Source organism: Stegostoma tigrinum, chromosome 18 (genome assembly GCF_030684315.1).
Source record: "Stegostoma tigrinum isolate sSteTig4 chromosome 18, sSteTig4.hap1, whole genome shotgun sequence".
Lineage (NCBI taxonomy): Eukaryota > Metazoa > Chordata > Chondrichthyes > Orectolobiformes > Stegostomatidae > Stegostoma > Stegostoma tigrinum.
In genome coordinates, this window is record NC_081371.1 from 22,279,416 (window position 1) to 23,430,148 (window position 1,150,733).

At 40.9% G+C, this 1,150,733-nt stretch overlaps 6 protein-coding genes across 29 annotated transcripts; 2 read left to right on the forward strand and 4 right to left on the reverse strand.

Moving 5' to 3' along the window:
* Window positions 1-22,534: 22,534 nt before the first annotated feature.
* Window positions 22,535-116,918, reverse strand: dcp1b (decapping mRNA 1B). 6 transcript variants are annotated; one of them, XM_059652393.1, is made up of 10 exons: window positions 116,746-116,796; window positions 102,865-102,905; window positions 99,987-100,099; window positions 82,880-83,007; window positions 55,389-55,455; window positions 44,484-44,601; window positions 41,386-41,526; window positions 36,787-37,635; window positions 24,530-24,793; window positions 22,535-23,823 (listed from the first exon to the last, which is right to left on the reverse strand). In XM_059652393.1, exons 4-10 carry the CDS (start codon window positions 82,974-82,976, stop codon window positions 23,743-23,745), a joined length of 1,617 nt encoding a protein of 538 aa, XP_059508376.1. In that variant the 5' UTR covers window positions 82,977-83,007; window positions 99,987-100,099; window positions 102,865-102,905; window positions 116,746-116,796; the 3' UTR covers window positions 22,535-23,742. The 6 variants fall into 6 exon arrangements, with proteins under 6 accessions (XP_059508376.1, XP_048404393.1, XP_048404394.1 ...); XM_048548436.2 differs by lacking the exon at window positions 99,987-100,099 and having other exon boundaries at window positions 116,746-116,918; XM_048548437.2 differs by lacking the exons at window positions 99,987-100,099; window positions 102,865-102,905 and having other exon boundaries at window positions 116,746-116,861.
* Window positions 61,705-875,740, forward strand: LOC125460699 (voltage-dependent L-type calcium channel subunit alpha-1C-like). 16 transcript variants are annotated; one of them, XM_048548428.2, is made up of 50 exons: window positions 61,705-61,977; window positions 191,856-192,180; window positions 193,466-193,571; window positions 342,767-342,906; window positions 367,832-367,971; window positions 392,960-393,112; window positions 429,520-429,716; window positions 459,117-459,220; window positions 490,170-490,342; window positions 516,818-516,908; window positions 543,960-543,986; window positions 547,138-547,298; window positions 560,482-560,707; window positions 561,568-561,775; window positions 592,914-593,034; window positions 593,467-593,581; window positions 603,244-603,364; window positions 612,031-612,100; window positions 617,198-617,330; window positions 621,920-622,049; window positions 625,220-625,279; window positions 629,156-629,262; window positions 638,754-638,841; window positions 641,042-641,149; window positions 644,895-644,947; window positions 657,001-657,147; window positions 659,083-659,284; window positions 675,619-675,777; window positions 679,150-679,260; window positions 705,881-705,964; window positions 706,341-706,424; window positions 738,792-738,827; window positions 742,717-742,854; window positions 758,410-758,475; window positions 765,599-765,690; window positions 785,397-785,553; window positions 794,621-794,748; window positions 800,533-800,629; window positions 808,373-808,475; window positions 809,245-809,346; window positions 825,958-826,085; window positions 828,400-828,534; window positions 832,208-832,560; window positions 833,178-833,204; window positions 833,922-834,050; window positions 844,791-844,906; window positions 848,829-848,956; window positions 861,373-861,693; window positions 867,762-867,822; window positions 875,081-875,270. In XM_048548428.2, exons 1-50 carry the CDS (start codon window positions 61,833-61,835, stop codon window positions 875,146-875,148), a joined length of 6,474 nt encoding a protein of 2,157 aa, XP_048404385.1. In that variant the 5' UTR covers window positions 61,705-61,832; the 3' UTR covers window positions 875,149-875,270. The 16 variants fall into 16 exon arrangements, with proteins under 16 accessions (XP_048404385.1, XP_048404377.1, XP_048404378.1 ...); XM_048548420.2 differs by lacking the exon at window positions 867,762-867,822 and having other exon boundaries at window positions 875,081-875,740; XM_048548421.2 differs by lacking the exon at window positions 867,762-867,822 and having other exon boundaries at window positions 848,829-848,950; window positions 875,081-875,740.
* Window positions 875,741-904,398: 28,658 nt separating this feature from the next.
* On the forward strand, window positions 904,399-955,034 carry il17ra1a (interleukin 17 receptor A1a). The gene is made up of 13 exons (XM_048548435.1): window positions 904,399-904,699; window positions 913,611-913,635; window positions 920,306-920,452; window positions 925,861-925,985; window positions 930,220-930,346; window positions 931,721-931,768; window positions 932,648-932,805; window positions 933,895-933,969; window positions 938,221-938,296; window positions 945,427-945,465; window positions 950,141-950,245; window positions 952,196-952,225; window positions 953,184-955,034. Exons 1-13 carry the CDS (start codon window positions 904,607-904,609, stop codon window positions 954,614-954,616), a joined length of 2,481 nt encoding a protein of 826 aa, XP_048404392.1. The 5' UTR covers window positions 904,399-904,606; the 3' UTR covers window positions 954,617-955,034.
* A 10,289-nt stretch (window positions 955,035-965,323) lies between these two features.
* tmem121b (transmembrane protein 121B) lies at window positions 965,324-968,223 on the reverse strand. The gene has a single exon (XM_048549057.2). It carries the CDS (start codon window positions 967,634-967,636, stop codon window positions 966,476-966,478), a length of 1,161 nt encoding a protein of 386 aa, XP_048405014.1. The 5' UTR covers window positions 967,637-968,223; the 3' UTR covers window positions 965,324-966,475.
* Window positions 968,224-993,541: 25,318 nt separating this feature from the next.
* Window positions 993,542-1,051,391, reverse strand: mkrn1 (makorin, ring finger protein, 1). Of its 2 annotated transcripts, XM_048548702.2 has the most exons (9): window positions 1,050,985-1,051,391; window positions 1,033,735-1,033,863; window positions 1,020,020-1,020,261; window positions 1,005,054-1,005,280; window positions 1,003,279-1,003,493; window positions 1,000,675-1,000,785; window positions 998,785-998,929; window positions 996,713-996,804; window positions 993,542-995,863 (listed from the first exon to the last, which is right to left on the reverse strand). In XM_048548702.2, exons 1-9 carry the CDS (start codon window positions 1,051,098-1,051,100, stop codon window positions 995,611-995,613), a joined length of 1,530 nt encoding a protein of 509 aa, XP_048404659.2. In that variant the 5' UTR covers window positions 1,051,101-1,051,391; the 3' UTR covers window positions 993,542-995,610. The 2 variants fall into 2 exon arrangements, with proteins under 2 accessions (XP_048404659.2, XP_048404660.2); XM_048548703.2 differs by lacking the exon at window positions 996,713-996,804 and having other exon boundaries at window positions 993,557-995,863; window positions 1,050,985-1,051,386.
* Window positions 1,051,392-1,066,699: 15,308 nt separating this feature from the next.
* On the reverse strand, window positions 1,066,700-1,120,950 carry ttc38 (tetratricopeptide repeat domain 38). Of its 3 annotated transcripts, XM_048549380.2 has the most exons (14): window positions 1,120,804-1,120,950; window positions 1,113,137-1,113,214; window positions 1,102,645-1,102,726; window positions 1,100,869-1,101,040; window positions 1,099,158-1,099,331; window positions 1,094,835-1,094,910; window positions 1,091,946-1,092,065; window positions 1,089,135-1,089,194; window positions 1,084,648-1,084,686; window positions 1,082,156-1,082,237; window positions 1,076,992-1,077,157; window positions 1,072,865-1,073,024; window positions 1,070,682-1,070,755; window positions 1,066,700-1,067,251 (listed from the first exon to the last, which is right to left on the reverse strand). In XM_048549380.2, exons 1-14 carry the CDS (start codon window positions 1,120,831-1,120,833, stop codon window positions 1,067,158-1,067,160), a joined length of 1,407 nt encoding a protein of 468 aa, XP_048405337.1. In that variant the 5' UTR covers window positions 1,120,834-1,120,950; the 3' UTR covers window positions 1,066,700-1,067,157. The 3 variants fall into 3 exon arrangements, with proteins under 3 accessions (XP_048405337.1, XP_048405338.1, XP_048405339.1); XM_048549381.2 differs by lacking the exon at window positions 1,089,135-1,089,194; XM_048549382.2 differs by lacking the exons at window positions 1,102,645-1,102,726; window positions 1,113,137-1,113,214; window positions 1,120,804-1,120,950 and adding an exon at window positions 1,101,317-1,101,423.
* Between the last annotated feature and the right edge of the window lie 29,783 nt (window positions 1,120,951-1,150,733).

Below are 1,150,733 nucleotides of genomic sequence, written 5' to 3' on the forward strand. Positions count from 1 at the left end.
TCTTCTCACCCATCCCTTCCTCCCACCCCAAACTGCACCTCCATTTCCTACCTACTAACCTCAACCCACCTCCTTGACCTGTCCGTCTTCCCTGGACTGACCTATCTCCTCCCTACCTCCCCACCTATACTCTCCTCTCCACCTATTTCTTTTCTCTCCATCTTCGGTCTGCCTCCCCCTCTCTCCCTATTTATTCCAGAATCCTCACCCCATCCCCCTCTCTGATGAAGGGTCTAGGCCCGAAATGTCAGCTTTTGTGCTGCTGAGATGCTGCTTGGCCTGCTGTGTTCATCCAGCTTCACACTTTATTATTACGTTTTAAAGGTTGTGTGGTTTCCTGTCTGTACTTCCCTTTCTCACAGTGTGTTCCTGATTGCCACCACCCTCTGAGAGAAAATAGCTTTTTCTCCATCCTCTCTGAACTTCTTATCCTTCATGCTAAAGTTATGTTCCCTTCAATTTATTGACTGTTCAACCAAAGAGAGCAGCTTTCTGTTCACCCCGTCCAAACATCTCACCTCAATAAGGTCCCCTTTGGCCTCCTGTGCTCCCAAGAAAACAACCCAAACGTATCCAGGTTCTCTTAGCTAAACTGCTTCATCCAAGGTAAACCTCTTCTGCATCCCCTGCATTGCAATCACATCCTTCCTATACTGATGAACTAATGAAGGGTGAACAGTCTCAAAGCATTAGCTTTGCTTTCTCTCCATAGATGCTGCCAACAAAAAAACAATTTCTGCTTTTGCTTTGTAACAGGTCCTTGCCTCCATTCATATTCCACACCAACAGCCAACTTAAATGTATGACTATGTGATCATTCATACTTCTGAGGGCAAAGGTTTATTTACTTTTATGATTAACAAGCCAGAGCACTCACATTCAGAGATGATTAATGACCAATGATCAATTTTATCCAGATGCAACCTCATAGCTCTAAGATGTATACCCAATCCCTACAGACCAAAATAAAAATGAAGTATACACTGTTCATTAAAATTAGATGACAGTCATTTTTCTTCTTTATACACAGATTGAGATTGGTCAAACATAGTAAACTATTCAGGTTGCATTCTTATGAGAATGTTCCATTGACCACCTGGGCACCCTTTTATTTAACATGCTCCTGTCAACTTCACAAGCTTTCAGGCTCCCCATATTCCCACCCAACCATCTTATTTAATGGTCAATAGACCAAATTTTCTCCATCAGCCTTTTGCTTTCCAGTGATCATCCATTTTGCTTCCTACAGTCTCTTATGACCACTATGCCATATGAAATTCTACCCTTATATTTGGAGTCGACGTCTTCATTCCAGCAAATTACATCTCAACCCACAATTGAGTCTCCCACTTTCCCCAAAGAATTATGACTGCTCCCTGATAACCACACACTGCTTGATATTTACTGCCCAAACCCCCCGAACTAATAATGAGGACAGCTCCCTGAGTAATGTCTCTACAGCTGCCCAACTGACTTACTTTTAATCTACTGACTGTTAGACCTGCAGGGCTGACAGTGATACAATCCCTGGGCTGGGAGGACACAGATCCTAATTGCACCAACTGCTTGACTGACTGTGGCCAAACCCCTGGATTGAGGTCAGCTGAGCCCTTGACTGAGTGTGATCACAACCCTGACTGCTTACAATCACCCTGTTTGGGCAGCACGGTGGCTCAGTGGTTAGCACTGCAGCCTCACAGCACCAGGGACCCGAGTTCGATTCCTGCCTCGGGTGACTGTCTGTGTGGAGTTTGCATATTCTCCCTGTGTCTGCGTGGGTTTCCTCTGGGTGCTCCGGTTCCATCCCACAGTCCAAAGATGTGCAGGTTAGGTGGATTGGCCATGGTAAATTGCCTGTAGTGTTCAGGGGTGTGTGGGTTATAGGGGGATGGGTCTGGGTGGAATGCTTCAAAATGCAGTGTGGACTTGTTGGGCCGAAGGGCCTGTTTCCAAACTGTAGGGAATCTAATCTAATCCTTCAAACTAAGGAATACTATCCCTAGACTTTCAGACATGGCCATTTGCTTGAAACACATGCAGTATATTTGTCATGTAAGCTGCCAGCATATGCCATAGGTGTGACATTGATGTAGTATATGATGCAATACAGTAATATGCCCATCACAGCCTTCACTATTCAAAGCTAGCATCTATGGCAAGCTAGTATCAGAGATAATGGGAACTGCAGACGCTGGAGATTCCAAGATAATAAAATGTGAGGCTGGATGAACACAGCAGGCCAAGCAGCATCTCAGGAGCACAAAAGCTTTTGTGCTCCTGAGATGCTGCTTGGCCTGCTGTGTTCATCCAGCCTCACATTTTATTATCTATGGCAAGCTACCTAGCTTTTTGTCCATGCTATGAGGCAAGGAAAGGTAGAGATGCTGGAAGACTGTAGTTTCTTTATCAAGTGGCAAAGTCTTAAAAGGTAAGCAAGTTGGAATGCTGTGACAGTTCTATAAGCACAAAGCGAGTGAGCGCTAAGAAGGCAAGCTGACAGCCATGAGATGCATCTTGGGAATACAGCTGTGTTTCCTACTAGCAGAGTGATCCGTCAGCAAAATAGCAATGTAAGATGTCAGTGAGATTCAAAGTACAGTTGGGAAGATTAGTACAGCCTGATGGAGGCCATGGTGATGTGGTGAGTTTTTCTTTGCCAATGCTAACTTTCATAGAGGAAGTATGGAGGCAATTGTTGCCCATGGAATGTGCAATGAGATATTGTTGAATGTACCTAAAGACAAAGGCTAGCTGTGAGTTGTATGTGCCAGGTAACCTCTTTTTGTTCAGGAATTAGTGCTATTAGTTTCTCACTTATGCATGGCAGAATCTCAAACTGTATATAAGTGATGCAAGTTTAGCTAGAAAGTATTCTCATGAGCCCTACATTCTCTCATATTTCTAGTCATTGTTGATGCCACTCAAAGGCTGGGAATATTCCAGCCAATTGTGTAGTGTAGAAATAGTAAGTCAATTTTTTTGTTATTCATTTTTTGTGGGGTGTGGGCATCGCTTGCTGGCCAGCATTTATTGCATGTCCCTAGTTGCCCTTGAGAAGTTGGTGGTGAACTGCCTTCTTGATAACTGCAGGATACCTGCAGTTCACCCACAATGCCATTAGGGAGGGTATTTAAGGATTTTGATCCAGCAACAGTGAAGGAATGGCAATATATTTCCAAGTCAGGAAGATGAATGGCTTGGAAGGGAACCTGAAGATGCTGGTGTTCCAATCTATCAGCTGCCCTTGATCTTCTAGATGGAAGTGATCATGGGCTTGGAAAGTGCTGTCTGAGGGTCTCTGGTGAATTTCTGCCCTGCATTTTATAGATAGTACACACTGCTGCTGAGTGTTGGTGGTCAAGGAGTGGATGCTTGTGGATGCAGTGCCAATCAAGTGAACTGCTTTGTCCTGGATGGTGTCAAGTTTCTTGAGTGTTGTTGGTGCTGCACTCATCCACGCAGGTGGGAAGTATTCCATCACACTCCTGGCATGTGCCTTGTCAATGGCGGACAGACTTCGAGGAATCAGGTGAGTTACTTGGTGCAGTATTCATAGCCTCTGACCTGCTGTTGTCACCACTGTGTTTATGTGATGAGTCCAGAGTTTCTGATCATTGAAAACTCCCAGGATGTTGATAGTGGACGATTCAGTGATGGTCATAGCCTGGCATTTGTGTGGTGCGAATGTTACTTGCCACTTGTCAGCCTAAACCTGGTTATTTTCCAAATCTTGTTGCATTTGGACATGTACTGCTTCAATGTCTGCGGAGATACAAATGGTGCTGAATATTGTACAAATCAATGAACATCCCCACTTCTGACCTTATGAATGGAGGGAAGAGCATTGATAAAGCAGCTGAAGATGGTTGGGCCTAAGACACTGCTCCAAGGAACTCCTGCAGAGATGGTTGAGTTCCAACAATTATAATCACCTTCCTATATGTCAGGTATGACTCTAAACACTGGAGAGATTTCCCCCGATACCCATTGTTTCCAATTTTGCTAGGACTCAGTGATGGCACACTCAGTCGAATGCAGCCTTGATGTCAAGGCCTGTCACTCTCACCTCACCTGTAGATTGCAATGAGAGCCCAATCTGATCTGGTTACATACATTAACTGGAAGACTTCAGATTCACCACTTTATTCACAGCTGATCTTTAGATCAAAGAAATCATGTTGGGCAGAAAGGGAAATATAAAGATAAAGCAGAGTTCAACATTCAAACAAAAACATCATCAGCAATCCCTCACAGATGAGGATGACTCTCTTCCACTCAGTGTGAGTCTGTACCTGGCTGTACAGACTGATGTGGTTTCTGTAGGCTCTGTTGCAGTTGGGGCAGAAGGTGGTTGTGTAAAGGAGGGGGTGGGGCATTGGTGTGGCAGCACGCTCCTTACGCTGTTTTCCCCTGCTTCTGCTTTTTCTCCAACAGCAGTCTCGAGGTGCTCAACACCTTCCCAAATGCTCCCCCTCAACTTTGGATGGTCTTGGGCTACCGATTCCCAGGTGTCTGTGGGAATGCCACACTTTGCCAGTGAAGTCTTGATATCACTGATGCGCTTCTTCTGTCCATCTGGAGCTTGTCTGCTGTTTCAGAGCTGGAAGCAGAGTGCCTGCTTGGGGAGTCTTGTGTCAGTCATGCAGATGACACACTCAGACCATCGCTGCCAATCACATGTGGTCAGTTCCTCGATGCTGGGGATATTGGTCTGGCTGAGGAATGCTTGTGGCAATGTATTTTTCTTCCCAGCAGTTTCATAGGATCTTGTGCAGGTAGAGTTGGTGGTACTGCTCCAGTGTCTTGTGGTGTAGTCAATCCACATCTCAAAGCCATATAGGAGGGCAGGAACCACCACAGCTCTGTAAACCATGAGTTTAGTTTCAGATCTCATGCTACTGTTCTCAAAAATCCTCTTCCTCAGGTGACCAAAGGCCGCACAAGCACAGTTGTGGCAGTGCTGGATGTCTTCTTCATTAGCTGCTTTGGCCAACAGGTCACTCCCAATGTATTGACTATTTCTAATGTTCTCGAAGGCCTCACCATGGACCTTGATGATCAGAGGTTCATTTCATAATGCTGGGCCAGGTTGGTGGAGGACCTCCGTTTTACAGATGTTCAGGGTGAGACCCACCCTCTCATATGTATCCATAAAGGTACTGACAATGGTCTGCAGTACATCCTCAGAGATTGCACACATGCAAGCATCATCTGCATACTGCGGTTTGATGACATTGTTTGAGGTGACTTTAATTTTGGCTTGAAGATGTAAGAGGTTGAACAATTTCCCGATGGTTCTGTAAGTTAGCCCCACTCCACGAGGGAGCATGTTGGCAGTGAGGTGAGGCACTGCAATGAGGTAGATCAAAAATATTGTTGGGGCAGTGTTGCAGCCCTGCTTGACACCGGTCTAAACAGGGAATGGGTTGGTGGTGGAGCCATTTGTTACTACCATGACTTCAGTGTCGTCATGGAGCAGGTGAAAGATAGTGACAAGCTTTGTGGTGCAGTCAAAGCATAGAAGGAACCTCCATAATTCTTCCTGATTGACAGTGTTAAAGGTCTTTGTAAGGTCAAAGGCAGCCACGTACAGTAGGTTCTTTTCTCTGCACTTCTCTTGCAACTGTTGCACAGTGAAAATCATGCCCATCGTGCCCTTCTGTGGCCAAAAGCCATACTGTGATTCCAGTGGGAGTTCCTCAACCACAGTGAGGAAATGGTTGAGAAGGTCATTGATGATGACTTTTCACAACAGTCGACAGCAGGGAGATTCCCCTGTAGTTACCACAGTCAACTTATTCACTTTTTTGAAAATGCTCATGACTGTTGGCGTCTCGGAGCTCTCCTGACATGCTCCCCTCCTTCCAGATAAGGCAGACAAGGGCATGTAGCTGCTGCAGGAGCTCCTTGCCTCCCCACTTTAATGCCTCAGTGGAGAGACCATCTGTTTTAAAAGCCTTGTTGTCCTTCAGCTGATGGTCGGCCTTTTCTCATTTGTGCAGGGCTGGGGTGTTGCTGAGCTTGTGGCACATAGTTTGCTGTGGGAACAAAAACAGCTTTGTACTGACATCAGATTAGGGAGAGCTTGAGTTTTTTAAAAATTCATTTGTATGATGTAGGCAATGTTAGGTGGAACAAAGTTTATTGCCCATCCCTAATTACCTTCAATTGCTGCAGTTCATTTGGTGTGGATACACCCACAATGCATTAGAGATCTAATTCCAGGATTTTGACCCAGCTACACTGAAGTAATGGTGACATATTTCAAAGTCAGGGTGACTTTCAGGAGCGCTCTACCTGCTGCCCTTGTCCTTCTATACAGCGGTGGTCATGTGTTTGGAAGGTGCTGTTTGAGGAGTACTGGTGAATTTCTCTAGTGCATCCTCTAGATAGTACACATTGCCGCTACTGAGCGTTAGGGGTGGAGGGAGTGAATGTTTGTGGGTGTAGTACCAATCAAGCTGGCTGCTTTGTCCTGAATGCAGTCAAGCTTCTTGTGTGTTGTTGCAATCGCAGTCACCCAGGCAAGTCGGGAATATTCCAACACACCAGGGTTGATGGACTAATTTTAGTTTCCATACTGATATGGTTAGTCCAGTTCAATTTCTGGTCAATGGTAACCCCCAGGATGCTGTTAGTGGGGGATTCAGCGATGATACTATCATTGAATGTCAAGGGGCAATGGTTAGATTCTCTCTTGTTAGAGATGGTCACTGTTTGGCATTCCGACCAATGAAGAGTTTTCCCTGTGATTCCCATTTACTCCAATTTTGCTTGAACCACTTGACAGTCATAGTAAAATGCAGCCTTGTCAAGGACAGTCACTCTCATCTAGTGTGGCAGTAAAAAATAAAACCTGGCAGCAGCCAAACTGAGCATTAATGTGTAGGTTCTTGCTAAGTACTGATAATCAAGTTAATGGATGGTGCTCAAACTGGCTGGTTCATACATTTGAGATAATGGGAACTGCAGATGCTGGAGAATTCCAAGATAATAAAATGTGAGGCTGGATGAACACAGCAGGCCAAGCAGCATCCCAGGAGCACAAAAGCCGACGCTTCGGGCCTAGACCGCTCTCTGATGAAGGGTCTAGGCCCGAAGCGTCGGCTTTTGTGCTCCTGGGATGCTGCTTGGCCTGCTGTGTTCATCCAGCCTCACATTTTATTATCTTGGTTCATACATTTGTCCTGTTTTAGGTGCATAGGCCATACCTGGGCAATTTTGTAAACTGTCATGTCCATGAGAGTAGTGTAGCTATACAGAGGGTTCCACTGTAATATGATAGTTGCATTCCTGCGCAGCAACATGTGATTGAAAATCGCACTTTAGAAATAACAGGGCCAATGGGAAAGCAGGGTTAGGGGCAGACCACCAAAAACATATCATTCAAAAATCACTCAAAAAAATCATTCAAAAGCCTAACACAAATGACAGCACGGTTTGAACTAATGCTTAATTCATATCCAATAGTGAAATAGAAGTATATTGAACACATTTTTTCCAGGTAATGTCACAAGGGGGGAGGTGGTTTTGAGATTGCTCATGTCATTAATGCAGGGGATGATGGTCATCATCGTTGTCACACCTTCAGGTATAGTTGTGGTTGCAGGGTTAGGGCGAAAACTAGTTAGAAGTGGATGGCTGTGGTTCACCGTCTTCTGACTGTTTCTTGGGAGTGGCTTAAAAAAAACATCCAGTTTTTGCTGCTTTTCCCTTTTTCTTCTTTCATGAGGAAGTTGTTCGTAGGGTGCCAACTGTCCCACCAGCTGCTACCCTGCTGCATTTTGCATTGTCCTCTAAGAGTGCAACTGCTTCTCAATGACCCTCATGATAGACGACAAAACAGATGTGGAGAGCTCTTGTGGCGCTGCATTCTGGACTCTACTTCTTTAGCTCCAGCTTCCACTTCTTCCTCAGTGACAAGCTGTTGTAGATCAGCTGTAAAGAGGTATTCACAGGACGACTCAAACAGCTCTTCAACATCCTCACTCTCCACTTCTTAAAATTCAACTTGCTTTGCAAGATCAACACAATGTTCTTTGATTCTTGGGAGGTCATTTGACAAATCAACGCCTTTAAAATCTTAAAATCTGGGAGAAGCCTCTGCCAAAGTACGTGCAAGCAGTCCTTACTGACATCTCCCCAGGCCTCCATGATAAATGTCAATTGCTCACTTGATGTTGAAACTCTTCCAAAATAGAGGAACGCTGTCATTGCCCCCCTCAGTGGCTGCAATCAGCCTCTTAAATGTGCACCTTAAATAATAAGCTTTAAAAGCTCCTATTGCACCCTGGTCCGTAGGTTGAAGGAAAGAGGTTGCGTTTGCAGATAGAAATAGCACTTTGATGTTTTTAGAAAGCTCGCCATTGCTGGGAGGATGGCTTTGCGCATTATCCAGGATGAGGATAATCTTGAAATCCAATTTTTTTCTTGCAATACTTTCGAAAAACATCTCCCAAAACATCATTAAAGGTCAGAAAAAAGTTGTCCTGTCATCCAACCTCTTTTGCTTGACCTAAAGTTGATACCTACAGTAGACTCAAGGTAACCTTCCATTTGTGTAGGCTAGCAGAGTGGTTCACCACCACAGGCTTAAGCTTTATGTCGCCACTGCCATTGGCACCCAACAGCAGAGTCATACAATCCTTTGCCACCTTAAAGCCTGGAGTGTGTGCTTCATTCATAGAAATCTAGGTTCTTGATGGCATTCACTTCCAGTATAAACCAGTCTCATCTACACTGTAAATTTGATCAAAGTTGGAGCCCGATTCATCAATTAATTTTTTTTTCCTATTGGGAAGAAATGACACCGCATGCTCCTCATCTGCCCTAGCAGCTTCGCTGCATAAAATTTTGTTATGAAAAGCGTAGCGATGGGAAAGATGGTCCCAGATTGCTTTCTTGTTTGATCTTCTATCCACACACTTAGCACATAAGAACAAAACAACTAGGAGCAGGAGTCGGCCATCTGGCCCCTCGAGCCTGCCCTGCCATTTAATAAGATTATGGCTGATCTCTGAGACAAAGCTCCACTTACCCGCCCACTCACCACAACCCTGAATTCCTTTACTGTTCAAAATTTTATCTAGCCTTGCCTTAGAAACATTCAGTGAGGTAGCTTCAGCTGCTTCACTTGGCAGGGAATTCCACAGATTCAGAACCTTTTGGGTAAAGAAGTTCCTCCTGACCTCAATCCTACATCTGCTTCCCTTTATTTTGAGGCGATGCCCTCTAGTCCTAGTTTTACCTGCTAGTGGAAACAACCTCCCTGCCTCCACTTTATCTATTCCCTTCATAATCTTATATGTTTCTATAAGATCTTCCCTCATTCTTCTGAATTCCAATGAGTATAAGACCAATCTACTCAGTCTCTCCTCATAATCCAACCCTCTCAACTCTGGACTCAACCATGTGAATCTCCTCTGCATCCCGTCCAGTGCTAGTATTTCTCTTCTCAAGTAAGGACATCAAAACTGCACACAGTACTCCAGGTATGGCCTCACCAGGACCCTCTGCAGCTGCTGTATAGCCTCTCTGTTTTTAAATTCCATCCTTCGAGCAATAGCAGACAAAATTCCATTTGCCTTTTTAATCACCTTCTGCACCTGCAATCCCACCTTCAGCGATTCATGCACAAGGATACCCAAGCCCCTTTGCACAGCAGCGTGCCACAATTTTTTACCATTTAAAACATAGTCCACTTAAGCTGTTATTCCGATCAAAATGGATGACCTCACACTTATCAACATTGTACTCCATCGGCCAGACCTTTGCCCACTCAGACTATCTACATCCCTCTGCAGACTTTCCTGTCTTCTGAACGTTTTACTCTACCACTCACCTTACTGTCATCTGCAAATTTTGACACACCACACCGACTTCCCAACTCCAAATCATCTTTGTAAACTGTAAACAATTGAGGTCCGAAAACTGATCCCTGAGGCACACCACTAGCCACTGACCGCCAACCAGAAAAACACCCATTTACCACTACTCTTTGCATTCTACTGATCAATTCTCTATCCATGCCAATACATTACCTGCAAAACCGTGCAACTTTATCTTATGTAGCAGCCTTTGGCATGGCATCTTGTCAAATGCCTTCTGGAAATCCAGATACACCACATCGACAGGTTCCCCACATCGACAGGTTCCCCACTGTCCCCCATGCAAGTAATGTCCTCAAAGAATTCCACCAAATTAGTTAAATATGGCCTATCCTTCATGAACCCATGCTGGGTGTTCCCAGTGGGACAATTTATATCTAGATATCTTGCTATTTCTTCCTTAATGATAGATTTAAGCATTTTCCCCACTACCAAAGTTAAGCTAACTGGGCTATAGTTACCTCCTTTTTGTCTACTTCCTTTTTTAAACAGTGGTGTCACATTAGCTGTTTTCCAATCTGTAGGAACCACCCCAGAGTCCAGTGAATTTTGGAAAATAATTACTAGTGCATTTGCTATTTCCCCTATCACCTCTTTTAGTGTCCTGGGATGTATTTCAACGGGGCCAGGAGACTTGTCTAACTCTAGCCCCATTAGCTTGCCCAGCACTGCCTCCTTAGCGATAATGATAGTTTCTAGGTCCTCACCTGCTATAACCTTCTTGCCATTAGTTTTCAGCATGTTGTTTGTATCTTCCACTGTGAAGCCTGACATAAAATAACTGTTCAATGTCTCGGCTATTTCCTCATTCCCAGTTTTTAAATTGGCCTTCTCATCCTCTAACAGACAGACAATGTTTACCTTTGCCACTCTTTTACGATTTACATATTTATAGAAACTTTTGCTGCTTGTTTTTATATTCTGAACTAGTTTACTCTCATAATCTACCTTACCTTTTCTTTACAACTTTTTTTTGTGACTTTCCATTGACCTTTAAAGATTTTCCAGTCCACTAGTTCCCCAATACTCTTTGCTTTTTTGTATGTTTTTTGTTCAATCTGATACTTTCCTTTATTTCCTTAGACATCCATGGCCGGCCCTCTGTTTTCTTACAGTTTTTCCTTATCACTGGAATATACTTCTGCTGAGCACTGTGAAAAATTGGTTTGGAAGTCCTCCACTGTTCCTCAATTGAGCCACCCATTCTACCTTAGCTAACTCGTTCTTCATTCCTTCACAGGCACTGGATTTAACTTTCTCATGCTCCATCTGTATTTTAAATTCGACCATACTGTGATCGCTCCTTCCGAGAGGATCCCTAACTATGAGATCATTAATTATTCCTGTCTCATTACACAGGACTAGATCTAGGATAGCTTGCTCCCTCGTGTGTTCCATTGCATATTCTTCAAGGGAATTATCGTGGATGCATTCTATGAACCCCTCGTCAAAACTGCCATAACTGCCCTGGTTTGACAATTCGACATGTCGATTAAAATCCCCCACAATGATTGTTGTACCATTTTCACATGCATTAGCTATTTCTATGTTTATTCCCCGTCCCACCACGATGTCGTTATTTGGTGGCCTATAGACCACACCTTCGAGTGACTTCTTCTCCTTGCTATTCCTAATTTTTACCAAAATGGATTCAACATTTTAGAACTGATGCCAGTGCCGCATGAAAAGGAGACCCTCTTTCCCACACCATACTTTTAGCCACGTGTTTATTTCCCTGATCCTTGCCTCCCTATGCCAATTTGCACGTGGTTCGGATAGCAATCCAAAGATTAAGACCCTTGAAGACCAGTTTTTTTGATTTTGTTCCCAGCTTTTTATAATCCAGAAACAGGTCTTTTTTCCCAGTCCTGCCTATGTGGACCACAACAACTGGATCCTCCCTTTCCCTCTCTGGTATCCTCTCAAGCCGATCAGAGATGTCTCTCACTCTGGCATCAGGCAGGCAACACACCATGAGGGATTCTCGATCCTGCTCACAAAGGATACTGTCTATCCCCCTGATGATGGAATCCCCTGCAACTAGAATGTCTTTTTGCTCCCCCTCTTGAATGGCCTCCTGGACCATGGTGCCATGGTCAGTTGACTCATCCTTCCTGCAGCCCTGTTCCTCATCCATGCAGCAGCAAGTGCCTCATACCTGTGGGACAATATCACAGGCTGCATTCCTGTGTTCCTGTCTGTAGGGTCCTCTACCTGCCTCACTCGTAGTCACTGCTGTCCCTGCCCGCTGATTGAATTAACATTAGTTAATCTACCAGGTGTGACTGCTTCCTGGAACACAGCATCCAGGTATTTCTCCCCCTCCTGGATGTGCTACAGTGTTTGGAGTTCAACAATTTTGAGCCGGAGCTCCTCAAGCAGGCAACACTTGCTGCAGATGTGGTCACTGTCGTTCTCAATGGGATCAGCTAACTCCCACATCATATGGCTACAACACATCACCTGGCCAGCCATTTCTACTTAGTTAATTAATTAAAATGACTTTTTCTAAAGTTTTGCAGTGTTAGAAGCTGCTCCATCTCCCCAGGTTCCTTTGTCCGTGGCCTCACAGATTTGCTAGCACACAGATTTGTTCCAGCAATTTAGCTTTCTTTAACCTTTTCTGCATTGTTTCAAATGGTGCGGAGAGTAGCCATTATACTCAAAACACTTTATAACATTTGGCTTCTCTTCAAGTGTTACAGCCTTTCTTTTATGTTCACCACCCTCAATTTTATCTCCAGGATGCTTCTTGCTAATGCTCTTGTCACTTTGCCCTCGCATTTTATGAGTAATATAGCAGAATTTGCAAAACAAAAACCAAAAATTGCAAAGTACTGTACTTCTCACAGAAAGCAGATGATGACGAAGTCTGTGAAACGATCATGAGATGTTGACACGTATTCCTCTGCACACCAATGGAATCACTTTTTAGCTACTACAAGTTTGCATTTTAGAAATAACATTCCCTATTCATCAGTCACGTTAAGCCAATTTGCATTGCCAAAACATGTGTTATAGCAGAATCGACTGTACTGTAATAGCCTGACAGGGGTATTGTATGTTCTGAAGTACCCGGCCTCAGTACAATTGCAAGACGTTGGTCAGGTCCCAAAATATTTTTAGTATTTTGGGCTTCCAGTTGCTTCTTCTAGAATTATTCAAATTGTCGGAGGACTGTTATCTATGATGCTGGAGAATTCTGGAGGAGGGAGGGAGAGATGGCACACTCAACTCTAGCCTCGTAGATTGCTTTGATCCACTAACAATGCCCCACAAGTCCATGCACTCAGCCCCTAACCATACTTCTTTTACAATGACGACTATATGGCCAAATTCAGCTGTAACTCAATTTATAAATTTGCTGATGGCAGTATCATAAAAGGTCAGATTATCAAACAACAAGACAGATTACAACAAAGAGATAGAGAGCTTATCTGCATGGTATAAAGACAACAATGTCTCCTTCAAATCAGCAAAATTAAGGAACTGGTCATCGACTTCAGGAAGCAAAGTAGAGGAAACACTCCTGTCTGTACAAATGGTGCTGAGGTGGAGGTGGTCAAGAGTTTCAAGCTCTTAGGAGTAAATATTAGCAACAATCTTTCCTGGTCCATCCATGTCAACACAACAATTAAGAAAGCACTCTAATGCCTCTCCTTGCTCAGAAAGCGAAGGAAATTCAACATATCCACAAAGGCTCTTACTTTTTTTTAGAAAAAACAGATGCATAGTAGAAAGCATCTTATCCAGATGTATCACAGCTTGGTATGGCAACTGCTCTGTCCAGAATTGCACAAAGTTACAGAGAATTGTTAAGCGTCTAATCCATCATTAAAACCAGTCTTCCTTCCATTGACTCCGTCTACATTTCCTGCTACTTCGGAAAAGCAGCCAACATAATCGAGGACCCCTCTCACCCCAGCTACACACTCATCCATTGGGCAGAAGAATCAAAAGTTTGAAAAGATTTAAGAAAAGCTTCTTTCCTGCTGTATTAGGCTTATGAACAGACCTCTCAGATATCAGGGTTGATATTTCTCTGCACTTTCTCTGTAGCTGTAACACTATATTCTGCACTCTGATCTATTTCCCTGCTGTACTTACATAAAGTATGATTTGTCTGGTTAGGATGCAAAACAATATTTTTCAGTGTCTCAGCAGGTGATAATAATAAATCAAATGAAAAACCAGGTAAGGATGACAGATTCTTCACTTAAAGGACATTAGTGGATCATGAATCCATGTTCCTCATTAGTCTTTTAATTTCAGATTTCTGATTTTAGTGATAGAGTGCGAATGTATCAGATCATATAGTTCTGGATGAGAGTTTGCTCGCTGAGCTGGAAGGTTAGTTTTCAGACGTTTCGTCACCATTCTAGGTAACATCATCAGTGAGCTTCTGACAAAGCGCTGGTGCTATGTCCTGCTTTCTATTTATCTGGTTAGGTTTCCTTGGGTTGGTGATGTCATTTCCTGTTCTTTTTCTCAGGGGATGGTAGATTGGCTCCAAATCAATGTGTTTGTTGATGGAGTTCCGGTTGGAATGCCATGCTTCTAGGAATTCTCGTGCATGTCTCTGTTGGGCTTGTCCTAGGATGGATGTGTTGTCCCAATCAAAGTGGTGTCCTTCCTCATCTGTATGTAAGGATACGAGTGATAGTGGGTCATGTCGTTTTGTGGCTAGTTGATGTTCATGTATCCTGGTGGCTAGCTTTCTGCCTGTTTGTCCAATGTCGTGTTTGTCACAGTTCTTGCAAGGTATTTTGTAGATGACGTTTGTTTTATTTGTTGTCTGTATAGGGTCTTTTAAGTTCATTAGCTGCTGTTTTAGTGTGTTGGTGGGTTTGTGGGCTACCCTGATGCCAAGAGGTCCGAGTAGTCTGGCAGTCATTTCAGAAATGTCTTTGATGTAGGGGAGAGTGGTTATGGTTTCTGAGCCCGTTTTGTCTGTTTGTTTGGGTTTATTGCTGAGGAATCGGCGGACTGTGCTCATAGGGTACCCATTCTTTTTGAATACGCTGTATAGGTGATTTTCCTCTGCTCTACGTAGTTCCTTTGTGCTGCAGTGTGTGGTGGCTTGTTGGAATAATGTTCTAATGCAGCTTCGTTTGTGGGTGTTGGGATGGTTGCTCCTGTAGTTCAGTATTTGGTCCGTATGTGTTGTTTTCCTGTAGACGCTGGTTTGGAGTTCCCCATTGGCTGTTCGCTCAAGACAGTAGAGTGAACAGCCAATGGGGAACTCCAAACCAGCGTCTACAGGAAAACAACACATACGGACCAAATACTGAACTACAGGAGCAACCATCCCAACACCCACAAACGAAGCTGCATTAGAACATTATTCCAACGAGCCACCACACACTGCAGCACAAAGGAACTACGTAGAGCAGAGGAAAATCACCTATACAGCGTATTCAAAAAGAATGGGTACCCTATGAGCACAGTCCGCCGATTCCTCAGCAATAAACCCAAACAAACAGACAAAACGGGCTCAGAAACCATAACCACTCTCCCCTACATCAAAGACATTTCTGAAATGACTGCCAGACTACTCGGACCTCTTGGTATCAGGGTAGCCCACAAACCCACCAACACACTAAAACAGCAGCTAATGAACTTAAAAGACCCTATACAGACAACAAATAAAACAAACGTCATCTACAAAATACCTTGCAAGAACTGTGACAAACACGACATTGGACAAACAGGCAGAAAGCTAGCCACCAGGATACATGAACATCAACTAGCCACAAAACGACATGACCCACTATCACTCGTATCCTTACATACAGATGAGGAAGGACACCACTTTGATTGGGACAACACATCCATCCTAGGACAAGCCCAACAGAGACATGCACGAGAATTCCTAGAAGCATGGCATTCCAACCGGAACTCCATCAACAAACACATTGATTTGGAGCCAATCTACCATCCCCTGAGAAAAAGAACAGGAAATGACATCACCAACCCAAGGAAACCTAACCAGATAAATAGAAAGCGGGTCATAACACCAGCGCTTCGTCGGAGGCTCACTGATGATGTTACCTAGAATGGTGACAAAACGTCTGAAAACTGACCTTCCAGCTCAGCGAGCAAGCTCTCATCCAGAACCTCAACCTGAGCTACAAATCTTCTCAAAACTCACTAGATCATATAGTTGCAGACTGTACCACAGTACACTTTTGCTGCCGGGCATCTAGATGCCCAGTCTTTACTTGTTAGTTCTGTTCAAAGTCTATCCCACTCAGCACATGGTACTGCCACACAGCATGATGTAAGGCATTATCAATATGAAGGCAGGACCTTGGTTCCACATGAACTGTGAGATGGTCACTCTAACTCATACTGTCCTTGACAGATGCATCGGCGGCAGGCGGAATGGTGAGGATGAGATCAAGTATGTTTTTTCCACTTGTATATTCCCTATCTGCAAATACAGTCTAGCAGCTACACCTTTAGGACTCAGCCAGATTGTGGTGCTGCTTGGTGATGGACATTCATCAAAAGGGGTTTAACTGTCAGGAGATAATGCTGCCCACTTAACTTGACGTCATGAGATCTCATTGGGTGCAGTGTCAATGCTAAGGGCCTCAAGGGCAATTCCCTCCCAAACAAACACTATTGGGCTGCCGTTTCTGCTGAACAGTCCTGTCAGAGGACATATCTATAGACAGTGATTTTGTTGGAATTGTGAATGCATGGAATAATTTCGTGAATGTGTATCAGAATATTGTTGGATTAGACTGTGAGACACCACTCTCTATTTCAAAAGTAGCCCCCAGGTGTTGGCAAGGATGACTTTGCAGGGTCAACTAAACCATGTTTGCCATTGTTATTTCCAGTGTCTAGATAGATCCCCAGTGATCTGACCAGTTTTGTTCCTTTATTACGGCCTTTCAGCAATTTGATGTGCCTATGTCATTTTGAGGCCATTTTAGAGGGCAGTAAAATGTCAACCATGTTGTTTTAGGTCTGGTGTCATACGCAGGCCGGGATAGGATGGCAACTTTTCATCCTTCAAGGATATTACTGAAATAGCTAAGCTAAACAGAAAAATGTAGACTGAGGAAAACGAAATCATACTTAGTGTTTTCTTACTAAGTCTCTCTAGATTTGCTATACAATGTGACCTAAATGTTCAGAAAATCTTAAATGTTTTCTGTTGCTAAGAACTTATTTTATTAGTGTTATGACACAGAGACAGACAGCCAAATCAACTCATCCTCCCTAAACCTATTCACATTACAATAAAAATAAAATACTCAATGACTCACAAAATTGCCCCAATAGCTTCTAACCTGGCTTTTTAATAACCAACACCAGACTTTGTGAAGAACTAATACCAGACACCAAGTTCACAGCATATAAAAATTAACAATTTATTAATATAGTAGTTTTACTAGAGAAAGTTAAACAACAAAGTAATTTTGTTAATGTCTATGATTTAATCTCAATCTCCTTTGATTCTAGCACTGATTCTCAACACAGACACAGGGGATGCATGTAAAAAAAGAGGGACATTTAACCAGCCAGTTCACTTAAGCAGTCTCCACAATCAGTAATATTTCAGGCAGATGAGATTGCAAAGTGCTTGGTTTCTGAAGAGACAGGTGAATGCAAACAGCTTCTTCCAGTAGGCACCAAGGATTAGTCATCTAATTCTAATAATTGAGATTCTACTCTTCAACATTAAGTTGAAAACAAGACGGTAGCCAGGAAGCAATTCAACTCCTGTCCTGTAGCTTTGGCAACCACAATCCTTCTGACAAAAACATACAGCTCAAAACCAGTGCAAAAATGGGTTTCTCTTTTTCCAATACTGAGACCTCACAGGGTGTTATGGTGCCAGCTAATACCCAAACATCTGCCATTTGTTTTAGTATAACGTGTCTCTGGATCAAATCACCTACAGAGCACTTTGAACAACAATCAAATTGTAATTAACATCCAGGTCTGGCCTTAAACATCAGATTCTTGTTCTTTTTCCAAAAAAGACCAAACTGCTACTCACAGTCCAGAAGTCACTGTCAGTCCTCTGTTCACAGCTCCAAACCAAAAATGATATAATGAGAAAAATCAATGAGGCTTCAATATGATCCCAGGGCTAACAATGTTGTATCATTTTGGTTCATGTAAGTGGCATGTTAATTTGGCAGACATGCAATTTTCTTTTGGTTACTAATGCAGTGGTAGGGCTAAAGACTTAGTGGGGGTGGTTGCCAAGTCATTTTTGTGTAGATGTACAAAGACCAATAACCTGTAAGGCCTCCAATGACATGATATAAGGAATTCTGTCTTGAGAACATGTCTGCTCCATGCTTCTAAGTCACAATTCGGAGTTGATTCCTCAGATGCTATATATGCTATGCTTAGGGTGAAAGCCCTACTTGACCTGTATCAACATGCTTGTTTATGATTGTCAACTGCTCTTCTCTTGAAAAGCCATTTGAAAACATCATAAGGCTAGCTTTTGACTTACCTAGAACTTTGCATAATTTGAGGTCCTTATCAATTTTGTGCTAGTATCAGAAGCACTGCAGGTTTTCTGCCACACAGGCTAAAATTTATGTTTACCGCAGAAGTCCTGATAATTGGTCAGAAAACTTGGGGTCACCACATCTCAGCCATTTACCTTGGTTACATTTCACAGGAATCAGGGATAATTAACAGCTTTTGGGTCTGCTGGCCCTTCACTTTCTTATAAAAATGAATCTATTTCTCTGATCAAGCCATTCAGAAATGTTACTACTCACCACTGGAGCACCTGGGACTTGACCTCAGGCCTCCCAGTCCAGGGGTAGGGACACTGGCACTACATCAAAGTTAGCCACTGTCCCTTTAAAAAAAGTTGCTTAATATCACATTTAAATTTTGTGCACAGTTCAGTTTCCTTATTTTATGGCTATTAACAGGGCCACCTAGAAAGCAGTTAATTAGTCAATCATTACTAAATCATGTAAACAGAGTATTACTTGTCGTTGAGCCTGCAGACAAGTCAACAAAAGCAGTTTAATTTTTTTGATGTATTTCTTATGTACATATCCTATTAGGAATAAAGTTACATTGATTACTCAGTCTAATTTACAGGTGGGAAAATCAATCAATGCTGGTGTTCAGAGTCTTAGCACAAATCCAGAAAATGAAAAGTTACATATTTAGAAACAGAGTTCACCCACAAAAACAATCAACACCAAAATGGCCAACCTATTTACAAGTTTATCGCAACACAATTAAAGGGGTAATCTAAGGGGCAGAGAACACAATAATTAAATCCAAAATAAACCAGTGAAATAGCATATGTCCTGATGCTTTAAGTATCATAGGAGTAGGAAAACAAATGTGCAGGCTCAGCTATTTACAAAGCATGAGAATATTTTGGTATTTCTATTTAATGTATGGTGTTATGATCTCCTGCAGAACCAATTGTTTTTGGAAGGATATTTGAATTTCCCATGACTAATTGGAAGGATCACATGACTATCTCAAGTTTTAACACATTTACTGCAATGAACTGTAAGGAACAATATCTAAAAACTAAATAAGAACAAAGAGGTGGTAAAACTCAGCTGGCCTGGCAATATCTACGGACACAGAAAACCAGGGTTAACATTGAGTCCAGTATGACTCAGACTTCTAGCATCATACATATTTTGCTTTTAGTTCAATGCGTAAATACTATCCAGTATACATTTTATATTCTAACCTATGGAAAATACTCCATATTAAATATTAAAAGGCCAACATGCCTCTCCATAGATATATCCTTTCCTCACATGTAGAAGCTTCATTCATCCAAAGCTCCTGATAGCTTACTTCCATTTTCATTTCCCAATTAGATAACTTCTAATCCAGCGCCATTGAGATCTTCCAGGGTCACTTAAATCCGAACAAGAGCTCCCAACGACATTGTATGTGATGAACAGTAAACACTGGCTGCCTATAGCTCTCTTTTCTATTTCAGATTTTTGCACAGTAACCAAACTGAGATTCAAGGATGCTTAACAAACCTCTAAGCCAATACTATAACGGCTTGGTTTAGGCTCTTAAAAAGCAGGTCCATGAAAATTGCAAAAGAATTGGGGTACAAAGCACCTCACAATGTTGTGAAACATAGTCTGTACAGAAGATATTGAGTTCATTAGATCCTTATGTTCACCAGCTGTGACAACTTACACCTGCTCAAGGGCCCCTCAAGCCCTATATATTAAGGCATGGCCCCAAACCACCCCTGTGGCACCTCTGTTAAGATACACCACTCCTCCCACATCCATATCCTCATCCTTAGGTATGGCCCCCAAGCAATCGCCATGGTTTGTCATGCCTCCAGGCAAACGTATATACCCACTCCAATCCGATAACCCTCATGACAGAGAAACAGAAAGCTGGAATAAACAGGCCCTTTTCTGAGTGGCAGGCAGTGACGAGTGCCTAACAGGACTAACATACGCATAACAACTGGATTGACTAGGATTGTATTCACTGGAATGTAGAAGAACAAGGGGAAATCTCATAGAAACATGAAATCCTAATGGAACTGGACATGCTGGATGTGGGAACAAGTTCCAATTGTTGTAGAAGTCCAGAACTAGGAGTTACAGTCTTAGAATAAAGGATAAACTATTAAGGATTGAGATGAGGAAGAATTTCTTCAGAATTGTGAATCAATGGAATTGTCTCCCACAGAAAGCTGTTGGGGCCAGTTTATTAGATATATCCATAATGGAGCTAGATGTGGCCCTTGCAGCTAAAGGGATCAAGGTGTATAGAAAGAAAGGGAAATGAATACTGAAATTGCATGATCAGCCTGAATGGTGGTATGGGCTTGAAGGGATAAATGGTGACTTCTGCACCTATTTTCTTTGTTTCTATGACTGCTAAGCTAAGGTGAGGGTTCGTCATCTCAACCTGCATGAACCATCATGCCTCATGCAAGGGTTGTCACGCCAAACATCCTGTGGTCTCTCATAACGCCATGCCAACGTATTTCCCTAAGCATTACCACCAACCCCAACACTGACACTCTTACCAAGGTATGTCAATTCTGTGTCAACTCAGCCACTATAAACTGTTATGGGAGTGGTTGTATTGAACATACTAAAAAAATGCTTAAAGAAGTTATTAATTTATAACTTTTCATTGCAATAAAGAAGTTCTTTCCACTGCAGGGCAAAGTGTGTCAATCATCTAATCCTTTTAAATTCTAACACTTGAAACTACATAACACTGAAAACAAACATTACAATAGTCAGAGGTGTCACATCAAAGAGGAGTTCAACTACTTCATAATCCAACTGTTGTCTTGGCTGTTAGCCGAGAATAAAAAATGAATCTTGACTGAGAGCCTAGGCAAATACACAAGGTGTGAATATCTCAACTTCTTTCCTAATAAGAAAAAAGTTGGACTCCTTTTGAACCTTTCACAACCAACTCTCACAAACCTGCTGACTGGCAGAATGCAGAACAAGTCACAAGAACCTGCATATGCCTCCATTTTATCTTAAATTAAAGTGAATATCCCAAAATGTAATCCTACAAACTTCATGCTTATAACAGCTAAATTTATTGTAAACATCACCACCATCAATAGAACAAAGAGCAGGCAAATGCAAGAATGCTCATAGCCAACCCACTTCACTAGCCCTTTCTGTCCATTCGTCGGTCGTTTTGGCATCAGTATGATGAGATGGAACAACTCAGTCCTGCCCCACATTTAGTCTGATTGGTTAGAGAACCAACCACTTGCCTTCCTTCCTGCTCTCTCTTACTACTGATCTGGAGCTGCGGTGATTTAGCCATGCTCCACTTGAGGTGAGTGGCAGAGGCAGGGTTTACAAATCTTGAGTGGGGCCACACAGCCTAATTTGAAACAATTAACATTCTCCACTCTCATTATCTGCTGTTTTTCACCTCTTTCCAAACCGCACAAACACCAAAGTCCCCGGGATACTCCACACATGTCACAGATCTGGAAAACATGGCTGCAGGGGAGGGTGATTTCTTAGACGTGCATGAACATAGAACATAACATCACGGTGCAGCCCTTCGGCCCTCAATGTTGTGCCAACCTGTCATACCAATCTGAAACCCATCTAACCTACACTATTCCATGTACGTCCATATGTTTATCCAATGACGACTTAAATGTACCTAAAGTTGGCGAATCTACTACCGTTGCAGGCAAAGCGTTCCATTCCCTTACTACTCTCTGAGTAAAGAAACTACCTCTGACATCTGTCCTATAGCTTTCACCCCTCAATTTAAATCTATGCCCCCTCGTGCTCGCTGTCACCATCCTAGGAAAAAGGCTCTCCCTATCCACCCTATCTAACCCTTTGATTATTTTATATGTCTCAATTAAGTCACCTCTCAACCTTCTTCTCTCTAACGAAAACTGCCTCAAGTCCCTCAGCCTTTCCTCGGAAGACCTTCCCTCCACACCAGGCAACATCCTAGTAAATCTCCTCTGCACCCTTTCCAAAGCTTCCACATCCTTCTTATAATGCGGTGACCAGAACTGTACACAATACTCCAAGTGCGGCCACACCAGAGTTTTGTACAGCTGCAGCATAACCTCTTGGTTCCGGAACTCAATCCCTCTATTAATAAAAGCTAAAACACTGTATGCCTTCTTAACAGCCCTGTCAACCTGGGTGGCAACTTTCAAGGATCTGTGTACATGGACACCGAGATCTCTCTGCTCATCTACACTACTAAGAATCTTACCATTAGCCCATACTTTGCCTTCCGGTTACTCCTACCAAAGTGCATCACCTCACACTTGTCTGCATTAAACTCCATTTGCCATCTCTCAGCCCAGCTCTGCAGCTTATCTATGTCTTTCTGAAACCTACAGCATCCTTCGTCACTATCCACAACTCCACCGACCTTAGTGTCGTCTGCAAATTTACTAACCCATCCTTCTACGCCCTCATCCAGGTCATTTATAAAAATGACAAACAGCATGATTGCGGTTAATCCAGCTGCCATTTTAGTGACAGAGTTTCAGTCAATTCCTATCTGAATATGGGAAAGTGAGGATGAGATTTTGTTAATAGAGGGGTTTTTAAAAACATAGACTGACATTTTACCAGACACTTGGGAAACAAAGCTCCATATCTTCATTCCTCCCAATCCTACCATTCCCCTGTCTTCCCAGCTCCCTCGCTGCCATCCTGATGACATCAGTACATGTGCAAGCAGAAACCTCCTGCCACCTATCACAATCAGGTGGCATCCCAGATGCATCTGTGCACGGTCATTTTGGCATTTTGGATAACCAATCCTATTTGTAACAAGTTTCCTTCCAGATCAAATAAAATTAGGCTTTTTTTAAACAATAAGAATTGCCTACATGAAGACCTTTATTAAGAATTCATATACCAGAATCTGAAGGGGTAATGGGAAAGATAACAACAAAGGCAGTGCTGTAATTTTTTTGACAGGCAAATAAAAGTGAGTTTTGCTTTACCAATATTTATTTTTGAACATGGGTGACAAGTTGCTGGTAATTCAAATGGCAGACTAGTATTGAGTTTTTATTTTGCTGAAACAATAAAAAAATCACAATATTAATTTCCAAGGAAACAGAAGTAGTCTTTAGATAAAATTCATTCAGATAACGCAACCCCCTTTTAACTGATCTCAATCTTAAAACAGCTTAAAAGTAGCCTGAGCAGCAGTAAAAGTTATCCAGTGTGAACGGTAGCCTTTAAGCCATTTTACTCAAAGCAAACAATTTCAAAACTAAAAAAAAACTTACAAAATAAGTACAGAATAATTATTTTAGAGGTGTGAACCATCTGATTACTTCCACTAAATTAGATCTACTTATACATCTTGCATCAAACATTCAGGTTTTCCTCTCTGCTGAGGTGTTTGACTGGCCTGTGAGATAAGCTTCATAAATGGCATTCACAAAGTTGGGATCGTTCTGAAATGCAAAAAGTAACAAAAATTGAAAATTTAGAGAATATTCAGAATTGTTTCTTTGTGTTTAAACATTCAATGTGTAAAACATTTCATTAGGACTGCTACACAATCAGGAAATATCACCTAACTAAATAAACACAAAAGCCGGTCATAATTGGTTAATCTACCTTGTCAATTCCAAAGAAATTCTATTACTTCAACTTTTACATTAGGTTTCTACCAGATGAACAACAAACTATTTACTGGAACAGTTACTAACTTACCGTCAAATCTATCCTTACAATTATTGAATGAAAACACATCAGTATTAATCTTTGCTGTACTTTTAACTTTAAGAAATTTTAGATATTACTACCATTGAATTCACTTGAAAACTGTGCCTGTGGCTAAACAATGGATGAAATAATACTGAAACACAAAGCTGAATTATGTTTTCTTAATGAAATGCTTTGAATTTGAATACATGGATACGAACATGTAGGCTCAATTGATATTTTAAATGACTTTTGAATTTAAAAAGGCTATTTACTTTATATTAAACTTCTATTAAATATTTAGATATTAAACTTTGACTTAAAAGCAATGGAGAAAAACTGCTATAAGCTCTCCGTACAGTGAAAAAATTGTAATTTAAAATTACAATACATGCAGCAAACAGAACAATTCTCCCTCCTAGAAAGCCCAAAATTGACTTATAAAATTCATACCTGCAAAAGATACAAAAGAGTTTCTTGTAACTGAATCTTGGTAAGGACATGTGTTTTTTTATTAGTCAGCTCTGCTATCTGTGCAGGTGAATGCAAACCACTGTGCAGCTGTTTAGGAGTCACAATGGTGTCTGTCTGTGGTGAAAGTATGGCACTTGCTTCTACTCCCATCATTGGCTTTCCCACCAAAGCCTGAGTGAACACTGTGGGCGACATCAAAAGAGACGGTACAACTGTAGCTGGAATACGTCGTGGGGAGATTGCCTATCAAGAAAGGAAATAAGCAGTTAACAAATACACTAAGATAAAGTTCGAAATAAAAAATACAATTTCAATTAGGCTTTTCTAATAATTTGCCACTTTGTCTTATATACCCTTTCTGAAAAATAACTTCATTTGTTGCCTTAAGAAATTCTTCTCATCTCACTTGCTTAAAACAACAGAACACTCCTTTTAATTTCAGGATCGGGAGACGAATCCACAAGAGTAGAACAGAAGGGTGATAATTGTCGAATATTCAAAATAGAAATGGCAAGATAAAGGCGGTGAATGCTCAGCTGAAAACTATATAGGAATGAATGGATCAGATTTACAGGACATCAGGATCAACTTTTTCCTGCAGTGCTTAAAGTATTCAAATAGAGGCCTTGGGTTTGCATGAATACTTTTAAGAAACTGGTGCCTATTCCAAACCTACGCAAACACTCAGGGATCAAACATTTTGTAAATGAGCCTGATCACTTCCTGATTGCAGGTTCTTTCACTCAGAATTTTCATCCCATCAGCTAGTTGAAGCTGATCTTGTGCTTGTGGTCTTGCAGGTCTTTGATGCATTTGTTGTTGATGCCGCCAGCATACGGCACATTGTTTTTGTTGGGTTGTGTTAATTGGTAGCCGTTGGCTATTTCTTTGGAATAAGATTTCTTGCGCAGGCCTTTTGCGCCATATAACTTACAAAAGCCTTGTAATGCAGAGCAGCTTTGAGGTGGGTGCAACATATACCTCACTTCCCACACAGCTTGCTTACTTTCTCGTCCTGAAAACTGCACCACTACAGAACCTAATGCTTGTATACGTTGTCATCTAATTACAATTACTTCATATTTTATAACATCTTTAAAACAGCAAGTCTATTTCTTGATCTTTCTTTATCTTCAACAGATCTTTCTTAAAAGCTTCTATACATGTTGAAGCTATCGTCAGCTTCACTATCTGCTCAATTTCTGAAAAATCAGTCCTCACCCTTATCACAGCACCTATTGATAAACTGATTCATTGATTCTTGAGCCAGTTGCCTATAAGACATTACCTCTACCGCAGACAGCAAGAACTGTAGATGCTGGAGTCACAGTCACAGGCAGAAGGTTCTGAATAACAGTCCCGACCCGAAACATCGACTTTTCAGTTCCTGATGCTGCCCGGCCTGCTGTCGTTCATCCAGTTCCACAGTATTGACTCACGTCTACTGGATCTCTCTGCTTCTCCAAGACAAGTCTGAAGCATTAACTCAGGGCAACCTTTTGTTTTTTAATGGCTCTCTTTATTTTCTTCACTTACTTATCTGGTCTGAAATGGATAAATCTAAAAACTGCAGCACCACCCTTTCTGAATTAAGGCTGATTGTGCAAAGGACATCTGGTCTTCCACTAAATTCTAGTGAATTTGATATTCATCTTTCTTATGCTCACTGTCTATAACAAATGCAGTTGATTCTAGGAGAATCTTGAAGGTCCAGAAATGTAACTGATATTAAAAAAAATTACCATGTGCGGTTTTTGGCTGCAGCTTCTCTTAACAAATATCTCAGACTACAAAATGCATTTACAGACAAATACATATGCAACCTACTTCTAGCATGCTTATGCTGGAGTGAACTTGGCAGATGGTCGTATGGTTTTACCTGGTCCTTGGATCATTAGTATACCCAGCTCTTAAAGCAATAATTCAATCATTTATTCCGTGCAGGCAGGGTTGCGAACAGATTACATTCCCAAGTCTGTTCACAAGTCAATTTGAGCACAAGTCAGAACACTATGCAGGACAACATGAAGCAGCCATTTATAAATACAGAAAATGTTCATGTCAGATATTTAAGATTACTCCAAGTATGGGATTGCATTTATATGCATGAGCATTAAATCAGGGACTAGTGCATTTGTGCAGTTGACTAGAACACAAAAATAACATCTCTTCTTTGAGATAGTACCTGGGATATTTAAACATCAACCTGTGAGGGAAGGCAGAGCCTCTTGTTTAACATTTCATTCAAAAATCCATTGCTCCAACAATGCAGCACTCAATCACTGACTATGTTACAATGTGTATCTTGATTTTTCTGCTCAAACCCTGAAGTGAGACTTGAATGTGTAATCTTGTGACTCAGATCTGAAAATATAAGCAATTCAGCCACAGCTAGCAGCTAAAGTGATGCTTAGGAAGATACTGTTTTTATCATTTTCAATATTGTGATATGTTAAAGCACCATATAAAATGCAAGATAACAAGGTGTAGAGCTGGATGAACACAGCAGGCCAATCAGCATCAGGAGCAGGAAAGCTGACATTTCGGGTCTAGACCCTTCTTCAGAAATGGGGGAGGGGAAGGGGGTTCTGAAATAAATAGGGAAAGAGAGGGGGAGGCAGATAAAAGATGGATAAAGGAGAAGGTAGGTGGAGAGGAGACTGATGGGTCAAAGAGGCGGTATCGTTCTATGTTCTATGAAGGGGAATGTAAATGTGGAGTTGGTGTGCGCACGAGCGTGTGTGTGTGCGCACGAGCGTGTGTGTGTGTGTGGAGGGGGCACGGAGGAGGAGGACAGATGAGTCAAGGGGGCAGGATGAGGCTGGTAAGTAGGAGATGGGGGTGGGGCTTGAAGTGGAAGGAGGGAATAGGTGTGAGGAAGGACAGATTAGGGAGGCAGGGACAAGCTGGGCTGGGTTTGAGATGTGATCGGGGAGGGGAGATTTTGAAGCTTGTGAAGTCCACATTGATACCATTGGACTGCAGGGTTCCCAAGCAAAATATGAAGTCCTGTTCTTGCAACCTTCGGGTGGCATCATTGTGGCACTGCAGGAGGCCCAGGATGGACATGTCATCCAAGGAGTGGCAGGGGGAGTTGAAATGGTTCGCGACTGGGAGGTGCAATCATTTGTCGCGAACTGAGTGTAGGTGTTTCACAAAGCAGCCCCCAAGTCTCCACCTAGTTTCCCCGATGCACAGGAGGCTACAATCGGGAACATCGAATACAGAATACCACATTAGCAGATGTGCAGATGAATATGTGTTTGATGTGGATGGTCTTCTTGGAGCCTGGGATGGGGGTGAGGGACGTGGTGTAGGGGCAGGTGCAACACTTCTTGCGATTGCAGGGAAAAGTGCCGGGGGTGGTGAGGAGTGTGGATCGGACGAGGGAGTCACAGAGAGAGTGTTCCCTCCAGGAAGCAGATAAGGATGGGGAGGGAAAATGTCTTTGGTAGTGGGGCCAGATTGCAGATGGTATAAGTGCTGGAGGATGATGCGTTGGATTTGGAGATTGGTGGGGTGGTACGTGAGGATGAGGGAGATCCTGTTTTGGCGGTTATTGCAGGGAGGCGGTGTGAGGGATGACTTGCGGGAAATGCAAGAGACGTGTTCGAGGGCATTTTCGATCACTGAGGAGGGCGGAGGGAGGAGAGATGTTGCAGTCCTTGGGCAAAAAAAAGAGAGGACATTTGGGAAGTCCAGGAGTGGAAAGCCTCATCCCGGGAGCAGATGCGGCAGCGGCAAAGGAATTGGGAATAGGGGATGGCATATTTGCAGGAAGGTTGGTGGGAGGAGTGGTATTCTAGGTACCTGTGGGAGTCAGTACACTTGAAATAGATATCGGTTTCCAGGTGGTTGCCAGAGATGGAAACAGAGAGGTCTAGGAAGGAGAGGCAGCTAGCAGAGATGGTCCAGATGAACTTAAGGTTAGGGTGGAAGGTGTTGGTGAAGTGGGTGAACTGTTCGGGCTCCTCGTGGGAGCATGAGCTTAGAGTTCAGCTAAGTGGATGAGGGTGTCAATGGAAGGTGACTGGTCGGGCCTGTGGGACAGGAAGAAGTGGAGGCCCTTTAGCCATCTGTATAGGGAATGCAGGTGTATAGGGACTAGACGTCCACGGTAAAGACGAGGTGTGGGTGACAAGGTGAACACCTCCTTTTGTGGAACACCTACGCTCGGTTCACAACAAACAACAACTGCACCTCCCAGTCATGAACCATTTCGATTCCCCCTCCCACTCCTTGGACGGCATGTCCATCCTGGGCCTCCTGCAGTGCTATAATGATGCCACCCGAAGGGTGCAGGAACCGCAACTCATATTCTGCTTGGGAACCCTGCAACCCAATGGTATCAATATGGGCTTCACCAGCTTCAAAATCTCCCCTCCCCAACCACATTCCAAAACCAGCCCAGCTTGTCCCTGCCTCCCACTTATCCTCTCCTCTCACCTCAAGCTCCACCCCCATCTCCTATCCATCAGCCTCATCCCAGCCCCTTGACCTGTCCGTCCTCCCAGGACTGATCTATCCCCCCTCTTAACTCCACACCTACACTCACCTTTTTCAGGATCCATCCCCGTCTCTTTGACCTGCCAGTCTCCTCTCAATCTATCTTCTGCTTTATCCATCTTCTACCCGACCACCCTCTCTCCCTAGTTATTTCAGAGCCCTCTTCCCTTCCCCCATTTCTGAAGAAGGGTCTAGTCCCGAAATGTCAGTCTTCCAGCTCCTCTGATGCCGCTTGGCCTGCTGTGTTCATCCAGCTCTACACCTTGTTCTCTCAGAGTCTCCAGCATCGGCAATTCCTACTATCTCTCGTATAAAATGCAAGTCTTTCTTCCTTTCATTGCCTCAACTTCTGAAAGTGTGCCAGTTTATTCAAAATGCAATAGCTATTGTGACTTAAGCGAAAAAGTAGACCTAATTGAGTTGTTTCAGATTTGCCCTCAATCATAGTATTATAAACTATTTTGACATATTGTCATTTGTCAGTTCTAACATGTTTCTAACATAAAGGTAGGATGGCCAATGTTTTGGGGTGTACAGTGTCTTCTTGGTGCTGTTTATTTGCCAGGCATCGACGAACGAAGCCGTCGGGATAACTGTTGTTTGCAAGGACTTTGTATAGGTGTTCCTCATCGTTCTGCACAGCTCCAGGGTGCATTTAAACAGAGTCTTGACACAGCTCTGTTTATGGATGTTGGAGTGGTTATTGATATAATTCAGGATTTGGTTTGTGTGTGTAGTCTTTTTGCGCACACTGGTAAGGAATTCACCGTTGTTCAGTCATTCCACCATTACGTCTAGAAATGGGAGGTGATTGCTGTTCTCTTCTTCCCTGGCAAATTTGATCCCAGTGAATTTGCTATTATTAAGATCTTGCGTTTCTTTTAACTTGGCTCGTTTAATGGTCACGAAAGTATCACCCATATATCTAACCCATAGTTCAGGCTAGATTGGGGGAGGGCTGTGCATTCAAGTCTTTGCAGAACAGCTTCTGCTATGAGATCTGATATGGGTTAACCCATGGGTTTCTTATTAATTTGTTCACATATCCGGTCGTTGAAGACGAAGTGCATGGTAAGGCATAGAGCTAGTAATTTTAACATGTTTTCCTTGCTAATGGTTTCATTGGAGGTTTGTGTTTTTGAATTGTCTAGTAATGTCAAATACACCACTTTATTAGCAGCATATTCACCGGGATCAAGGTCACCAGGGAAGAAGAGAACAATCAACTCCAGTTTGTAGATGTAACGGTGGAACGAACAAATGAACAAACAAACAAACAAACAATGGTGAATTCCTTACCAGTGTATAGAGAAAGATACACAAACATCCGCCGCATCTGCTCCCACGATAAGACATTCCACTCCCGCACATCCCAGATGTCCAAGTTCTTTAAGGACCGCAACTTTCCCCCCACGGTGATCGAGAACGCCCTTGACCGCGTCTCCCGCATTTCCCGCGACACATCCCTCACACCCCGCCCCCGCCACAACCGCCCCAAGAGGATCCCCCTCGTTCTCACACACCACCCTACCAACCTCCGGATACAACGCATTATCCTCCGACACTTCCGCCATTTACAATCCGACCCCACCACCCAAGACATTTTTCCATCCCCTCCCCTGTCTGCTTTCCGGAGAGACCACTCTCTCCGTGACTCCCTTGTTCGCTCCACACTGCCCTCCAACCCCACCACACCCGGCACCTTCCCCTGCAACCGCAGGAAATGCTACACTTGTCCCCACACCTCCTCCCTCACCCCCATCCCAGGCCCCAAGATGACATTCCACATTAAGCAGAGGTTCACCTGCACATCTGCCAATGTGGTATACTGCATCCACTGTACCCGGTGCGGCTTCCTCTACATTGGGGAAACCAAGCGGAGGCTTGGGGACCGCTTTGCAGAACACCTCCGCTCAGTTCGCAACAAACAACTGCACCTCCCAGTCGCAAACCATTTCCACTCCCCCTCCCATTCTCTAGAGGACATGTCCATCATGGGCCTCCTGCACTGCCACAATGATGCCACCCGAAGGTTGCAGGAACAGCAACTCATATTCCGCCTGGGAACCCTGCAGCCATATGGTATCAATGCGGACTTCACCAGTTTCAAAATCTCCCCTTCCCCTACTACATCCCTAAACCAGCCCAGTTCATCCCCTCCCCCCGCTGCACCACACAACCAGCCCAGCTCTTCCCCCCCCACCCACTGCATCCCAAAACCAGTCCAACCTCTCTCTGCCTCCCTAACCGGTTCTTCCTCTCACCCATCCCTTCCTCCCACCCCAAGCCGCACCCCCATCTACCTACTAACCTCATCCCACCTCCTTGACCTGTCCGTCTTCCCTGGACTGACCTATCCCCTCCCTACCTCCCCACCTATACTCTCTCCACCTATCTTCTTTACTCTCCATCTTCGGTCCGCCTCCCCCTCTCTCCCTATTTATTCCAGTTCCCTCCCCCCATCCCCCTCTCTGAAGAAGGGTCTAGGCCCGAAACGTCAGCTTTTGTGCTCCTCAGATGCTGCTTGGCCTGCTGTGTTCATCCAGCCTCACATTTTATTATCTTGGAATCTCCAGCATCTGCAGTTCCCATTATCTCTCACAAACAGACCAAATCCTGAATTACAACAATAACCACCCCAGTGTCTACAAACAGAGCTATATCAAGACTGTTTAAACGAGCAATAACACGCTGCAACACCCCAGAGCTGCGCAAAAACAAAGTGGAACACCTACACAAAGTCTTTATGAACAATGGGTATCCCAACAGCTTCATCTGTTGATGTCTGGCAAATAAACAACACCAACAAGACACCGTCGGCCACCCTAAATTATGTTAGAAACACATCAGAACTGACTACAAGATTCTTACATAGATAACAAGGTATAGAGCTGAATGAACACAGCAGGCCAAGCAGCATCAGAGATGCAGGAAAGCGGACGTTTCGGCCTAGAGCCTCCTACAGAATTCTTTTTTTTCCTGAAGAAGGGTCCAGGCCTGAAATGTCAGCCTTCCTGCTCCTCTGATGCTGCTTGGCCTGCTGTGTTCATTCAGCTCTACACCTTGTTATCTCTATACAAGATTCTTACAAACTCTTGGAACAAGGATAGCACACAAACCAACAGCTACATTTTGCCAGTTACTTTGAAAAACAAAAGACCCCATACCCACACTGAGCAGGACAAAATATGATATACAAAATACCATGCAGCAACTATGAGAAACACAACATAGGACAGACAAGAAACTCGCTACCAGGATACACGAACACTAACTCACTGCAAAACAGCATGCCCAACTCTCCCGTGTTTCAATATGCTCCGACACAGAAGGACATCAGTTTAGCTGGAACAATGTTACAGGACAATACTAGGACAAGCAAATCAAAGATAAATACAAGAATTCTTGGAGGCCTGGTTTTCAACTACTGGTGTGATAAACAAATATGTTGAAATAGACTACTAATATACCACTACAGTTCAAAACCAGAAACAAGACTACCCACCATGACAGAGTAGACAATATAAATTCAAAGCGGGTCAGAATATCAACAGAGGCTAGACAGCATCGACGAGGTCACGGAGAAGGGGGATGAAATGTTTGCACAAAAACCAATCAGCTCAGCAGACTAACCAACAACTCCAATATATAACAGTTACAAATTGTGACAGGACACAATTCTTAGTTCTTTCTATGTTCTTTTCAACCTCCTGTGTTCTCAGGAGACTACCCACTCTTTAAAACTTTAAGGCTTGTTAAGTGTTGGAAGATCTGCCTTATGTTCATCAGAATTTAGGCTGCGATGAGGATTGTGATTAACAATTTAGACTGTGATGAGGTTCAAGGATACCTGTTCTCTTAGTGCCAGAGTATATAACGTTACAAAGTAAGTCACAGGATGTGTGTGGAATGCAAGTTGTGTGCCACCCTGAATTGACAAGAGCTAGAAGAGATCTATGTCTATATCAAGTGGTAGCGGGTGGAATTTCCTGGAGGTAATGAATACTGGGTTGTGGGTCAACTACAGCAGTGCAGCAGCAAAGTTTCTGAAGTACAAAGGCAAACTATTATTAAAAGTACAATTAAACTTTAAATAATCAAAGATTAATAACGCTGCATATTATTGAGCATTAGGAATGCTCAATGCATGCACGTATAGAGGAATCTACATTAGTGCTTTGTTTTGATTGGTAGGCACTTAAAGAAAGCTCCAATTGTACATCAAGATCATCAGCTCATGCTAAATCCACACTGCAATGTTTGATGCATTCTCTCCACTTACGTTTATCTTGAAATCTTGTAATACGTTTTACATTGGTGAGGTATTGTAGTGCCATCTATAGGTTTAGCACCTTAGCCACCACTAAAATTTATAACGGCTACAATTAAAATTTGTCTCTTTTTCTGAAAATCAGGTTAAGTTTCTGTTGAGAGTTTCTCCATTACCATTTGGACCCTGAAGGATGTTTCAGCAAAAATCAATAGATTCTGAAGACTTTGTTTTAACCCTAACAGCCGCTTTTCTTGCGAGTACCTCCAAGACCTTTCATAAATTGTAAACCAGAACATTTTCTCATGGATTGGACAAGATCACTTTCCAGTTCCTGCTTATTAAAATTTTGTAAATAAATTGGATTAGTCATTTTAAATTGTCAATTTTCTGATCTAAGCTCAACGTGTGGCTACTCTTAAACACAATCTTTCGTGCCACAAGGACTGGGAGATTAGTACAGTCATACTGGTACTGTTCTTACCCCAAGAACATACTAGTGAAAATAGAATAAAAAGCAAAATGTGAAAGATGAAAATTGAAAGACGTGAAAGAGAACAAGGCCTCACTTGAAGTTGCTGTTGGGGGTCTTGAAAACTACAACTTTAAGTGAAACAACTTGAAACAAAATCAGATTTCCCCAGCAAAACCAATGTAAAAGCTGTAGTTAGGTTGTGTAGGGCTTTTCTCATCTGAATTAAAAAACTAAAACATTGCATCTTGTCAGCTGAAATACCTTACATTGTTAAATTCCAGCAGATGTAAATGAAATAACTTCCCAGTTAAAATGAGAAATATATATGATGTGATATTCATAAAATGATATAGATGAGAATATATGCGGGGGGTGACGATGAAGTTTACAGATGACAGAAAGATTGGCTGGATGGCTGACTGTAAGGAAGATGATGTTAAGTTAGAGGAGGGTATAAGCAAGTTGGTCAGATGTGCAAATCATGGCAGATGAAATTTAACCCTGATAAACGTGAGGTGATGCACTTTGGAAGAAGGACCTAGATAAGGGAGTACTTAACAAATGGCAAGACAGTGGGAAGCTCAGAGCTACAAAGGGATCTTAGGGTGCTTATTCACAGATCCTTGACGGTGGAAGGAAAGGTTAATAGGGTACTTAAGAATGCATTTGAGACCCTTGCCTTCAGTCATGGCTTCGATTATAAAAGTAGGAAGATCATTTGGAACTGTACAGAACTTTGGTTATGATGTGGAGATGCTGGTGTTAGACCAGGATAGACAAGATCAAATATCACACGACACCAGGTTATAGTCCAATAGGTTTATTATAAAATGCAAGCTTTTGGAGTTCAACTCCTTCCTCAGGCATAGTGCAAGGATACACCCTCTCTCACACAATGCCTAAGGAAGGAGTTGAGCTTCAATAGTTTGCATTTTAAAATAAACCTGTTGGACTATAAGCTCATGTCATGTTAGTTTTGAACTTTGGCTAGGCAACAGCTGGATGGCTGTGTACAGTTCTGGTCTCTGCATGAGAGAAAGGATATGATTGCACAGGAGGTGTGCAAAGGAGATTCACTAAGATGTTGCCTGGAATGGATCATTTCTGCTATCGAGAGAGGTTGGATAAGCTCGGGTTGTTTTCTTTGGAGCTAAGAAGGTTGAGGGGCACTGATAGAGGTGTATAAGATTATGAAGGGCATGGGCAAGATGAAAAGAAAGCAACTGTTCCCTTTAGTCAAAAGGGTCAATAGCAAAGAAGCATAATTTTGAAGAAGTGAAAAGAAAGAAAGTCTAGAGGTCATTCGAGGAAAAATCTTTTCACCCAGAGTGTGGTCTGCGATGCACTGTCTGGGAGGTTAATTGAGGCGGGAAGCCTCACAATGTTGCGAAGTACTTGAATGTACACTTGAAGTGAAATAACATGTGAGACTATGTGGACCTAGAGTGGGAAAGTAGGATTAGCATAGGTGGTAGCATATTTTGGTGGTACAGACTTAATGGGCTGAAGGGCCTCTTCTGTGCTCTGATTCTATTAAACGCGCTAACTTTCCAATTAGCTGATCACCACTAAATCTGCTGGCTGAACCTTCAGCTAATTATACCCTATCTCCCTGAACAACCCTCTTGCAGCCAACACTCCAGCTCATGGTCTTTGCTACTGTGACCCTCCCATTCATTGATGACCCTCTGGCTCACATCCTCTTATTGATCCTCCTCCTTGCTCTTGACTGTACAGTGTATAGCCTCTGCCACTCTCTAACCCTCCATGCTCACTGCCAACTCTCTTGTTCAGAGTCTCTTCCAATCCCATATCACCCTTATCACTGCAGACCTTTTCTCCTGCTGAAACTCCCACTCACTTGCTTCCCTCACCAGACCTCATCAGAGGCAGGGTGAACAGTTACAACTATTAAAAAGTAAGGTGAGTGTTGCAGGGTGGTAAGAAAAACCAAAGGGTTATAAGATAGATCACGTGGGTTCAGGTCTGACAGACAACCAAGATATTCAGCATGGAGGAGACCGAAACATTGGATAGATCGATGGGAGCGTGAACAATAAAGAATTACAGGTTAGGAAAATTCCCCTTCTTGGTTGCTTTTTCTTCATTCACAGAACGTGGGCATTGCTGAATTACCCATTCCTGATTGCTCAGAGAGCAGTTAAGAGTCATCTATATTGCTGTGGGTCTGGAGTCACATGTAGGTCAGACCAGATAAAACAGTGGTTTATTTCCCTCAAGGACATTTGTGAATCAGATAGGTTTTTCTCCCCCCAACAATGGTTACATGGTCATCATTAGATTCTTCATTCCAGATTTTTAATTGATGAAATTTGAATTCATTCTCCATGGTAAGATTCAGTCCCAGAACTTCACCTGGGTCTTTGGATTGATAGCCCGACGTTAATACCACTAAACCATTGCCTCCCCTCTTGGTTTACAAGTCACGCCATAAAAGCATTTAATTTAATGGATCCAGCCCGTTGCAAGTCCTTTACTAGTTAGTTTTCCAGGGGCCTGGGAAATCCAGCTAACATATATTTGAAGTAAAAGGCTATTAACGGAGAAATGCAATCTCCTGAAAAGCTCTTCTTTACCCCCTTGCTTCCCAAGTTCCTAACTACTATCCTGAACCCATTTTAACTTCTAACTTGGTCCAAACCACTGGAAATGAAGGTCAAAATCACCTACACTATGCTGATAACTTTCATTTTGAGAACAGTTTTGAATCAACGGCTTCGTTCCAATAAAATTTGCCTAAATGGAGCACAATACTTTTCAGCATACAGAGCCTCAAACGTAACATTCCATACTCTAAAACTTAATTGCCTAACTACTAAAGGAAACCTGTTACTCATCAACAAAGATTAATTTAAAAAGTAATCTGGTTATTTAATATAATTTATACACAAAATCATTCTGTTAAAACACTTGGTCAATTTCCATAGCACAATCTAAACATTTCTTCCATTTAGGTTTTCTTACCTGAATAAGTAGGTTTGTTTTTTCTGAACTGATGGATTTTTCAGTTTGAGAATCAAAATCTTTTACTGTAGAATTACGCTGATTGACTAACGGTGGCAGCTGAGCTGAAAACTTGGCTGCAAGAGTCATTTTTCCAGCAGGAGGCTGCTGATCCTCATGAACTATCCGCAGCTTCTGAAACAATTCACGATGGGGTATGAAAACAGAGGTTTGTATTTGATTACTACAACCTTTTGAGGAAAGAGTACTCTTGGACTTGTCTATTGCTGGAACATGGTGCATTTCAGATTGCACTTGTAGGTTGGAGCTGAGATAGGCAGACTGAGGCCGTGAAACAGGGTGCATCTGGGAACCACTTTGAGATCTGCTGAAGAGAAGGTCGGAGTGTATAACAGTTGGAGATGATGTATGAATTGATGTCTGGGTACAATGTAGCTTCTGAAGGAACTTGTTAGTATCTTTGGAGAATAAGGAATTGGGTTCATCCAAGCAGTTTTGCTGTAAAGAGACATTTCTTGTTGAGGATTGTGAGTGGAACAGTCCTGCTAATGTTTCTTCTGTACTTTTTTCACAAAGATGATTTTCAGGTAACTCACATACTGGATGCAGCTCAACTCCACAACTCATTAGTTTCTGAATAGCAGGACAAAACTGTTTTTTGACACTTTGGGAAATTTCAGTCTCTAGCAGTTTTCTGGGTTCCTCATATGACAAAGAACGCACAACAGCTGGCCGACTGGAAACTTTATTCTTGAATTCCTGTGTTTCATCTGGCACATTAGTTAAAGATTTTTCTTGTGTACCAAACAAGGCCGCCAAATTCAAATGCTTTGTTCCCAATTCTGTGTTCTTAAAAAAAAATGACTAGAATATAAACTTCATAAAACTGAAAGAAGTCAAAGAAACATGAGACTAGAATCAGTAAAAGGAGCATTGTAAACTTCTGAAGCACAAGATCATTTTAACAACCATTTCCCAGGTATTATCCAAACATCACAGAATTAAAGAAGATTTCAACACAAATGGAAGCTGAAGAATTAATGAGGATGGTGTTGGTTAAGTTCGCTCCCAAAAAATAACTATAAAGAAGTAGAGCAGATTCTTTGCTCTGGAATGCAGACATTATGTACAATCTAAAAAAATGGTCTTTAGAAAAATTGGTGGGTTGTCCACCTGCAGCTGGACTACATTGAGAAAAAGTTAAAAGGGCTGCTGTAAGAATTCGAACAGATCTGGTACTCACAACCCATCTATATCTTTGAAACCTTTAGGCTCGACAATTTTCTCACACTCTTAGCAAGGTTACGGAGAGTACACGTTAGAAGACTGAAGTTTATGCAAGCTCTTGTATACATTCTAACTTGCATCAAGTTCTGCTCACTAATTACTTCATGTTTGCTGTCCTACATTGAGTCAATTTTCATCCTCATGTCAAATTACTTGATACAAATGCAGTTTCTCCATCCACCTGACAATCACCCTATGAATGTCAGTAATCTCTTCCAGACTTTTAACCCTTCAAGATATTTGCATGTTTCTAAAGCTGGCTAATTGCACAACCCTGATTCTAATACTAGAGGATAAAGACCCATGCTCTGAAATTTCCTCCTTAAACCTCTCCATCTCTTCGATGCTTTAAGCCAGTCCTTAAAAGCTCACTTTAACCATATTTTTGTACCTCAATGATACTCTGGTGAAGCATCTTGGGACAATATATGCAATGTGGCAACTTCAATACGGTAAATTACTGTTGTGGAGGCATTAAAAGGAACATTAGCCAAGTTTTGGTGCAAAACCCAAACAGCACTGAGATAATCACCAGATGGTCAGTTTTTGATTGACAGAGGGAAAAAGTATTGGCAAAGATATTGCAAAAAATTCCTCTCCTTTGTTTCAAAGGATTTGGAACAGCTACTACTTTGCTCTCTGTCATATTTGTGTTATTTGAGAAAGGTGGGAGTTCATTAAGAAGGCTATAGAAATAAATGAGAATAACGTGGAAATGAACCTGATGTAGCTTGATATGACTGAATGTCATTGTTGGATAAGTCACATCACAGACTACAATCTGTCTTGATAGCTCATACTTGGTTTTGATTTGGTTTTAATGAATTGTCTCTTATTGAGACAGAAGCACACAATATTGCAGATTTTATTGTAATAAAAAAGAAGTTTATTATACAAAAGTAATGAAATTAAAATGATATAAACTAATCTATCTGCATATAACACAAACAGCTTTAAATATATAGTGCAAAAACAATGCCATTAAGAGACAGATGCACTTCTTTTTCAAATTAACTGTTTGATACTCAAGCATAAAAAAAATTCCCATTTCCAGAGAATTATTTCATTTTCCTTGATACATGTTTTGTAAACTTATATTTTTGGATTTCATATCTGAACATCTACCAATACAAATTAGAGTGATATATTACAGTTGCTGGAAATTTGCAATAAAAACAAAGTGATGGAGAAACTCAGCAGGTCTGGCAATATCTGTAGAGAGAGAAACAGTTAATGTTTTGAATTCAAAATCTTTTCTTTGGACTTGAATTTTGTTTTTGTATATTATTATTTTATATCTCATATTTGAAATAAGATTTTAAAAATCTGCTGTACAAAGCTATATAGTATTAAAATGTAGCTTTTAACTTTTTAGTAATGCACCAAATCTCATCTAACTACAGTTGTCCCAGATCTCCAAAATTCAGATTTCATGCTTTCTCTAGAATGCCTCTCCACCCTCCTTGAATATTCTCAGCCACAAGCTCTTTTCACCAAGGCCTTGCAACACATCTAGTGAATGTAGCAAAGTTTCAGCTTCCCTTTGAGCAAATCTTATCCACTTGAATTCTCAAAGTTCTCCGAACACTCTGATAGCAATCACATTTGAGGAACAGTCAGATACACGCCCTCAATGGGGAAAGAGGAAGCAAACAAACCTTCAGATCCGTGTGTGACAAAAGGAGATAGACTAAGATGAAAAAAAAGGGATTTTCTTTCAGCAATGCCAGGCGAATAATGCAAGTTGAGAACCAGGGTAAATATTAAAAGTTCTGAGAGGAGGTAAGAAAGGATACTAGAGGAGCAGTTAGCATACAGGAAAAGACTTGCATCTCACATTTTGTTAAAAAATCTAGATATCTATTAGAGACATATGTATCGCAAAAGTTACTAAGAGAATGTGGGGGGTGAGCGCTACTGATTAAGGGTAAAAAGTGGAGCTAAACATGGGGGAAGATTGCTGAGTAACTAAGCGGAGTACTTCGCAGCTGGCCTTCTGATCGAACGTACTAACAAAGTCATTACGAATCAGGAATAGTTGAAATACTAAATTGGCCACAAATTGATAGAGAGGAGTTTGTAGGGATTAACTGTACTTAAACGTTGGTAAGCCACCAGTTCCAGGTGGGATACATTCAAGGATGACAAAAAGGGTAAGGGTGAAAATCAAGAAGGATACTAGCTATAAGTTTTCATTACGTTAGGGATATTACAGCACTGGAGAAACATTGTTTAAAACACATACTTGAAAAAGGGGACTTTTAACACAGAATTTAAAACAAAAATCTGAAGGGAAAATATTTGCATACCTACTGGGAAAGGGTAGGGGGTAAAAGTCACTAAATTGCTCTTAGAGAGCCTGCAGGGAATAAACTGGCAAAATTATCTCGTTCAGTGCTGTAACCATTCTATGAATGCACTTAGTGAAATCTCAGTGCTCCAAATACCCAAGTGGTAGGACCACCTTCTAGCTCACACCATGGTTCAAGCAAAGCTTTGGTAACTCACCTCCCTGCCTTTATTAGGCTAACCTTTAGATTCAAAACTATCCTAACTCCTGCATAACTCCTCCTAAGGTCCACTTTAAAATTTTATGCCTTTTATCTTCGCACAAAACTCAATTTTAAAGAAGCAACAGGTAAACAATTACCAGAAAAGAAAAAGGAACATATGTGGTGTACCCACAAAGGCAGGGAGTTGAACAAGACCAAGGGTAGAACAATGGTGCAAATCTGGATAGCATAATGCATATAAATCACATGTAGTGAAACATGGCAGAAAAATGAAAAGTCAAAAGGCAGGCTGCAGAAATGGAGTGGCATGTTGCCTCAGTGGTAAGCATGGCTGCTTATAGCACCAGGGACCCGGGTTCAATTTCACCCTCGGGTGACTGTCCGTGTGGAGTTTGCACATTTTCCCCGTGTCTGCGTGGGCTTCCTCCAGGTGCTCCGGTTTCCTCGCACAGTCCAAAGATGTGCAGTCTAGGTGCACTGACAATGGAAAATTGCCCATAATGTTGAGGGATGGGTAGACATAGGTGGGTTAGAGGACAAGGAGTCTGGGTGGGATGTTCTGACAGTCGGTGTGGACTTGTTGGGCCGAAGGGCCTGTTTCCACACTGTAGGGATTGTATGTGTGTATGATCTAATAGATACAGTTACTGGAAGGGGGACCTAATATTAGTCTGATGCCAGTTTGCCATATGACAGCATGTACATATTCATATTGCTATAAAATAATGCATCCTCAGACACATAGAAAGAGCACAGTACAAACACTGTCACAAAATCACTGGTCAATTAAACCCAATACCTTGTTCTGCTGTTGTACTTGTTGGGAATGAGTGTCTGCTCCAAAGTCAGTCAATTTAATTGGAATTGGCTTGATCAAATTTGAACTGTTGCGAATCAAATTAGAACTAGTCATCTGTTTTGGCTCAGAGGACAGTTTGATCTGAAACAAGAAAATTAAAGGCAGAGCAATGAATAATGATCATGCATATAGAGGCACATGTTATCAATTACTGCATCATATTGGAAGATAATGTGGAGAAATGACAGAACATCCACTTTGGTAAAAAAAAACTACACGGCAGCATTTCTTAGACAGAGGGTGGCAAGGGTTGAATTTCAGAGGAACTTGGAAATTCCTCATTCAGGAATCACTGAAGGTTAACATACATGGACAGCAATCAATTAAGAAGGCAAATTGCATCCTGGTTGTTATAATAAAAGAGGGTTTGAGAATAGGAATAAAGATGTCTTCCAGCAATTATAAAAATCCTTGGTGATGCCAAAGTGGTAATGCATGCATTTTGGTCTCCTTAATTGTGTACACCTATATTTACCACAGAGAGAGTGCAATGAAGACTCATCAAACTAGATCCTGGAATGGAAAGGTTATCCTATGAGGAAAGGTTAAATAGACTGGGCCTATATTTTCTAGAGTTTAGGCTAATGTGAAGTGATCTCATTGAAACATAAATTTCTTACAGAGCTTGACAAGATAGATGCAGTTTCATTTAGACTATGATGTATAGAATCAGCAGTTACAGAACAAAGGGCAGGCCATTTTGGAGTAAGAAAGGAAGTTTTTTTCACTCAGAAGGTTGAGAATCTGTCGAATTCTCCACCCCATGGGGATGTGGAGGCTTAGCTGTTGAATATATTTAAGACAAAGATCAACAGATTTCTACATATTAATAACATCATGGATTATGGGGATTGTGCAGCTAAGTGGTGTTGGTGTTGAAGTGGAGATCAGGAAGCTAGGAAAGTGATTGCCGGGCTCCTTGCTGAGATATTTGTATCATCAATAGCCACAGATGAGGTGCCAGGAGACTGGAGGTTGGCTAGCATGGTGCCAATATTTTAAAAAGTTGGCAAGGAAAAGCAAGGGAACTATAAACTGGTGAACCCGGTATCAGTTGTGGACAAGTTATTGGAGGGGATCCTGAGGGACAAGGTTTACATGTATTTGGAAGGGCAAGGACTGATTAGAGATAGTCAACATGACTCAAATAATTCAATCAGCCAATATCTAAATGAATAATGGCAAAGGGCTGAACGGCGTACTCTTGCTCCTATTTCTTATATTGTAATGCAGATGGAAGAAAATCTGACAGTAAAGGATTATACCAATGAATTTCCAAACCAGGTTATAGAAAACATAACAGTGCATAATTAACCTCAAGTCACAGATGCTATGTTAATGGGTCAGAATTGATTACACAGTGCAGGGCAAGTCAGAACATAATAGGGTTAAACACAAGGGTAAGAATTTTAAATCTGAAGCCTTGTAGTGGCTATGGAGGATTGGAGGATCGGGGACTGGCCACAACAGCACCAAATATGCAAGTCTGGAACCGATGGTATGAACAAGGACTTTGGAACAAATGATCTGGGGCAGGGGTGGGTGAAGGTCTACAGTTGGAAGTCTTTACTAAATATGTGACGTCAAAAGAACAATTTGACTCCAATAAGAAGCCAATGTTGTAAAAAAATCTACTTCAATGCAAATCAAAGCAGTGGTTAGGTTTGGGGGTGGGGGGGTGCTGTTAACGAGAAGGATACGTAGCTGTGACAGGAAGTAAAGGGGGGAGGTGGCTCAAGGCTTCAAAATATTTCGCTGGAGTTCACATTAAACTACACAATCAAATGAGCTGTTTGCCAACACAGTGGTAGAGGGAGGAGGGAGGTTCGTATGGAGCATAAATATTACTGTCAACCAGATGGGCCATTTGGCTTGTGTCTGTATTATAACTGTATGCAACAGATAGGAAGTTGATTGAAAATCAATGGACAATGTTGAAATGGGGTAATACATGATGGGGTAGAGGATCAGAACCAAGGATACATCCTTTGTGAGAGTGTAAAAGTGGGAGTAATTAAGTCACTGCTGGAGATCTAGTGTCTTGAACTGAATATACCAGGGGTACAAAGTGAATGAAGGCAGCCCAAACTAGGGCATGGATGGATGTACCCTAGTGAAGTCTGGTCTGCTGCAATTGAACAGGTTGTTCTGTTTGTTTCCAAACACCTATGCAGAGGCAGAGATTGATAAATTGTTTGGGCACTGGAGGAACACTGTGATTTGGGATGTTTGTGAGAACTGGGTTCCATCAGTTCCTAAAGTTATTAGTTCTCGCAACTTCAAATGGACAAGCAGATTAATAAACAGGGCTTTTATGGGCTGGATCTCCTACTAGCCTCATTATGATGAGTGTGAGAAGAGTACTGCAGGGAAGAGGGATGGAGGACAGTAAGGCAAATGGTGGGCTTTGAAGATGAAAAAATAATTCAACTTACAAAACAGAGATATATGAAAAACTACAAAATATAAAAGCTAAAAGACATGGATTGAATTTCGCACAAGATTGACCTTTACACAGGTATACACAGTTCATCACATACTACGTACAAATTTATGAGCTGGACTCTATGATTACAACAGAGTTTGAATTCTTGGAGCTGAAATCTGAGAACAGCCAGTATTCCCACTCTTAGTAATGACTGGAGAAGATAAACTGCTTTGTACTTATATTAGTATTAAGATATATTGTAATTGATTAAGTAGTAATTGGTTGAGTTTAGCTGTCTGCATTAATCTTATTTTTGACACTTCAACTCCAGTTATACCCACAAGATATTTTACCAAGGATAATGCATAAAATTCAACCCATTGGAGTGGCTTCAAATGCATTTCTAAAGCTTTCTGACATGTTTATATTTTATTCAAAACTGCTCAGCATCCCACTGAAATATACTAAATAGAAACTGAACAAGGTTGCAACAAATATCAAACTAGGTTTACAATGTATTTTCTACTCAATTTACATTCGCTCATTGAGGACAGTCCAAATATTCCCTTCAAACTTTCGCTTGTATCATGGTAGTGTTCACCACACTCACCTTGTTATATTCATGTTCAGCCTTGAACAGCATCTGCACAATGTCCACAGTTTCCTTTTGACTAGGGATTGGTGATCCAACTTCTTGCTGGGCCTTCAGTTGCTCCAGCTGCGTTAAGCTCAAATTAAGAACAGAAAGGAAACAAAACAAAACTAATATTAAAATTTAGTCACGTACAACGTATTTTCACAATTGCACTATATTCTTTTAATATCTGATACAGGATACACACCAAGACTAAGAGAAGATTGTATCAGATATTATGGGAACTGCAGATGCTGGAGAATTCGAGATAACAAAGTGTAGAGCTGATGAACACAGCAGGTCAGGCAGCATTTTAGGAGCATAAAAACTGACGTTTCGGGCCTAGATTGAATAGTTCCCAGGAGACATCGATATCTTCGTACCTGCCAAATTAAACGAGCATCTCAAAAATGCATGCGGTGACCATTAATTCAACTATAAAATTCCTTTGCTCCTTGCTGCAGGAATTGATCAACAATAATTGCTTGTTCCAGGGAATCATATTAGGACAAGCAAGAAGTCTGCATACGTCATCTCTAATCCTTTTAGTTGGGGCTCATTTTTACTTTTTGAAAGCTACAGTCTCAACTAAACCAGTATTAAGTATGATAACAGAATCTTCATATGCTTTGCAAATAATCGTAGAAACTTTTAGGTTGATGTTTGAAAAATGATGAATGTATTATCTTCAACACTATTGCATTTAAAACATAAAATATGGCCATGTAAAGGAGTTTTCAATAAAACATTCAGGCTACTTTTAAATTTTAATGAATTTTTCTTATCCCACCCCTTCCTCATTTCTCATCCCATTTTTAATATATCCACAGACAAGTATTGCTTGTGACAGCATTCTGCAATGATATCCCCTCTGTCCTTATAAAAATCTCACTACCCCCTCCATGAACCATATTTTTGATCAAGAATTGGCAATGTTTGGGGAAAGTATGAATACATGAAACAGAATATTGGCAGTCAATTCACCTTCCTTAGTTATCAATAGAACTGCTACATTCTTTAATTCATACAGATATACCTCTACCAGTCAAAAAAGTCTTCAACACCAGTCAAGCATATTCAAATATTCACTTCACTACGAGAACGAGCTAATATAGTCTTAAGGCAGTGAGACATTGGGACGCAAGGTGAGTGGACAACAACAGAACGGCAAGTATAATCTAATGCACTCTATCATGAACATGGAAGACATCTTGTATTTGTAACTGATGACAATTAATTAACATTCCTTCCTCCAAAGTAATGAAGATTTGAGTATTGTTCAAAATGAATACATTTTGATGAACGTTTTCAACTTGTACTCATCAGGACAATTTGTAAAAAAATACCAATGCAAGGGGGTAAAAAACATTTGAACAACAGATGAAGCTAGCTGTCTCTCAGTGCTAATCTGTGGCAGCAACAGAAGTAGTATTTGCCATGAACAGGATGCTGCAGTCAAGCCAAATAAAAGCTGCCTGTCACAAATTAGTAATGCGGTATGTGAATTTCAGAGCTAGAAATCACACAACACTAGGTAATAGGCCAACAGGTTTATTTGAAAACACAAGCTTTCGGAGTCTTACTCTTTCTTCAGCTGTTAGTGAAAGAGGTAGTATCAGACACAGAATTTAAGTAAAAGATTAAAGAGTCACACTACTGATGAGGGCATATCAAATAAACCCAAGATGCTACTAAATCGTCAGTTAGAAGGCTTTAATTGATTAATATGTACGTGTAAATCCCTGAATTCCTTTGAAGGCACTGTCCTGAGAGAACTAAAGGTTCTAATCAGTATAAAAGAAGGGGTGATATTTTAGCTCAGACAATGCATGTTAGATGTGAGGCCTTGTTTAGAATTGGCTTGTGTTTTGATTTGGAGTCAGACTGGTTTTATCTCTAAAGGAGGAATTTCAGAGCCAGTATAATGGCTTTCAAACATAGGGTGCATATTCAAAAGACTAAAAGATGCATCAAACTGCATATATCCCTTCGATTGGTCGCAGCAGGGTAGTGACCGTAACAAACCAGCCCAGGTTTACAAAGCTCACAGAGAATCACAGAATCTCTACTGCGTGGAAGCAGGCTATTCAGCCTATCGAATTCACACCGCCCCTCCAAAGAACAACTTACACAGACACACACCCCTACCCTATCCCTCTAACCCTGCATTTCCCATGGCCAAGCCACCTAACCTGCACATCTTTGGACTGTGGCAAGAAACCAGAGCACCCAGAGGAAACCTACACAGACATGGGGAGACAGTTGCCCGAGACAGGAATCAAACGCAGATCCCTAGCTCTATGAAGCAGCAGTGCTAACCTATGAGCCATTGTGACTAATAAGTATGTTTTCCTCAATATTACGTCCAAATTAGCAAATATTATTGCTTTTGAAACTTAAAATATGTTCATGCTTAGAAGAATAAAATGTTCAGGCTACCTTTATTTTCCTTGGAATTAAAATTCTCTTTTCTCCCCCCATACCATTTCTAGTGTGTATGCAGAGAAGTACCTCTCTCTACATATTGGTGAAAGCAATCTGGATGAACTAGAAATTTGGACATTTCATAAATAATCCTGAAAGTGCAACGCAGTGCACAGATAGCCAATTTTTGCTTTGTCAGTCAGGTTCACAATGTGGTGCACTGGCAGGTAATGAAAGCGGCACACTACTAAACAATGCCTTGCTCTTTACAGATAGAATAAAGATGTACACACACTACGCCTATTTCAACTCAACAAAATAGGTGGAAATTGCGTAAACTGAAAGCAAAATACTGCAGATGCCAATAATCTAAAATGAAAGCAGAAAGTGCTAGAGAAGCTCAACAGCTCTGGAAACATCGGAAGAGAGAAATAGACAATGTTTTGTGGTAAGATAACAAAGTATGAAGCTGGATGAACACAGACCCGAAAGGTCTAGGCCCGAAACGTCAGCTTTTGTGCTCCTAAGATGCTGCTTGACCTGCTGTGTTCATCCAGCTTCACACTTTGTTATCTAGGATTCTCCAGCATCTGCAGTTCCCATTATCTCTAGACAATGTTTTGTGCCTTCTTCAGAGCTGAAAGGGGTTGGAAAATGGTGGTTCTCATATTGCTGAAAGTGGGAAATGCGAAGCAAGTGGAACAGATTGTGACTGTGCCCAGAACAAAAAAAAAGGTTTGGTAATAGTGATAAAGAGAGACGGACATGAAAAATGTGTAGAAGGTGGTATGTTAATGGAGAAAATGGGCCTGTTCTGCTGAGAGCAAAATCACAAGATGCTCACTACACCTCACGTGAAAGATGAGGTTGAGAAGGTGGGGCCTTCATGGTGGCCTGAAGGTGGTATAAGAATAGAACACATGCTGGTGACCCTCTGCATTGCAAACCAGCCATCCAGCTAAACAACGTCAATTAAAATCAGGATACTTGGGTGTTGTTGTGGGCCATCAGCAACATAATTGTATTCAACAAGGTGTAGTCTCATGACTCTTGTGTAAGCCACCTTCTAACATCAAACTGCAAGGGTTCAATAGGACTACATCAGGCCAAGAACGTGCATAATTAAAAGGATGTGTCCAATCTGGTAAAGTTAGATCACACAATTATCTACATACCAAACAGTGGAAGCAGAATGAGCTAAGCAATACCACAACAGTTCAAACTTAAGTTCTGCAGTCCCGACAGATGATACAAAGCTAACTGGGGACTGTTTTGAGGAAGACGTAAAGCAGCTTCAGAAGGATTTGGGTAGACTTAGTGCATGGGCTTAAAATACACAGATGAAAAATGTGCTGTTTTCCACTTTGCTAAGAGGAACATATGTGCATTCTGAAATGGATGAGAGATGGAAAATTGGAAACATGCAAAGGGACTTTGGTGTCCTTGCCAGTTTGTTACTGAAGGTGACATGCAAGTGCAACAAGCTATTAGGAAAGCTAATGAAATGCTGACCTTTGCTGCAAAAAGATTTGAGCACAGGAATGGCAAAGCCTTGCTTCACTTGTACAGAAGCTCGGTTACACTGCATCTGGATTACTGTGCGCTGTTTTGGTCCCCTTTCCTCAGGAAGAGATGCTGCTGCCATTGAGAGAATGCAATGAAGGTTCAGCTGATCTGTTTTCAGATGTCTTATGAAGAAAAATACAGGGCAAACTGGGCCTGTATTCTCTAGCTTTGTGAAGAATGAGAAGTGATCTTATTGAAATCTACACAATATTTAAAAGGAATATACAAGGTCAATGCCATTTAGGATGAGATTAGGATTTAGGATTAGGGCACTTTTCTTTTACTCAGAAGGTCAACTGTCTTTAGAATTCATTATCCTAGAGGACTTTTAAAAACTCAGTTGGAGTATTTTTAAGAAGAGATAAATAGATTTCTAACTACCAATGAAATAAAGGGTTATAGAGATTGTGTTGAAATGTTCAACTGGCCAGATTAAATTAAATGCTTCATCGCCTGAATGGCCTAAACCAGTTTTGACGCTTCTAAAAGAGGTACCTTTAACAGCATTTTCATCTTTTATTACAATCTTGTCTCATCGCTACTTTTATTTTACTTATTTTGACGGAAGGCATATAATACACAAATATTACATTTTGTGATTTAGATGTTAAAATGTTGGCAGATGGATACAAGTCAATTCTGTGACAGTAATGTTTAAACAAACCAGAAAGTCATTTGGGAAAAAGTAACCCAAGTGCATCATTTGCAAAAAATAATTTGATTGCAGTCGAGTGTCTAGCCGGACCCCTGTAGCGTTAATGGATAGAATGCTGATACTGACGCAATTATAACAGACCAAAAAGCCAATGAGCTTTCTTCTTTGGTCTCCGAGTTCAGAAGATTTAAGTGGCTATTAGATAGGCACATGGATGATAGTATAAGGTAGTGGTGGAGGTTAGATGGACCTTAGGTTTCGGGTAAAAGTTTGGCACAACATTATGGGCCAAAGGGCCTGTACTGTGCTATACGATTCTATGTTCTGTATGTTCTATGAATCAGCATTCCTGTTCTGAACTGAGTCAATCTTCTTCTAATAGAAGAATCAAGGTTTTAGTTCAGAGGAACAAGTCATCCCAACCAAACAGTTTTCATCAGTGAAGCCTCTAATCTGAGAGAGCTTGGATAAAAGTCCTTACATTGCTCGAACTGAAAAAGTTTACGCCATCAAAATTGCAAAAAGCTCATGCCAACACAAACTTCAGAATTGTAATATTGTCTCCACAGACCAAAGAAAAGAAACTTGAAGGAGTCAATTAAATAGAAATTTAATGAATTAAGATAGGAATGAAATTTCTTGGCAATTGAGTCTCTATATATAAAAAAATTATGCTGGGAATCATTTGAAAACTTTTATTTGCCTTTTCACATTATGACTTTCGCAATGCCGTGAATGTTCTGAAGAAGTCTATTGGACTCAAAACATTAACTCTGTTTCTCTCACGACAGCTATTACCAGACCAGCGTTTCACCAGCATTTCCATTTTTTGTGACATAGAATTTGAACCTTGGTCTGATTGTATTTCTTTAGGCAATCCATATGTTGTTTAATAAATGAAATAATTTTGTCAATGCCATTTTTGTCACAAGCTTCCCCAAAGGCAGTGCCTCAGGAAATCTTATTCAAACATCCATAATTGTTAAAAGATATTGATTCTCACTTATAGTTTTAGAAAAATCCGACACATACTATTAAGAGCCTATTAAATGGTTCTTTCAAAAGATGGCATCAGAATTAAGGATGCACATTTAACAAATGCTGCAGTTTCGCCATTACCTGACATATCCGGCAAACATAACCACTGGAATTCTGGCTAATAAACATATTTTATTATTTTAGACTACATTTTCATAATGATCAAGTAATTGAACATTGTTACAATACTTAGGTAGATCAACCACCTATTGAATAGTGCCCATTCCTCACTAAATTGATGTGTGAGGTGGTCTCGATTTCTTCATTAGCATGTTTTCATCTACATAACACTCGGTTTTCAAACTGACATTTTGATATTGCTCTCTCAACTAAGGATAAGTCATTTGTAACCAACAAAGAAAAAGACAGGCTAAATATACTATTTTTGTTACTTTCCTCCTTTTTACTTACATTTTTGAAAATTGTTGCAGATTTTTACATCCTCTTTGTTTTTCACAGATTTTCCTGTTCCTATCTAATTCTATGGGTCTGAGATCTAGTCACAGTATCAGAAATCAATCCAAAGCAGGTTGTACCTCCTGTAGCATTTCATTTTCTTTCATTTCTGCTGGTTCTTTCAATGACCTTGGTGAAACTAATACTTTTGAAACAGCCAAGTCATGCTCCAGGGTAAAAGCATTTCCTTCCAGAGGGATTTATTGCACTACTTCAACTATAATTTCCCCAATTACTAGTCATACTTTAATCAAATCGATGTAACGAAAGTATGTTGTACCCTCAGTGTATTTCTCAAATTAATTGTTTTTCCTTCATTAGCCCCACTGGAAGATACAATGTATTATTAGTCAGCATCAGTGACTGACTTGCTCCTTTGTCTCAACATTTTTACTGGTTTGTCTGTTTGGATAGAAGCATAAGGGAACACCTCTTCTCTACAAACAATGTTTTTAAAAATCTTTCCATAATTATTTTCTTCATATTGTCAGAGGAACAAAGGAACATTTTTCCTGGAAAAATACAAGATCCAGAAACTCCAGTAATTTGGCTATTGTGCAATAATTCTCTCAACTCTTCCGAGCAATCTCCCCTTTCCCTGTAGGTTCTGAGGGAACATGCATGACTTGTGCCTCTGCCGCAGATTTTATACTTATTTTCTGAATAAAACATTTTCTGAAGATTTATTGAGCACTCCTACTCCTGCAGTGATATCCTATCTAATTTCTAGCAATTAGTTATGGTTTGTCCAGTCTTATCACAACTGAAACATATTATTTCATTTATATTACACCTGTGTTCGAGCCTTACTCCATCACTGTAGCAACCTTTTGTTTGTTCACTAAAGTTGATACTTCACCAACCCCAGACTTTATTTTCCCTCCAATTTCCTTGTCAATTCCAGGTGGTCATTTCCCACATGTAACTGTCTCAGAGATATTTAAAAGGTACCCATTAGAACTGCAGCTTCTCGGATCACTGATGCTCATCTCAATAGGTCTAAATGGTAAATGGAATATAACTGTATAACAAAATATTCTTCCATAATCAGGTTTTCTTTGCATTCTCAAAATTTATTGCTAACTTCCCAAACCACTCAGCCCTCAACATTTTCTTTTCTCTTTAAAATTCTATAAAAGTCTGTTTAGGTTCCTTCTTCAAACACTAAAGTTTTAATTGATGTCTTTCAGGGACAGGGTCATAGGTGTTGACCTTTGCCTGTTGTGACCTTGAAGTCCATGCAAATTTCGGTCACTTCAGATTCACATCTAGCTTTTCAAATGAGGTGAAATATCATTTAATTCTATTCTCTCTAAATTCAGACACTAACCAAAAAGACTTTTAAGTAAATTACTGAACAGAATCAAAATCATTCTCTGAACATCTCTCTCTTCCTTTATTCTGATTTCCTGCAGTCAAATCAAGTTTTCTGAGTTTCCTCTATCTCCAGATTTCAAACTATTTTAAAAATTCCACTTCTTTTCCATTACTCTTACTTTGTCTTTCTCCTCCATTGCCATTTGTTTTCTGCTCTTTCACATCTTTTCATTTCTCTTTTTTTTCTTTTTCCTTTCGAACATGGTGTTCTGTTTCTTTCTCTTTGCTCAAAGGTTTTGTTTTTTTTTCTTTTGTAACTGAATCTTAGCTAATTCAAGCTATGATACATCACTTGCAGATGTCTCTTTTTTAACTCTAAATTCTGGGTAATCACTTATACTATCGAGGTCTTATTTTCATTTCTTCACTTCACTTTAACTCTCTCAGATTAGCCTTCAAAGATTTTCAAACAATTTTCACATTTACATCATCTACTCCGAGAGAGTTTTTGCAACAGTCAAAACTTTAATAATTTAAAATCAGTGTAATACATTTCATCTCTTGTTACTATGCTGTCATATCCCTAAAGATTCAGATTCCTCTTGAATTCATGGACTTATTAATCCATCAAGAGCCCCAACTTTGTTATGATACCAGTCATGTTAATACTGGATGAGTCAGTTCTCAGAATGAATCCTGGCTTGTTAGATCCTAACTTTGTTGGTGGTTTTCAGTCACAAGAGTTCAGAGTTCAGTTAGTGAACATGTTTACAGGGGACTGCTAGGGCACTCTTAAAACAAAAAAAACAAACCATTTATTAAACAAGAAAGGAACCAACTAAACCAGGTTAAAAAATTAAATTAATCAAATCAGAAAAAAACTCAAACTTGGTACACCTTTCCCCTCAGCAATACTCTAACAAACACACTAAGCTCAGTAAAGTGTTACTACTGCCTCCACACTAACGGTTCTTGGCACAGCTGCAATGAGCTTCCTTTGAGCAAATTTCTCTGCATTCACTATATAGATTTAAGCTGCAGCTCATATAACGTTCATAAATCCCTGAGACACCTATAGCAAAATGCAGACTATACTCATTGTTGCTTTAACTTAAAAGCCAACACAGGTCCTTGATCTCTGTTTCCAGTAGTTTTTCTTAGATTTCTTGCTGGAGAGTTTAATACTTCTACCCTCAACTGTATAGTCCAACCATATGGAGTGGCTGCTTTCTGGACTCTGCTTTTCAGCATGTTATCCTTGTCAGTAAACAATAGTTCAGTTTATTTTCCTGTAGCTTTTTAAAAACAAAATCCACTGATCTGTTAACCCCCTTCTCTATTTCAGGATTATAAAATCTTGTTAAAATGCATCTTGACAAAATAGACCTCCAAACTCCCTGCGAACAAGATTCCGACAATGCTGAAGCAACATCTTCTCACTCTTAATACAAATTCAAATTCCAATTCTACACTGGTTCTCAGAATTTTAATAATGTTACAAGACCAAGACAACATTTAAACTTGGGCTAAACTAACATTCGCATCATACAAGTAACAAGCAATGACCATTTGCAACAAGAGAGTGAAGATCAGAGGCAAGGAATTCTGTAGCAAGTATCTCACCAACTAACTTCCCAAAGGCTGTCCCCCATTTTAATGCACAGGTCAACAATGTGATGGAATTCTTTCAATTTGATTCGAATAATGCAATTGTAGCAAGACTCATGGTTCTTGATATCATCCATAATAAACAGCATGTTTTACTGGCATCTCGTTGTGTAGCTGCAACACATTGACTGATACAGGTTCAAGGTGGTAGATCACCACTACGTTCTCAGGGACAAGTAACAAATGCTGGCCTCACCAGTAAAGCCCAGATATTGCAAAAGACTTCTTAAAAATTGCTAAAATACTGATTTAGAAGTTCAGTGTATTCATTTTTGGGTATGCATAGGATTCAGGATCAATCTTGAATGGTGAGATCGTGGTTCCAATTTTCATTGAGCTAGTGAGCTGCTCAGACTAGGAGGAAGATCATCACTGATGTGATTGAAGATCTAACTACCTAGCATTGCAGTGGACCTCAGATTCCTGAGCAACTTAATATCTATGCAGAGAGTAAGCTTAAAAGTGACACCTGGTGAGAAGTAATTGACATCTATGATCTTACGTTCAGAGCTTGCATTTATTTAGCACCTTTCACAGAAGGGTTCCTAAAGCACATTAGAACAGACAATATACTTTTCAAGTCCACTCATTAAGTAGAAAATGCAGCATCCAATTTGCACAATTGAAAGACTGAAGAAAAAGCAAAGGAATAATGTTCACTTGACCTGTTCCTGTGCCGTAGGTGGATATTAAACATTGACTGCTTTTCCAAGGAAAACTATTTTTTTAATTTATTCTTGGGATGCAGGAATTGCTGACTAGGCCAGCATTTATTGCCCATCCCTAGCTATCCATGAGAAAGGTAGTGGTGAACACTTTGACTTTACAGAAGGGTTTCCAGGATTTCCACCCAGTGATACTGAAGGATGGTGATATATTTTCAGTCAGGACGGTGAACGGCTTAGAGGGAAAACTGCAGATGGTGTCCCCATGTATCTATTGCTTTTGTCCTTCTAGATGGAAGTGGATTTAGAAAGTGCAGTCTGAGGAGCCTTGGTGAATTACTCCAGCACAGCTTATAGATGGCACACACTGTTAGTGAGCGTGGCGGGTCTTTTTCAAAATAAGCCCACAAAATCTTTCATATCCTCCTGAGAAAAGCCAACAGGACCCTGGTTTAACTGTAAGACAGCACTTATAAAACGAAGTGGCCTAGACTCACTACTGGTCAGGACTTTTCAAAAACAGTTGTTGATTGATGTCAATTAAGGTCAATTCAATTTATGGATTGCCTGCTAGGTCACAACCTGTATGGAAACTAAAACTGCTCCTCAAAGAAATTCTCAGCAAAAGCCTTCAACACATACAGAAACATTAAGTAATCATATCAATGTAGCAAACTGAAATGCAAATTTTAGAATGACAGCACAAACAAGTTTGTTTTTACGCTTTATTCAAAAGCCATACCTAATCACTTGTTTAAAAAAAATCTCAAATTTTTTTTATCCTGTGTCTCAACATTCAAGCATTTTGATCAGGATCCAATAATGAATTGTTTAAGTCACAGTTAACCTCACGTATAATTATCAAGTTTTATAACAATCATGAATCGTGACATTTAAATATGCTTATCATGTTTGCTCTGCTCAGTTCTTGAACTGGCAGGCTAAGGAAATATGTGCTGACTTCAACAGAATGGGGTAAAAGCAGAAAGCCCAAATTTAAGTGCCACCTCATGGTCCTACCAATTGAGGATGGGGCAGAGGGCTGTGACTTACTTGTATTATATTGAGACTGCAAGCGAGAGGAGTACTTACTTCTTCATAAGCTCTGCAACTCTTTGACACTCCACCTCATCATAGAACCAGATCCCATAGATTGACACTGAAATTAAAAATATAAAACAGGCAAATGACAATATAGAAACTAAATTTTCCTCTTTAATTTCCTCACTCTAGTACTCACATTATAACACTAAAAATACTATCTTGGGGTCACGAATAGATGGCACTTCCTACAGTAAGCAAAAAGTCAGGCATAGCACATGGTAAAAATCTCAACTCTTGTCTAATGAAAAATAATAAACAGACTGGAAAGGATTTATAATATTTTCCGGCTGGCAGTCCATTATTAGTTAAAAGTACAGCATTCAAATTGAGATACAATTCAGCTCGCGAATAAAATATAAGTCACTGTTCTATCAGCAACTGTACACTGGTTGAATATTTAGAGACTACAAATGGATTTACCGGAGTAGTGTGTCAAAAAGCCCGCACAAAAAAAATTTGCTCCCTGTGCCACAGCTTCTTTGGTTTGTTGCTGAATTCGCTTGACAAAGACCAGCATGCTACCATTAATAACACGCAGCAGAAATATTTTGAAGCAATAAAGGCAAACAGCAAAGTAGGACAGGGTGTTCTGGATCTGCTCTAGGTTACTCAGCTTTTAAATGGAATTTAACATACTCCATAATTCAAAAGATGCATCCATCGCATCAACAAAAACATTAACAGGTTTACTTCAAAATGAAAAAACCCACACCATTTGCAAAAATCCAGGCATTAAGAATTTCTCTGTCTACATGTTGCAGTTATGTGTGTTGAGACAATCCATGAAAATAGATTCGGACCATTTCTCAATCACTGTTGGAATGTAAGGATAGACATGATATATTTATTATTGAATACCTGATTAGTTCCTGTGGAGCATTTACTATCTAACCAATCTTAAAGAACATTCAATTTTGTAAACTAATTAGCTTGTTTTTAAAATGGCTGCATGGTATTTAACTATTTTTACAGCTTCACATATCTGGCTCTTTGTCATCATCAAAATAAGTCCCAACTCTAGATGGTACATCGAAACATTTTCATTTCAAAATAGTTCCTATAAACTGGAATATGAGCAGCATAATTGTTGAAAACGACTGTGCAAGTCACAACTTAGACTTCAAATGGCAATAAGTTTTGTCTTTATAATGAAGACACAGAAGTTACAAGAAAGTCCGCTAATTCTAACCTTATTAAAATTTTGATGTCACCCGTCACATGGCACCTGACAAAGGAGCAATACTCCTAAAGCATGCGATTTTAAATAAACCTGTTGAACTATAACTTGATGTTGTATGAGTTCTAACCTTGCTCACTCCGGCCGAACACCAGCACCTCCACATCATAAAATTTTAATGAATCGCTTTGACTAATTGTCATTAGATTGTCAATATTACACAGCAATCATAAACTGCAAATCTACGTTTGGATCATGTGCTTCTGTTTCAACTTCACTTTACCATTCTGTTTATACTATTTTAGGAATATTACATTAAATTTAAACAAGGCATTTCATATGGAAAAGACATTTGTCCACTGGGCAGTGTATGATTCACCAATACTACCACTGCACTATATTTTGGTTCCAGTCACAGTACAATATCACTTCTATCATGAATAAACGCAATTTTCGACAACTTTCATCTTTTATGCACCCCTAATCTCTCTCTGCAAAGAAAATAAAATATTACTACAGATTATTAATCATATTATCTTCACATTCCATGGCTGCAAATACGACTTGCAGATATACTGCAACTAGTTTCAGAGAAAACCAAAAATTAGTAGCACAAGGAAGAATGTGCCATTTGATTTATCAAATCCCACTACATTTTCGAATGCACATTTAAGTATTACTGCAGTTTCTACAGAATTTACTGTATCAAGCTCCTGAATCCTAATCATGTGATATGGACAAAACTTTCCACAGAAGAGGAGATAATTAAAGTGCCAACAAGTTTGTTTGAGTAATCTAGGGAGAGATTTGAGCATGCTTTCTGCCTGCTAGCGAAGGACCTACACTGAAGGCATATTTTCAGAAAGTTGTACGGATTGACTAAACAAATGATTTGAAATGGAGGAGGTTTTCAACGGAAGTGAAAATATTTTTCTCCTTAGTACAATTGCTAACAGTAGGCTACAGAATCAAATTGTTGAACGCTAAGAAAAATAACCTTAACAAAAAACAAAATAATTTTAACAAGTTTTTTTTTAATATAGTGTATTTTTAATAGATTCTAATCAACAACCTGAAACATATGGTGGAATTGACTAAGGGAAGCCTGACATCCACAGGCAGCACTTCTGTTGGATCGGTCTCCTGGAGTCTTGATGGAATCAAAGCCTTATTTGGGAATGGGAACACTGCTGCCAGGATGTTTAATTACTCTGCTCCCCCAGTAGGGAAGCCATTCCACCATCCCAGTAAACTCCCAACCAAGTAATAATGCATTTGGCCATTCAGCAAAATTTATCACTGCACTCATATTGAACCTTAAACAGACAGCCATTGCAAGGTGAATGGACTGCTAATTTGGGGGTAAGGCAATGGTTGTGGAGGAGGGGGCGATGGGCGAGGATGAGGTGTTTGTCAACTGTGGTTCAGTTCACTCATCCCTCTGATTTTCAAGATCACAATTCAGAAAGCAAGCACACAAAAATTACCAAGGTTGTCACTTAAGTGCAGTACTAAGGGGGCTATACTACTGGAGCTGCCATCTTTGGCATGAAATGCTAAACTTAGGCTCCATCCACCCCCTCAGGTAAAAGTACAAGGTCACACGACACTATTTCAACGAACAGCAGGCAAGTTATCCTTGACCAATATTGGTGCCCCAATCAGCATCATTAAAAAAATAACCTGCTCACTACCACATTGTTGTTTGTGGCAGCTGGCAGTGCATAAATTGGTTGCCATGAATCTTATTTTACAACAGTGACTAGACTTCAGAAAGTACTTAATTGCACTGTAAAGTGCATTGCAAGGTCAGGTGGTCAAGAAAATGTGAACCCTTTCTTATCTACTTAAAAAATTCAAAAGGAAAAACAATTAACTGATAACCGAAATTGTACATTCTAAGATTGTAAAACTAATTGCAGATGTAAATCAACAGCATAACAGTTATAATAAAATGTGTAATTGCATGGTAATCTACCTGAAAATCAGGAATGACGCATCCACTACGATGTTTCCATGCAGCTGCTTGTCTTACCTTCTGTATGAAGGTCGTAAGTTTGGGAGGTAACAAAAATGTAAGAAACAGGAACTAAAAATAGTCCATTTAGACACTAAAGAGATAATGGGAGCTGCAGATGCTGGAGAATCCAGGATAACAAAGTATGCAGCTGGATGAACACAGCAGGCCAATCAGCATCTCAGGAGCACAAAAGCTGACATTTCGGGCCCTCTGATGAAGGGTCTAGGCCTGAAATGTCAGCTTTTGTGCTCCTGAGATGCTGCTTGGCCTGCTGTGTTCATCCAGCTCCACACTTTGTTATCATTTAGACACAAAAGCCTGTCCTACTAAAGAACAAGATCATGGCTGTTCTGTCCCAGACTTTAACTCCTGTAAAAGGAAGAATCATTGGTGAGCTGCTGCAGAGAATCTTGTAGGTGTACACTGGCTTTTCAGCATAGAACAATGGCTGAAGCGCTTGTTCAGTTCACCAACATGTTGTGACAGTTGAACCCATCCAAGCAAGCAAAGTATTCTGTGATACCTCTGTCAGTAGTGGAGGTTGGAGGCTGGAGGCAGGAGGCATCAGGAAGCAAGCAAATAATATCCATGATGTGGAGGTGCCAGTGTTGGACTGGGTAGAACAAAGTCAGAAGTCACATGACACCAGGTTACAGTCCAACAGGTTTATTTGAAATCATAAGCCTTCAGAGTGTAGCCCCTTCATCAGGTGAGGTAAGAGAATAGCACACAGACACAGAATTTATGGGCATAGAGATCAAAAAAATTCACACAAATGATGTGATTGGGGTGACAAATAAGAAGTCTCTGCAGGTGATCAAATGTGTTAGATGTGTCAGTAAAATGTCAACAGCTGAACAGCAAGTAAAGGGATGACCTATAATCCAAGTAATTGACATAGAGAGAGATAATTGCAAAAAATGAAAACTAAAACGTGGTGCTGGAGACAAACCAACTGACTGAAATAACATGATAGATATAAGAATTGCATGCTGAGGGTCTATGCAAAGTAATACACAAGATCTGTTCAGATGAGGAGAAATGTGGTGGATACTTAAGTGTTTCAAAAGATGCCCTTATAATAGGCTACGATGCTCAACTCATCCATCGCCAGTTTTGACGTGCCACAGCAAAAAACCATAATGACCTCCTCAGCAGACAGACAGGACATGACTGATAAGAGTACCCTTCATTGTCCTGTACTTTCCCAGAGCAGGGAGGCTACACAAAGTTCTTCACAGCCTTCAACATGTCATCAATGACAACAAGCATCTCGCCAAGATCATCCCTACACCTCCACTTCTCACCTTCAAACAACTACCAAATCTTAAACAGACCATTGCTCGTAGCAAACCACCCAGCCTTCAGGACATCAACCACACCACCACACAAGCCTGCCACAGCAATCTCTGTATGACATGTCAGATCATTAACATGGATACTACCATCACTCATGGAACACCACCCACCATGCACATGGCAGATGTTCACGTGACTTGGCCAACTTGGTCATGTATCTCGTTCGCTGCAGGCAAGGATGACCCAAGGCAATCACCAGACAGGAACGTTCCCTCCCAGTTGGGAAGCACTTCAGCCGTCAAGGACATTCAGCTTCTGATCTTCAGTTAAGGTGTCCTCCAAGGCGACCTTCAAGATACACAACAATGCAGAACTGCCAAGTAGAAACTGATAGTCAACTTCCATACCCACAAAGGCAGCCTTAAACATGATCTTGGATTTATGTCACGCTATACTGGACCCCCAGCACTGACTGTATCTGTAACATCTTCCTGTTTTGACACCATCACCTGGATAAATTGTTATGGCCTCTCAATTAGTTTATACAGTTTTGGATGACTTATTACTTTGGTAAGACACTTGGTGTGCAGCTCTTATACCTGTTGTGTTATTCCAATGACTTGGTTTGTCACCAGCACCACTTTATTTTTAATTTTTTGTAATTATCTCTCTGCTTCATTTAATCGGATTATAGGTAATCCCTTTGCTTGTTATTCAGCTGCTGACACTTCACTCAAACAGTCTAACACTTGCAATTACCTGCAGAGACTTATTATTCAACACTCCACCCAACCATTTGTTTGATCTTTTGATCTTTCTGCTCATAAATTTTGCATTATGTATTTCTCTGTCACTTCACCTGTCGAAGTAGCTGCACTCCAAAAGCTTGTGATTTCAAATAAGCCTGTTGGACTTTAACCTGGTGTCGTGTGATTTCTGACAGAATATCCAGCTTCTGATTTCCAGTGGTCATTGTGCGGGTGGCTGGTCCAAGTCAGTTTCTAATTAAGAAGTTGATGCTGCTGGCTCAGTGATGGCAATACCACTGCATGTCAGTGTAGGTGCTGAAGTTCCTTCTTACTAGTGATTATAAAATTTTATAATCTTAACTGGTCAATAGCAATCAATCGTGCTCTTTTAATGAGCAGCTGAATGTCAAACCTCGAATACCCACAACCTTATGATGCTGATAGGAGAGCGATTAACGAGCCTGATTGCCATGACATTTAAAGAAAAAAAATCTCAATTTCATCTGGCTATAACAAATAACTGATTTATGGCATTAACCCAAACAGAATGCAAAGAACACTTTGTACTATTCTGTTAAAATGAACACAGTTTAAAATATGGTCTATAAACTTATACCAATGCTACACATAATACCAACTTGATACCTAATTTTCCCACACTTCCCTCAGTATGAAAAATGTTTTAGTAATTTTTGTTTTATGAGGCTCGAGAAGATGTATTAATCAGTAATACTTGCTTCAAATGTGCATTTCTTTTCTCTTTTCTCTCGCTACCTGCTCCCACACACAGCTGGGTTAAAAATGTAGAGAATGTTTTGAAAGTTCATTATAAGATCATGACAAATTCTTGGGAGAATTTTATAATCTTAACTGACTTGTAATTGGAGCATTGCTGAAACTTTTTATCTTTGTTTCCTCTTAATGAGATGAAGGCCCTATATCAAAACGTCAGCACTGATGCAGAAACGCATGCCACAATTTAACTCCTTAGAGTGGAGGAAGTCAACATATAAAGTCACCGTCCTCCTTCATCTCTCACTTTTGAATGTAACACAGAAACAATAAGCATTCTCCCCTCATCTGTGCTTCAATGGGCAGAACCTAAGAAATAACTCATACTTTCAGAGATTGATTTCAGAGAATTCAGCAAAACAAAAGGTATTTTTAATGAACATTGTGTTATTGCCATGGAAGGCAAAATGCTTCCATCAGTTCTTCATCAGAAAGCCTCCAAACAGTTGTCCAAACAACCAACACAAGCAATGGATATCAAGTACAAAGGCATAATTGTGAAGGAGACACAGCTGAATTGCTTCTACACTTGTCCTGGAGGTAGGATTTTCTCATGTCTTTGCCCATGTAAACGATAACAGTTTAAAACAATATTTTAGAAAAAAGTTGTTTTAATAACTGCACTTTAGATTTGGATCCAAAATTAGAAGATGATGTCTTAATTGCATTTCTCTCCCATCAAATGTGATCAAATTTATATTACCAACCTTTACAAATACCTAAATACTGATATTTCCCGGTCTTAATTTATCAATAACAGACAGATATCACAATTGTAATAATTTTGCAAATATAAACATAAAAGTAATGTTTAAAATTAAAAGAATAAACGTGCAAAAAACTATATTTGCCAAAATACTATGAAATTTATAGTAACCTTGGCAGTTTGTGTTTTTCCTCAGTTACTGAAATGCTGTAAACATACCAAATTCATCTCTAATTTCCTGATAAAAAAACAAGTCTTTGAATACCTGATACATTATTGCAAAGCAACATAAAAATTTGTTTAGCAAACTACGATTTAACAGAAGTTTCTGGAAAACCTCAGGAGATCGGGCAGCATCTCTGAAGAAGAATAATCAGAGTTAATGTTTCGGGTCTGGTGACCCTTCCTCAGAACTGTTTTTGTTCTTGATTTACAGCCATCTGCAGTTCTTTCAGTTTTTATTTGCTATTCAACAGGGGTCACAATTTTTTATGATGCAAGCAAAACATTAATTTCATAATGCACTATAACAGAAATTCATCAGGTTATTTAAATTGCACTTCTAAAATTCTTCACAGTCTTTGTTTAATATATGGGGCAGCACAGTGGCTCAGTGGTTAGCACTGCAGCCTCACAGTGCCAGGGACCCAGGTTCAAATCCAACCTTGGGCGACCATCTGCACAGAGTTTGCACATTCTGCCCGTGTCTGTGTGGGTTTCCTCTGGGTGCTCCGGTTTCCTCCCACAGTCCTAACATGTACAGGTGAGGTGGATTGGCCATGCCAATCCACCTAGCCTGTACAGCGGTGTGTGCGTTTTTGGGGGATGGGTCTGGGTGGGATGCTCCAAGGGTTGGTGTGGACTTGTTGGGCCAAACGGCCTGTTTCCACGCTGTAAGAATTCTATGCCATGTAGATAAAATTTGTTTAAGAAATGAATCATTTGCAACTATATATAGTGGCTTCATTTTATGCATGCATTATTTTAAAGTAATTTAGAATGATAACAAAAATTTAATCAGTACAATTAAAACATTACGTGTCAGCACCAAAACCTCAGTGTTGCAAAGTAACCTACAGCGAATTAATTACCTTTGAAATGTAGTCACTATAATGCAAGAAATATGAAGCTATTCAGCAAAGGATTCCATGATTAGATTATCTTATTTAAACTTACTTCAAAAGCCTAAACACAATGACAGAGACACAAGAACTTTGAAACTCTAATTCAAATAGAACTATGAGAACTTGTTTGCAAATACACAGAGTTGGGGCCTCAATATACAGTCACATCAAAAGACTGCACACACAACACCTCCTCAATACTGCATTGAGCTGCTAATTTGAATGCTCAAATCTCTATATAGGACTTGAGCCACAATCTTTGACTCCGAAGCAAGGGAGCTACCACTAAGCCACAACCTTAAATTCTCATGAAGTTACAAAAATTGAAGACCGTTATACAGATTTCTTCAATATACCTGTTCGCTAGGTAGGGAACAATATCGATTGAATCGATTTATCACCTTTGTCTGTTCTCCGTCCCCATCTGAAGAAAACCATTTCTGTCACTAAAATCCAGTTCTAACAGCTGTGACCACCCTCTAGAACCTTGCGCCCACCATCCTGACTTTAACTAGATGGCTACTAATCAAAAAATAAACACTAGCAGCATGTGGCAATATTCCGACAGCAGAAAATGACAGTTCAGTTCACCCCGATCTTCATCCCATCTGAAAAACAAGTACTGTAATCACAGTCTCTATTAAGTTCCATCAGCCACTTGTCTGCTTGTTCTGGCCTTCAATGAAGAAGTAAATGCTATATTTGCACAATAAATGTTCCACGTGAGCATTGTGCAGGAATCAAATTCACCTATGCAAACTGTCCTCACTAATATTCATTATTATGGATGCCATTCACATTAGCTGGTGCTCACATCTTATTCTATATGGTTCAAAGAACACAAATGGACCTGGTTTAAAAAAGATCAGTTTCCTCAATAATAAAAATGCAAATTCGGCACTCTGTGAAATTTCAACTAGTACTTCTTCTCAGTATGGGTTCAGTTACAAAAGTAAATTAAATGAGCAATGTCTGGCCATCAGCAGAGTTTTGTTTAATTATTGGCTTCTTTATTACCTTGCAAATGCTAATTCCACAACTACTACTGTTGTAACTACCATCTCCACCATTGACCTTTGAATTGGGTAAGCTGGACATCTGTACCGTGACAATTAGCAACCTCATATTTAACAGCAACCAGGTTAGCTCAGTTGTTAGAACATCAGATTTTGTTGGTTTTTTGGGCTCAAAAAATTGTTCAATTGGCTTAAAACACAATAAATAAAAAAAATGATGTTGCAAGGAACTTCTGGTGCAGTGGTAGCGCCCTACGTTCAAGTTAGGAAATCCCAGTTCAAGTCCAATGTGCCAGGGAATAGATCGCAACATGCCCAAATAAGTTGATTATCCAAACATCAGATCCATAGCATTGATTCAGTTATTCTGATGACCAAAAAGTCATTGGGGCAGAACCAGGTGGAACTGCATGCCTGGAATTATGTTCCAGGTGCAACTGCCTTTGGAGAAAATACCATGGACACCTCCAAGATGATAGGAACCATAGGCATCTCAGTCAGATGTAGTTACAATACAGTAAGCTACCTCACCTTCAGATGAAAAATAGCAGCATCTTGTAGAAGAGGGCATGAATACAAAGCACCTTTCCATTATTTGCAATTTATGGGTAACCCTAGGTAATGTTTTCTCAATTTGTGGCCACTCCATTACCGTGTAGTAGTGATAATAATTGATGACAACTGTGGTGACACATAATAAAACCTGATGTCAAAAAGTGAAATGTAGGTCAAAAGGGGAAAAGTCTAAGGGGCCTGCGCTCACTGCAATTCCACAATCTAAGGGAAGTAACACGTCTTGACTGCATAAAGCCTACCCACCATGAACAAACTCACATCAGGAGCATTATGAAAGATTCTCCATATGCCTGAATGAGTGTAGTTCTAAAACAGAAGACGTTCAAAATCATCCAAGGAGGATGAAACTTGCTTAATTGTGCATCACCTTCAAAACATGTACTCTGCGCTCCTACAGTGCAAACCGTTTACCAGATTCCCTGCAGAAATTTCTCAAGGCTCCTTCAATAACACCTTCCTAATGCACAATATTTACCACCTAGTCAGGCAAGAGCAGCAGATGCATGGAAAATCCCAGCAACAAATTCTCCTCCAAGCCACACACCACTCTGACTTGGAAACACATCCCCATTCCTTCACAGTCAGCAAGTCAAAATATTCAAACTCCTTTCCTCAACACAGTGTAGGCATAACACTGCTTATGTACTCTATTTGGACTTCACCACCACCTTCCAAAGGAGATTAGGAATGCAGAACAAATAATAGCACTGTCAGCAATGTTCACATCCAAAACATTTAGAACTATTTCTAATTCAGATGCATCTAATTCTTAGCCTTTGTCTTAGTACACAGCGTATTTTTTTAAAAATGCATTTTCAGCATGCTTTGGAAGATCCTTCAATCATGAAAAGCATGATACAGCCAATTTACTATCTTTTGAAAACATAGACACTGCTGTAATGTGAGAAATAAGTGGCTCCACTAAAGCAATCAAATGACAACCACTTGAGGAAGGACAAAATGATACAACGAACATGCCAAAATATGGAGATAGAAATACATTTCTGACTGCATGATCACTATGAATTATTTAGATACTGCTCAGATACCAGCACCCACTGCTTCGTCGAGAACAGGACTTATCCATTGAACAGGAAGAAGTCCAGAGTCTATTCTCAACTTCTAAGACATGACTGATACTATCCAGAAGAAAAATGAGCGAAGATAGAGATTTTTTTTAAAAGAAAGATTCATTTTCACATTGTAGGAAGTTAAGCATGCTCAGTCTAAAAATTTGAATGCCTCTCAGGTTCATGCCTCCCTGTTCTGTGGAACCTTAGAGTTGGCCCTAAATATTGTCACAGCTTTAAAAATTCAAGACTGTAAATAACATTAAGAAAACCCTGAGTCTTCCAATTATCATTAATTTGCGAGTAGTTCTATTTTAAACTCTCTATGTGGCGCATTTTTGCAACAATACCTACTATAGAAATGTCGGGAATAAAAGGAAAAATGTAACATACAAAAAATTCAACCTTATGGTACCTACAATTCACAAAGCACAAACAGGACATTTTACTTCAATGTAACCTTTTTCTTTGGCAACTTGATTTACTGCAATGATTGTAGCAATAGGAGGGAAATCTCTTAAATTTAAAATTGATTTAACATGTATTACACAGGTTACTTAAATTAATTGAAAAAAAATTAAAATCAACTTTTAAACTCTGAATTACTAAAATAGTCTTGACGTAGAGGTTCTTTTCATTCAACGAGTTCAATCCAATTAAATCAACTACCCTGAAACGAGATTATACTGTGGGCTTTACCTTACTGCATTTCGATCAAGTAGCAGTTCCATTGGGTTTCATGGAGGGTTTCTCTCCACGAGGCTCAGGGAGATTTCTCATGTTGTTGTCCAAAATCCATCTCATTAGCTCCTAAGAGGTTCCTATGGTGCTCCTCTCATCTGATGTTAACCCAAATCTCCCACTCACTGTAGCTAGAAGTACTGACCACAACTGAGATATACAAGCACCATATTTGAGACTGTTACACACCAGGTAAAGTGCTGGCAATCTCGTGCTGTCCTATATGTTTGCAGAAATTTACATGAGAATGGGAATTTGGTGCCCTATTTTACTAACAAGAACCTGGAAGCTCTGGTGGATGAGGAAATGCAGAGCAAGGCCATCCTATTTCGCCAATACCAGCAATGCAGGCCATGGCACCTGATCTTGCCAATCTGGTTCAAGGTTACCACGGTCTGGAGGAATGCTCAGCCATTTAGGAAGCACGATAATCACTTTACCCACTTGTGAAGAGTAAATACCACCATCTTCACTCTGTCTGCACCTTCCACCAAGGCTCATGCTCTACTCCTCTCGCTATTGCTTGCAATAGCTTCTCTAATTCTCAGGGGCAGCACGTGACTCAGTAGTTAGTACTGCAGCCTCACAGCACCAGGGACTCAGGTTCGATTCCAACATTGGGCGACTGTCTGTGCGGAGTATGCACATTCTCCCTGTGTCTGCATGGGTTTCCTCCGGGTGCTCCAGTTTCCTCCCACAGTCAAAAGATGTGCAGGCTAGGTAGATTGGTCATACAGTGTTCAGGAATGTGTGGGTTATAGGGGGATGAGTCTGGGTGGGATGCTTCAAGGGCCTGTTTCCACACTGTAGGGAATCTAATCTAATTCACCCTTGCCCATCCAAAACGCGTCCCTCACTCCCACTGACCCTGCAAGACCACTGTGCCACATTTCGTCACCTGCACCAGGACTAACAGCTATGTCACCTATGTTCTTTGTCTTATTGTAGGAGAAAATGGCCCGAAAGCAAGGCGAAAAGTGCCAGGATGAGTCTTGAATGTTCTGGTCGTGGTTCATTAAAACCAGAAAAAGAATAGGAGATAGATGCAGGGAAAAAGATAGGGTGGACAATGAGAGTCTTTTTCCAAGGATAGTGACATCAGCTTGTACGAGGGGGCATAGCTGCAAATTAAGAGGTGACAGATTTAAGACAGATGTCGGAGGCAGGTTCTTTACTCAGAGAGTGATAAGAGCGTGGAGCGCCCTGCCTGTCAATGTAGTTAACTCAGCCACATTAGGGGCATTTGAACAGTCCTTGGATAAGCACACAGATGATGATGGGATAGTGTAGGGGGATGGGCTTAGGTTAGTTCACAGGTCGGCGAAACATCGAGGGCCAAAGGGCCTGTTCTGTGCTGCATTGTTCTATGTTCTATGTAAAACTAGAACAGGGAATACTTTGTTGCCTCCTTTCAGCTCAACAGTAGGTCCTGGACTGCCCTTCTTGCTCCCACCAGAGTGACCTGACCCCCTCTTAAAAAGGGCTAACAAACACCTAACTGCATACATAACAACGGGGCGTCAGATATTCTGACTTCTCATGCCCTATAAAAGAGGCGCTCTTGGTACTACTGATGCAGACTGAAACTTCTCCTGCAGTAAAACTGAAACTTCCATATCCCAAGAATTAATTAAGAACCATTACTAACTGTTATGTTCTCTCAAATTATCACAATGCATTTGAGGTTAACATGCCACAACTTCTACATATTCAAAGCCCTGCAGGCACCAGTGGAATGTCTATGGTATCCACTGTCACAAGGCTACCTCACAAGACACAGACTCTTCCACCTCTGAGGAAGCACCAGCAAGGCTGCCGCCTGCACACTTCCACTAGCTCAGATACTGACAGCTCAGTGGATATTTTAAAAAGGTCAGAGCAAGAATACTACACTGCCATATCTCCACAAAATGACCAAGGAAGAAATGTGCCAGTGATCTGGGACTCTGACTGCTGGAGACCAAGCACCTACTTGGTCCCAGCAGAAGACCCCATAATGTCAGCAATCAGGGATTTCAAGCTGACAGAGGACAGCAGGTGGGTTCATCGGGGGTACTGGACAACCTAACACAAACCCTTTAAGAGTGTAATAATGGGGCGGGACTGCTGACTCAGCCATGCAAGGATCTGGCTGTCTCCATGGACAAGTTGATGCCTGTAAACGGACAGCTGATCAAGCAGTCTCAGAGTCCACTGGATGTGCGCACAGATCTCGATTGCATCTTTCTGGCCATTGCTGCTCATTACCAACAGCAAGGTGAAAGGGGATCGAAGGGAACTAAGTACAGGAATGCAGGTGTACTGTGAGAAGTGTATAAATTCACCATTCTCTGGTGCCATCTTAGTACACCAAATACAGGATTGAAAACAGAAGTAAAATAAAATGAAACAACCAAAAGAAAACATCCAGATCATGCCCTGCCTCTATCCACAAGTCCTCCCTGTCAGAAGAGCAAAGCTACAAAGTCCACCCCTCAGCCTGTGAGCACTCAAGTGCCCTGAGTCCCTGGCATACTGCCATAGTTAGCTACTCAGGTCCATGCATGTCCTGGAGGCGCACCACCACCCCTTGAAAAATGCTCCTTAGATAACTCCTTCCAAAAAACTCCAGAGGTGACTGGGCATTCCACTGCAACTCTGCCTGCCACTTTCAGCCCTGTGGGACATCAAGCTAAGCAGCAAACACATAACATGTCTGGGCCCTCTAGACAAAAATGCACCTGACCACACGTACAAGGTAAACTGGCTTCAGCACAGTTCCACCTCAGCTACAGATCCAGGAACACACAGATGTAGTAAGATGGAAAGCAAGAAAACAAGTGTGTGGCATGGGAGACATCTTATTGTAATTAAATGCTCTCTTTTCACCATCATCTGTGTGCACAAGTCTGTCTATCTGTAACTACAGCACTATTGTTACAGAGCCCACCCATCCATAACATTACTTGATGCTCCACAGTCAAAGGCGTGAAGTGTGAGCAGCTCTTACACCATGTGCAGACAATGGGTAAATTGCATGTGACTGTTACTTGAACAACTATGTTCCCTTTTTCCTGAAAAGACAAAATTGCTGCTGCATTACTAGCATTAGTGGAATAAATTTGTTATTTGAATGAATTGGTCAGAAGTGCATGGGGCAAAAATTTAGACAGCACATTGTAAGCTCATACCCAAGGTTCACTAAGTATGTACTGCTTGTACGTATATTCCAGCTTCAGTGAAGTGATGTCTGGCCATTGCTATTGAAGGGTCTCACATTGCCTGAGCTCAAAAACCATTCCCTCACAGAACAAAACACATCCTGCCCACTCCAGGTGTGATCACAGCCATTTTTAAACAGCAATCAGACCCCTTACCAATACCTGTACTGCTCCTCGATTGTGATGGTTGCCCTGGACTCTCAGGTCCTGGGCGTTACAGCTACAAATACTTAAGCATGACTGTTCCGACCAACCAAGTGGCCAAACTCAAGCCCTGAACCAATACTGGAGGCTACCCATGACCTACTGTGCTGGGACCCCCTGATCAAAGACATCTCCCTGGACTTTGAGGACACCACACTTGGACTTTGAAGCATATCCACATTCTTGCAGCACGAGGCATAAATGGCAAATACATGTCTTGCATATGGCCCAGATGTAAAACCAAGGGAGCATTTTGTTACTCAGCAACACCTCCGTTCTCTTGATTGATAACTGCTGAACAGCATTAGCCACCCTGGCATTTTTGCTTTAAATTGCAAGTCAAGGGTGGTGAGTCCTTAAGTGCGGCTAGACATCAAAATGCTCATTAGGCAAGACGAGGCTGGGATCAAAGCTTGGATCTTCTTTTGAGCATCCAAGTAAGCACTATATGATTGTATGCTAAGACAGTAAGCATGCAGAGATCTAACCTTGTCCAATCCATGAACTGGATGCCAGTTCCTTCACACAAAATGCCCCTTGCAGCAACATTCTAATGAATGTTGTTTGCCAAGTGTAGCATCGCAGCGCAGAAGCATACTTCAAGTAGACTACAGATGTACCATGATTGGAAAGGATGCCAGTGCCAACAAATGTACAGCTGCTGCCAATGAAGGTGCACCTTGAGAAGTTGGCGCCAGGTATCCAACGTGGAGGCTTAGCAGAGGAAGTGGCGAGTGGGAGCTGGAGCCATTTCCCTCCTGCTTTGACTTTCGCATTGAGAATTCTCAGTGTCTAGTTTCTATCCAACAGGTGGAACATGCGTGTAATGAGGCAAATTAAGTGTTAATCAATTTGAGAACAGCAATAAATCGATGATAAATTAGTCTCTTGCTGCTCACTAGCAAGAAACCTATTTCAATATCTGGAACATAATTAGAAAATGTGACTTCTTGTGCCCAACATTGACAAAAGCCTTGCTCATCATTGACAATTCTCCAGGGCCCATATTATTTGGGGACTGTGAAGGATCCACCCCATTTGTAACTCAGCTGTACATTCTTAAAACAAAATCATCCCAATGGTTGATGAAACTAGATTACTTCAAAAGGTATTGAATATTGAATACAGGAGTTGAAAACCAGCTAGAGAGGAAGCAATTGTGAAGAAGGTCTCTAAGTTACTAGAAATATTTTCAATACGTTTAACATATAAACCAAAAACTGAACTGAAGTCTTTCAGATGCGAAATAAAAACCGAAAGAACTGCAGATGCTGTAAATCAGGAACAAAAACAGAAGTTGCTGGAAAAGTTCAGTAAGTCTCACAGCATCTGTGAAGAGAAATCAGAGTTAATGTTTTGGGTCCAGTGACCTTTCCTCAGAACTGGGCAGACTTTCAGATTTTGATCCTGGTGAATCAGTAAGGTCCAAAGCTTCCCAGCAGCTTGTTTTAATGCATGGAATTGCCTCACATTCACACCGAACTCTTTTATCTTATCTTAAAGTTTGCAAGAACACAGTGTTGGCAGAACACTCTTCACAGTCAGCCACAAGACAGATCTATATGCAACCCAGACACAGTCAAAGCTTCCTTTGACTATAAAAGGCTTGAGTAGACTGCTGACAGGAGACACATATCTAGTCTCATTCTTAACAGTATTTTTAAAAGTCTATTTATAATCTGAAAGGGATGAAGTCTTCATAAGGACGCAACTTCAATTTTTAATTAGTATCTGCACTAGCCTGAATTATGGATAGGTCCAAAATATGCTTTAAAAAATGCAATTTTACAATGACATTTTACAGATGTAGTCTGCCAATGCAGAGACACAACTTAGGAAAGGAAATAAAGAATCAACACTATACAAACAGCAATGTGATCAGAGACTGGAAAAAGGTATGCACAAACATATGGTTGTCATTTGGATTATCAGAGTTGATCATTCCATTCCCAATTTCAATTATTATAACACTCTCTCATAGAACATAGAACATAGAAAAGTACAGCACAGTACAGGCCCTTCAGTCCACAATGTTGTGCCGTGGAATAATCCTAATCCAAAAATAAAATAACCTAACCTACATTCGCCTCAATTCACTGCTGTCCATGTGCATGTCCAGCAGTCGCTTAAATGTCACTAATGACTCTGCTTCCACGACTTCCACTGGCAAAGTATTCCATGCGCTCAGAACTCTCTGGTGAAGAACCTCCCTCTGACGTCTCCTCTATACCTTCCTCCTAACACCTTAAAACTATGACCCCTCATGGCAGTCAATCCTGCCCTGGGGAAAAGTCTCTGGCTATTGACTCTATCCATGCCTCTTATTACCTTGTACACCTCGATCAGGTCACCTCTCTTCCTCCTTCTCTCCAGAGAGAAAAGTCCGAGCTCAGTCAACCTCTTCTCGTAAGACAAGCCCTCCAGTCCAGGCAGCATCCTGGTAAACCTCCTTTGCACCCTCTCCAAAGCCTCCACATCTTTCCTACAAATAGGGCGACCAGCACTGGACACAATATTCCAAGTGTGGTCTCACCAGGGTTTTGTACAGCTGCAGCAAATGGCGGCTCTTAAACTCCATCCCCCTGTTAATGAAAGCCAAAACACCGTATGCTTTCTTTACACCCTTATCCACTTGGGTGGCAATTTTGAGGGAGCTATGCACGTGAACACCAGGATCCCGCTGTTCCTCCACACTGCCGACAATCCTGCCTTTAATCCTATATTCAGCATCTAAGTTCGACCTTCCAAAATGCATCACTTCCCATTTATCCAGGTTGAACTCCATCTGCCATTTCTCAGCCCAGCTCTGCATACTATCACAATATCTCACTGAGGCCTGCAATAGCCCTCGCTACTATCAACGGCACCTCCAACCTTTGTGTCATCAGAAAACATACTAACCTACCCCTCAACCTCATCCAAGTCATTTATAAAAACTACAAAGTGCAGAGGCCCAATAACAGAGCCCTGCGGGACACCACTCAGCACTGACCTCCAGGCAGAATACTTACCATCTACAACCACTCCCTGCCTCCTGTCAGCCAACCAATTCTGAATCCAGACAGCCAAATCACCCTGTATCCCATACCTCCTGACTTTATGAATAAGCCTGCCATGGGGAACCTTATCAAATGCCTCTCATTTAATATAGTTAGCAATTTTAATACAGGGTTAAAATAATTGGTTGAAGGTTCTTGTTATGATAGTGTGCTTGATAACAGGTAAAGTATGTTCATTTAAATGTCTGATTATGCAACTAACCGTCACAGGAAGTGACGAAGTCACGTAATGTAGTCACCAACTTAACTGATTAGTCTAAATGTCAGGAGTGCTAAGAAGAAACTTCTACCGGAGAGCTGTCTTAAACTGCTAAGCCTACCTTCAGATCATTTATATTAACCTAGAATAAGCTAATCTCGTAGTTTTAAAAATCAGATGCTTTAGTGCATTGTCAGAATTTGTGTTGTTCAGCCTTGAGTTGGCTCTCGCAGAGAAAATTTACTATCCTATTTATTGGTCATAGCCATATACGTTTCATACATGAAAGCATCCAAAGGTAGAAGTCTTTGGGTAATTACATTTCCGCGACACCTCATAATGTCTTTAAAATGGAAGCATTCCATCTCTTCCCTGACCTACACCTCACTGATGGCAGACAGTATCTAGAAAGTCAGGAGGAAAGTTACTAGCTGCAAAATTCCTAGCCCTTGAATTGCAACTATAGCCAAAGTACTGAAATTGATGAGTTTCTGGTAAATGTAAGGATATTAGGTGAAATAATGCCATTTAATGCTGAACATCAATGGTTGGATTTTCTGCTATTGGAGATGGCTCTTGTCCACTTACCAGCTCAAGCCTGAATGCTGTCCACGTCTTGCTGCAGATGGATTCTGACTGTTTCAGTATTTGAACAAAATAACTAAAAGTACTTTTTCTCAATTACTTGCACATGAACATTCAGGCCAGGCAATTCAGTACTGGATATCATTGTTATTGAACTTCATCACGAATAACAAGAATTATCTAGGTATTAAAATACTGAAGAGATAATTATGCCCTTGAATTGAGAATTTTCAATTGGAGCGTGGTCATTTCAGTGGTACCATCCATTTTATTCTGAGCAGTTTTGGGCAAAAAAAAGCAATATATAGGCTTGGTACATCCATTCCAATTGTTCAGACAAGTTTTATTTATTTTTACCTTCTAAAATTCAGTTGTTTGCCCATTAATCTTGTTGTTTTCCACTGGAGGAAAGGATAAACAAAAAGTAAAAAGTTTTCTGTCTCAATGAAGGTAGCGCTTCCAGATTTATTCTAATTACATTAAGATGTCCAACAAAAATGGAAAAACATTTCATATTGAAAGCACTCCCACATATTTTGAATATTGAACATATATAACTTCAATATGAAAATAATCTCATTTACCAAAATTTAACCCTGCATTAAGAGGAGCATGCAAGAAAAATACTTTGGCAAGTAGTCAGAGACAGAGTGAAATTAAATGGAGTGGGTTAGAAATGGTTCCAGCTCTATTACATGGAAAGGAGCTCACTGTTTAAATCAGTACCTCCTTGGTAAGGACAGATTCAAAGTACCCAGTTAATACCTCTGCCATGCCCTGCCTCCACATGCAAATTATTTTCTAGTCCTCAATTTGCCCAATATCTCCATTTACCATTCTTTACTATCTTTGTGCTTATTAAAGACTTTTGAATTACCCTTTATGGCTGCCACTCTTTTCTAATAATTCTTCTTTGCTTCTCCAAAATGATTTTTCCCATCACTTCTGAACCTTTTGTTTTCTTCTTGGTTATCAACTGTATTTTCTATGACAGTGGTCATAAGCACACTTTATCTTCTTTAATATCAATTTCTAACCACTTTCTCATTCAGGGAGCCCTGGATTTTTTTTTTTGTCCTACATTTCCTTTTGAGGAAATATGCCTTGACTGTACCTGAACCATCTCTTCTTTGAAGGTAGCTTATTGCTCAGTTACAGCATTTCCCACCTTTCATTCCAGTTCACCCAACCCAACTCCATTCTTGTCCTAATGCAGTCGGCTCTCTACTTACTAGTTTTCTTAGTCTAGATTGGCCATTGTCATTCTTCTCCATCTTCTTAAACCTAATGATCCAATTATTAAAATCCCCTAAATGCTTCCTTGCAGTCACTTAATCTGCTTGACCCACCTCATTTTGAAGAATTTGGACCAAAAGCGCACCTTTTCTTGTTGGGCTGGATACATAATGCTGTAGGCAAATCTACTGAACAAAATCTTGAAATACTTGCTCCTCACTGCCCCTTACACGAACAGTATCCCAGTCTACTGAGGAACGAAAGTCCTCTGTTGTAGTTACTCTATAATCCGAGCAATTTCATTGCTGATGTGTTCATCTACATCCTTCCAACTAATTGGTGGTCTATAGATTACATCAAGAAATGTAACTGTTCCTTTTATATTCCTAAACTCTAGCTAAATTGATTTTGTACTTAAGCCTGCTGGGACATATTCTTTTTCCAGCACTGCATTGTTCTACTTAGATGTGAGTCCCACTCCTCCTCCTCCCCTTCTTTTTTTTAATGTTTTGAATACTTAACATCCAGTTCTTCTCCTTGAGCCAAATCACTGTTATTATCACTGTATCTTGCAATCTGTATCTATAATTCTACAACCTTTTTAACCATATGTCGTATACAGTAACCTAATTTAGGCTCCATTACTTCCTCCCTTGCTCCTACTTCATCTATGAACTTGTGTTATCTGTCTCTCCAAGTACCGTGTGCACCCTGATACTCTTCTTTAACATGCTCTCTTGGTTCCCACAATCTCGGCAGCATCATGACACCCACAGAGAACCCAGCCCAGCTCTGTATGACCCATCTGGGTTATACATGTGCAATCTTCCTCAGAGCCAGCTCCAGAGTGTCCCACAAAAAGCAAGTCTTCCCTCCTGCACCCTCTTTCTAAAGGAACATTCATCTGCCTTATTGTTCTATTTCTGTTCTCATTTGTATGCGGCACTACAAACAATCTGGAGATTAATGACAGAAAATATAGTAAATAGAACCAGGAATAGTTCATTCTGCCCTTTTTGAGTCTGCTCAGCTGTTCAACACAGTCACTGCTGATCATCCAACTCTGTACCCTGCTCCAGGTTTCAGCCTGAAGGAGAGAATCATGGGAAAACAGGATTATACCCAAGTACAGCACAGTGAAATAAACATGTTGGTAAGAAATAAGCTTAGCAGTGCCACTTCTGCAGAAAGTAGGGTGATTTCAGGCCAAAAATATTCAGTAGCCAAACTCATGCAATTTAGCCCAGCGCCACGACAAAGGGAACAGTCAGCAGTTGAGGCCAAAGGTGATCTGCAGTTTAGGAGTTAGTTACATTAGCATACACACAGCAAGGAATAGAAAGTCAAAAGACCAAGTAACAGTCAGCTATAAGAGCAACCTGCCCACTCTGAGATAAGGTTAGATGATTACGTTGAGTAGTCATAAGACAACAAGAGTTCTAACAGTCAGACTAGATCACAGTGAGTGTTTAGGTCAATGTTATTTGCTAGTGTCTTTAATTTATTAAGTTATGATGAGATTAATGTGGCATGTGGCTATTGTAATGCGAGAATATATAAATATATTGAATTTAATTGGAACTGTCGGAGTGCCTTCGAGGCTGCCAGGCCAAGCAGCATCTCAGGAGCACAAAAGCTGACGGTTTGGGCCTAGACCGTTCATCAGAGAGGGGGATGGGGAGAGGGTTCTGAAATAAATAGGGAGAGAGGGGGACATAGAACAAAGATGGATAGAGAAGATAGGTGGAGAGGAGAGTATAGGTGGGGAGGTGGGGAGGGGATAGCTCAGTTTGGGGAGGATGGAAAGGTCTATGAGGCGGGATGATGTTAGTAGGTGGGAAATGGAGGTGCGGCTTCAGGTGGCGGGGGGGAATAGGTGAGAGGAAGAACAGGTTAGGGAGGCAGGGACGAGCTGGGCTGATTTTGGGATGCAGTGGGGGGAGGGGAGATTTTGCAGCTTGTGAAGTCCGCATTGATACCATTGGGCTGCAGGGTGCCCAAGCAAAATCTGAGTTGCTGTTCCTGCAACCTTCGGGTGGCATCATTGTGGCACTGCAGGAGGCCCATGATGGACATGTCATCTAAGGAATGGGAGGGGGAGTGGAAATGGTTCACAACTGGGAGGTGCAGTTGTTTATTGCGAACCAAGCGGAGGTGTTCTGCAAAGCGGTCCCCAAGCCTCCGCTTGGTTTCTGCAATGTAGAGGGAGCCACACCGGGTACAGTGCATACAGTATACTACATTGGCAGATGTGCAGAAGAACATCTGCTTAATATGGAAAGTCATCTTGGGGCCGGGGATGGGTGCGAGGGAGCAGGTGTGGGGGAAAGTGTAGCACTTCTTGCGTTTGCAGGGGAAGGTGCCGGGTTTGGTGGGGTTGAAGAGGAGTGTGGAGCGGACAAGGGAGTCACAGAGAGAGTGGTCTCTCTGGAAGACAGACAAGGGTGGGGATGGAAAAATGTCTTAGGTGGTGGGGTCAGATTGTAGATAGCGGAAGTGTCGGAGGATGATGTGTTGTATTCGGAGGTTGGTGGGGTGGTATGTGAGGATGAGGAGGATTCTGTTAGGGTGGTTATTGTGGGGGCGGGGTGAGAGGGATGTGTTGTGGGAAATGCGGGGAGACACGGTCAAGGGAGTTCTCGACCACAGCAGGGAGGATGTTGCGGTCCTTGAAGAACGCGGCCATCTGAGATGTACGGGAGTGGAATGCCTCATCCTGGGAGCAGATGCGGCAGAGGCGAAGGAATTGGTAATAGGGGATGGAATTTTTGCAGGAGGGTGGACCGGAAGGAGGTGTATTCTAGGTAGCTGTGGGAGTCAGCGGGCTTGAAATGGACAGTTTCTAGCTGGTTGCCTGAGATGGAGACAGAGAGGTCCAGGAAGATGAGGGATATGTTGGAGATGGCCCAGGTGAACTTGTGGTTGGGGTGGAAAGTGTTGGTGAAGTGGATGAACTGTTCGAGCTCCTCTTGGGAGCAAGAAGCGGCGCCGATACAGTCATCAATGTAACGGAGGAAGAGGTGGGGTTTGGGGCCAGTGTAGGTGCAGAAGAGGGGCTGTTCCATGTAACCTACAAAGAGGCAGGCATAGCTTGGGCCCATGGCCACCCTCTTTTTCTGTTGGAAGTGGGAGGAATCGAAAGAGAAGTTGTTGAGGGTGAGGACGAGTTTGGCTAGGTGGATGAGGGTGTTGGAGGAGGGGGACTGGTCGGGCCTGTGGGGCAGGAAGAAGCGGAGGGCCTTAAGGCCATCTGCATGAGGAATGCAGGTGTATAGGGACTGGACGTCCATGGTGAAAATGAGGTGTTGGGGCCAGGGAAGTGGAAGTTCTGCTTGGGAACCCCGTAGCCCAATGGTATCAATGTGGACTTTAGAAGCTTCAAAATCTCCCCCTCCCCCACTGCATCCCAAAACCAGCCCAGCTCATCCCCTCCCCCCATTGCATCCCAAAACCAGCCCAGCTCGTCCCCGCCTGCCTAACCTGTTCTTCCTCTCACCTATCCACACCCCCCCACCTCAAGCCACACCTCAATTTCCCACCTACTAACCTCATCCCGCCTCCTTGATCTGTCCATCCTCCCTGTACTGACCTATCCCCTCCCCCCCTCCCCACCTCTACTCTCATCTTCTCCTCTATCCATCTTTGTTTTATGTCCCCCTCTGTCCCTATTTATTTCAGAACCCGCTCCCCATCCCCCTCTCTGATGAACGGTCTAGGCCCGAAACGTCAGCTTTTATGCTCCTGAGATGCTGCTTGGCCTGCTGTGTTCATCCAGCTTCACACTTTGTTACCTTGGATTCTCCAGCATCTGCAGTTCCCATTATCTCTCATCTTCCCACCCAGCTGCTTTGTCTTATCTCCAACTTTGCAGATATTCCATTTAGTTCACATACGTGCAGCAGGTAATCAGAAAGGCTAATGGCATATCGGCCCTATCTCCATGGGGTTGGAAAATAAGAGCAGGGGAATCTTACTGTAACTGTACAAGATGCTGGTGAGACTACATCTGGAGTACTGACAGCAGTTTTGGTCTCCTTATTAAAGCAGTGTTATTGCTGCAGAAGTGGTTCAGTCAGTTGATTCCTGGTATGGTGGGACTGGCTTATGAGCAAAGGCTAAACAGGTTGTGATTCTACGCATTAGAAATTAGAAGAATGAAAGATGATTTCATTGAAACATATAGGATTCTTACGGGGCTTTACATGGTAAATGCTGACACGATGTTTCCCTTCATGGGTGTGTCTAAGACCAGAACGTACATAGATTTACTCACATAAAAGATGGTCCAATGGGTCTTGACCTTAAAAAAGAACCAACTGTTTTTCTATAGCTCATGAAAAGTTTGACTAATATTTCAGGGATCAAACACCATGGTGATTATTAATTAATTACAAAAGAATCTTCAGAGTTTCTCTCTGCCAATTCCAGCAACAAATCTCACAGCCAAACCACAAGGCTAACCAGTGTCCTCCTGATCCACCATAATGCGCTTAATAGCAAGAATACAGTTCAATTAAAAATAAAAATTTGTGGCATTCACCATGACGACTAATAGTTGTATAGCAACAGGAAAACTCAAACATTTCCAAGAAAATAATTAGAGGCTAGAGAAAGATATGCAATAAACCAGAAATTACAGGAAATGACTGAGCAAGTGACATCATCTGAAGAAACTTTGACAGAACGTATCAATGAGTATCAGCAAAATGGTCATGTTACCCATAGAACTATCAACTCAATACCCTCAGGTAAGTGCAGAACATTGCTAACTCAGAATTCAAAGCATTTCAGATGGCGCATTAAAGATTCTCTAAAAGGAACACTGTAACTAAATTAGTAAAGAAAACATTCAAAGCATCTTCATAATGTCAATAAACTTTACCAAACCAACAAACAGCTAACAAGATTCAGCCAAGTACGTACAACTAGCCACATGATATGGCTGACAGTGGTTCCATCTTGTAGGGCAGATGGCAAAAATCATAGCAAGCGACAATATTCAAGTACAAAGCTCTCAAGAAAAAAAACTGGAAACACATTGTCATACATGTTCATGCAATGGCTGGATGGGTGTAGCTATTGCAAAAAACAAAGAGACTGCAGAAGTTTGAAAATTGAAACCATGAACACTATGCAAAGGAAAAGGTTTGCTCATCTAGGACTTACATCACTTAACCAACGAAGTAACCTGTGATGTGAGATCAACCAACTTCAATATTATACTAATTCTCACTGGGTATTTTGAACACATCTGACAGTTTTCTTAATGTCATCATTGCACAAATAATCAACCTCGGTACTATCAATGATAAAATTATTTATACTGTGTCAAATAAATTGTATGACATTTGTAATGTGGAAAAGAAAATAAATGTTAGAGAATTACTACAATTCATTACTACTACTAGATTTACTGTCATGTTGGACACATCAATCAATGTCCTGTTGCTATACAACTATTTGTCTTCATCAATCAATTCCAACAGAATATGAATCAATTGGCCTTAAAACATCCCAAATTGGACTTTTCACAGATCTATCCTGCAATTCCAATACAAACAGGGGTAGGAATAGAAGCCATAGGACAGTGTTGTTCCTGATCCAAGTCTTCCACCCCTGTTCACACACTGGAGGCCCTTTCTTCCCCAAGCATAAAGTACTCCAAACATTTATATTTTTACTGACTCAGTACAGTGAATGCCAGTCAGTCCTGTTATTCACCTTTCAGATAACCTCTTCAAAGTAGCTTTTTGTATCATAGTTGTTTAGATTATCATACACAGATACGACTAAATTAGCAGTAACAAGTATCAGAAATAAGTAATTGGGATACAAGGTCTAGGATGCTCCTTGATTCCAACAGAATATGAATTATTGCTGTATTTTGTTACATATGATCAACAAGTCAGATCTCAAAATGAAATGTGGCTTCAAAGTTTTTTTTGTTCAGTTAGTTAACATGGTTCTTAATCAGTAAGGCATATTCACATGAAACTGCAAATTTGCTTGAACAAACTGAGCAGTTTCAAGAAGACAGCTCACCACTCCTTCAAGGGCAACTAGGAATAGGGCACAAATGCTGGTCTAGCTCTCTTCCCATAAGTGAATAACAAACAAACTAATTATGTCATCTGTGGCATTCCCAAAATTGAAATGCTCTTACTGACTGTCCAAGTCTAAGACAACTGTCATTATATCATAGCTCTAACTAATAGATCAATCAGGGAAAGAAATAGCTACAACAAGAATAGAAATTGCTGGAGAAACTCATTAGGTCTGGAAGCATCTGTAAAGAGAAGTCGGAGTCAAAGTTTCTAGTTCAGTGGCTCTTCAGAAAGTATATCTGACCCCCTCTCTCAACAGATGCTATCACACCTTGAGTTTCTCCAGCAATTTCTGTTCTTGAGTAAGACTTCCAGCGTCCAAGGTTCTTTGTTTTATAAAAGAAACAGCTGCTCATGTCAGTTTTGTTGGTTCAGGAACAAGAACAGTGAAGCCAAACTGTACTGGAAATTTTAAACAGTGTCAAACACATGGAATACAATTTTAACAGATAAACACAATTATTAAAAAAAAAGAAGTTGCAGGAAAAGCTCAGCAGATCTGAACATCTGTGAAGAAAAATCAGAGTTAACATTTTCAGGTCCAGTGACCCATCCTCAGAACTGATGGTAGCTACAAAAATGTCAGTTTGTACGCACAAGATGGGTATGTGGAAGGGTAAGGATTAAACGATTGGTGGGTTTAGAGCCCAAAGAGAGAGAAGAGCAGGTGGATTGATGAATAAGTTAATAATGACCTGGTTAGGAGGGTGAATAGCTGTTAAAGGGACTGCAAATACTAACAATAGGCAGTATGTAATGGCAAGCTATTGGGGAGGCATGGCCTAGTGGTATTATCACTGGACTGTTAATCCGAGACCAGACAACATTCTGGGGACCCAGGTTCGAATCCTGCAATGGCAGATGGTGGAATTTGAATTCAATAAAATATCTGGAATTAAAGAATCTAATGACCATAAACCCATTGTTGATCGTCGAAAAAACTCATCTGGTTCACTCATGTCCTTTAGGAAAGGAAACTGCCAACCTTACCTGGTGGTTGATCCTTAACTGCCCTCTGGGCAAATAGAGATGGGCAATAAATGCTGCCTAGCCAGTGATGCCCTCATCACATGAATGAATCAAGAAAAAAAATAACACGGCCTGGTGAGGGGGGTAGGGAGCTAGGACAGAGGAGTGTTTAGGCCCTCAAATTATTGCTTGCAGTTGTCTGCCACTTTAATACACCAGGCCTAAACTCTCCCATTTTCCAGCACCCTATCCCACACACCAGGCCTTGTTATCACACAGCCTGCCATTACACACTACCTATTGTTAGTCATTAGCAGTCCCATTAACAGCTATTCACCCTCCTAGCCAGATCATTATTGACGCCTTGGACTATTCAACTGCTCTTTTCTCTCTCTCTTCAGGCTCTAAACCCACCAAGCATTCACTCCTTACCCCCTCCCTCTCCCCACCTTCTGCATATAAACCGATGTTTTCGTAGCTACCATCAGTTCTGAGGAAGGGTCACCAGACTCGAAAATGTTAACTGATTTTTCTTCACAGATGCTGTCAGACCTGCTGAACTTGTTCAGCAATTTCTGTTTTCGTTCTTAATATACAGGAACCGCAGTTCTTTTGGTTTTAATTTTTTTAAAAAACTTCCCTTCCAATCTTACGTTGTGCATTTCTATAGAGTAGAAAAGGGTCTTGTAATTGAAAGTCCAAATCCTTGGTAATTGGTTCAGTCCTATTCTCCACATTAAGTCTATTCATGATGGTAAAGCCATGCCTTGGAGAAGCAGATCTAGAACCAAAAGCAGAGTCAGAAAAGCATTAATAAATAATTTTATAATGACCACCTTCTACTTAAAATCTACTTCTATTAGTCAACCCAAGTACATAGAAGTTATTCTGACAAAGAAAATGCACGTACAGATAGAAATATGTAAATTTTCTTTCAATCAACCAGTTTAGACATACTATGAGACACTGCTGAAGCAGGTAGGATTTGAAACTCAGCCATACACTTGATGAAAAGCCAATGTGCAGTCATACTAAACATTCTATGCTGTATGGCTCTAACTGCCAGTACAGGGGTAGGGACACTATCACTATGCCATAAGCGGGCCATTTACCATTCTCCAGAATCACTCCACAGCTTCGTCAATTGTTGAACTAGTTTATACCTATGTAATCTTGCTTTAACCTTGTCAAGGACTGAATTTGCTGGAGTGGAAAGTTAATAATCTCTACTTCCCAATGTTATTGAGTTTAAGCAAGTCAGAGCATTTAAATCTCATGATGTGAAAAACCTCATTAATAGAAGACAAATAAATTTGCTTTAGAATTTTGAAAATTCTGCACTATGGATTAAGTTTCAAAACTGCATTGCAATCAGGTCCTGATGCAAAAACCAGCAATCCAACAATATTTCAATTATTCCCAATCCTTTTTTATTGTTGGTATGCCAACTAGTTCTATAATTATGATGATTTTTTTTAAAAAAACAAGTGATATTCATAATCCAATCTTTGAGTTCAAGGTGGTCGAGTAGAAGCATGTAAAAGCTAACACAATTTATAAGTATATGATTTGTAACAGGACTTGGGTGGGGGGGGGGGGGGGGGAGAGAAAGAAAACAAACTCGAGAGGAAATTCTAAACCATTCTCCACTTCATCACAGCACCCAGCAATTTTGTGGTGTTTTTATCCTACCTGTAGCCTATAGTAAGAAATCTATCACATTGTCTCTTCTGGTGAGAATAGCAGCAAAAGTTTCTTCAAAAACTGACAAAGCGAAGGAAAAGAACTTACATAAAGTACTAAACCTAAGTGCAAAAGAGCCAATATCCTCGTGCCAAACATTGCATACCAAGGCCAATTTGGATGATATACCATGAAGTCAATACTAAAAGAAATACTTACTGTGAAAAATGAGCCCTGAAAAAGAGATGGCGTATTATTCATGTTAGATATCGGCCAACAATCATGTAAGCCATTCAGCAAGGGAGGAAACAAAAAAGCAAAATCCAATGACAACTATCTTTGGCGTTGCAACTTCATTGTCTTCACATCTGAAACAGACATATTAGACTTGTACTCCATCAATCTACGGCAGGATTTTCTGATTATACATTCTCTGAGCTGAATGCTGTTAATCTATTGATGGAGTTGGATGAAGGGAGAGGGTGCTTGTAAATGTAGAAATTATTGATGCCTTGCTAAAGGATACTGCTGCTCAATAAAATAAAAATGAGCAAGAAGCTGGAGCAACTGGGTCCAAATGAGCAAGAGAAAACGACCAATTCCCTTATGGGCTGTCATTTTTTAATGACTTCACAAGAGAACTAACAATATTGTGATCAAATTTGCAGTCAACAAAAAGCAAGTCACATTAGTAAGGTACTTAATGAAAAATAATTGAACTTTGCACTGCATAGCTTACGCAGCATTTATGCTTCAAAAAGTCTGACTTTAAGTATATTGAATAATTTGCATTTGTTTTGCAGCAAAAAGCTTCAAATTGATACAGTCAGTACCTTGCATGAATAAACCTGAAAATGATTTATTTTTAAAAAAGAGATCAAGATGTTCAGGGAGGTTTAGTAAAATAATTTACTCACTTTACAAAGCACAATATACTCAAGTATAAAAGTCTCAGGTGAAATATTTAAAGTAGCTTGTATTTTAGTGTTTCATTGCAAGCTTAGATACCAACACTTTATCAGGGTACTGTGCGTTAACATAGGTGTTAAAATTTTTTCATATGCCTACCACGAAATGCAGTAAGAACGGACGTAGCACCTAAGTTTCTACTAAGACTTCAAATGTCTACATTGTTGTATTTAGTTGGTTATTTTTGTTCCCTCCAATACTCAAAATTGCTAGCTCCAAGTAGGCAGCATGTGTAAATTAACTTCAACAGCGAGTTTTAACGTGTTATTGACTGTGTTGAACATAGTCAAGCCTATTTACCAAATGCTTAAGACCAAAACACATGAAATGATGTGGACTTGACGAGCCAAAGAGCCTGCTTCAAAATCGTAGGAGTTCTATGTTTTTCAGAGCTGTCAGGACAAGAAAACTATTGAGCAATTACAGATCCACCTTTTGAAAAGTAAGACAAAGGCATGCTAAAGAAACTAATCTGAACTATTGGTCTTATTTTCTTTACATCTACTTGATTGCATGTTCCTAAAAAAATGAACTTCAATATTGTGTACAACTTTAAAGTTAAAAAAGGTGTTTTATCTACCCTGAAATCTCATGGCTTCAGGTCACACAAAGGCAAGGAACTCTGCTGCTAATCACCACATGCTGGAACACCTCATCTGATAAATCAGTGCTCCTCTATGTTCAGCAGCACCAGGAGGACGCATGGAGGGTGGTAAAAATGTAATCTGGGCGAGTGACTTTAGGGTCCCTCACCAAGTCACAAGCTCGGCAACACCACTATTGTGCAAGGTGGTTGAGTCCCAAAGAACACAGCTGGTAGTCTGGGTCTGTGGCAGGAATTAAGGGAACCAACAAGACTCAAAAATTAAAATGAATCACATCCTCACCAACGTGCCTGCCGCAGATGCTTCAGAACAGGACAGTGGTAGAAGGAGTGGCCACAATACAGTCCTTATGAAGATGATGTTCTGGTTTCAAACTGAAGATGCTTTTTGTCATGGTGTATGGCACTATTACCATGCTAAATGGGAAAGACTTTGAACAGATCTAACAACTCAAGACTCGGAATCCATGAAATGCTTTGGGCTATCAGCAGCAGCAGCTGAATTGTAGCCAACCATAATCTGTAATCACATGGCCCAGCAAACTTCCAACTCAGCCATCATCATCAACAAGCTAGAGTATCAACCCTAATTCAAAGAAGCATGCAGGACAGCATACCAAAAGCTGCATCAGGCAGACTTAAGAATGAGGTGTTATCTGCATGCCAAACAGTATAAGCAGGCAAGTGATAGATAAGACTACGCGATTCCACAAGTCAACAGATCAGATCTAAGCTCTGATACCCTGCAACATTCATTCAGTCATTACTGATGTGGATAACTAAATAACATACTGGCCCTGAAAACACCGCCATCCTCAATGGTGGAGGAGACTAGCACAACAGCTCAAAAAAGGATAAGATGAAGCTTTTGTAACAATCTTCAGCCAGAAGTGCTGTAATGCATTAGCATCACAGATGCCAATTTGATTCATTTCATATGATATCAAGAAATGTGTAATAAGGTACAGTAAAGGATTGGGTCCTGACAACCTTCTGGCAACAATACTTAGACTTGTGCTCCAGAACCTATTGCACCCTTGCAAAGCCATTTTAAATGACAGCTAAAATATTGGCATCAAACAACAAAGTGGAAACTGCCCAGGTATGTCCTGTACACAAAAAGTAGGGCAAATCCAACATCGCTGATAATCATCAGTCTGTTCTCAGTAAATCAGTAAAATGGTGGAAGATGTCATTAACAGCACTATCAAGAGTGCTTAATAAGCAACATGCTCACTTATGCTCAGTTCAGGTTCCACTGCAGCCACTTAGTTCATGATTTCATGACATCCATGGATCACATAGACAACACAGGTGAACTCCAGAGGCGATATGTAAATGAATGGCCTTCATATCAACATTAGTGTGCCATCAAGGAAGCCTAGCAAAATGAGTGTCAACGGGAATCAAGGGAAAAACTCTATGGGTTAGAACAAAGGCAGGCAGTTGTGATTGTTGAAAGGTCAGTCATCTCATCAGGAATTACTCAGGGTAGTTTCTGAGGCCAAACATCTGCAGCAGCTTCATCAACAACCTTCTCTCCATCACAAGGTCAGATGCAAGGATGTGGATTGATAATTACACTATGTTAAGCACCATCTGTGACTCATTAGATACTGAAAATTTGTCAGATTCATTTACAAATACAAGACCTGGATGATATTCCAATTAGGCTGACAAGCGGGAAGAAACTGTCGCACTACAGTGCCTGGTAATGACCATCTCCAACAAGTATATAACCATTGCCCCTTGAGATTCAATGCCATTTCCATTACTGAATCCCCATAATCAACACTCTGGGGTTACCCCTGACCACAGACTGAAATCAAATAGCTGTGGCTAAAAGAGCAGGTCAGAGGCTAAGAATGCTGCAGCAAGTTACTCACCTTCTGACGCCCCTACAGTCTGTTCACAAGGCATAACTCAAGAGAGTGGGAGCGATAGAAAACTCTCCAGCTGCCTGGACTGGTGCAGCTCCAACATCATTCATGAAGGTTGACACCATCCAGGACAAACCAAAGCAATTTGCTTGACTGGCACCATTTCCACATATACTGACATTCCCTACTTCGGCTTCTGTAGCAGCACTGTAACAGCATTGTACCAGTACAAGACACATTGTAGAAATTCACTAAGTTGCCTTAGACCTGCACATTCCAAACCCACTACAACTACCATATGGAAGAACAAGGGTAACAGGTGCAGAGGAACACCAATGCCTGCAAGTTTACTTCTTGGGCACTCACCATGCTGACTTGGAAGTAGATCATGGTTTTTTTCAGTCTTGTTGGGTCAAAACTCCAGAACGTCCTCACAAACAGCACTGTGGATACAACTGCATTGGCACTAAATGGACTGCACCATATAAAGGAAGTAACTCACCACCACCTTCCCAGGGCAACTAGGCCCAGTCAGCAACACACACCCCAGAAATGATTTGAAATATTGTTGAGATTTTATGATACAATAAATATATGTAATAAAACTGTAAAAATCAATTCTTAAAAAAATTGTCATCTAACATTTAAATCTTCCTGAGCTCATCATCTGGATTACAATATCCAGAATTTTAAATGTAGAATTTAAAGTAGCAACATTGGTAAACTGAACAACAAAGTTGTTTCTGCAATAATAGACAAGTATATATCTAACACCCAGAGATAACTTTTCTAGTGTGAAACATCTTTTTTATGCTGGGAAAGAGATGGTGATGGAAGAGAAAGACATTTAATTACAGGGCCCTGTAGATAGCTGGTAAAAGTGACCAAGTTCCGTTAATGATCCGAAATCTTTTGGTTGAGGTTTCACGTTTGTACAACAAATCAACTAAAGACCATAATACCATAAGACATAGGAGTGGAAGTAAGGCCATTCGGGCCATCAAGTCCACTCCACCATTTAAATCATGGCTGATGGGCATTTCAACACCACTTCCCTGCGCTCTCCCCGTAGCCCTTGATTCCTTGTGAGGTCAAGAATTTATCAATCTCTGCCTTGAAGGCATCTAATGTCCCAGCCTCCACTGCACTCCGTGGCAATGAATTCCACAGGCCCACCACTCTCGGGCTGAAGAAATGTCGTCTCATTTCCATTTTAAATTTACCCCCTTTAATTCTAAGGATGTGTCCACGGGTCCTAGTCTCACAGCCTAATGGAAACAACTTCCCAGCGTCCACCCCTTCTAAGCCATATATTATCTTGTAAGTTTCTATTAGGTCTCCCCTCAACCTTCTAAACTCCAATGAATACAATCCCAGGATCCTTAGCCGTTCATCATACATTAAACCTACCATTCCAGGGATCATCCGTGTGAATCTCCGCTGGACACGCTCCAGGGCCAGTATGTCCTTCCTGAGGTGTGGGGCCCAACATTGGACACAGTATTCTAAATGGGGCCTGACTAGAGCTTTATAAAGTCTCAGAAGCACATCACTGCTTTTATATTCCAACCCTCTTGAGATAAACGACAACATTACATTCGCTTTCTTAATCACAGACTATACCTGCAAGTTAACCTTTACAGAATCCTGGACCAACACTCCCAGATCCCTTTGTACTTCCGCTTTACAAATTTTCTCACCGTTTAGAAAATAGTCCATGCCTGTATTCTTTTTCCCCAAAGTGCAAAACCTCGCATTTACTCACATTGAATTTCATCAGCCATTTCCTAGATCACTCTCTTAAACTGTCTGAATCTTTCTGCAGCCTCCCCACCTCCTCAGTACTACCTGCCTGTCCACCTATCTTCGTATCATCGGCAAACTTCGCCTGGATGCCCCCAGTCCCTTCATCCACATCATTAATATATAAGGTGAACAGCTGTGGCCCCAATACTGAACCCTGTGGGACACCACCCATCACTGGTTGCCATTCCAAAAAAGAACCTTTTATTCCCAACTCTCTGCCTTCTGTCAGACAGCCAATCCTCAATCCAAACCAGTAGCTCACCTCAAACACCATGGGGCCTCACCTTGCTCAGCAGCCTCCCGTGAGGTACCTTATCAAAGGCCTTTTGTAAGTCTAGATAGATAACATCTACTGGGTTTCCCTGGTCTAACATACTGGTTACCTCTTCAAAGAATTCTAACAGGTTTGTCAGGCTCGACCTCCCCTTACTAAATCCATGCTGACTTGATCTAATCTGACCCTGCACTTCCAGGAATTTAGAAATCTCATGGTTAACAATGGATTCTAGAATTTTACCAACTACCCAGGTTAGGCTAAACGGCCTATAATTTTCCACCTTTTGCCTTGATCCTTTCTTAAACAAGGGGTTTACAACAGCAATTTTCCAATCAAATGGGACTTTCCCAGACTCCAGTGACTTTTGAAAGATCACGACCGAAGCTTCCGCTATCTCCTTAGCCACCTCCCTCAGAACTCTAGGATGTAGCCCATCAGGACCAGGAGATTTATCAATTTTTAGACCTTTTAGCTTTTCTAGCACTTTCTCTTTTGTAATGCCTACCATACTCAACTCTGCCCCCTGACTCTCCCTAATTGTTGGCATACTACTCAAATCTTCCACTGCGAAGACTGACGCAAAGTACTTATTAAGTTCTTCAGCTATTTCCTTATCTCCCATCACTAGCCTTCCAGCATCAATTTGGAGCGGCCCAATGTCTACTTCTGCCTCTTGTTTCTTTTTATTATGAAAGAAACTTTTACTATCATTTCTCATATTACTAGTTAGCCTACCTTCATATTTGATCCTCTCCTTCCTTATTTCTCTCTTTGTTATCCTCTGTTTGTTTTGGTAGCCTTCCCAATCTTCTGATTTTCAAACTAAACTAATTGCCTTTGATCAGTTTTCTAAACCTGCTATAAACTCAGCAGAATAAACAGTTAACCCGTTAACACCAACGGTTTCCTGACTGAAACACATGATTAACTGGAAACATGTATTTTTGTCACTGTTCCAAACAATTTTCTGGCTTCTCAAGACAACAGTTCTGTTCATATTTTTCATCTTTCTTCAGAAGCTGATGCAACACATAAATTTCAAACTTTTGCAGCACTATCACAACACTTCATTGCACTGAATAAAATCATCTACCTCTATTCCAAATTCAAATTCTCAATCATTTCTTTTTAATCTCATCCCTCCCCTTGCCATGACATTTGTTGCCTAGAGTAAATATGAATGAAAAAAAGTATCAGCAATAAAATTGTCACTGACAGCAACATGATTAATACTTTCAAATTACATGGTGTAGCATGAAATTCAAACAGAACACTAGATTATTGTCACAGATTCTCTCCATACAAATAACAGTCTCAATAGAATAGATGGATATGTAAATTTTGAACTTCTGTTAGAGTCATCATAATACTTAGAGAAAAAGGCACCATTGCTGTATATTTATGTTGAAACATTTACTTTTTCTGAAACAGTAAATTAGCGGTCACTCGATCCTTTCATAGTATCTCTTTAGCATAATGACAGAACATACTCACTGATTTATCCTCCTGTCTATAGAACAGCACACAATTCAAAGAATAACATCTTGCTCAGAGGTGAAAATTCTGTTCTGAATTCAAGATTCTACTTAAGTCAAATCTAAAACTCGGCCTCCAATATATTTAATCTTCTGTCTGTCACATGACAATATCAGCAGAATAAAACGTCATTCATTAAGAGCAGAGATGCTCTGTTTGGCACTTGACAGGAACACATACAATTTTGGAAATTATTTCTTTAGGTCAATATTCCGAAGGACGTCCTGACAAAATAGTTATCTTCAGAACTGAAGACATAAAGCTGCTTCTATTTTAAAATTTCTAACTATGTACGTTTTATGACATAGTACCAGATTCAAGTAATTTTCCTGGCAATAAATGCCATTCTACTTCATTCTTGACTGTGTGCTTCTGCAGAGATATATGCATGCATTTGTACAGACAGGCACACAGTTTTTTTTAAGTGTTATTGTATAGATTACAATTCAACTGCTGGAAAATATATACTTTTCTAGAGGTGCATATGGAGGTTTACGAACTGGCCCATTGTCGCTACAACGGTGTTTCTCACTGCACTATAATTTTTTTTCTGTATCCTCTAGCTTATAAACATTTTGCATCATTGTTTGCTGCAAGTGTAAACTAGTAACAGCATGGCAGGATAACTAGACATCTAGGGCCTCAGCAAAATCAAATTTATATCTGTTTACCAATTAAATCTAAGGATCAACAAAGAAACAACGTGCAAGGGGGTGAATTGAAATATGACAGGAATAGAAGAAGTCAAAATTTAAGTGATATTTAGTAAAATCTTTCTGCCAACTGCATGAGTAAGATTCCACGGCCTTCAGTGAATAGTTGCCAACCGCTACTCAACGGCCAGTAAATCAAATTATATTGTTTAAAAAAGTGTTTTCTTTTTCTAATTCTCTCATAGGTTGTGGGCATGATTAACTGGCCAGCATTTATTGCCTTTCCCAAGTGCCCATGAACTGAGTGGTTGCCAGGATCCATTTCAGAGGGCAGCAGAGAGTCAACCACAATGCTGCAGATCTGGAGGCACATGTAGGCCAGACCAGATGAGGATGGCAGATTTCCTTCCCTGAAGAACATTAGTGAGCCAGATGCTTTTTTTCTGATAGTTGGCAATGTTTCATGGTCAACAATAGATTCATGACCCATGTCTGAAGAAGGGTCCCAAGTGAAAACGTCAGCTTTCCTGCTCCTCTGATGCAGCCTGGCCTGCTTTGTTCCTCCAGCTCCACACTGTTATCTCTAGATTCTTAATTAATTTTTTTTAATTAAATTCAAACTCCGGCATCTGCCATGGTGGGATTCAAACCCTGTCCCCAGATCATTAGCTGAGTTTCTAGATTAACAGATTAACATCACTGGGCCATCGACACCACTTAATTACTAGGTTTAACTTTCAATGGCAAATTCAATGTGAAATTAAACTGCAAGTTATAATTCAGGTCTTTTATTTTCAAGAGGCTAAAAGAGCAGGAAACTAGTCGGGTGAAGCAACCAGAGGATGAAAGGTATGCAATATATGGTGGACTCTTGGAGCAGCTGCAAGCACAGCCATGCAACTTAGAGGGAAAATTTGCAATAGACTATTTGGTCCATTCAGGCTACATTGCAATTGAAAAAGAAAGTGGCCAATCTCTTTTCTAGTTTAACTCCTGCCTGTCCCTCCATAACCTTAAGACAATTGATCTACAAGTGAATCAATCTAGCTGTGTTTAGTTGTCTCCAGCAGTAGATATTAAGTCACTATTCACCAGAATCCTTATAAATAGCTTCAGCATGCAGCAGTGCTTGAGAGGTTGTTGGTGTTTACTTGTAATTTGAGCTGTATGAATAACTATAAAATGGCATATAAGATTGATTTCAGTTCTGTCCTTTGTATTCTCAAATATTGGTTGACAAAGACATTCGATGGGTGATTTTCTACTTCAATTCCTCCTGCCCATGCTATTTAAATATCCTCAATTTTATTTAAGCCTAAAGAGCCGTTGATCTATATCTTGAATACAAGTGAAGATAAAATGTCCACAACTCTCTAGGTAGAAAAGTCCAAAACCTCAGTTTCATAGTATAGCATGAACATTTGGGAATTGTGTTCTAAAGTAGTGACAAATTTTCTTTTGGTATTTAGTTCTTCGAAAATAAAGGGTCAGAAGCCACTTTTTAAGCATTAGCCAAAACAGTATTTATAAAAAATTAGGTCACCTGTGTTAAATGACTAGACAAACCACCTAGTGATATAAATATTGAAGTGTTTACTCAGTTGAACATTTTACAATCCAGGAAAAGAAGCTAGAGGGATGGGCAGGTTAGAAGAAAGATCCATACCAACAGACACATTGGTCAGCAGCTTTAAAGTGGTCAAAGTAATTGGAAAAAGCTCCAAGCTTTCTTTCCTTATGAAGGTCAGTGAGAAAGATTCATGGTGAGAGATGCTGGCACACCTGTTGTGACAGTGTCTTCCAGAACTAGAAGTATCTGTCACACACAGACTTCAAAGGCTTCACTGCTGGAAAAAAAATTAGGGGGAGTGGTCACAGTCTATTGATCCTTTGCCCCCCACGCCACCCCCCCAACGGGTGCTATCAATTAATATACAATTAATCAAATTAGCTCAAAAAGGTCAAATAGTTTCCTTCAGCTGTTACTCTGATCATGTTTTAAAAATGGTATGTAAATATGGAAAGACCTTCAAATTAGAACAAAGACTTCAGTCTGAAACATTAAATCTGTTTCTCTCTGCAGATGCTGCCTGACCTGCTGAGAGTTTTCAGCAATTTCCATTTTCATGTCAGATTTCCAGGGTCTGCAAAATTTTGCTTTTGTATTAAAGCTTATGTTAAATTATGGGTTTTTGGTGTCATCACAACTGTCCAGTGTTTTAATGAAAATTTCTGAAATATAACACCTGTACAGAATCAGGAAATGGAAAGATTTAAAAAAAAGAAATAATGAAGAGAGGCTGACCACCCAAACACCTCTCGGCATTAGGCCATTTCCCACAGATACATTTTAAGTTTTAGGGATAATAATCTGAAAACAGAACCCTAATTGACTCTGTGGTGTAGCAGAGTGAGACAGATACCTTGGTAAAGTTCCAATTTCAGACTAGGATTTAAACTGCAAAATGTCAATTTGAGCGTGAAGTATACAGACATTGCTACCGTAGTGTAAATACACCTCTAAATCATAGATTCATGTAAGACTTTCTGGCTGTGAATTTTATGGAATGTTTGGCACAATTAATTTGTGGGGCAGGACTGTACTTTTCTCCCAAATTCCTATAAGACTTGAAGAGACAAGAATCTAATTAATTCCCTTCTTGTTGTGCTTATTGCATTTTTTATTTTCTTATACACTTTTCACCAACTTCAACAGCTACGTAGAAGGCCAGATTTTGCTGTCAGCAGCAACACTTTGGTACCCAGTGCTGACCTCAAAGAAAGCTGACAACAGACTTAGAAATCTCCGTGCCATAGATTTCATCTTTCTTAACGTTCATTTGAAATTGGTGACACATCTAGGTGGTTTTCCGGCATTCAGCAGTGACGTTTCAAGCACGGCAAGCTGCCAGTCTCCTGAAATATGGACAGCAAACCTGAAGTAAAGTTCACTAGTCATTCCTCACTTCGAAATTTTAAAATGACCGAGAAAAGGGTCTAATACATTTGAAGTTGAAATATCATTTAAAAGACTATATTTTTAATATTAGAAATTTGGGAATTATTAGGATGTAATAATTTGACATTAGATAAACTTAAATAGAAGTTTCTAAGGTCAGAGAAGTACTCGAGGTTTAGAACACAGTTAAAATCAGTAACTCTGTCAACATTTCCTACATTTAAAGAACTTTTAATAATGATATGACAGTGTAAACGAGACTGCTTTACCAGTTCAGTTATTTCTAATTGTAGCCTGTGGGAGTTCAGCCACACACCTTATGGAGAAAAACTATCACCAATAATAACTTCTGGATTTCTACAATTAATTGCGCAGGTGTGGATTCAGAAGGTCCATAAATTCAGAGGTGTAACAATGGCGAATACTTACGGCTTCTCGGTCATTACTACAGCAAAATCTACTGCAACACTTTCTGTAAAGCCTATTAGCATCACTTTTTAACCTGACTGAAAGCAAATCATTCTCCTTGACAATAAGAATATGGGAATTCGGATGTAACCTGCATTTTGTTAATTTCATCCGAATATCCAAAAGAGATTCACTGCATGCAAGCTATTGAATTTTAAGTTAAATCCTTTAGGATTGGATAGTACATTCTAAAAGACACGAGTGGTTTTACATCAGAGTCCTAGGTTGAAATCTAACCCAAAACAGATAACATGATAGCATGAAGGTCTGAAGTTCTGGAGAAGGGTCACTAGACCCGAAACATCAATTCTGCTTTCTCTCCACAGACGCTCCCATTACTGCTGAATTTCTCCAGCAGGTTCTGCTTTTGTAACATGAAATTCCTGGTTCTGCAGGCTATTGTGGTACAATGTGAAAGAAGTTTGAGCATAATCCACTTGAGAACAAGACCAGACACGCAGCACAGAACTGCCCAAATTTGCAATCTCAAATGCTTTACTTAGCACCTAGCAGTCCCATTTTATCCATGGGAGGTTGAAATGGGTACAATTTCATTTGCACCACCAACATTTTCAGTTGATTTTTTTCAGGATCACATCAGGTTTTCCTAAAGTAAGCAAAATTATTTCATTTTAATTATTTTATCCCATGCCTTTGAACATGTCTAATGTTAGTATTCTAGCTTCTTATCCATTATTTAATAGTCTTAATAAATTAAGACTGTCTAAACTATAGTCTTTTCTAAAGCTCCCAAAACCCCATTAGCTAGATTCCAGGACATGTTCATTGCAATATTCTATAATTTTTCAGCCAGCTTAATAATGGAGTTTTGCTGAATTAAAAAAGATAACGCCCTGTACCGCTAAGTATTCAAAAAGCAGCATCTTGTTCAGTATACTGAGACACAAACAGTATTTTCCATTATTGTTACAATGGTTTAGCAAGCTTTTATATACATAAAAAGCAGATAAGGAAATTAAAGCTTCATCATCTCAGATGTACCAGCATGTTTAAGAAATCTTTAAAGAGTTTTCACATGATTCTCTACAAGAGGTTTAATTAATTATGCCAATCCTTATTTGCCTTAGAAAAGGTGCTGATGAGCTGTCCTCTTGAACCACTGCAGTTCACACGCTGTAGGTAGGCCCATAATGTTGAGAGGGAGGGAATTCTAGAATTTTAACCCAGTGACAATAACAGAACAGCCATACATTTCCAAGTCAGGATGATGAATACTTTGGTGGGGAACTTGCCTTTTTTGATCTTTCCAGGTTTCTGCTGCTATTGTCCTTCCAGATCAAAATGGTTGGGGATTTGGAAGGTGCTAGCTGAGGACCTTTGGTGAATTCTCAAGTGCATCTTGTACATAGTACACTGCTGCTACTGAGCATCAGTGGGGGAGTGGGTATTTGTAGATGCAGTGCCAACCGAGTGGGCTGTTTTGTCCAGATGGTATCAAGCTTCAAGTGTTATTGGTGCTGCACTCATTCAAGCAATATTCCATCACATTCCTGACTTGTGCTTTGTCGCTGGCGGACAGGCTTTGGGGAGTCAGGTGGCAAGATGCTTGCTGCAGGATTGCTAACCTTTGAGCTACTCTAATTGCCACTACATTTATATAGCTAGTTCTGGCCAATGGCAACATCCAAGATGTTGATAGCAGGAATTCTGCTATGGTAATGTCACTGAATGTCAGGGGACAATGGTCTCTTATTGGAGAAGGTTATTGCTCGGCATTTTGACATTTCTGTGGCACATATGTTACTTGCCATTTTTTAGCCAAAGCTTAGATATTTTCCAGCTGTTGTTTCATTTGGATATGGACCTTATCAGATTCTGAGTCATCATGAATGGTGCTGAGCATTGTGCCATCAATCAGCAAACATCTCAACCTCTGACCTTACGATGGAGGAAAGGTCATTGATGAAACAGATGAAGATGCTCGGGCAGAGATGCCAAGGCTGGGTGGACTGACATCAACAACCACAACCATCTTTCTTTATATCAGTTATGAGTCCAACTGGCTAAGAGTCCCCCTCTCCCATTTTCCATTTACTCCAGTTTTGCTCGGGCTCCTTGATGCTACAGTTGGTCAAATGCAGCCTCTATGTTAAGGGCAGTCATTCTCCCTTCACCTCTGGAATTCAGTTCATTTAGGCTGCAATGAGATCAGGGCTTAGTACACCTTGCAGAATCCAAAGTGGGCACTGATGAGCAAGTATTACCTATCAGCACTGTCCTTGACACCTTCAATCACTTTTCTGATGAAGAAGAGTAAAGCAATGGGGCAGTAATTGGCCATTTTGGATTTGTCCTATGTTATGCATTCAGGACATACCTGGGCAATGTTTCACATTGACAGGTAAATGCCAGTGTTGCAGCTGTACTGGAAGAGCTTGGCTGCAGCAAGTTCTGGAGTACAAGTGTTCAATATTGTTGCCGGAATGTTGTCAGGACCCAAAGCCAGTGCAGGATGTAATGCCTCCAAATGTTTCTTGATATCATGTGGGGTGAATCAATTTGCTTGAAGACTGGCATCTGTGATACGGAGAACCTCTGAAGGAGGCCAGGATGGATTGTTTACTCACAGTTCTGGCTGAAGATTATGACTAATGTTTCTACTTTATCTTTTGCACTGGCGTACTAGGCTCTCTCAGTTTTGAGAATGGGAATACATGTGAAGCCACCCCTCCCTGGAGGAGTTTGATTGCCCACCACCATTTGCAACTAGATGTGGTAGGACTGCAGAGCTTAGATCTGATCCATTGGCTGTGGGAACACTTTGCTCTGTCAATCACTTAATGCTCAAGCTATATGGCATGCACGTGGTCCTGCTTTGTACCTTTACCAAGTTGTCACCTTTTTTTAAAGTATGCCTGGTGCTGCTCCTGGTACACCCTCCTTTAATATTCATTAGACAGGGTTGATCTTCTAGCTTAATAGCAGTGGTAGAGTGGAGGTATTGCTGGGTCTTGAGGTTGTAAATCAATTTGGAGCATGATTCTGTTTCTAATTATGGTCCACAGCACCTCATGATTGCCTAGCCTTGAATTTCTAGATCTGTTCTATGTCTGTCTCATTTAGCATGGTGATAATGCCACATAACACTAGCCAAGGTATTTTCATTATAAAGGCAGGTCTCTGGGAGGAATGTGTGGTGGTCAGTCTTGTTGATACAGTCACGGATAGATGCATCTGTGGCAGTCAGATTAGTGACGATGAGGTCAAGTATGTTTTTCCCCTCTTGTTCGTTCCCAGTCTAGCAGCAACATCCTTCAGGACCTCAACAGTTCAACTACTAACGTTATGGCCGCGTCATCTTGGTGATACACACTGAAGTATTTCCACTGGGTGGAAGATTGTGTTCTTACCACCCTTGGGTGCTTCCTCTCAAGTGTTGTTCAACAGTGGCGGGGGGGGGAAGCACAGAGTCATCAGCTGAGGGAAGAGGATACATGGTAATCAGCGAGTTTTCCTTGTTATGCATCAAGGTCAGGGAAAGGTTCAAGGAGGAGGGATTAGAGAACAAATGGTGAACTGGAATAAGGAGGAAAAGGAGTAGTGATGGTTATGGTAATGAAACAAAACAGTGGCCCAGGGTAGATGTTCCTTGCTTTTCAGGTTTACTTTGGGACAGTGTGTCTTTTCTTTACTTGAGCCACTACTATTACTCTTCCCTCTTGTTCCATTATATCGTTGATCCCTAATTTCCCCTTACTCCCTAACCATTCATTTTGGTTTACTTGCTTCACCTTTCTTAATAACATCCAAGCCAACACATTTCAATGTCTCTTCAGTTCCGAAGTCACACCACCTCAAAACACCAACTATTTTTCCTCTTCATAAGATGCTGCTGGACCATTCAGTTCCAGCAGCACATCTATTTTTATGGTAAACAGCTCAATGACTTCCAGATTTTTAAAATGCCCAAATATTGGGCATGGGCACTAACAGAGTGGAAGATTTCAAGAGTTAAATGACATGGAGCGATGACAGAAGTGTCTTTAGATGACTTGGCTATTATTGCAAAATACAAAATTGGAACAGCAGTACTAGGCAAATGAATGCCAGGAACACCTAAGGAATAGTTAACAGGTGCTTTGAGAGCAAAGAACTGCATTAAATTGATAGGGAGAGGCCTTGAAGTGATACATGGTGCCAGGTTTCCATCAAGGCTGAAATTGCTGAGAAAACTTAATGGTCTGTGACATTGTACATGACCATCTGAGACAGAATTTATTTTAGTTAGATTTAGCACAACGCAGAAGATAAGTTCATATGAAATGGAAAGAACATGCCTTTTAATGAATACCCAATCATACTGTTAATATACTATTTATCAAGCATGATAAACAGGCAAACTTCATTCCTCAGAATCAATAAGAAAAAGAGGACTTAGCTGAGAGAAGCAAGTGAGATGCCTTTTACTTTAAGTGCTTGTGTTCTTCAAGATGAAGGTCATGAGAGACAGAATATGAAAGACCAAGGCTGTACAATGTAAATGCACGTGGTCATAACACACAGGACAAGACTATCCAAAAATAGGTGGAATTGAGACAGAGAAACTTAATGAAATTAAGTTTAAGAGGGAAGTGAAACAAACAAATTGATAGCTACAGGTTGACCAGCGTTTGGGTCCTGAAGAATTTTATTCTAAGGTCTTATAAGGAGGTGGCTCAGGTATCAGTAGTTTTGGGTAGTAATTTTCTAAAATCTTCCAGATTCAGGAAAGATTGCATTAGTTCAAAAAGTAGCAAATGTAATTCCTCTATTCCAGAAACGAGGTGGTAGAAAGCAGGAAACCATAGGCCCTATTTGGAAATATCTGGAATTAAGAATCTAATGACGACCATCAATCCATTGTCGATTGTCGAAAAACCTCTGATTCACTAATGTCCTTTAGGAAAGGAAACTGCCTTCCTTACCTGATCTGGCCTGCAGATGATTCTAGATCCACAGCAATGCGGCAGACTCTTAAATGCCCTCTGACAATTAAGGATGGGCAATAAATGCTGCCTTGCCGGCTAACACCCTCATCCTGTGAATGAATGAGAAAAAAGGCCAGTCAGGTTGACATCTGTTCTGGAGATAGTATTGGAATAGATTGGGGTGGCACGGTGGCTCAGTAGTTAACACTGCGCCTCACAGCGCCAGGGGCCTGGGTTCGAATCCAGTCTTGGGCAGCTGTCAGTGTGTAGTTTGCATATTCTCCTGGGTGCTCTGTTTTCGTCTCACAGTCCAAAGATGTGCAGGGTAGGCCGTGCTAAATTGCCCATAGTATCCAGGGATGTTTAGGTTAGGTATGTTAGATATGGGCAATGCAGGGTTAAAGGAACGGGTCTGGTTGGGATGCTCTCTGGAGGGGCAGTGTGGACCTGTTGAGCCAAATAACCTGTCTCTACACTGCAGGGACGCTATTAAAAAACCATAGCTGCCACCTAGCAAAGCTCAAAGTAATCAGAAAGATTCAACAAGGAGCTTTCAAAGGAAAATCTTAATTTATTTAAAGGAACTGTTGATAAAGGGAGCCTATAGACATATTATACTTAGATGTCTCAAATGCAATTGGTGAGATGCCACATCAAATGCTACTGTGAAAAACAAAAGCTCATGATATAGATGGCAACATATTAGCATTACCACAAGGTTGAATGTCTGACAGAAAAGGCAAGTCTGAAAAGTCTCATTTATGCATACTGACAGGATATGCTGGGTGGAATCCTGCAGAGATCTATACTGGGACCTCAGTTTTTTTTACACAATTGACGATGACAAAGGGGTGTGGTATGTAAATTCACAGATGATACTAAGATAGTTTGAAGGCATGTGAAGGCGGCATACGGAAATCAAAAGATGGATAAAGAGAGATTGAACGAGCAGACAAAAACCTGGCAGACGGACAATTATGTGGGAAAATGTGAAGCTGTTCATTTTGGTTGGAAGAATAAAAAAGCAGCATATTCTATAAGTGGAAAATGACTGCAAAATTCCAAGGTGCGGAGAGATGTGCGTCTTCTGGTGCAAGAGCCACCAAACAATAAAACGCTGGTACAGTTTATAATCAACAAGGCAAATCGGATGCAAGAGAATTTCTTATTGCAAGAGAAATTGAACATAAAAGTAAGGGTAACAGCAAAGTACTACAAATGCTGCATCAGAGGTGGGTCACTTCACTGAATATTTTTTAAAAGACAGAGGTGGATAGATACCTGCTCGGTCGGAAAAGAAAATCAAAGGTTATTGGGAATAAATTGAGAATGCAGAATTCAAAACACTAACCATGATCACATTGATTAGCAGAACAGGCTTGAGGGCTGAATGGTCCACTTCGGCTCCTATTTTGTATGACATCCAAAAGGCCAATTGCCTAAAGTGGATACCTAAGTAACATATATCTTGGAGAGATCTATGAAATAGAGTTGCAACTTTTGCAGAATATGCATGAATAGCTACTGAGAAGTTTAAATACTGACTCGCAATGATCGCCTAAAAATGTGGCCCATGGACTAGCAGAGGGGGATCGGAATATGCAGAGCCAGAAAGCAGAGCACAAGTACTGATACTATGTCCAGATATGACACTGTCAGAAAGAAATCATATTACAGAGAAAAAAGTGCGACAACTGTAAACAGAGTTATCCTTTAATAGCTGCCATGACAGACAAAGTGGATGTTGAAGCCATAGCTCGAATGGATTATGCAATGAAATAAAGTTCACATTAATATCTCACAGCATAACCAGAAGTCCTTAGGATCTTGATATTTTGGTGGCTGAAGATCATCTAATTGCTATTCATCACAGACAAACTAATAAGAAGCAAAGTTTGTTTTTTTCTAGAATTTAAGGTATAAAGAAAAACCATGCCATTGTCTAGCACATTACATGGAAAGTGTGTAACTCAAAATCTTCTGATTTTCTACTTTATATAGCTTTTTTTTTAAAAAAATATATAGTCTAGACATGAAACTTCTTTCAAGAACACAGCCAGAAGCATGTACATGCAACAATTCCGGGTGTCAGATAGAACTCAAATTTAATGCTAATCTGATAAGAATAAAACCAAAAACGTCAATGGAGACAAATAGGGGTAAATCAATGTTAACAATTGTTTTCTACCATCTTTTTTGATGTGCCATCAGGATCACAAATTGGGTAGACAATCAAGTGCAGCACAGATTAAGCACCACACAATCTGAGATTAGCACTTTTGGCCAAAATGCTAAACCAAAGCTCCATCTGCACTCTCAAGTAGACATAAAACATTCTTGGAAACATATTACGAAAGAGCAGAGGAATGATGTCTAGTGACCTGACTAAATATTTATAACTCAACCAATATCAGGTAAAACATTCGGGACATTTCATATTGCAAGGCCCTTACAGTGTGACAAAATACCCAGCATGTTTCTTATGTTATAGCAGTGACTATAATACAACGTACTTCATTGAATCTAAGGAGTTTTTGGACAAGGAGATCATGAAAAATGGTATATAAATGCAAGTCTCTCTGATATTTAGAACTAAAGGTAAAGTTACAACTTCCAGGCTGGGGTGGGAGGGTGGAGATATAAGAACAATTAGATGGCTGAAAGAAATTGAGAAATTTGGGTAGACTGTGCTTATTCACGGAACTCACTTGCACTCAAAATTTCACAATCTTAAAGCACACAGCTCGTGTGGGACCAGATTACACAGGTTTGCAGTCACAAACACATAGGACATTGGAGGCCAAGTAATTTAGTCATTTAGTGCATTTAAAAATATTTAACGACAGGTAAATAATTATTTCCTAATTTTTCATACCTTGCATAAATAAATAAGGTCCCTTCGACGTCAGTCTTCTCCTGCGGTTAAAAGGGAAAATTCATACAGCCTTTAATATTTAAGAAAGTCATACATCATAAGGTACAGGAAATTAGCAGAAACTTGGTGTAAACAAAATTGGGTGAGAAGTCATAAATAAAAACTAAGACATGGCATAATATTTTGATGAACCATCTGAAAGCTTCTGCACTAGTGTGCTAGAACTTCCCTCACGAGATATCTGGATCACAATCAGGCTGTCTAGGCCAAACAAAGCTAAACCCAATTTCATTTTGTCAACAGAAGTATTAATGAGAGAATTATGTAAGGACAAAAGTCTGCACATTTGGAATAAAGTTCATTCAAGATTTAGAACCAACAAAGTTATGATTTGGGAATAAGTCTTCCATTCATCATTTTTCAATAAAGTGAAATGATGAGACTTGCATTGTGCTCTGGCCTCAAAAAAATTGAAAGTTTGAAGTTTATTAAGTTAAATTTTCAAAAATGGCTTTTATGTGTATTGTAAACATATGTCAATTAAATTATAAACAAAAGCAGAAGTTGGAGAAACTCAGCAGGTTTGGCAGCATAATTCTGCTTTCTCTCCAATTAATGTTGAGTCCAGTGATGCTCCTTCACAGAGATGTTGTCAAAGCTGCTGCGTTTCTCCAGCAATTTCTATTTCTATTTTAGATCTTCAGCATCTGCAGTCCTTGGTTTTATTTAAATAAATTCAATTGTCTCTTGCAAACTGTAGAGTATCCACGATAAAAGTACACAGAAGTTCTCAGTAGTTTGCAAATCATTCAATATCAGTGCCATTTATGCAACCAGAGAAACATAACACAGCCAGATTATAATGAAGATTGTCCTTTTATTCAGCTACAAGCTGAGGAAAAATAAGATTCTACAAAATATGAGCTCTTTCTGAAGAAATTCAGTAATTTATTTAAAACTGCAATTGCAAGAAATCTGGAACAAAACCAAAAAAAAACCTGGCAACTTTGGGAAAATTAGACAATATCTGTGAACAGAACAGACAAATTGATCTTTCAAGCATGTAGCCCTTATGGTAATTTAAGAGAGCACAACTAGCAAAAAGTGAATTTACAGCCAAAATATTTTTTCTTAAAATTTTGATGAACTTTCAGCATGAAACAAACTTATTGCTCATGAACTGAACCAGGCATAGTGAATGGGAAGAAGCCAGCGAAAGGTTATAACCATTATTCAACAACTGAAGATGTAGATGTGTGCATACATGTGCGGCAATTAATGTGCCAAAGACACAACTGGAAAGTATTCACTATTGCCAGTATTAAACTAAGTTCACTCTCAAATTAACAGCAAATGAGGAGCCTACCAAAATTGTTATTGCAAAGAAAAGAGATCTTGGTCAAGTGATGTACATTGTCCTTCAAGCACTGCCCTGCAATTTTCAAGAATGAAATGCAGCTGCTACTAATGATTTTGCTGTTGCCAAATCCAGCTGCTTTTTAAAAATTCTTTCATGGACAGGTCAACATTTATTGTCTATCCCTAATTGCCTTTGAACTGAGTGACTTGTTTAACCACTTCAGAAGGCAGTCAAGAGTCAACCCCATTTCTGTAGTTTTGGAGTCACACATGGTTCAGATCAAATAAGGATGGAATGATTTCCTTCCCCAAAGGACATGAGTGAACCAGATGGGTTTCTCCACCAAAAGACAATGGTTTTATGATCAATATTACTAAGATTAGACCTCAATTCCAGATTTTTGAATTTATCAATTGAATTTAAATTCCAACAGTTGCCATGATAAGACTTGAACCCACACTGCTTTTGCAAATAGCCTGGGCCTCAGGATCACTAACCCAGTGGCATTATCAATTAATCACCATCTCTGTCATCTCCACTGGATCCATCTTTTGTTTCTTTACTTTACTCATTAGCGTCCATTTTCTAATTATACTATCATCCTCTCTATTTGGTTCATCAGGCTTTTATGTACATCAAGAAGCGAGAATAAAGATATATTTCTCCTTGCGTCTAAAATGTCATGCTTCAAAAGTAATGATCTTCAGCAATCTTAAAGCTTAAACAAAAAAAACTGCAATTTAAAAAATAGTTTAAAAGATCAGAGAATACCACTGGTAAAGTACTAAATTACTACTTAGTACACGTAATTTTCATTTGAACAGGCATCTCAGTGGGAGTGGGACAGAGGATTAAATTAGCAAGTAATCAGAGGCTCAGAAGCATGCTCACCAGTTAAAAGGCTGAGCAATCACCCAGTCTGCCTTTGATCAGGGTAGCAGAAACCACATTGTAAATTTAATATCGTGCATTCACAGTTTAATGTACAAGTGAATTGCTGTTTCAGTTGAACAGTGGCCCACTGTTGTGATAAAGGAAGGCATTAAAGGGCTGGCATTGCGTCATGCAGCAAACAGGTCTTCAGACTGCTCAAAGAGATGGGATCACATATGGCATTATGGCTGAAAGTGGCAGAAATAATAAGGATAAATATTTGATATGGAGGCAAATAGGATCCCCTTGTCCTTAGCTTTAATACAGTCATTGTTTTAAGAGGGAGATGAAGTAATGAGATCAGAAATATGGGAAATAAAATTGAGGGGGGAAATGGGAGGAGTATGCTCAGTTGAGGCACAAAAAAGGAAGACATATAGGAAGTCCTTGTGCAAAAGTTAGCATCACCAGAACAGGTACCATGGAGACCAAGAAACCTAGTGAAGAGAATAAATACGTTAGGGTTTTCAGAGTGGGACGGGTGGGGTGGTAAAGATATGAATCAGAATTTAAATTCAAGGGCAGATAGCAGGCTAAAATTAAGAAGCATCTGGTTCAGGCATTGTATGGGAAGGGGAAGCCAAAAGCTCAAGTATCTGATGGAGTCACATTCTTCCCTATATGGAGAAAATTAAGCTCAATCAAAATCAAACTCTTCTCTCAAAACTCATCTCAACTTTCTCTTCTGAGGAAAATAAATTAAGCTTCTCTTATCTATCCTGGTTATGGAAAATTCTCATCCCTTTAATCATTCTCATCATCTTTCTAGCACTTTCCTGAAAGCATTCACATCCTACCTAAAAATTAGATGTAAATTCATGTGTAAATACAGGGAGCTAGTAATAAGTGGGTTGTGAATGTTATGGGCTAGGATAGTAACGAGGAAAATAAATTATAGTGGAGAACAGAATAGTTGGGGGTACAGACACTGTTCTCAGAAGCCGAGAGTGAAAAGACCTGAAGGTTGAAATGCTTCTCTAGTGCCAGGGTTATGAGCAGCACTTTGGGACTGGAGAGAAATGGAGGAATGAAATTGTCCTGGTCTATGTACCGCTGACATAGATAGGACTAAGAAAGAAATACTCCCTTGGTGGAACGAGTAGCTAGGAACTAATCTAATGCTGTTTGAAATACTACCTGAGTCACAAACAAATTAGTACAGAATAGATAAGATGGCTGCATTTCTGAGCAACATCATTGCAAGTTGGAGCATTGCAGTGGGAAGTCGCCTGACAATTGATCAATGGTGATCACTGATCACCACTGGAGGAATACAGCAGGCCAGGCAGCATCAGAGGAGCAGAAAAGTTGACGTTTCGGGTCAGGGCCATTCTTCAGAAAATTATCCTCCAGCTCCACACCGGCGTCTCCGACTCCAGTATCTGCTGTTCTGACTATCCTGACAATTGATCAGCTTTCTCTTGTTGAAACCAGGGATCGAGAAATCAATTTTTTTTCCCCTTTACATCTCAGACAGACTTTGGCTTTTTCTTATCTGCCTTATATAACAGCCAAGAGATGCCTTCAGTACACAGGTTTTGGATGCTCACAGATACAGAAAGCCAAAATGTGCCTCAGAAGCTTCTGCTTCTGAATGGTGTAAGCTTATGAAATCTCAGTTCAGATGAACTGACGTCAAATTTGTAATTCAGACAATGATTGGTTATTATGGGCTGGTTTGACAAGACACATGCAAAAGCACATGCGCAGACTGATCAGAGTGGTCAGATTTCCATTAAGAACATCAAACTGTCTGATCTCATTTCAGAGAATGAGCATGAAAGATGAGCATGGGCAAACAGGTTTGATCTGTGGAACAATGGTACCAATACTGAGGAAAGAAGGTGCTGTGCCATTGGGATTGCTTTCAGCTTGAACTACGCTGGAACCAGTATACTGGCTAAGTAAACTTGGGCTCTACAGAGTGTTTTACATTGACTTATGCGAAATAATGAGGTGGGTGTAGGGGACAAAGTTTATTCTAAATTGCACTGCTGCATGTATGTAGCCACTATGTGGTTCCACACACAGACCTCCGAGGCTCACACAACAGAAGAAAGAAAATGGAGGAAACACTTGTGTTTTCAAGAGAAGGCAGCTTAGCTTAAATACATATGAAGTAGGAAGAATAGGCCATTCAGCAGGCTCACGTGCTTGCTCCAAGTCTCAATCCCGCTTCCATAACAGCTTCTCATAATCTTCAACCCGATATTTCAAAAATCTATCCACCTCCTCTTTAAACTCTTTCAGTGAACTAGCCTCTGCCACTCTCCGGGATAGAGAATTCCAGACAAGACTAATCGAGGAGAAAACATTCTTTGCATCTCAGTTTTAACTGAGTGTCCCCTTAATCTGTAACAATGTCTAATTTGGGATTCTCCCACATGCAGAAAGAACAACATTTCAACATCTACACTGTCAAGCTTTCTCTGAATCTTGAATGTTCCAACAAGATCATTCACCAACTCTGATATTCTAAATTTTAATGATTAAAGGCCTAACCTGTCTAGCCATTCTTGATAAGTCAACACCTTCATCCCAGGAATCAGCCTAATGAATCTCTTTTGAACAGCCTCCAATGCCACTACTTTTTATGATAGAAACCAAAACTGTACACAGTACTTTTAGGCACAGCCTCACCAACAGCCTGCACAGTTGTTATAAGACATCCTGTTTGTAAAACTCCAAACCCCAAGCATTTGCTGCACTGAATTACTTGCTGCGCAGTATGCTACCTTTTCATGATTCATGCACAACATGCACAGATCTATTCGCATTGCACTTTTTTCAGAGTCTCTCTCCATTTAAATATTGGTTTTTGATTTTTCTATCACAGCGCATGACCTCACACTTTCCCACATTAAAGTCCACTCAGTCACCCTATCCATATCCACTTGCTTATGTCTTCATCACAATGTACCTCCCTCTACTTATATTTGTATCATCAGAATTTAGATGCATTACACTCTGCCCTCCTCCAAGTCATTAATAAAAACAATAAATAAATTGAAACCCTAGAACTGATCCTCGTGGCTGTCTACTATCTACATCTTTCCAATCTGAAACTTTAATCCTGATTCTGTCTTCTGCATGTTAACCAATGGCATAAGCTCCAAACTTGTGCACTAATCTTTAACGTGGCACCTTATCAAGTACCTCCTGACAGACAAATACACTGCATCTGCCACTTCAGCTTTGCCAACGAATTCTAGTAAATTTGTCCAACAGGATTTCTCTTTCACAAAACCGTGTCAACTCTGCTACATTATGGAATGCACTAAGAGTTTGGCTAACAGGTCGACGTTTTCTTACATTTGGTCTCTATTCCTTCCTGAAAAGGGGAGTCACATTAGCAATTTTCCAATCGTCTGGAACCTTCCTGGGATCCAATAAGTTCTGGAATATTTTGAACAAAGCCTCCACTATTCCTATCACCACTCCATTTAAAACTCTTAGCCCAGATGTAGGAGGTCATCTCTCAGGTCTTGGAGATACATCTGTCTTTAGGCCTATTTTGTTAGGTGTTTCTTCCCTCACGTGAGAGACAGTTATAAGATCGTTCCTCACATTAGCACTTTACTTAACTATTATCATTGGGATGTCTATTGCATCTTCCACCATGAAGAACAATGCAAAATACTAGTTTCAATTATCTGTCATTTCCTATTCTGCATTATTAATTCCCCAGTTGCATCCTCAAAGAGGCCCACGCTTATTTCAGCTTCTCTCTTTTTATTTACCCACAGAAACGCTTGCCATCTGTTTTCATATTTCTTGCCAGTTTACTTTTATACCCAATTTTCTGTCTTTTTTATTAGCTTTTTATTCATCTGCTGCTGGTTCCTGAAAAAAGAAAATCCCAATCCTCTGGCCTGACACTAGTTTGTGCTACTTTGCATGCCCTTGTTTTTTGATAGACTACTTTCTTTAACCAGCTGTTAACTATGGGTGGTTCACCCTGGAATTTTATTGACCAAATTAAACTTTTGCTGACTTATGAAACATCTGATTAAGAGTCTACAATGGCTCATCTATTGATTTTCCCTTATCTGCTTTCGGCATCTCTTTCTTTATCCTTCTCTAATTCCTGAAATCTACTGGTTTGAACCAGCATTACTCTCCGTCGAAAAGATTTTGAAGTTCAACCAAATTGTGAATGATACTCCTGAGGGATTCCTGAAATAATCCTCCTTCATGAAATTCTTAGTGTGGAAGGAGGCCATTCAGCCCATTGAGTCCTCATTGACCTTCTGAAGAGTGTCTCACCCAGACCCACCCCCTGCCCTATCTCTGTATTTTCTACCCTGGACACTATTGCCAATTTTGCAAAGCAAATCTACTTAACCTCAACAAATACAGAGAAATTATGCACCAAAAAATATTATTCCTGGAAGCTACCAATCAAGACCAGAGAACAGACATGGAACAAGCCATCATCAGCCAACAGACCATAAAAGAGCCAAGAAAATAAAAAGACCCTTCAAGACAAGCTAACCACACTTACCAGAAAAAACAATAACAACAACAACAACAAGAGAACAGACACATGGATATGAAACCTCTTTGACAGGAAACTGACAGACACGGAGAAAGCTGTTCTCACCCGAGGACTGAACTACAACTATAGGGACGCCAACAAAACGGAATTCCTGGCAATACTGGGAGCCACACTAAAAGACCAACAATATCAACAAAGAAACACAACAAACAATAAGATAGGCAGTAATCCCAACTCTAACCGGAAGAAGCAAACTCAACACCCAACACACAGGAAAGACCGGCCCTGGACAGATTAAGGAAGGACAAAAACATCACAATACTACCCACAGACAAAGATCGCATGATAATGATACTGAATAAAGGCACTGGCACTGCTCACCGACGAGAACACATACCGGCCAGTACAGACTGACCCAACACTGCAACTAGGCAACAAAATCCTCAACACGCTAAAAAGACTTAAACAAACAGATCAGATCAACAAAGCAAGAACGAAACCCGAAGGAACCAACACACCCCAATTCTACAGCCCCCCGAAAGTGCACAAGCCGGAAGTAACCCTTAGCCCCAAAGTCTCCCCACCAGGCACTCCATCACACAGATTTGACAAGGAACTACAAAGACGACTCAGGTACTTCGTCAACAAGTCACCCCATTCTATCCACTCAGCCCAAGAATTCCTCAACTCTAAAGGCATAAGGATAGACGAAGAGACCACGATATCATTTGATGTCACTGCCCTATCTACATCAACAGACATACTACTAGCAAGGGAAACAATGACAACATTACTGGAACAAGAAACCATCTCCAAACACAACATGCTCAAACTATTGGACCTATGCCTCACCACCCACTTCACTTTCAATGGCCCAACATACCAGCAAATCTACGGGACACCCATGGGGTCACCTATCGCCAGACTCATAACAGAGGCAGTGATGCAAAGTCTAGAAAGGATGGCCCTTCCGCAAATCCAACCAAAACTATGGATATGCTACGTGGACGACACCTCTGTCATCATTAAATGGACCAAATTGGAGGAGACACACAAACTTATAAACAACACCCTCACTGGAATAAAATTCACCAGACAGGAAGACAAGAACAAGCAGCTTCCATTCCTGGATGTCATGGTAGATGCAAGACAAATAGGGAATTGCAAACAAAAGTACACAGAAAAGCCACACACACGGACCAGGTACCGAACCTCAACAGTAACCATTCCAGCACACACAAACAAAGCTGCGTGCGAACACTGTTTAAAAGGGCAACAACACACTGCAGCAATGCAGAACTATGCCAGAAGGAAGAATAGTACCAAAATCATGGGAAAAGCTAGGCAGAGACAGGCACGAGAATTCCTAGACGCCTGGCACTCCATGAAGCATGCTATTAATAAACACATTGAATTCGACCCCATATACATTCCACAATGAAGGAAAACTGGAAGTGAGGCAAGTCAGATGAATGGACTCCAGAGTTTAAAAACCAGGTGGGAAAACACTGATGCTTCATCGGAGGCTGCGCTGAGGATGTTACCCAGCATGATATTAAATGTCTGCGATACAAGAAACCAGCTCAGCAAGCTCTGGTCAGGCCACATTTGTAACAATGAGAGCAGTTTTGGGCCCCATATCTAAGTAAGGGTGTGTTGGCCTTGGAGAGGGTCCAGAGGAGGTTTACAAGAGTGGCCCTGGGGACGAAGGCTTTGTCATGAGGACTGGTTGAGGACTCTGTTGCTACTGGAGAGAATTTAGGATGAGGGAAGATCAAATTCAAACTTACAAAATACCAAGATCCTTGGACAGAGTGATCATGGAGAAGACTAGCAGGAGTGACATGGACTCGAGGACACAGCCTCAGAGTGAAGGGAATGACCTTTTAGAAGTGAGATGAGGAGGAATTTCTACAGCCAGAGGGTGATGAATCTGTGGACCTCATGACCACTGTAGGCTGTGGGGACCACATCATTGAGCGTATTTAAGTCAGAGGAAGATAGGTTCTTGAATAGTAAGAGATCAAAGGTGACAGACAGAAAGTAGGAGAATGGTGCGTACTCTTTATGATGAATCATCTAAATCTGCTCCTACACCCAATCTTATGGTCAAAGGATGAGATGAGTACATCAGTAAGAAATGATCCTGGGAGGATCAAAGCAAACAGTCACGTTGGGTGGTAATAAGAAATAGCAAAAGCAAAGAAAGAAACTACTGATGACAACTGATGTTCAGCTACATTACAGGACAGGGTATAAATACTGGAAATAACTAGATCTTGTGAGAAAGAGACCGCGATAATTGCAAGAAACATTACTCTTTCAATAAAGCAAATAAATAAAAGATTAAGGTAGCCTGAAGAATAGAGTTCATACAGGTATGTAGGACAGTTTCTTAAAACATTCTGAAACCAGACAGGGAACAAGCCATTTCAAATCTGGCAATGGACAAATCAGACAAGATTAGTAAGTAAAGGACCATTAGCTATGAACATGTATATACAATAGAACTTGAATTTGAGATTCAGAAATTCAAGTCCCTCACTGGATTCTTAAAAGTAATTACAACAGTATGAAGACAGTATAAGCTAAAGTGAACTGGGAAACTAGGTTACAAAGAACAAAAAAAATGATAAATATTTAAGGAGACATTTGATCGCTTTTAAAAATATTTTTTCACTGAAAAAGACATTACAAGAAGAATGCACCATCTATAGCTTATTTAGTTAAGGAGGATATCAATTTGAAAGATGTACAATGCTGTAAACGTGGGTGATCATTAACTTTTAAAGCAAAAGTTCAAACTCTGAATTATATGAAAATAAATAATTCCACATTTTACACAAAGTTTGCACATCATACGAATGAAACAAAGTTGAAACGAAGTTGAAAGTATATTTTGTAAAGATTTATTATTTAATACTACACTTACTGGCAACACAACTGCAGGAGACACACACACACACCACACGTGAAGTTGCAGTGACAGTGAAATTACCACCTCTTAACAGAAGTTTGCAATAAAAAATGTATGTCACTACAATTGATTACTCAAATATTGCACTGCTAACAACACTGAGATAACCATTTGCACCACATTCCCAACTTTTTTTAAAAAGTATGCAGATGTGTTATTAAACATGTAGGAATTACTGTGATTAGCTACAGGAACTGATGTATATTTTGTATAAAGCAAGGCCAGCAAACAAATCACTAAAGAGGATGCAGCAACTAAGCAGCAAACAGGGCAATGAAGGAAAGTGAGTGAAGCATCAGGTGGGGCAGCAACAGGAAAGCAGTGAACAGAATGGAGCATGGATAGAAAATGGGGCAAGGAAAAGGTAGCAACAACAGGCAAACTACTTATGGTTCCAGCGCAGTGTTAGTGCAAGGACATAATATAAACAGCACCAACTTCCTGTTCAAGTGCATTGGCAGGAAATCCACCAACGTTTAAACTTAAAAGTCCAAATAGGTTTCTTTTTTGTTTTTAATTTGACCCAACAGCTTTCTACACCTTACAAGTCTTGAGGGTTCTCTCAGTTCTCCGTGAACCAAGTAAGCGTGCCACAGCTGTTAAGAATACATTTTAAATGCCCCTCACAGCGTGGCAACAAGTTGGCTTCTCTCTCTCTCACACACACACACACACACACACACAGAGCAAGGAATCCACCACAGATCTCTTTGACTGACCTTTGCAGGTAGTTCTGACATTTCATTTCCTCATTTAGTTGAATTTTTACATTGAGTACATCAACTATACTATTAAATCCTGCTTAGGACCCAGAACAGGCATGTTGAGTCTTAAAGATCTGTGTGTTCCTTGACATTATTTCTGGCATATATGTAGTTGCCCTCACACAGCAGTTAAGCTGACTGTGCTTGATACTGTGAAAGTAAACACGTAAGCAGCGTAAGAAAGGATAGTTTTCTGCAGCCTAAGCCCTGAAAATATCACAAGTCAAAACCCTGGTACACCCTTCTTGACAACACCACAGTCTTGCAGCAGCTCCAGAAAGCAACACATCACCCTTTTTGGGTCAATAAGGAATGGCCAATCCCAGAAGCAAATTAAAAAGCCCCAGATAGAAATTTAAACAAAGTATCTTTTACTTTCAAAACATTTGTTTAATTCTGAGGTCCACATTAATCATTTTTATTCCACGTGGAAATAATTGTTCTCTTAATAAACGTCTTATTTCCACTGTGAAACCAACATTTTCAATTGCTTTCAACTTCTTTAAAGACGAAACCAACTAACTGAAACTGCCCAGGTTTCTAACTCAACTTCAAGAGAATTTTCTGACCGTCTGAATTTGAGAAATGCCAACACTAGATGAAGACAAATAGATATGACTAACGTGCATATATAGAAATACAACATCTAAATGCTGGACATCTCTGAAAACAAGTGCAAGTGTCCAAAAAGCTACCGTTGAAGCAAATCCCTAACTATTGCGATTAATGGACATGGTGGAAGCTTGCAATTTTGCCAGCCACAACTTGGAGCAGACACTGGAAGAATAGGCCAATTCATGTGACTATGAATTACTCAGTAAATACATTTATATTAGGATAACTGAAGTGCACTATTGTAACCACTTATTATTCCTGTATCTCTATTAGTCCAGAAACTTTGCTTCTCTATCTTTCCATCTAATTAGTGACTTCCAGAATACACTAGCAATGAACGTAATTACAGCATTATTGTTTCTCTAAATAAACTCAGTATTTGATTCTTTTAGGACTGTGAGACAATGCTTGCATGTCATAAATAATCCATTGGTTGTGAAGCACTTTACAATGTTTCAGAGGTACACAAATATAAAACCTATTCTCTTAATGTTGGTACCAATCAATTGTGTGAATTGCTCACGAGCTTTAATTGCCATGAGTGCATGTGATTTAAAACAGTTTCCTTCAAGAAACTAAGATATCAATGATTGGTGAACACAATTAGGAACTGGTTAGATTCAAAAGGACGAAATGAAAGATTTTTCACTAAAAGCAAGGAGCCCACACAGAAATGGTGCAGTAAATTGGATAAGACTGACCTTTCAGTACAAAACTGTCCTAAACTTCTCAATAATTAATCATCTCACTTAGGATAGCTGGTGTGAGAAAATTTTCCAACTCCCAAAGCTGTCAATTCAGTAAATTTAACAATACACACGGAAAATGATGCAGTATAGAGTTGATCTGCATGTGATTTGTTTTGTATTACATTACTGTTTTACAGTATGTAAAAATCACACATCTAGAGGAATTAAAGCCATACAGAAGAATGGCAAACACACCCCAGCACAAGTATAGTCTGGAAATAAAAACAAACGAAATTGCTCCCTAGCCTGCAATATTAACACAGTAATTAATATGGTTAAGTTTTACTTTTAGACGAACATTTAGTTGTACAACATGACATGCTGCCAGAACATCAGTAGCTATCAGAATTTCAGCCAGTTTTAAAAACCATGATTGACTAAGTGACTAAAAACAAACACCCCTTGCTTGCAATTAACATTCAATGCCATTACCTTCACTGAACATTCCACCACCTACATCTTGGTGTTACCATTAACCAGAATTTGAACTGGACTATCCATTGAAATGCTATTGTAGCCACAGTAGGTCAGAGACAAGGAATCCTGCAACTAGTAACGCAACTGTCTCTGCAAAGCCTGTTCACTATCAACATGGCAAAAGTCAGGAATTCGATCTGTACTTGTTTGGATGACTGCAGCTCAAACAACTAGATCTCGCCATCCAGGAAAAAGCCACTTGATTGACACCACTTCTACAAACGTTCACTCCCTCCACTATTTACACGAAGTAGCAGTGCTACCTACCATCTCAAGATGCACTGCACTAATCTACCAAAACTCCTCAGACTGTATACTCCAAACACACAAGCAATACCATCAAGACAGATAAAGGCAGCAGATACATGGGAATACTACCACTCGCAAGTTTCCCTTCAAGCCACTTACTATTTTGACTTCGAACTCCCTGCGTTGCTGGGTCAAAATTCTGGAACTCCCTGCTTAATGGCATTGCAGGTGTACCTCCACTAAACACACTGTAGCAGTACAACAGTGACACTTGGCAATGATAGGTTTGTTTGAATAGGTGAATCCTGATCCTAAGTGCATGGGAGGGGGGGGGGGCACTGATGTGGTAAGGTACTTACATTGTTACATTCTTACACTGACCAGGGTACCTCTTGTTTATACAATAATTCACATTATACTCATGTTATGAATTGTCCTTTCTACTGTAAAGGCAAGAAGCTTCAATCATTACATTAAAAGGAAGAGTTGCATCAGTATCAGCTTTTGGGAGACTGATCAAATACTAAGATCTAGGATACTTTGTGCCTCTGCTCTTTCAAAGTACAACATTGATGATTCCAGTCATGAATGAAATGTTCAATTTTCATAAATTGAAAGTCACGTACAACGTAATCTTTCAATAAATTTCACTATATATTACACGTTATATTAGTGCACGCTGTAAAGTTCCATCCAATCAAGAAAACGATTCTAGAAATGGCCAGAACAAACACGGAACAAAGGACAAAGGACAATGTACGAGATCAATGATATGTGGAAACTTTAGTCCCAAATCGTCGAATTGGCCGATGTTTTGGTATTAAATTTTCTTACATGAAGTTTTTTTTTCCTCAGCCCTTTAACATTGCAGGCATCAGTTTCAGCTGCATCGAATACGCAGAGTCGTGTACACACGCTAAATTTTTGCCCAATGTTATCGCATCATTCAACGTTTTTATATTCATTTCTTTTTGAACCGTTAGAAAGTCTGAGAGTCTAAAACTCCGAGAATCGTTAATGCAGATCTCACATCCTTCAATACACATCTTTTCAAGTGCAACCTGAACATGTGCTGTAACGTTGAACAAGAAAGCACTACCCACAATTCGACACACAAAGTTTCATCAAAGGTTTACGAAGTAATGACAAATTCAGCGTCAGTCACCCTTCCTTTTACCTTCCGGCAGCAACAGTGGCAAATTCAGTTGAGCACGTCACCAGAAAGTCTCCAAACTCGCGATTCCTCACTTTAAACTCACCCATTCATTGTCTCTCTGACTGAAGGTGTATAGCGCGACCTGACTAGCCACATCCACTATACGAAAAATATACGGATCCTGCCTTTGTAAGGCTGCGAGGCTAATATCGATACCTCTATTCCCCGACACCGCAGCCATCTTACTACGACAAACAGGCAAGATAACAGCTCGGAGAGACATCAAGGCAGACGACACAATCGCTTACAGAGCCATCGAACACCGAAAACATAAGGGTGACGAGTTCCGCTGGCAGCGTGGAAGTTGCTGTAAGAGATAGGGGATTAAAAATATATATATACATATTCGAGTCCACACATGGTGTTAGTACCAAAACAGGTTTGAAGGCATAATCAGATTGTTATAATGTTATATATTATGTAACATTATATAATGTTGCAATGTTATTTTAGTTGCAGGATATTTTTCTTATTGCTTACCACTCAGAAAGAAAGAAACGTAAACAGAAAATGCTGGAAAAAAAAACTCAACAGGTCTGATGGCATCTGCAGAGACGAGGCAAAGTCAACGTTTCGGGTTCAGTGACCCTTCAGAAAAGCAAGTTGTCAACGTTTCGGGTTCAGTGACCCTTCTTCAGAAAAGCAAGTTTTACCTCTGGCTGACTCCGACCTGTGAGGAAGCATTAAGTTGAAACCTAGTATTAAACTGAGAGATTTATGATGACTTGGATAGGTACATTTTGATTTGTGATAGTCAGCATGGATTTGTGAGTGGTAGATCATGCCTCATTAACCTTATTGAATTCTTTGAAGAAGTGATCAAACATGTGGATGAAGGTAGAGCAGTGGATGTGGTGTACATGGATTTAAGTAGGGCATTTGATAAGATTCCCCATGGTAGGCTCATGCAGAAATTAAGGAGGCATGGGACAGGGGGAAATGTGGCAGATTGGATTCAGAACTGGCTGACCCTGAGAAGACAAAGGGTGATAGTGGATGGAAAATATTCAAGACGGTGCTCAGTTACGAGTGGTGTACCACAAGGATCTGTTCTGGGACCTTCTTCTATTTGTGATTTTTGTCAATGATTTGGATGTAGGAGTGGAAGAGTGGATTATTAAGTTCGTGGACAATACAAAGGTGGTTCGAGTTGTGGACAGTGAGGACGGCCGTTCTCAATTACAAAAGGATGTTGACAGAATGCAAAGCTGGGCTGAGAAGTGGCAGATGGAGTTTAACCCTGAAAAGTGTGAGGTGATTCTTTTTGGAAGGACAAACTTGAAAGCAGAGTACAGAGTTAATGGAAAGGTTCTTGGCTGCATGGAGGAGCAGAGGGATCTTGCGGTTCATGTCCATAGTTCCCTGAAAGCTGCCACTCAGGTGGATAGCATTGTTAAGAAGCCGTATGGAGTGTTAGCTTTCATTAACAGAGGGATTGAGTTCAAGAGCTGTGAAGTTATGCTCCAGCTATACAAAACCCTGATTTGGCCACATCTGGAGTATTGTGTTCAGTTCTGGTTACCTCATTACAGGAAAGATGTGGGAGCGTTGGAAAAGGTGCAGAGGAGATTTACCAGGATGTTGTCTGGAATGGAGGGAGGGTCTTACGAGGAAAGATTGAGAGAGCTAGGGCTTTTCTCTTTAGAATGATGAAGGATGAGAGGTGACTTGATAGAGATGTACAAAATGATCAGCGATATAGATAGAGTGGACAGCCAGAGATGTTTTCCTCGGGTGGAGGGTGCTATTATGAGGGGGCATAGGTTTAAACTGAGTGGAGGTGGATATAAGGGAGATGTCGGAGGTAGGTTCTTTTCCACAGAGAGTTATGTTCTATGTTCTAAATTCTACCAGGATGTTATTCCTCCCACACCAAAAAGTGAAGGTGGTGCAGAAAGTCGGCAGAGCTAACGTTAACTCTGTTATTTTACTTCACAGATGCTGTCAGACGTGCTGAGCTTTTCCAGCAACTTTGTCTTTGTTCCTGATTTATAGCATCCACAGTTCTATTCAGTTTTGATTTAGGAAGTCATCAGTCTGTAGAGAGAAACAAATTTAACATTTCAAGTCTGACATAACTTGTGTGACATTGAATTCTGTTTCTGATATACTGCAAGTCCACCATAAGAATTTTGATGGAATACCTAAATCACAAATAAAGGTAAAGTTATTGTAGCCCAGCTATCCCATTAGAAGCAGTGGATGATAGTTTAAGAGATAGTAGGAACTGCAGATCCTGGAGAATCTGAGATAACAAGGTGTAGAGCTGGATGAACACTGCAGGCAAGCAGCATCAGAGGAGCAGGAAAATTGACACTTCAGGCAAAGGGTCTAGACCTGAAACATCAACCTTCCTGCTCCTCTGATGCTGCTTGGCCTGCTGTGTTCGTCCAGCTCTACACCTTGTTATATCGATGATAGTTTAACCTTAGGGCAACCACACCCCAGGTGAGGGGTGAGAACAAGATGCGGTGTGACTTTTATGATCACCTCAGCCAGCATGAATATTGAACCCACATTGTTGGTGTCACTCAGCATCACCAACCAGCCATTCAGCCAACCAAGCTAACCAACCCATTCCAAATAAATAGCAAGTTCCTGCAGGCTCAATTTGATGGATTTAGCAGAATGGGTACCAACTGCCAGAAAGTTCAATGTAAGATGGGCAGGCCATGTATCCTGCTCATCACAGAATCCTCAAGCAGATATTCTGGGAGGAATTTTCTCAAGTGTAAAAAGCATTCAGGTGGTCAGTACAATCAAATATCTTGAAAGCCTCAGAAAAAGAGTCTTATGAACCTCTGTATTGCAGACCATCTCGTTTGGGAAAACAGTGCAATCAACCAGACCATGAGGGAGTAAGAATTTAAATTTGTTTCTGCAAATTTTGAGGATGATCAATGCCAAATCACAGCATCCAATAACCAGAGAGATGGCGCAGGAGCAACAATTTCCCCCAAGCACCACAACAGCAATATGAAGGATCAGTTCTGTGGACAGCCATGCCAATCCGACAACAGTAAAGAGCAGACTTACAGCTTAGACAATTAAAGTCTATACCACAACAATTAGTGATGGTTGTGCAGGTCCACTTAAAATGCTATTAATTCCCTTTCCAGCTTTCTCTCCTACTTGGTGCCACTGAAATACATTTGAAGTTGTTCAGCTCCGTCAGTGAGTTGTCCTTGCCCACGTGCTGCAGGAACATTCAGTCTTGGTCTGAAAAGAAAGTAAGAAACATGATCTGGAAAAGACCATATGGCCCATTAAGCCTGCTCTACCATGCATCCCAACCATGGTTGATGTTGGGGTTCACCTCCATCTTTCCATGTACTCTCCATGTCCCTTGCTTCCATGTGAGATGAGAAATCTGTCCATTTCAATTTAAAATATACTTATTGAGGACACAACATCTTAATATCAACCCTTTCAAGCCCTTCATAATCTAGAATGTTTCAAAGTGATCACTAACAATTGACCCACACAAATGGCAGGCAGCAACCATTGTCTATGAGAGAGAATCTAACCACTGAAATAAAATAAAAAGCTGCAGATCATAAAAATCTGAAACAAAAACAAAGTGCTGGACAAATTTAGCAAGTCTGGCAGCATCTGTGCAAAGAAAAAGGGTTAATGTTTTCAGTCCAGTAACCCTTTATTGGAACTGTTTTGACAAAGGATCACTGGACATAAAATGTTAACTCTATTTCTACTTTGTCCGAGAATCTAAACATTTCTGTTTACTTTTTATTTTCCACGGGCAGTGAGCATCACTTTCACGCCCTACAATTTGTTGCTAATCGCTAACTGGCCTTCAAAAAGTTAGGATGAGTTGTCTTTATAAACCACTAAACAAAAACAAAGAACTGTGGATGCTGAAAATTTGAAACAAAAACAAACAAACCACTGCTGTCCACCAGATACAGGTGAACCCGCAATGCTGTAGGAAGGGAACTCTGGGTCTTTCACCCAGTGGCAGTGAGAAAACAGCAATATAATTCCATGTTAGGAATTATAAAAAAACTTCAGCGACATCACCTTCACTGAAGGCCCTCATAATCTACATCCCATGGATTAACATTGACCGGAAACTGAACAGGATTCTAGCTTTGAAACAGTTCAGACTGTGCAAATTCTTCAGTTACTAATTTACTTCTCAACTCTCTAATCTTGTTCACCTTTCACAAGTCATTAATCAGAAGTGTGGTGGAGTAATCTCCTCTTACCTAGATAAGTGCAATTGTAACACTCAAGGAGCTTGAAAAGGAAAGTGCAGCTGAAGAAGGGGCCCGACCCGAAACGTCAGCTTTCCTGCTCCTCTGATGCTGCTTGGCCTGCTCTGTTCCTCCACCTCCACACTCTGTTATCTCTGATTCCAGCATCGGCAGTTCTTACCATCTCACTTGATCAGTATCCCAACTACAATCTTAATCATTCACCACCAATGCTCAAGTACAATAGATATATCACAACATCATTCTGTAAGCTCCCCTAGAATGCTTCACATCATCCTAATTGGAACTATTTTGCCATTTTTCTTTGACAATAGATCAAAATCCCAGAATACCTTCACTAATAACACGATGGATAAACCTAGACAGCCTGGACATCAACAGTTTGAGAATGTGACTCACCATTACCTTCTAAAGGGCAGTGAGGGATGGTCAACAAATGCTCACCTACCAACAAAAATCACATCCTATGAACAAATTTAAAAAGTCCTTGTTAATTCTGAAACAATGGACTTAGATCATTTGGAACGTTCAGCTTTTTTAAATTTAAACCCTATAATAATGTAATGGAATCTAAACATGGGCAGTAAGCAACAAATTGCATTTATATAGTGCCTTTAACAGAACAGCACATCCCAAAATGTTTCACAGTCTCATTATAAAATATAATATGATATCAAGCTGTATAAGCAGATGGAGTGTAATGAAAGTAAATGAGGTTGAGTGTTGAAGAAATTACAGAGTACAATTCTAGAAGTCAGAACCAAGGCAGCTTAAATCCATAAACATTAATAGTTGAGGAATTAAAAATAGGAATATTAAAGCCACCATAGTTAAAGGAATATTGGAGAGTTGTGGGGATGGAGAGTTTATTAAGTTAGAGTGCAATGTAGTGAAGGAGAGATTTGAAAACATGGACATGAATTTTAAACTCAATGTCAGCAAACATACAAGTGATGTTTAAATAGGATCTTGCATGAGTTAGAACTTTAGGCAACTTCAAGTCTATGGAGGGTAGAATTTAGGAAGTCAGTATGCATTAAATTAATCACACATCGAATTAACAAAGATATGGATGAGGTAAGCCTGGCAGGAATAGAACAATGTTATGATATTGTAAACACATGACACCTTGATTGCAAAACAGCCACATTCAGCTTCACATGGTTAATAAATAGAGCAAGAGAATTGCTGTCTCAGGAATAAAGTTTCTGGGAAAGCCAAAGACTTGAAAGAGAAGAGCAGAACCTGAGGAGAGAGAACTGTTACCAATATCAGGTAGCCAGTGGGGCCAGGAAGAGAAGTTGTGAGGTCAGTAGTGTTTACTGTAAATTGTGTGTCCATTTTGTAATTTTTAACGTGCTGCACAGAGACAAAGAAACACTTGGCTAAGTAATTATCCCTTAAGATTTGTATCAGGAATAAAGACAAAAGCTTCATTCTTCCCAGTGTTTAATCATAGGCAATTTCTAATCATTCAGTACTACCTGTTGGACAAGTAGAGTGATAGTTTAGAGGAAATGGAAGAATCCGGTAAAGTAGTGGCAAGGAAGAACCAGGTGTCATGAACATATATTTGGTAACTGGCATTGCATTTTCAGATGATATCTTTGAGGGGTAGTTCACACTTAAGAAATAGAACAGGGTGCAAGGGTAGATCCATGGGGCATCTGTGATACATTTACAGGAATAGGAAATGAAACAAATGATTAACTGGATAAGATGAAACCAGATGAGTCCACTCCCATCCAGTTGAATGACAATGGACAGGTATTAGAGAAGGCTGAAAGGACTGCAGATGCTGTAAATTAGAAAAAACAAATTTCTTGAAAAGCTCAGCAGGTCTGACAGCATCTTTTCAGAGGAATCCTTAATTTTTCACATCAAGTTACCCTTCTTCAGAACAGTTAATTCTGATTTCTTTCCACAGATGCTGCCAGACCTGCTGAGCTTTTCTAGCAATTTCTGTTTTGTATTAGAGAAGGCTGGTTTGATCAACCATGTTAGAGACTGTAGACGAGTCAAGAGAACATGCAGATAGATATCATAACTTTGTCAGAGACATGTAGGATGTCCATTGGACTTAAAATTAAGAGCTGTTTTAGTATTATAACAGGGAAAGAAATTGATTAAAAGAAATTGAATTGAACAATTTTGGGAGACAAAAGCATAAGCAAGGGCTCAGAAGAAAAAGTATTTTGGGCTGAGGAAGCACTTTACAATGTTGGAAGGGTAGAGGATTGTTTGATTAAGGGGAAGAATAACGACAGCAGCTCTGAAAAAGTGAGACACAAACCCTAAGGAGAGAGAACCTTTAACAATACCAATAGAGTGAGAGGCAGGAAGAAATGTCAGGAGACTTCCAATGTTTTCTGAGACTATATGACCATGCAACTGTTTGAAATATACTGCACAGAGACGAAACAGCCTGTGGATAAAAGTGATTCCCTTGCTTGTGGCAGATGACATTCCTAAAGGGACATTGTACTTCAAGAGTGGGCCATTTGCAGTGAATGAAAATTAGAATAGTGGGGATAAGTCATTTAATATGGGGATATGGATGAGAGAGCAGGTTGTCATTTGAATGGATAAGAGAGTGCATGAGGAGAGGAAGCAAAGAAACTGGAGAAAGAATCAAATCCAAAAGGTGGAGCAGGGTCAATTAGATTGAGATTGACCCAATGGACTAGGGGAACAGAGGGAAGTGGCAGTGGGTCTGAACTGGTTGGTTTCAATCTTAGTGACAAAATATATTTATGAGTTCCTCAAACTAGTTTTAGTTGAGATTAGCAGATACAGGGAAAAGGGTTGAAAAAGATGAATGGAACAGTGAGTCACGTTCTTAAGCAAGATCTATTAGTGCTTTTAGTGCTCAAATCTGAGGTGAATGGCAACACCAGTTTATGGCAGACCTGTTCAAATCTATTTAGTTTGCATTTAAGAGAGTGTAGATGATGGTCATACAAGGAGGAATGACTAGGGTGAGAGAGAACAATAGATTGAATGAGATTAAGACTATCAAAGGTGGAGGTTAGATCATGATGGGGCAAGTCTGTAGCAACAGAAATAGGAATCAGGAAGAGTAGAGGAGCTGAATATTATTTAAATGGAGAAAGACTGCAGATTGCAGACCCCACTCATAAAAACAGTCAGACAGGGTTCAGAGGTAAATCAAAAGAAAAATAGAAGGGATGTAACTGGCCAGTTTACATAAGCTGTTTCCATGATGTGTTGAATCACAGGTACATAATAATGTATTTCATTTAGTTTCTGAAGACATCAATCAATGCAAATAGCTTCCAGTAGGTCCCAATGAATAATCATTTAATTCTTATAACGTACATTCTATTCAGCCTTTAAATAAATTGATATTGGAAGAATAATCGGGGGCAATCATATCTCCACCCTGTAGCTTAGGCAGCCACAATCCTCTGACGAAAACACACAGTTCAAAACTAGTACAAACTGTGGTTTTCTGTGATTTTCCAATATTTTCTTTTCTTAGACTGACTGCAACATTAGTCCCTGTGAGGCCCCGTTAACGTCCAAATATCTGCCATCTGTTTGAGCATAATTCCTGTCCAATATAGAAATGTCAACAGCATTCTTTGGACAAGAATCAACCCACAATTAACTTGCAGGCCTAGCCTTCTCAACAAATACCATTTTGTTTGCTTTCTTTTCATTAAAACAAATTGCTACTTACAGTTCATAAATCACCTTCAGTTCTCAGCTCACAGTTCACAGCTCCAAACCAAAATTGATATAAATAAAAAATCATGAAGGTCTCAACACTTGACAGCTCAACGTTTCGACAACATTTTCAGTATTTTCTGGCGTATGCGAATATTCTGAGTTCCCATCTCCCTTCTAGTTCCTGATTAATTGCTGCTTCTCAACAAGCTGCATTCCCTTTTAGAAGAACCGTGTTGGCTTGTTCTATCATACGATGCATTCCAAGAGCATTGTTAAGACTTCCTGTCACAATTCACTGAGGTAGCATGCTTGAAATTACGCCCTGCTATCCCCAAAGTCATCATAAAAATTAAAGCTTTTAAAAAAAACATAAATCCTCAAATTATCTGATTTTCAGACTCAGGTTAATAGAAAGTATAGGCTAGATTCTTGTACTTAGCAATAATCACTATGTATTACACATAATCAGATTCTAACTATAGATACGCAATTAAACTAAATTAAGTAAACTCAACAAGTAAAACCTTAAACCCTGATAAATGTCCTCATACATACACACAAACTGACCAATACCAAACAGAGAAAAGAAAATGCATGGGTGGAGATAAAATGGGAAAATTCCTGTAATCTTTGGTCACACTTTGTGTTGGTTTTGTTCTTGCTGATCCAGAGGTTTCTCCCCATTCTCTGATAGGTCCACTGATTTGCAAGAGGCATAGGGTGGCTGATTCACATTTGGAAGGTCTCTGAGTTACCTTGTTCAAAGTCAGAACTTCTGGTTGAAAATAGCTTGTTGCAGAGAACTAAAAGGAAAAATCTTTGTCATTGACAATTGATCCCTAATCCACAACCAGCCCCTTGGCTCCAGTTCCTTAATTTTAAAAGCCATTCTTATAAATACCTGGTTTAAAACAGTTTTATTTTCTGTCATTTGGGTCCACAGTTTAAAAAAAGACAAAACTATAAAGCCACGGCCTTTACATTGCTTAATCATAGGTGTCAACATTTCCTAATGAATGTTGTTGGGCTAACTGGCCAATGTTTCAATGTTTTCAATCTCTTTCTTTTGAAAATTGATGAATTATTTACTGATTGACCATTCCCCACTTTAACAAATTTTGGAAGTCATAGCCAGCTCATCCATTAACTCCACAACTATATTTTTTAGAACTCTATGTTGAGGGTATTCGGCCCTAGAGACTATTTTTTATTTCAAGCATATACTATATTCATAAAAAATATCTTTGTATATACACATAGGCACAGATGCAGTTTGATTCTATACAGTAGCATATCAAGAAACAAACATTGCAGTTTGACTCCATCCATGCATTTATGTTTACATGCATTGAGGCACTACGAAAGTCCGATAACTGAATGGACCCTATTTTCCATCAGCAGAAAGACTTGGCAGCGGTCTTTCCCCATTGCACCTTGGCAACCGTCTGCTCAGGGGACCACGTGACCATATCCAACCTCTCCTTTTCCTTCAGGGTCGCCAAGATGCTACGTGCTAACCACACGCTGATGGAGCTGTGGTCAATGGTGTTTTTCTTTGCAAATTTACCCATGAAGGACAGGTGATACGAAATAGTCTAACTACTTGGAATGCTCCATAGTAACAAGGCCAGTCCCATCCTTCACAACACTGGGGACAGGTAGAACCTCAGTACATAATGACACTTGGTGTTTGCGTACTGAGGGTTTTCGCGCATGCAGCTCCACACAAAGGTTGCCATCAGGATGAAGGTGACATTGGGTACATTCTTCCCCTCTTATTCAGAGTTTTGTATATGGAATCCCTGCAAACACGGTCCATCTTAGATCTCTAGGTGAAATGGAAAATGGCTTGGGTGACTGCAACAGCACTGTTTCAGGGAATGGGCCAGACCTGCGCCATATACAACAACAGAGAGAGTGCCTTGCACCTGTTGACCAGGTTTCTACCCACAACGGAGAGAGAACAGTGCTCCAAAAAGATCAGTTTCCACCTTGGTGGGGCACACCTCCCAAGATTTTGTGCACGGCCCACCTCCCCCAAACTATATTCCTAACAACTTCATGTAATCTGTCCTGACAGTTAAGGGATAAAAGATCAGTCGGCTCAGTTCCCAAAGAAAAATGGCCTCACTCTTGCTTTGATTTACCTCACCTCCCGAGGCTAGTTGAAACTAGTCGCAGATGCTCATGAGTCTGCACACTGACAGCAGATTTGAGCAGAAAAAGGCAAAGTTTTCCATGTACAGGGAGGCTTTGGCCTGCAGGCCTCCACTGCCTGGAAGTCACCCTCTTAGGCTCAGATCCTTCCTGATAGACTCAGCGGAAGGCTCAATACAATGTACAAACAAGGCAGGAGAGAGTGGGCAGCCCTGCCTGAATCCAGATCTGATCGGGGCGCATTCTTAATTCCAACATTTATTGACACTGACCTAACAGTGTTGGTATAGAGCAATTGGATCCAATTGCAGATTCCCTCCTCCAAGCTCATTTTGAAGAGCACATCCTATATGTACCAGTATGACAACCTATCAAAGGCCTTCTCCTGGTCCAGGCTGATGAGGCAGGCATCCAACCGCCAGTCCTGCACATCAGCAGTCGTATCCCTGAGGAACACAAGGCCCTCAGAGATCATTCTGTCTGATATAGTACTGGTTTGCTTGGGGTGAATTGCCAGGTCCAGTCCAGACCTAGATAGCATTGACCCTAGGATTTTGTAGTCTGCATTCAGCATTGAGATTGATCACCAATTTCTAATGCCCTCCCTCTCCCCCTCCTGCTTGTAGATGAGGGAGATGATAACTTCCCTCATAGATTCACACATGCTGCCTGACAGAAGCATACTGTCATATGCCTCTAGCAAGTCCTGGCCAATCAAGTCACACAGCCTGAAACAATTCAGCTGGCAACCTGTCACTGCCAGAAGTTTTATTTTTTTCTAAGGACTTTGGTCAGCTCATCCAGAGATAACGATTGGTCCAGCCTTTCCCACATGCTATCAAGTAAGACCTTCATGATAGAGGACAGGAATGACTGAGAGGCTGCCGTGTTTGTGTCATATGACTGGCATAAAAGGATTTACTGATCTTCAGTGTATCAGGCTGAGAAGACATTACCGAGCAGTGTTCTTCCTTTAGGCTACTGAGCACAGAGCTCTCCTTGTGCACTTTCTGGATGAGGAAATGTGAAGACATCTCATCCTGCTCCACAGTGCAGATCCTAGACCAGAAGATTATCTTGGTGGCCTCTGAGGCAAAGAGTGAGGCTTGGTGGCTCTTCACCTCCAGGAAATCCTCTGTGACTTTGACCCCCATCATCTGCGGCAGGAATAGGTTCTGCATGATTTTCTAAAGTTTGAACAGTTTTCCCTGCTTCTCTCTGACCTTCTGAACACCTTTGAGGATAAAGAACCTCTTGATATTCACCTTGACTATTTCCCACCAGTGTGCTGGAAACTCATTGAGGGGCTTGGCAGTTTTCCAACCTGTGAAATCTCTTTTGAGTTGCTCAATGTTTTCTGGGGTCAATAGTTTCACACTCCCAACACACTGGTCGCCCTGTAGGTGACAGTCAGCCAGAAGGAGGCAGTGATCAGAGAAGAACATCAGCTTGACAACAGTGGATCTGACTGAAAACACATGGGACACAAACAGGAAATCTGTCCTTGAGTGGATATACCCATCTGGCCACAGCCAGGTTTATCTGCACTGCACTCTACCTGAGAGGTGCTGAAGTCATCTTGCAGCTTGACGACTTTAACTGTATCCATCAGGAATCTGGATGTGGCGCCTGGTTTGCTGTTAGCCCATCCGGATCGTCGATTCACATCGATGATACATTTGAAGTCTCTGGGCAGAAAGACCAGCCTAGGTGTCACCAGCAGCAGTGGGAGCTACAGCAGGATGGCCAGCCTTTCACTCTTTACTCCTGGGTTATACACATTAATTAGTCTCGGGGGAGCATTTCTGTACATAATGTCTGCTACAAGGAGATTCCAGCCCACCAACTCCTTTACTCCAGACATGGTGAAGTTGTCCCTTCGCAGCAGAATACCCAGGTTAAAGGAACAGCTATTGTTTCACCCCTACCTAAATCAAAGGCCCAGTCCGTAAGCTCTGCCATTTCCTGTAGCTGGTGTGGTTGCCGTATCCTGCAATCCTGCTGAAACAGAATATCTGCTTTGATGTTGGCCAGGTAAGCCAATGTGGAAACACATCACGTAGCAGATTTACAGCAATGCATGTTAATAATGGTGATTTAAAAACCCATTTTAAGAGTTCATGAAATTACCCAATATCCATTCACCCATGGTCTTGTCACTGGGGGTGGGGGGCTCCCTGCATTTCTGTGACGTGGGCAGACTATTGGACACTCTCTGCACTGAGTTAGCCGTGCTATTCCTCCCTGGGGGCAGATTGCTCTGCTCTGTTGTCCATGGGGTGAGAATTAAACCAGGAAGATCCAGTTCTTCTAGCAGAGGGGCTGCTATTTACAGTTCCTGATTCAAACCGTCACTGCTTCTGGTTGCCTGGAGCTGTAGTGCAGCGGGTACCCTATGTTTCTCAATGGCTGGAGCTTCTCTGCGGCCTTCAGGATGTCCAACATTTCTGGGTTGGGGGGTGCTCCTCTCCTTCTCCCCTGTGGTGTTCTGCTTCTTTTTTGTTGATTGCCATCCCACTGCATATCTTCTTTGTCAGAAGAGCTGCTGGTGTATCCAACATGCAGCTGTTCCTTTCCATTTAGCTATGGGGTTTTGGGGGCCTGATGTGTTTTTTCTTTTCCGGTTGTTTCTTACTGGTTTTCATTCTCTCACCTCTTTCGTTTCCTCCTTCTCCATTGACTTTGTCTGTTCAGGTGAAGATTGGGTCAGTTGTTGTGCTGCTGTGCTGGCTATCTTTTCCTCCTTTCTGCCTGTTCCTCCTTTTGGTTGCTGCTCATGTCAGATTTCCTGCTGATGGACGGCACCTCACTGTCCTTTGGCATTGATACTTCTACCCATCTGAGCATATGTGCCTTCTCTCCCACCCAGTCTTATTAAGGCCTTGTACAGGTGGCCTGCTTCCCCACTCAGATTGCAGCTCTTGGAATCCTTGCAGTACTTACGTGTTCCTCCTGTTTGCAGTTCACCTCCATCTGCCCTGACCTCCCGCAGATTTTGCTCACTCTGGGCTGCACCAATATGTCAGGTAGCCTGCTGTACCTCCAGTCGCAAAACTAGAGGGCAGGTGGAGGATGTTCCCACTGGTCACCTTGACCTGATACTGCTGGTCCTGTTTCTGAACGGGTTCACTACATCAGTTTTGCTTCCTACAAGCTGTATGTACTTGCTCAGGAAGGTCAGGACATCTGCTGCCAGGACATGGGGGTTGTACAAATGGACTGTAACAACTTGGCTCCTTTGTGCAGTGAGAACAGACAATGGTGCTGCACATGAAAAGGGGACCCTCACTTTCTTTCTCTTGGAATATCTTCAAGAGTCACTCACATTCTTCATACTCCTGAAGGTCATGTTGAAGTAGTCCCTGCTGGGAGAAAGTATCTGCTGCTTGGAAGCCACAGCAATCTAGGAGGACTCTCATAACGAAGAAGGTCTAGTCTACCGATGTTCCGTCCTCCACCTTCTTCACGATCACCCTCTCTGTATTGCAGACCCCTGGCCTGGAGTGCAAGCACATAGCTCTGGTTGACTGGTCAATCACCGAATCAGTGTTAGGCCAAAACCAGTGTATAGATTCACCAAAGATAGTGGGAACTGCAGATGCTGGAGAATCCAAGATAATAAAATGTGAGGCTGGATGAACACAGCAGGCCAAGCAGCATCTCAGGAGCACAAAAGCTGACGTTTCGGGCCTAGACCCTTCATCAGAGAGGGGGATGGGGTGAGGGTTCTGGAATAAATAGGGAGAGAGGGGGAGGCGGACCGAAGATGGAGAGAAAAGAAGATAGGTGGAGAGAGTATAGGTGGGGAGGTAGGGAGGGGATAGGTCAGTCCAGGGAAGACGGACAGGTCAAGGAGGTGGGATGAGGTTAGTAGGTGGCGGGGGGTGCGGCTTGGGGTGGGAGGAAGGGATGGGTGAGAGGAAGAACAGGTTAGGGAGGCGGAGACAGGTTGGACTGGTTTTGGGATGCAGTGGGTGGAGGGGAAGAGCTGGGTTGGTTGTGTGGTGCAGTGGAGGGAGGGGACGAACTGGGCTGGTTTTGGGATGCGGTGGGGGAAGGGAAGATTTTGAAGCTTGTGAAGTCCACATTGATACCATTGGGCTGAAGGGTTCCCAGGCGGAATATGAGTTGCTGTTCCTGCAACCTTCGGGTGGCATCATTGTGGCACTGCAGGAGGCCCATGATGGACATGTCATCTAAAGAATGGGAGGGGGAGTGGAAATGGTTTGCGACTGGGAGGTGCAGTTGTTTATTGCGAACTGAGCGGAGGTGTTCTGCAAATCTAAAGATTCACCAAGTTCAGTTTAGCTCAATCGATGATCTTCCATGTTCTACTCACAAACTAATGATGATTTCAGGCGTTAGATGCCTTCAAGGCAGAGATCGACAAATTCTTGATCTCACAAGGAATCAAGGGCTACGGGGAAGAGTGCAGGGAAGTGGAGTTGAAATGCCCTGGAGCTATGTCAGATTTTAGTCTGTTAAGTTTCTCCAATTACTTCTCTGCTGATGCTAACTTCCAAAATTTTCTCAGTACTTTTCCATCCCAGATTACTGTCTATTTCTGGCGTGAAACAAGCATAGTGGCTGAAATTACACTTCAGCAGAAAAAAATAGAAAAGCAATACTTTGTTTAAATAGAAAGAGACTGCAGAACTTTGAGGTGCAGAGGGATCTGAGCATTGAGAAATGTGAATCACAAAAAAATTATTACGCAAATAGACCAAGTTATTAGAACAGATGGTGGGATGTTTTTCTTTAGTTGCAGGGGAAATGAAATATTAAAGTAAAGATATTTTGCAGGTATTGTACAGGGCATTGGTGAGACTGCATCTGGAGTGCCATGTACAGTTTTAGACTACTTTTTTTAAAAAGGAACATGAATGCATTCAGAGTAATTCAGAGAAAAATCACTGAATTGATTCCTGCGTATATTTTTAGCACAATTTAAACTCTGCATCCACAGAATATTTATTTGTTCATTTGGGACTTCAACCGTTCAGGTGATATGAAACAGTCTAGTGATGTAACTCAGGAAACATTTATTGAATAACAGAGGTATTGCTTAACAAAACTACGCAATGACTTTATTGGCTCAACACAATTCTTGCTTCCCAAACTAGTCTAAAGCGCGTGTGACATGTGGGACTCTGTCTTTCTCCGATACTTATGTGGTCATTTACTCCTGACTGTGTGGTAATCTCCTGTCTTCACTTTGAAATTCCATGCTCACTGTGGCCACTGAAAACTGGTGTTGTTTAACATTTTCCAAGCCATATGATCAGTAATAATTACGAATTGTGATTCATCTAATTTGTTTCTGATTAGTTTCTTAAGTGTGAGGGTCATCTACTTACGTAACTTTGCATTATATCTGAACTAGATCCTTAATTTCTTAATTATTTTTTGGATTGCTCCCTTCATTATAGCTTTCTTGTGTCATTATTACACTTTATGACTTTCCAAGGGGCATAGACATTTCATTGTTACTCAGGCACTTCTTAAACAATTAAGTGATTATTATTGATTTGTGAAATAATAATGGCCAAGCCTTAAATTTACTAACAATTTAAATAATGCATACCAAGTTGTTGTTTGGTGGGCGAATTTGTAGGGTCATTTGTTCAGACATTGATTTATTTCCTTACATCATCAAAGTCAGAGAATGCAATATTGTTTTATATATATGTATATATATATATATATATATATTAATAAGCATAGGCACAATTGATTCACTTTATTTGTTATTCTGTGATTGTACTTGAAACAAACATTCTCTGCCTGAATGATCTGAGCATAGCATTGATTAATGCATCATTACAGTGATGTATCACTAACTTAAAAATCATGAGTAATTAACTTGCTTAAAATGTATCATGCTGGAAACCATGCTGAGGGAAGCATTTCAATGATTGATTTCATTGTATAGCCCTTAGTTAAACCCTATTTGCAGTTAATAACATCTTTAGTACGGCTATTGTTTTGTTAGGAGTATCAAAGTAACAAAGAATACTGGAGAAACACAGCAGATCTGGCAGCATCTGTGGAGAGAGAAACAGAGTTAACATTTTCAGTGTGGTGTAACTCTTCAGAACTGTGAAGTCAAACCAGATTCAAAATATTAATTCTGTTTCTGTCTTACACTATATTGCCAGAACTGCTGAATGCCTTAAGCATTCTCAATGTTTGTTTCAATTTCTAGTATCTACAGTGTTATGATTTAAGTTAGAGAGTACACCCTTTTATAAATAACTAGTTCATGTTTTAGAATATAACTGAGTTTAAGAAAATATTAGATGTACTGGAAACACTAGGTTAAGAAACTGGCATGCATCTAATATATATGTAAAACACGTTATGTGTTGATTCATTTAAAACATAACTTGAGTTTATCTTACAAGGTTTGAGGTGAAAAATGTAAACAATGAATTAAAAATCGAATGAACTGCTGATGCTAGAATCAGAAATGAAAACAGAAATTGCTGGAAAAGCTCATGAGGTCAGGCAGCATCTGTCCAGAGAAATCAGAGTTAATGTTTCAGGTCCAACGACACTTCCTCACAACTGGATTACAGTTTAAACAATGAATTATTTATTTGTGGACTTGTAGTGGTCACAGAAGATGCACCCTTGTCTCAAAGAAAACTTTTAAATTGTTTATGCGCATCCCAGATGAAAGAAAGCTAAAAACTGTAGGTCAACAAGGGAATAGGAAGAACAAGTCTAGAGAAAGTGTAATTATATCTGTCAGAAATTTAAATTACTCATATGGTTAAATGAATCAGAGAGATTTTTTCATAGGAATATCCTGAAGCATGCCATATTTTCATGTTTCATATGCTTATGTTATCTGTGTGTCCTTGCTCACAAAAGCCAGCAGCCAACAGAACAGATAGAATTCATCTGCTAGAAACTAGGAATCAGATGTTGGATCAGCTATTGGAAACATTGGAGGCATAGAGGGCTATTAGGCACTAGCATTTTTCTTTGTCTGAATAGCTAAGCAAGAAGACAGTGAATTCCATGCTTGAACTGAATGGCCTAAACTTAAGAAGTATTGAAGAAAAATAGCAATCACTTAGCCAAACCAAGGACTATGGCATACCTTTGGGTTTGCCCAGCAACAGTGAATAAACACCATTATGATTTTAGCTAATGGTAATACTGGACAAGTCATATTTCAAAGTGAAACCAGCTTGGTAGACCATAAGTCTTACTTTTGCAATTTCATTACCATGGTAGAAGTATTACTGTGATCTTCACTGTTTAATTTCTTACTTGACTGCCAATTTTGCAAGCATCTCCTTTTCGTGTATTTCTGTGCAATGACCAGGTGATTCTCTTTATTACTCTCTTATCCTGAGACACACCGACAGTCTAATTCACTGGCCTTTCTCACTGAACTGTGCAAAAAAAAACTCAAGGTTTGACTACAGTTAGGCTGTTAAACAACTTATCTGCTGGTGTGGATCTTTTCTTCTGAACTGGACCCGTTTGTGGCCTGTCTCCAGCTGTCTCTCTATGCTTTTGTTAAAAAAAGACCTGTGTTAAAAATAATGATATTCTGACCCTACAGTAATTATTCTTCACAGAATTGAATATCGAAACCCAATTACCTCTAGAACGTAACTCAAATAATAATAATAATAATAAACCTTAATCAAAACATTCAAGGTTCTTGCAACATTTCACAAAACACAGATTAGTTGGAGGTATAACGAACAGAAGTGGATTTATAGCATAAATCTTTTAAAATTATGGTGTTTGATTAGTGATTCTGGCTTTGTATAATTTCTTTTAGTGTATAATAAAGTTTGTTTTTTTATATAAAAATATGAAATTTTATGGCATATTAACATCACTTAGTTACTGATTAACAATGCATAACAGGATTAAAACAATTATGAAAGGAAACAAATATGTAATATGACACAGTTTAAAATATATTATTTGCATAGAACATAGAACAGTACAGTACAAGTCCATGATGTTGTGCCGAACGTGACACCAAATTAAACTAAATCCTTCTGCCAATCCTTGGTCTATATCTCTCCATTCCTTGCAATATGCATGTGCTTATCTAAAAGTCCCTTAAATGCTCCTATCCAATTTGCCACTATCACTACCCCTAGCAGTTCATTCCAGACTTCTACCACTCTCTGTGTAAAAAACTTGTCCCTCACATCTCCTTTGAACTTTCCCCCCTCACCTTAAATGCATGTCCCCTAGTATTAGACATTTCAACTCTGGAAAAAAGATTCTAACCATTAGCCCTACCTATGCAACTTATAATTTTATAGGCTTCTATCAAGATTCGCCCCAGCCTCTGCAACTCCAGGGAAAACTACCTGAGTTTTTCTAGCCGATCACAGAATCCCCGCAGTGTGGAAACAGGCCATTCAGCCCAACAAGTCTAACCGACCATCCAAACAGCATCCCACCCAGACCCGTCCCCACATTTTGCATGGCTAAGGGACACTAGGGACAATTTAGTTCGGCCAATCCAAATAACCTGCACATCTTTGGACTGTGGGAGCAAACCAAAGCACCTGGAGGAAACCCATGCAGACACAGGGAGAATGTGCAAACTCCACACAGACAGGCAAGGCTGAAATTGAACCTGGGCTCCTGGTGCCATGAAGTTGCAGTGCTAACTGTTGAGCCACCATGCCACTATTACAGTTCATATCCTCTAATCTAGGCAGCATCCTGGTAAACTTCTTCTGCACCCTCTCCAAGCCTCCACATCCATCCTGTAAAATGTGGTGACCAAAATTGATTGCAATATTCTAAGTGTGGCACAACCAAGGTCATATAAAGCTGCAACATGATATCTTGGCTCTTGTACTCAGTTCCCTGACCAATAAAGGCAAGCCTGTCATATGCAAGCTTTACCATCCTATCTACTTGTGTGGCCACTTACAGAAAGTTATGGACTTGAACCGCAAGATCCCTCTGTACATAAATGCTGTTCAGGTTCCTACCATTATCTACATACCTTTATTTAACATTTGCTCTCCAAAAATATATACACTTACCCAATTAAACACCATCTGACATTTCTCCACCCATATCTGCAACTGACCTGCTGCTCTGGTTCCTAGTCCCCTGCCACTCTAATTTAAGCCATCCTGAGTAGCACAAACAAATCTCATTATGAGGATATTAGTTCCCCTCCAAGTTGTTTAACTGCTCCCTCTTGTACAGGTCACCCCCACCCTAGGAAAGGACCCAATGATCTAAGAAACTTAGATCTTGTCCTTTGCACCAGCTTCTTAGCTAAGCATTCATTTGTCCTATCTTTCTATTCCTTGCTTCATTAGCATATGGCAGTGGTAGTAATCCAGAGATTAATACCCTTGAGGTCCTGCTTTTCAACCTCTTTCCTAACTCCCTGTACTCACTCCGCAGGACTTCATCCCTCTTTCTACCTACGTTGTTATACTAATGTGCACAGTGACCTCTTCCTGCTCACCCTCCCCCTTCAGAATTTCATGCAACTGCTCAGAGATGACCTTGACTCTGACATCAGGCAGGCAACACATCATCTTGGAATGTCGAATTCAGCCACTGAAGTGCCTGTCTGTGTCCCTAACTACCACTGTCACTCATTTTGCCTGACCCTGCTCTCCACCAGAGCTAGTTGTGGTGCCACAGGTCTGTTTGCTGTTGTTAAAATCCCCTGAGAGGCTTACATCCCCAACTGTATCCAAAATGGTATATCTGTTACAGAGCAGAATAGACACAAGAGACTCTGCACTACCTGCCTGTTGCTCCTGACAATTACCCATTTACCTGACTGAACCAGTGGTGTGTCCACTTCCCGTATACAGCACTCGCTGCCCCATCTATGCTCCTCGGTGTGTACAACTGCTGCTCCAATCGACCGATGCAGTGAGGAGCTGCAGTTGGTCACATTTCCTGTAGACAAGTTCTTAGGGATACTAGATTATTCCCTGATCTCCCACTTCTGGAAGGAAGAGCACACCACTGCCCAAACACCTCGCCTTTACATTGCTTGCCTTACTCACTGAAGCACAGTATTCACCTAAGCCCACACTTTGTCCAACTGGCAGCAGCACTTCCATCTTCCACCTATGTTAGTTAAATAACCCTAATACAGCAGCCCCTCTCAAACTATTTTGTTGGTAATTTCCAATTAACTGGTTACTTAAATTGCAATGCAACCTTTGCAAACATTCCAAGTTCCTTACAGGCTGCAATCTACTTTCTAACAGCCTATCTCAATATCTCCCATTTTTTCTTTTGGTTAGAGGAAGATGGGGGTTGGGGGATGGGAAGAGTAGAAACACTACAGTAGTGTAACTTCTGGGGATTATCATTCCTTGACATGGGGTTCTTCCTCAATCCGCTGTTCAGTTGTGGCGACTAAACCAATGTCTCCCAGAATGCACTGCTTCACATATTTATTAATCGTACTTGCTTGGAGCTTCCTCATTTATTCTGACAATTCCACAAGTTACTTGGTGCTACTGAAATAAATGGTTCATTAAAGCTGTTGATTCGCACATTTACTTAAAAATAAATCATGTGAAAATGATCTAGTGCTGATCTGGATAGAAAAAGCTATATTGGTACAAAACCATAAGAAATCAAAGAATGAAATGCTTTTCAGCAGTCTCAACTCATTTAATGAAACAGAACCACATTAGGGGCCTATGAAAGAGTGTGAAATTTTCAGTAGGTGAAATTATACCTGCATTTCTCTTTGTCTGTTGTTAAATTATAAAATAATTTTTTTCAATGGAATAACAGATCTGCTAAAATAAAACTAAAAATGAACAATCATTCAAAAAAAAACATGCAGTGTTAACATTCCCAGTAGCTTCTTAACTTGTTTCTAGAGTTCTGCTAAAGGGGGTTTCTGGTGTTCGATTCTTATACAAATTTTCATTCTTTAGTCTCTGAGGTGATATATTGATTATTTCTTTAGAGTCATCTGAGTTACTGCGTGTCTGCAGCTGGCTTTCTTATCAAAAGTAATTTTTTTGTTTCTTACTACATTTGATACTGCCTGTCTGTTCAAAGACACAGCTTTCCTGTGATTAACACCTTAAATTCTTATGCTGGGCAATCCTTGTCCTTTATTGCCGTGAAGTATCCAGTTTAACAGGCAGGTGTCAAAGCAGTTTAGTTTACCTAATTGCTCAGAATCTCTGTGTAACAACTTGTCTTTGTTTCTTAACCACTAGTCCAGACAGAATTATTGCTGTGTGTTACCATTTATCTTTTGTTCATTCAATCAATCCATGAACAGTTATTAAAGTTCTAAACTCTATAATATTGCAATAACAAGAGCAAAAATTTGTTCCTGTCAAGAAGAAGAACTCAGTTGGAAGAATGAACTATCCATGTGTAACAAACGTGGTAAAAGAGAGTAGTCAATAAAAAAAAAGCAGGAAAACCTAGTGGTAGACCAAAGGCTTGGTTTAATTTTAGGAACCAGCATCAGATAACTCAAAAGCTAATAAAGTGTGGCTAAGTTGGTTAATGAAAATAAATTGTCAATAAATATAAAACAAGTAGCAAGGCCTTCTGTGGCTATATAAAAAGAGCATAGCTAACGCGTGTGTGGGATCCTTGTGACATGGAATTGGGGAATTAATGTGAAGTAGGAAAACGGCAGCTAAAATAAGTTGCAGGTTGCAAATAAGAACATGTTGCAATGAGAACATAAGGACAAAGGGATATCGATAAGTTGAAACAATGGATAAAATTTTGGCAATGGAGTTTAATGCTAGAAAACATGAGACTATGTGCTTTGATAGGCAGAATCAAAAGGCAGGCTAACAAAGTGTGAAGCTGGATGAACACAGCAGGCCAAGCAGCATCTCAGGAGCACAAATGCTGAAGTTTCAGGCCTAGATCCTTGATCAGAGAGGGGGGATGGGGAGCGGGTTCTGGAATAAATAGGGAGAGAGGGGAAGGCGGACCGAAGATGGAGAGAAAAGAAGATAGGTAGAGAGGAGAGTATAGGTGGGGAGGTAGGGAGGGGATAGGTCAGTCCAGGGAAGATGGACAGGTCAAGGAGGTGGGATGAGGTTAGTAGGTAGGAAATGGAGGTGCGGCTTGAGGTGGGAGGAAGGGATAGATGAGAAGAAGAACAGGTTAGGGAGGCGGGGACAAGCTGGGCTGGTTTTGGGATCTTCTTTTCTCTCCACCTTCGGTCCGCCTCCCCCTCTCTCCCTATTTATTCCAGAACCCTCTCCCCATCCCCCTCTCTGATGAAGGGTCTAGGCCCGAAACATCAGCTTTTGTCTCCTGAGATGCTGCTTGGCCTGCTGTGTTCATCCAGCTTCACGCTTTGTTATCTTGGATTCTCCAGCATCTGCAGTTCCCATCATCTCTGATCAAAAGGCAGGCTGTTGTTTAAACGGAGAAAGAATCCAAGAAAGTACAGCCATAGCAACTACACCAAGTAACCAGGAAGGCAAATGAAATGTTGGGCTTTATTGCTAGGGGATTTGAGTTTAAAAATAAGGTAGTCTTGTTAAAACTGCACAGGATGTTGTTTAAGCTGCACCTGGAGTACTACATACAGTTTGGCCCCCGTAGCTAAGAAAAGAAGTATTGGTGTTGGAAGCAGTTCAAAAGAACTTCATTAGGCTAATTTAAATTCAGCTAAACAGGTTAGGCCTTTATTCATTAACATGTACAAGAATAAAGGGTGATCGTATTGAAAAAATACAAGATTCTGAGTGGACTTCAGAGGGTAGACATTGATTTGAACGGGGAGGTAGGGTAGTTACAGGATGTGCATTTAAAATTGAGATTCTGTAAGAGGGCAGTGAATATTTAAAATTCTGTATTCCAGAGAATTGTGGAAGCTTGATCACTGAAAGTACTGAAAAGAGGAGAAAGTTGATGGCTATGATGAGCTGACACAAAACAGGAGTTAAGGCCTGGGGCAGATCGGTCATCTTGTTGAACGGCAAGGCTGGCTTGATGGGCTAGATGGTTCCTGTTTCTTATGTTCTTGTGTCCATCCTGCCTTATTTGAGTAGTTGCCTTATTCCATCATTATGCCAAAAATCCTGATTGGCATTAGGAACATAGGAACAGGAGAAAGCCATTTGATCCTTTGCTCCTAGTTTACCATTCAATAATAGTAATGTCGTAAAGTTACCATAGCGCCAGAGGGCTATAGGGTTGCTCTCTCATTAGAGAAAGATGACTGGTGGTGATTTATCCTCAGACAAGGGAAGATTTTGATAAGGAGGAACTTTCATGGCAACCTCAGCAGGTGCAGGAATGTTTATAATTCCACTCAATAAGAACCTGTCTGATCTTGTTGTGGTCTCAGCTTGCTTTCCTGTCCATATTCCTTAATGCCTATCAAAAATCCAACTCAGTCTTGAATAAATTTAAAGACCTGGTCTTCTGGGGAAGAGAATTGACACTCTTAACAACACCTGGGAGAAATCAAAATGTCATTCTGTTTAAATGGGGAATGTCTTATTCCTAAACTATGTCCCCTAGTTTCAGTCTCTCACACAAGAAGAAACACTCGCCTAGTGACTGTATCCAGTCTCTCAAGGTTTTAGATGCCTGAATAAGATCACCATATTGTTCTAACTACAATAGATACCAACCTAACCTACACAAGTTCTCTTCATAAGGTAAACCTTTCAATTCAGGAACAATCACTGACATGCTTCTAAAGCAATTATATTTTTTTCTCCAATTAGGAGAACAAAATTACACACAGTATATCAGATGTGGTCTCATAAACACCATTAATGGCTAAGTAAACCTTGACTACTTTTATGTTCCATTCTCAAACAATAAATTACAGCATTCAAATGCCTTCCTCATCACTCACTGTACTTGAATTCTAACTTTATATGATTAATGTACTAGGATACCCAGATCACTCCATACCATGTTCTGTAATCTCTCTCCATTTAAACATTTAAATAGTATACAGCTTTTGTATTTTTCCTGCCAAAATGAACAAGTTCTCATTTATTCACTTTATATTGCATCAACCAAATTTTTGCCCACTCACTTGGCTGGTTAGGTTCCTTTACATTCCGTTACAATTGCTGAGCATCTTCAGTGATTGTGCTTTCACCTGTGGCTGCTGAAGTTCAAAGATCTCCCTCGAATTCCCCTTAGAGACTGAAGTCCTTCACATTTCAGTCTATCATCTATCATTTATTTTGAGACTGTTTCGCCTGACTATGGAGATCCTTGTCAGTGGAAATGTCCTTCTTGCCCGGTTCTTGCAGAACTAGCCACATTTCTTCATTACTCCAATAAGTTGTCTCTGCAGTGTCCAAAATGTAGAGACCACAAGCTTAGCCACCTCACTTTGACCTCCCTGTCCCTGAAATCAATTTCATGAGCCTTGACAGCAACAATCTGGTATCCAGTCAATGTTTCACTGGGGCATGTGAACAACTTGAGGCACACACATTGATGATGATGTAAGACATTAAATGGTCCTGCACGAGCACTGGAATCGCCTTCAAATGGGGAAAGATGCTCTGCTTGTTTGACTTAAGATAGTCATGTCAGCACCAAACAGTTTAATAATACAACAACAGATGTTACTAGATACATGGAATGAACACCTGTGCCACATTTATGTCTTTAAAATGCCTTTTTCCTTCTCTGTCTAACACCATATCTTGACAGAGATAGTAGAAACTGCAGATGCTGGAGAATCTGAGATAACAAGGTGTAGAGCTGGATGAACACAGCAGACCAAGCAGCATCAGAGGAGCAGGAAGGCTGATGTTTTGGGCCTAGACCCTTCTTCAGAAATGTGGTTGGGGAAGGGAATTCTGAAATAAATAGGGAAAGAAGGGGAGGCGGATAGAAGATGGATAAAGGAGAAGATAGATGGAGAGGAGACTGACAGGCAAAGAGGCGGAGATAGATCCAGTAAAGGTGAGTGTAAGCTGGGAGTTAGAGAGGGGATAGGTCAGTCCAGGGAGGATGGACAGGTCAAGGGGGCAGGATGACGCTAATAGGTAGGAGATGGGGGTGGATCTTGAGGTGTGAGGAGGGGATAGGTGGGACGAAGGACAAGTTAGGGAGGCGGGGACGAGCTGGGCAAGTTTTGGGATGCAGTTGGGGGAGGGGAGATTTTGAAGCTTGTGAAATCCATATTGATACCATTGGGCTACAGGGTTCTCAAGCAAAATAGGAGGTGCTATTTCTACAACCTTTGGGTGGCATTGTTGTGGCACTGCAGGAAGCCCAGGATGGACATGACTTTCCACATCAAGCAGATGTTCACTTGCACATCTGCTAATGTGGTATACTGTATCCACTGTTCCATATGTGGCATCCTCTACATCGGGGAAACCAATCGGAGGCTTGGGGACCACTTTGCAGAGCACCTACACTTGGTTCTCAACAAACAGCTGCACATCCCAGTTGCGAACCATTTCAACTCCCCTTCCCATTCCTTAGATGACATGTCCATCAGATACACAAGGCAATTTGGAAGATAAATGGCATTTTAGCTTGCATCATAATCCGATTAGAATCTCCAAGACAAGGGTTTGGCCATATCTCAGGCTTGGTCTCCTTGGCAAAGGAACAGTATACCTACCTATGTATAACAAGGGGTCATGTAAACTAGTTCTGGAGTGATAGGATTTTTCTTGAACATCCTGTGGAGTTTAGAGAACTGAGGCATGAACTTTTTGAAACATGTAAACTTCTGAAGTGGTTTGACAACATTAATGCTGAGAAAATGTTTTTCTTTGCTGGAGATATAAATCATCGGATCACTCTCTCAGGAAAAGGCTTTTAGCCATTGATGACTGAAGTGGGAAGAAAATTCTTCATTTGAATGTTCCTGATCTGTGGAATGGAAATCTGTATCACTGAGGCTGTTGATGTTCAATCACTGAGCACATTTAAAACAGAATTCAATAGATTTTTAGGTACTAAAACAGCCATAGGATATAGGAATGATAAGAAAAGCTTTACTTTTCAGGAACAGGTTGTAAATCAGCCATTATTTTGTTGGATAGGGAGCAGGCTTAGAAAGCCAAATGGCCTTCTCAAACCTCTGTTTCTGAAATTGATAATTCCACTGTGTCCACTTATGTTTAGATTTTAGATGTGCGAACCTTCTGTTCTTCAGAAGGCAAACGGGATTATACTGAACGTAGTGAGACATTACAGAGACATAGTTCATGAGACACAAAACTAAATGTAGCATATTTTCTTCAGCAAAATCCCTATCTTTTTATCAAGTTTGTACTGATTCCATGCCACTCTCCCAGGTATCTATGATTTCATGCAGTCTTCTTAATTAGCCTGCCAATCCCTCTCTTTGAAAAGGTTTTTTGTAACATTAATCAATTACCATATAAGTCAGTGATATGACAAGTGTTTATCCTTGGTACTATTCAAATGTGCAATAACCATTGTGCAAATGCTCTGGTTTTAAGGGGTTATTTTGTCCTGGGTTTATTTTGGAGAGAAGTTGTAAGGCAAAGGCACTGAGCAGTCTACCAAAACCATGAGAGTAAACAGCTTGTAAGGCCTCGGACCTTTTTTTGAAAAACGTTGGAACAATGGAGTTAGCCTAGGTGGTTCTCACACTCACAGACCAAGCTTTCTGGTGTTTTTTTTTGGGTTTAGCTTTAAGCTGATGCTGTTGTTGGCTTGAAGAAGTAGAGGCTATCTTTTCCCTCTCTTGGTTACACGTAGAAGTTTGGGTTTCTTTCTGCTGCTGGGTTACCTGTGAGACAAATCTATTTTTCTGAATTTTCCTTTTTACCAAGGGGTGTGTTTGTGGGATGTTAGTATATTGGAAAAGTTAATTAGTAACTTACTGTATGTATTATTCTGTTAAGTTTTTCAATAAAGTTGTCATTCTAAATTCCTCTTTCTTTGGTTGTATTTTAACTATAGTCTCTCAATAAATTCTGTTTTGCTTAACATGACATAGCTTGACCCATCACATTGCATCTAGAACACAGCATTTCAAATTTACCTTTTAAAAGAAGAAAATGTTACAGCCCAGGCTATCTTTTTAAAATGTTTTGAGGTGTTTGGTCTGGTCCATAACATCTCTTTCTTCGCTACCTTGAGCAGAGTAAAACCAATGGATTGGTGACTGTTCTGGAAGAAATATTTAAGGGCCTGATGAGTAACAATGGGAATTGAAGCATTTAGCAACTGTTGATCAGTCAAAATTCAAATGCTTGTAGCCTATATAATTCACCAGTATAGTAGAGACGTCCCTCAGAATACCTTATAAAATCAGTAACATAGTCAGTATTAGTCTTAACCAGCTCACCTATTTTCTATTTGTCAGCTTTCTTCAGAACTGGATTTATTCTTCAAGTGAAGTATTCCTCCATCCTACCAGGCTCCTGATTGTAGGAAATGTGTAGTAATGGGTAGTAGTATTATTTGGGCAAATGGGAAAAGTTTGGCATTAGATAATACAACCTTAATAGATAGAAGAGCCAGCACAGGCTTTATACGCTGAATGGCCTCCTTCTGTACTATAATAATGCTGTGATTGTTTGTAGAATTGTTTTTCCATATCAAAGCAATACAAGCATTGCTCACTTCTGCTGGAAATGTGATCTATTACTGTTCTCTATCCTCTAGCTCCATTCTCCAACCCCATCTGATTTAAAATCCCATTTCCAGACAATCTCAGCTAAATGTTTAAGGGCTTTAATTCATCAGGTAACCAAGTGATAGAAAGGTTGTTGATGGTGCTAATTAGAAGCATTTGCTCAATAACAGTCTGCTCAATGGCAGCCAGTTTGGGTTCATGCAAGGGTCACTTAGCTCCTGATCTCATTAAGCCCTTAAACCAAAGATGAATAAAACAGCTGACCACGAGAGTTAAAGTGAATGCTTTTCCTAATACCAATGCAGCCTGTGATTGAGCAGGACATCAAGGCTCCTCAACTAAACTGAATGGTAATCAGGGGAAAACTCTCAACCAATTGGAGTCATGCCCATCACATAGGAAGATAGGAAACAAGTCAGAGGGTAGCTGAGAGTCATCACAGCAGAATTCTGGGAGATGCTGCAATAGTCATCATGACTATACAGGACACCCTCCATGAGATGGCAAAGAAGGGCAGTGAATTAGAAGGTGGCTGAGAATCATCACAGTGGAATTCTGGGAGACACTGACCTGCTGTACAGTCATGATGACAGTGGCAGAGAGAACCTGGTGTTAAGGTGTGGATAAACTTGAAACACAAAACTGATGTTTCACCTCCTTTTGCTTCCTCTGACTGAAAAGAAAGACCTTGTGAGGATGAATGGCAAGGTCAAAGTGTACAAGGGAATAACCATTAAGGAGTGAGCCCTTGTTAGAATGGCAGTGCTGAGGCCTTTGCTTAAGAGGTTTTGGTATGTAGAGGTGAAGCAGGGGTACAGTTAAGGGCTCTTTAAATCTCTTAATGTCTGGACTGATGGCAGTTAGGGCAGTGGTGTGTGTCTCTTGCAGGTTGTGGGAGATCTCCAGTGACCCTGATGGCTTTACCCATGAAAAGTGCACCCAGCTGCAGCTCCTGACAGATTGTGTTAAGGAACTGGAACTGGAACTGGAACTGGATGCACTCGGGTGATCTGGGGTGCAGAGAACATCATTGATAAGAGCTATAGTAAAGTGGTTATTTGGAAGGCGCAGGCTGCAGGTTGCTGGGTGACCACCAGCAGAGGTAAGTGGGGAAGGCAAATAGCACAGAGTGGCCATTCTCCTCAGTAACAGGTATGCCGCTTTGGATACTGTTGGGAAGGATGACCTTTTAGGAGCTAGCAACAGCAGCAGCAGTCGGGTCTGAGGTACTGTGGCCAGCTCAGAGGGACAGACAAAGCGATACTCAACTGTGAGGGGGGCAGACAGGAGATTCTGCCACGGAAGAGGCAGCAGGATGGTGTGTTGCCTCCCAGGTGCCAAGGTTAAGGATGTCTCTGAGCAGCTGCAGAACCCTCTGAATGGGAAGGATGAACAGCCAGAGGCGATTATGCACATTAGTACAAATGACATAGGTAGACAAGGGGGTAGAGTCCTTCAAAAAGAGTTTAGGGAGTTAGGTAAGAAGTTAAAAAGCAGGATCTCAAGGGTAGTAATCTCTGAATTACTCCCAGTGCCACGTGCCAGTGAGGATAGAAATGAAAAGATAGGCCAGATGAATCTGTGGCTGAGGAGCTGGTGTAGGAACATAGAACAATACAGCGCAGAACAGGCTCTTCGGCCCTTGATGTTGCACCGACCTGTGAACTAATCTAAGCCCATCCCCCTACACCATCACATCATCATCAATATGCTTATCCAAGGACTGTTTAAATACCCCTAATGTGGCTGAGTTAACTACATTGACAGGCAGGGCATTCCATGCCCTTACCACTCCCTGAGTAAAGAACTTGCCTCTGACATCTGTCTTAAATCTATCACCCCTCAATTTGCAGGTATGCCCCCTCGTACAAGCCAATGTCATCATTCTAGGAAAAAAGACTCTCACTGTCCACCTTATCTAATCCTTTGATCATCTTGTATGTCTCTATTAAATCCCCTCTTAACCTTCTTCTCTCCAATGAGAACAGACTTAAATCCGTCAGCCTTTTCTCATAAGACCTTTGCTCCAGACCAGGCAACATCCTGGTAAATCTCCTCTGCACCTTTTCCAATGCTTCCACATCCTTCCTGTAATGGGACAACCAGAACTGTACGCAATATTCCAGGTGAGGCCACACTAGCGTTTTGTACAGTTGCAGCATGACATCACGGCTCTGGAACTCGATCCCTCTAGCAATAAATCCTAACAAACCATATGCCTTCTTAACAGCACTATCAGCCTGGGTGGCAACTTTCAGGGATCTATGTACGTGGACACCAAGATCGCTCTGCATATCCACACTAACAAGAATCTTTCCATTGACCCAGTATTCTGCCTTCCTATTATTCTTCCCAAAGTGAATCACCTCACATTTATCCACATTGAACTCCATTTGCCACCATTCTGCCCAATTCTGCAGTTTATCCAAGTCTTCCTGCAACCTGCAACATTCTTCCACACTGTCCACCACTCCACTGACTTTAGTGTCGTCTGAAAACTTACTAACCCATCCACCTATGCCTGCATCCAAGTCATTTATAAAAATGACAAACAGCAGTGGTCCCAAAATAGATCCTTGAGGCACACCCCTAGTAAGCGGACTCCAGGCTGAATATTTTCCATCAACCACGACTCGTTGCCTTCTTACAGAAAGCCAGTTTCTAATCCATACTGCTAAATCTCCCTCAATCCCGTGCCTCCGCATTTTCTCCAATAGCCTACCATGTGGAACCTTATCAAAGGCTTTATTGAAGTCCATGTACACCACGTCAACTGCCCTTCCCTCATCCACATGCTTGGTCACCTTCTCATAAAACTTGGCTTGTGAGACACAACCTCCTCTTGACGAATCCATGTTGACTATCTCCAATCAAATTGTTGCTTGCTAGATGATTATAAATCCTATCTCTTATAATCCATTCCAAAACTTTTCCTACAACAGATGTAAGGCTCACTGGTCTATAATTACGTGGGTCATCTCTACTGCCCTTCTTGAACAAGGGCACAACATTTGCAATCCTCCAGTACTCTGGTACTAAACCTGTAGACAATGAGGACTCAAAGATCAAGGCCAAAGTCTCCGCCATCTCCTCCCTAGCTTCCCAGAGAATCCTCAGAAAAATCCCATCCAGCCCAGGGGATTTATCTACCTTCACACCTTCTAGAATTGAAAATACCTCCTCCTTACTAACCTCAATCTTTTCAATTCGAGTAGCCCGTAACTCAGTCTTCTCCTCTACAATATTCTCCTTTTTCTGAATGAAAATAGATGAAAAATATTCGTTTAGTACCTCTCCGATCTCCAAAGGGTCCACACACAACTTCCCACTTCTCTCTTTGACTGGCCCTATTCCTACCCTAGTCATCCTCTTATTCCTCACATACCTGTAGAAAGTTTTGGGGTTCTCCTTTATTCTACCTGCTAATGTCTGCTTATGTCCCCTCCTTGCTCTTCTTAATTCTTTCTTTAAATCCTTCCTAGTTAATCTGTAACTCTCCATCGCCTCATCTGAACCATCTCGTCTCAACATCACATAAGCCTCCCTCTTCCACTTAACGAGAGATACAATTTCTTTAGTAAACCACGGTTCCCTTACCTTATCACTTCCTGCCTGCCTGACAAGGACATACCTATCAAGGACACGCAATATCTGTTGTTTAAACCAGCTCCACATTTCGATTGTCCCCATCCCCTGCATCTCGGGTGTTGAATTAGGTTGGTTTAAACAGGGTGTGCCTTGTATAGTCCATCCCCTATTCCTAATTCCTTCGCCTCCGCCACATCTGCTCCCAGGATGAGGCATTCCACTCCCGCACATCCCAGATGTCCACGTTCTTCAAGGACCGCAACTTTCCCCTGGCAGTGGTCGAGAACGCTATCGACCGCGTCTCCCGCATTTCCCGCAACACATCACTCACATCCCGCCCCCGCAATAACTGCCCTAAGTGGAACCCCCTCATCCTCGCATACCACCCCACCAACCTCCGGATACAACGCATCATCCTCTGACACTTCCGCCATCTATAATCCGACCCCACCACCCAAGACATTTTTCCATCTCCACCCTCGTCTGCCTTCCGGAGAGACCACGCTCTCCATGGCTCCCTTGTCCACTCCACACTCCCCTCCAGCCCCACCACACCCGGCACCTTCCCCTGCAACCGCAGGAAATGCTACACTTGCCCCCATACCTCCTCCCTCAGCCCCATCACAGGCCCCAAGATGACTTTCCATATTAAGCAGATGTTCACCTGCACATCTGCCATTGTGGTATACAGTATCCACTGTACCCGATGTGGCTTCCTCTACATTGGGGAAACCCAGCAGAGGCTTTGGGACCGCTTTGCAGAACACCTCCACTCGGTTCGCAATAAACAACTGCACCTCCCAGTCGCAAACCATTTTAACTCCCCTTCCCATTCTTTAGATGACATGTCCATCAAGGGCCTCCTGCAGTGCCACAATGATGCAACCCGAAGGTTGCAGGATCAGCGACTCATATTCCGCTTGGGAACCCTTCAGCCCAATGGTATCAATGTGGACTTCACAAGCTTCAAAATCTTCCCTTCCCCCACCGCATCCCAAAACCAGCCCAGCTCGTCCCCTCCCCCAACTGCATCCCTAAACCAGCCCAGCTCGTCCCCTCCCCCCACTGCATCCTAAAACCAGCCCAGCCTGTCTCCGCTTCCCTAACCTGTTCTTCCTCTCACCTATCCCCTCCTCCTACCTCAAGCCGCACCTCCATTTCCGAACTACTAACCTCATCCCGCCTCCTTGACCTGTCCGTCCTCCCTGGACTGACCTATCCCCTCCCTACCTCCCCACCTATACTCTCCTCTCCACCTATCTTCTTTTCTCTCCATCTTCAATCCGCCTCCCCCCTCTCCCTATTTATTCCAGTTCCCTCTCCCCATCCCCCTCTCTGATGAAGGGTCTAGGCCCGAAACGTCAGCTTTTGTGCTCCTGAGTTGCTGCTTGGCCTGCTGTGTTCATCCAGCTTCATACTTTGTTATCTGTGCCTTGTGGCTCTTTTGATCATTTCTTCCTTGGGGTGGAAGAAATGACTTTGGCTGTTTTATAAATAGTGAGCAAGGCAAAACTGTTGGAATTGGTGGAGTTGGGGTTGGCTGGGTTTACGCGAAAAGGGGAGGTAATTGCAGCAATAGCTTGACATTTAAAATTGCTGTAAACAGCATTGGACTCTTTGGAAATGGCTAAAATTCAATTGCAAATGAAACACCTTGAATATGAAAAGGAAATAAAACAGTTTGAATTACAATTAAACACATAGGGAAAAGAGAAAGAGAGAGATAGAACTTGAACTTTGGAAGTTGGCGACTAGAGAGTACAGTCAACTTAAAAGTGCTGAGATAGAGAAGAAAAGTAGGAGTAGGGATGTGGACAGTGATAGAGAATAGATCCATCATAGCCAAAAGCCTGGTGGGATCTGCTTAAATATGTCCAAGCATTGCCTAAGTTTGACGAGAAAGATGTAAAATTCTTTTTCATTTCATTTGATAAAGTGGCTAAACAAATGAAATGGCCAGCAATCATGTTGATACAAAAAAAGTTAGTAGATCGAGCTGTTGAGGTATTTGCATCATTGTCAGAGGAGGTCATGATGTGGAAATGCTGGTGTTGGGCTGGAGGACAAAGTCAGAAGCCACACAACACCAGCTTATTGTCCGAGATAACAGGGTGTAGAGCTGGATGAACACAGCAGGACGAGCAGCATCAGAGGAGCAGGAAAGTTGACATTTCTAATCGAGACTCTTCTGAAAATCTGTTATCTCAGATTCTCCAGCATCGGCAGTTCCTACTATCTCTCTAATCAGGTTATAGTCCAACAGGTTTATTTGAAATCACAAGCTTTTGGAACATAGTCCCCTCATCGGATGAAACAAGAGAGAAACACATAGAACACAGAATTTATGGGCAGAGAGATCAAAAGACCATACAAAAGGTGTAAATGGACTGTCAAATAATAAGTCCCTGCAGGTGACCAAAGTGTTAGAGAGTGTGAGCCAAGTGTCAATAGCTGAATTTCAAGTGAAGGGATGACCTATAATCTGGTTAAATGAGGCTAAGAGATAATTGCAAAAAATTAAAAAGAATGTGGAACAAGAACAGAAGTTGCTGGAAAAACTCAGCAGGTCTGGCAGCATCTTGAAGAAAAAAAAAATCAGAATTAATGTTTTGTGTCTAGTGACCCTTCCTTAGAACTCTCCACAGAAATCAGAGTTCTGAGGAAGGGCCACTGGACCTGAAATGCTAACTCTGATTTTTTTCTTCACAGATGCTGCCACACCTGCTGAGTTTTTCCAGCAACTTCTGCTTTTGTACCTGAGTTACAGCTTTTGTAGTTCCCTCGGTTTTTAAAAATAAGCTGGTGCTGGAGACAAACCAAATGACTGGAACAACATGATGGATATATGAGTCACATGCCGAGGGTATAGCCAAAGTTGTAAGTAATCCATAACTGTGCAAACTAATTAAGGTAGAGATATCATAACAATTTATCCAGGCGATTGTGCCAAAGCAGGACAGTAAGGAAGATTTTACAGATACAGAAGTGTGGAGGGGTCACATGTAGTGCGACATGAACCCAAGATCATGGTTGAGGCCGTCTTCATAGGTATGGAAATTGGCTATCATTTTCTGCTCAGCGATTCTGCACTGTGTATCTCAAAGGCTGCCTTGGATAATGCTTACCCGAAGATCAGAGGGTGAATATCCTTGACCGCTGAAATATTCCGCGACCAGGAGGGAGCACTCTTGTCTGGTGATTGTGGTGTGGAGTCAATTCATCTGTTCTCATAGCATCTGCATGGTCTCGCCAATATGCCATGCCTTGAGGCATCCTTGTCTGCGGCGTATGAGATAGACAACATTGGCTAAGTCACATGAGTGTCTGCCATGTACGTGGCAGGTAGTGTTCCCACATGTGATGGTAATAACCATTTCAATGGTCTGATATTTCTTGCAGAGGTTGCCATGGCACAGTTTTGTGGTGTTATGGTTGATATCCTAGAGACTTGGTAGTTTGCTGCAAACTTGATCTGTTTAAGGTTTGGCAGTTGTTTGAAAGCAAGAACTAGAGGCATAGGGATGATCCTAGTGAGATGTTTGTCGATGACATGTTGAAGGGTTTGAAGAACATGGCATAGTCTCTTTGCTCTGGGAAGTACAGGGCAACGAAGGGTACTCTTGTCGATCACATCCTGATTCTGTTTTCTGAGGAGATCACTGGAATTGTTCACTGTGGCATGTAGGAACTGGTGATCAGTGAGTTGAACTGATCCTGTGTATGTGCAGGGCTTGTCCACAGGGGACGGCTTCTTTGACATGTTTAGGGTGGAAGGTAGAGAATTGTAGTGTCGTGAGGTTATCTGTGGACTTGAGGTAGAGTGATGTACTGAGGTCTCTGTCCATGATGGAGATGCATGTGTCCTAGAAGATAACTGATTCTGAAGAGCAGTCCATGGTAAGTTTGGTGGGATGAAACTTGTTGATATCGTTGTGTAGATATTTCAGTGATTTCTCACCATGAGTCCAAAGGAAGAAAATGTCGTCAATATATCTGGTGTATACCATTGATTGGAGGTCCTATGCAGCGAAGAAGACTTGCTTGAACTTGTGCATGAAAATGTTGACCTATTAGGATGTAGATTTGGTCCCTATGGTTGTTCCATGTGTTTGGACGAAGAACTGGTTGTCAAAGGTGAATACATGTGTTTAAGGATGAAGCGAAAGAATTGTAGAATGTTGAAAATTGGCAGCTTTGGTTTTGAGTATTAGACTGTTATAGCAATGCTGTCATCATGGGGTGTACTGGTGTAGAGTGCCAAAACATCCATTGTGACTTGGAATGTTCCTGGTTTGACTGGTCCATGGGCACTGAGTTTCTGTAAGAAATCTGTAGTGTCACGACAGAAGCTAAGAATCTCTTGTACAATGGGTTCTTGTCACACTATATGTGACCCCACCACACTTATATATCTGTAAAATCTTTCTTACTACCCTGTTTCTGACAGCATCACCTGGATAAATTGTCATGATCTCTCTACCTTAATTAGTTTGTACAGTTTTCGATTACTTATGACTTTGGTTAGACCCTCGGGCGACTCTTATACCTATCATGTTATTCCAGTCACTTGGTTTGTCTCCAGCTCCACCTTATTTTTAATTTTTTTGTAATTATCTTTCTGCCTCATTTGATAGGAATAACAGGCCATCCCTTTGCTTGTTATTCAGCTGTTGTCACTTTACTGACACCATCTAACACTTCGATCACCTGACATGAATCCATTGTACAAGCTACCCCCAGCTTCTGTCACAATGCTACAGATTTCTTCAAGAAACTCAGCATCCATAGACAATTTGAACCAAGAACATTCCTCATCACAGTGAACATTTCAGCACTCTACACCAGCACACCCCACGAAGACGGTATCATTGCAACAGACTAGGCACTCAATACCAATAACTGCCAATTTCCAGACGCCACCCTACAACTCATCTGTTTCATCCCTGACCACAATGTCATATTATTCAGCACTCCACTCACACTATTTGTATGGTCTCTTGATCTCTCTGCCCTTGATCTCTCTCTGCCCATAAATTCTGCATTCTGTGTGCTTCTCTCTCACTTCATCTAATGAAGGGGATACACTCCGAAAGCCTGTGATTTCAAATAAACATGTTGGACTTTAACCTGGTGACATCAGAGGATATTATCTGGGGAGTATGAGGCGGTGATATAATCTATCTTAAGTGCATATGAGCTAGTGCTAGAAGCATACAGATAACATTTCAGGAATCTCAGGAGGGTCCCTGGTCAAATAAACATTGAGTTTGGAAGAGTAAAACAAAGTAATTCTGACAGGTGGATAAGGGCATTGAAAATAAATCAAACATATGGCACTCTTGGACAGATTGTTATTTTGGAGGAGTTCAAAACTTAATTTCCTGAAGTAGTGACAACTCATGTGGAAGAGCAGAAAGCTAAGTCTGAGAGGTTACCAGCTTAAATGGCCAATAATTATGATTTGGTTCATAAATCAAAGTTTAGCTTCTGACATCAATTTCAATCGATGAGGGATAGACATTGGTGAAAAGGTAAATCCTCAGGAAGAGAAGTAAAAAAGCTTGTGTGTTTTCACTGCAATAAAGTAGGCCACCTGAAGTTGCAGTGTTGATGGCTTAGAAAAAACACTGGAAAGACAGATGTGGGAAAACAGGATAGGCCAGTGAATTTTGTTAAAGTAGTAAAGGAATCTTAAAAGCTGCACTAAAATGTACAACCTGGTCAGGGATTGGTTGAGAAGAAAGTGCCAGATCTTCTTAAATCATATACTTGCGAGGGCAAGGTTTACTCATATACGCCAGGAGGAGCAGGTGAAGAAATTGTAATTTTAAGAGCTACTGGAGCATGTCAATCTTTGATGTTGAGAGATGAGGAGATATGTAATTTAGAAAGGCTATTGCCAGAAAAAGTAGCAATATATGGAATTCATGGTGATACGAGAAGTGATCTATTATGCAAAGTGAAGGCAAAGTTTCTGGTGAAAAGTGGAAAAGTGGTGGTACTGGAGGAACTTTCAATTCCAGGAATACAGTGTGTCCTTGGTAATGATATAGCTGGATCACAGGTAGAAATGCTGCCTACTGTGGTTGAAAGGCCAGTGGAAAAATCAGGAAACTAAGGAATTACAGGAAGTATATCCTGGGATTTTTCCTGACTATGTGATAACAAGGTCACAAAGCCACAAGTTGAAGCAGGAGGAAATATCGAAGAATAAAGATAAGGAAGTTGAAGTACAATTATCAGAGACTATATCTGATGAAATGATTGAGAAAATACAAGAACAGGTGGAGGACAAAGTGGATATTTTTCATTCAGAGAAATTAACTGGATTATGACAGAAAGATGAAAAACTAAAGCAATTTTTTCAAAAATCATACATAGAAGAAGAATCTGAATGTATCCCAGAATGTCACTATCTTCAAAATGATGTCTTGATGATGGAATGATGAATTTCTTTGATGAGGAAATGGAGACCTTCACATATTCAGCAGATGAGAAATGGCAGCCATTTATCGTGTTGTATTACTGGTGGGTCATAGAAAAGAGATATTGCAGGGACCACATGAATTACCAGTAAGAGGCAATTTGGAGAAAGGAAAACTCAAGCCAAAATGCAAAAACATTTTTTCTAGCCTGGAGTGCATAAGGCTGTAGCTGAGTTTTGCCAGACATATCATACATGTCAAGTAATTGGAAAACCTCAGGCAGCAATAAAACCAGCACCTTTAATTCCCATTCCTGCATTTGAGGAACACAAGGGCCTTAATTTAATGGGAATTGGTATTTGTTGTCCATAATGGATGAGTCCACTAGATTTCTAGAGGCCATTTCATTATGCAAAATCACAGCTAAAAGGATAATAGAGGAGTTACTCAAACTCCTTATAAGATACGGACCATTATGCCTGGCTGAGAAACTCCCACACTGGGCCACTGATAGATTGCCATGCCTGACCAGAAAGTTGTCATGCCAGGCCAGGATGTCACCACACCAAACCAGGAGGCCACCTCACCAGGATGGAAGATCACTCTGCCAGGCCAAGAGGCGACTTCACCAGGTCTGCATTGAGTCAATGGCTGGGCGAAGAAAGAAGGGGAAGAAAAGCATAAGAGTTGAAAATAAGAAAAGGAAACAGATAGAATGGACAAGCTCTGTTTGAAGCATCCTGCTCTGTCACCATCGTGGACTTTGCTGTACTTAGACCATTCAGAGTTTTCAAACAATAACTGCCATATATGTAGCTGGCAGGACGATATAAGCTCTATTCCTTTCACAGTAAGAACTAAGTATCCATCATGTATTGATATCATATTTATCACATTGGCACACATAAGTCATGAGTTAGATCAGACTCATACCAAATGAATTATTTTCCATATCAATAGTGCATTTTCATTTCTAATACTGAAACATAAACAGTGTGGTTTATATAGTTTTAATATCTTTATTGCCAGTTTGCATTCTTGAATCCTGGGTTAGTAGGAGGCAAGGATTTTTGTGTGTCTGGAGTTAATAATTAACATACAAGTATTGCTGTAGTCATGGTGCTATCTTTTAAAATCGTTTTTGAAGCCTAGCTGGAGATTTAATGGGTTTTTGTGTACATTAGTAAACTTTTTATGACTCAACAAGATAAATAAGCTGCATTTAGAAGGTCAGGAGAGAATATTTAAACTTAAGCACCCATAACTTAGAAAGAGATATTGCTTTTTCCGTTTTATTTTGAGTTTTGGATAGTCTCATGAGCCCTTAGATGAAGATAGCTATATAAACCAGTACTGCTGAGAAGGGAAGAATAACATGAAACTAGGTTCCTTTATCATAAAGAATTAGTGATAGTCTCAGACCAGACGTGTTGAGATAAAACCCTGAATAGGTTATTGAAAGTTGAGTATGTTTAAACTGAGGTGCATGAATAACTCTCAGAAGAAGCTATCTGTAGTTTCAGTCTATAAGGTTAAAATCACAAGTGATTTTAAACTTGTCAAAATGTTAGAGACAAGGACTCTGGTGTGGGTTGTGTAAGTGAATTTTTTGTTTGGTTCTATACAAGGTGTGTTTTTGGTGCTGTTCCAGGACTGTGCTTTGTGAACTATCCTAAAAGCTATTGTTTTTCTTTTCAATTTAGAGAGAAGCGTTTTAGGATGAATGGGATTATACTTCTACTGGGTGGAATCTTAAAGAGTTGAGGTTGGTTGGCTCCCAGAGCTGGTTTGTTGTTCTGCAGACATTTGATTACCATGCTGGGTAACATCATCAGTGCAGCCTCTGATGAAGCGTCGGTGTGTTTTCCCGCCTGGTTTTTTAACTCTGGAGTCTGTTACTGCAAAACCTTGGAGGAATCTTAAAGAGGTCTGACAAATATAGGCAAGAATCAGATGGGAAGTTCAATGAGGCCCATTTTGACAGCATCTCATACCATATTTTATACTTTTCACAGAGTGGCAAATTTTTCACAAGGCGATGGTGAGTTGGCAGTTAAAGGAGAGTATTGCATGTTAAACACTTTATTGATGGCCCAACGTGCCTGATTAATATACAACTTCCTGACTGACTTGCCAGACTTGCCAAACAAGCTAAATATAAAAAAAAATTCAAAATGAAAAGCAAAGAGTGTACTTGGTATATCGAACCACTGCTTGACCCAACAATTTCAACATTGCATTCAATCAAATTGTAGCCCAGGGCACAATCCATGCCTTGCCCTGAGAATTAGTATCGTCACATAGCCAGGCATTTTGCCTTGCTGTTCAACTGTCCTCAGACAAAGAGGTGCACATATTGCTATACAGCTGTGTGCTACATCAATCTCAGACTTGCACCATGTGCCAGTAAGCAAGCAGCCATGTCCCAAAACCTCAGGGAGATAGTCCTCACTGAAATCTATAGAGGCACCTTTCAGTGAGGGGGCCCTGTCAAGGATAGCCCCCATACGCGTCTAGGAGTTTGGCCATGGTCAAGAATCCTGTCAAGTTTTCCTCAGTCAGCGGTCTGTGCCTTTGCAGTCCTGGGCCTCAATATAGGCCAGTGTGGGGATACATCTAACATGAACAGGGATCTGACAGCCATCATTCAAGGTTTTTCAGGGTACCTGTTGTCGGGCACTGTCCAGTAAGATTGCTCAAAAGGCTGCAGTCAGTCCATAGGGTCCATCCAGAGAACCTAGGTGAAGAAGAGATTAGGGACAGGCTAAGATAACTTGGAGGTGGGAATGAGACTTGGCAAATGTCTTCAGGAGTGGGCTGCACTCTGGGAGAAATGGGGATGAGAGTTGTGACAGTGGAGGGTGGGGAGACAGTATCTGCAAAGGGGTATTTGATAAAGCATGGCTGAGAAAGGTATTTATGTGGAAGAGGCATTCATCCACATCTGGAGCGCCCTGGCTTTACAGTAAATAACCACACAAGTCATGGTGACCTTAAATGTCAGAGGCTGGGTTGGAGAAGTATGCAGGTGCAGGTGTATGTAGATGGGTTGGGTGGGGTTATTAGGAGGTCTGAATCCTATAATGGTTGTGGGAAGTGTGACCAAGAAAGGACGTTGGGAGGGTGCTCACCAACACAAGAAGGCAGAGGCTGCAAGACACTAAGCAAGGAGCACTCATTGTCACATCTGTTGTTCTGGAAATTAAAAGTGCACAATGGGGAAGAAAATGATTATGACCATACACAAAGTGGGTGGGCCAAGTCATCTGACCTGTTAAGGAGGGGGCTACAGCACCTGCTGATGTTGTGACTTCTAAAGGTAAAAATCTCCCCTTCCCCTACTGCATCCCTAAACCAGCCCAGTTCATCCCCTCCCCCCACTGCACCACACAACCAGCCCAGCTCTTCCCCCCCACCCACTGCATCCCAAAACCAGTCCAACCTGTCTCTGCCTCCCTAACCGGTTCTTCCTCTCACCCATCCCTTCCTCCCACCCCAAGCCGCACCCCCAGCTACCTACTAACCTCATCCCACCTCCTTGACCTGTCCGTCTTCCCTGGACTGACCTATCCCCTCCCTACCTCCCCACCTACACTCTCTCCACCTATCTTCTTTACTCTCCATCTTCGGTCCGCCTCCCCCTCTCTCCCTATTTATTCCAGTTCCCTCCCCCCATCCCCCTCTCTGATGAAGGGTCTAGGCCCGAAACGTCAGCTTTTGTGCTCCTGAGATGCTGCTTGGCCTGCTGTGTTCATCCAGCCTCACATTTTATTAACAGGAGTGGTTGCAGGTTTCTGCAAGGGCCAGAATTCTCTCCTCGTAAAGGGTGAGGAGTCTAATGTTGCACAACCCTCCATTAATATGGGTTTGCTCTGCCTTGTTTTGGGTAGTCTTCTCCTATAAGGAAAGAAAGGGAAGAATTGAGTGAAGAAAAAGTGATTGCATTACTGTTAGTAATGCCCAAGTGGTTGAAAGATGGTGAGGTGCTCTGAGATAAGAAGAGACAGTGCAGCGGCAGTGCAGGGTTAGTGGTGTGAAGGCTTTGAGATGGATGAGAGCAAGTGAGGGAATATGGTGTCGTCAATAATGAGAGTGGTACAACATGAGTCTTGTCAGATGTGAGTGCAATACCTGAGATTGAGTGTGTGAGAGATAGCAGAGAGAACAGTGTGGAACTCACCCTGGTGCAATAGAGAATGTCACTGACTTTCTCATGACACTGCCAGTCATTCCTTTGCACTATTAATATGGCACTGTCTAGGTGGCATCCAGGGTCTGGCCGTGTGGTCTCTTGTACCTGTCCAATTCTTACCTGTCCACCTGGAAGAGGACAGCCTTCCATAGCATCCACCCCTCAAATGAGACCTCTGAGTCACTGTTGGAGAATTGTAGAGCCACCTTCCCCTTCTCTGACAAGTTCAGATTCTGACTGTCAATGAGAAGATGACATTGGAAAGCCTGCTATTATCCAATGCACAGTGACCTATAAAGATGGCACAGATGCAAGGGATGCCAGCCTGTTGCCAAAATCCAATGAATAGTAAGTTGTCCTGGGACTGGTGCGTGGTAAGATGGGGCTGGGAAGAGATATAATGGTGACCATAGTTGTGGATATGTAGTAAATGCAATGAGTTATGTAAGATATGGTGAGAGAACTCCCCAAGCTTCACAGCAAAAATTCTTCCAATAGATCTCTGCAGCTCCAACCAGGCAAAAAATTCAGCCGCATGTGTTTAAAAGCTGTGAATTTGTGTTATAAGCAAATAGTTTTGTTTGTTCTATTTTATTTTAACTTCTTTTTAAAATAAGAAACAAAACTTCTGTTTTATTGTTAAAGCAAAATGCACAGTATTGTGTGCTTACCTTTCAGTGAGAAACCACTTCATTAAAACCCTTACAAAACAAAATATGATCTATTAAATTAGGTTTCACTCTGGGGTCTGACTTGACTGATAATAACATCAAATGGGATTATATCAATACCATTTGTTTCTAAAATTGATCCCTGACATTTGCAGGCCATAACTAAATAATTCAGACTTTGATTTTATTCTTGAACTGAAGGGGAGCAATCATTTCTGTCAAGGAGTCTTTTCTTGCCCATGTCAAACAATTGCAGCCAGTTTCCTGTGAGTCTTGTGAGTGAGTGATGGAACAAGTAATTCCTGTGACAATAAAAAAAATTTTTCTAAGCAGCCTCTTTCTGAAGTGAGAGCAGAATGTCTACTTCTATCATTTTGAGCTGACTCACTACAATTACTGAGATTTATCCTCATCAATCGTTTTAAAAGGATATCAATGACTTTACCCTAATTGTTCACTTCTGTCATGTTCTATCGGGCCTGAAAGGCTTTAAAATAAAGCTTAGCAGGCAGAAATAACATCCCCTGTTTCCCAGCCTGCACAAAGACTCCTCCACCTTTAGCCAACATTGAAAAGAATCTTCCTTACTTGCACAGTGAATATTGGATTCATGCAAATAGCCTACTATTTGAGGAGGCACCATGTAAAAATTGATGACAGAAGAGAAGATTTCGTGTTAATTTGAGTAAGATTAGCAAGGATAGGGAATTAGTGAATGAACAGAAAGCATATAGGTAGCAATTGGGCAATTTTAAGATTGACAAAATGTAATTAGCAGAATTCCACACAGGGATAAGCATTTAGATTTCAACTGTTTACAGTCTATACAAATATCTTGAATGAAGGGACCAAGTGTGATATAACTAAATTTGCTGATGCTACAAAGACAGTGTAAGAGACTATATATATTTCATTTTAGGAGCTATAATGAAATTGGTCTGCCATGTAACTGATATACCGGGGTGGCTTTGCAATATGAAAATCAAGTTTGGCATGCATTGAACAGTTCAATATAGTTTTGCTTTTTGAAGAACTGAGTGGGAAATTTTGTGACAGACCAGTACAAACAGTCATAGTTATACAACATAGAAACAGACCCTTTTGTAAAACTTGTCCATGCCGAGCAGAAATCTTAAACTGGTCTAGTCCTATTTGCCTGCATTTGGTCCATATCTCTCTAAACCCTACCTCTTCATGTACCCATTCAGATGTAATTTAAATGTTGTAATTGTGCCACGTTCCAACACATCCTCTGGCAGTTCGTTCCATGCTCACACCACCCTCTGTGTGAAAAAGATGCCCTTCGGTTCTCTTGTATACCTTTCCCCTCTCACCTTAAACATACGCCATCTAGTTCTGGACTCCTCAACTGTAGGAAAAAGACCTTGGCTATTCACTCTATCCATGTCCCTAATGATTTTGTAAACTTCTATAAGGTCAATCCCCCACGTCTATCAGCCTCTCCCTGTAGCTCAAACTCACCAATTCTGGCAACATACTCGTAAATCTTTACTGAAGCCTTTCAAGTTTAACAACAACTTTCCTATAGCAGGAAGACCAGAGTTGCATGTTGTATTCTAAAAGTGGCCTCACCAATGTCGTCCACAGCTGCAACATAACATCCCAACTCCTATACTCAATGTTCTGACCAATGAAGGTAAATGTGCCAAGCACCACCTTTACTATTTTGTCTACCTGTGAATCTACTTTTAAGGAACTATGAACCTGCACCCCTAGGCCTCTTTGTTCAGCAACACTCCCCAGGTCCTTATCATTAACTGTACAAGTCCAATCCTGACTTGCTTTACCAAAATGCAACACATAATATTTATATAGATTAAACTTCAGAGCCACCCCTTGACCCATTGCCCCATCCAACCAAGGTCCCATTTTACTCTGAGATAACCTTTTTCACTGTCCACTGCACTAATCAATTGAGTTAAGGAAATTTCTGCCTGAATACAGCCCTCTGACTGGTTGAACTCTAGACTGTTAAAAGCTTTGAGTGCCAAGCCAACTGAGGAAAACATCTGGAGCCTGCAGAGTGAAAGGATCCACTTGTCCCTCTCTTGCCCTCCATATAGGAAAAAGACAGAAAATTAAGGAAGCTTAAAAAGAAGAGTTCTAACAGGAAAAGACCCTGGTCCATCTAACTAATAAATCAAAAAATGACCATCAATCAACAGAAAACTGCATGTCATGGCTTCAGATCAAAAATGACAGAGTCAGACAATTTAATCCATCATTAAAATTTGGACTTTAAGTTTCCAGAATTCTATTTACCCTTTCTATGTTCTTTTTCCACCATAAACCATTTGACATGTGGCATGAATGTTATGTGCCACTTTTCTGCGCAAGCCTGGATTTTGCATCTAAACCAAAACTGCTTTAGAATCTAAAGAGTCATGAATAGTGCTCAACATTATGCAATCATCAGCAAAAATTTCCACTTCACACCTCAACATAGAGGGAAGATCATTGATGAAGCAATTGAAGGTGGTTGGGCCTTGGACACTACCCTAAGGAACCCCTGCAGAAATGTTCTGGAGCTGAGATGGTTGACCTCCAATAATGACAACCATCATCATTTTGCCAGGTACTAATCAAGTTAACGTAGAATTTTCCCTTGATTCTCATTGACTCCAATTTTGCTTGGGCTCCTTGATGCCACGCTCGATCAAATGCAGTCTTGATTTCAAGGCCAGTCACTCTCACCTCACCTCTGAAATTCAGCCCTTTTGTTAATGTTTGAACTAAGGCTGTCATGTGTTCAAGAGCCGAGTGGCCCTAGTGGAACCTAAACTGGGCATCAGTGAACTGACTATTGCTGAGTGAGTGCTGCTTATAGCACTGTTGACTATGCCTTCCATCACTTTACAGATGATTAAAAGTAGACTGATGGGGTGGTAATTGGCTGGCTGGGACTTGTTCTGCTTTTTGTGTATAGGACATATTCGGGCATTGTTCCACATCATTTGTTTGATAGATGTTAGTGTTATAGCTGCACTGGAACAGCCTGGCTATGGTTGCAGCAAGTTCTGGTGCACACATCTTTCAGACAAGAATGTTGTAAGGGTCCATAGCTTTTGCAGTACCCAGTGCCTCCAACAATTTCTTAATCTCACATGAAGTTAATCGATCTGGGTAAAAACCAGCACCTATGATATTGGGGACCTGTGGCGGAGGCCAAAATGGATCATCACCTTGGCACTTATGAAAATTGAATGAAAATTCCAAAAGGTACTTCACAGGATCATTCTAAAACAAAGTATGGCACCCGGCCACATAAGAAGATACGAAGGGATACAAGTTTTTTTAACCACAAAGGCTTGTGCCTTTAAGATAATTACTTAAAGTCATGACAAGTGACATTTTGTTATAAAGTTGACCATTTCATCTTCATTGATTCTATCACATTGAAACTCTATTTGTCCTCAGTCAGTTAGGTGTGTGTAATGTATGGAAACATCAGAAAGCACAGGAGTTAGAATGTGTTTTATGTTTTTGATAGTACAGCCTTGTCAATAGTGAGTATTGAAACTAAGCTTTAAGACACCTGATTCAACTCAACTATTTGTGTTATGTGTTACATTGATTAACATACAGAAAAATACAAAGCACATCATGCTGTCGATGAAGATGGTAGTAACTGGGCACTAAAGGCTACTCATGACAGCTAGCTACTGGCAGTATATGGACACTAAAAGCTGAAAAGGTGACAGTGTCATTGCACTTGTTAAGTGTTTTTCTAACAGTCATTATTCCACATCACCTACATGAGTTTAAAGCTTAAGTTAACAACCAAAACTAAAATGTGAAATCAACATTGGCAGAATCAATTTCTTCAATTCCATCTACTCATCAACCAGTATTAGACCTGATCCTATTAAAACAGAAGACACACTGAAGATACCTGCACTACAAGGAAATCATGATTTACAAAGAAGTCTTGGTTTCATTGACTTTTTATTCCCATATGTTCTGAATTTTGTGACCAAGGTATTCCCTTATCAAGATCTTGTCTGTTAAAACATACCATAAGTATGACAAGAAGAGCACCAGCATATTTTTCAATCTCTCAAAAATGCTATAAGATCCAGCAATTATGTCATTCAATTTTACAATCCCTTCAAGTTCGCCACATTGGCAGGAAACATATAGAACATAGAACAATACAGCGCAGAACAGGCCCTTCGGCCCTCAATGTTGCGCTGACCTGTGAACGAATATCACCGATTGGACTTAGAATGTATATATTATAGGACAGCAGGTCAATTGCATTTGGTTCTAAAGTCCTTATGATAGTTCACTCAAACTATTTCATTATTAAAAGAGAAACTCTTGCTCTATTTTATTTTTGGGATACAATAGTTTCATGCTTATCAATTCAGCAAACATTTCATTATCCATACCAATTGCAAACCATTAGAAATGATCTGTCAAAAATTTCTGACAAATGCACCTCCATGACTACCTATACTTATGAAGATCCTAGGATATGATTTAGAGATATACACAAACCAATGATCAATTTCAATGATCATCTCTGTACAAGCCAATTTCCAAACTCTGCTATGAATGAATATATTCCTGCAGATCTACAAGTGGATGTCACTATATCTGAACTAGAGATAGTCTTTACATCAACCTCAACTATTTTGGTTACAGTTGAGCAGTGCAGATCCATCAGATGATGAGCATCTGCAGCAGCTCAAATGATCACCATCAATGGGTGGGACAAATGCATTCAGCAAATTTCCAAGCTTAGATGGCTTTCCTGGCCATTCAGGATTTGAGTTAGGACTGTGTAGATAACTAATCTTTAAAGGTAGAGAAGATGTAATTTCACAAGCAGTATGTTGAGACAGTTTGGATTTGGACCCCACATATGTAGGTTACGTAAGCACAGAATAAACTACAAAAGTGGTGTATGAATCCATATATCAGACCAACATTAATAAGGATCAGACTTATTAACTCATGTGAAATTTGTCAATTTCATCAATTCCCCAATCAAGAGAACTTTTCCTTCCACAGGAGATACCTTCTGAGGCATGACTTAAGATCATCACTGATCTTTTCCATGGCTAAGGACACAATAACATTTTGGGGACTGACTCTTTCACCAAATTTCCCTCTTGTGTGACAGATTAAAGATTCCATTAGTGCAAAATTGACACATTGAACAGGCTGATTATGGTAGTCAATGTATCTTGGCAAATTGTGTCCAACAATGGTCCACAGTACACTCATATAACTTTCCATGAAATGTGCAAGAAATGGGGTATGCAACATAATATCTCATCTCACTGCCTTTAGTCAAAAGGCCTCGTAGTATACAATGTTAATTTAAAAGAATCCATGATCATTACATATGAAGTGACTTCCCAAGACTTCAGATCACTCTTTTCAAACTATCAGCTACTTGTTGAGGCAATAGCTTTCCTGACCAGCAGCTGTCATATTTGGAAGACAGTTCCAGACAGTTCTTCCCTCTCACACTTTCACTACCCAAGCATCTATGCATGAAGTTTTGTTGGAAAGAAAGGAGAAAAGGGCAAATAAGGATGGGCATTAAATGCAATCAGCAATCAGCAGGGATGACACAGTTTTTTGTGTTGTTTATTAATTGGATGAGGGCATCACTGGCCGGGCAGCATTTATTGTCCATCCCTAACTGCCCAGAGTAAACATGAGTCTGGAGTCACATGTCGGCCAGACCAGACAAGGATGGCAGTTTTCTTCCCCAAAAGGCATTAGTGAACTAGATCAGGTTTCCCCCTGTCAATCAAGAGTGGATTCATGGTCATCATTAGATTCTTAATTCCAAATATTTGACTGAATTCAAATTCCACTATCTGCTGTGGTGGGATTTGAGCCTGGGTCTCTAGATTAACAGTCCAGCAATAATACTACTAGGTCATTGCCTCCTCATTGGTTAGTGGTAATATAGTGATGGTGCCATATAGTGTAGATGTGAAAATTAACATTGTCCCTCTAGTAATACCCCCAAAGGAGAAGCATTTGATGCAGCAATTGGACACTAGTGGAAAGGCATTGGAGGTGTTTGGTGTGGATGACCACATCAAAGTTTGCAGACAGGTTGAGAATGATAGAAGACAAGGTTTACCTTTGTCATAGGCATATAGAAAGCCATTTGTAATAGCCATTTTGGTGTGTGGCAGGGGCAGAAACCTGATTGGAGGAATTCAAACATAGAAGTCTGCGAACAATGGGAATTGATTTGGCTGGTGATATTATGTCAAGGACTTTAGAAAGTGACGGAGTTTGAAGATGAATTGAAGGTGCAAAGGACTTTTTTTTAAGGAATGTGGACTATACAGAAAAGAAAGATCCATTAACCATATCAGATAGCATGGGGCCAGGAGGGGAATTTGAGTGATTAGCAGTTTAGTGGGAAAAGCATTGAAGGAACAGGAGATGGATCACATGGATAAGGTGGGCACACAGAGGGCATATGGTGAGATGGGAGAGAGACTTTGAAAAATATTTAATGTTGAGCACAGGGTAGGCAGGATGATTATTATAGAAAGTTTGGTTAGATGGACTAGTGGAAGACAATTATGTGGTAGATGCAACTGATCAGATTGTCTTATCGTTAGCCACAAAGATATTCTATTTGTTCCAGTCAATCCTCAAAAGATGCTGAATGCAGAATTTGATTATCTTTCTCAAGTCAGTGATTTTTATGATGCTAGCAATGGAAAACATATGCAGGGTATTTTATGGGATGAAGTGCCACATTTGATTACAATCACAGACCTTGTGTAAGATCTTTCTTTACTTGAATTGTAGCTCAACAGATATAACTCATTACTTTCTTCGAGGCTTGCTATAATTACATAGATGTTGATGAGTAAAGGAATTCTGGTTTGTAGGGAGTGATCATGCGGGCTTTCTTGTTGAAATCTGAGGTTAAACCTGACTTACTTGTGAAGTAGTTAAAAGCCTTAGACAATGTCACATCAGAACACAAATAATAAGTGACAGAATGTTGCCTGTATAATTTGTAGTAGTATGCCAAGCATAGGCAAGACATTCATCTATTTGGCTGTACCTCCTGATAACTATTGATTTTCCAGTTCTCGATATTAAATCTTTCTTTCCTTTGCATCAGCTATGTTGGCAAAATATGCATTTGATTAGTTGTGACCTTAACCTACATCATAAAAACAACTTCAGAAAATGTCGCAACATATACTGGTTGTAGGGTGTCAAATCTTTAAAGTAATCCTGACTATTGTTCAATGTGAGAGCATAACTGAGGATACAAATGAATGTACTGCACCGTATGTAATAGTTTTCTCCAATTAATTCCGCTGCGTTTTGAAGTTTTAGGTACAGAACTTGAAATAATATACAGTGAAAATCATGCACTTCTTCCTGAAAGGCTGTGCATCCATTGAAAATTTCAGCATTGAAATCAATGGATTTTGTTGGATAAGAGTATAAAGTGATATAAGCAAGGGGAGGGAATTGGATTGAGGTATACATCAGCTACTGATCTAACTATGATACAACTGATTTGCAAGTCAAAGTGTTGTAACCCTTTTCCTATAGAGCAGTTAAGGTCACGTAAGAATATCTCTATCTGAGAAATGGGAGCAGGAGCGTGCCATTCAGCCCATAGAGCTTCAATAAGATAATGGCAGATCTGAGCATAAACTCTGCTTTTCTACCTGTCCCTGGTTGCTCTTTATAAGCTTGTCAATTAAACAATTGTCCAACTCAGCCATGGATATCCTCAGTGACCCAGCCTCAACTGCTCTCCGGATAGAAATTTCCAATGATTAATAACATTATAAAAGTAGAAATACCTTGAAATGTTCCCACCAGTTCTAGATTCCACAGGAGGAAAAGCCCTCTCAGTATCAAATCTATTCTTCAAAATCCAATGTATACAGGCTGCACCCACTCAAGCTTTCCACATTAGATAATATCTTCATTCCAGGAATCAAATTAGCGAATCTTCATTGTCTCCAATGCAAGTATATCTTTTCTGTAGGGAACTAATGTCAGGTTTAGTCCTATATAAGACATTGGCATTATTGACTTTGAACTGACTGTTTTGAGAAACAGTCACAGTGGTGTGGGTCTGGAGTCATCAGATAAAGATGGTAGATTTACTTACTTGAACTACAAGATGGGATTTTGCAACATGATGATCATTTAACAAGCTCCTTTTGATTCCAGATTTTCATTGAATTTACATTTTACAACCCGCAGTTTGAACACACGTCTAGAGAGGATGAGCCTGGGTCTCTGGATGACTAACCCAGTGACATTACCATTATGCCATCCCTCTCAATTGCAAGACAGCTATGCTTTTATATTCCATTCACCTTGTGAAAAAGACTAATATTCCATTCATCTTCCTAATTATCTGCTGCACCTGCATGCTCATGTTTTGTGATTCATGTGCAACAGCACCAGGGAACTGGGAACAATTTCACCCTCGGGCTGTGTGGAGTTTGCGCATTCTTCCTGTGGTCTGCATGGTTTTCCTTCGGGTGCTCCTGTTTCCTCCCACAGTCCAAAGATGTGTAGGCTATGTGGATTGGCCAAGCTAAATTGCCCATAGTATTTAGGGATGTGTAGATTAGGTGGGTAATAGGGGTATCGGTCTTAGATTACTATAAGAGTGCAAATGGGAGAGTTCAGGTGAAGTTTCAAAATTTGAACAGAAAAATCAAGATAATAGTGCAGAGGAGAGATATGGGTCATATTAACTCAAGTGTGACAGGAAGGCACAGAGTGTACAGACTTAAGAGTACATCAGAAAGTAGAGTCAGAGGCAGGAAGAATGTGAAGAAACTTAAATGCCTTTTATGCAGAAAGCATTCTTCAAAAGATAGATGACTGGACAACAAGATAATACAGACTAGGAAATGAATATTCACGTCAGTCATTAGATGAAAGATTCAGAAGAAAGGAAAACATTTGTGTTAGCATCATAATAAACATGATTACTGTAGTACTGAGAAGATGATGTTGGCTCAGGAAATCAAGATGCACAATCCGTTAGATGGAATTAAGAAACAGCGATGGAAAGAACCCACTGGTGAGAACAGTAGTTGCCCTTTCGGACAGGGTATTAATCAAATAATGAAATAATAGGGCTATATAATAAACACGGGAGATTGTCAGCTTTATATTGATTAGATAAATCAAATTGGCAGAAGTATTTTGGAGAATGAGTTCATACAGTGTTTCAGTTCCATTTTTTAGAACACTACATTCTTGATCTACATTGGGGCCCTGACTAGTTTATATTTGTTAAGGTGTGATGAGAGAAGATTAGGAAGTGAGCTCACAGTAAAGGATCACCATAGAAACAGTGATCATAACATGATAGAATTCTACATTAGTTGGCACACCTCTCAATGAATACATTGATCTCCATGATGGAAAGGAATAAGATGGGCATAGGCTTCAGGTTAAAGGACTGTGAAGTGGTAGATGAAATTAACTTAGAGAGGAAATCGTAATGGGTTTAGCAACCTTGAAAGTTGAACAATCTCTCGGCCTGGATGAGATGTATCCCAGGCTGTTGATGGGGAAAAGAGAGGAAATATCAGATCGCTGAGTAATTTTCAAATAGAAACATGGAAAACCAGAACTGAATAGACTATTCAGTCCTTGGAGCCTGCTTCCCCATTTAGTATTATTATGGTGGATCCAACTTAGTACCCTGTTCCCACATTCACCCCATATCTTTTGATCCTTTTAGCCCAAAGAACTGCATGTAACTCCTTTCTGAAAATATTCTTTTTTAGCCTCTACCACTTTCTGTTGCAGAGATTTCAATATGTTCACGACACTCTGAGTGAAAAAATTCTCATCATGTCTGTCCTAAATGACCTGTCCATTGTCCTTAGTCTGTGACTGCTGGCTCTGGATACCAGTTATTGGGAATATCCTTTCTGTGTTTATCTTGTCAAGTCTTGTTAGAATTTCATAGGTTTCTATCAGATTTCCCTCATTCTTTAAATTCCAATTAATATAGTCTGGTAAATCTTTGTTGCAATCCCTCCACAGCAAGAACATCCTTCTTCCAGTAAGAAGAAGAAAACTGCTCAAAATTCTCCAGGAGTGGTCTCACAAAGGCTTTGCACAATTTCAGCAAGTCATGCCTTCACTTGAGCTCAAATCCTCTTGCTATGAATTTGATTGACTTTTTCTGATGTGAAACTAAGTATAGTGAAAAGCTCTGGTTATGAGTAGTACTGTACAGGCAGATCATAGTAAGCAATGACATTAAGATCATAGGGCGGAAAAGAAATTAGACAGAGGCATACAAATTACATCACACGGGGTGTGCACTAGGCAAGATCAACATGAGCAATATCAGCATTATTTGAAGTTCAAGAGTCTATCATCAGTCTAATAGCAGCAGGGAAGAAACTATTCTTGAACCTGTTGGTGCGTGTGTTCAAGTTTCTGTATCTTCTGCCTGAAAGAAAATGTTGTAGGAGAACATTACTGGGGTGCAATGGGTCTTTGATAATGTTGGCAGCCTTTCTACAGCAATGGGCCATGTAAATGGAGTTTATACTTTAAAGACTGACTTCCATGATGGTCTGAGCTTTGCCCACAACATTCTATACCTTCTTACAGACCTGGGCAAAGCAATTGCCATACTCGGCCTTTATGCGCCCAAACAGCGTGTTCTCAATGGTGCATCCATAAAAGTTGGTTCAGGAACTTGTGGACATGCTAAATTTCCTGAGCCACTTAAGGAAGACGAGGCATTGCTGTGCCTTCTTGACTGTCACATCTATGTTGGAAGTCCAGAACAGGTTGTCAGTTAATGTCATTCCTAGGAACTTGACGCTCTCCATCCTCTCAACCTCGGCTCTATAGATGTAGATAGGGCAGTGTTTTCCTCTCTTCTTTCTGAGGTCAATGATCAGTTCTTTAGTTTAGTTGATGTTAAGCGAGAGTTGTTTTCATTATACCACAGCCCTCTATCTCCTTTCTGACTTGTCATTATTTGATATCCGTCCTACCATGGTGGTGTCATTAGCAAACTTTCAAATGGTGTTCATTTGGAATTTGGCAATACAGTCATAGGTGTACAGGGAGTACAGTAGGGGTCTGAGAATGCATCTTTTGGGGTCTACTGTTTTGACTGTTATTGTGGAGGAGATGCAGTTGTCTAACTTCATTGATGGCAACCTGTGGGTCAGAAAGCTGAGGATCCAGTTGCAGAGGGGGAAGCCAAGACCCAGGTCTCAGAGCTTTGAGATCAGTCTAGAGGGGAAGATGGTGTTCAAGATGGAGCTGTAGTCCATGAACAGGAGTCTGACGTAGGTGTCCTTGTTTTCCAGATGTTTCAGGCATGAGTGCAGGGCTAGGGAAATTGCATCTGCTGTGGATCTATTATACTGGTAGGCAAATTGTGGAGATTCAATGCAGGCTGGGAGACTTGAGTTGATGTGGGCCATGACCAGCCTCTCAAAGCACTTCATGATTATGGAGGTCAGAGCCATTGATTGGTAATTATTAAGGCACGTTGCATGTGCTTTCTTAGGTACTGGGATGATGGTGGTCTTTTTGAAGCAAGTGGGGACTTCAGCTTGTGGGAGGGAATGTGAATACCTCCGCCAGTTGGTCCTCACAGAATCTAAGTGCTCAGTCGGGGACTGCATCCGGGCCTGTCGTTTTCCTTGGGTTGACTCCAAGGAAGACTGTTCTAATGTCTGCAGTGTTGACAGTAGGCACAGTTACATCAGGGGCTATTGGGGCAGGTGATATCATGCTACAGGCATTCTGCTTGAAATGAGCATAGAAATTATTGAGCGCATCAGGGAGTGACGTGTCTTTGTCCGACAAATTGCTCTGCTTCATTTTGTATCCTGTAATTTTGTTTAGCTCTTGCCACAGGCAACAGGAGCCTGTATGGTTAGTTTGGGCCTCTAACATACTAGTATTACCTCTTTACATCCTTGATGGCTTTCCTGAGGTCACACCTGGATTTTCTGCGTCAGTCTGGGTTGTCCAACTTGAATGCTGCACGCCTGGTCTTTATTAGGGAGTGGATTTCCTAGTTCATTGAAGGTTTCTAGTTGGGGAACACCCTAATTGATTTCTTTGGTATACAGTCCGCCGTGCATTTACTAATGAAGTCCGTGACGGTGGTGGCATACTCGCCTAGGTTTTCAGCTGAGTACTTGCATATGGTCCAGTCCCCAAGTTCCAAGCAGTCCCGGAGACGGTCTTCCAGTGCCTCGGATCAGCATTGTACTTGTTTTGTTGAAGGATCCTCCCTTTTTAGCTTCTGCTTGTAAGTCCAGAGGAGCAACACAATGCTGTGATCTAATTTTTCGAAGTTTGGGCAGGGGATGGAGTGGTAGGCATCTTTGATGGTTGTGTAGCAGTGGCCCAGGATGTTCAGTCCTCTAGTGAGGTAGGAAATGTGATGGTGATACTTTGGCAGGACTCCCTTGAGGTTGGCTTGTTTGAAGTCACCGGCTGTGAAAGACTTTGGGGGATTTTGTCTCCGGAGTGTTTGTGGTGTTGTAAATCTTGTCTAGGGTATTCTTCACATCCATATAGGGTGGTATATAGACTCCTGTCAGAATGGCAGAGGTGAATTCTTGTGGCAGATAATAGGGACAGCATTTTACTGTTTGGCGTTCTGGGTCCGGGGAGCAATGGCTTGCCAGAGTCGCTACGTACAAGCACGAGGAGGTGTTCATTAGGAAGCATACTCCACTGCCCTTTGTCTTACCTGAGGATGCCATGCAATCTATGTGATCTATGGGGAACCCGTCAGTTTGTAGATCATGGTCAGGAATGGCAGGAATGAGCCAGGTCTTTTTGAAACAGAGCACACAATAGTCTGTCAGTTCCCTCGGGAAGGTGAGTCTAGATCTGAGGTCATCCATTTTGCTTTCAATAGCCTGAATGTTTGCTAGGAGTATGCTGAGGACGGGTGTCTTGAAACCGCATTGTTTCAACCTCACTTTCAGGCCAGCACATTTTCCTCATTTCCTTGAAGGTTTCCTGCATCTGGATCGTCCCGAGAATTAGTGAAGCAAGTCTGCTGCTCCAAGTAAGTGAGCTGGGTCTGGTCAGGCTGGGCATGAGTAGACCAACATATCTCTTGTCTTCTCCACCACCTGTTGCACCTGAATGCTTGCTTTCAGTGACTGTTGTATGATGGCCTTCTGGTGTTGTTGCATTTCCTCCTGTCTTTGACCATAGTTGAAGTAATCAGAGCTAGGGCTGCAGCAAGCCCAGCAACCCAAATACTTTAGAAGTGGGATTAGGAGGAAGATTTTTCCTGTTGACGCCACATTTAAATTATTGAAGTTGCAAAATTTGCAAAATGTAGAATTCTTACACAACTTGAAGAATAAAAGATATTGAGCGTTGATGTTAAAAAAAGAGACATTTTTTTCTACAATGGGAGAAACAGTTAAAAAGCATTAAAAAAAATTAATGAGGTTCTGGGTTCAGTATATGAGCATTGAGGATAAGGAGTTGAGTTTCCCCAACTTATACTGGAATTCCACCCAATGCAAGTTTTTGATATTTCCTAATCAACCTATTTGGCGATGTCAACACACAGCTCTAGAACTTGAGCCCAGGCCTCCAGGCTCTTTGATAGGCATGCTACCACAGCGCCACAAGAGCCCAATGCATTCTTTAAGGGCCTCAGAAGACTTCTCACCAGCTGAGAGCTGTTCTGCTGTGGCTTAGGAAAGCCTTTAACTAATAAACTCAATCTGAAAAGGGATTATATTAAAACAAGTATTTGCCCAACTCCGTTAGGAGTGAATTATGTTAGAGTCTTAGCCTTATGCACTGAGACTTTCCTTAGATTCATTCCTTTGTTGAACAGTGTGTCACTCCCATTCAGCATGGGTCTAACATTTTATTAAGTTTTTGCAAAAAAAGCTACCAGGTAAAGGGATGGAAATTTACTGTTCTTACAGAATCTAACCTATATGTGGTTAACCACGCTGTAATTCTCTTAATTGTAATCTTCCTAGCAAGCCATTCAGCTGTATTAAATTGCTACAAATGTAATGGTTGAAGATCGAAGCTAACCATCATCTTTGCAAGCTAACAGAGGATTGAAAATAAATGCCAGTCTTGCCAGCAATTACCACAATCTGAGTGTTATTTTTAAAGTTTGTGCCTGAAACTGCCCCCCCCCCCCCCGCCCATTCAATTGAAGCTCTGTTTTAATCACTGTCACTCTTTCTTTATCTTATAAATTCCCTTTTCTGGAGTTCACTTTTCTTCAGATTCTGTATTCTTCCTTTTTCTCCTTTCATTCCATATTCCTCTTTCTTCTTTTGTATGTATCCGTCTTATTTCTTGAAGTTTAGTTATCACTGTACTCGCCCTTTTGAAGCAATTAATAACGTGTTTAACTTGCACATTCTACCATTTTTTCATACCTAATCTGAATATTGTCCTTTATTTTGCTGTGGTATTTCAGGAATTGATCTAATTTCATCCCTATATAGCCAAGAGAAGACATATGTTGCAAAAGCTTTTCATCCTCCACTCATCAGGACAAAACAATTTGAGATAATTTCTTGAGCTCATAACTTAGATTTAGGGACCCATTGTCTGCAAACAGAAATAATGCATTTTTTTGCATTATTTAGGAACTTGGACAACGATTAGTTCACTTTGCTTTCTCCATGGCAATACCTCAGCCAGTCAGGATTGACTTGCCAACCATCTTGCTCTGTCATATGGATTGTTGTGATGTTTGAAATTTGATATTTCTTTTTGTCCTAATGAGTGTGAAAAGCTTTGATAACATGTCTTGCTTTTCAAAAATAATTAAGTTCTATACTACTAAGCAACTGTGAATCCAATAGTTGATCTTTCAGTCTTATTTTTAACTACTTTGAAGTTTTTCTGTTTTTGTTGTCAGTATTAGAATGCATGCTCATTCAAAGAAAAACCAGACCACATCCAAAGTTGATTGAAAATAGGTGGTGGTCAGTGGAATTTGAATTTAAGTATGGGTTCTTTAATTGGGTGATTTGGTGGTTGTTTCATAAAATAAAAATAAGGGCTGAGTTTTTTTCATTCCACTTATTTATTTTTGGTTAAGTTTCAATACCCATCATTGGTAGATTTTGGTTTTTTTATAAAAGAAGAACTGGCTATCTTACCCATTGAAGGTTTTCTAAACAGGGAAGGGATGGGTGAAAACTGGTCTTTGTGCTAAACAATAAATTTACAATAAAACCCTTGTGAATTTCTGAAAGACTTCTGCTGCTTAATTAAGAATGTGAATGTTGGTCTGTTAAATGCTGATCAACAGTTTGTTTTGTTGCATTGATTGACTTCCTAACATTTATTCCTATGTTATGAAACTACATAAAAGGTTAACAGATAAAATGAGACTGGATGGTATACACTCTGTTAACTGAATCCTAACAAGCATGTGACCTCAACACTAAAATATACAAACTTTTTCACAAATTGGAAATCTCATGCAAAAAGAAATAACTTTGATTTGCACACCAAAGTTTTGTCCAGCTTTGTCAACATCTCAGTATTTAGTGATGCCACGTGTAACTAATCCTGAGGGTTCAGATTGCACATTTGTACTGGGTTGTCTTATGGTGCAGTGGCAGTGTCTCTGCACCTAGACCAGAGAGGCCTGGATTCAAGTCCCATTTGCTAGACCTAAATTGAGTAAGAGAACTCATTGACCAGTATCCAGGAAAGTGATCACCCTGGAAAGCCCGCACCTGGAAAATTCGCCTACATATACTTTGGAACAGTTAACTTGCTTAGCAACATCTGGCTAAATGATCACCTAATTCTAATGGTTGTCAAAACTGGCATGGCTATTTCAGTGATCACAGTACTGGTCTTTAACAAAATTTGCTCTGGACTCTTAACTTAAGCATGTGCAAGACCTCAGCTAGACTGAGAGCCTACACTGGGAAACCTTTACAATTAAGGATACAACTGCAGTTCCAGTCTCTTATGAAAATCAGCTAGTTCAATTACCACTGATTGTAGTAAAAGGCTCAGGCCAAACCTTAATGGGGTGAAACTGGTTGAGAAAGATTCTCCCAGATTGGCTCAACATTTTTCATTTAGAAAATGGCTGTTTGAGTGAAGTCCTAATTAAATACATGGAGGTTTTCCAGGAAAGTCTAGGGACTATTAAAGGAGCCAAGGCTACCTTGCATGTTGGCCAGGAAGCAATTCCACAATTCTACAAGGTCCATCCAGGGACATTTGCCTTTTTCCATTTGCAAAGACTAAATTACATGGAATACAGGGAGAACATTTGGATACAGCCCTGGCTTGAAGGTAGCACACAGAGGGTAGAGATGGAAGGTTGCTTTTCAGACTGGAGGCCTGTGAGCAGCGGTGTGCCACAAGATTTGGTGCCGGGTCCACTGTTTTTGCAATTTACATAAATGATTTGGATGTAAGTATAGGAGTATGATTAGTAAGTTTGCAAATTACATCAAAATTGCTGGTGTACTGGACAGTGAAGAAGGTTACCTCAGAGTACGATAAGACCTCGTTCAGGTGGGTCGATGGGCCAAGGATTGGCTGCTGGAGTATAATTTAGATAAATGTGAGGTGCTGCCTTTTGGAAAGGCAAAACTGGGCAGGGCTTATACACTTCATGGTAAGGTTCTGGGGAGTGTTGCTGAACAAAGAGACCTTGGAATGCACATTCATAGTTCCCTGAAAGTGGAGTGACAGGTAAACAGGATAGTAAAGAAGGAATGCTTGCCTTTATTGGCTAATGCATTGAGTATAGGAGTTAGAAGGTCATGTTGAGGGTGTACAGAACATTGGTTTGGCCACTTTTGGAATATTACATTCAGTTCTTGTTTCCCTGCTATAGGAATGATGTTTTGAAACTTGAAAGTGTTCGGAAAAGATTTACAAGGATACTGCCAGGGTTGGATGTTTGGAGCTGTATGGAGAGGTTGAATAGGCTGGGGCTGTTTTCCCTGGAGAGTTGGAGACTGAGGGGAGAGCTTAAAGAAGTTTTTATAAAATCATGAGGAACATGGACTGGGTGAATAGCTAAGGTCTTTTCCCTGGGGTGGGAGAGTCCAAACTAGAGGGCATAGGTTTAAGTGAGAGGGGAAAGATTTAAAAGGGACCGAAGGGGCTACTTTTTCAGGCACAGGGTGATGTGTGTGTGCAATAAGCTGCCAGAGAAATTAGTGGAGGTTGGTACAATTGCAACATTTAAAAGGCACCTGAATGGGTATATGAGTAGGAAGGGTTTAGAGGGATATTAGCCAAACACTGGCAAATGGGACTAGATTAATTTAGGATATCTGGTCAGCATGGACGAGTTGGACCAAAGGGACTTTTCCATGTTGTACAGCTCTACGCCTGTATGATTCTATGAAAAACAGAGATGGAAATCAGAAGGCTGTAAAGTAAAGGAGTCAAAATCAAAATATTCAAATCATCAAAACAATCCATTTTGCAATGCTCATCACCAGTTGTAATGATTGTGAAACCGGATGGGTTGGTTCACCTCTATGGGAACTTTAAACAAACAGTAAACCATTTCTCGCAGCTGGATGAATACCAAATCCCTTGCATAGAAGATTTATATGCAAAACTGGCAGGGGGTACTGTCCTTCGCAAAGCTGCATATGAGCCATGCATACTTGCAATCACAGTTAATTGAGGATTCCCAGAAGTATGCTACAATTAATACCCATAAAAATTTGTATCAACAAAGAAGACTGCCATTTGGGGTGTTTTCAGCTTGTGCAATTTTTCACCAGTTGCTGGAGAACATTTTATAAGCATGAAGTAATTTATCCAGACGATATGCTAATAACGGGGAAAACCACTAAGCAGCATATCGAGAACTTGGACAAAGTCCTTAGACAGGTGGGCGTATGCCTTGGAAGGGAAAACTATGTTCCAGGCACCTCAAGTGACCAACTTGAACTGCAGAGTTATTAAGACCAGGTTACACCTGTGGGAACATAAAGTGAGGGTGATCAAAGGTGCCGTAGCTCCCACGTCTGTACAGAGCTTAAGTCTTTCCTTGTGCTGATGAATTATTACAGAAAGTTCATATATAACGTGATCTCCATCTTGGCACCTTTACATCAACTCCTAAGAAAGCATCAGCCTTGGAAATGGTCATGTAGCCAAGCCATGGCTTTCAGGGAAATGAAACAACTATCATCCTCTAAGGTATTGGCACACTATGATCCCAAGCAAGATTCGGTATTGACATGGGATGCCTCCCCATATGGCATCAGTGTAGTGTTAGCTGTTAGGTGGCTCAATGGAGAGGGATGCTTAGTAGTGTGTGCATCCAGGACTTTGACTAATGCAAAGGTTAAGTGTGCCCAGATAGAGAAGGAAGGTTTGGCGGTCATATTTGGAGTCAGGAAGTTCCACCAATAATTTTACGTGTGTAAATTTGTAACCATAATGCACCACTAGCCCCTGCTAAGTCTGCTTAAAGAGTACAAGGCAGTTCCACCCATACTTTAAGGCTGAATTCAGTGGGAGGGCTCCAATACTAAGTGCGCATAATTACAAGTTGGAACACCATCCAGGAAGACAAGTAGCAAAGTTGGATGCAATGAGCTGCTTCCCAACAACAGATACACAACGAGTGGTACCGCCACTTGAAGAGTCCATAATGATTTTAAATTTTCTGGATACATTTCCAGTCACAGCTGACAAACTATCAGACTTTGGACACAGTAAGATCCGGTCCTGGCAAAAATAGTGATAGAGAAACCAAAGGGAATTGGAAGCTTTCTGGACCCAGAGAGACCAGATCATAGTAGAGGATGGCATATTATTATGGGGAGCAAGAATGATTGTCCAGAGCAAAGGTTGCTGCCAGATACTGCCAGGGTCATCCAGGGTCTTCAAAATGAAGATGTTGGCGAGAAGTAATGTCTGGTGGCCAGGCTTGGTTTCAGGCATAACCACATTTGTAGGACAGTGCCCAGAGTGCCAACAAGGACAAAAATTACGATCAACATCTCACCCACTTCCATGGGAATGGACAGGTAAACTTTGGATTCAGTTACACATCACCTATGCAGGTTCTTTCACAAGTTCAATGTTCTTAATCATTGTGGATGCCCACTCAAAATGGTTGGAAGTTCATAGAGTTCATTCATCAAACATGGGAACAGCTAAAACTGTGGTGACCCATTTGGCAACCTCAGACTACGCTAGAATGGATTGTTATCAGAGCCTCCTCTGCCAGTCCTATGGGAAGAAGATGAGCCACATCTGCACTACCATGTCTACCAGAACATTAAGGTGTTTGCCCGCAAGCAACATGTCAAATTTTCCGCATATGCCATGTCCAGTGCAAATATCATGTCAAGTACAGGTCAGCTCTGGACTAACTGTACTTGCCTGGGCAAGTACTGGCCTTTTAAAGATGGTGCGGGCAATAGGGGTGATATCTGACCAGCAACAAATTCTTCCAGCCACAGCAAATGGTAGAATTCAGTGAGCATTGGTCGAGAGGGGCATCATAGGGATGGAATAGATCGTTAATGAGGAGAGTTTGGGATGATGTTATGAGAAAATGCTTTAGGTTTCAAGGAAAGAGATCCTCCATAAAACTCAGCAAAATTGACAGTTAGTCAAAAAATATTTAGATTGACCCCAGCGTTATATTTTTGAGACACTGTGAACAGACAAACTGGCAACATTTGTTATGGGATCAGGAGAACCCAGTGGGAACATGAGAAACCTTCACAAGTTGACTACTTCAACCTCTCTCTCTTTTCTCTGAAAATTGTTATCTTGAATTTTCTGTCAAAATAATTAAAAAACTTCAACTCAACGAAATAATTTTAACGTGTAAAGACTTCAAGAAATATACCCAAGAAACCAGTGAACTATAAATTGATCAGGGCTGTTCAGGTAACACATTATCAAAGAATCAAAAGGATCGTGAAACCAGCTTTGTGATTTGGTATAGCGGTACAGAAGTGTGTTTTCCTGGTTATTTTCCCCACTTGTTTATAATCTTCTGCTGCTGTGGAAAGGCTGCCAACATCATCAAAGACCGATCACACACCACTAATGATCTCCGACAACCTCTCCTATCAGGCAGAAGATACAGAAGTCTGGGCACATGCAAAGTTAGTTTGTGTACAGCTCTTCAATTAGACTGATGAATGGACTTTCTAGCATCAAATAATGCTGATCCTGCGAAAGTTGATCTACTTAGTACACACCTTGTGCAAATAACGTGTATATCTTGGTCTAAGTCTTTTTGATCTGTACATTCTTGCTTACTATGATCTGCCTATACTGCTTGTAAACAAAGCTTTTCACTGTACTTTGGTACACGTGACAATAAATCAACCAATCTTTATGATTTCTCTGCTTTATTTGTGTGTGTGTCTGTATGTGTTTGGAAGGAGACTTCAGTAGTGGTAATATTTAAGTTACAAAATTAGAACTCATGTTCTTTTAGTGTTCTTGTTAAATTAAGTGACTTCCAGCAAATTGAGGTGTTGTTACTGAAGGAACTGGATTCTATGTGGTTTGCTTTTATTCTGGGAAGCAGTCCATCAGAGGCAAATTGGGGGGATTTTTGGAAGTTTCATTCAAATTTCACATTTTGAGCAACTCTGAGATAGTGAGGTTTGATTTCCAGTGCATTTCCCAAGTGAGACAAGGGGTACAATGCTTAACTGAAGAAACTCTTCACTGGGAAAGGAGGAGGAAGGGAGTTTGCATTAGCTATAGTTGGTAGATGAGCCACTGCAAATTATCAAGAACATTAGCTTGTGGAGGGGGAGAGAAGAGCATTTACAGCAGGAAGAAAAGTGTCAAGTCCAATAATGAGGCATGAAGAATGTAACAATTGCGAGAATGAACTGGAAAGTTTGGAGGGGAAGCTAATGTTTCTGGGAAAAGGGTCAGATGTTGGAACAGATATAGTTTTCATCATAAATTGTAACTGAATGAGTGTCAATAGTGTTATGGACCAAACCACGCCCACACCTGCCCCCACCTCCAAGTATATTATGGAGAGAAATTAAGCCCTAACTCATAAATATTTTTAAGAGGTTGTAGTAAGGTGCAGTGTTCCAGATATGTTTTGATTGATCTACCACTAAGCTTCAATCAAAACATATTTTATTCTTATAACAGTTAAAATGGAGCAAAAAGAACAATTGACATAACTTTACTCTATTGAAATACTTTCCAAGATAACATATTATTTAACCACTGATCATGAACTGTACCAATATAGGCTGCATCACACAAACATAAGCTTGACAAAGGCATTTAAGCAACACAGTTATTGTTCTCACATGCTGCTTCTTTCCAGTCCAGTAGAAAGAAATGCCAAAAGAAACCGTCTGTTCTTTTTGATTTTTAAGACGAAGCCTCTCAATCCTAAACTTCACTCTAGCGACAGACAACTCAACTTTTAGCTCCAGCATCCAGCAAAATCTTGCTCAACCAACTGAAAGCAAAACTAATGCCTTGAAGGGCTTGTATGATCTGACCCTGCTCATTAATGATGCTTTAAAAAATAATCCAAGAAGAACCCAAAGCTTTGCCAATTGCTTGTTTGAAGGAGACATTTCCACTGTGACAACACTCATCTGCAGGAGAGAAGGGACAGAATGCATATCTTAAAAGTGCAGTATGGTCACAATGGTGATGGTTGAGATAATTTATTTCCAGGTGATAATGTTTGGTGTATTAAAAATGCAAAGATTACTTTACTGTTCCTTTTCCTGCCCCTTCAAAACAAATGAAAGCATTTAGAATACTTACAGCTTGTTATAAATCTCACATAACTCTGGATTCATATAACATGATTTGCAATTACATTTACAATTTAACAATGTTTATCAGTTTTTAGATTTGTGGAAGTTTTTTGTGGATTTTAGTTATTTGGCAGGATAGAGTTCACAGTGAAGTGAACTTTTGACGAAGTGGCGATCTTAGGTCGGGCATAGCTTGTCACTTGTAATCATGTACATTCTGGGATGACAAATACAGAACTTTGAGAAAAAAAATCAAACCTTAGATTTTGTATCATTGATAGTCATTGGTATTTATGATAAGTGGCGTTTTGAGCAAGTTCAGAGTGAAAGAGCATTTCTAGAATTATAAGAAACTCATCTATTCACTGAATCGTCGATGCATTCCTCTCTACTCGTTGATTTCACTTGAGGACATGCTGCCGAACAAGCTAACGACCAAGGCTAACATTCGCCCTGCGCAGCGCGTGGCACCCGCTCGCACATCGCTCGCCCTGCTCTGCGCGTGGGATCCCTCGTCCAACGTTCGCCCTGCTCAGCGCGAGGCACCCGCTCGCCCAACGTTCGCTCTGTGCGGAGTGTCGGCAGCTGTAATTAGCGAAATCGCGTCAGCAATTCTCAGAATTGTACCACTTCAACAACAGGATTTATTCCTGATTTCTTACAGTTGTGTAAATTTATCAAAAGATCGATTTTTATTGTATTGGAGGAAGCTGAACGTCGTGAGCAAGTGGGGTATGAGAATTACTTTGCTGGCAAGTCGCCTTCTTTTACTTTATTGAAACAATTCGTACATTTTTGGGTGGGAAATCATGTCTGACAAATCTTTTAGACTTTTTGGAAGAGGTAACCAAGAGGATGGATGAGGGTAAGGCAGTGGATGTTGTCTATATGGACTTTAGTAAGGCCTTTGACAAGATCCCGCACACAGGTTAGATTAGATTCCCTACAGTGTGCAAACAGGCCCTTCAGCCCAACAAATCCACACTGTCCCTTGGAGCATCCCACCCAGACCCATCCCCCTATAACCCACACACGCCTGAACACTACAGGCAATTTAGCATGGCCAATCCACCTAGCCGGCACATCTTTGGACTGTGGGAGGAAACCGGAGCACCCAGAGGAAACCCACGCAGACACGGGGAGAATGTGCAAACTCTGCATATATCCCATCCCCAACCCAATCTTTCTCTTCCAAATAGAGTCATAGAGTAACACAGCACAGTTGCCTGAGTAACACAGACAGTTGCCTGAGGCTGGAATCCAAACCGGGTCCCTGGAGCTGTGAGGCTGCAGTGCTAACCACTGAGCCACCATGCCACCTGCTTTGGAAAGCCAAACCAAGGTAGGACTTATACAGTAAATGTTATGGTCCTGAGGAGTGTTGTGGAATAGAGGGACCTAGGAGTACACGTACATAGTTCATTGAAAGCAGCATCCAATGTGGACAGGGTGGTGAGGAAGGCTGGCCTTCATTGGTCGAGGTACTGAGTAGAAGAGTTGGGACTTTATGTTACAGTTATGTACATTGTTGGTGAGGCTGCACTTGGAATTTTGCATACAGTTTTGGTCACTCTGTTATCGGAAAGCCATAGTTAAACCAGAAAGTATGCAAAGAAGATTTATAAGGATGTTGCCAGGACTAGTATGCCTGAGTTATAGGGAGAGGTTGGATGGGATAGGACTTTATTCCTTGGAACTTTGGAGAGTGAGGGGCAACCTTATTGAGGTGTATAAGATCATGAGGGGCATAGATAAGATGAATACATATGGTCTTTTCCCCAGGGATGAAGAATTAAAAACTAGAGGGCATAGGTTTCAGGTGAGAGGGGAAGGATTCAAGAAGGAACTGAGGGACATCTTCTTCACACAGAGAGTGGTGCATATATGGAATAGGCTGCCAGAAAAAATGGTTAGGGCAGGTACAATAGCAACATTTGAAAAACATTTGGATAGGTACATGGTTGAGAAGGGTTTAGAGGGATACAGACCAACTATGGGCAATTAGAACTAGCTGAGTGGGCACCACAGTTAGCGTGGAACAGTTTGAGCTGAAGGGCCTGTTTCCATGCTGTGTTACTCTATGACTCTATTTGGAAGAGAAAGATTGGGTTGGGGATGGGATATATTTTTTTCAACACAAGCAAATCTGACCTTGCACAGTCCGTAGAAACAGTAACAACTGATTCTTTGGTAACCTCTGTGAGGTACCACAAAATATTACTGCATCCTTCAAATTCAAAAAGTAATTATAAGGCATAGGATGAAAATACAAAATAATTAATTCTTTTGCAACATATTATCAATTTTATTTATTTATGACATAAATTCATTATACAAATGTATTAAACTTTTTCTTACAATTGCTGAGTTAAGAGATGTTCCTAATTTCACTCATGGAGCCAAAAACTTTTTGTCCAGACTAGAACTTTGTTTTTGCTTTCTGTCAATTTTTGATTTTACAATGAATAAAAACTGAAAGAACCATGGATGCGGTAAATCAGGAGCAAAAACAAAAGTCACTGGAAAATGTCAGCAGGTCTGGCAGCATCTGTGAAGAGAAATCAGAGTTAACATTTTGGGTCCGGTGACCCTTCCTCAGAACTACCCCAAAACGTTAACTCTTAATTCTCTTTATAGATGCTGCCAAACTTACTGAGCTTTTTCCAGCAAAGTCTGCTTTCATTTTTGAAGTTTTGAAATCCTGGGTGAAATCTGTGTAATTTGCAAATGGACTTCCACCCAAACAATTAAAAGATTTTTTTTTAATAGTGAAAGGTTAACCGCCCTGCCTCTCACTCTATCGTTTCTCATAATGGAGAAAGGGGCCAGTAGCGAGGCAGTTTTTTTGGGCAGACAGTACTTATAATGTAGACTGGAGTTGTGCATGGTTCCGATGAAATTAAGTAAAATAGTTACTCACAAAAAGTTAGACTATTATATATATATAGTATAACTCCTGAGTATTTATTAAAATGACTCCATACTTCATACATCCCCACCTACACCTTCCCCACACGCCTTCCACTTCCCAGACCTGGACCTCACTTCCCAATACCCTGGAATCAGCTCTCACTGACCCAACAGACCTGACTGTACCCCTGCCCAAGAAGCAGCATTTCTCCTGCCAGACCCCAGGATGCTCCGCTCCAGGACCCGAACCCAGACCCACTATACACCCATAACCTGACATCCAGACCCCAAGACTCAAAACAACACCCTCCTTCTCAAGGTCATCCAGATCCGGCACTCAGCCTCTCCAACCGCGACCAAGCCTGATTTTTCAAGCCCATTCCAACCTATTCTAAATACTTACCTGGCCTCTTGTTACCTTGCACTCTGCCACCCTACCTGTTTGGAACCATAGCCAGTTGGTCTCTGCTTACTTGGCACCCTGTTCCCTACCTATCTGGCATCCTACTATCTGGCACCCAACACCCTCCCAGGTGGCACCCTACTTTCCTGGCACCCTGCCTCCTCAGCACCCTAATGTCATACTTACCACTTGACAGTAGTTATCAACATAACTCTCTGGACTTTTACATTTCAGAATATGTTGGATGCTGATGTGAAAAGGGATGTGGATTGCATTCCTCCAACAGTTCCAGGGGAAAGAACTGTGATCAGAATGGAAGGAAAGCTTCGTATTTCTCAGGGAGATCTGAGCCAAATCTTCTCAGAATTCGGATCCCTCTTTTGTAGAAAAGAAGGCATGAGAAAATCTGGCCCAAATGTTTCTTTCCTCATCCTGATTTTAAAATAAACTGTTTTGACAGAAATTGACAGTAGAAGTATGTTGTATGACCTTCCAGAGGATGAGGCAGATACAAGTACATTTACAATGTTTAAAAGACATTTAGATATGTACATAAATAGGAAAGGTTTTGAGAGATATGGGCCAGGAGCAGGCAGGTGGGATGAGTTTAGTTTGGGATTGTGATTGGCATGGACTGGTTCAACCCTTGGGTCTGTTTCTGTGCTGTATGACTATATCTGTCTGTCTACCTATCTATCTATCTATCCATCTATCCATCTATCCATCCATCCATCCAAGTGAAAAGGGAAACATTCTGGATGAAAAACACCATTGACTTTTCATCACATTGGGAACGTGACCATGACGAGGGAGTATGTGTTATGCTTAGGATAAGATGACAGATTGCGGGTGAAGATTTTGGAAATGACAAAGAGCTGAGCTGGTACTTTGAAGAAGAGGTAGAAATGATGAAAGGAAAAATGTTTGTTTAGAAGGGAAATAAATAGTGGGTCAGGTGAAAGGATGTGATATGTTGGGAGCAGAGGGTTAAGAAAAGTATGTTACTGTGAGAGGGAAGAAGGCTATTTTTCTATATCCCAAATACTTGCAGACATTATTGGCTTTTGTTCTCTGTCATCTCCTTCATGTGTTCACTGCTTGAAGGCAGATCGGATCCACAGCAGCATAACTTCCATCAAAGCAGGGCACAGAGTCAGGTCTAGAATCTGCCACAGGTGAAATAAGAATTGATAAACAGATGAGGGTAATTGACAATGTCTTCTGGTCAGCCAAAGCCTTGATTTCGGAAGTTTATTCTTTTATTCAGATTCTTCTAGGACCTTGCTCCTCTTTACTTCTTCCCATTTTCTGCACTGGCTTTTTATATATCCATCACTTCCTTTGCACCCTGCCACCACCACTACTATTAATTATAGGACCTTCAGCCATCTAGGCCATAAGCCCTGGCATCCCTCCCCTAAGCCTTGTGACCTCTGCCTGCTCCATTACATTGTTCTATGAAGGCTGTGTTATTCACCAAACTTTTGGTCACTTTACATGAGCTCTCTTTCTTTGGCTTGGTATTATTTTCTCTGGCTACACGCCTTGACACATTTTGTGATATTTTACCTCAATAAAGGTAGCATATAACTACTATATGAAAACTGTAATTGGTGGATGAAAAAAATGTCTGGCCTCTTGCCAATTACTATAGGGCCAGCTATTGGAAAGAGGAGTCACTAAATTAAACTGATACTGGAACAAGAAGCAAGAATGGGAACAGGGTTTAAGCTGTTTAAAGAGGAAAGTGAATTGGGTAAATAGTCAGAGGCATAAGGCTACTGGAAAAGTGAAGAAAGCAGTGAACTTTAACTTTATATTTTTGCACAACGCAGTGACTCCAATTCCAGAAAATCTCAATATACTCCAGAGCTGCAGAAGGCAAAACCAGTGAAATTAATCCTTATCACTTTCCTCAGATTGATAAACCTACTTCAAATTTGTATATTCTGCAAAGCATCTTACTGTATAATGTCAGCTTTAAAAATTACGATTAAAAATATACAGCAAAAATAATATGGAATTTATTCTCCAAAGAATTAAAATTGCTGAATAAAATGTGATAAGTAGTATTTGAATTATCACTACTTTAAATCAGGATCTTGATGCTACTGCTGAGGATTACTTTTACCCTAATTCTTTCTGTTGACAGTGTAAACCAATTGTAATGTGATTCAACATATTGCAAACTTGTTCATAGTAGGGGTGTCTCAAAATAAATAACTTATTGTTTAAATGTTTATTTTGCTAATTAAAAATAGGAGATCTTAGTTTTTTTAACTTGTGCAGTTTAGCTAAAACTTTTGGACTCCAAAAACCAAACTATTATGGAGCTCGACTGTATTTTAACCATCAACATTAACAGGGAGGGAAACGAAAGGTCAATACTTTAGCATCACATTTTATTGATTAACCAATCAATTTCTGAGAAAAAAGAAGTTAACAAATAGTGTATTTTTTTCCCATTAAAATTTACAAAATGATACTGATTATACAAATTATCATGTAATTAGCTTCAGAGATAATGGGAACTGCAGATGCTGGAGAATCTGAGATAACGAAGTGTGGAGCTGGATGAACACAGCCGGCCAAGCAGCATCTTAGGAGCACAAAAGCTGACGTTTCGGGCCTAGACCGATGATGATGAAGGGTCTAGGCCCGAAACGTCAGCTTTTGTGCTCCTAAGATGCTGCTTGGCCTGTTGTGTTCATCCAGCTCCACACTTTGTTATCACATAATGAGCTTTATTTGTTTTCTTCATTATCAACAGTAAACTAAATTAAGCCTATCATACATAAACAGGCAGTTCAGCTAAAATGGTCTATTCCATATACATGCTCCACATGCATCTCTTTGAATAGTTCTTCATTTAAGCATATCAGCAGAATTTTAAAAATGAAATAAAGAATTGTGAATGCTGAAGATGTGAAACAAAAACAGAAATTGATGAAGAAACTCAGAAACTTCTTCAGGAAGGGTCACTCAAAACATTAACTCTGCTTTCTATCCAGAGATGCTGCCAGACCGGCTGAGTTTCTATAACAATTTCAGTTTTTGTTTCAGCAGAATCACTCTGCTATAGGACGGATGTTCCTAAACTGGAAAGACTGCAGAAAAGATTTACAGGGATATTACCAAGCCGGGAGGGTTTGAGTTATAAGGAGAGGCTGACAGGCTGAGACATTTTGGACCAGAGCGTCGGAGGTTAAGGGGTGACTTTATAGACGTTTTTAACATCAAGAGAGGCATAGATAAGGTGAAGAGCAAAGGTCTTTTCCCTAGGGTAGGTGAGTTCAAAATTAGAGGCCAGGAAGTGGTAGATGCAATATTTGAAAGGCATCTGGACAGGTACATGAATAGGTTTACAGGGATATGGGCAGACAGATGGGACCAGTTGGGAAACCTAGTCAGCATAGACAAGTTGGACCGAAGGGTCTGTTGTTGTGCTGTATAACTCTATGACCCTAATCTAATCCAACTTCTCCTTCAATGCCTCTGCCATTTGTTTCAACTACACCTTGCAGTAATGCATTCCAGATTCCTGCTGCACTTTAGGTAAAGATGTTTCTCCTGAATTCATTATTGGTTTATTAATAACTAACTTTACAGATTATCATTTTGTTTTCTCCTACAAATGGAAACAGTTTCTCCCTGTATTACCAAACAAACCCTTCCGTTATTTCAAGAATCTCCAATCACCTTCAGCCTTTTATTTGTTGCAAAAGGAGCATTACCTTTTCAATATATCCTCATGTATATAAATTTTCATTTCTGACATCAAGCCTTGTATATCATTTTTGCATCTTCTGCAATGCCTCTATGTTCTAATGATATGTATCACAGAATGATGTCAGCATTCCAGTTGAACTGTAACCAAAGTTCCGAACAAGATGACTTTCCTGCATTTCCATTCTAGTCCTCTTTGTTTGTGGTCTTATTACCTGTTTTTATTTTTACTGATCTGTATATTGGTGCCCAGCAATTCCTTTGCTTCCCCACCTGGTTTAGTCTATTGCTATCTAAGCAGTGTGTGGGTTTATTTTTCCCAGCAAGTTCAGTTGTGGCTCAGTTGGTTGCACTCCTAAGTCACAAGGTTGCGGGCTCAAATCTCATTCTACAAGATAGTACAAAAATCAAGGTGGAAATTGCATTAAGGGGGTGCTGCAATGTTGGAGGTGCTGTCTTTATCAAGTGAGAGGTTGCAAAGGAAAGCAGGTGAGCTATTCCTAGTACCCTAGCCAACATTTATTCCCAAACAGCTTGTCTGTTTAACATTACATTATTGCTTGTATGAGGATTCTATGTGCAAAATGGCTGTTTTTCAATGACACATACATTCAAAAAGTATTCAATTGGTTGTAAGTACATTGAAAGTCTGATGAATGCGAAAAGTGCTATATAAATGCAAGTTTTAAAAAAAATTCAGAATGCAGTGGTCACATTTATTTATTATGAAATTAATTTGCTATTGAAAGCAAGTTAGTTAATGTTTTCTTTAAATGTTTTAGTTCAAGATCACAGCCTAAACTTCAGTTTGAATTACTTTTATAAAAGTAGTTGATTTGAGATCAGTCAAAATGTTTCTTAAATTATTTTCTTCAGTACCAAAACTTTTCAGAGCCAAAAGGTGTGGTTTTTTTTAAAACGAAGTCTTACATCATAACTAAATGTATAAATATTCACACAACATCCGGGATCTGAGCTGTGTATTTGCAGAACTTGCCAATGTGCAATCTGTGTCATTTCCACACATGGCATAATTTCATACGGCACATTAGTAGATTTAAGGATTTTATGATTTTCTCCATGCTTTCAAGAAGCTTGAAAAGAAATATAAGATTGAACTCTCAATGGTACGCTTTAGGTATATCGCAGGCCAAAAATAATAACTGCCTTTTCTCTTCGCTCCCATGATTAATACACCTGTAATTTGTAGTTTCTTCATGACAAGAAAAAAATACAACTTCCAAGATGTAAAAAAAACTAAGCTTGTTTATTTAGGTTACTTGAACATGGAGGATAATAAATCTGGCTTTTCATGATATAGTTATTTCATTCTAAATTCATTATTGATACTCTAATTCAAATATACGGTTGGTTAAGTAAATTATCTTAATACATGACATGGATTAAAAAAACTGTTAACTTTAAAATTCAAACAAGAACATAAACTTCCAGCTGAACAGTGCAATAAAATAGCTTAACATTAAAGATTATTCAGCTAGCATTATAAACAGGTACCTTTAGAATTCACACAAGAATATAAACTTCCAAACTGAACAGTGCAACAAAATAGCTTAGCAATAAAGATTATTCAACTAGCATTAGAAACAGGTAAGCAACTGCTATTTAAATAAATAACTAGAAATAGCAGTACTGGCAGTGTGGCGACATTTCAGAATATTTACTTCCTGGAGTATATGAAAGGATGTAATTAAGTGAGGTTATACCTAAATGGTGATAAAATTTACAATCTGGTGGAGTTTGTCACCAAACTTTGGGCTCCTATCCCATTGCATTTATTTACACTTGATTGATTGTGAAGTAAAAATATATTTAGCTGTGCAAAATAACTGAAGGTTTAAACTTATTTCTACCTGTTTCAAGTTTAATTTACTAATAAAATTATCTATAATGAGCAAGAATACAATTTATCAAGCTTTATTTGATTCCACCCAGATATTTATTTGGTTTCTTACCAATTTGAAAATAACAGTCATAATTACTTGAGCATTTCCGGGACCTGAACAGCTTTTGTTGCTTCCAGTTTGCTTGTCTTCGTTTAGAGATAAAATTTCATCATAAGCCATGACCTCGTGACAACATCTTTGCTTAAATTGAATTCACAACTCAGGATAACTAAGTTTTTAAAGGATAGCAATGACATTTCCAATTATATGGCTAATTAACAGATATCCATATCTTTTCCATTAGTTTTGAATTCTAGATTTTTTTTCATTATAATGTAACGCTATTTTCTTCTATGGTTTATACTAAACAAAAGTCAACGGCACATTTTTGTTCTCTACGACTTAATGCAAAATATATGTATTCGAATCTTTTATTCAAAACAAATCGACAGGATAAGAAAGAAATATTTGTGTCTTTCTATGAGCTTCCGACACACAATACAGGATATCAACAAGTTGAGTAAAAGAGCAATTAAGCCAAAAAAGGGAAACAATTGGCATGAGCTTTTTGTTTTTTTTGGCTTAGGGAGACATTGTCCACTTGTTTATTTTACGTCATGATTCCATAAACTGTTTCCAGGCTCTGGAGACAAAAAAATGTGCTTAGTTTATTTTACACGTAAGAACATCTGGAAACAGTCAGAAGATAGCGCTCAGGGAACTCTTCCAGCGTTCGCAAGGAATGGCCTGCAACACTGCATGTTTTCCTTTCTCCGTCTATTTTCCACGCTTCATTAGGTCATCACCCCACCCAGCTCCCTTCTTTTTAACCATTCTTTAGTTACATACGGAAAGACAGGATTTAACCCTCAGAGAGTTGCCCGGGATATTTTCCCTCCTCCCGTAATATCCACTAAACAGAGTGAAAGCGAGCTTGGAATGTGTATGATGTACTCTCTGTGAAGCCCCGGATGTAATCAGGATGTGCTGTGAGAAAGAGGGAGGTATAGAGGATCAGTTACTTGCGTTTTATTGTAATAATGGGGATCAGGTAATCGCCGTTTGTGGAACAAAAACATTGGCGTATTTAAATGGTGAATGAAAAGGAGAGGATGTATATTCCTGAGGAAAACCATCAAGGTAAGTACCGTGAAAACAGGAATGGGGAAGAGAGAGAAAGAGGAGCATCACAAATCTTATTTCCTTAAATGTAATCGAAGGGCGTTTGGGCTGTATAGCGATATTTAACAGGCAGTTTGGGAGAATAATATGTTTTAGGGACCGTTTTACACTTTCCCCCCGCAAATATTAACATGATGAAACAATTGCTCGAAGCAGTGCTGCTGCACATGTATTGCACATGAAATTAACATGCGATCAAGTTGTCCGGGCGTCTTTTTAAGGAAATACTCTATTTATGGTTAAATACCATAATTCTATATGGATGATATTTGGAGATGGTATCGTAAAGCTAGTACGAACGATATCTAAATTTGGCTTTTTTTTGATCGAGCTCCCGGATGAATCATTATTTCTTGAACTATGGACGGAGATTTTTTTTTCTTCAATTTTTCTGTTAGCATTCGCGAAGGAAATGGCTCCACCATCTGTGAAGTCATTATTTCAGGTTGCAGTTTTTCATTTAAATCTCAAATCTTGGAATATTTAAAATTCCGAATAATATTCTGTACTGTTATCGTTTTATATACACTTATCTGTGATTGCAACATTCCTAACTGTTTTGATTCGAATTTACTAAGACTTGTTTTGCGTGAAAATCTAAGAATTATCAGGGATTGGCAGCAACTATTTGGAGAAAGGAATACTGGAGGCTACATTTTTATAGTATATACATGGCTAAAGTGTTTTTTTTATTCCAGGCGCCAACTATGGTAGCAGCCGAGCTGTATTTGCCCGTGGCCTTTCAAATGCCAGGACGGACGGTCTGGCTCCAGAGCACATCCCAAGTCCTGGAGCTGCCTTGTCGTGGCAGGCAGCCATCGACGCGGCCAGACAAGCCAAAGCCGCCGCGATGATGGGCAACAATATGGTCTCTACGGCCAACTCAACCCAAAGGAAAAGGCAACAGTATAGCAAGCAGAAAAAACAAGCTAGCGCCGCGACCACACGTCCACCACGGGCTCTCTTCTGCTTGACTCTCAAAAACCCTTTGAGGCGAGCATGTATCAATATTGTCGAATGGAAATATCCTTTAAAATATGAAAATATTTAAAATCGCGACCAGTTAAACATTGTAAAAAGATTTGTAGGCATTAAGGTGTGCAGATGCATAGGTACAGCTAGACTGCAATAACTATACACATAAATGTAAAATAAAGACACGTTCAAGAAATGGGGAGTAAGAGGTTAGAGAACCTTTTCCCGCTCCAACACATGATATTTGCAAAGTCTTTTAACTCAATAAAACATTCCAACGAAGGTCATCTAACTAAATCTTATACGTAGACACTGGTGAGATATTTGGCTAGGTGACCAGACCTGGGAGGAATGCGAAAACAAGGGTAGGACTTCTAAAATTGAGAGGCAATGCAGTAAAGCAAGACACGGGGCTAATAAAAGAATGGAATTCCGTGCGGATTAAGAATCCTGCAGCAGAATCTTGAAATGATTTTAAGCATATGAAGCATACAAAATGGGGATGGGCATTGGAATAGTCACGTCAAAAGGTGACTGAAGTAGGAATGAGGTTCAGCAACACGTGAGCTTAGTACCGATGGTACTGAGGTCTTCATGGTATAAAGGATAACCGTTTGCAAGTTCAGTGTAGAGCAAGATCGGAAACAAATTGAATTAGCCTATATCCCTGTCTTCAGCCCACCCACCAAGGCATGGACTTGGCAAATCGAATCTGTGGTATGACTGGAGAAGATAACTTCCCATATTTAATTAAAGGAAAGTTCTAATTCAGCACTGAATGTTGAACAAGCAGAGAAAAATGTAGAACTCGGTATTCTCAGCTTACATGTCAATTGTTACGTATTTTTTTTTGGGGGGGTGTCTTTGCAGCGGAGCAGCGCATAGATGAGAAATAGGAAGTAGCCGAGATTTCTGGTTATGACTTGGTTGGAATAGAACGAGGCAGGGCATATTCATGTCCTCATACGTTCACTGGGAGTGATCTGATGAGGAATGGACGTTGATGTATATGGGAATGCAACCTTTAACTATTACTTTCAAACTTGTTTTCGAAACGTACATTTAACAAGAATAATCCTTTTATTCTAAAAACATTCACACGCATAGAAAATGTAACAGATTCCTGTCGCAGCCATTTGTTTTACTTTAAAAACAATCTTGTATTATCTCTAAACAGAAAGTGCCCGTGCCTTTAACGTATTTGGGACGTTCTGTTGAATTTCAAATCACACTCTTTGCATTATATTTAGCTTGAAACAAATAAGATGTAAATCTTTGCTTTCGGATTGTGTTTTTTTTCTAATTACAATTGTTCTTTAACTCTCAGCCTCAGGCCCTTCGAAATAATTATTCTCCTAACTATTTTCGCTAATTGTGTGGCCTTAGCCGTCTATATACCTTTCCCTGAGGACGACTCGAATGCAACCAATTCCAATCTGGTAAATTCAAAATACTTACATTGTTATTCTAGTGGCATGGTATATTTTGAAATCAGGAAGCATGTGGCTTTTGGAAACGTGTGAGCGTATTGTAAACGGTTGTGATTAGCTGTCTAATGCTTTATTAAATTACACTGAAGATTTAGTAATTTTTTGTCCTGTACAGGGCAGGTGAAGCTTGGCAGTGGAGATAAATGATTTTTGTTGGGCCTGATAGGTGCTGTTGACTTGTCTGACCCCGCGATCACCGTCCTGTGCGTTGATAATAATTTGACTTTTAATTTGGAAAGCGAACCAAACTGATTGTTAGGTTTATGTACGGCGATGACTAAAACGGAATTAGATGTTTCATCTATTGCGAACATTTTTTTGTGTATGCAATGTTACGATCACTTAATACTATGTTTGGAATTGTAGTTGTAATGAATTATATATGAGTGATGCATGGGCAATATTACCAAATTTCCTCTGCTGTAATCCGATCACCGTAATCCGAATGATGATGAGTTTGTTCGTGCTCCGTAAAATGGCCGACTGTTTAATCGTGTCTAATCACCACCGGCGCTGCATTGTTAGGGGGCATGTTGGAGAAATTTTGTAGGTAGATTTGTATACTTAGTCTTTTTTAAAAATTTGAATACTACTACTGCTCTGAAAGTAATTTTGCTTGATTGTTTCAGTGTAATAGCATAGATGATAAATGGTGAACGTTGTCTACCAATTTCTTAAGGGGCCAGTATTTCTAAAGGTACGATTAAGATGCTTACCTATATCTTGCGACTCTGAACTGTAGTTTACCTTTAGCATATCAACGAGAACATTTTAGTTTGTGTAAAATACTTGTATTTAGGATACTTAGCGTATATTTTAGTTAACATACTGTGGGAACTGTTTGCGTAATGCTGCGGAGCAAATGTGTGTGTCTTAAATGGACCAAGATCGTGGCATTGTCAGTTAAACAATTGTCTGCAAAAGTACTAATCATTTGCTTGTTAAAAGTTATAGCTCCATTGTTTAAATTAACTGACTAATCAACAATCAAGTGGCACACACTCCAGGAGCACCACTGACTTTAATTATGTAGAATATCTTGACGTTTATCAATATCTTACAGTTAGCTGTTAAAATTATAGGTAATTTTAATTTTGGACTTAATTTGATGTCACAGATTACATGGACACATGCTTTAGTGATTAGCTACTAAATCTGGAATTGCTGTGTTCCATCTTGACATTAGTTTTTGCAGTCTAAGTGTTATGCTTTGTAACATGTCCAGTAACTTAAAAATACATTTTGTACGGCTACTTAATTTATTTGCCCGTGAAATAATCATGTTGGGACCAAATTGCACCAGTGACAGTTGAGCAAAGTTATAGACGGAATTTTTAAAATTGGTGGCAGTGGCAAGCAATATTGCCCATTTCCATTAGCTAGTTAGAAGTGTCTGACATTGGTACTCAAATGAGCTGATCTTTTTGGCCCTCTGGACTGCTTGCAATCAGAGACAAAAGTCACTAGTATGAGCACTATTGTATTTCTGCTGGTAAGCAAATTATGGAATTTTTGAGGCATTAATATTCAGCAGAGCTGGTGAAGCAAATTCCGGATTCCATTGAAGGTCAATCATCTGTTTTAGTAATATAAAATGATTTTGACCTTTGAAACAATGGTGATTATTTCTTGGAATTGACAGGCCAGTGCAAAGAGGAATCTACTTTTGATGCACAAAACCTTTGATATGGCATCTCAGTTGAGAGAAACTTTTATTAGGTAGAACCATGAAAATCTGAAAATTAGCATAATTGGGAGTTAACAGTGTGAAGATTATCTGTCATGTGGATCCTTTGTGAAAGATATTCCTGTTCTTGCACATGAGGTTATTGAGTTCTTAGGGCTCACCATCTACAGAAAATCCATAATGTGTCTTTATTACTCTTCTTTAGTGGCATCTACATTCTCCTGCTTTCACTCATGAGCTGCTTTTCCTTTTTTTAAATGTTCCCCAGTTTATGTGGCATATAGCAAGCTAAATAAATATTTGTGCCAGTTATTTCATGCGTATGTTATTGATATATGCGAGCTTCTTCACACTTTTTATCTATCAATGTATTCTTATACTCCTTTCATAAGTATTTATCTTGTTTTTCATGAAATATATTTGTTCTTTACCTAACTACTCCTTATAGTGGGTGGGGAAACTCCATATTCTTGTCACTGTCTTTTTTTTTACCCTGAATTGTCTATTGGTTTTATTTGTGACAGTCATATGACTACAGCCCCATAGGTTTTGTCGTTTCCACAAATGGAAACCTGTTTTGTATGTTCACCAATCTATTCTTACAGAATCTTAAAGTTTCCTGTCAAGCCTTTCTCATTCTTTCAGAGAAAAGACCCAGCCTTTTCGATCTTGAACTTAATCCCTTCAGATTGCTTTATCATCCCTTGTAAATGTTTTTATTTTAAAAAGGCATTCAATGTAGTATATTTTAAATGTATTTACTTTACAAAGCAATTTTGTGAAAAACTGAGCACAAACTACTGGAAGTTATAGCAAACTATTCAGCTAGCTGGCACTGATGCATACTGGGAGAGTGGGTACACATTGCATGATGAGATTGCACGATTGTATTTATTTTGACATTAGAGTTCACATTGGGGCCCAGCATTTAGAATAAACTGAAAATTTGAAGGGGGCTTTTATAATGCTCAATTTGTAATTTTTTTATCAGCTTGTGAAATCTGTTTGTAGTCTATAATTGCATTTTGGAAATTAGAAATTGGATCCCTGGCAGGGAAGTGTGGTATGTAACAAAGAACTTGGAGCATTTTGAGTCATTTGTCAGTATCAGTAGCAATTTTTTTTAACCTTAGTGTTACTTATCCCTATATATAATAGCAACTTTGTGTCATACTATACAATACACCTTTTTAATGATGAAAAGACCAATTACATAACTACTTGAATGAGTAACAGGTATTGCCAGTATGAGTTTTTAGTATAATTTCCTATGTGCTGAAACTATTTACAATATAGATGAGTGAATCTAGACTGAAAAATTTTTCACATTTCTTTTGAAATTTTCCTACCACATTGGTCATTATCTGTCTGTCAGTTTATCCATGCAGTAGTCACATGTCTTGCTCTCCACTGCTCTCCTTTCTCCATTTCTCTTTTCATACATCTGGTTGTGTATCCATTCCATGTTTTGCATTTCCTCCATACTCCCAACCAATTATGCCCTCTTGCACTTTGTCATAGTACAATATGATTTTAAAAATTCTGTGATATTGGAAAGGAGAAATGTGACAATTAGGAAATTCTTATGCTGTTTTTGTAATAGTAAATGTCCTGGAATTGGTGGTTGTGATTCAGATGAATTCATTCCTTATAAGGACCATGTTATACTATGTATACAGAATATATTAATCTGTTTTGTTAAATTTTAGTTGCTCATACGGCTGCACAATAAAATTTGACTTCTTATGAATAATAAGTTTGTTTAGACATTTCGTGCATTTGGTTTCTGTGTGAAATAACTGCTTTAGAGTCAGAGTCATACAGCATGGAAACAGACCCTTCTGTCCAATACATCTATACTGACCAGACATTCCAATCTGACCTAGTCTCATTAACCAGCATTTGGTCCATATTTCTGTAAACTCTTCCTATTCATATACCCATCCAGATGACTTTTAAATGTTGTAATTGTATCAACCTCTCTCTCGCAGCCTGTTCAATGCACGCACCACCCTCTGTGTGAAAAAGCTACCCCTCAGAACCTTTTTTAAATCTTTACCCTCTCACCTTAAACCTATACTGTTCTAGTTTTGGACTCCCCATCTTGGGAAAAGGACATTGGCTCTTCACCATGTCTATGCTCGTTTTGATTTTATAAACCTCTGTAAGGTCAACCCTCAGTCAGTTTTGGAAAATGATAATTTAAATCTAGTTAGGGCCATACTCGTATATTGTACCACAGAAGCCCAATAAGCTCTGCTTTTTGTATTACAGCCCCCTTGAGTTAAGTTCATTCCATTAGTCCCTTTTGATTGCCTTTAGCAAATATGATGCTCTTGACTTCCGTGCATATGCTTGTAGTTTAGGGAGAAGTTTCTAATGGATCTTTGAAAAGCCAAAATAACACTCTCTTCAACATTGCATCAGTTTGTTCCTAAGAACTGTTTTAGGAATATGGCAAAGAAAAGTTAGCAGCAAAGATAATGGGAACTGCAGATGCTGGAGAATCTGAGTTAGCAACAGTTCTTTTTATAACTCAAAATTTAAAAAAGTTTATAATTTAACATGCACTCAGTTTGTGGAACAGTTTACTAATGGAGACAATTTTACCTTTACTTGTATATGAAGCTGTTTAACAATTATAGACAGCCAAAATTATTGCACAGTCAATCAAATGATTTCAAACTGTGGCAACACTTGTATGTTTGGAAAGGTTTAAATTATTCTGTATTATGTGGCAAGTATATCATCTTTTTTCTTTATCTGCATAAAGGTTTTGAGAGCATGGAGTATAATACAGAATTTTCAGAATTTCAAAACCTTGATTTTTTTATGACCTGGAAACAAGGACTTAGGATTTATCTTCTGGTCAGTAAACAACAGTTGAACATTTACTGACTTGTCTTTTTTCAAAATTAATAATGGACTTTATGGCCTTGGTGGAACAAACCTGATAACATTTCTCTATATTACTTTGATGTTTCTCATTTAATGTGGTTTTAATGCTTTTCTGGCTCAAAAGCAACATAACACCTAACTTACCAATGTGCAAGTTATGTATTTCAGCATTATTTCAATAGACATTATTAGATGTTAGTAACTAGGTCTTTTTATTCTAGAAATTTTTGAAGAGATGCCACAAATTTTTGACCGCATGCAACTCTCTTGGGTCAGTTTGAACATGGTAAATGTACAGAGTAGTCAGTTCTGAGTGTATATATGATGATAAAACTCTTAATTTTCCTTGGAGAACTAATTTGAAAAATGTGTAATGTGCTGTCGGTTCTGTTGCCGACGTTAAGAGGCTCTACAAAATTGTTTTTCTTTGAGATTAGGAGGAGCAGCTCCCTGCTGCAGCTCCCCACCCATTTGCTTTTTATTTATCAGGCTGATCAAATATTTGCCAGTTTTACTTCAATGAACTGCATCAGGATGTCCATTTAGAGTCTTAAGTTGGCTAGTTTAATGTAATTAAAGCTATGGCCTTAAAAATCAGTGCTCCTTGGTGCTATGACCAGAATTTCTCACTGCCAGCCTAACTGTCAAAATTGGAGAGTATTTTGTGTGTTTTCCAGTCAAATGTTTTAGAGCTAGAATCAATCTGCAATGTTTAGTTTTTGCCTTTGTATTATTTGGCCAATAACATTTAAAAATGCTGAAGTAGCTCAGCAAGTCTGGAAGATCTGTGAAGAAAGAAAAGTTAATGTTTACAAGTTGAAATGTTAATTTTGTCACTAGGTACTCTCTTCATGGATGCTTCCAGACCAACTGAGTTTTGTTCCCTTTTTATTTCACGTCATCAGAATTTGCATTATCTTGCTATTGCTATTGAACATAACTATTAATTTAGTATGTAACATTGGAAAGTTCAACTAACCCACAGTTAGTTCTGACTTAACAGTACTTTCCAAACTCCTGAATAGGTTCCTGCTTTCATTCTCTAACATTTCACAATTCCGCAATCTGGCAACATGGTGGTGCTATGGAACAGGTTTTGAACTTCCAGTGTACCAACCATATTGCCCATCTCCAAGATGAATTGTAATATAACTACTTATTTACCATTTAAGAAAAAATTCTCATAGCCTTCCTCAAGTTGATAAACCCCCAGTAATGAGCTGTCCTTCCTACAATTCCAGGCTCCTGTGATTTCTACTAAGAACACAAATTTATCCACTTAGGTTTCCCATTTTTATTCTTTTAGTTTCTATGGGATCACAAGTTCAGGACTTTTCCTGCAAGTTTCTGAAAAAAAAATCAATTATTGGCTTCTGCCCAATTCTTAAGTCTTTTGCCATACTACAGTCCTTCAACTTTCTATTTTTATGAATTAACTGGGAAGAGTGCACCAAAGTCAGATCCCACGGTCCCACAGACAATCCCAAAATGTATAAAATCTGTTAGGTTTCTAAAATTACTAATTTCCCTGACTGTCTGCTATTCAGGACAAAAGCAATTTGCACTAGGTTTCAACATTAACAGAAAATAACCCTCTTTATCAAAAAAAGAAAATAACGTATTTCTAATCTACTCCAATGTCATTTAAACTTTACCCCTTCTAGAAACCCTAAATATGCACAGACTCATTCACAAATAATATAGACAAAAGACAACCAGTTTAACTGTGATATTCGTAGAGTCATAGAGAATCATAGAATCCCTGCAGTGTGGGAGCAGTGCAGCGAGTCCACACTGACGCTCTGAAGAGCATCCCACTCAGACTTGCCCCAACTGTATGTAATCCTGCATTTCCCACAGCTAACCCACCCAACCTACTCATTCTTGAACACCATGGCCAATTTAACGAGGCCAACCTAACCTGCACATCTTTGGACTTTGGGAGGAAACTGGAGAACCTGGAAGAAATCCACCCAAACATGATGAGAATGTGTTAACTCCACACAGACAGTTGCCAGAGAAGGGAATCAAACCTGGCTCTCTGGCACTGTGAAACCTCTGAGCATTGTGTCATCCCACAGGTTAGTTGCACACTGAAGTGTGTAATAAGAGATCATTCATTTATAAAATCAGTGTGGTTCCAGTTAGGAGAAAATTAAGTTATGAGGATAGATTGAAAAAGTTGGGACTCTTCGCTATAGAGAGAAAGCTGAGAGGAGATCTGATTGAAGTCTTCAAAATGTGGCTGGACAGAGTAAATAGAGTGTACTTCTATCTGCTTGTAAAAGGAACAAGAATAAGAAGACATTTGGATTTAAAGTGATATGCAAGTGAAGCAAATATGATGTTTAGAACAAAAACTTCACATTGCAAGTTGGCAGGATATGGATGCACTGCAGGGAAATGTGGTGGGAGATGCATTCAGTTGAGGCATTGGATTTTTTTCTTGTATAGTAATATTGTGCAAGAATATGGGGAAATGGCAGGGGATTAGCACTAGATGACAATGATAGACATAATAGAGTTGGTGCAGGCGTACTGGGCTACACTGTGTAATTCACACTAATGACTCTGTGATTCTGAGTAAGAATGCATGCAGCATTGATCTATCTGAATGTCTGCAATGTCTGAGTCTTCAGCATCTCTTCTGCAGTAATGAGACTGGGTAGACTGGTAGAAGGCTGAACAGTTCACACTTGCATTGTCTCTGGTATCTCTTGGCTGACAGGTATGACCTCTGAAGGCTGACTGTTTGTTTGGAAGGACCATGCAACAGGTAAGCTGAAACAGCAAGCACAACTGGTAGAAAAAAAAATGCCCACAGAGAACTGAAGGCACTGAGTCTTTTATCACCTTAGCCTACTATCTTCCTATGCAGCAAATGCAGCTTAGTTGACTATGTCAGAGTCGGGATCTAATCTTTTCTAAAAGATGACCACCGTGGTGCACATCCACATGTTACGTGGCAGAGGACTACCAATTATATCGTTGATACTATCACATTTCAGTAGTCAAATTTAAAATGGCGATGTTTCATTTTTGTTCTGTAACAGTCAGGGAGTGTGGAGGGTGTTCAGAGCCTGGGAGAGAAGAAGAAGACATTTCATTATCTAGAGTCATTTACATGCATGTTCCGGTCTGTTCTTGCCCAAATTTATTTAATAAAAGAATTAGACTTTGCAACATAATAGCTGACTTGCCTTGGAATATTAACACAAATTAACACTTCTGTTCTCTGTGGGAATTTTTTTTCTACCAGTTGAGCTTGCTGTTTCAACTTACCTGTTTCATGGTCCTTCCAAACAAACAGTCAGCCTTCAGAGGTCATACCTGTCAGCCAAGAGATACCAGAGACAATGGAAGTGTGAACTGTTCAGCCTTCTGCCGAGCATACATTGCCCACAATCTATTTGTGTTAATGTGTGGCATTCTGTCTCTCTGTACACATTTCCTGTAGTCTGAAGGAAATGGATTTATGAATTTTCGTCTCCAGACTTTTTAGTTCTTTCAAACAGGGTGGTGCACATATGCAAAGGAGAATGATAGAATCATAAAATAGAATGAACAATAGAATTGTTAGAACATACAAGGCTATTTGGCACACAGAGTCCATGCCAATTCTCTGCAATAGCAATTTTACGAGCATCAGCCTTCAACTCTTTCCCTGCAGTCCTCCCAAGTTTGTTTGCTTTAAGTGTTTATCCAGTTCCCTATTGAAAGCTACAATTGAACCAGGCTCTTGGAGGAACACTCCCTTTCATTTCCCAATGTATCTCTCCCTCCAAAACAAGACCCAATCCTCCAAGCTCTAGCCTATCTCTGTCTCAGCAATTCAGAAACAAGGATTTACTTAGAGAACACAATGAATGGGATAAACATTTATTTGGTTGGATTTAAGCGCCAACTTTATTGATTCCTTGTTATTCCAACATATTTAGGACATTAAAAGTCCATTTACCTGGCCTCAATTTTATAACCTCATTGTTCAAAGCACAGGAACAAGGTCTTATTTTTCATTTTGGTACTCTGCAACCTTTTAGGCTCAATTGTTCAGTTCAGCAATTTCAGACTTAATCTCTGGTCCCATTTGTTTACCTTTCCTAGATAACAAAGTGTGGAGTTGGATGAATACAGCAGGCCAAGCAGCATCTCAGGTACACAAAAGCTGACATTTCGGGCCTAGACCCTTCATCAGAGAGGTCTAGGCCTGAAACATCAGCTTTTGTGCTCCTGAGGTGCTGCTTGGCCTGCTGTATTCATCCAGCTTCACACTTTGTTATCTTGGATTCTCCAGCATCTGCTGTTCCCATTATCTCTGTTTCCCTTTCCTTGCAGGTTTTGGTTTTAGTCTAGTTTTGCCCTTATTTGTGCATTCTGCTGTCCACACCTCCTATAGATCTGGATTGTTCATTTTTTTTTGCTTCATTGCTATTACCTTTCACTCTGTACCCTGAATTCAATTTGGTTTTCTACTTTATCACATCTTTTATTTATTCCTTTTCCACGTTTCACTCAACTAAAATGTATTACATTTCTAACTTCTCAGTTCTGATGAAAGATCATTGTCCTGAAACACGGTAACAAAGGGTGAAGCTGGATGAACACAGCAGGCCAAGCAGCATCTCGGGAGCACAAAAGCTGACGTTTCGGGCCTAGACCCTTCATCAGAATGGAGGATGGGGAGAGGGTTCTGCAATAAATAGGGAGAGAGGGGGAGGCGGACCGAAGGTGGAGAGGAGAGTACAGGTGGGGAGGTAGGGAGGGGATGGGTCAGTCCAGGGAAGACGGACAGGTCAAGGAGGCGGGGTGAGGTAGTATGTAGGAAATGGAGGTGCGGCTTGAGGTGGGAGGAGGGGATGGGTAAGAGGAAGAACAGGTTAGGGAGGCAGAGACAGGCTGGGCTGGTTTTGGGTTGCAGTGGGGGGAGGGGACAAACTGGGCTGGTTTTGGGATGCAGTGGGGGAAGGGGAGATTTTGAAGCTTGTGAAGTCCACATTGATACCATTGGGCTGCAGGGTTCCCAAATGGAATATGAGTTGCTGTTCCTGCAACCTTTAGGTGGCATCATTGTGGCACTGCAGGAAGCCCATGATGGACATGTCGTCTGAAGAATGGGAGGGGGAGTTAAAATGGTTCGCAACTGGGAGGTGCAGTTGTTTCTTGCGAACTGAGCGGAGGTCCTGAAACATTGTTGTCCACAGATGCTGCCTTCTCTGCTGTCTATGTCCAGCATCTTTTATTTTTAATTCAGATTTCCAACTTCCATATTATTACAGTTTTACACTAGAACAAGGTTCAGTAATCTGCAGAAATCAGTCTTGGGGAAGCTGGTCTTGAAATCATTATTCTCTGTATATCAATTTCTTGTTGCAATTATATCTCAAAGAATTTTTATATCAGAATCTAATTTCATACAGAAGCTTGTGCTTTATATTTGGAAGATAACTTCAGATTCTGTAGCATTTTTGTATGTTCTTGGACTGCTTCCAGTTTTGTAAGTCTGTTTGAAAACTCACTAGCATTATTCTATATTTAATGTCAAATTTCATTTTATCTTCAACTTCCTTGAGTAACTGTGTTCTGCTGTTGCTTCTATCCCATATTTTAAATGCACTGTGATTAGTTAGCTTTGTGACATGTTGCTACTGCATTAATTAAAATTCCAAACATATTACATCTTGCTGTAAACTGGTAGGAACTATAACTTATTGTTGCAAGCTTGAAAGTATACTTGAGTACAGTGTAGAGAGAGAATATCATTACTACCTGAAAGGATTTCATAACGTTGAGATGAAATCTGCCATAATAACTTCCCAGTCTCAAGTTTAACAAAGTTGTCAGAAATTAATGAAAATTTCCATGTAGATTTTGCCTTTTAAAACTCTATGGAAATATAGTTGTTCGAGACTCAATATTTATACATGCACAACTGGGTATTTCCACCTGAGGCTACACGTTATCACGTTATTTACCAGATTCTGAGTCACTGAGGTTAATTACATCATCAAGGGGAGAATCAAAGTAATCATATTTCTCACCAACATTCCAGATAATTTCTAACCAGTTTGTTGTTTTGTCACTATTAAAGGCAACCTAGATCTTGTGGCACTATCGGTGCAACAAGGATATATTGTAAGTGTCGACTGTAATTGACACATGGTTAATCTTTCTAAAAATGTGTGCGGAGCATCCTTTTGTTTCAGTCATACTGATAATTTTACACCAACTTGTTGACACTTTCATTTGGATACGGTGACTGATATTCCTCAAAGCTGCTCCCACTATCAGTGGTGGGAATGCCATCTTGGTAGGAGTGACAGAAGGATGTTAAGCAAAGGCTCCATGTACTTGTTCCCATGATGCAATTTTGAAAAAGTGTCTGAAGCTCTGTTATTTTCAGATACTGGCTAATTCTCAAACGGCAGTATCAAAACAAATTTATTTATTCATTTGTTGTTTGTGAAAATGTGCTTTTGAATAAAATAGCTGTTCTATTTGTCTACAAAACAACAGTAACTACAGCTTATGAAAGACACCCATATAAAGTGCAAGATCTGTCAATAATTTTACAAACCAGCTGTTCAGCAAAGGAAGCCTGTTGTGCTGATTCTCAGAGGATGGTAACAATCTGTTAACTGAAATGTCTGTTTCTGACTAAATATTCCAAATTATTTAAAAAGAAAACCAATTTCTTCAAGAGAGTGTCCCCTACTTTATCAGAACTGGTGTGTTAGGAGCCTCAGGAGGAAATAGAATCAACAAAATCTCTGTTTGTGCTGTCACTCATGTCTTGCTTACCCTTTAACATCTGCCATTTCCAGACATTTAATAAACCTTTTTGTTGTGATCAATTTCCTGCAATTCCTACTCTTCTGCCTATAGTACTCCACTCCTTTCAATCACACATCTTCAGCAGATCTATTAAGATGAAGGCTGAATAGGTTTGGATATTACAACACTGTGTCAGCTTGCCAAAATTGCATTTCAATCCTTATTGACAGTCATGCAGATTTGTTCATTGCTCAAGTACCTCAAATATTTTGTAAAAACAACGCTACCAGCTAAATAAAACCGAATTCTTCAGTCACCATGTCAAATTCACCAAACACCTCAAGAAAATTGCAAGAGGACTGTCCCTCTGAAAGCAAACCCTATTCTGAGTTTTGCAAAGTGATTTGGAGATCTAAATATTTAGTCATTTAGGGGTACTGAATGGGAACAGGAAGCTTTTGTTGTTTTGAGAAAGAGTTCCTTTAGCTTTCAGATCACCAAAAACCAAAAACAATAAATTTTGATAAACATAATTGTGGTCTTCTAATGAGACTCTTGTATATCAGAAATGTATTTGATTATACCTCACACATTTAGGGACAGATGACAGATAGCAGCTAAGTGACTGACATTGAGGCCTACCACTGAAACTTTAGCACCATTCCATATTGTGTTACTCTAAAAATGAACAGCATCAATTCCTCACATTCATGAGCTGAGTTCATCATGTGATGAGCGGCAAGTGTACAGCACAGGTTCAGATATTAAGGTTTAAGTTAGAAATGTTTCAAGAAGCAGGAATATATGGTTCTTGGACTAAAGGGACAAAAGACTATGGTGAGAAAGTGGGAACAAAAACAAATTGCTGGAAAAGCTCAGCAAGTCTGGCAGCACCTTTGAAGAGAAAGCAGACTAAACGTTTTGGGTCCAAGACACCTCATCAGATCTGTACCTTGGAGAGAAAGGAAATCTCTAAATTTAAGTGGGTCGATGAAAGTCAACAACTCTGTTTTACCAAATGAAGTGTTTTGTTCAAAGAAATGGTTGGTGAGTGGAGGAAGGGAGGCATCTTGCACTGCAGTGCTTTGTACAGAATTTGAAACAGTGCATACGTATCAATAAGTATGCTATAATAGCGTTATTGTATGTAAGGGGATAATTTGTTTGGAACTCAAACACAATAAGATATATTAGTCATTGTTTTAATGTAACTTTTTTCAGTCCTTTCATACCAAGTACCAAAGTGATTTTTTTAAATTCTCTCTCCAGAAATTTAAATTATACAATCACCATTGAAAACACCCATGTAAAAACAGTTGCATTTAGAATATAAGCTAAATATCACAAACAATAATCAAAGCAAGCAGTTATACAAATAATTCTCTAAATAAGTCATGCAAACTTACTTTAGAAGTGACTTGACTCTCTCATTAAACAACAATCTATTGAACATGTATTGAAATACTATAATTTGAACTGGGATCTGCTTTTGTTAGAGAAGCTGATTTTTAACCCACTAGGTAGTGACAGAATTAACGAACCAAACATGAAGTTAACTTGTGAACAAACGAACATAAAAAGGGAGATCAGCAGCTGTAAATGATAATGTAAGGAAATAGTGAATGCTTTTGTCAAGATGTAAAAATAAAGGGTAGAACCACTACAAGATAAAGCTATGAATCAAATTGTGAAGAATGAATTTAAAATTGTGATCAGAGATGATGGGAACTGCAGATACTGGAGAATCCGAGACAGCAAAGTGTGGAGCTGGATGAACACAGCAGGCCAAGTAGCATCTTAGGAACACAAAAGCTGACATTTCAGGCCTATACCCTTCATCAGAAAATGGGGATGGGGAGAGGGTTCTGAAATAAATAGGGAGCGAAGAGGAGGTGCACCGAAGATGGATAGAGGAGAAGATAGGTGGAGAAGAGAGTATAATGGGGAGGGGATAGCTCAGTCTGGGGAGGACGGAGGGGTCAGGGGGGCAGGATGAGGTTAGTGAGTAGGAAATGGAGGTGCGGCTTGAGGTTGGAGGAGGGGATAGGTGAGAAGAAGAACAGGTTAGGGAGGTGGAGACAGGCTGGGCTGGTTTTGGGATGCAGTGGGGGGAGGGGAGATTTTGAAGCTTGTGAAATCTACATTGATACCATTGGGCTGCAGGGTTCCCAAATGGAATATGAGTTGCTGTTCCTGCAACCTTTGGGTGGCATCATTATGGTACTGCAGGAGGCCCAAGATGGACATGCCATCTAAGGAAGGGGAGGGGGAGTTAAAATGGTTCGCGACTGGGAGGTGCAGTTGTTTATTGCGAACCGAGTGTAGGTGTTCTGCAAAGCGGTCCCCAACCCAACCCTCTGCTTGGTTTCGCCAATGTAGAGGAAGCCACAACGCGTACACCAGATGCAGTATATAACACATTCGCGGAGGTGCAGGTGAACACCTGCTTGATGTGGAAAGTCATCTTGGGGCCTGTTGGGGTGAGGGAGGAGGTGTGGGGGCAATTGTAGCACTTCCTGCGGTTGCCCTTCTTGGCCTTCTTGGTAACTTCAGCTGGTATGGGAATTGAACCTATGCTGTTGCATCACAAAGCAGCCGTCTAGTCAACTTATCTTCAAACCATTACGTTGGTTAAGCTATCATTTTTATTTCTTTGAGATGCTGACATCACTGGCTAGGCTGGCATTTATTGCTCACCCCTAATTGAGAAGCTGCTGGTGAATTGCCGGCTTGAACTGCTTCAGTTGTGGGTCAACCCACAGTGCTATAAGGAGGGAATTCAGGGATTTGAATATGGCAACAGTGAAAGAGAAATGTTATAGTTGCAGGTCAGTATGCTGTGAGACATGGAGGATACCTAGAAGACGGGGGTGTCCCCATGAATGTGTTGTCCTCTTCCTTCTAGGTGTTAGAGTTTGTGTGTTTGGAAGATGCAGTCAATAGAGGCTTTGTGAGTTTCTGCCATGCATGTGTAGATGGTAGACGCTACTGCCATGGTGAGCTAGTGGTGAAGGGAATGAATGTTAGAGATGGTGGATGGAGTGCCAATCAATTGGCTGTTTTGTCTTTGAAGGTATTTTTGAGTGATTTTTGATTTTTCACCCTTCCAGTGACTGGAGGATATTCCTCCACAGTCTTGACTTGTGTCCTATAGATGGTGGACAGGCATTGGGGAATTTAGAGGTGTTTAATTGCCACTGAATTCTGAGCCTCTGACCTCCTGTCATAGTCATGGCCATTTTTATGGCTTGTCTAGTTCAGTTTCTGGTCATTGATGACCCCCCTCAATGATGGTAATGCCATTTGAATTTCATGGAGATCTGGTTAGATTCTCATTTGTAGTTGGAGATGATTACTGCCTGTCAATAGCTTGAATATTACTTCTCAATTATCATTCCAAGCCTAGATGTTATGCAGGCCTTGCTATATATGGACATTAGCTACCTCTGTTTCTGAGAAACGGCAAATGGTACTGAAAGTGTGACTTTCAAATGGAGGGAAGGTCATTGATTAAATGGATGAAGATAGTTGGGCCCAGGATACTATTCTGAAGAACTCTGTCACTGATGTCTTGGGACTGAGGTGAGTGACCTCCAAACATTTGTGCTTTGCGCTTGGTATGATTCCAGAGAAGGGACAGATTTCCTGATTTTCATTGACTGCAAATTTGTTGGAGCTACTTGATGTCAAATGTGGTCACTTTCACTTCACCATTGAAGGTCAACCCTTTTGTCCATGCTTGGACCTAAGCCTGTAATGAGATCAGGATCTGAGTGACCCTGACAGAATCCTAAGTATCAGTGTGCAGGTTACTACTAAGCAATTACTACTCAATAGCACTGTCAATTACCCCTTCCATTGCTTTGCTGCTGATAGAGTGTAGCTTAGGATAATGATTGACTGGAATGCATTTGTCCAGCTTTTTGTGGACAAGTCATTCCTGGGCAATTTTTCACATTGCCATGTACATGCCAGTATTATGGCAGGACTGAAACAGCCTGGGGCACAGTTACTATAGGAGCACCCCTTCTGAACTATTGCCAGAATATTGTGCATGCCCTCCCGCACTCTTCATTTGGTTCTCTAAGGTTGGTCCCTAGCTTAAATGTTAGATGGTAGATTGGGAGATACATGGGCTATGATGTTACAAATTTAATACAGTTCCTAGAGGTTGGCCCACAGCATCTTGTAGTTGCCCTGTATTAAGTAAGACCTGTTCAAAAATCATGGCACTGCCATACATATCCTCCATCAGAAATGAGACTGTCTCTACCATGACTGTTAAGTGGTCATTCCTACTGATACTGTCATGGACAAATTTCTACCAATCTACTTTTTACAGATTAATGAGGTCATGTAGTATTTTCTCTCTCTTGTTGGTTTCCCCCCTCCATTTCCTGTAGAACCAGTTTAGCAGCTATAACCTAAAGGAATCAGCCAGCTCAGTTAGTTGTGCTATAACTGTACTTCTAGAGGCAATGAGGGAAGCACTGAATAAAGGAGCTCAACCAGTCAAGCAGACCCTTTCTGAATGAAAGACTGCTTTTGGCAGAAAGAGGTCTCATGGAGAGAAGGATAGACAAACAAAGGGTTTCCTCAACAGTTGTGAACTGCTGTATTATTTCCCGGTAAATACTATTGTTTTTCTCATTTATCTCTAATTTCACTTTGATTTTCAAGGGCCTAATAATAGCAGAATAAAGAACACCTGCTTCATGATCTTTGGATCATCTGTGTCTTAAATCTCAAATTACATTTCTGGCAGAGTGAACAAGATTCCAGAGCACTGACATCAAAACGTGAAGGTGAGGTTGAAAAGTGCCAGAACAAGATGGAGTGGATGGTGGAGGAAATGAAACTACCAGTGTCCACAAGGGGTCAGAACTGTTCCAGTGTCATTTGCAGGCTTAGGCATTAGTGAATGAAATTGGAACTTCAGGCCAAACTCAGGCAGAGTCTCCCCATGTGTGTACTGTGGGTCCTATGTAAGAAGGAGGCAGTGCCCTTGATCAGATATGTTATTTTCTAGCGAACTAGGAGCTGGACAGATTCGTGAGAAGGCTAGAAATGGCTGATGATCTTGTGATTAAAAGCTGGATTGAAGATGAATATCTCTTCGGCCTTGAAACTGCTCGACCATGTCCTGAAGCAAACCAGATACCACAGCCACATCACCTTCCTCAGCACCTGCCTACGGAACCAGATCATCCCCAAGGGACTGCAGTCCACATTTCAGCCTTCCCAATTTTGCCCCAACCGTGACCACCTCTACACCCAGAATATTCAGACCCTTCAGAAGCGTTTCTCCCTGCGACTCCTGAAACAGACACTTGCAGCCATGCGCCGGCACCTCCAGGCACTGCAATCCAGCCTGACTGCAATCTCAGAGCCTCCCTCTCCCAGACCTGCAAAGGACCCCTGCTGTTTTTCATCCTCCGCAGGATCCACAGACTGAATACCCAGTTTCACTCAGCTTTACTGGACACCAAAAATCGTAAGTACAACCAACTCACTGGCCCCTGCCACCCACAAGAGGATTCCTGCGCCTCCCAAATCCCGACTCTGTCCCTGCCCCTCCCCCACCATGCATCCGCCGCCATTGACCATGAGGACACGGCCGGAGACCCCACCGATGACGTCACATCCGCCTCCGCCGGCCACAGAACTTCCGGAACCGCTGCTGAAGTCACCACCTCCACGTCCAGGTACAACACCCCACACACCACGCTCACCGCAGCTGCTGCCGCCCACCCCGATCCTCCAACAGCCGACGGAACCCCGCCCACGGCCGACGCCGACGGAACCCCGCCCACGGCCGACGGAACCCCGCCCACGGCCGACGACCTCATCGCTCCGCCCACAACCTCCACAGCCAGAAAGCCCAGAGAAGACAGCCACACTGAGCCCTGCCGCATCTTCACCATCCCCCCAGACTTCCCACTGACTGAGGACGAACGGTCAGTCCTTAGTAAGGGGCTCACCTTTGTCCCCCTACAACCACACATCAACGAATACCAGTCACGGTTGGACATAGAGCAGTTTTTCCGCCGTCTTCGCCTCCATGCCTACTTCTTCAACCGGGAACCTAACCCTCCTTCCACTGACCCCTTCACCCACTTCCAACACAATCCTCCTCCTGGACACCACCCCCAGGCCTCCTACCCTCCCTCAACCTCTTCATCTCCAACTGCCGTCGAGACATTAACCGCCTCAACCTCTCCACCCCTCTCACCCACTCCAACCTCTTCCCCCCCAGAACGGGCAGCCCTCCGCTCCCTCCGCTCCAACCCCAACCTCACCACCAAACCCGCAGACAAGGGTGGCGCAGTGGTAGTATGGCACACTGACCTCTGCATCGCCGAGGCTAGACGCCAACTCTCCGACACCACCTCCTACCACCCCCTCGATCATGACCCAACACCCGAGCACCAAACCATCATCTCCAACACCATTCACGATCTCATCACCTCAGGGGACCTCCCACCCACAGCCACCAACCTCATTGTTCCCCAACCCCGCACGGCCCGTTTCTATCTCCTTCCCAAAATCCACAAACCTGCCTGCCCTGGTCGACCCATCGTCTCAGCCTGCTCCTGCCCCACCGAACTCATCTCCACCTATCTGGACTCCATTTTCTCCCCTTTGGTCCAGGAACTCCCCACCTACGTCCGTGACACCACCCACGCCCTCCACCTCCTCCAGGACTTCCAATTAACTGGCCCCCAACACCTCATATTCACCATGGACATCCAGTCCCTGTACGCCTGCATTCCGCATGGAGATGGCCTCAAGGCCCTCCGCTTCTTCCTGTGCCGCAGGCCCGACCAGTCCCCCTCCACCGACACTCTCATCCGCCTAGCTGAACTCGTCCTCACACTCAACAACTTCTCTTTTGACTCCTCCCACTTCCTACAGACTAAGGGGGTGGCCATGGGCACCCGCATGGGCCCCAGCTATGCCTGCCTCTTTGTAGGTTACGTGGAACAGTCCCTCTTCCGCACCTACACAGGCCCCAAACCCCACCTCTTCCTCCGGTACATTGATGACTGTATCGGCGCCGCCTCTTGCTCCCCAGAGGAGCTCAAACAGTTCATCCACTTCACCAACACCTTCCACCCCAACCTTCAGTTCACCTGGGCGATCTCCAGCACATCCCTCACCTTCCTGGACCTCTCAGTCTCCATCTCAGGCAACCAGCTTGTAACTGATGTCCATTTCAAGCCCACCGACTCCCACAGCTACCTAGAATACACCTCCTCCCACCCAACCTCCTGCAAAAATTCCATCCCCTATTCCCAATTCCTCCGCCTCCGCCGCATCTGCTCCCACGATAAGACATTCCACTCCCGCACATCCCAGATGTCCAAGTTCTTTAAGGACCGCAACTTTCCCCCCACAGTGATCGAGAACGCCCTTGACCGCGTCTCCCGTATTTCCCACAACACATCCCTCACACCCCGCCCCCGCCACAACCGCCCTAAGAGGATCCCCCTCATTCTCACACACCACCCTACCAACCTCCGGATACAACACATCATCCTCCGACACTTCTGCCATTTACAATCTGACCCCACCACCCAAGACATTTTTCCATCCCCACCCCTGTCTGCTTTCCGGAGAGACCACTCTCTCCGTAACTCCCTTGTTCGCTCCACACTGCCTTCCAACCCCACCACACCCGGCACCTTCCCCTGCAACCGCAGGAAATGCTACACTTGCCTCCACACCTCCTCCCTCACCCCTATCCCAGGCCCCAAGATGACATTCCACATTAAGCAGAGGTTCACCTGCACATCTGCCAATGTGGTATACTGCATCCACTGTACCCGGTGCGGCTTCCTCTACATTGGGGAAACCAAGCGGAGGCTTGGGGACCGCTTTGCAGAACACCTCTGCTCAGTTCGCAACAAACAACTGCACCTCCCAGTCGCAAACCATTTCCACTCCCCCTCCCATTCTCTAGATGACATGTCCATCATGGGCCTCCTGCACTGCCACGATGATGCCACCCGAAGGTTGCAGGAACAGCAACTCATATTCCGCCTGGGAACCCTGCAGCCATATGGTATCAATGTGGACTTCACCAGTTTCAAAATCTCCCCTTCCCCTACTGCATCCCTAAACCAGCCCAGTTCGTCCCCTCCCCCCACTGCACCACACAACCAGCCCAGCTCTTCCCCCCCGCCCACTGCATCCCAAAACCAGTCCAACCTGTCTCTGCCTCCCTAACCGGTTCTTCCTCTCACCCATCCCTTCCTCCCACCCCAAGCCGCACCCCCATCTACCTACTAACCTCATCCCACCTCCTTGACCTGTCCGTCTTCCCTGGACTGACCTATCCCCTCCCTACCTCCCCACCTATACTCTCCCCACCTATCTTCTTTACTCTCCATCTTCGGTCCGCCTCCCCCTCTCTCCCTATTTATTCCAGTTCCCTCTCCCCATCCCCTCTCTGATGAAGGGTCTAGGCCCGAAACGTCAGCTTTTGTGCTCCTGAGATGCTGCTTGGCCTGCTGTGTTCATCCAGCCTCACATTTTATTATCTTGGAATTCTCCAGCATCTGCAGTTCCCATTATCTTTGAAGATGAATAGCTGCCATGGCACTCAGGGGTATATATGCCAATGAGCAGGAGCCAATAGTGATAGAACAAATGTGTAGAGGCCCACTAGAAAGTTTTGGGAAGAGACAGAAGTTCAAAGAAGTCCATAGTGGATATTTTGAAGTACTAATGAAGGTTTGTTTGGGAACAGCAGCAGCCTGTCATAACTATGGCAGATATTTTGCATACAAGCAAACTGAAAGAGAAGACTGGTCTCCATATCCTGGAGTTATTGTGGTGTTGGGCACTTAAAAGGAGGTTGTTCTCAACACAGTCACCACTGCTGTCAGATGTAGATGCCTCATCAAGTACAAAACTCAAGATTTTTCACCAGATGAGTTAAACTAGTTGGGCCTTCCACTGAAGGCCAAGGAATGGAGACAAATGTTTGGTGAAATTCCTTTGGTAAGCTCCAAAGGCTTGGTCTTGTGTAGAGTTGTGGGGACTTGCACTAAAGTGAGTGTCTGTTTTGGTAAAATGAAAGTGCCTAATTGAAAGAGGCGCAGAGGTGTCATTCATTACTCAGTAATGAGTCAGAGAGCATTCTGCTGAGTGGTATCAGCTCGGCGATGTCACTTTGTTCATCGAATCTGTTTCACATAGGTTGTAAATTCCTTGTGGCTGCATTGAGCTCATTCCCTCCGTTCTTAAACACACATTTTATTGTTTCTGGCTTCTGTAGCTTTGTGACCTGATTGAAACTCCAGGGAAAATGAAAAGCCCAGGGAAAATGAAAAACGTCGAGAATGAAGGCTAGATAAAGAGCATGCAGCAGACATAATATGTTTGGATTTTCAGAAGGCAGTTGATAAAATACTACACAAGTTTATTTAAAAAGATAAAAGCCTGTGGTGTTGGAAGTATCATATTACCATGGACAGGGTACAGGCTGACCAATAGAAGACAGAATTGAGATTGGGGCTAATTGCAGGATGGAGGTCTGGCACTAGAAGAGTGTCACAGTAGTCAGCACTGGGTCCATCATTCTTTACAATGTATATTGATGATGAGGAAAGTGAATATATTATTGCAAAGTTTACTTATGACACAAAAAATGTCAGGAGGAAAGTGGCGAGGATGACCCCAATAGTCTGCAAAGGGATATCAACAGGTTAGGTGAGTGGGCAAAAACTTGGTGGATGGAATATAATGTGTGAAAAAATGAGGTTATGCACTTTGGCAAGAAGAATAAAAGAGCTGAATATTATTTAAATGAAAACTGCAGAACAGAGGAATTTGTGAGTTCTTGTCAATGAATCACAAAAAGGTAGCATCCAAATTCAGTGGGTAATAGGGAAAGCAAAAGGAATGTGGGCCTTTATTTCAAAAAGAGTTGAATATAGAAGTGGTGAGGTTTTACTAAAACTACACAATACACAAGTGAGAGCATTGACTACTGGAATATGATGAACAGTTTTGGGTCCCTAATAGAGTCACAGAGTAATACAACATGGAAAGATGTACTGGAGGAAGTCCGGAGAAGGTTCACTTAGCTGAAAGCAGGTATAGAAGAACTGTCATATTTGGAGAAATTGAGTAGGTTGGGTCTGTACTCACTGGAGTTTAGAAGAATGAGAGGTGACCTTAATGAACTGTACAAGATTCTTGAAGAACTTGACAGGGTAAATGTAAGGGTGTTTACCTTTGTGGGAGAGTCTAGGGCCAGAGAGCATAATTTCAGAATAAGAGGTCACGCATTTAAGACCTAGATGATGAATTTCTTCTGTGAGGGTGGTGAATCTGTTAAATTCTTTATCACAAAGGGCTGTTGAGGCTGGATTGTTAAGTATATTCAGGGCTGAGATAGATTTTTAATCTGTAAGGAAATTGTGTTACAAGGAAAAGGCAGGAAAGTAAAGTTGAGGATTATCAGATCATTGACCTCATTGAATGAAAGAGCAGACTCTTGATGGGCTGAAGGGCCTGAATTTTGCTCCTATGTCTTATGATCTTTGTAGCTGAAAAAGAGATCATAGCTTGTTAGAAAATCTATGTTATAACTAACTGTGTTGTGACACAACTCGTGGCTGCAACTCAAACACTAAGGCCTCTAGTATCTGGGTTAACTCCCCTAAATCTGTAACTCAGGTCATGGCTTATGTTTTAATAGTTTTTTTTTATAATTTTCCTTTTGCTCAGCATCTCATTGCTGTTGAAACTTTTTGGAATGCATTTTACGTTAAATGCACCATTACGTTTGTGTTTGCGAAGATAGGATTCAAAAAATTAGACTTGCAACTATCAAATAAAAGACGGATAAAGAAGGCCAAAAAACAATAGAACTCAGAATGGCATCTACCGTGAAGAAAAACAAAACATAACTGTAACATATTGAGCTTGAAGATCGCAGATGATCGAGTAATAGACATTTGAATACATGCCATAGAAATAGAGCAGAATGGAAGGTGGAGCACAGGCGCTATAAACAAAAAAAAAATTGGAATGTGTATCATGAGGCCATGTATCATCTGGAAGTCAGTTGGGTAAACCAACATTATAAATACATTCAACATAGTCAGTGCGGGCACATAAACTTCAAAGTATTGGCAGTGCACCTAGAGAGGCACTATGAGGTTACTAGCAGGCTACAGTATTGAGAAAACAGCAGGAATGATTTTGATTGACAGACATTTGTGCAATACTTTAAATTTGTCAATTGTAAAGTTGCCCTTTCTTAATATGCTGCTTTTAGTCATTTTTTTGTGTTGTGGGAATTTTAACATTTCTGAAAAAAAATTACTTGCAAACCTAATAGACAGAGGTCATGCTTTTGTACAAATAAGCTCTACTGCTCTAATACATTGTGTTGTGATAGGAATTCTGTGTGACCTGACCATTAATGAGATTGATAGATCATGTCGGCACGGTGGCTTAGTGGTTAGCACTGCAGCCTTACAGCACCAGGGACCCAGGTTCGATTCCAGCCTCGGGCAAGTTTACACATTCTCCCTGCGTCTGTGTGGGTTTCCTCCAGGTGCTCCAGTTTCCTCCTGCTGTCCAAAAATGTGCAGGCTAGGTGGATTGGCTGTGCTAAATTGCCCGTAGTGTTCAGGGGTGTGTGGGTTATTGGGGGATGGGTTTGGGTGGGATGCTCCAAAGGGCAGTGTGGACTTGTTGGGCCGAAGGGCCTGTTTCCACACTGTAGGTAATCTAATCATGATTCAAATTTTTCGTTCTAATTGTAGAAATTGTTTTAAGGCTGTAAAAAGCCAATCTGTTGGAGAAATAATATTTTTCTTGAAACTTGGACTATTCACTGTATTGGTAGATTGAGGATTATATATTTTGGATTACAAATAATCTTTTTTTGTACTGTGATTTAGATTAAAGTATACAGTTTAATGTTAATATTATAGTTCATTCTAGCTTTGAATATAATTTCTTGATTTAAAATAATAGCCATTCTCCAAAAAATCTCAAATCCAACCTGCATTCTCTTGGTTGCCTAGCAGCAACAATTGCCTTGGCAACAATTGATGCCAATGGGAACACTGTGTCTTGCTGAAATGATTTTATCTGGAGATACCCCTATCCGTTGGTAGCATGTGACAGTGCAAAAAGGGGCGTATTCATTTCAGCCGTAATAAATTAATCTTTTCCATGGGAAAGTTCATATCTGAAGAAGCACATTTTGATTGTTGTTGTGATACACACACAACTTGTTTTGGTGATTTTTACTAAATGTATTATAATGGAGTCCTGTGTGGTTAGTAGTAACAATAATCACTTGTTCTTCTGCATTACAGACCTTTGCTGTTAACTTAGAAGTGGGAAGCAAAGAGGGATGTTTTGCTTGGAAATGTAATAATACACAAAATGTCAACATTCATTCTTTATTTTAGAAAAAAATTGGGAAGCTGTATGAAAAATAATTTAATCTTATTGAATCAGTGAAAAATGTTTGAAAGGGAGTCACTTGCCTTTATTGGGCATTCCTTTATCCAAGAAATAACCTAGTTCAGTTGTGTCTCTTATTTTCTATCCCACAATAGTCATCCACCAGAGAGTCAACCACAGATTATTTGATGTTTGTGAGATCTTATTGCCTGCAAATTATTTCTTATGGCTGTCTGTAAAATAAGTGACTACACACAATACTACTATGTTGCTGTGAAATGCCTTAGAACACTGAGTATGTGAAAAGACCTGGATGAATTCAGTTACATTTTAAACAAAAAGCTGTTAAGAAAGATATTGAAGTGGAAAATTTTGTTGTTCAACACTTGAAGTTGTTGATTATTTTGATTTACGTAATGGTTGTTAGGATTTTGTTCTTGTATTATTCTCATTTTGTTGGCTTTGTTCTATCCTTTATGGATAAAAGTTGCTATTCAACCTTGGTTGCTATCTAGGTTGTTGTAGAGGACAAATCCATCATCCTTAGTGATTTTAATATCCATGTACATGGAGACTGTAACATACAGAGTATCGTATGAGACATTGCTGCACTGAGCGAGTTAACTCCATTTATTCGTTCTTTCTCTCAAACTTAGCATGTTTGTTGACATCGTGCTCCAAAAAATTGAAACCGAAAGCAACATGATTGCAGCCTAGATCTAAACACCAGTCCGTGTTGAACTACACAATTTTAATCTGCTGCCTTGGAGATGCTGAATGCAGACCAGATGATCGGCTTGTCAGGAAGATCGTGTTCTGGAAGATGGCACTTAAATTACTCCAACAGAGTCAAACAACAAAAGAAGTGTGACATAACTATCTAAAAGTTGTGGCCATGTACCAGAAACTCAAACAAAAAAGCAGAAATTGTTGGTATAATAGAAGATAATATAAACGTTGAAAATTCTTGGAAGAAGTTAAGGGATACTACTCAGTGTGGCTGCTGAGGTCCTTTGAATCATCAAACAGAGCAAAAACAGAAACTCAGCAGGTTTGATAGCGTCTGTGGAGAAAAAGCAGACAAAACATTTCTGATCTATTTTGAGCTGATTGTTGCCAGGAAAAGGTTGGTACATATGCTGAAGATGGGGAATGGGGAGGAGTAAAGAGTAGGTAGCAATGGAGCTGAGAGAGAGAGAACAGGAGTTGGACAGACAAAGGAATGGGTGATGGTCTGTCTGGGAGAACCAATACCTGGTAGTGAGGAGCATTAATTGATGATAGTGGGTTGGTTATGATAGCATCCTATGTGCTGACAAGGACAAAAACAGAAGTTGCTGGAAAAGCTCAACAGATTTTGCAGCAAAATCAGAGTTTACGCTTTGGGTCTGGTGACCCTTCATCAGAACTACTGGACCCGAAAAGTTAACTCTGATTTTTCTCCGCACATGCTGCCAAACTTGCTGAGCTTTTCTAGCAACTTCGATTTTTGTTCCCGACTTACAGCATCTGCAGTTCTTTTGAGTTTTTATGTGCTGACAGGGCCTGGTTGGGGGAAGGACATGGAAGAAGGAACTAAAATTATTGAGCTCAGTGTTGAGTCCTGAAGCCTGAATCCTAAGTAGAAAATAAGAAACTGTTCTTTCACCTTGCCCTGAGCTTTGCTGGAGCACTGCAACAAGTCAAAAGCAGATACGTTGGCCAGGGAAGCATTCACAGCAATCTTCAGTCAGAAGTACTGAGTGGGTATTTCAACTTAGCCTCCTCCAGAGGCCCTCAGCATCCCATGTTCCAGTCTTCAGCCAATTTGCTTCACTTTACATGATACCAAAAAACACTTGGAGGCACAGCATACTGCAAAGGCACAATGGGCCCGGATAACATTATGGCAATAGTACTGAAGACTTGTCTTTCAGAACTTGCTTTCTCCTAACCAAATTGTTCCAGTATAACTTCATCAGTGCCACCCACCCAACAGTGTGTAAAATTTCCCAGGGGTATTCTGTATACAAAAAATAAGATAAATCCAGTCAATTACTGCCCCATCAGTCTGCTCTCACTCATCAATCAAGTGTTGGAAGGTATCACCAGCAGTGCTATCAAGCAGGATCTCCTTAGCACAACCTGCTTACTTGGGGTCAATTGGGTTCCACCAGGGCCACTCAGGCGCTGTTCTCATTACAGACTTGGGTCAAGTTTTAGACAAAAAAACTGAATTCCAGAGATGAGACATTGTGAGCGTAATGGTATCAGGTGGAAAACTCTGCAGCGGTTGGAGTTCTGTCTGCTTTATAAGAAGATGGTTGTGATTGTTGGACTTAAATCATCTCAGTTCCAAGACATCTCCTGCAGGAGTTCCTTAGGATAGTGCCCTTGGCCCAACAATCTTCAGCTGCTTCATTGATGATAGAACATAGAACAGTACAGCACAGAACAGGCCCTACAGTCCACAATGTTGTGCCAACCATTGATCCTCATGTATGCACCCTCAAATTTCTGTGACCATATGCATGTCCAACAGTCTCTTAAATGACCCCAATGACCTTGCTTCCACAACTGCTGCTGGCAACGCATTCCATGCTCTCACAACTCTCTGTGTAAAGAACCCGCCTCTGACATCCCCTCTATACTTTCTACCAACCAGCTTAAAACTACAACACCTCATGTTAGCCATTTCTGCCCTGGGAAATAGTCTCTGGCTATCAACTCTATCTATGCCTCTCATTATCTTGTATACCTCAATTAGGTCCCCTCTCCTCCTCCTTTTCTCCAATGAAAAAAGTCCGAGCTCAGTCAACCTCTCTTCATAAGATAAGCCCTCCAGTCCAGGCAGCATCCTGGTAAACCTCCTCTGAACCCTCTCCAAAGCATCCACATCTTTCCTATAATAGGGCGCCCAGAACTGGACGCAGTATTCCAAGTGCGGTCTAACCAAAGTTTTAGAGCTGCAACAAGATCTCACGACTGTTAAACTCAATCCTCCTGTTAATGAAAGCCAAAACACGATATGCTTTCTTAACAACCCTGTCCACTTGGGTGGCCATTTTAAGGGATCTATGTAGCTGCACACCAAGATCCCTCTGTTCCTCCACACTGCCAAGAATCCTATCCTTAATCCTGTACTCAGCTTTCAAATTCGACCTTCCAAAATGCATCACCTTGCATTTATCCAGGTTGAACTCCATCTGCCACCTCTCAGCCCATCTCTGCATCCTGTCAATGTCCCGCTGCAGCCTACAACAGCCCTCTATACTGTCAACGACAACTCCAACCTTTGTGTCGTCTGCAAACTTGCTGACCCATTCTTCAATCCCCTCATCCAAGTCATTAATAAAAATTACAAACAGTAGAGGCCCAAGGACAGAGCCCTGTGGAACACCACTCACCACTGACTTCCAGGCAGAATGTTTTCCTTCCACTACCACTCGCTGTCTTCTGTTGGCCAGCCAATTCTGTATCCAGACAGCTAAGTTCCCCTGTATCCCATCTTCCATCCATCATAAAGTCAGAAGTGGGGATGATTTTTTTTAGAAGAATCCCTACAGTGTGGAAACAGGCCCTTCAGCCCAACAAGTCCACACCGACCTCAAGGCATCCCATCCAGACCCATCCCCGTATAATCCACCTAATGTACACATCCCTGAACACTACAGACAATTTAACACGGCTAATCTACCTAACCTGCACATCTTTGGACTGTGGGAGGAAACTGGAGCATCCAGAGGAAACCCACGCAGGCACAGGGAGAATGCGCAAACTCCACACAGATAGTCACCTGACAGTAGAATTGAACCTGGCACTGTGAGGCAGCAGTGCTAACCACTGAGCCATCGTGCCGCCCGAAGGTATGTCAAAAACTTGACCCAAGTCTGTAATGTTCACTAATGATTGTATAATACTAAGCACCAGTCATGACTCCTCCAATACTGAAGCAGTAGATCTTCAAATGCAACAAAACCTGGACAGTAGTCAGGCTTGGACTTACATGTGGCAAGTAACATTCATGCCACACAAATACCAGACAATGACCATATACAATAAGAGACAATCTAATTGCCGCACCTGAACATTCAATGGTATTGCCACCACTAAATGCCCCAATATCAACGTCTGGGCGTCACCATTGACCACAAATCTCACCTGGATGCACCATATAAATACAGTGGCTACAAGAACAAGCCAGAGGCTAGAAATACTGCAGAAAATAATCCGACTCCAGACTCCTGATAACCTGTCCACCATTCTCAAGGCACCAGTCAGGAGTATGATGGAATATAACCCACTTGTCTAGATGTGTGCAGTACCAACAACACTCAAGCTTGACACCAACCAGGACAAACCAGCTCACCGCATCTGTTAGCATCTACTCCCTCCACCACATTTCTACCTATCAAAAAGATGCACTTCAGAAATTCACCAAAGATGCTTAATCAACACCTTCCAAACCCATTACCAGTACAGTCTAGAAGGACAAGGGCAGTAGTCTCATTGGAACACCATCAACCGCAAGTTCCCTCCAAACCATCCTGATTTGGAAATTTATTGCCATTCTTCACTGTCACTGGGTCTAAATTCTTAAATTCCCTCAGAAAAGGCATTGTGGGTCTGCCAACAGTGCAGGAACTGCAGCAGTTCAAGGTGGCAACTCACCACCTCAAAGGTAATTAGGTTAGGGCAATAAATGCTGGCCAGCCAGTGATGTCCAAGACCCATGTGTGAACGAATTTTAAAAAATCTATAAAAGCCTGTGAAGTGCTATAAAAAGTTAGCTGCATTAAACAGATAATCTGTCATTCACATATCATGAAGCCATAGTGGCCAGAATTGGGCAGAATGGTACATCATCAGATGACTTTTTTGGAACACTGACCACCAAGTCAGGCTGTGTAAAGGCTTCAGTTCCATACATTTACTTTTTGGCTATGCATGTTGTATACACTCATAGAGATCTTAAAATAGGAATAGGTGTTAAATTCAGTGAAGACAAGAGCCTGTAAGTGAATTCTTTGATGACAACTGCTCTAGGAGTAGGTACTCTGGAGGACACCCAGCCGTTTGACTTTTTTTTCTAAACTTCAGAATACTTCGGATTTAAGTTAAATCTGAAAATGACACTGTTTTACCAACCTACCCCTAATGACCAACTCCAAGAACAGAGAATCATAAACAATAATAATACCTGTGATCCCCGTTCAGAAGTCTACTTACTTAGGGATTTCCTCTCCAACAGCATCATGTTGGATCTTCATAACACCAGAATCACCTGCAGACTTTAGAAAGAGCATGGAATTAGTTGTTGAGCATGGAAGACTTTGATCTTTGTTTCAGAAAGGCAAGGATGGTAGTTTGATATCCTTGAATGCAGAGATATCAGGTAGGATATAGAAGGGGATTAAGTAGGTAGCGCATATCATTTTTGCATAAAGAATAAATCAAGGCTGTGAGGAGTGATGGTATACTAAATGAAGCAGCAAATGAGGCTATAGAGGTTGAGCATGGAAATAGAGAGGAAGGGTACTATTGACAAATCTAGAGCCCTTAGTTATCCAGAACCATACAAGATTAGATGAAGCAGAAAAGTAGAGCTTATCACATTATTCAATACCATAAGACATAGGATCAGAAGTGGCAATTAATACTTAATATGGGCTGGTAAATCTGACCTGAGTGGTGGGCAAATTACTAGAATCAATACTGAGGTATAGTTGTGATCAGAGGTGATGGGAACTGCAGATGCTGGAGAATCCAAGATAACAAAGTGTGGAGCTGGATGAACACAGCAGGCCAAGCAGCATCTTAGGAGCACAAAAGTTGACGTTTCGGGCCTAGACCCTTCATCAGAGAGGGGGATGGAGAGAGGGTTTTGAAATAAATAGGGAGAGAGGGGGAGGCGGACCAAAGATGGAAAGAGGAGAAGATAGGCGGAGAGGAGAGTATAGGTGGGCAGGTAGGGAAGCGATAGGTCAGTCCGGGGAAGACGGACAGGTCAAGGGGGAGGGATGAGGTTAGTAGGTGGGAAATGGAAGTGCGGCTTGAGGTGGGAGGAGGGGATAGGTGAGAGGAAGAACAGGTTTTGGAGGCGGGGATGAGCTCGGCTGGTTTTGGGATGCAGTGGGGGGAGGGGAGATTTTGAAGCTTGTGAAGTCCACATCGATACCATTGGGCTGCAGGGTTCCCAAGCGGAATGTGAGTTGCTGTTCCTGCAACCTTTGGGTGGCATCATTGTGGCACTGCAGGAGGCCCATGATGGACATGTCGTCTAAGGAATGGGAGGGGGAGTTAAAATGGTTCACGACTGGGAGACGCAGTTGTTTATTGCAAACTGAGCGGAGGTGTTCCCGCACATCCCAGATGTCCGCGTTCTTCAAGGACCACAACTTCCCCCCCACAGTGGTCGAGAACGCTCTTGACTGTGTCTCCCGCATTTCCCACAACACATCCCTCACACCCCGCCCCCACAATAACCGCCCAAAGAGAATCCCCCTAGTCCTCACATACCACCCCACCAACCTCCGGATACAATGCATCATCCTCCAACACTTCCGCCATCGACAATCCGACCCCACCACCCAAGACATATTTTCATCCCCACCCTTGTCTGCCTTCCAGAGAGACCACTCTCTCCGGGAGTCCCTTGTCCGCTCGGGACTCCCCTGTCCGCTCCACACTCCCCTCCAACCCTACCACATCCGGCACCTTCCCCTGCAATCTCAGGAAGTGCTACAATTGCCCCCACACCACCTCCCTCACCCCCATCCCAGGTCTGAAGATAACTTTGCATATTAAGCAGATGTTCACCTGCACATCTGCCAATGTAGTACACTGCATCCGCTGTACCCGTTGTGGCCTCCTGTACATTGGGAAAGCCAAGCGGAGGCATGGGGACCGCTTTGCGGATCTCCTCCGCTCGGTTCGCAATAAACAACTGCACCTCCCAGTCTCGAACCATTTTAGCTCCATCTCCCATTCCTAGACGACATGTCCATCCTGGGCCTCCTGCAGTGCCACAATGATGCGACCCGAAGGTTGCAGGAACAGCAACTCATATTCCGCTTGGGAACCCTTCAGCCCAATGGTATCAATGTGGATTTCACAAGCTTCAAAATCTCCCCTCCCCCCACTGCATCCCAAAACCAGCCCAGCCTGTCTCCACCTCCCTAACCTGTTCTTCCTCTTACCTATCCCCTCCTCCCACCTCAAGCCGCACCTCCATTTCCTACCTACTAACCCCATTCCACCCCCTTGACCTGCCCTCCCTACCTGCCCACCTATACTCTCCTCTCCACCTATCTTCTCCTCTATCCATCTTCAGTCCGCCTCCCCCTCTCTCCCTATTTATTTCAGAACCCTCTCCCCATCCCCCTCTCTGATGAAGGGTTTAGGTCTGAAACGTCAGCTTTTGTGCTCTTAAGATGCTGCTTGGCCTGATGTGTTCATCCAGCTCCACACTTTGTTACCTGAGATATCGTTAATTGTTACTTAAAAAGATACTGATTAATCGGATAGTCAACACAACTTTTAAAGTAAGGTAATGTCTTACTAATTTACTGGAAGTTGTGAAGACTTGACAAGGAGTAGTGATCATGATAGTGCAGTAGATGTTGTCCACAGTGATTTTTAGTAAAGCTTTTGAGAAGGTGCCGCATCGCAGATGTGTTAGAAACCACAAAGCCCATGGGTTGCAGGGGGATGTGGTGATTGGATCCAAAATCAACTCAATGACAGGAAAAAAAGGGGTAATGGTTAACAGTTTTCTTTTGCAAATGGAAATTTCCTTTGTCCTCCAGTGGCACTGTTCTGTGGTATATGTTAATGATTTAGATTGAATTATAGCAGTTATTATTGGCACATCTGCAGAGAACACATCAATTGTCTCCGTGGTTTATAGTGAAAGCAATGGCTGTCCATTGCAGGATGAAATCAATGGTTTATTTCAGTGGGCAAAAAAAAGGCAGATGGAATTCATTCTGGAGTAGTGGAAACTTACGCATTTGAGGAGGGCAGATAATGCAAAGGCCTCCGCAATAAACCGGAGGATATTAAGAAAGGGACAGGGAGTGAGAGACCTTGGAGTGTTTGTCCATATCTTTGAGTAAGGTTGTGAAGACAGTACATGGGATTCTTCACATTAGGTGAGGTATGAAATACAAATACAGGGATGGAATGTTAAAATTATACAATATACTGGTTTGTCCACAACTGGAGTTTTATGTACATTTCTGGTTGCCTTATAGGAATTATAAGAAGGGCATACTTGCACTGCAGTAAAGAGAGTAGAAAGGTGATTTGCAAGATTGTAGCCAGGATTAAAAATTACAGCTATGAGAAAAAGTTGGATAGACAAGGTTACTTGCCTTAGAACAGAAGAGGCTGAGGGATGACTTAATTGAGGTCTACAAAATAATAGTTTAGAGCAGACCTGGAAGACTGGTTACCCTTAGTGGTGAGGTTAATTATCCAGGGGCACAGATTTGAAGTGATTGCCAGAAGGGGACCTCTGGAAGACTTGATCACCCAGAAGGTGATGGGTCTTTGGAATTCATTGTCCAGTTTGCTAGTTGAGGTAGGAACCTTCAACTGAAATATAAGGAATATAGGTCTGAAATTCTGTAAGGCTATGGATTAGATGATAGAAAGAGAGGTTAGAATGGATGGTTAGTTTATTTGGCTGGTGCAGACTGTGGGCTGAATAGCCTCTTACTTTGCTGCAAATTGTCAATATTTCAATGCTTGAGAAACCCAGAGAACCAACGGATGTCATATAAAACACGTAAATGCATTCTGACTTTGCTGCTTAAGAACTACGTGCAATATCAAGTGGCTTATGTAAAATCACTTCTCGCAAGGTGCCACATGCCTGCTATTAAGAGCATGCTCATTAGAGCTGAGCTTCCCTGGGTTGGCCATGTGGTTCAATTCCTGCATATCGATTTTATGTAATTTTATATATTTAAGTATTGTATTGTTTTCCTGTGCTCAAAGACTCAGACAAATATAATTCTTACAATGAATGTTTGTAGGTTCTTGTGCACATGCACAGATTAACATTGTTTTAAGAAATTGCTAGTGAAATACTTGATTCATTGGTTGCAGTTTTCCAAAATTCTTATCATTGAGGGAAGGTTCTATAAATTGGAAGATAGCAAATGTTACTCTGTTATTAAGAAAAGAAGGGAGACAGAATGCAAGAAGCCATAGGCTAATTTATCATTGTTAGAAGCTATTACTAAATATGTTATTGCAGGGCACTTAAAAAATTTGAAAGATGATCAGGCAAATTCTGAACAATTTTGTGCAAGAGAAGTCAAGTTTAATCAGTTTATTGAAACTGTTTGAAGAAGTAACATGCTGTAGATGAAGGACAATGGGTGTAACCAGAGATATTCGATAAGATGACACATCAATGGTTATTGCAGAAAATAGGGGGCAATGCATTGCCCTGGCTAGAAGATTAGTTAGCTAACAGGAAGCAGACAGTAGGTGTAAAGAGGTTAGTTGGCATGGTGTAACAGCTGGTGTGCCAAGGCATTAGTGTCATGGCTTCAACATTTCACAAATCAGAAAAATGACTTGGATGTATGGGAACAACGCCACCTACAAGTTCCCCTCCAAGCCAATCACCATCCTGATTTGGAAATAAATAGCTTTTCCTTCACGGTCACTGGATTGAAATCCTTGAATTCCATCCCTAACGGAATTGTGGGTTAAGCTACACCATGTTGACTGCAATGGTTCAAGAAGGCGACTCATCACCACCTTCTAAAGGGCGACTAGGGATGGGCAATTAAGAAAATGCTGGCCAATCTGTGATACCCAAGGGTACATAAAAGACTGAAAGTAAGGTAGGTAAGTTTTCTGATGACACAAAAATAGGGAAGAATGTAAATTTAAATGAATACATGAATCTATAACAGGATCTAGACAGGTTACTTGAATGTACAAAGGTTTGGAATAAAAGAGTATACGGTGGAAAATTGTAAAATCTTCTACTTTGACACACAGAATATAAAAGAAGCATATTAACTAAATGGTGAGAGATTGCAAAGCTCTGAAATGGATATCATGGTGCAAAATATTAGTTTGCAGGGCACCACCTAATTAGGAAAGCTAACAGAACATTTAAATATATTACTTCAGTCAAGCAGCTCATTGGTGAGATCACATTAGGAGTACTGTGTAGAGTATTGGCCTCCTTATTTAGGGAAGGATGTAATTGTGTTGAAGACAGTTCAGAAAAAGTTTTTTCTGGACAAATACCTGGAATAGACAGGTTGTTTTGTGAGGAGAGGTTAGATCATCTTGGCTCGAATCTGCTGGAGTTTAAAAGATTAAGAGTTGACCTGATTGAAACATATATGATCCTAAACATGGAAAGGATGGTTCCTTTTGTAGGAGAATCTAGAACTGGGATAATAGTGTAAACATTAGGGGGATCTGGTTAAGTCGAGTTGAAACATTTTTCCTCAGAGGGTAATGAATCTTTTGAAGCCTCCCTCAAAAAGTGGAGAAAGTTAATGAAATTGACTTTTTGTAAGGCAGAAATAGGTACTTGATAAATAAGAGGATGAAAGGTTATTGGATGGTTGGTGGAACAGTGGAGTAGTCAGATCAGCCATGATCTTATTATGTGACTGAACGGGTTGGATGATCCAAATGGCTTCATCCTGTTCCTAATTCGTATGCCTTTTAGATAATGTTAGTAGGAGACCTATTCAGTTTTTATAATAATACTTCATTAGTTTTGAATAATGTAAACCAAATTGCACTTATTCTTCTTATAGATTACCTGTCATTGGAAATGTCAGGAAATCTTGCAGGATAAACAAACCATGAACTTACAGGATCGTACTCTAAACTATATATTTGAATCTCTAAGTTGGGGCTTCAGTGCAAAATTGACAAAATCTTGATCTCGGAAGGAATCAAGAGCTACGGGGAGAGTGCATGGAAGTGGTGTTGAAATGCCCATCAGCCATGATTTAAATGGCGGAGTGGGCTTGATGAGCCGAATGGCCTTACTTCCGCTCCTATGTCTTATGGTCTTATGGTCTTAAAATTCTGACTCAGATGAGATTATTGTTGTTGAGTCAAGACTAACAATCCATGAGGTTGAAATTCATCTTGGGTAGTAGTGCTACATGAGCAAAGTTATAGTTATATTTGTTTTATGAACCAGTTAAGTGCTATGATACATGTGAGTAGAAGGGACTTGAACCTGGCCTTCTGGCTGAAAGGTGGGAACACTGCAAGAGCCCTTATAAAGTCTGATGCTCTACCAACTAAGCTTTCTGAGTTCTGCACTTACTTGGTATTCAGTTCCTTTGAATAAAGTGAACTGAATATTGGCTTATTAGTACTTAGTATCAAGTTAAGAGTTAGCCACTTTAGCTTTCCAAGGCACTTTGATAGTGTTGGATCATTCCTTATAAAAACTGAAAGAACTGCTGTAAATCAGGAACAAAAACAGAAGTTGATGGAAAAGTTCAGCAGGTCTGGTAGCATCTGTGATGAAAAAATTCAGAGTTAAAGTTTTGGGTCTGATGACCCTTCCTCAGTTCTTTTCACCGGCCCCGAAATGTTAACTCTGATCTTTTCTTCACAGATGCTGCCAGACCTGCTGAGCTTTTCCAGCAACTTCTGTTTATGTTCTTGGAGCATTCCTTGTTCCAATTCTACTCCGACCCTAGCCAAAGCTCTTTCTCCGGTGTTTCGAAGAAATTATCGGTGCTGCTTCTCTTTCTCACCTGGTTCTCACTTGCTTCTAATTTCCACCTTGCTGTCACCTTTGCCTGGTCCATCTCTGACTCCTCCCTTCCCTTCTTAGACATCTCTGTTTCCATTTCAGCAGATAGGCTGGTCACCAATATCCACTACAAATCAACAGGCTCCCACAGTTACCATGACTATACGACCTCTCACCCTGCTTTCTGTAAAGACAGCATTCTATTCTCCCAGTTCATCCATTTCTGTTGCATCTGTTCTGATAAAGCCAGCTTTAACAAGAGGGCAAGATAATAAAGTGTGAAGCTGGATGAACGCAGCAGGCCAAGCAGCATCTCAGGAGCACAAATGCTGACGTTTCGGGCCTAGACCCTTCATCAGAGAGGGGGATGGGGTGAGAATTCTGGAATAAATAGGGAGAGAGGGGGAGGCGGACCGAAAATGGAGAGAAAAGAAGATAGGTGGAGAGGAGAGTATAGGTGGGGAGGTAGGGAGGGGATAGGTCAGTCCAGGGAAGACGGACAGGTCAAGGAGGTGGGATGAGGTTAGTAGGTAGGAGATGGAGGTGCGGCTTGGGGTGGGAGGAAGGGATGGGTGAGAGGAAGAACAGGTTAGGGAGGCAGAGACAGACTGGGCTGGTTTTGGGATGCAGTGGGGGGAGGGCACGAACAGGGCTGGTTTTGGGATGCTGTGGGGGAAGGGGAGATTTTGAAGCTGGTGAAGTCCACATTGATACCATTGGGCTGCAGTGTTCCCAAGCGGAATATGAGTTGCTGTTCCTGCAACCTTCGGGTGGCATCATTGTGGCACTTCAGGAAAAATGTCTTGGGTGGTGGGGTCGGATTGTAGATGGCGGAAGTGTCGGAGGATGATGCGTTGTATCCGGAGGTTGGTGGGGTGGTGTGTGAGAACAAGGGGGAATCCTCTTTGGGCGGTTGTGGCGGGGACGGGGTGTGAGGGATGTGTTGCGGGAAATGTGGGAGACACGGTCAAGGGCGTTCTCGACCACTGTGGGGGGAAAGTTGCGGTCTCCCAGGACATTTTTCCATCCCCACCCTTGTCTGTTTTCTGGAGAGACCACTCTCTCTGTGACTCCCTTGTTCGCTCCACACTGCCCTCCAACCCCACCACACCCGGCACCTTCCCCTGCAACCGCAGGAAATGCTACACTTGCCCCCACACCTCCTCCCCACCCCTATCCCAGGCCCCAAGATGACTTTCCATATTGAGCAGAGGTTCACCTGCACATCTGCCAATGTGGTATACTGTATCCATTGTACCCGGTGTGGCCTCCTCTACATCGGGGAAACCAAGCGGAGGCTTGGGAACCGCTTTGCAGAACACCTCCGCTCGGTTCACAATAAACAACTGCACCTCCCAGTCGCAAACCATTTCCACTCCCCCTCCCATTCTTTAGATGACATGTCCATCATGGGCCTCCTGCAGTGCCACAATGATGCCACCTGAAGGTTGCAGGAACAGCAACTCATATTCTGCTTGGGAACCCTGCAGCCCAATGGTATCAATGTGGACTTCACCAGCTTCAAAATCTCCCCTTCCCCCACCGCATCCCAAAACCAGCCCAGTTTGTCCCCTCCCCCCCCCGCACCACACAACCAGCCCAGCTCTTCCCCTCCCCCCACTGCATCCCAAAACCAGCCCAGTCTGTCTCTGCCTCCGAAACCTGTTCTTCCTCTCACCCATCCCTTCCTCCCATCCCAAGCCGCACCTCCATCTCCTACCTACTAACCTCATCCCACCACCTTAACCTGCCCGTCTTCCCTGGACTGACCTATCCCCTCTCTACCTCCCCACCTATACTCTCCTCTTCTTTTCTCTCCATCTTCGGTCCGCCTCCCCCTCTCTCCCTATTTATTCCAGAACCCTCACCCCATCCCCCTCTCTGAAGGGTCTAGGCCCTAAATGTGTAGCTTTTGTGCTCCTGAGATGCTGCTTTGTCTGCTGTGTTCATCCAGCTTCACACTTTATTATCTTGCATTCTCCAGCTTCTGCAGTTCCCATTATCACCTCAACAAGAGGGCCTCTGATATGTCCATCTTCTTTCTCACCAGTGTTTCGCCAGCACCGTAGCTGACAGGGTCCAACCTATCTCTCACACTTCAACCCTCATCCCCTCTCTCCCCTCCTACAACAGTGTTAGGACCATAAGACCTCCTTATCCTCACCTACTGTCCCACCAGCTTTTACATCCAGAGGATCATTAACTACCATTTCTGCCACCTGCAGTGGGATACAACCACCAGACATATATTCTATTCCCTTCCCTTCCCTTGTCACCTTCCATAAGGACTGCTGTAGTTGCATAGCTAGCTACACTGATTTCGACAATGTAAAGCCTTTCTGGACAACAGAAAATCTGATAGGGCCTCATCATGGAACTTAGGATGGTTTGCTCTCAGATTAATTCTTATTAGTTCTTATAGCCTCTGCTTTGGTGTATGTTGTTCACATATGAGTCTATGCTTTCATGAATATGTCTGTCGAGCTTATCCCAGTTAATCACAATGTTATGTCTAATACCAAAGTGCTCAACACCTGGTCATATGTTGCTGAATCCTCAGTGACCTATGTTGTTAGTATATTCCCAACACTATCTTTACTGAATATAGAAACATGCTGACCTATTCTGTGATAGTAGCAACTGCAGATGCCGGAGAATCTGAGATAACAAGGTGTAGAGCTGGATGAACACAGCAGGCCAAGCAGCATCAGAGGAGCAGGAAGGCCGATATTTCAGGCCTAGACCCTTCTTCAGAAATGCGGGAGGGGAAGGGGGATCTGGAATAAATAGGGAGAGTGGGGGAGGTGGATAGAAGATGGATAGAGGAGAAGATAGTTGGAGAGGAGATAGACCGGTCAAAGAGGTGTGGATGGAGCCAGTAAAGAGGAGTGTAGGTGGGGACGTAGGGAGGATATAGGTGAGTCCAGGGAGGACCGTCAGGTCAAGGAGGTGGGATGAGGTTAGTAGGTAGGAGATGGGTGTGGGGCTTGAGATGGGAGGAGGGGATAGGTGGGAAGAAGGACAGGTTAGGGAGAGGAGGGGATAGATGGGAGGAAGGATGGGTTAGCCCTGTCCCCACCTCCCTAATCTGTTCTTCTTCCTACCTATCCTCTCCTCCCACCTCAAGCCCCACCCCCATCTCCTACCTACTAACCTCATCCCGCCTCCTTGACCTGTCTGTCCTCCCTGGACTCACCTATCTCCTCCCTACCTCCCCACCTACACTCACCTCTGACCTATTTTCCGTGTCTGGTTTGTGTGTAAGGCCTGAGGTGACTCTGAACCATTGGACTGTTCAGCATCAGTTGATCTGGGTGTCCATGTAGTGGAGTGGATCATGTACTAGAAATACTTCACCAATGTGGGGTTACTTTCAGCACATTGTATTGGGAAGGGGTAAAAATTTATTTATTTTGTTTACTGTTTGAGGCCGTTTGTCATGATTTGTGCCATTTTCTCTGACTGCTAGTTGGCCCTGTCACTGGAGTCTGCCAACTCCTGGAGTCTGTTCTGAAATTTGCTTACTGCTGGAATATACCTGTGTATTCAATGGTTTGGTTATTGCTGGCATCTGTCAACTGTCATTTTTGCCTTTTTTTGGAATCTACTGTATGTTTGCGGGCTCTCACCATGTTTAGTCAGTCTGGACTTCTGCCTGAGACAGTCTGTTGTGATCTTTTCTCGTTACATTTGCCTGTTTTGTTTGATTGCAGTTTTTCTCTCCCTTGCGATTTTGTGTTAGAATATGATGATTATTGCTGCTACTGCTCCTTGGTTTTATTTAAATGTTCACACTAGTGCTGGGTGCCACTAGATGCATTCTTAGTGCTTGGAGGGAACGTTTTTCACCTTCAGTGTAGCCATCATGTTATAAGTAAGTGTGTTCATAAGTGGATGAAGAGCCGTCTTTCTAGCCAGACCTCTTTACTGAATCATATATAATATATATGCAGAACTAGGAGAAATCCATCTTAGAATAAGACAGAATGAATTCTATGCATTGAATATCATGTGACCTAACAGATGACATTAGCTGTCTGATTGATAGTTGCTTCCTGTTTACTAGAAATCAGTATACCATAAACCCTAATAAAATCAATGCAGCAATGAAAAGAATTCAAACCGAAAACAATGGAAATACTTATCAGGACAGACAGAATCTGTGAAGAGAGAAAAGGTTATGGAAAGATATGTGACAAGTTTAAAGCAAGTATAGAGGCAGGGAAAGTGAGTGAGAGAGGAGTGGAGAGAAGGTGGAGAGCAAAAGGGATTGCTAGCGTTAGGAAGGAAGATAGGATAGGCGATAGAGAGGAATGGTGTTGCAAGGGTAAAAAGAGATTACAGTGGGTTGAAAGAATAATAACAGAACCATTACCTGTCATGGGTGCTTCCATCTGTATCTGTGTCTGTGGATTTATTAGGCACTCACGTGGCCTTGGCGTGCAAAGTTGGCCACTTTTTGATCAATTGAGAAGAGTCTTGTAGAGGGAACAAAATGTAGTTTATCATGAAACTGCAACTATTTACAGATGAACAGAATAGACTCCGTTACTGCAAAGACAGTTGGGAGGACCTAAACTTGGGTCTGTCTCACATAAAATCCTGGTTTATGTTCCCACCAAGACGTCACAATATCAGAGTGTATAATGCTTATTGATTACAATCAAATATTTTAGGTGCTTCCAGACCCATGTACAACACATGCACCCTGATCATTATTAGGCTGCATTTGTTGACACCAGCGCATGTGCACAGTGAGGTGCTTGTGCACATGCACATTTAAATGTTTTGGGGGCATGTGGCCTCGGACCCTGGGTGGGGATTGTGGGATGGGGTCAAGACCTGCGGGAGAAATGGAAGGTGTTAGGACTCAAGGGAGAGTGGGAGGAGGGAGGAAGAAGTCCTCCGAGTTTGCTCCTCTCCTGTCATCCCTAAGGCGGGCTTCTCTTCCTGACCCCTTGAAATCTGAGGTTCTCTTCTCAATCGGAGGACCTTTAAACTCCTGCAGTACTTTTACAGAAGATATCTTTTCCTGCTATAGCAGACAGTCTTTCTTTGTAATACCTTGAATCTTTACATATCACTCATCTCATCTTAGTAATGTCTTCCACGGGGTTAAGTGTGCCATATCCTCGAGTTGTATTTGTAATTTTTGTTCTTAGCCTGCTTGTTGAAGCTGGTGGACCTTTTGTCAACTTGATTATTTGGACTTCTTTGTTCTGCTTCAGTAATTTGAATTATTGGTGAAGTCAACTTGTTCATTTTCTTAATTATGTTAACTGAAGATTCCGTTAAGCTTTGATATCAATTTTAGTTGTTGAGGATTCATTTTTGGAAAGTGGGGAGATCAAATTTTCTAATTAAACTTGCTACTTCCAAGAGAGCTGAACAGCTAATCTGTGATTTGGCTTTGTCACAACTAGGTAGTCACTGTGCTGTGTTGCAATCTAACTCTATTCAGTTACAGATGTTTCAGTTGTCTTAAATGGGCAGTAATGTTATGTGGTTGCTTTATTGTTTGCCGGAATGTGGAATGTGAACTCTTTCCAGTTTTGATAACAGAGGAAACCAATTTCATGTGATGCAGATGGCGTTTAGACTGGTTGTCTTCATTGGCTAGAACATTGAGTACCGGAGTTGGAATGTTGTGTTGTGGCCAAACAGAACATTGGTGAGGGCACTTTTAGAATACTGCATAAAATTCTGGTCACCTTGCTGTTAAACTTGAGAGGGTGCAGAAAATATTTACAACAATGTTGCTGGGACTGAGGGTTTGAGTTGTGGGGAGAAGCTGAATAAGCTGGGGCATTTTCTCCAGAGTGTCAGAGGCTGAGGGGTGATCTTCTTAAAACTTTGGTTCGTAAAATTATGATGTGAAAGATTTAAAAAGGACATGAGAGGTAACATTTTTCATGCGTGTATGGAACAAACTGCCAGAGGAGGTGGTGGCATTTAAAAGGTATTTGTATGGGTATATGAATAGGAATGGTTTAGAGGGATATAGGCTAAATGTTGGCTAATGGGACTCAATCAGGTTATGATACCTGGTTGACAGTGATGAGTTGGACTGTAAGGTTTGTTTCTGTGCTGTATGACTCTGGTATGTGTGTATGCGTGTGTGTGTACGTGTGTGTGTGTGTGTGTGTGTGTGTGTGTGTGTGTGTGTGTGTGTGTGTCTGTGCGCGCGTGTACGTGTGTGAGCGTGTGTGTGTGTGTGTGTACGTGTGTGTGTGTGTGTACGTGTGTGTGTGTGTACGTGTGTGTGTGTGTGTGTGTGTGTACGTGTGTGTGTGTACGTGTGTGTGTGTGTACGTGTGTGTGTGTGTGTGTACGTGTGTGTGTGTGTTTGTACGTGATGTGTGTGTTTGTACGTGATGTGTGTGTTTGTACGTGTGTGTGTACGTGTGTGTGTACGTGTGTGTGTGTACGTGTCTGTATGCGCGCGTGTGTGTACGTGTGTGTATGCGTACGTGTGTGTGTGTGTACGTGTGTGTATGTACGTGTGTGTGTGTACGTGTGTGTACGTACGTGTGTGTACGTACGTGTGTGTGTACACGTGTGTGTGTGTACACGTGTGTCTGTGTGTGTGTACGTGTGTGTGTGTGTGTGTGGGTATGTGGGTGTGTGTGGGTATGTGTACCTGTGAGTTTGTGTTTGTGTGTGGCCTGTGTATGTGTGTGTTTGTGTGTGTGTTTGTTTGTGTACGTATGTGTGTGGAAATACGTGAGTGTGTGTACGTATGTGTGTGTATACGCATGTGTGTGCATGTATGTGTGTATACACGCGTGTGTGTGTATACGCCTGTGTATGTGTGTGTTTGTTTGTGTACGTATGTCTGTGGAAATGCGCGAGTGTGTGTACGTGTGTGTGTGTATACGCCTGTGTGTGCACGTGTGTGTGTGCATGTACGTGTGTACGTGTGTGTATGTGCGTGTGTGTACGTGTGTGTATGTGCGTGTGTACGTGTGTGTATGCGCGCGTGTGCGTGTACGTGTGTGTGTGTGTACGTGTGTGTGTGTGTACGTGTGTGTGTGTACACGTGTGTCTGTGTGTGTGTACGTGTGTGTGTGTGTGTGTGGGTATGTGTACCTGTGAGTTTGTGTTTGTGTGTGGCCTGTGTATGTGTGTGTTTGTGTGTGTGTTTGTTTGTGTACGTATGTGTGTGGAAATACGCGAGTGTGTGTACGTATGTGTGTGTATACGCATGTGTGTGCATGTATGTGTGTATACACGCGTGTGTGTGTATACGCCTGTGTATGTGTGTGTTTGTTTGTGTACGTATGTGTGTGGAAATGCGCGAGTGTGTGTACGTATGTGTGTGTATATGCATGTGTGTGCATGTATGTGTGTATACACGCGTGTGTGTGCACGTGTGTGTGTATACGCCTGTGTGTGCACTTGTGTGTGTACGTGTGTATGTGCGTGTATGTGCGTGTGTACGTGTACGTGTGTGTGTGTACGTGTGTGTGTGTACGTGTGTGTGTGTGTGTACGTGTGTGTGTGTGTGTGTACGTGTGTGTGTGTGTGTGTACGTGTGTGTGTACGTGTGTGTGTGTACGTGTGTGTGTATATGTATTGTATGTGTACGTGTATGTGTGTACGTGTGTGTGTGTACGTGTGTGTGTATGTATGTATTGTATGTGTACGTGTGTGTGTGTACGTGTGTGTATGTACGTGCATGTGTGTGTACGTGTGTATTTGTACGTGTTTACATGTGTGTACGCGTTTACGTGTGTGTACGTGTGTGTGTATATATACAGGTTTGTGTGTGTATACAGGTGTATGTGTGTGTACGTGTGTGTGTGTACGTGTTTACGTGTATGTACGCGTTTACGTGTGTGTACGTGTGTGTGTATGTGTACGTGTGTATGTGTGCGTGTGTATGTGTACGTGTGCGTGTGTATGTGTACGCGTTTACGTGTGTGTACGTGTGTGTGTATGTGTACGTGTGTATGTGTGTATGTGTACGTGTACGTGTTTGTGTATGTGTACATGTGTACGTGTGCGTGTGTATGTGTACGCGTTTACGTGTGTGTACGTGTGTGTGTATGTATACAGGTGTGTGTACGTGTGTGTGTCTGTACACGTGTGTGTACGTGTACCTGTGCGTGTGTGTTTGTATGTGGCCTCTGTGTGTGTGTGTGTGTGTGTGATGGTGTGTGTGGCTTGTGTGATTGTGTGTGTGTTTGTGTACGTATGTGTGTGGAAATGCGCGAGTGTGTGTATGTATGTGTGTGTATACACATGTGTATGTATGTGTGTATACACACGTGTGTGTTCACGTGTGTGTATGTATACGCCTGGGTGTGCGCTTGTGTGTGTATGGGTGTACGTGTACGTGTGTGTACGTGAGTGTACGTGTACGTGTGCACATGTGTGTATGCGCGCGTGTGTGTATGTGTATGTGTGCGTATTTACGTGTGTGTACGCGTTTACGTTTGTGTACGCGTGTGTGTGTGTGTATGTGTGTGTGTATGTATACAGGTGTGTGTGTCTGTGTGTACGTGTGTGTGTACGTGTTTACGTGTGTGTACGCGTGTGTGTGTATGTATACAGGTGTGTACGTGTGTGTGTGTACGTGTGTGTACATGTGTGTGTGTGTACATGTGTGTGTGTGTACGCACGTGCGTGTGTGTGTACGCACGTGAGTGTGAGTGTACGCACGTGAGTGTACGCACGTGTGTGAGTGTACGCACGTGCGTGTGTACGTGTGTGTGCGTACGTGTGTGTGCGTACGTGTGTGCGCGTACGTGTGTGCGCGTACGTGTGTGCGCGTACGTGTGTGTGTGTACGTGTGTGTGTGTACGTGTGTGTGTACGTGTGTGTACGTATGTGTGTATGTGTACGTGTGTGTGTGTGTACATACGTGTCTGTGCGTGTACACACGTGTGTATGTGTGTGTACACACGTGTGTGTGTGTGTACGCACGTGTGTATGTGTGTGTACGCACGTGTGTGTTTGTGTACGCACGTGTGTGTGTGTACACTGTGTGTGTACGCACGTGTGTGTGTGTGTACGCACGTGTGTGTGTGTACACTGTGTGTGTACACACGTGTGTGTACACACGTGTGTGTGTGTGTACACGTGTGTGTGTGTGTGTGTACGTGTGTGTGTGTGTACACACGTGTGTGTGTGTGTACACACGTGTGTGTGTGTACACGTGTGTGTGTGTGTACACACGTGTGTGTGTGTGTACACACGTGTGTGTGTGTACACACGTGTGTGTGTGTGTACACACGTGTGTGTGTACACACGTGTGTGTGTACACACGTGTGTGTGTACACGTGTGTGTGTGTGTACACACGTGTGTGTGTGTGTGTACACACGTGTGTGTGTGTGTACACACGTGTGTGTGTGTGTGTACACACGTGTGTGTGTGTGTGTACACACGTGTGTGTGTGTACGTGTGTGTGTACACACGTGTGTGTGTGTACACACGTGTGTGTGTGTACACACGTGTGTGTGTGTACACACGTGTGTGTGTGTACACACGTGTGTGTGTACACACGTGTGTGTGTGTACACACGTGTGTGTGTACACACGTGTGTGTGTGTACACACGTGTGTGTGTGTGTACGTGTGTGTGTATGTGTGTGTGTGTACACACGTGTGTGTGTGTACGCACGTGCGTGTGTGTGTACGCACGTGTGTGTGTACACGTGTGTGTGTGTGTACACGTGTGTGTGTGTGTACACACGTGTGTGTGTGTACACACGTGTGTGTGTGTGTACACACGTGTGTGTGTGTACACACGTGTGTGTGTGTACACACGTGTGTGTGTGTGTACACACGTGTGTGTGTGTGTACACACGTGTGTGTGTGTGTACACACGTGTGTGTGTGTACACACGTGTGTGTGTGTACACACGTGTGTGTGTACACACGTGTGTGTGTACACACGTGTGTGTGTACACACGTGTGTGTGTGTACACGTGTGTGTGTGTACACGTGTGTGTGTGTACACACGTGTGTGTGTGTGTACACACGTGTGTGTGTGTGTGTACACACGTGTGTGTGTGTGTGTACACACGTGTGTGTGTGTGTACACACGTGTGTGTGTGTGTGTGTACACACGTGTGTGTGTGTACACACGTGTGTGTGTGTACGTGTGTGTGTGTACACACGTGTGTGTGTGTGTACGTGTGTGTGTGTACGTGTGTGTGTGTACACACGTGTGTGTGTACACACGTGTGTGTGTGTGTACACACGTGTGTGTGTGTGTACACACGTGTGTGTGCGTGTACACACGTGTGTGTGCGTGTGTACACGTGCGTGTGTGTGTACACGTGTGTGTGTGTGTACGCACGTGCGTGTGTGTGTACGCACGTGCGTGTGCGTGTGTGTACGTGTGCGTGTGTGTACGTGTGCGTGTGTGTACGTGTGCGTGTGTGTACGTGCGTGTGTGTGTGTACGTGTGCGTGTGTGTGTACGTGTGCGTGTGTGTACGTGTGCGTGTGTGTACGTGTGCGTGTGTGTACGTGTGTGTGTGTACGTGTGTGTGTGTACGTACGTGTGTGTGTACGTACATGTGTGTGTACGTGTGTGTGTGTGTGTGTGTGTGTGTGTACGTACGTGTGTGTGTACGTGTGTGTGTGTGGGTATGTGGGTGTATGTGGGTATGTGTACCTGTGAGTTTGTGTCTGTGTGTGGCCTGTGTATGTGTGTGTTTGTGTGTGTGTTTGTTTGTGTACGTATGTGTGTGGAAATACGTGAGTGTGTGTACGTATGTGTGTGTATACGCATGTGTGTGCATGTATGTGTGTATACACGCGTGTGTGTGTATACGCCTGTGTATGTGTGTGTTTGTTTGTGTACGTATGTGTGTGGAAATGCGCGAGAGTGTGTACGTATGTGTGTGTATATGCATGTGTGTGCATGTATGTGTGTATACAGGCGTGTGTGTGCACGTGTGTGTGTATACGCCTGTGTGTGCACTTGTGTGTGTACGTGTGTGTGCATGTACGTGTGTGTACGTGTGTGTATGTGCGTGTGTACGTGTGTACGTGTGTGTGTGTACGTGTGTGTGTGTGTACGTATTGTATGTGTACGTGCGTGTGTGTACGTATTGTATGTGTACGTGCATGTGTTTGTACGTGCATGTGTTTGTACGTGCGTGTGTGTACGTGTATGTGTGTACGTGTGTGTGTGTACGTGTGTGTGTGTACGTGTGTGTGTATGTAAGTATTGTATGTGTACGTGTGTGTGTGTACGTGTGTATGTGTACGTGTTTACATGTGTGTACGCGTTTACGTGTGTGTACGTGTGTGTGTGTGTATGTATACAGGTTTGTGTGTGTATACAGGTGTATGTGTGTGAACGTGTGTGTGTGTAACTGTGTATGTGTACGTGTTTACGTGTATGTACGCGTTTACGTCTGTGTACGTGTGTGTGTATGTGTACGTGTGTGTGTATGTGTACGTGTGTATGTGTACGTGTGTATGTGTGCGTGTGTGTGTGTGTGTGTGTATACAGGTGTGTGTACATGTGTGTGTGTACGTGTGTGTACATGTACGTGTGTGTGTGTATGTGGCCTGTGTGTGTGTGTGTGTGTGTGTGTGTGTGTGTCTTGTGTGATTGTGTGTGTGTTTGTTTGTGTACGTATGTGTGTGGAAATGCGCGAGTGTATGTATGTGTGTGTATACACATGTGTATGTATGTGTGTATACACACGTGTGTGTTCACGTGTGTGTATGTATACGCCTGGGTGTGCGCTTGTGTGTGTACGGGTGTACGTGTACGTGTGTGTACGTTAGTGTACGTGTGCGTGTGCACGTGTGTATGTGTATGTGTGCGTATTTACGTGTGTGTACGCGTTTACGTTTGTGTACGCGTGTGTGTGTGTATGTATACAGGTGTGTGTGTCTGTGTGTACGTGTGTGTACGTGTTTACGTGTGTGTACGCGTGTGTGTGTATGTATACAGGTGTGTACGTGTGTGTACGTGTGTGTGTGTACACGTGTGTGTGTGTGTACGTGTGTGTGTACACGTGTGTGTGTGTGCGTACGCACGTGTGTGTGCGTGTGTGTGTACGCACGTGTGTGAGTGTACGCACGTGTGTGAGTGTACGCACGTGTGTGAGTGTACGCACGTGCGTGTGTAGTCGTGTGTGTACACACACACGTGTGTACACACACACACACACGTGTGTATGTGTACATGTGTGTGTACGTGTGCGTGTGTACGTACATGTGTGTACGTATGTGTGTATATGTACGTGTGTGTGTGTACGTACGTGGGTGTGTGTGTACATACGTGTGTGTGTACGTGTGTGTACGTGTGTGTGTGTATGTGTGTGTACATGTGCGTGTGTGTGTGTACATGTGCGTGTGTGTACGTGCGTGCGTGTGTGTACGTGCGTGTGTGTGTACGTGCGTGTACATACGTGTGTGTGTGTACGTACGTGTGTACGTACGTGTGTGTCTGTGTGTACGTGTGTGTCTGTGTGTGTGTACATGTGCGTGTGTGTGGGTATGTGGGTGTGTGTGGGTATGTGTACCTGTGAGTTTGTGTTTGTGTGTGGCCTTTGTATGTGTGTGTGTGTGTGTTTGTGTACACATGTGTGTGGAATTACGCGAGTGTGTGTACGTATGTGTGTGTATACGCATGTGTGTGCATGTGTGTGTATACGCCTGTGTGTGCGCGTGTGTGTATGTGTGTGTGTATGTGTGTGTATGTGCGTGCGTGTACGTGTGTGTGTGTGTACGTGTGTGTGTGTACGTGTGTGTGTATGTATGTATTGTATGTGTACGTGTATGTGTGTGTGTATGTGTGTGTGTGTATGTGCATGTGTGTGTACATGTGTACGTGTTTACATGTGTGTATGCGTTTACGTGTGTGTATGTGTGTGTGTATGTATACAGGTGTGTGTGTACACGTGTGTGTACGTGTGTGTGTGTGTACGTGTGTATGTGTACGTGTTTACGTGTGTGTACGCGTTTACGTGTGTGTACGTGTGTGTGTATGTATGTATGTGTATGTGTACGTGTACGTGTGTGTTTACGTGTGTATGTGTACGTGTGAGTGTACGCATGTGTGTGACTGTACGCATGTGTGTGAGTGTACGCACGTGTGTGTGTGTACGCACGTGTGTGTGTACGCACGTGTGTGTGTACGCACGTGTGTGTGTACGCACGTGTGTGTGTGTACGCACGTGTGTGTGTGTACGCACGTGTGTGTGTGTACGCACGTGTGTGTGTGTACGCACGTGTGTGTGTACGCACGTGTGTGTGTACGCACGTGTGTGTGTGTACGCACGTGTGTGTGTACGCACGTGTGTGTGTGTACGCACGTGTGTGTGTGTGTACGCGTGTGTGTGTGTGTGTACGCACGTGTGTGTGTGTGTGTACGCACGTGTGTGTGTGTGTGTACGCACGTGTGTGTACGCACGTGTGTGTACGCACGTGTGTGTGCGCACGTGTGTGTGCGCACGTGTGTGTGCACACGTGTGTGTGCGCACGTGTGTGTACACGTGTGTGTGTACACGTGTGTGTGTGTACACGTGTGTGTGTACACGTGTGTGTGTGTACGTGTGTGTGTGTACACGTGTGTGTGTACACGTGTGTGTGTACACGTGTGTGTGTGTGTGTACACGTGTGTGTGTACGTGTGTGTGTGTACACGTGTGTGTGTACACGTGTGTGTGTGTGTACACGTGTGTGTGTGTGTGTACAAGTGTGTGTGTGTGTGTACACGTGTTTGTGTGTGTACACGTGTGTGTGTGTACACGTGTTTGTGTGTACACGTGTGTGTGTACACGTGTGTGTGTGTGTGTGTACAGTGTGTGTGTGTACAGTGTGTGTACACACGTGTGTGTGTGTACAGTGTGTGTACACACGTGTGTGTGTGTGTACAGTGTTTGTACACACGTGTGTGTGTACAGTGTTTGTACACACGTGTGTACGCACGTGTGTGTACGCATGTGTGTGTGTGTGTACACGTGTGTGTGTACACGTGTGTGTGTACACACGTGTGTGTGTGTACACGTGTGTGTGTGTGTACACACGTGTGTGTGTGTACACACGTGTGTGTGTGTACACACGTGTGTGTGTGTACACACGTGTGTGTGTGTACACACGTGTGTGTGTGTACACACGTGTGTGTGTGTACACACGTGTGTGTGTGTACACACGTGTGTGTGTACACACGTGTGTGTGTGTACACACGTGTGTGTGTACACACGTGTGTGTGTACACACGTGTGTGTGTACACACGTGTGTGTGTGTACACACGTGTGTGTGTACACACGTGTGTGTGTGTACACACGTGTGTGTGTGTACACACGTGTGTGTGTGTACACACGTGTGTGTGTACGTGTGTGTGTGTACACACGTGTGTGTGTGTACACACGTGTGTGTGTGTACACACGTGTGTGTGTACGTGTGTGTGTGTACACACGTGTGTGTGTGTGTACACACGTGTGTGTGTGTGTACGCACGTGTGTGTGTGTGTACGCACGTGTGTGTGTGTGTACACACGTGTGTGTGTGTGTACACGTGTGTGTGTGTACACGTGTGTGTGTGTACACGTGTGTGTGTGTACACGTGTGTGTGTACACGTGTGTGTGTGTGTACACGTGTGTGTGTGTGTACACGTGTGTGTGTACACACGTGTGTGTGTACACGTGTGTGTGTGTGTACACACGTGTGTGTGTACACACGTGTGTGTGTACACACGTGTGTGTGTACACACGTGTGTGTGTACACACGTGTGTGTGTGTGTGTACACACGTGTGTGTGTGTGTACACACGTGTGTGTGTACACACGTGTGTGTGTACACGTGTGTGTGTGTGTGTACACGTGTGTGTGTGTGTGTACACGTGTGTGTGTGTGTACACACGTGTGTGTGTGTGTACACACGTGTGTGTGTGTACACACGCGAGTGTGTGTGTACACACGCGAGTGTGTGTGTGTACACACGTGAATATGTGTGTGTGTACACACGTGAATATGTGTGTGTGTGTACACACGTGTGTGTGTACACACGTGTGGATGTGTGTGTGTACACGTGCGCATGTGTACGCGTGCGTGTGTGTGTGTACGCACGTGCGCGTGTGTATACATGTGTGTTTGTGGCCTGTGTGTATGCGTGTGTTTGTGTATAAGTATGTATGTGTGTGTATTCGTGTGTGTGTGTGGCCTGTGTCCACGTGTGTGTTGCCTGTGTACATGTGTGTGTGTGTGTGTGGCCTGTGTAGGTGTGTGTGTGTGTGTGCGTGTGTGTGTGGCCTGTGAACGTATGTGTGTGTCACCTGTGTACGTGTGTGGCCTGTGTACGTGTGTGTGTGCGTCTGTGTGTGTGTGTGTGTGGCGTGTGTGTCTATGTGTGTGGCCTGTGTGTGTACGAGTGTGTGTGTGTGTGTGAGAGTGGCCTTGTGTGTGTGGCCATGTGTGTGTGGCCAGTGTATGTCTGTGTGTGTGTGTGGCCTGTGTACGTGTGTGAGAGTGTGTGTGTGTGGCCTGTGTGTATGTGTGTGGCCTGTGTACATGTCTCTGTGTGTACGTGTGTGTGTGGCCTGTGTACGTGTGTATGTGGCCTGTATACGTGTGTGTACGTTTTTGTACGTGTGTGTATCTGTCTGTGTATAAGTATATGTGTCTGTATCTGTTTGTGTATATCTGTGTATGTGTCTGTACGTGTGTTTGTCTATAAGTGTGTGTGTACATATCTTTGTGTATAAATATGTGTGTGTGTTTGCGTGTACGTGTGTGTGTGTGTTTGTGTATAAGTTTGTGTGTGTGTGTGGCCTGTGTACATTGTGTGTGTGTGCGTGTGTGTGTGGCCTGTGTACGTGTGTGGGTTGCCTGTGTACGTGTGTGTGTGTACACACGTGTGTGTGTGTACACACGCGAGTGTGTGTGTGTACACACGCGAGTGTGTGTGTGTACACACGTGAATATGTGTGTGTGTGTGCACACGTGAATATGTGTGTGTGTGTGCACACGTGAATATGTGTGTGTGTGTACACACGTGAATATGTGTGTGTGTGTACACACGTGTGTGTGTACACACGTGTGGATGTGTGTGTGTACACGTGCGCATGTGTACGCGTGCGCGTGTGTGTGTACGCACGTGCGCGTGTGTATACATGTGTGTTTGTGGCCTGTGTGTATGCGTGTGTTTGTGTATAAGTATGTATGTGTGTGTATTCGTGTGTGTGTGTGGCCTGTGTCCACGTGTGTGTTGCCTGTGTACATGTGTGTGTGTGTGTGTGTGGCCTGTGTAGGTGTGTGTGTGTGTGTGCGTGTGTGTGTGGCCTGTGAACGTATGTGTGTGTCACCTGTGTACGTGTGTGGCCTGTGTACGTGTGTGTGTGCGTCTGTGTGTGTGTGTGTGTGGCGTGTGTGTCTATGTGTGTGGCCTGTGTGTGTACGAGTGTGTGTGTGTGTGTGAGAGTGGCCTTGTGTGTGTGGCCATGTGTGTGTGGCCAGTGTATGTCTGTGTGTGTGTGTGGCCTGTGTACGTGTGTGAGAGTGTGTGTGTGTGGCCTGTGTGTATGTGTGTGGCCTGTGTACATGTCTCTGTGTGTACGTGTGTGTGTGGCCTGTGTACGTGTGTATGTGGCCTGTATACGTGTGTGTACGTTTTTGTACATGTGTGTATCTGTCTGTGTATAAGTATATGTGTCTGTATCTGTTTGTGTATATCTGTGTATGTGTCTGTACGTGTGTTTGTCTATAAGTGTGTGTGTACATATCTTTGTGTATAAATATGTGTGTGTGTTTGCGTGTACGTGTGTGTGTGTGTTTGTGTATAAGTTTGTGTGTGTGTGTGGCCTGTGTACATTGTGTGTGTGTGCGTGTGTGTGTGGCCTGTGTACGTGTGTGGGTTGCCTGTGTACGTGTGTGTGTGGGCTGTGTACATGTGTGGCCTGTGACCGTATGTGTGTGTGGCCTGTGTACGTGTGTGGCCTGTGAACATATGTGTGTGTGGCCTCTGTACATGTGTATGTGTGTGTGTGTGTCGCCTGTGTACGCGTGTATGTGTGAGGGTGTGGCCTGTGTGTGTATATGTGTGTCTGCGTGTGGACTGTGTATGTGTGTCTACGTGGCCTGTGTACATGTGTGTGTCCTGTGTATGTGCGTGTGTGTGTGTGTTTGTGTGTGTGTCTGGCCTGTGTGTACATGTGAGTGTACGTGTGTGGCCTGTGTATGTGTTGCCTGTATGTATGTACATGTGTGTGAACGTATGTACGTGTGCGTGTGTACATATGTACGTGTGTGCGTATGTACGTACGCGTGTGTGTGTGTACGTACATACGTGTGTGTGCACATACATGTGCGAGTATGTGTGTTTGTGTATAAGCCTGTGTGTGTGTGTGTGTGTGTCTGTCTGTGTGTGTGTGTTGCCTCTGCACATTTCTGTGTGGCCTGTGTACGTGTGTGTGTATGTGTGTGGCCTGTGTGGCGTGTGTGTGTGTACGTGTGTGTGTGTACGTATGTGTGTGTACGTGTGTGTGGGGGTGTGTACGTGTGTGTGTGTGTGTGTGTGTGTGTGGGGCCAGTGTGTGTGTGGCCTGTGTATGTGTGTGTGTGTGTGTGTGTGTGTGTGTGTGTGGCCAGTGTGTGTGTGGCCTGTGTACGTGTGTGTGTGTGTGTGTGTGTGTGTGTGTGTGTGTGTGTGTGTGTGTGTGTGTCTGTGTGTGTGGCCTGTGTATGTGTGTTAGAGTGTGTGTGTGGCCTGTGTACATGTGTGTGTGTACGTGTGTGGCCTGTGTACATGTCTGTGTGTGTGTGTGTGTGTGTGTGTGTATAAGTATGTGTGTGTTTGTGTATAAGTGTGTGTGTTGTCTGTGTACGTGTGTATGTGTCTGTGTGTGTGTGGGTGTCTGGCCTGTGTTCGTGTGTGTATGTCTACGTGTGTATGTGTGTGTGTGTTTATGTATAAATGTGTGTGTGTGGCCTGTGTACGTGTGTGTGTGTGTGGCCTGTGTACATGTGGCCTGTGTGCGTGTGTCTCTGTGTGTGTGTGTGTGGCCTGTGTGCATGTGTGTGTGTATGTGTTTGTGTATGTGTATGTCTGTTTGTGTATAAGTTTGTGTGTGTATATCTATGTATTTGTGTGTCTGTACATGTGTTTGTCTCTAAGTATGTGTGTGTATGTGTTGGTATATAAGCGTGTGTGTGTATGCCTGTGTTTGTGTATAAGTATGTGTGTATGTGTATGCGTGTGTTTGTGTATAGGTATTTGTGTGTGTATGCGTGTGTATGTGTGCACGCGTGCGTGTGTGTTTGTGAATAAGTACTTGTGTGTGTATGTGTGCATGTGTGTGTACCTGCGAATGTCTGTGTGTGTACATGTGTGTTTGTGGCCTGTGTGTGTGTGTACAAGTATGTGTGTGTGTATGTGTGTTTGTGTATAAGTATGTATGTGTGTGTGTTTGTGTGTGTGGCCTGTGTACATGTGTGGGTTGCCTGTGTACATGTGTGTGTGTGTGGCCTGTGTAGGTGTATGTATGTGTGGCCTGTGAACGTATGTGTGTGTCACCTGTGTACGTGTGTGGCCTGTGTACGTGTGTGTGTGGCGTGTGTGCGTCTGTGTATGTGTGTGTGTGTACGTGTGTGTGTGTGTGTGCGTGTGTGTGTGTGTGTGTGTGTGTGTGGCCGTGTGTGCGTGTGTGTGTGTGTATACAAGTATGTGTGTGTTTATGTTTGTTTGTGTATAAGTATGTATGTGTGTGTGTTCGTGTGTGTGTGTGGCCTGTGTACATGTGTGGGTTGCCTGTGTACATGGGTGTGTGTGTGTGTGGCCTGTGAACGTATGTGTGTGTCACCTGTGTACGTGTGTGGCCTGTGTATGTGTGTGTGTGTGGCGTGTGTGCATGTGTGTGGCCTGTGTACGTGTAAGTGTATGTGTGTGGCCTGTGTATGTGAGCGTGTGTGTATGTGTGTCTGTGTTGCCTGTGTACGTGTGTGTGTATGTGTGTGTGTGTTTGTGTAAAAGTATGTGTGTGTGTTTGTGTATGTGTGTGTGTCTGTGTGTGTGGCCTGTGTACAGCTTTGTGTGTGGCCTGTGTATGTGTGAGTGTGTGTGTGTGTGTGTGTGTGTGTGTGTGGCCTGTGTACATGTGTGTGGGTACGTGTGTGGTCTGTACACATGTCTGTGTGTGTGGGGGGGGGCCTGTATACGTACGTGTGTGTGTGTGTGTGTGTGTGTGTGTGTGTGTGTGTGTGTGTGTGTGTGTGTGTGTGTGTGTGTGTGTGGCCTGTGTACGTGTGTGAGAGTGTGTGTGTGTGTGTGTGTGGCCTGTGTGTGTGTGTGTGTGTGTGGCCTGTGTATGTGTGTGTGTACGTGTGTGTGTGTGTGTGTGTGTGTGTGTGTGTGTGGCCTGTATACGTCTGTGTCCGTTTTTGTGCGTGTGTATCTGTCTGTGTATAAGTATATGTGTGTGTATCTGTTTGTGTATATCTGTGTATGTGTCTGTACGTGTGTTTGTCTATAAGTGTGTGTGTACATGTGTTTGTGTATAAGTATGTGTGTGTGCGTGTGTTTGTGTATAAGTATGTGCGTGTGTTAGCGTGTACGTGTGTGTGTGTTTGTGTATAGGTTTGTGTGGGTGTGTGTGTGGCCTGTGTACATGTGCGTGGGTACGTGTGTGGTCTGTATACATGTCTCTGTGTGTGTGTGTGTGTGTGTGTGGGGGGGGGGGGGTGGTGCCTGTATACGTGTGTGTGTGTGTGTGTGTGTGTGTACGTTTTTGTGTATATGTATGTGCGTGTGTGTGTATCTGTTTGTGGAAAAGTATGTGTGTATCTGTTTGTGTATATCTATGTATGTGTGTGTCTGTACGTGTGTTTGTCTATAAGTGTGTGTGTGTACATGTGTTTGTATATAAGTATGTGTGTGTGTTTGTGTATAAGCTTGTGTGTGTGTGTGGCGTATGTGTGTGTGTGGCCTGTGTATGCTTGTGTGTGTGGCCTGTGTATGTTTGTGTGTGTCGCCTGTGTACGTGTGTGTGGCCTGTGTACATGTGTGGGTTGTATACGTGTGTGTGTGTTGCCTGTGTACGTGTGTGTGTGTGGGTCCTCTGTAGTTTTGTGTGTGTGTGTGGCCTGTGTACATATGTGTGTGTGGCCTGTGTACGCGCGTGTGTGTGTGTGTGTGGCCTGTGTACATGTGTGTGGGGGGCCTGTGTACGTGTGCGTGTGTGGCCAGTGTACGTATGTGTGTGTGTCCTGTGTACGTGTGTATGTGTGTGTTGCCTGTGTACGTGTGTGTGTGTGTGTTGCCTGTGTATGTGTGTGTGTGGCCTGTGTCAATGTGTGTGTGTTTGTGTTTAAGTATGTGTGTGTATAAGTGTGTGTGTGTGTCTGTGTGTGTGGCCTCTGTACATTTGTGTGTGTGGCCTGTGTATGTGTGAGTGTATGTGTGTGGCCTGTGTATGTGTGTGTGTGTGTGTGTGTGTGTGGCCTGTGTACATGTGTGTGGGTACGTGTGTGGTCTGTATACATGTCTGTGTGTGTGTGTCTGTGTGTGTGTGTGTGTGTGTGTGTGTGTGGCCTGTATATGTGTGTGTGTGTGTGTGTGTGTGTGGCCTGTATACGTGTGTGTGTGTGTGTGTGTGTGTGTGGCCTGTATACGTGTGTGTGTGTGTGTGTACGTTTTTGTGTATATGTATGTGCGTGTGTGTGTATCTGTCTGTGTATAAGTATGTGTGTATCTGTATGTGTATATCTATGTACGTGTGTGTCTGTACGTATGTTTGTCTATAAGTGTGTGTGTGTGTACATGTGTTTGTGTATACGTATGTGTGTGTACATACGTTTGTATATAAGTATGTGTATGTTCGTGTGTTTGTGTATGTGTGTGTGTTTGTGTATAAGCTTGTGTGTGTGTGTGGCCTGTGTATGATTGTGTGTGTGGCCTGTGTACGTTTGTGTGTGTCGCCTGTGTACGTGTGTGTGGCCTGTGTACATGTGTGGGTTGTATACGTGTGTTTGCCTGTGTGTGTGTGTGTGTGTGTGTGTGTGTGTGTGTGTGTGGCCTGCGTAGTTGTGTGTGTGTGTGTGTGTGTGTGGCCTGTGTACGCGTGTGTGTGTGTGTGTGGCCTGTGTTACATGTGTGTGTGTGGCCTGTGTACGTGTGCGTGTGTGGCCAGTGTACGTATGTGTGTGTGTGTGTGGCCTGTGTACGTGTGTATGTGTGTGTCGCTTGTGTGCGTGTGTGTGTGTACGTGTATGTCTGTGTTGCCTGTGTACATGTGTGTGTGTGTACGTGTGTGTGTACGTACGTGTGTGTGTGTACGTACGTGTGTGTACGTGCGTGTGTGTGTGTGTATGTCTACGTGTGTATGTGTGTGTGTGTTTGTGTATAAGTATGTGTGTGTACATATGTTTGTGTATAAGTATGTGTGTGTATGTGTGTAAGTTATGTGTGTGTGTGGGCACGTGTTTGTGTATAAGTATTTGTGTGTGTACCTGTGAATGTGCGTGTGTATATGTGTGTGTGTGTACATGTGTGTTTGTGGCCTGTGTGTGTATGCCTGTGTTTGTGTAAGTATGTGTGTATGTGTATGCGTGTGTTTGTGTATAAGTACTTGTGTGTGTATGTGTGCATGTGTGTGTACCTGTGAATGTCTGTGTGTGTACATGTGTGTTTGTGGCCTCTGTGTGTGTGCGTGTGTTTGTGTGTACAAGTATGTGTGTGTGTATGTGTGTTTGTGTATAAGTATGTATGTGTGTGTGTTCGTGTGTGTGAGTTGCCTGTGTACGTGTGTGTGTGTGTGTGTGTGTGGCCTGTGTATGTGTGTGTGTGTCACCTGTGTACGTGTGTGGCCTGTGTACGTGTGTGTGTATGTGTGTGGCCTGTGTACATGTGTGTGTGTGTGTGGCCTGTGTGTGTACGTGTGTGTGTGTGTGTGTGTGTGGCCTGTGTGTGTACGTGTGTGTGTGTGTGGCCTGTGTGTGTACGTGTGTGTGTGTGTGTGTGTGGCCTGTGTGTGTACGTGTGTGTACGTGTGTGTGTGTGTGGTGTGTGTGTGTCTGTGTGTGTGTGTGTGTGTGTGTATCTGTGTGTGTGTGTGTGTGTGTGTGTGTGTGTGTGGCCTGTGTGTGTGTGTGTATGTGTGGCCTGTGTGTGTGTGTGTGTGGCCTGTGTGTGTGTGTGTGTGTGTGTGTGTGTGTGTGTGTGTGTGTGTGGCCTGTGTACGTGTGTGTGTGTGTGGCCTGTGTACGTGTGTGTGTACGTGTGTGGCCTGTGTACATGTCTGTGTGTGTGTGTGTGGCCTGTGTACGTGTGTGTGTGTGTGTGTGGCCTGTATACGTGTGTGTACGTTTTTGTGCGTGTGTGTATCTGTCTGTGTATAAGTATATGTGTGTGTATCTGTTTGTTTGTGTATATATGTGTATGTGTCTGTACGTGTGTTTGTCGATAAGTGTGTGTGTACATGTGTTTGTGTATAAGTATGTGTGTGTGCGTGTGTTTGTATATAAGTATGTGTGTGTGTTTGCGTGTACGTGTGTGTGTGTGTTTGTGTATAAGTTTGTGTGTGTGTGGCCTGTGTCTATTGTGTATGGCCTGTGTGTGTGTGTGTGTGGCCTGTGTACGTGTGTGGCCTGTGAACGTATGTGTGTGTGGCCTGTGAACATGTGTGTGGCCTGTGTACGTGTGTATGTGTGTGTGTGTCGTCTGTGTACGCGTGTATGTGTGTGTGTGGCCTGTGTGTGTAAAGGTATGTGTGTGTGTGTGTTTGTGTATAAGTGAGTGCGTATGTGTGTGTGCGTGAGGCCTGTGTACATTTATGTGTGTGGACTGTGTACGTCTGTGTACGTGGCCTGTGTACATGTGTGTGTGTCTGTGTGTGGCCTGTGTATGTGTGTGTGTATGTGTGTGTGTGTGTGGCCTGTGTACGTGTGTGTGTGTGGCCTGTGTACGTGTGTATGTTTGTGTCGCCTGTGTACGTGTGTGTGTGTGTGGCCTGTGTATGTGAGCGTATGTGTATGTGTGTCTGTGTTGCCTGTGTACGTGTGTGTGTATGTGTGTGTGTGTTTGTGTAAAAGTATGTGTGTGTGTTTGTGTATGTGTGTGTGTCTGTGTGTGTGGCCTGTGTACAGCTTTGTGTGTGGCCTGTGTATGTGTGAGTGTGTGTGTGTGTGTGTGTGTGTGTGGCCTGTGTACATGTGTGTGGGTACGTGTGTGGTCTGTACACATGTCTGTGTGTGTGTGTGTGTGTGTGGCCTGTGTACATGTGTGTGGGTACGTGTGTGGTCTGTATACATGTCTGTCTGTGTGTGTGTGTGGGGGGGGGGCCTGTATACGTGTGTGTGTGTGTGCATAACTGTGTGCGTGTGTGTGACCCGTGTGTGTGTTTGTGGCCTGTGTACGTGTGTCTGTGTGTGTGTGTGTGTGTGGCCTGTGTGCGTGTGTGTGTGTACGTGTTTGTGTATGTGTATGTCTGTGTATAAGTTTGTGTGTGTGTATATCTGTTTGCTTATATCTATGTATTTGTGTGTCTGTACGTGTGTTTGTCTATAAGTATGTGTGTGTATGTGTTGGTATATAAGCATGTGTGTGTATGCCTGTTTGTGTATAAGTATGTGTGCATGTGTGCGCGTGTGTTTGTGTATAAGTACTTGTGTGTGTGCATGTGTGTGTACCTGTGAATGTGTGTGTGTGTACATGTGTGTTTGTGGCCTGTGTGTGTGTACAAGTATGTGTGTGTGTATGTGTATAAGTATGTATGTGTGTTCGTGTGTGTGTGTGGCCTGTGTATGTGAGTGTGTGTGTACGTGTGTGTCAGTGTTGCGTGTGTACATGTGTGGCCTGTGTACGTGTGTGTGTCCTGTGTACATGTGTCTGTGTGTGTGTGTGTGTGTGTGTGGCCTGTGTATGTGTGAGTGTATGTGTGTGGCCTGTGTATGTGTGTGGCCTGTGTATGTATGTGTGTGTGTGTGTGTGAGAGAGAGAGAGAGAGAGAGAGTGTGTGTGTGTGTGTGTCCTGTATACGTGTGTGTGTGTGGCCTGTGTACATGTGTGTGTACGTTTTTGTGCGTGTGTGTGTATCTGTCAGTGTATAAGTATATGTGTGTACTTGTTTGTGTATATCTGTGTATGTGTCTGTACATGTGTTTGTCTATAAATGTGTGTGTACATGTGTTTGTGTATAAGTGTGTGTGTACATGTGTTTGTATATAAGTATGTGTGTGTGTTTGTGTTTAAGTATGTGTGTGTGTTTGTGTAGACGTGTGTGTGTGTGTGTTTGTGTATAAGTTTGTGTGTGTGTGTGTGGCCTGTGTACATACGTGTGTATGGCCTGTGTACGTGTGTGTGTGTGTGTGTGTGTGTGGCCTGTGTACGCGTGTGTGTGTGTGTGTGGCCTGTGTACATGTGTGTGTGTGACCTGTGTGCGTGTGTGGCCAGTGTACGTATGTGTGTGTGTGTGTGGCCTGTGTACGTGTGTATGTGTGTGTCACTTGTGTGCGTGTGTGTGTGTACGTGTACGTCTGTGTTGCCTGTGTACATGTGTGTGTATGTGTATGTGTGTGTGTGTACGTGTGTGTGTGTACGTACGTGTGTGTGTACGTACGTGTGTGTGTACGTACGTGTGTGTGTACGTACGTGTGTGTACGTACGTGTGTGTACGTGCGTGTGTGTGTGTGTGTATGTCTACGTGTGTATGTGTGTGTGCTTGTGTATAAGTATGTGTGTGTACATGTGTTTGTGTATAAGTATGTGTGTGTATGTGTGTAAGTTATGTGTGTGTGTGCGCGCATGTGTTTGTGTATAAGTATTTGTGTGTCTGCATGTGTGTGTACCTGTGAATGTGCGTGTGTATATGTGTGTGTGTGTACATGTGTGTTTGTGGCCTGTGTGTGTATGCCTGTGTTTGTGTATAAGTATGTGTGTATGTGTATGCGTGTGTTTGTGTATAAGTACTTGTGTGTGTATGTGTGCATGTGTGTGTACCTGTGAATGTCTGTGTGTGTACATGTGTGTTTGTGGCCTCTGTGTGTGTGCGTGTGTTTGTGTGTACAAGTATGTGTGTGTGTATGTGTGTTTGTGTATAAGTATGTATGTGTGTGTGTTCGTGTGTGTGAGTTGCCTGTGTACGTGTGTGTGTGTGTGTGTGTGTGTGTGTGTGTGTGTGTGTGTGGCCTGTGTAGGTGTGTGTGTGTGTGTGTGTGGCCTGTGAACGTATGTGTGTGTGGCCTGTGTATGTGTGTGTGTGTTTGTATATAAGTATGTGTGTGTGTTTGTGTTTAAGTATTGTGTGTGTTTGTGTATACGTGTGTGTGTGTTTGTGTATAAGTTTGTGTGTGTGTGTGTGGCCTGTGTACATTTGTGTGTGTGGCCTGTGTACATTTGTGTGTGTGGCCTGTGTCTGGTTGTGTGTGTGTGTGTGCGTGTGTGTGTGTGTGTGTGTGTGTGTGTGTGTGTGTGTGTGTGTGCGCGCGCGTGCGTGTATTTGTGTGGGTGTACGTGTGTGCGCGCATGTTTGTGTCTAAGCATTTATCTGTGTTTACGTGTGTATATGTGTGTGTTTGCGTATAAGTATTTGTGTGTGCATACATGTGCATGTGTGTGTGTGTTTGTGTGTGTTTTTGTATGTGTGCATGTATGTTTGTGTGTGTGGCCTGTGTACGTGTGTGTGTGTGTGTGGCCTGTGTGTGTTTGGGAGTCTGGCCTGTGTATGTGTGTGTATGTCTACGTGTGTATGTGTGCGTGTGTTTATGTATAAGTATGTGTGTGTGTGTTTTTGTGTATAAGTGTGTGTGCATGTGTGTGTCTGTGTGGCCTGTGTACATTGTGTGTGGCCTGTGTATGTGTGTGAGAGAGAGAGTGTGTGTGTGTGGCCTGTGTACGTGTGTGTGTGTGTGTGTGTGTGTGTGTGTGTGTGTGTGTGTGTCTGTGGCCTGTGTACGTGTGTGTGTGTACGTGTGTGGCCTGTGTACATGTCTGTGTGTGTGTGTGTGTGTGTGGCCTGTGTATGTGTGAGTGTATGTGTGTGGCGTGTGTATGTGTGTGAGAGAGAGAGTGTGTGTGTGTGTTTGTGTATAAGTGTGTGTGTGTGGCCTGTGTACGTGTGTATGTGTCTGTGTGTGTGTGGGTGTCTGGCCTGTGTATTTGTGTGAGAGAGAGAGTATGTGTGTGTATGCCTGTGTTTGTGTATAAGTATGTGTGTATGTGTATGCGTGTGTTTGTGTATAAGTATTTGTGTGTGTATGCGTGTGTATGTGTGCACGTGTGCGCGTGTGTTTGTGTATAAGTACTTGTGTGTGCATGTGTGTGTACCTGTGAATGTGTGTGTGTGTGCATGTGTGTTTGTGGCCTGTGTGTGTGTGTATGTGTGTTTGTGTATAAGTATGTATGTGTGTTCGTGTGTGTGTGTGGCCTGTGTATGTGAGTGTGTGTGTCTGTGTTGCCCGTGTACATGTGTGGCCTGTGTACGTGTGTGTGTGGCCTGTGTACATGTCTCTGTGTGTGTGTGACCTGTGTACGTGTGTGTGTGTAAATGTTATCAAGCATTTGGCTTTTGTACAATCACTTAAGCGTGAAGATGCACACACGTACAAAAGGCATAAAGGGGGAATAATGTACAATATAAAGAAAGATAAAAGATTATACAAATTAGAATCCTTGGTTGTCTTGGAGAAGTAATATTTTAACCTGATGCTGATGCTGACCAGTTGGTATCTTGGATAAAATCTGTCATAATAAATATTGTAGTTCGTTAAAATTTTCAGCTAGATGATTTATTACTGTAGCCGTTTCTGTGGAAACTAGGTTGTGCTTCTACAAAAATAGTAACAGAGATAGCAGCTTATTTTCAATTATGTCAAAATGTTCTTGGAAAATACCTTAAAATGTTGGTTCCCATATGTATTTGAAATAAGTTCTTTGAGTGGGTTAGTCTGTGATAACTATTGTGTCAATGTCCAGTACTTTGCATTTGTTAATACCTTTGTGAGACTTACAGGTTTCAACACTTGAAAACCCAGCAGTTTTCCCACATTGGAGAGAACCCATTTTTACAAAGACTTCAATGATCCATTATGACAGTTCCCTTATTATCCTGTGGTAGAGATCAGGGTTAGCAATCTTTGACTTTGTTGGGTTCAGGTCTTGCTTCCAGCAATACACATAAGTAATTAAGAAGTTTCCTCCCCAAAAACAAAACAGTTGAAGATCTCATTGTCTTTCCAGTGTGATAGCCAGTCTCAATGCTTAGGCCATCCTATGTTTATTCCTATGAAGTTGCCTGTTCACAGTTCATGTGACTTTGGCAAGCTTTTCAAAGTATTCCAGGTCATTTTTTCCTCAATCCCAAAGTTCTAGGGTTTAAAGTCACAGATTTTAAAGATTATTAGTCTACTTTATATCATTATGAAGGTCTCATCACCTCTATTAAATAACATGTACTGTTTCACCTTGAGATATATATTTGGGGCATTGAACAATAGAAATGAAGGAGATAAAAATAGATTTCTGTTACATCTCCTGCACGGGAATGTGCCATGTGAATAAGAGGGAAGTATGATGGTGTTGTCAATGCAGTGGTCCCGTTGAAATATGGAAAGTGGAAAGGACAATGCATTTGATGATGGCATTATGCTGGAGGTGACAGAAATAGCAGAGAATTGGTAGGAAAACAGCAGAAAATAGATGACAAGATAAACTATTTCTTGATTTGAGTTATTTAACATTTATAAAATTTATTGTTGCTATTTAAAATTTGTAAATTCATAAATCTTGTAATCAGTCCAAGTTATCCCTTTCTTCATATAGACTGCTTTAACTCTCTCTTTCATTTTCAAAGTGACCCCTCTCAGGTATCTACAATTTTGAAATCAAACTATTTGTAGCACTTGAATGGATTGCATGTAATACTGACAAATAGGGCAAGGCTATTTCTAAAATGCGAACTTGTGTTGGTTATAACGCAATTCCATCGGTGTACGTTGACATTACATGAGCGTTTCGCAGGCTGTTTCCTGAGCATGCGCAATGGATTAGTGCCCAAAGGACCTCCACGCCGGCATCACACGATCATTGAACCTTCTGTGAGAGTACACTTCTCCATTTGTTTTGCAAATTCTGCCATGTTACCACAAAATGCGAGACAAAGTGACAAGAGTGTTAGCAAGAAGTGCCCTGGTGGTAAAATTGTGGGTGGTGAATGTAAAAGAAAGGCTAGAACACTGGAAGAGAAGCTAGATATTGTAAAGCATTTTGAGTGTTATGAGAGAACAGATGATACACTTTGCCTAACAGGGATAAAGGAGTCTACCTTACACACCATTAGAGACAATGCAGAAAAAATTAAAGCTGGAACAAGTCTGAATGCTAGTAAATCTCTGAGGTCACGGACAAAGGAACTTGAGGAGATGGAGTGTTTTCTGAGTGTGTGGATAGAAGGTCAAACGATAAAGCAACCTGGGATCATCCTTCTCACCATAATACAGAAAGACTTAACAATTTTTGAAGATCTAACAAATTCTGAAAATCCTGCAAATATGCCTGCCATTAGTGTTAGCAGCGGCTGGTTAGCTTGTTTTAAGAACTGCTATGCTTTTCATAATTTTAAGCTATGCAGCGAAGCTGCCAGTCCAGATGAGGAGCATGTTTTGGCATTTCCTCCCAACATAAAAAAATTAATTGATGAAGAAGGCTACAACTTAGATCAAATTTTCAATTTGGATGAGACCGGTTTATTCTGGAAGTGAATGCCATTAAGAACCTACATTTCTTTGGATGAAGCACACACTGCAGGCTTTAAGGTGGCAAAGAATCTTATGACTGTGCTGCTGGGTGCTAATGCAAGTGGACACTTAAAGCTTAAGCCTGTGTTGGTATGCCACTCTGCCATCTCGTGAGCCTTGAAAGATTACCTTGAATCTACACTAGGCAGCAACTTTAGGACAAGCAAAAGAGGTTGAATGACAGGGCAAATTTTTTCTGACTTTATTGTTGATGTTTTTAGAAAGTATTGCAGGAAAATAAGTTTGGATTTCAAGATTCTCCTCATCCTGGATAATGCGCAAAGCCATCCTCCCACCACTGGTGAGCTTTCTCAAAAAATCAAAGTGCTTTTCCTACCTCCAATTAGCAGCTTTTAAAGTTTATTATTTAAGGCACGCATTTAAGAGGCTGATTGCAGCCACTGAGGGGGATGAGTAGAGTGTTCATCTATTTTGGAAGTTTTAACATCAAGAATGCAAATGACATTATCGTGGAGGTGTGGGGTGATCTCAGTAAGGACAGTTTGCATGTAGTTTGGTAAAGGCTTCTCCCAGATATTTTTTGAAGATTTAAAAACTTTTGATCCATCAGAGGAGCCCCCAGGATCAAGAAATACTGTGTTGGTCTTGCAAAGCAAGTTGAATTTGAAGAAGTGGAGAGTGAGGATGTTGAAGAGCTGCTTGAGTCCCACAGTGAAGACCTGTCTCCAGCTGATCTACAACAACTTGTTGCTGAGCAGGAAGTGAAAGTTGGAGATGAAGATGATGAAGTCCAGGATGCAGCACTATGAGAGATTTCCACTTCTGTTTTGTCTTCTGTGCTGAGTGAAACAGAGAAGCAGTTGCAGCTCTTAGAGGATAAAGATTACAACTCAGAATGCAGCAGGATAGCAGCTCATGGAATAAGATCTTATTTGGCACCCTATGGAACAGCTTCTTTCATGAATGAAGAAAAAGCGCAAAGCAGCAAAAACTGGATCTCTTTGTTAAGCCAACCTCCAAGGAACAATCAGAAGACGTTGAACCACAGCCATCCACTTCTGGATTAACTATTTTTCACGTTAACACTGCAAACATAACAGCACCTGAAGGTGATGTTGATGATGATGATGACGACCCTCAGCCCTTGCATAAATAACACCTCCCCCATCAAGCCGTTTTGATAATTTTTCAAGATAAGGTGTTAAATTTACGGTTGTTTTATTATTAGATATCAATAAAACATTTATTCAGTATGTGCTATCCTTTGTGTTAGGCTTTTGAGTGATTTTTGAGCGAATTTGAGTGTTTCTTTTGGTGATCTGTAGCGTGATTTTCTATAACGCGATGTTGCGCAAGAATGCAACAATTGTGTTATAGCAGAACTCCCTGTATAGCTTTGGAATGTAGGTTTTTTTCACAGAAAGTGTCTGGTTATTATAAAGATTTTGGTCTGTTAGATCTCTGCCGTGTTCGCAGATTAGCTCAATAGCAGTGTTTAATATTTAATACCATCATTTGGATATAAAAGCAGATGTTATTAAAATGTTATGTTATTATGGTGAGCATTATCTCAAAGTAAGCTGCTTCTGTTGTTTACTGCATTGGTTTCCTGTTTCCAAATGTTCTCTTGCAGACTGTTTAAAATAGTACATGTTCAAGTGCAGGAAAAGAACCCAGAGGTAACTTTATTGCTTTGAAACTGTAGAAGTCTGGGACATTTCTGACAGCTTCATTAGTCTCCCAAATCCCCTGTGATTCTGAATTAATTGTACTGCAAACATAGGGGAAAAAAAGGAAGAAACATTGTTTCAACATTATTCACTCCTGTCCAATTTTATCATCTCTATGTTTGCATTTCTTTATGCCCTCTTGAACCTTTTGACAGAATCAGACCGCAATTTGCATTTCGGCTTGATGAATGCCGGTATTAAATATATACCTAGCTAGAGTTGCAACCTAGATTTTTAATTCCCGTCTTCACTGTGACTGTTCAATATTTTTTGTGACTATTTTGCTTACTTCCAGCAGAACAATGTACCCTGAAAGCTACCAGATTTTTGTAAAAATTAAATAGTTCACTCATGCCCTTAGGGAACAGAACCTGGCACACCTATACTCTGACCAATAGCATGTGGTGCTGATCGCACACTACGCTCTATATTTAATGACCTTGACAAGGATTTTGCCTACCAATTGTAGAGCCAGCAGGAGCTTCTATCGCCATGTTTGAAGAGTATCAGACTGAAGGAAAATGTCTGTCACATACTTGTGGTCAATAGCAGGCATTTCTTAGGATCTAAGACCCAAGGGACAGAAACCTTACTCACTGAGACTGCCAACTAATCAGAGATCAATGGTTATTTATTGACGCCAGCACCAGTGAATGCAGTAATAACTGCCAGCAGTACAGTGACAGAAGCACAGGTACATGGGAGAAGCTTGGGTGTCATGGAATGGGGAGTGATCAATGGCAAAGTCAGCAGGATGGTTCATATCAGACGTCGTCTTCTTTTGCTAGGTCTCTTGATTAGGCACTGAGTGCCTTTGAATGAGAGATTTGCTCTTCCTGGCACAAGCCACAACCACACCAGCCCACCTGGCCAGACTTAAGTACTAAAGAACCTCATATAGCCACAGGGCAGAAAGTCCATCCACTTGCTTTCCTGCTTCAGTCTTAACTGAAGCAGAGGCAGGAATGTGGCATGTCACCACACAGCAGCCCACAGCCTGATTGAAGCCCCTATCCACTGAACTTTGAAGCAGGCTGTATTGACAGTCTTGTACATGATCAGCCTCAGGAAGATATTCCAGACCATTTGCTGCCCTTTGGGGAGCAGATAGACAAATGCACAGAACTGGTCAACATTGGCTGCAGCAATCAATCAGAGAAGGAGATTGTGAACTGTACGCTGCTAGTTGGTGGTATGGTAGAGGGGAATGTCTACCAAAGCACTGCAAATGCAGTTGACCAGTAGATGAGAAAATCTGAACTTTGCATGGCTCGTTGAGGAGAAGAGAGCAACCACCAAGACCCTAGACAAATAGCGTTAACATTTCGAGTCCAGTGACCCACCGGACTCGAAATGTTAATTCTGGTTTTTCCTTCACAGAAGCTGCCAGACCGGCTGAACTTTCCCAGCAACTTTGTTTTTGTTTCTGATGTACAGCATTTGCATTCTTTCAATTTTTATTACAAAAATAGCACTAACTGATATAGCAGTAGGATGTTTCAGAGAGCCCAAGAACCTGCTTTCATAACAAACCTACTCAGAGAAGAGTTGCATTCACAATAGCTTTGGAATTGATAGGAGTAAGGGAAGTCAAGGGACAAACTGGGATGACATTGTCTCAACCCAATACGGAGATCCATGAGGAACCATTCCATGCAACAGAATAAATATGATTGAAGCCTTGGAAGGTCTGTTATTTAGAAAATCAATTTAGAGATTCACACATTACACAACGGGAAGTCTAATCCAATATGGAAGCAGAAGTACCAGGTATGATCTTGAACAGGAGCATGAGAGAATTTCTGCAGAACACATGCAGCGACCAAAGAGAAATCATGGAGCAGCCTCCCTACAATTCACTCTGGGGAGAATACCAAAAGGACTGCCAGACCTGAGGCAAATATAGACTATACGCTTCCGAGTGAGATTGAGATATAAGCATGCTCACTGACAGAAGAAGAGCCCAGCTGTTTTCCAGCAGAAAATTGAGGAGAGTGTCATCATGGTGAGTCTGGCCAAAGTAGCCCAATTACACTGAAAGATAACATCACAGCGGGCACTCCAAACATCAACTCTGCCAAAGAAATAGCACATTACATATTTCTAGGGGTGCTTGAAAATGGCCCTGAACAACCCCTCACCAGACAACTGAAACCATGGCCACTCTGTTTACAAGGCTGACCCGAAGAAGTCTGCTAGAATTAGCCAAATGACAACCCAAGAATTATGACAAATAGTTTAGCCTGCCAATACAAGTGGAGGATGAAATCTCACGCTGGGGCACTTGCCCACCGAAAAAGGAACAGACAATATTCCACATTGCTGTTGTGAGGAAAGGACACAGGCAATGCCAATCATCACCACTTTTAAAAGGCTAAGAACACAGTTGCCATTTGAAGCCTTGCAAGAAACTTGATGGGGAGGGGAGTAGGCACAGGTTAATGAAAAGAAACATATGAGGATAAAAGTTAATGATGAGGAAGAATGTAAATATTCACAGAGACTGAGTACTTGGGACAAGTTATAGTATAAACAAAGCAGCTACGATAGATTAGCTAGTGAGTCATAGTCATACAGCACAGAAAAGGCCATTGGACCGTTTAGTCTGTGATGACCTATCTACACTAATCCTACTTTCTAACATTTAACCCAGCTTTGAATGTTATGACAGTTCAAGTGATCATCCACACACTTTTGCAGTGAATTCCAAATACTCACCATCCTCTGGGTAAAAAAAGATTTCCCTCAAATCCCCTTTAAATCTCCTGCCTTTCACCTTAAAACTATGACCCTTTGTCATTGATCCTTTGACTAAGGAGAGCTGCTGCTTCCTATCTACCCTGTCCAATCCCCTCATTATCTCATATACCTCAATAAGTTCCGCCCTCAGCTTTCTCTGCATTGAAGAAAAACAACACAAACTTATTTTCATAGCTGAAGTGCTCCAACCACGGCAACATCCGGATGAATCTCCTTTGCATCCCTTTCTGTGCAATCACATACATCCAGTAGTGTGGTAACCAGAACTGCACACAGTATTCTGACATAACATCCTTATAATTTATGCCATGACTGATAAAGACAAGTCCTGTGTACCTTCATAATCACCATCTTTCAAAAAAAAAATCATTCATGTGGGTGTCACTGGCCAGGCCAGCATTTATTAGCCATCCCTAATTGCCTAGAGAGCAGTTAAGAGTTAATCACATTGCTGTGAGTCTAGAGTCCCATGTAGGCCAGACCAGGTAAGGATGACAGTTTCCCTCTCTAAAGGGCATTAGTAAACCAGATGGGTTTTTCCCAACAATCAGCAATGGATTCGTGGTCATCATTAGGCCCTTAATTCCGGATTTTTAAAGTTCCACAATCTGCCATGGCAAGATTCAAACATGATTCTCCTGAACATTGTCTGGGTCTGTGAATGAACTGCGCAGCAATAATGCCACTCGGCCATCATCTCCCCATATTAAACTTCCCTGCTACCTTCAGGGATAAGTGGACAATCACCCTAAGATCCCTCTGTTCTCCTGAGCTTCCTGATATCCTGCCATTCATCGAGTACTCCCTTGACTTGTTGATTCTTCCAAAATGCATCGTGTCTCACTTTTTGGGGTTAAGTTCAACGGCCACAGTTGCCCATTTGACCAACCTTCCTGTAACATTGGACTTTCTTCTTGATTATTAACCACCAATCTTAGCCAAATTTGGTTCACCTTTTTGAGTTATGCTGGATCCCATATGCTTTTACCTTTATGATTCTCCCATGTGGGACTTTGTCAAAGGCTTTCCTCAAATCCATATAAACTACAACCACCAGCAATTTCTGATTTTGTTTCTATAAAAAATATACCAACTGCCAACATACCAATGTTTATATACTTCATCACCTTTTAAAAGTCCGTCACATTTGTGAGGCTTAACCTCCCTGTGACAAAACCTTGCTGAGTATTTCTGGTTAATTCTCTCTTTTAGAATTTTCTGTAAGAGTTTCCCTTCTACTGATGTGAGACTACTGGTCTATAATTTCTTAGTTTATCCCTTCTACCCTTGCTGAAAAGTAGAACTGCATTAGCTGTCCTTCAATCCTGTCTCACCTTTCCTGCATCCAGAGTGGAATGAAAAATTTGGGTTAGAACCTCTGTAATGCAGTGATGAAGATCTAATGATTTGTTGATTGTACTTCACCCTGCTTGTCATGTATGTTACATATACATATAGTTCAATAAAAGATTCTAGCCTCAAAGAATGGCATTGATCAAGATTCAAGAAACAGACTTAGAGGGAAAAGGAAATCCTAATTTATTATGGGACATGAGGGTCCTGATTGTTTGAGCTATCTTTGGCATTGTGATGCAGCAAGAACTATGAATCTCAGTTTTCAGACTAGAAAGGTAGACTCTGATTATCAAGGGTGTTACAGCAGGAATGCAGCAGAGATTTGCAGTCTTCTTGACTATTTTTTCTATGAAGAGGTTGCAGTGCATGTACAAATTTATTTTTGCCGATATGAAACATGTCCCTGAGTATTAAAATATGTTGCTTCTCCCAGGCACACACGAATCACATTGCAAGTCCAACTGATGATCTTAAATTGGGTTCTGGTTTAATGAGCACAGATCACATTATTGAATAAATGATTTTCAAAAGCTGACCCAGATCTAATACCAGACATATAATTCTTGGTCTTGTTGAATATGTTGTCCATTTCAAATGTTTTTTGGAATGTGTAATTTGATACTGTCCACAAATTGGGACAAATAGCCTAGTATCACACTGGTACTGAAACTCATATCACATAGTATCCTGTTCTCATTCTGTATAAACAATCATTTTTTAAAAGTCTGTTTCTCATATTTTAGTCATGATGAGTGCAACGCTTGAAGCTGGACTTCTGGTTGTCCTGTACACCCAGGGAGGCAATATATCTCCAAGCCAGGGTAGTTCCAGATTTTAAGGAGTAATGATCTCACGCATTCGCTCCCTTTGATCAATTAGATGGTGAAAGGCACAGGAATGGAAGATTCTGTTGAAGAACCCTTGGTTGATGTACATCCTGTATGTGCTAAACGTTGCTACCATTGTGCACTGAATGAAGTGAATGGTTAAGGCAGTGGATAGAGTGTCACTTGAGGGCTGCTTTGACCTGGATGGCATCCACCTTCTCGAGTGTTGTTGCAATTGCATCCATCCTACCAAATAGAGAGAGAGTATTCCATGTAGATGGTATATACGTTTTGTGGAGTCAGTGTAAGCATAACTTGAATTTGAACAATAGTCATAATATCCCTTGAGGAGCAGAGAAGGCGAAAGCATGATTTCACAGAAGTTTGTTTTAATAGACACAGCATTCTAGGTTCGACAGTTAGTAAAAAGAAATCATCAGTTTGTAATTATTACCGAAGGGGGAAACCTTCTGGCAAAGCTGGAGTCTGGAATACCTTGTCATAGGAAGTAACTGAGGCAGGAGGAAAACACATAAAGGGAAATGGATAAATATTTGAAGTATAGAAAATTATGTGGCCTTGTGAAATTGTACGGCGGTATGATTAACTTCAGATTGCTTTCTTAACTGGTTTTCCTCTGTGGTACAAATATCTATAATCCACGGAAATTAAATAATTTACATTTAACAGAAGACCATAGTGGATGAACAACAGGACATGTGAGGAAATTTTTGAATTAAATTTCGAAGGAACTAAGAGAGTCGCATTGTATTTAGGAAGAAGCAAATAAGAAGAAGCAGAAGCAGGCTATTCGACTATCACAAACTTATTACGAATTCAGCATCATCAGAAATCTTCCTCAATAGCCCTAATGTTTCTTGATTCCCATTGCACTAATATTTTCAACAAATAAGCATTTACACCTTTCTGAAGTAGAGAGTTCCAACAATTCGCAATCCCTTGAGGGCTGAAATTTCTCAATTCAGTTCTAAATTTGGAGATTGGAACGCCTATAGAGGGGAACTGTCCTCCCAACTCGGCATAGAGTTTTGCATGTTTCAATGAGGCCACACCTTTTATCTTCAAGGTTGTATTCCAAGGTTGCAAACATTATCTTCAGGTTAGACTGTTGCCTTGGAGAGGGATAGAGTTAGTAAATGGAAAATGAACTTTCAAGCTAGATTTTTAAAGGAACAATTCCTTTTGTCTTCCAAAGTATTTAATTTGAGATACTTCTGATCATTCAATGTAGGATATCAGATTAAGGAATCTGGCAATTAGCAATAGTACAGTCATGACGTTATGATAAACGTGGGACATTGTACTTTTGGGTGATGTTGCTAAAGGGCTGTATGTGGTTGAGAAATAGGAAAGAAGATGTTGGAGCAGAAAGAGAAGCCATTAGAAGTGATTGTCAGTTAATAATTAAATACAAAGGAATGAAACCAAGTGAAAGTGGTTCCAGCTGACTGGATGATCATGGGAAAGCATTGAAGGATCATGGTGTGACCAGAAATGTAGACAGCATAGGAAGAAGGTAAGTTTACCTGTTACAATTGTGCTAGATGTCAATTGTGACTTTAAAACAAGATGTTTCAGTATCAGAGTAAGAGGTGGGGATATGAAACATGATTGGAGGGATCCAAACATAGAGTTCTGGGGGAGGTGGGGAGATATTTGAGAGGACATAATGCAGTAAGGTGTTTGAAGAGCAAAAGGAGGTGGTTTTGGAATGCTAGTTTGCAATGTTGCTGAAGTGAGGAATGGTGATAACAAAGCTACTGTAATCCTTTTCAATTATAAAGATTACCATTCTTTGTGTTACTACCATGATTAGGGTCTGCATGCTGTCAATAGAAAAATGCTGGAAACCATGCTGTTATAAACAAATAAACATGTAGTGACTATTTATCCTATTTACAAGATAGACTGTCATAGAACATCATCAGAAACTTTCTCAAATAGCAGTCCAAATTCCACTTTGTGCTTTAGATTGTGGATCTTTATAAAAAGATACTACTTTAAATTAAGGACACTATGGAAGAAACTCATGGTGAGTGTATCTAAAATGTTGTCTAGTTCAAGTAGAGCAGGAGGATGCTAAACGCTTTGGCTTAGTGTCTGTGTGCATGCCGAGAAATAAACATTTGGTTATTCAAGTGACTAGTTGTTGTGGGCTCAATATACCAACAACCATTTCACTGGTCTCTGGGCAAGTGGCTACAGCCCCGTTTATAGACAAAACAGGAGAAGCTTCCAAGTTACAAAAAAAGAACACCTCAATCTCTGCATCTCCCCTTGTGTTAGCTAACAGAAAATCTCTTGGTAGCTGTTCTCAGTGACAATTTTCTTGTAATTTGCTTTCTGAATTCTCTTGATTGGAAAGTGGAAAACTGTTACATTTCAAGAAGCATAGAAGGCCAAAGTGTTTAACAACAGGATCTTGTCAGCAAGGTAGACTAAGATGTTTCTGTCTAAAATGGATGATTGACTTCTTCATGACATCATGTGATTGGACGCTCAAAGTGATTTTCCATACTGACAACAAACGTGTAAATCCACCTTCAAAAAGGCACTGAAAGGGCAAAATCCTCAACCGGTTAATAAAAGACTGAGAAGCAAGGAATCCACTACCTTGGTGTTATTAGCAAGAATCAGATAGATTTGAACGAAGACAGAGAAAAAATCTCAACAATGCCTGTGGTCAAACGTTTTTCCCTTTCCCCACTCATAATACTTGTGTATTGTCTTGTCTGTGTGTGTCTGTTTATCCGTGAAATGGGAATTTAAGTTTAAGTTAGAGAATTATAGGTGAACAATCATTCTTTTTCTGGCTGTGTGATTAAAAACAGTTTGGTTGCAATAAAGTTATGTCCTCAATGAAATAAAAAACCTAGTGTGTATATTCTTTTAACTGTAATTAATCAGTTAGGTAAAATAGGGCAATTTGATGGTTTTATTCAGATTTTCACGTGATGGCTCCGGGAATAGTGAGGATTGATTTTTACTGCTACCTTGGCGAGTCATAATATCCCTATGTGATCTGATATCATTGCTGGTTCACTCTAATAATTAGTACATTAGTATTAATACCTTATTTCACAAATCTTTCATTCTTCCTATAAACTATTTATACTTTTATCCTACTAGCTCCCAAGAGTCACTGTCAGGACGTCTGAGCCAGAGTGAAATTTTGGTGCCTTAATTGGCCTGCCTAACTGTGCTCTTGATTATTTTATGGGAGCAGTAGCAGCATTCTGTGAAGAAGAGTGTGAATAGTCCACTTAGCCAATGGGGGGTGGGGGGGCATCTCCCCTTTAATCTGGGCCTTCAGTACAGGCTACATGGTGGCATGCAATACTGATCTATTACTTCTGAAAATGCCTTGGTCAGTGTTGACCAAGAGCAAGGATGAAACCAAAGAACTTAAAACTCAGCCATGTTGGTTCTGGTCCCAGAACCAGACTGGCTCCCCAGGTTAGAGTGCTGGCAGTTCCTGAATTTCATGGACAATAGTGATTTTCCTTCTGCAAGATGATATGAAATAAAAACTGTTGATCAACAAATGGAGGAGGCATTGGCCACAATACTAGATGTTCCAGGTCAGAGTGAGTCAAGGTTTGGATAGACATGTGCTTTGGCGTCAAGTTTGGTCCTCTGTTCAAAGTTGTCTCGAGGAGGGTTGATGTTTGCCAGGTTGGGGAGAAACTTGCCCGACTGGTTGGTCACGTTAAGGGATGACAGAAAATTCCTGATACTTGCTATCTTTTGGTGTTCTTAACTCTTAATACTTAAGGCATTGAAAATATTGTTCAGGAAAATTATGGCAGAATCATAGAATCATACAGTACAGAAGAATCTGCATAGTACATCAAGCCTGTACTGCCAAAACTACATTAAATCTACACCACTGCTACCTTGCAGCACCAGGCCCACAACCTTGAATTTTATGACATTTCAAGTGCTCATCCAAGTCCTTTTTAAAGAATGTCAGGTTACTGCTCAATGATCCTCCCAGACAGTGAATTCCTCTCAGTGAAAAATGTTCCTCAAATATCCTCCTGCCTTTCACCTTAAAAGTATAACCTGTTATTTTCACGCCAAATCAGGGAACTGTTGCATTCCATTCATTCTGTCAATGCCCGTCATAAGCTGAAACACCTCTATCAAGTTTCCCTCATCCTTCAGAGAAGTTTATCTAGTGTCTTGTAATAGCTAAATTAGTTCCATCCCCAGCAACATCCTGGTGAATCTCCACTGCATCCCGCTGGCGCAATCAAAGTCTTCCTACAGTGTTTTGACCAGAATTGCACACCATACAAGACCCATGGCCGAACCAAAGTCCTTTACAGTCAGGTTTGGGAAACTCATTGTTGTGGTTTTGTGTGAGCCCTGCAGCATACAGATTTTGCAATAGCTTTAATCTTGTCCTGTGTGTTAATAGTGGAGCCACTGATGAAACTTTCCTCCATACTACAGATGATACTTGCAAGGTCTTCTAAGATGCCTGTCATAACATGTTGGAAAATTTTAGGTGCTATGGAAAGTAATTAAAAAGACTTTTGGAAAGGGAATATGATGCATTATTTTCCAATTACAGCAAACCTTTTATTAGCCAGCACCTATGGGACCAGGAGTATGTCAGGTGATCAAATATTCTAGTTGATTCAGAGGTCCACATAATGAATGTAAAGACACGCACTAAGTAAGAGAAACATAATGCTTGGGATATACGCACCACTGTTATCCTTTATTTACAATATATATCACCCAAGTAATGATTCAACTTTGTTTTAAATAAAGCTTATTGGCAAACAGCCTTCTCACTTTCACCCTTGACTGACTGCTCAGACATTGTGGAGACGGTGATAATACTTCTGCTATTTCATATGTATCATTTTTGCCAATTTATCAAGAGTGCTGGCTCATAATGTGCCATTTAAAACAAAGTTTGTGGTACTCTTTGTGCTGAAAGCCAATATTTTTGTGAAATGACAACTTCTTAATATTACAAAAAGTTCTAGTGGTGCTCAGTGTAAGAATCAATTTTGCCCTATGATAGATGTATGATTTATTGCAAGATTTTTGATAAGTCATTCATGACAATGTGGAACTTACTGAAAAACAGTCTTGGATAGAGTCTGAAAGAGTGGTAGATTCCATGTTACGAGTTCTGTTTTTTAATTATTCTGCAAGGATGCTGTCTATTGCAGTTAGAAGACTCTGCTATTAGAAAAAACTAAGGAAGAAGTTCTAGGAATCGATAAGCTAAGGGTTGAAGTCAGGATTCTGAATTGTTTTTCAGAAATTGTATAAGTGGGAACGTCACTGGCTTTGTGTTGAAAGAAGCTGTAAGAGGCTTAGAAGTAACCTTCCAGCAATAATGCTTTCGTGCAGCAAATTTAGAGTTCAGGAGAAACCTGGTGACAGTTTCAGCTTTGTGAAGTTACCTGTTGGTAAAATAGTTGCACTTGTGCATAAGTACAGGTGTGACTCTGAGTTCAGGGGAGCATGGACCCAGGAAAGAAGAGTATCTTGCAGAACAGGAAACAGTCATTGAGGCTGTCGACAATGGAGTGGCTCTTGAGAGGGAGTTTCAGGATCATATTGGTAAAAGTGAAGAATTGTAATCTGTTATGATGTTTATTGAGATTTGATAACCTATGCCATTAACATCTGGAAGGAGTTGTTCAGAAATCTCTGGGGTCTGTCTTGCATTTAATATTTTTTTGAGCACCGTGGGGTGATCAATTACACTATAGCATCTGTATTTATCACATTAATTCTGTATTTCAGAAATAAGTTATATGTGTATTACATAGGAACAGGAGCAGGCCAGCCAGCCCCGCAAAGCCTGTTTCACATTCAGTGAGACCATGGCTGATCTGTGGTTTAACTCCAAATACCTACTTCTGGCCCATATCCCTGCATGGCTTTGCTTAACAAAAATATTATCTATCTCAGATTTTAAAATTAACAACTGATACAGCATCCAGTGCCATTTGTGGAAGAGAGTTCCAAACATCTACCACCTTTTGTGTATAGACGTGCTTCCTAACATCCCTCCTGAATGGTCTGGCCTTAATTCTCAGACTATGTCCCTAAGTTCTGGAATTCCCATTCGGTGAAAATAGTTTATCTTTGTCAACCCTGTTTTCTCTGCTAATAGCTTGAAGACTTTGAACAGCTCGCCCCCTAACCTTCTACACTCTAGATAAAACAGGCCTAATTTGTGTAATCATTCCTCAAACCTAGCACCTGAAGTCCAGGTATTATTCTTATAAACCTACTCTGAACTTCCTCTAAGGCCAGTATACCCTTCCTGAGGTGTGGTGCCCAGATCTGCAGATTGTATTACTTTTCTAACTTATGTAAGATATGTTATATGTTCTAAATTCTCTTCATAGGTCTCTAGGAGGTCATCGTTTGTCTAGTTAAAAATAAAAATTACTGTCCCCTGACCAGATCATAACATAAATTTTGTAATCTGGTCTGAGATTGTAACAGTAGTAATACAAAACATAGTTAAGTGTTTGTACTCTTCATTTATTAGTGGCTGTCAAAAGGCAATGTTGGCATCTAATCTAGTGATGCCTGAACTCTCCACTAGTTTTACTTTTGTCCCATCAATTGGGTGAACAACTTCTTCTATCATAATTCTATAAGGTGTACAAAAAACAGACCCATTAGGTTTGGGCATGGGCACCTTACCTGAACTTTAAAAGGTGGACATGGTGACAGGTGACTTAAACCCAGGCACCTTTCTCCCTTCTGACCTTTTGTAAGAAAGGTACAGAACCTCCATTGAGGTAAATAGGCACACTAGCTTAGCAGTTGGTTTCAAGGTGCTGTTTATAGCTTCTCCAATCTCATGAACAATTTAGGGACTTTTTCTTGAACTTGTCACGTGTATCTTGATTGACCATACATTTTTCATGCAGAGAACATGTAAGTCAATGCAAGTTTGTGGTTCAGTTGGGAGGATTACTAATTGTGAAATGTAAAAAGTTTCAGTGATTTTTCTCCCTTTTATAATGAGTAGTTGTTATCAACTGATCTTGCATCTTCAATGAGTGCTTTCTGGAGCCTGATTTTGGACAGTTGGATACACCCAACTCAAAACAGGGTCAATTTTAGAGATAGTTTAGACATTTTTCTCCTGTGTCCAATTTAAAAGTCATTGTGTTGCCATTAACCCTTAAATCAGCAGTCCAAAATTGCCTTTGGATCTTTTACTCTCAGCCAGAAGAGTAGTTGGTATTCGCCCAAGGGTTGTCTAGTGCTTTTAGTGTTGTGAGTAGTTGTCTTTAAATTTTGGGCAGACAGATAAATGCTTTCTATTGTAGTGGATGTTTAAAAATGCTCTTTCCTGTGGCAGGAGTAGAACACTGAATTAATAGTTGTTTAAGTGTGGTGGCTATATGATAATTTTCCATTATAATGGAAATAACTAACAAAGGCTGTGACATGTCCCTATCTCTTACAGCTCAGGTTATTGGCAGGTGTTCTGGGCACTCTGTCTTATTGTCTGTGAATTTGCAACCAATAACAATAATTTTGAAAGGAATCAGTATTTACTGCAAGAGATTTGAGTAATTCTGTCCAACTTTTTCCAGTCCATACAGGTGTCACATTTGCTGCTGATTCTGTACACTTAGCACGGTGACATGATCCCTATCTGATTTCTGTGTACACCTAGAGGCTGTGTATTGATTGCAGAAGTGGCAACATCAGTTGATCCAGTGAATGGTGTGGTCGTCGTCCTTAACAGGTTTTGGAAAAAGGGGTTTGGAAAAAGGTAGATATTCTCCCTATTTCTGCACACCTACTTTTGGCTTTCCTGGGATTCTGATGACAACTCATCATTTCCCTTGCTGCTGTGGGCTTTTCTTGAGTGTGTTGTATCAAATTGATTTCTCACTATCCTGGCCTTGGTCACCATCAAGGTGAATCCTTAAGAAGTGGTTTGCAGACTGCTGCCATTATGTATCATTACCATGATTTGGGTCTGCGCATCTTCGATAGAAAAGAGCTGGAGACCATGCCATTGTAAACTAATAAGTATTCGTTGGTTATTTATTTACAAGGTAGGCTGCACCCAGAACTACTTCAGAACCTTTCTCAAGTTCCAGCTACATGTGATCTCACATTAGCTGTAATCACAAATGATGCAATCTAACAATTAGCATAGTAGCAATTAATCTTAACTATCACAACTACTTGATTTCTTATTTGCTTTCTGTTCCTGCATATTTACTTTGTGATTTGTGCACAAGGATTTTCAGGTATTCCTGAAAACATCATTTTCCACACTCACCATTTACAAAATATGCTGCTTTTCTATTGTTCTGATAGTAATGAATAACTTCACATTTCTCCACATGATATTCAATCTTCTATCTATCCACATTCTTGCCCATTCACTTGTTTGAAGTCTATTTCTGTCCTAGTCACAGAATCTTCATTTTCTGTCAATCAGCAGCAAATTTGGATACTTTATACCTGGTCCTCCCATCAAAGTCATTGATGTAGATTATAAATAGGTGAGGCCTAAATGTTGATTTTTGTGGTGTCCCACTAGTCTACGAACTGGAAAATAACCTTTTTGTTCTAATCCTCTTTTACTTTGTTAACCAACATATTCTTATACTCCTACAGCCCACTACATTTTGAAACCATAATTAGCTCTTTAAACATCAATATATTGAATAATTTTTGGAAATCTAAGTAAATTACATCTATTTGTTACTTCTAGTTAACTCTAACAGTTAAAACTTAAAATAAAGAGTTACAACACAACTTTGCTTTCAAAGCTCCATGTTGCGCTTTGTTCAATAATATAATGCTTCTATAAGTGCAGTATTGTCATCTGGCCAATAGTAGATCCCTTCTACAGATGTTAGACTAATTTACCTGTAGTGCCCTGTTTTCACTCACTGTTAAATTAAGATTACCTACTTACAGATCCCATGGGTAGGCCAGCAGTTCGAGGGATTTGTTGATATTTAATCTCATTCATTTATTCTGAAACCATTACTAATTTCCCTAGATTCTTCATTTAATCTAAACTTCTGGTTTCCCACTACCACACAATGTTTTTTCATTTGTTCTTTTGTTCTGACAGAATGGTCTGAATATTACTTTAAGTTTTGTGTAAGCCTAAGTTGTATTATGTATTTGCAGGTATTTACACCGTAAGGCCTAGCAGGTTTTCTCACTGTACCTTACCAAATGTGCCACATTAACTGCCGACCCTGCCTTTCAGGTATCCGTCATGCCCAATTCTGGCTCCATCTTACCTACACTGTTCCGGGGACAACCCGTCACTTAACATATAACCTTTGAAAGACCTGCATTCCTTCAGCCCAGGGCATCTTTGAAAGGCTACCCAGATGAACATTGGAGATCCAACATTGCACTTCACTGGTAATTTCATGGCACAACAGCCATAAAGCCATGTTGCTCATGGCACTTACAGCCTACAGCCCTTATTTCCCCAGTGTCATTACCGTTCAGCCACTACACCATACACTTTGCCTGTCTTTATCTACAACCATCTGAATGTCCTCTAAGTCAGCGTTATCATGACTCCAATGTCTGTAATGACTTGAATCTTGTTATTGCCCAGTAAGGGAACATACACATAAGCAGTTGGACAAATGCAAACATGAGCTTTTATTTACAGGTTGCAAAAGTGATAGCAAACAAAACCAAAAGAAGCTGAAATTTGCCCTAACAATACAAACCAGATTTCAGCATCAGGGACAATGAATGTTTTACAGACCATAATGGTCTGCTGCTCCCAGCTGTCATCTATTGAATGTGGGTGTCAGTAACGTTCTGTGGGGTCTCTAGCACTTGATGGAGCTGAGCTCTGAAATGGGCAAGGACAGTTTCTTCCTGTCTAATGCCCTAGCCCTCTTCCTCAAAAGATTGTGTTCCTGGTTCCTCAGTTCCTTAACATACAGCAAATCTCTTTAAGCCTGTGGAGCACAACATGCCAGGATGATGCAACCCATTCTATCAAAACTATATTGGAAGGGTTAGACTGGTCCAATCAGTGAACTACATCTTCAATAGACCTATACTCTGATTCAACATCTCCTTGGCCAAAGTATGAGCAGCATTAAATCTGTGCTCTGCATCAATCAGAGTTGTGCAACGGTGTCATGAGTTATGATTACATTGGGTATGGAGATATGGTCAAAGGAGGGACAGAACAGGGAGCTTAACCTTCCAGGATATTGCTGTTTTAGATGGGACAGAAATGGAAAAAAAAGATATGGGGGACATGCATTGCTGATGAGGGCTCACATCACAATTGTGTTGAGGGAGGACGCATCAGAGGGATCTTGCAGTGAGGCATTATAGGTGGAGTTCAGGAATAGGAATGGTGAAATCACAATGTTGGGAGTTTTTACAGACTTTCTAACAGCCCACAGGAGACAGAGGAGCAGATATGTAGTCAGATACTGGAAAGGTTTGAGAAAAGCAGGGTAGTTGTGGTGGGTGACTTTAACTTTCTCCTGTTGGCTGAGACTCCCTTAGAGCCAGGGGCTCAGATGGAGAGCAACTTGTTAGATGTGTCGAGGAGGGCTTTTTGAGACAGTATGTTGACAATCCAACTGGCGAGGAAGCCATGCTACACTTGGTATTAGGGAATGTGATTAATGTTTCTGTTGGAGAGCATTTTAGACTTAGTGACCATAACTCCAAAAGATTTTGAGTAGTCGTGGACAAGGATAAGGGTGAGAGTGCTTAATTGGGCAAGGGACAATTACAATTAAATTAGACAGGAACTGGGGTATGTGGAGTGGGAGCAGTTATTTGAGGGCAAATCTATGTCTAGCATGTGAGAGGCATTTAAACACCAATGATTAAAGTGCAGGACATGCATATCCTTGCAAAACAGAAGGATAGGAATGGTACAATTCAGGATCTATGGATGACCAGGGAAGTTGTAAGCTTAGTCAAAAAGCAAAAAAAGGAAGCATATGACCAAGCCCTTGAGGAGTATAAAGAATTTAGGAAGGAACTTAAATGCGGAATTAGGAAAGCTAAAAGGATCTATGAAATGTCTTCCAACAGGGTCAAGGAAAATCCCAAGGATTTTTATGCATGTGTTAGAAGAATGAAGGTAACAATGGAAAGAGCAGGTCCACTGAAGGACGAAGGAGGGAAGTTGTGGGTGGAACCACAGGAAATGGGAGAGGTCCTTAATGAGTACTTTGTATTGGTACTCATCAAGAAGAAGGACATGACTGATGTTAAGGTCAGGGATGAGTGTGTGAATACTCCAGAGAATGCCAGTATATTGTAGAAGGAAGTTTTGGGTATCCTAAACTGCATTATGGTAAACAAATCCCCAGGACCAGGTGGGATCTGTCTCAGGTTACTGTGACAGGCAAGGGATAGAAATAGCTGGAGCATTAGTGGATATCTTCACATCCTCTTTGACACTGGCTAATCTTCAGTCCTCTGGAACTTTGCCTATGTTGTTCCCTTGTTTAGGAATGGAAGCATGGATAATCTAGGAATATATAGGCTAGTGAACTTGTTGTCTGTTGTGGGGAAGTTCTTGGAGAAGATACTGAAGGACAAGTATATGCACATTTGGAAGAAAATAGACTAGTTAGTGACAGGCAGCATGGTTTAGTACAGGGAAGGTCATGTTTCACCGACTTGATTGAATTTTTTGAAGAGGTGACAAAGATAATTGATGCTGGAAGGCTGTGGATATAGTTTCTATGGACTTTGGTCAGGTATTTGATAAAATCCACATGGCATATTAGTACAGAAACTAAATTCATGTGGGATTCGGGATGGGCTAGATAATTGAATACAAAACTGGCTTGGTCATAGAAGAGAGAGGGTGGCAGTGGAAGGGTGTTTTCAGGGTGGCAGTGGAAGGGTGTTTTCAGAATAGAGACCAGTATTGGTGTTCCACATGGATCAGTCTTAGGTCCTCTGTTGTTTGTAGTACATATTAATGATCTGGAGGAAAATGTGGGTGGTCTGATTTGTAAGTTTGCAGATAACATAAAGATTGGTGGGGTTGCTGATAATGATGATGTTTGTGAAAGGATACAACAGGATATAAATAGATTGATGACTTGGGCACAGAAATGACAGATAGAGTTTAATCGAGACAAATGCGTGGTGATACATTTTGGAAGATCAAATTTGGGTGTGAATCATACTGTAAATGACAGAACCCTTAGGAACATTAACTTACAGTTGGATCTAGGTGTGCAGGTCCACAGTTCCCTAAAACTTTCAACCCAGGTGGCCAAGGTGATTAAGAAGGCGTATATGACTTGCCTGTCTTCATTGGCTGAGGCATGGAGTACAAGAGTTGACAAACCACATAGCAACTATGTAAAGCCCTTGTTAGGCTGTATTTGGAGTATTGTATGCAGTTCTGGTCGCCACACTACCAGAAGGATGCATAAACTATAGACAGAGTGCAGGGAAGGTTCACCATGATGTTGCCCATGCTCGAGGAGGAAAGGTTAAAAAGACTTGATTGTTTTCACTGGAAAGACTGTGGCTGAGAGGAGACCTGATAGAGGTCGACAAAATTTTAGAGGCATAATTAGGGTGGATAGTCAGGGGCATTTTCCCAGCGCTGAAGTTCGAATTACAAGGGGACACAGGCTCAAGGTGAGAGGGAGATGTGCAAGGGAGGCTTTTCACACAGAATGTGGCAGGAGGCTGGAATGTACTGCCAGGCAAGGTGGTAGAAGCAGGAATGTCGGCGACATTTAACAGCTGTCTGCATGGTTGCATGAAAAGGGAGGGAATAAAGGGGTATGGACCGAATAAAGGCAGATGATTTGTTGTTTAGTTTTAGTAAGGGCATGATGACCAGCAAAGGCTTAGAGGCTCAAAAGGCCTATTCCTGTGCTGTATTTCTCCTTTGTTCTTTGTCCCCCAGTAACTAGCTTTGTAGGCACCTGGATCCTCAAATGCACCAGGTACACAAGAGTAGTCCACTTTGAAGGAGTCATGGCAGCTGCCATGGCTGTGGGCACATACCTCTAGGCGGTGGCAAAGATGATCATAGACCAACTGAATATGAATAGAACAGAACCCTTTCCTGTTGTCAAATTTTGCAGCATTATATGGCCTTCTCAATGCCACGTGTGTAAAGTTGATGGCATCTTGCACTTGGGGGTGCCCAGCTATGTTCATGAATCCTACTGCCCAGGCTGCAGCATTGACCTTGTTATGGGGGAGTTAAATTAACTTTGTGACCTTGCACAGATGGCATCAACCACTGTCCTGATGCATTTGAGAATGCATGACTCAGAGATTTAACACAATTCATCTGCTGCTCCTTGGAAGGAACCAATTGCATAGAGATTCAGAGCAGCTGTCACCAGTCAGGTCTCAATCCAGCATCTAACATAATTCTCTCACAGTGTCCTGGGCCACACGAGGGTGAGGTGAAACTATGCCTCACTTATTCTCAGGAAATGAGGTCACGTCTGCAGACCTGTGGATCCTTGGTTCCTTCATCCTGAGGGACATTGCTGCAGTGTTTCCTTCCAAAGCTGGGTGCTTCTCCATCTCTGCGGTGACCAGTTGTTCCTTCTTGGCTTGCCATTAACCATGGTCCTCCTACATCTATCATAATATTCGTAGGCAACTTGTGTGACCAATATCCCACCTGTGGCAGGGCTCAGGAATCTTCATGGAACTGAGCGAAAAGGGAACCTGAGGAACAAATGTGGTCTTAGATCCCAGGAGAGTAATCAGTGTAGAAGAGGGGTAAGGATATTCCTCCATACTGTGAAACATTTTTCACCCTGATAACGAGTGTGTTTCCATCATCCATCCTTGTCAGGCTCAGCAGCTACACCAACTTGGTGAAGAGACCACACTAGTTGAGTAACCACTGCAAAAAGGGAGTGCCTTCAAATGGACTAAAGTAACTGTATCAAATGTACATGACACTAGCTTACAATTGATGCATTCACTGCCAGTTTTAATTATTGTTGATATTAGGATGATTTGAAATTCACTATTACTGCCTGGATTTCCTGGGAGTCATGACACTGAACATAGTGTCATGGTTGAACATAACCTTTATTCAAATCAGGCATCTTCATTTTTAATCACCCAAATAAAGTTAAGTGCTCCCAGATATTTCATCAGTTTCTTCTGGTCATAGTCTGCATTGTGAAATCCATCAGAATGCTGAAATCACATTTCAGTCGTTCAACATCCTTCTCACAGATCCACACCAAATGCTCAATTTCTCATTGCATTCAGTACAGATGATCATCATACTTCTGTGTCAATTAATGAAACAAAGTTGTGACTTCCACGGTACTCTTGGATGTTGCATAAGTAATAGTTCAACTTTAGACAGCTTTGGCCTTTTGCAACATCATTCCTGTTAACTCCAAAACATTGAAATTCCCCAAATTCAGTTTGCAAGCACTAATGGCGTGTTGCAAATCACTTTTAACCGGCATCTGATCCCTATGTACCTTCACTCTGCATGCACTGCAGATGGATGATGAAGTAACTCCAAATTAACCTTAGCTGAGATTTGCAAATGGCTGCTTCATGTGGTTGTTCTTTCAATGTCCTATTGTCAAGCAAATGTCTACTCTGCGTTTTCATCCATCAAACAACACTTTCTCTCCTTCCTTAAGCATTTTCCCAGCCTAATAGCACTTCACATCTATACAATGGAAAGTGATGGCAGGGAACACCTCTCAACGGTGGATGTTGTCAGCTGTAAGTCCTGCCTGGCCTTAGGTAGCATCTGCAAAACCCATGTCTTCTTTCACCTTGCACCACTAATAGCACATTTTGACCTGTTCTTTCCAAATGGAGACACAGCACAATGAATTTCATCTGCATCTGTCCTTGCTGCACTGTGAACCCCAGCATTATACCTTAAAGTTGCCCACTCTCCTCTATGCCCCACACACGGAGGACCTGGTGGTGGTCACTGCGGCTGATGCCCCCATACCCACCCTCCAGAGCCTATAATGCCCATTACTGGTGTTGTGCATATACCTCTCGTTCAAATCGAGTTCCCCTGACACCATCCTTGTCCCCATATTTGGAAATGCGTCTGTTTTCCTACCCAGGTCTTGAAGCCCCACCCCTGCGGCAGTGATCTATTGTTGCTGTACAGGCCCCCTCCTTGAATTTCCCTGATCAATGAATAGACTCCAGAGTGTAACTGCCCATTTCTCTGACTAACTTCAGTGTGCAGCCTCTAGACATGAATGACCAGACTCCTGATTGTTATGTTTGCAGCTCCCTGCACTGTGGGAGGATTATGCACATGACTAAACAGTAATGGGAAATCTGACCAGCAGTAGACACCAACGTGCCCCACTCCCCAACCCACCACAACCACCACCACTGCTGTGGCTGGACTAAGTACTAGGCCCAGCGAGATACTGAGACATGATCATTTGGTTGAGTGAACATTCAGCATGTTTGCCACACTAGCAGCTGGCATTTACAGTAGGTGGTAAGTTGATGTCTTGATATGTCACCCAAACAAATCCCTATGATAAGTATTACACAGTCTATCTGTGTGTCTGAGCTAAAGAGTACCGTAATAAAACAATACAGATAATCTTGTGTAGCTGAAGTGCCAGTCTGCTAACAGGCACGGCATGGCAAGGCAATGCAAAGCATGGAGCTAAACACCAAGAGAGCAATGATGACAGCAAGCGAGTCTTTATTCTGCTGTACCTTGCCACAGGAGATTAAGTACTATTATATAACATGAAACAAAAAGATAGTCTTCAAGTATGACTGGACTCCAAATCAAACATGTAGTGCTTGCACAACAAATCCAAAGCCAATCCAAATGTAAATAGCATAGTTTAAAGGTGTAACATTAAGGAATGTTTAGATTTCCCATATGGAGCTTTGCAACATTCACCATTTATTGTTTTAGGATTTTCCCATTACAAATTCCTTTTAATTGTGTTAATTTGTTAGATGACTCAACTCTACTGCAAAGAAACTGGGCTCAGTGTGTTACACCCTCCCCACTCACTGCTGACTTCCACCTTCAAATGGACCAAAGCAGCTGTATCAGATGTACACGACACTAGCTTACAATTGATGCATCCACTGCCAGTTTTAATTATTGTTGATATTAGGATGATTTGAAATTCACTGTTACTGCCTGGATTTCCTGCGAGTCATGACACCGAACATAGTGTCATGGTTGAACATAATTTTGTTTGGGTGATTAAAAATGAAGATGCCTGATTTGAATAAAGGTTAAGTGCTCCCAGATATTTTGTCAGTTTCTTCTGGTCATAGTCCTCATTGTGAAATCCATCAGCATGCTGAAATCACATTTCAAGTGCCTGGACAAGTCTGAGGTATTCGTCAACATTCATTCATGGTGACTTCTAGCAAAATCAAAGAGAGCAATAACTATGGGACATTAGAAACTAACCAAAGAATGATCTTGTAGGAAAGGATGGGTTAGAGGAAATTGAAGATGGAGAAATATTCAGAGGGGCATCCAATTGTAGTTGTGTTAGGTGGGTAAAAGTCCCCCTCAGCTTATGGATATACCCTGGACTAAAACCTTCTGAAGATGTAAGTTTGTGAAAATTGCATTAGATTAAAATTCACTGAACTTATGGATTCAAGAAACCATGGGTCTCAGTTGAACCAGGAAAAGGCTGGTTGGGACAGACTGGGTAAGATGCAAGCCAAGGGGCAGATGTCTAGAACCAGAGGTTAGACTGCAAAACTGAAGGAAGACCCATATTCATGCATCAGTTTAAAACAATGGAAGCCAGACTGCAGGAAGCAAACAACTTCACACCTTCTGGAGCCTACAGAGATACAAAGCCATTCAATTTCCAACCAATGCTCAGACTGAGACATACCGAACATTCCACACCATCGCGCTACAAGAAAACCTGTTTCACTTTTGGATGTAATAGCACTCGCAGGACTATTCAATACTGAATGAATACCCATCCAAGGGAAATACTGGACATGCCAAACCATCAAAACCATTCACCTTAATCGAAAAACTATCCACAGCTCCTCCAGTGATCAGGAAGTTCATTCAGCCCCGAAAAAAGGAATAATAGCTCGGCAGCTGAAACCAGACTTGACGAGAGATAAGGAGACCTGCACCTGGGCATATCTGAAGGCCCCCAATTCCAGGAGTGTGCACTGTGATTCCAGCAATGTGCTGTGATTCCAACTAGGCATGTGCTCTGAGGTGGGCTCTGTGTGAGCAGTTGATGAGAGGAATTCAAGAGTCCGAACAAGAAACAGGCCCCGCACCTGAAGGAGTCCTTGAACCAAAGCCACGAGGAAGAGAAAAGGAGATTGGTCAGCCTTACCAGGTGAAAGGGAAAATGTTTAAACTATTGATACCTTAAAGTCTAAAAGAGACCTAGGTTTCTTTGGGTAAGCATTTATTCATACATGTAAGACAGGTGTACCCATCAAAAATGGTGCATAACTTTCAGATTTGTTATGAAGCAATAGTTTTGTGCTATTTTTACAGCTGACAGTTTTCCATTGAAGACTACGCATTCACACACCTATCCAATTGAACAGAATGTTCTACCTTACATTCCAAATTAGCATATATAACTATGCTATCCAATTATAACTGGATTTGTAGACATGATTATAATACCAATCAAATTGTTACATGTCCGCATCTACTGATTAAGTAGGCACTTGGTGATTATCAAAACACTTTAACCCCATGCACCTCAGTAACCGTACTCTGCCCCCAACCCATTTACTACCCTACCTTGCTTATCCATCTCTTCTGCCACCTTATCCTTATGTCACATGTACTCACATGCCACCATGTTCACCCATTTAATCAACCATTCAGACGTGGTCATTCACAAACACATTGAGAAGCATTGTAACATTTAAATGCTTACAGGGTAGTTAGTGCTATCAGAAAGGGGCACAACATTGCATTGATTTCCTTTGCTGCTGTCTTTGCTGTTTCACACATTGAAGGAGTCCTCCAGTGGAAGTTTGAACTGGAAAACAAATTTATAGGTGGGTATGTGGGACCTTTTCCTTCTGACAAGAGTGAGAAACAGGGATTGAATGTGGGTGGGCAGGGGAACTTAATTAGGTGGGAGACGAAAATTTTGATTCCTGAAATAGTTTAAAATTTTGCTATGAAGTTTTCAGAATTTTTCATGTGGGTCAGCTTGACCAAACAACCTGTTTTGCAACATTAACATGTTCATGAATATTCAGTAAAACCTAAGCCAACTGAAATTATATTTGCAGGCAACCCTGTTAGCCAAAAACAGGAACCATGTGTGACCATAAACCCAACTATATAAATGAGGCATATATCTGGTGGGATAGAAATTTTTGAAGCTTTGGTGGGCAAAAAAAACTTCTTCAGTTGTGTAGCCTTTTCATAATCAAGAGCTTACAGTATTAGGTGTATAGTCTTTCCATGTTGATCAGGTCATGAGGTGAAATACTTGCAAAAATACCAAAAGACCTCCCTGCTCACGCTACAGTATTGTTAACATGGTTGTTTCAGTTAAGTTTCTAGTTCATGGTGACACCGAGTTAATAACAGGGGACTCAGCTTTGATGATCCAATTTCAATTGTAAATTGCTGTAAATCATAACCAAAGTAACTATCAATAACAATATGCAGGTGGAATCATAAATAATCAGAACCAATTTTGACCACATATCAGAGGAAAAATTATTGGTGAAAGAACTGAAAATAGGTGCAGGCAGTGCAGAAAGCTTGCATAAGGAAGCCCTTGTATACCCTACAGAGGGTGTGGCTTTTTCTCCATTAGAGGAATTCTTTGATTCAATAGTTCAAGCAAATAATGCTCATAATATACACAGAGACATTGGCCAGTTATTATTCATTGAAAATGGTGATCTGGTTGTATTTGTAGCATGATGGTATAAAAAGCAAAATTGCTGCACTGCCTGTTTTTCACCATTGCTGTGTCTTGACTTCGGGGAGAGAAATATAACTAGGAATAAACGTCAAAAGACCTCCTTGCTCATGTTGCGATAACGTAAGTATGGTTGTTCCTGTTAAGCTTCTGAATTTTCAACTGCCTGGATGGCTCGAGCCCGACCCTTTAAACAAGCCGAGGAAGCATTTCACAGCTAAAAGTTCTGAAGCTTGAGGTAAATGAATCTTGTCGCTAAGCTAGAAAAATTACATTAATGCCCTAAAAACCTAGAAATGTAGAAACTTTCTTTCCTGCCATGACTCGACTCATTATAGTTAGCAGAATGTAAGTATCTATTTGATTTCTCCATTGGCTGTCCAGGTTTAAATGATATAAGCATATAACCATCGAAAACAACTATTTTTACATCCCTGATGTGAAAACTTTACAGCATTTGTCACAAGTTTCACTAAGTTTATACTTCTGTGTGTGGGGCTACTCAGTTTCAACTGTGATCCTGACAGAGTGGAGCTGGATGCTAAGCCATAGACAGTACTTGAGAATTGGTGTTGAATTTGAGATATCGACGTCCGTGGATATTTAGTCCAGACTGGAAGTGAAATCATTTGCTTGTTTGTCAGGTTTCGCCTTTAGAACAAGAGGAACTTCAGGGTAATTATTTGAAATCCTGCTTTATTGCTAGTTCACAAAGCTGTAGTGAGTGGACAGTGTTGAATTTGCAAGTATGCTCTATCTAAAAATGATATTTCCCACTCTACAAACAGGGAATGTTCACAATGAGAAATTTTCTCCAAGAAGAACTTTGAGCTCCTGAGTTTATAAATTGGACAAAAGAAGCATGAGTGGGCAGAGTCAGGCTCACACACGCCCAGGGTTTTAGTTTTGCTTTCATTTGGGTATGGAGTTGGCTGCTGAAACTGATAGATACGACTCTCTCTGCTGCAGCTAAAAGCTTGAATTCTCCCTCTGCTGCTCAGTTATTTCTTTTGGAATTCCTTTCTCCTGGACTCAGGAAAATCTGTTTTGATGAATTTGCCTTTGCCAAGGATATGATTATGGGATGCTGCTGTTTTGAAACAGTTGATGATTAGTAGTTAAACATATATCATTTTATTAAGTACTTCAGTAGGGTTGAAATTATGTCAATTATTTTTTGTTTGTATTTTAGCTCTGTTGCATGAAAGTGTGTTTGCTTAAAACCCAGTAATCGACCAATTGATTCACATCTGGAATGCAGACCTTTGCACTTGTCTTGAAGTAAAATAAAAAGTTAGTATCTAGGTATCTCCGTGATATATTTTGAAGGGGTTTAGCCTGGTCCAAAAAAAACTGGTGACTCTTGTCAGGTTCAAAGTCTTTAACTCCAGATTGGGTTTAGGATTATTGGACTCCAAGATAGTGAGTGGTTTGTGTTGGTATTCTCTTTTTAGGTGTTGGATTTAGTTTGTTTAGATAGCGTGTGCGGCGTGTTATTATGGTTTTTCAATAGCTGAGAAGTTCTTAGGTGTGGAAAAAGTCACTTGGGTGATTTACAGAAGGTGAGTTAGGCAAACCTTTAGAATTGGCAGGCCGGCTGACGTTGGAGTTGTATGTGCCTGTGAGTGCAGATAATTACAGCAATAGCACAGCATTTACAATAGCCAGGGATGCAAATGGAGCCTTCAAAATGGTTAAAATTCAGTTTCAAATGAAGCAGCTCAAATTAAAGGTAGTGGCAAGGAGAAAAAGTCAGAGCAAATGCAAAAGGGAGAGAGATAATTGCAGTGGAAGAAAGAGTAAGATAATTAAAGCTGCTCAAATATGAAAAGGGAATGAATCAGTTTCAGCTATGATTCAAAGTCGAAGAAAAAGAATAGCTCTTGCTGAAGAACTGGATAAAGATGGAGAAGAAAGGGCGAAGGAGAGAACTTTTGAATTTCAGATGTTGGCACTGAAAAGTGAATGTTGGCTTAAAATGACATAATTATAGGTAAAAGGTTCAAATAGAAAACCCATCATAGCCAAAAGCCTTGTGGGAATCTGTTTATATATGTCCAAGTGTTGACTAGGTTTGATGAGAAGTACGTAGAAACTTTTTCCATTTAATTTGAGAAAGTGGCTAAACAAATGAAATGGCCGGTCACCATGTGATCATTGCTGATCCAAACAAAGTTGTTAGGTAGAGCTTGTGAGGTGTTTGTGCCGCGATCAGAGGAGATATCTGGGGAGTATGGTGAGGAGAAAAAGCCATCTTAAGTGCATATAAGTTCGTACCAGAAGCGTACAGACAACCTTTTCAGAATCTAAGGAGTGAACCTGGCAAAACACGTGTAGAATTTGAAAGGATCAAAGTAATTTTGAAACATAGAAAAGGCCATTGAAAATAGATCAAACGTATGACACTTCGAGGGAAATGATTCTTTTGGTGGAGTTCAGAAATTCACTTCTTGAAGTAATGAAAACTCCTGTGAAAGAACAAAGAATTAAAATTGCAAGATTAGCAGTAGAAAGGGCAGATGAATCTGAGTTGGATCATTAATCATAGTTTGGCTTCCAATGTTAACTTTAATCTACGAAGGATAGAAATTGGGGGAAAGAGAGATCCTCAGGTGGTACAGGAAAAGGATATCTAATTGAGCATAGTAAAGGTAGTTTACCACAGGTTAATAAAAAAAAACCCTATGAGGGGGAGCGTGAAGTTAAAAAAAACTTAAGGTGTTTTCCCTGGAATAAAGTTGACCACATGAAGTCACAGTGTTGGTAGATTGGAAATAGTACTGGGAAAATAGATGTGGTAAAACAGGATAAGACAGTGGGGTTTGTTAAAGTAGTAAAAGAGATCACAGTGGAAGCTAAAAGGATGGAAAAGAATGTACAACCTGATGAGGTGTTGGTTGGTAAAAGTGGCCCAGATCTTTTCAGGAATTTACTTGCAAGGTTAAGGTATACCCACGTGCATTAGGAGGAGTAGGTAAAGAAATTCAGATTTTAAGAGATTTTAAGGGAGCACGTCAGTCTTTGATGGTGCGTGATGAGGAGGTATGTAATTCAGAAGGAGCTTTGCCAGAAAAGGTGGTAATATGTGGAACTTCTAGTGAGAAGAGTAGTGTTTCATTGTGTAAAGTAAGGTTGGAGAGTCCAGTGAAGTGGTGATAGGAGTAGTAGAGCAATTTCCTGTTCCAGAAATACAGCTTTTCCTCAAAAATGATACAGCTGGCTGACATGAGTGATGCCTACTGTGGTTGAAAGGCCAGTGGAAAATCAGACAATTGAGGTTTTAAAGGAAGTATATGTTGGCATTTTTCCTATGATAACATGGTCACAAAGCGACAGGCTGAAGCAGGAGGATAAACCAAACAGTAAAGATAAGGAAGTTGAAGGTCAGTTATCAGAAACTACGTTTGATTAAATGGTTGAGAAGAAACATGAACAGGTGGAGGACAAGGTGTAATTTTTTAGTTCAGAGAAGTTAGCTGAATTACAACAGAAGGAGGAAAAATCTAAAGCATTTGTATCAAAAAGCTTACACAGAAGAAGAATCTGAGTGTATCTCAGAATTTTACTGTCTTAAGTATGAAGTCTTGATGAGGAAATGGAGACCATCACGCATTTAGGCAGATGAGAAATGGGCAGAAGTTCATCAAGTTGTATTACGGGTAGGTTATAGAAAGATAGTGAAAATGTGCATTTTTGATTCATCTGCTTCCTGTTCCATCACATGCTATGCTGCTTTTAAATGCTACCTAGCCAACTCATCCACTCTATTTAATTTTTCCTTAACATTTGACACATAGTATAAAAATGCGGGTAGCATGTGAATTACCAGTAGGAGGTCATTTGGAAGTAAGGAAATCTCAAGACAAGATACAAAAACATTTTTATTGGTCTGCACTGCATAAGGATGTAGTTGAATTTTGCTGGACATGTCGTACGCATAAGGTAATAGGAAAACCTCAGGCACTGATAGAACCGGTACCTTTAATGTCCATTCCAGCATTTAAGGAACCTTTTAAAGGAGTCTTAGTTGGTTCCTTAGGATGCCTCCCTGAAACAAGAGTGGAATCAATATCTGTTCACCATTATAGATACGTTTACTAGATTTCCAGAGCCCATTCCATTCAGTAATATCACAGCTAAAAGGATTATAGAAGTTACTGAAACATTTTACTAGATGTGGACTACCCAGAGAGGTGCAATTGAATACAAAAGATAAAATTTTACATCAGAGTTTTTCAGGAAATTATGAATCGCTTGGGATTAAAACACTTTTAATCAACTGTCCATTATCCAGAATTCATTAGAACGGTGGCACCAAACGTTAAAACCATGTTGAGGGCTCATAGTCAAGAGTATCGAGAGAATTGGGATAAAGGAATTCTATTTGTACTTCTTGTAATTAAGGATGCACCTCATGAGTCAACTGAATTTAGTCCATTTGAATCAGTTTTTGGACATGAGGTGAGAGGACCACTGACAATAATTAAGGAAACATTGATGAGTCAGAGTTCAGAGACTGCATTATTAGGCTATCTGTCAAATGTTAGGGAAAGATTAAATACAGAGTAAATGAATTGGCTAGAGAGCCACCCAGTTTACAGTTTAATGTCATCTGAAAATTTGGAGATAATGCATGCAATTCCTTCATCCAAATTGTTAATGCATATTGTGAACAACTGGGGTCCCAGCACTGAACCCTGCAGCAGCCCACTCATTACTGCCTGCTACTCTGAAAAGGACACATTTATTCAAAATCTCTGCTTCCTGTCTGCCAACCAGTCCTCTATTCATGTCAATACAATACCTCTGAAACCATGAGCTTTAGTTATACTTTCTAATCTCTTGTGTGGAGCCTTGTCAAAAGCCTTCTGAAAGTCCAGATGTACAACATCTACTGATTCACAATGAAAAAAAACAAAAGAGGCGGTTTTTGTTTGAGACTAACCCTATCGCAGGTGAGACAGGCCAGGCCTCCCTCACACTTAACACCATGCTTCCCCCCCCTCCCCCCCTTCACCCCACCTGAGACCTCTCGCTGTTTTCCTGACTAACTTTCAGCGAGACCGTGAGGGAGGCGAAGACGGAAAATCCCCATCCCTCCCTACCTTCCCCCCCCCTCCCCGCCCATTAAAAAAGGTTAGTGCTGAGGCCCCCTCCCCCGCGGCCTGGGTGTTGAGGTCGGCCCTGTGGGTGGTGCTGTATGTGTGAGCCCCCACCGCCTCTCCCCCGGTTTGCTTCACTCCGGGCCCGGTCTGTTGTAGGCCGCGGTCAGCCCGGGCGCTCTCGTAGCCTCACTGCTGCCGCGAAGAGTTGGTCTCTGTCAGCCGCAGCCGGGTTGGTGATGGGGGTGTTGGAGCCGGGAGGTCCCGGGGGAAGGGGGTGGAAAGCAGCCGCCCGCAGGGACAGCAAACAGTGACCGGCGGCTTCAGCGTGGTTATTAGCGCGGGGCAGGGAGGCTGTATCTCCCTGATCCATGGGACCTGCAGCATTGCCCCGGTCAGACACTACCAGCAACGGGAGGGACAGGGAGGGCTGTCGGTCTACCCCGGGCGTTCGGGGGTTGGGGGTGGGGGGTGCGGGAAGCGGAGCAAACAGCAGATATTCCCCCCCCCCATGAAGCACAAGGAGAGCAGAAAACCCCTGCTGTCTGTCTGCTAAAACACCGAGGGATCCTTTATTGCCTGTTATTGCAATACATCTCCATGTTCCCTGGGCAGCATCTCCGGGGGGGGGCCTTATAAACAACATCACAGCGGGGTGACTCAGTGCCATAGATCCAGCTTCAATTCCAGTGCTTTCCTCCCACAGTCCAAAGATGTGCAGGTTAAGTGGGTTGGCCACGTTAAATTGCCTGTAGTGTTGAGGGATGTGTGGCTGAGGTGGGCCATGGGGGATGCATCTGGGTGTGACGTTCTCGCATTGATCCTGTCTTTATGGGCTTCCTCAGGGTGGCCTACTACAGGTGTATGCTCGGTGAATTGGCCATGAGAAATGCTGGATTACAGGGGTAGATAAGGGTATGTCTAGTAGGATGGTCTTTAAAGTGTCAGTGGGGAGAATGGCCTGTTTCCACATCGTGGGGGTACTCTGACATTTAAAAATTGTTGGAAATGCTCATTTATGGCAGCATTTCAGAACCCAGCTCTGAGGGTCACTGGACCTGAAATGTTAATTGACCTCTCTCCTACCAGACTTGCTGAGCTTTTGTTTTCCTTTCTGATTTCCACCATCTGCATTTCTTTTGGTTTTCATTCTGTCTCTGGCTTGTTGTTCCCTTTGAGGTCCATCTCCACCTATCATTACTCCAGCCTCATCATCAGTCCAACTTTTTCCTAGTTTCAATCACTTCTGAAGAAGGGTTGTGGCTCCAAAATGTTAGTTCTACTTTCGCTCCACTAATGCTGCCTGACCTGCTGAGTTTTCTATTTCAGATTTTTTCAGTATCTGTAGATACTGAAAAGAAAAAATGCACAATCTTGTTTCTATTGGCTGCTCCACTTCATCATTTTAATCACTTAGAACATAGAACAGCACAGTACAGGGCCTTTGGCCTACAATGTTGTGCTGAACTTTTAACCTAATCCTAAGGTCTATCTCACCTCCACCCCTACCTTATACTATCATCCATATGTCTATCTAATAGCTGCTTAAATGCCTTGAATGAGGCCAACTCCACTACCCTCTCTGGCAATGCATTCCATGCCCCGACCCATCTGAGTAAGGAACCTACCTCTGATGTCTCTCCTGTATCTACCTCCACTCATTTTGAAACTTTGCCTCCTCGTAATAGCTACCTCCACCTGAGGTAAGTCTCTGGCTATCCGCACTATCTATACCTCTGATCGTTTTGTACACCTCTGTCGACTCACCGCTCATCTTTTCTCACTCTAGAGAGAAGATCCCTCGGTCTCTCGGCCTTTCCTCGTGGGACCTTCCCTCCATTCCAGGCAATACCCTGGTGGGTTTCCTGTGTACCTTTCCAACATTCCCACATCTTTCCTGCAATGAGGTGGCCAGAGCCGGACACAGTGCTCCGGATGTGCCCAAACCAGGCTTTCGTGTAGCTGGAGCATGGCTTCGTGGCTCTTGAGCTCGATCCCTCTACTGGTGAAGGCTGGCACACCGTATGCCTTCTTGACTCTAGCCACTTGGTTGGCAGCTTTCAGGAAACTGGACATGAACCCCAAGACCACTATGCTTCTCCACGCTGTCGAGAATCTTTGTTGGCCCTGTATTCTGCTTTCAGGTTTGTCCTTCCAGGGTGAATCACTTCACGCTTTTCGGGGTTAGACTCCATCTGCGGCTTTTCAGTCTAGCTCTGCATCCTGTCAATGTTCCTTTGTAATCTAGAACAGTCCTCCGCACAATCCACGGCGCGGCCCACCTTTGTGTCGTCTGCGGACTTGCTAATCCACCCTTCCGCTCCTTCATCCAAATCATTTACAAAGGTCACACAGAAGAGGACCCAGAACAGATTTATGGTACACCACTCGTAACTGAGCACCATGTTGAATATTTTCCGTCCACTACCATTCTTTGTCTTCTAAGGGTCAGCCAATCATCCAATCTGCCACATTTCCCCCTATCCCATGCCTCCATACTTTCCAAATGAGCCTACGATGGGGAAACTTATCAAACGCCTTACTTAAATCCATTTGTACCACACTGCTCTATCCTCATCCACGTGTTTGGTCACCTCTTCAAAGAATTCAATAGGTTTGTGAGGCATGATCTACCCTTCAAATCCACGCTGTCACATATCAAACTGTGCCTATCCTAGTGATCGTAAATTCTGTCTCTGAGCCGTTTCGAATAATTTGCCCACCACTAATGCAAGACTAATTGACCTGTTTCTGGGGCGGTGGGGGGGGGGGAATGTCGGGGATTCGCAGATTTATGGCTGAGTTGAGTGAGAACATTTTGACCCAGAGGGTTGTGAATCTGTGAAATTGTCTGCCTAGTGAAGCAGGTGAGCCTCTTTCGTTGAATATTTTTAAGGCAGAGACTTGAACAGTGAAGTAATTAGGGGTTATTGTGAGCAAGTGAATAAGTAGACCTCAGTCCGTGAAAAGATGAATGGCACAGCAGGCTGCATGGGCCAAATTTCTTACATACTTTTGGATGGTAGGATTTCTCCCTCTGTTCCCTAACACCTGCCAAGAAGCTGACTTCAAATTGTGCAATATTTTACAGTTTAGATGGGTGATTGGAGATAGTAAAGGGCAGGTCATGTCTCTCAAACCTCATTGAGGTTTTTGAGAAGGTGACCAAGCATGTGGATGAAGGTAGGGCAGTGATGTGGTGTACATGGACTTCAGTAAAGCCTTTGATAAGCTTCCACATGGTAGGCTGTTGGAGAAAATACAGAGGCATGGGATTGAGGGAGATTTAGCAGTTTGGATTAGAAACTGGCTTTTTGTAAGAAGGTAACGAGTGGTTGATTGTAAATATTCAGCCTGGAGTCCAGTTACTGGTGGTGTGCCTCAAGGATCTGTTTTGGGACCACTGCTGTTTGTCATTTTTATAAATGACTTGGGCGCAGGCAAAGATGGATGGGTTGGTAACTTTGCAGATGATACTAAAGTCGGTGGAGTGGTGGGCAGTGTGGAAGAATGTTGCAGGTTGCAGGAAGACTTGGATAAATTGCAGAATTGGGCTGAAAGGTGGCAAATGGAGTTCAGTGCTGGTCAATGAGGTGACTCACTTTGGGAACAATAATAGGAAGGCAGAATACTGTGTCAGTGGAAAGATTGTTGTTAGTGTGGATGTGCAGAGGGATCTTGTTGTCCATAAACATAGACCCCTGAAAGTTGCCACCCAGGTTGATAGTGCTATTAAGAAGGCTTACGGTGTTGTGGGTTTTATTGGTAGAGGGATTGAGTTCTTGAGCCGTGATGTCACACTGCAACTGTACAAAATGCTAGTGCGGCTTCACTTGGAATGTTGCATACAGTTCTGGCCACCCCATTACAGGAAGGATGTGGAAGCATTTAAAAAGGCGCAGAGAAGATTTACCGGGATGTTGCCTGGTCTGGAGCGAAGGCCCTATGAAGAAAGGCTGAGGGACGTCAGTTCTTATTGGAGAGGAGGAGTCTGAGGGGATTTAATAGAGGCAACCACAACACCGCGGGGGGAGGGGGTGGGCAATACATTCCCTATCTTCCTGTTCTATATTAATTCAGTATTCCCATTCCGAACTGAAACTCAACTAATGTTCTTGGGATAGTAGGAACTGCTGATGCTGGAGAACCTGATATAGTATTTCTGAAGAAGGGTCTAGACCAGAAATGTTGCTTTTCTGCTCCTCTGATGCTGCTTGGCCTGCTGTGTTTGTCCAGCTCTACACCTTGTTGTATAATGCCCCTGGGACTCTGGTTTGAATCTCACTGTCGTGGATGGTAGAATTTAAAATCAATTTTTTAAAAAATCAGGAACTAAAACCTGATGACAATGAAACCATTGCCTATTGTCAGGAAAAAAACCCCATCTGACTGACTAATGTCCTTCAAGGAAGGAATTCTCCCATCCTTACCTGGTCTAGCCTACATGTGACTTCAGACCCACAGCAATGTGGTTGATTCCTTATTACCCAATGAAATGACCTACCAAGCTGCTCTGTTGTTTCAACTGTTACAAACTTTCAACAAAGAATGAAATCAGATAGACCACCTGGCATCAACTTAGGCAGCGGAAAAGAACAAAGAAAATTACAGCACAGGAACAGGCCCTTCGGCCCTCTAAGCCTGCGCCGATCGAGATCCTCTGTCTAAACTGTCATCTGTTTTCTAAGGGTCTGTGTCCATTTGCTCCCTGCCCATCCATGTACCTGTCCAAATATATCTTAAAAGATGCTAACTTGTCGATGTCTACCACCTCACCCTGGAGATCAGTTACTAGTGGTGTACCGCAAGGGTCGGTGTTGGGTCCACGGCTGTTTGTCATTTTTGTGGGTGATCTGGATGAGGGCGTGGAGGGATGGGTTGGTGAGTTTGCAGACGACGCTGGGGTCGGTGGAGTTGTGAATAGTGACGAAGGATGCTGTGGGTTGCAGAGAGGCATGGATGGGCTGCAGAGCTGGGCTGGGATGTGGCAGGTGGAGTTTACTGCAGACAGGTGTGGGGTGATGCACTTTGGTGGGAGTAACCGGGGGGCAGAGTACAGGGCTAATGGTGAGATTCTTAGCAGTGTGGATGAGCGGAGAGATCTGTGTCCGTGTACACAGCCCCTTGAAAGTTGCCACCCAGGTTGACTGGGCTGTTGGGAGGGCATACGGTGTTTTGGCTTTTATTGGTGGAGGGATCGAGTTCCGGAACCAAGAGGTTATGGTGATGCTGTACGAGACTCTGGTGCGGCCGCACTTGGAGTGTTGTGTACAGTTCTGGTCACTGCGATATAAGAGGGATGTGGAGGCTTTGGAAAGGGTGCAGAGGAGATTTGGTTGGGTGTTGCCTGGTGTGGAGGGAGGGTCTTGCGAGGAGGGGCTGAGGGACTTGAGGCTGTTTTCATTGGAGAGAGGAAGGTTGAGAGGTGACTTGATTGAAACATATAAAATGGTCAGAGGGTTAGATAGGGTCGATAGGGAGAGCCTTTTTCCTAGGATGGTGACGGCGAGCACGAGGGGGCATAGTTTTAGGTTGAGGGGTGGAGGGTGTCGGACAGTTGTCGGAGGTAGTTTCTTTACTCAGTATTAAGGGAATGGAACGCTTTGCCTGCAATGGTAGTAGATTCACCAACTCTAGGGACGTTTAAGTCGTCATAGGACAAGCATATGGACATACATGGAATAGTGTAGGTTAGATGGGCTTGAGATCGGTATGACAGGTCAGCACAACATCGAGGGCCGAAGGGCCTGTACTGTGCTGTAATGTTCTATGTTCTCTATGTTCTAACTGCGGAAACTGTAATTCAGAAACAGAAACAGAAGTTGCTGGAAAAGCTCAGCAGGTCTGGCAGCATCTTTGAAGAGAAATCAGAGCTAACATTTTGGATCCAGTGACCTTTCCTTATAATGGGATTCACTTCTGAGCATGAATCACTGGACCGGAAACATTAACTCTGATTTCTGTTCACAGATGCTGCAAGACCTGTTGAGCTTTTTCAGAAACTTCTGCTTTTGTACCTACTGCTTCACTTTTGTCCACTCTGGTCACTTGCTCAAAAAATTCCAGAAGATTTGTCAAACATGATTCCTCTTTAGTGATTTCATGCTGATTTGGACCACTTTACAGATACTCAGTTATTACATCCTTAACAATTGACTCCAGTATTTTCCCCACCACTGATGTCGAGCTAACAGGCCTATAATTCCTCATTTTTCTCTCTCCCTCCATTTTTAAAAAGTGTAGTTACGTTAGTTGCCATCCAGTCCAGTGGAACTCATCCAGAGTCTACAGAATGCTGCAAAATGATCACTAATACTTCCATTATTTCTAGCTGCTTCCATAGGTACTCTGGGATGCAGAGCATCAGGCCCTGAGGACTTACAGCATTTTAATCCCATCAATTTCCCAATACTATGTTGACTAAGAATGGTTTCCTTAAATTCCTCCTCCATGCTTGACCCTCTGTTACCTAGCATTTCCAAAAGATTGTGACCTCTTTCGTGAAGACAAATCCAAACTTTTTGTTCAATTGGTCTGCCATATCTTCATTGTGCATTACAAATTCTCTTGGTTCTAACTGCAAGGGACCTTGTCTTCACCAATCCTTATCTTTTTACATATCCGTCTTTACATTTATGTAGAAGCCTTTGCAGTCAGTTTTTGTTTTCCTTAAGCCAACTTTCATATCCTATTTTCCCATTCTGAATTAAACTCTTTTTCCTCATCTGCTGAATTTTAAATTTCTCCCAGTCTTCATGTTTGCTGCTTTTTCTGGCCCATTTATTTGCTTCCTCTTTGGCTTTAACACAATCCCTGACTTTCCTTGTTAGCCATGTTTGTGCAACTTTCCCTGCGTTAGTGTTATGCCAGATAGGGATGTACAGTTGTTGAAGTTCATTCATGTGTTCTTTAAATGTCTGCCATTACCTATCCACTGTCAACTCCTTAATTATCCTTGGCCATCTTATCCTAGTCAATCAATATGTCATGCCATTAAAGTTGGCTTTCTTTAAGTTCAGGACCCTAGTCTCAGATTTAACTGTGTCACTCTCCATCTTAATGAAGAACTCTAACTCATCATAGTCACTCTTCCCAAGGATCTCACACCACAATGTTGCTAATTAATCCTCTGTCATTGCACAATACCCAGTCTAGAATGGCTTGCTCTCTAATTGGCTCTTCGACATATTGGCCAAGGAAATCATCCCTCATTCATTCCAGGAGACCCTCCTCCATTGCATCGCTACCAGTTTGGTTAGACCAATCAATATGTAGATTGAAGTCACCCATTATAATGGCTGTATCCTTATTGCATGCATCTCTAATTTCCTGTTTGATATAATCTCCAAACTAACAAGTACTTTTGGTGGTCTGTACACAACTCCCACTGACATCTTCTTCCTTTTGGTGTTCCACAGCTCTGCCCATACAGATTCTACATTGTCCAGGTTGATGTCCTCCCTTGCTATAGTTCTAATCTCCGCTCTAACCAGCACGCTACCTCACCTCCCTCTCCTTTCCATCTGTCTTTTCTAAAAATAGAATAACACTGGACATTGAGTTCCTATCCTTGGTCACCCTGGTGCAAGGTCTCTGTGATCCGAATTACATCATATCCATTAATAACTGTCTGTGCAGTTAATTCATCCACCTTATTAGAAATGCTATTTGCATTGAGACACATAGCCTTCAAGTTTATTTTTGACATTTATTGCCCTGTTTGAATCATGATGTAATGTGCCGCTTTTTGATTTTTGTCTTTGGTTTCTCTACCTTCCACTTTCACTTGTCTTCTGTTTCTGCCCCCACTTTACTTCCCTCCAGATTCCTGCATTGGTCCTCATCACCCTGCCACATTAGTTTAAACCCTCCCCAACAGCACTAGCAAACACTCCTCCGGGACATTGGATTCAGTCCTGCCCAGGTGTTGACCATCCAGTTTGTACCTGTCCCACCTCCCTCAGAACAGATTCCAATGTCCCAGGAATTTGAATCCTTCTCTTTTTCATCATCCTTCAAGCCATGTATTGGCCTTAGCAATCCTGCCATTCCTACTCTGACTAGCCCATGCACTGGTAGCAATACCGAGATTACTACCTTTGAGGTCTAACTTTTTAATGTAACTTCCTAAATTCAGCTTATGGACCTCATCCCAATTTTGTACCTATATCATTGGTACCTTTCTGCTTCATGACAGTTGACTGTTCAACTTCCCCTCCAGAATGCCCTGCAGCTGCTCTGAGACATCCGTGACCTTTGAACCAGGGAGACAACATATCATCCTGGACCGTTGTTTGTGGCTGCAGAAATGCCTATCCCCCTTACAATTGAATTCCCTATCATGATGGCTCTGCCATTCTTTATCCTGTCCTCCTGTGTATCAGATCCAGCCACGGTGCCATGAAACCGGCTGCTGCCAACTTCCCTTGTGAGCCATCTCCCCAGTAGCATTCAAAGTGGTACATCTGTTTTGGAGGAATAATGGCCACAGACACGCAAAGCTATTCAAGGTGGCTGTTGATGTGAGTGGTAGGGGGTGTCAGGACTTTACTGTTACAAGAAGACAACAACCAATATTTTTGGCCAAGGTTTTGCAATGTTTCTACGCTTATGTTGCTGGTAATGTATCTGAGAAAATCGTGTATAGTGATTATAATGCTTTAATGTCTTTAGAGAAGTTTACAAATATAAAACCAGACTATTTGGATAGAGTTTATTGTAACAGCTCTTCAGTTTGAAAATTATTCTTGTGGCAGGATGAGAGAGTATAACTGCCTATGCATTGTCATAACTTTGATGAAGGAAGAGGGAAGTGTTTCTTGGCGGAAGAAATGGACTTAGGTGGACTGTAGTATTGAATGTTTGCATGCTTAGGTTTAGTGTAGTGTATGTGTGTATACATAATGTAGAGTACTAATAGTGTGAGACAAAATTCTTTGAAAATAAGGCCTTATTTATGTACTGGTGGTTCATTTTTTAAGGAGGTTTTGGAGGTGAGACAGTATTGTGTCGTCCAGAGATGTTTTCCACGCTATTTCTGTTGCAGAGAGATATTGCCACAGTGGTGACAGAATGTCTGTTTCTGAAGCAGTGGGTAAACAACTTTGAGCTCCCTGAGTTTTTTTTTCAAATTAGACAAAAGAAATATGAGTGGGTAGAGTCAGGCTTCTATAGACCCGGTTTTAATTTTGCTTTCCGCTGCAGTTTGGAGTTGTTATTGAAGTTGATGGATACAGCTCTGTCTTGCTGGTACTGTTTCTTTTAGTGATCCTTTGCCCAGCATTAGGGAGGGAAATAGCATGTGAGAATTTGCCTTCACCAAGGATGTGTTTATGGGATGCTGCTATTTTGAACTCGTTGATGATCAGTAGTTAAGTAGTATATTATTTTATAAAGTATTTCTATAGGAGTGAAGTTATGCTAGCTTTGTTTTTTGTTTGCATTTTAGCTTTGTAAGCAAGTGTGTTTTGCTTAAAGCCTAGTAGTGGACCAATTGGATCACATCTGGAGCACAGCGCCTTACACTTGTCTTTAAGTAAAATAAAAAGCTAGTATCTAGGCTACCTGTTTGATGTATTTTGAGGGGATTTGACCTGGCCCATTACCCAAGATAATGTGGTTGTTTGTAATGGCTTTTTTTTTAACCTTCTTTAAACTTCTTTACATAATGCACCAACAAGGGGTAACTTAAAAGTTGTAAGGACGGACCAATATTCAAAGTGATTTAAAAATCAATGAAAATTTGTACAGGAAATTTTATCTTGCATGAAATGGCCTTTTAAGGCTGATTGGATGGAGGCTTTGCTGTGTTTTCCTCTTTGTCCCTTAGAACCCACTCAGGTCGGAATGGCAACCGGTGACAAGTGGTATCCCACAGGGTTCAGTGTTGGGGCCACAGCTGTTCACTTTATATATTAATGATCTGGATGAAAGGACTGGGGGCATTCTGGTGAAGTTTGCCGATAATACAAAGTTAGGTGGACAGGCAGGTAGTACTGAGGAGGTGGGGAGGCTGCAGAAAGATTTAGACAGTTTGGGAGAGTGGTCCAGGAAATGGCTGATGAAATTCAACATGAGCAAATGCGAGGTCTTGCACTTTGGAAAAAACAATACAGGCGTAGACTATTTTCTAAACGGTGAGAAAATTCATAAAGCCAAAGTACTAAGGGATCTGGGCGTGCTAGTCCATGATTCTCTAAAGGTTAACTTGCAGATTGAGTCCATGATTAAGAAAGTGAATGTAATGTTGTCATTTATCTCAAGAGGATTGGAATATAAAAGCAGCGATGTGCTTCTGAGACTTTATAAAGCTCCAGTTAGGCCCCATTTAGAATACTGTGTCCAATTTTGGGCCCCACACCTCAGGAAGGACATACTGGCACTGGAGCATGTCTAGCAGAGATTCATACGGATGATCCGTGGAATGGTAGGCCTAATATACGATGAACAGCTGAGTATCCTGAGATTGTATTCATTAGAGTTTAGAAGGTTGAGGGGAGATCTGATAGAAACTTACAAGATAGTACATGGCTTAGAAATGGTGGATGCTGGGAAGTTGTTTCCGTTAGGCGGGGGAGACTAAGACCCGTGGGCATAGCCTTAAAATTAGAGGGGGTCAATTTAGAATGGAAATGAGGAGACATTTCTTCAGCCAGAGAGTTTTGGACCTGTGGAATTCATTGCCACAGAGCGCAGTGGAGGCTGGGATGTTAAATGTCTACAAGGCAGAGATTGATAAGTTCTCGATCTCGCAAGGAATTAAGGGCTATGGAGAGAGTGCAGGTAAGTGGAGTTGAAATGCTCATCGGCCATGATTAAATGGCGGAGTGGACTCGATGGGCCAAATGGCCTTACTTCCACTCCTATGTCTTATTGTCTTATGGTCTTATGGTCCTGAAAGATTTCTATGATGTCATTTCTGCAGACCTCTCTTAGAATACATTCAATCACATTGGGAAATGCTAATTAAAAGGGTTAGTAAAACTGCAGCATTTGGTTTTTCTGTGCTCTTGCTACCACATTCTGTCTTATTTGCAAAGTCTAAGGAAAGAATGACAAACATATAAGTGTGTTATTGAAATGGCCTTTTCTTTCTAAGCATTTATTCCACCTATTTAATGAGGATTCAATCAATGGAGGTCATTTGCCCAACCTTGTTAATTGGAGGAAGAGACTTCTACTTATCTCTGTCAATCAGAGGAGGATACACACTTGAAATGAAGAAATAAAGGGCCTGGAAATAGAAGATGCATCATGGTTCATTATTTGTCTCCCTGGCCCTGATTGAATAGGCCCATAGGCTGTTTTCTTGAGGAAATCCTTTTGCAATAGCCCAGCGCTCTAACTATTTACATCTGTCAATGAAAATGATTTCAGTTGTGTAATTTTATTCTTGTATGATGCTGTCTGCTACCTCCAGTCACCTTTGTCTTATTAGGGCTTCTTACTTCTGTACTTAATTGAATGCTTCATTTCAGTGAGGACAATGCAAGTGAGGTACTCATACACCTGTATTTCTACTTTGTCATACTGCCTTCAGCTGTTTTAAGTCAACTTAAACTCGGAATTACAATGGGTGTGACACAACTAAATATTAATTTCTGCCATTTCAGTTAGGACAGAAGTTTCACGTGTTCTTAGCTTAATTTTTGACAAATTATTTAGTGAAGCTAGCACTGTTAATTATATTGTTATGTCTTCAATTTGCCAAGGTGTTTGTAAATTTAGTTTAATTTCCCAGCACAAATGGTTGTAAAATATCTCATGACGTAATTTTGGAGAAGAGCAGAGGAGTTCTCCACATTGTACCAGCCCATATTTATCCCTCAATCAAAAATAGTAAAATGGAATATCTGATTAATAACTCATTGTGTTTGTGTGACATTGCAGTGTTCAACTTAGCTACCGTGTTTTCTATATTATAACAATGACTATACTCCAAAAGTACGTACTTAATCATACAGCGTTTTAGGATTTTGAATTCACACAAGTTGCATATAAATGTATGTCCTTTTTCTCATTTTGTAGAATTACGTGTGGTTTAACTAAATTGAGTATTTGCTTTGAGTAGAAATTGAAAATTCCAAACCTTCTTTCAACAATTCCTTCTATCTTCATGTAAGATGAAGGAATGATGATCTATGTCCACTTAAGGAAAGTATAACTTAGAGGGTGGTTGCATCTTACTGTGTTTTGCTATAGACTGTGTAGTTTTATTGATATTTTGTTCTGAATTTCTGGCAAATGAATACCTCTGATTAATGAGTCTAAACTATTGGAAAGCAACAGTCACCCAATTAGAACTGATTATAGGAGAGTTTGCTAGGTTTGCACGATAGCCTTCTGTTCTTGAAGCAAAGAAAATGCTAGAAACCAGAAATCCTTCCCCTCACAGCGTGGAGGAGGACTCACAGGGTCCTTGTTGAACTATGTGACTGTCGTTAGTCTTGTCCTCTCCATTTGCTGTTCACCCGTAATTAAATACAATTCCAACCTTTTGAGTTTTGTGCTTTAATAATTTTTCAATTCAGCAGTATCCTTTTTAAAAACAGAGACCAAGAATTGCACATAATAATTAAAAGATGGTGTTAGCTTTGAATATTAAAGATAAACTAATTTTTTCATAATCAACTGACTCAAAGCCGTCATTGCCAACAGTTATAAGTTGATTGGTGTTATTACTCGACAAGACGAGTTTAAAACAAAGCTTGACAGATAATCTTTTGATTTGTTTTTGTTCTTACATAGTGGTCTTTCAGTGAAACATAAGCACAAGACGCTGCAGATTTTGTGTTAAGACTAAAACAGAAGTTAAGTAACCAAAAAAAAGATAAAACAGGAAAAGAAACCTAAATTGCCCACTTACAACATAAATTCAAGCATTTTGCTATACACGCAATGGAAGCATAAACCTAATAATCCCAAAACACTCCTTTGTAAATTGCAAAGCAAAAAAAGCTTTTGCACTGTACTTAAGATACAACTCTGGTACAATATGCCAAAACACCACTTATGTGGTACACTCACTGAAGGTCTCTAACACCTTGGTAGGCTTAAGTCACATGTGAACATAATGTATTGCTATAGCCTGCAGTTATTATGCACCTAAACAGCATTAAGTAATCCCTTCAGGATTTTATCTCTGGCCTGGGACTAACACAAACTTTTTCACTCTAAGGTAACCAAATTCAGTATATACTACCCTTCTCAGTGAAATTCAAGGACTTCACAGGACTGTTCAAAACTCAAAGTAAAACTAAAAGCAAAACACCTGTCTCTAAACTGGATGTTTCAAGTTCCAACAATCTCCAATAAAGCTTGAGGTCTAGTCACTAAACAATCTGAGGTAGATATATAATCTGCTAGTAGTTTACAAAGACCCATTAACTCTGAAGCCAGGTTTCAAAAACTGTTTTAAGGGAAATCACCATGGCTATAGCAATACTGACAAGTTAATTATTAACTTAAGACACAGAGAAAATTCACTTATTAACTCAAAAACAAAAAAAACAAATTGATATAAATGATATTAAAGTTGTTTATAAATCACAGTTTACATCAAACTAGCCACTTACAGTGAATAACAGATAACTAGATCAAAATCTTTGCTTCAGCATTGTTGTCAAATGATACCCATCAATACCCATCAAAAACTTTAATGTCTCAAAATTTTAATCCACATCCCTTTGATGTGCAAAGGTATTTCCCCACTATCAACTTTCTAAGGGTTATCATAGAGTAGAACTGAGCAGGCATTTAATTACAATGGTTACGAGAGCAGGCCAATGACTAGAATTGTGCACTGAGAAATTCACCAAAGCGAATCTGCTTGTGTTTAAGTGGCAACTCTCCACCCTGTTCCCTGGCCAGCATCTCTCTCTCTTTGGCTTGCTGTAGTGTTCCAGTGAAGCTTAACTCAAGTCGGAAGAACAACACCTCACTTTTCTACTTGGGGACCCTGCAGCCCTCTGGATTCAGTATCAAGTTCAATAATTTTAAGGTTTAAAATCTCCCATGCCCTAGCCCACTATCCCGGATGCCAGGCCTTGTTATCACATACCCTGCCATTATACACCACTTGTTGTTAGTCACTAAAAGTCCCCATTAACAACTATTCACCCTCCCAGCAAATTGTTATCAACCTCTTTGTCTGCCCAACTGTTCTTCACTCTTTTAGGCTCTTTCTCATTGTTTACTCTCTTCCCCGCCCCCTATTTTCTGCATGTAAACTGACATTTTCCCAACAACCATCAGTTCTGAGGAAGGGTCACTGGACCTGAAATGTTAACCATGATATTTGCTTCACAGATGCTGCCAGACCTGCTGAACTTTTTCAGCAATTTCTGTTTTTGTTCCTGATTTACAGCATCCACTGTTCTTTTGGTTTTTATCAAACAAAACTGGACAGCCTTTGGATACATGTGACAAAGTGCATCTGTTAGAAATTTTGGTTGTTTAGTGCTATTAGTGATGGCTGAACTTAAAACATGGCAATTGTTGTTAGCCTGTCACTATGGTGTCATACTTGCCTTGTTCATCCTTTGGTAATATGTCAGTGATATGCTCTTTCTCGTGCCAAAAATCCTTCCTAAAAGCTTTAATTGGTCTGGAGATGAAGACTAACTCCACAACTTCTCTGACCATATGACCATACAAATTAGGAGCACAGTTAGGCCATCTGGTCTTCAAACCTGTTCTGCCATTCAGTAGAATCATGGTAATCTATAGTTTTCTGAATTTCACATTTCCATCATTCCCTAATAACTTTTGATTTTATTCCAAACAATAAGGGCGGCACAGTGGCTCAGTGGTTAGCACTGCAGCCTCACAGCGCCAGGGACCCGGGTTCAATTCCAACCTCGGGCGACTGTCTGTGTGGAGTTTGCACATTCTCCCTGTGTCTGCGTGGGTTTCCTCCGGGTGCTCCGGTTTCCTCCCACAGTCCAAAGATGTGCAGGTTAGGTGGATTGGCCATGCTAAATTGCCCATAGTGTTCAGGGGTGTGTAGGTTATAGGGGGATGCTTCAAGGGGCGGTGTGGACTTGTTGGGCCGAAGGGCCTGTTTCCACGCTGTAGGGAATCTAATCTAATCTAATAATCAATCTATTGCCACTTTAAAAATATTCTGACTTAGAGAGTTCCAAAGACCTAAACCTTGCTGCGGGGGAAAAAAAATCCCTTAATATCAGCCCTAACAGGCCAACCCTCTAATTTTAAGACTATGGCGTGAGTTCTGAATTCACTCGTGACAGGGAACATCTTTTTCAGTCCACCTGCCAAGACCTTTCAGGATTCCAAAACTTTTAATTAAATCACTCCTTGTGCTTCTAAAGTCTAGTGAAAATCACCCCAGCCCGAGCAATTCTTCTGCAAAGGATAACCTTCTGATTCAGGATGTCAATCTAGAAGACCTCCTGTGACCTGCCTTCGGTGCTTTTACACGTTCCCTTTGGAAGCATCACACTTCCGTCTTTTGCTGCAGCTTGTTTCAACAATCTTTTCAAGAGAGTCTTGGAGTTGTAATGGCATGAGCTGTAGTCCTTTAATCTTGAATTTAATTGAGATTTTGAGTTGGTCTTTGAGAATTTTCCACCTCCAGTTTGATCATCCATGGAAAGACCAGATGTGTCAATTCAACAAAACCAAGAACAAGTAGGATTTTTCTGGCTGTTTTCTTACAATCATTTATTGTTCAATCTGTAAAGTCACTGCATGCCCAATCCATATTGACATTTCTGTTTTCCATGATTTTGTATTAAAAAGGTTAGACTGTACACTTAAGCCAATGCAATTAAAAAAAAAGTGGAAATAAAGTGTGCTCCTTCTTTAAGAACCAGAATCTGTAGCTGTTGTGAAAGATTGAAAGTTTTTGAGACTCCAAGCTGTCTCTCGTGCATGACACTATGTCTCAGCTCAAAAGTCGACTGAAGGTTATTTTATAAAGTTTGCAAGACAATTTTAGATACTTATTTTATCTTTAAATAACTTACATTAGAATAAAAATGCTTTCTTTGTTAGTTTTTAAATGCCCCCTCAATAGATATGTACAGCTTTCTGTCTTCACAGATGTGATGTTGCTGAAGGGAGAGAAATTCTTACTTTGCCAAGTTTCTATATTGTCCTAAGTTGTTCAGTGGTTGGTCTTCAAACAGTTTTCCAAATATTTGGCACCTGGTTGTTAGAATCTTTTATAGACAGCCATTGCTGTAACCATGATGTATGCTTGCTTCCAACTAAATGCTTTGATCTAGTGCAGCATAACTTGCGTAAAGTCCCATTAACACGAGAAAATGGGCATGAATATTCACATATTGAAGAATCTGACAGGCATTTATTACAGTTAACTGTTATAAACAGACGTCACATTAGTCATACACAGAAGTGTCTGAGCTTAGATTAAGCTACTAAATTACAGCTGAGCAGTGTGGATTTGTTAGACTGTAATGCTTCAGGTGATCCGAGGTAGGATGGAGCATGAAATCTTAATACCCTCAGGACATGTGCTGTGATAGTGCTGATACCATGAGCATGTCTCTCAAAAGTATAAGCACGTACTTTGTCTCTTAAAGCTACAATTATAATGGAAAACACCACTTTACTGGTAACATTGGTGTGAATCTACACTGTGTTTTATCAAAGGCCAATGTATCCTTACTAAGGAGCAGAACACATAACTACGCACAGTATTTCACATGTGTTTTAACTAGCCCTTTGTACAGATATCGCAAAATATCCCCCACTTTATGCACAAGCCTTCTAGTTATAATACTCAATTAACTTTTCATTTGTTTGTGCTTAATTGTTACATTTTAATGACCCATCTTAAATCATTTCGGACATCCACTGTTCATGGCTTTTTATCATTTAAATAGCACGTGAGCCCATCCTCTTTTAGTCCAAAATGGGTGATAGCACATTTACTTGTGTTGATATCAATCTTCCACCATTTTGTGTACTCATTTAATCTATTAATAGTTTGCACTATTTGCAACTTCACCGATTTTTGTCCTGCCTCTGACATTAATGACTTCTCCACAGTCGCTGTTAGTCTAACATGTCTTTAATATTCTAGTTTCTCTTGCATATTTTCTTAAATGATGGAATTATAGTTGTGATTTTCAGTGCAAGTGGACAAATCTTAATTGACAGACCAATTAAAGATTGAGTTTGTTAGTGATTCTCACCATGTGACTAAGCAAGTCTTTTTTAACCATCTCACCAAATGTTTGTTTTTTAATTGCGTTTTGAGGCCTAATGGTGAGAAGCATCATATTTCTACACTACCACGTTATGTGCATTTCCAGTGAAATTTTCCACTAACTCGAGATTCCAGAATTGACTGGCATCAGCACCACACTTAAAAGCCTGTTATACACCCAAACAAGGAGCATCAGCCCGGTGCTGCCATGCACAGTTCCTGACATTTTCCCTAGATTTGGCAGATAAGGGGAATCCTCATTCTGCTTTTCAGAGATTGGCCTGAAGATCGTGCTGGATCGAAGAAGACCATAAGATAACAGGAGCAGATTTAGGTCATTCAAACTATCAACTGTGCTCTACCATTCAATCATGCTGACATGTTTCTCAACCCCATTTACCCACCTTCTGTCCGTAACCCTTGATCCCTTTACTAATCAAAAATGTATCTATCTCTGTCTCAAATACATTCAATGACTTGGCCTCATCAGCCTTCTGCAAAAATGCGTTCTGCAGATTTACAAGCCTTTGGCTGAAGAAAGTCATCCCTATCTAATGGGCTATTCCTTCAATCTGAGACTGTGCCTTCAGTCCTAGTCTCTTCTACTCATGAAACGTCTTCTCCATGTCCACTGTATCCAGGTCTGTCTGTATTCTGTAAATTACAATGAGAGCCCCCTTCTAAACTCCATAAAGTACAGACCCAGAGTACGCAACTGCTCTTTATAAGACAAGACCTTCGTCCCCAGAATCATTCTTATAACCTTCTCTATACCCCTCCAATGCCAATGCAACTTTCCTGAGAAACAGGACCCAAAACAGCTCACAATATCCCAAATGCATTCTAACCAGAACCTTATATAATCTCAGCAATGTATCTCTCTTGTATTCTAGCCCTCTTGATATGAATGCTAACATTGCACTTGTCTTCTTAACTGTCAAATGAACATTAACCTTAAGTGAATCCAGAACTATGTCTCCTAAGTCCCTTAGTGCTTCAGATTTGTGGAGGCTTCTCCCATTTAGAAAACAATCTACACCCCTATTCTTCCTCCCAAAGTGCATAACATTTCTCACATTTTATTCCATCTGCCTTTTCTTTACCCATTCTCCTAGCCTGTCTAAGTCCTTCTGCAGCCTCTCAACTTCCTCAGTACTACCTGTCCCTCCACCTATCTTTGTGTTATCTGCAAACTTAGCAACAGTGCCTCAATTCATTCATATAGATTGTTAATGTAGAGCATAAATAGTTATGGTCCCAACACTGACCGCTGCGGAACACATCTACTCACCAGCTGCAATCCTGAAAAAGACCCATTCATCCCCACTCTTTGCCTTCTTCCAGTCAGCCAGTCTCTATCCATGCCAGTACCTTGGTTCTAACACTACAGGCTGTTATCTTACTTAGCAGCCTCTTATGGCATGTTGGCACAGTGGTTATCATTGCTGTCTCACAATACCAGTGACCCCATTTCAGTTCCAGCCTTGGGTCACTGTATGTGTATGGAGTTTGCACATTATCCCCATGTCTGTGTGTTATCTGCCAGGTGCTCTGTTTTCCTCCCATAGTCCAAAGATGTGCAACTTGGAATGATTGGCCATTCTAAACTGCCTGCAGTGTTCAGGATGTGAGGGTTAGCTGGATTAGACTTGGTAAATGTGTGGCTATAGCAATGAGGTGAGTTTGAGTGGGATGATGTTCGAGGGCCATTGTGGACTTGGTGGACTGAATGATCTCTTTCTCCACTCTTGGGATTCTACAATACTGTACAGTACATTGTCAAAGGCCTTCTACAAATCCAAATAGATCATGTCCACTGGCTGTCCTTTGTCTAACTTGCCTGTAACGTCCTCAAAGAATTCTGACAAATTTCTTAGGCATGACCTCCCTTTGACATAGCAAGCTGACTAAGCTGTATTTTACCGTGCACTTCCAATTACTCCACAGTCTCATCCCCTTACTAAAGAACTATAAAATCCTACCAATGATTGACTTCAAGCTTAACCGCCTATAGATTCCAGTCTTTGCACTCCCTTCTCAAACAGAAGTGTTACTTTAGCTATTTTACAGTCCTCTCAGAACCTCTTTGACTCGGGTGATTCCTGAAAAGTCTCCAAAGCATCTACAATCTCTTTAGCTCCTTCAGAACTCTGGGATGTAGTCCATTTGGTCCGGGTGATTTATCCACTTTCAGACCTTTCAGCTTCCCTAGCACCTACTTCCTGGTGATAGCTGCTACACTCACCTCTGACTCCTAACTCTCTTGAAGCTCTGGTATGCTTGATATTTTGCCTCATGAAGACTAATGCAAAGTACCTATTCTGTTTTTCCGCCATTTCTTTTTTCCCTATTATTACTTCGCCAGCCACGTTTTCCAGTGGTAAATTGGAACAGCTCCCTCCTTCCCCGTACTGATGCCAATGTTCAGTTTCTCCCACATCAATCTTTGAACCTCATTTACCTCTTTAATCTTGTTGACCCTGTGCTAATTAGCTTACAATTCAGGCAGTAATCCAAAGAATATTTTAGTTCTGCTTTCTAATTAATTTCATGTTACTCATGTTCCCTCAGCAGAACCTCTCTCCTTTTTCTACCTACATCATTGGTACCTACATAGACCATGACAACTGCATCTTCCCTCTCCCATTCCAAATTCCTCTGCAGCCCAGATGAGATTGAACCCAGGCACCAGGCAGGCAAAACAGCCTTTAGTCTTCTTGATCCTGGCCATAGAGCGCAGTGTCTATTGCTTGACTATACTTACCCCATTTTCAGCTACATTCCTCTTTTCTCTTGAATGTCTCCCTGTACCACAGTGCTATAGTCAATTTGCACATCTTCCCTACAGTTCCCACTTTCTTTCAGACAGGGATGAGGCTCCTTCAGCATTACTTCCTGGATCTTGCTAACTGTCTCGCTCATAGCCACACCATAGTCTAATCCCATCCATCTGCCTGAATTTAAATCCAAATTTCAAATACTGTATATACTATATACTTTTCATTATAATAGCATTCAAGAAAGCTTCATTGATTATCACAATAATCTGTTTGGTATACTTTAGTCCATTAGGAAAAGAAATCTTGTCATTACATTGACTCTCGACCCACAAGATTGTAGTTTACTGTTTATTGCCCAGCTAAACTGGCTTAGAAAGCCATTCAATTGTACCAAACTTCTCCAGATAATAAATGGACTAAGGTGGTTCAAGAAGGCAGCTCATCACACCTTATCAAAGTCACTCTGGTGTCACCAGCAAATGTTAGCCTTGCCAGCAATGCCCATCTCCCATGGAAGATGTTAAGAGAAAGCTCGTTCTGGTGAATCTATGCTGTACTCTGTATCAAAGCCAGTACATACTTCCTGAATGCTATTTACGAAACAATAGTTTACACAGGGCTTGAACAGTTAAAACATTGCCTCAAACAAAAGCAGAAATTTCCAGACAGGTTCAGCAGGTCTGGAAGCATCTGTGGAGAGAAAGTAGTCAACATTCAGAAAATCAGTTCTGAGGAAGGGTCACTGGATCCAAAACATTGACTGATTTCTAGCCACGGATGGGATGACATACCTGAGTTTCTCCAGCAGTTTCTGCTTTTGTTTCAGGTTTCCAGCATCTGCAGTTCTTTATTACTTGTACAGCATTCCCTCCCCTACTTTGTAACCTAGCCCCACTGGTATAAAGATCAACACTCCATGAGTCATTTTGATTGCTTCTTTCACCTGTCTTCTAACTTGAAATGGTGTATGGACTCCCTACCCTGGAGAAAAACAAAAGCTTGGCTATTCTCCTTATCAATGCCTCTCATGATTTTATAAACCTCTGTAAGGTCACCCCTCAGCCTCTTACACTTTGGGAAAAGTCCCAGCTTCTCCTTATATCTCAAATCCTCCAGTTTAGGTAACATCAGTGTGAATTGTTTTTGTATCCTTTTCAGTTTAATATCATCCTTTCAGAGGAAGTGGTAGAGGCGAGTACAATTACATGGATGGGAAAGGCTTAGGGGGATATGAAAATGCAGGCAAATGGGGAAAGTTCAGTTTAGGAAACCTGGTCAACATGGACACCTTGGGTGTCAAAAGGTCTATTTCCATGCTGTCTGACTGTGACACTACTTACCCAACAGATCCAAAGGATTTCTTTACTAATGAATGATGTCACCACGTGGGAAACTTTGAAGAGGGTATGGTATGGCAAGATTACAATTCAGTATCAATTCCTGAAACTTTCACATCTATTTTGTCCCTGAACCTGTGTCTAATGTCCTGAAAAAGCTGTTTTCTTTAAGTAAATACAGTTCCATATGCTGAAGTATAAACTAATCATAATTTTAATAATTTTAGTGAGACGATAAGACAATTTTGAAACAGTGAAATACAAAAATATTTGTTTTCTTAGTTTGCAACTTTTAAATTTTAAAATTAATATCTAGTTGGGTTAAATACTAGTACATCATATGATGATTATAAAATTTCACAAAAAGTATTTACTTAGGGTAAAGAATATCCCAACAGTCATAATAAATGAAGCAGATCATTTGTACCGCTATTTGTAAAATTCTTGATTCTTAATTAATTTAGGATTGAAAAAATAATACAGTAATATTGTTTGCAAATCATATAACAAGATTATTTTACATAGAACAATACAGCGCAGAACAGGCCTTTCGGCCCTCGATGTTGCGTCGATCTGTGAACAAATCTAAGCCCATCCCCCTACACTATCCCATCATCATCCATATTCTTATCCAAGGGCTGTTTAAATGCCCCTAATGTGGCTGCGTTAACTACATTGGCAGGCAGGGTGTTCCACACCCTTACCACTCCCTGAGTAAAGAACCTGCCTCTGACATCTGTCTTAAATTTATCACCCCTCAATTTTGTTGAAATATTACCAGAATAGCCTCATAGCTTTAAGTTATTATAATTTAAATATTGGCAGTATTTAATAATCGGTTGTTACAAGCCATCAAAGAGAAGGCAGTGGTCTAATGGTATTATCGCTGGACTGTTAGTCCAGAGTCCCAGATAATGTTCTGGGGTCCCAGGTTTGATCCCTTATTTGAATTCAATAAATATGTGGAATTAAGAGTCTTAATGATGACCATGAATCCATTGTCAATTGTTGGGAAAAACCCATCTGGCTCACTAATATCCTTTAGGGAAGGAAACTGCCATCTTTACCTGGTCTGGCCTACATGTGACTCCAGACACACAACAATGTGGTTGACTCTGAACTGCCTTCTGGGCAATTAGAGATGGACAATAAATGCTGCCTAGCCAGCGATGCTCTCATTCCTGTGAATGAATAAAACAAAAAGAAATCCTGGCTTTGGCTGTACCACTCCTCTGAAACTAAAAGCTTCCCCCATTACCCCTCCCCACCTGCCATCACACCCTACCCCAATAATACTCAGGAATGCAAGGATGTCTACAACCGCTTCAATTTTGTTAGCTTGAAGAAAATGGTGGAATGTCTCCATGTCGGAGGTCAGTTCTCTGTTTGTTCGCATATGGTCCCATGGTGCCAAAATTTCCTGCTTTTTTTAGATGGAAAGGGCTTGCACAGCATGATGTAGCACAAAAAATTAGCACAGCGCCCTCTTTCCATTTAGAACAAGGTATTCCTAAGGCTGCCTGTTTCTTTCTGAGACTACAACACCATCTCAAGCCATTTCCCTCTCTGTAGATCACTTGTTACTCCCAGTGTCCCTTCAAGGTGGAGCATAAAGTGAGTTCACCTGCACTGTTCATCTCTTCCCAGGGTTGGGTTGTTTTTTACTGACTGTACCTGCTTTAGTGTGGCAATGGCATCTTTTGATTTCTTTACTTCTTTTTATTGAGTGCCTCTGAGATTTGCAATGAGGGTCGTGATTCCTCAATAAATCAATAAGGTTCACCTGGTGCATCTCAAAGCAGATTCCCGTCACCTCTTATGTTAAGTTCTAAGAAGGATGAGGAGGAGAAGCGTAAAACAGCCAGACCTCTATTATGGAGCTATCTACTCCACAGGAAGCAAGGTTAGTCTAAGCTGTTTCTCGCAGTTGACATCATCATTATGCCATATAATCAGACTTTTAAAGTGACAGTTCACTACATTTAAACAAATACACAACAGCATCAACAATACCAGATAAAACAAAAGCAGCCAAACAGCAACTGCACCAGAAGGGGCAGTAGCAACATCACCAACAAAAGCAAGAGCGTGAACAGCAACAAAAGCCAATAATGTTTGGTTTTTCTCATGAACAGATGCTGCTCCACAGGACAGAAGATATTTTGCAGAGCTTCAGTTCAAAAGATGCAATACTCCAAGGATGGGGTATGCGGTAACCCTAAACAACCTTCCTGACATAATGGAGCAGTGATACTTCAAGAACCTTGTGTTAATATCTACTGCCTCCTGGAACAAGATATTGTTCCAAACTGAAGGTGGAAATGCATTTCCTGTGGCTGTCAAATTCTCCATGGCTCTAAATATCTTTTTCTCCTATGCATGGAAGGGATCTACTTGTGACAACTGCAGGATTTCACAATCTGCTTCCTATAAGTGTATCTCCCAGGTGACCAATGCCATATTAATTAAAGTTGCCTTTTATGCTTAATTTGTTACAGATCAAGTCAGTCAGAGACAGACAGCACTCACATTGACTGCATAAATTTTTCAAACAAGGTGCCCTTAAATCACCTGGAATATTTATCAATTGAAAGAGATTCTGAGTCAGAACCTTGTATGTGGCTGTGAAGAGGTTGTTGTACAGAACTGGACAGTTGTTTGTTGTAGAGAGAGAGAGAGTTGTTTGTTGTACATGTCTGATTGTGGGCAACAAACTTCCTGCTGGCTGCTATATCTTGGACAATTGTCAGCAGTTATTTAGGACAGCTCCATACTGATGGTCCTGTCTAGGTGCACACTGGATTTTAAAGATGACGTGGCACAAGGAATCTCAGTCTTTCAAAGAATATCCAGTGTGTAACAAGTTGTTCCATGTTTGCTATGTGGTAGGGTAGGGTATAACTGGGTGTGAAAGATGGCTTATGAGAGGGATAGGAAGTTAATTAGACACACTTTGTAAGATAAATCTCACTAGGCCTGTCAGCAAGAATATCTCTAAAACTTGGATGCAACTTGGACTTAGCCAGAAAAGTATAAGATTCAGCTGCTAAGTGACTATCTGCTCAATAACTGAGCTACTTGGAAGTGGGTACAGTATGTGAACAAATTGATTCTGTGATGCCAAGATTGTTGAGATATTTGGTGCTAGAGCACTGAGCAGTATGATCTACAATTGTTTAAATGTTTCCTGAGGCAAGAAGGAAATAAATGTTGGATGAGACTTCATGGCAATAAATCAAACATTGGTACCTGTGACAGGTTCCCAAGAAATCACAGAAACTTGTACAGTTAAAGCTGCAGTGTTGTAGCCAAGAGGTAACAAGGTTTAGAGCTGGATGAACACAGCAGGCCAGGCAGCATCAGAGGAGCAAGAAGGCTGATGTTTCAGGCCTAGACCCTTCTTCAGAAATGGTGGAGGGGTAGGGGGTTCTGAAATAAGTAGGGAGAGAGGGGGAGGCGGATAGAAGATGGATCGAGGAGAAGATAGGTGGAGAGGAGACAGACAGGTCAAAGGGGCAGGGATGGAGCCAGTCAAGGTGAGTGTAGTTGGGCAGTTAGGAAGGAGATAGGTGAGTCCAGTGAGGACAGACAGGTCAAGGGAGCGGGATGAGGTTAGTAGGTAGGAGATGGGGGTGGCGCTTGAGGTGGAACGAGTAGATAGGTGGGAGGAAGAACAGGTTAGGGAGGCGGGGACGAGCTGGGCTGGTTTTGGGATGCGGTAGGGAGAGGGGAGATTTTGAAGCTTGTGAAATCCACATTGATACCATTGGGCTGCAGAGTTCCCAAGCGGAATATGAGTTGCTGTTCTTGCAACCTTCTGGTGGCATCGTTATGGCATTGCAGGAGACCCAGGATGGACATGTCGTCGGAGGAATGGGAGGAGGAGTTGAAAGGATTTGCAACTGGGAGGTGCAGTTGTTTGGTGCAAACCGAGCATAGGTGTTCTGCAAAGCAGTCCCCAAGCCTCCGCTTGGTTTCCCCGATGTAGAGGAGGCCACGATGGGAACAGCAGATGCAGTATACCACATTAGCAGGTGCAGGTGAACATCTGCTTGATGTGAAAAGACTTCTTGGGGTCTGGGATTGGGGTGAGGGAGTAGGTGTAAGGGCAGGTGTAGCACTTCCTGTGGTTGCAGGGAAAAGTGCCAGGTGTGGTGAGGCTGGAGGGGAGTGTGGATCAGACAAGGGAGTCAAGGAGAGAGTGTACCCCTATGGAAAGCAGGTAAGGTTGGGGAGAGAAGAATGTCTTTGGTGATGCGGTTGGATTGCAGATGGCAGAAGTGTCGGAGGATGATGCGTTTGGTCCAGAAGTTGGTGGGTTGGTACGTGAGGACGAGGGGCATTATGCTTTGGTTGTTATTGCAGGGAGGGGGTGTGAGGGATGAGTTGCAGGAAATGTAGGAGACATGGTCGAGGGCATTCTCGACCACTGAGGGGGGGACATTGCGGTCCTTGAAAAATGAGGACATCTGAGATGTACGAGAGTGGAATGCCCCATCCTGCGGTGGAGGTGAAGGAATTGGGAATAGGGGATGGCATTTTTGCAGGAAGGAGAGTGGGAGGAGGTGTATTCTACGTAGCTGTGGGAGCCGGTGAGCTTGAAATGGATGTCGGTTTCTAGGTGGTTGTCAGAGATGGAAATAGAGAGGTCCAGGAAGGAGAGAGAGGTACCTGAGATGGTACTTAAGGTAGGGGTGGAGGTGTTGGTGAAGTGGATGAGCTTCTTGTGGGAGCATGAGGCGGTGCCAATACAGTCATCAATGTAACAGAGGAAGAGGTGCGGTTTAGGGCCAGTGTAGCTACGGAAGAGGGATTTTTCCACATATCCAATAAAGAGGCAGGCATAGCTTGGGCACTTGTGGGTACCCAAGGCCACCCCCTTGGTCTGCAAGAAGTGGGAGGAATTGAAAGAGAAGTTGTTGAGGATGATGATGAGTTCGTCTAAGCGGATGATGGTGTCAGTGGTGGGGGACTAGTCGGGCCTGCGGGACAGGAAGAAGCAGAAGGCCTTTAGGCCAACTGTGTAGGGAATGCAGGTATATAGGGACTGGACGTCCATGGTAAAGATGAGGTGTTGGCGACCGGGTAATTGGAAGTTCTGGAGGAGGTGGAGGGCATGGGTCGTGTCACAGACGCAGGTAGGGAGTTGTTGAAATTAAACTAATTTGCGGGCTGCTCTATGCAGAAGACCTCTGAACCCAACAATTACTTTGTTGGGTTGCCATGTATTTTGGATTATTTTTGAGCTAAGAGGTTATTTAAATGCTCAGGCCAGTTAATACTTCTGTTCTATTTGTGTATGGCTGATAAAGAGATTTATTTTTCAAAGAAAAGACAGTTGTTGTTCTTCCATTTGAAGTGGCGAATTTTTTCATGGAAACAAATGTTTTCATTATACAAACCTCTTTGTCAATTTATGTAAGTTCATGGATAATTGTTTTGCATAATTATACATACTTGATTTGATATGGAACATTTGAGTAGGAAAACAGCAGCTTAAAAAAATTTAAAATTAAATCCTCTTTGTTCCCCTTGGTTAAACATCATGGCTGCTTTTGAGAAGGGACATTTTTTGTGTTTTTAAAATCGTACAGATTTCTCGTAGCTAACATACGTGAATGGTTTAACTGATTTTTCATTTGTTACATGGAAACAGGGTGGAGATTTCTTTTACATTATTCATTTTGAATGAGATTACAATGAGATGCATTTGTAGCTCATGGCACTTGGTGGTAGTGAATGGCTGAATTCATGGATTAAATTAAAAACACATCACTCTAAATAGAATTCTAAACTGTTTGAAACTCTCTTTATTGGATAATGAATATGAATATGCACAATATTCTATCCATGTACAATTAGTTGTCAGTTTTGTCAGAATTGCATTAAATGACTGAAGATAGTCTGAAGCTGTGAACATTCCACTTAAAACACAATTTATGTGTGTTCTGTACAATATTAATATTATGCTGATACAATATAACCTGGCATTCAGGGAAGAAAAGATAAAATATGTTTTCTTTGAAAGACTGACTTTGGGGGGAGAATAAATATTTTGGCCAAGGATTGTTACATTTTCAAGGGAAGAAAAGATAAAATATGAAATGTTCAAAGTGGCTTTTGGTCAGTATACTGTCACATGTAGACAGTGTCACCAAACAAGAGCAGTTGTCGCTGGTGCTTTGAAAACGCAGTTCACTCAGGAATTGTCAAGAAGTACTCTTTTAGATTTTTTTTGGAGATCAGCACGATCAGGGTTTCAGTTCCTACACTGAGCTGTAAGCTGGGTTTCTCAGAAAGCCAGAGCTATCTGAGAACTGGATAGCTACTTTCTGTCTGCCGGTTGTAGCTCCGAACAAAAGCAGTTCCAGACAGGCGTACGCCCAATTAGGTGACTTCTAATAAATGGGTCCAAAGCAGATAAGATAAAGTGTTGTCTGACTTTTCTTTTAAAAAAATTACCACCATCCTTTTAAAACCTGTTTTAAAGAGAAGCAGGTTCTGTTACCTGAATATATCACTAATCACAAACATTTGACATGAATCCTCAAAACAAAAAATAATAGTGAACTAATTTCATAACATAGAACATTACAGCACAGTACAGGCCCTTCGGCCCTCGATGTTGTGCCGACCTGTCATACCGATCTCAAGCCCATCTAACCTACACTATTCCATGTGCGTCCATATGCTTGTCCAATGATGACTTAAATGTACCTAAAGTTGGCGAATCTACTACCGTTACAGGCAAAGCGTTCCATTCCCTTACTACTCTCTGAGTAAAGAAACTACCTCTGACATCTGTCCTATAACTTTCACCCCTCAATTTAAAGCTATGCCCCCTCGTGCTCGCCATCACCATCCTAGGAAAAAGGGTCTCCCTATCCACCCTATCTAACCCTCTGATTATTTTATATGTTTCAATTAAGTCACCTCTCAACCTTCTTCTCTCTAATGAAAACAGCCTCAAGTCCCTCAGCCTTTCCTCGTAAGACCTTCCCTCCATACCAGGCAACATCCTAGTAAATCTCCTCTGCACCCTTTCCAAAGCTTCCACATTCTTCTTATAATGTGGTGACCAGAACTGTACACAATACTCCAAGTGCGGCCGCACCAGAGTTTTGTACAGCTTCACCATAACCTCTTGGTTCCGGAACTCGATTCCTCTATTAATAAAAGCTAAAACACTGCATGTCTTCTTAATAGCCCTGTCAACCTGGGTGGCAACTTTCAAGGATCTGTGTATACGGACACCAAGATCTCTCTGCTCATCTACACTACTAAGAATCTTACCATTCGCCCTGTACTTTGCCTTCCGGTTACTGCTACCAAAGTGCATCACCTCACACTTGTCTGCATTAAACTCCATTTGCCACCTCTCAGCCCAGCTCTGCAGCTTATCTATGTCTCTCTCCAACCTGCAGCATCCTTCGTCACTATCCACAACTCCACCGACCTTAGTGTCATCTGCAAATTTACTAACCCATCCTTCTATGCCCTCAACCAGGTTATTTATAAAAATGACAAACAGCAGAGGACCCAACACCGACCCTTGCGGTACACACTAGTAACTGGTCTCCAGGATGAACATTTCCCATCAACTACCACCCTCTGTCTTCTTTCAGCAAGCCAATTTCCGATCCAAACTGCTATATCTCCCACAATTCCATTCCTCCGCATTTTGTACACTAGCCTATTGTGGGGAACCTTATCGAACGCCTTGCTGAAATCCATATACACCACATCAACCGGTTTACTCTCAACCACCTGTCTGGTCACCTTCTCAAAGAACTCAATAAGGTTTGTGAGGCATGACCTTCCCTTCACAAAACCGTGCTGACTATCCCTAATCGATTTATTCTTTTCTAGATGATTATAAATCCTATCCCTTATAACGTTTTCCAACACTTTACCAACAACTGAGGTAAGGCTCACTGGTCTATAATTACCAGGGTTGTCTCTACTCCCCTTCTTGAACAGGGGAACCACATTTGCTATCCTCCAGTCATCTGGCACTATTCCTGTAGACAATGACGAGTTAAACATCAATACCAAAGGCTTGGCAATCTCCTCCCTGGCTTCCCAGAGGATCCGAGGATAAATCCCATCCGGCCCAGGGGACTTATCTATCTTCACCCTCTGTAGGATTTCTAATACCTCTTCTTAGCTGACAGTTCCAGTTGTCATTTTAAACTTTTAAGTTGACAATGTGGGTATATATATATGTGCCCTGCTGAGTGCTCTCTTGTTTTGAAACTAACTAGTTCTAAATTTCTCCAGAATGGGAAACATCCTCCCCTCGTTTGTTCTGTTAGTCCCCCTTCATATCTTGCGTGTTTCAGTAAAATCAACGCTTCTGAATTTCAACGTGTATCAACTCAACCATTCCTCATGAGGCAACCCGGAGGAATTAATTCAGTAAATGTTCTCTGAACAGCCTGCAATGCAATTATATCTCTGCTTAAGTATCAAGATCAAATTCTACACAGTATTCTCGGCGTGGTCACTCCTACTGCGGTAATAAGACTTTCCAATTTTTATGCCGTATGCTCCTTGCAGTAATGGTCACCATTCCATTTGTCTTCTTAATGACTTGTGCATGCATGCTAAGTTTTTGTGAATCATGTATGAGCATACCCATTTAAATAATCTCCTTTTCTACTCCTGCTACTAAAGTGGATAACCTCATTTTTCTGCATTATGCTCCATGTTGAACATTCTATAGAGCCATAGAGTCCTATAACACGGAGACAGGCCCTTCAGCACAGACAAATCCATGCTGACCAAAACCTCCATGCATGCTAACCCTATTTCCCTACACTCAGCCCATATCCTTCTGAACCTTTCCTAGCCATGTATTCATCCAAGTGTTTTTTTAAATATTGTTAATGTACCCATCTGAACCACTTCTGCTGGCAGCTTATTCCATATGTGTATCATCCTCTGTGTAAATAAAAGTTATTCCTCAGGTTCCCAGGTTTTCTTTCCTCTCCTACCTTAAAGTTATGCAGTCTAGACCTCGATTCCCCAAACCTGAGAAAAAAACTGAGTGCATTCACTGTGCTTGTGCGTCTCATGATCTTACACCCTTTTATAAGATACCCTCTCAGTTTCTTACGCTCTAAAGTAAAAGCCCAAGCTTATCCAACCTCTCCATATAACATAGTACTTTGAGTCCTGGCAATATCCTTGTAATTTCTTCTGCACTCTTTCCAGTTTAATAACACCCTTCCTATAGCAAGGTGACCAAAACTGAAAACAGTACTCCAAGTGTAGCCTCATCAACGTCCTGTACAACACCAACATAACTTCCCAACTTCTGCGCTCAGTGCCCTGACTGATGAAGGCCACTGCGCTGTCTACCTGTGACTCCACTTTCAGAGAACTGTGCACCCGCACTCCAAGGTCTCTCTGTTCCACAACCATTCAGGTCCTACCATTCACCATGAAATTCCTGCCTTGATTTGACTTTCCAAATGTAACACCTCACACTTCTCTACATTAAATGCCATTTCTCAGCCCACATCACCAGCTGGTCAAGGTCCTGCTGGTATTTCTGATAGCCTTCCTCACTGCCCACAATACCACCTATTTTAGTGTCATCTGAAAACTTACTAATTATGCCTTGAACGTTCTCATCCAATTCATTGATATGGATAACAAACAGCAATGGGCTCAGCACCAGCCCCTAAAGTACACTACTAGTCACAGCCCTCCAGTCCTATAAGCATCCTTCCACTATTACTTTCTGTGTCCTACCATCAAGCTAATTGATAATCCTATTTGCCAGCTCTCCTTGGATTCCATGCAATCTTACCTTTCAGGGCAGCCTACCATGTGAACCTTATCCAAGGCCATACTAAAATCTGTGTAGGCTATGTCTACCACCTTGCCCTCATCAACCTTCATGGTCACTTCATCAAAGAACTCTAATAAATTTATGACACATGATCTCCCATGCATGAAGCCATGCTGACTACTCCTAATCAAACTTTGTCTTTCTAAATGCATATATATCTTATCCTGCAGAATCTTCTCAAGTGACTTACCTACCACAGATGTTAAGCTTACTGGTCCATAATTCCTAGGTTTTTCTTTGCAACTCTTCTTGAATAAGAGCACAATACTTGCTACGCTCCAGTCTTATGGGACCACACCCTTGGCTAATGATGATACAAATGTATCAGCATAGGCCCTGCCATTTCTTCTGTAACCTCTGCAGGGTTCTTGGACACATTTGATCAGGACCAGGAGATTTGTCCACCTTCATGCATTCTAACACTTGCACTCACTCAACCTGTGTATTTCTCTTTGCAGACTATTCATGTCCTCACAACTTACTTCCCTACTTATCATTGCTTCATCAGCAAATTTGGCTATAACAGAATTTGTCTGTTTGTTCAAGACAACCAAATAGATTCTAAATATTTGAGGCTTATGAATGGGTTTCTCTGGCACCCTGCTTTGGCTCTCTTTTTGCCAACCTGAAGAGTATAGATTTATCCCAACTCTCTCTCTCCTGTTAGTTAGCTAATGCATGCTAATAAGCTGTCCTCAAAATTATGAATCTTTTAGCTGTGTAGTAACTTTTTAAGTGGCGCCTATTTGAATGTTTTTTCGGCACATCTGAAAATGCAACATCCGTTGCTTTTACTTGATTCACCCTGTTTATTACATTCCCAAAGAACTCCAAGAAATTTAGTTGCTTGATAGTATGGGACTTGTACTGTATCAGTTGAGAGTTCTGACTGGTTGGCAAATGGACTATTGTTGTTAGAGGTTCACCATGGAGTTAATGACAATAGGTATTCATACAAATTGTTCTGATTACTGCAAGATGAATGGTTTTATAAATTTGATACTTTTGTTGGTCTTACAGTAAAAGAATGCCAAACATAATTTCCCTTTCACAGAAACATGATGTTTCTGCTTGATTATCATACAATTTTATAAATCTTTTGCTACTACATTCTTAATAATGGATTCCAGGGTTTACCAAATTCCTTTGTCAGCCATTTGGCTGATAGTTAACCTGCTTTCTTCTTCCTCTTTTCTTGGGATGTTTATTTGTGGTTTTCCAATCCATCTGCACATGTGCGCAGCCAGTCAAATATTTATTACGTGGCAGTGGCGTCAGTATTTTGATAGTGACATTGACTTCAGGCCTGGAAGTTGCTACTATACAATGGCCTTGGAAACCCCACACATAACTGAGAGTCTCCAGTAACGTACCAGTAAATCTCCTCTGCACCTTGCCCAGTGCCATCACATCCCTCCTATAATGTGGATTCCAGAACTGCATGCGATAATTAATTGTGAATGTTCCATTTAATTTTGTAAAATGGTGTTTTGATGCCTGTGTATGACCTGCTGATACTTTGCAGGTAGGCTTCCATGACTTCACATGAGAAAGGTCAAGCTTCAATTCATTGTAACATTAATTCCTCAGTTTCATTTTACCACTGGGAAGCTGGTGGTTCACCTCTTCTGCCTTGTTTGCCACTGCTTGTAGCTAAGCAGGTTTTTTTTTTAGTAGTGTAGCGATTATGCATCTAATAAGAAATTCAGAGGAAACTTCTTTATTCAGTGTTGTGAAATTTATCACAGCATCGAATTGTTGAAATATTTATTAAAGATGTGGAAGTTGGTAAGTACAATAGGGAGAAAGGGGCAGAAGGATATGTTGATTTGGTTGCAAGCTAGTCAGCTGGGAGAATAGTTGTGTAGAACATAAACATAGTTCATTCCTGATGGGTCAAATGGCCTGTTTTCATGCTGTAAAACACTAGAAAGTATGTAACGTAAAACAATTTTCTGTTTCCTTGGAATATCAAAATATACATCCAACGAACCAGGCACAAAATTTATAAAAAGAGATGCCTTTGGAAGATTTTGATTCTATTTATAATTGTCTGATGTGTTAGCATTATGTTTACTAATGTTTAACACTATGTTTCCCTTCATTTTGTAAAATCTGATTTAACTTCAGATTCTTTTGACCTCATTTTTTGGTTGTTACTATTTCTGTACTGCCATTTTTTCTCACAGAAGTGCACTTCCTTTCTCATCCATTTTAGTGGACTGAATACCATTCAGTTTTTTCTCTGTAAATTTTTTCCAATGTCTGCTTACATTCTGGATTTTTTTCCTCATAGTTGCAAACTCTCCAAGGTTTTGTGTCTCTGTATGTTGTTATAGGATTTAATCTTTATCAAATATGAGTTATTTAGAAAATATTTAACTAGCTGATTTCCTGTGATATTTCTGGTAGTTGTGGTTTGCACAGGACAAAGCAGTTCATATGATTGGCATCACATCCACGAGCATCTGCTCCCTCCACTGCCTCCGCTCCCTCCATCTCTCCTTCCTGTAACAGGGCAACCAGAGCTGAACATAGTACTCCAGAAGAGAGATCACCAATGTTTTCTACAATCTCAACTTAACATCCCAACTCTTACACTCAAAAGATCTGAATGATGAAGGCAAGTGTGCTAACTGCCTTCTTAAATACCTCATCTATTTGTGATGCAAAATTCAAAGAATTATGTACCTGACTCCCTCGGTCTCTCCGTGCTATAACACCAGCCAAGGCCCTACTTTTAATTGTATACATTCTGTGCTTGTTTTACCAAACTGCAATACCTCGCATACATGAGATGTGGGTTTCTCTAGCTGGTCAGCATTTATTGCCTGTCTCTAGTTGCTCTTTAGAAGGTGCTGGTGACCTGCCCCTTGACCTGCTGCAATCTTTGTGCTGTAGGTGGACCCACAATGCCCTTAAGGGTGGTAAATCCAGGATTTTAACTCAGGAACAGCTGGTATATTTCTGAGGTGATAAGTGACTTGAAAGAAAACTTGCAGATATCTGCTGCCATTATCCTATGGAAGTGATTTGGGGTTTGAGAGGTGCTGTTTAAGGATCCTTGGTGAATTTCTGCAGTGCACACTGCTGCTACTGAGCAGCAGTGGAGGGAACGGAAGCTCGTGGATGTGGTGCCAGTCATGTGAACTGCTTTGTCCTGAATGATGTCAAGCTTCTTGAGTATTGTTGGAGCTGTACTCATCCAGGCAATTGGGATGTATTCCATCACGTTCCTGACTAATGCCTTGAGAATAATGGACAAGCTTTGGGGAGTCAGAAGATGAGTTCTCACATTATTTATAGCCTCTGATTACTATTGTAGCCACTGTGTTTAATTGGAATCATAGAGATATCCAGCATGGAAATCTGCATCCACCACTTCCTCAAGAATCTCATTCCATGCATGAACCACTCTGTGTAAAACATTTGCCCCTCATGTCTTTTATTAATTCTCTTTCTTCTCAGTTTAAAAATGTGCCCCCCCCCCCCCCAAGAATTGAAATCCCCCATCCTAGGGAAAAGACAATTACCATTAACTCCACCTATACCCCTCATTATTTTGTTGAGTTCAGCTGAGTTTCTGGTCAATGGTAACCTCCAAGATGTAGTTCTTGGGGGAATTCAGTGATGGTAATATCATTAAATGCCATGGGGCAGTGGTAGGATTATCTCTTATTGGAGATAAGAGCCTAAGAAGAAGGAGTAGATGTAGGCCATATGACCCCTTGAGCCTGCCCCGCCATTTAATAAGATCATGGCTGATCTTTTTGAGACTCAGAAACAGGTCAGATGGTCATTGATTGGCATTTGTGAGGTGCAAGTATTATTTCTACTTGTCAGCCCAAGCCTGGATATTTTCCAGATCTTGTTATATTTGAATGTGGACAGCTTCAGTACCTGAGAAGTCACAAATGGTGCTGAATGTTGTACGTCCCCACTTCTGACTTCATGATGGAGATCATCGATGAAGCAGCTGAAAATGTTTGGGCCAACAACATTACCCTAAGGAATTTCTGCTGAGTTGACCTGGAGCTGAGATGACTGACCTCCAACAGTCAAAACCATCTTCCTAGGTGTCAGATATGACTCCAACCATTGGAGAGTCTGCCCCCTGATATCCATTGATTTCAGTTTTGCAAGAACTCCTTGACATCATATGCAGTGGAATGTGGCCTTGATATCAAGGGCTGTGACACTTACCTCACCTTTGCAATTAAATTCTTTTGTTCATGTTTGAACCAAGTCTATATTGAAAGCAGGAGCTGCGTGGCCCTGGCAGAACCCAAACTGAGCATCAGTGAGTATGTTATGCTGAGCAGGTACTGCTGGAAAACACTGTTGATGTGATCTTCCATCAATTTATTGATGATTGGGAGTAGACTGATGGGACAGTATTTGGCTTGATTGGATTTGTCTTGCTTTTTGTGTACAGGTCATACTTGGTCAATTTTTTTCACACTGTCAGATAAATGCCAGTGTTTTAACTGTACTGAAAGAGCTTGGCAAGGGGTGCGGTATGTTCTGGAGCAGGTCTTCAGTATTATTGCTGGAATGTTGTCAGGGCCCACAGCCTTTGCAATATCCAGTGCCTTCATAACACATGGAGTGAATCAAATTGGCTGAAGACCTGTATCTGTTCTGCTGGGGGCCACTGGAGGAAGCTGAGATGGTTCATTCACTTGGCACTTCTAGCTGAAGATTGTTGCAAATGCTTTAGCCTTATTGTTTGCACTGATGTGCTGGGCTCTTCCATCATTGAGGATGGGGTTATTTGTGAACCATCCTCCTCTAGTTTAATTGTCCACCACCATTCATGACTGGATGTGGCAGGGCTGCAGTGCTTAGATATGCTCCATTGGTTGTGGGATTGCTTGGCTCTGTCTATCACTTGTTGCTTATGCCATGTGGCATGAAAGTTGTCCTGTTTGGTAGCTTCACAAAGTTAACACCTCATTTTCATATATGCCTGGTGTTGGTTGAGTGGGGGTATACTGGGCCATGAGGTTGCAGATTGTGATAGAGTGCAATTCTGCTGCTGTTGATGGCCCATGTGAATGTCCAGTCTTCACTTGCTAGATCTGTTTGTAGTCGGAGCCATTTAGCATGGTCTTAGTGCCACACAACACACAAGTACATTTCCTTAGCATCCTGAAAGTGGATTGGTGAGGCGCCATGAGGATCCTGAGGATTTGACAATTATCAGATGCCAGTGTCCGTGAAAGAGGGATGTGTAGTGATTGTCTGGTGACCGGCATGGAGGTTCTTCATAGCCATGAATGAGCTGAATTTGCTGGCTACTCGCTCTGACCTCCATGATGAGAACTTCTGGCATCTGATTAGCTTATGGTGGATTGTAGGATGAGATGCTGCATATTAAGAAGGTAATTTGTGTGGTTAATAATGTCATTACTAAGCAATAATCCCTCTTAATCATTGCCATCGTTTAACCTTGATGCCCAGAAATTACTGAAAAGTTGCAGCGAATTGTTTCCAGTATAAGATAGGCTTCACTGGACCTTTTTGCACAATTCTGCCACATTTCTCATCATAGCCCTAATTGTTCAGGCTGCTATAAGATTCTGCCCTGTAAAATTTGATCAACATTCTTTACTGAATTAATGTTGTAGTATAGTTAATTCTTATGTCTTGTGATTATTTCCTACTTGTACCAAAGTTGTCAAACAGGAATCTGACAAACTGCTGCAAGGAGTTTTAGAACATAGAACATTACAGCACAGTACAGGCCCTTCGGCCCTCGATGTTGTGCTGACCTGTCATACCGATCTGAAGCCCATCTAACCTACACTATTCCATGTACGTCCATATGCTTGTCCAATGATGACTTAAATGTACTTAAAGTTGGCGAATCTACTACCGTTGCAGGCAAAGCGTTCCATTCCCTTACTACTCTCTGAGTAAAGAAACTACCTCTGACATCTGTCCTATATCTTTCACCCCTCAATTTAAAGCTATGCCCCCTCGTGCTCGCCATCACCATCCTAGGAAAAAGGGTCTCCCTATCCACCCTATCTAACCCTCTGATTAGTTTATATGTCTCAATTAAGTCACCTCTCAACCTTCTTCTCTCTAACAAAAACAGCCTCAAGTCTTTCCTTATAAGACCTTCCCCCCATACCAGGCAACATCCTAGTAAATCTCCTCTGCACCCTTTCCAAAGCTTCCACATCCTTCTTATAATATGGTGACCAGAACTGTACGCAATACTCCAAGTGCGGCCGCACCAGAATTTTGTACAGCTGCAGCATAACCCCTTGGTTCCGGAACTCGATCCCTCTATTAATAAAAGCTAAAACACTGTATGCCTTCTTAATAGCCCTGTCAACCTGGGTGGCAACCTTCAAGGATAAATTTTAAATCTGTTGAAAAGGCATTTTAGTGATGCTTCTTCAATAATATAGATTCTAATGTTGACATATAGACCTGCTTCCATTAAACATCTGGTAGCCATATTTCCCCAAGCGGGGAATGATTGTATACAATTTACTTGGATAAGTACCAAGCAAAACAAAGGGTTACAAACAGATGGCTTGCAACAAATTATCAGATAGGCTTGGCAATGCTGCAAAAGGTCAAAGCTATTACTATACCATTAAAGATGAATGTGAAGTAGCCTGCTTCACATATATAAATTAGCTATGTATTGATCGGCTCGATATTATGCTCAAGATTTGGTCATTTCTGGCTACTTTGGAGCTGGCATTTTTAAACCACTTTTGGATGAGTTATATAAGTACAACTTTACAAATTATATTTAGAATGTTTCAGCCCCTGATGCCAACCTTAGGTTGTCAATAGTCTTACGAGAAATAGGATTAATTTAGTGCCCCTGGCAAGTAATAAAGCTTATTATTTAAAAACAATTGAGCCATGACAAAATCATTCATTACATATTTGACTGCAAGGTGATGATAGTTATCTTCTCCAGTTCAAATTTTCTCGCGATCACTATATTAAACAGAAAACAGTAAGTTACAATAATGCATCTAGCTTATCTATCCTATATAGTTCAGATTTGATAATTTGTCAGCATTATTGTGGATACTTTTATGCTGCCAACACTTGTAGGATCAAATCGCAGAGTCACAGATCTATCAAATAACTAGTACTTTTGCTGTAGGAACTGATTGTGACCTGTAATAGTCCATTTAATATTGTACTCTTATTATACCTGAACTCCTCAGGTATGGTGAAGATGCAAAGATAAGCTAAGGTAATTTTGAAACAAGGGTGGCCTTTGTCCATGGATAGCTATTTTTACACATCACCTGTGTAGCATACTAGAAATGAAGCCCCACTATTTCCAGAGTTGTCAGAAATATGAAAATAATCCATGGAAGAATGCACAATTCCCAAATTTACCTGATTTTTCAGGCACAGGTTGATAAAATGCAGGTTTCTGTGTTTAATAATAATTACTTATTACAAGTAAACAGACTGTAGCTACAGATAAATAACTATGAAATAAGCATATAACTCTATTAGCTAAAACTGAAAGCCCCTTACAAACTCACCGTTATGCACACACAGAAACAGACTTGACAGGAATATAAAAACTCATGTGTTAGGGACAGATGGAAAACTGAGAAAGCATTTCAGCAATCCGTGTTCACAGGATCCGCTGAGTTGATTCTTGTGCTCATCAGAGCACTGCTCTTCCTTCTCAGGATGCTTTCATTAGTTTGTAATTACTTTGAATGTCCAGTTACTCACTTTAGAAAAATTACAGTAATCCCTCAGCAAGTCTTATCTTTAAAATAGGTATTTTCCCATTTCAGCACACGGTTAAAAATACAGAAAATCAGCATCTGTGGAGAGAGAAACAGACTTGTAAGTCTTCAGTCCTGAAAGTTTGATTCTGCTGAGCTTCTTCAGCATTCGATGTATTTTCTTTGGGTTTCCAGTATCCACAGTATCTTGCTTTAATTTGAGGTAGGAAAACTGGAGAGATATGTAGCTGGCTCAAGGTGAGCATGTGTTAACAGCTGTGTGGGAACTTGGCACAGACTTGAATTATCCATTTATTGTGTTCTAATAGAAAATTTAATTAAAAGAAACACTTCTAAGACAATTACCGTAGGTTGGCTTTGGAATGCTGAGGCAGCCTGATGCGTTGTGTTATAGCCTTGAATTCCTTTTATAGAGTAGATGCAATGGCACTTGAAGTTCCTTTTATTTTCATTTTTTTCCCCCTCTGATCCCACCACTACTCCGCAATAAACAAATCTGGAAGTAAAAACTGGTTTCAGTAATCATGACTATGAAACCATTACCAATTGTTGTAAAAAAAAACATCTGGCTCACTATCCTCTTTCAGGGAGGGAAGACCATACCCATACCCGGTCTGGCCTACATGTAAGTTACTACCACACAGTGTGGTTGACTCTAAACTACCCTTGGCTGAGATAGCCATCAGTGTAAAAGCAAAAAGACAGTAAAAGTTGACCTTGCCAGTAAGACCCATTTTCTAAAGAATTGAAATTAAGTTGTATTCCAAGTTTTAACAGAGATAGAGTCCGAGCATGGAAAGAAAGCTGTTGTGAGAGAGGGAATTGTACTATCCCATCCTGGAGGCCTACTTAATGTTACTCCCATCTGTAACAATTAAATAAATACATAATCATTGTTTTCAGAGGGAGGGTTTTTCAGTGTAGAGATAACTACCTGTTGGCATACAGTGGAGACAATCCATTTTAAAAAGGACATTCTGCCTCCTCTGTCAAAGCTATCAAGATGCCGTTGCAACAGATAGGGAAGTCTTCAGCATCTTTTTGTACAATAGATTTTGATACTTTTCCTTAGTCTATGGTGGTTTTGGCAGACAAGGTGGCTGTTGTTTCTTGCCTTTCAGTCTTTTGCAGATGGCTCAAACTATAGCAAGTGTGAAATTTTTGCAGGAGAGCATTTGTGAATAGAATCATAGACTCATATAGCACAGAAGAGGCCCTTTAGCCAATTAAATCTGTAGCAACCTATCTGCACTTTTAGCAGTTGGCCCATAATCTTGACTGCTGTAGCATTTCAAGTGCACATCCACATACTTCTTCATGGTTATGAGGTTTCCCACCTCTACTACCATTTCAGGCAATGCACCCTATTCCTGCCGTACTCTGGGTGAAAAATCTTTTCCACAATCCACCTGTGGATTTCTTGCCATTCACATTAAAATTATGCCCATTCGTTATTGACCATTCAACTATGGAGAATAACTAATTCCAACCCATTTGGAATCCCCTCTCTGCCCCATCCATCTCTGCTCAAAAGAAAACAATCCAAGCTTATCCTGCCTTTCTTAATTGCTAAAGCGCTTCAAGCCAGGCAAAATCCAGGTGAACTTTGTCTGTAGTCCTTCAAGTCATATCCTTCCTATAATGTGGCAACCATGGCTGCACACAGTACTCCAGCTATATACGAAACAAACTTTTCTACAGCTCCAACATAGCCTCCCTGCTCGTATAATCCAGGCCATGACTGATAAAAGCAAGTGTTCCTCAGCTATCCTATTAATCTGTTCTGCCATCTTCAAGGATGTGTGTACAAGCATGCCAAGATCCCTTTGTACCTCTGAACTTCCTAGTATGCTGGTATTCATTTATTACTCCCTTATAGAACATATAACATAGAACATTGAACAATACAACGCAGAATAGGCCCTTTGGCCCTCGATGTTGCGCCGACCTGTGAACTAATCTAAGCCCATCCCCCTACACCATCACATCATCATCCATATGCTTATCCAAGGACTGTTTAAATGCCCCTAATGTGGCTGAGTTAACTACATTGGCAGGCAGGGTGTTCCATGCCCTTAACACTCTCTGAATAAAGAACTTGACTCTGACATCTGTCTTAAATCTATCACCCCTCAATTTGTAGCTATGCCCCCTCACATAAGCTGACGTTATCATCCTAGGAAAAAGACTCTCACTGTCCACCCTGTCTAATCCTCTGATCATCTTGTATGTCTCTATTAAATCCCCTCTTAGCCTTCTTCTCTCCAATGAAAATAGACCCAAGTCCCTCAGCCTTTCTTCATAAGACCTTCGCTCCAGACCAGGCAACATCCTGGTAAAGCTCCTCTGCACCTTTTCCAATGCTTCCACATCCTTCCTGTAATGGGGCGACGAGAACTGTATGTAATATTCCAAGTGCACTAGCGTTTTGTACAGTTGCAGCATGACATCACGGCTCCTGAACTCAATCCCTCTACTAATAAAACCTAACACACTGTAAGCCTTCTTAACAGCACTATCAACTTGAGTGGCAACTTTCAGGGATCTATGTACATGGACACCAAGATCCCTCTGCACATTCACACTACCAAGAATCTTTCCATTGACCCGGTATTCTGCCTTCCTATTATTCTTCCCAAAGTGAATCACCTCGCATTTATCCACATTGAACTCTATTTACCACCTTTCAGCCCAATTCTGCAGTTTATCCAAGTCTCCCTGCAACCTGCAACATTCTTCCACACTGTCCACCACTCCACCGACTTTAGTGTCATCTGCAAACTTACTAACTCATCCAACTATGCCTGCTTCCAAATTCATTTTTAAAAATGACAAACAACAGTGGTTCCAAAACAGATCCTTGAGGCACACCCCAGGCTGAATATTTTCCATCAACCACCACTCGTTGCCTTCTTACAGAAAGCCACTTTCTAATCCAAACTGCTAAATCTCCCTGAATCCCGTGCCTCTGTATTTTCTCCAATAGCCTACCATATGGAACCTTATCAAAGGCTTTACTGAAGTCCATGTACACCACCTCAACAGTCCTACCCTTATCCACATGCTTGGTCACCTTCTCAAAAAACTCAATGAGGTTTGTGAGACACGACCTGCCCTTGATGAATCCATGCTGACTATCTCCCATCAAATTGTTGCTTGCTAGATGATTATAAATCCTATCTCTTATAATCCATTCCAAAAATTTTCCTACAACAGACGTAAGGCTCACTGGTCTGTAATTACCTGGGTCATCTCTACTGCCCTTCTTGAACAAGGGCACAACATTTGCAATCCTCCAGTCCTCTGGTACTAAACCTGTAGACAATGAGGACTCAAAGATCAAGGTCAAAGGCTCTGCCATCTCCTCCCTAGCTTCCCAGAGAATCCTCAGAAAAATCCCATCTGGCACAAGGGATTTGACTACCTTCACACCTTCTACAATTGATAACACCTCCACCTTACTAATCTCAATCCTTTCAATTCTAGTAGCCTGTAATTCAGTCATCTCCTCCACAATATTCTCCTTTTCCTGAGTGAAAACAGATAAGAAATATTCGTTTAGCACCTCTCCGATCTCCAAAGGGTCCACACACAACTTCCCACTTCTGCCTTTGACTGGCCCTATTCCTACCCTTGTCATCCTCTTATTCCTCACATACCTATAGAAAGCTTTAGGATTCTCCTTTATTCTACCTGCTAATGTCTGCTTATGTGCCCTCCTTGCTCTTCTTAACTCTCTCTTAAAATCCTTCTTAGCTAATCTGTAACTCCCCGTCGCCTCATCTGAACCATCTCATCTCAACGCCACATAAGCCTCCCTCTTCTGCTTAACAAGAGATACAATTTCTTGTTACTTCTTGTTATTACTTGTTACTTCTTTCAGGTGCATCATCTCAGAATTAAATTCCGTCTGCCACTGATCTGTCAAGCTGAGCAACTCGTATATCTTCCCGTAACCTAAGACCTTCTTAGCCACTATTAACCGCCTGCCCAATCTTTGTGTCATCTACTAACCTACTGATCACCCCCTACATTTTCATCTATATATGTCACAAACAATAAGTGACCTGGCAGTGCTCCCTGTGGTACTCCACTGGACACTGGTCCCTAGTCTCACACACACCTCTAGTCCCTACCTCTCAGGAAATTTTGGATCCATCTTGCCAAGATACCCTAGCTCCCATGAACTTTTATGTTTTTTTTTATCATTATTGCCATGTGGGATCTTGCTGAAAGTTTCGCTGAAATCTATATAAACTACATCAACTGCATTACTCTCATCTGCATACCTCATAGCCTCCTTGAAATATTCAGTCAAATTTGTTCAGCATAATTTGTGTCTGACAAACCATGCTAACTATCCCAGGTCAAACCTTCCTTCTCTGAGTGGAGATTGTTTCTTTTCTTCAGAATTTTCTCGAGCAATTTCCCTACCACTGTGGTGAGACTACTGGCCTGTACTTCAGAGATAATGGGAACTGCAGATGCTGGAGAATTCCAAGACAATAAAATGTGAGGCTGGATGAACACAGCAGGCCAAGCAGCATCTCAGGAGCACAAAAGCTGACGTTTCGGGCCTAGACCCTTCTTCAGAGAGGGGGATGGGGAGAGGGAACTGGAATAAATAGGGAGAGAGGGGGAGGCGGACCGAAGATGGAGAGTAAAGAAGATAGGTGGAGAGAGTATAGGTGGGGAGGTAGGGAGGGGATAGGTCAGTCCAGGGAAGACGGACAGGTCAAGGAGGTGGGATGAGGTTAGTAGGTAGATGGGGGTGCGGCTTGGGGTGGGAGGAAGGGATGGGTGAGAGGAAGAACCGGTTAGGGAGGCAGAGACAGGTTGGACTGGTTTTGGGATGCAGTGGGTGGGGGGGAAGAGCTGGGCTGGTTGTGTGGTGCAGTGGGGGGAGGGGACGAACTGGGCTGGTTTAGGGATGCAGTTGTCTGCCACCCTAACCTGTTCTTCCTCTCACCCATCCCTTCCTCCCACCCCAAGCCGCACCCCCATCTACCTACTAACCTCATCCCACCTCCTTGACCTGTCCGTCTTCCCTGGACTGACCCATCCCCTCCCTACCTCCCCACCTATACTCTCTCCACCTATCTTCTTTACTCTCCATCTTCGGTCCGCCTCCCCCTCTCTCCCTATTTATTCCAGAGCCCTCACCCCATCCCCCTCTCTGATGAAGGGTCTAGGCCCGAAACGTCAGCTTTTGTGCTCCTGAGATGCTGCTTGGCCTGCTGTGTTCATCCAGCCTCACATTTTATGGCCTGTAATTCCCTGGTTTATCTCTTGAGAAGTGGAACTTCACTTGCTGCCCTGCAGTCCTCAGGTATGCTCCCTGTGGCCAGAGATGATAAAAACTTTGGGTTAGCGCCCCTGTAATTTCATCCATCATGTCCACACTTTTAAGCGTGCCAAAAGTTCCAATACCTCCCCACTCGCTGTGTTGATATGCTGAAGAACCCAGAGTGTTTCTTCCCAAACTCTGTACATAATCCTGCTTCTCCCAAGTAAAGACAGGAGTGAAGTACATGTTAGCCAAGTTAATATCCTCTAATTATCCTATTGTTATTACACACCTCAATGAAAGGTTTATACATTTGCTCCTCTATTACCTGCTGACTGTTTAGGGTCAATAATACACTTCCAGCAATGTGATTGCTCCCCTTTAATCTGAAGCCAGAGTATTTTCTTTTTACAAACTTAGCCTTTCTTGTAGATCAGACGACCTCTGCAGCCAAAAGAACATTATGTCCTGGCTCATTTAAAGGTATTTTCTTATAAACAAATATCAGTCAACTAAAGATTAATAGCCCATGTATTGTAACTTAGTGACAATTGAATATTTACAATTTAAATGGAGCAGCCTAAAAGTTACATATTTTTAATAAAATATTAAGGCATCTATTTTTGTCACCATTTCTTGAACATAATTAATAGAATATACTTTAAATAGTTTGCTGTAATAATTTTGAGTTATACCCAGTGATGTTCACTTACCAATGGCACAAATTAATCTGACTTTAGAGGCATCAAGTTTGCACCTTGATTGTACATGTTTAAATATGCTTTAGATAAGCTTAAAAGCTGTAAAATCAAATTAGAACTGTTTCACACTGTGTTAATAGTTCTGAAATTTAATATGTAGTTTCCATTGCTAACCTTCTAGTTATTCTAGTCTCTTACCAAAGTTGTAGCAGAAGGTTAGTTGAACCTTACAAAATCTCTAGAGCAAAACAAAATTTCTCCGACACCATCATATATTCAAGGAACTCTTAATTTTCTTATGTAGATCTGGCATTCAGAATAATGAATCTCCTATTTGATTTGAAACCTTCCATGACAGATTCTTTAATCTCTATCAACTTCAGTTAAAATAATACCAAGAGAATAGCTGGGGGAAATTAGCATTTCTAGCAATATCTGTGGAAAGGGAAACAGAATTTAAGTTTTGAGTCCAATATGACTCTGAAGACATATTACAGTGGACTAAAATGTTAACTCTGTTATTTTCTCTACAGATCCTGCCAGACCCATTGAGTTTCTCCAGCAGTTTCTGTTTTCAGATTTTCAGCATTGACAATATTTTGCTTTTATATTAAACTAAATTCAATTAGCATGTAGGCAGTTTACCATATGCTTTGCTTGTGTTGACAATTCTGAATAAATCACTGCAGAGTTCAACTCAGCTGTTGTTGAGCTAACCACACAAGGCATATAAGATTACATTATTTCATGTATATTTTTAAAGAAAATAGTTTTGTTAGTTTCCACAGAATTAATGCTTCAGAGGATAACTTCTAGATGCAATCAAGGTGTGTAATTTTTAACAGAGTTATCTTCCTTGGTAGGAGGTACATTTAAACTTCTGGTGGATGGTGGATCTTGAAATATTGCAAATATTTACCTACACTGCAAACCTCTGTGTGTTCCAGCTATATTGTAATGTAGCCAAAAAATGGTTCTGGAAGAATTTCAAATGCAAACACCACTTAAGATTTAATAGAAGAAATTCTTTATAAAACAGTTTAATGAAACTTCAGCGAGGAAAAACACGTAGAAGAACAAAACTAGATGGCTGAACGTCAAAACATATTAGAAATTAACTAATGGCCTTAAAACCCAAGAAGAAACTCAATACACTGAAAGAGAGGTTGTTGGTCCTGTTAGTGATCTCCCAGGAAAAGATTGGTCCAATGGTAAACTTCATGTACTAAAGAATCCAGCAGATTTGTCCATTGCCAGTTTATCTTTGTTTGACTAAATCTATTTCACTTTAAGTACTTGCACATAACTTCAAGTCCCCAGCTATGACTAATTCATCCAATAAATAGAAGCCAAATACCGTGGATGCTGAAGTTCTGAAATAAAAACAATGTGCTGGAGAAAATCAGCAGGTCTGGTACCACCTGTGGAAAGAAAAACAGATTATGTGGAAAAAATAGATTGTGATTCTTGTTTGAGACTAATTCCTTCAAGGTGGTTTAATAGGATTCAATATTGAGTGTTTCTACAAAATTATGACAGACTGTTTACAGTGAATGTTATTATAGATATATCAAAAATACATTTGTAAGAGAACCAATTACTTTCATTCCCTTGTATTAATTGCTGCAGTGTGAGTGCAATCTTCACTGATTAAATGTATATCTAGCAATGAGGCCAGTAGCCTGTTGGAAATCTCTTTACTGTGGAAGTAAACTTTGCTATGACTCCTTTTTAAACCACCAAATCATTAGCAGCCCACTTCTCAGTTTTCCAAACAATCAGAGCATGAGCATGTTGACAATCCTTGTTTCTTTGCCCTCTAATCAAAGGTGCTCAAACAGGAGTCAGAATAGTAGCAGGAAGGCTGTTCCTGAAACAAACAAAAGGCAAATTGATGGAAGGAAGATATGAGATAGTTGCACTGTACTTGCCAGTGTGGTTCTCTGTGTGCGTCTTGGAGTTCATGCTGAAGACAGTGAGAACCAGAAGGAGGTCCTTTTCCCTCTGGATTCAGGGAACAAGCCAGCTATCTAAATGAAGCAAATGTGAGTGAAAATAACAGAGGCTATGAACAGGAATATGGACCTAATGACTGGGTTTTAGTGTCAATCAAAATTTGATTACCTCATTTAGTGTCGTATTACTCAAGTGACTTCCATCACTTCCTGAATTCCCAGAGTTGTCCTGCACCACATTCGTCTAACCAATCGTCTGGGTAGTTTTACACAAACCTTTTCCTCTAGGCATGTCCTCTAACCTCTACTTGAATAACCAATGTACAGAATACATCATCAATCTATGCTTTTCTCACACTCATTCCTCATAGTCATCCTGCCCAAAAGTTTTACTTCCAACCTCAGCAACAATCCACTCCTCATACTCATAAGTCTCTGCTTTCTCAATTTGCGTTAGAAAAGAGTATGCAACTTCAGCAAGAGGCAGAAAACTGGAGCTCGGGCTTCAACCAAAGCCACTTCGACTACATTGGAGGAAGACACCCAAAAGATAGGCAATGAGGCACAAAATCACAAAACACGTACAATAAAAGAAAGGGAGTCACTCAGAGACATGGTGAAAATATTTAAAAAGTACATTGATACTTGGAACTAATTGTCGTTACTCATATTGATTTCATGTGACAACAAATTGTGCAACTCATGACATTTCTATGTAGAATTTGAAATCTGTCCCTAAGACAGCAATAACTACTCCCAAACATCCTTTGAGGGTGTATGAGCAACTAGTGAGCATCAAATCAATGAGTCATCAGAGGAGGACAAGCACGCTGCGGATGTACTGTTGGATGCCTCATGTTCACCCTCCACCAGCCCTAATACACACACACCTTGGTGGATGCTGGACAACAAGGTGAGGGACATATCACATGTGAGCATCTTGTAGACAGTACACACTGCTGGTTCTGAACGGCTGTGATAAAAGGAATGAATGCATGTGGATGTAGTCCCAGTCAAGCGGACTGCCTTGTCCTGGATGGTGCCAAGCTTCTTAAGTGTTGTCAGGGCTGCACTCATCAAGATATGCATGGATACCTTTAATCTTCCATTGTATTACGATGGTTTTGCTCATGCAAGCATGATTGGGTAGTTCTCAGGGTTTCAAATGACAATGCAGGATGATTGAAATGAACATACACACCAATTTTTGTTTTGAAAAAGATGTGTAACTTCTGAAAGTCACATGATGAGAAAATCATTCAGTTGCCATTTTTTCATAAAACCTGCAAAAAGCTCCTTGCAATCAGAATATTTCACTGAAAGCCATCAAACTGGTGGCAGGCACAAAAAGAGCCAAAGGTATCAATAGCAGTATATTGAAGTTGGCACTTGCTGACAGAGAGAAGGTCTGCCTCAAATTGTTCCAACTTAATGTTGATCTGAGAATCAACACGCTGAAAGTTCAGCTATGGGAAATCTTACAGCTTTGCTTTAATAGAACTCTACATCAACTTTAAAGTTTCACCTTCAGTGATGAAACTACAGGCCTGTTACAAAAGAGATAATTATAAGCTGTCGCAGCATTTCCCCTTAATCTTGTACTTTGTGCATGTGAGGAATCTTTGAATAAAGTGTTGCATATCTTTTGGTGTAAATTAATGAGTTTTTTTATTTTAAAGCTCACAAAGACTGTTGTTAAAATTGCTTAATTGTGACACTCACTCTGGGGATAACAAAACACACCCCTTTAACATACAAATGTACTGATCACAGGCAGTAAAAGGCAAGATATGCATTCTTGTCTGTTACTTGCAAATTTGCTTGCTGCCTATTAGCCAGGTGTGTCTTTGCATAAATGCAGAAAGACAATTCTTGCAAGCCCAAATAGCTCCTTTGATCAGGTGATGTCTACCACAATGGAACAGTGGAACAAATAGGAAGGCTTATTATTTACAGATGGGTGTGCACAGTAATATTATTGGAGCTATGCTGATATTTATATCAATTAATACATTTCTAGAATCACATGTTATGACGCAGAAGAAGGCCATTCAGTCTATTGTGTCTGACTAGTTCTCCAAAAGAACTATGACTTGGTCTCATTCTCCTATCTTTTCCTCATAACTTTAATTATTCCTTTAATTTTTCATTGAATGCCCTCAATTGAACCTTCCTCACCACTTTTCCAGGAAATGCATTCCAGACCTGAACCACCCATTATGTGAAAAGGTTTTTTCTCACATCACATTTCCTTATTTTGCATATAAGTATAAATCTGTGCCGTCTTGTTCTTGACCCTTTTACATGTGAGAACAGTTTCTCCATATCAAATGAATCCAGCTGTCCTCGACTTTGAAAACTTCTATCTCCTCTCCTTTCGGCCTTTCTCTCCAAGGGGAACAGTACCAACCTCTCCACGCTATCTTCATAACTGAAGTATCTCAGCCCTGGAACTATTAATGGAAGTGTCTTCTGTACTCGCTGCAATGCAGTCACATCCTCCAGTGTGACAGCCAGGACTGTACATAAAACTCTAGCTGAGGTCTGATAAGTATGTTATACAAAATCAACATCCTTTCATCACTTCCATGTTATTATACTCTATGCCTTATTAATAAAGTCCAGAATGCAGATTTTCTAAATTCTTTTTCTTCCTACCTGCCCTTTTAATGATTTATGCACACTTATATACCAGGCCCATTTTTCCTATACCTCCTTTAGAATGGCATACCTTCTTATGTTGCCTGTCCGTATTGTTCCCACCAAAACTATACACTTGTCGTAACTCACTGTGGTAGTGGACTAGAACTCAAACCACACTAACCCCAGATTAATCACTCACGTAAAAATATGCAATAAACCTATCCAAAAATCCTGAATTTATCTTACTCATAATCTCCAGTTGAAAGAAAACACTGACCAAGTTTCTGTACTTAACAAGAAAATGCCTTCTTATCAAGAGGAAAGTTTTTGAATTTTGGCAATTAAGAAATTTGAATTGTTAACTGAAAACTCTACAACTTAACTCTATTCCTGCTAAATCCCTCCATCTCCCCATTCACAAACAGACAGGTATACAAAGACAAACAAGACAGATATTGAGAAGACAAAAAGGAAAGAAAAAGATGCTCAGGAAAACACTATTCGATAACACCAGTCTGGACAATAATATTTGTTGAATTGCTTTCTTTCTCCTCTTTTTGGTTCCCTTTTAATTCTTTTCTGTTGAGACAAAGTTGTTTGCACACTGGTACTGTCTTTCATTGATTGAGGATTTGTCCTTTCACTGTCTCTGAAGGTGTTTTGTTCCTCCTTCAGCAAGGATTTGCAGAGAAAAACGAATGGAAGACAGTTAGTTATCACAATTACCTCCATACATGAGGGAGAGAGAGCTTTTTTCTGTTCTTTTTTCTAGTTGCGGGCTAGGTGGTTGTCTGCTGCATCAGTTTTATAGAAACCATAGTAATTATGTCAGAAGCCAACCAGAATATTGTTGTCAAGCCATTTTCCTTCATTTGAAATCCATCAGTGTTTTGGCCTCTACTTCTGCTCTCTGTTCCAGGAAAAGACAATATTGTGTACAACTCACAAGCAGCTCCAGTCAGAATGATTTTTAAAACTGCAGCAATCTCTTTGCACAATCTCCTTGGCTTAAAGTAGCAATTTCATTGTTCTTGTCCACAATGCAAAGCTAATAGAAATGAAAAGTAGTCTTTGCACGCTTCTCTGCATTGAACTTTATCTGCCATCGATATGCCTACTCCACCAACTTGTATCTATTCTTCCGAAGTTCAAAAACTGACTTCCTCACAGTTTATCTCACTCAAGCTTTGTAATTGTTCCCCACACACCAAGAACTAGATTATTAATATGTATTAGGAAAAGCTATGATCCCAATACTCGATCCTGGAAAACTCCTAGCTTCCTCCAGCCTGAAAAAGATCTATGGACCATTACTGATGATAAAATGTGAGGCTGGATGAACACAGCAGGCCAAGCAGCATCTCAGGAGCACAAAAGCTGACGTTTCGGGCCTAGACCCTTCATCAGAGAGGGGGATGGGGGGAGGGAACTGGAATAAATAGGGAGAGAGGGGGAGGCGGACCGAAGATGGAGAGCAAAGAAGATAGGTGGAGAGGGTGTAGGTGGGGAGGTAGGGAGGGGATAGGTCAGTCCAGGGAAGACGGACAGGTCAAGGAGGTGGGATGAGGTTAGTAGGTAGCTGGGGGTGCGGCTGGGGGTGGGAGGAAGGGATGGGTGAGAGGAAGAACCGGTTAGGGAGGCAGAGACAGGTTGGACTGGTTTTGGGATGCAGTGGGTGGGGGGGAAGAGCTGGGCTGGTTGTGTGGTGCAGTGGGGGGAGGGGATGAACTGGGCTGGTTTAGGGATGCAGTGGGGGAAGGGGAGATTTTGAAACTGGTGAAGTCCACATTGATACCATATGGCTGCAGGGTTCCCATTACTCTCTGTTTTGATCATTCACCCAATTTTGTATCCATGTTGCTCCTATCCCTTTTATGCCATTTGCTGTAACCTGACTCAAAACTGTTGTGTGGCACTGTATTGAACACCGTCTGGAAGTGTATTAACACGACAAGAACAGTATTACCCTCATTTACTTTTTTTGTTAACTCTTGAAAACACTCCAGAAAGTTAGTAGGCACATTTTCTTATTTAGTCATCCCTGTTGACTCGTCATAATAAATATTTGTTCCTAGCAGCTTTGCCACCACAAAAGTTAAGCTGAAAGGTCTGCAATTGTTGTGTTTATTCCTTTCAACCTCTTTTTGATCAAGGGTGCAACGTTTCCAATTTTCCAGTCTCTGACATCTCCTGACTCTGGGGAAGATTGAAAGATGATGACCAGTGTCCCTGCAATTACACTGTCACTGCCTTCAAACAACTGACAAATGAGGACATCATAGACTGGTAAACCACCTCACTTGAAGAATCCAAAGTCACATGACATCAGATTACAGTCTAACAGATTTATTCGAAGTCACAAGCTTTTAGAGTGCTGCCCCTTCATCAGGTGAAGTGCAGAGGAGGTCATAGGCACAGAATTTATTGCGGAGAGATCAAAAGAGCAGATGAGTAGTGAGTGGGGTGTTGGCAGGCTGAATAATAAGTCTCCACAGGTGCTACAAAGTGTCAGACAGTCTGAGTAAAGTGTCAACACCTGAATAATATGTTAAGGGAATGACTGATAATCCAATTTATTGAGACTGAGAGATAATTACAAAAAATTAGAAACAAGAAGATAAACCAAATGGCTGGAATAACATGATAAGTATAAGAATTGCATAAATTAATTGGATTATAGGTCATTCCCTTCACTTGCAATTCAGCTGTTGACACTTTACTCACACAGTCTGACATGTTTGATCACATGCAGAGACTTTGTTCAACTTGTTGACACTCCACTCAAACCAATTGTATGATCTTTTGATCTCTCCAACATAAATTCTGTGCCTGTATGCCTCTCTGCACTTCATCTGAAGAAGGGGCAGCACTCAAAAGCTTGTGATTTCAAATAAATCTATTAGACAATAACCTGGTGTGATGTGACTCCTGACCTGGTCCAATCCAGAGCAACACCGGCACCTTCACATCTTGAAGAATCCAGAAGGGGAACTTCTGAGCCAGACTAGAGAGTTGCACCATAGAAGAGTCAGTAGGAGTCAATGCCAGGGATATGCAGTTGCCCTTAATAATGAGGTTCTTCACATAACAAATTGATCGCCATTGACACCAGAATTTCTGAACTGACATCTTAGATCCATCAGCCCCACTTAGCAGTACATTGCCAATATCTAAGTGCCCATATCAATACATTTCTTATTGAGGTTCATTGGAAACGAACAGGTGCTTGTTGCCCTTATCACTACTATATCGCCACAAGACGGCTCACAAAATTGACATTGTAGTAATAGGCGATAATCATTTAGTAAAGCACCAAAGAATACACAGCTTAACTCATTGAGCCATGATGACTGACGTAAGTTTATAATGGCTTCCATTGTCTTGATATTCAGTGACCCTTACCCACTTGACAACAGATAACAAGCTGCAGAGCTGGATGAACACAGCAGGCCAAGCAGCATCAGAGGAGCAAGAAAGCTGATGTTGTAGGCTTAGACCCTTCCTCAGAAATGGGCCTTTTCTGAAGAAGGGTCCAGGCTGAAATGTCAGCTTTCCTGCTTCTCTGATACTGCTTGGCCTGCTGTGTGCATCCAGCTCTACACCTTGTTATCGCAGATTCTCCAGCATCTGCAGTTCCTACTATCTCTCTCACTTGACAACAAATGTCCACTGATGAACACCCACAGTTGTCACCATTGTATAACCAGCCTCTTCTTTTTTAAATCAACCTATATAGGCATATTATGACATATATCCATGGCTATCAGATCCTGAGGTGAGACTTCAACTTAGAAGTTCTAGCCCAGAGGCAAGGATACTAAAATTGCATCACAAAGCCCTGAAACCTCTTTTGTTTATTTACAGCAAGTCTTACCAAATGACTGTTAATTGGCCGGCTGGCAGTTAATTGTGACAGGGTCATTTAATGGAGCTGGAAATGGCACATAACATGTTTCTGAGTGCTGCTATCGCCCCTCTGCCGTTTGTGAAATCTGGACGCTTATATACATCATCCACCCATCTAAATGCAGCACTAGATTGCGAAGAATTATACTGTTACTCTCCTCAGGAGCTGATCTACATAATAGAATTGTCATGTCAGTCTCATTGCTGGAGGAATGGAAGGGTTCTCGTAATATACAATTGTAATTGTGAAATCTCAGTATTCAAGGAACATCATCTTCAACATCTTCCAAGTATACTCAAGGTTATTGTGCAAAGCCAAAGATTTGCAGAAGTATTTGAATTGTTTTTTAAAAGCAACTCCATTTTTAGAATGCCAATGATTTTTGAGTACAATGTTAACTTAAAACTAAACAAAATATTTTAAATTATTTAATTTTTTTATTGTTTGGCCAATAATTATCAGTTCAGTGTGTGAGATATATTGCTCAAAGCAAATCTTGCAGTAGATACCTTGTTGTTCTTGTAGTCAAATGACTTCATTGGTTTATTCAAATTAAAGTAACTGAGATGCATTACAATGGAAGTAAATGCTAATTGTACATACAAGCACACATCTATTTGGATGGGAATGGCATGCATCCACACATATGAACTTTCAATTGCAGATGTTAGAGTTCAGCATACCATGGGAATGTATACAGAAATCCTTTGACCAGTGCTATAATGCTCATGTGTGATGACAGGTTACGTGTAACGATATATTTCTCAATTCAAATAAATGACAATTGTTGTTACTGCAATAGCACATTTCTCCTTTTTTTCTTCTCCATGCAGGAACGGGTGGAATATCTCTTTCTCATCATTTTCACAGTGGAAGCATTTTTGAAAGTAATAGCTTATGGGCTTCTGTTTCACCCCAATGCGTACCTCAGGAATGGCTGGAATTTACTAGATTTCATTATCGTGGTTGTAGGGTAAGTACAGTTTTATTTTTGCCATCAAGTTTTTTCATCAAATTTATTTTTACCATTTAGGGGAGGTGGCGGCCTAGGGGTATTATCACTGGACTGTTAAACTAGACACCCACGTAATTTTCTGGGCACCAGAGTTTGAATCCCACTTTGGTAGATACTGGAGTGTAATGCAGTAAAGATCTGTGATTAAGAGCCTAACAAATACCATGAATCCATTGTTGATTGTTGAAAAAAACAATCTGATTCACTAATGTCCTTTAGGGAAGGAAACTGCCATCCTTACCTACATGTGACTCCAGCCCCACAGTAAAGTGGTTGACTCCTATTGGTCATGGGCAAAAATGCTCACCTAGCTGGTGACACCCTCATTCCCATGAATGAATTTTTTTGTTAGGAATTAGGCAGAATTTCGCAGTTGGGTTGAGTTGTAATTTTTTTTAAAAAACCAACTTGAATGCCGTCACAGCCTGAGCTAGGACTCGAACCTTATTATCCAGAAGTACTACTACACTTATAGACCCTCTACAGGTTGTGTTATATGCAGGCTTCACCTGAAGGATGTCCGACTGGCTCACCAGTACAGTCTGCCTGTAAGTGGACAGTTAACTGGCCATCACCAGGATCCTGGTAGATTCCAGTTAGGAATAGCAGGTAAACTGCACAAAAGTGTGTGGGGGCAGTGGGATGTGGGAGATGGGAGGCCGCATCTTGAATACTCCAGATTGTTGTCAGCTGCTAGGAGGGTAGATGCTATCAAAATGGGTTGATGTCTTTAAGGACATCTAAAAATGTAAGTACTCTCTAAAGATTTCCAATTCTTTAAAAAAAACAAATGAGACGAGAATACCTATCATGGAATTCCACCACAGGATTGCCAAATGATCATTGTGGCTCTGAAATTGGGCATTGGTAGTTAAAGGATAAGTTATTTGGCTCTGGAAATCAGAAAATACCCGTTAATTGGTCTTATGCATTTGAGCAGGCTGACCTACTCACCTCTCGGAAGCCCTTCAGAGATGTAAATACATCAGGGACATCCTGATGCAATTCCCTTTTAAATTCCAGCTGTCATCAAACATTTTCCCATTCCAATTACTGCGCCCATGAACCAGCCCCACCAACACCTGCAGTAGTTTGCTTTTGTGTTAGTTCTGATACTGATTTTGGTGATATTAAAGCATTTCGTATTTATTATTGCCACATGCACCTGCCACTCCTATTGCTTCCTTTGTGATTGTTGAGACCACAGGGTCCTCCTATCAGAGTCTGAACAGGTGCCTAGTCTCCGTCACTCCTCTGAATGCCACTGGCCTGAGGTGTTTCTTCCTCACCCATCTGCACAACAGTTGCTGTAAGTTCCTCAGCAATTTCTGGTTCTACATGCAATTCATATATCAATCCCATGGACATTTTAGTATCAAATCTGAAGGGGAGGTCCAGGGGACAGTTGTTGATGCTTCCTCTGGGTCCTGGACATGGTTGTCTGCAGTGGGCAAGGATATGCTATCAGGGGAGATGGCTGACTATGTACTAATTGAGTCAGGACACTGGCTGTACCTATAAGACACAAGAGGCAGAAAGCATTATGGCGTTTGGCTACAAGTGGTGCTTGATGCATGACATTGACTACCTAGTTAATATCAGTATTTCAGTACAATGAAAAGTAGTGCTCACTCGGTGGTCTGCATCCCCTGAGGAGTGGTCCCATTCCACTCCTGTGACAGCAAGAATCCTCTCCTCATTTGGGGTACAGACTCAAGATACCAGGCACCTACCCCACCTGTTGCTCCAACCTGCTATGGGCTGTCTCCTCGTTTGTAAAGGGGACAAATGAGTAAGATGCAGGTGGATTGCATGATAGTTAGTGGTGATGCATAATGGGGGAAATGTCTTGAGGTGTTTCGAGGGAATGAGCACAGTGTGAAGGGGATGTAGGATTGATGGTGTGGAAGCATGGGGGATAACCAGAGTGAGTGAATTTGTTGCATGCAACAGAATGGGTGTAAGACCATTACCCTTGGTGGGATATGGGGGCATTGGTAGACACAGAGAATCTGAGGAAGCAGAGAGCAGAGGATGGCAGTTACACAGATGGAGTGGAGAAAGCACTTCATGCAGCAATGCAGCTCAGTCTTCCTCACCTTCAAGACAGCGCTGACTCAGGGAGCAATCTCTTTCCAGTGTGGCATGGTGTTGTGCTGCCAGACTGCTGACAAGGGCCTTCAGGTTCTTGTTAAAGAACTGCAGCACCAGCTTCTCAGCCATAACTCCTCAGTCCTCAAAAGTTTGCAGGGCAGCTGCCAGATGTCAACTTTCCTTTTCTTGTGCAGCAAACTTTTGAAATATGTCATAGGCGCAAGGAATTTTGGTCTTGGGATTGATATCTGGTGAGTGGTGCATTGTTTGGGGAACAGCACATGGTAAAGTGGGGTGGAAATCAGATGTGAAACTCACTGTTAGACAACAAAGCAGTTAATGTTGCAAATTTTGTAAGATATGTTGAGATATCTTGCTTAGCTTTGTGTCAAGAATCACTTCCCCAAACCTGATGCAACTTGAACTTGGCCAAAAAACTGTGAAAATTTGGCTGTAGGTCTAATATGGGTTACGGGCACCGGTGGAAAAACTGTAGGCAGAAAGACATACTTTTATAGAGCGCTTTTCACAACTAAACATCAGCTTAAAGTGTTTTACAGGCAATGCAATCATTTTGAAGAGTAATCACTGTTTTGACGTAGGAAAATTGGCAACCAATTTGAGCAAAGCAACTTCCCATAAACAGTAATACGAAGGTGGCCAGGCATGATCTTCTGTAATATTGAGATATAAAAACAGCACTAACTCCCATGGGATCTTCTTTATCCAACTCAGAGACCAGATGAGATCTTGAATTAATGTCTCATCCAAGAGTCAACATTTCCACACTGCAGCACTCCTTCACTACTGGATTGTTAGCTGCAGCATGTCATGTAGTTGCTCTGGGAAATATTTGACTGTAGCCTCAGGAGGCAACATGCCATACTGGAGTCTCATTTGTAGCCATTGAAACATCTTAACTGCTTCCCTTAGGATTGAACCCTGTATTGCTACAGCCCTTCCTACACTTAATTCCTTCTCTCCCATACAACAGAGCAAACCATGGTGAAATGAATTTGGGTGCTGCTACTTTCTACTGAGAGACCATTCCTCCCAAACTGTTAGATCTGTTTTGCATGAGATTAGCTACAGGCGTTTTTTTTTCCTCTGCCATGTCCTCTTACTCTGCCTGGTGATCATCCATTCTGTCTCTGCCTGTAGAGTCTTAACCTGCAGAGTGACCACCTCTTTGTACATACAATCCACAATACTGTGAGCCTCGTGGTGTCCCCAGATCTAAAACTCAGTCTTCCAGGAGCTGTAGCTGGAGACACTTCCTGCAGACATCCTGGTTCCAGGTAGTGGAACTATGTTGGACTTCCCACATTGAGCAGGAGGAGCTTACCACAGCCCAGAGATCTCCTTCCATAACTTATCTTTTTAAATTGAACCCTTTGATTGTCCTTAAAATCAAATAATGTTAATTACTGTAGGTCCCTTTTTCTCTGTACCACTGCACTGTCACCCTTACAAATTATACGTTAAATATAAAGAGTTTTCAAACCGTAAGCGATTAAAATAGTATAAATATTCTGCTGACCTTGCTAAAGCCAATCAGTTGCTTCCAGGTCTCCTTTCTGTCTCTGGTCTCTGGCATTTTCTGATAAACAAGCGTCTGTGTCAGGTCTAATCTGATGCCTGGTTTGACCTTCCCCCCTTCAAATCCTCCCTATTCCAATATCAGTCAATGAGTCTATAGATTTTTTGTGATGTCACTCGTCTTTTATTGCAAAAATATATTTTATTCATAAATTATTTATGAATAAATTCAAAAGATCCAAAACATTTCAGTCCAGACTTTGCGGAAAATACAATGGAATTTGATATTCCTCATTATTTTTACAACAAGAACTAACTGTAGTGTTCATAGTCTGCTTCACTGTGAGGTGACTGCAGAAGGACTTCCCAGTCTGAGGTTGCATTGAAATAATTCTCTTATAATGCCCAGTTGCTTCAGCCTGCTAAAAATGTTTATTTTCTGTGCTGACTCTGGTTGAAGGAGCTACTACAGAATTTATATCTCTATTGCAGTGCTCTAAAACTCATCTCATGTGCTTGAGTGCACAGGATCTATCCATGTTTTAGGTCGGAGTTTACCGTGTTAATATAAATTAAGGGCCAATTGAAAGCTAGTTCAGAAATGGGCATGCATGAGTAGTTAGGCAGATGTTCAATTACATTTTATTCTCAGTCCAGTAGAGGCATCAATGGAAATTTTACCCTTGCATCTTTTGTTGATAAGAAACATATATTGCTACCAAACAACAGCAAACAAATGAAGTCTGTACCTTGGGAATGAGAAACAGCTGTTTCTACAGACAAGCACATATACTTCACAAATGAGGCCCCTATTTAATCATGACTAAACATCTGGTTTCTGTCAAATTTCAGAAACAGCATCACACTGCACTAATAAAACATATCAAACTTCTATTGGAAAAAAATGTCCTCCTAGTACCGGTAAAAAGGAACTGAAATAACATACTCCTGTTCTTGGAGCATCCCGAGAAACATTTCACCTATTTTTGGATTGTCCATTGATTGGTTGTGGGATAGAAGGAAACCATTTGGCTCATCAAGTCTATGTCAGATCTCTGTGGAGCAATTCAATTAATCTCATACGCCCACTCTATCACTGTAGGTTTATTTAGAGCCATATAGCTGTAATGATGTACAGCACAGAAACAGATCCTTAGGTCCAACTTGTCACTGCCGACCAGATATCCTAAATTAATGTAGTCTCTTTTGCAAGCATTTGGCCTATTCCCTGTAAACCCTTCCTATTCATATTCCCATCCAGATGCTTTTTAAATGTTGTGATTGTACCAGCCTCCACCACTTCCTCTAGCAGTTTATTCCATGTATACACCACCCTCTGCTTGAAAAGGTTGCCCATTAGGTCGCTTTGATATCTTTCCCCAAACATCCTAAACCTATGCCCTTGAGACTCCCCTACCCTAGTGAAAAGACCTTGGTTATTCACCCTGTCTATGCCCCTTTTATAAACTTCTGTGAGGTCACCCCAATCTATTCAGCCTCTCCCTTTAGCTCAAACCCTTCACTGAACCCTTCCAAGTTTCACAACACCTTTCCCATAGCAAGGAGATCAGAATTGAACACAGTATTCCAAAAGTGGCCAAAACAATGTCCTGTACAGCTGCAACTTGACCTCCCAACTCCTATACCGAATGCACTGACCAATGAAGGCAAGTGTACCAAACACCTTTTTCACTATAAGATAACAAAGTGTGGAGCTGGATGAACACAGCAGGCAAAGCAGCATCTCAGGAGCACAAAAGCTGACGTTTCCGGAGGGAACATGTAGGTGATGGGTTTCAATCCATCTGCAGTCCTTATCTTTAAATGGGTCAGGTTGTGAGTTTGAAAGGTGCTATGGAGGGAGGCTTCATGAACTACTGCAGTACAGCCTACCATGCATCAGTCGTGAGGAGTTGGACATTGGGCAAATCAGATCCCAAAGTGAAACCCAGCCTGAAAGACCATAAGATTTGTTTACCATAATGATCATTCATTGAACGTATTTAAGAGACTGCCAATGTACCTTTAACACAGGGACATAAACGTTTGTTACATGCAAAAGGAAAAATACACTTTTATATATTCTATAAAATTGAGTGTTACATTGTACAAGAACCAATTGAAGCAGTCTTATTATGAGTATCCAAAATAAAAATTCAATCTGTTTACTTACAATAACAAGCCTATGCATAACTCAAACCTCGGCTAAGGATCAATCTGTTTTCCACTTTAAAGTTCCTTGTTCAGGTGGCATGCTGGTTTCTGTTAGGCAAATTTCTACATTCAGCTGCTTTTTTAAAGATAATGTTTTCCTGAGATCCTTAAACAAATTACTGACACAGCTCATTGCATAGCTTAACATGGGGTCCTGTAAACTCCTCTTCCATCGCCTTCTGTTTCTTGTGCTGTTCCCTACTGTGAAGCCACTCAGGACTGTGTTCCTTCTGATGTGACCATTTTAGATATTGCAAAACCACATTGCTGCGAGCACAGGTGTTTTCTCTTTCTAAGAGAAACCTACACACTTGGGGATGGTTCTGTCTTTGTAATAAAAAAGCTTCTGTATCTACCTACTAACATATTGTGCTACGTAATACATTGTTTTTCAAATATTTACTCCTTCGGATCTTTCAGACTATAAACAATATTTCCCTTCAAGTCTTTTCCCCCTCATTGTTATTGTTATATGTTTGTTTATTTTTACGCAAAGCGGTCCGAAAGCCTCTGTTTGGTTTCCCTGATGTAGAGGAGGCCACAACGGGAACAGCTGATACAGTATATAACATTAACAGATGTGCAGGTGAACATCTGTTTGATGTAAAAAGTCTTAAAGCCTGAGAAGGGGTTGAGGGGGGAGGTGTAGGGGCGGGTGTAGCACTTGCTTCGGTTGCAGGGAAAAGTGCCGGGGTGGTGGGGATGGAGGGGAGGGTGGAGCGACAAGGGAGTCATGGAGCGAGTGGTCCCTCCGGAACGCACATGAGGGTGGGGAGGGAAAAATGTCTTTGGGTAGTGGGGTCAGATTGCAGATGGCAGAAATGTTGGAGGATGATGCTTTGGATTTGGAGATTGCTGGGATGCTACATGACTTTTCACATCAAACAGATGTTCACCTGCACACCTGTTAATGTGATATACTGTATCTGCTGTTCCTCTTGTGGCCCCCTCTACATCAGGGAAACCAAACTGAGGTTCGGGGACTGCTTTGTTGAACACCTACGCTCAGTTCGCAACAAACAACTGCACCTCCTAGTCGCAAGCCATTTCAACTCTCGCCCCCACTCCTCGGATGACATGTCTGTTCTGGGCCTCCTGCATTGCCACAATGACGCCACCTGAAAGTTGCAGGAACAGCATCTCATATTTCGCTTGGGAACCCTGCAGCCCAAGGGTATCAATGTGGATTTCACAACCTCCAAAATCTCCCCTCCCCTGACCACATCACAAAACAAACCCAGCTAGTCCCCGCCTCCCTAACCATTCCTCCCACCTCAAGCCCCACCCCCATCTCCTACCCACTAACCTCATCCTGCCCCCTTGGCCTGTCCGTCCTCCTTGGACTGACCTATCCCCTCCCTAACTCCCCACCTATATTCACCTTCACTGGTTCTAACCCCACCTCTTTGACCTGTCTGTCTCCCCTCACCCTATCTTCTCCTTTATCCACCTTCATCTGCCTCCCCCTCTCTTCCTATTTATTTCAGAATCCCCTTCCCCTCCCCCATTTCTTAATAAGGATCCCGACCTGAAACGTCAAACTTCCCTGCTGCTCTAATGCTGCTTCGCCTGCTGTGTTTATCCAGCTTCACACCGTGTTATCTCAGATTCTCCAGCATCGGCCTAGACCCTTCTCTAGGCCCAAAACGTCAGCTTTTGTGCTCCTGAGATGCTGCTTGGCCTGCTGTGTTCATCCAGCTCCACACTTTGTTATCTTGGATTCTCCAGCATCTTCAGTTCCCATTATCTCTGATCACCTTTTTCACTACCCTGTTTACCTGCCATTCCACTTGCAAAGAACAATGAACCTGCAAATCAAGGTCTGTTTGTTTGTCAATGCTCCCCAGGACCTTACTAATAAGAGTTCAATGCCTGCCTGTATAATCCTTGCTGTAATTCGCCCTGCCAAAATTTCTGTTAAACGTCCTATCAGTTTCCTCCCAAAAAGCTTCTAATTGAGTTTTGACTTAGATTAATATTATTACACTTCAGATTTAGTTGAATTAGTAAACTTAAATTATCCAGCTGCCATGATGGGATTTATATTCATGATTTAAGTTAATAAGTGCATTCTCTGCATCACTAGCCATCTAATATCACCACAATGGTGTCATTTCCTTAAAATTCCACAATTTTACTGAACTAATGGAATGTAAATTTTCTAGCTATTGGGATGTGATTTGAACTCATATCACTAGATCACCAATTCAGACCTCAGAATTATTCTCCCAGTAGCATAACCATTATGCCACTATCCAACAACAGAGTGTACCAGAAATATTTTCTAATCATTTGGAATTCAAATCCCAGAGCTGGCATAGATCTACACGCCAACCCTTCTAGCATCAAATGTCTAGTAAGGCAAGGTATATCTCTGCTGATAGTATGCTGGATCCTGACTTAGGGAACTCCTGTAGCTGGGACTTCATTGATTTACGTCAATGGCTTATAAGGATGGACATTGCCTCATCAAAGCCACCCACCAACATTAGCGAAGGGCAAATCCAGAACCAACTGAGTTTGTGACTTTCCCTACTTTTGATATGAATCTGCCAAAAACTTTGAGGTCTTTCTAAAGAATGTAGAGATGAAAAACTTATCTTTCCCCCTGCAGACCACTCTTACGTACAGATCAATCTCTGTTTTCAATACCATCAACAACCTTTCTAAATTCTTACCATGCCACTCAGAGCTAAGTAAAATGGAACAGATTATGAATGTCTCCATAATTTTTCAATTGTGTGGTTATAGCCTGAATAGTTTCAGATCACGCTAATGTTGATGTTTCATCTGCTACCATCTACAGTGGGATCCAGAATAGACAGCTAGGGTGTCTGACTGTTGTAGGCAAGATGGCGCGTGACATTCAAATTAGGGCCATATTAGATATCACTGTTGCAATTGTGAGGCACAGACATTTGAGAGCCAGGTTGGTAGTTCTTAGAGCTGCTTGTCTGCGGAGAACTATTCAATCTGATGCTCCAATAAAGTCTCACAATGAGCATCCTAAAACCACCCATGAGGTATGACTGCAATCAAACAAAAATTCCAATTTCACCTGGTTGCATTGGAACTCAAGACTGCCTCAGTGACTGCAGAATGTTGGTTTAGGCCATGGAATATGGATGATAATGCTGATGCCCTTGACCAATAATCTTTGGTCATAATGCCGAGCTCACTCACTGTCATCTCTGTTTGAGTTCTTTTCTTTTTCTGTAAATAAAATCTCATATTTGTCTTTGCATTTGTCCAGTTGCCTGTCTAGACAATGACCAGCTATAGATGCTCGGTGGGCACTTGGGAGAGAGTAGCAGAGACTTAGAAGGGGCATTTAGCTATGTAGCTATGGGAGGTGAAATTTGTAGCATGATGGTTAAACATTAATTAGAGTAAGAGAATTGAGTTGCGTTTGTCAGACAGGGACTGTCAGCCATGTTGGCCAAATGCTATGGGCAGAGTAGCATTGGTGTTACTGTGCCATGATGTTGCCAATAAAGGGCAATGCATCTTTCTAATGCATGTCCGGACATGCAGCAGCCTTTCAAAGATGGAATGGGCCCAAGGGATGTCAGTCTTTTGGCATAACAAGGTGTAGAGCTGGATGAACACAGCAGGCCAAGCAACATCATGTTTGGCCTGCTATGTTCATCCAGCTCTATACCTTGTTGTCTCAGATTCTGCAGCATCTACAGTTCCTACTATCTCTGAATCAGTCTTTTGGCAGATAGCCACGGAATAGCAAGTTTTTTTGGGAACATTGTGCAGTATGTTAGGGTAGAAATCAGATGTGAGAGACTTCATAGGGATAGGGAAGTTAATGAATGAGGCGAATTTGGTGATGATTGCTGCAAAGTGTTGCTGCAAATAACCCTCCAAAAAATCCAATACACCTCTAACTCAGCCAAAAATAGTAAGAGTTAGCCTAACGTGCAGCCTTGGCATTGTTGCTTCCTTCCAGAAGCAAAGCCCTGTGTAGAGTACTTTCAGCACTAGAGGCTCAAGAATTGGACACTGAGAAAGACTTGGATAATCCGTAAACTTTTACACGTAAAATTTGTAAAGAAGAGGAATGGTTAAAGGCATGTGAGACATGGCATAAATTTTGAAGGGATTGTAATTCAATTGAGTATACAACAGAAATTCACAAGAGTAGTTAAGATTTTAAAAATCTATTTGGCATTTCCTAACTCTGTCCTTGCCTGCAAATTATTGGACAGCACTTAAGTGTCAAACACACACTGACTTCAAGTATTAACTGGAGTTAAGTTTTCAGAAAGAAACACATTTTTGGAACGGATGTATGATGTCTTAAAATAAAGTCCTGGGAAAACATTCATTCCCAGTACCCTCTTCTCATTGTTCCCCACGTCTCTGACCTAAAAGAGTAACCATAATTTGTAAGCAGGTAGCCCCTGGTTCTGACTCTTAGTATCTGTCAGGATCTTATATACTTCAACGAAGGCAGCCCTCACTCTTCTAAACTCTTATGGGAACACGTTTAATCAGTAAATTTTACTGATAAGATAACCCAGTCATTTCATGCATTCCATGTACCATGTATGGTCAGTAACATTCTATTGCGCACAAGTTCCAGGTACTGAATATATCCAGAAGAGAGAATCTAACTATCTCTCCGTGACATTCAATGACATTTCCATCACTGAATCTCCCACTATATACACCTTATGGATCACCATTCATCAGAAACTGCATTGGACTATCTATGTAAATATTGTGGCGACAAGAACAGGTTACAAGTTAGGAATCTTGCAATATGCAATTCATCACCTGATTCCACTGAGCTTGTCTACCGTCTACAAGGCACCAGTCAGGAATGTGATGGAATATTCCCATTTGCCTGGATGAGTGCAGCTCCAACAGTATTCAAGAAGCTTGACATCCTACAGGACAAATTCACAAACATTCATTTCCTCTATCACCATCACTCAGTAGCGTCAGTATGTACCATTTATAAGACTCACTGCAGAAATTAACCAAAGCTTTTTAGGCAGCCTCTTCCAAGCTATTAGCCATTACCACTTAAGAAGGACAAGGACAGAAAATATAAGAGAATTTCACTACTTGCAAGTTCCCCTCAATGCTACTGACCATCCTGACTTGGAAATATACTACCGTTCCTTCAGTGTCACTGGCTAAAAAATCCTGGAACTCTGTCCTGATGGTAATGTGGATTTAACTACACTAAATGGATGGTCGTACTTCAAGAAGATAACTAAGGAAGTCCCCTGGGCACAGCATGTACTACAAATACTCTAGCTATTTGGTACTTGATATAGCATGGACTAACCATTGACTCTTAAAGAACTGACACAAGCTGCTTTAAAAAATGTATTAAAAAGGTTTTTAAAAGATTTCAGTGTGCCCATGAAGAACTGAAGTCACTGTTTCACTCTCTGTTCCCTCCATTAACTTATCTAACTTAACTAGACATTGTTGCAGAGTCAACAGATTTCCCACACTCTCCAGTCAGTAAGTTAGTGTGCTCTAAAGATAAACACACCAAGTCAGAGAAATCCGAACCTAAAAGCTGCCATTTAACATGAATCAAATGATCATATTGATGATAATTTAGTCACTAGATGAGGAGTGTGAAATACATACATTTCAAATGGCACTTACTAAAGTTGGAAAATCTAAAAAAAATGATAAAGTATATCAGTGACAAAAAATCCACATGCTAAAATTGAAGGGTTTGTTACCTGTAGTTTATTTCTGCACTACTTTCTACTGCCTACTTCCCTCTAGATTAAGTTTCACTTTTAATAAAATTAAATTCATAATTAGAGAGTCATTTATAGATTATAAGAAAGAAATGTGCTATGGACTTCATTTAACTGAATTTGGTTTGAATATATTTCACTTAATAGTAAGGATAAAGTTATTGTACACCAATTTTGTATTGCATTCATATTAATTTATACAATTTATACAATTATACATTTATACAATGTATTTGATCAGACAATATTGGTGTCAGAGAAGGTTCCCAATGAGATGAATAAAAAGGTTGGGCTACCAAAACATTGATTTAATTTGCCATTCCTGAAAATTACTTTTACAATTTATAATTATATAAAACATCTAATGAAATAGTCTGTGTTATATTCTTGTATTTTTTACAGTATGGTCCATGTTGTGTCATTCCAATTAAAAAGAAAAGAGAAAAACCTGTTGTCTTTCTGTAGCTTCAAGCAAGTATTTCATGCTATGTCCATCTAAATATTCTAATTGTTGTTTGATGGAATCAGAGTATCATAGAAAAATAGAACAAAGAGGAAGCGACTTAGCCCATCGTACTTGCATTGATCAGGAATGAACTATGCAGATGAATCCCACTTGTCAGTTTTTGATTTCTGGCCTTGTAGGCTAAAGCATTCAACAACATATCCAAAGCAATTTTAAAAGCATTTAGGGTTCCTGTGTCTGAGATAACAAAGTGTGGAGCTGGATGAACACAGCCGGCCAAGCAGCATCTTAGGAGCACAAAATGAGATGTCTTCTTGAAATACAACATCCTTTGGTGTTGGGTCACCTACAGTCCTATCCAGAAGGCAGTTCCATGATTCTAACCCAGCATTAATGAAAGAACAGCAAAATACTTCTAAGGATGGTGCGTTGTTTGGAGGGAACATGTAGGTGATGGGTTTCAATGCATCTGCAGTCCTTATCTTTAAATGGGACAGGTTGTGAGTTTGAAAGGTGCTATGGAGGGAGGCTTCATGAACTACTGCAGTACAGCCTACCGTGCATCAGTCGTGAGGAGTTGGACATTGGGCAAATCAGATCCCAAAGTGAAACCCAGCCTGAAAGACCATAAGATTTGTTTACTATAATGATCATTCATTGAACATATTTAAGAGACTGCCAATGTACCTTTAACACAAGGACATAAACGTTTGTTACATGCGAAAGGAAAAATACACTTTTATATATTCTATAAAATTGAGTGTTACATTGTACAAGAACCAATTGAAGCAGTCTTATTATGAGTATCCAAAATAAAAATTCAATCTGTTTACTTACAATAACAAGCCTATGCATAACTCAAACCTCGGTTAAGGATCAATCTGTTTTCCACTTTAAAGTTCCTTGTTCAGGTGGCATGCTGGTTTCTGTTAGGCAAATTTCTGCATTCAGCTGCTTTTTTAAAGATAATGTTTTCCTGAGATCCTTAAACAAATTACTGACACAGCTCATGCATAGCTTAACATGGGTTCCTGTAAACTCCTCTTCCATCGCCTTCTGTTTCTTGTGCTGTTCCCTACTGTGAAGCCACTCAGGACTGTGTTCCTTCTGATGTGACCATTTTAGGTATTGCAAAACCACATTGCTGCGAGCACAGGTGTTTTCTCTTTCTAAGAGAAACCTACACACTTGGGGATGGTTCTGTCTTTGTAATAAAAAAGCTTCTGTATCTACCTACTAACATATTGTGCTACGTAATACATTGTTTTTCAAATATTTACTCCTTCGGATCTTTCAGACTATAAACAATATTTCCCTTCAAGTCTTTTCCCCCTCATTGTTATTGTTATATGTTTGTTTATTATTACGCAAAGTGGTCCCCAAGCCTCTGTTTGGTTTCCCTGATGTAGAGGAGGCCACAACGGGAACAGCTGATACAGTATATAACATTAACAGATGTGCAGGTGAACATCTGTTTGATGTAAAAAGTCTTAAAGCCTGAGAAGGGGTTGAGGGGGGAGGTGAAGGGGCGGGTGTAGCACTTGCTTCGGTTGCAGGGAAAAGTGCCGGGGTGGTGGGGATGGAGGGGAGGGTGGAGCGACAAGGGAGTCATGGAGCGAGTGGTCCCTCCGGAACGCACATGAGGGTGGGGAGGGAAAAATGTCTTTGGGTAGTGGGGTCAGATTGCAGATGGCGGAAATGTTGGAGGATGATGCTTTGGATTTGGAGATTGCTGGGATGCTACATGACTTTTCACATCAAACAGATGTTCACCTGCACACCTGTTAATGTGATATACTGTATCTGCTGTTCCCCTTGTGGCCCCCTCTACATCAGGGAAACCAAACTGAGGTTTGGGGACTGCTTTGTTGAACACCTACGCTCAGTTCGCAACAAACAACTGCACCTACTAGTCGCAAGCCATTTCAACTCTCGCCCCCACTCCTCGGACGACATGTCTGTTCTGGGCCTCCTGCATTGCCACAATGACGCCACCTGAAAGTTGCAGGAACAGCATCTCATATTTCGCTTGGGAACCCTGCAGCCCAAGGGTATCAATGTGGATTTCACAACCTCCAAAATCTCCCCTCCCCTGACCACATCACAAAACAAACCCAGCTAGTCCCCGCCTACCTAACCATTCCTCCCACCTCAAGCCCCACCCCCATCTTCTACCCACTAACCTCATCCTGCCCCCTTGGCCTGTCCGTCCTCCTTGGACTGACCTATCCCCTCCCTAACTCCCCACCTATATTCACCTTCACTGGCTCTAACCCCACCTCTTTGACCTGTCTGTCTCCCCTCACCCTATCTTCTCCTTTATCCACCTTCATCTGCCTCCTCCTCTCTTCCTGTTTATTTCAGAATCTCCTTCCCCCCCCCCATTTCTTAAGAAGGATCCCGACCTGAAACGTCAAACTTCCCTGCTGCTCTAATGCTGCTTGGCCTGCTGTGTTTATCCAGCTTCACACCGTGTTATTTCAGATTCTCCAGCATCGGCAGTTCCTACTGTCTCTGTAACTTTTTACTGGCCTTTCCTTGACCTTTTGCTGTTTAACCTGTTGCACCATTCCAATACGATTGAGGTAAATACATGCTGTTTGGCTCAGGAGAGAAAATTCTTGGTTGTATAAGATTTTCTTGTGTTTGGTGCCCTTGACTTTGGAGAGTTGATTATAGTGTACCTTTGACGTTAATCACAATGCACCCCAGCCATGTAGTTCATCTTCTATGGGCTGTAAGCAGTGTTTCACTAACCAAGGCTCACGACCGAATAATACTGTGTCACTTGCTTTCTTGCTAACTTGAAATTCATGCAATACCCTTTGATTAAAATAAAATCTGCTTGCCAAAATGTTTGCTGTAGGTCACTGATTGCCCTGAAGAAATCTTTGAGTTTGTCCTCTACTGTCTGTTCAACCTGATTTGATCTCTTTGTGGGGGTACTTCTTTGGTCTTTTGATCTTCCGTGGCAATGTCCTGCTTCAGCACATTTTCTGCAAGTGGCTTATTTTCTTCCAAAAAGAACATTTTAATTTAAACATTTTGGCATGTTGGCATCTCTTAGATTTCTTTGCCCCCCAGCCTAAGGCTGAAATTTTAGTGACTGGTATGAAAACAAAGTTGCTGGAAAAGCTCAGCAGGTCTGACAGCATCTGTGAAGGAAAAAGCAGATTTAATGTTTCAGGCCTGGTGACCGTTCCACAGAACTGACTTCCTCAGAGTTATGAGGAAGGGTCACCGGACCTAAAACGTTAACTCTGTCTTTTCCTTCACAGATGCTGCCAGACCTGGTGAGCTTTTTCAGCAACCTTATTTTTATCCCTGATTTACAGCATCCATGTTCTTTCATTTTTGTTTTAGTGACTGGTGTCTGTCCTATTCATTGGCTTATCTGGTATACCTTTTCATGGTTGAGTACCTTAATACTTAATAGATTCTGTAGATCCCCTGTGTCAAATCTTATCTTCACATCTTAAGATTGATTTGTTTTGCTTCTGACTCTTTGCTTCATTCAGCATCTGAATCGCTTTGTCCAGAATCACTTTGGTTTGTAATAACCCTGCCAAAGACTCATCAGTAGTGCCAACAACAGTCTGGTATCTTATGAATTTTGACTTTAGGCCACTTTAGTCACATGTCTCCATTAGTCTGCAGATGTCATCTATGGATTCATTTACTGAGTTTTGATTTTTCATTAATTGAATTAATTCTGAGGTTGAACAAGGTGTTAACCACTTTTAAAAACTCTTTGAATTTGTCTATCTCTTTGCAAACAATAACATAATTTACTACACTAATAATTATGTGCATAAGTGTAATTAATTGTTCAGCGAAGTTTGACGATCCAGTTTAGAAGTTGTTCTGTACATCTAATTAGTTTTCTCCAGGCTGCCTAATGCTGTGCTCAGTTTGGCCAATCTATGAAATTAAATCTTCCTGGCAATTATATTTCTGATGCCGCAGTTTTGTCATGAGATTTTGTACTTTAACTTCTTCTAAAGATTTTGGTTCTGCTGTAATTGTAGTTCTTCCATGCTTTGTTGCTATGCTGGAGGTATCATGTAGCAATGCTGGAGCACTTTCTTGTAATTGAGACTGAATTGGAGGTTTTTCTATGCTTCACAGCTATAATGGATGTTTTCCTGTGCTTTGATAAAGTTTTGGAAGTTTCACCATGCTTTGTGGGCGTAGTAGCAGTTTATTTGCTCTTCACAGCTGTGATAGGAATTTTCTGTTAGATCAGCATTGTGTACTTCCTTAAACTGCCCAACTCTTAAGTAGCTTAATCAGCAATTTCCTCAGCTCTCCACTCCATGAATGATGTGTTTCTCTCACAGGTCTTTTTGTTTTGTTTTTCCAGCTCTGCCTTGTGGTGTCCATGCACAATGGCTATGATGCATGATCAGGACTGCAAGCTGTTTTTCAAATTACAGTTTTTTCAATGTGATTTATGGTGCTAAATTGAATAAGGGATAGTTGTATAAGGGATTTTTGTCTTTAATTCAGGCAATCTTTGTCTCCTTGGTTCACTAGCTCAATTCAGACTCAGGACTGTTCCCACAGATCTCCACAATCATGGTGCCACCTGCAATTCTGCATGGAGTTACAGATTTCTTGTTTTTCCACGTTTCTGTCAGGTCTGAAATGTTTCATGTGTCATTCTCTGAAATATAATTCTGTGTTTAGTGATGAGATTTGTAGGGCTTGCTGCTGCCAGCAATTAGCCATATATGTTTCTCTTGAAGTTTTCTGGATCATCAGCATGTTTTCCCCCTTGTGTTTTGTTTGAAGGCTTGAAGTCTGATTTCTCCTAGCTGGCACAATTTAGAAATGGGGCTCACAACCACAGCTCACTTCATTGTGGCAGGGGCCCACCATGATCATCACGCTACTATTCACCACATAGTTTGTGTGCATTCCTTCAAGTCCAAAGTTTATAGCTTTGAGGATAGCTACCTCTGTGGTCTACCTAGATCTGCCCTGTTGAGTCAAAAATGTGAAGTTTATCGCATTATTACAACCATTTACAGATTGCCTGAATATGACCTATATTTCTACATAGACCATTAGGAGCAAACTAGCCTCAGGTGTCTCTCTCTCTCTCTCTCTCTCTCTCTCTCTCTCTCTCGAGGTTCTCCTTTTATTCTGGCCTAGTCCTCATGGCGTTTTCACAATGGGTGATGCTTTTTGCTTTCAGTCAAGTGTGAACACTTTCTTACTGTTATGCAATAAATCAATCTTTCCACATAGCTCAGGTTTTCTATTTTTGGAACATCTTTGAAACATCTTTAGTTACAAACCAATAAAAAATGACTAACAAATAGCAACGGGAGAAAATAAACATTGAAGGTTTGAAGGTAATTTCCATGTAATGTCAAGACAGACAGCATGACCCTTCTTCAGAAATGGGGATGGGGAGGGGAACTCAAATAAATAGAGAGGAGTGGTGTGGCTGGGGAAGGTAGGTGGGATGGTGATAGGTGAGTGCTGGTAGCATGTGGTGGAGATTTGTCAGTGAGGTGGGAGGGGTGGATAGGAGAGAAGATGGACAGATTGTGTCAGGTCAAGGAGGCAGGGATGGGAGGGAGGGTTGGACATGAAATCTGGTCAAGCAGCGTTGGGGAGATTTTAAAACTGGTGAAATCCATGTTTAGGCCATTGGGCTGTAGGCTGCCACGCTGGAAAATGAGGTGCTGCTCTTCCAGTTAGTGGGTGGTGTCATTGTGAAACTGGAAAAGGCCCAGGATGGACATGTCACTCAGGGAGTGTGAAGGGGAGTTAAAATTATTCTTGACCATAAGGTGTTGTCATTTGTTGCATGCAGAGTGCAGATACTCTACAAAACAATCTCCGAGCCTCTGCTAGGTCTCACCGATCTAGAGGAGGCTACATCGGTTTAGCATCTCGGATTCCTGCAGTATAATCTGCAAAATTTATAAGTGCCATATTGATTGACTGTCTATAAATTGTGTGTTTTTTGAAAAAAATAGAATGTATCTGCAAAATTGACGTTTTATAAATGCCTACTTTAGAAACAAAACCAGTCTGACTCCAAACTAATTTACAGAATCTAAACACGGTCTCACACATTGTTCGACCTAAAATGTCACCTCTTCTTTACACTGATAAAACCTTTAGTTCTCTCAGGACCGTGACGTGAAAGGAATTTGAAGATTTACATATACATATTAATCAATTAAAACCTTCTAATTGAATATTTAACAGCATCTTAAGTTTGTTTTACATCCTCATCAGTGGTGTGAATCTTTGATCTTTTACTTATAAGTTCTGTCTCTGACATTACCTCTCTCACTAACACCCAAAGAAGGATTGAGGATCCGAAAGCTTATACTTTCAAATAAACCTGTTTGTCTATAACGTGGTGGTATATGATTTCTGACTTTGTCCACCCTAGACCAAAACTGGCAGTTCTACATCATAGCTTCATTAAGGGGAAGCCATACCTGACAAATTGACTCAATTTTTGAGATGGTAACAAGTAAGAAATGTAATAAGTTAGGATTTCTGAACGGTATTCAATATGTTACCGCACTTAAGACAACTGAATGAGATAAGAGGCCATGGTATTAGGTGTAGTATATGAGCATTGTTAGAGGGATTGGTTACCAAATAAAAGGCAGAGAGTTGGGATACAGGGGACATTTGCAGGGTAGCAACTTATATTTTGAAACAGGGATCTGTGAATGGGCTCACAGTTATTTCCAACGTATGTTAATGATTTGGTTGAGGGAAATGAATGTTTGTGGCTAACACAAAAATAGGTAGGAAGGCAAATGGTGAGGATGACGCAAAGGACTGAATGCTGTGTTTTTTTGGCGTAAGTTTCAGTTACGTTTAGTTTTTGGAATTTCTTCTGCTATGAGACATAGCAGGATTGTTTGCTGTATCTTACTAGATGTGTTGCTTTTGCTCCCTAACACCGTCCCTATCCCAACAATGTCCCTTTCATCAATTCTAGTCCTATCTTACCACTTAGTGCATATCTGCCAAAAGACCAGCATCCCTAGTACCCATTACCATCTTTAAAAAGCTGCTTGGCACCTGGACAAACATTTGCCATTCAGGATTGTCCCTCGCCAGTGTGTCCACCAACTTTTTGAAGATGCCACTTCAGCAAAGTGATCATCACATTCCATCAAAAAAGGGTGTGTCTGATGTTCTCCAACCCACTTCCCATCCAGACCTATGTCAATCATTTAACTTTTCATTGCACTCATTGGAGCTTATAAACATAGAATCATACTGTACAAAAGAAGCCTTTCAGTCCATCAAGTTTGCTTCACCAAAAAATACTACTGTGAATCTACAGTAGTCCCACTTTCCAGAAGTTGTTCCGTAACCTTGAATGTAAGCACATTTCAAGTGCTTGTCCAAGTACTTTTTAGAGGTTGTGAAGTTTCCTACCTCAACTGCTGTCCCAGACGGTACATTCCAGATTCCCTCCATCCTCTGGGTAAAAACATATTTTACTTTTAGTTTAGTTTTTTTTTCCAAATCCATTCTAAACCCCCAACCTTTCACCTTAAAATTATGATCCTTGTTATTGACCCTTAAAATTAAGGGAACAGCTGTTTCATATTCATGCTGTCCATGCTGCTCATAATCTAACACGCTTCAAGCACGCCCTCCCTCAGCCTTCTCTGCTGCAGAGAAAAAAAACTTTATCCAGTCTCTCCTCATAGTTGAACTGCTCCATCTCAGGCAATATCCTGGTGAATCTCTGTAGAGATGTGATCAGAACTGGACAGAGGCCTATACCTGTGGTTTAACTGGAGTCCTGTGCAGCTCCAACATGACTTCCCTGCTTTTATAATCTGTGCTGCAACTGATAAAGGCAAGTGTCTCATGTGTCTTTTTAATCACTCTATTGACCTGTCATGTTCAGGGATCTGTGGACATGCACCCCAAGATCCCCCACTTCCTCTAAGCTTCCTAGTGTTCTGCCTTTCATTGAGTGCTCTCTTGTTACTTCTTCCAAAGAGCATTACTTCACACTTCGCTGGGTTAACTTCCAGCAACGACTGACCTGCAATCTGACGAATCCATCTGCATTCTGTAGTAATCTATGACCTTCTTTTCTTCACTGTCAACTACCCAGCCAATCTGTGACTCATTCACAAACTTATTTATCATCTCTCACACCCTTGTACATTTTCTTGTGTGATATATATCATGAAATATAAGGGATTCAATATTGACCCCGATTGGTACGCCACTGGACACCAGCCTCCAGTCATACAAACAACCTTCTACAACCACCTTCTGTCTCCTGCCACTAAGCCAAGTTTAGATCTAATTTGGCAAATTACCCTGGATCTTACTTGCTTTTATCTTCTTTATCAGTCTTCCATGAAGGACCATGTCAAAGGTTTTGCTGAAATCCATGCAAACTACAGCAACCACACTGCCCTCAGCTATACACTTGATCACCTCTTCAAAAAATTCAGCCAAACTTGTTAGACATAACTTCCCTCTGACAAAGTCACATTGACTGTCCCCAATCAAACCTCGCCTGTCCAGTTAGAGATTAATTCTGTCCTTAGAATTTTCTCAAATAGTTTCCCTACTGCTATTAGACTCATTTGACTGTAAGTTACTGGTTTATCTCTAAGATCCATGTTCAAAGGTAGAACCATAATACCTCTCCTCTAGTCTTATGTCACCTCTGACCAGAGAAGAATTAAAATTTTGGGCCAGAGTCCCTGTAATTTCCTCCCCCTTTCCCACAACCTGGGATACAACTCATCTGGACCTGAGGGTTAGTCCATTTTTAAGCCTGCCAAAATCTCCTCTACCTCCTCACTCCTTACGTTAATCTGCTCAAGAACCTCACAATATTTCTTCCCAATTCTATAGCTGCAGCCTTCTTCAAAGTGAAGGCAGACTCATTTAACACCCTACCAACATCCTCTGCTTCCTCTTGCCCAGATTTCCCACTTGATCCCAAATTGGCCCCACACTTTCCCTTGTTATCCTATTCCATTTAATATACTCATTGAACATCTTGGGATTCTCCCTAATCATACCTGTGAGTGTTTTCTCATACCACCTCTTTGCTCTCCCAATTGCTTTATTTTAGCTTTGTCCCTGCACTTCCTGTGCTGTACCAGGGCTTTCTGGTGATTTACTCCCTTCGTGCGTGTTGTAAGTTTCTCTTTTCCTTCTTATCCAGTCCTGAATATTCTTAGACATCCAGTGTTCTCTGTGAATTCTCATTCTCAGTTGAGCATGTTGTACCTGTACTGTTGCCAATTCCATTTTGAATGCCCCAGTGTTTTGCTGTTCCCAGTCTACTTCATTCTTTCATTTGATGAAGTGATGACCTCCATGTCCCACAGCGCCTTTGGAATTGTCACAACTGATGGGACTATTTTGGCTGGCATTTGCCCCTTTTTAAGTAATACTGCCAACTTCTATATTGTTAAAATATAGTTAGAATCACAAGCACTAATGGCATGTTACAAATTACCTTTGACCAACTTTTGAACCGGAAGTACATTCAGTCTGCATGCATGATGGACAAAGAAATTGTGAGTTATTATATGTAGCTAGAGTTTTCACAAGCATGCCTCAGGTTATTTGACCATTCAATATCTTAGTGCCAAGTGGACTTGAATCCCACACTTTTGCCCATTAAACTGATACTGACTCCTAGTCATTTTTCAGTTGTATTTCACATCTAGAAAACACAGATTATACTGGACAGTGTCAGCACTGCGCTCTTCCTAGTTATCAGGTAGGCCCGTCAACCTCCTTCAACCCTGCATGGTAATCTTATTTGACCTTACACTATCCTGACAGCCCATTTTCATCCTTTGCCCATATGTAGAAAACAATTACTTGAATTTTGTTTCTAAATGTCCTCCCTTCTTCTGATTTTGCATCCTAAGAATGCCCACCCTGTTCCTCCATGTTCACCTGTGAATGACATGGTATTGGTCACTCATTGGTGAACATTGCTTCTCTTCCGCAGCTTAAGATGCCTCCAATACTGTTCTGCCTAACCTGTATAAACCTTGAGTTTCCCCTGTCACTGCTCTTGTCCCAACGTCAATACATTCCATTGCTTTCCCCACTGCCTGGAATTCCTCCACACTTTCGGCAATGTTTCTACGGTATTCCCTTACACCCTTCTGAATGATCAACACACAGATAACACTCGCATCCACCCCCCTGCCCCTTGACCATTGTCTTTGCAGTTCCTCAACTGCCGAAAAGTGATTTCCCTGACTGCTTGCAATGGCCCACAGGACTGACCATAATTCATTCCCTTGACTGTGATCACACGTATCTCCTGACTGTGACGGGCCCAAGCGCGTGATTGATTATAACCAAGTCCTTAAACTATATGAGGACTCTGTCTATACTGAGGGTACTGGACCCACTGACTGACAGCAGGCCACTTGACTGGTTAGGGTACTAGCCTCACCCTGTTTCCAACATGGTGATTTGAATTGAATTAACATGCAGTGTGTTTGCTGAGCAGACAGCTGTAATGATAAATTGATATCTAGGTTTGTTGTACCGCAAAATGTCATTCCAACCCAGACAAATCCCTACTGATAAATATGACAAGCAGCCTGTCTCTGCAAAAGAGCACATCAGAATAACAGTACTGATAGCCTTAAGGCTCTGGCCGAAACACCAATTGACATACAGACATTTAAGATAAGGCATGGATGCTGTGAGCTTGCCAATAGTTATTAAGTGAACAAATGCTAAGGCAGCAAGTGAGCAGGCCTGAGATGCACCCAGGTCCAATCTATGAGCTGGGGGCCTGTCTATGCATGCAGACCATCCATGCAGCAGTTTTTGTTTGTGAATTACCATGCCCCAGCCATACAGATCTGTATTTCCTGCAAATGCATTGGAGAGATATCATGAGGGATTGGAAAATCTTGAATGCAAATATCTGTCAATGAGGGGTGCACCTGGCTGGTGGTCTTGGATAGTGTCCTCAGATGAGGACACATGCTGAGTAACATGGAAACTCTTCAGTGAGTCTAAGTTTGCCAGGTGCTTGCTCTGACCTCCAAATGAAGTATCCTCAGCGTCTAGTTTTCTTGGCACGTTTGGTAAGTGAGGCAGCAGCATATAAATGAGGTTAGATGTGCTGTCAATATGGTGTTTAACAAGCAGTAATCTTCCTTAATTGGCAACTGTCTATTGCCCACTAGAAACTGTCCTCAAGGCTCGGCAGGTACATAAAAATACAAATTTCTCCCAACATCACCACTTAGCCTAGCAGGATTTCACACATGATTTTGCCACAATTCTTACCCATGGGTCCAATATGTATCTCCCCAGAGAGTCTACAGAAAGATATCGGCAGGTTAAGTGAGTGGACAAAAACGTGTGCAGCTGGAATATAATGTGGGAAAATGCCTGGAGAAAATGAGCAGAGGATTTTGGACAGCAGAGGGCTGTCTTAAACTACTGTTAATAATTATATCCTGTTGAGGTTGGTGACATTTTAATTCCATGACTTGCTGGGCAGTCTGAATTTGTAGATTGTATCATACTTAAATTGCAGCACACACTTTCTGTATGTAATTTCACCGTCAAATAAAGAGACCACAATTTTTCACCAGCCTTTTTATGTGATTGGAACATTTTTGTTTAGGAAAACAAAATGGTAACAAACAGACATGCTGATTGTGTTAGGAGACAAGAACTGCTAGAAACTTTCAGTCCCATCATCATCACCTATTCCACATCAGCTTTCCTGCAATCACCAATCATGTATTATCCTCAAAAAATTCAGTCGAATCAATAAACTATAGCTTCCGTTCCAGAAACCTGAGATGCCGTGAGCCTAGTTTTGTGCATGTCAGTTTGTGCAGTAGTGTACCTTAATCTTCAAGTTCTGCTAAAATCTACTCAGAATAATTCTTCAAGTGTCCTTTTAATTTAATGTTCCTTTGATTCTCAGTATAGGCAAAATAGTTCATTATATCTATCTGTAGCCGCTTCATTATTCTTTTGACCAGCTTGACCATATTTTGTTTGATACTATCTCTATTCTCCGAAGTCTTAATTACTATTATACTTCTTGTAATTTTTGATATGTTTTTTGATTTGTCACTGGAAATGACTACGTATCCAATTTGATTTTCAGACATACATGGCTGTACAAAAGTGATATTAGATATATTTGATTTTTCAGCTGTCCCATTAATATCACTGTCTAAAAACCCCAATAACAAAATTAAATTATGGTTATTCATTGGCGATTTGAATTATTAATTTAAAAATAAGCTTTATTTATATTTCACCCATGGCTCAACAGTGACATCTCACTCTCTGAATCAGAAAATTCAATCCCCATTACTCAGATTTGATCACAGAATCCAGCTGATGCTCTAATACTGAGGAAGTGCTGCGTTTTTAGATTTGCCAGATTTTAGGCTTCAACGAGAGTTTCAGCTGCCCTTATTTGAACAAAAATTAAGCAAACACTGGTTTGAAGGACAGCAAGCGAGTTCACCTTTATGTTTTGGCCAAAAACTCTACTCAACTAACATCATTCAAACAAAATATCTGAGCATTATATCATTGCTCATTATGGGATTTCTTTGCTGATAAGTCAACTGACATTTTTCTTTCATTGCAACAGTGACCACACTTCAAAAATACTTTATTGGTAAGTGCGTTGGGATGTCTTGAAATAATGAGAAAGCATTTCAGCAAATTGCACCTTTTTTTCTCGCTGCCGATGGACTATCTTGGCGGAGTGGACTGTACAGTTTATGTGACTATGCTTCTGATGAAGTGTAATCGGTGCTTTTCTTTCTTTCTCCTGTAGGCTTTTTAGTGCTATTTTAGAACAAGCAACCAAAGCAGAGGGAATTAACCCAATCGGAGGTAAAGCTGCTGGATTCGATGTCAAAGCTCTTAGAGCGTTCAGAGTACTACGACCATTACGCCTAGTGTCTGGTGTTCCAAGTAAGTACTTTGGCAAGGTACAATTACAAAATATAGGAGACAAGATGTAATAGAAGACTTGAAATCCATAATCTACTTTGCTGTCATGTTGCATGTGTACTGAAGCAAATATCAGCAATATGCTCATTGGAGAACCAATTTGGGAGTGAGATTTGGATTGGGGAGACAAACAACAAACTCACCTGGATACAACCGTTTGAGGGCTGAGCTTATTTGAACCACAGTGCTTTATTTTAATTCGATTGGCAGGCTGCTAACAAAGTAAGTCAGAAGTGAGCAGCCTGATAACTTTCCAGGTAGCACTTCCTTTGGGGATCCAGAGAACTATTTGAAGCATAAATGTATTATTAGTGAGAGGTTACATTCAAGCCATGGCAGATTTAAATATGAACTAAGGAAATAAGAAATGATGTTCAAGACTGTCCCAAGTTGTGAAACCATTCTCTGGATGTCCTAGTAAATGAAGAGACCAAGGAAGGTGATAACTGGCTTTTACAAGCACTATTGCCTGAAGAGAGGTGACAGTTGATAGTGAATTTTACATGTATCAATCCTGAAACCTGGATTTGTATAAATTTCATTTTAGTAATCTGATGAGAGCAACATGGGTTTGTATGATATTTATTTCTCCATCTGTCTTAAAGTCATCTGGCAACTGTCCTTGCAATTTCCCAGCACTCCGACATTTTCTCTCCTGCATCATAGACTGTATTAAGCTCAGATTCAAAAGTACCCATTTATCAAGCAACTATATAAGTGGCCTTTTTGCTAAGTGTTTTTTTACTGAATTGCCTGGCTCCGAGTTTTAATGTTTTCTTTTCCTCCACCTGCAGTAACATTTCTTTCCACTCTGTCAATTCCTTTGAAAATTCCAAAAACCTCAATCATATAATTCTTAACCTTCCATATTCAGTGAAATACAAGCCTAGTTTATCCAATCTCTCCTCATAATTTAACTTTCCAAACTCTAGCAACATTCCTCTGAATGTGTGCCACATGCTTTTAAAGTGTGCTCATTTTACTCTTTCATGGGATGTGAGTCTTGATGGCACGGCTAGTAGTATGACCCAAATCTAACTGCCCTTATTTGCTTTCCAGGGGTATGATATGCAGAGCTATTCACAATATTCCAGATATGATAAAGCTATATGTAAACATTAAGGTGGTACCATTAGAAGATACCAATAAAATTCCATTAAGATGACAGTGGAGTAGGGCTTCTGAGCTTAGGGCTCTTCTGTTCTGTCCACTTTTTTTCCTCTTTTTCCTCTCTTTTGTTTTTTCCTCTTCTATTTTATTTTACTTAACTCTTGGTGAAGACCTCGGTTATGGCGACGGCATCAGCAAGTGGATCAAGCAGTATGGACTCGTGGCAGCGGTGTCAGAGGCAAGGTTGTGTTTACCGGCAGCTTCTGCACTGCCGAGTGGTCCTTGTGCTAACTCATGGCATAAGTGAGTTTGACTTCCCAGCAGTATCTGTTTCCAGCACAGATTCATGGAGGTAGAGGCGAGTTTGGGCCCAGTTTGAGACCTCGCGATATCAGCAGTAGCTGCATCAGCATTGTGAGCCCGAAGTAGACTCATAGTGGCAGTGAGTTTGGGTTCACTGTAAGACCCAGTGAGTTTCGATGGCATCTGCAATGGCAAGGTCCAGCGAGGATTCATAGTAACGAGGATATTAGTGAAGGAGATGTGGTGCCAAGAGTGGTGACTTTCATTCCAGTGATGGTGGTGCGGCAATGGGGGTCTTGTGCCTGGCCACCAGACCCATGTCCCATGATGGAGCACTGAACAAGGACTTTATTTATTTATTTATTTATTTTCCTGTCTTTATGTTCCATGTTTGGTATTTTTTGTGTTTTAACATTGTGCTTGAAAGTGGTGGCATTATACAACATCTTTCACTCTATGTTGTAACAAGATACATAACAAGAAATAAATCAAATCATGCCAAAAGTTGCTCTCATCTGGGACTTTAGTTGTAAAGTTTAACAATGCATTTGCCTTTGCATTTTTTAAAAATTGCCTGCTATGCTTTGGTGATTTGTGCATATAGGCATCCCCAATTCTCTTTGCACCTCCATTATTCCTAGCATTTTAAATTTTTGATAGTATTTAGATATGTTCCTTTTCTCCAGAATGGATACCCTTATAAATGCGAGGTGATGCATTTTGGAAGGTCGAATTTAAAAGCTGAGTATAGGATTAAGGATAGGATTCTTGGCAGTGTGGAGGAACAGAGGGATCTTAGTGTGCAGATACATAGATCCCTTAAAATGGCTACCCAAGTGGACAGCGTTGTTAAGAAAGCATATGGTGTTTTGGCTTTCATTAGCAGGGGGATTGAGTTTAAGAGTCGTGAGATCTTGTTGCAGTTCTATAAAACTTTGGTTAGACCACACTTGGAATACTGCATCCAGTTCTGGTCACCCAGGAAAGATAGGAAAGATGTGGATGCTTTGGAGAGGGTTCAGAGGAGGTTTACCAGGATGCTGCCTGGACTGGAGGGCTTAACTTATGACGAGAGGTTGACTGAGCTCGGACTTTTTTTCATTGGAGAAAAGGAGGAGGAGAGGGGACCTAATTGAGGTATACAAGATAATGAGAGGCATAGATAGAGTTGATAGCCAGAGACTATTTCCCAGGGCAGAAATGGCTAACACGAGGGGTCATAGTTTTAAGCTGGTTGGAGGAAAGTATAGAGGGGATGTCAGAGGCGGGTTCTTTACACAGAGAGTTGTGAGAGCATGGAATGCGTTGCCAGCAGCAGTTGTGGAAGCAAGGTCATTGGGGACATTTAAGAGACTGCTGGACATGCATATGGTCACAGAAATTTGAGGGTACATACATGAGGATCAATGGTCGGCACAACATCGTGGGCTGAAGGGCCTGTTCTGTGCTGTACTGTTCTATGTTCTATGTTCTATGTTCATACACATCTATGTCAAAATCTATTTGTTATAATTTTGTCATCTCACTTAATCAAGGAATGTCTTCCAATTTCTATGGAATCTATTATACTACCACATTTGGGTCATCTGCAGACTTGGATGATTGCTTTCTACTGTGTTGTCTCAGTTATTGAAAAAATAAGAGTAGATGGGACCCAAGCACATACTGTAGAACACTACCAGTGATTATCTTCCAAATGGAGTATGTACTTGCTATCTCTACTTTTTTTGCTATCAGCTAAACAGATCAATACTTCATCTTCTATTTTGTGAGCTTTAGTTTTGGGAATTTTGGCTAGCAGTTTCTAATGGGTAATTTTATTGAATGTTTTCTAGAAGTCCATGTAAATTGTGTCCTCATACATTCTCCTGTCTGCTACTTCAATTACTTCCTTATCTTTTTCAACCTGCCCTTACAGTATCAGTAACAAAATTTGTTTTCACAACACAACAAATGCAAAAACTTCTCTGAACATCTCTGACTACTTTGTAAATTCACACTTTAGCCATTTGATTTCCATTCTCTACCCCCTCATATTTGCATTCTGTTGCTTTTTCATCTAAGCATATGCACTATGTACAATGTGCATTTGAAATTATGAGGCTGGCTGCTTACCTGAAGAGACAATTACTTATACTTCTTCATGTGCCAGAAAAGTAATATATCCAGTTTGACAAATTCTTTTTTGATTTGATTTGATTTACTTTTGTTACGTATTGAAATACAGTGAAAAGAATTGTTCTGCATGCTATCCAGACAAATCATACCTAATATTAAACACACCAGTGTAATATAACAAAATACAGAACTTAGTATTACAGCTGCAGAGAATGTGCAGGGAATGATCAACTCTAATATATGAGAGGTCTGTTCATAAGTCTGATAACAGCGGGAAAGAAGCTGTTCTTAAATCTGTTGGTATGTGTTTTCAATTTTTTACCTTCTGCCTGATGTAAGAGGGCTGAGAGGGTAAAACCAGGGTGGGAGGGATCTTTGATTATGCTGGCTTTCCCGATGCAGCGGGAGGTGTAGGCAAAACCAATGAAGGAAGGCTGGTTTTCATGTTGGACCAGGCTGCATTCACATATCTGTGAAATTTCTTTTGCTCTTGCTAACTAAGCTATGATGCACCCGGATAGGATGCTTACTGTGGCTATTTTATAAAAATGGGAAAGAATCATTGTGGACATGCTGAATTTCCTTAGTCTTCTGAAGAAGTAGAGGTTTTGGTATGCTTTCTTGACTGTGACATCGACATGAATGGACCAGGATGGATTGTTGATGGTATTTACTAGTGGGAACTTGAAAGTGTCAACCATTTCCACCTCAGCACCACTAGTACAGATAGGGGCATGCTTCCAGAAGTCGATGACCAGCTCCTTTGTTTTGCTGACATTGAGGGATGCTTGCATTATGAAGTTTGTCATATGTTACCATCCAAATTAACTCTTGACACTTGTTTCATTCACCGAGGACCCTTCTGAAAATTCCTCAGAAAAGGACAGTCCTTCTGAGGATAACTTGTCATATGCTACATCCCTCCTAGGCACCAGCAAAGAGATTGGCACATCACATACTTTAGGTAGTAAGTTACTCAGGTGAAACACTTAATGTAAGCGAACAAAAGTAGGTAGCAGTGACTGAGGCTTCTCAAGAGAAGGCCCCCCCAGAGTGCAAAGTCATCTCCCAGCTTAACTGAGGAGCAAAGACAGTTGGATGTAGGGAACCAACTTTGAGAAGAAAATTGTCTGCATTGGGCAATCAATTTTATGTTGTACTGCTGGTCATGCAAGAATTTTTTGAAACTTGGCAGGAAGTATGGAGAAACCTGCTTCCTGCTTGTGTGATGTTGTATCGCAGCAGTACTCTGCAGTTCATTTTGGGGCATATGGCCCACTCCAGGCACTTTGTAGCTACTAGGAAAATGTAGTACTAGTCTTTGAAACTGTGATAAAAGCTAAATATCTTGATCCAGCACTTGGACTCTAGTGTGTGCCGTATTTAGCCGTGAAGAGAGTAAATAGATGGGGGTTTCCAAGCCTTCACCAAGCTTTTACAGTTCTCTTGCAGATTAGTGAGAATTATTACACTGCACCCCTAAGATGGTGTGTAATGACATAACAGAAGTAGCACATGTTCCCTCAATCAGTGTATTATCGCATTTAATCACTTGCTATCCTTTCAAAAAACAACTGCCTTAAAGCCAGTTGGATAAGATTGACCAGGCAGCAGCTAAAGTACTACAGTATATATCTAGGCCCTCACACAGAAATGAGGTCCCTCAAGGCTCTGAAAAACCACAAAGAAATCGACAGAATAAATCACCTTACATCAGTCATGCAAGTCATGAGCAGAGCACTTTGTCGGACTAACCAGGTCAAGAAACATTGTTTTCAGAAAGGCAGTGAAAGTTGTTTCATAGGCAAGAAATCACTTCAAGGTGCTTTATATTTATAATTAAACTTTCTACATTCAGCAGGTTTTTTGTAGTTTTATTTAAAGCAGCATCATATCCCAAATTATTATTATATAATATATATAAATAATTGAGTGGATTCAATATTCTTTTATGTAGGATCATAAGGAAGCATATTTTCATACGGAGTACGCTGCAAACATAGGCTCTTTTGCAACTGATATTGAATTCCAGATCCAGTGAAATCTGAATCTGAAACTGATAAGTATTTCTTAGCTAAGCGTATCAAAGCAGAAGTATTAGAAGTAGATAGATGGCTTCGATTGCACGGTGGGACAGACATAGGGCTGCATGACCTACTCCTGTTCTCTTTAAAACAATGGTGATAACTTGCACTGTCAATGTAGGAAGTTCGAGAAGCATTAATCTCGCAACTGACACCAGGTATCACTGGCTTCAAAGCTCCTCACCTTCACCAAAATTCTTCTCATCAACCAGTCACTTGTTTTCTACAAATGTAGTCCTGTCTAGACTGACATGCTGTTCTACATGTTACACAATACAGAGATGCTGAAGAAATCCTCTTAGATTGTGTGAATTTTTTTTTTGCTCCTCTCTTCAAAACAAAGGATAACAATTTGGAGATAGTAGGAACTGCAGGTACTGGAGAATCTGAGATAACAAGGTGTAGAGCTGGATGAACACAGCAGGCCAAGCAGCATCAGAAGAGCAGGAAGGCTGACGTTTCGGGCCTGGACCTTTCTGAAGAAGGGTCTAGGCCCAAAACATTAGCTTTCCTGCTTCTTTGATGCCGCTTGGCCAGCTGTGTTCATCCAGATCGTCTCCATGTTATCTCAGATAACACTTTGGGTTTTGGATTGGGGCCCCGGTATTGCCGTTAAATGGGAATCCCAACAGACATTGCATAGTGAAATCACCCAGCAGTGATTTTCCATGAAATTGGCTGACTGTTGTCTAAAGGCTGTGCGTACCATTGAATTACAAATGCCTGTGGAAGGTTCCCCAGCTTGGGGAGGAGCAGAAGTCTGTTGTTTCAGATTAGAGATAGAAAGAAAGAGAGGGACCCTCCACTTTGAAGTGCACTCTCAGAAACTTTTAAAACTTTTAAATGACAAAGAAGCCACATAGGGCAACTGACAGGTTAATACAACCTAGGCTATTTTTACAGTTGTAGCCAAGTGGGCAGGAAGCACTTCAAAGACTAGCTGGAGCATTTGTCACTCTAAACTGTCTCCAAGCAAATGAATTATTCCTATTGCCATAAGAATTCAAAAAGCTGACTAGGGATTTCTAGTCAGGCTCAGGTAATTGATTGAAGTTAGCTTGTTGTGTTCCTTAATTGGCTGCCTATTAGTCAAGAAGCCCTTCTGGCCTGATGTTGCACCTGGGAATGTAGTTCAGGGGTGGTGTTGTGCTAGCACACTGATACCCTGGAAGATGATTCATATTTGCCTGCATCTGTGGATGAAAAATCTACATATGGAAGCAGGAATGGTATGCATGATAAGCTAAAAGAGATTACTCTGGGAAAATAAAGAATAAAATCAAAAACAAAGTGAAAGATCTCTCAAATTCATAAAAAAGCATAGAAATAGTTCCCTACAATTTGATTACCCATAGAGATGGTTTTCAGTCATTCTTTTAAACCAAGTTGCTGGAAAAGCTGTCACAGATGGTGCCAGACCTGCTGAGCTTTTCTAGCAACTTTGTTTTTGTTCCTGATTTACAGCATCCACAGCTCTTTTAGTTTTTTATTCTTTTAAATCAGTCCAGCTGGGTTTTACTTTGGGGTTTCCAATGCTGTGTGGCATCTCAGCAATTTGGTGTCAAGAGCATATTGGGGTCTGATTCATTGCTATATGTTGTGTGTATTCATGCTTGCCTCTTTCTACTTCGTGACTAAAGTGGCTGTTAAAATGCTGACAGGTGGGAATGAGCAGCACAGGTGCAGTACATATGCAAGAAGGCCAATGGAATGTTGGCACTTATTGCAAGGAGTTTGGAATATAAGAGTAGGGAAGTTCTACTGCAAGTCTACAAAGTTTTGATGAGACTATGCCTGGAGTACAATCAGTAGTTTCAGCCCCCTTATTTTAAGGATTGCTATTGTTTTGTTGGAGGCAGTTTACTAGGATAATTCCTGTTATGGAGGGATTGCCTTATGAATAAGACAATGTGACAAAGCTGTGGCTTTAAGCTGTGTGTTTTGTCCTGGTTTCTTTTGAAGAGAAGTTTTAAGGCAGAGTTATAAAGCAGCCTACCAGAACTGCTGAAGTAAACAGCTTGTGAGGCCTTGGGCTTTTTTTAAAGTTGACACAATAGAAGCAGCTTGAAAGGGTTTGGTCAAGCTGCCACAGAACTAGGGTCTTGCATTTAGCTTTCAGCAGAAGCTGCTTAGGTTGTGAAAAGCTGTCACATCTTTTTGTTATTGCTGAAAACTGGAGTTCTCTCTTTCTTTGAGAATTGTCTTTTGATGTCCTTTCCTCCTGGATTGGAGAACTACATGTGAGACCGTGTTTTCTGAATTTACCTTTTGCCAAGGGAGTGGTTTTGGGATGTTGCTATGTTGCAACAGTTTATTATTGATAGTAATTATATTGGCTGTTCTGTTAAGTTATTCCAATTCCTTTCTCTTGTCTTTTAACTATAGTGACCAATTGAATGGCATCTGGAATGCAACAGCTTATATTTATCTTGAAAATAAGAAAAAGTTAGTTAGGGTCTAGACTATCTTCTGAATAGTTTGAGGGGGTTTGGTCTGGTCCATAAATAGATTGGGACTCTACTCATTGGCATTTGGAAGAATGAAAGGTGATTTCATTGAAACATTTGAGATTCCTAAGGGCTTGACAGGGTAAATGAGATGATGTTTCATCTCATGGGACAGTCTGGGACCAGAGGGCATAGTCTCAGAAGAAAGGGGTGGCAATTTAAGCCTAAGATGAGGAAGAATTTCTTCTCTCAAGGGTTATGAGTTTATTGTAAACATTGCTACAGAGAATCCTTTTGTGTATTTATCTGAGGCTGAGGTAGATAAGTCCTTGATCAGTAAGGGAATCTCGGATGATGGAGAAAATGCAAGAAAGTAGACATGAGGAATGACAGATGAGCCATAATCCTATTGAATGACCGGCCCTTTGGCCCTGCTCTCTTCCTGTTCTAATTTCTTACGGTCATAATATCTGCATAGCTGTGTTGTTCCTACTGTACAATTAAAATTGCCTTCCAGCTTAGTTAACTTCACTTTTTAAAAAAAAAATGCAAATGCTTTCTCTATTTGCTTGGTTAAAAATACCAATTTCTGTCCCTTTTTGAGCAAAGAAATTCATTGAAATCACTTCTAAAATTTGTTTTTTTTACCCATTTCTATTTATGTCTACTGGTCCTATCCTCCTTGCCTAGTTTAGAGTAATGATAGAAGTGCACCAAATCCATACTTTTTAAGACTTTCTTTATAATTAATTATTTATTTTGCCACTTGGAGTCAGTCCTGCTTCTCTTGCCAATAAATGAAAGTGATAGTTTCATACTCTTGATTTCTACTTTCCTATTTTGACACAATGAACTGCTAATCTCTTCTGTGGATAGATTACCATGCTGAATGAGAAGATTTACTGTGCCATGCCTACTTTGACATCATCTTAGTGCCATGCTGAGTGGCATAGACAATAATGGTCTTTCAAACTTTATAATCATGGTAGCATTAAATTATTTATTCTTAGATATGGGTTGTGGGTGATGAAAATCTTGTTTCCCTATAGGTGAAGGACATGCACACCAAGTAAGGTATTGCATTACAAAGGATTTACCTGTAATTCTAAAATATCAGTGCATGTGTAGACATGGCCCATGACGTCAACTGGCCGTGACAGTTGGCATATGTGCAGCTGGCCTGGTGGGAGAGGAATAAAGGTCTTCAGTGGGTGTGGAGTGTGGGGTGTTGGGGGGTGTAATTAACCTGCACCAGGTCAGTGCGAGTGACCTGTATTGGAAACAAGGCCTGGGAGATGGGAGACGAGCAGCCTCGGAATGTTTATATTAAAACCTCGGGGTTTTTAAATGTACTTTTTCTAAACACACAGTTCCTGTCATACTGTCTTAGATTGGCAGTTGCTTTCCATTGCTTACCAATTACGTTCTGTCTTTGTGTTCGTGCATACTCTTGAAGCCATCTACAGACGTTGTTTACATGAATCACAGCTGTTGACTTAAGTGGTGTTGTACTCTTGTTTGCATTCCCTAACACAAATACAATTCTAAAACTGGACTAGTAAGGAGCATAGATTGAGTTTATTTGAAAATCTCTAATAGATTCACTTAAAAGACAAGCTGACAACTTGCAGTTAAAGAGCAACTGATGTATCCATCCCTAGTCTACCTTTCTGCCATTTTGGACTCTTCTTGATTGTTGGTAATATGATATCATCTTGGTCCTTGGCTAAGCAGCATACTCTGCTTTTAAAACAGTATTATGACATCCTCTTATCCAAGTTTAGAACACAGAAAATTACAGCACAAGAACAGGTCCTTCGGCCCTACAAGCCTGCGTCGATCCAGATCCTCTATCTAAACCTGTTGCCTATTTTTCAAGGATCTGTATCCCTCTGCTCCCTGCCCATTCCTGTATCTGTCTAGATGCAACTTAAATGACGCTATCGTGTCTGCCTCTACCACCTCCACTGGCAACGTGTTCCAGGCACCCACACCCTTTGCATAAAGAACTTTCCACGCATATTTCCCTTAAATTTTTCCCCTCTCACCTTGAAATTGCAACCCCTAGTAATTGAGTCTGCACTCTTGGCCGGGGGTGGGGGTGGCGGGAGAGCTCAATTACTAGAGGTCGCTACCCTTCTTAAACAAGGGACAACATTAGCAGTTCTACAGCCCTCCAGGAACTCACCCATGCTCAAGGATGCTGCAAAGATATCTGTTAAGGCCCCAGCAATTTACCCTCTCGCTTCCCTCAGTAACCTGGGATACATCCAATCCGGACCTGGAGACTTGCCCACTCTAATGCCTTTTAATTAAATTATGTGCAGCAAGTGTTTCACAGAATCCCATTATAAATTAGTAATTCTAAAGCTATTTGCACAGAAACAAGAATTGTGGAATTTACGGGTCTAAGAATTTGTATTATGTAGAAGTTGTTTGACAATCCTTCCAGAAATAATGGTGGTTTAACCTTTTGGGGATTAAGATATTATAATTGGCTGTTCTGAACGTGTATATGTATCTGTCTCTTGCATCTTTTTAATAATACTGGTTGTTGTTCAATGTTATTCCACACTTTCATTATTAAGGTATATCTTTGTGTATGTTCCACGTGTAGTTGTTTTCTGTTTCTCCTCAAAGTTGCTCCGTTGGATGCTATGACTGAAGGATTTAGACTCACTGTACATTTAGAATACTCCTGCAGCTAAACAGATTCCCTCATTTACGACCCTGACCACCTGTCCTACATGCAGAATGGGTCATTGTGAAGCTGCAAGTCAGTTTTGTAGCATTTCTCCCTCCTTTTTGAGAAGTTTGCTTAATATTTTTGTGACTTGTACAAATAATGGCACAGCGGGTTTGTCCTAACCTCCCTTCAAAACGGTCTCTGTCACTGATGGTTAGTGTATATGGATTGGTGTTGCTCTTTGGTGTAATATGGCAATATGAAGATCTTGTTTTGTGGCCCTGCACTTCATGATGAGTTTTAACTGAATGCACAAATCGCTTGGCAATCTATTATCTATCTCAGCATTACCTAGGATAATTTGATGCAGCTGCCACTTAGTTTACATTCTGTTGGACACACTTGTCCCTAAAAGGTCTGCCTATATAGTGTCATTGTCAGATATGATTGCAGGTGTATCAAATGGACTGAGCATTGTACTCATCATCGCTGTCATGGCCATTCTCTGTGTCCTTTAACTATCCTTTAACGAAAATTAGAAAATTGGAACAATAGGCGGTGACCAGAAATAACCTTCACAATGTATGGTAAATGTCTGTTGCCGTTTTGGACCAAGGTTCTGACAGAATTTTGTGAGGATGTAGAGGTTCTTTGTATTGTTGTAGTAGCTGATGACCCTGGTGTGCCTAGTTCTCTTCCTTTTGGACATCAGCTGGGGATTATTAACTGTATATCTTTTCCTCCGGTTGATTGCAGTTGCACTGACCAAATGTTTTCAAAGCAACTATCCCACATTTTCAGCTTGTCTGTTCTGTCTAGTTGTAAGTCTGCTGGAGTTTATGCATTCTTGTTCATATTTGCTAATTGGCTCAATGAATCTCTAAGCTAACTACTTTATGATTGGATTTGAAGCAAATGTTGAAGTTCCTTAGGCTGTGACTGCCTCTTCCTGTAACTATCTTATCTACTCCTGTTAAAATTTGTAGGTTTTCAAAGATCCCACCCTGCCCATTCTTTTGTGCTTCAGCAAATTTAAACCCGAAATATCTCTGCAAGTCATCTTTGTCTTGAGGAGTAGACATGTGTTGTATTTCTTTGACATCCCCGGGGTTTGGATAGAGCCCATTACCAAATTAATAGAGCTACAAGCTTTCATTTGACTTTTGTTCATCTGGCACTTCTTGCTTTTCAAGTTGACTCCCATATGACAAGCTGCCCCCATCAGAGAGTAGATTTTGGTTTTGCCCATTACCACAATATCACAGTCAATATATCATTAACACCTTTTGCAGAGAAAGAGTTTGATGTTTGGGGTCCAAATATACTCCAATTTTGTCATCTTTCTTTAGCACATACAAAACAACTGCAATAGCTTGTGTACTTTTATACTCTTGGGACAAACCATTAATTTCCATATCATTCAGCTCTGTCTTAAACCTTGCTTCTATGTCAGTCTCCTACTTTCTGGGAGTTGATTGCATCTTCTCTTTGGTGCATACCTAAGTGTCACCTTTTAACTTACCTATAGTATTGAATCTGACTGGGTATATTCATTGTAAGTTATGATCTGATTCAACGCATGTATTCTTGACCAGTTCTACTGCAATTGATATCTTGATAATTTCATCAATAGGTATAGTGTTGATTTCTGTTTGTTCTCGTGGCATTGCAATTGCTGGTCTGTTTATCTTCAAGTTAAATACTTGGTATTCCAAGTGATTTCCATGCAGAATTGCCATAGCTATATATCATCGATGTATAAATGCAAGGGATGGGTGATCCATTTCATGCAGTCAGTTTTGTTATAGGTGATTTCCTGAGCTTCCAATGACCACATGCATATTGTTCAGGTATAGGATTCTAACAGGTTGCTTGCTGTGGTTCCCATTTTTAATTTGAGTATGTGTTTAGTGATTGTTTTCTGCCACATGATGTTAGCAGAGGCAAAAGCTTCTAACTGTTTGACGACTTATACACACTTCTTCCACTCTGAACCTTGGCCCTGTCTTGATGCTGACTTGATGTATGTGCCAGTGTTTATTTGGGACTCTGGTGTACTGTCTGCAGTTATGGTCAGCATGCTACAGATGTTTTTCTTTTGGTTGTGTCCTGCTGTATACTCTGCATCTTTTCTACGAGATTTCTTGCCTAGGCAAGCCCACTGTTCTTTTGCACCTGCAGCAGTCTTAGAACACAGGACAGCTTCACAGATGATGCAATAGACCGCATTTCCAACACTTAATATTTACCCACCCTTCACATCTTTCAGGTTCCTAGAACTGACAATCTGTCATCATCATTTGGGAATGGTTTTGTCAAACAATTTTATACACAATTTGGTTGCTCACATTATGCAACTGATTCTACTCCTTTGAAACTGGCCCGATGCAATATCCAGAAAGCATGAAGCTCACAAGAAAACAGTGCAACAACAATCCCATGTACAAATCTGAATTTCTTGAACCAGCAATGATATAACATTCTCTCATGATGCCCGGTTTCACCTCCAAGTTTAAAAATGGAATGAAAACCTTCCGGTAAATTAGTACTAGCTAGTTTGCCTACCATACTATTTCTGTCCACACATGTTGGTTTTGGTATCACAAAAAGTACACATTTTTACTAAGCAGTAAATAGTTTGTCAATTTAAATTGAAACTAACCATGCTAAAAGCCCAGTATGGAGAAAACAATAGGAGAGCAAAACTTCGTAGATACTGGCAACAGTGTGTATTTTTTTAATCAAGATTTTCTTTGGGGGTGATTTAATTTTCAACGGCTCTTTTTTTGAATTCCAGGAAGTCCTTTCTTTTTCTCATTTACTCCTCTATTAGGTAATGCATGCATATAGTAACTTTATCTAGTTATTTATGTTGGCACATTGAGTTCTGAGTCACAATGTAGCCAAATTATTGAAAATAATTCAATTCAATAATCACGTTCCCTTCTTCAACTAAAAATTACAACACAAGGAAAGGATTCATTTCCTAAACATGACAGTATTTTTATTGGCACAGGAAAACAGGCATGAGTTAGCAAAGGCATATTCTTTCCAAATTAATGAACATACTTCTACACGTAAAGAGTCATCATCCTAAACAGACTCTCCAGACTGTTAAGGTCGAGCTCATATGTTTCTAGCACATATGCATTAAGTTGTTATTAACCAGACAGTTGCTGCTATTTTTGCTGTTTGTCTGATCTTAGTCTCAGATTTAACAATTTTTTACAATATTCATTACGTTCATTGCATTTTGCCCAGGCAGTAACTCTTGAACATAAGCTTAAACCAGAGATATCACATTCAGTTGCAAGTGAGTCATTATCCAAGTTTTCCTGGCTCCTAATTAACTGAATGTTCCTTTTGTTGACAGGTCAAAACCTTTTTCTTCCTCTCCACCACCCCTAAACTTGCAACCACCTTCTGTGTTCCCTCCCTCATCGCAGCCTCAATTTCTTTCTTTTTCCAACCTTGTGGTCATCTAACTAGCCTACATCTTGTAGCCAGCATGACTTCCTTTTGCAGCCTCCTCGTCTCTTCCCCACAACTCCTTTCAACTTTCCTGACTTCCCAGCGCCCCCCCACCCCCACCCCCCGAGTCCTGTTCTCTCCATTACCTGGTTTGCAGACATCTTCACTCACCATATCCCTTTGCAGACTTAATTTCTCTCTCCCAATCCCTCTTGCAGCAGCCTTCATCTAGTCCAACACCCCCCCTCGCTACTTCTTTCTCTTCCTCCATACCCTTTTGCAGGTGCCTTCTCTTCACCCCATTCTGACACTTCTAGCAGCATCCTTTTCCTGATTCCTCTGTAGCAACCTCCTTTTTGTCACTCCTAGTCAATCTCTAATGCAAATACCCCACCAACCCTAACAGAACAGCTCCTGCAATACCTACCACCATCCCCCCACTGAGCCCAGGAAAAGGTACCACTTTGGCTTCCATAAGGGGGCAGCAATCTCCCAGTTCCAGTTCTGCACCCCCCAGCCTTGACAAAAGTTAGCCCCTTCCTGGCCCTAGCTTTGGTTAAAGTGTTCCCAGTTCAAGGCTTCCTGACCCCAATAGGTGACTGTGGTTCATCTGACTACTCGCTCACTACTGTCATTTACTTTCCCAACCACTTGCTACTGCTTCAAGCGCAGGAGGCCGTTTCTGTCTCAAGTTTGTTGTTTGCTCTTTTTGTTGTTCGTTGTTTGTTTTGTTTGTTGCTATTGGAAAATGGTGGACCTCTGGGACTGATGACCATGCAGTTGCTCATGCATTTAGTAAAATCTGATCTGCCTCATCAACTGCTGTGAAGGAAAGGCTTTTCCATTTGCAAATAGATATGTGGTCACAATGGTAGATTTTGCAACTCTTGAACCTTTCTTTTTATTTAGCTTCAGGGTCACCTGAGTAGTTCTGTCTAAAAGCCTCACTAGTTCTCAATCATGGGCCTTGCTCTTTTAATCAGTGACAATGCTGGGTACAATGGTATTGTTTGCAAAGTTTTTATCTCTTCAGCTGATGATTGACCATTTCAGAACTTCTGCACTTGTCATTAGCTTTCTTCAGGAATGCTTCTTTTCCCTTAAAATACGTGCTTTCACAAAAGAATCTTTTGTATCAGAGATGCTCCCATCTCTGTTAAGGTCATCCTTCAATTGCCTAAACTTACAAGATTCAACTAGGTATCTCAGTACAGTTACGTACTGTCCAACCTTTTCCCTCTTTCTGAGCTCTGACGTTAAGCATATACCATTCATAAATAACATTGGTAGAGAATTTAAAATGGTTATTTAAGGCTTGCAAACTCTCATATCGATACAATTTATAGCATTCCTTCCCCATAACTACTAGCATAGTTGTTTCTCCTAAGTGTTCAAGTTTCTGGTCCAACCTTATGGTAAACTTAGAATTCTATCACTGAAACTGGAAGATTTGTCAATTTGCCCATTTTTCTGTTTGAAGTACATATTGGAAATTTGACAACTTTAATAAATTGCCCAAGTGTAAATGTCCCATAAAATGTTAACTGAACTTTCAATTATTCTCTGCTATTTTTGTATCTGATGGCTCTGTTACAGCTATCAATCCCACATTCACACTGCTGATATGTAGGCTAGATTTTTCCTTCCTCTATCCGTTTTGAAATGCCTAGGGTGGGACTTCATTCCAAAATTCCTGACCCAAACCCCTTCATGTGGGACTTTAATGGCATGGGATCGGGGTAGTGAGCCCACACACAGTGATACTACTCTTGCCTAATCCATTGTGGGGATGAACATTTTAGACATCCTTGTGATTGCGTGGAATCGGGTTTATTTTGATCATAGAGTCATAGAATCCCTACGCTATGAACGCAGGCCATTTGGCCAGTTGAGTCTATACCATCCCTCCATAAAGCACCCTAAACAGACCCACCCCTCTATCCTATCTCTAACCCTGCACTTCCTATGGCTCATTCACCTAGCCTGCACATCCTGAGACATAATGGGCAATCTAGCATGTCCAATTTACTTAACCTGCATGTCTTTGCACTGTGGGAGGACCCCAGAGCACCTGAATGAAACACATGGAGACAATGTTTGTGTGAAGTTTGCACAGTCGCCCAAATTTGTGTTATGAACCTGGATCTCTGGCAGTGCTAACCACGGAGTCACTGCTGCCCCATTTTGTTATGAAGCATGTTTCAGAGCATGTTAGAGATTGATAAATTTTTGATCTCAAGAAATCAAGGGCTATGGGGAGAGTGCAGGGAAGTGGAGTTGAAATGCCCGTCAGCCATGATTAAATAAGACCATAAGACACAGGAGTGGAAGTAAGGCCTTTCGGCCTATCGAGTTCACTCTGCCATATAAATCATGGCTGGGCATTTCAACTTTACTTCCCTGCACTCTCCCCGTAGCCCTTGATTCCTTGTGAGATCAAGAATTTATCGATCTCTGCCTTGAAGGCATCTAACACCCTGGCCTCCACTGCACTCCGTGGCAATGAATTCCACATGCCTGCCACTCTCTGGCTGAAGAAATGTCTCCTTATTTTCCTTTTAAATTTACCCCCTCTAATTCAAAGGCTGTGTCCACGGGTCCTAGACTGCCCGCCTAATGGAAACAACTTCCCAGCGTCCACCCTTTCTAAGCCATACGTTATCTTGTAAGTTTCTATTAGATCTCCCCTCAACCTTCTAAACTCTAATGAATAAAATCCCAGGATCCTTAGCCATTCATGGTACGTCAAACCTACCATTCTAGGGATCATCTGTGTGAATCTCTGCTGGACACACTCCAGTGCCAGTATGTCCTTCCTGAGGTGTGGGGCCCAAAAATGGCGGATTTGACTCGATGGGCCGAATGGCCTTACTTCCACTCCTGTGTCTTATGGTCTAATGGTCATGAACCTTGGAGAAATCCTGTTGTGAAGTTAAGAGCATTTTGGAAGGATACTTTCAAAAGAATTTGCCAGCCTCTCATGTCATAAATAGACGCTGTGAGATAAACACATTTTTAAATGCAGATATTGTGCATAGTGCTGTATCCTTAAAAATTAATTGAGAGCATTTCTCATTGTGAAAGTGTTAAGATGCAATAGTATACTTTATCGAGGAGGAAAAAGCCCTCTTCTATATTCAACAGTATTGAGAAGTTGATATTAACATGTCAGCTGGCCCTCATGCTGTCATTTTTACAGTGATTTAAAGTCCAAGCAACTCTTGACCCTATGAAATAACTGAATAAGTGCCTGGTTTCTTTGATTGAAAATCTGTTTGCTGAGCCATTAAAACAAAATTGTGCAGATATTCTATCTGTTTAAGCAATTTCAAAGGCTTGACTATGTTGAACCTTGGAGAGTTTGGCATGGTAGCTCGGTAGATAGTACTGCTGCCTGACAGTGCCAGGAACCATGGTTCGATTCCACCCTTGGGCAACCATCTATGTGGAGTTTGCACATTCGCCTTATGTCTGTGTGGGTTTCCTCCGGGTACTCCGGTTTCCTCCCACAGTCCAAAGATATGTACGCTAGGTGGATTAGCCATGCTAAATTACCCAGTGCTCGCTAATGTGTTGATTAAGTGGGTTGCAGGGGATGGAAATGGGTGGGATACTCAGGGTTGGTGTGGACTTGTTGGGCCAAAGGTCCTGTTTCCACACTGTAGGGATTCTATGATCATCTACGATCTTCTATGATCTGTGGTAAGGTTGGGCAATGGCATCACATTATGAATCTTTGTTTTATTTTCCAATCTCAACAAATAATTTTAAGCTCCATTGGGAGCAGCTAGTTGGATTGAAATTTTGTGTAGCTATCACCTTGAGCGCTGCTGTAATAGGATGGCCACCCATTCTTTCAGGTCAAAGGTCCTGCTCCAGCAGTTGGCATTGTTCTGTGATCATGTTGTGGGATTCTTCAGTCTGCAACAACACTTCTTTGTTTATGTAGGGGGGATTTCATCGAGGATTCTGGGTCTCTTGAACCTCCTTTGCATTCTGAGGGGGTCTTTTGCAGTGACTGCTTCATGTGGAGGTCTTTGATAGTTGCTGGTAGTCCTAGGCTTCCTGGCCCAACTGTTCTTTCTCCATTTTCTTATACCAGAATCAGTAGCAAAATCCCTCCTATGGCTGGACCTATTGGCCATGCTTTCAATGAACCTGTGTGGATGTTCAAGAAACATGTCTTTATTTGTGAGCAGTCAACATTCAAATTACTATGTACAGTGAGCCATGGAATGCCTCTGCATTGAACTTTAATGTGGGACCTAATTTCAATGAATGAATGTAGCACAAGTGATACCAAGCAAGTTAGGTAGATGCTATATGATTACTGATAGTTTGCCACATCACCCTAGAGCAGCAACTGCATGTTAGCGAATACTTTTTTAAAGTTCAAAATGAGGCGATCAGTCCATGCCCTCCTGCAGCTTATGAGACCTTGAATTGTTTATGAATTATACTTCACAGGTAAGACATAAGGTCACCAGTCATTATATCTGCTTTCATAGAGATGATTGTCTTCAAGTTGTAATGATAAATAATATTGTCAAGATTGCCTTTGAAGAACATTTATACCTAGATAGTTGGACACTGCATGCATTTCACACATAGGTTACCATGGTGATTAATGCTTTTGCCCGTTTGAAGGAACTCATTATTCATGACAGAACCGATGCTCAGACAGAAAATTAAATGCTTATTTCTCCACAAACCATAAGATGCAGGAGCAGACTGAGGCCATTTCGCCCATTTGAGTCTGCTCCACCATTCAATCATGGCTGATTTTATGTTTCTAAACCCCATTCTCATACCTTCTCCCCGCCCCACCACCCCAACCCCAACCCCAGATCCCCTTACTAATTAAGAACCTATCTATCTCTGTCTTAAATACAATCAATGATTTGCCCTTGGCAGCTTTGTACCATTTAGTTCATTTATTCCACCACCCTTTTGCTGAAGAAATTTCACTTCATCTCAGTTGTAAAGGGTCATCTCTTCACTCTGTGGGTGTGCCTTCAGTCCTAGTCTCTCCTAGTAGCAGAAATATCACCTTCAAGGAGGGGAATCTCATTGAATCTTACAGAATAGTCAGGGGCCTAGAATGGACTTGAAGGTGATGTTAGTGAGTTTTGAGAAGATTTGTAGCTCAGGTTGAGGTTCTGGATGTAAATTTGCTCGCTGAGCTGGAAGGTTCGTCTGACGTTTCGTCACCATTCTAGGTAACATCATCAGTGAGCCTCCAATGAAGCACTGGTATTATGTCCCATAACAACACATACGGACCAAATTCTGAACTGCAGAAGCAACCATCCCAACACCAACAAACGAAGCCGCATTAGAACATTATTTCAATGAGCCACCACAGACTGCAGCACAGAGGAACTACGAAGAGCTAAAGAAAATTACCTATACAGCATATTCAAAAAGAACGGGTACCCAATGAACATAGTCCGCCGATTTCTCAGCAACAAACCCAAACAAACAGACAAAACGTGCCCAGAAACCATAACCACTCTCCCCCACGTCAAAGACATCTCGGAAATGACTGCCAGACTACTCGGACCTCTTGGTATCATGGTAGCCCACAAGCCCACAAACCCACCAACACACTAAAACAGCAGCTAATGAACTTAAAAGACCCTATACAGACAACAAGCCAAACGAACGTCATTTACAAAATACCTTGCAAGAACTGTGACAAACACTACATTGGACAAACAGGCAGAAAGCTAGCCACCAGGATACATGAACATCAACTAGCCACAAAAAGACATGACCCACTATCACTAGTACCCTTATATACAGATGAGGAAGGACACCACTTTGATTGGGACAACACATCCATCCTAGGACAAGCCAAACACAGACATGAACGAGAATTCCTAGAAGCATGGCATTCCAACTGGAACTCCATCAACAAACACATTGATTTGGAGCCCATCTACCACCCTCCTGAGAAAAAGAACAGGAAATGACATCACCAACCCAAGGAAACCTAAACACCTAAATAGAAAGCGGGACATAACACCAGTGCTTCACCGGAGGCTCACTGATGATGTTACCTAGAATGGTGACGAAGTGTCTGCAAAATGAACCTTCCAGCTCAATGAGCAAACTTTCATCCAGAACCTCAACCTGAGCTACAAATCTTCTCAAAACTCGCTTATATCACCTTCAAGTCCATTCTAGGTCCCTGACTATTCTGTGAGATTCCCCTCTTATTCTTCTAAACTCCATGGTGTACAGTTGCAGAGTCCTGAACTGTTCCACATATGAAAATCCTTTCATCCCCCAGGGTCATCCTTGTAAACGTCTCTGGTCCCCCTCCAAGGCAGCACATTCTCCCTTTGACATTGGGTCTTAAATTGCTCATTATATACCAAGTGTGGCCTGATCAGAGCCTTATACAGCCTGAGAAGTACATCCATTCTCTTAATGCTAATGTATTTTCCTTCCTAGCTGCCATCTGAACCTGCATGTTAGAGAAACCTGAACTAGGACTCTGAAGTCTCTCTGTGCATCAGATTTCCAAAGTCTTCCTCTATTTAGAAAGTAGTCTAAGATCTATTCTCCCTACCAAAGTACCTCACATTTTCCCACAGTATATTCCACCTGCCACTTCTTTGCCTGCTCACGTAATATGTCAAGCCCTTCTGCAGCCTTCCTTCCTCCTAAATATTGCCTGTCCCTCTACCTATTTTTGTGTTATTTGTAAACTTAGCAACAATACTGATGGAGGGTCTAGGCCTGAAACGTCAGCTTTTGTGCTCCTGAGATGCTGCTTGGCCTGCTGTGTTCATCTAGCTCCACACTTTGTAATCAACAATACTGTTGGTTCCTTTAACCAGATTGTAAATGTATGACGTAAATAGTTGTGGTCCCAATACTCACCCCTGTGGAACTCCATTAGTCACCGGCTACAATCTTGGAAAAGGCCTCTTTATCACTACTTTCTGCCTCTTGCCAGTCAGCCAATCCTCTATCCATGCCAAACCTTGCTCTAAACACACTGGATTCTTATCTTATTTAGCAGCATTCTTTGTTGCACCTTCTTAAAGGCTTTTTGGAAATTCAAACAGGTTTTGTCCACAGGCTGTCCTTCATCTAACTTGCTTGTTACCTTCTGAAATAATTCTACCAGATTTGTCAGGCATGACATCCTCTTGATGAAGCTTTGCTGACTTAGTCTTATTTAAACATGTACGTTCAATTACTCAACAAGATAATCCTTAATAATAGACTATAAAATCTTACCAATGACTGAGGTCAGGTTAACCAACATGTAATTTCCCATCTTCTACTTCCCTCTCTCCTTCAACAGGAGTGTTGCGTTGGCCATTATCCAGTCATCTGCTATTCTTCTTGACTCCAGTGATTCCTGAATGATCACCACTACTGCCTTCACAATCTCCTCACCTATCTCCTTCAGAACCCTGCAGTGTAGTCCATCCAGCCCAGGTGAATAATCCACTTTCAGACCCTTAAGCTTCCCTAGTACTTTCTCGTTATTGATGGCCACTAAACTCACCTCTGCTGCCTGACAGTCTTGAAGTTCTGATATGCCACTGCTGTCGTCTTCTGTGAAAACTGATGAAAAGTACCTATTCAGCTCCTCTGATGTTATTTTTTCTCCATAACTACTTCACCAGCCTCCTTTTGCAATATTTCAGTATTTGCTCTTCCCTCTTTCTTACCTTTTACGTATCTTAAAGACTTGCAATCATCTTTTATATTACTAGCTAACATACCCTCAATTTATCTTCTTCATATTGCTTTATTATTTGACCTCTGATTTTTAAAGGCTTCCTAGTAATCTTCACCACATGTGTATGTTTTTTCTTCTTGCTTTTGTCCTGGCCTTAATTTCCCTTGTCAGCCTGGGTTGCCTCATCCTCCCCTTAGTATGTTTCTTCTTATTTGGGATGAATCTCTGCTGTGCCTTCTGAAATACGTCAAAAATCTCCTGCTATTGCTGCTCCACCATCTTCCCTACTGGGCTCTCCTTCTAGTCAACTCTGACCAACTCCTCCCTCAATTCTTTGTAGTTACCTTTTTCCTCAGTTGTGATACCATTGCATCTGATTCCAGCTTCTCCTTCTCAAAATGCGTGGTGAATTCTATCATATTATGGTCTTTGCCCCCTACAGCTTCCCTCACCCTATCAAGTCCGCCTTACACACACGTTGTGTGGTTGTAGCAATTTTTCATTTTTGGAGCATATTTATCGTTCAGAGGTTTGGAAGTATTATTTATTTGATAAATATGGTGGACAGTCACTTTAAATGTTGCATTATAAGATCATAGAATCTGTACAGTGTGGAAACAGGCCCTTCAGCCCAACAAGTCTACAACGACCCTTGGACCCCATCCAGACTTGTTCCCCTATAACCCACCTAAGCTGCACATCCCTGAACACTGTGTGGGCAATTTAGCATGGCCAATAAACCTAACCTGCACATCTTTGGAGGAGGAAATTGGAGTACCTGGAAGAAACCCACGCAGACACGGGGAAAATGTGTGCAAGCTTCACACACAGTTATCCAAGGGTGGAATTGAACCCAGGACCCTGGTGCTGTGAGGCAACAGGGTTAACCGCTGAGCCACCGTGCTGCCTGTGATGTTATTGATGGTATCATTGGCTGGTTTGGAGGGAATCAGCAATACCTTAATACTTCTACTTTGTTAAACACTTCAACCTCATGGACCTTCTTGTAATGTGACAAGTAGGCAATGCAGGTCCTGCCTGGGGCAGTGAGTTGTAGGCTCAGCATTGTAATGAAGGTCCCTCTGCCCGCAATCCTTCATGTCCCTTTCTTTCTTGCACTCCTTGTTAAACATATCAGGACTGAGTTTTAAGATCGTTCCCATCCTCCTTACATTTATGTATTCATCTCTCAGTATTACCCCCTAATTCCCAGCCCTACAGCTTAGCCATGCCAATCATCATGATATACTGTTCTCAAATTGAAACCAAAGTTGTGACCATCAATGACACCCCCTCTGACAGTATCCCTCTTCTTCAATACACTGGCTTCCACCATTATAAATTGAGATCCCTCCTTTACATGTATTGTGCACTCTGCATCCCAGCATACTGCCTCCAATCCCCATACTTTCCCAACTTCACAACTACAGCAGTGGCCCTAATGATCTCTCCTGACATTCATTTGACATGACATCCCAGAACGGATTGTGTCCCACCCTTCTGGATAGACAGTCCTGATTGCCAATTGGATCCCAAATTGATCTCTGAATAGCTTTCTGGACTGGTTGCATTGAACCTGCAGACCGTTGCCCACTCCCTGAACTGTAATGATATGGGTCCTTGATCCTAATCATTGCAAGTTGTCCAGTGATCCTGTCCAAGCCTCTGAACTGACCATTCCAAATTTGTTTGATAAATCTGACTTTTATTCATGCAAAGATCTCATTTCTGACCATCTCACCCTATTTTCCCAAGTGATTTGCCAGTTCCCACATTGTTCAAGGGCTGAGAAGATTTTGTCTTATTGTTTATTCATTAACGACCATTTTTCAATAGTGCTGATTATGTGAAAACTACCCATTTTGGAATTAGGTAATTGAGATTTAAAGTGATATGTTATGTATTACTAAATTTGCTTTCAATGTTCTGATATTTCTTTTTTTTTCCTGTAACTCTTTGCACAAACTCTACTGTAAAATGTTGATTCAATTGCCTCATTTCTCTAATGTATGCAAGATTCATTGTACTAATGTATTTTTACATTTTCATGGGATTAGAATACTATTCTTCATAGGATAATATAAAACTAACATTTCTGGGTGATGTGGGACATTGGGATCCAGACATTTTGAGGCAAGGCTTTAAGAGATAGTCAGTTATTTTGTTGGTGCAGGAGAATTACAAAGAATTTCCACATATTTTGTACAAATCAGTTGTACTCTGTAATAATCTAATCTGTTCTCAGAGAATCAAAGCATATGTTTGTAAATAGCTTGCAAAACTGAACATACAAATAACATTTTGTTTTGAGATTTTAAAATAGTCAAAATAATTATTTAATTTGAAAACTTTGTTTCTGTTATCACTACAGGTCCACACTACCCATAATATCTCACTGCTTGAAAGTCCATCCAAATCCTTCCAGGCTTTATATGTAAACTCTGAAAGAGACTCTCGAGCTTTACCTGGCATGATTTCTTTGAAGGCATTGTTTTATATGTAAAGGAAGAAATTGTACAGGGAAATCACTGCCTGTTTTCCTCATTTGATGACATGATGAAAGTCAGAGTGTAATTTCAAAAGCAGTCTAAATGAATGGAAGGTTAACGTACCTAGTTTCATCTGAAAATCCAGTGCCATTTCTCTCTTATGCTGACCAGGCCCAAGTGCCTTGGGGGTTTTACTATTTCCTAAGGTACTTTTTAAGCATTGCTGTTATACTAAGTATTAATTTTAATTGAAAATCACAAACTAAACATATCTTTGTTGTAATCACAGTTTCTTTTCAACTAACTCTCTCATGAAATAATCATTATGTAACTCATTCCCCTTTTATACTTCTATCAGGAAGTATGAATATTAAGACACCTTACGTTATCAATTTGGAATTGTTAGACATAAAATCAACTAAATTGAATGTGCAAACATTAACCTTTGTAGGAATTAGTCAATATTCATTGTGACATTTCAACCACTTAAAAATTGCAGTATTTTCTAAAATATGAACATTTTTATTTGTTTGCAGGCCTCCAGGTGGTGTTAAATTCAATCATCAAGGCCATGGTCCCATTGCTACATATCGCTTTGTTGGTGCTGTTTGTAATTATCATCTATGCTATTATAGGATTAGAACTCTTCATGGGTAAAATGCACAAAACCTGCTTGTTTAATGAAACAGGTAAGAACATTAATTGTTATACATACATCCTATTACTTAAGAGCAACCAACTGCTTTGTTTGAACCATTTGTTTGTATATTCTGCTAATAAATAAATAGACGTTCCACTTTTCATAATTTTTTTTTGAATTATGGCTTCATTCTTTGTAGCTATAACCACAAATTTGGCTCAGTGGCAATACTTTTGCAACTGTGTTAGAAGATTAGTGGCTCAAATTTCACAGCGAGTTGAATACACAATTTGGAATAATGTTTCAATCCAGCTCTGAGGGAATGCCTTATATTTGGACCTTGGCAAATAAATACAGAAAATATGTGGCATTTTTGAAAGAAGACCAGGAGGGTAAAGTTGATGCCCAGGTGCATATCTAATTCACAAACAAAATCACACTAAAAACTGATAAATAAGGTTTTTTTATTGAAACTTATGTAATTTTACAGTCCCCATTAGTTTTTTTCATTTTATCAAATTATGAGGACTTCTGTGCTACATTTAGAAGAATAATAACATTGCAGACTAATTAGAAACAGTGATTAGCTGCTGGCTGAAACTGACTCAACTACCTGACCTTGAAGAAATTTTGTGACTTTTCTTTGCAAAAGATTTAGAGAACAGGTTATTTTTAAATATGGTGTTTTAAAGCATGATTTATGTGCAAAATAGAAAAGGAATCCAAATCAATTGATAATCAAGATGCTAATGAAATAGCTTTGTAGTAACTTCCTGCCTTGTAAACTAAACTGTAGTTTAATTCATTAATGGACAAATGCCTCATGCTCACTGTATTTGAGATGCCAGATATTCAGCAGCAAGCCGAACAATTTAACCTTTTCTGGCTGCACAGAAAAACGCAGTAACAGGCAGGCGTTTCCTAAGCAGGTTGTTGCAAGACAATGGTCAAAATTTAATGAAACCATAAATTGGCAAGAGAAGCTATGCAGCCCACTCCAATCATAGCTCTTTGATTTCTTACTTAATCAACTCTTTCCCGTTTTGCTGGTGTAGAGACTTTTTTCCAGTTCTGTTGAATGAAACTTCTTTCTGGTTTTGACAGCTTGAAAGCTTCCAAATGAACACTCTCAGTTTGGGGACTTTATAAAGTATAAGCCTTCTGCAAGGAAGAAGCTCTTCTGTACTGAAATCCTAACTTTTTTCTGAACTGAAACCTGATACTGGACTGAACCCAAACTTTGTTGCCTGGTCTCTTTTCTCTCTATGCTGTAAAAGTTCAACTTTATAAACACTTAATAAATCATCAGTTCAGATGTCTTGAAGTTGCAGACTTTCTTCAGAATTATGTCTTTAAGTCACTTTCAAATTATTTTCTGACCTTTTTAATGTACTTGGAAGCTAATGAAGTTTGTAAGATTCTAAAAGGGCTGCAGCAGATTGAAAAAGATAACACGTTTACAGGGGGTGGGAACAAAAGGAACCGATGGGACAGTTAGCTTTATATCTGTCATAGTGAAGGTACTACAATCCATTAATGAGATTATATCAAAATACTTAGAAAACTGCATTGCGATCAGGCAGAGCCAGCTTGGTTTTGTGAAAGGGCAATTGTCTTATAATTATGTCAGTGATAACGGGAACTGCAGATGCTGGAGAATCCAAGACAACAAAGTGTGGAGCTGGACGAACACAGCAGGCCAAGCAGCATCTCAGGAGCACAAAAGCTGACGTTTCGGAAGGGTCTAGGCCTGAAATGTCAGCTTTTGTGCTCCTGAGATGCTGCTTGGCCTGCTGTGTTCATCCAGCTCCACACTTTGTCAAAAAAAAACTGAGCATAATTATAAGACAACAAAGTGACATTACAGGTGGATAGAAGGGACATCAGTAGAAATGAAATGCCTAGATTTTCAAAATGTATTTAAATACAGAATTTTTCTAAAATCATTCAGAGAATGTAGGTTGCTGGGCCACCATTTATGGTCATTTCTAATTCTTCTAGAGAAGGTACTGGTGAGCTGCTATCTTGAACAGCAGCAGTCCCTGTTGCGTAGCTGTTAGAGATGAAGTTCCAAGATTCTGAACCAGTGATAGTGAAGGAAAAATGATTTATTTTCAAGTCAGGATGCTAAATGGCTTGATGAGGTTCTCGTAGATAGTGGTGATCTCCTGTATCTGCCTTCTTATCCTTCTAGATTTAGTGGCCATAGGTTTGGAAATTGCTGTCCCAGGAACCTTTGTGAATTTCTACAGTGCATTATGTAAATGGTACATGTCGTTGCTGCTGTGCATTGATGGTAGAGGGAGTGAATGTTTTTGGAAGCAGGCTGCTTTGCCTGGATACTGTCCAAATGTTATCAGGGCCCATAGCCTTTGCAGTATTGAGTGCCCCCTGCCCTTCCTTGATGTAACAGAACAAATCTGATTGGCTTAAGGCTGGCAGCCATGATGTTTGGGACTTTGAGTTGGTTGAGGTGGATCATCCACTTGGCATTTCTGACTGATGCTCGTTGCATATTTTTCAGCCTTAACTCTTGCATTGTTGTGCTAATCTTCCACATCATTGACAATGGATATATTTGCAGAGACTCCCTCTCCACTGAGTTGTTTATTTGTCTGTTGCAATGCAGTGTTGGGCATGCAAGTGCTCCTGTATTGCAACTAGGTTGACAGCTTTTTTTGGTATGCCTGGTGCTGCTCCTCACATGTCTTCTTGAAGTCATCAACGAACCCAGGGTTGATCCCCTATGATGATAATAGAGTGGGGTATATGCCAGGCCAATTCTGTGCTATCTTGCTACTGATGATGGCCCATTATATCTCATGGATACTCAAATCTTGAGTAATTAAATCTGTTTTGAAGATTATCCCATTCAGTAGTGAGAATGAGGTCAAGTATGGTTTCCCTCTTGTTAGTAACTTTGTCTGCTGTAGATCCAGTCTAGCAGCTGTGTCCTCTAGGATTTACCAACTTGGTCAGTACTGGTGCTACCAAGCCCCTCTTGGTGATGGATATTGAAGTCTTGTACTTGCCCACCAGTTATGTTATGATTGTACAGAATATTGTTTAGGCTGCCTTAGGAATACTGCATTCAATTCTTGCCTCCAGGGTTGGAGGGTTTGAGCTACAAAGAGAGGCTGAATAGGCTGGGGCTATTTTCTCTGGAATGTCGGAGGCCTACAGGTGACCTTAGAAGTTTATAAAATCATGAAGGGTGTGGATAGGATGAATAGCCAGGATCTTTTCCCCAGGGTAGAGGATTCCAAACCTAGAATCATATGTTTAAGGTGAGAGGGGAAAGACTTACAAGGGGCCTAAGGGACAACATCTTCATGCAGAGGGTGGTGTGTGCATGGAATAAGCTGCCAGACCTAGTGGTGGACGTTGGTATAATTACAACATTTAATAGACATCATCTGGTTAGGTATACAAATGGGAAGGGTTGAGAGGGATATGGGCTAAATGTTGGCAAATGGGACTAGATTAGTTTGGATTACCTAGTTAGCATGAACAAGTTGGACCCCAGGGTCTGCTTCCATTTTATCTCTGATTCTATGTTACTGACTGCTGAAATGTGGAACCCTTTCTGCTGCCTTCTATATTCTGTTGGTGAGGTATAAATAAAAATAGTTTGTACATTGGACGTTAGCCTTACTATGTGTAATCCAGAGCAGAAAGATGAAGGTAAGATACGATGCCGTTTTTTTGGCAATTGTCATGACTCACTTGCGTAGTGCATTAGAATTCAAGCCCCACTATTGCTATAGTTGCAAAAGATTTTAAGGTTTAATAGAACTGTCAAATCCCAATTTGTCTGACGGATAAAAGCAAACCACACAGGTTTTTTCAGAATAGAAAGAATCTCTATTGTTACACCTCTACCATTAACAAGAACAGTCAAACAATAGGATTGTTAAATTGCGTGACTTAAATATTATCTCTCAACACACAAAAAAACCCACAAATATTGTAAGTGGAGAGAAGGAAAAAAATAGAGAAATAGTATCACCAGTCTAAAGTTACAAAACTCAGTAAGTTGAGCTGTTTGCCTCTTCACTGATGCCTTGATGTTAATCCACATAGTGATGATCACTCTTCACTGGTTGCTTGATTAGACACAGGGTCTATTGTTTTTGTTGCGTTTTAGAATTATTTCTTACGTTAACTTTGAACTTAGTTATTCCCTGTTTGTTTGACAGAGTTGGAAAGGCAATTTTTTCAAACTAAGGGAACAGGAGAAAGAGTAAAGAAATTGATGAGCTAACTTCAAGTCTCTTTGCATCTTTTTATTTGATCCACTCCTCTCACAGATTCTGTTAAGCTACAACCTGACCAATCAGAAGCTTTTTGCGATTCTAAGCTCTACTGAACAATTAACAAATGCTGAGATAACAAGGTGTAGAGCTGGATGAACACAGCAGGCCAAGCAGCATCAGGAGCAGAAAGGCTGATGTTTCGGGCCTAGACACTTCTTCAGAAAATGACCCTTCTGAAGAAGGACCTAGGCCCGAAACGTCAGCCTTCCTGCTCCTTGGCCTGCTGTGTTTATCCAGCTCTACACATTGTTATCTCAGATTTTCTGGCATCTGCAATTCCTGCTATTTATGTAACAAATGTTACCACTTTGCCTGGACTCAATCTTTTCAAAAAGTAACATTGTTTCATGTATACCCTAGTTGGTTTCATTTATCTTCAAAGCTGGAAGCAGCTCCTTGTACTTCCACTTTTTTAAAGTAGTGTCCATTTTTCTTATCTTCAGTCTATAGCCCAAAAAAGTGATCTTGTTTGCATTTTGAAAAATTATGCCCTGAAGACATTGAGATATATTTTCTAAAGTTAATTTTGAGGTAGTATGAGCAATTTGAAAGACTGTCTCATGGGCAATCCTTTAAGTACAGAGCGTTGTTGTGATATGAGAAATGGGAACCCACTTGTAGTGCAGCGGCAGTGTCACTAACCCTAGGCTGGGAGGCCTGGATTCAAGTCCCACCAGCTGTAAAGGTGTACAATCACCTCGTTGATTAGAAAAATAATTTGAAAAGTAGCACTGATAATATATTTGGGGACAATGACAGATTTCAAACCTAACAAAGGACTGGTAAATGTTTTTCTTACCATGATAGGATGTGGTGAGTTTTGATGTGAAATCTTATCTCAATGATATAATCCCAAAGTTCATAAAATTTGGGACTCCTGTCACAGCAAAGAGTAGGATTACACTGAAAATTGCTTTCCATAAAAGGAAACAATTTCCCAGTGTTACAGTTTACAGTCTCAAATTAGGGAAACTCTTCATTGTGGGTATGGTGGAAAATTAGAAATCTATTTAAAGGCCTATTCATTAGAGCCATAAAGTACAAAAAATTCCAAGCCTCTGCTCAGAAGCTTATCAATAAGTGGACATGGAAAGTGGCTGTGATGAAGCTGCAACCAAAGAAATAACAGTAAAACATGCTGTCACATTGCAAGGAAATTTTATTTCCAGAGCTAGTATTGCAGATCCACAGGATTTCATAGAATCTAAGCTATTGTAGCGATCTTGACAGGATCAGAGTCAGAAATTTAGATGTTTCATTGTCTTGGTAGTCATCTACATTGTCAAGCTCCCACTTCTGTACAAAGTGCATTGCCTGTAGAATGTCAGTCGTATCCATACAGCATGAAAGAGTAGAGGAATCAGTGATGTTTCAGCTCATGATAAAGTTCCAGGTTGCAGTCATCCACCAGATTTGAGGAGATAGTAATCTCATCTCAATTCAGGACTCTGGAGATAATTGAATGCGACATAATCAATGAAGTTGATGTTATCAAGTGTTGTACTCAGAACAAGAAAAATAACACAGGTGATCATAAGATTCCATTGTGAACAATGGGAATTAAACTTTAATTCATAATTGCTTTCATCCTTGATACAACTTAAACACTCTTATGCCAGACAAAGTATAAGAAGTCTCTGCCACATTCCCTTGCACCGACTAATTATAGTGAAAAAACAGTGTTCCAGTGTTAGGCGAAGGTAGTGTTAGAATGATGAGCTGTTCAAACTGGTGTAAAAAGTGGGTTACCCTTCATTTTCATTTCTTCTGTATGCAAGAATATGCAGACAAGACTCACCCTATGTGGCAGCTGGTGAATCTGCCCCCAAAAGCCCCAAATTGCCTTGGATATTCAAAGAGAGGTTTTTGTTTAAATTGCCCCTATAGATAGAATGGAAGGAAAGGAGATAAGTTGCACTTCCAATCACAGTGTGGTTCTCTCCCCTTGTTTGCTGCTATTTAACGTTTCAGCAGCAATTGTGGAAGGGAAGTAAGCTGTAATTGGAGTAGTGGGCAACTGGGTTAGTAAGTGCCATCAGTGAGGGAGCCACTGGAACATATGACCATTGAGATCTGAGTTGTGTGGACGCCAGAGCTGAGATCTGAAGTGGGAGGCAGGTAGCTGAGAGCCAAGATCTTGGGGGGGTGGGGGGGGGGGGGGAGGGGTGGAGGAAGAGGATACGTAATTGAGGATCAACAGCAGGGCACCGGTTGAAAACCATGGCTTAGGAACTGAGGTACCAAAGTCTGGGAGTGGAATGTCAAGATTCAGCAAGAGGGAGGGGGAGTGGGGTAGGAGGAGGTTGAAGCCAGGAGTTGGAACCATAGCTAGGGGCACCACTTCTTGGCAGGGGAAGTGGAGAATTGCTGAGGTGGCTTTAAACTGCAGGGCACCAGTTTGTTTGGAGGAGAAAAGGAGGCTGCAAAGGACTGTTAGGAGATAGGATGGATGCAATAGCATTGCTGGGGGGAAGAGAGGTGGGTGCAAGAAAGCTTGGGAAAGACAGGGCTGCTGCAAGGGGATTGGGATTGGGGTGGGGGGAGGGGTTGTGGTTGGAGATGGGAGACCACAATGGGACTAAAAAAGAAATAGAAACTTCAAAAAAGGTGAGGATGAGGGAAAGGAGGAGATCACAAGGCGTGGATGAGTGAGAAAAGCTGCAAGAGCATGGGGATGGTGGGGTTAGAGAGAGTGAAATTGCAAGGCTGTTTGGAGAAAGAAACTGCAAAGAAGAGAACAGTTTTCAAACCTGTTAACAAAGGAACAATCAGCTAACTGGAATCTAGGAAAACTTGAAGTCATTGTGGTAATCAATTACTCCCAAATGAATTGAACTTCTTTAGGTAAGGTTGTATATGTCCAGGAGCTACTCAGTGGGGAAGATTGAAGTGGATGCTATAGTATTGACTATTGTATGAATTGTTAAAATTACATCTGAGATTGAGTAGAAAGTGTAGTAATTGTCTGTCTAAAATATTCTAGCTTTAAGAATCTGCAGTTGAAATGCCCCAGCTGTGACAACACCAGTTTCTAGAAGGTGCATTTAAGATGATAGTCTTGTATGTGCAGAAGTATGCCAGTTGTCTGGGGAGGGGGGGGGAAAAGCCTGTTATTGCCTACTGTCTTGTATCAATGTAAATAATTTTGAATTATAACTCATTTAATCATAATTAACAATATATTGATAATTATTGAAAATATTGAATTCTTGTATTCTGCTTCTATGTAAGTTCAGTATGATGACCTTATGTCAATACATACACAAAAGAACTGACATACTTTGACTTTATCTAATAAAGAAGTTAGTGAGAATGAAAAAAGTATTCCCTGAAAATCAAAAAGTCCCAAATAATTAAAGTAGCCCTCAAGAGTCACCCTTGAACAAAATATTTGTAAACTTTTGTGCAGAGTTTGGTTGGTTACAGTCAAGCTGCATTAAGCATTTTCAAGATCAACAGTGGATTAAGCCAGTATTATATTCTGACACCAACTGTTTTGATATATTGTTCTCTAAAGTGCTGTTGTATGCTTTCAAATGACTCTAATGAAAGTGTCTATCCATATAGAAAACTGATTGTGAGCTGTTCAACTTAGTTGATAGCTATTGGCAATTGGATAAATGTTGAGTCTATCCTCAAAAGCATATGGTGACACTGAGATCTTGATTAATTGATTTAACATAATAGCTGATTAGTTTATGGTTAGATAATGGTCCACAGGTTACGCAAGAAAAGATTGAAATAGAAGGGTCCAGACCCGAAATGTCAGCTTTCCTGCTCCTGTGATGCTGCTTGGCCTGTCGTGTTCGTCCAGCTCTACACATTGTTACCTCAGATTCTCCAGAATTGGCAGTTCCTATTATCTCAGAGTAAGGTTTGGTTTGCGGAAGGATGACATCAGTAGCTAAGCGTGAAAAAGCAAGACAAAATGACAGTGAGTAAAGAAGACCGAACACATTCACCTATCTAGTGATGAATGATGCTGCTGTCTGGGTGATTTTGTCTATAAGCTTCTTTGATTTTAAAATCATAAGTTCCTTGTGACCACTGACTCAAATAATGTAAGATACATTGTGACTTTTCTGCCACTGAACTTAACGCACTGGTGAATATCCCTTGCTAAATCACAAACAAAAGTTAAATCTGACTCAACTTAAAAAGGGAAATTTAATGTCCTGTTCAAGTAAGTTCGAAAACAAAAAGGACTTATTGGATCAGCTGTATATATAAATTTCATAAGAATGTGACACATCCAGGGATACTCAATTGAGTAAAAGTGGAACTGCAGAGTCTTAGGGTTGGTGTCAGATGACTGGAGAATCTCAAAATTTACACTGTAGTTTTTAAAAAAGGGATACAAAGGCACACCCAGCAACTATGGGCTACTGACTTCAACCTTGCTGGTGGGCAAACTTCCAAAACAATAATTTGGGAAATAAGTTAATTATCTTCTGGGGAAAATGTGATTAATTGAAGTAAACCAATGTAGATTTGTTAAGTCAAATTGAGTTCAACTAATTTGTTAAAGGCTTTTGAGGTAAGAGAGATATGATGTGTCTAGTTGTTGATGTGATGTACATGGATGTCTAAAATATATTTGATAAAATACCATACAACTGATTTGTAAGGAAGCTTACATGCTCACAGAAAGAAAAGGGATAATAGTAACATGGGTAAGGAATTAACTGAATGACCAGAAACAGTAATGGTTCATTAGTGCTTTTCAGACAAAAGTGTTTGTAGTGGAGTGCTTTTGCTCATCATTATATTTATAAATTATCTGGATCTTGGTATAAGGTTTCCAAATTTGCAGATATTAAAATCTTTAATACATTGAACAGTGAGGAGGATAGTGTAGCAATTCAATACAGTCATGGCTGATTGAATATTTGAATTCCATTCTGACATCCCATAATCCTCTTCTGCATTGGTTATTAGAACTCTATCAAAGACTGACTGTGCAAGTTCTGTGTGGCAGAGAATTTCAAAATTGAGTCTTTTAAAAAAATATAATTCTCCTCATCTCTGGTTTAAGTGCCATACCTGTCATTTTTAAGTTGTGCCCCTGTGGTTCTAACCTTTGGAGTACCACGTACATTTCTATTTGCTGTTATACAGGAAACATGTTATTAAGATGGAAAGGATGGGAGAAAAAGATTTACAAGGATATTACCAGGACTGAAAGTTTTGAGTTCTAATGAGAGGCTGAATAGGCTGGGGCTTTTCTCACTGGAACATAAGAGATTGAGGGGTGACCTTAGAGGTTTAAAATCATGAAGGGCATGGATAAGGTGAATAAACAAGGTCCTTTTCCCAAGATAGGTGAGTCCAGAACTAGAGGGTGTAGATTTAAGGTGAGAGGGGAAAGATTTTAAAAGGGGAAATACTTATATGGAACGAGCTGCCAGAGGAAGTGGTGGATGTGGGTATAATTACAACATTTAAGACATTTCGACAGGCACATGGATGGAAAAAGTTTAGCAGGATATGGGCCAAGTGCAGGCAAATTGGACTATTTTAGCTTCAGAAACCTGGCCAAAATGGATGAGTTGGGCAGAGTTTGTTTCCAAGTGTGAGTCTATGATTCTGTAACCAAGGGAAACATCTCACCTACATCTACTCTGTCTGTTTTAAGTGTTTTATAAATTTCAATGAGATCAATTCTTAATCTTCAAATCTCTAGAGAGTACAGGCCCAATGTGCCAAATTTCCCCAGGTAGAACAGTCCTTCCATCCTGGGAACAATTCTAGTGAACTTTAGTAGCATTTGTTGTGTAACAACACTATCTTTCCTGAGATAAGGAGATAAAATCTACACACAGTAGTCCAGATGTGGTATCAACAAGCTCCTTTACAATTGAAGCAAACCTTCACTACTCCTGCATTCAAATACTTTTATAATAAAGGCTAACATTCCAGGAGCCTTCCTAATGGCTTGGTGCACCTGCATGTCACCCTCCTGTCAATTATCAATAAGGGCACCTAGGTTCATTTGTACATCTGAATACTCCATTCTCTTCCCATTTTGTGAAATACTCTATATCTTTTCCTTCTACCAAAGTGGATAACAGTCACATTATTCCATATTCTTGGCCATTGACTGAGCTTGTCCATCAGCATTGACTTAAAATTGTGTGCAGGCATAAATGCAGCTATTTTTAAGCAGTCAGGATGTTTTGGGAAGTTGTATCCCAAATCTGCCAACTGCCGGGAGAGCACTTGTATCGTCAAGGACTAGGAGGCAATCTTATTTCTGTTGCTTTAATTAATTTTAATTTGTTTTTTAAAATTAATGTTAATCTTTGGGCAAGTACATTAGTTCAGGGAGCCACTGAGAACCTCTGCAAAATCACATGGGCACCAATTCATATCACCAGGAGGTGACTGATCTAAAGACTGATACTAAAGCACATATGTATTATCTTCCCTTGGGATGTAGGAAGTCAGGCAGCCAGGGCAGTTTGACTTTGTTGCTGTTGCAGAAATTCCGTAAGTGTAGTGTACAATTGATTTTTATACAAATAAACATCATGGCAGCAAACAACAGCATTCATGGATAAGAAATGGTTTCACTCGGTGAATGTGCTGATCAACTGTGACCAAACCAGCCATGTAAAGCAGGTCTGTGTATGATATCCAAAGGACTATACAAAGTCATACATTGTAGAACACTTACAGGTGCCTGTATCTTTGAATTTTTTTTGGTGCAGAGAGGAATGATTAGTCAGAAATAATGTCTGCCCTCACAATTTTGACCTGCCAGGAATAAATAGACTGATACTGAGGAGATGTAAAGCTGTAAAATTCTGAGAATGCTTCATGAAGGTCAATAAAGGATAGACCATAGACCTCAAGAAAATAAAATTCATGTGCCTGAACCATTGTAAAGACAATACCTTTTCATTTTTCTACTTTTTAAATTGTGGACTGAAATGGGAAAGAAACATTTTAAAACCAAGATTTGTTTGAGGCTTGTTGTATGTTTTGAAAGTAATGTGTTGTATTTTTTGAAGTATTTTAACTTATTGTAAGCATTGTCTACACAGCCTCAGTAGTTGAAGTGTAGGTTGCAGATGAGCTGGAACCAGAGTGTGTTACCAGTGGAGCTCTAGTTGGCCACAAGAAACTAATTACTCTGGTCTAGTGAGCAGTTAACAGCTAAGATCTTTTGCTTGCCAAATACAGTATGATTGATTTTTTTGCAAGTTGCTGAACAATTTGGGGTTGTGAACAAGATAGGGCAAAGTTTACACATTCTTCCATCAACTAGAGCTCAATCTGTTCTCTGCACCTAAAGCTACTTCATGCCTGAACAAAATTTGCTTATTTTTCCTTTTGCATTGGCTGTAAGCTGATTCCTAATAATTAAGTCAGAGGTTTTTTTCAGTATGAACTGAAATCTAAGCCCTGCAAGCTAGTGAAAGCGTCTGGAGAAAGAAGTCTGAGAAGCAGTGTTCTGACCAACACAAGGATCATACAAAGCTCCTCAGCACGCTGTGAACAGGAACCACTGAGCTTCCTTCCCAGTCTTTCCCTCTGGCCATAACATCCATGTTTTTCTTTTCCTAGAAGATTGTAATAAATAGGAACAGGAGCTGACTATTTGGCCCTAAAGCTGCTCCATCATTCAATAGGATTATGGCTCATCTGACATTCCCTTTGTCCACTTGTATACCCTTTCCCTTGAACCAGGACCCTCAGGGAAGTTGCTCTTCATCTCAGTCTTAAATTGGCACCCTTTTATCCCTCTAGTCCTAGGCTGTCTCATAGGGGAAAACATCCCCTCAACATTTACCCTGTCAAGCTCATAAGAATCCAATAATGTTTCAAATGAGATCATCTCCCATTCTTCAAAACTCCTATTCTCTGTAGTGAAAAATCAAATTCAGGTGATTTCAGTTATAGTTAAGGCAGCTTAAGCTTGCATAGAATGAAGTTGGGGATGGCACAAAATGTTAAAGATGAAATTTAGACAGGAAATGAGTAAAACAGGAAATGAACATGAGAAAACTAGAAGCACATTAATAGTAAGAATTGAAATTAAATTGATAACAAGCATTATATAGAGTTGGAAAGCACAGAATCTTTCCTGTGTAGAGTTGAGGAATCAAGGGGGGGAAAAACACCCTTGGAGTTATGTACAGGTCTCCTATGAGTAGTCAGATGTGGGGTAGAAAATAAATCAGGAGATAGAAAATGTCTGTCACAAAGGCATCATTAAAATAATCAGATTCAAGATATAGGTGGACTAAACAAAACCTAGTTGTTAGTGGAACCCAAGAATTTTGTAAATGTCTACAAGATGGCTTTTTGGAGAAGCTTGTAGCACAGCCCACAAGGGAACAGGCAATTCTGGATTTAGTGATGTGTAATGAGGCAGAGTTTATTAGAGAGCTTCATGTGAAGAAACCTGTAAAAAGGGCAGTGACCATAGTATTATGGAATTCACTTGCCATTTGAGAGAGGAAAGCTGGAATCAGATGTAACTATTACAATTGTTTAAAAGTAACTACAAAGGCATAAAGGAGATGCTATCCAGAGTTGATTAGAAGGAGAGCCTTGTAGGAAAGATGGAGCAGCAATGGCACATGTTTCTGGGGGTAATTCAGGTGGCACAGCAGAAATTCATCCCAAGGAAGAAGCAACATACTAGCAGGAGGACAAGACAAACATGGCCAATGAGAAATCAGGGACAACATAGAAGCATACAATGTGGTGAAGATTTGTGGATGAGAAAGCCTTTTTAAAAACCAGCAGAAGACAACAAAAAATGCAATAAGTAGGGGAGGAGATAAAATGAGGGTAAGCTAGCTAGTAGTATAAAACAAAGGTATTTTTAATATACATATGAAAGGTAAGAGAGAGGAAAGAGTGGACATTGGACTGCTAGAAAATGAGGCTGGAGAAGTAGTAATGGGGGAACAAAGGAGTGGCAGAGGAACTCAAGAAGTGTACTTGGCATCAATTTTCACAGTGGAAGGCATCAGCACTGTACCAAAAACTTCAAGAGTCAGGGTCAGATGAATGTAGTGGCCATTGAGGAGAAGGTACTGGGGAAGGTGAAGGGTCTGAAGGTGGATAAGTCACCTGGACTGGATGGACTACCTGGGCAGAGTTCTGAGAGAGCTAGCTGAGGGGATTGTGGAGGTATGGTGGTGATCTTTCAGGAATCACTGGTGTATGGATGAGTGCCAGAGGACTGAGAAGTGGCTAATGTAGCAAACTTGTTTAAGAAGGAGGGAGGAGCCTGACTCTCTGGTAAGATTTTAGAGTCCATTATTAAGGATGAGATTGCAGTGTACCTGGAAATGCACGGGACATAGGGCTGAGTCGGCATGGCTTCATCAAGGCGATGAAAGATGTGTTTGAGTTCTTTGAGAAGCTAATGAGCAAGTTAGACAAAGGAGAGCCCAATGGACGTGATCTATTAATTTCTAGAAGGCCTTCGATGTGCAGGAGGATAAGAACCCATGGTATTAGGGGCAAAGCCCTGGCTTGGATAGAGGATCAGCTGACTGGTAGCAGGCAGTGAATGGGGCTAACAGTCTTTTTCAGGATGACTAGTGGAGTTCCACAGGGGTCAGAGTTGGGGAGCGACTATTTAGATTAAATGTTCGTGATCTAGAAGAAAGAATTGAGGACATAGTTGATAAATTTACAGATCACCCAAAAGAAGGGTGGAGGAACAAGTAATGTTAAACAAGTGGGGAGGCTGCAGAAGGATTTGGACAGGCTGGGTGAGAAGGCACAGAAGTGCCAGATAGAATACAGTGTTGGAAATTTATGGGGTTATGCACTTAGACAAAAGAATAGGGGCACAGACTATTTTCTAAATAAGGAAAGGCTTTGGAACTAGGAGTCCTTTTTAGGTCCCTTTTACATCTTGCCCTCTCACCTTACACCTATGATGTCTGGTTTTGGATTCCCTACCTTGGGGAAAAGACCTTGGCTACTCACCTTATCCATGCCCCTCATGATTTTAAAAATCTGAGATCACCCCTCAGCCTCCAATGCTGAAGTGTTAATTGCCTCAGGCTATTCATCCTGTCCCTATAGATCAAACCCTTCAACGCTGACAACGCCATTATACCCCTTCAAGTTTCACAACCTCTTACCTAAAGCAGGGAAATCAGAATTCAATGCAATATTCCAAAAGTGGCCTAATCACAACATGACCATCCTAACTCCTATACTCAATTTGAGAGGACTATAGTACAAGAGCAGTGATTTACTGCTAAGGCTGTATAAGGCTCTGGTCAGACCACAACTGGACTTGAAACACTGAGGAGCTCTGAGTCCCATAATCGATGGAAAGATGGTGTTGCTCTCTGATGGGAGGAGCTTTATAAGAAAGATCCTGGAGATGAAGGGCTTGTTAACACATGGAGCAGTTGAGGATTCTTTGGCAGTACTTGATCAAGTTTAGAAAGAAGACAGAGGGGAAATCTCGTTGAAGTTTACAGAATACTGAGGCCTGGATAGACTGGATGTGGAGAACAGGTTTCCACTAGTGGGAGAGACTAGAGCCTGAAGCATAACTGCAAAGTGAAGGGATGACACTTTAGAACTGTAGTGAGGTGGAATTTCTTTATTCAAATGGTTGTGAATCTGTGAAACTTGTTCCCATAGAACAGTTCCATTCCTGTCAAGTTGGGAGCAGTAATCTAACATTGACTTTGGCTGGATTGGCAAATCGATAGCCAGAGATTGTTGAATGACGGGCACTAAGGATACTTGAACTCTGGGAGCTCATGCCAACAGGAAGTTCACCCGTATGGTAGGTGTTGCAGCACATGTCTTTGTGGTAAGGGAAAGAGAGGATGCCTCAAGATAAAGGCATACTTTCAGCTTTATAAAGACAAACTTTAACGAAGAAAGCATGTTTGCTAGACTACCATTGTGTTCAGCCACTGATTACAACAGATTACCTTGGAAGAGACCAACACGTGCACCTGCAGGGAGCCGTTATCAAATTAACTTAATTTACACCCACCAAAAGGAAGAGGGATGGCAACAGAGCGTGTTATGTTGCCTACCCCCCCTACTTATCAAAACAGATCTTAAAATGTTAACTGGTACACTATCTTAAAAAGCTCCCTGCTACTTAGGGAAGATGATCTAGATATTCTAGAACCGTAGAACTGACGCCTTGGTAAATGACTTGGTGTCGAAAGGTGTTGGCAAACTGGTACATCAGCCAGCAGCATGAAATTATGTACCTGCACACCTCAGTTCCTGCCTTCACATCAGGGCCAAATCCTGCTTGTTAACTTCTATCTGTAGAGATACTGCCAGGTATATTAAAAATAAAGTTTTATTGCTTCTCAATATGTCTTCATACTCAAAACATCTCATTCTCATTAAGGAAATCATTCTTTGGGATTGCAGGAAATTGTATAGGAGATGACGGTTTCTCTGATTTTACTTTCTGCTCTAGCTTTGTGCTACTTGGTGAAAAGAAACTGGGACATGTTATGATCCAGGCTGAGGTACTGCTGGACATGTCTGATCTCAGAATAAAATTTGTCTTGATAATTTTTAATCTTAGTGTTGGTTAGTCATGAAATATAATAATGAGGCTGCAGAGTTTCTTTAACACCACAACAGAAATGTATTACACAAAAGATGTAGACAAAAATTGCCATCTTAGATACAGAAGACAGTTTAGAAAAGTCTTTAAACAGCAGCAAAACAAAGCTTTCAACTTTCTTCCTGACAGTCCATTACAGAGCTTTATAATTCAAGAAATTGCCTCTATATTAAATCAAAATAGAGATTTACTTAATTGATTTCCCCCAGTTTCTGTTTTGTGAATTGTAAAGCTGCCTTACCTGAATACTCTCAAAACTGAGCTTAAATATTCTTAGAAGTTAACAATTTATTAAAGCTAACTCAACATTCTTCATGTAGAAGCTGCAAAAACACCCCCCCCCCCCCCCCCCCCATGGGATAATTTATTCTCCACTAATCTGAAAAACTCCTTCCCAAGAGAAGAACTACACTTACCTCTGACCCCGGTCAAGTTTCTTTTGAACTGCCCCACAACCTTCCAATGTCTGAGTTTTCTAAAGGCAAAAAACATTTCTTGGTTGTTCTGAACTGAAAGGAAGCTAATGTTCAATATTTACACTGCCTGTTGTAAACAAAGGCTGTGCATTTTGTTTTAAATACACTCCAGGGGTTTCCTATTCTCTGGAACATAATGGATTAAATCCCTATCCCTAAAGGGCTGTCTAATGTGTAATTTAAAAAAATAATGTAGATGGCTCGATCACAAAATCCTAGATTGCAGAGTAATTTTTGTATTCAATGCAGGTGCTCATGCCAGTAGATGGGCAACAAAGGTTTTTCTCTCCTACTGAGCTGCCACTAAAATTCAGAGTAGCTCCAAGAACAGATGTCAAAGTATCCAAATCAGAACATCAAAAGTAAATAGAAGAAATTATAGAGTATTTGACACTATAAGCTTGCTCTGTCATGCAATATAGTCAGGGCTGATCAGATTGTGGCCTGAAGTCCCACTTTTCTGCCTTTTCCTATTGATTTACTTTGTAGGTTAGAAATCTGTTTAACTTCATTTTGGGTATGTTGATGACCCAGCCGTCACTATTCTCTGGGATAATGAACTCCAATGATTAACGATCCTTTGAGTGAACAAATTCTCCATCTCCATGTTAAATTGGAAACACCTTTAAATGTTAACTGTATCCCCTAGTTATAGATTCCCTCATGAGGGGAAACATATTTTTAGCATCTATCCTGTCAAACCATGACAGTATCTTATGTATTTCAGTCAGTCACCTCTCAGCTTTCTGAACGCCAATAAGTACAATCTGCTCAACTTTGCTTGTAAGGCAACTTTGCAACTCAGAAAACAGCCTGATGAACTGCCTCTAACTGGCCTTTTTTCCCCTAAATATATATATTTTATTCATAAGTGTACAAAACTAAAACATTTCAAAATGCAGTATTTACAATTCCATTTAACATATTACTATGCTACACTTAGTTATGGTGGTCCTATTTACAAAATACATTCTATGCCAGGGATCAGCATAAAGGCAAAAACATTTCACATGAAGTAAAATAAATATATACTTTTTCCTCTACACACAATGTTCCTCTCTGCGTCGCCTCAATGCATTCAGTTGTTTGGCTCTCTATACATTCTTTGTATAGCACACAGCCCAAGGGATTCTACAGTTTCCAGCTTCAGTATCCAGTGGCTGAAAGGTTTTAGGCAGCAATTTTTCTGCATTGTATCTCTGCAGCAGTTGCACTGAAGTTTAGTGCATATCTCAACACGTGGACTTCAGACTTTTGAATGTATCAGTTGATTGAGGGCAACTCTGCTGTGGAAGACCAGCAAGTTTCAGGCAGACCAAAGAGCTCTTTCTCACCAGCATAATGGTCCTCTAGACACAGTTGATGCTCACCCAAGGAGTACCTCTGGGAACAGCCCATGAAATGTGGAGTCCTGCATCACAGAGATGCTCCAAATATATCTTGATAAAACCATTACATCTCTCTTTACAGACCTTCTTTACAAAAGAATGTACACAAGGAGTTGGACAGTCTCTTCTCCACTATGGTCACCTTGAGGGCAGATTGTGGAGGGGATGAGATGCCAGGACTATGGAAAAGTTCTGACAAGAAGGACCTTTCTCACCATCTGCCAAGCTATGCCCTGGTGCTTGTTTGTAAGTAACAATGATCCAACATACTGCCAGATAGCTTCAGCAACCTATTCAACGAAACATCCAACAGAATCTACCATCTTTTCTACAGGGCCTCAAGCATATTATATGCTGACCACTGCCTGATGGGCATGTGATCAGAGTTGATTTTTGCATAAATCTCCATGAGGGACAGGTGTTACATCAGACCGACTATTTGGAGTTTTTTGTGTCAATGCAGTTGCTCCATACTTGTCAATACCAAGAACAACGAGAACCTCAGTATGTAATTAAACTTAATGTTTGGCTACTGAGAGCCTATAAGCAACTTGATGCAGCTGCATGTTAGGTTCATCTTTTCCATCTTTATCTAAAAGTTTGCATATCATGTCCTTGTAATCTCATTGATTCCTGAATCATCAGATAAAATGGGAGATGCCTTGGGTGATCGCCACAATGTAGGAACAAGGAATGGACCACACTCTGCAATGTACAGCTGTGCCAAGATAGCCTCACACGTGTTGACTAGTTGCCACCTGCATAGGAGAGGGACTGTCACTCCTATATGGCCAGTGTTTGAGCATGGCTACTTGCAGCTTCTAGTTATTACCAAATGTCTCAGCGCCTCTGAACCATGTTCCCATAACATACAGGTAGTCTGCCCTGACAGTGAATGGGAAAAAGGATGGGTTACCCCACTTCCAAAAGAACATGGCCTCGCTGATCCTGTGGTTTACCTTGGCACCTGAGGACAGTGCCAGTTGGTTGCAGATGCTAAATCAATGGTATGCATTGACAGAAGATCTGAGCAGAAGATGATGTCACCATTGTTTAGGGAATCTTGAATCTGGAGTGCTGCAGTTAACTGGGGCAGTAACCCCTCCATGCCCACATTCTTCCTGATGGACTCAGCAAAAAGCTCTATTTAGCACATGAGCAAGACAGGGGAGAAAGGCAGTTCAATCTGACTTCAGACTTGACTGGAAAACTTTTGGATTCCCGGCCGTTGATTGAAACAGCACTAAAACAAAAGTGATGTTTATGCAGCGTAGTTGTTTCCATTTGTGGATACCTTCCACAAATCCCATTTTGGGGAGTACATCCACCACATGCATGTGCAATATTCAGTTCCAAACTGATGAAGCTGGTGTTCACACCTTGCATGAAGGCAGTAGTGCAAGGCTGTCCGAGATCTGCCTGTCATGTACAGCATAGATCTGGCCACGGTGAATCACTAACTCCCAGGGCAGACCTGACCTGATTAGAGAGAGGACCTTGGACATAGTTTTGTAGTCTGCACTAGCAGGGAGGTCGGTCGCCAATTTCTAATTACCTCCCTCTCCCCCTTCCACTTGTAGATGAGGGTGATGATGCCTTTCCTCATGGATTCGGACACGTTGCCAGCCAGAAGCATAATGTCGTACATCACCAGCAGGTCTTGGCCGATCAAGTCCCACAGAGATGAATACAACTCGGCCGGTAAGCTGTCACTTCCGGGAGTTTTACTCTTCTCAGAGGACTCGAGGGCCTTAGTCATCCAAAATTAAATGGTTTCATCAGATTCTCCTGCATACTGTTATCTAAGACATTCGTAGTAGACGACAAGAACAACTGGGAGGCCATGTTGTCTATATACATCACGTCATGCAGTCTGACATAAAAGGATTTGCTAATCCTCAAAATGTGAGGTTGCAATGACTTTACCAGGCAGTCTTCCTTCTCTGAACTGCAACCAATGCAACTCTGTCTCTTTAAAAAAACAATGCAGTATCCCAGGTGTAGCTCTGTACAGTTATAAAAACCTTCACTGCTTTTATACCTAATTCTCTTGCTATAAAGGCTAACATTCCATTTGCCTTGTAATTACTTGCTGAAACTGCAGACAATCTTTTAATAACTCACTTGTGAAGATACTTTTGTAATACAATATTATGCAGTATCTGTTTTGAATTAGGACTTGCTGTCCTACTCTACTACCAAATTTCATTACCTTACTTTTTCTCAATATGCCAAGTTTTTGCCCATTCAGTTAACCAGTTTATGTCCTAGACTCTTGCAAAAAGGGAAACAAACTTCCTGCACCTAGATTGTCAAGTCCCCTACGAATCTTGGATGTTTCAATAAGATTGGAATTTAGAAGAATGACAGGCAATGATTAGAGGCCCAACCTACTCAACCTCTTCCCCATAGTCCCTTCATATTCAGGAGCAGCCTCATGAACCTTCTGTAGACTGCATCATATGCCAGACAAGCAAGTTCAAAATTGTTTACAGTGTTCTAGCTGTGATCTGATTGGTGCCTTGTATAATTTTAGCAAGAATTCCCTATTTCATACTTCATTCCTTTTGAATGAAAGGCCAACAATCCATTTGGCTTTCTCTATTAAATAATAGTCAGCTCCTCTATTCTTCTGTCAAAGTGCATTACCTCACATATTCCCATGTTATGTTTCATCTGCCAAGTGTATGCCCAGTCATTTAACCTGTCTATATCCCTTTGCAGACTTTGTCATCCTCATCACTTGTCTCCCATTTTTGAGCCAGCCACAAACTCGGCCATTTTATGTTCACTTTTCCAAGTCATTGACTATATTGCACTGATTGCTGTGGCAGTCTGCCCTAGCTATATGTGCCATTCAGAAGATGCCTCACATCTCTTTCTTCCCCCCCCCCCCGCCCCCAAACCTCCCCATCTCAAATATCCACCTTTATTAACCAAGCCTCTATATATGCTAATATACTACTATCTCGGAGACCATTTTAGTCCTAGGTTTTAGACTATTTGGACTAATAGGTCCTGATTTTCATTCTTCCTCCTTTTTGTAAATAATGTTACATTTGTGGTTTGCTCCATTCTTGTCGAATCTTTGCAGAATCTCAACAATTTTGGAAGATCTCAACTAATGCATCCATTAACTTTGCACTCACTTTTTCTAAAACCATAGGATGTGGGCCTTGAAGTTCAGAGAATTTATCAACCTTTAGTTTCATTAGCTTACCTAGTACTTGTTCTCTGGTGATAGTGATTGTTTAAAGTTCCGAACTCCATTTGTCCCATAACTTTCTACCCTGCGTGGAATGTATTTTGTTGTTTCTTCCAAGAAGACAACAAACATTTCTTCACAGTCTGTGCCATTCGTTGTTTTCTGATATTAATTTATATTAATTCATATTTATGAATTAAAAGGGGACCAAAGTATTCTGAAAGTGCTTTCTGTTCTTATATGCTTGTCAAAGTTCTTTGCTGTCTGTTTGGTATGAAAGCTTCAAGTCAAAGGCAAATGAGTATCTCTGAAACAATATGGTGTCTTTTTGAGGACTTACGACAGGAATTATACTTTTCTGAGCAGATGTAGTTTCATTTTAAACTATAGATGGGATTCTCCAAGTCAAGGTGGCTCATGAATGCTTACCAAAGTCCACAAGGAAACCCAGGGATTAAAGAGGTAAGGTTAAGAAACAATACCCTCTCCCATACAAAGCTACGACATCCACTCTCTCACCTATTCTTAATTAGAACATAGAACATAGAACAGTACAGCACAGAACAGGCCCTTCAGCCCACAATGTTGTGCCGACCATTGATCCTCATGTATGCACCCTCAAATTTCTGTGACCATATACATGTCCAGCAGTCTCTTAAATGACCCCAATGACCTTGCTTCCACAACTGCTGCTGGCAACGCATTCCATGCTCTCTCAACTCTCTGCGTAAAGAACCTGCCTCTGACATCCCCTCTATACTTTCCACCAACCAGCTTAAAACTATGACCCCTCGTGCTAGCCATTTCTGCCCTGGGAAATAGTCTCTGGCTATCAACTCAATCTATGCCTCTCATTATCTTGTATACCTCAATTAGGTCCCCTCTCCTCCTCCTTTTCTCCAATGAAAAGAGACCGAGCTCAGTCAACCTCTCTTCATAAGATAAGCCCTCCAGTCCAGGCAGCATCCTGGTAAACCTCCTCTGAACCCTCTCCAAAGTATCCACATCTTTCCTATAATACGGCGACCAGAACTGGACGCAGTATTCCAAGTGCAGTCTAACCAAAGTTTTATAGAGCTGCAACAAGATCTCACGACTCTTAAACTCAGTCCCCCTGTTAATGAAAGCCAAAACACCATATGCTTTCTTAACAATCCTGTCCACTTGGGTGGCCATTTTAAGGGATCTATGTATCTGCACACCAAGATCCCTCTGTTCCTCCACGCTGCCAAGAATCCTATCCTTAATCCTGTACTCAGCTCTCAAATTCAACCTTCCAAAATGCATCACCTCGCATTTATCCAGGTTGAACTCCATCTGCCACCTCTCAGCCCATCTCTGCATCCTGTCAATGTCCCGCTGCAGCCTACAACAGCCCTCTACACTGTCAACGACACCTCCGACCTTTGTGTCGTCTGCAAACTTGCTGACCCATCCTTCAATCCCCTCATCCAAGTCATTAATAAAAATTACAAACAGTAGAGGCCCAAGGACAGAGCCCTGTGGAACCCCACTCACCACTGACTTCCAGGCAGAATATTTTCCTTCTACTACCACTCGCTGTCTTCTGTTGGCCAGCCAATTCTATTCCTAGCGTGATTTGAGTAGGATCTTTATGGATAAAAATTGACAAATTTCAATATGCTGTAAATTTTATGCCAGGTATTCACCAGTAAACTTGTTGATTCTCTTCAACTGGCTAAAATTTACAGTTTAGAGTCTTTAGGTCCTTGCTTTTTGTTATTTCTATGGCATTATCTTATAAATGAATTTATGTAGCTGTGGCCTGAATGATAAAGACTGACTAGAGGATATTGAAAATGGTAGGATGTCCATGTAGATCCAGTTATCTTGATAAAAAGTTAAGTTAATCCTTCCAAATATCATCTACAAGTTTTAGTTTATTGAGTGAGTTTGCTTATGGGTTTCTTTTGCTCTTAAAGTAAGTTTCTTAAAGCAATTTCTGAATAGAGAAAGAAAGCAGGATTTTAACCTGGAGATGCATTCCATAGCGGGAGTATTGCTTTGATGTCATAAATCCAGAAGAATTCATTTTCCAAATGTCCTGCAGTTTTTAAATTAATGGACTACTTAATTTTTAGCGGTTGATTTCCTGCTCATGGACAGCCCAGGTGGCATGCTAAATCCTGTTAAGTAGGAAAGCTGCAGTCCATGGTACTGTAGGAAGAGCTTAGTTACAGAACTTGATTCCATTTGTGGGCAGAATCCTGGCCAAGGACAGAATGTGACAGTGGTCAAGGAATGAACAGATGGTGGTCAGCAGTGGAGTCAGATTTAGTTGGGTGATGAGTTCTAATGTTACCTGCAGTAGGTAGATCATAATTAGGTGAAGCAAATGGTCAGGAAATCCGATATTGGTAAGGGAAGCAAAATGTGATCAGGTATTCAGTCATTTGGGGAAGAATTTGTAACTGACAGATTAAATGGAGAGAAAGTTTTAATAGGTAGCTTGTTGGGCATTCCTGGAAAAGGCAGTTGAAATTAATTGAAAATGGAATCTTAAATTGAGGGTAGAAGTGTGGGCGATGGGTCAGACCCGGTTGAGGGTCCTGTTAATCCCCTGCTGTGATTGGCCACAGTTCTAATGAACCTGTGTGGCGCATAGAAATTATATTGCATGGCATGTCTTATGAATAGTGTGCTAGGATTAGTAAAATCTTGCCAGCCCACTTCTATATCCCACATCACCCATTCAAGAAGGTATTGTCAAATACATTCAAGGAGAGAGGAAATCAACTCCATATTCTTGTGCAACCTGTAAGATCTTGGATTGTCTTTGAGAGTTGTGGGTTACAGGTATGGCTTCTAAGATATCTTGTATCTATTACTACTTCACACAAATGAGTATGACCAATCTATAATGACCAGTGATCTGGTCAAGATTGCTTGGGACCAGGATTTTTATCTTACATAGTTGCCTTGATTTATAGATCTGTTCAGCTTGTACCAGTAAATGCCCATCCTGGCTTTTTATCCCAGTTCCCCAAACAATTAGAGATAACAAGGTGTAGAGCTGGATGCAGGCCAAGCAGCATCGGAGGAGCAGGAAAGCTGACATTGTGTCTGGACCCTTCTTCAGAAACCCATTTCTGAAGAAGGGCCCAGACCCGAAATATCAGCTTTCCTGCTCCTCTGCTGCTTGGCCTGCCGTGTTCATCCAGCATCTGCAGTTCCTACTATCTTCCCAAACAATTTCCTGCCCTGAAACTAGATGTCAAGGTAAGTCTGAAATATCAGAGATACTTCCACAGGACAGAATACAGTTTTCCACATATTTGTGTTTGGTTGATTTCAAATGTATGAACATGTGCAACATCAAATTGTATGGCGATTAAGTTTTAAAGCCCAGCAGGACCTTCTGTGCACAAGAGCCACTATGATGGCATCATATGGGCATAACAGCTAAGGATCTTAAAAGAATGAGATGCAACATCTGAGTGAAATTGTAAAAGACACTGAGCACAATCACATTGTAATCTGTAGCCCAGTTACTAATATATAAATTTGCTATGTCTTGTAAATTACAAAAGATTTAAGGAAGTAATTTTCCTCTACCACATTCGACCAAACAAGATTGGTCAAACATTTCGCTTGGTGAGCTCGCATGCCCTTGCAAAAAGATAGTAGAATGGGAGTTGAAAATTAATGCAACCAAGTGTAAAATGTTTCAAAAAGGAGAAAAAAAATCTGCAAGGTGTTGACATAGCTAAGGATGTAATAAAAATACAAGGAATATTTTTTATATACATCAAATAACACATCTAAGTAATGCTGACCATCAATAATAAATTCCCTGAATTTTAGAATGCATGTCAAAGAAAGTCAAGATCAAAATTCTGTAGTTTTCTGATCAAATCAATCCTTTCTCAATGGCCAGAAGAATCAGACAATACCACAAGTTTGGCATTAAAAATATAAAAGAAACATTACAACAAAGGCTGGAGGAGTATTATTGCTCTATTTCCCTTACTCCTTCGGTCAAAAACAGCAACGGGATTTCACCATCTACTCAACAAGAGGGTTTACCTTTTATAAGTGAGATGTGTAATTTTTCTTAGTAAACTTTCCTCTAAAATATTCTTAGCAGGCTTCCCCCCAGCTCAGCTTGTTCCTTCCAAGTGAACCAGATGGATCAAGCACCTCCCCAAGCCAGTGACTGTTCAAAACAGCACCACAAGCCCAACGATATAGGTGCAGAAGTTAGGCCATTCAGCCCATAGTCTGCTCTGCCAATCAGTCATGGATGATAAGTTCCTCAACCCCATTCTCCTCCGTTCTCCCCTTGATAATGAAGAATCTATCTGTCTCACTCTTAAATGCATTCAATGGCCTGGGTTCCACAGACTTTTCTGGCAGTGAATTTCATAGATTCACCACTCTCTGGCTGAACTTTCTCCTTATCTCCGTTCTTCTAGTCTTCCCTTTTACTCTAAGGCTGTGCCCTCAGGTCCTATTCTCTCGCACAAATGAAAACATCTTCCCAACATCCACTCTGTCCAGGCCATTCAGTATTCTGTAAGTTTCAATTAGATTCCCCCAATCTTTTTAATCTCCAAAATGAGTATAGTCCCAGAGTCCTCAAAAGTTCCTTCACATGTTAAGCTTTTCATTCCTGGGACCATTCTTATGAAGCTCCTCTGAACCTGCTCCAGGACCTGGTACATTCTTCCTGAGATATGGGGCCACAATATGCCAAATGTAGCCTGACCAGAGCCTTATAAAACCTCAGGAGGACATCCCTGCTTTTATATTCAAGTCCTCAAAATAAATGCCAACATTGCATTTGGCTTCCTGACTACTGACTCAACCTGCATGTTTACCTCGAGAGAATCCTGCACTAGAACTCCCAAGTCTCTTTGCACTTCAGACTTCTGAATTTTACTCCCTAGTTAGAAAATAGTTCATGCTTTTATTCTTCTTACCAAAGTGCATGACCTCACACTTTTCCATGTTGTACTCCACTTACCACTTGTTTGCCTGTTCTCCAAACCTGCCAAAATCCTTCTGCAGCCTCCCCGCCTCCTCAATACTACCTGTCCCTCTACCTATCTTTGTATCATCTACAAACATAGCCAGAATGCCCACAGTTCCTTCATATAGATCATTAGTGTATAAAGTGAAAAGTTGAGGTCCCTACACTGACCCTTGCGGAACACCACTTGTCACTGGCTGCCATCCAGACAAAGACCCTTTTATCCCCACTCTGCCAAATAGCCAATCTTCTATCCATGCAAGCACCTTGCCTGTAACACCATGGGCCCTCATCTTACTCAGCAGCCTCCTGTGCAGCATCTTGTCAAAGGCTTTCTTGAAGTTCTGGTAGATAACATCCATTGGCTCTCCTTGGCCTATCCTGCTGGTTACCTCCCCAAAGAATTCTAACGGATTTGTCAGGCATGACCTTACCCTATTTTACCATACATTTCCAAATACTCAGAAATCTCATCCTTCACAATGGACTCAAATCTTACCCACGACCAAGGTTAGGCTAATCGGCCTATAATTTTCTGTCTTTTGCCTTGCTCACTTTTTTAAACAGGGATCTACAGCAAAGCAAGCGGTTACTTAGGGTTGTACGATTTGCAGCCTTGTTTTATAAACAAAATCTAATGTCTGCAGTGAACTGTAAATTGCATCTTTTCAAAAACACTTCCTAGATTGGAATTAATATATGGAGAGATAGAATAGGATATGAGAGAAGAGGAATAATGCAACCTGTAAGAAAAGTAGAAGAAAACATCTGAGGGGAGTGGTAAAATGCAACATGTGAGAACAGATGTAAAATGTGAAAACTCCACTGAAGCAGGTATCCCATCGTCAAGTCTTGCTTTATTCACACATGCATAGTATATGGCTCTGAGCTAGCTAGCTCAGAGCTGGTGATCAGAGCCTCTGACATTCCTATTTGTATCTGTCAGCTAGTACTCCCTGAACGGGGCTATTAACCTGGTCCAATCAAGAAACTCCTATTCTGTGAGATCTACCTGGCTGACCTGCTACCAATCATTATATCCTTTCCCCTCTAAGTCCTGGGATGTAGGCACATTCTCTTTCCTGTAGCTTCTCCTGGGGCATTTTTACATCAGATCTGGTTCATATAACTCTGCCTCAAATACTGGCGGTACGTTCTGGACTGTAGCTAATCTCTTGCGCTCAGAGTGTCTCGGTTGAAATTCATTCTCTTCAGGCATTAAAGGCATTGAGGATGCAACATCTGCCATACCTATTTCATCCTCAGTGCTTTCTTCGATGCCAGGCAGAGGGGGAGAACCTACAGGTTCTGACAGCCTCAGATGTTCCGAGAGACAGATATGTTTTGCTCTTGCTGTTTGTAAGGTTGTAGTTTCGTGTCGTCCACATGCTTGTTCAGGACCATCTGCCCTACCTGAACTTTGTATGTGAAGGGACCTGACCTCGCATTGATTTGTGCCTTTTACACATACAGGGCAGCTCCCGTGGTGTCAATACTGAATTTCGTCCCCTGAAGTAAATTGCCTTTGTTGCTTATAGAAATCTTATCTGGCATTGGTATTCCTCATATTGTTTCATTGTCTTTCCACTCCCCCCCACACCCCCCCCCCCCACCCGCCATAAAGATTAACCTGGTACAGAGTCTTCTCCCCATTAGCATCTCTGTTGGAGCTTTCCCTGTAGTTGCGTGAGGGGTGATCCTATAATCAAACAGGAACTGGGAACAGTTTGGTATCAGGTGAATCTATGGATTTTTTTCTTTAAATGGAGATAAATCCAGATAAATGGCAATCCGCAGTAAATGTTATAAAATGTTCTCCATTGTCTGCTGGGAAAAGGCACAGGCTGGTGATATCCTAAAAGGAAGCCTCGTATGTTAATTCATACCGTTATGGATAATAATTGTAGCATACTTCTGGGAATTCTCAACTAGTCGTAATTGCAGGTGTGCATGGCTCATGTCCACCTTTTGTAAACAACTGCCCCTCCGCAACTAGTTTTGCACATAAGTCCACTATGTGAGGGATTGGGTATTTATTCAGCTGCAAAAAGCTATTTACCATTTATTTGAAATCACAGACAAACCAACCCATTGGGCTTCACAGTTGGTACAACCAGTGCTGCCTATTCTGCAAATTGTACTAGTTTCATTCCTTCACTTTCCAGCCTCTTGATTTTTGTCTCTGTTTTTGCATATAAGGCAAATGGCATTGGGTGGACCTTGCAGAATCGTGGACTTGCTTCATCATCAACATTCAAGGTGGCTTTGATTCTTTGGTCATCTCTAGACTTTCTTGAAAAGCATATGGTTATTTAATTAGGACTCTTCTCAGGCACCTGTTTTCTAATCACAAAATGTTGAGGCAATTGAGTTGAATCTTTCTCAAACAATTTAATCATGTCAGGCTTGGGCCCAAATGTTTTGCTACAGTCAAGTAACTGAACCAATAACTTCTCACAAGAAATCAGAACCAAATGTGTACCCTTAATCTGTAGAGGTTCTCCAGTATGGGTTCTCAGCTTGGCTGAGGCCTCACACATACTTTAAGTGTAGGAGTCCAGAGCAAATTTTCACAAAGACTGACTCTGCAATCACTAATGTAGCTGCACCAATATCAACCTCTATTTGAACATTTAACCAGATGTTTATTTTAATTGGTTCTGATTTAGATGTTGCTTAGCAACATCTCCTGTTCCAAACCAGGTGTAGGTGAATTTTCCAGGTGTGCATTCTCCTTGGAACCAGCCTGAGTGTTCTTTTACTCAATTTAGGACTAGTGAGACTATTTTGCTATCTTGAGTCCATGGATCGGCAGCAACTACATTAGCCATCTGGCCCAGATCGGTGAGAAAATTTCAACCATTTGGTTGAGGCTCGGCTTTGTTTTTCTGTGGGGTGACCTAGAGTCCCTCTGTTCAGGATACGACCTGAGTGAGGCCAAGCAATTATTGTCACTCCAGTGGTGTACTCCAAACTCAGTTGGCTTGGCAAGTGAGTCCACCTCCATATGCTCCACTTGCCGCAATTTCTAGTGTCAAAGCCAATTGTAGTGCCTGTTTGAAGTCCACTAGGTCTTCGGCTAGTATACTTTGCTGAATCACATCTTTAATCCCACATACTAAAAGGTGTCAGCATCTCACTTAGGGTTAAACCAAAATCACATGCCTCTACCAATTGTCTTAATCTCATCAAATATCCTGATTTGGATTCCTTAGTTCTCAAATTACCAAGTAAAACAGCACCTCAGCAGTAGAGAAGGCTTGGAATTGTAGTATCTCATAGCTAAATCAGTCAGCACCTATAAGATTTTATTACCTGGTGCCTCAGGGAAAGTTAGGCTTCTCATAACCGAGCAAAACTGCAGGTCCACAATCTGAGAGGCAAATTATTCAATGGTTTTTATCTGCCCCAATGTCATTTTGCCTGGAAAAAAAATGACATTCTTTCCACATACTGGGCCCAGTCTTCAGTGGCAGGACTGAAGGGATCAGGCCTCCCAAATAACAGTATGATGCAAGAAATACTTACCCCAACTGAAAGATGATTGTTGTGAGCAAATCTCTTCAGGGGCATGTTTTTTTTCTAGATGCCACTGAAATAACTCCATGAAGGCCAGTATCCTGTCTTCAAGTCACCCTTTAAGCATGTATAGCACATGACACTCTCAGCTAGCTCAGAGCTAGTACCTAGGGTGAGCAGAACCCCTGTCACTCCTGTTTGTCTGTCAGCCAAGACTCCGTGATTGGACCAGGTTAATGTCCCTAATTAGGGAGCTCGTATTCTGTGAGATACACCTGGCTGACCTAGTTCCAATCACCACAATGAAGTGTATATGAGGAGCAAGATCGTGTGATCATTGGGAGGAGAGATAGAATAATATGTATGAGGAGAATTAAATGTGCCACACGAGGGCAGAATGAATTTGCGAGTTTAGAAGTATGATGTGTCCTGTAAGAAAAAGATATACTGCTATCAGTCAAAAATTGAAGTGGAATGCAACCTTTAAAGAGAGGTAGAATGGGATAATTGGAAGGACAGCAATGTTTCACCTGGTCAATAATGTGAACTCATTGAATATTGAACTGAGGCTGTTCATAACACTGAAAACTTGGTGACCTTCTTTTTGAAAATTAAGGTAAACTGTCCACTGACGAGATTGTAGTGCTCAGAAGAGCTTGCGGGCTGTCCAGCACAAATGGAAAAAGTAGAGGGAGTATTGACAATGGGATTATCTTTGTCCTTTCTCTCTCTCATGCAGACTTCTGAGATGTAAATCGGGTTGAAAGAGCTTTCACTAAAACAGTTGAGGGAATTACTTGGCTATTTTAAGTGCATTTGCATGCAATAAATTTCCTGTCAATATGTTGATTTTGTCAGTACATTAGCAGGTGATGAGACAGACATTACGACTGACAGAATGAGAGCTACCTTTAAAACAACTACGAAAAAGTCATATTTTTCTTCTGTTTTAAGTATAATTTCATTTTCATTGCTAAAGTTTACATCTTTTTAAGCTTTTTGAAGAGTTTTAGTTGAACTTTTTTGTAATTATAAGCTTGAAAGTACTTTTAATGTGGGAATTCTGCTTTGTGACATTAGGAAGATGAACATGACAAATAGGCTGCAAAAAACCAGATTACCAGAGGTACGAGCTGTTATAATTTAATCATGCCTACTGCAGGTTTTTTACCTGCCTGCCTTCAAAGGCAAACAACCTTAGCAAATCAGTGATAATGGGAACTGCAGATGCTGGAGAATCAAATCCTTTTCTTTCTGGAGAGGCATAAAAGAGTTATAAAAAAGAATTATGTATGCTGGAATTCTGAGACAAAATAGAAAATGCTGGCAAAATTCACCATGGCTGGTAGCATCTATGGAGAGGAAAACAGAGTTGATGTTTTGAGTTCAGTGACCCATCATCAGAACTGAAAAATAGCTGGGATAGGGTGGTATACTATATTAACCTGTGTTTTATCTGTCTATAGAAACTGCCGATAAAGAGTAATTATTGTTTTGCTTTAATCAGATACTCAGCTAATTTCCACTGGGATACGTTACAAATGAACGTTCAGGTCATTGCTGCCATCAACTGCTTCAACCCAGCATGATAGGACATATCAACAATATTTGTCAATCTGAAATTCAACACTTTGCTTCACTTACTTATACAGTTAAGAAACACACGAGACTGGTGCTGGCATGGTAGGTAGTGTTCAAGCTCTCGACCCTGTCTGCTCCAGGCCAACTAGCTAGTCTCCTTTTTTGTCATTTTTTTTTTCCTATTTTGTTTCTTTATCTGACATCATCGGGATGCTGGAGCAGTGCTTGTTGTGTCTTCTGCTGTGACAGTGGCAGTGCCTTGTGCAAGGGCTCCTAGCTGCTCTAAGTTTTCAATGTGGACTCTGGGTCGTTGACTGCAGTGGTGGCGATGGTGCCCAGAATGAGGTCTTCTGGCTGCAGTAGGCCCGGAGCATGGACTCGGGGTCTAGACAGGTTGTCATCTGCGATGGTGTTTGGCGGGTTGTCAGTGGTGGCGGTGCCCAGAATAGGGATACTTGGTTGTGGCAGCAGGTCACTGTGATGAAGGTAATACTCAAAACAGGAACTCCTGGCTGCAGTAGACCTAAAGCATGGGGACACCTTGAGGCCCAGAGCACCTTACAGAAGCCCTGGATCTGTGTTTAAGATCCCCTTTTACTGCAAGGGAACTCTGTTAATTTCTTTTTGTTCTTTCTGTAAATCAAAATGGCACCAAATTGTGGCAACAAAACCCTTTTTGCTGTATCTCTCGAGACATATGTGACAATAAGTAACTCCTAATAACTCCGATGCACTTCAGCCAGTAGGATCACTATGCTAATTACCTCTGAGTTAAATATGCACTTAATGTTGATTTGTTGCTGTATCTGAAGCAAGTGTTAATATATACCGTGCAATATTAATTTGTTTGGAGTTGACGAGATCTGCGGGTTCTTCTTTTGTGATATCAATCAGATCAGAGGAGATATTTAAAATGCTTTACTAAATTAGATCTCAAATTATAATAGCCTGGTCTGATTCAATATATAAGAATCAAAAGAACTGCGGATGCGGTAAATCAGGAACAAAAACAAAGTTGCTGGAAAAGCTCAGCAGGTCTGGCAGCATCTGTGGAGGGGAAAAAAAAGGGTTAACGTTTCGGGTCTGGTGACCCTTCCTCTGAACTGATGGTAGCTGGGAGAATGTCAGTTTAAATGCAGAAAATAGGGAGGTAGGTGAGGTAGGGAGTAAATGATAGGATGGAGCCCAAAGAGAGAGAGAGAGAGAGAGAGACAGTTGGACAGACAAAGGGAGTTGCTAATAATCAGGCTAGGAGGATGAATAGTTCTTAATGGGGACTGTTAGTGACTAACAACAGAGGGTGTGTAGTGGCAGACTGTGGTAACAAGGCCTGGTATGTGGGGTGGGGTCTGGGACATGGGGGAGTTTAGGCCCTAAAATTATTGAACTCAGTATTGAGTCCGGAGGGCTGTAGGGTCCCCAAGTAGAAAATGAAACCAACTTTGACAAGGGAGCCTCCGAAATGTCCACATTCTTTCTCAACCGAGGATTCCCCAGCTCTGTCGTTGACAGGGCCCTCAATCAGGTCCGACCCATCTCCCGCACTTCTGCCCTCACCCCTTCTCTTCCTTTCTGCAACAGCGATAGGGTCTCCCTTATCCTCACCTACCATCCCACCAGCACCCACATCCAGAAGATCGTCAGATGCCATTTCCGCCACCTCCAGCAGGATGCCACCACCAGACACATTTCCCCTTCCCTCCCCTCCCTTGTCCACCTTCAACAGGGATCATGCCCTCTGGGACACCCTGGTCCATACCTCCTTCACCCCCAACACCTCCCTACAGCCCTGCGGCACCTTCCCCTGCAACCACTATCCAAGGGCCCAAACATACCTTCCAGGTGAAACAACACTTCACCCGCACTTGCAAGAATCTAGTCTACTGCATTCGTTGCTCACAATGTGGTCTCTGCTACATTAGGGAAACGAAGCGCAGACTTGGTGACATCTACGTTCTGCTCGCAAAACAGACCCTGAACTATCTGTTGCCTGCCACTTCAATGCACCACCTTGCTCCCTGCCCAATATCTCTGTCTCCAGCTTGCTACAGTGTTCCAGTGAAGCCCAGTGCAAGCTGGAGGAACAACACCTCATTTTCCGCTTGGGGACCCTGCAGCCCTCCGGACAGAATATGGAGTTCAATAATTCCAGGGCCTAAACTCCCCTATGTCCCAGCCCCCCACCCCACACACCAGGCCCTGTTACCACATAGTCTGCCACTACACATCCCCTGTTGTTAGTCACCAATAGTCCCCATTAAGAACTATTCACCCTCCCAGCCTGATTATTAGCAACTCCCTGCCCCACCCACCTCTCTATTTTCTGCATATAAACTGATGTTTTCCCAGCCACCATCAGTTCTGAGGAAGGGTCACCAGGACCCGAAACGTTAACTTTTTTTTCCCCTCCACAGATGCTGCTAGACCTGCTGAGCTGATTTAATATATGTTTGCGTATAATAGAATAAAATTAGATGTAATTGGATCAGGTTTGTGGTGACAAGGTCCCTCCTCTTCCTGCTCTATTTCACTTCTCACTGCAGCTGAAAGGCTGCCAACATCATCAAAAACCCATCACACCCCTGCCATGATCTCCTACAACATCTTCCATCAGATGGAAGATACAGAAGCCTGAACACATGCTGTAGCAGGTTCAGGAACAGCTTCCTAGCTCTTTTTAGACTGATGAATGGACTTTATAGCCTCAAATAATCTTGCCTGGCGCACACCCTGTGCAATGTAACCTGTATGCTGTTGTCTAGGTCTTTTTGATCTATAAATCCTTGCTTATTATAATTTATCTCTACTGCTCACAACAATGCTTTGGTACAAGTGATAATAAATTGATCAATCAGTTAATTGTGTTGCAAGATGAGACTTAGTGCTTAGATGATGGAAATTTGAAGAACCTGTGGAGAGCATCTGACATTTAAAGTTATCCCTCAGGTTGTAGAAACTCAGCTTCTGTATGTTTCATTACAAATGAATACCTTTTGATGTATGTTTGGTACCATATATAAGCGTGGCAGTAGGTTTTTCTTTACAACTTTCCGAAACATGACATCATGAAGTCTTGGAGATGTGTAACATTTAGCACAGAATCTGACTATGTAGCAGATGGCCAATGGGTACAGTGTAGACCAATGGGGCAGGTTAGTATGAAAGGCATGAGGGAGCCGATCAAACTAAGGGTAATCTCCATAATGTAGCTGAAGTGTCTGGCCCTGCTGCCAGTGGCTAAGTGGATTATAAAGTGTAGTCCCATAAAACAAAAAGGGGAAAAAACTACTATTTGCCTTAATAACCTTTTTCCCTTTTCCCTAAGATCACCCAGTTTGTGCCATCTCCCTTTTAATGCTAGAAATGAATCGTGTTACTTCATTGAAACCTAACAACTCGCAGCGTTTCTAAAATGTCTTGCATCGTGTGCCAACAGAAAAATAAAAATGTTGAAGTGAGCTGACCTTACATTGTGGGATAAGGAAAGTCAATCCCATGCAGTGGACAAGGAGGAACCAGTGGATATGGTATATTTGAATTTTCAGAAGGCATTCAAGAAGGTGCTGCATAAGATAAAGGTGCACGATGTTACTGGTAATGTATTAGCGTAGGTAGAGGATTAGTTAGCTAACAGAAAGCCAAGAGGTGGCATAAATGTGATAACAAGGTGTAGAGATGGATGAACACGGCAGACCAGGCAGCATCAGAGGAGGAAAGCTGACGTTTCTGGTCTGGGCCCTTCTTCAAAAATCATTTGAGTGAGTCTGTGGAATTCCTTTCCCAGTGAAGCAGTTGAAGCTACCTTGTTGAACATTTTAAGGGCAAAGATAAGAGTTTTGAACAGTAATGGTATTAAGAGTTATGGTGAGCGTGTGGGGAAGTGGAGCTGAGTTCAGGAAAAGATCAGCCATGATCTTATTGAATGGCAGCAGGTTTTAGGGGCCAGATAACCTACTCGTGCTCCTATCATGGAGAACACCAAACTTCAACAACAATGCTGCCTAAGGGTGTCATTTCTTTCATGAATATGAATTGTGATGTTACAGAAACAGAATTTTAGGATTCTCTTTTTAATTTTTACAAGTTGTCTCCAATCCATGTGGATCTAAAAACAAATATTGCAATGCTCTTTACTAGAGTCATCCAATCTGAAATTAAATTGTACTGGATAAAATTTGGAATAGTGCAGTGGGCATTTCATCAGTGTTCCCTCTGGATATTAATAAACTTGTTACCGAAAGTTGATCTATTATTGTTAATCATAGTTGACAGGATCCTCAGCCATGTATGACCTATTTCCCACACTTCTGCCTTCACTCTTTCCGTTCCCTCCTACTACACTGATAGGGTTCCCTGGTTCTCATTTGCCACCTCACCAGTATCCCCATACAAGGGATCGTAAGCCATCATTTCTGCCACATCCAGCAGAATGCAATCACCAGACCTGTGCCTCTTCCCTCGCCTCCCTTGTCAGCATTCCCCAGGGACTGTTCCCTTCAGGACACTGTAGTCCACTCTTCCACTCAACCCCACAGCACCTTCCCAAGCTATCAAAGAAGGTGTAACACCTGCCCATTCACTCACTCCCACCTCACTATCCAAAGGTCCTGACACAACTCCCTACTGAAGCAGCATTTTATCTGCATTTCACTCAATGTAGTTTACGATGCTCACAATGTGGCCTCCTTTACACTAGGGCGATGAAATACAGACTGGGTAGCCACTTTGCGGAATACTATGTTCCGTCCACAAAAATTATCCTGACCTTCCAGTTTCCTGCCACTCCAATACATCATCGTATTCCCTGGTCAACATTTCTGTCTTGGGCCTGCCACAGTGCTCTTATGAGGCTTGGTGCAAGCTGGAAGAACCACATGTCATTTTCTGCAGGGGACACTGCAGTCTTCAGTTAAATAATTTTAGAACCTGAAAGTCTTCCTCTATGTCCTTTACTCATCTCCACGCCCCTGGCCTTGTCATGACATGGGCTGCTTGCATCACAGCCAACTCGTTTTCACCTACTTAAAGACCCCAATAATCATTTGTTTTCCCTCCGTGGCGTACCATTACCCATCACTTTGTCTGCCTAACTATCTTTATCTCTCTCTGAGCTCTGTCTCCACCTAGTCACTTACTCCTTCCTTCCACCACTACCACTGCCCCCAACTCCACCTATCATCAGTACATATACAACATTTTCCTAGTTGCTGATAGTTCTGAAGAAGGGTCACTGGATCCAAAATGATACATTGACTTTGTTTTCTTTCCACAGATGCTGTTAGACCCCCTGAGATTCTCAAACATTTTCTGATTTTGTTTGAGATTTCCCATATCCACAGTTCTTTTGTTTTATTACATTGTTAACCTATTGTTTTGTTTCATATTCAGATACAGTTGCTGAAGAGGAACCTGCACCCTGTAGCTTAAATATTGGACATGGTCGTCGATGTTCAAATGGCACATTATGTAAAAGTGGATGGGTTGGCCCCAATGACGGAATCACTAATTTCGATAACTTTGCGTTTGCTATGTTAACCGTATTTCAGTGCATCACCATGGAGGGGTGGACTGATGTCTTATACTGGGTATGTATTACAACAGAAACTAAACAACAAAATACGTTCTGGAGAAGGTGAATGAAGTAAACTACAATAATTGTATGGATGACAATTTACTTCTCTATAAGTTCATGAAAATTACTCTAATTGTGCCATTTTCACCAGAATACAAAGCATTTCAGATTGGCTGCAGCTTAATTATTTTGATAAGGAAGTAACTTAAAACTTAGTTGTAGGATCTGGCTGTATTTTACCCTGTTGTAAGTATTTGATTTAAAAAAAATTATATACACAAGTTTTTTTTTGCGACTGGAAAATATTTAACATCTCAAATGGTAACCGTTTTCACTTTTTGTGTTCTAATACTATTGTACTTAAGTTAGACCTGAACCACTTTCATAAAATAAGGTTATTAGCAGCAAATTTGTTACCAACAATGAATTTTTTTTCAGTTAATTTCACTGCCTGTTATATTCATCTGTAGAATTTCTATATCTGCTTGTCCTCTTTTTTTCCCTTATCTATATTATACTGTTTATAACTTGTTAAACTCAACTTCTGTCTTTTCATTATTTACTGTTTTCACACTTCATTTGCTATTTTCAGTCCCTTTTTTAAATTGAAACTTTGGGGTAATTTTTCAGTTATTATTTCTCTGTCAATGCCATGCTTTCCATTTTCCTAGCTACTGATCACTTGATTCCTATGTCCTTTGCCCTTTCCAGCTGCTTTATGCTTGACTTGCTCTTTTACTCATATTATGTTTCTCATTGCATTCATTTGCTCAGTTAAAGACTTACTTTACCTTTTATTCCTTTGAGTAATGTCACCACTAACCTGAATCCAAGAAGAGTAAGTAACACAAGGAACTAGTGGTCTCACCAGGTTGCGTTCTATTGAGATCTTGTTTCACAAAGTATTGGAATTTTTGGGCATTAGCAGGTCAGATGAGATAATGAGTACAAGGTATTGGATGAAAAGTCAGAACAAAAAATGTAAATAAGAGAAAAGATAAATAATGACTTAAGATGCAAGGGTTAGGCTAGAGGAGAAAATGATTAAACTGCTGTACTAAGTTGCATTACAAAATACATTCCACCTTTGTTATTTCCACAGTGTGAAGTAAAAAGCAAAGACCATGTATACTTAACTGGACCGTCTCAGCAGGAACAAGGAAAATCATGCATACTAAATGATCAAAAGTCAAAACTTTGAAAGGACAGAATTCACACAACATTTTTTAAACTGAAAGACAGTGGTTAGTTTAGAAAGAATCTTTAGGATCAAAGGATTTGTAAGTACAGAGTCCCAAAAAAAAGAGAATCTTCATTCTTAACAAATTATTTGTTTCATTGAGCATTGAAAATTGCATCCATTTAATTGCTGTACTTTAGAAATATAATCAAAACTATAAAAATGGTACAAAATTATTATTTGAGCTGTTGGGGGGTTGAGATACTTTAATTATTTGGAGGTTAGAGCAAATATGACCCTTTCACCAGAAGAGAACAAATAAAGACTCAGCTGTAATACAGGTATTCAGACTTTGGAAGAGCATAATAAGGTACATTTGGAAAATTTTATTTCTGCGATTGATGAGGTGTACCATGGGTAGAGGTTAGGACTTTTAAAAAAAAATTAAGGTTGTGATCTCGAATTTCCAAACAGAAATAATGTTTGAAGCCAAATCATTATAACCTTTACAAAGGAATTGAATAACTGTTTTGAAAAATTTAAAATTGAAAATTATATGGTGAGAAGGAAGGTGAAGGAAATGATGTAAGTAACAGTTTCATTTTAGTCGACATTTGCATAATGGACTATGTGACCATTTTTGTGCTGTAAGATTCTATGATTGAGTGCTTTCACAGAGAAAGAAAAGAAATATCAACAAGCTAACCAAATTACTTCCTTGTGGATCTGGCTGATTTACAGACTAGCAACAGAAATATGTGGGATTGTCTTATCAATGGGCCTTCAATATTTTGACCTGCAGAGATCTAGAGGGGACAAAATTGAGAAAATAATCTTTTAAACATAAATTTGTCCCAATTCCAATAAACCTTAGAGAATGGGGTAACGCTGAAGAATTAAACTGCATTTATTTCAATGGAAGAGGTCTGTCAGGTAAGGCGGATGAACTCTGGGCACGTACGGGAACATGGGACTGGGATATCATAGCTATTACAGAAACATGGCTGAGGGAGGGACCAGATTGGCAGCTGAACATCCCGGGGTTTAGATGTGTGCTGCCCTGCTCTTCCTATAGCAAGAGGCTAGAATGGAGTGGTGTTTTTGAATATGGAAAACAATTAGAGAGGATATGCCTGGGGGATTGTCTAGTGAAGCTGTATGTGTGGAACTGAGAAATAAGAAGGGGATGATCACTTTGATAGGATTGTACTATAGGTTTCCCAATAGTCAGCAGGAAACTGAGAAGCAAATATGTAGAGAGATCTCAGATATGTATAGGAATAATAGGGTTGTAATAGTAGGGGAATTTAACTTTCCAGACGTAGACTGAGACTGCTGCAGTGTTAAGGACTTGGGTGGGGAGAAATTTAACTTTCAAAGTTTTCTTTAACTATATGTGGATGTACTGAAGTAAGAGTAAAACTTGACTTTCCCTTGGGAAATAAGGCAGAGCAAGTGAATGAGATGTTAGTGGGAGTGCGCTTTGGGACCAATGATCATAATTCTATTAGTTTTAGAATAGTTATAGAAAAGTTGTAAATGGCCAATTTTAATGGTATGAGACACGAGCTTTGAAAATTTAGTTGGGGTAGACTGGTCACGGGAAATGGGACTGGTCATGGGAAGTGGGAGGCATTCAAAAGTGAGATCATGGAGATCCAGAGACGTTATGTTGCTGTTAATGTGAAAGGTAAGGCTGGTAGGCACTGGGAATGCTCAATGAATCAAGATGTTGAGGCTCTAGTCAAGAATAAGAGGGAGGGATATGTTGGGTATACACAACCTGGCATTAAGAGTATCACTTGAACAGTATAGTGGTGTAGGGGCATTCCTAAGCAGGAAGCCAAGAGGGCAGAAAAGGGGATATGAGATATCCTTGGCAGATAAGATAAGGGATAATCTAAAGAGATTCTACAAATAAGGTAAGGACAAAAGAGCAACTAGGGACAGAATACAGTGCCCTAAAGAACAACAGGGCCATCTACGTGTGGAACCGCAGGAGATGGGAGAGAAACTAAATGAGTATTTTGCTTCAGTATTTACTGTGGAGAAAGATGTGGAAACTAGGGTACTAGGGGAAATAAATAGTGATGCCTTGAAGAGTTGATATTTCAGAAGAGGAGGTGCTCAAGTTCTTAGTTAGATAAATCTCTGGGAGCAGATCAGGTGTTTCCAAAGAACTTTGTGGGAAGCTAAAGAAGAGATTGGGCCTCTTGCGAAGATATTTGTATCATTGACAGCCACAGGTGAGGTGCTGGAAGACTGGAACTTGGCTAATGCCATTATTTAAGAAAGTCTGCTTGGAGCAGCCTGGGAACTTTAGACCAATGAGTCTGACATCACAGGTGGGTAAGCTGTTGGAGGGAATTCTGACGGACAGGATTCACTTGCATTTGGAGAGTCAGGGACTGATTAGGAATTTTCAACATGGCTTTGTGCATAGGAAATCATATCTCTCAAACTTGATCGAGTTTTTTGAAGATGTGACCGAAAAGATAGTTGAGGGCAGAGCAGCAGATGTTGTCTACAAGGGTTTTACTAAAGCCTTTGACAGGGTTTCACTTGTTTTTTTTTTCAGACCAGAGACATGTGACCAGCAGTGTTCCACTGGGATTGGTGGGGGTGTGCACTGTTGTTTGTCATTGAAATAAACAATTTGGATGAGAATATAGGAAGCATGGTTAGTAAGTTTGCAGATGATGCCAAAATTAGTAGTACAGTAGACTGTGAAGAAAGTTATATAAGATTACAAAGGGATCCTGATCAGTTGAGGCAATGGCTAAGGAGTAGCAGGTGGAATTTAGTTTAGATAAATGAAGGTTACATTTTGGAAAGGTGAACAAGAGCAGGACTTATACAATTAGTGATAGGGTTCTGGGGAGTGTTGTTGAACACAGACCTAAGGGTTCAGTTATATGGGTCATTGAAAGTGGTGTAATAGGTTGACAGGGTGGTAAAGAAGGTGTTTGGCACATTGGCTTCAACACCTTTGAGTATAAAAGTTGGGACATCATGTTACAGTTGTACAGGATGTTGGTGAGGCCACTTTTGGAGTATTGTGGACAGTTCTGGTCGCCCTGCTATAGGAAGAATATTATTAAATTGGAGAGGATGCAGAAAAGACTTAAGAGATGTTACCTGGACTGGAGCATTTGAATTATAAGGAGAGTCTGGGCAGGTTGGGACTTTTTCACTGGAGCATAGGAGGCTGAGGGATGACCTTTATAGAGATTTATAAAATCATGAGTAGTATAGATAAGGTGAGTAGGAGAAGTCTGGTCCCTAGGGAAAGAGGAGTTTGAAAATAGGGGGTATATTTTGCAGGTGAGAGGAGAAAGATTAAAAGAAACCTGAGGGACAACATTTTCACACAGATGGTGGTTTGTATGTAGAATGAATTGCCAGAGGAAGTGGTGGGTGCAGGTACAGTTACAAGATTTAAAAGACTTGGCCAGATATATGATAGGAATGATTTAGAGGGATATGGGCCAAACGCAGGCAAATTGGACTATTTTAATAAGGGTAACGTGGTTGGCATGGACAAGTTGGACCAAGCATCTGTTTTTGTGCTGTATGGTTCTCTGACTCTAAATGACCAGATAAAGTAAAGGAAGCAGTTCCTTACATGTTGCCAACAGGCAAAGGGATGTGCTGTTTGATATGGCCTGCCAGTCTTCGAGTCATACAGCTCATGTACCATGGATATTGGCCATGAAATTCATGTACAAATTGCTCATTTATGTTAGAGGCAGAACAGCTTTTTGGCTTGCCAGTATTTACTTTGGTAATTCTGGTGAATTCTCCTGATGATTGCAGACAAAAAGCTTCAACAAAATTGTCTTTTATTCAGCACTAATCAAAATAGAACAAAGAGTCTGTTTGACATGCATAGTTTGGTTTACAGCTATTAAAGATCCAGAGTATTGGTTATTAATTATTTTTCCTTTCACAGTTGAGATCAAAACATACTTATCCAATCCAAATTAAGATAGTCAAATTTTTTGAAGTTTGTGAAATGCTGTCAAGTACAGCTCAACATTTCTTATACCTGTGTCATCCATGTAATTTGGATACAAAAACAAAGTTGCTGGAAAAGCCCAGCAGGTCTGGCAACATCTGTGAAGGAAAAACAGTTTACGTTCTGGGTAAATTGACCCTTGCTCCGAACATATGCGTACCCCCACAACCTCAAGCCCTGTCACAAAATGGGTTGTTTTCAGTACAGCCAACCCATTTTCAACTACTCATTGTCTCCATTATCGCTGATCTATCTTGTCTTCACAGCCCTACTCTCTCTCTCTCTCTCTCTCTCTCTCTCTCTTCCCCCCACCCTGTCCCCCTCTCTCTGTCTCTGTCTCTGTCTCTCTCTCTTTCTCTCTCCTCCTCCTCCTCCCCCCTACTCTCTCTCAGTAACTTTAACTCTGCTTTTTCTCTGCAGATACTGCCAGACCTCCTCAGCTTCTCTGGCAATTTCTGTATTTGGTTGCTTTAAGCCAAAGCACCCTGTCAGCTTTACATAGAACAATACAGCGCAGAACAGACCCTTCGGCCCTTGATATTATGCCGACCTGTGAACTAATCCAAGCCCATCCCCCTACACTATCCCATCATCATCCATGTGCTTATCCAAGGACCTACTAAGTTTCTGTCTCTATTGGATAAAATAATTGGTCCTAACATTTATTTTGGTGAACTGAGTTTGGCAAGCAAGCTGTAATTGTATTTTTAACTAATGCCATCGTTATTTATAGGAGCAAGAAGACAGACAGTGAGTTTTATTTGGTTAGCATAGATGGATGAGATTTGATATGCAGTTAAATTTACTTCCGGTTTGGTGGATTCAAAGTCCTGGTAGATGAGTTCCAATCCAGCTGGACTAATGAGATGAAACTCTTTTATATGTGCTGGCTTCAAAGCACTTGTGTAAAATCAGTTTGTCAGGCTAACCCTGTTGCAAGCAACCATGGACCTAAAGCAAATAAAATGCCCAACTTCAGTATAAAATTTGCAGTGTCTTTCAGAGGTGCATAAGATGACTTGAGTGAGAGTTGAAAAAATTTCTTTAAATAAAGACTGGGAGTCTGCAAATTATAATAGCGGAAGTAGGGCATTCAGGCCTTTGAGTCTACGCCATTCAATGAGATCAAGGCTGTTCTGATAACTCTCAACTCCACTTTCCTGCCCTTTCCCTTACTGGTTAAAAATCTGTTAATCTCGAACAGACTTAACAGCTCAGCCCCTGAAATCTTGTGTTAAAGAATTCCATCGATTCATAAACCTTTCAGAGAAGAAATTCATACTCCTCTCTGTCTCAATTGGGCAATCTGACATTCTGAGATTATTTCATTTATTTGATTTGATTTAATTTATTACTATCATATGTACTAAGGTACAGTGAAAAGTGTTGAATTGCTTGCTTAACAAGCAGATCATACTATAGAAGTGCATCAGAGTAACAGAACAGAGCACAGGATACAGCGTTACAGCTGCCAAGAAGGTGCAGGGAGATATCAACAATAGCCTTTAAGAGGTCCATTCAAAAGTTTGATATAAGTGGGGAAGAAGCTGTTCTTGAATCTGTTTGTACATGTATTCTAATTTTTACATCTTCTGTGTGATGGATAAGCGTGGAAGAGAGTATAACCGGGGTGGGAGGGGTCTTTGATTTTGTTGGTTGCTTTCCCAATGCAGTGGGGAGTGTGGATGAAATCAGTGGAGTGGATGGGAGGCTGGTTTACACAATAGACTGGGCTGTCTTCATAACTGTCTTTAGCTTTTTGTGGATTTGGGAAGAGCACTCACCATACCACGCTGTAATGCATTCAGGCAGGATACTTTCTCTTGGTGCATCTATAAATATTTGTAAGAGCCTTTGTGGGCCTGTTGAATTTCCTTACCCTCCTGAGGCAGTAGAGGCATTGCTGTGTTTTCTTCACTGTAATGTCAGTGTGGGTGGTTCAGGACAGATTTCGACAATTGTCACTTCTCAGAACTTGATGCCCTCGACCATCTCAATCTCAGCACCATTGACACAGACAGAAGCGTGCCCTCATCTCCACATCCTGAATTCAATGATCAGCTCCTTCATTTTACTGACATTGACGGAGAGATTGTTGTCTTTGCACCATGCCAGTAAGTACATTATCTCCTTCCTGTAATCCGTCTAGTTGTTGCTGGAGATCTGTTCTCCAATGGTCTTACCATCAGCAAACTTGTAAGTGAAGTCAGTGCGGAATTTTGTCACACAGTCAGCATGTGTGTTGAAGGAATATAGTAGGGGGCTGAGTATGCAGCCTTTTGGACACTGGTGTTTGAAGATTGTTATTGGAGGAAGCGTTGTTGCCTCTCCTTAACTACGGTCTGTTCATCAGGACATCAAGCATTCAGTTATAGAGGGGGGGAACAGAGACCTAGCCCAGTGTTTGGTGATGAGTTTGGAATTATGGTGTTGAAAGTAGAGCTGTAGTCAAAAAGTAGCAGCCTGACACAGGTATCTTTGTTGTCCAGATGTTCCAGGGATGAGTTCAGGGTCAGGGAGACAATATCTGTCATGGACCTGTTGCATAGGTCAGCAAATTGCAAGGGATCCAGGCAATCTGGGAGGCTCGAATTGATGTAAGCCATGACCAACCTCTCAGCATTTCGTAATTATGGACATCAGAGCCACTGAGCGGTATTCATTGAGGCACACTGCAGGACTTTTCTTCAGCACTGGGCTGATGGTAGTCTTGAAGAAGATGGGGACTTCAGATCGTAGTAAGGAGAGGTTGAAGGTGTCTGTGAATACTCCTACCAGCAGGTCCATGCAGGATCTGAGTACATGGCAGGGCACTCCATCTAGGCCAGTCGCTTTCCATGGGTTCACCCTTCAGAAGGCCAATCTAACATCTGTGGTGGCGACTGAGTGTAGGTACATCTGATATTGTTTCACTGCCCTTCTGTTCAAAACGAGCCAGAATGTGTTGAGCTCATCGCATAGGGATTTACTGTTGCCTGCGATTTTGGGATAGATTAGAGGATTAGACAGAATGTAAAAAGACAGCAAAGAACAGCTAAAATTAAAAGTAGGGGTAAAAATAGAGTAAAGCTAGCTAGAATTATAAACAACAGATGTTAAGAGTTTCTATAGATTTTGAAAAAGGAAACAAGTTAACAAAGTGAACAATGTCATGTGGAAAGTGAGGCTGCAGAATTAATGGAAACCAAGGAGAGAATAGATGAATTGAACAGCTCAAAGACAATATGAAAACATCATAACCCATCATATCCTCCAGTAACGTGAAGCTAGTGGACCGACTTTTGTTCAATAAAGAGTGCAGGAGGGCATTACAGGAGTTGCAGCAAGTATGCTGAATTGAATTAGATTTATTATCACATGTACTTGCATAAGTGCAATGAAAAATTTACAAGTTACCACTTAAGATGCCATGTTTGGTACAAAGGTATGGAATCTTAGTTACAAAGCAGAAAATGAGGAAAACAAAGTTTAAAAAATTTAACAATACAGTGCTTCTTACTAAAAGTAGATGAAGAAAGAAACACAGTTAACGGTTCAACACCACAGTCAGGAGCGCCTAGCAACGCTGGACTTGCTCACCTTGCAAGGGCTTAATCTTCCCCTGCTTTGGGCTTGACATCGCCCATATCATAGCCCTGGGCAGCTTGCTCTTGCCACCTTGCAGCCTATCCTGCTCTCGCTGCCAGCTGCCCCAGACTGCATACTCCTGTTCTCACCACCGACCAACTGGCTGCTTGCTCCCATTCTTGTCTCTGGCCACCTCAGACTGCCTGATCCGACAGATGCTGCCTTCTTTTACCATCACCACCACGAAGAAGAAAAGATGAAGACGAAAGAGAAAAGATGAAAGAAAAGGAGAAAGAAGGATCTGGCCAATCTGGTTCTGGGGAACAGACTGACTCAGGAGTGAAAAAACTACCCATTCTCCCCCTGCCACCAGCTTGAGAGACATTTCTAAAAATGAGGTGTCAACCTGGCGAAGCATCAGCAGAAGAATGCTTGCATGCCAAACAGCAGAAGCAGCATCTAATAGCCAGGACTAAACAATCCAAAACCAATGAAACAGACAACTCTAGACAGGTACAGGAATGGGCAGGGAGCAGAGGGATACAGATCCTTGGAAAATAGGTGACAGGTTTAGATAGAGGATCTGGATCGGCGCAGGCTTGGAGGGCCAAAGGACCTGTTCCTGTGCTGTAATTTTCTTTGTTCTTTGTTATTTGTTCAATGGATCAGATCAAGGTTCTGCAGTCATACCACATCATGCCGTGAATGGTAGTGAACAACTAAACAATTAGCAGAAGGTGCAGGCTCCGTAAATATCCACATCCTCAACAATTCCCAGCCGAGCACATAGCACAGAGGATAAAGATGACGAATTAGTATCCAACTTCAGCCAGAATTGGAATGGATGACCCATCTCGGCTCCTTCTAAGATCGCCAGCATCACAGATGCCAGTCTTCAACTTATTTTGATTCATTCTACAAGATATCATGAAATGCTTGAAGGTAGTGATAGAGGTAGAAAGAGGGATGAGGTCCTGCAAAGTGAATATAGAGAATTAGGCAAGGGGTTAAAAAGCAGGATCAATGGAATATTCCCAGTGCCATGTGCCATTGAGAGTACGAATAGGAGGATAGGGCAGATGAATATATGGCTGAGGACATGGTGTAAGAGGGCAGGGATTCAGATTTTTGGATTATTGAGATTTCTTCTGGGGCAGAGGTGAACTTTACGAGAGGGATGGGTTGCACCTGAACTGGAGTGGGACCAAAATCCTAATGGGAGATTTGCAAGAGCTACCAGGAGGGCTCAAGCTAGTCTGGCAGAGGAGTGGGACCCTAAACAGTAGTGAGACAAAAGAGAAGGTTGAGGCTAGTGCAGATGTTAAAGACAGCAAGTTAAATAGACCTGGTAGGCAGGAGTATGGCAGGGAACAAGGAAAGACAGATTAATTAAACTGCATTTATTTCAATGCAAAAGGCCTGACAGTTAAGGCAGATGATCTTGGCATGGTTCGGAAAATGGGAGTGAATTATCATTAACTATTCCAGAAATAGAAATAAGGGAGGGACAGGACTGGTACTCAATGTTTGGCACACAGACACTGTAGGAAAGACAAAAAGGGAGGCAAGAGAGGAGGAGAGTGGTGTTTTGATTACAGAAAACATCAAAGCAGTACTTAGAATATTCAAGATGGATCATAAGCTGTGTTGGTAGAACTGAGAAATTAGAAGGGGATGATTGCCTTGATGGATTGTACTATAAGTCCCGCCCGTAGTCAGTGGGAGATTGATGAGCAAATATGTAGAGAGATCGCAGATAGTACTGAAATAGAAGTACTGAATTTCAATATCAACTACGTTAACACACAAATGAAGTTGCATGAGAACATTATTTAAATAGACAACAACACACTGCAGCAGCAAAGAGCTATGCCAAAAAGAAGGGTACCTCTTCCCAATATTCAAAGACAATGGATACCCAAAAAACTGGGTCAGAAGATGCCTATCACAGGCACAACAATAGGAAGATACTACATGCCCTGACACACTCAGTATGCTACCTTACATCAGGAACACATCTGACCGCAAGACTCCTACGATCACTGGGCATTAGAATAGCACACAGACCGACATCAGCCCTACCACAACTGCTCACCCAGACCAAAGACCCACTACCCACTATGGACGCGACCAATGTCATGTACAAGATTCCCTGCAGAGACTGCGCCAAACAGTATGTTGGACAAACATGAAGGAAATTAGCCACAAGGATACACAAACATCAATGGGCAGCAAAAAGACACAACCAATACTCACTCATCTCTATCCATGTGGATAAAGAGTACCACCAAATCGATTGGGACGACACTGGGATCCTGGGACAGGCAAAGCAGAGACAAGCACAGGAATTCCTAGAAGCCTGGTATTCCACTTAGAAAGCCATCAATAAACCATAGAGGTAGACCCCATATACACTCCAGTGTGAAGAAAAACCGGAAGTGAGGTAATCCAGCTCAGTGGACACCAGAGTTTAAATACCAGGCAGGAAAACACAACAGCGCTTCATTGGAGGCACTGATGATGTTACCCAGCAGGTAATGAAACCTCTGCAGAACAATGAATCAGCTTGGCAAGCCAACCAACACAAGATCGCAGACAGCTCTAAGAATAGTAAAGCTGTAAGCAGAGGGGATTTTAACTTTTAAAACATACACGGGGGCTGCCATAGTATTAAGAGTTTGGATGGGAGGAATTTAAATGTGTTCAGGAAAGCTTTCTCAATCAATATGCAGATTGCCCTAGATGAAAAGGGACAAAACTCAACCTCCTTTTGGGAAATAAGGCAGGGCAAGTGACTGAGGTGTTAGTGAAAGAGCACTTTGGGACCTGTGACCATAATTCTATTAGCTTTAAAATAGTTGTGGAAAAGGATAGGCCTAGCCTACAAGTTAATATTTTACATTTGGGCAAGGCCAATTTTGATTAGTATCAGATAGGAACTTACAAAAGTTGATTGGGGGAGGCCCATTCACAGGCAGGGTCGTCTGGCAAGTGGGAGACTTTCAAAAGTGAAATAACGAGATTCAGTGTCAGCACATTTGTTTCTGAGGCGGGTGATACAGGCAGTAGTAGGAACCACTGGTTGGCTAGTAATATTCAGGCTCTGGTGAAGAAAAAGAAGGCATATGTCAGGTATAGATAGCCGAGATTAAGTGAATCCTTTGAGTATAGGGCAGTGCACTTAAGAGGGAAATCAGAAGGGCAAAAAGGGGACATGAAGATAACTTTGGCAGATAAAGTTAAGGAGAATCCAAAAACATTCTACAAATATATTAAGGGCAAGGGAGATAACAAAGCCCCTTTAATGATCAATGATGTGGAAACACAGAAGGTGTGTGAGATCCAAAATGAATATTTTTCATCAGTATTTATCGTGGAGAAAGACTTGGAAGCTGGGGACTTGGAAATAAATAGTGATGCCTTGAAAACAGCCAACAATACAGGAGAAGTGCTGGATGTCTTAAAATGCATTCAGGTCGATAAATCCATGTTACGTGTTCAAGTGTTGCTCAGGAAATTGTGGGAAGCTAGGGAAGAAATTGTGGGGCCCTCAACAGAGATATTTGGATCATTGACAGCCACAGGTGAGATATTGGAAGACTGGATGGTGCCTAATGTTGTACCGTTCTTTAAGAAAGAAGCAGCCTGGGAACTACAGAGCAGCAAGCCTAAAGTCAGTGGTAGGTAAGTTGTTGGAGGAGATTTGGAGAAAAAGGATCTATGTGCATTTGGAAAGGCAGGGACTGATTAGAGATAGTCAGCATGGCTTTGTGCGTGGGAAGTTGTGTCTCTCAAATTTGATTGAATTTTTGAAGAGGTGACCAAGAAAATGGATGAAGGCAGAGTGGTAGACATTGTCTACATGGATATTAGCAAGGCCTTCAACAAGGTTCTGCATGGTAGATTGGTTGGTTAGTAAAGTTAGATCATTTGGAATCCAGGGAGAGCTAGCTAATTGGATATAAGACTGACTTGATGGTAGAGACAGAAGATGAGGGTAAACGGTTGGTGTTCAGACTGGAATACTGTGACCAGCTGTGTGCTGCAAGGATCAATGCTAGGTTCACTGTTTGTCACTTATTAAAATGATTTCGATAAGAATGTAGGAGGCACAGTTAGTTAAATTGTGGTTAACACCAATATTGGTGGTATAGTCGACAAAGAAGAATGTTATCTAAGAGTACAATGGGATCTTGTTCAACTGGGTCAGTGAGGAATGGCAGATGGCATTTAATGCAGATAAATGTGAGGCATTGCATTTTAGTAAAACAAACCAGGACAGGGCTTGCACAGCTAAAGACAGGCCTGAGGAGTATTGTCGAACAATAGATATATCAATGGGACTCAGGTGTACAGTTCCTTGAAAGGGGCGGCAAAGATAGACAGACAGGCTAGAGAAGGTAATGTTTGGCATGCTTGCCTTCATCAGTGAGAGCATTGAGTATGGGAGTTAGGACATCATGTTACAGTTGTACAAGACATTGGTAAGGCCACATTTAGAGTATTGCATACAAATCTGGTCGCCCTGCTGTGGCAAAGACGTTATTAAACTGAAAGGGTGCAAAGATTACAGGGATGTCACCAAGAATGGAAGATTTGAGCTATAAGGAGAGGCTGGATAGACTAGGACTTTTTTGGCTGGAGTTTAGGAGGCTGAGGGGTGACTTTTAATAGAAGTTTATAAAATCATGAGAGGCATAGATACAGTGAATAGCCAAGTTCTTTTCCCCAGGGTAGAGGGGTCCACAACTAGAGGGCATAGGTTTAAGGAAAGAGGAAAAAGGTTTAAAGGGACCTGAGGGCAGTTGACTTTGTTGACATTAATGCAGGCTTGTTCAGCCTAAAGGGGCAAGAATTCAACCAATTGCCTCAGCCTTTAGCAAACCTTTAGTTTCTTTGTTTCCCAAGCTAACCAGCAGCAATTTCCATTCTCAACCATCTATATTTTTAAATTAGCTGCACTACAATATCAGTCAAAAAGTTTAACTTGTGAAGTGTCACTGAAAATGATTAGCTTCATGTTCCATAGGTTTGTAATGGATGGGAACTTAGATATACGTTTACCAAATTTTAACTTCCTTAAAACTTTATTGTCCTTTAATCATTCTCTAGTTTCGCTTATTTCACTGTTGTACTTAATTACAATATTAATCTAACACATTTTGTCTAATCTGAATACACAGCCAGTTCAACTGATCATTCATGCTTCACAGTTGTTCTCCCTCTTCTATGGATATGACATCACCTTTTCGTGATATTCTGGTATGATGGGAGTAACATTCTCCTAATAAAATTGCTTACTTGATTTAATGCCAGTCATTCTTCAAACCATGTGGTAACTGTCCTCAATTTAGCTTTAAGTGCAAATGTATCAATGTATCAAAGTTGGTGGATCCTATCTGGTACCTCAATAAGCTCTAAAATCTGTTCAACCATCTAACTCCCTTCGTTTTGCCTCCATTATTATTTTCAAATTTACTGGTAGACACCAAAATATCATTATTGTGAGAATTTCTAGTTTAACATCTCTATCGAGACTAGCAGCTACTAATTCCTGCCTCACTAAATGTATCTATTAAGCAAAATGTCTTCACCAAAGCAAAATGAAGAGAAATTCTCTTTGAATAAGCCATACATCTTGTTAATTCAAGTTAGTATAATCAGAACTGGGGATCCATTTTGAATTTTTTGACCTCTATCTCTTTCCCTTTTTATTTCCTTGCATCTTTCATCTCTTGTTAATCCTGTTTCTACTCAATCTTTCTAAATTGTTTTTATTTTTTCAATTCAGTTAATTTTGCACTTGATCATTTAATAAAACTAGTCCTTTCTTTCATGGATTCCAGGAACATAGACACTTTTTTAAACATTCAAACATTCAAACCCCTCTTAGCTCCTGATCTTACTTTAACTTTCATGTGCCCTTCTTCCAAAAATTACATTTTCCAAACTGCTTCAAGTCTCTGAAGGTCATATCATCTCTCAACAAAGGCCGGAGTCTCAAGATTCTCCAGTATCAGCAGTTCCTACTTTCTCTGTATCACAGTTTTCCATATTGATTTCCCAACAAAATATAGCAAAACAAACATGAAATTCCATTTGTTTAACTGCTGAAAATTGTATTGTATTGAACCTGTTTTATGAATCTGGATTTAAACCTGAACTCAAGCCCTTGGTTTTTTTATGATGCCAATGGAGGAACCATGAGCCAAAATAACTAAATTTACTGAATGATACACAATGAAGAAATTACCAATAAGATTCCATTTCTTCTAGCTTTTACATTAATACAAGTTAGAATCAATACATATTATATATGAAGTAAGAGATAAATAATACCATGGAATCAAAATATAAATTTCCCTTCAATAAGGATGCATCTATCTTGCCAAAAGCACCTATAGCATTCCCAGCACAGATTTGACACAATGAAGCTGCACAGTTCCATAATTATTCTTTGACCTGTCTACTTGCTGCTTAGGTAGTAGTCCTATCCAGCAATAAGTTTGAAGTTTCACTGGCATAATTATCCATCAGAAAGACACACTTCTGCAAACTCACAGGTTGTAAGAACTGCTGATGCTGGAGTGAGAGATAACACAATGTGAGCTGGAAGAGCACAGCAGGCCAGGCAGCATCAGAGGAGCAGGAAAGTTGATGTTTCAGGAAAGAAGGGCCCCAACCCGAAACATCAACTTTCCTGCTCTTCTGATGCTGCATAGCTTGTTGTGCTCCTCCAGCGCACACTGTGTTATATCTAACACTTCGACAAATCTTCCCTCTCTCTGGTCACGGTAGTCCTCATGGTACACAACCCTCAAATTATTTTTCAGTCAAACAACCAATGCCATACCAGTTTCCATTTATTGGCCATTTCTGATAAAATACACTGTTCTTTAGCATCTCCAGGCTATTCACTCAACTTTCCAGATTTTCAACCTTATTAATCTGAACATACAGTGCTTCCAAGAGCTCTTGCATCTGGTGCTGATTTAACTTATGACTCTGGCTCACCTTTCTACCTGCCAGCCGCATGGCTTTTATCAGTTAATTTCCTTCTTGTTGGTATGGCTTTCAGGTCAAGAGTTAACAGGTCACATTGATAAATATTTCTTGAGATCTAAGAAAATAACAATTGATGAAACGCTGGACCCTATTGATTAGTGCTTTTCAACATCAACCATTTAAGAGCTTATGGCTAAAAGAGTATAACCCAACACAAAATTTGAGTAGTCTCCCATAAGGTGGCTGATGTTTCTCAAGTTTGGACCTTCTGTCAACTCCTACAATTGATTAGTTCCCTTTTAGCTTTTGATCTTCCTCTGAATGTCAGCGCACAAGAGAGCGGAGACACGGGTGTTAGGAAAACCATTTCAAGGCTACTTGGAAACAAAGGGAACTCTTCAGCTTGAGAGTTGAAATGTAAGACTGTTCCTTGGAATGAAAGATAGCTCACATTGCACAGCAATGCAATCCTAATTGACAGTGATTTATGTAAGCTTGGCATTGACATTGCTGACTTGTCCAGTGGCCTGATTAAAAACATCGGTTTTGTTAAGACAATACAATCTCTTCCGTGCCTGAATAATTGTAAGAAAAAATATCTGTCAGGTTTTGTTTGTGTCTGTTCCATAGCAGTTTTACCCAATAGCATAACTATCTCCTTTAGAGTCCTAAACAGTTCCTATAAAAAAAATTACTCCAGGTATTCTACATAAAATTACAATGCTTTTTAGTAATGCTTTAATTATTATCAAATCTAAAAGCAAGTAATATTTTTCTTTTTATGTTTCTTACCCTTGCATCAGTACACATTTCTTAGTCAAGATAACATGCTGTTATTTTCAAAATTGCCACTGAATACATCCTCTGTCATGGATCTGCCATTGCTAATGAATACCCTTTTCTCCATAGAAATAAGGAAATGCAGCCATGTATATTCTTTACCATATAGAGCTGCTGTCTCCAGTTATATACAATCTTGTCCTTCTTGAGAGAGAGAAGTCTGTCAGCAAGTGTTGAGACTAATGATGCAATTTATGGGAAATGGCAAAATCAAGATGTACTTACTGATCTTAAACATTTCTTTTAAGTCATTAAACATGTTGCAACGTTGAATCCAGATCCAGAAATCCAGGCCTAGATTTCTGACTATGGGTGCTCCAGGTAATTGGTCCCATTGCTGCCTATGGATTTGCCCAGGGAACTACCAAACACCCTCTGGTTAAATGTCATCTTCCTTCTTCCACATTCCCTCAGCCAAGGCATTCACTGCAATTTTGGAAACTGTTCGAGATCTTGCCCTGTGAACTGTCATTCTAATATATTTCCCAGGTTAAACTCAATTACAAATCTTTCTAGCACTTGTTTGAATCAAAATGCACCTTCCTTTAAGAGATGCGAACTGGGTTTAAATATCTGGGATTTTTCCCAGGGTTGAACTTAAGTTACAAGGGGGTACAAGTTCAAGATCAGAAGGAGAAAGTTTAAGGGAGATGTGCAAGGTATGTTTTTTGTACAGCGAGTGGTAAATGCTGGGATGCACTGCTAGAGAAGGTGGTGGAAGCAGGCATGTTGGTGTCATTTAAGAGGCATCTGGACACTTACGTGAACAGGTAGGGAATAGAGGAATATGGTCTGGATAAGAGCAGAAGGTCTGTTGTTTAGTTTTAGTCGGGCATGATGGTCAGCCCAGGATTGGAGGGCCAAAGGGCCGATTCATGTGTTTTACTTCTCTTTTATTCCTTGTTCGTTTGCATCTCCTGACTATGTTTAACCCATGCTTCCTTCTCATGATTTTTCACCCCACTCAAACATGCTGGCGCTGAATAGCATGCTCAGTGCAAACTGCATGCTACAGACATGTGAATCAGTATGACATTTCTGTGCTGTCCATATAATGGTTAATTGTATACAGTAATTTGTTGGTCTTATTGAATTTTGAAGCTACTACTTCATGTATTTGCAATTATTTGTGTTGTCCTGGTGTCCGTATAGAATGCAGAATACGAACTACTCTAGTAAGAAAGATATATGTCAACTAACAGACTGGTTTGTTTTACACAAATTTTGCAACAAACAAAGCAAAGATTTGATTATTTTCACTGCCCTTCGCCCTTCCCCCTTCCATTTATTTTCATGCTTGTTACTTAAAAGTAGTAAACTAAGGACTTTTCAAAAATTCATAGAAGATTTTGCTTACAAGTTAATTGTTCCTAAGAATGATACAAGTGATGAGAGGGACATGATATAGATTGTTGAGGTTTGGTGCCAGCATTGTGAGCAAGGTCAATAGGAATGGATGATGGAGCAGCTGGGTTGCTGCTTCTAAGGAGGCAATACTGGATGCTTTGGTAAGCTTGTGGAATGTTCAGAAAAACATAAAATGTGAGAAGTAAAAGGATCATCAGAAACAGCAGCTAAAATATACATACAAATGGACGTGGGAATTCAGGTTATAAGGACTTTGCAAAGATTGCAATAGGTCTGTCCTGGCTGCGAGCAGAGAATAAAAAAGGAGGTGCTATGAGACAATCCAAAGTTAAAGTCAGAGCTCCAGTCATGGAATGATATTGACCTGTACATAATTTTGAATCTGTCTGGAATACAGTAACAACATTGTGCACAATCTCGATCACTACCCCATATAAAAATAAGACACATTAGAAAGTGTATGAAAGGAAACCAGATACATTATAAAAAAAATTGAAGAGTGCTTCAAACTATAGAATCAAGGCAGTCAAGTGAGAGAGATTATAAAACAAACTCAGATTTTTGCTTCAGATTAAATCAGGAAAGTAGAACTAAGAACGTAAATGGAAACTAGTGAAAATTAACCTTCAAACACATGTCGGGACAATCTACTGTGAGCAAAATATTTGTAATTATTAGAAACACTAGCAGAAGTAAGGAAATTGTGGTTATTCAAAGAAGTGTGTACACTCAAATGGGGTATGATTAAATGTCCCAAGATAATTTTTTTTGTCTTGAATTCACAGGTATAGCTGAATGCTGCAAGGGATTAAATCATTTCCCGCTGTGATTTCATTCTTGCTGTGATAGCTTGCATTGATGTTATAATTGAAGTTAAATGTGCTGCTTGTTTATCATTTCTCACGACGGTCTCAGTTTCAGTTCTCTCACCTAGTCTTCCTTTCAAATATACCCAGTATTTAAACAAAAAAAGGCTGAATCTTACATTTTTTTTACCAAATGTGACTTGCGTCATGTGTGCGGAGTGAATCTCATCATAAGAGCAAGGATGTTTTCTAGCCACATCTTACCAAACTTGCCTCATTAACAAATAACAATACCCAAGCTATCTCACATATCCAGTTTCCACCTCATCTTATCACACGCTTTCTCTGGAACAATCTACCACCTCGCAGATAGATCATAATTCATCGGTATCTCTTGTGCCGACACCTCCTTTAAAAGCTTGTTGTTTTCCACTGGTCAAACGCTGTCAGCCTGGAGCTGTTCGACGTGGCTCCTGACATTTGCCCCAGGGAGAGGTTGGCAGCCCAATTTGTGGGCAAAGTTCTGGAAGTCCTGGTCAGGATAGCGCCAACATATGACTTCTGTAGCCTCAGTGACCAGCAGTGGAGGCCACAACACCAGACCACACCAGTCTGGTCCAAGTTTGCCATCTACATTGAAGCAGTCTCAGCTGTCTGCAGGAATGTCCAGAATTATCAGAGGAAAGTCAGTATCCTTCTCCAGCCTGCCAGAGTAAATTCCACCATCTTCTCTCCAATATCTCAAGCATTATATTTATGTTCCTGTACCCACCACCTGCCAAGGTTCTGCCATTGCAACATCTTTCCCACTCACTCTTAATCACCCCAATCCCTGACAGCACCAAGACTATATGCCTTCTGCGCTGCCTACTGAATCAGGACATCGTCCCACCTGCACCAACAGGAAAAGCAGCATCATCCACTTTTAGCTCACATAATACCTGCCTTGTTCATTGCAAGAGTGAAAAACACTCTAGAATAAAGTGGAAAGACTCAAGATCAATGGTGTGCTACCCATCGTTCAGCTCCTTACCCTTCATGAGGAGAGGATCTTGACTCTTAGGAGTCTACACAGGGGGTGGACTGGTATTGGAGGCTACCCTAGACTTAATGTGCCCAGAACAGCGAGTGAAGGCTATCCTCCTTTGACATGATTGAGGTCTGCTGACAGCCATGGCACATTTCCTGGCTTCGTCTTTATGCTAAACATTATGGCAAGGCAGCAGTAATGAGTTTGTCTTCCCAAGAAGGGTCACTGCGTCCAAAACGTTAACCGTACTTTCTCTCAACATATGCTGCTAGACCTGCTAAGATTTTTTTTCCAGCAATTCCTGTTCTTGAGACTGCCATCTTTGGTTGAGGAGACAAAGTGCAAAAAGTCAACACAAGGCAATAAAACACAAGGTGCTTTGAGCATCCAGGTAGGCTTCGAGTGAGTGAGCACTGCGAGAGCAAACGAAGAGTCCAGAGATGCAGCCTGGCCCAGTCCATGTGCTGCATGCATGCATCTGAGCCCAAAGTGTCTCTGCAGCAGTATTACAATAATAGTTGCTGGTGCAGTATTAAAGTGCAGAAAGATGCTGTAAGCAGAATGGAAATGTGCCAGCAGGGTTTTTAGAGACTGGCATGTATCAGATGCCAATGTCCGTGTATTGGGCGTGCATTTAGCTGGTGGTTGTGTAGTGCACGCTGAAATGTTACTGCCAAGTTTCCAATATTAAGATCATTTGGAGCAAGCAGCGAACTGAATCTGTCATGTGCGTGCTCCAATTTCTGTGTAAAGTTTTCCCAACGTCTAGTTTGTTGAGTTAGTTTGATAAGATTGGAGCATGAAAATTAATGAAATAAATTGAGCAATCAACAGGGAGCTTGAAATATATTAATTCATTTCAATTGTTAATGCCGCATGTGAAAAGCATAACACATGGAGTAAGACAATTTCAATATGCAGAAATCATAGGAAATGAAACTTCTTGGAGAAGTAGCTACAGATGTATTCCCTGATAAGAGTACTTTAAAGCACTGTTACTCACAGGAGGAGTTAATTCAGCTCATTTGCATCACTACCAGACAAGGTTTTGTGTGCATGAGTGCCTCCACAGACAGAGTGAACCAATCTCATGGAGAGAAATATGCAACTGCACATGGAGTCCAGACTCTGCACAACGACATTTATGCAAATCATGTAACCTTAATTAGTTGGTGATGGTGCATAAATGTTTGGAAGGAATGCCTATTGTACTCCAAATTATAGTCTCATCCAGCCATCATGAATGACATCCATATGCTGAGTAAGATGACAGACCACCCCCCCCCCCCCAACCCCCCAGTTGCTGTTATCAACATTAGCAGAGACTCCTTGACCAACCTGACAGACCATCTATGCAGCAGGACCCAGCAATGGAGTCTACACCTGTAATGACACTGGTGCAACAATCTCTGATATGTAGATGCCCACACTGGTACTTTCATGACAAAGACGTCCGCCACATGCATCTCAGTTGCAAGCTGAAACAAGTGAGCAGACTGCTTGCACCTTATCTGAGCCCGTTAGAGGGAGCACCACATAAAAGTTGCTGAGAGTGGAAGTCAGTTTTGTTGGACAGAGCACTGAGTGATTCAGTCATTTTTTTTCACCTGCAGCGATACACTTCCTATCCTTTGGAGCATAATGTGACTTCTTTTATTCACTTGTGGGACATGGTGTTGCTGGCTAGGCAAGCTTTATTGCCTGTTTCTCATTACTCCTGAGAAGGTGGTGGTGAGCTACCTTCTTGAACCGCTTCAGTCCATGTTCTGTAGGTAGACTCACAACATGATTAAAGAGGAATTCCAGCAACAGTGAATGAATGGCAATATATTTGCAAGCGGTGGTGGTGAATAGCTGGAGGGGAACTTACAGGTGGTAGTATTCCCATATACTGCTGCCCTTTTCTTTCTAGATGGTAGTGGTCATGGGTTTGGAAGGTTCTGTCTAAGGATCTTTAGTGAATGCCTGCCGTGCATCTTGTGGATGGTACACACAGCTCCTGTGGAGTGTTGGTGGCGGATGGAGTGGATTCTTATGGATGTGTTGCCAGTCAACTGGGCTACTTTGTCCTGGATGTTGTCAAACTTTTTCAGTGTTGTTAGAGCTATACTCATCCTCATAACTGAGGAGTAATATGTCACATTCCTCACATGAGCCTTTTAGATGGTGAACTGGCTTTGGAGAGTCCGGAGATGAAATACTCACTGCCGTATTCCTAGCCTCTGATCTGTTCTTACAGCCATTGTAATTATATCATAGAATCATCAAATCTGTACTGGGTAGAAGCACTCAATTTGGCCCATTGAGTCCATACAAATTTTCTGAAGAGCATCCCATGCACACTCTGCCTTTCCCATGGCTTATTCACCTAGTCAGCACGTCCCTGGATGCTATGGGCTAATTACCACGGCCAATCCACCTAACCTGCCCATCTTTAGACTGTGGGAGGAAACCGAAGCACCCAGAGGAATTCCACGCAGGCGCAAGAAGAATGTGCAGACTCCATGCAGACAGTTGCCCAAGGGCAGAATTGAGTCTGGATCCCTCATTCTGCGAGGCAGCACTGTTCACTACTGAGCCACCATTCCACCCCACAGCTATAGGATTAGTCGCATTCAATTTCTAGTCAGTTGTAAGCCTCAGGATATTGATAGGGCAGGATTTAATGGTTGTAATGCTATTGCCAAAGAGGCAATGATTAGAAAGTCTCTTATTAGAGAATGATCATTTCTTACTATTCATGTGGTGCAAATTTAACTTTCCAGTTTTCAACCCAAGTCTGTATACTGTTCAGGTCTTGCTGCATTTGAACAGGGATCATTTCAGTATGTGAGGAATCATGAAAGGTGCTGAACATTGTGCAGTCATCAATAAGCATCCCCACTTCTGACGTTATTATGTGGTCAAGATCAATAAAGCAGCTAAAAATGGTTGGGCCTGAGACACTACAGCAGGGATGTCCTGGTGAACTGAACTCCACGTGTATCCTCCTGTCATTCAAGTGCTACTCAAACAGTTTTGCTAGGGCTCCTTGATGCCACTCTGTGTCAAATGAGGCCTTGATATCAGTGACTGTCATTCTCACCTCACCTCTGGGATTCAAATTTCTTTCCATGGTTAATCAAGGCTATAAGAAGGTCAGGAACTGAGTGGCACTGGTGGAACCTAAATTAAGGTCAGTGAGCAAGTTGTCACTGAGCTGGTGCTGCTTGATACTTTTGACCAAGCTTAGACAACTGGGGTGATAACTGGCCAGGTTGGATTTGTCTTGCTTTTAGTGTACAAGACATATTTGGACAATTTTTCACATTTTTGTGTAAATGCCAAAATTGTGGCTGTACTGGAACTTGCAGATGGTAGTGTTCCCATACACTGCTGCCCATTTCCTTCTAGATGGCAGTGGTCATGGATTTGGAAGTTTATGTCTAAGGATCTTTCATGAATTTCTGCGGTGCACCTTGTGGACGGTACACACTGCTTTGAATGTTGGTGTTAGTGGTTGGAGTGAAGTTTTCAGTGTGTTGCCAGTCAAGTGGCCTGCTTTGTCCTGAATGGTGTCAAACTAGAAGGCTGGAAAGGCAGCAGGTTCTGGAGGACACATCTTCAGTACTGTTGCTGGACTGTGGCAGGGACCATAGCCTTTGCAGTGTCTAGTGTCTCCGATCATTTCTTGATGTTATATGGAGTGAAACAAATTGGCTGAAGATTGATATCTGTGATGCTGGGGACTTCTGGAGGAGGCTGAGATAGACCATCAATTCAGCACTTGACGCTAACCCAAACCCAGCCTTTTTGATGGAGATATTTGTTGAGCCTTCTCCTCTAGTTAGTTGTTTAATATCCACTGTCTTTCATGACTGGATGTGACAAGACTGCAAAGCTTAGATATGATCTATTTGTTGTTGGGTCTCTGTCTATCATTTGCTGCTTATGCTGTTGCTGTAGTCCTGTTTGGTAGTTTCACCAGGTTGACACTTCATTTTTAGGTATACTTAGTATTGCTCCTGCCATGCCTCCTTGCATCCTCGTTGCATGTAGTTCATCTGTTAGTACAGGGACAAGAAAAGACACATAAAATGATGAAAGGGAATAGGGATCTGTTAGTGATAAGTGTGACCGCTGGACATTTGTATGTCTTTCATTGACAGTCAGTCTTCCATGGTATTGCTGTCACAAGCAGCTTAACCCTTTCAAAGTCATAGGCTTCATTTTGTTTAAACACTGTAAATGTTTCTTGTTTACAGACATCAGAAAATTAAGGTCAATGACCTGATGCTGGAGGAATCATGATCTTTGGACCATCTGTGTGTTCAGATCTCCTGATACACAAGTACGTCCAGCACATTTGAGAGTTCTGTATTCTTTCCCACTTCCTTGTCTTCTTCAAACTACTGTTTCTCCTCTTTTTCTGTGAGTTGTATTCATGTAGTGAATTACTCTCTACAAGGTTCTCAATTCTCTGGAAGACCATTTTAAGGAGACCACAGCACACTCTCAATGCTTGAGACTCTATCAAGATTACAGAATACCACCTGAGTACTCCAGGCGTAGGTGTCAAATCTTCAAATACCTGATGGTCTATTCAACACACTCTCTACTCCCGTGAACAGATGGCTTTTGTTGGAGTATTTTTCTGTCCTTTTCTCAGTTGGTTTAGAGTATTGAGTAGACATATCTTCAAAGGATATTCTTTGTCTCCTTGAACCCAGCCACGGATAGGAGAGTAAAAGCTTTTGAATGATGAGCTGCAGCAGTCTGGTTTATTAAAAGATGACAGAATCATGGCAAAAGCCAGAAAAATCAGTGCACCCATGAAAGAACCTCTTCTTGCAGTTGCAAACCAGTTTAACATAGAAGGAATGGAATAAATTGCACTGGCTGATTACTAGGTAGCTTGGGTTCAGTTGATGATGCCTTCCACATGGGCAGTCCACTATCCTCTTTGTCTATAATGCTCTAACGTCTGAAATTAAGTTACTGTCCAACTATTGAAATTATTATATGATTATCATAAGTGGCAATGTCCTTGCTCATCTGGAAGTAATTACAGTGAGTGTAGTAAATTCTGGTGCCTTCTACGGGGACCTTCTGCCTATGGAAGCTGTCAGCTACTGGAGGTTGCTGCTGGTCCTCAGTTTGCTGACATATTTTATCCTCTTCAATTTTTCTGCACTTTATCGTAGCAGCCCCAGTAACAATAACACAGTGGCTAGCACTGCTGCCTCTCAGTGCCAGGGATCTGGGTTCGATTCCAGCCTCAGGCGACTGTGTCGAGTTTGCACATTCTCCCGTGTATGTGTGGGTTTCCTCTGGGTGCTCCGGTTCCCTCCCACAGTCCAAAGATGTGCAGGTTAGGTGGATTGGCCATGCTAAATTGCCCGTAGTGTTCAGGGAGATGTAGATTAGGTGGGTTATAGAGAGTTGGGTCTGGGTGGGATGCCCCTCGGTTCGGTGTGAACTTGTTGGGCTGAAGGGCCTGTTTCCACACTGTAGGGATTCTATGATGCCAACATAGAGGATGAAAATCCAAACCATAACCTTGAATCTTTTTTTTTATTGTTTTAAAAAACAACTCAAAATAATTTTTTTTCATGTACTGCATGTTATAAAAGTAATTGACCAATAGATTTCCAATTTACATATATTGATACATATTTATTTTGTATAAAAATGTATACACAGTGATATTATAGAGCTGTGTGTATTTTTTGCTTTCCTCCAAATTGTTTTTTTGTCTTTTTCACATATATTTTGAAGTTAATAAATATAAATTAAAAGGTTAATTTTTGTAGCTGCTGCCTAATTTACTAATAGTCCATGGGAACTTTTATCTCAACAAGTCATTGGACTTTCTTACGTTTTTAAAGGGAGACAAAGAAACAAGTCGCATTTCTGAGAGAACTGAATTTACTGTAGAAAGAATTGATCCAGTGAGTCACCACAAGCAGAATTTCAGCTACAAGTTTTTGTCTTTCCTATTGACTCTTAGATTGTCTTTTAAGCTTTAATCTTTTCTGAATGACTGCATGTAAAAGGTAGACTCAAATAAATCCCATGGCCTACCTTAGTTGTAGAAACAAAATGTAAAAAAGTAACACTGAAGACATAAATTTCATATCAAAGATGAACCATGAATATATTATTTTTTAATCAAAAATATATGTATAAGGGACTATAACATTAGTTTACTGTTTACAACCTGGTCACTTTAACCTTTAATTGTGGAATAAGATATGATCACAGAACTAGTTGAAGAGATTTCAAAAATGTTTTAATTATTTTCCTTTTCTCAATCAGTACAAAAATATGTATAACTGTAATGATAGAAATCAGTAGCTTATTATGTACATTCTATTTCATTCATCATGTTTAAGGGGACAATTTAAGGATGGGGCAGGTGTTAAAGAAAAATTAAAATGCTTTCTAATCTGGTTAAAGATTTTAGGTGAAAGATTGATCCATAAGAGAAAACTTTATATGCTTCAGTATTTTAATATAGCATTTCATAATTTTTAACTTCATGATTTATGAGCTAACTAATCAGATAATGGAACTTGAGTACCTTTTTCACACTGAAAAGTCTGCATCTTACACAATAGTTTGCCGTTGAACTGAAATCTTGAGCAAAACCTTTTAGACTAGTATGTATGCAGTTAGCTGGGCATGGTAATTTAAAACAGTGCAAAGCATTCCTCCTGCCAACCCATTTAGCCCAATCATTAAACATTTATATGGATGGTGCACAAAGCCTAGGCTGATCCGCAACGCCTCAGCCCAATTAAGGTCAGAAAGTGGTCAATTATTAAGTAATTACTATTTCCCATTCAACTACAATTTTGAGGATAATGGGAAGGTTTAAGGGTCAAGGACAATGCCTAACAGGTAAGATGGCGCAGGCTTTGGCCAAAAGATGAGTGAGGGCTGTCTCCATCACTGACCCTTCTTCTAGATCGTGTGTTCCCTGATCCAAAAGTCTGTCCAATCAAGAGTTTCCTTCAAACCTAGCTGTTAACCAGTTACATATTCCCTAGTGTATTCTCTATCTAACAACTTGACCAATTGGAGTTTACTTGCCAATCAATTAGCACCATCTTCCCTAGCAGTATAAATTGTTGTTGCAGGATACTGAAGGAGGCAAGGAAGGAGATTGCTGGAGACTTGACAGAGATCTTTGCATCCTCTGTAGCCACAGGTGAGGTCCTCAAAGACTGAGAAACTAATGTTCTGTTGTTTTAAAACAACAGGGATAATCTGGGAAATTGTAAGATGGTGAGCCTTACATCAGTGGTTTGAAAATTTTTGGAGAAGACTCTCAGGAACAGGGTTTGCTCAGATTTGAAAAAGAATGGACTTTCTAGGAATAGTCAGTATGACTTTATAAATAGGAGGTTGTAGCTCAAGGTTGATTGAGTTTTTTGAGGAAATGATGAAAATGATTGAGCTTAAGGCAGTGGATGTTGTTTACATTGACTTTACTAAAACATTTAACAAGCTCCCTCATTGTAGGCTGATCCAGAAGATTAACTTGCATGGGATCCATGGTGAAATAGATACAAAACTGACTTGGTCATAAGAGGTAGACAGTAATTGTGAAGGGGTGTTCCGCAAGGATCAATGCTTAATCTCTATTGTTTCAATATATATAAATGACTCAGACGAAAGCATAGCTGGCCTGGATAGTAAGTTTGCATGAAAATTGGTAGAGTTGTGGATTGTGAGAAAGACTATCGTAGGATGCAGTGGAATATAGATCAGTTAGAAAGTTGTGCAGAGAAAAGGCAGATGGAGTTTAACCTGAATAAGTGTGAAGTAAGATAACAAAGTGTAGAGCTGGATGAACACAGCAGGCCAAGCAACATATTAGGAGCACAAAAGCTGGCATTTCGGGCCTAGACCCTTCTTCAGAAAAGCTTTTCTGATGAAGGGTCTGGGCCCGAAACGTCGACTTTTTTGCCCCTAAGGCGCTGCTTGGCCTGCTGTGTACATCCAGCTCTACACTTTGTTATTCTCAGATTCTCCAGCATCTGCAGTTCCCATTATCTCTACCTCTAAGTGTGAAGTGATGCATTTTGGGAGGTCAAATGCAAGAGTAAAGTATACAGATAATGGCAGGATCCTTGGGAGTATTAAAATACAGAAGGATCTTGGAGTCCAAATTCATAACTCGCTGGAAGTGACAACACACGTGAATAAGCTGGTAAAGAGGCAATACCTCATGATTGTCTTCATTGTTCGGTGTACAAGAGAAGGCAAGTCACATTGCAGGTGTATAAAACTTTGGTTAGGCCATATTTGGAGTATTTTGTGCAGTTCTGGTCCCCATAATATAGGAATGATGTGGAGCCTTGGAGAACGTGCAAAAGAGGTTTACCAGGATGTTGTCTAGATTGGAATGTATTGGCTATAAAGAGAGGTTGGATAAAAGTGAGATAACAAGGTGTAGAGCCTGATGAACACAGCAGGCCAAGCAACATCAGAGGAGCAGGAAGGCAGATGTTTCGGGCATTTCAGAAGAAGGGAGTAGGCCTGAAACATCAGCCTTCCTGCTCCTCTGATGCTGCTTGGCCTGCTGTCTTCATTGGATTTAGTGTGTTGGTGGATTTGTGGGCATCATGGTAGCCCACAAACCCACCATCACACTAAAACAGCAGCTAATGAACTTAAAAGACCCTATACAGACAACAAGCAAAACGAACGTCATTTACAAGATACCTTGCAAGCTCTACACCTTGTTATCTCAGATTCTGCAGTTCCTACTATCCTTGGATAAACTTGAGTTGCTTTCACTAGTGTCTCAAATGCTGAGGGAGTGACTTGATAGTAGTATATAAAATTGAGGGGCATGGCATGAATAATCAAAGCGTCTTTCCTTGGGTGGAAATGTCAAATTCTAGGGGGCATTGGTTTTAGGTGAGAGGGGAAATTTTTAAGGGAGATGTGTGAGGAAATCTTTTTACACACAGGGTGGTAGGTGACCAGCATGTGCTGCCAGAGGAGGTGGTAGAAACACAAACTTTGCTAATGTATAGGAGGTATTTTGACCAACACACACAGGCAGAGAATAGAGGGAATATGGACCATGTACAGATAGCTGGGATTAGTTTAGAATGGCATCATAGTTGGCATTGACATAGTGGGCTGAAGGGCACATTCCTGTGCTGTACTGTTCTATGGTTTTTTTTAAACGTGGTTATCTTGTAATTCTTTCCTAATGTAGAACAAAAACACTTCAATGGCGTGTTTCTTTTTCCAGTAATACCCAAACTCTATACCACCAAGCAAATAACTATTGTCATGGTTGGAAAACTGGTTCCTTGTATAAAGTACAAATTCACTATTTCTACCAAATACGGCACTGTGTGAACAGTTTAATATGCATAAACACGAGTGTGATACAAAATGGTAGGACTATATGAATTGAACTAAAAGATATGATTTACATGGAGTTGTATGATGTTTTTTACATCCGTGTTTAAATACACATCTTTAAATTTGAATGCATGTGTAAAATTACAATAGTGTGAGCCTTTAATCCCATAATCTTCCATCTTTCAATCTGCTAACATTTTCTCTCTATTAACCTTCCTTCATCTTTTCAGATGCAGGATGCCATGGGCTATGAGCTACCTTGGGTCTATTTTGTGAGTCTGGTCATCTTTGGATCCTTCTTCGTTCTAAATCTGGTTCTTGGTGTCTTAAGCGGGTAAGCTGTCAGTTTAGTATCTTCGTTGCTTCAGCCAGCCCATCAAATTACCTTTTTCTTCACCACATTCTGCCCTGGAAAGATGCCATAACAAGTACCTCCTAGCCATTAACTAGTAGGAATAAGTGACATCTAACCAATTTTACATGTTGGCTGAGATGAATCTTTTAGCTACCAGATGATGTCATTGTTATGAGATTGTTGTGCTGATGATTTGCTTGCTGTCCCCATAAAGTCTTGCTGTGCTGTGATGCTGAGGAAAGCTCAGTTATGTATGTGAGTTGGGCAGATCTTTTGTAACAGAAGGGAAAATGATTTGCAGGATGACTTAATTCGGCTGGATGCAAGCTTTCGGGCATTCATGGAATACAAATATGTTACAAGTATGAACCTAGAGTTGAGATGTAAAGCTAAAGTTAGCAGTTTGTTTGTATCACATTGATTTTCGTGGCAGCCTGTAGTGGGTTCATACTAGTAATGTATTTGTATTCCATGAATGCTCATTAGTGTAAAATATTCTTTAATGAATGAAAATGTTTCACATTTGTTTAAATACGGCAGGAGCCAGACTAGTTTGTGAATTTCTATTCTGAGGTAAGTGGTTTCTTTTGCAGAACTCTGTGTGCCACAAAGGATGGGAGTAACAGAATGGCTGCTTATGTGGAGGCAAAAACCAGCAAGGGTGACTCAGTGGTAAAGGAGTATGGTGTAGAAGGGGGCTGGGGGCACAAATGAGTGGAATAGGGATCTGAGGATAGACAGATGATGCTATAGGGAATCAGTGGATTTATTTTGTTGCTGTTATCATTGTGTGCACATTTTTGCATTTAACTTGGTCCTTCGTGAACTCACCAAATATAACCAGCATTACAGTAATGTTTTCTGGTAATTGTTATTTCTATGTTGCCATTAACCTATAATTGACCTAATTATAATTAACCTACAAAATGTGCCCAGAAACCATAACCACTCTCCCCTACATCAAAGACATCTCAAATGACTGCTGACTACTCAGACCTCTTGGCATCATGGTAGCCCACAAACCCACCAACACACTAAAGCAGCAGCTAATGAACTTAAAAGACCCTATACAAACAATAAGCAAAACGAACGTCATTTACAAAATACCTTGCAAGAACTGTGACAAACACTACATTGGCCAAACAGGCAGAAAGCTAGCCACCAGGATACATGAGCATCAACTAGCCAAAAAATGACATGACCCACTATCACTAGTATCCTTACATACAGATGAGGAAGGTCACCACTTTAATTGGGACAACTCATCCATCCTAGGACAAGCCAAACAGAGACACGCATGAGAATTCCTAGAAGCATGGCATTCCAACCGGAACTCCATCAACAAACACATTGACTTGGACCCCATCTACCACCCCCTGAGAAAAAGAACAGGAAATGACATCACCAACCCAAGGAAACCTAAACAGATAAATAGAAAGCAGAACATAACACCAGTGCTTCACCGGAGGCTCACTGATGATGTTACCTAGAATGGTGATGAAACGTCTGAAAACGAACCTTCTAGCTCAGCGAGCAAACTTCTATCCATTAACCTATTCTTTTGATCATAAAATCATGTACCTGTTTAAATGACAAGTGAGAATATCAGTTCCATTACTGAAAATAGGTGATCGTGTAATTGAAGAAAGAGATGGATAGAGCTCTTAAAGATAATGGAATCAAGGGTTATGGGGATAAGGCAGGAACAGGATACTGATTGTGGATGATCAGCCATGATCATAATGGTGGTGCTGGGTCGAAGCGCCGAATGGCCTACTCCAGCACCTATTGTCTATTGAAAATACATATTTTTTTGTACCCCTACATATTGTTTGAGAATAAATGGGCAAGTGTCATTTTAATTAATTACCATATAATCACACAAGATACAAAGACAAGTGAAACAAACATTACCATAGGTTTTGCCCCAGTGTTACCTTAATTAGGCCGTACCATCTCTGGGCAGCCCACTCAGATCATTATTTTTCTGAAGCAGATTTTAATATGGCATCAGGATATTTTAATACCTGAAGTCCAGTTGCATTAAATCAGCAATTTAAAAGCAAGGCTATCAATCAGATCACTATTAGTATTCCCCGAAGTAGTTTTGAAAAAATTGCACTCTTCAGTATATATTCTGAATTTTAATGACTTGGCCTTGATGATAGAGGGTACAATTTCAAAATTTGCTGATGGTACATTTAGAAATGTCTGGATGTGAGTTTGCTTGCTGAGCTGGAAGGTTAGTTTTTCAGACGTTTCGTCACCACTCTAGCTTCATCGGAGGCTCACTGATGATATTACCTAGAATGGTGACGAAATGTCTGAAAACTAACGTTCCAGCTCAGCGAGCAAACTCACATCCAGAAACTCAACCTGAGCTACAAATCTTCTCAAATTTAGAAATGTGCTAATATTTAGAAATAATGCAAATCTAGGAGCTAATGTAAACGTGGCATTGTAAGATAGTTAATATTGTAACTAAATTCTGGAAAAGTTAACAGGAGTTAAAGTAGATAAATCGTTTGGACATGATGAAAGGAGGTTGCAGTAGATTTAATGGGTGCGTTGGCAGTCATCTTTTAAAATTCTATCGACCTTTGGAGTAATTCCTGCAGATTAGGCCGGGGTCGGGTGGGGGGGGGGGGTGGGGGAGGTGGTCCACAGAGGAGATGCAAGCCAACTGTTTAAGAACAGAAGGAGAGAGAACACAGAGGAACACAGACCTACAAGAAATTTAAAGAATTGCAGATGCTGGAAATCAGAAACAAAAACAAAAATTGCTGGGAAATCTCATGAGGCTTGGTAGCATCTGCCGTCAGAAGACCGAATTAATTCTGAAGAAGGGTCACTGAAAACCAAATTGTCAACTCTGCTTTCTCTCCAAAGATGCCACCAGACACACATCTAGAGACCTAATTGATCTCAGTTCAACCTCGAGGGTATGGGAAGAAAGTGAGCATATTATGGCATCAACATTGAGAATCAGTGAGTAGTGGAGTGGGCTGGGTGAGCCAAATGGCCTACTTTTGCTCCTTTTGTTTGGATTTCTATGTAGGGAAAATGCGAGAGTCTGTGATAAGTTAACAGGAGGCCGAGGAAACGCTAGTAGGATTGGACAGAGTCAATGTAGATCGGTGAAAGGGAAATCATATTTAACAAACGGTTTGGCGTTTTGTGGATGTAACTCAGAATAGATAACATTAAACCAATGGATATAATATATTTAGTTTTTCAGAAAGCTTTGAGGTCCCACACAAGATTATTTTAAAAAAAGAGAATGCATGTGACTGGGAGAAGTAAGAAGTCACTGGTGAACTAGTTAATGGACAGAAACTAGAGAATGGAAATGAATGGATCATTTTCAGGTTGGCAGGTTATGACCAGTGCCACAAAGATAAGTGCTTTGTCAGTTATTTGTGATCTAAGTCAAAATATTGGATATCGGGATTAAATATAATATATCCAAGTTTGCATGTACCACAAATTAGGTGGAAGTGGCTGTGGGAAGGATGCAAAGTCAAAGGGATTGGGAGATTAGGTAAAAAATTGGCATATGAAGTACAATGTATTGAAATAAAAGGTTACCTACTTAGTAGGAAAATCGGAAATGCAGAGTGCTTCTTAAATATTGAGAAGCTCAGAAGCATTGAACTTCAGAGAGATTTGATTGTCGTAGTTCAGGAGTCATGAAAAGACTACATACTGGTACCAAGAGCAATCAAAAAAACAAATAGCATGTTGTCCTTTAATGCAAGAATATTTGTGCCTTCAAATAACTGTCTTTCTACAATTACATGCAGCTTTGATGCAATCATGTTTGGAGTATTGTGAGGAATTTTGGTAATATTACCTTTGGAAATATATACTTGCTATAGATGGAATGAAAATAAAATTCACCATACTACTTATTGGAATAGAAACATTTCCCTATGTCGTGATATTAAACAGAAAGATGTGCACTGAAATTTAGAAGAATGAGAGGTACTGCCATTCAAAGAAACAAATTCTTACAGAGGATGGATATTTTCCCTAACTGTGGGGGCTGAGAACCAGGCCATACAGTCTGCGTATTTATCTAACCATTTAGGACTGAGATGAAGAGGAATTTCTTTGAAAATCTTTTGGAATTCTCCATCCTAGAGATCTATGATAGAGATATGTACCCTTTCTAAAAATCGGTCATAGGTCATGAGCATTATTGGCTAGCACCAGTATTGATTGAGAGTCTGGAATTGCATATAGGCTAGACTCTTATCTCATGACAGATTTACTGAATGTCTTGAGTGAACCAATCATCAGTGGTTACACAGTCATCATCAAACTAGCTTCTAATTCTAGATTTTATTATATTCAAATTGCACTGTCCACCATGGTGGGATCTGAGCACATGTCACTAGAATATTAGTTTCAGGAAGGGTCACCGTACCTGAAACATCAGCTGTGATGTTTTTTTCTCACAGATGCTGTCAGACCTGCTGAACTTTTCCAATAACTTCTGTTTTTAAGCAGATATGTGCTCAAGGTGATTTAATTCAGAGAAATGTGAGATAACTGTTTGAAAAAAAAATAGAGAAATACGAATGAATATAGGCTAAACACTAAACATATTAGAGGAGCAGAGAGATTTGGAGATTCAGATATATAGATCACTAAAAATTGGGAAAGACAAATTTTAACCTTTTAAAAGAAAAGTTGAATACAGAGCTAGAACTGTTGAATAAAGAGCTTAATTAATAAACAACTTTAATTAGAGCAAAATTAGAATACTGGACATCTTACTTAAAGAAACAAACCGACAATGGAAAGGGCTGAGATTCACTAAAATGATACAAGGGATACGAGATATTGATTTTGAGGAAAGCCTGGAGAAATATAAGAACTAGGAGCAAGAGTAGGCCATCCGGCCCCTCGAGCCTGCCCCACCTGTCAATAAGATCATGGCTGATCTATTTGAGACTCGGCTGCACTTACTCGCCCACTCACCATAACCTTTAATTCCTTTACTGTTCAAAAATTTATCTAGCCTTGCCTTAAAAACATTCAGTGAGGTAGCTTCAACCACTTCACTGGGTAGGGAATTCCACAGATTCACAACCCTTTGGGTGAAGAAGTTCCTCCTGTCCTCAGTCCTACATCTGCTTCCCTTTATTTTGAGGCTATGCTCCAGTCCTAGTTTCATCTGCTAGCGGAAACCACCTCTCTGCCTCCACCTTATCGTAAACCCTTCATAATCTTATGTTTCTATAAGATCTCCACTCATTCTTCTGAATTCTAATGAGTATAATCCCAGCCTACTCAGTCTCTCCTCATTATCCAACCCTCTCAACTCTGGACTCAACCGAGTGAATCTCCTCTGCACCCCCTCCAGTGCTCGTATATCTCTTCTCAAGTAAGGAGACCAAAACTGCAAACAGTACTCCAGGTGTCGCCTCACCAGGACCCTGTACAGCTGCAGCTTAGCCTCCCTGTTTTTTAAACACCATCTCTCTAGCAATGGCAGACAAAATTCCATTTGCCTTTTTAATTACCTGCTGCACCTGCAATCCTACTTTTAACAATTCATGCACAAGAACACCCAAGTCCTTCTGCACAGCAGCATGCTGCAATTTTTTTTTAACCATTTAAACTGTTTAGTTGTTATTCCTACCAAAATGGATGACCTCACACTTATCAACATTGTACTCCATCTGCCAGACCTTTGTCCACTCACTTAGACTATACCCCTCTTCAGACTTCCATGTCTTCTGCACACTTTGCTGTACCACTCATCTTAGTGTCATCTGCAAATTTTCACACACCACACTTAGTTCCCAACTCCAAATCATCTATGTAAATTGTAAACAATTGCAGTCCCAACACTGATCCCTGAGGCACATCACTAGCCACTGACCGCTATCCAGAAAAACATCCATTTACTCCTACTCTTTGTTTTCTACTGGTCAACCAATCCTCTATCCATGCCAATACATTACCTGTAAGACTGTGGAACTTTATCTTCTATAGCAGCCTATGGTGTGGCATCTTGTCAAATGCCTTCTGGAAATCCAGATACACTACATCCACAGGTTCCCCATTGTTCACCATGCAAGTAATGTCCTTGAATTCCACCAAGTGTTGGGAATTTTAACTCTTAATGTTTCCTATTGTAGTAATGAAATTGAGAGGTTCAGCATTATCAAGGATTTTCATACTGTCAATAGAAAAAAAAGCTATTTTGCCAACTTGTAGATGGGTGTGGAATACCATTACTAAAGAAGAAATAAGGCAAATATTACGAGCATTTATTTTAGATAATGTGTTACTAGTACATGGCCTGCATGGTCGGAAACAGTAATGGAAGCATAATTGCTCTTAAAAGAGCAGTAGATGACTATTTGAAAATGGGCACGGGAATAGGACAAAGTAGATTGCTCTTTCAAAGAACCAGCGCAAATGTAACAAGCTGAATGATTTCCTTTTGTTCAGTAAAATTCAATGGTACTGAAATTTTGCAGTTCCTTGACATTCCTCGCATAACTTTATCGCATGTGCACCAGCAGAGTTAGGTTAGGGTGTTCCTCAGGAATTTTCTATATAACTGTGGTAGAGCTACTACCCACCCAAAGCAAACTTGTAAACAATGGTGGCATTAAAACAGGATTTGGACAGCATGGTGGCTCAGTGGTTAGCCCTGATGGCCTCTCAACACCAGGGACCCGGGTTGGATTCTGCGCTCTGGCGACTATCTGTGTGGAGTTTGTACATTCTCTCTGTCTCTGGATGTCCTCCAGGTGCTCCGGTTTCCTCCACAAAGATGTGCTGGTTAGCTTGATTGGCCATGCTAAATTGCCCATAGTGTCCAGGGATGTGCAGGTTAGGTGGCATGGCCATAGGAAATGCAGAGCTATAGGGTACGTGTTGGGTCTGGGTGGGATGTTCTTTGTAAAGTTTGTGTATGCTGAAAGTCCTGTTTCTACACTGTAGCGATTTTGATTCTAGGATGGCAGCCTCCAATATTAGCAATTTCCACTTTCCAGGTTCATACAGAAGCCCAGCACATCTCTGCGTCACATAACCAGAAGCAAACTCTTATCTGGCAGTGTGGCCTATACCACTGAAATTAGTCTTTGGAGGAAATAAATCATTTAGTTAAGTTTTAATCATATGTGGTCCTCTTGCAAAGGGGACTGCTAGGGGAACTAGTGCCTTTCATTTCACTTTGAGTCCAAACTAAGTAATTGAACTTCTTCAAACTTACTGCATTTCAGTATAAGACTTTTGCCATATTAACCTAAGTAAACAAGGGTAATTTTCTGAACAATTATCATTTGAAAGATCATTGCAATTCATTTGAGAATTCTTTACTTGTAAATTATGTAACCAGCCTTTTTTATACAGATGCAAATACAGTTGGTATCACAATGTTAATCACACAAATGAAGAGAAATTCGATCAATATTACAATTAGGCTTGTTACAAATCCTCATTGGGACAGTTTTTTTTGAACGATAAAATTTCCAGTGATCAACAGCAATTATTGAAGGGTATGATTTCACCTTTTTAAAACTTGTTTTGTAACTATCAATCTAAGTTCAGGATAGTTCAATATTATTTAAAGACAACAAATACAACTTTTAAAGAAAAATAACCTCCCCATTAACTAATTAATAGAATCAAGATGTCTTCTAAGTTTTTACTATTCTCACTTCTGGCAAAAGTGTAGCATTTTACAAAAAAGGTTAAACATTACTACTAATTCTCCATTGAGCTCACTTCTCCCTGCTGTGTTGGACAAATGTTTTCGTATTCTTTGCAAGCTGCCCCATTTAGCCTGAGTCTTTGGATTCAACTTTTTACCAGGAAGGTCTGTCTCAACAACTTCTTCTTAATCATCAAATTTCTAAAAGTAGTGTGCCTCCTTCATTTAAAACAGAATATAAATGCTCACAAGCATTCTGCTTGGTTGTCTACACAAAAAACAAGTCCTTTCCTCCTTTTCATTGCAAAAGCTTCTTTGCTTTAATCAACAGCATTTGTCAGTTACGAGGGATTACAATTTGAGGATTGTTGACAAGAGAGTTAACAGTGAGGTGAGGAAAATCTTCTTTCTTCAGTGTTGTTAAGATTTAGAATGCGCTGCCTGGGAAAGTGGCTGAGGTGGATTCTATAGGAGGTTTCAAAAGAGAGCTCGATATGTCTAAGTAGTTTTGCTATAACGCATGTTTTGTTGACGTGAATTGGCTGTAACGTTATTGATAAATAGTGGCTGCTGTTTGGATAACATGAACTTTCTGCTGCACAGGTATGGCAATTTTTTATAGCACGAGGTCCCATAAGAATGCAACTATCACATTATAGGAGAACTATCTGTATTTGAAAGCAATGAATTTAGAATGCTACAGACATAGGGCAAGAGAATGGGACTAGCTGGGTAGTTCTTTCAGGAGCCATTACAAACATGGGTTGGATGGCCTCTTCCTGTATGATTCTTTGTTACATTTTGAAATTCGATAGATTTCTGTTTGGTTTTCTTTCCGCAAAGCAATCAAGCTGTATGAATCTACCTCTGAATTTAGTATGACTTCATTGTCCCCATTTCAAGAAAGTTGTATTTTAAACTTTACGGTTATGTTCCAAAATATAGCCAGTCTTGTAAAATCAATAATTTGTAACAAATCTGTAAGTACAAATGAAAGATCAAAAAGGTAAAGGCACCAGAATCCTACTGGATGATTGGGCTGCTGTGTCATTTAAAAATAGATATCTGGTGGTGATTTAACCTGAGGGTCCTTATGCCTCAAACAGTGAGAAAGTTTGGGACGGAGAGTTCTTCATGATAACCATGGACAGTGTTGGAATTGAGCCCATAGTGTTGATATCACTTTGCAGCATAATCCCACCATCCAGCCAGCTGAATAACTGACTCCAAACGATTATCATTACAAGTCTCTGATTTACTATTCCAATATTATAGTCAATTTACTGCATCATCCATGTACAGCAGCATTGTGCTTACATCATTGGCCTAGCATTTATGCAAATACTAAAGCAGCTAGCGGCTAAAATTTAGAACTGATAAGAACAAAGTCATGAATGGAGGGCTGAATTTAATGCTCTCAGCAGTGATCCTGAGGGTGAGACAGAATACTGATGCAATCCCACTTTTGTTATTTTCAGAAGCCCCTGCCTGGCATAAAGTTTCCCATTCTTTTGAGGGTGTAAATCACACCTCTATGAGCTGCTGGCCATTCAGCCATAGCAATAGAGAATATGGTAGTTGGAACAAACAGGCTTAAGTTTTTCCATTTTGGAAATAAACAGTTAGTTGTGGATGTCTGTGATGTGTCACATCTGCCTTTGCCCACAACAAATTTTCTGCTGTGATTACTCCCCTCATTATCAAGGCAAGCAAAATGTTAGTTAAGTGACTTGACTTATCACATTTGGCAAGTGACCAGGAAGGTCACGTGCAGGTGGATCCCTCTGAAATTGCATGTTCTAATATATTTAAACCCTGTTGGATGCCACTTCACTCAGCAAAAGCTAGCAGCAATCACTAAGCCTGTGGCAGTTGCACCAAACCCAAAGAACTGCCTCTTCAAAAGCACAAGCTTGTTCTTGATTCGGTGATGCTTTTTTACAAGCGCTATTGAAACAAGTCAGGGACAGAAGAGGCATTCTGTTCCTGGTGGGTGACAGCCGGAGACCATGTCATCAATCTCATCCATGCTTAGCTGAAATAGCATGGGTGCTCAACATCAATGACAAGGTGAGAGAAGCACCTTCACATCAGTCCAAATATCCTTTTCTTATAGACATGATTTGGAGGTGGCAGTGTTGAACTCTGGTGGACGCAGTCAGAAGTCCCGTGACACCAGATTATCATCCAACAGGTTTATTTGAAATCACAAGCTTTTGGAGCACTGCTCCTTCAGGTGATAAAGGAGCAATGCTTCAAAAGCTTGTGATTTCAAATAAACCTTTTGGACTATAAACCTGGTGTTGTGTGACTTCGGCCTTTCTCATGGAGACAGAGTGGCGTCATCAGTTTGCTATAAGGATGAAGAGTGACAGACAGGTATGTTGGCAACATCATCTCATTTCACTCCAAAGGTGTCCTGCCAGTTTGCCACTGATTCCATTACTGTTGAGGAAATTCTCAACATTTTGGGATCCCCTAAGTCCAGAGTTCTCCATAGTGTGCGCACCAAAGTCTTCAAGGTCACTGTGCATACCAGTCAGCAGATTCCCTCCATCCAACTGTGAATATTAGACCAGCAGCTAAATGAGGTCTTCAATCATTGTATATAATCTTCATTTTTCTAAATACATATTTACTTGCACTGTTGTAGCCTTATTATACTAATAGGTGTAGAATACCAAAGGATCTGAGAAGATTATCAAAATTGAAAGATTGGAGCATCTTCCACCATTGATGTGCTGCATTTGAATTGCCACTCCTTGGTACTTCTCTCATAATCAGCAATGTAGGTGGTAAGAGATCACCTCACTAATTGGGGAACCTCTTATCTACAAGTTGGGAATTGAAGTCAAAGTACAACGGATACGCTTGGAGACACCAACTATAACAATAAGATCTAGGAGAGGACCTGAGATGTCTAGATGGAGGTCACACACACTCACAGATCTACCTTGCAGAAATGATGGCAGAACAAATCATTTATATGCAGGGAAAGCTTTGTCCCATGCTTATGGTTTCCAAAGTCATGCTAGAACATTTAAGGGACGAGACTGGTTACACTGTCAATACTGTCAACTGTGGAGCTGAGTGGAATGAACAGCTCAGTATTTCAGAGTCCATCATAGTGCAACCATTGTCAATAAGAGTTGTCAGATATTGTAAGAGTACAGTTAAAGCTCATTGCATTCTGCATACAGAGATAGTAAAGTTGTATGATACATAAGGAGCAATCTCATGCCCTGGGACAATTAGGTATTATTTAGCAGGAAGTGAACTTTCTAAGGTGACTTGTTTGTTTTTTGACAAAAAGATCATTTTATTACAACTACCAAGATGTATATGGTTGCATAAATGCTCAATGTATCACAGTTGCTTTAATGCAAATGTCTGTCAAGGGCATGGTTTGTGCATGCACCTGAACTCCCAGCAAGATGAGGAAATTGGACCACAGTTAAAAGTAAAACGCAACGTAATGGAGTCTAGATTACTCCAATTGAAAACCAACTCAATCTTTGAGGAATGTGGCATACAACAAGCAGAAGGCTGATATCCAACTACACAAATGGAAGCATAACAAACAAAATGCCTCAGCCTAGTTCAGTCACTTTCGAAATGGATGTCAGTGGTCTGTTTTACAATTGCCTTGGCCAAACCATCAGCAGCATTGTATTCCTCCTCAGCATCGGTTTGAAGATACCTTGGCACATGATCAACTACATCATCACTCTATCCCAAGACTTATTGATTTTCATAATTACCAAAGCAATGACCAGTGCAGTCAACTGCTCGACAGAACACTGACTCATCCCTAATGTCCATCAAATGTCACTAGAAGCAACTGATGATGAAGAAAATGTTTAGAAATAAGCTTCACATTGAGTGGCTCCAAGAACAAAGCAAACTCGTGAACTTCCAACAATATTCTCTAATTTCTCCAAAAAGAGTTCATTTTAATGGAGTGGAGGAAATCTGGAGAGAGCTGAAGATAACCATCATCTCATGCTGTAAAGAAACCAATGGCGCTAAGACTAGGAAATACAAAAACTGGTTCAGTGAGAATTATCATATCATCCCAGACCACATTGACAAGAGGAGAAAAGTTCCCCAGGCCTGGCAAAACCACATCACCAGTGAGATAAAGAGGAGAACTCATCAAACAGCAAGTGGGGAGTTACAAAAAAGAGTAAGACAGCCAGGAACCAGTGGTGGACTGAGAAAGCCGAGGAGCTGCAACTCCTTGCTGACAAGCATGACATCTGTGCCTTCTTCAGTACCACCAAAGCAATATATGGACGCTACACCCTTGGTCTCAAACTGGTGTGGAATAAGAATGGCACCCTTTTAAGAGACATAAAATACCAACATATGATGGAGGGAGCACTTCAAAGAACCCCTAAACCACAATAAAATTGTTAGCAAGGATGTGTTTGAGGAAATGCCCAAACTCCACATGAAAAATGATCTTGGACTGCCACCCAGTGCAGCACAAGTTGAAGCCTCCATTAGATATATGAAGATTGGAAAGACCGCATGAGTAGTCGGGGTTCCAGCAGAAACTTTGAAACTTGGAGGAGCAGAGCTTACCCGTCATCTCTATCAACTGTTCCTGAAAAACTGGAACAAAGAAGAAATCCCTCCTGACCTCAGGGATGCTGCCATTGTCTCTGTTCTTGATGGTGACAAAGTGGGCTGTGGCAATTGCCAAGGAATCTACCTGCTCTCCATTACCGGAAAAATCATTGCTAGGCACCTTCCCAGCCTTGGAGGAAATCCTTTAAATGTGGTACCTTTAGTATATGGATGACAATGTCATTTCTGTTCTCTTAGAGAATTTTCAAGTCTCAGTACCTTCGCAAAAGCATACTGAAGAATTTCACTCAGCTTCAACATCCAGAAGACTCAAATCCTTTACAAACCTGTCCCAGGTCAGGTTCCGGTCTATCCCTCCATTAAGATCAATGGAATAATCCCCCCCAAATGTTTTGAGAAGCTACCTCTCAACGAAGCCTGTGATTGATGTGGGGATTCAACATCGCATTCTATCTGCAAGCTCTGACTTTGGTTGCCTAATGACGGAAGTCTTCAATGACCGTGACATCGATGTTAATACCAATATCCTGTGTATCTGGCTGTCAGCTTTCTGATCTGTCTATATAGCACTGTAACCTGAACTACATAGACACTACCTCAAGATCTTTGAAGTAACATCAACATTGTTTGAGATAGATTCTCCACATCAGCCCGGAGGACGGGCTTGCTAACAGCTCTAACATCGAGAGCATGATCACCTGATTCAACTCTGCTGGGCCAGTCACACAAGAATCGACAGAACTTATAACCAGTAACATGGAATTTCTGAGGTGGATAATCATGCTTGTTAGCAAGTGATAGCTAATGATGACTCTGATTGCTATGTGAGTGCAACTGTATGCTGATCCTGTGGGAAACCAGTGATAGACAAAAGTCTTAATGCCTGAACTGGCTGACTCCCTTTGTCAAGAGGGAACAAAATGAATTGGTGGGATCTTGTAACGATTGTGTCAGTGACCATGAGGATGAGCTTATATATTGACATTTGTGAAATACCAGAGATCCGTCATGGTACAGCAAAGAAAGTAAGTCAGTAACTTCAGCTATGTTGAGTGTCAAAATAGTCAGGCAAGGCTGGATGGTCTTTAATAATTTGAATGTAATAATAGGTAAGACTAGTGAGTCAGTGGAATGGATTGACACGTGGAAGTACGATATCGTTACCTTCACAGAAACCTAGTTGAGGGAAGAGAGGACAGACAGCTCAACATTCAGGGATATAGGATCTTTAAGTGAGACAGAAGAAGGTGTAAAAATGGTGGTAGTCTAATTAAGGAGATCATGACTGGAATAAGGAAAGATGATATCTTAGGTCCTCAAATGAGGCTTTAAGTGTACAGCTTACGAAAGTTAAGAGGGCAGCTACTTCCCTGGGAATGTATTATAAGCCCTTTAAAGAGTCAACAAGAAGTAGAGAAACAAATATGTAGAGAATTCACAGAGGTGTGTAAGCGTAATAATTGAGTAATTATACAAGGGCATTTTATCTTTCTGAACATAAACTGAGATAGTCATACTGTTAAAGGTTTAGTGGGGGCAGATTTCTTGAAACACATCTAGAAGAGTTTATTGAATCAATACGTAGAAGGCACAACAAAGGACCATGCAGTGTTGGATCTGGTTCTGGGGAAAGAAGCTGGACAAGTGTTCAGTGTGGCAGTGGGGAAACATTTAGGCAGTACTGACTGCAACACAATATGGTTCAAAAATAGAAGTTGCTGGAAAATCTCACAGGCCTGGCAGCACCAATGAAGAAAATAATCAGAGTTAACGTTCTGGATCCAGTGACCCATCCTCGGAATCATGTATGGTTCAAATTTGTTCTAGGCAAGGAAAAAGATGGCTTTGGATTGGAGTAAGGAAGATTTTAATAAAATAAAGCAAGTTCTGGCCACAGTTGGCTGGGGACAGCTCCTTCTGGATAAGACAACAGTGAAACAAGGTTGGGAGGACATTCAGAAAGGAGCTGGGGACAGTACCCTTTAGAGGGAAATTGTATTGCTCCTATAATCAGAGAACCTAGATGTCTAGGACTGTTTAGTACTGAATTTAAAAAAAGAATAGGGCTTTGAACAAGTCCAAAGGGAGCAATTTAGCTGTAGCCATAGAGGAATACAAGAAACGCAGGAGGGTACTTAAGAAAGCAATTAGAGTAAACAGGGGCATGAAAAAGGACTTGTGAACTAGATCGGGGAGAATCTTAACCTCTTTCCTTTTAACGTATTCTTTCAAAAAAAAATCTTAACTAGAGAAAGAGTAGGGCCCATTAGGGACCAAGAGGGCAACCTGTGTGAGAAGCTTCACGATATTGGAACGGTGTTGAATGAATACTTCCCTTCAGTTTTCACTCTGGAAAGGGAGAATATAGGTACAAAATTTAGGAAAAGGGACTGTGAGGAACTTGCACAATTTGACATAGGAAATGGGATGTCTAGAAGGCTCTGGGCTTAAAAACAGACAAATCCCAGACCCAGAAGGATTGCATCTTGAGCTACAATGGAAGGAAAAGCAGGAAATTGCAGGGGCTGTGATGCACATTTTTAATTCCCCCCAGGCCACAGGGCAAGTGTCAGAGGACTGGAGGAAGGCAGCTGTGATTGACCCCTTGGCTGAGAGGTCAATCATGAGAGGGCATAATTTTAGGGTAAGGGGCAGAAAAATCATAGGGGATTTGGAGAAAAACTTTTTCACTCAGTGTGTGGTGGGAATCTGGAATGTGCTTCCTGAGAAGGACGTGGATGCTGGAAACCTTACAAACATGCAAAAAAAATGTTTGGATGACTACTTCACATGTTATAACATTCAACAATATGATTCAAGTGCAGGAAATTGAGATTAGCACACTTTTAGTGGCAGTTATGTTGGTGCAGACTCAATGGGCCAAAGGGCCTTTTCTGTGCTGTATGAGTCTATAAATCTCCAGTATATCCCTAAAGTGATCCACTAGTGTATACATTTAAGACCTGCTTGTTCCCTTTAGGGGTACCAGGATTACTACCCAGATGATGCAGCAAGAGATCTTTGTCCATTAGCTGACATGTGTATGAGTCAAAGGCTTGGGATTCCTTAAATCATTGTTGACGCCAGCTGTCTCTCATCTGCAGATTGCTATTTCTAAACCTGTAGATGCAGTTTTGCCCTCTAGTTCCCCATCCGTATGATGCCTCTTGTCCTGCTACTTCACACTGTCCAGGATGCACACCAAATGATTGCTGCTGTTGTCTCAGCAGTTAAGTCAGCACATCAATTCCCTTGTAACTTTAGGAACAAAAGAGAAATAGCAGGGTTGCTCTGTGCCGTTTTGCTCTCCCTGTCAGGATATTGTGAGAACGTTAAGTGAAGACACATGTTCCATATTAGCGCTCACTCCTTCCCTATGGTGCTACAGATTAGAGCCTCATAGAGGTTAATCGTCCAACTGGTCAAGTCCCAACCAGCACAGGCTCCATGTGTTTCCATATTGCTGTGTGTCTTGAGAGGAAAACCCCTTGCTGCTAATGTCACAGGAACTTGGCAGCTCCTACTACAATCCCATTACTTTCTAGCCTGATAAAGCTCTTTCCCATATACAGTAGTAATCTTGAGGTAATTTAAAGTGACCCAGGTAAGTGTTAATGGAGTCTTGGCATGAATTGGGTGCCAGGAACCTACCCACCCCAGTGCCACCATCACCACACCCCTCCACCAAATCGTACCAAATCAGACCTCTCCTGGTAATCTTCATGCCCTTTTGAGGATATGGCAATTGTAGTGTGAAGCTTGCAGGCCTAGCGAATATCTACCATTGTCAATAGGAAAGATGACATTTTGAGTGAATGTCCCTTACTTCCTTGCTACTGTAAACCTCAGAAATCATAAAATGTTAATCAGGCCATGATGTATTTTCATTTAGGGCTACATCAGATTAGGTTGCAGTTAGATAGAATGAGCTACAATTTTCAAATTAGCCCAAACTAATAAAATAAATTAGAACATAGAACATAGAAAAGTACAGCACAGTACAGGCCCTTTGGCCCACGATGTTGTGCCGTGGATTAATCCTAATCCAAAAATAAAATAACCTAACCTACATGCCCCTCAATTCACTGCTGTCCAGCAGTCACTTAAATGTCACTAATGACTCTGCTTCCACGACTACCACTGGCAAACTATTCCATGTGCTCACAACTCTCTGGGTGAAGAACCTCCCTCTGATGTCTCCTCTATACCTTCCCCCTAACACCTTAAAACTATGACCCCTCGTGGCAGTCAGTCCTGCCCTGGGGAAAAGTCTCCGGCTATCGACTCTATCCATGCCTCTCATTACCTTGTACAACTCGATCAGGTCACCTCTCTTCCTCCTTCTCTCCAGGGACAAAAGTTCGAGCTCAGTTGACAGTTTTTAAAGGGGCACTGTAAACAAAAAAGTCCAATTAAATTTATAAATTCAATTTGAATAATGGTTTTGCGAACTAGTGATGCTCTTCAACTCCTTCTGTACCCATTGACTATGGAAGGCCTTGAGTGCACTGGAGGATGCACTTACTCTTTCTCTCCATGGACACCAAATCATAGATGTAATTGCAAAAGAGGACAGGCAGTTAGGCCAAAAAACACACTCAACTGAATGCTAACTGTACCTATTATTGTCCTCTTGAGCCAGATCCAGGACCAGATTCATGAAGAAGTCCTCTAATCTGCCCATCTCCTTACAGGGTTGCCACAGATCAGGAACTCAGTATATACGTGGAACACGGAGTTCTCAAAGCTGCAAAACAAAACCCACAGGTGGCCTGGAAATCCATGAATGACCTTAACCTTTCAGTGCACAGGACTGCAAAGTACAACACCCTCCATGCCAATTCGTAATGGAAAGGAAAGTGTTCCTGTCCACGGAGCCTCCAACCAGAAGACCCCACCATCTTCAGATGTCAGGATAGAATGCCATAGTATTCATTGGATGGTTGACAGGGGTGGGGGGAGTGCAGAAAATGCAGCCCTTACTGGAAACACCTCCACTCCAAGTGAAACAGCTTGAGAGAATATTATCACGAGATGGCATTCTGGGCACTGCCCCACCAACACAGCTATGTCTGCATCCAATCCTGGGCACCAGACATAACTCCTTGCCAACAGCTGCGTTTTGGAAAACCCCGGAATGATCCTGGTGAAGTTCAGCCAGTATCTGGTAGCGACCTTTGCACAGGACAATCACTCTTGCTCCCCGTAACAGTACACCATCCTTTACTGTGATCAGGTCTCTCCAGTTTCAAAAAGGTTTCAGTTCTGGTTGTGATGGCCCTTTGATTTCCACCATCACCGCCACTGGTTTCAGTTCTGCCAGGACCAGATCTTTTTGAGTCCAAAGTCTGATGTTGCCAGCTGTGACTAGAAGTGTGTCCAGAAAATTAACACCATTACAGACTCTTCCAGTACCACCAGTGGTGTATCTGCCACTAGAAGGCAGCTCAATGCGTTCACTACTTTGCCTCCTGGACAGTGTTCCAACATGTAATTATACACACTTAGTATAGAACCCATGGCTGAATTCAGCCTGAAGCGGTGGGTGTCACTGCCTTGTCCTTTTTAAGCCAATCTAGTAGGGGTTTGTGGTCTGTTTATATTATATATTTACATCTGTACAGGTATTGTTAGAACTTCCTGACTCGAAATATGACTGCCAAATCTTCCTTCTCTATCTGGGCGGATTTACTCTCTGCATGAGTCAAAATCCTGGATGCATACGCTATTAGGTGTTCCTCTCCTTTGGGCCACCCAGGAGCTAATACCACCCTGATGCTATACAGAGAAGCATCACATGTCAATACCAGATCTCACTTGGGATCATACAGAGTGCCAATACCATATAGGATGATAGCTGGTTCTTCACTTCCCTGAAAGCTATGACTTGGCTACATGACCAGTTCCAAGGCTAACCTTTTTTAAAAGTTGATGCAAAGGTGCCAGGATGGAGACCAAATTATGTAAGAAATTTCAGTAATAATTCACCAGCTGAAGAAAAGACCGAAGCTCTGGTACAGACTTGGGAGCTGGGGCACCTTTTGATTGCACTCACTTTTTCTTCCTTTGGTATAACCTAGTCTTGTCAACTTAGTAGCCCAAGTAGATCAATTGGCTGCCTAGAACACGCATTTTCCTTTCTAAGGTATACACCTGCCATGGAGAAATGTTTAAGGAGTGTGTCCACGTACTCTTATCTTACTCCCTGTTATTAGCACATTGTCTAGATAAATGACAACCTGAGGTAGACCCTCGTAAAATATACTCTATCATCCACTCAAAAATTGCAAAGGCTGACGCTACCCAAAATGGCAGTCCTTTACAAACTCTTGTGGGTATTATTTGTGCCATATGTCAGGAATCCTCATCTAACTGCAAGTATGCATGGCTCATGTCGGACAGCCCCATTGCCAGCTTTGTATATAAAAACTATATATGAGGGATTGGGTATTTATCTAGCTGTGAAAAGCAGTTTATCATTTGTTTAAAATTCCCACAAAGGCAAACCATGCTGTCAGGCTTCACAATCGGTATGATCAGTGCTGCACGTTCTGCAAACTGGACTGGTTTGATGGCACCTTCAATTTACAGGCTTTTGCCATAAGGCAAATGGCACTGGGCAGGCCTTGCATAATTGTGGATTCGCTTTCTGTTCAACATGCAAAGTGACCTTGTCTCCTTTGAATGCCCCGAGACCTTCCTGAAAAATGTCTGAGTATTTGATTCAGTCTTCACTCAGACAGCTCTTTTTGAATCAAAATGTTGAACCATTGATCTATAAAGGTTCCCTGACACAGATTCGCAGTATTGTTGAGATCTTGTACAAACTTAAGGGTTGGAGTCCAGAACTATTTGTGTAAAAGACTGGTTCTGCGATTGCTGAAACCTCCATTTGAACTAGATGGCCATTTGACCAGAAGTTTATTTTGACTGGTTCTGATTTGAATATTAAGGTATTGAACTGTTCCAAACCAAATGTAGGTGGGCTTTCTAGGGTGTGCACTTTCTTGGAGTTCTTTTACTCAATTTAGGTCTGGTGGGATTCTCTTGCTGGCCCAGATCCTGAAGAAAATTGGCTTTGTTTTGGTGTCTTTCTGTGCACTGACCTAGAGTCCCTCTGTTTAGGATATACCCTGAGTGAGGCTATGCAACTACCTTCACTTAAGTGGTGTTCCCCAAGCTCAGTCAGACTGGCAAAGGCATCTACTTCCATCAGAATATTGTGCAACTCCTAAAGGGTCAGTGACATACAGCACGGAAACAGACTTTTTGGTCCAAATAGTCCATGCTGAACATAATCCCAAACTAAACTAGTCCCACCTGTTTGCTCATGGCTAATATTCCTTTCCTATTCATGAACTTATCCAACATCTCAAATTTGTAATCGTACCCACATCCACCACTTTCTTAGGAAGCTCAATCCACACACAAACCACCCTCTGTGTAAACATTTGTCTGTTGTATCCTTTTTAAATCTCACTCCTCTCACTTTAATGTGCCCCTTCATCTTGAAATCCCCCATCTTAGAGTTAATGGTAGTTATATTTTCCCTATCTAATATTTCTCATTATCTTATAAGCTTCTATCATGTTGCCTTTCAACCTCCTAAGCTCCAGTGAAAAACTCCTAGCCTATCCAGCCTTTTGTAATCACTCAAACCTTCCATACCTGGTAAATCTGTTTTGAACTCTCTCCAGCTTGGTAATATCTTTCCTATAACTAGGTGACCATAACACAGATTTCTAGTAGAGGCCTTACCAATGTCCTGTACAATTGCAACTGACTTCCCAACTCCTATACTCAAAGACTGAGCAATGAAGGCAAGTGTGCCAAATACTTTTTTAACTGTGCTGGCAATATCTGATGCATATTTCAAAGATTGTGCTTCTTTTGCTGCATTTTCCAATGATAAAGCCAGTAACCGATCCATAGTCAGACATACGGCACAGACACAGATCATTCCATCCAACTCATCCATGCTGACCAGATATCCTAAAATAGTCTACTCTCATATGCCAGCATTTGGCACATATCCATCTAAACCCTTCCTATTCGTATATCTATCCAGTGTTGTAATTATACCTACCTGCACCACTTCCTCTGGTAGCTCATTCCATGCATGCACCACCCTCTGCTTGAAAATATTGCCTGTTAAGTCCCTTTTACATCTTACCTCTCTCACCTAAAACCAATGCTCTCTAGTTTTGGACTCCCCTACCCTGGGGAAAATACTGTGGCTGTTCAATCTATCCATGCCCCTCATGATTTTATAAATCTCTATAAGGTCACCCTGCAGCCTCCAATGCTCCAGAAGAAATAGCCCCAGCCTGTTCAGCCTCTCCCTATAACTCAAATCCTCCAATCCCAGCAACATTGTTGTAAAAACCAAGAGAATTGCAGATGCTGTAAATAAGAACAAAAAAAAAAGTTGCTGGGAAAGCTCAGCAGGTCTGGCAGCATCTGTGAAGTAGAAAACAGAGTTAACGTTTCGGGTCTGGTGACCCTTCCTCAGAACTGATGGTGGTTGGGAAAACTGATGTTTTCTCAGCCACCATCAGTTCTGAGGAAGGGCCACCAGACCCGGAATGTTAACTCTGTTCTTTCCTTCACAGATGCTGCCAGACCTGCTGAGCTTTCCCAGCAACTTTTTTTTTTGTTCTTGATTTACAGCATCTGCAGTTCTTTTGGTTTTTCTTTGATCCCCTTCATTGTCTTCTTTAAACCTCCCAATCCTTAGAATTACTGTTATTTCTGGCAACTTTATGGGCCTTCTTTCAATCTTATATGTTCCTGAACTTCCTTTGTTAGCTGCAGTTGACTGATTTTTTTTGCAGCTTGATGGAGTGTACAGTTGCTGTCAAGTAATGTAATTGTCCTTTAAACATGATACATTGCCGATGTGCAGTTATACCTTTCAATGGATTTCCCTATCTTAGCAAATTTGTGTCCCATGCCTTTATAATTGCCCTCATTCAAAATTAAAAAATACCCTTGCTTGAGAACAAACCGCCTCATTTTAACATGTAAAATTCTTTCATACCACGATCACTCATTCTTAAAGGTCCTTTTACAACAATATTGTTAATTAACCCTTCTTCATTACATAATACTACATCTAAAATAGCATGTCCACTAGTTGGTGCCGCAACATACTGCTTGGGCAGTTCTAATGCTCAAGAGACTCAACCTTCACAGCTTTAGTGCATAATTTGTTTATTTAGTTGATAGGCATGATAAATTTCTGGCTCATTCTACATGCTTCACTCATGTCATAATAAATATGACATGAGTCATGAGTGCCACACACTACCACAACTATTTGATGGCCTATAAATAACTTTAACCAATATCTACTACCACTTAATGTTTCTTAGTTCCACAGAATCCGCACAATGTTTTTGTAAATGGACAATCTTTCTTACTAATGAACTGATTCAATTCCCATAATATGAGCTCAACTCCACTTCCTTTTCCTTTTTATCTGTCCTTTCTAAATATCAAATATTCTTGAAAATTCAGTTCTCAGTCCTGTTCACCATGCAGCATGTTTCTGTAATGGCAATTAGCTCATTCTCATGTATCTCCATATGGACCTTTAGATTGTCTACCATATTGTGAATGTTGTATGAATTCAGGTAGAGTGCACGTTTGTCATTTGACATAATTCCTCATTTGAAGCATACTTGATGCTTGAGATAACAAAATGTAGAGCTGGATGATCACAGCAGGCCAAGCAGCATCTCAGGAGCAGAAAAGCTGACATTTCGGGGCTTACACCTTCGGGCTTTGTTTCTTCTTCTTTGTTTCTTTTAGCCTCTTTAGCAACTTTTTTTCCTCCTATGCTTAACATTACTTCCTTTCAATATGGATTACTCCTCAGGTTCCTGTGCCTCAATAGCATTAGCACGTCACTGTTGAGAATGTCATTCCCAGACTTTAAGATGTAATCTATTGAACTTGCATAGGCCCCACCTGTCCCAGCACTTGCCCCAGTGTTTCAGAAATCCCACAGCCTCCCCCCATACCAGTTTGTCAGCCGTGTATTCAATTGATCAATCCTTCTGCTCACCAGCAAATGACAGTGAAAGTAATCCTGAGGCTTCTGCTTTTGAGGTTTAACTTTTTAATTTCCTTCCTAACTCAGGACCTATTCCTCCTCTTCCCAATGTTGTTTATACCAATATGGACCACAACTCCTGCAGCTCCCCTGTGACATCTTTGAACGTGGCATTTGGGAGGCAAAACACCATCCTGTTTGATTCCTGACTGCTGTATCCCCTGTAACCTTTGCACTACATTCTTCTCCTTGTCATCCTAGAGAGCTGAGTCACCTGCGTTGCCATGGGTTTGGCTCTGGCTGCTCTTCTCTGAGGAACTATCATTATCATTTTTAAAATGGAAGACTGATTAGCAATTACGATAGAAGCAGGGGACTCCTGCAGCACCTACCTGTTTCCATTAGGCTGCCTAGTAGTCACCCATTCCCCCTCAGCCTAAGTTTCTAAGCAGTGTGACCACCTCCCTCTTCAAGCTGTCTACATAGTCTTGTGACTTGCAGATGCACAGCAATTACTCTAGTTACTGCTCAAGATCTGAAACAGGAGTTCAACATTGTGTATTTGATGATACTTCCTGCAGATGTGTTTGTCCGTGACGTGTATGATATTCATATCTTCTCTCATACCACAGGATAAACACTCTGTTTCGTTCTTTTGACTTGCCAGTCCATAAATCTAGAAAAATTTATTTGTTACCCTTAGAATAAGTACAGCCTGAGTCTGAAAATTTAACCTGCTATTTCTCAGAGGAAATGTTCAGATATTTAAAACACAAACTAAGTACTGAACTTTCACTTTAAAAATGCTAGAGTTTCACTTTTCATTTAAAACTACTCACCAATCAGTTGCTTTTTCCTGCATTCATGATGTCATGCCACTGTTGACTCAGTACAGGTAGGCCTTTCAATCTATGCCCTCTTGTTGTCTGGTTCACCTCTTGCTCTGGAGACTTTATTTCTTGGAGTGAATTTTCATTAATGCACCTCTTTTCCCCTTTTCCTCAATTTTCTACATTGACCAGAATTCCCAGCTAACCACTCAGTCTCAATACCATTCTAGTAAAATATCCCTCCCTATGACTGCAGCTTTTTCTAACAATGTTTTGAACAAGCCCTTGTGTGGAGACTTCTAATGAATCACTATGGCTACTTGCCACTCATGAGAAGATCCTGACCACCTTGAACATGTGGACTGGTATTTGAGGCTGCCTTTGGCCTAGTGTGCTGGGAACCCGAAAGTGAAGACTTGACTGAGGTCTCTTGACCACCAGGATGATCTTTCTGGCAAAACACAAAATACCATGTATGCTGGAAACCTGAAATGAACGCAGTGATGGTTGAAGGGCCTTATCAGGTCTGACAGCATCTATGGAGAGAGGAGGTTTTCAGTTTGTAATGACTCTTCATCAGAACTGAAGTAATTGCGTCCTGTTTTGTGTCTGCACTAAACACATGACAAGACCTCAGGAATAAAGACCTGGTACCTCAGTCAATGGGGTACAGAGTGCAAAATGACAGTGCAAGGCAGGAATGCTTTGAGCATCCAAGTAGGTAGACAGGTAGACTGAGTGAGCAATATGACAAGGAGCAAAGAGCCAAGAGATGCAGACTGGTCCAGTCTATGAGCTAGGTACATGTTCCTGCATGCACAGGGTTATAGGCAACCTTGAAATGCAGCATTAAAGTGCATAAGTGTCCTGTAAGTGAATTATAGATATGCCATGTCTGTTCTTAGAGGCTGACTCTTGTTAGAAGTGGGTTAAGTGTGGCCAATTCCCATGGACAGGTCCTGAGTTGTTTTTGACCACTTCCCAACATGGATGTTGTTTGTTGCAAGCAACAAGGTTAATCACCAAGATAATAAAATGTGAGGCTGGATGAACATAGCAGGCCAAGCAGCATCTCGGGAGCACAAAAGCTGACGTTTCGGGCCTAGACCCTTCTGATACAAGGTTAATCACCAAGGCGTTTTCCATTGGCTTTTGTTTCAAAAAGGTTTTAAAATTTAAATTTGTTTCTTTCTTTAATCTTCATTAAAATTTCCCATTGAGTGTTTTGAAATAGCAACTTGTATCAAGTTTTTTTAAAGTTTCAAATTCAGTTACAATTATGTCCAGGCTTGATGGTTTTAACATTGTCTCCAATATAAAACCATAAGTGATCGCAATCAGTACAAAGTTCTCCCAGTCTCAAACACATTGTCTCAGTAAAACTCCTGGGATCCTGTCTGTGGTGTCCAAACATATTTGTAAATTATGTCCTGTCCAATATGACTCATCTAGTCACACAGAAGGTGTGTCATAAGATTTAAAAGCAGTCAATGGAAAGAGTTAACACTGCTGATCTGAGAAGGGGCTGGGCCAAAAACATCAGGTGCCTTTATTTTGTTCTATGTTTTAGACTTTTCTCACTCACGTCTCCTGTTTACAACTTCTTTCTCCTGGAAACTAGAACAAATGCACATATGTTCAACTTGGATGTTAGCGCCACTTAGTATGTCTTGGACATGTTGAACCATTTTTTTCTCAACAAAAGCTTTTTTTAAACAGTAATTAGGAATTCACTTTTTAAACACATGATCATTACTATTTCCGAACATTTATCCAAACTTTATAACTTTTCTCTCATCAATTTTGCATCTTTGAGGTTTGCAAACAGTATCCTGTTTTAGCAAAATCCTGATTTTTGGTGAACCTTTTGTGGAATGTTGGCAAGGGTCCTATAAAATAGTTATGGGGGAGAGTTGGCTAGCATTAATTGCTGAAGGCCTCCATTATCTGTTTTCTACTGGTTTTCTACAATTATTGTATTCGAGAGAAAACAGTCTCTTCCTAGGATTCCTGTAAGACCATGGATTATTAGCTTAAAGCTGCCTCTTCAGTGACCTACCAAGTGTCCTGTCTAAGCCTCATGGCTTCCAATGCTGCCTCTAGGTTCTTTAGATGCTGCTTATCTGGGTTGGAAACTCTATATATACAGGCGAGGCGGTGGGAAGCAGAACTAACTCTATTTGCCAGGACCTTCTCCATCCTGTTTACTTCAGCAATCTCAGGCATTTTACCCTAACCGATTTACAGTGGAAACAGCAAATTTAGATTTATGCTGGTTTCTTAGATGAACTAGACTTCCTGCTAGACAAAGGGCCCTCAACAACAGCTACAATAGCATTTGTTGAACGTTGCTACAATTATCACAGAGCTGTCCAATTGCTGTGTTAGCATAATGGACTAACTAATTTCAGTCCACTGTTTTACTGTTAGACAAACCCAATGTACAACAGACTGATGAATGGAACCCTTTCAAAAAGATGCTCTTGAAGCTTGGGGAGTCACCATATTCATGTCACTTGTGACATCTCCCTCCATTGACCAAGTCTTTTGGTAGCAGCCATGAAGCCTGTCTTCAAATAAACTGAGACTTTCAATGAACATAAGAACATAAGAAATAGATGCAGGAGTAGGCCATCTAGGTCTGCTCTGCCATTCGGTAAGATCATGGCTGATCTTTTCGTGGATTCAGCTCCATTTTCCCATGCACTCGCCATAATCCTTAATTCCTTTATTGTTCAAAAAACTATCCATCTTTGTTTTAAAAACATTAAACGAGGTAGCCTTAAATGGGCAGGGAATTTCACACATTCATAACCCTTTAGGTGAAGGAGTTATCCTCAACTCAGTCCTAAAGCTGCTCCGCCTTATTATGAGACTATGCCGCCTCATTCTAGTCTCATCTGTCAGTGGAAACAACCACCCTGCTTCTGTCTTATTTAATCATTTCATAAAATTATATGTTTCTATAAGATCCCCCTCCACATTCTTCTAAAATTCCAGTGAGTATAGTCCCGACTTATTCAATCTCTCCTCATAAGACTATCCCCTCAACTCCAGAATCAACCTAGTGAACCGAATCTGCATCCGCTCCAGTGCCAGTACATCCTTTCTCGAATATGGAGAACAAAGCTGTACACAGTACTCCGACTGTGACCCCACCAGCACCCTTTGCAGCTATACCATAACCTCCCTGTTTTAAATTCCAAACCTCGAGCAATTAAAGACAAAATATTCCATTCACCTTCACCCAGGTTCTTCTGCACAGCAGCATGCTGCTACTTTTCACCATTTAAGTAATAGTCTATTTTGTTGTTATTCCTAACTAATTGGATGACCTAACATTTACCATCATTGTACTCCAACTGTCTGACCCTTGCCCACTCAATTAGCCTACCTATATCCCTCTGCAAACTTTTTGTATCCTCTCCACACTTTGCTCTGCCACACATCTTAGAGTCAAATGTGAAATTTGATGCACTACACCTGGCCCCTAACTTCAAATCATTTACATAAATTGTAAATAATTGCGGTCCCAACATTGATCCCTGAGACACACCACTAGTGATTGCCAATCAAAAGAACACCCACTTATCCCCAGTCTGCTTTCTGTTCCTTCACCAATCTTCTATCCATGCTAATACATTGTGAGTAATGTTGTGCATCTTTATCTATGTAGCAGTTTTTGTGTGGCACCTTCTCGAATGCTTTCCGGAAATCCAGATACAGCACATCCACTGGTTTGCCGTTGTCAACCACACTGAAAATGTCCTCAAAGAATTCCAGTAAACTAGTTAAACATGACCTGCCTTTCATGAACCCATGCTGTGTCTGCCTGATGGGACAATTTCTAACCAGATATCTTGCTATTTCTTCCTTGATGTTAGATTCAAGTATTTTCCCCACAATAGAAGTTAAGCTAATGGGCCTATAGTTATCCATACTTTGTCTACATCTTTTTACAAATAGTGGTGTCACGTTTTTCAATCTGTTGGAATTGTCAGAGTGCAGCAAGTTTTCTGAAGTTACCATGAGCGTATTCATTATTTCCCCTGCCATCTCTTCTGGTACCCTGGGATGCACTGTATCAGGGCCAGGAGATCTCTGTACCATTAGCCCTTTAGCTTGCCAACACTACCCCTTTAGTGATAATGATTATTTCTAGGTCCTCACCTGCCATTGCCCTTTTGTTATCGATTATTGGCGTGTTGTTTATTTCTTTCACTGTGAAGACCAACACACAATATCTGTTCATCACCTCAGCCATTCCCTCATTTCCCATTATTAAATCAACCCTCCTGCCCCTGCTGGGGGACTGTTTGATACTAACTAATATTTTATAGGAATCAACAACTTCTTCCCTCAGTGTCCTTCTTATGATTTTCTCTAAGGATGCCTTTTGCTATAATATCCAGTTTCAGTTCTCTTTTTACATTTAGGGAGCAGGCAGTTAGGAAAATCTGTTTAAAATGATCATTTCCCAACTCTGGGTCTGAGAATGTAAATCTCTCCTATTTCAGTATGAAGGGAAGTTTGTTGGAACTCATATCAGTTGTAATGTGCAGTTCTTTCCTCAATGCCTTACCCTCAGCTGGTGGCAGGGATCTGTGTGCAGTTGCGAACCTGTTGTACTGATTGTGAAGTCCTCTGTCTTACCTCATCACATGTAACTGCCTCATATCCCTCTTGTTCAGTTTTAATCGTGGTTTTTATAACTACACATAATGGTTTTGTTTCACTACAGTAGAGATGGGAGAGATTGTTTTAAACTACATTGTCCCAACAATTTCTGAAATCACCAGGGAAACCACTCTTGCACTTTCTTTTCCGGCATGTATCAATCGCTTATCCTATGAGCAGAGAATGCAGGTATCAGTGCTCTTTTTTGGCTAATTTCTGTCTCCAGTTTTTTTTTAAGTTTTGGCTATACAAGGACTATAAAAGTTCAGGTGAACTTTTTTGTTGCATTAATTCACTTAGGGCACCCCTTGCTTCTTCTATTTTTTCCCTGCATCTTGTATTCTCTGCTTGTAACACAGAGTCTTGTTCAATATTTTCCTATGTGTTTCTTTTTGTAGCATGCCTCATTATATGCATTCATCTCTCATCTTAACTAAGGATTGTTGCTTTCTCTTTGTAAATTTATAACTTATTCACTAGACTCCATGTATTTTCTATTCACCTGCAAAGTACACATTTAGGTGCTGTAGGCCAGTTTATTTCAAACTTTCTGTAATTATGTTGGCCTTGTTTAAAGTTGTGAAAGCAGATCCTGCACTCTTGCCTAAGTGTTAGGGAGGTCTTCCCTGAGTTGTCTTCCGCCTCTTCCTGTCCATTTTCCATTTGGTCAAGACCCCTACCAAATATTGCTACCTACATGGAGTGCATGAAAAGGACTGCCCTCTACCCCTGAGCACTTGTTGATATAACCTATTTTGAAGGGCTGGTAGCTTACATTGTGTCAATAAATTGTCTGAATCCTTTTGGCCAATGATCATGGAACATATATGTTAGATGACCATTTTTCCCTTGCTCACCTCCATTTGAACATTAGATTTCATCACTACAACACCAAAAATTCTCATTTTTTGAAACACTACATTCACAATGGAGTAGCATGGAGGTGGTTTAGTATCATAAATCACAGAAGCTATACTTGTCAGACAATGTGGAAATCGAGAAATAAGAGGTGTGTAAGAAGGTCATATTGACTGAACAAATCAAAGATGCAAGGATAACACCAATGGGGGAACATTTATAGGTCATAGTTACAGAATAAGGAGACAGCCATTTAAAATGAATGCAAACAGGGGTAATGAATATCTGGAAGACAAATTTGTAAAGTGCATCAGGGACTGTTAGAGCAGAATGTTGCAGAACTTGCAAGGGAACATGCAGTTTTAGATCTGGTAATGTATGATGAGGTAGGATTATTAAGATACCTTATGTTTAAGGTCCTCTGGGGACAGTGGTCATAACATGGTAGAATTTCAAATAGATTGGGGGAGGCCAACTTGGGTTTCAAACTAATGGCCTCAACCAAAATAGGAGCAATCAAAAGGGATGATAAGAGTTGTCTAAAGTGGGCATGAAAATTGACTAAGGGGAAAGTAAGTAGATGAACTATAGCAGACATTTTAGCAGATATTTCACAATGGTTGGCAAAACTTCATTTAAAAAGAAGGCCTCAATGATCTTTGGTTCAGAATGTGGCCAAGGAGAGATTCCAGTCAAAACTAAGGCAAACAAAGCTGTGAAAACAGTTGGTAAGCCAGAGAAATAGGAGTTTTTCTACTCTGCAGGTGACTAAGAAGCTGATTATGAAGGAGAAAATTGATTATGAAGGTAAATAGACAAGAAATATGATGGCAAAGAGCAAGGGCTGCTCTATATAAAAATAGATTATCTGATATAAATGTAAGACCAGCAGAGGAAGCAGCTAGGGAATTAACAATGGGGAATGGCAGATAAAAGATTCTTACACAACATAGCAGTGTATAGTATTGGGGGTAATGCATTAGCATGGATTGAAGATTGGTTAAAACACAGAAGGAAGAATGTCTGAATTAATAGGTCTTTTCCTGATCAGAAAGATATAATTGGTAGACTGCCACATGGATCAGTCTGAGGGCCTAAATTATTTGCTAGCTATATGGATGATTAGGAGGAGGGGTGGTAGGGTGAATTGTGTACAGATTTGCTGTTGATATAAAAATAAATGGGGGTGCATGTTTTGATAAAGACATGAGCAATCTTCAAGAGATATCGATAGGCTGAAATGGTGGGTAGAAGCTGTACAAATGGAATTTAATGTAGGAAAGTGTGAGATCATTCATTTTGGTAGGAAGAATCAAAGGCAGACTGTTATTTAGATAGAGACAGCCTTCAAAAAAATGTAGCACAGAGGAATCTAGGTATTTGTGTGCATGAGAAACAAAAAAGATAGCATGCAAATAAAACAAATAACTAAGGCAAATGGAATTTTGACCTTTATTGCTGCAGTGGTGATTACAAATGGGGAACTCTTGTTACAACTGTACAGGATGTTGGTGAGATCATATTTGGAATACTGTGAATAGATTTTGCCCTCATGTTTAAGCAAGCATATTCTAGCATTGAAATCGGTTCGAAGGAGATCCACTAGGCTGATTCCTGAGTCAAAGGGTTGACCTATCAAGGACAGCTAAACATATAAGGCCTTTATTATTTTCAGTTTCGAAGAATGGGGGCTGATCTAATCGGAATGTTCAAGATTCTCAGAGGCTTGACAGGTTAGATGTTGAGAAAATTGTTCCACTCAAGGGAGAATTTAATCTGCAGGACATAGTTACAGAGTAAGGGGACAATTCTTTCAAGCTGAGATGCAAAGAAAGTTCTTCTGATGGGGTATGAATGTCTGGAATTTTCTACCACAAAATGTAAACGCTAGGTGACTAAAACTTTTAAAGAGGACGTTGATTGATTGTTGAAATAACATGGAGTTCATAACTATGCTGAGCTGGCACGAAAGAGGAGTTATAGCCAGTGGCAGGTTAGCCAGGATCTTGTTGAATGGAAGGACAGGCTTGCTCCAATTTCGTATGTGCTTGTTTTCCAACATCAATAGATCTGTGTTGCTTGGAACAGAGTGTGGTTTGGGCTATAAAACAGCTGGGATTGATAAAGGGAAATTATGCAGATTGTGCATCAGCATAATTTGCTCTAATCAGATAAATTGCATGAATGGCTTCTGTCACCTAAATCATGTCTTCTATATTTTGTGGGAAATAGAGAGTTTTCCAAAGAGAGAGAGAAGGCCAAAGCTCGAGGGGATTTTCAAAAGTTAAGGGAGAAACAACAGTTAGAGGAAGATCTCAAAGGCTACCTGGACTGGATTACCCAAGCCGAAGACATAGATCCAGACAATGAAGATGAGGGAATGGATGAAGATAAACCCAGAAACTGTAAGTGATATCATTTCACTTCTAGATATATTAATATTAATATTAAAAATAGATTTTAATTTTTATTTGGGCAATGCATGGCACTGACATATTAGAAGTAATGTAACGCTTATTACTGTGTTTGGAAGTATGCAGGCCATCAACAATCATATGAACTGATTGCTTACATCACATACATGAATCAACAAATATTTTGACACTGTCTGATTTGATATGTCAACACCTAACTGACCATCATTTTGCAAAGTTATGTACTTGAGAGAGAACTCAGAATTTAAACAATATAGAAATGACTTTATTCAGCAATATCTGAGTTTCCACCGCTAATTTTCTCATGTTGCGCAGTTGTGTAACTTTAGGAAACCTCAAACTGGTCGCTATGCATGTCCATCCAGAGAGGAAGAAAATTGCAGCTTTTGTTAATGTCACTGGATTAATTTATTTCATTTGAGTTGTTTAATTCAAATGACATTAGCTGAGATTTGGGGCAAATTGCATTGGTACCAAGTTTCTGAATAGAAGGAAGAAAATAATTTATGAAGGTGGAGAATAAAGAGTCTTTAATTCCACCTTTTCCCGAAATGATCTACAGTACTTATCTTTATCTCATCATTTCTGGTAGTTTTGCGTTCTTTGCTTAAATAGATGATAAACTTAAAAGAAAACACAAAGGCAGCAACAAATATATCAAAATCTCCTCAAAATAGTTACGCCAATGTATGTGGAAGTACCTCTAAAGTCGTCTTTGCCTTTTCACACTTTCAAAGCATATTTGTAGTCACATATAGGATGTAAAGCAGCAATTACAGAATTACAGCAAATTATATCATCTATGGATGTGAGTATGCTCACTGAGCTGGAAGGTTAGTTTTAAGACGTTTCGTCACCATTCTAGCTAACATCAGTGAGCCTCCGACGAAGCGCTGGTGTTATGTCCCGCTATCTATCTATCTGTTTAGGTTTCCTTGGGTTGGTGATGTCCTTTCCTGCGTTGGTGATGTCATTTCCTGTTTTTTTTTCTCAGAGGATGGTAGATTGATTTGGAGCCAATGTGTTTGTTGATGGAGTTCCAGTTGGAATGCCCCCATGCTTCTAGGAATTCTCGTGCGTGTCTCTGTTTGGCTTGACCTAGGATGGATGTGTTGTCCCAATCAAAGTGGTGTCCTTCCTCATCTGTATGTAAGGATACGAGTGATCGTGGGTCATGTCGTTTTGTGGCTAGTTGATGTTCATGTATCCTGGTGGCTGGCTTTCTGCCTGTTTGTCCAATGTAGTGCATTCCTCCAGGTCACACTGGTCCACGCTTCCATCGCCCCAACACCTACCCACAGTCCTACGGCACTTTCCCCTGTAACTGGCGAAGGTGCAACACCTAACTATTTATCTCCTTTCTCCTCACGATCCAAGGGCCATAACATACCTTCCACGTGAAGCAACACTTCACCTGCACTTCCCAGAATTCAGTCTACTGCATTCGCTGCTCACAGTGTGGTCTTCTCTACAGTGGGGAAACGAAGCATAGACTTCACGATGGTTTTGCAGGACATCTACGTTCTGCTCGCAAAAAAAAACCCTGAACTACCTGTTATAACAAGGTGCAGAACTGGATGAATACAGCAGTGCAAGCAGCATCAGAGGAGCAGGAAGGCTTCAGAAATTTCCCATGTCCCAGCCCCCCCCATCCCACACACCAGGCCTTGTTGCCACATAGCCTGCCATACACACCACCCCCCCCCCCCCCCCCCCCTGTTGTTAGTGACTAACAGTTCCTGTTAATAACTACTCACCCTCCCAGCCTGATTGTTGGCAACTCCTTTGTCCAACTGTCTTTCTCTCTCTTTGGGCTGTATCCTATCATTTACTCCCTACTCCACCTACCTCCCTATTTTCTGTATATAAACAGACGTATTCCCAGCACCATCAGTTCTGGGGAAGGGTCACCGGACCTGAAACGTTAACTCTGTTTTCCCTCACAGATGCTGCCAGACTTGCTGAGCTTTTCCAGCAACTTTGTTTTTGTTCCTGATTTACAACATCCGCAGTTCTTTTGGTTTTCTCTGTCATCTATTTCTGGATCAGCCAGATGAATTCCAAAACTAAGATCAAACATCGATTAATGACATAGAGTTGTCTACTTACAATCTGGTGTGGTCTATTTGTACTTCAGCTCAAAATGCCATCAAATTGTTTCTGCTGTGTCCATCAGTGAGGGCTTTCTGGATGCTTATCATCGCAAAAGGCTGCAATGTCTTAGTTTTCTAATTAATATTCATAATTAGAGACCATCACCAGCTACTCAACAATTGGATACTTCCTTGATTGCTTAGATGTTGCTATGGTTTTTGCTGATTTTTCTGGAATGTCTTCTTTGAATTGAACTTTAAGTCATTGCAAACAGTCTCCAACTGGATCTGCTACTATCGGCACTGAGTCAGTAAAATTTGGATTAGCACAGCCTAGTCTTGAGACATGAATAGGCAACAGCCAAGCCAGAGGTAAAGGAACACAAACAGAATTGAAGAAGGGTCACTGGACCCAAAATGTTAACTCTGCATTAACTCCACAGATGCTGCCAGACTTGCTGTGTTTTTTTTTTTCTCGCAATTTCTGTTTGTTTCTGATTTTCGGCATCTCCAGTTATTTGGTTTTTCCGGGGAAAGGATGCTTTTTATGGCAGCTAAATGTAGGTTGAGAACTTCAATTATTCCTGCTGTAAAAGAATCAAGTGAGATGTTGAGGGAATAGTGTTCAATAAAGAGCTAAGCTTGACTGTACTGTTCAAAAGCATCCAGCCACCTTCAAGCAACACAAAAGAGACCAGACTGTAAGTTGACATGGGGCATCAACAGACTTGCCTGACCGTAACTTCTCTTTTATCTCCCCAGGATGTAGACACAAAAACAATACCATTACTTTTCCCGTACTCATTGCAGACTTTGTGAAGAGGTCTTCTGTTTCCCTGCTATTTCTGAAAGGATACAGCAACAGTGGCAAACCCAGAACTTTACCACAACATCTCCAAAATACTCAAGTGCTTTCAGATATTGCATTCGAGTTTTTTAAAATGATCTTACCTGCAAGTTGTCTTCATTGTCCTTTAAATAATATTAGCATCTACCATACAGCCCAGAGTGCTTGCTTGCTTGTAGACTGACTTGCAACTTCATTGCCTGGATCTATATAGTCAAAATTAGGCATCTTGACATTAGTGATGTGTAATCACGATAGTACAAGATTATTCTAGATTGTATTCCTGAGGTTTGCTTGTGGTCTGCATGAAACACGTAAATAAGCATACTGCTTTGTATTGCAATCTAAAATAGTACTTTAATTACTCACCCTCCCCAACACTCCTGTTTTTGGGGTTGTATTTCCCCACATGATATAACTATACTATTAGGTTTTAATAGCATGGCGGAACAGACAGACTCTTCTACAGACAAAAATGTAATTCCAGCATGGTTTATTGTCTCTCTGTTGCAAAGGTCGAGTGTTTTAAAGTGTGACCTGGAAACATTCTGATTTGGAGCAATGAGTAAACAATCAGAGTTTATGATCCATAGAGTCACTAAAGAAAAGGGAGATGGATGAACTTGGTCCTGCAAATACAGCTTGGAGAAGTAGGAGAGAGATTAAAACATAGGACTTCAAAGATACCACTCTCTCAATGCCTCAGACAAGCAAGTACAGAAGTGGAAAGACAGAGCCAACTAATTTCTGGCTGGGTGAAAGATACAGCAGGTAGAAATCAAAAGAAAAGCAGAGCGCATAATTTTTTGTCAATATAATGGCAAGGCTAATGCTCTCATAGTTATCTAAGCACAAATTCTGTGGAAATATTAAGTGACAGTAAATAACAGTGATATGTTGAAGTAATATATATGTTGCCCCAGCTGTCCGTTAGCTGTGCAAAATCTGAATCTTTTTGTCTGGTTTTCGATGGAAATGTGTGAAAGATTTTGTAGCTTTAATTGGACAGCAGATACAAATGAAATTCCTTTGTGTAGTTCTCAGCAGACATATGGCATCCTGTGCATGTTCTGCTTCACCTGTGTCACCAAAGTGGCTGTCTTCTCCAGGCAGCCTAAGATTTAGATGCTGGAGCCACAACAGTTGGCAGAATTTGGACAGAGTCCACCAGCTTGTGTTTCCGTCTGCTGAGGGCTCCTGGTAGTTCTTCCTTATCTTCCCTTGCCTCTGCAGTATGTCTCTTATGGCTGAATACAGAGGCTTGTTTTCTGCATGAGACACAGAACGGGTCTGGTCTCCAAGAGTACTCTGAGTATCAGAGACCTTGGTTGTTGCTTCCTTTTAAGGGCTGTGCTCAGAGTGTACTCACCAGATTGTGACCCTCAACTTGGTCGAAATAGACTCAACCAATATGCATGTCTCTGTGCTGCTGGAAAGGTGCAGGTGTGTAAAGGAAGTGACCCATTTAATGAAGAAATGTGGTATTAATTAAATTACCATACTGGAAGTAAAAATTAACACACATCATGCAGTATTTGAACCTTTGCTCTGAAGATAGGGCTGACAAGTGGCAAGTAACATTCGCGTCTCACACATGCCAGGCTATGACCATCACCAGTAAGAGACAATCTAACCACTGCCCTTGACATTCAATGATATTAACATCTCTGAACTACCCACAATCAACATCCTGGCAGTTATCCTTGATCAGAAGCTGAACTGGACTCACCATATAAACGCACACCAGAGGCTTAGGAATGCTGCGGTGAGTAACTCACCTCCTGATTCCTCAAAGCCTGTCCACCATCTACAAAGGCACAAGTTAGGAGTATGATAGAGTACGCCCCACTTACCTGGATGAGTGTAGCCCCAAAAACACTCAAGAAGCCTGACCCCCTCCAGGACAAAGCAGCCTGCTTGATTGGCACTACATCTGCAAGCGTCCACTCTCTTCTTCACCAATGCTCAACGGCTGTAGTGAGTACTATCTACAAGATGTACTGCAGAAATTCACCAAAGATCCTCAAAATCCCCTTCCAAACCCACAACCACTTCCAGCTAAAAGGACAAGGGCAGCAAATCTACGGGAACACCACCACCTTCAAGTTCCCCACCAAGACACTCCTCATCCTGACTTGGAAATATATCGCCATTCCTTCACTGTTACTGGGTCTAAATCCTGGAATTCCCTCACCTTTTAAATTTTTTTTTTGAGAAATTTTGTAGTTCAGGTTATGGATGAGGTTGTAGACATGCTCGCTGATCCGGGGGTTTGGTTGCAAACGTTTCATTACTCTGCTAGGTAACATTGTCAGTGCGCCTCCAGTAAAGCATCAGTGTGCTGTCCTGCTTGTTATTTATACGCCTCAGTTTGCTTAGGTGGTTGGTATGACCTCCGATTTTGTTTCTCTGTGGTTTGTACACTGGATCTAATTCAATGTGTTTGTTGCTGGCGTTCCAGTTGGAATACCAAGTCTCCAGGAATTTCCTGGTATGTTTCTGTTTGGCTTGTGCAATTATTGAAGTGTTGTCCCAGTCGAATTCCTGTCCCTCGTTGTCTGTGTGTAGTGAGACAAGCTGGAATTGGTCATATGTCTCATGGCTAATTAGTGTTCATCCATATATCAATTTCCTTCTGGTTGGCCTATGAAGTGTACATTAGCCCAGTTTTGCTGGTTTTGGGTATGGGATCCTGTATGATCGTCAGTAGCTGTCGTAGGGTGGTTGTCGATTTGTGGGCTACTCTGATATCTCGGGGTCTGTGTAGTCTTGTGGTCATCTCTGAAATGTCCTTGACGTATGGTAGAGTAATTAGTGAGTCTGGTCGTGTTATGTCTTCCAGTTGTGGTCTGTCTCAGACATAATGGCGGATTGTGCTTTTTAGGGCATCTGTTTCTTTCAAAGACTCCATATAAGTTTCCCCTGTTCTGCTGTGCAATGTTGCTGCAATGTGTTGTGGCTCGGTTAAGTAGTGTCCTGATACAGCTGTGTGTTGTGAGCATTGGGGTGGTTGCTGGTGTAATTAAGTATCTGGCCCATAGAACATGGAACAGTACAGCACAGTACAGGCCCTTCGGCCCACGATGTTGTGCTGAAGATTTACACGAAACCTAAGGTCTATCTAACCTCCACTGCTACCTTTTATACTGTTATCCATATGCCTATCTAATAGCCACTTAAATATCCCTAATGATACCGACTCCACTACCCTCTCCAGCAATGCATTCCATGCCCCTACCACTCTGAGTAAAGAACCTATCTCTGTTGCCACGATATCTACCTCCTTTCACTTTAAAACTATGTCTCCTCGTAAAAGCTACCTCCACCCTTTTTCCAAGCCCTAGCTCTCTCAACGTTTCCTTGTAACACCTTCCTTCCATTCCGGGCAACGTGCTGGTAAATCTCACTGCACCTTTTCCAACGCTTCCACATCTTTCCTGTAAGTATGTGTGGCCTTTCTATATATGCCAGTCTCGAGCTCCCCATTGTTTTTGCATTCTACCATTATATCCAGGAAGGGTAGTCAGTGGTTGTTCTCTTCTTTGTTCATGAATTTTATTCCGGTAAGGATGTGGTTTGTGTTGGTGGGTTTCTTCTAATTTTATGCACTTAATAATCACAAAGGTGTCATCTATATATCAGACACAGCATTTCAGTTGTATAACGGGAGCACTGTGCATTCAAACCTTTGCATTACTGTTTCTGCAATCAGTCCTGATATTGGGGATCCAGTTGGTGTTGCGTTGATTTGTTTGTATGTGCTATTGTCAAAGGTGAAGTGGGTTGTGAGGCACAGATCTATCAGTTTTATCATGGTACCCTTATTGATGTTGGTATGCTAGGTTGACTGCTTTACATGGTTCACCCAGCAGTGTGCAATTGTTTCTTTGGCTAGATCGCGGTTTATGGATGTAAATATTGCTGTTACATAGAAGGATATCATCATCTCATCCTCTTCTATCCCGGTGTTGATGTTAAGGAATTCTTGGGATGAGTGGATGGAGTGGGTAGTGTTCTCCAATAAGTATTTCAAATTCTGTTGTAGTTCTTTGGCAAGTCTATATGTTGGTGTACTTGGCAGTGAGACAATGGGTCTGTGGACGTTCCCGGATTTGCACACTTTGGGGTGTCCGTAGAATCAGGGTGCGTTGTATTCTTCTGGCTTCATTTTTTTGGTAATCTGTCTTGTTCATGTCTTCTGGCCTGGGTAATTTCTTCAGGGTTGTTGTAATCTGCTGCCCGGACTGCAGTGTCAGGTCTATTGCCATCTGTTGGTAGATGTCAGCATCTGCTAGTATTATTAGCTTTCTTGATGTATTGGGTTCTATTGAGGATTACTGTTATGCGTCCTTTGTCTGCTGCTAAGACTACAATATTCCTGCCTTTCTTGAGTCTTTCCAGGGCTTCACTCTCTTCTGTGTTGAATGTGTTCCACTTTCCTCCTTTGCTCAGTGTTGGAACTGTTGTCTGTTTGATGGTCTTTTGCACTTCTTCTGTGAGTCCATTGTTCTTTAGTGTTGATTCCTGCTCAACCAGGAAGTCAGTCCTTTTGGTGTCTCTGTAGTTAGAATTCAGTCCACGTACTAGGATGGTCTTCTCAGTGTCCATAAGTGGTCAGTTTGAGATGTTTTTAATCCATGAATCTGTGTCGTCCATGTCATTGTGGATGATTTCAGACTGTTTTTCTTGAAGGGCTGTTCTTGTTTCTGATCTTATGTTGTGTTCTGATGGCTTGTTTCAGTTACAGATGTCGGTTCCTGGTTGGTTGTGTTGGAGCACAGAGTTTTGTGGTACGCAATTTTCCCCTCGTATCTGTGGTGGCAGTTTTGGGCATTGTTGATCATAACCCTTATCATTCTGTGGCCATTCTGTTCAGCTGTCCTCCATGCCTGTGGATTGTTGACTGGTGGTTTATACCTTAAGCTTTATGGCAGTACCTGCTTTCTGAGGTATTCGTGCAGGAAATATAATTGTGCGTCACACTCGGTCAGATGGCATTTGTTTCCCATCTGCCGGCCAGCTTATGGGTGTTGTGCCCATACATGTTTAAAGGTTTTGAGAAGATAGGTGTCTCAGGCTGTGGATGAGGTTGTAGACCTGTTCACTGAGCTGGTAGGTCTGGTTGCAAATGTTTCATCACCAGCTAGGTAACATCGTCGGTGTGCCTCCGGTGAAGCATCGGTGCTTTGTCCCACTTGAACATTTGTGGAACCACCTCCTCCAGTAAGTTGTTTAATTGTCTACCACCATTCACGACTGAATGTGGAGGACTGCAGAGCTTATATCTGATCCATTGGTTGTGGGAACACTTGGCTGTTTATGCTGTTTGACGCGCAAGTAGTTCTGTTTGGCGGTTTCATCAAGGCTGACACTTCATCTTCAGGTATGTCTGATGCTTCTGGCATGCCTTCCTGCACTCCTCCATTGAATCAAGGTTGATCACCTGGCTTGATGGGAATGGTTGAATGGGGGATATGCTGGGCCACGAGATTACAGATTGTGCTGGAATTCTACTGCTACTTGATATAAGTAGTTGTTATAAGTAGTATATTAGTGTGGGCAGAGGACAGGCTAATTAATAAAAAGCAGGGATAAAGGAGGCCTTTTCAGGATACAAGCTTAACTAGCAGAGTGCCACCGAGAGAAGTATTGAAATCATAAATATTTACAATATATATTAATGACTTGGATGAGAAAAATGGATATACTATGGCCAAGTCCATGGTTGACATCAAAATAAGTAGGAAAACATGTAATGAGGATGACTGTGTGTCTACAGCAGATTGTTATGGACCAGACCAAACCCCCTTCAGATATATCAAGGAGATAGCCTAGACCCTAACTTTCTAATTAAAAGGCAAGTGTAAGGTGCTGTTTCCTAGATGTAATTCAACTGGTTACACTACTCAGCTTTAAGCAAAGCACACTTTATTCTTACATCAAGTTAAAATATTAACAAAAAGAGTGTAACTTTAAGTTTATTGGAAAACTTAATGGAATAACCGATAATTTAGCTACCAAACAGCAACAGTTCCAATATTGTAACATCCCATAAACACATCCTCGGTAAAGGCAAATTTGGTAAAACAGATTGTCTGTCTCATGTGCAGTTCTGCAGCAGAGAGAGAGAACAACAGATTTTTACTGTGTCCAGGAGATATGTATAGCATTCATGACCAATTTCAAATCACCAACAACTACTGAAAGCTAAACTAAAAGCCTGATTCTGTGAGAGCCTGACTCTACCCATTCATGCTGCTTCTATTGTTCCAACATTTTAAAAAATGCAAGGCTTCTCAAGCTGTCTGTTTTTCTTCAAATAGAGAGCTTGCCACCTCTGTCTTAAGACCTCTCTCTTCAAAAAAAAATGAAATAGACTTCTTAAAGCCATAGCACCATCACAAGATATACATAAGTTAAGTGAATGGGCAAAACCTTCTTAGATGGAATATAACATGGGGAAAATATAATGTTATGCACTTTGGCAGGAAGAATAGTAGAGCTGAATATTATTTAAATGAGAACAGAGTTTTATTCTCATTGTGGAAGAGTCTAGGACCAGAAGGTGTAATCTCAGAGCAAGGGGTCATGCATCTAAAATAAAGATGAGAAGGTATTGTTTTCTCTAAAATTAAGAATCTTTGGAATTATTTACTGCAGTGGGTTGTAGAGACTGTGATATTAAAGGTTGAGATAAACAGATTTTAATCAGTAAGAGAATCAGGGTGATGGGGAAAGCCAGAAAAATACACTAAAAGATTGTTAGATCAGTCACAATCTTACTAAATGCAAAAGAGACTCAAAGGCCAAATAGCTTTTTTTTTCTCCTATGTTGGCTGTCCTTGCTTTTCTAGGGTGAGACGTTGCAGATTTGTTATATGCTGGTGAAGGAACTATGGTGAGCTACTGCAGTACATCTTGTAGGTGCAACACAGTGTATCAGTGATGTAGTCATTGAAAATTTAAGTTGGTGGGTGGGGTGCCAATAAATAGACTGCCTTGTCCTTGAGTACTGTTGGTGCTTCAAAAGCAAGTGGAAGTTATTCTATTATGTTTCTGACTTGTGCCTTGTAGGTGATGGAAATACTTTGGAGAGATATGGGATGAGCTACTTGCTTCATAATCCCTACCCCCGACCTGATCTTGTATTAATAATGTTTATGTGATAGGTCCAGTTTAATTCCTGGTCAATGATAAATTATCACAGTGGGGATTCAACGATCTTAATATCAATCAGAAATGGTTGGATTCTCTCTTTTTGAGATGTTCATCGTCTGGCACTTTTCTGGCACGAATATTACTTGTTACCTATCAAATCAAGGCTGGATGTAATCCAGGCCTTGCTGTGTATTGTATGGGAATACTTTAGTACCTGTGGAGTTACAAATGGTCTTGAACATTGCGCATTTACCAGCGAACATCTTCACTTCTGACCTTCTGATGGAAAGAAGGTGAGTGATGGAACAGCTGAAGATAGTTGGGTTTTAGGCAGTACCCTGAAGGACTCCTATAGTGACAGTTCCGGACCAAGACACAGGATCTTCAACAACCACAACCATTTTACTTTGTACAGGTATGACTCCAACCAGGGGAGAGTTCTTCCCCTGATTCCCATTTACATTAGTTTTGCTAGAGCTCCTTGAAGCCATACTCAGTTAAATACTGTATTGTTGTCAACAGGCTTGAATCTCAGTCTATCGCTAGAGTTTAGCTCTTTTGTCTCTGTTTGGACCAAAGCTGTAATGAGTTTGGGGGGGCAAAGTGGCCCTGGCAGAACCCAGCTGAGCTTCAATGAATATGTTATTATTGATCACAGCACAGTCAATAACCCCTTTTGTCAACTTTGCTAATGATTGATGGAGCAGTAATTGATTTGGTTGGATTTGTACTTTGTTCTTTTTGTGGACGGCACATGCCTGAGCATGTCTTTCAGGCTGCATAGTGATAGTATGTTACCACTGCCTTCTGTGTTTATATTAGCCTTCAGTATGTGTTGTCTTGTCTTGTCAAAGCATGTATTAATAGTTGTGAAAGCTTCTGCTTGCTTATGCCAATGACATGGTGTGTGAGGTTAACAATATATGGAAATCTCAGTCATCTTTTGAAATTTGCCTTTCATTCGGTTTTGTCTATATGCATTTGTGCACCTTTCTTAATACTTGTCTTGCTGCTAGTGTTGTGGCATCTGTCACCCCTGTTTTGTTTCAGTATCTATCTTGGCATTGGAACCCGATTTCCTGCATATGCATGGCCAATTCCAGATGGAACCACTTAATTTACAGATAGTCGGAAAAGGTAGAAAACTTCTGGGTAGGCACGACGACAAACCATACCTATTTGAGATCTTGTTGGTTCAGTATGCTTTGACCATAGAAATAGGATTGACTGTACCTAATACATGAATTGTTATTGGCCTGACCCTTTGGCTTCATACTTGTCAGTCCTCAAGTAATGCACCAATAATATGGCCCTTTTATTCCCTGCCCAAAAGATCTCTCCTAAAGTCTTCAATTGTTGTAAAAATAATCTCCAATTGAATGAGCCTTTCTGGTATTTCTTCTTTAGAAAAATCACACTTTGTGATTTGACATCTTGTGTCATCTTGTGACGAATTGGTTAGTTGATTCTTAGGATTATTGTCTTTATGACAAAAGTTGGTAGGAATCTGTTAACACTGAAGTGCATTTTTACCTTAAGCTGGCCTTCAAGAACCTTCCAGGACTCGTCTGAAACTTTCTGATCATCCATTGGAAGACTGATTGCATTAATTCTGCAAAGCTCCTCCTTGGTATTAAGAAGCAAGACTTTTTAGAGCTATATTTCTATTTTCTTGCAATCATGTATTGTTTGAACCATAAAATAGAGTAGTTTTAATTTAGTAAATGAGTCATTGAATGTCCATTTCCATAATGAAGTTTCTACTATCCATGAGACTGCCTTAAAAATCTTACACTGTACCATTTTACTCCGTGTGACCTTGACTTTCAGTCAGTGTAACTTGAAACTGCTTGAGCCTTAAGAACAGATGTAGCAGCTTTGTTATCAAAGACTGTTACTTGTATCTGAATTGTCAGGAGCAGAGCATCCCAGCTTTATGCATTGCATTGCAATGACTTTATGCCCTAGCCCAAGTGTACTTCAGCCTTTGTTCTAAATGATTTAAGGCAACCTTAGAATTTCTCTTTTTCTCCTTGTAAAAAATTATATTCCAACAAAAGGAAAATTGTTTTCTTGGTGAATAATGCCATGTGTACTGATATGTACCATTGTCAGTGCTCACATAAACTGATATTATTAAAGGGTGAGAGCTTTCACTTTGTCTGAATTTTCTTCCGTCCAATTAATCTTCAATTAATTTTCCAAATGTCTGGCATCAGAATATTGCTACAATGGTGTGAGTTTGCTTCCAATAGAGTGTTTTGTTTGAAGTGGCAATGCGTATGTTATCGCTGGTAACAAAGGAAATTGGACATGGATATTATGGTTTTGAAGATTCTAACAAACATTTATTACCACCAACTATTCTGCACTAACATTACATTCCTCAGGCATGTAAGTATCTGGACCAAAATTATACTACTTGGTTACAACAAAGCAGCATGTCTCCAGTAGAATGTCATTCTTCAAATGATCCGAAGTAAGATGGAGTATGAGACCTTTATACCTTCAGGTCGCATACTATGACACAGTGATGCTATCTGTTAATGGCATATTGCTATTATGACCATGAGACATAATGCAAAAATGATGGTCCTTAGTGTCTCATGGATGCCATTTTCTTTTTTTGAGTAGCTAGATCTGTTTGAAATCTGATCCATTTAGCATGGTGATAATGTCACATAACCACAGTGGTGGATATTGTTAAGGTGAAGATGGGACTGTCTCCACACGTACTGTGCAGTGGCCACTCCTTCCAGTATTGTCATGGACATAGGCATGTGTAAAGATTGGTGATCACAAGATTAAGTAGATTTTTCTGTCTTATTGGTTCCCTGACCACCTGTCACAGGCCCCAGTCTAGTAGCTATATACTTTAGAACTTAACGAGCTCGGTCAACAGTAGTGCAATTGAGCCACTTTTGGTCACGGATATTGAAGTTGCCCAGCCATAGTACAGTCTGTGCCCTTGTCACCCTAAGTGGTTCTTCAAATTGAAGTTCTATATGGAGAAGAACTGATTTATCAGCTGAAGGCAGGCAATAGGTGATAATCAGAAAGAAGTTTCATTTCACATGTTTGACCTGATACTAGGAGACTTCATGTGGCCTGGAGTCAATGTTGAGAACTTCCAAGGCAATTCCTCCCCATTGAACCATTGAGGCTAGTTGCACATAAAGGGACATTTGGGAAATGGGAGGCTTTTAAAGATGACATACTGAGAGTTCAGAGACAGGATGTTCCTTTTAATGTGAAGGACAAGACTAGTAGGTGTAGGGAATGCTGGATAACTGGAGAAATTGAGGTTCAGGTCAATAAAAGGAGGCATATATCATATATAAAGAGTTGGGGTTGAGTAAGTCTTTAGAGGAGTATAAGGACAGTAGTATACTTAAGAGGACAAATTCGTACATGAGATAGCTTTGGTAAATAGAATTAAGGAGAATCTAAAGAGATTCTATAAGTACGTTAAGGCAAAAGAGTAACTAGGGATCAATGTGGCTGTCTATTTGTGGAACCACGAGAGGCGGGTGAGATATTCCGTGTCAGTATTCATTTTAGAGAAGAACGTGGAACTTGGGGAAATAATTGATGTTTTCAAAAGTGTTGATATTACAGAAGAGGAGTTATTGAGGTCTTAAAACATATAAAGGTATATAAATCACCAGAACCTGATCAGGTGTTTCCCAGAACTTTGTGGGAAGCTAGTGAAGAGGTTGCTGGGCCCTTTGCTGAGATACTTGTGTCATTGACAGCCGCAGGTGAGGTGCTGGATGACTGGTGACTAGCTAATGTGGTGTCATTATTTAAGAAAAACTGAAAGGAAAGGCCAGGGAACTATTAACTGGTGAGCCTTAAGTTTGTGGTGAGTATTGTATAGAGTCATACAGCGTGGAAACAGCTTCCAGTCCAACTCAGCCGTGCCTACCAGATATCCTATTAAAATCTAGTCCCATTTGCTAACACTTGGCCCATATCCCTTGAAACTATACCACTCATACCCATTCCGATACCTATTAGATGCTGTAATATTACCAGTTTCCACTGCTTTCTCTGGCAGCTCATTCCATATAGACGCCATCCTCTGCATGAAAAAGTTGCCCCTTAGGCCCCTTTCATATCATTCCCCTCTCTCCTTAAATGTATGCCCCTCTAGTTTTGAACTCCCTCACCTCAGGGAAAAGACCTTGTCTATTTATCTATCCATGCCCCTCATGGTTTTATAAATCCCTATAAGGTCACCCCTCAGCCTCCAACACTCCAGGAAGAATAACTCCAGCCTATTCAGTGTTTCTCTGTAGCTTAAAACTTCCAACCCTGGCAACGTCCTCTTAAATGTTTTCTAAACCCTTTCTAGTTTCACAATATTCTCCCTATAGGAGGGAGACCAGAATTGCATGCAATGCTGCAAAAATGGCCGAAGCAATATCCTGTACAGCCACAACATGACCTCCCAACTACTATATTCAACGCTTTGATGGGTGGAATGATGAGTGGAGGCTGCAGAATAATTCACGTTAAAATGCCCTGGAAGATGAAGGCAAGTTTTTTTTTAAGCAAACTGGTGGCAGGCAGTCAGGCTCCTTTTTCAATCACTGTGGGAGTTGTTGGATGAATCATAATCTGGAGACAGTTCTCTAACTGCTGGTCAGCTATCCCTATTATGGGGGCCTGACCTTGGATTATGTAGTAGCCACAGTGGATTGTCTCCTCCATGGGAGCCAGCTGAAATGATGCAAGGATTTTTCTGGCTACCATGCTATGCAGTGCCATGCCTTCCTGATACACAGGAAAAATACTGGCCAGTTGGGAAGTTGCCCTTGAGTGTTTCTCAATGATGACAATGTTGATTATAAATGGGAAAGTATTGGGCTCCTCTCGTGATTTTTCCCTGTCATTCAACCAGCCACTGGTAGTGAGGCCATGGAGGCATTTGAAAGCTAGATTGAGAGCTTTAAAGTTAAAACATTTTGTCCTATATTGAGCCAGTGGAGGTAAGCAAGTGTATAGTGATGGTAAAATGACACTTCATCATGTCTAGAATATAAGTATATACGAGTTTTGGATGAATGATGAAGTGTGTCCTTGAAAATTCAAAAATTGTTAACTGGAATTGGTTAGTGGATGTGAGTTTGCTCGCTGAGCTGGAAGGTTTTCAGACGTTTCGTCACCATTCTAGGCAACATCCTCAGTGAGCCTCCGATGAAGCGCTGGTGTTATGTCCCGCTTTCTATTTATCTATTTAGGTTTCCTTGGGTTGGTGATGTCATTTCCTGTTCTTTTTCTCAGAGGATGGTAGATTGGCTCCAAATCAATGTGTTTGTTGATGGAGTTCTGGTTGGAATGCCATGCTTCTAGGAATTCCCGTGCGTGTCTCTGTTTGGCTTGTCCTAGGATGGATGTGTTATCCCAATCAAAGTGGTGTCCTTCCTCATCTGTATATAAGGATACTAGTGATAGTGGGTCATGCCGTTTTGTGGCTAGTTGATGCTCATGTATCCTGATGGCTAGCTTTCTGCCTGTTTGTCCAATGTAGTGTTTGTCACAGTTCTTGCAAGGTATTTTGTAGATGACGTTCGTTCTGCCTGTTGTCTGTATAGGGTCTTTTAAATTCATTAGCTGCTGTTTTAGGGTGTTGGTGGGTTGGTGGGCTACCCTGATGCCAAGAGGTCCGAGTAGTCTGGCAGTCATTTCAGAAATGTCTTTGTAGGGGAGAGTGGTTATGGTTTCTGGGCCTGTTTTGTCTGTTTGTTTGGGTTTGTTGCTGAGAAATCGGCGGACTGTGTTCATTGGGTACCCGTTCTTTTTGAATACGCTGTATAGGTGATTTTCTTCTGCTCTTAGTTCCTCTGTGCTGCAGTGTGTGGTGGCTCGTTGGAATAAAATTCTAATGCAGCTTCGTTTGTGGGTGTTGGGATGGTTGCTCCTGTAGTTCAGTATTTGGTCCATATGTGTTGTTTGCCTGTAGACGCTGGTTTGAAGTTCCCCATTGACTGTTCGCTCTACTGTGATATCTAGGAATGGCAGTTTTCCTCCTATTGTGAATGTTATTTGTGAAAGCCAAACAGAGACACGCACGGGAATTCCTAGAAACATGACATTCCAACTGGAACTCCAACAAACACATTGATTTGGAGCCAATCTACCATCCTCTGAGAAAAAGAACAGGAAATGACATCACCAATGCAGGAAATGACATCACCAACCCAAGGAAACCTAAATAGATAAATAGAAAGTGGGACATAACACCAGCACTTCATCAGAGGCTCACTGAGGATGTTGCCTAGAATGGTGACAAAACATCTAAAACTAACCTTCCAGCTCAGCGAGCAAACTCACATCGAGAAAGTCAACCTGAGCTACAAATCTTCTCAAAACTCACTGGAATTGGTTAGGTTAGAACCAATTAATGCTTAAAATGTTCTGATCCTGAAAACATTCCCAGAACAATATTGGTACAACTGTGGCAGGAGGAATGCACTTATGATTAAAGATCAGGACTCTGCTTGTCACACCATTATTGTAAATGTTCAGTTACCAAAATATCGAATTGCCTTTCATACTACTATGTAGAATAAATGAAATGCCTTTACTTCAATTAATTCAATTCAATTAATTAATATTTAATTAACTCAAAATAATCTGCTTATTATGAACAAAGTTTGTTCTTAAGGAAAACGACCAGCATTGGTTAAAAACTAAACAATGACCTGGAATTAAAACTATAGCCCCTTAATCTCTTAATAGAAGGACAAGCTGCTTCACACTCAGTTTGGGAGAGAAAAGAATCAAAGACTAGTGTTTTAAACTTAAAATAAGAACAGATATGAGGGCATAAAATCAGAGCTAGCGAAAATGAGCTTGAAAATTAAGTTGGTTCATAGATATCCAGTGGCAGGCATATGCAGAAAAGATACAACCCAGTGAGAATAAGAGTCCCAGGGAAGGACACATCATCTATGGATAACTAAGCAAGTTAAATATTGAATCAAGTTGAAAGCAAAGGTATATGAATCTGCAACAATGAATGGGGAAATCAGAAGTTTGAATGGAATATTTTAAAAAAGCAGTGAATTACAAAATGATGAATAAAGAAGGGGAAAATAAAATACAAAGAAAAGATGGCTCATAGCACAGAAAATGGACAGTAAGAGTTTCAAATGAATTTAAAGAGAAAGAGTAAGTAAAGTGTTTGTTTTATAGAAAGTGAGTCTGAGGAAGTAACTGTGTAAAATAAGGCAAGGGCAGATTAATTAAAAGAAATTTTGCATTTGTCTTCACTACATAAGAGACAAATAACATCGCAAAAATTGGTGTGAGTCAGGAGATTAAAGGCAGGGAGACCTTGAAACAAATACATTCACCAGGCAAAGGGCACAGAAGTGATTATTAGGTCTAAAAGCTGAGGAGTCCCCAAATTCTGACGGCTTATATCTAAAGATTTTAAGAGTGACATCTGAAATAGGAGGGGCATTAGATTGAATTTTCCAAAATTGCCTAGGTTTTGGAAATATCAAATCACATTGGCAAATAGGAAATTTTAGTCCTCTACTCAAGAAGGTGGGTGACAGAAGTCAGGAAATTACTGGCTATGATCTTTAATATTATTCATTCAGTAAAAGCTGGAATCTTCTATTAAGAGGTTTTAACAGGGCCCTTAGAAAATTACAAAGCAACGGACAAAGCTTTTGTTGTTTTGTGAAAGTGAAATCATGTTTGACTAATTTACTGAAGACTTTTGGGAAAGCAACAAATAACATGGATAAAGAGGAACCTGTGAAAGTGATTATGCTTAGACTTTAAGAAGGCATTTGACATGGTTACATATCAAGGGTTACTGTGAAAAATAGGAGCCCATAATAGAAGGATTAACACAACAGTGTGGCAGGAGCATGATTTAACGATCCGTAAACAGAGAGCAAGAAAATGGCCCATTTCAAGTTGCCAGTGCATCATTGGTGGACTACTGTAGGGGTCAAAGCCAGGGTCTTGACTAATTACAATTTATATTAATGATTTGGAAAGACAAACCAAATATATCATTGCGGAAATTTCTGATGACACAAAGATTAACAGGAATGTAAATTGTAGAACGGACATAAGGATATAAATAGGTTAAGTGAGTGGGCAAAAAAATTGGCAAATGGGGGTATAATGTAGGAAAATGTGAACTTGCCCACTTTGTTAGAAAGTAAAGCAGCATACTATTTAAATAAAAAATGATTGCAGAACTCTGAAGTACAGAGGAATCTGAATACGCTGTGCATGAATCACATGAAGCTAGTATGCAGGTACAGCAAGTGATTAGGTGGCACATGAAATGTTCTCATCTGTTACAAGGGGAATAGAATATAAAAGTGGAAATCTAGCAAGGCATTTATGTAGGGCATCTGTGAGACTAAATCTAATGGACTGTGTCCACTTTTTGTCTCCTAATTTGCAAAAGGACATAGATGTGTTAGAAGCAGTAGAGAAGATTCACTTGACAGATACCTGGAATGGGAGGAGGGGCCTTATCTTACACAGAAAGATTGAATAGATTGGGCTTGTATCTGTTGAAGTTTAGAAGAATAAGTATGAACATAGTGAGATATGCAAGTTCCTGAGCAGGGTTGACAAGGGACACAGTACTTAATGTAAGGGATCATCATCTATTTCAGATGGATATTAGTAGATTTTATTTTTGCAGAGTGTCCTGAATCTTTGAAATACTGTTCCCTAGACGTAAATGGAGGCAGAGTCATTGAGAAGGCAATGGCCTAGTGGTATTAATGCTTGACTATTAATTCAGAGACCCAGGTAACATTCAAATCCCACTATGGTAGATGCTGGAATTAGAAATCAAATCTGAAATTAAGAGGCCATGAAAACATTGTTGATTGTCATACAAAAAAACTACCTAGTTCACTAATGTCCCTTTAGGGAAGAAAGCTGCTGTCATTACCTGATCTGGCCTATGTGACTCCAAAAATATGGTAATGCAGTTGACTCTTCACTATGTTCTGGGCAATCAGGAATAGGCAATATGTTAACCAGTGACACCCATAGCCTGTGAAAGAACCGGGGGGAAAAAAAACCAAAAACTCTCTTTGTGATCTATGGGTGTTTCCCTTAAGATTAAAATACAAGTTCCAAGAATTTCTGACAAACTTTGCGCCCTCATTGTTTTGTAACTCAGCAAGGTAAATAATTTAAGGTGAACAAAATTCCATTAGTAGTGCAGAAAAAATTGTTAATTCTAAAGCTAGACTTCAAACAAATTTAAAAGAAATCAGCATGGCTACAAAAACACTTAAAAATTAAATATGTTCAGACACACAGAAAACACACATTGCTGACTCAAACCAAAAGCCCAAACTTAATAACAGATGTCAAAAAACATTATATATAAACATCACAGTTTACATTACATTGTCTCCTGATTCATTCTTATCACTTTTGTAATTGTTTGACTGTCTTATTAATTAAATAGATCAGTGCCAAGATAAGGTCACAGCATTGAGCAAGTTACGCATATACTTAGAGTATGTAGTGTCACCTCCTATTAATAAGCTATTGTCCCAGATGTCCAAATGATCTGTATAAGAATATCAAATAACTACAAGACTTCAAAACTCGCTACAGAATCTAATTTTAAAATAGTTATATGATACCCCCATAAATGACAAGCCTGTTACATACTTTGTTTAAAAATTTTAAAATTTGTTAAAGTTTTAAAACCTTTCTACCTCAAAATATTGTCATATGTTAGCCTAAGTTCACATTACCTAGTTCGACTATACCATAATCTTTACTTTTGATGTGGCCAGTCTATTTTTCCGAAACTGTTCAACAGCCAGCCACAATTAAACAATGCATTAATGACAGTTCCTCTCTCTAACAATATTGTACGAGCACAGAGATACTTCTTTAAGCAATTTGTTCTGAGTTGTTGTTGTTACACACCTCCGGAACAGGTGGGACTTGAACCTAAACTTAGAGGTGGTGACACTACCACTGCAGGACAAAATTCCTCCTAATTATATTTCAGTGCAAGGCAGATTTATGTTTAATACCTGTTGGACAAAATGGTTTCCACTATTTTCATCTCTCTTGTATTCTCCTGTGCATTTGTTTCAAGAGTCAAAACATTCAGTGGGTTTGAATTAAATTTTATGTAATTATTTATGATAAAATAATATTATTTCAAATCAGGTTTTGTTCGAATTATGGATTTAACTTTGTTTTTAAAAACATTGTGTCATTATAAAACAACATGAAGTCTTGAAGAATTGAACATATTCTATTTTTGACAGCTGGACTGGATTTTCCTGTGTAAGGCAGAAGCCATTAGGCAGGGTCAAACTAAGCTCACCTTTTCATTCCTATTTCCAACCTTCTGAATCATGAAATTTTCATCAGATCAGGTCTTAATGACTCTTTAAACAGACTGCTACACAATTAGTGGCTGGGTGTGGGGTGAATTAAGGAAGCCAGTCTGCAGGGAAGTATGCCAGATTCTGGCCAAATTGGCAGCTGAGAAGATCTTTACCTTCAAAGTGGCCAGGGTAAATGTAGAGCTGGGACCTGAGGTAGGATCACAAATTATCAGTTAATAAAATTCCATTGCTGCTTTTTCTGTTGAAACTTGCAATTTGTTTACAAAATAAAATTGTTTCTGCCTTTACACTGCCACATATTTATGCCAGGCTGAAGCTCATCAGTTTAATTGAGCTCCTTAAAGCTACTTTTTCTGAAGAAAATCTCAAGATGTCAGGAGAAGCAGCTCTTCACAGCTGCGTAATGACCTTAGCAATGCCAATTAACAAGGTAGATAACTTTAGTTGCTCCCCATCCCACTCTGAATGTCAGCAAAGTCGGGAATAGGTTTAGCAAACTAGTATGTTGGCCATCTGTGCCATTTTATTTGTCATTCTGTCTCTACTGTGTTCATTTCAGGACAGAAATATCCAATATTTTTTCTGTTAGCACTGAACACTCATAACTATTGTTGTTTATTGGGCTGGAAAGATCTGAAAGGGCTACCACTTGATTGAATGCAATAAGCATTAACAACTGTGGCAATGTCATGAGGACTTAGAGAGATTGTGTGAAAGACAGACCTAAAATCTGGATCTTTGTAACAGCCTTTGTAGCAATATAGAGCCTTTTCATCTAACCTGTAAATAGTTTCAGAAATGCAATACACCACATCTTGTTTACAATGCTTTTTTCAAAAGATTGGAAGGTGACTACCCTTCAACATACTAGACAACATTTAGAAGTTATGCTTTGTGAAATACCTCCATGATGGTCAATATTCCATCACCAGTCATTTTTATGTTAGTAGGCTAGCTCCTCCAACCAGGGAACTCATTCAGTGAGATCTACCTCGATGTCTTCACTGCAATCACTACTCTCTACACTACACAATACACATATCATAGAAAGAGATGGCAATAACATCCAATCGAATATCTCCTAAATAAGGCACTCCCAAATGCATTCTTGTGTGCATAATTGTAGAATAAAGTCTCCCTGCTCTCGATGGATCCAAGCCAAAGCCTGTTTACCTGTCTTAGCCTAAGTTCACATTAGCTCATGCAACAATACCTTAACCCTTATTTTTGAGGTGGCCAGTCTTTCCTTCTGGAAACTATTTAACAGCTAGTCACGATTAAACAATATATTCTGTCTTTGCGTTCTCATCTTGGTAGTCCCTAAAACCAATGAAACAATATTTTAAAAACATCAGAAGCAAAAGCTACAAGTTTGAATAGTGAGTGTTATCAAAGATTTTCCAAACATAATGAAAAATACTAGATTTTATGGACTTTCTTTCAACTAGCAGTGCTGTCATATGAGCACTATTACTGAATTTTTGAATTTGGTGGTCTAAGAAATGGTTAAAAGATACTTCATTGAGGACCTCTAAGAAATAGGGCCTTCAGCCCAACACATCTGCACCAGTCAAAGACAACCACCTAACAAGTCTAGTAACACTTTTCTGCACCTGGCGTATAGCCTTGTTTACCTGAAAATGTACAACAGATAGTCCAGTTGGTTACACAGCTGGTTTGTGTTGTAGTGTGATGCTAAAAGCGTAGGTTAAATTCTCACAATGGCTGAGGTTACTGTGAAGGGGTGTCCTTCTCAACCTCTCCCCTTATTTAAAGTGTGTTGACCATCAGGCTCAACCACCACCACCCTCTAAGAGGGCAGCCCTGTGGAGGTTGGATTTATGGTGACTTTACTTATATAGGTGTTTTATGTCCATTGCTGAGGTGGAAGTCAACCATTTATTCCAGGAAAGACAATTGAAATTCAGAGAAAAATTTGTACATGTTTATCATCCAACATACCAATGTGCAATCATTTAGCTGTAAACAGCCCTTCACTCATAATAGAGATTGGTGGTTGAGATGAGGGTTTGAGGTGATATGTTTCTTTCCCTGTTTTATTTTACTTATTTGTTACCTATTACGTACTTACATATTTTGTCTTAAATGTGCAAATCAGTGAAACATTATCATCTGACTCAAAGTTGTGACAGTTGATCAATCTACATTCAAGCAAATTTCAGTGCAAGACAAATTGCTGAGAAGGTAATGGCATCCTTGTGCCCTCTAAATTTTCATACATGGACAATACTCAACTCCATTAGGCTTGATAGTATAGGAAGAAGTGTGTCCATCTATGACAAGTACATCATTTTCTAATTTTTGCTGGTTCTCTGGAGATGGAATTTTTGACATGTTCTGAAAATATCGCAATCATAATTTAGCCCGTAAACTGGCACAATGTATATGTTTGCACAATGAATATTAGTTTGGTGGCAAAACATCTGACGTCTGGATTGTTTCACACTTCTGTATCCAACCTGTCCATAGAGTCCACAAGTGTCTCTAGTTCTTTATTTAGAGATTGCTAAACATCAAATTATATCCTTTACTTCTAAAATGTTGCAGTGATTGTTTGGTGATTAAGATTTCCACTGATTTCACCTTTCCTATTCCATTCAGCGCACTTGCTGATTGTGTTCTGATAAACAGTGATATCCATAAAAGTAACCCACACATCTCTTTAATGTGATGAGGACAAATTGTGCATTTGATGTTTTCTTTTCTTGTGCAAAAGGAAAACTCAGCATCAATTTTATTACAAAGTGGCAAGCATATTGCAAAGGCATAAATGTCAAGACTGGCTGAGTGGCATCAGAGATAATGGGAACTGCAGATGCTGGAGAATCCAAGATAATAAAATGAGGCTGGATGAACACAGCAGGCCAAGCAGCATCTCAGGAGCACAAAAGCTGATGTTTCGGGCCTGCACCCTTCTTCAGAGAGGGGGATGGGGTGAGGGTTCTGGAATAAATAGGGAGAGAGGGGGAGGCGGACCGAAGATGGAGAGCAAAGAAGATAGGTGGAGAGAGTATAGGTGGGGAGGTAGGGAGGGGATAGGTCAGTCCAGGGAAGACGGACAGGTCAAGGAGGTGGGATGAGGTTAGTAGGTAGAGAGGGGTGCGGCGTGGGGTGGGAGGAAGGGATGGGTGAGAGTAAGAACAGGTTAGGGAGGCAGAGACAGGTTGGACTGGTTTTGGGATGCAGTGGGAGGAGGGGAAGAGCTGGGCTGGTTGTGTGGTGCAGTGGGGGGAGGGGACGAACTGGGCTGGTTTAGGGATGCGGTGGGGGAAGGGGAGATTTTGAAACTGGTGAAGTCCACATTGATACCATTAGGCTGCAGGGTTCCCAGGCGGAATATGAGTTGCTGTTCCTGCAACCTTCGGGTGGCATCATTGTGGCACTGCAGGAGGCCCATGATGGACATGTCATCTAAAGAATGGGAGGGGGAGCTAAAATGGTTTGCAACTGGGAGGTGTAGTTGTTTGTTGTGAACTGAGCGGAGGTGTTCTGCAAAGCGGTCCCCAAGCCTCCGCTTGGTTTCCTCGATGTAGAGGAAGCCACACTGGGTACAGTGGATGCAGTATACCACATTGGCAGATGTGCAGGTGAACCTCTGCTTAATGTGGAATGTCATCTTGGGGCCTGGGATAGGGGTGAGGGAGGAGGTGTGGGGGCAAGTGTAGCATTTCCTGCGGTTGCAGGGGAAGGTGCCAGGTGTGGTGGGGTTGGAGGGCAGTGTGGAGCGAACAAGGGAGTCACTGAGAGAGTGGTCTCTCCGGAAAGCAGACAGGGGTGGGGATGGAAAAATGTCTTGGGTGGTGGGGTCGGATTGTAGATGGCGGAAGTGTCGGAGGATGATGCGTTGTATCCGGAGGTTGGTGGGGTGGTGTGTGAGAACGAGGGGGATCCTCTTAGGGCGGTTGTGGCGGGGGCAGGGTGTGAGGGATGTGTTGCAGGAAATACGGGAGACACGGTCAAGGGCGTTCTCAATCACTGTGGGGGGAAAGTTGCGGTCCTTGAAGAACTTGGACATCTGGGATGTGCGGGAGTGGAATGTCTTATCGTGGGAGCAGATGCGGCGGAGGCGGAGGAATTGGGAATAGGGGATGAAATTTTTGCAGGAGGGTGGGTGGGAGGAGGTGTATTCTAGGTAGCTGTGAGAGTCGGTGGGCTTGAAATGGACATCAGTTACAAGCTGGTTGCCTGAGATTGAGACTGAGAGGTCCAGGAAGGTGAGGGATGTGCTGGAGATGGCCCAGGTGAACTGAAGGTTGGGGTGGAAGGTGTTGGTACCTGTTGACTGGCTGAGTGGTACTGGCTGCAAATGTACTATGAAGCAATAGTTGGCTTCTTCTTGGTTGGACCACAGGGCTAGGATTCATTTCACCTCCAGATATGTTTTAGCACTATTATAATAAAGAGTATGACATTCACTTTCAAGTCCAACAAAGAATGTTATTTCATCAAGGATCTGTCTTGCAGACTTGCACCATCTTTCATAAAAAACTGGAGTGGATGTCCTGTGTTGTCACTCTAAGTTAGAGATTTTATCCACTATTTTTGATCAGGAAGCTTATTCTGGTGATGTGCATTCATTCAGCTGACCACAATCCCCTTGCACCACTCTTCACTTCAATGGTCTTGTATCTGTCTGGAATAATGTAGATCACTCTTGATCTATCCATCTTTATTTATCTCACAACAAGTCTCCATGTTAATTATGGCTTCATGACTTAAATCATTGCATTGCATTCCATATCCATGTGTACCACATGAGATCCAGGGATGGGGTCAGATGACTGAAGAGGATTTAAGGTGATTTAGATAAGTTGAGCGAATAGGCAAACATGTAGCAGATGCATTCTCTGTGGCTAAATGTGAAGCAGGTTCCATGAGAATTTAGAAGGATGAGACAAGATCTGATTGAAACATATTTAGTACTAATAGGGCTGGACTAATTAGAAGGAGGGAGGATATTTTGGCTGGTTGGACAATCTAGAACCAGGATCACAGTCTCGGGATGTGAGGTAGGTGTTTTAGGACTGACATGAGGAAACGTTTCTCCTCTTGAAGTGTAGTGAACCAGTGGAAGCCAAGCCACTGAATATTTTCAAGAAAAAAGTAGATAATCTTTAGATTTTAAAGGCATCAAGGGATAGGAGTAGAGAACAGGAATATGGCATTAAGCTCAGAAGATCAACCATGATAATACTGAATTGTGGACCAGGCACAAAGGGCATATTGTTGCTACCTGTTTCTACGTCTCTGTTTTAAGATTTGAAGCGGGTATCATACAGTGCTTAAGCAATATTTAAATTGAGTGTTATCACTAAAATATGGTTCGTTACCAAGATATCCAGATTTGACTGATGCTTCCAGCAACCCTCATTCAAAATGGCCATTTTAGAATTACTGCATTTCACTGAAATTTTAATGTTTAGCAAAGAAACTATAGACTGAAAAAGATTGTCACAATGTGCAATTGTGAACAAACCAATGACATTTACCATTTTTAACAAAGAGGTTGACCCATTTAAAATTTCATCTGAATGGATCAATTAGATTATTTCATTGCAATATTCTGTATTTTAGTGAAATAATCCTCATTATTGTAATTAAAAACCTGCTGACCTCTTTGGTTAGATTTCTGCCATTTATCTCATTCAGTTTGTACTTCCATCATATTTTTTAGCTTGAAGATTGACAAAATCATTTTTTCTGTTAAGAACAATATGTATTTAATTAGAAAAAATTGCTCAAAATATCTGATTGTTTTGAGTACTGTTAACTTTTCATCTGCAATGGGATATTTGATGCTTATAATTCAATTAAAAGTTCACTCAGCAGTTAATCATGCATCAATAGGTTCATTTGATTTTGATTATTTTTCAGACTGTATTAGTACTTTTGTATTAATCTTGTTGTTTTTGTTTCTTATTCCTTTTTGATCTATTCGTTTCTGTAGTGAGCATGCCTACTTGTGAAACTGAGTCTGTGAATCACGAGAATGTTGCTGGTGCAGAATTAGAAGATTTGAATTGCTGCGCTAAAGTTGGGTAAGTCTACTATTTTAGCTACAAGTTCATCAAGGGCCAGGTAATCCAGCTCTATGCGGCACGGTGGCTCAGTGGTTAGCACTGCAGCCTCACAGCACCAGGGACCCGGGTTCGATTCCTTGGGCGACTGTTTGTGCAGAGTTTGCACATTCTCCTCATGTCTGTGTGGGTTTCCTCTGGGTGCTCCAGTTTCCTCCCACTGTCTAAAGGTGTGCAGGCTAGGTGGATTGGCCATGCTAAATTGCCTGTAGTGTTCAGGGGTGTGTGGGTTATAAGGGGATTGGTCTGGGTGGAATGCTGTAAGGGGCAGTGAGGACTTGTTGGGCCGAAAGGCCTGTTTCCACACTGTAGGGAATCTAATCTAGCTCAAGTTAACACAATAATAAGTAACCCAGTTTTGGAACATGTTCAAAATCTTCCTTTATATTCTTGGTGAGACTGTCAACCTGATGAATTTATTAGATGCAAAAATTTCCTTTCTGTTCAACTTAAATTGAATGTTCTTTTTATTTAATCACTACTTTTCTTCTCCTCAATATTAAAACAATTCAACAACGATTACTAGGGGAAGGGCTATCGAGTTTTGACTCTTGATGCCCTGGGTATAAATGCAGGTCAGTCTGAAAAAATGAAACTTTTCATTAAATGTTACTCCAGTGATACTTCTCCAAGGCATAAAATACCTTCATATTTTACAAGATTAGAAACCTCTTTTATGACTGAGATAAATGTTTTAAAAGACTTATTACTACTGCAGCCCATCTTGTGAGTGTGAACGTTTTGTTTAGCTGAAGCAGGAGAGTTTTGAAGCAGATTAGACTTCTATTGGGCTGTATGTAGGATAGACCTCAGCACTGTCATCAAAAATATAACACTCTCCAGCACTGGTCACACCCATATCTTGCTCACCTTGTAATTAAATGTGTAAATTCACATCCTCATCTCCAGACAAGCAATTGCTTTTGAATAAATTGTTGAATTACCTCAATCATCATTTCAGTTTAGGGTGCAAGGTTGGAACGTACTTTGAAGAAGGATTTAGATAAGCATTAGCATAAGAAATAAAAGAGGAAATCTTCCTGTTTCTGAACCTGGGACTCTAAGTCATCCTCTGAATGCAGGAAGTTTGAGTAATGAGGAGAACCTTGTCTTCAGCACTGAAACTTGTCAACAGAAATTTCCCTATATCTCCAGTTGCAGGATCAGAAAACTCAATTCACTAATACCAATTCCCAATTAATCAGATATTAAAATGATTTTACAGTGTGATAGTTTGGTCTCTTTTTACTAAAAGGGCTCAATTTTAAATTGAATACGAGAACAAAACAAGAGGATGGTGGCTACAGCAGGCAGGCTTGATCAGACTTAATTGCTGGACCTTAGCAATAGGCTACATAACTAAAATGACTGTGGGATCTATAGTAAGCAATGTCCAGCTGTTAAAGTAAGGAAGAAAGTATTCCTGATAGATTGAGCCTAGTGAGAGGTCCTGCTGATCCTCTCAGGCTTCAATATAAATGACAGATCGAATCCCAAGGGCATCATCTGAATCTGATTTCTGCAATTAAAGAAGATCTTGATAGCTGTTGGCCAGACTAAATGTCTTTGGTTGGCCATTTTAATTAATCAGTACAAAAATAAACAGATCAACAACAACCAAAATGGTTTAGAGAAGGTGATGTTTATTTGATAATTGCATAATCTATCATTTCTAATCTTCAGCGTAAAAAAAAAACAACCTACTGCAACACCATTAAATGAAACAATTTGATCCAGCTATAGTTTACTATATTTTGTTTCTTCATCTCCTTTATATTAATTCTCTAAAAAGCTTCAGCAAGCTAGTTGAACATGATTTCCCCTTTTGAAATCCACGCTGACTCTTTTTAATGAACTCAGTTTTACCCATGTGATTTCTAATTAGATCACTAATAATTTCCCACCGCTAATATTAAACTAACTGATCTGTAGCTAGTTTTATCTTTAAAATATCTATTTGAATGCAGGCATGATATTTGCAATTTTACTTTCTTTTGACACCTCCCCTGAGTCAGCAGGAAGATTATGGCCTATGCTCCTGCAATTTTGACTGTCATTTCCGTCAGTGTCCTTGGACTCATCTCATTCAACCCCACTGCTTCGTCAGCTTAAAGTTCCAAGTTCCTCTCCAGCACTTCCTACTTGTTAATTCTGAACCCTTTTACTGATGGTTTCCTCCTCTGTTCTCGTCATCAGGCCAGCATCTCCTTCCTTAGTAAAGACAGATACATAGATTCTCTGAACAGATCTTTACGTGTAAGGGGATTCGTTCATTTCATGGTCAGTTTGACACTACAGCAGAGTAAGACAAAGGCTGATTGTACTGACTATACTATTGGAAATTTGATTCAAATTGTAAATTTGGTGCAATGTGGGATCCTGGTGCTTTAACTAGAGTTTACTGAAAGAAGTAAACTCCCCAAAGCAAGAGGTGAGTGGGAGAAGATAAAAGGCTTGGACTGAGAGACCGACCTTTAGTAAGAACAGCAGTGGAGTGTAAACCATAGTATTACACAACTGTTGGGAAAGAAGCTGTTTGGTGAGTAGAACTAGTGAATATTTCTAGTCTTTGAAGTAAAAATAAGGTCTTCAGTTTTTGTTTAGTCGTTTCTAGTCCTTTTTCTTAACAATAACTAACTGCTTAAAAATTAGGTTGATACTAGTGATTTTCTTCATTTTACTTTATAAAAACAAGACATTATTACATTAAAGTATAAAGGGTAGTAAATATCGTGTGGTCAATATATGAATTAAATCAAGTACAATAGTGATGGCAGGATGGGCAACGTGGTGTTGCTGTCAGATCTGGAAGCTGCTGGTCGCCATCGCCAACCAAAGCAAAAACAGTTTTTGTTCAGCAAGTTCAGATCTGAGTGGAAGAGCTAGAGTCTTAGCAGTAGACATCGCACCATAGCAGAGAAGGGGAACATTACCTGAACACTTCAGAGGGTGGTCACATCCTTCAGTCTAGGTGATTCAAAATTAGTCTGTGATAAGGGACAGGAGGGTGTGAATAAAACTGAGACAAATATGAGGACGCGAGTTAAAACTAAGGAACCTCAGCCCCTGCAATTACAAGGTTCTGGCAAGCTTTGCAGAGAGAATTGGGACTGCAAGGAAGATGAGCAAACTGATCACAGACCCTTGGTAACAGGGAGCCATTCAGGTGAATAGCACTTTGCCAAATTCTTGACATATCCTGAAAACTGAAGTATACTACATCCATCAGCTCCCCTTTATCAATTTTCTAGTATCTTCAAAAAATTCCAACAGATTCATCAAACATGATTTTCCATTTGCAACTCCATGCTGACTATTTCAGGTCATTACAAATGGATAATTATCAACCGGATATCCATTTATTCCATCCTTTGTCATAAATTCTTATTTTCTCTATTAATGATGTGAGGCGAACAAATTTTTTTCTTGTTTTTCTTTTGATCCATTCTTATGTAATGGAGTATCATTTGCTCTCCTCTAATTTGCAGGAAACATTCCAGAATCTTTGCAAGTTAATCAACAGTACATTGACTATCTCTTTAGCCACCTCCTTCAACAGTCTAGGATGTACACCATCTTGTCATTAGGATTTATAAACTCAGTCCCATTAATTTCTCCTGTACAATCTTCTTACTAATGCTAATTTCTTTCAAGCCCTCCTTTTCCCTAGCCACTTGGAATCGTTAGTTGTGAGAGTTTTCTGGTATATTCCTCAGTGAAAATGGGCACAAAGTAATCACTTAACTTCTTTGCCTATTCTCTATTCTCTATTATAAATTATTCGGACAATGTATAATGGACCCAACATTCATTTCAGCTGCATGTTTCCTTTTTACATACTTATAGACACTTTTGTGTTTTTTGTTTGATTGTATTCATATTCTATTTTTCCTGTTTGTATCTGTTTCTTGGCTCCCCTTGGGTATATTCTGTAAACCTCCCAATCCTCGGAATTACTGCTATTTCTGACAACTTTATGGGCTTTTTTTTTTAATCTTATACAACCCTGAATTTCCTTTATCAGCTATGGGTGGCTAATCTAGGTAAAGATTTTGCATCTTATAGAAATGTATAATTGCTGTAATTCATGTAATACTTCTTTTAAATAATATGAATTGCCTGTATAAAGTTATGCCATTTTATGTACTTTCCCAGTCCTCAGCTAAGTTATATTTTGTGCCTTCATAATTTTCTTTATTCAAATTTAACACTTCTACTTCAGAATGAATTACCTCACTCTTGAAACAACAAAATATAAAATATCATACTTTTGGCATACATTCCTCCAAGATTCTTTTTAGAACAAGATTATTAATTAGTCCTTTTGGGTTGGGACCCTTCTTCAGAAATGGGGAGGGTGAAAGTAGCAGGGAAATAAAAAAACGAGGAGTGGGTCTAGGGAAGGTAGGTGGGATGGTGATAGGTGACTGCAGGTAGGGAGTGGTCAGTGGGATGCATGGGGTGGATAGGTGGGAGAGAAGACGGAAGGTTGTGTCAGGTCAAGGAGGCAGGAGGGAGAATGGGTGGGGTGGTTGTAGGTTGGATGCAGGTGGGGGAAGTTACATAATACTGGACCTAAAATAGCATTCCCTTTAGTTGGTTCCTCAACATAATGCTGTAGAAAACCAACCCTAACACAGTACAGAAATTTGTCCTCCACAGTTTTCATGCTCAATTGGTTTACCTAGACTATATACAGATTGAAGTTAACAATAACAACTGCATTTCTCATGCTGCATGCCGCTTTCATCTCATGGTTTATACTATGCTCCACGCAACATACTGTTTAGCTTTGTTTCTCATGTATTCTAGTCTCCCTAGCATCAAGATTGGAAATACTGACTAAACCTATTCATAACCAGTTCTTCCACCCCACTGTTGGCCTAACTATAAGCAGGCATCTTGATCCATATCTTACTTGCTCTCTTGATCTCTTGCTGGAAAATTTATTTCTTGGAGTAAACCTTAATTAAAGCATCTGTTTGCCCCTCTGCCACAAATTCCCACATTGCCCCAAAATTCCAGTTACTCACTGTGTCTCAGTCTCAGTCCAACGATGTCTCCCTTGTTTTGACCATGCAGCTTACTCTTCACTTTAATTAAAGTTCATGTTCGCTATTATGAATTACTGTCTTAACAAACTCATTTTTGGTACCTTCTTATATCTTTTAATAGTATTAGTTGCAAAATATTAAGAATTGGGAATGCAGGGTCACATAGTATTCCAATAGGCTATGGCTGGGCAGCTTACTTCTTTCTCTTCCAAATATGTTCATTTCTCAACTGTGATTGTTCACCTGGGGCAATATTTTCTGAAGCTATATGAAATACAAAGTAATCAATTCCTGATTTGGGGTAAATTACTTTAAAGAAAGAAAAATTATCTGAAACAACCTCTTGCTAGCTTTGAGCACCAAATGGCTCTTGACTTTTGTGAGATGTAACTGGGAACTGACTACAGTTGTGACTCACCTACAATACATAAGAAGGGAATATTTCAAGTCAGTCATAAATTTTTTCTCCTTTTACCATTCTTTCTTTATTAAATGTCGTCGTCTTCTTATCCATAATACAAGATGCTACACGGATCGGACACTCAGTTTTCTGTAGCACAATGGCAGTGTTCCTGCATCGAAACCAGAAGGCCTGTATTCAAATCCCACCTTCATAAAGGTGTGATATAACACATCTGACCAGAATCATAGGATCTGTACAATGTAGGTTGAGGCCACTTAGTCGATTGAGTCTGCACCAACCTTCTGAAGAGCATCCGACACTAAACTCATAGCCCCACATTTATCATGGCTATTCCACCTAGTCTACACATCCATGGACACTGTGGGGCAATTTAGTTTGGCCAGTCTATTGAACTTGCACATCTTTGGACTGTGGAAGGAAACCGGAGCACCTGGCAGAAACCCACGGCGAGAACATACAAATTCCTCTCAGACCATCAGCCAAGGTTGGAATCAAACCAGGTCTCTGACGCTGTGAGGTACTAACCATTGTGCCACCATGCTGCACATAAAGAAGTGATTTAAAATATATAAGGGGTGGTGATGGTAGTGGTATCATCGCTGGACTATTAATCCAGAGGCCCAGATAACATTCTGGGGACCAGGGTTCAAATCCCACCACAGCAGATAGTAGAATTTGAATTCAATAAATACCTGGAATTAAGAATGGAATAATGATTGTGATTCCATTGCTGATTGTTGGAAAAACCCATCCGGTTCACTAAGGAAGGAAACTGCCATCCTTACCTGGTCTGGCCTACATGTGACTCCAGACACACAGTAGTATGGTTGACTATTTACTCTCAAGGCAATTAGGGATGGGAAATCAATGCTGCCTAGCCAGTGATGCCCTCATCCCATGAATGAATGAAGAAAATAAAATATAAATCCAGTGCAGATGTTTTAGAAGTTTGGTGGCCTCGGGTGGGATTTGGAAGTCCATTGCATTCGTAGCTTTGGAGTGGGGCCGTAAAAGCTATCAGTGGGTGAAACAGAGGATGAGCAAAGTTTTAGCAATTTTACTATTGAGGTGGCTCAAAAAAATGAGATCTTTGCTGAAGGCATCGTAGGGCAAGGGCAGGAGAAAGAGTAAGTTCCTTACCAGTTCAGGTGTTGTGCCCATACTATGATCAATACAAGACATTAGTCCAATAGGATCCGATAACATGGCAGGCCTACTTCTCTCTCTTCCAGAAGTATATCCTGTACTACCTGAGCCTTCAGTTCTTGATGCAGTGTGTCAACATTCCTATTATATTCTCAGAGAGAAAAAAGAATCTTTCATCTCATCTTGAGGTGAAGACAATTTGTATATTTAGCACTGCTAAAGCACTAAATACTGATGATGTGATGGAAATTCCAGTACATTGAGTCTTAAGAGGTAGTCGATTTAAAGTTTTATTCAGCAGCACCCCAGACATACCTGATGAGTTTAGCCGAGAAGATAGGGAACATGAAACATTGCGTGTGCAGGAAAATAGACTTGCAGGATTGAAGAATGAGAATTATCTGCTTTTCTGAGAGCCTGAAAATTGTTCATTTTGGATTAATGATCCAGATACACTGTCAGATGTAACAAGAGGCAATTCTGAAAGTCCTATAAAGTTGATTTATTTTTCATTCAGGATGTTTTATAATGACTCCAGATGCAGTCCCAGGAATTGTGACTGCAACTCTTCCAATGAAAGCAGCAAACTCTAGAGAGATTTTTTTAATTCCTTGCAGTCCTTAAACAAGTTGTTTGAAGAAGCAGTTGTACTAGAGTCTTCCCAATGAATAAATCATCTCTTTATCTCAGAGTTGAAAATACAGTACAGGAATCTCAAGATGTTGTCTTGCTGTTGCAATTGAATGGTGGTATTGCACAGATCTTCATTGGTGAAAATTTAGGGTTTAATGACTATATAGATAGGCCTCTGAAGTAAATATTAATGTCACTGTGACCTCAGTAGTCACATGCCTCTGATCTAAAGAAGTTGGACCCTGTACCACTCAGAGGTTTCTGCTCTGTAGACTTACCACCATGAAAAGTGGTAAGCATAGTTTATTTGCTATTAAAAGCCTGGCATGAGCTTGCATCAATATCTAAAGAAGTAAAGTTAGACTTTGATTGAACAACCATCGAGGAAACACAGATACCACCCAGACTACAGAATATACTGCAACTGGCAAAGCTACCACAATATCTGCCAGTGCAGAAGGAATCTGTGACTCACCAGCAAACTGACCATGGACAGGATCAGTGGGTTTCTGACACCGTGCACAACCCAGGTAGCTCTTACCAGTAGCTCTTAAGGTAACATTGGCCCTAAATTTTCATATCAGTATCATTTCAGGTTTCAGTTGTGAACTTCTGTGGAATCTTCCGTTTGGCTGCAAACTATTGCATCACCATTCAGGCAGATATCCTCATGATTAAGATAGGAGACTACATCATATCTACCACTGATACAGCCACCTAAACACAAAGGGAAACAGAATTCATCACCAATTCTGGACTTCTCCTAAGTGCCATGTGACCATCAGAGTACCAACTGACAGGCCTGATTAACAGGAAAACATAATATGCACTCAATGTGCAGTTGATGTGTGAACACAAGAAAAACTTCCTCCATGTTTGTTTACACTTCCTTGGTAACTAGCATGACTCTTCATTCATTCTACTCCAGTCAAATCTTTTATACCTCTTCCAGTCAATCTCCCAGCTAATGAGTGGGTTCTAGACAACAAGCTTACTGTCTGAGGAAATGACTCCTCACAACACAAGTCGCAGAGCAGAACACTTAACAGTATTACAACGACAGCTTCCTGATCAGCTGCAGGTCATCGATCTGTACTCTTTTGCTGGTGCATTATCAAGGACAACAGCCGTCTTGCATGATAGTTTTGTACAACATGTTTCACAATATAGCAAAGACAAGTGATGTTTTTTTTAATGTTCATTCACAGGATGTGTGCATCTCTAGTTAGTTGAGCATTTCTTGCAAGAAAAAATTCTGCATTGGTAACAGTTCTGCCAATGTACCCACATCTCATAGAAGAATAAAAGTTTTGCATGGGTTATCCAGAAATTGGAAGTTTACCAATTAGGCCAAAGTAATGTGAATTGCAATGTTACATACTTTACCAGGGAAATTGATTACTGGAGGTAAGGAGAAGATTCTAGGAACATGCAATTTACGAGCATGAGTGATTCATTCAACCTGTTGAGATGTAACAGTGAATATATAGCAGATCATCTACACCAGTGCCACTTTCCAATGCTGTTTGTCTTATCCTTGCCCTCATTAGTATCTAAAAATCTATCAATTTTATTCTTGAAAATGTTCAATGAGTAAAATTCCACAGCTTTCTGAGTAGAGAATTTCCAAGATTCACCACCTTCTGAGTGACACCTTAAGTGGCTTACCTCTCATTCTGAGACTGTTTGCTAAGGCTTTAGATTTAGCAGACAAACATACTATCCATGTGATGGGATCAGATGGCATCAAGATGCTTCCAGGGCTCTTAAGTACACTTAACATTGATATTCTGTCATTAAGAAAGAAGTACTCAAAGGGATTCAAAAGGACAAGAAATTCTTTCCCATACATAACACTAAATGTCAGAATGACAGACCACAAAGAAATACTTAAGAAGAAAGGACATCAAAGGACAGAACAAGTTTGTGTCTTTAGTCAAAGACACAACCTACCCATTTTGAAGAAAGGGAGCCCAGGTGCAAATCAGAGACTGTTTGTACTTGTGAGGTTCCAACAACCAAGATCATACCGTACCTGAACACCAAATAGCATTGTTCCAAAAAGCAATATTGTCTCGATTTTGCTAAAAAGCTAATGGCCAGATGATGTGCATAAACTGGTGCCTACAGAGCCATCAATGATGTATACAGGTTCAGACGATCCTTAAAGAAGCAGTTTGGTATGCAACAAACACTTGCCAAACCTTCTAAGGCACTTTGTATAACTTTAGCTTAGTACAATCACTTTACAGGTATTTTCTGTAAAGTGCAGAGACTTTGCAGGAGGGTTTGAGAGGGAAGGTATGGAAGAAGAAACCGTTGTAATGATATTGGGTCATGTGAAACTGGAAGCAAAATCTGTAAGGTATCCTGTTACCACTTGTGTTTAATAAAGCATTAGTATTCATTAAGCTGAGTGTAGGCCTCATCCTGCTGTACTAATTGCTAAATTGTAGTAAAACGTTTCATTTGGACAAACGGATCTAAATTGTGTTTGGTTCTTGGAGAAGAAGACTCTGTTTGAAATAATACCTGCTGCTTTACAAAAAATGTTGGCACAACAGTCATTTCCTTCAGTTTTCCAGTGAAGCATTCCCCAGCGACTCAAAAAATAGCAGACCCAATTATCGCTAGATCTAGAAATAGTCCAGATACAACAGAAGAATCAAAGAAAGGCAGAATGAGGATAAAAGCACCTTTAGCAGATAAAATTGGAGCAGCAATAATGAGTGAATTACTCTGAGGAATGTGTGAAGAACAGTAAGACAATTGTATGAAGTAGATGAAGGTAATACAGGCAATTAAGTATATTATCAAAGAGGATCGTAATGAACAGAAAGAACTAAATGTAAGAAGTTGTGATGCATTATACACACAAAATCTAAGTTAATTTAAAAAGAGGATAAACTTTTAATTGAATATTGTGTTTAATTGTATAACACATAATAACCAAGGATTCACTCATGCTCTTATGAATAGGACGAGACTGAAACTGATGTTTGTGATGTGTATTTCTGTAATTAAATTTCATAAAAGTGTTCAGATATCTGCTCCAGTTCTATCCTTCAGTGGGGCTCTCTGGTATTGAACAAATGGCATGACAAAGAAGAAAAAGTCAGAGGCAGGATCATCACCTATTGTTGCTATCTAGGAAAATAGATTGAAACTGTTACAATCTGAATTTTTTTGAATTCAGTAAGGAATCTGGAAGTATCTAATCATATGTTGAGGTGCCTTCCCTCTAAGATGCTGAATTCAAAGTAGGAATGGGGCAAGGAATTAAATGTTAAGTGACCAGAAACTTTGCTCATTCTTTCAGAGTGACTAGAGCTGTTTCATAACATCACTCAATTTGTGTTTAATCTTTCCTTGTATAGAGAAAACTACATGGTACACAATAAATGCAATGTACTAAAATTTGTTCCAGAAGGAACGTCGGCACCCAGGTAATGAGAGGGTGAAAAAGTAGGTGCTGCATTCAGTTGTGTGGAAGGCTTTTGTGGGAAGGTTGTGTTGATGGAAGTCATTGATGAATTGTTCAGGGCGTCAGAGAGGGGATGGTCTTATCAGAATATGGGAAGCATAATGGAGGAGATTTTGTTTTTTAAATGAGACTATGGGATATGGTCATTGCTGGCTAGGCCATCACTTATTGCCCATCCCTAATGGCCCTGAAAATGTTGGAGATGGGCTATCTTTTTGAACTTATGCAGTCCTTGCAGTGTCAAGACAGCGCAGTGCTGTTAAAAAGGAAGTTTCAGGATTTTTCCCAATATCAGTAAAAGAATGGTAGTGACAAAGCTTCAAGCCAGGATGGTGTGTGGCTTCGAAAGGAACTTAACAGTGGTGAAGTTCCTGTGCATCTGCTGCCCTTGTCATTCAAGGTGATCATGAGTATTGAAGGAGCCAGGATGGTTTACCACAGTATAATTTAGTGCTGGCATTATGCTGGAAGTTCTAGAAATGGTGAACAATAATTTATTGAATATAGAGGCTATTGGAGTGGTTTGAGTAGTATCCTTATCATTAGTTCTGTGAGGGGAGGGATAGGATGAGAGTGGAAGATGTGAATAGAAAAAACACAATTAAGGGCCCTTTCAACCACAGGGGAAGTAAATATTCAGTTGAGAAAAACTCAGGATATGTCAGAACAGGTATAACTGGAGCAGATAGTAGAACTGATAAGAAATTAGGAAAACAGAATAGAACACGTATTAGAAGTCATCTGGAAGGAGATACAAAGAAAAAATTTTGAAGTCGGTGGACTTCATCATGGGCATCAGTTGATTGTCTATCACCAGGAATGGAGACAGACCTGTCATGGAAAGTAAGATAAGAGTCAGTGGGAAACAATGTGAAGGTGAGGGAACAGTGAAAATTGAAAGCAAGGTTGAAGAAGTTTCCCAATTTGGACAAGATCAGGAAATGGCACTGATGTAGTCATCAATGTTGTGGTAAAAGAGATAATGTTCGGATCCTGAGTAGGACTGGAATGAAAAATTGTCCACCTGTTGTACAATAAAACAGACTTAGTTAGCTCTGACAGGAACACCTTTTCGTTTGAAATAAATGGGCAATACCTGTCAGTTGAAGTTTTCAGCGTCTGTATACTCCAATGGAGAGAAAATAAATGCTGTGCACTTGATTAGCTGAGTATCTAATCAACGTTTACGAGAGCCCAGTAAGCCTAGGTTCGAGACCAACCTGCTCCAGGCTGATTAAAAATATCTACAGGACCGAGTGTAAGATGACAATAGGTATTTATTTAAAGAACAGAAAATTAAAATGTAGGGCATGATATTTGAGCACAGTTAACTCTCAGATGTGATTTACTGCTGAAACACTATATTGCAGCACCACGCTGTGGCAGGCATCTACAGTTCATGTTTGATGTACTATTCTGTCTTGTAATATTTTGTTCATGCTTGCTAACTCCTTACTGTCATATTTACATTCTCACTCCACCTTTCAGTCCTAGCCATTAACTGTAGGGATTTTTATTTTGGGTCGCAGATACAGAGCAAACTGCAAATGACAATTATTTGGGAATCCAAAGGAAAAGAGCAGTGTTAAACTCAACCCTGAAGTGGTCAAAAATCTTTGACGTAGGAAGAAAATTTGCAACTTTCCTTTAACATTTCCTTCATTATTTTCAATACCATTAAGCTCTCTAGTAATACCCCATTTATTTAATCTGTATGAGTGTGTCAAAGAAGTGATACATTTCATTGCCATTTTCCCCTTTATCCACCTAGAATTTTTGGTTTCAGAAAGCTTAATTGTCTTTTGTTTATCAAGAAAACAAAACCACTTAAACTAATACTTTTCCAAACGTAATTTTGTAAGGAACAGTAAGAGAGGATACATCACTCTATAGAAGTTGATGACAATTGCCTAATGTTAATAACATTTCACACATGATATATCAAGCTAACCCGAGACTGGAGTACTAAATTTAATTCATTTGCATGATTTATTAGCATTCTCAGTTTAAATTTCAGTTGTAAATTAATTTGTTCTATCAAATCTATCTGCATATTTATTTTACAGTACACCCATTTATGGGCAATGAATTGTCAAGTTCCCAGCCTGTGCATTTAAAACTTAATGGCCATGTAGATTGAAGTAATAAAGTGATTTTTTACAATTTATATATAATAACAGTCTATTAGGAAAGAAGATCTTGAAAAGCTATTGTAAATCATTGCAAAATCTTGAAACACTATTCTCATCCTTTCTTCCATTTCTCTGACTCCTATTTATGTTGTTTTATTTTTTCTCCTATAATCAATGTTTACACTTTTGTTTGTTTTAATTGATGCAAACTATTTTTAATATTTTTACTTTTTTAAGTTAAGATTAAATACTGTTTCTAATATGACTGAAAATATTGGTCTTAAAGTATTTAGCTGAAAATCAGCTCTGCTTTTTCTGAACTAGTTTGAACTTTGACAGTTTCTTGTGATGAGCACTGATGTGGCCTAGATCAATAACTCATTGCCACTCCAAGAATTACATCTTGAAATGGAATGACAAAAATAAGCAAAGTAATAGTTTGTAAATGACTATGTATGATAACTGACATGTCAAAAATGCTTAAAATATGGGCATGATTTCCCCCTTTTGTTTTGGTGTTAGTCATGGCACATTCAAAGTAGTCAGAGATAATAGGAAGTGCAGATGCTGGAGAATCTGAGATAACAAGGTGTGGAGCTGGATGAACACAGCAGGCCAGGCAGCATCTTAGGAACAGGAAAGCTGATGTTTAGTGTCTTCTTTAAAATAGCACAGAGTCCTTTGCTAGTTGTCTCATGATCAGCACAGTGTTGAATCAACTTGTTTCTTTTTACTTTCTCAGCTATAATTGGTGTGAACTGGAGAAGCTAGTGAACATGAGAACATGGAGATATTTTGTACCATGATTGAAAAAATCTTATGCTTAGCTAGTGATTCATTGACAAGTATCTTACAAAACTAATTGCAAAACACAAATAATCTGTGAATTCCAAGGTGATTAGTAGGAAACTCAATGCTGAGGCATCCTTGAAGAGGGGGTGAGTTAGTTTTGAACATTCAAGGCCAATAGAGTTTGGGAGTCATGGTATATTGCAGCAATGATGCCCCACCTGTGGTGTGTGGCCAGTTATGCATGGGGACGGTCAACAGAGAGTATAGCTTTATGCACCATAGAACAGTCATTAAGGAAGCCTCACTATTGGGAAGGCTGCCAGACTTTGTGGTGGGGAAGTGGTTCTTGATCGGACACCCAGTGAGTGGCTGTGCAGAAAAGAATTCGGTCTCCCTTTCTGACGCATTCCCCTTACCCATTTTCCCTGTCTTTCCAAAACCCAACTCATCACCATACAGCAAAGAAGTCAGCCCAATATCATAAGTAAATTGTTTCATAGCTCAGTTGGAAAACTTAAAGACAAACAACAGATTCACAGTGGAAAGTAATTACAGTAATGACACGTAATCAGAACTGTGGCTATTAAATTCAGTTGCATAGTATTTATGTTTTCAGTGCTTTAGCATAGTGTTTTGGCTCCAAAATACCACCTCTACAATGCTTGAACACTTCTAGTGGGGTTTGTGTTAGATGCCATTTTAAGTAGGCTGATATAATGCATACTGTGAATAAGATGCCATCAGTTGCAAGCAGAGCTACAGTCTTATAACAAGGAAATTACAAAATTTTCAGTAGCTTTAAAGATGATAAAAGCCATGAATTTCTTCATGTCAGGATACTTAAGTATGAAACAAGCAGATCTCTAAAATATCACATTTCATCATCGACTGTTGAAAAAGGAACGTCATCTTCTACGCTTTTCACCAGAAGCGTTGAATAATGACATTCAGTCATTTCAAAGAGATACAGGCAGAGGAAACACATGGTTTCATCAGGATAACAGACATCCTCATGGCGATGATTCACTTTACCACACACAGGTGATGTTTAGGCATCTCATGCAATTTCATAGTGCCATAAGAACAAAATGTTTAACTCCTTTGAGCACCTAGTGCATGAACATACTCAAGGACAGCATGTAGGCCAATTCCTCCTCCCCTGACAATAGTTATGAAGTTATTTTTTCTGCAGAAGTCAATTATATAATCAGTATTTGATTTGATTTTGATTTAGTTATTGTCACGTGTGTTTTGTCACAAAATACAATGAAAACTGTAATATAGTATGGTCACTGTCAAGTGCCCTTTTATACCACAGAAAGGTAAGCCAAAACACAGAATATAAAGGCAGAAAAATAAAGATCAACTTCACAGCCCTTTTGTTAAGTGCTCAATCATGGACATGAATCAACCAGCCATGAATCCTCTCCCTGCATTCTTCGGCTCCATCTCACTTTCATCAATGCAGCCTTCACCAATGTTGCCAGGTGCCAGATTAGCCCAAACTTAACTCCACTGCCCCTAAGAGCATCTCCTGGCCCTCCTTGCTAATGCAGCCACCACCTGTACCACCAGGTCTCATATTGAGTTCATACACCTCTTTGCTGTTGCCTTCATGAATTTGAATCTGCGCTGGATGCTGATGCCGTGGGGAACCAAACTCCCCTCCACAGTAACGATCATGAGTCGATGCTGGACTCGTTGATTCAGAAGGTACTGGAAACCCAAACTTGCCACTGATGCCGTTGCCGTGAACAAAGTCTTCACAAAAGGTAATAAAAAAAAGAAAAACAATGAGAAAAGAGAAAACAAAAGAAAAGTGTTCAGACCGGACGAGCCCTGGGCTTGGGCCGTACTCCACTGCCATATTGGATTATTTGACCTAATATGAGGAACCACTAGAATAATTACTGTACAGCAAAAGGCCGTTCACTTGCTGTGAATTTATTTTACTCAGTACGCAAGCAATGCACATTCTGCAGTTTGCATATAATGTCTTTCATGCTAATGCTTGAAATATTATTGTACTCATATTAGGATTTCTCATGCAACACTTTTGCTGACTGAATTTGTCTTGCGGAGTGCTGATTTGTCTCCAGAATGCACATAATATACCTTGGACTGTTGTTCCTCTAAGCTGTATCTCAGTAGTAAAGTATTGAAGGATTAAATCAGGAATTGGAAGGGAGAAAGGAAGTCAAGGAAATTACAATCTCCATGGAAATACTGAGAAATTCATGGATTACATCCCAGGATCTTCAAAAAACTGAATGCAAGAAAGCAATAGCAGGGATGTCCGATCACACTTGGGAAAACTTGGCTCAGAATGGTCCAGAAGAAGCTTACAAGAATGATCCTGGGAATGAAGGGGTTATCATATAAAGTGCGTTGTAGACTCTTGGTCTGTACTCGATAGAATTTAGAAGGGTATGGGGGGGTCTCATTGAAACATACAGAATACAGAGGCCTCGATAGAGTGGATATGGAGAGAGATTTCCACTAGTAGGAAAGACTAAGATCCAAGGGCACAGCTTCCGAATGAAGGGATGACCATTTAGAACTAAGGAGAGAAATTTCTTCAGCCAGAAGGTGGTGATCCTTTAGAATTCTTTGCCACAGAAGGCTGTGGAGGACAAATCATGGAGTGCATTCATTACAGAGATAGATAGATACATTCTTGATTAGTAAGGGGATCAAAGGTTACAGGGAGAAGGCAGAAGAATGAGATTGAGAAGCATATCAGTCGTAATCAAATGGCGCAGGCTGGATGGGTGGAATGGGCTAATTCTCCTCCTTTATTTTTTGATCTTATTGTTTATGGCTAGCTGAAGCATTGATTTTAATTTTCCAAAATTCTCTAATCTGGGGAAGATTCTATTTGATCTGAAGATAGCTAATGTAACTTGTTTATTCAAAAAGGTAGCTGTATAGAAAGCAGGGAACTCTAGGCCAGTTAGCTTAATACCTATTACTTGGAAAATATTAGAAGTCATTATCAAAGACATTAGAGCAGGTCTATTAGGAAAATAAATCAAGATGACTGAGAAAAAGTCAACGTGGTTTTGTGAAAAAGAATTTGAGTATTGCTGAGAAAAAAGCACATTTTATTGAATTTTATCATGCACATATAGAATAATTTGCAAGAATAGCAATTCAAGGTGAAAACCAATAATTATACTACATGAGAGGGAAATGCAGTTGGCACTTGAACTTTGGTAGAGGCATTATGGAGAATGTACCAATTAATAATGATTGACAGGTAACTGTAAGACTTTGAATTTTAAACTAGGTAGGTTGATTCTGATTGGTTAGGATTTTGCTTGAAAAATGAAACCGCGAATGGCTGACCTTTTCTTTTTTGTGAATATGTATTCTCTTTTTGCCTGCAAGAAACAGGGCCCTGTGAAACAATATAGGTAGCTTCCAGTACATGCACGTGGTCCACATTGAAAGATGACTAGCAATCCTAAAGTGGTTATCAGTATACTCTTTTTTTCAACAGCACTCAAGTTTTGAATTACTAAATTTGAAAGGAAAGTCATTTGTAACCAATTGATTGAAGTTCTTTTAAGATGTAACATACAGTTACTTGTGGTTACAATGGGTATTTTTCTGGTTGGAGGGTATAATAAGTGATCTACCACAAGTGATTAGAGCTGGGATCTCAAAAGCAACATTTTACTATTTAAATAAAGGACTTGGGATGAAGAAATCACATGTAGGGTAAGGCAGTCACTTTGAATTAACTGGCTCTTAACAAGCTTCCTTAGTGTAGAAGTATCATTAGGAGCTTGAGATGTACAAGGAATGAATGTAAAGTGAGTGCAAACAGTTGACATTATTGCTTATAGAGCAGTGTGTTAGCTCCATCTTCCATCAAGCAGGTGCTCTGACATCATGGTGATGGAGTTCCATGTGCAGATACTCAGGAGCTCGTATTCGAGTATTAACACTTCACTCCAAATCTCTCCCACTGCCTGTATCCTTATTCACTATTTATGCTTATTACAAAGTCTCCTACAACTTATCCCCTCACTCATCACAACAGGGATATCTTGAAGGGATCCATCTCAGGCAACCAGCTTGTAACTGATGTCCATTTCAAGCCCACCGACTCCCACAGCTACCTAGAATACACCTCCTCCCACCCACCGTCCTGCAAAAATTCCATCCCCTATTCCCAATTCCTCCGCCTCCGCCGCATCTGCTCCCACGATAAGACATTCCACTCCCGCACATCCCAGATGTCCAAGTTCTTTAAGGACCGCAACTTTCCCCCCACAGTGATCGAGAACGCCCTTGACCGCGTCTCCCGTATTTCCCGCAACACATCCCTCACACCCCGCCCCCGCCACAACCGCCCTAAGAGGATCCCCTTCGTTCTCTCACAACACCCCACCAACCTCCGGATACAACGCATCATCCTCCGACACTTCCGCCATTTACAATCCGACCCCACCACCCAAGACATTTTTCCATCCCCTCCCCTGTCTGCTTTCCGGAGAGACCACTCTCTCTGTGACTCCCTTGTTCGCTCCACACTGCCCTCCAACCCCACCACACCCGGCACCTTCCCCTGCAACCGCAGGAAATGCTACACTTGTCCCCACACCTCCTCCCTCACCCCTATCCCAGGCCCCAAGATGACATTCCACATTAAGCAGAGGTTCACCTGCACATCTGCCAATGTGGTATACTGCATCCACTGTGCCCGGTGCAGCTTCCTCTACATTGGGGAAACCAAGCGGAGGCTTGGGGACCGCTTTGCAGAACACCTCCGCTCAGTTCGTAACAAACAACTGCACCTCCCAGTCGCAAACCATTTCCACTCCCCCTCCCATTCTCTAGATGACATGTCCATCATGGGCCTCCTGCAGTGCCACAATGATGCCACCCGAAGGTTGCAGGAACAGCAACTCATATTCCACCTGGGAACCCTGCAACCATATGGTATCAATGTGGACTTCACCAGTTTCAAAATCTCCCCTTCCCCTACTGCATCCCTAAACCAGCCCAGTTCGTCCCCTCCCCCCACTGCACCACACAACCAGCCCAGCTCTTCTCCCCCCCCCCACCCACTGCATCCCAAAACCAGTCCAACCTCTCTCTGCCTCCCTAACCTGTTCTTCCTCTCACCCATCCCTTCCTCCCACCCCAAGCCGCACCCCCAGCTACCTACTAACCTCATCCCACCTCCTTGACCTGTCCGTCTTCCCTGGACTGACCTATCCCCTCCCTACCTCCCCACCTATACTCTCTCCACCTATCTTCTTTACTCTCCATCTTCGGTCTGCCTCCCCCTCTCTCCCTATTTATTCCAGTTCCCTCTCCCCATCCCCCTCTCTGATGAAGGGTCTAGGCCCGAAACGTCAGCTTTTGTGCTCCTGAGATGCTGCTTGGCCTGCTGTGTTCATCCAGCCTCACATTTTATTATCTAGGGATATCTTGAACATGGTTTTGCCAATTTCACCCAACATGTACAGAATTTCTTTTGAAGTGAATATAATGTTAAATTGTTGAAGTGAATATAATGGCTGTAATAATTCAGACATGCAGTTAATAACATGAAATCAGATATTGGCTGGAGTTCTGTGCTGCATAAACTTGAATGAGCACACTGTAAGCAGGCTGAAGCAAAGGTTTAGAGAACAAATTAATTAAAGAGCAAGATAAATGTGAGTGAATAATCTGTATCAAATATTGTATGTAATGGGTATTAATGCTTCAGACAGCATAACAATTAGACATTTTCTCATTTGAAGTTATTAAAACTTCTGAAACGCTCTTTTAAAAACCTGTCTGTTCTATTACAGAATGCAATGCAGAACAAAGAAGTTTGATAGAGACTTGTGTCAAGTTTGATCTATATTCAATGAATTGGTGATGTTAATAATGGTGCCAACAATCAATCTGTGGTGTTACCTTGTTTTAAAACACATTAAATGCTGGGATTTCTGATATATATACTAACAGTTTAGAAATTTTAAAATTGGGTTATAGTTTCATATAATTTTACAACAAAATATTAAAAATCATTGTGAGAAATAATATGACATGCATAAAGGAATGAGATTAATGAATAACTCCTTTTGATCTCTAGAATTTTTTTTCCAGACAACAATTTAGCTGATGTCACTGGCTTCACATGCATTGTCTGTTGAATAGTTGAGTAGTCGTGTATATCAAGTGCTGCTACCCCTAGCCGAAACGCTACCCACTTTGAACAGGGAAACATCTAGATTGTACAAACTGAACTAGAGAATATTCTATTTCCATGGAAAGTCATCACTTACTACTACATTAAAAATGTAATCTGTACACTTCCTACTGTGGTTAAGCAGCTGTAGGCAATGTCTTCATAGTAGAATGCGAGAGCAATTCTAAGGATGGTACTGTTGTCGCTCAAGTGAGTGGCTCTTAGTGAAGTTCTAAAATTGCATTTAAATTTACGATTTCAGTATGTATTTCAGCCAGCATGCTATATCAAATAACTGTCAAATGAGTATGTTTTCTTTATTTCCTATCTAATTGTGAAGCAAGATGAAAATAAGTATAGTGGGTATTTGCAAGCAACATGTCCCCATGTTCCCATTGTCTGATTATTGTTTTGATTTTTGAAATGCCTGTTTGGTTTAGTTAGAGATTTATTCAGCATTTGAGAATTTACTTTTTGACCTGGTACTTTGGACATCTTGAGGCCATCCCATTTTCATGAATTCCAACTTGGTTTTACATTTGCAAAACAAAACCATAGGGCAGAATCTTGCTTTTTGAGATTAAGTATGGAGTCAGACCTAAAAACTGGACGTACGTTCAGAGGGTGGAAAAGGCTTGTGTCTCACAATTTCATTCTTCTCAACTCATTGCATATGGTTGCACATCTCACGCCAGAGGGAAAGTAGCTCTACACATCGTGATGCTTTCCTAGATGTACGTTTTTTTTGTGAGACAGCAGCAGGAGTTATTCAGACAGACAAAAGCAGCCTGGACCAAGGTAGCTATGAAAGGTACCAGAACCATTTGAAGAGAACTTAGCTTAAATGCTGCAAGAGGATGCAGAAACAGCTGTTCTTTGCTAATATAAGTGCCACTATCTACTGAACGCTTCATTCTCCTGCGAATGTGAGAGCGTTATAAGTTTGCGAATGCAAGGGAGGCATCTTTAGTCGACATTTTCAAGGCTGTAAAGACACATGTTTGGATGAGGTGGGACTTGAATCCAGGTCTCCTGACTCAGAGGTAGAAATACCATCAGTGCCCCACAGAAGTCCTCCACTACAGAAGACAGTCGTACAGAAAATTAGGTGCTAGGCATTTCCATCAGATACTTTATGTCCAATGATTATGTCTCAATTAATTAAAGCTACCACTATTGTATCTCTTGCACCACAGTGATACTGCTCTCAAACATCTGCCAGGGTTCACAGTCAAATTTGAAAAAGCTGCAACCTCAACCCCTCAGGCACTTTCAGATTACTGATCTTTTATTTCAACTAGGAGAACTTACACATCTGATATGTTTTCAATAAAACTTGCATGGAACAAGGATACAATCACAAAAGGTATCTTCATTCAGAATACTTAAGATGTATCTCTGTCATTCACATCTTATAAGATTTTGTTGTGTCTGAACCATTGTAATTTGTTGATGAAACAGAAGCACCATTCATTCAGACCTCTAATCTCCTCAGACACTCAAAATCACATTCTTCTTGCCTCTAAGGGGGTACTGTGGTATAGAGATAATGTCATTTAACAAGTAACCTAGAGCCCCAGGCTGAAGTTCAAGAGACACAAGTTTGAATTTCACCATGACAGATGATGAACTTTCAATTCGATCAAAATTTGGACTTTAATAACTAATTTAATGGTGACCACCTAACTGTTGTCAGTCATCCATAAAAATGCATTTGGCTTACCAATTCCTGATAGAGAAGGAAATCTGGTCTTTCCTGTTCTAGCCTACATCTGACACCAGAGCCACAACACTCTTGTGCCTGCCTCTTATCTGCCATTTGAAATAGCCTCGCAAACCCGTCAGTTTCTCAAACACTACAAAGTCTAAAGAATGCAAAGAAACCAGACAGATCACCTGAAATTGATATAGGCCATAGAAATGACATCATACCCAGCCTTATTGACTTTGTAAAGTCCTCTTTAATAGTATCCAGGGATTTAAACTGAGTTTGGGAGAATTGTCTGATAGTCCAGTCAAACAACCTCTAACATAGTCGTATCTACAGAGTCACATGTTACAGACAACTTGCCGGGCGCAAGCATCACTGTCCTATATCTCCTTTTCCATTGACAGGACGAATCCACTAGCGGTGGCGACAAATGGCATAGAATCAGTACAGAGTTGTCCCCTGCCCTCAATATTGACACTGGATCCCATTGAGTTTTGTAGCAGCAGGTCAAACACGGGCAAGAAAACCTCCTGCTGATTAGCCATCTAACTTTTTTTTAATTTAATGACTCAGTACTTGTCCATATGGAACACTATTCAGAGGAAACACTAAGAATAGCATAACAAAGTGTGGATCTGGATGAACACAGCAGGCCAAGCAGCATCTCAGGACCACAAAAGCTGACGTTTCGGGCCTAGACCCTTCATCAGAGAGGGGGATTGCAAGAGGGAACTAGAATAAATAGGGAGAGAGGGGGAGGCGGACCGAAGATGGAGAGAAAAGAAGATAGGTGGAGAAGAGAGTATAGGTGAGGAGGTAGGGAGGGGATAGGTCAGTCCAGGGAAGACGGACAGGTCAAGGAGGCAGGATGAGGTGGTAGGTAGGAAATGGAGGAGCGGCTTGAGGTGGGAGGAAGGGATGGGTGAGAGGAAGAACAGGTGAGGGAAGCAGAGACAGGCTGGGCTGGTTTTGGGATACAGTGCGGGGAGGGGACGAGCTGGGCTGTTTTTGTGATGCAGTGGAAGGAGGGGAAGAACTGGGCTGGTTTTGGGATGCAGTGGGGCAAGGGGAGATTTTGAAGCTTGTGCAGTCCACATTGATACCATTGGGCTGCAGGGTTCCCAAGCGGAATATGAGATGCTGTTCCTGCAACCTTCGGGTGGCATCATTATGGCACTGCAGGAGGCCCATGATGGACATGTCTTCTGAGGAATGGGAGGGGGAGTTGAAATGGTTCACGACTGGGAGGTGCAGTTGTTTGTTGCGAACCGAGCGGAGGTGTTCTGCAAAGCGGTCACCAAGCCTCTGCTACATTGGGGAAACCAAGCGGAGGCTTGGTGACCGCTTTGCAGAACGCCTCTGCTCGGTTCGCAACAAACAACTGCACCTCCCAGTCGCGAACCATTTCAACTCCCCCTCCCATTCCTCAGACGACATGTCCATCATGGGCCTACTGCAGTGCCACGATGATGCCACCCGAAGGTTGCAGGAACAGCAACTCCTATTCCGCTTGGGAACCCTGCAGCCCAATGGTATCAATGTGGACTTCACAAGCTTCAAAATCTCCCCTTCCCCCACTGCATCCCAAAACCAGCCGAGTTCTTCCCCTCCTCCCCCCCACTGCATCACAAAAACAGCCCAGCTCGTCCCCTTCCTCCACTGTATCCCAAAACCAGCCCAACCTGTCTCTGCCTCCCTAACCTGTTCTTCCTCTCACCCATCCCTTCCTCCCACCTCAAGCCGCACCTCCATTTCCTACCTACCACCTCATCCCGCCTCCTTGACCTGTCCATCTTCCCTGGACTGACCTATCCCCTCCCTACCTCCTCACCTATACTCTCTTCTCTACCTACCTTTTCTCTCTATCTTTCGGTCTGCCTCCCCCTCTCTCCCTATTTATTCCAGAACCCTCACCCCATCCCCCTCTCTGATGAAGGGTCTAGGCCCAAAATGTCAGGTTTTGTGCTCCTGAGATGCTGATTGGCCTGCTGTGTTCATCCAGCTCCACACTTTGTTATCTTGGATTCTCTAGCGTCTGCCGTTCCCATTATCACTAAGAATAGCATATATCTTTGTAGGGGTCTTCTGTGTTCACAACCAGGAGTGGCCCTATGGCACTTATGTGACTGAGCTGGCCGTGTTCTGTGGATATAACTGCTTGACCAGACTTGGAATTTGGAAACCAGTACGGTGGAAAAACATATTTGAATCATCTCACCGTTCTACCTGCCAATTAATCTGTCCTTGACAGTATTATCAGGATTGACAACTGCTCAGTCCTTGTGGAGAGGATGTCCACTCTTCTCATTAAGAATTCCCTCCATCATGCTGTGTGGCATGATGAAATAAACTTCAAATAGATCTAGAAAGTCAAACCTGGGCATGCTGTTGGTCATCAGTAACAACAGAGTTATATTCAACTATAAGCTGTAACATCATGCATACTGCCATTAACATCAAGCAGGGAGCTTAATCTTAGTTAAATGAAGATTGCAGACGTAGCGAGCAATACACAGGCCTAACTGATACCTCAACGAATGCATCAGATCTATGGGCTGCATTCCTGCCATATCCATTTGTGAATTGTGGTAGGCAATTAAATAGCTAACAGAAGTAGGAGACTGCACAATGTCCTCCTCCTTAAAAAATGCGGAGCCCAGCATTTGAGTGCAAAAGACAAGGCTAAAGCATCCACACCCATCTTCAGTCAGAAGTGCCAAGTGAATGACCCATTGTAGCTTCCTCCTGAGGCCCCAGCAATTCAACCAATTCAATTCACCTTGCATGGTGTCAGGAAATGGCCAAAAGCACTGGACATTACAAAGACCGTACAAACGTGAAACAAGAGTAGGTAATTTAGTCCTTGAAGCCTCCTCATTCAATAAGATCATGGCTGATCTGATTTTAATCCCAACTCTACATTCCTGTATATCCCAGATAATCTTTCATCCCCTTGGTAGTCAAGAATTTGTCTACCTATACCTTAAAAATATTTAAAGTTGATGGGCTCTAACATTCCGGCAATAGTATAGAATCTCTACAGTGTGGCAGCAGGCCATTCAGCCCATCAATTCCACACCAACCCTCTGAAGAGCATCACTCCCATATCCACCCATTATCCTACCCCGATAGTCCTGCATTTCCCATGGTTAACCCACCTAGCCTGCATACGATTAACAAGTTTCGCATGGCCAGTTTACCTCTCTTGCGCATATTTGAACTGTGGAAGGAAACTGGAGCATCCAGAGGAAACCCATGAAGACGTGGGGACAATGTGCAAAATCCACACAGACAGTCACCCAAGGATGGAATCAAAGCCAGGTCCATATAGCTCTAAGACGACAATGCTAACCACTGAGCCACTATGCCGCCCCATAATGCTGCAGAACTATTCACCACTCCAGCCGGGGCGGAGTGGGGGTGCTGGGGTGGTGGTGGTGATGATCCAAAGTTAGGGTCAACCCCACCCCACCCACCCAAAAGAAGTCATCTCTTTTCTTGAGATAGTAGGAGCTGCTGATGCTGGAGAATCTGGGATAACACGGTGTTAAGGTGGATGAACACAGCAGGCCAAGCAGCATCAGAGGAGCAGGAAAGCTTGGCGTTTCGGGTCAGGACCCTTCTTCAGAAAACAGAATTTTCTGAAGAAGGGTCCTGACCCGAAACGTCAAGCTTTCCTGCTCCTCTAATCTCTTTTCTTGCCATCTTTTAGTTGCATGCATCCCTGCTTTCTAATGTGCAGCAAGAGACCATAATTCTCCTCTGAATTTATCCCTCAGATTGTCTGAATGAAGGAGAATATTTAAGTAAGATAATCCCAGACTGAAATTAAGGGTGAATCATGGGAGTGCTGTAGTCAAGTCTAACAATTAGTTAAAGAACAGTATTGCTGAAGTATAGGAACATTTTGCCCTCAATCTCCGTTTATCTGGAACCAATAAATATTGTCATCCAGAGAAAAGAAATGCAGTGACAAATGTAATGTCAAAATATCAGAAATTTAGATGTTGATTGAATCATTTTTCTATTCCTCAAAGTAGGATGAGAGGTACGAAAGGGACTGATCCATAGGATGACAAGTCTGACATATGAAGAGAAATTGGATCAGCTAGGACTGTGTTTCCTGGAGTGTCGAAGAATGAGGAGGAATCTCAAAGACTGAGAAAATTTTAATAAAGAGAGCAGAAATTTAAGACTGAGTTGAGGAGAAGTTTCTTCTCTCAGAGGGTCGTGAGCCTTTGGAATTCCTTGTCTCGGAAAGCTGGGGACAGAATTCTTACATTTATTTAAAGCTGAAATAGATAGAGTCTTGATCAGTAGGTTAATTAGTGGTTACTGGGAAAGTGCAGGCAGGTAGACAGGAACAGTGATAGAGCAGGGTGGAGGAGCCAAACAGCCTACTCGTATTTCTATTTTTTATAGTCTTATGGACTAGACTGAATAAGTGCAGGAAGAACATTCCCAATGACCAGAACCAGGGGTTACCGTTTAAGGATATAGGGTAACCATTTAGGACTGAAATGAGAAGAAATCTCTCAGACAGTGGCGAATCTGTAGAATTCCCTGCTACAGAAAGTGGTTGAGGCCAAAACATTAAGTATTTTCAATAATGATTTAGACATGGTTCTCAATGCTGAAGGTATCAAAGGATATGGGGAGAAAGCAAGAACACGATACCTAGTTGTATGATTGGCCACGATCATATTGGGTGGCGGACCAAGTCTGAACGGCTGGATAGTCTACACCTGCAACAATTTTCTATGTTTCTATGTGAAGAATGTTAAAAAGGATCCTCTTGTTATTTTCAGAGGAGCTTCTTGTTATTTTCAAGTAGTTGATTAAGCCAATCAGTAATATCACTGAGAGATCAATGGCTTCCTAACCTGCTTCATTGCCTGGCATTGGACTGACTCTTACACATCTTTGTCACGTTCATCCAATTTTTCACCATTTGAGGATATGCCTTCCTGATGCTATATACCCTAATTTCTAATCTCCTTTTAATACCCATGTTATCCATCAGTATTTCTAAACCATACACCAATAGATCTTTAGGGTTCAGTAGAAACTTTCTGGAATTCTGCAAAGTAACTTCCTGAGTAGTTAAAAGAGAGAAAAGAAACATATGGGGAAAATGGGAAAGATAAATGGAGGCTTTTCACCAACTCTGTTTAAATAAATGCCAGTTAGTATTGATCAACATGGAGTAGCTGCCAAGATTTTTATTCCAGAGTATTCTACTTTCTTCTCAGTGATAGGTATGTCATAAAAACACTTTTCAATGGCAAATCTCATGCCTTTTTTCAGTAAAAGAGGAGAGCAGATGCGAGGCCAGTGACAGCTGAGATACTTGCAATTCACGCTGTTTGATTAAGCAATCTCCTTAATTGAGAAGATTTCAAACAATAACTTGCCTGTAATCTTTTCTTTTTTGTTCCAGGCATCGAATTTCCAAGTCCAAGTTCAGGTCAGTTAACACCTAATACACTTAATACAATCTTTTTATTTTTGATAATGTCTATTTTACAGTGATATTCCTATTGCAAGCATTGATTCAATAGTAGCTTGATTTGTCCACAAGTAAAGACAATAATCATTATTTAAGATGATTTCTACATCTTACATTTATATAGAATTTTTGTTAAGTGTCATTTAAGAAAAATTTTTATGCATACCAAAATCGGTTTCCTGTTGCCATACCCTAAACTTAAATAATATTAAACATGGCTGTAACATGAAAGTTGTGTAATAATTGTAACAAATAGGAATTGCTCAACGAGAGAAGCATCATATTTGTATCTACCCATCTACCCTTTTAAGTATTTTATAAGTTTCAATCAGGTCATCTCTCGTTCTTAGAAACTCTGTACAAAACAGACAGTTTGCCCAGTCTCTCTTCTAGGACAGTCCTATCATCCCAGGTCTCTTTGTCACATTCCCTCTCTGACAATATTATCTTCCTGAGATAAGGAGACCAAAACTGCATACGACTTCTGGTGTTTTCTAACTAAGCTCCTCTACAAAAATTCACTACTCCTGTACTCAAATAACTTGTATATTTTGACACCTGTTCTTAGATTGACCAGTAGTGGTAGGTAAAGACTTGGCATTTAAAATTTGGAAATAACCTTGCCTTCTTTTTAAAATCCTTTTGCCATCACTGGTTTTGGTGAACTATCCACACTGCTACTGTCAGTACTTCTATTCCGTTACTGTGCTGCGTACCCGAATGAGTAATTGTGATACGGCCATTTGATCTGAAATAACTTTCAGCCACCGTTTTCCCTTCAGTACCTACTATTTCTTCATCTGAATGCTTCAATCCCAATTTTACCCAGTATATCTCACTAAACTTGTAGCATGTCTATAGTACCTCTCCCCGTTCCATCCTCCGAGCACTGTTCCCATCACAACCATTCTTCTAACTCCAGAGTATCTATGCACAAAACTGTAACAGGTTATTTTATGTTACAAAAGGCTTTCTCACCAGCTAATAATAGAGCAAGCCAGAACACAAAAATACTGCCCTTTGAAATTCTTTTAAATTATAATTGTCTGTGTCTTATAGCCAAATGTAGACTCTCATTTATTTTCTAAAATGAATAAAAAATCATTGTCCTAAGCACAAAGAGACAAATGTTGTTTATACTCTTAACAATTTTTATACCAATGTTAACAAATGAACTGACTCTGTGGTCGGAATACATAATATGCTGAAATTGAGTCATTAACAAAATTATGATGTTGTTTAAGGTATTTGTACAAGCTATTAAAAGCTTGCCTTGCAAAACATCAATGCATTGCAGGTTGACACATAAGATCATTTGACAGGTCTAGGTATGTAATTAACTTTAAGATATCTTGTTAGTATGTAATTTTTAAAAAATTAATGGCATTACCAGCTGCCTGTAATATATATGGCAGGAATGCTAATTTCTGTTCAAAGGCACATAGCAACCAAGTGTCACCTATCCTCTGAGAACATCCTACTGTGACATAATTATATATAAAACTCAAAATAAGAGGTTTGTGGTCTGCTGGTAAACAAGTCACTGAGTGATGCCAACCATAATAACCTTTCAGTTTGGCAGTCTTTGGAGTGTTTTTTCCTGGTTAACATTATCACATCATGCAAACAAATTGCATTTTCCAATCTACTATTTCAAAAATACTTAAGTATTTAATATTTTTTGCACTTCTACTCGTTTGTAACTTTCCACCTTAAACATACCAAATGCATTTTTCGAATTTGTTTTTTTTTGTAGAACGTGGGTGTCACTGGCTGTGTCAGCATTTATTGCCCATCCCTAATTTGCCTTGAAAAAAGAGGCGTTGAAAGTTAGCTTCTTAAACCTCTGCAGTGTATGTCATGAAGGTACACCAATAGTGCTGATAGGAAGTGAACTTGCACATTTTAGCAACAGTGAAGAAATTACCATTTGGATTCAAAGTAGAATTGCTTTTGACTTTGAGAGGAACTTGCAGGTGGTAGCATACCCATGGATCTACTGTCCTTGTCCTTTTGAGGCAGTCAAAGTCAGGGATTTAAGGTATTATCTAGGGGCCTTACTTGCTACAATACATCTTGTAACACACACTGCTGCCATTGTGCATCAGTGGTGGAGGAGGTAAATATTTAAAATGTAGTGGTTGTTTAGATTAGATTAGATTAGATTAGTTTCCCTACAGTGTGGAAACAGGCCCTTTGGCCCTACAAGTCCACACTGCCCCTTGAAGCATCCCACACACCCTGAACACTACGGGCAATTTAACATGGCCAATCCACCTAGCCTGCACATCTTTGGACTGTGGAAGGAAACCGGAGTATCCGGAGGAAACCCACGCGGACACGGGGAGAATGTGCAAACTCCACACAGTTACCCAGGGCTAGAATCGAACCTGGGTCTCTGGTGCAGTGAGGCTGCAGTGCTAACCACTGTGCCGCCCCATTTAATTTCTATTTATGTTCAAAACGTATCCAGCAATGATATTATTTATGATCATGAATAATTGTGTAAGTTTGGGTCAATTTGTCTTGTCTCTGATTGTGTCTTATTCCAAAATGCTATTCCAATTCGCCTGCCAATGAGAGGTACTTATTCATATGCCACTAGTCTAGCAGGATAACTGAATGTTACAACCCTTCACTGGAATGTAACATGAAATTTTAATTTTTATGGTCATCCTTTGTTACAACATCTTACCTTCTCTCACTTTCACCTTTGCTTTCAATGGACTGCCCAAGGTGTCCAACTTGCTGTGCAAAAATTGTAAGTATGTATCTCTGGGGTTGGTTGCCACCTTCAAACATGGTTTGTAATCTGGTGGAGTGGACCAACCATGTTTTTTTTCCTTGAAGCCACTAGATTTTTATAACATTGATTCAGGCAATTTTTATAACGGGCAGTTGATGCATTCTACTAGATTAGTGTTCAGATAGTGAACATGATAATCCATGCCCTTTGATCAATGATACAACAGATATGTTGTGCCTCAGTCAGCTCTACTTTTCCTGTATGCTGTTCCTCCTTCATCAAGTGCCATGTTTTAGTTCAAGAGATTGAGAAATAAGCAGGAAACACTTTCTACAGTTTAACTCATGTTTTTCTTTGTTACAGTCGATATTGGCGAAGATGGAACCGATTTTGCAGGAGAAAATGTAGAGCTGGTGTGAAGTCTAGTGTCTTTTACTGGCTTGTAATATTTCTTGTATTCCTCAACACCCTCACCATTGCATCTGAACATTACAACCAGCCTTACTGGCTTACCCTAGTTCAAGGTAGGAGCAAAGCAGAATGAAAATAAAGGCAACATGTTAGCATGCTATTTTGTGTATAAATATGGCATCCTAATCCAGTAAAAATTTCCTCATATCAGTGATTTCCTATGCACATTGGATATAAAAGCTATAATATTTGAGTCAGAATTTTCTTTAAAAATCATTAAAAGGGAAAACATTTTTTTCTTAGTTAATATCCTGTGGCTGTAAGCAGTAAGTTGGAGAATATAGAATCATTCTCATCTAACTCCTGCTAAAATGGCACACTTACTTGGAGGATGAGGTGGATGGTGCAGTGCTGAAGAGTGTCCATACTTGGCAGAGATGTCAGCAAGGCCACCTCAAACATCTGTGTACTCATTAGGTTGGTTTGTACACAAAAGCCACTCTGATCTAGGTGTTGCAGCGACAGGAACTGGAAATTCTCCCAATATCAGGATCCCAAACCCAGAACAAATTCAATTCCTGGACTCTGCTTTTGCACAGTTATATGCAGTTATCCAAAAGTTAATGTCAGCCATTTTACCTTTCCCCATAGAGTGCTGTTTTGAATGTGACTCAGACTGCTGTCAATTAGAAATTATTGGTGAAAACTTTTCCTTTTACATTATTGGCCTCCCTATAACAACCTTCAAAACGATCGCACCTTGTAAGACAATGTTACTGGTCTTTCATTCCATTTATAAATATTGCTGAAAAGCATCGGTTCTCAAATACTAATTTTGTATTCATGAATATGAAATATCTTCATGATGGAAAAAAAACTACATTTTTTAATTGATCATGATATTTCATCAATTTGTGCGTGAAACGAAAGGATCAGTATCTCTACCCAAATGGACATGGTAATATCAGTCCTCCAGGGAGCACTGATCACAGCTGTCTCTGCTTGTGCCACTGCCTACTGCTTATTCATGCAATGCTTTACTTTATGCCACTCATTCTAAGATGGTATGAGAATTCATTGGGGTAAGATGCCTGCACTGGAAGAAATTGTACTTAAATGAAGTCATGGTGCGGACTATGTTGCTTCACCTTCTGGGAACAGCATCCTTCCTGCAGACACAGGCCCACATCTCCAGAACTGACCCTGTGAAAATCATAAGTGAGTCATGAGGATGCATCTCCATCAGCAGATGCATTTCTTAAATTGAATCATGAAAATACAAAGAACAAAGAAAATTACAGCACAGGAACAGTCCTCCAAGAGCCGATCAAGATCTTCTGTCTAAACCTGTCATCTGTTTTCTAAGGGTCTGTATCCCTTTGCTTCCTGCCCATCCATGTACCTGTCCAGATACATCTTAAAAGACACTATCATGTCTGCGTCTACCACCTCCACTGGCAACACATTCCAGGCACCCACCACCCTCTGCGTAAAGAACTTTCCACGCATATCTCCCCTAAACTATCCTCCTCTCACTTTGAACTCATGACCCCTAGTAATTGAGTCCCCCACTCTGGGGGGAAAAAGCTTCTTGCTATCCACCTTGTCTGTTCCCCTGATGATTTTACAGATCTCAATCAGATCCCTCCTCAGTCTCCATCTTTCTAATGAAAATAATCCTAATCTACTCAACCTTTCTTCCTAGCTAGCGCCCTCCATACCAGGCAACGTCCTGGTGATCAGAGATAATGGGAACTGCAGATGCTGGAGAATCCAAGATAAGTGTGAAGCTGGATGAACACAGCAGGCCAAGCAGCAACTCAGGAGCACAAAAGCTGACATTTCGGGCCTAGACACTTCATCAGAGAGGGGGATGGGGAAAGGGTTCTGAAATAAATAGGGAGAGAGCGGGAGGCGGACCGAAGATGAATAGTGGAGAAGATAGGTGGAGAGGACACACCACACCCGGCACCTTCCCCTGCGACCGCAAGAAGTGCTACACTCGCCCCCACACCTCCTCCCTCACCCCCATCCCAGGCCCCAACATGACTTTCCATATTAAGCAGATGTTCACCTGCACATCTGCCAATCTAGTATACTGTATCCCCTGTACCCGGTGTGGCTCCCTCTACATTGAGGAATCCAAGCGGAAGCTCAGGGACTGCTTTGCAGAACACCTCCGCTCAGCTCGCAATAAACAACTGTACCTCCCAGTCACGAACCATTTTAACTCCCACTCCCATTCCTCAGATGACATGTCCATCATGGGCCTCCTGCAGTGCCACAATGATGCCACCCGAAGTTTGCAGGAACAGCAACTCATATTCGCTTGGGAACCCTGCAGCCCAATGGTATCAATGTGGACTTCTCAAGCTTCAAAATCTTCCCCTCCCCCACTGCATCCCAAACCCAGCCCAGCTCGTCCCCGCCTCCCTAACCTGTTCTTCCTCTCACCTATCCCCTCCTCCCACATCAAGCCGCACCTCCATTTTCTACCTACTAACCTCATCCCGCCTTCTTGACCTGTCCATCCTCCCCGGACTGACCTATCCCCTCCCCCCCTCCCCACCTATACACTCCTCTCCAACTATCTTCTCCTCTATTCAGCTTCGGTCCGCCTCCCCCTCTCTCCCTATTTATTTCAGAGCCCTCTCCCCATCCCCCTCTCTGATGAAGGGTCTAGGCCCGAAACATCAACTTTTGTGCTGTTGAGATGCTGCTTGGTCTGCTGTGTTCATCCAGCTTCACACTTTGTTATCTAACATCCAGGTGAACCTCCTCTGCACCCTCTCCAAAGCATCCACATCCTTTTGGTAATGTGCCGACCAGAACTGTACGCAGTATTTTAAATGTGCCTGAACCAAAGTCTTATACAACTTTAATACGACCTGCCAACTCTTGCACTCAATACCACATTCAATGAAGGAAAGCATGCGTATGCCTTCTTGATCACTCTATTGACCTGCATGGCCACCTTCGGGGAACAATGGACCTGAACACCCAGATCTGTCTGAACATCAATTTTCCCTAGGACTTTTCCATTTACTGTATAGTTTGCTCTTGAATTAGATCTTCCAAAATGCATCACCCCACGTTTGCCTGGATTGAACTCCATCTGCCATTTATCTGCCCAACTCTCCAATCTATCTACATTCTGCTGTAATCTCTGACAGTCCCCTTCATTATCTACTACTCCACCAAACTTAGTGTCATCAGCAAACTTGCTAATCAGACCACCTACACCTTCTTCCAAATCATTTATGTATATCACAAACAACAGTGGTCCCAGCACAGATCCCTGTGGAACACCCCTAGTCACAGGCCTCCAATTTGAGAAACCCTCTTCCACTACTACTCTGTGCCTCCTGTTGCCTAACCAGTTTTTTTATCCATCTAGCTAACACACCCTGGACCCCATGCGACTTCACTTTCTCCATCAGCCTGCCATGGGAAACCTTATCAAACGCCTTACCGAAGTCCATGTATATGACATCTACAGCCTTTCCCTCATCAATAAACTTTGTCACTTCCTCAAAGAATTCTATTTAGTTGGTAAGACATGACCGCCCCTGCACAAAACCGTGTTGTCTATCACTTGATAGTCCATTTTCTTCCAAATGGGAGTCAATCCTATCCCTCAGTATCTTCTCCAGTAGCTTCCCTACCACTGACGTCAGGCTCATTGGTCAATAATTACATGGATTATCCCTGCTACCCTTCTTAAACAAGGGGACAACATTAGCAATTCTCCAGTCCTCCAGGACCTCACCCATGTTTAAGGATGATACAAAAATATCTTTTAAAGCCCCGGCTATTTCCTCTCGCGTTCCCCTCAATAACCTGGGATAGATCCCATCCGGACCTGGGGACTTGTCCACCTTAATGCCTTTTAGGATGCCCAACACTTCCTCCCTCCTTATACCGACTTGACATAGAATAATCAAATATCTATCCCTAACCTCAACATCCATCATGCTCCTCTCCTTGGTGAATATCAATGCAAAGAACTCGTTAAGAATGTTTTCTCTGACTCAATGCATGATTTGTAAATCTTTCACCTGGATACTTTGAAGTAGTTTCTCACTGTCCCTGACAGATTTGTATCCCTCCTTGTCCACTCCAGATTACAGTACAAAAGGAGGCCATCATGTCCAGCCCAAACATATATGTACTAGCTCTCTGACAGAGCAATTCCTTAGAGCCATGCCTCTTCCTTCTCTCAATTGCACTGGACTGTCTTACTCTTCAGGTATAACCCAATTCCCTCTTAAATGCTTTAATCAAACCTACTTCCACTTCACTCTTAGGCATTGCATTGCTGATCTTAACTAGTTGCTGTGTGTGAAAGGTCTTCCTCAGGTTATTGTTGCTTCTTTTGCAAATCAACTGTCATTTGTGCCATCTGCATAATAAATAAGGAAAGCAGCATGCAACAGAGAGGGCAAAGTAATTCCAGAACTAACAGCAGATCTGAACTCTGCAGTCCTGCGACATTTAATTATGAACAGTGGTAGATATTTAAACAACTCACTAGAGGAGGAGACTCCACAAATATTCCCATCTTCAATGATAGGGAAATTCAACACACCAGTGAAAAGGTTGAGGCTGAAGTATTTCCAAGTATCCAAGATAATAAAGTGTGAAGCTGGATGAACACAGCAGGCCAAGCAGCATCTCAGGAGCACAAAAGCTGACGTTTCGGGCCTAGACCCTTCATCAGATCTCTATTTCCAAGTATCGTCAGCTAGACTCTGGACCATCTTCAGAAGCTTGCAACAACATCACAGATGCCTGCCCAGCCAAATCAATCTAATCCATGTGATATTAGGAAATAGCTAATGGCACTGAATAATGTAAAGGTCTTGGGACCTGACAATTTTACAGCAAAATATTAAAGAGTTGTGCTTCAGAATTTACCATACCACAAGCTAAATTGCTCCAAAAAAGTTGTAACATGCATTTATCCAGCAATGAGGAAAATTGTCCAGGTATGTCCAGTCCATTAAAAGTAGATAAAAAGCCAATTTGGTCAATTATCACCCCATCAGTCTACTTTTGAATTATTAGCAAAGTGACGAAAGGTGTCGTTGACAGTGCTGTCCAGCAGTAGATACTCAAAACTAATATGCTGACTGACAATCAGTTTGTGTACCACCAGGCCAATTCAGGTCTGATTTCATTACAGTTTTGGCACAAACACGGACAAAAGAGCAGGTGAGCATGATTGTACCAGATATCAAGATAGCATTTATCCAAATATAGCATAAAGGAGCTTTAGCAAAACTGTAGTCAATAGTTGGAATTCATTGATTAGAGCCATATCCAGCAGAATGAAAGATAGTTGTGATTGGTGAAGATCTTTCCACAGAAGATTGCTTCAAGTCACAGGAATTTTATTATGAGGAGAGGTTAAGTGGATTGGGCTTCTACTTATTAGAGTTTAGAAGAAGGTGAGGAGACCTTCATAGAACAACAGGATTCTTAGGGTCTTGACATGATAGATACAGAGAAGTTGATAATAAAGTGTGAAGCTGGGTGAGCACAGCAGGCACAGCAGCATCTCGGGAGCACAAAAGCTGACGTTTTGGGCCTAGACCCTTCATCAGAGAGGGGGATGGGGTGAGGGTTCTGGAATAAATAGGGAGAGAGGGGGAGGCGGACCGAAGATGGAGAGAAAAGAAGATAGATGGAGAGGAGAGCATAGGTGGGGAGGTAGGGAGGGGATAGGTCAGTCCAGGGAAGACGGACAGGTCAAGGAGGTGGGATGAGGTTAGTAGGTATTTCCTACCTATACTCTCCTCTCCACCTATCTTCTTTTCTCTCCATCTTCGGTCCACCTCCGCCTCTCTCCCTATTTATTCCAGAACCCTCACCCCATCCCCCTCTCTGATGAAGGGTCTAGGCCCGAAACGTCAGGTTTTGTGCTCCTGAGATGCTGCTTGGCCTGCCGTGTTCATCCAGCTTCACACTTTATTATCTTGGATTCTCCAGCATCTGCAGTTCCCATTGTCATAGATACAGAGAAGTTGTTGTTTTCCCTTTACCATAGACAGCTGTTAAGGCTATGTCATTAAGCATATTTAAGGCTGAGATAGACAGAGTGTTAATCAATAAGGAAATCAAGGGTTATAGGAATAAAGCATGAAAGTAGAGTTGAGGATTCTCAGATCAGCCATCACCTAATTGATTGGCACAGCAGATGCAGTGGGGTCAAAGCTTTACATCTGGTCCCATGTCTCGTGATCTTATAGTCACGTAAGTACCAGATGGTGATCATCTCCAGTGAGGGAGAATTCAGGCATCAGCCCTTGGCATTCAGTGGTGTTATTATCACTGAATCCTCCATTAAAGAGTCTTGAGTCTTCCCACTGACTAGAAAGTGAACTAGACCAGGCATGTAAATGCTTTGCCTTTAAGAACAGGTGAGAGGCTAGGAATAAAAACTAAAATTGCTGGAGAAACTCAGCAGGTCCAGCAGCATTTGTGAGGAAAGAAGTAAAGTTAGCGTCTTGAATCTAAAGTGCTCCCTTACTTAGGTTCTAAAGAAAGATTTTAAAACTCAAAATATTAACACTGTTTCTCTCTCCACAGATGTTGCCAGACCTGCTGAGTTTCTCCAGTATTTTCTGCCTTCATTTCAGAATTCCCAAATCTGTACTATATTGATTTTATCAGAGGCTGAGAATTCTGCTATGAGTAGTTCATCTCTTAACCCCTCATAGCCTGTATACACGCAAGGATTATGATGGAATTCTCTCTGCTTGCCTGGATAGGTGCATCTCAGAACCACTAAAGAAGTTCGATGCCATCCAGATTAAAGCAGCTTGATTGATTGGCATCCCATGCAAAACCTGCAGCATTACCCCCCCCCCCCCCACCTCACTGATGCACAGTGGCAGTTGTGTGTACCATCTGCAAAATACACTGCAGCAGTTAATGAAAGTTACTTTAAAAGCATCTTCCAAACATGTGAACTCTACATCCTAGAAAGACAAGGAAACCTGACACAAGGGAACACCACCAACTACAAATTGCCCTCCAAGATCAGACACCATCTCTTGACTTGGAAGTATATCATAATTCCTTCACTGTCACTGTGTCACTTCCTGAGTCTCCCTCTCTGACACTACATAGACTTCAATGGTACAAAAAGTAGTTTACTACTGCTATCTGAGAAACAATTAGGGGTAACCAGTAAATTTTATATCACATGAACAAACGTTATACAAAGCTTCAACATAGATGTTTCCAGGTGCATTCTCAACAGCCACGCCTAATGAATCAGAACTGACTTGCCAACCAATCTGCACATACAGTATGAAGTGTCCATTTGAATGTTAGTATCCTTATTTCTGTCCTCATGAGTTTAAAACAAAAATTCCAGACAGCATTGCACTTTTTCAGCAATATTTTTCTTTTGAGGAAGTCCACTGTTTAGCTATGGTCTTACTTGTCAACATTTGATGCCAATTTACCTAAATCAGATCCATTCTTACCCCATTGAGGTTATTTCTCCCCACTTAATTATTCTTAATCTGGGTTATGCTTTGTATTTTTCCATAGCTAACCTAAATCTCATGTAATTGTAATCGCAATCCTCTAATGGTTCCTGTTGACCTATCACATTCCTAACAATCAAATCTAACAATGTCTCCTTTCTCATTGGTCTGGAAACATACTGCTATAGAATATTCACCTGAACTCTTGACCATCTCTGACTTTCACAGTACTACTGTCACAATCTATATATGTGATTAATTCCAATTATTACTAATGTATAATTCTTGAACTTGCTGTAATTTCCTTGAACCACATTGCTGACATCACTATATCATGATGCGTCGAAACTTCTGATGAGTGGAAATGTCAGATTGCAAAACTGTTTGTTTTTATTTCACTGTTCTAGAGCTCACAGTTCTGGCCTGAATTCTTGATTTTGACAGCATGAGCAATGCAGAGTGACCTGTTTTGAATGCCTCCCAGACCAGCACAGGATCAGCACTAGAAGCCAGACCAGGTCCCCCTTTGGATGAACACAGCAGGCCAAGCAGCATCGTAGGAGCACAAAAGCTGACTTTACGGGCCTAGACCTTTCATTAGAAAAGAGGGATGGGGAGATGGTTTTGAAATAAATCGGGAGAGGGGGAGGCTGATTGAAAACGGCAGTGGGAGAGAGATCCCCTAAGGTTTGTCCGGAGGGAGTAGGGTAACGTCTTCAGGTTAGGCATCCCTGGAAGATGCTTCGCAGTGAGGTTAACCGTCAGCTTTTGTGCTGCTAAGATACCGCTTGGCCTGCTGTGTTCATCCAGCTCCACACTTTGTTATCTTGGATTCTCCAGCACCGCAGCTCCAATTATCTCTGATCACAATTTTAGCCTCACTGCAAAGCCTCTTCCAGGGATGCCTAACCTGAAGAAGTTACCCTCCTCTCTCCGGACAAACCTCAGGGGATCTCTCTCCCACTGCCATTTTCGATATGCCTCCCCCTCTCTCCCTATTTATTTCAGAACCCTCTCTCCATCCCCCTTTTCTGATGAAGGGTCTCAGCCTGAAATGTCAGCTTTTGTGCTCCTGAGATGCTGCTTGGCCTGCTGTGTTCGTCCAGCTCCACACTTTGTTATCTCGGATTCTCCAGCATTTTCAGCTCCCATTATCTCTTACAAAAAGTGTACATCAGTTTTTTTCCATTTAGAAGAAAATAATTGTTTATCATCAACAAGGTGCTTTTAACTAATGGCAAAAATATAGACAAGTTCTATAACTAATTTATAATTCTATATCTTTAAATTTAATCTCAACATTCCCAAACATACAGACAGATACACAAAGCGACAAGACACACCATTAATGCTGGGAAAGAAAACAAGTGCCAGAGAAAAACAGTTCTAGTACCAGTCTTCCATATCACATATGTTGATCAGCTGTTTTCTTTCAGGTCTTTTCAATTCCTTTCAGCCCTTTGCTGATTATGGATATGACACTAGGGGTATATCAATTCTCATGTCTCGGTCACTGGTTAAGGGTTTACTCTTTAACAGCATCTACAAGTAATTTTCCCTTTTTCCTTCCACAGGGGATTTGCAAAGAGAGCTACTTATTGAGAAATATGAGAGAGAATAGCTAGCTGATAAGGACTTTAGTTTACTTCTCCACAGAAGTAAACTCTTCTCTAGAAGTAAGAAAGAGAGAGATGATTGGATATTCTTTTCTTCATAAGCTGAATGTTTCTGTTATATTGCCCGCAAACAAGGCTATGGCCACTGGTCCAGGAACCATTCAAATGCTCATTACTATGCTGACCCCTTTTGAGCCCACAATAAATAGCAATGCTTGCATAGCCAACCAAAAGACTTTCTATGGGCAATATTGCCCGAAACACACAGTTGATGGCATTTTATCTGGAATTCCTCCATACTGCTTGAATATGGGAACCATGATGTGGAGGTGCCAGTCTTGGACTGCGGTGGACAGGAATAGAAGTAGCACAACACCAAGTTATAGTCCAAGAGATAGTAGGAACTGCCGATGCTGGAGAATCTGAGACAACAAGGTGTAGAGCTGGATGAACACAGCAGGCCAGGCAGCATCAGAGGAGCAGGAAAGCTGATGTTTTGGGTCTGGACCCTTCTTCAGAAATGGGGGAGGGAAAAGGGTCTCTGGAATAAATACAGAGGGGGTGAGGCAATGATGGAAGGTGGATGAAGGAGCAGATAGGTGGAGAGAAGACAGACAGGTCAAGGGGGTGGCAATGGAGCCAGTAAAGGTGAGTGTAGGGGGCAGTTAGGGTGGGGTTGGTCAAATGAGGGAAGATGGAGATTAGGCTGATGGGTAGGAGGTGGGGGTGGGGTTTGTTCAAAGAGTTGGGAGGAGCAAATATGTCAGAAAAGATGGACAGGTCAAGGAGGCGGGGGCGAGAGGGGCTGGTTTTGGGATGAGGTCGTGGGTGGCGAGATTTTGAAGCTTGTGATGTCCACATTGAGACCATTGGGCTGCAGGATTCCCAAGCGAAATATGAGGCCCTGTTCCTGCAGCCTTCGGGTGGCATCATTGTGGCAATGGAGGAGGCCCAGGATGGACATGTCGTCCAAGGACTGGGAGGGGGAGTTGAAGTGGTTCGTTACTGGAAGGTGCAGTCATTTGTCATGAACCGAGCATAGGTGTTCCACAAAGTGGTCTCCAATCCTCTGCTTGGTTTTCCCAATGTAGAGAAGGCCACATTGGGAACAGCGGATACAATATATCACATTAGCAGATGTGCAGGAAAACATCTATTTAATGTGAAACGTTTTCTTGGGGCCTGGGATGGAGGTGAGTTGGGAGATCTAGGGGCAGTGTAGCACTTCCTGTGGTTGCAGGGAAAAGTGCCAGGGTTGGTGGGGCTAGTGGAGAGTGTGGAGTGGATGAGGGAGTCACGGAGAGAGCGGCCCCTCCAGAAGGCAGATAAGGGTGGGAAGGGAAAAATGTCCTTGGCGTTGGGATCAGATTGCAGGTGGCAGAAGTGGTGGAAAATAAGGCGTTGAATCCGGACTTTGGTGGTGTGGTACGTGAGGATGAGGGGGATTCTGTCTTTGCTGTTATTGCGGGGAGGGGATATGAGGGACAAGTTGCGAAAAATGCGAAAGCGGCGGTCAAAGGCGTTTTTGACAACTGTGGAGGGGAAATTGCAGTCCTTGAAAAACGAAGGCATCTAGAATGTCCAGGAGTGGAATGCTTCATCTCGGGAGTAGATGCAGCAGAGGCAAAGGAATTGGGAATAGGAGATGTCATTCTTGCAGGAAGGTAGGAGAGAGGAGGTATATTCTAGGTCGCTGTGGGAGTCAGTGGGCTTGAAATAGATATCAGTTTCCAGATGGTTGTCAGAGATGCAAATAGGGAGGGCCAGGAAGGAGAGAGAAGTATCGGAGATGGTCCAGGTGAACTTAAGGTTGGGGCGGAAGGTGTTAGTAAAGTGGGTGAACTGATCGAGCTCCTCGTGGAAGCACGAGGCGGTGCCAATAGTTATAGTCCATAAGGTTTATTTGAAACCACAAGCTTACATCGTGCTCTGAAAGCTTATGATTTCAAATAAACCTGTTGGACACTAACCTGATGTCATGTGCCTTCTGACCTTGAATAAGATAACATTGTAAATGCAACTCAGTGTATTGCTGGAATTTTTTTTTAAAACTGTAGAGCTCGTTTTCCACACTTACTTTTGTTTAAAGCTGTATATTTTCCCATTATAGTTAGCAGTCAAAATAAAAATCAAAGTGGATTTTATAGGTTGTGCTCCCCAAATGAACCATCAATTTATCAGTATCAAGAATTGAATCCAAGCTGCAGAACGAGACACACTCACTTGCCTATTCCTTCACAACTTCCTTGTGCTCGCTGATGGCCCATTCCCTCTCTCCTGCATGCTGTTAAGTTGTGGGGTGAACATTTTTATAAGTATGCTTTCACAAAGCTCTCAATCTCACAAATGTACCAGTGGCTCCTAAATCTGGATCTCAAGCACTGCAATCTGCTGTCACATTCACACACAATGTTACTTAAGGACACTAGATATCCTACATGGGGCAGAGTATACACTCATAAGGTCAAAGCTGGCCTGTCATTCCTCTATTTTTTTAAATCAGGCTTTTCAAGCAAAATGAAAATTCAGCCCTTTGACTCTACACATGTTCAAGAGTTGGGATATTATGTTGCACCTGCGCAGGACTTTGGTGAGGTCACTTTTGGAGTACTGTGTACAGTTCTAGTCACCCTGCTACAGGAATGATATTATTAATTGGAGAGGGTGCAGAAAAGATGTACAAGAATGTTACTGGGACTGGAGGGTTTGAGTTATAAGGACAAGTTGGATAAGCTGGGATTTTTTTCAGTGGAGTGTAGGAAATTGAGGGGTGACCTTATAAAGGTTTATGAAATCATGAGGGACGTTGATAAGGTGAATAGCAAAGGTCTTTTTGCTAGGGTTGGGGATTACAAAGCTAGAGAACATAATTTCAAGGTTGGAGGAGAAAGATTTACAGGGTTTTATGGAAACTTTTTCACACAGGGTGTGGTACCAATGTAGAATGAACTACCAGAGAGAGTGGTAGATGCAGGTACAGTTTCAGCATTTAAAAAACATTTAGCCAGGTATGTAAATAGGAAAGGTTTAGAGCTTTACGGGCCAAACACAGGGAAATGGGATTGGTTTAGTTTGGAAAACTTGGTCAATATGGGCAAGTTGGACTGAAGAGTCTGCTCCTATGCTGTATAATTCTATGACTCTTTGGCACAATTAGATTTGGAAATTCAGAAGTCAATGCCAGATTTCACATTTGAAAATTGGGTGATCTGACAAAATTATTCCAAATCACAATTATGAAGAAATTAATGAAGTAATCAAAATGTTTCTTGTACATTATAGTCTCACTGTAGAAACCCTTGAAAAAGTTATATGTTGTTCACAAACTTTAATTGGATTTGAATAGTGTATTAAGTTTGTAATTAAGGTTGAAAATCTGTCTGGCTGTGCATTACTAATACATTTATGGAATTTCAGATTTCTACATCACATTAAATTTTAAATTAAAAAGAATGATATTTTTGATAGTTACATTTCTACCTTAAACACACATGTATGACTCAGTCATTCATTTCACTCTTTGCGGAACATAATGGTGAAATTTTCTGTCCATTTTACTTTTGGTTTGTTTGCTGAAATTGTGCTTCAGTGAAATTATCCTACTTTGTGTGATGGCAACACTATCACTGAACTCCCATTGTTACAGAACCGTTAAAATGTTTAACTATTTTATTTACAGTTTCTTTTTCATTTTGATGTACATTAATTCCTATTAAATTTAGAAGTGTGGGTTTATTTCCTAAAATATTGCACTTTTTCCCTGAGGGTTACTGTGTAAATGTATGGTATGATATGGAACTAGGCTTCACACCAAAGGGAGGACTAGGTTCATTTTCTGGTCAGTACTTAATTAGTTGATTTGCCATACAGTAAGGTTGATGATACACATAGCTTCCATGTCCTTATGCTAAAATGGAGGAAATCAGTCAGGGTTAACACTCAGCATTACTGGTAGATGCCAATTTAGATGAAGACAGGTTTAGATTAAGTTTCAATATGGATCATGTTTGATAGTTAGTCTGTGCTGATGCAACACTGGCCTCATGGAAGTGTGCCCTGAAGATTGCCATCACCTGCCATATGCCCCTGTAAGTTACAGCTTAGAGGACAGGAAAGAGATATAGGAAAAATATTGTGGTCTGAAAATTTTGATTAAGTTATTTTATTTTTTAATTTTATAGACACTGCAAACAAAGTCCTTTTGGCACTTTTCACTGGTGAAATGCTACTTAAGATGTACAGTCTTGGACTTCAAGCTTATTTTGTATCACTTTTTAACCGCTTTGACTGTTTCATTGTCTGTGGGGGAATCCTTGAGACTATTCTGGTGGAGACCAAGATTATGTCCCCACTTGGTATTTCAGTGCTTCGCTGTGTGCGACTTCTGAGAATATTTAAAATTACAAGGTAATATGTTTATTTTTCACATGCTGATATTTATAGTTTCATAAAATAAATAAAGCATCTGCACACTTGTGAGAGTAGAAATGTAATTGTATAAATGAATTAAGTGGATTGACCTAATCACTTATAAATGCTGCAGTAGTGAATTATGCAAAGCAATTTACTGCATATAAGTTGCCATGTTCTGTTCAATGCATAAATTAAAAATTAATCTTCAAAAATAAGAGTAAAATGAATTGGAAAAACCAAAGAATTCAACAATGCATTGCAATTATTTATGATTTTATATATTTAATTAGGAATAAACAGAAATCTAAACAATAAATGTTTATTTTATGTAAAATATAAATTTGTTATTAGGTTAGAACAGCTATATTTTGAAAACTTGAATGAAACTGTCAAATCAAGTCCAGTTTGCTATGCTAGAGAGGGACATAACATGCATTTGAAATTTTGTAGCTGCATTGCCATGTGTGGCATAAATATTTGGAAACTGTATGAATGGAGTAAAAATAATAAATTGGTTAATAATTAATTTCCAGAAAAGAAACATCTTATTAGAAAATTGGTATAGATAGGGATTGAATCATAGTGTGGAAAGAAAACATTCTGTTTTTATCTGTGATTAGCGTAAATACAATCCAAAGAGGGTGAAACTTTTCTCTCTAACTCAGTGGTGCAGTCCATGACCCTTTACGCATCAAGTTATACACTTAAAAATGTTATTAAAGCTAGAACAAAAGAGTCATGTCAAGACCAGTTTGAAAACAATTTAATATAATAAGGTCTTTGACAATATCAAAATTGCGAAAAACTGAAATTGTGAATAAATACCTAATTGCCATCTTTGTTTCTATCTTTAGATATTGGAATTCCTTGAGTAATTTGGTAGCTTCCCTCCTGAATTCAGTTCGATCAATTGCTTCTTTGTTGCTGCTCCTGTTCCTTTTCATCATAATCTTTTCACTCTTGGGCATGCAACTTTTTGGAGGAAAGTTTAATTTTGATGAGATGGAAACAAAACGGAGTACATTTGATAACTTTCCTCAGTCCCTTCTTACTGTCTTCCAGGTATGTTATGGTTACTTTTGATACTGTACATGTTGTCAGAGTCCTGAACATCGGGTGCAGTACACAGCTGGAATATGGAATGCAAATGAACAAAACATTTTAAATTATAATGCTTATGAATTAGTATTTCCTGATGCCAAATGACTTATTTTTCAATGAAAACCTCTTCTCAATTCCGTAGCCTTTGTCCTAAACATAACATACCCTATATCTCACTCAGTGACTTGTAAAGCTTTCATAATTATAAATTAGTTAACTCATTGCTGATAAATTCCTCCAAGATTCTCCCTTTTTGTTGCCATACCTCCAGCTTTATAGAGTAATGCTATCAGCACAGGGTCTTCAGATAAAGGCTGAGTTCCCTCAACATAACAAAAGAAGAATTTCTCAGGATACTAAGGCTTTTGCAGGTAATCATCACTGATATCTCTTCTCCGGAAAGAAGACCTTTGCCAAAAAGACCAAGTGGAGTCATTAATTGTGTTCATTGAGGTAACTGCGATCTTGAATTTCTTCACCACTGACTTCTTCCAGGAATCTGCTGGTGACAGTTTCAGGGTCTCTTAGTATGCTGCCTGTAAGTACATCTCCCAGGTGACCATTTGTCAAGACCACTACTTGTATGTATTTTGTCATATTTGTTTCTCTTCAGTGACTAGTTTCCCAATAATGTATTGAGTCATTGATTGCATCAAGATCATCTTATTAAGATTACTAATTCAGACCATATTAGCCAATAGTCCAGTTGCAACAAATCCACTCTCCCAATGTGTAATTAGTTTGTTGTTGTGGGAAGATTGTCAGGCATGTTTGTATTAGATACCTCGGGTGCAAAGCAATCAGAATCCTTCAAGCAGAGGAGCAGGCAGTGTATCCATTCACCTAGTTCCTGGAGAAATATGTTACAACTCATCTAGGCATGCATCACTTTTTCTGTGCACCAGCAAGTCAACTGACTTTAGCATCAAAAACCATAATTCACAATAACGGTCAACAACTGAGCCATCACACTCACAACCTTTGCTTTCTGTCAAAGCTGATAACACCTTTGACATAAAGCCTATAGCTCAGACTGTATAGGATAGACAGTGGAATAGGGAGCAGGAGAAAGAGAAGTTCAAATAGAGTTTGATGTATCAAAATAAACGTCACCATAAAAACATTGACATTTTTTCCAAACCCAGGTGAAACCAGCTCTCCCGCCTCATTATAAAGATAAAGTCACTGTAGTCCTAGTGGACCTAGGGCTGTCATTTCATTTAGACAGAGAGAGAGAGAGAGAGAGAGAGATGACTCGTGAGTGGTTTAACCTGAGGGTTTCCCTGCCTCAGGTAAATGATGAAGCTGAGAAGGCAGGGCCTTCATAGTAACCTCAGCTGGTGTGGGAATGAACCCAAGTTGTTGGCATCACTCTGCATTGCAAACCACCCATACAGCCATATGAGCTAACCAACTCCCTCCTCTCTTGTGCAAATGATGTGATATTCTCAAATGCTTTCTTTAACTCCTGTGTATTGCATTCTCCATGACTACATTCTAGAGCATAGCTGGGGGCATTCTGCTTGGTCTCCTGTTTTGACAGATTAGGTGCCCTTGGCAAATTTCCTCAGGACTTTGGAACCTGTGAGGGCCCTGGCAAAGATTGCCTCACCTGCAATTACACATGTACACGCGGAGCCAGTCATCAGGACAAGAGGCAGTATGCTCTGTCTGATGGGATGAGGCAGAAATGAGACCTTGTTGAGAAGACCCCATTGCTATGTATCTTATCTCCAGCTTCCTCCTAATAGTTCATGTGCACTACCTTACTGCCCTAGAGCTGGAGTGCACTTGGCTACATATCAGTAAGATGTTGAACCCATCAAAATGAGGCTTTGCTCCATCCAGTGCTCAGTGTTAGCTGGGAATATATATTTGAGGTTAAAATCAGATCAACATGATCTTGTTGAATGGCAGAGCAGGCTTAGTGGTCTGAATGGCCTACTGCTCCTAATTTGTGCATATGTGAGAATATACATATTGAGTTCAATGCTTACAAATTTTTTAAAGAATGAAATATTTCATGTGATGATTTATGACTCACACTAAGCAATAATCATTGGTCACAACAGACAGCATCTGGATGAACTTCCTCTGTATCCCCCTTAGTACATCATACTCCTTCACAACGTGATGACCAGAACTGCACACTAGTCATGTTGTGACCAAACCAGCATTTTATACAGATTCAGCTTAATCTCCTTGCTGTTGTATTCCATGCCTTGACTGATAAAGGCAAGTATTTCGTATGTGGCCTTAACTGTATTGTCAACTACTGTGCTACTTTCAGAGATATGAGGATATGCACAGCAATCTCCCTCTGATCTTCAACACTGTCCAGGGTCCTACTATTCATAGTATAATCCCTTGCATTGTTAGCCCTCACTAAGTGCGTTATTTCACTCTGGCTTGAATTCTATTTGCCATTGCTATTACCTACCTGAGCAGTTTATTAAAGTCCTCCTATAGTTTATGGTTATCCTCCTAACTATTCACTGCCTATAAATTTTCTGATTATTAGCAAACTTCTTGCTCATATTTCGTACATTTAAGTCCTTATCATTCATGTACAGTGCAAGTAGAAAGGGCCCTGGCACCAAGCCCTGTTGAGCACCACTCCAGTCACTGAAACATTCTTTTTCCTTTACCCTCTTCTTTCTACTTCTCAAACAGCTTAGGATCCAATGTAACACTTGGCCTTTGATTGCATTGGCACTTACTTTCTCAACCAGTTTTCCATGAAGGACCTTGCCAAATTAATCCATTTCTCTCCAAACATAGATATATTCTGTCACTCAGAATTCTTCATATTCGGTTAGATTGACTAGACTGGCCTGTATCAGAAAGATCAATGCTGGGTCCATTATTATTTGTGGTATATATAAATGATAAGAATGAGAATGTGAGGGGATGATAAGTAAGTTTGCAGATGACACAAAAATTGATCAGGTGGCTAACAGTGAGGAAGAACGTCTTGGTTATAAAAAGATATAGACAAGTTAGTCAGATGGGCAGATGAAATTTATCATTGAAAATGAGGTAATGCACTTTGGAAGAGAGTACGCAACAATTGGAGGGCAGTTTTTAATCAATCAAGTAACCCTAAATTCCATGTGTTTTTACCTCTGAATCCATATAATCTACATCAATTGCACTATCCTCATCTGCTCAGCTGATCAACACATTGGAAAATTCAACTAAATTTGACTCCTTCTATCAAAGCTGTGCTCACCATCCCTCATCGAACCTTTCCTCTCCAAGTGCAGATTCTTTCTTTCAGAATTTTCTCTAGTAGTTTCCCTTGCATTGAATTGAGACTCACTGTAATTCCCTGGTTCATCCCCAGACCTCTGTACTCCCTGGCACCTTCCCTGTGGTAGGAGAAGAGTTAACAATTGTGGTCACACAGAACCCTTGTATTTTCCTCCCTTACCACCCATGATAGCCTGGGAGACTGGGGATTTGACATTGCCATCTTGCTCGCATTTGATTGCGGATGTTTCATCGCTCTGCAAGGTAACATCATCAGTGTGCCTCTAGTGAAGTATTGGTGTTCTAGCCCGCTTGTTATGTATATGCCTCGGTTTGCTGGGGTGGTTGGTATCACTTCTGGTTCTGTTTTTCAGTGGTACGTATATTGAGTCCAGTTCAATGTGTTAGTCGACAGAGCTCCAGTTGGAATGCCAGGTCTCTGGGAATTCCCTGGCATTTCTCTGTTTGGCTATTATGGATGTATTGGCCCAGTCAAATTAATAGCCATTTTTGTCTGTGTGTATTGAGACCAGTGAGAATTGGTCATGTCTCTTGATGGCTCATTGGTGTTCATGTATCCTTATTGTCAGTTTTATTCCAGTTTGGCCTGTGTGCTGTGTCTCACAGTCCTTGCATGATATTTTGTATATTGCATTGGTTTTATGGGTTGTCGATATGGGGTCTTCTAGGTTTGTCAGTAGGTGTCGCAGTGCTGTTGTTGAGCTGTAGGCTACCCTGATACCTAGGGGTCTGATAGTCTGTGGTCATCTATGGTATGTCCCTGATGAACGGTAGGGTGACTAGCATGTCTGATCATGTTGTGTCCTCTTGCTGTGGTCTGTTGCGGAGGTAATGACAGATTGTGCTTTTTGAGTATCCATTCCTTTTAAGAACCAAAATAAGTGCTGCTGTTCTGCTTCGTGCAATTCCAGGTTGTTGCTGTGTGTTGTGGCTCATTTGAATAAGGTCCTGATGCAGCTCCGTTTACCCCAGCAAACTGAGGCATATAAATAACAAATGGGCTAGAACACCAACACTCAACACTTCACCGGAGGTGCACTGACAATGTTACCTAGCAGGGTGTCAAATGTCTGCAATTAAATGCACTGGTTCAGTGAGCAAGGCTACAACCTCAACACAAACCAAGTCCCAAATTTCTCAAAAACGTTAGACTGGGGATTTGTCTACTTTTTAAATCTGCCAAAATCTACAGTGACAAATAAAGTTAATTCAATTCAATTCAATATCACCTAACACCCAATGTCAGTTTGTGTGAGAACATCACAGCCCCTGTCTTCAGTTCTGTACCTACAGCCTTCTCCTTCTGAGTGAAGACAGATATGAAGTACTCATTTAACACCCTGCCAATGTGCTCCAACTCCATGCAGAGATTGCTCCCTTGGTCCCTAATGGACCCTACTCTTTTCCCGGTTATCTTGTTCCCCTTAATATATTTTTGAAATATCTTGGGATTCTCCCTAATTCTCTATAGCTTCACCTGCACTGTCTATATTCCAGTAGGCATGATACAGATTTGCTCCCTCTGCATCTGCTAAAAGCCTCTTTTTCCTTCTTATTCAGTTCTGAATATCCAAGGTTCTTTGGCCTTGTTGCACCTACATTTCACCCTAATGGGAACATGTTGGGCCTGCACACTCCACATTTCCTTTTTGAAAACCTCCCACTGCTCTGCTATAGATGTTGCCACAAGTAGCTGTTCCTAATCTAGTTTGGCCAGATCCCACCTTATTTTGATAAAATCTGTCTTTCTCCAATCTAAAACCTTTTCTTGCATATCATCTTTTTCCTGATCCATCATCCTGTGTCCTGAGCACAATGACTGAAATGCTCCCTCACTGCCACTTTGATCATCTGTCTGGCTTCATTCCCCAGAATCAGATCTAATACTGCAGCCTTGCTTGTTGGATCTTCTACACGTTGACATAAAAAGCTCTCCTGAATACAATTTAAGAACGCAACCACCTGCCAAACTCTTTACACTATGACTATCCCAATCAAGGTTGTGGAAGTTGAAATCCCCTCATATAATTATGTCATTGTTATTGCACACCTCAGTGAATTATTACATATCTGATCCTTTATTGCCCACTGACTGTTTGCAGTTCTATCCAGTACATTCCCAGCAACATGACTATCCTCTTTTTAATACAAAAAGCATCTTTTGAAGACCATCCAAAAATATTGTCCCTCTTCTCTGCAATAACTGAATCCTTGATTAATAATGCAACACATCTTTGCTTTTCCACCCTCCTCTGTCTCATCTGAAGATGCTCTCTCAACCACCTCTCTGTGATGGCAGCAATGTCACAATCACATGTTGTCAGTTGTAACTATTTAACACATTTTTGTGCCTCACCATGAGGACAATTCCTGGGATCGTACTATTTCTCAATGGTTTTGTTTAGTTGTGACTATTTTCTGATGAGCTTCATGAACTACATTGACAACATAGTCTGTGAACATACCTGGAATGGCAATTCAATTGACATTGTAACACAAGATCAGATATGCGTGTGATGGTCAGCTCATTTCAAACAGTGTGTGAATTATTTTGTTGGATAACACTCATCTGATAACATAATTCCACTTTTATGATTCCTTAACTGCCATGCATAATTGCAATGCTTCATCTTGTTGTATTGCCACATTTACGTTGGCTAGTTTCGGTGTCTTTGGCACTAGTCTTTAGGCATAATGCACTGAAGACATTACTCAGCAAACTTTTCCTCATGAATATAATGGTTGTTTATAGACAATGTTGTGAAAGATAGTCTGCTGGTTTGAATTTGCTTGCCTAATACTTAACATAGAATTTATACTCATGTAATTTGAGTGTACTCATGTAATTTGAGTACCCTACTCTCCATTTGAGTGGGTGGTTCGCTGAATGGATTGGTGAAAGAGCTTGCTAGCAGTCTATGACAGTTATTACCTCAAATTACCACTTCCATACAAGTAGAAGTACAAGTGTCAGACACCCATGAGATTAAAAATGCTTTTCTGTCTGCAAGTAATGTTGGTCTATGGATGTTATCATACTGCTTGCCAGCACATAAGCTACAACTAAGCCCACCAGGCTTGCATCTGTGACCTGCATGGTGGTTCTTTCAGGTTCAAAATGTAAATTTGTGCACCTTGTTGCAACCTGGTACACAGCCTGTTTGTGTGATTTAGTCCACTCTTAATTGGTTGCTTCTTTTGTCAGACTGAATAGCAGGGTCAGATAATATAGCAAGGTCAGAATAGAAATGTAACTACTGTACTTGATGTGTCATAGCAGATTCTGACTTCCTGCATGCTTGTAGGATCTGCAGGATTTGCAATGGCTTCAGCTGTCAATGGACTGGGAATACTCCTTCATTAAATACATGACAGAGAATTTGATTTTTCTTTCCTTACATTCTTTAAGACATTACAGATATGAATGTTCACATAGCCCTCACTGATGTTGAGTGTGCCTTCGTCAAGACTCAAGCATGTGCTAAAATATGTCACCTTGTCTATCAACAAGAAGTGACTCCACAGTTGAACTTGTTGAATCAAAGATGTGCATCACTTCCTTCATCCAAGTCATTAATATAAATTGTTAATAATTATGGCCCCAGCACTGATTCCTGTGCCGCTCTGCTGATTAGTTTGCCATCTTGAAAATTCCCCTCTTGTCCCAGCCTTCTGTCTTCTATTAGTTAGCTAATACTGCAATATGCTAATAAACTATTTCCAACACCATGGGCTCTTATTGTATGAAGAAGCCAAATGTGTGATACTTCGTCAAATACCTTCTGAAAATCCAAATATCTACATCTGCTTTATCTATTCTGTTTGTTACCTTAGTAGTAATTGTAGCATATTTGCCAGGCATAATTTCCTCTTTATAAAGCTATGTGGATTGTGCTTGATCCAGTCCTGTATTTCTAAATGTTGTACTATTACATCATTTATAATAGTTGTGTGCCTTGATTTATTGAATGCTTATTACTGCAGATTCTAATCAAGTTCTCACTCTTGCATTTCTTGATGTTTTGTATGGGTGACACTGAAGGGGCCTATTCGTCCCCAGCTTTTTCAGTAATATAAACTTCAAGAAGGCACTGAAGTTCCTTCTTCTATCTGCTGTATGCCATTAAATGGTATATTCATGGCTGTTATGTATGACTGCATTAGAATTGTCATGGTCAAGTTGAAAGGGAATCGCTAATAACCTCTATCACTTTCAACTGTCTATGATTGATTAACTTAAAGTATAGGAATGGTGCATATGTTTGTTTTAAAATTCTTGTGCAGCAGAGAAAAGAAATGAAACTAGCCGGACTACCAAGCATTGACTAAGACAACAGAAACAACAATGGCAAACACAGCCCTTCAAATTCCTCATGCTAAAATTGTGAGAGCTGCCTTACACACTAGTCAAGCAACTCCCTGATACAATCTTACTCACGGAATAATACCTTACGAAAAATATCCCAGAAAGCACCATCGCCATCCCCCTGACAGAGACAGCAGAAGTGATGTTGGCAATATAGAAGTAATCAAGGAGCCATCTACTCTCGCTTGCTACTCCACTTGTTAAACACGACTTGGAGAGTGGCAGGAGCACAGAATGTAATGTGGTTAGGGATTTCAATGTCTATCAACAAGAATGGCTGACCAGCACCGCTACTGAGTGACTTGCTTGAATCCTGTAGGAGTTGCTGGACTGGGTCTCCAGCAGGTATTAAATGGATCAACAAGAGGAGAAATATACCAACGACAGGAATTTTTAGGGATAAGATTTACGTACATTTGGAAAAGCATGGCATGGCAGATAAGGGTGGGGAGGGAAAAATGTCTTCAGTAGTGGGGTCAGATTGCAGGTGGCGGAAGTGCTGGAGGATGATGCGGTGGATTTGGAGGTTGGTGGGGTGGTACATGAGAATGAGGCGGATTTTGTTTTGGTTGTTATTGCAGGGAGGGGATGTGAGGGATGAGCAGCGGGAAATGCGAAAGACACAGTTGAGGGTGTTTTTGAACACTATGGAAGGGAAGTTGCGGTCCTTGAAAAACAAGGACATCTGGGATGTCCAGGAGTGGAATGCCTCTTCTGAGGAGCAGATGTGGTGGAGGCAAATGAATTGGGAATAGGGAATAAGGGATGGCCTTTTTGCAGGAAGTTGGGTGGGAGGAGGTGTATTCTAGGTAGCTGTGGGAGTTGGTAGGCTTGAAATGCATATTGGTTTCCAGGTGGATGCCAGAGATGAAGACAGAGAGGTCCAGGAAGGAGAGAGAGGTATTAGAGATGGTCCAGGTGAACTTAAGGTTGGGGTGGAAGGTGTTGGTGAAGTGGATGAACTGTTTGAACTCCTCCTGAGAGCACGAGGCAGTACCGATAGTCATCAAGGTAACGGAGGAAAAGGTGGGGGACAGGGCCAGTTTAGCTTCGGAAGAGGGATTGTTCCACGTTTTCCCAGGTTGATGCCAGAGAAAGCATCTGATTAGTTTGCTGATTTCCTGAAACATATTCTGCTAGAACTCGACTCATGGGAGTAACTGTGTTAGCCAAAAATGGGATACATGTCTTTTCACCCCTATGAGGTGCATACCTTGAGGAATACCCTTTTTCTCCAACTTCTGGGAAGTACAAACTTATAAAGCAATTGGTTCTTTCATATCCAAACTAGTTCTTTGTGCAAACGCTTACAGTGTTAAGGATAGACTCTTTCCTTGTCGATCAGCTCATGGGACACCATAGCTATACAAAAGTGATAATGGGAACTGCAGATGCTGGAGAATCCAAGATAACAAAGTGTGAAGCTGGATGAACACAGCAGGCCAAGCAGCATCTCAGGAGCACAAAAGGTGATGTTTCGGGCCTAGACCCTCTCTGATGAAGGGTCTAGGCCCGAAACGTCAGCTTTTGTGCTCCTGAGATGCTGCTTGGCCTGCTGTGTTCATCCAGCTTCACACTTTGTTATCATAGCTATACAAAACCCTGGTTTGATCACATCTGGGGTATTGTGTCCATTTCTGGTCGCCTCATTACAGGAAAGATGTGGAAGTGTTGGAAAAGGAGCAGAGGAGATTTACCAGGATGTTGCCTGGAATGGAGGGAAGGTCTTACAAGGAAAGGTTGAGAGCGTTAGGGCTTTTCTCTTTAGAACGACAGAGGATGAGAAGTGACTTGATAGAGGTGTTCAAAATGATCAGAGGTATAAATAGAGTAGACAGCCAGTGACTTTTTCCTAGGGCGGAGGTAACTATTATGAGGGGGCATAGTTTTAAAGTGAGTGGAGGTAGATACAGGGGAGACATCAGAGGTAGGTTCTTTACTCAGATAGTGGTAGGCGCGAGGAATGTGTTGCCAGAGAGGGTAGTCGAATCGGCCTCATTAGGGGCATTTAAGTGGCTGTTAGATAGGCATATGGGTGATAGTATAAGGTAGGGGTGGAGGTTAGATAGACCTTAAGGTTTTGGATAAAAGTTCAGCACAACATCGTGGGCCGAAGGGCCTGTACTGTGCTGTACTGTTCTATGTTCTATGATTTGTGTGGGACAGGTCATGTCTTACTAACTTGAGTGAATTTTTTGGGGAAGTGATGAAGGTGATTGATGAGGGTAGAGCAGGGAATGTTGTTTACATGGATTTTAGTAAGGCTTTCAACAAGGCCCCTCATGGTAAGCTCATCCAGACAATTAAGATGCGTAGGATCCAGGGTGACATGGTGATGTGAATTCAGAATTGGCTTGCCCACAGAATTCGGGGGGTAGTGGTGAAAGAGTATTTTTCAGACTGGAGATCTGTGACTAGTGGTTTTCTGCAGCAGTCTGTACTGGGACCACAGCTATTTGTGATATATATAAATGACTTGAATGAAATTGTAGATGGGTGGTTTAGTATGCTGGCAGACAATACAAAATGGTGGAGTTGTGAACAGTGTAGAAGGTTGTCAAAGGATACAGCAGAGTATAGATCAGTTGAAGATATGAGTGGAGAAATGATAGAATTTAATTCAAGTAAATGTGAAGTGCTGCACTTTGAGACATCAAATGTTAAGCAAAGGTATACAGTTATTGGCAGGACTCTGAACAGAATTGATGTACAGAAGAATCTTGGGGTTCAAGATTGGACATCCATGACAGGCTGTAGGCCAGCAAAATTGTAGTCCATTAAAATCTGTAAAGTCATTGTATGGCATTCCCACATTGTACCGTTGACTTGAAGCTGGGGAATCAACCCTGGTTCAATGAAGAGCATAGCATGTATCCTGCAAGCAACACCAAGCGTACTTAAAAGTGAAGTGGCAACCTGGTGAATCTATGAAAACTGCATGCCAAACAGCATGAGCAGCAAGTTAGACAGAGTTAAGTGATTCTGTAACCAAAGGATCACATCTAAACTCTGCAGTCCTATCACGTCCAGTCATGAATGTTGCTGGACAATTAAACTGGAGGAGAAGGCTCCACAAATATCCCCATCTTTTATAATAGGGGATCTCAACACATCAATGTAAAGGATAAGGTTCAAGCGTTTGCAACAATGTTCAACAGAAATACTGAGTGGATGATCCATCTCAGCCCCCTCCAGATGTCCCCAGATCATACTTGTCAAGCTTTAGCCAATTTAATTCGTTGTATGTGACATCAAGAAAGACTGAAGGCACTGGATACTGCAAAGCCTATGGGCTGTGATAACATTCCAGCAATAGTACTGAAGATTTGTGCCCATAGCAGAGCTGTTCCAATATAGCTAGAACAATGAAATATACCTGACAATGTGGAAAATTGCCCAGATAAGACCTGTACACAAGTACAAGCTAGTGAATTACTGCCCCATCAGTCTATCTCAGTAAACTGGTAGAGGATCTCATTAACATGCTGTCAAGCAGTATTGCTTAGCAATAACCTACTCAGTGATGCTCAGTTTGGGTTCTGCCAGGGACATTACAATCTTGGTCCAAACACGGACAAAAGAGCTAAATTCCAAAGGGGAGGTGAGAGTGACTGCCCTTAACATTACGGTTGCATTTGACTGAGTGTAGCAACATGGAGCCCTAATGAAGCTAGATTAAATCGGAATTGGGGGGCAAAACTGTCCACTGGTTAGAGTCATACTAAGTACAAAAGAAGATGGCTACAGTTGTTTCAGACCAGTATTTCAACTCTAGAATATTTCTGCAGAAATTCCTCAAGAGAGAGTGCTAAGTTGAATCATTTTCAATGGCTTCATCAATGATCTTCCCACCATTGTGCAGTCAGCAATAAACGCCCCACTTCTAAACTTACAATGTTCAGTAACATTAGTGTCTGCTTGGTGACTGAAGCAGTTTATGCCCAAATGCAGGAAGACCTGATCAATATCCAGGTTTGGGCTAACAACTGGCAAGTAACATTTGTACCATGCATGTACCAAACAGTGACCATCTCCAACAAAGGAGAATCTAACCATTGTCTCTTGACATTCATTGGCACTTCTAAATCCATCACTATCAACTTCCTAGGGGTCACCAGAAACATAACTGAGCGAGCAATAAAAATATGATTGCTCCAAGAGCCGGTCAAAGAATAGGAATCCTGCACCATGTAACTCGCTTAACTCCCTGAGCTTATCTATCAGCTACAAGACACAAGTCAGGAATGTAATTGAATACTGGATGAGTGTAGTTGCAAATATGTCAGGAAGATCCAAACCATCCAAGACAAAGCAGCTCACTTGATTTGTACCACATCTGTAAATATTCAGTCCCTTCACCAACAAAGCTCAGTAGTAGCAGCATATACCACTTAGAAGATGCACTAAAAACATTGACCAAGGCTCCTTACACAGTACCTTCCAATAGCACAACCACTGTCATCTAGAAGGACATAGTGGTAAATACATGGGAACACCACCTGTAAATTCCTCTTCCGCCAAATCTCCATCCTAATTTGGACGTATACTGCAAATCTTTCACAGTTGCTGGCTGCAAATCCTGGAATTCCATCCCTAACAGTATTGTGGGTATACCTGTATCAAATGGACTGCAGTAGCTCAAGAAGGCAGCTCATCAAGGCCTTTCAAGGGCAACTAGGGATGGGCAATAAATGCTGGTCCAGCTAATGATGCCCAGATTCCATGAATGAACTTAAAAAAGGGTGCACTTATCATGGTAAATGACCCTATATTGATGGTGAATTCAGATGAATGCTATGCTGAAGCATCCTTTGAGGGCTGGGTGGTATCATCCTATGTAGTAGTCATGGTACAACTAGAACATGAGAAGGAGCTGCAGGTGGAGCTGAGTAGAACCTTCTAACTTTGTTTTGGTGGCTGCTGGTACCTGGAGGAGAGAAAGGAAGAATGAGCTGATAATTATGCATACTGTCTTATCATTCAGTGTTTCACTTTGTTCAGGACACCTAATGCCAGCAGATTGGAAGCATTCTCACTGGCTTCGTTTAAGAGATCTGTCTCTCACTGGGTGAAAAATTGGTTGCCATTCACCCCTGCCAATTCAGCCACCTAATGTTTGAAGTACACCTGAAATGAAAATTCAGTGGCCTCACATTGGTCTGCGAGCACTCGCTCCTATTATGAGGAATGTTTCCCTGCAGACAAAGAGAATGATTGATAGGTGTATGAGTACTTCATGAGTATGCATGGCATATCAGTTTCTGTATACTGTCCAAACTGTCCTGCAAATGGTAGAATATTGAAAAAATAAGGTGACTGTCATACATTCAATACCCCTACTCTATCTATTGCTGAGGCCTGAGATCCTCCCATCTGACATTCCTCTGCACAAGCATAGTTGGACTGTATGCTGCCCCTGAGAGCATTAGTTTGCAGTGAGCTAACAGTACCATTTCCCCTCAAAAAATGTATATAATTCAGCCTGTTCTCTGCCCAGCTATTTTTATGGGGCCCTTGGGCATTGTTCCCCACAATTACCTCTTCTCAGACCACCTTTGTCTGATGGGAATGCCTCTTGCTTCCATCCCTGGAGAACAGGTTAATTGAGTGGATAAAAAAAATTGGCTGATGGAATATAATGGAGGAAAATATGAGAGTATGCACTTTGGCAAGAAGGCTGGAAAAGCTGAATATTACTTAAATGGGGAAAGACTGCAGAAAGCTACAGCACAGAAAGGTTTGGGATTCTAGTGCATGACTCACAAAAAGCTAGAATGTAAGTTCAGTGACTAATAGGGAATGCAATAGAATGTTGGCCTTTATTTCAAAGAGAATGTAATATAAAAATAGGGAGTTTGTGCACTGGTCTACAACAGGAAAACTGTGAACAGTTCTGATTCATTACCTAAGGAAAGATACATTGGCATTAGTTCCCTAGGCTAATCTCCAGTTTAAAGGGATTTCCTTATAGGAAAAGTTGAGGAAGTTGGGTTTGTACTCATTGGAGTTTAAGAAAATGAGAGGAGACTTCATTGAAACAGACAAAAATTTTAGGAACCGACAGGGTAGATGTGGAGAGGTTGTTTCCCCTTTCATGAGAGTCTTGGAACAGAGGCCATAATTTCAGAGTGAGGAGTCACTCATTTAAAATACAGTGAGGAGGACAATTTATTTCTCTAAAGGGATGGTGAATCTTTGAAATCCTTTTCTGCAGAGATCTGTAGAAGCTGGGTCGATCTGTAGAGGCTGAGTTGATAACTTTATTCAAGGCTGATTTTTAATTAGTAAAGGTGTCAGAGTTATGGGGAAAAGGCAGGAAAATGGATTTGAGGATTATCAGATCAGTGATAAATGGACTCAAAGGGCTGAATTATCTAATTCGGCATCTAAGTCTTTTGGTCTTAGGATTCCAACTAGTATTAGCAATAAACCACTCTTCTCTGCTGTTAAACCTGTGTCATCACTGCTCCTAAATTAAGCTAAATGGCATCAGTTTCCACTTTGAAAGGGAGATGGAAGCCTGAGTAGCCAAGGACAGGTGATGAAACAGGCTTCTTCTTGAGGTTGCAAATGAGTTTTAGACTAAGGAGCCCATACAGTTCCACCTTTTTATTAGGTCAGGGCTACTCCTTTATCGCTCAGATTTTCACATCATCGGGAGTAATGCATTCCTTGGTAACTAAATGGCCAATGTACTGTACTTTTGTCTGGAAATATTGGCAGTTCTCTACTTTGACTTGCAGTTTAAACTTTGACAAGCAGTTCAGGATTGTATTTACTCTTGCATGGGTTTCCTTGTATATCAAGCAAAAGAGGCATACATTACCTAGATAAACAAGACGAACTTAGAAATTAAGGTCACTAAAAGCTTTACCCATTGCTTGCATGAAGGTAGCAACAATATTAAACATCTTAAAAGTATTCTATCATGTTCTTAAAATTTTTTGGTAACCTTTTGGAATGTTTTTTTTGAAAGTCCTCCTCAGTAATGTGTAGCCGTTTATTAAAATGAGCAAAATCAAGATTGTAGAAATAGTTTGCACCTTTCCGAAGTCTTAATGCTTCCTCAATCCTAGATAGATGATAAACAATCTTATAATTCTTTACATTGCATGCCCGTAATCAACAGAGGCTTTCAATTTTCTAATTTTCTTCTTCACAAGGACAATAAGTAAGGTTTACTGACATGATTACTGTCAGATAACACCTGATTCTACTCTAAATATAACTGTAGGTACTCCCTGACTTCCTCGCAGTGATGTGGTGGGATCCATTGGTCAGGAATCTCAAGTCGACGGTTATCTTTAGCCAAAATAATGTGGCTCACCAGTTCACATTACTCAATGTAATTATCATTCTTACTGAAAGTCGTCTCATTTTTGGTGAAAGTAGAAACAAGTTGTTTCTTATGGCCTCTTCCAACTTGCTGATGTCCATCTTTGAAATGAGGTTAGAGATGCCTTCCCCAACTGGTCCACTCTCTACCACAGGATTAACTTGAAGATAAACATCTTCCTCATGAACATTCACCACCTGCAATGGTACTCTACCCTTTTCTCCTGCAAATTCTGGTCCCAGAGTTAAACCAGATGAGAGCTGTACTAAATGTGATACATTACACTCCAGCAAGGCCTGGTGTTGTCCAATTAGAGATTCTTGGCATAAAGCTCCACGAACAGTAAAGATACTTATGGGTAAAAGAATAGCCCAGTTCCCGGCTACCTGAACAGTTCTAAGGTCACGTACAAGCTAATGTACCTCGTGTATAGAACAAGCTGAAAGACTATTGATTCCCATCTGCCAATCTTGTAATGTGCTGCTCATATTGGTCACCATACATGTCTTGTAGTCCCTTAACATATTTGATCCTAACACCATGCGTAATCTCAATTTTCTTACATCTACCCACAGCTTGGCTTTTTCAGTAAAGCTAACTAGTTTAATGTATTGTGAGCGGTCTGTGGAACTTAGGTTCTTTGTGTCTGCTGTGATGTATGATGTTCTGCCGATCATGCAAATGAATAATGTACTGCCAGTGTGATGCCAGGTATGCAGGCTGTGCCTACCCAAAGACTGGTGTGTTGTAAACACCAACAAGCATGTCCCTTCAGCTTTTCACAATGAAAATAGTACTACCATTACACAAACAGCCTGTGCTTGCAAAACTGACAATACTGTCTAACATTGGACCAAATTCTGAAATTGAACAACATTTGCGTAGGTAATCATGAATGTGCAAGTATTTATCCTATCAATATAGGATTCTCAGTTTTATTTGTCGTGTTGTGCACTTGCGTGTACTGAAAGCTACATGTCCAAGTACACAGTGTTATTTGTGGCAAACAGTTAGAACATGTCTACACACCATGCCTATTTCATTTTCTTTTTCATCTCTGACCTGAAAGTGGTGTCACACACAACTGAGAGCCTTCCCATCACCAAAATCACCATGACTGTTTCTTCAACTAGCAACCACGACCATAAAAACTCCTGTTTATCCAATTGTCAGTACAGTGTGAAACAGGAGGAACGCAATAGGGCGGGCAGCATTCGAGGTGCAGGAAAGTCAACATTTCGGGTTTACCCCCTTCATCAGGCCTGGGGAGGGGGAAGGGAGCTCAGAAATGAATAGCGGGAAGAGGATAGGGCTGGGAGAAGTTAGGTGAGGTTGCAGTAGGTGGATACAGGGAGGGGGTAGTGGGGATTAGTCATGGGAAGGGTGGGGCAGATAGTGAGAAGGAAGATAGACAGGTTGTGTCAGGTCAAGGAGACAGCGGTGGGGAATTTTGAAACTGGTAAATTTTATGTTGAGGCCGTCGGATTATAAGCTCTCAAGGCAGAATATGAGATGTTGTTCCTCCAGTTTACATGTGGTGTCATTGTGGCACTGAGGAAACCCAGGATGTTGCCGGGGGGTGGGAGGGGGAGTTAACATGTTTGGCAATTGGAATGTACTATTGGTGATAGCGTACAGAGCACAGATACTCTGCGAATTGGTCACCGATTCTACGCTTGGTCTCATTGATATAGAAGAGGCAATATTAGGAGCAACAAATAAAGTAGACCAGGTTGGACAACATACAGGTGAATCCTTTTCAGATTTGGAAAGATTGTTTGGCGCCTTGAGGGGAGATGTAGGGGTAGGTGTAGCACCTGCAGTTGCAGGGAAGGGTGCTGGGTGTGGTAGGGTTGGTGGTGAGTGTGGACTGGATGAGGGAGTCGTGGAGTGAAGAAGACAGATAGGGGTGGAGAGGGAAGTATCTCTTTGGTGCTGGGGTTGGATTGCAGGTGGCAGAAGTGGTGGAGAATGATATACTGGATGTGGAGGTTGGTGGGGTGGTATGTGAGGACCGGGGGATTCTTTCCTTACTTTAGTTAGAGGGAGGAGTTTGAGGGCAGAAGCGCAGGAAATGTACAGCAAAGCCAATTATGGGCAATGCAAACCATCAAAGGTGAGGTGGGGGAGATAGGGAGAGTGGGAAGGGACTAAATCAAAATGGAGATGGAAGGGGAAACAAAGCACTGTATCCCCAGCAGTGCCCACTTCTCTCTGAAGATATCAAGAGCGTTGATGGATACTGTGTGCACCTTTCCCATGGACACCTGGGCACAAAGGTAACCATGGAAGAGGGGCAGACAGTTGGTAGAAATTAGCCCTCCACAGCCCATTGACTGTTACAGCCAGCCAGAGGAGATTCTCTGATCTTAAATATCCCTTCACACTGGATGCCCAAAGATCAGGAGTGTAGGGTTGAAATGCAAGCAAAAACACGTCAAAATTTTTTTCAAATAACTAAAAAGGGGGTGCAAATGCTCACATCGAACAGGAATATGGTCCACAAACTCTACAGCACTACAAAATAAACTTGTGGACTAGGAGGCCATGAACTGCTGCAATCTGCAGTTATATGGGACTGGTGCATGCAACACACTCCACCCACTGTGCCTGTTTCAATGCAACAAAGTAAATGAGAGGTTTTCTCTGGATAATTTCTCAGAACAGTACCTTAACCAATCAAATTAAACTTTTCCGACATAAAATTTAAACACTGCCTGGCTGTTAACTACCAACCAACATCAATAAGTACATTCTCCATGAGAATGCCTCTAACAATCAGAGTCCACTTTTCAACCAATCAATAGTCTCATCCTCATATGTAGTTTAAATGTTGATTTCCCCTACAGTTGGCATTCTTGTAAAATGTATTGATGAGTGTAAGATGAAAAATGTCAACAAAAGTATTTCTTTTTTCAGCAATACTCCATTTCTGTGCTACCAAATGAAATATTTATATTTCTGTTCCCTCACTAGCTCTGGAACATACTACAAGAAATGGTTCTGAATAAACTCCATGAAATCATAGAATCCTTACAATGTGGAAACAGGCCATTCAGCCCAACAAGTCCACACCTCTGAACAGCATTCCACCCAGATCCATTCCTCTACCCCTGCATTTTCCTATGTCTAACCCACCTCACCTAAATGTCCCTGGGGACTATGGACAAATTAGCATGGCTGGTCCATCTACCCTGCACATCTTTGGACTGTGGGAGGAAACCGGAGTGGCCAGAGGAAACCCATGCAGACACAGAAAGAAGTGAAAACTCCACACAGACAGTCCAAGAGTGGAATTGAACCTGGGTACCTGGCGCTGTGAGGCAGCAGTGCTAACCACTGAGTCACGGTGCCACCATCTATCAGATTTACTTTAAAATCACCCATGATTACTTTAGTACCTTTCTTGTAAGTTCTCTTATTGAGTATCATACATTATAGAAACAGGCCCTTCAGCCTACCATACAAACGTAGAAGATAAGAGCAGGAGGAGGCCATTCAGTTCTTCAAGCCTATTCCACCACATCATGATAATGGCTGATTGTATATTCACCTAAACTAGCTAGATTCTTTTGTAATAAAATGTGAGGCTGGATGAACACAGCAGGCTCAGCAGCATCTCAGGAGCACAAAAGCTGACGTTTCGGGCCTAGACCCTTCATCAGAGAGTCTAGGCCCGAAACGTCAGCTTTTGTGCTCCTGAGATGCTGCTGGGCCTGTTGTGTTCATCCAGCCTCACATTTTACTATCTTGGATTCTCCAGCATCTGCAGTTCCCATTATCATAGATTCTTTTGTAGACTCTTTGTGTCTTTTTGGCAACTTATTTTTTAAAACTTTTTTTTTTATCAGCAAATTTAGCTACTAAGCATTCAGTCCTTTCATCAAAGTCATTGATGTTGTTATGGATCAGACCTGATCCCCTTAAAATATTTTAAGACAGTAGCCTAGACCCCAATTGTTTCTTAATTTAAAAACAAGTGTAAAGTGTCTGATCCAGATCCAATGTGACTGGTCAAACTCCTTGACATTAAGCAAAACACAATTTATTTAAACACTGTAATTTAAACACAACCAAAGAAAGTGGAATTTAGAATAACAGCTTACCTCTATTGGAAAATTTAACAATAATAGATACATTAACTGTTAGTAATTAACTGTTCCAATGTAGTAACATTTCATAAACACACCCCTTAGCAAAACTGAAAATTCAGATGCAGATTCTCACATGCAGTTTTCACATCCAGGAAGGAAAAACATCAAGAGAAAATTCAGAGTGCATCAGCCAGGCGGCGTTCACTGAAACTTCGTCTCAGCTGAGATCCTAGTAGTTTCTGATGCTCCTGAAAAACCAAAACCCAGAAATCCTAATCTGTGAGATCTGACCACACCCATTCAGGTTGTTAAAAACAAACCAAGGCTTCCCAAGCTGTTTACACAAGTGGTCTGAACTAGTCAGCTTTAAAAGTCTGCCTTACAACCTCTCTTCAAAAAAGACGAAATAATCTCTTAAAGTGATAGCATCATCACTATAGACAGTATAGACACAATAGACACTTGTCTCCCCTGCACCGATCCCTATAGCACTCCACTTGTAACAACTTCTGAACATGAAAGTGACCTATTTGGAAAATATTGAGAATCCACTGGAACCTTTACAAACTCTAAGGAAGCTTTGGAAGATAATAACTAGTGTACTCTATAACCATTTTTTCTAAGGCCCTAGAATACAACAATCAAGTTGCAGAGACATGTCAGCCTTAGCATAAGTTGTTTTCCCGGCATCTTTTCTTGGAGGATAGTAATTGCTTTAGTTTACATCATCTTGTTTGCCCCTTAATTTTGAAATATTTTTGAGAAGTTTTCTGAAAGTCAACTGCGAAGACAGACACAAAATAAAACTTGATAAAAACTTTTGCCAATTCCATGTTTTACATTATTAATTCTGCAAACTTACTCTTTGGACACTAATGCTAACTAAGTTACTTTTTGACTGTTTAAATACTTGTAAAAACTCATTATCTGTTTTGGCATTTCTAACTAACAATCTCGTATACTCTAATTTTTCCCTCTATTTTTTATTTAGTCAATCTTTGTTGCTTTTTAAAATCTGTCCAATTTCATGACCTTTTGCCAATCCTTGGAGAATTGTTTCGTTTTCTTTTTGAATTGACACTAACTTTAACTTCCCTAGTTAGCCACAGATAATGTAACCATCTCAGAGACTCTTTTTCTTTTTGATTGGAATAACTCCTTGCTGAAATTAAATATTTCCTTAGATCTCTCCTACGGCATCTCTTCTGCCTTATCTTTTAACTAAATTTTCAAGTTCACTTTAGCTACCTCTGCCTTCATACCCTGATAACTATATTTAGGTTTAAAAGACTAGTCATAGGTAGATACTTCTTACTTTCAAATTAAACATGAAATTCTACCATGTAATGATAGCAGTCACCTAGAAGGTCATTTGCTATGAGGCTATAATTTAATCCTTTCTGATAGCACATTACAAGATTTCAAATAGCCTGTTTCATGCTTGGCGCTATAACACGTCTCTTGCAGACCTTCATGAACACAACTCATTTTCTAGGCTAGGAGATAATAGGAACTGCCGATGCTGGAGTCTGAGATAACAAGGTGTAGAGCTGGATGAACACAGCGGGCCAGGCAGCATCAGAGAGCAGGAAAGCTGACGTTTCGGGGTCTGGACCCTTCTTCAGAAATGGGGGAGGGGAAGGGGGCTCTGAAATAAATAGAGAGAGGTGGAGGTGATGATAGAAGGTGGATAGAGGAGCAGACAGATGGAGAGAAGACAGACAGGTCGAGGAGGCAGGGATAAAGGCAGTAAAGGTAAATGTAGATAGGGAGTTAGGAAGGGGGTTGGTCAGTGAGGAGGGAGGAGCAGGTAGGCTGGAGGAAAGACGGACAGGTCAAGGAGGCGGGGATGAGCTGGGCTGGTTTTGGGATGCACTGGGGGAATGGGAGATTTTGAAGTTTGTGAAGTCCACATTGAGACCATTGGGCTCCAATGTTCCCAAGCAGAATGTGAGGTGCTGTTCCTGCAGCCTTCGGATGGCATCATTGTGGCACAGGATGAGGCCCAGGATGGACATGTCATCCAAGGAGTGGGAGGGGGATGTTGTTCCCAATGTGGCCTCCTCTACATCAGGGAAACCAAGCGGAAGCTTGGAGATGGCTTTGTGGAGCACCTACACTTGGTTTGTGACAAATTACCACACCTCCCAGTCGCGAACCACTTCAACTCCCCTTCATTTATCTCATTTTCTAATTTTTTTTCTTTTTCCAATTTGTTTGTGATGTACAGCTTTTATTACTCTAGTAGTAAGGTTTACTAACAATTGTAATGGTGCTATAAAAGATAGACATATAGCAGAATCTTTCCAGCCACTGAACAACTTGGGCTTGGTGAGAAAGTTGACAGAATCATGTGAAAGCACCAGTTTACAGTTGTGACTTTCATGTTGGGAATTTGCACTGTTTCTATATGGCAGATAGGAGAGTAAGAATCTAATATCAGTGAGGCAAGATGATATAATAATCAGGAAGTTAATGCAGGCAAATAGTTCTCTCAGTGCTCACCAGCGCATATCTCATTTCAGCATTCAACAATTGGTTGGGAAATGGGGACAACTATTGTCAAGCCATACTAATATTTTCCACTCCTTGGTGCTCGTTAACTCCATCCTGACTCCACATCTAGATTTCCTGCAATAATGCCCATATTGTACAGATTTCATTTTTCTTTCAGGGCTCTTCTACCTCCTTTTCTGTTTTATACATTTCTTCAAGATTAAATACTTTTGGATGTTCAGTTCGCCACATCCCTTCACTTTGTCCCATAGAGGCATTTGCTCCCTGCGTGGATGAGGAACAGGGCTGCAGGAAGGATGAGTCAACTGACCATTGCACCATGGTCGAGGAGACCATTCAAGAGGGTGGAGCTAAAAGACAGATTTTAGTTGGAGGGGATTCCATCATCAAGGGGATGGACAGTATCCTTTGCGAGCAGGATTAGAGAATCCCGCATGGTGCGTTGCCTGCCTGGTGCCAGGGTGCATGACATCTCTGACCGGCTTGAGAGGATACTAGAGAGGGAGGGGGAGGATCCAGTTGTTGTAGTCCACGTGGGTACCAACAATATAGGCAGGACTAGGAAAAAAGACCTGTTTTGGGATTGTGATAAGCCAGGAACAAAATTAAAAAAACAGGTTTTCAAAGGTCATAATCTCTGGGTTGCTGCCCGAGCCACGTGCAAATTGGCATAAGGAGGCAAGGATCAGGGAAGTAAACACGTGGCCACAAGAATGATAAGGGAGAGAGGGTTTACTTTTCATGGGGCACTGGCGTGAGTTCTGGGACAGGAGGGATCTGTACTGTTGGGATGGACTCCACCTGAACAGGGCCAGGCCCAGTGTTCTGGCGAAAAGGGTAAGTCGGGTGGTTAATAGGACTTCAAACTAATAAATAAGGGGGAAGGGAGAAGTGAGCATAGAGGGAGAAAAACAATTAATGGGAGGCAAAGCATCAGGTTAGCAGGTGATGAGGAAGCTTCAACTCCATTGAAAATTAGGAAAGAAGTGAAAGGGAAGGAGAACTCAAGAGCTGTCAGTAATGGAGGTGATAGGACCCAAAAAGAAGGTGCAAAAACTGGCATAAGGGCACTTTATCTGAATGCTTGGAGCATTTGAAACGAGGCAGATGAGTTGACGGTGCAAATCATGGCAAATGGATATGATTTAGTGGCCATTACAGAGACATGGTTACAAGATGGTCATGATTGGGACTGAAATATCCAAGGGTATCAAACTGTTCAGAAGGACAGATAGGAAGGTAAGGGAGGTAGTGTTGTTCTTTTTAAGGATGATATCAGGGCGGTAGTGAGAGATGATATTGGTTCTACTGAACAAAATGTTGAATCCATTTGGGTGGAAATTAGGAATAGCAGGGAGAAGAAGTCATTGATAGGTGTGGTCTATAGGCCACAAATAATGACATCGTGGTGGGACAGGCAATTAACATAGAAGTAGCTAATGCATGTAAAAATGGTACAGCAATTATCATGGGAGATTTTAATCTGCGTATCGATTAGTCAAACCAGGTCAGTCATGGCAGCCTTGAGGAGGGTTTCATAGAATGCATCCACAGTAATTTCCTTGAACAATATGTAATGGAACCTACGAGGGAGCAAGCTATCCGAGATCTAGTCCTGTGTAATGATACAGGAATAATTAATGATCTCACAGTCAGGGATTCTCTCAGAAGGAGCAATCACAGTATGGTCAAATTTAAAATACGGATGGAGCGTAAGAAGGTTAAATCCAGGACCTATGTCCTGTGCTTAAACAAAGGAGACTGTGAAGGAATGAGGAAAGAGTTAACTAAGGTAGAATGGGAGCAAAATCTTTATGGTGGGTCAATTGAGGAACCGTGGAGGACTTTCAAAACAGTTTTTCACAGTGCTCAGCAGAAATATATTCCAGTGATAAGGAAGAACCGTAGGAAAAGAAACAGCCAGCCTTGGATGTCTAAGAAAATAAAGGAAAGTATAAGATTGAAAAAAAAATAGAAGAAAGCAAGAGTAGTGGGAAACTAGTAGAGTGGGAAATCTTCAAAGGCCAACAGAAAGCCAGAATACAAGTTATAAAGAAAAGTAAGATAGATTATGAGAGTAAACTAGCTCAGAATGTAAAAACAGGCAGCAAAAGTTTCTGTAAATGTGTAAATCGTATAAGAGTGGCGAAGGTAAACATTGATCATTTAGAGGATGAGAAGGCCAATTTAATAACTGGGAATGAGGAAATAACCGAGACATTAAACAGTTATTTCATGTTGGTCTTCACAGTGGAAGACACAAATAACATGCCGAAAACTAATGGCAAGAAGGTGATAGCAGGTGAGGACCTAGAAACTATCATTATCACTAAGGAGGCAGTGCTGGGCAAGCTAATAGGGCTAAAGGTAGACAAGTCTCCTGGCTCTGATGAAATGCATCCCAGGGTACTAAAAGAGGTGATGGGGGAAAATAGCAAATGCACTAGTAATTATTTACCAAAATTCACTGGACTATGGGGTGGTTCCTACAGATCGGAAAACAGCCAATGTGACACCACTGTTTAAAAAAGGAAGTAGACAAAAAGCAGGTAACTGTAGGCCAGTTAGCCTAACTTTGGCAGTGGGGAAAATGCTTAAATCTATCATTAAGGAAGAAATAGCAAGATATCTAGATATAAATTATCCCATTGGGAACACCCAGCATGGGTTCATGAAGGGTAGGTCATATTTAATTAATTTGGTGGAATTCTTTGAGGGCATTATTTGCATGGTGGACAGTGGGGAACCTGTGGATGTGGTGTATCTGGATTTCCAGAAGGCATTTAACAAGGTGCCACACCAAAGGCTGCTACATAAGATAAAGGTACACAGTTTTGCAGGTAATATATTGGCATGGATAGAGGATTGGTTGACCAGTAGAAAGCAAAGAGTAGAGGTAAATAGGTCTTTTTCTGGTTGGCAGTCAGTGGTTAGTGGTGTGCCTCAGGGATCATTGTTGATACCTCAATTGGTTACAATTTACATAGATGATTTGGAGTTGGGAACTAGGTGTGGTGTGTCAAAATTTACAGATGACAGAAAGGTGAGTGGTAGAGCAAAGTGTGCAGAAGACACCGAAGATCTGCAGAGGGATATGGATAGTCTAAGTGAGTGGGCAAGGGTCTAGCTGATGGAGTACGATGTTGATAAGTGTGATGTCATCCATTTTGGTCAGAATAACAGCAAAATGGACTGTGTTTTAAATGGTAAAAAATTGCAGCACGCTGCTGTGTAGAGGGACTTGGGTGTCCTTGTGCATGAATCACTAAAGGTGGGATGGCAGACGCAGCAGGTGATTAAAAAGGCAAATGGAATTTTGTCTGCCGTTGCTCAAGGGATGGAGTTAAAAACAGGGAGGCTGTGCTGCAGCTGTATCGGGTCCTGGTGAGGCCACACCTGGAGTACTATGTGCAGTTTTAGTCTCCTTACTTGAGAAGAGATGTACAAGTACCAGTCGGGATGCAGAGGAGATTCACTCTGTTGATTCCAGAGTTGAGAGGGTTGGATTATGAGGAGAGACTGAGTAGACTGGGATTATACCCATTGGAATTCAGAAGAATGAGGGGAGATCTTATAGAAACATAAGATTACGAAGGGAGTAGATAAAGTGGAGGCAGGGAGGTTGTTTCTGCTAGCAGGTGAAACTAGGGACTGGAGGTCATCACCTCAAAATAAAGGGAAGCAGATGTAGGACTGAGGTCAGGAGGAACTTCTTCACCCAAAGGGTTGGGAATTTGTGGAATTCCCTGCCCAGTGATGCGGTTGAAGCTCCCTCAGTGAATGTTTTTAAGGCAAGGCTAGATAAATTTTTGAACAGTAAAGGAATTAAGGTTCATGGTCTGTGGGTGGGTAAGTGGAGCCGAGTCTCAAAAAGATCAGTCATGATCTTATTAAATGGTGGGGCAAGCTTGAGGGGCCAGATGGCCTCCTCCTGCTCCTAGTTCTTATGTTCTTCTATTCTGCTAAATCATTTCTCAGTCAGCACAATTATTGTAACAGTGTGTTCTTTGTACAACAATTTACATTGTTAATTTGTCTATTTCATGACAAATGCTCTATTTGTTTAGGTGTAATACTTGTAGACATGATTACACAGTTGCTTTGTACTCCACCCCTAGTTGCAACTAGCCCTAGCTCCTCCACCTTCCACTTTTCTATCTTTCGGTTCTGCCTTATTCTTATTAATTTATTGATCCACGCAGGTGACCATCCCCCTGCTACTCTAGATTAAACCCTCCCCCACCATACTAGCAAACACTTTGCAAGAATATTGGCCGTGGACTTGCTCCCATCTTCCACAGAATTGGCTCCAATACCTCAAAAATCAAAATCCCTCCGTCTTGCCATGCATTAATTTGACCTATTCTTCTGATCCCGCTAGTACATTACCCTGGGAATGTGCCTTGTATTACTACCTTTGGGGCCATGCTTTTTATTTCCTAGATCCCTTTATTACAATCTCCCCCTGCAATATCCAAAAATGAAAAATCTATTAGCGAGAGAGGAAATGGCATTAAAGTTTTTGAGAAGATTTGTGGTTCAGGCTGTGGATGAGTTTGTAGACTTGCTCTCCAAGCCAGTGTGTTTGGTTGCAGATGTTTTGTCATCCTGCTAGATAACATCATCAGTGCACCTGCAGTGAAGCGTTAGTGTTCTGGCCCGCTTGTTAATTATATGCCTCAGTTTGGTGGGTGGTTGGCATCACTTCTGGTTCTGTTCTTCAGTGGTTTGTATATTGAGTACAGGTCAATATATTTGTTGATGGAGTTCCATATGGACTGCCAGCCCTGCAGGAATTCCTTGGCATGTCTCTAGTTCATGCTACTATGGATGTATTGCCCCAGTTGAATTAATGTCCTTCTTTGTGCATGTATATTGAGGCCAGTGAGAATTGGATGTGTCTCTTAGTGGCTAGTTGGTGTTTGTGAGTCCTTATTGTCAGTTTTCTATCAGTTTGGCCGGTGTAATGTTTTTCACAGTCCTAGCATGGTATTTTAAATATTATGTTACTTTTATTGGTTGTGGGTATGGGATTCTTTATATTTGTCAGTAGCTGCTGGAGGCCTGGAGGCTTCACCAGGGCACACTGACAATGTTACCTCGCAGGCTGACAAACTGTCCGCAGCCAAACACATCGGCTAAGTGAGCAAGTCTGCAACCTCAGGAAAATGACTCTGGGTGACCCCTGTGCTTCCTGTTCAATGTATTTATTCCAACTGGTGGTCATCCATTCCCTTTCTGCCTGTGAGTTCTTTATTTGTGGTGTGACCATCTCACTGTCCATGCAAAGATTTGAGTCTCCAGCCTTTACTTCAGATCTGAAACATGGCTTTCCAGAAAGTGCAGCCAGGTGCATTTCCAGCACACAAAGTCATCCTGAATGATAGAAGTGTCCCTGACTTCCCATATCGTGCAAGAGGAGATTCCACTGGTTCAGTTGCTTTGTTATAACTTATCCTTATATTACTACTTCCTCTATTAAAAGCATATGAAATATCTACTCGGTCCTTGTCTTGTTCCTTATCCTTTGAATACTCTAAATCTGAACTAACAATCGATGTTTGCTTTTAAAACTGACAGTAGAAATACTCAGTCTTGCTTACCAAAGTTGTCACTTGGACCACACTAGCTCATAGTCTCACTTGGTTTCCTGTTTTTCTCTTCAATGTCACTCTTGAATATTTTCAAATTTTGCCCCTCCTGTGCAGCTGTTCAATTTCTGGTCTTCTTGAACATGTTTCCGGTGATGTCACATTTCTGATTTTTATGTTTCCCAAAGTTGAATATCTCCACAGATCTCTTCCCTTGTGTCAAGTAACCTGAAACACATATTAGTTTCTATTGTATTTTTCACTTATTTATGTTTGCTATTAATATATTTTATTAATTATATCACCAATTAGTTTACGATGTTAAAATTTAAAAATATGAAATATGAAAAACAGGAGGGGCAAAATTTGAAAATATTCAAGAGTGACATTGAAGAGAAAAACAGGAAACCAAGTGAGACTATGTGCTAGTGTGGTCCAAGTGACAACTTTGGTAAGCAAGACTGATTTGACACCAAATATAAGCTCTTTTCTTTTCTAGAGGAGCAAATACCAACTAACGTCAACTCTAATGAAGCTACTTCAACATCTCCAAGATCATCCCCTTCCCTCAGTGGTGTTAACTGCCTGACACAGTGTCCTCCCTTCACCTATATCTCTCCAAGAAACAACGTAAATCCGAGGTTGTTAAAAACACTAAGTTAGGAGGTACCAGTACGTTATGCTGATGGAAGCAAACAATTACAAATAGGCATAGACATAATTAGTTGGGGTACTTCTTCCCAGCAAAGAGAAGTGGGCTTGAATGTTGCAGGGAGTTAAATCCCTTGAAATTGACACTGGGTTGGGATCCTGACCCTGACAGCATCCTGACCTCTTCCAGGTTTCTGTGGGATGGGATTGAAGCTCAGATTGAAGGCAAGCAGGCAATCTCCTGTCCTGGATATTGGGTAAGTAATTGAGAAGTACACAAGAATCCAATTAAGTCATAATCCTAAATTTATATTTCCCATCCAGGCGACCTACTTGCTGACCTGCCAGCAACTTGTTAGGATCACCCAGTCAAGTGAACAGTTTGATGAGCTTCATCAATGAAACTGACAAGCTGGAAGATTTTCATTAATGAAGTTCAGGAGTTACATCATGTCTATGAGAGATTGCTGTTCAAAGCATTTTTCTTTCAACCTGACAATTTTAATTTCCAATTTTTTGGAAGTCGCTTCACTTGTCTTACTTTTCACCCACTTTAACCTCCACTTTCCTGCTGCTTTCACACCGCATGGGGTAAGTTTATGTAATCTCTGATGAGGAGCAAGAATGTACACAACACAGGACTGAAGAGATGAACACCAAGATCCAGGTGGAAAGAAGCAAGGCCAGGTTCTATTTGCAAAGAATCATGTCTCAACAGGTCTGAACACCTGAGAAGAGTCAGGTTAGCATAAATGTTGCTGCTGATACCTGTTGTCTGGAACAAGAAAAATAGAAGGAGTGGGTATGTGTTGCCAATAGCTGACATATCTGCACTCAGTCACTGTCTCTCACTAAGTTGTGTACTCTCTTCTACTGGGAGAAAAAACAGAAAGACATGATCACTGTTAATTACTTATATGGATAGAAGGCAAGCAGATTGTGAAGAATTGCTGAAATGAATGGATGCAAGAGGGCAATAGGCTGAGGGTAGATGTGACTGATGTCTGTTCAGTTAATGATATGAGATGCTTTCAGAGAAAGGAATGAGTGGAGTTGCAAGGTGTGAAGCTCTATGTAAGAGAATGCTGGAAAGTTGAGAGTGTAGAGTCTGACACCTGCAAGTATTGGGTCACTTGTGTTTCCCAACCTTTCCCAACAGTCCTCTACCCTTATAGTGCCCAGTCTCCAAGTTAGAAAGGTGACACTCTTGCTGCTGTCTTTCTTCCTTAACCACTTCTATCCATGTTTGATTTTTGGAGAGGTCTTGTCCCTTCTGTCCTTTACACTTCACTCCACTGTAGCCCCATTGATCTCATAGCAGATATTCTAAGTAAAAATGAAAGACACATTGAAGCCTTGAATCGTACTGTTACTGCAGCCTGAAAAATTCAAGTGCTGGTAAGTTCTTGTAATAAATGCTCTAGGCTCTATAATTAGAAGCCCTTGTTCTGACAGAATGGACACATCATTATACCTATCTTTTATTCCAGAGGCTAGATTCTAATTCTGTGACTGAGTTAAATACATGGGATATCGTGCAAATTAATTAGGTTCCTAACCTGAAAGTTATTGCTTCTTTCCGGCAGGGATTAAGTCGAAAGGTTTCTATATTGTGAACGGGAAAAATCATGAAAGATGAAATCCAATGTGAGAAAGGTTGAGGTTATCCATTTTGAATATAACAAATACAGATAACATATTTTCTTATTGTTGGAGGCCATAAAATATGGAGGTATAAAGAGTTTTAAGTTTCGAAAAATTGCTAAAATGGCTACTGCATGTGAGAAAACAATCAATCAAAAGGGCAAAGGAAATATTGGCTTTATTTCAAGATGATTAAACTACCAAAGTGAAGATGTGATGTTTCAATTACACAGATCTTTTGGCAGACAGTTCCAGTTTTAGGTTCTTGCATCTCAGGGAATGTATATTTGCTTGTCCAGTACTCTGAGCAGGTTCTCAAAGATGATACTAGAACTTAAATGGTTAAGTTATGAGGACTGATGTCATTGTCTTGGTTTATGATCATTGAGTTTAGAATGTTAAAGCATGACCTTATCAATCCCTTTCTAATGATAAAGCTGATGATAGTTGTGACAGAAAAAGATATTTTATTCTGCTGAGAACCCATAAAAGAAGAGGATGTGATTGTACTGGGCCTTTAAGAGAGATTTCTTCTGGGTTGTACCTCTTGAGGAGGGATGTTGACACCTTGGTACCAACATGTCTGCTTCAGAAGTGATGAGTAGCCAGCTTTGAGCTCTTTGAGTGTTTTTATAAAATTAGACATAAAAAGTGTTAGTGAGTGGAGTCAGGATCACATAGACCCATGGATTTAGCTGTGGTTTCATCTGGGGTTTTGGGAGTTAAAGCTGATAGTTACAGTCTCTGTCTGCTGCAGCAAAAAGCTTGGTTCTTTCTGTACTGCTAGATTGATTCTTTCAGTGTTCCTTACTCCTGGACTGGAAATAACACGTGAGAAAAATCCATTTTGCTGAATTTGCCTTTGCCAAGGGAGTTTTTATGGAATACTTTGTATGGAACAGTTGATGATTAATAGTTAAATTATATAATAATTTATTGGATAATTCAGAAGAGTTGAAGTTATGCCAATTCTTTTGTTGCATGTATTTTAACTCTATTGTAAAAATAAATTGTGTTTTGATTAGTTGAGGACCACGCAAATCACATCTTACACTTGCCTTTAAATAAGATAAAATGTTAAGGCCTAGACTATCGCCTTAATATATTTTGAAGGATTTAGCCTGGTCCGTAACAAGAGCTATCCATTTCGAAGTGAAGGACAAAGAAGCACTTTTGACACAAACTGTGTTGGAAATTTATGAATTCTCCCTAGTGGATTATACATCCTGGGTTGACTGGAATTTTCAATAAATAAATCTTTATTGAATAAATGCATATAGGGAACTATCTCTAAATTAAGTTAAGCTGTAGATGAGTTATGATTTAGAAGAATAGGAGCTTGTTTAAAAGAATAATGGAGCAGGTTCAAAGGGCTGAAAATCTGCTCCTGTTCATGTATACTACTATATTTTCCCAATTTGGATTTGTCTATAAATTGTTTCATAATGTTGGCATTCATCTAAAGCTTTGTTGATGACTGGGCCTGGTAATTTAATGAAACATCACGAATGTCAAGAGATGTATGAGATAAAAATACATTATTTATTTCAACTTTGTCCCATCTCTGGCACGTATTAATGGGCCCAGCTTGACGTTTTATGTATTTTCATTTTTCTGTTTTCTCTAGATTCTTACAGGTGAAGACTGGAATTCAGTGATGTATGATGGCATAAGGGCATATGGAGGTCCATCATTCCCAGGAATGCTGGTTTGTATTTACTTCATCATCCTCTTCATCTGTGGGAACTGTATCTTTTTGCTGTGAAGAACTCTTCGGAGTCAGATAGTGATAGAATTTAAAGAAGGCAGCTGGTAGAATTGCGTAAGCTTACCAGCTTTGATAGTCTAGCACTGAAGATACTGGTAAGTTCAGTGGCAACTGGGATTCCAAAGCTGCCAGGATTTTGAGATTATTATCATTAATTACAGAACTGTGCATTGCAAGGCACTTTATTGGGCGGAATCATTTGGAGGGGGTTGGATTGAAAAACTGATCAAATTATTGATAATATTTTAAGTTAATATCACAAAATTATCTGTATTTTCAACATATTACAAGTTACTTTAATGTTATATAATGAAATAATATATGAAATTATTCCTTTTTTCAATTCAAATCGTATGGTCATAGGTAATGTGTTGTTAAATACTGCATTTGCCTTGACTCAGCCTGCAAACAGATATACTGTTAAATGTATTCTTGGCCATCGCTGTTGACAATCTGGCTGATGCTGAAAGTTTGACTTCTGCCCAGAAGGAGGAGGAAGAAGAAAAAGAGCGCAGAAAGCTAGCAAGGTAATTATCTCAAAATTATTTCAGACCATATATGATTTTGTAGTATCTCTTTTAAACCATTTTTAAAATGTAACATCCTTTAATTGCTTAATCTTTAATTGCAACTGAATCCAAGGCCCTCAGTGTTATGTTCACAATGTTGGTAAAACAGGCTGTCAAGTTACCTTCCATGCAGCCACTGCTCAGCGGATCCCAAAATGCCAATCACTTTACCAATACTGTTCTGACAAATGACTTCTGGTTTTGTTAGTTTCTGCAGCTTACAAACCTTGTTAAGATGAAGTGAGGAGGAGAGAATCAGCTCCTTTTGTCTTTTTATCTCTCTCTGCCAGACACAATGAATATTTTAATTACTTTTTTAACACACTTCAATTAAGTTAAAGGACCAAGCTAGAGGCCCAGACGGACTAAACAGAATCCCTATGGCAAGGCCTAAATGACATTACGGAATACAAAATGAAACAGCGTAAGATAGCAAACAATGACACATACCTCCCTGACATGCTGAATGCTTTCTATGCTCGGTTTGAGCAGAATACCACTGGCATGGCAATGCCGGCCCCAAAAGCCCCAGACATACCTGTTCCCTTTGTCACCGCTCAGAAGTCAAATCAGTCTTCCTGGGAGCTAATCCAACGAAAACAACGGGCCTGGATGGTGTCCTCAGCTGAACACTCAAATCCTGTGCAGACCAACTGGCAGAGGTATTCACCAACATCTTCAAACTCTCCCTACTATGAAGTTCCCACCTTCTTCAAGAAGACCACCATCATCCCCATAATCAAGAAAACACATGCAGTGTGTCTTTATGACTACCGCCCAATACCTCTGATGTCAATAATTATGAAGTGCTTCGAGAGGCTGGTCATGGCCCACATCAATGCCAGTGTCCCAACCTTCCTCGAACCCCAACAGCTTGCCTACTGACATAACAGATCCACAAAGGATGCCATATTCCCACCCCTGCGCTCATCCCTGGAACAACTGGACAATAAAGACATATATGTCAGACTCCTGCTTGTTGACTACAGATCCACCTTCAGTACCATTATCCCCTCCAGACTGGTCTCAAAACTACATGACATTGGTCTCAGCTCTGCCGTCTGCAATTGGATCCTCAGCTTTCTGACCCATAGGCTGCAATCAGTGAGGATAGGTAACTGCATCTCGTCCACAATAACAATCAACACTGGAGCGCCCACCCCCCCAACCCAAGGATGCATCCTCAACCCCTACTGTACTCCCTGCATACCTATGACTGTGTTGCCAAATTCCAAGTGAATGCCATCTGCAGGTTCACTGAGGACACCACCATAGAGGGATGGATATCTAACAACAACGAGTCAAAATACAGAAGGGAGATAGAGGGCTTGGTGATATGATGCAGTGAAAATGACCTGTCTCCACGGAGCACATTACTGTTTCAAAGAACTCTAATAAACCAGTTAAATGTGATTCCCTTTTTATAAAATCATCCTGAACTCCTCACAATTCATTTGAGTTTTTCTCAGTGCTCAGCTATAACTTCCTTAATGACCAATTCTAGCACCTTTTCAACAGCAGACATTAAGTTTATGATTATGCTTAAGCCTGTGGTTTACTGTTTTCTGCCTTCTTGTCTTGTATAGAGGAGTTATATTACCTCCTTTCATTCTGATGAAACGTTTCCAGAATATTGCAAATTTTGAGAAATTAATATCAACATATCGACTACCTGATTAGACATCTCTTTTAAGACCCTTACATGAAGTCTGAACTTGTCAGCCTGTAAGTTTTTTTATTTTGCTCAGTACTGCATCCATACTGATTCACTAAGTTCCTCTCTTCCTTCTATCTCCAGATTTACGGCTATTAAAAGAATGTTTTTGGTTCCCTTTATAATGCAGATTAGTGTAAAATATTTATTAATTTCATCCATCATTTCTAATTTTCTCCTTTTAACTTCCATTCTCACTCTCTGTAGGTCTTACACTTTCTCTTTCTTCTAAAATTCTTTAGGAACTCTTATTATTTGTTATTCCATTTCTAGTCAGTTTCATCCTTTACTAATTTATCTCTCCTGATTAATCTTTTAATTGTTCTCTGCCTTTCTGTCCAGTCACGTGTCACTCATCTTAACACATTTATGTTTGTTCCTCAAGTTTGCTACATCTCTCCAAGCCTGATACCAATCTCCATCATTTAGTGTAAACCCTCTCTATACTTCGCTGTATGTGCTTTCCTAACTTGTATGGTTAATTATGGATGGTGGTCCTCCTCTTAGAGTTTTTCTTAACTGTAGGAATGTTCTTATTATGAATATTCTGAAATATCCCCTTAAAAATCTGCGGCTGCTTCTGTACTGATCCATCCCTTAGTCAGGTATCATAGTTCACGACAGGTAGCTCAACATAGTGGTCCTTACTTAATTTTAAAATACAGCAACCTTTGTTTTAATCAGAACAATATCAGCTGGCACTCTTGATAAACTGGCAAAAATTATACACCTCAAAGGCTGCAATCTACCACATTGTCCAAATAATTATGCTGTAAGTAAGGTGTAACAGTGAAATGTATATCCCCAATGCTCTATTATTTACTGAGTGTTTTTAACATTGATTTTAGGAGGTTTGTTGATGTTTTTCCGTAGCTTTTTGAGGGATGTTGATGTCTCAAAGCCTTGCTTGTTTCAGGTTTACTGCAGTTATGTGTATCTCTTGATTATCTAGAATATTTGATTAACTGGCATACTCCTGGTCCCATAAGTGCCAGTTAATAAAATGTTTGCTACATTAATATTAGAGCCAGGCTTCACCCTTCCAAAATGAATGTAAAATTCAATCATATCGTAATCTTTACTCTGAATTAATCTTGTCACATTACACAGTACCAAGTCTTCATTACTGTCTCTAGTTCCAGAATGTGTTGCTCTTAGAAAACATTATGAATGCATTTTGTGAACTCTTAAGTCAGTCTGCCATTGCCAATTTGATTTTTCCAGTTTATACGCCATTAAAATCATCCATAAATCATAGCAGTCCTTTACCACAAGCAACTAGTATTTATTTTTGTACATTTGTCCCACATTGAGGTTAATGTTAGGAAACCTGCAGTTCACACCTACTGGTGACTTCTTTCCCTTGCTATTCCTAATCTCCACACAAACTGATTCTACATCCTGATTTCCTGACCTAAGATTATCTCTCACTATTATACCAACATCATCCTTGACCAACAGTGCATCCATCCACCTTTAACAATATTCTTTTTCCTGTTGAATGTCATATTTCTCTCAAAGTTCAGGACCCAAGCCTTGTCATCATGCAGCCTTGTCACTGTAACGGTTATCAGATCATGCTTAATTATTGTTGATGTTATGAATGCTATGTCAATTTTGTGCCTGTCTTATTAAACCATCTATGCAGAACCACTTTCCTTGCCCTGCCTAGGCATTGGTACTTAAATGAATGGCAACAACTGAATCCTTCCCTTACTCCAAGTTCCTTTCCAGCAAGGCACAGATGGCTCAAACCCAGGCAGTGGGTAGGCAACATAGCCTTCAGGACTTGTGTTCTTTGATAAGCAGAACAGTATCTATCCTTCTTATTATACTAACTCCTACTTTAACTACATTCCTTTCTCATTTCCCATTTGAATGATGTCCTGTGCCACAGTCCAATGATCAATTACTTTATCCATCCTGTAGCCTCAGTGGGAAGAACTCAAATTTGTTGTATAATTGCTGAGCCTGCATCTGATTCTCATGCACTCCCGCCTTCTGGGTTCTCTAGCCTGTTTCAATCACAGTCACGCCTTCCTTTCACTAATCACCAAACAAGTCAGAGGACCCTATCCTAAAGTGTATGACCATCTCCCATTAGAAAATAATTACGTAATTTTCCCCATCCCTCATATGTCACGGTGTACAATGTACAGTGTATTACAGTGTCTGTAGTTTGGTGTACAACTCATAAACTCGTAAGTTGATTTCGTTTGAGCTGTAAAAATACTACTGCAGACATGATCACACTAGCATTCATGAGCCCCCACCCCGTCCCATGCTGCAATTATGATACATTATCTGTTTTGCCATCCTAATATGTATTTTAAATCCATTCTTTTAATAATTTATGCAATAATTTGTCTCTTGTTTTGTATATATTTCATTAAGCCTGCCACAAGTCTTTTACTATTTTAAACCTTAGAAACAGATTAGACATAAACAACTTAACAAATTCTCACTAAACAAATTGGGTTTTTTACTCTGTCCTAAATAGCTACTTTTTTAAAAAATAACATGTTTATTATATTCAGCAATTTAAAAATGCTCCCTAACGGAAGTTTCTCACCTATTATTGAAGTGACTGTTCTCCTCTGGTGTCACTATGCTCTTTGTTCAGCATCTGTCCTTTCATGCAAATTTTCAGCTCCTAGTCTCCTGAAGGTAAAACAAAGATAGGAAAAGAAAAAGAAGACAGCACCTTCCTCGCTGCCTCTCTGAACTCCCTTACTCTCTCAAGTAATTTTATTCTGTTTCACCGCACACTTTGTCAACTGCACTTAATGCATCTTATTTATACTAATGACATTCAGACAAGTCTACTGTCTGACAGATAAAGAATCAGATTAGACCAGTTACTTAATCACCTGATCTTACTTTTTATCCAGCAAAGAGCTTGATTTGTCCAGCACAGAAGAAGTCTAAAATGAAAAAAAGTTTTTGTTTTGAAAAGTAAAAGCAAATCAAATGCTAATTGCAAGCAACTAACACTAGGTTCTATAGTAAGACTAATATTTCAAAACAAGAACTCCCTTAATCACCAAACTCTGTAGTAATTTCAGTTTTTTGACAGCGCTTCTCACTTTACTCAAGGGGTCGCAATTATCAACCATGCACTTTGAGACTGGTATAATGCTTGCTAAGACTGGGTAGCCAGTAGTAGGTTCCTTTCCCAGAAAGATTCTAATATACTGGTCAGATTCTTTCAACAAAATAATGTATCCGTTTTTGTCAGTGATTTTCCTGTTGCCATCCCATAAATCACTAGATTTATTGAATTCAGTTGCACAGCTGAACCTGTTTTTCAAGCTAAAAAAAGGTCCAGTATCATGCACAGTATTTATACACACCTTCTACGTGAACCATTATCATATAATCAACCGGCCCATTCAACTTAAACTGAAGTTATGCTCGTTGTCCAAACAAAAGTGGAGAAAATCTAGATTTAGAGGCAACAGAATTATATTTCCCTTATCCTAAATCTCAGATCCGAAATACACTGGTGAAGTCTTGGATGATGACACACTTTTATCTTTTGATTCAAGTTTGACAAAGCTTAAAATAAGAAGTCTTTTCTTTATTCCAAAAATATTTTCATGAACAAATTATCTAAGTACTTACAACAGTCCAAAAACAGTTCTGTACAGACTTTGCAGAGAGAAAAGGATACATTGGAATTTGACATACCTCATAGCCTCCAGGTAGTTGCCAAAAAATAGTTTACTCATGCATGGAAACGATTTACATTTTTTTAAGGCAATGAGCAGGTCTTGGATCTTAACAGACTATTGTTATACTTTGACAGAAATGCCTTAGGCTGAGGTCTTTCCCCACTGTGCCTTGGCAGCTGCGGTCCCGAACTTTAGTGTGCCCCTCAGCGCATAACCCTGACCTCGAATGTGGTAGGCTGCAACACTTGGTCAAAGTCAACTCTTCATATTGGAAGACAAACAAGTTGATCCTGTCAGGTGGTTCCCTGAATACTGTCTAGGTCATTTGGCAGAATGTCTCATCACCAGAACATTCCAACAAGCATTAAGATGTAGCTTAGCTGGTGAAAAGAATGCCACTGCCCACCAGATCCTTCATGTATGCTTGGATTCTCTACCACTGCATGCTGCTCTCAAAGCAGCTCCAGTGGTGACAAGACTGTCACATATCCTCTTCTGGAGCATGCCATTGCAAAGAATGTCTGTAGAGAGATGTGATGGTATTTGTAAAGGTTCAATCCCATGGCACAGAACTGTGTGTTCTGTGGCTGTTCCCTGGCACGCACACTGAGACAAACATCTGTAAGGACTCTAAATTTTGCAAAGACAATACAAAGCTATATATCGAGATCAATACTGAGTCCATGTGCTCCTTCAACATTGTCTCTTTTTCAACATAGCACTGAAGGAAGCCATTGACATTTGTACTAAGTCATTGTATCATCACAATCTAAGTGTGACACTAGTCTCTGAATCTGTTTTCATCAACCTTAAGAACTTTGGAAATTGTGCAGTTAAATTCAGTTTCAGTGGTACCATTTATGCCCAAATTGATGAGGTTGCTGTAGTTTCTCCTGTAAGAACATAGAACATAGAACATTACAGCACAGTACAGGCCCTTCGGCCCTCGATATTGTGCTGACCTGTCAAACTAATCTGAAGCCCATCTAACCTATACTATTCCATGTACGTCCATATGCTTGTCCAATGACGACTTAAATGTACTTAAAGTTGGTGAATCTACTACCGTTGCAGGCAAAGTGTTCCATTCCCTTACTACTCTCAGTAAAGAAACTACCTCTGACATCTGTCCTATAACTTTCACCCCTCAATTTAAAGCTATGCCCCCTCGTGCTCGGCGTCACCATCCTAGGAGAAAGGCTCTCCCTATCTAACCCTTTGATTATCTTATATGTCTCAATTAAGTCACCTCTCAACCTTCTTCTCTCAAATGAAAACAGCCTCAAGTCCCTCAGCCTTTCCTCGTAAGGCCAGCTTTTGCTCACAATTTAATCAGTTATCGTGAGAAAAGTGTCTTAAATTGAATGGCCATTATCTCCTACTTCTTGTTCTTCCTAGACATTGATGAAAAATTGGAACATTGGAATCAGCAGCTGCAAAGAACCTTTTATATGGTTTAATAAATTCCACCCGGAGCTCAAAAATAATGATGAAATGGAGCAATGGAATTAGCTCCTGTTTCTTGATCTGATTATGGCTCCCTTGATCAAATCATCACTCAGTATATATTATACAAACTTTCGAAAAGGCATATAGCTACCACTTTGATCCCCGAAAGGTTGTCAGTCCACATCAAATTACGCTGGAAAGGGAAAGTGTCTCAAAAGATTGAACAATAAATGAAACAATTTGTCTTGTGCTATTACTTTGTGGAAATTGCATAAGTAACATTCTAAATGAATAGCACGCTGCTGTCCAGCCCAACAGGTGCTTTGCCTACCGTAAAACTAAATAATTTAGTATGCTAGTTAAAGTGATGCCATGTATATATAAGCCATACTTTCAAATGACCAGTGGACCGTATTAAATAAGACATCCCTGTGGCTGTCTGTAACAGGCACCACAATAGTCATGCTACACCAATTGTGCTTGGTAACTTTCAAACACCATGTGCAACATTAGATGTGGTTGTGCTGTTGGACAATATTTACTAAATAATCCGTACTGTACAAAGAATTACATTGGAAACCAATGGCTGATTATTAGACTGAATTGTAGTGTGATTCATTTGTGTATGCCAGAAGCTCCACATGTTCATACACATGATCCTGTTCTTTTCAGGAAAAAGGAACTAGTGAACAGAAAGGACTTTTTTCACAAAGGAGGGAGTCAGGGCGACTGCCAATGGCCTGACTAATCAGAGCCAAAGTACCTGATTGGGTTTAATCACCTGAATAAGATTGACATCTAACAGTTCTTGCTCCATCTTCACGCTAATCATAGTTCAACTTATCAGCACCCTTGTCTCATTTTCTATAAATTGTTATTCCCTTTCTATGTTTGACGTCTTGTGTGCCAGTACTGATGAATAAAAGATGAATAGCTTCAAATTTAAGTCTCCTGTAAGCAATGATTATTTTACTATTGCTGGAAAATGACATTTTGTCAAAGCTTTTTAACTTGTATATACCATGATAATTTGTAAGAAATCGCAAGAGGAAGAAAAATAACATTTGAACTGTATGTAAAGAGAGTGCTGATTAGTTGACATGTAGTGTGTGATTGGTAGCGGCGTTGTTGTGGAAAAGGCACCAGTTAGTGATGACCGACAGCTAGTTGCCAAGGATTGTTTACATTTTAACCCAGACTGGGCGACCCTGATTGTCAAGAATACCCTGAGAAATGAACCAATGAATGGCTCTCACCTAATTTACTGAGTTGAAACCGGTGCTGCCTGCAAATAAAGGGCCTTGGTGAATGAATGTATGTGACTTGCAGCACCACAGCTGTGCCACACCATGGGCTAAAATGATGATCCTAAATTGGTTATCAGCAAAATTATTTGCTCACTTGGGATTATTTAGAGAATGCTGTCTAATCACAAAATTGCATCTCATGTTAGATAATAAAGTGTGAAGCTGGATGAACACAGCAGGCCAAGCAGCATCTCAGGAGCACAAAAGCTAAAGTTTTGGGCCTAGACCCTTCATCAGAGAGAGGGATGGGGAGAGGGAACTGGAATAAATAGGGAGAGAGGGGGAGGCAGACCGAAGACGGAGAGAAAACAAGATAGGTAGAGAGGAGAGTATAGGTGAGGAGGTAGGGAGGGGATAGGTCAATCCAGGGAAGATGGACAGGTCAAGGAGACGGGATGAGGTGATAGGTAGGAAATGGAGGTGCGGCTTGAGGTGGGAGGAAGGGATGGGTGAGAGGAAGAACAGGTTAGGGAAGCAGAGACAGGCTGGGTTGGTTTTGGGATGCAGCGGGAGGAGGGGATGAGCAGGGCTGGTTTTGTGATGCAGTGGGGGGAGGGGAAGAACTGGGCTGGTTTTGGGATGCAGTGGGAGAAGGGAAGATTTTGAAGCTTGTGAAGTCCACATTGATACCTTGGGCTGCAGGGTTCCCAAGCGGAATATGAGTTGCTGTTACTGCAACCTTCAGGTGGCATCATTGTGGCACTGCAGTAGGCCCATGATGGACATGTCGTCTGAGGAATGGGAGGGGGAGTTGAAATGGTTTGCGACTGGGAGGTGCAGTTGTTTGTTGCGAACCGAGCGGCGGTGTTCTGCAAAGCGGTCCCCAAGCCTCCACTTGGTTTCCCCAATGTAGAGGAAGCCACACCAGGTGCAATGGATACAATATACCACATTGGCAGATGTGCAGGTGAACATCTGCTTGATATGGAAGGTCATCTTGGGGCCTGGGATGGATGTGAGGGAGGAATGTAAGATACCCTGTTGTGAGTTTTGCCAATCCATCCTGTGGGATAATGGTTATCCTATGCAAATCATTTTTTGCTGCCTATCATTGCAAGTTCATGATTAGGCCTAAGTCTATTATTTTTGGTCCTACAAGTGCCCAGTCTAGCTGAGATTACCTGAAGATATCTGAAATTCGTGTGGAATAGGTGAAGCGAGCTGTTTATGCTTCCACAATATAGTAGTAACATGAGTGGTGATCACCACTAACAGGATGCTGTCGTTCAAGTCTAAAAAACGTGCCTATGTCACAGATTAGTCATGTGTCATGTGAATTTCAATGTCAGTGTGATGTACAACATGTAAGCTGTACATTCTCAAAACTGGAGATGATAACAACCAGTCTCCAGTTATTTCATCTATTTGTGTTTACGCTATAGTACTTACATATGTTTTGCATTGTACATGTCAAGTTTACACCCCTTGTTAACCTTTCTGCATGTTTTCTGATTTTTAAAATCGATACGTTTTTAGGAACACAAGCCCAGAAAAATCAACTGATAATGAAAAGCAACCAGTAGATGAGGAGAAGAAATTAGAGAAAATTGAATTGAAGACAATCACTGCTGATGGAGACATGCCTCCTGCTACAAAGGTTTGTTTACATATTTTCCTTCTTCATGCAACATGCATGATCTACAAATATTACTTTGAAATAAAATCAATTACAATTTGAGAGATGTTATTTTTGAAATATTCAGAGTTGATATTCAAATTAAGTACTTAAACATTGGCCTAGATTTTCTGGTCAGCAGCGAAACAAACAGCATCGTTGCTGCCAATGAAGTGCTTCCTGCTCTGATAGTTTTGCGCAGAAATAAAGCAGAAATGGACAGTGCAGCCACTTGAAGGTGAGTGTATGCAACTCCAAGGAAGGAGAAAGAATGCTTCCTTTCACACATTGTGTAATTTGAGTAGTTCAGTTTTTTGTTTGCTGTGTAAAAAAGACATTTGGATTGAAATGTAATCATATGCAAATACCTTTCTGGTTTGTTACATTCAAGAGACTGCTACAATGAGGCACAAACAATGCAGACTATTTAAGCACTTCGATAAAGATATAGCGTAGACTAAACTGCTGCCTTGTGAACACAGAATACAAATTTGTCTAGGTGCTGGATAGATGGAAATGGGACGTAATTTGGGAGGTATGCATTAACACCTGTTGAAGTCCTGACATCAAAATATATATGGTAATTGCCCCAGAAATTTAAACTTCTGATGAGCTAATGCCCTAATGCCTGGAACACACTGCAAATAGAACTGTAGAAACTTAGAAAATAGGATCAGCAAGCTTATCAGCCTCTCATGCCTGCCCCACCATTCAATATGGTCATAGCTAATCCCACTTTCTGCATATACCCTTTGATCCCTTTAGAAGAGTCTACTTCAAGCTTCAACCGTCATCTGTCTGAGATATCATGTATCATCTGCACCTATGTAGCCTTCTTAACTTGGTACACATTACAAATACAGCACAGACGGTCTTGTTCCCAATTGTATTGCGGATATTTGGCCAATAGATCCCATTTCTTGTCTTCCTCAGATATGGCTTAGTTTCTTGGCAGCTTGCATAAATGTGTCCTAGCATATCTCCTCTTTGACTCTTATTTCCTTTTTACAATATGACATTTTGACTGTGAATTCAACTCTGGATGGTCAATACTGTTTTATGGGAATAGATGTGTCCTTGATATTTTTGGGTCATCCTTTCATCACCATTTCTTGTAAAACCTGAAGAATTGTATCTTAATTAAAACCAAAAGAATTGTGAACGCTGTAAATCAAAAACAGAAACAAAATTACTGGAAAAGCTCAGCAGGTCTGGCAGCATTTGCGAAGGAAAAAACAGTTAATTTTTTGGGTCCGTCAACCCTTCCTCTGAAGAATTTTATCTTATTGGGTAATTTTGCTTAATTTGAGCAAGACACTTAGAATCATTGAATCCCTGCCATGTGGAAACAGGCCCTTCAACCCAGCAAGTCCACATGGAACCTCAGAGCATCCAACACAGACCTATCTACATGCCCCTGAACACTAAGGGCAATTTAGCATGGCCAATCCACCTAGCCCACACATCTTTGGACTGTGGGAGGAAACTGGAGCACCCAGAGGAAACCCACGCAGATACCGGGAGAATGTGCAAACTCCACACAGACAGTCGCTCGAGGGTGGAATCAAACCCAGGTCCCTGGTACTGTGATGCAGCAGCGCTAGCCACTGTGCCGCTGTGCCACTTGCAGTATCTCTGCTCAGTTGATGACTTCCAGAGCATGTAAAGCTGCAACTTCATATTGCCTTTGGAAGATCTTACCTTTTGTTGTAGCATCCTCTACTTTGTTCATCAGGACTGCTGATCTTAACAGTATGTCTTTGATGTACATTTTCTTCTTTTACATGTACATAACATTCGGATGATATCTCTTTGTAATCAAAGTAACTTTCTTTGAGGACATTGTGGAGCAGGTAGCAACAGCTTGAGGAAAATGCTTATAGTTTTATTCAACTGTCACATTTTCACTTCCAGTAGGTATTGATAAAAATATTAACAAGCAAAGATACTGGCCAGGCTCTCTTTCTCAATCTGAGCATAGTGTTGTTCTCTTTGTGTTGATACTTTGCTGCAAGTGTAACTGTTTTTCCTGCTGCGTTAGGGTTGCACGAAGACCTATCTTGCCAGTGTCACATTGTAGAGTGTCTTAATCATTCACATCATAGTATTTCAGCACTAGTGTTGCCATCACTAATTACTTCATTTTAAAGAATGTTGCTTTTTGTTCCATGCCCAATATCACTGAATGTCCTTGGCCATCAGTTTGGTATAAATGTTCAAACTCTGATGACAAATTGGATAAAGTTTTGCCAAATAATTTATAAATTGAACCGACCATTAAACTGTTTTTACATCCATTGGTTTCTGTTTTGCTGCTACAACTGTAACATTTTTTTTGGCATCCAGGTGATTGCCCTTTTGCTGTTAGTATTTGACCTATGTACATGACTGAGCATCTTTAATTACAGTTTTCATTTTGACAAAGGACATTCAGATCTGATATTTGGTTGGCATGGATGTGTTGGACGGAAGGGTCTGTTTCCGTGCTGTACAACTGTATAATTCTGTGCCCCTATAACTTCATGTCCATTTCATGATTTCTGTCAGGGAGTTGCATTAGATTTTGTTCTTGATTGGCAATGACTTCTTCCATTCTGTCTTTACATCCATAAACTAGCAGATCATCCACTACAGCTTTCACATAAGGAAGTCCACTAGCCATCTTATGTCGGCTGTTTCAATACTCCTCTGGAGGTCTGTGCAACCTCTGAAAATCTCGACCCCTGCCGGGGTCTCTCGGTTCCATGATCGATTAATGAGCACTCACAATCGATCTGGCTGTTTAAGGCTTTACTCTTTATTTCTTCATACGGCCAGCTACAGAGCCTCCAGAAACACAGAAGTTGAGCATTTCCGTATTCCTCGGAGGAGCTGCACACTACAGCTTAATACAAAGACGTTTTTATACTTTTCTTAAAGCAGAGTACAAGGCGTGATCGCACAGTACATTTCAAACAATTACCAATTAATATGTAATATTGCTTCATTGGCAGTCACTAGGTCCAATGATGTTAACTGGTAAACAACTTATGTCACAGTGCTTAGGTCACTTTTATCTCGCTACAGAGTGCGGCTGCGATAGGGTTAGGGTTAGGGTGCGCTTGACGGTCAGTTAAAGCGGTAAGTACTTCTCTATCTTTTCAAGTTACTGCTTTATTCTAAAAGGCGCATTGTCTGCTAATCTTTCTTTGCAGTGGTCTGTGGATTAGTTATTTATGCAGCTCTGGCAGAATTAAAAGTTCGCAGCCTAGAAGCCATTTTGTTGTGCTCACTTGCATCAAGAAGCCATCTTGTGCCTGTATCCAAGTTTCAGACTCTCACCTCCAGTGTCACCTGAAGAATATCCAGCTGCTGATTTCATCAAGCTTCACTTGTCAGTAACCAACCTCCAAATCCAGCACATGGAAAATGCTTGCTTCTGCAATCTGCGGCAAATTTATTTCCTTGGTTAGCATGAATAGTGAGATATTTCCACAGCCATTTTTAGATTCTTCAGGTCAATGCATAGTTTCAACTGTAAAGATTGTTTCATTGCTAGCATGCTGTGAGAGTTGTCATTTTCTTGATTTTCTCTTCTCTTCCATTCTTTAATCTTGGCTTTCAGGCTGGCCTTGAGAACAACTGGAACTGTCCTTGGCTAAATTGGTTTTACATTGTTATCTCTTATCAACATGCTGGAACACATGAAGAAGGGTCTGACTGAACCCGAAAAATTAACTATGATTTCTCTCCACAGATGTTGCCAGTCCTACTGAGTTTTTCCAGCAGTTTTTGCTTTTTTTGGCTTCTGATTTCCAGCACTCACAGTCAAGGAATCATAGCGGCACATAACATGGAAACAGACCCTTCGATCCCACTATTCCATGCCAACAATGTACCCAATCTAAACTAGCCCAACTTGCCTGTGTTTGACCCATATTAGGCCAAACACTTCCTATTCATGTATTTATCTGAACGACTTTTAAACGTTGTAACTGTACCTGCATCCACCATCTCCTTTGGCAGTTCATTCTACATAATGACCACTTACTATCTAATAAAAACTTGCCCCTTCTATCTTTTTTAAATCTTTCTCATCTCACCTTAAAAGTATGCCCTGTCATTTTAGAAATCACTGCTCACCCTTCTATGCTCCAGTGGAAAAAAGTCACACTCTATCCAGCCTATTTTTATAATTCAAACCCTCCATTCCTGACAACATCCTGGTAAATCTTTTCTGAGTCCTCTCCAGTTTAATAATATCTTTCCTTATAACAGGGTAAGCAAAACTGCACACTGTACTCTAGAAAAGGCCTCATCAATATTGTGCACAACCTCAACATGATGTCCCAACTCTTACACTCAATGGTCTGGGCAATGAAGGCAAGCATACTAAACACCCTAACCACTTGGAGATAGTAAAAACTGTAGGTGCTGTAGTCAGAGTCAATACAGTGTGGGACTAGAGGAACACAACAGATCAGGCAGCGTCAGAGGAGCAGGAAAGTTGACGTTTCAGTTTTACACCGTTCATCAGATGTCCTGGTGAAGGGTGTAAAACCAAAATGTCAACTTTCCTGCACCTTTGTTGCTGCCTGACCTGCTGTCTTCTTGACCACCCTGTGAACCTGTGATGTGAATTTTTTCAAAAGAATTATGTACCTGAACCCCTAGCTGTCTCTGTTCTACAGCACTATCTGGGTCCTACCATTAATTGTATAAGTCCTTCCCTTGTTTGTTTTACCAAAATGTAATATCTCACATTTATTGAAATTAAATTCCATCTGCTGCATTTTGGCCCATTAACCCAATTAGTCAAGATCCCTTTGTAATCTTAGATAACCTTATTCATTGTCCACTGTGCCACCAATTTTGCTGTCATCCACGAACTTATGACCATGCTTCCTATATTCTCATCCAGGTCATTTAAATAAATGACAAATAAAATCTGACCCAGTACCAATCCCTGTGGAATACCGCTGGCTACAGGTTTCCAGTCTGAAGAAGAACAACCCTCCACCACCACCCTCTGTCTTCCACCTTAAAGCTAATTTTGTATGCAATTGGCAAGCTCACCCTGAATTCCATATGATCTAGCTTTACTAAATAGTCCACCATGGGGAACCTTATCAATGGCTTTACTGAAGTCCAAGTTAACAGATCTACCATTCTACCCTCATCAATCCTTTCGGTTACGACCTCAAAAAACTCAATCAAGTCTGTGTCCTTTCAGTTTTACATTTTAAATCTCTTTTGTTAGATTGAAGGTTACCAGTCCAAGTTTTAGAATTGCTCCAGCTGAGTGGTTTTTGCTTACCATCTATGAGCTGGAATTCCAGATCTTTATTCTTGTAACTGCTTTGAGCTGACAAAGTATTCTGTCCTCTTGAGACAAGTATGGTGCAATAATATAGGCACAATCTTACTATCACTGGTTTAATCTTTTGCTCACCATGTTGGCTCACTTTGCACAGGTCTGTGAAATTCCTGGTAACGACTGGCACTTTGGTGTCTATCTGAAACTGCATGTTGACTTGATACGCTATGTCTGCAGTCTCCACTTAAACAATCACAAACTATTTACCACCTTTCAACTGAACCAAATTGTTATGTGTAGAGCAATTCATAAGAGTCAGGTACATCGCTACAGTGACCTTGAATACTTGTCTTGGACGATTTCTTCTAGTCATTCCCTTGTGTGAAAAATGATTTGGCTCCTTCCAGTGAGAACACTGGTTTCCCCATGCTGGACATGCCTTCTTTTTGTGTGATGTATTCTGCCACATTTTTATTCTGTTTTTATCCATGATTGTTCCTGCACTTTGGAACTAGAGTATCTATCAATATAATGTGAGGCTTGAGTTTTTCCTGCTATGTATATGCTGTAGCTGCTAATTTACAGCCCTAGCATTTCTACATGAGTTAATTGCTTTCCTGAAAGTCAGTTTCTCCTCTCTCAGTAGCTGTACTTCAGTTTGGGATCTTCATATGTACTAGATTGTATCTATGTCTGGATTACATTTTGCATCAATTTCTGTTCTAAAAGTCTCAGTAAAAAATTATCCAGAGATACAGTAAGTAATGCAGGGCAATAATTCGATCGATGTATTGCTATTAGCATTTGCAACTAAATTCCTGTATAGGCTGTTTTGTTGAAGTTGATCACACATTTGAAAATTGAAATTTAGTTGGGTAAAGCCATCTGTAGCAAAAGGAAGGTGATTGTCGTTGTTGGAGGTCAATCATCTCAGCTCCAGGACATTTCTTCAGAATTTTCTCAGGGTTGTGTCTTAGACCTAACCATCCTCAGCTGCTTCATCAACAATCTTCTCATAGTCATATTGTCAGAAATGGTGGTCACTGATGACTGCGCAATGTTCAGCGCCGTTTGTGATTCCTCGGAGAAGTCCATGCCCAAAATGCAGCAAAACATGAATGATAGCCAGGTTTGGACTGACAAGTGGTAAGCCACATTCTCACAGCACAAGCGCCAAGCAATGGCCATATCCAACAAGATTTGCTACGCATCACTCCTTGATATTAACTGGCATTACCATTAGCTGAATTCCCCACTTGGCTATCAATATTGTGGTTATTATCATTGACCAAAAACTGAACTGGGCCAGCCATATAAATGCAGTAGCTGCAAGAGCAGGTCGGAGATGAGACTTTTGCAGGATTTGGATCTGGAAACAGAGTTTATGCCCATTTCCCAACCCTGGAGGACAAACAGAAGAGCTTCAACATTAATTTCCTTGTTTTATACCAGCACTGCAATATGTTAAAGACTGCAACATGGATTCAAATTGAATCTAAAAGTGATAGATTATAATGTTCAAGTTCTGTAAAACACATTGAGTGATGTTAATTTGATTTTTTTATTGTCACGTGTATTTTGTTACAAAATACAGGGAAAAGTGTTATATAGTGTTGCCATTCTCTGGCACCATCTTAAAACACAGTAAAGTAAGTTGAAACATAGATTATAAAGACAGAAAAATGAAGAAATAAAGAAAAAGTGTTCAGCTCTACAGTCATTCTTGTTATGTGATTTGTCATGGGTATAGTCCTGGTGGACAGGCACAAGTCCCCTTTGCTGGACCATCATTGCTGAGAAAAGTCACCACTCTTCAACGCCATCTCGCCTCCAAAGTCACACTCCTCGATAGAGGTCACCAAGGCAGAAGAAACTGATGCTGCTGGGTACCACACCAACCCAAACTCAATTCTGCTGCTGTCTTGAGTCCACTTCAGGCCCACCTTGCCAAGCAGCTGCTGCTGGTGCCGTTTGATTTCATACTGGATCCAAACTCATTGCTCCCACCTTCATGAATCTGTGCCAGATGCAGGTGTCACTGGGGACCCAAATTCACCTCCATCGTATCTGCCATGAGTTGGTGCTAGGACCACCTCGACGATGCAGAAGCTGCTGAGGAATCAAACTAACCTCTGATGCCGCGGCCATGAGTGGGCACACTTGTCACTGCTGATGCCTTCGCTGTGATTTCATGTTGAACCCAATAAAGTTGTACTTCCACATACATGCAGTTGCAGCCACATTGAGAATGAAAAGTTTTGTTTAATACTGTAAAATAAAATTCTAACTGTAATGTCATAAATGTTCTGCACCCTTATTTTAGTGCAGACCTAACTTAAGTGAACGTGGAGCCAGCGCCTCTCGGCATTGCTCTTTGATCTTGAATACATTTCAAGCTTGGCTCATACAATGTTCACTCCCCTGTATGAATGGGAGCACACTTCATTGCCTCACTTGCATCTGAGATCTTAGGGTTTGTTGTGCGTCAGAGGTTTTTCCCTCCATTAGTATAAAAGTTATGTTTACCGTGGTGATTTGAATTTACATAGCAAGGTTAACAAAGTAAAACACCCCAAAGTGATTATATGCGTAAAGAAAACAAACAGATTTATTTGCAAGCTTAGTCGTGTAATCACAAACTGTATCACTGATCTATTATTTGTAACATGACTTCTACCGGCTCATGATTCAGGACTGATTAAGGACTGTAAGATATAATTATGCATGTTTGTGTAATGCTTGGTGAACTTTACTTAATAAATAACAGATTTCTGGGTTTAAAAAACCACAAGAAAAATCAGAACTGGAAAATTACATTTCATCTCGTATTTTTCATAGGTGATGGCCTAATGGTATTATCGCTGGACTGTTAATCCAGGGACCTAGATAATGTTCTGGGGACCCGGGTTTGAATCCCACAATGGCAGATAGTGGAATTTGAATTCAATAATTATCTGGAATTAACAATCTAATGGTGACCCTGAATCCATTATCAATTGTCAGGAAAAACCCATCTGGTTCACTAATGTCCTGCAGAGAAGGGAAACTGGCATCTTTACCTGGTCTGGCGTACATGTGATTCCAGACCCACAGCAATGTGGTTGACTCTGAACTGCCCTCTGGCAATTAGAGATGAGCAATAAATGCTGCTTAGCCAGCAACGCCCTCATCCATTGAATGAATAAAATAAAAATTTCTGCTATAGAATATTTCAGTGATGTGCCATTAAATTGCTCTCCATGCAGTTTCCTTTCAAATTCATTGATCATTTGTAATAATTTTTCAAAGTTAGTAACATTGAATGTTACTTTATTTTCAAAAATCACCAATAATCTCTTTTCATGTGTCATAGATTGAATTGGAAGACTATCAAGTTGAGGACAATGAAGAGAAGAATCCTTATCCCACCGATGAATTCCCTGGTAATATTTCTGGGATTTTGTTGTGAAACCTTCGAATTCTTTTTGAATTCACTTGTCTTTTAATGATATTTCAGGTCAAAACAAAATAATCCAACAAATGAAGACTGTGTTTTCTTAAGCAATATAAATGCACTTTTAATTGAACAAAAAAAGTTGTACAAAATGAGAAGGGCCTCTTCAGTACTGTATAGTTCTATGAAAAATATGGCTTTGTTCAATGTATTCTTCATCAAAAGAGGACTCTCCCATTTGAACTTGCCTGGTGCCTTTTTCCCTCCTGTCTCTTTACAATGAATTCCAATTATTGAGGATCAGAAATCAAGAAAATAAATACCCAAAAGATCAAGCAGATGGACTATTTCTGGGTATCTAGAATTAGTTACAAAAGAATGTACAAGAAGTTTCTTGGTTGATTACCTCTTTAAGGTTTAGTGAAGCACAGATAAGTTGTGTGTTGTGATGGAGATGATCCTTAAAGGTAGAGAAGTCTGAAATCTGGAACATCAGGGGATTTTGAACCTTGCCTGCAGCTTAGGTTAAATTTGTATGAAGGAGGCTTACATCCAGGGATATGCTTATAAACTAAATCAGTCTGGCACCCCAATCAAGAAGCATGATATATTGTGTGAAGTATGGGAGATACAGGAGCCAAGAAATTTTGTAAAAAGTGTTGTCAAAAGCCATTTTTAAACTACAGTGCTGGAGGACTAAAAATATTAATTGTTGCCATAGATCAATAGAAATTATGGTTAGGGTGCATTGAATGCATCATAATAGATGTTAGCTTTTGAGTTTGTTTTGTACTTTGACAGAGCAAATAATTTAAAGACGAGGCAGGAAAGTAGGTCAGCTCTAAAATGAAACAAAAAACTATGGGCAATGGTGATCTGAAACAAACAAAAGCAGAAATTCCTGTTGAAACTCATCAGGGCTGGCAGTATCTGTGGAGAGGGGCGGCGTGGTGGCTTAGTGGTTAGCATTCCACCCTCAGGTGGAGGAGGGAGGGGTTCAGATTTTTGGGACATTGGAACCAGTTCTGGGGAAGGTTGGACTATTACAAATTGGACGGTCTACACCTGGGCCGGACTGGTAAAAATGTCCTTGGGGGTGCTTTCGCTAATGCTGTGGAGGAGGGTTTAAACTAATGTGACGGGGGATGGGAACCAAATATTGGACAGAAGGAGGTAGTAACTAAAGCCTGTAGGGAATTAGACAATGGAGTCAGTGTGACTGAAGGGAATAGTAGTTGGGGAGCAGATGATGAACACAAAGGGACAGGTGGTCTGAGGTGCATTTGTTTTAATGCGAGAAGTGTAGTAGATAAGGCAGATGAGCTTAGGGCTTGGATTGACACCTGGAAGTATGATGTTATTGCTATTACTGAGACTTGGTTGAGGGAGGGGCATGATTGGCAACTAGTTGTCCCAGGATATCGATGCTTCAGGCGGGATAGAGAGGGAGAGAAAAGGGGTGGAGGAGTTGCAATATTGGTCAAAGACGATATCGCAGCTGTACTGAAGGAGGGCACTATGGAGGACTCAAGCATGGAGGCAATATGGGTAGAACTCAGAAATAGGAAGGGTGCTGTAACAATGTTGGGGTTGTACTACAGGCCTCCCAACAGCGAGTGTGAGATAGAGGTACAAATATGCAAACAGATTACGGAAAGGTGTAGGGACAACAGAGTGGTGGTGATGGGAGATTTTAACTTTCCCAACATTGACTATGATTCACTCAGTCAAGAGTGGTCAAGATGGAGCAGAATTCATAAGGAGCATCCAGGAGGGTTTCCTAGAGCAGTATGTATGTAGTCCAACTCGGGAAGGGACGATACTGGACCTGGTGTTGGGGAATGAGCCCGGCCAGTGTGGTTGAAATTACTGTAGGGGAATACTTTGGAAATAGCGACCACAGTTCCGTAAGTTTTACAATACTCATGGACAAAGATGAGAGTGGTCCGAAAGGAAGAGTTTTAAACTGGGGGAAGGCCAACTATACCAAAATTCGGCAGAATCTGGGGAATGTAGATTGGGAGAAACTGTTTGAAGGTAAATCCACATTTGATATGTGGGACGCTTAAAAAGAGAGGTTGATTAGCATGCAGGAGAGACATGTTCCTGTGAAAATGAGGGATAGAAATGGCAAGATTAGGGAACCGTGGATGACAGGTGAAGTTGTGAGACTAGCTAAGAGGAAAAAGGAAGCATACATGAGGTCTAGGCGACTAAGACAGACGAGGCTCTGGTGAAATTCGGGAATGTAGGGTGAATCTGAAATGAGGAATTAAGAGGGCTAAGAGGGGACATGAGATATTGTTAGCAAACATGGTTAAGAAAAATCCCAAAGCCTTTTATTCATATATAAAGAGCAAGAGGGTAACTAGAGAAAGGATTAGCCCACTTAAGGACAAAGAAGGAAAGTTATGCGTTGAGTCCGAGAAAATGGGTGACATTCTTAATGAGTACTTTGCATCGGTATTCACCAGGGAGAGAGACATGACAGATGTTGCGGCTAGGGATAGATGTTTGCTTACTCTAGGTCATGTCGGCATAAGGAGGGAGGAAGTGTTGGGTATCCTAAAGGGCATTAAGGTGGACAAGTCACCCGGCCTGGATGGAATCTATCCCAGGTTATTGAGGGAAGCGAAAGAGGAAATAGCCGGGGCCTTAACAGATATCTCTGCGGCATCCTTAAACACGGGTGAGGTCCCAGAGGACTGGAGAATTGCCAATGTTGTCCCCTTGTTTAAGAAGGGTAGCAAAGATACTCCAGGTAATTATCGACCAGTGAGCCTGACATCAGTGGTAGGGAAACTGCTGGAGACGATACTGAGGGATATTCCCATTTGGAAGAAAATAGGCTTATCAGTGATAGGCAACATGGTTTTGTGCAGGGAAGGTCATGTATTACCAACTTAATAGAATTCTTTGAGGACATGACAAAATTGATTGATGAGGGAAAGGCTGTAGATGTCATATACATGACTTCAGTAAGACGTTTGATAAGGTTCCCCATGACAGGCTGATGGAGAAAGTGAAGTCACATGGGGCCCAGGGTGTGCTAGCTAGATGGATAAAAAACTGGCTAAGCAACAGGAAACAGAGAGTAGTAGTGGAAGTGGGATTCTCAAATTGGAGACCTGTGACCAGTGGTGCTCCACAGGGATCTGTGCTGGGACCACTGTTGTTTGTGATATATGTAAATGATTTGGAAGAATGTGTAGGTGGTCTGATTAGCAAGTTTGCAGATGACACTAAGTTTGGTGGAGTAGCAGATAATGAAGGGGACTGTCGGAGGTTACAGCAGAATATAGATAGATTGGAGAGTTGGGCAGATAAATGGCAGATGGAGTTCAATCCAGGCAAATGCGAGGTAATGCATTTTGGAAGATCTAATTCAAGAGCGAACTATACAGTAAATGGAAAAGTCCTGGGGAAAATTGATGAACAGAGAGATCTGGGTGTTCAGGTCCATTGTTCCCTGAAGGTGGCAACGCAGGTCAATAGGGTGGTCAAGAAGGCATATGGCATGCTTTCCTTCATCGGAGGGCTATTGAGTGCAAGAGTTGGCAGGTCATGTTACAGTTGTATAAGACTTTGGTTCGGCCACATTTAGAGTAATGTGTACAGTTCTGGTCGCCTCATTACCAAAAGGATGTGATGCTTTGGAGACGGTGCAGAGGAGGTTCACCAGGATGTTGCCTGGTATGGAGGGTACTAACTATGAAGAAAGGTTGAGTAGGTTAGGATTATTTTCATGAGAAAGACGGAGATTGAGGGGGGACCTGATTGAGGCCTACAAAATCATCAGGGGTATAGACAAGGTGGATAGCAATAAGCTTTTTCCCAGAGTGGGGGACTCAATTACTAGGGGTCATGAGTTCAAAGTGAGAGGAGGAAAGTTTAAGGGAGATATGCGTGGAAAGTTCTTTACGCAGAGGGTAGTGGGTGCCTGGAACGCGTTGCCAGCAGAGGTGGTAGACGCAGACACGTTAGCGTCTTTTAAGGTGTATCTGGACAGGCACATGGATGGCAAAGGGATACAGACCCTTAGAAAATAGATGATAGGCTTAGACAGAGGATCTTGATCGGTGCAGTCTTGGAGGGCCGAAGGGCCTGTTCCTGTGCTGTAATTTTCTTTGTTCTTTGTTATTTGGGTGTCTGTCTGTGTGGAGTTTGCACTTTCTCCCCGTGTCTGGGTGGGTTTCCTCCATGTGCTCCGACTTCCTCCCACAGCCCAAAGATGTGCAGGTTAGATGGATTGGCCAGGGATGTGCAGATTTGGGGGATAGATCTGGGTGGGATACTGTGAGGGTCGGTGTGGACTTGTTGGGTTCAAGGGCCTGTTTCCACACTGTAGGGATTATATGATTTTAAAACATTTCAGATCCTGTTCCCCTTCTTCAGAACTAGTAGTTCAGGGCTCCTTGAATCTATGAGCTAAAATTATTAATACAGCCATTACTTAAAAGGACAGTTACTTTAAAAAAACTCCTACTCTGTAACCTTAATGAGCAAAATATTTAGGTTTTCAAACAAAAACTACAGTCAATAAAATTGTCCTGTTGGACCATACATCAAGTGACATGAATTTTTTGAAAGAACAATAATACAAAGGATTACTAGGCCTGTATCATTTGAGAAATATGAAGAAAATTCTTGTTCCAAATCTAGATTAAAAAGAGGAGGCGCACAAACTTAGATGTGTGACATTAAGTTAGAATGTGTTTTGCAGATAACAGGATCAATTATGGTAAATAAAGGAAAATGTAGAGGATCACTCTGTCTTATGCTCCACATAACCAAAGTTTGAATGTATTACGGAGAAGTTACAGTCCAAATGTGGTTGAAAAACAAAATATCTTGTAATTTTGTTCGAGCTGCCAAGCACTTGCACATAAATAAAATGCAAATTACCAAAACCAGTAAAATATCTTTAAATTGATTGTACATTAAAATGTTTTCTGCTAGGTTTATGCCATTTGTGCAGCCAACAAATGCATAACAGGAAAATTTACAACTAAGGCTAAAAACATATTGACTGGGAAATGCTGTCCATTCCACAGTGCAGTAACTAGACTAAAATGTCTTGCTTCAGGAGATGAAGATGATGATGAGCCAGAAATGCCTGTAGGACCACGTCCTCGGCCACTCTCTGAACTGCATATAAAAGAGAAGGCTGTTCCCATGCCAGATGCCAGCGCATTCTTCATCTTCAGTACTACAAACAGGTATTTCCTTCTTAGTGATTGTTCTTTATAAAACTTCAATATAATGCATCACTGTTGCTAGGCTAGTGATCCATATAATGTTCTGGTAGTCTGTGTTTGAAACACACCTTTGCAGAATTTGGTGGATTTTGAAATCTGTAATAATCTGAAAATCATGGTCTAATGCTGATCATGATACCATTGGCGATTACTGTAAAAACGCATCTGGTTTTGCAAATCACAAAGGAAGGTCTCGCCTGTATGTGACTCCAGATCCAAAGCTATGGGATTGACTCTTAACTGCCCTCTGAAATCACTTTAGCAACCTGTTCAATGTATCACCGTCCTACAAAGTAACAATTAAGGAATGAAACTGAATGGACCATGTGGCATCGACCTAGGTACTGGAATTGACAATGCAACTCAGCCCTATCGACCATGAGAAATCCTCCCTACTCACATCTCGGGACTCGTGTTAGAATTCAAACGTTTCACCAACTAGTCAAGCGACAGACTGACATAGCCGCACCCCTGTTATCATCTCTAATGCATACTGTCCCAAACAACACTATCACCATCCCTGGGTATGACCTGTCCCACTTTGGGCCCCATGGGGGCCAAACTAAATTAACTTCTGAGTTCTGAGGAGGGGTCACTAGACCCGAAACGTTAACTCTGTTTTTCCCTTCACAGATGCTGCCACACCTACTGAGCTTTTCCAGCAACTTTGTTTTTGTTCTTGATTTACAGCATCCGCTGTTCTTTTGATAATTTTATTTAGTATCCTGGTACATCTCTTCTGAAACCTCTCCAGCTTAATAATAGCCTTCCTATCACAGTGAGACCAGAACTGGACACAATACTCCAGAAAAGATCTCATTAACTGATCTCTGTGCAGGTCCTTGACTGGACCATAAAGATACAGAACCCCTGACCACTCCGAACAGTCAACTAACTACATTTGTGGCAATGTCCTCAACTGACTGTGGCAGGCCTCCTTGACTTGATTGAGAACTACATCCCTTAGACTTTGACATTTGACCATTTGGTTGAAGCACATACAGTGTATTTCTGATGTAAGCTGCTGAAACATGAAGGTTTGATATTGATGTGGCACAGTTCAATACAGAAAGATGTCTGGTCCCTTGAATATTAAGGCTGCCCACCATTGTGTCTGTGCTAAAAGGCAAGCACAAGTATGCTGTGGCTGTAAGTACTCAATGAGGTGGGAAAATGCAAAACAGCAAGGCAAGGCCAAAATCTCATGAACATCCAGGTAAGCACTAAAATAACACACTCAGAGCTCTAAGATGTACTCTGTTCTGATGCATGAGATGAGTGGTTGTCCCTGCACAGAATGTAGTCTTGTAGCAACATTGTCATGAAAAGTGTGGGTGCACTGAAAAGTGCAATATTGAAGTGGTGAACTATATTATCAGTGGGTCAGAAGTATGCCACAATCATGTAGAGAAGTGAATATTGTTACCAATCTCAGTAGATGAAGGATGCAGGTCGTTGTTCCCCTTGGAGCTTGCCCTGGGATATTAAGAACCACTGGCTAAGGTGAAACCTGGAAGAGCAAACAGCAACTGGAGCTACCAGGTACCTGCTCCAACTTTAATGTCAGGAATTGGCAGCCTATAATTTCTCTCTACTGCCTGGTGATGTAGCAGCAAACTGCACATAAATAATGTGAGATAATAAGATGTTAATGCATGCAAACAGACATCTCTTCACTCACAAATGAGGTTGCTGTCTCGTGTTAAAACTTTGAATGAAAAATTACACTTACTTTGCTTGCCATTATGAATCAAATTTTTCTGATCTTGCTACATTTTCTCAAATGACATACCATTACCCAACTCTTTCCAGGGCTGGAAAGATTCCGGCCTTTGATTTTTTTTTTGTCTGTTGCTTTTTGATCTCAGCTGTGGCACTGAAAGAGCAAGTAGTGAAGCATGAGGTACACCCCGGTCCAACAATGTGCTGGGCGCTTGTCCCTGTATGCAAAGTAGCCTGAGAGGAGCAATACAGTGCAGCACAGTTTTGAAGTGGAGAACTGTATTTTAGGTGGGTCAGAACTGTGCCATAATAATGTGGTGAGGCTGGATTGTGTCAGGAGCAAACCTCCATAGAAGTGACATGATGGTGGTTACTGTCCATGGAAAATACCTGGAGATATTGGGACTGCTGTCCTGAGGGAAGCGTGGAGAGCCAAATTCTGTGCTGGATCCACCAGGTACACACTCTGACTTTAATTTCAGGAATTGACGCTGTCCTCTGCTGCATGGATAATGAAAAGCTGTACATCAATGTGACGAGATTAAATCATGATGAAATGTGAGTGCATGTAAGACTTTGTGCTAACTAAAAATATACTTTTCTCAGTGTTCAAAACTTGATCTCCCAATGAGAGGTGCTATCTGTCTTTAGTCTAAATCCTTAACCCCCTACCCCAAGCTGTAGCTTGAGATCTAGCCACAGTCCTAAGCCTCCAGAGTGTGTCATCCGGGCGACAGCCACCATCTCCCAGTGATGTTGCCATTTTAGCAGGCAGAATTCTATCTCTGGGTCCTAGATCCTTGGAAAGGCCCAACTCTGTCCAATTCAAGTGCCTAAATGTTTGTTGAGGTTTTGAGATCTCTTGCCAACTGAAAATTCTGTGATAGAGTCATCCACCACCTAAATTAAATCCAGCCCACAGAACTACTATGACATAGGTGCAGACTACTTGACCCATTGTCTGCATGCCAACTCTCTAGAAGAGTAAGTAAGCTGGTACCGTGCCCCCTCACTCTTTCTAAGGCTTTGAAATTTGTTTGTTTAATTAATCCATGTTGACTTTGTCTGTTATGTTAGGATCTTCCAAGTATATCCAATTTAGCCCCATTAATTTTTAACAAAAAATTAAATGTTTTCTTGCAATATAATTTTATTATAATTAATTCATTATATTATAATTAAATATAAATGCTATTATACTTTAATTATGCACGATCCAGAGGAAATAAGTGCTAAAAATAAATAAGCTTTAACTAAAGGGTTTTAGTCAAAGTATTGTGGTTTCCATGAGTATAGAACATTGTAGGAAAACGACAACATCAATGGACGATGGAGACAAAAGGATAAGCATATTGCTGTAACTTGTAAGTTCAAAAATTTGAAACTAACTAACTTGTGATTTCTTGACAGCTTTGAAAACCTAAGTAGACTTATTTCAGAAATATAGTACTCAGTTCTAAGGAAGTGTCACCGGACCTGAAACGTTTAATCTGATTTTTTTCTTCATAGTTGCAGCCAGACCTGCTGAGCTTTTCCAGCAACTTCTGTTTTTGTTCCCGATTTACAGCATCTGCAGTTTTTTCAGTTTTTATGAACCAGGAAGAATTATGTTACTATCAAATTACATTCTATTACACTAAGTAAGGCCTAAATTTTCATCACAATGGAGAGGTGACTATTTAAGTCACCAACTGCCTCCACTGGAGTAACATTTTGACATCCTGTAGTTTGGAGTCTGTTAATGTGCACCTTAGAGCAGATGAGAGTTGATCTGAATTTTACAGATATGTTTGGATAGCCAGGGTAACCTTTTGGAGAAATACATGGCGTTATGGATACCATGCTGAGACATCTTTGGTGGATGGTCAGACAGGCCAGATACCCTTTCGGGTGCCAGGAGGCAGATCAGTTACAATTGGGGTGGGCTGAGCGGTTGGAGACTCAGGTACATTTACGAGCATTAACAATAGTAAACATGGTGCCTAAAAAGTGCACAAACCTCTAGGAACTGTCAAATTTTCAATGAAATGTCAAGCTTGGCAAGAAGTGACAAACTTTATAAGAAACTGTTGAAATATGATTTTCTCAATAGAGTGTAGTCTGCTGTATAGAGCTTTAAGTAATAAAATTTAGTAAGATTTCTCCTGTGTGTATGAGTACCAGTGAATAGTAGGTTAGCTGGCATGGTAAGTGAATAAGAAAGAGTTATGAGTAGAAATATTGCTCAGCATGAGTTGGCAGTGTTAAACATGGGTTTATGAGGGGCCCTAGTGCATAAGCAGAGAGACATAGAGTGATGTAGAAGCATGAAGGGCCGTGGGGGAATGGGGTAGAGGCACATGGGGATATAAGACACCATGGAGAAGGGTGCAGGTCATTAGGTGTGTTGGGTGGCAGAGATGGGAGAATGAACAGATTATTAGGATTGAGGGTTCGAAGAATGTTTTATGTTTTATTCTGTTATTTTAGCCTATGGACATATTTTTGGAACCAAAGGGCTGGCTTTCTACCCAACCCACCTTGGAACGCAGCAAGTTTCTCAGCTCAACTCTAGATTCCTAGCCTGAATTCCAGTCATGTGCACCCTCACTACTGCAGACTGAAAGTCGGGCTTGTGGCTATCATTCTTAAAGGTTAGGTTTGTTGTGCTGAAAATACTCCCACCTTTGCAACATGATTCAAGAATGAAAATCAGGGCTGAAATTTTCTAGCAAATTGATTGAACGCTTGATTTTGGAGTATGTATTGATAATTTTTGGTGTTGAAGCCAAGAAAATAAAAAGATTAACTAACAATCTATAATCAGCTTGTACACATCTTCCTTTTAGGTTCCGGGTACTGTGCCACAGAATTGTCAATGACAACATTTTTACAAATCTCATCTTGTTCTTCATACTCATGAGTAGTATTTCATTGGCAGCAGAAGATCCTGTCCACCAGAACACAAGAAGAAACCAAGTAAGTTTAAAAATATGAAGCTTTGAAGCCAATAGTGTATCTGTTGCATTTAAATTGTGTGAATTAAATACTTCAGACGATACCAAAAAAGATTCAGGGTAAGTAGGAACTGCTGATACCGGAGCTTGAGATAATAAGGTGTGGAGCTGGATGAACATGGCAGGCCAGGCAATATCAGAGGCGCAGGAAAGCTGATGTTTTGGAATGAAGAAGGGTCCAGATCCAAAACATCAACAGAAAAGATTTATTTTGCATGGTTAAAATTAACAATACTAAATTTATTTTAAAACTATTTCTGTGGAAGTGAGTGCACTGAAGTGATTTCACTTCTGCTCAGGTCTAGAGTTCATTTTCATGCTCCTTCACCCCTTCCCACACAATTGGTATTCAATCCAGGTACAAATGCAGTAAAAACAATTCAGTCTCTGCCCCTTTCACTTTGCACTAGTTGTGGGGTGCAGAGTTGTAGGACCTGGCCTGTGACGAGGAGGAGTGTAAAGTAAGTCAGCATCACTGTGAAGCAGACTGGGAGGAGGGTGCAACAGGTCAGCATCACTGTGCAGCAGACTGGGAGTGTGGACCTGCATGAGAAAGGCAGCAGTGGAAGAGATAATATCAGGTAGCAGGAAACCCCTTCAACCCATATCTACCTCTCAGGATCAAAGTATGATGTCATAGGAAAATAAGTGATTAGCAGGTATTTCTTCGGTGTCCCTTTTGGTTGATCATGTGCTTTAAATCAGGAGACCTTGTTACAGCTGAAGAGTATAGTTAGGATGTTTGCTTCTAAAATATTGAATATCAAAATTAGTTAATTAAATTGAATAGAGGTTGTTCAACAGGCTGTAGGATTGCTTTGTCAGTAGCATGAGTGGGAGCTATTAGACACTGATGTGATCCACAATGACCATACCTGCAGGAAGTGTTGGATGCTTAAGGAATTTTGTCCTAGAATTGAGGAGCTGGATTCTGAGCTGCAGACACAGTGAGACATCAGGAAGAGGGAGAAGCACTTTGTCACTTAATTTAAAGAGACAGTAACATCGCTCAAATAAATCGCTTCTAATTTCATCAGTGACCAGGTGCAGAAGTGTGTGGCTGGGTTTCAGACAACTATGGAGATCAAAAATTTAGCTTTGAAGGATTCTCAGACAGTATTTTTGCCAAATAAGTATGATGTTCTTGCACATGATGTCTTCAGTGCACGGACTGAATGGTGGATGAGCACACTGACTTAAGGACCATGGTACAGAGCATCATTCAGGAGAAAATAGAAATGTGGTTCTAATAGGACATAGTCAGAGAAATAGTCACGGTCCTCTACCGCAAAGATAGAAAATTCAGAACGCTGTGTTGTTTACCTGATGCCAGGGTTAATGACCTCAGAGTTGGAGAGGAACTTGGATAGTGAAGAGGTGAACAATCAAACTGTGATGGCAAATAAGCAGAAGAGTGCAGCAGAGCTTAGTATCAGAATAAAAGTAATGGTAAAGTCACAGCTCAAAGCTTTTTAGCTGAATGTATATAGCATTTTTAACAAGATAGGTGAGCTGGTGACACAAATAGAAATAAATGAATATGACTTGATAGCTATTACAGAGGTAAAAATGGTTGCAGGAAGCCCAAGACCGGGAACTTAATGTTCAATGTGATATTTTGGAAGAATACAGTAAAGGATATGATGTAGTGTTGTTAATAAAGGGTGGTATTGATATAGTGGTGACTACTAATATAGGTGCATTAGATTGTAATGTAGAATTTATTTGTTTGGAAATAAGGAGTAGCAAAGGAAAGAAGTCATGGGTAGATGTCATCTGTAGGCCTTACTGAACCTGCCTGAAACTGAGTTCCTACAGGAAAGAATCCCAATTGGATACTAGCTTTCTCTGATAATCATGTGAAATGGTATTCATACATTTTTGCAATGATACTTAAGAGTAAATTCTTTTCCTTTCATATTTTTAATCTTCCTTGTTTGTTTGTGTGTATGAATGTCTTGACACGATCCCTTGGGTTTCAATACATGAATGAACCGTAATTCTGATTTAAATTTGTAGAGCATTTGTTGTGGGTCCTGTTAAAATTAGACTACATTGACAGAAAATTTGAAAATAACAAACCACAGCCTGTTTAAGGGGCAAATACCAATGCTCACAGACAAAAGGTCTAGAAAGTGAAAACAAATTGAGTTTTCTTCTCTCTTAGCCAATGCAGTATCCTTATTTCTTTGCCTTTACTCAGCAGATTTCAGCCTGTCATGAAAATGCAGTTCCTGATTGTGATAATCCACAGATCCAATCCCTGAAGTTTCATTCCTGAGGTCTAATACTACCCTGGACAACCTATTTACTTGAAATAATTATTTTCTTAAAAAATCTCTCCTAAAGTATCACTATGCTAGTGTTTTTAATTATCTACATGTTTTAGTCTATTCAGAACTCGTGAAATTCATTATCCTTTTGGTATATTTCTGATGATATTTCTGTTTTTATGGTTTGTCAATGTTCTTGAAAATCAGTTATGACTCATACGAGCCTAATTGAACAACTGCTATGAATTTATTCCATTGCATTACTGTCATTTTCTAAATCTTTGTTGTACTTTGTTCACAATACTTGTACTTGCCAATGAAATCTGATTCATTTGATCTAGTTGCATATGTTTTGTTTATTAAACTTGCTGGAGTACTCCTAAACTGCTGATTTCAAACCTATGTCAGGTATTACTGCGATATGACATTACTCATTGCAGAAGGTTTAAATCTAGTTTAATCTGAAACTGGATGAGATATAAGGTGATGTACAGCAGAAAAATATAAATCCACCGTTTATAGTTAGAATAATGAAAAATATCAAGCAATTCAGTACTCAAGAACCAGAAACAATTCAGGAATTCAGTAAAAAATGGAATGTGATATATACAGTTGCTGTAAAGAAGTGGTCCTTACATAATCATCTATATGTTGTCAGTTTTAAAAAAAGGCAAATTACTGACATACCATGAATAATGCCACAATGCGCCACAGCAAATCTGCTTGAAATTAATATTTAACCCTTTTTGAGGTATGATAATGGTTATAGCCATTCTTTTCTAATTCTACTTGTTCACATTTACAATGCTTTGCTTATAGAAAAGTGCACTGAATTTAATGCTATATTCTTATATTACAGGTCCTTACCTATGCAGATTATGTCTTCACGAGTATTTTTACAGTGGAAATCATATTAAAGGTAAGGCATATAAATTTTGTTTGTATGATTTTATAAATTTACACTTTTTATGAACAGTAATCACAAAAATATTAAATGATATTACAGGAGTCATTTGACAAAAAGACATGCGCAAGAAATTGAAAACTGCAGATCCAGTGATTCATGAAAGGAGAGCAACAATGTTCAAGATTATACCTGTACCATTTTGCATATGTACTTTCATTGGGCAAGATTATATACTAGAAGTACAAAGGCATCAAATCTAACCTGGAATTTCTTGTGGAATTACTGATTATGGCAAATGCTTCCGTGGTCAAATGGTATACATAAGTTGACATTCAGGGTCAGCTGGCATAAACCAAAGCTTAAAACAGGAAGAAAGTCAGATGTGTTGCATCTTGAATCTGTAGTAAAAGACATCTAGTTATACTATTAAGATATGATGTTTGATAGCCTCAAAAAGGATTTAGATACAATTTATCTAAAACAAACAGTAATTGCTGGAGCAACTCAGCAGGTGTGGTAGCATCTGCGGAGAGAAAGTGGAGTTAACATTTCAAGTCTAGTGACCTTTCTACGATTCATCTGTTTTATAAAGCAAGCATTACAAATTGGCAATTGTACATGTTCTTTATAACTGTTCAACTGCTTACTATGAACTTGTGGTACTAAATTTCCTGTACCTTTTCAGGGATCAGAAGCCAGCACCTTTATGAGCTACTAATTTAATTTCTTTAATCCAGTATCTTAGACTCATTAGCTTTGTTAATAATTTAGGTAGCATGAATGGGTAATTAACAACATGAAAGGGGAAATCAATTTGGATGTGTTTGGAAGTCATGTATTTAAAGCATTATCGGCATAATCAAATACCTTAACTGCATGACACTTATGTAAGACTCAACATGTATAAGTTATTACTCCTTATATAAAAAAAACTGTAAACTCTATGGGTATCATGAACAATGCCACAGTAGATCTGCTAGTATTTGATTCTTTTGAATTCCTTTCTCTAATTTTGAATAAAGTCAAAATCATATGGAGAATAATGGACCAGATTTTCTGAGGAGTGATGCAGAGTCATATTTTCACTCTGACAGATCTCTCATGATGCAGAATTCTTGGGGGAAGGCAAACTTTGCCTCCTTTTCATGCAATCAGCTACCATATTCTGAAATTTAAATGTCCAGAATCACAGACATTGACAGCTCCGGTCTAAAGGTAAGTACCTCAGTTAAGTCTGAGGTTAGGATGCCAGCAGAGTAGGCTTCCAGGTAAATGGGGGTCCAGGTGGGAATTGTGTGCCAAGTGGGTATGTGTTAGGGTACTATGTATGTAAGATGCCAAGTGGGTATGGAGTAAGGTGTCAGGTGGACAGGGTGCGAAAAAAGTAGGTTCCTAGTGGAGAGATTAGGTGCCAAATGGTTAGGGTGCAAATTGAGTAGGTTCCAAATAGTTAAAGAGGCATATGGATAAGTTGTCAGTTGAGTATGATGCTAAGTGGGTAAGTGGTAGGGTGTTAGGGTAGAGCACCAGGTGGGTAGGGGGAGATACATGATGCAGTGTTTTCAGTAGGTTCTGGTGAGTGGGAGATATCAAATCTAAAGAGGTAGGAGAGTAGAGGAAGGGTTGGATGATAGGTTGGATCCAACAGTGGACAAAGAGAAGCTCAGGTCCCGTGGAGATAGAGGAAGATCAGTTCCACAGCTAGAGTAGAACTGCAAGTCCCATTGGATGGAGGTTGATCAGGTTCAGAGCAGAGGAAGTGAGGGAGTGCCTAATGGAGGAAAAAAAATGGGGGCGGGAGAAGTCAAGGTCAGTTCTGGAGTGGGGAAGGCAGGTACCAGCTCCAGAGGAAGAGAATGAAGATGTTGGGTCTGGAGCAAGGTGGGGATGAAGGGGCCAGGTTAGCGGGAGAGCGTGGTGGTGGGGATACAAGAACAGGTGTCAGGTCATGGTCTAGAAAGTGTAGGGAGTATGGGGAGTTGTAGTTGAGTGTGTATGTGTTAAGCATAGGGTTGGTTGAATAGTTACTCAGGAGTTAGATGTTTTCGTACTGTACAACTCTATGACTCTTGCATCTAAGCTGGCTTTTCACAAGCTACTTAAATAGTTTCTGTCTCCTGCTTTTTTCCCCTATGTATATGCATAGGACCCATTCATCATAGTTAAAATAATTATTTCAACCTAGTTGAATGGTCTTTGACTCAAAGAACGAAACTAGTGCACTGAAACATCATATTTCTTTAGAAATTCTGCAGGTATGGCCACATCTGTGGTGAGAGAAACAGAGTTAACTTTGTGAGTCCATAGATTCTAATATTTCTATATCTAGTTTTCACTTTAGTAACAATCCACCCAAGTACTGCATTGAAAAAGACTATAAAGCATAATTTACCTTATGGTGAGAAGGAAGCTCATCCAAAAATGTTTGACAGATTTAACATATGTATGTAATTGCACAATAAATTGGATTTCTCGTTGTGAAATGCAATATTAAGTAAGGTGATGACAACATAATCAAAACCAAATGGTTCCTGCCTTAACCCGCACGAAAGAAACAAATTACAGAAATTAATTTTGTGTAGATTTAATTATTTCTTTAAACAATTTCCAAAAAAAATATAGTTTAGCATTGTGAAGCTCTTGTATCGATGCTCACTTAGATATTTTTATTTTGTGAACCTCAGCTGTTTAGTTTCAAAAGGATGGCCAATTTATATCTGCTGCTGATCAGTAGTGAGAGGTCTCAGGCCAGCATTTTCAAATGCAAGTTCCAAACATTTTGAATGTAGGCAAATTTCTCAGCTTATTAGCACTAAAAAAAACTACTTCCAGTATAGACAAAAAGACAGGCATTAGTGTAAGAACAAGTCACTTTTGTCATGCAATACCAGTTACATCTAGCAAGTACAGAAGTGACATTGAAATTGAAACTGAACAAGAACAGCCGTATAAAGATTGTGGCTGCAAGAAAAGGTAAGAGGCTCAGAATTCTGCAGTGAGTAACGCACTTCTTGACTCCACGTACCCTGCCTTCCATCTACAAGCACAAGTCAGGAGTATGATGGAATACTCTCGACTCACCAACATGAGTGCAGCTCTAACAACATTCAAGAAGGTCAGCACCATCCTATACAAAGCAATTTGTAAGGTTGACATGCGATTTCCTTCTTTAAACATTCCCTGCATTTACCGTAGAAGCACAGTGTCAGCAATGTCTACCACTTTCAAGATACACTGCAGCAACTCACCAAGGCTCTTTCCCAACAGCACCTTGCAAACACTGCAGCCTATATTGCCTCAGAGGACAAGCCCAGCAGCTGCATGGGAACATGACAAACTCCAACTTGCCCTCAAAGCCACATACCAACTTGACTTGGAACTAATTCACTGTTCCTCCACTGTCAATGAATCAAAATTTTGGAAGATCCTTCCTGAAAGTATTGTAAGTGTGTCTACACCACAGGAGCTACAGTAGTTTAAGAATGTGGATCATCACCTTCTCAAGAGTAATTAGAGATGAGTATTAGATTCAGATCTAGTGAGAAACACTCACGTCCTTTAAAAGAACAAATCAAAAGAAAGAGATGTCGGTGTAAGATAGTATAGATATTGGAGACCAGTGATTTGTGGAAAAGTCATTGTTTTGACAACTTATTCGATTGGACATTTTCCAACTGATTTAAAGTCAGCTCATCACTTTAAGAAATGGAAAAACCAGGGATAAATCCTTCTGCATCAGTTTTCAGTTGGAAATAATCTTTTAATTCATATCTATTTAAATATTTCAAAACACTAAACAATATTTTTATAGTTATCAAAGACTTTGTTTTAATTATATTGCATTTGAAAAATATCATTATGGCCAAATCTTTGTGTCACTTTTCACAGATGACCGCCTATGGTGCATTCATTCACAAAGGCTCCTTCTGCAGGAATTATTTCAACATACTTGACCTGGTTGTGGTTAGCGTCTCTCTTATATCGTTTGGAATGGAGTGAGTTACAAAGTAGTTTTGTGTTTTTTTTAACTTAATAAAAATGTTCATCTTGTGCCAGTGTAATTTATCAGAAAATTTGGATTGAGAAGTATTAAGCAAGCTGTGTTAGTTGTAACTTTACACTGTCCCCAACCTACGTTACCTCTATTCTGCTTAATTTTTGAGTAATATGGAATGGTTGAGATGGCATTTCAAACCAAAAGCATTGGAAAGAAAAAAATAGCAATTTAACCAACAGTGATATCAGCAAAATCATAAGTATAAAGCTGTACAATGATCATGTTAAAACAAATAATTCATAGTTGAATTTGTTTTTCAGAAGTTTGGGAAGATTGTACTCAAATGTTCCAGATCCAATTAACAATGTTCATGAAAAGAATCCAAGAATTCAAAAAATCTAATAGCTAAAAATGCAAAAACAATCCTAAATTAGTTGATATCTGTAATAATAATACACTTCTCGATTTTCATCCAAATAGTTTTATTTATCAGTTTTAAAATTAGATCAGATGTTTTATTCATATCAAAATGTACATGCAATAATTGTTTAAATTAGATGTTATTGCAAAAGATTAATGGTGCCCTGGGATTTACTACATCAAAGAATTAAAAATAGTGAATCATTAATATACATATTTTGTTGTTACACATTTACTCAACATACCAAAGGCTTTTTTAATCAAGAAAAGTGAAAGAGGAAAACCAAGGAATTTAGTATCAATTAGCATATCATCAAGTGTTGAATAGAAACGCTGAGTATTAGAGCAGGACTAGGCCATTTCGCCTTCAGGCCTGCTCCACCATTCAGTATTGTCAATACTCTCTTCGATCCCTTAGCCCTAAGAACTATATCTACACCTTTCTTGAAAGTCTTTAATATTTTGGCGTCAACGGTTTCCCTGTGGCAGACAATTCCGCAGACTCACCACTCTCTGGAAGACATTTCTTCTTATCTCTGTCATAAAAGATTTATCCTTAGGCTGAGACTCCTAATGCTTGACTCCCTGGTTATCGAAAACATCCTTCTTGCATCTACCCTGTCTAATCCTGCTGGAATTTTATAAGACTCTGTGAGAGTCTCCTTAATTCTTTTAAACTGATTCAGTCTCTCCTGGAACCTCAGTCCCAGTATCCCGGGATTTAGACCAGTAAGCTTTCTTTGCCCTCCCTCCATAGCCAGTGCATCTTTGCTCAGGTAATGAGACCAAAACTGCACACAGTACTCCAGGCATGTTTTCACCAAGGCCGTGTATAATTGTAGTAAAACATCCCTGTTCCTGTTATCAAGTCCTCTTGCTATAATTGTCAACATACCGTTTGCCTTCTTCACCATTGCTGCACCTGTAAGCTTACTTGCAGCAACTGGTGCATGAGGACACCCAGGTCTTATTTCAAAACCCACTCGTCAATTTGCCATCACTCAGATAATAATCTAACTTTGAGGTTTTAGGAAAGATTTGTAGCTCGGGTTGTGGGTGAGGTTGGTGACTTGCTCACTGAACTGACTTGTTTTCGTTCAGACGTTTTGTCATCATACTAGGTAGCATCATCAGTGAAACCTCCAATGGAGCGATGTTGCTGTAATGTATTTGGAATTTATACAGTTTGGTCCGTTAGGGTGCGTATGTCATTTCCAGTTTTGTTCTGTGAGAGTTTGTATATGGCATCCAATTTTGTATGTTTGTTAATTGCATTATGGTTTGACAACCATGCGTCTAGGAATTCCAGTGCGTGTCTATGTTTGGCTTGGGCTACTATGTCTACTTTGCCCCAGTTAAACTGATGGCCTTCATTGTCCGAGTGTACAGATATTAAGGGACGTATGTCGTGTCATTTTGCTGCTAGCCGATGTTCGTGTATTCTGATTCCCTCAACTTCCACAGCACCCACCCCAACATCCACAAATAAAGCTGCATTAGGACACTATTTAAACAGGCTATGACTCTCTGCAACACTTCAGAACTATGCAGGAAAGAGGAAGCGCACCTATACAAAATCTTCACTATGAACAGATATTCCAGCAACTTCATCCACAGATGCCTATTAAACAAACAACAGCAAGAGGACATAGTATGCTGTAACACTCTGACCACACTGCCTTACATCAAAAACATATCAGAACTGATGACAAGACTCTTATGACCACTAGGAATCATGGTAGCTCATAGGCCCACAGCCACTCTACGACAAACACTCACAAGGATTAAAGACCCCATTCCCACAACTTGCAGAACCAACGTAGTTTACAAAATACCATGCAACGACGGTCACAAGCATTATATTAGATATACAGGAAGGAGACCAGCCATCAGAATACATGAACATGAGCTAACAACAAAACGGCACGACAAACGTTCCTTAATATCTGTACACTCGGACAATGAAGGCCATCAGTTTAACTGAGACAACATAACCATAGTAGCCCAAGCCAAACATAGACGTGATTGGGAATTCCTAGAGACATGGTTCTCAACTGATAAGGCAATCAACAAACATATAGAATTGGACCCCATATATAAACCTGCACAGAACAAAACTGGAAATGGCACCATAATGGAAGTTTAAATTCTAAGCAGAGTAGAACAACACCACTTCATTGGAGGCCTCACTGATGGTGTTACCTAGCATGATGACAAACTGTCTGAATGAAAACAAGCCAGCTTGGCAAGAAAGTCAACAACCTCAATAGTCTACCTACCTGTGTTTGCTATTAAAGTGGATAACCTCACATTTATCCACATTCTTACTTATCTAATTACATTAAAGCTTCTCTGCATTATCCCGGTACATATCCTCCTGCCCAGTTTTGTATCATCTGCAAACATGGGGATGTGTGATGTAGTTTCCTCATCTAAATCATTAATATATATTGTGAATAGTTGGCAGTCCAAGCACTGATCTTTGCAATCACTGGCTGCCACTCAGAAAAAGATTTGTTTATTTCTCCCGTTTTCTGCTGGCCAACCAGTTCTCAATCCATTATTATGGATAATTATTAAAATGTATTATTAAAGATATGATGAAAGGATACAATTCAGAGTTTTTAAAAGAAATGGATACCCAAAAAGCATGATCCGCCATTACCTCTGCAACAGGCCACAGCTAAAGGCACAACAGGCCCAACACACTAGTCACCCTACCATATACCAGGGACACGTCAGAGATGACCACAGAATACTCAGACTCCCAGGTATCAGGGTAGCCCACAAACCAACAACAACCCTGCGACAGCTACTGATGAACATAAAGGATCCCATACCCACAACCAATAAAACTAATGTAATATGCAAAATATCATGCAAAGACTGTGAAAAACATTACATAGGCCAAACTAGAAGAAAACTGGCAATAAGGATACACAAACACCAATTAGCCACCAACAGACAGAACCAGTTGTCACATGGACAAAGAAGGACACACATTTGATTGGGACAACACATCCATAATAACACAAGCCAAATAGAGACATGCCAGGGAATTCCTGGAGGTGTGGCATTCCAACTCCATCAATAAACACATTGAACTGGACCCGATATACAAACCACTGAAGAACAGAACCAGCAGTGATACCAACCACCTCAGCAAACCGAGGCATATAAATAACAAGCAGGATGGAATACCAGTGCTTCACTGAAGGCACACTGATGATGTTACCTGCCAGGGTGATGAAATGTCTGCATCAAACACACCACTCAGCAAGCGAGTCTGCAACCTCATCCTCAACCCAAGCTACAAATCTTCTCAAAAACATTAAATGGATCCCTTGTCAGAAATGCGCTGATCTCTTGATTTGTAAATAAGAAGTGGAGAGAAATTTTCACTCCTCAGAAAATCCAGCACGACTCTTTTGACTCAACAATTGCAAAATCAACATTAAAAAAAATTCCTGTATTTGCTTTAAAGAACAAATAGAGACTACTTAGTTTTTGAGCAACAACAGATTTATAATCAAAGGATGATCATTTCACACAAATCCCATCTACTGGATTCCAGTCAAAAAGAGGACAAGATGAAAAGGTGGTCTATCTGCAGCTAACAAAGTTGATCAAGGAGAGTATCTAATCAAAATTAAGGCAAATATCAGTCTTTACTGTTCAGAACAGGACAAACATTCCATAACAATACGTTGACATTCATATTCCTCAGATGTTATCTGACCTGCTGTGTTTTACCAGCTCCACATTTTTTGACTCTCACCAGAACAACAACAAAGTGCGAATGGGAGGAAAGGTCTTCTAACATCATCTATTTTGAGGGACAAAGTAATTAACAAACTAAGGGGACTAAATACAGACAAATCACTAGGACCTGATGGTATTTAAAGTAAGTGGAAACATTTGTCAAAATATTCCAGAACTCACGGGATTCCATGAAGGTTCTAGTGGTCTGGAAAACTACTAATGAGATGATCTTCTTCCAAAAGTGAGAGAGAAAGAAAACAGGGAACTGTAGGCCAGTTAGTCTAGTATCTGTCATTGGGAAAATTGTAGAGTCCATATTAAAGAAGAGTAGCAGGGCATTAGAAAAGCGTAACACAATGAATCAGGGTTAAAGGCAAATCATATTTTACAAATTAGCTAATGTTCTTTGAGAACATAGCAAGCAGAGTTTATAAAACAAAGCTGGTAGCTGTGTACTTATTGATGGCCTTCTGAAAATATAAAGTCCCACTTAAAATTTAGTGCTCAAGATGGGGGTCTCACGATGTTGTGTAATGTACTGGCGTGGTTTTAGAATTGGATAACAAATAGAAGGCAAGGAGTGACGATGGATCTGCATTTTTCAGGTTAGAAATATCTAACTTGGACCTCAATTATTAATAATAACCTGAAGAAGGGACCCGGTGTAATGTATCCTAATTAAATAGAAGGGCATGTTGTGAAGACAGTATAAAGAAACTAAAAGGGGTATACATTTAGATGGGGAGTGAGTGAACAAAAACTTGGTTGATGGAGTTTAATGTAGTAAAGTATGAGGTCATGCGCTTTGATATAGTAGAATCAAATACAGGCTACTACTTAAATAGAGAGAGAAAGACTAAAAGTGAGAGATTTGGGTGTCTTCATGTACAAAATGCAAATATTTTAGCATACAGGTTCAACAAGAAATTAAGGAGGCAAATGGAATTTTAGCCTTTATTGCTGGGGTTTGGAGTTTAAGAATGGAAAAGTTTTGTTATACTGTACAGGGTGTTGGTGAAGCTGTGTTTGGAGTACTGTGTATTGTTTTTGTCCCTGTATTTAAGAAAAGATAACTGGCATTGAAGGCTGTTCAAAAGAGGTTCGTTAGGCTGATTTCAGGGATGAAGGGGTTGACTTATTCAGGACAGCCAAACAGGTTAAACCTTTATTCATCAGAGTTTAGAAGAATGACAGGTCACCTTCTTGAAGCATTCTGAAGGTGTTTGAGAAGGAGAGAAAATGGGAACTGCAGATGCTGGAAAATCTGAGATAACAAAGTATGGAGCTGTATGAACACTGCAGGCCCAGCAGCATCTTTGGAGCACAAAAGCTGATGTTTCAGGCCTAGAACCTTCATCAGAAAATGGGGAGGGGGAGAGGGTTCTGAAATAAATAGGGAGAGAGGGAGAAGATGTTTCTATCAGTGGAGTCATCTCAAACTAGGGGAATAGTTACACTGCATTTATTTGATGAATTTAAATGCGTTTATTTCAATGAAAGAGGCCTGATAGGTAAGGCAGATGAACACAGAGTATGGTTAGATACGTGGGGCTGCGGAAACATCTTGGCAGTACCTAGTGAGGATGGTCTTGGGCAATCGTCCAAAGAATGTATATGGGTGGAACTGAGAAATAAGAGTGTGATCATTTTGATCAGATTGTACTGTAGGCTCCCTAAGTCAGTTGAGGAGCAAATATGTGGGGCAATTGCAGATAGCTATAAAAATAATAGGGTTGCGAGAGTAGGGGATGTCAACTTTGCAAACATAGACTGGGACTGGCATAATGTTAAGGGCTTGGATGGGTTGGAATTTAAGCGTGTTTAATAAACCTTTCTGAGTTAATATGTACATGCACTACTGGAGAAGGGGCAAAACTCAATGTCGTTTTCAGCAATAAAGCAGGGCAAGTGGCTGAGATGTTAGTGGGAAAACACTTTGAGACCGGTGATGATGATTTTGCTATTTTTAAGATAGGAATGTAAAAGGATAGGACTAGTCCACAGAGTTCTAAATTGGGGAAAGATAACAAAGTGTGGAGCTGGATGAACACAGCAGGCCAAGCAGCATCTCAGGAGTTCAAAAGCTGACGTTTCGGGCCTAGACTATTCATCAGAGAGGGGGATGGTGATAGGGAACTGGAATAAATAGGGACACAGGGGGAGGCGGACCGAAGATGGAAAGAAAACAAGATAGGTAGAGAGGAGAGTATAGATGAGGAGATAGGTCAGTCCAGGGAAGAACACATGTATATAACTTTATTCATTGTAAGACTTCTGGCACCTCCTCTTATGTAACGTGGATCCTCAAGATATCACTATTTATTTCCCTAGCTTCCATATCTTTTTCCACTGATGTGAAATATTTATTCAGGATCTCATGCATCTCCTGTGGTTCCGCACATAGATGGCCTTATTGAACTTTAAGGGGCCCTGTTCTCTCTGCAGTTCCTCTTTTGCCCTTATATACTTGTAGAATCTCTTTGCATTCTCCTTAACCTTATCTGCTAAAGCTATCTCATGATGCCTTTTCACTCCTCAGATTTCCTTGTTACACTACTACACGTTATACTCTTCAATGGATTTATTTGATTCCAGCTGTCTATACCTAACATCTGCCTCCTTCTTTTTCTTGGCCAGAACCTCAACATCTCCAGTCATCCAGTGTTTCCTACTCCTGCCAGCCATTCCCTTCTCACAGTCAGAAACATGTTGGCCCTCAATCTCAATATGTCACTTTTGAAAGCCTGCCACTTACCCCAGTCATCCCATTATTTGCAAACAGCCTCCCCCAGTTACCTTTTGAAAGTTTCTGTCTAACACCATCAAAACTGGCCTTGCCCCAACTTAGAGTGATAATGGGAACTGCAGATGCTGGAGAATCCAAGATAACAAAGTGTGGAGCTGGATGAACACAGCAGGCCAGGCAGCATCTCAGGAGCGCAAAAGCTGATGTTTCAGGCCGAGACCCTTCATCAGAGAGGGGGATGGGGAGAGGGAACTGGAATAAATAGGTAGAGAGGGGGAGGCGGACCAAAGATGGAGAGAAAAGAAGATAGGTAGAGAGCAGAGTATTGGTGAGGAGGTAGGGAGGGGATAGATCAGTCCAGGGAAGACAGACATGTCAAGGAGGCGGGATGAGGCAGTAGGTAGGAAATGGAGGTGCGGCTTGAGGCGGGAGGAAGGGATGGGTGAGAGGAAGAACAGGTTAGGGTGGCGGAGATAGGCTGGGCTGATTTTGGGATGCAGTGGGGGGAGGGGGAGAACTGGGCTGGTTTTGGAATGCAGTGGGGGAAGGGGAGATTTTGAAGCTTGTGAAGTCCACATTGATACCATTGGGCTGCAGGGTTCCCAAGCGGAATATGAGTTGCTTTTCCTGCAACCTTCGGGTGGCATCATTGTGGCACTGCAGGAGGCCCATGATGGACATGTCGTCTGAGGAATGGGAGGGGGAGTTAAAATGGTTTGCGACTGGGAGGTGCAGTTGTTTATTGCGAACCGAGTGGAGGTGTTCTGCAAAGTGGTCCCCAAGCCTCCACTTGGTTTCCCCAATGTAGAGGAAGCCACACCGGGTACAATGGCTACAGTATACCACATTGGCAGATGTGCAGGTGAACATCTGCCAATGTGGTATACTGTATCCCTGTACTGTAGGGAGAGACTAAATAGGCTGGGCCTTTTTTCCCCTTGAGTGTCAAAGCTCAGGGGTGACCTTATAGAGCTTTATAAAATCATGAGGAGAATGGATAAGGTCAATAGGCAGGGTCTTTTTCCTGGCATGGTGAAGTCCATAACTCGAGGGGATAGGTTTCAGGTAATGCTGAAAAATTGGACTAAATCAGATTGAGATGTCTGGATGGCAGAGACAAGTTGGACCAAAGGGATTGTATGACTCTGTGATTCTTTCACTCTCTGTATCCCTAGACATCATGCGAATCTAGGGAATAAGTTACGGGGCCGGTTAGTAAGGTTAGGATCACATGGGATCTAGGGAGAACTAGCCAATTGGATACAGTTGGCTTGATGGTAGGCAACATAGGGTGGTGGCAGAGACTTGTTCAGTGGAGGCCTGTGACCAGTTGTGTGCTGCAAGGATCGGTGCTGGGTCCACTATTGTTCATCGTTTATGTAAATCATTTGGATGAGAATCTAGGAGGCATGGTTAGTAAATTTGCAGATGACACCAAAATTGGTGGGATGCTGGACAATGAAGAAGACTATGTAAGCGTATAATGGAATCTTGATCCAATCAAACCAGTGAGCCAAGAAATGGCAGATGGAGTTGAATTTAGATAAATGCGAGGCGTTACATTTTGGTAAGACAAACCAGGGCAGGACTTCCATTGTTCATGTCAGGGCCCTGGGCAGAGTTGAGGAACAGAGAGGCCTAGGGATGCAGGAACATAATTCCTTGAAGGTGGCAGAAATGGCATCACAGGCAGAGAGGGTAATGAAGAAGGCTTTTGACTTGCTTTCCTTCATTGGTCAGAGTGTTGAGTACAGGGTTTGGGATATCATTACGATTTTACAAGATATTTGTAAGGCCATATTTGGAATACAATTCTGGTCCCCTGCTTTAGGAAGGATGTTATTAAACTTGAAAGGGTGCCAAAAAGATTTAGAAGGACATTCCCAAGACTGGAAGGTTTGAGTTATAAAGAAAGGTTAGATAGACTGGGACTTTTTCCCTGGAGTGTAGCAGCCTGACAGGTGACCTTATAGAGGTTTATAAATCATAGGGGACATAGATAAGGTGAATAGCCAAGGTCTTTTCCTCAAGGTAGAGGAGTCCAGAACTAGAGGACAGAGGTTTAAATTGAGTGGAAAAAATTTAAAAGGGAACTGAGGGGCAACTTATGTACACCACTTTCTGTGTGAACATGAAACAAACTACCAGAGGAAATAATAGTGGTGTGTAATTACAACATTTAAAAGACATTTGGACAGGTACATGGATAAGAAAAATTCAGAAGGACACAACCCAAACGCAAGAAATTAGAACAAGTTCAGTTTAGGAAACCTGCTCAGCATGGACAAAGGGTCCGTTTACATGCTGTGTGACTTTATGACTCCAGTAGCAACATTCTGCTGCCTGTCATTGCACTCCTGCTGCACATCATTGCACTCCTGTCTGTTGACCAGCCCAACTTTCACCCATCTGCTGATTTCAGGCAAGAACCTGATTCAAATTACACAAATGAGTACCAGAGGTTTAAAGCTGCCACAAACCCCACCACCCCCAATTGATACTGATTTCAATAAATGGAAAAGAATTTTGCTCCTTGATAAATATAATTTCTCTTTTTTCAGCTCCAGCGCAATAGCAGTAGTAAAGATTCTCAGAGTGCTGCGAGTATTAAGACCTTTGAGAGCCATTAACAGAGCGAAGGGATTGAAGGTAATTGAACCCTGCATAAAATGAATGTTAAGTAAGTTCTGAGTACAGGTGTGTGAATGTATGGGGGAGTATTTTGTAACCACACATGATGCACGCTCTGATTTGAGTTGATGGTACAACTGGACAAGTCAGATGTTAGAATGAAATCTGGTTTGATATATCATTTTTTGTTTATTTTAGTTACTGTGATAATCAATCTCTGAACCGCAGTTACATTAGGCTACACCATTTCTTTGATAACAGAACAAACAATGATTACATTGATAAATGCAAAATACACTCAGAAAGATCTTAAAGCACACAGAACAAAGAAGGGTCAACATGTTTCCTGACACTATATTTTGTAAATCCTCAAATGTGGAGAAAGTAGCCCATCTTTCAACTCCTTAGGCTGCTACTTTGCTGACTCCTGGTAGTGTCCTTATATGGACTATGGAGACAATTCGCTGAATCTTCTTCAAATCTACCATATGAATCCTTCCACAACTCTGTCTTTCTAATCTTCACTGCTTTGGAAGCTTCACAAGCTAAACTTTTCAACCAAAGTGGCAGTATTTTCCCTGAACTGCCCAATGCTACTGTAAGAAAACCAAATTAAACATACTTCTAATTTCAGACAGGTCTGCCCTGAACTTTTAATCTCTGGGTCTTCAAACTAAAATTAATCCTTGTTTATCCTGAACTGAAAACAAGCCAATGGCCTTCCACATTGATTCGATCTGCTCTAAACCCCACAGTGTAAGCATCTATTTCCATGAGAGTTGGCAATCATTTGCTCTCTGACACATTCTGAATCTGGTCTCTGTAGCAGAAGGATTCTCTGACCTTTTTTTTTCCTTAAAATAACTTCAGAAAACTAACCAATACCCCTATGCTACTATGTTGAAATGCAACTTGTAAAATGATGTTTCTTTATGCTGCAAAGTCCAATCACAGTTTAGGTGATTGCTGTGTGAACAGCCTCATAATTGAGCTTCTCATCACTTCTGAAGTTCCACTTTAGGTCAGACATCACCCTAACTAGTATTTATATAATTGTTGCTTCATTGTCACTGAGCAAAAATCCTGGAACTCTCCCTTACAGTGTAGCCGTTCACTGAAAGCTGCTTCCCAACTCCTTCTCGAAAGCAATACTGTTACAATCACTATAAAGACTGGTATGTTTGTAAAAGAAAGGAATACCCACAATTCTCATAGAAATAACCAAAAGACAAGATTTCAACTTTTAAACTTTTTGGGCAATAAATAAAGTTCAGCATACATCAATTTTTAATTATCAAGCATCTGATAAATCGCACCATAACAAAAACTATATGTTTTGCATTAACTAATTACTATTACCAAAACATACTATAAAATGCCTTCACTGTAAGCCACATTTCTAGTAGTGAAAAAGCATCAATGGGAACATCTCAAACTCTTGGTTCTCCAGCAGATGTCCATTACATCCTGCCATGTCAGGTTGAAATTTTCAGCATAATTCAACAGTAGTTCTACTTTCCCTGAGTTCTGTGGAACCAGTTATCATCAGAACGGTACAACTTGGTGAAGTCCCCTGTCCCTCTGATCACAATGGTCCTGACAATCCAGAATTCCAGACACACTTCATTCAGTCCATTTAAGTAGTTTAACTGGTTCTGGTAAAACTGTTTTCCTCATGGAGATTTTCTGTTTCCAATATTTCCCACAACAATGAGAGGATCTATTTTTGGGAGCTTTCAAATTCTCCTTCCTGTCTACGCCTTAACAGCCATGGTTCTCTAAACTGTGTGCTATGATGAGAGGTACAAAAACTGCTATTTGACAGCTCAATGCGTTTCATTTGAGTTTCTCCCCGCCATGGCAATCTGAGATCACATCAGCACCTCTTAAAGAGCTGTTTGCAAAGACTTCCAGTTACACAGATTAGTTGTAGAATGCTCTGCTGTACTTTGAATTAATGAGTTAAAGGTACATTTTAAATTATAACCATTTTGCAAAATTTAGCATTCATGTTAGTACCTTCAAAGCTACACCCACATTCCATTAGTGAATAAAAGAAGTCACAATTTATTAACAACATAATTTTTTTTAGTCTTTGACCTGCAGAATAAATTTCAAATTATCTTTCAAAAATGTTTGCTAGCTTTGAATTTAGATTTTAGCAAATTGCATTTAACCAATGAAAAATAATAAATCAGTCATATTTGTTGCTTTTCAGCACGTTGTTCAGTGTGTATTTGTGGCCCTGAGAACCATTGGTAATATTGTGATAGTCACCACATTATTACAGTTCATGTTTGCTTGTATTGGTGTGCAGCTGTTCAAGGTAAGATTGAATTAATATTTATTTTGTAAATTAGCCAATTAATTACTTCTTCCTACTCATTCTTCCAATTTGCTTGCATCCAATTTCTCTGGTTCATTCCCATGCATTGTAGGAAGGTGATCTGCTCTTAGCCCTTTATGTCTCACTGAATCCATAGACACAATGTACATACAACTAGCTTGAATGTGCATCCCTGTTGCCCTGATTATATGTATTTTTATGAGATTATCAGTATCAGAAGATCATTTTCATATAACAGTCGCAGCTTTTAGTTTGATGTTCATTAGAGGCCTTAAACCTGTGTTCGGTATGTAAATGTCTTGAAATTTTAAAATTAAAATATAAATTTTAATACATATAGGTTGCACAATCACAGATTTCTGATTTCCAAAGTCTGACATGCACACTCACACACACTCGCTCTCTCTCACGTACATACACCCACATACTCTCCCTCACACACACATGCATGTACAGACACTTGGTCTCTCTCTCTGCCTCACAAATGCACACACACTGTCTCCCTCACATGTGTGCATGCACTCTCTCTCCCATACACACATACACACGCAGACACACTTTCTCCCTGTCTCTTGCTCACACACACATCACACGGACTCACTCTCTCCCTCAGAAACACACACACACATATGCACACGCTGTCTTTCTCCCTCTCTCACACACACTCAGACAACCACGCACACTGTTTCAGTCCCTCACACACACACTCTCTCTCACTCTCTCTCTCTCTCTCTCTCTCTGTCTCTCTCTCTCCCTCTCTCCACTTCACACACTCTCTCTGTCTTCCTCACGCACATACTCTCTCTCTGCCCCCATACATATACTTGCACTGTCTCTCTCTCCCACATACAAACACTGATACACTGTCTCTCTTTCCCTCACAGATGCGCATGTACACACACACACACACTCCCACGTGCACACAGCCACACACAGTCTGTTCCCCCCGTAGACACACACACACACACACACACACACACACATTTTCTGTCTCACACACATACAACACACAGACACACACACGCGCAGTCTATCCCACAAGACGTACTCTTTCTCTCTCACACAGACACACACTCTCTCTCTCTCATGCATGCACACTCTTGCACCCCCACCCCTCGCTCCCCCCCCCCACACACACACACACACACACACACACACACACACACACACACACACAAAAGTGCGTGCACATGCTCTCTCTCTGCCACATGCGCATGCACTCTGTCTTCCTGACACTCTCACACATGCACACATCAATCTGTGGGGTGAATTTGTGTTTGCAGATTCATTGCAATTTTTTCAAAAAGTGCACAATTTGTAGATAGTCAATGTAGCATTTTTTAAATTCCTACATTTAAAAATAAAACCAATCTGACTCCAGACCAAAACCCAAACAGATTCTAAACAAGGCCTCACACCTAACACACATTTTCTGACCTAAAATGTCACCTCTTCTTTACAGTTGTAAAAACCTTTAGTTCTCTCAGACCAATGACTTTGTAAGGAATTTGAGGATTTACATATTTATTTTAATCAAATGAAACCCTCAAACTGATTGAAGATTTAGTGGCATCTTAGGTTTGTTTAACACATCCTGATCAATGTTGTAACTCTTTGATCTTTTACTTATAAATTCTGCATCTGCTACTACCTCTCTCACTAACACCTGAAGAAGGACCAATGCTCTGAAAGCTTGTGTTTTCAAATAAACCTTATAACATATAGTATTCCGGAATCCCAACAGTGCAGAAACAGGCCATTTGGCCCAACAAGTCCAGACTGGCGCTCCGATGAGCATCCCGCCCAGATCCAATACCCTACCCCTGCATTTCCCACTTCTAACCCACTTAATCTAACCATCCCTGGTCAATGTGGACAATTTAGCATGTCCAATCCATCTACCCTGCACACCTTTGGACTATGGGAGGAAACCCGATCACCCAGACGAAACCCACACAGACACGGGGAGAATGTGCAAACTCCACACAGACAGTCGCCAGAGGGTGGAATTGAACCTGGGTCCCTGGCACTGTGATGCAGCAATGGTAACCACTGAGCCACCATGCCGCCCCATGTTGGATCTGTTGGACTATAAACTGGTGTTGTGTGATTTCTGACCTTGTCCACCCTGTCCAACACCAGCATCTTCACATCGTGGCTTGTTGAATAGAGGAGCATGCTGAAGGGTCTGCATAGCCTACTCTTGTTCCTACTTCATATGTTTGTACAGGATTAGAAAGCAAAGGGAGTTGTTTTTAAAGATATTTTTGGGCTTGCCACCGTTGTGGCAAGCCTATTTCATATTCAGTACAAGTACAAGAAACTGACAAAGCATTTGAATTGGGAGGCAATCACTGAGATCCTGTTTCACACAGTTAACAGAGGAGTGACAGAATTATGACGGTACCTTCTGCACTTCTGGTTAGCCTGTGTGGAGATGTTTACTGACACCCATGTACTGTCAGTTATTGTCAGCTGCCAATGTATGCACAGACATACACAATATTAAGCCAGTTATTAAAAATTAAAATATAATAAGTTTCTACGTGAAAACTGTAAAATACTAATATCATAGTGTACAGCAGTTCTGAGGAAGGGTCACCAGACCCAAAACGTTAAGTCTGATTTTTCCTTCACAGATGCAGCCAGACCTGCTGAGCTTTTCCAGCAAATTTGTTTTTGATCATAATATATTGGTTTATTATAGTAGTGTCATTAATTGGTATTTGTAACTAAACCACCATGAATAATTGCTGACTACACATATATGAAGCCAATTTTTGAAAATTAAAATAAGTTGTACTTCATTTAACAGAATATTAAGCCAACATACTGATTAGTTAAAATAGTATCATTAATATATTTGGAACGGTTTGTAACTACATTTATAGGAAATATCACTGTTCTTTGGGGTCAGGAAGCACAACCTTTATTGCTGTGTCTGACCTTGCCTGAATTTGGTCTTTGCACTTATATAATTAGCAAGTAGTACCAACCTTGCCATTGTTTTCAAAACAATGTTTCAACCTATAAATTTAAAGATTGACACATGAAATGTTGTAATGTTAGTACAATGCGAATACAAAATCCGTTATAATAATGATAAGAACATTGCAAATTTCTTACAGCACACGATTGTCTTGGTTCCCAAACTTCTGATCAAAATTTGAGGAAAGAATATTTAATCAGAATTCAGGTTTCTCTTGCATCACACGTGTTATAAACTCATTTTGCCACATTTCAGCAGTGATCATGCTAATTATCACTAAATTAATGACAGCCAGGCATTCACGTAAACAGGCCTGCATTTAGAAAGCTAGTCTGCTATCATTAAAGCAACTGTGAACAGAAACTGTTACAAGACATTTGCAAAGTTGGCATTGGTAAGTAGAATACAACCTGGGCAATCGCAAGTTAAGTTTATGACCAGAAAGACGAGGTGCCACCCTCTGATCTGATACGGAGTTGGAGTGGAAGACCAAGTTTGAGTTGAATGAGAATTTGAAGTGGTGAAGTGTGGAGAACTTAGGATCATACATGTTGACAAAATTTGAGACATGACAATAGCTAAGTTGTGAAAAGTATATCCAGTTATTGTGGAATTTCTTACTAACTTATGCAATAACTTCTCTATTTGATTGCTCAGTTGAAAAAAAATACAGTAGAATTTATGTTTCCTTTACTCTATTATGGTATTTTAACTTTTATTGCATTTTATTTCAAGGGGAAGCTCTACACGTGCACAGATGGATCCAAACAGAGAGAGTTTGAATGCAAGTAAGTTCACTGTAAATATACGTGCATTATAATAAAGGAATGGTGTTAATACTTGTTAATGCATCAGAAAGGTTTTTTTTAGATGAGGCTCCTAGCAACAAACCTTAGTTATTAGGAATGACAATTGAAGAATTGAGCATTGAGATCATTATACTTTATTTGTAGCATTCTGGGTTGCCTAATGATGAAAATGTAAATGTGTTGTTAAACTAGGCAATATTCAAACAAAAGCATTAAGACTTTGTACAGTTTTCTGACCAACTGAACTATTGGGCCTCCGTGAAGTCTGGTTTTACAGTTGTGTCACATAACACTTCATTATTTGTCTGTGAAGAAAGTAGATTACTGCTGGAGAAAGTTTAGATATGTTTGTTTGGCATTGTATTGACTCTTAGTTTAGACAATAAATTTTTTACAGTTGGGAGATCTAGTTTACCTAATTTTGTTGTTAACAAATGTACTGTAAAAATATTTTGTGTTTAATGCCAGCTTACACAAGTTCCAGTCTGCCTGGAGTATAATAAAGATAAAACTCTTATGTTGCCTTCAAAACTCTTGGATGCCATACTGTTTGTAACATATGCAGTATTAACTACATATATCATTACTTAGCAAGTTGTCATTTGGTTGGACATGAATATTCACTATTGCCAAGAAGACACATTTTGCAACCTCCGGATACAACGCATCATCCTCCGACACTTCCGCCATCTACAATCCGACCCCACCACCCAAGACATTTTTCCATGGATGTGAGTTTGCTCGCTGAGCTGGAAGGTTCATTTTCAGACGTTTCGTCACCATTCTAGGTAACATCATCAGTGAGCCTCTGACGAAGCGCTGGTGTTATGTCCCGCTTTCCATGGAAACCTAACCAGATAAATAGAAAGCGGGACATAACACCAGCGCTTCGTCGGAGGCTGTCTGATGATGTTACCTAGAATGGTGATGAAACGTCTGAAAACGAACCTTCCAGCTCAGCGAGCAAACTCACATCCAGAACGTCAACCTGAGCTACAAATCTTCTCAAAACTCGCTAACATTTTTCCATCCCCACCCTTGTCTGCTTTCCGGAGAGACCACTCTCTCCGTGACTCCCTTGTTCGCTCCACACTGCCCTCCAACCCCACCACACCCGGCACCTTCCCCTGCAACCGCAGGAAATGCTACACTTGCCCCCACACCTCCTCCCTCAGCCCTATCCCAGGCCCCAAGATGACTTTCCATATTAAGCAGAGGTTCACCTGCACATCAGCCAATGTGGTATACGGCATCCATTGTACCCGGTGTGGCTTCCTCTACATTGGGGAAACCAAGCGGAGGCTTGGGGACCACTTTGCAGAACCCTCCGCTCGCTTCGCAATAAACAACTGCACCTCCCAGTCGCAGACCATTTCCACTCCCCCTCCCATTCTTTAGATGACATGTCCATCATGGGCCTCCTGCAGTGCCACAATGATGCCACCCAAAGGTTGCAGGAACAGCAACTCATATTCCGCTTGGGAACCCTGCAGCCCAATGGTATCAATGTGGACTTCACCAGTTTCAAAATCTCCCCTTCCCCCACTGCATCCCAAAACCAACCCAGTTCTTCCCCTCCCCCCACTGCACCACACAACCAGCCCAGCTCTTCCCCCCCACCCACTGCATCCCAAAACCAGTCCAACCTGTCTCTGCCTCCCTAACCTGTTCTTCCTCTCACCCATCCCTTCCTCCCACCCCAAGCGCACCCCCATCTACCTACTAACCTCACCCCACCTCCTTGACCTGTCCGTCTTCCCTGGACTGACCTATCCCCTCCCTACCTCCCCACCTATACTCTCTCCACCTATCTTCTTTACTCTCCATCTTCGGTCCGCCTCCCCCTCTCTCCCTATTTATTCCAGAGCCCTCACCCGATCCCCCTCTCTGATGAAGGGTCTAGGCCCGAAACGTCAAGCTATTGTGCTCCTGAGATGCTGCTTGGCCTGCTGTGTTCATCCAGCCTCAAATTTTATTATTTTGTCAAAGTTGTTTGTCTTGGACTTATCTGGACCTTTCTGAAGAAATACTAAGTAAAGGGGAAACAATTTTTATACTGCATGGTTGGAAAGTGGACACTCCTCTCGTACAGTATAATTGATCTCTTTTCCTTACGTTGGTATTACTAAGCATAAGACCTGGACCACTGCTCCTTACACAAATTCTCCCCATCCTCATGCTCGTGATATTGTTTCCTATGTTCATGGCTAGTAACTGGTGTTATTGACACTCATCAAGATCATAATTTTCGTCTAAATAAGTTTTGGCATTTATCACAGCAAAAAAAAACTATAATAACCTTACAGCAAAGTTTCATTATTAGGAGACGTAAAGCAAGTATAGACATTGCTAAGTATTTGCCTAAATTTATTGTGCACTTGAATACAAGAGCTGTCTCATTGTACAGTTCCCCAATTCACCCCTTTCCTATTCTTCCAAAACATTTAGTAGCATGTCTAAGATTGCATTATCCCTTTTGTGGAACCACAGGAACGATCCACTGCTGAAGCACCTTAATCCATTGTTCATTGGCACTTTAAAAAATACTAATTTAAGAAAAATAGATGATAAGAATTATTTTAGTATTTTATGGAATTTTTTGAGTACTTCTGTTGATTCAAGTTGAAATAAAACTAATCAGTGTTACTGAGGAAACTGTCTGGCAGGTGCTTTGCCAAATATGTGAGATTACTAGAGATAATGGGAACTGCAGATGCTGGAGAATTCCAAGATAATAAAATGTGAGGGTGGATGAACACAGCAGGCCAAGCAGCATCTCAGGAGCACAAAAGCTTGACGTTTTGGGCCTAGACCCTTCATCAGAGAGGGGGATGGGGTGAGGGCTCTGGAATAAATAGGGAGAGAGGGGGAGGCGGACCGAAGATGGAGAGTAAAGAAGATAGGTGGAGAGAGTATAGGTGGGGAGGTAGGGAGGGGATAGGTCAGTCCAGGGAAGACGGACAGGTCAAGGAGGTGGGGTGAGGTTAGTAGGTAGATGGGGGTGCGCTTGGGGTGGGAGGAAGGAATGGGTGAGAGGAAGAACAGGTTAGGGAGGCAGAGACAGGTTGGACTGGTTTTGGGATACAGTGGGTGGGGGGGAAGAGCTGGGCTAGTTGTGTGGTGCAGTGGGGGGAGGGGACGAACTGGGCTGGTTTAGGGATGCAGTTGGGGAAGGGGAGATTTTGAAACTGGTGAAGTCCACATTGATACCATTGGGCTGCAGGGTTCCCAGGCGGAATATGAGTTGCTGTTCCTGCAATCTTCGGGTGGCATCATTATGGCACTGCAGGAGGCCCGTGATGGACATGTCATCTAAAGAATGGGAGGGGGAGTGGAAATGGTTTGCGACTGGAAGGTGCAGTTGTTTGTTGCGAACTGAGCGGAGGTGTTCTGCAAAGCGGTCTCCAAGCCTCCGCTTGGTTTCCCCAATGTAGAGGAGGCCACACCGGGTACAGTGGATGCAGTATACCACATTGGCAGATGTGCAGGTGAACCCCTGCTTAATGCCTCCGCTCCAACCCCAACCTCACCATCAAACCTGCAGACAAGGGTGGCGCAGTGGTAGTATGGTGCACTGACCTCTACATCGCCGAGGCCAGACGCCAACTCTCCGACACCACCTCCTACCGCCCCCTCGATCATGACCCCACGCCCGAGCACCAAACCATCATCTCCAACACCATTCATGACCTCATCACCTCAGGGGACCTCCCACCCACAGCCTCCAACCTCATTGTTCCCCAACCCCACACGGCCCGTTTCTATCTCCTTCCCAAAATCCACAAACCTGCCTGCCCTGGTCAACCCATCGTCTCAGCCTGCTCCTGCCCCACCGAACTCATCTCCACCTATCTGGACTCCATTTTCTCCCCTTTGGTCCAGGAACTCCCCACCTACATCCGTGACACCACCCACGCCCTCCACCTCCTCCAGGACTTCCAATTCCCTGGCCCCCAACACCTCATCTTCACCATGGACGTCCAGTCCCTACACACCTGCATTCCGCATGCAGATAGCCTCAAGGCCCTCCGCTTCTTCCTGTCCCGCAGGCCCGACCAGTCCCCCTCCATCGACACCCTCATCCGCCTAGCTGAACTCGTCCTCACCCTCAACAACTTCTCTTTTGACTCCTCCCACTTCCTACAGACTAAGGGGGTGGCCATGGGCACCCGCATGGGCCCCAGCTATGCCTGCCTCTTTGTAGGTTACGTGGAACAGTCCCTCTTCCGCACCTACACAGGCCCCAAACCCCACCTCTTCCTCCGGTACATTGATGACTGTATCGGCGCCGCCTCTTGCTCCCCAGAGGAGCTCAAACAGTTCATCCACTTCACCAACACCTTCCACCCCAACCTTCAGTTCACCTGGGCCATCTCCAGCACATCCCTCACCTTCCTGGACCTCTCAGTCTCCATCTCAGGCAACCAGCTTGTAACTGATGTCCATTTCAAGCCCACCGACTCCCACAGCTACCTAGAATACACCTCCTACCACCCACCCTCCTGCAAAAATTCCATCCCCTATTCCCAATTCCTCCGCCTACGCCGCATCTGCTCCCACGATAAGACATTCGACTCCCACACATCCCAGATGTCCAAGTTCTTCAAGGACCGCAACTTTCCCCCCACAGTGATTGAGAACGCCCTTGACCGCATCTCCCGTATTTCCCACAACACATCCCTCACACCCCGCCCCCGCCACAACCGCACAAAGAGGACCCCCCTCATTCTCACACACCACCCTACCAACCTCCGGATACAAGGCATCATCCTCCGACACTTCCGCCATTTACAATCCGACCCCACCACCCAAGACATTTTTCCATCCCCACCCCTGTCTGCTTTCCGGAGAGACCACTCTCTCCGTGACTCCCTTGTTCGCTCCACACTACCCTCCAACCCCACCACACCCGGCACCTTCCCCTGCAACCGCAGGAAATGCTACATTTGCCCCCACACCTCCTCCCTCAGCCCTATCCCAGGCCCCAAGATAACATTCCACATTAAGCAGAGGTTCACCTGCACATCTGCCAATGTGGTATACTGCATCCACTGTACCCGGTGTGGCTTCCTCTACATTGGGGAAACCAAGCAGAGGCTTGGAGACCGCTTTGCAGAACACCTCCGCTCAGTTCGCAACAAACAACTGCACCTTCCAGTCGCAAACCATTTCCACTCCCCCTCCCATTCTTTAGATGACATGTCCATCATGGGCCTCCTGCAGTGCCACAATGATGCCACCCGAAGGTTGCAGGAACAGCAACTCATATTCCGCCTGGGAACCCTGCAGCCTAATGGAATCAATGTGGACTTCACCAGTTTCAAAATCTCCCCTTCCCCTACTGCATCCCTAAACCAGCCCAGTTCGTCCCCTCCCCCCACTGCACCACACAACAAGCCCAGCTCTTCCCCCCCACCCACTGCATCCCAAAACCAGTGCAACCTGTCTCTGCCTCCCTAACCTGTTCTTCCTCTCACCCATCCCTTCCTCCCACCCCAAGCCGCACCCCCATCTACCTACTAACCTCATCCCACCTCCTTGACCTGTCCGTCTTCCCTGGACTGACCTATCCCCTCCCTACCTCCCCACCTATACTCTCTCCACCTATCTTCTTTACTCTCCATCTTCGGTCCGCCTCCCCCTCTCTCCCTATTTATTCCAGTTCCCTCTCCCCATCCCCCTCTCTGATGAAGGGTCTAGGCCCGAAACGTCAGCTTTTGTGCTCCTGAGATGCTGCTTGGCCTGCTGTGTTCATCCAGCCTCACATTTTATTATGTGAGATTACTACTTTGATTTAAGTGATCGGAGCTGGATATTTCATCAACCTTAGTACCAGTAATCTCAGGATTTCTCACACTGTCACACGTTCGTGATCATAGAGTCATACAGCACAGAGAAGGTCCTTCAAACCATTGAGTCTATGCTGACCTATCTACATTAATCTCATTTTCCAACACTTGGCCCATAATCTTGAATTTTATGACATTTCAAATGCACATCCACGTACTTTTTTAAGGCTGTGAGGTTTCCTGCCTCTACAGCCCTCCCAGGTAGTCCATTCCAGATTCTCAGCGCTCCTCCACTGTCCTCTAAACCTCTTATCCATCACAATATCCTTCAATTAAGGGAAACAGCTGCTTCCTATTTACACTTTCCATGTCCCTCATCATCTTGTACCTCTCAGTTAGGTTCCCCCCTCATCTATTTCTGCTCTGAATAATGCCCCAGGCCTATCCAGCCTCTCTTGACAGCTAAAATATTCCAATCCAGGCAACATTCTGGTGAATCTCCTCTATATCTTGACCAAAATAGTCATATCCTTTCTTTCATGCGGTTCCTAGAATTGTACACAATACTCCAGTTGTGGCCGGACAAAGTTTTGTACAGCTCTAATTATAATTTCCCAAGTAATATAATCTTATACAACTGTTAGAACATAGAACATAGAACAATACAGCGCAGAACAGGCCCTTCGGCCCTCAATGTTGCACCAACCTGTGAACTGATCTGAGCCCCACCCCCTACACTATCCCATCATTATCCATCTGCTAATCGAAGGACTGTTTAAATGCCCCTAATGTGGCTGAGTTAACTACATTGGCAGGCAGGGCGTTCCAGCCCATACCACTCTCTGAGTAAAGAACCTGCCTCTGACATCTGTCTTAAATCTATCACCCCTCAATTTGTAACGATACCCCCTCGTACAAGCTAAAGTCATCATCCTCGGAAAAAGACTCTCACTGTCCACCCTATCTAATCCTCTGATCATCTTGTATGTCTCTATTAAATCCCCTCAGCCTCCTTATATGTTAAAGACACGTGTCCTTATACTTTCTTAATCACCTTCTTAAACTGTCCTGTCACCTTTAGGGATCTGTGGACAAGCACCCCAAGAACCCTTGTCCACTGAGCTTTGTTGTTTCCTACCATTCATTGTGTATTTCCTTGTTTTGTTACTTCTTCCAAGGTGCATCACCCCACAATTTTCAGGGTTAAATTCCATCTGCTACTGATCTGTCCATCTGACCAACCTATCCATATCTTCCACTAACCTAAGACCTTCTTCTACACTATTAACCACATGGCCAATGTTCTCATCATCCACAAACTTACTTATCACACCCCTCCACATTTTTATCTATCTCATTTATCTATGTCACAAACAATAAGGAACGCAGCATTGATCCTTGAGGTATGCCACTGGACACCAGCCGTCAGTTGCACAAACAGCTTCTACCACCACAGTCTGTCTTTTACCACTAAACCAATTTTTAATCCATCCTCCCACTCACCCTGGATCCTATAGGTGTTGACTTTCTTTATCAGTCTCCCATGTGGGTCCTAGTCAATGGCTTTGCTGAAACCCACACAAAGTATCCTCATCTACTCAAGATCACCTCTGCAAAAATTTGTTAGGCACAATCTCCTTCTGACAAAGCTGACCATCTCTGATCAAATATTGCCTGTCCACATAGAAATAAATTATTTTCTTTAAAATCTTCTCCAGTAGTTTCCCTACCACTGATCTTAAAAGTGGAAAGAAACTAGCTATTCTCCAGTCTTCTGGCAGTTAAAAATTTGGGTCAGTCAGAGCCCCTGTAATTTTCTCCTTCACCTCCCAAGTAGCCTGAGATACAACTCATCTGGATCTGAGATCTGTTCACTTTTCAGCCTGACAAAGCCTCCAGTACCTCTTCATTCCCTCTGACAGTAAGGGAGCTCAAGAACCTCACAGTTCATCTCCCTAAATTTTGTACCTACGTCTTCTCTTGAGTGAAAAGAAAGGTATAGTCTTCATTTAATACCTGCCAACATCCTCTGACTCCGTATGCAGGTTGCCTGTTGGATCCTTAATGAGCCCTATTCTTTCCATGGTTATCCTCTTGTGCTTAGTGTGTTTTTTGCCTGTGAGATTCTCCCTAATATCACCTGTCAGTATTTTCTCATGCCTCCTGTTTGCTTTCCTAATTACATTCTTAAGACATCCCTTGCACTTTCTATTCTTCACGAGGACTTCCGGTGATTTTCTCCTTTTGCACCTGTTTAACGTGTCTCTTTTCCTTTTTAATTATTTCTGAATATACTTAGATATCCTGAATTCTCTGGGCTTGTTATTGCTACATTTTACTCTGAAGGGAACATGTTGGGCATGTACTCTCCACATTTCCTTGTTGAGCACTTGCCACAGTAGCTATTCCCAGTCTACTTTGGACAGATCCTGCCTTATTTTAATAAAATCTGCCTTCCCCAAATCCAAAAATAGTTTTGCAGATTATATCTTTTCCTTCCCAACACAAACTTAAATCATACTGTGCTGTGGTCGCTAAGACTAAAATGATCCCCCACTGCCACCTTGAACAGCTGCCCATCTTCATTGCCAGAATTAGGTCCAGTACTGCACCGTCCTGGTGAAATGTGTTTATTTAAAAAGCTCTCATGAATACATTTCAAGACATCCACCTTTCCGAACCTCTTACACCATGACTATCCCAATTAGTGTGCTGGAAGTTGAAATGCTTTAAAATAATTACTCTATTTTTGTTACTACATACCTCAATGAATTGTCTACATATCTGTTCTTCTGTTGCTTGCAGAAGGATTTAGTGCCAAAATACATTCCCAGCAATGTAACTTCCCCATTTTTATTCCTAAGCTCTATCTCAAAGCCTCATTTGAAGATCCTTCCAAGATATTGTCCCTCCTTACTGCAGTAACTGACTCCTTAATTAATAATACAACACTACCTCCCTTTTTTACACCATGCCTTGTGTCACCTGACAACCCCATACCCCAGAATGTTGAGTTGCCAGCTCTGGCTGTCCCTCAACAATGTCTTTGTGATGGCAAAAATATCACATATCAATCCACAACTTTAACTCATCTGTCTAACCTATCTGTCTCCTGGTGTTAAAGTAGAGGCTTCGCAGTACTGTTTTGATTCACAACATGGCTGAATTCCCTCTGTGCAGCTTCTTTTACTATAGTACACTGCTCCCCTACCTCTTCCAAACTAGTTTAATCTCTTCCCAGTGGTCCTAACAAGCCTATTCACAACAATGTTGGTCCCAGTGTGGTTCAGGTGCAGACTGTCCCCTTTATACAGGCCCCGCTTTCCTCAGAAATGGTTCCAATAATCCGGAATCCAAAATCCTGCCTTCTGCATGAACACCTGAGCCACACATTCATCTGCCTTATCTGCCTTTTTCTGTATTCACTTTGTAACCCACTGCCTAGCTACCTGAATTCTTGATGGAAGACATCATCCCTCATTCTACGTATATTGTTGGTGCCATATATGCCACAACCTCTGACTTATCACCCTCGCCTTGCAGCTGTCCAGAGACAACGTTGTCCCTGGCCCAGGAGAGCAACACAACACCCTGGAGTCATGCCTGCAGTTTCAGAAGTGGCAATGGGTACATCTCACTATTAAGTCACCCAACACTATTTCCTCGGACTTTTGCTGTCTTCTGCCCGTGCAGCAGGGCCACCCATTGTTTTACTTTCCCCAGTAGAACTTTTATTAGTCATCCTTTTTCAACACAGAGTGACGGTTATAGAGTGGGATGGCTTCTGGGGCTTTTGTGTCTGCCTGACATTCTTATTTCCTCTGCCTGACAGTCACCTGTCTCCCTGCAGCTCCTCAGTCTGCTGTATGACCACCTCAGAAACCATGCTAACCATATAGCCATCAGTCTTGCTGATGCACCTCTGTGCCTCCAGCTGATGGTCATGTTTCAGGACTTGGTGCTTAAGCTGTTTGAATTGTCAGCGCTTCCTACAGATGTGGTCATCTGGACTGCCTGATGCATTGAGGAATTCCCACATGCTGCAGATAGTGTACATATTGACTTGGGCTCCCCTGTCACATTCAATTAAATTAAAGAATCTTACATTTAAGATTACCAAAAAGAAAAAGCTAAACACTTAACCTACAGATCCTATATGCAAAAAGCTAAAAGAAACACTATAAAAGTAGTAGAAAAATAGTATAAAGCACAATAGAATACAATAAATTGGGAAGAATAGTCTAAAAGTCATAAAAGGTAGAAAATAGAAATACTCACGCACCAATCACTTATCCAAGATGTCGCACTTGCATGTTCATTCAATGCTACATTAGTCAAATACATGACTAAAAATGTGACATAGTAGGAAGGCCAACATATTTCTGAGGCATTTGGATTTTTTCTGGGATGGCTGGACCTGTTCAAGCTGAATATGCTACAACATAACAGGTCTGGGATTGATATCCTTCCAGTGAAATTTGCTAGTGCTGCAGGGGCACAATTAAAACTAACTTGTCAGTGGAATGGGAATCTGAGGGATCAGATTAGAAAGGTGTAAAAATGACTACATGAAGTATAAAAATGGCAAGTGAAATTAGAAGGTACTTGAAATGAAGGTGAGGATCAGCTAAACTATGAATGTGAAATAATGCCAAAAAAAGTAAGGGCACTCTACCTGAATGCATGAGACATTCTTGATATTCTGCAGCCATTGGTGATTTTGTGAATGGTCTCAAGTGGTTCCATACACATTAGTAGTGCTGCCATTGCTGATCCATTCATTTTAACAGGCAGAGTACTTGTAGTTTCCAAGCAGAGTTGCCATAGCTGGATTTCATCATGAATATACCAGCACAAAGAGCAATACAGCACAGAAACAGGCCCTTTGGCTCTTGAGGCCTGTGCTGACACATTTTTCCCTTGCATGTTATAACTGATTTCACTTACTGGCTCCATATCCCTCTCTATTCATGTTTTCGTCCAGCTGCTTCATAAAAACTGCTATTGTGTCTGCTTCCGCCACCACCTCTGGCAGCACCAGGTGTTCCAGGCACTCACCACCCTTCGTATGATAAAGGTGCTTTGCACATCTCTTTTAAACTCACCTTCTCACACCTTGGACCCATGTCCCCTAGTAATTGACCTGCCCATCCTAACAAAAACCCTCATGCTTCCCACTCTATCAATGTTATTCACAATCTTGTAAATTTCTTTCAGGTTGCCCCTCAACCTCCTACATTCCAGTGAAAACAAACCCAGTCCATCCAACCTTTCTTCATCGCTAAACCATCCCCATGCCAGGCAACATCCTAGTAAACCTTTTCTGTACCCTCTCCAAAGCATCCACATCCTTCTGGTAGTGTGGTGACTGGAACTGTATGCAATATTCCAAGTGTGACCTGTCTAAAGTTCTGTAAAGCAGCAGCATAACTTGTCTATCCTTATACTCAATGCCCTACCTTATCTACTTGTGCTACCGTTGCCTTATGAGAAAAAAATTAAACAGGCTGGCCTTGTTTTCATTGAAATTTTAAAAAAGTAAGGGGTGCTTTGATGCTTGCATGAACTTCACCACCTTGAAAAGGGGAAGGCAGAAAGGATTCTTCCTAATGTGCATATGTTCAGAGCTGTCAAACAGTGTTTTAAAGTTCAGAGTTGACCAGTCAGCACTGAATTCAGCACTGAATTAAGGGAACATTTCTCCTCTCAGAGAGTTGTACAACTTTGAAACTCTCTGCTGCAAAGTAATTGTACATTTTTAAGGCAGGCGTAGATTGATTCTTATTAGACAATGGAATTTAAGGTTATTGTTGAATTAACGGTTATTAATGTTGAACTCAGAGCACACAAACAACCATTACCCCATTGATGACTTAAAGTGTCATAAAGTGCTGAATGACCTACTTCCGCTCCTAATCCATATATTCATTATATACAATATTTTCTTTATTCCCTTCCTGAATTTTCATGTGTACTACAGTACTAATGAAGATAGTAATGTCTTTAAATACTGTTGTAAAAGAATTTGCTGAAGTGTGTTACCTGAGGCTGTTCTTATGTACCTTGGAGTATCTGGCTCAAAAATGGTCTCAGCACACTTGACTGTCTGCCCTGTTATGTAACACCGAAGATAGTAGAAAAGAGTGAAACCAAAATTAGGAGCAGAAATTAAAATGCTAATACATTTTGAGAGTTAAGCCAAAACTTGACCACCCTATAACAATATATATCTCCTATTAATAGAGGGCAGTATATTTTGTACAAAGATGGAGATGTAAATCTGCCAATGATAAGTAAACGAGAATGGAAGAACAGTGAATTCAACTTTGATGATGTCCCGTCTGCAATGATGGCTCTTTTTACTGTCTCAACTTTTGAAGGATGGCCACAGTAAGTAGGAAAAATGTCAATATGTATTATCATATACTGGATCAAACAATAATTTACACCAGGCAGTTGCAAGTTAATCTTTAAAGCACCTGTCAAAGAAATGGAATTTATCATGAACCATAAACTGCAAAAATAAACAATGTACTATTATAGAAAACATTTTGAGGCACTTCATAAATATTTTTATCATTTTTATCAATTTTTTGTAGTATTGTTATCAGCAAAACCTATATTGTTTAAGGTTAATTTCAATCTAATCTGAGTGGTACACAACGCAGTGTTTTTCTTCTCATTGATGAATGTAGGCAATGTGCTCTGGACTCTCTCATGAATGTAACTTAAGTTGACTCCCATTAACTCTACTTGTAGTATGGATTCGTTTTTTTAAACTTTTACGTTTTAATCTTTTACTTTGGAATTTCTGTTGAACCAGCCTCTCAGTTTTTTCACTCCCCTTGAGGTTGACTATAAAATTCTCAGCACAAGACGAGGACCAGGTTTAGGTCCCAAATTCTGGACTAAATGGCAATTTTGGTGCACTGTGATATTATAACAAGAGAGCATTAGAACACCATCCAAGATTTGATTCTAGCATTATTTTCTTATTTTCATTCCTTGAAAGGACATTTGAAAACAAATTAGTGTAAGTTTAAAATTTAAATTAAAATAAAATTAAAATTAAAACCACTTGTGAGCTCGAGAGGCACAACTGCAAAAAATGTTACACAATAGATTGTACTTGTGAAAAACTGTTAGCTTCAATTGTATTTACTGTCAGAAAGGATGTTGAAGAAGAAACTCTGGAATTTTGAGTACTTCCCATGTGTTCACAGCCATATCACAAAGACCAAATCTTATTAGGAAATCCAACACTAGATCATTTAATCATACTGTACTGCAAAATGGCTTTAGGTTCACCTTGATTTTACCAGTCAATATTCTTTCATGCTTGCTGTTTTGATCTCACTCTTTCACATTCTATTCTCAACTTTCTGTGGAATTGAGTTCTGTTTCAGCTACAAGCTGTCTTTTTCTGTCTTAAGAGGAACTTCAAGGGCAAGTAGAGACAGCAATAAATGCTGGTGAGCCAGCAATGCCCATGTCTCACGAGTGATTAAAAAAAACCATCTAGTCTAATGAAGTGTATTGTTGCTTAAAAATTAAAGAAATCATGGTTCAATATAAAATATAAACCATTTATCTTGCAAAATATAATGGCGAATCAACCCCAACCAAGCACTTTGAATATAAAATTGTCTTAAATTAGATAAAGAAATGAAACAGAATATGAAGTGGGAGGTAATTTCACTAATAACAATATAGTTGTATTAGTAGTAAATTCATTGCTTTTCTTTTAAATTGTTCTATTTTTATGTTTTGTTCAAACTAAAAATGCAATTTCTTACTAGGCTTCTATCACTGCCTCTCTCGAACAGGCTGTGAAATGATGAATGACCATCCGATTTTCTTTCTTCCCTCCATGTAGAAAATGTTGGCTTCTTACTGTTGAGATCAAGAACTTGTCCTGAAGATGTGAACTAGTGTATGGGACAATGGCACCATACATAAATTACGAGTTTCTTTCTTGGCATTTCATGCCATCAGAAAACCTAATTCTGAAAAGCAGTCCATAGTTTGCTGTTGTAACTTACTGGAAATTGTGTATTTATTGGCATGGACTCAATTTAAACTTAAACACATAAACTTAAAATAGTGAATGGTGCAATTTTCATCATTCAACGGGATATCTACATTTGGCACTTTCCAACTTCCAGGCTAAAACAAACAGTAAGATGAAATTAGATGTAAAGGGAGGTATGTAAAAGCATTGGTAGAAATAAAGTGGATACAAAACCAATACCTTTCTCAGATTCAATTATATACGCTTTATATTTGTATAAATACATATATATTTCTTCTGTCTTATGTTTACAGGTTGCTTTATCGAGCCATTGATTCTCATACAGAGGATGCTGGTCCAATTTACAACTACAGAGTGGAGATATCAATCTTCTTCATCATCTACATCATCGTTATTGCCTTCTTCATGATGAATATTTTTGTAGGTTTCGTCATCGTTACATTTCAGGAACAGGGGGAGCAGGAATACAAAAACTGTGAACTGGATAAAAATCAGGTGAAAAAGAAATTTTAATAGTTAAATATGAGCTGGTATTATTTAAATGTTTTGAATAATGGTATGTATTGTACCTCAAAAGGTAAATGTGTTTTTCATGCAAATGATCATCAGTAGTAACTAATGGTTTCTAAAATATCAAGCACTCCAAATCGGCATGAGCACAAATCGGAGGTGATTCACTGCCGTGAAGTTATAGCATCTGATCTTGATAATAAATAGTGATGACCCTCTGTTCTGGAAACAAAATAAAATTAAGTTGCTACTTATTGGTAAGCAGGATGACCCACATTAATTTGGCCATAAACTAAACTCACTCGACCCTCTCCTAGTTGCCTTTCACTGATCTACCACATTGGAAAATGTGGGAAAGCACAAGGAGTAAGAACACATTTTGACTGCACTAATAAACATCAGCACATATATAAGAATGTAAGAGCACTAAAAATAGGAACAGGAGGAGGCCATCTGGCCCCTCAAGCCTGCTCCACCATTCAATAAGATCACAGCTGATCTTTTCGTGGACTTAGCTCCACTTACCTGCCCCCCTCGCCATAACCCTTAATTGCTTTCCTGTTCAAAAAGTCTATCTAGCTTTGCATTAAAAACATTCAACAGGATAGCCTCACTGCTTCACTGGACAGGGACTTCCACAGATTCACAATCCTTTGGAAGAAGTTCCTCCTAAACTCAGTCATAAATCTGCTCCCACTTATTTTGAGGCCATGCTCCCTAGTTCTAATTTCACTTGCCAGTGAAAACAACCTTCCTGTTTCTATGTAATCTATTCCCTTCATAATTTTATATGTTTCTATAAAATCCCTTCCCCACACCCTCCATTCTTCTAAATTCCAATGAGTATAGTCGCAGTCTACTCAACCTTTCCTCAAAAGCCAATGCTCTCAACTCTGGATTCAATCTAGTGAACCTCCTCTGCAGCCCTTCCAGGTTACAGTCCAACAGGTTTATCTGAAATCACACATTTTCAAGCATAGCCCCATTCGACATGTCAAGTGAGAGGCTATGCTCCAAAAGCTTGTGATTTCAAATAAACTTGTTGGACAATAACCTGATGTGTGTGATTTATGACTTTATCCTTCCTCAGTAAGAAGACAAAAAGTATACTCAAGCTATGGCCTCACCAGCACCCTATTCAACTGCAACATAACATTCCTGTTTTTAACTCCTGTTTTTAAGCTCCATCCATCCAGTGATGAAGGAGAATATTCAACTTGCCTTCTAATTACCTGTTGCATCTGTGAAATAACTGCACAGAGACTGGTATCCCGTCACCAAGTCACCCTTTATTTACTCATGCACAGTACATTGTCTGTGACCAGTCAGTTCATAGTCAGTCCCTGAACTAAAGAGATTCTAAATCCCCTGATTATATTGGTCGGCCAGGGCTTCCTGATAGGAAGAACCTTGTAGTCAACAAGGTCAGCTTGGTTCCAATCACCACATCCGTCCTCCCTAAGTCCAAGGACATAGTCCTGGTCTTTCTCTTGTAGCTTTTTCTGCAACATTTTCACTCCAGGTCTGGTTCTTCTGATTCGGATTCTGACATGAGTGGTGTGTAACAAATCCTAGCCTGTCTCTTGCGTATGGAGCATCTCGGGAAGGTTTCTTACTCTTGTTCTGGCAGCAATAGTATCAAGGCTGCATCCATCTTGGACTCCAAACTTTCCTTGACACTAGACAGAGAAGGAAAACCTACGGGTTCTGACAGGCCTTCTGGCTGTTTTGAGGGGCAAGGTATATTTTGCTCCTGCTCCATTTGCAAGGTAACATCTTTCAAATGATCTGCATGTTTGTTCAGGAATGCCTCACCTACCCAAACTTTGTAAGTCATAGGACCTGACCTCGCATCCATTTCACCTCCTTTCCATACAAGGCCATTTCCATGATTCCAGCACCAAACTTTGTCTCCCGAATTAAGTTGTCTCTCTCACTGAGAGAAGGTATGGGGCCAGCATTCCTGCTGCCATTTCCCTCTTTCCCCACAGGTCTGTGAATATCCGGTTTCACCTCGTGCAGAGTCTGCTCCCCATCAGCAACTCTGCTGTAGCTATCCCTGTTGTTGCATGCAGGGTGGTCCTATAATCAAATGGGAACCAGGTCAGTTTGGCATTGAGTGACGCTGTATGCTACTTCTTTAAGCTTGCCGTCAACATTTGGACCACTCTTTCTGCCAGACCACTGGATAATCGATGGTATGGAGCTGTCTTTATGTGTTCAAATGCCAATCAACTTCAGGAAATACTCAAATTCCTTGCTGGTAACTGACGTCACATTATCCACGAGCAATACTTCCAGAGTCCGTGTTTCATGAAAGATGCTGAAAGCTTCTCAGTTGTCATCCTCAAGTTTGCTGAATGGACTTTATGCATGTCCAAACACTTTAATGGGATAACAAATTGACTAGGAACATCAACCCTGTGAAAAGATCGGCATAGTTGACATGTAACCGAGTCTAGGGTTCACCCAGCTATTCCCATGAATGTGAGGCTACTGCTGGTCGCAATTTTTGTCCTTGTTGGCACTTTGAGCACTGCCCCACCAATGCAGCTATATCAGCATCCAACTCTGGCCACCAGATATTGATTCTTGCTAACATCTTCATCTTGGAAATCCCTGGATGACCCTGGTGAAGTTCAGCCAGTATCCAGCAGCCTTTACTCAGGACAACCATTGTTGCTCCCTGAAGTAATATAGTGATCAATAGTGATCTGGTATTGCCGGGTCCAGAAAGGTTTCAGTCCTGGTTGCAATGGCCTTTCTGCCTCCGCCATTACTACCAGCTGTTTTAGTTTTGCTAGGACAGGATTTTTTAGTGTTCACAGTTGAATGTTGTCAGTGACGATTGGAAGGGTGTCCAAGAAATTTAAAACAAACATGAATTCTCTGGGGAGGCACCACCGACAAAGAACAACAAAGAACAAAGAAATTGACAGCACAGGAACAGGCTCTTCAGCCCTCCAGGCCTGCGCCAATCCAGATCCTCTATCTAAACTTGTCACCTATTTTCCCTCTGCTCCCTGCCCATTCACGTATCTGTCTAGACACATCTTAAATGACGCTATCATGCTCGTCTTTACCACCTCTGCTGGCAACATGCTCCAGGCATCCACCACCCTCTGCATAAAGAACTTTCTATGCGTATCTCCCTTAAACTTTTCCCTTCTCACCTTGAAATCATGACCCCTAGGTATTGAGTCCCCCACTCTGGGGAAAAAGCTTCTTGCTATCCATCCTGTCTATACCTCTCATGATTTTGTAGACCTGAATCAGGTCCCCCCTCAACCTCCATCTTACTAATATAAATAATCCTAATCTACTCTTCAAGAAAGGAAATAGGGAAATCCCCGGCAATTACAGACCAGTAAGTCTCACGTCTGTCGTCTGCAAGGTGTTAGAAAGGATTCTGAGGGATAGGATTTATGACCATCTGGAAGAGCATGGCTTGATTAAATGCAGTCAACACGGCTTTGTGAGGGGCAGGTCATGCCTCACAAACCTTATCGAGTTCTGTGAGGATGTGACTAGAAAAGTTGATGAGGGTCGAGCTGTGGATGTGGTGTATATGGACTTCAGCAAGGCATTTGATAAGGTTCTCCATGGTAGGCTCATTCAGAAGGTCAGGAGGAATGGGATACAGGGGAACTTAGCTGCTTGGATACAGAATTGGCTGGCCAACAGAAGACAGCGAGTGGTAGTAGAAGGAAAACATTCTGCCTGGAAGTCAGTGGTGAGTGGTGTTCCACAGGGCTCTGTCCTTGGGCCTCTACTGTTTGTAATTTTTATTAATGACTTGGATGAGGGGATTGAAGGATGGGTCAGCAAGTTTTCAGACGACACGAAGGTTGGAGGTGTCGTTGACAGTATAGAGGGCTGTTGTAGGCTGCAGCAGGACATTGACAGGATGCAGAGATGGGCTGAGAGGTGGCAGATGGAGTTCACCCTGAATAAATGTGAAGTGATGCATTTTGGAAGGTCGAATTTGAAAGCTAAGTACAGGATTAAGGATAGGATTCTTGGCAGTGTGGAGGAACAGAGGGATCTTGGTGTGCAGATACATAGATCCCTTAAAATGGCCACCCAAGTGGACAAGGTTGCTAAGAAAGCATATGGTGTTTTGGCTTTCATTAGCAGGGGGATTGAGTTTAAGAGTTGTGAGATCTTGTTGCAGCTCTATAAAACTTTGGTTAGACCGCACTTGGAATACTGCATCTAGTTCTGGTCACCCTATTATAGGAAAGATGTGGATGCTTTAGAGAGAGTTCAGAGGAGGTTTACCAGGATGCTGCCTGGACTGGAGGGCTTATCTTATGAAGAGAGGTTGACTGAGCTCAGACTTTGTTCATTGGAGAAAAGGAGGAGGAGAGGGGACCTAATTGAGGTATACAAGATAACGAGAGGCATAGATAGAGTTGATAGCCAGAGACTATTTCCCAGGGCAGAAATGGCTAACATGAGGGGTCATAGTTTTAAGCTGGTTGGAGGAAAGTATAGAGGGGATGTCAGAGGCGGGTTCTTTACACAGAGAGTTGTGAGAGCGTGGAATGCGTTGCCAGCAGCAGTTGTGGAAGCAAGGTCATTGGGGACATTTAAGAGACTGCTGGACATGCATATGGTCACAGAAATTTGAGGGTGCATACATGAGGATCAATGGTCGGCACAACATCGTGGGCTGAAGGGCCTGTTCTGTGCTGTACTGTTCTATGTTCTATGTTCTACTCAACCTGTCTTCATAGCTAGCACCCTCCATACCAGGCAACATTCTGGTGAACCTCCTCTGCACCCTCTCCAACGCATCCACATCCTTTTGGCAATGTGACAACCAGAGCTGTACACAGTATTCCAAATGTGGTTGAACCAAAGTCCTATACAACTGTAACATGACCTGCCAGCTCTTGTACTCAATGCCCCGTCCGATGAATGAAAGCATGCTGTATGCCTTCTTGACCACTCTGTCAACCTGCGCTGCCACCTTCAGGCTACAATGGACCTAAACACCCAGATCTTTCTGTGCATCAATTTTCCCCAGGGCTTTTCCATTTACTGTGTAGTTCACTATACGATACCAGTGGAGCACTGCCAGTGGGAGGCGGCTCAGGGCATCTGCATTAGCCACTTGGCTTCCAGGATGGTGTTCTAATTTGTACTTGTACACACTGAGAATAAGGGCCCAATGCTGAATTTTCCTGGAAGCTCTGGGCGGCACCACCTTGCCTTCCTTCAGTAGTCCTAGCAGGGATTTGTGATCTGTTACAATGACAAATTCCCATCCATAAAGGTACTGGTGGAACTTCTCAACACCAAAGATGACCGCCTAATTTTCCTTCTCTATCCTGAGCACACTTGCGTTCAGCATCAGCCAAAATCAGGAAGTATACACTATTGAGCATTCCTCTCCATTGGTCCACTGGTGAGCCAACTCTACACCAGTAGCATACAGGGAGCCATCACATGTCAGCACCACTTCTCACTTTGAAACAAACTGGGCCAATACCTTAGATGATGATTGCTGCTTTTTCACTTCCTTATAGGCTACTGCTTGGTTATGCCACAATTTCAAAGGCTGACCCATCTTCAATAGCAGATGTAAAGGTACCAAGTTGGAGGTCAGGTTATATACGAATTTTCTGTAATAATTTACTAACCCAAGGAAGGACCTAAGCTGCAGTACAGACATGGGAGCAAGGGCTCCTTTGATCACCCTCACTCTATCTTTCAATGGCTGTAACCCATTGTTGACTCTGTATCAGAGAGAACGGGAACTGCAGATGCTGGAGAATCCGAGATAACAAAGTGTGGAGCTGGATGAACACAGCAGGCCAAGCAGCATCTTAGGAGTACAAAAGCTGATGTTTCGGGCCTAGACCCTTCATCAGAAAAGGGGAGGGTTCTGAAATAGATGCGGAGAGAGGGGGAGGCAGATCAAAGATAGATAGAGGAGAAGATAGGTGGAGAGGAGACAAACAAGTTAAGGGCGCGGGGATGGACCCTGTAGAGGTGAGTATAAGTGGGGAGGTAGGGAGGGGATAGGTCAGTCCAGGGAGGTCGGACAGCTCGTTGGCGGGGGGGGGGGTTGCGGAATGAGGTCAGGAGGTAGGGAATGGAGGTGCGGCTTGAGGCGGGTGGAGGGGATAGGTGAGAGGAAGAACAGGTTAGGGAGGCAGGGATGAGCTGGGCTGGTTTTGGGATGCAGTGGGGAAAGGGGAGATTTTGAAGCTTGTGAAATCCACATTGATACCATTGGGCTGCAGGGTTCCTAAGCAGAATATGAGTTGCTGTTCCTGCAACCTTTGGGTGGCATCGGCCTCCCCGTCTCTCCCTATTTATTTCAGAACCCTCTTCCCCCTCCCCCTTTTCTGATGAAGGGTCTAGGCCCGAAACATCAGCTTTTGGACTCCTAAGATTCTGCTTGGCCTGCTGTGTTCATCCAGCTCCGCACTTTGTTATTGTTGACATGTTATTGTAACATGTAGGTCACATGGGTTGCCGAGAACATATATAGTTTCCCTTCGAAGGCATACACGTGCCTGGGAGAAACATTTAACCACTATCCCCAAGTTCTCCAAGTGCTCTTGATTGGTCTTCCTGGTTATACACACATTATTCAGATAGATGGCAAACTGGGACAGCCCTTTTAAAGTGTTTTCCATGGTCCACTGGAAAAGGGTGCAGGTTGATGATACCCCAAATGGCAGCCTTGTATACTGATATGAACACTTATGGATATTAATTGTGGTATACATCTGGATATTTCATTAGGATTCAGTGAGGCAGCCATTTTCCAATTGAAAAATGTTGAGCAATTAGGGGGAACCTTTCTCAACCAATCCTGCCACAATAGCTTTGGGCCTGAGTCTCTCACTAGCATCAGTGGTAATGGCACCAACTGCTTCTCGTGGGAGGTCAGAACTGAGCCCTTAATTTGCAACAGTTCCCTAGTGTATGTCCTCAGTCGAGTCTTGTGCAAAGTGTAGGAGGCCTGGATGAATCTTGGTAAAGATGGTTCTGCAACCATTGATACAACTGTGTCAGTATTGATCCCACATGGGAACTGGGTGACCATTTAAACAAACATTAATTTTAATTGGTTCCAATTAGGATGTCGCTAAGTTTAATTAATCCAACTCACATGTGGGGGCATTTTCCAAGAGTGCACTCTCCCGGATACCAGCCTATGAGTTTTCATACTCAGGTCAGGCCTTGTAGGACTCCTCTGCTGTCTTGAGTCCACATACTGGCAACAAATACCATGGCTTGCCAGCCAATTTCCTGCCGAACTTTTTTGCCACTTGGCTGAGGCTCGACATGGTTGTGGGGTTCTACTTTGGGCTAGCGTGGGCTCTTTCTGCTCAGGATATGCCCTGCGTGAGTCTCTGTGAGTGCCTACACTCAAATGATGTTCCCTAAGCTCAGTTGGATAAGTGAGGGTGTCTACTTACATTGGGATGCCACAAAGTTCCCATGCTCTACTTGTCACATTTTCTAGTGACAAAGTGTTCAGCTGACAGGTGTTTTCGCCTGGTTATGTCATGAATCCCACCTACCAAACAGTCTCTCAGCATCTTATTCAGTGTTAACCCAAAATCACATGCCTCCGCCAGTTGTCTTAACCTCATCAAAAATCCCAACATGGACTACCCTGGCTCTCTAACAGCCAATAGCATCTCAGGATTAGAGGAGGTTTGTGGTCATAATATTCCTTAACCAACTCACTCCATAAACTTTGTGTCTGGTGCCTCTGGAAAAGTTAAGATCCTTATAACTGAAAATGCTGCAGTTCTGCAAGCAGTCATAAGGATTATTTTGTTGCTTTTCATCTGCCCCAATATCATTACCCTGGAAAACATTCATTTCTGAAGAAGGTTCCAGGCCTGAAACATCAGCTTTTCTGCTCCTCTGATGCTGCTTGGCCTGTTGTGTTCATCGAGCTCTACACCTTGTTATCTCAGATTCTCCAGCATCTGCAGTTCCCTCTATCTCTAAAACATTCTTTCAGCATGCTGGGCCCAGTCTTCAACAGCAAATCAAACAAGTCAAGCTTTCCAAATAAAGGCATGACACCAGAAATGCTTATCCCAACCCTAAGGTGGCTATTGTGAGCAAATGTTCTTCAGGCATGTACTGTTTCCTCCTGTGCCACTGAAATAACTGCATGGAGACCAGTATCTCATCACCAAGTCACACTTTATTTACTTGTGCTGGCATGACCAGTGAAGCAGTATCAAGCAAAGCTTGGAACGAGCAATGCTTACATGAAAATAGTGAAGGGGAGAGTTGGGATCAAATCAAAATAGAGTTGAAGGAGAAAATAAAGCATTCCACACTCCACAGCACCCACCTCTCACAAAAGACATCGAGAGTGTTGGTGAACACCACATGCTGCCTCTCCAAGGTGACTTGGGTTATAACATAAACACAGAAGAAGAGCAGGCAGTCGGCCATAACGACCACTTCCACGGCCTGCTGCCTGGGCTGTTAGTGGCTAGCTTGGCCAGGCCCATGAACGTACCCACAAGGAGATCCTCCACACTGCCTGCTCCCTTCCACACTGGGTGCCCAAAGTTAAGGAGCATGGGGCTGAATCCCTTGTTTATATTGGTCAGTCAAGGCTTCCTGATTGGCTTGGGTTAACAAGCCCAATCGAAGACCTCAGAGTCAACAAAGTCCACCTAGTTCCAGTCACCACAATCTAAAAACCAACTTTTTGTGATTCACGCATAAGGACACCGAGGTCCCTCTGCACAGTAGCATGCTGCAATTTTTCACCATTTAAATAATAGTCTGTTTTGCTGCTTTTCCTACCAAAATGGATGACCTCAGATTTACCAACATTGTACTCCATCTGCCAGACCCTTGCCCACTCACTTAACCTGTCTACATCCCTATGCAGACTTTGTGTCCTTTGCATGCTTTGCTGTACCACTCATCTTAGTATCATCTTCAAACCTTGACACATTACATTTGTTCCCCAACTCCAAATCACTTATGTAATTTGTAAACGATTGCATACCAACAGTGATCCCTGAGGTACATCACGAACCATTCACCTCCAAACAGGAAAGAAACTATTTATCCCCATTGTTTGCTTTCTGTTAGTCCACCATTTCTCTGCCCATGCTAATTCGTTACCTGAAACGCTGTGCAACTCATGCAGCAGCCTTTAGTGCGGCACCTTGTTGAATGCCAATTTGGAAATCCAAAAACACCACACCCCCAATTCCCCATTGCCCACCCTGCTCATAATGTCCTCAAAGAATTCGAGTAAATTAATTAGACTTGACCTGCCTTTCATGAACCCATGCTGCATCAGCCTGATGGAAAATTGCTATGCAGATGTTTCGCTAATTCCTCTTGAATGATCGATTCAAGCATTTTCTCCACTACACTAGTTAAGGTAACCCTCCTTTTGTCCACCTCCCTTTTTAAACAATGGCATCACATTTGCTGTTTTCCAATCTGCCAGAACTGCCCGAGAGTCCAGTGAATTTTGGTAAATTACCACGAGTGCATTTGCTACTTCCCCCGTCATCTCTTCTAGTACCTTAACATGCATTCTATCAGGGCCTGGAGACTTGTTTACTTTTTAACACATTAGTTTGCCCAACCCTACCTCTTTAGTCCTTGCCTGCCATAGACTCGTTGTCATCAATTATTGGCATGTTATTTGTGTTTTCCACTGTGAACATAGAAATTACAGCACAGTACAGGCCCTTCGGCCCTCGATGTTGTGCTGACCTGTCTTACCAATCTGAAGCCCATCTAACCTACACTATTCCATGTACGTTCATATGCTTGTCCAATGACGACTTAAATGTACCTAAAGTTGGCGAATCTACTACCGTTGCAGGCAAAGCGTTCCATTCCCTTACTACTCTCTCAGTAAAGAAACTACCTCTGACATCTGTCCTATATCTTTCACCCCTCAATTTAAAGCTATGCCCCCTCGTGCTCGCCGTCACCATCCTAGGAAAAAGGCTCTCCCTATCCACCCTATCTAACCCTCTGATTATTTTATATGTTTCAATTAAGTCACCTCTCAACCTTCTTCTCTCTAACAAAAACAGCCTCAAGTCCCTCAGCCTTTCCTCGTAAGACCTTCCCTCCATACCAGGCAACATCCTAGTAAATCTCCTCTGCACTCTTTCCAAAGCTTCCACATCCTTCTTATAATGCGGTGACCAGAACTGTACGCAATACTCCAAGTCGGCCGCACCAGAATTTTGTACAGCTGCAGCATAACCTCTTGGTTCCGGAACACGACCCCTCTATTAATAAAAGCTAAAACACTGTATGCCTTCTTAACAGCCCTGTCAACCTGGGTGGCAACTTTCAAGGATCTATGTACATGGACACCGAGATCTCTCTGCTCATCTACACTACCAAGAATCTTACCATTAGCCCAGTACTTTGCCTTCTGGTTACTCCTACCGAAGTGCATCACCTCACACTTGTCTGCATTAAACTCCATTTGCCACCTCTCAGCCCAGCTTTGCAGCTTATCTATGTCTCTCTGCAACCTACAGCATCCTTCGTCACTATCCACAACTCCACCAACCTTAGTGTCATCTGCACATTTACTAACCCATCCTTCTATGCCCTCATCCAGGTCATTTATAAAAATGACAAACAACAGTGGACCCAACACCGACCCTTGCGGTACACCACTAGTAACTGAAGACCGACTGTAAATCCCCCTTCTCAACCTATAAAGAATTAATGTTTTAGAGAATCACAGAATCTCTACAGTGTGGAAGCAGGCCATTTGGCCCATTGTGCACACACTGAGTGTCTGAAAAACATCCCATCCAGACCCACCCTCTACCCTATCTCTGTATTTTACCATAACTAACCCACCTAATCTGCATATCTTTGGATTGTGGGAGGAAATTGAAGCACCCAGAAGAAGCCTACGAAGACATAGGGAGAATATACAGATTCCACACAGACAGTCGCCTAAGGCTGCAATTGAACCCAGATCCCTGACACTGTAAGGTAATAGTGCTAACCCATGTGCCACTGTGCCACCCCTACCTTAGCCACTCTTTTTTATTTTTATTTATTTGTAGAACCGTTTGCTATCTGTTTTTATATTATGAACTAGTTTACTTTCATAATCTGTCTTACCTTTCTTTATAGCTTCATGGCTTTCTGTTGACCTTTAAAGATTTCCCAATCCTCTGATTTTCCCCTAATTTTTTGCCACTTTTTATGCATTGGCTTTCAATTTGATACCCTTGTTTATTTCATGAGTTATCTATGGCTGATTATCCCTTTTCCTACAGTGCTTCCTTTCCACTGGTCTATACTGTTGCTGAGCACTGTGAAAAATCACTTTGAAAGTCCTCCACTCTTCCTCAATTGTCTCACCACATAGTCTTTGCTTCCAGCCTATCTAAGACAACTCCTCCCTCATCCCATTGTAGTCTCCTTTGTTTGAGCACAAGACACTGGGGTATTGGATTTAACTTCTCACCCTGCATCTGCAATTTAAATTCAACCATACTATAATCTCTCCTTCTGAGAAGAGCCCTAACTATGAGATCATTAATTATTCCTGCCTCATTACACAGGACAAAATCTAGGATGGCTTGCTTCCTTGTAGATTCCATTACATACTGTTGAGAAAATTATCACAGATACTTAGTGTGAACTCCTACCCAAGTCTTCCTTGACCAATCAATATGCAGATTAAACTCCCCATGATAATTGCCATACCATTTTTACATGCATTAGTTATTTTTTGTTTGCTGCCTGCCCCATCATGATATTATTTGGTGGCCTACAGACTACACCTATCAGTGACATTTCCCCTTACTGTTTCTAATTTCCACTCACATTGATTCAAGCCTTATCTCCATAGAACCTGTATCATCTCTACCACCCTAATGTCATCCTTAAATATCAGAGCAAAATCACCTCCCTTTCCATCCTGTCTATCCTTCAAATAGTCTGATACCCCGGACATTTAACTCCCAGTTGTAACACCCTGCAGCCATGTCTCTGTAGTGTCCATTAAATCATACCAATTGCAATGATCATGCCGTCAACTCATTTACCTTATTTCAAATGCTGTAATGTGCCATTTCAGGTAATGTGCCCTTAAGAGTTTTTATACCTTCTTTATCCCTATGCGCTATGTGGACGACACCTTCGTCCAAATTAGAGGAGATGCACAAACTTATAAACAACACCCTTACCAGGATAAAATTCACCAGAGAGGAGGAGAAGATCAAACAGCTCTCATTCCTGGATGTCATGGTAGAGCGCAAGACAAATGGAGAACTGCAAATGAAAGTACACAGAAAATCCACACACACGGACCAAGTACTGAACTTCAACAGCAACCATCCCAGCACACACAAATGAAGCTGCATGTGAGCACTATTTAAATGGGCAAAAACACACTGCGGCAACACAGAACTACGCCAAGAGGAAGAAGACTGCTTCTTCCAGGTTTTCAAGGATAATGGATATCCAAAAAACTGAGTCAGAAGATGTCTACACGAACAACGTCAGGAAGATACTACATGCCCTGAGACACTTAATGCAGTACCATACATCAGGAACACATCAGATCTCACCACTAGACTCTTACGACCACTGGGCATCAGAGTTGCACACGTCAACCCTAAGACAACTGCTCACCCAAACTAAAGACCCACTCCCCACCATGGACAGGACCAATGTCATCTACAAAATCCCCTGCAGAGACTGTGAGAGACACTACATTGGACAAACAGGAAGGAAGCTAACAAGAGTACATGAACACCAACTGGCTATAAAAATACATGACCAATACTCACTCATCTCAATCCATATGGACAAGGAGAGCCACCAATTCGACTGGGACAACACCAAAATCCTGGGACAAGCTAGGCAGAGACAGGCACGAGAATTCCTAGAAGTCTGGCACTCCACAAAACATGCAATTAATAAACACATTGAACTCGACCCTGTATACATTCTACTATGCAGGAAAACTGGAAGTGAGGCAATCCAGCTCTGTGGGCTCCAAAGTTTAAAAACCAGGCGGGAGTATATACTGAAGCTTCATCGGAGGCTGCACTGAGGATGTTACCAGTATGGTAATGAAATGTCTGCGATACAAGAAACCAGCTTGGCGAGCCAACCAACCACAATACCCACAACCCAAGCTACAAATCTACTCCAAAACCGTAGATACCTTCTTTTTGAATCAACACCTTTACCAGAAGAACCTTTTTTTTAAAACATATTCTCCTTTTCTGTCACTATCTGGTTTCCACTCATCTTAGTGCTGCACAGTTCATCTATCCTTACTTTTTATTTACTATCTTGACTCTTCTTTTCCTTAAGCCCTCACCCACTGTAGCTAGCTCAAAGCCTTTCCTTAGGTTCCCATCCCTCTGCCAAACTAGTTTAAAGTCCACCCAACAGTGCTAGCAAAACCACCTACAAGAATATTGCACATGCCACTATTTGGGTGAAGACAATCCCTCTTGAACAGTCCCACGTTCCTCAGAAATGGTCCCAATTATTCAGAAATCCAAAATCCTCCCTCCTACACCACTCCTCCAGTCATGTATTAAACTGCCTAATCTGATCATTCTAAACCTCACTAGCATGTGGCATGGATTGCAATCCAGAGGTCCTATTTTCAATCTGGCTAAATTCAGCTTCCTAAATTCAGCCTTTAGGACCTCATCCCTCTTCTTACCTATGTCATTAGTACAGCATTTACCACAGCCACTAGCTGGTTCCCTTCCCCAAAACCCAAAATATCCAAAACATTAGGATGGGGGTTGGTCAGTCAAGGGAAGGCAGACAGGTCAAGGAGGCAGTGATGAGCAGTTTCAAGGCCGAAGAGATTACCAGAAGGTTGCAGTGGGAGAGAGATCCACTGAGGTCTTTACGGAGGGAGGAGGATAACTTCTTCAAGGTAGGCATCCTTAGAAGAACTGCTCATTCCCGCCTCCTTGACCTGACCGTCTTCCCTTGACTGACAACTCCCATCCTAACTCCCCACCTACACTCACCTTTACTGGCTCCATCCCCGCCTCCTTGGCCTGTCCATCTCCTCTCTACCTGTCTGCTCTTTTATCCACCTTCCATCCAGCTTCTTCCCTCTCTCTATTTATTTCAGACTCCCCTTCCCCTCTCCCATTTCTGAAGAAGGGTCAGACCCGAAACATTAGCTTTCCTGCTCCTCTGATGCTGCCTGGCCTGCTGTGTTCATCCAGCTCTACACCTTGTTATCTCAGATTCTCCAGCATCGGCTAGGTCTTACTATCTCTGCGGCACTGTGGATTTTGCTTTGGCTGCAATTCCCTGGAGCATTATTGCAGTGTCTGCCTGAAGCAATGTTTCTTCCTGGAGTTTTTTTTTAAATCAAACTGTTCAGAGATGTGATTACACGCTCTTGAGATGTTGTTACATACCCTTTAGTGCTTGAACTTGGGCCTTCTGGTCCATTGAGCCTTGATTCTTCCTGGATTGTTAAGATGTAATCTACCTTTGGCTAGACATCTTGCCTCTTTTGAATCATACTTAGGTGGCAAGCTAAAATGTCTACTGTTACAAGGTCATCTCTGCGAAAATTAAGTCTTCTTTCACCTAAGGAATTGGCAGTTCAGAGAGAGCTTGTCTGCCATCTGTGGTTCAAAGCTTTTCTTCTGACCAATGTCCAATTTACATTTTCACAATACTTTGTCAAGACCTTTGTTATCTTCTGGATGAGAACCATTATCTGATTGTGCATGTCTCTCTGTGACACATAAAAGTAGGTTTTGCATTGTAAGTTTATTTTTCTCTTCTTAACTTCTTCTAACCATTTTCAGTTACAGCAGGGTTAACATTTTGCAAAAGTGCCAACTCAACCATTTTTTCCTGAAAATTATGGGACCAAAATGAGGCCATTGACTAGACCAGCCATGTACCTACTTGAGTTGCATTACCAGGACGGAGACTAGGCATTTTGTGGCATGTAGTTCACCTCCAGACTCTAAGGTCTATCCATGATTAACAAGACACGTGTTAGGAGTATGATGGAATAAGTTCCACTTGCATGCATCTGTGCCATTCCAGCATATTTCATAAATCTCAGTACTGTCAAGGGTAACGAAAGCTGTTCAATTTGCACCTCAGCCACCATTTTAACCATTCACTCTTTCACTTTGGGCATACAGTGATGTTATTGTTATACCAGCTACAAGTTGAACAGCACCAATATGTGACCCTCCTTCAACGATATCTTCCAAACAAGTGAATTCTTCCCCTGAAGAACAAGGGTAGTGGGAACATGGGAATGTTTGCAATTTGCAATTTTTTTTCTGAGTCCCACACCATCCTGATTTAGAATATATATTTCATTTCCTTCACGTCACTAAGTAGAAGTCCTGGAATTTAATCCATCTAGCAGTATACCTACACCACAACAATTGCAGCAGTTCAAGAAGATGGCTCAGCTTGACAATAAATGCTGTCTGTGCCGATGATGTCTTTATCCCATGAATAAATGTAACAAAATGTTCTAATGCACGTAGTTCAAAAAGGATATAGAAGGACTGAAGAATTTATAATAGAATTTCCAAGGGCAATATGAGAACTAAAAGATTAACAATCATTAGATTAATTACAATTAAGGAGTCATTAAGGAGTTTGATATATTAGAAGTAACAGACATTTCCTTGTGGGGGGCTCAAAACTGGGTGACAAAATTTAAGAATAAACTCAATTAATTTAATAACTGAATAACTAGACTGAACAACAAATATACCTTTAAGGGAAAGCTAGATAATTATATGACAGAGAAAGGGATAAAAGGTTTTGTAGATGGTGTCTGATGAAGTAGCCTGGTAGAGAAGCTTTTGTACAGCATAAACATCAGCAGACCAGTTGGGACAAAAATCCTGTTCTATCCAATAGTTCTCTTTAATTATGTGTGTGCACGGTCTCTAAATGTGTTGTAAATCTTGATGGTTCTATGGCCCTCTTGCACATTTGTAAAAATAAAGTTCACAACTTGAGTCTGGGACCTGATTTTTAAACAGTACACCTTTTGAGGTTTAGTTGAAACTAGAATAGCCTCCTAGGTTTATGCCATCTGCATGCATATATTCAGTTGAAATTAACACAAAATACAATATTTAAAGTTCAAGTCTGGTTCTGCTTAAAAATTTACTTGTTATTACAAAATATTAATATTTTCAACCTGTACTAAAATATTTGAGACAAACTATGTTTATGCAATGTTAGTAGGTATCTCATGCCCTTTTTGAAGCATATAATATGATATTTATTGTGATATAAAATACCATTTTTTCTCCTGCCATTCACAGCGCCAGTGTGTGGAATATGCCTTAAAGGCTCGGCCTCTTCGGCGGTATATTCCAAAGAATACTTACCAGTATAAAGTATGGTATGTGGTAAATTCCACCTACTTCGAGTACCTGATGTTTGTCTTGATCCTGCTGAACACAATTTGCCTGGCAATGCAGGTATGACAAAGTGAATAATTGGAATTTAGTTACCTTTGGTTAGACTGGATTTGTGTTGCTTTTTAGACGAAGTAACATCAGTAGAGTGAGAACAGTTCCAAGAAGTATTCCAGTTGGGAAAAAAAAGCATTAATTTGGTGTTTTTATTTTCTGCAAATGGAATAAGAAGTCCTCTGTGCAGACTTTTGAAAAATACATGCTCATGTTCTTAACTGTGCTTCAAAGAAATTATTTTATGTAACTAAACAATTCTGACTTGTTTCTCATCTGCTACTTATTTATGAGGTGTTAGGATTTATTTTAGCACCTGTGCATAAAGCCTGTCCTGCATGCATCACAAAGAGGAAAATTGGGCAAGGAAATATACACATCGTTAAAGGACCCTGACAGCTTTTCCTATCATAGGAAAAAAATTCAGGAAAATGCACATGTATTTGGCTGTGGACTTGCATTTCTTTCTAACTGATTTTTGCTTTATACTTTTCTCAGGCAATGTCATACAGCCAGGTACATAATATTGAAACAGAAATAGAAATTTCTGGAAAAGTTCAGCAGATCTGGCAGCATTTGTGGAGAGAAATAATCAGAGTCAACATTTCGGATCCAGTGACTCTTACGTTCTGAAGAAGAGTCACTGGACCTGAAACATTAACTCTAAATTCTCTCCACAGATGCTGCCAGACCTGCTGAATTTTTCCAAAGATCTATCCAGGTCTGCCTAAAAAAAATTCACTGACCCCATATTCAACACCAGCTAAGGCTTAGTATTTCAAAGTCTCACAACTGTCTAAGAGAAAAAAGAATATTCCCCTCATCTCTGTCCTGAAAGAGCAACCTGTAATTTTTAAACAATGTTGCCTGGTTCCTGACTCATCCACAAGAGGAAACACCCTTACCATGTCCACCTTGTCAAGTCTGTTCAGGACCTCACACACTTCAAACCTGCTGCCACACGTTCATCTAAATTCCCCTGGAAACAAGCCCAATCTGTTTATCCTTTCTTCATAGGACAACCTATTAATTTCAAGTATCAAATTAGTAAACCTCATTGAACAACCTTCATTTACAGTATTTATAACATTCTTAAATAAGGAATGCACACAGTATGTAAGATGTAGTCTCACAAATGCCATATATAACCAAAGTACAACATCCTTTCTTTAACATTCAAGTCTTTCCATAATAAGGAATGAAATTCCATTGACCTTTATTATTTGCTCTATTTGTATTATACATTTCATGATTCAAGTAATAGTATATCTAGATCCCTCTGGATTTCGAAATCCTGCAGGCATTCACTGTTTAAGTAATACTGCTTGTTTTTTATTCTTTATGTCCAACATGAACAACTTCACAATTGCCCACATTATACTCCATCTGCTAAATCTTTCCCCATTCACTTAACCTGTCCACATTTATCTGCAGAGATAATGGGAACTGCAGATGCTGGAGATTCCAAGATAATAAAATGTGAGGCTGGATGAACACAGCAGGCCAAGCAGCATCTCAGGAGCACAAAAGCTGACGTTTCGGGCCTAGACCCTTCATCAGAGAGGCTCTCTGATGAAGGGTCTAGGCCCGAAACGTCAGCTTTTGTGCTCCTGAGATGCTGCTTGGCCTGCTGTGTTCATCCAGCCTCACATTTTATTATCACATTTATCTGCATCCCCTTTAAGTCCTTTTCACAGTAAAATTTCCTACACATCAATGTTGCATCTTCAAATGTAACTGCAATGCCTTCATTCTGCTCATTCAAGTCACTGATATAAATTGTGTGTGAACAAGTTAGAATAGCCATAGTCTTACCAAACCATGGGGTTACTCTCTCTCTCATTAGAGAGAGGGAGAGAGATAACTGGTGGTGGTTTAGTCTGAGGATAATCACACCTCAAGAGAGGCTGAGAAGGTGAGTCCTTCATGGTAACTTCAGCCTTTGCAGAAACCGAACCATGTTGTTAGCATCACTCCATGTTAGAAGCCAGCCATCCAGCCAACTGACCTGTATGTATAAGATGTGTGAAAGCAGCATAATGTAGTCACCCTCATTGGAGCACAAGAATTACTTCATGACAAAATAGTTTGCCTAATCCAGTTTGCCTTCTACTACACCAGTAGTCACCTGATTCAAGAAAATGGAATTGGAAAGGGATTTTTGACTAATCATAACGACCAATCAATCTGTAGGTAATCTACAACAGGCATAATTTTCAGGAAAAAAAACAAAAGATAGTTTTGATAAGCTAGGTTCAAAACAACCTGTGCCTTCCAAACGTACTGCAGTATGTTTCAAATTATTCATTTCCTGCATCCCAAAATGATATTTCTTCAAATAAATCTAACTCAATTTAGATTTGATTAAATTCATTTAGTATCTTTCATCATCTCTCTGGTGAGGATTTCTTTTTGATTGGCCATATACCAACTGGATTGATGAATGAGACTTTTTTTCTAAGTTGATGTTTATCAGTGAGAGTTCAGAGCTCACTGTTTTTATGCCACAACTTAGAATTCAGCCTCTGTAATTCACATATACATACTTAAATGCGTAAGTCTAGAAGTCCCTGACTGATTTTGTCTGTTTTTCCATAAGTTTCTACATTGGCAAAAGACAGGATAGTGAAGTTGAGCCCACAACCACATCAGAATGATCTTGTTGAATGGCAGAGTGGGTGTGAAGTGTAGAATGGCTCACTGCAGCTTTTAAACTCTCTGTTCTTATAAGTTTTGCTCTGCTAGTATCGCACTAGATTTGGCACTGAAATCCATTAAAGTCATGAAATTGCTTTACTAATCCATGATTTGACCAATAAATGTGGCAAGCAAAATTTTAGGTTGGTGCTGTCGCGTGAGTTTTAATGACATGCTAAGTCTTAATTAACAAAAAGCAACGTATCTGGACTGAAAATTTTAAGGTGTTATTTAAAAGTTTCATGTAGCTGTTTACGAACATTTACTAGCTTGGAAAAATGTTATTGCTTTTTGCTGAAGAAGGGCATTGTTGAAAAATTTGTAGAGTCAAAGCATGTGATACAAGTCTCTAATTACTAATTTTTTACTGAATTTAAGGACAAGTTTACTTGTTCAGCAACAGGCCTATTCATTATTTTCAATTTACTCTATATGCAAAATGGAAACGAAGATGATATAATTCCAAGAAATGGCAAATGGAAAATAGTTTTGCTGAGAAAAGTCTATCTGCCCGTAAGAGTAATATTACTGCTTTAAAATTAGTAGCACTTAGTGTAAATTAGATTCTAAATAAATCAAATACATTTTATTCAAAAATTAACTGCTGTAGTAATGTTGTAATGAAGTATCAACTCCTCCTGAAATCATGGATTTTTATCTAGTTCTTTGTTTCTTTCTTTTCAGCACTATGGCCAGTCACAGACCTTCAGTCAAGCCATGGATGTCCTTAATATGCTGTTCACCGGGCTGTTCACAGTTGAAATGATTTTGAAGTTAATTGCATTCAAGCCCAGAGTATGTATTGAAAATAAACAACAAAATTGCATGCTGTCTTTCTTATCTAGTCCAAATAATAGTGGTTAATCCTGAATGATTCTTAGAACAAACTCAATGTTACATTAAACACCAGATAGTGTATATAAATGCATAATTATGAAGCTTGATCGTGTAATAATATTCTGGTGTATTGATGCTAAGTATACAATGACCTGATTCAACATACTGTACCCCAATGTGTTCCACATTGAGCATCTGCACATTGCAGCTACTTGCACTTGAAATAGCTACTAATATATATATTTCTAAACTTTCCATGTTATTTTATTTTTCCCCCCTAATCGTTGCAACTAAGAACACCTTAGGGTCTGAGTGTAGGAGTGACTGATATTGATAGTTTTGTCACTTTGAACTGTCTCTAGTTTTTCCAGTGATGGACTATCTTAGAGAACATTGTGGCTCCAATTTCACCTTGTGGGTCTCGAGAGGTAGAAGCTGATGTGAGAAGCAAAGTGCCTCAATCTTGGCAGAATTGAGCATTGAGAGTAATTTCATCTTCTGATTTATTTGGCGTGTAGTCAACAAGTCTCTGCCCTAGAACCAGTGGGAATTTTCATATGGTAAAGCTTTATTAGCCTGCACTCAAGATTGTGGGATGGTGGGTGAGGCCTATCTGTTTGCTGCAAGGCTCAAAAGAATACTCCTGATTCAACTGACATGACGAGAAAAATAACATCTTGTACCTTCGGCACTTCTCCTCACCCATATGTTCAGTTAGGATGGCCTGTTGGAAATCCACTCCTGCTTTCTTACATAGGCTGTCCCCTACCACTACAGCATTCCTTTCTCCTCCTCAACTTGAATGGCTCCCTGTACTATGGTGCCATGATTATTTCATTCATCCTCCCTGCAGTTCCAACACCCATCCATAAAGTTTACAAGAACCTCATAACAGTTGAACAATTGCAGAGGCCAAAGCTCCTCAAACCTAAGCCCCTAGGGTATCATAGAGATAACAAGGTGTAGAGCTGGATGAACACAGCAGGCCAAGCAGCATCAGAGGAGCAGGAAAGCTAGCAGGCCTAGAACCCCCGAAACATCAGCCTTCCTGCTCCTCTGATGCTGCTTGACTTGCTGTGTTCATCTAGCTCTACACCTTGTTATCTCAGGTTCTCCAGCATCTGCAGTTCCTACTATCTCTGAAACAATGCTAACCCCTAGGGTATCACATCTGTCTTACCTGCAGTTACACCCTTCTGACCTTAATACAGACCTAATTTTAATTGCCACGTCTAAGAGGTGTGACCACTTCCTGAAGCTAGGTTTCTCATAACTTTCCCTGCTATGTTGCAGTGTCATAGAATCCCTACAGGTGGGAGCAGACCATTTGGCCTGTTGAGTCCATCCCTTCAAGGAGCATCTCATCCAGACTCACTCCCCTACCTACTCCCTGCAATTTTTATGGCTAATCCACAAAGTCTGCACATCCCTGGACCCTGTGGGTAATTGAGCATGGCCAGTCCAGCTAACTTGCACATCTTTGGACTGTGGGAGGAAACCAGAGCAAACCCACACAAGCAGTCACCTGAGGCTGGAACTGAGCCCAGGTTCTTGGAGCTGTGAGGCAGCAGCGCTAACCACTGAGCTACTGTGTCTGCAGCTGAGACTCCCAACTTCTCAACACAGATCTGAAGTTCCTTAAGCAACAGACTCTTATGACAAATGTGTTTATTCTGGATCACCTTGCTGTCCAGCAGCTTCCACATATTGTAGCAGGAACACATAACCTATCTGCCATCTTTATTGTGTTTGATTTAATTTGTGAGTTGATTACTTGAGATTTCCTACTCTTTACACTTTTAAAAAAAACTGAAAACAAACACCATTGCCAAGCAATGTTTAAGAGAAAAGGAGAAAATACTTAGAGACTTAAGCACAAACTGAAAATCTTACTTTTAACTTGTAAGACGAGATATATTTACTAATCCTACTTACTTTATTGGCTGCTTTCCCTTCATTTGCAACACATTGTAGTTCAGGAAGTCACTACACTCCTCATTTCACAGTAGGTAGGTCACGCAATTCATACGTTTTATCCTGTCCAACTCATCTCTCGGTTTCTTCCTTGACCAGAACTCTGAACGGTCCCCATTCACCACCACTCTTCTCTGCTTGGCTGAATGCTTTCTCCCACTTAACAATGTCTCCTTTAGCTCACTTCCCATCAGCCAAGTCAAAGGAGTGGCGATGGGCACCCACACGGATCCTGCTTCTTTTTGGGGTACGTGAAACAATCTTTGTACCAGTCTTACTCTGACCTCTCCCACAACTCTTTATTCAGTTGTTTTGGTGCCACTAAATGCTCTTGCTTGGACCTTGAAAAATTATTGAATTTTGCCTCCAATTTCTATCCTGACACTTCTTTTCCTTTCCTCGACCTCTCCATATCCATCCTGAGGAATAAACTGTCCATTGCCATCCATTACAAAGCCACTAACTCCCATCGCTACCTTCACTATAGCTGTTCACACCCCATATCTGTTTGGATGATGCCACCTTCCAAACAGTGCTTCTGACATGGCTTCCTTATTCCTTAACTGTGATTTGCTGCCCACAGTGGTTGCCAGGGCCCTCAACTGCATCTGAGCTATTACCCATGCTTCTGTCCTTGCTCCTTCCCATCATTCACAGCAGCATGATCGGGTACCCTTTGTATCCCACCATTCTCCGCAGAATGCCACCACCAAATATGTCTTCAACTCACTCCCCCATCTGTATTTTGCAGGGATCCTTCCTCCAAGACATCCTAGACCATTCCTCAATGACTACCAGCACTACACTCCCTTCCCACGGCATCTTCCGATGTAACTGCAGAAGGTGCAAGACCTGCCTCTTCACCTCTTCCCTGCTCGCCATCCAAACACTCTTTCCAGGTGAAGCAGCATTTCACCTGTACCTCCTCCAACCTGGTCTATTGCATTTGCTGCATCCAGTGTGGCCTACTCTACATTGGAGAAACCAAACGCAAACTGGGTGACCACTTTGCAGAAAACCTCTATTCCATGCACAAACATGACCAGACCCTTCCCGCAATCAGGAAGCATCCTTAATAGCATCCTGCTCGTGTGCCCACTTGTCTGTCATCAGCATGCTGCAATGCTCCACCAAATGAAATTACAAGCTGAAGGAACAGCATCTCATTTTCAGACTAGGCACTTCATAACCTTCTGGATTTAATATTCAGTTCAATACCTTCAAATTGTGAACTCTCTCCCATTTCTTCCGTTCCTTTTAACTTTGCCTGTTGTATTCTTTGTCACCATGTCCTCTGTCCCCTCCCCCCACTCCAGTGGGAACACCTGCTCTTTCCAGTTTGGCAGTTAGACACGCCATTGTTTTGCCATTCTCAGATCCCAATCACTTAATCTACACTGTCCATACCCTTTCTTCCCCCACCACTCCATCCGTCCAGCCTCCAACTATTGCATAAATACTGCCCCCTCCACACTTCACGTCAATTTTGATGAAGAGTCATCTAGACTGGAAATGTTAGCATGTTCTCTCTCCATGGTGCTGCCCGACCTACTGATTTCCAGAATATTTTGTTTACAGTTGTCTCTCCCTCTTGCAGTAAGCCTTTGTAAAAACACTTCTGTCTTTATTTGCATGGTGGTTGCAATCTCAAGGATTCTGATGATCAGATTTTGAAAATTTGTCTGCTGTTGGAAGACATTTGAATAATTCCTCCAAACCTGGGAGATAAGTTGTATATTCTGATCTCTCAGTCATGTAATTTCAGACACCAGGGTAATTAATCTCAAGTAGTGTGATTTTTTTTCTCTTAGCTTCAGTGATTTCTCTTTGAATAGTGTTACATTGATCACTGCTATTTGATTTCTAAACTGATTGTGTTTCTTCAATAAGGTTTAGAATTATGTGTGAAACATGCATTTTTGCTCAGAAGTGAGAATTGTTGCTTTCTAAAGATGTTTGCTTATTCTACATAGCTTTTCTGTCTTTGTTTTAAGGCTGCTGTCAGCATTCCTCTAATGTTGATTAAGGAATACCTACTCAATGCAGTTTCTGTCAGACATCCTCGTCAATGGAGGAACTTTGCTAAAATAGTAAAACACATCTTGATGACAAGTCTAAAATGTAAAGCCTTAAAAAGTCATTCAGATAAGTCACCTATTACTGCAAGGAAAATTGATTTATTTCTGCCAAATGTAAAATATCATCACACGATGAATATTGCGGGTTGTTCTGGTGCAGTAAGAGGTATCATTACCTTTGGGTCAGAATATCTGTGTTCAAGTCCCATTTGTCCCAGACATCTGTCACAACATCTCTGAACAAGGTAATTAAATGATATATATTGAAGGATTGTCTTGGTATTCTGTGAAAAAAAATGAAAGAACTGTGGGTGCTGTTAATCAAGAAAAAAAACAGAAGTTGCTGGATAAGGTCACCAAGTCTGGCAACATATGAGAAGAAAAAAAATCAGAGTTATGTTCTGGGTCCAGTGACCCTTCTACAGTTCTAGGGTTCTGTGTTTTCTTTCCAAAGATGCTTGTAAGGCGCTGTAAGATCTCTTATATACTGTTGCTTTAAAACAAGATCTGTAATTAGGCTTACAAACAAAAGAATTCAGAATTATAGTATTATGGCACAGAAGGAAGTCATTTGGCCCATTGTACCTGCACCAGCTCATGCATCATTACCCAATGCCAATCACTTGCATTTTCCCCCTATTTTTGCACAATAATTTTTACAAATAATTACTAACTGCCTGGCCTCTTGAATGCCTCAGATGAATATGCCTAATCTTCTAGGCAATGCATTCTGTACCCTAACTACTCCCTGAGTGAAAAAGCTATTCCTCACTTAATTCTTCTTTTTTTGCAGATCACCTTAACTCTATGCACCCATGTTCTTGATCATTTTATGAACAAAAACAGTTTTTGCCCTATCCACACTCAACGGCGAACTCATAATTTGAAAGCCTTTATCAGATCTCTTCTTAGCCTTTTTCTCACCAAGTAGAACGGCTGTAATTGCATTGATTTGTTCTTCCCTGAGTTTCATCTGTAATCCTGAAGCCGTTCCATATGAAATGACTTGTACCTTCCATATCGTCTAGTTCAGATCCCTGTCTGAAGGATTTTTGATTTTAAATCTGTTTGGAGGTGTAATATATATTTCCTTTATCGTTGTATTTAACTGTTTTTTTGCCTCACATTCAAAAATGTGTTACTTGAAAACTGTGGGAACCTCTTTTGTTGTAAATGTAACCGATTTTACTGATTCAGTAGTTTAAAATTGTTAGAACAGTTTGTCGTGTAGGGCCTTAGGACACTGGACTAACCTTGCAAATATATCACAGAGCTGCTCCTTATTAGGCACAAATAGAGTGTTGCAGAAGTTTAAAAAGGGCAGAAAACACATGGAATGCTAGGCAGAAGTCTAGCCATTTGAGTCTTAAAAACACATAGAAAGAAACACGTGGTGTAGTCTGACTATCAATTGACAGTAGAAGTTATGGAATAGCCTTTCAATTATATCAGGGTAAGATTACAGCCTCCTATACCTTAAACTACAATATGCTGTGGTAGTTAGACTTGGTATGTACTAGACATTGCTATCAAGAAACCCAAGTCTTAAGACAGTTCTTGACCTTGCCTTCTCCTTTACCAGTGCATCTTAATTCAAAGACATGAATGTGTGCATAATACCTCCCAACAGGAGATAGTGACAGTGACGGGATTCACTACCCTATCTGTGGTTGTATAAATATAGACTGAAATCCTTCAGAGAAGAAAAGAACTCAAAAATTTATTTTTACAAAATATCATTGGTACAACTTTAAGACCCCGTAGCAGCCAGAAAAGACACAGAGTTGCGTAGCTCTGAACAGAAAGTTTCTGCAGAAAAATCATCATGAAGATCTGTAGGTCTGAAGAAAAGCCTTTAAAGCCAATAACAGGGGACATAGGCCTTTAAAAATGTGACAGCAGTAAAAGTCCACCAGGACCAAGAGGATAAATCTGATCAAGCACATACAAAAATATGCTAATTACTGTATATCCATGCAGAGTCAATCCCTTAGAGGAAAATTTCTTCTAAAAGTGTCATATTCTCCTTAAAGACTAGGCTTGAAAACAGGCGGAAGACTGCTGACAGCGATCTAACAATGTCTAATATATTTATTTACCAACAAGGTTAACAACAAGCAAGTAAGCAAATGCTTGAAAAACAGCTTAAAGTAAAATGATTGAAAAACAATTCAGAATAACTATTTTTGGAATTTAATGTTTCAGAGCCCTAACACTGAAGGCAGTTAAATCTTTTGATTTGCCAGTTTAAGCAAGAAACAGACAATTTCATTCAGCAACCAAGAAATTTTATCAAATGTAACTGCTAAAGAAATATCATCTTTAAAAGAAAAATAGCATGAATCTGACTACAGTGTTGAATTTGGTATGAAAATACTCCAGCACAGGGGAAAAAAATCAGTGCCACAATAATTATCCTTGATACGATCAAAACATTATTAAATCTTATTGAATAATGCTGTTTTGAGAAAGTTCCTATCTATGGATCTTTTGGAAATCCTTCTGCCATTTTAGAGATGAATGAATATAATCATTTCCTATGAATACATCAATTTGGTAAAGGAAAACTAGTTAAGGTTTCTCCGATTCTTAAATTTTAACATAGTACACAAATCGGTGGTCACATTAATAAAATATATAAAATGTGACACAAGTAAGTGAATAATACTAAATATTTAAATGCATTAAGGGACAGCTTGGTGTTGTGAAATGTGACAGGATTAACTAAAGACCTTAGAGTAATGGCACATATAGGTAGCAGCACTGTGATTGAATTTTACATGCAGTTTGAAAGGGAGAAACATTGATCCAAGACCAGTGTTTTTAAACATAAGTAAGGATGACTATGTGGACATAAATGCTGAAATTACTAAAGTGAATTGGAATATTTGTCCAGGGGATAGATCTGAAGGAATATAGCATTAGACATTTAAGGAGATATTTCAGAATACTGAGAATAAGTGTATTCGTACTATGAAGAAAACTTTCAAAAGAAGGACCTGTCATCCTTAGTTAACTAAAGAAGTTAGGAAAAGTATCAGATTTAAGGACAAAGTATATAATTTGTGCAAAGATGACTGGTATGCCAGATGATTGGTCAGAATATAAACAAAAGCAGAGAAGGACTAAAAGTTTAATCAGGAGGAAGAAAATAGAGCATGAGAGGAATCGAGCTGGTAATATAAAATCAAAGATCATATGTTTCTCTGGGTATTTAAAAAGGAAAAGAATAAATAAAGTCAATGTTGTAAATAGCAAAAATGTGAAGTTAATGGTAGATAATAAGGAAATGGCAGATGAACAGATATTTTGCTTTTGCTCTCATTTTCACTATAGAGCCTAAAAATATCTCAGTAATACCTGTAAATCTGGAGGTGGAAATGGGAAAAGGATTTAATTACTTGGTGCTTAGTGGTGCTTAGCAAACTGATGGCACTGGGGATTGACAAGTTTCTGGGCCCAGGTGAACTTCATCCCAGGGTCTTAAAATTGGTTGCCAATGAGGCATTGGACATTTTGGTGTTAATTTTTCACAATTCCTAAGACTCAGAAAAGGTTCTATTGGACTGGGAAAGAGTCAGGAAATTATGAACTGCCAGAGGAGGTGGCAGAGGCTGGTACAATTACAATATTTAAAAGGCATCTGGATGAGTATATGAATAGGAAATGTTTAGAGGGATATGGGCCAAATGCTGGTGTTTGGGATTAGTTCAGTTTAGGATATCTGGTCAGCATGGACAAGTTAGACCAAAGGATCTCATTTCATTCTGTACATCTCCATGACTCGAGGTTGACTTGATGTCTGTCATGGGGTGTTGTGATTGTAACGAGGTCGGCCAGGTCAACCTAATTGAATGTGAGTTCCCTGATCAGGGCTGTTAATCTGAACCATTTGGGGGGCTCCGATTGACAGATATAAACAGAAGTGTCAGAGGTTCTGGTCACTCTGTAAGCTGATTCTGAGGAAGCTGGATCAGTGTCAAGGATTTTCCGCATGTAAATAAAGGGTCTCATGGTGACAGCATACATTTTTCTCAGTTTCCAAACAAACTTAAACCATATGGTGTTACAGTCACTATCTGTAAAATGCTCTCACAAGGTCACCTTGAACAGTTGTTCAGCTTTATTCCTCAGAATTGCATCAAGCACTGCACTATCCTGTCCAAACTTTGAAGGCAGGTTTAAAGAAACAGCCTACAGCTTCACTTGATTCCAAATTGTCCCCATTCCTATATGATTATTGGAGCATCCCTCATGAAACTATAGGGATAGCTCCAGCAGAGATGCTCATGGGGAGAAGACTCCATACCAAATTAAATCTGATCTTCCCTGACCTGGGGAAGGCGAAGGTGAAACGGCATCAGGAATGCCAATGCCAGACACAAGACTCCACCAGGTGAGGGAGACCATTTACTTTAGGGGATGAAGTTTGGTGTACGACCACGGGAATAGGTCTGCACAAGTGACAGGCATCATCAATGTGAGGTCAGGTCCAGTGACATGTAAAGTTTAGTTAGGTGCAACAGTCCTGAACAAGCATGTGGAAACTGCAAATTTGAAAATGATGCAGGAACAAAATGTGCCTGGCTTCTTGACAGTCTCTCCAACTGTTCTAGCACCAATGGGTTCTCCCTTTCCAACAAGCATTGAGGATATCTCGGAATCTGAGATGAACATGGTGGATGTCGCTGCCTCGATGCTTTTGCCGGCTGAAGAATTGAATACATTTCTCAAACAATCCATGTGCAAGAGCTGAGCTATTGTGTGTTACATGCTGCCATATCAAAGTCCAAGTTGGAGGAACCTGACGTGGTGCTAAAATGCCGCAGGAGGCATAACTATAAAAGCCAGCCTATGTCCTCAGACTCAGAGGTGGAGAAATGTAATAATTGTAACAAGGTCAGCCAGGTGGACGTATAGAATATGTGTTCCCTGATTGGGGATGTTAATCTGGTCCATTTAAGGGGGCTCTGCCTGACAGATATAAACAGGATTGTCAGAAGTTCTGTTCACTGCGAGAGCTGGCTCTGAGGAATCTGGATCAGTGTTAAAGACTTACCCCATGTAAATAAAGGGTCACTTGGTGACAGGATACCAACCTCTGTGGTGCAATTTCATTGGGAATGTGTTAGAATTTTTTTAATTAAAGAGATTTCAGCTGCACACTTAGAAAATGTCAAGGAAGTCAGGAATCAGCAAAATTATATTAGGGGACTTCAAAGACCCTAATATTAATTGGGATATTTATAGTATGAAGTGTTTGGATGGCAGATTTCTTGAAATGTATGCAGGACAGCTTTATATGTCAACTTGTAGGTGGTCCTACATGGGATAGCGCAGTACTGGACCTAATTCTGAGGAACGAAGCTGGACAGGTGTTAAAGGTGACAGTTTGGGAGCATTTTGGTGATAGCAAACACAACACCATATGGTTTAATTTGTTTGGAAAAGAAGAAAGATGGTCCATTAAAAAAAAGGTTTTGGATTACAGCCAAGTAGATTTTGCAAAAACAATTCGGCTTCTGGCTTAAGTAGACTGGGAACAGCTAGTTGAGGGTAAATCTACAACAGAACAGATGGAAGCATTCAAAAAGACACGGGGAGGAATAGAGGTCCAACATGTTCACTTTAGGGTAAAATTTAGGAGCAGTGAGCCCAGAGAATTATGGACGTTTAGGAACATTTAGGGCTAGATAAAGGAGAAGAGAGATGTTGAAATAACTGCAAAGAGGCCAGTATCCAGTCACCAAGTCACCTTCTATTTACATGTGCATAGTATACTGGCTGTGGCCAGTCATCTCGGAGTCAGTCCGTCAAATGAGGACATTCTGAATGTCCTGTTTAATACTGTCTCCGAAGGCTCCCTGATTGGCCCAGGTTATCAATTCTGCTCAAAGAACTCATAGTGAATAAAATTTACCTGGGTCTAATCACTACAGATGCATGACAAGTACGAAGGGAGCAAAACAATAGAGATCCTTCAAGAGTGTAGGAAGTGCAGAGGGAGTTCAAGAAAGCAAATAAGAGAGCAAAGAGGGGTTATGAGAAAATGCTGGTGGGCAAGAATAGGGAGAATCTCAAGATTGTCTACAAGTAATCAAGGAGAATAGCAAAACCAGGGAATTAGTAGGGTCTATTAGGGATTAAGGAGGCAATTTGCGGGGTGAAGCCAGAGACAATTGATAAAGTGTAGAGATGATGGTTGAGGTGGGAAATTTCACAATCTTCAGTAGGTTGAGGGGCCTCTTCTGTTATCTAATTCTATGAAGTGTCAGCAGTTTTTGGAGTTCTTTAAAGATATAACATGCTGTGGATAAAGAGGAACCTGGTTAAATATAATTTTCTTGTCCAACGCAGATACAGTAAATAATCAAAAATGCTAATAGTTTGTATCCTTTATTAGAATTGAATATAAAAGTAAGGATATTATCCTATTTGTCTTTACATGGGAGATGGAGGATACAAGTACAGGATTTGAGAAGATGGACTGTGAGATTCTTGAGCAGATTGACATAAGAAGAGAGGAGATACTGGAGGTTTTGGCAGATCTAGAAGTGAACAAATCCCAGGTCCAGTTAAGTTGTATCTCAGGTTGCTGTGGGAGACGAGGGAGGAAATTGCAGGGGCCCTGACTGACCCAAATTTTTAACTCCTCTCTGGCCACAGGGTGGTGCCAGAGGCCTGGAGGACAGCTAATGTGATTCCACTTCTTGAGAAGGGTAGTGGATATAAACCAGGAAATTCAGAGCATTGAATTTCACAGCACTAATAGGAGAACTATTGGAGAACATTCTGAAGGAAAGAATCAATCGCCTGTTGGAGAGGCCAGGTTTGATCAGGGATAATCAGCATGGCATTGTCAGATGGAAGTCATACCTAACGAATCTAGTGAAATTTTTTGAGGAGGTAATCACATGTTTGAATGAGGGTAGGGCAGTTGATGTAGTTTGTTTGTATTTTGACAAGCCCTTTGATAAGGGATTTCCCAAACTGATTAACAACGTAGAAGTTCATGGAATCCAGGGTAACCTGGCAAGTTGTATCCAAAATTAGCTTAGTAACCGAAAATAGAGCATGGTGATAGAAACCTGCTTTTGTAACTGGAGCCTGGTGTGCAGCAGCACACCATAGAGATCAGTGCTGGGTCCTTTATTATTTGTGATATTCATAAATGATGTAGATGAGAATGCGCAGGGATGATGAGTAAGTTTGCGGATGACACAAAGATTGGCTGGATGGCTTACAGTGTTGTTACAGGACAATAAAAAGGATCGATCAGATGGGCAGACTGGTGACAGCTGGAATTTAACCCTGATTATTGTGAGTTGATGCACTTTGGAAGAAGGACGAGACAAGGGAATACTCAACGAATTGCAATACCTTAGGAAGCTCAGAGAAACAGAGGGACTTTGCGGTTTTTGTCTGCAAATACCTGAAAGTGGCAGCGCAGATTAATGGGGTAGTTAAGAAAGAATATGGGGTGCTTACCTTTATTAGTCATGGCATAGGTCATCAGAGCAAGGAGATCATGTTTTAGCTGTACAGAATTTTAGTTAGGCCACAGTTGGAGGACTGTCTGCAGTTCTGATTAACACACTATAAGAAAGATGAAATTACACTGGAGGGGATGCAACGGAGATTCACTAGGATGTTGCCTGGAATAGAGCATTTTAGCTATAAAGAGATGCTGGATAAGTTTGGTTTGTTTTCTTTGGTGCAATGCACGTTAAGGGGGTACTTAATAGAAGAGTATAAGAATAAGAGGGACATGGATGGGGTGAAAAGAAAGCACCTGTTCCCCTTAGTCGAAGGATCAGTAACAACAGGGCACAATTTTACCGCAAAAGTCGGGAGGTTTAGATGGTATTTGAGGAAAACGTTTTGACCCAGAGGATGGTGAGGGAATGTAATGCATTGCATGTGATAGTGTTTGAGATGGGAAACCTCACAAACCTTAAAAATCACTTGAATGAGCACTTGAAGTGTCATAACGTTCAAGGCTATGTGCAGCAAAGTGATAGTAATGTAAGTAGCGATATATTTTCAGTGATGCAGACTTGATAGTTCAAAGGGCCTCTTCTGTACTCTAATTCTGTGAAGAGTCAACAATTATTGGAGTTCTTTTAAGAACTAACATGTGCTGTGGATAAAAAGAAACCTGGTTAAATATAACTTCCTTATCCATATGCAGGTACAGTACATAATCAAAAAGGCTAACAGGATTCTCTCCCTTATTGAGTGACGAATTCAATACAAAAGTAAGGATATTATTCTACAATTATTATGTGGTACATTAGTGAGACCTCTTCTATGCAGTTTTGGTCTTCTTATTGAAAAGCTTTGCTTTACTAGTTTGCTACCAGGAATGAATGTGTTATTTTATGAGTATAGGTTGGACAGTCTGGTCTCATTTCTGCTGGATTTTAGAAGAGTAAGGGATGACTTAATTGATGTTTATAAACTCCTGTCTGATCTTCATAAAATGGAAGTGGAAAAAATGTTTTATGTTATAGTCAAGTCCAAAACTAAACAGCACTGTTTTAAAAATGGAGTTATTCATTCGCGACAGAGTGAGGAGTTTTTTTTGAAAGAGTGGTATGCAGCTTTCAAACTCTGTTTCAGAAGGTGGTGCAGATGGAGGTCACTGAATATTTTTAAAACAGGATTGGGTTGATTCTTATTAGGTAAGGAAACTGAGGGTTATCAGGGGTAGGTGGGAATGTGGAATTCGAAACACACAAAGATCAGTCATGATCTCACTGAGTGGCAGAACAGACTGGAGGAGCCCACTGATCTACTTCTGCTCCTATTGTGTGTGTTAGTAATAACCTTAATCAACTAAGAATTCTATTAAGTCTCACTATAGTCAGGTGCTGGAATTCGAGCACTGTTATTCCTAGAGTCATGGCAAAAGCAAAAGATTTTATAAAAGATGAAAATTCCACCTGTCTTACAGACCCAGTTTGACAGAAAGCATGGATCTGTGATAAGCATCGGTACTTAATGAGGATTATTATTTATTACAAATAAATAAATCCTAGCTAAGCTAAACAATTATGAACCGTTAATATACAACTGTACCTGTTAAAACTCTAACCACCTTATATAACACACCCTACGCTCACATATAGAGGCAGACAGGTTCCGGAAGCATTGGTTAGAGAGAAAAACTAGGAAGGCATTCAATGACCCCTGTCCATAGCGTTCACTTAAAAGATCCTTTTGGCTTTACAGGACTTGCTGTTTGGTGAAGTCTATCCCTTCAAGTGTTTTCCAATTCCTTACAAGAGGCACAGAGCAACCAGTTCACAGATTTTGAGGACTCATTGGTTTAAAGCAACAGTATACAGTGATTGGTGAGGGAACATAAATTGCCTTTCTTCAGGCTCAGGTGCTTTTTTATTGCAAAGAGAAAGATAGCACCTTCATTTCTGGACGTCTGATGGCCTTCGACAATCACATTTACACTCACAAACTGTTCAGCTACCCAAGATCCAAAAACATAGCTATTGGCAGGCATAAAGCCTTTGTCATCGATAACTGGTCACCAATCCACAGACCATTCAGCTACTTGTTTCTAGCTGAATCTCATTTTGTATATACTCCTTAGTTCGAACTACAAGGGGTCAAGGGAGGCAATCAGGGTGCAGTTGGGGTGGAGGACCTGGCCACTTTGTGTCATACATAGTCTCCTTGTGAGGGTAGAGCGCTGCATTGGAGTCAAAGATCTTCAACCCCTATCACCAGCCTTTCAGACTTGGGTAACAATAGGTAGGGTGCTGGGGTGCAGGTTTGTGCACCTGTCCAACCCTGAGTGTGCTAGGCCTGGCTCTCTATGGCAGACACTAAACTGTTCACAGATGCAAACAAGCAGCCATATCACTGCACTGATACAGCTTCTAAGCAGTAAAAGGCCATTGCATTCTATTTGCCTTTCTGTCACTTCAGCTATATCGTGTGCATTTGGATGTAGTCCATGATTGTCAACTCCAAAGGGTCAACTCCTATCTGGATCTCAACAAGTGACTAGTCTCTGGTAGATGGCCATAATTGGCCAGCTACTTGGATACATTTTCCTTTGGCCAGCTACACAGTTGTCGCTGTTAGGTGCTCACCAGCTTGTATACCCACACCCACTACATCTGTGGTTCCCACCAAGGTATTGGGGGTGCAGGAAGCTGCCTTGTCAATGCTGTGTCTGAGGCCTCTCTACTCTTGTCCTCAGAGGTTGAGGATGGGACTTTTGGTGGAGAGTGTCAGTGGGGCCAATGTGAAAGTTATAGTAGATTGAAGAATGGCACTTACTCATTTGGTGGGATATGGATGTTTCTGCATCCCTACAAAGAAGCATGAGCTTTTTCTGCAATAACTAGGATTCTCCACTTGTAGAGGGTGAAGACACAGATATTGGACACCATCCACTGGTGCAGGCTCTCTCTGCCTTGATACAAGCTGTCCTCTCCTGTAAATGCAAAAGGGGAAATAGATGAGATTAATTGGAAAGACACGGCTATTAGTGATGCTGCAAATGGAGGAAAGATGGTGAGGTGTACCAAAGGACAGAGGAGGCAGCTCAGAAAACACACAATGCTATTGGTGTGGAAAGTTTGGTGTTGAGGGAGGTTCATCAGGACATCCAAATTCCTGCCAAAGAATCGTGGTGACATCTTCTCCTTCTCTAACATGCTCTGACACTGTAAACAAGCAGGGCAGCATCAAAACATGAGTGGTCATCTGGGTGCACGTCAGCCTTTTAAATATGGCACAGACTTCAAGGAATGCCAAGTTTTAGGTAGATATCCACTTAAGTGGTGAGTTATTCTGGGAATGGCACATGGTAAAATGGGGTGAAAATCAAAAGTGTAAGAGATTCCATGGGATGGGGTAGATGACGCAGACGTTTGATGATAGGGTGAGAAAACATGCAACAAAACCCTCCAGGGTGGGCAAAAATAAATCAGTACAAACAAAATTGTACAATAAATGCTGTAAAAAGAACTAATCTGAGTAATACATTTAGAAATGTATCTGTGTTGATCAATTTTTATAGCGAGGAGAAAAACTTAGGAAGGTTGTTAGGTAAGGGTTTTAGGACATTGGACCAAACTTGGAATGAGCTACTCCTCGCTGAGCATAAAACAGTGTGGGCAGAGTTATTAAGAAAAAAAAAGCATGGAAAGCTAAGTAGAAACCTCAAGTTTTGCATGTGAATGTTAGAAGACTGAACAAAGGGTCCACTCCAATAGCCTAAATAGTAATAAATCATAGATTTTATGGAATAGTATTTCCATCATGCAACAGTAAGATTAGAATGTGATATATTTCTGTATACTTAGTGATTTAATATTTAAGGTTTTGGAGTCGATCTGTAGATTTAGTATTTAGTTTTAACATATAATAAATAAAAAGCACAAATTTGAAGCAGTCCTTGACCTAACTTTCTCCTCAGATTATCTTGAACCTAAACGCATAACGTGGGCATAAAATTATGCAACAAAAGAAGTCCAGTTGTACGAAATATTCAGTCTTCTTTGAAAATCTTTTAAATGCTTGCAAGAATTGCAATGATTTTCTTTCATTACTGGATAACGAATATGAATTGCACAAAGGTTTTGGTCAAGACTAAGAAGGAAGCATACATCAGGCATAGACAGCAGAGATTGAGTGAATCTTTAGAAGACTATAAAGACAGTAGGAGTATACTTTAGAGAGAAATCAGGAGGGCAAAAAGAGAACATAAGTTAGCTTTGGCTAATCAGGTTAAGGAGAATCCAAAGGGATTCGGCAAATACATTAAGGACAAAAGGGTAAATAGGAAGAGAATGGGGCTCCTTAAAGATCAGCAAGGCCGCCTATGTGTGGAGCCACAGAAGTTCGGGAAGGTACTAAGTAAGTATTCGCATCAGTGTTTACTGTGGAAAAGGAAATGGAAGATATAGAATATAGGAAAGTAAATAATGACATCTTGAAAAATATCCATGTTACCAATGTGGTGATGCTAGATAGCTGAAAACATTAAAGTGGCTAAATCCCTTGGATTTAGCCAGGTATATCTTAGAACTCTGCGGAAAGCTAGAGAAGCAATTGCTGGACCCCTTGCTGAGATGTTGTAACATTGATAGCTGTATGTGTGGTGCCAAAAGACAGGAGGTTGGCTAGCATAAGACCATAAGACATGGGAGTGGAAGTAAGGCCATTCGGCCATCAAGTCCACGCCGCCATTTAATCATGGCTGATGGGCATTTTAACTCCACTTCCCTGAACTCTCTCCGTAGCCCTTGATTCCTTGTGAGATCAAGAATTTATCAATCTCTGGATGTAAGTTTGCTCGCTGAGCTGGAAGGTTCGTTTTCAGACGTTTCGTCACCATTCTAGGTAACATCAACAGTGAGCCTCTGGTGAAGCGCTGGTGTTATTTTCCGCTTTCTATTTATGTGTTTAGGTTTCCTTGGGTTGGTGATGTCATTTCCTGTGTTGGTGATGTCATTTCCTGTTCTTTTTCTCAGAGGGTGGTAGATGGGCTCCAAATCAATGTGTTTGTTGATTTGGAGCCCATCTACCACCCTCTGAGAAAAAGAACAGGAAAGGACATCACCAACACAGGAAATGACATCATCAACCCAAGGAAACCTAAACACATAAATAGAAAGCAGAACATAACACCAGCGCTTCACCGGAGGCTCATTGATGATGTTACCTAGAATGGTGACGAAATGTCTGAAAACGAACCTTCCAGCTCAGCCAGCAAACTTACATCCAGAACCTCAACCTGAGCTGCAAATCTTCGCCGAACTCGTTATCAATCTCTACCTTGAAGACATTTAACATTCTGGCCTCCACTGCGCTTTGTGGCAATGATTTCCACAGGCCCACCACTCTCTGGCTGAAGAAATGTCTCCTCATTTCCGTTTTAAATTTAACCCCCTCTAATTCTAAGGCTGTGCCCATTGGTCCTAGTCTCCCCGCCTAACGGAAACAACTTCCCAGCGTCGACCCTTTCTAAGCCATACATTATCTTGTAAGTTTCTATTAGATCTCCCCTCAACCTTCTAAACTCCAATGAATACAATCCCAGGATCCTTAGCTGTTCATCATATGTTAAACCTACCATTCTAGGGATCATCCATGTGAATCTCTGCTGGACACGCTCCAGCGCCAGTATGTTCTTCCTGAGGTGTGGGGCCCAAAATTGGACACAGTATTCTAAATGGGGCCTAACTAGAGCTTTATAAAGCCTCAGAAGCACATCACTGCTTTTATATTCCAACCTTCTTGAGATAAACGATAACATTACATTTGCTTTCTTAATCATGGACTCTACCTGCAAGTTAACCTTTAGAAAATCCTGGACCAACACTCCCAGATCCCTTTGTACTTCTGCTTTACAAATTTTCTCACCGTTTAGAAAATAGTACATGCCTGTATTCTTTTTTCCAAAGCGCAAAACCTTACATTTGCTCATGTTGAATTTCATCAGCCATTTCCTGGACCACTCTCCTAAACTGTCTAAATCTTTCTGCAGCCTCCCCACCTCCTCAGTACAACCTGCTTGGCCACCTATCTTCTTATCATCAGCAAATCACCAGAATGCCCCCAGTCCCTTCATCCAGATCATTAATATATAAAGTGAACAGCTGTACATGTTGCTACTATGTTACAAACGTGGCAAGGAAAAGCAGGGGAACTATAGACCTGTGAGCCAGACATCGGTGGTGGGCAAGTTGTTGGAGGGAATCCTAAGGGACGGGATTTACATGCATTTGGAACGGGAAGGACTGATGAGGGATAGTCAACATGCTTTGTGCATAGGAAATTGTGTCTCACGAACTTAATTGAGTTTTCTGAAGAAGTAACAAAGGGGATTGATGAGAGCAGAGCAGTGGACATCATCTATATGGACTTCAGTAAGGCGTTTGACAAGGTTTCTCATGGTAGACTGGTCAGCAAGGTGTGATCACATGGGGTACAGGGAGAAGTAGCCATTTGGATATAGAAGTGGCTCAAAGGTGGAAGTCAGAGGATGGTGGTACAGGGTTGTTCTTCAGACTGGAGGCTGGTGATCAGTGAAGTGCCGTAGAGATCAGTGCTGGGTCCACAGCTTTTCATCATTCATATAATGATTTTGATGTGAACATAGGAGGTATGGTTAGTAAGTTTGCAGATGACACTAAAATTAGAGGTGTAGAGGACAGCCAAGAAGGTTACCTCAGAGTACACTAGGATCTTAACCAGATGGGGCAATGGGCCGAGGGGTGGCAGACGGAGTTTAATTTAGATAGATGTGAGGTGCTGCATTTTGGAAAGGCTCATCAGGGCAGGACTCATACACTTCATGGTAAGGTCCAGGAGAGTCCTGCTAAGCAAACAGACCTTGGAGTGCAGGTTCATAGTTCCTTGACAGTAGAGTCACAGATAGATAGGATAGTGAAAAAGGCTTTTGGTATGCTTGCCTTTAATGGTCAGTGCACTGAGTATAGCAGTTGGGAGGCCATTTTGCAGCTGCACAGGACATTGGTAGGCCACTTTTGGAATACTGTGTGCAAGTTTGGATGTTGTGAAACTTGAAAGGGTTTGGAAAGGATTTACAAAGATGTTGCCAGGGTTGGAGGGTTTGACATAGAGGAAGGGGTTGACTCAGCTTGGGCTATTTTCCCTGTAGTGTCAGAGGCTGAAGCGTAACCTCATACAGGTTTATAAAATCATGACGTGCAAGGATAGGGTAAATAGACAAGGTCTTTCCCCTGAGGTGGGGGCATCCAAAACAAGAGGGCATAGGTTTAAGGTGAGAGGGTGAAGATTTAAAGGGGACCTCAGGAGCAACTTTTTCACTCAGAAGTGGTGCATGTATGCAATGAGCTGCCAGAGGATGTGGTGGAGGCTGGTACAATTACAACATTTAAAAGATATCTGGATGAGGACATAATTAGGAAGGGATTTGATGAATGTGGGCCAAATTCTGGCAAATGAAATTAGATTTATCTATGATATCTGGTTGGCATGGTTGAGTTGGACTGAAGGGTCTGTTTCTGTGTTGTACATCTCTTTGATGCTATAACACTATATTGCTTTCTCCTTTAAAATCCACAAAAGGACAACAATGCTATTAAGTTCTAAGTACATGTTTTCCTCTTCAGAAATTTTCATTAATTGCTGTTAGCTGGGAAAAATCATCTAAATGTTACAGAACTGCCTGTCTATTTTCATGATTAAAAATTGGTTTCAAAAATTTAAGTACCATTGGAAGAGATGGAAGTGGAGAAATACTGCATCTTATGTTTTTGTACAAAGTAGAGCAAATTTTTATTGTGCTGTTTTACCTCTGTTCATGATCTGAGCCCTTTTTAACATAATGGTCAACTCTGTTAACCATCTTGTTAAGTGGTTTAATTACGCTGTTGACAATATGGGTAGATTCACTACCAACAGTCCTTCTCACAAATATTAACCCACTGATACCAAGTGGAGAATGATGACATACTGTCCACAACAGAGGCTCTCTCTTTATTAAACAATAAAGGTTTGTTACACATTATTTTGTAGTTAGTTATATTACATATAAGATATATAGTTGTTTTTCGTAGAGTCATGCAGCATGGAAACAGATCCTTTGGTCCAACTCTTCCTTGCCAACCAAGTTACCCAAACTAAACTCATCCCACTTGCCTACATTTGGCCCATTTCTCTCTAAATGTTTCCTATTCATGTATCTGTCAAAATGTCTTTCAAATGTTGGAACTTTACCTAAATCTATCACTTCCTCTGGCAGTTCATTCCACATGTGAATCACCCTCTTTGTGAAAAAGTTACCCCTCAGGTTCCTTTTCAATCTCTTTCTCCTCTCACTTTAAAAGTATGCCCCCTAGTTTTGAATTCTCCAATCCTAGGGAAAAGACTTCTGCTATTCACCTTGTCTAGGTCCTTCTTCACTTCATAAACCTCTAAAAAGGTCACCCCTCAACTGCTTATGCTCCAGTGAAAAAAGTCCCAGCCTATCTGGTCTATCCTTATAACTCAAACCCGCCAGTCCCAGCAACATCCTGGTAAGCCTTTCTGAGCCCTCTCCAATTTAATAATATCCTTCCTGTAGCAGAGCAAGCAGAACTGTACACAGTACTCCAAAAGTGGTCTTATCAATGTCCTGTGCAATCTCAACCTGACATCCCAACTCCTTTACACAGTGTTCTGAGCAATGAAGGCAAGCATGCCAAATGCCTACTTAACTACCCTGTCTACCTGTGACACAAATTTTAGAGAACTAGATACCTGAACCCTAGATCTGTGTTTGAAAATACTGCCCAGTGCCCTACCATTAACTGTAAAGTCCTGTCCTTGTTTGTTTTATGAAAATGCAACTCCCTGTGTTTATCGAAATTAAATGCCATCTGTCACTCCTCAACCCATTGGCCCAATTGACCAAAATCCCTTCATAATCTTAGATAACCTTCTTCACTGTCCACAATGCCACCAATTTTAGTGTCATCTGCAAACTTTCTAACCACACCTCCTAAATTCTCATCCAAATCATTTATATAAATGACAAACAAAAACAGACCCAGAGCTGATCCCTGTGGAACACCACTGGTCACAGGCATCCAATCCAAAAAACAGCCCTCAGTCTCAGCTCAACTTAGGGATAAACACATTTGACTGCTTTAGCTACATGCTGTTAGCCCAAGAACAATTACTGAATCTCTGTTTATGACAATGGCGTCATATGCAGAACTCTCTGCAACTCTTAAAGAATACCTTAGAACTATGGTCAACTTCTACTGGGCACAGCCTTACATATTCTGAAAGGTGGACCTTATCTTCTGATATCAGTCAATCCTTTCAATTACCAACTGCATCAAACAAGAGTTAGGATTTGGTATACACTCTCTAAGAGTGAGATTGAGACAGATTCAATTATGGCTTTCAAAGGGAAATTGGATAATAATTGGAAAATGAAAAAGTAATAGGTCCATTTTCTTGAAGGTTTTGGAGTAGATTTATAGGTCAGGTTGTGGCTGTTGAGGGTGGTTGGCCTGCCGAGCTGGTTTGTTGTTCCACAGACATTTTGTTACCATGCTTGGTAACATCCTCAGTGCAGCCTCTGATAAAGCGTCGTTGTGTTTTCCCACCTGGTTTTTAAACTCTGGGGTCCATTGCAACAGATTGCCTTGCTTCTGGGTTTACTCCATAGCAGAATGTATATGGGGTCAAGTTCAATATGTTTATTAATAGCCTGCTTCGTGGAGTGCCATGCTTCCAGGAATTCTCATGTTTGTCTCTGCCTAGCCTGTCCCAGGATCTTGGTGTTGCCCCAGTCATGTCCATGTGGATTGAGATGCGTTTTGATGAGTTGAGATGAGATTGTTTATGTCTTTTTGTAGCCAGTTGGTGTTCATGTACTCTTGTTGTTAGCTTCCTTCCTGTTTGTCCAATGTAGTGTCTCTCACAGTATCTGCAGGGAATCTTGTAGATGACATTGGTCTCGTCCATGCCGGGGAATGGGTCTTTAGTTCAGGTGAGCAATTGCCTTAGGATTGACGTGGGCTTATGTGCCACTCTGATGCCCAGCGGTCGTAGGAGTCTTGTGGTGAGCTCCAATGTGTTCCTGATGTATGGTAGTGCATTAAGTGTCTCAGGGCATGTAGTATCTTCCTGACATTGTTCGTGTAGACATTTTCTGACCCAGGTTTTTGGATATCCATTATCCTTGAACACTTGGAAGAAGTATTCTTCCTCCTCTTGGCGTAGTTCCGCGTTGCTGCAGTGTGTTGTTACCGCTTTAAATAGTGTTCGCACACAGCTTCGTTTGTGTGTGCTGGAACGGTTACTATTTAAGTTCAATACCTGGTCTGCCTGTGTGGCTTTTCAGTCCATTTTCTCTTCATTTTATCATTGCACCTCAGGAATACCATTTGCCACAAATTACATCACCATATTTTGTACATATAAAGAGAACTAGAATGCTTTTACATGAGTAACACAGTCCCTTACATCAAATCTGATCTTTCCTGGATAAAGCATTTCAAAAAAGTATTGATGAAAGTGGATGAGATCTGGTATTTACTTTGGGGACAGTTTATTGAATCAGTTCATTTTCAGTGTTTGACATCACCCTTTCAATACTTAATCCATCGAATTATACAAAATGAATGAATGAGTTTGATTACTTTATTTGCTTTGTTTAACTCGGTGAATTGCAAGTTTGTGTACTTGGGTAATGTGCATTTTTTAAAGAATGTTATTGCCTTTCAGCGGCACATGCCTTTACAAAATGTTTAATTTATATGTTTAACAAAACATTGTGTGGCTTTTAACACTGGTTCCATTCATGACACTGCCTTTGACTCATTTATATTTAAGGGGCATTTTATAATGTAAAACAATTTTTGTTTGATACTCAGGATGTGTAATTTTACCAACATAAGTCAGAAATCACTCACTTCCATGAGACTACAACAGTTATTTTCTTTCTTTAGCAAAAGGAGAAAACAACCCCATCCTCATTGCTTTCCCTCCCCATTTTGTTCTCTTCCTTTTCATGAAAGTGCTGACACTTGATGAGATACAGATTTGAAAACAGCCTCCCAATGTTCTGCATTCTTTATATGTGAGACAAGATTGTTAATGTTGACACTCTATTCACCCGGGTGGGCATTACAATTGAATCCAATAATATTCTCAGTTACTGTATGTCTCTCTGTTCTGGTCTGAAGGCAGTGCAAAGTAATTGTGGTATTCACAACCATTGGTTGAGATCAAATTGTATCCCTTGAAAGACATTATATTTTAGAAAAGTAAAACTGTAATTTCTTCTCAGTTGGAATTAATGTGTCAAAATGAGCTATCAGAACAACCGGTGCAGGGTGGTAGAATGATTATGCAGTGCAGTTGTTTTATGTTGTGTATTGAACTTGTATTATTTCTTTGGCATAAAATACACAAAGCTAACCTAAATATAGCATGAAGAGGATAAAGCTTTAGTCCCTATTAATAAATAACAAACATTAATTCTATAGTTTTGCATGTATCGATTTACCATTCTAGCCACACCAACGAGATTAAACTCTGGACTCTTTTCGAGCTGTAAATAGCTAAAGTAAATGAGCTTGATATAATCTAATTTATTTCTTAGTAGATATTGACCTACAATTTAAAAAAAAACTATCCTTCAATGCTGAAACTGGGTTCAAGATGAAAATGTTGCAATATAAACACTGATAAGCTTACTCACCAACAAAAGATTATTATTTGAAAGACAACATTGAATAACATTCACCCAAATGATGCATTACTGTCGGGAATATCCATCTGGCATTGAAAATAATTGGTGTCACTAAGAGCATTTTAAAGAATGCATACCACATCTCTGTGAAGAAAAGTTATTTTCTCGCTTGCTGGAAAACATAAATCTGCTTAGTTTAACAGACAGATTGTATTGCCTGAATTTTGCTATATATATATTTTATAGCATCATAATCATCCAGTGGCCATCAAAATGTTGCTCCTTGTCATCTTAAATTTGCTTCCTTACGGAGAACCAGAAAGTGTGCATTTTAAATTTATTACCGAAAAATAATTCAAATGTTATGGGTATACGTGTTTAAAATGTTTCAAGGTTTTATCAGATTGAGTACTCTTTAGCTTTCAATAATTTCTTCTTTATATGAACCATATTGAATATTTTGTATAATTTGTTTGAAATGAATTTTTCTTCTCTAAGACATAAGAATCAGCTTAAAATTGCCTGGAAGCCATCCATCATTGTTAAAAAAAAAAGATTGTATTAGTAAAAACAGTTATCGATGGCTATGAACTTTGAGTACTTAAGATCATGCCTCAGTTTTGTAGATAAGGCATGAATTAGGAATAAAAAATTCTCCATCCTGGGGGCTGAATTTTGATCTCACATTTTGGAAGCAGCTAATAGTTTTTGACTTTGCTATCCCCTCCAACACCCACCATATCTCCATCTCCTTAGGACTTGTATAGGCCGCATTCAAATCTGTTGCCTCCTTCGGCAAGCCAGAGTCATTGGGTGCTGAAATGGATTGGTTAGAAAGCCCACCTCTGCTCTTGGGAATGTTGACCCACTTCTCCCCATTATTCTTATGTCTCCTCTGAAGCTCATCCCATACATCCTACCATCCCACATTCCACTTCCATGCTCACTGTTGTTCCATTAGCCCTCATTCTCCTCAAATCACCTTTCCCTCTCATATTCCACCAACTTCTTTCATGCCCCTTTATATCAAGGCCCTCTCATATCCCAGTTTCATCTGTCTAGCCTACATGCATTCTCCATAGCCACTTTCTGAATATCCACCAGAGACATGTAATATCTTTGGGAAATCTTTGAAGGGATTGTGAAAAACATTGACAAATTAACCATCTAATAGCAATATTACTCAAAGACACAGACAAAACTCCAGATCCATTAATTCATCTAAAGTGGTCACACAGATCTAAAATCCATATCAAAGGCACATAATCCTTTAATAACCTCTTAAGCTTTTAATCAAATTACTGGCTCATCAGTTTTTAAAACTAAGACCGTTATAATTGGCCCAACTATCAAAATAAACTACTGAACAGACAATGGGACCTATTGCAACTGAAAGAATAGATGGCTTAGCCTTTCTATATGTGACTCCAGATGTTCAGTCATTAAAAAGATTTTCAGGAGGATGTCATCTTTTTATTTTAAAGCAATGAGCATTTTAATCATTTCAGTTTATGACGAGAGTTCCTATGCACTCTTTTCTGTAGTTTTAAATGCATAATAGCAGTTTTTCCAATGGGCAAAGTATTTCCCATTCATACAAAATTGATCAATGTAATGGCTAACATACTTTTCAAGAGCAGATGCCTATAGATAACATCAGTATAAAAATATTAAGTATAAAAACTTATAATGCAGCACCTAAAAATTATACCTGAAATTATCAAAAGATGGAACACTTATCTGTCAGAATGTTCCCAACTCCTCAGCAGACTTCCTCAAACATTTTTGACAGGTGGATTTCAAAAGGATTACAAATCTTTCCTCACCCAGCAACAATGCTTCTGAAATTTGTAAACCTTTCAATAGCAACTCCAACATCCCAGGCCGTGCATGCAAGGTTGCAGGCCAAATATTTCCTGTTGATGAGACCTTTGTGTCGGACTTGGCATTTTTGATCGAAAAATTCAAATGTACAGTCCAGTGACATTTTTTCCCCTACTTCCTACATCCATTCTTGATTTTTTTTTTAAATTTTCTGATCTATGTTTGAGTATCTAACTGAGACCCTGAGTCTAATATAAGCAGTGAAAGAAAAAAATTGGCTTGCGATTCCAGAAGCCACTTTGATCCAGCAGTGTCAAATCCTGCAACATTTTTTAAAATGATTTCTAAAAATGCTACTACTAAGTTTTAATGAGGATACTTCTATAATTTGTTAAAGTGGAAAACATATTGTCATCCTATCTCATCTCCTACTATATTAAATGTGTACAATGATTACCAACATGAATTGCGTTTTGATAAATCATTAGAAAACATCATTACAGATCCTCCTCTAAGGAGGTAATTGGCCTGTGGATAGTTCCTTTCTCAGTGGCATGCCTAAATATTTCCCTGTTCGTGTCGTGCCTGGGAATGCTAGTTTTAATATTACCCAATTCCTGGCCCCAGACCAAGTTATGTTTTAACTTCATCATTAAAGTTGACAGCTTCTGAAATTCCATGTTTAGCGCTTCACTGGAATGGGATAGGATGGAAGCCATAAGCATGAAATGACACTTATGAAATTGAAGTTATTGTGAATATATGTTTCTAAATAAGTTTGAAGTTAACTTTGTTAAACCCATAATATTCTATGTTGTAGATAAAAATAGTGATTTTTTAAAAAACTACAGAGCACAATGTATGATAATCTTTGAGAAGAACCTAATGTCTTCTTCTTGACTTTGATTTTCAAATCAGGATACAAAAGGTGAACAGAAAAAGCCTCCAACATAGTTTAATATACACCAACAGTACTTCTAAAAAAGCCACAACTTAACTCCTCCAGACAAATCCTTTACTTATGAAGCATTGTTTAAGTTATTTCAGAAATTTGTGTTACTGCAAGTTTTCCCTGATAAGACTTAGTATTTTTAAGTTTTCATTCTCAGCAAAATAGCTGCAGTGATAGTAAATTGAGACAAGGTGTTTCCACACAAGGACAAAGACAGAGAAATGATAAGTAACTTTCAAAACCAGACTTCTTGCAGTATGGATAGGAGTCTGGAAGCAATCATCTGTCTTTTAATCACACAATGCCTGAAAAGGAAACGGGGAGAAAATAAAATTATTTTCATGATGCATTGTATTAATATGAGAACATAATTTTGACCAACACAAGAATTGCTAATGGTGTAAAACTATGTTGTGGTGCTGACCTCAGGTTGTCAAATTTGAGAATATTTGCCATATAAGTCTTGCATCTAAGACCAACTTCTAACCTGCCTTTCACCCCCCCACCCCATTCCCACTTCCCACCTGCACCATGTAGGGTTACTTTAGTGATCCCTGGAATGTTTTTGACTTCCTCATCGTAATTGGCAGCATAATAGACGTCATTCTGAGTGAGATCAATGTGAGTATACATGACGCTCTTCAAGATCAAACTTATATACTTTTTTCTTTCTTTCTTAACCAGCTTTACTTTGTCAGATATTTAATTCCATTAGTTTCAAGTACTACAATGGAACTGGTGAGACTACACAGAATTAGGAAAGCAACGCAGGTCAAATGAAGTATCACGAGGAAAAACTGAAATGGCTTAACATGGTTCAACTGGTGCAGTTTAAAGTCCTGGATGTTTAGGTGACAATTGAGGGTCAACACTTCATAGATAGTCATGTCTATAATGGGAAATACTGTACACATGTAACCTCTTTCTCTTATTTTCTCTTCTCTTCCCTTTTTTTATTCTTTCCTTGTCTCTTCCCCTTTTATTTTTCCACATGCAGCACTATTTTTGTGATGCATGGAATATATTTGACGCCTTAATTGTTGTGGGTAGCGTTGTTGATATAGCTATCACAGAGGTGAACGTAAGTAACCATCTCAATGAACATGCCTGCTCCACTTATGTTTGTTATACTTCTATTCATGTCCAATTTTATGTTTGTAATGTTATCCTTTTTCCTGCCCCTAAGCCTGGCATGACTTAAACTGTATAGCAGGTACAGAGTGCAGCATAATGTCTACGGTGGTTTTAGTTTGAATTATTCTGACTTCTGAGTTGAAAGAAAATAATGCCAACATTTACCTAATATGACATGGATAGCAAGGGCATTTTTTAAAAATCAAAACATTTTTTGGCATCACCGCTTCAAATAATTTAAAGGAATCCTTGCAAATATCTATCATTAGGATAGCATGTGTGAAAAGGGACATCATGGTAACTTGTTAACTTGCTGATCTTGCCGGTGTTTTTGTGGAAAGGCCTTAAGTAAAAGAAAAGTATCTCATTGCCACAAGAGAAGAAAACTGAAGAGAGATTTATGGGCAATTGTTGTATTACTCCTTGTAGCCTCCTTGAGATCTTGTATAGGTTGCCCACCCCAACTTTAAGAAGTTACATTGCGTGTAAAGTTCCCAAACTATGACGCGACAGCATGTCACAAAATGTTTTTCCATAAAACAAATCTGTTACAATTACTTTGAAATTGCCAATGCAGTTTCTCTGACTTTTTAATTACCTTTGTCTATTGAGTTTTACTGGGTGTTTTATTTTTCTTGTAATTTATGCTGCTCATGTCAAGTTTTTTCCAATCATGTTTGGGTTTCTACAGCTCCCGTAAAATGCACTACAGACAAAATTGCTGCATAAAGCCAGTGGGTGAAATGTTCTCATTGGATTACCTACCTCTTTTAGGACTCACCATTTTGATCTATGCATGTTCTACACTGGATGGGCAAACTGCTATGCCAAGTTATCTCACAGAAAATAAAGTAGAAAATATATTAGATATTAATTACAATTTTGTAACTATTTAAAGAATAATTTTGCTGGACAGAGAGACGTGTTATCGAAGCTTTTAATTTTGCATTCATCAGGACAAATACAAGAATGGTAAATTTTAAACAGTCATTTTTGGAGAAGTGTGCTGATTGGTTAGCAAGTCACTGATTGGCTGAAGTATTACCATGAACTATAGGCTGTCCAAACTCTTGGGTAAAAAAGCACAAGGCTTGAAGATTATATATCCCTTTTGTTTGAAGAGAATTAATCTCTATTTATGAAAATATGTTGCTTCCAGCAAGCATAAATGAGCAAAAAATATGAGCTTGTGTGATTATCTAGGTTATTGATGTAGCTAGCTATTCAGTCATGATGGCTCAGCAAAGTTCTGCCCAGTTGCAGAATCAAACAGTAAATATTTTGTTTTGAGTTTTGTAAACATGCCCTCATTAAGTATGGCCAGTTCTCAGTCTGGTGTGAACCATCAAAAGAACGTTATTTCATTTGACTACGAAGACACTTGAGAGTTTGAGGAGCCGACAGCTCTTCATGCTTTCTCCATACTAATGCCTCAGCCAACAGCATCAACTTGCCAACTCCTCAGCACCTTTATTCATGTAGTGTAAATTGTTGTGATGGTTTGAAAAGGGTCCTTATCCTGATGAATACAAGGCAAAAAAAAATAAGAAATGTGTCTTTCTTTTCAGCTTTATTGAATTGCTGTGCTAATGTTTGACTGTTTAATTAAAGTTAGTGATTATGAAAGTTTACTGGATAACTTTTTAAAAAAACACAATTGATCCACATATGAAAAAATAAAAGCAAAGGTAAAGTCACAATAATCCCTGAGGTCCATAGAGTTGCTCAGTCATTGGAGGGAGACATTTGGTAGTGATGTAATCTGAAGGCCACCATATCTCAGGTGAGGGAAAGAGGTTGAGGAGAATTCTTCATGGTAACCTCAACTAGTGCAGGAATTGAACCCACACTGTTGGCACCACTCTACATCACAAGCCGAGCATTCAGCTGACTGAACTAACTGACCCCCAATGAAAAATTGTTTATTGCTAAAATATTGAAAAATTTTGAAAATATTGCTCACGTTACATGTGAGCAAAAGTTGGGTTTTGTCATATTGCGTAATCAGTAGTCATTACTGACCTATACCTTTTTTTTTGCAAAAGTCGAATTGGCTTTTAGTACCTCAGTCTCAAAATAAATGTAACAACTCAATTTATTTAAATGTGTTTGTGACCTGTCTCTGATTCTTACTATGAATCCCATTTCTAACATCCATCAAACTTGACAACTTTTATTACATTGGGAAAGTTCCGTAATCATGTATATTTAATGAAGATCAATTTCAGCCTAGTTAACTGAAAAGCCGTCTGAAAGTTTTCATTTATAAATTAATTTCATTCTAACTGGAACTTCAGTGTAATTCAAACTTTCAAAAAACTGTCATTAGTTTGTGTGTACGTAAATATCTGCTATACAGTCAATAACTGAACTTTGCGTTACCTCTCTCTATTACAAAGCATGGTTGGATTTTCTTAATGAATAACCACATTGCACTTATTTATCAAAAGTTTTTGAGTGAGGTCTCTACGCTTCCGACAATGATGTTTATGAAATAAAATCCCTGCAATAGTGTGCAGAAGCTTCTAGCAGAAGTCCATCAATTCTTGTGGATAGCCACAATTTTTACATAAAGAAAGATGTTACACATTTGATGAAAAGATTTAAGGCAGGTTAAATTATTTTTAAGCAAGCTATCAAAGTATCAGCTATTGCACACATGCAATGTTTGCTTGTAACCAATAATAATCAAAAGCAAAATTGACAACAACTACAGATTCCACTATTTGGCAAGAAGGGATCATTGTTTTGGTAGAAAATGCTACAGTTCCTATTACTGTAGTACACTGGCCTGGTTCCAAATGATGTGCCACAACTTCATGAATAATTGAATATAAAATGCATCACAGTTCAAACAGTGGCTGACCTTATGTTGCAAAACATATTCTGCCTGACTTCCAAGCTGATGTATTTAACAGATCCTGAAGCCTGACTTCCAGTTGTACGTTCTTCTTAAAGCCCATATAAGACAAAGTTCAAATTCTCTGCTCCCACCCCACACAATAAAGCATGGCATGGTCTGCTTTCAACTGGAAACAGTCCAATTTTAATAAAATGGACCTTCCTGAGAAATATCAAACTCTAAGGGGCTTCATTTAGGCAATATACTGATTACATAACTCACAGAGCGCCCACACTGCATTTGGCGCTTCTTTGGGAGGATAAAGAAACACTTCCCTTTTGAATTGATCTCCCTGAAGAAATAGAGCTTTAATATAAATTGGTGTACATTCCCACGCATTTGTTACTTACAAAGCCAAGAAATCTTTAAAACTGCTTTTCCTACTGTCAGTGAATCCATTGTTATATATTGGCTCCCCAAGATTTTCTTCAAATCCCCGTGCCAATGTCTTTGTTTTGACCTTGTATGTAACATTTGGAGACATATTTTCCACGCGTTCACAATACAGTAGCACTTGCTATCATCTGTTTGGCACCTCTGTGTACATCCCACGTTCTCTCCAGCTTTGTAATTCTTGTTGTTTCGCATATGGTGTTAATTTATATTCTAAGTCATTTGTGGGCACAAGGTTGTCCTAATCACATTGACTTCTGCTCCTGGTGGCATTTCTGAGTTCTGCAACTTTCTTGACCTTGTTAAGCAATGCCCTCTATTTTGTCTTAAATGTCTTTCTGAATTATTATTAATTCATCTCCATCTGCTATTAAAACAATCCCTTCCATGGCTCATGATTTCTTTCTGAAGGCAGGTTTGCTCCCTGGGTAATTATCAAAAGCAACACAGCAGTTTTTTGTCTTTCATTTTTGTACTTGGTGTTTCGAATCCATGCGCTTTACCTCCTTGACTTCAACCAGTTGATATAATTCTCAGTGACCGACCCTAATCTACTTACAATAGTTCCATTTCCTCATTGATTCATGCCTTGTTGTAAATATTTGATTTCTGTACATGCTTTTGATAGTTGCCTTTTGGGACTGATGGCCTCATCTTAATCACCAGAACTAATCTATCCTTCATCTGACAAACTTGTCAATGTGACTGATCCTCATAGTTGTGCAACATATAGTTTTTGCCAGTGAACCAACTTCAGGTCCTAACCACATGTTCTTACCCACAACAATTTTACTGTTAACACTGTGTTATTCTTGACTGTTTAAGTCTGGTTGACTAATCAACAAAATGTAAAGTTAAAATGTTTGTTCTCTTTGTTCCTCACCTTTAAATCCATAACTACATAACGTTGGCAATGGAATGACTGAGTGTTTGTGAATGCTGTGTCAATCAAGTGGGCTGCTGTCTTTCGGTTTCTGTCAAGCTCCTTGAGTATTGCTGGAGTTGAACTCATCTAGGCAACTAGGGAATATCACATCACATTCCTAACTTATGCCTTGTGGATAGTGGACAGCTTTGGGGAGTTAAAAATCTCCTGTTGATTATCACATACCATTTTCCCTCAACTGAAACACAGTGCTTCTCCATCGTTAATAACACTTGGAGGAAGCACTGAGAGTGACAAAGGGTGACAATATATTCTGGGTGGGAAATTTCAATGTCTACTAGTATGAATGCCTCAGCAGCAGTAGCACCAGTGATCGAGTTGTTTGGTCCTAAAGGACATTGCTGATAGATTGGGGCTGCAGCAAGTGGTGAAGGAACGAACAGGAGGGAAAATCAGACAACCTCATCCTCATGAACCTGCCAAATACCAACCCATCAGTCTGCTATTGATCATCAGTCAATTGATGGAGGGCATCATCAAAAATACCAACAAACAGCATCTGCTTAGCAATAACATTACCTGTGATGCCCAGTTTGGATATTACCCAACTGCCACCCAGCGCCTGACCACATTACAGCCTTTGTACAAATGTGGAGTAAAGAGCTGAATTCCAAAGGTGAACTGAGAGTGTCAGCCCTTGGTATTGGGGTCACGTTTCACCATTGTCACATCAAGGAGCCCTAAGAAAACTAGAGTCAGTGGGAAGCAGGGGAGAAATTCTCCAATGATTGGATTCATACTTGACACTTTGGAAGGTGGTTGTGGTTGTTGGAGTTTGGTCATCTCAACTCCAGGACATCTCTACAAACGTTCCTAGGTTAGATTCCTAGGCCCAAACATCTTCAGCCGCTTCATCAATGACCTTCCCTGCATTATATTGTTAGAAGTGGGATATTCATCATGATTGCACAATGTTCAGCACCATTTACAACTCCTCAGGTACTAAAACAATCCATGTTCAACTGCAACAAGACCTGAGCAATATCCAGGCTTGGGCTGACAAGTGGCAAGTAATATTCATGCCGTTCAAATGTCATGCAATGAACATCTCCAATAAGAAACAATCTAACTGCCACCACTGGACATTCAATCATTTCTCCACCGATGGTCGGTAGGGCAGTGTGTACTATTTACAGGACAAACTGCAGAAATTTGCCAAGGTCCTTAGATAGTACGTTCCAAATCCATAACTAATTTCATCCAGACAAAGGCAGCAAATGCATTGGAGCATCATTACCTGCATGTTCACCTCTAAGCCACTCAAAATAGTGACTTGGAAATATATCATTGTCCCTCCACTGTAGCTTGTTCAAAATCCTGGAATTTCCTCCCTACTAGCATTGCGTGTCTACCTAAAGCACAGAGATTGCAGCAGTTCAAGAATGCAGTCCATCACCATCTTTTCAGGGGCAACTTAGGACGGGCAATAAATGTTGGCCCAGCCAGTGATGCCTGTGTCCCACAAGTGAATTAAAAACAAATGCAATTTGTACCTAGATGGCCTTTCCAGCCTTTAACATTGTATCCTTCATTTTCCGTTATATCACCAATTATCCCATCTGCATTATTAACACTACTGGAAAGAAATAGTTTCCAAGGAAATTTCTTGGTGATTCCTACATTTGTTCAAGTGGTGTGTGTCTTTCTGCGAATTTAGTTTTCATCAAAACTGAAAATCCATACTCAATACTTTCTCAATGTAAGAACAAATACAAAACTACTGATTTTTTCTAAGGAACCATCTTCACTCCTTCTAAATTTGTCAAAATCTGACCACACGTCATAAGCATTAAGAATATATCTAAACCTTCATAAGTGGTCAAATCATCAGGCTCCAATTCTGAAAAAAATTTTGTTACTTGCTATTAAATAGCTGCAAAAGTGCCAAAGACCATTTCTTGTTTCACCTTTAATAATATGGTGGACATGATCCACGTGATTACCTTATTCTTCTATGGATGAAAAGGTTCATTTTCAGAAAACAAGTGAGTAATCATACTCTGATATTTAATACTTAAATTCAGAAAGATGGGTGAATCTTTCTCCAAATTACTCCATGGTTAGAATAGTGTTTAGTTTTCAATCCTTTACTTGCAAACAGGTAATCAACATCTGCTACCAATGCTAAATGCCACAGGTTAAAAATTTGGTTGACAGAATAGTCATTTATTTCTCTAATCAAAGTTTTGTTTCAAGTTCACATATCACAAACTCCAGCACACTAATTATTTGCTTCCCTAATTTATACATCCAGTTCTCACACAACTAACCTGTAATTAATTTATATCCATTACATGCTCCTTAGTTCCATTAGGTGTCTGGACTCCCTCCTAGATCCTATAGATCAGAACAATGGGCTAGTGAATGAATGAGTGTGATGGGTAAAGAGTGGGTGAGTGGACAGGTGAGTAAGTGATTGTGTGAATGAGTGTCGACGTGAGGGTAATGAGTGAATAGGTTGTGGGATAGGAGTGACTAGTCAGGTTGGAGGGGAGTAGTTTGGTTGGGTCAGGTCAAAAGATAATCAGGTTTCGTTGGTAGTCAAGTTAGGGATGCTCTTGGGTTCGGTCGGGATTCAAGGGGATTGGTTGGTGCATAGGGTGTCAGTTTGAAAGGTGTTTAGATTATGTTGTTAATCCATGAGTTACACCAGAAATTAAACAACATTGAACATTTCTCAGTTAAGTAGTGCTCATATAGCCCATGTCCCCCATCTTGATACCAGGACAAAACTTTTTTTGGTTCCTTTTTCATTTATCTAAGCTAAGTTTAATAATGTCAGGAAATCTCAGACCTGCGTTGTGCTCCTCTTGCTCAATGTGGGAGCTCAGGAACAGGGCTGATGTCCCTGACTCCTTCACGTGCAGGAAGTGTGTCCAGCTGCAGCTTATTGTTAGACTGCATGACGGCTCTGGAGCTGCAGATGGACTCACTTTGGATCATACACGATGCTGAGGGGGTCGTGGATAGCACGTTTAGCAAGTTGGTCACACCACAGATTAGGATTGCTGAGGGAAAAAGCGAATGGGTGACCAAAAGGCAGAGGAAGAGCAGGAAGGCAGCGCAGGTATCCCCTGCGGTCATCTCCCTCCAAAACAGGTATTCTGTTTTGGATACTGTTGGGGGAGATGGCTCAGCAGGGGAAGGCAGCAGTAGCCAGGTTCATGGCACCGTGGCTGGCTCTGCTGTACAGAAGGGTGGGAAAAAGAGTGGAAGGGCGATAGTCATTGGGGATTCAATTGTAAGGAGAGTAGATAGGCAGTTCTGTGGTCGAAAACGAGACTCTCGAATGGTATGTTGCCTCCCAGGTGCACGGGTCAGGGATGTCTCCGATCGGCTGCAGAACATTCTAAAGGGGGAGGGTGAACAGCCAGTTGTCATGGTGCATATAGCACCAACGATATAGGCAGAAAACGGGATGAGGTCCTACAAGCAGAATTTAGAGAGTTAGGAGCCAAGTTGAAAAGTAGGACCTCAAAGGTAGTAATCTCAGGATTGCTACCAGTGCCACGTGCTAGTCAGTGCAGAAATGAAAGAATAGCCAGGATGAATGCATGGCTTGAGAGATGGTGCAGGAGGGAGGGGTTCAGATTTTTGGGACATTGGAACCAGTTCTGGGGAAGGTGGGACTATTACAAATTGGACGGCCTACACCTGAGCCGGACTGGAACCAATGTCCTTGGGGATGTTTTTGCTAATGCTGTGGGGGAGGGTTTAAACTAATGTGGCAGGGAGATGGGAACCAAATAATGGACAGAAAAGAGGCAGAAACGAAAGCCTGTAGGGAACTAGATAATGGAGTCAGTGTGACTAAAGGGAATAGTAGTCGGGGAGCAGATGATGAACACAAAGGGACAGGTGCTCTGAGGTGCATTTGTTTTAATGCGAGAAGTGTAGTAGATAAGGCAGATGAGCTTAGGGCTTGGACTGACACCTGGAAGTATGATGTTATTGCTATTACTGAGACTTAGTTGAGGGAGGGGCGTGATTGGCAACTAGTTGTCCCAGGATATCGATGCTTTAGGTGGGATAGAGAGGGAAGTAAAAGGGGTGGAGGAGTTGCAATACTGGTCAAAGATGATATCACAGCTGTACTGAAGGAGGGCCCCATGGAAGATTCAAGCAGTGAGGCAATATGGGTAGAACTCAGAAATAGGAAGGATGCAGTAACAATGTTGGGGTTGTACTACAGGCCTCCCAACAGCGAGCGTGAGATAGAGGTACAAACATGTAAACAGATAATGGAAAGGTGTAGGAGAAACAGGGTGGTGGTGATGGGAGATTTTAATTTTCCCAACATTGACTATGATTCACTCAGTGTTAGGGGTCAAGATGGAGCAGAATTTGTAAGGTGTGTCCAGGAGGGTTTTCTAGAGCCGTATGTATGTAGTCCAACTCGGGAAGCGGCCACACTGGACCTGGTGTTGGGGAATGAGCCTAGCCAGGTGGTTGATATTACTGTAGGGGACTACTTTGGAAATAGTGACCACAATTCCGTAGGTTTTACAATACTCATGGACAAGGATGGAAGTGGTCCTAAAGGAACAGTTCTAAACTGGGGGAAGGCCAATTATACCAAGATTTGGCAGGATCTGAGGAATGTAGATTGGGAGAAACTGTTTGAAGATAAATCCACATTTGATATGTGGGAGGCTTTTAAGGAGAGGTTGATTAGTGTGAAGGAGAGACATGTTCCTGTGAAAATGAGGAATAGAAATGGCAAGATTACGGAACCATGGATGACAGGTGAAATTGTGAGACTAGCCAAGAGGAAAAAGGAAGCATACATGAGGTCTAGGCGACTGAAGACAGATGAAGATAACAAAGTGTGAAGCTGAATGAACACAGCAGGCCAAGCAGCATCTCAGGAGCACAAAAGCTGACGTTTTGGGTCTAGACCCTTCATCAGAGAGGAGGGTGGGGAGAGGGTTCTGGAATAAATACGGAGAGAGGGGGAGGTGGACCGAAGATTTTATTCCAGAACCCTCTCCCCATCCCCCTCTTTGATGAAGGGTCTAGGCCCGAAACATCAGCTTTTGTTCTCCTGAGATGCTGCTTGGCCTGCTTTGTTCATCTAGCTTCACACTTTGTTATCTTGGATTCTCCAGCATCTGCACTTCCCATTATCACTGAAGACAGACGAAGCTTTGCAAGAATATCGGGAATGTAGAGCGAATCTGAAACGAGGCATTAAGAGGGCTAAGAGAGGACATGAGATATTGCTGGCCAACATGGTTAAGGAAAATCCCAGAGCCTTTTATTGATATATAAAGAGCAAGAAGCTAACTAGAGAAAGGGTTGGCCCACTTAAGGACAAAGAAGGAAAGTTATGCGCTGAGTCAGAGAAAATGGGTGACACTCTTGATGAGTACTTTGCATCGGTATTCACCAAGGAGAGGGACATGACAGATGTTGAGGTTAGGGATAGATGTTTGCTTACTCTAGGTCAAGTTCACATAAGGAAGGAGGAAGTGTTGGGATTCCTAAAAGACATTAAGGTGGACAAGTCCCCAGGTCCGGATGGGATCTATCCCAGGTTACTGAGGGAAGCGAGTGAGGAATTAGCCAGGGCCTTAACAGATATCTTTGCAGCGTCCATAGACACGTGTGAGGTCATGGAGGACTGGAGACTTGTTAATGTTGTCCCCTTGTTTAAGAAGCGTAGCAAGGATACTCCAGGTAATTATCGACCAGTGAGCCTGACGTCAGTGGTAGGGAACCTACTGGAGAAGAGACTGAGGGTTAGGATCTATTCCCATTTGGAAGAAAATGGGCTTATCAGTGATGGGCAACATGGTTTTGTGCAGGGAAGGTAATGTCTTACCAACTTAATAGAATTCTATGAGGACGTGACAAAGTTGATTGATGAGGGAAAGGCTGTAGATGTCATATACATGGACTTCAGTAAGGCATTTGATAAGGTTCCCCATGGCAGGCTGATGGAGAAAGTGAAGTCACATGGGGTCCAGGGTGTGCTAGCTAGATGGATAAAAAAAACAGATGAGGCAACAGGAGACAGAGAGTAGTAGTAGAAAGGAGTTTCTCAAATTGGAGACCTGTGACCAGTGGGTGTTCCACAGGGATCTGTGCTGGGACCACCATTGTTTGTGATATATGTAAATGATTTGGAGGAAGGTGTAGGTGGTCTGTTCAGCAAGTTTGCAGATGACACTAAGCTTGGTGGAGTAGCAGATATTGAAGGAGACTGTCAGAGATTACGGTAGAATATAGATAACCTGGACAGTTGGGCAGATAAATGGCAGATGGAGTTCAATCCGGGCAAATGTGAGGTGATGCATTTTGGAAGATCAAATTCAAGGGCGAACTATACAGTAAATGGAAAAGTCCTGGGGAAAATTGATGAACAGAGAGATCTGGGTGTTCAGATCCATTGTTCCCTGAAGGTGACAACGCAGGTCAATAGGGTGGTCAAGAAGGCATATGGCATGCTTTCCTTCATTGGACGGGGTATTGAGTACAAGAGTTGGCAGGTCATGTTGCAGTTGTATAGGACTTTGGTTTGGCCACATTTGGAGTACTGTGTACAGTTCTGGTCGCCACATTACCAAAAGGATGTGGAGGCTTTGGAGAGGGTGCAGAGGATGTTCACCAGGATGTTGCCTGGTATGGAGGGTGCTAGCTATGAAGAGAGGTTGAGTAGATTAGGATTATTTTCATTAGAAAGACGGAGATTGAGGGGGGCCTGAGTGAGGTCTACAAAATCATGAGGGGTATAGACAGGGTGGATAGCAAGAAGCTTTTTCCCAGGGTGGGGGACTCAATTACTAGGGGTCATGAGTTCAAAGTGAGAGGAGGAAAGTTTAAGGGAGATATGGGTGGAAAGTTCTTTACACAGAGGGTAGTGGGTGCCTGGAACGTGTTGCCAGCGAAGGTGGTAGACGCAGACACGTTAGCGTCTTTTAAGATATATTTGGACACGTACGTGGATGGGCAGGGAGCAAATGGACACAGGCCCTTAGAAAATAGATGACAGGTTAGACAGAGGATCTCGATCGGCGCAGGCTTGGAGGGCCGAAGGCTGTAATTTTCTTTGTTCTCTGAGAAGACACATTCATAGAGTTTTCCATGCATTGCATACCAACTCATCAGTAGGTTACACTTGCCCAGCAATTACAGTGCTTTTATGTGCCTGTTAACTTGTACAGGATTCCAGTGTTCAATAGCAATTTTTAACTTTCGTGCATTTCTGCTCCTGATACCAGGAGATCTGGCCTAATTGCATGGATTGTGAAAAGTAAATCTTGCTGGACTATCCTTATTGAATTTTGTGAAGGAGTAACAGAGAGAATTGACCCTGTAATGCAGCAGTTATAATCTATTGGGAATTCCAAAAAGCCTCTGACAACTTGACCTAAAATAGATTAATGAAGAAGGCGAGAGAATGTGAGGTCCTCGGACAAAGTAGTAGAATGGGTTACTATCTGACTTCAAAGACAGAAGCAGAGTGTGAGAATAAGGGATTGTTATTCAAAATAACAATGTAGGAACTGATATTCCACAATAATCAGTCTGGGAAAACTGCTGTTCATACCTTACATTAATGATATTGAGCTTTGAAATCAAAATCAAATTTTAAACTTGCAGATGATACCAAATCCAAGAGGTGGATTTGGAACAGATTATAGCAGTACACTAATAAACTTGTCGAATGGACAAATAATTGGCAAGTGTAATATATACAAATATATGGTAGTATATTTTGGTACTAAGGAGAGGGAGTGTATTTACTTTCTGGGAAATGTGATTCATTTGGGTTTATGGGATAATGGGATCTCAGAATAGAACTACATCAAATATTAGATTTTACACTATATTTTAAGCAAACTAAGGCAATCCTGAAACCAAACGCTCCCAAAAACACAAGTAATTTACACACTTTTTATTAAATATTACAACTGCATAATGGACTTCTGCTTTTAGCTCCCACATTGTGCATGCTGTCGAAAATTGGTTTTGTCAGGTGTAGATTATACTTGGATTTTTTTTTCCAGAAAATGAATTAAGGCTATTGCCAAGTTTCTTGATTTAAATAAGTGGCACTTACTAATTAAAATAACCAACAAGTTTACTAACTGGATTTGAGTAATTCTCATGCCCATTATTATTAATAAGAAATAAAAATTTAAGAAGTATAATTAATGTGAAAGTTGGAACTGGAATCCTAGGTGTTGCCATGTTTATTGAATTGCTCATTCTATCAAATGGACGGTTGTTATGTAACTACAAATATTTCTATTGGACAGTTTTTAAGACAAACCGTTCAGTGTTAAATCAGGCTTTACCTTTCTAGACAAATACATAGATTGTCCTTGTGGTTAGCATGATCTTAAAATCTTACAGGTAATGTATGCTCTTTGTATCTTTGACTTGGCATAAGTTGGTGGATACAGCTATGAATGGGGAAATTAATATTTGTTGCCAGACAAATTCATTCTCATGAGAGAATTATTTTGCAGGAAGTGGAAAACAATTCACATTTAAAATTTATATTTAGTTGCTACTTTAAAAGATATTCTTCTGAAGTACCATCAGATTCTATGTTTTTAAATCGAAGAGGGCAGACAAGATATATTAGATAAAAGGAGGAGTGATGAGACTGGAAGCAGAATGAAACCCAATATAGAAATCAGGACCATGAACTTGGTAAATCAAGCTGATATCCCAAGCTTGCCTAATGTTTAACTTTGGGGTTTTACCATAGAATTTAGAAATTATCCAGCTGGACCAGAGAATTTTCTAAGGTCCAAACCAGGAAAATTTGCCTATTCCTTGATGATAAAATTTACGTGAGGGTCAATACTGAAAATGTTTCCACCATTCCATCTCTGACCTCAGGGAGGCATCATAATTACATCGCCATTATCATGTCCATTTTGGTTCTGAAGTAGTAATAACACAAATAAAGCAAAAAAAGTTCCCATGTTGAAATAACTTCATATAATTCAATGAAATCACTGTTGTCAAAGACTTGGCTGCTTATATAAACCATTCTTTTAAAGATTTACAGAAGACTTGTTTGTAAAACAAATTCAATTTGTTTTATTGTCCCAGATTTCCAAAGACAGTGATGTGTTGACTCGCAAAAAAAACTTCCACAAAGATCTAGTAATCTCAGTGTCATTGATTTGACAATACTAAATTAGTCTGAATCTGATGCCAAGACAAGGATTGGAACAAGACATTTTCCAGGTCTCGAGCAACAGTGATGTTGTTAAGCAGGAAAAACATTGAAGTACGTGCGCAGGCAGCAAACCAAGAATTCAAATGCACTGATTATCCTTCACTCCTTTAAATGTTGCAGAGAGCTAAGTAGATTTTTGGGACATACGCATTGGGAATTGAACTATCACAAACACGTTTTGAAACAAAAAAAAATTAGTTTGAGAAAACTAGAGCTTTTATCGTAGTGATAAGGCCAGGGAAGTTCTTCAGCAACAGCCATGACCTAGTATCCTTTTAAGAAACTACTTAAGGCTCATAACAAGGTAGAACTTTTCAGGAGGTTTTAACAATTATAATAGAATGTAAAATAATGAAGAATATATTTTATTTGGCCTCAGGGCAGCAACTGACCAAATGTAGTATCAAGAAGCCTTAGCAAAAATGGTGTATATGGGAACTGGGGGAATACTTTCCACTTGACAGAGGCATATCTTGCATAAAGGAAGATGACATTGGATATTGGAGGCCAATCATTTCAGTCGCTGGACATCACTGCAGAATTTATTCAGGACAGTGTCCTAGGCACTCAACTGTTTCATCAATACCCTTCCCTTTATCATAACATCAGAAGTGGAGATGTTTGCCAATGATTGCACAATGTTCAGCACCATTTGCAACTGCTTAGATACTGAAACACTCTGCATCCAAATGCAGGAAGGTGTGGACAGCATTCAGGCTTGGGTTGTTAAGTGGCAATTACAATCACACATGCAAGCGCCAAGCAAGGACCATTTCCTCCAAGAGAGAATTCAATCATTGCCCCTTGATATTCCATTTAAGTACCATCACTGAATTCCCATGACCAAAATCTTAGGGGCTGCCATCATTCAGAAGCTGAATGCTGGTGTCGATGGAAATCATTTATTTTCTCAGACTTTTCATCATATGACTCCTTAAGTCTTAAGAAATAATAAGACCAAATGTAGTTCACACTGCCAACGAGGTACTGGAAATGACAATGACAAACTCAGCTCTATCAACACCGCAAAATCCTCCTTACTAATATCTGCGGGCTTGTGCCAAAATTGGGAGAGCTAGTTAAACAACATAGTTATAATCCCCTTCCGGCCAATTGATAATCCTGTTCTCTTTCATATTAAACACAACAGAAGCACTAAGCATGGCAAGACTACAGTATGTACCCTGGGTAGGGGACTTCACCATCCACCAGTGAGCACCTCATTAATCCAACTACTTACTCAGCTAGCAAAGGCAAAGTTGCTAGATTGGTCCATAGCAAGTGATGAGGGAACATACAGAGGGAAAAACCTACTTTTCCTCATCCTTGTCAGTCTGTCTACTGCAAATGTGTTTCTACCTAATAGTATCAGCAACAGTGGGAGCTGCACTGGTATTGTGGAGACAAAGTCCTGTCTTCAAAATTGAGGATAATCTGTGCAGCACAACCACCATGGTGAAGGAGAAAAACATTGAATATATATCATTACTTAACTAGTCATTGATGAGGCAATTTAGGTCACCAGCAGCAGCAGAATTTTATTCAACCACAAGCTGTAACCTCATGGCCCAGCATATCCACCATTCCACTCTGATAATCAAGCCATGAGATCAATCTTGGTTCACTGAAGGGTACAAGAGAGCATGCCATTACCTGCACAGAGAATACATAAAAATGAGGTGCCAACTTAATGAAGCCACAACATAAGACGATCTGCATTATAAACAGTGGAAGCACCTGTCTCAGACAGAGCTATTGCCACAGTTAGCAGATCAGATTTAAGCTGTGCAGTCTGGCCACATCGAGGGGTAGGTGATGGTGAGCAGTTAAAGAACTAACATGAGGAAGGTCTATAAATATCCCTCAGTGTTGAAGGATTCGCACACATCTTCAGAAGTACTGAGTGAATAATCAATCTTACTTTCTTTCTGAGATCTTCAGTATCACAGATGCCAGTCTTTAACCAAGTTGATTTATACAATATTACATCAAGAAATGTTTGAAGCACTGGATACTGCAAATGCTGTGAACATTCAGGCAGTTGTACTGAAGACTCATGCTTCGGAACTAGCCCTACACTCGTCAAGCTATTTCCAGGATAGCAACACCACTGGAACATACCCTGCATTGTGGAAAATGCTTATGTATGTTCAGTCCGCAAAAAGCAGGACAAGTCCAACCCTGTCATTGACTGTTACATCTGTCTATCCTTAATTATCAGCAACATTATAGAAGGTGTCATCAACAATGCTATCAATTGACATTTGAAAAAGAATAACTTGCTGACTGATGCTCAGTTTGGATTCCTCCAGGACCATTCATCTTGTCACCTCATTGCAGCCTTGATCTAAGCAGGCACAAAAGAACAAAAATCCACATGTGAAAATGACATTAAGATGTAAGAAATTTGTCCCATTGCCACAAAGATTGATATGGCACCCGGTAGTAACAGTCGTGACTTACACAAATAATACAAAGAAACTTGTCTCTGAAGAAGAATAGGAGATAGGATGAATATGCACAACCTGTAATGTGGAGTTCAACTGTTCTTATTTTAAGGACTGAAATGAAGGTTGTCTGCAGTGTTAAAGTGATCTGTAACTCCTAAGGTTGGGATATCTTAATTCTAAGCCTGTAACATAATTAATGTGGTGTAACTGTGCTTTTGTTAAGGGATTTACATGTAAGAAAATCTGCAAGATGGTGCTCTAGACAAGTCTGAGTAAAAAAAAATGATGGAGTTAAAGTTATATTTAAATTTTTAATGAATATGGGTTGATTGCTTGGAAACCAAGAAATTAGTAGAATTGTGATTTATATCTTATTATGTGAGGAGTAGAGAACTAATTATGTAAGATGATCACAAAACATGATTAGACTACTGAAGACAGCTGACCAGTCATAGTCTTGAGAAGGCAGGTTTAGCCCATCTGGTTCTAATCAAGCAGGTAGCAAATACTATGTGGGGTTTAAAGAACTGTGTTCCAAGATGAAAATTAGCTAGTTCAGTTGAACTAGGCTAATCAATTACTTGGACACTAAAGGGAAAACTGGTCACAACCTGCAACTTAGCAGTCTATGTACACTTGAAACCATTGAAGGGTTACCAATGGTGGAAGTGTCAAGAGGATATTCTCAAGATTTCTTTCAACCTGCTGGCTATCATAGGGACTTCACTATACTACACTAATACGATATCCTGACAGGTGCCTGGAGAGATACCTAATACTAGCACCATGTAATGTTTGTGCATTGTCTCACTGACTGCTACTTTTTCCCTAATGGTCATTAGGAAATATTAAATATTTGGAAGTGGGATCATCTGAAAATATGAATCATGCAATCATGTGGATAATGTTTGCAGTAACACAAAAGCTCATGGACTGCAAAATGAAAAAGTTCAAATATCTTTTATGCTAAATAGAGATTGCTTGCTATGTTACCAGCAGAACGTTAAATAATTTAACAAGTTCAAACCACAATCATTCATTTTGCAATTCAATTGAATTATCTCTGGCCCCTTGTGCTTGATGATGCACTGCTTTGTCTTATTCTCTTGAACAACCTGCCTGGTGAATGGCCTGGTCCTCAGCCATATCTTCATTCTCAAAAGATTGCTGTTGTTCCTCATTTTATCTGTGCATCCCCACTGCCAGCTGAATTTATGAATGGCTCGGTTTCTCTTAATCTTGCTGAACATCCTTCCTAGGCCACAATGTGAGGTGAGTTTTGAGAAGATTTGTAGCTCAGGTTGAGGTTCTGGATGTGAGTTTGCTCGCTGAGCTGGAAGGTTCGTTTTCAGACGTTTCGTCACCATACTAGGTAACATCATCAGTGAGCCTCCGACAAAGCGCTGGTGTTATGTCCCGCTTTCTATTTATCTGGTTAGGTTTCCTTGGGTTGGTGATGTCATTTCCTGTTTTTTTCTCAGAGGATGGTAGATTGATTTGGAGCCAATGTGTTTGTTGATGGAGTTCCGGTTGGAATGCCATGCTTCTGGGAATTCCCGTGCGTGTCTCTGTTTGGCTTGTCCTAGGATGGATGTATTGTCCCAATCAAAGTGGTGTCCTTCCTCATCTGTATGTAAGGATACGAGTGATAGTGGGTCATGTCGTTTTGTGGTTAGTTGATGTTCATGTATCCTGGTGGCTAGCTTTCTGCCAGTTTGTCCAATGTAGTGTTTATGTGAGGTCAATGTGAGGTTCCACCGCAGTGGTCCAGGTATGGAAACCCTATCTTAAGGAGGCCTACAGTCTATTCCACTTTGGCTTTGATGAAAATTGAGCAGTGTCATATCTTTGTCCTGCCTCAGTCTGAGATTTCGTTAAGGTATGATAAAGCCATACATTTTGGGGTAACTATTATCTACCAGCAGCCTTGCATGTTTGGTCCAAGGATATTGGAAGGTGGCAGGAATCTGCCTGAGAGTTCTCTAGTATGTAAAAGTCAAGATAGCTCCCAGGATTCCTGGCACACAACTCAAGAACTTGACATCAATATAGTTTGAGCATTACTGGAGTAGAAGCTTTTCCTGTTGACAATCTCTGCAGTTTAGTGTTGAGGTGCTCTTAAAAACAACAAGGGTGCATTTGATACTAGCTACACCTGGGGATAGTCACGATAGTGGAGAATCCCACTCCCTGACCCTCCTCACATGGGGAAAGTATATAAAGAGCTGAGATCTGAAGAAAATGATACCAGTAACAACTAGGATGCATTTATCAATCAATGATTGGGAGGTCCCATACAAATCCCTGGTTGAAACAATCTGCTTTCATATAAATTCAGGGCTTTTGTATAAATTGTGCCCTGAACAGTCTGTAGGATGGAATTTTCACACAGTCCTTCAGAGTTCATGTCCTTCCCCAGCAGCTGAGAATATTCAGAGATAATGAGTCAGGACAGCGTCCATTGACACCTGAACTGTTTTTCAGAGAGTTGAAGAAAGTGATAGCAGGACCTCTGTAGGGACTTGAGGGGGATACCCTTAGCTGAGATAAAGAGACATTTAGTTTCATTTTTAACTTTGTGTTCTTTTAGTCTTGTGAATATCTTGGAACAGGATGGTTTTATAGAGCAACACTGTTGATAAGTGAAGGATATCATGAATTCGGTCCTTTCAGTGAAGGGTTAATGTTGGTTCCAGACCAGATAAAAATCCAGAAGTAGTTATTTAAATTCAATGAAGCTCAAATGTGGGATAGCCCCAGGAAGAAGCTACTTTAGTTCCAGTTTAAAAATTGAAATCCCAAGTGACTTAAAGCTATTTTGGTGTCACATATAGGGGTTCTCATGTGAGCATTATGTGCATGGTGTTTTCAGTACATGATGGGATGTCTGGGTTCTTTCCAAAGCTGTTTTTTTTCAGTATATAAATGAGTGTTTTATGATTAGGAGGATTATAAATTTTAGTGTGTATTTAAATAATTTGCATTTGTATTGTAAGTGGAGATTGTATCTATGTTTCTTAGTAATAAATTTCTAGCTTACTGTTAAAGCAAAATAATTGCTCACTTCTGGATCAGCAAAAGACCATTTCCTTAAAACCAAAACAAATACAATCATGATTAATCAAGTTGTTTTCTGTCTGGGATCTGTCTCGTCCAGTAATACCAACAGCTGGGATCACAGCTGTATGGTGGTGTTCCTTGACTGACTACAGATCCCCTTCATTCTACGAAGGACTGCTTCCATTGGCTTTCTCAGGTGGCTATTCAGCTGCAGAATATGCAATGCATTTGCTTCGTAGTTGTAATATTGTTGGAGGATAATACCACTCAGCCACAGGTCGGCCTCTTGACTATTCATTTTTCTATGCCATCACAAGCTGCCTGCCTTTTCCTCTGCACCATAAAGCACCGCAAGTCACAGTGGAAAGCGGTCTGTTTTCTGCTTCCTCTTGGAACTTCTTCATGGATGAAGTTGTTAGGTAGATTGTACTCAACAGGTATGGGTACGCTGGAAACTAGTCAGATCTATCTGAGACCACCACACTCTCCCATAACAGATACAAGTGAAGATGTACTTACTGCTAGGACCAATTAGTTGTACCGCCCACATCCTTTTCTTTTTCATGCAAGTTCTCCCATCTGTAGCATTCCTGCTGGAACATATCTAGGCATTGAGATTTATGACCTGTACTTCCCACTGGCAATAGTCAATGTGGCACACAAAGATTGCCTGAAGTCCCTCTCTGAAGCATTTGCATCGGGCCTCTCTATTCCCTTTCTCATTGGACAGCTCGCCATGCAACACACAACTGGGAAGAAGCCTGGCATTCATCTGTGCAACATTACCCAGGCAATGCAGTTGACTTTTCAGGAGAATGGACTGAATGTAATGTTGGAAGTTTCCAGGATTTTAACATTTGTGATGTAGTTGACCAGTAGATCTTGATGATGCTGTGTAGGCAAAGTGTCCTAGAAAGTGCAAAAGTCAGCAGTATAGGATCCATTATTCAACACTATAAAGAAGGGTGGTATGGACTAGGACTTTGTACACTTTGAGTTTGATCTGTGCTGTTTGGCTGTTGTTGCCCCTCGCTTATTTGTAGCATCTGTCCAGTGCTGTATTTGCTTTGGAAAGCCTATTGTTAGTTTCTTTGTCTATTGCTGGGAAAGAAAAACCACTTCTCAGGTAGATAAATTGCTTGACCACATTCAGTTCAGTTCAGTTCACTCGATGCTAATGCTTAGTCATCTGTATTTTTTTTTAAATGCAGGACTCAAGTTTTCTTTAAACTTATTTATAGTCTGAAGAATTGTGTTGCCTCAGACAAATGTATTGTTATTCATTGTAAGTCTGACTGACCATGAGCCAGGAGAGTACAGTCAACAGCAAAAAAAGTGAATGGAAGAGTTTTACCTATGTATTTGTAGTTGTATGAGCTTGATGATACCTGCCATTCAACTAGATCATAGTTAATCTTTTTACTCCAATGCAATTTTCCTGCATTATCCCATATACTTTGATAGCTTTAATATATAAAATCTACCAATATCTGTCTTGAATATAATCAATGACAGAGCCTCCACAGTGGTAGAGAATTCTGTATGAAGAAATTTGTCCTATTTTCCTGACTTTGAGAAACTGCTGGCACTAATAAATGAAAGAGTATTGACCTCCCCGGATTTTTCTTCAGATGTTTTCAAATTGTGATTGATGCTAGTGACTTGATATGAAACTCTTGTTACAAGATAAGTCAGGAATAGTGTCCAGTGAATACTTTCCTAACAAACTAGATTAGTATCAGAGGAAATACACCACCAGAGAAAAAGAGACTATGCGGTTATTGTTGATTTTTCAGTACTTTGAGGTCTATGTCCAACATGGAAATAAAGAAATATTATTTTGCACCATCAATTATCCACAGGCACTCATTGAGAAATGGATTATAATGCAAGATTATTCAGACAGAATCTATTGTTTCAACTATTTAACCTACATATATGTTCACATTGCTGGAAGAAACAATGTGACTTCATATTTGTTGTTCTAAGTATAAATGATGGAATAAGTTAAAGTTTTAAGGAATATGAAGAAAAAGCCCAATGTTGTACAAGAATGGGATAAATGGATATAAGTCCCAAGTTTTGATGTTTGTTGTCACATATTTTTCAATAATACGTGGATTTGAAATGGTGTTTTGTCTCTTACGAAGTTGGAGGCACATATAGAGCACGATTTCTTTATTTTTCATTGTGTATTGATTGGAGAAAGGTCTGTTTTTAAAACCAAGGAAAGTGAAAGCAATTTCTGTATTTTTGAAAACAGGGCACTGAAGCTCATTTTGAATTGCATTTACAAGAATGTTTTGCAAGTGGCCAGGGAGATGATATAAGATAGCAGGGCAACTAGGTTTATGTGCAGATTGAGATTCAGCCAACAACATAGTGTTGATTGTTTTATGCAGTTGTAACCAGTTGTGGATGCCAGAGGTCATCATCAGCATGATGACAGCTTTCTGATTGATTCCTGGGTAATTGAACTGATATTATCTTCTGGTGCAATGGTAACATCACAACCTCTGAGCCAGAAGACATGGGTTCAAGTCCCACCTGCTCCAGAGGTCTCTAATAACATATCTGAACAGGTTGATTAGGAAGGTACCTACAGATGCAGGAGGTCTCCAGACTGGAAGAAATAAGCTGTGTCTTGACACATTGGCGGTAAAAATCACCAAAGCCTGAAGAAAAGGCCATTTATTTTCTCCCACCAATTTTATAAGCAAAGTTACAGCAAGAAAAGCTCAGCAGGTCTGGCAGCATCTGTGCAGGAGAAAACAGAGTTAATGTTTCGGGTCCAGTGACCCTCCTCAGAACTGATGGTGCCTGGGAAAACGTCAGTTTATATGCAGAAAATAGGGAGGTGGTGGGGCAGGGAGTAAATGATAGGATAGAGCCCAAAGAGAGAGGAAGACAGTTGGACAGACAAAGGAGTTGTTAACGATCAGGCTGGGAGGGTGAATAATTGTTAATGGGGACTGAAAGAGACCAACAACAGCGGGTGCGTAGTGGCAGGCTATGTGGTAACAAGGCCTGGTGTGTGGGGTGGGGGCTGGGACATGGGGGAGTTCAGGCCTTAAAATTATTGAACTCAGTATTGAGTCCAGAGGGCTGTAGGGTCCCCAAGCGGAAAATGAGGTGTTGTTCCTCCAGCTTGCGTTGGCCTCCACTGGAACACTGTAGCAAGCCAGAGACAGAGATGTTGGCCAGGGAGCAAGGTGGTGCTTTGAAGTGGTAGGCAACAGGTAGTTAAGGGTCTTTTTTATTGAGCAGAACGTAGATGTTCTGTGAAGCGGTCACCAAGTCTACATTTCTTTTCCCCAATGTAGAGGAGACCACATTGTGAGCAGCGAATGCAGTAGACTAGATTCTTGGAAGTGCAGGTGAAGTGTTGCTTCACCTGGAAAGTGTGTTTGGGCCCTTGGATAGTGGGGAGGGAGGAGGTAAATGGGTAGGTGTCGTACCTTCGCTGGTAACAGGGGAAGGTGCAGTAGGGATCTGGGGAGCTGTTGGGAGTGAAGGAAGTGTGGACTAGGGTGTCCTGGAGGAAACGGTCCCTGTGGAAGGTGGACAAGGGAGGGGAAGGGAATATATGTCTGATGGTGGTATCTTGCCCGAGGTGGTGGAAATGGCATCTGATGATCTTCTGGATATCAATGCTGGTGGGATGGTAGGTGAGGATAAGGGGAACCCTATCGCTGTTGCAGGAGGGAAGAGAAGGGGTGAGGGCAGAAATGCGGAAGATGGGGCGGATGTGATTGAGGGCGCTGTTGATAGTGGAGCTGGGGAATCCTCGGCTGAGGAAGAATGTGGACATTTCAGAGGCTCCCTTGTTGAAGGTGGCCTAATCTGAACATAGGCAACGGAGATGGAGGAACTGGAAGAATGGGATGGAGTCTTTAATGCCCTCACCCCTTCTCTTGGGGAAAAGGAAGTGGGGTGTGAGGATGTATAGCCCAGGTAGCTGTGGGAGTCCATGGGTTTGTAATGGATATAAGTGGTCAGTCTATCCCCAGAAATGGAAACAGAAATATCACGGAAGGGAAGGGAGAAGTCAGAGATAGACCAGGTGAAAGTGAGGGCAGGGTGGAAATTGGAGACGAAATTGATTAAGTTTTCCAATTCCAGACAAGAGAGGGAATCAGCACCAATGATATCATCGATGAATCGGAGGAAGAGTTGTGGGTTGGGGGCCGGAATAGGACTTGAACAAGGAATATTCCATGTACCCCACAAAGAGACAGGCATAACTAGGCCCCATGCGGATACCCTTGGCACCCCTCTTACCTGAAGAAAATGAGAGGAGTTGAAAGAGAGGTTGTTGAGGGTGAGGACAAGCTCAGCTAAGCAGAGGCGGGTGGTGGTGGGTGAGGATGGTTCAGGTCTTTGCTCCAGGAAGAAGCGGAGAGCCCGAAGACCCTCCTGGTGGGGAATGGATGTGTAAAGGGATTGTATATCCATGGTAAAAAGGAGGTGGTTGGAGCCGGTAAATTGGAAGCTTTGAAACTGGCAGAAGGTGTCAGATGAATCACAGATGTATGTGGGTAGGGATTGGACTGGTGGGAGAAGACTGAGTCAAGGTCAGAAGAGATGAGTTCTGTGTGGCATGAGCAGGCTGAAACAATGGGTCTACCTGGACAGTCCAGTTTGTGGATTTTTGGCAGGAGGTGGAAACGAGCTGTGCGTGTTTGGGAGACTATTAGCTTGGAAGCGGATTGGGGGAGATCACCGGCTGAAATCAGATCCGTAACTGTAGTGGATACAAAGGCCTGATGTGCCACGGTGGGGTCATGGTCCAGTGGATGGTAGGAGGAGGCATGTGAGAGCTGGCGCTCAGTCTCTGCAAGGTAGAAGTCAGTATGCCAGACAACAACAGCACCACCCTTAACGGCAGGCTTGATGACAAAGTCAGGGTTAGATCTGAGTGCACGGAGTGCAGTCAGTTCGGAGGGAGATGGGTTGGATTTGTCAAGAGGGGCAGTGAAATTGAGGCGACTAATGTCATATTGACAGTTCTCAATTAAAAGATCGAGTGCAGGTAAAAGGCTGAAGGGAGGGGTCCAGGTGGAGGAAGAATGTTGGAGTTGGGCAAAGGGGTCTGTGGGAAGGGGAGTGGACTTTTTGTCCAAAGAAATGGGCATGGAAGCGAAGATGGCGGAAGAACAGTTCAGAGTCACATCGTGCCCGAAATTTGTTAAGGTTGGGAAGCAGAGCAATAAAGCTGAAGCCTTTGCTGAGTACAGAGCGTTCAGCATCGGAGAGTGGAAGGTTGGGAGGGATGGTGAATATCCGACAGGCGGTGGGGGAGTTGCAGGGGAGGATAGTGTCAGAAGGAAGGGGAGGAGAGGTCCATGGGTATTTTTGAGTTGGTGCATCTTGTGGGCCTTGATGCCTGAAAGGAAAAGAACAAGTTTCTTGTTTGCCTGATGAATGAGCCGGAGGATGAAGTGGAACTGCCGAGTGGTGCAACCCTGAGCCAGTGTGTTACGATGCTGTTGAAGGGAAAGGCTGAGAGTGTGCATGTGACGCCACATGGCACTGAGGGTGGATCTCAGGATGCTGCGACAGCTGCTGTCTGTGGAACATTGAACATCACAAAGTTATCTGTGATCCTGGGATCCCCCCCTGTTGTTAGTCACTAACAGTCCCCATTAACATCTATTCACCCTCCCAGCCTGATCGTTTGCAACTCCTTTGTCTGTCCAACTGTCTTCCTCTCTCTTTGGGCTCTATCCTATCATTTACTCCCTGACTCACCTACCTCCCTATTTTCTGCATATAAACAGACGTATTCCGAGGCACCATCAGTTCTGAGGAGGGGTCACTGGACCCGAAATGTTAACTCTGTTTTCTTCTGCACTGATGCTGCCAGACCTGCTGAACTTTTCCAGCAACTTTGTTTTTGTTCCTCATTTACAGCATCCGCAGTTCTTTTGCTTTTTAGTTGTTATAAGCAAGTGCCTTTAACTTGTAACTCAAAAACTTTGTAATTACTGTACTAGCCACCCTGTGTAATGTGCAGAGAACTGAAAGCATACAGTAAGGGGGTTAGAGAATAGACGGTTAGGAAGCAAAATGATCATCTCATCCAATTCTGTGGACAGGTGTTATTCAAGGGAATAAGGTGACCACTGTCCTTGGGCAGAATGTGGGAAACTGGGGAACAATCTGTCTTGATTCTGTCCCCTCTTTGCTTGAGGCATGGTCCATAATCATGCTTTCTTCTTCCATTCTGGGGTGGTAGGAGTATGTAGCATTGAGCAGATACAGTTAAATTTGATTAGTGCAAAGACCAGGTTTGCCCATATACTTTGATGCTTATCAGTGATTACAATGCTAGCATAGTGAAAGTTATATAAAGGAGTCTTGATTTAAAGAAACAAAACTGAATGGTTCCAAAAATCCTGTGATAAAAGAATACATATAGTAGTATCTCAATCAACTTCTTATTGATAAGGTTTTCAAAGACTGTACTGCTTTGTCACGCCAATGCCCTGGCTTCTTCCAATCCTGGAATGACTTCCTTGCTGATGTAATAATCATCCCCTTCCCCTTCCCCATCAGAGGACACTGCTTACTTCTCCAACTTTTTCTCTCCTAAGATATTCCCTCTTTGCCAAATGAATTTGTGGAGGGCATAGCACAATGTGATGATGTGAGGTGGTCTTTCTTTTGTATATTTCTGTGCACAGCCAAAGTGGTTTCAGCATCTGAATCTCGCTCCTGTCACTTGCTCTATTGTGGTTGTTACCCTCAAACATCTTCCAGTTTTTGTTTACCACAGTATTTTAAATGTTAGTGATGTGACCTTCCTGATCCCATAGTAACCCAGGTTTCAATATACTTTGGCATTTTACCCATTCACCCTGAGACCACCTGCAACCTCATCTTACATGACCCTCTCTCTTACAAGACTGTACAGTCCCAGACGATGACTGTTCGACTTCAATCCCATCACATCCTACTCCTCCCTGAGAGTGTAAACATACTACCTGTCCCCGATGTGATGAACATGAGAGTAGTGTCATTGATTTGGTCTGCATATACTTCAGTAAGGCTTTTGACAAAGTTTTGCCAGGGAGATTTCTCAAGAAGATGAGAGCCCTAGGGATCCAGGCCTAGAACATTTCAGCCATGTAGAGAGGCCACATGGTCTACGAGGGTTTGTCATCCTTGGGGCACAGAAAGCTGAGGGGGACCTGTTTGAGGTCTACAAAATTATGAGGAGCATTTATAGGGTCACTAGGAATAAATGTTTCTCCTTAGTAGAGGGCTCAATTAAGGTTAGAGACAAAAGGTTGACAGGGGATATAAGATGAAATATTTTCACACAGAGGTTGGTGGGTGTCTGGAATTCACTGGATGAAAGAGTGGTAAAGGCAACCATTCTATGAGTCTAAAATCTCTTAAGGAGTATTAGTACAGTCTCTTTCTTTGGGCTGGAAGATGTGGGTTCAAGTGCCACCTGCTCCACAGGTGTGTCATAATATGTCTGAATAGACTGGTTTAAAAATACTTGCTAATCATATGGACTGACTGCTAGGAAATGGGATTAGTATTTGGGTGTGATTGATGACTGGCATGGATACATCAAAGGGCCTGTTGTCTTTTAGTAATACTGTACAACTCAATGATACACCCCAAGATATAAGCTTCCCGTAGCAAGAATTAAAGCAGGGACAAAGATTCTTGTAACAATCCCTTGCTAGCCATTACCCCAAATGTCCTATAATAACAACCATCCTGCTGCTTTGCCCATTTAACAATAACCATACATCTAACTCCAACTGAGCACAATTGAAGGGAATTCTGGATGTCAGACTTGACAAAATAAATGCCCGACTGCTTACCTAGGAATGAACTATTGCTTCTGTAACAACATTGTTACCAAGAGAAATGTTCCATGCTATTAAATATTTAATAAACTGTCCCAGCAAGGGAAGTGTTAAGCTCTACAACTGATAATAGCACTTACTGTTACTGAATTAAAGTGTTATGAATGTAGTTGGAATGCATGCTGCCTGTTTAAGAGAACTGGTCAGGTGAGGGTGGAGCTTCGTAGCCAATCTCTAAGTCTGTTTGTGTAGCTGTAAAGATGCATCATCAACTTTTCCTGGTTCAGGTTTCTACAGCCCTACCTTGTGGTTTCTTATTCATTTATAATTAGATCCAAATATAATAATGGAGACAAGGCTGAATGGCTCACAATTGTGTTCTACCCCTATTTCTGGAAGGAAAAGAGGAAATTGAACGTGACCAGGACTTTGAAAACCGTGTTGGTTCGAGGAGGTAGCACAGTAAATTTGCTGGGAGACAGACCAAAATGTCGAGAAGCAGTCGCAAGACGACTTGGGTTGCAGTTGATGCTGGGGAAGAAGGGAGCTGTCAGGAATGGTGGTCATGAGCGGACTCAAGTTGCCATCAACATCTGAAGAGAGGAGTACTCACTTGGGAACTTGCAGGAGAGTGTTCATTAAGAGACTCGGTCTATGAATGGCTATTGAGTTTAGACTCTAATGGCAGGAATTTTTCTACCGGCAGGAATTTTTCTCACTAGCAGGAAAACTAAATGGTGGCCAAGTTGGAGCAACAGGACAGTTTAACAAAGAGACAGAAAGTTGGATTTTGTATGTCAATTGTTTTAGTTCATACTTGAAGGCAAATAGACTGACTGAGGATTTAATGATACCAATTTTCTTGACCACCATTAGGAGTGAGGCCTTTGCAATTGTATGGAGTCCTGTGCAACCAGAGAAACCAGCAGAGATGGGCTATAGAAAACTGAAGCTTGTAACATCATTTTGCACCAAATCCAATCAGGACCTTGGGTTTTCATTTTTATAAACATGTGTAACATGGAGGGTCTATCACCCAATTGTGTATTCCTGGTTGCAAATATTAAAGTTGAATTAGGGTGTGGTTAATAGGCTGGTGGACTCACACATGAGTTGGCAAAAGATTCTGGACAGGTATAAAGAGGTCTTCAGAGGAATCCTGGGGAAAGGAAAGGATTTGAAATCAAAATACAGCTGAAGCTGGAGGCTCATCCAACTTTTTGAAGGCACGTTTTGGTTCATCTAGGACTGGAATGGCTGGTGAATCTGGGAGCATTGGAATCAGAAGCCCTCAGTGAATGGGCCAACACAATCATTCCTGTCTTAAAAGCAGATGAGAGTTTGTGGTGACTTGAAGGCCATATTCAACCCGCCCTGGGTGTGAAGCAATACCCCCTTCCACACATAAAAACCTATTCAGTGGATCAGCGTGGAAAGAAATTTTCCAAAAATGGGCCTGTCACAGGCCTACCTGCAGATGAGGATCGCAAAGCAGCCTCAGCCACCACTGATGATAGTGACAAACAGGGGGACTTTTCTTCGACAAGTAACTTTCTTTCAGCAGCATGTCCACACCAGCTCTGTTCCAAACAGCCAGGGATCAAACTTTAATTGGGCTGCCAGGAGTCCAGTGTTATCTGGATGATTTTTTAAAAATTGAGAAACCTAGAAGAAATCCTACAAAGGTTACAGGAGCATGGCCTACAAGTAAAAAGGGATAAATCTGAATGTTTAAGACTCCATAGAGTATTTTGACTATACAATCAATGACTAGGGACTACACAATATGCTCAAGAAGGTGGAGGCCATCATGAATGTCCCTAAACCAGAGAATGTACCGGAGATCATTCTCGGGACTGTCAATTATTATGGCAAGGTTGTCTCAGATCTGGCAACCATGCTAAAACTCTTGTATGGGATCCTGGGAAAGGGTTCCCTTGGAAATAGACCTCTGGATGTGACGTGCTTACCAGACATGAAGTAAGCATTAAAAATGTTGGAAGTGTTAACTCATTTTGACTCAAAAGTTACCACTACAGTTAGCGTGTGATGCCTCGCCCAGTGGGTTGGTGCTATACTGTCACACATCTTACTGAATGAAGTGGAAAGATTCATTACATTTGCAATGAGGTCACTAACAAAGTTGGAAGAGAATTATGCCCAAGTCAAAAAAGAGTTAATATTCCTGGTCAAGTTCTGAGGAAGGGTCACAGGACGCAAAACGTTAACTCTGATTTCTCTTCACAGATGCTGGCAGACGTGCTGTGCTTCTGCAACAACTTTTGTTTTCTGATTTACTGCATCCACAGTTCTTTCAGTTTTAAGAAGAATTGGGCATTGTTTTTGCCATTAGGAAGTTCTCCCATTTCCTTTACGGCACTTCATCTGCTGACCGACAACAGGCCACTAACCTCTGTCTTTTGCCCACATAAGGGAATACCATCAATAGTGGCAGCACACCTGCAGAGATGGGCACTGGCTCTGTCAGTGTACTCATATGAAGTCAGGGACCAACAGGTAGAGTAGCACAGCAATGCAAATGCCTTGTCAAAGCTGCCACTACTGGAAGGATATTGATGTTGCCTGTTGGAACCTGCAAGTTATGTACTCATCCAAAGAAGAGAAGGTACCATTGTAAACAAGTCAAGTACGAAACCAGAACAGCTCAGTTTTGAGCCAAGTGGTGGATCTAGTCCAGAAATGGAGTGCCAATCATAGAAAGTGTTCAGAATTATAATATCCTCAACTGTCCAGGAGGTGGGAGTTGTCCAAATTCATTGGGCATTTAATATAGGGACTGAGAATTGTTATCTCTTCCCTGTTAAAAGGAAAGGTCCTGGAACAAGTGAGATTGCCCTGGCGAATGAAGAAATAGCCAGAAGCTACTTTTCGTGACAGATTTAAGGAGCAAACGGGATCATGTGAATCCTGTGCATTGTCTCCCCTTCATGCATGGGAATGGCCCCAATCACCACAGTAGCAGATTCATGTTGATTTTTGTGGGACCAGTGGAGGGACAAATATTACAAGTGGTTATGATGCCCACTCCAAGTAGCCCGAGGTGAGGGTGACAGTTATGAAGTCAGTATCAACGGAAGCAATGATAGACAGATTGACTGAAATATTTGCCAAGTTTGGGAACTTCTAACAAGTTATGAGCAACAACAGTCTACAGTTTATGATGAAAGAGTTTGGGGAATACCTGGATTACCTGGAAAATCACAGAGATGGACAAGTGAAATTGACTCTGACTGTGTATTAACCTGTAACAAATGATCAGGTGGAAGGATTTGTACAAACGCTGAAGCAAGTCTTAAAAACTTCACAAGGGGAGGGTTCGCGAGGATAGTGAATCAATAAGTTTCTCAGCATGTACTGTAATACACATAACACAATGACCCTGTGCTCACTGGCATCTTCAACTGTCAGCTGAGAACCATGTTCAACTTCCTGCAGGTAGAAGAGCGAAATGATGAGGGGCAGTCAGGCAGATGAGCAGGAACCACAAAGTCAAGGATTTTACGAAGAGGAAAGATTGTCTCGGCCAGAAATTATACATCAGGGAAAAAATGAGTTCCAGACATAGTGGCTCAAACAGCATCATTATACAGTGCAGACCAGAAATGAACAAGCTTGGAGGAGACATGCAGACCAGCTGGTTACTGCACTTCAACAATGGGGAATGTCCCTCAAAACTCAGAGATAGTCCAGGTGTAACCAACTCAGGTGTCTCCAAGCCAGAGTTGGTCATACCCAGAGAGGAGACAATAGCTGCATTACAGGACAATGGCAGCCAATCAGACAGATGCATCCGCTGAACAGCAGGAGCTTCTGGAAGCTCAGGAGACTACACCAGGAAAGGCTTCTGAGATGAGGAGATTTTTTTTTTAGAAATTGCCATCGTCCTGAGATTCTAATCATGTCAATATAGACTAAGGAAAGCACAACTTGGAGAGTGGGGAAGTGGCTAATTTCCCATGTTTTCCATGCTCTTGTAAATATCCCTGACTATGTTCATATGTTGGCTACAATTTCTGTCTTATAAGTGCCATTGTGTATATATGTTCATCAATGGGATATTTTGAAATAATGGTGGGGGCGGGTATTAGGTGCGAAATTGGGAGTGCATCATACCCTTCAGGGACAGGATCAGACGACCTAGAGTTTGGAGTTTGGGGACCAGTCTAGGTCTGACTGTAACGATGCATAATAAACCATTTTGTTCATGTTTCTACAGGCCTAGCTCATGGTCTTTTATTAATTATAATTCATAGTTCTTTGAAAGTTGTATCCCTTTAGAGGGATATAAGCTAAACACAGGTAAATGGGATTGGTTTAGCTTAGGAAACTTGGTCGGCATAGGTGAGTTGGACTGAAGGATCTCTTTCTATGCTTGTGAGATTTTACGACTCTATAATTTATAATTAGACCCAAACATAATAGAAAGGTCAACTAGGGTTACCAATCCTGATAGATATCCAGTGACCTGTGATGGAAAATCATATATTCAGACCGGTGAGCCCAGGTTTTATGTGTCTTTGTGCCCAATTAGCCTACTTGCCTCTGAATAACAGCCATTTGGATAAGGTAGCAAATGTGATTTGAGGGAGTTTTTATTTTGAATAGCCAGTATAGGATTCTTAGACTGGGATGAAATGCTGCTGCACAAGAAGAGGAATTGTATCCAAACAAGGAGATCTTCAGGGGATGGGAGGAGACAAGCATATTGCTGTATAATATTGAGAAAACAAATTATTGTCAATAATGACCATCTATAAACTATACCATAACACAGAGAAACTGTTACAACTCATGAAAGTATCAAGAATGAGAGGGAACTGATTTAAAGTGATTTGCAGAAGAAGCAAATCCGATGTGAAGACAACCTTTCTCACATAATAAGCTCAGTCTGGAATTCACTGCCTAGAAATATGATGGGGGGACAGGTTCAACTGAGGCATTCAAAAGGGCAATGGATTATTGTTTGATAAAAGTAATGGGGAGGATTGGGAGAATGACACTAAGTCATGATGCTTATTTGGAGAGCCAGTGTTAACACAATAAGCCAAAAGGTCTTCATCTGCCCCATAACAGCTCTATGATTCTGATCCTGTGATTTTATGATAATATTTCAAAGTACATTTGACATCTTATGCCATCTTGCAGACTTTTAACTACAATCGATACAAAAGATCTGAGCAAAGTTTCAGAGCTAACTGTTTTTGCAAAGTCCACCAACATTATTGTGAAGTCACTTCAAGTAAACATAAGTTGTAAAATTGAAATAACCAACAGGAATAAGATTGCATTCAACTACCTTAGATTGAAGAAATAAAAGATCATTTGTTTTATGTGAAACATTTCTGGGGAAGTGTGGGTGGCATAGTGCAGTGTTGGTGGAGAAGCTGTGAGTCGTCCTTCATTGTGATTGCTTTGTTAGTATATTGAGTACAAACATGTGCAGAGATGTGATGGAAATACTGTCTCACTGCCAGTCTTTTATAACTCACTTCTGTCTGCATTTCTTTAAAGCCAGCTGAGAATACCCTATCCACTTCCACTCCTACGGTAAGACAAACATGCTGCAGGTCTTCTTCCTCAAGTAAACCATGCCTTTTGTTTACTCTGAGCATTGTCATTTTAAAATAGAGTTTTGTACTTTTGGTGCCTGTTCATTTTGCCTCTCATTATTGTCCTATAATGTGTGTTAGAATATGGTGGAATGTGCAATTTTTTTCCTTTGTATAATTTGCCATACTTCTTTCTGTAGTTGTTATGATTACAATGGATTGTAAGGATCTTAGATCTCAAAGCTTTCTGGTTTCCTTTCAGTAAGAGTCTGCCTCAGTAATTTTGAACCCTTAAAAGAAATCAGGTTAAAGCATCATTGAAATCTTCAGTTTTAATTTTTGTTTTTGCTCACAGAACTGGTCAGTTTTATTTCCTTTCTGTGACTAAATTAAGACAGAACGATACACAGGTCCATCCAAGTCTCTACATTATACATTATGCTCGGAAGGTTGATTAGCTCAGTTAGCTTGAGGTATAGAATAACACCAGTCCCTGTGTTGGCTGAGATAATGGGAACTGCAGATGCTGGAGAATCCAAGACAACAAAATGTGAGGCTGGATGAACACAGCAGGCCAAGCAGCATCTCAGGAGCACAAAAGCTGACGTTTTGGGCCTAGACCCTTCTCTCTGATGAAGGGTCTAGGCCCGAAACGTCAGCTTTTGTGCTCCTGAGATGCTGCTTGGCCTGCTGTGTTCATCCAGCCTCACATTTTGTTGTCCTGTGTTGGCTGAGTTAGTTCTTGGAACATGCCTCCTTATCTTGTTCTCTAGTAATATCTTGACTAAGCCATGATTGGAAGCCTTAGACAAAGAGGGTAGTACATGAGAAAGTTTAGTCTATTGGTACAGCTCATTGGGATTACATTTCCAATAGATAACATCCTATTCTCAGTCATGTAGTTAAGTTCTCGAGCAGGATATATCAGGCCATGGATCATCTCACAACCACTTGTGTGCATCTCCTATTTTAAAAGGATGTGCAACTATTTTACAATGACAATGACAGGGGGATGATTTAGTGAGTTGAGAATGCAGATCCTCAAAAATGACAAAGAAGTTGTACAATATCATAGGTCAATGAAATCACCACAAATGTTGTCTCCTTGAAATAGAGACTTTGGGAGAGATGTAGGAAGATGTGTATACATTGCATAGAGGCAATGACTTGGAGGGAGATGTATACTAAAGGGGCAAAGACCTTTATCTGCCACTTAACTAGCATGAACATAATTAGTGTAGTGTAAATAAGGAATTACCTTAAAGTCAACAGGCGTAGCTACATCTCTTTCAGAGAATGGTACACCCTAAACATTCTCTAAGGTACCACACAACACAACATTCTCTAAGATGTCACTTCCAGAATAAGTAATGAATTTGAAAGGAGCAAAAGGTACAAAATAAAAAAATATGTTAAATTCACTGAATTAATAGAACATTCTTAAGTCTGGAGCAGATCGCACTCAATCACTTAAAACAAGCAACTCTACTTATTAACAGTGATGGATCCTCTATATAAAAGATGTCATTTGGAAATGGTTGTTATATCCCCTTTTGTGGATAAGGCCCTTTTTATACATGTTATTATGTGACAAATTCAAATTTGTAACTTAAACTGAAAGTGGCACCAGAATCGAATGCTTTAATTCTAGTTGGTTGTATGCTGGGAAGAGTTAAAGAATCACCACAAACGCTTGTTAGAAATAGACTTGACTTTGCTTTTCCCAAGCTTCTATTATTTTATATAAAGTGATAAAGATATTTGGAAAAGGAAAATTTATTCGGCAAAAGCCTTGAGCAGAGTACCATGGGGTTTGGAGCATAGTTAGGGAATCTGGAGTTCGACTAAAGGGCATAAAATTGAATTAAGTCACTGTTGATAGTAGAGGAAAGATGATATCTGAGAGCTTAAAAGTTTGTATAAGTGCTGCATAAAGTTCTGTTCTGAAATTACTTCAATTTACCACAATAATAGTTTCCATGTAGAGAAAGTGGTACCTCTGCTTGCACATAATGCTACTGTAAATGAAAAGAAATTGCAATCGAGTTTTGAGAAGATTTGTAGCTCAGGTTGAGGTTCTGGATATGAGTTTGCTCGCTGAGCTGGAAGGTTAGTTTTCAGACGTTTCGTCACCATTCTAGGTAACATCATCAGTGAGCCCCTGATGAAGAGCTGGTGTTATGTCCCGCTTTCTATTTATCTGTTCAGATTTCCTTGGGTTGGTGATGTCATTTCCTGTGTTGGTGATGTCATTTTCAGTTCTTTTTCTCAGAGGATGGTCGATTGGCTCCAAATCAATGTGTTTGTTGATGGAGTTCCGTTGGAATGCCATGCTTCTAGGAATTCTTGTGCGTGTCTCTGTTTGGCTTGTCCTAGGATGGATGTGTTGTCTCAATCAAAGTGGTGTCCTTCCTCATCTGTATGTAAGGACACGAGTGATAGTGGGTCATGTCGTTTTGTGGCTAGTTGATGTTCATGTATCCTGGTGGCTAGCTTTCTGCCTGTTTGTCCAATGTAGTGTTTGTCACAGTTCTTGCAAGGTATTTTGTAGATGACGTTTGTTTTATTTGTTGTCTGTATAGGGTCTTTTAAGTTCATTAGCTGCTGTTTTAGTGTGTTGGTGGGTTTGTGGGCTACCCTGATGCCAAGAGGTCTGAGTAGTCTGGCAGTCATTTCGGAAATGTCTTTGATGTAGGGGAGAGTGGTTATGGTTTCTGGGCCCGTTTTGTCTGTTTGTTTGGGTTTGTTGCTGAGAAATCGGCGGACTGTGCTCATAGGATACCCATTCTTTTTGAATACGCTGTATAGGTGATTTTCTTCTGCTCTTCATAGTTCCTCTGTGCTGCAGTGTGTGGTGGCTCACTGGAATAATGTTCTAATGCAGCTTCATTTGTGGGTGTTGGGATGGTTGCTCCTGTAGTTCAGTATTTGGTCCGTATGTGTTGTTTTCCTGTAGACGCTGGTTTGAAGTTCCCCATTGACTGTTCGCTCTAAGTAAGGCTGTGATTCGGTTCTCTAGTTGTGGGGTCGGGTCTATCGCCACAAAATACCTTGCAAGAACTGGGACAAACACTACATTGGACAAACAGGCAGAAAGCTAGCCACCAGGATACATGAACATCAACTAGCCACAAAACGAAGCATGGCATTCCAACCGGAACTCCATCAACAAACACATTGATTTGGAGCCAATCTACCATCCTCTGAGAAAAAGAACAGAAAATGACATCACCAACGCAGGAAATGACATCACCAACCCAAGTAAACCTAAACAGATAAATAGAAAGCGGGACATAACACCAGCGCTTCATCGGAGGCTCACTGATGATGTTACCTGGAATGGTGATGAAACGTCTGAAAACTAACCTTCCAGCTCAATGAGCAAACTCACATCCAGAAATTGCAATGTTATCAGGATAAGATGGCTAAATTGGACTAAAAGATGGCCTTCATCACAAGCTGGTGTATTTTGGTAACAATTAGAAGGTTGTGAATAAATCATGGCTGCTGTTTCATAGAATGAATACAGGCAGATGGGATGAATGGCTTTCTGTGCTATAAAAAAAACTGTGTTTGTGACGTAATTTCTGATCATTAACCATTCAGTTCTTCTGATGCTACTTGCATCTGTCCCTTACAGTTATAACACTTAAACTGAATATAATTTTTCACCAAATGCTAGATTAAGGATAGTAAGTGCTATCTTAGGTGGTGAATGCATTATTGGTTCTAGTAACTAGCTATTGGGTCTGTTTTACATTAAATTGTTAACATAAACTATTTTTAATCAAAGGTCACCAGAAAGCTGCTGGGTCTGAGTTCTGGCTGAAGTATTGCCAGCAGTTGCCATTTATCATTATGTTTTATGAGCTGTTACTTTCTGTAAGGTACTCCAGAATTCAGATGAAAACTCCAGAATTTCCATTACATTCTTCCGTCTATTTCGGGTGATGCGCCTGGTGAAGCTGTTAAGTCGAGGTGAGGGAATCCGAACATTGCTATGGACATTCATCAAATCATTTCAGGTGAGATAGTAACTGAAGGCTAAAGTCGTAATCTTTTATAATGCCTTCTACAGTTACCACATCTTTTTTGTTTCAGTATCTGGTTACTATGTAGGGCAATTAATTTAGTCATCTATTTACAGTATGCTTAGAACAGATTGTCCATTTCAAGGCTGTTATCTTCCTCAGACACAACCTAAATAAGGTTTTGCTTAACCGGATATCACTAGACTGTTCAGTGTTGCATTTTTACTGCCAGACACCCTTTTTTGTCAAGAACTTCATAAGTCAGGGTTTGAAAAATCAAATTCTGCAGAACATCAACGATTTAATGTGCCATCATTGTTGAAGTTTGTTTGTTTGTTACCAGCAGAAGCAGATCTTTGCAGGACTGACTATTAGCTTACTACCTCTTGCATATCTTCAATACATGGATGACGCATTTGCAATTTTTAAATCAGCAGCTCCCTCAAAGAATTTCTTGAAGTAACACCATCCTGTGCTTAAATTTACCATTTAAATGGAAATAATCAAACTCCCTGACCTTGATGTATTAGTTAAGCAATCTGCTAATGGACTCTCTACTACTGTCTGCAGAAAGCTAATGTTCAACATCTGGTTTGGAATTCCTGCAATTCCAAGTGGGCACCAAAATCAGCCTCATCGGCAACCTCAAGAATAGAGCCTGAGCAATCTGTTCACCGCGTATATTTAATGATGAAATACAGCATTTCAAAACAACCATGCATAATAATGGTGACCCTGATCAAATCATTTTCACACAAACTCACAAAAGGGCCAACGGTCACCACATTTAGCCCTAGGTGTGTCAAGTTTACCTTAGATTACAGAAATAGAAATTGCTGGAAAAACTCAACAGGTCTGACAGCATCTGTGGAGAGAAATCAGAGTTAACATTTCAGGTCAAGTGACTCTTCCTCAGAACAGTTATGAGAAAAGTTCAGTCAACCCAAAACATTAACTCTAATTTCCCTCCACAGTTGCTGCAAGACCTGCTGAGTTTTTCCAGTAATTTCTATTTTGTCATCCATTTACAGCATCCACAGTTCTTCCAGTTTTTACCTTGGATTACCACTGGAAGGGGAAGGTGCCTTTCAAATTTGACGGGTGAAGCTGACCGTCTGTCATGCTGCTGCTCTGCAATAAACCCATAAATGAATTTCTCCACTAAAGGAATGTTAGTGTTAAGCCAAAAATACCAAGCTGATTGGTTTTTGTGCACTGCTCGGTGAACCAACAACTCCAACCACAACCCGAACTATAGATCTCTGCTAAAACATTAAGCCAAAAATACATTTTTTATGCTGCACAAATGAGAAATTTGATATATTATTTTGTCAAAAATGTGAGCTGTATATCCAAATGACTTGCAGACAATATCAAACAGCATGTCCTGTTGACCATTCACAGCAGACAGAATGTCAATCACACTCAACCAGCACTTGCTTGCAAACCTTAGAACTCCATGTTCAAATTTACTTGTGATTCTGAACAACGTTTATTAAATAATATGAGCCATGGTAAGGTTTACATTGGAAATCAATTTAAGGTTATTAGTCACGCTCACAATGTTATACATTTGCATATGCTAGAAGCTACATTTATTAACCAGCAGTACCTTATTTTTTGTAGGCAGATGTAACTTGTACATGCATTACACTATTTTAATTGGGAAATAAGGGAGTCAAAGAGCCTACCAGTTTCTGCTGCATTCCCATGACAGCACCTTGACTGGTCAGAGTTTACCTGCTAACCTGAGAACTAAGATTGACAGTTACCTGTTCCTGCAGTACCTCCATGCCAAAAATTGCAGTACCCTCTTCTGATGCCATATAAATTGTTGCCTCTTTTTCTCTTTCCTGCTTTCTAGTCTTGAATAGTGTAAGACAAAAAGTTTTGACCTCATTTAAAGCAATTATTTATATACCTCAGAATAATACCTGTTTGAACACTCAGACAAGAAAATGTAATGAAGGCTGGCATTTCCTTTGGTGTGGGCGCATTGAACCAGGAAATTTCCTGACTCACATTACCTGCTTCTTGGATTAAAAATACATTGCTAAATCAATGTTCCTTTAAGTCTAAGTGTTAAGTGTTGATATTTTCATTGTTTAGATTTGAAGTTGGATTTAAGGATGTTTTAATTCCTGGATATCTTGTGAGCACAGAGATATTTTCCTGTAAAGTTTGGCTGAAAATGATTGATTATTTTATATTTTCGGGTCGACTTTTCTAACCTCATCCAGAGCTTTTAGAAAGGCAGACAGGGGACCTTAATGAGATGGGAGACAAAAATTCAGTATTCAATGGTAGGTTACAATTTTGGTATTAGGTTCTTGGAGCCCTTGAAGCATGTCGGTTTTCCTGATTCTAGCCCACAACTTCTTTTGTATTCATTAGCGTGTCTTGAATATATGTTAAAGTCCCCAGCCTGCTGGGGCTATGTTTGAAACTCCCAGGTGGGATAGACTTCTTCCTCCAAGCTTCAATATGTACAAACTTCTTCAGTAACGTTTATTCCTTCAAATCAGTGTGTTACTTTGTACGAGCACTTTCAGCCTAAAGGTTCCTATCTGAGTCAACTAGCTCATGTTAGGTCTCAGACATTTGCAATCCTTCTAGTTGTTATCATTCTACACCCAACATTCAGCTTTGTGACTAGAGGGTACCAAGACTCCCTGACATGCGTAGAGAAGCCTGGAGCGATGCTGAATCTACGGAGATCTGCAAAGTAACTCTCTGCAGGAACTGCAAAGAGATTGAGCACCTAACCGAGGACTGTAAGGAGTCTGAGAGCTGCAACCTGTGTGGGGAAGCAGGTCACCTGTGCAAAGACTGCTCAAGATGAGAGGGCCACACATGCTCAGATGGCAGGAAATGTCCACAAGCTGTGGACCCACAGAGATCAATAGGTTCCACCCTCCAGAGAGAGCACTGAAAGCAGGGTCACCCAGAATGAGGGAAGCGCCAGCAAGGAGACCAGTACAATATGACAACAACTGACTCTACCTCCACCTGAGAAGCTGGAGTCAATGGAGGTCAAGGCAATGAAGGAGTTGAGTGGATAGGTGAAGAATAGCTGTACACCCACTGCCAACAGCAAAAAGGAAAGAGGCAGCTCCTCTGACAACGAAGATGTGTGGACGGACAGCTACAGACAAAGTAAAAGACAAAGACCCACAGGGGAGGAAAGGAGCACCCTCAACCCATAAACACCAGATGGCCCGAGTGAGCCAGTGAAACCCAACGCTCAGTCATAAGGAACCAAGGGATATGCACCACGCCTCAGTTCTGGGCAACCAGGAGCAGTGATACTCTGAGCAAGGAGCAGAGCACGGTAGCAGCTCTGTGCAGATAGGGACCTGACCTTCCTGGCGTCATCCTTGATCTGATGACACCAGATCAGGACAATATCCCACTGAGGAACAGGACACCTGTATCAGCCGTGCAAGGGCACAACAGTTCATCCTCACCACAGGAATGCATGAGCTCACCCAGTGACAAGACCATGGGAGAACTGATAGTGGAGATTTGGTAACCTTAAAAACCTTAACTGTTTTGAAAATTGCCGGTAATAAAATACGTAGCATAAAACCAATGATGTGCGTTTTCATGCAGGCTTACTTTTTCAACATCAAAGTGGACTTCCTGTTTTTGCAGGAGTGCAGGATATCACCCCTCAGCAGCTACAGGAAATGGTCAAGCTTGAAGGCCATAGGCTTTCGATTTGTTCGAGGGTAAGGATTGCCATTCCTCAGCCTGGATGTTCTGCTGTGTGGAAACAACTTCACCATCTCCAAGGTTAAGGAGACGATGGGCAGGTGCCTCCTTCCAGCAGATGCCATGTACAGAAATGCTCCCCTGGCCTAATTAACTTTACACTCTGACAGTAAAGAGTGAGAGGATGGCCATCCTTTAACAGCTCCCAATGCTGATGGCAATGTGCAGGCCAGTTATTCTGGCTGGACACTGCAATTGCATCCTCGAATGATCCAGAGGGGCTGACAGCAAATTGGATATCATGTCTATGTTCGTGATGGAAATAGTTAAAAATGCCAAGCTGCATGTCATTTTCAGCTCCCCAGTAGCCAGAGCGCAGCATAGATGCACCTGGGGTGGTCAGACAGATCTATCCACTCAAAGAGAGATTTCCTGTTTGTATCCCAAGTGTTTTCAGTTAGATGCATTGATATCAAGCCAGTGGTTTTCCCTGACTACTGCCATCTGCTGGCCACCTGTCACACTCAGGATGACCAGCAGACTGGCAAGGGAACATGGAAACAGAACATGATGTGGAAACAGAACATGAAACTGTTCACCCCAGAACAGAAAGGAGCTCAAAATGAATTACACAGATTAGAGAACTGTGAAACCCCTCTTTAAGATTCCAGTGGACTGGTGGAAAACAGTCAAGAGGAACATCAAAGGTGTTCAGAAGGTGAGAGAGAGTGAGTGAGAGATACAGGGAAAGCTGTCCAAGCTCTAGAAAAGCATGTAGAACCTAATTCTGTTGCAGGTTTGATGTTACAGAAGATCTCCAGGAAGTGAAGAGCCAGCAAAATTCACTCTCTGCATGGGAGACTTCCAAGATAATCTTCCAATCCACTGCATGACATGAAGCCCATAGACATGGCAGTCTCCAGTTATTTCTGTCCTCTATCACAGAGATCTTCAACAACAGCATGGAGTGGGGGAGAAGTTGAGCCAGCAGTTATCTCTGGATGATCTAACCAAGGCTGTCAAATCCTTTGAGAAGAATAAAACTCCTGGAGGTGATGTTTTACTGGATGAGTTGTATTCAGCTCTGTGGGAAGTGATTGGCCAGGACCTGCTGAAGGTGTGTGGCAGTATGCTTCTAGCAGGCAGCATGTGTGAATCCATAAGGAAAGGCATCATCACCCAGACCAAGATAAACTTCAACTCCGGCTGGAAGACCGTAAACTCAGGGAAGGATGCTCCTTTTGCTTGCCCGACTTACTTGTTGGTCTTCCAGTGCAAGGAATTGACGTCAACTAGTGTAGCAGGTTGGCACATTCCAAAGTTCACAGCCACAGGCAGAGGGATGCATTAAAGCTTCAGGCAACTGCTGCCAAGGCACGGTGGGGAAAGACTACAGTCTAAAGTCTTCTTGCCAAAGTATAATGAAAATCTGTTCAGCTGAAAGACCCTCTTGGTGTTTCAAAATGAACGTACGTAGTTTCTTGCGTAAGTAGAAAATGCCTTTGTTTTGATACAACTGTGGAGAAGCTGTGGAAAATATCAAAATTCCTATACTTAGTCTTTCTTTTCCAAAAAGACTGTAGAGATATGATTCAGAGTTTTTTGTATATTTATAAATGATATTTAAGAATAAAGTATATTTTTGAAATGAAGTCATCAAGGGTAAACCCTGTCTGGGTTAATAAACCTCACAATAAACATCAATTACTTACATGCTTGTTTTTTGTTAAATGCATATAGGGTCGGGGGTGAGGCCTGTCCAGCTGACCACCTTCCCTTGTGAAGCAGCCATACAGGTTGACATCAGCAAACCTGGCCAGGAAAGGCAAATGCGACAGAAATCAAATAAGAGGAAATTCAGATAAAGGTCAGTTAGGTAGAAAGGGATGGTAAGGAGGACAATGTAAAGAATGGTTTTGGAACTACTAAAGGATCATGGAGAATTGAGGGAGGAACATCAGCTCATTAATGTGAGTCCAGAGACTCACCATCTGGAGCTGGCACAGCAAGGGCCTATTCTCCAGCAATCCTCCAAGTTTTGGAGACCTCAGCCTTTTCCTTCTTCTGTATCAGTGTGGTGCTCACCAGAATGTAACCATGAGCCTTCTGTAAATAGATTATGCACTGAATTGAATGTGCACTGATGGAGTATGGGCAGGAAGACCTTGATGGTGCATCCACTGAGTCTTGTGACTGTCCCTCCTTAGAGGTACAGTTTGAGAAGGTGCTGGACATAGACCTGGAGAATGTAGCCATGATGATGCAATTATTTGATGAAAATCAGATGTGCATTCCTCCTCGTGATTAAAGGTCAGTGGTGATAGAGGGCGAAATAGTATTGTAGCTCTTTTTATGTTTTAAATGTGAACCCTGGAGAAGCAGTACCAGTGAGGTGCAAGTAACACTACATTGGGATCTGTACTTAAGTGACGGGTATTCCTTGAATATGAGTCATCACCTGTGAGAAAAGGACCAACCTCCTGTGTGACAGTCATCCTCAGTGGGAACATTACAACGTTAATTCATAAAAGCATGAAGCATTGAGTGGACAGTTGTACATAAACTTGTGGAGATTAGCAGACCATTCTGTTGAAGCACTGGAGCCGCCTGTAGGCATGTAGCTCTACAGCCCCCATGTCCACATGTCTTGGTCATTCGGATTGGCGTTGTGTTGCCAACTCTGAAGAAAAGGAAAATTTCCTTTCTCTCCTGGACAGCCTTCAGGAGAATATCTATGAAGATGTCACAAAAATCTTAGTACCACTTTTTTATCTGGCCTCTGATTTCTCTTGGGGTGAGTGGGGATGAAGAGCAAGGATTGAATGATGCTGCTGGCTTGCAGAGAGTGAAGTGCTGTCTGGGTACATCAGAAGCTGGAACCTGAAAGCTCCTGTCTGGGAACAGAACCTCTTACCTTCCTGCCTAAATTTTGACAATTTAACTTGGATATGCATACATAATGAGCTTCAACAACATAACTGTGAAAGAAAGACCATAGACAATAGGTGCTGGAGTAGGCCATTCGGCCCTTCGAGCCAGCAGCACCATTCATTATGATCATGGCTGATCATCCACAATCAGTATCCTGTCCCTGCCTTATCCCCATAACCCTTGATTCCACTATCTTTAAGAGCTCTATCAATCTCTTTCTTGAAAGTATCCAGAGAGTTGGCCTCCACTGCCTTCTGGGGCAGAGCATTCCATATATCCACCACTCTCTGGGTTAAGAACAAGTTTTTCCTCAACTCTGTTCTAAATGGCCTACTCCTTATTTTTAAACTGTGTCCTCTGGTTTGGACTCACCCATCAGCGAAAACATGCTTCCTGCCTCCAGAGTGTCCAATCCCTTAATAATCTTATACGTCTCAATCAGATCCTCTCTCATCCTTCTAAACTCAAGAGTATACAAGCCTAGTCACTCCGATCTTTCAACATATGATAGTCCCGCCATTCCAGGAATTGACCTCGTGAACCTACGCTGCACTCCCTCAATAGCAAGAATGTCCTTCCTCAAATTTGGAGACCAAAACTGCACACGATACTCCAGGTGTGGTCTCACAGGGCCCTGTAGAGCTGCTGAAGGACCTCGTTGCGCCTATATTCAATTCCTCTTATTACGAAGGCCAGCATGCCATTAGCTTTCTTCACTGCCTGCTGTACCTGCATGCTTGCTTTCATTGACTGATGTACAAGAACACCTAGATCTCGTTGTGCTTCCCCTTTACCTAACTTGACTCCGTTTAGATAGTAATCTGCCTTCCTGTTCTTGCCACCAAAGTGGATAACCACATATTTATCCACATTAAACTGTATCTACCATGCATCCGTCCACTCAACTAGCCTGTCCAAGTCACCCTGTATTCTCATAACATCCTCCTCACATTTTACACTGCCACCCAGCTTTGTGTCATCAGCAAATTTGCTAATATTACTTTTAACGCCTTCGTCTATTTCATTAATGTATATAGTAAACAGCTGCAGTCCCAGCACCGAACCTTGTGGTACTCCACTGGTCACCGCCTGCCATTCCGTAAGGGGCCTGTTTATCACTACTCTTTGCTTCCTGTCAGCCAGCCAATTTTCACTCCAAGTCAGTATTTTGCCCCCAATACCATGTGCCCTAATTTTGCTCACCAATCTCCTAAGTGGGACTTTATCAAAGGCTTTCTGAAAGTCCAGGTACACTATATCCACTGGTTCTCCCTTGTCCATCTTCATAGATACATCCTCAAAAAATTCCAGAAGATTAGTCAAGCACAATTTCCCCTTTGTAAATCCATGCTGACTCTGACCTATCCTGTTACTGCTATCCAAATGAGTCGTAATTTCATCTTTTATAATTGACTCCAGCATCTTTCCCACCACTGACGTCAGGCTAACCGGTCTATAATTTCCTGTTTACTCTCTCCCTCCTTTCTTGAAAAGTGGGACAACATTAGCCTCCCTCCAATCTACAGGAACTGATCCTGAATCTATAGAACATTGGAAAATGATTACCAATGCGTCCACGATTTCTAGAGCCACCTCCTTAAGTACCCTGGGATGCAGACCATCAGGCCCCAGGGACTTATCACCTTCAGACCTAACAGTCTATCCAACACCATTTCCTGCCTAATATAAATTCCCTTAAGTTCATCCATTACCCTAGGTCCTTCAGCCACTATAGCATCTGGGAGATTGCTTGTGTCTTCCCTAGTGAAGACACATCTAAAGTACCTGTTTAACTCTTCTGCCATTTCCTTGTTCCCCATAATAAATTCACCCGTTTCTGACTTCAAGGGCCTAATTTTATTCTTAACCTTTTTTTTCTTTTCACAAACCTAAAAAAGCTTTTACTATCCTCCTTTATATTTTTGGCCTGTTTTCCTTCATACCTCATGTTTTCTCTGCGCATTGCCTTTTTATTTATCTTCTGTTGCTCTTTAAAAGCTTCTCATTCTTCTATTCTGCAATTTTGCATGAGGTTGGTGAAAGAAATGTCCTGACTGATGCAGCGAAATGTACACACTTAAAAAAACAGGAGCAAGAATAGGCCAAACAGCCCAACAAGCCTGCTGCCCAATTCAGTTTGATTGTGACTGAACTCCAACTTTATGTCCTCCAGTTATCCTGTTGTTTCATGCCAGATCCATTGATTGCCTTGGTGCCAAAAAAGATTAATATTCTCATCCTTGAAAATATTTGTCAACTGACTTTCTACAGCCCTCAAAGGTAGAGAATTCCAAAGATTCACAAACTTCACAACCGTTTTAAATTTCTGATCCCTTGTCTTGATACTGCAATCACTAGTTCCAGACTCTCCAGCTTGAAGAAACAGTCTTTCAATATTTATTCTGTTAAATCTATAAGAATTTGATATTTTCAATTACTTTATTTCTTCCTCTTCTAAATTCCAGAGAGTGTAGACTAATTCTAATAAACTGCTCCTCAGAAGAAAATTTCTCCTATCTCAGGAATTAATCTGGTGACACTTTGTTGTACCCTTCTGAAGGAACTTCTACACTTCCTTTGACAAAGAAACAACAAATATACAGGGTATTTCAGATGTGAGGTCACCAAAACTTTATTCCATGCAAAAAGGCATTCTTACTCCTACTCTCCAACTCCCTTGAAAAAAAAACTAACATGCCAATTGCAGTCTTAGTTTTTTAAAATCCATTTTGTGGGATATGGACGTTGCTGGCTGGCCAGCATTCATTGCCCGTCCTTAGTTGCCCTTGAAAAGGTGGTGATGAGCTGCTGCTTTGAACTGCTGCAGTACTCTTGCTGTCAGTGGACACATAATGCCATTAGGGAGGGAATTCCAGGATTTTGATCCAGCAAGATTGAAGGAGCAGCAATATATTTCCGAGTCAGGATGATGAATGGGTGAGAGGCCAACTTGAAGGTGATGGTGTTCCCATATATCTGCTGCCCTTGTCCTTCTAGATGGAAGTAGTCATGGTTTTAGAAGGTGCTGTCTAAGGATCTTTGGTGAATTTCTGTGTTGCATCTTGTAGATAGTACACACTGTTGCTTTCGAGCATCAGTGGTTGAGGGAGTGGATGCTTGTGGATGAAGTACCGGTCAAGTGGGCTGTTTTGTCCTGGATGGTGTCAAGCTTCTTGAGTGTTGTTGGTACTGAACTCTTCAAGGCAAGTGGGAGTATTCCAACACACTCCTGACTTGTACCTTGTAAATGGTGGACAGGCTTTGAGGAGTCAGGAAATGAGTTACTTGCTGTAGTATTCCCAGCTTTTGAACTGCGGTTGTACCCACTGTGTTTATGTGGTGAGTCCAGTTGAGTTTCTGGTCCATGATAACCCCAGGATGCTGATAGTAGGGAATTCAGTGATGATAACACAGTTGAATGCCATGGGGCAGTGGTTAGATTGTCTCTTATTTGTGATGGTTATAGCCTGGCATTTGTGAGGTGCGAATGTTACTTGCCATTTGTCAGCCCAAGCATGGATATTGTCCAGATCTTGTTGCATTTGAACATAGACTGCTTCAGTGCCTGAGGAGTTATGAATAGTGCTGGACATTGTGCAATCATTGGCAAACATCCCCACTTCTGAACCTATGATGGAGGTAAGTTCATTGATGAAGCAGCCAAAGGTGGATGGAACTCCTGCAGAGATGCCCTGAAATGGATTGAGTGATCTCCAAAAACCACAACCATCTTCCTTTGTGCAAGGTATGACTCCAACCACTGGAGAGTTTGCCCCCAATACCCAATGATTCCAGTTTTGCTAGGACTCCTTGATGGCCCCATTCTCACCTCACCTCTGGAATTCAGCTCTTTTGTCCATGTTTGAATCAAGGCTGTAATGAAGTTAGGAACTGAATGGTCCAGGTGGAACCCAAACTGGGCATCACTGCAGTTTATTGCTGAGCAGGTGCTGCTTGCTAGCACTGTTGATGACACCTTTCATCACTTTACTGATAATCAAGTGTAGACTGATGGGGCAGTAATTGGCTGAGTTGGATTTGTCCTTTTCTTTATGTACAGGACATACTTGGCAATTTTCCTCATTGTCAGGTAGATATCAGTGTTGTAACATGTGTTTTTTTGTGGCTGCATGGTAACTTTCTGTGGCTTGTGTATACAGATACTGTCCCCATCCCAATACCACTTGAATACTAGCATTTACTTACATTCTCTTACATTTTAAAAAAACTATCTTTCCATTCTTCCTACAAAAGTGGATAATTTTGTATTTCCCCACATTATATGCTATTCGCCACCTTCTTAAACATTTATTTTAATTGGTCTTCTCTATCTCTTTTCAGCCTTTTTGCATTACCCACCACAGCTTATTTTTCCACTTTGTTTTGCTCCGTCAGAAGATTGGGATGATTTAAAGGGGGTCCCTTTCTCTAAGGCATTGGCTAGGTCATTAATCACTGAGACCTATGCACTGATCCTTGTGGCTTTCCACAGATTATACTCAGTAATCCCCAAAGTGACCTGTTTACTCTTTCTCCCTGTTTTCTGCCTGTTAATCAGTCCTCAATCCATACTGTTGTGTTATTCGAAATGTCATTAGCCCTTGTCACATGCAACAGTTTCTTGGGAGTTACTTGTCCAATCCATCAGAAAATCCGAACTTACTCGATTTATTCTTTGTACCTTATCAATGCTACTAGTTATGCCCTCAAAAAGCTTTAAAGTTTTGTCAAATATTATTTCTCCATCATAAATTCTTCTGAATTTATCTAACCATGTTGTGATTTTCTTTGTATTATATTCACATCTAATCTTATCATTAATGAAAAATTCTACAATTTTTCCTACGTTGATGTCAGGTTAATGGTCTTTAGCTCTCTGTTTTCTCTCTCCACTTCTTTTCTTGAACAATTGGGTCCTATCCACAGGGATGGTTCCAGACCATAGAGAGTTTTGAGAAATTAAAGATGTGTTCATGATGTTTGCAGCCACTTCTTTTATGACTTTGTGATGTAGGGCATCACATTCTGGTTTTTAGAACCAATTAATGTGACAGGACTTTTCCTTTAGTGATATTAAGTTTCTGGCTCTCGTTAGACTCTTGATTTCCCATAATTTCCAGTAAAATTTTTGAGGCGTCTGCCATTTCTTATTTCCCATTATAATTCTCATGTTTCTGTTTCTAAGGTCCCAAATATCTCTACATGTAAATTTCTTACAATCTGATTTTATATTTCATGCTAGTTTACTCTCATCTTCAATTTTCTCATCCTTTTAAGAATGTCTTGATTTATTCTTCGATTTTTTTTAAAAACCATCCCAATCCTTAGGTTTATCACTATTTCTGGGTGATGTTGTAAGCTTCTTCTGTTAATCTAACAACTTCTCAATTAGCCATGGTTGCATGACCTGTTCAGGGAGGTGGTGAAAGGATTAGGTGAAATAATTGAATGCAAATTGAGACTACTGGGCAGTGGTGACTACATTTATCACCTTACAATGTTTATCTCCTTAAAGGTTGCTATGGCAGTCAATTTTGCATGCCAGGAGGTCAATTTAGAAATCACCTCTTAATCAGCAGCTGAAAGCTGCTCAAAGGGGATCATATGCCCTTCTACTATTGAGCTGGTTGACGGATCAAATTAATTGCATTTCAGGATCAATTAGACTGAAAAGGCAGTCAATTTCGGATCCATGGCTGCATTTTCACAGGTACAGCATGTAATTACTGTAAGCAGCTCATCTGGGAGATTTTCAGGAAGCTGCCAAGAATTCATAAACAATTCCAACCCTGCCCTAGCTCCTGAGCTCATCCAAGCACCTTTTTGGCTGATTCTGCAAGACAAGAGATATTCTCTGAACTCTTTTTGTACACTGTACACTGTTGCTTCAAAATAAATATGTAATTAATTATAGATTGCATTCCAACAATTTTTTTTCACTAAATGTTACATAAATTTGCATGTTATCTAATGATATTATCCTGTGAACCCCAAGTCCTAAGCTGTGCCTTTAGGTGTATGCTTATCATAATTTCTACTGATAGTCCACCTCAGCCTTGCATTGATGCGGAGGCAGGTTGCTGCCTTTCTTGCTCCAGTACATGAGGTGGCCATATTTTAAATCCACTTGGTTTCTAAGCTTTGGGCAGCATGGTGGCTCAGTGGTTAGCATTGCAGTCTCACAGCGCCAGGGGCCCAGGTTCGATTCCAACTTCAGGCAACTGTCTGTGCAGAGTTTGCACATTCTCCCCCTGTCAGCATGGGTTTCCTCCAGGTTCTCCGGTTTCCTCCCACAGTCTAAAGATGTGCGGGCTAGGTGGATTGGCCATGCTAAATTGCCTGTAGTGTTCAGGGGTGTGTGGGTTGTAGGGGGATGGGTCCAGGTGGGATGCTCCAAAGGGCGGTGTGGACTTGTTGGGCCAATGGGCCTGTTTCCACACTGTAGGGAATCTAATTTAATTTAATCTAATCTAATTGACTGGAACTTGGCATATTTGGAGCCATTTGCTTCTGTGCCAGGGCCATTGCAGTCATCAGAAAACAATCCAGCTTTCCTGTCACCTTTGAGGCACTGAGGATGTATCTTCAGCTGTGGAACCCTGACAGGAGCTCCCATTGCCTAAAACCTGCCTTTCCTCACCCGTTTAAGGTTTCACATTCACTTATGTAGCCTCCTGAAGTGGTGTGCCCTTGGCATGGCAATGGAAAGATGTATGGCTAGCCCATCTCAGCCACTCCATCAGTTTATTGATTTCATGGATAAGGCTGGGGTCTGAATGCCTGTAACCTCTGTATCCACTTAGTTCTGTGTTCCATATATCTGTTCAGTGAGGATGTCAGTCTCTGAATCAATGTCATTATGTATTTACATGTCAGAAAAACTGAACCACTCACATCACAGATGGAATCCTCCATCATTGGCACGTGGGGCTTCACTGTGTCTGGAAACCCCAACCGATGTTCACACAATTGGTGCACCAGCTAGTCCCTCACTGCTTTGTTACTGACAACCTAGGTTCACCATCTGGATGGTGTTGAACAGCTGTGGAGATTTTTAAATTAACTTGTTCAGAGACATTGTGACATACCACTTGAGCAAGTGGGACTTGAGTCCAGGCCTCTGGAGTCAGAGATAAGGACACTACCACTATGTCACAAGCACCTTGGGCACCTCTACACTCCTCTGAAAGGGTTTGCTTAGAGCTATTACTGTTTTCATTATCTCCTCCTGTACATCTGTGACTTATACTCACCAGATTGTTCCATACATTTTACGTATGCAACAGAGCTCATTAGTATTGATGTATCTGCACAGCAATGAAAGAACATAGCCTCCAAATGCCAATTCATCCTGTGAGCTTTCCAGTGTCTCTTGTGCCTGAAATATTTCCCGGGTTTAAGATTCCCTCCACCTGATGGATACAGATCAAGTACACAAGAAAGTGATTGATTGGGTTTATTCATTCAAATAACAGTAAATGTTATCTGTCTGCTGATTCTTAATTACTGCCAAATGAACTGTCTGAAAATCAACTTTGAAAAGTCGCAATCCTTTTGATTTGAATTGTTGTTGGAAACTTCAAAAAAATGTAGTTTTTGTTTATTTTTCTCTATCTCTCTCTCTCTGTCTCCATTCCAATTCTATTTTGCTTTATTTAACATTCAGCTCCTAATTTAGGATTGAAGTAAACATTATTAATTCATACAGACTGTACACTGCTCAGTAATAATGTTTCTATCATTGATAAACAAGATGCATAATTGCTTGTCTTGATTCCCTATAGTGGATGCTGCACTGATACAGTTTTCTAACTGTAATAAGTACTGTTGTATAAGATATTGTTATGAAGAATTAAGGTTAAAGTTGCAATAAGCCTCACCAAGTTGATAATGTCATACAATCTTTAAATGGAGAATCAGGTAGCCTTGCATAACATCCTGATGGTGTTAGAGTTTGCATACCTAACTCCTGATTGACCTAATTCTGCCTAACTAACAATGTTACTTGTAACTATAACTATCAGGCAATAAACTAAATCTTATTATGTAAAACAATGGCCTCATCTTATTAAGACTCAACTGTGATAGACAGTGATCCATCTACTACCATTGAAAATTAGATAGGCTCTTAGACTCAGAATTATAAGGAAAACTGACCTTATGCGAATTTCCGTTAACCATTAGTTTGAATTTTTATTACAGTACCCCAGCATGGACTGTTTAAGCCAATTTTGTTCATTTAAGCTTAAAAGAATAGAAAGGAGGGCTAGTGGCAGCAATATATCTAAAGCAACTCCAGAGCTCATTTCTGAAGAAGGGTCTAGGCCCGAAACATCAGCTTACCTGCTTCTCTGATGCTGCTTGGCCTCCTGTGTTCATCCAGCTCCACATCTTGCTATCCCGGAGCTCAGTATGACAAGTTCCTGCCCAAACCTTTACAGCATGTTTGTGGGCATATGTATGTCTATTGAATGTTCATTCACTACCTCAAAATCTAAGCCATTGTAACTAGAAATTTTTAAAATCTTGTTTTGTTCATTAGCGATCTTTAGGTAAGTGATCAGAAAATATTGTTAACGTATCAGTAGCACAGTTCTTCATACAAGCTTTGTGAGCTGACCCTTGTTTTGATAACTACACTAAGTGCTCATCTAATCTCTATATCTCCAGTTTGGAGTTTAAAACCTACAAAAAAATTGGATAGCTATCCACCTGTGAGAGGTTTTGTCTATATTACTTCATTACCAATGCTGCCAGAAAACAGCAACTTTATTTCATAAGAAGGCAAAATATTCTAGCCTCAAAATTCATTATTGTTCAAAAGACATTACTCATTGCAATAGTCAGGGTATTAAAACCAGTGTACAATAAAGTCAGTTAATTCTGTTTGCTCTTTCATTGCAGGCATTGCCATATGTTGCTCTTCTAATAGTTATGCTGTTCTTCATCTATGCTGTGATTGGCATGCAAGTAAGTGACCTTGTACTAAGTATACATCAGGTTTATTCAGCATCAAATCATATATAGTGTGAGAAGAAACCAAGGGTAACATAACATACAGACTGATCACTGCCTTTGTTATGGTTAATTTTTGACATATATGGAACTGATTATTTGGTTGTATCCAATATAGATATATATAATATGTACATGAATAATACGGAATTAATAAATAGCTGCTAGCCTGAGGAAGCTCACACAGCACTGGCTACTAGGTGCAAGAAGACATATCTTGCTCCATTATGACAAACTGTAGCCTCCCACAACAAGCATTATTCGATTACATATATGACATACATCAGTCAGAACAAATTATGCTCATACTTTGCCTGGAACTTGAGAACTATCAACAAATCTTGGACGTGTTATTACTGGAAGAACCAGTAAATCCCTATTCCCACCTCTCATCATGAATGCTAACAGATCCATGAGTAACATGACATCAGGTAACTATGGATTTCTCTCCATCTAATTTCCAAAACCCAAGCAAAAGATGATACATCAATCCAGTCATCTATAATGTTCCTACTGTAAACACAGTCATACAGGAAAACTTGCTTGTTTCCTCCCCTGAGCACCAGGTATTCAAATACACAATTTCTTCAAAAATGCACCAGCAGTATTTTTGAGAATTTAATCTAAATATGCAATAATTTGCAAAAAGATAACAATTTGACATAATAAATTGCCTCATAGTACTTACCAGAAACATTATCAGTCATGATTTGATATTGAACCACGGAAGGAAGTATTAGGAAAGAAAAACCAAATGTTTGGTCAAAAGATTGGGTTTTGAGGAGAGAGAGAGTCAGAGAGAGAGACAGAGAGAGAGATGGACAACTTTAGAAAAGGATTTCCAAAATTTAGGGCTGAGACAGCTAAAGGCACAGTTACCACGATGATCAATGAATACAGAGGCCAGAAGTGGAGAAAACCAGAATTCTCTTAGATCTGAAGAAGGTGGCAGAGAGTCAGGAAGGTGAGGCCATGGAGAGAGTTGAATATGGTGATAAGAATTTCAGCTTGATGAATTACTAATCCAGAGCTAATATAGGTCAGTGAACATGGGTGGTGGTGTGTGAATGAAATGTTGGTGCAAGTAAGGATATGAGCAACAGAAATTTGAGTCAATTTAGGTTTATGGCTAGTTTAAAGATATAAAGGCTGCCAGAGCAGAATTAGAATGGCCATGTTTGAAGATAATAAGATCATGAGTAAGGATCTAAACAGCACATGGATTAAGGCAGAAACCAGAGCTATGCAGAGGTAAGGAGCAGGCTTGGTAATGGAGACAATATCAGAAGCTCATCTTTTATCAGATAGAAAGCCAAAGGTGCAAATATTCTGTTTCAACTCTGACACTAGCCATTTGATGATCAGAAACATATATTGTGATATGGAATTTGTGACAGGAGCCAAAGATGATAGCATCGGTTTCTGAATACATAATTGTAGGAAATCAATACTAACATCAGGCTAGCAGGGTGACAAATAGAACCATAGAAAAGTTACAACACATAAAAGGTAATTTAATGAATCATGTCTACAACAACTAAATAAACAGCTGCCAATTTGCATCCCACTTTTCAGTATGTTGTGACCTGCAAGACTGCTGATTGTGCTTCAAGTGCAGATTCTGGTTCCTTTTGAATGAGTTGTGGGTTTCTGCATCAATTTCCAAACTGGACAGTAAATTCCAGGCATCTATGACTGTTTTATTGAAAGTTTTCATTATGCCCCATCTAACCCTGTCCACTAGGGTAAACAGAACTTCCCTGTCCATTCTATTCTAGTCCCTTCTTCTTTTGTACACCTCAATTAAGTTACCTTTCACCCTCCTCTGTACCATGGAAAATGACACTCAGCTATCCTATCATTCTTGAGAGCTGCAATTTTCAAGCCCTAGCAACATTATTTTAAATCTCCTCTGGACTCTCTTTCTCAGGCAGTTATGTCTTCCTTTGCATTTAGTGACCAGAACTGCACACAGAAATCCAGCTAAGGTCTAAGCAGTGTCTTTACAGTTCCAGCATATGTTGTGCTTGTTTAATCAACACCATTTCTGCTAAAGAAAAACATACCATAGGCCTTCTTTACCACCTCATCCACTTGTTCTACCACATTCAGGGGCTTGCGGTCATACACTCCAATGATCTTCATTTCCCATTATCCGCTCCAATTTATAGTCATAGTGTAATAGAGATGTATAGCACAAAAAAAGGCCGTTTGGCTCATTGCGTCCATACCAGTCAAAAGCAGTCAATTAACTGCTCTAATCCAATTTTTCAGCCCTTGCCCAATATCTTTGTATGTCTTGGTATCACAAGTACACATATAAATACTTCTTAAATGTTATGAAGGTTGCTACATCTATGACCCATACCAGTAGTACGTTCCAATTCCCACTATCTTCTGGGTGATAAAATTGTCTCCTCTAAAACATCTGACTTTTACCTTAAGTCTACCATTCCCAATCATTGATTCCCCCATCAAGGGGACGCGTTTCTTCCTGCCCACTTAATCTTTGTCCCTTATAGTTTTATAAATCTCAGTTATGTGCTTTGTCAACCTCCTATATTCTAAGGAAATCAATGCCAGTCTATCCAATCTTTGTTTATAACTGAAACTCTCCAAGCCAGGCAACATGCTGGTAAATCTCCTTTGCACCCATTCCAAATCCCTCCTATAATGAGGATTCCAGAATTGCACATTATCTCTAGCTGTGGCTTAACCAACGTTTTATACAGTTCCAGCATAACCTCCCTGCTCTTAAATGTTATGCCTCAACTAATAAAGGAAAGTATAGAAGATGCTTTCTCAACAACTTTATTTGTTTAACCCGATACTTCAGGAATCAGTGTACACGCACACTGAGGTCCTTCTGATCTTCAGTGCTTGTCAGGATCCTACAGTTCAACATGTATTCCTTTGCATCATTTGTCCTGCCCAAGTATATCACTTTACATTTATCTGGATTGAATTTCAGTTGTCACTGATCAGCCCATCTGACCACTAAGGGAACAAGTTTCTTCCTGTCCACCCAATCTATGTCCCTCATAATTTTATACAGCTCAATCATCTTCTTTGAATCATAATTACAATGTGTTCCATTGCTTTATTTGGCGTCTCCAAAGGCATAACCTCAAACATCCATAATTACATTCTTCTTGCCACTTTTCCACCCTTTGAACTAAAGCATTGCTATCATCCTGGTGGTACAGCCATCCTCTTCACGATCTGGCCAATTTTTGTGTCATCTGCAAACTTCCCAGTCGTGCCTCCTACATTTAAGTCTAAACCATTAAAATATATCACAAAGAGTAAGGAACTCAACACTAAGCCCTGTGGAACACTATAGAAGCCACTTTCCATTCAGAACAACATCCATTGACCATTATCCTGTGTTTCCTGTTACTAAACCAATATTGGGTCCAACTTGCCACAATCTCCTATGGATTTTAACTTTTTTTGACCAGTTTCGTACATGGGGCCTTTTCAAATAACTTATTAAAATCCAAGTAGATAGCATCCAAGGCATTATCTTCATCAATCCCCCATTGTCACTTCCTCAAATAAATGCATTTGCCATGATACAACCCTGGCTCAGTAAATCCAGGATATCATGTTTTCCCTTAAAACCACACTTTTCATTCTTCAATGGACACTGGTTCAACCTGACTAGCCTTTTTTCATAAGACGATAGCTTCATCATAGGAATCAGCCAATGTTCTCAACACCGCTTTTAATGGAATTAAGTAAATTAGGAAATCTAAATGTCTCATAAATAAGGATATTATCTCAGTTAGCTGGATGGCTGGTTTGCCTTGAGGAGTGGCACGTGGGTTCAGTTCCCATATGGCTAAAGTTACCATGACTTTTTGAATCTTCCTTCTCACCGAGGTGTGGTGACCCTAATGAGAGAACAACCCTCCTGTCTGGTAGACTATGGTGACTTCATCTTTATCATTTAAATAATATCTTGCTTTTTATTCTTCCCACCAAAATAGGCAAGTTCACATTTTCTCATGTTATACTCCATTCCAATTTTTTTTACTTTAATCTATCAATATCTCTTTGCAGACTCTTTATGTCCTGTTTACAACTTAATCTAAATATTTATAGGACTGATTTAGAATCCCACTCTAACGTTTCATAATTCCAATGCCATAAGAGACTCATTACAATTGCCCTTTTATGGGTCTACCTACGTCACGAGGCCTGGTGGTAGAGAATATAGTTGATCTCGTTTACTGTCATACCATTGTTTTACATTCAAATAAGTAAATCATTATCTTAACAAACTGAGAATTTGAGAAAGTAAGTATTGATTTACATGATTTTGATCTGCTATAGTGTTCACATTGAGGCGTCAAGAAGGACAGCAGAATACTGCAGATGCTGGGAATCTCATGTAAATGCAGAAAATATTAGAAACATTCAGAAAGTCAGGCAACATTTGTAGAAATAAATGTAATTATTAAAGCAAACAAAGTGTCATCAGCCTGAAATATCGGGAAAAGTTTTCTGCTCGCTATGATGGTGAGGTTTGAGGTGGGTAGATAAATGGGTGTGATGGTTACGTATCTGAATCTTTGTCATCTTTCCAACACTGCCAGAAATACATTCTGGATGGCAAGCCTATGTCAACCTCCCTGCCAACTGAGATGATTAAGTGGCCAGTTAATGACTGTTTAAAGACATTAAATCACCACCACTGATATTAACTCAGATGCAGATTGGCCTGTTGGCATGTGGTATCCATGGGAGCTAAAACTATGTAGGAGTAGGGATGTCCCTCAATCAGAGAAACTCAGCATCTGATCAAATGACTGGACATCAGGTGAGGGGACCCTACTGAGAGCCACCCCTTCCCTTGGTGTTGATTCCACTCGGCCCTCTCCCTGTTACCCCATTTTGCACCCATTTTCCCAAAATGCCACATTGTGACCTCATCTGCTCAATCTTCCTTGGTTCCAATGACTGCCTTTGAGCAGCAGCCACACCTCCCCAATGATGCTGTTGAGCACAACTGCCAACCTCTTATCAATAAGCAGCTCTCAGTACATGAAACCTAGAGTGGGAAATTGCTGAAGCCCATGCAACTAATTTTCAATCACCCCTGATTTAGGGGTGATGCAAAAAAAAGGGTGTGAAGCTAGTCCCAGCAATTAAAAGGCAGTCAATTTAACTTTGGTAGAAACAATTATTCAGAATAGAATTAATAGTCATATGTAAATGTGTAGATTTATTCAAAAGAACCGGTATGGATTGTGTGGAGAGAAAGATGTATCTAACTGATTTGCTGGAACTTTTTGATAAGGCAACAGAGATGATTGATAAGAGGAAGACTGTGAATGTGGTGTATGTTCATTTTCAAAAGGTGTACAATATAGTGTCACACAGCAGACATGTGAGGAAAGCTACAAGTCATGGAATAAAGGGGACATTGACTGAGGGATAGGAAACTGAGTATTGGTTAATCGATATTTTTTGGGCTGGATGAAGATTTGTAGTGGGCACTTCGGGTTGAAATTTGGAACCTTTCTTTTTCCTGATGCTTAAATATAAACAAGTTAGGTCGTAATTGCAGGGGAAGTATCTAAAGTCTGCAGAAACTTCAGAAAATTGTAAAAAACGAGGAAGACAATTTAGGCCTTCAAAAGGACATTACCACATGGGAGATGTGGATAGATAGGTGGCACATGAAGTTCAATCCTAAGAAGTGTAAGGTGATAGACTTGGGTGCAAAGAGCATGGAGAGATGGTAAAATTAGATGGTACTGTTTTATAGAATGCAGCAGCAGAGACTTCGGTTTGGATATGTATAAGTCACTAAAGATGGTGGTATGTGTAGAGAGAGCTGTTAATAAGGCATATATTATTCTTGGCTTCATAAGTAGAGCCATAGAATATAATAGCAGAGATGTTATGATAAATTTACATAAGACACTGGTCAAATCTCAAATGGAGTATTGAGTACACTTCTGGATGCCACACTATAGAAAGGATGTGAATGCATTGGAGAAAATGTCTCCAGGAATGAGATACTTCAGACATGAGCAAAGATTCGAGAAGTTGGGACTATTTTTCTCAGAGAGAAGAAGGCTAAGAGGATATTTGATAGAAGCATTCGAAACAATAAATAGGGATAGGCTGTCCTTACATAGATTATGTAACAGAGGGCACAGTTTTATAGCGTTTTGCAAAAGAAGCAAATGTGAGGTGAGGAAAAAACTTTTTCCCATTGAAAGAAGTTAGGGTATGGAATGCACTGCCTGCCAATATTCAATTGAGGCATCCAAAAGAGCATTGGATAGTTAGTTGAGGTCAAGAAATGGCAACATATTATCCAGAAAGCCAGTGCAGACATGATGGGCCAAATAGCCTACTCCTGACTCATAACAATTCTGTGAATACTCTGTCCCAGTGTCTTGATTCTAGGGGAATGCCTTGCCACTACTTGATTGGCTTGCGCTTTGGCTAATCAGGTAGCAAAAACAGGGACCCATACTTCCTCTGATTATTTCAAGTTTTGAAAATCCTTTGCAAGTCATATGGAAGATAATTTTGCACAGGATTAAAATGTCAACCCAGATGCAGTTCAGGAACAATATGAATGCTGGAGCAGTCAGTAGTCCTGGGTAGTTTCCTCCACATCTTTGTGTCATCAGCAATTTTAGTATGCATACATTCCAGCCATTGATATAGATTGTACATCAAATAGCCTCTCCAATGTAGCCACAATGATCACATGGAGGCCACCTCCATTAAGCTTGCAGCTTCCACATGCAATTCTGTCAATTCCACTGCAGGGAAAATGCCAACAGGCACTTTAAACTACTCATAATTTGATTTTTAATTATTTAAATTGACTGCCCACCTCTGTGGTACAGGTAGCCGTATCGTTTTTCACCCTGTCTGCCCTGGGAAAGAGAAATGCTCCCTTCTATTTTCATAGCATCTCATATACATGCCCACCATCACAGGGATGGGAAAATTCAACACTATATTTCTGGATGGAGATACAGAGGAGCAAGATACAATATCATAAATAAAGTAGATCAATATAATTTTGATTGTTTCATTATTGTAGGTGTTTGGTAAGATTGCCATGATTGATGGGACTCAAATCAACAGGAACAACAATTTTCAAACCTTCCCACAGGCTGTTCTGTTGCTCTTCAGGTTTGTAATGCACTTATATTTCTAAAATTGTCACTCAACGTTCTATATCTAATAACACACAAGTGGGTGTGTTAATGTTATTATTGCTTTACTTCCAGGTTTTGTGGAACATTTCTCCTGTAGCTATAAGTGGAAACCCTGGAGTGTAGTTCTATCAGATTATTTCCCTCATTTGGGGGCACTCTTGACATTTGCAATGTGCAAGTACAATACAATAGGTGAAAAATACGGACTAGACATTACCACTGCAGATCCAATAATCTGGAGGATGCTATATGGTAAAGATTATATTATTACCCTCCACTGCAACAGATATTCTTTTTTTCCTTTCTTGGAGTTGTGTCTCCTTTCCTTGGTGTTCTTGGAATGTGGATATTGCTGGCTGGATTAGTACTTATTACCCATGCCTAGTTGCCCTGGGAAAGATTTTGGTGAGCTGCCATGTTGAACCACTGCAGTACATGGAGCCTATGTGGAGCTATTAGAAGGGGAGTTTCAGAATTTTGACCCAGTGTCAGTGAAATAGTATTGATATACTTCCAAATTGGGATGTTGTGTGGTTTGGGGAGGAGCTTACAGGTGGTGATGGTTGCATGCATCTTCTACCCTTGTTCTTCTAGATGGTAAAGATCATGGATTTGAAAAGTGCTGCTGAAGAAGTCTTGGTGAATTGTTGCAGTGCTTTTTATAGATGGCACATCAGTGTTGTATGAAATGAATGTTGAAGGTGTTAGTTGGGGTGCCAGTCGAATAGGTTGTTTTACCCCGATGATGTCAAGTTTCTTTAATGCTGTTGGAGCTGCATTCTTCCATGCAAGAGAAAAGTATTCCGTCACACTCTTGATTTGTGCCTTATAGATGGTGGGTACAATGTTGGGAGTCAACAGGTGAATTACTTGACTCAGAACTCCTAGCTTCTGAAGTGCCGTAATGTTTATATTGTTTATCCAGTTTCATTTTCAATCAATGTTGACAGCAGTGGATTCGGTAATGGTAATGCAATTGAATGTCAACAGATGATGGTTAGACTTTTGCTTGTTGGATATGGTCATTATCTGACACTTATCAGCCCAAACCCAGATATTGTCCAGGTCTTGCTACCTATGGACTTGGACTTCTTTGTTTATCTGAAGAATTGCAAAAGGTGCTGAACGTGTGCAATCATTGACAAATATATCCACATGTGACCTTATGATGGAAAGAGGGCAATTAATGATGCAGCTGAAGATGGTTGTACCCAGGGTATCAATGTGAAGAATGTCTGCCATGATGTACTAGAATTGAAATGAATGACTTTAAATAGTCACAACCATCCTCCTTTCTGCTAAATATGACTGCAACTAGTGATAAGCTTTCCCCTGTTTCTGATTGACTTCAGTTTTCATATACAGTTTCTTACACTGCTTGAGTTCAACAGGCTGCACAATCTCTGTAGCCAAAAGGGTAGGTAAGGGACCTGCTGCAAGCTTAATGAAGTACACAAGAGTAAGTGAGCAATTAATATCCTGCTGATTTCCAAATTCTTCCCAGTTGAGAAACAGTTAGCTGCCTGTGGACCTTTCTCCACCTCTGCCATTCGATGCTTGACTGTTTTATTTTCTATATACTTGCTGAGGCTTCTTTTCCAGACGATTATAGGCATACACAGATGATGATCAATCTTGAAACTTTGAGCAGGGTATACAGTTAAGGGACTAAATTGATCTAAATATTTTTAGTTCTGTTTTAGGATCTAGTTGCCAGGCCTGTCAGAATGCAGTGACCACAGGAGCAAAATCCATGCAGCTATCTATTACCTGTATTGGTGGGAATGCTCCTTAGTTAAAGGCACTGAGTGCTTGATCAAGTGATTGGACATAAGAAAAGGGGAACCCAATAAATGCCACAACCTGTTCTTGTTGCTGATTCTACTGTACACTTCTCCTGCAATCCCAATCAATCCCAGCTCCTCAACAGTCTTCAGCTACTGCACATTTCTAGGATTCCAATGTCAGTCCTGCAGGCAGCAGCCATACCTTTCCTGGGTGATGTTGAGCATAACAGCTGTCAGTCATTGAAAGTTTGGCAGCCTCAGAAGGTGAAATGGCCACCCCATGGATCTTGATTTGAGGAAAAGGCCAGTTGGTGATCTCATCTATGACTGATTGATTGGCTTGACATTAAACTAACCTTCCAAAAATAGGTGGCACAAGTTCTTCAATGACTCTCCCACCAACAGGCAAGACCCCTCCATCTCAGAAAGACTACCTGTCTTGTTGAATATTTTAAGGTTTTAAAAATCTCTTACAAGTCATATAGACAGCAAATTTTGCATAGGGCCTAAATGGCAACTCAGATGCTGTCCATAAGGTCTATAAGAACCCTGGAAAAGTTAGGAGACCATGTTTTCTTTGCTAAATTACAATGAAGGTGATAAGCATGATGAAGTTAGTAGTCCAGTTTTATTACTTACCTGCAAACACCTCAATACATGTTTGGGCAGCAGCTGATTGCCACTGTAGGCATTCCCAACAGTAGTCAGAAAAGCTCAAATCCTATAAAATTTGAAGGCTATATCGACTCTTGCAGTGCTTCGCCAGATTTACTTTTGTTAGCAGAGATCATGCTTAAAGAGTGAGCACAGTTTAATTACAGTTTCCTGTGTTACACCTCACTGGATCAGCATGCTGGAAATCAAGCCCCACTATTCCCAGAGTTAAGAATTTTATATAAGAAAACATAATTCCCCAAATTACTGTAAATTAGAGCCTGGCTATCAGAAAGCATAGAGCAAGTTTCTGTACTTAACAAAAATTACTATTTATTACAAATAAAAACATTCTAGCTATAGATAAACAATTTGAGCCTTCAGCATACCGCTTTACTAATTAAAAGTCTCACCCCTTATAAATTCCCCTTATACATACATACATCAGGTTTTTACAGTTACTTTGACTACATTGTGGCTGCTAAGCAGCTCATCTGCTGATATGGATTTTGTCGTCTGAACTGAACCTGCTTCTGGCTTCTGGTCTCTTTCTTTCTGGGTCGTAAAAGTTTAACTGAGGAAACACTTCAGCAGTTGTCTCACCAAGAAGTTCATCTAGTCACTTAGTTTAAGTCACATGATTCTTGAAGATTCTGTTTTACTGAACTCTCTCAAAAAGTTTTCTGATCCTTTGAAGTAAACCATCACCTTTGCAGAATGATAAATCAAAAATCCTTTATCTCTACTTTAGAAGTCAAATTTCTAAATAATACTATATATCTTTAAGGCATTCCCCCAAAGAAAAAGATTAAAATGGTATCTTTGAGAGGCATTTTTACGTGTATTAAAATTTCTTATGGTTCTCAATGTTTTAATTTGGAAGTAATAATATTTCATGTTAAACATGCTCAGATTTTGAAAACATATATTCTGCACAAGTTTATGTTCATCAAGACAACTGTTCTTTACAATATTTACTCCTGACAAAGTGTACAATTTGATAATGCTTCTCTCTGGCACATGAATTCTTTTTAAATTGTATACTTAGAGCTTTAAATTGTAATGAAAGAGTCTTATATTTTAATCATGGAATCATTCAAGGAAGGTTAAATGATTATGATATGTAAAAATAACAGTCTCTGCTATACTGTCGACTATGTAAGTTTCAAAATATATAGCCAGCACAAGACTACAAATTTTTTTAGAAAATTTACTGACTTCATCCCATAATAACATTGAAACAACAATGATGTTGCTGGCATCAACAATCAGTTTAAATGACTGAGAATCATTCAGTGCCATTAACACCAGTATAGGTTTCAAGGTGTAAAATGCAGCCTGACATAAGAACAAGGAGCAGGAGTAGGCCATCTGGCCCCTGGAGCCTGCCCCACAACTTAATAAGATCATGGCTGATCTTCCTGAGACACAGCTCCGCTTACCCTCCCACTCACCATAACCCTTAATTCCTTTACTGTTCAAAAATTTATCTAGCCTTGCCTTAAAAACATTCAGCGAGGTGGCTTCAACCACTTCACTGGGCAGGGAATTCCACAGATTCACAACCCTTTGGGTGAAGAAGTTCCTCCTGACCTCAGTCCTACATCTGCTTTCCTTTATTTTGAGGCGATGCCCTCTAGTCCTAGTTTCACCTGCCAGCGGAAATAACCTCCCTGCCTCCACCTTATCTATTCCCTTCACAATCTTATATGTTTCTATAAGATCTCCCCTCATTCTTCTGAATTCCAATGAGTATAATCCCAGTCTACTCAGTCTCTCCTCATAATCCAATCCTCTCAACTTCCTCTGTTTACTTGAATTGCTTGCTTTTCTTTGACAAACATTGAAGGAACCACTGCAGTATGAAATTCAGAACAAACTTCCAATGAAATCCATTTATTCCAATGTGCCACAAAACTTTATGTTTTGACTTAGACATAAGAAATTCAAAAGTAGACCTTATTTTGCTTCACTAGGTGCTAGTTGGTCTTGTCTCACCTTCTGTTGGGCTCGTTGGCCCAAATTAATTAATTTTACTCGCAAATTCCCTTTTAGGTAAGTTGTGAGGAAATTAGCACTTTGTAACTGATCGAGCATTTAATTCAAATGTTGTAAATAATCTTCCCAGGTTTGACAGAACACAACCAAGCCATTTATGAATATAATACAGCTGCATAATCCTTTGATTACCTTGTAAGAAATGAAAAGATCTGGTTTATCTTTATTCTAAAAGACATGACTTTGCATTGATAAAGTTCATTTGGTGTCACAAAAGCTTATTTTTTTTTGGCAGTATCAGTCCCCAGAAGTTGCCAATGTCCTTTGGGTAACGCAAATGTTGTAACAAAACATGCTTGTCCAGTTTATTCAATACAGTTCTCCAATTGTGCAATCAGAGAAAAATCTATCTTTGTTGTGGTCCACATGGTTTTAGCACCATAACAATAGTTAACTCCAGCTACTATGTCTCAGTTTAATGCTGTGGAGATGCTGATGTTGGACTGAGGTGGACGAAGTCAGAAATCACATGACACCAGATTATAGTCCAACAGGTTTATTTGAAATCACAAGCTTTCGGAGCTAGGCCCCTTTGTAATTTCAAATAAACCTGTTGGACTATAACCTCGTATCGTGTGACTTCTGACTCAGTTTATCGATGTCAATGTCCTTCGTATACTTGATTCCTTCCCTCACCTTGGCCTTTTTTTTGGATTGAATTATGCAAGCATATTTTTGCAAGATTAGACCATCCTTTAAATTAAAATTGCATATAGCCAAAGATGCTTCACACGCCTATTACACAAATCAATTTCTGAGTCTGTAGCATAAGAACATAAGAAATAGGAGCAGGTGAAGGCCATTTGCCCTCCAATTCAACAAGATAATGGCTAATTTGCCTAGGCCTTGACTCTACTTGTGTGCCAGATCGGCATACACATCAATTCCTGCTATTTCAAAAAAAATTATCAACCCCCTTTTTAAAATATTTAAAATCTAAACTAATTTATTAGAAGGAATAGAGGCATCTAGGAAGGTGTGCATGTTTCTGCCCTTCCTGTCAGACTTTGATTTTCATTTACCTCTTCACTACCATTCACCTCAGCTCCATCAATTTTTTTTTGTGAAACTTCTCTTCAAGTAAAGCCTCTTCACACACATTCCTTCCAACTAATTAGCTTAAAATCCTCTCAACAACTCTAGTTATATGATTTGCTAGGGCACTGGTCCCAGCATGGTTCAAATGAATTCTGTCCCAAGGAATAGCTCTCTCTTTGCACAGTCCTGGTGCCAGTGCACCATGATTCATAACTGCTTTCTCTACACCAGTCTTTCAGCCATGCATTTATCTCTCTAATCGTATTTATCCTATACCACTTTGCATTTGGATCAGGTAATAAATCACAGATTAATCCCTTTGTGGTTCTGCTTTTCAGTTTAATCTTGAGCTGCTCATAATACCTCAACTCTTTCCCAGTCGGGGGGCCTAAGCTTTTTAGTACCTACGTGAACCATGACAACTGAATCCTTCCACACCCACGCCAAGTCCCTCTCCAGCACAGAACAGATTTTGGGAAATACAGTCTTTGGGCGCTCTGTTTTTGCTGCAGAGAACACATCTGTTCCCTGACCTACGCTATCTCTATTAGATCTATATTTCTCTTTTTACTCCCCATTTGAATGGTGCTCTGGACCAAAGAACTGTAGTCAGTTTATTAATCCTCATCCATATTGAGAGCAAGAGCCCTGTACTTGTTTAACAAGGGCACTGGCTGAGGTTCTTCAAAAGTTAAATTCTTGATTTCCTTACTTGTCTCATTCATAGTTGCACTCTCCTGTCTTTGACCATAGGCCAAATTTTATGGAATTAATCTAAGAGTTGTGACTGCCTTGTGCTTTTTATGCAATTACTGCCTCCACGCTCTTTCAAGCTGTTTCAAAAGTAAAAACTCCTCCTCTCTCTCGCTTGGTCTGCTTCACAATGATTCTGATGGCTGCAAAATCCTCCCATTCTACTTCACAATAATGCTTACCTTCTGCAGATACTTCCCATCTCTCCTAGTCACATTTTTAAGTTATTTTACCTGTTTTTTGGGAGATAACATAATATTTCTTGTAATTTTTAAGCATCTCCATATTACCCAATCTGATCACTCATGGATGAACTTTACAATTTTCAATTTATTGTAAATTTTCCAATCATTCTGTCATTTTGATTTGGCTTTCTATTTCTTTTGCCGCTGCAAATATTCTTCTTCTGATTATCCTCCCTGGCATAGTATCACTTTTGACAGATTAACATGACATACTTGCTAATTTTTCCTGCCGTCTGCAGAACATATCCTTAATCCACATAATTTAAATTATTTTTGATTTGCTAAAATATAATGAACCATTCTTTTAATGGTGCTGCAGAGCTAGGTAACAGTACTAATACTTTGACAAATTTTGGCTATCTTGGTTGCTGTAATTTTCGTTGTTCATTGAGCAACTTCCAGTTTTTTTTTGTCCAACTGGTATGCTTAGGTTAGTTTCTTTCAGAAAATTGCACTAAGTTTGGAAGTGTGGTCGCTGAGCTTTGATTTAGAAACTTTTATTTAATTAATTTCAGATATATCTCCTCTGATGCCGCTTGGCCTGCTGTGTTCATCCAGCTTCACACCGTGTTATCTCAGAATCTCCAGCATCGGAAGTTTCTACTATCTCTGTATCAATTGAGAATGAGCCTGGCTGCAGACAGGGATCATTTTATTGTGGGGCTTTGGTTATATTTGGAAAGACATGGTGGTTCTGAGAAGAACCTTTGGCTTCCGATACTTGGATTTCCAACTTTTTATTTCTTGGCTGGTGATTTCTTCACTAACTGTTTCCTGTCTGGTGGTTTCTTCATTTTCTTTACCACTTTCCCCAGGCTTCCTTTTTAGCAATTTTGAACTTTTTTTTCGACCTACCATCTGGTACTGAACCTCGTCTGGCACTGGAGTTTCTTACGCCGCCAGCCAAAACTTTCTTTATCGTAACTAGGGATATCTTCTTATGATCATTGCAACGTGACACAACCTTATTGCTGTTTTAGAATCTAGGCGAGAGCTGCAAATGCCAAGAGTTGCCAGTGGCATCTGTGTAAGTGGCCATCTGTATGTATTCAGCAGGAGGCAACACTTTTTTCCTGTTTTTTTTCTCGTAATTCCTTATTAACTGACATTTTCCCAGCCACCATCAGTTCTGAGGAAGGGTCACTGGACCCGAAGCGTTAACTCTGTTTTTTCCTTCATAGATGCTGCCAGGCCTGCTAAGCTTTTTCAGCAACTTTGTTTTTGTAACAATTTTTCCCAGCTTCTTACTATTCATAGCACACGCTCCAATATCAGTCAACTGGACTGAATCTGCGGACTTGTTATGGGTATCACTAATTGCAAACAGTAACAAGGAAATTCCTTTATTCAATCAATCTAACATTCTTGACAATAAGGTCTAACCATGGTCTTTAAAGTTTTATGCTATCTTTCCAAGCTTGAGTTTGTGAATGACAATCTAAAAACATAATTGTTTTATTTTCAAATAATTCCTTATTTCTTTGAACAGCTGTGCCAGAAAATCTGAACTTTGATCTGTTGGATAATTCACAACTAGTAAAAATTGAGCTAACTTCTCCACTATAATGTTTTGGCATAATTTTTTACCAAAGACAATACTTCAGGAAATCTAGATTGAAATATCCATAATTTTTAGAATATACTGATTCTCACTCTTGGGTTTTGGTAGAGTTAGACAGAACCTGTTATGACAATGTTAAACAGCTCTTTTGAAAGCTGGCTTCAACATTGAAGGAGCAGGTTTAATTAAGCACTCAGGCTTGCCCACTATCTGATGAGTATCTGAGATGTCTCAGCTTCCTGTGATTGCACATCATGTTCATACACATCCCCAATCATTCCCATCTTTTTCAAAACCACACCCCCTCTCCCATGTCCCCAATGAGGCATCCATCCTCTCCAGTTTCCCAACCCACCACACCCTCCTCCCTCCCCAAGATGTTCTATCTCCCTCCTTCTAATATCAATCCTTTAGGCCTCCAGTCTTTAACCTTGCTACAGTAGCCTCAAACCACACCCATACCAATATAGGGTTGATCCCTCTGTGGAATCAGCCTGCCCACCCTCAGGGATTGATATCCATTCCTGTGCTATAATTAGAATTATTCCTGCAGACTATTCTCTGCCCATCTGAAAACCAACCATATCGATCATGCCACCTTACAAGCAAGGAACCCAACTTGTAGGTTTACCACATTGTATTGTCGAAACTCACACCTATCCACACTCAGAGGTCAAAAAGTCAAAATTTCAACTAAAGATGCAATCGAATATATATATGATATCGTTGACGTGATTCCTCATCCAATGAACTAATTTGAGAAAGGAATAGGAAGGAAACAAAGTCTCAGTGAGGCCACTCCTGCATTTGATAATATCCTTTTTATTAGTGATGAACATCCACTGGCTCAGAATCCTAGCGACAGGTTGCATGCTTAACCTCTGGTCCAAATTAGGATGAGGGTAAACAAAGTAAAAATTAGAAGTATAGGTACAGATTTTCCAGTCTTCACATGGTCAGAGACTGGATATATTCCCAGTAATATATACTGTTATCCCTCTGATGTCCCAATGCAGTGATAGTAGTTGCCTGGAACGTTTAAAATTGCTTTTGCAATCATCCTGCTCCTGGACCCCTCCAAAGATAGTCTCCAACTCTGAGCAAGAATCAGAGTTCCAACTCACTTGCCTGGATAGTTAGATAGATAGACACCATGTCTAACTACTGGACAGTTATACTACTGACACTTCTGACAATTTAGCCCATCTAGCCCCTTTGACTCCTCAACTACTCCCAACACTCTGACTGCCCCATCCAATCTAACTACTCCTGACCATGTAGTTAGAGTACATGGTCTCCTAACCATGGACCATGGTGCTGTATCTTCCTGGCCCTCTGGTTTCCTCCTGAACTTCAACTGCACTCCCAATCTGACTATCTCCCACCACCTGACTACCCCTGATACAATCTATCCTCTTATCCGTCTACCTGTCACCCTACCTGCTAACTCATACACCTGCCACCAGACTCCTTAACCCACCTGCCATCTATACATTATTATCACTCACATTCAACCCTGCTCCCCAATCATCTTTATCCCAAGAATGAATCAAATTAACCTTCTCTGAACTGTTTTGGAAGTAACTGTGACTCTCCTTTTATTTAAAATAATGAGGCCAAAACTGTACTTAACGCTGCAGATGTGGTATTACTAATAGCCTTTGCAACTGCGGTTAACTTCACTACTCATATATTCCAATCCCCCTGCAATACATTATGACAATTCATTCACTTTCCTAATCAATTGCTATACCAGCATAGCTTCATGTGCTCTCTGTGCCAGGACATGCAGATCAGAACACGAAGGCTTGCAATCCTTATCATTTAGACAATATACTGCTTTTCTATTCTTCCTGTAAAAATGGACTTGTTCACATTTACCAATATTAAAACTCCATCTGACAGTTTCCTTTCTACTCACATAACCTGTTTAAAGTTCACAGTATTCCAGGTATTTTTCTAAGTCCAATATAGTTTTAGCAAGACTTTGCTGTTTTTATGTTCAATTCCTTTCGAAATAAAGGCCAACAGTCCTTTGCCTTCCCTATTACCTTTTGAACTTGTATGCTAGCTCTGTGTGATACATGCTTGAGAATGCCCAAATCCCTTTCTGCTGCAGCTTACTGCACTACCGACCTTTACCACATTGTATGTTTATTCCTTTCAATTTGTTACTCTTCTTAACATGTTTGGTGAACCATAGTCAATTTATCCCCTTCCTAGAATCCTCTTTCCTCTCTGGGATATATCTTTGCTGTGAGCCATGACCTATTTTCTTGAACATTTGCTATTGTTCTTCAGTTGTCTCTTCTGCTAAAATCTTATGTAATGAGTCTGACTTACATTTAACCCAGTTGTTTTTGACTCACATTACTCACTGTCAAAGTGAATACTAAATTCTTTTATATTATGGTGGCTGTTCCCTGGGGGAACTTTTACTCAGATTATTTATTAAAACGACTAGATCCAAAACAGTCTGATACATGGTTGGATCTATAACATTTTTCTTGAAGACTGTCCCAAATACAAATTATGAATTCCTCTTCATGACTATCATTGGCAATTTGATTTTTCTAGTATATATGGTGATTAAAGTCATCCATGATTAATGCTTTGCCTTTTTTACATGCCCATAATTTCTAGATTTATTCTCTGTCCCACATAATGCCTACTTTTAGGGAGTTTCCCACCAGTTCTTCTTCCCTTTGTTATTTATTACCTCCACCTATATGGAGTCTACATCTTCCAATCCAAGACCATTTCTTGTTTTCATACTTACTCCATTTCATAGTAACAAAGCTACCCACCAACCTCTCCTTGCCATCAATCTTTTCAAAATCTCCTTGTCCCATTACCATAAAGCATGGGAGCAGAACTAAGCCCAATGGCTGATCTGTTTCTCAACCCTTTTCTGCTGCATTCTTCTCATAACATTTCATCCCTTTATTAATCAAGAACCTATTTACCTCTGTCTTAAAGACACTCAATGACTTGGCCTCCATACCTTCTGTGGTCATGAGTTCCACAGATTCACCCAACTGGCTGAAGAAATTCCTCCTCATGTCCATGTCTACTCTATTCAGGTCGGTCAATCCTCTATAAAGTTTAAATGAGATCCCACCTCCCCCCCCCCCCCCCCCCAACCGCCGCCGCCGCCATCATCCTTCTAAACTCCACTGATTACAGACCCAGAGTCCTCAACTGCTCCTCATAATACAAGCCTTTCATCTCCAGGATCATTTTCGTAAATGTACCCTGGCACCCCTCCAAGATCAGCACATCCTTAGATATGGGACCGAAAACGTCTCACCATATTCCAAATAAAGTCTGACTAGAACATTATACAATTTCAGCAATATGTCTCTGCCCTTGTATTCTGGCCCTCTCAAAATATATGCCTCCATAGTGCATACAAGATTATACCCGTTAACCTCTATCTGTATCATTAATTCATTGATTTTTGTTCCAAATACCATTTAAATGAAGAGCTATTACTTTTGTCTTTTTACCATTTATTTCCCCGTTTGACCCTATTTGCTGCTTTTCTGTACCTGTTCCCTTCCGGTCCCATTCTGGGTATCATCAAAATAGCTGATAGTTTGATGTCCTCTCCCCGGGCTTGGTTATTCAATTATTCAGGATGTTGGTCCCAGCATGGTTCAAGTGAAGCCCATCCCACCAGAATACCTCCCTCTATCCCAGTACTGGTGCCAGCAAAGTTCTGTCTAAGCTGCGTACATGGTCACTCCAAGATAACAAAGTGTGAAGCTGGATGAACACAGCAGGCCAAGCAGCATCTCAGGAGCACAAAAGCTGACGTTTCAGGCCTAGACCCTTCATCAGAGAGAGGGATGGGGAGAGGGTTCTGGAATAAATAGGGAGAGAGGGGGAGGCGGACCGAAGATGGAGAGAAAAGAAGACAGGTGGAGAGGAGAGCATAGGTGGGGAGGTAGGGATGGGATAGGTCAGTCCAGGGAAGACGGACAGGTCAAGGAGGCGGGATCAGGTTAGTAGGTAGGAAATGGAGGTGTGGCTTGAGGTGGGAGGAAGGGATGGGTGAGAGGAAGAACAGGTTAGGGAAGCGGAGACAGGCTGGGCTGGTTTTAGGATGCAGTGGGGGGAGGGGACGAGCTGGGCTGGTTTTGGGATGCAGTGGGGAAAGGGGAGATTTTGAAGCTTGTGAAGTCCACATTGATACCATTGGGCTGCACGGTTCCCAAGCGGAATATGAGTTGTTGTTCCTGCAACCTTCGGGTGGCATCATTGTGGCACTGCAGGAGGCCCATGATGGACATGTCGTCTGAGGAATGGGAGGGGGAGTTAAAATGGTCCGCGACTGGGAGGTGTAGTTGTTTATTGCGAACTGAGCGGAGGTGTTCTGCAAAGTGGCCCCCAAGCATCCACTTGGTTTCCCCAATGTAGAGGAAGCCACACCGGGTACAATGGATACAGTATACCACATTGGCAGATGTGCAGGTGAACATCTGCTTAATATGGAAAGTCATCTTGGGGCCTGGGATGGGGGTGAGGGAGGAGGTGTGGGGGCAAGTGTAGCACTTCCTACGGTTGCAGGGGAAGGTGCCAGGTGTGGTGCGGTTGGAGGGGAGTGTGGAGCAGACAAGGGAGTCACGGAGAGAGTGGTCTGTCCGGAAGGCAGACAAGGGTGGGGATGGAAAAATGGCTTGGGTGGTGGGGTCAGATTGTAGATGGCAGAAGTGTCAGAGGATGATGCGTTGTATCCGGAGGTTGGTGGGGTGGTATGTGAGAACGAGGGGGATCCTCTTGGGGCGGCTGTGGCGGGGGCGGAGTGTGAGGGATGTGTTGCGGGAAATGCAGCAGACACGGTCAAGGGTGTTCTCAACCTACTACCTCATCCCGCCTCCTTGACCTGTCTGTCTTCCCTGGACTGACCTATCCCATCCCTACCTCCCCACCTATACTCTCCTCTCCACCTATCTTCTTTTCTCTCCATCTTCGGTCCGCCTCCCCCTCTCTCCCTATTTATTCCAGTTCCCTATCACCATCCCCCTCTCTGATGAAGGGTCTAGGCCCGAAACGTCAGCTTTTGTGCTCCTGCGATGCTGCTTGGCCTGCTGTGTTCGTCCAGCTTCTCACTTTGTTATCTTGGATTCTCCAGCATCTGCAGTTCCCATTATCACTGATACATAGTCACTCCAACCTTCCACACAAAGTGATAGGCATGTAAATGCAAATCACAATGTGAAGATGCGCTACATTGGTGCTGCCTCATGCTCCCGCAAGGAGCTCGAGCAGTTCATCAACTTCACCAACACCTTCCATCCTGTCCTCAAATTCACATGGACCATTTCTGACATCTCCCTCTCCGTCTCCATCTCGAGAAACCAACTCACCACTGACATCCATTTCAAATGTTGGTCTGGGGCGAACAAAGTCAGATGTCACATGACACCAGTTTATAGCCCGACAGGTTTATTTGAAACCACAAGCTTTCGGAGCGCTGTTCCTTCAACAGGATCTGGAAGGATTGTTTGGGGCCTTAGACGCAGATGAGAGGGGAGGTGTAGGGGCCGGTGTTGCACCTCTCACAGTTGCAGGGAAAGGAACTGGGTGTGGTGGAGAAATTGGTAGGGAGTGTACAGCTGACGAGGGAGTCGCAGAATAAATGATCACTGTGGAAAGCGGGCGGTTGGGCAAGGAAATATATTTTTGGAAGTGAGGTCTGATTGTAGGTGGCGGAAACGGAGAATGATGCATTGGATTCAGAGGTTGGTGGGGTGGTATGTGAGGACTAGCGGGACTCTTTCCTTGTTGTTGGGGGTGGGTCTTTGAGGGCAGAAGTGCAGGAAATGGAGGAGAGGTGGTTGAGGGCATCCTTCATTACAGAGGGGGAGAAATTCCAATACCTAAAGTAGGACGATATCTAGGATGCCCTGGAGTAAAAGACTTCATCCTGGAACCACGTACGACAGAGGCAGAGAAATTGAGAGTATGTGATAGCAATTTTATCAGATGGTGGGTGAGAGGAGGTGGCATCATGGTAGTTAAGGGAGTCAGTGGGTTGATGACTACATTGGTGCTGCCTTGTGCTCCCGCAAGGAGCTCAAGCAGTTCATCAACTTCACCAACACCTTCCATCCTGTCCTCAAATTCACATGGACCATTTCTGACATCTCCCTTTCTGTCTCCATCTCTAGGAACCGACTCACCACTGACATCCATTTCAAACCCACTGACTCCCAAAACTACCAAACACAGATTCGAGGACCAGTTCACAGAGTATCTGCACTCTGCACGCACCAAACAACCCGACCTTTCAGTTGCCATCTATTTTAATTCCCCCTCACACACCCCTGGTGAAATGTCCATCCTTAGCCTTCCCCACTGTCAAAGTGGGGCCAAGTGTAAACTGGAGGAACAACACTTGATATTTCGCATTGGGAGCTTACAGCCCAATGGCCTCAATATTGACTTCATCAGCTTCAAAATCCCTCCACCCTCAGCCTCAGCCCATGTCCATCCCTCCGCCTCTTCCTCGCCTCCCTGACCTGTCCATCTTCCTATTCACCTGTCCACTCCATCCTTCCTACTGACCAATCACAATAACTCCCTAACTGCATCCAGCTAACACCATCCGACCTACCCTTCTCCCCAGCCCCCTCCCTCTATTTACTCCTGGCCTCCCCTCCCCCTTCCCAGTCCTAACAAAGGCTTTCAGACTGAAATGTTGACTTTCCTGCTCATTGGATGCTATTTGACCTGCTGTGCTTTTCCAGCTTTATAACTATTAATTCCTTGACTTTACCTGAGCCGTGGGAACAGTAAATAATCGTAAGATTATTACCTTCAAAATTCTGCTTTTTAGTTAAGCTCCTAACAGTTCTAAATCTTTCCAGTCCGATCAATGTTTTTCATTCTAACATGAATAGTGATGGCCAGACATCTCTCCTTCCACTTCAATTGCCTCTCCAGCCCCCCACAATTTAATTTAATACCCTCTGTAATTTTTTATTCACTCATGGGAGATGAGCATCACTGGCTGTCCATCATTTATTGCCTTTCCGTTGTTGCCCTTGAGAAAGTGGTGGTGAGCAGCCTTCTTGAACCACTGCAATCCATGTGAAGGAAAGGCGATATATTTCCACGTCATGATGGTGAGTAGCTTGGAGGGGATCTTGCATTTGGTGGTGCTCCCATGTACCTGCTGCCCTTGACCTTCTGGATGAAAGTGATTGTGGGTTTGGAAGATATTGTCTAAAGTTCTTTGGTGAATTTCTGCATGTACATTTTGTAGATGGTGTACACTGCTGCTACTGAGAGTTGCTCATAAAATGACTGAATGTTTGTGGATGTGATGCCAGTCAAGTGACTGCTTTGTCCTGGACGGTGTCAAGCTTCTTGAGTGTTGTAGGAGCTGTGCCCATCCAGACAAGCGGGGAGCATTCTATCACGCTCCTGACATTTGCCTTGTAAATGGTAGACAGGCTTTGGGAAGTCAGGTAAGTTACTTGCTGCAATATGCATAGGCTCCAAGCTGCTGTTGTAGCTACTGTATTTATGTGGCAAGTCCAGTTGAGTTTCTGGTCAGTGATAACTCCCAAAATGTTGTTAGGGGAAATTTGGTGATGATAATATCATTATATGTCAAGTGATAGTGGTTAGATTGTCTCTTATTGGAGATGGTCATTGCCTGGCATTTGTGTGGTGTGAATGTTACTTTCCACTTGTCAGCCCAAGCCTGGATATGTCCACACTTTGTTGCATTTGAACATAGACTGCTTCAGTATCTGAGGAATCATGAATGGTGCTGAACATGGTTGGAACTAGGACATTGCCTGGAAGAACTCATGCAGAAACTTTGTGGAGCTGAGATGACTAACTTTCAACAGCCATGACTATCTGCCTATGTGCCAGATACGGCTCCAACCATAGACTCATAGAGTTGTACATTTGTTGTCGTTAGTATAGCATAGAAATAGTCCAACTCGCCGATGCCAACCAGATATCCTAAAGTAGTGTACTTTCATTTGCCTACATTTGGCCTACATCCACATAAACACTTCCTGTTCATGTACCCATACAGATGCCTTTTAAATGTTGTAATTGTACCTGCCACCACCGCTTTGTCTGGCAGCTTATTCCATATACGCACTACCCTCTGTGTGAAAATGTTGTCCCTTAGGTCCCTTTTATATTTTCCCCCTCTCACTTTAAACTATGCCATCTGGTTTTGGAATCCCCTACCCTGGAAAAAAGACCTTGGCTATTCACCTATCCATGCCCCTCATGATTTTCTCAACCTCTATAAGGTCACTGCTCAGCCTCTGACACTACAGGTAATATATCTCCAGCCTTTTCTATGCCATTTTATTTTTACCAATATCTTGCCTGTAGCAGGGCAACCAGAATTGAATGCAGTATTCCAAAAGTGGCCTAACCAAAGTCCTATACAGCTGCAACATGCCATCCCAACTCCTATATTCTATGCACTGGCCAATAAAGGCATGTGAATTTGCCCCATGACACACAAGCACTTCTTTATGCCATATTCAGTCAAATGTGACCTTGATGTTAAGGGCTGTAGCTCTTTCCTCAACTCTGGAATGTCACTCTTGTATCCATGTTTGAACCAATGACATAATGAGATCAGGAGCTGTGTGGCCTTGGTGGAACCCAAACTGGGTGTAGTGAAGCAGGTTATTACTAAGCAGGTGCTGCTTCATAGCACTGTCGATGACATCTTTCATCACTTTACCGATGATTGAGAGTAGACTGATGGGTGGGTAATTGGCCATGTTGGATTTATCCTGTTTTTTTGTGCACGGGACATAACCTGGGCAATTTTCCACATTATCAAATAGATGCCTGTGTTGTAGCTGTACTAGAATAGTTAGGCCATGGGTGCAGCAAATTTTGGGGCACCTGCCTTCAGTGCTATTGCTGGAACGTTGTTAGGGCTCATAGCTTTGCAGTGTCCAATATTTCCGGCCTTTTCTTGATATCATGTGGAATGAATCAAATTGGCTGAAGACTAGTAGCTGTAATGCTGAGGTTGACTGCCTGATCATCCACTCGGCCCTTGTGTTTGAAGATTGCTGTAAATGTTTCACCCTAATCTTTTGCACTGATGTGCTGGGCTCTTCCATTATCGAAGATTGAAACATTGTGGACCCTGCTCTTCCAGTGAATTGTTTAATTGTTTGTCGCCACTCATGACCTGATGTGACAGGGCTACAGAGCTTAGATCTGATTCATTGAATGTGGGATCACTTAGCTGTGTCCATCACTTGCTGATTATGCAGTAGTCCTTTTTGGTAACTTCACCAGGTGGACACTTCATTTTTATGTATACCTGGTGCTGTTCCTTCTGCACTCTCTCACTTGACTTGATGGTAATGGTTAAGTGGGGGATATGCTGGGCCATGAAGTTTTAAATTGTGCTGGAATACAATTCTGTTGCTGTCGATGGCCTACAGCACTGCAAGAGTCTTGAATTGCTAGATATGTTCAAAGCCTGTCCCATTTAGCACAGTGATAGTGCCACACATGTTGGAGGTGTGGTCAGTATGAAGGTGGGACTTTGTATCCGCAATGACTGTGTGGTGGTCACTCTTACTGATACTGTCATGAACAGATGCATCTGCAGCGGGCACATTGGTGAGGATGAGGTCAAGTATGTTTTTCCCTCTTGCTGGTTTGCTCACCACATGGTGCAAACCCGGTCTGAGAGCTAAGTCCTTTAGGACCCGACCAGCCCAATCAGCAGTGTTGCTGCCAAGCCACTATTGGAGGTGGTGGACATTGAACTGTCCCACCCATAATACATTTTGCGCCACTCAAGTGTTGTTCAACATGGAGAAGTTTTAATTCATCAGCCAAAGGAGGAAGGTGTGTGGTAACTAACAAGAGATTTCCTTGTCCGTAATACCATGAGACTTCATTATATCCAGAGCCAATGGTCAAGACTTGTAGGGCCACTCCCTTACACTATACAGTTCCAAGGGCCCAGGTTTGATTACGACCTCGGGTGACTGTGTGGAGTTTGCATGTTGTTTGCCTGTCTGTGTGGGTTTCCGTTGGGTGCGCTGGTTTCCTCCCACAGTCCAGAGATATGCAGGTGAGGTGATTGGCCATGCTAAATTGCCCTGTAGTGTCGAAGGATGTGCAGGCAAGGTGGATTAGCTATACAGGATTATGGGGATGGGGTGGGGGAAGTGGGTTTGGGTGGCATGGTGGGTTGGTGCAGACTTGATGAACCCATTGGCCTCGTAGGCACTTTAGGAATTCTATAATTCTGTGACTCTATGTCACTATGCTGCCACCTCCTCTGGGCTTGTCCTGCCAGTGGGAAGGGCATATCCAGGAATGATGATGTCTGGGATATTGCCTGAAAGTTATAATTCTGTGAGTATGACTATGAAAGGGTGTTGCTTGACTCATCTGTGAGTCAGATCTCTAAATTTTGGCACTAGCCCCAAAATGTTACTAAGAAGAACTCTGCAGGGTTGACAGGGCTGAATAAATTGCAGCATGTTTGCTCGGGATGGATGAAATTGATGCTGCAACACGGTTGCTAGGGATGGGTGAAATGGATGCAAAAAAACACACAGTAAGAGCAAAAACAGAAATTTATGAAAAAGCTTAGTCTGTCTGGCAGTATCTGTGAAGAGAAATCAGAGTTAATGTTTTGGTTCTGCTAACCCTTCTTCGGAACTAGAGCTCAGATGCTGCCAGACACACTGAGCTTTTCCAGCAACTTCTGTTTTTTTCTTTCAGTTTTACAGTACGTGCAGTTTTTTTGGTTTTTACCCAGTAGGAACAACATACAGACCAATTGTAAATGTGTAATGTTGAACAATAGTAGAGGTCGTTTTACTCACCAAATCTTTGGAAGGAGATACTATAAGTTTATAGTGAATAAATGAGTTTTATTATATTTTGAACATTTGAATCTTTTGTGAGTTTGTTGATCTAAGATTGCTGTGCATTTGTAGGCTCATTGGCTCCCACAGTACATTGTTAGGTCTACAATTTATAACAACTTTTGATCCATTTCACACCTAGAATAGAAGATCTTAGTTTTTGGATCAGAATATCCTATGGCCTCACCTTGACTAATCAGACTCTACCGTTGGGTCAGAGATCTAAGTTTGACTGTTATCTGTTTCTGTTGTATGTTTATTCCAACAAAGGCCCAACCAGTCAGCACTTTCTCAAATTGTACAAATTGCTTTGCTTTCTAAGTCTGATTTCTTTGCATCCTAGTCACAATGAATTTAAAAAAGAGCTTTGTTTTCATGCTTCCTTTTAGTATTATTTCAGTTCTGTATTACCAAGCAATTGATAAAGCATATATATTTGAAAAATAATATATAGATTAGGAGCTTGGAGAGGGATGCAGGTTTATCAATTCAGTTGTCCCTTTCTGTATGTTTATTTCCAATCTTGATGAGCACCAATGAATTTCATCCACAGTACTTGTAGGGTGTATTCCCCTGTTTTCTTTTCAAAAGAATATTATTTCTTCAAATACAGATTGAGATACATGGTATCATACGTGGTTCTTTAATAAAACAAGTCACCATACACAATTTTGCATTTCCAGATGTGCTACAGGTGAGGCTTGGCAGGAGATCATGTTATCTTGCCTCCCAGGAAAACATTGTGAGAAAGAGCCAACACGTCATGAAACAGAGCTTAACTGTGGAACCTATTTTGCTTTCTTCTACTTTGTTAGTTTCTACATGCTGTGTGCCTTCTTGGTGAGTACGCATCTAGAAGGATTCTTGGTATTTTCCATTTCATAAATAAAGTATTCAGTTAAAATATATAGCACTCAAGAAAGATTACAGGACTTATCGTATTCTGTGGATTAATCTCCAACCTCCCATTGTAACCTTTGAGTAAGAAGTTTAATGCAGAATGCAGCCCAGTGCTACTATGTGTTATTTGTTGAATGAATATTCAGAAATGATAGGTTTGCATCTCAGGAAGTGGTGTGTAATTAGAGTTCCCAGACTATGACAGAACCCCTCAGTACTTAGTTTCAATTCTTATATTGGAGACTGTATGAATGGGCATTTAGGTAAACAGGTGGGTAAGCATAGTCCAAGCTCCTTTCCTACAATTCTAAACAGAAAGGCTCAGAAGCAAATTACTCTTTTTAATGTGTATTTTAACACAGCTCTCAATTAAAATCCCAGTCTGCACTTTTTCCCATCTGGCAGCTATTTTACTCCATTACTTTCTTGAGTGATTGAGGCACTTGTCAGATTCAATCAGGATCCTTATGAATTTATTTAAATCAAAATCCTATGGAATCATTAAGACACCTTTGCCAATGTAGTTGCCCATTGAGCAGAGCATCTGCAATAGATTTCAGACAGGTAAGTTTAGAACTTGTCTTTGTGTAGTCAGGAGGAGCAGAGGTTTTCTTCAAATATTTGAAGTCCTGCACCCTTACCCTGCTCCCATCAACTCATTACCTAAATATAACTCATGTGTAATCTTTGCAACCAAATGATTGTGAATCCCCTCTAGATAACCTGTTTCAGTGAGCAGCACAATTGCACAATGTTAATACGTTTCAAGCCTTAAATAGACTATGTCTTTCAGTACAGTTTCCAGATAGATACCTTGCATTCCCTCCAATTCTGAAGTGTGTGTTAATTAACATTTCCTGCACTGCACCCTACCCCACCTCCACCACTACCATCACTGCTGCCACTGACTGTTACATCAATAAAGGGTTGGAAACGCACAAAAAAACCTTAAAAATATGCTGAAGGCAGCTGACTGAAAGAGAAGGTAATTATATTTTAAATATGTTATTCTAGATCACCAAATCATGTTATGATCTCAGACCTGATCGTCACTTTATGTTACCATCTGGCCAGAGACCAATAAGTTCTGTTTTTAAAATAGACAAAACACTAGATCCCAGGGAGAAAAGAATACATGCAGTGGCTGAGCGGTATTATCACTGGACTGTTAGTCATAAGGGCCAGGTAATCTTCTAGAATCCCAGTTTTGAATCCACCACAGCAGATGGTAGAATTTGAATTCAATCAAAATATGGAATTAAGAGTCTAATGATGACCATGAAAGCATTGTTGACTTTTGGAAAAGTCTATCTCGTTCACTAATGTCTTTAGGGAGGGAAACTGCCATCCCTTCCTGGACTGACCTACATGATTCCAGACCCACAGCAATGTGGTTGACTCTTAACTGCCCTCTGGGCAATTAGGGATGGGAAATAGCAAACTTTCATAGCTAGTGATGTCCACATCCTGTGAGTAAATTTTTAAAAACTAACCAAGAGAATAAAGCCACAAGTTTCCATGTTTCTTTGCAAAAATGTCAATAACGTACCATACAAGTTACAACAGCAAAACAATCTACACAGCACAGTAGTTCAGTGATCAGCACTGCTGCCTCACAGTGCCAGGGACCCGAGTTCACTTCCAGCCTTGGATGACTGTCTGAGTGGTAGTGTTTGTACATTCACCCCACATGTTGCGTGGGTTTCCTCCGGGTGCTCAGGTTTCCTCCCGTTGTCCAAAGATGTACAAGTTATGTGGATTGGCCATTCTAAATTGACCATTGTGTGTATGATGTGTAGGTTAGGTAGATTCGTCATGGAAAATACAGGGATAAAGTAGGGGGTGAGTTGGTTGGAATGTTCTTTGGAGAGTCGGTGTGGACTTGTTGAGCCAAAGGCCTGTTTCCACTCTAGAGGGATTCTATGGATCTACACTGCATGTACAACTTATTTGTAGTACCCAGTTTTAACATGTAGTAAGCATAGATAATAACTGCCTAATAACACAGACCTTGGTTCTTGTTCTAACAGTAGAGACATATTCAACAGTACAGCCATATCCAACTGTTCTTTGGACTTAACTGACCATCCCCTTTATAGAACCCATGTCACTCAGTTGTTTTTCGTACAGGACAGCTAAAAATCAATATTCCTAACCTGGCCTACTCTGTCTCCTTCCCCCAATACTAACTTATCTTACTGTTTGTCTTCTTTGAACTTCTGTTCAGTAACCCCTAAGCTTGAGTGAGTCTAAAGTAGTCTGGCCAGGGGTTGGGACCTTAAGCATTAGTGAGACTAGAGAGAAGGTTGAGGCTGGTACAGAAGTTAATGAGAACAAGTTAAATAGACAAGGCAGGCAAGAGCACAACAAAGAATGACGAAAGACTGATGAATTAAAATGCATTTATTTCAATGCAAGAGGTCTGACAGGTAAGGCAGATGAACTTAGTGCATGGTTGGGAACATGGGACTGGCATATCATAGCACTCGGCAAATATGACTGAGGGAGGAACACAGTGTCCGCAATTTGGATGCTGTGGGAAGAATAGAAGGGGATGTGAGAGTGGATGGGGAGTAGTTTTTTTTGATTATGGAAAACATCACAACAGTACATATAACATAGAACATAGAACATTACAGCACAGTACAGGCCCTTCGGCCCTCGATGTTGTGCCGACCTGTCATACCGATCTGAAACCCATCTAACCTACACTATTCCATGTACGTCCATATGCTTGTCCAATGACGACTTATATGTACTTAAAGTTGGCGAATCTACTATCATTGCAGGCAAAGCGTTCCATTCCCTTACTACTCTCTGAATAAAGAAACTACCTCTGACATCTGTCCTATATCTTTCACCCCTCAATTTAAAGCTATGCCCCCTCATGCTCTCCGTCACCATCCTAGGAAAAAGGCTCTCCCTATCCACCCTATCTAACCCTCTGATTATTTTATATGTCTCAATTAAGTCACCTCTCAACCTTCTTCTCTCTAGTGAAAACAGCCTCAAGTCCCTCAGCCTTTCCTCGTAAGACCTTCCCTCCATACCAGGCAACATCCTAGTAAATCTCCTCTGCACCCTTTCCAAAGCTTCCACATCCTTCTTATAATGCGGTGACCAGAACTGTACGTAATACTTCAAGTGCGGCCGCACCAGAGTTTTGTACAGCTGCAGCATAACCTCTTGGTTCCGGAACTCGATCCCTCTATTAATAAAAGCTAAAACACTGTATGCCTTCTTAACAGCCGTGTCAACCTGGGTGGCAACTTTCAAGGATCTGTGTACATGGACACCGAGATCTCTCTGCTCATCTACACTACCAAGAATCTTACTATTAGCCCAGTAGTTTGCCTTCCGGTTACTCCTACCAAAGTGCATCACCTCACACTTGTCCTCATTAAACTCCATTTGCCACCTCTCAGCCCAGCTCTGCAGCTTATCTATGTCTCTCTGCAACCTACAGCATCCTTTGTCACTATCCACAACTCCACCGACCTTAGTGTCGTCTGCAAATTTACTAACCCATCCTTCTATGCCCTCATCCAGGTCATTTATAAAAATGACAAACAGCAGTGGACCCAACACCGACCCTTGCCACTAGTAACTGGTCTCCAGGATGAACATTTCCCATCAACTACCACCCTCTGTCTTCTTTCAGCAAGCCAATTTCCGATCCAAACTGCTATATCTCCCACAATCCCATTCCTCTGCATTTTGTACAATAGCCTACTGTGGGGAACCTTATCGAACTTGCTGAAATCCATATACACCACATCAACTGGTTTATTCTCATCTACCTGTTTGGTCACCTTCTCAAAGAACTCAATAAGGTTTGTGAGGTACGACCTACCCTTCACAAAATCATGCTGACTATCCCTAATCAATTTATTCTTTTCTATATGATTATAAATCCGATCTCTTAAAACCTTTTCCAACACTTTACCAACAACTGAGGTAAGGCTCACTGATCTGTAATTACCAGGGTTGTCTCTACTCCCCTTCTTGAACAGGGGAACCACATTTGCTATCCTCCAGTCATCTGGCACTATTCCTGTAGACAATGATGAGTTAAAGATCAATGCCAAAGGCTCGGCAATCTCCTCCCTGGCTTCCCAGAGGATCCTAGGATAAATCCCATCTGGCCCAGGGGACTTATCTATCTTCACGTTCTGAAGGATTTCTAATACCTCTTCCTTGTGAACCTTAATCCCACCTAGTCTAGTAGCCTGTATCTCAGTGTTCTCCTCTACAACATTGTCATTTTCTAGAGTAAATACTGTCGAAAAATATTCATTTCGTGCTTCCGCTATCTCCTCTGACTCTACACACAACTTCCCACTACTATCCTTGATTGGCCCTAATCTTACTTTCGTCATTCTTTTATTCCTTAAATATCTATAGAAAGCCTTAGGGTTTACCCTGATCCTATCCGCCAACAACTTCTCATGTCTCCTTCTGGCTCTTCTGAGCTCTCTCTTTAGGTCTTTCCTGGCTACCTCATAGCCCTCAAGCACCCTAACTGAGCCTTCACATCTCATCCTAACATAAACCTTCTTCTTCCTCTTGACCAGAGATGCCACTTCCTTTGTAAACCACGGCTCCCGTGCTCTACAGCTTCCTCCCTGCCTGACAGGTACATACTTATCTAGGACACACAGGAGCTTTTCCTTGAATAGGCTCCACATTTCTAATGTGCCCATCCCCTGTAGTTTCCTTCTCCATCCTGTGCTCCCTAAATCTTGCCTAATCTCATCATAATTGCATTTCCCCCAGCTATAACTCTTGCCCAGTGGTATACACCTATCCCTTTCCATCACTAAAGTAAACATAACAGAATTGCGATCGCTATCACCAAAGTGCTCACCTACTTCCAAATCTAACACCTGGCCAGGCTCATTACCCAGTACCAAATCTAATGTGCTTCACCCCTTGTTGGCCTATCTACATACTGTGTCAGGAAGCCCTCCTGCACACACTGGACAAAAACTGACCCATCTATAGTACTCGAACTATAGTGTTCCCAGTCAATATTCGGAAAGTTGAAGCCCCCATGACAACTACCCTGTCTCTCTCACTCCTATCGAGAATCATCTTTGCTATCCTTTCCTCTACATATCTGGAACTATTCGGAGGCCTATAGAAAACTCCCAACAGGGTGACCTCTCCTTTCCTGTTTCTAACCTCAGCCCATACTACCTCAGTTGGCAAGTCCCCAAACATCCTTTCTGCAACTGTAATACTGTCCTTGACCAACAATGCCACACCTCCCCCCACCTTTTACCATCTTCTCTGTTCTTACTGAAACATCTAAATCCCGGAACCTGCAACAACCATTCCTGTCCCTGCTCTATCCATTGTACTTAGAGAGGATATCCCTGGGGATCATCAGTGAAGCTGTATGGGTAGAATTGAGAAATAAATGGATGATCACTTTGATGGGATTGTACTATGTACCCTCCACCCCAACAATCAGTGGGAAAATGAGGATCAAATACGTAGGGAGATTGCAAGTAGCTGTAAGAACAATACGGTTGTAATGGTAAAAGATTTTAACTGTCCAAACATAGACTGGGACTGCCATAATGTAAAGGGCTTGGACGGAGAGGAATTTATTAAGTATGTTCAAGAAAACCTTCTCAACTAATATGTAGATAGCCCTACTAGAGAAAGGGCAAAACCTGACCTCCACTTGGGAAATGAGGCAGAAATCTCATGACACCAGGTTATAGTCCAACAGGTTTATTTGAAATCTCAAGCTTTCAGAGTGTTCCAAAAGCTTGGGATTTCAAACAAACCTGTTGAACTCTAACCTGGTGTTATGTGACTTCTGACTTGTCCACCCCAGCCCAACACCAGCACCTCCACATCTTGGGAAAAAAGGCGGGGCAAAGTGACTGAAGTGTTAGTGAGGGAGAACTTTGGAACCAATGATCATAATTCTATTAGTTTTAAAATAGTACTGGAAGAGGATAGGCCTAGTCCACAAGTTCAATTGCTAAATTGGGGCAAGTCCAATTTTGACAGTATAATAGAGGAATTTTCAAACGTTGATTAGGGGTGGCTGTTTGCAGATAAACAGACATCTGGCAAATGAGAAGCTTTCAAAAGCAAAATAACAGGAGTTCAGGGACAGAATGTACCTGCTGGTATAAAAGCCGAGGCTAGCAAGAGCAGAGAACGCTGAATGTCTAGACATATTTGTGGCTCTGGTCAAGGAAAAGAAGGAGGCATAACTAAGTTATAGACAGTTGGGATCAAGTGAATCCTTTGAGCAGTATAGGGGGTTTAGGAGTACCCTCAAGATGGAAATGAGGAAAGCTAAAAGAGGGCATGAGATAGCTTTGGCAGATAAGGTTAAAGGTAATCCAAAGAGATTCAGCAAGTATAATACAGGCAAAAGAGTGACTGGGGAGAGAACAAGGCCTATTGAAGATAAACAAGGCTATCCATGTGTGGAACCACTGGAAATAGGTGAGATCCTAAATGAATATTTTGCATTAGTATTTACTGTGAAGAAAGACGTGGAAGTTATGGAACTCAGGGAAATAAATAGCGATGTCATGAAAAGAGTGCAGATTACAGAAGAGGAGGTGGTGGAGGTCGTAAAATGCATACAGGTAGACAAGTCCCCAGGACCTGATGAAGTCTATCCAAGGAGATTGTGAGAAGCTAGGGAAGAAATTGTGGGGCCCCTAGCAGAGATGTTTGCAACATTGATAGCCATTGGTGCGATGCTGGATGACAGGAGGGTGGCTGGTGTTATGCCATTATTTTAGAAAAGCTGTAACAAGAAGTCAGGGAACTGTAGACTAGTCAACCTGATGTCAGTGATGGATATGTTTGTTGGAGGAAATTCGAAGTCTCAGGATCTACATGCATTTGGAAAGCCAAGATCTGATGAGGGAAAGTCAGCACGGATTTGTGTGGGCCAAATGCGGGCAAATAGGATGAGTTCAGTTTAGGCAACCTGGTCAGCATGAATGAGTTGGGCCAAAGGGTCTATTTCTGTGCTGAATGTTTTTATGACCAATCAAAATAATTACAAAGAGCCTCTCCTCCATCACCATTGTGAAGGCAGTTCAAACCCACATTCTCAAGGGTAGTTAGGGATGGGCGTTAAATACTGGCCTTGCTAGCAATACCTGCATCCTGGGAACAAGTAATTTTTGAACATGTTCATCTCATTAGCACGTTATTCACACGATAAACAGGATGGTAAAATTTTCCAGTGTAAGGAATATGTAATCCATGTTGCAATTGCTTTGATGTTTCTCGTTCTTTGGTTCATCTCTTCTGCTTCTTTTCTTTTATTTTACATTGTTCCTTTCACTTAACTCATCTGTTTTTATCCCTATTACCACCTGGTATTTTGTTCTTTCATTCCATTTGGAAAGTCACTGGTGAGTGATATGTCAGGAATCGAGTCACTAATAGCAGCAGACTGCACTTGGGATGGAGACTGAGAATATTGTGGCTACCAGACTTCAAAAGATAGCAAATGAAGCTGCGTGCCTCTCTCTCTCTTTATCCCTGCCTCATACGTGTTTGTAATTCATGTCTCTGTCCCATGGTGATTAGCACAGGTCACTAGTAATCATTAAAAAATCTACAGTAAAAGACTTAGTCCATTTTTAAAGTGAACAAATAATTTTCAGTAAAGAAAAAAACATCTTAAAGCTCTCAGCGATAATGGGAACTGCAGATGCTAGAGAATCCAAGATAATAAAATGTGAGGCTGGATGAACACAGCAGGCCCAGCAGCATCTCAGGAGCACAAAAGCTGACGTTTCGGGCCTGGACCCTTCATCAGAGGGTCTGATGAAGGGTCCAGGCCCAAAACGTCAGCTTTTGTGCTCCTGAGGTGCTGCTGGGCCTGCTGTGTTCATCCAGCCTCACATTTTATTATCTTAAAGCTCTCATTTGTTTCTCTCCATCTCTCTCTAGTTCTCTCTTTCTTGCTCGCTTTGACCCCAGTGTTTATCTTTCTTCTGTCTCATTCTGATGCCTAGTTGACTTTTTCTGTCATGCTGTACTCTTTCACTTTCTCTGAGCTCAACATTGCCTGATCTTAGATGTAAGCAATAATTAGCAAAAGATGAGAGAATTAATTTGCTTTAGAATATGTCTGAAATTTTTAAAATTAAAACAACATTGATCTGAAGACTATCTTCTCTCTACAGTTATTTTCCCTCTCCCTTCCCTTGCTTATTACACTTGTTAAATTTATAGAACAAAAAATGAAATCTACAAATGGTGTTATTAGACGCTTCAAGTTTCACATCTATATATACGTTTTGTCCAGACCGTTACACAAAAGCAGTGGTTCTGCACCTCAACTGCAAAGTCAGGAATGCAGCAATTTAAAGCCATGACAATTAATGGCTCAGGGTGAACATCTTGGAGGAATTGCCAACTCCAAGAGTTACCAAGTAACCACTTGGCCGACAGCTCTGTAGTTCCACTAGGGCCACCGGGAAACGTGGCTCCTGTCAGGACTAGAATTAATCTCCCCCAAGCAAAGCCACTTTGCCAGATAGGATTTTAAAGGTGAGTCTGGAGGCTGAAGGACATTTAATGAGACATTACGGTGCCTTCTGGGGATTCCAAATTGCTTTGTGCCTTTGCTCCAGTTGAGCCCAGGGCAGAAAAGCTTGTGGATGCTAGGTGCTTCGGTGAATATGAAAAATTTACATCATTAGGATTTAAAGTGGCATTTGGGTCAGTTTGTAGGAATAGTATGTTTACTTTGTTTACATACAAATTAAGTATGTTTACTTAATTATGTTTAATTGTGCCAATATGCAAGAATATCATTTGAATCAACTGTAGAGCTTCTGCACATGGTATGAAGGGATCCTTACATTTACATACATTTAAAGTAGTCATTGCCAGGTAATATTTCATTATCAACTACATTGTAAAGGTAGAATGTCATACTGTTTTATTTTCTTTTGAAGCCTGAATTTGCTGCAAATTTGAAGATAACTATTTCTCTTCCTCTCAGATCATCAACCTCTTTGTAGCTGTTATCATGGATAATTTTGATTATTTAACCCGTGATTGGTCTATTCTTGGTCCACACCATCTAGATGAATTTAAGAGGATCTGGGCTGAGTATGATCCTGAGGCCAAGTAAGTGCAGCAACTTAAAACTCAACTTTTGAAACATGCTTCTTAGATGTAATATTAGTGTATTTGATTTGGTATTTTGCATTCCTGATTGATATCACAACCCCTCAGCTCTATGACTATTTATAATTGCTAAGACTCTTATAATGCTCAATTTGCATTAGCTTATTTCACAGATGTTAAGTGTGATGGACTATGACTGCTGTCTCCTGTTTCACACTGTCCATCTTTTGGTGGATAAATAACCCAGATCAGATGGACTGCACTTACAAATTCTGAAGGAGATAGCTGAGGAGATTGTAGAGGCATTGGTGATGATCTTTCGGGCATCACTGCAGTCAGAGACAGTCCTAGAGGACTAGAAAATGGATAGTGCAAAACCCCAAATTAAGAGGTGAGGGAGGCAGAAGACAGAAAATTATAAACCAGCTAGTCTGATCACCGTGATGGATAGAATTTTAGAGTCCATTATTAAGGATGAGATTGCAGAGCACTTGGAAATGCATGGAAAAATAGAGTTGAGTCGGGATGGATTGTCAAGAGAGGTTATGCCTGACAAATTTGTTAGAATTCTTTGAAGAGGTAACAAGCAAGTTAGACAAAGGAGAGTCAATAGACACAATTTATTTGGACTTCCAGAAGGCCTTTCACAAGGTGTCACCAAGGAGGCTGCTATATAAGAGCCCATGGTGTCAGGGGCAAGGTACTGGCATGGATAGAGGATTGGCTGACTGGCAGAAGGCAGAGATTGGAGATTAAGGTGTCTTTTTCAAGATTGTAGTTGGTGATGAGTGGAGTTGCACAGACGTTAGTTTTTGGACCGCAACAATTCATGTTATAGATTAACAAACTGGATGAAGGAACTGAGGGCTTTGTTGCAACGTTTGGAGATGAAGGAAAGACAGGTGGAAGCACAGGTAAAGTTGAGGAAGTGGGAATACTGTAGAAGGATTTGGACAGGCTAGGAGAATGGACAAAGAGGTGGCAGATGTAATAAAATGCCAAAAAAAGTTATGCACTATGGAATGACGAATAGATGCATAGACTGTTTTATAAATGGGCAAAGACTTCACAAATCTGAAGCACAAAGGAACTTAGGAATCCTAGTTCAGAATTCTGCTAAGGTTAACATGCAGTTCTAGTTGGAAATTGGAAAGGCAAATACAATGCTGGCATTCATTTCAAGAGAGCTAGAATACAAGAGCAGAGATGTACTGCTGAGTCTGTATGAAGCTCTGGTCAGACTGGATTTGGAATATTGTGAGAAGTTCTGGGCCCCATATCCAAGGAAGGATGTGATGGCCTTGAAGTGGGTGAAAGGAGGTTTACAAGAATTTCCCAGTGATGAAAGGCTTGATATATTAAAAGTGGTTGAGGATTCTAGGTCTGTACTCAGTGGAGTTTATTCAAGGCCAAGGGAGACTTTTAATTGATATGGGAATCAGGATTTATGGGGAAAGGACAAGGAAGTGGAACTGAGGATTATCGGGTCAACCATCATCTCATTGAATGGCAGAACAGTCTCAGTGAGCTGAGTGGCTTACTTCTACTCCTTCAACTTGTGGTCTAGTGGTCTTTTTACCAGCAGTAGATGGCTAGGGAACAAAGGGACTCATGTTGCAAAAATGAAAGTAGGCAATCTCTGTGTTGTCTGCGATTATCAGCATTGTTTGAAAAACTATAATGCAGGCACCCCATGCATATATCAGGAGTATAAAAAGTGGACAGATTGTGATGTAATTTGGTTTTAACACAGATTAAAATCACCAATGCAATATGAAGTCGCAATCATGATGACAAATGCCCACTACCTTGACACCCATCACAATTGTATTAGTCATTTTGGCTATCTGCTCCCAGCCCATTAACATTCCTGCCCAGAGGACCACCTGGCTCCAGTAAAAAGATCAGCTTTCCACCTCCTGCACTGATACTTCCAGCACTTCATTGGAGATCCTGGGCATTTTCTGTTTGACCGACTACATCTTTTGTCAGCCTTCATCCTGCCAACAAATGCTCTCTCAAATCCACTTCCAGCACGTACTGCAGTCAGAATGAATCACCCTTTAATAGCTGCTTTGTAAATTGAAAGAGGGCTTCAATTGTTGCTGGCCTAACATGAGCCTGTTGCTGTGTTGACACTAGATTTTAATCTGGCACAAGAGAGCTTTACAAAATAATTTTTTTGCAAGATAAGATTGATTATATGCTGCACCATGTGAGTGACACTACCATTCTGTTAAGAACTCAAAACTGGACATCCATTGCATTCTATGGACCATCAGCATCAGCAGCAAATTGTATTCACCCACAACGGTAATCTCATGACCCAACATACCCCCACTGTACTATTACCGTGAAAACAGGATATCAAACCTGGTTCAATGAAGAGTACAGGAGGGCATGCCAGAATCAGCTAGAGGCACACCTAAGAATAAAGTGTCAACCTGGTGAAGTTAAACATAGCTGTCACTGCAATCCAAACAGTGTGAGCAGCATGCAGTAAGCAGGTCTAAGCAATCCTAAAACTGCAGGTCAAATCTAAAATAAAGAACAGCAGATGCTGAAGATCTGAAAAAAAAAGCAGAAATTGCTGGAGAAATTCAGCAGGTCTGGTAGCTGTGTGGGGAAAGCAGCACTAATGTTTCAAGTCTAGTGACTCTTTATTAGAACTGATGTTCATCAGAACTCGTCAGTTCAGTTCTGATGAAGAGTCACTGAATTTGAAATGTTAACTCTGCTTTCTCCTCACAGTTGCTGCTAGACCTGCTGAGGACGACGGATCTAAGCTCCGCAGATTTGCTAAATCCAGTCATGAATGTTTCTGGGCAATTAAACAAAAAGCTGACAGGAGCTGGAAGGCTCAGAAATATCCGCACCCTCAATGCTGAGGGAACCCAGTACACCAGTGCCAAAAGAAAAGGTTGAAATATTTGTTTCCATGTTGAGTCAGAGTGCTGAGTGGATCAGTCATTTCAATCTCCTGAGGTTCCAATATCACAGATGCCAATGTTCAACCAATTTAATTCAATCCATATAATATCAAGATAAGGCTGAAGGCACTGGATATTAAAATATTACAGGCTTTGGCAAAATGCCAGCAATAGGACTAAAGACATGCTCCAGAACTCTCACCCCCTAACCAAGCTGTTCCAATACTGTTACAGCATTAGCACCTACCCAACAATGTGGAAGCTTGCCCAGATATCTCCTATGCACAAAAAGCAGACCAAATCCAACCCAGCCAAATCACCCTTCCTAACAGCCTATTCTTGATCATCAGCAAACTGAGAGAAGATATCATTGGCAGTTATAAAAACAGCACTTACAAAGGAATACCAGCTCAGTGACGGTCAGTTTACAATCAACAAGGCAACTCAGCTCCTGACTGCTTCACAGTCTTGGTCCAGACACGGTTAAGAGCTGAACTCCAGAGGTGAGATGACAGTGGCTGATAATGGCAAGTAACATCTATGACACAGATGTAAGGTAATCAAACTATTGTCCATTGAATTTCAGTGGCATTGCCTTTGAAATGTCATGCACTATCATTGACCAGAAACTGAACTGAATGAGTCATATAAATGTTGTGGCTATAAGAACAGGTCAGAGGCTAGGAACTCGACAATGAGTAACTCATCTCCTGACTGCCCGATGCCTGTCCACCATCTACAAGTCATAGATCTGGAGTGTGATAGAATACTCTTTACTTGCCTGGATGTGTGCATCTCCAACACTCAAGGCAGTTGACACCATCCAGGAAAAGGCAGTCCACTTGATTGGAGCCCTTTCCACCACATTCAGCATTATTCCCTACATCATTTGGCAGTAGCGTGTATCATTTACAAGACGCACTGCAACAACTCAGCAAGACTCCTCTAACGACACCTTCCAAACCCACAATCCCTAGCACCTGGAAGAACAAGAGCGACAGATGAGTGGGAGCACCACACTGCAGGTTTCCCTTGAAGCCAATACCATTTTGACTTGAATCCTGTTTCTGAGTAAAAATCATGGAACTGTCTCCCTAACCACCTCAACTGTGGGCCTAATCAGAGTCATCTACATTCTATGAACAATTTTAAAAAGGGGCTGTCGAATCTGGAAGGAAAATGATGAAAATAGTACAGAAACAGACTCTTCCATCCAACTTGTCTGCGCCGTCCGGACATCCCAAACCGACCTAGTCCCATTTGCTAGCATTTGGCCCATATCCCTTTAAACCCTTCCTATTCACATACCCAAAAGGATGCCTTTTAAGTGTTGTAATCATACCAGCCTCCATCAGTTCCTCTGGCAGGTCGTTCTATACATGCACCACCCTCTGCGTGAAAAAATTACCCCACAGGCTCTTTTTAAATCTTTCCCTCTCACCTTAAACCTATGCCCTCTAATTTTAGACTCCCCCGCTGTAGGATAAAGACCTTGGCTATTCATCCAATCCATGTCCCTCATGATTTTATAAACTTTTATGAAGTCATTCCTTAGCTTCTGAAGGTCCAGGGAAAAACACCCCAGCCTATTCAGCTTCTCCCTATAACTCAAACCCTCCAGTCCTGGCAACATTCTTGCATTTTTTCTGCACTCTCCAAGTTTAACAACATCTTTCCTATTGAGGGGTGACCAGAATTGAACACAGTATTCTAAAAGTCACCTCAGCAGTGTCCTGTATAGCCGAAACATGAACGTCCCAACTCCTATACTCAATGTTCTGATCAATGATGCAGGCATGCCTTGTCACTACCTAGTCTACTTGCAGCTCCACTTTCAGGGGACTATGCACCTGCAGCCCTCAGTCTCTGTTCGGCAACAATCTCCAGGGCCCGACCATTAATTGTATGAGTCCTGCCCTGGTTTGCCTTATCAAAATGCAACACCTCACATTTATCTGAATTAAACAACATGTTCTTTCTGACTCCATGCCATTCATCCAGCATGGGTAAGGTTGAGAATTCCTTCCTAGCTGAGAGGCTAATTGAAGTCCTTAAGTGGCAAACCAGATGCCAGTTTAGATCCTCTTTCTACTGCCAAAGGTAGATTATTGGGCGGAGATGCCTCTACCAATGAGAAGACCACCAATAAAACTTTTTGATACAGCCTTTATGCCTTCTTTTGCAGTTTTTACAGCCCCTCTCTGGGGCTAGGTGTGTAGTGGCCTCCTGATTGGACACTCTGTGGCCCAGAGATGGACCTCCTAGTGGCAAAGGATACCCCAATCAAAATATCTCTCTCTCTTAGCAGGTCCCACTGCTCGTTCGTTTCAGAGATCTCAGTGACTGTTCTGGTATTTCCAACCCCCTTACCCTGATTCCATGGTGTCATCCATGATATTGCTGTTGGCTGAGTGCAGTCCTAACAGTGGCCACAACGCCGAGGTGACTACTGCTGAAAAGCTGCAGGCTCTTTGCAGAATTTTTGTGTTCTCCTCAGAAAGTGTTTCTGAATTATCTTTATCATAGCAAATTTGGCTTTAATTTTATTTGGCCTCTTCATCCACACAATAGTGATTGTATATAGTTAAGGCCAAACATTGATCCATGTGGCACTTCATTAATTGCGGTGAGCTAAAATATTCTCAATCAAGTGATACTTTCAAATTCATGTGAAATGCTGGAAATATGTTACCTGCTGGCTCATCCACCACCTTGCCAATAGTTGACATGTAGACAATCGTTTGGAAAGAAAAGGGAGAAATTAGCAGAAAGGATGACATATGCTCGAACAAAAAGAGCAATATTCATAGATTATTCAATCAACAATTATATTGTCCTGTTTATATTGTTTCAGGGGTCGCATCAAGCATTTGGATGTGGTTACTCTCCTGAGAAGGATACAACCACCATTGGGATTTGGCAAGTTGTGTCCACATAGAGTGGCCTGTAAAGTAAGTAATCTCAGAATTCTGGGGAAGGACTACTCCCAACATTTCTTTGCCACTCGTGCATCATTAGCTGATAAAGTTCCAGCTATAGAGAAATATTTTCTTTTTTTATTATTTAGACTCATCACGACTTTGTGCACCTCTGCTAAATCTTCTCTCAGGTTTCTCCCCTCTGAGAATAACCATTCTATCATTTATCCACTTAGCTAAAGTCTTTTCAATTTTTTCTGCAGTGTGTCTGAATTCTTCACATCCTTTCTAAAGTGCAGTAGCCAGAATTGTACAAAACACTGCAGTTGAGCCTAAATTAATGTTCTTTAAAGGTTCATCATTTCCTTGATTTTGTAATCTGTAATATGGCAAAATTTCTCCAACCACAGGGCAACAGCATTAAGACAATCCCTGACACATTTCCACTACCAGAAATATTTTCCAGAGCAGGTATGGGGATTATTACTTTGTAGCCATTCCACTTGTAGGAGGTCCATACGAGGAATAAAAAAAAATGCTGTCCAGTAGTTTTCTAGTGTCAGAGTCGCCTTTGTGTGTGGGTCATTCAATTCATCATGCCATCCCTTCAATCAGAGAAACCTGTCTGCTTGACCTTTCTTTAAAAAAATACTTTCATTACTGCTAGAGCACCTCCATTTTGAGACACCCTCTGTTTGCCCTACCTGCAACAACCATCTCTGTCAGTGGATATGCCAAGGACAGAGATGCCAGCCATGTAATTAGGCTGGTAGCATCAGGAGCTCACTTTCCATCCTTGTTGGTGAGCTCCGGGTAGTCACTTAAGAGGCCTCCTGAAGGAAAATCGGTCTGCCAGCCTGGCTCCAAGCAGTTGATCTTGAGGTAAGAGTCCCAAAGTCAGTACGAAAATCTGGCCCTGTTCTCTATTTACAAAGCTCGGGTTCCAATTTTAACTACTTTCATTAGCAGCTTTGCCACTGTCAATAATTTGTGCTAATATTTCTCAGTTCCGCTACCCACGTTATAATATACATTTCACTTTATATTGCCTCTGCCTATTCTTCCTTCCAAAATGTGTCACTTCATACATTCATGAATTAAATTTCATTTGCTATGTATTCACCCATTCTGTAGGTCAGAATGTATCCCCTTTACTTTAATACTAGTCTCCTTAAAGCTCATTGTACTTCTTGCATCATTTGCAAATTTTGAAATTATGTCATTAGTACCAAAGTTTAGGTCATTAACATGCTCAAGAAAAGCCTTGGTCTTGAACAAATGCCTGTATATGTTCCCCAAATCCAGCAAAACAATTATCCATCAATGCTCCCCGTTTATTGATAATGAAGAAATTGTGGCCTACTAAGTGACAGCTGCATCCTGTGAATAAATTTTTAAGAATAACATGTCACAAACATACACTACTGTCAAGTACATTTAGTTCCAGGTGCTTCAGATTTACTGGAAACCCTAATATGTGGCTGTTAATGAAACAACCTTTGGAATTATAAACAGATCACAGCAATTATTTCATTAACCTTCTTCCATTACCTCAAGAGAAATCCAGTGAAGTTGTCCTTTATTGTTCAAGATTTGGAATTTAAAAACAGGGAATTTTTTTTTTTATAACTGAGCAGGGTGTTGGTGAGGCCTTGCCTGGAGTACTTTGCATAGTTGAGATATTCTGGCATTGGAGGCTGTTCAAAAGAGATTTACTCGGCTGGGATGAAGGGTTAACTTATGAAGAAAGGATAAGCAGTTTAGACCTTTAGAGCATAGAAGAATGAGTGGTGATCTTATTGAAACATACAAGATTCTAAAGGGGCTTAATGGGGTAGATGGTGCGAAGGTGTTTCCACTAGAGGGGGAGTCTTGAATTAGGGGACATAGTTACAAATAAGGGGTTCCTCATTTAAAACTGAAATGTAAAGTGACATCTTCTCCCAGAGGGCAGTGAATTTCTGAGATTCTCTACCTCAGAGAATTGTGGAAGCTAGATCACAGAGATTATTTAAAGAGGAGGTAGATTTTTTGAAATATCAGGGAGTTGTTGGCTAGGCTGAGCTCGCAAAAAAGAGGAGTTAAGGCTTGGAACAGATCAGCCATGATCTTGTTGAATAGTGGGGCAAGCTAGATGGATCAAATGGTTGGACAATATTAACTATTTTGACAAACCAGCCTTTTCTTCCATTTGCCCAGGTCTATACATAAATTAGAAAAAATTGGATTGCTTTAGTAATTTGATGAGGAATTCACAGAATGCTTTTGACATTATGCTGCTTTAGGAAACTTTCTAAACGAGACCTGAGACCAGGTATGTTACGCTTGATATTGTGTAGTGTGACAAACTCAATTCATCACCTCAGAGTAAATATCGCAACAATCATAATATAATTGAATTCTACATGAAGTTTGAAAGGGAGAAGAATGTGTCCAAGACTAGTATTTTAAACTTACATAAAGGCAACTATGTGAGCATGAGAGCAGATCTAGCTTAAATGTTCTGAGAATGGATCAGTAGAGCAGCAGTGGTAGACATTTTAAGGATATTTCAGAATATCCATAATAAGTACATCCCCACTATAAATAGAAATGAAAAGGGGAGGGCCCGTCAATGTTTGCTTAAAAGGTTAATCAGAACAAATAAATCATAAGAGGAAGCTACCTAGAAATATATAAACAGTTAGCAAACGTTTCTACAAGTCATTAAAAAGAAAACAAATAAATGAAGTGGTTCTGTAGAACATGGGAATGGTAGGAAGAAATGGCAGATATAATTAACTGTTTTGTTTCTACATTCATTGTAGAGGATGCAAAAAGATCAAAGTTTAATACCTGTAATCAGGAGGATCATGGTCAAATTTTAATCACTAGAGAAGCAGTTCTGAGCAAACTGATGGAATTACAGGTTGATATGTCGTTGGATCCTGACAGACATCACCCCAGTGTCTTAAAAGAGGCAGCTAATGGGGTACAAGATGTTTTGGTATTAACTTTTTAAAATTAGCTGGTTTTTGAGAAAAAATTCAATCATACTGGAAAGAAGCAAATGCGTATGGAACGAGCTGCCAGAGGAGGTGGTGGTAGAGGCGAATAAAATTAAAATATTTAAACAGCATCTGGATGGGTACATGAATAGGAAAGGTTCAGAGGAATATTGGCCAAATGCTGGTAAACTGGGTCTAGATCATTTTAGGATATCTGGTTGGCATGGATGCGTTAGACTGAAGGGCCTTTTTCTATGCTAAATGACTCTATGACTGTGTACCACAGTGCCTTCACCTCTGCTGGGTCTGTCCTGCCAGTGGGACAAAACATGTCCAGGGATGATGATGGTGATGTCTGAGACATTGCCTGTCAGATATGATTCTAGGAGTATGAATTGACAAGGCTATTTTTGGTATTGTCTTTTCAAATGATTTGTTTTGACTTATTGTTGTCATACGTACCTAAGTACAGTGAAAAGTTTTGTTTTGTGAGCAGTTTGGGCAGATCATAACAAAGGGACATCCAGATCATAGGGTGGTTAGACAGAGTGAGGCATACAACGTAACAGCTGCACAGGAGGCGCACAAAAGCAACATTAATATTAAATTTGATTTTTTTCAGACTTAGAATTTAGATTTAAAAGTGGAGAACAGTTATAAGAAATATGAGAATAAGATCTGCTGTGGAAAGCTTGTAATTAGTTACCTGGTACAGGTGTTAGTGCCAGGTAGTCTGTCCTATTTCATTTCTTTGAGATTTCACAGCAATTGATACAACTGTGTAGTTTGCTAGGCCATTTTAGAGGGCAGTTGAGAGTCAACTATGTTGCTGTGGGTCTGGAGTCATATGTGTGCCAGAGCAAGTAAGAATGGTGGATTTCCGTCTCTGCGGGACATTAGGGGACCAAATGGACAATCTATCATGGTTTTGTGGTCATCAGTAGATTCTCAATTCCAGATTAATTCTGATCGTACTATGGCAACTTTACATTTTAGTCATATGATAATGGAGTCATTGACTCATTGCGACAAATGATCTGTAGTGGTGCAAAGCTTTAGGAGCCATCTGTCCAAAATTGCCTGTTAGTCTGAAGCATGTTACACTTAGTAAATGTCATGCCTCAAGTTATTTCTCTACTGCAATACAAGAAAATTTCTGAATTATCAGCATTGAGAGATTATTTTGGCAATTCAAATTCCCAAATTATCACATGGGGTCTGAATTTTAATTCTTCGGATTACTGGTCTGGATACCTGGATTACTCCACCTACACCATTTGGACCATTTGTGAAAATCATTTAGGTGGACCACCTGGATAAAAATTGGTGATATGAATAAGACTTAAATTAGGAACACCTTCCGATTTTCTCTTTATTCATTTGAATACATAGAGCTAAATCCTATGGAGCCCTCAAAGACATGGGCTATGGCAAGACATCTGGCGAATCATGTGCAAAGTTGAGCAAGGACTTTCTCGCATTGGGAGCAACATATTACATTCTCAAATAAACTTCTAGACATTGAGGCAGCATTCTCATTATGGAGCAGTAAACTGCTAATTCACAAAAATTACTGCTTATTGTCAGCCTTGTTAACTACAAATCCCACCTCATTAGTATGGAGATTTCTATTGTACCACCTGCAGCAAGAAAATATACATTAACAATTCCTGACATGAAAGTGACTTCAGCTTACCACTCACTCCCCCAGTCGGCATCATTGACATCTGACAGCAACATTTCAGGGCACACTCCAAGCACCTGCTGCTCTCTTGCCCTGCCGATGGATGCTGGCATCCAAACCTACTGCTGCTCTCAAGAACCTCATGATACTTTTCTGATCCATTTACAGGAACTTATAAAATCTAATGCTGCACTTCAGTGTTCACTGGCAACTACTATTGAAAATGCTACTGCAAGGACACTGTGTGCAGGAACATGCACTGAGTTCATGGATTGGATCAGACTTCATGTCGTGGCTGTTCATTTGCTGTCTTAGCTCTCACTCATCTTAAGCCTATCAGGATGCTCACTACATCCCTACCTTCTTGTATTTTGCACTTTGCCCAACCAGCCAGAGCAGTCAGACTCACACCACTTCTGCCGTGTCTTACCCTTTATGCTGACACAAAGCCAAGAAGTTTGTCATGGTTGTCAGTAGTCCTCAGTCAGGGGATTCAGCCTTCAGTGAAAGGGTCCCAGTGTGGTATGTCAAGGGCACACTGTTACTACTCCAGTACTGTGGCAGGGTCAGTCAGCCATTCATGTGGTCAAAGTCTGGATTCTCCCCTTATATAGGGATGTCATGGTGGCTCAGTGGTTAGCACTGCTGCCTCACAGCATCAGGAACCTAGGTTCAGTTCCACCCTCGAACAACTGTCTGTGTGGAGTTTGCATATTCTCCCTGTATCTGCATGGGTTTCCTCTTGGTGCTCCGGTTTCCTCCCACAGTCCAAAAGAAGTGCAGGCTAGGTGGATTGGCCATACTAAATTGCCCATTGTGTTCAAGGATGTATAGATTAGATGTGTTATGGGGGAATGGGTCAGAGTGGGATGCTGTGAGGATCAGGGTGGACTTGTTGGGCCAAAAGGCCTGTTTCCACACTGTAGTGGTTCCATGAATTCTTTGTATAGGACGATAAGCTGAATTTTAGACAGCTCACCACTCAGCCTGTTTTTGCCCTGTTGTGGCCTGTTCTCTCCTGAAATGAGAGAAAGGAAGGGATAGAATGAGATGAGAGCAACTTACACAACTGTTAGTGAGGGTATCTGGATGAAGGGACTGGGGGCATTCTGGCAAAGTTTGCCGATGATACGAAGATAGGTGGACAGGCAGGTAGTACTGAGGAGGTGGGATGGCTGCTGAAAGATTTAGACAGTTTAGGAGAGTGGTCCAGGAAATGGCTGATGAAATTCAACGTGAGCAAATGCGAGGTTTTGCACTTTGGAAAAAAGAATACAGGCATGGACTATTTTCTAAACGGTAAGAAAATTCGTAAAGCAGAAGTACAAAGGGATCGGGGAGTGGTGGTCCAGGATTCTCTAAAAGCTATTTGCAAATAGAATCCGTGATTAAGAAAGCAAATGTAATGTTGTTATTTCAAGAGGGTTGGAATATAAAAGCAGTGATGTGCTTCTGAGACTTTATAAAGCTCTAGTTAGGCCCCATTTAGAATACTGTGTCCAATTTTGGGCCCTACACCTCAGGAAGAACATACTGGTGCTGGAGCGTGTCCAGCGTAGATTCACACGGATGATCCCTGGAATAGTAGGTTTAACGTACGATGAACGGCTAAGGATCCTGGGATTGTATTCATTGGAGTTTAGAAGGTTGAAGGGAGATCTAATAGAAACTTAAAAGATAATGTATGGCTTAGAAAGGGTGGATGCTGGGAAGTTGTTTCCGTTAGACAGGGAGACTAGAACCCGTGGACACAGCCTTAGAATTAGAGGGGGTAAATTTAAAACGGAAATGAGGAGACATTTCTTCAGCCAGAGAGTGATGGGCCTGTGGAATTCATTGCCATGGAGTGCAGTGGAGGCCGGGACGTTAAATGCCTTCAAGGCAGAGGTTGATAAATTCTTGATCTCACAAGGAATCAAGGGTTACGGAGAGAGTTCAGGGAAGTGGAGTTGAAATGCCCATCAGCCATGATTAAATGGCGGAGTGGACTCGATGGGCTGAATGGCGTTACTTCCACTCCTACGTCTTGCAGTCTTATGGTCTTATGGGTACTGGTGGGGATAAATAGTTGTGTCCTGCATTTGTGACTCAGAAGTGCAGATATCATGCAAGCCTGGGAAGGTCAGAGAATGACAGCAAGTGAGGAAAATGTTGCATTCAATTAGCGTGAGGAATAGAGCATGACCCTTGGTGTGAGGTTGATGCAGTGGCAGTGGTGAAATGAGTGTCAGGTAGCAGAGATTGGATGGTGGACCCTACCCTGGCTGAGCAGAGAAGGTCATTGATCATCTTCCTTTCCTGCCGACAATTCCTTCAGATGACTGGGACAGCAACAACCCAGATGACAATCACGGACCAACCTGGCAAGATCTAATCATGTGGCATTCTCTGCTAGTTCTGGAGGACGGGATGTTGCTGCTGTATGCCACCCAGTCCACCAGGGAGGGCTTCCAGGCCCCTTAACAAAAAGCAAGGCACTAATATTCCCTTATCTGCCTCATCAGGGCTAAATATTTTGAACTGTGCAGGGAAGCTTTGGACTGACAGTGCTTGTCTGGATGCACAACGGCCTTTTTAGGGTGTCACAGGTGCCAGGTCTATTCCAAGAAAGTCCTACAGTGGGAAGTTCTTCTATTTATGGCAAGTAGTAGAATCCAGAAGACAATGGATAATAGGGATGCGTAGGGGCATGGAAGGTGCAATTTGGAATGATCAAACAAGAAAACTCACTGGTCCTCACAGGGAAAAACACACCATGAGACTTGACAATGTTTGAAACAGCTGACAAAAGTAAGATTAAGTTCTTATTCATTTTTCCAAGATATACTGTATGTACAAATATAATAGGAAAAGTTGTATGAATAAGAATGAGTTTGGAAACTATTTCTCATGATCAACACTGTTCTGGTTTTATCATCCATATTTTGAACAAAATTTGTTGATTTTCCTCATTATTTCTAAAACTGGATTATGCTAAATCACAAAGGTTGTGCTTTTCCTTTCACTGTATGTTTAGTTTCCTTCATGTAACTTTGATATCTCAATAAAAATTTGAATGATTTTTACTTGGTTTCACTAAGCCATGTTGTTTGTTGTTTCATGCAGCGCTTGGTATCCATGAATATGCCTTTAAACAGCGATGGCACAGTCATGTTCAATGCAACTCTCTTTGCATTGGTTAGAACTGCATTAAGGATCAAAACTGAAGGTACAAACTTTTAGAATATTTAACAATTTCTTTGGCTTCAGATCTACAAGCACTGGTGGCCTGTGATTTTGATACATTGATGAGATGCCTGCTTTGAGACATTTGTTTTTAACTTTGTTATTTCAAAGGGAACTAGGTTAAATAAATGCTTTAGAGAAAGAAACTCACTAGAGGGGATTTTTAACTGCCTGCTTTCTGTGCTTTGCTTGGAAGTTGGATGATTGGCAGAGCAATATCTAGAAGAGAATTTGGACATATGTCTGCTTAATTAAATGTTAAGGCAAGCTTTAAGTTGGCAACCAACTCTCCAGTCCAAAGCAGATGGGAGACTACATAAATATATAGATTAGGGTCAAACACCAGCTAAATATGAAGGTTATTTCAAAAAGGCTAATTGTTGTCTTTTGTAAGACTTTTTGAGAATGAAACTTTCCAGCCTATTGTGGCCTCATTCTCAATCAAGTATAATTTCCCCATATAATCACTTGGCACCCAGAGGCACTAGCATCTACCATCTCTGTGTTGAACCTTCATGATTTTAAGCATACATCAAAAAGTCACCCATTTGATGTAAGTAAATTTCAGAGGAGGTCGAAACCTGAAAATAGTGCAGTTATCTTGATACAGTGGCAGTATCGTATCTATTTTTGGCAGAAATAGAAAATTTCCTCACTACCACTAAGGTAAGAAAATATTATTTAGTATAGTGGGTTGGATTCTGGCTTTAATTTCAGGACCTTTGTTTGAAATACAATGTCCTGTCAAATAGGTAATTTGGAACAAGCAAACGAAGAACTTCGCGCAATTATTAAGAAAATCTGGAAACGTACAAGCATGAAGTTGTTGGATCAGGTCGTGCCACCAGCAGGAGGTGAGTGCCCTTCAAATATGGAACAGCTTGAAAAATAGAAGTAGTTATCTTATAATAACATATAATTAAGTAACCAAATGATACAACATAACAATGGATGGGTAACACTTAAATTTGTTTATTAGTAAATGATTTACAGGGGTAATTCAGAAATTGTTCCTGTCTCATGATGATAACGATTGTTGAACTATTCATATGAAAATCAGAAAATAGTACAACACAGAAAAAGATCTCATAGCCCATCTAATCTGCACCAGCTCTTACAAAGAGCAATGAAGTTACCCCCACTAATTTGTTCATTCCCCATATCACTGCAATTTTTTTTCAAGTATTTATGCAAACACCTTTTGAAAGCTACTATTCAATCTGTTTCCATCGCCTCATCAGAAAATGCATTCCAAATTCTAATCACTGTTGCATGAAAACATATATTCACATATCACTCTGGTTCTTTATCTGATCACTTTATATTTATATCCCTAGTTATTGACCCTTCTGGCATCAGAAATAATTTCTCTTTCCTCAGCCCATGAGAATGCTTCACGATTTTAATTGCATCTGCCATTTTAGGTCTCAGCCTTCTCTCCTCTTAAGAACAAGACCAGGTCTCTATTTTATCTACATAATTATAATTCCTCATCCCTCAAACCATTCTAGTATATCTCTTCAGTACTTTTTCTGAAGTATTCATAACCATCATAAATAATGGAGCCTAGAATTTGATTCAATACTCCTACTAAGCACGATAGAATTTGAGCATAATCCTTGTTTGTGTACTCTATGCCTCCAGTTATAAAGCCCAAGATTCCATACATATTATTAGCTCTCCGGTTAACCCGTTCTGCTGCTTTCAAAACCTTGTGTACAAACACTCTGAGGTTACTTTGTTCATACACAAAATCTTCCCTCATTCTTCTTACAAAAGAATCTTCAATATTTTCTCCATTGAATTTCAACTGACAAGATGAGAAGCAGAGATAGATTGGATAGTCTGAGACCTTTTCCCAGCGTGGAAATGACTATTTCAAGGGGACATAATTTTAAGGTGATTGGAGGAAGGTATAGGGAGATGTCAGAGGTAGGTTCTTTACACACAGAGTGATGGGTGTGTGGAATGCTCTGTCAGCAGTGGTAGTGAAGTCAGATACTTCAGAGATTTCTAAACGATTTTTGGATAGGCACATGGAGGATAGTCAAATGTAGGATATGCAGGGTAGTTTGATCCTAGTAGGATAATAGGTAAGCACAACATCATGGGCCAAAGGGCCTATACTGTGCTGTACTGTTCTATGTTCCATGTTCTATCTATGTGGACATGTGGTCAACACAGTAGCATGAAGATCTCTTGGCATACTTTAAGCCTAGTTTCAAGATGTTTTGGGTGCAATGTTTTGATGAGTAATGCAGCCTACTTTGTAGAGCAAGGTATACATGTGAGCATTCCCTTCCATACATTGAAAATACATGAAGTGTTGAGGTCATGATATTACGCAGCCTGACAGACAGTTATGACATCTGTTTTTCCAATCAGGAACCTGTAGGCCTATTCCATTTGTTGGTTCCAGATCAAGCCCCTTTAAAATATATTAAGAGGACAGTCTGCACCTTGCCTTTTTCTTATTTTAAAGGTAAGTGTAAGGCATTGTATTCTGGATGCAATTTGTTTGGTCAAACTACCAGGCTTTACACAAAACATGCTTTACTCATATACTATAATTAAACTATAGACAAAATATAAATAAAAGAATTGGCTTAACTGTGACACTACTGAAATGCTTAACAAAATAATGTATATATTAACTGCTACTAATTAGCTGTTCCAATGTAGTAACATCCCATAAACACACCCTTGGCAAAGGCAAATTCAGCAAAATAGATTGTTTCACATGCAATTCTAGTAGAAGGAAGAGAATCTCAGCTTTTGGCTGTAACAGAGAGAAGAATAAGAGCTTCCACATCTAACTTCAAGACCACCACAAATGCTGAAAATTAAAACTTAATATTGTGGTTCTGTGGGAGCTTGACCCCGTCCATTCAAAAACAAAACCAGAAGTTGCTAGGAAAGCTCAGCAGGACTGGCAGCACCCATGAACAGAAATCAGAGTTAACATTTTGAGCCCAGTGACCCTTCCTTAGAACTGATGGTAGCTAGGAAAATGCCCATTTATATGCAGAAGATTGGTTGGGGAGAGGGGGTAAGGAATAAACAATAGATGGGGATAGAGCCCAAAGAGAGAGAAGAACAGTTGGACTGACAAAGGAGTGGATAATGATTTGGCTAGGAGGGTGAATAGCCATTAATGGAGACTGTTAGTGGCTAACAATAGGTAGTGTGTAATGGCAGATTGTATGATAACAATGCCTGGTGTTTGGAGTAGGGGGCTAGGAAGATGAATGTTCAGGCCCTAAAATTATTGAACTTGATACTGAGTCTGAAGGGATGCAGGGTCAGAGAAAATGAGGTGGTGTTCAAGCAGAAAATGAGGTGCTGTTCTTCCAGCTTGCACTGAGCATCGCTGGAACACTGCAGCAAGCCAGAGAAAGAGATGTTGGCCAGGGAACAGAGTGATGTGATAAAGTGGTAGGCAACTGGAAACGTAGGGTCTTTTTTGCAGGCAGAGCATAGGTGTTCTGTGAAGCGGTCACTCAGTCTATACTTCGTTTCCGCAGTCTAGAGGAGATCACATTGTGAGCAGCGAATGCAGTAGACTAGATTGTGTGAAGTACAGGTAAATCGCTGCTTCACCTGGAAGGTATGTATGGGCCTTTGGATACTGAAGAGGAAGGAGGTAAATAGGCAGGTGTTACACCTTTGGGAGTTGCAGGGGAAGGTGCCGTGTGGCTGTGGGGGTGGGGGTTGGTGTTGGGAGTGAAGGAAGAGTAGACTAGGGTGTCACAGGGGTAACAGTTCCTGCAGAAGGTGGACACAGCAGGGGAGGTGAATATGCGTCCAGCGTTGGCTTCTCACTGGCTGTGGCAGAAATGGCATCAGATAATCTTCTGAATGTGGATGCTGGTGGGAAGGTATGTTAGGACAAGGGAAACTCTATCGTTGTTGCAGGAGGGAAAAGAAAAGATGAGGGCAGAAGTGAGGAGATGGGTCAGACCCAGTAGAGAGCCCTGTCGACAACAGTGCTGGGGAATACTCAGTTGAGGAAGAAGGAGGACATTTTGGAGGCTGCCTTGTTGAATTTGGCCTCATCAGAACATATGCAATGATGACGGATGAACTGGGAGAATGGAATGATGACTTTACATGAAGCAGGATGCAGGGATGTATAGTCCTGGTAACTATGGGTTTATAGTGGTTATTAGTGGCCAGCCTAACCCCAGAAATGGAAACTGAGATGTCAAGGAAGCAAAGGAAGGAGTCATGGATAGACAGGTGAAAGTGAGGCTTGGGTAGAAATTGGAAGCAAAACTGATTACCTTTTCCAATTCCATTGAGAGAAGGAAGCAGCACTGATTATATATCAATATATTGCAGAAAGAGTTGTGGGTGGGGCCCACTGACCTGAATAAAATGAGAGGAGTTCAAAGAGAAGGTGTTGATGGTGAGGACGAGCTCGGCCAAGCAGAGGAGAGTGCTGGTAGGTGAGGATGGTTCAGACCTTTGCTCCACGATGAAGCGGAGAGCCCTGAGACCCTCCTTGTGGGGAATGGATATATAAAGGGATTGAACATATGTGGTAAAGAGGGGGTGGCTACAGCCTGCAAACTGGAAATTCCAAAACTGGCATAAAGCGTCAGAGAAATCACAGATGTACGTGAGCAGGGACTGCACTAGGGAGTAAAGACTGAGTCAAGGTAGGAAGAGATGAGTTCTGAAGGGCAGGAGCAGGCTGAAACAATGGGTCTATCTGGGTAATCCTGTTTGTGGATTTTTGGAAGGAGGTATAAGCAAGCTGTGCAGGGCTGTGGAACTGTCAGCTTGGACGCAGTGGGGGTGGGATCATCAGATAAAATGAGGTTAGTGACTATAGTTTATACAACGGCCCGATGTGTCATGGTGCAGTCATGATTGAGGGGAAGATCGGAACAGGAACAAGAACAAAGAACAAAAAACAAAGAGACCTACAGAACAGGAACAGGCCCTTCGGCCCTCCAAGCCAGCAACAATCAAGATCCTCTGTCTAACCTGTCATCTATTTTCTAACGGTCTGTGTCCATTTGCTCCCTGCCCATCCATGTACCTGTCCAAATATATCTTAAAAGACGCTACCGTGTCTGCGTCTACCACCTTCGCTGGCAACACGTTCCAGGCACCCACCACCCTCTGTGTAAAGAACTTTCCACGCATATCTCCCTTAAACTTTCCTCCTCTCACTTTGAACTCATGACCCCTAGTAATTGAGTCCCTCACTCTGAGAAAAAGCTTTTTGCTATCCACCCTGTCTATACCCCTCATGATTTTGTAGACCTCAATCAGGTCCTCCCTAATCTCCGTCTTTCTAATGAAAATAATCCTAATCTACTCAACCTCTCTTCATAGCTAGCACCCTCCATACCAGACAACATCCTGGTGAACCTCCTCTGCACCCTCTCCAAAGCATCCACATCCTTTTAGTAATGTGGCGACCAGAACTGCACACAGTATTCCAAATGTGGCCAAACCAAAGTCCTATACAACTGCAACATGACCTGCCAACTCTTGTACTCAATAGCCCGTCCAATGAAGGAAAGCATGCCGTATGCCTTTTTGACCACCCTATTGACCTGCATTGTCACCTTCAGAGAACAATGGACCTGAACACCCAGATCTCTCTGTTCATCAATTTTCCCTGGGACTTTTCCATTTACTGTATAGTTCACCCTTAAATTTGATCTTCCAAAATGCATCACCTCGCATTTGCCCGGATTGAATTCCATTTTTCCATTTATCTGCCCAACTCTCCAGTCTATCTATATTCTGCTGTAATCTCTGACAGTCCCCTTCACTATCAGCTACTCCACCAATCTTAGTGTCATCAGCAAACTTGCTGATCAGACCACCTATACCTTCCTCCACATCATTTACATATATTACAAACAACAGTGGTCCCAGCACAGATCCCTGTGGAACACCACTGGTCACAGGTCTCCAATTTGAGAAATTCCCCTCTACTACTACCCTCTGTCTCCTATTGCCTAGCCAGTTTTTTATCCATCTAGCTAGCACACCCTGGACCCCATGTGACTTCACTTCCTCCATCAGCCTGCCATGGGGAACCTTATCAAACGCCTTACTGAAGTCCATGTATATGACATCTACAGCCTTTCCCTCATCAATCAACTTTGTCATGTCCTCAAAGAATTCTATTAAGTTAGTAAGACATGACCTTCCCTGCACAAAACCATGTTGCCTATCACTGATAAGCCCATTTTCTTCCAAATGGGAATAGACCTAACCCTCAGTATCTTCTCCAGTAGGTTCCCTACTACTGACGTCAGGCTCACCAGTCGATAATTACCTGGATTATCCTTGCTGCCCTTCTTAAACAAGGGGACAAGATTAGCAAGTCTCCAGTCCTCTGGGACATCACCTGTGTCTAATGACACTGCAAAGATATCTGTTAAGGCCCCGGCTATTTCCTCTCTCACCTCCCTCAGTAACCTGGGATAGATCCCATCCGGACCTGGGGACTTGTCCACCTTAATGTCTTTTAGGATACCTAACACTTCCTCCTTCCTTATGTCAACTTGACCTAGAGTAAGCAAACATCTATCCCTAACCTCAACATCCGTCATGTCCGGTCACCCATTTTCTCTGACTCAGCGCATAACTTTCCTTCTTTGTCCTTAAGTGGGCCAATCCTTTCTCTAGTTACCCTCTTGCTCTTTATATATGAATAAACGGCTTTGGGATTTTCCTTAACCATGTTTGCCAGCAATATCTCATGTCCTCTCTTAGCCCTCTTAATCCCTCGTTTCAGATTCGTTCTACATTCCCGATATTCTTGTAAAGCTTTGACTGTCTTCAGTCAGCTAGACCTCATGTATACTTCCTTTTTTCTCTTGGCTAGTCTCACAATTTCACCTGTCATCCATGGTTCCCTAATCTTGCCTTTTCTATTCCTCATTTTCACAGGAACATGTCTCTCCTTCACACTAATCAACCTCTCCTTAAAAGCCTCCCACATATCAAATGTGGATTTACCTTCAAACAGTTTCTCCCAATCTACATTCCTCAGATCCTGCCGAATCTTGGTATAGTTGGCCTTCCCCCAGTTTAGTACTCTTCCTTTAGGACCACTCCTATCCTTCTCCATGAGTATTGTAAAACTTATGGAGGAGGAGGTATTTGAGAGCTGGCACTCAGCCTCTGCAATGTAGAGGTCAGTACGCCAGACTATAGCAGCACCACATTTATCGGCAGGCTTAATCCCAAATGAGCTCTGGTTGTTTGTCTTCAGGGCAGCACTACTGCCTCACAGTGCCAGGGATCCGGGTTCGAGTCCAACCTTGTGTGACTGGCTGTGTGAAGTTTGCAATGTTCTCCATGTGTCTGCTCGGGCTGCTGCTGGGTGCTTTGATTTCTTCCCAAAGTCCAAAGATGCACAAGTTAGGTGATTGGCCATACTAAATTGCCCATAGTATTCAGGGATGTGTAGGTTAAGTGCATTACTTGCTGGAAATGCAGGGTTAGAGGGATAGAGTAGGGGGATTGGTCTGCATGTGATGCTCTTCAGAGGGTCGGTGAGGACTTGTTTGGGCAAATGGCCTGTTTCCACACTGTGGGTCCTCTATGATTCTGTGAATAGCAAAGTCAGGCTTGGATCGAAGCACATGGAGTCTAGTCAGTTTGGAGGGAGTTAGGTTGGATTGGGTGAAGAGGGCAGAGAAATTGAAGTGACCAATGTCACGTCAACAATACTTAATGAACTGATTGAGTGCAGGTAAAAGGACAGAAGGTGGGGTCCAGTTGGAGAGGGAGTGTTGGAGCTGAGTGAATGGGTCCATGGCATGGGGTGAGGATTCTTGCCCAAAGAATTGGGCACAAAGGTGAAGACAATGGAAGAAGAGTTTGATGTAACGTCATGCCCAAAATTCATTAAGGTGGGTATGTACAGGAATAAAGCTGAGACCTTTGTTACATACAGAATGTTTAGCATCTGACAGCAGAAGACTAGGGAGAATGGCGAATAACCACAGCAAGTGGGGTTGGGAAGGGGCGGGAGTCAGAGTGAAGGGGAGGGGCGGGAGTCAGAGTGAAGGGGAGGGGAGGAAGATTTCAGAGGGCCATTCAGGCTGCTTCTATTGTTCCAACTTTTAAAAAAACCCAAGCTCTCACAAGCTTTATTGGCTTTGAGCAGACTACTCTGCATCTCCGTCTCAACCTTTCTTCATAAAAAAAATACCCAGGACAAAACATACGTCTTGAAGCCATAGCATCAACACATCTCCCCACTTAAAAAGAAAACCATTCATATACAAAGATGGCTTCATCTTTAAAATCCTTTACCCTTAGCAATATTAGTAAACTACAATATGTATCCATTACATTGACAGTAAGCATCTAAACATTCACTACTACAGTCCATTTCAGTCAGTTTCTTCCCTGTACTGAACGCCTCAGTCGTTGTTCATCAAAGTTACAACAATGTGTTGGCAATTATGTTCTCTTATCCTGCCACACATATAATTTTCAAATAAATTGGTTGGATTAATAATGTCCGTCTAAACACTGTGGAGTTTTCATTCTTAAATTTGTCTAAAATCTTTAAGGGATTATGATCAGTATATACAATTTTCTCATCACTGGCATTATAAATGTTGAAATGTTACAATGTCATTGCTAAACTCAAGGTCTTTTTCTCAATTGTAGAATATTTCTGTTCAATTTTCTGGAAAAATACCCAATAGATCTTCCTATCTTTTCATGGCTTCTTGTACGAGTATAGCACCGATACCCACATCATTCACATCGATAGCCACTTTGAATGGCTTTGCGTAATTAGGTGCGAATAACACTGGGGTAGTGGCTAACACAGCTTTCAGTCTGTCAAATGCCTTCTGACATTCTTCCATCCACTGAAACTTTCTGCACTTATTCAACAAGTCAGTCAGTGGAGCAACCACACTGCTAAAATTCAGTACGAACTTCTAGTAAGAACCGCTCAGTTCCAGGAATTGTAGTTCTTCTGTCTTCATTGATGGTATAGGAAATTCCCCAATAGCCTTTATTTTAACATCCTGTGGGGCTATTTGTCTAAGTACAATGACAGCCCAGAAAAGTGATTTGGCTTTTGCAAACTTACACTGAGCTATGTTCATCACCAAGCCCACCTCCTGAAGTCAATCAAATAATTCTGCTGGATGTTCCAAATGTTCTTTCCATGTGTGACTAAAATTCACCAGATCATCAATGTACACCACATAATTGAGTAATCCCAAAATTTCCTTATTTGTTAGTCTTCAAAATGTGTTTCATACGTTTTTCATACTTTAAACAGGTACAGTCCATTCAGTGTCATGAAAATAGAAACTTCCTTTGCCCTTTCAGTTAAAGGTATTTGCCATCTTCCTCTAAGTCCAACTTAGAAATAAGAAGTTCTTGTACTACGTTCTCAGTACAGTCTTCCAAACATGGATTAGGATATGAATCAGATTTTGTAACTGCATTCAGTTGCGATAGTCCACACATAATCATTGAGTACCATCTGGTTTTAGCACCGTTACTATGGGTGAACTCCATTTACGCAACTAACTTTGAATGCATGCTCAAAGACAATAAACCAATCTTGATTAACCAATTTATTGGAGGGCTTTGGGTAGTAAATTTGCCAACTTTAGGTACATTTAAGTCATCATTGGATAAGCATATGGACGTACATGAAATAGTGTAGGTTAGATGGGCTTGAGATCGGTATGACAGGTCAGCACATCGAGGGTCGAAGGGCCTGTACTGTGCTGTAATGTTCTAATGTACTTTAGTGGGCCTGGGGCATGTTCTGCAGCAAAAAAAAACAGATATGCGGGTGCTTGACAACAATGGACATTCTCACTCATCTAACCCCCTCAAGCCCACCAGCAAACTTGATAAGGTTCACTTTATTGGAATTCCCATCATAATTACCGCAGCCACCATTGATTGTATGGTATTGGTAGTAAGAATTGTTCCTTAAGTAGGCATTGATTGCCAAAATCCTCGATTGCCAATCGGCAAGAAGGCCATCTAAGAGATTTCAAGCCCCAGACTTCATGTTGGGAGAGACAGGAAGATAGCAGACTTCCTGCTGGCACACTCCCATATAATGTAACCCTGCCCCTGAACTCACCTTGGGGGAATGACATTAAATTCTGTCTATTGACAATACTCAGTCTTTATTGGAGGATAAGGTGTGTGTTATGATTCCATCTGATTTACTACTGGACAAGTCAAATCCCAGACTGAAATGTGGCTTAGTACATCATCTTTTATTTTTTCTTTATTTAACATATTTTATTTTTCATTATTTCTCTTTATAAAGCGACTCTTGGATAGGCACATGGAGGATAATAAAATGTAGGGTATGCATGGGTAGTTTGATCTTGGTAGGATAAATGGTCAGCACAGCATCGTGGGCTGAAGGGCCTGTATATGCTGTACTGTTCTATGTTCTATGATCTAACCTATTTTGAACCTATGCCAACTTTAGAGGGTTAAGTCTATAAGGATGTTGCTTAATTTGAACAGCATTTCCTATATCTACACTATGCATAATCAGACTAGTACTTCCCAGCTTATTCCTATATATCTTACCACGTAATTATAATGACTCTTAAAGGTCATTTCGATTTTCCTCTGGAAGGTAACTCAATAATTGATTCCAATTTTTGAGAACTTCCTCATTGTCCAGTTTAATTTGAGGAATGTCCAATTCAAAGTCATCTGAACTTGGTTCTTCACCCTATCTTGTAACCCATACAACATTCTCCTTTTTACTTTCTTTCCCCATCAAAATACCTTTTGAGCATATTCACATGACACACTCTGAGATTTCTTCCTATCTGGTGTTCTTACTAAACAATTCAATTCATTCGATTTCCTTTCGAGCTGATAAGGCCCACTAAAACTTGCCTTTAAAGAATCACCTGCCACAAGGAGTAATACGAACACTTTATCTCCACGTCACAAAGTTACACATTTTTGATTCCTTATCTGCATTGTTTCATCACGTGCTGTACTACTTTTAAGTGCCGTGTCTAACCAACTCACTCACTCTGTCTAATCTCTCCCTAATTTTGACATATTGTGTAAACATGTGGTTTCTGAACTCTGACTTACCAATTTCTCCTTAATTGACTTCAGTGATCCTCTTACCTCATGCCCAAAAACTAACTCAAATGGACTGAATTTAGTAGGCTCATTGGGTGCATCCCTAATTGCCACCTCTATCCCAATCCTCTGGATAGTCTTGACTACAAGCCCTGAACATGACCTTTAAAGTTTTATGTCACCATTCTAATGCTCCCTGCAATTGTGGATGGTACCCAGTGAATTTGAATTGTTTTATCTATAAGCTGTCCATAAATTCCTTGAATAATTTTGATATAAAATTTGACCCTTGAACCAAATGACTCACTGTGTATAGTCTAAATGTAGTGAAGAAAATTGAATAACCCTTCTAAAATCCTTCTAAAATGATACTGCGTAATGAAATTCCCTCTGGAAATCTAGCAGAGATGTCCACTTTGTTAAACAAATGCTGATTCCCATATTTTGTTTTAGCTAGAGGTCCTACTCAATGAATTAAGATTCTTGTTAAATGTTCTTCAAATGCAGAAAAAGGTATTAAAGCTGCTGGTTTTATCAATGCCTGACATTTTCCAATTACCTACTCTGATGAAGGGTCTAGGCCCGAAATGTCAGCTTTTGTGCTCCTGAGATGCTGCTTGGCCTGCTGTGTTCATCCAGCTTCACACTTTGTTATCTCTATTTTCCAATTACATGACATGTTTGGCACGTCCCACAAAATGCAACCATATCCTTATGCAGTCTAGGCCAATAAAAATGTTTTTGTATTTTGGCTTGAGTTTTTCTTAGTCTCAAATGACCTCCTACTGGTAATTTGTGTACTAGCCACAACACCACCTTTCCGCAACCCACTGGTGATACATGATGAACTTCTGCCCATTTCTCATCTGCCTGAACATGTGATGCTTTCCAATTCCACATCAAGACTTCATTTTTAAGATTGTAACGTCAAATTCTACTCCTGTGTATGCCTTTTGATTCAATGGTGTTACTTTTTCACCTTTTTGTTGTAATTCAGTCAATTTCTCTGAACTAAAAACATCCACTTTGTCCTCCACCTGTTCTTGATTTTCTCGACCATTTAATCTAACATATTCTCTGATAATTGAACTTCAACTTTCTTATCTTTACTCCTTTATTCATCCTCCAGCTTCAGTATGCGGCTTTGTGACCTTGTTACCACATGGCCAGGAAAAGTTCCAGGATATACTTCTCTAACACCTCAGTTGCCTGATTTTCCACTGGCTTTTCAACTATAATAGGCATCGTTCCCACCTGTAATCCAGCTATTTTATTCCCAAGGATAAACTGTATCTCCAGAACAGAAAATTTCTCTACTACTCCTACCATCACTGCGCCACTTTCCAACAAACACTCCAACCTCACTTTATGTAATGGAACACTGCTCTTTGCATCACGAGTTCCACATATGACCACATTTTCTGGAAATGCTCCTTCTGGATTATATATTTCCTCATCTCTCACCATCAAAGATCGACTTACCTCAGTATTTCTTAAATCTTAATTTCCTCCTGGCATAAATGAGTAAACTTTAGCCACACAAATAAATTCTTTAAATAGGTCTGGCACTTTCTTCTCAAGCAATCCCTGGCAAGATTGTACATTCTTTTGCAGTTTTTAGATTCCATTGTGCTTTCTATAACCATTTGAACAAAACTCACTGACTTATCCTGTTTCCTCACCTCCATCTCCCCAGTGCTTTTTCTAAACTAGCAACACTGAGACTTCATATAGCCTACTTTATTGTAGCGAAAACACTTGTGCTTTTTTACTTCTCTTTCCCCCTCAGTGGTTTCCTTACCCTGTGGTCAGCTATCTTCACTATCTCCAATGAGACCTCCTTTTCCCTTACCACCCGAGGATTTCTTTTTTCCCCAATTTCTTCTCAGATTGAAATTGATCTCGGAAACCAAACTTTGATTTATGAACCAATTCCTAATCATCTGCCATTTAGAACATAGATCAGTACAGCACAGGAACAGGCCCCACCAAGTTAAACTAATCCCTTCTGCCTACCCTCGGTCCATATCCCTCCATTCCTTGCATATTCATGTGTTTATCTAGAAGTCCTTTGAATGCCCCTATCCTATCTGCCCCCAACACCACCTTTGGCAGCACATTCCAGACTCCTACCACTCTCTGTTTTAAAAAAACTTGCCCCTCACATCTCCTTTGAATCTTCCCCCTCTCACCTTAAATGCATGCCCCCTCGTATTAGATATTTCAACTCTGGAAAAGATTCTGACTGTCAACTGTATCTATGTATCCCATAATTTTATAGGCTTCTGTCAAGTCTCCCCTCAGCATCCGCCATTCCAGAGAAAACAACCAGTGTTTTTCTACCCTCTCCTTGTGGCTCACACCCTCTAATCCAGGAAGCATCTGGTAAACCTCTCCTGACCCCCTCCAAAGCCTCCACATTCTTCCTATAATGTGCGACTAGAATTGAACACAATACTCTAAGTATAGCCATACCAAAATCTTATAAAGCTACAGTGTGACATCCTGATTCTTGTACTCAATTCCCTGACCAGTAAAGGCAAGCATGGCCTTGACCAAGATCTATGCACCTGAATCCCAAGATCCCTCTGTACATCAGTGCTGTTCAGGGACCTGCCATTAACTGTATACTTGTCCCTGGTGTTTGGTCTCCCAAAGTGCAGCTGCTCGCACTTAATTGGTATAACCTCCATCTGCCATTTATCCACCCATATCTGCAACTGATCTATATCCCACTGTATCCTTTGACAAACTTCTATAGTATGCACAACTCCACTGATCGCTGTTTCATCTTCAAACTAACTAACTTACCCATCTACATTTTCATTCAAGTCATTAATATATATCACAAACAGCAGAGACTACAGTACGGATCGCTGTGGAACATCACTAGTCACGGACCTCCAGCCAGGAAAACATCCTTCCACCACTACCCTCTGCCACCTTTGGGCAAGCCAATTCAGAATCCCTGCAGCCAAGTCACCATGGATCTCATGCATTTCAATCTTCTGGATGTGCCTACCATGAGAGACCTTATGGAAAGCCATGCTAAAATCCATTTTGGCAACATCCACTGCTCAACCCTCATCAATCACCTTTGTCACTTCCTCTTAAAATATGACCTGCCCTTCACAAGGTCATGCTGAACGTTTCCTAATTAGGCTATGCTTTTCCAAATGCATGTAAATCCTATCCCTAAAAAATCTCTCCAATAGCTTCCCAATCACTGATGTGAGATTCTCCATTCTGTAGTTTCCTGGATTATCCCTATTACTATTCTTGAACAGAGGAACAACATTAGCTACTGGCCAGTCCAGGACATCTACTGTGGCTTTCAAGAATACAAAGATCTTGGTCAAGATAGTTTTGGTCTCCTGGTCTGGGGAAGGAATTCTTGATATTTGAGGGAGTTCAATAGATGTTGACCAGACTGATTCCCGGGATGGCAGGGCTGACATATGAGGGAATACTGGATTGACTGGGCTTGTAGTTTCTGGAATTTAGAAGAATGAGGGGGGAATCTTAGAGAAACATATAAAATCCTGATGGGGCCAGTTCATTAGATATTCTCAAAAGGCAGCTGGATGTGGCCCTCTCAGCTAAAGGAATCAAAAGTTACGTGGAGGGAGCAGGACTAGGATGCTGACATTCCATTACCAGCCATGTTCAGATTGATTGGTGCTACAGGCTCAAAGGGCTGAATTGCCTACTCATGCACCTCAATTTCTGTGTTTCCATATCCTTCTCCTGAGTGAATACCAACTCAAGTTATTAATTTAGGATCTTTCTCACATCCTCTGCCTCTAAGCACAAATTCCCTCCAATATCTTTGAGTGGTCCTACCTTCTCTCTGGTTATCCCATTGTTTTTAATGTACACACATAGAATGCCTTGGGATTCTGTTTAACCCTTGTTGTCAAGGTCATTTCATGGCCCCTTCTTGCCCTCCTAATTCCCTGTTTGAGATCTTTCCTGCTTTCTTTACATTCCTCACAGGTCCTGTCCAGTTTTAACTTCTTCAACCTTACATATGCTTCTTTTTTCCATTTCACTAAATTCACAACCTCCTTTGTTATCCAAGGAACCCTTATCTTGTCATCCTTGTCCTCCCTCCTTATTGGAACATGCCAGTCCTGAACTCTAATCAACAGATCTTTAAACTACCCCCATGTCAAATGTGGATTTGCTCCTCCCAATTAACACTCTTTAGGTCCTGCCTAATGCTTATGTAATTTGTCCTCCCCCCAATTAAGTACCCAATCACTTTGATTGGGACAACACATCCATCCTAGGACAAGCCAAACAGAGACATGCACAAGAATTCCTAGAAGCATGGCATTCCAACCGGAACTCCATCAACAAACACATTGATTTGGAGCCAATCTACCATCCCCTGAGAAAAAGAACAGGAAATGACATCACCAACCCAAGGAAACCTAACCAGATAAATAGAAAGCGGGACATAACACCAGCGCTTCGTCGGAGGCTCACTGATGATGTTACCTAGAATGGTGACGAAACGTCTGAAAACTAACCTTCCAGCTCAGCGAGCAAATTCACATCCAGAACCTCAACCTGAGCTACAAATCTTCTCAAAACTCACTCATTTACTTGTCTTTGCCTGTCCTTCTTTTAGACTTACTGAACTGAACATCTACATTCCCCACAATCACTCAATTTGCTGACCTGCTACTCTGGTCCCTAGCCCACTGCCTCTCTCATTTATACTCTTGCGCATAACACTAGCGAACCTCCAAGCAATGATATTGGATCCCCCCCAGTTTAGGTGCAACCTGCCTTTTACAGGTCACCCCTTTCCCAGAAAAGATCCCAATGTTCCAATAACCTGAAACGCTTCCCCTGCATTAACTCCTTAGCCTCGCATTCATCTGTCCTATCTTTCTACTCCTTGTCTCACCAACAAAAGGCACTGGTAGTAACCCAGAGATTTTACAACCCTTAAGGTCCTGCTTTTCAGTGTTTTTCCTAACTCCCTGGACTCACTTCACATGACCTCATCTCTCTTTCTAGCTATTTCATTGGCACCAATGGGCACAACAATCTCTAGGTGCTCACCCCCCCTCTTAAGAATTTCATGCACCTGCTGCTAATCCTGCATCCTTAATTCTCTGCTCTTCCACATGAGTTCTCATTGTTTTAAGACGTGAATTTTTGAAGTCCTCCAAAATAATCATCTCTCTAAGAGTGTCATATGTTTGATCTATTTTCAATGCTTTTGTCCACCCATCAAAAATATTTTGTTTGTTCCTTTCAAACTGTGCGTACGTTTGACCAGGTTCCCTCCATAGATTCCCAAAACATTGTAGGCTTCTGGTATTTGCTCATATGCACTTAAAATTAACTCATATATGGGAATTGTGATTGTGCTTTTGTTGTCTGCTACTTGACTACAAAATGGAACAAATAATACAGAAATGAAAACCTTACAAGAAAGCAAGAGGAGGACAACTTGCCATAAGGGGCTATACCTTAAAAAAGCAAAACAAGATCAATTTTTCTGCTATACCTCACCTAGGAGAAATGCCTGTGGTGAGTTTGATTCACCAAAGAGCTCATCAGTGAACAGTGGGCATTGAAATCAAGAATTTTACTGCAATATTTTAAACTTATATTCGTTTTATCAGCTCTCACAAACCACAAACATTTTACAGTCAATGTTTACATAAATGTGATCTATTTGTTACAATATGCATGGGCTGAAATTCCCCTGTTGTTCCCATGGACCCTTACAATTGTCAGCAATCCACAGTAAATGCCACAAACTTCACCAGGACTTGAATACACCAAGTCTTAGCTCCAGACAAAAATTTTCCAGATCACTTTGCACATTTAGAACCTTCACCCATCCCTTCAAGGTCACCCATAGCGGAAGTTCCTTTACCTCAGCCATTCAAGAATCCAGAAAAACATAAGAGGCCAATGGATCAAGTGTGAAAAGAGATGCTTAATAGTTGAAAGATAGAACTGGGACATCCATGGGCACAGGCAAAAGCAGTTTCCACCTAGCAGTTATTTTTCTTCAAAAGTTTATCATCATTCAAAAAAACTCTAGTCGTTCCACCTGGATATGGAATCAAGAATCTCTCAGATATATGCCAATTTAGTGCTCTTATCAGACCTTCACACTCTTCCAGAGCATGCATTGGAGGTGGTACTAGGGGATTCAATCCCTGTTTTAGTATTGAGGTAATGTTTTATAAACTTCAAAAATTTCATATTTCCATTTGAAATGCTGACAATGTTCCAAATTAGCTGTATTCTGACAGTAATGGTGCATGAACATACAAAGTGCTGCATATAATTCTTAAATTTAACATAACTACAGCATAGTGTGTAATATCTTTATATTCCAGATGATGAAGTTACTGTTGGAAAATTCTATGCCACATTCTTAATCCAGGATTACTTCAGAAAATTCAAGAAGCGCAAGGAACAAGGCATTGTTGGGAAAGCAGTGCAGAAAAATGCATTGTCTCTACAGGTACATTTGAAAAATCTTTCAAATTTTAAAAAATCCAATGTGTATTGTAACTTTTAGCTTTTTAGAATTAGTTTTTTTTTAAAGAATTGGAACTAGCTTTATTTTTATTGTTACATGCACTCACTTGCATGAGTACAGTGAAAAGTTTACAAGCTGCTACTTAAAGGCGCTATCTCAAGTACAATTGTACCTGGGCACAGAGTACAAAACGGAAGAACAAAGAAAGTAAGCTAAGGAGTTAAACATTACAGCCCCCTTCTTAGTAAAACGTAGAAAACACTAAGAAACAGTTAATAGTTCAACATCACATTCCTCACTTAGCTTGACTTTGCCCTCACTGCCGCCTCAAGCAGCCTGCTCTCTCTCTCTCGCCACCTCGGGCTGCCTGCGCCTGCTTTCGCTGCAGGTCCCCGAGGCTACTTGCTCCTGCTCTCGCTGCCATCTGCCTCGGGCCGCCTACTCCTGCTCTCACCACCAGCCGCCTCGGGCTGCCTGCTTCTGCTGTCACCGCCAGCCGCCTCGGGCTGCCTGCTCCTGCTCTCACAACCAGCCGCCTCGGGATGCATGCTCCTGCTGTCACCATCAGCCACCTCAGGCTGCCTGCTCCTGCTGTCACCACCAGCCGCCTCAGGCTGCCTGCTCCTGCTGTCACCACCAGCCGCCTCGGGCTGCCTGCTCCTGCTCTCATTGCAAGCCGCCTCGGGCTGCCTGCTCCTGCTCTCATTGCCAGCCGCCTTGGGGTGCCGGGTGCTGCATTCGCTCCATCTGCCTCACGCTGCCTGCTCCTGCTCTCACCGCCGGCGCTGGGGACATGCTGTCTGGTGAGTACATCGTAAGAAATAAAAAGGCAGAAACAATAAATAGGGGAATAAAGCTCGAGTGAAAAGAAAATACAAGAGTTAAAAAGGCAAATTCAGAACAGTGAAACTGACACTATCAGTTATGAATTTAACTAGGCTAATTACTATAAGAAACTAAATAGTAGTTTCAAACACAGGACTTCCTGACCTTGGGGTGCCCCACACGGTCACCAACCCTCCTTCCCCTCCCTGCTAGCCAGGTTGGATATTTTGGGGAAATAGGCTCACCGCTGGGGATAAACGCAAATTTGAAATACAGCTAAAATGTGAGGCTGGATGAACACAGCAGGCCAAGCAGCATGTCAGGAGCACAAAAGCTGACGTTTCGGGCCTAGACCCGCTGGTTGTTTGCATTTGCTGTAGCCAGTGCTTCACTGAAGACTTCAGACAGTGTTCAGTTTGGTTTGAGAACTTGGGGTTTTTTTGTGGTGGTTTCATGAGCCAGTTTTCACCTTAGCATGTGTCTGAGGCCTTGTCAGTCATGTCGGTGGTTTTCAGAGGTCATCAGTCATTAGATCTGCTGGTCATGGTTGGTTGCCGTTGGTTCCCCTGCTACAGAACAGCCACGTGTTGGTGGGTTTCAGGGAGAGAGCTGTGCAGATAGTTCTCAGGGGAGTAGCTGTCTGGGATCCCTCCTGTTAGTAGCTGCAGGGATGTCTCTCTCTCTCCCCCTCACCTATATCGGGCCAGCAATTATTACAGACTGTGTTCTCCATTGTGTTTCTGTTGTCCTGTTTGTGGTGAATGGCTTCCTGATGGTTTAGAGTAGGGGTAAATATGTTTTGATGAAGTAGAATGTCAGTATTTCTGCAAATGAGTATTAATTGGAGTTGAATGCCTTGGTACCTTTGAAGAGTCCAAGACGTCTGAAGTTGTCTTAGGTCTGGTTCATTGTTCCTTTAGGGCTAAGGCGCACATAGGATTTCTAACTGAACCATGATTCCGGACAGCTGTCCCTGTGATTGCAAATTCCAGAACACAGCCCAGCTGCTTTTCTTTTTGTTCTGGTAAAAAAAAACAGGGATTTTGGTCCAGTATTCTAAATGACAGGGATTTTTGCTCCCTTCTACAAGACCATAATTTCAAAAATGATGTACAAGGGTCTTTTCTAGCTCCAGGTCCACTTTCTGACAGCTATGACCTGAAGGAAAAGCCACTACTGCTTCCCTACTCAGGCCTAATTCAATCTTGCATTCAGACCGCTATTAATATCATCAGAGTTTGCTTTGCATAATTAAAGAAAGACTTCAGGTGTTTCGTTGAATGTCTGTCTGGCCTCCTTTAATTTCAAGGCCAAATTATGATCTGGGGCTATTTTTCATGCTCCTTGTAATTCCCTCCTGACCTGATTTGGCAAGAGGTGAGAATTTCAATTCACGGACTATCTCTGTAGAACAATATGTAAATATAAATTTTTATAGCTTTAAAAACTTTTCCCTTTTTTGTCTTTATAGGCAGGTCTGCGTACGTTACATGACATTGGCCCTGAGATTCGTCGTGCAATATCTGGGGACCTGACAGCAGAAGAAGAACTGGAAAAAGCAATGAAAGAGGCTTCTTCAGCTGCATCTGAAGATGACATTTTCAGGGTAGGTTCTACGTAACATAATTAGTAAAGACTGCAGAGTGATTTAAATTTTTTCTTCAAATCCTTTAATGGTAAATACCAATATGGTCAAATTTTGTACAATTGCAGCATTGAAGCAGAGCAAATAGGAACAATTGACCGTTTAAGCCTGGCACACCATTCAATGTCATCATGGCTGATCATCCAACTCAACACCCTGTTTAGAGTTTTTGAGGAGATTTATAGCTTGGGTTGTAGATGAGGTTGTAGACTTGCTCGCCAAGCCGGCGTGTTTAGTTGCAGACATTTCGTCACCTTGCTAGATAACATTGTCAGTGTGCTTCTGGTGAAGCGTCAGTGTTCTGTCCCACTTGTTACTTATATGCCTTAGTTTGCTGCAGTGGTTGGTATTATTACAGCAGATCATGTTTTTTGAATATCCATTCCATTTAAAAGCTCTATAAGTGCTCCTGTTCTACTTTGTGCAATTCCTGGTTGTTGTAGTGGCAATACACAAGACCACTCAGACCTCTGGATATCAGGGTAACCAACAACCATCCTGCAACAGCTACTGACAAATGTAAAAGATCCCATACCCACAACCAATAAAACTAATGTAATATACAAAATACCATGCAAGGACTGTGAAAAGCATTACATAGGCCAAACTCAAAGGAAACTGGCAATAAGGATACACGAATACCTACAAGCCACCAAGAGACATGACCAATTCTTACTGGTCTCAATACACACGGACAAAGAAGGACACAAAATTGACTGGGCCAACACATCCATAATAGCACAAACCAAACACAGACATGCCAGGGAATTCCTGGGGACCTGGCATTCCAACTGGAACTCCATCAACAAACACATTGAACTGGACCCAATAAACAAACCACTGAAGAACAGAACTGGAAATAATGCCAATCACCGCAGCATATAAACAACAAGCAGGATGGAGTTACCAGTGCTTCACCAGAGACGCACCGTTGATATGACCTAGCAGCGTTACGAAATGTCTGCAATCAAACACACCGGCTCTGCAAGCAAGTCTACAACCTCAATATCTTGTTTCCAGTTTCTCCAAATATCCTTTTATCCCTTTAGCCCAATTAATTATATCTAACTCCTTTTAGAAAGCATTCAATGTTTAGGCCTCATTTTCTGTGATAGAAAATTCCATAGGCTCACCTCTCTCTGGATGAAGAAATCTTTCCTCATCTCAGTTCTCAATGGCCTATCTGATATCCTTAACTTTATCCTTATCCTTAGTGACTAGTGTATAAAGACAACTAGGTTTGTTTCACCTTCCTCTTTTCCAATCTATCACCATTCACTTAATAATCTGCCTTCCTGCTTTTGCTACCAAAATCACATTTATCCATGTTATACTTCATCTGCCATTCATTTCATTTGCCAACTCACTCCACTTGGCCAAATCACACTGAAATATCTCTGCGTCCTGCTCACAGTTCACCCTCCCACCCAGCTTTGTGTTGTCTGCAAACTTGGAGATATTTCAACAATAACAAAGTTGCTGGAAAAGTTCAGCAGGTCGAGCATCATCTGTGAAGGAGAAAACAGAGTTAATGTTTCGGGTCCAGTTACCCTTCCTCAAAAGATTGACCAAACCCGAAATGTTAACTCTGCTTTCTCTTTTACAGATGCTGCCAGACCTGCTGAGCTTTTCCAGCAACTTTGTTTTCGTTCCTGATTTACAGGATCTGCAGTTCTTTTGGTTGTTATTGGAGATATTACATTTAGTTTCCTCATCTAAATCATTAATATATATAATGAATAGCTGAGGTCCAGCACTGATCCCTGTCGGATGTCGCTAGTTACTGTCTACCATACAGAAAATACCCATTTATTCCTATTCTTTGTTTCCTGTCTGCCAACCAGTTCACTGTCCATGTCAGTACATTACCCTCAGTCCCATGCCTTTTTCATTTTACATGCTAATCTTTTATGTGGAACATTATGGAAAGCCTTCTGAAAGTTCAAGTAAACTACATTCCCTGGTTCCCTCAAATCAAGTCTACTAATTATGTCCTCAAAACATTTCAGTAGATTTCTCAAGCACAATTTTTATTTTATAAAGCCATGCTGACTCTATCTGATCCTGCCGCTGTTTTCCAAGTGCTGTGCTATTAATTTTTTTGTAATGGAATCTTGCTCACTATCAATATCAGGCTAACTGGTCTAAGATTACTTTTTATCAGTGATAATGGGAACTGCAGATGCTGGAGAATCCAAGATAATAAAATTTATTATCTAAGATTACTTTTTCTCTTCTTTTCTTTTTTTCCCATGTTTTTCTTGCACTAATACTTCATATTATAAAATTGTTTTCATAACAGTGATCACTTTTCAGTAAGAAGAAGCATAGCACCCAACTATGAAAAGAAATGGGAAATGCAGCCCCCCTTATGTTACTCCAAATAAGTAAAACTGTTCGCTCACCCTGTTTTCCCCCCCAATTCTTGCTAAATTTTTCGCACCTTCAACGTTCTGTTTATGGTCCTAGTTTTTCTATAGCCTCAGCCCAGATAACAGGAATACAACATAACAACCTGGAATCACATTATGGCTGCAAAATTACTTTCTTATTAATGCATAATTAATGAAACCTCTATCACTGTTGGTTCTCTTGATTTTCCTCCTTCAGCCCACCCTCCCCATATCACTGATCCTTCCATACAGCTGTAGACTTAGCTCTGGATAAACCTACTGGAGAAACTGTCAACTTAACCAGTAGAACTGAATACTAGTTACAGAGTGGAATGCAGTCAGAATTCTGTGCACCATCTGGCTGGTCTTCTTTGTCTGTCTTCAAGCACTGATTCACTGCCAAGTTGAAGGGTGAAATGCACTATCTACACAGCTTTCAACCTTTTGAGGTGCATTGCAGACCTTGAGCTCTTCTGGCTGACAATACTTCCTGCGTGTGTTTTTTCAGGACACAGGAATAGTCCTCGATTTCAAGTAGTTCAAGATGAAGCACTAGACAGGACATGAAATGCCCTTCTATGCATATTCTTACGTAGCCATTTAAAACTTATGGGAAATGAACCATACTTACAGAAATAAATCATATTGATAAAATAACTTAAGTAAATACCTGTTGTTAATTAAACAAATATTAAATCTAGGATGTATAATGTTTGCTGTTGGACTAAATAAATAACCTAGAGTTTTGCAACACTAAATATTTGTTTGTGTGGCTTGAAGCACTTTTGTGGAAAGAACAGACTTCATGGATAGAATGTGCTGTTCCAAATTGTTTTTTTTTTGCATTTCTTCTTTTTGAGCATCTTGTTATTATTTGCACCATTCCATGGCTGATGGTGTGGGAGGGAATCTGCTTTCAGACCAGTTTGAGAGTTGTCTTAGCATTGACTACTTGAGGATGTGTAGGATTACTCAGTTTACTCATCCCCTGTACTCTATGAACTTGAGAAAATTGTGCTGTGAATCTCTTTTGTGCTGTAGTAAATGTTGAGACTTCATATTCTGGGGACTCAGAAAAAGTGGCTAAAATCTTTCCACTATATGGCACATCTCATTTCTCCAATTTGGACAGCTCATTTTACATTCTTATGGTGAAAGGTCTGGATTAATTGTTAGAGGATGCACATGTTCAATATAATATTGAAAGTTTGAATATGACTCAGAATGATTTATTCCAACAGAGGGCTGGTGGTTTATTTGGTAACCATGTTGGCTATTATCCAAGTGATTGTCGAGGCTCCTTTCCACAAACTTTCACCACACAACGTCCTTTGCACCTCAATAAATCAGGAACCTCTCAAGCTGAAATAGAATCACCGTCCCATGAGAAACTGGTTGATTCAACGTTCACTCCAAGCAGCTATTCCTCTTCTGGATCAAACGCCAATATTAACAATGCCAATAATACTGCAATATCCAGATTCCCAATTTCAGTCAACTACCAAAGCACCGTCAACACAGTGGATGGTCATAACAATTCTTTGACTTCAGCGCTTATATTGCAAGGCACAACATGGAGAATCAATCCGAAACGGTAAGATTGTAATATTGCAAGGTATTTTTCTACTAAAGCAATTCTTTGCCATTTCAGTTTAAGGTGTGTTATCTTGTAAACATCTTCGTTACAATGGAGAAAAGGCTTTCTTTGTCTGTCTTGAGCCCATTATAAAAAGCAGTGTGTAGTGTGTCCGTACATAGTATGAGCCGGACTTGAATAAACAATGTGCATGGTGTGTGCACACTGCAACATTTGATGTGCTTATGATGAGAGCTACACAAATGCAGGCAGTATAAAGTTTGCATGATCCCAAAACAAAAGAGGCTGAATGCACTAGATAACTATGGTGAGTTAAAATTTAAGACTTTCAATAAACAGCATTGTAGATCCACAGCCTCACTAAATTTGTAAGGTGTGTGTGAGTGTCCGTCTCAAAACACTTGTTTAGGGTAAGAACCAGCATATGGAGTCTTCTAAATTGGAAATATTTTTGCACCACAGCTACCACCTTGTTCTGGCTGACCAGGAAACAGATCCTGCTCTTGCCTCCTCCCACACTTATTCGTAATTTTCCAACAGTTGTTATATGTACTTAAGAAGATATCAAATTGATTAATTTTTCTTCTCTGTTTTCATGCTTTCTTGTGGAACAGGACACGGTATTATGAAACATTGATACGGTATGTACCCTTCTGAGTATTCCCTCACTTTAACAATAGCAGTTTTGACCTTTGTAATGTTCTTTTTAATAAACGCACTTATTATTATGGAGGCTCAATTTATTTTAGAATTTCTTCAGATTCCTCTTCTTTGATACAACATAATTCACATGGAGAACAGAAAGGTCATTTAGGTCATCCATGGAGAAGCGATACCAAATTGGTAACATTGTATAATGTTGACTAGTAACTGTTTGACTTCAATATTTCAAAATTTAACTGTGAAGAAAAATTTGTTTTATTTTGTAGTCCAACTTTATACTGCCTTGATGTCACAAGTCTTAGAATCATTCCCCTATAATCAGGATAATTTCTTTTTGTTTAGCTGTTTAGCTAAATATTGTTCAGGTTAATCTAGTACAGTACTAGTTTCTTTCATTTAAATTCTCCTGGAACTATCAGCACTAATTTTTAAAACGTGGAAATCTGAAACAAAAGCAAAAAGTGGTGGAAGCACTTAAAGGTGAGGCCTATTCAAACTGTCCTTTCTCTCTTCTGTATTTCCAACATTATCTATTTCTCTCTTTACAAATATGACCAACAATTTTGTATCATTAAGGATCAATATAGTCAACTATTACATGATATTTCGTCACTTACCAAGGATGTGCACATGATTGTTTCATTTCTCTGGTTTACATCAGACATAATGACCCTGTTACACTCTTGTATTTTTAGTTCAGACTCTGAAGATAGCAGTTTGCCAATTATTCAGCGAGAGGAAGCATATTCCGATGAAATTTATGATGAGAACTTCAATGAAGATCCTCATTGCTGTAGGGAGGACAGCATACTTCCTTCAGAACTGTGAGTACTTCTTTCTAGTTTGAGATGGTATCAAATTGAAAGAAAGACAAAAATGCTGCAAAGAATAGAAGCAAGCCAGATATTTTGGAAAATTGCCAAAACCAGCAAAGATTGACTAAAACACAACAAAGAGGGAAAAAATAGAATAAGAATAAGCTTGCAAGAAATATATCAGTAGACAGCTATAGCCCCTTGCAACCAAGTAAAAAGGAAGAAGTATAGCTAGAGTAAATTTGGACCCTTGGAAGTTAAGACTGGAGGATAAGCAATGGGAAACAAGGGAGAGACTTCGGCAAGTACTTTGTATTCGTCTTTACAGAAGAAAATGCAAAAGTTACTCCAAGTATGACAGAAAATCAAAGGTCAGTAAGAAGGGAGGGATTTAAAGATAATTACTGTCACTTAAAAGAAAGGGAGATTAATGTGACTAATGGCTGTAAAGTCCCCAAGGCCTGTAAATTAGGGTTTTAAAAGGGTCTTGGATGCATTAGTTATAATATTCCAAAATTCCCTGGATTCATAGATTGGAAATTACTAAAATCACACTTCTATTCAGGGGTGATACAGAAAGCAGAAAAGGTATAGAACAGTTAAACTAACAGCTGCTGTTAGGACAATGTGAAAATCCATTAAGGGAATGCTAGCAGAAAATATAAAAAATTATAACATAGTCAAACAGAGTCACCGTGGTTTCAAAAAAGAGAAATCTTGTTTGACAAATTCATTTAAGTTCTCTAGGATGGAATGAGCTGGGTGGATAACAGCAAACTGGTGTATTTGGATTTCCAAAAATCATTTGATCAGATGCTGCATAAAAGCTTATTATATAACACAACAGCTCAAAGTGTTAGACATAATACATTAGCACAAGTAAAGGATTGGTAAACCAAAAGAAAGCAGTCTGTATGAATGGTCACTTTTGTTTGAAAAACCAACTAGTAAGGCTCCATCATGATCAGCTGTAAAGTCACAAAGAAACAGAGAAACCAGGTGCAGGAATAGGCTAAAATTGTGATCAGAGATAATGGGAACTGCAGATGCTGGAGAATCCAAGATAACAAAGTGTGAAGCTGGATGAACACAACAGGCCAAGCAGCATTTTGCTTGGCCTGCTGTGTTCATCCAGCTTCACACTTTGTTATCTATTATGCAGGAATAGGCTATTTGTCCCTTTTGAGCCTACTCCACTATTCAATATGGCCATCGCTGATGCTCTTTCTCAGTGCCATTTTCTCACATTTTCGCTGTGCCCCTTGATCTTAAATCTGTGTTGTTCTTAAATATATTTAGTGGCTTAACCTCAACAGGCTTCCATTGAGAGAATTACACAGATTCACTATCCTTTTGAGTGAAGAAAGTTTTCCTCATCTCAATCTTGAAATCCTAAATATTCTGAGATGGCATAGCCTGATTCTAGACTCCCCAACGAGGGAATCAACCTCCTTGCATCTACTCTGTCCAATCCTTTTCAAATTTCATATGTTTCAATTGAATCCCCTCTCATCCTTCTAAACCCTGGTGAAAACAGGGAAGGTTGAACCAATCCCTTCTCATAGGAAGTCCAGTCATCCCTTGTATCAGTCCAATGAACATCTGCTGCACTTTGTCTATAGCAAGTATATCTTTTCTTATGTGGAGAATCCAAAACTGCATGCAATGCTCCAGATGCGGTTTCACTAAGGTCCTGTATAATTGCTGTAAGGAATCCTTACTTCTAACCTTAAATCTTCTTGCAATGAACGGCAATATACAATTTGCCATCCTAACTGCTTGCAGCATGAGCCTACTTTCATTGACTGGCATACAAGGACATTCAAATCAATACTTCCCAATGTATCCCCGTTTAGGAAATACCCTTCCTTTCTGTTCATTTTTCACATCAAAGAGCATAACTTAATATTTAGCCATGTTGTACTGCATGTGCCAAGTATTTGCTCACTCAACTTGACTAAATCTTCTTGATGCCTCTTAGAATTTTCCTCACAACTCTAACTCATTCTGAATTTATAAATCTATCTCAAGCTGATTCTCTTAGACAGTATTGTTTCAACAGCAGTTTGAGCAAGCAGTTATTGAAGATTGCAGACAGCTGGAGCCAATGGGTTCTTTATTCAGATAGAGTTCTAAGTGGCAAAAGAAGTGGATTAGCCTATGGACGAGTGACCAGTTATCGGTGACAGAGGCCTTTAGTGTGCCAATAACCATGTGATTTATTCTCAGATAACTGAATAGCTCATGCTGGGAACAAGGTATAGAAAAGTGATCAAATCTCCACCAGCTCAGAAGCTGCCTTGTTGTTCTCGGCAGTCAAAACCCAATTTAGACTTAAAGAAAACCAGTTTATATTTCCTTCAGCAGTTACAGAGTCATACAGCATGAAAATAGACCCTTTAGTCCAACTAGTCCATGCCAAAAATGTTTCCAAACTAAATTAGTCTCACATGCCTGTCTTTGGCTCATATTCTGCAAAGTCTTTCCTATTCATGTACATAGCCAAATGACTTTTAAATGTTGTAACTGTACTGCATCCACCATTTCCTCTGGTAGTTCGTTTTCTATGTAAAAAAAAAGTTGCCCCTCATGTCCTTTTTAAACTTTTCTCCTCTTAGCTTAAAAATAAGCTCCCTAGTTTTGAACTCACCAAATTTAGGGAAAAGACTTTTGCTATTCACCTTATCTATGCCCATCATCATTTTATAAACATCTATAAGGTCACTCTTCAACCTCCTATGCTCCAGTAGAACAAGTTCCAGTCTATCCAGCCTATTTTTATAACTCAAACCTTCCATTCTCAGCAACAATTTGGTAATTTTTTTTCTGAACTTTCTCCAGTTTAATAATATCCTTCCTATAACAGGGCAATCAGTACTGCACACAGTATTCCAGAAGAGGAATGTCCAATGTTCTGGAATAATGTCCTGTATAACATCAACGTGATATCCCAAATGCTGTACTTAAAGGTCTGAGCAATGAAGACAAGAGTGCTAAACACCTTCTTAACCACCGTGTCTACCTGTGATGTAAATTTCAAAAAATTAAGCACCAGAACCCCTAGGTCTCGTTTCTACAACTCTTGCAAAGGCCCTACCATTAATTGTATAAATCCTACCCTTGTTTGTTTTTCCAAAAGTCAATATTTCACATTTATCCAAGTTAAACTTCATTTGCCACTCCCCAGCCCATTGATCCAATTGATCAAGATCTCTTTGTAATCTTAGATACCCTTCTACACTGTCCACTGTGGCACCAATTTTTGTATCATCCACAAACTTACTAACCATGCCTCCTACATTCTCATCCAAAGCATTTATATAAATGACAAATAACTGTGGACCCAGTACCGATCCCTGTAGAACACTGCTGGGCACAGGCCTCCAGTCTGAAAAACAACCCTCCACCAAGAGTCTTTGTCTCCTACCCTAAAGCCAATTTTGTACCCAATCAGCAAGCTCACCCTGAATGATCTAACTTTACCAAATAGTTGACCATGTAGAACCTTTTCAAGCGCTTGACTAAACTTCAAGTAAACAACATCTACCACTCTGCCCTCATCAGTCTTCTTGGTTGCTTACTCAAAAAATTTAATCAAGTTTGTGAGTCACAATTTCTGTGTGTCTTCCTGACAGTCCCTAATCATTCCTTGTCTCTCCAGATGGATCTTAATCCTATCTTTCAGAATCACTTACAACAACTTATCCATCACCGATGTCACACTCACAGGTTTATAGTTCCCAGGCCTCTCCTTCATGCTTTCTTAAATAAAGGCACTTACTCTGCTATAATGTGAATTGTTTTCAAAACATAAGTATTTTTTTCTCTGCGTTCTCTAGCCTCCATTTCTTTCTCCGCAATAAACATTGACACAAAATATTAATTTAATGTCTCCCCAACTCCTGAGGCTCAACACAAAGACAACCTAATTGATTTATAAAGGGCCCTACTGTCTCTCAAGTTGCTCTTTGTTCTTAAAACCTGTAGAATCTCTTTGGATTACCCTTAGTCTTATCTATCAAGACTATCTCATATCCCTCTTTGCCTTCCTGATTTCCCTCTTAAGAACACCCCTATACTCTTTATACTCTTCAAGAGAGCTATTTGATCCCAGTTGTCTATATCTAATATATGATTCTTTTTTATTCTTAGCTAGAACCTCAATATCTTGTTCCCCCATCTTAGTTGCCTTGTCTTTCACTTTACCAGGAACATAATGCCTCTGAACTGTAATCACACTTTTAATAGCTTCTCAACTATCAGTCATCCCTTTACCTGCAGACAGCCTACTCCATTACTATTTTAAAATGAATAGAATTATGATCTCTAGCCCCAAAGTGTTCCTCTACTAACACTTCAGTCACTTGCCCCGCCTTATTTCCTAAGAGAGGGTCAAGTTTTGTGGCTGAACTGAGGTTGAGGCTGTTCTTTTCACTCCCAAGGTTCCTGCTTCTTGTGGTGGCATTGTCTCAGATAGTCAGCTCCTTTAAACACAGTTCTCTGGGTCATCCTTACTTACAGTGGCTTCCTGTCAATTTCTGTGTCAGATGGTAACCAAAGTGCAGATTCCTCCTATGTTGTTACAGCAGTTTGATATAGCAATGTAATTAATTAGCATAATTAATAAATGTAATTAATATCATTAAGTTACTCCATATGAATGAGTTTCTGCCCCAGGAAGGGTGTTGCAAAAGCCAGTATTGGATATTGTGATTTCCTTATTAATTGCGCTGACCCTGTGAGCTGGGCTGTCTCAAAAGCTGGTCTACCAAAACTCCAATCTACTGTTCTGTTCAAAACCTTGCAGCATTGCCTCATCAACACCCATTCAATACAGTCAATTAAGCTGAATGGTTTTCATATCTGTTGGCCTGATCCAATTTGACAGTGAATTCTGCAAGCTTCCTGGCTTATCAGCTTGGCTCCCTAGCCAGCATGCTATTTAGTTGGCCAATTTTGCTTTCAGTGTCCCTAATAGGCTGCAATTTATTTGGAAGTGACATTCCACTACTTACAGAAGGTAAGTGCATAAGGAAGAAAGTGGGTGAGTGTTGCAGTGAGGCAGTAGGTAGAGGAAGTTGAAAGGCAGATGAGTATGTGAAGACGCTATTCCAAAACGTCAGCTTTTGTGCTCCTGAGATGCTGCTTGGCCTGCTGTGTTCATCCAGCTCCACACTTTGTTATCTTGAGTATGTGAAGACGCTATGTCAGGTCCTTAGAGTACTATATTCTCATACCAGTTTAAAATCTGCTTTGAAAGCACAAGATGATAAAGAAGTTTATACTTCTTGTTTATACTCTGTGGCTAGGTCAGGTTGAAGAGTGCTTGGGTGGTGAGGCATTTTCATGGTCTCTGCAAGAGTCAGAGGGTTGGGGGTGGTTTTTTGGTATGTGGGGCAGATGACAGGAAGAACTGGATGACTGATAGACTTGAGTCAGACCTGGTGGTGGTTGTCAGGTCAGGTGGTGGAAGTATAGCTCAGAGTTGGAGAACTTTTCAGAGGGTTCCTGACAAAGTGTAATTGCCCATCAGAAGTTTAAACTTCTGGGCAGTTTTGAAAAAGACAATCCATTGGGATCTCAACTTTGGGGTATGTCCAGTCTCTGATTGACTGGAGACATAATTACCTGGATTATTGTTTATGCACTATTCCTGATCTTCACTATTTTGTCTTTCAATATGTATCCAAATTTAATGCAGATTTTTTGACTTTGAAAAAATGGGCTGAATTTTACCAAAAATTGGCTAACTGTTCATTTCAAGGCATTTAGCAGTAGGTTTTTATCTGAATTTTTGTGATTTTTCTCAGGCAATTCCCAATGCTGACCCCATTATGTACACATGATATCTCTGTGGTGCCACTGTCATGCTAACTCACATTTATTAATAGATTATAACCATGGTGCCATATTTAACGCCTAGATATGTTCCAGGTGAATCATAGAGAGCCACATATACAGCTTCATTGTCACATAGTGGGAGAGAAACAGAAAAAATAAAACTTCAGATGGCACATGGGTAAAACTCATTGGAACATTCAAAAATGCATTCTTGGTCATCGTTACCTGTCTGATTGACTGTCATTGCAACTACAGCTAAAAGGATTAAACCTTACAGGCTTCCCATCCTTATCATCATTAATATGTTAGAATCTTCCCTGAATGATCATTGCAAAGAACCACAACAAATTGTTTGGTTTTTTTACCTGCACTAAAAGGCAAGGGAAGACTGAAGTTTGGTGAGCCTGTAAGTTCTGAATGAGGTGGCAAGGTGCAAACAGGCAACACAAGACAAGGCAGAGATTGTGAGCATCCAAATAGACAGAAAATGAGTAAGCACTAAGAAAGCCTACCAAGAGCCCTGAATTGTGGCGGAATGGTAACGTCATTAGACATGTAAACCAGAGGTCCAGGCTTGTGTTCTCTGTCTGTCATGTGTTTTCTCTGCTTGTCATGTGTTTGATGTAGATAGTGTACAGGCATCTGTACTTTAACTTTAAAAGAGTAAAGGCCTGAGATGCATCCTGCTCCAATCAATGAGACTGGGCGCTTGTCCCTGTCCACAACCAGCCTGCTAGCAGCATTGTAATGCAAGGTGTTGGTGTGCTCCAAAGTGCACTATTGAAGTGGAAAATGCATTTTAGGTGAATAAAAGAAATATGATGGATGTGATGTCTGGTGTGAGCCCAATGCTAACCTCCACAACTGGTGCAGTGCATCCATTACTGCGCACGGAGCATGCCCTGAGATGTTGGTACTGCTGGCAAGATGGAAGCCCAGAGGAGGCAGCGGCAAGCGGAACCTGCCGGGTGCATACTCTGACTTAGACATCAGGAACTGCTGATATCTAGTTTCTCTCAATTTTGTGAGAGAATAATAGCATATAAACTAAGTGAAAAGAGGTAATAAAGAGGTGCTAATGCATGAAAATGGGCCTCTCACCACTCACTAGTGACATTCTCTTCTCACCTTTCAAACCTTGGGGCCAAAATCAAATGTTACTTCTCAATGACAAGAATCTTTTCTTTCCCCAATCCCATATTTTTCCTGCACTACAGTTCTGAGGAATGAGGAAGGGTCACCAGACCCAAAACATTAACTCTGATTTCTTTTTCACAGATGCTGCCAGACCTGCTGAGCTTTTCCAGAAATTTTGTTTTTGTTCCATATTTTTCCTAACTGTCTCACCATTGTTAAAATCATTCAAAAGCTGGAAATTCAGCTGTACCAATTTGTCGTCATCTGTGAGAAATACTTACACGAAGAATGACTTCAAAAAGCAATATTTTTGACTGATCTGAAAAACATTTTTTAAGTTTAACTGAGATGACTATTCATCCTTGGGGAGGTGATGGCCTAGTGGTATTATCGCTGGACTGTTAATCCAGAGACCCAGATAATGTCCTGGGGACCTGGGTTCAAATCATGGCAAAGGGTGGAATTTGAATTCAGTAAATATCTGGAATTAAGATTTTAATGATGACCATGGACCCATTGCCAATTGCTGGGAAAAATCCATCTGGTTCACTAATGCCCTCTCGGGAAAGAAACAGTCATCCTTACCTGGTCTGGCCACATGTGACTCCAGACCCACCACAATGTGGTTGACTCTTAACTGCCTTCTGGGCAATTAGGGATGGGCAATAAATGCTTTGTAGCCAGCAATGCCTTCATCCCACGAAATGAATAAACAAAAAAAACTAATGAATCTCAGTACCTCAGCAATATTAGGGAATATCTATTTGTCAGCATCTGCTTTTAATTGAGTGTAAGAACAATTTGTCATTCCTATTGATCAGGATGGAGTATCGATTTCTATAAGGATTTGGCTTTTTGATTATATTTTTTATAAATTCAAGTCAGAATGAACAGTATGTACAATCTCTGTGGAAGTGCCAATAATAGAAACAGAATTGTTGGAGAAGCTCAAAAGGTCTTGCAGCATCTGCAGAGAGATAAACAGACTTAACATTTCAAGTCCTTTTTCAATCATATCACATTCAAAACACTGGCACAGATTTTCTGTTGGCCATTCTGTCATTATACCAGTGTAGTTAGGAGTCCCTATGGGGACTTTTAGAATCTCCATCCCAATAAGTTTCAAAAGGAAGTCTCCAGGAAACTGAATTTTCTGCTGGGCAATTCCAATACACCTGGAGTCTTCTGATGGTCTCCATTTAAATCAGAGACTTCAGATGATTCTGATGAAATTAAGTAAAATAGTTATTCATGAAAGGTTAGACATAGTCTAACTCCTGAGTAACTATTAAACAGACTTATTTACCTACAAACTCAAAACTACTCATCCTCAGACCCCCTACAACCCCTACAAGGCATTTGAGATGGTTCCCCACAGCAGGCTCATCCATAAAGTCAGGAGGTTTGAGATACAGGGAGATTTGGCTGTCTGGATTCAGAATTGGTTGGCTGACAGGAGGCAGAGAGTGGTTGTAGATGGTAAGTATTCTGCCTGGAAGTCAGTGCTGAGTGGTGTCCCGCAGGGCTCTGTTCTTGGGCCTCTGCTCTTTGTAGTTTTCATAAATGACTTGGATGAGGAGGTTGAGGGGTGGGTTAGTATATTTGCTGAGGTGCTGTTGATAGTATCGAGGGCTATTGCAGGCTTCAGTGAGACATTGATAGTATGCAGAGCTGGGCTGAGAAATGGCAGATGGAGTTCAACCTGGATAATGCAAAGTGATGCATTTTGGAGGATCGAACTTAAATGCTGAATATAGGATTAAAGGCAGGATTCTCAGCAGTGTCGAGGAACAGCAGGATCTTGGTGTTCAAGTGCATAGCTCCCTCAAAGTTGCCACCCAAGTGGATAAGGTTGTTAAGAAAGCATATGGTGTTTTGGCTTTCATCGAGTTTAAGAGCCGCGAGGTTTTGCTGCAGCTCTACGAAACCCTGGTGAGACCACACTTGGAATATTGTGTCCAGTTCTGGTCGCCCTATTATAGGAAAGATGTGGAGGCTTTGGAGAGGGTGCAAAGGAGGTTTACCAGGATGCTGCCTGGACTGGAGGGCTTGTCTTATGAGGAGAGGTTGACTGAGCTCGTACTTCTCTCACTGGAGAGAAGGAGGAAGAGAGGTGACCTTATCGAGGTGTACAAGGTAATGAGAGGCATGGATAGAGTCGATAGCCAGAGACTTTTCCCCAGGGCAGGATTGACTGCCACGAGGGGTCATAGTTTTAAGGTGTTAAGAGGAAGGTATAGAGGAGACGTCAGAGGGAGGTTCTTCACCCACAGAGTTGTGAGCGCATGGAATACTTTGCCAGTGGTAGTCGTGGAAGCAGAGTCACTAGTGACATTTAAGCAACTGCTGGACATGCGCATAGACGGCAGTGAATTCAGGGGAATGTAGGTTAGGTTATTTTATTTTTGGATTAGGATTGATCCACAGCATAACATCATGGGCCGAAGAGCCTGTACTGTGCTGTACTTTTCTAGGTTTCTAACCCTTGAACCAACCACCAGGACTTGACACCCACCCTCCTGCCCATTTTTCACTTCATCTGCTCAACCCACCCAACAACCACCCCAGGACCTACATCCCCAACATTCTGCCACCCACCACATCTGACCCTAAATTCTTGCTCTGCCAGCCATGACCCAATCACCCTGCCAACCCTGACTGACCTCCCCCTTAGGCTGGAATGCACCTGATACCCTTGTTACCCCCACTATTGGATTTGACTCCTCATGCATTCCCAATTGGACCTGATTTCTCACACCCAACCTAATATATTGTACCACTTACCTTGCCATCTTGCACCCTTACACTCACATTGCACTCTACCCTTAACCCTATTTGCACACCACCTACCCAACACCCTACCACCCTTGTGCCCTACTCTACCTACACAGTTGGTACCAAATTTACCTGGCCCAACCCAAGCCACCCTAATAATTTAGAACATGACTCTACACATCTGACATCCTGCACCTGGCATTCTACACTCTCTCCAGCTATCACCCTTCCTAGCTAGCATCTGATTTACCTGGCATCTTGACATCCTACCCTTCAGCTGACACTTTTACCCTGTTCTTACCAGGCACTGTAACATGACATTATAATTTTGTACTTATTGTTTGACAGCAGGTATCAAAGTGGCTATCTAGAGCTTTAACTGTCAGAATTCAACAGTTTACTGCTGTGAAAAGAGTTTTTCTTCCTCTGATAGCTCTGTGCTTTGAAAGAACTGTCAAAATTGGAGTGGCGGTGCATCTATGAGGGAGCCCCAAGTGGAATTGTCTCTCATATTGCTGGAGCTCCTTTCTTTCAAAAAATGAAGGGTCAGACTGTAATCTGCATGAGATTGCCATTCCTCAGAAAATCTGGCCCATTAACTTTCTATTTTTCTCACCACAGCTGCTGCCTGACCTTCTGAGTTTTCCCAGCACTTTCCATGCTGGATTTTCAGTATCTCCAGTACTTTATTAAAGAACTGCAGATGCAAGGGATCTGAACCAAACATACACAGAAACAGCTGCAGAAATTCAGGTCTGGCAGCATCTGTGGACAGAAAACCTTTTTCAGTGCAGTGACCCTTCTCCAGAAGTTCTTTGAAGTACTTTACTGTATTTTTATCCTAATGAACTATCATTGGGCACTATCATTGATGATAATATACTTGATTTTCTGATAATTATTTACATAAAAGTCAGAAATACATTTAATTTTCATCTATCTTTTTCTTTTACTTTAATAGTGTGTTTTGGTTGTTTGTTTTTGCCTAACTTATAGGAATTCATATCAAGAGCATGATGAAAAACAGCTCACTCCATCAGTGGATTGCTGCGAGGAAAGTGACAAAAGGACCATGTCTCCTTCAAAGGGACTTCTTTCAGCAACATCATTAGGTAACTTAAAAATGCATTTCAAATTGTGTTTTTAATATAACCAATGCTGATAATTAACTAGAAGTGTTGGATGAAACAAATACCAAATAAAATTTTAAGATTCAGGGATAACTCTGGTTCTTTTCCAAAGGTGCACCTGTTGATGTCTAGACAGAATATTCCATAAACAGATTTAATCTGTATGAACATATACCTAAGTTTTTGTTTACATCAAGTACGTTGGCACTCTACCCTACCCAGCCACTCTATATAATCAAGATCTGTATGACTTACTGTGGAATGTGTGGTAAGCTTAGTAATTCTCCCTTCATTTGTTTATATGGAGAATGAAGCTCATTGGGATTCCAGGGATGGTATAAACTACAGTTCTGGTGTGAACAATCAGCAAGCTTGTAGATAGAATATAATATTTGCTAAGTATTACTGATCTTTCATGGCAAAATATTTATTATGTATCATCTTATCCAGAATGTTCCAGATATTCTGATTCTATTAGTATTCGTCTTCAAAATACCTACTTAACTGTTGGCGACTTTTCCAGCCAAGATGCTGTTTGGCCTTTTCCAAACATGTGCATAGATAAACAACAAAAAATCCACACAGTGCTTTACATAGCTAGACACTTTTTTTCTGACAGTTGATGCTACATTTTAGTAGTTAAAGGTCCTAATGACACTCACAGTGATTGACATGTGTATGTAGTATACAAGTGGAGAGGACGGCAGGAAAGTGGATGAGTAGGTCGAGGTGACAGACCCAATAGAGTAGGTCGAGACAGGATGTACCAGGTATGATGTCAGTTTAAGAGTTTTACAGGAGATAAAGTAGGTTTTTCAACCTCCAACATTTTCATATAACTAATAAGCTTACATGAGTTAGAACCTTCTAATTGCACTGACTTTAATGAACTCATTCAGGAGGTTCCAGATGTAGGAGAATTGCCATAAGACCATAAGACATAGGAGTGGAAGTAAGGCCATTCGGCCCATCTTGTCCACTCTGCCATTTAAATCGTGGCTGATAGGCATTTCAATGCCACTCCCCCGCACCTCTTGATTCCTTGTGAGATCAGGAATTTATCGGTCTCTGCCTTGAAGGCACTTAATGTCCCGGCCTCCACTGCACTCCGTGGAAATGAATTTCAGAGGAACACCACTCTCTAGCTGAAGAAATGTCTCCTCATTTCCATTTTAAATTTATCCCCTCTAATTCTAAGGCTGTGCCCATGGGTCCTAGTCTCCCCACCTAACGGAAACAACTTCCTAGCATCCACCCTTTCTAAGACATACATTATCTTATAAGTTTCTATGAGATCTCCCCTCAACCTTCTAAACTCCAATGAATACAATCCCAGGATCCTTAGCCATTCATTGTACATTAAACCTACCATTCCAGGGATCATCCGCTGTGAATCTCCGCTGGACACGCTCCAGCGCCATTGTGTCCTTCCTGAGGTGTGGGGCCCATTAGAATATTACATTTCCTGAAATTATCAAATTCAATATTGATTCATGAAGGCTGCAGGGTCCCGAAGCAGAAAATGAGATGTGGTTCTTCCAGCTTGTACTGAGCCTCGCTGAAGACAGTAGCAATCTCAAGACTAAAATGTTGACCAGTGACCATGGTGGTGTTTTGAAGAGGCAGGCGGTTGGAAGCTCAGTGTCATTTTTGCATACAGAACGGAGGTGTTCCACAATGCATTCACTCAGTCTACATTCACCTCAACAATTTACCTGGAATTCACTCCATCTAGTCTGTTGTATTCACTGCTCACAACATGACCTTCTCTACATTGTCTGTGTTTTATCTCCCAATCTTAGAACTTGAACACCTTCTTCTGTATCCTTTACCCGCCACCACACCTCAGGCCCTGTCATGACGTGGGCTGTTTTCAGGACAGCCAACCCATTTTCACTACATTATGGTCCTCATTATCAGCTTTACTATCTTGCTGGTAAACTATTATTCATCCCTAAGTTTGTTGAACTGTTGTTCCCTGTCCCTGGACTGCATATCCGTCTTTCCACTCATTCCTCTTCTACTCCTCCATCTGAGTCTTCAGCATATATGACAACTTTCCCTTGGTGCTATCACTTCTGAAGAATGGTCACTGGACTTGAAACAATAAATCTGCTTTCTTTCCACAGATGCTCCCAAATCTGCTGAGTTTCTCCAGCAGATCGTTTTTTTGTATGTATTCAAATGTTGGCTGAGAATGGGCCCAAATCTGGCTGAAACAGTCCTTTCTCCAAAATGCCAGAAAGTTTCAAGCATCTGAGAAACGATACACAATTTTTTAATTCATTCATGGAATGTAGGCATATTGCCGAACTTGGTTATATTGTCCTGGGGAAGGTGACAGTGAGCAGTCCTCTTGAACTGCTACTTTCTGTTTGCTGTCAGCAGGTCAACACTGCAACTAGGGAGTTCCAGGATTCTGGCCCAGAGACAGTGAAGGAATGGCAATATATTTTCCAGTCAGCATGGTGAATGTCTTGGAGGGGAACTTGCAGGCTTTGTTCTGGATGATGTCAAGTTTCTTGAGTATTGTTGGAGCTATTCCTGTCTAAGAAAGTGAAGGTTATTCCATCACACGCCTAAATTGCATTTTGTAGATTGTGGACAGGCACTAGGAAGTCAGGAGGTGAATTTTGTGCCAGGTCTAATTTCAATCAGCTGAGGATTTTCCTATTGTTTCCAGTTTTGCCAGGGCTCCTTCATGTCAAAGGCAGTCATTTCTCACTTCACCTTGACATCAAGGCAATGATTATCATAAGCCACTATTTCAGGAGAATAGAGAAAGGGGGAAAATATTAGAAATAAAATAAAAAGGAAAATAAATGAAGTGTTGATATTGAAGTGAAGAAGAGTTTAATGTTTGTTGGTTCTAGTACTATCAATAGAAACTAAGACTGGATTTTTGCAACAAAAGAGACCACCTTCCATTTTCACGGGGTGGGGGGGGGGGGGGATCCGAATGGAATCAGGTTACAACTTGAGCATGCTCATTTTACAGAGGCAACTACCCATAGAAATCAACAACTGTCTCCATTCCAGTGCAGTTTTGATTACCTGTGAGTGTAAAATCTGAAATTAATAATCTGCAGGTTAGGCCTGGCAGCATCAGGTCCAAGTTAGTGGATATTTTTGCAGAACTAGGATAACCTTTTGGAGAGGTAAGATACCTGTTTTGATCAAGTCCCAGGAAACCAGGTCAGATGTCCTTTGGAGGATGTGTTGACTTTTGAGATTTCTAGAAGTAGGCATGGATGTGATGATTTGATGGATCTACACTTTTTGAAGTGGGGCCATGAATGCCATTGTTTGTTGTTATAAGGGATTCTGTACTTGAATGAAACATTTGTTATTATAAAGCATTATTAGCAGAAGAAATGTTGCGTTATTTTTTATGAATGAAGGTATTATTTTTCAGTATAAAGTCTCAAATAGACACTTACCACTATATTTTATCTCATCTTTGCAAAGGTCTTGATGTGTGCTTACATGGATACTTGATGAGTTAGCATGATACATGTAAAGGCAAAAAGAGTGATCAGTGCAGGAGTATCAGTCAGTGTACTCTGCAACTAAGTTGGCATGTGGCCTATAAAAGGTCATGGGTGTCATGGGGTTCTTTGAAACAGCAGTAGAGTGCCAGAGCACAGAACCAGGTCTTCCACCAAGATTGCCTCAGTATTTCTCCGCTGTCATTCTGAGATCACCTGGCCTGCCATCCCAGAATGAAACTCCCAATTTCCAAGCCACTTCTTAAATCAGACTTGCAGAGCCAACAATTTTCTCAACTCTGTTCTCCCAACCCAAAAATGAAATTCAAGCCTCAGTCTTTGTTAGCCTTATTAACATATCAGTTATCAGTAACAATTATTTACATGCCCTTGTTTAATATACTTTCTTCTTGAAGTGAGAAGATCATCATTTCACCTGGAGTGCCTAAAGAGACAGAAAAATCAGGGCTTGGAAGTTCCTTGCACATCTCCACTCTCTCAGAGGACAGCACTCCCACTACATTTAATACAGCACCAGGTAACAGTAAGTTACAAATATTCACAACTACTTCTGTTTCAAAATTATACTGTACCTTTTATGAATGGCTCACAAGACAATTGTTTTGTCTTTGAGTATGCTATGTGCAAAGAATTGATTTGACAGCATGATTTGGATTACTGCTGTTTCAAATTGCTATTTTTATTGCCACCAAATGAATGAGACTGGGTCAGTCAGGTCATATTTCTGATCAATAACAACTCCCCAGGTTACTGACTGCGGATGATTCCTCAAAATGTAATGCCATTGAGCATTAAGCAACATTCAAATTACCAAAATATCAAGAGGGATTCCTTTTTGTTGGAAATGGTCATTCTCAGATATTTGTGTGACTTATTCATTGCCACTTATAAGGTAAAACTGTTCTTTTTTTAATTATTCATTCATGGTATGTCAGGGAGAAAGTGATTAGAGTTGAAAAAGCAAGGTATTATTTAGTATTATTATTTAGAATTTAAAAACTGAGGTTTGAAGACAACAGCGAAAGTTTAAAGAACAGGCCTGAAAGCAAGCAACGTGACAGTGGTGAGTTTAAAGAGTGGGAGTTTAGACTGCACATTCAAATTGCAGCGACTGCATTCTGAAGGACATAACCAATCGATTACTTAACAGGAAAAATGGTGTGTGTTTCCTCTCCCCCTCTAAATAAATGTATTTATTCAAATTAGGAGCTGGAAAATTAAAAATATTTGAAGTCTTAAGTTATTTGAAAAAGACAATAAGATGGCAGGGCAAATGGTCTGTTACATCTACGTCAATGTAGAGACTGGCAGACACCTGTGTGATCCATGATGACCGCATCTTTAGTAAGTATTTGCAGTGCTTGGAATTTGGGCTCACAATTGGTGAGCTAGAGTCTGAGTTTAGGACATTGCAAGGCATCAGGGAGGGTGATTTAACTGGACAATTTGCACTTTGAGCCATTTTCTTCAGATTTAGTCTTCAGTCTGGAGCAGGTTACAATGATTGCAACCAAAGCAACTATGGGGATCAAGAAGGCAGAGGTGATGGATCCGTAGTCCTTGCAGTTGTCCAGTAAGTTAGAGGTTTTTTGAATTGGCATTGATCTCCAGCCTAACGAGCCTACCTGGGATAACATCAACCCTTGGAGTTTTGCCAGTAAAGAGTTTGATTACAATCAATTATTTTCAACAGCATGAGATAGGGCCATGAAGAGAGCAGTTGATGGCAACCTGTGCCAGCTTGTTGATGGTGTTCATCAATGACAAAGGCCAATTGAAGCTGTGAGTAAAAATTTTTCTGCATATTTTATGAAAGAATGAGCTTTTTCTGTAAGTAGTGCTAATCTTTGGTACTGAGGATTGGTGATGAACAATTAGAATGGGGCACATAGGTAAATTTCAAAGCATCCTAAAATTGCTTCTAGTCTGTGATCTGTACAAGATCAACGTACATCTGCTTTCTGGTTCACCCAAATGTATTGTATGCCTCCAGGCTTGCATTGGGTGGTCCTGCAGGCATCTTGCATGGATAGTGATGCTTTGTTATTGCTTCAGACCTTAAGTCTCTAGAGAATGAGACCTCACATACCATGCAAAATTCATGTTAGGACCCCTTGTATGACCCAAAATACTAACTGCATTGGAACTGCCTGGGAAGTTTATACTTTCAATGGGTAATTACTTAGTGTTTGAAACCCTCCAAGAAACCTCAACACTGCATTATTCCAAGAATTCTATTTATCTTAATAGATACTTAGGAAAGGTTAGAGGATTAAAAGTTACTCTGACTCCTGGCCAACAATGTAACTGATTCTTCCCCCACCCTGCCCTTCACCCCCACCAATCACTCAAACTGACCTTGGTATCCAAGGCCACCCTATCCCAGGCCTCAGTTATCTGACTGACCCAAATCCTCGCTCCCCACCAAGAGCTGATTCTACAACCCTCCACCCATGCCTCCATGGAGAACTGACCAGCTAAAACCCCAAATTCCTGAATGTACTATCTCAACCTGGCCTATCCTATTCACTCTCATTCACCTACAACCCATGTCCCCTCACCCACACAGCACCCCACCACTCCAACCACCATTACCCTTTCACCAACTCAACATCTGTAACCATCCACATGCCAGGGACATGTATTCCTCACCCCTTGGTAACCTGCTGCCCTATCCATCTGCCAACTCTTCATTTACCTTACAAATGTACTTTCTCAGTTCTCAGATACCTCCTCTTATTGCTTCTAAGCTGATAGCACCCCCAGCCCTGCTCAGCTCGCTTCTATCTCCTTCCAAAAATCCACAAACATGACTGTCTAGGCAGACCTATTGTTTTAGCCTGCTCCTGCCCCACAGAATTCCTCATCTTACTTTGACTCAATCTTCTCTCCCTGATCTAATCCTTGCTTATGTACATCTATGAACAAAAACAGAAGTTGCTGGAAGCTCAGCAGGTCTGGCAGCATCTGTGAAGAAAAACATCAGAGTTAACATTTCAGATCCAGTGACCCTTCCTTGGACCGCTGGAGGCACCGGACCTGAAACGTTAATTCTGATTTTTTTATTTACACAGTTGCTGCCAGACCTGCTGGGCTTCCAGCAACTTGTTTTTGTTTCTATTTTACAGCACCTTCAGTTCTTACGGTTTTCTCTCAGTAGCTAGCAAAGTTGCTTTGGGACCTTTAAACTTGATATGTGGCAGCTATTGTCATAAAAGAGGTCATGGTTTCTGTGATGATCCACTCCACTGCTGCCTACATGGTTTGCTGGTCTGGACCACTTCATTTATGTAGGTTCTTGCCCCAGACATTTGGCTGGAAATCTCCGGGAAAGATAAGTGGGCAAGTTTTTGTCTGATCTGAGTCAGAAATAGGGATTCTGACCCAAATTGGAAAATTCAAGCCAACGAGGTAAACCATTATAGAGATTTTTTTTAAAATTGCAGATGCTATAATCTAAGGTAGACAAACAGGAAGCTGAAAGAAAACAGCAGGCAGCATCAAAAAGAAAAGACCAGTTAATGTTCCGGGTGTTACTGCTCACCTGAAGAAGGGTAAACCCAAAGCATTGCCTCCATATAATGGAAAAAAAGAAGTCAGTGTGTCTCCTCCAGTAGGTTTTGGATACCTCATTGGTTCCACTGGACTAATCTTGATGCCTATGAGAGGTTGGGTCAGAAGGAGAGGGATCCAACGGAATTTCCGTTCAAATCTCTCTTCTTGCCCACCAACATTAATTTCACTGTCACTCCTGGTGTTTGACCGGTATTTGCTAAAACTCGTTTCCACAGCCACATCACATTCCTCAGTGACTGCCTCCGGTTCAGACTCATCCCACATGGATCCCAACTGAAGTTTCAACCCTCATGTTTTGAATTCTCCCAGGATCACAAATATCTCCGTGATGTTCAATGTTCTACAGACAGCTGCTCTCGCAGCATCCTGAGATCCACACTCAGTGCCATGTGGCGCCACATGTGCACTCTCGCCCTCTCTCTCCAACAGCATCGTAACACACTGGCTCAGGGTTGCACCACTCCGCAGTTCCACTTCATCCTCCAGCTCATTCGTCAGGCAAACAAGAAACTTATTCTTTTCCTTTCAGGCATCAAGGCCCACAAGATGCAACAATTCAAAAATACCCATGGACCTCTCCTCCCCTTCCTTCTGACACTATCCTCTCCTGCAACTCCCCCACCTCCTGTCAGATATTCACCATCCCTCCTAACCTTCCACTCTCCGATGCTGAACGCTCTGTACTCAGCAAAGGCTTCAGCTTTATTGCTCTGCTTCCCAACCTTAACAAATTTCGGGCACGACGTGACTCTGAACTGTTCTTCCGCCATCTTCGCTTCCATGCCCATTTCTTTGGACAAAAGTCCACTCCCCTTCCCACAGACCCCTTTGCCCAACTCCAACATTCTCCCTCCACCTGGACCCCTCCCTTCAGCCTTTTACCTGCACTCGATCTTTTAATTGAGAACTGTCAATATGACATTAGTCGCCTCAATTTCACTGCCCCTCTTGACAAATCCAACCCATCTCCCTCCGAACTGACTGCACTCCATGCACTCAGATCTAACCCTGACTTTGTCATCAAGCCTGCCGTTAAGGGTGGTGCTGTTGTTGTCTGGCATACTGACTTCTACCTTGCAGAGACTGAGCGCCAGCTCTCACATGCCTCCTCCTACCATCCACTGGACCATGACCCCACCGTGGCACATCAGGCCTTTGTATCCACTACAGTTACGGATCTGATTTCAGCCGGTGATCTCCCCCAATCCGCTTCCAAGCTAATAGTCTCCCAAACACGCACAGCTCGTTTCCACCTCCTGCCAAAAATCCACAAACTGGACTGTCCAGGTAGACCCATTGTTACAGCCTGCTCATGCCCCACAGAACTCAGCTCTTCCTACCTTGACTCAGTCTTCTCCCCTCGGTCCAATCCCTACCCACATATATCCATGATTCATCTGACACCTTACGCCAGTTTAAAAACTTCCAGTTTACCAGTTCCAGCCACCTCTTCTTTACCATGGATATGCAATTCCTTTACACATCCATTCCCCACCAGGAGGTCCTAGGGCTCTCTGCTTCTTCCTGGAGCAAAAACCTGAACCATCCCCACCCACCACCACTCTCCTGCGCTTGGCTGAGCTTCCTCACCCTCAACAACTTCTCTTTCAACTCCTCTCGTTTTCTTCAGGTAAGAGGGGTTGATGTGGGTACCCGCATACGCCCTAGTTATGCCTGCCTCTTCGTGGGGTACATGGAACATTCTTTGTTCAAGTCCTATTCTGACCGTCCCACAATTCTTTCTCCAATACGTCAATGATATCATCAGTGCTGCTTCCCTCTCTCGTCTGGAATGGAAAACTTCATCAATTTCGCCTCCAATTTCCACCCTGCCCTCACTTCCACCTGGTCTATCTCTGACTCCTCCATTCCCTTCCCTTCCTCGACATTTGTGTTTCCATTTCTGGGGATAGACTGGCCACAAAATATCCATTACAAACTCACTGACTCCCACAGCTACCTGGACTAGACATCCTCACACCCCACTTCCTGTAAAGACTCCATCCCATTCTCTCAGTTCCTCCATTTCCGTCACATATGTTCAGTTGAGGCCAACTTTGATGAGAGAGCCTCCAAAATGTCCACCTTCTTCCTCAACCAAGGATTTCCCAGCTCCGTTGTCAACAGGGCCCTCAGCACGTCCGGCCCATCTCCCACACTTCCGCCCTCAACCCTTTTCTTCCATCCTGCAACAGCAATAGGATTCCCCTTATCCTCACTTACCATCCCACCAGCATCCACATCCAGAAGATCATTAGATGCCATTTCCGCCACCTCCAGCAAGATGCCACCACCAGACACATCTTCCCCTCCCTTCCCTTGTCCACCTTCCGCAGGGGCTGTTCCCTCTGGGACACCCTGGTCAACACTTCCATCACTACCAACACCTCCTCACAGCCCTACTGCACCTTCCCCTGTAACCAGTGAAGGTGCAACACCTGCCCATTTACCTCCTCTCTACCCAGAATCCAAGGGCCCAAACATACCTTTCCCTGCACTTCCAAGAATCTATTTTACTGCATTCGCTGCTCACAATGTGGTCTCCTCTACATTGGGGAAACGAAGCGTAGACTTGGCGACAGCTTCGCAGAACATCTACGTTCTGCTTGCAAAAAAGACCTTGAACTACTTGTTTCCTGCCACTTCAAAGCACCGCCTTGCTCCCTGGCCAACATCTCTGTCTCTGGCTTGCTACAGTGTTCCAGTGAAGCCCAAGTCAAGCTGGAGGAACAACACCTCATTTTCCGCTTGGGGACCCTACAGCCCTCCGGACTCAATATCGAGTTCAGTAATTTTAGGGCCTAAGCTCTCTCACGTCCCAGCCCCCCATTCCACACACCAGGCCTTGTTACCACATAGCCTGCCACTACACACCTTCCTGTTGTTAGTCACCACTAGTCCCCATTAACAACAATTCACCCTCCTAGCCTGATCATTAGCAACTCCTTTGTCTGTCTTTCTCTCTGTTTGGGCTCTATCCTGTCATTACTCCCTACCCCACGCACCTCCCTATTTTCTACATATAAACTGACATTTTCCCAGCCGCCATCAGTTCTCAGGAAGGGTCACTGTTAACTCTGTTTTCTTCTTCACAGACGCTGCCAGATCTGCTGAACTTTTCCAACAACTCAGGATACATGTATGCAAAAACAATGTTCCAAACCAATATGCAAGGCTCAAAATTTGGTCTGTGTACTGGAGATTAAAAATCCACAGGCCTGTCAGGCACTCTCTTCACCAGAGTGAAGGTTATTGAACCTTTTTTTGTAGTGCTCCAAATTTACTTACTGTGGCTTCCAACACCTCAACATAGAATTTCTTGATCTGAGAATGTAGCCTCTTCCTGCCACCAAAAGTGCACCTCCCTCATCTTCATTAATACCTCTAAGAAAGCCTTCAAGTTGGCATTAGCAAAATTAGTGGCACTCCTACCCGGCTTCCAGCAATTCTACACTCCCATGTCTGCCATAATGTTGCAATGGTTCCATGTAACACCAACAATGGTGGTTTCCATAATCAGTTTAAATGGATTTTTTTTTGTCCCATCTCCTTTACTCCTTCACCCCCACTAACTAACAACCCAGTATGCTGTCAGCCACTTATTAGTCCCTTCATGGCCTGTAATTACTTCTTCTGCAATGGTGAGACAGGGACCTGGAAACAGTCCCAACTAGGGAGGCCATGACTTAGTACAAGACTATTAACCCAGAAACTCAGCTAATATTATGGGCAACCATGTTCAAATACCACCACGGCAAATCATGTAATTTGGATTCAATAAAAATATATGGAATTAAGTATCTACTTTGACAATTAACTGTCGTTGATTATTGGGAAAACCCATCGAGTTCACTAATATCCAACAGGGAAGAAAAAGTGCTATCTTCATGTGGTCTGGCCACATGTGACCCTCAGCCACTCAGTTGTAACAATTTCTATGAAATGTCAACAAAGAAATTAAACAACACAGACCACCTGGCATTGGCCTAAGCATCGGAAATGACAACGATTGAAAACAGCCTGTCAACCCTGCAAAGCCCTCCCTGCTAACAGCTATTTCATAGTCTAGTCAAGCAACAGTCTGACATAGTCATGCTCATGGAATCATACCTCACAGACAGTGTCCCATACACCACCACCAGCATCCCTGGATATATCCTATCCCACCAGCAGGACAGGCCCAGCAGAGGTGAGGGCACTGTAGTATACGGTTAAGAGGAAACTGGTTTGGCAGTCCTCAGCATTGACTCCAGACCGCAAAGTCTCATGGCATCAGGTTAAGCATAGACCAAGGAAACCTCCTGCTGATTATCACGTACTGTCCTCCCTCTTGATGAATCGGTACTTCTCCATATTGAACATCACTTGGAAGAAATACTGATTGTGGCAAGGATGGGGGATTTGGGATTTCAGTGTCCACCACCAAGATTGGCTTGGTAACAGCACTGCTGATTGAGCTGGTCAGGTTCTAAAAAACATAACTGCTAGACTGGATCTGCAGTAGGTGGTGATGGAACCAACAAGAGAGAAAAACATACTTGACCTCACCCTCACCAAATTGCCTGCTGCAGATGCATCAGTTCAGTCACAATCAGTAAGAGTGACCACTGTGCAGTCCTTGTGGAGATGAAATCCCACCTTCATAATGAGAATACCCTCCATCATGTTGTGTGGCATTAACATTGTGTGGCATTAACATTGTGCTAAACGGGACAGACATTGAGCAGATCTAGCAACTTAAGACTAGGCATCCATTAGGTGCTGTGGGCCATCAACAGCAGCAGTACTATACTCCAACTGCGCCAGGGATTTTAATGGAGAGTACAAGAAGGTATGCCAGAAGTAGCAGCAGGCATATCAAAAAATGAGGTGTCAGCTTGGTCTGAAGTTATGCTAAACATCATAAGCAGCTGGTGATATACAGAACTAAGCAATTCCACAACTAACAGATCAGATCGAGTTATGAATGGTGGTAGACAACTCAGTGAAGGAGGTGGCTCCAAAAATATTCCCAATGATGGAGGAGCCCAGCACAACAATGCAAAAGGTAGGGCTAAAGCATTTGCGGCCAGAAGCGCTGAATGGATGATCCATCTCAACCTCCTCTGGTGGTACCCAGCATCACAGGTACCAGTCCTCAACCAATTCAGTTCACTGCACATGATGTCAAGAAATGGCTGGAGGCACTGGATACTGAAAGGGATATTGGCCCTGACAACACTCCAGAAATAGTATTGATGACTTATGCTCCATAACTTGCTGCTTCCCTAGCCCAACTGGTCTAGTACAGCTACTCTGTGGAGGTGACAATGTGGAAAATTGCCCAGAAATGCCATGTACACAAAAAGCAGGACAAATCCAACCTGGCCATTTACTGCCCCAGCAGTGTACTCTTGATCACCGGTAAAGTGAGCAAGGTGTCATCAACAGTGCTATCAAGCAGCATCTGCTCAGCAATAACCTGCTCAGTGATGTCCTGTTTGGGTTCCACCAGGGCCACTCAGCTCCTGACCTCATTACAGTCCTGATTCAAACATAGACAAAATACCTGAATTCCAGAGGTGAGGTGAGAGTGACAGCCTTTAACATCAAGCCCACATTCAACCAAGTGTGGCACTGCAAATCAGGGGGCAAATTCTCCACTAGCTGGAATCATACCTGGCACATAAACAGGTGGCTATAGTTGTTGGAGGTCAATCATCTCAGCTCCAGGACATGGCAGCAGGAGTTCCTCAGAATAGCGTCCAAGGCCGAACCATCTTCAGCCTCATCATCAATGATCCTCCCTCCATTATAAAGCAAGAAATGGGGAAATTCATTGATGACTGCATAATGCTCAACATCATTTGCAACTCCTCAGATGCTGAGGCAGTCCATTATCAAATACAGCTAGATCTGGACAATATCCAAGCTTGGGCTCATAAGTAGCAAGTAGCATTTGCACCACTTAAATGCCAGGCAATGACCATTTCCAATAACTACCACCCATGACATTCAGTGGTGTTACCATTACGGAATCCTCCACTATCAACAACCGTTAACTTGAAACTTAGCTGGACTCATCATACAAGTACATTGGCTACAGGCTAGGAATACTGCAGCAAGTAACTCACTTCCTGACTCCCAAAGCTGTCCACCATGTACAAGGCACAAGTTAGGAGTGTGATGGAATGCTGCCCAGTTGTCTTGATAAGTGCAGCAGCAGTAACACTGAAGAAGTTTGACACCATCCAGGACAAAGCAGTCCACTTAACTGGTACCACACCCACAAGTACCCACTCCCTTCATGACCAATACTCAGTAGCAGCAGTGTATCCTATTTACAAGAGGCACTGCAGAAATTCTGATCCTTAGACAGCACCTTCCAACCTCATAATCACTTCCATCTAGAAGGACAAAGGCAGTAAATTCATAGGAACACCACTGCCTACAGGTTCCCTTCCAAGCCACTTGCCATCCTGATTTGTAAATGTAATCAACATTCATTCTCTGTCACTGGGTCAAAATCCTGGAATTCCCTCCCTAAAGGATTGTGGGTCTACCTGCAGTAGATGGGCTGTAGCAGTTCAAGAAGGCAACTCACCACCACCTTCTCAAGGGCAATTAGATACAGGCAATAAATGCTGGCTAGCCAATGACATCAATATCCGACAAGTGAATTTAAAAAAATCCATTTCCTGACTCTAGAAGTAAAATAGATCCCATGTCTTTGTTTGATTTCTCATCATCTTTACGTTTACCTTTATTTGTACCACAAATTTGTCTATATTATCACAAATGTTTTGTACATTTCACCTTTCAATTAAAGAATATCAAAGTTAACTTGTCTTGCAATGAACCTATTTGCTGATTCAGTCTCACTGAATAAACCTGTACTTTCCTGAACCTCTGCTAGTCTTTATTCAAACCACCACACTTCTTTATTGCCTTCACTTTTGTTTTAGCATTTCAAAACCTCCCTTCACCTAACCTGTTTGCTCCAAACCGTACCTTTTAGTTTAAAGCCCTATCCATAGTTTACTGACACACTGATGCAAATACTGTTTGACTGGAGCCCTTTCCAAAACTGCAACTTTCACTTTTCCCCAGGAAAATGCCAGTGCCATATGAATCAAAACCCCTCCTTTCTATATGATGCCATCAACTATATTTACAGGAAGAATTTGGAAAAAACGAAAGGGATAAAAAGCCTCAATTCAGAAATTTGACTTAAAATATAATAATGCTTAAAAGCCAAATGCTTGCTCCCAAAATCAGCTGTACAGAATCAGGAAATTTCGAACCTGGGATGGAATTCCTGAATAATCAGAGTGGGTGGGTGGACATGCATGTGTGCAACTTCAGTGACAATGTGGAGGCAACCACAACAAATGCCAGGTGCTGAGGCCAACTGTTTAAACATGCTGCATTGTAATAATAATAAAACAAAAAGCCCCTGTTCGTACCGTAATGCCATACCCTAACAATGCCACCTTCTTCACCCCTCTACCATGCCAACTTAAGCCTCCCTTTCCATCTGCCATGACCCTAATTTCCTCTAGGCCAACTTAGAATCAACTCATCAGCATGCTTGAGCACCCCCCAAACCACCCCCCCTCCACCTCAATCAGTCCGATAACCTTTTTGTTTGAAATAAACCCCATGCTAACTTGGTGCCAATACATACCAATCTATGTTCCTAGAGTGTACATCCACCACACTAACTGACCCAGTATCCACCATGGGTTATTAGGAGCCTTGCTGAAATGAAATAAAGTCCCATCTGTTTATAGTCTTTACTCTGCCAAAGATTGGGCAAAGATCTGACAAATGGAGTAATATGTGGGAAAACATGAAATCATTAATTTTGGCAGAAAGAACAAGCGTGCATATTATTCTAAATTGTGAAAATCTGCAAGTCTCAGGTAGAGAGATCTGGGTGTCCTAGAATATGAATTATGGAAAGTTTGTATACAAGTTCAATGCGCAATCAGGAAAGTTAATAGAATGTTATGTTTTATTGTGAGGGGAATTGAATGCAAGAGTAGGGAGGTTATGTTTCAGTTATATAGTGCATGAGTTAGAGCACATTTGGAATACTGTATACAATATTGGTTACTGTATACAATATTACTTACAGAAGTATATTAATGCATTGGAAGCAGTTCAGAGATGGTTTACTAGACTAATACCTGGAATGAGTGGATTAGTTTGTGAGGAGATGCTAGAGAGGCCAGTCCTGTATCCTCTGAAGTTTAGAAGAATGGAAATAACTTAATTGAAACACATAGATCCTGAGAAGACTTGACTGGGTAGATATGGAAAAAGTGTTTCCTCTTATGGGAGAATCTAGAACTGGAAATTATAGTTTAAAAATAAGGGGTCACTCATTTAAGGCAGAGATGAGAAAAATAAAATTATCCAGAAGGGCTGAGTGTCTTTGAAATTCCCTTTATCAACTGGCAATGGACTCAGAATCTTTTAATACTTTACAGCAGAGGCACATAGATTCTTGATTATTAGATGGGATCAAAAATTCTACGGTATTCAGAAATATAGAGTTAGGTTAAAATCAGATGAATCATGATCTTATTGAAGGACGGAAGAAGCTTGAAGGGCCAAGTAGCCTACTCTTGTTGCTTCTTCATATATTTGTATGCACTAAATTGTCATAGCCCCACAAAGACAGGTTGTCCTTTTACAATCTTTTGAAGCTGCCAAGTTATGTATCTGGAATTCTCCTCAACTGTCTAAAGCCCACAAGTCTCAGTTTTAGAAACCTCAGTGATGAACATTGCTACTGGGTCAATGCAGTCACACATTTAAAATGTGCTATTGCCTCAATGAGCTGTAGTTGTTTGAATTAGTTCCTCTCCAATTTCACCACACCCCTTGTGAGAGTGGTGAGGTGAGACTTCCAGAATCAGGATCCTGGCAGCATTTGCCCAAAGGTCCAAGCCGTCCAGTTCAGCAAAAATTCAACCTATGATTCACTAAGGCAGGATGATACAGGGAAGAGAGGAAAGGAAATATGGTTCTTCCAGTATACTTGATAAAACTCATCCAGCACTAATGAAAGCCAGGAGGCTTTCTGAACAAAATTAGCTTCCTAATAATATATATATATTCCTTCCCATTTAAAGAAAAATTTTCATCATATTGGTCTGAGCTCTGATCCATACCCCATTTCAAATCTGCACAACAAAGAACGACGCGGTGACATTTGTCCGATATAAAATTTTATTGTTGTAAAAGTTAAGGATATTTGATGTGAATAGCACTTTGGAAAGCTAATTGGTTCACATTGTGGTGAAGATGCTTTTCCAAAGAAAAAAAAGTCCTGTTGTATCTGTATGTGTCTCAGTATTTATTTTCATCATACAGGCATTGGCTGTTGCAGGACTAAATCCACTGCTGAGGAGAAGCCATTCTCCAACACAATTTTCCAGAGTGTGCGACACACCTCCAACAACTCCATGTAGTAGAAGGAGGTTACAACATCGCATTCCAACATTATTTCTTGATGGCATTGAATCCTATGAGAAACTAAACAGCAGCCTTCCATCAGTAACCTGTGGCTCCTGGAACTCTGACAACTCAAGTGGAAACAACAAAAAAGCCAGGCCAGTCTCTCTGAATGTACCCTATCCTTTCAGGGAAGCAGGAACAGAGATTCATGGCAGTGCTAGTAGTTTAGTAGGGGCGGTAAGTTTACTATTACTGTTGACTATTTCTGTTTGTTATCATGTTACAAAGCTGTTATACAGGCTAACATTCATCTTTGCATTCATTATTTTTCTTGTGTACATTGGTGACTTAAGTTCACACTTGATGCCTGATGGGAATGAGTCTGTTTGTAGCAGGAGTTAAATACATGCTAAAACTTGCTTAATATTGTCATGCAGGACAATACTAAGCCTTTCATAAGGCATAGTCACCTTAAACCAAAAGTACACAAATCCCCAGGATATTGAGAAGCTAGGGAACAAATTGTGGAATCCGTAGTAGAGATATCATTGATAGCCACAAGTGAGATGCCAGAAGAACAAAGGATGGCTAATGTTGTGCAATTGTTGAAGAGATGCTGCAAGGAAAAGCCAGGGAACTACAGACCAGAAAGCCTAATGTCAGTGGTGAGTAGGTTATTGGAGGGGATTCTGAGAGATAGGATCTACATGCATTTCGAAAGTCATGGGCCAATAAGGAATAATCAGCATGGCTTTGTACATTGGAAATCATGTCTCACAAATTTGATTGAGTTTTTTTTAAGCGGTCACCATGAAGACAGATGAAGGCTGTGCAGTAAACATTGTCTACATGGACTTTAGCAAGACCTTCAACAACGTACCGCATGGTAGACTGGTTAGTAGGGCTAGATCATATGAGATGCAGGATAGCCAATCAATTGGTTACAAAATTACATGATAGTAGAAGATAGACGGTGGTGGTACAGGGTAGTTTTTCAGACTGGAGGCCTGTGACCAGTAGTGTGTCACGAGGATCAGTATTGGGTCCACTGTTGTTCATCATTTGTATATACAATTTGAATGAGAATATGGTTGATGAGGCATGGTTAGTAAGTTTGCAGGTGACACCAAAATTGTGGTTACAGTGGACAGCAAAGCAGGCTAAAAGTACAATGGGATTTTTGATCAACTGAGCTACCTGGCCGAGAAATGGCAGATGGAGTTTAATGCAGATACATGCATTTTGATAAGACAAATGAGGGCAGGATTTACATAATTAAAGGTAGGGCGCTAGAAAGTGTTGTCAAACTGAGGGACCTAGGGGTGCAGGTACATAGTTCCTGGACAGTGGCATGGCAGATAGGTAGGGTGATGAAAAAAGGGATTTGACACACTTGCTTTCAGAGGACAGGAGTTGGGACATCATGTTACAGCTGTGCAAGACATTGGTAAGGCCACATATGGAGTACTCTGTAAAATTCTGGTTGCCCTGCTATGACAATGACATTATTAAAATGAAAAGTGTGGAAAAAGGATTTACAAAGATGCCACCAAGATTGGAAGGTTTGAGTTATAAAGAAAGGCTAGATAGACAGGGACATTTTTCCCCAGAACACAGGAGGCTGATGAGGGCCTTAGAGTTTTATAAAACCATGAGGGGCATCGATAAGGTCAGTGGCCAAGGTCTTATTCCCATGTAGGAGAATTTAAACCTGGAGGGCACAGGTTAATATGAGAGGAGAAGGATTTTAAAAGGGACTTAAAGGGCAACTTTTACACAGAGGGAGTGCGTATTGGAACAAAAAGCCAAACAAAAGATAGAGGTGGGAAAAGTTACAGCATTTAAAAGACATTTGGACAGGTACATGGATATGAAAACTTCAGGGATACAGACCAAACACAAGCAAATGGGACTCGTTCAATTTAGGAAAGATGGTTGGCACAGATGAGTTGGGCTCAAGGGCCCATTTCCATGCTGTTATGACTCTAATTTGCAAAGGTGCCATGCTAAGAATTGTCTTAGCCTAGTTTTTGGGTCTGGGGGATTTGGGATTTAGTCAGATCATGATGGTTCCATTGGAGATGAACATGTAGATTTGTTGTACCCAGCTGTTTACATGATAATAGTGCAAGGCTGAACATATACCTCACTCCTCTTTACACCTCTTTATGCTGCCAAGTACCTCTACACTCATCAGGGAATTGAAAAGTATTTTGGTAATGGATGCAGCCAAACTTTGCTCTTCAAAGTAGGATGTACCTCTTAAAATAGGAAGAAGCAGCGAATAATATCAAAGTGATTCATAATGGAACACTGGGGTAGAGATATAATTCTAGGGTGATGGTTACACCAGTAGGGGAATTAATGATGGAGGTGGGAAAGAGAAAATGCAGTTCCTTAGAGAGGTGGTGTGCAAGGTATTATTCTGGTAAATATGCATCTGGCCACAGAGTAAGTGGGAACATCTCTGACTTCCGCATAGGTTCATTGTACTCCGTAGAGCTAAGTACAAACTACCTTTCTCTTGCACTGAACAGCCTCTCCCAGCTGGAAACTAGTCCTTATTCTTTAAGATTAACCTGCTTAGGTATGTTACTTGCACCTCCAGGGCAGGCAGGACTTGAACATGGACCTTCTAGCTTAGAGGTGGGGACACTACTGCTGCACCACAATGTCCTAATCTATGCCGGGTTAGTGTCAGCTGCCCTCACAAATGGACTATAGAGCAAATAACATATACTCAATGAATATTACTGTCAACAGTACCTTATCTTATTCTTCATTAAAAAACATAAAATTGACAAGTAAATACTTTCAGACAAGACAAAAAGAAATTATTGAAGAGAGAGAAATCATGCAGCTCCTAGGACCCCCACCTCACTGGAAGTTTTCATTTTGGTAACACAAAATCAGACAGTTGATGGGTTGCATCCTAAGACCATAAGATAAAGGACCAGAAATAGGCCATTAAGCCTTTCAAATCTGCTGTGTCATTCAATCAGGGGTGATAAGTTTCTCAACCTCATTCTCTTGCTTCTCCTTGTAACCTCTGATCTCCTTACTAATCAAGAATCTATGTATATCTGTCTTAAAAATACTCAGGGACTTGGCCTCCACAGTCCCCTGCACAGATTCATCACCTTCGGCTGAAGGAATTCCTTGTCATTTCAGTTATAAAGAGTCATCCCTTCACTTGGAGGCTGTGCCCTCAGGTCCTAGTATCTCCTACTCATCAATATATTCTTCTCCACGTCCATTCAATCTAGGCCTGTCAATATTTTGTAGGTTTTAATGAGGTCCCCTTCATTCTTCCAAACTTGCAGTATAGACCAGAAGCCCAACCTCTTCTCATTTGATAAGCTCTTAATTCCCAGGATTTTCCTTGTAAACCTCCTCTGGGTGTCCCTCCGAGGCCAGCGCATCCTTATTTAGATATGAAGCCCAAAACTGCTCATAATATTCCAAATGTGGTCTGACCAGAGCTTTTTACAGCCTCAGCAGCATGTTCTTGCAGTTGTATTCTAGCTACCTAAAGTGAATGCTAGCATTGTATGTGCCTTCCTAACTGCTAACTGAATCTGTATGTTAACTCTAAAAAAAAATCATGAACTTGGAGTCCTACTCTTCCTTTGTGCTTCAAATTTCTGGAGCCTTTCCCCATTTAGAAAATAGTCCTTACTTCTATTTTTTCATAACAAAGTGCACAACCTAAATTTCTCATATTTTATTCTATCTGCTCATACTCCTATCCTTTCCAAGTCGTTCTGCAGCCTTCCTGCCTTTTCAACATAATCTGTCCCTCCTCATATCTTTGTGTCACGTGCAAATTTTAGCAGCAATGCCCTCAGTTCCTTTGTCCAGATAGTTAATGTTTAATATTGTGGCCCCAAAACTGACCCCTGTGAAATTCCACTCATCACCAGCTGACATCCTAAAAAAGATCCCTTTACTTTCACATTCTGCCTTCTGCCAGTCAGCCAATCCTCTATCCAAACAAGTAACTTGCCCCTAACACCAACGGCTATTATCTTACTTAGCAGCCTCCTGTGTGGCACCTTGTCAAAAAGCTTCTGGAAATCCAAATAAATTGGGTCCACTGACTTTCCTTTGTCTAACTTGTTCATTACCTCCTCAAAAAAATTCTGGCAAATTTATTAGACATGACCTCCCCTCATGAAGCCGTGCTGACTCAGTCCTATTTTCCCATGCATTTCCAAGCACTCCACAATTGAGTCCCTAACTGGGCTCTTAAAAAAATCTTACCAAAAACGGATGTCAGGGTATCTGGCCAATAATTTACCATCTTCTATCTCCCTCTCTTCTTAAAAAGAATGTTACATTAGCCATTTTCCTCTGGGGCCCTCCCTGACTCCAGTGATTCCTGAAAGATCACCAACAATGCCTCTACAATCTCCTCAGCTATCTCCTTCAGAATCCTAAGTTGTAGTCAATACGGTCTGAGTAATTTGTCCACCTTCACACCTTTCAGCGTCCCTAGCATCTTCTCCATATTGATAGCCACAATACTTGGCTCTGCCTCCAACTCTCTTGAAATTCTGGTATGCAGAAATAAGCTGCTTTTTATGGACATTTGGCCCTGGAGGGATAAACAGTTATTCTCTGACCTAGAATCAAACCCAGACTGCCGCAGTGAATGCGCTAAATATTAATCACTCGACCACTGGGTAAGCTATCTACTGATTTGAGTTGAAATTTCTTTTCCTAGCATTTGTTTCAACCTCAAAGTATCAATTATAATGTCTTCTTCTTTGTAGCACTTCATTGAGTGCTCATTATCTCAGAGAAATTATCTGTTTAACACTCAGTAATTATGGTTTCTTCAACATATCCTTGGTATCAAAAATATTGTTAGAAATTATACATTACCCCCCCCCCCAATATGTGCAAGACTTTCAGCAGAATACTTTTTACTTCTCTCACTTTTTCAGTTTCCCAAGCTGAGAAACTTTTCCCACTTTCTCCCACTGTATTTGAAAACCCAAGGTTTTGTTGAGAGAAATCACTCAAAATAATCAATTTTATTTCCTTGAATTCACCATAAAACAATTTTCAGTGCATATTTCATAGAATCATCAAATCATAGAATCCCTACAGTGTGAAAACAGGCCCTTCGGCCCAACACACCGAAACTCGGAGCATCCCACCCAGACCCATTCCCCATAACCCACCTAATCTACACCCCCCTGAACACTACAATTTAGCCTAGCCAGTCCATTTGTCTATGTTTAACTGTTTTGTTTGACTGTGTCCAGTTTTAAGACATCAGGTCATGAGATCTTGTCTGTGGGCCCAGCCAGTTCAATTGTCCAATCAGATTTTGCAGCTGCTCCATTTTAGCATTGGAATGCACTGGGACCTTCAGCAGCAAGTGGTGTCAGTGAGAGAGGGCAAATGGGGGATAACAAAAGATCAGACCTATCACTGGAGGGTGTCTTTGGTGGGGGGAGAGAGCAGACAAGGAATTCCTCAGCCTAATGCAAGCCACGTGGTCATTCCATTTACATAATGTAAATACAAATAATGTAATTATTTGTTTGTTGTTAATATTCCTTTGTGGTTTCTGGTGACCTGAGGCCAGTGAAATAAATCAAATCATAATTCATAATGCTTCATAATCTTTCAGCTGCCTATGTTCAAATCTCATGTTAAATTTCTGGTGTAGTCAGCAGGATTCCACATCAAGTAATCAAGCACAGGCAGGCAAAGGTTGGAAGGTACCTAGCTAAGATGGAGGACTTGAAACTGGAAATGTCTCTGAGGGAAGCTGAAGCTGTTCAAAGATCATTGGAAGTTCACATATTTGGGAAGGCGCTTGAAACTTTAGGCCAGGCCTCGGCAGAGCCTCCCTATGATATTACAGAGGATAGTAGTAGTATGCCTGGTCAGATATTAGAGGTGCTGTAAACTAAGAAGATGGACAGATTCAGGATGAACTGACAGTCTAGTGAACAAAGGCTAGATTGAGACACTGCCTTTTCCAGCAACCAGGAGCCTCAACGCAAGTGAGCATGCTATCTTCATGATGAAATATCTATGCAGAAAACCCTAATAGGGAATATGGGAAAGAGGTACAGGTCAGTACAAGCCAGTAAAACAAGTCAGAACTTCAAAGATTCTCTGCAGAGAACAGTTGTTGGGCACAGCAGTAACCTGACATCATTACAACAGAAATTTCTATGAGTGCAAGCGAGCAAAAAGGTGATGATCTAGTTTCTATGTACCTGAAGTTGGTAAAATTATTTGATTGTATTCCTTCTCCCGGATCCTTCCTTCCAAATGATCAGGCTCAGGATACTGAAGAATTGCCTGGCAGAATCTATGAAGAATGGGAACATCCAGATAGAGGTGAGGAGGATTAATAGTGGCAAATCTCAATTATCTTGCTTTAACTGTGGGTTCAGAACAGAGGAAAGATAGGACGCTAAGACCAGGAAAAGGGGCTATCAGAGATGAAACAAGGATACAGCATTGCATGTCATATCCTGTCTGTAGCAAGGTCTGATATTGACTAGTTGGACACAGCTGGCATGAGCCTTTAAGAATACTGATGTCAACAGATTGAAAATAACAAGTTAGATTCTCTCCGATCCAGATAGTTTGAAGGTCCTGTTTGGGTTGATAGATATTGAACCGGTGGAGCAGGCTTGAAAGATCCCTCTATGTCTGCTAACCTAATTATATGCCACATTTTTGCCCACTCATTACCCTATTAATATCCCCTTGCAGATTCTTTATGTCGTCATCACATCATGTCCTTGTAACTTCGTTTGAAGAGGCAGATGGAACATATTTCCACGCAAAGTCAGAAAGGTGCAAGAGTCCATTATCAAGGAAGAAATAGCAAGATGTTTAAGAAAAACTTAATGCAATTTTACAGAATCAACATAATTTGTGAAAGGAAATAGTGCTTGACAAATGTTCTCGAGTCCTTTGAGATATAATAAGCAAAACTAGACAAAGGGTTCCAGTTGATGTAGTGTGTTTGGCTTTTGATAGGTTGTTGAAGAGGAGAGTCTTGAGTATAATGTATTAGTACAGATTGAGGATTGTTAAAAGACAGAGAGTCAAAATTAATCAGTCTTTTAAAGGTGGAAAGACGCTCAAATATTTTTTTCCTGTATTAATCAATTAGGAGGAGCAAGCAAAGTATAACGCATCAAATTTGCTGATGATAAAAATACATGCTGTGATGAGCGCATACAGAATCTGCAAGTGGATATTGATGGGGGTAATGAGTGGACAAAAATGTGGTATATAATCAGGTTAGCAGACATAGAGGGATATTTGAACTTGTTCCACAGGTTCAATACCTATCAACCCAAAAACAGAACATTCAAACTATATGGATAGGGCAGAATCTGACTTATTTTTAATCTGCTCACAACATCATTATTCTTAAAGGCTCATGCCAGCTGTCTCCAGTTACTCAACATCAGATCTTGCTAGAGTGTCACATGTCAATTGTAGCAAAGTTGCCACCTTGTAACCCTGGAGGTCACCGTGATCACTGACTTGAAGCAAAAGTCTGTGGTCCATGAAATTTTTTACCCAGTGATAAAAATGTCTGCATCCAACTAAGGAGGTCCATACCTATCCATGAACCTGCAACTGTTGTGGATATTGGACTGACTGGAGAAGATATCTCGAACCTCAGATGGACATTAGTAAGTGAAAGGAAACTCAGACATACTTGCTTCTACTCTCACCAGGTATAGGAGGATGTTTAGTAACGATGATGGTCAAATTCAATATTATGACCAGAGAAGTCATAGACTTGTGACTGAAGATAACTGTCCAGTTAAGATTCCTTACCGCTGGATCCTACCCCATCACTGGGTTGAAGTCCAGGGCTACCTCCAGAAGTCTTCGATTCAAGATGTCATCTGAGAGCAAGCTTGTTTGTGTCCTGTACAATCCTTGTGAGAATGAATGATGAAAAACTAAGGATCAGTATTGGTTAGCAGGCACCTCTATGCAAAGACTCAAAAGGATACTTACACTTTACCCAGGATTGAGGAAGTATTACAAGTACACAAAAGGTGCAAAATGTTTCTTCCATCTCAATTTTGTCCATGGTTATAATCAGCCATCCAATGCTGAACAAATGGGCCCTAGTTATGTCTGTCTCTTCATGGGGCATGTGGAACATTCCTTGTTCCAGTACTATTCCGGCCCCCACCGACTTTTTCTCCGATACATTGGCGATATCATTGGTGCTACTTCCCTCGCTCGTCTGGAATTGGAAAACTTCATCAATTTCACCTCCAATTTCCACTCTGCCCTCACTTTCACCTGGTCTATCTCTGACTCCTCCCTTCCTTTCCTCGCCATTTCTGTTTCAATTTCTGTGGATTGACTGGCCACTAATATCCATTACATACCTACTGACTCGCTGGGCTACACATCCTCACACCCCACTTCCTGTAAAGACTCCATCCCATTCTCTCAGTTCCTCCATCTCCGTCGCATATGTTCAGATGAGGCCAACTTCGACAAGGGAGCGTCTGAAACGTTCACCTTCTTCCTTAACCAATAATTCCCCAGGTCCATTGTCGAAAGGGCCCTCAACCAGGTCCAACTCATCTCCTGCACTTCCACCTCACCCCTTCTCTTCCCTCCCGCAATGCCGATAGGGTTCCCCTTATCCTCAATACCACCCCACCAGTATCCACATCCAAAAGATCACCAGATGCCATTTCTGCCATCTCCAGCAAGATGCCACCACCAGACACATATTCCCCTTCCCTCGTCTGCGTTCTGCTCTTTCCCTCCAGGACAACCTCGTCCACACTTACTTCACCCCCAACACCTCCCCACTGCCCTACGGCACCTTCCCCTGTAATCAGCGAAGATACAACACCTGCCCATTTACTTCCTCCCTCCCCAGTATCCAAGGGCCCAACATACCTTCCAGGTGAAGCAACACTTCACTTTCAATTCCAAGAATCTAGTCTACTGCATTTGTCGCTCACAAATGTGGTCTCCTCTACATTGGGGGAATGAAACATAGACTTGGTGACCCCTTCACAGAACTCTACATTCTGGTCGCAAAAAAAAGACCCTGAACTAACTGTTGCCTGCTCCTTCGATGCACCACCCTGCTCCCTGGTCAACATCTGTCTCTGGCTTGCTACAGTGTTCCAGTAGACCCCTCTCTATTTTCTGCATATAAACTGAGGCTTTCCCAGCCACCATCAGTTCTGAGGAAGGGTCACCGGACCTGAAATATTAACTCTGTTTTCTCCTTCACAGATGCTGCCAAGCCTGCTGAGTTTTTCCAGCAACTTTGTTTTTGTTCCTGATTTGCAGCATCCGCAGTTCTTTTGGTTTTTAATTTAGTGAGAAAACAGCATTCTATAGACACCAGGGGATGTTATAAATACACAAGAATGTTGTTTGGGCTCTGTAATGTCCTTGCCATCTTCATGCACATGACGGATATATCTTTGGTTACCTTAATTTCCAATGTCTCCTTGTACATCTGTACGACATGATCATCTTCAGTTCAACATTCAAGGAGGCACTTGCAAGACTAGATGCTGTCTCATCCCACTTGTTGGAGTTTATCTTGATTGTCAACCTGGAAGTGTCAACGTTTCCACTTTTCCAGACAAAAGTACAATACCCGAGCAATTGTTCACCAAGGAAGGCAATTCTCTTGACAATGAGTGGTAGAGGCGGCCCTGACCTCAGATAGGGAAAGAGCAGCATGATTTCCTTGGTCTAGGAGACTTACTACCTGCACAGCTGTGTACGGTTAGCTGCCCCACTCCATGATTTACTAACAAAAATCAGAGAATGCTGCAGGAGTAGTTGGGAAACGATGTACAAGGTATGATATTCCACAGAGCATTGTGAGCATGTGAAGACTCCTTTTGCATCCTGAGCTACACAGATATCCAATACACAATACTAGAACTGATGTTAATTTCCTTGCCCTCAGAGTGGTACCGTTCAAAAACAGAAAAGAATGGTCAAAGTCTTAAGCCAAATGAGACGAAAGTGGACAATCATTCTTGTTTGAAACTCAAAATGCTGGCTTTAATGTGCGCTGTTGCCCAGAAGTTAAGAGACATTCTGATTAGTGCAGAGTTTCAAGTGTTTACTGGCAATAAAGGCCAAATGGTTTTCTGAACTCACATAGTTTCAATTCTAGAACGAAAACAGAAGTTGCTGACAAAGCTCAGCAGGTCTGACAGCATCTATGGAGTAAAAAATCAGGAGTTAACGTTTTTGATTCGGTGACCCTTCCTCAGAATTGGGGAACAGAGTTCTGAGGAAGGGTCACCGGATGCGAAAAGTTAACTCAGATTCATTTACTACAGATGCTTCCAGACCTGCTAAGTTTTTCCAGCAACTTCTGTTTTTGCCACGTCAGAATTGCATCATCTACACATATCAACATATATCATCAAGAAAATGGAGCTAAAAGGGCCAAAGGAAAATTGAAAAAGGATCTGCATATCTGGGAATGCACTCTAACCTTTACCTTCTTAGCTGTATTCAATCCCACTGACCTGAAAAGCATTTGTATTGTGCTGTCTAGTCAGACTGCAATGTCTACTCACTTGGGTTACAACTTCAGATTCTCTGTGTAATGGATTTGAGGTCTTCTCAACCATACCTAAACATTGCCTCAAGCATGAACACTTATTGGAAAGGAAGCAACCTTCCTTATTTTCTGTTTTCATACCCCATTCTTCCAGTACATGACCCTCAATCCTTGTACATCATCCTTGACATTCAACCAAATTTTATATTTTCCAATAGAATTTCCTTCCCATCTCACCGTTGTGGCATCCCTCCTAATAATTTGACACTTGACAGTACATCACTTAGGAACCTACTTTGGGTATTTGCCTTTAAATAAGTTAATCCTTTGCTCATCATGATTAGTATCCCTACCAGCATTTAATCACTGATCTATCATCTAGCATTCTTCTGCCTCTACCTTAGAAATTGCATGTGTACCATGCATAAGGTGCCTTTTCATTATCTATCATGTTTTTAATATCAGATTGTGTTATTCATCACCATCACTTGTGAGAAATATTATTTCATTCCCATTGCATCTTACAAAAAAGATTTTCCTAGACCTATGTCCCTCTCTCAAAAATAAACCAGATGACCTGAAATAAAGTCTACCTCAGAATATTGCATGTGATTTTACAACCCTTCGACTTTTTTCTGAAATGTTAGCCTTTTTAAAAAGTTTTCCTATTAGCATGTAACACACTGAAGTGGGGATAAGAAAAATGGAACCATTGACTGTTCTTCCTATGTTAGGCGAACCATTGTAGAGAGTACAGAAACCAACTTTAGTTTCCTTGCATATACAATTGGTACAGCCTAATGCTGAACCATTTACAAATAATTTTTATGATGCACCAACCATGCCACAGATGTTGGCAACTTGCAATTCAGTTGATTAGCCAGTATCTTACCCAACACCTTGTCAGTTACTGCATGATTCGTCTCTCAGAAAGCTTTGTTGAAGTGGCTTCCTGCCTATGGTATTCGTGACAACAATATTCAAATTCACACATATGGCCAAAGTTCATCATTTGTAAATTCTCCTCCATCAGTCAAAATGTTTGTTAGCATCCCAAGAACCAGACAAATGTATTTTCTATGATCTTATCTATGATGGTTGAATAGCGCTCTGTTTCTGGAGTTCTCTGAGAAGCAATCAGGACATCCTCCTCATTCTGTCTTGGTTTTGAAAACAGCATCTCTGCAGTTAGGAACCTCTTCTTCAACCTCCAAACATTCTTTTACATTGTTGCCTGGTGACAGGAGACTTTTTTCTCTAATCCAGAGTTGTTCTCTTCAAGATCTGAAAGCCACAAGTTAAATGCCGATAAGCAAAACAAGTCTCCACACATGATTAACTAACAGAACAAATCTATAATGAAATAACAAAAAGGTCTTCCCTACTCAACACACCAAACATCAAAATACAAATCAAACTTAGATCTATGTAGGAGCAAATGACTGCAAATGCTGGAATCTGTACTGTAAACTAAAAGAAGTTGGAAATCATAAAAGAGGTCAGGCAGCATCCATGGAGAGTCAGCAAGCTAACATTTCAGGTCTAGATGACTCTTCATCACAGCTCAGTCATCTAGATACAAAATGTTAGCTTGGTCCCTCTTCATGCACTGTTTGACCCACGGTGATTTCCCGCATTTTTTGTTTTCCCAACTTGGAGCTATACTTCACTCCTTCACTTTAGAATCTAAGTGCACATACAAGAATAGTATTATATTTTGATTACATTGCCACCTTAAACATAAAGAGGGTGGAGCTTTCATACTCTTTAACCTTATGGTCAAGAGTATCCAAGCAAGAATTGGCCAATCCACCCCACACAATGGAGGTGCAGCTGCTGTCCAACATCAAATAGTTAAACAAATCAGGGAGCAATTTGTTCATCACATAATTTAGGCTTCCATTTACCTGCACAATTCCTTTAGGCCAGCCACTCCCATCATCAGAATTGTCTTTATCAAGCATTACTTGAATGATTTGACAAATTAGCAAAATCACTGAGCTAAACTTGTTCTTCAGCAGATTAAAAACAAGTTGGAGATATTATTCTCAGACAGTGGAATTGAATCCAACCAACTGAAAAAGGATAGGAGACACTGGGGTATGTGGGCAGGAAATGAAGAGGAAAGGTGAAGGAAGAGTGTCCACTCACATTACATCAGGGCAAAGGAGGATCAATGACATCCTTTCACATCTGGAGGTCACTTGAGACCATTAAGCCCTCAATTAATGGCCACTTAAGGCCTCATCACACTATTCTTTCAGCAATGCAGGGCACTTTACCACAAGGGAGGCTACCCAATAAATGTTGACAGCCTTCCTGAAGGTTTATGTGCATGACCTTCCTGATTGGGTATGCAGTGACATCAAGCACCGCAAAATCCTGATCTTCACAATCGCCACTTACCAATTCCTTCCCGCTCCACCCTTATTCATCCCACCTCAGAATATCAGGAGCTGTCTAACCAGCCCTGGTGAATCCTCTGGGGCATCCTGTATGGCTGTTGGTCCAAGACAGTTAAACATCAGTGGCCACTGTACCTGGAGACACTGTTCAGATTGAGATGTGTTGCTGTCCTCCTAGATGGTCCAGGAGGTGGAATCTTCACCCTTACAGTGAAGGAAGCCCCAGTGTCAGGCTATTGTAATTATATTAATTAATTATAGTCATTGAATTGCTTCAGAGTTTCCAGAATTTGCTGGAACATTCAAACTGGCTTTCACCATTGTACCTAATGGGCTAAATTTAAATGCCAGACATTACTCAGATTTTTTTTTCTGAATGGTCCTCTGGTGATATGCAAGCATGCACATTGTTTCAATTTCTTATCTCCAGCAGTTCAAGAAAATATTACACAGTAAATAGTGAAGGAAGGCCATTAAATTATTTTTTGTGTAGCACCTTGTTGGACTGTGCAGTACATGCATATCTCTTCAAGAGCATCCATGCAATAGATCACAATGTTCGAAGTATCATACAATATTATTTAAACATATTATGGCCAACGTATTAGCTTTTTTGCAATGTCTATTTTTCTTTTTGCTTAAATAGGTCCTGATCTCAGAAGGGCTTGGTCGATACGCACAAGACCCAAAATTTGTTGCTGCAACTGCCCATGAAATTGCAGATGCTTGCGATATGACAATCGAGGAGATGGAAAATGCAGCAGGCAACTTGCTCAATGGCAAGGCTAAGGGTAGCCCAAACGGTAATCTGTTACCCTTTGTGAACTGCAGAGATTACCAACAACAGAATATTGTGCAAGACTGCACAGAAGGAGGGCAGGACTGTGAAAAAAGTGACACGGAATTTGCAGATGAGATGATTTATGTAAGCACCCTGTAGTGACAGAAGATGGCTACATTATTTGCTTCAGTTTGTTTCAGAAGTGCCTCACTGTTCTTGTACATGAAGTAACCAGAACAGCTGCTTTCTTCATTTGCTATTGTGAATTGGAAGTTGAGTTGAGCAGTTGTAGCTCTGAATGCTTTTTCTAAAAAAAATTAAAATTATTATAAAAATCACAATTTCAGGTAACAAAGTGGCATGACCTTTGAAACTGCAGCAGAGATACTATCCAACATTTCAAATATGCTAAAACATTGTCAGAATTTGTGTATAGGAGGGACTCTGGAAAGGAGTGTCTTTCTGACTGGTTGGCCAAACAACAGCTTAAAAAAAATGACAAGGTTTAGAACTGGATGAACACAGCAGGTCAAGCAGCATCAGTGGAGCAGGAAAGCCGACGTTTCGGGTCTAGACCCTTCTTCAGACCCTTTTTCTGAAGGAGGGTCTAGACCTGAAACATCAGCTTTCCTGCTCCTCTGATGCTGCTTGGCCTGCTGTGTTCATCCAGCTCTAAACCTTGTTATCTCAGATTCTCTAGCATTGCCAGTTCCTACTATCTCAGCTAAAAAAAAGCCTTGGTTTTAGGCAGAAATAAAAATGAGGGTACACACCATGCATGTATGCACACAAAATATATCTTTTGAAGGATTTGACCCTCCCGGTGTATATAGAATACCTCAGAATAGAATTTCTTGATTCTTACATTCTGAAGAAAGAGAAGAGATAGATGCTGTGTGGGAAGGATAAAGAGAAAATGTATAAAATTTGCAGATGCATTTAACTGTCTCTGCTTCACTTTTAATGATGTAGAATGTGTCAATAAAATGGTCTTGATAAAAAGTGCTTATAGCTAGACTGTGAGCTGTTTCGCGTACTGTTCATCCTATTTATTTCCACTCAGATTGCATTCTGAAAGCAGGGTAATTTCTTATTTTAATGTGGCTTGTTGGTATTTTAGCAATTCCTTGACCAGACACTTGCTGCATTTCCTTAAATCATGACTGATTTTTTTTTAAAATGTGGTACAAGAGATATTTTATATTTCAGAGAAATTCACATTTAACATTGTGTCTTTGCTGCATGCATCCCATGAAAATATTTATGTTTTAAAGAATAATACTTTATTTTAAATTTGATAGTTTAACTGATTTCAGTACCAAGGTTCCAAGTATAACACATGGCATGTATTCGTGGTCTACTGAGATCTCATATTGTGAAACAAACAAATTTACATATATTTAATTGGTTGTGTAGTGGATCTGTGGCAGATTTGGGTCTGAAATGAGTTAGACAGTTGAAATGTTATTAAATTAAAAAAAAGAGTAGTTAACTGGTCTAGCACCAAAAACCCATTCTCTTGTGTTCCACAAGATATGCAAAAACAATGCAATAAAGTGTGACTGTAATCAAGAGTGTATGCGTATTAACTTTAAATCATAGATAATGTAAGTATGTATATATATTATATATATATAAAATGATGAATAAATAGATATAAATTTATATTTCTCTATGAATGTATGAAATATATATCTATGTCTATTCAGTGAATTCTTGTATTGCTTTCATTGACAACATGGAATACTTGAATTCAGGTCTGTTTTAGCATTTGAAAAAAGACAAAAAAAATTATGCCAAGCAATTCCTTTTCAATTAATTTGTTAAATACACTGGTGTATATTTAGTGCATGAAAGTCATTAAAATTATTATCAAGTGTGCCAAGAATATATATATTATATATATATATATATATATATATATATAAATAAAAAGTATAGATTTTAACTTTTAAATGCTTTCTAAGGCAAATAAATGTTTTTAATTAAAATTTTAAAAATGTACATATTGTAGTTATAATGTTACACCATCTTCACATATTTAACACATACTGATTTTGCATATCTTGTGTTCACTGCTATTGTAGTATTTGTTTCTTTTTGTTTTCACCCCGAGCTGCAATCTCTGTGTGTACATCTGTTTCTGCAAGGGGGTGCAACAAATATATAAATATTCGATTTATCTTTATTTTCCCTTTCAAGTTGCAATATCCTGTTCTTGTGCCTATAGTTAAAGTGGAGACAACTTTTTCTTTACATTGCTGGGTTCTCTAGCTGCTGGTATTTCTGGAGAAATTGAATTTGTAGAATGCAACAAAATCAAAAGAAATCAACAAATGCATTCTGGGAAATTAATACACTTTAATTAGATTGTTTTATTCTGCTTCATTTCTTTCATACAGAAACATACATTGATAAATAAAAGGTATTTTTCATTATTTTCTAACTTCCATGACAAATTTTATACTAAAACTTCTTTAAACCAATAGTCAGCCACAGTGGTGCCATACCGTCCAAAATATACTGCAGGGAAATGGAGCAATAGCATCTCTTGTTGGTAAAAGCAAAAAACTGCAGTTTCACAATCAGTGGTGCACGCCAAAATAGAAAGTACGACACAGATAAATTTATTATCAGTGAACTTAGCCTTGCTTCACAATTTAAATTCTAAAAATGTTATATGGTGATGTGCATCGAGGTATTGGGTAAAATAGATGAGTGACAAAAAGCTGTGGAAGTGCTGACAACATAAATTTGGAACATCCATTCATTTTGCTAGAAGTAGTGTTAGTATGCTAATCAGACTTAAGTTTCATGTTTTAATTATTAATTTGAAGTACTTTTTTCTGTAATTCATAATCTGAGTTTTGTCTTTGTAAAGGTATGAAAGGTATTCTTCACACTCAAGCACTATGAACAACGGTGTGAAAATTGATTTACATATGCAACAAATATTTCTATAAACTAATTTATAAGTCATATAATAATGATCTCCTCTATTTGTGAGGACAATCCTCTGTTATAACCATTCTCATTTGACATAATTAACTTTTTCAAGGGTATGTGAGGAAATAAATTTTGTCAAACACATCTTATCTGAATAAGCATTATTTTTTACAAAATTCAGAAGGTATGATCAGTAGACAATTAGAGATTATAGTTGGCCTGCAGAAATTATAGACTTGTTGGAAAATATTTCCCAATATCCAAAAAGATATACCACTTGCCTATATAAAGCATGAAAATTATGTAATTAAGATTAAGATAGTGACAAAACATTCCAGGTTATTTAATGTTCAATATTTTATGTTTTTAAAGGTCATTTCATGCATTATGATGAGTTACCTTTCAAAAGTTAATAATTTATTTGGAACAAACTAGGACACGTTTTAAAAATGAATCAATAGAAGACTGAGAGGGAGGTGAATAAGCTGCCATGATATCAAAGTTCATGAAAAAAAGTTTCATTCGTACTTTGTAAGCTCTTTTAAGTATTAATTATTTCATTGATCCTGCAAGGCTACTGCATTGGTTAAAACTGGTTTCCACTTCAATGGAGTATTTTTCCTTCCTTAGACTATTGTTGTTTGTATATAGAGAAGTGTTTTCCTGAATGTATTTGAGAGCTTAAAATGATATGCTCACCCTGTCATCTGCAGTTCATTTAGGATATATGCAAATAGAACAAGGCATTATTATTATTCATAAAAAGGAAAAAGATGAGGTGCCAAGTATAACTTTCATTATTCTTACATTAAATATAGGTGATCCGACAAGCTGCATTTAGGATGCCATTGGTGTCTTTCCAGTGTGAACTGTATGAATGGGGTATTTAATGGTACCTATGCTAATATTAACTCTCTATGAAGACTCAATCTTTCGTAAACTATCAATAAATTCTCCAGATCATATTCCTCTTCATGTATGCTGACAAAATAATCTAGTAAGCTATACAAAAACAGGGGTTCCAATGGGCAGAATCTTCCATTATGGAACCAAGAGTCTGATGCTGCCATGAAAATGAGCAGCATTTCATTTTGGAGGTCACTAGGTCTTTCTCACTTGATCGGCTAGATTTTGACTCATTACGTATTCACGCACAATGGAGCTTAGTGAATCTTATGGGGCTGAAGGATAGGCAGTTCTCAAGCTTTGAAGGTTTTTGCAGCATATTGAAAGGGTTCACAGACATTGATTTTCTGCAATCAAGGAATGTCATTCGAGCTCTTGGATTGGGCATCAGCAGCCAAACACTCCCCTAATCAGCCAGCATTCCTTCCTCAGACTATATCCTACCCTTCTCTGGACAGATGGCCTACTTCCTGGAGTGAATCATGCACTTCTCCAAGCAGTCTAACCTTCTTCATCAAACACCCTCCCTCCCGCTTCCAGCCTTTTTACACCCATCCCTAGATCAAGCTTCCAGCTATCTTGGATCATCCGGGATGCAATCTCAATTAATATCATGACAGTTAAAAGTATTTCACTGGGAAAGGATAAGGCAGCAGCTAAACCACCGTAAAGTATTCTATCTCACTAGGTGCCTACCTCTTTACAACCAGTCAAGTATTAGAACACCTGTACTGCTTGCTCACACAGAACATAACTGGAAGGAAAACTTAATTCTAACAAGTTGGCCTTTCACTGAGAATTCATACGATGCAATGGTGTTCACAAGGCTTGCATCAAGAATCTCAACCTGCTTTGAAAGCTCAAAAGAACTTAATGGCAAAAGTTCATACTGCCATTGGGATTCTAGATTATGACCTGCTCGTTTTTCTTCCTGTTTCTGAAAGCAGCACAAAATTCTGTCCTATATTTCTACAACTTAGTAACCCTAAGTACACAAATCTCACTATACAAAAGGGTGGTCCCTTATAAAGTTAGCAGATGCTAATACCCGAGAGGAGAAGAGAGGATTTGGATGGGAGTTCTGAAAGGGAAATTATGTTTGACAAATCTGTTTGAGAATTAGATGGATCTTATTTCATGGAATGAGATCCAATGGATGTGGTGCATTTGAATTTTCAGAATACTTTGGATAAATTTCCACACAGGAGATGAGTATACAAAATTGGGGACATGGACTGGAGGGGGAAGAGGTTAAATATACTGGAATGTATGGAGAATTACTTAACAGGTAGAAAAATCACGTCAGTCTCAAGATGGCAAGCGGCTATTAGTGAAGTAATAAGATCAGTGCAGGGCAACAGCTATTCACAGTCCATATAAATGATTTGGATGTGTGTACCAAATATAATGTTTGCAAGTTTTCTGATGGCAAAAAAAAGTTTGGAATTTAAGTGTGAAGAAGATGCCAGGAAGTTTCAAGCCTAAGTGAATGGGCAAGAACATGGTAGATGGAATACAATGTGAAGAAGTGTGAAGTTAGACATATTAGTGGAAAAGAAAACAGAAAAACAGTACATCTTAATAGTGAGAGGTCTGTAAAGTGCCAACGTCCTTCTTCATGAATCAATAAAACTTAGCATGCAGGTGCAGCAAGCAGTTAGGAAAGCAAATGGTATGTGGGCCAGAGATAATGGGAACTGCAGATGCTGGAGAATCTGAGATAACAAAGTGTGAAGCTGGATGAACACAGCAGGCCAAGCAGTATCTTAGGAGCACAAAAGCTGATGTTTCGGGCCTAGAACTCTCTGATGAAGGGTCTGGGCCCGAAACATCAGCTTTTGTGCTCCTAAGATGCTGCTTGGCCTGCTGTGTTCATCCAGCTTCACATGAAGGATCTAGGCCCAAAACGTCAGCTTTTGTGCTCCCAAGATGCTGCTTGGCCTGCTGTGTTCATCCAGCTTCACACTTTGGTATGTGGGCTATCTTTGCAATGGAATTTGAATTAAAAAAGAGTAAAGATATCTTGCATTAATTGAATGTAGCCTTCATTAGACCACACCTGGAATACTGTGTACAGTGTTGTCTCCTTATCTAGGAATATATTTGCCAAAGAAAGACTGCAAGAAAGAGGTATATCAGCCTAATCCCTGGGTGGGTAAAGATTGCTGAAACTGGGCCTTTGTTTTTAAATATATAATGAGAATCAGAGGAAATCTGATTGAAATTTATGAAACTCTTAAAAGGACTTGACAGGTCAAATGTAGATAGGATGTTTCTCCTGTCTGGTGAATCTAAAACAAGAGGACTTAATCTCAGAATGAAAGTTATGCGTTTAAAACTGGAATGAGGAGGAAATTCTTCACTAACAGGGTGAATTGTTGAAATTGTTTCGGCAAGAGGGCTGTGACAGTGCAATCAGTCATTGAGCATGTGTAAGGCTGAGATTGGTAGATTTCTGGAGATTAATTACACCAAGGGATATGGGGATAGCACAAGAAAGTGGCATTGAGGTAAATGATTGGTCATAATCTAACTGAATGGTGGAGCAGACTAAATGGGATGACTGGTTTCTTCTTCTCTTTCTCCTGTGTTCCTGAAGAAATTTAGAACCATCTTATTACACTGTCTGCCAAAATTGGAATAAACAAAAAGGCAATTTCAGAACTCATTAAATGACAATATCAATACAGCAGAAATCCAGAAATTGACTAGCAGACTTTAATTTGCTGCATATATTGGTTTATGCATAACTTACAGTAAATAATTTACTTTGTAGCACTTGTTTTTACATTTTCAGCTTTAAGCCATAGCTATAGTTGTCCATTAGGAACGACGTGGTTTTGGTGTACATTATGAAAAGGCTGATGATAATATAGAACATGAAGAAGTACACATGATATCTGGTACCATACAAAAGACATAATCAAGTTTTCACTACTATGGGATGGCGATGGAAACTGTATTTTTCCAGAAATCATACTCTCCATGCTATCAGTTAAACAGTTAGTTCATGTACATTACCACATTGTTGCTGAATTAATGTAGTTAACAAAATGCAGACTACAAAGAAAATAACGGATCCAACATTTTAACCTAAATTATTTTAAATACCATTTAGCACCTAAGTACCCTCCTTCACAACACTAAAAATATTAGAGCCACCACTTAGTCAATTTTTGATTTTTACCCTTTATATTGTTAGTGTTATGCCTGCACCTAATGATAATAGTGGTATTGCAAAATTTGTGAAAGGGAATTGAAAGCCTCAGTCGCAAACAATTCATATTATTTTATCTTATTTGGTAGTAATGCTGTTTCTAGCATCAATTGTTTGTCTTTTCACCCACTGAAGCTAATATTGAGATTTTGCATATTTAATTTTTATTGTAATTATACACTGTAAATTGAAGACATGCTTTGAATGTAGCCCTGTTAATTCTGGATGTACAATATTTATAGGATTATTTTGTAACGTGATAATTTTTAAATTTCTATTGGAACATGTTGCATTGCAATATTATCTATTCACTGAGGTTAGTGTTCTTATGATTTGATATAGAACCTTAATACAAATCTAACACAACCCTAACAAGAGAACTGTGAGGTTTCGTAGAGCCTCATAACTAGATCAACAATATATAAAACTGGCTATGTACTCTGGCAACTGCCACTGTGTGTGCTTGGACACAACACAGACCTAACCTTGCATAATTTAACTGAGCTGTGGGTCTCTGCCATAAATGTAGAGTACTAACAGTCTGCAAAAGGCATGATACAGGTGCATAAGGCAGAAGGATGGTGGGGAAGGTATGGTTACAATATTTATAGGAATTGTGTGAAGACACTAAGCAAGCATTACGGCATTTTCATGGGTAACATTTTAATGATGATTTCTCTTTCAATGCCTAATTGAATGGGCACTGCTCCAGGCACATTATCAGATAATCATTGAATATGACAACTTCATAAACTTTCTCAAAATTCTTCAGTTACCTGGAAAACTGATTTAGGTAATAAGACATGAAAATGCTTTGGAGACAGTGAAGATCTTTGTAGCTGTCTTGGAAACTGTGTGTACATAAATGAATAATTAGTTTGTTTTCAGCAACACAAAGAGAAGCTCAGGAGAGCAAAATTTGTCAACATGATGATAGCTTGCATAACAGGGTTATATTTAATGATGATTATTGGACTGGAATTGCATATGTTGGTCAGCAGTGACAAGGCCAGGAATCAGAAAAAAGGAAGAAATTGTAATATGTGCATTTAAACAAAAACACACTGCTTTCCTTTTAATCCCCTAAATTATATGGTAACTGACTATTTGTGGAAAGCTATTTCTGTCAGGGACTTGAGTGAATCCAGAATTATCTGAAACACTGTTAGTAGATTTTGCAAATATTGTTTTATTTAAATTATTATTATTTAGTATTGCATGCAGAGTACATGATTAATTCCCTACCTTTTTGTGTTCTCTTTACTACCTGTTTAACCAGTTTGAATCACTAAATTCAACATTTTTGTACTCTGTTAAAAAGCAAAGTAAAAGAAATAATTTGTAAATAATAAATGTACAGTTTGTAACTGTAATGTTATTCTGTCTCTGGTGGGATAAGCCGTCTTGTCCTCGCACGTAAAATTTAGAATGTATTGACCTAAAGCAAGTTTTAAGTTAATCTTTAATTGGACAATGTATATTCCTGTAAGATTGCATTTTTATCTAAGGAATGATGTTATTAAAAACTGAAAATAAATTAAATTTCCTAACACTGTGTCTCAGTTTGTTGTACTAGGCCACAGTTAAGCACTTTTTTCACTTGTCAGAAATCTGAATCAGAACATTTGTGATATAGAAGAAGCCTATTTAGTCCATCATGGCTGCACTGGCACTCCAACATGCATTATGACTTATAGAGTTAGTGTCATACAGCAAGGTAACAGACCCTTTGGTGCAACTTCATTCATCTGCATTTTCTCCATAAACTTGCATATTGAAAACAGATGATTATTTGAAAAGAAACAAATTATCATATAATTCCCTCTTCAGTGTCTTAATTGGCTTTGCACAATTTCAAGCAGTGTATTCCAAACATGAACCTGTCATTGTGTGAAGATCCAGCTTCACACTGTTATATTGTGTGAAGAAGCTTGTTTTTAGATTACATTTACTACATTTGCAAAATCATTTCATGCCTGTGTCCCTTGTTACTCTTCATTTTACAAGTGAGAATGGTTTTTTCCTATCTATGCAGGGCCCTCATGATTTTGAGGCCTTCTTTCAAAGCTCCTCTTAGCCTTCTTCTCTCCAAGGAGATCAACTCCAATCTCTCCATCCTATTTCATAACTGAAATTTTTCAATCCTGGTACCAGTTTTGGAAATTTCATACACACTTGTTCACATCCCTAGTATAGTCCAGAACGGTACACAGTACTGCAGGTGAGATTGAAAAAGTGTCTTGTTTAAGTTCAGCATAACCTCCCTGCTCTTGTACTCTATGCGTCTCTTAATAAAGCCTATGATGATGTAGATGTTTTCGTCAACATGTTCAGGCATGCTAAGACTTGAGCAGGTAGGGCATGAACATAGATCTTTTGACTCAAAAAGGAACAGCATTACCACTGAGCCACTTCCTTAATCCTTTGCTTATTGCTCTCGCCACCTATCCTGCCATGTTCCATGACCTATGCACACATGCACCAGGTCTCTCAGCTACTGCACCTTCTTAGGTATTGTAACCCCTATTTTGTATTGCCTGTCCCTGTCCTTGGGAAAATGCACCTCAGCATCGAGCTTCATCCACACCTGTCTGCCCACACCACCTTGTCTGTATCCTTTGGAATATTCTACACTTCTTGCCCACAGTTTACGAAGCTCCCAAGTATTATATTCTTCACACATCAAGATCTAGATCATTAATACAGCTCCTTAGCACCTTCCGAACCAACAATCACTACCATCTAGAAAGACAAGGGCAGCAGAGACCACAATTGGCAAGTTGCCCTCCAAGCTATTCACCACCCTGATTTGGAAACATATCAGTGCACCTTCAGTATCGCAGGTTCAAATTCCTGGAATTCCTTCCAAGTGGAATTGTAGGATCCCCTACAGCACATGGACTGCAGCAGTTTAAGAACGCAGCTCACTACCACTTGGAGCAAAAGGGCAACTATATATATGAATATACAATATGCGTCTGGAAAAACAAGCGTCCCAATACTGGGAAATTCCACCAGCATATAAGAACATCAAGCATTACTCTGTCAATTTTGTATCAACATTAATTCTGTTCCTTTTATTCCATGACCTATAGCTTTCTGCACAAGTCTGTAGCACAAGTGTGCCATGCTATATGGAATGCCTGATGGGAGTCCCTGTATCCAACACAAATACTATTACGCTATTAATCATTGACACTTTATTATCTCTTCAAAAAAATCCAGCAAGGTCGTCAACCACAATTTCCCATTTAGAAATCTCTATTGACTCTTCCTAAACAACACACCTTTTCTTCCATGCAACTACCAATTCTATCCCAAATAATTGTGTCCAGAAGCCTCCCCACTACTGAAGTTAAACTAAATTATCTGTAATTGCTGGGCTAATCCTTAAAAGTTTTCTTGAACAAGGCTGTAATTTCCAAAATTCTTCAGGTTTCTGGTACCTCCCTCAGTCAAGGGAAAACTGAAAGATTGGATACAATGCCACTATAATTTCTACTTCCGCTTATTTTAATATTATTGAATTTATGTCATCTGATCTAAATTCTTATTAACTTTAATTGTCGATAGTCTATCCAACACTCCACCCTTATCAATTTTGAATCAATCTAGTGTCAGTACTCCCCTCTTTGGCACCAGGGCCTGATTAGCTTTACCACTTTGATGAAGATAGATGCAAAATAATCATTTCCATGGTTAACTGGGGAAGTTAAGAATAGCATAAAATTGCAAGAAAAGTTAATGATTAGCTAGAAGATGAGGCAAGTTTTAAAAGCCAACAAATGATTACCAAAAAAGGTGTGGTTAAGTGGCCAGCAGCAGAAATAGCAATGAGACTTCCTTTATTCATTCACTAGATGACGGGTGTTGCTGACTAAGCAGCATTTATTGCCCAACCCTAATTGGCCAGAGCACAGTTAAGAATTAACCAAATTGCTGTGGGCCTGGAGTCACATGTAGAATAAGGATGGCAGTTTCCTTTCCTAAAAGGCCATTAGTGAAGCAGATAGGTCTTTCCAACAATTGACAATGGATTCATGGTCATCGTTAGATTCTTGATTCCACATATTTTATTGAATTCAAGTTCCACCATCTGCCACGGCAGGTTTCCAACCTGGGTCACCAGAAATTTATCAGAGTTTCTGGATTAACAGTCCGGCAATAACACCACTAGGCCATCACCTCCCCACATTAAGAGGTACAATCTAGCATGCAAGGAGTTTTGGTGAAGCTAGTTTAAAATCTGACCAAGGTTAGCCTGCAGCCAGGACATGTTGTGACCGGTCCCGTAAGCTGTGACCTGCAGTTTCCTGTGTTGACCAAATCCAGGACAGTTTTATGGCTGTCTGCCACACATACTGATGCCATATTACATTATATGGACCATGAATGTGGCTGTTTATGACTTGGTGTAAATATGTGGGAGTCGACTACTAGTAAAATCCATTGGCTGGTATCAAAAAGTTTGATTAGGGTTTGGTTCATTCATTGGCTGAGTGCCAGAGACATTTCTGGAAATGAACATATTTTGCGATTGAAGTTAGCAGAACAAAGGAATTTGCAGGATGAGCCTTTGAGACCAACATTTGAGAACATGTGCCCTTAAGTTATCTTTAGAGGAGACAAAGGGTCACAAGGCAAGATCTACACAGAGCAAAGTTGGCCACTTCACTTGAATCAGGATAGTAGTCAATCTTATAAAGTTAGAGTTAGAATTAAATGTGGGTTAAGCTAAAGTAAGGTAAAGTGAAGTTAAATGGAGTTAAAAGCTGAAGTTACGTTTGGTAAAAGAAGTAAATGTTGCAACGAATGCATATTTTATAATCTTGTACTGGTACTTAAAAGGGTTAAATGAAAGATTTCTTTAATTAAAGTCTGAGTCTCCCTGTCTTTTGTCTGTCAAACGTGGAAAGAAAACATGCATTAAAGGTTTGAGTACTCTTTTCAGGTAAGACAGGAAATGGCAGAAAAGTTGAGGAAATATTTTGCATCTGTCTTCACAGCAGAACACACAGTATTCCAAGAATGCTAAAGTATCAAGGAGGAAAAGGGGGAAAATTACAAGAGAAACAAATGAGGCAAAGCTTGATAAATCCCTTGGATCTTTCGGAATTCATCCTAGGATATTAAAAGAAGTATCTACTGAAATGGTGGATGCACTGGTAATAATCTTTCATGCATCAATAGATTCTGTAAAAGTTCCAAAGCATTGGAAAACTTTCAATGTAACATCTTTATTTAAAAACAGAAGGAGATAAAAACAGGTAACCGTAGGCCAATTATCTTAACACCTGTTACTGAGAAAATGTTAGAGTCTTTCATAAAGGACGTATTGGCAGATCATTTAGAAGTACATAATATGATCAAGCATAATCAATATGGATTCTTGAAGGGGAAATCATACCATACAAGAATTATTTGAGGTGGCAGCAAGTAGGACAGATAAAGGGAAAACAGAGGATGTAAATTATTTGGATTTTCTGAATGCGTTTGATAAGGTACTGTACATTGGGGTACTTAAGACAACAATAGCCCATGTTGTAAGAGGTGGTATATTAGCATGGATGGAGAATTGGTTAAATAATGGAAGAAAGAGATTTGGAATAAGGGGAACATTTTCAGGATGGCAATCTATTACTTATGGAGCGCTGCAGGAATCAGTTTTGGGGCAACAATTATGTAAAATTCATATAAATGGCTTTGATGGGGGAAGTGGGTGTCTTTAAATAAGATTGCAGATGACACAAAAATAGGTGTTAAGGCAAATGCTGATAATGACAGTGTAAGCAGAGGTACATTGACAGGTTGAACAAATGGGAAAAAGCTTGGCAGAATAGAATGTTAATAAAATATATCATGAAGTAGAGCTCAATGAATATTTAGATGAACTTATGAAGTAAACTGTAATAAAATTGAGACCTTAGTAGTCATGTGCTCATACCCTACTAGAAGGATGGAACTTGTACAACTCAGAACATAGGGCAATATTGCCTTACCATCATATACATATTATTAATAAATCAGATTTTAAAATAACCAAGAAGTCTGGCTGGAGTTTATATAAAGAATAGAAAAGTCCATACTAAAAAAAATCTTTATATACTCTAAGTATCTTGTTACAGTTACATTGATGATAAGGTAAAACATTTTGACCCTCTTGACTGGTTAGTTCATCAACTGTTTATCGCCTTTCACTCAAAAAGAACTTTGTCTAATTCTTTTCTCAAGATCCACAACATTTTCATTATGAAATTTAATTTCCATTCAAGAACACGTATCATTTCTATAAGTTCCACAGTACCATCATTATTGCAGCCGGGTATTTCAGTTTCAAAGCAAAGCTTTCCTTTACTCCATTATTAGCTTGGAATGCTGTTGCTATTTGTTTAGGTACATTTTGTTTAGATTCAATCTGTAGGTTTTATACAGAAAATTCCAATTTACTTCCAGCTGCTAATAACACTTTGTTGTCAGTCCGAGATCCAATATTCTTTCAACACCATCAGTCTGAGCTTCTGACTCTTTGGATACATCTTACTTTGAAACTAATTTCTATGGCAGGCACACAGGAAGCCATGCATTTCAGAACATTATTTATTTTTGCAGTTTCAGTTTTAACCACTTCTTGGGTTTTTCAGAAATCACTAGAGATGGCAACACTTTATTTCTAGTCATATTACTTCCAAATAACACATCAAGATCAATCAGTAACAGGGACAAAATCCCCCACAACTATAAGAGCAGAAAAAGAGCAGCACAATGGGTCAGTGATATGACTACTGCCTCTCAGCGCTGAGTCCTGGGTTTGATTCCAGCCTTGGGTGACTGTGTGTAGCTTGCAAATTCTCCCTGTGTCTGCATGGGTTTCCATCGGGTGCTCTGGTTTCCTTCCATAGCCCAAAGATGTGCAGCTAGGCGGACACAATGAGGGCCACAGATGCTGGAAGCCAGAGTCAATAAAAGTGGAACTGGAAAAGCACTGCAGGTCAGACAGCAATCCAACGAGCAAGGAAGTCAACATTTCAGGTTGGAACCCTTCATCAGGATTGGGGAGGGGGAGGGGAGCCCACAGATAAAGAGAGGGAGGGGGTGAGTCAAGGGGGAAGATAATTGGGATGGAGATAGGTGGATGTAGGGAGGGCGTAACTGCAGTTAGTCAGTGGGAAGGGTGGAATGGATAGGGGAGTCGGTGCAGAAATCTTGTAGCTGGCCATATTCGGGCCATTGTACTGTAAGCATCCAAGGCAAAATATCTGGCGTTGTTCTTCCAGTTAGTGTTTGGCCTTGCTCATACAGTAGAAGAGGCCAAGGATGGACATGTCACCAGGGGAGTGGGGGGGACGCTAAAGTGGATGGCAAGTGGCAAGGGGAAAAGCTGTCGTTTTGGGTCTGGACGCTTCTTCAGAAATGGGGGAGGGGAAAGGAATTCTGAAATAAAGAGAGAGGGGGGGGGAGGTGATGGAAGATGGCGAAAGGAGCAGATAGTGGAGAGGAAATGGACATGTCAAGGAGGCGGGGATGGAGCCAGTAAAGGTGAGTGTAGGTGGGGAGCTAGGATGGGAATTGGTCAGTCCATGGAAGACGGACAGGTCAAGGAGGCGGGGATGAGGCTGATAGGTAGGAAGCGGGGGTGGGGGTTGAGTGGGAGGAGTGGGAGGAGTGGATAGGTGGGAGGACAGACGGACAGGTTAGGGAGGTGGGGACAAGCTCGGCTGGTTTTGGGATGCGGTCGGGCACAGGGAGATTTTGAAGCTTGTGATATCCACATTGATACCATTGGGCTGCAGAGATCCCAAGCGAAATATGAGGTGCTGTTCCTGCAACCTTCATGTGGCATCATTGTGGCACTGGAGGAGGCCGAGGATGGATATGTTGTCCAAGGAATGGGAGGGGGAGTTGAAATGGTATGCAACTGGGAGGTGCAGTCTATTTTAACAATTATTTTTATAGGAGGAATTTTCTGTTACTCAACTCCATTAACCACAGAACTGACCCATAACACAAAGATTGTTAATATTTCTGCTTGCCCATTTCATCTATTCAGATGTTAAACGCATCCAAAGCTATCAATTTTTCACTATCTCCCTACTGGTTCAGCATTTCCCAAAAACCGTCCAAGCACTCCCAGAAATGTTGTAGTCATTGCTTTTACCACTTCTGTTTTCACATGTCCTTCCATGACAAATTTAACATGTATTTATCCTTTTAAGTACCTTTTTACTGCTAAGTACCTGTCCTTTCATTTCTGCTATCCTCCTCACTCTAATTAGTACTCAAACTGTGGCCTAACCAGTATTTTTAAATAATTTGAGTATAACTTTACTGATTTCATAATCCATTCATTGTGTATTAAAATGAAGTATATTTAATGATACCTTAACTACATTATTTAACTACCCTGTTACCTTTGAGGATCTATAGACACACAAAGTTTCTTTTGGCCGTCTACACTTCTCACCAATCTACTGTTTAGTGTATCTTCCTCTGCCTTGTTTGCCCTCCTGTATATTAACTCACACATTACCTCATGATTTAAATTTTCATATGAATAAACTTAACTTAATGATATTACAACAGAGAAGGACCTCAGATTGAGCATTCAGAAACTCCACTGTAAAAAGCCTCCCTGTCACAAAAAAACAGCTAAATATTACCAAGATAATAAAATGTGAGGCTGGATGAACACAGCAGGCCAAGCAGCATCTCAGGAGCACAAAAGCTGACGTTTCGGGCCTAGACCCTTCATCAGAGAGGGTCTCTGATGAAGGGTCTAGGCCCGAAACGTCAGCTTTTATGCTCCTGAGATGCTGCTTGGCCTGCTGTGTTCATCCAGCCTCACATTTTATTATCTTGGATTCTCCAGCATCTGCAGTTCCCATTATCTCTGAAGCTAAATATTACCCTTTGTTCCTGCCATCAATCTAGTTTTGGATCCAACATAGAAGCAAACAAATTGCTAACAAAAGCTCACCAGGTCCGGCAGCACCTGCGGACAGAATTCAAAATTAATGTCTCAAGTCGAGTGACCTTTCCTCAGTGTTCTCCGATTTCTGTCCACAGATGCTGCCAGACCTGCTGAGCTTTTTCAGCTACGTTTCTGATTTACAGCATCTGCAGTTTTTAATTTGGATCCAACCTCCCATGTTCCCTTGGATTCTGATGGGCATTTAATTTCCCAACCAGTCTGAATCTTGTCAAAAGTCTTGCTGAAATATGTGCAGATTACATCTAATTCAATATTCTCCTTGTCTGCTCCTGAAAGAGTTAAATCAAATATCCTTGATTTATCTGTGTCTTTCTAGATCATATATATGATCCTTCGGAAACTTGCGAATATTTTTTCCATCATGCAAGATAAATTGATTGGTCCATAGGTATATTACAAAGTTAACAGTCAGAGTCATATAGCTTGGAGACAGACCTTCAATCCAACCCTCTATACTCAATATCCTACACTGATCTGGTCCCATTTACCAGCATTTTGCCCTTATCCCTCTAAACGCTTCCTATTTCACGTACCCATTTAAATGCCCACCTCCACTACTTCATCCCATATACTCACCATTCTCTGCATGAAAATGTTGCCCCTCAGGCCTCTTAAGTATTTTCCTCCCACGTTAAACCTATGACCTCGAGTTTTGGACTCCCCTACTTTGGGAAAAAGATGTACACTCACTCCAAGCGGTTGTCAGAGATGTTTGTAAAATAATGATCACACCTTCTGCCATTTCCTCCTTTGCTTCTCTTAACAGGCTGGAATACATTTCTTCAGGGCCTAGTGGTTGGTCTAAATTAATGATAAACCGTGTAATTTTATTACATTTCTCATTAAGTTCATCCCATCTACTATTCGCACTACAAATTCTTACCTACAATTTCTGCTTTGTCATGCTCTTTTAAATGAAGGCAAGTGCAAAATATTCTTCAAGAGATATTCCTACATCTTTGCCACCAAACACAGGCTACATTCATTGTTTCTAACAGGCTTTAATAACTCCTTCTGTAGTTATATTCTTGTTCTTAATCTAACTATCAGAAAATAAAATGGCCAGTATTTCTTTTCATTTTATTTCCCCCAAACTTCCATGTTTTACCCGACTCTGGGATTCTATTTAACCTCCAAAAGGTTCTAGATTTGAGACTTCCACATGTTTTCTTCGCAGGAAAAGTACCTGCTCAAAGTTCTGACCACCTTCTTATTGATTGACTTCACTGATTGACTAAGTTAAATTGCTGTTTTAAGGCCATTCTTGCTGTTGCATTTTGGTAAAATTTACCATTCCCCAGCTGGGTACTTTTATTCCTGGTCCTTTTCTGTAACTACTGTCATGGTTCAATTGCGAAAACTGCACTAAGCCATAAGCAGCCACGAATATGTATCTATCTAATTAAACCATTTTGATGATCAATTTGCCCGACAAACTACCTTTCAGGACAATAACAGTTGAGGCCAGCTTTCCATTCTTCATTCCACTGAATCTGTTACAGTAACCCCACTTCAGTGTCATTCATTGCACTGGAACACTGCACACTATATATAACAGGTGCTGCCAGACCTGGTGAGCTTTTGATAGCAAGTTGTTTGCTTCTATGTTGGATCCAAAACTGGACTGATGGCAGGAACAAAGGGTAATGTTTAGCAGTTTTGCAGATAGCAGTAGGATGTCCACTGCCCCAGCAGGGAAGCTGCCTAATCCACCAGAAGCCACCTCCCCAACCTCCAAAGACAAGATTACTGAGGTCTGAGGAAGTATCAGCAAGGCTTCCTCCTGTCTTCCCTCCCCCCCATCAACTTAGATACTGGCACATCTGTGGAAATGCCAGGCTGAGAAAGCTTGAGAGTGCAAGCTGATGAAACCTCACCTTGATAGCCCTGTGACTCACTGAGGAAGAAACATCCCAGGCCACCGACTCTCAAAAGGTCTGTGGAGACAAGGCAGCTAGTTAGTCTCAGGCAGGATAGAGCTCCAACATGTTTGAAATCAGGGATGTCATCAGCATGCACGGGCAAGAACAAGAGCAGCAGACAGGAATGTGGGAGGCAATAGCCCCCATAGCACAGCGAATGCAGGAGTGCAGCTCCACCATGGGGACACAGCTGCCTCAAACATATGAACTGTTTGGCTGCATTCATGGACAGATTCATGGCTGGCATGAGGAGGCAGAACCAGTGCCCTCATGGTCTGCTGCAGAGGCTTAAACACATGCACTTCATCTTCCAACCCATTAATCCCAAAGACTAAAGGCATGACAAAAAGGGGTAGGGAATGTGTTGCACACCGCAGGTGTTACCTTCCTCACAAGGAAGCAGGCCAAGACTCCACTTAGGGCACTCCAGAGGTGGATGGGCCCCCAACCTCCAGCTCGCCTGTACTTCACCCACCACAAACTTTGGAAACAGCCAAGGAGATTTCACTTGCCTCTGTCAAGAAAACCTCAGCACGTCTGGGCTACGAGACACAAACACTACCAGGATCACCTGAGAACATCTCCAGTGCTAAAGGGCTTCATTGCTGTGTAGGCTTCCTCCACCCCAGCTGCAGAACTCAACAGAACACTGAGATGTAATGGGAGGGAGAGGAAGAAAATGTATTGAGGGCACTTTGGTGGTATGGGTGACTGCACATTTTGTATGCAATGTTCAATTCTGTATAAATTTTATTAGTTTGTATGAGATTAATTTAGTTGAGTATCCATGTGGCCCCAAATGTAACTGTGTTAGCATGATGTACCATGGGTCTGTGTTGAGTCACTGTTGCAAAATGTGGAAGCAAGATGAACCATTTTTATGTAGGGAAAAACATTATGCTGGTAGCACTGGCGTTCTTCCTAAAGTGTCCCTATTACTTCCACAATCTCAGTGTCTAAACAAGCTATGGGAATGAAGTGGCCAATAATGTGGAGGACAGGGAAGGTGTACAGCACACAGGAAGCCAATGCCTTAGGATTAGGGTACCCACCACTCTGCATCCTGCACACTACATGAGTCAGAATGTAATGCTGCTGCTTGCTAGAGACTGTCACAGCAGCTGGGTCTTGCAGCCCCCTCCTTCACTCTCCTCAGAGTCAGTCTGGGTTGTAGTCGCAGCCATTTCCCTTCCCGTCACATAATTTTGATTTCCAGCATGCTAGAAGGGGACAGTGAATGCTCCTCAACCAGTGGCTTCCAGCCTCCTTGTTCATGTGTCAATAAGGCACTGAACATCCAGAGCCCCTTCCTAATAGGCCTTCCTGTAAAACCCACAGGATTCTGTATCTCCTCACCCAATCTGTCTTACATGAGTCTGTACTTGCCTACCGTCCCTTGCCAAACATCTCCAATCCATGGCATAAGGGGATCATGCCAGCTGTAGTCGTACATTGTCACCCCCACCCAAAGCCAAGGTGCTTCTGACCATGGACAAAGCCCCCTCCAACATTACCCCATTCCCATTCATTTTTTACTATATTTTCCTTTAAAAATACAGTTGACTCCCTGCTTTATAACTGTCAGCCTCCACCCTCCCAGTCTGCTGCTCCAATCTCCATGAATAGGTTCCTACATCTCCTTCCCACCATCTTGACCCCAAACCCCTTCATTTCTCTGGGTTGATCCCTTGACCAAACTAACCAGACAAACCACTGGCTGATGTTTATACATTTCCCCAGCTACATGTGCCTTATTCCTTCCAGAGTGGCTTCTATTGGGCCTCAGAACTTACTGAGACTCACACCTTGGACTGCAAATGCTGGGACCCCTGCTCAGGATCCCCATGACTAGACACCTAACTGGGCCATTACTCTGGAATCATACTGTGCCCTTACCTCACTGCACTTGGACTCCCTGACTGACAGGTGCTTCAATTGATTTCAGTGAAGAATAATTCCCTCAGATTTTAAGTCACAGCTGCCCAGTTAAAGCATTGTGTTTGCCACATAAATTGCTGGCAAATGGTGCAAGTGTGAGATCGACATAGCAGACTGCCATTTACAGCTGTATCCAATTTCCATTTTCTAATTTGTAGCCCAAGAGGAAAAAAATTGTGCTCCCTTTCATTCTGGTGCTTCCTTCATCAATTCGACTTTATAAAGCTCTAGTTAGGCCCCATTTAGAATACTGTGTCCAATTTTGGGCCCCACACCTCAGGAAGGACGTACTGGCGCTGGAGCATGTCCAGCAAAGATTCACATGGATGATCCCTGGAATACTAGGTTTAACGTATGATGAACGGCTGAGAATCCTGGGATTGTATTCATTAGAGTTTAGAAGGTTGAGGGGAGATCTAATAGAAACTTACAAGATAATGTATGGCTTAGAAAGGGTGGATGCTGGGAAGTTGTTTCTGTTAGGCGGGGAGACTAGGACCCGTGGACACAGCCTTAGAATTAGAGGGGGTAAATTTAGAACGGAAATGAGGAGACATTTCTTCAGCCAGAGAGTGGTGGGCCTGTGGAATTCATTGCCCTGGAGCACAGTGGAGGCCGGGACGTTAAATGTCTTCAAGGCGGAGATTGATAAATTCTCGATCTCGCAAGGAATTAAGGGCTACGGGGAGAGCGCAGGGAAGTGGAGTTGAAATGCCCATTAGACATGATTTAAATGGTGGAGTGGATTTGATGGGCTGAATGGCCTTACTTCCACTCCTATGTCTTATGGTCTTATCGTCTAATGTGACAAACAACCCATACAACATGTTGCTAGGCCCTTTAAATCATCCTAATCAGGAATTGGTTCATTTCAGTTCCCAGTTAAAAAACACAAACACGAAAAGACACAGTCTTTACAAAGAATTGTCCTAAAACCAGGGATTGCAAGGATTGCTGTGTGTTTTTGAAAGCAAGTGATCGGACATTAATTATGAATACTGAGTACACAGCTGCTGGTTTAAGCAGTAGCAGGGGAAGGTTCCAGACAAACTGGAACCAAAGAATTGTATACAAATGGAGCTTTCGATGGCAACACGTAACGGATTGATTTCTGGATTAGTGACCAGTTACCAATGACAAAGCTTTTCTGCTTGCCAGTTATGTAATTGGTTCTCAGTTCACTGAATAACTTGGGGCTGTGAGCAAGTTGCTGAGAAGCTTCTGAACCACCATTATCTTAGGAGCTCTCACCTATAAACTTGAAGAAAATAGCTTATCTTTTATTTAGTAGTTGCTAAAAGCTGCAACTTACAGTCAGTAAGTCAGAGACCTTTTAAACATGAACTATCCACGTTGTAACACTTGCATATCTTTGGAAGAATCTAGAGAAGGAAGTCTGAGAAGCAGCATTCTGACCAGCACAAGATCATTAGAATCATCTTAACATCACTGAACAGGAACCACTGACCTGATTTCTCAACTTTTCTCTCCATCCGTTATGATATGTGTGTGTGCATGTGTGTGTGTAAGGGGGATTTATAGGGGATTAGGGTTTTAATTAATAGTTATATCCCAAAGTTTTATAACTGAAAAGATGGAAGCGAGATGGCCACTTGAAATGTTGCAGTTGATTTGGTGTAGATACATCCACAGCACTGGTAAGAAGAAACATGCCAACATATTCATTTCATTTTGCTTTTTGCACATGTCAGCAATATCATGTGATCCTGATTGTAGGTTTCCAAGTTAGCATTTATATTTGTGCATTCTGGCCTTCAATAAAATGGTTCCCAGTCTTCTGAATTCATAGTGGTGTCTCATGCTGACTCACTAAATCATTCCTAGTGACTTGTGCACATATGGCTTCTTACTCAGAGGTTCAGTATGGTGCTTTGAATCATAAAACCCCTACAGTGTGGAAACTGGCCTTTTGGCCCAACAAGTCGACACCAAACCTCACAGCATCCCACCCAGACCCATTCTCCTATAAACCCACCTAATCTACACATCCCTGAACACTATGGGCAATTTTAGCATGGCAAATCCACCTAGTCTGTACATCTTTGGACTGTGGGAGGAAACTGGAGCACCTGAAGGAAGCCCTCACAGACACGGGGAGAATGTGCAAACTCCACGCAGACAGTTGCCCAAAGGTGGAATCAAACCCAGCTCCCTGGCACTGTGAGGCAGCTGTGCTAACCACTGAGCCACCATGTCGCCAGGACTGGTAATCTTATTCCAAATGCTTTCTGAACCATCCTTAATCTAAACCAAAAAAATGACCAAGAGTCTTTGGAAAGTACAGGCTTAGAAAGGTTTTTTCATAGTAATCTGCACGGAACAGATGCAACATATCAGAACAAGGCCCACATAAATATAACATTTTTATCTGAAATGACAGACTGAACTTTGTACCCAAAAATACACTTTGCAGCAGTATTAAAGATTAGTGATTATTCACAGAAAGAAAAATCTGATTTACCGTTTCCCTTGATTACATTGCTCTGCTCATTTTCTCTCCCTGCTGCCTCAAAGGCAATAATTTCTAATTCAGTATATTTCTTGGTGCAGTTGCTGTTCTCTTACTATGTCAAGATGAGATTTGTACACGAATCAAAGACTATTTAACCAAAACTAATCCTAACACAGCTCTATTGCATGATTCCACATTCACAATCCAGCACAGGAAATTCCCTGATAACAAAGTGTGAAGCTGGATGAACACAGCAGGCCAAGCAGTATCTTAGGAGCACAAAAGATGCTGCTTTGCCTGCTGTGTTCAGTCGGCTCCACACTTTGTTATCTCGGATTCCCCAGCATCTGCAGTTCCCGTTATCTCTCACAGGAAATTCTCTTATTGTTCGTCTGCCTTGATATGATTGAGTGCTGCATTGATTTCTTTATTATTACTTCCCTCCCCAAACCCTTCCCTGCTTTTCTGCCTTTTTGCCCATCTCTACATTCCACTCTGCCCTCCCTCCTTTTGCATCAATTCTTCTTTCCTCCACACCTTACTATCTCCTTCAAATAAATAGATTATTAAATGATAGAGTTAAAGAGTACAGAAAAATAGAGCTGAGGACACAGGATCAATCAAGATTGGGAGCAGACTTAGACCAAATGGCACATTTCTGCTCCCAATTTATATGTTTGTGTCTTTTTTTACCCATCTTTTGCTCATTCTTCTGTTTTCCCTATCCTGCTCAGGTCTGTTGTTTCCATCTTCCCTTCCTCATTTTCTTCCACCACATCCTTTCTCTTTCTCTAACTTCATCCTCTATTCCCTTTTTCAAACTTCACCCCTCACACATTTTCCCCTTTTCAACAGCCTATTATCTCCTTGCAATGCATTCCATTCCAATTATCCCATTATGCCCACTTTCCTGCTTCATTTGAAAAGTGCTATTGATATAAAGCCTGCAGGAGAGGAACAAATATGCATTTTAAAAACACACACTTCTGTCCAAACAGTGAATGTGTTAGGATCAATAATCAGGTGTGAAGGTTGCTCAGGAACACTGTTTGGGAGTAGGTTCAGGTCTTCGAGGACTTGGATCTAGAATGGGTCCTAAGCTCAATGACACTGATCAAGAGTGTGGTGTCATTCTCCAGTTTACCCAGAGGTGAATTACTACCCAGTTGAAGTGAAGCAATTCCATGCAGATCAATTGTAACACAAGTCCTGCTTTTGCTGATAGCAAAAGAGGCAGCTTGAGGAACCAGTCCTGTAAGGGCATCTGCCCAACCACTTTACAAAGACTTTCAGAATCTCAGTTCCCTTTGTGGAGCTGGAAAAGCACTTAACACATTGGGGAACTGGCGGGGAGTGTGGTGGGCACCAGGGTCACAGTGACCTTTGCATGGGCTGGCATCCAGGTCACTCATCAGGATCACCTGTCCTCTTACACAGGAAAATCATAATTATCATCTCTTTTAAAGAGAGGAAATCAAGGTCAATAGCCTCTTTATACAGAGGTGACCATCCTTTTACATATGGAGAGTTAAGTAAGCAGCTTGAGGTCTGGTTCATAAAGGTACCAAAAACATTGGCAGAAATAGGACTGAGGTTCTGTAGGCAGTGTCTCTCAATTACTCCATGTGATAGGGTAAATTTCAGAACTTTAATAATTGTTCACAGACTGAAAGAATCAGCAATAAATCTGTCTAGAATAAACTGTTAAGGATCAAGGACAAACTGTTAGAGGAATTGAAAGCAATTAGCCATGTCTGGGAGAAGAATGAATCAAAGCTACATAAACAAAACTATTTTAACAGCTGCTTGATAACTGACTGCCTTATACCACAAAAACAAATACTGAACGGCCTGGAAGAGTGGATGTTAGGAAGATGTTTCCATTGGTAGGAGAGACTAGAACCTGAGGGCACAGCCTTAGAGTACAGGGAAGATCTTTTAGGACAGAGATAAGGAGAAACTTCTTTAGCCAGAGAGTGGTGAATCTATGGAATTCACTGCCACAGAAGGCTGTGGAGACCAAGTCATTAAATATATTTAAGATGGAGATAGATACATTCTTGATTGTCAAGGGGATTAAGCGTTATGGGGAGAAAGTGGGAGAATGGGGTTGAGAAACATATCAGAATGATTGATTGGCAAAGCAAACTCGATGGGCTGAATGGCCTAACTTCTGCTCCTATGGTTTATCGTGTTATATATGGAATACATAAGGCAATGTTGGACCAGTGGCAGCATTCAGACAAAGAGTCAAGAGGTTCAGAGAAAACATGGCCCCACCAAGTGCTCTCTGGTGGTATAGAATCACAGAGGTCAAGATACAGCAAAACGAAAAGAAAGCTTGTTTCAGACAAGAACTCAATACAGCAGAAAGCCCAGAGAATTATAGAAAGTCCAGTGGTGAAATGAAAAAGAAATCTAGGACAGCAAAAAAGAGGCATTAAAGAAAATTGACAAGTAGAGTCAAGGAGAACCTAACAAAAACAGAAGCTGCTGGAAAAGCTCATCAGGTCTGGCAGATTCTGTGAAGAAAAACCAGATTTAATGTTTCAGGACTAGTGACCATTTCTCAGAACTTAAGGAGAACCTAAAGTTATATTATCAGTGCATTAACAGTGGCAACTAACAGGTGATACATAAGGGAAATTACAGGGTCCGTAAAAGAACTAATATCAATCAATCCCTATACTAACACTCCAAAGAGCATCCCACCCATACCCATCCCCCTTACACTATCCCTGTAGCCCTGCATTTCCCATGTTAATCTACCTAGTCTGCACATCACTGAATACTATGAGCAATTTAGCATGGCTAATCCGCCCAAACTGTGTAATTTTGGACTGTGGGAGAAAACCGGAACACCCAGAGAAAGCCCACACAGACAAATGTGCAAAATCCACGTAGGCAGCTGCCTGAGGCTGGAAATGAATCCAGGAGCTTGGTGCTGTGAAGTAGCAGTGCTAACCACTGAGCCACTGTGCCTCTCCCAAATATTAACCTGTGTCTAAAGATGGAACATGTGGGTATGGCTCAGGCAGAATCTTATCACTTTTTTGCCAGGTGCAAGTCAGGTCAGGTTGAGTTTGCTAGAGTAATTCTCACCATGAAGCAAAGGGAGTTTCCTGGTCATATTTTATCATATCTTTCACATTAAATGCTGTTGAACACTTTGTCGCAAGAATCAATGTATTTCCACCGCATCTTACAACGTGATATTCTCAAAGCAACTTGCCTCTCACAGAAGTTCCTGAAATTGACCATCATCTCCAACACTGGTGCCATATTTAAAAGGCAGACGTGCACCTGAAATGCACTGTCAGCCTGGAGTTGGCCTGAATTGTTCCTGACATTTGCTTCAGACCTGGCAAACAAGGGAAAGTCACACCCTGCTTTGTGAGCATGGTGCTGGAGGCCCTACTGGATGGGATGATGCAGAGATGGGACTTCCTCTTTCCCCAGGTGAGGCCATGACACCAGACCATGCCAGTCTGGTTCAAGATTGCAATCTATGTAAAAGTAGACTCAGGCATTGGCAAGAAATCTCAGCACTGTAGGAAGAAGGTCAATGTTCTTCCTCATGCTATCAGCATAAGTGCCACTATTCCTATGCAATACATCACATTCACAGTCTCTTTCTCTCTGCGCAACTGCGTTCATCTCCCACCAAGGCTTGAGCACTATCACTCTCACTAATGCATTTTTTCCCCATTCACCATCATCCACTCCAAACTGTGACACTACTAACATTACATGCCTTCTGCACTGCCTATTCACTCACAGGGGACATCTCTGCACCTGCAGTAACAGTAATAGTTATACTACCTACTGTCCTCTCCCAAATACTGCCTCTTTCTCATGACAGAAAAAAAACAGGCAAAACAGGTGGAATACTATCTGACACTTAGCTCCTCACCTGTTATGCACAGAGGATCCTGACTTTGACTGCTCCAAGCAGACCCTAGACTGGTATGAGAGGCTGCACTTCACTTACTGTGCCAGGATCCTCTGAGTACAAGTTATTACCCCTTAAGTGGACTGACACCTGCTGACAACTGTAGTAAACTTCCTGACTTGTACCTGTGATGACCAGAACAACAAGACTGTTGGAATATGAGCCAGGTATCTCTGGCTGAGAGGGAAAAGTGCAAAAAGGCAACATAAGGCAAAGTCAAGTAACTGCAAGCATCCAAGAAAGCTCTGAATGAGTGAGCACTGTGACAGCAAGCAAAAAGCCTAGAGATGCAGCTTTTTCCAGTCCATGAGTTAGGAACTCCGCTAGACATACAACTAGATAGTATGGTGAGAAAATGCTTAAGGTCAATTTGATGACTTTATTCAGCCAGAAGTTATCTAGTTTCAGGAAGAAGCAGCTAATGATCCACAAATGAAGGCACCACAGAAAGTTGTCATAGAAGATGTGACAAAGATTGCCAGATACTTATCACAAATCCAATGGTCTCACTGATTGAATTGTTCACATAGTTAAAACACTAATCATGAAGTTCAGGGCAACAAAACAGGATCTTTATGACTAAGAGCTACACCTTGTATATGGGCGTATTGTCACCAGCACAGATCACATATTTGGAAAGAAAGTTAGGCCAAGCTCACCAACCCATCAGTTTCTAAATCTCAGCAAAACAGGGCAAACTTATCACAAAGAAAAAGAGAATCAAAAATGTACACAATCAAAATGCAGTATGGACATAATGTCAAGGCCAAACTTCCTACATAAGGCATCTACTCATCCTCTCAGGTATCAAAAGTGTACAATGAGCCTAGATCTTGTGAAGTCAAAACAAGATCTAATGGAGGAACAATGAGAAGAAACAGTAGCCAGAACGAGGAACTGTGTAGTTCTCCAGCTGTGCATTAAACTCAAAGAAATGCATGGCTAATGAAATATGAGCAAATTACTGTGGAAGCTGAAAATTCAGACTAAAAACAGAAAATGCTGGTCAAGCTCAGCAGGACTGACAAATCTGTGGAATGAAAAACAAGAGTTAATGCATCGAGTCCAAAGACTCTTCCTTGGAACTCGATAAAACTCTTCAGTCTCTGACTCAAAATGTTAACAATTTCTCTCTCCACAGATGCTGTTAGAACTGTTAAGTTTCTCCAGCATTTTATATTTTTAATTCATAGACAATTAAGTTGCAGAAGACTACCATGACAACAACCAATACTCTAACATAAGAGAGCAACACATTACAATTTGGGAACAGCTAAGTGTAAAGTATAAATCTCCAGAAGTTTGTATCGTCATGAAATTTGGATGATTGTCAAAACTCTTATGTACTACACAGACTCTAAGGCTAGGGTGAGAAGAGTTTACAGCACACGAACAATCCAGATATATTATTATGTTGATCAGTCAGGCATCACGGTGCCTTTCTCTCTGAGCACCTCTAAGTGGGTTGTTATCCCAAAGAGCCATGAGAACACCATAAATGACCTCACTGTTTGAGCACTGCATGTCTAACTGGATAGAGGAATACATGCAGCCATCATCTGCCGAATATGTCAACCCTAAGGTAAGAACCTCTCTCTCCCACATGTTTCCAACATAGGTTCCTCCCAGCAGGAGCCACAGGTTAAATGCTGGTCACAGTGGCAGAACTGCTAAGAAATGAAGGCAAACGGAGGAGCAGCAGATGTGGAGCAAGGCAAGGGGCAGCAGCAAGTCAGCACAGAAGACCCAGCTCAAGCAGATTTTGTAACTGCAGGGCCCCTCAGGATGCCTTGGGGCCACAGGAGCACTAAAGTCCTTCATCTTTAAATCTGTTTCCTGGGGATAGTGTCCATGTGGCCTGGGATATTTTAAGAGAACTATGCTAACTTGAGACCTAAGGAGCAGAGACCATCCTCTCCTGGTGGCTGTGAAGATGATGACTACTTTCAAGTTCAATCTGACTGTCTCTTTCTGGGGAGCAATGAGCAAATTGTGTAGGATATCTTAGTGGTGCACTCACAAATATATCAAGACAACGATGCCATCTACACAAGATCAAACCGATTCATTTAGTTTCCCCTTAACAAGGTCAGTGTTATAGCCTGGGCCTTGAGCAGTTTGCCCTTGGGTCTGCTGTGACAGTATATTGCTGCTGAAAGGTAACTCCAAAATGCCAAAGCTTAACCAGATGCTTGGCCAAGGTTTAAAAGTGGTGTGGGCACCAGAATGAGCCTGCTCTGATGAGTTCATACAGCTCCAGAGTGGAAGAATTGGGCTAGCATCGAGTGACGACGGCACCATAAGGCTCGGGTTAATAAGGCAAATTTGGGAACGACAATGAGAGAAACCCTCTATGAAACTCGACAAACGTGATACGGCCAAAGTATAAGATAGTCTAGTCAAATGGTAAATTTTATGATCGTCGTATCTGTGTAACAGGTTTTGCAATACCCAAGGTATTTAATTCAATATACCTCTTCTTCTGGGGAGAAAATAGGAATGTTGTGAAGTGGAACAGCTGAGTATGTTAATTAGCAAAAAAAACCACGACGAGCGGTCCAGTCAGAATATGTACTGAAGTAGCTGGGAACTTGATTGAAATTTAAGTAAACTATACCAATACAACTTATTAATATGTCCCTTCGAGAGACTTTCTAATCCACCTGGTCAGAGATGTGAGATGTTATCACACACCTCTGCAGAAGGTAGGAATTGAATTCTGGTCTCCTGACCCAGAGGTTAGAGACACAACTCCCTTACCACAAGATAAACCCCCACCTTCCGTCTTTAAACTTGCGGAAGCAGACTCACTGTATCTTTTACACGGGCGGTTCCGAGCCTGTTGCTCCGCCCTCGTTGTTCCGGGAAGCGGACAGTCCCTGGGGGTAGTTGTGGCTGAGAGAGCAGGACAGTGATCAGGATTTTCGCTCCGGCCGTCGGCGTTGCCGCTGACCCATTCAGCGATTGATTAATTCCCCGGAAAGTTCTGGAAAGTCGGTGCCGTCGCACGGGTTCCAGTTTGTGGTCGGGCAGGTGTGAAGCAGTCACATGGATCCCCGGGAATTAATCATCACTTTTGTGCTTCTGCTTTGTAGAGCTGGATCTGTAAGTCTGGAAGTTCTGGGAGACTGCTCGCAGCCGGTAAGATTGGGTTTGAGGGAATTGATTATAGCTGGGATTTAAACTAGGAAGGAGATGATGTTGAAACACTTTTTTTAAAAAAGTCACGAATGTGCTAGAGTACTATGCGGAGGTGTAAGGAACTAACCAGAGCAGTATGCGTCACATGCAAATTTTACTATATTTTCCTTATGAGATTTATTCTGCCGGGGTTTCAGAAGAAACTAATGCGGATAGTGCACTTCTAAAAACTTAACCTGAAGTGTCAGTTCTGGCCCATTACTTGTTTCCATCCCGAATTGTCCTTGTTGATAAACTGTCGTCCGAAGGCCACAGGAAGTTACCGAAATTCGGCACAGCCAGAGTTAAGCAGCAGCGAAGTCGGTTGTGAATGTAGAAATGCCTGATGGGATCGTTGCAGTTAGTAGAAGTTAGCCAAATGTTGATAAAAATAATGATAGGTATTCCCAGAACGGCTATCAACAACTACTGTCATTATTTAGATAACAACGTGTAGAGCTGGATGAACACAGCAGGCCAAGCAGCATCAGAGGAGCAGAAAGCCTGACGTTTTGGGTCTGGACCCTTAAGAGATGTCTGAAATTTCTGAAGAAGGGTCCAGACCGAAAAGTTAGTTTTCTGGCTCCTCTGATGCTACCTGACCTGCTGTGTTCATCCAGCTCCACACCATGTTATCTCAGACTCCAGCATCGGCAGTTCCTACTATCACTACTGTAATTATTTGTTTTCTTTGCAACAAATAACAGAAGGGCTGTTAGTTTTTTTTCCCATTTTAAAGGGCTGGGAATTAAATATCTTCACAGCTTGACAATTCTATGGATGTTATTTGCCTTTTGTGAACCTTTACATCCTCATAAAAGTGTAACTCGCTTGCTAGAGGTTAAGACATTTGTTACAGTAGAAGTGGAATGTGTTTGAATTCAACACTGATTTCACATTGCTCCGTTAAGTCCAGATATCCCCTGAGTTATTCCCTTTTCCCCCAATCCACCAAAATAGAGTCTGTTGGAAATCCATCTGGGCTTCAGTGCTATCCACTATTTTTCAAAATTCTGCAAACTTGTGAAGGCACTGTAAATATTCTGCGCGGTATCTCCATCTGCCTCAGCATCATACTGTATTATAATGCTCCTGTGAAACTCCTTCATATGATTCAATACATTAAAAGTGCTGACAAATTTTCTGTTTTTGCTGAATTTGTGCTGATGCTTGATTTCAGCAAAGTTCTATCACTTGTTAGATGTGCTGATTACTCTGGTGATGTCCATTCTACAGCTGCTGAGACTCCTTGGCATTCTTCGACTCCAGTGTAGGTTGATTTTGCTTCACTTTGACTGCTTTGTGATCATTATGTTGAGCTGTCATAATGTGAGATCACAGAAGGAAGTGTGGTTTTATCGGGCTTCCTGTGTGTACACAACACAAGTGGAAACAAACTGCTGGAGAAATTTGGCAAGTTTGGCAGCATCTGTATAGAGAAAAACAGAATTCATGTTATGAGTCCAGTGACATTTTTCTGGTTTTGTTTCAGATTTCCAGCATCTGCTTTTTTTTATTTCCAGAAACGAATGACTCTTATACAGGCTTTTGAGCCTTAAAAAGGCTTGTGTGGAAAATACAAGTACATAATGAATAGGTTAAAAATAATGTTCATAACTCATTTGGGGTGCTGCATCCTGAATTGCTTATATACTTAAAACATACTATTGTCACTAATCTTTGTAAATTCTGCTTATGTACCAGCTTAAAGTTCTTAACTATTTATGGAACCTCTCACTGTTGCCTTTGGTGCCTTTTCCAAGTAACAGTTAATATTCTTTTATGTATTTGCCAAGCGACTATTTAACATGGATGGGAAATGGGAATGCATCTTTTGATGAGAACATAAGAAATCAGGAAAGAGGCATGGTTAGGTTAAGTGAGTGTTGGCAAAGTTTTGGAAGTTGGAATGTGGAATTAATGTAGGGCAGCACGGTGGCTCAGTGGTTAGCACTCCAGCCTCACAGCGCTAGGGACCCAGGTTTGATTCCAGCCTCGGGTAACTGTCTGTGTGTCGTTTGCAAATTCTCTCCGTGTCTGTGTGGGTTTGCTCCGGTTTCCTCCCACAGTCCAAAGATGTGCAGGCTAGGTGGATTGGCCATGCTAAATTGCCTGTAGTGTACAGGGGTGAGTGGGTTATGGGGGGTGGGTCTGGTTGGGATGCTGCAAGGGGCGGTGTGGACTTGTTGGGCCGAAGGGCCTGTTTCCACACTGTAGGGAATCTAATCTCAAAGTGTGAGCGCTTCCATGAGACAAATTAAAAGGCAGGCCATTATTTAAGTACAGAATTTGGAAAAAGTGCAGAGGGATCAGAGAAACCTTGTGCATGAAACACAACGTTGGAATGCAAGTAAGTAAGAAAGTATGTGGAATTTTTGCCTTTATTGCCACTAGATTGGTGTTTCAAAATAGGGAAAACTTGTTGCAACTGAACTGGGTTTTGATGACGTTGCACCTGGAGAACTGTCTACAATTTTGATCCCTGTATTTAAGAAAGTGGGTACTGTCATTTTAAGGGGCCTGAAAGAGGTTCGGGTGGCTCATGCCTGGGGATGATGGGATTGATGTATCAAGAATAGTTAAACGGTTAGCCCCTTATTCATTAGAGTTTAGAAGAATGAGGGGTCATCTTGTTGAAACACATGAGATTCTGAGGAGGCTTGCCAGGCTAGATATTGAGTAGATGAATCCTCTAGTGGGGGAATTTCAAACTACTCTCAAACTATGCGCAAGTATAAATTTCCATTGAAGCAGGGATAGAAGAAAACTGCAGTTACTCCTGCTCAGGATCGCAGTGTTCCTGAAGAAAACACTGCGTTTTTGTAATTATGAAACTGGCACAGTATGCCCCACTTCCGTCAGCACAATATTCTGCTAACGTAAGTGTCTTCATGTTTACTTGCTGGGAGTGAGGAGGACAGAAACATGCCCAGAGTTGATATATTTTTAAAGTATTTTGACAGTAAAGGTATAGTTTGGAAAGGGTTACATTCTTACCCCTTCACGTTTAGTTTAAGCTTGGGGCAAAAGAAACAGAAATACCAGGATTTCTGCTTCATGACAACACACTTAAATCTTATGAGTGATAATGGGAACTGCAGATGCTGGAGAATCCAAGATAACAAAGTGTGAAGCTGGATGAACACAGCAGGCCCAGCAGCATCTCAGGAGCACAAAAGCTCCAAGATGCTGCTTGGCCTGCTGTGTTCATCCAGCTTCACACTTTTGTTACACTTAAATCTTGCTTGTTTTCACACTGCCAAGGAAATTGATTCCTCAGTTTTCTCTGTTGGATCTCTTTAATACCACAGATCCGTTGAAAACCTTTGGTCAAATTTTGGCTCTCCTTCCTAGGCATCAGGGTCTTCAAAACAACCATGTATGGTAAAGTACTTGCTGGGGGTGAGGAGGACAGAAACATGCCCAGAGTTGATATATTTTAAAGTATTTGGACTGTAAGAGTATAGTTTGGAAAGGGTTGCATTCTTGCCCTGTCCTTTCACACTGGTGCTGTACTTAGACTGGGGAAATGGATGCTCCACCAAAATGTCACATACTGTTCTTTAATAATTGCATCCTCTACAAATTGTCTCAATAGCAAACAGTATCCCAAGTATTACCAGGGGCATGTAGATTTAATGCACCATTTTTTTCATGATTAGGTCTAGAAATTACTTTATTGTAACGTAAGTATGAAATTAGTAATATGTTTTCAAAACAAATGTCATTTTCTAATAATTGCTGGCAACTGAGTATATTGTGGTTATAGATGATGATTTGGACAGTTGACTTGATTTATTATTGTCACGTGATTTGATTTATTATTGTCACGTGTACTTAGGTACAGTGAAAAGCTTTATTCTGTGTGCAGTACAGGCAGATCATACCATGCAAAGTGCATTAGGGTAATAGAACAGAGTGAAGAATACAAAGTGTACGCCTTGTCTGCAGCCGCAAAAGAGCAAGATCAACATTTAAATTTAAAATTTGAGAGGTCCATTTAGAAATCTGATAAGTGGGGAAGAGGCTGTTTTTGAATCTACTGGCATGTGTGTTTTAAGTGTTTACATCTTCTGTCTGATGGAAGAATTTGGAAGAGTTTATAACCAGGATGGAAGGGATCTTTGATTGTGTTGAGGTTGGTTGGCTCACCGAGCTGGTTCGTTGTTTTTCCGCAGACATTTCATTACCCTTCTGGATAAAACCATCCAATGAAGCGCCGCTGGTATTTTCCTGCCTGTTATTTAAACTCTGGAGTCCGTTGAGTTGGATTACGTCACTTCTATTTTTCCTTCGCACTCGTGTGTGTATATGGTGTCGCGCTCTGTGTTTGTTGATGGCCTTCTTCATGGAGTACCAGGCTTCTAGGAATTCCTATGCTTGTCTCTGCTTTGCTTGAATCAGGATCTTGGTGTTGTCCCAGTCAAAGTGGCGGTTCTCTTTATCCATGTGGATAGAGATGAGTGAGTATTGGTTGTGTCTTTTTGCAGCCAGTTGATACTTGTATAACCTTTATTGATAATTTTCTTCGTGTTTGTCCTGTGTAGTGTTTGTCACAGTGTCTGCAGGGAATCTTGTATATGACATTGGTCCTGTCCGTAGTGGGTCTTTGGTTCGAGTGAACAGTTGTCATAGGGTTGATGTGGTTTGTGTGTTACTCTGATGCCCAGTGGTTAGAACATAGAAAAGTACAGCACAGTACAGGCCCTTCGGCCCACGATGTCGTGCCGTGGATTATTCCTAATCCAAAAATAAAATAACCTAACGTACATTCCCCTCAGTTCACTGCTGTCCATGTGCATGTCCAGCAGTCACTTAAATGTCACTAGTGACTCTACTTCCATGACTACCACTGGCAAAGTATTCCATGCGCTCACAACTCTCTGGGTGAAGAACCTCCCTCTGACGTCTCCACTATACCTTCCTCTTAACACCTTAAAACTATGACCCCTCATGGCAGTCAACCCTGCCCTGGGCAAAAGTCTCTGGCTATCGACTCTATCCATGCCTCTCATTACCTTGTACACCTCGATCAGGTCACCTCTTCCTCTTTCTCTCCAGTGAGAAAAGTTCGAGCTCAGTCAACCTAACACAAGCCCTCCAGTCCAGGCAGCATCCTGGTAAACCTCCTTTGCACCCTCTCCAAAGCCTCCACATCTTTCCTATAATAGGGCAACCAGCACTGGACACAATATTCCAAGTGTGGTCTCACCAGGGTTTTGTAGAGCTGCAGCAAAACCTCGCGGCTCTTAAACTCGATCCCCCTGTTAATGAAAGCCAAAACACCATATGCTTTCTGAACAACCTTATCCACTTGGGTGGTAACTTTGAGGGAACTATGCACTTGAACACCAAGATCCCGCTGTTCCTCCACACTGCTGAAAATCCTGCCTTTAATCCTATATTCAGCATTTAAGTTCGACCTTCCAAAACGCATTTATCCAGGTTGAACTCCATCTGCCATTTCTCAGCCCAGCTCTGCATATTGTCAATGTCTCGCTGAAGCCTGTAATAGCCCTCAATACTATCAACGGCACCTCCAAACTTTTTGTCATCAGCAAACATACTAACCCACCACTCAACCTCCTCATCCAAGTCATTTATGAAAACTACAAAGAGCAGAGGCCCAAGAACAGAGCCCTGCGGGACACCACTCAGCACTGACCTCCAGGCAGAATACTTACCATCTACAACCACTCTCTGCCTCCTGTCAGCCAACCAATTCTGAATCCAGACAGCCAAATCTCCCTGTATCCCATACCTCCAGACTTTATGAATGAGCCTGCCGTGGGGAGCCTTATCAAATGCCTTGCTGAAGGCCATGTACACCACATCCACTGCTCGACCCTCGTCAACCTGTCTTGTGACTTCCTCAAAGAACTCAATAAGATTTGTGAGGCATGGCCTGCCTCCCTCAAAGCCATGCTGACTCCCTTTAATCACGCTATACTTTTCCAAATAGTCATAAATCCTATCCTTCAGAATTCTTCCCAAAACTTTGCTGACCACAGACGTAAGACTGACTGGTCTGTAATTTCCAGGGATTTCCCTATTCCCTTTCTTGAAAAGAGGAACAACATTTGCCTCCCTCCAATCTTCCGGTACGACTCCCATAGAGAGTGAGGAAGCAAAGATCTTCGCCAGCGGCTTAGCAACCTCCTTTCTCCCTTCCCGGAGCAACCTATGATAAATCTGGTCTGGCCCTGGGGACTTGTCAATCTTAATGTTTGCCAAAATTTCCAGCACATCAACTTCCTCAATCGCAATCTGTTCAAGCCTGTTTCCCTGCTCCTCAAAGTTCTCATTCATAACAAGGTCCCTTTCTTTAGTGAAAACCGAAGCAAAAAAACTCATTTAGGGCTTCCCTTATCTGCTCAGACTCCACGCACAAGTTCCCTACGCTATCCCTGATTGGCCATACCTTCTCCTTGATCATTCTCTTATTCCTCACGTATGAGTAAAATGCCTTCGGGTTCTCCCTAATCCTTCCTGCCAAGCCTTTTTTGCGCCCCCTCCTGGCCCTCCTCAGTCCACTTTTGAGCTCCTTCTGAGCAAGCCTGTAATCCTCTAAAGCTGTGCTAGACCCTTGCTTCCTCCATCTTACATAAGCTGCCTTTTTCTTTTTGACAAGAAGCACCTCTGTTCCCGTCATCCAAGGCTCCTTAATCTTACCCCTTACTTGTCTCCGAGGAACAAATTTATGCATCACTCGCAACAACTGCTCCTTAAACAGTCTCCACATGTCTGTTGTAGGAGTCTTGTGGTCAGTTCAGATGTGTTTGTGATGTAAGGTAGTGTGATGAGTGTGTTAGGGCATGTGATATGATCTCTATCCGCATGGATAAGGAGAACCACCAATTCGACAGAGACAAGCATGGGAATTTCTAGAGGCCTGGTACTCCACAAAGAAAGCCTTCAACAAACACATAGAGCTCAACCCCATATACGCTCCACTGCAAAGGAAAACTGGAAGGGAGGTAATCCAGCTCAACAGACTCCAGAGTTTAAATAACAGGTGGGAAAACACAAGAGTACTTCATCGGAGGCTGCACTGATGATGTTACCCAGCAGGGTAATGAAATGTATGTGCAAAAACAATGAACCTGTTTGGCAAGCCAACCAACCACAACCTGAGCTACAATCTACTCTAAAACCTTAGATCTTTGATTCTTGTTGGCTGCTTTCCTGATGCACTGAAAAATATGGTTGGAGTCAATGGATGGAAGGTTGGCGTGTGTGATAGACTGGGCTGTTAGAGATGTTGTGAAATATTGGTAGCTCGGATAAATTGGCTGTTGGTTTGTTCGCCAAGCTTGGCAAATGGGCTGTGTTCACAACTCTGTAGTTCAGCAATCCTGTGCACAGCAGTTGCCATACCAAGCTATGATACATCGGATAGAAAGCTTTCCATCGTACAACTACAAAAATTAGTAAGTGTCTTTACAGACAAGCTGAATTCACTTATCCTGAGGAAGTAGAGGCATTGTTGTGCTTTCTTGACCGTAGCATCAATGTGGGTGGTCCAAGACAGATTGTAGGTGATGTCACTCCCAGGAACTTGATGTTTTTGATCATCTTCACCTCAGTACCATTAATGCAGACAGGGGTGTGCCCTCCACCTTCCTTCCTGAAGTCAATGACTAGCTCTTTTCATTTTGCTGACATTTAGGGAGAGATTTGTTATTTTTACACCAAACCACCAAGCACTCTTTCCTGTATTCTGTCTTGTCATTGTTTGAGATCCAGCCTGCAATGTGGTGTCATCAGCAAGCTTGTGAATAGATTGGGACAAAATCTAGCCACACATTTGAGAATGTACAGGGAGTAAAGTAAGCGGCTGAGTGTGTGGCCCTGCGGGGCACGGATTTTGAGGTTTAGCATGGAGAAGGTCTTGTTGCCTCCTCTCACCTAATTTATGGTCTGTGCGTCAGAAAGGTGAGGATTCAGTTGCAAAGGGTGGAGCAGAGACATGGAGTCTCAGTGTTGAGATTAATTTGGTTGGAATCAAGCCATTGAAGGCAGAGCTTGTAGTCAGAAAGTATGAGCTTGACATAGGCATCCTTGTTATCCCAATGTTCCAGGGATAGGCATTGGGCCAGAAAGATGGCATCTACCATGGACCTGTTGCAATTTGCCGATTGTTACAAGGGATCAAGTCAGGCCAGGAGGCTGGTTCCTTATGTTATCATACAAGAACACTACTTCAACATATGTGGGGAATTTCCAACATTTGCGGTGTGTGAGTCATCAAAGATTATCACAGTACTTATTGTGCAACACTCTGTTCCTAGAACATGGTGCTTTGCTGAGCTCATTTAAAACCTGTGTGTCAAGAAGGCTTGTACTTCATAGTTAACTTCCTTATAATTATCTTTTTTTCAAACTGAGTTGTTTCCGGCTTGGTGAATAGCTATCTCGTGTGGATCTGAAAGTTGTTAATTTGACCAGTAGCCCAGAACTTAAACACTGACAAAACTGACATCCTGGGTACAAAATTGAGCAGGCATCAGTAAATCAAGGTTCAGTCTTGCTGAGCTAGTGAGCACAGTTGAAGGCAAGAAAGGGGATTTCCTAGTGTTCCAGGAAACAGCATCAAAAGCTAGTCATTGTCACTGAATTTGTTTAGCATCAAGTATGCAAATCTGAACTAACAATGCTCTACTCCATTGTTTGTACTGTATTGTATATATCCTGTGAACAAAGGACACAAAGTAAATGCACATTGTACAGATAATCTAGTAAGGTGTACTTCCTGTTTGTAAACATAGAAACCAAAAAAAAATACTTAGTGTATTTCTCGGACCAGTAGATAAATTAAACAGTGTTGCATTTGCTCTTGGCTGAAATTTCTCATTTGTCTTTTTCCAAACAGGGCTTGAATTGTACTGTTCATATTGGTAAGTACGGTTCCTATTTTTAAAAAATCTTTTTGTTCCTGAGATAGTAGGACCTGCCAATGCTGGAAAATCTGAGATAACGAAGTGTAGCACTGGATGAACACGGCAGGCCACGCAGCATCAGAGGAGCAGGAACATTGATGTTTTTTGGTCTGGACCCTTCTTCATAGATTTCCGAAAACGTCAGTTTTCCTGCTCCCCTGTTGCCTGGCCGCTGAGTTTCTCCAGCTCCACGCTGTGTTATCTCTGACTCTAGCATCGGCAGTTCTTACTATCTCTGACATAATGCTGCAGATTTCGTTTTCATAGAATCCCAACAGTGTGAAAGGGCCCATTCAACCCATTTGAGTCCACATGGACCTTCCAAAGAGCATCCCACCTAGACCCATCTCCCTACCCTATCCCTGTAACCCTGCATTTCCCGTGACTAACCCACCCAGGATGTCCCTGGGCACTATGGGCAATTTAGCATGGCCAATCCACCATCTTTAGACTGTTGGAGGAAACCAGAACACCTGAATGAAACCCCACAAACATGGGAAGAATGTTCAGACTCAACACGGACAGTTGCCTGAGGGTGGAATCAAAGCAGGGTCCCTGGGCCTGTGAGGCAGCACTGTGCCAAAGTGAAGATAAAGTGGATTAAACCAAGCTTTTCTCAAACAAAGCGCTTTGAAAGATTTTGAAACATATGATAAAATACAATCCTGTCTATCACAACACTATCACTATCACTATCACTAACACTAGGGCGGCACAGTGGTTAGCACTGCAGCCTCAGTGTCAGGGACCCTGGCTCGATTCCAGCCTCGGGCGACTGTGTGGAGTTTGCACGTTCTCCCCGTATCTGCGTGGGTTTCCTCCCACAGCCCAAAGATGTGCAAGTTAGGTGGATTGGCCATGCTAAATTGCCCGTATTAATTATGCTGGATGTAATTTCAAAATTTGTGGATGATATAAAACTTTGAAGAGTTATGAAAACGTAGAGAAGTGGGAAGAACAAATTGCAATAAATGGTACAATACTGAAAATGGAAAGCCAGAACAGAGGAGCTTGGGAGCATACGTGTCTAAGTAATTGGCAACACAGGTTGAGAAGGCAGTAAATACCATATGCGATTCTAGACTTTATAAATGGAACGATAGAGGACAAAAGCAAATAGGTGGTGATTAAAGCTCTATAAAAATTCAGTACGTTCTGTTTGAGTATTATGTTCAGTTTTGGGTGTTGAACAGACCAATCAATATCCATATGCTGAATTAGACAAAAAAAGATGATCAGAGATTGAGGGTTTTAGTGAAAATCTATAGTTCAGTACAGACACCAGATCCACCTTTTCCATCTGGATTCTTTCTTTGCCCATAAGCCAACCTACCCTTTGTTGAAAAACCTAGCTCTTTAAATTTAACTGTAGACTTGTCTCGATATTTTTTGATCCAGCCAGTTCAGAGATGTTCATTATACACCTTAGTTAGCAGGTGGGACGAATCTGGATCTCCTGGCTCAGAGGTGGAGATACTACCACTGTGCCATCAGAGCCCTCATAACCCAGCTCTTCTTTTCTTTAAAAATACACACAGCCACAGCCTAGTTTAATGATTGCATAGGTGGAAAGAGTGCAACGATCCAACTACCTCATTACTAACAAATTAGTTCTAGTAGCAGATTGCATCAAGTTCTTGCTCACAAGTAATAATGCAATTATATACATTACATATTTAATTAACAGGGTTATCCATCCCAGTAGTTATTCAGCTGAAAAGCCCTGGTACACTTTGAAAGAATGGAGTTCTCGATATATTCTCCCCAGTCCTAAGATATGCTATTGAGCACCTTAATTTTATTTTAAATCAACCTGTTCTGAGATGCTATTACACCCCTCTGGAGCAAGTGGAACTTGAAACTGAGTCTCCTGGCTCAGACATAGTGACACTGCCAATGTGCCACAATAATCCTTAAACCTAAGATGACAAATGTAGAGCTGGATGAGCACAGCAGGCGAAGCAGCATCAGAGGAGCAGGAAGGCTGATGTTTTGGGTCTGGACCCTTCAGCTTTCCTGCTCCCCTACTGCTTGGCCTGCTGTGTTCATCCAGCTCTATACCTTGTTATCTCAGATTCTCCAGCATCGGCAGTTCCTATTGTCTCCGAGCCCTTAAACCTAGTTCCCTTGTTATATTCAAAAGAATTTTTACAACTGATTTATTTTTGTCCCCTGTTTTATTTTAGCCGCTTTTTCTATCCAGAAGTGTTCTTATGCACAACTGAAGCTGAGAAACAAAACCAAATCACCAATGGCAAAAACCTTGCTCTTCAGTACAAAGTCCAAGAAGTTCCACACTTTAGGAAGGATATGAGGGTATTTTGGGACATTGCAGAAAAGATTCACAAGAATACCTGCAAGACCCCAAGTGTTAAGTGAAAGAATTGGAGAAAATAAAGGGCAGATTTGATACTTATGCTCAAAACGAGGAGTTTGAACAGAATGGGTGGAAACATTTTTCATCAAAGAAATGGTCATGAAATAAGCAATATTGATTTGAGGCAAGTGGTGAAAGAAGTAACAATATGATTTTTTAAAAACCTGTCAGAAAATTAAGATCAGGTGTTCATTACCTGAGTGTGCGGCAGAGACAGATTCAGTGCCAGATTTTAAAAGGGAATTGAATAATTATCTGAAGAGTAAGAACTTGCTGGACAAGGAGAAAAAGACCAGGTCCTAGAATTAGGTGAAATACCCTTGCAGAGAGCTAATACAACAGTCAAAATGACCTCCTTGCCTGCTAAAATTATTCTAGATTCCATTCCATGATCTGCACCCTGGTTGATCACTCACTTAACCTGTTTATATCTCTTTGCAGACTTTTATTTGTGTATTCCTCACAACTTACATTCTGTTGCAAAGTTGGGTAGAGTATTTGATGTTTGTAAAATGACGGGGAAGAGTGCAATGGTCCATTTTAAAAGATGTTTTTGTTTTAGGCTCAGATATTTAAGAAAGGCGCAGGTGCATTGAGATCCCCTGAAATTGAAGCATTGTATCAAAAATACTGTGTAGTTAACAACCCAGGCAGTGGTTTGCTTTGTTGTTAAGGCAATCAGTTTGAAAATCAGCCAATTAATTTATACCAGGCAATTAGAAACTAAAAACCAATAAATTCAAATTTGATGTTTCTGACAACCTAGGACCAATCCTATTGTAAGAAATTATCATCAAGGGTAGAAAAGAAGAAAGTATTTGAAAATTGGTGTGAGAGCAACTGCCATCTGTTAGAGTTAACAACCAGCAGCCCTAAAGAGAAACTCACTGGCTCTCTCAGAAGTCTCTAAGCTCTCAGAAAATTATTGTCTGAATAAAGGTACAGTGGCAGTCTTGGCTAATATTCTTGACACAAGAATTTGACAGAAAGGTGCTGTTAGCTGAGGAACAGCAGAGAAGGCAGAGCATTCAGGAAGATGTATCCTGGCTGTAATTGCGGGAAATTAAGTTTTAATTTTTTTATTTAATTTGGTTTATCTAAGTGCATTATTTGCATCTATTGGAACAGCATACTAATTAGAATTTTGTTTTATTTGACATTAGTTGTTAAAGGTGAATTGTTCAGTTTGTTAATAGTTCTGTTAATTTGTTCACTGTTAGTGTTAGATAAATAAATTGTTACTTGTTGATTATAGAGTGACTGTCAGGAGTTTATTCCATTTAACCTCTCATTTATAACAGTTTGGTAGAATGGTTGAGAGGCAGGTTATACCACTTTTCCCACTTTGACAGATTATGAAGTGAGGCGAGCTTCTCTGTGTGTTTCAGTTTTAGTTATCGGGGTGGGCGGGGGGAGGGGTTGACCTCCGCTTTGTAACAATCCCTAACAGCTTAGTATCATCTGAAAATTTGAATACATTAAACTTGGTCTCTTCATCCAAGTCCTTAACATATTGTAATAAGTTGTAATAGCTGATGCCCCTGCATTGATAAATGTAACTATGAATGGTTTAGTATTACATATTATTTTGCCAGGACATAGAACATAGAACAGTACAGCACAGAACAGGCCCTTCAGCCCACGATGTTGTGCCGACCGTTGATCCTCATGTATGCACCCTCAAATTTCTGTGACCATATGCATGTCCAGCAGTCTCTTAAATGACCCCAATGACCTTGCTTCCACAACTGCTGCTGGCAACGCATTCCATGCTCTCTCAATTCTCTGTGTAAAGAACCCGCCTCTGACATCCCCTCTATACTTTCCTCCAACCAGCTTAAAACTATGACCCCTCGTGCTAGCCATTTCTGCCCTGGGAAATAGTCTCTGGCTATCAACTCTATCTATGCCTCTCATTATTTTGTATACCTCAATTAGGTCCCCTCTCCTCCTCCTTTTCTCCAATGAAAAGAGACCGAGCTCAGTCAACCTCTCTTCATAAGATAAGCCCTCCAGTCCAGGCAGCATCCTGGTAAACCTCCTCTGAACCCTCTCCAAAGCATCCACATCTTTCCTATAATAGGGCGACCAGAACTAGACGCAGTAGTCCAAGTGCGGTCTAACCAAAGTTTTATAGAGCTGCAACAAGATCTCACGACTCTTAAACTCAATCCCCCTGTTAATGAAAGCCAAAACACCATATGCTTTCTTAACAACCCTGTCCACTTGGGTGGCCATTTTAAGGGATCTATGTATCTGCACACCAAGTTCCCTCTGTTCCTCCACACTGCCAAGAATCCTATCCTTAATCCTGTACTCAGTTTTCAAATTCGACCTTCCAAAATGCATCACCTCACATTTATCCAGGTTGAACTCCATCTGCCACCTCTCAGCCCATCTCTGCATCCTGTCAATTTTGATCAAGCCATGCTCTTCCAGATGGTCATAAATCCTATCCCTCAGAATCCTTTCGAACACCTTGCAGATGACACACGTGAGACTTACTGGTCTGTAATTGCCGGGGATTTCCCTATTTCCTTTCTTGAAGAGAGGAATTACGTTTGCCTCTCTCCAGTCCTCAGGTACGACTCCAGTGGAGAGCGAGGATGCAAAGATCTTCGCAATTGGCGAAGCAATTGCATTTCTTGCTTCCCAAAGCAGCCGAGGACAAATCTGGTCCAGGCCTGGCGACTTGTCATTCTTAATGTTTGACAAAATTTTCAGCACATCTGCTTCCTCTATCTCTATCCATTCCAGCATGCACACCTGCTCTTCAAAGGTTTCATTCACTACAAAGTTCGTTTCTTTCGTAAAGACAGAAGCAAAAAACTCATTTAGGGCTTCCCCTACCTCCTCAGACTCCACACACAAGTTCCCTATGCTATCCCTGATCGGCCTTACTCTTTCTTTGACCATTGTCTTATTCCTCACATAAGTGTAAAATGCCTTTGTGTTTTCCCTGATTCGTTCTGCCAAGCCTTTCTCGTGCCCCCTCCTGGCTCTCCTCAGACCATTTTTGAGCTCCTTCCTTGCCTGCGTGTAATCCTCTCTAGCTGAACTTGACCCTAGCTTCCTCCACCTTACGTAAGCTACCTTCTTCCTTTTCACAAGAAGCTCCACCGCTCTCGTCATCCAAGGTTCCTTTATCTTACCCCTTGCCTGTCTCAGAGGGACATATTTACTCATCACTCGCAACAACTGTTCCTTAAACAGTCTCCACATGTCTATAGTTCCCTTACCATGGAACAATTGCTCCCAGTCCATCCTTCCTAACTCATGTCTAATCGCATCATAGTTTCCACTTCCCCAATTAAATATCCTCCCATTTTGCCTAATCCTCTCCTTCTCCATAGCTATGTAGAATGTGAGGCAGTTATGGTCACTATCACCAAAATGCTCTCCCACCACAAGATCTGATACCTGCTCCGGCTCATTTCTGAGCACCAAGTCTAGAATGGCCTCTCACCTCGTCGGCCTGTCAACGTACTGCGTTAGGGAACCCTCCTGAACACACCTTACACAAACAGCTCCATTCAAATCTTCTGCTCGGAGGAGGTTCCAATCAATATTAGGAAAGTTAAAGTCACCCATTACAACAACCCTACTGCGTCCACACTTTTCCAGAATCTGTCGACCTATGCTTTCTTCAATCTTCCTGCTGCTATTGGGGGGCCTGTAGTAAACCCCTAACGAGGTGACAACTCCCTTGCTGTTCCTAATTTCCACCCATACTGACTCAGTAGGCAGATCTTCCTTGACAATGGAAGCTTCTGTAGCTGTGATACCCTCTCTGATTAGTAGTGCTACACCCCCTCCTCTTTTTCCCCCCTTCCTATTCTTTTTAAATGTAGAAGCATCTGTAGAATTCATGTCATTGCCCTTCTATGATGAAATGACTGTAACACAGTCCCAGTTACAGCCTGACGTCATAGCAGTGCAAGTTGTTTTCTCCTCATTGTTTCATACTTTCAATTTCTTGTGGCTGAGGACACCATGGGCAGCTGACCCAGGTACCAGTATCAATGCCTATCCTGAAACACTGACCAAAGATTTAGACATTGTCACCTGTGGAAATGTTCCCAGAAGTGAGGAAAGACCTAACTATTCAACTGTGCACACGTGTAACAGTTGTTTCTACCCTAGTAGTGCAATCAGAAACTGGAATGTGGCTTATTTTTAAAGTGATTAATTTTGCAGTTTGAATTTGCTGACACAAGTATGTTTTATTTTTCTCCTTATTTCCACGATCAGGTGGCTGTTTAGATAGCAGTTGGTTGAGCTCTACCCGTTGGACACCTTCATTTCCCAAGGAGCTGCATGTTAATATTGCCACTCGAACAAATGCAACTGGAGTCTCAGTGCCTGTGCTGTCCATCAGCTGGAGATTAAGAACAGATGGTAAGCATGGAAAGTGGAAGTTTTAAGGAATAGTAGCTTCTAGTGATTCGTTTTAGTTATCTATCTTGTTGCTAGTGGTTCTGTGCTAATGCTTTCCAGCCAGCTGCAGGGATTGCTCAGGAGTGACTCCTCTCCATGAAAGAGGATGAGGCAAGAGGGAACTTTGATCATTTATGGTACGAATCGGGTGATCTATGAACAAAGACACATGGGTTTGGTTTTATTTTTCTTTAGACTAGTTTTTCAGATCAGCATTGAAATGCTTTTTCTTTTGTAAAGACCTTATCTTATTGTTATTTGTGTATTTCATCATGGGCTGAAATGGAAAAATGATTGCTGGTTTTAAAACACAGCAATATGAAAGGAATTTTAAAAAGTACTGAAACTCATTCTATGCCACATTACACTGCTGCTTTGTTCAAGCAGTAGGTGAAGCTGATAGATGGGCCAGCACCAAGGGGTGTATGCAAAATGAGATTTGGCCATAACTGGTTACAATTCCACAAACTAAAGGCCATCAGCCTGACAACAACTTTGGTTTGTGCACGTGCACGATAATGGTAATGGCCTTCAGACTCCTGAAGAGTGTGTGTGTGAGAGCGTTGTCTCTTTCTCTGTCCAGTAAAATGCTAAAAGAAAGTCAGTTTGTTTTCTCTCACAGTTGCTGTAAGCTGCTGTTTTTAACTAATAATTCAGTGACTTTAGCTATTATCAACAACCATCTTGTGGGTCCTGAAAAACTTGGGAAATATGGGGAAGTCCTGCGGGCTAGTGCTATCAACTGTTTCCCTTATGTATTTTTTCCATGTCACTTAAAGCATCAATTTTCTTTCGCCTGGCTGTAAGGATAAGGGAGTTAGAGTTTTAAATAGCAGAGTTATGTCAAAATTTTATACTTGTTTATCATAAGTAAAGAGTTGTTCTTGTTGGTATAGAAACTTGGTCTGTTCTTTGTTAACCTGGATATATCTGACAGGTAAATTAAGGACTTCATGCTCGTTGATTAAAATATTTGGCTCGGACTCTGGGAGTAGTGGAGCTTGATTTCCAGCATGCTACCCAGTGAGGCCTGACTTTTTGTATAAGTTGTGTACACAGACATATTTTCCTTGCATAGCTAGCTCTAATATTATATAGGATAAATGGCTTTGGAACAAACTATTCCATTTAACCAGTGAATGCTAGTATCCTTGCTCTAGTTCAGTCTCCTGCCAGTTTTCTTTATTTAAATCTCAGCATATCCCTCTATTCCTTTTTCCCTTTATGTATATGTCTAGCTTCCCTTTTAAATGCATCGATACTGCCTGCTTCAACCACTGTTTTGGGGCAAGTTCCAAATTCTTACCAGTCTTTGGGTAAAGTAGTTTCTTCTGAAGATGTGTAAAAGGCGTAACAGTCCAGTACAGGAACTGGCCCATCAGCCCACAATGTCTGTGCCAGCCATAAAGCCATTATAAACTGATCCTCTTTCCCTCTAAATTCTTGGTTGAATTTCTTGATGGCTATCTTGCATTGCCTGACCTTCCCAATGCCTAATAAGGGCTTTGTATCTTACCAAACTACAACAGTTTTCAGCAATGAAACTACATCAGTAGAGTTTGTTTCAGGCATTTCCCTGACCATATCGAACCCAGTTCCATTATTATTGCCCTTCGTCACAGCAAGCGAACAGATTGAAGAGTTGTAAGCAAAAATCAGGGCAGGCCAAATTTCTATACTCTCCTGATACTGGTTTAGGAGATTAAGGTTTTAAGGTTAAAATTTAAACTCCAATCCCACTATCTATTTTTTTGTTTGAGACTTTTTTTCCTATTGCCTAAATGGTTCGCCTGGTGTTTTAACTCAGGAAATATAAGCTATAAAACGATATTCACGAAAGCAGGGTTGCAGACTTCAGTTTTTGTTTCTCATTTCAGACAGTCTCTGGTCTATTCCAACGTCTCTGTCTTCTGCTACCAACTAGCCAGCAGGCTCTGCAAACTTAAGTTTCAAACTTAGTACACATCTCTTGTATAATGAAAGCTGCTGCTTATTCACCTTCTACAAGCCACAACCCATAGCATGATCAAAGGCATTATTTCATTTTGATGAGACTAGGTGAAGCCGTGAGACTTAAGAACAGAAGCAGGGGATTTCAGCCCATTGAGTCTGCTCTACTATTCAATTAGATCATAATTGATCTGATAATCTTTAACTCCACTTTCCTGTCTTTTCCCCATCACCCTTAATTTCCTGATTATAAATCTGTATCTTGGTGTTGAATATATTTTAATGATTCCTCATTGACAATCTGTGCTGTTTTGAAAAAAGCAACTCCACAGTTTCACTACCCTCAGAAAACAATTCTTCCTTACCTGTCTTAAATGTGCAGTTGCTCATTCTGAGATCATACCCTCTCCTCCTAAACTCGTGCACAAGGGGAAACAACCTTTCCACATCTAACGTGTCAAGTGCACTAAGAATCTTGTATGTTTAAATAAGGTCGCCTGTTTTCTTCCAAGCTCTGATGACTACAGCTCCCACCTACTTAGTTTCTCCTTCATAAAGTAATCCTTTCATACTCAGCATCAATATTCTCCTGACTACCACCAATGTCCCAATACCTTTACTTCAATAAAGGAACCAGGGCTGTTCGCAGTTGTCATCGAACTAGTGCCTTGTGGTTTTAGCAAAGCTCCCTGCTTTTGTACTCCCCCTGCGTTTTGACATAAGGGCTAACATTCTATTTGCTTTTCTTATTAACGCCTGAACTTTGATGCTAGCATTTGTGATTTATGGATGAAGACTAAGACAACGCTCATTTCTAATTTTCAGTTGGTCCCCGAGGATGATGGGCATTGAATAATGTAACTTCCAATGAGTAATCCTCTAATTTGTACCTAAACACCAATTACTCTCAAGACCATCCTTCTCATTATAGTTAGTCTGTTGCCATGTGAATGTTTGCTATGGTTAAGAAAAATTTTGATATCTTCCTTGACTATTGATTTAAATGCTGTTACGTCCTCAGGATTGTTAGCCTAAGCTCATCATATGAATTTGCTTAACTGGTACAAGTTCCTCAATTATAACGCTTATCAATGATTGGTATGTAGAGGTCACTTATACGGAGGGGAAAAATGTCACCTAATAAGTGCTTGGAGCAAGTTCCTATCCTTTTTTCAAAAAAAAAAGTAAATTGTGAAAAAGATAACGAAGTGTGGAGCTGGATGAACACAGCAGGCCAAGCAGCATCTCAGGAGCACAAAAGCTGATGTTTCGGGCCTAGACCCTTCATCAGAGCTCTGATGAAGGATCTAGGCCCGAAACGTCAGCTTTTGTGCTCCTGAGATGCTGCTTGGCCTGCTGTGTTCATCCAGCTCCACACTTTGTTATCTTGGATTCTCCAGCGTCTGCAGTTCCCATTATCACTGATAAATTGTGAAAAAGTTGGTTGTAACTTTACACCTATTCAGAAGTATAATACAGAAAGTCACAAAATACTACAACAAATTACAACATATGTCACTTTAAAATTTACATATAGTTTGTACAAAGTATATTTGCTTCATGCACAGTGTATAAGAAGTCAGTCAATGAGATACTTTATAAATTCAGTCACTACATAGTTTTGAATGATAAAACTCCAGGCAATTATTTAGTCACAAACGTAGTCACCTACATGTAGCCAAAAGCAATTACTTCTCTTCTAAAACACTGATTGAAAAAAAACTGGAGAGGGTGCAGAAAACATTTATAAGGATGTCACTGGGACTGCAAGATTTGAGTTGTAAGGAGAGGCTGGGACAGTTTTCGCTGGAGCATAGAAGGTTGAGGAGTGACCTTTGTAGAGAATTTATAAAATCATGAGGAGCATAGATAAGGTGAATAGCCAAGGTCTTTTCCCTAGGGTAAGAGAGTACAAAACTAGAGGGCATAATTTTAATTTAAGAGGAGAAAAGTTTAAAAGGGACCTGAGGAGCAGCTTTTTCACCACATGGTGGTTCGTATGTGGAATGAACTGCCAAAGGAAGTGGTAGATAAAGGTAGTTAGAACATTTCAGAGACATTTAGACAGGTGCACGAATAAGAAAAGTTCAGAGGGAAAAGGGCCAAATGCAGGTCAATGGGACCAGTTTAATTGGGGAAACATGGTCGGCATGAATGAGTTGGACCAAAGGGTCTTTTCCTTGATGTAGAACCCAAATGCAATATTCTTCTTCTTCCTTTCACGCAATAAATCCTTTCTGGCTTTCCTCTGTTGATAACACCAGGATTTTGATAAAGATCTTAAAGAGTTAAGAGGATGTAAACTTGCTCGTTCAACATTTTGAAGGTTGCAGGTATGTTAGTGTGTTACTTTTATTCTGTTTAAAATCCTGCCATGCATTTCTCTACCAGATGAAGCCATGCAGAGTCAAATGATAGTAAAATACTAAAGTCTATGTAGGTTACAGTTAAGCAGAATGGTATTATAGGTTAATTGATGAATATATTTTAATTGCATGATTGTTGTTAAAGTTGTCATGAAATGTCAATTACCTTACACTTCACTGTGTGCCCTCCATAGATCAAAAATCCAACTAACTTAACCTTCAGTATATTTAATGACACTGGCTCCACTGCTCACTAGGGAAGAGAGCTGAAATATTAACAATATACAGAAGCAGTTCCTTCTTATCTCCATCTTAAATGTTATTTTTGAAAATACACTCCCTTCTTTGAGAGTATTTCTCCTATTTTTTGCTTGGTTGTGGACCTTCAAGGGGACCCTTTAAAATATTTGAATTTTTTTCTATGTGGATCGCCACTAATCAACATGTTTTAAAAGATTTTTAATCTTAATTTACTGAAACAAGTGATGACTATACTAGCTAACTGACAAATTGTTCTGTTTAGTTTAGTAAAAGGTATTTTCAGTTTTTAGAATTGATTGCTCACGTAGTGGAATAGGTACCAATTAAAATTCTTACTTTTGTAATAAATCAATTTTCAGCAATATTGATTGGAATGAACCAATTTATTCATAAATATATTAAGAATTTTTAAAAATGTATTATGCTCTAATACCTTATCAAATTGTGCTGTCTCCTGGTAATTTGAGTGGAAACCCTTGGTGGGTAACAAAGTACTTCTCAAATCGGCAGCATTTCTGTGTTCTAGCCACTTGACTGCACCAAAGCAGAACCTGTCCCATTGTCTGATTTATATCAGCTGTATGTCTGGACTATTTTGACTGTATGATGTTAGATGTGTTTTGTCTGACACTGGGCCTAAAATGTGGAGAAAAAATTACAAGTGCATTTAATGGTTCATAATGAGTACTGACTTCAATCCTGTTTAATAATAGCATCTTTAAACATCAACACTGAACAATGTTTTGAATTGGTGCATGTACTAATCAGTTTGGTTCATTTTGGATATTGCAGCCAGTATAAAGTATTCTCAAGGAATAGAGATCTCTGTGATAAAGCTAAGCAACGGAGAGGAGAAATGTATTCAATACCGATTCAAAAACAAGATAAACAGCCAACTAAATCCGCAAGGAGAGAAGGTATGTGCTAAAGAAGGCTCTGTAGATATTACAGCACAAGTTTTCTCCCTGTGTTTGTACTTTCTGTCAGTCAGCACAACAGCACCAACCTGTATACTGCATTAATGCAGCTTTAAGCTGGGAATTCCTTCAGCATGAGGCTTAAAGATAAAGCAAAGAACTGTGGATGCAGGAGATTTGAAACAAAAATGGGAATTGCTGAAACTCGGCTGGTCTGGCAGCATCTATGAAGAGAAAAGCAGTTAACATTTCAAGTCCGTTGACCCATCCTCCAAGTTGGGGAGATGGAGGCTGAGCCTGTTTGACTAGTAAGGACAGAAGAGATCATGGCTTGGGCTTGATTGTTGAGAATGGGAAAGGAAGAGGTTCTTCAGTCTAAGCAGGTCATGATTTGATGAAGAGGGCCTTTATAACAACAAGTGGGGTTAGGCCCAGGGAGAAAGGTCACTGCAGGCTACAGTGAGCTGGAAAAGATTCATAGGTGGAGGAGCAGGAATTTGGCCTGGTAAAAGTGGGTGGTGCTTTTATTATCATTATTTTTGGGACTTTTGCATCGAGAGCAAAGCTGTCACTTATTTGCCATTCCTGCCTGGTGGTGAACTGCCTTCTTCAGACACCACAGCCCATGTTATGAAGTTATTCCCCATGGCTGTTGGTAGAGAGTTTTGGCAGTTAGCAACAAAGAGGAAATGGTATGCAAGTTGGGATAATTTGTGACTTGAAGGGAAAGCTTGCACTTGTTGCCCTTTATCCTTGGAGGTTGAGATTTTTGGTTCAGGTCTCAAACCCAAAGGAACTATCCACACATCAGGAGCATGATGCGATATCACCCAGTAGCCTGGATGATTTCAACTCCAACAAGTCAAGGAACTGAACACCATCCAAGAAAAAGCACATCACTTGATCAGCACCCTATTCACAACAATAAAGTGCTTCTACTGCTAGCACGTGACTGTTAAGAACATTATCTAAAAGTTGCGTCATAGCGACTTGCCAAGTCTCTCTTGACTACATCTTGCAAATCTTAACTTCCACCCCTAGAAGATCAAGGGTGGAAGAGATATAAGCAAAGTAGTTTGGATGTGGAAGATCTGAAATACAAAGAAAGTGCTGGAGAAACTCAGCAGGTCTGGCAGCATCTGTGAAAAGAGAAACAAAGTTTTCTGAGGAGGAATCATGTTGGACTCAAAGCATTAACTTTGTCTTTCTCCACAGATGTACCAGACATGCTGTGCTTCTCCAGCACTTTTTGTTTTCCTTCAGTGTAGCAGATTCATAGGAACGCCGCCAGAGGCAAGCTTCCTGTCAGTCACTTGTGACCTGGCATAGAATTTATTGCTATTCCTTCGTGGTCATCTGGTCTAAATTCTCAAATTTTCTTCCTAACAACATTGTGGACATACTAACATCACAAAGACTGCAGCAGATCAAAAAAGTAGCTCACCACTACCTATCCAATGGAAATTAAGTATGAGAACAAATGTTGGCTTTATCCCTGATATCCAGATCTCAGGAATGAGTAAAACAGCATGATTGAATATAGTGCCCACCTACAAGCTAAATTATGGTCCTTTTGACCCACTGCATTTTTCAGTTTTTGTCTGGCCTTTGTTTGGGGCAGTTATAATTTTCATTTTCAGACATTGGTAAAGTATTGCCAGTTTTCCCATTTTTTTTTAATGCTTTTAATTCAGTCACCCAATGTGAGAGTCACTTACCCAGTATTTAATGCCCTTGAGAAGCTGATGAGCTACTTTCTTGAACCTCTGCGGTTCATTTCGTATCGGTACACGCACAATGCTGTTAGGGAGTTTTAAGATTTTTGACCCTGTGACACTGAAGGCATGGTGATATATTTCCTTTGCAGAGTGGTAAATGGCTTCGAAGGGAATATGCGGATGGTGTTCCCATGTATCTGTTGCCCTTGCACTTCTAGGTAGTAATGGTCAGAGATTTGGAAGTTGCTGTCAAAAGAATCTTGGTGAATTACAGCAGTAAATCTTGTTCATGGTATATTGCTGCTGCTAAGGTTTGTTGTAATATATCTACACGCAATCAGGCAGGCTGCTTTGTCCTGCGTGGTGTCAAACTTAGTGTTTGTAACTGCACAAATTTTAGGCAAATGGGGAGTCTTCCCCCAAGCAGGATTTGGGGAGTCAAGCGGTGAGTTACCTGCTGCATCATTCCTAGCCTCTGACCTGATGTTGTTACCACAGTACTTCTGACTAGTCCACGACACGACCCACATCCTCCACCTCCTCCAGAACTTCCAATTCCCCGGTCCCCAACACCTCATCTTTACCATGGATGTCCGGTCCCTATACACCTGCATTCCCCATACAGATGGCCTAAAGGCCCTCTGCTTCTTCCTGTCCCGCAGGCCTGACCAGTCCCCCTCCACTGATATTATCCGCTTAGCCGAACTCGTCCTCGCCCTCAACAAGTTCTCTTCCAATTCCTCCCACTTCCTACAGACAGAGGGGGTGGCCATGGGCACCCGCATGGGCCCAAGCTATGCCTGCCTCTTTGTAGGTTACGTGGAACAATCCCTTTTCTGTACCTACACTGGCCCGAAACCCCACACCTTCCTCTGTTACATTGATGACTATATCGGCGGCGCCTCGTGTTCTCACGAGGAGCTTGAACAGTTCATCCACTTCACCACCACCTTCCACCCTGACCTTAAGTTCCCCTGAATCATCTCTAATACCTTTCTCTCCTTCCTGGACCTCTCTGTCTCTATCTCTGGCAACCACCTAGAAACCAATATCCATTTCAAGCCCACTGACTCCCACAGCTACCTAGAATACACCTCCTCCTAGCCACCTTCCTGCAGAATTGCCATCCCCTATTCCCAATTCCTTTTGCCTCCATCGCATCTGCTCCCAGGATGAGGCATTACACTCCTGTATGTCTCAGATGTCCTCGTCCTCGTTTTTCAAGGACTGTAACATCCCCCCACTCAGTGGTCGAGAACGCCCTCGACTGTGTGTCTCACATTCCAGCAACTCATCCCTCACACCCCCACCCCACAATAACAGCCAAAACAGAATTTCCCTCGTCCTAACATACCACCACACCAACCTCCGGATCCAACGCATCATCCTCTGACACTTCTGCCATCTGCAATCCGACCCCACCACCAAAGATATTTTTTTTTCCCCCCCCCATCCTTTATCTGCCTTCCGGAGGGACCACTCTTGACCACTCCGCACTCGCTTCCAGCCCCACCATACTTGGCACTTTCCCTGCAACTGCAGGAAGTGCAACACCTGCCCCTACACCTCTGCCCTCACCCACATCCCAGGCCCCAAGAAGACTTTGCAGATCAAGCAGATGTTCACCTTCACATCTGCTAGTGTGGTATACTGCATCTGCTGTTCCCGTTGTGGCCTCCTCTACATTGGGGAAACCAAGCGGAGGCTTGGGGACCACTTATCAAAACACCTATGCTCGGTTCGCACTAAACAACTGCACCTCCCATTCGCAAACCATTTCAACTCCCCCTCCCATTCCTCAGATGACATGTCCATCCTGGGCCTCCTGCAGTGCCTCAACGATGACACCCAAAGGCTGCAGTAACAACACCTTATATTCAGCTTGGGAACCCTGCATCCCAATGGTATCAACGTGGATTTCACAAGCTTCAAAATCTCCCCTCCCCCTACTGCATCCCAAAACCAGCCCAGCTCGTGCCTACCTCTCTAACCTGTCCTTCCTCCCACCTAAACCCAAGCCCCACCCCCATCTCCTACCTACTAACCTCACCCTGCCCCGTTGACCTGTTCGTCCTCCCTGGACTGAACTATCTCCTCCATAACTCCCCACCGACGCTCACCTTTTACTGGCTCCCTCCCCACCTCTGACCTGTCTGTGTCCTTTCCACCTATCTTCTCCTCTATCCATCTTCGATCCGCCTCCCCCTCGCTCCCTATTTATTTCGGAGCCCCCTTCCCCTCCCGCATTTCTGAAGAAGGGTCTATATCCGAAACATCAACCTACCTGCTCCTCTGCTGCTTGGCCTGCTGTGTTATTCAGCTCTGCACCGTATGACTAGTCCAGTTCAGTTTCTGATCATACATCTGAAAGACATAGAGAGCAAAGATACAGTTTTAAATAAGGCAACAGTTTCACTGTTAAAGATGGTTTTGTTAGTTGTCCCAGTTCTAGATCTGGAAGGAGTATATAATTCATTGAACAGCAATTGATGGTGTACACTTTTTTTCTATTGCAGTGGACATTCTCACTGGACAGACTTGAGGCAGAACCAGAGGACTCCTACAGAGTGTCTGCCTGCAGTTTACCAAGAGCTAATATCAATCAAGATAATGATTGTCCAGCAGTCATTTTTACTGTGCCTGGTGCGTCTTACCCAATTGCTAGTAATGATCGTTGCACTGTTATTAGAAAATGTAATTTCCTTGCTAGCTTCATGTCAAGTCCTCCAACGTGTCCTCCTTGAGCAGATCTTAGTGGGTTATGAATCTTCCATGGTCTGTTGAACAACCTGTTAATCCTGTAGGGAGTCAGTGAGGTCGGCTAGGTCGGTTAGCTCAGTTAGCTGCATGGCCAATTTGTTGATGCAGAGTACTGCCGGCAGTGTAGGTTCAATTTCTGTACCAGCTGAGGTTTCCATGAAGGTGTCTCCAGCTCATCTGAGACATAATGACCCTCAGGTTAACCCACCACCAGTTCTCTCTAACGAGAGCAATCCTATGGTTCAGTAAGACTTTGACAAATTTACCTTTACCTTTTCTAATTCTCTAAACGATCACATAGTTTGCCCAACAATTGAAGATGTAGTTTCCATAACAGCATTTGGTGCCAACTGGGAGGGATTGGTGATTTCTTAAGCTGTACACCTATATAGTATACTTCAACAGTTGTGACCTTTCAGCTGCTGCCCTATTATGATCTGAACTCCTGCAAAACACTATTAGAATTTTATGTCAATATTAAACCAAAATAATTCAGATGCGAACAGAAATAAATAAACTGATTTATTCATAATTTTAATGTTATGAAGTATTGTTGCCAATGAGACTCCAATTTTGGGTCAAGGATCAAACCAGAGTGTATTATTAATATAGTTTATTGTAAATTCATTTACCAGGATCAAGGTTTCACATATTCTCATTGAACTTTTTTGTGTGTTACTTTTTTTTTCCACAAGTCCAATATGGAGCATTTCAAGAGACTTTACAGTCAATTAGATTTGATGATTATGAAAATTTGAATATGATAGAGTGACCAGGACTATTCATGAGTTGTCCAATGCTGTAAGTTATTTTGCAAATATAACTGTATAATAAGAGCTCTGTCTTTCATTGTATCTTATGGTTTGTGTTAATGAAAACCAGTTTTCTATTAGGATTAATGGACAGAAATGAACAATAGGAATTGTGGGAGTGCACAGACAGTCACATTTCTAAGTCTTGGTGGTTTATCAGAAGCGAAAATCTTCAAATCATATTTAATTCAAACATTCTCACTTGACTCAGTTTACTTTTATTTATTTCTATTGATGTCTGAATTCATTTGGCTTAATACTGACGTAATTATAGGTAGTGTTTTGCAGGAATTCAGATCAGAATTGGGTAGAGCAGCTGGAATGTCACAACCATTGACGTATAATGTGTAAATGAATGGTGAAAGCAGGCAATTAACTTCTGTGAAATAGTGCCACTGATTTTTATCCTGGTAGAGAACAAGCTAACCTGTACATTTTCCTGTAGGTTGTAAGGATGACCAAATTAAGTACACAGAACCCTGCAAACGTCGAGGTAAGTGGTTTACTTCAAAGAGACACTCAACAAATCTCAGCACAATTTCATAGTAGTTTTGAATCCCCACCAGCACTTTTTATGTTAAAACCTATCTTCCTTGTGCTCTGGTCATTTTTTGCAGCCCTTTAACTTCTCCCTGTCTCCTTGACCTTCCTCCTCTGTCTCTTTGTCCTCCCTCCATTCCTTCCATCCTCCTCCTCTTTCTCCACTTAGATACCCCTCTCTCCTTGACACTCAATACTTCCTCATCCACTCACCCTTCCTTGTTCTCTCATACTCCTTTTTCTGATTCCTCCCTCTCTCTGTGTTGAAGTATTCCTCTCCAAACCTGAGCTCTGGCATCTGTTGCCATTTATTTTGTAAAGTTTGTAAAAAGTGCTGAGTGTGTACCTTGGGATGGAGACACTTTATAATGCTCCCTCCCTCCCCCACTGCCACATCCCAACCTGCAATGATTGCCCACATTGTCAACCCCAAAATGTTGAAGTGCTGGGGGACTTGGCTATCCTGCTTCCAAAGCTCACCTGCCATCCTTAATTAGACACTGGGCAGGCCTCCCACCATTAAGTAGCATTTTATTTAAACATTCATAACATGACGTGCTGATGCCTTGCTGGATTAGGCCCTGGGAATTATCTTCCAGCTGGGGTCCTGACCCAAAAATGAAAGTTTGGCCCACAATCTTTGATGCATTTGTGGGTAACATTATTGCCATGGTTATTGCTTGGCCAAGGGTGTAAATCAAACCATGCAGGGATCGAGACGTAAAGGACATTTGAGTTGTTTTGACAATGATCACATGCCTACAGTTGTTTGACAGATACTTTTATTATGAAAGATTTTATTCTCTGTTTTCTTTGCAATTACTGTCAACAGGCAGTGTATGGAATCCCAATATCACACATATCAGAAGGGAAATGAGCACAACGGTCTTCTTCCAGACTGCAAAGTATGCCAACAAATACCTTGTCTTTCTGCACAGTTATAGTTCAGATGGGAAACTCTGTGACAGCAGTCATCAAAGAATCTTGCAGGTAAAATCCAGTGATTTTTTTTTTACTTGGCTTTCATGTAGAATTTGCATTTACTTCAAGACAATCAGAATAAAGCTTATAAAAAGAGGAATTTCAGATGCTGGAATAGAGTGAATAAATACTGTGTATGCACAGCTGATCAGCTACTTACAGAAATGATAGGTTAGGTTTTAGATGGAGATTCTTCATCATAAGTGTCCTGTCTTTTCTCTTTCCAGTTGCTGAGTATTTCCAATTACATTTTCCTTTGCAAAAAATTCACATATATTAATAGCAACGGTCTCAGGATTTTCCCCCCAATATTTCTAGTATTACTGAATTTCATTTGATAAGTTATCTTTTGTTCAATAATTATGCTTTGATAGGTTCATTGCTTCATGTAATGCTCCACCTGTCAATTTACTGAAAATTAAAATAAGACTTAAATAAAATTACCTCTTAACTTGGTGATGAAAATGTCGGACTTAACAAATTTGCAGCTTCAATATTTGTTTTATATTGTAGGGTTCAGCACAAGTATAGTTTAAAAAACATTCCAGGTTTTTAATGAGTGAAAAACTTTCACATGACAAACTTCAGATTCCCAATTCAGATTTACAGCTTTGAATTCCAAGTGCAACACTATCACATTCCTTACAAATTTTAGCTGCCTAGAAGAGCATCATCACAAGCTGAATGTACACTTTTAAGGAAGTGTTTCAACGAAAATATATTTGACCTCACTTGCATTTGGAAGCACAATTAGCTAACTCAACGTGGTGACATAGTACTTGTGTGGCCTTATACATTTTGACATTTACACTCATCCGGTATAGAAGTAGGCTATTCAGCCCAACAAGCACGTACTGTCATTTAATGAGAAAAAATGGCCAATGTGTAAGGCTTGTACCTCATGAAGATATTGTTCCTTCAGCAATTTCAGGATGTCTTAATTATATAGAATAACTTCTGGTGGGGCGAGTGAACTGTGCGTGTGCCTATGACTAGAGTATTATATCCCTTCGCTAGAAAACGCACGTCAGAAGATTGCAATTGTCCAAGGTACATGAATGTGAAGAATCCTATTGTAACTTTTCCTTTTCGTTAAAGGAATCTGAACAAAAAGTTAATATAAGCTTTTCAACTGAACACTGGATGCAAAGCTGCAGAATTTATCGTATTGAGGTGAGACGTTTCAAAAATCCACTGATCATTTTTAGGCTGAATGTGTTGTTTGGAATCTTGAGGTTAAATTCTGTAAATTTACAGTTGAGTCAGATACCGACATGCAGCACTATTTTGTCAGCGTAGAATGTGCTTTGAGTCTAATGAACTCTGTGATATTTTGCTGTGTTGATTTGAAGTAGAATTGTTTATAAGGAGACAATATGATTATGACTACCAGGCCTGGTACCATTATGATGTCAGGCCTCCATGTCAAATGTTAACCTATAATGGGCCGAAGTGTCTTTTTTTCTTTTTGGCTTAACAAGCAGATGTTTAAAATGTTTGAACATTAATGCATTAATAATTGTAGGCTCAGATTCATTTGATAAAGTACCTTGTGACTTCTGTCAGTTTAAAAATCCTTCTGTGCTATCTGCTGTCATATCAATTGAACAATGCATCAACAATCCTACAGCTCTCATAGAGGAGAGCATGAAGTTCTAATGACCAATAACACACCAGCACAATGTGTTGGAACACTGGCATGTAGCAATGTGAACTGAAAAGTTCAAACCCAATCCTGTTCCAGACCAGTATGTTCTGGAAAAGGAGAAATTAAATTAATCATTGCCAAGGCATGGTCATGATTTAGAAAAACCTCCAGGGGTCTCTCTAGTACTTTCCAGCTGCGACATTGATTCCTTCAATGTGATTCTTCATTACACTGATCTGTAATCAACTATGATACACTTCAAATGCAGTGCCCACCAAGACATCAAGACTGTGTTATCCACACATCAGCTTAGTTTATTTTCAAGATGCAATACTTAATACTGAATGAAATATTTTTCAGGTATCATTTGTAATCATGCAACAAGATGCTGTAAAATTTAAAAGTGGTACCTTTAAGGTGCATTTTGCTGCCTGTCACACTTCAGATAGCTGATGTTTGTTAGCCCCCAAACAAATTTGATACAGGTTAAAATCACCACCAGAATAGATGAGACTGAGGTACATGTGATATTTGGTGTCAGACCTCATTTAAAGTAGCCTGGTGAACTGTGGCTGCCTAATGCGCATATAGGAAATGATACAGCAAAGAGAATTTAAATTTTAAGGACTGTTGGATAACTTACATGTAACCTTGACTATTTTGAGTACAGCTGATTCCACACCTGTTTGAGTCCAGACAGTGCTCTTGCAGGAATGTGTCTTCAAACTAGCAATAGACTCCTTGCTGTCATACGCAGAAGGACTAATTTCAGTCTCCGGGTGGTTTTGTGTCTTGTATATGTTGGCTTTTACAAAAATGGCAGGCACTTCTGACATATTTGAGTACAACTTCAATAAATTTCTAAATTTGGTGTCGTCATCATCAACTTTTCCTGATATTTCAATCAAGATTATCATCAAACCCTTTCTCCAAGAACATCATTACCAGAGCCGAGTCTTCTGTAGCATTTCGGTTGACCTCTGTTAATCCAGTTTTTGCTTACACAATTTAAAATTATCGCCTTATAGAGACAAATACCCATAATTTAGTCAATATCATAATGTACCTGAGATTGTTGGAAGGATTTTACCAATTGGGTGCAAGGTTCATATCATTACACCTACAGACAGTAGGTGAGAAGTCTCCTGAAATTTATCATTAGCTGCCAATGAAGTGTTCAGGATAGTAGCCCATTCATGAGAAGTTCCACAGTATGATACGGTATAAACCAGGGAATACAGAGGCTTAGAAGGAAGGTACAACAAAGTCAGGAGTGATTTTTTTTAAAATATGCATTCAGCCTGGACTAATCAAAATAGCAAGGATAAGCCTTACAGAAGAGTTCATAGAGTATATTAGAGATTGTTTTGTTTGTTTATGGTAGCAATGTGTTGGGGAAGTACAGGGAGCAGGCTGTTTTGGATTTAGTATTGAGTAATAAGATAGGATTAATTAATCATTGGAAGTATCTTTGGCTAAGCAGTGGCGTTAAAGGTAACAAAGTCAATAACTGAGGTATACTGTATTGCAAAGGTCACTAGCATACTGGAGGATTAGGACATATTAAAGACCAACAAAAGTTTGCTGAACAAGTAATAAAAAGAACTAAGGTAAACTATGAAAGAAAACTAGCATAAAACATAAAAAAGACAGCAAAAGTTTCTTTAAGTGTATTAAAAGGAAGAGAGTAGCTAAGGTAAATGTTGGTCCCTTAGAGGATGAAACTGGAGGGTTAATGGGAAATACAGAAATGACAGAGACACTAAATCAGTACATTTGCCTCAGTTTCCACGGACGAAACAAACCATCCTAATAGTAACAGGTCGTGCAGAGGTTATAGGAAAGGAGGAACTTAGAACAATTGTCGTCACGAGGAAAAGGCATAGAGCAGACAAGTCCCCTAGGCTTAATGGCCCACATCCTAGCATATTAGAGAAAGTGACAACATTGTATTCTTTATAATATTCTAATATTCTGGATTCTAGAAAGGTCCAGTAGAAACATTCCAGTGGATTGACGAATACTAATGTAACATGTCTTTTTTTTCAGAAAAGGAGGCAGAAAGTAGGAAACCCAGTTAGTTTAATGTCTGTCATTAGAAAATTGTTGGACACCATTTGAAAAGTCAAAATACAATCCATAAAAGTAGGGTGGTTTTATGAATGGTTAATTGTTTAACTAATTTGCTTGAATTTGTCAAAGATGTAACATGAGAAGTGGATAATGGTATCCTGTAGATGTAGTATATCTTACCTTCGGGAACGTATTTGATAAAATGCCTCACAAAATGTTAATACGTTAGACAAGATCACACGGGCTTAGGGATAATATATTAACTTGGATCGAGGGATTAGCTAACCAACAGGAAGCAGACAGTCAGAATAAATGGGTCTTGTTCAAGTTGGCAAGCTGTAAGTAGTTGGCTTCTTCGGGGCTCAGTCCTCAGACTCAAACTATTTACCACCTAGATTAATGACATGGCTGCAGGGATAGAATGTACTACAGTCAGATTTACAGATAACACTAAATAGGTGTTAAAGTAAGTTGCAACAAAGAAATAAGAAATTTACAAATAGATATGGATAAATTAGGCAGATACACTCAAAAACGAAAGACCCCGTACCCACAATGAGCAGGAAAAATGTGAGAAACACAACATAGGACAGGCAGGCAGGAAACTCGCCACCAGGATACGTGAACACCAACTCGCAGCACAATGGCACGACCAATTCTCCCTCGTTATAATATACTCTGACATAGAAGGACATCAATTTGGCTGGGGCAAAGTTACGGTACTGGGACAAGTAAGACAAAGACAAGCACAAGAATTCCTGGCGGCCTGGTTTTCAACCACCAATGCAATAAACAAACATGTTAAAATAGACCCCACTACATACCACTACAGAACAAAACCGAAAATAAGACAGCCCACCATGACAGACTGGGACAGAACAACAGTGCTTCAACGGAGGCTACGCAGCAGTGACTATGTCACCTAGAAGGGAGATGAAATGTTTGTATGAACATTTAGTCAGCTCGGCAAACCAGCCAACAACACCAATCACAACCTGAGCTACAGATCTTCGTTAAAACATAGATTGGCCAAAATTTGGCAGTTTATCTGTTTTGTTCAGAAGGAGAAAACAAATTGCACAATGAAATGAACAATTGAATGGAGAAACAGTTGCTTGCTGATCTTACATACGCCGCATTCGTACTGCCACAATTGGTGTCTGATGACAGAAAGCAAATCAGCTCAAAATCTCATAAATATTCTGTGGGCGGTTACCAGTAATGTGCACCAGAAGTGCTGTTTCTTCATTGACAATCTCACATAATCCAGGCCAATATAATTTTTCTGACACGCATAATTGGATGCACTACTTTATTTGGGATCTAACAAACTGAAGAATCCCTCCTTGGTTGTTAAATTCCAAATGCGTGAGATAAAAGCAAAAATTCCACATGCCTTTTTGATTGTCTTTGTACTTGTCCAGTAGGTTAGTGATTTGTATATATGGGCATCTCATTAGCTTTTCTTCTTCATAAAATATTGAAGGCCCATCTTGGACAGCGAATGTATATGTCAAGAGGATATTCTAGTTTGTTTACTTGAGCAGCCTGACTGTCCAAATCTGCAAGATCTTGTGGAAATCAAATGTCAAAGTAACTTTTCAAATTCATTTTGTAAAAAATCCTTGACTATAATCCCTCAACTCCTTCTGCTGTGGGAATTGCTGAAACATTTCTGAATGACGGCTTTGTATTTATTTTAGATTCAACCATTTTTCATTGACTGCTATAATGATTGCAGAAGAATTTGTAAAGATATCCCAGGTCCACAGTATGAAGGTAAAGATGTACACCTAGCCGTTGTAACTTTTGCACCGTGCTTTACTCCAGCCTGAAACCTGGCCTGTTTGAGCTGTGGAGTGGTGAAGATTGGTCAGTGGGATGGATAGTTGGGAGAGAAGATGGATAGTTTGTGTCAGATCAAGGAGGTGGGGATGAGAGGGAGAGTTGGACACGAGATGAGGCTGGGGTTGGGGGGATTTTAAAACTGGTAAATTCCATGTTTAGGCCATCGGGCTGTAGGCTCCTGAGGCGGAAAATGAGATGCTGCTCCTGCAGTTTGCAGGTGGTGTCATTTGTGACACTGGAGGAAGTTTAGGATGGACATGTCATCTAAGGTGTGGGAGGGGGCAGTGCAACAAACACAACAAAGTACGTGACAAACAACAACATCTTCCAGTCGCCAAACATTTTTAACTTCCCTTCCTCTACATGCCCTGTCAAACACTTCCAGATCATAATGTGGGTTACATACAAAGTAAAGCACCCTCTAAACTGACTCCATCAAACTGCTGTGAAGCATGGGAGTAAATACAGAGGGAATCTCTGTATACTATCCCTATCAATTGCTCCTAGCGTGAGTTCAAAGAGCTAGTAACTTGTCATCTAGTAGTGGGATGCTTCATGAGGCAGTTGGACTTGTTGGGCCAAAGGGCCTGTTTCCACACTGTAGGTAATCTAATCTAATATAAAAACTCTCTTTTTCTTTTTCAATCATATATTGGTCCTTGACAATTATTTGCATTGATTTAGGGTCAGCTGTCATATGTACATTGATGATACTCATCTCTCTCTTTCCGCTAACTCTCCTGAATTATTCACTGCTTTTGTGTTTTCGGACCACCTATTCAGCATTTCTGGTACTTAGTATTGCTGGAAAAAGACACAGTTTTGTCAAAATATTTTGTTTTGTGCTCATTAGGACAGTTTGTAAGAAATACCAATGTAAAGGGAAAATGAACAGTTGTACTGTATGATGGAAGAGTGTTAATTGGTTGGCAAGCAGCCTCTAGTAATGCCATTACCATGGAGATTTCACCAGTTAGATCATGCCTAACGTTTGGTTGGCCAAGCTTTATTTCAATATTAAACAGTCAAATTGACTTTGGGTCAAACTATTTCCCTGAGTAATAAAATAAACAATTGCTGTCACTTGTTGAGGTGAAACAAGTGTAGTCTGTGTGCATGTTCTTTGTGTCTGCAAAAGAACAGGCCCTGTATATTTATACATGTAACTTGCAGTGTACACCGGTATCCATGCTGTGAGCCTGATTTGACAATCCTAAATAGGTTGTCAGAGTAATTCTTTGCACATGTGGGATTATTTTGCAAATGGACAGTATTTGCTGAATCACATCTAATGTGGGACACTGTTTTGTGAGCACAAGCGGGTTTTGTATGGTCAGTATCTTGCTCCTTGCAAACCGCCAAATGGATAAACCAATCTTTTGGAACATCCCATATGTGTAGCATTATACTGGTACCAAAATTCTGACGCCACATAACTCATTTGTTTGATAGTTAGAGCTTCATTTTGGCCTGAGGGCAGCATTCATTAGTGGTGAACATTACCTGTACTGCTATTGTACAGTATTACTGTGAAACAGAGTTAATGGGAACTGCAGATGCTGGAGAATTCCAAGATAATAAAATGTGAGGCTGGATGAACACAGCAGGCCAAGCAGCATCTCAGGAGCACAAAAGCTGACGTTTCGGGCCTAGACCCTTCATCAGAGAGGGGGATGGGGAGAGGGAACTGGAATAAATAGGGAGAGAGGGGGAGGCGGACCGAAGATGGAGAGAAAAGAAGATAGGTGGAGAGGAGAGTATAGGTAGGGAGGGGGATAGGTCAGTCCGGGGAAGACGGACAGGTCAAGGAGGTGGGATGAGGTTAGTAGGTAGATGGGGGTGCGGCTTGGGGTGAGAGGAAGAACCGGTTAGGGAGGCAGAGACAGGTTGGACTGGTTTTGGGATGCAGTGGGTGGGGGGTAAGAGCTGGGCTGGTTGTGTGGTGCTGTGGGGGGAGGGGACGAACTGGGCTGGTTTAGGGATGCAGTAGGGAAAGGGGAGATTTTGAAACTGGTGAAGTCCACATTGATACCATTAGGCTGCAGGGCTCCCAGGCGGAATATGAGTTGCTGTTCCTGCAACCTTCAGGTGGCATCATTGTGGCACTGCAGGAGGCCCATGACGGACATGTCATCTAGAGAATGGGAGGGGGAGTGGAAATGGTTTGCGACTGGGAGGTGCAGTTGTTTGTTGCGAACTGAGCGGAGGTGTTCTGCAAAGCAGTCTCCAAGCCTCCGCTTGGTTTCCCCAATGTAGAGGAAGCCACACCGTGTACAGTGGATGCAGTATACCACATTGGCAGATGTACAGGTGAACCTCTGCTTAATGTGGAATGTCATCTTGGGGCCTGGGATAGGGGTGAGGGAGGAGGTGTGGGGGCAAGTGTAGCATTTCCTGCGGTTGCAGGGGAAGGTGCCGGGTGTGGTGGGGTTGGAGGGTAGTGTGGAGCGAACAAGGGAGTCACGGAGAGAGTGGTCTCTCCGGAAAGCAGACAGGGGTGGGGATAGAAAAATGTCTTGGGTGGTGGGGTCGGATTGTAAATGGCGGAAGTGTCGGAGGATGATGCGTTGTATCTGGAGGTTGGTAGGGTGGTGTGTGAGAACGAGGGGGATCCTCTTTGGGGGGGTTGTTGGGGGGGGGTGGGATGTGTTGTGGGAAATACGGGAGACGCGGTCAAGGGCGTTCTCGATCACTGTGGGGGGAAAGTTGCGGTCCTTGAAGAACTTGGACATCTGGGATGTGCGGGAGTGGAATGTCTTATCGTGGGAGCAGATGCGGCGGAGGCGGCGGAATTGGGAATAGGGGATGGAATTTTTGCAGGATGTTGGGTGGGAGGAGGTGTATTCTAGGTAGCTGTGGGAGTCGGTGGGCTTGAAATGGACATCAGTTACAAGCTGGTTGCCTGAGATGGAGACTGAGCGGTCCAGGAAGGTGAGGGATGTGCTGGAGATGGCCCAGGTGAACTGAAGGTTGGGGTGGAAGGTGTTGGTGAAGTGGATGAACTGTTCGAGCTCCTCTGGGGAGCAAGAGGCAGCGCCGACACAGTCATCAATGTACCGGAGGAAGAGGTGGGGTTTGGGGCCTGTGTAGGTGCGGAAGAGGGACTGTCCGCAACACATCCCACACACCCCCCCCGACCCCAACAACCGCCCAAAGAGGATCCCCCTCGTTCTCACACACCACCCTACCAACCTCCAGATACAACGCATCATCCTCCGACACTTCCGCCATTTACAATCCGACCCCACCACCCAAGACATTTTTCCATCCCCACCCCTGTCTGCTTTCCGGAGAGACCACTCTCTCCGTGACTCCCTTGTTCGCTCCACACTACCCTCCAACCCCACCACACCCGGCACCTTCCCCTGCAACCGCAGGAAATGCTACACTTGCCCCCACACCTCCTCCCTCACCCCCATCCCAGGCCCCAAGATGACATTCCACATTAAGCAGAGGTTCACCTGCACATCTGCCAATGTGGTATACTGCATCCACTGTACCCGGTGCGGCTTCCTGTACATTGGGGAAACCAAGCGGAGGCTTGGGGACCGCTTTGCAGAACACCTCCGCTCAGTTCGCAACAAACAACTGCACCTCCCAGTCGCAAACCATTTCCTCTCCCCCTCCCATTCTCTAGATGACATGTCCATCATGGGCCTCCTGCAGTGCCACAATGATGCCACCCGAAGGTTGCAGGAACAGCAACTCATATTCCGCCTGGGAACCCTGCAGCCTAATGGTATCAATGTGGACTTCACCAGTTTCAAAATCTCCCCTTCCCCTACTGCATCTCTAAACCAGCCCAGTTCGTCCCCTCCCCCCACAGCACCACACAACCAGCCCAGCTCTTACCCCCACCCACTGCATCCCAAAACCAGTCCAACCTGTCTCTGCCTCCCTAACTGGTTCTTCCTCTCACCCATCCCTTCCTCTCACCCCAAGCCGCACCCCCATCTACCTACTAACCTCATCCCACCTCCTTGACCTGTCCGTCTTCCCCGTACTGACCTATCCCCTCCCTACCTCCCCACCTATACTCTCCTCTCTACCTATCTTCTTTTCTCTCCATCTTCGGTCCGCCTCCCCCTCTCTCCCTATTTATTCCAGTTCCCTCTCCCCATCCCCCTCTCTGATGAAGGGTCTAGGCCCGAAACGTCAGCTTTTGTGCTCCTGAGATGCTGCTTGGCCTGCTGTGTTCATCCAGCCTCACAGTTTATTACTGTGAAACAGCTAGCTTCACCTGTTGCTCAAAGGTTTGAGAAACATTGCTTATCTGGGTAGATTTGGGCACACTTCAAGACCAAGAGTAACATTTCAAGTGTTTGTGCAATACACATCAAGAGTGATGTGATTCTGAAATTGGATAGTACAATTGTGAGTTCATGAAGACTTAGACTTATCACTTACTGACAACCCGAAAATTGGTTGTAAGGCACACTTGTACATTCTGGAAGCTTTGTAGATTCATAAGTAGGGTCTTGTTCTTTGCTCATGGAAGATTCATGTACACACTGCTTATTACAACTTAAAAAGAAAAATCAGTTGACAGTCTTTGCCCTGAGAAATAAACCAGTGAATGTATTAACCAACCAGATCCAACCTGACCTGGTTCAAAATTTTAAACAAATCTTGGAAGTTAGTTGTCAGTCATTATCTGACTGTGTTCTCCTTGGCAATGCTTCCACCCATCACAGTCTACCTGCCGGTCAGCCAGCAACCTCGTACAGTATTAGTGTTGTCTACTCTTTTGAATTGATATTTCTTGTCCTGATGAATGAAAGATGAAAGTCACAACAAAATGTATTTTTTCAGCAATACTCTAATTCTGTGCTGACAAAAAGTAGTACTTTTGGAAGGCTAGGCATTACAATGAATTTGGAGCACGGGGTCAGAATCCGTAAATATGTGATCACAAGGACCTCCTCTTTCTGATTCTGAAATGTTCACATACATACATCTGAAGACACTACCTCCAGGATATTTGCCCACACTGTCACACCCTATCGATTAGCTGTATAAATCTTCATAGACATTTACAGCATGGAAAGCGGCTTTTTGGCCCACGGGTCCACTTTGGAGTCACACCAGCTTGTTGACCATTAATCACATTTTCCAGATTTTAGCCTCCAGGGCCATGCTATGACAATGCAGTTTAATATTTACATATTGTTATGATTAAATGATTACAAGAGTTCTTGACACAACCACCCTTTTCAGGCAGTGAGCTCAGACTCCCACCATCCTCTTATTGCAAAAGAATCCTCCTCTCTCTTCTCTTACCTTTTCTACCTATTACCTCAAATCTATGCCAACTGGTTATTGACCCCTCTACTAATGCAAAAATGGCCTTTCACACATTTGTCAGTCTCCTTATCTCAGGAGGGATGAGCTATCTCATGGCTATGAGCAGAGTGCGGCACAGTTTTACCACACTGATTCTTGGGATGGCAGCATTAATGCATGAAAAGAGCCTGGATCAGTCAGGACTTTCTTTGTTGCAGTTTGGAATTTTTGGGGAGCGCTGATCTCATGGAAACCTGTAAAATTCTGGAAAGCAATTGACAAGGTATATGCAGTTCCCGATAACTGGGAAATGAGGGTCACGGTCTAAGGATGTGAGGTAGATCATGCAGGACTGAGAAGAGGAGAATGTTCTTCACCCAGAGAGAGGTGGGTCTCTGGAATTGTCTGCCACAGTGAGTGAGACCAAAATATTGTTGTCAAGAAAGAGATAGAGTTCTTGGCAAAAAAAAGAGATCAAAGGGTACGGGGCAAAAGTTAGATGACCCACCATGATCATATTATTTGGTGAAACAGGCTTGAAGGGCCAAATGGCCGCCTCCTCTAATTTCTATTTTTCTATTGTCCTGACCTCACCCAGTCCTCTGGATAATGCTAACTGCCTGTCACACGGTCTCCTGTTCACCTACTCCTTTCAGTGGTGTTTACTGCCTGAAAGAGATTCCTCACGTCACCCACTCTTTTTAAATAATGCTGACTGGTCATGTTGACTGCCTGTCACAGGGTTTTCAACTCACCTGCTACTCTCCATGTCTTTGCCACTTCCTGACCTTATTATTTCACTTTTCTATTGGATAGCCTCCCATCCTCCACTATAAATTTTAAATAGTCCAAAATTGCCATCACATACATTATCATCCCAAAACCTGCTTACTGATTATCCTGGTGTCCCTACGTTGTGTATCCTTATTTTTAAGCATTGTTGTGGTCTCATCCTTCCCTAACTAGCCCCACTTGACAACTGCCACCCTACTCTGCCACAGGAAATCTCCATTTCTCTGATTCTGGTCTTTTGTATCAATGGTGGCAGAGTTTTCACTCCATTTTTATGCCCTCTTGAAATTGTATCCCATAAGCTCCACTGCGCCTCAATGCGTCTTTTTCTTCTGCACCCCTTCATTCAAATCTGCTGTTTGAGTAAGCTGTTGGTCGCTCCTCTAAAATCTCTTCCATTTTGTTTTGTTACACCTTCTGGGAAGGCGATGACAGTGCAGATATCACTGAAATGTTAATTTATAGGTCCAGTCTAATGATGGAAGATTGCAGGGTCAATTCTATCCATGGCAAGTTGTTGGAGTTTACTCCATTAATACATCTGGAGTAAAGTTCTAGTCTCCATAATGGTGCTATATTGTTCACTAAATTTAGTGAATGAAATCTGTCAACCTTACTTGGACTGCCCCACATTTGACTGTAGATCTGCAGCAATGTCTTTGATTCTTGACTGCCCTCTGAAGTGGCCTTGCAAGCCACTCGGTTCAAGGACAATTAGAGATGGTCATGAAATGCTACAAAGGAATCCTATAAAAGGACAAAGAAAGAAAAGTTGCCTTGCGATTTTTTTTTCTTCTTCTTTCTCTAAAGATGCTGTACAAATGCAGGTTGGTACTGTCTATTGGGGACAGTCTTGCAAGTGAAATGTTCAGCTCCAGCAGCATGAGTCAAGATTTCAAGCTGAAAGTCCAATTCCAGCAGTGCTGATCTGTCATTTGAGATTTCTGTGTAAGTTTCTATATTGTTTGTTTGTACTCTCCTTTCAGAAGCAAATCCACCAGAATTACCAACACCATCAACTCCAGGTGAGTTTCAAAGAGCTACTAGTTTGAATGTGTTTGTTAATGAATGGACCTAAGACTAACGTTTAATTGTTGTAAGTGATAATACTTCAGAGGACACAAGACGGACTGGTGAAACGGACTGATACACAGATTAAATTTAACTGATCTGAGTAGGAATCATGATGGCACGTTACAGATTTCAGACTGTGTGGCATGTTTTATTTACTCTATAATGGCCTGTAACAACATTAGGCAGGGAAAGTACAAAAGATGAGAATCAGAGAATTGGAGAGTTTTAGTGGAAGGGGAGAGATGGCATTTGTGAAGAGGGTTTTTCTTCCTCACCCCTTCATCCAAATCTGCTGTTTGATGAAGCTTTTGGTCACTCCTCTAAAATATCTTCTTTTTTGTTTTGTTACACCTTCAGGGAAGGCAGTGACAGAGCAAATATCACTGAATTGTTAATTTATAGGTCCACTCTAATGATGGAAGAGCACAGGGTCAATTCTATCCATGGCAAGTTGTAGGCGGGGAGCGCAGTGAGACCACAAGGATGCTTAAAGATGAGGATGAGAAATTACGTGAAATACAGGGCACCAGGATGGTGATATGGCAGCAGATTTAGATGAGTTTAAAAAATTATGGTGAAGGAAGAGATGCCTCAGTAGAGCAGTAGATTCAACAAGACAGGAAATGACAGAAGTATGATTTGAGGATTTAGGCGGCATATGCCTAATTTTAGCACATTGTCTTATTTTAATCTGTGCTTTACTCTATTGAACATGAAATAGTAGTGATTGCACGTTACCTCAAACCATCTGAAGAGCTTTAAGAATAATAATATCAGTAATAGATGGGCTTGAAAGTTGTACACAAATCCTGTTCTTCAAATCTCAGTAATGGAGATACTGCAAAGTTAAAATTAGGATCCATAGAATAGGGCGGTACAGATATATTTTTGGAAGAGCTATTCATTTAACCTGATCTGCCCTGTTCTTTCACTATAGATCTTTCGATCTAAGGATCTATCAAGTTGCCATAATTTCCATAACCTTTAGAACTGAAACCTGATGTCTAATGTATAGTTTACTGAGCTTGTAAAACACTTCCATTGTAAACTAATTCTCATTAGCCTCCAATAACTTTTTCTCCTGTACTTTTCTTAAAATAAATCACCATGGCTACAGAAATAGTTACAATTGAGTCTCCACATACACAAAGCCCACATACCACTAGCGCAGAATCCTAAAATCCAGACTAAATGCTGTGAAAACATGAAATCATACACCTTGTATGACACAAATATTATTCTAATACATCTCATCAGCACCCTCTCTAGGGTCTTGATATCCAAAACCATAGTGCCCAGCATCAAACCTATTTTGTAAAGGCTTAACATATGTCTCTTATTTTGTGCCTCTATTAATAAAAGTGTTTTTGTACATTTTCTAACAGCCATCTTAACTTGTCCTATCACCTTCATAGACACGTTTGTATACCCAAGATCTCTCCATCCCTTTATAATTGTACCATTACATTATATTTCCAATCCTCATTCTTCAACGCAAAATGATTAATTTCATATTTCTGTGTTAAATTTTATCTGCCATATGTCAGTCCACTTTACCAGGACACCTTGTGTAATTTGAAGTCTATTGTAATCCTCCTCCAATGTTTAGTCTGTTTTCAAGTTCAGTCACCTCTAAACTTTGAAATGTTATGCTTTGAATAATAAAATTCAGGTTATTAATTGTGTATCAAAAAGATAGCTGGGAACACCATTGTTCATTTCCCGTAAGACTGAAAACTAATCGTTCATTAAAACTCTCTGCTTTCTGTTCCTTTTGGCCAATTTTGTATCCATGCAGTCATTGCCTCTTTAATCGCATATGCTTCAATTTTGATAACAAATCTGTTGTGCAGTAATTTTTCAAACACCTTTTGAAAATCTATATGCACAAACTTAATCACACTATACTCACGAGTCTTCTCCATGATATCACCAAAGAACATGATACTGTGAACTTCAGAACTTTAACTGTCCATAGATTGAAAGAATCAACAAAGACGAACTGTTATGCATGAAGGAATCAGCAAAAACTCTGTCTTGAATTAGCCATGAAGGGACAGGGACAAACTTTTTACAGGTGTTGGTCAAATATGGGAAAAGAGTGAGTTGAAGCTACCTGAACAAAATTGGTGTGTTTGACGGCTGGCTACTTTATAATACAAGGATGACCTGCGGAAGAAATTAAGGAGTTAATTGCAGGAAAGCTGTGACTTCAAATATGCAATCAATGCCAAATGTGACCCGGAACAAATAAGCTTCTTCTGATAAGAAGGCAAATTGCTGGCTTACAAGGTTGTGGATGAAAGCATTTAAAAACCATTCATCCTGTCGCACCCCAAACTTGAAGGGTGAAAAATCTATATAAGAATTCAACTAAATGAAACCTTCATTAACACAACTTTGAAAAATGACGCTGTACAAGGATCTGAATCCTGGACAGACACACACGGTTGATTGGAATCGTAGCTAAATTCCATCACTAATTGGGTGTTAGCCAAGTTTGGTTCGGACACTTAATTGCTTAGTTGAGGGGTCTTATTTTGGTAGCTGCGTGAAATAAAGTTTTTAAATCATTGTTTTAGCATCTGGTAATATGTCAGATTTCTTAAGTAGCTGGATTAAGAGTAATTTATGGTGATTTACTCACAACGTATCTAATTTAGTGGAACCTAATTTGCTTTCCCCAATTGTGATTGTTCATTATTAACAAAGTTTTACAAATGCTAACTAAATTTCTCTAATTAGGTTGACTATCCTTTGTTCATAGAGTTTGACTTTCCCCCTTTTTTTTTTGAACTAATATATCCATACAAATCCTCCAGTTGTCTAGCACGACTCCCATTTTGAAAGATTGCAGTTACCTCCACAGTTTGCAACCTAGGAATTCGATCTAGACAATGTGACATTTTTATTTTGAGCATTGACATTCTATCAAATGCTTTTTTTATTTTGATCCTGTCTAGTTTTTCCACCACCACCACCTTACTGTAGCACTTATTACATCTCTCTTCACAAAACGGGGCAGCACCAGGGATCCAGGTTTGATTCCGGCCTCAGGTGCCTGTCTGTGTGGAGTTTGCACATTCTCCCCATGTCCGCATGGGTATCCTCTGGGTGCTGTGGTTTCCTCCTGTAGTCCAAAGATGTGCAGATCAGGGGACTGGCCATGCTAAATTGCTTATTGAGTCTAGGGATGTTTAGGTTAAGTGGATTAGCCATGGGAAAATGCAGGGATATGGGGATAGGCTAGGGACAATGAGTCGAGGTGGGGTGCTTTTAAGAGTGTGGGTGTGGGCTTGTTAGGAATTTGTTCTTTGTTTTTAAAAAAAGGAATGCTGACTGTGTCCTGTGACTCCACAATATTAAGTCCTTTTTGGTTCCTACACGAACCTCCTTTTTCTCTGACTACCCTTATTATTCATAACATTTAGAGAAGCCTTTAAGTTTCTTTTTATGTTGCCTGCTAATTTGTTCTTGTACACATCTCTTATCTGTATATTTTTTAAATGTCTCACACCTTTTCCTATTCAGCTTGGTTCTCTCCCAAATTATAAATCTGGTATTTATCATAAGCCTTCCTTTCCTATATTTTCAGTCACTGGAGTACTTCAGCTTCCAATCCCATGCCTTTCGTCATTGTGGGAATTTGCCTTGTCCATACTTGACATCCCTTTTGAAGACCTTTCATTGCACGTCACTTTTTTTTAATACGGCCACCTTCTGATTTCAGTTCATTTGGGCCAGGGTCATTTTTCAACTCATCTGAAACTAGCCTTCCTCCAGTTGAATATCTTGCCTTTATTTCTCCTTTTCCAGAACTGCTCTGAATATTATGATCATTGTTTCTCATAGTTCTCGCAGTGAAACATTCTGCGCATTTGCCTCACTTAATTTTTGAGAACTAGATGCAGCATTGCTTTTTTTTCTTGGACTGGAAATATATTAAGAAAGTTCTCATTCACAGCTGAGAAACCCCAAACCATCGCTGTCTATCCACATGAGGGATTTCTATATGGAGGTGATCTAACTGATATTCCAGATCTTGGGATCTCTAAATATATATAAATAATTTTTATGGAAAAGTATCGATCTATCTTCAGGGAGTTTAATCCAACTAGGTCATTGCTCTAAGATCATATTTTAATTTTCAGTGGTAACTTTTATTGTTGTTCATTTAAAACTCTTTGTTGGTGTGCTTACTTTCAACCATGAAATATCATCTGAATCGATTTTTTAAAAAAAATTATTTCTTTCAACTCTTCATGAATTCTGACTAAAGTTACTTCTCAAATCCAATAACAAGAAGGTTATCTTACTGATTTTTGCCAGCTGTCTTATTCAGATATGAGCTATCCTTGAGATCTCTGAAACATACTTGTAATTCCTGGGAGCTGCTCATGTCCTATGCTGCAGAAATCCAAAGATTAAATACAATATTACTTACGTGTACTATGATTCTACCCACCCAACTCTGGTGGATGGTGCAGTGAAGCTTCTTATGGATAGGAACAGCTTTTGAAATATGCATGCACTGAATGACATGATATAAAGTCAGTAGGTCCAGACTTTTTGATGGTATTACACTGTATAAGTTGGGAAATTTAACTTCTGTTCTGTTAATTGCAGGAGGGTCAGTTGAGCGAACTGGTTTCTATGCTGCCATTGGTGTTTTGGTCTTCCTTTTAATCTTCGTCTGTATCATTTGGGTACAGATAAAATCCAAACAAAATGGTAAGGAATGTCTTATTGTAATCAGAGAATTTTCACGTTTACTTTATATTTTTCTTATTGATACAACAGTTTTCTCCTTTTATCATGTTGACTTCTTTCCATCCACTTGCATAGAGTCCTTCAATCCCACCGAACCAACACCCCACCCCTCCTGTCTTGTACCCCTAGCATCCAGTTAGGGCCTGCTCAAGTTCAGAGATTTGAAATCCAGTTCTTGGCACATATAGAATCCTCTGTGTCCAGTACTGTGGATAGATTTAATGAAGGGTCATGCATAATGCAGGATGAAGGATTCACTGCTCTGGCTCATTTCACTGGTGTAGGAGTGAGCCTCGATCCTGTCCTTAGGGCATGGAGACCTTGAGGTGAGTAAAAATAATAACTTCTTAAAATCTTGCCTGAATAATTTAGCTTAGGTGAAATAGTGGCCTGTACATTTTGTCCAGTTTCTGACCAATTAGCATGTCACCGGTTTCAGAACTGGAAAGGAGTTGAAACAGAAGTATACAGCGCCTTTTTAATGAAAGAAAGAGAGTTGCCCATGCAGATTTTCCAAAGTTTATGGCGATAAGCTAGCAGTATGCCAGCCCCCTTGATTAGGGTGGAGTATTTATTTCACAGCGTATGATTAAGGGAAGGACATAACACGCAAATATTTAACTGAATATGAAAGTATCATGATAATATACAAAAAAAAACTTTAAACAAGATGAGAGGTCAAAGTTAGTTTGTGAATGATGTGGACTGACTGCCTTGGTCTATCTTAAATCGGATTACTGGACCTAAAACTTTAATGGATTTCTCTCCATAGATCCTGCGAGACCTGCTGTGATTTTCCAGCAATTTTTGTTTTTGTTTTTGTTTCTGTTCTCCAGAATCCGCAGTTCTTTTGGCTTTCTGCCTGTTTCTGGCTGGTATTATTTCAATCTTAAACTGCATTTACACTACACCTGCAGTACAGTTGTGGCCATGGAATATGTCACATTGACCTCCACTGAGATCTGTTGTGAGAGGTACCCCATTTATCAACTTGGGAGGTTATTGACTGGATGGCCATTTCACATTCTCCAGTTGTGCAAATGTGTTAGCATGCCACAAAACAAAATATTTCTTTATATACCTTGAAAAATGCATGTAAAAAAATTTTGGTTACTTAATGAATGTAAATGCTACAATTGTAGTTTTGTAGTTGTGGATTTGAAATGCATTTGCATTCTATTAAATGATCCAAGTTGCTGAAACAAGGCTTCAGAGGCTGTGTGACGTTGGATGAGCCAAAGCATCAAACTATAGGTTGGTACTAGGTTATGGTACAGCCAGTAACAGTTAAAGATAAGTTGCTTTAAACAAAGAGCAAAATACTACAGATGCTGGAAGCCTGAAATAATAACAAAGTACTAGAGAAACTCAATAGAATCTGACAGCATCTATGGAGAGAGAAAGGAGTTAACCATTCAAGTCCAGTGTGACTGTTCTTTACTTGCACTTTCCTTTTCCACAGGTGTTGCCAGATCTCTTCAGTTTCTCTGGCGCACATTTGTTTGCTGACTAAACTCATTATTGATATCAATTACTTCTCAATCAGCATCTCCTTGTCTTAGAGTATTGAGTCATCCCATGGAATCAAGTAAATGTTTCTCTGTTTGTTTTTTTTTTGTGTGTCCATCCTTGCCTTCTCCCATTTCTCACCATTTTGAACTTTCAAAAAAGTACAATGCTTGATGCCACAATATGACAGTCTATCATTTAGTCAAAGAATACATTCTATAATGCGCATAGAACCTGTGTTAGAACATTGTTCCTCAGATAACAACTGAACAGTTAACAATGGATTGAGGGAGAAATTATTTTCATTTGGAGTGACAAATCTCGACAATCTGCTTTTTAAAACAACAGTTCTCACTAAGTTCTTTGATATTAAGAATTGTAATTATCTTTTCTATCTCTTAGAAATAAAGTTGCTGCCTAAACTCCCATTTGGTAAGTTAAATAAATCAAAATTAACAAACTTCATATAAGTAATATATGGAACAGAATGATTGTATTTGTGCATATTTCATCTTGGTATTCTCAGTAAATTCCTGTTCTCACATTTGTAAAGGAAACTACTTGTATAGGCTTATCCTGCTTCAGTTTTTATTTCCCCTTCCGCAGAGAACCTACTGTAGTCACTAGCAAAAGGATGTAATTATTACAAAGACAATTCCATGATTAATGTCTGTGTAGAAAGAACTAAACTAAAATTGTCACTCAAATCATAACTGGAATTTGCAGCCCTAGTCCAATATCCCTCTGCCTCTAATCCCACTTCAAATGAAGAGTACATCACTCTTTGACTCCATGTTTGAATTTGACACATATTTACTTAAAATCTTTGTACCAGGTAAATAAGAGGCTGTCATACTACTTAATTCTTTGCTATTGATAATTTAGAACGTGTCTTCTTGGCAGTGAAGATTACCAGTTCTGCACTGTCCCTGAAAGAACACAGTGGAAACAAAGAAACAAATTTTTTTTAAAAATTCAGCTCAACTCAAATATTACAAAATTTGACATTATCTGGTAACAGATTACCTGGTAAAAGGTTATCTGATAACTAGGAGGCTGCTTGTTGATTACTATGAATAGAAGTTCTAAATATGAGTCTTCAATTTGGCTTTCACTAGTTTTAACTTGTGTTCTCTTGTCACACTGGTTTTATTTTCAAATGTTCTGGTCTTTACTCCTGGCCATTATCTATGTCCCTGTATGAAACGCCTTTTAAACCCCTCATATTCAGTGCCCCTGTATTTTTTGCCAAGTTTATCCTGTTGACCTTCGTTCAATGTAGCTAGCTGCAATTTAATTCACTCAAAGTCTAGTTTTGTTTAACTAGTTGACAAATTGTGTAATTTTGTTTCTGTTTATATATGAATGAATGAAACTACTTTTGTTCCAGATGAACCAGTGGTTGCGCATCCAGAACTTCCACAAGTGAAAAAGAAAGTTCTGATAATTTATTCGTTGGACCACGAACTCTATAAGAATGTTATCCTGGCATTTGCACAATTCCTGATGACTGCCTGTGGTACTGAAGTAACTTTAGATTGTTTAGAACTTAACAAGGTCGCAGAAGTTGGGCATATCAATTGGCTCACGTTGCACAAAAGTGAGTCAGACAAGATAATAATTTTATGTTCGCGTGGAACAAGGCTGAAGTGGGAAGCCATGCTGCGGATTGAACGGAACCAGATTTTGTTAAAAAGTGATGAACGTTCACCAATGCGTGACATGTTCACTCCTGCCATGAACCTGATTTTGCCAGACTTCAAACGGCCAGCTTCATTTGGGAAGTACATTGTTGCATATTTTGATGACATCAGCAGTGAAGAGGATGTGCCTGATCCATTTAACATCGGTGTGAAATACAAACTGATGAAACAATTTGAAGAAATATATTTCCGAGTCCAGGATTTGGAGAAACACGAACCAGGAAAAACTTACCGTGTGGTAGGAATAACAATGGATGATTACCACAATCACCCATGTGGTAAAAAATTAAAAAATGCAATTGAACAATTTAAATTGATGCAAACAGAGCAACCAGACTGGTTTGAGAAAGAATGTGTTCTGTCCCCAGAGGAAGCAGAAGCTGAGCCAGTCTTAGCTGATGAATACAATGAGCACCTGCCAATGAAACAGAACATTGTGCAGTACAAACCCTTTGATGATATTCGTTGTACAGTAAATGAAGTGCAAATTGTCAAATCAAGTAACGAGATACTTGTGAGAAATCCAGTAGGTTTTGAGCATAAAGCCCAAGATATCAGTTTATCCCAAAATCTGATTGGAGTAGATGCACAAGTTCTAAATGTGACACATACCCTGGAACCACTGTGCAACATGTCAGTATCTGGCTGTAGTCAGAGTATGTTAAACTATACCAACTTTAAGTTTCCCAAGTCAGAAGGGGAGCCACACTTGCAAAAGGATTGGATGCTGAAGAATGATGTGTCAGATGTTCCTCAGCACAGTTGTGAAGATGACATCACAATGAATGAAATTGGTGTACATTCAGATGGTAACCAAGTCTCGTGTATTTCTCATGATGTAAAGAAGAGACTTGAAGAATTTCAGCAGATGTTATTTCTTCAGGGTTTAATGTCTTCACAGTATTCAGCCAGGCCATCAGATTTGCAAAGTGAAGTTATAGGATGTCCACAATCTCTCGTTCTTGACAAAGAGAATATAGATTCAGACGAAGGCTATAGCTCCAAACAGTCATTCTCAGCGGTTGAAATCCCATCAGTAGGTGTGAGCACTTCTTCTGAAGCACTAAATGAATTAAAAAGTCTGCAGATGGCTTTACTTAATGAAAGCATGTGTAATTGAATAGAAGATGAATTATGCACCATGCATGTGACTTGTGGACAAGCTGGCTCAATGACTCAGGATAGTCAGTGTCAGTTCTGCAAAAAAATGAAGCAAGGCTGATGTACTTTTCCTGCATTTCATATGTCTGTCATATAAAATCAACATGTGAACCATTGGGTAAATCACTTCAACACAAGTAATTTAAAATGCTCTTCATATTTGCACACACTTCATTCTAAGACAAGTCATCTGTAGCCAAGAATGGATTCAGAATAAATTGAAAACAGTTCTGCTTATGTAAGAAGCTTCACTCTGAATTTCAGCACTGTACAATCTGTAAAGGACAATAATGGCTGTTAAAGTATGGTAATCAATGTAATTACAAACTGTAAATTTATGATGTTTCTTTTTTAAAATAAATCCATATTGGACTCCAGCTGCAAGTGTTGTATTACTGTACTTGAATTCAAGTTGGAGAATGCCCTAGAACTTTTATACACTATGAACAGTTTTCTACAACTCGGGTGATTATGTGCAACATGATGTAAAAGTGCTATTGAACACTAGCAAGTTTATTATGCCAAAGGATTATTCTGTCAAGTACAGCAATGAGTTTGTAGCAGGTTCTTTCAGAATTTATGACCTCTTCCTCTGGTGAAAACCCCAAGGTTATGATTCCTAAACCTTTTCATTCTAAAATATTATTATGCATGACTGAGAACTTTATTACTGTTACAAAAACTGGTGTATGGAAATGTGAATTTGAGTCAGGTTCTTTGATTAAATGAGTGCAAGTTATTCAATTCTTAATAAGCCACAGCATTTTACATTACAAAATGTGTGTGTTTTAACCTCCTGTGATTACTGTCTTGAAAAGTAGGCATAAGTGAAACTGGAAAAATGTGTAGCGATGTGGGAGGGTAGGTCATACTTGATGCTTGAACAGGAAGCGTGGTGAGCTGGGGAGCAGAAATAGATGGGAGATTGAATATCACTTTCCCAACAACTGGTTCAAATTCAACTCTGGTGTTTTAGTGGCAAGTCAGGGACTTGTGGCATCCCATGATGGGTTATATAACTTGCAATGCATTTGCATGCCAGATGACATTAAAACTTTTTGTAATTATGTTCTACTATTATGATGAAGTCAGTGGTGCACATGATTCTTGAGGCACCTGGTTCATTTTTATCTTTTAAAGGTGACATGACCTGGGGGGAGGTGTGGTGGGAGGTGCTAGGTATTGTCAAACTAAGAAAATAGGGACCAGTGTTTGAATTGGCCACATGGTCTATCTCATTGTTGGCAGGAAGAGCCCATCAAGGGTTTTGAATTTACCTACAATTAATCAATTCCCACTGAGCATGATCTTTACAACATGCAGAAGGGAGAGAAGCTAAGTCTGCATGTGCAACCATGTCCCATGTATTGCTACTATAACACTGGACATGAAAATAAATATTGAAGAAAGAGTGAACAATAAAACATAATATTAGTTATTGCTTCATGAATTGTCAAATGTCCCTAATGCCCATGCAAAGAAAGGAACACCCTGAACTGTTCTGTATAGATAAAATAACTCCCATCATCAAACATTCTTCCTTATCCTCCCCTGCAACCATGAAGTATGTCAATGCATTTAACTCTCATTTTAATCAACAATAATGATGCATGTGTGGACAAAGTGAAACCAATATAATGTAAAATGGTTACAAGTTAAATTTAAATTTGAAAACACTCGTGCCACCTTTGACCTCTCAATATGTCTTGTCAATAGCAGTGGAGTTAAGCAGTGTAATTATGGCATTGATAAACAGCTTCCTTGTTTGTTCGTAATGTTCTTTTTACAGGGAAAACTTTTCAGTGGATTATAACTGCTCATGTCTTCCATGAACATGATTGGCTGTTCACATTTTAATTAGAATTACGTGGAAATGAGAGCATAAGTAGCATCCACTTCCTGTTTTGTTGAAAATGGCAAGCCATGGTTAGAATTCTGCCCTGCCTTTCTAAAAAAAAGAAGAAAAGGAGGGAGAAAGAAGAATATTGATGGGAATCATTTTATCTGAACAGAACTGTTGAGGGTATTTCAGTGAATGTTCAGTAATGTAATAATAATCATGCAGTGAACTGTTTGTAATGTATCACAAATACTAAAATTAGCATTAGCTATGTTTGTTTACTAATTTGCATCATTAGTTAAATTGATTTTAATGATTACATGTTGCAGAACACCAGAGGTGCTGTTGGTAGGCTGACAGAAAGGAGCCTCATATTTTAGCAGTATTGCTTGATTAAATAAGTAATTACCTAAACAGACAGGTGGAGTTTTAGACCATAAGACCATAGAATGTAGGAGCAGAATTGGACCTTTCGGTCTACTGAGTCCACACCACAATTAAATCATGGCTGATATATTTCTTAATTTCATTTTCCTGCCTCTTTTTGGTAATCTTTGATCCTGTTACTAATCAAGAACCTATCTATCTCTGCCTTAGGTATACTCTACCTCTTAGTTCTCACAGCCTTCTGTGGTAACAAGTTCCTGACATAACAAGAGTCCAGGGAACAGTATGTTTCTGTTAGGGTGAAGGACAAGGCTGGTAGATGTAGGCAATGCTGGACAACTAGAGAAAGAGGTTTTGGCCAAGAAAAAGAAGGAAGCATATGTATAGACAGCAGTGTAGCCCTGGAAGAGAATCTGTGGCCTCGTTTCTCCTACCAGTAGAAACATCTTCTCCATGTCCGCTTTATCCAGGCATTTTAGTATTTTCTAAGTTTCAATGAGATCCTCCTCATCATTCTTAACTCCATTGAAGACTGACCCAACGTCCTCAACCATTCTTCATATGACAAGTCCTTCATCCGCAGAATCATTCTTGTAAACGTTCTCTGGACCACCTCCAAGACTAGCATGTACATTCTTCAATATGGGGCCCAAAACTGCTCAAAATATTCTAAATGTGGTCTGACCAGAGCATAATACAGCCTCAGCAATATATCCCTGCTCTTGTATCAGAGATAATGGGAACTGCAGATGCTGGAGAATCCAAGATAATAAAGTGTGAAGCTGGATGAACACAGTAGGCCAAACAGCATCTCGGGAGCACAAAAGCTGACGTTTCAGGCCTAGACCCTTTATCAGAGCTCTGATGAAGGGTCTAGGCCCGAAATGTCAGCTTTTGTGCTCCTGAGATGCTGCTTGGCCTGCTATGTTCATCCAGCTCCACACTTCGTTATCTCGGATTCTCCAGCATCTGCAGTTCCCATTATCACAGTCACTCTTCTCTCCCTGCCAATATGACAACTCTTATACCACAAACTTTTATATTCAGAATAATCTTTGATGTGGTACTATATCAAATGCCTTCTGGAAGTCTAGTTCTCTTCTATCCACAGCATGTTACTTCCTCAAAGATTTCCAGTAGATTTGTTAAACATGATTTCCCTTCACAAAACCATGTTGACTCTGCCTGATTATCTTAAACGTTTGTAAATTCCCTGTTAGAACTTCATTAATAATTGCAAATATTTACCCTACAACAGATGTTAAGCTAACTGGCATGTTTCCTGCTTTCTGTCTCCCCTTTTTGAAAATAGGAGTTACTTTTGTAGTAGGTCCTCCTATCCAAATATGTAGGGGACAATACTCTCTCAATAATCACACTGGTAATTTCCTTAACACCAAAGTTATCAGTAAAACATCGATATATAGTAGGGTGCTGTTTATGACATAATAGATCATTAGACATTGGTACACTTCTCACCCATTTGTAGAGTGTAAAACTGGTTGTATATATACATAGGCACGTATTCCTGCCCTTCATCAATGCCAGCAGCATGGTTACAACTATGTTGGTCATTATTATTTTAGACAAACCTGGCAGCATTCAGCATTGGATAACTTTAATCTTTTAAGGAAGAGTCTCACATCTGTTTCATGATCCTTCTGCAAAATATGTGTAAATTCAATGGGCCATGTATCTTGAGAGCTCTGCTAAGATTTTCCGGCTCTTTAGTAGCCCTTACAATTATATTAACTGATGTAAATCTTTATCATCTTAAAGTTAGACCCTAGGTTTCACTCATCCACTTACTAGATGCCTGCTTTTAATATCAGCTCCAAACACCAGAGGCAGAGCTTTTCCCTGCCTGGTGTGGTGTTAGCAACAGCAAGAAATCCTGAAAAATACAGAAAGTGAAAAGATGGGAATCTTGACATCGAGAAAACTTCTTGCAATTTTCCCGTTAAGATTCTAAACCCACTATTTTAAAACTTGTTACAAGGGGAAATATTTGCATCTCATGAAAACTCCATTCTACCTCATTTATGTACCACTTTCAATTCTCCTTTTCTTCCCCAACTAGACAGTAAAAGTTCCTCACATGGAAGAGTGGGTACTTGATGGCTACAGTTCACCAATTATTTTCTTCTGGCTATCTACCAACTGTGTCTTTGGCACAATGTCCCTGCATGGTGCAACACACCAGCCTCCTTGACCCCTCAATCATGCAAGTCTCAACATATCATCACACCTGATCTCAGACCAACATACCATTTCAGACCTTCAATATTTTACTCTCGAGCTCAGGGGCAGCAGCAACATGCATGTCTCTGCCAAATCACTTTGTATGTGAGTATACACGCATCTGCATAGGATGCATCTCATGATTCTTAGCTTGCTTCCCTAGTTTTCACTCATTTTACACATACTTGGTGGTTGTCAGCTTCTGTGTGGCTCACATAGCTATTTTACCACAGAGGGTTTTCAATGCTCAGTTACAGACTGCAAGCCTCTGTGGCTTCTTTGTTATTCTAGTACAAAGGGACAGTCAGGTGGATGGTGGGGAAAAGTGAATAACCAGAGGGGTGGACATGTGGTCGTGATGCACCAAACTACTTCAATGTCAATGTCAACGTTGTAAACACATTGCATGTGCTGAAAATGGCCGTGTGTGAAAGTTAAAGGGGAGAACTCCTAAGTGGGGTGAAAGAGGAATACGGTCAGTCAAAGAGCTCATCTAATTCCATTCCACGCATTGGCCATATTCAGTCAGGCATTTAGTCCTACTAGAGTTCAAAAACTCTGCCATGATACATCCTGCAAGTCAAGAGTAAACTAGTCTGGAAACTACAGGTAGTTCCAGCTGCCTTGGGGTCATCGGTCCAGGGGTTAGGCTGTTCTGAATCAGGCTTCCCCTGGCAAGTCAGTCTGGGGGTTGGGCCATGGTCAGTCCTGGGAGGGCTTGTTCAGTAATGATTGAAGATTTTATCAGGGAAAAATCCATGGAGTTCTAGACAAAGCAAGCAACTCAAATCCAGAATAGTGCTCATTGCACTAGGTCACTGAGGGAATGATGACAAAAGTAGCAGGCAATTCTAAATAGGAGGTTTGTTTTATTCATTCACGGGATGAGGGCATCGTCGGCTAGGCAGCATTTATTGGCCATCCCTAAATGCCCAGAGGGCAGTTAAAAGTCAACCACATTACTGTGGGTCTAGAGTGACGTGTAGGCCAGACCAGGTAAGGATGGCAGTTTCTTTCCCTCAAGGACCAAATGGCTTTTTACCCCACAATCAACAGTGGATTCATGATCATGATTGGACTTATAATTCCAGATTTATTTGTTAATGAATTCAAATTCCACCACGTGCCATGGCAGAATTCAAACCCAGATGCCCAGAACATTATTTGGGTTTTTGGATTAAATGTCCAGCGCTAATACATTTAGCCCTTTGCCTCCCCCCCAGGTAGTAACCTCATAGACAATGGTAGGAGACAATAAGCTCCAGAAGGAGTGATGAATTCTCACAGATCATGACCACATGGCCTTTGCATGGGAAGTGTGTGGAAATATCAACTGCATGCGAATTTTCAGTCTTGGAGACTTGAAATAAAGTGACTGCATTAATATGAAGGGTCTCAACAGAATAGGATTGTTGGGGTGGGCGTATTGAAAAGTAATGGAGATGACAGTGACAGCAACAGAAAAGTGAACACAAAGGACATGATGAGAAGCAGAGCCTGCAACTCACACAAGATCACAAAGTTGGAACCTTGCCATATCAGATCAAAAGCTATTGCTGACAATTGCACAAACCGGCTGACGCTGCATGCAAAGTGGATTGAAAGAATTTCTGTTTTTCTCCTCAGGGGTGGCATAAAACTTGGAATTGGAAACCCTGCTAAGACAATTGTAATAACCATGCCTTCACTGATTCAGTATTGCCACCCATTTGGCATCAATTTGCAAATCAGTGTCAGGCCTTTCAAATTGTGGCCTCAAGAAATCATTGTCCACACTAATTCCCTCCCAGCAATGTTTGTGGAGCAACTGTAATCAGCCTAGAACACTTAAAAGAGGATCTTGAAGTTCCCATTTCTCAAACACAGCATTGGAAGACAATGTGTTGTAGCTGGCCAATTCTCACACTGATATATAAATATGCAATGACATGGTCCATGATGTGGGTCAAGTCTTTGTTTGTGGGGGGTGGTGATTTCATGGCTTACTGGTTGAATTCTACACTCAATGCAGCATTAAGGTTTTGGTTGTATAATCTAAACGTCGATAATGTCACATATCGCAGAGTTCCTAATGGAGGCATTGCATTGACCTCCTTGGGAAGCATCTATGCAATACTTTTTGAGGCTTCAATTGATGGATGAGAGGACTTAGGAGTTCCTTTAACAAAATTGTGTTATCTTTCTGACTTTTCTCACAGATTGTCTCCTTAGGGATCTCACACACACATTACCATGCTTGAATCCTAAACATCATGATCCAAGGGTCCTTGACATCTGAGGTTATTCAGAGTTGAGACATCAGTAGCTTGTGGAAGATTAGCAATGCTTGGCAATTGCAAACTCTTATCATCCTTGAGATGTCTGAAGAGACCAATCATCTCTTACATGAGTGCAACTTAACCAGTGAAAAGTGACAGTGAAAATTACACTATGACAATTTTACAAAAACAAAAGCTTAATTATAATTGTGGGTCACGAATGTAGCATTGCCAAGTTTTTTCTTTCCTTTCTGTGCCTCCAATGACATCTATGTGTGGTCTCAACTTACACAATTCAGGTGAAGGGATGCTGCTCTGTGGGCCTGGAAGACTTGGGTGTTTGTTCCAAGGTGTCTTTGGGCACAGAGGCCCCTAACATGCTAAGGGTTTCCTGTCCCAAATGTAGGCTAACCCTCTTGAGCTTGAACATCTGCAAATTGGACTCCTTCAACCTTCAATCCAGTTTATGAGCACCTCTGACAAACTTGCCTGCTGTTCCTGTGCCCATCTGTGCATTTTGATGAAGATATTAATGACTGAAACCATGGATTCGTCTTCTACCTGAGAATGAGCAGTTGTCTGATCTTTGGCAGTCCTTAGTGGGGTGTATTGAGCTCTCTGAGGTGGTGGTGGTGTAGGAAAAAAGCTTGCTGACACATGCTTAATGAGTGGCTTCCTCCTCAGAGGTGAAGGTGGAGCTGAGGGACTCCAATGCTGGCCTCTTAGTGGAATTTCATTGATTGCCCCCTAGTGCCTATGCAAACAGGAATTAGTTATTGAAGAAGGATAAAAACTTGCACAGATTCAGAGTGAGAAAGCATTGGCGGTGATATGAAAGCGGTACAGCACACCATAATGAAGCTTATTAGGTTGGTTGGCCATTGAAGCTTCCTTATCCCTTCATGAATACTCATGTTTCTTTCAGGTAATTTGACAATTTTCTTCTCAAAGGGAGTGAGAAGCCTGATTCTCGCCACCTCACACCTCCATCTGTCTTGATCCTCTCAGCCTGATTATGCACCATTTTTTCCTGCAATGAGACAATGAGAAGGATTGAGTGAGGTGGAAGTGGATGAAAGAGCAGTTGGTGGTGATAAACAAAGAGTAGCGGTGATGTGTTCCCAGTGAACGAATAGGAAGTACAGAGGGAAGAAATGTTTAGTTGTGAGTTGGTTGGGAAGTTGAGGTGGGTGACAGCCATACCGGACACGATATCTGAATAGTGAAAGTTGTAATTTATGAGTTTTCACAAAATTTCTGTGCAGTGGCAGAGTTAGAGTGAGTTGTAGCACAGTGAATGTGAGCCAGCAGATAGAAGATATTGGAACTCAACCCATGCTGATCACAGATTATTGACTTTCTTCCTTTACTATTAACCATCCTGCTATTGGCTCTGGCTGCTATCTGAATCCAGGCTGCCTTGACTTTGAGAAATGGCCTTCAGTCAGCTTGTAAAATAACTGACTTCCTGACCATCCTCTCATCCACCAATACTTCCAGATGCCTGTCTGGAAAGCAGGGTGTGAGCTTACCTATTTGTGCAAGTATTGTTCAGAATCAGGATGTGATGGGGCCGTTCTGGCTAAAATAGGGAGCAGCTCAACACCAGTGGCATTAACATTAGATGATCCCAGAAGTAACGTGTATTTCTATCTCACTTCCCAGGCTATGGATATGAGAAGGATGACAGTTCCATGATTAATAAAGGTGAAGAGCGGAAGACTGTATGAGAAAATATGCTCCAAACTAGGGTGGACCAGATGCTACAAAACTCTTTTGACGAAAACAATTTAACATGCAAACGTAGAAATTCCACACAAAACTGCCGCTGCTGATTTTGGTCCTGCAGAAAATGCCAAGGCCCAGACTCACTCTATTCTGTTCCCTGACACTTTCACATCCCCCAGTACAAGTTCCAATTTCCAAATACCATTTTCCAATCACCCGAGCATCCATCTGCTCAGCTTTTCACCCAGCTCATTGATAGTGATCGCCAAACAATTGTTTTTGTCTCATATCCTCTGTCAAGCCCCCATTCTCCAATGCCAGTTCTTTCTTCCCAACAGCTCCTCTCTCTACAGTTCCTCCCTTCCAATAAAAACCTTTCCTTTCCCCGTCCCTTATTTTTTCTTTTTTCCTTCTTCTCTCCACACTCAGTCTCAGTCCCTTCCCTCTGTTCTCCCACCCCCATTTCAACACCTCATTCCCCAACAGCCCCTTTTCCCTTGTTCCTGAACACATCACCCTGTCGTCTTTCTTTCTCCATTCACCATCTTTCTTAACTCATCCTTTTTGCCCAAATACAGTCCTTTACCTAGTAATCTCCCTTCCCCAGTTACTTCCCCACCTGAATCACTCCTTCCCACTAATAACTTCAATCACCTTGAACGCTGATTTCCAAACCATTCCCTCTTTAGTTAACCATCTGTCTCCTACCCAATTCGCTCTCCCTTACTCTCCTCCATCTCTCCATTCTGCTCCTAGACTCCTTGCCACCCCATCTCTTTTCTCCATCTCCCTCCACCTTCCCTTCTCCACAACTTTTCTCTGCATACCCACTGCACTGTACCCCATACCCTCTTCCCTGCCTCTCCTATCTCCCCTCAAATGCTTTGCCCAATTCCCCTCTCTCAGTCCCTCCTTTCTTTACCTCCTGACCGTCCTTCCTCCCATGCTCTCCCACACATCCTGTATCTCTTCCTTCATCTCTTCCTGCCTCACTTCTTTCCTGTCCCTACCAGCCTGTGACACTTCTCTCTCCCCAGTCATATCTCCATTTCTGCCCACATCTCTATCCCTTGTTCCTCATCTCTTTCGTTGGTCCTTTCCGTCCATCCAGGGTTGTCATCCCTCCTCTCCACTCAAGATGTCTGTCCCAGATCTTATTCCTCTAAACTCTGCTCAGACTGTTCCAAACCAGCTCAATTCCCAAAATATTTCCCTCTACTTCTCTCCCATAGAACACCCTCTCCATCATCATTCCCTAGCCATTACTCTCACCACAGGTGCTGACTAATGTTGACAATGAAAAAGGCAGACACTCATGTGGCAAGAAACTTAAAAGTTACAAATTGCTCCGATCACTGCTTGAGAGATGTCAGTCTTGTTTCCAAAGCTGTAGGTTTTGCCTCGGGGATACACTATCCAAATATGTTTAACATAGGATCCCAACAGCCAGCAGAGAAGATTCAAATCTATGTGCCATCCAGCTTTCCAAACACACACAAACAGTTGTCAAAGGCCCTAAATTTGCTATAGAAATAAACTTCTCTAAAGAGACTTTGTGACCATCAAATAAAGAATATTCAGGTCTTGAATATTCTTTACATGCAGAAAGTAGTATCATGAGGCCACTGTGTGATACAATGGATTTGAATTCTAGTTTCGTGCTTTGGTTTTCCACTTCATTTAACAAGTAAATCAGCTGTAAAAGAAAATACTGTGATTTTCATTCAAAAGCAAAATAATGTGGATGATGGAAATGTCAAATAAAAATAGGAAATGTTGGAAATACTTAGCAAGCCTGGTAGCATTTGTGGGGAGGGAAACAGATTCAGAATTTCAGGCCTGCATATTCCATAGCATTTTCTAGCACTTTTGGATGAAGAGGAACACCAAAGCAGGGAACCTGAATTTGGGTGAAAGATCAAAGATCTGAAATATTAATTCTCTTTACTGATGTTGTCAAACCAGCTGGGTATTTCCAATATGTTCCAATTTTATTCCTAATGTTAAATTTTCATTATTTCAACACAGTGAATCTCTCTGTATAAAAAATTCAAATAATAAGTGTTTCCCATTATTGAACAAAATTAAAATCAGAACAAATTTATTTACATATTAAAAGGATTCATACATAATTTCGTAGACATTCAATACTAACTGTGCAAAACACTTTACAAATATAAAAAGGCTTTTTTTCTGAACATATTAGTGTGACTTCCTTACAAAACTTCTACAATCACAGATGAAAAATACAATACAATTAGTCAAAATAAGCATTCAAATTATATAAGGCTTTTAAAAAACTTATTTTCATTAACACTGGTTTTGGTAAAATGCAAACTTGACTGTGAATATTAATATGAAACAAGAATGACTGTAGCTTGAGCTCATGAAATATTGTGAAGGTGAAATAATTCCATTTTGGTAAGTTATTTTTAAAATAATACTTTTTCCAGGTAAATATTTTACATTTGACCCTGTTGCAAATACATTTGCATATTTTGTAACTAATTCTATAAACAAGTAGCTGATGGAGTACTTGTGCTCATTTCTTTACACTATTTTCCGACAGACCTGTATAGTTGACATTGGTATAAATATCCTCAAATGCCTTGCTTGACCCTCAAAGTTAGCTGTATTCTATATTCTATGAGTCTCATCAGTGCAAACGATTTGTGCTTAAGTTTGCTATTAGCAGTTTTGATGTGTGTTCATTTAGTAAACTGGTGAATCACTGAAGTTGCATTTCTTACATGGAACTTATTTTCATGATCCCTGTAATTCCTGGTTTGTTGTCGAGACCTACTTTTTTACTACATTATGTTGACAGTTGCATTTACAATGTCTTAGTGAGTTCAGACCACCTGGGAATTTGAACGAATCGAAATACAGTCCACTTTACTTCTGGAACTCAAAATTAAACCTACACCGCGTTAAACATCGCGTTTCCTTCGCGTATCGCGATTAAGTTCACGACAGAGGCCCAGGAGTTAAAACTAAAGCCTGACAGGGAAACTACCTCCCCACGTTTATTACTATGGTTATGTCCACTTGACATAAACAGCGCACTCCAGTCTTGAAAGTGAATAACTAAGGCAGGCAATTCACAAACCAATCAGACTGCAAGCGTAAATAAAGGGAATGTCTTAGCTTGACATAATGCACAGCTGGTCCAGAAAAATAGCTTTCTCATACCCAACTCGTTGTGCAGAAATCGCATACTAGCACCAATACGAATTGATACACAAACACTTAAAAAGCATCCCCAAAAAAGCATAATCAAATGCCGGTACAAAAGAGTTTACAAAGAATAAAATGTAGCAATAAATCCCTACAAGTTGGATTGAAAGGTCAGCCGCTACTGCTGCTAGGACTGAGCTGTCACTGCCAGGGTGTTCACATATCCATGTGCACACATCTCATTCTCCGAAATGCAATGTGTGAACTGCACGGGAGGGCTCGAGTACTTACGGACACGCCTCACACTGCAACATCTCTCCAGGACCTCAGCACAATCACAACACAACCAAAAGACATTCTTCAAAAGGAACACCGAGACTTGTTGGTCATAAATAAAGACCAGAAAGCACCTGACCACCAAGAGAGGGGCATTGACCGCGGAACTGGACAGGAAGCGGAACACCACACACTTGTAGTGTAGCTGCAACGAGTTGAGTTCATACAGCCAGAGAACCGGGACGAAAAACGCGACGAAGTAGACGGTGGTGACCGTGTACTTGAGGTAAACACTGGGAATATGGCCGGCCAGCACCAGCTCCATGAGAGTGAAACTGTCCAGGAGATCCAGGCAGGTTCGGCTGTAGTAATTCTGCGCTCGGTGGCTGCTCTGGCAGCTGAGCTCCTCAGTCACTGAGTTGATGAGGGTGTAGAGCAAGGGCACAGACGACAGGACCACCATCTTAAAGCCAGTGGTGCCCAGAGGAACCTTTAGCTCAATCAGGTCGAGGATAGAGGTCTCCAGAATGAGCACGATTTTGGGCGTGCAGGCGATGACATAAATGAGCCAGGCCAGGTAGGAGAAGGCAAACTGGCCACTGTCGGGTGCCGCTTTGGCGGCGTCTTCTCTCCGCCTCGAGTGTTTGATGAAGAAGATGAGCCAGCCCGCCATCACCACCAGGTCGGTGGCAATCCAAGAGCACCAGTACAGGTCAGTAAAAATGATCAGGTAGAAATCCAAGACTCCCCCTTGGCACAGCAGCAGCAGGAGGCAGAGGCCTTTATAGAAAATGGTCCTGGTGCTGGAGTGTGGCCCAGGGCTACTGGTACAGTCCGAGCTGTGCTGCAGAAATTCTCCTGAAGTGATGATGAACGCCGGACGGGCGGCTTTGATGTTGGAAGCGGCGCCGATCTCACGGCTGAGACTTGCCGTCGAGGTCTGAGAGTTCCTCCTGAAGGAGCTGTTCCTGATGTAGAGAGAATCGTTGTCTCTCGCCCGGAGGTTTCCCTCGGCTCCGCTCGGTGCTGGGGCGGCCGATCGAGAGCTCTCGTTGCCGGGCGCCGCGCTCATTGTCTCCCCTTCGAAAGCCTCCAGCCCCCGGCGATTCGGTGCAGCTCAGGTTGAGGCGGGTGGATCGCAAGCACAGGGCTGGATTCCCAGGGAAGGGATTGCTCCGGCTTCACCCAGTCAGGGGCAGGGAGACAAAAGGAACAGAAATAGGGAATAATCGAGCAAACACCCAGAGACCATGGAAAGCAGAGCATTTGGATAATGAGATGATCGCCGAGCTCCGGAGGAGAAGTTGTTTCCAATAACCGTGAGATTTCGCTGACCAGCGCAATCTGATAATTTTGAAACATTTTCTCCGATCTGTTCCTAACAATGAGTTGTCGAGGCCTTTTTAAAAAAATCTTTCTCGGGATGTGAGTGTATTTGGCAAGGTCAGTATTTAATTCCTGTTCCTAACTGGACCCGGAAGGTTGGGATGATCCACCTTCTAAAATTGTGTTGCGGCCAGTCTTACCGTTATACCTACATTGGAATCTGCAACCAATACAAAGAGAAGGCATATTTGGGAAAAACCTCAAATAAATACATTGATAAATAAATACATTGCCTTAGAGTTTATGTTACAATGATCCTTATGGTTTGGACACCAATGCTAAAAGTGAGTAAAATATGATTATCCCTGATAACCACTCTGACCCCTGACCGATTGTGATGAAGAGTCACAGGACTCGGACCGTTAACTCTGCTTTCTTTCCACAGATGCGCCCAAACCTGCTGAGTTTCTCCTGCAATCTCTGCTTTTGCTTCAGATCGCCAGCATACACAGTTTTACTCTGGTTTTCTTATCGGTTGTGAACATTTTGCTGTAATAGTTGCAAAGGTGAGAAATGAAAACAGTTTAACGTCCAATGCAGAAGACCTTTGGCTTTCAAAGGACATGTGAAAAAGTGTCTCATGAAAGATGCATTTTAAAAAAACAAAAGAACATGGGTCAGTGGGTGCACGACTGACTGAGGCATCAGAATTAAAATATTGAAAACAGACATTTCTTCTGACTGGAGAACTACGCACTACAATCTCCTTGGTCAGTCAGGGAACCATTGTTATAGTTGTGCATAAATGACCTGGACAGAACAATTGCAGCTGATGTAACCCTCGGCAACACATTAAAACAGCGAGCAGAACAATGGTAAACTACTGGAGGATATAGAGTTGTGAAATTAAGACACATGATAAATTAAATTTGATTTGCATAAACGTCACTCGATGAACTTGTGGAATTAGCAAAGCTGGGTTTGTTTTTCCTGAAGGCAGAGAATGTTGAAGGGAAAGTTAATGGAGATGCAATTAAAGTCATGAGTTGTTTTGATAAACAAAGATAAACTATTTCCAGCAGCAAATTGGCAGTAATGGAAGAACACAGAGCTATTTCATAAGTGAATAAAATTCTCTGTGATACAAATTCTTTCCGATTGTTTCCGAATGATTTATATTTTGTACAAAACCAGAAATTGCTGGAGAAACGCAGCAGGTCTGGCAGCATCTGCGGAAAGAAAACAGAGTTAAATAGTGATAATGGGAACTGCAGATGCTGGAGAATCCAAGATAATAAAATGTGAGGCTGGATGAACACAGCAGGCCCAGCAGCATCTCAGGAGCACAAAAGCTGACGTTTCAGGCCTAGACCCTTCATCAGAGAGGGGGATGGGGTGAGGGTTCTGGAATAAATAGGGAGAGAGGGGGAGGCGGACCGAAGATGGAGAGAAAAGAAGCTAGGTGGAGAGGAGAGTATAGGTGGGGTGGTAGGGAGGGGATAGGTCAGTCCAGGGAAGACGGACAGGTCAAGGAGGTGGGATGAGGTTAGTAGGTAGGAGATGGAGGTGCGGCTTGGGGTGGGAGGAAGGGTTGGGTGAGAGGAAGAACAGGTTAGGGAGGCAGAGACAGGTTGGACTGGTTTTGGGACGCAGTGGGTCACCTGACTTGAAATATTAACTCTGCTTTCTTCCCGCAGATGCTGCCAGACCTGCTGAGTTTCTACAGCAATTGCAGGCTTTGTTTCAGATTGCCAGCATTTGCAGTCCTTTGTTTTATTTTGATCAATACTTTATGCTTCATTTGAGCCAATACATTTCATCTAATGGCTGATAGATGAAAAATAGGAAGATCACTGAAAAACACCTTCGAAATGCTTTAGAGACCAAGATGGGTGCATTACACACATATGGATATAATGTTATTTATTTTCAGTATTACTTTCCAGTCTAGTTAACAATCTGATAATTATTAATAACCTGATAAACCACAATCTATGCAGAACACAATAACGTAAATACTATATTAAGGTTTTGAAGAACAAATGCTTCCTTACTGCTAACTAAAAAACATGTTGTTATTTTTTGTACTAAATTGTACATAGGTATTATCTCAACATAATGAACATTTGAAGAAAAGATAGCAGAGCAAGAAGAACTTGGAATCTAAGCTGTATCTAATTTTCCCCTCAATAACCAGTACAATATTGGGAGGTGTCAGTTCTGGGCCAGTATTTGTTTCCATTCCTAATTGCCCTTGTCAATAAGTTGCTGTTTTGAAGGGTGCAATCCTTTCGACCCAGCAGGAAGTTACAGCACTTTGGCCCAGCCACAGTGAAGCAGCACTGAGTAGTTCCAGTTCAGGATGTGGTATGTGTCATCTATTGGTAACAGCTACGATTTGACTGCTACCACTGTTCATTGGTGATAGAGGGTATGAATGTTTCAAAACATTGACTGACTGAAGCAATCAAGTGGGCTGCTTTGTCCTGGATATGTTAAAAGTTTTTGTTATTTGATTTGCACTCACCAAGGCAAATGGAGAGTATTCCATCACACTCTTGACCTATGTCTTATAAACATTAAAATAAATGTCTGATCAAATTCCATTAGAAATTCTAACTTTATAATAGCACAGGGAATAAGGGAAATTGAAGCATTTTAAGTATTGCTGAAAAGAGAGAAATGCAGTCAACAGGATAGAATTGCAAGAAGCCATGACTCAAAGGAAACAACAGTTTATGCTGGATTAGAAGAAGGTACTGACAGGTTGTGTAAGCAGTTTCTGATCCTGTCCTTCCCCCTGCCATACCCTTATAATCCACGTGTACTCATTGATAATACTAAAGTTAAACTAACTAGTCTGTAATTGCTAGGTTGATCCTTACAACCTCTTTTAAACAAGAGTATAATGCTTTCAAATCTCTAGACCGCTGACACCATCCCGGGATCGAGGGAGGTTAAAAGTTGTTGCCAGCACCTCTGCAATTTCTACTTCTACTTTTACTTTAATTTTCTTGGATACTTCACATCTGGCCTTAAGTCCTTGTTAGTTTTAAATAATGGCAGTTTATCCAACAGCTCCTCTTTATCAATTCTAAAGTCTGCTGGTAATTGAGTTTGTTCCTCTATCATCATGGCTTGGGCAGCATCTGCCTCACATTTAAACCTGGATGAGAAGTATTCACGTCTAATCTGAGTCATGCCTCTTTGCTGAAAGTGGGAATCCCCTTTATGGACCCTAAACTGCCCTACTCCTCTTTTTAATCACCTTTTTGCTATTGATTGCTTATAGAATATTTTGTCTTTTACTTCTATGTCAGCCATCATTTCTTTTCATGACATCTCTTTGAATGTCATATTTGCTTTATCATCTTCCTTCTGAGCCTTTTTATTCCTCTTAGTTTTCAACTCCATTAACAATCTGATACCTGACATAAGCACACATTTTCTTTAACTTAATTTTGATTCCTTCTGTCGTTCAGGGAGCTCTGGATTGTATGTCCAACCTTTCCTTTTTAAGGGAACATACCTTGACTGTGCCAAACCATGTTCTCTTTAAACGTAGTCTAACTTTTAGCTATTTTTCCTACAACCTTTGCTTCCAATCTATCTGACCCAGGTCTGTTCTCACTTCAGTGAAGTCCTCTCTCTAAAAATTGATTATTCCTACTGTGGATTGACCAAGTCATTTTCGACTATAATTCTAAAACTTAAGATACAATGCTTGCTGTCTCAGTTCACGTATAGGCAATTAAAGTCCCAATTTATAACTACTCCATGACGTATATACCTCTGTAATTTGTTGCAGTTTTGTTCCTCCATGCTGATGATTTATACTGTACACTAAGCAATGTAATTGCATCCTCTTATTCCTTAGCTTTAGCCAAATTGGTTCTGTTCTCGGACCCTGTGAAAAATACCCTTTCTTCCATACGGCAATGTTCTCCTTAATCAAACCACCACAAGCCCCAAATCCATTTTTCCTTTTCTATCTTTTCTGAATAGCATCTAAACCGGAATGTTTAACACATATATCTGGCCTTCCTTAAACCAGGCCTCTGAAACTGCCACAACATCACAATCACACAAGGTAATCTGTAACTCCCCAACCTTACTAACTATTCTCTGTATATTCACATACATGCAGTGTAACCTTGATTTAGACTTAATTACTTCTGTCTTACTCTAATGCCACCTATTAACTTATTTTTCTCTATTTTAGAGGTATTTGCATACTACTTTAGATTACTACTTTGGAGGTCTGACTTGCTAATTTTCATCTAGCTGTCTTAATTCCGGTTGCAGGAATCATAATCCGCATTGCTAGCTATGTCCACTGCCTATTTGGCACACCCCTCCCCCTGAATAATGTCCTGCAGCTGTTCTGTGTAATCCCTGACCCTAGAATGAGGGAGTCAACAAAACATCCTGGAGTCACATTGATGACATGATTGCTGATATACCAATCTGATCCCATAACTAAGAATCCCCTATCAGTTCTGCCATTCCAATCTTCTTTCTTCCTTCCTATACAGCTGGCCCACCTGTGATACTCATTCAGGAATCCATCACCCTCACCGATATTCAAAATGGAAAAGTGGTTATTGATGGAACTCTGAGGTCTCCGACACTATCTGCCTGCTTCTCTTGGACTGCCTACCAATTACTTGTTCCCCGCCTGCCTGTCTTTCCCTAATGTAGTGTAATTATCTCTCTGAATGCGCTATCCTCATAGTCCTCTGCATCACAATTGCACCTTATTGACTAGCTGCTGCTCAAGCTCTGAAACTGAAGGTTAAACTTGTGCAACTGGTATCACGTCCTGCACATGAGCTTTTCTAGGTCTTGAGAATTATCTGAGTTCTGGCATGCCAGAGGATTTGGCTGTCCAGCCATATCTGAATTTACACTTATATATCTACTTACTGTATATTTAACTCCTTCAACTCACTTTAATTTTATTCTTGTATTGTTAACTAACTACCAGAAATTAGTATAAAGTAAATATTCATCACCCGTATTCATGAATCAACTCCCTCTCTCATGACTATACATTCTTTCTTTCCTGTTCTCTTCCAGAAATTATTGTTTTTCAAAATTACTGGAATTAGCCCCTATCAGCAGCTGCTCAATATTCAATCAACTCAGTCCATTCTGTAATGTTATTCTTAGACTCTTTTCTCATATTTTCAAACTGTTGATTCTTCTACTAAAGACTGGGCCCACAAGCCAGGCTGATGGTTCCTGACTCTCATTCCTGACTGCAGACTATGCCTATCCCACACTCACTCACTTCCTCCTGTACAGACCAAAGTGACTACAATGCAGAACGTGGTTAGGCCAATCAGTGTTGATTGTAAGCCTGAGTCAGGCTGACCATTCCTGATCCTCCTTCCTGTCTGAACTAGAGTCCATCAATTTCATCCCTTTTAATAATGATCCATATCAAACATATCACAAATACATATAACTTTCCTTTTATACTCACAGTTCAGGGTGTCTGATAAGTTATCCTCTTTTATGTATTGCGTGCACAGTCCAGATGAGAATGATCAGTAAGACAATGCAGACTTTTTCCATGAAACAAAACACAATGAATTCACAATGGTCCTAAGCACCTCTCCTGCTATTTGGAGATAACATGGCAACATCACATGGAGAAATGTTGAATTATGAATTTCACCTCTTCCTGGGAACTCATCATAGTAACAATAGTGAGATTTCAGTATGATTTTACTAGACAATAAACCTCTTTGATTTGTTATGACCCTTTGGGATACTGCATAATCATTTGAGCCCAGTTATTCCTGAAGTTAGTTACATTCATTGTGTTTAGGGGATCTGGGACCATGCAAGAGTCTAAACTCCAAGTCCAATCCATTCCAGATCCAAAATCTTGCCACTTTCATTTAAAACAGTGAGCCCCCACTTTGACATTTACCCCAACCCTCCTACACAACACAAGCATCTTGCTCCTCCTTCCACCACTTGGCTAATGTAATTTCACTATTCGTTAGTCCCCACAACCTGAATTATTTCCCAGTCTCTTCCAATCCCACAATACACTACCCTTAGTATTCTGTAGCTACCACCGCCATCTCACAGAGATACTGTCCCAGCATGCTACACACATTCACCTTTTCTGTTTCACCCAGTTTTTGGTGTCTGTGACATTTACTTCTGAACAGGGAACTGATGGCTCACCAAATTTGTAACTAGTGTGATTGGTATACCTGGTGAAATTTGACCTGAACCAACGAAGCCGTTTTCCCTCATAGATGTATGCTGCCATCCCATCAGTGCCTTGCATTGTGCCCCTCTGTTTCATGTTGGGTCTAGCTCCTCCCAGAGATCCATAAATAAACACATCTCATTCTGCCTCAGAAGATCAGCCTAATTCCAGCTAGGATTGTCATCACACTCAGCCATAGAATACATCCCATCTTGTGGCCTTGAATCATCTTGCTTCTACAGAAAGGAAAGAGAAGAAAATAGCACTGCACTATGAGATGTCTTCTCTCCATAGGTCAGACTTAGTTCTGTACAGATATGTCAGAGATAATAGGAAATGCAGATGCTGGAAAATCTGAGATAACAATGTGTGGAGCTGGATGAACACAGCAGGCCAAGCAGCATCTTAGGAGCAGGAAAGCTAATGTTTCGGGCCTAGACCCTTCATCAGAAATGGGGGAGGGGGAGACAGTTCTGAAATAAATAGGGAAGGGGAGGGGCTAGATCAAAGATGGATAGAGGAGAAGATAGGTGGAGAGGAGGCAGACAAGTTAAAGAGGCGGGGATGGAGCCAGTAAAGTGGAGTGTAGGTGGGGAGGTAGGGAGGAGATAGGTCAGTCCAGGGAGGACGGACAGGTCAAGGGGGCCTCAACAACTTCTTTCAATTTGTCCCACTTCCTACAGACTAAGGGGGTGGCCATGGGCACCTGCATGGGCCCAGGCTATGCCTGCCTCTTTGTAGGTTATACGGAACAATCCCTCTTCTGCATCTACGGTGGCCCTAAACCCCATCTCTTCCTTCATTACACCCTTGACTGTATCGGCGCCGCCTTGTGCTCCCATGAGGAGCTCGAACATTTCATCCACTTCACCAACACCTTCCACCCCAACCTTAAGTTCACCTGGACTGTCTCTAACACCTCCCTCACCTTCCTGGACCCCTCTGTCTCCATCTCGGGCAACCACCTAGAAACCAATATCCATTTCAAGCCCACCGACTCACACAGCTACCGAGAATACACCCCATCCCACCCACCTTCCTGCAAAAATGCCATCCCATATTCCCAATTCCTTCACCTCCGCTGCATCTACTCCGAGGATGATGCATTCCACTCCCGTACATCTCAGATGTCCTTGTTTTTCAAGGACCGCAACATGCCCCACCCGCAGTGATCGAGAATGCCCTCAACCATATCTCCCGTATTTCCCACAACTCATCCCTCACACCCCCTGCCTGCAATAACAGCCAAAAGAGAATCCCCCTCGTCTTCACGTACCACCCTACCAACCTCCGGATCCAATGCATCATCCTATGACACTTCTGTCATCTACAATCCGACGCCACCACGAAAGACATTTTTCCCTCCCCACCCTTTTCTGCTTTCCAGAGAGACCACTCTCTCCACGACTCCCTTGTCCGCTCCACACTCCCCTCCAGCCCCCCCCACACCGGGCACTTTTCCCTGCAACCGCCAGAAGTGCTACACCTGCCCCACACCAGGCCCCAAGAGGACTTTCCACATCAAGCAGAGGTTCACTTGCACATCTGCTAACGTGGTATACTGCATCTGCTGCTCGTATTGTGGCCTCCTCTACATTGGGGAAATCAAGCTCAGGCTCAGGGACTGCTTTGTAGAACACCTACGCTCGGTTCGCATAAACAGCTGGACCTCCCATTCGCAAACCATTTCAACTCCCCCTCCAATTCCTCAGATGACATGTCCATCCTGGGTCTCCTGTAGTGCCACAACAATGCCACCTGAAGGTTGCAGGAACAGCAACTCATATTCCACTTGGGAACCCTGCAGCCCAATAGTATTAATGTAGACTTCACAAGCTTCAAAATCTCCCCTCCCCCTACTGCATCCCAAAACCAGCTCAGCTCGTCCCCGCCTCCCTAACCTGTTCTTTCTCTCACCTATCCCCTCCTCCCACCTCAAGCTCCACCCCCATTTCCTACCTACTAACCTCATCCCGCCCCTTGACCTGTCCATCCTCCCTGGACTGACTTATCTCCTCCCTACCTCCCCACCCACACTCACCTTTACTGGCTCCATTCCCACTCTTTAACTTGCCTGTCTCCTCTCCGCCTATCTTCTCCTCTATCCATCTTCGATCCGCCTCCCCCCCTCTCCTCTACCTATTTGTTTCAGAATCCTCTTGTCCTGCCCCATTTCTGAAAAAGGGTCTACGCCCGAAACATCAGCTTTCCTGCTCTTAAGGTGCTGCTTGGCCTGCTGTGTTCATCCAGCTCCACACCTTGTTATCTCTGTACACGTGTATTTGTTTGAAAGGTCTTAATTTTGTAAAAGGGAATTTTATTTCTAAAAAAGAAAATGATACATATTTTCCCAAATTGTTCTGTTTCAACCTTTAAATGCATCTTGTTTATTTATCTATTGTTTTCCCAAAGGCTGAACAGAATGCTTTCTCTAGCTCCAACCTCAATTTCATGTATGAATTTAATATTGGGAATAAAATTCCCACTCATTTAACTAAACAAAATTCAAATATAATGACAACTTTGATCAGAAGTTCCAACTTGAATTTATGATTTCAATCACTTGTCCCTTTTGAGACAACTCAGAACTCTCAATGTGAAATTTACTTTAAATCTTTATAAGTACTACAAAAACAATTTCAGGGAAAATTTAAAACATGCTCATCTGTAATAATCTTTATCTCACAAACATTCTCTTATTTTAGAAGCCACCTGCTGTCTCCACATTTGTCTAACTTTATCAACTCAAATAATTTAATGTGGCACATATTTATAACAAAGGAACAAAAGAATAGAACCTAAATTCTGGTGCTCATGTTCTTCATTGCTGAAGGAATCATTAGAGGCAGCTGTGAGAACTCAAGAAAATGGTGAATTAGTAAAACATGCTAGTTGATAACAGAATTAAACCTGGAACACTTACTTACAATGCCAAAAATGACTGGTCCATCCAGTTTTAATGGTAGCCAGCATATCTTCAAATTTTCTTTCTGGTTGCATGACCCTCTGAGGCATGTGCGTGGCAGTGATTTCTGGAACCAGATGCCAATGCCATGGGTGATGTGCCAGTGTCAATGACTGTGCATGGAACCTTGGAGCAGCTGTGTGTGGGGGCAGCCAAACAGCTTAGAGGGTACACTGATTATAGGGCTGAGTTAGGCTGACTGATCTTGACCGTTCTTCTGACTGCAGTAAACATCCTTTAGTTTCTTCACTTTTAGATGATTTATATCAAACATATTACAAACACATCAAATATTTTCTTGTTGTTTTTATGGTTCAGGATGTCTGAAAGGTAATCCTCCTTAGTACTCATCTGGACTGTGTGCAGAACATACTATCAGAGAAACAGTCCAACTCATTACTGTGAAAAATAGTTTATAAGACAACATGATCAGTTCACAATGTTTATAAGCATCTGTCCTGCTGTTTGAAGGTGATTTTGTAACAGCCCCAGGTTTATCAAAGAATTATTCACTAAAGTTAAAGCTGAAAGTGTGAGAGAACTGCAGCAGGTCTGGCAATATCTGCAGAGAATGAGTAAGAGAGTTAGCGTTTTGAATCTGGTATGAAAATGCACCTCCCACATGGAACCAGATGACAGCTTGATTGTAACTTGAGGGTTGGAAGCGTGAGAGGGGAGATACTTGTGATTCACAAATCACGTGTGGAACAGGATGTTTTCATGGAGCCAGAAGCTATAGGAATCCTCCAGAATAAATAATTTTCATAGAAACCGGTGAATCGGTGCCATGAATCTTTTCCATTAAAATTTGAATTTTGGAAAACAGTGTACTAATTAACACTTTAAAATACAAGAAGTTTACTAAGCTATTTTTAAAATAAATCTGCACGAATGAATTTGTCAAAAGGGTCCAATTCCATGCCGTTCAATTCTGACTCTATAACTTATCATTCAGAGACTGAACATTGTAAAAATCTTAGCATATCAAATTTTTTATTTTATTTGTTCTACATCAGGTTCTGTCTTAAGACAAAGTTTATGCGAAAATCCAGACTCTGTTGACAATACTGCTATTACAGTTGTAGTCATAATAAGAAGTCCTTCAAGTAAAATGCAACTGCTGCAAAAAAAGTGTCCTATTAAATGCTTCTATTCATGGATCTGTTGTGTAGCACTGTAGATTATATGCTTTTGGATAAATTATGGTTTATCGGGAGGTTGGCCAACAAGCATTGCAGTATTGAAGGTTAGAAATGACAGACCATTTTATGCACTTATCCTGAACTATTTATTGGCATTACACAGGAACACTCTGTATCACTGACATTCCTTGTTTGTCATAATGGGAGCTATAGCTTAAGAAAGGTACTAAATATACATTAGCGAAAGAATCTTGGCCAAGAGATCTATTAGAGAGCTTGATCTCCTGCAGCCTTGCCCAAAGGCCCTTTAAATTTGGATTTTTTTTTCCATACTATTTATGGACAGTTTCAATGTCAACATATCGCTCCCTTTAGGTGGTAATTTACTTCACCAGAAGATTTTGTTTTTTTTAAACCGGTTAACCTGAATATTTGCTTGTACCCACAGGGGGTGCAAGTCTATTGAATTTCCTAGTTCTGAGTTCATTCTACATTTTAGCACACAATCATATTTACCAATGCAACTGATCTTACATTCAGTTTACCATTATGTGCAGCTGGGATTGACTTAAGGAGAATGCTCAACCTTTCTGGCTAGACTGGATATTTAACTACTATAGTTCTCTTCACAGTCAGCCAAGTTAAAGCTAGAGAAAGTGCCTGTTTGCCAACCTGGGAATTTTCATTGCATCGAGAAAATGAGCTCCAATTGTCTAACAATAATTTAAACCGAAATGTAGTTCCCAAAGAATTTGTAGCCTCAACAGAAATATTGATTTTTCATGCGTTAGTAAACTAGTCTATTAGTAAAATAATACAAATAAAATAGTTCTTACATATCAAAAGACATTGTAGTGACTGCTGCTTAAAACTTCCCTGAAACTCGGTTCAAGAAATTTATTCTATGATGCTTAAAAATTGAGAGTCAAGACCTGAATCTGGACAGCAAAACAAATTCAGGTCAGCATTACAACATACTTGGCTCTTTTCAATGGAGATAACTGCAGAATAACAAATTAGGTAATTTACTTCCTAACAGTTCTGGACTAACTTTCTACAGGAGAAACTGTTCATACATCTGACCCCAGCCAGGTCTTCTATGCACAGCCCTAAGGCTTTCCAATACGTGGGTTTTTCTAAGCTAAAATCAATCCTTGATTGTTCTAAACCAAACAGTAAGTTCATGCCTTTTAATGTTTCTTTCTCTCCAATCGTAAAATGCAAACAAATTCACAACATCACTGAAGGAGGATACAGTCATTTGCTGTCTAACACATACTTATTTAAAACTATGGCTCCAGAAAAAATGACAAGCTAGTTATTAAACTACTTTATAGACAAAGACCTAAATCACATGCCACTAATTCAAAATCCAAACATTAGCAGTTTTCAATGCATTAGAATTCTCCTAGAATCCAGTGAGTTCTGGAATTTTTTTTGATGTAGTATTACACTGTCTCTGCAGTAACTTGCTTTAACCTCTTAGATGAAGGCAATCAGGTTCCAGTGACTTGTCAGCCTTTAGTCCCATTTGTTTAACAAATAGTTTATCCCTCATGATACAGACTGTTACTCAATCTTTCACCCCATTAGCACCTTGCTTTGCTGATATCTTTGGAATGTTTAAGTACCCTCCAATGTGGAAACTGATATTGTTTAAACTATTCACTATTTCCTTGTTCCCCATTATCAGTTCCCTAATTGCACCTTCCAAGGATCCCATGCTTTTTAGTTGTCTGCTGTTGATTCCTAAACATTTCCCAATCCTCTAGTCTACCATAGCTTTTGTGGCTTTCTATACCTTGGGTTTTGATTGGATACTCTCCTTGACCACCATTGGTAATTCATCTTTCCCATAAGTCCTTCTTTTTTGACTGGAATTATTTAATTGAGTGTCATGAAGCATCTGCTTAAATGCCTGCTGCTGCTAGTCTACAATCTTCCCCTTAGTCTATTTTCCCAGCTTGTTTTAGACAATTCTTTCCTCATACCTCTGCAATTGCCTCTGTTTAACTTGAGGGCATTGATTTGAGACCTCCATTGCCTGTCAAATCTCTTAATAATCTTACCACATTACACATGACTGAATTTAAAATAGCATGCTCCCTGGTAGAACTGTGCAATGTGCTGCTGTAACAATCCCTGATTCACTCTACAAATTTAACTTGCCTGTTTCCCTTGCCCATCAGATTTGTTCTGACGTATATAGATTTAAATTACCCATGAAAATTGTAGTGGCTCCATTATTTTTGATTTATACCTTGCCCTACAGTGAAACCATTCCTTAGCATCCTTTAGATGATACCCATGGGTGAATTCTTTTCCCTTACTATTCCTTATTTCCACCAAACTGATTCTCCATTATGATATATCATGATTGTGGAGCTGGCTGAACACAGCAGGCCAAGCAGTATCAGAGGAGCAGGAAAGCTGATGTTTCAGGCCTCCATCCTTCTTCAGAAATGGGGGAAGAGGAAGGGGGTTCTTAAATAAATAGGGAGTGGGGGGGAAGCGGATAGAAGATGAATAGACGAGAAGATAAGTGGAGAGGAGAATCTCCCCTCCCCCACCGCATCCCAAAACCAGCTCAGCTCATCCCCACCTCCCTAACCTGTCCTTCCTCCCACCTCAAGCCCTACCCCATCTCCGACCTACTAATCTCATCCCACCCCCTTGACCTACCTGTCCTCCCTGGACTGACCTATCTCCTCCCTAACTCCCCACATACACTCACCACTGGCTCCATCTCCGCCTCTTTGACCTGCCTGTCTCCTCTCCACCTGTCTTCTCCTCTACCCATCTTCTATCCACCTCCCCCTCTCTCCCTATTTATTTCAGAACTCCCTTTCCTCCCCCACTTCTGAAGAAGGGTGTAGGCCCAAAACATCAGCTTTCCTGCTCCTCTGATGCTGCTCGGCCTGCTGTGTTCATCCAGCTCTACACGGTGTTGTCTCAGATTCATCAGCATCTGCAGTTCCTACTATCTCTCTCCAATATGATACATTGTTTTCATGTCACGACTTACCACTGAACTGATATTATCCTTTATTAACAAAATTACCTTACTCGTTTTCTAGTTCCATGTGATTTATTTTTCAGGGGGCAGCAGCAGCTTCTAAACCAGACATTAATGCATCAGCATATGTAAAACCTTAGAGAGGCTGCACAGCTTAGAGGGAATATTGTGTCTTATCCTTTTAGTTTATTTTATTGAAAGGTTGGATATCCAGTCCTGGTCATCACATCTCTATAGTGATCAAGTCATATTCATTTGTTTCCATTTGTCCCATCAACTGATATATTTAGTTACAATTGTTGCATTCAGATAAAGAGCCTTAAGCTGTGACGTTGTTTTTAAAAAAGGTACTTATTCCAGTTCTAATTTCTGCCGTACTCTTCCTCTGTTTATATCTTCTGCCTCTTCCTGCCACATTTTGATTATTGCTCACCTCTTCATTGTCCCAAGCCTCTACTCTCTCATTCCTTGTTGCTCTTTTAAAGTTGCCTTGAATTATACTGTCCTCCCCACTGCTAAACTTAAATGTCTATCTGCAACCTTAGTTACGTGATTGGCTCTGCTTCTCTCTGCATGTGCTCTGGCTTCTACCAGCCAGCCAATCTTCTATCCATACTAATCTATAAGCCCTACACTCTGAGCTTTTATTTTCCACAATAAGTTTTTGTGTGTCATCTTATCAGTTACGTTCTATAAATTCAAGCATAGTACAACAACAGGATCTCCTTAATTGACAGTGCATGTAATTCCTTCAATGAACTACAATAAATTGGATAAGTATGATTTCACTTTTATGGAATCATGCTGACTCTTCCTAATTATTTTGGAAATGACCTAGAGAGTTTGAAAATTTTAACATTGTCATTCAAAGAGGGAAAGAAACAAAAAAAAACCGGTAACTGTGGGGCTGCTAAGTTAGCATCCGTCATTGAATCAATATTAAAGTATATTACAAAGGATTCAATAGCAGAGTACTTAGAAACACAGAATATAAACAAACAGAGTCAGCATGTCTTCATGAGGGACAATCATGCCTGACAAATTTATTCAAATTCCTCAAGGAGGTAACAAGTAGAATAGATAAGGCAGAACCAGAATACATAATATATTTGGTATTCCGAAAGACATTTGATTAGATACCACACATAAGCCTTCTCAGTAGATATAATATGGTTTGGAGATTGTATATTAGCACGAAGAGAGGATTGGCTAAATAACAGAAGCCAAAGTTAGGATAAGTGAGGGCAGGATTTTCAAGTTGGCTATCTGTAACTAGTTGAGTGCCACAGGAATCAGTGATGAGGCCACAATTATTTACAATATGTTTTAATGACCTAGATGAGGGGAATAATGTGTTACTGCTAGGTATGTGGATGAAACAAAAGGCATGAAGGCAAGAGGTAACTGCTGCAAAGCATACAGATGGCTATGGACAAGTTAGAGTCAACAAAAAACTGGCAGATGAAATATCATGTGGAAAGATGTGATATTATGCACTTTGGCAGGAACAATAAAGTAGCTTAATTTCATTGCAATGGAAAAAGACTGCAGAAAGCTGTGACAAAGAGATTTGGCCCTTCCCCATAAATCTCAAAAACTAGCATCTAAACATAACATAGGAAGCAGATGGAATGATGGCCTTTATTGCAAAGGGAACAGAGTTTTTAAAAAAAAATCAGTAAGTTTCACTAAAACCATACAAGGCATTAGTCAAACCACATTTGCAATACTGTGAACAGGTTTTGTCCCTTTATCTAAGGAAAGATGCGCTGGCATTGGAAGCAGTCCAAGGAAGAATCACTAGGTTGATTCCAGGCATAGAGGGATTTTCTTATGAGGAGAGATTGATCAGGTTGGAACAGTATTCATTGGTGTTTAGAAGAATGAGAGACAACTTTATCAAAACATGCAAGGTTCTTTGGGGCTTGACAGAATGGATGCAAAGAAATTGTTTGCTTTTATGGGAAAATCTAGGACTCTCATTAACCCTGAGTACTGATGTGGTCACTTCAGAAAGAGATGAGTAATTTCTTCTATCTGAGGGTAGTGAATAGTGAATGTGGAATTCTTTGGACAAATTTGTTATATATTTTTACATTTCTAGCTACTCGTTCCTCTCATACTCTAATTTTCCCTCTTGATTAAAGCTTTCAGTTATTTCATGCTGGTCTTTACATTTGACCAATTATTTACCTGTTGCCTATTTTTGTGCAGTCCTATGCTTTTTCCTCAAGTTGCATGCCTTCCATACCTTCAGTAACCACAGATGGAAGATCCTCAGTTTGGAATTTTTCTTTACAGCATGATTGTCACTTATTCTGAAATATCCCGTTAGATGCCATTGTTTCTTGTTGATCCAATTCCTACTCTGGTATTTTTTTTAAAAATTCATTCACAGGATGAGGGCATTGCTGGCCAGGCCAGGATTTATTGCCCATCCCTAATTGCTCAGAGGGCAGTTGAGAGACAACCAGATTGCTGTGGCTCTAGAGTCACGTGCAGCCAGATCAGGTAAGGATGGCAGATTTCCTTCCATAAAAGGTGGGTATGCCAGTTACTTTCAGCTAAATTAGCTTTCATGCCCAAATAGTTGCCCTTATTGCAGTTTAAAATACTAGTCTTAGACCCAGTTTTCTCCCTTTCAAACTGGATGTAAATTTAATTCATATTATGTTCACTGCTAGCTAGTGATTCCTTAACTTTATGTCATTAATTGATTCTGACACATTGACCTGCATGGAGTTTTTAAAATTGGCCAGTGTTGGGCGATGACTTGAAATTCAGGTAATTCACCGCTGTTTTATCCGTTCATTCCCTTTCATCACCTGCCTTAAGCTGACTTACGCAGGTGAGCTGCCACTCTGCCACCAAAACATAATTTACACAGATTTATGAAATATTAAATATTCCTCAGCCATAAATGTGTTCTAATTCAGCCTTCCACAACTGCAGAAAACAAGTAAATCTCCATTTACTACCTCCCTGCTCAATGAAACAGAAACCATGAAGGAAATGGAAAAAGACCAAAATTACCATCAACTTTTCCCTTGTGGTGGTACGGAACTAAATTATAGCCTTATAGTCTTATAGTCTTCCTTTAAAATCCAGATGTTCTGATGTAACATTATAGCGCAATAGTAAACCACGCAGAATCAGAGATGTGCAACATAGAAACTGATCTTTCAGTCCAACTTTCCCATGCCGACCAGATATCCTAAATTAATCTAATCCCATTTGCCAGCAGTTGGCCCGTACCCCTCTAAACTCTTCCTAATCAATTACCCATCTAGATGCCTTTTTAATGTTGTGGAGGTGCCGGGTGTTGGATTGAGGTGAACAAGGTCAGAAGTCACATGTCACCAGGCTATAGTCCAAGGAGGTTTATTAGAAATCACAAGCTTTTGGAACACTGTTCCTTCATCAAGTAAAGTGAAGATAGGTTCACCGACATAGCATTTAACAGCCGAGTGATCAAAAGATCGACAAATGGTGTGGAGTGGAGTATAGACAGGCTGAATAGCAAGTGGAGGGATGACCTATAATCTGACTATAGGCAGGGAGATAATTACAAAAAATTTAAAGCAAGGTCATGCTGAAGACAAACCAAAATGGCTGCAATAACATGATAGGATTAAGAGTCACACGCCGAGGGTCTGATCAAAACAAATAATCCAAAACTGTACAAACTAATTAAAGTAGAGAGATCATAAGTTATTAAGGTGATGGTGTCAAAACAGGACAGTGTGGAAAATTTTAACAGTCTGGTACATTATATGTAGCATGACACGAATCCAAGCTCACGGTTGAGGCCTCCTTCATGTGTACAGAACTTGGCTATCAGCTTCTGCTTTGCAATTCTATTGTTGTGTACCTTGAAGGCCGTCTTGAAGCCAGTAGAGATTCTTTATTCCACTAGCATCAGGTCATGACAAGTATGAAGTTTAAGGTTCAATAGGCAGGTTTGTATTTACCTGGAATTAAGGCTGCAGTTTATATCTGTTCCTTCTCCTTATGAGCCTCCTTCCCCTCCAAAGACAGCCTTTCCTCCAGAGAGAATCCATTTTACTTCTCAAGTTGCAGGTTGGCACGTTTCCCAACATAAACATCTTCCACTGGAGGTTTAATTGCACACTTTCCTATTTACTATTACCATCTCAGCAACTACACATAGCCAAGTTATTGTTTCGTCACAAGCTGTGAGATGAGCAGGTTCAATTCTGTCACGATAGCCAGAACATTTAGGTACATATAAATGACCACATTCTCTTGCATCCCTTATCTGGGAAAATGGTAAAGGTTGGGGTGATTTGCATTTGCTCAAGAGGACCGTCTCAGTCTTTCTTCTGTACTAATGCCTTTCGACGGATCCTCTCTATAGTGGATCACACAATTTGGGGTCTAAGTAGGTCCAAAACTGCAGGAGTCAAATGATCAGTGGCCTTATTGCTTCAGTTCCAGCTCCTCTGCTGTTTTCCATGGTAGGAGTAGGCCTGCCCAAACTAGATACAAACCTTGGACTCAGTGCACGTCACTCCAGGTTTCCTCATTGTTCCTAGACTCAATTCATTTGAGCCACCACGCATTAACACTTCCGCTTTCTCAACACTGCTGAATGAGCTGCTGGTTTCCACGTCATCCTCTGACTTCTCACCTCAAGCAACTGCTTGTAAACATGAACCATTTTGAGGCTGTACTGCAGCTATCAGTTTCATATCATAGGTGTGGCCAATGGTGTCCAGCCAGTTAATGTCGCTGTGAGATTTAAAGTCCCATACATATCCTGCATCTTATTCCAACCAATGATGTTCCAGTTTTGGAGAAATACCCTTGCTCTGATGAGAAGGTCAGTCCTGCCAGCCTTGCACTCAATGTCTTCAATGCTCTTGGATGCCATCTCAAACACCTGCCTTAGCTTCATGAGATTCTCAGCAATCTACTCATTGGCCTGACCATTTCCGTCAGGAGATGTGGTGAGTCTGAGGAGACAATGAACAGAAAAGACTGGGTCTCGCCCTAAGAAGAGCTAGCAAGGAGAATAGCTTGTGGATGAATCTGGGATGCTGTGATAAGCATAAATCAGCTCCTGAAGATACTCAGGCCACTTTCAGGAGGCATGGTATGCAGATGAGCACACAGAAGTACCAGTGAATCATGCATATTGTCCATTACCTCTGGATGATAGGGGGTGCTGTGGTTCTAGGTAATGCTAGAGACATTGTAAAGCTCATACAGGATGTTGCTCTTGAAGTTGCGCCCTGATCAATATGAATCCAACATGGAACATCAAAATGGACTATGTCATCACATTAACAATCCAACTAGAATTGAGGCCTTTCAGTCACAAGTGATAACAGACAACATGAACTTGTTCATTCCTGTCACAATGAGAGTCAAACACTGCAAAATCCATTACAAGGACTTCTAAAGAACTCTTGGCAACAAGGGTTCCTCTACTGGTATAAAGCCACTTCCCTGCGTTGACCAAAGTATACGCTGTCACAATTGTGACAACAATCATCAATATCAGCAAGCATTGAATTGAGTTAGCTTTATCATCACGTATACTCAAATCAGTACAATGAAAAGTTTACAGTCAGTGTACCATCTCAGATGTAAAGATATTTAGGTACTGATGCTTACAATCAAATTCCTAGAAAACAATTTTAAAAAGTGAATAAATAAATAGCCCTGCGTAGGTCTTAGGAGTAAATTAGAAAAGTAAAGGAGTTAAAAACTTCAGAATATCAGTCTTTCCAACCCAGTCCATGCTAGCGCTTAACCTCAAGGGAGTCCTCCATCAACTCGCCACTGCCTGCGCCAGAACCACCATTGTAGGAGTTGCCCCACTTTAGGCACCATCTCTTTGCCACAGGGCCCACATGGATGATGCCCTGCAACCAAGAGACCCAGGCTCTGCTGCCAGACCATGAGTCTCACTTTGACTGCAGATGTTGCCTTGCCGGTGCCACCATCTTGAACAGGCCACGACTGTGGTGCTACCATACCCCAATCACTGGAGGAGCTTTGCTGCCACTGGACCTGAACACTGGGAGAACGATCTTGCTGCTGCCACTGGCTCCGAATGGTGGGTGAACGTCCTCACTGCTACTGCCGCTGCCTCCTAGCATCGGGAGAAGTCTCATCTGCCACTCCACATGTGGCCTGCTTTCACTGCTGTGTTGGTGCTGCTAAAGTGCCACAGAAAAGAAAAAGAAAACAAAGAAAATAGCAGAAGCAAAAATAAAACAAAGGAGGAAAGTAGATGGTCCCTGGGCAACAGGCTGCAAGCAACCCCATTACTCCGCCAACATCTTGCATCGGAAGCACCTCAGGACTGAGATACTACTCTATGCTCAGGGTACTTTTACTTGATTTCCTGCCTGCTCGTGAACTGCTATCAACATTTATCTGTCCATGTCATGAGCTAGCTGATATAAGAATCCATCCTCCTTCCTACTCCTCTTCCAGCACCTCAATAGTTTCAACGCTGGTTTTGACTCCCTCATCAGCTGGTGCTGAGTTGATGAGTGTTGGATCTTCCATTAATGGCATTTTCTGCTGATGCCCACATCAATCAGCAGAAGCTGCCTGATGCCTCCTTTTGACATTGATGGCAAAGATGAATCCACACCTGGCTCAGATCTCATTCATAAGTGCATCAGTGACACTCCCATGACTCGGGGAATTGGGGTCAGACTGCTGCCTCTGACTTGAGTACGGACACAGCATCAACGGCACTCATCTAAAGCCTCTCATGGTCAGTGCAGGCACCAGCGTTTGCATTATATGTGCCTGACCTGTACTGCAACTAGTACTGAAATAGAGTACAGCAGCCCATTGGGTTTTTGTTGCTCTAAACTTGGCAGATGTTTGAATGAAGGTGAGGGGATTGTTAGTAAACACTTGAAACTCTGCACCAATCAGAATGTCTCTAAATTGATGGGAAATAGCAAACATCAAAGCCAACAGTTTTGAGTTTCAAGCTGGAGTAATTCTCCATATTCCTCTCATTTGGCTTAAGACTGACTGGCATAAGTAATAATCACTTTTCTGCCTTTGTGCCTGACACATCATCACTGTTGATGTCCGTCAAGGAAAGGAGGTGCAAATCTGGGCAAAAAGACTCGCGATGAGACAATGCTTTGCTTGAGAATGCAAAAAAAAAAAGGCCTTCACATGCTGGGTCCGACTCCCTGCAATGCTCCATGAAGTATATCTTGCATATCCTGTTGCAATCACTTCTCCAACGTACTTTGATTTCCTTGGCAAGTTGTGGATTGGGACAACCAAGTATACACAGTATTGCACAAATTACCTGCAGCAACCCGTTAGATGAAGAACTCCTTGCAGTTCCTTCCATGTCTTAGGCTGGAGTCACTCAATCATCAAGGAAGGCTTTATGCCTGACAAGAAGAAAATGCAGTGAAGAATTGGCAAAAGAACCATGCTTTTGTCTGGAAAAGTTGACATTTCTCTGGTTTGATTTTTTAAAGTTAAACTGTAACAACCGACAGTCTTTCAAGGATTACTTCAAATGTTCAGCCAAAACATGCACATCATCCAGATATACAAAGAAGCACTGTAAATTAAGATTGCCAAAAGCTTTAGCCATAACAAGAATAAAGATGGCAGGAATATTACAGAGTCCAAAGGATTTTCCCATATCTATGTAACGCTCCCTGGTTCCTGTGTGGAATGTCTTATTCAGCTATGGATAGTTGGTTACAAATGTGGACCATAATCTTCCATATTCCTCAAAAGGGTTAACAATCCTTGTGTGTCTTAGCATTGAGTACTCAGTAATAAATACATATCCTCAGTTTTCAGTGCCTCTTCCTCACTGGGGGAAGCACATGGACTTTTTGACTTTTAGACGACACCTTGCTCCAAAGACTTCTGCAGGTAGTCCCAGACAGGGATGGGGTGGGATCAAGCAGCAAGGAATCGTTACTGGATGGTTATCTTCAGTCATAATCCTGTGCCTTACCAGGTAACACTACCCAATGTCATTAGGTGACAGTACAAATAAGCTGAACCCAATGGGTCTCCTCCAGCTTGCCAATGTCCATCTTTAAAATTGGGTTACTGATGTTTCCTCCAGTTAATTCATAACAATGGCAAGTTTAAGGACACCTGTGTGTGTCTTTGTCACTGAAATTAGCAATCTGAACAAATATCCTATCCTTTTCGTCCACAGTGACAAGAGTGGCTGCCAGGGTTATACAAAGTGGAAACTCTACAGCACTAAATATACAGAACTCTAACAAGGCCTAATGGACCAGTTGAAGATGGCTGGCAGATCCAAGAACGATTGTACAAGCACCTCCAAAATAGTGCTGGCATGTAAAAGGACAGCCTAAGTCCTCATAACTCAAACAATTCTATGGTCCTATACAAACCTTTATACCTTAAGAGCATAGAACAAGATGAAAAACTGAGGCTTTGCCAACCACGTAATATGTTGCTTGTGGCAGTCATTGTACATGCTTTCCAAGGATGCTTTTATATCTTTTAACACTGTCACAGCTCACTGAGGTAGCCCTGTTATTCCTGAAGACATCACAAAAGTTAGAAATGTTATCAAAGTACAAAATAACCTGTGTCTAAGGTAAACTGGATAACAAAATACAATGAACAGCTTTCTACTCTGAACAAGGACAGCTAATAATTACAAATAAATACGTTCTAACCATAAATAAATGTCCACAAGCTGTCAACATATAACTCTACTAGCTAAAACTCTAACCCCTTTCCAAAACACCCAACATAACAGACACAAAGAAACAACTGCGTTGTGTAAAAGAGAAAATATATACTGGAGAAAGAGGCCAATAGCACTAGCCCTAAGGATTTTGTCCTTGGGAGGAATTGGCCATGAGAGATACCACACAATACAAGGATTGCTGCACAGCAACGGCAGGTCCAACTTGTTCATCCTGCCTCTTTAACCAGGAGATCTACATCCCCTTTCACACCAATAGTTACCCTGTGAGGATAACCTTTATCCTGGTCTTGAGCCCAATTTTTCCATGATTGACATGTCATCCTATGCATCAGGAAGACAGTTTAGCATTGTCACTATTAAACTGCCTCATCTCCATTTGGAGTTTCCATCCCTCTCAGTTTGTGCTACACAGGTCTTCAGCTGCCTGCTCCTGGTCAATTTGAAAGTGAGATTCAGGAGATTGATTGATCAAATATAACTTCAATTACTCCAGAAATACAGTGACCACAAACTCCCCTTTGGCCTGCTTGTACTCATAAAACCTCTGCTGTAGCTAGGCTACTGCCATCCCGAAAAGACCTCACCGGTACCTTAAAGATCCATTGCAGACTTCTTTCCTTCATAGATGTACCATCACAAATGGTGTCTGCTAACTCATGAAGAGGCCATTGAGTGCCATGACCTGCTTTACGTGCTAAATCCAAACTTCAATCACTAAATCATCAGTTGTTTTCAACCTTCCCCTGAATCTATACACCTTCCTAACCATCAGCAAGAAGAATATCTAACGCAGAGGGCCACTTTCTTCCTCTGTAGCATCAATGGAACACACATGGGGACACTCTTCATTGGGATTAGCCTAAAGTTTGAACTTCCTCCATTGATGCCCCAACCTCAAATGATATCAAACCAGCTTGAGCCTCGTTCATGGACATTGCCAGTTTCAACACTGCACCATCTATCCTCCTCTGCCAGGCACCTTTCAACCTCATCTGCCGTGACTTGATGCCTCTGCTGTGAAATCCAGCTAATTACACCAGAAATGTAACATGAGATTTGAGCACACAAATAGCCCAAAGATTGTGAAGTAGGGATTCTTCATTCCACTGGCATCAAATCATAAATATGAAAGGAAATGAAGGGTAAATGAAAGTTATATGCAAATAAACCTGTGGTTTATATATGACCTAAGAAATCCTTTACCTAATTTTACACCCCTAGTGGACTTCTTTTTCCAAAGACATCCTCTCCACCAGATGGATTGGTTTGACTTCTCTAGCCATTCTGCTTAGTACCTTCCTGCAACCTCATAAATATGAAAGTCCAGACCCACTGTTTGAGCTGCTCTGCTCAGTATCCTCCCTCACCATTGACTCCTGCTAATGGAAGCTCCATTACAACTGTTATGTATTAAATCTCAAAAATGAATTTGAGTTAGAAAATGAACTTAATGCTAATCTTCAGGGATCAGAAATATTTATACAAATTCCTTCAATGTGTCAAACAGAACCATCGAGTTGTTTGCCAAATTGCCAGAGATGATGTCAATAAATAAAATCTCATGAAGCAGATGACAATCACTTGAATGCTCACAAAACCTTTTGAATTGAATGTTTAACATTTCAACTAGTTAATCATTTGGAAAGAAAAAAATAGAAGCTCAAAATATCAATAAAAATAAATTTACTAGCTGTGGCTAGAGATGAGGGTAAGGTAACTCCAAGTTTCAAGATCGTACATCTAGAATCATAGAGCACGAAAAACAACCCTTCAATCCAACCAGTCCATGCCCACCATAATCCTAAACAAACTAGTCCTACCTGCCTGAACTTGTTCCATATCCCCTCCAAACATTTCTCATTCATGTACTTATCAAAAAGACTTTTAAACATTGTAACTGTACCCTCATCTCCCACTTCCTCTGGAAGTTCATTCCATACACAATCTACTGCCAAGAAAATTGCCTCTTGTTTTTTTAAATCTTTCTCCTCCCACCATAGATACGTCCCCCTAGTCTTGAAATCTCCCACCTTCGGGAAAAGGCACCTGTCATTCACCTTATCTACACCCCTCATTACTTCATAAAATTACTTTAAGGACAACTCCCAACCTCCCAAGTTTACAGATGGTGCGAATGGGAAAACAGTATCATTACAAAAATTAAATAAAAAAGGATGTAGAGGTAATGATCTGAAATTCCTGAGCTCACTGTTGTGCCAGGAAGTTTGTAAAGTGTCTAGGCCATACTAAACATTGGCCTCAATGAAAAGAACTAGAGAAGAACTGGGTGATGAAAGTCAGATTGGACAATAGTATGTTTCCATCCAGATTGCACAAATAAACAACAAACTAAATTCATACAGTGATATACTTCGTTTTTGGTAGGGGGAAATAAGGACCCCATTTTATTCTTTGCAGCATATTTCTAAGGAAGGAGAACTCAAAATCAGGGAGACATGGTGTTTAATTTAAATAAAACCTTGTTAAGACCATAATTAAAATATGGTGTGAAAACCACAAAAAGGATATTTCAAAGTTCTGAGAAGATTTACATAGACCAGAATTGATTGCTGCAGTTATCGGGAAAGACTGAATAGCCAAGTGTTCTTTTAGCTGGAGAGGAAAAAAAAAGCCTGACAAGTTTTCAAAATTGTGAAGGATTTAGTAAGTGGCTGTAACCATTTGCTCATCAGAACACTTCTGCAGGTTTTTCTTTGATTTGGGGAGATACAGAAAATAATTGTGTCCCCTCCCTAAAGGTAACATATAAAGAAACGGAGTTTCAATCTGGAAATTGCTCGAAGTTTGAATTTGTGGGAGCATGGAGCTGTTAAGTAATTCTTCAATCTTCTCCCTGAAGAGGGTTTTCTCCTGAACTAAACCTGGAGAAGGTACAGGTGCAATTATTACACAAACAAGCACAAACTAACCTAATTAGCATCCCATGGGTTATCAACTTTCCTTAGACATTTGTAGTTATGTATTATATATGGCAGGACTGAGCACACTTGGAAGAGATCCCAAGCCAAAGATATTAACTGATCCTAGAAATAATTAAGTCCTATTTTGGATTTGCATTATGTGCTTAACAAGCCCAACACATGGATTGTGGAATGCAAGATACACCCGCAGTCTAGCACTGCTTTGAGCTAACCAATTTTCGTATTCTCTCTTCGTCAAATCAACATCAAAGATGCACTAAATGATTTCAGCAATACTAAGTAATGGAATATATTCAATTCAGCTAGTGCTCATAATTCACCTTTGGAACACACTCCATATCAGACTGTTCCAATTACTAGATGGTGGAAACTTCCATGCTTTCAGCTCAGGCCCAGGTAGGATTTAGATCCAGGGTCTACGGGCACTCAACCAGAAAAGTTAACGCTGATTTCTCTCTACAGATGCTGCCAGACCTGCTGAGTTTTTCCAGCAATTTTGGCTTTGGTTTCTGATTTACAGCATCTGCAATTTTTTCAATTTTTATTTCATGTTCTAACACTTAACCCTGTTCATAAGTGCAAACATAGCTTTAAAAACATACAAGATTCTAAATTCATACAACTCAAAATAAGCACCCGTTGCTGCCACACAGTACGGTATACGGTAAATAGCACAGTAAACACCAAACAATTTTTTTGTGACAAGTGTTGAATTTTGAGTGTCAGGCAGTAAGACATAAAAGGTGCACACTTGTACTGCTTACTTGAGTAACTAATTAAATTTGCCTGCCAATTCATTAAGATAGTACATTCATCATTCCAGATGTAATGTGCATTATATATCACCTTCATGAAGTATATGACCACTTTAGCTTTTCAATCCAAGATACACACAGGACATTTACAACATAGTTTAGAGCAAAAGGTATTTATTTAGAAAAATGCTGCTTTGTACTTGTAATATGACAGTTTAAAGGGTAATTGTTCCAGCTACATTTCCCAAAGTATGCAACTGCTCCCAAACAGCTTTGAGAATCTATATTTCCTCCCACTTGCATTGCCAAGATGATTAGCCTCACACCTCCAACAGCAAACCTCTTCACAAATTCAGACTTCGTGCAGTTATGTGCAGTTCCACAAACAGGAAAACAGGGTTAATATGCATTATCACATATCCAACAAACACCACAATTACTCAGGTTCCCATGCTTCCACTAAAAATAATAACTGATTCCTAATGCCCCATAAAGGAGAATAGGAACAGGTATCCCAGTTTTCAGTCTGCAGAGTTCATAATGCGCAGATACCGATGAAGCCAGTGACTGAGCGTGTGGAGTTTAATTATTATAACAGAAGGTTGTAGAAATAGGTATGCTCGATTGAACCTCATTCATTATGACTCACAGTATATTGAACTAACAGGCGAGCATCTGTAAAGGAGAAAGTGGTGGCAGTTAATCTGCCGAAATCATTAATTTACATACTCATAACCTGCAACTTATGAATTTGCTACTTTACAAAAGATTCACCCTGAATATTCCCAAATATCAGACTGAGCCAGTACGTATTACAAGAACATCCTATTCTTAATGTTAAGAATACAAATTAAATCTGAACTGAAATCAGTCAGATAAACTTGTCATTAGATATAAAATGAGATTTATATGAAAAAGGGATAAATAACAAGACTTTGGTAATCCCCATAATTTTGTATCATTATTTTATCTAGATTAGATGAAGGATTTAAATAAGCTAACTAACTGGGAAAGTCAGTCAGAACAGCCAATAGTTAATAAATAAAAAAAACACCTATAATATATGGAACAGTTAATCTCACATTTCTTGTGGAATCAGATAGTGCTATATCCATGTTATTTTGCTTTTAGAAATGTCATCACTTCACATCACTATAACAAACAACCTCTCTCAAACAGGATACTTAAAAGAGGAAATTTTAACAGTAGGATCCCTTTTCAAACCTGAATAACTGAAAATAATTCTGATTAACAGTCTTTTCTTTCTGATCTATTTGAGTTTATTTTTAAAATATTTTTGTATAAATGGAGTACTAATAATATTATTGATGAGAATCAGCACAAGGGAGTTACTGAGTCGAACAGTATGAGGAACAAAACAAAGTGGTCTGATCATTTTAAAGGCATATAGCTAATTCAGCTCCGTCATAAGCTGGACTCAGTCACTCCTCTAAGCCAGGTTCTCCTGAGCTCTATTAGCATATTATATAAAATTAAAAAAATAGAAAGACGGGAAAAAACCACAGATATTAATCATAATTATTTTGTACTTTGACTTGTAAAAGGTCACTGACTGCATGATGCCCTCTTTAAATTAAGTGTAATTATGTGGAGAGGGCATTGTATAGAATAACAAACTGTAAAATGAGTCAAGGTGTCCTTGTTGGTTTCATGCTTTTGTGCACACAAGTGGTCATATTGATTTGATAACCAAGGACAGACACCTATACTTAGTTCAAGTACCAAAATTCAACTCTTATCCACATGGAGCCACTTGCCATATTTATCCTCCAAGTTATCACCTTGGGTAAAGCAAATGAGTTTAACTTATATTTTGCACTATCGACAAGAACTCTGCACAAATATCCAAAGTGAAACTGCACCCTGAATGTCTGGCCTGCCCAAGATACATGGCACTGCCACAACACAGGAAAAGCTATTGTCTAAAAAACAATGAACAAGACAGTCCAAAATCCACAATGACTGCTATAGGTCAAATTCATAATAATCAACATCCATTTCATCATGGAACAAGTCCCACTCATCATCAGTATCTGAAAAGTCATCGTCGTGGCCATCTGCCAAAAGCATAAGTAGCACTTCACCAAGTTCAAAGGTGACCATTTCATCATTTTCATAGGAATCAGCATTTTCTCTCTCTTCAATGAAATTCCAAAAATGCGTCCTCCGTTGGTTCTGTGATAAAACATATGTAATTAAACAAATTAAAACATTTTTGAATTAATAAAATAGCAGCAACATTGAACTGGCCCTCAAATGAAATTGTTAGCTGTTTAAAAATAGGCTACTGCTGGACAGTTGGTATGCGATGCAGAGTGATGCCAACAAGATGGAATCAATTCCTGAAGCAGCTGAGGTTATGAAGGATTCTCTTTCTCAACCTCATTCCCAACATGAGGCAGTGAGACCTTCAGGTTAAACCATCACCAGTCATCTCTTTCTAATGAGAGAGCATCTCTATGGTCTGGTAAGACTATGGTAATTTTAGTATTTTTGGCACAATTCCCTTTCTTCTTGTGCTTGAAGTCTGGACATTTGCTAACAATTACATAATGACTGTTCAGCTAAATCTGGACAACATTCTGGGCTGGGGCTGATAAGTGATAGGTAACGTACACATCACACAACTACCATTTTCATAAACAGAGAATCTTACTATCACTTTTTAATGTTCAAGATGATTGTTGAATTCTCCAACTGTCTGGAATTATCAGCGGCCAGAAACTGAACTGGGCTAGCCATATAAATACTGGAGCTACAAGAACAGGTCAGCAGATAGAAAAGAAGCCTGCCACAGTGAAAGTTAGGACCCCAGGTGGGGTTGCAAGGTCACAGGCAGCAATGGTAGTCAAGAGTTCCACCTACTTTTTCACATTCTTACAGGTCTCTCCCCACCAGAGATATTTTTGATAAAACTCCACATCCGGTTTTGACTGATCAATAATTTTAATTTGTCAAATGGAGTCAGAGTTGAGGAAAAAAAAATTAAGGAACAGGTTAGTAGTTTTGTGGTGAGCAACTCACCTATTTCTCCACGTCTGTAATTTACAAGGTATACTGTAGCAATTTACCATGGCGATTTTGACAGCATCTTTGAAACTAGTGGTCGCCACCAGCTAAAAGGACAAGGGCAATAGATGCAAAGGAGCATTGTTACCTGCAAGTTCCCCAAGCCACATGTCATCTGACTTGGAAATATGCTATTATTCCCTCATTAGTGTCAATTAAAAAATCTTGGAACTCTCTTCCTAACAGTATTGTGGGTGTGTGCCAACAGACTTTGGACTGCAGCAGGTCAGACAGGCAATTCAACACCACCTTCTCAAGGACAACTAGTCCTTGGACAATATACATAGGGCCAGGGAGCAACATCTATATCCCAAGAATGATAACAAAAAAGAAACCCAAGGGGATTAGATTAGGATCAGAATTTTCAATTTATATAGGTAGAGATTAGGATTATAGTAACAGGCATAAGACATTTATTCCCTCAAGCCTGCTCCACCACTCAATAAGATCATGGCTGATCTGTGCCTAACTCCACATGCCTGCCTTGGGCACTTATCCCTTGATACCCCTGCTTAATAAAATCTTAGTCTGAGATGGACAAATTTTAACTGAATTTGCACCAACCGCTATTTGAGGAAGAGAGTTCCAAACCTCCACAACTCTTGGCACGTAGAAGTGCTTTCCAAGATCTCTCCTGAATGGAGTGGCCCTAATTCTTAGACCACATCCCCTGGTTCTAGAATCAGCAACCAGTGGAAATAGGTTTCCTTCCTTCCTTCCCATATCTTTCCCTGTAATGTTCTGAGGACACTGATTAGATCATCACTTAACCTTCTAAATTGTATCAAATAAGGGTATAATTTGTCCAATCTCTCACCATAACTGAAGTCCAGATATCATCCTTGTAAACCTGTGCTGAGCTCTTTCCAAGGCCAAAACATTCGCCCTAAGGTGTGGTGCCCAGATCTGCTTACAGTACTCTAAGTGGAGTCTACTAGAGTTTTGAATAAAAGTAACATAACATTTGCATCCTCTTTCAGCATTCCACTAGCCTTGTTGATTATCTTCTAGTCAGAACAGGCAAAGTTTTGTGAAATGTTTGTTTGCAATATGTGCATGTTTAAGGACAAGAGTCTACATGATAACGGCACCAGGAAAAGCCAATGAAAAGAAGCAATTTTAATTTTGTCTTCAGGTTGTACTGGCAAAACAGTGGCATAAAAAATGAGTTGTGTCAGGTCTAAACCAGGTCAATTGATTTGCGAGCGTATTGTGTATTTGGCCATATGGTCCATTGGCACTCAGCCAGCCAGTGCAAAGGTAGAAGCAGATTCAATCTCCTGCTGTTTCCTAGTAATCCTCATCAACCCTCTGTTACTTCTTCAAAGACTCCAGTGAGGTGATTAGGCATTATTCCATTAAAATTTTAATGAAGTCCACAAGCTGTTTGTACATTAATATTTCTACTAAACTAACCTACTAATGCTAAACAATTAATTTTTTTGATTCACTCATGGAATGTTGGCATCAATGGCTTGACCAGTATTTATTGCCCATCCCTAGTTGCCCTTGAGAAGATGGCGGGCTGCCTTCTTGAACCTCTCCAGTCCACATGCTATAGGTTGGTCCACAATGCCCTGAGGAAGGGAATATATGACAAGTATCAAAGTTGACCTGCAGTAGAAGATATAAAGGAACTTTCTACCAATCCTATCTTAATTTAGTCCCAAATCATTTAATTAGAACAAAACAATGCAAAATATTAAACGTATCCCATCAGGAAGCCCAACATGTAAAAAGTTTCAAAACCATACTTTGCAGATACTAGAAAAAACAGAAAGTGCTGGAAACACTCAGCAGCTTGTGTAGAATGTATGGCATGTGAGCACAGAATGTTCCAGATCATAATCTTTCATCAGAAGTGAACTTTTCTTATATAAAATTGTTGTTTTATTATATTCCATCATATCACACCATAATTTGTTCAATACAGCTTTTAAATGAAATTATTAGCATAAAGGTTTTAAATCCTTCATTCTTCACAAATTCTTCGTTAAAACCCACTTAATATATGGAAGTGTACCTACCCGATATCTTCCCATTGATGCAACTGGCTTCCTTGGTGGTTGTGATTCTTCCAGACGACCATCAGGGAATGCGTGTTTGTAGAAACAATTACCCCCAAAGGGACAAGTGCCACGTCCCTGATCAAAGTATCGACATGCCTTGTTGCTGCAGAGCAAACAAAAAAAATTACTGAATACTAAAAACTCAAATGCCAGTAAAATAGATAAATTTTGCTATTAACAAGTGTATTTATAACGTAACACATTTAAATGTGCAAGAAAGACAGAAAATACTTAGATCTGTGTAGTTTCTGTGGAAAGAGGAAGAGTTAACATTTCAAGTTGACGACCTTGAAGGTAATCAACCTTGAACATGAATTGTTTCTCTCTCACCACAAATACAGCCTGACCAAATATTTCCAGCATCCACAGTACTCTGCTTTGTGATTCATGTTTAAATCCATGTTTGCCAGTTATTTGTGACTACACTCCACTATACTCTTCCCTCCAGTTTAGTGCCAGATAATAACAGACTCCCAAATCAGACCAATGTTGATCTTCAGCCAATTAATTTAAAATGTGAGTGTACAGCTCAGGAAGAACTCCCGTGATGCACATCCAGTTGCAAAAATATACTGGGATATTAATCACAGGTGTGCGCCTACACTCGATCAGAACTGTAACATGACTTAAGATTAAATAATGAATAGAATGGGCTTCTACAACAGATCAAAGCTTGGAAATGTGACAAGCAACTAAACTACTCAAAATTAATATTGCAAAATAGATAACTATTCTATGATTTTACTTGGTTTATTTTGTTAGGAGAGGAAAAGAGAGAATATATGAAGAATACTTCCTCAAAAAATTAAACGAAGTGTCCCAGACAATAATTTACAACACAAGAGGAAAATGCACTGAACTTTCTGCAAAGAAATTCACACCACTGATTCATAGTGGGCAATGAATTGCATTACTCTCATGAATTACACCCAACATAAACCGTATATCTCTTTAACTCACCATACTGCAATAGAAAATGAAATAGGATTTCAAGTTTTCTGCATTTTCATTAATTCAGAATTATTGTAAATTTACACTGAAAATTTAAGCACAGCATAACTGAAAGTTACCACATGAAGTGCATTGTAATGAATTTTCTGTTTCTCCTTATGAAGACTTCCTTAGCATAGCACTTATTAATATTTTTAAGCATAATCCTAATGCATTGCACTTAATTTGCAGCATTAAAAAGGGCAAAGTTTCCACAACTGCATTTTCTAAATACACTTTGTTAATTCACATAAATGAATTTTTGATGGCTTCAAACTATAATTTTCAGATCAGTAAAACAAAACGTGACTCAATAGAAAATATAATTCCATACTTTTCTCAGGTATTGATTGCTTTAGCTGATTTCAATTTTTTACATTAGGTTCTTCTGCACTTGCGTATGCTTATCCGATGCTTAGAAGTTTCTGGTTTCAGTTACTATTATCAGTCTTGCTGATGAAATAGAAAATCAGATTGCGGAAATTCCTGCCAGGGTGCCAGGTATGTCAATATTAGCATTTGAAATTTTCAGCAAGATTAGGTGGGTTATATTGGTATGGGTCTGGGTGGGATGTCTGAGGGTCAGTGTGGGCTTGTTGGGCCAAAGGGCCTGTTTCCACAGTGCAGGGATTTGAGGGTTGTACGACGATCTGTGCAACTGCACATCCTCTAACTACAAGTCCATAAGGACAGGATTTGCTTCATTATCAGTGCCCTGAACTTATATTCTCTCTCTAAAAAGCCATTTTGAGGAAGTAAAGAAAGATTATAAATTTGCCCAAAAATCTCTCAATATTGAAAATAGAGAAAGTGAAAAAGCAAGATGTTAGTAGAGTATGGAGAAGTGGATTATATTACCTCATTGCCTCTTTGTACTTCTTTATAAGTTTTTGTTTTTCTTCCTTGTCTTCTACCCAGTATTCACTTGGAATGACAAAATTTGATGTAATTCGACACTCAGGACAGGATCTGTAAAATAACATTCAAGAACAATTAGTATAGGCAAAGATATCAAAATAGCTAGAAGTAACGAGTAGAGCGCCACAGGGATCAGTGCTGAGGCTTCAACTGTTTACAAGCTATGTCAATGACTTGGATGAAAAGCCAAAACATATAGATGACATGAGAGTACGTAGGAAAGTAAGCTGTGAAGCGTACAAAGAATATGCAAAGATAGAGTGCGTAGACAAAATATGGTGTATAATACGAGAGATGCTAAAATGCTGGGCAATTTGTTTATTGTTTTGGCAATCATTAGCAACATTGGTTGGTGCAGCATTTTTCACCCATCCCTAGTCACCCTTCAGACGGTGATGACCTGCCTTCATGAACCCACAGCAGTCCGTACTGTAGACAAATCCACAATATGCTTCGGGTGGCAATTCGAGGGTTTTGATCTGACATTGAAGGAACGGTGATTTATTTCAGTTAGGCTGGTGAGTGAAGTGATGGGAAACTTGGTGGGAGTGGTTGGTGCTCCCATATATCAGCTGCCTTTGTTCTTCTAGATGGCAATCGTTGTGAATTTGGAGGATATTGTTTGAGAAACTTGGCGAATTTCTGCAATGTACACTGTAGATGGCACACAGACAGTTCATGGAAAGAATCAATGTGGTGTCATTCAAGTGAGTTGCAACATCTGTTCAAAACCTGTACCATTTAACATGGAGGATATCATCAATGTGAAAATAAGATTCCATTTCCACAGGGACCATGCACTGGTAAGCCCTGTTGACAATCATGAAAGGGCACATTTACAAGAAGTAGTCTGGGGAAGATGAGGTTAAATAGATTTTTCCTTCATGCTGTTTCCTCAGTTGACCTGGTCTAACAGCTATGTCCTTTAGAACCTGGCCAACTCACATAGTAATTGTGCAACTGAGCCACTCGTGGTGATGGACATTTAAGTCCACCACCCAGAATACATTCTCTGGCATCCTCATTGCTTCTTCCACATTACGTTCAACATGGAAGAGTACTGAGGAACAGGGAATATTGATGAGAAAAGGAAGTTGTTTCCTTCCTCCTTTCTAACCTGATGCAGTGAAATTTCACTGGGTTCGGTAGCAATGCTGAGAACTCCCAGGTCAACTTTGTACCACTTGCATACCACTGTGTTGACATTGTTGGTCAGTTTGTCCTACAAGTGGTTAGGACACACTTGGATGATGATGGTGGTGTCTGGAACATTGTATGGTATGATTTTGTTCTGTATGACTATAATCACCTAACTGACTAAATGCATTGTATTTTTGCAGTAAATCACTTGGAAAATACAGCAAGCATACAGTTAGCAGTGTTACTGGTAAGCAGTGCTTAAGTGTAAAAATAAAAACTTTGTATCAAAAATCAGATCTTCTCCACAGAAAATGCAAATTAAGGTCTTTTAAATTAGATAATAAGGCTATAACACGAACGCTAAAAAAAATTAATTAGATAATGTCCAGACATGATCTTATTCTTTAAAAAAAGGTGCCATGGCAAGGCTGATTGGCATGAGGGAATTGAACATCAACCAAAAAGATTCAACTTTGTCAGGTAAAATATAAAAGGGCAGAGTTTTACACACACTAATCAAGTAGATTGCTATGATCTGGTTCATATGGCTTCCACAATCAAATTGGTTATGTAAATGCAGCAATAAGGCAGATATTCTGTTGTGACTTGTTATGCCGTCAAAATTAGAACACAGCACAAACACACTAGACATCGAACTGCTACATTATCGCCAGAGCAGACTGACTGATGTCCTCTGTCCTAACCATGTACAGCATTTAATTGCAGTAAGTAATTATGGAATCCTACTTATTTTTAAAGGAAGAGTTTGGTAGTAAAGAAAAAAAAATCAATATTCTAACCTAAAAGATAACGTTTTTGAAACTGATTTGATCTATTAGGTACATACTAAATTAATTAAGTTGGGGTAACCAAAGTGCTGAATGTCTAACCATACAGTCGACAGAGAGAAAAACACAAATGCTATCAGCTTTAAGAAAATGCTAAGAAACTGTTGGGCTCTATACAAAATAGATTCAAGGCCTCTGTAACTAAAGATGCATTTTCAAAGATTTTCAGATGCCTTTCATGAATCTTGGCATTATGACATATTCACAAAAAAGATGCATATTATAATCTACAATCTATACGGATATGTAAACTTTCAAAACATTGCCACCGATCTCACTTCAGTAACTACTGTAATTTGGCTTATGCAGTCATGTTTAATATTGTAGAGAATACAGTCGTTATTCTGGTACTGAGAGACAAATTGCTTTCATTTAACATTTGCTTAAAGAGAAGTTAGTTCTTTGGATTTCCATACTAATCAAAAATTACCTTAGTAGAGCAACATAGTTTTCTAATAAATTAAACCCTGAAAGAAGAACAAGGAGGATGTATTTTATGGGTTATTAACCACAAAATGAATCTACATTTCTAGACATCTACAGCCAAAATACTTACTTTACAATCTTATTCTCAAACTGTTTAGCACTCCTCCACTTTCGAATGCAATTGAGGCAGTAGGTATGACTACAATTGGACAGGATTCCAAATCGTCGCTCACTTGCATTTGTTTTTTCATAGATTACTTCCATACAGATGCCGCATATAATATCCTTACTACGTTGAATGGCAAAAGATAGCTCCATGTCTTTTTCATGAGCCTCAATGCAAGCCTATGATAAGGAACACACACAGATCAAAAGGACTTACTAACACTGCAACTTAATGAGTCAAGTTGGATTTGCCAAGTTAATATTGTTCAAACTATAGTGTAAACTGCCTGTTAAAGCAAACCATTAGAAATAGTCTGCAAAAAAATGAATTAACTGAAACCATAAGTAACCATATTTACATAATCCCACTGCATTATTCATACACCAACTCTTGGACAAGTTGACCACAGCAAGTGTTGTACCACATGTGCAGCTTCAATTTATTTGGCAAATTTAAAGCAAGTCACCTTTCTCAGGCTTACAAACAAGCTCCTTCCTTTTTTAAGTATTATTAATCAGTTACTTTAAGTCAAAAAAAAATGTTGCTTGACCAAAGATAGTCTAACAAGACTATCTGTCCTGGACAAAGCTTTTGACTTCTTGGTATAATCAGATTACAGAGAGATTTAGTTTGTTCAGCCCACGTACTCTGTACATTGCCCCAGATTCACCAGGGACATATTCATCATCAATGTTAGAGGTAAGAGATTAAGGGTATACATCGGATTTCCTACCCTCTACCTGAACAGTTAACTGAGAATGCGAGACTACATCGCTACCAATACCGGCTACACTGCAGCTTCATTGATACACGGATAGAAACCCAGAAAAATAAGAAACAATAGTACCAGACATGGATGTCTGACACCACTGAAGTTCTGGCAGACGCAGATACATTCCTAAGACTACTTCATCAGTCAAAACATTTTAATGAAACGAAGTGCTTTCCAAGTGAAAAACAGGCAGAAGACAAACAAACAAAAACTGTTTTACAAGGTCTACCACATCAATTCTTCAGAAAGACGATTGCATCACAAAGGTCATTCTAATGCCTTAGAAATAAAAGCGATTACAAATAAAGATATTCGTGACTATTCCTTCCATTACTTAATGTAATTTACAGAATATAAAAGGTGAAAAATGCTACATAATCTAAAATAACGCTGTTTCTCATGCTAGCTTTTCTGAAACATTATTATATTTAGAGGCGGTAGTAATGATATCTGATCAGCTGCTTTGCACAATGTTGCAGAACTTCCTAAAAATGTAACAATTCAGAGCTACAAGTCTGCACAGCACAGGTACTTTTCATGAATTAAGACCGGGGATCAGGTGCTTGCCCCTTGGAGAGAAAAATTACAGGCCTGCATGATAGAGGGCTTGAATTCAATTGCAGATTTCTGGATTTCATGACTAGTTGTTTTATAATTATGAAAGAAATACTGAAGTTCAAGGAAAATCAAATAAATTCAAAATACTACATTGACTAATGTTACCATTAGGTACTGAACATGGATAATTAGAACTGTGAAAATAATGTCTAAAGAACAAATTGTACACCTCTCAAAAGCTGACATCTTGTATGGAAGTCACGTTACCTACCAATTACAATTTAAACCAATAACTTTAAGGCTGGTATTGATCAAGTCGACAAATTTCTCTTAATACTGCTTTACAAACATAACAACCCAAAGGTTTTGAGTACAATGTAATAAACTTCTTTGCAGTTGAGTTACTTGCCTTTATGTGGTCTGATCTCTGAGAGGCATCAATTGGATGAAGAACCTGCAAGCCACACATATCGCATACATCTCCATGGAGGTAGACACAGTTAACACCATATCGACATTCTCCTAAGGCGGCATACGGACACATCTGCTTCTTCACGTCTTCACCAGTTTGTGGGCCCTCAAAGTTTTGTTCTATTATTGGACCTTCAATTCTTGTTTCAGGATAAGTTGAAATAGCTGTAACAAGAATTTTTAAATTGTCCCATAACTAATTACCAACATGATTCTACATTTATATGTCAAAAATAAGGTTAAAATTTGATCGCTATCCAGATTACATTATGAGCGAGTACAAACCAAAATGCTGCACTGTTTATTTTTTATTCTGAAATTTTACCCCTAAGTTCAGTAAATGTTATTTACAGCTTCTAGTAATCAAAGACTTCAATGAAAAAGAAACCTGCATGAGACTGTCACATCAGATCATCTGCATTAAGTGACTCGTGCAGTATATGCACCATCAAGCAACCCTCATTACCAAGAATCAGTGTATTACCAACCCGCTGCTTGTTAATTCATGCACACCAATACAATCTTGGCAAGATACAATGGACGCACAGCAGAGGTTGCTTGAGTAAATCTTCTGCTAAAAAGACCAAGAATGGTCTCTTTGCAACTGGCCATTTACATTGAAAGGTTGATTTTCAGTTACCCTAATTGAAAATGTTTTATTAATAGTGGTTACAGGATGGACGGAGTCAATGAACACTCTAGATTCTAGGTAGGGCCTTACTCCTATTGTAATTACGTACTTTTTTTTCCCCTATGAAGAGGCTGGTGGCCTAAAGCAGTGGTTTATCAATGTTGTCTTTCATATTCCTCTCCTCACCACCATGGGAAGCTTTTAGTGAAGGCTAGGAACTTTCTAAAGGGAATAAGGTTAAGAGGGCAACTCACGTTCCGCGACTCACAACAATCTTGGGCAATTAATGATTGGCACTGAAGTAAACCAGATAAGATATAAAGATTTTCTTGCATTGTTCTTACATTTTGAGGGAGCAGAGAAAGGGGACCACAAGGAAGATGGGATTATTATCCTTGAAATTTCTACAAATCATCTCACACAAAAGAAAATCAGTAATCTGAAAAGAGGATATCACAAGTAATGCTATTGTTTTCAATCGGTGTCAGAATTATTTGAAAATGATTTTTAACAAACTATTAAATATAGACATTAGTCCAATATATACAACTGCATTGTATAAGCTGGTCTCTGTGCCAACCTAAATGTTCTGTAGCACTAAACCAATCATTTGATGTATTTCTAATCACCAATTACCAAAATACATGTAGAATCAGTATAGACCATATAAAAAAAGACAATTCAGTCACATCCAATACTGTACAAGTCAGTTATGTTTCACTCTCAAATTCTGTATGTATAGTACACAGGAGAAAAGACAAGAATTCAATCACATTTGGCATGTATATTACTCCTGCCCACATGTACCAGGGCTGGAAAATTTCACTCACAACTAGTCAGAGGTGAGTTACTTGTATTTCAGCTTGAGAAAACTGACAGGTAACTCACTAATCCCTCATTTTCAATCCTTTATAATTTATTATTGGTTCAGGTCCTAAATGGCCTGTTGCAGCTCCTTCTGCCACCCAGACTAGTCCCTCATCTATACCAATAGGATGGAATATTTTCTTTGAATCCACTTCCTCAGTTTAAAATTCAAGCAGACAGGTTTGCGAGGTTTCAAAGTAAAGGGTATTATATCAATAATTGGAAAGCAACTTCCAAATATCTCTCCAGAATGGATGATTGCTACAAAATAAGTTTGCTGCACATTCACCATAGCAGAAAGGCAAGTAGTGGAGAATATAACAAAGCGCACTGGTAACGGACTTGCTAATTTACACGACATCACAAAACGTTGTACAGTGGCCAAATGTTACATGTACCAGTTTTGACTGTTACAAGTTTGTAATCAACTGGTGTTACTGTCCTTCATTTCCATTGCTCACACATATCAGCAGTTCTCCACATTGAAGAATTTGCAAGAAAACGATTCAAGGTCTATGCAAAGCTTCCTAGGTCTCTGCTGCCTGGGCCTTTTAGACTTTCAATTAATGCCCACACAAGGAATATAGATCACACATTATTGACAATATTTTTTCATATAAAAATCAATAGTCTCAGATTTTATTTCTAAAACTTTAGGAATAAAAGCATCTAACTGCATTAAGTTAAACTTTTTATAGAAGTATCCAATCTTATGAATCATAATTTCAGAAGCTAGTTTACAATCTAAGGAAAATAGAAACCTGCCACGTTATTGTCAAGTGGGCCTCAATATCCCTCCAAGTCATTCTGTCTCTATATTTGTTGTTGGTTTATAACTAACATTTTGGTCCTATCTAAGCTGCTGAAAGTTTAGATTTCATTTTCTACAAAAAGACTAAAGTTACATCATCCTTATCAAAGAAAGCCTGAACTGAATACAACCCAATCGTTAATGAATGCTTTTGGATACAGGATTATAAAATTCGAGATTTATGAATTCCAAACTTTCCTACCAATATTCATAATGTAAACAGTCACTATATTCTGAAAGCCAACATTCTGTGGTTTACAAATCAAAATTAATACAATATGTGGAACAGGAGGTATTGTAACATTGACCAGTGAATGTGATCAGCACAGAGTAAGTTAATATGCACTTTCCAGTTAAACAATGACAGTCTTCGCAAAGGTTTAAATTTTAATCATGAAAGGTAAACCTTACTGTATATTTGGAGTATCATTTCTTACCTCACATGGCCCACATATTAGCTGCAAATACACCATGTACGTTTGAGGAATAATGAGCAGTTGAATGGTTCCTCCAAAGAGCACTGCCGTCTGTGACTGGACATCAAGTTGGGGAATTCTTTGGGCAATCACATCCACTAATCACTATGAAGTCCTGTATAGCTGCTCCAGGGTCATTTTATTCTTACTTAAACAGATATCTGCTGAGGTAATATAACAGTGTGGCTAAAGCTACGCTCTAATTCTGCTACAGTAACTGAAAATACTTTGCAGGGAATGTCAGCAACAGGAAAAGCATTTTCTAAAATTAATATATGTATTGTTGATTGGGTGGCAATTATGATCAGAACAAATGAAAGTGACTGTGTTTAATATTATCATGTATTTTTCTTTTGGAAACTCAAGATACATCGCAGTTTTCCACAGCCTTACTCAGGAGTTAACGAATTACAAAACATAGTTGACAGTTAACTTATTGGAGGCCCGAAAAAAACTCATGAAACACATTCACTCTGCATTCTCTGAAAAGAATAGTGCAATACTTATCCTAAACAATAAGAAATTTAATTGAATAAAAGATTGTATACATAATTCACACTGACTATTCATACTGGGCTAACAAAATAATTTATTTAGCAGTTGATTCTAATTTCTTTCCACTGAACACCTCATCTACTTTGGTCCAATCAGCAAATTTCATACAACTGCTGTATACCTATTTTTTAACTGCACTGTGTGGACAGCTCAGTATCAAAAATTCTGGTAAAATTCTCCGCTTTCTATTAAGAAGCTGCTCTAACTTCCAGTTGACATTTTGTCATTAAACGGAATGACAGTCAAACTTAACATTCGTTTGCAGCCAATTCATAAACATCCACTCAGTAAATCAGCATAAAAGAGAAAACTACAGTAGAAAAAGTTATCCCCCAGACCTTTCAGTGTTAACACTGGCAAAACTGCAGGCCTTTGCCAGCGTTCTGCTGAAATTAAGAGCAATTTCAGAGTTCCACACATGCACAGAATAATGTGGCAGTCCAGAAATAGCTGTCAGTGATTCTTTATTCCTCTAAAGGGCTGCTCTGTTGATATTGAAACTATGAGGAAATCTCCTAAGCAGTCTCATTGTTAAACCTCAAAGTCACATCACTGCGTAACTGGCAAACTAATTTCATATCTACTGGTAATACCGCCACTAGATCTGAAAATTAATTTTATATTTGTGATGTCCAATTTTTCCATGAAATATTCCACATTGTGAACAATATTTTAAAACATTTCATGGCATTTTTGCTTTTATTTTAAAATTAATTTACCTCTGCACCTGAAAATTTAGAAGTGTTGCTTATTATTTTTAACTTCATTTGCTCTATTTAAGCATGTGAAGATATCCTACTGGCTTGGTGACAGCTTTAAATTACAACCATGAAAGTGAAGGGAAAAAAAACTCAGATTATTATAATCTTTGTGGGATCTTTACTAAAGTTCGTGGCAAGTGCAATTGCTCCCTAGCTGACTACAAAATACAGCTCATATTTCAGTGAGTTCTGACAATTCCCATCCTACATGCTGGATGTGCACTCCGTGATGGGAGTTACAAAAATGCCCAGCTTATTTCATGAGTACAGTATGAAACTAAAGCTTCCTCCCAAAAACAATTTCAGTTACATCTAAATATCTGTGATTTTCATATATTCATAACTTCATCAGTTGCTTGAGACCAGATTGCATGCTCCTTTGCATGCAAGGACAAGGAACCTCCAAGAATGTTATTATGTACACTGCTGATCAACTATCAGCTCTCTTAAAATCAAGAAAATTGGATAAAAGCATAAAATATGAAGTATTACTCCAGGTTGCCATTACCTTAACCAAAAGAAAAAACATCTCTGACCACTTCCATGTACTCTCACCTTCTGATTCTCCTTCCTTCTGCATCACCTTAAATAAACTCTTGCCACCCACTTACAACTGATTTTTAAACTCTCAACTATCAAGCCATTGGTCAATCATTTCCCAACCCTACTAAGTCTGTCACCTATTCAGGCACTCAATCAAAATTTGATACCTCTTAGTTCAGTAAAATTGTACTCATGCTCTCCCAAACTGCCATTTCTTCAATCTCAATTAAAATCCAAGGAAATCAGATTCGAACATAACTGGCACACAGCAGTTTCAGTCATTCATTTTCAAACTGTTGCAAACATCAAGCTTCATCAGGCCCCACCTTCCTCTGTCTAATCACACTGAAGCAGGCCATTCAGCCCATGGAATCCACAACCATCCAAACAGCACCCATCCCCACTCCCACTCTATCCCTCTAACCCTGCAATTCCCATGGCTAATCCACCTAGCCTGCAGATCCCTGGGACATACAGGTAATTTAGCAAGACCAATTCATCTAACCTGCACATCTCTGGACTGTGGGAGGAAACGGAAGGATACCCAGGCAGACTGAGGGAGAATGTGCAAACTGCACACAAACAGTTATGCAGAGCTGGAATCAAACCCGGGACCCTGGCACTGTCAGACAGCAGTGTCAATCGCTATTCATCTGCTCACTATTTCATTACCATTCTGAGTCCACTACGGTTGCTTCAAACCTCAGTCCTGACCTCAAGCAAATGCAAGGAACTCAGTTTTATTGGGGGGGAAAGACAACATTTACTCAACTACATCCTTGCTTGCACCATCAACTCAAACATCCCTCCCAAGGTTGCCTTTATTCAGGTTCTGAGCCTGTGTCTTCTCTTAACTTTTTCAATTGTAACCTCTACAAGTTCATCTTATTCAAACCAGTCTTTTCTCTCAATATTCCCATTAAACCGTTGACTAACCAATTTCCCTTGCTGGTCTACATGTTAGTTGACAGTATAAACAGTGAATGTCATGAGACATAGAAGTAGGTTATTCAACACATTAAGTCTACTCCGTCATCTAATGGGATCGTGGGCGATCTGATACCCCTGAACTCCAATTTCCTACCTTTTTCCCTATAATCCTTGATTCCCTTATGGATTAAAAGGTCTCTATCTCAGCACTGAATATACTTAAGGACAGTCCTCTACATAAAGAATACCACAGATTCACTAACCACTGTCTTAATTGTGAGATCCCTATTATTCTAAGATTATGCCCTCTGGCTCGAGACTCTTGGAGAAGGACAAACAAACTCTCTGCATCTACACTGTCAAGACCCCAGAAAATCCAGGTTTCAAGAATATCAGCTTTAATTCTTCTAAATTCCAATGCATACAGGGCAACCTCCTCAACCTCTCCTAAGATTGTCACTCCAGACCCAGAATCAGCCTAGTAAATATTCACTAGTGACCAACATCAGTATATCTTTCCTTAAATAATGGACCAAAACTGTTCACAGTATTCTAGCTGTGGTCTGTCTGGTGCCTTGAAATAAAAGTCATCTGCCTTCCCCTTTGCCCATTGAATCTGGGTGATTTTTTTTAAAAATGATTCATGCACGACGACTCCCAAATCCCTCTGTTCTGCAGTTTTTCTCCATTTAAATAACATTCAGCTTTTCTACATTTCCTGCTCCCTTTTTTGGGGAAATTTCCTGCTCCCTTTTTAAACTGCCATTACAAAACATCAACTCAAGACAATCACCCTCACTCTGTTTATGAAAGCCACTGACAGATCTACGGCCTCCCATTTTGCTCCAAAGCCATTAAATTTCTTTCCCACAACACTTAAACCACCTATCCCACAGCTCTATGTTGGAACCTTTTCAATGAGATTCCTGCTCCATCATGTCCTGGTTGATCTCTATTGTAAGCCTATTTATGTTTTATCTCCATATCCCTTAATCCCGAAAATCATTCTAGGAAGTGCTATTTCAACACTGATAGCATTTTAGTGGGAGAGAAATCCAGTTGTTATCTACCGTGTGAGAGAAAAAGGGCTTCCCAATTTCCCTAGCAAATTATCTGATTCTGGATTATATCTTGTTCTCAATTCTCCTTTTCTGGTTACCAAAGAAAATAGTTTGTCTATGTCTCCCTCCAGAGTTCTTGAACACTTTAGCCAAATCATCCCTTGATATTCTATTCATGTTTATGCAACTTGTTTTTATAATTTAACCCTAAGCCCCGGTATCACAATTTTAAAAAACATGTAGTCATGGTTGGATTGTAGGGCAGTCGGGAGGAGGAGAAGAAGAGATGGAAGAGTACATGTCCAATAGTATAACTTGGGAGTTAAAGATCAGCCTTGGCTGGAAATTTCTTTCTATATTTGTTAAAGGATACCTAATTATTTAATGCTTTGTGAAGAAATTCAGAGCTCCTTTAAGTAATCAAAACACAACAGAAAAAATCCAGACTGACAAATATTGAGAAAACTTTAGTCATTGTAACATATGGCATTAAATAAAAATGCATTTTGCAGGCCATCTGGGAATCATGAACAACTTAAAAATGTATTTGTTCTGAATGCCAACTGAAGTTCTTTTAGACAGTTAAGCTGTCTTAGACTATCCATCCCAAGTGCACAAGTCACACCTACAAGGTGGCCACCATATTGGCACCAAAGGATCAGTTTAGACTAACAACTGCAACTAATACTCTGTGCAAATTTTAAAATGTATCATTCAGCATGCACTATATTGCATCTTATACCTTTAAATAACTTGCTCACAAAAAGAGAGTGATGTATTCCTTTAATATATTAGGCACCAAAAGTAGATTTGATACATCTGATATTCCGAAGATCCCCCAGTTAAACAATGCATTTATATTAAATGGGTGGGTGACATCTAACTTTGAGTTGAATTTATGGGATTATGTAATGCATAGAACAGCCAAATCTTTCTCCTCCAAGAGTATCTGATCTCCATTAAGTGTACACATTTTTTAAAACTCAAGTTTCATTCTTGGACCTTCCAACTAATTTTGCTAAAAGGACAGGGTGTGATTACACTTTTATTAAGTGGGAATTGCACAAAAAAGAGCTGTCCGACAGAAATACTCAACTCAAACAATGCTTTCTCCTTCCAAAGTGATAGGAAATTCAGTGACAGTGGGACTGAAATTGCTCCTACCATTGCCTGACAGGTACATTCAAAAATATAATCACCAAAATGTAATTGATCAATATTCCTGTCAGCTTAAGTTTTAAAACACAGCAAGACAAATTGAGGCATTCTTTCACATAAAAATAAATTATATTAATCACTTCATTTAGGTTAATGCTACTATCATATCTGAAGATAGCATGTATGAACTGCGATAACCCATATCTCTTGAAATAAGCAACTGCATTGCTAAAAGAACTTAGAAGATATTTAAACTGAATTTAACATTCTTCTCTACACTATTCTTAGTTATTTCCACATCTAAATCATTTCTATTGTATTGTAAACAATTTCTAAAAGCAGAAATAATCACAGAAAAACTTAATTCAAATATTTATTAGATAAATGCAGACAATTATTGCAGACCTGTTAGTACCCACATTTGCAAAATTATACAGTTATACTCACATATTTGGGCAACAATTTACTGGATATTTCAAACTGTTATGCTTCTTCCATGAAGCAATCCAATTTATCTAGGGTAATTATACATGTAGAAACCGATATGATGCTTTGGAAGTAAACACTGATCCAGTTAGAGACAAAATATCTTGAAACACCCAAGTTTTGCCGTACTACATGATAGGCAAAACTAAGAACTAGTATGCTCTTCTACTTGTTGGGAAAGCATAAACATAGGTTTTACCATATTGCAAGCAATCTGTTAAACAGCTATTTTGATTTCTTATCAATTTCACAAACAATACATGAGTTAATCTAAAAAATGCTAAATAATACAGAATAATACTCATTTAATTGTACTGTCATTATTGAGCCTACTTTTAGTGTTTTTTATACATAGAAAATCTAGAAAGCCACGGTGAACAATTTGAAAGACAAACACTAATCAGACCAAAACCTTGTGCGGCAAACTATATGGCGTTGTCATTCAGGAACTGGAGGCAGCCAGGACATTGATAACAATTAACATGAGACATAACTAATGGCCTCCTCCTGTGTTATACGTTTCTACGATTCCATTCCTCTCCCAACTGAAGCCAGTGAATGAAGTAGTGCTCACTTGAAGGTACTTCAAGCTTTTCAGGATACGGCCACACAGTTTTTGTCAAGTTTTGATCCGAAGACTAGGGAGCTTTATTTCAGAATTGGACACACTGCAAAGTACATCAAAAGTAGGAATTTGTTTACTCTGTCAGCCCAGTATATGGTCTTTCCAACACACTGCTTTCAGGCAAGATAACTGGGATCGCAAGGACATGGATTTATAAACTTCAAGTACCCTGTGTGTGAAGCAGACTCCCAGGCCCAGGATATTAAAGTAGGATTGACCACGGCACAATCACTTCAATCAATTTTTCCGAAGTCTTTCATTAACTTTGCGAGTTTGATTTAAAGTTCCAGGTGAACACACTATTTTTAACACTGATATAAACCATCGTTTAACTTTTAAGGATGTTCACTTGACTGTATTCTGGTCCATTATGGGTCTCAACCAATGACAGACATTCCATCAGTCAGTGATCAGAAAGTTTGAGTTGTCTAAAAAGACATACAATAGTAGTGACTTTCTTCTTCCACTAGTGGTGTTCTCATCTGAATGGAACATCATATTACATGTACAGGCAAAATGCTTCTTCTGACTTGAATTTGAACAGAAGAAATATTCAGAATTCATTCTTTTAGATTCTTGACAGTCTAGAAGGTAAATTATATCTCAAGTATTAAATTTAGCAAATTATACTGCTGGATTAACTACACAATGCACTCAAGGCTTATAATTTCATCCATCCACTGATTTTTATTTTGGCCATGAGGGAAGGAGATTAAATAAAACCTTTTCTGGAAAAATACAAAGGCTGTACTTATTTAAATATCAAAGCAAATATTCAGGTTTTATACAAGAAAGTTAACACAGTTAATATAAAATATTTAACCGCAGAATAAGTACTTCTTGTAACTGATGTTAATTTTGTATAAATGACTGCGTGCCTGTATTCAGATATCCACCTAAAACAGCTCAAGCACAGTAAAAATGCCCTCAGTTCATTCAAAATGTAGAAGTTATTCTAAATACACAATTATTAATGAATTCTGTATGTTCCAATGGGGCATCTTTTACTGAGATACCAGCAGACTGCAATAGTTATCCATATACAATAGGTTGTTGAGAGCTAATTTTAAAGCAGTTACGTAAATCCTGAGGTATTAATTAATATAATACAAAAAAGATAAAAGTTTCTAATCTAAAATCAAAAGAATTCAAAAAAACATTTTTAAAAAGTAACAAGAAAGTAACTATGAAACAGAAGTGGCACCTGAACTCCAAGAATAACTTTCTGACAAATTGTTCATTATTGAGTATACATTTGCAACTTAATGTGTTGAAATTCAGATTTTGATTTGCCATCTTATTACGTTCCCAACAGTTCACGTCAATGGCATTCAACTTTGATAGTAGATTAAGATGCCATTATTTAAAAAAAGCAATAGTTATATGATGTTAAATCACCACAATCCAAGTAGCAACTCTGGTAAAATTTCACCAATAGAATATGGCATAGCACCAAATGATATTCATAAATAAAAGTCATCTTTTTTGTGATGCAGCTAAAATACTGTTATCAAGTGTGGTCTGAAAGAATTACAGATGTAATGGAATGTGGGAACAGGAGATGGATATATTAAGAGTTAATTGTGTTTGAACTACCTGTATAAATATAGGAAGCCAGTAGTCCGCGATGGGAGAGTTTCATGGAAGGTTGCTATTGAAATGAAGCTCTCACAAAGTGTGGACTTGAATTCTGTTCAAAGCTCACACAGTTGTCTTTTGGAACGTTAAGACTGGGACCAGATCTTGAAAAGCAGAAGAACTTACACTAGTAATTACTTTGATTACAGCTAGTTTTATTGAAGTGACCTAATATTTATGCCACATTAAATAGTAATTTAGGAATCCTGCACTAGAATTTGTGGTTTAAATAAAAATCTACACTGTGGATGATTACATTCTTTATTGCAGAATTAAACTTACATTTATGAGACCGGTATTTCAAAACTGTACCTTAATGTCAGCAAAATGGATTCAATCACAAGTGAACAGATTTTATACAGCAGCATTTGGCTTCACACAGAGAAAGCAAAAAAAAAAGTCAAACAGGCATGAAATGAGCTTTAGCTCTTTCCCTGTAAATTTAGTGACATCTCTCCAAATCCACTTGTATACATCGCATTTTTCTAGTTAATATCAAAACTATTTGCATCTAAATGTTATAACCTTTCTGGGATTTCACACCCATTCACCGGGATTGAGCCAAAACCTAGTAAATCAATCTTCAAACTCTCTCTCTCTCTCTCATATACTGTGATGAATCCATCCACAATCACTTACATCTTTAACTAGCTTAAAATACAATTCTTTTCTAACAGCAGACTTTGAGGTGAACCATTTAAACACAAAACTAAACCATGAGGAAAAATATAAAGTAACAAGGTTTTTTTGTGAAGTATTTTAAAGTAGTACTTCTAAAAATGCAAAAAACAAGTATACATGTCATCATAAAACAAAAGGAAATCAATCAGGCATAAATTTGGAATGGCTGCTTTTCACAAATAAGCTTTACTGCGACATCAGGCAAGAAATTTCAGACCTGATCAGTCAGCAGCACAGAGGCCAGATCATAAGTCATCTGCAAGTAAATTTGTTTCACCCAGCCTTTAGACAAAGGGAGAAAAGGACGCAGAGAAACAGAGCACATAAAAAGTAGCATGCTTAAATCAATTAAGTGACAAAATACAATCAAGTGCATTTTGTACAATTGTGACCAAGTTGACGTGACTCTTAAGATATGTATCTTTTATAGAAAGCTCAAGTTATTTTAAATGCTGATACATTGTAACTTTAGCAGCTGTAACATTACTTCAAATTAGACAAAACACCAAACAGCAATACCTAGGCACTGCAAAATTATAGGGACAAGTTCAAAAGCTCCATTGAGAAACATTTCAAACTACAAAGTACTGTGGATTTCAACCACAGCACAAGGTAAAGAAACCCTGCTACTTACCATATGAAGAGAAAAGTGTAACATGAAATCAAAGAGTAAAGTGGACAAAGTGTGACTGAACAGCAATAACACACATAATTGTAACTGATGATGGCTTGATTGCAGTCTTCTATTTCAATCCAGCTGTTTCTCCTTGTTTACAGCATGCTGCAATCATACTTGCGAATCAATGTTTCTCATGTCAACTGCTATTTGTATATGCAACCAAAAGGTGTTTGCGTGGTTGCAGATTATTATATTTGTCTCTCATGAATGGAAACTAATTTGTTTTTTGCTAGTGCAATTAAACATCAATAGCTCAACGAATTACCATCGGGCATTAAGCAGAGAAAAATATATTTAATTTTATTCTGACTTTTGTCAAAGTCTTGTTAAACTGAAAAATATCCTTGTCAATCTTGCATAACCAGAGTTAGTTAAAAGCAACTGCACTCCATGATAAAGTTTAAAAATATCAAAAATATGTAGATTTGTATTTATTCCCACTTTGTGATATTTACATTTCAACAATAACTCACCTTTTGGGTTGCTTCAGTGATTTCATTAGTTATGTCAGACTAAACAGTCCAAAGTTTAGCTGATCATACACACCTCCCTCAATATTTAAAATAGAATAATAGCTGATAAAATGGAGAAATACTTCCACTGTAAATATATTGCACCATGTGGATTAGAATATATAGTCAAAATGAACAAAAATCTCTTAAATAAGTTTATTCTTTGAAAATAACTACGCTCGCAACTGTCTCTTCATATTAGAATTCTAATTCCATAAGGTCACATTACCTAAGATCATAAAAACTAGCGTGAAGATGAAATATGTTGCATTCGTGTTTACAGACATAAAAATTGAGACAATTGTTTTCAATTTCAAGATTTCATTTACATATGAAGAATCAGACCATAAGTAACTACATATCCAGGATGGCAATGTAAAAATGCCATTTCAGAAACCAAGCATCCTTTTAGTTGGGGCAAGTATGTAATGCACAAAAAGACACCACCCAAAAATGAAAGGATGTGCACTTTTTGTCAAGAAAGTAAACGTCAAAGAAAGAAAAAACTGCTCTGCCAAAAATCACAGGGTTAGGGGAGAATTCTGTTGTTAAATGATAAATAGAAGAACAAATCTTTGCAAAAAAAAAATCACAACACTGCTGCGGCAACTCTGCCATCTTGTAACTAGGTCAACAATGGAAAGATGGAGCTGCAGTTTCCCCTCCAGGTTTCAACAGCAGCACATGTTTACAACCAGGTTTGCTTCAGTACCTGACCATCCACAAGCAGTCACAGGATCAGGCACTTGAGAACCCTTTTGGGAGAAAGGAAATATGAGGAATTTTAAGAAAGTGCATTTAAACTGCTCATTCATGTTCATTTACACTAATACTCCTGGACAAAAATGAGACTTGCACATGTCGACGGGTTTTTAATAACAAGGTCTCCTGGCACGATGAATGTGTTTTGATAGTACATAACTAAAATTCTTAACTTAGACACATTACTGTCAATAAACTCCCAACTATTTAAATTTTAAAAAACTGGTATCATTTTAAATGTATGGTTCTTAAATTATTTACTTTGGAAACTCTCATATAAACTCTGGCATTTGATTTACAAAAGCCTTATTACCACAAACAAGGAGGAATTCAAGATATCTTCAATAATTATGTAGTAATTGCTAAATTTCAGCAAAAGACCAGGAGTTTTTCAAGATTCTCTCATTCATATTAAGTTCCACTGTAAAGGACATCATTCCAAGAGGGCTACATTGTAAATGAGCAGTTAAAAGCTAAATTATGTTATTCCATACAGTGTCTGGAGCAGGTTTTGATATGCTAACAACTGGTAACCCAAAATACAGCAACCTCACTAAATGGTACAAACTGCAGACTTTTGTGGTATATGACAGAGCCACTAAAGTTTGAAGCTACACTTCAAGAAGTGATAGGTGAATGAAATTCTTCATTTCAGAACATGACACATATGCATATGGTGCCACTTTTTTTAAAAAAAGCAACACCAGGCTTTGCTGCATTCTGAAACAGCTGAACAAAGGTCATTTGGGGAGCAGAACTAAAATTGAATCTGGTTTATCGGCACTTTAAGTGTCAAAAAAAGGCTCTACCTGTCACTCACTGGTAGTTAAAACTTGTATTCCGTGAATATTACTGCAACGTGCATTGTGCTGTTTCATAGGTTCTACTTAATAAAGACTTTTAACAAGGTAAAGTAAGTTCCATGAGCTCAAAGATATTCGACATGCAGTCTGTCCTTATTCTTCATTTTAACATATTGTATTCTGCACCATTGTCGTAACCTCTCAGGGTGTTTCCAATGTTATCTTCTTCAGCACTTACAGAAAATTGGTTAAAATGTCAAACAACGTAAAGAATTGATACCAAGGTGTAGGCATGAAGCTGAACACATTGTTTAGAAAATTTCAGCAAGGTGGATTTTTGGAAAGTTATTGATTGATCATTTTATTCTGAAAAACTTCATGGCATTTTGTGTCATAAGGCTATAATATGACTCAATATCTATGTTAAAATCACATTTATGCAAAATATTGTAATAGGAATGAAAACAGGAGAATTAGTAAAAAGGGAAAAAAGAGAGATGGCCACTCCAGGAGCACTGTAAAATCAGCATCTAAAAAAAAAAGTGTGTGTCTCACCAACAATGCATTTCAGTGTGGTAAGTGGTGCACAGAAACATAACTTACCTTCACATAACTAACTTAGATCAAATTGTGCTGTTTTAGTTTTAACACTGTAACCTCCATTTTCACAAAATCTGAGCAAAAACAAAGACAAAACCAAAGGTACTTTTTAAAAAAAATCAAAGCGGAATCATTTACCGATTCCTACACAGGTAGCCCTTGTTCATTTTGAGAGGTAATAGGGTACTGTTTGGTACAAGTTAATGTAAATCATTTTGACACTGACAGCTATATGCAGTAAACTGAGAAATACTACAGTGGATTGTTTGGTGTTTTTGTTTATTTTGTTAAGTATCAAGCACGTAAACTTGTCGAATCAGCTTACTTCGTCCACAGTATGGCTGTCCAGGTATAAATTCTGCTGCATTAACCCAGTCCTCCAGGTTTGAACTTGATGTTGCAGGGTTGGATTCCTCAATCACTGTTTTTGTGCTCATTTCACCATTTAATTTGGTAAGTGGAGTAAGTTTAGTAGCTGAGGCGGTGGCAGAATCCTTCGAGATCAATGGCGTAGGACCACTCTGAATCTCTGACAATCCTTGGTTTGACGGCTTCACGTGGTCATACCTGTATATTAATTAGGGATGTTACAATTAATGCAACATCATTAACCTGTGATAACAACTTTTTTCTTAGGAACACTGGTACAGATGTAGGCCACGTGGCCCTTTGATCCCATTCTGCCATTCAATGAGAGCATGACTGATCACTGTCTGTAGATCCACATCCCTCAATAGTGTTATACAATACAAAATCTTACTGAGCACAGATTTCATAATCTCATATTGAATTGGATAAAGAACTCAATATACACACACTACTGTTTGTACAGTAAAATGCTTCCTGATTTTACTGCAAATAACCTCTACCTGAATTTAAGATTACACCTTCTTGTTTGGATTGTTCCTCCAGGGGAAACAGCTTTTGCATAACCAAAGTAAATAGGTTTCTCACTTTAAAATACCTTGATAAGATCACCGCTCAAACTTCTAAATTCAAGGAAATGCAAGCCAATTTAATTCCTTTGACCCTGGTATAATTTTGATGCTTCTGTTTCTCGCAAAGTCCATATACATTTAGCACCCAGAACTGAATGCAATTAAACAATTAGACATACCCTATCAAACTAAAGATTGCTTGCTCACTTCCAAATTTCAATCACTTTGAGATAAAGGCAAACAATCCAGTAAACATTCTGATTACTTTAATACTTGTGAACCAGCATACATGATGACCTAAATCCTTTTACTCATACAGTGCACCCAGACCATCATTAGCAAAATACGCCCCCCATTTATTTTTTGCAGATACAAAGCAGCTAATCTCTCAACTACTCATACTTAACTTCAATTTGCCATATCTTGTCCACAAATTTAGGTTGTCCAAGGTCCACTGTAATTTCCAGTTTTAATCCATACACTTTCACCATCTCCTAATTTAGCGTATCTGCAAACTTGGCCATACAGTTCAGGCAGGAAATTACACTTTCTAGTACATATGGCAAAAAACTCAGATTCCAATAAAGGTCCCTACAGAATAGCAACTGTCACACTCAATGAATAACATAATCTATCAAGACTACCCATTAAATTGTGGGAAGTTAGGGAGGAAACTGCATCATCAACAGCCACGGAGGAGGTGAGGGAGACTGGAGGGTGGCTAATACTGTGCTATTATTTAAGAAAGGCTGCAAAGAAAAGCCAGGGAACTACAGAACAGGCAGTCTAACGTCAGTCGTGGGTAAGTTGTTGGGAGAAGATTCTGAGTGGCAGGATCTACATACATTTAGAAAGGCAAGGATTGATTAGGAATAGTCAACATAGCTCTGTGTATGGGGAAGTGTCTCACACATCTGAGCTTCCCGAAGAGACGACCAAGAATTTAGATGAAGGCAGCGTAGTAGCTGTTGTCCATGCGGACTTTAGCAAGGTGTTCAACAAGGTTCTGCATGATAGATTAGTTAGTAAAGGTTAGATCACATGGGACCCAGGGAGAGCAAGCCAATTGAATACAAAATTGACTGACAGTAGGAGATAAAGGGAGATGGTAGAGGGTTGCTGTTCAGATTGGAGGGCTGCAACCTCCGGTGTGCCACAAGGATCAGCACTGGGTCTACAGTTGTTCATAATTTATATGAACAATTTGGATGAGCACGTAGCAGGCACAGTTAGTAATTTTATGGATGACACCAAAATTGATGGTATGGTGGACAGTGAAGAAGGATATCTAAGAACACAATGGGCTCTTGATCAACTGGGCCAGTAGGCTATGGACTGGCAAATGGAGTTTAATTTAGAGAAATGCAAAGCTGTTGCATTTTGGTAGGAGAATCAGGGCAGGATGTAACAGTTAATGATAGAGTGCTGGGAGTATCATCAATTACAGGGGCCTGGGGGTACAGGTACATAGTTCCTTGAAAGTGGTGCCTTCACCGGTCCGAGCACCGAGTGCAGAAAGTGGGACATCATGTTACAGGTGTACAAACCATTGGTAAGGCAGGACACATCGGGAATACTGCATATAAATTCTGCTCACCCTGCTATAGGATGCATATTATTTAACTGGAAAGGTTACAAAAAGATTGGAGGGTTTGAGTTAATGAGGAGAGGCTGGAGCTTAGGAGGCTGAGGGGTGACCTTACAGGTTTATGAAATCATGGAGGGGCATAAATAACTTAAAGAGGCAGGGTCTTTTCCCCAGGGTAGGGGAGTCCAAAACTACAGGGCATAGGCTTCAAGTTAGAAAGGAAAAATTTAAGGGGGATCGAGCAGCAACTTTTCCCACAGAGGATGGCAACTATATGGAATGAGCTGTCAGAGGAAGTGGTAGAAGCAGGTACAACCAAAAGAACTGCAGATGCTATAAATCAGACAAAAATACAAATTGCTGGAAAAGCTCTGCAGGTCTGGCAGCATTTGTGGAGAGAAATCAGAGTTAATTTTTCAGTAGTTTACCCTTCCTCGGGAGGTGGGTACAATTTTGAAAGACATTTGGACAGTTACATGGATAGGAAAGATTTAGAGCCATATGGGCCAAACATAGGAAAATGGGACTTGTCAAGCTTAGGAAACCTGGTTGGCATGGACGAGTTGGACCTAAGGGCCTGTTCTCTGTGCTCTATGACTCTACGAATCTATCTTAAGCTGCGTCATAAGGTCACATCTAATTCAGTATTCTAATTTCTTCCAATAATCTCCTGTACGGCATAGTCTGCTGGACATCCATCTGGATATCAACAGATCCTTATTTACTCACTATGGCAATGACTCGCCCATAAGTTTTAACTCAACTATCAAATATGGCTGACCTTTCACAAATCCATCCTGATTCCGATTAGCTGATGGTTTAATTGAACACTTACACAACTCTGAAAACTGCAGTATCATCATCACAGTTGATGTTAAACTAACAGATCTACAATTATCCAATATTTCCCTTCCCTCCTTAAAGAATGAAGTTGCATTTCCGATTTTATAACACCACACCACTCAAAGAATCCCAAACCAAGACAACATTGGAAAAATCTGATGAATATGTTTAATTCCTCTACTCAGTTTCTACTGGAATAGGAACCAGCTGAAACTTGTTCCTGATTATCTGATATATAACCTTCTTTTACACTTTACTTCCTACCCTCCATTCCTTCATGGATTTTTAGATCCCCTTATAGCAATTATTTTGGTTCTTGCTTCATGGAAAAAAATTGACTCATTTAACCAGTTTGCTTCTTCCAGTTTGAAATAAAAAACAAATCATTTCTTTCTCCACAGATGCTGCCAGATCTAATGATTGTTAGCATTTTCAGCTTATATTTCTAACTTTTCCTCAGTTGTTCTTTAAAGGATTCCATTTTGTTTTAGCAAACTCTCTCTTTCAGGGTAGGCAACGGCCTACTGGTATTATCGCTAGACTACTAATCCAGAGACCCAGGCAATGTTCTGGGACCTGGGTTCGAATTTGAATTCAATAATAATATGGAATTAAGAATCTAAATGACAACCATGAAACCATTGCCAATTGTCAGTAAAAACCCATATGGTGTGCTGATGTCCTTTAGGGACGAAAATCTGCCATCCTTACCTGGTCTGGCCTAGGTGTGACTCTAGACAGCAATGTGGTTCACTCTTAACTGCCCTCTGGGCAATTAGGGATGGGCAATAAATGCTTGCCCAGTCACTGATGCCCATGAATGAATTTCCTTCCTTAAAAATGTATTGATAAAACAATTAGCTGATACTTTTCCTATCCCGTGCAAGTTCCATTTCAAGTTAGTTTCTGCATTTGCTTCTTTCTACATCGCCATTACAAAACACTGACAGCTGAATATAGAAAAAAGATATTGCAAAAAATCTGCAGTTACCTAATCACTCAAATCTTCACCATGGTGAATAACTTAACACATTGGCAAGACAAAAACGTCTGCATTATTTAGTGTACTAATTTCACTTGCGCTTGAGTGTCAAATCTGCAAATCTTCAACTGTGAAAACTAATTTGCCCAGCCGACATTTTAAATCCAAAATCAGAAGTAACTTGTTCTCTGCAGTACTAAGTCTAAGTAAAAGCCCAACATAAATGAACATTAAAATCTTTCTGATGGCTTTCCAATATAACCAAGGTTCATCTCCTACATTTTCCAATACCTTTGCTCAAAAGTGACAAACTACTGTCTTGGAGTGGCAGTGCTGAAATATAAATAATTATATACTTTTAACTAATTATAACTTTTAAATATCAAGGCAGACCATACCTCAACATTTTTAGACACTGCAAAAAAAAGGACAGTCACCAGCAGCAACTTCGATCAAATACACTGCCATGCTTTAGCTAAAGCCGCAGTTTTGGCCTTAAATTCTCTGTAGAAAAGGTGAATACCCTGCATAATAAATATATGCATATAATTTTCTAGGAAAATATATTGCTAGTTTGTAATGACATCTGAGATCTTCAATCAGCAGCATTATAATTTTTCTTGAGACTATTTTGCCAGCCAACCTATTCAGAGATATTATTACACAGCTCTGAAACAGGTGGGACTTGAACCTGGGTCTCCTGGCTCAGAAGTAGGAATATACCACTGTGTCACAAGAGCCTTTAAAAGCACCTATTTTACGCATGACTTAATTTTGCCAAATTGTCCCCAAAGTAAACACAACAAAACTATATGAATTATACTACAAAACTAATTCCATTGGAATCAGTTCCATATAGTAAATATAATGATGTGCAGAAAAGTTCGATGGTGGGAAAAATTAATAAAACCAAATCTGCATCAAACTTCCTACTCCCAAAAGAACAAATCAAACTTGAAGCATTAAGTTATGATAAGGAAATTTACTTGCACAGACTACTCATTTATTTCTAATATTGCGCATAACACAATTAGCAAAGAATAGCACAATAATGGCTGAACAGAAATTTTAGTAATTGTTTCAGAGCTCTAGGAGTGTGTCCAGAGGGTCAGTTACTTCAAACACCATTCTCCCCTTTGCCCTTCAACAGGTCAGTGCAGGACTCTTGACAAGATCACCAAAAGGTAATTTGTCCACTCAACAACTATAACTTGGCCTTTTCAATCAAAGGTTAGGCCCTGGGGTCTATCAAGTGCAAACTTTCTTCTGCAATATTATGCTGTGCTGGGAAGAGGGGTGTTGGATGTATTACCAATGCTGCACAATTGATGTAAAGGTACGATATAAATTGGTGCATGAGTATTAATTTTGCTACTAGAAATTCTGTAGACTGATTTGCTCAGTCAAATTATTCCCAAATTCCCTTAATAATACAGAAATCTTTTATGTAACAGTGTCAGCTCTCTGATTTTGAAACTCATTAAATTGTGGGCTCAACTTGACAACAGGAGAAATATTGCAAGTACAAACACTATAGTTTGAAGTCCCTGAAATGACTTGGAGTTGCAAACTTGTTTCTGAATCATAAAGAAGTGGTTAAGTGCCTTTGGGAACCTGTATGTTTGCAAACGTGATCTGACCCAAATTTTAAAAAAGGATGGCCCAGGGTATGAAACTATCAACAAAACTGAAGTGCAAAGGTAAAGGGGTAGTAGGAACTGCAGATGCTGGACAAGGGAAACGTCAGCTTTCCTGCTCCTCTGATGCTGCTTGGCCTGCTGTGTTCATCCAGCTCTACACCTTGTTATCTCTGCAAAGGTAAAGATGGCAGATCCAAGAACAATGCTAACATCTTGTAACTCCAGGAAAGTTTCATAGCAGATCAATTTATACTACTAGCTCACTTCAATTTTATATTAACATTTTGGAACATCTCTAAGATGAAGCAGATCAATGTGAACTTTTTAAATGGAGGCAGAAAAAGAGAGCTGAACATAATCACCACACTTAGTGACCAAGTTTCTTCCATCATAGCATTCTAAATAGGTTGAAGGCTTTGTGTAATATTGTATTGGGAAAGCACAATTTAAATCAAGGAAGAGTGGATATCAACAATCCTTAGCTAATGTAAAGGGCAGATATCAAACAATACTTTATTTTTAGATTATATTCAGCAATGATTAAGTAATTAGCAATAAATATTTTGAATGGGCCATTAATCCAACAAGTATTCCTGTGGCAAATGATAAATATTATACTGGCAAGCAACTAAAATCAACTTTGCATTTTGGCCTGGATTTTTCTCCACCATGTTGCAAGCAATTTTTTGCTATAGTTTGGCATGTTGATGAAATGGACAGATGTTCACTGATGGTCTTATTGGAGGTACCCATCCATCATTACTTGAGAGCATATGAATGAGAGGAGTCACATGTCAAACGTATTTAGGGCACTTCTAATTCCCTAGAACTGATCTCCCTTTCTTAGAGGTTTGTTTGCTGAATTTGATGTGCATGTGGCAGAAATTCCACCTGGGGTCCACTCAGTATTTCCAGTGAGTTCTAATTGTAATCAATACTTGGGACCACAGCTGGGATAGGACAATGGTTGGGATATGGATTCCACCCAGTAATGCATTGTCATTGTCAATCTGTCCCAAACAGAAATCTAACCCATTATCTCTCAAATTTTTAAATCAGTATTTGCTAATGATACCTTGTAATTGAACCACCTTAATTTTGGACCTAACGAGATGAATGACTAGACCAGAAAATAAACTTAAGGAATTACCTCGGTCATAGAAGAGAGAGGGCAGTGATGGATGAGTGTTTTTCTGAGTAGTGGTTAGTGGTATTCTGCAAGGATCAGTGCTGTGACCTCTACTGGATATACTATGTATAAATAATTTGGATAAAAATATAGGTGGTCTGATTAGGAAGTTTTCAGATGATATGAAAACTGGTGGAATTGTGGATCGTGGCAAACTTTGTCAAAGGATACAAGAGGAGAAAGATCAGTTGGAAAGTTGGACAGTGAGCTGGCAGATGAAGCCTAATCCAGGCAAGCATGAGGTGAGAGAGATAATGGGAACTGCAGATGCTGGAGAATCCGAGATAACGAAGTGTAGAGCCGGATGAACACAGCAGCCAAACAGCATCAGAGGAGCACAAAAACTGACATTTCGGGCCTAGACCCTTCATCAGAAAAGAGGGATGGGGGGGGGGGTCCCGAAATAAATAGGGAGAGAGGGGGAGACCGGACAAAGATCGATAGAGGAGAAGATAGGTGGAGAGGAGACAGACAGGTCAAAAGGGGCGGGGTAGAGCTGGTAGAGGTGAGCGTAGGTGGGGATAGGTCAATCTGGGGAGGATGGACAGGTCAAGGGGGTGGGATGAGATTAGTAGGTAGGAAATGGGAGTGTGGCTGTGCAGCTTGAGGTGGGATGAAGAAAAGGTTAGGGAGGTGGGGGATGAGCTGGGCTGATTTTGGGATGGAGTAGGGGGAGGGGAGATTTTGAAGCTTGTGAAATCCACCTTGATACCATTGGGCTGCAGGGTTCCCAAGTGGAATATGAGTTGCTGTTCCTGCAACCTTCGGGTGACATCGTTGTGGCACTGCAGGAGGCCCAGGATGGACATGTCGTCTAACGAATGGGAGGGGGAGCTGAAATGGTTCACGACTGGGAGGTGCAATTGTTTGTTACAAACCAAGTGTAGGTGTTCTGGAAAGCCGTCCCCACACCTCCACTTGGTTTCCCCAATGTAGTGGAGGCCACAACAGGTACAGCGGATGCAGTATACCACATTGGCAGATATGCAGGGGAACATCTGCCTGACATGGAAAGTCTTCTTGGGGCCTGGGATGGGAGTGAGGGAGGAGGTATGGGGACAGGTGTGGCGCTTCCTGTGGTTTCAGGGGAAAGTGTCAGGTGTGGTGGGGAGGGGTGTGTGTGTGTGTGCGTGTGTGCGCACGTGTGCGTTCAGATTGCAGAAGCGTCAGAGGAGGATGCATTGGATCCGGACGTTGGTGGTGTGGTACATGAAGACGAGGGGGATTTTCTTTTGGTGGTTACTGCAGGGACGGGGCGTGAGGGATGAAGGGTCTAGGCCCAAAACGCCAGCTGTTGTGCTCCTGAGATGCTGCTTGGCCTGCTGCGTTCATCCAGCTCCACACTTTGTTATCTTGGACAAACTCGGAATTGGTATCACTAGAGCATTGGAGGCTGAGGAGTGACAGGGAGGCACTGATAGGGTGGACAGTCAGAGTCCTTTTGCCCAGAGTGTAAACGTCAAATACTGCAGGCATAGGTTCAAGGCAAGAGGAAAATATTTAAAAAGGTAATGTGAAAAGCAAAGGTTTTGAATTTTTTTGAACACACAGGGTGGCAGCCACCTGCAACACATTGCCAGGGGAGGTGGTATAAGCAGATACAATAGCATGTGTATGAGGCATTTAGGCAGCTATTAACAGGCAGAAAAATAAGAGATATGGACCATGTCCAGACAGATGGGATTAGCTGAAATTGACATCATGATCGGCACAAAACGTGGTGAGCTGAAGGGTCTCTGTTCCTGTGCTGAACCATTCTGGGTTCTAATTATAGAATGAATGGGTTTGTCAACAGAAAGAACACAGATCGTATTAACCATTTCCTTTATTCTTAGAAGTTAAAGAAGAATACTCTCCAAGAAATACAGATCTGTATTGTAATTTTCATGGCAAGATGTAGCAGTTAACGGAGAGATCCACTTCATGGAACAGGACAATGTAGTTTACTTAGGAAAGATACGCATTACTTTCAAATGCAGGAGATCATGTAGTTTGGCATAGTGACATACTGCAAATGCTTCCTGTAGAAATCCAGGTGTCAAATGAACTGTAGCACTCACCTCTAAATCAGAGGTCATGAATTCATATACCACTCTAGGATTTCAACTCACAATTATAACTTTCTCCTCAAATAACAAATACTCTAGCTTCTCACATAACTAAGGATAGTTCACAACCCTAATAAACGGAGTGTTAAACTAGGCAGAAAATTGAGAGTGTATGAGGTGTTAAATTAAGGCTCAAAAGGTTCAATGAATGCAATGGAACTATCCAAAGTGGGACAGAGAATTTTAATGGTGTTAAATCACACCAGGCCCTTAACCAACACCATCAAAACAGATTAATGAAATAGTTATCTCAATTATTGTTTGTGAAACCCTGTTATTTACAAAATGACTCCAAAATGTGTTTACAGAATAAGAGACTACATTTCAATAAAGCTGAGTAAATATTAATAATTTTTTGGTTAATACAAAGACCTAAGCCCAAAACCCATGCAAAAATAGACTTTTGGGTTCAAATTCATCTGTTTTCTTAATACTGTCTCTTTTTGCTGATTTACATTTTACTCATCTTCATTCGGGTTTCATTGCTACAGGAAGGCTTGGAACCTCAAAACCAGACACGGATTGACAAGAATCCATGAGTAGAGTTAAATGAGAACAGTTCCCATGGCAGGGGCCACAGATCAGAAGGAATAGAGCAAAGGCATGACAAGGTGTCTTAGAATAGTTTCAGACGAACAAGATTGGGGTGAGGAGAGAAAGCACAAACAGAATAAAGCAGTCAGGTTAACTGCACCCCATATACACACAGCCAGGTTGAGAAGGAAACACTGACTTGTGAATTTCAATTATTTTCTCTTCAATTTGTCAATTTGCATTTGGTCCCTGAGGCAGTTGGACCTCAAACTCTCAAATATTTTTCAAGCAAAATAAAAACTTCCTGGATTTTTAATTCACTTGCCTATTAAACTGTCAGTCAGTTAGGGCTCATACTTAGCTTTAATGAAAGAATTTAACTACACAATAAGGCAGATAGGTGTTAGATGAATAAATGCCATCCTGTTCTTGCAAATCATTTAAGAACTGTTTAAGCCCTTAATTGGATAATAGTGCACAAGTTTCCAGTTATCCAAGGAAAACATGATGGTTGAAAGAAAATTGCAGAAATTGGAGTTTTATTTTGGAGGCCAGTGATAAATTATACAAGTTGGGCAAATGCGTTTACTAAAAACAACAGGAGTTGCATGTCAGTTTGACATATGAAGTCTGCAGATAATTATCAAAGTACCACCTGCAGAAGTAATGCTTACTTCAAACAGTTAACTTTCAATTTATTGTGAATCCAAGTGCTGGATGTGAAAGATACATACTCAAATCAATAATGGTGTGCTTATGGTGAATCAGATGGTACAAGAATTTCTGACATTGTAAGTGAATTCATTATGTGCGTCACATCAGTATGGCTGATTTACTGTGACTGAGGAAAAAATACATGATATGAGATTAAATGCTGTGGCTGTCCATTTTTGAATAGACTGTAAATTATATGCCTGGTATACTATGTACTTCTATTTGCTTCAATTATATCATTTACCTATTTAAAAAACACCAGAATTACAAGAACATTACAGAAAAAAAAATAATTCAGGAGTGGCGAAGTGATTGTAGGGTACAGACAGAAGTGGTGAATTCCAATATTGTGATTAACTTAGTCAGAGTCTGGCAGCAAAAAAACCAAAGCAAATTTTTTACACTGTTACACTACCAAACAGATAACTTCAGACAGTTGGAAGTCTTTTCTACACTTAACTACCTGAACTACTAGCCTAACACTCAAATTCATTAGAAAATCACAAAGGAAAAACTAGCATTTTTATAGCATTCTTCACAAGTTAGGACTTCCCACATTCCCAAAAAAGTACCTATGATGATTTTAATATAGAAAACTTAACTACCAATTCACATGCAACAAGTTGCACCAGCGGTAATTTGGCAATGACTTATCAGTGCAAGTGATAAATATCACTAAAGATCAAAATGCAAACAGTCTACAAATCTTTGCAAATCCGTAATAATTCTAGTTATTCAAAGAATGTTCATGCAGCATAGCTTCAAAGCATTATAATATCAGCAGCTTAAACATTATATTTTGCTCCCCATCCCATTACTTGATATGTAAAGTTTAAGCTGCTCAAAGAACATAGACAATAGTGACAAAGGCTCCAGTTACGATTTGAAAGGTATTGGAGGCAAAAGGACAGATTGGTGAATCCTTAACTGTACCACCTAAAATGGAAAACTAGTGACACTTGATGGCTTTCTCAACATCTTTTTAAAAAGGGAGTTTTTTTGTAAATGCTTATTCAAGAGCTGAAGTGTACTCTGCATATTCTAGAATATCAGTGACAGTGAAACATAAATTTATGCTCCTCATGCCCGTAGATGACATTCCAGAAATTTTGCCAAGTTCAATGAAAAAAGAAAAATATATCCAATATCTAGATGAAACTGAAAAGAATTGCTACTGCTCATAATTTGAAAATTATGCCAATATTCTGTTATTCACATACATACAAACATAATAAAGCATCTATGCCATTATCTAATTTGAGAGAAAAAGCCAAGATACTTCTAAAATGTCTTTTATTTTATACATTGAATAATACAACATGCTCACTGCATGTAAGCAATTATGTGATATTAGTTGTTAATTCTTATTAGATGTCATGATGGGAAATTGTACACAATTTTTATCCATAGAAAGTCTATCCTGCTGAAGTTCAAAATTTATACTCAAGGATATGCAGAAAACATGCCTCACAGAAAACGAACATTTCAAATAGGCAAGCCATGGAGTGTAGGCCTGTTTGGCTTCCCTGAAAGGAATCAAGTGCTTCAAATTCTGCCATAAATTAGCTAATAGAAACAGAAAGAAAAATGACCCATGGGTCCAGATTTACAGTTGTTTTAAGTATTGAAACAAAGAACATTAAAAGAAGAGTCAGGATATGAAAATGCCATTAAACTCTAGGCCAATACTTGCTTCTTGTGCTCTATTCTGCATAATTGGTTTCTAATTTTATACTGAATAGCCAAAATGTTAAGGGCTTAACAGATAATTTCAAATATTCTAAAACATGTACTGTAGGGAGAACATATTGCATCAAAAAGGGTTGTCACATTTCAAATCTAAGTTTACGTATGTTCTACAAATATTTATTTATCAACTTAATTTAGTTACTTAAAAATATTTAATCATCTGCTCTCATTTGACCAAAATCTGAAATCTGGCAGTCTCAATCTATGGAGCGGTGATGGTGTCATGGTAATGTCACCAGGCTAATAATCTAGAACTCCAGGTTAATATTCTGGGGATCTAGGGATCCAGCTTCACACTTTATTATCTAGTATTCTAGTGATCTAGGTTCATATCCCACCATGGCAGATGGTGAAATTTGATTTCAATACGAGTCTGAAATTAAACACTGATATAATAGTAACCATTAACAATTGTCAAAATGCCATATAGTTATCTACAAATATCCTTTAGAGATGGAAACCCACCATCCTTACCTGGTCTGATTTACACGTGACTCCAGACCCACAGTAATGTGGTAGATTCTTAAAGGAAGAATTGCTACAGTCCCAAAAGACCACAGGGTTCTCTTCTCATTAGAGACAGACGCATGACTGGTTCAGAGTTTAACCCAAGGGTCACGATGTCTCAGTTGATGGGCGAGATTAAGAAGCCAGGACCTTCTTGGAACCTCAGTGGGTGCAGGATTGAAATGCTGTTGGCATCATTCCACATCGCAAACCAGCCATCCAGCAAAAAATTAATCAACCTCCTAACTGCCATCAGAAAAGGCACAGCAAACCAGCCAGTTCAAGGGCAATAAATACTAGCCTCACCTGCAATGCCCATAGTCCGTGAGTGAAAGAGAGAGATTTGGACAAAAGTTAACAACATTCCCCTTTTTCTACGTGGACAGAATGTGTATTATTCCATGGAATGCAATGCATCACTTCAAAAAGCTCCAACGCAAACATATTTTTACCACAAAACAAAAATAATCACACTAAGTACAAGCTGTGTTCTTCACCTTGAAATTGATAACTTGAGAGGTAACTTAAAAGAGACAGACAATCATCTTAGATTAAGGATTTATTGTTTTACTTCTGATCTAACCTAGAAGGCATGTTTCATTATCTTAAATTTTGAATTTCAACTTTAATTGAGAATTATATCCGGCATGTTGTGCAGTTCTAACTTGATAGCTCTCTCTGTCTCTCGAAAAACAGCTAAAAACCTCATTGCATAGCATTTTACCTTAACAGCAAAGGTTTAACATTACTCAATATTAGAAGTTGTATTTTTTTCACAAAGCCAAGGAGCTACAAGTTGAATGTTTTGCAATCAAGTGAATTCTGAATCAATTTTCCTCTGCAATGTAGTTATTACTATTAAATTGCAATTATGATTTATGCTTATATTCTATAGTTAAATTAAATGTTCATTCTTCAGCCAAAAACAAGGAGAATGAGGATTCTTGGAAAATTTGATAAACCAATAAGAAAGGTGTCTTTTTGACTATAGGAAATATCAATTCCTAGCAGTATGTACTTATTTGTATAATTTGAAGTGAATGGAATTTCTGGAGATTTTGGCATTAGAGAAATATCTAAACAAATGCTAAATATACATGGCACTTGTATGTAACACTGTACATTCTATAATATGCTAAAACATTTTATCACTGAATAGCAGAAACACTTTCATTTCTAAAAGTTTCAGAGAAGTTATATCATTCAAGATTAAAAGGAATTACATTCCTACGACAAGGTGGCCCTTACCGGCAGCGATCTCCATAGGTACAGCATCCTTTCTGGAAGTATTTGCAAATCAGTGAAGGCTTGCTGGTTGTAAGATCATGGGAATAGCGGCAGTTGTTTCCTTCTTTGCAAACACCATGCATGAAGTATCTATAAGTAGAGTTTTGTAACTTATTAGTCTATGATTTTGATGTAAGATCTTGACTGAAAGATTAATTCTGTTCCTCCATAAATGTGGCAAAACCTGTTAACAATCTTTGGAATTTTTGGTATTTATTAAAAATTCTCATTTATTTCAGTTCCCTGAAATATTTGTCTCCCCGCTGGTCGTTGTTTGTTACAATGGTATACTTAGAGACGAAGAATCATTCTTTAGTTTTAAACACAGTATTAGATAATATGATGATGACACAAACGCATATTAAAAAGTGGTTAATGAAGTTCCCCCACATCTCCAAGTAAAGCTACAAAATATTCTAATACTTAAAAGAATTTCTGAAACAAACTAATCATTTATTACCCTTTAATAGTTTAAGCCAACATGCCTATCTTATCGATGTTTTATCACTAAACTTTGTAAAATATTTAATGGTAACTTAAACCCAAAAATATTAAATTATCAAGAAAGTTTCCAAAAATGAATCAGTGTACTGAAATTTCCTTTCCTTAATTGAGTGGAGGAAAACTAAGATTTAGAATAGTAAACATACAAATACAAATAAAAAATGGTAAGTAAAGAAAGAAAATAAAACTGTTTTTCACACATGGAGTAGAGAATATAAATGCACGAAAGTAATGCTGAGTTTATATAATACATCGCTCATGCTACAATTGTAGAATTGTTTCAGTTACTAAGCACTTGAGAATACGTGCAAATATTCATTAGAATTACACGAAAGTAACATTATAGCTAATGCTAAAAGCTCAAAGAATTGGGATGTTTCACTGAAACAACATGTTAAGGAACAAACAGAGAGTTTTACAGTATGAAAGAACGACCCTGCTAGTCCCATTCTCCAGCCCTATCTCACAGCCATCTAAATTCACCAGTTTCAAATATAAACCCAGGTCCCTTCTGAAAGATTTTGAAGAAAAATAATTTCAAGCAGGTAAATATGAAATAGCAACTTTACTGAACAGAGAATCATTAAGCTGCAAACGAAAATTAACACTGGGAACAAAAGTTAAAATATTTTATGTTCCGAATGAAAATTAAAATTAGTTTAAAAAGGCCATCGCAGAAACAAAATTAAAAGATAATTGGACACGTATTTGAACGAAGTACAAAAAAGCATTCTGGGGTGGAGTTGGGGTATAGGATTAGAGCCAATGTTGAACAGTGGGGTTGGGCAGATTACATCACCTTGTTGCAATTCCTCTTATGTTATAGAATATCTGAATTTAGCAATGCATAGTTTCAGAGCAGACATATAATAAATATTCAGAAAAACAGAACAAGGATATAAGTGATTAACAGAAAACTATGCTTCCGGTTGGGTCCTGAAACATCAGCTCTCCTGTTTCTCTGATGCTGCTTGGCCTGCTGTGTTCCTCCAGCTCCATACTGTAACTCTGACTCCAGTATCTGCAGTTCTTGCTACCTGAAAGCCTTCATATATCTGTTCCAATATTTCTTCATTAGGTTCTGAAACTCCTCAACATCATTTGTGTTCAAAATCCACTCGTCATGCAATACTGATGCACTGGGCATTTAACTTATTAATTGATTTAACTTTATTTATTTATCTAACTTTAATTTATTTAACTTTACAGTCATCCCTGTTCATTCCGTATTGACACTTGCACAATTATTTGGGGCGGCACGGTGACTCAGTGGTTAGCACTGCAGCCTTACAGCACTAGGGACCTGGGTTCGATTCCAACCTCAGGCGACTGTCTATGTGGAGTTTGCACATTCTCCCCATGCCTGTATGGGTTTCCTCCAGGTGCTCCGGTTTCCTCCCACAGGCCAAAGATGTCCAGACTAGGTGGATCGGCCATTCTAAATTGCCCATTGTGTTCGGGGGTGTGTGGGTTGCAGGGGGATGGGTTGGGGTGGGGTGGAATGCTTCAAGGGGCAGTGTGGACTTGTTGGGCCGAAGGGCCTGTTTCCACACTGTAGGGAGTCTAATCTAAATTATGGTCCTAGGACTTTTGAAAGTATTGTCAAAAGCTGACTTTTTAACTATGCTTTTTATGTTAGTAAGCTTGCCACAAAACAATCAATCACTTTTAAGAAAGAAAGACCTTGAAATTGCCATTCCTTTTAGCTGTCCTTCAGATGTGTGAAAAAAAAGGTGAGCCAAAACAATAAGGCTGATAATTAACAACGCACATGTCTGGAAGGTCAGTCATACAATTAAAATGCAGCACATAGCTGAGCTCCAGAGAAGGCATCAGGTTGGCAGCCCTCAATTGGTCACTGATACGTCTTTGTATCTCCAATATGAAAATGACTGCTTATTACTGAAGTGGTGGACTCATTTTATGTGATTTTACTGCGCAATGTGAAGTGCTGCATTTTGGTAAGGCAAATCAGGACAGAACTTATACACTTAGTAGGAAAGTCCTGAGGAGTGTTGCTGAAGCAAGAGATCTTGGAGTTCAAGTTCATGGTTTCTTGAAACCGGAGTCGCAGGTAGATAGAATAGTGAAGGCAGCAATTGGTATGCTTGCATTTATTGGTCAGTGCACTGAGCGTAGGAATTCGGAGGTCATGTTGCGGCCGTGCAGGACATTGGTTCGGTCACTTCTGGAGTATTGCATGGCAATTCCGGTTTCCCTCCTTTAGGAAGGATGTTGTGAAAACAGAAATGGTTCACAAAAGATGGGCAAGGATGCTGCCAGGGTTTGAGCTACAGGGAGAGGCTGAACAGGCTTGGGCCATTTTCCCTGGAGTGTCACAGGCAGAGGTGTGACCTTATAGAGGTTTATAGAATCATGTGGGCATAGATAAATAGACAAGGTCTTTTCCCCAGGATGAGACAGTCTAAAACTTTAAGGTGAGAGGGACAAGTTACAAAAGGGGCCTAAGGGCAACTTTTTCCACACAGAGTGGTGCATAATTGCCAGGTGAAGTTGTGGAGGCTAGTACGATTACAACATTTAAAAGGCAGCTGGATGGGTATATGAAGAGGAAGGGTTTAGAGGTATATGGACCAAATGAGACTAGATTTATATAGGGTATTTGATCGGCTTGGAAGAATTGGACTGAAGCATCTGTTTCCATGCTGTACATTGCTAATGACTATGACATGGCTCGTAAATCCTGCAAAAGACAAGTTTTCTAAAAACGCAACTCACTGATTTCTATGTTCAGTCACTTGATGAACTGGCTCAAAAGTGCTGCATTACTCAAACTGAATGTTACTGCTGATTTCTGTGACTAAGATCCATTTGTCTGTAAGAAGAACATCCATCGTGGATATTAAGTTACCTGAATTGACACTGTCACATAACGAAAACTATATTTGCAACTAACATAATAACCAGGACTACTGTTCGCCAAGACTGAGCAAAGTACTATTGATTTTTTGGGAGCAAAAGTCTCAAAGGGTGCAAGCTTGTGTATCAGTGCTACTATATTTGAGCACTGCAAACAGCATTGGGAGAAATCTAAATTGTGCAGCATGGTTAGCATTTCAGACAACAGTAAACAAGGATGGTTTCATGAATTATAACTGTGCCAGAGAAACTTCCATCTGAAATTAGTTTCAATAGAATAACATACTGAAGCAGAAATAAGTTTTTTTTTAAGCGACTCACTCAGCTTTTATTCATACACAAAAGGGAGGAATGAAGCTTTCAGATTATCCCACTTAAACACTGAAGATATCCAATTATAGACATTGTCTTTCCAGATAAGACTTCTATTTTCAGCTGTATCACAATAGGGTTATGTATGACTAATCAGAGATTCTCAATAGTGATTGTGGCAGGAGAAACTTCAAGTGTTGAAGAAATCAAAACATTAAAGCAATTGGACTGAAGGCAGCGACTCCAGTGAGGAACCTTCTGCATTCTACTAAAAAATATTCGTGAAAACATGGATTGGATGTTGTGGCAGTTCATAAATAAAAACACAAATTTTGTGAAAGACTAGCTGGGTTGGGTCTTCCTGCTAGGCTGTTCAGTCACTGAGGAAATAAAACACATCAGTTTCCAAGCAATAAAGGATTCAAAGGTCTGTGGTACCCCAAAAGCTTCCAAAGGTAGGGGAAAGGTCATGCAACTCGAGCCACATCCATGTTCATTCAGTGAATGATTACTACAATTGAATGTTTACAGATTCTTTTTGTATTTCCTCTGGAGGAAAATCAAGGGAATACATGTGCAAACATGGGCTCAATAAAATTGAGACAGAGATGCATTCAAGACTATCTTAAAAGCAATCTGGGACTGACTTTTTCATTTTATATTTTCCTGTATTCACTTGCCTTCAATGGCAACGATGTTCTTTAATCCAATCCCATGGAGCATCAATCTTCAAAAAAAGGTATATATTTAAAATTCCAGAATTTTGACAACAGCAAAAGGTGAAGGAGTAGCAATAGAGCTCTAAGTCAGGATGATGCAGTACTGAGAATAATTGGAAGTGGCAGTATTCTGATGCCCTTGTACTTTTATGCGGTAAAGGTCATCAGTTTAGAAAGTGTTGTCAAAGGACCGTGGCAGATTTTAGGTATCACACATTTATGCCAGGGTTCGATGGTGGAGGAGGGAGTGAATGTTTTCGGTGGTCAATGGGTTGCTAATCAATTACTTTATCCAGCTTGTTCTCAAGGCTTGTTGACATGTAGAAAATATTCTATCGTACTCATAATTTGTGACTTGTTGGGAAAGAACAAGCTTAAAGAAATCAGGTGGTGAATTACTCGCAACACAGTTCCCAGTTTCTGACCCATTTTTGAGGCCATACTAACTATCCAGCTGGCCCAATTCAATTTCTGATCATTGGAATCCCAGGATCCTGAAGGCAAACATGATATAGCAGATGGTAATGCTTTGAATGCAATGAGAGATGGTTAGATTCACTTTTGTTGGAAATGGTCTTTGCCTGGTAGTTTTGTGGCACATGTTAGTTGCTATTTATCAGGCCAACCTTCAATATTGTCCAAGATTTGCTGGGCACAGCTGGCTTCAGAATCTAAGCAACTGCAAATTGTATTGAACACAATACAATATCAGCAAACATCTCTACTTTTGATCTTATGTTGAAGGGAATGTCATTAATGAAGCAGGTGACGACGTTAAAACTAGAACACTAGTCTGAGGAATTCCTACAGTATTGTCTGGGGATGAGGGGATTGACCTCAAACAAATACCTTCCTTCATGTAGGCAAGATTGCAACCTAAAGAAAGATGCCACCTGCTCTCCCACATCAATTCTGCTGCGTTGCTTTGTTAACACATTTGAACAATACTGCCTTGTAACCAAGGATGGTCATTTTCACTTCACCTCTGGAATTCAGTTCTTTTATCCATGCTTGAATCAGGCTATATGGACAATGGGTCATTTCAACTTGGCGGAATCAAACTGAGCACCAGTGAGTTTGATGTTAAGTATCACTGTCATTGACGTTTTTCATCATTCCACTGATAATTGAAAATAGACTGAGGCCGGTAATTGACCAAACTGGATTGCCTTTTTAAGATATGGCTTTCTAGGTAATTTTCACATTTTCAGGCAAACAATTTTTGTAGGAGCAAATCACTGCAGCTGCTGGAATCTGTACTGAAAACAACAAATGCTGGAGATCACCAGGTCACACAGTATCCATGGAGAGACAGCAAGCTAAGGTTCTGAGTCCAAATGTCTCTTCAGAGCTGACGTGAAGTCTGAAGGGTCATTCAGACTCGAAACATTCACTCGCTTTCCTTCGATGCTGCCTGACCTGTTTGTATCTCCAGTATTTGTTGTTTTCAAATGTTTTTTGTAGTTCTCCTGAAATGCCTGACTTGGGACAAAGTTAGTTCTGAAGCACAAGGATTCAATACTACAGTTTTGATGTTTTCAAAGCATGTCTGCAGTACCCAGCTTCCTCTCCAATATTTACATTTTCCTTCAATAATCTTCTCACCATAGAAGATTTGAGCAATATGCTAAAGTCAACGGTACAATAAAATCAAAAAGCAGCACTTACGGAATATCCAAACAACATCAAAGTTCACTCCAACAAAAATATTTCATACCAGAATGCACAATGCCGCTATTCTCAGCTTATAATCAATAGTCTGAAATTGGCTGAAGTATTAAAAGGGAGTCACTGTTGTTGAACATGTGGATGAGGAAAAATAGCTTTAGGGCTCTTGTAGCACCGTGAGTTCCTATCTTTGAGCTAGGAGGTCCGGGTTCAAGACACACCTGCTCCAAATGTATGATAACACCACTGAACAGGTTGATCGAAAAAAACCTGTGATGCAAGGGATCTTGTGACACAACTGTTGTATTTCTACTGCTGAGCCAGGAGATCCAGGTTCAAATTCCAATTGCTCCAGAGGTGGAGAAAACACCCCTGAATAGCTTGATTTTAAAAAAAAACTTGTAATATAGTGGGGGTCTTATGACACAGTGGTAATCTCACTACCTGAGCCAGGAGGCCTGGGTTCAGGCTCCATCTGTTCAGAGATTGTTTTACATACCTCTTAAGCAGATGAGACTTGAACCCAGGTCCCCTGACCGAAACATAACAGGGAGATTTGCACTAATCAACAAGGGGTGTAACACAATCTCCGAGTAGGTTGATTAGAAAGTATCTACAGGTTAGGTCTGTACAGGTCATGCAAAACTTTGATCCTTGCTAATTCTCCAGCGAAGCAGTCCAAGCTTCTTAGACTCAAATGTACAATCAACTCCCTCACAATTAACTGTCATATAACCAGAGACATAATGATACATGGACATGTAAACTGAACTGGACAACATGGTCTTGAGTGCATTTCTAGAATCTTACCTAAGGTACATTGAAATATTTGCATGAGATTACAATGGAGAATCATTTAGCTGCTCATTTCAAACAAGAAATAAATGTACAAAGTGTTGTGATCACAAACTAATCCAAGAACAAGATAATCAATAATATGCTACATCGTCCTTAATACTGGGTTTCTTCCAGGCTTTTCTAATCAAATTTGAGTCTAGGCTCAAGGTGAGGGGCTTCTCCTCAATAGGCTAGCTAGGCTATTCGTCAGACAGAGCTGATGGCAAATTATACCATCTTCCATATTTGCAAATTCACAGGACAAAACCTGCAATTCCTTCCAAGTCCATCGGTGCACCAATAGGCCTGATAGTCAAACTGATACACACTTATTTAAAGCAATTATGGTCAGCAAGGTTCACTCACATAAATAGACACACCTCACAGAGCCATTAGGATTCAAAGATCCAAATGATTGCTGCAGAGACATAATGCATGTCATCACCTACATTTCCCAATTCTGTTCAGTGAATTTAGCCCATTCAGATTTATACACAATTTACAAGTAGCATTTTTAGATATTTTTTAAATCAACCTATTCGGAGATGTAATAACACACCCCGGAGCAAAACTTTTCCACAGTAGCATAATTAAAAATCCAGAAGCAAGATACAATGTTCTTCCAAAAGAGCAGTCAACTTCCTGTTCTTACCTTAAAACAGACGCTAAGATACAACTTTCATCGTTCCTAATAACATCTAAAACAGCAAACAAGGTTTCAAATATTTCAAAGATAATGGGAACTGCAGATGCTGGAGAATCCAAGATAATAAAGTGTGAAGCTGGATGAACACAGCAGGCCAAGCAGCATCTCAGGAGCACAAAAGCTGACGTTTCGGGCCTAGACCCTTCATCAGAGAGCTGATGAAGGGTCTAGGCCCGAAACGTCAGCTTTTGTGCTCCTGAGATGCTGCTTGGCCTGCTGTGTTCATCCAGCTTCACACTTTATTATCTTCAAATATTTCAACTTTTCTCACAAACTACAGCAATATGTTGATGATGAAAAGTTTTAAGGGATGCTTCACAGCACAAAGTAATGGTAACTCTGAAACACACATCAAGTGAAAACCAACCATATCATTGCAATAATAAAAGATTATTTACTTTTCCTTTAGGTCTTGCTATAAAAAAGTTTTCAAAGACTGAAATTTGTCTTATAATTCACAAAAAAATTATTTGGAAGTACAGCCCACATTACAGATACAAACAGATCAAATTAATGTTAGCTGAAGAAACTCAAACCAGCCCAACAGAACTTCTAAAATGCATATACTTACACCAGCAACTATTCACATTGATTGTTGGTGATTTACAATCTGACCAAACTTGCTCAAGGGTAAAGCTTAGCACTAAAAAAACCACAAAGAAGAACATAATCTAATTTGTTCTAATCTTGGATGTATTCTAAAAATACAAGTATGAATTATTCAAACATACAATATAGAAATTCATAATGTAAAATACAATCAAATGCTACACCGGACAGCTAGTGAACATGAAAGGATTCAGATCAGGTATAAAACTGAAGTACTAACATTGCTTAGGCCACTTTTGAAATACTGCATTCAATTCTGGTCTCGCTGCTGTAGAAAGAATATTGTAAAACTTGAGAGGGTTGATAAGTATGTTGCCAGGGTTGGAGGATTTGAAGTATAGGGACAGGTTGGATAGACTGGGGCTATATTCCCTGGAACAGGAGAGGCTGAGGAGTGACTTCATAGAAGTTTATAAAGTCATGAGGGGCATGGATTGGCTGAATAGCCAAGGTCTTTTCCCCAGGGTGGGGGAGTCCAAAACTAGACAGCATAGGTTTAAGAGGGAAATTATTTAAAAAGGACCCAACAGGCAACTCTGTCACACAGACAGTGACGCACATATGGAATGAGCTGCCACAGGAAGTGATGGAGGCTAGTACAATTACCCATCCAGATGCCTTTTAAATGTTGTATGTGAATAGGAAAGGTTTAAGAGGAATTTCGGCCAAATGCTGGCAAATAGGACTAGAATAATTTAGGATATCTGGTCAGCATCGAGGAGTTGCACCAAAGGGTCTGCCTTCCAAGCTGTATATCTCTATGACTATGCATATGCAGGAGATCTCTGCTGCCTTCCACTACATCAGAGACCTCCATGTTTCTTTGTAATTCACACTTTCTCATCACTGTACAGACTTAACTGGTTACATCTATCTTTTTCTGAAATGAAGTTTTATTGTTCTGGGACTACAATATATGCTATATGGCATGCTGAGTATTTCCAGCACATCTACCACATTTTGATCATTCATACCTCAAGGAAAATATATAGATTCATCCAATGCATTTCTTACACATCGTATATGAAGGTTAATAGCAAATTTGATTCAAATTTGAACAAGATTGCAGATACAAAGACAACTTAAAAGAAACAAGAGTTTGATTATTCTAATTGGAAGTAGAATGTTGCCAACATAGCAAATATGCATATTTGCTTCAAACAATTAAATTCTGACTGCTCTGATAACCTCGCATCCTTGAAAGGAAACCACACAATCCTACCTTAAGAATAATACATACCTGATCTTTTAAAATATAGTTTGACTTCAGCATATGCAATGCCATGGCTGCCAAATAGTTTTAAAAATATAAATTCCTTTGTATCCATTCTTTAGTAACTGTGCGTAGTTGAAGATTAAGAAGCAGACTGTAGTCATATGTAGAAACATTCCAGCTAGAAAAGACTGACTAATTTACCACGAAAGAATGCTTTCTACATTTATAATCTACAGTAAATCGGCTGTAGTGCAGTTCTCAGTCACATGAACTTAAAGAACAATTATTATGATTAGCAGTTAACCTGCCTGATGCTTCACTGCTCAAGCACACCCTGTGGGAGTCCAGATAATAGTCGCTGCACACAAAGTACATTTTTCAGATTAATTATAGATCAGCAAGTTTCCAGGTCAAAAAATGGTTTTGCATTTCAAGCAAAGTAGAACGTTTGGAATGCAACAAATCCACTAAACGCAAGAAAAGGGAAAAAAAATGCAAGTCATATTTCATCTCTCAAACTCCCAAATCAGTTCAACCAGAATAAACAATACATGCAATGAGCTGTGGGTAATCAAAAATGCTATTTTTCACAAGGCCTCAGAGTAAACATATGACCAATTAATCTACTCATGTTTGTATTGGTTGTAATAGTAATGCTGACCAAAGCATGGAGGTAACTACATAATCTCCTGTAAATAGTGCAATGGAATCTTTATTGACAAAACAGGAAAATAATTCTTTCAGCTTCATGTGTCAATACAATATGTCCACATTAGTTATTCCATTGAAAACATCAGCCAAGTTATGTATGCAATTTCTGAGTAGGGCTTAATTTGACATTTCTCTTATCCAATGTTAAGATTTCAAACAACAGGGCTAAACTGACGTGGAAATAATAGCTCACACTAAACCAAAATCATGTTGTCAAGTAGGAACATGGTTAATTACTATAAAATACACCATGTTATTCCTCATCTATAATGGAACTCAAACCAAGTACAACTTAAGTTTTATTATTTCAAAGGGAATGGAGAATAATAGTAGTGAGATTTTACTAGAATTATACAGGGCAGTAGTCAGATCGCAGTTGGAATACTGTGAATAGTTTTGGCTCCCTTATCTAAGGAAAGGGACAGTGACATTAGAGAAATCCATGGAAGGTTCACTACATTGATGCCAGACATGGACGGACTGTCTAACAGAATAGAATCCCTACAGTGTGGAAACAGGCCCTTTGGCCCAAAAAGTCCACACTGAATCTCAAAGCATCCCACCCAGACCCACCCCAATATAACCCACCTAATCCACACATCCCTGAGCACTACAGGCAAGTTTTGCATGGCCAATCCATTAGAATGCAGAAGCTCTAAACAGACAGTTGCGTGAGGCTGGAATCGAATCCAGGTCCTTGGCGCTGTGAAGCAGCAATGCCAACCACTGAGTTACCGCACCGCCCCATGAGGAGCAATTGAGTAGATTAGGCTTGTACTTTGTTGAAATATATACAATTCTTACAGGACTTAACAAGGTAGTGCAGAAAGGCTGCTTCCCTTGTGGAACAGTCTCAGGCCAGAGGGCATAAGACTAGGATGAGGAGGAATTTCTATTTTCAGAGAGTCACGAATTTGGGGAATTCTTCATCACAGAACTGTTGAAGCTGGGTCATTAAGTATATTCAAGGCTGTGATAGATTTTAAATCAGTAGAAGAATCAAGTGTTGTGAGGTAAAGTTGTAAAGTGGAGTTGAGGATTATCAGATCAGCCATGATCTTACTGAATGGTGGAACAGATCTGATGGACTGAATGGCCTACTTCTGCTCCCATGCTTCGCATGGTTTGAAAAACTTTGCAGATTGGAAACTGGGCACAGATAAGGTAAATTGCAAAGGTTGTTTCCCTAAAGTGAGCCAAATGCAGGCAGGCGGAACTAGTTTAGTTCGGGAACATGCATTAATTGGACTGAAGGGTCTGTTTCCATGCTGTATGATTCTATGGCTCAATGTTATCTCCAGCATATGATGCTTAAAGTGTTCCGTATCATGATAATGTTTGAGATGCTCGATAAATAAAATGTTTTAAAGATAGAAATTCTGTATGTAGGAAGAATAACGATGCTAAATGACAATTTACTTCATAAATGGTAACAAAATAACAAGGGTTACAAATAAACAAAGCTTAAATGGTTTTAACAGATTTGATCCTACATTCCACAGAATTGTCACATTGCAGATGGTGTCACTCAGCCCATCTGTTGACACCAGGCTTCTGAGTGAGCATATGACTTATTGTGGTTCTCCTCTTCTTTCTCTGTAACATGGTACATTACTTATATTTAAATTATCATCTATGGAATGCCTCAATTGAACCAGTCTCCAACACACTACCTGGCAGTGCATTCCACTCTGTGTAAAAAAGCTTTTTCTCACATTGCATGGGGTTAGTAACTCAGTTGGCGGAGTTGGTTTGTGGTGCAGAGTGAGGTAACAGCATTCAATTTCAGTACTGGTTGAGATTACTATGAAGGCCCACCTTCTCAACTTCACCTGAGGTGCGGCAACCTTTGGGTTAAACCAGAACTAGCTGTCTCTCTCTAATGATAGAACAGCCCTATGCCGTAGTCCGAGAGGACCAATCCTACCTTTTTCCTCCTCCTTTTACCACCATTTTACTATGTATGCACTTTGAGAAGACTCTGGGATTCCCCTTTCGATTAACTGCCTCGGTTTTTATTCTAACCCTTCATTTTTGCTTCTCATATGATTTTGTGCCTCATCTATCAATATCATACATGTAGCTGGATTTTCAATTGTATTTTCTTCCTGACATCTGATGTAAACACATTTTTTCATCTTAAGTTCTATCAACTTTATATCCTGGGATCTCCGGATTTATTTGTTTTACTTTTCCCTTTTGAGGGAATTTTTCTAGAAAATATCCAAGCTATGACTTCTTTGAAAGTCTTCAGTAACAATTTATCCCACCAACTTTTGGCATCTGTCTATCTGGCCCATGAAAGTCTTCCCTCGCTAACTGTTCTTATTCTAGGCTGTTCATTATTTTATTTCGACATTCACCCTAACCTTTATGATACAATGATCAATGTCCCCTAAATATTCATCAATTAAAGGGATGTAACTTGCCCACCTGATTTCCAAGTCCTAGGATAAGGAAAGCCTCCCTTACTTTCTTGTAGGACTGGGCACATACTGCTATAGAAAATGCTCCTGAACACAGTCAGTCACAATCCAACAACCGTGAACATATAATCAGATTAGCAATTTAGTTAAACACGATGCCCAGTTCTAGTTACTGACACACAAGACAGATGTTTAGGCCTTAAAAGCAGTTTTAGCCAAGAGCTGTAAAACTAAATTGAATGACTACAGAAATGGGTTTTTCAGCTTCATAAAAATGGAACAAATGAAATGGTTACTTTACAGAGACACACAAATTGAACATTTCTTCCAACTAAACTGTGAGGAGGGCAAGGTGACACTGACTATAACTAATAAAAAGACAAAGTTTGGACTGAAGTGAGCACGTCTTTCGTACACAAAGATAGATAAGCACAGAAAGAAGTTTCAGGCAGGATACAGGAACGAAAACACTGACTTTATCTGACAATTAGATGCTGTGATGGGAGGACTCTGAATCCTCTTGCAAGAATAAGTGTACCTTTTATCATCCACGTATAATTCGATATTCCATGAGAAAGAATGTAACATACAAAGAATTACTGCGCTCATAGATGATTTTTAAAGACACAAAATGGAATCATTAAGTAAACAGAGCTCCATATTACTCAGTCCCTTGGCCAAACAATATTGCCAATTAATTTCAAATTGTAGATGTGTAGACCGAGTCTAAGGTAATCTGCATCTGCAATAAAATGTCAAGTCACCATGATGACAAAATTAACACAATTGAAATATAATGAAAAACTTTATGTAGCCGACCTGGCAACTCTCAAATGATAAAGGTATGAAGGAGTGGCAAGTATGCAATCAGGATCCATCCATATGAACTGCATTCCACAGCTCTTAAGAATATTGAATATTACTGCGAATACTAAGCTTAAATACAAATAATGTTAACTTGGTTTTGGTCTACTTAATGCCTTACATAATAACATTAGTTATTTTAGAAGTTACCCTTAAAAAATCTTGCAGGGACATATTAAATTTAAATTAAATTTTAAAAGCATCCACTTAACTGGAACAATATATGCCTAAGCTTTAAATTTAGTGTTGTTATTTTTGCTTGAAATATTTTTATGCTTTAAAAGTTCACTTTTGGCTGGAGTTGAAAGCAAAGCGATAAGGCATCACAATTCGGTTCTGAGGAGAAATCTATTTTAACATTCACAATAACTTTTCTGTGAAAATATATGCTACATTACGAAGCAACTTCAATAAATACAAAACCACTTGTAAATTTGTAAATTCTCCGTCCAATACTTGCCATTTCTATGGCTGTGAACATTATCACAGGAATAGACCATAAAGCCAAAACCTGCTGCACTGCTTATATCAGTTATTGCATATAAACTCTATCTATCCATTCTGGTTCCATAAACCACAGTAAAAGAGCAAGAATTAGCCATCTCCCTGAACAGGTTTCAAAACTGGCATCTACCTGGCAATGTCAGAAAAAGCTCTCTCCTCAAAAATGGACAATGGAAATCAGGCCAATCACTGATCTGATTGTCATCAACAGTGGCACATATGTAGCATTACCTGCTCACTTTGGGTTTTGTCAGTGCCACCCAACCCAAGAGCTCATTACAACCTTGACCCAAACATACATAAAACAGTTTAATTCCAGCAGTCAAGACAGAGTGACTGACATTAAAATATAACAGCGCTTGACCAAGTTTGCCTTCAAGCAGCTGCAGTAAATTGATATTAAATTCTCCACAGGTTGAGCCATTCTTAGAAAGCAAGATCACATCAGCAACAGGACATCACTGTAGGGAGTTAGTGAGCACACTGTTTTTGGCCCAGAAATTTTCTACTGTTTCTTAATGACCTTCACTCCATTATAAGTTCAGCAGTGGAGATATTTTTTGATTGATGCCATGTTCTGCTTCATTCTAAGCTCATAATGAGACAGTCCAAGCCCACATGCGGCAAAACCTGAACAACATTCAAGTTTGAGCTGCTTAGGGACAAGAGCTACAGTGCCAGTCAATAGCTAATTTCAGCAAATGACAGCCTATCTACAACATTCAAGAGAACTCTCATTGCTAAATCTCACAACATCAACATTCATGTCATGTTAGCATTGTTAAGAATCTCAACCAGACAAGCTGCTGAAATACTGTGGTGACAAGAGCAAGGCACAGACTGGGTAGCCTGTGACACAATTAATTTCCTAACCTTGATTTCTCAAGGAATCAAGGGATGTGCAAATGGGAAAAGTAGAGTTCAGGCTAAAAATCAACCCTGATCAGACTGAAGGTAGAGCAGAATCAATGAGTCTCATGATCTACTCCTGCACCTATTGTATTTAACATATAATTTTGTCGGACATGGTCATCACTGGCAATGCCAGCATTTATTAGCCATCCTTAATGTTCCTTGCAAATTAGCAGTGAGCCACTTTTTTGACCATGAGGTACACCTACAGTGCTCTTAGGAAGGGACTTCCAGGGCTGTGACTGAATAACTGTGAAATAAATTCAAAATGATTCCAAGTTAGTATTCTGTGCTGCCTGAAGGGGAACTTGCAATTGCCATTATTGCTATACATCCGCTGCCCCCATATTTCTTGATGATTGAAGTTATAGGTTTGGAAGATGCAATTTCATAAATCTTGTTGAGCTGCTGCAGTGCATATACGTAACTGTACAAACTGCTGCCATTGTGCAATGGTGGTGCCAATCAAGCGAGATGTGGTAAGTCTTGTGTGAGACAGGATACTGTCTGATTTCATGGTATTTTTCAGGCATATCACTCCAGGTGGACATCAGACATCCTCTTAATCAACACATGAACCACCCCATGAAACATTTGCTGCCGGTAACAGCAGGACACTGTTTGCAATACATACTATCTACAACTTTGACTGCAACTTGCCAAAAAGTTTCTTCAACAACACCTTCCAAACCTGTGACCTCTACCACCTAGAAAAACAAAAACAGTAGACGTATGGGATTTCCACCACCTGCAAGTTGAAGAAGTATTCTTCATCTTCTTTAGGTGAAATTCCTGGAACACTGCTTAATACCATGTGGGAGCATCTCCAGCACAAGGATTCCAGTCATTCAAGAAGGCACTTCACCACCAAGAAATAGGCAACAATGTTGGCCATGCCAGTGATGTACATGTTACGAACACAAGATTTTTAAAGAAAGTGCTGTACAGAAATCTAACACCCACAGTTCTTTGTAAAACAAAAATCTAACATTTCCGGCTTTTAAACATTCAATTGGGCATTCTTCAACAGTTGTTTAAGATTTCTATTGCATTTTACTTGAGGAAGTGTCTTCTGATTTCACCAAGGGATGAACTCAAAGTTTATGTTGTTCTGGAGATACCCTCCAAAAGAAATAGACCAGCAAAAGAGAGGAGCCACTAGCTTCTGTGATCATCTTAAAAACCTCAAGAGAAGTGCTTAACCTTCTATATTTAAAGGAATACACCCTACTCAATTGTTTTTCATAATTTAACTCTTCTAGCCCTGATGAAACTCCAATCTGTACTTTGCGTTTTACAAACTCAATATAGCTTTCTGAGATACAGACCTCAAAACAGGATGCGGCAGCCCAGTTAATGTCTAAACCAGAGTCCTATATCATGAGAATACAACTTCCAACCTTTTATATTCCAGCCACCTGAGACAAATAACAGAAGTGTTATACGTGCATCAACCCCACTGACTCTGTGGCTGGACCCACAAATCTCTCTGCTCAGTCATAGTTTTTAGATTATTTCCATTTAAATACTGTAATTACTTTTAGATTCCAATTGGGCAAATCTCAGTTCTTACACTGAATTACATCTGCAAAAAGTTTTGCCCACTCTAACTAGCATAGTCCCTTTGCGATTTTACCCAACACTATCTCCAAGACTAAAATATTTGTGTGCTATACTACACTGTTGTTTCAAGTATCCAAAGTTACAGCATTCGACTGATCAACCCAGAAGACCATACGAAATTATACAAATTCGCAAATTTTGAGTAGAGATGCAAAGAAAAGTTCAGCTATAAACCAATTCGCTCCCTCGAATCTACAGTAAAATAGAAACAATAAGGTTTTACTCAATTGCTCCTAAAACTGTACAAAATATTCAATTATTTACATTCGATTTAAAACGTAAACGTACAATATATTTTAGGCTCTTACGAATATTGAGAAAACTAACTCTCGGCAGTTTTTGGTTGACATGACCTCAAAGTTTCTTAGCAACTTTCAAAGGCACCTCAGAACCAATAAACACATCCCTTTTAAAGACAACATGAAAAGGAGCCCGGAAAGATTCAGAACACTTTAAAAATCCGAAATCAAGAGGGAGTTGAACAAAACCCATTTCTTTTACTCCTATAAAACCCTGATGCATGCCATACCTAAAAGCCCCATCTCGGGAACTGGTCTAACTAGGAACAGTACCAATCGTTTTCTGTTTTCGTTGCCACTCGCAGCATCAACTGACGTTTAAACAGATCGCCTGTGAAAGGCCTTTTATGGTTGTGTGGCTGATTACATTCGGGCGTACAAAAGCTATGTGGCATAAAAACGAACCATCATTTTCGATTACCTGCACGTGACCTGTTTAGTCCAGCCAACTCCACCAGCGCCGCCACTACTGCTGCCTCCTGCTCCTCCAGCTGCTGCCGCCGCCGCCGTCCCCATGGATGCCGCTGCCTCCGCCATTATCCACCACAGTCACCGCGCGGCTACAGCGGGGCCTCCCACCGGCCCCTGCGCCACCACTTCCGGGGAAAAGGCTCGGTCTGGGGCTCGGGGTCGCGCACGCCGTCTCCAGAAGACGCTAACTGATACTTCCGGAGAGAACAAAACCGCACAAGCGCCACGTCCCGTCCACGATACGGATCACTCGTTCCGATCGGCGCCCGCCTACATGCAGGTGGTGGTGGGGTCAAGAGTGGAAAAAATAAAAAAAATTTAATAAAACAAAACTCGCGTCAGAGCCGTCCCCGTGAATAAAGTAAAGAGGATAAAGATGGAGAATAATCATGCAGATCCAGGTTTCTATGGTAACTGTGACTCCCTGAACAGCCCGGAAAATGTGATCGATAATTTCCGGAGAAAAGGGTTTGTCTCCCTCGGTATTTTCCGGAGACAGCGCATGCGCGGGTATTGAAAGCGAATGGAGTTTGGTCGGAGGGTGGCAGAGTGAGGTTGTTGCATCCATAATTTCAAAACAGGAGATGGCAAGTTGTAACGTAAACACGATGTCATTTACCATCACAACGTACGCCAAATATTGTACATAAGGCACCATACATGTTTTCTGGTTGCTGATATATTTGCTGACCGCTTAAAATACCCTCCCCCCGTGTACCAGGGAAGAAGTGATCACCTTGTGTTGAATTTTAAGATGTAATGCAGCCTTACACTATGGGTAGATGCGAATATTATTATGCAATAAATGTAAGTGACAAATCACGATGAAATTTGCAATAAATAAGCTCCACTTCGCGAGGTAGCAAAGTGTGGAGCTGGATGAACACAGCAGGCCAAGCAGCATCTCAGGAGCACAAAAGCTGACGTTTTGGGCCTAGACCCTTCATCAGAGAGGACCGAAACGTCAGCTTTTGTGCTCCTGAGAGGCTGCTTGGCCTGCTGTGTTCATCCAGCTCCACACTTTGTTACCGTGGATTCTACAGCATCTGCAGTTCCCATTTCCACTTCGCGGGGGCCAGATTTTCCGAGGAGCTTGGTCCTTCCCTAACGGAAGAAGGGAGAAGTCCGCATTTCTGAAGGAGATTCCGCTCAGGGCCGCTTAGAAATGCGGAACCATGCTTCCATTCTGACAGTTCTCGCAGTTAGCGACGCTGTTCTGAAACTCAATGATCCTCCTAGTTGCTGTCAAACGTCAAATGTTATAGGGGAAGAGTGAAGTCAGGGGGCTATGACTGGGTGCAGGATAGGTAGAGGTTATAGGGTACCAGGGGAGTATGGTGCCACGTTAGGGTGCCAGCTGGACTGTGGGTATGGTAGCAGGTGGTTCGATGCCAGATGGGTGCCTGCACACAATAGGGTGCCAGCTAAGTAAAGTACCTAATGGGTAGGGTGTCAATTGAGGTAGACTAGGGTGCCAAGTGGATAGGGGAAAGGCAAGTGTCTAAGATAAGTCAGCATGGGTAGGTCTAGCACAGGTTAGAGATCCTGGGAGCTTCAGGCCTGGCAGCAGGAGAGTGGGCGGATATCTAGACAGCAGAAGGGTTCAGTTCTTGTCCAGTCCAGCAGTTCGGGGGGAAATGGATAATCACGTCTGGCAGTGTGGGGTGGTTGAATCAGGTGGCAGTGGTCTGTGGGCTGATTTGGGAAGGCAGATTTGTTGGGTCTGATGGGTCCTGACGGAGGGGCCTGTTGGATCTGGAGACAGGGCGTTTGGTGGGTTTGGGGAAGGGGTATCTGGACCAGAAAGTAGTGGGTTTTGTATGTCACGAGGTCTGGGGTGTCAGGTTCCCAAACAGCATCTAGCCAGGGTTTGAGTGTAAGTTTAATGTATGGTCAAGAGTTATGCAATGTATTTAATGGTCTAGCTTTTCCTGAGTACTTCACTCTTATTCAAGATGTCCTGAGTAACTATTTTACTTAATTTCATTGCAACTATCCAATTTCTTAGATTTTTGTGGCATAATAGAATTGCCAGCAGAAAATTGAATTTCCCAGGCATTTACTTAGGAGAGTGCGACAGTGGGTTTCCTTGTAGTCCCCAAGCAATTTCCGTACGTGCTAGAATAACGCTGTCTGGTCAATAGAAATACTGCCTCAGTTGAAAAAGTAAAAAGAACACACAATCCACATAAGCATTAAACCATGGAATTCATTTTAAACTATGTTCTTTTCTGTTTTCCTCTTGCAGTTTGAGTATTTCAAAATTTCACTTTTTCTTAATTTAAATTACTGAATTTATCTTTCCACTTCAAGCTGCTTCATCTATAGCTGGATCCTGACTAACCCAAAATCATAGTGTTGTTACAGAGGAAATGAAGGCCTTTCAGCTTGCTGTTTCTTTGCCAGTCTCAATGTACTTTGTGCCATTCCCCTGTCTTTCCCCAAAAATCAGCACATTCTTCCTTTTCAGATGATAATCCAATTTTGTCTTGAATGCTTGAACTGATTAAGCCCTCACGCTACTCTCACACAATACTTCCTGGATTTTAATCTATTGCTGCATGTAAAACTCCTTCTTGTAACACCATTGTCTCTTCACCAAATGCAGTCACACTGTGGATTATCATCCCTGTCATAACTCACACCATTTGAGGATTATCAGTACATGGCTACTAATCTCATGGGATAAAAATAATACACACAGCACTAACTAATATATCTACATTGTATAACTAGCAGGCTAGATGAGGCCGTATTGTCATAGAGCTGAACAGCGTACAGCAAACCTCTCGGGCCAACTTGTCCATGCTGACCAGATATCCTAAATTAATCTAGTCCCATTTGCCAGCATTTGGCCCATTTCCCGCTAAACCCTTCCTATTCATATGCCCATCCAGATGCCTTTTAAATGTTGTAATTGTACTGGCCTCCACCACTTCATCTGGCAGTTCATTCCATACACGCACCATCCTCTGTGTGAAAAAGTTGCCCCCATAGATCCCTTTTAAATCTTTCCCCTCATCTTAAATCTGTGCACTCTAGTTTTGGGCTCCGTTAACCCAGGAAAAAGACCTTGTCTATTCACCCTATCCACGCCCCTCAAGATTTTATAAGCTTCTTTAAGGTCATCCCTCAGCCTCTGACGCTGCAGGGAAAATAGCCACAGCCTATTTACCATCTCCCTAAAACTCAAACCCTCCAACCCTGTCACAGCCCTTATAAATCTTTTCTGAACTGTTTCAAGTTTCTGAACATCCTTCCTATATCATGGAGACCAGAACTGAACACAGTATTCCAGTAGTAGCCTAACCAATGTCCTGTACGGCCACAACATGACTTGCTATCACCTATACTCAATGCTCTGACCAATAAGGGTAAGCATACCTAGTGCCTTCTTCTCTATCCTGTCTACCTGTGCCTCTACTTTCATGGAACTATGAACCTGCACTCCAAGATCTCTTTGTTCAGCAACACTCCCCAGGACCTTACTATGAAGTCTGTAAGTCCTGCCCTGATATGCCTTTCCAAAGTGCAGCACCTCACTTTCATCTAAATTAAACTCCATCTGCTATTTCTCAACTCACTGGCCCATTTGATCAAGGTCCTGTTGGACTCTGAGGTAACCTTCTTGGCTGTCTCCTGTACCATCAATTTTGGTGCCATCTGCAAATATACTAAATATACCTCCCGAGTTCACATCCAAATCATTTCAACAAATGACAAAAGCAGTGGACCCAGCACTGATCCTTGTGGCACACTGCTAGTCACGGGCCTCCAGTCTGAAAAGCAACCCTCCACCATCAGCCTTTGTCTTCTATCTTTGAGGTAGTTCTGCATCCAAATGGCTAGTTTTCCCTGTATTTCATGTGATTCAACCTTGCTAAACAGTAACCATGTGAAACCTTGTCAAACACCTCAATGAAGTCCTTATAGATCATGTCCGCCACTCTGCCTTCATCAAACCTCTTTTGTTACTTCTTCAGAAAACTTAAATCAAGATTGTGAAACACTACTTCCCATGCACAAAGCCATGTTGACTAACCCTAATCAGTCCTTGCCTTTTCAAATACATGTAAATCCTGTCCCTCAGGATCCTTTCCAACAACTTCCCCAACACTGACGTCAGGCTCACCTCTTTATAGCTCCCTGGCTTCTCCTTACCACCTTTCCGAAATAGTCACACCATATTAGCCAGCCTCCAGTCACTTGTGGCTATTGATGATGCAAATATCTCAGCAAGGGGCCCAGCAATCACTTCTCTTGTTTCCTACAGAGTTCTAGGTTACACCTGATCAGGTGCTGGGGATTTATCCACCTCCATATGTTTTAAGACATCCAGCACCTCCTCTGTAATGTGGACATTATTCAAGATGTCGCTATTTATTTGCCCATATTCTTCTTCACAGTAAGCACTGATGCAAATGCTCGTTTAGTATCTCCCCCATCTCCTGCGTTTTCACACATAGGCAACCTTGCTGACCTGTAAGAGGCCCTATTCACCCCCAGTTACCCTTTTGACCTTAATGTATTTGTAGAAACCCTTTGGATTCTCCTTGACCCTATTTGTGGACTAAGAAGTCTATATTTGGATTTTCAGAAAACCTTCAATAAGATGCCATGCAAACATCTGAGGGCATCTAATTCTGTTATCTAGGACACTCACGTCTTCCCATTTCCAATAAACAGGTATTCTATAACTAATGATTATTCAATGTGACCTGTTCTGTGATGAGGGATTGGAAAGACAATACCTTTGGAGGGTAACAGTGAGGGATGAGTATGAATTATTTATAAGATGAGGGCTTATGCAAGGGTCACAGCGTAAATTCAAAGGAGAGCAAGTATTCCCTTTAAATGTAAATGCCGACACTTTGCATCCAAAACAGACTCGACTCAAAGTTTAGACTCTTTCATATTCCCAGATCCTCCAAACACTGTAAATAGCTGGACAGCTAGCTGTGTTGGCTGAACAGCTGGTTTGCGATGCAGAGTGATGGCAACAGTGCAAGTCCAATTACCATACCAGCTGAGGTCACTATGAAGACCTTGCCTTTTCGGCCTTGTCTTTTATCACTTAAAGAGGGTCCAAATCATAGTGACCCTCAGGGCGGTAAGTCAACCCTGACTCAATGTTCAGGAGCGAGCATGGCACCTGGCATTGGAATTGGCAGAGGCGACATTGGTGAGGTACGTCCAGTGGTGAAAAATGGCAGGAGGATTGGTAACTCTGTCTTTGGTTGGGTCTGGCAGTGGTAGAGGGGCGTCATGGTAACATTACTCAGGTGGGCCGAGCAGTGAGAGATGCAATTCTGATGTTGGTGGATCTGGCATAGATGCAATTGAGGTGATGACAGAGGAGAATCGGTCCAACGCTGAAAGATGGCTCCTGAAGAGTGGCAACTTCAATGTTGGTCGGGTCCAGTGTAGATGGCGGTGAGGGGGTATGGAGGGATTGATGATGACCTGGCCCAGACTGATAAACTCTCTAAATTATATCTATCTTTTTTCTTATTCTTAAACTATTCAGAGTAGTGACAGTAGAAAAGCTTTTCACTGTAAAATACACACGACAATAAAATCATTCATTCATTCATTCAACTTGCTATCAGTCTTCGCTCTCTAATGAGAGAGTAGCCTGTGGTCCTCGAAGACTATGCCAATTTTCAAACACTATAATTGCTGCTGATCCAGTAACATGGAAGGAGACACCTAGCAACTGTCTCAAAAACAGAGAATAGTGAGGGTAAATGCCCAAGTGGTGTTGTATCACCATATGCATTAGGGGACATCGTCTTAACTAAACAAAGGCATGGTTGCCCTGGTAATTTCCAAGCTCAGTAGGTCATGCAGTGCCCTTCTGAAGCTCCAAGAATACATAGCATTTTGGAAGTAACACTCCATGCCCTTCCAAACATCTCATGAAATTGATTAAGGAGGTAGAGCTGTGTCAAAAGCACTATTATGCTTTTGAAAAAGAAACTGAAATATCGGAAAAGGAGCTCAGGGAAATTGCCTTTGCACCTTGCTGTGATATTGGTTTCAATATTGAATTCCCCTCCTCAATATGAGTTGCTTCACATGAGCTAGTGATTGTGCAAATGATAATGACATTGCATGTGTCAAAATTGTCATATACACTGAAATAAAACAAGGCAAAATATAAGACAATAGTTAATAAGGTCTGAGATAACAGATTCAAATGTTTAGATTGTGATTGTCTCAGACTTGCAATTCCCTCAATATAGTAAACTTCCTCGTAAATAATTATGTAGCATTCGCTATATTTAAGTGAGGGTGAGGGGAATGTGGGATCAGTTGGACTTTATGGAATGTGAAAAACTTCAAAAACATGGACCTAAGAACTTTGAAATAAAAGACAGCCCTTAGCACAAACATACAGATGCAAACTATGCAATAAATGGGTAAAACCAAACATTAAGTAAAACACAATGGCTTAGCAAGAGGAAAACAATTTTGTCTGACAGCTGTTATAGGTAAATAGAAATGCCATTGGCTACCTCTTTGATGTAATCAAGAAATAATTTACCTTACAGTCATTTTGGAATCTAGCCATTGTTGCTATGATGCGTTTCCATTGAGGAGAGAAATGGTTACTTCAAACTTGTCCATTTTAGGGACCAAGTGCTTTTGCCATGCATCTCCATAGGCAGGAGAGATGTTTAAGAACATTGTAAAATTATCATACTGCTCTGGACCTTTTTTTTGTGGGAAAGGCCTGCATTGTTTCATACTGCTCTGGAGGGGGCGGGGACAAGGACTAACTGTGGATGAACCTGCCAACTCGATGGGTTTTTGACTTGAAACATAAAACTAATTTGAGTATAATGAACAAATCCAAAGTATTCAGGTCTGAATTTTGTAAATTTTAGAACAGGAATTTGGGGTTTGCCTGTGGCATTTTGTTAAAGTTTTTCCTAGTAAGTCGAGGTGACTTTGTATTTAGGAGGGAGCCGAGGCTAAACAGGAAAATCAAAGTGCTGTCTAGTGTATTTTAGAATAACTTAGTGGATTTTGTACCACACTTTAGGTGGTTTTTATTCACAAGGATGTCCTTGGACCAAACCCTGTGTCTGTGTAATATATGTGGAGCTATAAAAGCACAGCAGGTCACACAAAGACTTTCCTGCTCCTTTAATGCTGTATGACCTGTTGTGCTTTTCCAGCTCCACTTTTATTGACTCTAGCTTCCAGCATCTGCAGTCCTTGCTGCTTCCTGTGTCTGTGCACTTTGGTCCTTTGTAAAATCATAAAGCCCACAAACCATTTGTAAGGGATAAAATAGGAATCTCTTGTACAGGATGAATATCAAAATTAGCTGTTCAGATGGCAATGTATGAATTTGCTCAAGAAAGAAACGAGTGGAGTTCCAAGATAATAAAATGTGAGGCTGGATGAACACAGCAGGCCAAGTTGTTCCAAGTTGTTTTATTCTGACAAATGCTGCACAGGGGAAGGACAAGGATGGTGAATGCTTATTCTTTCCTAACTCAAAGTTACCATCTCACACAGATGTGGTAAGGGAACTATGTTCAGTTTACTTGAAAAGCTTTGATTTGATTTGTTATTGTCAGATATACCGAGATAGAGTGAAAAGTCTTCAATTACATCCTAACCGGACAAATCATACCTTACAGAAGTACATCAGGGTGATAATAATGCAGAATATAGTGTTACGGCTACAGAGGAGGTACAGAGAAAGATCAACTCTAATATATAAGAGGTCTGTTCATTAGTCTGATAACAACAGGGACAAGCTGTTCTTAAATCTGTTCAAAAGATAGTTGGTAAACTTAGGTAGGTTTGCTCATGCGTGGAGTGATTACAGAGCTGCTGTACGTGTAGCTACATGGAAGCATAGCTGCATATCACTACACTAATACTGTTCATGACTGTCGGTCACAGGTCGCATTGTGATCCCTGGCTAAGTAGCATACTCAAAAGGTATTGTGTTGTCAGAAAGGCTAATAAGGGCATTGTATTGTCAGGTAGATAGATGGGCATTATATTGTCAGGTATGCAAACAAAGCATTTTATTATCAGGTAAACACAACTATTTATGTGTACGAAAGACTATTTGTGTAAGTTCAGTGATTCTTTTTCAATCTCCTTCGAGCTTTTAATGTAGTTACTAATATAAGCCATAGTAAAATGAATTCTTGCATTCTATGCCTGAACATATGTAATCAGAACTGAAGTAAAACCCTTCATTCAGCCCTTCAGGCATGGTCTGCCATTCAATTACATCATGGTTGATCTTCTTGTGTTTCAAATTCTTCATTTCTATCAGGCCCCCAATAATCTTTAATTCCCTTGCGTAATAAGAATTTGTCTACCTCTAGCAGAAAAATATTTTTAATTACCACCATTTTCTAAGCTGTAGAGGTGCTGGTGTTGGACTGGAGTGGACAAGGTCAGAAGTCTCACAACACCAGGTTATAAGTCCAGGTGAATCACCTAATGAAAGAGCAGCACTCCTAAAGCTTGTGATTTCAAATAAACCTGTTGGACTATAACTTGGTACCATGTGAGTTCTGACTATTTTCTAAGGCAGAGTTACGGAGTCGCAAACCCTTCGAGAAGAATAAAAACCTCATTATCCTGAAAGGACAACACCTAATTTTAAAACAGTGCCCCTAACTCTGGATTGACCCACAAGACGAAACATCCTTTTCACATCCATCTTGTCAGGACCATCTACCCCTCTATCAAGTCACCCTTCACTCTCCTAAACTCTAGTGGAAGCAAGCCCAACCTGTAAGACAGTCACTAATTCCAAGTATCAACAAGGTAAACCTCTGAACCATCTCCAATCTATTTACAGTCTAATTAATAAGGAGATAAAAAAAAATGCACACAGTATTTGAAATGTTGTCCCAGCAATGTCCGTATAACTGAAACATACCATTCTTAATTTTATATTCAATTCTTTCCATAATAAAGGGGAGCATCCCATTAGCTTCCTGGTTATGTGCTGTACCTGTATATTAATCTTTTATGACTCGTACAGTAAACCACCCAAATCCATCTGCACTTTGGAATTTCACCACTTCACTCTGTTTAAGTACTACTCTTGTTTTTATTCTTTTCAATCTAGACATTAGAGGTTGCAGATTTGGAAAGTGCTATCAAAGCCGTCTTTGTGAGAAATATTCAATCCCTCTGTCCTGGACACAGCGACAGCAGCATGTAGCACTTACAAGATATCCTGCAGCTAAAATTGGTAGATAGGGTATAAGACAAAAGAGGATGCCCTCTTTCATGTGGCATAACACAATCATCTTGTTAATTGGAATAGATTCAAAACAATTCTAGCAGCGCACACCTGGGTATCCACGAGGTGTTGCAAGCCAACAGCACAAATAGATTTACAATCCAACACAGGTATAATGAGTATGGAAGCATGTGCCAGATGTCACATCAGGCATACATGCAAAGGAGATGACAACTTGATTGAACTAAACATGTGCTGTATTTTAGAAGCCTGTAAGTTTCAGTGAATAGCTTTCAGTTGCAGATTAGCTCCATGCTTTAGTGACAAGGACCTGGAAGTCTGGTGGACAAGGTAATGCAGAGGACCAGTCCTCTTTCTTCAGGACCACCAAGACATAAAGAGACCAAGGCACCAAGATCTGCCAGCCTGGTCTGAGACTGCTGGCAGGGTCAATGCAGAGTCTACAGCACAGAGAAATACCCAGCAATACCACAAGGTCAATGGCCTCCGCACTGCCAGGACAGGTGCCACTGTCTTCTTTCTGCTACTCACACTGATTGTAACTTCACTTCCCCACTACTGCAGCCAAGACTCATGGTCTGCCACTTTCATGCAACATCTTCCCTCAGTCACTCTCACCTATCCCATTGCCCTACTACTAACCTTGTGTATCATCTGTGCTGCTTGCTCACTTATTTGGGACCCCTTTCTCCCAAGTGCACCAACACAAACAGCTGTGACAGCCATTACCATCTCATGCAGTCCTACTTTTTGTCTCATTCCAGGTGAAAATGGACATGATTAGACTGGAAGAGCCAGGACAAGTGGTGGGTTGCCCGACATTCATCACTTGAAACCTACAGGGATAGGATCCTTAACTTAGTGGGAGGGAACCATGATTGCTTATCTGGTGATGCCAAAAGCAGCAAGCAAGTAAGAATCAGCCCTTTGCTGTGTTGCCATCTCATATTTGCTACTGTGAATGTACTTTTGGCTGAAGATCTATCCCTGTTTTGCGACTTATTCTCTTTATCTCTTGCAGAAACCGGTGGCATTTGCAAATCAAAAGGATGGGTCCACAAAGCAACTTGACTGAACAAGTTAACCCAAAGATTAGAAGACCAATGGGAAGGTGACAAAGGGATGAGGGATCTTGATCTCATCCTACTGCCCCTTCCTCCCAAGGAGATAGGGTGCTGCCATTTAGCACCCAGCCAAATGAGGAACTACATTCAGGTCTCCTCTCAGGAACTCCAGAGGTCGCCTAGCCTGTCACCTCTGCCCAACCTGCTGCGATGAACTCTGTGGGAGTTCAAGCTGAGGAGGATAATCCTGCATTAGGGGAGGATACACTCAGCTTTGTCTGGACCCTCTAGTCACAAGCACCCCTGGGTTTGCGTGTCCAAAATTTCAATGCAAAAAGGCTCCATAAGCTCCTATGTTGCTTTTCTAGATGAACCTGTTTCTGTGTCTGACCTCCTGTTGTCCTATCTCAGAGAGTGACAGTTAAATCAAATCAGTCTCCATATCCCTACACACTATAAAATTGAAGCATTCAGTGATCCTCAAAATTGCCCCAGCGGTTCCTGACTAGATTTTGTGAGTAAAAAAAATCTACTTTTTTGATAATTGATGCCAGACACCAAGTTTATAAATTCAGCACAAGACTTATTAATAGTACAGTAGTTATAGTGGAGCAAAGTTAAATAACAAGATAATCTAATTTATGGTTTAAAACCAAACTTCTTTGATACTAGCACCCATTCACACATAGATAGACAGGCAGGCAGGCATAGCTAAGCGATTAATTAAAGAAATAAAGGAAAAGTAACTGTAAAGTTCACATAAGCAGTTTCCAAGATGCATAGTAACACAGGCACATGGAATTGTATTTTACTTGCTTTCTGAAGATGCTGGTCAGTGCAAATAGTTTCCAGTATGCTCCAAGGAATATTAGCTTAATTATTATAACTGGCATTTTATTGTCTGAGCTTTTAATAAATTGATAATGGGAGAATTGCCAGACAACAATCAGATCTCCTCCTTGTAGTTTTGGCAGCAAAGTCTTTCTGAGCAGTTTGTGCCTTGTGCTTTAATAGTTTTCCTTATTCAAATTTAGCATTGTTGTTTCAGTTTGAACAATTTCACTTTCAAGCATAATGCAAAATTCTATCATTTTATGATCATCATCCCTAAAGGCTCTTTTGCAACAAAATTTTACTTGCATAATGCAATATCTAAAATAGCCTATCTGCTAGATGGCTCTTCAATATAATGCTCTAGAAAACCATTCCAAATACACCCCAGAACTCATCCTTCACAATTTTAACTGGTTTACCCAGTCCTATGCAGATTGATGTAACCCATGATTACGGTGTTCTCTGCGCACTCTTCTCTCATCTTCTGATTAATACCATGCTGCACACTGCCACAACAATTTGATGGCCCATAAGTACCTCCGACCAATGTTTGTTGCCCAATGCTGTCTTAGCCCTGCCTGGATTCCACATGCTGTTCTTCTGATCTGTGATTCTTCCTTACTAATGTAATGATCCCTTCCTTAATCATTAGTGAAATGACGTCATCTTTTTTCCTTCTCACTGATTATGCTTAAACATGCAGTTCCAAGTGCTGGTCATCATACTGCCATGTTTCTCTAATAGCAATTAGATCATATCCATTTATCGCTATTTATTCCTTTAGGTCATTTATCTTGCTGCAAATGCTGCATGCATTTAGGTTCAGTGTCCTTAATTTTGTCCTTTTGGTATTACTTCACATTGAAGGAATATTTGATGCCTGATTTTGTCTCTCCTATTTTCTAATTTCCCTAGCAGTTTTTCTATTTCTTGTAACTTCATTTCCTTCGAATTTGGGTTACCCCTCAAGTTCCCAATCCCTTGGCATGCTAGTTTAAACGCAATCCAACTACACTAGCAAATCTCTGTGTTTATTTCTGGATTCTCTGAAGTTCAAGCCATTATAGATTGCATGAATGTGGCCCTCAAAGTTCCACTGGGCTAGTCAGACCATGCAAGCGTGTGACCGCTATTCTGGGAATAATGACTGTCTGATGCCACTTTGTCTACCAGAGCCAAGAAAAAGTTGACTTTTTGAAGATGAGGAATACTGGCAGAAGATATGCCTGGTGAGAAATGTATGAACAAAGGCTGAGATGCATTACAATCAGATCATACATCTACAAGGCCATTACTTAGTAGACCATTGATCTATTCAAAATGTGATTTTGATGCATGGACATTTGCAGGTGATTCTCTGCAATATTCTCTAGCTCATTCCTCCAAAATCATCTTGATCTGCTTCATCATGCTAAGCGAGAGGGCACTCCACAGAGGGGAAGCCTAAGCAGAGAAGATGCAATGGAGCAAGTTGCATCCTCTAATGAGTCTCAGGACAAATCTGGGGATGAGCAGCAAGTCACCACTAAACAGTGAGGCTGCATATGTTCTGAGTTCTATCCACTGGAGTCGTACCTGAGGACTGGAGAGAGGCAAATGTAATTCCTCTCTTCAAGAAAGGAAATAGGGAAATCCCTGGCAATTACAGACCAGTAAGTCTCACGTCTGTCGTCTGCAAGGTGTTAGAAAGGATTCTGAGGGATAGGATTTATGACCATCTGGAAGAGCATGGCTTGATCAAATACAGTCAACACGGCTTTGTGAGGGGTAGGTCATGCCTCACAAACCTTATCGAGTTTTTTGAGGATGTGACTAGAAAAGTTGATGAGGGTCGAGCTGTGGATGTGGTGTATATGGACTTCAGTAAGGCATTTGATAAGGTTCCCCATGGTAGGCTCATTCAGAAGGTCAGGAGGAATGGGATACAGGGGAACTTAGCTTCTTGGATACAGAATTGGCTGGCCAACAGAAGACAGCGAGTGGTAGTAGAAGGAAAATATTCTGCCTGGAAGTCAGTGGTGAGTGGGGTTCCACAGGGCTCTGTCCTTGGGCCTCTACTGTTTGTAATTTTTATTAATGACTTGGATGAGGGGATTGAAGGATGGGTCAGCAAGTTTGCAGACGACACAAAGGTCGGAGGTGTCGTTGACAGTATAGAGGGCTGTTGTAGGCTGCAGCGGGACATTGACAGGATGCAGAGATGGGCTGAGAGGTGGCAGATGGAGTTCAACCTGGATAAATGCGAGGTGATGCATTTTGGAAGGTCGAATTTGAAAGCTGAGTACAGGATTAAGGATAGGATTCTTGGCAGTGTGGAGGAACAGAGGGATCTTGGTGTGCAGATACATAGATCCCTTAAAATGGCCACCCAAGTGGACAGGGTTGTTAAGAAAGCATATGGTGTTTTGGCTTTCATTAACAGGGGGATTGAGTTTAAGAGTCGTGAGATCTTGTTGCAGCTCTATAAAACTTTGGTTAGACCGCACTTGGAATACTGTGTCCAGTTCTGGTCGCCCTATTATAGGAAAGATGTGGATGCTTTGGAGAGGGTTCAGAGGAGGTTTACCAGGATGCTGCCCGGACTGGAGGGCTTATCTTATGAAGAGAGGTTGACTGAGCTCGGTCTCTTTTCATTGGAGAAAAGGAGGAGGAGAGGGGACCTAATTGAGGTATACAAGATAATGAGAGGCATAGATAGAGTTGATAGCCAGAGACTATTTCCCAGAGCAGAAATGGCTAGCATGAGGGGTCATAGTTTTAAGCTGGTTGGTGGAAAGTATAGAGGGGATGTCAGAGGTGGGTTCTTTACACAGAGAGTTGTGAGAGCATGGAATGCGTTGCCAGCAGCAGTTGTGGAAGCAAGGTCATTGGGGTCATTTAAGAGACTGCTGGACATGCATATGGTCACAGAAATTTGAGGGTGCATACATGAGGATCAATGGTCGGCACAACATCCTGGGCTGAAGGGCCTGTTCTGTGCTGTACTGTTCTATGTTCTATGTTCTATTTGGATTGGCAGCTACAAGTGGGTATGAAGGATTTGAAGCAGTAAGAGCTAAAAATAGGTGATCTTTTAGCCTCTTTGGAGAAACAAACAGAGGTTGATGGCAAGAAGATAAAAGTTTTTCCGAATAATTATTTAGAATGAGAATGGGTCAAACTGCTCAAATGTTAGATCCTTTCTGGCAAGGATCCTGAAACAAACATAACCGGCACAGTAATCGACAAAAGGGAAAATATTCTCTCATCTTTTGCAACTTCAGTGCCTAATACTGGACACGGTTTTTTTCAAAGTGCTGTCATAAAACATTGAGCTGTCACCACTCCCTTGCCACTGTGTCTTTAAATACCCAACAATGACCAACTACCAGTTAATCATAGCCCACTCCTGTCAACATCCCTACACATGTGACTGAGTGCGGAGACACTGTTAACCAGCCTTCTCATCTGGAAGCTACTAACTTCTGGTTCATAGCTGAATCTCCATGCTGATACAGAGAAGGAAAAAAGTGAGAATACTGCACAGTTCCGATTCTACCTCCTTCATCATGTCAGCAAACATAAAATTCATTCCACTGAGTTTCGCTCCCTATGGCAACCAGATTGTATGTGAAAACAGTGTCCACCTCTGGAAAATATAGCACATTGAACGGTGTTGAATTAATGCTTTTAGCAATACCTGAAGTTGAATACTAGAATCAGCCTTATAAGTCATGTTGTGGCTGGACAGGACATTGGTGAGGCCACTTTTGGAGTACCACATACAACTCTGGTCATCCTTCGGTAGGAAATATGCTGTTAAACGTGAGAGGGTGCAGAAAAGATTTACAAGTAGGTTGTCAGGACTGGAGGATTTGAGTTACAGGGAGAGGCTGAATAGTCTGGGGCAATTTTTTCTGGCACATCGGAGGTTGAGTGGCATCATTACAGAAGTTTCTAAAATCATGAGCGGCATTGATAGGGAGAATAGCCTAAGTCTTTTTCCTGGGGTGAGGAGTCCAAAACTAAACAGTATATTTTTAAGATGAGAAGGGAAAGGTTTAAAAAGAATCTGCAGGGTAACTTTTTCTTGCAGAAGGTGGTGTATGTATGGAAAGAGGTGGAGGCTGGTACAACTACAACATTTAAAGGGAGTATGGGTGGGTGTATGAGTAAGAAGGATGTAGAGGGATATGGGCCGAATGCTAGCTAATGGGACTATGTCATATTGGGATGTGTGGTTAGCATGGACGAGTTGGACTGAAGGATCTAGTTCTATAAGTAAGGTACAAGAGTCAAAATTTTCATTCTATGCTTACGTTAGTCCCCAGAACAAATAGCAGCAAGCTAAAACTTATTTTTGAGCTGAACAGCAAAAGTAAACACCAAAGGAGCCAAGCAGAATTTAATTTTGAAACTGGACACTAAGGGTGAATGAAAAATATAATTAAATCCTTGATGGGGATTGGAGAAATACTCTGAATGCATCCATGTTGAATGGGGTCCAAATAGAGGAATGATGTAAATACCTGAAATGCTGAACTGGAATTTTATTATTTGGAACAGGACCTAGTTGTTGAGCAACTACAGGCACAGAAATACATTGAAAGCATAAAACCCAAGGAATGAATCACAGGCTTGAGTCAATCTGTCATATTTTACACTACACAAAGATCGCAAAAGTACAGAGTTTTCATCCTGAATCTATAACATTATTTAAGAATATGCAATTAGTAATCTAATGGTAATTCATTTTTTAAAATCCATAAAGGGATTGTTTTACCACTGTTCCTCACAGAATTTCTTTGTTTCTTTCATCCGTATTCTGTCCAGGCTCCTTCCCATTGTTTTTCCCTAATACACTCCTGCTTTTTTCCTCCCCGTTCTAATCACTCCATCCCTTGATTATAATCCCTATAAATCATTAGCAGATGACTATTAAACCAAGTTAAAGTAATTATCCCATTTGTATTGAATGTGCCTTAGGCTTCTTTTAATCCACATTATGCAGTGCTGTGGCTTTGCGAATCAGCCTTTCAGTCATTGGAGAGTTTGGTCTAAAAGCATCTCTCTCCATGAGGAGGCATCTGTTGATGAAAGAAAAACATTAAACCTTAGCAAATTACACAGTATGTGGTCATGATGTTAAGAGGAAATGAGTACAGACTGAAGTTCCACTTCACGTGAATGGTCTGATATTGAATAATAAGGCCCTTTGCATACTCATCTGAACCACACCAACACCTCTGCCAAATAGTAAGACAACTTAAAGTTTGTTAAGTTGTCAATGCTACTTCCCCAGCTGAATTTCAGTTTTCATTTGTTTAATCTTCTGAAAACAGTTGTGGTTTTCAGGATGATAATTCTAGTTGTTATATTCTTGAAATATAAACATAGAAATTACAGTCACTGAAGTTAAAATATGTAGGATTCAACCACTTATGTAAAATTCAGTTTTTTGCTTATCCCTAATTGCCTTTGAGAAGATGATGGTGAGCTCCTTGAGTGTATGTACACCCACAGTCCTGTTAGGAAGGGAGTTACAGGATGTCTGCTGAACACCACTGAATATAATTTCAAATCAGGATAATGAAGCATAAAGAGAACAGGCTGTGGCATTCCTATGCTTGTGTTGCCCTTAATCCTTCCAGGTGGGAGAGATCCCAGATTTGGAAGTTGCATTTTGTAGATGGTTGACAGGCTTTTAGAAGTCAGGAGAGAAGTTACTCAATGCAGAATTCTGAGCATCTTGCAGCTACAGTGCATCATTGATTCTTGTGATTTTCAGGTAATAAGGAATAGCAAGGTGAACTTCATTCTTAGTAACTGTGAGATTACACAAGTTGTTTACGGTGTTATAAAATAACTGCAGCCCCACTGACAAGCATATTGGCCAATAAGCCTGGAACACACAACATATTTATTATTGTATGAGAAATTGTGTCAAAATGTTGTTTCATAATTTGTTGATTGCTTGGAAAACAGTAACAAGTAATGCTAAATAAGGTGGAAAGCTCCAATACCATCCGTATTCCCAAAGCTGCAACTAGTTCCAAATCATGACTGGTACTAGATCTACTCTGATCTCAACCATCGCAGGTCACTCCCAGGATAAGAGAAGAAACATTTTAGGGATGTCCTCAAGATAGCCGGAAAAAAAATCTCCTTTGATTGTTGTGACCAACTAAAATGGAGACAGTTCATTCAGTAAGGCACTGAATCCATTGAGAGATTTCACTGGGAGCTGCAGAGACAAAATCGAGGCGTCAAAAGGAACACAAAAACTTACAAACAGCTCGTCTATCTGACCTTACAAGCACCACTTCCACTGCACGTGGCAGGGTCTGCAGATTGAGCGCAGTGAATTTACTGGAAACCAGTCATGCTCAACCTGAAGCACTGCCTAAGAAGCCTAATAAATTCAGATAATAAATGTTACAAACCTGGTGGTAATGGGTTTGAATTTCCACTGGTCTAGCACATTGTGGCATTGTGTTAGGCAAGTGTAAGGTGAAAACCCAGAGAAATAAGCTGGGCTGTATTTAAGTTGTGTTTCAGTCACTGCTCCAAGTTCCAGGGAACCTTGCTTGGAGCAAAATGTCTGTCAATTTCGAACAAAATGATTTCTGATGGAGGAGTAAGTTCCAGAAGGAGACTCCTAGGTTGAGAATTCAAGCAGTTCAGCACTCTTAAGAGAGCAGTATGCCAAGCAGCAGCAAAGCATCCCGTCTGGGGGTCCAAGGCACTGCACTTTATTAAAGGGCCAATGTGAGCTGAGTTTTGTTCTCTGAGCCATAGTGCCAGTGGATAGCTGGTATGAGCCACATTTCTGACTAGCGTCTATATGCCACATCTGTATCCTTTAGGGATGCATGTAACAGATTCAAAATGGAGGATATCAATGAGGAGGTTGAGATATTCTTCAGGCTCTTAGTCCGCTATATTTTTAAGATTAACATATAAGTAAGTGAGCTGAGCAAGATGAACAAGAATGGATGAGACCCAAAGGAATGTTACTTTTGTGTGGTTTCTGACTTTATCTTCAGGGGAGAATAGATAATGGAATAAAAAGCTAACCAGTTGATTTTTGTTTTTTGGTTGATAGTAATTCACTTCATATGTCAGGTTAGGGTAATTAAAAGGTGAGTCCATGTGAGAAACGAAAGCATTAAAAATTCCATCTACTTAGCACCCTTACCAATCACGGGAAATCCAAGAATGCTTTAGCGTCACTGAAACACTTTGGAAGTGTGATTATGTCATTTAGGAAACAGAAGCTACTTTGCATAAAGCAAGATTCCACAGCCATGTGAGAATGTTCAGATGTTTTTGTGATGTTGATTGATGAATAATTCTTGACTTCATATCAGCGCTAATGCCTCTTCATTTTAGCATAGAGTTATGGGATCTTTAACATCCACATGAGCAAACAGCTAGTATCTCAATCAATACCTTAAGTTGGTCAAAATTTATTATTTTACCAATCGAATCACGTCTGGAACACAGCACCTTACACTTGCCTTTAATAAAATATAAGTTAAGGACTTGGCTATCTCCTTTATATATTTTGAGGTCTGGTCCATACTGTATGTCTGAAAGGTTACAAAAAAAATCATCAGACCAAACTTCTTTGATTTATGGATTTACCCACCACCTAGTCGTGGTCCAATAATTACTTGATTAAGCTATTTTCAATTAAGAGAGAAAGGGTAAAGGAAGCTTCAGGAATAACTTTGAAAAGGAAGTTTCATATCAACTTGAGATAGAAATATTTTCAAAGTTGTAGGATACAACAAGAGAATGGGATGGGTTAGATAAGTCTCCTCAAGAGACAGTGCAGGCATAATGGACTGAAAAATCTATAGCTCTGCAAATTGGATCAATTAACATTTTAATGAATCATACCACAAAATTGCCACATTCTGGAAATAATTATCACACTGGGATGCTTACTTGTCAGTGGAAGGAAAGGTATCTGAAAACCCTCCCAACCAGAAACCGGTTGAGCTTATACCATGTCAGGAGTTCAGAGTGTAAACTCTGGTGGCTTCCTGGCTGGCTATAGGGAAGGGGGCACGAGATGTACCTCTACTTTAGGTATTTTTTGGTCAAGGAGCGCCTTCCTCCTTGACAACAATAACCGGCCACACAGCAAGGGTTCTGTCTGCCCTCCAGTAACCCACACAGCCTAGGCATGTCCCCAACTGGCCCCAGTATCCACAGACTCCTCCCCCTTAGCTGTGAGAACACACATCTATCACTTTGTCTTTCTCCTCCAGTCACAGCTCCAGCAGTGACCACCAGTCTTGATGGCACCTTTTGAGTGGTTAGCAGCATTTGAGGCAGGTAACCATCTTTGAAAGAGACAAGAATTAACTGGCAGGTAATTGGCTGTTGTTGTCAAGCTGCAGCCCATGTCCTGGTGAATCAGCAAGTTTGCGCCCCCATCTTCTACACCCTCCTAGTTTTCAGGCCTGATACCAAAAGCCTGTTGACTCTACTAAATCTGGCACGTACCTGGCTAGTTTATGGTGAGCTCTGCTGTCTGATTTTAAAGCAGCATGGATCAATAACTGGTTAAAGACATCCCTCTGCAGGAAATGAAATTGTTTTTAAAAGATGAGATTATATGCAGACAAATTACTCCAATCGTCACAGTTTTGTTCAAATTACATGGCACAAACATATAATATAATCAGAGTTCTACAGTAGGAATTCTCCCTGTGGACTTCTGAACCTTGCTAGCAGGCCCTAATGGGAATCACAAGTCTACACAATACAGGAAATTGTAATTTAATCTGATCTTCCACACAGCAGCCAATAATACACAAAGGGAGACTCACCATTAAGTAAGGTCAGTAAACTAGCTGTAAAAGCTGGACAGTCAATGGAGGGCTTTTAGTTTGAAGGCAGTAGCATGATGCACTGGGTGCTAAATGAAGAGGTCATTTCAAAATGGAGACACTTCTTGCAATCTTTTTAAAAATCATTTATATTTTTTAAAATAGCCTTTCTTTGCAGTCAATCTTTCACTGTGTTGGGACCAACCCCTCTCCAAGGTAGCTGAATGCTGCTGCTTTTGCACCTAGGCAAGTAGGGCAGGCATCTAAACCTGCCTGGAGGACTCGATCTTCACTTGAGCTATTTTGCGTAAACCTGTTCAGGTGTGCTATGACACCTCTTAAGTAAGTGGGACTTGAACCCAGCTTTTCTGGCTCAGAGTCAGGCATACCACCACAGTGCCACAAGAGCCCCAGTTGCTACTAAAACACCATCTTCACAAAGCTAAACTGGTCCTTGGCACCTACAGGAAACTGGAGACATTTTTAAATGGGTTGAATAAGCCTAATTGGGAGTGTTGCATACAGGGTGGTGACCTAGCCCTGCCACTCTCCCAAACCCACAAATTAGAAGATGCGGCTAATGGCCAGTAGCCCTTTTTAAACACCTGTCCGCCCCCTCTCCTGATTTCAGGAGGAATTAAAAACCAAACCCCTGTCTCCAAAACTGAGGAAGAGAGCAAACAATAGATAAATTTAAACAGTCATGTATCTAATGCAAGTAAAAAATAAATTGAGTAAATAGACCTCCAGATCCTTTAACTTAGCTTGTTCAAAGAAATCTGACACAACAATATTAGAGTAATTATTTCCATTCTGGCCATTCTGCTCCGGAGGTTTGGTTTTGTGAAACTTGTTGAAAATAATAGTTATACAATTAACTGAAAGTATACTGGAGGCAAGTTCAATTGAGGCATTCAAGAGGACACTGGATGATTATTTTAATATAAATAGTGAGGAAGAGTTTGTTAAAACAAAACAGGGCATTGGCACTAGGTAATGGTGCTCGTTTGAAAAGTCAGCAGAGGCAATGGGTTAAATCGCCTCCTCCTGCACTGTAACACCATTCTGAGGTAAAGGCCACTCCACCCTGAGCATAAAATTCTTCCTAATGTAAAATTCTATCATGTTGTGGTAAATCTTCCCTTGGTGATCCCTTTAGCACAAGGTTGTGAAGTAGATCTATCTCATTGTACAGTAAAATATTCAAAACATGCAATTCGTAATTGCTTCCCCAACATATTCATCCAGAAAACTACAATTTATTTACATTTCACAAAGATATCCTTCACTCCTTTCATTACAGATTCTGCTCCCCAGAGCATGTGAAAATTGAAATCCCCCAAAATTACTTTAACCATATTAGACATCCCTCTTTTGAATTAGCTGATAACAAAATACAGTGGATCTTTGTATTTGGATTTTCACACACTGCCAAATGACCAGCTTGTTTAGAAAATTAACGGGGAGTACCACAATGAATAGGTTTTGGTTTAATTCACTTCAGAGCAAAATCACAACAACAAAAACAAAAACTAATCACACAAAGACAAATTTATAATTCTTTACTGCCCATCTGTGGGTGACAGGGAGAATTGGAGGTTTCAGGACTGAGATCAATTAATTCTTGTTAGGTAGATGCATCAAAGGATTTAGAGCAAAAGCAACTAAGTGATGCTAGATACAAATGCGCTGTGACACTACCAAATGGTGGAGCAGGCTCAAAGCATAAATGGTCTATTTCTGTTCCATAAGTTGCCATCACTTTAACAACATATTTTCAGAGCCAGTATCTGTTGAGATTAACATCTAATCTGATGTCAGCTGATTTGATCTTCCTGAGAAGACATTAGAAAATACCTGTGCATTACTGCCTCCAATGTTCTGAATCCGATAACGGACTGGATTTAACAGATCCACACTGCGACTGTAATTTCCATTTGCAAACTCTGCTATTGCCTGACAGATAGGAAGTCCCAAATCTTTACAGATTTGGTACTGATAGTTTTCACCAGGAGTTCTGAAAAGATAAAAATATATATTCTACAATCTGAGGTCTGATGCAAATGGCTCACTGCATTTTGTCTCATGTGATTTCATAATTTTCTTTAAATGTCAACCAGCATTTTTTTTCAGTAATGGACTTAAGCAGATTTTTTGTTGCAGATGACTCAATGGAAATACACAGCCTAACGCGAGACTTCACCAAATACTTTTTTCACAAGTAGAAAAAATTTGGTATCTATGTTAACTTTGCACCATTCTGATATTATACAGTCATAGAGCTGAACAGCATGGAAACAGCCCCTTTGGTGCAACCTGTCCATGCCGACCAGATATCCTAAATTAATCTAGTCCCATTTGCCAGCATTTGACCCATATCACTCTAAATCCTTCCTATTCATACACCCATCCAGATGCCTTTTAAATGTTGTAATTGTCCCAACCTACACCACTTCCTTTGGCAGCTCATTCCATACACTCACTACTCTGTGTGAAAAAGTTGCCCCTTGAACCCCTTTTAAATATTTCCCCTCTCACCTTAAACCTCTAGTTTTGGACTCTACTACCATGGGGAAAAGACCTTGGCTATTCACTCTTTCCATGCCCCTCATGATTTTATAAACCTCTATAAGGTCATGCCTCAGCCTCTGACGGTCCAGGGAAAATAGCCCCAGTCTATTCATGACAGAAGCAAGATGCTGGCCGACAGAAGAGTCACAAAGATCGTCAGAACCCGGGAACAAACACAATCAAAACTGAGTTTCCAGTTTTTCCCCTCTGCCCATAACCCAATCTATCCTGTCTGTCAGTGTGTATGTAAGTGGGAATTTATAAGGTAATGAGAGTTTTAATTGGTGGTATTATATGCTAATGATTTAAAGCTGTTTAAATGTAGGTGGAGTCTAATTACTTGTAAATAAATAGAAATTCTTGTTCAGTTACAGAAATCTTGTCTGTGCTTTGTATTAATCTGGGTCTGAAAGTCAAGTAAATTGAGGAACTTTACATTTTGTAACATCTAACTTTTCTGATGACTCCAATTAAAGCATGGCTAGATATTTATAGGACCGTACCTCACAAATTCCAGGGCCATTAAAATGGAGCCAGCCTGTCTAGAAATCTGCAGAGATAAGTACCTTGAAGGGGTACGACTGGACCATCTCCTAAACAATTCATGAAGTAGCCAATCACTGAAATATGCAACCGAGCAAGACCAAATATTAGATGAAATCACCTTAGACGTTGAACTCTGGCCAAGAAAGTAATTCATCCACCCATAATGTATTGTAAATGATGAACATGGAATCCATTAGCCCCAATCACAATTGGAAAACTTGTCATCACTTCAGTCTAACTTGTACATGCCAATCCGATATTGTAAACTGATCTAGTCCCATTGGCCAGGATTTGCCCATTTCTATCTAAACCCAACCAGATACATTTGAAATATTGTAACTGCACTCACTTCCACCACCTCCTCAGACAGTTCATTACCTACACGTACCACCCTCTGCATGAAAATGTTGCCCCTCAGGTCCCTTTTAATTTTTTCCTTCTGAACTTAAACCTAAGCCGTCTGGTTTTAGACTCTCCTATTCTGGGAAAAAAACATTCTGGCAGGCTCTAAAACAAAAACCCAACTAGTCTATCCTCTCAGTAATTTACTTATGTGTGTACATGTGTGAATCTGAATGCATGTATGTGTGGAAATCAGAGTACTTTATTATGTTTATTAGACTGGGTTAAATCAGATAAATATTATTCTCCTTTTCTAAAACTTACAAGGAAGCCTGTCTCTGTATCTTTTGAATAGACACAGCACTTAAATAGTGAGCAACTGACTGAATTGACAACTACTTCCTTCAAAAAAAAAAATTGTGGTCAGATTTGGGGCAGCTTGGTGACTCAGTCGTTAGCATCGCTGACTCACTGTGCCAGGAACCTGGGTGTGATTCCAGCCTAGAGGTGACTGTGGGAGTTTGCACATTTTCCCTATGTCTGCATGGGTTTCCTCCGGGTACTCCAGTTTCCTCCCACAGTCCAAAGATGTGCAGGTTAGGTGGACTGGTCATGATAAATTGTCCATAGTATCCAGCGATATGTAGTTTAGTTGGATTAGCCATAGGAAATGCAGGATTACAGGGATAGGGTCGAGGGATGGGTCTAGGTGGGATGCTCTTCGGAGGGTTGGTGTCGACTGAATGGCCTGCTTTTACACAGCAGGGATTATATAACTTTGTGAAATGAGGGTTGGGACTAAAGGGTAGCAATTATACTCCTTGTTACCTGCTAGTAACAACATTCTGGAATCAATCTGTTGGTTCAAATAAGGCACCTCACTGCAAAATTTCCTCTGTAGCACACAGTAGCTCACTGAAAGCAAATCTTTGGTTTTTCCCCAGTAAAAGCCTTTCCTATTTCCTTGTATTTTCTTGATTATGTTCCTGAGTGTACCTTCTCTCTTGGAAGCCATTAATCAGTTACTTGGGAAGTTGAAATCTTACAGCTTACACAATTGTGTGTTCTGGAAAGTTTTTTTTTAATGGAGGTTTAACAATTTGAGATCTAACAGTTTGAACCTGACTTCCTCTCCTTGATACCCATAATCCTTAAATCTGAAACTTTATTGTAAGTTGCAGGGTCTAACTGTTTAAGTGGAAATAGTAACATTTTAGCAGGAAGAGAAAGCCCAGGGACTGACCCATGTTTAATTCAAAATGTTAAAGATAACAATCAAACTAAAAGGAAAAACAATATGATTGTGCAAAAGGTAATTGACAGACGAGAAGATTACACAGAATATATCAAAAATGCAAACAATGAAAAAATAAAGAAAAGTTAGAGTAAGAGAGAAAGCTTGTCAGGAATCTAAAAACAAATAATGGCAGGTTCTGTAAATATTTATATCAGAGTTTAAAAGTGAGCATTGGTCCCATAGAAAGTGAGACTGGAGAAATAATAATGAAAAATAAAGCAAAGTCAGTTAAATTGAACAGAGGCTTCAATGTGTCCCTGTGTATGAAAAGTTAGTAAACAGGTGCAGCAAATATTTAGGAAAGCTACTAAAATATTGTCATTTATTGTGAAGGGAATAGGGAGATTATGCTTCAGTTATACAGGATACTGGCAAGATTTCATTTGAAGTATTGTGCATAGCATTGGTCAACTTATTTCAGGGAATATGTAAATGCACTAACACCTGGAATAGGTGAGTTGTCATTTGAGGATTGGTTAGATTGGCTAGGCTTGCATCCACTTGAGTTTAGACAAGTAAAAAGTGACTTGAGTAAATCATATAAGATCTTAAAGGACCTTAACAGGGTCATTGTGAGAAGCCAAATCCTCTTGTAAGAGAATTCAGACCAAGGATCACTGTTCAAAAATCAGGAGTCACTCAGTTGAAACAGAAATGAGACAAAATGTTCTTTTCTCAGGAGGGTCATGAGACTTGAGAACTCACTTTCTGAAAAGCTGGTGGAAGCAGAGTCATTGAATATTTTTAAGGCAGAGGTAAATAGATACTTGGTAAGCAAGGGAAGTGAAAGGTTATCAAGATAGGCAGAAGTGCAGCCTTGATGTAGCTGTTGAATGAGACATGATCCTACTGAATGGCAGAGCAAACTGGACAGGCAGGATGGTCTACTCCTGGTTCTAATTCATATGTATTTAATTTTCTAAAATGCTTTGAAGTCTGACCCTTGCTTTGTTAGTTGATTGCATTCCAACATTTTGACATTCAATTCTGTCCCTTGCCTTGAGTTGGAACAATTATTTCCATTCAAATTTTAACAATAACTATACAGAAAGAGCAAGAAGTGTTAGTTTTTGGTGAATTACCTATTAATAGGTAGGATTTTCAGGAATATCACAATGTATCAATAAATTAAGCATCCAGAGTCTGCAGTATGGATATAACACCCTTGATAGAACATATTCTCAAGCCTTTAAATGGCTGGACGTATCAGATATTCAGGTATGCTTACTTGGAGAGTTCTTGCAGTGATGTGATGACCTCATTTGCAGTGTCAATCTCTTTAGCTCCAAACAGTGACATCAGTATATGGACATCATTGAAGATAAGAATCTGGTCTTTGGCGTGATTCTTGGTGACCGTGGCAAGTTTCTTCCATTGATTGTCAACATTAACACCTGTGAAAGACTGTGCTGTCAGTGGAACAGGGGGTTTGGCTTGTTCTTTCAGTCATCATAATTGTCATTTAATTATGTGATGAGCAATATAATAGCTCATGAATAATAGAAACAAAATAAAACACAATTATTTAAAAATGCTGTGCACTTCTGGGTGAGAGTCTTAGGTCTCACGTTGGACTCTCTACAAAATCTGCAACACATTTCCTAATTTGAACAATACACTCTGCCGTCTTCCACGTCCCTTCAAATCCTGATTGTTTACAGATCTCCATCAAGTCCCTTCATAACTTCCCTTCTAAAGTCTCCTCCCTTCCATCCTGACCCTTTACATTAATTTCCAGATTTTTCAATATAATACAATACAGCACAGGAACAGGTCCTCCAACCCACCAAGCCTGCACTGATTCTTAATCCTTATCTAAACCCATGTGCAGTTTCCATCTCTCTGTTTATCAACTATTCATGTGTCTATCAAGATATGCCTTAAATTTTGCTATGTGCCTGCTTCCACCACCTCCACTGGCAATGCATTACAGGCACCCACTACTCTCTGATTGAAAAATGTTTCCCACACTTCTCACCTAACCTTTCCCCCTCTTACCTTCAACCTGTGCCCTCTTGTAGTTGACTTTTCCACCCTGTGAAAAAATCTCTAACTATCCACCCTATCTATGTTTCTCAGGTCACTCCTCAGCCTCCATCTTTCCAGTGGAAACAATCCGAGTTTATCTACCCTCTTCTCATAACTAAAACCTACCAGACCAGGCAACATCCTGGTAAAGCTTCTCAGCATCCTCTCCAAAGCATCCACATCCTTCTGGCAGCATGGTGACAGAACTACACATAATATTTCAAATGCAGCCTAACCAAAAAGTTTTGTACAACTTTAACGTAACTTGCCGACTTTTATATTCATTTTTCCTGGCTGATGAAAGTAAATGTGCTGTATGCCTTCTTGACCACCGTATCCACCTGTATGGCCACTCTCAGGGATCTGTGGACCTGCACGTCCAGGTCCATCTGTATGTCAATGCTCCTAAGGGCTCTGTCATTTATTGTATAATTCATGGCTGAATTTGATCTTCCAAAATGTATCACCTCGCATTAATCTAGATTAAACCCCATCTGCCATGAATCTGCCCAAATCTGCAATCTATCTGATTCCCACTGTATCCTTTGACAATTCTCCTGAGTATCTGCAACTCCACAATTTTGGTGTCATCCCCAAACTTACTAATCAGGCCACCTCTATTTTTTTTTCAGCAATACAACAATTTTTGATTATTTCTTAATTTCCTTCTCCTGAGTATTGCTCTCTTCTTTTCTTTCACCACCGGACAGAATCTCTGTCTTAATTCCTTCCACCACAATTTATGACTTCCAATTCTCTAACCTTTAGCTTAACATCCTCCTTCTGGCACATAAATCAAATTATTCCATGATTGCTTTTCTTGAACTCATGGTTCTGCTGTCCACACTGCTTCCACCATTGTACACAAGGAAAGTGCCCTGGAAGTTCGAATTTTCGTCTGAGATGTGTGACAATATAAATTTCAGAACTTTTATGACTTTATGGATTGAAAGAATCAACAATAACTCTTTGTTGAATAAATTGTTTCCCAAAATGAAATGGACAAGGAGAAACTGTTATAAAGGAATTAAAAGCAACATGCTAATTAACCATCCCTGAGAAGAAGGAATCAAAGCAACATAAGCAAGTTGTTTTCTGGAAGACACAAGGTAACACTACTTGATGAGCAGCTGCTTCATAGCAAATGCACAACTAAGGCTGCCTGCAGAAGGAATGTCCTGAAAAATTTAAGGAGTCAATTGCAGGACAGGCTGTTATAAACCAAAAGCTAACTCTAAATGTAACAAAGAACAGCGGAGCTACATCTGATAAGAAGATAAGTTACAGACTTGAGGTCTCCAGAAATGTAATTAATATTTTGAATGAAATAAACTAAAGGATCATCAATAATATCCTAGCACAAACTTGAAAGAGGCAGGAAATGGTATAAAAACTCAACTCCAGGAATCTTCAGCTGTGGAATTTCGAACAGCAACACTACACAAGGATAGAGCCTTGGACACTTCCAAACACTGTTGTTTGGAGATAGTAGGAACTGCAGATGCTGGAGAATCTGAGATAACAAGGTGTAGAGCTGGATGAACACAGCAGGCCAAGCAGCATCAAAGGAGCAGGAAGGCTGACGTTTCGGGCCTCGACCCTTCTTCAGAAATGGGGGAGGGGAAGGGGGTTCTGAAATAAATAGGGAGAGAGAGGGAGGTGGCTAGAGGAGGAGGTAGGTGGAGAGGAGATAGACAGGTCAAACAGGTGGGGATGGAGCCAGTAAAGGTGAGAGTAGGTGGGGAGTTAGGGAGGGGATAGGTCAGTCCAGGGCGGACGGACAGGTCAAGGGGGCGGGAGGAGGCCAGTAGGTAGGAGAGGGAGGTGAGGCTTGAGGTGGGAGGAGGGGATAGGTGGGAGGAAGGGCAGGGAAAAGTTGGGCTGGTTTTGGGATGCAGTAGGGGGAGGGGAGATTTTGAAACTTGTGAAGTCAACATTGATACCATTGGGCTGCAGGGTTCCCAACAGAAATATGAGGTGGTCTTCCTGCAACCTTTGGGTGGCATCGTTGTGGCACTGCAGGAGGCCCAGGATGGACATGTCATCTGAGGAATGGGAGGGGCAGTTAAAATTCAATGTTCAATGCAGATAAATATGAGGTGATTCACTTTGGGAAGAATAATAGGAAGGCAGGGTCAATGGAAAGATTCTTGGTAGTATGGATGTACAGAGGGATCTTGGTGTCCATGTACATAGATCCCTGCTTTCTGGAGGGACCACTCTCTCCGGGACTCCCTTGTCCACTCTACCCTCCCCTCCAGCCCCACCACACCTGGTACTTTTCCCTGCAACCGCAGGAAGTGTTACACCTGCCCCTACACCTCCCCCTCACCCCCAAGAAGACTTTCCACATCAAGCAGATGTTCACCTGCACACCTGCTAATGTGGTTTACTACATCCGCTGTACCCATTGTGGCCTCCTCTACATCGGGGAAACGAAGCGGAGGCTTGGGGACCATTTTGCGGAACACCTACGCTCGATTCGCACTACACAACTGCACCTCCCAGTCGCGGACCAGTTCAACACCTCCCTCCCATTCCTCAGACAACATGTCCATCCAGGGTTTCCTGCAGTGCCACAATGATGCCACCCAAAGGTTGCAGGAACAACACTTCATATTCAGCTTGGGAACCCTGCAGCCCAATGGTATCAATGTGGACTTCAAAAGCTTCAAAGTCTCCCCTCCCATTCCTGCATCCCAAAATCAGCCCAGCTCATCCCTGCCTCCCTAACCTGTCCTTCCTCCCACCTATTCCCTCCTCAAGCACCATCCCCATCTCAAACCTACTGGCCTCATCCTGCCCCCTTGACCTGTCTGTCCTCCCTGGACTGACCTATCCCCTCCCTCACTCCTCAACTACACTCATTGGCTCCATCCCCGCCTGTTTGACCTGTCTATCTCCTCTCTACCTACCTTCTCCTCTAGCCATCTCTCCCTGTCTCTCCCTATTTATTTCAGAACCCTCTTGCCCTCCCCCATTTCTGAATAAGGGTCTAAGCCCAAAACATCAGCTTTCCTGCTCCTCTGATGCTGCTTGGCTTGCTGTGTTCAGCCAACTCTACACCTTGTTATCACTGCTGTTTGGAATTGTGGCTAAATTCCACCATTAATCGGATAATAGCCAAGCTCAATTATGAGGCTTAACTCACTGACTTGAGAAGTCTTATTTTGGTACTACATGCATTAATGTTTATATCATTTTTTCAGTACTTGATTGTGAGATTTCTTAATGCATAGCTGAATTTAAAGTAATTTATGGTGATTTACCCGCAACAGAGGTATGTTTTGGCAGATGAACATGGGAATCATGGCCTCCCATTCTGGAAAGAGTCAGGAGGTTTTTTCCTTCTGAAAAATAATCTCAAGCCTCTAACAAATTTATAGTTTCTCATTGCTCATATCATATTCTTTTCTCAAATATTAACATGACAATCACTAACAAGCGACTGTAAAATAATGTGTATTATTTATTTGAAGATCAGACTACATTCAAAGAAAATTCACAAGAATTTTACTACAACTAACTTCACTTGGATTTACTACAACTAATTCCTTCTATTGCTCCCACAGACTACCCATGGGTCTAATTCATCCTATCTGTCAACATGACATCAGTTTAATATATGTCTCCTTAAAGGTGGATGTCATTACTTCATAACATTGTTCAAGTCAACTTATGTTATAGCAGATTTTTATGTCCCTTCTATAATGAAGTTCGGGGTTGGGGCAATTATCTAAACTGCACAGAGTCCTCTACTCTATGATTTAGAATAGGTCGAGAAAGTTTGCAATGCAGTTAAACCAGTATAAAACGTTATATTTCAACAACTATGAATCTCATTAAGAATGTTAATTCATACTGTTCTCATAATGAGATATTCACTGCTGTTTACTTGGATACCTCCCTATCTCCAAAAATATAATTTATTAACTACTTCTGTTTATTTGTGTATTTTGTGTAATAACGGCACTCAAAATTGTTTTAACAATTAATTGCAGTTACATGGCAACTTAAATGCAGATAAAGGTGTCAATGTACATCATGTGTAATTAAACAGCCAAAACCAGGGAGTAAGTATTTGAAGGTCTGACCAAACACCTGTCAGTTGTGGGTTTTACAGACAAAGAAACAGGCAGTCTTAAAAAGAAATGTAGGTCTTCAGGCACAATTACAAATGATGGGGTAATGTTGGTGTTCTGTGGGAAGTGGTGCATGCACAGGGTCAGTCAAACAGAGTGTGTAATACAGTGCTAGAGGAAGTTATAGAGATCAGCACAGGCAACATATCACATGAATGGACTTGAAGAAAAAAAGTAAATATGGTGTTTCATTTAAAGGTTTGAGCAAGGGAAAGCATTCACCTTCCATTTGGAGTCGATACAACATGGAACTTGTGTCCACGATATCCAGCATTGATCCACTTTCAAAACAGCTCTTGGAAACCTGTACAGGGTACAGACAAAATAACGTCAAGAAATCACAGCTAAATACATACAGTGGAGAGAATAATAAACTACCATGCTTCTTGGTTACATTATATTTTCCACGTCAAAACATTAGCTGTTTTAAACAATAAATTATATTTTGAATTATAGAGGATGTTTTATAAATACTACAACAGATATTCACAGTTGTAGTGTCTGAAATTGGGGTGAGGGGAGGAGGATGCAAACTCAGCAGTGAGCAGGAAGGATTCCCAAGGGCCTCTGTCCTTCTGCTGGTATCTGGATGGTTCATGTATCTCAACTGATCCTGAGACAGGAATCAAAGGTGTTGTGCAGTGGTTACATAACAGTATCTATCTGGTTGGCAGCAGACATCTTCCCTGAGGTCCATGTAAATCCTGGCTAAGCATCCAACTTCCCCACTTCATTATTCGCCAAACTCTAGGGCTACTCCTATTATGAGTGGATATAACTGCAACACTGAGAAGGGTCTGAGAAGCCCTTGGTCAAGGGACTGAGTGTGGAGACACGTCTTAACTGGCCCAGTTGACACCATGTTCAATGGGACAATTAAAAAATCATAATTACAAAACAACCTTTTTCAAATAACTGTGAGGCTGGATGAACACAGCAGGCCCAGCAGCATCGCAGGAGCACAAAAGCTGACGTTTCGGGCCTAGACCCTTCATCAGAGAGGGGGATGGGGTGAGGGTTCTGGAATAAATAGGGAGAGAGGGGGAGGCGGACCGAAGATGGAGAGAAAAGAAGATAGGTGGAGAGGAGAGTATAGGTGGGGAGGTAGGGAGGGGATAGGTCAGTCCAGCCCTCCAACCCCACGACACCCGGCACCTTCCCCTGCAACCACAGGAAATGCTATACTTGCCCCCACACCTCCTCTCTCACCCCCATCCCAGGCCCCAAGATGACTTTCCATATTAAGCACAGGTTCACTTGCACATCTGCCAATGTGGTATACTGTATCCATTGTACCCGGTGTGGCTTCCTCTACATTGGGGAAACCAAGTGGAGGCTTGGGGATCGCTTTGCAGAACACCTCCGCTCGGTTTGCAATAAACAACTGCACCTCCCAGTCGCAAACCATTTTCACTCCCCCTCCCATTCTTTAGATGACATGTCCATCATGGGCCTCCTGCAGTGCCACAATGATGCCACCCGAAGGTTTCAGGAACAGCAACTCATATTCCGCTTGGGAACCTTGCAGCCCAATGGTATCAATGTGGACTTCACCAGCTTCAAAATCTCCCCCTTCCCCCACCGCATCCCAAAACCAGCCCAGTTCGTCCCCTCCCCCCACTGCACCACACAACCAGCCAAACTCTTCCCCTCCACCCACTGCATCCCAAAACCAGTCCAGCCTGTCTCTGCCTCCCTAACCTGTTCTTCCTCTCACCCATCCCTTCCTCCAACCCCAAGCCGCACCTCCATCTCCTACCTACTAACCTCATCCCACCTCCTTGACCTGTCCGTCTTCCCTGGACTGACCTATCCCCTCCCTACCTCCCCACCTATACTCTCCTCTCCACCTATCTTCTTTTCTCTCCATCTTCGGTTCGCCTCCCCCTCTCTCCCTATTTATTCCAGAACCCTCACTCCATCCCCCTCTCTGATGAAGGATCTAGGCCCGAAACGTCAGCTTTTGTGCTCCTGAGATGCTGCTGTGCCTGCTGTGTTCATCCAGCCTCACATTTTATTATCTTGGATTCTCCAGCATCTGCAGTTCCCATTATCTCTCTTTTTCAAATAACTGTACTCTTTTAAGCAAATCAATTCTGATTCTAACAATAACATTCAGCTCGTAGCAGCATTAGCTGCAATGAGAAAATGGAATGGAAACTGAAGTACTGTTCCTTTCAACAATACAACACTTGTGTAATATGCAGCAAGTATCAACGTGCAGTCACTAATCTCCAATTATTGGTCCAATAGGGTACAATGTTTGTAAAAAATCCCCTGAATGTGTATCAGGGACAATGTGTACACGAAATGCTAAAGTATTCAACAAACACTAACAGCACACTAATTCTTGAAATGAATTGAACTAGAAAGTCCACATCCCTTGTAAAATGGTTTTCTGTTATGAAGCAATAGAGACTGGTAGTAACTCAGTGAGTAGTTCTCCTACCTCTAGTCAGAAAGCCCTGTGTTAAAGCCTCACTCTAGGATGTAATGGCTTTGAAAAAAAGCAAGCCACAAATGTTGGCAAGCCAGGTATATGGACCCAGATAAATGGAAAGGATTAGTGGCAAGAAGGACATTTGGCTGTAAAACCACATATCAAATTCAAAACAAAATGATGATACATGTGAAGGTGATCAGCTAGCATTGTGGCAATCCTATGCAGCACATTGAAGGAAGGATCAACCATTTCAACTATAGTTTATACTCACATGAGTATCGTAAATTGAGAGTGCTGTGTAATAATCACCCTATGTGAACAGAACACAATCAATAAGAATGTTATCTAAGCGTATAAACACAACATATTCACTGCTCATATCAAACACTGCAACATAAGATATTGTACTGCTCCGATCAGATAAAATGCAATTCATTTGCAGGATGAATTTTGTTCAACGACTAGGTTTCATGAACACAATTAAAATTCAACTTTGGAGAATATATTTTACCAGTGCAGCATTTCCATTTCTTATGCCCCTTTATGAGAGCTGCATGTACTTGATAGTGTTTTAGTCACTCGTTTATGAATATGGAACAATCTGCATCTACTGCTGCAGAATGGCACAAATTCATTTTGTTTTGATGAATTTCATTAAATACATTAACCTTTGTACTGTTGTATTAATTCCAGACTAGACAGGTTGTTTATGGGCTTGGTCACTCAGATTAGAGAGTGGTGAGCTTTTGGAATTCTCTGCCACGGAAACTGATTGAGTTAAAAAGCATTAGAAATTTTCAACAGGAAACTAGATATAATTCTGAGGGCTAAAGGGATCAAAGGTTATGGGGAGAAAGCAGAGACAGGGCACTGAGTTAGACAATCTACCGTCATTATACTGAATGGTGCTGCAGGTTCCAATGTTTGTATGTAGCATCAAGACATATAGACAACATTACGATGTATGACATTCCAATATATTTGAATCTACTTCACTTATGATAGGTGTTACTGCTATTATTATTGTAACAGGAGCAACAGAAAGCATAGTACCCAGTCTATGTGTAACTCTTGATATGTTATGGCAGTATAAATAGTATCAGGTTGTTCATAAACATCTGTCTTAACAGCAATCCAGTCTTTGTAGTATAAGTTACAAAGGCTAATATGCAGGGGAACATTCAAATCTTATAATGCCAACAAAAGCCTGTGACCCAAGAAATCATGTTAACCTTTGTGAAACCCTATTTTTTCCCTGCTCTGCAGGAGGATTTTGGAGTCAGCTGACAGTGATCACAACACGAAAGGTATTTTGCTTATATCTTTCTATCCATTGTAATCAATAGCTAGAAAGTTAATATTTGTCTCCACTTTGTGCACATGGACCTCTGCCAATGGACAAGGGTCTGAAAACTTATCATCAAGTAAAACTGACCTTCTAAATCAACATACATTTGAATGAGCAAGCTGGATTCCCACAGTCTTTTCCAGTCTTCAATAAGCTACATTGCTTTTAATATGAAGGAAAGGCTGAGAATTCTGTGACAAGTAACTTACTTCTTGAATTCTCAAAGCCTGTTCACCATTGAATAGGCACAAATCAAGACTCTGGTAGAATACAGTCCACTATCTTGGATGAGTGCAACTCTGACAAGTCAAGAAGCTTGACACACTCTAGGATAATGCAACCTGTTAAGCTGCAACATTCGCTCCCTCAGTCAACAATGTGCAGTGTCAGCAGTGTGTACTTATCTACAAGATGCACTGCAGAAATTTATGAAGACTCCTTCAACAGCAACTTCCAATCCACAACCTTTACCACCTCGAAGAACAGTGAACATATTGGAACATTACCACCTGCAAATTCTTCTCCAAACTACACACTATCCTACAGAACTATATGATTATACATAGACTATATGCACTAAAGAGGTTCAGAAAGGTTGTAAACCAGCACGTTCTCAAGGACTTAGGGATGGGCAGTAAATGCTGGCCCAGTCAGAGAAGCTGGAAATGATTACATAAACAGCAGGCTTGGCATCAATAAGCAGCATATTGTTTATTCAGCTTTTATGTCAAATTGGCTCCTCTTCATATGTTTGTTTAAAAGAGCTTGGAGTTCAAACCCTGAGGACATGCCATTTCCACACAAATCAGAACCAGGAGAGTGGCTCGACAGTGATTACACAGGCAACATTTCTGATTCTTTTTGAAAACCTCATGTTGAAACATCTTCTCCACTTGGTTTTATGAATCTTTGGGACTGCATATTCCATTCCAGCACACACAGTGCCGATACTCCAGCAGGCGTGCAATTCAAATATGGTCTGATCTAAAGTCAAGACTTCTACAGGAGAGTCCATAGAGCAGCTGCCCACTCCAAATAAGGGCAATCTCAAATTGGAGGCTGAATAGAGCCTTAATGTGGTGATTGCTCTTGTCGCTGACCTCTTTAATATCTCTCAAACCTTTCCCCATACCAGCCTTCAAAATGGCGAGCGCCAAGTCATGCACATTGGATTCCTTGTGGGAACACTAACAAAAATGTTCTAATGACTCTGTCCCAAGGTGACACTGTTCAAGCACAACCACTGCATTAAGCAAACAATTAAGCATGCTTCAACTTATTTCACATTCTATTTAGCAGAATCCACTGCATGACCCAATCTCCTTCTGACCCAGCCTAAATCTGAACATTATCCAGGTCACCAAGATATTTTCAAACAGTTAGATCAATGCTGCGTCTGTCATTAATATATAAACTTCACTGATATACAATCCAACATGCAGAAAGTACAGTATCCTTTATTCCAACTGGGCAGCAATGTATTTATACTGGAGAGTGAGGCTGTGGATGTTAACGTTTATTTTAAGTCATTAATTCAATGTAGAATTAACTGACTAGACCAGCATTTATTGCCCACACGTAGTTGTTCTTCAGAAAGTGGTGGTGAGCTGCGATTTGAATTGCTGCAGTTCACTTGCGGTAGTTAGACCTACAATGCTGTTAGAAAGGGAACGCCTGGATATATATATTATATTACATATATATATATATATATATAAATGATCTGGATGAAGGGACTGGGGGCATTCTGGTGACATTTGCCGATGATACGAAGATAGGTGGACAGGCAGGTAGTACTGAGGAGGTGGGGAAGCTGCAGAAAGATTTAGACAGTTTAGGAGAATGGTCCAGGAAACGGCTGATGAAATTCAATGTGAGTAAATGTGAGGTTTTGCACTTTGGAAAAAAGTATACAGGCATGGACTATTTTCTAAACGGTGAGAAAATTTGCAAATCAGAACTGCAAAGGGATCTGCGAGTGTTGGTCCAGGATTCTCTAAAGGTTAACTTGCAGGTAGAGTCCGTAATTAAGAAAGTGAAAGTAATGTTGTCGTTTATCTCAAGAGGGTTGGAATATAAAAGCAGTGATGTGCTTCTGAGGCTTTATAAAGCTCTAGTTAGGCCCCATTTAGAATACTGTGTCCAATTTTGGGCCCCACACCTCAGGAAGGACATACTAGCCCTGGAGCGTGTCCAGTGGAGATTCACATGGATGATCCCTGGAATGGTAGGTTTAACGTATGATGAACGGCTAACGATCCTGGGATTGTACTCATTAGAGTTTAGAAGGTTGAGGGGAAATCTAATAGAAACTTACAAGATAATGTATGGCTTAGAAGGGGTGGACGCTAGGAAGTTGTTTCCGTTAGGCGGGGAGACTAGGACCCATGGGCACAGCCTTAAAATTAGAGGGGGGTAAATTTAAAACTGAAATGAGATAACACTTCTTCAGCCAGAGAGTGGTGGGTTTGTGGAATTCATTGCCACAGAGTGCAGTGGAGGCTGGGACGTTGGACGCCTTCAAGGCAGAGATCGACAAATTCTTGATCTCAAAAGGAATCAAGGGCTACGGGGAGAGTGCAGGGAAGTGGAGTTGAAATGCCCATCAGCCATGATTTAAATGGCGGAGTGGACTTGATGGGCCGAATGGCCTTACTTCCACTCCTATGTCGTATTGTCTTATAAGGATGTTTACCCAGTGGTGCTGAAGGTACAGCAATATATTTCCAAGCACAGCTTGCTTTGAACAGGATCTTGCAGGTGGTGGTGTTCTCATGTATCCACTAATCTGTCCTTCTAGATGGAGATGGTCATGAGTTTGGTAGGTGAGGTCTGATGAGTGTGTGTGTGTGTGTGTGTGTGTGTGTGTGTGTGGGGGGGGGTGGAGAAGTATTCCATCCTGATTTATCCTGCTTTGCACATGTTGGCAGACTTTGTGGATTCAGGAGATGAATTACTTGAGCAGAATTCCTAACCTCTTACTTGCTCTTATAGCCGCAGACCATTATTTGACTAGTCCAGTTCAGTTCCTGGTTAGTGGTAACCCTAGGATATTGATGGTAGGGAATTCAGTACTTAAATACTTTTAAATGTCAAGCAGTAACAGTGAGATTCTCTCTTGCTGGAGATATTCATGCCTCATACTAGTGTGGTGCAAATGTTATTTGCCACTTTTCAGCCCAAGTATGGATATTGTCCAGGTCTTCTGAATTTTGGCATGGACTGCTTCAGTATCTGAGGAGTCATAAATGGTGCTGAATGTTGTGCAATCATCAGCGACCTTTCCACTTCTGACCTTCTGGTGGGGAGTGGGGGGGGGGAGATCATTAATAAAACAGCTAAAGAAGGCATGACAATTAGCACATAAATACAAACATAGGAAGCAGCAAGTGTCCAAATCACCTACAAACCTTTTCAATATGGTATAGTGCCCAGTGCCAGTAATTATGACAGGCGAGCATATCAGAATCCTGTGAATGGATCAAAAAGGCAATTGTGAAAATATTTCAGTAATATGTTATGTTTAGCCCTTATCACTATTTCGTCATAACAGACAGGCCATCATTTCCCAACTAAGAAATGTTCTGATGAAGAGTCATAACAGACTCAAAACATTAATTTTCTTTCTACCTCCAGAACTGCTGCTTCTGTTTTTATTTCAGATTTCCAACATCTGCAGTATTTGGCATTTATATACCATTCTCCATTGTCCATTGCCCTGGTAGCAAACCTTCCAGCTACCTTAGTAGATTCATAGAGTTATAGAGTTATACAGACATACAGCATGGAAACAGACGCTTCGGTCCAACTTGCCCATGCTGACCACACATCCTATATAAATCCAGTCCCATTTGCTGGCATTGGCCCATATCCTTCCAACCCTTTCCTATTCATATACCCATCCAGATGTCTTTTAAATGTTGCAATTACACTAGCTTCCACCACTTCATCTGGCAATTCATTTCATATATGCATCACCCTCTGCGTGAAAAAGTTGCCCCTTAGGTCCCTGTTATATCTTCCCCCCTCACCTCAAAACTATGTCCTCTAGTTTTGGACTCCACCCCCATTCTGGGGTAACGACCTTGCCTATTTATCCCATCCATGTCCCTCATGATTTTATAAACCTCTAAAAGGTTACCCCTCAGCCTCTGACACTCCAGGGAAAATAGCCCCAGCCTATTCAACCTCTCCCTATAACTCAAACCCTCCAACCCTGGCAACACTTCAGTGTCGTACAATATGGAAATAGACCCTCCAGTCCAACATGTTCATGCCTATCAAGTTTCCCAACTAAACTAGTCCCACTTGCCTGCATTCGGGCCATATCCCCCTCAGCCTTTACTATTCACGTCTCAATCCAAATGACTTTTAAATGTTGTAACTGTACCTGCATCTACCAATTCCTCTGGCAGTTTGTTCCACATGTAAACCATCCTCTGTGTGAAAATGTTGTCCCTCATGCCCCTAGTATTGAACTCCCCCCACCCTAGGGAAAAGATCTTTGCTATTCTACTTACTATGCGTTCATGATTTTTATAAACCTCTAAAAGGCCATCCCTCATCCTCCTGCGCTCAAAAAGTCACAGTCTATCCAGCTTCTTCTTATTGCAAAAACCCTGTAGTCCGGGCAACATCCTGGTAAATATTTTCTTAACCCCGTCCAATTTAATAATTCTCTTCCCATAGCAGGGCAACCAGATCTGTACACTGTATTCCAAAAGTGGCCTACTATGGGAAGAGAATTATTAAATTGGACAGGGTTAAGAAAATATTGACCAATGTTCTGTACAACCTCAACAATGACGTCACAACTCCTATACTCACTGGTTTGCGTGATGAAAGCAAATATGCCAAACACCTGCTTAACCATCCTGTCTACCTGTGATGCAACTTTGAAGGAACTACATACCTGAAAATGCGAGGTGATGCATTTTGGAAGAGCAAACATCGTGGGCTGAAGAGCCTGTTCTGTGCTGTACTGTTCTATGTTCTATGTTAAATGCGAGGTGATGCATTTTGGAAGATCAAATTCAAGGGTGAACTATACAGTAAATGGAAAAGTCCTGGGGTAAATGGATGAACAGAGAGATCTGGGTGTTCAGGTTCATTGTTCCCTGAAGGTGACAACGCAGGTCAATAGGGTGGTCAAGAAGGTATATGGCATGCTTTCCTTCATTGGGCGGCGTATTGAGTACAAGAGTTGGCATGTCATGTTGCAGTTGTATAGGACTTTGGTTTGCCCACATTTTGAGTACTGTGTACAGTTCTGGTCGCCACATTACCAAAAGGATGTGGATGCTTTGGAGAGGGTGCAGAGGAGGTTCACCAGGATGTTGTCTGGTATGGAGGGTGCTAGCTATGAAGAGAGGTTGAGTAGATTAGGATTATTTTCATTAGAAAGACGGAGATTGAGGGGGGACCTGATTGAGGTCTACAAAATCATGAGGGGTATAGACAGGGTGGATAGCAAAAAGCTTTTTCCCAGAGTGGGGGACTCAATTACTAGAGGTCATGAGTTCAAAGTGAGAGGAGGAAAGTTTAAGGGAGATATGGGTGGAAAGTTCTTTACATAGAGGGTGGTGGGCACCTGGAATATGTTGCTAGCGGAGGTGGTAGACGCAGACACATTAGCGTCTTTTAAGATATATTTGGACAGGTACATGGATGGGCAGGGAGCAAATAGACACAGACCGTTAGAAAATAGATGACAGTTTAGACAAAGGATCTTGATCAGCGCAGGCTTGGAGGGCCGAAGGGCCTGTTCCTGTGCTGTAGGTTTCTTTGTTTCTTTGAACCCCTAGGTTTCTAGCAGTTATTCTTCACGACTCATTGAGTTAATCTCAGATTATCTGTTTCTCAACTATTCCTGTTAATTATTGGACTAATAACAGATATCACATAAACAGATGCTGTCACTCAATCTGACCCTATGAATTCAATTATTTAACATTTTTGGAAAAAAAAGCAAATGTGGGAACAAGATTCCTTCCCTCCATTTTCTCCAACTCACCAGCAATTAAGATTGAAAAAGATGATGAGAAACCTACTTCCCAACTGTGTCTCCATCTGCTAGCAAGTTTTCCCTCCTATAGCATATCAGAAATGAGTGGAATTAATTCCCATGGCTCTCTGTGTTGCTGTACCGGCTGCTGTCCTAATTTATGTCTTCTCACGGGTCTCGGTCAGGAACCACACATTCTTGATTTTCTTGGGTTTACCTTCCAGTTGTTTTCTGTCTCTTTCATAAACTTTAGTCCATTGTTTACATCTGCACGCATCTCATACACATGTGCCAAGGAATGTGCAGACCAGGCATCGTGTGGGTTCAGAGCCAAGCCCTGACAAAGTGAGAAAAGAAACCAGATAAAGGAAGACAAAATTTACATTATGGAATAAAATGTCATAAAAATGTCACACCTCTAAACTGGAGAGAGACAATTACACTTGGAGCTCTATCTTACAAACATTTTTGAGTGCTATGGGAGTACACTTGATGCATGAACTAGGAAAGGTGCTGTCACTCCCAGGTCAACCTTACATATTCTGTATTACTATAAAATCTGCAGTCTGTCTCCTGCCACAAAGGGGCTGGGGTAGTGCACCATCGCCACAAGCCCATTTTGTCCCCTTAGGTAAAAAGGCAAAAAGGTGAGCATAAACTTAGGAAGCAGAGAGGTGAAAGAAAGCCATTCCAAAACCAATGTACAACAAACGATATATCCAGGCAGAGCTCCTTGCAGAGACCAAGCTTTCTGCATCTCTTTTGCTTAAATAGGTATGAAAAATGTTCCATTTATGTACTTACATTAAAATGCCATATACTTACTTCCTGCAGTTTCCAGACATACTTCTATTGTGATTTTTGTTTAGAGGGAATTCTTGAGAAGGAAAGCTTTTTATTAAACAGCATCATTAAAGTGAAGTGAAAAATAAGCAACAGTAATGTGAGAGAAGTCTTTTTCACATAGTGAGTTGCTAGGGTATGAAAAGCACTGTCTGGAGATGTGGTAGAGGCAGTTTCAGGTAAGACATTCAAGAGGGCACTGGATGATTGTTTGAAAAGTGAGCAAAGATACAGAGAAAAGGCAAGAGATTGACACTTGGTAATAGAACCAGTCCAAACACAATGGGCCAAATGGTCTCCTTCTGCATCATACCAATTCTGTGATTTACCATTTAAATTAATCAGCTTTCAATTTACTGTAGGAATGTTTATTCAAATTTCACATCCTTGTAGGTAGTGGAATGTATCCTGTAAATAAAATAACAGATCTTTTGAAATACTGAAAACAACATTGGCAATATGAATGGCATATGGGAAGGCCAATCAATTGAGCTGTGCACTGGGAATTGGATCAAATCAGAGAGACAGATGCACAAACCAGTTACCTTGATTGATTTTCTTGAATAGCTGTTACTGAGACTGTGCAACGGAGATATTAAGCCAGGAAGCTTGCAGAATTCACTGTCAAATCGAACAAGTATGTTCAACAGGTATGATGAACAGGTATGTTACATACCTGTTCATAATGAACAGGGATGCAAGCCATTCACCTTAACCGCCTAGTGAATGGGTTAGGTTGCAGACTTGCTGTCGAGCCATTGAGTCTACAACCTCATCTGCAACCTGAGCTACAAATCTTCTCAAAAACTTTACCAAATGGGTTGTTGATGAGACAATGCTACAAAGTTTCAGGTGGATTAATAGATCTGAGTTTCAATAAACTGTTTTTGAGACAGCTCAGTTCCCCCAGGATTGGATCAGTCAATAGGAAAATTACAATAAACAATTCTGGCTTTAGTAACACCTCTCCTGAGACAGAAACCCAATTTACACTGAGTAAGTAGATTATGCTAATTACACTGTTACATCAAACTACTACTAAGCCACTGTACTCAGAAATGACCCAGGTAGCTAGTTAAAAGAAGCCACTCACAACACACAAACACCAAAGAACATCAGGACCAAGAAGCAGGAGCCATGGGAGCAAGAAAAGCAGTCTCAACTCCAGTTTGACCATTTGTAATTGGAGTAGTATAAGCTTTTTAACACCTTTCACTTCCAAAGCCGATTTTAAACCAGTATGTGGACATGGACATTTAAGAACTGCAAGGTTACTTGGGATATTAGAGGGAAAGATGGGTTTTGTAAAATTGTATATATATCTATCTTGTGTTTCAGCAATAATAAACCACATCTCATGATAAACCATGTTTCATTATTGGTGTAAAACGAGTCCAACTAGTGTAAGCAAGTAGATCAGACCATTTGAAAACAAAGCTTACATCATTAAAAGGGATGAAAGGAATGCCCTTTAAATTTGCATGAACATCATTTCTCAAACTTACATCCCTCTTTCCTCATTACGGGTCATCCAAACTCGTTCATTCCTACTATCTCTGACTGTCCAACCACTTATAACTCTTCTGATGGCGTACTGGTTAGTACATGCACAGTTCTCCAGAACTTTCTGAATCAGGTCAAAGTTGCTGTCTATTATGTTAGGAATTTGCACTAGAGAAATCTTCTTCTTCTGTGCCATAGTCACGTTTCTGTACTGTGGTCATCATGTTCACCTTACACATGAAAGGTCCCCTGTTCGAAGCTGGGCAGAAACAATGGTGCTCTTTTGTTACAGTGACAGGTTTGTGGATTGATAAGGATGGAGCTTTCTTGCTTAGGACAGCACGGTGCCTCAGTGGTTAGCACTGCTGCCTCACAGCACCAGCCTCGGGTGACTGTCTGTGTGGAACTTGCACATTCTCCCCGTGTGTGCGTGGGTGTCATCCAACAGTCCAAAGATGTGCAGGGTAGGTGGACTGGCCATGCTAAATTGCCCAAAGTTGTTTAGGTTGAGTGGGTTAGGCATGGGAAATTGGCGGTCTGGGTGGGATGCTCTTCGGAGAGGCAGTGTGGACTTGTTGGGCCAAATGGCCTGTTTCCACACTGTAGGGGTTCTATGATTCTAAATTACTCTTTGCATGGAACAGAGTGAACCAGTTTTACCACAACATTTCAAAACCAATGTGATGAATATGCTGTGGCTGTTTAAAGTAAAGAACCCTCTGTTCTCTTATCTCTATCAAATATTTTAGTTATCACTTACCTCCATGGCAGTTTTCTCTGCCAGGTCGTAAAAGTTTGTCTCCACCAGCCCAAAAGAGTACATCCCTTTCAAGTAACTAAAGAAGTTGAGGACAGAAGGTTATTAATGAAAGTCAGTGGCCTTTATTGCTGACTTTTAATAAACTATTAATCTGCTCTAACATGGTTACTTTCCAGCTTGCTTCAAGCAATGCATGCGGTAAATGGAAATGCTGATGCAAACAGAAATTAGGTGAAAGGTAAAGCAGATGACTAGTTCACTAATATCTGTTTTCCACTTCAATAAATTCAAGATGTATCTCAATATATTTGAAACACACATGCACAATAAGTTATATACATCTTTAACAAGTATATGAATATTAAATATTCAGAAGTGGAAGTGAAAAATATGTAATAGCATATCCTAGCAGACAGAAAAGATAATCCCGAAGTTCGTAGGTATATAAATAGCGCAGGGGTTGTAAAAAGAGGACAGCAAATTAGGGAATAAAAAGGAAATTTACACATAGAGGCAGTGGGTTTGTTGAGATATTAAATGAGTACTTTGCATCTATATCTCTAAAGAAGCAGATGTTGCCCAGGCCATGGTGACAATAGGGGCAAACTCAGCCACCACAAGTGTTCACAATTGAGAAGGAGGGGCTGTCAATTAGGTTTTAGTACCTAACTGTTGACAAGTCACCTCAGAACAGAAGAGATGTATCCAAGGAAATTATAAGTAAATGAAAGTGGAAATTGTAGGGGCATTGGCCATAACCTTCTAGTCTTCCCTGGACACAGTGGCTGGTACCAATGGACTGGAGAATTGCAAACGTTCTGCTTTTGTTCAAACAAGATTGCAAGAAATTACAGACCAATCAGTTTAACTTCAATAGTGGGAAACATAATTATCCATAATTTGGATAAAATTAAAAGTCACATGAACAAATGTGTAATAAACATGGAAAGTCAGCATGGATTTCTTAGAGATAATCCTGTTTAACAACCTTGGAATTCTTGGAATATATAACAGAGATCTCTGATGAGGGTAATGCTGTTTATGTGGTTATGCATGGACTTCCAAAAAGCATTTGACATAGTGCTATACAACATACTTGTGAGGAAAGTTGTAATTCCTAAAGTAAAAGGGAATAAAGTGGAAACAAAATTGGTTGTGATAGAAAACTGTTACTAATGGGGAATGCATAATTTTTAGGCTTTCAGGTTTGGAGTGGGGGCTCCCCAGGATTCAGCATTGGGACATTTTTTTCCTGATTATAATTAATAATGTAAATGTTGGAGTGCAGGGGACAATTTTCAAGTCTGTGGATGGTAAACACTTAGGAGAATTCTGAAGTGTGGGGGGGGGGCAGTGTAGAACTTCAAAAGGACATTGAGTTGGAGTTGGCTAAGTGGTGGCACATGAAGTTCAATGTGGAGAAGTATGAGTGATCCAATCTGGTAGAAAGAATACGGAGAAACAGTATAAGAGAAAGGGTACTATGCTAAAGGTTAAACAGGAGTAGAGAAATCTCATTGTCCAATTGCATAAGTTATTAGAGGTGGCAGGACAGGTGCAGACAGCTGTTAATAAACTGTAAGGAATCTTTAGCTTTATTAAAGGTGGCATAGAGCAAAAAGCAGGTAATAATGCTGAAACTGTATATGACATTCGTGCAAAAGTAGATGTGATGTGAGAAGGAAATTTTTCATGCAGCAAATAGTTCCGAATGAATTGCCATGAAATATGATGGAGGCAGGTTCAACTGAGGCACTCAAGCAGGCACTAGATAATTATTTAAGTAAAAATAATGTGTAGTGTTGGGGTGAATAGCATCTAGTCATGGTGTTCATGAAGGGCTGAATGGGCACACCTGCACTGTAACAATTCTGTGATTATGTAAACCTACCAAGATACTTCATAGTAATATTACAAAACAAAACTCGATATCAAGCAACATAAGGAAACATTATTATTGGATCAAAACCCTGGTCAAAGAGTTATATTTAAGGGAGCAATTCAAGAAATTGTTGGAGAGATGCAGAAGTATAGGAAGAGCATTTCAGTGCTTACAACTTTGATCATTGAAACCACACCCCTAAATAACACCTAAATTGCTATTCTCTTGTGAACTGTGCACTTCCACTGCTGGTTTAATTTGTGAGCGCACACCCTGGCTACTAAGTAGTCTCTATAGGTCAAAGGTCTGGACCCGGAAATACTCCTGATATCAGGATCATGATTACAGAATAGAACTTCAGCTGATCCTATGTTCAAGATATTGACTCTATCCATCGCTGTTTGCCACTACACTACAGAACTTGAACAAGGCTGTTCCCAAACTTTGTGGTGTATTTGACCTAAGGTGAACATCTGATCACATATCTCTGCCGTCAGTAAAATTGCCCATCTCTATTTCCTAACGTTACTTTCATACCCCCTCAGTTCACTCACATCTAGAACATTTATCCATGCTATTTTTACCTGTGGACTTGGCTAATCTAATGCACTTTCAGCCTGCCTCCAACATTCTACTCTCCAAAAATCTGATGTCACTGAAAACTCTGCTGGCTATACGCTACTACACAACAAGTCCTGTTTTGCTCACTTGACCTAGTACATCCATATGTTACTTATCAAATTTTGTCTTATAACTTTCCTGCGAAAATTCCTTGAGACCTATGTTAAGGGCACTTTATAAATATGGATTACTGTTGTGGTTCACATGTTCACAGGTGGCATGGAATCTTGAACCATCCGCTATGTTTACAATAGTTTGAACTTGCCAAAATTCCTGATAGCTTGCAGTTTTCTTTTATGTGTTTTCAAGAGCCATTTGAGAACATACACACCAGTGAGTCTGGCCATCACATCCCTCAAGGTCTAGTGCATAGGAGCATCAAAGGAGGAATAATTGCAACAAAATCTCCTAGTAGGTTTCTCATGAAATGGCAACATATCCACTTTACCAAACCTTGAGTGATTGTGCAATTTTGGTGCTTGCCTGCAGACACCCCTTGAGCATCAATTTAATTATTTTTGACAATAAGAGACAAAAATGCCACAAAGATCCATCCTGTGACACAAGTTAAAGCGGTCTACGCATGAAAACAGACCCTTCAGTCCACCTTGTCCATGCTGACCAGGTTTCCTAAACTGAACTGGTCCCATTTCCTTGTGTTTGGCTCATGTCTCTCTGAACCTTTCCAATCCATGCACGATTCAAATGTATTTTAAATGGTGAAATTGTACTTGCCTCTACTATTTCCTCTGGCATTAGTAGCAAGAATGGAATATTTACAAGATGAAATTGTCCTTTTTGTTATTTAGCATTAGAAAGCGAGAAAACCATTTTCAAATGAAATTGTTCCCACTTACTGCATTTTTGAAAAAGTGAACTAATTGGAGGTGTCAGTTAGTTCAGGTGGTTACTTGAACACCTTGCGTTTCATAGTAACAACAAGTATGACTATGATTACCATTCCAGCCAAAAAGGGTTTTCAGATGAATAAAAGAAATATCTATTTCAGTTGAAACAAAATTCAAATTTATGTCATAGTGGATGGTGAATAGAGGCAGCCATTAATGTGAAGGAAGAGAATAGGAACACAGGGACAGGGCTGGGTCATTCAACAACACCACTCACCCCTGACTAAGTGTTTTTCCTGTCAAGGGACGAATGGAAAGAGGCAAGAGTCTGAAGGAAAAAAATCAGTGGGTCAGAGTGTCTGTGAGGAAGGAAGGAGAAGTTGGTACTTCAAGTCAACTTTTGTGATAGCTGCAACAATAATTCTGTAGTGTTCTTTCTTTACAAATGTTGCCTGAATGCTTCTAGCACTTTTTGTTCATTTTCAAATTTCCAGCATCAGCTGAACTTTGCTTTTATGTTTTAGAGTCTGAAGATAACCCAAAATCATTAAGAAGTTGAAGATGAACCATCAGTTAGAGTACAGATGGTTATAACTTTGTGCATTTGTAAACAACTTTAATGGACTACATGTGGGTCTAGGCCTGATATGTCAGCTTTTGTGCTCCTAAGATGCTGCTTGGCCTGCTGTGTTCATCCAGCTTCACACTTTATTATCTTACATGTGATGGTTTGATTGGTTGACTTCTTTGCGTTAGTACTGATGACCGCTGTGGAACAACAAGGTTAATTAAAAGACTACCTAGCTCTGGGAACCATGAGTTACTGAATTTCAAATCCAGCCTCAAGATGTTGGATATATATCCACAACCTTTCTCCCAGTAAGATCAATGCACAAGGATGAGTAATTCCCAAAAAACAATTCTGCCAGAATATTTTTGATGATACTTTCTGACAAATGATGGAATACATACCCATAAAGCGGCATTTGTGGTGTCCAATGAGCAACAGCCCGTGCAAGACAGTCTCTTAACTGTTGTGCCAAACCCATATAAAAGTAAGTATCATGAGCCAGCTTCAATGCCAAGATATCAGTTGGCTGATACAACAAGATATCTTCCCACAGCTTACACGCCTTTGGAAAATCCCTAAAGAATTCGAAAGAAGGTAAGCATGAACATCATTACAACTTTTTACCTTGAAGAATTCAACATATTAAATACAGTTTGAATCAGATAACAATATCTCACTTAAAACTTGACAAATGCACTAATTTTCGCAAATATTGTCCTAAATACTTCACTGTGTAAAACATTAAGAAATGCAGTTTTATCCATATTAATTTTCCCAACATGGAGCAGAAACTTGCAACAACTTTCCAGCTGGTAACATTTCTCACTGAACAATAATTAAACAATGATTGAAGCTCAAGAATATTTTACTTCAGCAATTATTGGCCTACAGGGACCAACCACTTAAATACCGCTTCATCTATCAGTCTCTATTATAATTGATAACAAATGATAATGTGAGTCTGTAATTTGGGTACAGGCACAAAATGGCTGCTGTGCAAGTTGGCAGCAAAATAGCTTCTAGCCTGGGAACTGTGGGAACTGTAAATTCTGCTAGATCTGCTCTTTTAGCCTGGGAACCTCGCATGCTGCTAGGGCTGCAGCATAAATAACGTTGTAATGCTAAGATAATGCAATACTAACCATTTTAGCTGACTTTGAGTAGCAAATGTTATGGCGCTATATGGTGGGACAAGTCACTAACCTAAGTGTTGTGACACGAGTTGTTTACCAGTTAATACTACTGGATTAGGTAACTGTCAATGAGGCAACATCATGTACTGATTGGAAATGCGTTGAAAACACTATGCGATCACGCCATGTACTCTGCTTTAAGAAAAGTATAAAATGTCTTTGTATTAACCTATGATGGGCAGCTCCTCCAAGAAGTACGGAAGTGCTCAACTTCTGTGATTCTGGATGATCTGTACCCGGCCGATTGAAGAAAATAAAGAGCAAAGTTTCAAGCAGCCAGACAGACTGCGAGTGATCTTTGACCGATTGCAGGATCGAGAGACCCCGGCGGGGGTCCAGATTTACATCAAGACAATAGGACACTTCTGTTAGTATGTAGTAACTTTTCACTTTCTAAGTGTAACTTTGCAGGAACAGCTGCTGAGGCTATTTTAAATCATATTTTATTCACATCATATTCATCTCTATGTGATTACCCTTTAACAAAATGCAAAAGGATTTACTGAATTGCCTAAAATAAAACTTAATATGTTGTAGACTGAATATTTCATAACTATTTTATTTTTATGATGGTTGCACTGCCTGTGGAAAATTGCCTGATGCTGATGTTATAAATTCAAATTTATGTCACAGTGGATGGTGAATAGAGGCGGCCGTTAACGTAAGGAAGAGAATAGGAACACAGGAGCCAGGCTTGGTCATTCAACAACACCCCTCACCCCTGGTCAAGTGTTTTTCTTGTCGAAGGACGAATGGAAAGTGGGCAGCAATGTTATAAATTATGCTACTTTATGAAAATCACTTTCTATGCAAAGCTGATTAGCCTTTTGAATGACTAGACCAATAAAAAAACGAGCACTAATAACTAGTAGTCATGTGCACTTAAAATTGAAATCATACCTTACATAACTTTTCTTACCCTTTTGAAAACAGATCCAATGCTTCTACATGAAGACGTTCCCGTTCAGTGATCCCTTGTGTCTTTGCAAGTCCAACCATCTTCTTGACTGCAGTATCCAGATCTTTATCCAGCCGAATAGAGTTCCCTGTACCAATCAGTTCTATTCCATTTATTAGCACTTGCCCCATTACTGAAAGAGAGAGAAGGAATAGGAGGACAAAGGATTAGATATTGTGCTCCCCAAAACTAATTGAATGCACGTCAGGAGGCCCAAATTGGAGACGTGCAAAGCAGCAATTTTATACTTTGATTTGAGTTATTTATTGTCACATGTATTTTGTTACAAAATACAGTAAAAAGTGTTTTATAGTGTAACCACTCTCCAATGCCATCGTAAAACACAGAAGTTAAAGCCAAAATATAGAATGCAAAGCTGGAGAAATAAAGGAATAAAGTTCAACTTCACAGTCTTTCTTGTTAAATGCTCAGCCATGGGCCTAGTTATCAGTTGATTCCTGATGGACACTATTTTCCTTGAGGCAGGAACCAAGACATCTTGTAACCTAAGACTCCTGTAATGTGAAGTTGGAGTCACCAATTAAGCGGCTATAACAAAACTAATTTGCCCTGACATCAGCATTTTTGTCAAATTGGCTTACTGCCTGAGTACTGTGGGAATCAGGCCCAGTAAGTTGATTCATGAAATTTAGGGAAAATCAGTATTGGAGGCAAGGAACTTTTCCACAGAAAGGTTTAAAAGCGTACCAACTTTAAATGATGCAATCAATCTTTTTAATGATTTATGTATGTTTGAATGTAGTGTTTGATCATAGGATTCTACCTGCAAAAGCCACATGACTATTGAACAGGATTCTCTGAACATTCCCATGCATTTGAGTATGTTACTTTTTCTGTGTTCGACAGTGTTGAATCAAATTTAAATGGTAATTTGAACAGAGTGGTTTGAGGTTCACAGTGCTTTAAAGTTTTAAAGAGATCTTTAAAGTGATTTAATGAGATCTTCTCAGATTCTAAAAAACACTGAATTGTTGGCCAATATTTTTGACTGAAACTCCAGTGAATGTTTAAAAAAGAAACAGGTTTCTGAACAGCTAGGCAGGGAACTACAATTATCCAGTGCATTGCACTTTGTAGATGTTTTTTTAAGCTGTATAATGTAATCTCATTATGTACAAGATGACTGGGTTCCAATAACTATAATGGATTTAGCTCAACAGGAGTTCTTTTCATGACTGTGGTTTTGTTTAATTAACAGCCTTATGAGAAACCTATAGGAATTATTGCTTTGTATAGGCTTTTGGATTGTGTCTTTGATTTGTGTACCTTAACAGATTAACTAGTATTTGAGATGGTAGAATGTTGTTTTTCATGGGGAGATTCAATGGCTGTATGTTTGATTGTGAATTATATGAGCTTTAAAGTGGGACATTTAAGTATTCTGTTCCTCAACTCCTGACAGAAGGCTTTCCTGGTAAGAATCCAAGCCTGGAGTTCAGTTTGTATAGTTCAGAAGGAAAACCTTATGAAATTTGACAAATTTAGAGACACAAAGTGAAGAGACCTTGCCAATCTTCAGACTTTTAAAAAGCTAATTACTTCAACCAGATCTATTGTTTTAAGTCTTTGTGACATTCAGATGCTGTATTAAACAATTTTAATATTTACTCACTGGATCACCTTGTAATGTCTTCATTAAAGTTTTCACCCCATAATCACAATCTCTCTCAAAAAGCTTGGGCCTTACCGGGTAAAGTAAATGAATTTTTTTCTTACCAAAATCTGGATCTGCAGCTTGCAACTGAGTTTTACAACCCTCAATTCCTCCGAGACTCGGGTCATTAGTCCAAGACACCCACTGTGGAATAAGTGGTGAAAAACTTATTTATATAAACTTATTTATAATCGATAGCCAGAGACCTTTCCCCAGGGCAGGATTGACTGCCACGAGGGGTCATAGTTTTAAGGTGTTAGGAGGAAGGTATAAAGGAAATGTCAGAGGGAGGTTCTTCACCCAGAGAGTTGTGAGCGCATGGAATACTTTGCCAGTGGTAGTCGTGGAAGCAGAGTCATTAGTGACATTTAAGCGACTGCTGGACATGCACATGGACAGCAGTGAATTGAGGGGAATGTAGGTTAGGTTATCTTATTTTTGGATTAGGATTATTCCACGGCACAACATCGTGGGCCAAAGGGCCTGTACTGTGCTGTACTTTTCTATGTTCTATGTTCTATGTTCATACTAACCATGGACATCAGTATTTCTGTGGCACAACAGTTAATATTAGGCTAGATCGGGATCATAATATTCTAGTGTTTGTGGAATCACTGCATAATCAGTTCTTGGTTGGACTTATTGTTATTTTGGACAGGGCCTACGTAAACAAGTGTTCCTTCAATAAGTTGTACATGGGGGGTGCACAATTCAGGAATATGATGGTATTTCCTTTATTCACCTGGATTGGTGCAGTTCCAACACTGAAGAAGCCTGATAGCATCCAGGATAAAGCTGTCCAGTTGACTGGCACTCTATCACCCTTCAACATTCACTCCCTGCATTACTGACATACAGTAACAACAGTATGTATCACGTGCAAGATGCACTGTAGTAACTGATCACACTTTCTTCAAAAGCAACTTGAATCAATGAATGAATTAGCTTTATTGTCACATGTACTCAAATGAATACAGTGAAGAGTTTATAAGTCACCACTAACACTTACAAAGTTATCTAGTTACATCTTCCAAACCCACAATGGATACCATCAAGAAGGACAGGGGCAGTAGATGCATGGGAATACTACCATCTGCAAATATCCCTTCAAGTCATACAACATCCTAACTTGGAACTGTATCTAGCAAGTTTTGAGAAAATCTGTAGCTCAGGTTGAGGTTCTGGATGTGAGTTTGCTGGCTGAGCTGGAAGGTTCGTTTTCAGACGTTTCGTCACCATTCTAGGTAGCATCATCAGTGAGCCTCCAACGAAGCACTGGTGTTATGTCCCGCTTTCTACTTATCCGTTGAGGTTTCCTTGGGTTATTGATGTCATTTCCTGCATTGGTGATGTCATTTCCTGTTCTTTTTCTCAGAGGGTGGTAGATGGGCTCCAAATCAATGTGTTTGTTGATGGAGTTCTGGTTGGAATGCCATGCTTCTAGGAATTCTCGTGCATGTCTCTGTTTGGCTTGTCCTAGGATGGATGTATTGTCCCAATCAAAGTGGTGTCCTTCCTCATCTGTATGTAAGGATACAGGTGATAGTGGGTCATGTCGTTTTGTGGCTAGTTGATGTTCATGTATCCTGGTGGCTAGCTTTCTGCCTGTTTGTCCAATGTAGTGTTTGTCACAATTCTTGCAAGGTATTTTGTAGATGACGTTCATTTTGCTTGTGGTCTGTATAGGGTCTTTTAAGTTCATTAGCTGCTGTTTTAGTGTGTTGGTGGGTTTGTGGGCTACCCTGATGCCAAGAGGTCTGGCAGTCATTTCTGAGATGTCTTTGATGTAGGGGAGAGTGGTTATGGTTTCTGGGCACATTTTGTCTGTTTGTTTGGGTTTGTTGCTGAGAAATCGGCGGACTGTGTTCATTGGGTACCCATTCTTTCTGAATACGCTGTATAGGTGATTTTCTTCTGCTCTTCATAGTTCCTCTGTGCTGCAGTATCACTACTGTATCATTAAACTTTCATTGTCATTGGATTTTTAAAAATCCTCCTAACAGTATTATGGCTGACCAAACACTCTAGGGGCTGCAGTGATTCAAGAACGCAACTCAGCACCACTTTAGTCAGGGAAATTAGTGATGGGCAATGAACAGTAGCTGAATTTGTGACACTCACTCTCCTGAACAATTATTTTTTAAATGTTCTTTAATGAAATCTCCAAATTGCCTCGAGTTGTGGCATGCCAGCTCTGGGCTTACACTCACAGCCATAGTTTGAAGCCAGATGTGTTAATATGAAATCTTTTTGTGAATAATGGCCTGCTGCCAACCACAAGGCCACAAAGGAAGCTTGCTATTGTTCCAGTAACACTGACAGCACTCCAGTTGGAAAGTTATATAATACTCCTGCAGCAGGGAAAAGACATTCCTCAGAAGGAATCCTGGCACTAAAAATAACCACAGTTGTTTGCTGCTTTCAATTCTGCTGCATTGCCTATGTAAATCAGCCCTTTCTCAATCTCCAGCGGATTCAAGTGCATTTTGGACACTGGCTGAGATTTCTTTCTGGGATGAAGTTCTTCTTCCAACACTGTTGCTTTTATTTTGTAAATTCTGCTGTGATCTTCCATCTGCTAAGGGTTGTGTCAACAATGGATCATTTGGATGTCTTTGCTTCCAGCTTAATCGCCTTTGCTGAGTTGCTTACCAGCTAGTTGACCCAGCCTGCTCACCCCTCTGGCCTTGCAGAAATGAAGACTTTGTTGTGCGTCATAACCAGTGTGGAAAGCAATGAAAAACTTTTCGTTCTGTGCTGCTTCTTCCCAATCCCTCTTGGATGGTCTTTTTATTTAATTCAGTTTCCTCAGAGTGACCCTATTGTTATTTCATTTTCATCACACAAACTTAGAAACATAGAAAATAGAGCATTCGGCCCTTTAATCCTGTTCCACTATTCTTCATGATCATGGCTGACCATCTAACTCAATAGCTTAATCCTGCTTTCTTCCCATAACCTTCGATCCCATTCACCCCAAGTGCTATATTTAGACACCTCTTGAATACATTCAATGTTTTGGCATCAACTACTTCCTGTGGTAATGAATTTCACAGGCTCACCACTCTTTGGGTGAAGAAATGTCTCCTCATCGCCATCCTAAATGGTCTAACCTAAATCCTTATCCTATAACCTCTGGTTCTGAACACACCCACCCACCATTGGGAACATCCTCCCTGCATCAACCCTGTCTAGTCCTGTTAGAATTTGATAAGTCTCTATGAGATCCCCTCTCATTCATCTGAACTCCAGCGAAACAATCCCAACTTAATCGTTCTCTCCTCATATATCAGACCCACCATCCCTGCATTCAGCCTGGTAACCCTTCACTGCACTCCCTTGACAGCAAGAGCATCCTTCCTCAGAAAAGGAAACCAAAACTGCACACAATATTCCAGATGTGGTCTCACCAAGGCCCTGTACAACTGCAACAACACATCCCTGCTCCTGTACTTGAAACCGCTCACAACGAAGGCCAACATACCATTAGTTTTCTTTACTGCCTGCTGCACCTGCATGTTTACCTTCAGCAACTGGTGTACAAGGACACCCAGATCCCGCTGCACACTCCCTTCTCACAATTTACAACCATTCAGGTAGTAATCAGCCCTCTTGTTTTTGCTTCCAAAGTGAATAACCTCACATTTATCCAAATTATACTGCATCTGCCACTGATTTGTCCACTCATCCAACCTGTTGAGATCATGCTGAACAATCTCCACATCCTCACCACAGATCACCCACCCCCAGCCACCCAATTTGGTATCATCTGCAAATTTGGAGATGTTACACCTTGTTCCCGCATCCAAATCATTAATATATGTTGTGAATATCTGGAACTTCAGCACCAATCCCTGCAGCACCCCAGTAGTCACTGCCTACACACAGGAAAGGACCCATGAATTCCCATTCTTTGTTTCCTCTCTGTCAACCAGTTTCATATCAACCATTGATTTTTAAAAAAAATTGAGAGAGAAGCATTCATTTTATTGTTGTTGTTTATTATGGATATCTTTATTTAATGAATAGTGCTGATAAATAAGAATTCTTTCAGATGGTGAACTTACATTTTTATTTATTTAATTTTATTAACTAACTTCTGAATTAACTTAATTAATATATCCCAGGGAGGCAAGTGACTAAAAGAAAATGGTCTGAAAGTGTGTGGCCAACAGCTAAAAGGTCTGAACATTTTTTGAGAAAATGAGCCATGTACATATTATAATACAAAGTAGCCAAGTCACTGCAGAGTGAAGAGCCAAAACATTACAGTACTTTGTGTTAAAAAATCCAAACAGCTATGGATGCTGGAAATTTGAAACAAAAATAGAGAATGTTGGGAAATGTCAGCAAATCTTGCAGCATCTATGGAGAGAAATCAGAGTTAATGTTTCAGGACCAGTGACCCTTCTTAAGAACTCTATTATTTTATTCAGTTCATTTGGAGGTATCACTGCAGGTAACGGCAACAATCTATTAGTAAATCATTCCAGAACATCTGAAAAATGGAGTATTGGGCACTGGACCTTATTCTAGGTCTGACAGTTCAGCTGAACAAATGAATCACAGTCAAAGGAGATACAGCAGTCAAGATCTGTGACTAGATTCCATGCTGTGGAGGTGCTGGTGGTGGATTGGAGTGGACAAAGTCAGAAGTCACATGACAGCAGGTTATAATCCAACAGGTTTATTTGGAATCACACAAGTTTTCAGAGCACAGCCCCTTCGTCACATGCAGCAAGAGAGCAAAGCGCACAAACACAGAGTTTATAGGCAGAGAGAGCAAAAGATCATACAACTGGTATGAGTGCAGTGTCAGATGATATGTCTATGCAGGTGATCAAGACTGTTTATAAAGTCAAGGTCAGTGCTGTGCTGTCATGGTAATCAGGCAGAGCCACAGGAATATACAAAAGGTGCCATCTCAAGTCAGACACTGAATTGTAGGTGTGAGGCTTTTTTCGGAGTCCAGTTTTCCAAATAAAATCAGCCTGGTTCCAGATTAAAACTCTGAAGCAGATTCTGAACAAAGTCTCACACCTACAATGCAGTGTCTGACCTGAAATGTCACCTTTTGTATATTCCTGTGGCTCTGCCTGATTGTCATGACAGCACAGCACTGACACTGACTTTATAAACACTCTTGGTCATCTGCAGAGATTTATCGTCTGAAACTCCACTCACACCAGTTGTACGATTTTTTGATCTCTCTGCCTATAAACTCTGTGTCTGTGCGCCCTGCTCTCTCACTGCACCTGACGAAGGGATTGCACTCCAAAAGCTTGTGCGTTTCCAAATAAACTGTTGGACCATAGCCTGGTGTCGTGTGACTTCTGAATGAAGAGCTCGGAGTCTCTCACATTTGCTATTCCCCCATTCACAACAAAGCAGTCAGTTCTCCCTCTCACAACTGACACGAGAGTGCTGCTTTTTTTTTTCAGTCCTATACTAGCACCAGAATATACTTTTAAATTCATGGATTTCTTAAATACCAATGATGCAAAAAGGCAGAATTTCTCATCCCAATGTCAACTTCTCTCAAAATTATTTTTCTTCCACTTCTCCCTATTCTGTATAAGGCTACGATAAATGAATGAAATAGCTCTTTTCATAAATTCATTTTTATCAGCCCTGTTTTTTTTTAACTTTGGACAATTTAGAATCACAGAGTCATACAGATTTACAATTCGGAAACAGATCCTTTGGTCCAACTTGTCCATGCTGACCAGATATCCTAAATAAATCTAGTCTCATTTGGCCTCTATCCCTTTAAACCCTTCTATTCATATTCCCATTGAGATGCCTTTTAAATGTTGTAATTGTATCAGCCTCCACCACTTTCTCTGGCAGCCCATTCCATACATGCATCACAGTCTGCATGAAAAAGTTGCCCCTTAGGTCCCTTTTAAATATTTTCCCTCTCAACTTGAACCTATGCCCTCTAGCTTTGTACTCCCCCACCAAATGGAAAGGACCTTGGCAATTCACACTATCCATGCCAGAGCTACAGGCAAATTGGCAAAGGGAGGCAAGGATCAGAGAAGTAAACACATGGCTAAAAGAGTGGTGTGGGAAAGAGGGTTTCCGTTTCATGGGGCACTGGCATCAGTTCTGGGACAGGAGGGATCTATACCACTGGGATGGACTCTATCTGAACAGGGCCGGGTCCAGTGTTCTGGCAAAAAGGGTAAATAGGGTAGTTAATAGGGCTTTAAACTATTAAGTAGGGGGGAAGGGAGGAGTGAGTGTACAGGGAGTATAACAATTAATGGGAGGCAAAGCAGCAGGTTAGCAGTTGATGAGAAAGCTTCAACTCCATCGAAAATTAGGAAAAAAGTTAAAGGGAAGGAGAACTCAAGAGCTGATAGTAATGGAGGTGATAGGACTCAAAAGAAAGGTGCGAAAACTGGCATAAGGGCATTTATCTGAATGCTGGGAGCATTTGAAAAAAGGTGGATGTGCTGATGGCGCAAATCATGGCAAATGGGTATGATTTAGTGGGCATTACAGAGACGTAGTTACAGGGTGGTCATGACTGCGAGTTAAATATCCAGGGGTATCAAACTGTTCGGAAGGACAGACAGGAAGGTAAGGGAGGTGGCGTATCTCTGATTTTTAAGCATGATATCAGGGCAGCAGTGAGAGATGATACAGGTTCTACTGAACAAAATGTTGAATCCATTTGGGTGGAAATTAGGAATAGCAGGAAGAAGAAGTCACTGGTAGGTGGGGTCTATAGGCCACCAAATAATGACATTGTGGTGGGGCAGGCAATTAACACAGAAATAGCTAATGCATGTAAAAATGGTACAGCAATTATCATGGGGGATTTTAATCTACATATCGATTGGTCAAACCAGGTCGGGCATGGCAGCCTTGAGGAGGGGTTCATACAATGCATCCGCGAAAATTTCCTTGAACAATATGTAATGGAACCTACGAGGGAGCAAGCTATCCGAGATCTAGTCCTGTGTAATGATACAGGAATAATTAATGATCTCACAGTCAGGGATTCTCTCAGAAGGAGCAATCACAGTATGGTCAAATTTAAAATACAGATGGAGCGTAAGAAGGTTAAATCCAGGACCTATGTCCTGTGCTTAAACAAAGGAGACTACAATCGGATGAGGGGGGAGTTAGCTAAGGTGGAATGGGAGCAAAACCTTTATGGTGGGTCAACTGAGGAAGAGTGGGGGACTTTCAAAACAGTTTTTCACAGTGTTCAGCAGAAGTATATTCCAGTGATAAGGAAGAACTGTCGGAAAACAGATAGCCAGCCATGGATGCCTGAGGAAATAAAGGAAAGTATCAGATAAAAAAACACACATAGGAAAAAGCAAAGAGTAGTGGGGAACTAGTACGATGGAAAATCTTTAAAGGCCAACAGAAAGCCACAAAAAGTTATAAAGAAAAGTAAGGTAGGTTATGAGAGTAAACCAGTTCAGTATATAAAAACAGGCAGCAAAAGTTTCTATAAATATGTAAATCGTAAAAGACTGGCAAAGGTAAACATTGTCCGTTAGAGGGTGGGAAGGCCAATTGAATAACTGGGAATGAGGAAATAGCCGAGGCAGTGAACAGTTATTTTGTGTCAGCCTTCACAGTGGAAGACACAAATAGCATGATCACTAAGGAGGCAGTGCTGGGCAAGCTAATGGGGCTAAAGGTAGGCAAGTCTCCTGGCCCTGATGAAATGCATCCCAGGGTACTAAAAGAGGTGATGGAGGAAATAGCAAATGCACTAGAATTATTTACCAAAATTCACTGGACTCTGGGGTGGTTCCTACAGATTGGAAAACAGCCAATGTGACACCACTGTTTAAAAAAGGAAGTAGACAAAAAGGAGGTAACTGTAGCCCAGTTCACTTAACTTCAGCAGTGGGGAAAATGCTTGAATCTGTCATTAAGGAAGAAATAGCAAGATATCTAGATATAAATTGTCCCACTGGGAACACCCAGCATGGGTTCATGAAGGGTAGGTCATATTTAACTAATTTGGTAGAATTCTTTGAGGACATTACTTGCATGGTGGACAGTGGGGAACCTGTGGATGTGGTGTATCTGGATTTCCAGAAGGCATTTGACAAGGTGTCACACCAAATGCTGCTACATAAAATAAAGTTGCACGGTATTACAGGTAATGTATTGGCACGGATAGAGGATTGGTTGACCAGTAGAAAACAAACAGTAGGGGTAAATGGGTGTTTTGCTGGTTGGCAGTCAGTGGCTAGTGGTGTGCCTCAGGGATCAGTGTGAGGAACGCAATGGTTTACAATTTACATAGATGATTTGGATTTGGGGACTAAGTGTGGTGTGTCAAAATTTGCAGATGTCATTAAGATGAGTGGTACAGCAAAGTGTGCAGAAGACACTGAAAGTCTGTAGAGGGATACAGATGTCTAAGTGAGTGGGCAAAGGTCTGGCAGATGGAATACAATGTTGATAAGTGTGAGGTCATCCATTATGGTCGGAATAACAGCAAAGTGGACTGTGTTTTAAATGGTAAAAAATTGCAGCACGTTGCTGTATAGAGGGTCTTGGGTGTCCTTGTGTATGAATCACTGAAGGTGGGATTGCAGGTACAGCAGGTGATTAAAAAGGCAAATGAAATCTTGTCTGCCATTGCTAGAGGGATGGAGTTTAAAAACAGGGAGGCTATGCTGCAGCTGTATAGGGTCCTGGTGAGGCTACACCTGGAGTGCTATGTTCAGTTTTGGTCTCCTTACTTGAGAAGAGATATACTAGCACTGGAGGGGGTGTAGAGGAGATTCACTCGGTTGACTCCAGAGTTGAGAGAGTTGGATTATGAGGACAGACTGAGTAAACTGAGATTATACTCACTGGAATTCAGAAGAATAAAGGGAGATCTTATGAAAACATAAGATTATGAAGGGAATAGATAAAGTGGAGGCAGGGAGGTTGTTTCTGCTAGCAGGTAAAACTAGAACTGGGGGCATCGCCTCAAAATAAAGGGAAGCAGATGTAGGACTGAGGTCAGGAGGAACTTCTTCACCCAAAGGGTTGGGAATCTGTGGAATTCCCTGCCCAGTGAAGCGAATGGAGCTACCTCACTGAATGTTTTTGAGGCAAGGGTAGATAAATTTTTGAACAGTAAAGGAATTAAGGATTGTGGTGAGTGGGCGAGTATGTCGAGCGGAGTCTCAAAAAGCTCAGCCATGATCTTATTAAATGGCGGGGCAGGCTCAAGGGCCCAGATGGCTCACTCCCGCTCCTAGTTCTTATGCTCTTATGTTCATGATTTTATAAACCTCTCTAAGATAACCCCTCAGCCTCCGATGCTCCAGGGAAAATAGCATCAGCCTATTCAGCCTCTCCCTATAGCTCAAATCCTCCAACCCTGGCAACATCCTTGTACATCTTTTTTGAACTGTTTCAAGTTTCACCACATCCTTCTGTAGCAGGGAGACCAGAATTGCATGCAGTATTTCAAATGTGGCCTAACCAACATCCTGTACAGCTGCAACATGACCTCCCATCTCCTATACTCAATGTACTGATCAATATAGGCAAGCATGCCAAACACCTTCTTCACTATTCTATCAACCTGTGACTCCAGTTTCAAGGAACTATGAGCCTAAGCTCCAAGGTCTCTTTGTTCAGCAACACTCCTCAGGGCTTTACTATTGAGTATATAGGTCCTACACTGATTTGCCTTTCCAAAATGCCACCTCACATTATCTCCCTGGCCCATTGGTTCATCTGATCAAGATCCCGTTTTACTCTGAGGTAGCCTTCTTCGCTGTCTACTACACCTCCAATTTTGGTGTCATCTGCAAACTTATAAACCATTTCTTTCTCATCCTTTCTCCTTTTTCCTCTTTGTCCCTTCTCTTTTCCTCCCAACAATAATGTTCATTTATGAGCATACAAAATGTGAAGTTGAAAACAAAATATGCTGGAAATCACAGCTCTGATGAAGAGTTATCTAGACCCAAAACATTAGCTTGCTCTCTCTCCATGGATGCTGCCTGCCCCACTGTGATTTCTACATCAACCCTTCTCATCTACCCTTGTTAACCACTGAATCCCTTGAATTCTACTCCAGTTCTTCTGACAATCCTGCTTGACTCTTAATTGCATTTTCTCCCCTCTTAAACTCATTCTGCTTTCTTTCTTCCCTAAACTGCTGATCCCAATGTACCTCCATCGTCTGACCACCTCTATTATACCAATTCATTGTTCATATCATGCTCCAATTTCAAACATCTCCTTTAAAGTTCCCTGGTTGCTGTGTAAAAACAAAGATGTGAATTTTGCTACATAACATGGATTCGATGAACTGAAAAAAAAGTACAAACATTGATGTGCAGAACCTCAAGTGGATGGGATGAGATGGGGCTAACTGGGGGTCAGGCAGCAGAGTGGGGGCATTCTTGTGAAGCAGAAATCAGTGGGCCAAATGGCTAGTTTCTATGCATAAATTTTGTTTAGTTTTGAGTTTTGAACCTCAAATTTTGAATATTTTTGAGTGTTGGAAGTGCAAAAGGTACTAGTCAATGGATTTAACACATTTTATTAATACTGAGGCCTTACCTGTGTCAGAAAAGCATCATACATTTTGCAAGCCACATTGCTGGTCGTGGAAAGGGGCAGCCCAATATCCTGCCAGGCCTGGGAACAAATCAGAGTATGGTATTACTGAATCAATTTTACTGCAAAAATTAAGAGAAACTGTTATACAAAATATGCAAAACTAAACACTGAAATGTCTGTGCACACAACATTAGGCAAATACAAAACAAATCCAGGAAATGCTAAAACCAGTCAACAGTTCAGGCAACACGTGTAGAGAAAAACAGTGTTAATATTTCAGGTCAATGAACCTTTATCAGGCTGGTGAAAGATAGAAATATTATACTTTTGTTTTAATTCATGGGATGTGGGCATTGTGGGCTAGGCCTCCTTTTGAGCAAGTGAAGAAGGGGAGGTGAAGGAGAAACTAAAGGAGAGGCCTGTGAAAGGATGAAGTGCAGCACAGATTAAATGCCATATGTTTCCATGGTACAAATACCAAAGGGAATTGCGATGGATAACATAAACAAACAGATGTTATGTTCAAATGATGTGTTAATGGTTCATAACAACCATCCACATGCAATGGGAAGCAATAAAGAAAAACAGGAAACTGTACCAAAAAGAATGGAACTGATTGGAGGCAGAGTTATGATTTAAAATTGTTGCACGCAATATCAAGTCCAGAAGGATGTAGAGTTTCAAGCTGAAAAATAATGTGCTGTTCAACAAACTTATGCTGACCTTCACTGGAACACTGTATCAAGTCAAGGGAAGCAAGGTCTGAATGGGAACAATGTGGTTGAAATGACAACTTTAAGTAATATATGTTTTGGATTTTAGTTTAAAATTTAGTTAATCTAGTATCTTAAGGGGCTCTTTACAAATATGTGTATTCTGCTAGCCTATCAAGGCCAAGGCACCATTCCATGAATAACACGAAAACAATTTTAACTATTCCACATTTAATTTCAGACCATTGACCAAGCAAATTATAAATAGCAAAAATATCAGAAGATGCATTGAAATTTTACAGTGATTAAATAAGAAGTCATTAGTAATCATTGATGAAAGAAGGGTTGATTTCTTACATTCTTTCTTATATTATCCTTGGAGTAACTGCCAGTTTAAAAATGCAATAACAAACATGTTCTGAAAAAGGGTGAGGCAAGATTCATCCAGAATCTTATCAGCTAAACCAGTCCTTGGGTCTTAAACTGCAGAATTTATGAATAACATCTTATTCTTTTCAGATTAGAAAGCACATTATGAGGCACCCTATTGATTGGTTTAAAGCAAAATCTGCAAACACAATACAGAATAAAGAACGTAGAAAACCAAACACAGAACATTGCAGTACAGGAACAGGCCGTTAAGCCCATGGTCTGTGCTGACCATGATGCCATTCTAAATGAATCCCTTCTGCCTGCACATGGTCTATATTCCTTTATTCCCTGTTGTTGATGTGTCTGTCTCAATGCCTCTTAAGTATTGTTATCATATCTGCTTCTGCCACCTTCCCTAACAGCACATTCCATGTAGCTACTACCCTCTGGCTAGAAATCTTGCCTTGCACATCTCTTTCAAGCTTGCCTCCTCTCACCTTAAACTTACGCCTTCAGTATTTGACATTTTCACCATGGGAAAAAGACTTTGACTATCCAACCTAGCCATGCCTCTCATAATTTATATGTTTCTATCCAATTGCTCCTCAATCTCTGGCTCTCAAACGAAAACAATCCATGTCCGTCCAACCTCTCCTTTTAGCTAATATACTTTAATGTAGTCAACATCCTGGTAATCTTCTTTTGCACCCTCTCCAAAGCCACCACACCCTCCCACAACGTGGCGACCAGAACTGCACTCAGTATGCCAAATATGGCATACGTTTTACAGCTACGACATGACTTGCCAATTTTGATACTCAATGACCCAACCAATGAAGGCAAGCATGCCGTATGCCTTTATTTGCTTGTGTTGCCACTTTCAGGGAGATGTGGTTCTGCATCCAAGATCCCTCTGTATACAATGCTGCTAACGATCCTGTCATTTACTATATATCTTCCTCTTGCATTTGACCTCCAAAAACGCATCTCCTCCTATTTATCCAGATTAAACTCCATCTGCCATTTCTCTGCCCAACATTCCAACTAATCTATTCCCCGTTGTATCTTTTGAAAACATTTGTTACAGTCCACAACTCCACCAATTATCATGTCATTTGCAAACTTACCAACTAGCCCTAAATTTTCATCCAACTCGTGTATATAGAAGGCCAATTAAATTTCTTTTACCGTCCTGTTCCTTCCTAAATTAACTGCGATGTTTGTGAGTACTCTAAGTAACACAGTGGCAGAAGAATCATGCGCTTGCACTAGGCAAGATTTAGATTGATCATAAATTGGTGACAATTAGCCAGGAACTTCTTGTCTTGATTTTAGCAGTGTTTAGGGACAATTAATGGAAGATTTCTGTCAGTTTATATGACAATTCATGTTAATATTATTGTTAAGACTTGGAAAGGTTTAGTGCTAACAGCACTATGTATCGCTTTATATTTGTTTTGTATAGCTATATTGTGTGGGTTAAGAATGGAAGGATTTATTCCATTTTTGAGTTCTGTGAGTGGTGTAGGATGTCATGAAATTTATCTACACAAATTTAAACTAGGCTTTGAATGAAACAATTGAGGTGATTAGTTCTGCACTTTAGAGAAAAGAAACAGGGTAGAGGAGGGAAAAAAGTGGGCTTTTGGACAACAAGGTATCCTGTGATAAAGGGAGACAGAGACAGAAACCAGTTAATTTAGAAAGACAGAACCATTCAAAAGGTTAGTGAGTGTGTGAGTTTCATTCCTTATTTAAAAGTCTCATAGAGAGACATTAACTCAAGAAGTTAGTATCAAGTGATCTCAAAAGCTTGTTGGGAAGAAACCAAGTACAGCCATGCCAGCTGAGCAAGCAAGTCTAAAATGGAAATAGGGTGATCCTGCACCAAGCTTTGAGTATCTTTAAGGTTAATTTATGGTAGATGGATTAAATCTGTTTTTCTGATATTAGTAATAAGATAATTTTAACTGATTATTGTATGCTGTAATAGTTTTGTTTTAACCCCTTTTTGTGCATTAAACTTAAAAGTATTTGTCTGTTGAGTAACTCATCACCTCTGTAACCAATTACAAAAATAAAACTTATGTTCAATCACACCAGGTTTCACATCCAACTTGTCCAAATATTACCAAGAACTAGGAGCATATCAGCATAAAAACTTAAGGTATTTACTCTTGCAAAAGGTAGAGGTCTGTCTAACTGCTGGATTCTGGAATCAGATTTAATTCTCATATCCAACTTCTGTGACCTTGTTGCTAAAAAGGTTTTCTCTTGTTAGATGAGTGTCTTTCTTGAATTTGCTTAATAAAACTAATGTTAATAATCAACTTAGCATCCTTGACTACTTTATGGTATATCATTGTGGAAGCTGAAACATTGGTCGATGTCATTTGAAGGGGTTAATTCAACAAGTTTAAGAAGGTGGGTTCAATAAAATTGAAACAAAACCATAAGTTGCTGATAAAGCTCAGCAGGCCTGACAGCATCTGTGAAGAGAAATCAGAGTTAATGTTTCAGGGGTCCGGTGATTCTTCCTCAGAACAATAAAATTGAATCTGAAAGTTATTGCAAACCACACTAGGGATTGATGTTTCTCTTCTGACACCAAATGGGCATCTGACAAGCACCTTTAACATTGACCTGTGTCTGGACAGGACTTTCAGCAGTGAGCAGTAATTGTTGACCTCTGTACTTCACCCTGCCCCTCCCCACCACAGCTACTGTTCCATACATCAAACAGGTGCTTGTGGTATAGAGACACAGGAAGCATTGTTTAGCTCTGGAAAGTGGCATAAACAAAACACTTTCAAATGGTTTAAATGATTTTACTGTGAGTGGAAAGAAGACAAAGTCCCAGAGGGCCAGTCTCTCATTAGAGAGAGAAGAGAAAGATGGCTGGTGATGAGTTTAATCTGAGAGTCACCACACCTCAGGCACGGGGTGAGGTCGAGAAGGCAGGACTTTCACAGCGACAGCAGATTAATCTCAATGAAGGAAATGAACCAGCACTGTTGGTATCAGTCTGCATCATAAACCAGCGGTCCAGTCACTGAGCTAACTGGCAGATTTCAGAGTTGACTTCAGAAAATAACACTATTTCTTCTCTCTGATTGAGCTAACATTCCAAGGTTTTTTTCTCAAAAACATTGATATTTATTCTCTGAAGTTTTCAGGTTTTGAATACGTGTTTTCTCCATGTAGTCTTTGGACACTGTACACTGCACTTGACCTTTAGAGACAATGCAGTCTTCTGAACCATTGTAGCTTTATTGACCAGCAGTCCTTTATATTTTTCAGGTCCTTTTGTCTCCAGGTTACCTTGCAGTCCCTTAGATTGGAATAAAACATCTTCTGTATTTCCTTAATTAAGTTGTTCAGCTTTCTTGTCAGGGTGTGATCTTCTACTAAGGCCTATCAACTGCTGCCAGGTCTGAGAAAACCGAAGTGTGCGAAACAAGTCTGGAAATCTCGTATAAACAGATTACCCCCCTCACTATTAGTTGGTCCTAATTTTCAGGAACTTGGCATTTGATAAATAAGTGCACAGGACAGGGAGCTACATGCTGAAACTATGGACATTGATATATTGTCATGGCCAGAGGTTCTCTATAGTTTTTGCTTCTGAGATACACTTGCTATGTTACAAAAAGTTCACTGGCCACCCCTGACAAAACGCAATAATTTCTTAAACCTTTAATTTATTTCATTTTTGATGAAAATATTGATACAAGATTCACTTATTTGGGACTCTACACATTGCAAAGTATAAGAAGATTTATGTAGAAGGGATAAGCTCACAATATCACTGACTGTAGACAATATGAGAGCACATATATTCATAAATGGACAGATGGCAATGCTGACCATCCAGTTTAAAGTTCAATCTTCAGAAAGTCCTTAGGATTGACTGGAATGGAAGATTAGCAGGAAAAATGATTTGGGTACAGTCATGATGTACGTCCCTCTAATGGGAAAGATATAACAAACAGATCCAGAGCTTTTCGAATGATAGAGAAGATAGAAATTAAAATGAAGAAGAAAAAATGTGCTTATGGCTACTGCCAAGAAGAAAATAAAACTGAGATTTTTCGAAGGGGTGTCAGAAAGACTCAATGATGTTAATGCTGTTAGACCATAGACCAGAAGCTATAGGAGCAGAATTAAGCCATTCAGCTGATCTAGCCTGCTCTACCATTCGATCATGGCTGATATGTTTCTCAAAGCAATTCTCCTGCCTTCTCCCTGTAACCTTTAATCCCCTTACCAATCAAGAAACTATCTATGTCTGTCTTACAGACACTCAATGACTTGGCTTCCACAGGCCTTTGCGGCAATGATATCCAGTTTCACCACCCTCTGGTGGAAATCATGTTTCACTCACTTGCTGAAGTTTCAAAGAGATAACATAAAGGCTTGACAAGGGTAATGTTTTTGGTGTGGTATAGATAGACATTCAGAAAGTGTTTTTAACATACCCACACAACAGGCTTGAGAGGTCATGGAATAAAAATAGTAACATGGATACAAAATTGGCTGTATGACAGGCAACAGAGAGTAATGGTCAATGGATATTTTTCAGGAGGAGGGAGATTTGTAGTGTAGTGGTGTAGTTTCCAGCCTCTCCTTTTTCTAATTTATATTAGTGATCTGATTCTTGGTGTGCAGGGGGAATTGTAGGAGCAGAGGAACCTGGGTAATATGCACAGATCATTGAAAGTGGCAGGACAAGTAAAGAAAGCAGCACATAAAGCATACAGCATTCTTTGTTTTATTAAAATGGGTATGGAGTACAAAAGCAAGGAGATGATGTTGAACTTGTATACAACATTTGTTGGAGCTAGCAGGAATACTGTGGACAGTTTTGGGTGCAACATTTTAAGAGCTGTGGGCAATGATATGAGTTCACATACAGAAGGGAAAGAAGTCCTGTAACTGGTTCAAACTACAGAGCTTATGGAAAAGATGTGCAGAATAATGAACCAAGGTAGGTAATACATTATCAGAGCCAGAGCAATAGGAAAGAAGTCCTGAACTGAACAATGTTGGAGATTGAATTCACTGATTTGAATTGTAAATTTGGAAAATGTCAACAATTTTGGTATCCTAACCAAAATAATTTATCTCAATAGAATGATTCATCATAACAAATTTGAGTTGTTCAGTTTTACTAAACATTTTCCATTCCCCCTTCTCTACTATTCTTTACAAATGACATTCAGAGCAGCCAGGTAAAAGGATCATAAAACAACAAAAGTAAAATTGAGGTGAAATATTATCCCCAAACTTTAGTACAGTTTTCACATGTACACTGATTACAAATCAACTTGCTTCTACTTCAATCACCATGAACTACGATCTCAGGCTACTTTTGTGACAATGAGATCATTCAGCAGATCAAATCTACTGAAACCATTTCTTCCCAGACCAGAGTAACCCACAGCTGTGAAGCTGCATGCAATTCATGAAGGATTCAAGTGCAGCTCCTGACTTAGATCAACTGAATCCAAGTGCTCATTGATTTGATTTGATTTATTATTGTCGCATGTACCTAAGTTCAGTGAAGTATGCATGCAGTACAAGCTGATCATAACATACCAAGACACAATGATCATAGGGTGATTGAACAGAATGAGGAATAGTTGGTGTCACAACACAAACAAGCAGAGGGAAACGATATTTTCTCAGCTTTCACAAATTAAATGCAAGACAAGGGATTTGATATTCTTTTGAAAAAAAACAAGTGTTTTACCACCATATCATTCCATTGCAAAATGATTCACTAAGAAATACTTTGTGCCTAAATATTCCTCTTGATTCATGACGTTGAATGGAAATTTATAACTGTCCACATCTTATTAATTATTGTTATCGGCATTTAACCAAGAGCATCTGCCTCCAACTAAACAAGAATGCAAGATAATAAAATGTGAGGCTGGATGAACACAGCAGGCCAAGCAGCATCTCAGGAGCACAAAAGCTGACGTTTCGGGCCTAGACCCTTCATCTCTGATTAAGGGTCTAGGCCCGAAACGTCAGCTTTTTGTGCTCCTGAGATGCTGCTTGGCCTGCTGTGTTCACCCAGCCTCATTTTATTATCTTGGATTCTCCAGCATCTGCAGTTCCCATTATCACTAAACAAGAATGCACTTTTTTTTTACAAAATCACATTTCCAAACTCTGTATAATACCACACCCTTTCCCAATATCTCCGCTGTTACAATTATCTTAGACAGAAAAGAAAGTAATGTTTGACTGTGGAAAATTGCTAGCAATGTGAACAAAACGTTTAAATGGTTGACTGTTTTCTGGCAAAAGTATTTAAGTTATTACATGCAGCTTTCAGATTTGGCTTTAAAAAGCTCCATTACTTCTATTCTCTATGTGGATGTTCCATGGCACATTCTTAAAAACATAAACCATTTTCCCCCTAAAATCTCAGATTTTTAAAACACGTTTTCTGTGTTCATTGGCTGTTGTACACCACCTCTGACTCTAATATATGATGCAGCCTTCTAAACTATTGTAGCTTTCTTTACAAACACTCCACATATGTTTCAACTTCCTTTCTCTCCAATTTACCTTGCAGTCCCTGAGATTGGCATGCACCATCTTCTGTGCTTCTTAATTAATTTGTTTGACTTGTAAGCGTGTAGTCGGCCTCGATTCAACAGCTCGTCAGCTCCGAGCAAAGAACTGTGAGAAACCAGTCAGGCAAGCCGCTTAGATAGATTACTATTCTCACCACTAGTCGGTGCTATTTTACAGGAACTCAGCATTTGGTAAAAAAAAGCGCCCGGAAAAGATAGTTAGATGCTGAAACGGCGTTGTTACATTAGGTTTTCCTTAGTTTTTGTTTGTGAAATACACTCGCTATGTTACAGAAAGTTCATAGGATCTTACACACACAAGAACTTTTTAAAAACATTTAATAAATTGCATTTTAATGAAAATATTGATACGAGCTTCACTCTTCCAGGCTCTGGGCGGATAACAATGCTAGCCAGCCAGTTTGAAGTTCAATCTTCAGTAGGTCCTTAGTATTAGCCGGAATGGAAAGTTAGCCGCAACATGAGTAAACGAACAATGGCGTAGCTTCGAAGAGATGATTCAGTTATAGTCAGGGCATATTCCCTCAAATGAGAAAGGTAAAACAAACAGATCCGAGACTTCCCAAATGGTAGAAATGGTAGAACATAAGATGAGGAAGAAAAAGTGCGCTTATGACAAGCGTCAGATAGAAAATAACATTGAGAACTGAGAAGAATACCAATTCAGAGGGAAGGTGAACAAACAAAGGACAAAAATAGAAAGTATAAGAAAGGATTAGCACTCAACACGAAGAGGTCTCCCAATGTCCTCCACTGAAATATAAATACTATAAGAGTTGTGAAAGAAGAAATAGGGCTGATTCGGGATGAAAAAGGAATGGATGCCTTGACGCAGGGGGCATGGCTGAGGTGCTAAATGAATAAAACCAAAAGAACTGCAGATGCTGGAAATCAGAAACAAAAACAGAAATTGCTGGAAAAGCTCAGCAGATCTGGCTGCACTAGTGGAGAGAAATCAGAGTTAAAATTTCACCATGATTGACCCTTCCTCAGAACTGATGGTAGCTAGGAAATGTTGGTTTATATGCAGAATATATGGTGAGGGAAGGGGATGAGGAGGAAAGGACTGGTGGGGAAAGAGCTCAAAGAGAGAACAGAACAGTTGGACAAAGGAGTGGTCAGCCTATCCCCAGTATCCATTACAAACCCACTGACTCCGATAGTCACCTAGACTGTACATTCTGCTTCTTGTGAAGACTCTATTCCATTCTTCCAGTTCCTCTGTCTTTGTCGCATCTGTTCCAAATATGTCAACTCTGACAAGGGAACTTCCAAATTCTCCATCTTCTTCCTCAGTCAAAGATTCCTCAGCACCACTGCTGAGAGGGTCCTCAAAGGGTCCAATCCATCTCCTGCACTTCAGCCTTATGACCCACATTTCCCTCACACAACAGTGATAGGGTATCCCTTGTCCTTACTTACAATCCCACCAGCATCCACATCCACAGGATCATTCGCCATCATTTCCACCACCTCCAGTGAGATGCCACACTAGATACATATTCCCCTCCCCTTCCTTACCTGCCTTCCACAGGGACCATTCCCTCTGGAACACCCTAATCCATTCTTCCTTCACTCCCAACAGGTATCCTCTAGCCCCACAGCACTTTCTTCCATAAAGATAGAAGGTTTAACGCCTGTCCATTTACCTCCTTCCTCCGCAGCATTCTAGGGCCCAAACACATGCTCTTTCTGAAGCAACACTTTACCTGCATTTCTCTCAATCTAGTCTACTGCATTTGCTGCTCACAATGTGGTCTCTTCTACATTGGGGAAACAAAGCATAGACTGGTGACCGCTTTGTAGAACACCTATGTTCTGTCTGCAAAAAAGACCCTGAATTTCCTGTTGCCTACCACTTCAACACACCACCTTCTTCCCTGACCAATACCTCTGGCTCAGGATTGCTGCAGTGCTGCAGCAAAGCTCAACACAAGCTGGAAGAACAGTACCTCATTTTCTGAATGGGTACCCTGGACCCTTCTGGACTCAAAATTGAATTCAATACCTTTCAGTCTTGAACTTTCCCATGTCCTTACGTTAAACCCCCACACACCAGGCCCTGTTATCACATAGTCTGCTTTTCCACTGAAACCATTGTTAACCGCTAACAGTTCTGGATGTGAGTTTGCTCGCTGAGTTGGAAGGTTAATTTTCAGACATTTTGTCACCATTCTAGGTAACATCATCAGTGAGCCTCCAACAAAGTGCTGGTGTTATGTCCCACTTTCTATTTATAAATATAACACCGGCGCTTTGTCGGAGGCCTACTGATGATGTTACCTAGAATGGTGACGAACCATCTGAAAACTAACCTTCCAACTCAGCGAGCAAGCTCACATCCAGAACCTCAACCTGAGCTACAAATCTTCTCAAAACTTGCTAACCGCTAACAGTCCCTATTAATAGCTAATCACCCTCCTACCCAGATTGTTATCCACTCCTTTGTCTGTTGAACAGTTCTTCTCTCTCTTTAGGCTCTAACCCCACCTAATGTTTACTTCATACTCCCATTTCCCCCACCCTTTATTCTGCATATAAACCAACATTCTCCCAGCTACCATCAGTTCTGAAGAATGGTTGCTCAACCCAAAACGTTCACTCTAATTTCTCTCCACAGTTGCTACCAGACCATCTGTGTTAAACAAATATGTTGCATCTGTCTTTACTGAAGCGAGAGATGCTACACAGGTCATTGTGACTGAGGAGGAAACTCAGACACCAGAAGAATCCAAAACTGATAGGGCAGAAATATGGTTTGTAGTGGAGTTTTCCAGGGGTTGGTATTAGGCCCCTCCTTTCCTGATACATATTAGTGATCTGGAGTTTGGTATTTGGGTGAGGAAGTAGGGTACAGGAACAGAGGGATCTGGGTGCATACATGCATATGTGCACACATCATCGAAAGTGGCAGGATAGGCAGAGAGGGAAGTAAGTAAAGCTTGCAATGTTGTCTGGCAAGAATAAGGATTTGATACTCTGTTAAAAAAAGCATGTTGAATCAGTATTTTATGTCATTCTATTGCTGAAGTATTCCCTAATAAATACGGTATGCCCAAATATTTCTTCCTGATTCATGAAGTTGAATAGGAATTCATAAATCTGTCCTTGTCTTATTATTCATTTTTACTGGCATTTGACCACCAACAATGTAGATCTTAAATTTATTAAAAGTGCAATATCTTAAAAATAGCTCTTAAAATTAATGGTGCCAAACTCTGTGCCACAGCACACCCCTTCCAGCTCTGCTATCACATTATGTTAGAGGTATTTATAATACAGAGAGACAGAAAAGAAAACAGTGCTTGATTCTGGAAAATTGCCAGTAACATGAGCCAACCATTTTAAATGACCCAAGATTTTACTTTAAAAATATTCAAGTAATTACATGCAGATTTGCCTTTGGAAAGCTTCTCTTCTTTTACTGTCTGAATTAATGGACTTCTGCAGTTTAGTTTTTAAAATTTTGACATCTTTTCTCCAAAGCTCACAGATTTTTCTCTGTTTTCTTTGTCTTTTTCCCCCCTTTGAACGCTGAATCAGTCTTCTGAACTATTGTAGCAGTATTGACTAGCAATCCTTATATTTGTCAGCTTCCTTTATCTCCAGCATACCTTACAGTCTCTTAGATTGGAATGCATCATTTTCTATTTTTCTCAACTAACTTGCATGGCTTACTTGTAAGGGTGTGATCTATCACCATCTAAAGCTGCTGTCAGCTCTGAACTAATCCAAGTAGTACGGCAAGCTGTGATAAATTATTCTCCTCACCATTAGATGTTGCTATTTTTCAAGATTTTAATACTTGATAAATGCACAGAGCAGAGACTAAGTGTGGCAATTATGGGCATTGTTGTGTTTTCTTGGCCAGAGGTTCCCTACTGTTTTGGCTTCTGACACACCTTTTCCATGTTTTAAAATAGTCACAGAACTACATTTCACAAAAAAATTGTGAAATATATTTAATATGTTGCAATTTTGATGAAAAGCTGCTGGGTTTGCCCAATTGGGATTCTACACATTGCAAAGTACAGAATGTTTGAGTAGAAGGGACAACCTCACAATATCAGAGAGTGAAGACAATGCCAGAGCACATATCGTTGCAAATGGATCAGTGAAGATATTGACCACCAAAATGATTAGCTGGCAGCTGTGTCTTCAAAAACGTAATGAGGTTGATGCATTGAAACACCAATAAAAGGATACACATTGCACAGAGAGTGTGACATGAAAGAAGTATTGGCAAGAACATAATTCACAAACAAAAGGAAGCATGCCACAAATGGTTCAAAGTGCAGAGCTTATGAAAAAGATGTGCAAAACAATGAAACAAGATTGCAGATATGTTATCAGAGACAGAGAACATAATGGGTATAGGAGCCATAAACTGTCTGAGATGTCTGGATGGGACAGTCTCCAGGTGAAAGAAATTTATACAATCATTCAGATCGGTAAGAGAGGGAGAAATAAGCCACAATCATTTTGAGAAGCTGAAGGGTTTTTCTGCAGCACAGGGTAACACCATCAAACTTGAGATACATCAAAAGTTCTTTCCTTAAAATGAGAAGGAAAATGTGGGAAAGATGGTCCACATCCCAGTAGTGACATGCTTATGGTGTTTGGTGGAACTGGGATTTGACTGCTTAGAATAACTCTGTGAGGGACACAGTAAGGAAAGATGTTAACTATATATATGTTCTATGTCACAGGAAGAGTTGATGCTATTAACCTGATGCTGACCACTCGAGAAAACGACAACTTTTGTCAGTAAACCATGACGTGAAGGAGGCTTCACTGAGGATTGAAGCTAGCGCACTCATTGAAAAGCAACCTCTGATCAGAAGCAGGAAAACGTAGCAAAAGGCACCAACGGCGTTTTGATAAGATAGAACTTCATTCTAAACTCCTTCTCAATGTAATTGTGGGTGTTCCTAACCACACAGACCGCAGCAGCTCGGGAAGGCAGCTCACCCCATCTTCTCCAAGATAAATAGAAATAGGCAATAAATGCTGGCCTCACCAGCAATGCCCACATCCCATGACTGAACAAAAAGTATCATCGGATGCATTAAAGATTTTGAGAACCACATCAGTGATGGAACCAAGGCTAGTTCCTTTTACAGCATCATAATATGACACCGATGCACAAATCTCATGGATTCAACCTGCCGACTTGTTCCGTATAAGTAGTGTCCAGTTCTCCTTAAGTCATTTTCAAATTACATAGAGAATGACTACATATCCTTTTTCTCAAATGTTGGTAGGGCCTGTACAAATGTAAACATTTTCTTATTTTGCATTTTAGATTATGGCTAGGGTTTTTCTCATCATAACCCACTTCTGTATCAGAGATTGCTTTATAAATTTCCATCCTCTTAAGCCGGTATTCTTAAATCAATTCCCTGTCTTTATCCGCTACCTCCAGTGGGATGCCACCATTAGATGCATATTTCCATCTCTAGACAGCCTTCTGCAGGGACTGTTTCCTCCGGGACACCCTGGTTCACTCCTCCTTCATCTCAACACATCCCCACAGCCTCTTGCCCTGCATTTGCAGAAGGCATGCACCTGCCTATTTACCTCCTCACTCCTCAGTATCCAAGGCCCAAAGACAACTTCTAGGTGAAGCAATGCTTTACTTGTGGCCCACTCAATCTAGTCTACTGCATTCGCTGCTCACAATGTGGTGTCTTCTACATTGTGGGAATGAAGCATAGACTGCATGACTTTTTTGTACAACATCCACATTCTGTTTGCAAAAAAAGACCCTGAGCTTCCCGTTGCCTGCCACTATGACACACCCCATGTTCTCTCTCTCAGGCTTGCTGTAGTGCTCCAGCAAAGTTCAGTGTAAGGTGGAAGAACAGCACTTCAATTTCCACCTAGGAATTCTGCAGCCTTCCGAGCTTAATATTGTGTTCACCAATTTTAGGGCTTGAGGAACTTTCGCCATGTCTTTCTCCAATCCCCGCACGTTAAGCTTTGTTATCAAATGGGCTGCTACCACACACAGTCCCCATTAGCAGCTTTTAATTCTCCCAGGCTGACCCTTATCCACTCCTTTGATTGTCCCAACTGTTTTCCCAGTCTTTGGTTTCCATCTCCTACCTTCACCTATTGTTTCCTCCTCTTCCTCTCCCATCCTATCCTCTGCTAAAAGCACCAACCTTTCCCTAGATACCCTCAGTTCTGAGGAAAGGTCACTGATCCAAAATGTTAACTTTGCTTCCCTTCACAGATGCTGCCAGAGCTGCTGAACTTTTCCAGGAATTTCTGTTTTTGTTCACTCTCTTTATCTTTCTATCTGTCCTGATTAGCTAGTTTCAATCTCTTAAATATCCTTTCTCTCTCTTTTTTCTCAAGTTCAAGTCTTTCTATCTCCACTCTATCCTTTTCAATTCCATTGCACTCCCCTTCTTCACCTCAGGCTGTCGCATTTCTCCTTTATGTTCAAGCTGCTTTGACGGTACCTTAAAGCTACAACCAATAACTGCCCGCAGAACGGGCAGCCCTCCGCTCCCTCCGCTCCAACCCCAACCTCACCATCAAACCCGCAGACAAGGGTGGCGCAGTGGTAGTATGGCGTACTGACCTCTACATCGCCGAGGCCAGACGCCAACTCTCCGACACCACCTCCTACCGCCTCCTCGATCATGACCCCACACCCGAGCACCAAACCATCATCTCCAACACCATTCATGACCTCATCACCTCAGGGGACCTCCCACCCACAGCCTCCAACCTCATTGTTCCCCAACCCCGCACGGCCCGTTTCTATCTCCTTCCCAAAATCCACAAACCTGCCTGCCCTGGTCGACCCATCGTCTCAGCCTGCTCCTGCCCCATCGAACTCATCTCCACCTATCTGGACTCCATTCTCTCCCCTTTGGTCCAGGAACTCCCCACCTATGTCCGTGACACCACCCACGCCCTCCACCTCCTCCAGAACTTCCAATTCCCTGGCCCCCAACACCTCATATTCACCATGGACGTCCAGTCCCTGTACACCTGCATTCCGCATGGAGATGGCCTCAAGGCCCTCCGCTTCTTCCTGTCCCGCAGGCCCGACCAGGCCCCCTCCACCGACACTCTCATCCGCCTAGCGGAACTCGTCCTCACACTCAACAACTTCTCTTTTGACTCCTCCCACTTCCTACAGACTAAGGGGGTGGCCATGGGCACCCGCATGGGCCCCAGCTATGCCTGCCTCTTTGTAGGTTACGTGGAACAGTCCATCTTCCGCACCTACACAGGCCCCAAACCCCACCTCTCCCTCCGGTACATTGATGACTGTATCGGCGCCGCCTCTTGCTCCCCAGAGGAGCTCGAACAGTTCATCCACTTCACCAACACCTTCCACCCCAACCTTCAGTTCACCTGGGCCATCTCCAGCACATCCCTCACCTTCCTGGACCTCTCAGTCTCCATCTCAGGCAACCAGCTTGTAACTGATGTCCATTTCAAGCCCACCGACTCCCACAGCTACCTAGAATACACCTCCTCCCACCCACCCTCCTGCAAAAATTCCATCCCCTATTCCCAATTCCTCTGCCTCCGCCGCATCTGCTCCCACGATAAGACATTCCACTCCCGCACATCCCAGATGTCCAAGTTCTTTAAGGACCGCAACTTCCCCCCCACGGTGATTGAGAACGCCCTTGACCGCGTCTCCCGCATTTCCCGCGACACATCCCTCACACCCCGCCCCCGCCACAACCGCCCCAAGAGGATCCCCCTCGTTCTCACACACCACCCTACCAACCTCCGGATACAACGCATTATCCTCCGACACTTCCGCCATTTACAATCCGACCCCACCACCCAAGACATTTTTCCATCCCCACCCCTGTCTGCTTTCCGGAGAGACCACTCTCTCCGTGACTCCCTTGTTCGCTCCACACTGCCCTCCAACCCCACCACACCCGGCACCTTCCCCTGCAACCGCAGGAAATGCTACACTTGTCCCCACACCTCCTCCCTCACCCCCATCCCAGGCCCCAAGATGACATTCCACATTAAGCAGAGGTTCACCTGCACATCTGCCAATGTGGTATACTGCATCCACTGTACCCGGTGCGGCTTTCTCTACATTGGGGAAACCAAGCGGAGGCTTGGGGACCGCTTTGCAGAACACCTCCGCTCAGTTCGCAACAAACAACTGCACCTCCCAGTCGCAAACCATTTCCACTCCCCCTCCCATTCTCTTGATGACATGTCCATCATGGGCCTCCTGCACTGCCACAATGATGCCACCCGAAGGTTGCAGGAACAGCAACTCATATTCCGCCTGGGAACCCTGCAGCCATATGGTATCAATGTGGACTTCACCAGTTTCAAAATCTCCCCTTCCCCCACTGCATCCCTAAACCAGCCCAGTTCATCCCCTCCCCCCACTGCACCACACAACCAGCCCAGCTCTTCCCCCCCACCCACTGCATCCCAAAACCAGTCCAACCTGTCTCTGCCTCCCTAACCGGTTCTTCCTCTCACCCATCCCTTCCTCCCACCCCAAGCCGCACCCCCAGCTACCTACTAACCTCATCCCACCTCCTTGACCTGTCCGTCTTCCCTGGACTGACCTATCCCCTCCCTACCTCCCCACCCACACCTTCTCCACCTATCTTCTTTACTCTCCATCTTCGGTCCGCCTCCCCCTCTCTCCCTATTTATTCCAGTTCCCTCCCCCCATCCCCCTCTCTGATGAAGGGTCTAGGCCCGAAACGTCAGCTTTTGTGCTCCTGAGATGCTGCTTGGCCTGCTGTGTTCATCCAGCCTCACATTTTATTATCTTGGAATCTCCAGCATCTGCAGTTCCCATTATCTCTCACCAATAACTCATGGCTTGGTTTAACTGGTCTTTCTTACACTTCAATAATCACAAATGCTGTTGAAATATTTTAAATTATTCTGCATAATATGTTTTGCAAAAATTCCACCATTAGGTCTTTTGTCAATTCTATGGCCTTAGCGTCAGTTAAATCTTGTAAACAGTCAGGGATGCTCTTCTAATAAAAGCAAAATAATGCATATTCCTTCCTTTGCAGAATTGTTTTAGTCATTTCTAATGTCAGCTATTTTTAAAATAGTTGATAAATTTGGTATCTATCATTTTTCTTAATACCAATAAATCTTACTCCATATCCTATCTCACATTATCTGTGTTCAGAGATCCCAGATGAGCTCCAAAACTGTTTGCCAGGATCCCAATGTGAGAACACACTGGAATTCAAGATAACAAGGTGTAGAGCTGGATGAACACAGCAGGCCAAGCAGCATCAGAGGAGCAGGAAAGCTGAAGTTTTGGGCCTAGACCCTTCTTCAGATTTCTGAAGGATTTCTGAAGAAGGGTGTAGGCCCAAAACGTCAGCCTTCCTGCGTCCAATGATGCTGCTTGGCCTGCTGTGTTCATCCAGCTCTACAGTTTTGTTATCTCAGATTCTCCAGCATCTGCAGATCCTACTAGCACTGGAATTCAATTCCATTAGTCATCACAGTGTAATCATTGCAGACCAAAGTAATTACTCAGATGGTTAAATTGCCTGACTTTGACCTTCCTTAATATAAGAGTGACGTGACAGAATGAATTATTTGTTGTCAACATGCATTCTCAAACTATATCTCTTTAATCCAAATTTGCATGCATTAATTCAGAGTTAGGGCTCACAATGCAGACAGTTCTGCACATTTGTCTTGGGTAGAAAATACAAATAAAACGACTAAATTCTGTCGATCAAGGGTTTGAACTAAAACAGTAGAATAACTGTTCTTTTCATTTTGGCAATGATAACACATTGCAGCCAATTGCAGAAGGTTCTCAATTTGGTCGCTGGTCAGTTGGAATTTGGTTTTCACTTCATTTAGAAGTTTTCCCATATACAAGCTTTAAGCGCTTTTTTTCAATCTAGAGGAAGAAAGAGAAAGAGATATGTTTTGGCTTGCGGGATTTCTGGATATTTAGTGCAAGTGCCCTTTTAGTTCCATGATAAAACTGCAACTTAACTTAGACAGCTGTTGGTGGGCAGATTTCTAACCCAAAGACTTCTGGTGCAAGCAGTTCTCACAAAAGTATCCAAGCCGGATTCTCTATGAAGCCAATAAGTGACAAGTGCACTGTAGTGATTGTGACGAGGTCAGCCAGGGTAACACGGAGATTATGAGTTTCCTGACTGGGGCTGTTAATTCATTATTCATACACAGGATGAGGGCATCGCTGGCCAGGCAGCACTTATTGCCCATCCCTAATTGCCCAGAAGACAGTTAAGAGTCAACCACATTGCTGTGGGTCTGGAGTCACATGTAGGCCAGACCAGGTAAGGATGGTAGTTTCCTTCCCTAAATTTGGTCCAATCAGTGACTCCTGGCTGGCCGATAAAAAGAGACATGTCAGACGTTCTGACACTCCGACAGCTGGCTCTGAGGAAGCTGGATCAGTGTCAAGGATTTTGCATATATAAATAAAAGGTGCCTTGGAGATGCAATGCTGGCATCGATGGAGTTATTTCGGTGATGACGAGAGTAAAACACATTCCCAAAGAAACTCATTCACAACAGTCATCTTCGACTTAGGGATAAGCATTTCTGGCATCATGCCATTATTTGGAAAGCTGTTTCATTCGACCCTGCCATTGAAGACTAGGCCCAGAATGTGAACAGAATGCTTTAATTTTTTCTAGCCAAATGACATCGGGGCAGATGAAAAACGACAAGTAATTCTCAAGGCAGTTTGTGGACCCGCAGCTGTTTGGTCATTAGGAGTCAAACTATTCCTGAGGCATCAGATACTAAAACCTTTCAAGAGTTGATGGACTTAGTTAAGGAATATTACAAATCCAGGCTGCCTCTAATTCTGAGATGCTGTAATTTTTATTTGTCAGTTTGAAAACCTGGGGAATCTGTATCGGGATTTTTCTCTAGGTTAAAGAGCCTAGTAGAGGCATGTGATTTTGTTTTAACCCTCAATGATGAGACACTGAGAAACCAGCTGGTATGTAGGATGAATAATGTAACCATGCAAAAACACCTATTAGCCGAAGTCCAACTGGAGTTCAAACAAGCACTATAACTGACGTTATCATTGGAAAATGCAGCAAGTGGGGCATACGGGTTGCAGGGTATTCTGATGGAAGTTGATGCCTTGCCAGTCTGACTGACATGGGGAACACCATGTGAGTGTAGGCAATAGTCAAATAAATACTCAATTCTTTGTATAGAGGACTTGTATGCAAAGCTGGCAGGGGGGCTGCCCTACACTAAGCTGGACGTGAGCTATGTGTACCTGTAGTTGCAGTAGATGAGGAGTCCCAGAAGCATGCTACAATTCCAAGCCATATCTTTCAGGGAAGTGAAGAAACAGCAATCATCCTCTAAAGTGTTAGCACACTATGATCCCAAGTGAGATCGAGTATTGACATGCAACGTGTCCCATATGGCATTGGGGTAGTGTTAGCTCATAGTTGGCCTAATGGAGAGGAACACACAATTACGTATGCATCTAGGACTTCAGCTAATGCAGAGCATAAATACGCACAGATAGAGAAGGAAATTTAAGTGGTCATATTTGGAGTCAAGATGCTCCACCAATATCTTTCTGAACCTAAATTTGCAACAATAATGGATGACAAACCCCTGCTAGGTTTGCTTAAAGAGAACAAGGCTCTAACAGTAAGTGTGAATAATTACAAGTTGGAGCCCGTCTGGTTCACATCTGTCCTTCAGGGAAGGAAATCTGCCACCCTTGTACTGGTTTGGCCTACATGTGACTCCAGATCATTGCAATGTTCTCAGTTGCCCTCTGAAATGGCCTAGCAAGCCATTCAGTTGTATCAATTGCTACAAAGTCACAAAGAAATGAAATCAAATGATGACCTGGCATCAACTAAGGCTCCAGAAAAGACATGGCAGGAACAGCCCTGTTGACCCTCCTGATTAACATCTGGGGGCTAGTGCCAAACTTGGGAGAGCTGTCTCACAGACTAGTCAAGCAACAGACTGACAAAGTCATTCTCTCAGAGACATACCTTACAGACAATGTCCTAGACACCACAATCATCATCCCTGGATATGTCCTATCCCAGTGGCAGGACTGACCCAGCAGACGTGGCGGCACAATGGCATACAGTTAGGAGGGAGTTGCTCTGGGACTCCTCAACATTAATTCCGAACCCCTTGAATTCTGATGGCTTCAGGTTAAACATCCTGCTGACTACCATATATCACCCTCACTCAACTCAGGAATTAGTGCTCCCCCATGTTGAACAATACTTGGAAAAAGCACTGAGGATGGCAGGGGCTCAAAATGTATTCTGGGTGGGGGATTCCAATGGCCACCACCATAAGTGGCTCAGCAGCAGCACTACTGATTGAGCTAATTGGGTGCTAAAGGACATAGCTGCTGGACTGGATCTGTGGCAGGTAGTGAGGAACCAACAAGAGGGAAAAACATATTTGACCTCACCCTTACCAACCTGCATCAGTAAGGGTGGCCACCACATGGTCCTTGTGGTGACAAAGTCCCACCTTCATCATGGAAATAACTTTTTTTGTGTTGCGTGGCACTATCACCGTGCTAAATGTGGCAGACTTTGAATAGATCTAGCGGCTAAAGATTGGGCATCCATGAGGCGCTGTGGGCCATCAACAGCAACAGAAATGTCCTCCAGCACAATCTGTAACCTCATGGCCTGGCATATAGCCCAACTCAACCATTACTATCATGCCCGGGGATCAACCCTGGCTCAATGGAGAGTGCAGGAGGTCATGTCAGGAGCAGTGCCAGGCATATCGGAAGATGAGGTGTCAACCTGGTAAAACCGCCAGTCAGGACTACTTGCATGCCAAACAGCATAAGAGCAAGTGGTAGACAGAGCTAAGCAATCCCACACCAATGCATCAGATCTAAGCTCTACAGTTCTGCCAAATTCAGTTGTGAATGGTGGTGGACAATTAAACAACTCACTGGAGGAGGAGGCTCTACAAATAGCTCTATCCTTGATGATGGAAAAGACCAGCACATCAGAGTAAAAAATAACGCTGAAGCTTTCGCAGCAATCTTCAGAAAGAAGTGCTGAATGGATGATCCATCTCAGCCTCCCCCAGTGGTCCCCAGCATTAGATACCAGTCTTCAGCCAATTTGATTCACTGCATGTAATATCAAGAAATGGTTGGAGATGCTAGATACAACAAAAGCTATGAGTGCTGGAACATTCTGGCAATATCACTGAAGATTTGTCCTCCAGAACTTGCCGCTCCCCTAGCCAAGCTGTTCCAGTACAGTTACAACACTGGTTTCTACCTGACAATGCTGAAAATTGCTCAAGTATGCCCTGTACACAAAAAGCAGGACAAATTCAAGCCAACCAATTACTGCCCCATCAGTCAACTCTCGATCATTATTAAAGTGATGGAAGGCATTATCAACAGAGCCATCTAACAGCATCTGCTCAGTAATAACCAGTTCAGCGATGCCCACTTTATGTTCTGCCAGGGCCATTCAGTTCCTGACCGGATTTCAGCCTTGGTTAAAACATGAACAAAAGAGCTGAACTCCAGAGGTGAGGTGAGAGTGACTGCTCTTGACATCAACGTTGCATTTAACTGAGTGTGGCATCAAGGAGTCCCAGCAAAACTGGCATCAATGGGTACTGGGGGCAAACTCTCCACTGGTTAGAGATATACCTGACACATAGGAAGATGGTTGTGCTTGTTGGAGGTCAATCATCTCAGCTGCAGGACATCTCTGCAGGAGCTCCTCAGGGTAGTGCCTTTGGCCCAACCATCTTCAGCTGCTTCATCAATGAAATTCCCTCCATCATAAGGTCAGAAGTGGGGATGATCACATAATGTTCAGCACCATTTGCAACTCCTCAGAACTGAAGCAATTCATGTTCAAATGCAACAAGATCTGGACAATGTCCAGGTTTGGGCTGACAAGGGCAAGTAACATTTGTGCCACTCCAATGCCAGACTACGACCATCACCAATAAGGATCAATCTAACCACCACCCCTTGGCATTCAACAGTGTTTCCATCACTGATTCCCCCCAGTATGAACGTCCTGGGGGTTATCATTGATCAGAAACTCAACTGGACTCACCACATAAACACAGTGGCTACAAGAGCAGGTGAGAAGCTGGGGATATTACAGCAACTCATTTTTTAACTCCTCATAGCCTGTCCACCATCTACAAGGCAGAATGGCTGGATGAGTGCAGCCCCAACAACACTCAAGAAGCTTGACACCATCCAGGTCAAAGTAGCCCAGTTGATTTGCATTATATCCACAAGTATCCACTCCCTCCACCACCGATGGTCAGTAGCAGCAGTGTGGACTATCCACAAGATGCACTGCAGAAATTCACCAAGGATCCTCAAGACAGAACCTTAGGAATCTATAACCATTTCCATCCAGAAGGGCTAGTGCAGCAGATATAAGGAACACCATTACCTTCAAGCTCCCCTCTATGCCACTCATCATCTTAACTTGGAAATATATTGCCATTCCTTCACTGTAGCTGGGTAAAATTCCTGGAATTGCCTCCCTAATGGCATTGCGGGTCACCCCACAGCAGGTGGACTGCACCGGTACAAAGAGGCAGGTCACCACCACCTTCTCAAGGGCAACTAGGGATGGACAAGAAATGTCGGCCAGCCAGCGATGCCCATACCCCACAAATGATTTACTTTAAAAAACACCACCCAGGAGGCCAAGTAGCAAATGCGGATGCATTGAGCTGCCTCCCACTGGCAGATACACTTCCAGTGGTACTGCCTCTGGAAGAGTCCGTAATGGTTTTAAGTTTTCTAAACACACTTCCAATCACAGTTGACAATGTCAGACTTTGGATGTAGAAAGATCCAACCCTGGCAAAACTGAAACAGTTACTGGTGATGGAGAAAATCAAATGGCTGTCATAACCAGAACTGGAGCCTTTTTGGACCCAGAGAGACTAGAGAGCAGTAGAGGATGGCAAATCTTCACAGGGAGCAAGAGTAATTGTCCCGAGCAAAGGATTCTATGCCACCAGGGCCATCCAGCAGACTCCAAAAAGAAGATGTCGGTGACAAGTTATGTCTGGTGGCCAGGCTTGGATTCAGTCATAGCTGCATTGGTGCAGCATTACCAGAGTGCCAAAAAGACAAAAATTATCATCAGCACCTCCTCCATATTTGTGGGCATGGTTCAGTAAATCTTGGTTGTGTTTACACATCAACTGTGCAGGTCCTTCCGTAGGCTCGGTGTTCTTGATCATTGTAGACACCACTCAAAGTGGTTGGACATGCGCAGAGTTTATTCATCAAACATGGGAATGATAGTAGAAAAAACAGGATGCACCTTTTGCAGTACACAGACTCCTGAAGTGTTGGTCACAGTTAGTGGGCCATTATCTTACCAGCAGGAATTTGGAATATTTCCTGAAGTCAAATGGAATTCAACATTTAAGGACAGCTCCATACCATCCATTATCCAACTGAGCAGTGCAAACTTTGATGGAGGCTGAACAAACAGCCTACAGCTTCACTAGATAGCAAACTGTCCTGGTTTTTATTATTACAAGATCACCCTTTATACAACCACAGGGATAGCAGAGTTGCTAAAGAGGAGAAGACTCAACACCAAGTTAAATCTGATTTTCCAGACCTGGGGTGTGGGTTGGGGGAGGGGGAGGGGCTCGGTGGGTGAAACAATATCTGGAACATCAGTGCTGAGCGCCAGACTCCATCAAGCGAGATAGACAGTTTACTGCAGGGGTCAAAGTTTGGTGTAGGAACCATGGAAATGGCCCTGTAGGTGTAAGAAACACGGTTAACACAAGGTCAGGACCAGTGATGTATAAAGTTTGGGTACGAACAAAGATCCTGAACAAGCACGTGAACCATTTGAATGCCATGAGCTCTCAAACGGTGCGGGAGCAAAATGCGCCCCACTCTTCTGAGCTGTCAGAAAGGCTGTCAGAATCTTGGGTTCTTCCTCTTCATCAAGCATTGAAAAAAATTCAGATTTGGAGATGGACACGGCAGATCTCGTGCATTGATGCCTTTACTGACAGAAGGAGAGAGTGAATTCCTCCTGCAATGTCCACAGCACAACAGCTGAACTGCTATGCGTTACCTGCCACCTGTACCTGATGCAGAGTCAGAGGAACCTGACCTGGTGGTAAAATGCCCCAGGAGGCGCTACAAGGAAAAGGGCCAGCCACCCTCCGATTTAGAGTGGGAGCGACAAAGTGATTATGATGATGTTAGCCAGGTGGACCTGTAGAATATGAGTTCCCTGATTTGGGGCTGTTAATCTGATCCAATTAGGGAGCCCTACTTGACAGATAGAAAAACGGAGTGTCAACATTCTGACACCAACAGCTGGGTCTGAGGGAGCTGGATCAGTGTCAAGGACTTTCCATACGTAAATAAAGGGTGACTTGTTGACTGTATAACAACCTCTGTGGAATTATTTTACACAGTTTCATGTTTCCTTGAAGTTGTAAAGCGAAATTAATACATTCTCTGCAATACAAGTATATCTAAATTTCTAGGTTGCTGAAAAATCCATTGGATCTGTCTTGATAGTGTTTGCTATGTGCTTTGTTCTACACGATGTTTGACCATAGCAATTCTGTTAACCATATTTGCCTGATGTTTTAGCATCCTGAATCGATATAAGTTATATATATTTGCATAGTTTTGAACTTTGGTCAATAATTCTTTCCATTTTCATGAAGGAAAACAAAGCTGCTGGAAAAGCTCAGCAGGTCTGGCAGCAACTGCGAAGGAAAAAACAGAGCTAACGTTTCGGGTCCAGTGACCCTTCCTGAGAACGCTGAGTTCCTGAGTTCTGAGGAAGGGTCACTTGACCCGTAACATTAACTCTGTTTTTTCGTTCACAGATGCTGCCAGACCTGCTGAGCTTTTCCAACAACTTTGTTTTTGTTCCTGATTTACAGCATCTACAGTTCTTTTGGTTTATATCCTTTCCATTTTACTTGAGTAAGTTTTGTCTGCAATTTAGTCATTAATTTTTTTAATGAATGAAATTGGCTGCCTTGTTATTGGTTCTGAACTGAAAACTACTTAATTGGCATTGGAGTAGGAAAGGAATCAGTTCACCCCACTAGCTAGTTGTAATGGAGTTGAGAAATTTGCCTAGCTTTATCCAGAATAAATTCTTTCATACCTCAAGAGGTCAGATGCACAGCAAAATTTTGAGAGCTGGCTGATGCAGAAGATGATGAGTGATCAGAGTCATATAATGTAAGATTCAACAATCTTAAGAGAAGTCACATGGAAGGAGGCAAGTTCGTTATTTCTGTGATACAATTGAACCCATCTCTTTGCATGTAAATGCTTTATAAAGAACACAGTGTAGCTCTGGTACAGAGCTCTAGCATCAGCTGAGATCAGTTATGTCAACACAGAAAGAAGGTTTTTGGTTGTACACGTGAAACTTCCATACATATCTATTTGGGAGAAAGTGCACAGTTAGGAGCAATCATTGATAACAAAGTGTTAAGCTGGATGAACACAGCGGGCCAAGCAGCATCTCAGGAGCACAAAAGCTGACGTTTCGGGCCTAGACCCTTCATCAGAGAGCCAGTTCATCCAGCAACACACTCTGTTATCTTGGATTCTCCAGCATCTGCAGTTCCCATTATCACTAGGAGCAATCATTGTTCACTGAAACAAATCAACAAGAAAATTCAATGTTCAGGTTCACGAGGTCAATTGCCAGAATGGCGGGTCTATCATATGTTGAAAGATTGGGGCAACTGGGCTTGTATACACTTGAGTTTAGAAGGATGAGAGGGCATCTGATTGAGGCGTATAAGATTGTTAAGGGATTGGACACTCTGGAGGCAGGAAGCATGTTTCTGCTGATGGATGAGTCCAGAACCAGAGGACACAGTTTAAAAATAAGGGGTAGGCCATTTAGAACAGAGTTGAGGAAAAACTTCTTCACCCAGAGAGTGGTGGATGTATGGAATGCTCTGTCCCAGAAGGCAGTGGAGGCCAATTCTCTGGATACTTTCAAAAAAGAGATGGGTAGAGCTCTTAAAGATAGTGGAATCAAGGGTTATGGGGATAAGGCAGGAACAGGATACTGACTGCGGATGATCAGCCATGATCACAATGAATGGTGGTGCTGGCTCGAAGGGCCGAATGGCCTACTCCAGCACCTATTGTCTATTGTAAACCACGAAGATTGCAGAAGTTACTCTTAAAGCCTCACACTTGCCACATCACCCTGAATAACAAGGACAAGAAGCCAGAAAAAGAAATAGTTCTCGCAGATGCCTGTCTCAGTAGTCAGCACAGGAAATGCATGGGAGCAAAGATTTATGTATCAAGATTCATCACTTAAAACACCAATGAAACTGAGTCAAATTAGAGATGGGTTCATCAAAGACAAAGAGTTACAGGAATGGCCCAATAAGATGCAGCTGGCAGAACCAACAATACAGAAATATTGGTCTATTAGAAATAACATTGCACTCGATAATGATGTTTTGCTGACAGGATCCAGAATAATCAGACTCAAAATGATCAAAGAGTGACTTCTTCAGATGATAACGGAAAGATATATGAAATAAGAAGTAATAACTCAGGGACAATTTGGCTATTGGGCAGCATTCACAGAAATATCAAAAATGATGTCTACATGCAGTGTGTCCTAGATGCATAGAAATACACATCACAGATAGGATATGATAGCTGCCTGAGTCAACCAGACCATGTAAGAGTGGAAGCCAATTCACACACAATCAAGAATAGCATATCATTGTCACAAATTACAAATAAATGTTCCCTTCATTTGAAAAGTGAAAGATTTAAGAGCAGCTACTGAGATTGATGGTGGAGTGAGTGGCTGATTGTGGATGTGGTGCCAATCAAATGAGTTGCTTTGTCGTAGATGGTGTCAAGTATCTTGAGTGTTGTTGGAGTTGTAATCTTCCAGGCAAGCCGGACATAGTTCATCACACTCCTGACATGTATCTTGTAGAATGTGGATAGGCTTTGTGGAATCAGGAGGTAAGCTACTCAATGCAGTATTCCCGGCCTCTGACCAGCTCTTGTAGCCACTGTGTTTATAGAATCATAGAATCTCCAAAGTGTAGAAAGAGATGATTCAACCTATCGAGTCTGCACTAATTTTCTGAACAACATATCACTCAGACTGACCACCATTCGCCGTGGGATTCCGCCCCAACTAGACAACCTAGCCTGCACATCCTGGGCACTATGAGGCAATTTAGCATGGACAATCCACCTAGCCTGCACATCTTTGCCATGGGAGGAAACCAGAATACCCAGTAAAACCCACATAGACATGTTGAAAATGTGCAAACTGTTCACAGACAGTCACCTGGGATGCTGGGACTGTGAAGCATTGTGACACTCCGTATATAATGAGTCCATGTGAGTTTCTGGTCTGTGTAATAGAGTGGATGCTGACAGTAGGGGATTCAGTGATTGTAATGCTATTGAATGTTTAGGGGTGGTGGTTAGATTGTCTCTTTTTGGAAATGGTCCTCACCCAGCATTTGTGTGTCGTCAATCTTACTTGCCTCTTGTCAGCCCAAACCTAGATATTGTCCTCATCTTGTTGCATTTGAAGTGAACTGCTTCAGTATCTGCGGAGTTGTGATTGGTGCCAAAAATGTTTTCAATTAATTTCTTGTTATTGTTGAGTCCATTAGGAGCATGGAAAGTAAAAGTCAGTGAAGGAGTTGATGGCTTAGTGATATTATCGCAAAACCATTAAGAGCAACTAGAGAGAGAGTAGGGCCCCTTAAAGATCAAAGAGGTTGTTTGTGTGTTGAACATCAGGAGGTGGAAGAGACAGTAAATGAATACTTCACACCAGTTTTCACTGTGGAGGTAGAAATGGGGGCTAGAGAACTCAGGGAAATAAATACTGATGTTTTGAAAACAGTTTACATTACAGAAGAGGAAGCGCTGGAGATCTTAGAAAATTTAAAGGTGCATTAATCTCCAGGACCTGATCCAGTACATCCCAGCAACCTTGTGGGAAGTTAGGGAAGAAATTGTGGGGCCTCTTGCCGAAATATTTGTATCACCTATAGCTGCAGGAGAGGTGCCGGATGACTGGAAAGTGGCTAATGTTGTGCCTTTTTTTTAAGCAGGGGTGTAAGGAGAAGCCTAAAAAATATAGACCTGTGAGTCTGGCTTCGGTAGAGGGCAAGTTGTTGTAAAAGATCCTGAATGATTGGATTGATATGCATTTGGACAGGCAAGAAATGATTGGGGACAGGCAGCATGGTTTTGTGTGAGGGAAATCATGTCTCACAAGCTGAATTGAAGATTTTGAGTAAGTAACCAAGAAAGTTTTTGAGGGCAGAGCAGTAGACAATGTTTACTTGGACTTTAGTAAAGCCTTTGACAGGTTCTGTATGGTAGACTAATTAGTAAGGTTACATTATATGGGACTCAGGGTGAGCTTGCCATTGGATACCAAAACTGGCCTAACGGTAGGAGATGGAGAGTGATGGCAGACGATTATTTTTTGTACTAGAGGCCTGTGGCCAGTGGTGTTCCACAGGGATTGGTTCTGGGTCCACTTTTGTTTGTCATTTGTATAAATGATTTAGATAAAAAATAGAAAGCATGGCCAGTAATTTGCAAGTGCTTGATGGGTATAATGGACAGTCATGAATGTTATCAAAGATTACAATTGGGTCAACTGGCTGAAGAGTGGCAGTTGGAGTTTAATTCGGATAAACGTGAGGTATTGTATTTTAGTAAAACAAAGGCAGGACTTATACAATTAAAAGTAGACATTAGGTAGTGTTGTAGAACAGACAGCACTAGGAATTCAAGTCCACAATTGTTTGAGGTTTACATCACATATAATAGGATGGTTAAGAAGGCATTTGGCACACTTGCCTGCATTGCTCACACCTTCGAGTATTGGAGTTGGGATGTTACGTTGAATTTGTGTAGGAGATTGATGAGGCCTCTTCTGGAATACTGTGTCCAGTTCTGGTTTCCCTGCTATAGGAAAGATATTATTAAGCTGGAGAAAGTTTGGGTGAGATTTACCAGGATGTTGCTGGGAAAAGGAGATTTGAATCAGAAGGAGAGGCTGGATAGGTTGAGTCATTTTTCACTGGAGCGTAGGTCATTGAGAGATGAGCTTATACGGATTTATAAAATGATGAGAGTTGAGATAAGGTGAATGACAGATGTCTTTCCCCTAGGATGGGGAATTTCAAGACTGGGGGCACATTCAGGTGAGAGGAGAAGGATTTAAAAAAGAAATGAGCAGCAATTTTTTTACACAGAGAGTGGTTCGTGTGTGGAATGAACTTCTAGGGGAAGTGGTGTATGTGGGTACAGTTTCAACATTTAAAAGACATTTAGATAAATACATGCATAATAAATGTTTGGAGGGATATGTACCAAGCACAGGCAGGCAGGACTAGTTTAGTTTGGGATTATGGTTGGCATGGACTGGTTGGACTGAAGGGTCTGTTTCCATGCTGTGTGACTCTGACTCTATGACCAGAAACCCAGTTCATATTCTGGGGATAACAAAGTGTGGAGCTGGATGAACACAGCAGGCCAAGCAGCATCTTAGGAGCACAAAAGCTGACGTTTCGGGTTCTAATAAAGGGTCTAGGCCGGAAACATCAGATTTTGTGCTCCTAAGATGCTGCTTGGCCTGCTGTGTTCATCCAGCTCCACATTTTGTTATCTCGGATTCTCCAGCATCTGCAGTTTCCATTATCTTTCATATTCTGGGGATGCAGGTTCAAATCCCACTGTGGCAGATAGTAGAATTTGAATTCATCAAAAATTTGGAATTAAGAATCTAACGATGACCGTGAAACTGTTGACAATAGACAATAGACAATAGGTGCTGGAGTAGGCCATTCGGCCCTTTGAGCCAGCACCACCATTCATTATGATCATGGCTGATCATCCACAATCAGTATCCTGTTCCTGCCTTATCCCCATGACCCTTGATTCCACTATCCGTAAGAGCTCTATCCATCTCTTTCTTGAAAGCATCCAGAGAGTTGGCCTCCACTGCCTTCTGGGGCAGAGCATTCCATATATCCACCACTCTCTGGGTGAAGAAGTTTTTCCTCAACTCTGTTCTAAATGGCCTACCCCTTATTTTTAAACTGTGTCCTCTGGTTCTGGACTCACCCATCAGTGGAAACATGCTTCCTGCCTCCAGAGTGTCCAATCCCCTAATAATCTTATAAGATCCCCTCTCATCCTTCTAAACTCAAGTGTATACAAGCTCAGTCGCTCCAATCTTTTAACATATGATAGTCCCGCCATTCCGGGAATTGACCTCATGAACCTACGCTGCACTCCCTCAATAGCCAGAATGTCCTTCCTCAAATTGGGAGACCAAAACTGCACACAATACTCCAGGTGCAGTCTCACCAGGGCCCAGTACAGCTGCAGAAGGACCTCTTTGCTCCTATACTCAATTCCTCTTGTGATGAAGGCCAGCATGCTATTAGCTTTCTTCACTGCCTGCTGTACCTGCATGCTTGCTTTCATTAACTGATGTACAAGAACACCCAGATCTCGTTGTACTTCCCCTTTACCTAACTTGACTCCATTGAGAGAGTAATCTGCCTTCCTGTTCTTGCACCAAAGTGGATAACCACACATTTATCCACATTGAACTGCATCTGCCATGCATCCGTCCACTCACCTAGCCTGTCCAAGTCACCCTGTATTCTCATAAATGTTGCTGATTGTCAGGAGAAAAACCCATCTGGTTTCACGAAGGTCCTTTAGGGAAGTAATCCACTGTTCTTAACTGGTCTGGCCTAAACTCTAACTGAACAATTTAGGGTTGGATAAATAACTGCTGGCCTAGCCGACAATGCCCACATCTTGCAAATTAATTTTAAAAATGTAAACCTTCTCAAATGACAAGCACAAGGTGTACAAAGGATCTGGGATCCATTTAAACATAGCTGTCAGAAACACAGCAGGGTGCTAATGGCCCTCATGGCTGCAGCATGAAAAGCATATGAAAGGGAAAATTTAAACTCACATGTTCATGCAGTGACACTAAGTTTCCAACACTAGAGGTGAGGTGTTTGTGATATGAAAACATTTGGGCTCCTGAGATGATCACCAGGTTACTGGCCTCTGTGGCCTACTCTAAACATTTTGCACATAGATGGAGAGCTGAGTATAGCTTTCATGTGTACTACAGCTTTGATCGGGATCCAAATGAATTCCTCTGCAAAAGTCCATGACTTGAAACTGTATAATTCCCATGTTTTATTTAGTAGTGAGTGAGTGAATGACATTGTATTTAAAAATCAAAAACTTTCAGGCAGTTATGCCCTGCCATTTATCCAAAATAGCCCCACCCACTGGAACAGTTGTGCCATCTTATGACAAAAGGAGAAACACGGAAAATATGGACAAGTGCCACAAGAGATCACCTTTAACATTAAACACGCACAGTGGAAAACAGCCATGGTTCCCTGCATAAATAAAATTCTGATACTTGAATGCTTTTCGGGTCAATAACTCCTAGTTCTGTCATCATGCAATTAGCATTGGAGTCTCTGAGGGTTAGAATTTCATATTTTTACTTTAACAGAGGTTTCTGATGTTTGGTTTGAATCAGCCTCCTTCCTTCTTCACTGCTCCCAATCCCTTTCTCCCTTCTCTTCTCTTTGCCCATCCCCTTCCGTCTCTCCCTTACCTCCCCTGCCCTATCCCTACTTGCATTACTGTCCCCCTAACCTCTAGCCCTCCACCAGTCCCCTGTGCTGAAACAGTTTGGTTTAGGACATGATTAGTTTGGAACTCAAGACCTTAGCACTGTTATCGATGTGGTTGGAGCTCTTATCTTTTGCTGTGTGCAATCTATTCACCCATTTCTGAATGGCAAGTGGAGGAAATCAAATTGCCTAACGACAGGGGTCTATGATGGTATAGACTTCATTGGGACACTGAAATAGACCACCCACTTGCAATTTCTGTATCAAGGTGTTGGCAAATGCTTCAGCCTAATATTTTGCACTCACACGTAGGCCTTCACCATGTGGAAGGTGATAGTCTTCAAGGAGCCCACTCCTTCTGTTGTATTGTGAAGTTAGTGAGAATGGTCTATCAATTTTCAACATTTGTCATTAATTTTTATACCTGAGGCTTTCATGAGCAACTAATGGTTTTAGAAAAGGCATCACTGGCTGCTGTGATCAGCTGACATGGCTGCAAACGCCACATTCAAAGTACAAAACCAGCTGAATCGAAATTACCATTTTTAGGTAAGGGCACTGAAACACAGATCTACATTTCCCAACTTGATTCATGCCTTAAATAAAAGAAAACCAAAAGAACTGAGGATGCAGGAAATCAAAAACAAAAACAAGAAATTGCTAGGAAAATTCAACATGTCTGGCAGCATCTGTGGAGAGAAATTAGAATTAATGTTTTGGGCCCAGTGACCCTTCCTCAGATTCTTATTTCTTTCCACAATGCTGCCAGACATGTTGACTTGATTCACGCCCTTCTGGAAGCTACAATTGGAGTTGAAATGTTGTCTGTGGAGTATCTTGGAAAAAGAGTGGGCAGACCCATGAATGTATAAATAGGCATTTATTGATATAAAGGAAAAAAACCAAAAGAACTGCAGATGCTGTAAATCAGAAACAAAATCAGAAATTGCTGGATAAGCACTTCAGGTCTGGCAGCATCTGCGAGAAGAAAATCGGAGTTAACATTTGAATGGGTTATAAAGATCTTAAAGTTTCAGCAACCCTTCCTTAGAATTGATGGTAGCTGGGATATGCCAATTTATAGGCAGAAGATAGCATGGGGGGAAGGTAAGGAGTAAACGATAAATGGGGATCAAGCCCAAAGAGACGGAAGAAATTGGACAGACAATGGAGCGGATAACAATCTGGCTGAGGATGGTGCATTGCTATGAATGGAGGGACTGTTAATGGCTAACATCGGATGGTGTCTAATAGCAGACTATGTGATAACAAGACCTGGTGTGGGGGTGTTGGGGTAGCTCAAGCTGTAAAGTTGTTGAACTCAATATTGATGCCAAAAGCTGCAGGGTCCCCAAGCGGAAAATGAGAAGTAGCATAAAAGAGGCAAGGAAAAGTAGATTTGTAGGCAAGAACTAGAAGACTCATGCTCTGTCTGCATCTCTCTCAAGCTCAAAATTCAGTACCCAGTCAGTGCCCAGTGAAAAAAAAATGGGAGAAATGACCATTTACTAAGAAACCAAGGTTATCTGCAAGCTTTGTCACTCCTGAGAAAATAGGCCCTCTGTTACACAATTGGAACTCAGCTTCCATTCTTATAATTCAAGTCCAGTTAAAAAATCAAATCTGTAACTTCCTTTACCTTGCTGTATGTATGGACATCTTCCATTCCACTCTTCTTTTCTTTCTAAAACTTCATAACCTGTATTTGTATGCATACATTTGGTATTCCATTTTCTTTTTTTCAGGTTTGATAGCTAGTAAAACTCCATTGTCTCTTACACAACAAAATCACGCATCTAGGAATCGGCTTGTCTCTATTTTAACGTATTTAATAATTTGAAGTATAATAGCGGTGTGCTAAAAAGAATGTAAAAATATTTGCTGTATTCACAAAGAGGGGTTTATGGGGGGTGGGTTAATGGGAGTAATCATTCCTCCATGTGGTTGGAACTGCTGGTTAATATTCCAGCAAAATTCAGGACTATAGTTCTTTTATTTGATTCATTGGTTGTAGGATTGCTTAGTTCAATCTATAGCATACTGTTTCCGCTGTATGAATACAAATCACCTGTTCTAGTTTGCTGAGGGAAGCAAAGATTGAAGCAGATTGAACTCTGGTTGCAATATCTAATTCTCCTAGAATAGTAGAATGATGACAAAGGACTTCAAGTTTGCAAGTGAAGTTATTCAAAGTTGAAGATGGAGATACACGTAACATCTATGGTGATATATGTACTATAGACAATTATCAAGGACAAAGTTCATTCTCACTTGGAGAAGCATGGGTGAATAAAGTTAGCCAACATGGATTGTTAAAGACATATTATAGCTCACTTCCCTGACTGAGTTATTTAGAATCATAGAGCTGTACAGCTTGGAAACAGAGCCTTTAGTTCAACCTATCCAACCAGCTATCCTGTATAAATCTAATCCCATTTGTCAGCATTTGACCCATATCCCTCGAAACCCTTCCTATTCATATACCCATCCAGATACCTTTTAAGTATTGTCATTATACCAGACTGCACCACAACCTCTGGCAGTTCATTGCATTCAAGAACTGCACACTGCCTGAAAATGTTACCTTTTAGGTTCCTTTTAAATTTTCCATTCTCACCTTAACCCCATGCCCTCTAGTTTTGGACTCCACTACCCTGAGAAAAGACCTTCGGTATTCACCCTGTCCATGCCCCTCATGACTTTATAAAAGATCACCTGTCAGCGTCTGACCCTCTGATGAAGTAAAATGGCTGATGAAAACAGTGCTTTAGACGTTATATATTTGACTTTACAAAGGTATTTGAAAGAAGTAACTCTTTTTTTCCCACAGAAGGAGGAAATGCAAGGCTTTAAAGGAACAGTGATAACTTGGATATGAAATTGGTTAAGGGATAGGCAGCACAGAGCCATGATAAATGCATGTTCTGACAGAAGAGAAGGATATAGAAATGTTCCTCCCTACCCTAGTACCAGTGTGTTTACCTTTCTTGTTATGCAAAATGATGCAAACTTGGGTATGAAATGTACAAAGCTTCAGACAACGAAGACAGACTAGTGAACCAGGCAGATGCATGGCAGATACAATTTAAAACAAATAAGTATGATATCATGCACTTTTAGAGAAGCAACATGCAATAGTAGTAAAATTTAAAGCTTTAATGTTCAGTGGGGTGTAATAGCAAAGAGACCCAGAGAAAAGAATATACAAATCTTTGAAAGCTGGGGCCCAAATTGATGAAGTGTTTCAGAAGATAAATGGGATATTTGATGTTTTAATTATGAGCCCCGAATATGAAAGCAAGGAAATCATGCTAAACCTTTACAAATGTTTTTAGTTTAGGTCTCCGCAGAATATTGTGTCCAATTCAAGGCACTACACTTTTGGAAGGATGTCAAGATTCTGGAGAGGTTACAGAGGAAGTTTGTTAAGAACGAATGGGTTCAGCTCTGTGGAAAAGAGAGAGATCCTTCTCTAGCTCTAGCTAAGATAACATGCACATAGTGATAACCCAGTCTGAGTAACTACCTCCTGACTTCTCCCCAGAACACACAGTATACCAAAATGTTTCAATTTAACAAGTAAATGAGCAATGCCAAGAGGTCATAGATTTAAATAATTGGCAAAGGAGCTGGAGTAGAATGCAGCAATAGTTTGTTAATACAATGGGTTACAAAGATCTTACAAACCAGGAAGGTAGTGGAATTTAGTTTTATGGGAACTTTCAAAAGAGAAGTTGGCACAAGCTTGCTAATGCTAAAGTGGCCTCAAGGCCCTCCGCTTCTTCCTGTCCCGCAGGCCCGACCAGTCCCCCCTCCACCGACACCCTCATCCGCCTACCCGAACTCGTCCTCACCCTCAACAACTTCTCTTTCGATTCCTCCCACTTCCTACAGACTAAGGGGGTGGCCATGGGCACCCGCATGGGCCCCAGTTATACCTGCCTCTTTGTAGGTTACGTGGAACAGTCCCTCTTCCGCACCTACACAGGCCCCAAACCCCACCTCTTCCTCCGTTATATTGATGACTGTATCGGCGCCGCCTCTTGCTCCCCAGAGGAGCTCGAACAGTTCATGCACTTCACCAATACCTTCCACCCCAACCTTCAGTTCACCTGGGCCATCTCCAGCACATCCCTCACCTTCCTGGATCTCTCAGTCTCCATCTCAGGCAACCAGCTTGTAACTGATGTCCATTTCAAGCCCACCGACTCCCACAGCTACCTAGAATACACCTCCTCCCACCCACCCTCCTGCAAAAATTCCATCCCCTCTTCCCAATTCCTCCGCCTCCGCCGCATCTGCTCCCACAATGAGGCATTCCACTCCCGCACATCCCAGATGTCCAAGTTCTTCAAGGACCGCAACTTTCCCCCCACAGTGGTCGAGAACGCCCTTGATCGCGTCTCCCGCATTTCCCGCAACACATCTCTCACACCCCGCCCCTGCCACAACCGCCCAAAGAGGATCCCCCTCGTTCTCACACACCACCCCACCAACCTCCGGATACAACGCATCATCCTCCGAACTTCCGCCATCTACAATCCGACCCCACCACCCAAAACATTTTTCCATCCCCACCCCTGTCTGCTTTCAGGAGAGACCACTCTCTCCGTGACTCCCTTGTTCGCTCCACATTGACCTCCAACCCCACCACACCCGGCACCTTCCCCTGCAATCGCAGGAAATGCTACACTTGCCCCCACACCTCCTCCCTCACCCCTATCCCAGGCCCCAAGATGACTTTTCACATTAAGCAGAGGTTCACCTGCACATCTGCCAATGTGGTATACTGTATCCACTGTACCCGGTGTGGCTTCCTCTACATCGGGGAAACCAAGCGGAGGCTTGGGGACCGCTTTGCAGAACACCTCCGCTCGGTTCGCAATAGACAACTGCACCTCCCAGTCGCAAACCATTTCCACTCCCCCTCCCATTCTTTAGATGACATGTCCATCATGGGCCTCCTGCAGTGCCACAATGATGCCACCCGAAGGTTGCAGGAACAGCAACTCATATTCCGCTTGGGAACCCTGCAGCTCAATGGTATCAATGTGGACTTCACCAGCTTCAAAATCTCCCCTTCCCCCACTGCATCCCAAAACCAGCCCAGTTCGTCCCCTCCCCCCACTGCACCACACAACCAGCCCAGCTCTTCCCCTCCACCCACTGCATCCCAAAACCAGTCCAACCTGTCTCTGCCTCCCTAACCTGTTCTTCCTCTCACCCATCCCTTCCTCCCACCCCAAGCCGCACCTCCATCTCCTACCTACTAACCTCATCCCACCTCCTCGACCTGTCCGTCTTCCCTGGAATGACCTATCCCCTCCCTACCTCCCCACCTATACTCTCCTCTCCACCTATCTTCTTTTCTCTCCATCTTCGGTCCGCCTCCCCCTCTCTCCCTATTTCTTCCAGAACCCTCACCCCATCCCCCTCTCTGATGAAGGGTCTAGGCCCGAAACGTCAGCTTTTGTGCTCCTGAGATGCTGCTGGGCCTGCTGTGTTCATCCAGCCTCACATTTTATTAATATACTTGCTAATGACTATTTTGCCAAGATATAGGGAAAAGGTTGGTGGAAGACTTAAATTGGATCATTATTTCAAAGAGTTCCTTCTGGTCTGTAAGATTATCAGATATTATAATTTAGCATACATATATTTCTGTATTATAGTTCTCTTTGTTTGCACCTCATTTTCAAGTATGTCCAGTGCAAATCCCGGCATACTCTTCTCTTCCCCTTATTAAACTGGATTGGTCTCTTTTTTGTAGTGGTATATGCTAGTCCATAAGTTTAATGACACTACTGCCAGGGAAACAGTTTCTGATTAGTTTTCTCCATTAGTACAGGAGGAATTTGCGCCCTGCCTCAATTCTTCAATTATTTTATGCTCAATGGAGACAAAGCACTGTTTCTTTAGTCTCCACTTAAAAGTTTTTCATCCTTGATACCATTCAGCTCATTTCTCCTATTCCCTCACTGTTGCAAAAATTTTTATTTCTACTTAACTAATAATGAGACTTGACTCCAGTTCCAGTTTGAAGCAGTTTATTTTCTTACTTGGTACCAAGAAGGTTGACTGTCGATCTCCACCGGCATCTGATTCTGCTAATACAGTGCACAACAATCTCATTTATACAATTAACTTCAAAGCAGGATGTTCCCGTGACATCTTACGTTT

Excerpts from the sequence above, each read along its gene's own strand:
- tmem121b (XM_048549057.2), bottom strand. The coding sequence starts at position 967,636 with ATGAGCGCGGCGCCCGGCAACGAGAGCTCTCGATCGGCCGCCCCAGCA.
- LOC125460699 (XM_048548420.2), top strand. The coding sequence starts at position 61,833 with ATGGAAGGCAAAATGCTTCCATCAGTTCTTCATCAGAAAGCCTCCAAA. Across the intron at positions 429,717-459,116 it reads GGACTGATGTCTTATACTGG|ATGCAGGATGCCATGGGCTA; the intron begins GTATGTATTACA and ends TCATCTTTTCAG. Across the intron at positions 543,987-547,137 it reads ATTTCCAAGTCCAAGTTCAG|TCGATATTGGCGAAGATGGA; the intron begins GTCAGTTAACAC and ends TCTTTGTTACAG.
- ttc38 (XM_048549380.2), bottom strand. The coding sequence starts at position 1,120,833 with ATGGTGCATGCCAATCTCAGGGACTGCAAG. Across the intron at positions 1,113,215-1,120,803 it reads CCAATCTCAGGGACTGCAAG|GCCTGGCAGGATATTGGGCT; the intron begins GTAAATTGGAGA and ends ATTTGTTCCCAG. Across the intron at positions 1,094,911-1,099,157 it reads CCACAAATGCCGCTTTATGG|TTACTTGAAAGGGATGTACT; the intron begins GTATGTATTCCA and ends CAACTTCTTTAG.
- mkrn1 (XM_048548702.2), bottom strand. The coding sequence starts at position 1,051,100 with ATGGCGGAGGCAGCGGCATCCATGGGGACGGCGGCGGCGGCAGCAGCT. Across the intron at positions 1,003,494-1,005,053 it reads AGAGATCAGACCACATAAAG|GCTTGCATTGAGGCTCATGA; the intron begins GCAAGTAACTCA and ends TCCTTATCATAG. Across the intron at positions 995,864-996,712 it reads TTACAGACGTGGAGAAATAG|AACCAACGGAGGACGCATTT; the intron begins GTGAGTTGCTCA and ends GTTTTATCACAG.
- dcp1b (XM_048548436.2), bottom strand. The coding sequence starts at position 116,883 with ATGGCTGCGGTGTCGGGGAATAGAGGTATCGATATTAGCCTCGCAGCC. Across the intron at positions 41,527-44,483 it reads CTGAACATGAATATAACAAG|ATCAAACTGTCCTCTGAGCC; the intron begins GTGAGTGTGGTG and ends TTCTTGTTTCAG. Across the intron at positions 23,824-24,529 it reads CTCTTTTGTATCTTTTGCAG|AACGATCCCAACTTTGTGAA; the intron begins GTATGAATTTTA and ends TTTGCATTTCAG.
- il17ra1a (XM_048548435.1), top strand. The coding sequence starts at position 904,607 with ATGGATCCCCGGGAATTAATCATCACTTTTGTGCTTCTGCTTTGTAGA. Across the intron at positions 932,806-933,894 it reads GTCATCAAAGAATCTTGCAG|GAATCTGAACAAAAAGTTAA; the intron begins GTAAAATCCAGT and ends TTTTCGTTAAAG. Across the intron at positions 952,226-953,183 it reads GCTGCCTAAACTCCCATTTG|ATGAACCAGTGGTTGCGCAT; the intron begins GTAAGTTAAATA and ends CTTTTGTTCCAG.